The sequence below is a fragment of the Lonchura striata genome, chromosome 37 (genome assembly GCF_046129695.1).
Source record: "Lonchura striata isolate bLonStr1 chromosome 37, bLonStr1.mat, whole genome shotgun sequence".
NCBI classification, from domain to species: domain Eukaryota; kingdom Metazoa; phylum Chordata; class Aves; order Passeriformes; family Estrildidae; genus Lonchura; species Lonchura striata.
The window spans coordinates 1,238,002-2,385,877 of NC_134639.1; the positions used below are offsets into that span (position 1 = coordinate 1,238,002).

At 52.0% G+C, this 1,147,876-nt stretch overlaps 8 protein-coding genes, 10 long non-coding RNA genes and 5 pseudogenes across 18 annotated transcripts; 10 read left to right on the top strand and 13 right to left on the bottom strand.

The window, feature by feature from the left end:
* Window positions 1-2,602: 2,602 nt before the first annotated feature.
* LOC144247988 (olfactory receptor 14A16-like) lies at window positions 2,603-162,987 on the top strand (annotated as a pseudogene).
* On the bottom strand, window positions 8,442-9,780 carry LOC144247997 (uncharacterized). The gene is made up of 3 exons (XR_013341409.1): window positions 9,602-9,780; window positions 8,724-8,796; window positions 8,442-8,537 (listed from the first exon to the last, which is right to left on the bottom strand). It is a non-coding gene; the product is annotated as an uncharacterized LOC144247997 (long non-coding RNA).
* Window positions 129,534-131,317, top strand: LOC144247999 (uncharacterized). Its single transcript, XR_013341411.1, has 3 exons — window positions 129,534-130,130; window positions 130,936-131,008; window positions 131,195-131,317. It is a non-coding gene; the product is annotated as an uncharacterized LOC144247999 (long non-coding RNA).
* A 16,548-nt stretch (window positions 162,988-179,535) lies between the features above and the next one.
* LOC144247998 (uncharacterized) lies at window positions 179,536-181,052 on the top strand. The gene is made up of 3 exons (XR_013341410.1): window positions 179,536-179,664; window positions 180,470-180,542; window positions 180,728-181,052. It is a non-coding gene; the product is annotated as an uncharacterized LOC144247998 (long non-coding RNA).
* Window positions 181,053-247,237: 66,185 nt separating this feature from the next.
* On the top strand, window positions 247,238-260,233 carry LOC144247989 (uncharacterized; the record flags this gene model as incomplete). The annotated part of the gene is made up of 3 exons (XM_077789792.1): window positions 247,238-247,256; window positions 247,786-250,662; window positions 260,172-260,233. Coding segments are annotated over 3 exons (2,958 nt in total), but the record flags the coding sequence as incomplete, so codon positions are not given.
* Window positions 260,234-272,639: 12,406 nt separating this feature from the next.
* LOC110469521 (uncharacterized) lies at window positions 272,640-884,944 on the bottom strand. Its single transcript, XM_077789808.1, is given in 6 exon segments — window positions 272,640-273,319; window positions 445,990-445,996; window positions 578,147-579,067; window positions 878,782-878,786; window positions 882,913-883,579; window positions 883,766-884,944. Coding segments are annotated over 6 exon segments (2,061 nt in total). The 5' UTR covers window positions 883,812-884,944; the 3' UTR covers window positions 272,640-272,904.
* LOC144248000 (uncharacterized) lies at window positions 273,390-274,956 on the bottom strand. Its single transcript, XR_013341412.1, has 3 exons — window positions 274,640-274,956; window positions 273,762-273,834; window positions 273,390-273,575 (listed from the first exon to the last, which is right to left on the bottom strand). It is a non-coding gene; the product is annotated as an uncharacterized LOC144248000 (long non-coding RNA).
* On the top strand, window positions 278,597-280,506 carry LOC144248004 (uncharacterized). Its single transcript, XR_013341416.1, has 2 exons — window positions 278,597-278,675; window positions 280,043-280,506. It is a non-coding gene; the product is annotated as an uncharacterized LOC144248004 (long non-coding RNA).
* Window positions 302,127-303,095, bottom strand: LOC144247974 (olfactory receptor 14J1-like; annotated as a pseudogene).
* Window positions 482,222-492,072, bottom strand: LOC144248003 (uncharacterized). The gene is made up of 2 exons (XR_013341415.1): window positions 491,957-492,072; window positions 482,222-482,611 (listed from the first exon to the last, which is right to left on the bottom strand). It is a non-coding gene; the product is annotated as an uncharacterized LOC144248003 (long non-coding RNA).
* On the bottom strand, window positions 494,971-502,793 carry LOC144247975 (uncharacterized). The gene is made up of 3 exons (XM_077789776.1): window positions 500,679-502,793; window positions 495,763-496,463; window positions 494,971-494,974 (listed from the first exon to the last, which is right to left on the bottom strand). The coding sequence occupies exons 1-3, from the start codon at window positions 502,791-502,793 to the stop codon at window positions 494,971-494,973; spliced, it is 2,820 nt and encodes a 939-aa protein (XP_077645902.1).
* On the top strand, window positions 636,842-637,810 carry LOC144247976 (olfactory receptor 14J1-like; annotated as a pseudogene).
* On the bottom strand, window positions 684,969-709,268 carry LOC144247977 (uncharacterized; the record flags this gene model as incomplete). The annotated part of the gene is given in 8 exon segments (XM_077789778.1): window positions 684,969-684,995; window positions 686,169-686,279; window positions 687,211-687,266; window positions 692,617-692,772; window positions 705,846-706,931; window positions 706,934-708,124; window positions 708,127-708,720; window positions 709,250-709,268. Coding segments are annotated over 8 exon segments (3,240 nt in total), but the record flags the coding sequence as incomplete, so codon positions are not given.
* On the bottom strand, window positions 756,072-757,459 carry LOC144247978 (olfactory receptor 14J1-like; annotated as a pseudogene).
* On the bottom strand, window positions 838,869-847,387 carry LOC144248001 (uncharacterized). The gene is made up of 3 exons (XR_013341413.1): window positions 847,346-847,387; window positions 845,943-845,998; window positions 838,869-839,201 (listed from the first exon to the last, which is right to left on the bottom strand). It is a non-coding gene; the product is annotated as an uncharacterized LOC144248001 (long non-coding RNA).
* On the top strand, window positions 857,684-863,889 carry LOC144247979 (uncharacterized; the record flags this gene model as incomplete). The annotated part of the gene is made up of 3 exons (XM_077789779.1): window positions 857,684-857,702; window positions 858,224-861,018; window positions 863,794-863,889. Coding segments are annotated over 3 exons (2,910 nt in total), but the record flags the coding sequence as incomplete, so codon positions are not given.
* Window positions 884,945-945,972: 61,028 nt separating the features above from the next.
* Window positions 945,973-947,032, top strand: LOC144248013 (uncharacterized). Its single transcript, XR_013341424.1, has 2 exons — window positions 945,973-946,476; window positions 946,630-947,032. It is a non-coding gene; the product is annotated as an uncharacterized LOC144248013 (long non-coding RNA).
* A 58,733-nt stretch (window positions 947,033-1,005,765) lies between these two features.
* Window positions 1,005,766-1,011,962, bottom strand: LOC144247990 (uncharacterized; the record flags this gene model as incomplete). The annotated part of the gene is made up of 4 exons (XM_077789793.1): window positions 1,005,766-1,005,861; window positions 1,007,256-1,007,524; window positions 1,008,538-1,011,414; window positions 1,011,944-1,011,962. Coding segments are annotated over 4 exons (3,261 nt in total), but the record flags the coding sequence as incomplete, so codon positions are not given.
* A 34,997-nt stretch (window positions 1,011,963-1,046,959) lies between these two features.
* Window positions 1,046,960-1,047,936, bottom strand: LOC144247991 (olfactory receptor 14J1-like; annotated as a pseudogene).
* A 19,863-nt stretch (window positions 1,047,937-1,067,799) lies between these two features.
* On the bottom strand, window positions 1,067,800-1,070,395 carry LOC144248014 (uncharacterized). The gene is made up of 3 exons (XM_077789812.1): window positions 1,069,799-1,070,395; window positions 1,068,921-1,068,993; window positions 1,067,800-1,068,734 (listed from the first exon to the last, which is right to left on the bottom strand). Exons 2-3 carry the CDS (start codon window positions 1,068,964-1,068,966, stop codon window positions 1,068,064-1,068,066), a joined length of 717 nt encoding a protein of 238 aa, XP_077645938.1. The 5' UTR covers window positions 1,068,967-1,068,993; window positions 1,069,799-1,070,395; the 3' UTR covers window positions 1,067,800-1,068,063.
* A 12,833-nt stretch (window positions 1,070,396-1,083,228) lies between these two features.
* Window positions 1,083,229-1,083,872, top strand: LOC144248015 (uncharacterized). Its single transcript, XR_013341425.1, has 2 exons — window positions 1,083,229-1,083,306; window positions 1,083,589-1,083,872. It is a non-coding gene; the product is annotated as an uncharacterized LOC144248015 (long non-coding RNA).
* A 32,917-nt stretch (window positions 1,083,873-1,116,789) lies between these two features.
* Window positions 1,116,790-1,129,077, bottom strand: LOC144248005 (uncharacterized). The gene is made up of 5 exons (XR_013341417.1): window positions 1,129,034-1,129,077; window positions 1,128,033-1,128,275; window positions 1,127,386-1,127,479; window positions 1,124,560-1,126,261; window positions 1,116,790-1,117,005 (listed from the first exon to the last, which is right to left on the bottom strand). It is a non-coding gene; the product is annotated as an uncharacterized LOC144248005 (long non-coding RNA).
* Window positions 1,129,078-1,131,237: 2,160 nt separating this feature from the next.
* On the top strand, window positions 1,131,238-1,134,757 carry LOC144247992 (uncharacterized). The gene is made up of 2 exons (XM_077789794.1): window positions 1,131,238-1,134,166; window positions 1,134,732-1,134,757. Exons 1-2 carry the CDS (start codon window positions 1,131,238-1,131,240, stop codon window positions 1,134,755-1,134,757), a joined length of 2,955 nt encoding a protein of 984 aa, XP_077645920.1.
* The last annotated feature ends 13,119 nt before the right edge of the window (window positions 1,134,758-1,147,876 follow it).

The following is a 1,147,876-nucleotide window of genomic DNA, read 5'->3' on the forward strand; positions in this document are numbered from 1 at the left end:
ATGGATACTAACCATAGCAAATGGGACTGGCGATGATTGCCATGGAAACTGACCATGCCAACAGGGGCTGGTTATGGTTTCCATGAAAACTGACCATAGCAACAGGGGCTTGGGATGGTTGCCATGGAAACTGACCATAGGAACCAAGGCTGTTGATGGTTGCCATGGAAACCGACCACAGGAACAGGGGGGTTGTGATGGCCGCCATGTATATTGACCATAGCAACCGGGGCTGGTCATGATTGCCATGGAAACTGACCATAGCAAATTTGTCTGGTGATGGTTGCCATGGAAAGTGACCACAGGAACAGGGGGTTTGTGATGGCCGCCATGAATACTGACCATAGCATCCGGGGCAGGAGATGGTTGCCATGGAAACTGACCATAGCAAATGGGTCTGGTGATTCTTGCTATGGAAACTGACCATAGCAATAAGGATTGGTGTCGGTTGCCATGGAAACTGACCATGCCAACAGGGGATGTTTATGGTTTCCATGAAAACTGGCCATAGCAACGGGGGCTGAGGATGGTTGCCATGGAAATTGACCATAGTAAATGGGGCATGTCATGGTTGCCATGGAAACTGACCATAGGAATGGGGCTAGTGATGGCTGGCACGGAAACTGACCATAGCAACAGGGGATCGTGATGGTTGCCATGGAAAAAATCCATAGCAACAAGGGAATTGGGATGGTTGCCATGGATACTGACCAAAGAAACAGGCGCTGGTGTTGGTTGCCAGAGAAACTGACCACAGAAACAGGGGTCTTGTGATGGCCGCCATGGAAACTGACCATAGCAAATGGGTCTGGTGATGGTTGTCATGGAAACTTATCATAGCAATAGGGGGCTTGTGATGGCCGCCATGGATACTGACCATAGCAAAAGGGGCTGGTGATTGCCATGGAAACTGAATATTGCAATTGTGTCTTCTGATTGTTGCCATGGAAACTGACCATAGCAACAGGGATTGGTGTCGGTTGCCATGGAAACTGACCATGCCAACAGGGGCTGGTTATGATTTCCGTGAAATCTGACCATGGCAACTGGGGCTGGGGATGGTTGCCATGGAAACTGACCATAGCAAATGGGTCTGGTGATGGTTGCCATGAAAACTGACCATAGCAGCTGGAGCTGGGGATGGTTGCCATGGAAACTGACCATAGAAGCCGGGCTGGTGGTGGTTGGCATGGAAACTGATCATAGCAACAGCGACTGGTGATCCTCACTATGAGAACTGACCATAGCAACCGGGGCTGGGGATGGTTGCCAGGGAAGCTAGCCATAGCAACAGCGGCTGGTGATGGTTGCTATGGAAACTGACCATAGTAACAGGGGCCTGGAGATGGTTGCCATGGAAACTGACCATAGAAACTGGGGCTGGGGATGGTTTCCATGGTAACTGACCATAGCAAATGGGTCTGGTGATGGTTGCCATGGAAACTGACCGTAGCAACTGGAGCTGGGGATGGTTGCCATGGAAACTCACCATAGCAAAAGGCGTCTTGGGACAGTTGCCATGGATAATGATCATAGCAACAGGGGCTCGTGATGGTTTCCATGGAAAAAAGCCATAGCAACAGGGGAATTGGGATGGTTGCCATGGATACTGACCAAAGAAACAGGCGCTGGTGTTGGTTGCCATGGAAAACTGACCATAGCAATAGGGGGCTTGTGATGGTCCCCATGAGAACTGACCGTAGCAACAGAGGCTAGTGATGGTTGCCGTGGAAACTGACCATAGCAACAGGCGGTTTTTGATCTTTGCCATGGAAACTGACCATAGCAACCGGGGTTTGTGATGGTTGCCATGGAAACTGGTCATAGCAACTAGGGCTTGTGATGGTTGCCACGGAAACTGACCATAGCAACAGGGGCTGCTGATGGTTGCCATGGATCATAGCAATGGGTCTTGATGAGGTTTGCTAGGGTTATTCAGGGAATCCCTATTGATGCTCTGGCAGGTCTGGGATCCTGGTAGGGGGTCAGGAACCCCCCATACAGGTCTCCGAGAGACACTCTCTCTGATCTCTGTCCATGGAAAAGACTTTTCAATCTTACAGGATGAATGAGAAGATCTGAGTGTTTGAGATAAGTAATAATTAGTGTGACATGGGTGCAAAAGTAGAATTTAAGTATTCTAGATAAGCGGTTCAAAGGAGGCAAGATGGAAGATATTGTGTGTGTCTTGTCCTTTTTCTTCATCATGCTTTCCATGTTTCACTGTAGTGTTGGCATTTTTCTATTGCTTTAGGCTGGGGACACACTGTTCAACGTAGGTGATAGGTATTGGCACGTTATTGTAAATATAGCACACATAGTTTCTGGTATATAATGTTTGTAACATCCCACTGAGTTGCTGAGCCCCACACACTGCCCTGCAGGACAGTCCTGCGGAACGGCAGCAGAACATGTTAGACATAAACAAGAATAAACAACCTTGAAAACCAGCACAGATTAATTATGTCTTCTTCGTTGGCAGCGGGGCTGAGAGGGGTCTGCCAAGCAGAGCTGAGCCCCCAGGACACAGGGAAGCAGCTGCTGGAAGGGACAGCTCCAGGCAGCAGAGCCCTGGGCAGGCAGTGGGGAAACTCCCTCCAAGCTGTGCTGAGATGTTTAAAGTCCTCTCCAACCCAACCATTCCATGTTGTTTTTTTTTTTACAGATCCACATGCGAAGGCACCACAAATGTCCAACAGCAGCTCCATCAGCCCCTTCCTCCTGCTGGCACTGGCAGACACGCGGCAGCTGCAGCTCCTGCACTTCTGCCTCTTCCTGGGCATCTCCCTGGCTGCCCTCCTGGGCAACGGCCTCACCATCAGCGCCGGAGCCTGCGGCCACCACCTGCACACGCCCATGTTCTTCTTCCTGCTCAACCTGGCCCTCAGGGACCTGGGCTCCATCTGCACCACTGTCCCCAAAGCCATGCACAATTCCCTCTGGGACACCAGGGACATCTCCTACTCAGGGTGTGCTGCACAGCTGCTTCTGTTTGTCTTTTTCATTTCAGCAGAGGTTTCCCTTCTCACTTTCATGTGATACAAGAGCTACATGTCCATCTGCAAACCCCTGCACTACGGGACCCTCCTGGGAAGCAGAGCTTGTGCCCACATGGCAGCAGCTGCCTGGGCCAGTGTCTTTCTCAATGCTCTGCTGCTCACGGCCAATACATTTTCCATGCCCCTGTGCCGTGGCAATGCCCTGGGCCAGTTCTTCTGTGAAATCCCACACATCCTAAAGCTCTCGTGTTCAGTGCCTGTTTAGCATTTGGCTGTTTTGTGTTCATTGTTTTTTCAAATGTGCAGATCTCCAGGGCCATGCTGAGGATCCCCTGTGAGCAGGGACGGCTCAAAGCCTTTCCCACCTGCCTCCCTCACCTGGTCATGGGCTCCCTGTTTGTCAGCACTGCCGCATTTGCCTACCAGAAGCCCCACTCCACCTCCTCCCCATCCCTGGATCTGGCCCTGTCAGTTCTGTATTCGGTGGTGCCTCCAGCCCTGAACCCCCTCCTCTACAGCTGGAGGAACCAGGAGCTCAAGGCTGCAGTGAGGAGACTGATGACTGGATGTTTCAGGAACACTAAACTGCTGGTCAATTTCTGCAAATCACTTGTAATAAAAGTCATTTTTGATACTTCTTGGTTTCATTTGGAAGGATCTTTTTCTTTGTAGCACTCATTTAATATTATTCTCAAAGAAATGCCATTTTTGGTGCCAATTCTCATTCTGAATCTTTCCACCTTCACTGTGCCCACAGACTGTGTCAATGAGGGGCTGCACTCTCAGTGGCTTTAAAAGAACTAAAGGATGTCCCAGCACAGTTTTCTGCAGAGATGCTCTTTTGTTGCCTTCTCTGGAGCTGCAGCAGCAATGTCTGTGTGCAGAGCTGGGGCAGATCAGGGCTGGCACAGCAGCTGTGCCCAGGAGCAGCAGCACTTGGTGGTGCCAGTGCTGCTCCCGTGGCCCTGCCCCGCTGCCCTGGTGGCCCTGGTGTTGCTGCAGGGCCTGAGTGCTCTCGGGGCCGGGCACAGTCCTGGGGGTGGCAGTGCCGGGGCTGCAGCATGGACAGGCCATGGGCACTGCTGGGGCAGCGCTGACGCCTCAGGCCAGGGCCTGGGGGCTCCAGGCTCCTTGCCCAGGCTCTCTCAAGAACACGGCCAGGCCAATGCTCAGCACAGAAAACTCCCGTGAGCAGCCCCAGGCTGGCTGTGGGCAAGCTGGGGACAAACAGCATGGCTGGTGCTCTGCTAGGGCCCTGGGGGAGACGGGAAGGAGCAGCAGAGCAGGGGCTGATCCATCCCCAGTGTGCTGCACAGCTCAGGGCAGCGTCCCAGAGTGTCCTCATGGAGCTGCCAACAACATTCCCCCTCTGCAGCCCTGGCCTCTCCCCCAGCTCACAGAGGTGCCGCATCCTTGCAGGCACAGACACAGCAGCACTGGCTCAGCAGCCCATTTGCATTGCACACAGCAGGCAGGAGCACCCCCATGCTGGTGCTGTGGGGACATGAACCTGAGGCAGCACAAATGCCATCAGCCCCTGGGGCCAGGAAGGGCTGGGGGACGCCAGGGAAACCACTCAGCTTTGTCCTGGCCTCTGCAGTCAACCAGAAAGTTTGTTCCCATCAGCTGGGAGTTTCCTGTCCCACTGCAGACGCTGCTGCTCAGAGCCAGGGCTGCCTGGCAGCCACCCCCAAACTGCCCTGAGCATTTCCTCAGCTTCACCTTTGCTTTCTTTACTCTTCCTGCTACAAATTTCTTCCTGTTGCCCACCCCTCTTCCCTCCCCTGCACACATCCCATGCCTGTTTGCCCTTTCCTCTCTGGCCCCACTCCCCATTGCAGTTCCTGACTTGGCACCACGGGAACATCCCTTGGGGAGCAGGATCATCCCACAAATGCTGCAGGAATTATCTGCAGGCTCCTGCAGTGCCTGGTGCTGCTCCCTTTGCCAGAGGCACCCCAGGCCAGGGGGGCACATCTGGGCTGCTGTGTCTGGCTGTGGGGCTCCCTGTTCTGGGCAGTGAGGAGGAGCTGCAGAGGCTCTGCAGGACTGAGAGGATGGGCTTTGGGGCTGTGAGGTGAAGCTGAGGGACCTGGGCTTCTGGAGATTCTGAAGAGGAGGCCCAGGGCTCCTCCTGCAACTGCTCCAAGGGTGGTTTTCAGGGAATCCCAGAATCAGCAAGTTTGGAAAAGACCCTGGAGATCATCACGTCCAACCTGTGCCCTGACACCGCCTTGTGCCCTCTGAGCCTCCTCCAGGATCAACAACCCCAGCTCCTTCAGCTGCTCCTCACAGGATTTGTGCTCCATACCCCTCCCCAGCCTTGTTTCCCTTCTCTGAACACGCTCCAGCCCCTCCATGTCCTTCCTACATTGGGGGGCCCAGAACTGGACACAGCACTCGAGGTGCTTCCCAACCAGTGCCAGGCACAGGGGAAGAATCACAGCCCTGGTCCTGCTGGCCACACCATTCCTGATCCAGGCAAGGAGCCCAAAGGAGGGTTTATCAGGGTCTGACGCTCCAGGGGTCTGGGGGTTAAAGACAAAGACAAAGGCTGGTTTAGGGTATAAATACAGGAACAGAGGCGGTGGAGGAGAGCGTCAGGGATCTCAGGGTTTAGGGGTAGTACACAGGGAAAGGGACTAATAGGGAATGCCAGGGTGGACAGGGAATGGAGAACTTGCTAAAACATGAACATATCAGGGTAAAAAGTTTAGGAAAGGCCAATGGGCCAATAGGGAGGACAGAACTGGGACAAATTAACACAGTGCTGCTGAGCACCATGGGGGAAGCTTCTGTCCTCACCCCGATCTGTGAGGAATGCCCGGAACCTAAAGCGCATTTCTCCAGGGCATTGCTGTTGCCCTCTCCCCAGTAAGCTCACAGGCCTCCACAAACACACACTGGAGATGTCTGGGGCCGTGCATAATTTCTCCACTCTCAGCACTGAGGCAATGGACTCTGGCACAGCTCTGAGCTCATGCCCGTGGCAAAAACCCCTGGCCATGGGGCTCCGTGAAGCTGCTCTCAGGAAACCCCCCAAGAGCTGGGGAGTGCTCCAAAACTGCCTCAGGAATGTGAGATAACCCAGCATCTCCTCATGAATGTAGACTATTCAAAAACTCACTAAGTAACGGGTTTCCCTGTTGCAGAGGATAGATAGATATGATTGTTCTCTTAGCTAGCCGAATGTCACTTCTGCCCTTGGATAAATCCTGGAGTGAAATGGACTGTTCCATCCCACCCCCCAAAAGATTGTGGCTCATCCCGCACCTCTGTACCTGCCCCTAAAACATCAGAGTCTGTAACCCCACTGGCCCATGCCTTGTCCCAGCCCACCTAGGAGCCCCTGATAAGGGGGCTCCGAGGGGCCATGCTGTCTCTTGTACCTCTCCCCCTCTCTTGGACTTCCTCCCTCTCTTGGACTTCCTCCCCTCTTCTCCTCCTGGGGCTTCCCCTCTCCTGAACCCTTCTCCTTTTGTCTCTCCCCTCCCCCACCCTCTGAGGCCCAGCCATGTGCTACGCCTGGGAGCACGAGGCTCGGACCTTCCTTCACCCCCAATAAACCTCTCTCCCCAAGAGCAAGCTTCAGAGATCTCTGCCTCCCTCCACCCCCACCGTGCAGGAGAATAATCTTCCCACATTTCCCCTATTTAATCATCTTGGCTGTCTCATTCCAGACCCCACCCCACCTCCCCAGTCCCAACCCCAATTCATACCACCCCTCCTGGACATCAAGACCCCTTCCCAAGCTGTACTTCCCCCATTTCACACCTCCCAAATCTCCATCCCACCTCACCCAATTCCCATCCTGACCTGCATACCACTTTGCCCAATTCCCTTCCAACCCAATTTCACCCTGGGAAGTGGTGGAATTGAGTTATTTTGGGGTGGGATTGAGTAGTTTTCAGTGGCATTGAGTGGTTTTGAGGTGACAGATCAATCCTTCTCATCATTTGGAGTGCCAAGATGTGGTGTCCAGGACCTGGGTCCTGCTGGGAACGCCACAGAGGGCGGGCTCTGCCGGAGCCGGACAGTGATAGCGAGGCTTCCGCCGAGGCGGGATGGCGCTCAGGCTGCTGTAGCTTCCAGAGAGTTTTATTGAGGGGAAGAGAAGTCGGAGGTGCAGGGAGACAACCACTCAGGAAGGGAGCGAGCTCTGAGCGCCCCGTCCCAAGGCGGGGTAAGTGTATAACAGCAATGGGATCGGAGGGTCAGGGTACAAATCAGCCAAAAATGGACAGGTACAGGGGAGGAGCAGGGGATGACCGACAGGGTGAGAACCGATGGGACAAGGGGAAGGGGTGGCTAACAAGAGGGAACCAATGAAGGCACAAAGAACAAGGAACATTCTAGAACAAAGGGATAGCTAAAACAGTGATGGACATGAACAGGGATAACAAATTATTGGCCTCAGAGGAGGCGGGAAATTACACAGAAGTGGTCTCCCAGGGCATCCCAGGTGGACTGTCCCCAGGACCCCCTCCCACACTGGGAAATAAAGACAACTAACCAAATAGCCCCCAACCCACCCCCCCCCCCATATACTCCCAGATATCTCCTGGAATCCAAGATTCCCCAAAAACACAAGTAAAATGTGAGGTTTTAGATGCCTTTGATGAATTTATTGATTTTTACACCAATTTTCCATGTTTTGAAGGGAAGAAGATAAAATATAATAAGAGGCAAAATAAAAGAGACACCAGCCACTTCCCTCTGTGTATCACAGGAAATGTGATACAGGGAATGTGATAGCCACAGGGAATGTGGTCACCAGGGCTCTGACCAGGGTGGGTCCTCTGATGGGGATGGAGCTGGAGCAGCGCACGAAGCTCTTCCTGCGGGCGGGGTTGTCACAGGGCTTCCCTTACCGGTGCCTCCGCTGGTGCCGGGTAAAGAATGAGCGGTCTGAGAAGCTCTTCCCACACCGGGGACACTCGTAGGGCCTCTCCCCGGTGTGGATGCGCCGGTGGGTGACGAGGGTGGAGTTGTGCTTGAAGCCCATCCCGCAGTCGGGGCAGTGGAAGGGCCTCTCCTGTCTGTGGATCCGCTGATGCACAAGGAGATGGGAACTGGTGTGAAACCTCTTCCCACACTCAGGACACTCATAGGGCCTCTCCCCAGTGTGGAACCTCTGGTGGACAATCAGGTCAGACCTGTGGCTGAAGCCCTTCCCACACTCCCCACACTCGTAAGGCCGTTCCCCAGTGTGGATCCTCTGGTGGCAGACCAGGTTGAAACTCTTCCTGAAGCTCTTCCCACACTCCAAGCACTCGTAGGGCCTCTCCCTGTCATGAGGCTGCTCAAGGACCACCAGCTCTGAGCCCTGGCTGAAACTCTGCCCACCTTCCTGGCACAGAGTGGGTCTTTCCTCCTCAGATCCCTGTGATCTGTGTTTGCAGCCCCTCCTCCTGTGGGACCTCAAGGAATTTTCTTCCCCATTGGATTCCTGTGCCATGGAGGTGCTCAAAACAGCCTCTTCCATGAGGTTCTGCCGTGGGGATTTGTTCTCCCTTGTCTCCATCCTCAGCTCCTGCTCTGGGGGAGGAAGGACAAGGAGAGGATGGGATTTGCCTCCGTGCCACAGGGAAGGGCAAGGAGATCCCCCCAGTGCGTCCCTGGCAGGAGGGCACCGGCAGCGGGGCTGTCCTCCAGCCAGGGGCCAGGCTGGGCTGGGAGATGGAGCAGGAGAGAGGGGGAAAGGGGCACTGACTTCCTCCTCACCTGCCTCGGTGTCCCAGGGCATCTTCCTCACAGCCTCCTCCTCCATCCAGCCAAAGTTTGAGAATGGGAAATCCTGATGTGGGGAAAAACAAGGTGTCAGTGCCTTGGGCTGGGGTGCTCTTCTGAGTGTTCAGTCCAGAGCAGGTGTAAACAGCTCCAAAGAAAAAGAAAAACCAGAGCCCAGGGAACTTCTCTGCCTCAGTGAGCTAAAAACTAACTGAAAGCAAAGGAGAGCTCTGTCCTGCTGTCTGTCTGTTGGCAGACAACTGATACCTCAGGTTTAAGTTTTTCTGTTCTGTTTTGGTGTGCAGCTTCTAGCTCTATATTAGGGGTTACTGGCATCTTTTCACAGGGTGGTGAAGACAAAACAGTCCTGCTCTAGCTGGAGAGTCAAGGACAATCTCTTCAAACTTCAGGCCCAAAGCACAAACAACGTGAAAAGAGGAGGGCAGGCAAGCAAGCAAGGAAGGAGGAGGAAACTTCATCATTTGAACCTATTAACTGGGCAGTTAAATCCTGTATGGAAATGGACTAACACCTATAAAAATGTCAGATCTCATGACCAAGCCCTCTTTTGCTTCCATCTTGGAGCCATCCGGGCAGAGACCCGAGTGTGGCTCCAGTACTGCCAGGGTGTGGCCTTTGAAGGCACTTCAATAAATATCCTCTTTGTTCCTCTTGGCTCCCTCTGGCCTCTGTTCCAGCTCCTTAAGGCATCACAGCAGCCCAGGAGCCGGAATGTGGAGGGGTGATGCAGTTCCTGAAAACAAACTGTGCTTTTCTTCCTCCCCCTCTTTGCTCTCAGAACCAGCCCTGAAGGTGCAGAACTCATTTCGGGGCTAAACGGACCAATGGGGGTACGAGCATCGTGAGCTCACCCCAGGACAGGTCCTGCCAGGGTCAGGGGTCCCGTCCCCGCCTCATCTCCGGGCTGCCGGGGGTCCCCCAGCTCCGGGATCGCCCCTTCCCCTCTGCCGCCTCGGGGGTCCCACGTTCCGCAGCCCCGGCTCTCAGGGGATCCCCAAAACCAATGTCCCGCCCTGTCAGCACCGGGCCAGCCCCGCGTGGTCCCCCGGGACCCTCCGAGGGGCGATCAAAGCTCCTGTCCCCCCGAAAAGCTCCTCTCAGGGAGCCCGGAGGGACGCGGGGCTCGGCATCTGCCGGCTCCGAGCACTCTCCAGAAAAATCCCCCCGGAGACCCCTCGATAGAGCCGGGGCGAGCTCGGCCTCCCCCTCCCCTGCTGCTCGGGGCTGGGGCGACGCTGGCGGGGCAGGGGTGCTGCAGCCCCGGTGTGCGGGCGGTGCGAGCGGCGGGATTCTCCCGCTCCTGCCGCTCCTGCCGCTCCTCCTGTCCCTGCTCCTCCTGCCGCAGCCCCTCCGCTCCAGCCCGGAGCTCCCTTTCCCCCTCTGCCCGCCGCCCCGCAGCCCCGGTGCTGGGTGGGGGAGCCCCCGGCCGGCCCCGGGGCGGGCAGGGGGCTCGGGGACCCCCCCGGGGCGGATCCGTCCCCCCGGGCCGAGCCCCGAGCTCCGCTCCGGGGCCGCGGGGCGCTGCGGGGCCGCCCGGCAACTGGTGACGCATCGGCGAGAACGGCTCTGGTTGGCTGGAAATTGTCCAGCGCCTTCGCTGATTGGCTGGAATTGTGAGGGCCGCTGCGCCCGGCGGGTGTCCCGGGGAGCTGCGGAGGCCGGGCCGGAGCCTTTTCCGATTTCTTTCTGTCCCTCTGAGACCTTTTCCCATTTCTTTCTCTCTCTATGAGATCCCTTTACTATTTCTTTCTCTCCCTTTCTCCTTCCCATTTCTCGTTCCGTTCAGTCCGTGTTCAGTCAAATCCGCAGGCTGCGCTCCCATGGCTTCATTTGCACCTTCGCTGGGGCAGAGGCGTCTCTCCCTCCCGGGATCGTAACCCGCGGGCCGGCTCCGTTCCCACCGCGATCCTTCCGGGATTCTGTCAGGGACTCGCTTCCCTTTCCTCCCTCTGCCTGCAGCCGGGAATGTGCTGGGAAATGTCCAGCAAAGCCACCTTTGCTGCATAAAAACATTCAATGAAAGGTTTTCATTTTGGATTTTCTGTGATTTTCTTTCTTTTTCCTTTCATAGTAGTAGCTTAATAAAGGTTTGGTTTTTTGTTTGTTTGTTTTTTTTTTTTTTTTTTCCCTTGTTATTAAGCTTTGGCCTGCTTTGCTCTGTTCTCGATCACATTTCACAGAATTCAATTGAGAGGTTGCATTTTCATGGGGGCGCTGGCATTGTGCCCGTGTCAAACCATGACAGCCTCCCAAGTGTCCTGCTCACTGGCTCTCCCTGTGCATCTTGGACAGCACAAGGTGGGCATTTCTGGCAGCTGGGCATCAGCAGGCCTTCCAATGGGGGCGTGTTGTGGAGTGAGCCCAGCTGAGATACCCTGAGAGGAGCCCAGGGCTCCTTGCTCCTCTCTGCTGGCCCGTGAGTGTCTGTCTGCTCTCGGGATGGCCCTGGCTGTGTCAGGGCTGCTGTGTGGACACGAGACAGCCGGTCCTGTCCCGCTGGGTCCCAGCAGTGCCTGGCAGCCGTCCTGCATCCATGTCAGGATGCCGGCCAAGAGAGGCCCTGGAAGCTGAGGCAGCTGATTTCAAGCTTTTGCAGGTGCCAACAGGTCAAGGCCAACAGTGTTCCCTCTGAATTCCCGAGGGGCTTCCCCGGAGCTGCCTGATGCCACCCACTCCTTGTGGCACCAGTTGCTTTCCTGTGGAAGGTTCTACCTTCCCCAAGAGCACAGAGGGAGCTGGAGATAGACCTTGCCAGGCTGCTCTCTCTCCTTTCCCAGCATCCCTGGGTGAGCGGAGTAGTCCCAGCTGAGAGCAGATGTGCCAATGGAAGAGCCATGCACGGGAAGGCTCGGTGGGAAGGATGATCCAGGATCCATAGGCCTGGCAGCCTGAGCTTGCTGCCGGGGAAGGCCTTGGAGCAGATCCTCCTGAGTGCCATCCCACGGCATGTGCAGGGAAACAGGGCGTCTGCTGGAGGGTGGGAAAGCTCTGCAGAGAGACGGGGACAGCTGGGGGTCCTGGCGGGATGTTGAGGGCTTCTGTGTGGTGTTTGCAGGGTGTTGGTGTTGGAGGTGTGTTGGGGAAGGAGCTGTCTGGGAGGTGAGAGGTCTAGGCTGGAATTTGAGTCAGTTTGAAGGCAGCATCTGTGGTTTGGCATAGTTTTGCTTATAGAGTGCAGAAAGAATATCTGTGACTGTTTCTGTTCATGGTCCTGATTCTGCTGCAGGGAACAAGAGGGGAGAGCTGTACTTTATTGGCCACTTAGATCTCTATAACAGGGCAGGGTTAACCATTTTGCCATCTACTAATTGTTGCCAGCAGTTGCTCCAGGTGCTCCTGCCAACAGCCCCTGCAGGCAGGAGCACAGCCCCCAGTGCACATGGGTTTGGCTCCCTCTGGCATAGAAGCCCCCAGGGGCACAGGTCTCTGGGGCAGGACACGGCACCAACCCTGCCAGGGCTCAGGAGTGGCAGGTCTGCTTGGGCAGGGACTCTGCCTCACCTGCTGGTGTCAGCGCTCCCCGGGCCCCAGGGCTCAGAGCAGCATTCCTGCCCTGGCCCACAGTTCCTTGTGTGTGCCACACCCGCGGGTTTGGGATGGCCAAGGGCCAGGACGTGTCCCAAGGAGGCCGTGCCAGTTTCTGTGGAAGGCCCAGTGTGTGTGAAGATTATTCTCCTGCATGGTGGGGGTGTAGGGAGGCAGAGATCTCTGAAGCTTGCTCTTGGGGAGAGAGGTTTATTGGAAGATTCAGGAATGCCCGAGCCTCGTGCTCTCAGGCGTAGCACATGGCCGGGCTTAGGAGGATGGGGGAGGGCAGAGAGAAACGGAGGGTTTAGGAGAGGGAAAGCCCCAGGGGGGGAGGAAGTCCAAGAGAGGAGGAGAGGGCCAAGAGAGGAGGAGAGGGCCAAGAGACCTCATGGCCCCTCAGAGCCCCCTTTTCAGGGGCTCCTAGGTGGGCTGGGACAAGGCATGGGCCAGTGGGGTTACAGACTCTGATGCTTCAGGGGCAGGTACAGAGGTGCGGGATGAGCCACAATCTTTTGGGGGGTAGGATGGAACAGTCCATTTCACTCTAGGATTCATCTAAGGGCAGAGGTGACATTTGGCTAGCTAAGATAACAATCATATCTATCTATCCTCTGCGACGTTGGGGTACATGGGGAATTGTGGTGGGGCTGCAATGCAGGGGTCATCTGTGGATACCCTGGTGGGTATTGGGGGCTTCATGGAGTGAAGCCCTTCTCACCCTGCCCCCCACCTTCCCCAGGTGTTCTGGAGACAGACATCACCCTCGTCCCCATCATCATCCTCACGTTACTCATCAGCGAGCAGCTGGGGGAGATCTGAGCTTCAAGGGGGCCTGGGGGAGGCAGTGCTCTGAGAGATCCTGTGCTCACCCCTCCAGTCCCCCCAGACCTGTCTAGGGTGGCAGCCGCTCCACACCACCTGAAGAGGCTCATGGTGGCTGCCAGCATGGAGCATGAAGGGGGAGCTTGTGGGGCTATGGGCAGGTTTGTGGGGTCCAGCAGCAGCTGCAGGGACTGGAGAGCATCGGGCTCTGGGGAAGTTACATTGGGATTTGGGGGATCTTCAGAGACTGGGAGGTTCAAGGTCCAAGTGGCATATTGAGATTTGATGGGGCTGGGGGTTCTGGGTGGGTTTGGGGGCCTTTCCCAGCAAAGTATAGGGGGTATGGGGGAGCACAGGGGCACTTTGAAGTCATGGGAGTTAATGAGGGGCTTGGGGGAGTACAGGAGGTGTAGGGGTGCAGAGACCCTCGTGTCGGGGATGTGATGAAGGGGGGTGCCCAGCCCTCCGCATACCCCCATGCTGGCTGCTCCCTCCACCCCATCAGCTTCCTCATCTTCCTCCTCGTGCTCATCCTGCTGGGCAAGTGCTTTTCCATCACAGGTACCACGGAGGGTATGGGGAGGTGACTGGGGAGCACGGGGGCAGCTGTGGATCACTATGGGGCAGTCAGGGGTCCCTATAGAACATTTGCAGGGGGTCTGTGGGGTAGTTTGGGGGTCTCTATGGGGCACCCAGAGGGTTGGTGCTTTCAGAGACCACATCAGACTGGGGAACTCCATCCAGCTCTCCACGAACATCACCCTGTACAGTATCACCCATATCACCCTGTTTGCCTACAAGGCCCAGGTGAGACCCCTACACCCACCTGTATTTTTGCTGTATATAGAGGGTTTGTGGGTATTTGGGGGGTATTTTGGGATGCAGGGGCAGTTCTTTGCCCACAAGGAGGTACATTTTGGGGGGCAGTTCTTTGACCACCATGAGGTGCTTTATAATTGAGGTTCAGGTGAGACGCATGTGCCCAGCTGTATTTGGGGAATATGGGAGGCATTTGAAGGGATATGGGGTATTTGGATGGTGTTTGCTTTGTGGAGTTTGTCTTTGGGGGGAGAGGCAGTTTTTTGACCCTGGTCAGGTGATGTACCCCTACAAGTCACCTGTGGGGCACAGGCTCATTGTGCTGCAGTTCAGGGCCTTCAGCTGGTTGTGCAGTGCCATTTCCATCACTGTCACCATTGTCCTTGAGCACCGCTACTTCTACCTGCCCTTCCTGGGGTCTTATGCCCTCTGGTGACTCCTGGGGTACCTGGAGGACACTGGAGGTCTCTCACACAAGGGTCTCTCAAGGGGGTCTCATGAGGGTCTCACAGGGGTGTCACAAGGTTCAGTCTCATAGAAGTCTCAAAGTGTTCTTGCAGTCAGAAAACTCTTTAAGGAACAATGCCACTCAGTTTCCACTGGGCAAGTCCTCAGGTAGAATTGAAGGGCTGATGTTACTTCAGACCCTCTGGAAGGGACCTCCAGGTCATATTTACAAGAGGCGAGCAACAAGTACCATGATCAGAGCTGGAGGGGCCCTGGTTCCAGCCAAGTGTGGGAAAAGGACAATGGGGTCTGTTGGATTGTGTGGATCCATGGCCTGGCACAGCAGAGCCACAGGAGCACCAGGCCTTAGTTGACATGGGTGGATAATGTACCCTGATGCCCTCATGCAGGGGCAGAATCCATCTCTGTTTCTGGGATGACAGGGGGGTCCCAACAGGGACTATACTGGGGGCTGAAGTGCTCCTGACTGGGCATGAGTGGCAGAAAAATGCAGTTGTTACTGGCCTAGAGGCTCCGTGTATCCTTGGCATACGTCACCTCAGGAGAGGTATTTCAAAAACCCAAAAGGACACCGCTGGGCTTTGGGATAGCTGCTGTGGATAAAGAAGAACTTTAGACAGCTGAATCTCTTGTTTGGTCTTTCAGAGGACCCTTCTGCTGTGGGCCTGCTGAGGGTTGAAGAACAGCAGGTACTGATGGCCAGCCCAGCAGTGTCCCATCGGCAACATGGCACCAAGTGGAACTTCAGGAAGCTGTCCATGAGCTGATCTGGGCGCTGGAGAGCTGGGCGTGCTCAGCAAGACTCGCTCACCCCTCAATAGCCCCACATGGCCCCTGCCTGAGTCCCGTGGAGAGTGGACACTGACAGCGGGCTGTCATGGCCTGAATGAAGTCCCACCATCACTGAGTGCTGCCATGCTGGACGTGTTGAAACTTCAGCGTGAGCTGGAGTCCAAGGCAGCAAAGTGGTGCCACAGCAGAGAAAGCTTTTGAGAAAGAGGATAAGATAATTCAGATCCTCCTGAAGGCTGGTTTTGCCATAAAACAGGGTAAAGTCAAGTGACCTGCCCAAGAAATTCAGTTTTTAGAAGTAAAATAGCAAGATGGACATTGTCAGATTCCAGCGGATGTGGTCAACAGAATAGCAGCCATATCCCCACTGACCCACAGGAAGGAAACACAGGCTTTCCTGGCACTGTGGTATTTTGGAAAATGCATATTCCAGGTTACAGTCAGATTGTAAACCCTCTCTATCATATGACAGACAAGGAAGAAGATTGATTTCAAGTGGGGTCCTTCACAGCAACAAGCTTTTGAACAAATTAAAGAGGAGATTCTTCCTTACAGTAGCCGTTGGAGCAGACAGGAGAGGACAAGGTGTGGAAAAAATGCTCCACACTGCAGCCAGGGAGAATGGTCCACCCTGGAGCCTCCAGCAGAAGGGACCTGGGGAAGTTGGAGGACCACCCTATGGTTCTTGAATCTGGGATACAAAGGATCTGAGGCCAGCTATACCCATACAGCACTCTGCAGCTTATGAGGAGGTTCCATCTGTTTCAGAAGGGACTGGCACTGAAGCACAGCTCCCACTGGCACCCGACTGCCAGTGCTGGGACGGGATGTTCAAAGGGAATGATATCTTGGAAGTCATTACAAACTGACCCTGTGGCAAAATTTTCAGATTATCATCAGAAGGGGAAGAGGTGAAGGTGGCACGTGCTAGGGAGGCCCTGACTACCAGGAAATGAAAAGCGTCACTCTCTCTTTCCTGATGGTTCCTGCCATATTGTAGGGATGCATCAAAAATGGAAAGCTGCTGTATGGAGTCCTACTCCATTAACCCCTTTGCCTCCTAAGAGATAAAAGAAAGGGAAAACAATACAAAAAGGTGACTGTCACTAGGCTATACTCGCCACCTTGGTGTGTCAGAAAAAAACTCTCAGAGGAGGTTTTGCTGATTAGACTGGTCCTCAAAGCTTCGAGGGTTGTCGGCCACCCCCAGAGAAATCCCCCAGAAAATTGGGATTTTTCTCTCTGGAACAGTGACTGTGATTTGGAATCCAGAGGAGATCCAATGGAGATGCTTCCAAAAGGCTCAGTGAAGCCTCAAGGTCAGGGCCCAGTTGTGCACCAATTGAAAATGTGGGTGTTAGAGTAGTGGTTGCTGCTGCCTATAATCTGTCTCCTGCAGAAAAGCAAGTTGAGATAACCTTCAGTCAATGCAGTCAGACCCTCACTCACCACCCACCACAGCTGGCTCAGTGACAGAGGCAAGAAAGGCTCTTTTTGCAGGGTTTTATTCCAGTGGAGGATATCACATGTGGCTGAAGGGAGCTCAGCGAGATAAAAGAGGGGGACCACGTGGAAGAGACAGCTTGAGAAGGGGAAGGGGTGGGGGACGGAGCTAAGGGCTGGGCAGAGGGGTTTGGTCTCCAGGGAAAGGGGGGTGGCCACCAGGGCTACCGATCCAGTGAGGGGACAGGGAAAGGAGAAACCAGGGGAAGTTGCACAGGGGAAGTTGACACAGAGGCCCAAATGCGAGACTGCTTTTCCCCCCAGGAGGACTGGCTCTGTGGTGAGCAGTTACTGCTGTTGCCAAGGCTGAGGACTTGGGAGTGAGGTGGGAGAGTTCATGGGATGCTACATGCTACATGGCAACTTATGGAAGCCACTGAAGGACAAGGTGGCTCCAGGCACGTTACAGAGCTTAAAGCCTAAAGCCGTCTAGCTAGCTTTGGACATGGCTGAATGAGAGAAATGGCCAACTCTACCTCAGCTCTGATTCATGGATGGTGGCAAGTGCGCTGTGAGGTGGTTGGAACAATGGAAAAAGGACAATTGGCAGCACAAGGGAAACCCATTGGGGCTGCTGGGCTGGGGCAGGACATCACTGCCCAGGGGACAAGCTGGTTGTAAAAGTCCCTCCTGTGGGTGCTCACGTACCCAGGAGTCGGGCACTGAAGAGCATCACAGCAATGGACAGAGGGATGGGGCTGCCAGGATTAAAGTGTCCCAGGTGGGTCTGGACTGGCCACACAAGGCTGAGTTATTTCTGGCTCAGTGGGCCCACGATGCCTCAGGTAGCCAGTGTTTCAGGGGCAGATGAGAGGCTGTCCGGGCGAAGTAAAGACCTTCCTGTCCTGGAACATTTTGTGTGGGAGCAATCCGTGGATGGATCCAAATGTTGAGCTTAGCACCAAATTTAGGAGGTTGGGCTCAGAAAGTGAATGAAAGCACATTTCCTTGGGAGGAGAAACACCTAGTCTTACTGTTAGTGCTGCAGATGATTGTTGGCCCAGGAAAGGAAAAGGCAAACAAGACCTATCTCTCCAGACACCTATTCTGTTGGAGAAATCCTTGGACATATTCATTAGTAGAGGTGGTTTCCAAATTCCTTATATGTGCTCCTGAAAGGGAATGACAATATTTTTCCTTGGAAAATAAAGCACTAGTCACAGTGTTTTAGGATGAAAACGTTTTGCTGGCCTTCACCTCCACCTGGCAGATGATCATCTGCAGCACCGTCAGTCGGACAAGGTGTTTCCCTTCACAAGAATAGGTGCTGTCATTAACGTTGAAGAACCTAGCTGCAGCATTTGGAGCCGAGTTCCAGTATTGAATACATCTAGGGCTCTAGACATTGCTCTCACACCAAACAGACTAGGGCAGGAAACTCTTGCTGGCATTTTCCTCCCCTCTCCAGTTTATAATCTGAGGCTAGCTGCTTTCCTTCCCATGTAAAAGCACTGTCATTCCATTTCAGGAGTCAAAACTTTTGTAAACCACCTCCAATATCAAATATGTCCAAGGACTGCTGTCAAACCAAGGCTCCTGGACAGAAAGGTTTTGCTGACTTGTCTCTCTACTAGGCAGATGATCATCTGTGGCACCAACATTAGGACTGGGAGTTTCATTTTCTAGGAAAGGTACCGTCATTCACTTGGAGGGCCTGGGTTCTGACATTTGGATTCAAGCTCCAATATTGAATGTCTAAGGATTGCTGCCACACAAAGCATGTGAGAACAGAAAGCTGTTGCTGGCTTTTACCTTCACTTTGCAGTCATGTGAACACCACCAGCAGGACTATGTGTTTGCCTTCCCAAAGAAAGGTACTGTCATTCATGTCCAGGAGCACAGTTACAGCATTTGGAGCCACATGCCGATACTAAATACTTCCAGTGGATGTCTAACACAAGACGATCCAGAGCAGAAAGGTCTTTGTGGCCTTTACCTCCCCTGAGAAGCATATCTGCGCAAGAAACAGTGGGTTATGTCCTTTCCTTCCTGTAGAAAATCACTTTATTCCTCTTCAGGAGTCCACCATCTTACTTTGGATACAACTTTCCAACATGACATATATCCAAGGATTGCTCTCACACAATATGTGCCAGGTCAGAAAATTATTACTGAATTCTACCTCCCTGGGCAGCATGTAATCTGCACATTGAACCCTAGGCCTAGGGGCTTTCCTTCCCCTGTAAAAGTGTTTCAATCATCTTTAAGGAGCTCATCCACTGAAACCTGGATACCACCTCCAGCACTGAAAACATCCAAGGATTGCTCCCACACAAAATGTGGACAGACAGGGTGTTAGCATTCAGGAACACACATAATCACGGGATATGATCATCTGCAGGTGCTTTTATTGAGAACTCTGGCAATCAGGGCTACAGACCCAAATCTGACTCCAACATGGCTTTTGAGCTTAATGTATTTTATATTCTATCGTTATATAATCTACATATTAATTATTAAAATTATATTGTTCTATTGTATACATTGACATGAGTTTCTCATGATCTTTCTGAGGCCACTTACCACAGTTTCTCATGATTATTCTTACGATTAAACAGTAATTATATTTAATTACTAAACAATCATCACATCTAACAGTCATATCATTTATCATGTACTAGCTACACAGGTGCAGTTCTAGCAAGGTACAAATCCTTCATGTACCTAGGACATTTATTTTTTTTTTCAGGGCCTACAAAGCTTAATTTTCCTTTTAACCCTAAATCCCCTTGATTTTAAAATCCTTTTACTATCAAGATCAGTGAAAGCTTTCTGATCTGGCAGCTTTTGTATGAGAGTCATCTCTGGGCACATATAATATGGGAGGTGGTATCCACATTTGAATAATCGCTTCTGGATGAGAATGAGAGTTCTTTTCTGTAGGAAGGAAAGCACGTGGCCCCAGTGTTTGTGGTGCTGATGAGAGGCTGCACAGGGGAGCCAGGGAACGCCAGCCAAGACCTCTCTATCGTGGCACCTTTTTGGTGGGATCCATCCTTGGACGTAATAATGGAAGTGTTACCTAATTTGGGTAATGGGTAAAATCCCTGGTCATACTCAATTAATTGCACTTACAACTGACAAGCACGTGTGGTGTAGAATGCATGTACTAAGTTACCTTACTTCCTAGCTTAAATAAAAGAAGTAATTCTACCCTGTGCGTTGAATTTGTTAATTTAAACTTGTTAAATTTGTTTCCTGCTGGCAGGGATTGCTCCTGCAATAAGGATAAGCTGTCCTTCGATGGTTAACTTGATCTTCAGTGGGGGTGTGCTGGAATTGTTACTGATACCATTCCTGGATAGAAACAGTATGTGTCTCCTGGACAGGTTACCCCTTAGTGGCTCAAGTTGTTTAATCACTCAGAATAATGACAAAAGTCCTTTTTCCAACTCAGAATCCCCCTGTTCCATCTCTTTTAATGTGGTTGAGTTGAATGGTGAATATTTCTTTGGTCTTTCATGGTGCTAGGCCTTGATATCCTTCAGGAGGAATCTCAACCTCTATTTTATGAAATGCTTGCCCACTGCTGTTGCTGCTTCCAGTGTTTTCAGCGGGGTCTTCTGCAATGGCAATGTCAACAGCAAACACTGGCTAAACACTGGCAAGTTCTATGAGACTGGAGTGTGTTAAAATGATCACTGGCCAGTGTCTCAGACAGGAGAGATAGAAGTGGGACTGAGTGGTAGTTCCTTTCTTCTCTTAACCTGTCACCACCCCATCAATGCCCAGGCACATGGGTGCTTATATTGTGGCTGTTAGGTTTACAGCATTGGCTACGTCAGCTGTTAGTGGGGACAAACTGGTCAGAACTTCCGAAATTCCACTTCTCCCTGCAGCAGAAATCCAGCACGGGGATACTAGCAGTGCTTGGACCAGGGGTGCAGGTGCCACATGGAGTCAGCACAGTCTCTGGACTCCTTTTAGGCTTTGGGCCAATGTTCAAACATTAACGTTGAGTCCCTGCCATCAGGCAGACAACAGATTTGATTGTTCAGAATATCAGATTTGACTTTTCAAAACACCGCAATATTGTCATTGTGATCCTTGATTGCAAAGCAAGTAGCCAATATCCACATCTCATCCAGGACCTATAAATTAACCTTAGCAGCTTGGTAGATAACATTTGCTCCTTTTACTAAAGTAATTTTGACACTTGGCATCCGGGTCATACACCCAGCTTCTCGGCATCCTGCTTTGTTAGTGCTGAATGCTATGTTCCCGTATCTGTTAGAAATGTAATTAGTCATTGGCAAGAGCCAGCGTGAATCTGGATGTGTGGGTCATTAGTACGTATGTATTGATGGGGTTTGTATTGATGTATTGATAGAGATTAGTACATATGTACTGATGGGGTTTGTATTGATGTATTGATAGAGATTAGTACATATGTATTGATGGGGTTTTGTATTGATGTATTGATAGGGATTAGTACATATGTATTGATGGGGTTTTGTATTGATGTATTGATAGGGATTAGTACATATGTATTGATGGGGTTTTGTATTGATGTATTGATAGGGATTAGTACATATGTATTGATGGGGTTCCACTTACTGCATTTCAGTCTCACTTGGCTTGTGCCTGGGATGCTTCTGCCAGTCAGCCACCTGAATGGACTCTGCACAACACAGGGGGAATTGGGAGCTTGCTTAAGCATCACCTTTACCATTTCTTTCAGTTTTCATATTTTCTCCTTTTCCTCCTGGAAATGTTTCTGCAAATGTTCAATTCAGTAACGGGGATAAATCAGGTTACCTCTCAGGTCTAGTTTCTCTCTTCTATACTTTTCCCTATTCAAATTCTCAAATAATTGTCTTTCCTTACACTCTGCTGAAGAAATTTGGGTCCTGAGATGATCTTTCTCAGTCATAAGTTTGTCCACTTGGATTCTCAGTTTTTCTCCAGTCTCCATCTCAGAAGCCAGTGGTGACTTTGATACCTCATTTTTTGTGTGAGTCTTATTTTTGGTGAGCCTCCTTAACTGCAGCCGGCAGCCCCCAACTCGCTGAGGATGGCAAAAGTTGTTTCTGAGACTCCAATTAACAACATTAGCCTGTGGGGCCATAGTAATTATAGGTCTCTCAGGAGTTCCAACTCCCACATCAGCATTTTATCCTGCTTGTGGCAAGGGAGTGCTGATATGCAGATGAAAATTGCAACTTTACAATTTTAATAAAGGTTTGTTGGGAAATGGTAATTTTTTTTTTTTTTTTCTAGGGCTGGGCACACATCAGGATTTCCCTTGCTGCAGGGATCTCTCTTTAAAGGGCATGAGCGCCCCTTGGGGATTCTCGATCTTTTCTTTATCTTGCACTAATTTACATATATATATAGAATCTTAGAATAGGTTCATGCATATTCATTCTGTTGATTTTGCCTTACAATTTACAGTTGGCCCTTTGTACAGAGAACTCTCTAGTTCCTTTGTCTCTTTTTGCAGACTTCTTTTTCTCTTAGTTTTAGAGTTCAAGGGGCCCCTCTTATCTCTTCACCTTGGAGATTACATTCTTTTCTCCTTGTCTGGGACAGTTTTACAAGCACAGCAGAGTTAACAGACTAAACAGCATATTTCACTCATGTTAGCAAGCCACTATGCAGTACACTTCACCTAAAGCCAGATGGATTTTCTACCCTGTTAAATCTTACTCTGTTTCAGTGCGATTTTCCTTTTCCCCTAGCACTATATCCTCCAGAACAGTAGTGGATTTATTTATTTTCTTTATCACTTTATTTTTTTTATTTAATTTATCACTTTATTTAAGTTATTTTTTACTTATTTATTTAATCACTTTATTTAATTTATTTATTTTATTTATTTATTTTGTATTACTTTAAGTTATTTTATTTATTTATTTATTTATTTTATCACTTTAAGTTATTTATTTATTTTATTTATTTATTTATTTTATTTATCACTTCTCGAGAAATCCCTTTCTGCATTCCATCGTGCACTGGGACCCCGGTGCTCCCTTTTGGGCACTCCACTTCCTTGCTGCCATTCCAATCTCCTGATTGTTGCTCTCTTTACTGACTGTTCAGTAAAGAAAAAATAATAAAAAAATCCTTCTGATGTCAAATGTACATAGTAAATCACTAAGGGGCACTTACTAATTCAAAAATTTACATTAAAATAATTTCCTTATCATCTTAAGGAAAGGGGGGAATGAGACAGAGCGAACAGTGTAGAAATCCATTTGGATTTAAGTAAAATGTGCCACTTTGAGCTTGCTAAATGTGCTGTTTAGTCTAATAACTGCAGCACTTGCAAAACTACCCTGGCTAAAGAAAATTAATGCAAATTTCCACACTAAAAGATAAGAGGTAAGAAAGACTCCTCAGACCTTAAAACAAACAAAGCAAAGTGACCAAGAGTTCTTTTTGTACTTTCTGACAAAAACCTGAGTATAACTAGCTATAAGTATAATGTGAAATCAGCAGAGGTGAGGGCTCCTGGGCGCCGGGGTCCCCATGGCAGGGGGCTCAGCTGTCTCTGTATACACAGATGCAGGCAGATAATCACGAAAAGCTGCTCTCACCTGGAATGAGCAAGGACCATGGAATCATAACATTTTAGAGGGACAGAAATCAGACACTTTGCAGACTTTAGAACTTTTAGCTATTGTTTGTGCATTTTGTCGATGGATGCATGACCCTATAAATGTTGTGTCTGATTCCTTGTATGCAGTTGGAGTAGCACAGCGTATTGAAGATGCATTGCTGCGAGAAGTACAGAATCAATGCCTGATTCCACTTTTTGCACAATTGCAATCAGCTATTAGACAAAGATCTTCTCCATATGCTGTTTTTCACATCAGGAGTCACAAGTGGATGGAAGGATTAGGGGAGGGCAATGCTTGTGCTGATCAGCTGGTATCAGTGACTGTACCCATGGAGAATTCTACAAAAGCATGCAATGCTCATGCCTCATTTCATCAGAATGCAAAAGGGCAACGATGTTGCTTTGATATTACCATGGAGGAAGCCCGAGGAATTGTCAGAGCATGTCCAGACTGTAGTCATCACAATGGACCAGGTCTTGGCCTGGGGGTAAATCCCCGAGGTCCAGGCCCCACTGAGTTGTGGCAAATGGACGTGACTCATGTGAATGAATTTGGGCGTTTACGTTATGTCCATGTGGTCATTGACACCTACAGTCACTTCATTTGGGCCTCCCCACAAGCTGGAGAGAAAGCAATTCATGTTATTCAACATTTAACACTGTGCTTTGCTATCTTAGGGGTACCTAGAGTTATTAAAACAGATAATGGTCCTGCATAAGTAGGGAAGAAAGTTAATTGCTTTTGGCAGCAATGGGGTGTTAAGCATATTACAGGAATACCACACTCTCCCACAGGACAAGCTATAGTAGAAAGGGAAAACCAAACTCTAAAACAGTATCTTGCAAAATTTAAGATAATTACTGATCCTCAGGAAAGATTGGGAAAAGCACTGTTTACTTTAAATCATCTTTGTATATTTGGTGTTCATGATATGCCACCTGCCTAGGTACATGGGATACTTGCAAAACAAGGTGTTGATAAGCCAATGACTGTAATGCATAGGCATCCTGCTACAGGGATATGTCAGGACCACCACCTGTAAATGATATGGGTAGAGGTCATATGTGTGTGTCTACACCTACAGGGCCCTTGTGGGTTCCCAGGAAGTGGACACGTCCTGTTTCAACACGGCTGCCAACACCTCTGCCGAAGACCGAAGACTCCACAGAGGACGACTTCGGCTTGAGCCTATTCTACAGGAAATAAATTATGCTTTAAGGAACAAAATTATACTTTTGACTCTGATACTGTCAATTTTGTTGCAAGCTAATGCTTGGGCTCCTGCACAACCAAGAACAAACATATGGGTTACTTTAGCTAAGCTGACAAATCGGAGTGCTGTCTGTCTCTATCCTCACCTGGAAATCCATTCTCTACCTGTCTGGTAGGGATACCTGTTGACAATTGGCCTTGCCCTCAGAACACACCATCTTGTAAGGTGACAAATCCCCAAAATAATGTGGATAATTGGGATTCTTGGGTTCCTCACCTTCCCCCTGCTCCTCTTGAACCACAAGAGTTAGAGCTTTTGGGATCAATTCAAGCTGATGCATGCATTGTTTTTAATTGGACTGGTATGGAGCAACAAAATCCTGACAAGTATCCGGTATCAGTAAATTCCAGTCTCCCAATATATAGAAATTCTTCCTATTGGTGTAATTACACTTCAGCACATGTTTCAGTTTCTTCCAGTTCTCCACTGCAGCTACCTGCTGGGTACTTTCTCATCTGTGGAGATTGTGCCTGGTCTGGTATCCCTTCTAAACTCAAAAGAGGTCCTCGCACAATTGGTTGACTGTCTCTACTGACACCTACTATGTCCATGATATTACAGATGTACCGACAACATAGACAAAAAAGGATGACCCATGCATTTCAGAGCAATTGTAGGGATGATGCTAAGTTTTGGTCCACAGAAGCAATTGTTACTTCTTCTATATTTGTCCCTGGAGCAGAAGCAGCTAGATCACTTACACTGTTAAACAGACTAGGTTGTTGTCTTGCCAACATCTGCTGCATTATCTAGTCTCTTGTTGGATGTAGATTCTATTTGGCATGCTACTTTACAGAATCATGCTGCTATTGACTTTTTACTATTGGCTCAGGGACATGGCTGTGAAGATACTGAGGGAATGTGCTGCATGAATCTGTCTGATCATTCTAAGTCGATACATAAGCAGATTAGTGAATTGCACAGGCTTACTGCTCAGTTACAACAACAACATGGCTTTGGGTTAGATGACTGGATAAAATCATTAGGTCTAGGACCATGGTTTCGCTCTATCATTCAATATCTGATTATGCTTGGTTTAGTGATTTTGCTGATTATATGCTTGCTATATTTGTGCTTGCCTTCAGAGAGCTATGCACCAAATTGCCTCATCAGTCACTGATCAGGCAATGTTGGTGCAAGAGAAAAAGAGGGGAATTGTTGGAGAATGGTTGCAGGAGAGGGGTCATGGATCAATGGAACAGTTATTCATTGATACCTCTCTCTAAGACCCCAGAATCAGAATCAGCCTGTGTCTGGCCTGGGAACAGAGCTTGGGAAACCAGCTCTGTGTCTAGGCCTGGGAAACTGTACAAGGTCTGTCTAGGCCTGGGAAATAGAACAAGGTCGCAATGAGATAATAAGGACAGGCATAGCCTTGAAGATATGCTCTGTCCTTGGAAGGCATGACTGAGCAATGAGAACTTGGCTTGGAGAACTTAGCTACAGCTGTAAACACATGTAGGAGAAGTAAAACAAAGACCTTTGTAAACTTGACCAATGAGAGCTGTTGCTGACTTTGCTTGTAGCAAACCCTATATAAAATGACAGGATTTTGAATAAATGAAGCTCGCTTATCAATCATACTGATTGTGCTTCCCTCTGCCCGTGGCATCATTTAATGCCAACATTGAAATCCACGTGGCTGGCTCTGATCCCTCGGCCATCCTGTGGGTGCCCTGTGATGGCACTCAGGGTGATCTGTTCCATAACCTTGCCAGGCACCGAGGTCAGGCTGACAGGCCTGGAGTTCCTCCTTCCAGCCCTTCTTGGGGATGGGCTCACACTCGTACCTCCAGTGCTCTGGGACCTCCCTGCTGAGCCAGCACTGATGGTAAATGATGGAGAGCAGCTTGGGGAGCTCATCCACCAGCTCCCTCATCCCCCTAGGATGGATCCCATCTGATCCCATACACCTGTGAGCATTTGAGTGGCTCAGCAGGTCACCAGCTGCTTCCTCCTGGATTACAGGGGGGTTGTTCTGCTCCCTGTCCCCATCCACCAGCTCAGGAGATCACTTGTCCTGAGCACAACTTGACTTACTCTTGAAAACTGAGGCAAAGGGGTTAAGTACCTCAGCCTTTTCCTCATCCTAGGTAACCATATCCCCCACAATAAGAAATGGAGGTTGTCCTTACCATTCCTTTTGCCATAATGTAGTTATAAAAACATTTTTATTCTCCTTCACAGAAGTGGCCTGGTTAAGTCCTAATTGACCTTTCACCGCTCTAATTTGCTTTCTGCATGACCTAATAACATCCTTAAACACGTCCTGAGTTTCCTGGTCCTCCCTCCCAAAGTGATGCATCCTAATTTTTCCCCTGAGTTCCTGGAAAAAGCCCCAAGCTCTGCCAATGCTGGTGCCTGTCACCTGCCACAGAGACCTGTGGCCCCGGGGGACTTGTGTGCCAGAGGACAGCCAAAGCCAACGTGCCTTGGTGTCTATGTGATCCTTTCTGCAGGTGGCTGCAGGCAGGAGCACCTGGAGCAGCACTTGGTAGCCGCACTTGGTATCTGTCAAAAGCTGTTGCTCCTTCCTAGAATGATTTTTGCTTGGAAGTGATAATCTGCAACACAAAAACACCATCCACTGTTGACTTCCAGAGGACAATGACATTCTTACAGAGATACTGTCAAGTTTCCTTGTGTCCTTCTGTTTTTTCTTGCTTTCTGGGAAAGAACATCAGCCCAGCATCTGATGCCCAATGCTCTGGTTGCTGCCTGTCTGGCTGTGGCCAGCAGCTCATGTCCAAAGACAAGCGGGTGCTGCCTTCTGAGCAAGGGAATGGACAGGCATGAGCAGAGAATTTCCCTGCTGAAGCTGGGAGGAACCTGGGGAAGTGCAGAAGATTGGGATAACGCTGGCATGAGAGAAGCCATTCCGTGTCTCTGATGATGGTGCCAGCAGTGTGAGGGAAGAGCCAAGCGCTGGAAGCAGACACATCCTGCTGCTTTCTGCTGTTCCCTGGACACGGAACACACTTGTTCCCAGAGTTCCCGAAGGCTTGATGCAGGAAGAAAAACATTCAACAGGAGCACCAAAGGCCAGGGGGTTATTGGCCACTTTCCCTTGCCCACCACACGCTTGGGCAACTAGCCGAGTGCAAGCGCCCTTTTTCCCTTCCTCCCCATTGGCCTGAAGAATCTGGGCACCAAGAGAAAGCTCCTGGACCTCCGGGTATGACAACAACAATTTATTAATGCTACTCTGGGGTGAAAGGAAGTGCTTGCAGAGGGCAGTTGTTCCTCGCAGGCTCAGGTGGCCCCAGCAGACACAGCCTGGTGGATCAGTTCTCCACAGCGCTGCAGCAGGACAGCCAGCCACGGCGGCACGGGAAAGGCCGTGACTTCCAGAGCCGGAGGAGTTGATCCTGCACATTCTGGAGTCGGGAGGAGGGAATGGCCTGTACAGCTAAATTGATGTACAGGGTTTGAAGGGCCAGGCATGAGATGGCAGGGCTGGCGTCATCCGCCAGGTCCTGAAGGGCTGCGAGAGAGAGGAACAGAGCCACCATCAGAGCCTGCGTCTGCAGAAACATGGGGAGACCCTCCTGCCACGTCCATGCCAGGCAGCTCTTGCCATGGCCTGGAGGAAGCAGGAGACAAGAATGGCGAGCTGGAAGGTGCTGGCCACGAATGTGCCACAGGCCCCCGAAAGGTCTGTGTGCTGTGCCCACGCTGCCCTTGGTGCGTGCCGGGCCAGGGAAGGCAGCTGCCAGCGGCAGCCCCCGCTGAGAGCCCGCTGGCCTCACTCACCCCTGCAGAGGATGCGGAACTCTTGCTGCTGTCCTCTGAGGCAGCGCCCGGCCATCCCTTGGGAACAGAGAGCGTGAGCTGGCTTCAGAGCCACAGCTGCCGCCCGCGGGCGCTGCCCGGCCCGAGGCCACACGGGCTCCTGGCCCGGCAGGGCTCAGCCCGGGCCCCTGGCGCATCCTGCCGCCCCAGGGCACGGCTGCCAGAGGGCGGCGGCAGCGCCGAGGCCAGGCGGGGCTCCAGATGGCCGCGCGCGGATGCTGCTGCCGGGGCAGCAGGCGGGGCTGGGGCCGAGCTGCGGCGGGGCGGGGAAGGAGCCGGGCTCGTGGCTCACCCATGAACCTGACGGCCGCCTCTCGCAGGGGCTCCTGTGGGCTCTGCACGTAGGGCAGGGCCCGGCGCAGGTGCTCGGCCGCTCGGCTCCTGTCCTCTGCCAGCTGCAGAGAGCGGCGGGGCACGAAGGGAAGGGTTGGTGCGGGCCCTGCCCCTCGGCCGGGTGCTCCCTCCGCCCGGCGCCGCTCCCCCTGCCCGCACAGCGCCGAGGCCCGGCCAGCAGCCGCCGGCGCCGGGCTCTGCAGGGAGCAGAGGGCCCGGCGAGCCGCGGTGCCGCCCCGCGGCAGAGCCCGGCTGCCTCGGGGCTCCCTCAGCACCGGCCTTGGGGCCAGAGGAGCCTGGAGCAGAGCCCGCGCGGCCCAGGGAAGGCAGCGGCGTGTGGGGCGCCGGCCGGTGCCCCTGCGGGCAGCACTGGGCAGGGGCCGCAGCTGCCAGGGTACAGACTGGGCACCGTGGGCAGGCGGCTTCTCCAGGCCGGGGCTGGGGCTTCCGGGCTGTGCTTACCAAGCGCTCGGCAAAGCTCCACATCTGATCCGTTTTCAGCAGCTGCTGAAGATCCCTTCTCTTCAGGAACCTTACTGCAGAAAGCAGCGTTTCCCGAGAGGCCTGCAGAGCGGCAGAGAGCCGGAGATGGCACCGCAGCCCAGGGCACAGGAGCCACATCCCCGTGCCAAGGCCAGGAGGGAGCTGGAGCCCATGAGGAGGAGCCAGGCTGTGGGGAGACAGCTGAGCCCCCTGCCATGGGGACCCCGGCGCCCAGGAGCCCTCACCTGTGCCACACGCCAGTTCTCATCGTGGCAGTTGAAGAAGAGTGGGAGCAGGCTCTGGCTCACAGGCTTCTTCAGGGGCTTTTTTCCCTTGGCCACCACCAAATTCATCACCTCTTGGAAGAGGCAAACGGAGAGCAGCTTCACAAGGCTGTTGTCCTGTTGGAATGGAAGCAAAACCCCTCCACACCAGCTGCTTCAGGCCCCCCTGTGCACAGGCACAAGGCACCGGGCTTCCAGGCGGCGCCCGGTGCCCGTGGCTGGGGGCACAGAGCCTTACATTGTCAAAGAGTTGCCAGAGCGCCTCAGCCAGCTGCAGGGCAATGGGGCTGGCTAATGCAAGGTCTTTGTTGCAAAGCACAGAGCTGAGAACAACGATGGACATCTCAACAATGTCTTCATCCACAGCCCGCAGGAGTTTGCCAAGGCTTTCAGTCAGGCTGTACATTCTTTCGTTCTGTGTGGAAAACAAGGCTGGGCAACCCCACGCTGCTGCTGCTGCAGGGCTCAGAGGCCGAAGGCCTGTCCCAGAGCACTCAGGCAGCTGAACAGCCACCCTGGAGAGCTGAGAGCAGCTGCCACAGCTCCCAAAGCCCAGCCAAGCCCAAGGGGCTGCTTTCCCCAGCCCCACGCTGCCAGCACAGCTTCAGCTGCTGCCTCCTTCTCACCATCGAGGGGTCCTGGCTGAGCACCACGAGGCCTCTGAGCGCCACGCGATGCATCTCTCTGGACTTGCTCTGCAGGTGCCTTGTCATGATCTGCAGGACGTTTTCACCGTATTCACTCAAGTCCAGGCAGTCCAGGACCTGAAAGGCACAGAGCAGTGACAGGAGTGCCCAGCTGGCAGGAGCTCAGAACTGCACAGGGCTGAGCCAAGGCAGCAGCACAGGGCACCATCCCAGGCAGCTGCGGCTACCAGAGGGCAGAGGCGTGGGAGGCAGCTGAGCGAGGCAGCGCTGGCCATTGGGCTCACCTCCACCAGGAAGGCCAGGGCGGGCAGTTCCCAGTCTGAACTGTCTTGGCTGAGTAAGTCAAAGAGGCAGGATGCCATGCTGCAACACCAGATGATGGAGACACGGCGCATCTCCCTGGTGGGGAGAAAAAGGCACCATTGCTCCTGAGCTGAGTGGCCAAACCTCTCCCAGGGCTGACTCACAGAAGTCTGGTCTTCTCCCGAGCACTCCCGAGCACGGGTGCTTTGGGAGGCAGCTGCTCCAGGGCACCCTCCTCTCCCAGCCCATTCCAGTCTGCTCATCCCTTCCTTGGGGACAAGGCCCTGCCGCCCATGAGCACAGGGACTGCGTGGGGTGATCTGGGCACAAAGGAGAGGGGCGGTGGGGAGAATGAGGTCTCACCTGGCCAGCAGACCCACTGCATAGTGGTGGGTGTTGGCACAGAGCAGTGTGTCCCAGGCACACCTGCGTTCCATTGCTACCACCACGTCCTCGTACTGCATTTGGCAGAGCAGGGCCTTCAGGGTCTGCAGTGCAAAGCTGTGTGCAGAGCAAAGCCCAGGTCACGCTGGGAGGCCTGGCTCCTGCCCTGGGAGCATGGCAGGGATGGGGAGACTGGGAAGACTGGCATGGAGCACCTGTTGGGGTGGGCGGCAAGGCTGTGTTGCTCCTGGCATCTCTTCCAGAAGGTATCCACCTCTTCTGGCATATTCAGAGTGCTGATGTAAGCTTGGAAGAGCAGATGCAGAAAGAGGTTGGGGAAATACTCCAGCACTACAGGTGGGCACCAGGTCAGATTGAAGAGCCTCCACAGTGTCAAGGTTGCCTGCAAGAAATAAAACAGCCAGAGACAGTAATCAGTGCCAAGACATGCATGTGGCATGGCCCCAGCCTGCGAGGGAGAGGCCAAGGGAGACACATGGGGAGCAGCCGGCCTGGTGCCCCAGAACCTTGCCCCCAAGCCAGGTTTTAGCCCAGCGCCTGAGGCAGGGAGATGCAGCTGGGGGCAGGGCAGAGAGCTAGCTGCTGGAGAGGTGGCCTGGGGGCTGGCAAAGGCCGCTTCCAGAAACTCACAGCCAGGGCAAAGACCCCTGTGCTGTCCCCATCGGAGGTGTACACGCTGTCCTCTGGCCAGGCGCTCAGCACATCGAGAAGGATCTGTAGTGCCGGCTCCGCGGTCCTGCTCGAGGACATGATGGTCCCCCACATGATCACGGCAGCTCTGTGGGGCCAGAGCTCTGTGTCAGGGGGGTCTCAGCCACAGCAGCGTGGCCTGGGCAGCTGCAGGGGCCTGCACTGGCCCTCAGCCCTGCCTCTGACTCCTGGCCCTGGCTGGCAGCAGCCAGCCAGCCCACGTGGGTCCAGGCCCTGAGGGGCAGGGAGGGAGCATGGCAGCAGGCTCCGGAGTTGACATGCCAGGACTGGAAAACAGAGGGGCCAGAGGCTCCTGGAACTCTCCACCTGTCTGTCAGGGACAGGCTCTACGGGGTGGGGGGGCCGGTGAAGCCTAAGGCCTCAAGGCAGGTGGGGATGCCATGCCTGTCACACGATGGGGCCCAGCGCAAGAGAGTGATCAGCACGTCACAGGGGTATTCCTTGGTCAGCTCCAGAAGGGCCTTGTCCAGCCTGTGCTCAGCAGATTTGTTGGCCGTGAGCCACCGGTGGATGTACCTCACCATGGCTGGCACCTACAGAAGGCACAGGGAGACTTGGAGAGCTGCCAGGGCAGCAACTTGCCCAGCTTCCCCTGAGGAGTGCTTCCCTTTCCACCACATTGGTCTGGACCTCACAGGCTGAGGGAGCCCAGCAGACCCAGCAAGATGTGCCACACCATTCCTGGGGCAATCAAGCCCTTGCCCCTGACTGCTTACTTGCTTTGCATTGGAGACACCCTTCTCCACCAGCAAATCCAGCATGGCAGCACTGGTCTCGGCACTGAAGAGGTGAAAGCTTGCCAAGATCCCAGTGCCCACACCTGTGGTCTCTTCCTGCCTAATGCACGTGATGAATTGACAGATGGTCTGCAGGAGAAGAGCAGGAAGAGAGGGAGAATGCATGGTGTGCTGCAAGCACTCGGTGCTGGGCTGAGCAGTGCCAGCAGGCCCAGCCCAGGTGGGGATGGCCGTAGGTACCTGCGCTGTTCTGCGGAAGCGGCCATGGGCGGGTTCCTGTTCTACTGTCCGGTCCAGGGCTGCATCTGGTAAAGAGCGAGCGCAGCCAGAGCTGCTGAGGGGCTGCAGGAGAGGCCAGAGAACACAGCCCAGCCCTGTTCTCTCCTGGCAGGGAGAGCCTCGTGATGCCCCAGGGATGGAGCTGCCATGTGGTCCAGCCCCAGCCCAGCTTCTGTCCTATCTATGGGCATGTCCAAAGGGATGGGATGGGATGGGATGGGATGGGATGGGATGGGATGGGATGGGATGGGATGGGATGGGATGCTGCCAAGCTGGCTGCAGCCACCAGCCATGCAGCCCAGCAACCCAGCTCTGCCACTCACCGTCCTGCAGATGCTTGAATGGCACCATCTCTTCAGTCTTGTGCACTGGGGCAGCTCCAGGGCCTTCTTCCTCTTCCTCCACCCAGGCCAGCTTGGGCACTCTTGGGGGTCTCTGCTCCATGTCACTGATTGGATCTGTGGCTACTTGCAGGAGAGATGCCTCGGAAAACTCCAAGTTAGCAAGTCCTGCTTTTGTGCCTGCACGGCACCTTCAAGACAGAAGCCTCAGGAAGGCTCAGGACAGCAAGTCCTGCACTCTGGTCTCGAGGGCTCCTGCCACAAGGACAGGAGACTCCTGTCAAGGATTGTGCTCTCGCCTCGAGGGCGCTGGTGGCAGGGATGGGAGATGCCTCCAGGGCACCAAGTCCCACGCTCTGCCCTTGAGGGCACCTGCAGAATTGAAGCCTAGGAAGGCCACGGATCAGCAAGTCCTGTGGTCTGGCCTCGACGTCAGCTGCAGGAATAACGCCTCAGAAATCTCTGGGTCAGACACGAACGAGTGTGCTGTGCGGGGGCTCCTCACAGCACTGCTCTGTCCTGTCCTGTCCCGTCGCGTGCTCGGAGCACTCTGGCATGGTCCTGTCACTGTCAGCTCCTATGTCACCACGTGTCACAAAGGTCCCTTTGACACACTGTTCCATGCCATAGTGACCATGCTGCAGCATGTCACAAAGGGCCCCTGCACACACTGCCCCCTGCGCTACGGCCGCCCCTGGCCCACCCAAAGTGGCTCAGGTTGGAAGGAATCCCTGGCCCCAAGTGTCTAAGACAGCCCAACAGGGTCTTTAGGAACGGCTCAAACCATCAGCAAATGCTGCCCTGCTCTGCGGGCTCAGGGCAGCAGAAGGAGCTCCCAGGGCTGCCGACGCAGCCGTGCTGGGAAGGGCACGAGGCCTTCCACAGAAGCTGGCACGGCCTCCTTGGGACTCATCCCAGCCTGTGGCCATCCCAAACCCGCGGGTGTGGCACACACAAGGAACTGTGGGCCAGGGCAGGAATGCTGCTCTGAGCCCTGGGGCCCGGGGAGCGCTGACACCAGCAGGTGAGGCAGAGTCCCTGCCCAAGCAGACCTGCCACCCCTGAGCCCTGGCAGGGTTGGTGCCGTGTCCTGCCCCAGAGACCTGTGCCCCTGGGGGCTTCTGTGCCAGAGGGAGCCAAAGCCCAGGTGCACTGGGGGCTGTGCTCCTGCCTGCAGGGGCTGTTAGCAGGAACACCTGGAGCAACTGCTGGCAGCGCTTGCTCTCTGTCAGAAGCTCTTACTCCATGCTGAAATTATTTTCTCATTGAAGTTACTGCCTTCAGCACAAAAACACCTTAGCGGCAAAGGCACAGAAAAATCTGGCAAGGAAGAATCCTCAATTCAGGAAAGCTTTACATCCCATTGTTCAACTCAAGTAGTTCCAAAACACTGCAAACTTCCCAAATTATTTTGGATGGCCTGAGGAGGTGAAGATTTGGAATTTTGCTTCCCATCTCAAAGTAGCAACTCATTTGCCTTAACCTCATCCATTGAGGGTCACTTTACAAAACATAACACTACACAAAAAAAGGGCAAAACCAAGGACCATTCTTTGGTTTGCAAATGGTTTTCTATGAAGGGATGATAATATCCTAGGTCTCTTAAGGATTAAAAGCTCTCAAGAAATGAAAGTCTCCTCAGTGGTACAAAAGTAGCTCAAACAAATGAGTAGATGGCAAAAGGGCTAATTTCCCCCTGCTGGAGATATCTAAATGCCCAGTAAAGTACAGCTCTCCCCTCTTGTTCCCTTCAGCAGAATCAGGACCATGAAAAGGAAAAGTCACAAATATTCTTTCTGCCCTCCGTAACCAAAGCTGTGCCAAAGCACAGATGCTGCCTTCAAAGTGACTCTAATTCCAGCCTAGAGCTCTCACCTCCCAGAAAACTCCTTCCTCAACACACCACTAACACCAACCCCCCCCAACTCCTGCACAGAAGCCCTCAACACCCCGTCAGGGGCCCCAGTTGTCCCCATCCCTCTGCAGAGCTTTCCCACCCTCCAGCAGACGCCCTGGTTCCCTGCACATGCCGTGGGATGGCACTCGGGAGGATCTGCACAAGGCCTTCCCCTGAAGCAAGCTCAGGCTGCCAGGCCTATGGATCCTGGATCATCCTTCCCACCGAGCCTTCCTGTCATGGCTGTTCCATCTGCACCTCAGGGCTCAGCTCAGACTTCTCCACTAAACCAGGAGTGCTGGTAAAGGATGGAGAGCAGCCTGACAAGCTCTTTCTCCAGCTCCCTCTTTACTCTTGGGGAGGTAGAACATTCCACAGGAAAGCAACTGATGCCACAAGGAGAGGGGTGGCCTCAAGCACCTTTGGCAATGAAACAAAGCCTTTGTTTGACATAAGTGAGCCCAAGCAATTCCCAAAAGTAAACAGGTAATTAGCACAGCCATACATAAGTACTCAGCACCAGTTAGCATAAGAAAAACCTGGCAGGCCTAACTTGACCTGAGAGTGACTTGACAAAAAGTTTTAGACAGTGTACCAGAAGAACTAAGGGCAAGTGTGGAGTCAGCCCTGTGCAGGGAAGCCATGAGGAAGACTTTGTGCTGCTTTAGGGCATCAAGACCGCTCCTGGCCAGTGCCTGGACATCAGCTTCAAGGATAGGAATCTGACCCAATATATTTCCAACCCCCTGCCTATCGAATCGCCTCAGCACTGTAAAGATGGATGGTATGTTTGGTACAGTTCCTGCATCAACCCACTGAAATTTATACGTGGCGGAGGAATATTTGAGTGGGGTGCAGATCCCCCCCTCCCGCCAGGTCAATAAAAGAGCTTTTGGCAGACAGTGCATTTGCCTGCCAATTTCTTTGAATGAGGGAGACCCCTCAGGACTGCTATATCCTGAGGGAACACCATTGGCCTTGACCTGTAGGCAGCTGCACAAGCTTAAAATCTGCTGCCTCAGCTTAAAGGACTTCTCTTGGCCAGCATCCTGACGTGGATGCAGAACTGCTGTGAGGCACTGCTGGGACCCAGCAGGACAGGACTGCCTGTGTCGTGTCCACATAGCACCCCTCACACAGCCAGGGTCATCCCGAAAACAAACAAATGCTCAGCTGTCAGCAGAGGGGAGCAAGGAGCACTGGGCTCCTCTCAGGGTATCTCAGCTGGGCTCGCTCCACAACACGCCCCCATTGGAAGGCCTGCTGGCCTGCTGATGCCCAGCTTCCAGAAAGGCCTACCTTGTTCTCTCCAAGATGCACAGGGAGAGCCAAAGAAGCAGAGCAGGACATTTGGGAAGAAATCCTTCCAAGCCTTTTCTGAGGCCAGGGACACCCCAAGATCAGCCAAGACTCTCCACGCTGCCTGGCCCACCCAGCCCAGCTCTGTGCTGGCCCTGGGCCACAGCAGCTTCCACCAAGCAAGGGCAAATGCATGTAGCCAAGAGTTGAAACATAGCAGACAGGGAAGATGTGAAAAGTGTGTGCGTAAAGGCCTGTTAATTCACAGCTCTCAGAGAGAGCTTTGGGGCTCACAGCTGGACAGAGATGCTGCTGCTCACACCTCTGTCCAAAACAGGAGATCACACCTTGCTGCAGGTGCTTGGGTCGGTCTCTGCAGGTCGAGGCAGATGCCAAACCTGCTCTTCACAGCCTTCTCCCTTGCCCTGCCCCTCTGCCAAGCACAACATGCCTCAAGGACTGAAAGGACCCCAGAGAGCCAAAGGGGGACCCTTGCACCTGCCTCACTGGGAGCTCCCTGGGAAGCACTGTCCTTGAGAAGCAAGCCCCTTTCCTCCAAAGGCATTTCCCCAAATGTGTATCTTTCCTGGGGAACACCAACACACTCTTAAGAAAAGCTGGCGAGGCTGAACGATCTCCAGTCCTCTCAGGACAGGCGCTCCAGCTGTAGCCCGTATTCCCCCAAGTGTGTTTCCAGGTGGAGGCTCAGAGGTGCAGCTCCAGGCCCTCTACAAGCACAAGCTGTCCACTGCCTCTTCACCTGCCTCAACTCCAGCCTGTGGTCACGACAGCAAAACCAGGCTGTTCCCAGCCAGAGCCCAGAGCCCTGTTCCTGCAGGATGCTCTTGTCAGCACCTTCCAGGACTCTCCGCTGTGCACGCAGTGCTTTTCATGCCCCCTCTCAACAGGCCTTGGAAGGCAGAGCACAACCTGGCTGGCTCTGCCACCAGCACACCCCAAAGACAGGCAGAGGAAGAAGCAGCAGGTGTTGTTTTGCAGCCATACCCAGGAGAAACTGGAAGGTGCCCTCCCTCTGGTCTCACTTGGTTGGCTTTCTGACTGGCTCTGAGGCTGGGGCTTCCATTCCTTGGTTCTGGGGACCAGAACCACATCTGGGATCCCGGCACTGCCTGACAGCGCTCCAGGCTCTGGCACAGTCTGAGTTTCGGGCACCGTGCTGTTGCTTCATTTGCTCTTAGGCACACCCAAAGCTCTCGGTTAAGCCCAGATGGTCTCTGGTTCTGCCCTCTCCAGGGATTGCAGCTCCCTGCCCAGGCATTGCAGCTCACCCGGCCAGCCCCTGCTGACTGCCCACTGCCCTCATTCACACTCAAGGAGGTCTGAGATGAAATCAGAGCACCCAGACAAGGATAAGAAAGGAAGGCCCTCGCCACCCACGGGGGAGCCAATAGTTGAGATCATCACCAAGTCCCTGACGTACAAAAGTCTCTGTAATCTGCACAAAGACATTGTACGACAGGGACATGAGGCTTATACAACCTGGTAACTGCGTGTCTGGGACCTTAGGAGAACAGGCATGCACCTGGATGGTGGTGAGGCAAGGAATTTGGGACCCTTGACCCAGGAGCCAGGTATGAATCAGATTTTTGTAAGAGAGCCAGGCTCCCTTTTCCTCTGGGAGTGGCTTTTAATGAGTGTCAGAGAGAGGTTTGTCCACAAGGAGAGAATGCAGGAGCACCACCATAGAATGTGCTGGAAGACCCTTGAGGAAGGGATCCAACAGCTGAGAAAAGTGGCAGCATTGGAGGAACTCTTTGGGAGGGATGGACAGCATGATAATGACACTGGCAAGGTCAGGTGCACAGGGCAAATGCTGTGGAGTCTGGCAAATCTAGGGCCATGTCAATGCACCACCTTCATTGCAACGATTACTGCTGATACCAACCGAGAGACAGTGGGTTCTGCTGCCAACAAGTTTAGAAATTGTGAGAGTATGGTCAATGGCCCAATGCAGGCTCATGGCTCTGCTGTGATCAATGAACTCAAAGAGGAGTTTAAAGAGGAGATGAGGAAGATTGGAGATTGATTGCATTATTGTGCCTTGAATGAAGGGACTCCACCACTGAGCGCTGCTGTGCCGGACATGCTGGAACTCCAGCACGAGCTGGCAGCAAGGTGGTACACCACTATTGGCATTGCTAAGGCGTTTTTCTCCATTCCTCTGGCAGCAGAATGCAGCCCTCAGTTTGCTTTCACCTGGAGGGGCGGGCAGTGCACCTGGAACCGACTGCCCCAGGGGTGGAAGTGCAGCCCCACCATCTGCCATGGACTGATCCAGGCTGCACTGGAAAATGGTGGAGCTCCAGAACACCTGCAGTACATCGATGGCATCATTGTGTGGGGGAACACAGCAATGGAAGTATTTGAGAAAGAACAGCGCATCATCCAGATTCTGCTGGAAGTCAGCTTCGCCATCAAGAAGAGCAAAGTTAAGGGACCTGCCCAAGAGATCCAGTTCCTGGGAGAAAAGTTGCAAGACAGACAGAGTCACATTCCCACTGAGGTCACCAATAAGATCACTGCAATGTCATCACCAAGCAGCAAGAGGGAAACACAAGCTTTCCTATGCACCATTGGCTTTTGGAGAATGCACATTCCCGAGTACAACCAGATTGTGAGCCTTCTTTACCTGGTCACCCACAAGAAGAACGATTTTCACGGGGGCCCTGTGCAGCTGCAAGCCTTTGCCCAGATCAAGCAGGAGATCGCTCATGCTGTAGCCCTTGGCCCAGTCAGGACAGGACCAGAGGTGAAGAATGTGCTCTACTCTGCAGCCAGGAGCAATGGTTTGTCCTGGAGCCTTTGGCAGAAGGTGCCTGGGGAGACTCGAGGCTGACCACTGGGATTCTGCAGCCGAAGTTACAGAGGGTCTGAAGCCAACTACACTCCTACAGAGAAGGAAATCTTGGCTGCCCATTAAAGAGTTCAAGCCACCTTGGAGGTGATTGTCATGGAAACACAGCTCCTCCTGGCACCCCGACTGCTGGTGCTGGGGTGGATGTTTAAAGGAAAAGTTTCCTCTGCCACCATGCCACTGACACCACATGGAACAAAAGGATTGTTCTGCTGTCCTTCATAAGAGTAAATGTTGTTCTGTTCTCCTGTCCTTGTCACAGTGCTCACCCTGCATGAGATGTGTCTGCAAGCCCTCCAACCTCTGGGATTGGGGAGGGCAAATGTTCCTGGGGGAACAGGGATGGGCCAGCTGGGCTGGACTGACCCAAAGGATGTTCCATTCCATGTGACACCATGATCAGCAATCAACTGAGAGAACTGGGTGACAAGGGGAGTGGGGGATTAATTTCTGTTTGAAGATATTTTTCTTTCAAAGCAGCACCTACACATACAGAATTTTATCCTGCCACAGAGTTGTCAAACATTTTCTGCTGATCGGCAATTTCCTGTGGATTTGTTTTTCTTCTGTTAGTGTGTCTTGCTGTGCTTTTTTTTTACTTGGGTTTGGAGGGTTTTTTTGGTCGGCTTTGTTTTTTTCCCTGTTGAACTGCCTTTCTTCCCATGTATACATTTTTTCTCCCTTTCCTTGTGGCTTGCTTGGCACCTGATGGCAAGACAAATTTACCCAACTCAGTCATCTTGACCAGTTATGTTTAGCAGTCACCATTAACTAGATGAGTTCAGTCACAGACTCCCTGCCATTTGGCAGCATCCACAAAGTATTGAAAGTGCATTTCATGTCCTTGTAGAGATAATAGAAATAATCCACAGTGGTGGTCAAGGGCTGGTCACTGAGGGATGTCACCAGGGCGTGGCTGCCAAGAGGACTCTGTACCATGGATGACATTTGACCCTCATTGTTCAGCCACATTCCCACCCACCCCATGTTCCACTCCTTCAGCCCAGCTCTCTCCAGTCTGGCTCTGAGGAGACCACAGCAGACCCTGTCACAGGCCTGCTGAAGCCTGGGCACACAACATCCCCTTCTCTTCCCTCCCACATGGGTTCTGCAGTCCCTGCCTTGTCCTGCCAGTGCCTGGAATGGCTGCAGGAGGATTTGCCACATCCCCTTCCCTGCTGAGCCTGACCAGTCCGTGACTCTCCCAGTGCCCCTCCCTGCCCAGACTGGTTCCATGGCTGCCCTTCCCAAGGGCCCAGGACCCTCTGGGATGGCTCTGGCCTTTCCAGGGGGTTTGAGAGAGGTCCCACAGTGACACTGCCCAGCCTTCTCAACAGGCCTGACACCAAAGGCCTTTTCCACATCCCTCAGTCCCAGATCAGTGCCCAGAACACAGCACAGCCTATCCAGGTCCTCAGGGTGGTTCAGAAGGGAGGCAGCAGGGTTTTCTCCCCACAGACCCTCACTTGGCTGCCCTGAGCATTTTGTCCTGGAGCCTCCCTGCCCAGGATGTTTGTCTCTATGCTGTCCTAACCACAGCCCAGCAAAGAATTCAGGTGGTTTCCCCGAGGACATTACTCTCAGAGTAAAATGGCCTCAAGGCACTGTTTGTGCCACGGGAATTGTGCCACCCCCAAGTGCTGCTGATGGTGTTTGTGCTCACTCAGGTTCATCTCCCCACACACACAGGATGCACTGCTGAAATCTCCCCAGTACAGAGCAAACATGGCCTGCTGGCCTGGTCACTTGGTGTCCCTCCATGCAGGGACAAACAATCTCCTGCAGGTGGGGGAGAGGCCAGTGCTGGCAGTGGTGGTTGCAGGGGCTGGTGTGGGACAATTGTCGTGGGGCACCTTCCCAGGCTGTCCCCAGAACAAAGACACAGCCCAGGCCCTGCTCTGCTCCTCCATCAGGGCCATGCCAGGAGCTCTGGCTGTGCCAGGACACTGCTGTGTGCCCTCCCTGCACACTCCCCCTCTGCCCAGGCACTGGGCTTTGCTGTGCCAGGGCATTCCTGGAGCACATTGCTGACAGCAGCTCTGGAGGAGAGCAAAGCCTTCCTGCCCTGCCCTCAGGAGATGCCCTTGGCTGATGGAGCTGCTGTGCTGGAGCCCATCTGTGTCCCAGCAGTGCCCACGGCCTGTCCCTGCCTGTGGTCACAGCACGGACACGCAGCAGGACAGTGACCAAGCTGCCAGAGCACTGCGGCCTCACAGCCACAGCAGGGCTGGCAAGGAGAGGGTGGAGTGGGAAGGGCAGCTCCAAAAGGAACAATCCCTGCTGCTCCCTGGCAGTGCTGCTCTGCTGGAGCTCTCTTTCCCTTCTCCCCTCTAACTTCATGCAGGCCTCAGAGCTGGGATCCCAGATAAAACAGGCACTGCAGGGTACTTTATTTTGTTCAAATGTAGCAATAGCACAAACCTGGTTAACAGAGCTTATGGGTCACATTCAAGAGGCAGACAGTGAATTAGATTGTGGGGGTTAAAAAAATGTTATTGAGTGTTAGAGGGAATGCCGCGGGAGACAAGACTCATGATATCATGATCATCAAGTCTCAGTTTATTGTGACAGATTACACAGTTTATATATGTTCGTTAATTAGCTCATACATATTGCAAAAGCCAAGCTCATGATTGGTTGCTATGTGACTTGTACTATTATCTTAAAAGTATCTTTATGATCGATACATGCCTGTCCAGCTGGCCTTGCAGTTAGAACAGCTTAGTACCCCTTTGTTCTTCTCTATCTACTTCTACATACCAAGCAGTTTCAATATCCTGCTTTCTGCACACCATCTACTCTTCAGGGCCATGCAAACTTTGCAGCAGTTAGTAGCCCTCCCTATTTGGATTAATTTTACAGTGTCATGTCCCTTGTCGTCCAACCATTCCTCTGTCGGGCTCTCTTCAATTGAGGATACTTTTATGAGCTAAAAACCCACTGAACATTACCCAAGGATCTGGGCAGGCCTGTTGGGCATGTCATGAGTTGCATTCCAAAAGTTTGGCAGAAGAAAACAGGCAATAGGTAGCTTCAGAGAAGCAGACAGTCATCATTTTCCTCAGGGCATCCTTGAGCTCCTGGTTCCTCAGGCTGTAGATGAGAGGGTTCAGGGCTGGGGGCACCACCGAGTACAGAACTGACACTGCCAGATCCAGGGATGGGAAGGAGAGGGAGTGGGGCTTCAGGTAGGCAAAGGCTGCAGTGCAGAGAAACAGGGAGACCACGGCCAGGTGAGGGAGGCAGGTGAGAAAGGCTTTGTGCCGTCCCTGCTCAGAGGGGATCTTCAGCGCAGCCCTGAAGATCTGCACATAGGAGAAAACCATGGACACAAAACAGGCAAATGACAAAAAGGCACTAACAGCAAGGAGCTCAAGTTCCCTGAGTTTAGAGTGTGAGCAGGAGAGTTTGAGGACCTGTGGGTTTCACAGAAGAACTGGCCCAGGGCATTGCCCTGGCACAGGGGCATGGAAAATGTATTGGCCGTGAGCAGCAGAGCATTGAGAATGGCACTGGCCCAGGCAGCTGCTGCCATGTGGGCACAAGCTCTGCTGCCCAGGAGGGTCCCGTAGTGCAGGGGTTTGCAGATGGACATGTAGCTCTTGTATCACATGAAAGTGAGAAGGGAAACCTCTGCTGAAATGAAAAAGACAAACAGAAGCAGCTGTGCAGCATACCCTGAGTAGGAGATGTCCCTGGTGTCCCAGAGGGAATTGTGCATGGCTTTGGAGACAATGGTGCAGATGTAGCCCAGGTCGCTGAGGGCCAGGTTGAGCAGGAAGAAGAACATGGGTGTGTGCAGGTGGTGGCCGCAGGCTCCGGCGCTGATGGTGAGGCCGTTGCCCAGGAGGGCAGCCAGGGAGATGCCCAGGAAGAGGCAGAAGTGCAGGAGCTGCAGCTGCCGCGTGTCTGCCAGTGCCAGCAGGAGGAAGGGGCTGATGGAGCTGCTGTTGGACATTTCTGCCTCAGGAAATTATTGTCTCCTGAGGAGAAAAATACAGCACTGAGTCAGGCCACACTTCCGTGAGGAAAATCTATTGCATATCTCATAGCAATGGAACATTTAGGGTCTTTCCTTTTAAGAACATTTCTCTACATTCCCCTCACCTGGGCTCTTGGTTTTGCAGGAATTCAGAGCAGGGCTCAGGAGGATTCCTTCTTCTTGAGCAGTGAGAGGTAACTGAGAATGCTGGGTGATCTCCAACTAAATGAACTTGGAAACACCAAAAATCTTTTCAGCTCTGCTGTTTGCATTTTGCCCATCTGAAGAACTGAGCTGAGGGAATTCCTGGTATTTGTCCACCCAGGTGCAGCTGCCACAGTCAGGAGTGGTTGTGGCTGTTTGAAATCCCTGACATTTCTAATTAACTGCAGGTGAAATCGTGTGGGTCTGAGAGGCACAGGGATGGTCTCTCAGTGCAGGGACAATGGAGCAGCTCTGGCCATCAGGGCTGTTCTCAGCTGTCCCTTGCTGGCAGCTTCGAGCTACAGGAGAGGCATGCAGAGGAGTTCCCCTAGAGAGAACCAGGGCAGTGCTGAGAGCAGAGGCTCTGGGGTCAGACAGCACATGGACAGAGCCCTCGCCTTCCCTCAGGGTGCCTCACTGGGATCTCAGCTGTCTCCTGCCAGGCTGCTGGACAGAGGGATCACTGCAGCTGCCCAGGTGCAGGTGCCCAGCAGCATTTCCCTGGCCCTAACACTGAGCTGTCTCCTCCATGAGGATCCCACGCAGCCCAGAGACACCACGGGAGAGCTGTGCCCTTCTGGAGGGCACCTGCAGCCCTGCAGGACACCCAGGGAATCAGCTGAAGGGCCCCTGAGGACACCTGGGCACTCTGCTCCCACAGACACATGTCCACAGCAGGGTCCCAAGGCTCCCTGCCTGGACGGGCACCTGCCACCCCCAAACCCTGGCACTGCCTCAGAAAACCCAATGGTGGCAATGGGGACAACACAGGCATCTGGGCATGGCAGTGAAATGTCACAATGCTCCTGCCAGGGGAGGAGGGACAGAGAGACTGATGGAAACCGGGGCCTTGTCCTTCCCTGCCTGGGCTCTGGCTGCTGCAGGGGCCCTGCACAGCCGAGCCCGTGTGGGATGAGGGCAGGGGCTCTGCTTGGGATGGGAAAGGAGCCTGGGCAGGAGCTGCTGGGGGAAGGTGTCTGAGCCACAGGGACAGCAGGGAGGTGGCACATCCCCCTGCCCGGCATTTGTGGCAGCAGCTCCCTGTCCCTCCCTGCCCGTGTCTCTGCTGAGGGGGCTGTTCCTGCCAGCAGCGTCTCCCTGTGCCCAGCTCCACTCCCTGCCAGCGCTCACTGAGCCCATCCCCACCCCACGGCCCCGGGGCAGCTCTGCCTGTGCAGGGACCTGTCCTGTGCCTCTGAGGGAGCAGCAGGGAAGCCCCGCTCTGGAGCTTGTTCTGCTCCACGCCAGGACATCCAGGAGAGCCACCCTGACAGGTCCTGTCAGTGCTGGCATTGTCAGAGACACTTCCAGGAACTCACCTGCATTGCTCTGCAGCCAGAGACTCAGCGTGTCCAGGGGCTGTGCAGATTTCTCCCCTGATGGGGTCTCTCCTGTCCTGCCACCCCAGGCTGCCTTTGACCTCTTTGGCACTGCTGCTGCCTGCCCTCGCTGCCTGCAGGCACTGCCCTGTCTGCCTGATGGCCACGTCCTCTGCCCCAGAGGAACTGGGAGAGCCCTTGCAAAAGATCATGGAAAGTGGGGCACAGGCCAGCCTTAGGAGAAGCCTCCAGGAATGAAAGTGGAATTTTCCTAGAGGCAGAGAATGATTCATTCAAACCCTGTGAAAATTTCTCCCCTAGTGAGAGCTCAGTCACCCTCCCAGCCCAGACTGCCTCTCCTCTCTCTGTGCCTCTGTGCTGTGCCCGGGCTGGCTGCAGGCAGTGCCCCAGCCCTGCTGGGCTGTGCCCAGGAGCTGCTCCTGGCCAGAGCTGTCTCTCTGCAGCGCTGCCCTGGCCAGGAGCTGCCTCTGTGCCAGGAGCCCGGCCCAGCTCAGCAGCACAGACACAGCATCAGGACTTCTCCTGTGGGTTGGCTGCTGAGTCCCTGGCCATCAGTCCCTGAAAGGGCGTGGCAGAAATCTCTCAAGAATTCAAAGTTACAATCAAACTCCAAAGTTTCCTGAAGTTTTAATGGGTCCCACTGAGGGACAGGACTGAGAAAGTGTCCCCAGATTCCAGACAGAGCAGAACCCTGGAGGCAGAGATGACAGCTGGGGACAGGCAAGGCAAAGGTGTCTCTGATGCTGAGCAAACCTGGATGTGTTTCAGGAATGCAAAGGGCCCAGGCCTGAGCCCCAGCCCCTGGCAAGGCAGATCCTGTCCCTCCCTCATTGCTCAGGGCTCTTCCCGGGATGGGCACTGGCATGTGGGGATGTGCAATGCCAAGGGCAGGACCATGGGGCGGCCCCTGCCAGGCTGCTGAGCAGGGACAAGGAGGCACTGAGGCCCCAGGGCTGCAAGGGTCACTTGTCCCCTCGTGGCCTCAGGCCCAGGGCCAGCAGCCACGGCCAAAGGGCTGCACAGGTTGGCTCTGTCAGGGCCTTGCAGCTGCTGCACATCCCTGAGCCCTCTGCAGCCCAGGCTGTCCCACGGTGTCCCTGCCCTGCGCCTCTGTCCCTGCAGGCTGTTGTCACCCCCGGCTGCCCCACCTCGCTGGCCCCTTCCTTTGCTGGCAGCTCTGCCTCCTGCTGCCCCTGCCTGGCCACACAAAGCCTTGGGCTGATACCCAAAGGGTTCATTCCATTTTTACCCTGCCTGTGAACTTCCAGCACAGGAACAAGGCATGCAGGGACTGCTTTCCCAGCAGGGACAGTTGGAAGAGAAGACATCTGGCTCAAGGGTGCAGTGACAGAGAAAACAAGGACTGAATCTGGGAACTTGGGGTGGGTTTAATGGAAATGGGTAAATCATAATTAGCATTTAGGAAATGTATATGAGCAATACACTGGTAAAATTACATGTCTGCATCAGATCAGGAGTTATCCCTCACTAGACCTAAGGCCTGAATAAATGATATCCTCTGAAATAGCAAATTAGTGTTAAGGAGCCTCATTGTGATATTTCCAAGATTTGGTGACAGCGGGGCCTCACAGAACCCAGGACTCAGCTGTGACACTGCCCAAACTCATGGAACAAAGGGTCCATGGTGACACAGCAGAACCCCATGGAACCAAAATCCATTTTGGCACATTGGGGCCACATTGAACCAGTGGTCCATTGTGATAGTGCAGATCCAAGGAGATCATTGTGACACTGAGAAACCTCTGGGAACCAAGGGGACACTCTGACACAGCAAGGCCTCGTGGAACCAAGGGTCCCTTGTTAAACAGTGTGGCCTCATGGAACCATGAGCCATTGTGACACAGCGTGGCCACATGGAGCCAAGGGGCCACTGTGACACTGCAGATCCAGGGAGACCATTGTGACTGAGGAACCTCATGGAACCAAGAGTCCATTGTTCCACTGTGGGGCTCTGTGGAACCAAGGGGAGCACAGTGACATTGCGTGGCCTCATGGAACAATGGAGACTATTCTGACACTTTGGGACACACTGGAACCAAGGGACCATTAGAGCATGGCAGGCCCTCATGGAATCAAGGGGACTACAGTGAACACTGTCGGGGTCCATGGGATGAAGGGTCCATTCTGACTCCACGGGACAAAGGATGCCATTGTGACACTCTGGGGCATCATGGAACCAAAGGTCCCTTGTGACCCAGCAGGGCCTCATGGAACCATGGAGACCATTTCTACATTTTTAGGCCTTGTGAAACCAAAGGGCCTCTGTGGCACGTCAGAGCCTCATGGAGCCAAGGGCTCTGGGCTTTCTTTCCAATGGAAAAGAACTGCCCTTCACATTCAAGCACCCATGGCCAAAATGGGATTCTCCCCTCAAAATTCCCAATATCCAGGGATTGCTCCCAAACAAAAGCTGCCATTACAAACAAGTCTTTTTGACATTGTCTTCCTGAGAGCTGGCTCTCACCTTGCTTCAAACACTGGGGATCTGTGCTTTTCTTCCTGTGGAAAAGAACCGTCCCTTCTGCACAGGCAACCATGGCCAAAATTGACACTTTTCCTCCAAAATTCCCTATATGCAAGGGTTCTCCCAGACAAAATCTGCCAGGACAGACAGCCCTGGCTGGCCTTGGCCTCTGGTGGTCACCTCCCATTTAAAGGAAGCCTTGAGGAAAGTATTTGAACAGGTTTGACTGCTGCAACATCAATGAGCCTCTTGTCCTCTGAAAAACTCAGATGCTCTTCTGATCATATGTGTCTTTTCTTTATCATTGTGTGTTATGCATGAAATATTATTTTCAGCTAAAAAATAGTATTCTTCTTATTTTACCAGTGTTTTAAGACACGAAACAGGTCATCTACATATGGATCCAGGTCACCTGTATAAGCAAACACAATGAAGAATGCAGCAGGAATGATTTGTCTCTGCTCCCATCTGTCACCTCTCTGGAGCTGGAGGTGCAGCCCCAGACCTTGGGAGGGCTCAAGGGCTCACCAGCTCAGCTCCCACACAGAGAACTTGCCGACCATGTTCTGCTGGCCTTGGCCCCTGCCCGCTCAGCCAGGCTGAGATGGACACTGATGGTTTCTGTGCCAGGCTCTCCCAGCCCAGCCCAGCTCCCTGCCAGCTCTGCCAGCTGCCCTGAGCTCTGGGCAGCACCAAGGGCCTCTCCCCAGCACAGCCCAGCCGGCTCTGGCCCCACAGCACTGCTCAGCCCAGGCTGCTCTGGGCACTGCCCCACGGCCTCAGCCCCTGCCAAGGGCACAGCAGCAGCTGCAGCTCAGCCAGGACTCAGCCCCACCATGGGGGAAGGGGCTTGGCCAAGGCCAAAGGAGCTCCCTGGGTGTCCTGCTCCCCTCTGCCTGAGGTGCTGAGAGCTCTGCAGCCCCTTCTGTCATCCCATCTGCCCAGGCCAGCACAAGAGCCCCGGCCCTGGGGCCCTCCAGAGCTGCTCCTGATCCAGGCCCAGGGCCCATCCCAGAGCTGGGGCAGCCCCAAAGCTGAGCCCATTTCTGCTCATTGCTGCTCTGATGGGGATGGATCCTGAGCACCTTGGAGGTTGGTGATGAACTTTACTACTCCAGAGACCTCTTCTTTCTTGAGCTCTTCAGTGTAGAAATTCAGTGACAAAGGCTCATTCATATTTCTTCAAAACACCCAAACAAAACAAGCCCATGGAAATAATTCAAGTCTTCAATTCTTCAGTGGTTAATTAGACAGATTGCAGAAGTGTATTCAAAGTCAACCAACTATATTGAAAACAGTGCAGAGGGAATTGTTTTGTCCTGTTTACTTTTCCTATTTATAGATTGATATCATCAATCCTCAGTTGATATGGATCCCCAGCATCTCCTAATCCATTTTTAGTAGGTATGAAAATCAAGATCCCTTGTTGCTGACAATCTGAAGAGGGTCCCACAGAGAGCCAGCTGGAGTAATGACACCCAAACCAATATGGCTTGATGTCATCCTCCTTTATTGTCTAATTTTTTCATGTTTTATGCCTTTATCGCCTTACATAATACAATAGCCAATTAACATTCATTGGTTAACGTAATAAATGTAATCATATTATGTTAACCAATGAATATTTATTTGCTATTGTCACTTATTGATTGGCTGTTATTCTACAAGCATCTGATCAGGTTATAGTACGTGACAGTTTTCATGTACTACTCAGCGACCAGCATTGGCTATTGTGTTTGTGCAAGGCCTATTGTCTTTCCAAGGATGTCCTAAGTACTTTAAAGTAACTAAAGTAACTCTGTAATCTGCAGGCCAGGGTTGTCCAGCTCCTGCAAAGGAACAGCATCAAGGATAGCATGTCCTTGTTCCACGAGAAATTCCTCAACACGCTGTGGATCCAAGGATCCTTTGTGATCCTCCAGATCCTCATGGAACCAAGGGTGCATTGAGTCACAGCCGGGCCTTGTTGCAAGCAAAGAAACCTCTGTAAAATGCAGGGTAACTCACAGAACCAAGGAGTCCATTGTTAGAGGATAAAACCTATGGAACCAAGGGTCCATGGTGACAAAGTGGGGCCTCATGGAAACAAGGGGTCACCGTGACACTGTGGGACTGCATGGTAGGAATTGTCCATTATGACAATATGGATCCATGGAGACTGTGGTGACACGAAGGAACCTCATGGATCCAAAGGGCCATTGTGATGCTGAAGAACTTCACGGAACCCAGGGTCCATTATGACACAGTGGGCCCGCATTGGAGGAGAGGAACCATTGCTGACAGTAGAGAAACTCATGGAACCAAGGGACATGGACTCATGGGACCATTGTGACACAGCAGGGCCACATGGAACCAAGGAGACCAGTGACATTTAGGAAGCTCATGGAACCAAGGGTCCATTTTGACACTGCAGAAACAAGGAGACCATGGCTGACACTATGGAAGCTCAGGGAACCAAGCAGCCATTGTGACACTGCAAGGTGTCGTTGAACCGGGGAGACCATTGTGACCCTAGAAAACCTGATGGCACTAAGGGTTTATTGTGACACAGCAGGGTCCCATGGAACCAGTTGTCCATTGTGACAATGCAGATCCGAGGAGACCATGGTGACACTACGGAAGCTCATGGAACCATGGGTCCATTGTGACAAAGCAAGGCCTCATGGAACCAAGGAGATCATTGTGACATCATGGAATCTCATGGAACCAAGGATCCATTGTTAGAATCCAGTGCCACGGAGACCATTGTGACACCATAGAACCTAGTGGACCCAAGTAGATCATTGTGACATCATGGAAACTCATGGAACCAAGGGTCCATCGTTACAGTCTGTAACCAAGGAGACCATTGTGACAATGTGGAACCTTGTGGAACCAAGGGTCCATTGTTACAGTCTGGAACCAGGGAGACCATTGTGACATCATGGAACCTTGTGGAACCAAGGGTCTCCAGAATCAGGGACACCATTGTGACCGCACAGAACCTCACAGAACCAAGATTCAATTGCTATGCAGTGGGGCTTCATGGAACCAAGGAACCACTATGACACAGCAGGGCCGCATGGAACCAGTGGTCCATAGAGATACTGCGTATCCAAGGAGACCATGGTGATGCTGTGGTGTGGAAAAAATGACAGGAGACAAGTCCATTCTATAATGTCAACAAGTCTCAGTTTATTCCAAGCACGCATGTACAGTTATACCCATTATAATGAATCTCATGCATATTGCAAAACTTAGGCTCATCATTGGTGTATCAAAAACAGGTCAACCCTGCCTTTGGGGCTTTCTATGCTTGCTTTGTTTTCCCTTACACTTATCTTTTTGCTGACCATTGTACTGTTGGGAACCAGCTTACCCAAGGACATAAGATATTGTTGCTACATCTGCTATTGCTGCACTGTGCAATTTTCAGCTACTGCTTCACTAACTGCACGTAGTCATGTCCTTTCTCACGAAGCCATTCATCCACAAAACTCTCCACACTGCACCAATGGTGGTGGGTTGTTTTCACTTCAGAACCAATGGATTTGGTCCTTGCAGAGCTCTGTATAAAAGAGCAGTGCATTTTGAATTAACCGGAGTTTACTCTCAACAGCCTTCTGAGTCAGAACCTCTTAATTCCTGTCCTGCCTCAACAGCGACAAAGATCCTTCATGGCTGACAATCAATCACACTTTGTCCCTACCCCCTGCCCACCATTTCCCTCATCCACCCCCTGGCACTCAGAGCAGCTGAGGAATGGAGTCACATCCAGGGGTGTCCCCAGGGATCAGGGCTGGGGCCAGGTCAGTGAAATCTCTTTATTGCTGATCTCGATGAGGCCATCGAGGGCACCCTCAGTCAGTTCCAGGTGAGCCCAGGCTGGGTGGAGTGTGGCTGTGCTGGAGGGCAGGAAGCTCTGCAGAGGGATCTGGACAGGCTGGAGCCATGGGCCCAGGACAATGGGTTCAGGTTCACCAAGGCCAAGGGCCGGGTCCTGCCCTGGGCTCACAACCACCCCAAATCCCTGTCTGTGCCCTGCCTCTGATCCTCACAGCCTGTCCTGTTTCCTTCATCCCTGCATTGCCAGGGACTTTCTGGGACAAGGGAGCTCTGCTCTGGGGATGGAGGGAGCTCCAAGTACCACGACTGGAGTGGGAACCACAACTCATCAGGTTTGTGTCCTTTGGGAGTCAGGAACTGGTGAGACTCAGAGGCACAGAAAGTTTCTCTTCATGGCCAACAGACCATGGTAGAACAGGACACAATTTAATAACAATCACGCACTTCCCTGAGCTATGTGCAACATCCCAGCAGCATCTGATGAGTCCACCATCCACAAGTGATTTCCATACTAAAACTGATTTTAGACTTACATGGTTCTCTGATAGATATAAACACAGTTAAGTTCTTGCATCAGGATGCTCATCCTGGAGTGGGGGCAAAAGAGCTCAAACAATTCCTGATTTGCAAAGCTGTCAGTGGTGGATGGAGAAGGGAGGTCAGGCTGCTTTTGGTGTTGAGGAAATGCTGAAACCAACTGACTCATTTAATCTTCTCCTGTCCTGGCTGATCTTCCCTGTTTCCCCTTCCACCCATTGGCTTTTGTCTCCCACCAGGCCCCCGGTGAAGAGCCTGGCTCTGTGTTCTCCATCTCCTCCTTGCTGGCACTGCCAGGCTGGGATGAGGAGCCCCTCAGCCTTCCCTGCTCCGGGCTGGACAAGCCCAGCTCCCTCAGCCTCTGCTCACAGCCCAAGGGCTCCAGCCCCACCTTGGAGGCCCTTCCCTAGCCCTGCTCCAGCTGCCAGACATCTTTCCTGCCCTGGGGAACTCAACTCAGGCCACAGGGACTTGGATAATCCACATCCTTGATGTCCTGGTCAAACAGCCCTGGCCCCTTGTCCCATGTCAGGCTCTGGGGTGGATCCTATGGAACATCCTTGGGTGGAGGCTGTCGCTCCAGGGGGACTGGGGGGATACTGGGGAACAGGGACCCTGCTGGGCATGAACAGCATTGGACTTGTTGGGAGAAACTGTGAGGGGGGGCTGGGGCGGAGTGACCAACCCAGTGACCTCACAGAGCCCTCCTGGGATGTCACACAGCCCCTCTGGGATGTCTCAGCCTGCTCTGAGTTGTCACAGCCAGATCTCTAATGTCACACAGCTGGTCTCTGATGTCACTCTGTGATATCATAGTCTGCTGTTATGTCACAGCCTGTTATCTGATGTCACAGAGACAGTCAATGATGCTGTAGTTGCTTGATGTCCACTCTGTGATGTCACAGTCCACTCTGTGACCTCATGTCACCAGATGATGAATTGTCTCCACCAGGTGAGCTGACAACTGGTGCTTGTTCTCCAACACCCCAGGCCTATGGAAACCACACAATGCCAACTGTGGGAGAAGGGGAACTGGAAGTTCACCAGCCTCAGTGTCCTGCCAGCTCAGCCAGGCCCACGGGAACATTGGGGTCCACGACCACCAGGGACCACCAGGGAAGATCCCCAGGACAGAAGACAGCATGGGTAATAGGGAGAGGAAATATGTTAATCATTCTGGAAAAATGATTATCAGATGTGTGTTTAGTCCAGGACAATCAATGAATATTTGTGCAAAATAGAGAACATGAACAGAAACTTTCCTGTACTCAGCAAGCTCGGCTTTGGGAGGAGCTATACCCCGTGCACCCAGCTGAATAAAGAATGCTGCTTCTTAATGCTGCACTGGTGTTAAGGAGTTTTCTGTTTTACCAAATTTTTGTAACACTCCACTCCCAAGGAAAGCTCTGTCTCCTGCTGCTCACAAACAGAGAAGGGCTGGTGGCAGATGTGGGGCTCAGAGGCTGCCTGGGGCACAGGGACCATGAAATAACCAAGTTTTCAATGATCTGTGAAAGAAGGAGGGAAAGCAACAAAACTTCCACACTGGAATTAGGAAGGGCAGTTTTTGGCCTATTTAGGATGCTGACTTGAGGAGTACCAAATCAGGTACCGATATTTTTAAGGGAAAAAGCCCTTAAAAACAAAGGGGTTCAGGAATAAAGGGCACATTTTGAGAAAGTAATCTTAAGGGGGAAGGAGCAGCCTGTCCCAGTGTGGCAAAAGATGAGCTGGTGAGGAAAATGACTGCCCTGACTGCCCATGGAGCTTTTGTGGGAACTCAGGGGAAAGAAGAGGGTGCATTAACTTTGGACAGAAGGTCAGGCAACTTAGCAAGCGTTTAAGGATGTTGTTAGGTCATGCAGGAAAAAAGAGGAAAGAGGTGAAATCTCAATAATAGATTAACCTGGCCACTTCTGTGAAAAATATTAGAAAACTTTTCTACAAATAACTCAGTTGCAATTTATGGGATAATGAGAACCTCCACTCTTTATTGGATGCAGTGGAAAATATAGTAGCTAAAGATAAGGAATAGGCCAAGCTCCTTAACATCTTGTTTCTTTTAATTTTCAATATTAGGATAGGCTGTTCTCAGGACAAGAGCTCTCCTGAGCTGGTAGATGGGCACAGGAAGCAGAACAGCCCCCTGTAATCCAGGAGGAAGCAGCTGGGGTCCTGCTGAGCCACTCAGATGCTCACAGGTGTATGGGATCAGATGGGATCCATCCTAGGGGGATGAGGGAGCTGGTGGATGAGCTCCCCAAGCTGCTCTCCATCATTTACCATCAGTGCTGGCTCAGCAGGGAGGTCCCAGAGCACTGGAGGTGCCAGTGTGAGCCCATCCCCAAGAAGGGCTGGAAGGAGGATGTGGGGAGCTCCAGGCCTGTCAGCCTGACCTCGGTGCCTGGCAAGGTTATGGAACAGATCACCTTGAGAGCCACCACAGGGCACCCACAGGATGGCCGAGGGGTCAGAGCCAGCCAGCGTGGATTTAAGAGGGGCAGGTCCTGCCTGAGCAACCTGATCTCCTTTTATGACCAGGTGACCCACCTGTGGATGTGGGAAAGGCTGTGGATGTGTCCATCTGGACTTCAGCAAAGCCTTGGACACTGTCTCTGACAGCATTCCCTGGAAAAGCTGCAGCCCACGGCTTGGGCAGGTTCCCTCCTGGCTGGGAGATGGAAGAGCTGGCTGGAAGCTGGGCCCAGAGAGGGGTGGGGATGGTGCTGCACCCAGCTGGTGTCCAGTCCCTGGTGCTGTCCCCCAGGGATCTGTGTTGGGCCCAGTCCTGTTTAACATCTTCACTGATGGTCTGGGTGAGGGGATCAAGCCCACCATCCCCAAATTTGCAGGTGACACCAAGCTGGGTGTGAGTGTGGATCTGCTGGAGGGCAGGACAAGAAGACACAGCCTTCAGCTGCACCAGGGGAGGATTAGGCTGGACAAGAGGAAGAAGTTCTTCACAGAAAGGGTGAGTGGGCATTGGAATGGGCAGGCCAGGGGGGAGGTGGCAGAGTCACTGTCCCTCTCCAGTGGCATTCAGTGGCATGTCTGGGTGACAAGGCGGTATTAGGGCATTGGTTAGACTTGATGATCCCACAGGTCTTTTCCAGCCTATTTGATTCTGTCATTCTGTGATGACTGGGGCACTCTGGGGCCATTGTGACACTGCAGGGCCTCGTGGAACTAAGAGGACCATGGTGACACTGTGCAGCCCCATAGAACCAGGGCTCCATTGTGGTGCTCTGGGGCCCAATGGAACCAGGGAGTCCCCGTGACACTGGGTCCTGGTGGAACCACAGAGGCCATGGTGACACTGTGTGGCCTCGTGGAAACAAGGAGTCCATTGTGACACTGAGGGAACTTGTGGAAGCACAGAGAGCATTGTGACAGTGTGGGACCTCATGTGACCATGGGGCCTTTGTGGCACCCTGGGGCCCCATGGAACCAAGGGGCCCCTGTGAAACTGCAGCACCAATGAGAACATTGTGACACTGTGAAGCCCCATGGAACCAAGGAGTCCATTGTCACATTTTGGGGCCCCATGGGACCAAGGAGACCAGTGTGACAGTGTAGGGCCTGGTGTAACCAAAGGGACATTGTGACACTGAGGGGCCCCTTGGAACCAAGGACATCTTTGCAGATGACACCAAGCTGGATGTGAGTGTTGATCTGCTGGAGGGTAGGAGGGCTCTGCAGAGGGGCCTGGACAGGCTGGATCCAGGGCCCAAATCCAACAAGGTGGGATTTAACAAGTCCAAGTGCCGGGTCCTGTGCTTTGGCCACAACAACCCCTGCAGCGCTGTAGGCTGGGGATGGTGTGGCTGGACAGTGCCCAGGCAGAAAGGGACCTGGGGGCACTGGTCGACAGCAGGCTGGACATGAGCCAGCAGTGTGCCCAGGTGGCCAAGAAGGCCAATGGCTCCTGGCCTGGATCAGGAATGGTGTGGCCAGCAGGAGCAGGGAGGTCATTCTTCCCCTGTACTTGGCACTGGTGTACTTGGCATTCCTCCCCTGTCCTGGCACTGTTCCTCAAGTGCTGTGTCCAGTTCTGGGACCCCCAGTTTGGGAAGGACATGGAGGGGCTGGAGCATGTCCAGAGAAGGGTAACAAGGCTGGTGAGGGGTCTGGAACACAAGTCCTGTGAGGAACAACTGAGGGAGCTGGGGTTGTTTAGCCTGGAGAAGAGGACACTCAGAGGTGACCTTATCACTGTCTACACTCCCTGAAAGGTGGTTGCAGTCAGGTGGGTGTCGGTCTCTTTCTCCTCACAGCAAGTGACAGAACCAGAGGACACAGTCCTACGCTACACCAAGGGAAATTTAGGTTGGATATTAGGAAAAAGTTTTTTATGGAAGGGGTGATAAAGTACTGGAATAGTCTGTCCAGGGAGGTCGTGGAGTCATCATCATGAGATGTGTTTAAAAAAAAGACTGTATGTTGCACTCAGTGCCATAGTTTTGCTAAGGTGGTGTTAGTGTGTGGGTTGGACTTATGACCTTAAAGGTCTCTTCCAACGCAGTAATTCTGTGATTCTGTGATTGTGTGACATCACAGACCAGGTTGTGACATCATATAGTCAAGAGTGAAATCACTGGTCTATTATGTGACATCAGAAAGCAGGATGGGACATCACAGAATGCCTTTATGACATCCCAGAGCAGGCTGTGAGGTCAGAGTGTGTGCTGTGACATTATAGGGTGGCTGTGTTACATCACAGAAGGTGTTGTGACATCACAGGGTGGGTCTGTGAGCACACAGAGGTGCTGTGTGACTTGATAAGTGAGTTCTGCCATCGCAGAGCAGGCTGTGACATCATAGAGCAGGCTGTGACATCACAGAGGAGGTTGTGATGTCACAAAGTCAGCTGTGCCATTACAGGCTGGCTGTGTGACATCACAGACTGGCTGTGAGACCACAGAGAAGACTCTGCCATCGTAGATAAGGCTCTGTGACATCTCAGAGCAGCTGTGTGATGTCACAGAGAAGGCTGAGACAATACGGAGTGGGCTGTGACATCACAGAGCTGACTGTGAAATCACAGAGCAGGCTGTGACATCACAGCGAGGCTGCATAACATCACACAAGTAGCTGTGCCATCAGAGAGCTGGCTGTGACATCACAGGGTTATCTGTGACATCACAGGCTGGGATGTGACATCACAGGACAGATTTTGGGACATCACAGAGCAGACTGGGACCTCAAAGAGCAGGCTGTGACATGACAGGGAATCTGTGTGAAATCACAGGTGGCCTGTTACATCTCAGAGCGGGCTGTGAGACATCACAGGGGCTGTGTGACATCACAGGGGAAATATGACATCAGAGGGCCTTTGTGACATCACAGGCACTCAGTGACATCACAGGGACACTCTGAAGTCACTGGGGAGGTCACTCTGCCCCAGCCCCCCTCCCAGTTCCCCCAGAGAAGTCCAACTCTGCTCGTGCACAGCGGGGTCCCCAGTCCCCCCGGCCCCCTCGCCCCTGGCGCCGCAGCCTCTCCCAGAGGATGTTCCACGAGATCGACCCCAGAGCCTGACACGGGGACGGGGGCTGGAGCCATGGGGGGCGGGACAGGGGGACAGGGACCCCCCGGCAGCGTCCCCGTGTCCCCCAGGGCCAGAGCCTGGGCCGGGGCTCCTTCACCCTGTGACTAACGAGGGCTTGAGAGCGCTGAAAAAATCCCCAGCAAAAACCAGATTTAATATTCAAGTGACAGCAGCACAAAGTTCCTTGGCAAGAGTCACTCTGCTCCTGACTGGACACTTCAGGCACAAAAATGGAAACAAAGCAACAACAAAACCAAACGAAATTCAGGCAATCAAACCAGGAATGAACAGAGAAGTGTGTGTGTGTGTGTGTGTGTGTGTGTGTTTGTGTGTGTGTGTGTGTGTGTGACACAGGGACAGGGAGGGCAAGGATAAAAGGAATAAAGATATAAAAGCTGAACAGAGCTCAAACTTCACAGGACTTAACTTATATCTTAACCTTATCTTCTGCATTAAACTCCACAATTTAGAAAGAGAACAGCACTTAACAGTATGCAACCTAACTTATAACCCATAACTGCAATTTAACAGAAGAATAACATTTAAAAATATTTAACTCAGCTTATAACTTATATTAAATATAACAACTCTAGCAAAAGAACAACTCCTAGCAGCATTTAATTTCACTTAGACCTTGTGGATTAACCTCACATACAGATTTGACTGGCTCAGCTATACAAGGCACTCAGACCCCTCAGGGAGCAGCATTTCTGCCACATTTCCCCAGCACAGGCACTCCTGTGTGCACACAGACACAGAGTCAGTGCAAGGCACCTGTGAGAAATTCCCCTGAGGGCAGTGAAATGCTCCCTGTGGATGCTTTGGCATCTCCCTAGCAGGGAAGGGTTGAGCCTGGAGGAGTGGGGGGATCGGCCCAGACTCCCTCGTTGTTGGGGATCCCTGAGTGCAGCAAACGGGAGAGTTCCCGGCTCGGAGAGGCCCCACTCAGAGGGAGTCACTGGCCCAGGAGAGCTCCAAGGGCTCCTTTTGGAGCTGTTTGTAGGGCCCCAAGAGAGGGGCTGCAGTCCCAGCCATGTTTCACCCTGGCCACACTTGGCATCAGCAGCTTTCTTTGGCAGGGTGAGAACAGGGATGTTGTGCCACTGAGGGAACACAAACAGTTCCCAGGGCTGCTCCTGAAGCAGCCAGGAGCTGTCTGGGCAGCAGCAGTGCCTGGAGCAGAGCGTGTTTGTGATGAGCTCCAGAGGAGCTGAGCCCAGGGGCTGCTGGCCAAGGCCGAGGCCCAGCGAGCATTTCTCAGCTGGCAGGGCGGCCTGAGAAGGGGAGGGGGGAATGCACCAGCACAGGAACCATGGAACCAAGGGACCATTGTGACACTGTGGGGCACCATGGAACCAAGGGACCATTGTGACACTGTGGGGCCTGTGAGACCAAGGGACCATTGTGACACTGTGGGGCACCATGGAACCAAGGGGCCATTGTGACACTGTGGGGCACCATGGAACCAAGGAGACCATTGTGACACTAAGGGGACTCATGGGATCATGGAGACCATTGGGACACGGTGAGGCCCCATGGAATAAGCAAAGCATTGTGACACTGGAAGGCCTCATGACACCAGTGAGACCATTGTGACTCTGGTGTCCCCACAGAACCAAGAGGACCATTGTGACACTGTGGGGCCTCGTGAAACCAAGAGGCCTTCGTGGTACTGCAGGGCTGCATGGAACATAAAACTCCAGGGTGACACTGGAGGGCCTCGTGTCATCTGTGTCCATTGTGACACTATGGATCCAAAGGAGACCATTGTGACACCACAAACCCCCGGGGACCTTAGGTCCATTGTGGGCCTCATGGAACAGAGAAGTGAAGTGACATTGTGGGGCTTGTATAACCATGGAGACCATTGTGACACTGAGGGACATTCTGGAACGCTGGGGGCATTATGACACTGCAGGCCCCCATAAAACGAAGGGAACATGGAACAGGCTTGGCTTGGCCTCCCAGGGGCCACCTGACTGATCCAGCTGACTTGGGCATGTTGAGGGTCTCTTCTGTTCTGCTAATGAAACACTGGGGCTCTGTGCTTTCCTTCCTATGGAAAAGAACTGTCCTTCTCCTCCAAGCACCCATGGCCATAACTGGGATTTCACCTCCAAATTTCCTAATATCAAGGGATTTCTCCCATTGGAATATTGCCAAGACAAGTCTGGTGGTCAATAGTTTCATGAAGGTGACTTTCCATCTGGAGAGGGTCTGTGTTTTCTTTCCTAAGGGAAAGAACTGTCCTGCTTCTCAGGGTGCACATGGCTGAGATTGGCTTCCACCTCCAAAATTCCCTATCTCCAAAGACTGCTCCCAGGCAAAATTTGCCATTACTGACAATTTGGGCTGGCCTTGGCCTAGTGAGGCTCTCACCTGCCTTCCATACACTGGGGCTCTGGGCTTTCCTTCCTATGGAAAATAATGGTCCTCATCCAGGTGCCCATGGGAATAATTTGGGCTCCACCTCCAACACTGCCTGTTACGACAGACTGAAGGAGATTGTTGTCTGGAAACATTTCATGTGGGGGGGAGGAATGGGCAGGTCCAGCCTTGCCCTGCCCTGGAACCCCAATCCCCCCAGAGCCTCTATCCCAGCCCAGCAGTGTCTGCCAGTCCCTGGCACAGCACAGGCAATGCTCCACAGCCACCTCTGGAGCCCCAGCCCAGCTCTTGAGTGACCAAATGACCCCAAGTCCCACCTGGGGGAAGGGCCCAGTAACACCAAGGGGTATTTAAGGCTGACCACAAGGCAAGCACACATTTTGGCTCTGCCTCCTCTTAGAATTTCCATCTCAACACTGCTGGATTCCAGGAGTTGGTAACTCTGTGTGTGCTTCTCTGTACCTAATTTGTCTTTCTCTCAATGTCTACTTCTATTTCTGTCCTCTTGAGGATTTTGATTAACTTAAAATTGAACGAGCTAACAGTTTGTCAATATGAATGGGCCAAGTTAATGCTTTGAGAAGCTTTTTTGTTCATTGAATATAAAAATAAACATTTTGCCAAATTTTCTCTGATTTTCTAAAGTTGCCAGTAAAGGCTGTTTTGCTCTTTTGACCTCCTGAGAATCTCTTGTTGGTATTTCTCCAGTACATCCAACTCAAAGTACACAAATAATTTTAATTCCTATTAAATGTCTCTGTGAGAGAGTTTTTTTAGTGGATGGGGGTCAAGGCTTGTCTGTCCTGCTTGGCATAGCCCAGGCAGGGCTTTCACACCCCATCCCACACTCCATTTCCCAGATGGAGCTGCTGGTGCCTCTGAGTTCTGCTGCCCCAGCCCCAGGGACGCTCTCCTTGCCTGCCTATTCCCCCAGGGTCTCTGGGCAGGGATGGCCTCAGTGGGGGCTGCTGACATCCTCAGCAACTTGGAGGCTGCTGCTGAATTTTACTGCTCCAGAGGCTTCTTCAGCCTTCAGCTCTTCAGTTCAGGAATTCAGTGTCCCAGGGCTCATTAACATTCAGAACACCTTAACAAGCCTAGCCTCTGGGAATAATTTAAGTATTCAAATCCTTTGTGGTTAATACAAGATATTTCAGAAGTGTGTTCAAAATATTATTTTTATAAAGACAACGAGAAAAGATATTTTAGGTCCTGTTTAAGTTGGGATTTTTGGTGGTTTTTTTTGTTTTGTTTTTTTTTTTTACTGTAAATACATTGATATGTGCAATCTGCACTTGACACAGAATCCAAGTACCTCCTCATGCAGTTTGAATTCATATGAAAATCAAGACCCTTTACGGCTGACAATCCATCAGACTCTGTCCCTATCCCCACCCCACCATTTCCCCCATCCAAGCCCTGGCACTCAGAGCAGCCTTGTGCAAATCTGAGCTCCCTCCAGCCCAGGCTGCACCTGCAGGTTTCTGCTTTTTGGCTCCCACTCCCACCTGCTTTCCTTGGAGAAGGAGCTGCCCCAGACACAGAGGGATGTTCATTTCTTGCCAGCCAACAAAGCCTGGGGAAGGCACAGCTCCATCAAGTGCAAAAGTCATTCCTCTGCTGGCTATTAAATCCACTGTGCACAGCAGGCAGTCTCAGAGCAGTGGAAAACACCTTCTGTGCCCAGCACCGATCCCAAGGTCCCCCCAACCCTCCTTGCCCCGATTCTGCCCAGATTTGCTCTTTGCACACCCGAGTCACAGGCTGAAGTCAGGAGCTCCCTCCATGGCCAGAGGGAGGAAAAGAGGGAAAGTGGATGAAGAGCTCTCCTGTGCAGAGCCAAGGTCCAAGTGCAGCCCCTGCAGTGGGAACCACAACTCATCAGGTTTGTTTCATTTGGGCTCAGGGATGGTGACACTCAGAGGCACAGAAAGGTTTCTTGCCAACAAACACAAGTTGAACATTTGAACAGTTTAATAAGCATCACAGCTCTTCCCTCAGCTATTTGTGATATCCCAGCAGCATCTGATATGTTCCCCATGCATAAGGGATTTCTGTACAGGAACAGTTTTTGATAAAGACATAAGAAAATATAAGTCTGTGATGGATATAAGACCAATTGAGATGTTCTCTAATATGATATTTATTTGAACTTCAGAAACATTGGGCAATTTCCTGCAGCTCAATGACTGTAGAGAAGCTTCAGGAGGAAAGCTGCAGGAGGAGCAATGGGAAGGACATAGTTCTACCTTGTGAAGTGATGTCTTTAGATATGGCCATTTCAACAGGAGAGCTGGAAACACCTGAAGGAAGAGGGAGAGGAAAGAATAAAGAGAGTATTGGTGACACAAGATGGAGGAAATATCAGTATTTCTTCTACTTATGCCATCATTACACATCCAGGAAATTTCTCTTCCTGGTAGAAAGCTTTGTCATTTCTTAAAACTACTCGACCCAGATAATAAAAACGTGTTTCTATATTATGAAATGTACAAGTACTAATACCTGTGTCCCTTTCCAGGCAGACATCAGCTGTGTGCCCATGACCAGGCAGTGCCACTTGTGCCCTGAGGTGCCGAGCTGGGACTGGATCTCTCAGAGAGGAGCTGAGGGAGAGCAGAGCACCTTGCAAGCTGCAGGTCCCAGCCAGCCCCGCAGGGCTCCTGTGCCATCAACATCTGCTCTGCTCCAGTCTGGAACAGGGCCCAGCACGGTGCCGGGACCATCAGAGAGCTGAGGTGTGTGCTGGAATTCCATGCCCTCCCCATGGCACAGCAGCCCTGCATTTCCCTGCTCCAGCCTTGGTCTCCAGCACAGCCATGGAGGCTCTTTGGGCTCCTGAGTGTTCCTGCAGTCCCCAAGGGCAGCTGAGCTCTGCCTTGGGCACAGGCAGCCCTGGCCAGCGCAGGCCATGCTCAGCAATTCCTTGTCTGTGCCCAGCCTTGCTGCCAGCCCCGGCAGCGGCTGCGTGGCCCCTGTGTGGCCCTGTGCTGGCCCAGCCATGGTGCCACAGCCCCTGTGCAGCCCAGCCCAGGACAGGAGCATTGCGGCTGGGAACGGCCCCTGTGCCGTGGGGCCCTGGGCAGCCTTGGGGCTCTGTGCCCCATGGCCTCCCTGCTGGGCAGCCTCTGCCAGCTCCTGCCGAGCCCGTGGCACCTGTGGGGCTGCACAGACAGCCCTGCCCGGGCTCTGCCGGCCTCGGGGCCAGCAGAGAGGCGGCCAGGGCTGGCCATGGCCGGGAACAGGCCCTGAGCCCCACAGGAGGATGGAGCTGGGCCACAGCCAAACTCAGCCCAGGGCAGAGCTGGGCTCAGCAGCCAGGGCTGCCCAGGGCTGGCACAGACAGAGGCTGGCGCTGACAAATGTCCTGGGCCCCTCCCTGCTCTGTCCATGCCCCAAGGGCACAGAGCAGCCTCCTCTCTCGGGCTCTTGCCTGTTTTAAGTGCCTGCCCGGGTGCTGGCTCTGCCCCACAAGGCCTGGGCTGAGTCCTGCCCCTGCCCGCTCAGCCAGGCTGCGATGGACACTGATGGTTTCTGTGCCAGGCTCTCCCAGCCCAGCCCAGCTCCCTGCCAGCTCTGCCAGCTGCCCTGAGCTCTGGGCAGCATCAAGGGCCTCTCCCCAGCACAGCCCGGCCGGCTCTGGCCCCACAGCTCTGCTCAGCCCAGGCTGCTCTGGGCACTGCCCCACGGCCTCAGCCCCTGCCAAGGGCACAGCAGCAGCTGCAGCTCAGCCAGGACTCAGCCCCACCATGGGGGAAGGGGTTTGGCCAAGGCCAAAGGAGCTCCCTGGCTGCCCTGCTCCCTTCTGCCTGAGGTGCTGAGAGCTCTGCAGCCCCTCCTGCCATCCCATCTGCCCAGGCCAGCACAAGAGCCCCGGCCCTGGGGCCCTCCAGAGCTGCTCCTGCTCCAGGCCCAGGGCCCATCCCAGAGCTGGGGCAGCCCCAAAGCTGAGCCCATTTCTGCTCATTGCTGCTCCGATGGGCATGGATCCTCAGCATCTTGGAGGTTGGTGATGAACTTTACTACTCCAGAGGCCTCTTCTTTCTTGAGCTCTTCAGTGTAGAAATTCAGTGGCAAAGGCTCATTCATATTTCTTCAAAACACCCAAACAAGACAGGCCCATGGGAATAATTCAAGTCTTCAATTCTTCAGTGGTTAATTAGACAGATTGCACAAGTGTATTCAAAGTCAACCTACTATATTGAAAACAGTGCAGAGGGAATTGTTTTGTCCTGTTTACTTTTCTTATTTATAGATTGATATCATCAATCCCCAGTTGATATGGATCTCCAGCATCTCCTAATCCATTTTTAGTAGGTATGAAAATCAAGATCCCTTGTTGCTGACAATCTGAAGAGGGTCCCACAGAGAGCCAGCTGGAGTAATGACACCCAAACCAATATGGCTTGATGTCATCCTCCTTTATTGTCTAATTTTTTCATGTTTTATGCCTTTATCGCCTTACATAATACAATAGCAAATTAACATTCATTGCTTAACATAATATATGAAATTATGTTATCATAACCAATGAATATTTATTTGCTATTGTCACTTATAGATTGGCTGTTATTGTACAAGCGTCTGATCAGGTTATAATATGTGATAGTTTTCATATACTACTCAGCGACCAGCATTGGCTATTGTGTTTGTACAAGGCTTATTGTCTTTCCAAGGATGTCCTAAGTACTTTAAAGTAACTAAAATAACTCAGTAACCTGCAGGCCAGGGTTGTCCAGCTCCTGCAAAGGAATAGCATCAAGGATAGCATGTCCTTGTTCCATGAGAAATTCCTCGACACCTTGTGGATCCAAGGATCCTTTGTGATCCTCCAGATCCTCATGGAACCAAGGGCACAGAGGACCCCCCAACCCCCATCCACAGCCCAGGCAGACACACTCCAGGGACCCCCACCAGAGCCCAGGGACCTCCCCTAGGGCCAAAGAACCTCCACACACCCCAAGGACCCCTTTCCCCCCAGCCCCCAGGGATTTTGGCCACCCCCCTGCTCCCCGTCAAGTTACCACCGTGCCACTGCCTCTGCTTTGGGTGATTTTGGGGTTAGAAACGGGAAGTTTGGGGTATCGCTTTTTGTCACAACTGCCCCACCCACCTCCCAGTGACGTAGGTGGGGGAGGCCCCTGCCCAGACGGATTTAGGGGTCCCCGAGGGGCTGGCAGGGCTACGAGTCCACACAGCTGGGTCACCCCGCCTCGGTGCAGACTCCTGGAGTCTGGGGGGCCCCAGGGACACCCAAGCCTCTTTTCCCCTGCCGCGCCGTCCCCCTGCTGCCACGTGCTGCTCTTGGTTCCTCTTCCCCTTCCTCAGACTGAACCAGCTGGTTTTGGTTCCTTCGGGGAAAATACTGGGCTGTACTGGGTTCTACTTTCTTATACTGGGCTATACTGTACTATATTAGTCTATAGTGGGCTGTGCCAGTTGTACTGAGTTATCCTGGACTCTACAGGCTGCTAGTGGGCAGTACTGGGCTATACTGGGCTGTACTGGGCTGTACTGGTCTATACGGGTCTGTACTGGTCCGTACTTCTCTGTACTGGTCTGTACTGGTCTGTACTGCTCTGTACTGGTCTATACTGCTCTGTACTGTCTGTACTGGTCTGTACTGGTCTGTACTGGTGCGTACTGGTCCGTACTGCTCTGTACTGGTCCGTACTGGTCTGTCCTGGTCCGTACTGGGTGTACTGGTCTGTACTGGTCTATACTGGTCTGTGCTTGTCTATACTGCTCTATACTGGTCTATACTGGTCTGCACTGGTCTGTACTTTTCTGTACTGATCTGTATTGGTCTGTACTGATCTATACGGGTCTGTACTGGTCTGTACTGCTCTGTACTGGTCCGTACAGCTCTGTACTGGTCTGTACTGGGCGGTACTGGTCTATACTGGTCTGTGCTGGTCTATACTGCTCTATACTGGTCTATACTGGTCTGCACTGGTCTGTACTTTTCTGTACTGATCTGTATTGGTCTGTATCGGTCTATACTGGTCTATACTGGTCTGTACTGGTCCGTACTGGTCTGTACTGGTCTGTACTGGTCTGTACTGGTCTGTACTGGTCTGTACTGGTCTGTACTGGGACAGAGTCGCGGCCCCGCTGCGGCGCAGGGGGCGTGGCCTGATCTGGGGGCGTGGCCTGCCCAATGACGTCACCCGGGCGGGGCCTGCAGGGGCGGGGCCCGCGCAGCAGCGGGGCTGGGCGGGGCCTGCGGGAGGGGCGGGGCCGAGGCTGAGGGCGGGGCCCTGTCGGGAACGGGGACGCCGGGAGAGTGGGGGTCCGTCAGAACGGGGGGCGCATTTCGGCCGGGGGGTTACGGGCGGGCTCGGGGGATTGGGGGGCTGCAGGGACCGGGGTGCACGGGGCAATGATGGGGGGCGGGCGGGCGGGGCTGCAGGGACTGCGCTGTGCCGGGGCTGCAGCTTCCGCCCCGACCCGAGCGCTGGTGGTGCGGAGTCCTCAGCGAACGCGGGGCGAGCACCCCACATCTGAGCCCAGGAAGGCCTCGGCCCCCCGGGCCATGGGCTGGAGCTGGAGTACGAGATGGTGCCGAGCACCGGGGATTCCTGCCGGGCGCGGCACCTCTCGGCTGATGAGTTCGGTGCGGCCGCGGCCGGGGAAAGGCCGTGCAAGGGGGACTGGTGTGCATCGAGATCGGGGGGTATATTGGGGGTTATGGGGGTCTGAGGAGGCTTATTGGGCTCTGGAGGGGATGAGGGGTTGGTGTACATCAGGGTCTGGGGCTACATGGGGAGTTATGGTGGTCTGGGGGCTGCAGGGATTGGGGCACTTTGAGATGGCGATGTGTATGAGGGTCTGGAGGACTGTTTAGGGGTTTGGGGGTTTGTAAGGATTGGGGTGCATCAGTATGGGGGATATATTTGAGGTTATTGAGGTGAGAGGAAGCTGAAGGGCTTGGGGTACATGGGGAATTGTGGTGGGGCTGCAATGCAGGGGTCATCTGTGGATACCCTGGTGGGTATTGGGGGCTTCATGGAGTGAAGCCCTTCTCACCCTGCCCCCCACCTTCCCCAGGTGTTCTGGAGACAGACATCACCCTCGTCCCCATCATCATCCTCACGTTACTCATCAGCGAGCAGCTGGGGGAGACCTGAGCTTCAAGGGGTCTGGGGGAGGCAGTGCTCTGAGAGATCCTGTCCTCACCCCTCCAGTCCCCCCAGACCTGTCTAGGGTGGCAGCCGCTCCACACCACCTGAAGAGGCTCATGGTGGCTGCCAGCATGGAGCATGAAGGGGGAGCTTGTGGGGCTATGGGCAGGTTTGTGGGGTCCAGCAGCAGCTGCAGGGACTGGAGAGCATCGGGCTCTGGGGAAGTTACATTGGGATTTGGGGGATCTTCAGAGACTGGGAGATTCAAGGTTCAAGTGGCATATTGAGATTTGATGGGGCTGGGGGTTCTGGGTGGGTTTGGGGGCCTTTCCCAGCAAAGTATAGGGGATATGGGGGAGCACAGGGGCACTTTGAAGTCATGGGAGTTAATGAGGGGCTTGGGGGAGTACAGGAGGTGTAGGGGTGCACAGACCCTCATGTCGGGGATATGATGAAGGGAGGTGCCCAGCCCTCCCCATACCCCCATGCTGGCTGCTTCCTCCACCCCATCAGCTTCCTCATCTTCCTCCTTGTGCTCATCCTGCTGGGCAAGTGCTTTTCCATCACAGGTACCACGGAGGGTATGGGGAGGTGACTGGGGAGCACGGGGGCAGCTGTGGGTCACTATGGGGCAGTCAGGGGTCCCTATAGAACATTTGCAGGGGGTCTGTGGGGTAGTTTGGGGGTCTCTATGGGGCACCCAGAGGGTTGTTGCTTTCAGAGACCTCATTAGACTGGGGAACTCCATCCAGCTCTCCATGAACGTCACCCTGTACAGTGTCACCCATATCACCCTGCTCGCCTAAAAGGCCCAGATGAGACCCCTACACCCACCTGTATTTTTGCTGTATATATAGGGTTTGTGGGTTATTTGGGGGGTATTTTGGGATGCAGGGGCAGTTCTTTGCCCACAAGGAGGTACATTTTGGGGGGCAGTTCTTTGACCACCATGAGGTGCTTTATAATTGAGGTTCAGGTGAGACCCATGTGCCCAGCTGTATTTGGGGAATATGGGAGGCATTTGAAGGGATATGGGGTATTTGGATGGTGTTTGCTTTGTGGAGTTTGTCTTTGGGGGGAGAGGCAGTTTTTTGACCCTGGTCGGGTGATGCACCCCTACAAGTCACCTGTGGGGCACAGGCTCATTGTGCTGCAGTTCAGGGCCTTCAGCTGGTTGTGCAGTGCCATTTCCATCACTGTCACCATTGTCCTTGAGCACCGCTACTTCTACCTGCCCTTCCTGGGGTCTTATGCCCTCTGGTGACTCCTGGGGTACCTGGAGGACACCGGAGGTCTCTCACACAAGGGTCTCTCAAGGGGGTCTCATGAGGCTCTCACAGGGGTGTCACAAGGTTCAGTCTCATAGAAGTCTCAAAGTGTTCTTGCAGTCAGAAAACTCTTCAAGGAAAAATGCCACTCAGTTTCCACTGGCAAGTCCTCAGGCAGAATTGAAGGGCTGATGTTACTTCAGACCCTCTGGAAGGGACCTCCAGGTCATATTTACAAGAGGCGAGCAACAAGTACCATGATCAGAGCTGGAGGGGCCCTGGCTCCAGCCAGGTGTGGGAAAAGGACAATGGGGTCTGTTGGATTGTGTGGATCCATGGCCTGGCACAGCAGAGCCACAGGAGCAGCCTTAGTTGACATGGGTGGATAATGTACCCTGATGCCATCATGCAGGGGCAGAATCCATCTCTGTTTCTGGGATGACAGGGGGGTCCCAACAGGGACTATACTGGGGGCTGAAGTGCTCCTGACTGGACATGAGTGGCAGAAAAACGCTGTTGTTACTGGCCTAGAGGCTCCGTGTATCCTTGGCATACGTCACCTCAGGAGAGGTATTTCAAAAACCCAAAAGGACACCGCTGGGCTTTGGGAGAGCTGCTGTGGATAAAGAAGAACTTAAGACAGCTGAATCTCTTGTTTGGTCTTTCAGAGGACCCTTCTGCTGTGGGACTGCTGAGGGTTGAAGAACAGCAGGTACTGATGGCCAGCCCAGCAGTGTCCCATCGGCAACATGGCACCAAGTGGAACTTCAGGAGGCTGTCCATGAGCTGATCCGGGCGCTGGAGAGCTGGGCGTGCTCAGCAAGACTCGCTCACCCCTCAATAGCCCCACATGGCCCCTGCCTGAGTCCCGTGGAGAGTGGACACTGGCAGCGGACTGTCATGGCCTGAATGAAGTCCCACCATCACTGAGTGCTGCCATGCTGGACGTGTTGGAACTTCAGCGTGAGCTGGAGTCCAAGGCAGCAAAGTGGTGCCACAGCAGAGAAAGCTTTTGAGAAAGAGGATAAGGTAATTCAGATCCTCCTGAAGGCTGGTTTTGCCATAAAACAGGGTAAAGTCAAGTGACCTGCCCAAGAAATTCAGTTTTTAGAAGTAAAATAGCAAGATGGACATTGTCAGATTCCAGCGGATGTGGTCAACAAAATAGCAGCCATATCCCCACTGACCCACAGGAAGGAAACACAGGCTTTCCTGGCACTGTGGTATTTTGGAAAATGCATATTCCAGGTTACAGTCAGATTGTAAACCCTCTCTATCATATGACAGACAAGGAAGAAGATTGATTTCACGTGGGGTCCTTCACAGCAACAAGCTTTTGAACAAATTAAAGAGGAGATTCTTCCTTACAGTAGCCGTTGGGGCAGTCAGGAGAGGACAAGGTATGGAAAAAATGCTCCACACTGCAGCCAGGGAGAATGGTCCACCCTGGAGCCTCCAGCAGAAGGGACCTGGGGAAGTTGGAGGACCACCCTATGGTTCTTGAGTCTGGGATACAAAGGATCTGAGGCCAGCTATACCCATACAGCACTCTGCAGCTTATGAGGAGGTTCCATCTGTTTCAGAAGGGACTGGCACTGAAGCACAGCTCCCACTGGCACCTGACTGCCAGTGCTGGGACGGGATGTTCAAAGGGAATGATATCTTGGAAGTCATTACAAACTGGCCCTGTGGCAAAATTTTCAGATTATCATCAGAAGGGGAAGAGGTGAAGGTGGCACATGCTAGGGAGGCCCGGACTACCAGGAAATGAAAAGCATCACTCTCTCTTTCCTGATGGTTCCTGCCATATTGTAGGTATGCATCAAAAATGGAAAGCTGCTGTGTGGAGTCCTACTCCATTAACCCCTTTGCCTCCTAAGAGATAAAAAAAAGGGAAAACAATACAAAAAGGTGACTGTCACTAGGCTATACTCGCCACCTTGGTGTGTCAGAAAAAACTCTTCAGAGGAGGTTTCGCTGATTAGACTGGTCCTCAAAGCTTTGAGGGTTGTCGGCCACCCCCAGAGAAATCCCCCAGAAAATTGGGGTTTTTCTCTCTGATAGTGATTTAGAATCCAGAGGAGATCCAATGGAGATGCTTCCAAAAGGCTCAGTAAAGCCTCAAGGTCAGGGCCCAGTTGTGCATCAATTGAAAATGTGGGTGTTAGAGTAGTGGTTGCTGCTGCCTATAATCTGTCTCCTGCAGAAAAGCAAGTTGAGATAACCTTCAGTCAATGCAGTCAGACCCTCACTTAGCACCCACCACAGCTGGCTCAGCGACAGAGGCAAGAAAGGCTCTTTTTGCAGGGTTTTATTCCAGTGGAGGATATCACATGTGGCTGAAGGGAGCTCAGCGAGATAAAAGAGGGGGACCACGTGGAAGAGACAGCTTGAGAAGGGGAAGGGGTGGGGGATGGGGCTAAGGGCTGGTCAGAGGGGTTTGGTCTCCAGGGAAAGGGGGGTGGCCACCAGGGCTACCGATCCTGTGAGGGGACAGGGAAAGGAGAAACCAGGGGAAGTTGCACAGGGGAAGTTGACACAGAGGCCCAAATGCGAGACTGCTTTTCCCCCCAGGAGGACTGGCTCTGTGGTGAGCAGTTACTGCTGTTGCCAGGGCTGAGGACTTGGGAGTGAGGTGGGAGAGTTCATGGGATGCTACATGCTACATGGCAACTTATGGAAGCCACTGAAGGACAAGGTGGCTCCAGGCACGTTACAGAGCTTAAAGCCTAAAGCCGTCTAGCTAGCTTTGGACATGGCTGAATGAGAGAAATGGCCAACTCTACCTCAGCTCTGACTCATGGATGGTGGCAAGTGCTCTGTGGGGTGGTTGGAACAATGGAAAAAGGACAATTGGCAGCACAAGGGAAACCCGTTGGGGCTGCTGGGCTGGGGCAGGACATCACTGCCCAGGGGACAAGCTGGTTGTGAAAGTCCCTCCTGTGGGTGCTCACGTACCCAAGAGTCGGGCACTGAATAGCATCACAGCAATGGACAGAGGGATGGGGCTGCCTGGATTAAAGTGTCCCAGGTGGGTCTGGACTGGCCACACAAGGCTGAGTTATTTCTGGCTCAGTGGGCCCACGATGCCTCAGGTAGCCAGTGTTTCAGGGGCAGATGAGAGGCTGTCCGGGCGAAGTAAAGACCTTCCTGTCCTGGAACATTTTGTGTGGGAGCAATCCGTGGATGGACCCAAATTTTGAGCTTAGCGCCAAATTTAGGAGGTTGGGCTCAGAAAGTGAATGAAAGCACATTTCCTTGGGAGGAGAAACACCTAGTCTTACTGTTAGTGCTGCAGATGATTGTTGGCCCAGGAAAGGAAAAGGCAAACAAGACCTATCTCTCAAGACACCTATTCTGTTGGAGAAATCCTTGGACATATTCCTTAGTAGAGGTGGTTTCCAAATTCCTCATATGTGCTCCCGAAAGGGAATGACAATATTTTTCCTTGGAAAATAAAGCACTAGTCACAGTGTTTTAGGATGAAAACATTTTGCTGGCCTTCACCTCCACCTGGCAGATGATCATCTGCAGCACCGTCAGTCGGACAAGGTGTTTCCCTTCACAAGAATAGGTGCTGTCATTCACATTGAAGAACCTAGCTGCAGCATTTGGAGCCGAGTTCCAGTATTGAATACATCTAGGGCTCTAGACATTGCTCTCACACCAAACAGACTAGGACAGGAAACTCTTGCTGGCATTTTCCTCCCCTCTCCAGTTTATAATCTGAGGCTAGCTGGTTTCCTTCCCATGCAAAAGCACTGTCATTCCATTTCAGGAGTCAAAACTTTTGTAAACCACCTCCAATATTGAATATGTCCAAGGATTGCTGCCAAACAAAGACTCCAGGACAGAAAGGTTTTGCTGACTTGTCTCTCTACTAGGCAGATGATCATCTGTGGCACCAACATTAGGACTGGGAGTTTCATTTTCTGGGAAAGGTACTGTCATTCACTTGGAGGGCCTGGGTTCTGGCATTTGGATTCAAGCTCCAATATTGAATGTCTAAGGATTGCTGCCACACAAAACATGTGAGAACAGAAAGCTGTTGCTGGCTTTTATCTTTACTTTGCAGTCATGTGAACACCACCAGCAGGACTATGTGTTTGCCTTCCCAAAGAAAGGTACTGTCATTCATGTCCAGGAGCACAGTTACAGCATTTGGAGCCACATGCCGATACTAAATACTTCCAGTGGATGTCTAACACAGGACGATCCAGAGCAGAAAGGTCTTTGTGGCCTTTACCTCCCCTGAGAAGCATATCTGCGCAAGAAAAAGTGGGTTATGTCCTTTCCTTCCTGTAGAAAATCACTTTATTCCTCTTCAGGAGTCCACCATCTTACTTTGGATACAACTTTCCAACATGACATATATCCAAGGATTGCTCTCACACAATATGTGCCAGGTCAGAAAATTATTACTGAATTCTACCTCCCTGGGCAGCATGTAATCTGCACATTGAACCCTAGGCCTAGGGGCTTTCCTTCCCCTGTAAAAGTGTTTCAATCATCTTTAAGGAGCTCATCCACTGAAACCTGGATACCACCTCCAGCACTGAAAACATCCAAGGATTGCTCCCACACAAAATGTGGACAGACAGTGTGTTAGCATTCAGGAACACACATAATCACGGGATATGATCATCTGCAGGTGCTTTTATTGAGAACTCTGGCAATCAGGGGTACAGACCCAAATCTGACTCAGACATAGATTTCGAGCTGAATGTATTTTATATTCTATCGTTATATAATCTACATATTAATTATTAAAATTATGTTGTTCTATTGTATACATTGACATGAGTTTCTCATGATCTTTCTGAGGCCCCTTACCACAGTTTCTCATGATTATTCTTACGATTAAACAGTAATTATATTTAATTACTAAACAATCATCACATCTAACAGTCATATCATTTATCATGTACTAGCTACACAGGTGCAGTTCTAGCAAGGTACAAATCCTTCATGTACCTAGGACATTTATTTTTTTTTTCAGGGCCTACAAAGCTTAATTTTCCTTTTAACCCTAAATCCCCTTGATTTTAAAACCCTTTTACTATCAAGATCAGTGAAAGCTTTCTGATCTGGCAGCTTTTGTATGAGAGTCATCTCTGGGCACATATAATATGGGAGGTGGTATCCACATTTGAATAATCGCTTCTGGATGAGAATGAGAGTTCTTTTCTGTAGGAAGGAAAGCACGTGGCCCCAGTGTTTGTGATGCTGATGAGAGGCTGCACAGGGGAGCCAGGGAACGCCAGCCAAGACCTCTCTATCGTGGCACCTTTTTGGTGGGATCCATCCTTGGACGTAATAATGGAAGTGTTACCTAATTTGGGTAATGGGTAAAATCCCTGGTCATACTCAATTAATTGCACTTACAACTGACAAGCACGTGTGGTGTAGAATGCATGTACTAAGTTACCTTACTTCCTAGCTTAAATAAAAGAAGTAATTCTACCCTGTGGGTTGAATTTGTTAATTTAAACTTGTTAAATTTGTTTCCTGCTGGCAGGGATTGCTCCTGCAATAAGGATAAGCTGTCCTTTGATAGTTAACTTGATCTTCAGTGGGGGTGTGCTGGAATTGTTACTGATACCATTCCTGGATAGAAACAGTATGTGTCTCCTGGACAGGTTACCCCTTAGTGGCTCAAGTTGTTTAATCACTCAGAATAATGACAAAAGTCCTTTTTCCAACTCAGAATCCCCCTGTTCCATCTCTTTTAATGCGGTTGAGTTGAATGGTGAATATTTCTTTGGTCTTTCATGGTGCTAGGCCTTGATATCCTTCAGGAGGAATCTCAACCTCTATTTTATGAAGTGCTTGCCCACTGCTGTTGCTGCTTCCAGTGTTTTCAGTGGGGTCTTCTGCAATGGCAATGTCAACAGCAAACACTGGCTAAACACTGGCAAGTTCTATGAGACTGGAGTGTGTTAAAATGATCACTGGCCAGTGTCTCAGACAGGAGAGATAGAAGTGGGACTGAGTGATAGTTCCTTTCTTCTCTTAACCTGTCACCACCCCATCAATGCCCAGGCACATGGGTGCTTATATTGTGGCTGTTAGGTTTACAGCATTGGCTACGTCAGCTGTTAGTGGGGACAAATTGGTCAGAACTTCCGAAATTCCACTTCTCCCTGCAGCAGAAATCCAGCACGGGGATACTAGCAGTGCTTGGACCAGGGGTGCAGGTGCCACATGGAGTCAGCACAGTCTCTGGACTCCTTTTATGCTTTGGGCCAATGTTCAAACATTAACGTTGAGTCCCTGCCATCAGGCAGACAACAGATTTGATTGTTCAGAATATCAGATTTGACTGTTCAAAACACCGCAATATTGTCATTGTGATCCTTGATTGTAAAGCAAGTAGCCAATATCCACATCTCATCCAGGACCTATAAATTAACCTTAGCAGCTTGGTAGATAACATTTGCTCCTTTTACTAAAGTGATTTTGACACTTGGCATCCGGGTCATACACCCAGCTTCTCGGCATCCTGCTTTGTTAGTGCTGAATGCTGTGTTCCTGTATCTGTTAGAAATGTAATTAGTCATTGGCAAGAGCCAGCGTGAATGTGGATGTGTGGGTCATTAGTACGTATGTATTGATGGGGTTTGTATTGATGTATTGATAGGGATTAGTACATATGTATTGATGGGGTTTGTATTGATGTATTGATAGGGATTAGTACATATGTATTGATGGGGTTCCACTTACTGCATTTCAGTCTCACTTGGCTTGTGCCTGGGATGCTTCTGCCAGTCAGCCACCTGAATGGACTCTGCACAACACAGGGGGAATTGGGAGCTTGCTTAAGCATCACCTTTACCATTTCTTTCCGTTTTCATCTTTTCTCCTTTTCCTCCTGGAAATGTTTCTGCAAATGTTCAATTCAGTAACGGGGATAAATCAGGTTACCTCTCAAGTCTAGTTTCTCTCTTCTATACTTTTCCCTATTCAAATTCTCAAATAATTGTCTTTCCTTACACTCTGCTGAAGCAATTAGGGTCCCGAGATGATCTTTCTCAGTCATAAGTTTGTGCACTTGGATTCTCAGTTTTTCTCCTGTCTCCATCTCAGAAGCCAGTGGTGACTTTGATACCTCATTTTTTGTGTGAGTCTTATTTTTGGTGAGCCTCCTTAACTGCAGCCGGCAGCACCCAACTCGCTGAGGATGGCAAAAGTTGATTCTGAGACTCCAATTAACAACATTAGCCTGTGGGGCCATAGTAATTATAGGTCTCTCAGGAGTTCCAACTCCCACATCAGCATTTTATCCTGCTTGTGGCAAGGGAGTGCTGATATGTGGATGAAAAATTGCAACTTTACAATTTTAATAAAGATTTGTTGGGAAACGGTAATTTTATTTTTTTTTTTCTAGGGCTGGGCACACACCAGGATTTCCCTTGCTGCAGGGATCTCTCTTTAAAGGGCATGAGCGCCCCTTGGGGATTCTCGATCTTTTCTTTATCTTGCACTAATTTACATATATATATAGAATCTTATAATAGGTTCATGCATATTCATTCTGTTGATTTTGCCTTACAATTTACAGTTGGCCCTTTGTACAGAGTACAAATTCCTTTGTCTCTTTTTTCAGACTTCTTTTTCTCTTAGTTTTAGAGTTCAAGGGGCCCCTCTTATCTCTTCACCTTGGAGATTACATTCTTTTCTCCTTGGCTGGGACAGTTTTACAAGCACAGCAGAGTTAACAGAATAAACAGCATATTTCACTCATGTTAGCAAGCCACTATGCAGTACACTTCACCTAAAGCCAGATGGATTTTCTACCCTGTTAAATCTTACTCTGTTTCAGTGCGATTTTCCTTTTCCCCTAGCACTATATCCTCCAGAACAGTAGTGGATTTATTTATTTTATTTATCACTTTATTTTTTTTAAATTTAATTTATCACTTTATTTAAGTTATTTTTTACTTATTTATTTAATCACTTTATTTTATTTATTTATTTTATTTATTTATTTATTATCACTTTAAGTTATTTTATTTATTTATTTATTTTATTTATCACTTTAAGTTATTTATTTATTTTATTTATTTATTTATTTTATTTATCACTTCTCGAGAAATCCCTTTCTGCATTCCATCGTGCACTGGGACCCCGGTGCTCCCTTTTGGGCACTCCACTTCCTTGCTGCCATTCTAATCTCCTGATTGTTGCTCTCTTTACTGACTGTTCAGTAAAGAAAAAATAATTAAAAAATCCTTCTGATGTCAAATGTACATAGTAAATCACTAAGGGGCACTAACTAATTCAAAAATTTACATTAAGTAAAATAATTTACTTATCATCTTAAGGAAAGGGGGGAATGAGACAGAGTGAACAGTGTAGAAATCCATTTGGATTTAAGTAAAATGTGCCACTTTGAGCTTGCTAAATGTGCTGTTTAGTCTAATAACTGCAGCACTTGCAAAACTACCCTGGCTAAAGAAAATTAATGCAAATTTCCACACTAAAAGATAAGAGGTAAGAAAGACTCCTCAGACCTTAAAACAAACAAAGCAAAGTGACCAAGAGTTCTTTTTGTACTTTCTGACAAAAACCTGAGTATAACTAGCTATAAGTATAATGTGAAATCAGCAGAGGTGAGGGCTCCTGGGCGCCGGGGTCCCCATGGCAGGGGGCTCAGCTGTCTCTGTATACACAGATGCAGGCGGATAATCACGAAAAGCTGCTCTCACCTGGAATGAGCAAGGACCATGGAATCATAACATTTTAGAGGGACAGAAATCAGACACTTTGCAGACTTTAGAACTTTTAGCTATTGTTTGTGCATTTTGTCGATGGATGCATGACCCTATAAATGTTGTGTCTGATTCCTTGTATGCAGTTGGAGTAGCACAGCGTATTGAAGATGCATTGCTGCGAGAAGTACAGAATCAATGCCTGATTCCACTTTCTGCACAATTCCAATCAGCTATTAGACAAAGATCTTCTCCATATGCTGTTTTTCACATCAGGAGTCACAAGTGGATGGAAGGATTAGGGGAGGGCAATGCTTGTGCTGATCAGCTGGTATCAGTGACTGTACCCATGGAGAATTCTACAAAAGCATGCAATGCTCATGCCTCATTTCATCAGAATGCAAAAGGGCAACGATGTTGCTTTGATATTACCATGGAGGAAGCCCGAGGAATTGTCAGAGCATGTCCAGACTGTAGTCATCACAATGGACCAGGTCTTGGCCTGGGGGTAAATCCCTGAGGTCCAGGCCCCACTGAGTTGTGGCAAATGGACGTGACTCATGTGAATGAATTTGGGCGTTTACGTTATGTCCATGTGGTCATTGACACCTACAGCCACTTCATTTGGGCCTCCCCACAAGCTGGAGAGAAAGCAATTCATGCTATTCAACATTTAACACTGTGCTTTGCTATCTTAGGGGTACCTAGAGTTATTAAAACAGATAATGGTCCTGCATAAGTAGGGAAGAAAGTTAATTGCTTTTGGCAGCAATGGGGTGTTAAGCATATTACAGGAATACCACACTCTCCCACAGGACAAGCTATAGTAGAAAGGGAAAACCAAACTCTAAAACAGTATCTTGCAAAATTTAAGATAATTACTGATCCTCAGGAAAGATTGGGAAAAGCATTGTTTACTTTAAATCATCTTTGTATATTTGGTGTTCATGATATGCCACCTGCCTAGGTACATGGGATACTTGCAAAACAAGGTGTTGATAAGCCAATGACCGTAATGCATAGGCATCCTGCTACAGGGATATGTCAGGACCACCACCTGTAAATGATATGGGTAGAGGTCATATGTGTGTGTCTACACCTACAGGGCCCTTGTGGGTTCCCAGGAAGTGGACACGTCCTGTTTCAACACGGCTGCCAACACCTCTGCCGAAGACCGAAGACTCCACAGATGACAACTTCAGCTTGAGCCTATTCTACAGGAAATAAATTATGTTCTAAGGAACAAAATTATACTTTTGACTCTGATACTGTCAATTTTGTTGCAAGCTAATGCTTGGGCTCCTGCACAACCAAGAACAAACATATGGGTTACTTTAGCTAAGCTGACAAATCGGAGTGCTGTCTGTCTCTATCTTCACCTGGAAATCCATTCTCTACCTGTCTGGTAGGGATACCTGTTGACAATTGGCCTTGCCCTCAGAACACACCATCTTGTAAGGTGACAAATCCCCAAAATAATGTGGATAATTGGGATTCTTGGGTTCCTCACCTTCCCCCTGCTCCTCTTGAACCACAAGAGTTAGAGCTTTTGGGATCAATTCAAGCTGATGCATGCATTGTTTTTAATTGGACTGGTATGGAGCAACAAAATCCTGACAAGTATCCGGCATCAGTAAATTCCAGTCTCCCAATATATAGAAATTCTTCCTATTGGTGTAATTACACTTCAGCACATGTTTCAGTTTCTTCCAGTTCTCCACTGCAGCTACCTGCTGGGTACTTTCTCATCTGTGGAGATTGTGCCTGGTCTGGTATCCCTTCTAAACTCAAAAGAGGTCCTCGCACAATTGGTTGACTGTCTCTACTGACACCTACTATGTCCATGATATTACAGATGTACCGACAACATAGACAAAAAAGGATGACCAATGCATTTCAGAGCAATTGTAGGGATGATGCTAAGTTTTGGTCCACAGAAGCAATTGTTACTTCTTCTATATTTGTCCCTGGAGCAGAAGCAGGTAGATCACTTACACTGTTAAACAGACTAGGTTGTTGGCTTGCCAACATCTGCTGCATTATCTAGTCTCTTGTTGGATGTAGATTCTATTTGGCATGCTACTTTACAGAATCGTGCTGCTATTGACTTTTTACTATTGGCTCAGGGACATGGCTGTGAAGATTCTGAGGGAATGTGCTGCATGAATCTGTCTGATCATTCTAAGTCGATACATAAGCAGATTAGTGAATTGCACAGGCTTACTGCTCAGTTACAACAACAACATGGCTTTGGGTTAGATGACTGGATAAAATCATTAAGTCTAGGACCATGGTTTCGCTCTATCATTCAATATCTGATTATGCTTGGTTTAGTGATTTTGCTGATTATATGCTTGCTATATTTGTGCTTGCCTTCAGAGAGCTATGCACCAAATTGCCTCATCAGTCACTGATCAGGCAATGTTCGTGCAAGAGAAAAAGAGGGGAATTGTTGGAGAATGGTTGCAGGAGAGGGGTCATGGATCAATGGAACAGTTATTCATTGATACCTCTCTCTAAGACCCCAGAATCAGAATCAGCCTGTGTCTGGCCTGGGAACAGAGTTTGGGAAACCAGCTCTGTGTCTAGGCCTGGGAAACTGTACAAGGTCTGTCTAGGCCTGGGAAATAGAACAAGGTCGCAATGAGATAATAAGGACAGGCATAGCCTTGAAGATATGCTCTGTCCTTGGAAGGCATGACTTAGCAATGAGAACTTGGCTTGGAGAACTTAGCTACAGCTGTAAATGCACATAGGAGACATAAAACAAAGACCTTTGTAAACTTGACCAATGAGAGCTGTTGCTGACTTTGCTTGTAGCAAACCCTATAAAAACTGACAGGATTTTTGAAAAAATGAAGCTCACTTATCAATCATACTGATTGTGCTTCCCTCCGCCTGCGGCATCATTTAATGCCATCATTGAAATCCACGTGGCTGGCTCTGATCCCTCGGCCATCCTGTGGGTGCCCTGTGATGGCACTCAGGGTGATCTGTTCCATAACCTTGCCAGGCACCGAGGTCAGGCTGACAGGCCTGGAGTTCCTCCTTCCAGCCCTTCTTGGGGATGGGCTCACACTCGTACCTCCAGTGCTCTGGGACCTCCCTGCTGAGCCAGCACTGATGGTAAATGATGGAGAGCAGCTTGGGGAGCTCATCCACCAGCTCCCTCATCCCCCTAGGATGGATCCCATCTGCTCCCAGAGAGACCTGTGAGCATTTGAGTGGCTCAGCAGGTCACCAGCTGCTTCCTCCTGGATTGTTCTGCTCCCTGTCCCCATCCACCAGCTCAGATCACTTGTCCTGAGCACAACTTGACTTACTCTTGAAAACTGAGGCAAAGGGGTTAAGTACCTCAGCCTTTTCCTCATCCTTGGTAACCATATCCCCCACAATAAGAAATGGAGGTTGTCCTTACCATTCCTTTTGCCATAATGTAGTTATAAAAACATTTTTATTCTCCTTCACAGAAGTGGCCTGGTTAAGTCCTAATTGACCTTTCACCGCTCTAATTTGCTTTCTGCATGACCTAATGTCTTGGTTCAACAAGACAGGAGTCTGTGAAAGAGGGCAAAGCCTCCTGTGCAATGGAGAACGGCAAACCCCCCTCCCTCTGAATTACCAGGATCTTTAAATTAAAAGGCTCTCAGGCAAAGATGTGGGAATGGGAGTAACAATTCTTTACTAGGAGAAAACTAGACAACAATTTAAAAAGGCAAATGCAATTGGTACAAACAAAACCAGTGAGAAAGTCCAGAACCTGAGGAGTCGGGGTGCCCGTAGCAGTTCTGCTGGGACAATTGCTCCCCTTGCAATGGTTGATGAGTTGCAGCTGAAGTGGTGATCTTTAGAAGGGTACAGTTTTCCTCTGAAGATCTGGTGGCAGTGGGGCCGGTCTTCCTCTGCACCGGGGTTGCCTCTGAGCTCCGCTGCCGTCGCCTCACTGCGCTCCGGCTGCTTCGCTGTGAGTGCCGCCGAAGAGAGCTGCTTCTCTGGGAATCCTGCAAAGAGAGATCCAGCTGCCTCTCTCCCCAAAAGCTACCCCTTTTTTACAATAATAGAGTGCTTGGCTTCCCCCTCTGGGTGGGACCCCTCACAATGGGATAGTGTTATATTTACCAGCCCGGCAGTGAGTCAGTCAATAGTGTATAAACAAACCATTGCCTCTACGGGGCAAAACATTGTCTCTGAGAGAGATAACAAAAACCTGTCCAACCGGTTTGCCTTCAACAGATGGCAAATGGAATACAAGCTTATCTTACAACCCAGGACACCTAATAACATCCATAAACATGTCCTGAGTTTCCTGGTCCTCCCTCCCAAAGTGATGCATCCTAATTTTTCCCCTGAGTTCCTGGAAAAAGCCCCAAGCTCTGCCAATGCTGGTGCCTGTCACCTGCCACAGAGACCTGTGGCCCCGGGGGACTTGTGTGCCAGAGGACAGCCAAAGCCAACGTGCCTTGGTGTCTATGTGATCCTTTCTGCAGGTGGCTGCAGGCAGGAGCACCGGGAGCAGCCCTTGGTATCTGTCAAAAGCTGTTGCTCCTTCCTAGAATGATTTTTGCTTGGAAGTGATAATCTGCAACACAAAAACACCATCCACTGTTGACTTCCAGAGGACAATGACATTCTTACAGAGATACTGTCAAGTTTCCTTGTGTCCTTCTGTTTTTTCTAGCTTTCCGGGAAAGAACATCAGCCCAGCATCTGATGCCCAATGCTTCGGTTGCTGCCTGTCTGGCTGTGGCCAGCAGCTCATGTCCAAAGACAAGCGGGTGCTGCATTCTGAGCAAGGGAATGGACAGGCATGAGCAGAGAATTTCCCTGGTGAAGCTGGGAGGAAGCTGGGGAAGTGCAGAAGATTGGGATAATGCTGGCATGAGAGAAGCCATTCCGTGTCTCTGATGATGGTGCCAGCAGTGTGAAGGAAGAGCCAAGAGAAGCACTGGAAGCAGACACATCCTACCGCTTTCTGCTGTTCCCTGGACACGGAACACACTTGTTCCCATAGTTCCCGAAGGCTTGATGCAGGAAGAAAAACATTCAACAGGAGCACCAAAGGCCAGGGGGCTTTCGGCCACTTTCCCTTGCCCACCGCACGCTTGGGCAACTAGCCGAGTGCAAGCGCCCTTTTTCCCCTCCTCTTCATTGGCCTGAAGAATCTGGGCACCAAGAGAAAGCTCCTGGACCTCTGGGTATGACAACAACAATTTATTAATGCTACTCTGGGGTGAAAGGAAGGGCTTGCAGAGGGCAGTTGTTCCTCACAGGCTCAGGTGGCCCCAGCAGACGCAGCCTGGCAGATCAGTTCTCCACAGCGCTGCAGCAGAACAGCCAGCCACGGCGGCACGGGAAAGGCCGTGACTTCCAGAGCCGGCGGAGTTGATCTTGCACATTCTGGAGTCGGGAGGAGGGAATGGCCTGTACAGCTAAATTGATGTACAGGGTTTGAAAGGCCAGGCATGAGATGGCAGGGCTGGCGTCATCCGCCAGGTCCTGAAGGGCTGCGAGAGAGAGGAACAGAGCCACGGTCAGAGCCTGCGTCTGCAGAAACATGGGGAGACCCTCCTTCCACATCCATGCCAGGCAGCTCTTGCCATGGCCTGGAGGAAGCAGGAGACAAGAAGGGCGAGCTGGAAGGTGCTGGCCACGAATGTGCCACAGGCCCCCGAAAGGTCTGTGTGCGGTGCCCACGCTGCCCTTGGTGCGTGCCGGGCCAGGGAAGGCAGCTGCCAGCGGCAGCCCCCGCTGAGAGCCCGCTGGCCTCACTCACCCCTGCAGAGGATGCGGAACTCTTGCTGCTGTCCTCTGAGGCAGCGCCCGGCCATCCCTTGGGAACAGAGAGCGTGAGCTGGCTTCAGAGCCACAGCTGCCGCCCGTGGGCGCTGCCCGGCCCGAGGCCACACGGGCTCCTGGCCCGGCAGGGCTCAGCCCGGGCCCCTGGCGCATCCTGCCGCCCCAGGGCACGGCTGCCAGAGGGCGGCGGCAGCGCCGAGGCCAGGCGGGGCTCCAGATGGCCGCGCGCGGATGCTGCTGCCGGGGCAGCAGGCGGGGCTGGGGCCGAGCTGCGGCGGGGCGGGGAAGGAGCCGGGCTCGTGGCTCACCCATGAACCTGACGGCCGCCTCTCGCAGGGGCTCCTGTGGGCTCTGAACGTAGGGCAGGGCCCGGCGCAGGTGCTCGGCCGCTCAGCTCCTGTCCTCTGCCAGCTGCAGAGAGCGGTGGGGCACGAAGGGAAGGGTTGGTGCGGGCCCTGCCCCTCGGCCGGGCGCTCCCTCCGCCCGGCGCCGCTCCCCCTGCCCACACAGCGCCGAGGCCCGGCCAGCAGCCGCCGGCGCCGGGCTCTGCAGGGAGCAGAGGGCCCGGCGAGCCGCGGTGCCGCCCCGCGGCAGAGCCCGGCTGCCTCGGGGCTCCCTCAGCACCGGCCTTGGGGCCAGAGGAGCCTGGAGCAGAGCCCGCGCGGCCCAGGGAAGGCAGCGGCGTGTGGGGCGCCGGCCGGTGCCCCTGCGGGCAGCACTGGGCAGGGGCCGCAGCTGCCAGGGCACAGACTGGGCACCGTGGGCAGGCGGCTTCTCCAGGCCGGGGCTGGGGCTTCCGGGCTGTGCTTACCAAGCGCTCGGCAAAGCTCCACATCTGATCCGTTTTCAGCATCTGCTGCATATCCCTTCTCTTCAGGAACCTTACTGCAGAAAGCAGCGTTTCCCGAGAGGCCTGCAGAGCAGCAGAGACACGGACATGGCACCGCAGCCCAGGGCACAGGAGCTACGTCCCCGTTCCAAGGCCAGGAGGGAGCTGGAGCCCATGAGGAGGAGCCAGGCTGTGGGGAGACAGCTGAGCCCCCTGCCATGGGGACCCCGGCGCCCAGGAGCCCTCACCTGTGCCACATGCCAGTTCTCATCGTGGCAGTTGAAGAAGAGTGGGAGCAGGCTCTGGCTCACAGGCTTCTTCAGGGGCTTTTTTCCCTTGGCCACCACCAAGTTCATCACCTCTTGGAAGAGGCGAACAGAGAGCAGCTTTACAAGGCTGTTGTCCTGTTGGAATGGAAGCAAAACCCCTCCACACCAGCTGCTTCAGGCCCCCCTGTGCACAGGCACAAGGCACCGGGCTTCCAGGCAACACCCGGTGCCCAAGGCTGGGGGCACAGAGCCTTACATTGTCAAAGAGTTGCCAGAGCGCCTCAGCCAGCTGCAGGGCAATGGGGCTGGATATTGCAAGGTCTTTGTCGGAGAGCAGAGAGCTGAGAACAACGATGGTCATCTCAACAATGTCTTCATCCACAGCCCACAGGAGTTTGCCAAGGCTTTCAGTCAGGCTGTACATTCTTTCGTTCTGTGTGGAAAACAAGGCTGTACAACCCCACGCTGCTGCTGCTGCTGCAGGGCTCAGAGGCTGAAGGCCTGTCCCAGAGTGCTCAGGAAGCTGAACAGCCACCCTGGAGAGCTGGGAGCAGCTGCCACAGCTCCCAAAGCCCAGCCAAGCCCAAGGGGCTGCTTTCCCCAGCCCCACGCTGCCAGCACAGCTTCAGCTGCTGCCTCCTTCTCACCATCGAGGGGTCCTGGCTGAGCACCACGAGGCCTCTGAGCGCCACGCGATGCATCTCCCTGGACTTGCTGTGCAGCTGCCTTGTCATGATCTGCAGGACGTTTTCAGCGCATTCACTCAAGTCCAGGCAGTCCAGGACCTGAAAGGCACAGAGCAGTGACAGGAGTGCCCAGCTGGCAGGAGCTCAGAACTGCACAGGGCTGAACCAAGGCAGCAGCACAGAGCACCATCCCAGGCAGCTGCGGCTACCAGAGGGCAGAGGCGTGGGAGGCAGCTGAGCGAGGCAGCGCTGGCCAGCGGGCTCACCTCCACCAGGAAGGCCAGGGCAGGCAGTTCCCAGTCTGAAATGTCTTGGCTTAGTAAGTCAAAGAGGCAGGATGCCATGCTGCAACACCAGATGATGGAGACACGGCGCATCTCCCTGGGAGGGAGAAAAAGGCACCATTGCTCCTGAGCTGAGTGGCCAAACCTCTCCCAGGGCTGACTCACAGAAGTCTGGTCTTCTCCCGAGCACTCCCCAGCACGGGTGCTTTGGGAGGCTGCTGCTCCAGGGCACCCTCCTCTCCCAGCCCATTCCAGTCTGCTCATCCCTCCCTTGAGGACAAGGCCCTGCCGCCCATGAGCACAGGGACTGCGTGGGGTGATCTGGGCACAAAGGAGAGGGGCGGTGGGGAGAATGAGGTCTCACCTGGCCAGCAGACCCACTGCATAGTGGTGGGTGTTGGCACAGAGCAGTGTGTCCCAGGCACACCTGCGTTCCATTGCTAGCACCATGTCCTCGTACTGCATTTGGCAGAGCAGGGCCTTCAGGGTCTGCAGTGCAAAGCTGTGTGCAGAGCAAAGCCCAGGTCACACTGGGAGGCCTGGCTCCTGCCCTGGGAGCATGGCAGGGATGGGGAGACTGGGAAGACTGGCATGGAGCACCTGTTGGGGTGGGCAGCAAGGCCGTGTTGCTCCTGGCATCTCTTCCAGAAGGTATCCACCTCTTCTGGCATATTCAGCGTGCTGATGTAAGCTTGGAAGAGCAGACGCAGAAAGAGGTTGGGGAAATACTCCAGCACTACAGGTGGGCACCAGGTCAGATTGAAGAGCCTCCACAGTGTCAAGGTTGCCTGCAAGAAATAAAACAGCCAGAGACAGTAATCAGTGCCAAGACATGCATGTGGCATGGCCCCAGCCTGCGAGGGAGAGGCCAAGGGAGACACATGGGGAGCAGCCAGCCTGGTGCCCCAGAATCTTGCCCCCAAGCCAGGTTTTAGCCCAGCGCCTGAGGCAGGGAGATGCAGCTGGGGACAGGGCAGAGAGCTAGCTGCTGGAGAGGTGGCCTGGGGGCTGGCAAAGGCCGCTTCCAGAAACTCACAGCCAGGGCAAAGACCCCTGTGCTGTCCCCATCGGAGGTGTACACGCTGTCCTCTGGCCAGGCGCTCAGCACATCGAGAAGGATCTGTAGCGCCGGCTCCGCGGTCCTGCTCGAGGACATGATGGTCCCCCACATGATCACGGCAGCTCTGTGGGGCCAGAGCTCTGTGTCAGGGGGGTCTCAGCCACAGCAGCGTGGCCTGGGCAGCTGCAGGGGCCTGCACTGGCCCTCAGCCCTGCCTCTGACTCCTGGCCCTGGCTGGCAGCAGCCAGCCAGCCCACGTGGGCCCAGGCCCTGAGGGGCAGGGAGGGAGCATGGCAGCAGGCTCCGGAGTTGACATGCCAGGACTGGAAAACAGAGGGGCCAGAGGCTCCTGGAACTCTCCACCTGTCTGTCAGGGACAGGCTCTACGGGGTGGGGGGGCCGGTGAAGCCTAAGGCCTCAAGGCAGGTGGGGATGCCATGCCTGTCACACGATGGGGCCCAGCGCAAGAGAGTGATCAGCACGTCACAGGGGTATTCCTTGGTCAGCTCCAGAAGGGCCTTGTCCAGCCTGTGCTCAGCAGATTTGTTGGCCGTGAGCCACCGGTGGATGTACCTCACCATGGCTGGCACCTACAGAAGGCACAGGGAGACTTGGAGAGCTGCCAGGGCAGCAACTTGCCCAGCTTCCCCTGAGGAGTGCTTCCCTTTCCACCACATTGGGCTGGACCTCACAGGCTGAGGGAGCCCAGCAGACCCAGCATGATGTGCCACACCATTCCTGGGGCAATCAAACCCTTGCCCCAGACTGCTTACTTGCTTTGCATTGGAGACACCCTTCTCCACCAGCAAATCCAGCATGGCAGCACTGGTCTCGGCACTGAAGAGGTGAAAGCTTGCCAAGACCCCGGTGCCCACACCTGTGGTCTCTTCCTGCCTAATGCACGTGATGAATTGACAGATGGTCTGCAGGAGAAGAGCAGGAAGAGAGGGAGAATGCATGGTGTGCTGCAACCACTCGGTGCTGGGCTGAGCAGTGCCAGCAGGCCCAGCCCAGGTGGGGATGGCCGCAGGTACCTGCGCTGTTCTGCGGAAGCGGCCATGGGCGGGTTCCTGTTCTTGTGTCCGGTCCAGGGCTGCATCTGGTAAAGAGCGAGCGTGGCCAGAGCTGCTGAGGGGCTGCAGGAGAGGCCAGAAAATACAGCCCAGCCCTGTTCTCTCCTGGCAGGGAGAGCCTCGTGATGCCCCAGGCATGGAGCTGCCATGTGGTCCAGCCCCAGCCCAGCTTCTGTCCTATCCATGGGCATGTGGGATGGGATGGGATGGGATGGGATGGGATGGGATGGGATGGGATGGGATGGGATGGGATGGGATGGGATGGGATGGGATGTGGCCAAGCTGGCTGCAGCCACCAGCCATGCAGCCCAGCAACCCAGCTCTGCCACTTACCCTCCTGCAGCTGCTTGAATGGCACCATCTCTTCAGTCTCGTGCACCGGGGCAGCTCCAGGGCCTTCTTCCTCTTCCTCCACCCAGGCCAGCTTGGGCACTCTTGGGGGTCTCTGCTCCATGTCACTGACTGGATCTGTGGCTACTTGCAGGAGAGATGCCTTGGAAAACTCCAAGTCAGCAAGTCCTGCTTTTGTGCCTGCACGGCACCTTCAAGACAGAAGCCTCAGGAAGGCTCAGGACAGCAAGTCCTGCACTCTGATCTCGAGGGCTCCTGCCACAAGGACAGGAGACTGCTGTCAAGGATTGTGCTCTCGCCTCGAGGGCACTGCTGGCAGGGATGGGAGATGCCTCCAGGGCACCAAGTCCCACGCTCTGCCCTTGAGGGCACCTGCAGAATTGAAGCCTAGGAAGGCCACGGGTCAGCAAGTCCTGTGGTCTGGCCTCGACGTCAGCTGCAGGAATAACGCCTCAGAAATCTCCGGGTCAGACATGAACGAGTGTGCTGTGTGGGGGCTCCTCACAGCACTGCTCTGTCCTGTCCTGTCCCGTCGTGTGCTCGGAGCACTGTGGCATGTTCCTGTCACTGTCAGCTCCTATGTCACCACGTGTCACAAAGGTCCCTTTGACACACTGTTCCATGCCATAGTGACCATGCTGCAGCGTGTCACAAAGGGACCCTGCACACACTGCCCCCTGCGCTACGGCCGCCCCTGGCTCACCCAAAGTGGCTCAGGTTGGAAGGAATCCCTCACCCCAACTGTCTAAGACAGCCCAACAGGGTCTTCAGGAATGGCTCAAACCATCAGCAAACGCTGCCCTGCTCTGCGGGCTCAGGGCAGCAGAAGGAGCCCCCAGGGCTGCCGATGCAGCCGTGCTGGGAAGGGCACGGGGCCTTCCACAGAAGCTGGCACGGCCTCCTCGGGACTCGTCCCAGCCCGTGGCCATCCCAAACCCGCGGGTGTGGCACACAAGGAACTGTGGGCCAGGGCAGGAATGCTGGTCTGAGCCCTGGGGCCCGGGGAGCGCTGACACCAGCAGGTGAGGCAGAGTCCCTGCCCAAGCAGACCTGCCACCCCCGAGCCCTGGCAGCGCTGGTGCCGTCTTCTGTCCCAGAGACCTCTGCCCCTGGGGGCTTCTGTGCCAGAGGAAGCCAAACCCACGTGCACTGGGCCTGTGTTCCTGCCTGCAGGGGCTGTTGGCAGGAGCACCTGGAGCAACTGTTGACAGCGCTTGCTCTCTGTCAGAAGCTCTTACTCCATGCTGAAATTATTTTTTCATTGAAGTTACTGCCTTCAGCACAAAAACACCTTAGCGGCAAAGGCACAGAAAAATCTGGCAAGGAAGAATCCTCAATTCAGGAAAGCTTTACATCCCATTGCTCAACTCAAGTAGTTCCAAAACACTGCAAACTTCCCAAAATATTTTGGATGGCCGGAGGAGGTGAAGATTTGGAATTTTGCTTCCCATCTCAAAGCAGCAACTCATTTGCCTTAACCTCATCCATTGAGGGTCACTTTACCGAACATAACACTACACAAAAAAGGGCAAAACCAAGGATCATTCTTTGGTTTGCAAATGGTTTTCTATGAAGGGATGATAATATCCTAGGTCTCTTAAGGATTAAAAGCTCTCAAGAAATGAAAGTCCACAGAGTGGTACAAAAGTAGCTCAAACAAATGAGTAGATGGCAAAAGGGTTAATCCTCCCCCTGCTGCAGATATCTAAATGCCCAGTAAAGTACAGCTCTCCCCTCTTGTTCCCTGCAGGAGAATCAGGACCATGAAAAGGAAAAGTCACAAATATTCTTTCTGCCCTCCGTAACCAAAGCTGTGCCAAAGCACAGATGCTGCCTTCAAAGTGACTCTAATTCCAGCCTAGAGCTCTCACCTCCCAGACAACTCCTCCCCCAACACCCCACTAACACCAACCCCCCCAAACTCCTGCACAGAAGCCCTCAACACCCAGTCAGGGGCCCCAGCTGTCCCCATCCCTCTGCAGAGCTTTCCCACCCTCCAGCAGACGCCCTGGTTCCCTGCACATGCCGTGGGATGGCACTCGGGAGGATCTGCTCCAAGGCCTTCCCCTGGAGCAAGCTCAGGCTGCCAGGCCTATGGATCCTGGATCATCCTTCCCACCTGTGAGAACCCCAGCCTTGTTTTGGGGCCACATGTGGTGGTGAAATTCCTCCTCCAACCCGTGCTTCCAAAGAAAAACTCCGCAGGCTTAGCTGTTCGGTCTCAAGGCAGTTTATTGCTAGTTATCTAACAGATTATGTTCTTGGACTGCGGCTATTTGATCAGCGGCCTGGGTAGAGGCACACACACACCCTGACATCCTCTCTATCTGCTGTCTTCTTCGTCTCTCCCCCCGCCCAGGGCTGCTGCTATCTTTTATAAGATATATTACATATAACATGTTTACAATTATTCCCCAATACCTACTACCTACGTTGCCAAGTGTTTTTCTACTCTAAACCAATCTGTGAGTGCCAACATCACCAAGAACATGGAGGTAAGGAAGAAGAAGGAAGAAGGATGGGTTCAGCCCACTTTCCTCCATCTTAGAACTTCTGACCCCCATGTACAAAGCGAAAACCCCCCTGTACATGTGCTAAAAAAATTTCCCCTCTACTTCATAACTACTTATACTATACTATCTAACCTTTTGTGATTGCTTGTTCCACCTCCAAAGTTGGTAATTCATTCCATGGCTCAAACTCAAAATCACAGTTGTTTTTCAGCTATCTGCCAGGGTCTAGAATGCTTCTGACCAAGGCCTGGAACCTCTAAAAAGGTCTGAGAGACATTTTGAGTTCCCACATCTCCCCTCCCTGTTTGAACCAGAAACACCTGCTTTGCCATGTTGTTCAAGGCTCTTTGAATGCACATGAAAATGCATGGCAGAACAAGTAGAACTACAAACGCTATAAGAATATATAACACTATTTTAAAAAGTTTTTCCACAATGGTGAAAGATTAAAAAAGCCAATGAAATCATTTCACCAGAATCTTGTAAGTTTTTTTTTTCTCAATTTGCTGATACTACTTTGCATCCGTTTCATATTTTCATGAATAGATTTTGAATGATCAAACAAGTTCATGCAGCATGTCCCCTCAAATTTTTCACATCTGTGCCCGTGTGACAGCAGCAAATAACCAACTGCCGCGCCCTGTTCTGAAGCACCGCTTGTCTTGCACTGCTGATATCTGTTAATATGTCACTCAGTGCAGATGAAATGGCACGATTATGTTTACTCAATCCAGCATGCTATGTGGTCCAATTGTGTCAAGGTCACCCCCAACGCTGTTTTTGGGGTGAGAAAATTGCTACTGCAATTTTCCGAGCCTTGTCCCAAGTACAGACATCATTATCACAATTTGGCTATATTGTTCAAAGGACCTTTTCTCTTTCCTGTGTGTCTGCTCCTTTAAAGTTCTCAAATCAGGTGTTATCAATGAGAGCTCCTCAATGCTGCATGGACTGCTTTTGACTTTTGCAGGGATAGCAGGCCAAATTCTGTCCCCGCAAATCAAAAAACACTCCCTTCGGTAAAGTGGCTGGGTGTTGAAGGGATAGTTTGCTCATCACTTTGGTGTGATTGCACCAAGCATTTCTATGAAAGAACTGATTTGGAATGATATCTACTATCTGATTATCTATCTTTGCCACTCTCAATGGATTGAATTCGGTACCAAATCCCATTTTTGTCGATCCAAAAATTTTCCAACTCTGGAGGTTCAAAGTGAGCCACAGGAAGGAACTGTGTCCAGACACGCCATCTCTCCATAGGATCCGAAAAGGACTTCAGAACCTTTTTGGAAGGGTGTCCCCTGGAATTGGACATTCCTTCACTGGCACACCTACCAAACATGTCAAAAATTGTTCCCCCAGTTCTGAATGGGTCAGGCAAATGCTATCCAGACCCGCTGCCTTTGTCAAAGTCTCCCACACCTTTTCCCTTGGTTGTCTCATGGGAAAGCCTGTCCCATTGCCCAAGGCAACAAGCAAAGGAATGAAGCACATGAACACTATCTGTCTGAACCCCATGTCCATGTCCCCAACCTCTGTGAGAAACCCCGCAATGCAGCAACATCCAAACAACATTTGATTCCCCAGAAAAACCCCAAGTCTCTGTGTTCCCAATCGTTGTCTGACGAGACGTCTGCAGCATTGCTGTCCATCTTTGTCTGCGTGCTTGCTTCTCTGCTTCTCTGGTCCATGTTCACTGGCATCTGTACCCGATGAGGTTTCACGTGCCTTGCCGACACCCACTTCGATCCTCGTTCTATAGAAACACAAACAAAACCCTTGCCCCAAGTTATTAATGTAAATGAACTTTCAATTTGTCCTGACTCTGGGTTTTTGACCAAAACTGAAGAATTTTCCCTTAGCACTGCTTGTGCACTGTTTGTAAAATGTCTGACAATTCACATACAAAATTTTGTTCAACTGCATGTGAGATGTTGCTCCTGTCTCCTCCTTTTCTGTTTATCCAAATGGATTTCAAGGTATGATATATTCTGTGGTTTCTCCTGTATGTCATGATCCAAAAATTGCTCCTGAAAATGTGTGAACTGAAACATAAATGTGAAAACATATCAACTGAAACACAAATGTTTTCAAGCTTCTCAAAAAATGCATATTTTGTGACATCAGTTTGCCACAGCTGAAGACTTTTTTCAAACCTCTCAAATTGGTCACTCCTGTAAATACAGGACGCTGTACAAACTGACACTCTGACAAGCATTGATGATTCCTTTGCCTGACCTTTAGAAAGCGAAAGGATTCCATCAATGTTTGTATACTTTTGTGAAAAAATGCATGGCTCAATTTTTCTTGCTCAAAAATGTCTGGCAGTGTTTGTGAGATGGACACTGTGAATCTGTCTATTGAACATTTACTTTTACTAAAAACCTCAGAAATGAAGAATGCATTCTGATGTGCATAACAAAATATTTATGTTCTCTGTCTATCAGGATTATTTTCATACATAATAGATACGAATATAAAACTTCATTGTCCATATGTTTTAAAAGTGATTCCTCTAATTGTTTGGTCACATTTGCAATATACACTGAATCTGTGATCAGATTGATGGCTTCTGAAATAACTGAAAAACTCTGACTATTACTACTAATTTTACAATTTGTGGTGAGTCTTTTACCATTTTTTACATCTGATTCCCATTTCTCTATTTTTGGAATTTTCCATGTGATTTGTGAGTTTTCCTTGAACTATCAGTAAACACTGTCATCTTTTCTATTAATTCTTAACTTATTTTTGATTTTTCTCTAAAACTTATTTTTGCATTTAACGTATTGTGAGCTAAAAAATGAACTGTGCAAACTTCTGGGTATTCTAACAATGTGATTGAAAAATCTTGTGACTTTGGATTGTCCACTCAAAATATTTTTTCTTTCTTTAAATGTAAATGAATGATTAAGAAATCTCTGCCTGACATTGTCAGCAATCCGGTGTTTGCCTTAACAATGATCTGAGCCATTATCTCTAAGTCTATGAGAACACTTTTTGAGGGCCTGTAAGATAAAAACAAAGATCTATTTTAAACTTCATGAAAACATTACCACGATCCTTGCTCAAAGTTATTAACTTGACTGATTTTTTCAATTTGATCCGTCCAGTGTCTGGCACTCTCCTCATATTTTCCTCGACAATCAGTGAAATCAAATCTACAAAAGAACAATCTCAAAAGATTAAAATATACAAAATTTTCATTGCTTATTCCAGCCTTACTTCAGGCACTTCTTCACTTCTTTTCTCTCTTTACACTTTTTTTCTTTTTTCTCTCTTTCTCTTCTTCTCTTTTGAAACAAGAAGGTTAAAATATAAAACATAATATAGAACAAGACAAAATATCTTAATAATAAAATGCAGAAAACTTATCAAAATCAATAACAATTCAAAAGAGTTCAAAAGAAAGATTCTAAATAACATATATAAAATTGAACAAAGCATAATTATCAGAAACATTGTGCCAGTGGTTCAGAGTCTGCAAAGAGCTGAAACATTTGTTTCCAGTGAAAATTGGCATCCCTTCCCGGGCAGGGCTGACAAGTCTCACCCCAAAGCTGTGTCAGCTGTCACATGTGTAGGATCGAATTGATGGATCAAAATGATCTATATAACATTCATTTTTGTGCAAAAACCTCTGAATTTTGCTGGCAAACTCATCCGTCCAAGTTAAAATCAGGGCCTGGCCAAAACCCAAACTTTAAATTGGAGTGATGCTCTTTAACATACTATCTTAAACAAAGCTTATACTAACATTACATATATGATACCTAAAACATAACAACTTATTATAACATTTTCATATAAAATAAACACTCAAAGTTCAAACTGATAAATTGATCAAATGACACGAGGATTCATTCTTCTTGAAACTCCTTTGAAGGAAACAGATGTGTTTTCAATTGAAAGAAACCATAAAATAAACATTGATAAAACATTGTCAGAATGCTTCAGGCATTTGTCTCTGAGATTTTCTAAAAAACATTCAAGAGTGTTAAAAAATAGAAATGCAATGATTCCACTCACAAGAAATATAAAAACAAACCAGAGAGTTCACCTAGAAAAATGCACAACATAGTTAAAGTCCAAAATGAAACTTCAGAATGACATGTAACCTGGATGAGATTACAAAAACAATAAAACATACGAAAATTCGCTATGAAAGAACAAAGCACAGAGCTTCACCTGATATCATGATAAAATTTCTTAACAATAACATTTATAAAACACTTAAATAGTTAAACGCAAAAGAAAGAATTTGGAAACAAACATCCTTTGTATCATTACACAAAGAAATAACAAAATAAAAAAGTGATCATTAAACAATGAAATCGATCTCAGAAAAACTCAGAATAAATTTCTTCAAGACTCTTATACACTGATAAACTTACAATAAAACAGAAAAGACTAAAATAAAACCAAGAATCCGATAGACAATTTTCCCTTTAACTTAATATTCATTATCATCTCATAAACTCTTTCAATCAAAACCTTATTATTCTTAAAGAAAAACAACTAAACTTTGTTAATTGAACAAACTTAACCTTTGAAAAACTTAAAACAATTTTTTGAATTAAACACTACTTAACATATAAAATATTGGTAAAAAAATCCCTAAATTATATTAACTTTATGAAACCTATATATATATATCAAATTAACAATATATAAATTCATTATCAATTAAACGCTTATAAACTTAACTTTTTCAGGGCCCAAACTAAGATAAACTTAAAGTGATATACTCTAATTAAACAATACTTAACTTAAACTTAAATTAAACTATATATAAAATTCAATTCTATTATTAATAAAATGCTAAAATACAACTTAACTTAAACCTTAACATAATAAATTACTAAAGTTTCATGCTATTCAATTCTCTATCTCAATTCTCATTATACTATCTCTTTTTCACATTATGTTCTATAAACAATATCCTTCACCACACCGGATGGGTGCATGTGCTGATCAATTCTGTCACCTAACTAAAAAATCTGGGGTTAGCATTTAGAAACATTGGAGAAGTTAGAAGGAGACCCTTGATTTCAAGTGGCGACTTAGCTGTATCTTATTTTTTGGGTGAATGTTGGAATTCCATCTCATCATTGCTGTGGGACATTTGGTGTAATAGATGTGATTGCAAAAAGTTATTTACTTTGACCGCTGTGGTTTCTGGGCTGTGCCGTGTATTTGTTGTTAATGTTTGGATGTGCACTGCAGTGGAAAAAGCCTCGGCATCTGTCACACCGCAGCTCTGCTGTGGAGAGGCAGTGACCAAAGAAATCCCTGCCTTGGCTCTGCCCAGTCCCCGCTTGCACGAGCCTGAGCGGAGAGGAGGGGAGCAGTTCTGGCACAGTCACACCCCGCTTCTGCCCGCATTGGGGTGACTGTGTCTCTCTCCTGCTCCCAGCCCCCGCTCACGCCCAGCGTCGGCTGCACTGAACCCGTGCTTGCAATCTGTCCCTCTCTGACACTTCTGCGTTCGCTTTAACTTCTGCAAACGCAGTGTGCATTCTGGATTCACCCCTCTCTGTCTGTGTCGCCATGGGAACGAGAGAAGGAACACCAGCCCCGACTGCGCCCCGCCGCGCCGACCCCGGCCATGGCTGTGAGCTCGGGAATGTCCCCTCTCACGCCCGACTGAACCCGGCACCGTTCCAGTCCCGCTCGGGTCGTCCCGCCCGGCCCCGGTGTCTGTCCCTGCTCAGCGTGGTTCGGCGCTCTGCTGACGTCATCAGCGCGCGACCGCCGCTCCCCGCCGCCGCCGCGCCCCGCGCCGCGTCCCGCGCTCGGGATTCCCCCCCCGCGCGGTCACCGCGCAGCCTGTGGGCACTTGGCTGGTGGCCGCCGCCGCCGCCGCTGACGCTGTCAGTGCCTGTGCCGCACTCGAGATGCGAAAGACCCCGCTCTACCGTTCGGCGCACTCCGCTCTCCAATATGTACTTCCGACAATTGATTTACATTCGCAAACCCCGTACTAATTCCTGATAAACTTTCAGTCTAACATTTCTTCTAACAACCGATTCATGTGTAACTAATTTTTGATGCAATAACTATTCTGTTCTGGCCGTCTGAAACTCACAGGGGTGGCTGTGGGTTTGTGCTGGCTGTTGCCATGGGAACCGCGACGGACCATGCCCTGAGTCATCCTGGCCACGCTCCATCCCTGCCTGTGTCACCCCGGGGGTGAGGACGCTCCTGCTCTGGTCCCGGCCGTGCTTTCGCCTAACTCCGGCTCGCACCGCCCGGTTCAGAGCCACTGCCATCCCCCCGGGCTGACGCAATCACACTCTCTGTTCCCATTCCGGCACCGATGTTTCCCATCTCGCTTTGCCCCTCTCCTGACTGTCCCAGCACCCACAGCCCGCGCGCACCGGCCCCGCCCCGCCTGCGCCCGTCCCACGCGTTCCAGATGCGAGAATTCCCTGCACCCGTGGCTCTCAGGCTCCGCTCAACCTTCACGCGCGTGCCCGCCGCCTGAGTTGCAGCGAGGGACGCCTGTCGTTGTCCCTCTGCTATTTCCTCAGCGGGACTGCCTGCCGCGGTCCGGGAGCTGCCCCCCGCCTCTTGGGTGGCCGCTCTTGCGGCTTCACGGATTCTCGACACCGAACGCGTCATGGGACGCTCGGGACGCCTGGCCGCTGCACCCGCGCCCCTGCCGCCCTGTGTCTGCGCTGTTCCCGCTGCCCCAACTCTCGCCTGCACCGCGGGCTGTTTTGAACTCCCAGCCCGAGCAGCCACGAGAGATTTCTCCTCTCCCCTCCTCTTCCCTCTCTGCTCTGCACTCACTCTGCACCCTCCCCCACCGGAGACGCCGCCGCCGCCGCTGCCCCTCTCGCCGCGGGTTCGGACTCGAGCAGCGCTTGGTCCCTTCTCCCACCGGGGGCTGCGGCTGTGCTTGGCTTATCTCCCTGTCTGGGGGACTTGCATCGGAGGAGCTCAGGGATTGAGGTTCGAGGGAAACTGAGGAACAGTGGGAACCCGGACACACAGGGCATGATGACAGACCATCCCCTGATTGTCCATGGAAGGCAGTCCTGCTTTCCCTGGATCTGTGGTGAGGAAAACTGCCCCAAGCTGCTGGCTGGGCGATTTTCCCCCTTTGTGCTCTCATAAAAACCCCAGCTGTCCGGCTGGACGTGCCGTGCTGTAGAGCTGGCTATAATATTGTCCTTGTTGAAAGCAAAAGTTTTGCAGCAGTCTTATCTTTTTGTCCTTTTGTGGCTCAGTAATAAAGTTACTTATTGATCTTTTGCCAAAAATTCAATCCCAAGAAAAAATATATATCTGTGTGCGAGTGACTACACCGCACCTATGATAACAAAGCTTTCATTTCATTTGGGCTGTCTCTACCTGATGGGTAGAAGTTTCGCTCTATAGGGCTAAAAAAAAGTCTTTGGTGTGTCCTTGGGAAAATTCCTTCCCTCCCCATGTTCTTAATTTCAACCATTCTCACCAAAAGCTGAGTCAGCATGAAGTCAGTCCGGAGATGGCACTGTCCATCGTCCAGCAGGCCATAGGCGAGGAATCCCAGGCGCGCTTCTGGTTTCTCTCCTCCTGGCTGTCCTCCAGACGAAATGCCTTGGTGAAGGTCAAGTTCTTATCTTGAGCTTTCCTCTCCCTCTCTTCTTGAAAATGCGGAGAGCGTGTACTGCTCTTCTTTTTTTTTTTTTTTTTTTTTTCTTCTTTCTTTTTCTGCCGATGAAGGTTGGAGGTTGTTTGATGTTTCTTTTTCTTCTTTTTGTTGATGCCCGCCAAGGGACGCCAGATGTGGGAACCCCAGCCTTGTTTTGGGGCCACATGTTGTGGTGAAATTCCTCCTCCAACCCGTGCTTCCAAAGAAAAACTCTGCAGGCTTAGCTGTTCGGTCTCAAGGCAGTTTATTGCTAGTTATCTAACAGATTATGTTCTTGGACTGCAGCTATTTGATCAGTGGCCTGGGTAGAGGCACACACACACCCTGACATCCTCTCTATCTGCTGTCTTCTTCGTCTCTCTCTCCACCCAGGGTTGCTGCTATCTTTTATAAGATATATTACGTATAACATGTTTACAATTATTCCCCAATACCTATTACCTACGTTGCCAAGTGTTTTTCTACTCTAAACCAATCTGTGAGTGCCAACATCACCAAGAACATGGAGGTAAGGAAGAAGAAGGAAGAAGGATGGGTTCAGCCCACTTTCCTCCATCTTAGAACTTCTGACCCCCATGTACAAAGCGAAAACCCCCCTGTACATGTGCTAAAAAAATTTCCCCTCTACTTCATAACTACTTATACTATACTATCTAACCTTTTGTGATTGCTTGTTCCACCTCCAAAGTTGGTAATTCATTCCATGGCTCAAACTCAAAATCACAGTTGTTTTTCAGCTATCTGCCAGGGTCTAGAATGCTTCTGACCAAGGCCTGGAACCTCTAAAAATGTCTGAGAGACATTTTGAGTTCCCACACCCCACCATGGGGGAAGGGGCCTGGCCAAGGCCAAAGGAGCTCCCTGGCTGCCCTGCTCCCCTCTGCCTGAGGTGCTGAGAGCTCTGCAGCCCCTTCTGTCATCCCATCTGCCCAGGCCAGCACAAGAGCCCCGGCCCTGGGGCCCTCCAGAGCTGCTCCTGCTCCAGGCCCAGGGCCCATCCCAGAGCTGGGGCAGCCCCAAAGCTGAGCCCATTTCTGCTCATTCCTGCTCTGATGGGGATGGATCCTCAGCACCTTGGAGGTTGGTGATGAACTTTACTACTCCAGAGGCCTCTTCTTTCTTGAGCTCTTCAGTGTAGAAATTCAGTGACAAAGGCTCATTCACATTTCTTCCAAACACCCAAACAAGACAAGCCCATGGAAATAATTCAAGTCTTCAATTCTTCAGTGGTTAATTAGACAGATTGCACAAGTGTATTCAAAGTCAACCCACTATATTGAAAATGGTGCAGAGGGAATTGTTTTGTCCTGTTTACTTTTCCTATTTATAGATTGATTATCATCAATCCTCAGTTGATAAGGATCCCCAGCATCTCCTAATCCATTTTTAGTAGGTATGAAAATCAAGATCCCTTATTGCTGACAATCTGAATAGGGTCCCACAGAGAGCCAGCTGGAGTAATGACACCCAAACCAATATGGCTTGATATCATCCTCCTTTATTGTCTAATTTTTTCATGTTTTATGCCTTTATCGCCTTACATAATACAATAGCAAATTAACATTCATTGGTTAACGTAATAAATGTAATCATATTATGTTAACCAATGAATATTTATTTACTTCTGTCACTTATTGATTGGCTGTTATTCTACAAGTGTCTGATCAGGTTATAGTACGTGACAGTTTTCATATACTACTCAGCACCCAGCATTGGCTATTGTGTTTGTACAAGGCCTATTGTCTTTCCAAGGATGTCCGAAGTACTTTAAAGTAACTAAAGTAACTCTGTAATCTGCAGGCCAGGGTTGTCCAGCTCCTGCAAAGGAACAGCATCAAGGATAGCACGTCCTTGTTCCACGAGAAATTCCTCGACACCCTGTGGATCCAAGGATCCTTTGTGATCCTCCAGATCCTCATGGAACCAAGGGTGCATTGAGGCACAGCTGGGCTTTGTTGCAAGCAAAGAAACCTCTGTAAAATGCAGGGTAACTCACAGAACCAAGGAATCCATTGTTAGAGGAAAAAACCTATGGAACCAAGGGTCCATGGTGACAAAGTGGGGCCTCATGGAAACAAGGGGTCACTGCGACACAGTGGGACTGCATGGGAGGAATTGTCCATTATGACAATATGGATCCATGGAGACTGTGGTGACACGAAGGAACCTCATGGATCCAAAGGGCCATTGTGATGCTGAAGAACTTCATGGAACCCATGGTCCATTGTGACACAGTGGGCCCGCATTGGAGGAGAGGAACCATTGCTGACAGTAGAGAAACTCATGGAACCAAGGGACATGGACTCATGGGACCATTGTGACACAGCAGGGCCACATGGAACCAAGGAGACCAGTGACATTTAGGAAGCTCATGGAACCAAGGGTCCATTTTGACACTGCAGAAACAAGGAGACCATGGCTGACACTATGGAAACTCATGGAACCAAGCAGCCATTGTGACACTGCAAGGTGTCGTTGAACCGGGGAGACCATTGTGACCCTAGAAAACCTGATGGCACTAAGGGCTTATTGTGACACAGCAGGGTCCCATGGAACCAGTTGTCCATTGTGACAACGCAGATCTGAGGAGACCATGGTGACACTACGGAAGCTCATGGAACCATGGGTCCATTGTGACAAAGCAAGGTCTCATGGAACCAAGGAGATCATTGTGACATCATGGAATCTCATGGAACCAAGGTTCCATTGTTAGAATCCAGAGCCATGGAGACCATTGTGTCACCATAGAACCTAGTAGACCCAAGTAGATCATTGTGACATCATGGAATCTCACGGAACCAGGGTTCCATTGTTACAGTCCAGAACCAAGGAGAGCATTGTGGCATCGTGGAACCTCGTGGAACCAAGGGTCCATTGTTACAGATCAGAACAAAAGAGAATTGTGATATCGTGGAACACTGTAGAAGCAAGGGTTCATTGTTATACTCCAGAGCCATGGAGACCATTGTGGCATTAGGAAACTCATGGAACCAAGGGTCCATTGTTACAGTCTGGAACCAAGGAGACCATTGTGACAATGTGGAACCTTGTGGAACCAAGGGTCTGTTGTTACAGTCTGGGACCATGGAGACCATTGTGACATCATGGAACCTTGTGGAACCAAGGGTCCATCGTTCCAGTCCAGACCCAAGGAGACCATTGTGACAACGTGGAACCTTGTGGAACCAAGGGTCTCCAGAATCAGGGACACCATTGTGACCGCACAGAACCTCACGGAACCAAGATTCCATTGCTATGCAGTGGGGCTTCATGGAACCAAGGAACCACTGTGACACAGCAGGGCCGCATGGAACCAGTGGTCCATAGAGATACTGCGTATCCAAGGAGACCATGGTGATGCTGTGGTGTGGAAAAAATGACAGGAGACAAGTCCATTCTATAATGTCAACAAGTCTCAGTTTATTCCAAGCACGCATGTACAGTTATACCTGTTATAATGAAGCTCATGCATATTGCAAAACTTAGGCTCATCATTGGTGTATCAAAAACAGGTCAACCCTGCCTTTGGGGCTTTCTAAGCTTGCTTTGTTTTCCCTTACACTTATCTTTTTGCTGACCATTCTACTGTTGGGAACCAGCTTACCCAAGGACATAAGATATTGTTGCTACATCTGCTATTGCTGCACTGTGCAATTTTCAGCTACTGCTTCACTAACTGCACGTAGTCATGTCCTTTCTCACGAAGCCATTCATCCACAAAACTCTCCACATTTCCCCTGTTTTTGTTTTGGACCATTAAGTTAGTTGCCCACATCTTTCGAATCATGCGTTCTACCAACTTCTGAAGACAGCTAAACAGGCAGGGCAAGATCAGCAAGAGTAGTAAAATAACAATCAAGATTCCCAGTGCATACATATTAAAAGTTCTTAGCCAAGGGACGATTCCTAAGCTTTTAAGCCATTCTTCTATCCCCAGACCATATTCTTTGTTTAATTGATGAAGGCCCTGTTGTAGTTCTTTAATCTTAGCATGTATTGATACAGAATGATCAGAGAGATTCATGCAACACATTCCTTCAAATTTCTCACGTCCATGACCCTGGGCTAACAACAAAAAATCAATGGCTGCTCTGTTCTGTAGTACAGCATGATTTACACTTTGTACATCCATAGCAAGCATAGCTAAAACCTCTGATATTTTGTTAAGTTCATCTTTAGCCCAGCATCCCAATTGTTCAGCTAAAACCATAGCCTTTCTGGCAGCTCCTCCTGGTAACAGGGTTGCCACTATTACCTGTTTCAAAGTACTCCAAAATTGAGGTTGTCCAACCTGATCACATTGTAGATTTTGCACGTCATGCTTTTTCCATGTCTTCCCTAGCCTGTCCCATTGCATTAGCAATGATATATTAGGATGGAACAGTGCTAGTTTTCCTAGGTAACATGGTCCCCCTTGTGGTTTTACCAGTATTCCATTCCAAGCTCTATCTCCACAGATCAAAACAACATCCTTTGGCAACCTTAAGGGTTTGGTTATCTTGGAACCATCACAGTTAGAATATAACTGTGATGCTATCCTGCCTGAGTCCAGTGAAGAGTCCATAGAAGCCCATTTGTCTCTTGGGTTATTTACACTCTGCAAATTCAATGGAACAAAGCTAAACCATCCTCCTGTCAAAACATTCCCTAAACTAGCATTAGCACTCTCAAAGAGATCTAATTCCTCTGGGGGAGATTGTAATGTTTCTTTGAGTGACAGTACCAACAAACATTGCCTATAGCCATCTCGTTTAGCTTCTGTGTAACCAATGCTCTTGTCTGGCCCTTTGACCTTTGCAAAATTCTTGCAAAGCATTTGATCCTTTATCAACCCGCAAAATTCCTCTGGTCTCCAGACAGGAACACCTGTTAGGCAGGTACAAAATGGACTTGTCACTCCTCCCAAGCTAAGACATAACGAACTTCGATTAGTCATGTTAGCCAAGGTTACCCAAATATTTTCTCTGGGCTGATTAAATTGCATTAATCCACAACAAAGTTTAGTCAAAAGAACAAGATAGATTATCCACCTTATCACCCTCATGATTTCTTCTGCTTGGATTTTAATTTCAATGCCTGCACATATTTAATAAGTTTATCTAATTCTATGTCTGGATTTCCTACTACTGGTTTTCCTAAATAAGATCTTATAGATATCTTCACGTGCTTTTGGCGCCTTGTTGATAAGATTTTTGAATTTGCCTGTCTAATTAATCTATCACAAGTCTGTTTTGCTTCCCACCTATAAAAAGCTAATATCTTTTGTTCTGGCGCTTCAAATAACTGCAAAGCTATAGCAACTCCTAAGCCTGTGTCTCGTATTAAATCTCTCTGCCAAGAATCTCCTCGTTTTCGAAAATCACAATGTTTACATTAAAAATGTAATTTTAAGAATACTTGATCTTCCCAGTACATTTTTCCACAACTCCCACAGACAAAAGCAATCCAACTGTTACAATTAAAATTCCCACAACTAAGACACTCGGGATTCTTTGGTCCTGGAATATCAACAGTCTGTAAAGCCTCAATAGCTGTAACAATTGCCGTAAAAGTTGACTCTGAAGGCAAAAGTTGATCAATCACTGGGGAAAGTCCTCTTATCTCTTGAAGAATAGGTCCCACTGTGCGAATCAGCTTCTCTTCAATCCTCCTCTGATCCTGATCCGTCAGGCGAGCTAAGAGACGACTCATCCAGAGCTGGTTTGGTCCACTTTGCTGGCACCCAGAGTGAACCTGTAGGGGTGGAAACACAAAGATATCCCCTTCCCCAATATAGGACCTTTGCTGGGTTCTGCCAAATACCTGTTTTAGGGTCCCTATACCTGACCCATACTTCTTTGCCCTTTTTGCTCATTTCTTTTTGTCCATAATGTACCATCGCAGGTGGTGCCTCTGAATTCCCAAATATACACAAATTATTAAGAACAAAGAGCACCTTCATTAGCCTTTCATGAACATCTCTAATTTCCCTATGTTTTTCCAAGTATCTCTTCAAAGTTCCATTTGCCCTTTCTACAATTGCTTGCCCAGTGGGAGAATGTGCTTAATTCCCCATGATTTTAACAAACTATTCACCCTGCCACCAATGTATGCAGGACCATTTCAGGCGACCAAATCTATTTACATGAGTAACATCCATCTGCCAAAGTTCATTAGATGAAAGACCTCGTGGGTTAACTCCCCATCCCATGCCATGACCCCCATTATGATGACTACAGATAGGACAAGCTCTCACTATAGCAGTGGCATCTGCATGGGATATTCCAAACTCCCGTTGTAACCCTTTTGCATTCTGATGAAACATAGAATGTGCCTCCCTAACAAGCATTTGCCCTGATAAAGGAGAAGTCTGAGTCACTGTGACGAGCTTATCTGCCTGAGCATTACCCTCTCCTAAGCCAGTTTCCCATTTATGACTTCTTATATGAATAATAGCATAAGGATGTTCTCAAATTTTTACTGCTTTTTGAAGTTGTATGAACAGTTCAAATAGTCTCTGATTTCGTACTTCCTTGATAGCAGCATCTTCTATTCTTTCCACAACACCAACTACATACAAGGAGTCTGTAACAATATTCAAAGGCCCCTTCAGGACTGTTAGAGCCCAAACCACAGCTGCTAACTCCAAGGTCTGAAGGGTATCTGAGTCATTTGCAGTAAGAATTTCATGATTCCAGACTCCCTGCTCCTGCCATGTAATTGCTGCTGTTCTTGACCTCTTCCCTGCATCTGTGTATGCCGTTATTGCACCAGGAATCGGCTCCTTTTCTCACTGTGGCCGAACCATCCAACTCAATTTTCCAATCCACTGTAATGGAGGAATTTTAATATTTTCAGTTATGACAGCACCTCCTACTCCTAGCAGAGCTTCCTGCAGTTCTTCACTATTGACCAAATACCATTGTAAAGAGTCCTTTTTCATAGGAATCTGTATTAGTTCAGGCTCTCGCCCATCAACCTGCAAAATTCTCTCACAACCCTGTTTTACCAAAGCTGCTAACAGTTCAGTTTTTTGAACTAAAGTTTTTGTTTGCTGAAGTGGAGGGGATATCCATTCTAACACCCTGATCTCCCCTGTTTTTGTTTCTAACTGGATTAAAGCCCCCAGCAAATGTTTTTCACCACACCATATAGTGAGATTAAACGGGATTCCCAGTATTCGCCGATGTACACGACCCTGAACCACACAGTCTGTAATTTGCTGAAAAGTTCTTTTCTGCTGAGGATTAAGGGTCACTGGTGCTGTTGGGTCTGTGCCCTTTAATAAGGGTCTAAGAGAATCCAACAGTTCATTTGGAAGGCCCACTATAGGTTTAAGCCATTGTAAATCACCTAGTAATTCCTGAGCATCGTTTAAAGTAACAATCTGTGTTTTCATTTCTAATTTTTGAGGTGTTACCAAGCTTTGAGACAATGTCCATCCCAGGTATTTCCAAGGAGGAGTTAACTGTATTTTCTCTGGGGCCACAACAAGCCTAAAACATCCCAGCAAATTTTGTACATGTTTAACCTGTCAACTCGTAAATGACTTAGGTTGTGCAATCAAAATATCATCCATATAGTGATAAATAAAAGCTTATGGCCACTGTTGCCTCAATGGTTGTAATGCAGAATCTACATAAAGTTGACATAAAGTAGGGCTGTTACGCATGCCCTACTTGCAGCCAGACCTGTTCTGTGTTCCCTTGGTTCCTTGGGGCCCTGCAGTGTCCCAGGGGTCTCTGTGGTTCCTCAAGCCCCACAGTGTCACGGGATTCCTCTGTTCCATGAGGCCCACAACGTCACAATGGACCTTTGGACCCTGGGGGTTTGTGGTGTCACAATGGTCTCCTTTGGCTCCACAGTGTCACAATGGAGCACTGATTACACGAGGCCCTGCAGTGTCACAATGGTCCTCATGGTTCTGTGGAGACCCCCAGGTTCGCAATCGTCTCAGTGGTGCCATGAGGCCTCACAGTGTCACAATGCTTTGCTTATTCTGTGGGGTCTCATAGTGTCCCAATGGTCTCCATGATTCCATGAGTCGCCTCAGTGTCACAATGGTCTCCTTGGTTCCATGGTGCCCCACAGTGTCACAATGACCCCTTGGTTCCATGAGGCTGTGAAGTTTCTTAATGGTGTCTCCATGATTCCATGAGGCCTTGCAATGTCACAATGGACCTTTGGCTCCCTGGGGTCTCACAGTGTCACAATGTTCCCTTGGGCCCATGACACCCCAAAGAGTCATAATGGTCTCCACAGTTGCATGAGGCCACACGGTGTCACAATGGTCCCTTGGTTCCATGACACCCCAAAGTGTCATAATGGTCTCCATGGTTCCCTGAGGCCCTGTGGTGTCACAACAGACCCTTGGTTTGATGGGGCCTCAGTGTCCTAGTGAACCTGACATTCCATGCTGCCCCACAGTGTCACAATGGTCCCTGGGTCTCACAGGGCCCCAGTGTCACAATGGTCCCTTGGTCTCACAGGCCCCACAGTGTCACAATGGTCCCTTGGTTCCATGGTTCCTGTGCTGGTGCATTCCCCCCTCCCCTTCTCAGGCCGCCCTGCCAGCTGAGAAATGCTCACTGGGCCTCGGCCTTGGCCAGCAGCCCCTGGGCTCAGCTCCTCTGGAGCTCATCACAAACACACTCTGCTCCAGGCACTGCTGCTGCCCAGACAGCTCCTGGCTGCTTCAGGAGCAGCCCTGGGAACTGTTTGTGTTCCCTCAGTGGCACAACATCCCTGTTCTCACACTGCCAAAGAAAGCTGCTGATGCCAAGTGTGGCCAGGATGAAACATGGCTGGGACTGCAGCCCCTCTCTTGGGGCCCTACAAACAGCGCTCCAAAAGGAGCCCTTGGAGCTCTCCTGGGCCAGCGACTCCCTCTGAGTGGGGCCTCTCCGAGCCGGGAACTCTCCCGTTTGCTGCACTCAGGGATCCCAAACAACGAGGGAGCCTGGGCCGATCCCCCCACTCCTCCAGGCTCAACCCTTCCTTGCTGGGGAGATGCCAAAGCATCCTCAGGGAGCATTTCCCTGCCCTCAGCGGAATTTCTCACAGGTGCCCTGCACTGACTCTGTGTCTGTGTGCCCACAGGAGTGCCTGTGCTGGGGAAATGTGGCAGAAATGCTGCTCTCTGAGGGGTCTGAGTGCCTTGGATAGCTGAGCCAGTCAAATCTGTATGTGAGGTTAATCCACAAGGTCTAAGTGAAATTAAATGCTGCTAGGAGTTGTTCTTTTGCTAGAGTTGTTATATGTAATATAAGTTATAAGCTGAGTTAAATATTTTTAAATGTTATTCTTCTGTTAAATTGCAGTTATGGGTTATAAGTTAGGTTGCATACTGTTAAGTGCTGTTCTCTTTCTAAATTGTGGAGTTTAATGCAGAAGTTAAGGTTAAGATATAAGTTAAGTCCTGTGAAGTTTGAGCTCTGTTCAGCTTTTATCTCTTTATTCCTTTTATCCTTGCCCTCCCTGTCCCTGTGTCACACACACACACACACAAACACACACACACACACACAGACACACTTCTCTGTTCATTCCTGGTTTGATTGCCTGAATTTCGTTTGGTTTTGTTGTTGCTTTGTTTCCATTTTTGTGCCTGAAGTGTCCAGTCAGGAGCAGAGTGACTCTTGCCAAGGAACTTTGTGCTGCTGTCACTTGAATATTAAATCTGGTTTTTGCTGGGGAATTTTTCAGCGCTCTCAAGCCCTCGTTGGTCACAGGGTGAAGGAGCCCTGGCCCAGGCTCTGGCCCTGGGGGACACGGGGACGCTGCCGGGGGGTCCCTGTCCCCCTGTCCCACCCCCATGGCTCCAGCCCCCGTCCCCGTGTCAGGCTCTGGGGTCGATCTCATGGAACATCCTCTGGGGGAGGCTGCGGCGCCAGGGGCGAGGGGGCCGGGGGGACTGGGGACCCCGCTGTGCACGAGCAGCGTTGGACTTCTCTGGGGGAACTGGGAGGGGGTTGGGGCAGAGTGACCTCCCCAGTGACTTCAGAGTGTCCCTGTGATGTCACTGAGTGCCTGTGATGTCACAAAGGCCCTCTGATGTCATATTTCCCCTGTGATGTCACACAGCCCCTGTGATGTCTCACAGCCCGCTCTGAGATGTAACAGGCCACCTGTGATTTCACACAGATTCCCTGTCATGTCACAGCCTGCTGTTTGAGGTCCCAGTCTGCTCTGTGATGTCCCAAAATCTGTCCTGTGATGTCACATCCCAGCCTGTGATGTCACAGACACCCTGTGATGTCACAGCCAGCTCTCTGATGGCACAGCTACTTGTGTGATGTTATGCAGCCTCGCTGTGATGTCCCAGCCTGCTCTGTGATTTCACAGTCAGCTCTGTGATGTCACAGCCCACTCTGTATTGTCTCAGCCTTCTCTGTGACATCACACAGCTGCTCTGTGATGTCACAGAGCCCTTATCTACGATGGCAGAGTCTTCTCTGTGGCCTCACAGCCAGTCTGTGATGTCACACAGCCAGCCTGTAATGGCACAGCCTATTTTGTGACATCACAACCTCCTCTGTGATGTCACAGCCTGCTCTATGATGTCACAGCCTGCTCTGCGATGGCAGAACTCACTTATCAAGTCACACAGCACCTCTGTGTGCTCACAGACCTACCCTGTGATGTCACAACACCTTCTGTGATGTAACACAGCCACGCTATAATGTCACAGCACACACTCTGACCTCACAGCCTGCTCTGGGATGTCATAAAGGCATCCTGTGATGTCCCATCCTGCTTTCTGATGTCACATAATAGACCAGTGATTTCACTCTTGACTATATGATGTCACAACCTGGTCTGTGATGTCAAACAATCACAGAATCACAGAATTACTGGGTTGGAAGAGACCTTTAAGGTCATAAGTCCAACCCACACACTAACACCACCTTTGCAAAACTATGGCACTGAGTGCAACATACAGTCTTTTTTTTAAACACATCTCATGATGATGACTCCACGACCTCCCTGGACAGACTATTCCAGTACTTTATCACCCCTTCCATAAAAAACTTTTTCCTAATATCCAACCTAAATTTTCCTTGGTGTAGCGTAGGACTGTGTCCTCTAGTTCTGTCACTTGCTGTGAGGAGAAAGAGACCGACACCCACCTGACTGCAACCACCTTTCAGGGAGTGTAGACAGTGATAAGGTCACCTCTGAGTCTCCTCTTCTCCAGGCTAAACAACACCAGCTCACTCAGTTGTTCCTCACAGGACTTGTGTTCCAGACCCCTCACCAGCCTTGTTGCCCTTCTCTGGACATGCTCCAGCCCCTCCATGTCCTTCCCAAACTGGGGGTCCCAGAACTGAACACAGCACTTGAGGAACAGTGCCAGGACAGGGGAGGAATGCCAAGTACACCAGTGCCAAGTACAGGGGAAGAATGACCTCCCTGCTCCTGCTGGCCACACCATTCCTGATCCAGGCCAGGGGCCATTGGCCTTCTTGGCCACCTGGGCACACTGCTGGCTCATGTCCAGCCTGCTGTCGACCAGTGCCCCCAGGTCCCTTTCTGCCTGAGCACTGTCCAGCCACACCATCCCCAGCCTACAGCGCTGCAGGGGTTGTTGTGGCCAAAGTGCAGGACTTGGTACATGGATTGATTAAACTTCATCTTGTTGGACTTTGCCCATCCATCCAACCATTCCAGGCCTCCCTGCAGAGCCCTCCTACCCTCCAGCAGATCCACACTCACATCCACCTTGGTGTCATCTGCAAAGATGTCCTTGGTTCCAAGGGGCCCCTCAGTGTCACAATTTCCCTTTGGTTACACCAGGCCCTACACTGTCACACTGGTCTCCTTGGTTCCATGGGGCTTCAAAATGTGACAATGGACTCCTTGGTTCCATGGGGCTTCACAGTGTCACAATGTTCTCATTGGTGCTGCAGTTTCACAGGGGCCCCTTGGTTCCATGGGGCCCCAGGGTGCCACAAAGGCCCCATGGTCACATGAGGTCCCACACTGTCACAATGCTCTCTGTGCTTCCACAAGTTCCCTCAGTGTCACAAGGGACTCCTTGTTTCCACGAGGCCACACAGTGTCACCATGGCCTCTGTGGTTCCACCAGGACCCAGTGTCACGGGGACTCCCTGGTTCCATTGGGCCCCAGAGCACCACAATGGAGCCCTGGTTCTATGGGGCTGCAGTGTCACCATGGTCCTCTTAGTTCCACGAGGCCCTGCAGTGTCACAATGGCCCCAGAGTGCCCCAGTCATCACAGAATGACAGAATCAAATAGGCTGGAAAAGACCTTTGGAATCATCAAGTCTAACCAATGCCCTAATACCGCCTTGTCACCCAGACATGCCACTGAGTGCCACTGGAGAGGGACAGTGACTCTGCCACCTCCCCCCTGGCCTGCCCATTCCAATGCCCACTCACCATTTCTGTGAAGAACTTCTTCCTCTTGCCCAGCCTAATCCTCCCCTGGTGCAGCTGAAGGCTGTGTCTTCTTGTCCTGCCCTCCAGCAGATCCACACTCACACCCAGCTTGGTGTCACCTGCAAATTTGGGGATGGTGGGCTCGATCCCCTCCCCCAGATCATCAATGAAGATGTTAAACAGGACTGGGCCCAACACAGATCCCTGGGGAACAGCACCAGGGACTGGACACCAGCTGGGTGCAGCACCATCCCCACCCCTCTCTGGGCCCAGCTTCCAGCCAGCTCTTCCATCTCCCAGCCAGGAGGGAACCTGCCCAAGCCGTGGGCTGCAGCTTTTCCAGGGAATGCTGTCAGAGACAGTGTCCAAGGCTTTGCTGAAGTCCAGATGGACACATCCACAGCCTTTCCCACATCCACAGGTGGGTCACCTGGTCATAAAAGGAGATCAGGTTGCTCAGGCAGGACCTGCCCCTCTTAAATCCACGCTGGCTGGCTCTGACCCCTCGGCCATCATGTGGGTGCCCTGTGGTGGCTCTCAAGGTGATCTGTTCCATAACCTTCCCAGACACCGAGGTCAGGGTGACAGGCCTGGAGCTCCCCACATCCTCCTTCCAGCCCTTCTTGGGGATGGGCTCACACTGGCACCTCCAGTGCTCTGGGACCTCCCTGCTGAGCCAGCACTGATGGTAAATGATGGGGAGCAGCTTGGGGAGCTCATCCACCAGCCCCCTCATCCCCCTAGGATGGATCCCATCTGATCCCATACACCTGTGAGCATTTGAGTGGCTCAGCAGGACCCCAGCTGCTTCCTCCTGGATTACAGGGGGCTGTTCTGCTTCCTGTGCCCATCTACCAGCTCAGGAGAGCTCTTGTCCTGAGAACAGCCTATCCTAATATTGAAAATTAAAAGAAACAAGATGTTAAGGAGCTTGGCCTATTCCTTATCTTTAGCTACTATATTTTCCACTGCATCCAATAAAGAGTGGAGGTTCTCATTATCCCATAAATTGCAACTGAGTTATTTGTAGAAAAGTTTTCTAATATTTTTCACAGAAGTGGCCAGGTTAATCTATTATTGAGATTTCAACTCTTTCCTCTTTTTTCCTGCATGACCTAACAACATCCTTAAACGCTTGCTAAGTTGCCTGACCTTCTGTCCAAAGTTAATGCACCCTCTTCTTTCCCCTGAGTTCCCACAAAAGCTCCATGGGCAGTCAGGGCAGTCATTTTCCTCACCAGCTCATCTTTTGCCACACTGGGACAGGCTGCTCCTTCCCCCTTAAGATTACTTTCTCAAAATGTACCCTTTGTTCCTGACCCCTTTGTTTTTAAGGGCTTTTTCCCTTAAAAATATCGGTACCTGATTTGGTACTGCTCAAGTCAGCATCCTAAATAGGCCAAAGACTGCCCTTCCTAATTCCAGTGTGGAAGTTTTGTTGCTGCCCCTCCTTGTGTCACAGATCATTGAAAACTTGATTATTTCATGGTCCCTGTGCCCCAGGCACCCTCTGAGCCCCACATCTGCCACCAGCCCTTCTCTGTTTGTGAGCAGCAGGAGACAGAGCTTTCCTTGCGAGTGAAGTGTTACAAAAATTTGGTAAAACAGAAAACTCCTTAACACCAGTGCAGTATTAAGATGCAGCATTCTTTATTCAGCCGGATGCACGGGGGATAGCTCCTCCCAAAGCCGAGCTTGCTGAGTACAGGAAAGTTTCTGTTGATGTTCTGTATTTTGCACACATATTCATTGATTGTCCTGGACTAAACACACATGTGATAATAATTTTTCCAGAATCATTAACATATTTCCTCTCCCCATTACCCATGCTGTCTTCTGTCCTGGGGATCTTCCCTGGTGGTCCCTGGTGGTCGTGGACCCCAATGTTCCCGTGGGCCTGGCTGAGCTGGCAGGACACTGAGGCTGGTGAACTTCCAGTTCCCCTTCTCCCACAGTTGGCATTGTGTGGTTTCCATAGGCCTGGGGAGCTGGAGAACAAGCTCCAGTTGTCAGCTCACCTGGTGGAGACAATTCATCATCTGGTGACATGAGGTCACAGAGTGGACTGTGACATCACAGAGTGGGCATCAAGCAACTACAGCATCATTGACTGTCTCTGTGACATCAGATAACAGGCTGTGACATAACAGCAGACTATGATATCACAGAGTGACATCAGAGACCAGCTGTGTGACATTAGAGATCTGGCTGTGACATCTCAGAGCAGGCTGAGACATCCCAGAGGGGCTTTGTGACATCCCAGGAGGGCTCTGTGAGGTCACTGGGTTGGTCACTCCGCCCCAGCCCCCCCTCACAGTTTCTCCCAACAAGTCCAATGCTGTTCATGCCCAGCAGGGTCCCTGTTCCCCAGTATCCCCCCGGTCCCCCTGGAGCGACAGCCTCCACCCAAGGATGTTCCATAGGATCCACCCCAGAGCCTGACATGGAGACAAGGGGCCAGGGCTGTGTGACCAGGACATCAAGGATGTGGATTATCCAAGTCCCTGTGGCCTGAGTTGAGTTCCCCAGGGCAGGAAAGATGTCTGGCAGCTGGAGCAGGGCTAGGGAAGGGCCTCCAAGGTGGGGCTGGAGCCCTTGTGTTAGAGGGAATGCCGCGGGAGACAAGACTCATGATATCATGATCATCAAGTCTCAGTTTATTGTGACAGATTACACAGTTTATATATGTTCGTTAATTAGCTCATACATATTGCAAAAGCCAAGCTCATGATTGGTTGCTATGTGACTTGTACTATTATCTTAAAAGTATCTTTATGATCGATACATGCCTGTCCAGCTGGCCTTGCAGTTAGAACAGCTTAGTACTCCTTTGTTCTTCTCTATCTACTTCTACATACCAAGCAGTTTCAATATCCTGCTTTCTGCACACCATCTACTCTTCAGGGCCATGCGAACTTTGCAGCAGTCACGTAGCCCTCCCTATTTAGATTAATTTTACAGTATCATGTCCCTTGTCGTTCAACCATTCCTCTGTCAGGCTCTCTACATCTCCCCCGTTTTCCTTTTGTACAAGAAGGTGTGCATTCAGCATTTTCTGCAAAAGCTGCTGCATCAAGCCTTGCAAGCAAGTAAACACACAGGGCAAAACAAGCAAAAGCATCACAATTATGCTTAGAACTATTATGCTGTATTTGATGATGTCTCTTAACTATGGTCCGATCCCCAATCCTTTTAGCTATCTTTTTAAATCTAATCTATCTTCTACTTTTAACTGTTGAGTTTGCTCGGTCAATTTTCATATTTGCTTATGGATAGATGTAGAGTGATCAGATAAGTTCATACAGCACATTCCTTCAAATTCTTCACAACTATGACCTTGGGCTAGAAGAAGCAAATTAGTGGTAAGTGCTCTGTTTTGCAGAACTGCATGACAGATACTACCTATATTTGTGGCAAGCTCACTCAACATTTTAGATGGAATACTAATTTACTTTTTTGTCCAGTAGGCTAGGATTTTCAATTGTGTGAGAGCTTGCACTGAAGTAACTCGTGGGGTGAAAAATGAGGTTATATTACAGAAGTGCACCCCACTTCATATTTCTCATGTTTTTGATTGCTCTGTTTAACATGAAAGGAACAAACTTAATTCTAAATACAAACTATATTTATGATAAACTTAATGTTATGCTTTTGATTACCTAATTGATTGTCCCTCTTTTTCTTTTGCCATTGAAAAGCAATGGTAAAATGAACAGAAAAATCACAGGCATTACTAAAACTCATTAAAACTTAGCAAAAAAGTCTATAACATAATTAAAAACACACTTATGAAAAAACTTAAAAGCCTACAATCTTCTGTGGGTGAAACACAAATCTTTGTACAATCCACTTTTGCTGTGCATCCTCTGATTTACTTGTGGAGAGATTAGTGTTCTCTTGAAATTGATAAGTTTAACATTCTTCACTGAAATCTATCCAGATTCTGCACCTGCTAAAACACAAACAAACTCAATACTCCCCACAGGGACTGGAGTGTCCTCTCTCAATTCTGTTTCTTAAAATTTGCATGAAGAAATGGAAATATCAACATCTTTGTTATAAACATGAAAAAACATCAAGAACAAAACAATGCATATAGTAAAGAAACTAACAACAAATAAAAATCAATCAGATAATACACAATTAATATTACATATAAAATCACAGTTACCAAGTGCTACACTATCAAATTGTCATCCCAGAGTCTGCAGCAGCTGATAAACCTTAAAACAACAGAGATTTGGATAAAACATGTCCGGATCATGTTTCTCCAAAACTCCCTTTGAGGCTCAGCTGCCCTACATGGTCAAATTGTCAAGCCAAAAGGACTTGAATACTTTTTGATGCAGAAAACACCTGGGTCAATCACACCATCCACGTAGAGCCAGAGCTTGGCCAGAGCTCAAACTCTAATTGGAGGATATGTTTTAACACATTATAAAACAAAAGCCCTAGAAATAACAGTTATAAGTAAAAAACCTTATTATTAAAAATTTATCAAACTATTAAATAATTGAACCTATTTAAAATCTCTTTCAAGACAAAAATTCTCTAAATGCAACAAACCCTTTCTTCAGAAATCTGAAAATTTGAAGTCTGAAATTTTGAATTAAAATTTGGATAATGAATTTTTAAAGGAAGATGAATTGCAGCTGCATAAAAGATTGGATAAAGAAAACACATGAGTAGTTAAAAAATCAAAAACACAGGATCCTGAAAAAACATCTTGTAATCAATCACCTAAAGAGACAATAAAACATATGAAAACTGACTGTAAATACTATAACAACACCTTAATACCTTAATACCTTAATAATAATTCTTATCACAAAAATCAGACAACTCACATTTTATGATCAACCTATTAACAAGAAATGTTTAAAATAGTTTAAGACAATCCTTTTAAAGCACTCATATAATATTAGTAACAATTACTACTTATCATTACCTACAAAAACTTAACAATCACTATTTATCGTATTATCTATAAAACTTAAAAATCATTATTACTTATATTATTATCTATAAAAACCCAAAGACAGAGATTACAAACTCAATACTAAAATTCCATCAGATGACATTTTCTCAACTCTTTGTTTTCAGAGACATTTTTGGTAATTAAATAATTATTAACATTTTTATCTTTATACAGTGATTTATACAGCCGATACAGACACACACAGGCTCACAACAACCTGGTCTGTGATGTCACACAATCACAGAATCACAGAATTACTGGGTTGGAAGAGACCTTTAAGGTCATAAGTCCAACCCACACACTAACACCACCTTTGCAAAATTATGGCACTGAGTGCCACATCCAGTCTTTTTTTTAAACACATCTCATGATGATGACTCCACCACCTCTCTGGACAGACTATTCCAGTACTTTATCACCCCTTCCATAAAAAACTTTTTCCTAATATCCAACCTAAATTTCCCTTGGTGTAGCGTAGGACTGTGTCCTCTTGTTCAGTCACTTGCTGTGAGGAGAAAGAGACCGACACCCACCTGACTGCAACCACCTTTCAGGGAGTGTAGACAGTGATAAGGTCACCTCTGAGTCTCCTCCAGGCTAAACAACCCCAGCTCCCTCAGTTGTTCCTCACAGGACTTGTGTTCCAGACCCCTCACCAGCCTTGTTGCCCTTCTCTGGACATGCTCCAGCCCCTCCATGTCCTTCCCAAACTGGGCGTCCCAGAACTGGACACAGCACTTGAGGAACAGTGCCAGGACAGGGGAGGAATGCCAAGTACACCAGTGCCAAGTACAGGGGAAGAATGACCTCCCTGCTCCTGCTGGCCACACCATTCCTGACCCAGGCCAGGAGCCATTGGCCTTCTTGGCCACCTGGGCACACTGCTGGCTCATGTCCAGCCTGCTGTCGACCAGTGCCCCCAGGTCCCTTTCTGCCTGGGCACTGTCCAGCCACACCATCCCCAGCCTACAGCGCTGCAGGGGTTGTTGTGGGCAAAGTGCAGGACTTGGCACATGGATTGATTAAACTTCATCTTGTTGGACTTTGCCTATCCATCCAACCATTCCAGGCCTCCCTGCAGAGCCCTCCTACCCTCCAGCAGATCCACACTCACATCCACCTTGGTGTCATCTGCAAAGATGTCCTTGGTTCCAAGGGGCCCCTCAGTGTCACAATGTCCCTTTGGTTACACCAGGCCCTACACTGTCACACTGGTCTCCTTGGTTCCATGGGGCCTCAAAATGTGACAATGGACTCCTTGGTTCCATGGGGCTTCACAGTGTCACAATGTTCTCATTGGTGCTGCAGTTTCACAGGGGCCCCTTGGTTCCATGGGGCCCCAGGGTGCCACAAAGGCCCCATGGTCACATGAGGTCCCACACTGTCACAATGCTCTCTGTGCTTCCACAAGTTCCCTCAGTGTCACAATGGACTCCTTGTTTCCACGAGGCCCCACAGTGTCACCATGGCCTCTGTGGTTCCACCAGGACCCAGTGTCACGGGGACTCCCTGGTTCCATTGGGCCCCAGAGCACCACAATGGAGCCCTGGTTCTATGGGGCTGCACAGTGTCACCTTGGTCCTCTTAGTTCCACAAGGCCCTGCAGTGTCACAATGGCCCCAGAGTGTCCCAATCATCACAGAATGACAGAATCAAATAGGCTGGAAAAGACCTTTGGAATCATCAAGTCTAACCAATGCCCTAATACCGCCTTGTCACCCAGACATGCCACTGAGTGCCACTGGAGAGGGACAGTGACTCTGCCACCTCCCTCCCTGGCCTGCCCATTCCAATGCCCACTCACCCTTTCTGTGAAGAACTTCTTCCTCTTGCCCAGCCTAAACCTCCCCTGGTGCAGCTGGAGGCTGTGTCTTCTTGTCCTGCCCTCCAGCAGATCCACACTCACACCCAGCTTGGTGTCACCTGCAAATTTGGGGATGGTGGGCTCGATCCCCTCCCCCAGATCATCAATGAAGATGTTAAACAGGACTGGGCCCAACACAGATCCCTGGGGGACAGCACCAGGGACTGGACACCAGCTGGGTGCAGCACCATCCCCACCCCTCTCTGGGCCCAGCTTCCAGCCAGCTCTTCCATCTCCCAGCCAGGAGGGAACCTGCCCAAGCCGTGGGCTACAGCTTTTCCAGGGAATGCTGTCAGAGACAGTGTCCAAGGCTTTGCTGAAGTCCAGATGGACACATCCACAGCCTTTCCCACATCCACAGGTGGGTCACCTGGTCATAAAAGGAGATCAGGTTGCTCAGGCAGGACCTGCCCCTCTTAAATCCACGCTGGCTGGCTCTGACCCCTCGGCCATCCTGTGGGTGCCCTGTGGTGGCTCTCAAGGTGATCTGTTCCATAATCTTGCCAGGCACCGAGGTCAGGCTGACAGGCCTGGAGCTCCCCAGATCCTCCTTCCAGCCCTTCTTGGGGATGGGCTCACACTGGCACCTCCAGTGCTCTGGGACCTCCCTGCTGAGCCAGCACTGATGGTAAATGATGGGGAGCAGCTTGGGGAGCTCATCCACCAGCTCCCTCATCCCCCTAGGATGGATCCCATCTGATCCCATACACCTGTGAGCATTTGAGTGGCTCAGCAGGTCACCAGCTGCTTCCTCCTGGATTACAGGGGGCTGTTCTGCTTCCTGTGCCCATCTACCAGCTCAGGAGAGCTCTTGTCCTGAGAACAGCCTATCCTAATATTGAAAATTAAAAGAAACAAGATGTTAAGGAGCTTGGCCTATTCCTTATCTTTAGCTACTATATTTTCCACTGCATCCAATAAAGAGTGGAGGTTCTCATTATCCCATAAATTGCAACTGAGTTATTTGTAGAAAACTTATCTAATATTTTTCACAGAAGTGGCCAGGTTAATCTATTATTGAGATTTCACCTCTTTCCTCTTTTTTCCTGCATGACCTAACAATATCCTTAAACGCTTGCTAAGTTGCCTGACCTTCTGTCCAAAGTTGATGCACCCTCTTCTTTCCCCTGAGTTCCCACAAAAGCTCCATGGGCAGCTAGGACAGTCATTTTCCACACCAGCTCATATTTTGCCACACTGGGACAGGCTGCTCCTTCCCCCTTAAGATTACTTTCTCAAAATGTGCCCTTTGTTCCTGACCCCTTTGTTTTTAAGGGCTTTTTCCCTTAAAAATATCGGTAAAAAAACCAGAAAACTCCTTAACACCAGTGCAGCATTAAGAAGCAGCATTCTTTATTCAGCTGGGTGCACGGGGGATAGCTCCTCCCAAAGCCGAGCTTGCGGAGTACAGGAAAGTTTCTGTTCATGTTCTGTATTTTGCACACATATTCATTGATTGTCCTGGACTAAACACACATCTGATAATCATTTTTCCAGAATCATTAACATATTTCCTCTCCCCATTACCCATGCTGTCTTCTGTCCTGGGGATCTTCCCTGGTGGTCCCTGGTGGTCGTGGACCCCAATGTTCCCGTGGGCCTGGCTGAGCTGGCAGGACACTGAGGCTGGTGAACTTCCAGTTCCCCTTCTCCCACAGTTGGCATTGTGTGGTTTCCATAGGCCTGGGGAGTTGGAGAACAAGCTCCAGTTGTCAGCTCACCTGGTGGAGACAATTCATCATCTGGTGACATGAGGTCACAGAGTGGACTGTGACATCACAGAGTGGGCATCAAGCAACTACAGCATCATTGACTGTCTCTGTGACATCAGATAACAGGCTGTGACATAACAGCAGACTATGATATCACAGAGTGACATCAGAGACCAGCTGTGTGACATTAGAGATCTGGCTGTGACATCTCAGAGCAGGCTGAGACATCCCAGAGGGGCTGTGTGACATCCCAGGAGGGCTCTGTGAGGTCACTGGGTTGGTCACTCCGCCCCAGCCCCCCCTCACAGTTTCTCCCAACAAGTCCAATGCTGTTCATGCCCAGCGGGGTCCCTGTCCCCCGGTATCCCCCCAGTCCCCCTGGAGCGACAGCCTCCACCCAAGGATGTTCCATAGGATCCACCCCAGAGTCTGACATGGAGACAAGGGGCCAGGGCTGTGTGACCAGGACATCAAGGATGTGGATTATCCAAGTCCCTGTGGCCTGAGTTGAGTTCCCCAGGGCAGGAAAGATGTCTGGCAGCTGGAGCAGGGCTAGGGAAGGGCCTCCAAGGTGGGGCTGGAGCCCTTGGGCTGTGAGCAGAGGCTGAGGGAGCTGGGCTTGTCCAGCCCGGAGCAGGGAAGGCTGAGAGGCTCCTCATCCCAGCCTGGCAGTGCCAGCGAGGAGGGGATGGAGAACACAGAGCCAGGCTCTTCACCGGGGGCCTGGTGGGAGACAAAAGCCAATGGGTGGAAGGGGAAACAGGGAAGATCAGCCAGGACAGAAGATGATGAAATGAATCAGATTTGTTTCAGCATTTCCTCAACACCAAAAGCATCCTGACCTCCCTTCTCCATCCACCACTGACAGCTTTGCAAATCAGGAATTGTTTGAGCTCTTTTGCCCCCACTCCAGGATGAGCATCCTGATGCAAGAACTTAACTGTGTTTATATCTATCAGAGAACCATGTAAGTCTAAAATCAGTTTTAGTATGGAAATCACTTGTGGATGGTGGACTCATCAGATGCTGCTGGGATGTTGCACATAGCTCAGGGAAGAGCGTGATTGTTATTAAATTGTGTCCTGTTCTACCATGGTCTGTTGGCATGAAGAGAAACTTTCTGTGCCTCTGAGTCTCACCAGTTCCTGACTCCCAAAGGACACAAACCTGATGATTTGTGGTTCCCACTCCAGTCGTGGTACTTGGAGCTCCCTCCATCCCCAGAGCAGAGCTCCCTTGTCCCAGAAAGTCCCTGGCAATGCAGGGATGAAGGAAACAGGACAGGCTGTGAGGATCAGGGGCAGGGCACAGACAGGGATTTGGGGTGGTTGTGAGCCCAGGGCAGGACCTGGCCCTTGGCCTTGGTGAACCTCAACCCATTGTCCTGGGCCCATGGCTCCAGCCTGTCCAGATCCCTCTGCAGAGCTTCCTGCCCTCCAGCACAGCCACACTCCACCCAGCCTGGGCTCACCTGGAACTGCCTGAGGGTGCCCTCGATGGCCTTGTCCAGATCAGCAATAGATTTCACTGACCTGGGCCCAGCCCTGAAGGGTCTTTGTCGCTGTTGAGGCAGGACGGGAATTAAGAGGCTCTGACTCAGAAGGCTGTTGAGAGTAAACTCTGGTTAATTCAAAATGCACTGCTCTTTTATACAGAGCTCTGCAAGGACCAAATCCATTGGTTCTGAAGTGAAAACAACCCACCACCATTGGTGCAGTGTGGAGAGTTTTGTGGATGAATGGCTTCGTGAGAAAGGACATGACTACGTGCAGTTAGTGAAGCAGTAGCTGAAAATTGCATAGTGCAGCAATAGCAGATGTAGCAACAATATCTTATGTCCTTGGGTAAGCTGGTCCCCAACAGTAGAATGGTCAGCAAAAAGATAAATGTAAGGGAAAACAAAGCAAGCTTAGAAAGCGCCAAAGGCAGGGTTGACCTGTTTTTGATACACCAATGATGAGCCTAAGTTTTGTAATATGCATGAGCTTCATTATAACGGGTATAACTACATGCGTGCTTGGAATAAACTGAGACTTGTTGACATTATAGAATGGACTTGTCTCCCGTCATTTTTTCCACAACTGTCTTGGAACCATCTGGCTCTGCTGCTGCCACAGCTGCCAGCTTGTGGTCATCTTGCTCATTTTGCCCCTCTTTGGCCTCTTCTCCAGGAGCAGAGGGAGCTGGGGCAGAAACCGCTGTTCCTTCTGCCATCTGCGGCAAGAGAGAAGCATGAGGGACAGGCTGTTACCTCTCATTTATAACCTCGTTCCTCCTCGCATCCACAAACACCACTTCCAAGGAGAAATCAGTGACTTTGTTAGCGATGGGACTCTAAGTCTCTCCGACCATATTAAAATGGGCTAACTCAACAGAACTCTATTTGATTCACTCTATGAATTTGATAGTCCTCCCTGGCTACCATCAGCAAGCAACGGTGCCTCTGCACAATGCAGCTTTTAGCTCTTGAAAACTCTGAAATGGAAAAGCAGGAGATAGCCAGCACGGACTTTGTTATTGCTGTGGCAGAAAAGGAAAACTCAAACTGGATCAGAATCACATGCAGTGCACGAAAAGGGCAGGAAAGTTTGTGCAGGAGACTCTTTACTTGCTGGAAAGAGAGAAAATGAGTGGGGCTTCTCCTCCTAGCAAACCAACAATCTACAAGTTGGAAGTGTCCCCTCCTCAGGTGGCTAAAGCACTTGGATGCAGTGAGGCATGTTTGGCAGGGAAACAGCCCTTGTGGTGAGCACTGTCATGTATGGATCTGTGGATCTGAAGGTCCCTCATGAGCCTCCCGTTGTCCAGGCTAAAGCTCCCTCAGCACCTCCTCCTTGGCCTTGCGCTCCACAGCCTTCCCCAGCTCCCGTGTCCTTCTCTGCACACGCTTCAGCCCCTCAAGGACTTTCTGTTTCAGAGGGGCCCACAAGTGGACACAGCACTCCCAGCTATGGCTGCAGAGCTGCCCAGCCCAGGGGGATGGTCACTGCCCTGCTCCTGCAGCCCCACTGCTGCTGACACAGGCCAGGGCATCCTTGGCCTTCTTGGCCACCTGGGCAGTCGCTGGCCCAACTTCAGCTGCTCTTAACCAGCACCCCTGGGTCCTTTTGGCCCACGCAGCTCCCCCACCACAAAGTTGCTCGCTTGACCTCAAATACAGCATCCCCAGTTCCGAGATGTCCTTCTCTTCTCAGCAACACAAAACAGCAGTCAAGGACTTGCAGCTTCCCCCCCACCATAGGCACTAATGACATTCCCAAAGCTGCAGGCGGTTTGCAGCTGTCCCTGCAGGATGGCCTCAGGGCAGAGCCCAGCCAGGCTCCCACTGCAGCCTCTGAAGCTTGGGGCAGACAGTGGTCCCAGAGCTGAGGTTCACGGGGAGCTCCCGGAGCTGTGCCTCGCACTCTGTTGCCGTGTGTCACCATGCAGGCTGGCTTGTATGGGGTGAATGTACCAGCCCTGGTTTGACTGACAGGGGCCTGGCCCATCACATCTCTCCCAAGGCTGCAGGCATTGCCCAGCCCAGAATCTGAAGGGGCACAGAGATCAGATCAGTGAAATCATCCAGACTGGGTTTTCAAAGGCCCTTTAGAAGAAAGGTCTTGAGAATAAACGTGCTCTGTTTGCCACATGAACATCGGGGTGAGTGGTCTCTTTGGCTCCAACCACTTTCCTCCCCGAGCCAACGTTACCCACTCCCTTACACATTCCCCCCGTGCCTTCCCACTGCCTCGTCCTGTCAGGGCTCCCACAGCCCCTCATCCCTTCGTGGCCCCGTCCCCTCAGGATCTCCCCAGCCCGGCCAACCTGCCCGGCAGCAGCGCCGCAGCCCCACAGGAGCTCCAGAGGAGCCCCAGCAAGAGGCACCTGGGAGCCCTCAGCAATCCAGCCAGCAACACACGGGCAGGAGGACACGGATGGCGCTTCCTGCCTGGGACAGGGCTTGTGGCCATCTCCAGGCACCGCTCTCACAGAGATCCCCACAGCTCCAGCCCCTGCCCATCTGCTCTGTGGACAGCACAAAGGCTTCAGCAGAGCCACCAAAGGCCAAGGGGCTTCTGGCCATGTTCCCTGCAACCCTGCATGCCTGGGCAGCTTGCTGAGCCCAGGAACCCTTTTCTCCCTCTTCCCCTAGGCCCTGCAGAGCCTGAGCAGCCAAAGAAAGATCCTGGGAATCTGTCTATTACAACACATCCTATATTTATATGCTAAAGAAAAACAAAAAGAAGGAAAGAACAGTCTTGAAGAAATGAAACATTCCTGCTGGCTCAGATGGCCCCAGCAGACAGAGCCTCTGGGATCAGCTCTCTGCAGGGCTCCAGCAGCACCGCCAGCCGAGCCCCGACAGACGAGGCCGTCTCCTCCATGCCCTGCGGAGCCGATCCTGCAGGTTATCAAAGATGGAATATGGAGCTCTCTCTGCTTCCTGGAGGACATACAATGTTTGAATTGCCAGGCTTGCGACGGTAACACTGATGTCATTGGCCATGCCTTCAAGGGCTGAAAGAGAGAGGAACAGAGCCAGGGTCAGTTCCCGCATCTGAGGGGACCTGAGGGGATTCTGTGCCAGGGCCATCCCAGCCGGCTCTGGCCATGGCCAGCAGGGAACAGGGACCAGCTGGATCAGCCCGAAGCTGCTGGCCACGAATCCCCCAGGTGCCCTGAAAGCTCTGTGTGCTCTGTCCACGCCGGCCCTGGTCCGCACAGGGAGCAGAGCCCTCCACAGCCGGGGCAGGGCTCGCAGCTCCCCCGCCAGCCCTCACTGGCAGCCCGCTGCCCTCACTCACCCTCACAGATGAGCTGGAGCTCTTCCTTCCTCCCTCTCAGGTGCCGCCCGGCCGTCCCTGGGAACACAGAGCCTGTCAGGCCCAGGGCACAGCTCCCTGCCAGCGGCGCCGCCAGCCCTGTGCCCACACGCCCTCCTGGCCCGGCTCGTGGCTCACCCATGAACCTGACGGCCGCCTCTCGCAGGGGCTCCTGTGGGCTCTGCAGGTAGGGCAGGGCCCGGCGCAGGTGCTCGGCCACGCTGCTGCTGTCCTCTGCCAGCTGGAGAGAGCGGCAGGAGGGAAGGGTTGGCCCCGCAGCCCCCCGGGCCGGGGCTCCATGGGCACCCGGCTGGGGCCGCAGGAGCCTGGAGCAGAGCCCGCGCGGCCTCGGGCTGCAGCAGCGGGCAGGGGCACAGCTGCCAGCCCGCACACCGAGCACCGCGCTCAGGGGCTGCTCCAGGCTGGGGCTGTGGCTTCCCGGCCCTCCTTACCAGGATCTCAATGAACCTCCACAGTTTCTCCTTCTTTACACATTTTTCAAGATGCCTCCTCTTCAGGAACTTGGCCACACAAAGCAGTGTTTCCTGAGAAGCCTGGAGAGCAGCAGAGACGCGGAGATAGCCCCACAGCCCAGGACACAGGACCTGTGTTCCTGTGCCAAGGCTGGAGGAGGCTGCAGCCCACCAGGCACCAGGGCAAGAGGCAGCCGAGCCCCCTCCCAGGGGAACAGCAGCCGCCCGTGAGTCCTCACCTCTGCCACTCGCTGGTTCTCATCATGGCAGTGGAAAAAGAGTGGCAGCAGGCTCTGGAGCACGTGTGCCTTCAGGGATTCGTTTTCCTTTTCCTGTGGAAGTGTCACCACTGTTTGAAAGAGCAGTAATGAGAGCAGCTGCACCTGGCTATTGTCCTGTATGAAGGGAAGAAAAAAAGACCTCAGCATCGGCTGCATGAGGCTCAGCTTGGTGCAGGCCTGCAAATCCAGAGGGCACAAAGTGTCTGGGCAGCAGCCAGTGGCCGTGTCTGGGGGCAGTGAGCCTTACGTGGTCAAGGAGTGGCAGGAGCACCTTAGCCAGCTGCAGTGCGATGGGGCTGGGTATGAGCATGTCCTTGTCCAAGATGATAAAGTTGAGGAGCATGGCTGTCATGCTAACTATCTCTCCATCCGCATCCCACAGGAGCTCCACAAGACTTTCAGTCAGGCTCCACATTTTTTCTCTCTGTGAGGAACACAAGTTTGTGAAACGCCATCCTGCTGCCGCAGGGCCTAGAGGCCAAAGGGCTGTTGCACTTGGGCAGCTGAAGCGGGAGGCAGGAGAGCTGGGAGCTCCTGGCCCAGTGCCCAAAGCCCAGCCAAGCCCAAGAGACTGCATTTTGGAGCACAGCCTCAGCCCCTGCCCCCTTCTCACCATCAAGGGATCGTTGATGAGCTGGAGAAGGGCCCTGAGTGCCAGGTGACGCCTCTCCTTGCACTCACTCCGCAGGTGCCTTGACAAGATTTGCAGGACTCTGTTAGCACTGCATGCACTCAAGTTCAGGTACTTGAGGACCTGAAAGGCACAGGGCAGTGACAGGGGACCAGCCGGCAGGAGCCCAGAACTGCACAGGGCTGAGCCCAGGCAGCAGCACAGGGCGTGGGCACCGTCCCAGGCAGCTGCGGCTATGAGAGGGCAGAGAGCTGGGAGGCAGCTGAGCGAGGCAGCGCTGGCCAACAGGCTCACCTCCACAAGGAACGCCAGGGAGGCCAGCTCCCAGCGTGGCTCCTGTGTGCTGAGCAGCTGGAGCAGGTAGTGAGCGATCTCAGAGTACAAGGGGATGGAGACACAGGACATCTCCCTGGCAGGAGACAAAGTAACCAAGACTGTGGGCCAGGGGGACAAACCTCTCCCAGGACTTACTCACAGAGGTCTGGTCTTTCCCCAGCATCCTGCAAGGGCCCCTGGGCTATTTGGGAGGCGGCTCCTTGTGGGCACCCGCCTCTCCCAGCCTTTTCCAGTCTGCTTGGCTGTCCCTTGGTGACAAGGCCTTCTGGCCCGTGACCACGGGGACTGTGTGGGGCACCCCAGGAACAGAGCACAAATGTCAGAGGCAGCAGTGTGAAGGGGGTCTCACCTGGCCAGCAGACCCACGGCATAATGGTGGGTGTCAGCACAGAGCAGCGTGTCCCAGCCACACTTGCGTTCCATTGCCACCACCACATCCTCGTGCTGCATTTGGCAGAGCAGGGACTTCAGGGTCCTCACTGCAAACCTGAGTGCAGAGCAAAGCCCAGGTCACACTGGGAGCACTGGCTCCTGCCCAGGGATTTGGCAAGGACAGGAGAACTGGGATGGAGCACCTGTTGGGGCTGGTGTCAAGGCTATATTGCTGCTGACATCCCTTCCAGAATGTATTGACCTCCTCTGGCATATCCAGAGTGCTGAAGAACACTTGGAAGAGCAGATGGACAAGTAGGCGGGGGAAATACACGATCACCATACGTGGGACACAGGGCCGCTGGAGGATCTTCCACATCACCACAGTTGCCTGCAAAGGACAAAGCCCCCCAATACAGCGCTCAGTGCCAAGGTGTCCGTGTGACAGGGCCCGAGCGTGGCAGGGAGAGGCCCAGAGAGACACAGGGGGAGCACCAGGCCTGGTGGCACTGAAGCTGCCCCGAGGCCAGGTTTCAGCCCAGCGCCTGAGGCAGGGAGACGCAGTGGGGGAGGGAGGATGGAGAGGTGGCCTTGGGGCTAGCAGAGGCAGAAACTCACAGCCAGGGCAAAGACACCCGTTTTGTCCCCATCGGAGGTGCACGTGCTGTGCTCTGGCCAGCTCCCCAGCACATTCAGGAGTATCTGCTGCACCAGCTCCGCAGTCCAGGACGGGCACATGATGGTCTTCCACATGGTCAAAGCAGCTCTGCGGGGTTAGGGCTCTGTCTCAGGGGAGTCTAGGACACAGCACTGTGGTCTGGGCAGCAGTGGGGACCTGAGCTGGCTGCCGGCTCTGCAGCCCTGTGGGCCACAAGCAGCCCAGCCCTGTGGGGACAGGCCCTGATGGGCAGTGAGGGATCATGGCAGCAGGCTCAGGCCTAATGTGCCAGGGCTGGCAGAGGGAGCATCCAGAGGGCCCTGGAAATCTCTGTTGGTCAGACACATGGCACAGGCTGTACAGGGCGATGGGTTGGGGTGAGCCCTGAGCCCTCTGGACAGGTGGGCCCCATACCTGTCACAGGATGGGGCCACACGCAGGAGCGTCATTACTACATCAGCGGGCTGGTCTAAGGTGAGGTTCAGCAGGGTCCTGTTCAGCTTGCGCTCAGCAAACTGGTTGGCCTCGAGCCACTGGTGGATGTACCTCACCATGGCAGGCACCTGGAGAAGGCACAGGGAGACTTGGAAAGCTGCCAGAGGGAGGAATGTCCCCAGCTTCCCCAGACAAGTGCTTCTGTTGTCACCACACTGGCATGGCCTCAGAGGCTCACAGGGGACAGCACTAGTGGCTTGGGAGGCCAAGTAATTCCTGGGAGGCTCAAACCCTGGCCACAGGCTGCTTACTTGCTTTGGATTGAAAAACCCCTCCTCTACCAGCATATTCAGCAGGCCAGCACAGGTCTTAGTTTTGAAGATGCGTGAATATGCTCTGAGGCCTGTGCCCATGGTGGTTTCTTCCTGCCGAATTCTCTTGATGAATTTGCAAACGAGCTGTAGGAGAAGGGCAAGAAGCCATGGAGAGCTCCAGGCGTGCTGCTGGGCTGAGCAGTGCCAGCAGGCCCAGCCCAGGTGGGGATGGCTGCAGGTACCTGCGCTGTTCTGCGGAAGCGGCCATGGGCGGGTTTCTGCTCTTGTGTCTGGTCCAGGGCTGCATCTGGCAAAGAGCGAGCGCAGCCCGAGCTGAGGGGCTGCAGGAGAGGCCGGAGAACACAGCCCAGCCCTGCGGTCCCCAGGCAGGGACAGCCCCGGGATGCCCCAGGTGGATGGAGCACGGCCACTGCGGGGTGTCTGCCCGGGCCCCTCTTCTGTCCTGTCCGTGGGCACGTCCCCAGGAGATGGGATGGGATGGGATGGGATGGGATGGGATGGGATGGGATGGGATGGGATGGGGCCAAGCTGGCTGAAGGCACCAGCCCTGAGGCCTGGCTCTGCCACTCACCCTCCTGCGGTGGATGGAACGGCATGACCTCTTCAGTCTCCTGTGCTGCGGCAGCTGCAGGGCCGCCGTATTCCTCCTCCATCCAGGCCAGACTGGGCAAGCTCAGGACTCCCTGCCCCATCTCACTGACCGGATGTCTGGCTACCCTCAGGAGAGATGCCTTGGAAAACTCTGGGGCACCAAGTCCCACGGTCTGCCCTCAAGGGCACCTGCAGAATTGAAGCCTCGGAAGGCCACAGGTCACCGAGTCCTGTGCTCTGGCCTCGAGGTCAGCTGCAGGAACAATGCCTCAGAAAAGCTCCGGGTCGGACAGGAACGAGCGGACTGTGCGGGGGCTCCTCACGGCTCCGCTCTGTCCCGTCCTGTCCCGTCACCTGCTCCGAGCACTGTGGCATGCTCTTGCCACTTCCAGCTCCTATGTCACCATGTGTCACAAAGGGCCCTTGGACACCTGGCTCCATTCCATGCTGCATGTGTCACAAAGGGCCCTTGGAAACACTGCCCTGGGGCTGCCCCCTGCCCACCCAAAGTGGCCCAGGTTGGAAGGAATCCCTGGCCCCAAGTGTCTGAGACAGCCCAACAGGATCTTCAGGAATGGCTCAAACCATCAGCAAACGCTGCCCTGCTTTGTGGGCTCAGGGCAGCAGAAGGAGCCCCCAGGGCTGCCGATGCAGCCGTGCTGGGAAGGGCACGGGGCCTTCCATGGAAGCTGGTACAGCCTCCTTGGGACACGTCCCGGCCCTTGGCCATCCCAAACCCGCGGGTGTGGCACACACAAGGAACTGTGGGCCAGGGCAGGAATGCTGGTCTGAGCCCTGGGGCCCGGGGAGCGCTGACACCAGCAGGTGAGGCAGAGTCCCTGCCCAAGCAGACCTGCCACCCCCGAGCCCTGGCAGGGCTGGTGCCGTGTCCTGCCCCAGAGACCTCTGCCCCTGGGGGCTTCTGTGCCAGAGGGAGCCAAACCCATGGGCACTGGGGGCTGTGCTCCTGCCTGCAGGGGCTGTTGGCAGGAGCACCTGGAGCAACTGCTGGCAACAATTAGTAGATGGCAAAATGGTTAACCCTGCCCTGTTATAGAGATCTAAGTGGCCAATAAAGTACAGCTCTCCCCTCTTGTTCCCTGCAGCAGAATCAGGACCATGAACAGAAACAGTCACAGGTATTCTTTCTGCACTCTATAAGCAAAACTATGCCAAACCACAGATGCTGCCTTCAAACTGACTCAAATTCCAGCCTAGACCTCTCACCTCCCAGACAGCTCCTTCCCCAACACACCTCCAACACCAACACCCTGCAAACACCACACAGAAGCCCTCAACATCCCGCCAGGACCCCCAGCTGTCCCCGTCTCTCTGCAGAGCTTTCCCACCCTCCAGCAGACCCCCTGTTTCCCTGCACGTGCTGTGGGATGGCACTCAGGAGGATCTGCTCCAAGGCCTTCCCCGGCAGCAAGCTCAGGCTGCCAGGCCTATGGATCCTGGATCATCCTTCCCACCGAGCCTTCCCGTGCATGGCTCTTCCATTGGCACATCTGCTCTCAGCTGGGACTACTCTGCCCACCCAGGGCTGCTGGTAAAGGAGAGAGAGCAGCCTGGCAAGGTCTATCTCCAGCTCCCTCTGTGCTCTTGGGGAAGGTAGAACCTTCCACAGGAAAGCAACTGGTGCCACAAGGAGTGGGTGGCATCAGGCAGCTCTGGGGAAGCCCCTCGGGAATTCAGAGGGAACACTGTTGGCCCTGACCTGTTGGCACCTGCAAAAGCTTGAAATCAGCTGCCTCAGCTTCCAGGGCCTCTCTTGGCCGGCATCCTGACATGGATGCAGGACGGCTGCCAGGCACTGCTGGGACCCAGCGGGACAGGACCGGCTGTCTCGTGCCCACGCAGCAGCCCTGACACAGCCAGGGCCATCCCGAGAGCAGACAGACACTCACGGGCCAGCAGAGAGGAGCAAGGAGCCCTGGGCTCCTCTCAGGGTATCTCAGCTGGGCTCATTCCACAACACGCCCCCATTGGAAGGCCTGCTGATGCCCAGCTGCCAGAAATGCCCACCTTGTGCTGTCCAAGATGCACAGGGAGAGCCAGTGAGCAGGACACTTGGGAGGCTGTCATGGTTTGACACGGGCACAATGCCAGCGCCCCCATGAAAATGCAACCTCTCAATTGAATTCTGTGAAATGTGATCGAGAACAGAGCAAAGCAGGCCAAAGCTTAATAACAAGGGAAAAAAAAACCAAAAAAACAAACCTTTATTAAGCTACTACTATGAAAGGAAAAAGAAAGAAAATCACAGAAAATCCAAAATGAAAACCTTTCATTGAGTGTTTTTATGCAGTAAGGGTGGCTTTGCTGGACATTTCCCAGCACATTCCCGGCTGCAGGCAGAGGGAGGAAAGGGAAGCGAGTCCCTGACAGAATCCCGGAAGGATCGCGGTGGGAACGGAGCCGGCCCGCGGGTTACGATCCCGGGAGGGAGAGACGCCTCTGCCCCAGCGAAGGTGCAAATGAAGCCATGGGAGCGCAGCCTGCGGATTTGACTGAACACGGGCTGAACGGAACAAGAAATGGGAAGGAGAAAGGGAGAGAAAGAAATAGTAAAGGGATCTCATAGAGAGAGAAAGAAATGGGAAAAGGTCTCAGAGGGACAGAAAGAAATCGGAAAAGGCTCCGGCCCGGCCTCCGCAGCTCCCCGGGACACCCGCCGGGCGCAGCGGCCCTCACAATTCCAGCCAATCAGCGAAGGCGCTGGACAATTTCCAGCCAACCAGAGCCGTTCTCGCCGATGCGTCACCAGTTGCCGGGCGGCCCCGCAGCGCCCCGCGGCCCCGGAGCGGAGCTCGGGGCTCGGCCCGGGGGGACGGATCCGCCCCGGGGGGGTCCCCGAGCCCCCTGCCCGCCCCGGGGCCGGCCGGGGGCTCCCCCACCCAGCACCGGGGCTGCGGGGCGGCGGGCAGAGGGGGAAAGGGAGCTCCGGGCTGGAGCGGAGGGGCTGCGGCAGGAGGAGCAGGGACAGGAGGAGCGGCAGGAGCGGCAGGAGCGGGAGAATCCCGCCGCTCGCACCGCCCGCACGCCGGGGCTGCAGCACCCCTGCCCCGCCAGCGTCGCCCCAGCCCCGAGCCGCAGGGGAGGGGGAGGCCGAGCTCGCCCCGGCTCTATCGAGGGGTCTCCGGGGGGATTTTTCTGGAGAGTGCTCGGAGCCGGCAGATGCCGAGCCCCGCATCCCTCCGGGCTCCCTGAGAGGAGCTTTTCGGGGGGACAGGAGCTTTGATCGCCCCTCGGAGGGTCCCGGGGGACCACGCGGGGCTGGCCCGGTGCTGACAGGGCGGGACATTGGTTTTGGGGATCCCGTGAGAGCCGGGGCTGCGGAACGTGGGACCCCCGAGGCGGCAGAGGGGAAGGGGCGATCCCGGAGCTGGGGGACCCCCGGCAGCCCGGAGATGAGGCGGGGACGGGACCCCTGACCCTGGCAGGACCTGTCCTGGGGTGAGCTCACGATGCTCGTACCCCCATTGGTCCGTTTAGCCCCGAAATGAGTTCTGCACCTTCAGGGCTGGTTCTGAGAGCAAAGAGGGGGAGGAAGAAGAGCACAGTTTGTTTTCAGGAACTGCATCACCCCTCCACATTCCGGCTCCTGGGCTGCTGTGATGCCTTAAGGAGCTGGAACAGAGGCCAGAGGGAGCCAAGAGGAACAAAGAGGATATTTATTGAAGTGCCTTCAAAGGCCACACCCTGGCAGTACTGGAGCCACACTCGGGTCTCTGCCCGGATGGCTCCAAGATGGAAGCAAAAGAGGGCTTGGTCATGAGATCTGACATTTTTATAGGTGTTAGTCCATTTCCATACAGGATTTAACTGCCCAGTTAATAGGTTCAAATGATGAAGTTTCCTCCTCCTTCCTTGCTTGCTTGCCTGCCCTCCTCTTTTCACGTTGTTTGTGCTTTGGGCCTGAAGTTTGAAGAGATTGTCCTTGACTCTCCAGCTAGAGCAGGACTGTTTTGTCTTCACCACCCTGTGAAAAGATGCCAGTAACCCCTAATATAGAGCTAGAAGCTGCACACCAAAACAGAACAGAAAAACTTAAACCTGAGGTATCAGTTGTCTGCCAACAGACAGACAGCAGGACAGAGCTCTCCTTTGCTTTTAGTTAGTTTGTAGCTCGCTGAGGCAGAGAAGTTCCCCGGGCTCTGGTTTTTCTTTTTCTTTGGAGCTGTTTAAACCTGCTCTGGACTGAACACTCAGAAGAGCACCCCAGCCCAAGGCATTGACACCTTGTTTTTCCCCACATCAGGATTTCCCATTCTCAAACTTTGGCTGGATGGAGGAGGAGGCTGTGAGGAAGATGCCCTGGGACACCGAGGCAGGTGAGGAGGAAGTCAGTGCCCCTTTCCCCCTCTCTCCTGCTCCATCTCCCAGCCCAGCCTGGCCCCTGGCTGGAGGACAGCCCCGCTGCCGGTGCCCTCCTGCCAGGGACGCACTGGGGGGATCTCCTTGCCCTTCCCTGTGGCACGGAGGCAAATCCCATCCTCTCCTTGTCCTTCCTCCCCCAGAGCAGGAGCTGAGGATGGAGACAAGGGAGAACAAATCCCCATGGCAGAACCTCACGGAAGAGGCTGTTTCGAGCACCTCCATGACACAGGAATCCAATGGGGAAGAAAATCCTTTGAGGTCCCACAGGAGGAGGGGCTGCAAACACAGATCACAGGGATCTGAGGAGGAAAGACCCACTCTGTGCCAGGAAGGTGGGCAGAGTTTCAGCCAGGGCTCAGAGCTGGTGGTCCTTGAGCAGCCTCATGACAGGGAGAGGCCCTACGAGTGCTTGGAGTGTGGGAAGAGCTTCAGGAAGAGTTTCAACCTGGTCTGCCACCAGAGGATCCACACTGGGGAACGGCCTTACGAGTGTGGGGAGTGTGGGAAGGGCTTCAGCCACAGGTCTGACCTGATTGTCCACCAGAGGTTCCACACTGGGGAGAGGCCCTATGAGTGTCCTGAGTGTGGGAAGAGGTTTCACACCAGTTCCCATCTCCTTGTGCATCAGCGGATCCACAGACAGGAGAGGCCCTTCCACTGCCCCGACTGCGGGATGGGCTTCAAGCACAACTCCACCCTCGTCACCCACCGGCGCATCCACACCGGGGAGAGGCCCTACGAGTGTCCCCGGTGTGGGAAGAGCTTCTCAGACCGCTCATTCTTTACCCGGCACCAGCGGAGGCACCGGTAAGGGAAGCCCTGTGACAACCCCGCCCGCAGGAAGAGCTTCGTGCGCTGCTCCAGCTCCATCCCCATCAGAGGACCCACCCTGGTCAGAGCCCTGGTGACCACATTCCCTGTGGCTATCACATTCCCTGTATCACATTTCCTGTGATACACAGAGGGAAGTGGCTGGTGTCTCTTTTATTTTGCCTCTTATTATATTTTATCTTCTTCCCTTCAAAACATGGAAAATTGGTGTAAAAATCAATAAATTCATCAAAGGCATCTAAAACCTCACATTTTACTTGTGTTTTTTGGGGAATCTTGGATTCCAGGAGATATCTGGGAGTATATGGGGGAGGGAGTGGGTTGGGGGCTATTTGTTGTCTTTACTTCCCAGTGTGGGAGGGGGTCCTGGGGACAGTCCACCTGGGATGCCCTGGGAGACCACTTCTGTGTAATTTCCCGCCTCCCCTGAGGCCAATCATTTGTTATCCCTGTTCATGTCCATCATTGTTTTAGCTATCCCTTTGTTCTAGAATGTTCCTTGTTCTTTGTGCCTTCATTGGTTCCCCCTTGTTAGCCACCCCTTCCCCTTGTCCCATCGGTTCTCACCCTGTCGGTCATCCCCTGCTCCTCCCCTGTACCTGTCCATTTTTGGCTGATTTGTACCCTGACCCTCCGATCCCATTGCTGTTATACACCTCGCTCCCTTCCTGAGTGGTTGTCTCCCTGCACCTCCGACTTCTCTTCCCCTCAATAAAACTCTCTGGAAGCTACAGCAGCCTGAGCGCCATCCCGCCTCGGCGGAAGCCTCGCTATCACTGTCCGGCTCCGGCAGAGCCCGCCCTCTGTGGCGTTCCCAGCAGGACCCAGGTCCCGGACACCACATGTTGGCACTCCAAATGATGAGAAGGATTGATCTGTCACCTCAAAACCACTCAATGCCACTGAAAACTACTCAATCCCACCCCAAAATAACTCAATTCCACCACTTCCCGGGGTGAAATTGGGTTGGAAGGGAATTGGGCAAAGTGGTATGCAGGTCAGGATGGGAATTGGGTGAGGTGGGATGGAGATTTGGGAGGTGTGAAATGGGGGAAGTACAGCTTGGGAAGGGGTCTTGATGTCCAGGAGGGGTGGTATGAATTGGGGTTGGGACTGGGGAGGTGGGGTGGGGTCTGGAATGAGACAGCCAAGATGATTAAATAGGGGAAATGTGGGAAGATTATTCTCCTGCACGGTGGGGGTGGAGGGAGGCAGAGATCTCTGAAGCTTGCTCTTGGGGAGAGAGGTTTATTGGGGGTGCAGGAAGGTCCGAGCCTCGTGCTCCCAGGCGTAGCACGTGGCTGGGCCTCAGAGGGTGGGGGAGGGGAGAGACAAAAGGAGAAGGGTTCAGGAGAGGGGAAGCCCCAGGAGGAGAAGAGGGGAGGAAGTCCAAGAGAGGGAGGAAGTCCAAGAGAGGGGGAGAGGTACAAGAGACAGCATGGCCCCTCGGAGCCCCCTTATCAGGGGCTCCTAGGTGGGCTGGGACAAGGCATGGGCCAATGGGGTTACAGACTCTGATGTTTTAGGGGCAGGTACAGAGGTGCGGGATGAGCCACAATCTTTTGGGGGGTGGGATGGAACAGTCCATTTCACTCCAGGATTTATCCAAGGGCAGAAGTGACATTCGGCTAGATAAGAGAACAATCATATCTATCTATCCTCTGCAACAGGGAAACCCGTTACTTAGTGAGTTTTTGAATAGTCTACATTCATGAGGAGATGCTGGGTTATCTCACATTCCTGAGGCAGTTTTGGAGCACTCCCCAGCTCTTGGGGGGTTTCCTGAGAGCAGCTCCACGGAGCCCCATGGCCAGGGGTGTTTGCCACGGGCATGAGCTCAGAGCTGTGCCAGAGTCCATTGCCTCAGTGCTGAGAGTGGAGAAATTATGCACGGCCCCAGACATCTCCAGTGTGTGCTTGTGGAGGCCTGTGAGCTTACTGGGGAGAGGGCAACAGCAATGCCCTGGAGAAATGCGCTTTAGGTTCCGGGCATTCCTCACAGCTCAGGGTGAGGACAGAAGCTTCCCCCATGGTGCTCAGCAGCACTGTGTTAATTTGTCCCAGTTCTGTCCTCCCTATTGGCCCATTGGCCTTTCCTAACCTTTTTACCCTGATATGTTCATGTTCTAGCAAGTTCTCCATTCCCTGTCCACCCTGGCATTCCCTATTAGTCCCTTTCCCTGTGTACCACCCCTAAACCCTGAGATCCCTGACGCTCTCCTCCACCGCTTCTGTTCCTGTATTTATACCCTAAACCAGCCTTTGTCTTTGTCTTTAACCCCCAGACCCCTGGAGCGTCAGACCCTGATAAACCCTCCTTGGGGCTCCTTGCCTGGATCAGGAATGGTGTGGCCAGCAGGACCAGGGCTGTGATTCTTCCCCTGTGCTTGGCACTGGTTGGGAAGCACCTCGAGTGCTGTGTCCAGTTCTGGGCCCCCCAATGTAGGAAGGACATGGAGGGGCTGGAGCGTGTTCAGAGAAGGGAAACAAGGCTGGGGAGGGGTATGGAGCACAAATCCTGTGAGGAGCAGCTGAAGGATCTGGGGTTGTTGATCCTGGAGGAGGCTCAGAGGGCACAAGGCGGTGTCAGGGCACAGGTTGGATGTGATGATCTCCAGGGTCTTTTCCAAACTTGCTGATTCTGGGATTCCCTGAAACCACCCTTGGAGCAGTTGCAGGAGGAGCCCCGGGCCTCCTCTTCAGAATCTCCAGAAGCCCAGGTCCCTCAGCTTCACCTCACAGCCCCAAAGCCCATCCTCTCAGTCCTGCAGAGCCTCTGCAGCTCCTCCTCACTGCCCAGAACAGGGAGCCCCACAGCCAGACACAGCAGCCCAGATGTGCCCCCCTGGCCTGGGGTGCCTCTGGCAAAGGGAGCAGCACCAGGCACTGCAGGAGCCTGCAGATAATTCCTGCAGCACTTGTGGGATGATCCTGCTCCCCAAGGGATGTTCCCGTGGTGCCAAGTCAGGAACTGCAATGGGGAGTGGGGCAGAGAGGAAAGGGCAAACAGGCATGGTATGTGTGCAGGGGAGGGAAGAGGGGTGGGCAACAGGAAGAAATTTGTAGCAGGAAGCGTAAAGAAAGCAAAGGTGAAGCTGAGGAAATGCTCAGGGCAGTTTGGGGGTGGCTGCCAGGCAGCCCTGGCTCTGAGCAGCAGCGTCTGCAGTGGGACAGGAAACTCCCAGCTGATGGGAACAAACTTTCTGGTTGACTGCAGAGGCCAGGACAAAGCTGAGTGGTTTCCCTGGCATCCCCCAGCCCTTCCTGGCCCCAGGGGCTGATGGCATTTGTGCTGCCTCAGGTCCATGTCCCCACAGCACCAGCATGGGGGTTCTCCTGCCTGCTGTGTGCAATGCAAACAGGGGCTGCTGAGCCAGTGCTGCCGTGTCTGTGCCTGCAAGGATGCGGCACCTCTGTGAGCTGGGGGAGAGGCCAGGGCTGCAGAGGGGGGATGTTGTTGGCAGCTCCATGAGGACGCTCTGGGACGCTGCCCTGGGCTGTGCAGTGCACTGGGGATGGATCAGCCCCTGCTCTGCTGCTCCTTCCCGTCTCCCCCAGGGCCCTAGCAGAGCACCAGCCATGCTGTTTGTTCCCAGCTTGCCCACAGCCGGCCTGGGGCTGCTCACGGGAGTTTTCTGTGCTGAGCATTGGCCTGGCCATGTTCTTGAGAGAGCCTGGGCAAGGAGCCTGGAGCCCCCAGGCCCTGGCCTGAGGCGTCAGCACTGCCCCAGCAGTGCCCATGGCCTGTCCCTGCAGCAGCCCCGGCACTGCCACCCCCAGGACTGTGCCCGGCCCCGAGAGCACTCAGGCCCTGCAGCAACACCAGGGCCACCAGGGCAGCGGGGCAGGGCCACGGGAGCAGCACTGGCACCACCAAGTGCTGCTGCTCCTGGGCACAGCTGCTGTGCCAGCCCTGATCTGCCCCAGCTCTGCACACAGACATTGCTGCTACAGCTCCAGAGAAGGCAACAAAAGAGCATCTGTGCAGAAAACTGTGCTGGGACATCCTTTAGTTCTTTTAAAGCCACTGAGAGTGCAGCCCCTCATTGACACAGTCTGTGGGCACAGTGAAGGTGGAAAGATTCAGAATGAGAATTGGCACCAAAAATGACATTTCTTTGAGAATAATATTAAATGAGTGCTACAAAGAAAAAGATCCTTCCAAATGAAACCAAGAAGTATCAAAGATTTCTTTTATTACAAGTGATTTGCAGAAATTGGCCAGCAGTTTAGTGTTCCTGAAACATCCAGTCATCAGTCTCCTCACTGCAGCCTTGAGCTCCTGGTTCCTCCGGCTGTAGATGAGGGGGTTCAGGGCTGGAGGCACCACCGAATACAGAACTGACAGGGCCAGATCCAGGGATGGGGAGGAGGTGGAGTGGGGCTTTGGGTAGGCAAATGCGGCAGTGCTGACAAACAGGGAGCCCATGGCCAGGTAAGGGAGGCAGGTGGAAAAGGCTTTGAGCCGTCCCTGCTCACAGGGGATCCTCAGCACGGCCCTGAAGATCTGCACATTTGAAAAAACAATGAACACAAAACAGCCAAATGCTAAACAGGCACTGTGAGCAGGAGAGCTTTAGGATGTGTGGGATTTCACAGAAGAACTGGCCCAGGGCATTGCCACGGCACAGGGGCATGGAAAATGTATTGGCTGTGTGCATGAGAGCATTGAGAAAGGCACTGGCGCAGGCAGCTGCTGCCATGTGGGCACAAGCTCTGCTGCCCAGGAGGGTCCCGTAGTGCAGGGGTTTGCAGATGGACACATAGCGGTCGTAACACATGATGGTCAGGAGGGAAAGCTGTGCTGAGATGAAAAAGACAAAAAAAAAAAAGAGCTGTGCAGCACATCCCGTGTAGGAGATGTCTCTGGTGTCCCAGAGGGAATTGTGCATGGCTTTGGGGACAGTGGTGCAGATGAAGCCCAGGTCGCTGGGGGCCAGGTTGAGCAGGAAGAAGAACATGGGCGTGTGCAGGTGGTGGCCGCAGGCTACGGAGCTGATGGTGAGGCCGTTGCCCAGGAGGGCAGCCAGGGAGATGTCCAGGAAGAGGCAGAAGTGCAGGAGCTGCAGCTGCCGCGTGTCTGCCAGTGTCAGCAGGAGGAAGGGGCTGATGGAGCTGCTGTTGGACATTTGTGGTGCCTTCGCATGTGGATCTGTAAAAAAAAAACAAACATGGAATGGTTGGGTTGGAGAGGACTTTAAACATCTCAGCACAGCTTGGAGGGAGTTTCCCTACTGCCTGCCCAGGGCTCTGCTGCCTGGAGCTGTCCCTGCCAGCAGCTGCTTCCCTGTGTCCTGGGGACTCAGCTCTGCTTGGCAGACCCCTCTCAGCCCCGCTGCCAACGAAGAAGACATAATTAATCTGTGCTAGTTTCAAGGTTTTTTATTCTTGTTTATGTCTAACATGTTCTGCTGCCGTTCCGCAGGACTGTGGGTCTCTGCAACTCAGTGTGATGTTACAAACATTATATACCAGAAACTATGTGTGCTATATTTACAGTAACGTGCCAATACCTATCACCTACGTTGAACAGTGTGTCCCCAGCCTAAAGCAATAGAAAAATGCCAACACTACAGTGAAACATGGAAAGCATGAAGAAGAAAAAGGACAAGACACACCCAATATCTTCCATCTTGCCTCCTTTGAACCGCTTATCTAGAATACTTAAATTCTACTTTTGCACCCATGTCACACTAATTATTACTTATCTCAAACACTCAGATCTTCTAATTCAACCTGTAAGATTGAAAAGTCTTTTCCATGGACAGAGATCGGAGAGAGTGTCTCTCAGAGACCTGTATGGGGGGTTCCTGACCCCCTACCATGATCCCAGACCTGACAGAGCAGCAATAGGGATTCCCTGGATTACCCTAGCAAACCTCATCAAGACCCATTGCAATGATCCATGGCAATCATCACCAGACCCATTTGCTATGGTCAGTATCCATGGCGGCCATCACAAACCCCCCGTTGCTATGGTCAGTTCTCATGCGGACCATCACAAACCCCCTGTTGTTATGGTCAGTTTCCATGGCAACCATCCCTAGCACCATTTGCTATGGTCAGTTTCCATGGCAACCATCCCCAGACCCAGTTGCTATGGTCAGTATCCATGGCAACCATCCCAATTCCCTTGTTGCTATGGCTTTTTTCCATGGAAACCAGCATGAGCCCCTGTTGCTATGATTAGTATCCATGGCAACCATCCCAATTTCCTTGTTGCTATGGCTTTTTTCCATGGCAACCATCACGAGCCTTTGTTGCTATGATCAGTATCCATGGCAACTGTCCCAAGACGCCTTTTGCTATGGTGAGTTTCCATGGCAACCATCCCCAGCTCCAGTTGCTATGGTCAGTTTCCATGGCAACCATGACATGCCCCATTTGCTATGGTCAGTTACCATGGCAACCAACCCCAGCCCCAGTTGCTATGGTCAGTATCCATGGCAACCATCCCAATTCCCTTTTTGCTATGGCTTTTTTCCATGGCAACCATCACCAGCACCTGTTGCTATGGTCAGTTACCATGGCAACCATCCCCAGCCCCGGTTGCTGTGGTCAGTTCTCATAGTGAACATCACCAGCCGCTGTTGCTATGATCAGTATCCATGCCAACCATCACCAGCCACGGTTGCTATGTTCAGTATCCATGGCAACCATCCCAAGACTCATTTTGCTATGGTCAGTTTCCATGGCAACCATCTCCAGGCTTCTGTTTCTCTCGTTAGTATCCATAGCAACCATCTCCAGGCCCCTGTTACTATGGTCAGTATCCATAGCAACCATCTTCAGCACCAGTTGCTATGGTTAGATTTCATGGAAACAATAACCAGCCCCTGTTGGCATGGTCAGTTTCCATGGCAACCAACACCAATCCCTGTTGCTATGGTTAGTTTCCATGGCAACAATCAGAAGACACAATTGTTATAATCAGTTTCCATGGCAATCATCACCAGCCTATTTTGCTATGGTCAGTTCTCATGCGGACCATCACAAACACCCTGTTGCTATGATCAGTATCCATGGCAACCATGTCCAGCCCCTGTTGCTATGGTCAGTTTCCATAGCGACCATCACCAGCCCCTGTTGCTATGGTTAGTTTCCCTGGCAACCACCACCCACCCATGTTTCTATGGTCAGTTTCCATGGCAACCATCCCCAGCGCAATTTGCTATGGTCACTTTCCATGGCAACCATCTCCAGCCCCTGTGGCTATGGTCAGTTCTCATAGTGAAGATCACCAGGCGCTGTTGCTATGATCAGTTTCCATGCCAACCATCCCCACCCCGGTTCCTATGGTCAGTTTACATGGCAACCATCCCCAGCTCCAGTTGCTATGGTCAGTTTCCATGACAACCATGACATGCCCCATTTGCTATGGTCAGTTTCCATGGCAATCATCACCAGACACATTTGCTATGGTCAGTTTCCATGCCAATCAACACCAACCCCAGTTTCTATGGTCACTTTCCATGGCAACAATCAGAAGACACTATTGCTATAGTCAGTTTTCATGGCAACCATCACGATCCCCTTGTTGCCATGGTCCTTTTCCATTGCAACCATCACCTGCCCAAGTTTCTATGGTCAGTATCCATGGCAACCATCACCACCACCAGTTGCTATGGTCGATTTTCATGGCAAGCATCACGATCTCCTGTTGCTATGGTCTGTTTCCATGGCAACCATCACTAGCCCATGTTCCTATAGTCAGTTTCCATGGCAACCATCCTCAAACCCTGTTGCTGTGGTCAGTTTCCATGAAAATCATCACCAGCCCCGGTTGCTATGTTCAGTATCAATGGCGGTCATCACAAACCCCCTGTTGCTCTGATCAGTTTCCATGGCAACCATCACCAGACACGTTTGCTATGATCAGTTTCCATGGCAATCATCACCAGCCCCTTTTGCTATGGTCAGTATCAATGGCGGCCATCACAAACCCCCTTTTGCTATGGTCAGTTTCCATGACAACCATCCCCAGCCCCAATTGCTATGGTCAGTTTCCATGGCAACGATCCCAATCTCCATGTTGCCATGGTCCTTTTCCCTTTCAACCATCATCTGTCCATGTTTCTATGTTCAGTTTCCATGGCAACCATCACCATTCTTTGTTACTATTGTCAGTATCCATGGCAACCATCGCCACGACCCGTTGCTATGGTCCATTTTCATGGCAAGCATCACAAGCTCCTGTTCCTATGGTCAGTTACCATGGCAACCAACACCAGCACCTGTTTCTTTGGTCGGTTTCCATGGCAACCATCCCAATTCCCTTGTTGCTATGACTTTTTTCCATGGCAACCATCACGAGCCACCGTTGCTATGATCAGTATCCATGGCAACCATCCCCAGATCCAGTTGCTATGGTCAGTTTCCATGGCAACCATGACATGCCCCATTTGCTATGACCAGTTCCCATGGCAACCATCCCCAGCCCCAGTTGCTATGGTCAGTTTTCATGGAAACCATAACCAGCCCCTTTTGGCATGGTCAGTTTCCATGGCAACCAATTCCAATGCCTGTTGTTATGGTCAGTTTCCATGGCAACAATCAGAAGAGACAATTGCTATAGTCAGTTTCCAAGGCAATCATCACGAGCCCCGGATGCTATGGTCAGTATTCATGGTGGCCATCACAAACCCCCTGTTGCTATGATCAGTTTCCATGGCAACCATCACCAGACCTATTTGCTATTGTCAGTTTTCATGGCAACCATCACCAGACCCATTTGCTATGGTCAGTTTCCATGGCAACCATCACCAGCCCCTTTTGCCATGGTCAGTATCCATGGCGGCCATCACAAACCCCCTGTTGCTATGGTCATTTTCCAAGGCAACCATCACCAGACCCATTTGCTATGGTCAGTTTCCATGGCAACCATCACCAGCCCCTTTTGCTATGGTCAGTATCCATGGCGGCCATGACATGCCCCATTTGCTATGGTCTGTTACCATGGCAACCATCCCCAGCCCCAGTTGCTATGGTCAGTATCCATGGCAACCATCCCAATTCCCTTGTTACTATGGCTTTTTTCCATGGAAACCATCACGACCCCCTGTTACTATGGTCAGTTTCCATGGCAACCATCCCCAGCTGCAGTTGCTATGGTCACTTTCCATGGCAACCATGACATGCCCCATTTGCTATGGTCAGTTTTCATGGCAACCAATCCCAACTCCAGTTGCTATGGTCACTTTCCATGGCAACCAACACCAATCCCTGTTGCTATGGTCATTTCCATGGCAATCATCACCAGACCCATTTGCTATGGTCAGTATCCATGGGGGCCATCGCAAACCCCGAGTTGCTATGGTCAGTTCTCATGCTGACCATCACAAGCCCCCTGTTGCTATGGTCAGTTTCCATGGCAACCATCACCAGACCCATTTGCTATGGTCAGTTTTCATGGCAACGATCCCAACCTCCTGTTGCTATGGTCCATTTCCATGGCAACGATCCCAAGCTCCTGTTGCTATGGTGAGTTTCCATGGAAACCATCACCACCCCCTGTTGCTTTGGTCAGTTTCCATGGCAACCATCACCAGCTGCTGTTCCTATGGTCAGTTTCCATGGCAATCGTCGAGAGACACTGCTCCTATGGTCACTATCCATGGCAACCATCCAAAATCCTATGTTTCCATGGTCAGTTTCCATGGCAACCATCACCCGCCCATGTTGGTATGGTCAGTTTGCATAGCAACCATCATTAGCCCCTATTGCGATGGTACTTTTTACATGGCAACCTCCCCAGCCGCTGTTGCTATGATCAGTTTTCATGGCAACCATGGCAAGCCTCCTGTTCCTATGGTCAGTTTCCATGGCAACCATCGGAAGACACTGTTTCTATTGTCAGTTTCCATGGCGACCATCTCATGCCCCCTGTTTCTATGGTCAGTTCCCATGGCAACCATCACCAGCCCCTGTTGCTATGCTCAGTTTCCATGGGAACCATCACCACCCCTTGGATCTATGGTCCTTTTCCGTGGCAACCATCCCGTGCCTCTGTTGCTATGGTCAGTTTCCATGGCAACCATCAGCAGCCCCTGTTGCTATGGTCAGTTTCCATGGCAACCATTGTTAGCGTTCGGAAAAACAAATAATCCCGGGATATGATTATCTGCAGTTGCTTCTGTTGAGAGCTCTGGGAATCAGGGGTACAGACCCAAATCTGACACCGACATGGCTTTCGAGCTGAACGTATTTTATATTGTATCGTTACACAACTTACATATTTATTATTAAACTTACATTGTTCTATTGTATACATTGACATAAGTTACTTCTGATCTTTCTTAGGTCACTGACCAGTGTTTCTCACGATCATTCTTATGATTAAACAGCAATTATATTTAATTACTAAACAATCATCACATCTAACAATTATATCAATTATCATGTACTAGCTACACGCTGCAGTTCTAGCAAGTACGAGTTCTCCATGTGCTTAGACTGTTTGCTTATCCAGGGCCTACTAAGCTTATTTTTCCTTTTAACCCTTACTCCCTATGATTTTAAAACCATTTTACTATCAGAGGAATGGCCAATCCCAAAAAGCATCCCTCCAAAGGTTCTGAAATCTTTTTCGGATCCTGTGGAAGGATAGCCTGTTTGGACACAGTACCTTCCTGTGGCTCACTTTGAACCTCCGGAATTGGACATTTTTGGGTCAACAAAAATGAAATTCTGTATTAAATTTAACCCACTGGGAGTGGCAGAAACAGATAACCACATAATAGATGTCACTCCAAACCAACTCTTTTATAGAAATGCATCATCCTGGTGTAATTACACCAAAATGATGAGCAAACCATCCCTCCAGCATCCAGCTTTTTACCAAAGGGAGTGGTTTTAATCTGCGGGGACAGAATTTGGCCTGCTATCCCTGCAAAAATCAAGGGCGGCCCATGCAGCATTGGGGAACTCTCATTGATAACACCTGATTTAGAAATTTTAAGGGAGCAGACACACAGGGGAAAAAAGATCCCTTGAGCAATATAGTCCAAATTGTGATGATGAAGTTTATACCTGGGACGCGGCTTGGAGAACTGCAGTAGCAATTTTCTCACCCCAAACAGCATCAGGGGTGGCCTTGACACAATTGGACCACATGGCATGTTGGTGGAGTAAACACACTCGAGCTGTTTCATCTGCACTGAGCGACATGTTAACAGATATCAGCAGTGCAAGACAAGCAACACTTCAGAACAGGGCGGCAATTGATTATTTGTTGCTGTCACATGGGCATGGGTGTGAAGAATTTGAGGGGATGTGCTGCATGAACTTGTCTGATCACTCAAAATCTATCCATGAAAATATAAAGCAAATACAAAGCAGCATCAGCAAATTGAAAGAAGTTACAGGATTCTGGTGGGATGATTTCATTAACTTCTTTAATCTCTCACCATTGCGGAGGGAGCTTTTGAAAGTAGCATTTTATATTTTTATAGGGCTTCTAGTTCTTCTGCTTGTTCTGCCATGCATTTTCTGTGCATTCGTAGGGCCATGAACAAAGTGACCAAACAGGTGTTTCTGGTTCAAACAGGAAGGAAAGATGTTGGAACTCAAAATGTCCCTCAGACGTTTTTGGAGGTTCCAGGCCCTGGTTGGAGGCATTTGAGACCTTGGCAGGCAGCTGCAAACAGCTGTGATTTTGAGTTTGAGCCATGGAATGATTTACCAACTTTGAAGGTGGAACAAGCAGTCACAAAAGTTTAGATATTATAGTAGAAGTAGTTACCAAGCAAAGGGAAGAATTTTTAGTATTGTACAAGGGGGTTTTAACACCTGTACAGTGGGGTTTTTACTTTGTACATGGGGGGTCAGAAGTTTTAAGATGGAGGAATGTAGGCCGGTCCTGTTCCTCCTCTTTCTTCTTCCTTACCTCCATGTTCTTGATGATGTTGGCACTTACGGATTGGTGCAGATTAGAAAAGCACCATTTAATATAGGTAGTAGGTATTGGGGAAAAACTGTAAACATGTATCATGTAATGTATCATGTAAAAAATAGCAGCAGCCCTGAGCAGGGGAGAGAGAAGAAGAAGACAGTGGTCAGAGAGGATGTCAGAGGTGTGTGTGCCTCTGCCTGAGCTGCTGACCAAACCGCAGTAGCCAGAGAAGACAATCTTTCAGATAGCTTGCAATAAACTGCCTTGAGACCAAACAACAAGAGGCTGCAGAGTTTTCTTTAAAAGCACGGGTTGGAGGAGAGACTTTACCACCACATGGAACCCCTGAACCAGGCCAGGGTTCTGACAGCTGTATACCAACAGCCCCTCAGTTCCATGAGGTTTGTGCTGTCAGAAATGGTCTCCTTGGTTCTTTAGGGTGAAAATGGCTGCTTGGTTCCAGAAGGTTCTCAGTGGCAGTGGTCTCCTAAGTTCCATGAGGCCCTGCAATGTCACAATGTCCCATAGTTTCCAGGAGCCTCTGTCCCATCAGCCATGTCCTTTGTTCCAATGAGACCACAGAGTGTCATAATGGCCTCTTGTTTCCATGAGGTTCCATAGCGTAACATGGTTGCCTTGATTCCAAGGGGTCCTTCTGTGTCACAATGGCCCCCTGATTCCATGAGGTTCCACAGTGTGGAGAGTTTTGTGGATGAATGGCTTCGTAAGAAAGGACATGACTACGTGCAGTTAGTGAAGCAGTAGCTGAAAATTGCAGAGTGCAGCAATAGCAGATGTAGCAACAATATCTTATGTCCTTGGGTAAGCTGGTTCCCAACAGTAGAATGGTCAGCAAAAAAGATAAGTGTAAGGGAAAACAAAGCAAGCTTAGAAAGCCCCAAAGGCAGGGTTGACCTGTTTTTGATACACCAATGATGAGCCTAAGTTTTGCAATATGCATGAGCTTCATTATAATGGGTATAACTGTACATGCGTGCTTGGAATAAACTGAGACTTGTTGACATTATAGAATGGACTTGTCTCCAGTCATTTTTTCTACACCACAGCATCACCATGGTCTCCTTGGATATGCAGTATCTCTATGGACCACTGGTTCCATGCGGCCCTGCTGTGTCACAGTGGTTCCTTGGTTCCATGAAGCCCCACTGCATAGCAATGGAATCTTGATTCTGTGAGGTTCCGTGCGGTCACAGTGGTGTCCCTCATTCTGGAGACCCTTGGTTCCACAAGGTTCCATGATGTCACAATGGTCTCCTTGGTTCCAGACTGTAACAATGGACCCTTGGTTCCATGAGATTCCATGATGTCACAATGATCTCCTTGATCCACACTGTAACAATGGACCCTTGGTTCCACGAGGTTCCATGATGTCACAATGATCTCCATGGTTCTGGACCGTAACAACAGACCCTTGGTTCCACGAGGTTCCACGTTGTCACAATGGTCTCCTTGGGTCTGGACTGTAACAATGGACCCCTGTTCCATGAGTTTCCTAATGCCACAATGGTCTCCATGGCTCTGGAGTATAACAATGAACCCTTGCTTCTACAGTGTTCCACGATATTACAATTCTCTTTTGTTCTGGTCTGTAACAATGGACCCTTGGTTCCACGAGGTTCCACGATGCCACAATGATCTCCTTGGTTATGGACTGTAACAACGGAACCCTGGTTCCATGAGATTCCATGATGTCACACTGATCTACTTGGGTCCACTAGGTTCCATGATGTCACAATGGTCTCCGTGGCTCTGGATTCTAACAATGGATCCTTAGTTCCATGAGATTCCATGATGTCAGAATGGTCGCCTTGGTTCCATGAGGCCTTGCTTTGTCACAATGGACCCATGGTTCCATGAGCTTCCGTAGTTGTCACCATGGTCTCCTCGGATCTGCATTGTCACAATGGACAACTGGTTCCATGGGACCCTGCTGTGTCACAATAAACCCTTAGTGCCATCAGGTTTTCTAGGGTCACAATGGTCTCCCCGGTTCAACGACACCTTGCAGTGTCACAATGGCTGCTTGGTTCCATGAGCTTCCATAGGGTCAGCCATGGTCTCCTTGTTTCTGCAGTGTCAAAATGGACCCTTGGTTCCATGAGCTTCCTAAATGTCACTGGTCTCCTTGGTTCCATGTGGCCCTGCTGTCTCACAATGGTCCCATGAGTCCATGTCCCTTGGTTCCATGAGTTTCTCTACTGTCAGCCATGGTTCCTCTCTTCCAATGCCGGCCCACTGTGTCATAATGGACCCTGGGTTCCATGAAGTTCTTCAGCATCACAATGGCCCTTTGGATCCATGAGGTTCCTTAGTGTCACCACGGTCTCCGTGGATCCACATTGCCATAATGGACAATTCCTACCATGCAGTCCCACAGTGTCACGGTGACCCCTTGTTTCCATGAGGCCGCACTTTGTCACCATGGACCCTTGGTTCCATAGGTTTTTTCCCCTAACAATGGACTCCTTGGTTCTGTGAGTTACCCTGCATTTTACAGAGGTTTCTTTGCTTGCAAAAAGGCCCGGCTGTGCCTCAATGCACCCTTGGTTCCATGAGGATCTGGAGGATCACAAAGGATCCTTGGATCCACAGGGTGTCAAGGAATTTCTCGTGGAACAAGGACGTGCTCTCCTTGATGCTGTTCCTTTGCAGGAGCTGGACAACCCTGGCCTGCAGATTACAGAGTTACTTTAGTTACTTTAAAGTACTTAGGACACCCTTGGAAAGACAATAGGCCTTGTACAAACGCAATAGCCAATGCTGGGTGCTGAGTAGTACATGAAAACTGGCACGTACTATAACCTGATCAGATGCTTGCAGAATAACAGCCAATCAATAAGTGACAGAAGTAAATAAATATTCGTTGATTAAGGTAATATGATTACATTTATTACCTTAACCAATGAATGTTAATTTGCTATTGTATTATAGAAGGCGATAAAGGCATAAAACATGAAAAAAATAGACAATAAAGGAGGATGATATCAAGCCATATTGGTTTGGGTGTCATTACTCCAGCTGGCTCTCTGTGGGACCCTCTTCAGATTGTCAGCAACAAGGGATCTTGATTTTCATACCTACTAAAAATGGATTAGGAGATGCTGGGGATCCTTATCAACTGAGGATTGATGATAATCAATCTATAAATAGGAAAAGTAAACAGGACAAAACAATTCCCTCTGCACCATTTTCAATATAGTGGGTTGACTTTGAATACACTTGTGCAATCTGTCTAATTAACCACTGAAGAATTGAAGACTTGAATTATTTCCATGGGCTTGTCTTGTTTGGGTGTTTGGAAGAAATATGAATGAGCCTTTGTCACTGAATTTCTATACTGAAGAGCTCAAGAAAGAAGATGCCTCTGGAGTTAGTAAAGTTCATCACCAACCTCCAAGGTGCTGAGGATCCATCCCCATCACAGCAGCAATGAGCAGAAATGGGCTCAGCTTTGGGGCTGCCCCAGCTCTGGGATGGGCCCTGGGCCTGGAGCAGGAGCAGCTCTGGAGGGCCCCAGGGCCGGGGCTCTTGTGCTGGCCTGGGCAGATGGGATGGCAGGAGGGGCTGCAGAGCTCTCAGCACCTCAGGCAGAGGGGAGCAGGACACCCAGGGAGCTCCTTTGGCCTTGGCCAAGCCCCTTCCCCCATGGTGGGGCTGAGTCCTGGCTGAGCTGCAACTGCTGCTGTGCCCTTGGCAGGGGCTGAGGCCGTGGGGCAGTGCCCAGAGCAGCCTGGGCTGAGCAGAGCTGTGGGGCCAGAGCCGGCTGGGCTGTGCTGGGGAGAGGCCCTTGGTGCTGCCCAGAGCTCAGGGCAGCTGGCAGAGCTGGCAGGGAGCTGGGCTGGGCTGGGAGAGCCTGGCACAGAAACCATCAGTGTCCATCTCAGCCTGGCTGAGCGGGCAGGGGCCAAGGCCAGCAGAACATGGTCGGCAAGTTCTCTGTGTGGGAGCTGAGCTGGTGAGCCCTTGAGCCCTCCCAAGGTCTGGGGCTGCACCTCCAGCTCCAGAGAGGTGACAGATGGGAGCAGAGACAAATCATTCCTGCTGCATTCTTCATTGTGTTTGCTTGTACAGGTGACCTGGATCCATATGTAGATGAGCTGTTTTGTGTCTGAAAACACTGGTAAAGTAAGAAGAATACTATTTTTTAGCTGAAAATAATATTTCATGCATAACACACAATGAGAAAGAAAAGACACATATGATCAGAAGAGCATCTGAGTTTTTCAGAGTACAAGAGGCTCATTGATGTTGCAGCAGTCAAACCTGTTCAAATACTTTCCTCAGGGCTTCTTTGAAACGGGAGGTGACCACCAGAGGCCAAGGCCAGCCAGAGCTGTCTGTTCTGGCAGATTTTGTCTGGGAGAACCCTTGCAAATCGGGAATTTTGGAGGAAAAGAGTCAATTTTGGCCATGGTTGCCTGTGCAGAAGGGATGGTACTTTTCCACAGGAAGAAAAGCACAGATCCCCAGTGTTTGAAGCAAGGTGAGAGCCAGCTCTCAGGAAGACAATGTCAAAAAGACTTGTTTGTAATGGCAGCTTTTGTTTAGGAGCAATCCCTGGATATTGGGAATTTTGAGGGGAGAATCCCATTTTGGCCATGGGTGCTTGAATGTGAAGGGCAGTTCTTTTCCATTGGAAAGAAAGCCCAGAGCCCTTGGCTCCATGAGGATCTGACGTGCCACAGAGGCCCTTTGGTTTCACAAGGCCTAAAAATGTAGAAATGGTCTCCATGGTTCCATGAGGCCCTGCTGGGTCACAATGGACCTTTGGTTCCATGATGCCCCAGAGTGTCACAATGGCATCCTTTGTCCCATGGAGTCAGAATGGACCCTTCATCCCATGGACACCCACCATGTTCACTGTAGTCCCCTTGATTCCATGAGGGCCTGCCATGCTCTAATGGTCCCTTGGTTCCAGTGTGTCCCAAAGTGTCAGGATAGTCTCCATTGTTCCATGAGGCCTCGCAATGTCACTGTGCTCCCCTTGGTTCCACAGAGCCCCACAGTGGAACAATGGACTCTTGGTTCCATAAGGTTCCTCAGTCACAATGGTTTCCTTGGATCTGCAGTGTCACAGTGGCTCCTTGGCTCCGTGTGGCCACGCTGTGTCACAATGGCTCATGGTTCCATGAGGCCGCACTGTTTAACAAGGGACCCTTGGTTCCACGAGGCCTTGCTGTGTCACAATGGCCCCTTAGTTCCCAGAGGTTTCTCAGTGTCACAATGATCTCCTTGGATCTGCACTATCACAATAGACAACTGGTTCAATGTGGCCCCAATGTGCCAAAATGGATTTTGGTTCCATGGGGTTCTGCTGTGTCACCATGGACCCTTTGTTCCATGAGTTTGGGCAGTGTCACAGCTGAGTCCTGGGTTCTGTGAGGCCCCGCTGTCGCCAAATCTCGGAAATATCACAATGAGGCTCCTTAACACTAATTTGCTATTTCAGAGGGTATAATTTATTCAGGCCGAAGGTCTAGTGAGGGCTAACTCCTGATCTGCTGCAGACATGTAATTTTACCAGTGTATTGCTCATATACAGTTCCTAAATGCTAATTACGATTTACCCATTTCCATTAAACCCACCCCAAGTTCCCAGATTCAGTCCTTGTTTTCTCTGTCACTGCACCCTTGAGCCAGATGTCTTCTTCTCTTCCAGCCATCCCTGCTGGGAAAGCAGTCCCTGCATGCCTTGTTCCTGTGCTGAAAGTTCACAGGCAGGGTAAAAATGGAATGAATGCTTTGGGTATCAGCCCAAGGCTTTGTGTGGCCAGGCAGGGGCAGCAGGAGGCAGAGCTGCCAGCAAAGGAAGGGGCCAGCGAGGTGGGGCAGCCAGGGGTGACAACAGCCTGCAGGGACAGAGGCGCAGGGCAGGGACACCGTGGGACAGCCTGGGCTGCAGAGGGCTCAGGGATGTGCAGCAGCTGCAAGGCCCTGACAGAGCCAACCTGTGCAGCCCTTTGGCCGTGGCTGCTGGCCCTGGGCCTGAGGCCACGAGGGGACAAGTGACCCTTGCAGCCCTGGGGCCTCAGTGCCTCCTTGTCCCTGCTCAGCAGCCTGGCAGGGGCCGCCCCATGGTCCTGCCCTTGGCATTGCACATCCCCACATGCCAGTGCCCATCCCGGGAAGAGCCCTGAGCAATGAGGGAGGGACAGGATCTGCCTTGCCAGGGGCTCGGGCTCAGGCCTGGGCCCTTTGCATTCCTGAAACACATCCAGATTTGCTCAGCACCAGAGACACCTTTCCCTTGCCTGTCCCAGCTGCCATCACTGCCTCCAGTGTTCTGCTCTGATTGGAACCTGGGGACACTTTCTCAGTCCTGTCCCTCAGTGGGACCCATTAAAACTTCAGGAAACTTTGGAGTTTGATTGTAACTTTGAATTCTTGAGAGATTTCTGCCACTCCCTTTCAGGGACTGATGGCCAGGGACTCAGCAGCCAACCCACAGGAGAAGTCCTGATGCTGTGTCTGTGCTGCTGAGCTGGGCCGGGCTCCTGGCACAGAGGCAGCTCCTGGCCAGGGCAGCGCTGCAGAGAGACAGCTCTGGCCAGGAGCAGCTCCTGGGCACAGCCCAGCAGGGCTGGGGCACTGCCTGCAGCCAGCCCGGGCACAGCACAGAGGCACAGAGAGAGGAGAGGCAGCCTGGGCTGGGAGGGTGACTGAGCTCTCACTAGGGGAGAAATCTTCACAGCGTTTGAATGAATCATTCTCTGCCTCTAGGAAAATTCCACTTCCATTCCTGGAGGCTTCTCCTAAGGCTGGCCCGTGCCCCACTTTCCATGATCTTTTGCAAGGGCTCTCCCAGTTCCTCTGGGGCAGAGGACGTGTCCATCAGGCAGACAGGGCAGTGCCTGCAGGCAGCGAGGGCAGGCAGCAGCAGTGCCAAAGAGGTCAAAGGCAGCCTGGGGTGGCAGGACAGGAGAGATCCCATCAGGGGAGAAATCTGCACAGCCCCTGGACACGCTGAGTCTCTGGCTGCAGAGCAATGCAGGTGAGTTCCTGGAAGTGTCTCTGACAATGCCAGCACTGACAGGACCTGTCAGGGTGGCTCTCCTGGATGTCCTGGCATGGAGCAGAACAAGCTCCAGAGCGGGGCTTCCCTGCTGCTCCCTCAGAGGCACAGGACAGGTCCCTGCACAGGCAGAGCTGCCCCGGGGCCGTGGGGTGGGGATGGGCTCAGTGAGCGCTGGCAGGGAGTGGAGCTGGGCACAGGGAGACGCTGCTGGCAGGAACAGCCCCCTCAGCAGAGACACGGGCAGGGAGGGACAGGGAGCTGCTGCCACAAATGCCAGGCAGGGGGATGTGCCACCTCCCTGCTGTCCCTGTGGCTCAGACACCTTCCCCCAGCAGCTCCTGCCCAGGCTCCTTTCCCATCCCAAGCAGAGCCCCTGCCCTCATCCCACACGGGCTCGGCTGTGCAGGGCCCCTGCAGCAGCCAGAGCCCAGGCAGGGAAGGACAAGGCCCTGATTTCCATCAGTCTCTCTGTCCCTCCTCCCCTGGCAGGAGCATTGTGACATTTCACTGCCATGCCCAGATGCCTGTGTTGTCCCCATTGCCACCATTGGGTTTTCTGAGGCAGTGCCAGGGTCTGGAGGTGGCAGGTGCCCGTCCAGGCAGGGAGCCTTGGGACCCTGCTGTGGACATGTGTCTGTGGGAGCAGAGTGCCCAGGTGTCCTCAGGGGCCCTTCAGCTGATTCCCTGGGTGTCCTGCAGGGCTGCAGGTGCCCTCCAGAAGGGCACAGCTCTCCCGTGGTGTCTCTGTGCTGCATGGGATCCTCATGGAGGAGACAGCTCAGTGTTAGGGCCAGGGAAATGCTGCTGGACACCTGCACCTGGGCAGCTGCAGTGATCCCTCTGTCCAGCAGCCTGGCAGGAGACAGCTGAGATCCCAGTGAGGCACCCTGAGGGAAGGCGAGGGCTCTGTCCATGTGCTGTCTGACCCCAGAGCCTCTGCTCTCAGCACTGCCCTGGTGCACTCTAGGGGAACTCCTCTGCGTGCCTCTCCTGTAGCTCGAAGCTGCCAGCAAGGGACAGCTGAGAACAGCCTTGATGGCCAGAGCTGCTCCATTGTCCCTGCACTGAGAGACCATCCCTGTGCCTCTCAGACCCACACGATTTCACCTGCAGTGCATTAGAAATGTCAGGGATTTCAAACAGCCACAACCACTCCTGACTGTGGCAGTTGCAGCTGGGTGAACAAACACAAGGAATTCCCTCAGTTCAGTTCTTCAGATGGGCAAAATGCAAACAGCAGAGCTGAAAAGATTTTTGGTGTTTCCAAGTTCATTTAATTGGAGATCACCCAGCATTCTCAGTTACCTCTCACTGCTCAAGAAGAAGGAATCCTCCTGAGCCCTGCTCTGAATTCCTGCAAAACCAAGAGCCCAGGTGAGGGGAATGTAGAGAAATGTTCTTAAAAGGAGAGACCCTAAATGTTCCATTGCTATGAGATATGCAATAGATTTTGCTCACGGAAGTGTGGCCTGACTTAGTGCTGTATTTTTCTCCTCAGGAGATAATAATTTCCTGAGGCAGAAATGTCCAACAGCAGCTCCATCAGCCCCTTCCTCCTGCTGGCACTGTCAGACACGCGGCAGCTGCAGCTCCTGCACTTCTGCCTCTTCCTGGGCATTTCCCTGTCTGCCCTCCTGGGCACCGGCCTCACCATCAGCGCTGGAGCCTGTGGCCACCACCTGCACACACCCATGTTCTTCTTCCTGCTCAACCTGGCCCTCAGCGACCTGGGCTACATCTGTCCCCAAAGCCATGCACAATTCCCTCTGGGACACCAGGGACATCTCCTACTCAGGGTGTGCTGCACAGCTGCTTCTGTTTGTCTTTTTCATTTCAGCAGAGGTTTCCCTTCTCACTTTCATGTGATACAAGAGCTACATGTCCATCTGCAAACCCCTGCACTACGGGACCCTCCTGGGCAGCAGAGCTTGTGCCCACATGGCAGCAGCTGCCTGGGCCAGTGCCATTCTCAATGCTCTGCTGCTCACGGCCAATACATTTTCCATGTCCCTGGGCCAGGGCAATGCCCTGGGCCAGTTCTTCTGTGAAACCCACAGGTCCTCAAACTCTCCTGCTCACACTCTAAACTCAGGGAACTTGAGCTCCTTGCTGTTAGTGCCTTTTTGTCATTTGCCTGTTTTGTGTTCATGGTTTTCTCCTATGTGCAGATCTTTAGGGCTGTGCTGAGGATCCCCTCTGAGCAGGGATGGCACAAAGCCTTTCTCACCTGCCTCCCTCACCTGGCCGTGGTCTCCCTGTTTGTCTGCACTGCAGCCTTTGCCTACCTGAAGCCCCACTCCCTCTCCTTCCCATCCCTGGATCTGGCAGTGTCAGTTCTGTACTCGGTGGTGCCCCCAGCCCTGAACCCTCTCATCTACAGCCTGAGGAACCAGGAGCTCAAGGATGCCCTGAGGAAAATGATGACTGGCTGCTTCTCTGAAGCTACCTATTGCCTGTTTTTTCTGCCAAACTTTTGGAATGGAACTCATGACATGCCCAACAGGCCTGCCCAGATCCTTGGGTAATGTTCAGTGGGTTTTTAGCTCATAAAAGTATCCTCAATAACATTTTTTTAACCCCCACCATCTAATTCACTGTCTGCCTCTTGAATGTGACCCATAAGCTCTGTTAACCAGGTTTGTGCTATTGCTACATTTGAACAAAATAAAGTACCCTGCAGTGCCTGTTTTATCTGGGATCCCAGCTCTGAGGCCTGCATGAAGTTAGAGGGGAGAAGGGGAAGAGAGCTCCAGCAGAGCAGCACTGCCAGGGAGCAGCAGGGATTGTTCCTTTTGGAGCTGCCCTTCCCACTCCACCCTCTCCTTGCCAGCCCTGCTGTGGCTGTGAGGCCGCAGTGCTCTGGCAGCTTGGTCACTGTCCTGCTGCGTGTCCGTGCTGTGACCACAGGCAGGGACAGGCCGTGGGCACTGCTGGGACACAGCTGGGCTCCAGCACAGCAGCTCCATCAGCCAAGGGCATCTCCTGAGGGCAGGGCAGGAAGGCTTTGCTCTCCTCCAGAGCTGCTGTCAGCAATGTGCTCCAGGAATGCCCTGGCACAGCAAAGCCCAGTGCCTGGGCAGAGGGGGAGTGTGCAGGGAGGGGACACAGCAGTGTCCTGGCACAGCCAGAGCTCCTGGCATGGCCCTGATGGAGGAGCAGAGCAGGGCCTGGGCTGTGTCTTTGTTCTGGGGACAGCCTGGGAAGGTGCCCCACGACAATTGTCCCACACCAGCCCCTGCAACCACCACTGCCAGCACTGGCCTCTCCCCCACCTGCAGGAGATTGTTTGTCCCTGCATGGAGGGACACCAAGTGACCAGGCCAGCAGGCCATGTTTGCTCTGTACTGGGGAGATTTCAGCAGTGCATCCTGTGTGTGTGGGGAGATGAACCTGAATGAGCACAAACACCATCAGCAGCACTTGGGGGTGGCACAATTCCAGTGGCACAAACAGTGCCTTGAGGCCATTTTACTCTGAGAGTAACATCCTCGGGGAAACCACCTGAATTCTTTGCTGGGCTGTGGTTAGGACAGCATAGAGACAAACATCCTGGGCAGGGAGGCTCCAGGACAAAATGCTCAGGGCAGCCATGGACTGCACAGAGAGACATTGGATGGAGTGAGGGTCTGTGGGGAGAAAACCCTGCTGCCTCCCTTCTGAACCACCCTGAGGACCTGGATAGGCTGTGCTGTGTTCTGGGCACTGATCTGGGACTGAGGGATGTGGAAAAGGCCTTTGGTGTCAGGCTTGTTGAGAAGACTGGGCAGTGTCACTGTGGGACCTCTCTCAAACCCCCTGGAAAGGCCAGAGCCATCCCAGAGGGTCCTGGGCCCTTGGGAAGGGCAGCCATGGAACCAGTCTGGGCAGGGAGGGGCACTGGGAGAGTCACAGACTGGTCAGGCTCAGCAGGGAAGGGGATGTGGCAAATCCTCCTGCAGCCATTCCAGGCACTGGCAGGACAAGGCAGGGACTGCAGAACCCATGTGGGAGGGAAGAGAAGGGGATGTTGTGTGCCCAGGCTTCAGCAGGCCTGTGACAGGGTCTGCTGTGGTCTCCTCAGAGCCAGACTGGAGAGAGCTGGGCTGAAGGAGTGGAACATGGGGTGGGTGGGAATGTGGCTGAACAATGAGGGTCAAATGTCATCCATGGTACAGAGTCCTCTTGGCAGCCACGCCCTGGTGACATCCCTCAGTGACCAGCCCTTGACCACCACTGTGGATTATTTCTATTATCTCTACAAGGACATGAAATGCAATTTCAGTTCTTTGTGGATGCTGCCAAATGGCAGGGAGTCTGTGACTGAACTCATCTAGTTAATGGTGACTGCTAAACATAACTGGGCAAGATGACTGAGTTGGGTAAATTTGTCTTGCTGTCAGGTACCAAGCAAGACACAAGGAAAGGGAGAAAAATGTATGCATGAGAAGAAAGGCAGTTCAACAGGGAAAAAAACAAAACCGACCAAAAAAACCCTCCAAACCCAACTAAAAAAAAGCACAGCAAGACACACTAACAGAAGAAAAGCAAATCCACAAAAAATTGCCGATCAGCAGAAAATGTTTGACAACTCTGTGGCAGGATAAATTTCTGTATGTGTAGGTGCTGCTTTGAAAGAAAAGTATCTTCAAAAAGAAATTAATCCTCTACCCCCTTTGTCACCAGTTCTCTCAGTTGATTGCTGATCATGGTGTCACATGGAATGGAACATCCTTTGGGTCAGTCCAGCCCAGCTGGCCCATCCCTGTTCCCCCAGGAACATTTGCCCTCCCCAATCCCAGAGGTTGGAGGGCTTGCAGACACATCTCATGCAGAGTGAGCACTGTGACAAGGACAGGAGAACAGAACAACATTTACTCTTATGAAGGACAGCAGAACAATCCTTTTGTTCCATGTGGTGTCAGTGGCATGGTGGCAGAGGAAACTTTTCCTTTAAACATCCACCCCAGCATCAGCAGTCGGGGTGCCAGGAGGAGCTGTGTTTCCATGACAATCACCTCCAAGGTGGCTTGAACTCTTTCATGGGCAGCCAAGATTTCCTTCTCTGTAGGAGTGTAGTTGGCTTCAGACCCTCTGTAACTTCAGCTCCGGAATCCCAGTGATCAGCCTCGAGTCTCCCCAGGCACCTTCTGCCAAAGGTTCCAGGACAAACCATTGCTCCTGGCTGCAGAGTAGAGCACATTCTTCACCTCTGGTCCTGTCCTGACTGGGCCAAGGGCTACAGCATGAGCGATCTCCTGCTTGATCTGGGCAAAGGCTTGCAGCTGCGCAGGGCCCCAGTGAAAATCGTTCTTCTTGTGGGTGACCAGGTAAAGAAGGCTCACAATCTGGTTGTACTCGGGAATGTGCATTCTCCAAAAGCCAATGGTGCATAGGAAAGCTTGTGTTTCCTTCTTGCTGCTTGGTGAAGACATCGCAGTGATCGTATTAGTGACCTCAGTGGGAATGTGACTCTGTCTGTCTTGCAACTTTGCTCCCAGGAACTGGATCTCTTGGGCAGGTCCCTTGACTTTGCTCTTCTTGATGGCGAAGCTGACTTCCAGCAGAATCTGGATGATGCACTGTTCTTTCTCAAATACTTCCATTGCTGTGTTCTCCCACACAATGATGCCATCGATGTACTGCAGGTGTTCTGGAGCTTCTCCCTTTTCCAGTGCAGCCTGGATCAGTCCATGGCAGATGGTGGGGCTGCGCTTCCACCCCTGGGGCAGTCGGTTCCAGGTGCACTGCACGCCCCTCCAGGTGAAAGCAAACTGAGGGCTGCATTCTGCTGCCAGAGGAATGGAGAAAAACACCTTAGCAATGCCAATAGTGGCGTACCACTTTGCTGCCTTGGACTCCAGCTCGTGCTGGAGTTCCAGCTTGTCTGGCACAGCAGCACTCAGTGGTGGAGTCCCTTCATTCAAGGCACAATAATGCAATCAATCTCCAATCTTCCTCATCTCCTCTTTAAACTCCTCTTTGAGTTCCTTGATCACAGCAGAGCCATGAGCCTGCATCGGGCCATTGACCATACTCTCACAATTTCTAAACTTGTTGGCAGCAGAACCCACTGTCTCTCGGTTGGTATCAGCAGTAATCGTTGCAATGAAGGTGGTGTATTGACATGGCCCTAGATTTGCCAGACTCCACAGCATTTGCCCTGTGCACCTGACCTTGCCAGGGTCATTATCATGCTGTCCATCCCTCCCAAAGAGTACCTCCAATGCTGCCACTTTTCTCAGCTGTTGGATCCCTTCCTCAAGGGTCTTCCAGCTCATTCTATGGTGGTGCTCCTGCATTCTCTCCTTGTGGACAAACCTCTCTCTGACATTCATTAAAAGCCACTCCCACAGGAAAAGGGAGCCTGGCTCTCTTACAAAAATCTGATTCATACCTGGCTCCTGGGTCAAGGGTCCCAAATTTCTTGCCTCACCACCATCCAGTTGCATGCCTGTTCCCATAAGGTCCCAGACCCGCAGTAACCAGGTTGTATAAGCCTCACGTCCCTGTCGTGCAATGTCTTTGTGCAGATTATGGAGACTTTTGTACGTCAGGGACTTGGTGATGATCCATTGGCTCCCCTGTGGGTGGCGAGGGCCCTCCTTTCTTATCCTTGTCTGGGTGCTCTGATTTCATCTCAGACCTCCTTGAGTGTGAATGAGGGCAGTGGGCAGTCAGCAGGGGCTGGCCGGGCGAGCTGCAATGCCTGGGCAGGGAGCTGCAATCCCTGGAGAGGGCAGAACCAGAGACCATCTGGGCTTAACCGAGAGCTTCGGGTGTGCCTAAGAGCAAATGAAGCAGCAGCACGGTGCCCGAAACTCAGACTGTGCCAGAGCCTGGAGCGCTGTCAGGCAGTGCCGGGATCCCAGGTGTGGTTCTGGTCCCGAGAACCAAGGAATGGCAGCCCCAGCCTCAGAGCCAGTCAGAAAGCCAACCAAGTGAGACCAGAGGGAGGGCACCTTCCAGTTTCTCCTGGGTATGGCTGCAAAACAACACCTGCTGTTTCTTCCTCCGCCTGTCTTTGGGGTGTGCTGGTGGCAGAGCCAGCCAGGTTGTGCTCTGCCTTCCAAAGCCTGTTGAGAGTGGGCATGAAAAGCGCTGCGTACACAGCGGAGAGTCCTGGAAGGTGCTGGCAAGAGCATCCTGTGGGAACAGGGCTCTGGGCTCTGGCTGGGAACAGCCTGGTTTTGCTGCCGTGACCACAGGCTGGAGTTGAGGCAGGTGAAGAGGCAGTGGGCAGCTTGTGCTTGTAGAGGGCCTGGGGCTGCACCTCTGAGCCTCCACCTGGAAACACACTTGGGGGAATATGGGCTACAGCTGGAGCGCCTGTCCTGAGAGGACTGGAGATCGTTCAGCCTCGCCAGCTTTTCTTAAGAGTGTGTTGGTGTTCCCCAGGAAAGATACACATTTGGGGAAATGCCTTTGGAGGAAAGGGGCTTGCTTCTCAAGGACAGTGCTTCCCAGGGAGCTCCCAGTGAGGCAGGTGGGAGTGTTACCCTTTGGCTCTCTGAGGTCCTTTCAGTCCTTGAGGCATGTTGAGCTTGGCAGAGGGGCAGGGCAAGGGAGAAGGCTGTGAAGAGCAGGTTTGGCATCCACCTCGACCTGCAGAGACTGACCCAAGCACCTGCAGCAAAGTGTGATCCCCCGCTTTGGACAGAGGTGTGAGCAGCAGCATCTCTGTCCAGCTGCAAGCCCCAAAGCTCTCTCTGAGAGCTGTGAATTAACAGGCCTTTACGCCCAAACTTTTCACATCTTCCCTGTCTGCTGTGTTTCAACTGTTGGCTACATGCATTTGCCCTTGCTTGGTAGAAGCTGCTGTGACCTAGGGCCAGCACAGAGCTGGGCTGGGTGGGCCAGGCAGCATGGAGAGTCTTGGCTGATCCTGGTGTGTGTCTGGCCGCAGAAAAGGCTTGGAAGGATTTCTTCCTAAGATGTCCTGCTCCTTGGCTCTCCCTGTGCATCTTGGAGAGAACAAGGTAGGCCTTTCTGGCAGCTGGGCATCAGCAGGCCTCAAAATGGGGGCGTGTTGTGGAGCGAGCCCAGCTGAGATACCCTGAGAGGAGCCCAGTGCTCCTTGCTCCCCTCTGCTGACAGCTGAGCATTTGTCTGTTTTCGGGATGACCCTGGCTGTGTGAGGGGTGCTATGTGGACACAACACAGGCAGTCCTGTCCTGCTGGGTCCTGGCAGTGCCTCACTGCAGTTCTGCATCCACGTCAGGATGCTGGCCAAGAGAGGTCCTGGAAGCTGAGGCAGCAGATTTTAAGCTTGTGCAGCTGCCTACAGGTCAAGGCCAATGGTGTTCCCTCAGGATATAGCAGTCCTGAGGGGTCTGCCTCATTCAAAGAAATTGGCAGGCAAATGCACTGTCCACCAAAAGCTCTTTTACTGACCTGGCGGGAGGGCGGGGTCTGCACCCCACTCAAATATTCCTCCGCTATGTATAAATTTCAGTGGGTTGATGCAGGAACTGTACCAAACATACCATCCATCTTTACACTGCTGAGGCGATTCGATCGGCAGGGGGTTGGAAATACATTGGGTCAGATTCCTATCCTTGAAGCTGATGTCCAGGCGCTGGCCAGGAGCGGTCTCGATGCCCTAAAGCAGCACAAAGTCTTCCTCATGGCTTCCCTGCACAGGGCTGACTCCACACTTGCCCTTAGTTCTTCTGGTACACTGTCTAAAGCTTTTTGTCAAGTCACTCTCAGGTCAAGTTAGGCCTGCCAGGTTTTTCTAATGCTAACTGGTGCTGAGTACTTATGTATGGCTGTGCTAATTACCTCTTTACTTTTGGGAATTGCTTGGGCTTACTTATGTCAAACAAAGGCTTTGTTTCATTGCCAAAGGTGCTTGAGGCCACCCCTCTCCTTGTGGCATCAGTTGCTTTCCTGTGGAATGTTCTACCTCCCCAAGAGTAAAGAGGGAGCTGGAGAAAGAGCTTGCCAGGCTGCTCTCCATCCTTTACCAGCGCTCCTGATTTAGTGGAGAAGTCTGAGCTGAGCCCAAAGGTGCAGATGGAACAGCCGTGCACAGGAAGGCTCGGTGGGAAGGATGATCCAGGATCCATAGGCCTGGCAGCCTGAGCTTGCTCCAGGGGAAGGCCTTGGAGCAGATCCTCCCGAGTGCCATCCCACGGCATGTGCAGGGAACCAGGGCGTCTGCTGGAGGGTGGGAAAGCTCTGCAGAGGGATGGGGACAGCTGGGGCCCGTGACGGGGTGTTGAGGGCTTCTGTGCAGGAGTTTGGGGGGGTTGGTGTTGGTGGGGTGTTGGGGGAGGAGTTGTCTGGGAGGTGAGAGCTCTAGGCTGGAATTAGAGTCACTTTGAAGGCAGCATCTGTGTTTTGGCACAGCTTTGGTTACAGAGGGCAGAAAGAATATTTGTGACTTTTCCTTTTCATGGTCCTGATTCTCCTGCAGGGAACAAGACGGGAGAGCTGTACTTTATTGGACAATTAGTTATCTGTTGCAGGGGGAGGATTAGCCCTTTTGCCATCTATTCATTTGTTTGAGCTACTTTTGTACCACTCTGTGGACTTTCATTTCTTGAGAGCTTTTATTCCTTAAGAGGCCTAGGATATTATCATCCCTTCATAGAAAACCATTTGCATACCAAAGGATGGCCCTTGGTTTTGCCCTTTTTTTGTGTAGTGTTATGTTCTGTAAAGTGACCCTCAGTGGATGAGGTTAAGGCAAATGAGTTGCTGCTTTGAGATGGGAAGCAAAATTCCAAATCTTCACCTCCTCAGGCCATCCCAAATAATTTGGGAAGTTTGCACTTGTTTGGAACTACTTGAGTTGAGCAATGGGATGTAAAGCTTTCCTGAATTGAGGATTCTTCCTTGCCAGATTTTCCTGTGCCTTTGCCGCTAAGGTGTTTTTGTGCTGAAGGCAATAACTTCAATGAGAAAATAATTTCAGCATGGAGTAAGAGCTTCTGACAGAGACCAAGTGTTCCCAGCAGTTGCTCCAGGTGTTCCTGCTAACAGCCCCTGCAGGCAGGAGCACAGCCCCCAGTGCACCTGGGCTTTGGCTCCCTCTGGCACAGAAGCCCCCGGGGGCACAGGTCTCTGGGGCAGGACATGGCACCAGCGCTGCCAATGCTCAGGGGATGGCAAGTCTGCTTGGGCAGGGACTCTGCCTCACCTGCTGGTGTCAGAGCTCCCCGGGCCCCAGGGCTCAGAGCAGCATTCCTGCCCTGGCCCACAGTTCCTTGTGTGCCACACCCGCGGGTTTGGGATGGCCACGGGCTGGGACGAGTCCCAAGGAGGCCGTGCCAGCTTCTGTGGAAGGCCCCGTGCCCTTCCCAGCACGGCTGCATCGGCAGCCCTGGGGGCTCCTTCTGCTGCCCTGAGCCCGCAGAGCAGGGCAGCGTTTGCTGATGGTTTGAGCCGTTCCTAAAGACCCTGTTGGGCTGTCTTAGACACTTGGGGTGAGGGATTCCTTCCAACCTGAGCCACTTTGGGTGGGCCAGGGGCGGCCGTAGCGCAGGGGGCAGTGTGTGCAGGGGCCCTTTGTGACACGCTGCAGCATGGTCACTATGGCATGGAACAGTGTGTCAAAGGGCCCTTTGTGACACGTGGTGACATAGGAGCTGACAGTGACAGGACCATGCCACAGTGCTCCGAGCACGCGACGGGACAGGACAGGACAGAGCAGTTCTGTGAGGAGCCCCCACACAGCGCACTCGTTCGTGTCTGACCCGGAGATTTCTGAGGCGTTATTCCTGCAGCTGACGTCGAGGCCAGACCACAGGACTTGCTGACCCGTGGCCTTCCTAGGCTTCAATTTTGCAGGTGCCCTCAAGGGCAGAGCGTGGGACTTGGTGCCCTGGAGGCATCTCCCATCCCTGTCACCAGTGCCCTCGAGGTAAGAGCACAATCCTTGACAGTAGTCTCCTGTCCTTGTGGCAGAAGCCCTCAAGACCAGAGTGCAGGACTTGCTGTCTTGAGCCTTCCTGAGGCTTCTCTCTTGAAGGTGCCGTGCAGGCACAAAAGCAGGACTTGCTGACTCGGAGTTTTCCGAGGCATCTCTCCTGCAAGTAGCCACAGATCCAGTCACTGACATGGAGCAGAGACCCCCAAGAGTGCCCAAGATGGCCTGGGTGGAGGAAGAGGAAGAAGGCCCTGGAGCTGCCCCAGTGCACAAGACTGAAGAGATGGTGCCATTCAAGCAGCTGCAGGAGGGTGAGTGGCAGAGCTGGGTTGCTGGACTGCATGGCTGGTGGCTGCAGCCAGCTTGGCCACATCCCATCCCATCCCATCCCATCCCATCCCATCCCATCCCATCCCATCCCATCCCATCCCATCCCATCCCACATGCCCATGGATAGGACAGAAGCTGGGCTGGGGCTGGACCACATGGCAGCTCCATCCCTGGGGCATCACGAGGCTCTCCCTGCCAGGAGAGAACAGGGCTGGGCTGTGTTTTCTGGCCTCTCCTGCAGCCCCTCAGCAGCTCTGGCCGCGCTCGCTCTTTACCAGATGCAGCCCTGGACCGGACACAAGAACAGGAACCCGCCCATGGCCGCTTCCGCAGAACAGTGCAGGTACCTGCGGCCATCCCCACCTGGGCTGGGCCTGCTGGCACTGCTCAGCCCAGCACCGAGTGGTTGCAGCACTCCATGCATTCTCCCTCTCTTCCTGCTCTTCTCCTGCAGACCATCTGTCAATTCATCACGTGCATTAGGCAGGAAGAGACCACAGGTGTGGGCACCGGGATCTTGGCAAGCTTTCACCTCTTCAGTGCCGAGACCAGTGCTGCCATGCTGGATTTGCTGGTGGAGAAGGGTGTGTCCAATGCAAAGCAAGTAAGCAGTCTGGGGCAAGGGTTTGATTGCCCCAGGAATGGTGTGGCACATCTTGCTAGGTCTGCTGGGCTCCCTCAGCCTGTGAGGTCCAGCCCAATGTGGTGGAAAGGGAAGCACTCCTCAGGGGAAGCTGGGCAAGTTGCTGCCCTGGCAGCTCTCCAAGTCTCCCTGTGCCTTCTGTAGGTGCCAGCCATGGTGAGGTACATCCACCGGTGGCTCACGGCCAACAAATCTGCTGAGCACAGGCTGGACAAGGCCCTTCTGGAGCTGACCAAGGAATACCCCTGTGACGTGCTGATCACTCTCTTGCGCTGGGCCCCATCGTGTGACAGGCATGGCATCCCCACCTGCCTTGAGGCCTTAGGCTTCACCGGCCCCCCCACCCCGTAGAGCCTGTCCCTGACAGACAGGTGGAGAGTTCCAGGAGCCTCTGGCCCCTCTGTTTTCCAGTCCTGGCATGTCAACTCCGGAGCCTGCTGCCATGCTCCCTCCCTGCCCCTCAGGGCCTGGGCCCACGTGGGCTGGCTGGCTGCTGCCAGCCAGGGCCAGGAGTCAGAGGCAGGGCTGAGGGCCAGTGCAGGCCCCTGCAGCTGCCCAGACCACGCTGCTGTGGCTGAGACCCCCCTGACACAGAGCTCTGGCCCCACAGAGCTGCCGTGATCATGTGGGGGACCATCATGTCCTCGAGCAGGACCGCGGAGCCGGCGCTGCAGATCCTCCTCGATGTGCTGAGCGCCTGGCCAGAGGACAGCGTGTACACCTCCGATGGGGACAGTAAAGGGGTCTTTGCCCTGGCTGTGAGTTTCTGGAAGCGGCCTTTGCCAGCCCCCAGGCCACCTCTCCAGCAGCTAGCTCTCTGCCCTGCCCCCAGCTGCATCTCCCTGCCTCAGGCGCTGGGCTGAAACCTGGCTTGGGGACAAGGTTCTGGGGCACCAGGCTGGCTGCTCCCCATGTGTCTCCCTTGGCCTCTCCCTCGCAGGCTGGGGCCATGCCACATGCATGTCTTGGCACTGATTACTGTCTCTGGCTGTTTTATTTCTTGCAGGCAACCTTGACACTGTGGAGGCTCTTCAATCTGACCTGGTGCCCACCTGTAGTGCTGGAGTATTTCCCCAACCTCTTTCTGCATCTGCTCTTCCAAGCTTATATCAGCACGCTGAATATGCCAGAAGAGGTGGATACCTTCTGGAAGAGATGCCAGGAGCAACACGGCCTTGCCGCCCACCCCAACAGGTGCTCCATGCCAGCCTTCCCAGTCTCCCCATCCCTGCCATGCTCCCAGGGCAGGAGCCGGGCCTCCCAGCGTGACCTGGGCTTTGCTCTGCACACAGCTTTGCACTGCAGACCCTGAAGGCCCTGCTCTGCCAAATGCAGTACGAGGACGTGGTGGTAGCAATGGAACGCAGGTGTGCCTGGGACACACTGCTCTGTGCCGACACCCACCACTATGCAGTGGGTCTGCTGGCCAGGTGAGACCTCATTCTCCCCACCGCCCCTCTCCTTTCTGCCCAGATCACCCCACGCAGTCCCTGTGCTCATGGGCGGCAGGGCCTTGTCCCGAAGGGAGGGATGAGCAGACTGGAATGGGCTGGGAGAGGAGGGTGCCCTGGAGCAGCTGCCTCCCTAAGAACTTGTGCTGGGGAGTGCTCGGGAGAAGACCAGACTTCTGTGAGTCAGCCCTGGGAGAGGTTTGGCCACTCAGCTCAGGAGCAATGGTGCCTTTTTCTCCCTCCCAGGGAGATGCGCCGTGTCTCCATCATCTGGTGTTGCAGCATGGCATCCTGCCTCTTTGACCTACTCAGCCAAGACAGTTCAGACTGGGAACTGCCCGCCCTGGCCTTCCTGGTGGAGGTGAGCCCGATGGCCAGCGCTGCCTCGCTCAGCTGCCTCCCACGCCTCTGCCCTCTGGTAGCCGCAGCTGCCTGGGATGGTGCCCTGTGCTGCTGCCTTGGCTCAGCCCTGTGCAGTTCTGAGCTCCTGCCAGCTGGGCACTCCTGTCACTGCTCTGTGCCTTTCAGGTCCTGGACTGCCTGGACTTGAGTGAATACGGTGAAAACGTCCTGCAGATCATGACAAGGCACCTGCAGAGCAAGTCCAGAGAGATGCGTCGCGTGGCGCTCAGAGGCCTCGTAGTGCTCAGCCAGGACCCCTCGATGGTGAGAAGGAGGCAGCAGCTGAAGCTGTGCTGGCAGCGTGGGGCTGGGGAAAGCAGCCCCTTGGGCTTGGCTGGGCTTTGGGAGCTGTGGCAGCTGCTCTCAGCTCTCCAGGGTGGCTGTTCAGCTGCCTGAGTGCTCTGGGACAGGCCTTCAGCCTCTGAGCCCTGCAGCAGCAGCAGCAGCAGTGTGGGGTTGCCCAGCCTTGTTTTCCACACAGAACGAAAGAATGTACAGCCTGACTGAAAGCCTCGGCAACCTCCTGCGGGCCGTGGATGAAGACATTGTTGAGATGACCATCGTTGTTCTCAGCTCTCTGCTCTCCGACAAAGACCTTGCAATAGCCAGCCCCATCGCCCTGCAGCTGGCTGAGGCGCTCTGGCAACTCTTTGACAATGTAAGGCTCTGTGCCCCCAGCCACGGGCACCGGGCGCCGCCTGGAAGCCCGGTGCCTTGTGCCTGTGCACAGGGGGTCCTGAAGCAGCTGGTGTGGAGGGGTCTTGCTTCCTTTCCAACAGGACAACAGCCTTGTAAAGCTGCTCTCTGTTCGCCTCTTCCAAGAGGTGATGAACTTGGTGGTGGCCAAGGGAAAAAAGCCCCTGAAGAAGCCTGTGAGCCAGAGCCTGCTCCCACTCTTCTTCAACTGCCACGATGAGAACTGGCGTGTGGCACAGGTGAGGGCTCCTGGGCGCCGGGGTCCCCATGGCAGGGGGCTCAGCTGTCTCCCCAGAGCCTGGCTCCTCTTCCTGGGCTCCAGCTCCCTCCTGGCCTTGGCACGGGGATGTGGTTCCTGTGCCCTGGGCTGCGGTGCCATCTCCGGCTCTCTGCCGCTCTGCAGGCCTCTCGGGAAACGCTGCTTTCTGCAGTAAGGTTCCTGAAGAGAAGGGATCTGCAGCAGCTGCTGAAAACGGATCAGATGTGGAGCTTTGCCGAGCGCTTGGTAAGCACAGCCCGGAAGCCCCAGCCCCGGCCTGGAGAAGCCGCCTGCCCACGGTGCCCAGTCTGTGCCCTGGCAGCTGCGGCCCCTGCCCAGTGCTGCCCGCAGGGGCACCGGCCGGCGCCCCACACGCCGCTGCCTTCCCTGGGCCGCGCGGGCTCTGCTCCAGGCTCCTCTGGCCCCAAGGCCGGTGCTGAGGGAGCCCCGAGGCAGCCGGGCTCTGCCACGGGGCGGCACCGCGGCTCGCCGGGCCCTCTGCTCCCTGCAGAGCCCGGCGCCGGCGGCTGCAGGCCGGGCCTCGGCGCTGTGTGGGCAGGGGGAGCGGCGCCGGGCGGAGGGAGCGCCCGGCCGAGGGGCAGGGCCCGCACCAACCCTTCCCTTCGTGCCCCGCCGCTCTCTGCAGCTGGCAGAGGACAGGAGCCGAGCGGCCGAGCACCTGCGCCGGGCCCTGCCCTACGTGCAGAGCCCACAGGAGCCCCTGCGAGAGGCGGCCGTCAGGTTCATGGGTGAGCCACGAGCCCGGCTCCTTCCCCGCCCCGCCGCAGCTCGGCCCCAGCCCCGCCTGCTGCCCCGGCAGCAGCATCCGCGCGCGGCCATCTGGAGCCCCGCCTGGCCTCGGCGCTGCCGCCGCCCTCTGGCAGCCGTGCCCTGGGGCGGCAGGATGCGCCAGGGGCCCGGGCTGAGCCCTGCCGGGCCAGGAGCCCGTGTGGCCTCGGGCCGGGCAGCGCCCGCGGGTGGCAGCTGTGGCTCTGAAGCCAGCTCACGCTCTCTGTTCCCAAGGGATGGCCGGGCGCTGCCTCAGAGGACAGCAGCAAGAGTTCCGCATCCTCTGCAGGGGTGAGTGAGGCCAGCGGGCTCTCAGCGGGGGCTGCCGCTGGCAGCTGCCTTCCCTGGCCCGGCACGCACCAAGGGCAGCGTGGGCACAGCACACAGACCTTTCGGGGGCCTGTGGCACATTCGTGGCCAGCACCTTCCAGCTCGCCCTTCTTGTCTCCTGCTTCCTCCGGGCCATGGCAAGAGCTGCCTGGCATGGACGTGGCAGGAGGGTCTCCCCACGTTTCTGCAGACGCAGGCTCTGACCGTGGCTCTGTTCCTCTCTCTCGCAGCCCTTCAGGACCTGGCGGATGACGTCAGCCCTGCCATCTCATGCCTGGCCCTTCAAACCCTGTACATCAATTTAGCTGTACAGGCCATTCCCTCCTCCCGACTCCAGAATGTGCAGGATCAACTCCGCCGGCTCTGGAAGTCACGGCCTTTCCCGTGCCGCCGTGGCTGGCTGTCCTGCTGCAGCGCTGTGGAGAACTGATCTGCCAGGCTGCGTCTGCTGGGGCCACCTGAGCCTGCGAGGAACAGCTGCCCTCTGCAAGCACTTCCTTTCACCCCAGAGTAGCATTAATAAATTGTTGTTGTCATACCCAGAGGTCCAGGAGCTTTCTCTTGGTGCCCAGATTCTTCAGGCCAATGGGGAGGAAGGGAAAAAGGGCGCTTGCACTTGGCTAGTTGCCCAAGCGTGCGGTGGGCAAGGGAAAGTGGCCAATAACCCCCTGGCCTTTGGTGCTCCTGTTGAATGTTTTTCTTCCTGCATCAAGCCTTCGGGAACTATGGGAACAAGTGTGTTCCGTGTCCAGGGAACAGCAGAAACCAGCAGGATGTGTCTGCTTCCAGCGCTTGGCTCTTCCCTCACACTGCTGGCACCATCATCAGAGACACGGAATGGCTTCTCTCATGCCAGCGTTATCCCAATCTTCTGCACTTCCCCAGGTTCCTCCCAGCTTCAGCAGGGAAATTCTCTGCTCGTGCCTGTCCATTCCCTTGCCCAGAAGGCAGCACCCGCTTGTCTTTGGACATGAGCTGCTGGCCACAGCCAGACAGGCAGCAACCGGAGCATTGGGCATCAGATGCTGGGCTGATGTTCTTTCCCAGAAAGCAAGAAAAAACAAAAGGACACAAGGAAACTTGACAGTATCTCTGTAAGAATGTCATTGTCCTCTGGAAGTCAACAGTGGATGGTGTTTTTGTGTTGCAGATTATCACTTCCAAGCAAAAATCATTCTAGGAAGGAGCAACAGCTTTTGACAGATACCAAGTGCGGCTACCAAGTGCTGCTCCAGGTGCTCCTGCCTGCAGCCACCTGCAGAAAGGATCACATAGACACCAAGGCACGTTGGCTTTGGCTGTCCTCTGGCACACAAGTCCCCCGGGGCCACAGGTCTCTGTGGCAGGTGACAGGCACCAGCATTGGCAGAGCTTGGGGCTTTTTCCAGGAACTCAGGGGAAAAATTAGGATGCATCACTTTGGGAGGGAGGACCAGGAAACTCAGGACGTGTTTAAGGATGTTATTAGGTCATGCAGAAAGCAAATTAGAGCGGTGAAAGGTCAATTAGGACTTAACCAGGCCACTTCTGTGAAGGAGAATAAAAATGTTTTTATAACTACATTATGGCACCCAAGTGCCTGGGCATTGATGGGGTGGTGACAGGTTAAGAGAAGAAAGGAACTATCACTCAGTCCCACTTCTATCTCTCCTGTCTGAGACAGTGGACAGTGATCATTTTAACACACTCCAGTCTCATAGCACTTGCCAGTGTTTAGCCAGTGTTTGCTGTTGACATTGCCATTGCAGAAGACCCCGCTGAAAACACTGGAAGCAGCAACAGCAGTGGACAAGCAATTCATAAAATAGAGGTTGAGATTCCTCCTGAAGGATATCGAGGCCTAGCACCATGAAAGACTGTCTTGGTTTGACAAGACAGGAGTCTGTGAAGGAGGGCAAAAGCCTCCTGTGCAATGGAGAAGGTAAACCCCCTCCCTCCAAATTACCAGGATTTTTAAATTAAAAGGCTCTCAGGCAAAGATGTGGGAATGGGAGTAACAATTCTTTACTAGAAGAAAACTAGATAACAATTTAAAAAAAAGGCAAATGCAATTGGTACAAACAAAACTAGTGAAAAAGTCCACAACCTGAGGATTCGGGGTGTTGGTAGCAGTCTGGTTGAAATGATAGCTGCTCCCCTTGCAGTGGCTGATGAATTGCAGCTGAAGTGGTGATCTTTAGAAGGGTATAGTTTTCTCTGAAGATCTGGTGGCAGTGGGGCCGGTCTTCCTGTGCGCCGGGGATGCCTCTGAGCTCCGCCGCCGCCGCCTCACTGCGCTCCGGCCGCTTCTCTCAGGTGTCCTGCCGAAGGAGCTGCTTCTCTGGGAAATCCCGCAAAAAGAGAGCTGCTCTGTCTCCCCAAAGGTACCCCTTCATACAATAAAAGAGTGCTTGGCTTCCCCCTCTGGGTGGAGCATCTCACAATGGGATGATGTTATGTTACCAGCCCTGCAGTGAGTCAGTCAATGGCCCATTAACAAACCATTACCTCTTCGGAGCAAACCATCCTTCTTGGAAGAGATAACAAACCTGCCCAACCTCCAACAGATGGCAGATAGAATACAAGCTTATCTTACAAACCAGGACAAAGACCAAAGAAATATTCAGCATTCAACTCAACTGCATTTAAAGAGATGGAACAGAGGGATTCTGAGTTGGGAAAAGGACTTTTGTCATTATTCTGAGTGATTAAACAACTTGAGCCACTAAGGGGTAACCTGTCCAGGAGACACATACTGTTTCTAACCAGGAATGGTATCGGTAAGAATTCCAGCACACCCCCACTGAGGATCAAGTTAACCATCGAAGGACAGCTTATCCTTATTGCAGGAGCAATCCCTGCCAGCAGGAAACAAATTTAACAAGTTTAAATTAACAAGTTCAACCCACAGGGTAGAATTACTTCTTTATTTAAGCTAGGAAGTAAGGTAACTTAGTACATGCATTCTACACCACACATGCTTGTCAGTTGTAAGTGCAATTAATTGAGTATGACCAGGGATTTTACCCATTACCCAAATTAGGTAACACTTCCATTATTACGTCCAAGGATGGATCCCACCAAAAAGGTGCCACGATAGAGAGGTCTTGGCTGGCGTTGCCTGGCTCCCCTGTGCAGCCTCTCATCAGCACCACAAACACTGGGGCCACGTGCTTTCCTTCCTACAGAAAAGAACTCTCATTCTCATCCAGAAGCGATTATTCAAATGTGGATACCACCTCCCATATTTTATGTGCCCAGAGATGACTCTCATACAAAAAACTGCCAGATCAGAAAGCTTTCACTGATCTTGATAGTAAAAGAGTTTTAAAATCATGGGGATTTAGGGTTAAAAGGAAAATTAAGCTTAGTGGGCCCTGAAAAAAAAATAAATAGGTACATGAAGGCCTTGTACCTTGCTAGAACCGCACCTGTGTAGCTAGTACATGATAAATGATATGACTGTTAGATGTGATGATTGTTTAGTAATTAAATATAATTACTGTTTAATCGTAAGAATAATCATGAGAAACCATGGTCAGGGGCCTCAGAAAGATCACAAGAAACTCATTTCAATGTATACAGTGGAACAATATAAGTTTAATAATTAATATGTAGGTTATATAACGATAGAATATAAAATACATTCAGCTCGAAATCTATGTCTGAGTCAGATTTGGGTCTGTACCCCTGCTTGACAGAGTTCTCAATAAAAGCACCTGCAGATGATCATATCCCGTGATTATGTGTGTTCCTGAATGCTAACACACTGTCTGTCCACATTTTGTGTGGGAGCAATCCTTGGATGTTTTCAGTGCTGGAGGTGGTATCCAGATTTCAGTGGATGAGCTCCTTAAAGATGATTGAAACACTTTTACAGGGGAAGGAAAGCCCCTAGGCCTAGGGTTCAATGTGCAGATTACATGCTGCCCAGGGAGGTAGAATTCAGTAATAATTTTCTGACCTGGCACATATTGTGTGAGAGCAATCCTTGGATATATGTCATGTTGGAAAGTTGTATCCAAAGTAAGATGGTGGACTCCTGAAGAGGAATAAAGTGATTTTCCATGGGAAGGAAAAGACCTAACCCACTGTTTCTAGCGCAGATATGCTTCTCAGGGGAGGTAAAGGCCACAAAGACCTTTCTGCTCTGGATCGTCTTGTGTTAGACATCCACTGGAAGTATTTAGTATCGGCATGTGGCTCCAAATGCTGTAACTGTGCTCCTGGACATGAATGACAGTACCTTTCTTTGGGAAGGCAAACACATAGTCCTGCTGGTGGTGTTCACATGACTGCAAAGTGAAGGTAAAAGCCAGCAACAGCTTTCTGTTCTCACATGCTTTGTGTGGCAGCAATCCTTAGACATTCAATATTGGAGCTTGAATCCAAATGCCAGAACCCAGGCCCTCCAAGTGAATGACGGTACCTTTCCTAGAAAATGAAACTCCCAGTCCTAATGTTGGTGCCACAGATGATCATCTGCCTAGTAGAGAGACAAGTCAGCAAAACCTTTCTGTCCTGGAGTCTTTGTTTGGCAGCAATCCTTGGACATACTCAATATTGGAGGTGGTTTACAAAAGTTTTGACTCCTGAAATGGAATGACAGTGCTTTTGCATGGGAAGGAAAGCAGCTAGCCTCAGATTATAAACTGGAGAGGGGAGGAAAATGCCAGCAAGAGTTTCCTGCCCTAGTCTGTTTGGTGTGAGAGCAATGTCTAGAGCCCTAGATGTATTCAATACTGGAACTCGGCTCCAAATGCTGCAGCTAGGTTCCTCAACGTGAATGACAGCACCTATTCTTGTGAAGGGAAACACCTTGTCCGACTGACGGTGCTGCAGATGATCATCTGCCAGGTGGAGGTGAAGGCCAGCAAAACGTTTTCATCCTAAAACACTGTGACTAGTGCTTTATTTTCCAAGGAAAAATATTGTCATTCCCTTTCAGGAGCACACATGAGGAATTTGGAAACCACCTCTACTAATGAATATGTCCAAGGATTTCTCCAACAGAATAGGTGTCTGGAGAGATAGGTCTTGTTTGCCTTTTCCTTTCCTGGGCCAACAATCATCTGCAGCACTAACAGTAAGACTAGGTGTTTCTCCTCCCAAGGAAATGTGCTTTCATTCACTTTCTGAGCCCAACCTCCTAAATTTGGCGCTAAGCTCAAAATTTGGGTCCATCCACGGATTGCTGCCACACAAAATGTTCCAGGACAGGAAGGTCTTTACTCCGCCCGGACAGCCTCTCATCTGCCCCTGAAACACTGGCTATCTGAGGCATCGTGGGCCCACTGAGCCAGAAATAACTCAGCCTTGTGTGGCCAGTCCAGACCCACCTGGGACACTTTAATCCTGGCAGCCCCATCCCTCTGTCCATTGCTGTGATGCTCTTCAGTGCCCGACTCCTGGGTACGTGAGCACCCACAGGAGGGACTTTCACAACCAGCTTGTCCCCTGGGCAGTGATGTCCTGCCCCAGCCCAGCAGCCCCAATGGGTTTCCCTTGTGCTGCCAATTGTCCTTTTTCCATTGTTCCAACCACCCCACAGAGCACTTGCCACCATCCATGAGTCAGAGCTGAGGTAGAGTTGGCCATTTCTCTCATTCAGCCATGTCCAAAGCTAGCTAGACGGCTTTAGGCTTTAAGCTCTGTAACGTGCCTGGAGCCACCTTGTCCTTCAGTGGCTTCCATAAGTTGCCATGTAGCATGTAGCACCCCATGAACTCTCCCATCTCGCTCCCAAGTCCTCAGCCCTGGCAACAGCAGTAACTGCTCACCACAGAGCCAGTCCTCCTGGGGGGAAAAGCAGTCTCGCATTTGGGCCTCTGTGTCAACTTCCCCTGTGCAACTTCCCCTGGTTTCTCCTTTCCCTGTCCCCTCACAGGATCGGTAGCCCTGGTGGCCACCCCCCTTTCCCTGGAGACCAAACCCCTCTGCCCAGCCCTTAGCCCTGTCCCCCACCCCTTCCCTTTCTCAAGCTGTCTCTTCCACGTGGTCCCCCTCTTTTACCTCGCTGAGCTCCCTTCAGCCACATGTGATATCCTCCACTGGAATAAAACCCTGCAAAAAGAGCAAAAAGAGCCTTTCTTGCCTCTGTCACTGAGCCAGCTGTGGTGGGTGGTGAGTGAGGGTCTGACTGCATTACCTGAAGGTTATCTCAACTTGCTTTTCTGCAGGAGACAGATTATAGGCAGCAGCAACCACTACTCTAACACCCACATTTTCAATTGATGCACAACTGGGCCCTGACCTTGAGGCTTCACTGAGCCTTTTGGAAGTGTCTCCATTGGATCTCCTCTGGATTCTAAATCACTATCAGAGAGAAAAACCCCAATTTTCTGGGGGATTTCTCTGGGGGTGGCCAACAACCCTCGAAGCTTTGAGGACCAGTCTAATCAGTGAAACCTCCTCTGAGAGTTTTTTTCTGACACACCAAGGTGGCGAGTATAGCCTAGTGACAGTCACCTTTTTGTATTGTTTTCTCTTTTTTTATCTCTTAGGAGGCAAAGGGGTTAATGGAGTAGGACTCCACACAGCAGCTTTCCATTTTTGATGCATCCCTACAATATGGCAGGAACCATCAGGAAAGAGAGAGTGATGCTTTTCATTTCCTGGTAGTCAGGGCCTCCCTAGCACGTGCCACCTTCACCTCTTCCCCTTCTGATGATAATCTGAAAATTTTGCCACAGGGCCAGTTTGTAATGACTTCCAAGATATCATTCCCTTTGAACATCCCGTCCCAGCACTGGCAGTCAGGTGCCAGTGGGAGCTGTGCTTCAGTGCCAGTCCCTTCTGAAACAGATGGAACCTCCTCATAAGCTGCAGAGTGCTGTATGGGTATAGCTGGCCTCAGATCCTTTGTATCCCAGACTCAAGAACCATAGGGTGGTCCTCCAACTTCCCCAGGTCCCTTCTGCTGGAGGCTCCAGGGTGAACCATTCTCCCTGGCTGCAGTGTGGAGCATTTTTTCCACACCTTGTCCTCTCCTGTCTGCTCCAACGGCTACTGTAAGGAAGAATCTCCTCTTTAATTTGTTCAAAAGCTTGTTGCTGTGAAGGACCCCACTTGAAATCAATCTTCTTCCTTGTCTGTCATATGATAGAGAGGGTTTACAATCTGACTGTAACCTGGAATATGCATTTTCCAAAATACCACAGTGCCAGGAAAGCCTGTGTTTCCTTCCTGTGGGTCAGTGGGGATATGGCTGCTATTTTGTTGACCACATCCGCTGGAATCTGACAATGTCCATCTTGCTATTTTACTTCTAAAAACTGAATTTCTTGGGCAGGTCACTTGACTTTACTCTGTTTTATGGCAAAACCAGCCTTCAGGAGGATCTGAATTACCTTATCCCCTTTCTCAAAAGCTTTCTCTGCTGTGGCACCACTTTGCTGCCTTGGACTCCAGCTCACGCTGAAGTTCCAACACGTCCAGCATGGCAGCACTCAGTGATGGTGGGACTTCATTCAGGCCATGACAGTCTGCTGCCAGTGTCCACTCTCCACGGGACTCAGGCAGGGGCCATGTGGGGCTATTGAGGGGTGAGCGAGTCTTGCTGAGCACGCCCAGCTCTCCAGCGCCCGGATCAGCTCATGGACAGCCTCCTGAAGTTCCACTTGGTGCCATGTTGCCGACGGGACACTGCTGGGCTGGCCATCAGTACCTGCTGTTCTTCAACTCTCAGCAGGCCCACAGCAGAAGGGTCCTCTGAAAGACCAAATAAGAGATTCAGCTGTCTAAAGTTCTTCTTTATCCACAGCAGCTCTCCCAAAGCCCGGCGGTGTCCTTTTGGGTTTTTGAAATACCTCTCCTGAAGTGATCTATGCCAAGGATACACGGAGCCTCTAATCCAGTGACAACGGCGTTTTTCTGCCACTCATGCCCAGTCAGGAGCACTTCAGCCCCCAGTATAGTCCCTGTTGGGACCCCCCTGTCATCCCAGAAACAGAGATGGATTCTGCCCCTGCATGATGGCATCAGGGTACATTATCTACCCATGTCAACTAAGGCCTTGTGCTCCTGTGGCTCTGCTGTGCCAGGCCATGGATCCACACAATCCAACAGACCCCATTGTCCTTTTCCCACACCTGGCTGGAGCCAGGGCCCCTCCAGCTCTGATCATGGTACTTGTTGCTCGCCTCTTGTAAATATGACCAGGAGGTCCCTTCCAGAGGGTCTGAAGTAACACCAGCCCTTCAATTCTACCTGAGGACTTGCCCAGTGGAAACTGAGTGGCATTGTTCCTTAAAGAGTTTTCTGACTGCAAGACCACTTTGAGACTTCTATGAGACTGAACCTTGTGACACCCCTGTGAGACCCTCATGAGACCCCCTTGAGAGACCCTTGTGTGAGAGACCTCCAGTGTCCTCCAGGTACCCCAGGAGTCACCAGAGGGCATAAGACCCCAGGAAGGGCAGGTAGAAGTAGCGGTGCTCAAGGACAATGGTGACAGTGATGGAAATGGCACTGCACAACCAGCTGAAGGCCCTGAACTGCAGCACAATGAGCCTGTGCCCCACAGGTGACTTGTAGGGGTACATCACCTGACCAGGGTCAAAAAACTGCCTCTCCCCCCAAAGACAAACTCCACAAAGCAAACATCATCCAAATACCCCATATCCCTTCAAATGCCTCCCATATTCCCCAAATACAGCTGGGCACATGGGTCTCACCTGAACCTCAATTATAAAGCACCTCATGGTGGTCAAAGAACTGCCCCCCAAAATGTACCTCCTTGTGGGCAAAGAACTGCCCCTGCATCCCAAAATACCCCCCAAATACCCACAAACCCTCTATATACAGCAAAAATACAGGTGGGTGTAGGGGTCTCACCTGGGCCTTGTAGGCAAACAGGGTGATATGGGTGATACTGTACAGGGTGATGTTCGTGGAGAGCTGGATGGAGTTCCCCAGTCTGATGTGGTCTCTGAAAGCACCAACCCTCTGGGTGCCCCATAGAGACCCCCAAACTACCCCACAGACCCCCTGCAAATGTTCTAAAGGGACCCCTGACTGCCCCATAGTGACCCACAGCTGCCCCCGTGCTCCCCAGTCACCTCCCCATACCCTCCGTGGTACCTGTGATGGAAAAGCACTTGCCCAGCAGGATGAGCACGAGGAGGAAGATGAGGAAGCTGATGGGGTGGAGGGAGCAGCAGCATGGGGGTATGGGGAGGGCTGGGCACCCCCCTTCATCACATCCCCGACACGAGGGTCTCTGCACCCCTACACCTCCTGTACTCCCCCAAGCCCCTCATTACCTCCCATGACTTCAAAGTGCCCCTGTGCTCCCCCATACCCCCTATACTTTGCTGGGAAAGCCCCCCAAACCCACCCAGAACCCCCAGCCCCATCAAATCTTAATATGCCACTTGGACCTTGAACCTCCCAGTCTCTGAAGATCCCCCAAATCCCAATGTAACTTCCCCAGAGCCCGATGCTCTCCAGTCCCTGCAGCTGCTGCTGGACCCCACAAACCTGCCCATAGCCCCACAAGCTCCCCCTTCATGCTCCATGCTGGCAGCCACCATGAGCCTCTTCAGGTGGTGTGGAGCGGCTGCCACCCTAGACAGGTCTGGGGGGACTGGAGGGGTGAGCACAGGATCTCTCAGAGCACTGCCTCCCTGAGACCCCTTGAAGCTCAGATCTCCCCCAGCTGCTCACTGATGAGTAACGTGAGGATGATGATGGGGACGAGGGTGATGTCTGTCTCCAGAACACCTGGGGAAGGTGGGGGGCAGGGTGAGAAGGGCTTCACTCCATGAAGCCCCCAATACCCACCAGGGTATCCACAGATGACCCCTGCATTGCAGCCCCACCACAATTCCCCATGTACCCCAACGTCGCAGAGGATAGATAGATATGATTGTTCTCTTAGCTAGCCGAATGTCACCTCTGCCCTTAGATGAATCCTAGAGTGAAATGGACTGTTCCATCCCACCCCCCAAAAGATTGTGGCTCATCCCACACCCCTGTACCTGCCCGTGAAGCATCGGAGTCTGTAACCCCATTGGCCCATGCCTTGTCCCAGCCCACCTAGGAGCCCCTGAAAAAGGGGCTCCGAGGGGCCATGAGGTCTCTTGGCCCTCTCCTCCTCTCTTGGCCCTCTCCTCCTCTCTTGGACTTCCTCCCCCCCTGGGGCTTTCCCTCTCCTAAACCCTCCGTTTCTCTCTCCCCTCCCCCATCCTCCTAAGCCCGGCCATGTGCTACGCCTGAGAGCACGAGGCTCGGGCATTCCTGAATCCTCCAATAAACCTCTCTCCCCAAGGGCAAGCTTCAGAGATCTCTGCCTCCCTACACCCCCACCGTGCAGGAGAATAATCTTCACACACACTGGGCCTTCCACAGAAACTGGCACGGCCTCCTTGGGACACGTCCTGGCCCTTGGCCATCCCAAACCCGCGGGTGTGGCACACACAAGGAACTGTGGGCCAGGGCAGGAATGCTGCTCTGAGCCCTGGCGCCCGGGGAGCGCTGACACCAGCAGGTGAGGCAGAGTCCCTGCCCAAGCAGACCTGCCACCCCCCGAGCCCTGGCAGGGTTGGTGCCGTGTCCTGCCCCAGAGACCTGTGCCCCTGGGGGCTTCTGTGCCAGAGGGAGCCAAAGCCCAGGTGCACTGGGGGCTGTGTTCCTGCCTGCAGGGGCTGTTGGCAGGAGCACCTGGAGCAACTGCTGGCAACAATTAGTAGATGGAAAAATGGTTAACCCTGCCCTGTTATAGAGATCTAAGTGGCCAATAAAGTACAGCTCTCCCCTCTTGTTCCCTGCAGCAGAATCAGGACCATGAACAGAAACAGTCACAGATATTCTTTCTGCACTCTCTAAGCAAAGCTATGCCAGACTACAGATGCTGCCTTCAAACTGACTCTAATTCCAGCCTAGACCTCTCACCTCCCAGACAACTCCTTCCCCAACACACCTCCAACACCAACACCCTGCAAACACCACACAGAAGGCCTCAACATCCCGCCAGGACTCCCAGCTGTCCCCGTCTCTCTGCAGAGCTTTCCCACCCTCCAGCAGACCCCCTGGTTCCCTGCACGTGCTGTGGGATGGCACTCAGGAGGATCTGCTCCAAGGCCTTCCCCGGCAGCAAGCTCAGGCTGCCAGGCCTATGGATCCTGGATCATCCTTCCCACCGAGCCTTCCCGTGCATGGCTCTTCCATTGGCACATCTGCTCTCAGCTGGGACTACTCTGCTCACCCAGGGCTGCTGGTAAAGGAGAGAGAGCAGCCTGGCAAGGTTTATCTCCAGCTCCCTCTGTGCTCTTGGGGAACGTAGAACCTTCCACAGGAAAGCAACTGGTGCCACAAGGAGTGGGTGGCATCAGGCAGCTCTGGGGAAGCCCCTCTGGAATTCAGAGGGAACACTGTTGGCCTTGACCTGTTGGCACCTGCAAAAGCTTGAAATCAGCTGCCTCAGCTTCCAGGGCCTCTCTTGGCCGGCATCCTGACGTGGATGCAGGACGGCTGCCAGGCACTGCTGGGACCCAGCGGGACAGGACCGGCTGTCTCGTGCCCACGCAGCAGCCCTGACACAGCCAGGGCCATCCCGAGAGCAGACAGACGCTCATGGGCCAGCAGAGAGGAGCAAGGAGCCCTGGGCTCCTCTCAGGGTATCTCAGCTGGGCTCACTCCACAACACGCCCCCATTGGAAGGCCTGCTGATGCCCAGCTGCCAGAAAGGCCTACCTTGTGCTGTCCAAGATGCACAGGGAGAGCCAGTGAGCAGGACACTTGGGAGGCTGTCATGGTTTGACACGGGCACAATGCCAGCGCCCCCATGAAAATGCAACCTCTCAATTGAATTCTGTGAAATGTGATCGAGAACAGAGCAAAGCAGGCCAAAGCTTAATAACAAGGGAAAAAAACAAAAAAACAAACCTTTATTAAGCTACTACTATGAAAGGAAAAAGAAAGAAAATCACAGAAAATCCAAAATGAAAACCTTTCATTGAATGTTTTTACGCAGCAAAGGTGGCTTTGCTGGACATTTCCCAGCACATTCCCGGCTGCAGGCAGAGGGAGGAAAGGGAAGCGAGTCCCTGACAGAATCCCGGAAGGATCGCGGTGGGAACGGAGCCGGCCCGCGGGTTACGATCCCGGGAGGGAGAGACGCCTCTGCCCCAGCGAAGGTGCAAATGAAGCCATGGGAGCGCAGCCTGCGGATTTGACTGAACACGGACTGAACGGAACGAGAAATGGGAAGGAGAAAGGGAGAGAAAGAAATAGTAAAGGGATCTCATAGAGAGAGAAAGAAATGGGAAAAGGTCTCAGAGGGACAGAAAGAAATCGGAAAAGGCTCCGGCCCGGCCTCCGCAGCTCCCCGGGACACCCGCCGGGCGCAGCGGCCCTCACAATTCCAGCCAATCAGCGAAGGCGCTGGACAATTTCCAGCCAACCAGAGCCGTTCTCGCCGATGCGTCACCAGTTGCCGGGCGGCCCCGCAGCGCCCCGCGGCCCCGGAGCGGAGCTCGGGGCTCGGCCCGGGGGGACGGATCCGCCCCGGGGGGGTCCCCGAGCCCCCTGCCCGCCCCGGGGCCGGCCGGGGGCTCCCCCACCCAGCACCGGGGCTGCGGGGCGGCGGGCAGAGGGGGAAAGGGAGCTCCGGGCTGGAGCGGAGGGGCTGCGGCAGGAGGAGCAGGGACAGGAGGAGCGGCAGGAGCGGCAGGAGCGGGAGAATCCCGCCGCTCGCACCGCCCGCACGCCGGGGCTGCAGCACCCCTGCCCCGCCAGCGTCGCCCCAGCCCCGAGCCGCAGGGGAGGGGGAGGCCGAGCTCGCCCCGGCTCTATCGAGGGGTCTCCGGGGGGATTTTTCTGGAGAGTGCTCGGAGCCGGCAGATGCCGAGCCCCGCATCCCTCCGGGCTCCCTGAGAGGAGCTTTTCGGGGGGACAGGAGCTTTGATCGCCCCTCGGAGGGTCCCGGGGGACCACGCGGGGCTGGCCCGGTGCTGACAGGGTGGGACATTGGTTTTGGGGATCCCGTGAGAGCCGGGGCTGCGGAACGTGGGACCCCCGAGGCGGCAGAGGGGAAGGGGCGATCCCGGAGCTGGGGGACCCCCGGCAGCCCGGAGATGAGGCGGGGACGGGACCCCTGACCCTGGCAGGACCTGTCCTGGGGTGAGCTCACGATGCTCGTACCCCCATTGGTCCGTTTAGCCCCGAAATGAGTTCTGCACCTTCAGGGCTGGTTCTGAGAGCAAAGAGGGGGAGGAAGAAGAGCACAGTTTGTTTTCAGGAACTGCATCACCCCTCCACATTCCGGCTCCTGGGCTGCTGTGATGCCTTAAGGAGCTGGAACAGAGGCCAGAGGGAGCCAAGAGGAACAAAGAGGATATTTATTGAAGTGCCTTCAAAGGCCACACCCTGGCAGTACTGGAGCCACACTCGGGTCTCTGCCCGGATGGCTCCAAGATGGAAGCAAAAGAGGGCTTGGTCATGAGATCTGACATTTTTATAGGTGTTAGTCCATTTCCATACAGGATTTAACTGCCCAGTTAATAGGTTCAAATGATGAAGTTTCCTCCTCCTTCCTTGCTTGCTTGCCTGCCCTCCTCTTTTCACGTTGTTTGTGCTTTGGGCCTGAAGTTTGAAGAGATTGTCCTTGACTCTCCAGCTAGAGCAGGATTGTTTTGTCTTCACCACCCTGTGAAAAGATGCCAGTAACCCCTAATATAGAGCTAGAAGCTGCACACCAAAACAGAACAGAAAAACTTAAACCTGAGGTATCAGTTGTCTGCCAACAGACAGACAGCAGGACAGAGCTCTCCTTTGCTTTTAGTTAGTTTGTAGCTCGCTGAGGCAGAGAAGTTCCCCGGGCTCTGGTTTTTCTTTTTCTTTGGAGCTGTTTACACCTGCTCTGGACTGAACACTCAGAAGAGCACCCCAGCCCAAGGCACTGACACCTTGTTTTTCCCCACATCAGGATTTCCCATTCTCAAACTTTGGCTGGATGGAGGAGGAGGCTGTGAGGAAGATGCCCTGGGACACCGAGGCAGGTGAGGAGGAAGTCAGTGCCCCTTTCCTCCTCTCTCCTGCTCCATCTCCCATCCCAGCACAGCCCCCGGCTGCAGGACAGCCCGCTGCCGGTGCCCTCCTGCCGGGGACGCACTGGGGGGATCTCCTTGCCCTTCCCTGTGGCACGGAGGCAAATCCCATCCTCTCCTTGTCCTTCCTCCCCCAGAGCAGGAGCTGAGGATGGAGACAAGGGAGAACAAATCCCCACGGCAGAACCTCACGGAAGAGGCTGTTTCGAGCACCTCCATGACACAGGAATCCAATGGGGAAGAAAATCCCTTGAGGTCCCACAGGAGGAGGGGCTGCAAACACAGATCACAGGGATCTGAGGAGGAAAGACCCACTCTGTGCCAGGAAGGTGGGCAGAGTTTCAGCCAGGGCTCAGAGCTGGTGGTCCTTGAGCAGCCTCATGACAGGGAGAGGCCCTACGAGTGCTTGGAGTGTGGGAAGAGCTTCAGGAAGAGTTTCAACCTGGTCTGCCACCAGAGGATCCACACTGGGGAACGGCCTTATGAGTGTGGGGAGTGTGGGGAGGGCTTCAGCCACAGGTCTGACCTGATTGTCCACCAGAGGTTCCACACTGGGTAGAGGCCCTATGAGTGTCCTGAGTGTGGGAAGAGGTTTCACACCAGTTCCCATCTCCTTGTGCATCAGCGGATCCACAGACAGGAGAGGCCCTTCCACTGCCCCGACTGCGGGATGGGCTTCAAGCATAACTCCACCCTCGTCACCCACCGGCGCATCCACACCGGGGAGAGGCCCTACGAGTGTCCCCGGTGTGGGAAGAGCTTCTCAGACCGCTCATTCTTTACCCGGCACCAGCGGAGGCACCGGTAAGGGAAGCCCTGTGACAAACCCGCCCGCAGGAAGAGCTTCGTGCGCTGCTCCAGCTCCATCCCCATCAGAGGACCCACCCTGGTCAGAGCCCTGGTGACCACATTCCCTGTGGCTATCACATTCCCTGTATCACATTTCCTGTGATACACAGAGGGAAGTGGCTGGTGTCTCTTTTATTTTGCCTCTTATTATATTTTATATTCTTCCCTTCAAAACATGGAAAATTGGCGTAAAAATCAATAAATTCATCAAAGGCATCTAAAACCTCACATTTTACTTGTGTTTTTGGGGAATCTTGGATTCCAGGAGATATCTGGGAGTATATGGGGAGGGGGGGGTGGGTTGGGGGCTATTTGGTTAGTTGTCTTTATTTCCCAGTGTGGGAGGGGGTCCTGGGGACAGTCCACCTGGGATGCCCTGGGAGACCACTTCTGTGTAATTTCCCGCCTCCCCTGAGGCCAATCATTTGTTATCCCTGTTCATGTCCATCATTGTTTTAACTATCCCTTTGTTCTAGAATGTTCCTTGTTCTTTGTGCCTTCATTGATTCCCTCTTGTTAGCCACCCCTTCCCCTTGTCCCTTTGGTTCTCACCCTGTCGGTCATCCCCTGCTCCTCCCCTGTACCTGTCCATTTTTGGCTGATTTGTACCCTGACCCTCCGATCCCATTGCTGTTATACACCTTACCCCGCCTTGGGACGGGGCGCTCAGAGCTCGCTCCCTTCCTGAGTGGTTGTCTCCCTGCACCTCCGACTTCTCTTCCCCTCAATAAAACTCTCTGGAAGCTACAGCAGCCTGAGCGCCATCCCGCCTCGGCGGAAGCCTCGCTATCACTGTCCGGCTCCGGCAGAGCCCGCCCTCTGTGGCGTTCCCAGCAGGACCCAGGTCCCGGACACCACATCTTGGCACTCCAAATAATGAGAAGGATTGATCTGTCACCTCAAAACCACTCAATGCCACTGAAAACTACTCAATCCCACCCCAAAATAACTCAATTCCACCACTTCCCAGGGTGAAATTGGGTTGGAAGGGGATTGGGCAAAGTGGTATGCAGGTCAGGATGGGAATTGGGTGAGGTGGGATGGAGATTTGGGAGGTGTGAAATGGGGGAAGTACAGCTTGGGAAGGGGTCTTGATGTCCAGGAGGGGTGGTATGAATTGAGGTTGGGACTGGGGAGGTGGGGTGGGGTCTGGAATGAGACAGCCAAGATGATTAAATAGGGGAAATGTGGGAAGATTATTCTCCTGCACGGTGGGGGTGGAGGGAGGCAGAGATCTCTGAAGCTTGCTCTTGGGGAGAGAGGTTTATTGGGGGTGCAGGAAGGTCCGAGCCTCGTGCTCCCAGGCGTAGCACGTGGCTGGGCCTCAGAGGGTGGGGGAGGGGAGAGACAAAAGGAGAAGGGTTCAGGAGAGGGGAAGCCCCAGGAGGAGAAGAGGGGAGGAAGTCCAAGAGAGGGAGGAAGTCCAAGAGAGGGGGAGAGGTACAAGAGACCGCATGGCCCCTCGGAGCCCCCTTATCAGGGGCTCCTAGGTGGGCTGGGACAAGGCATGGGCCAGTGGGGTTTCAGACTCTGATGTTTTAGGGGCAGGTACAGAGGTGCGGGATGAGCCACAATCTTTTGGGGGGTGGGATGGAACAGTCCATTTCACTCCAGGATTTATCCAAGGGCAGAAGTGACATTCGGCTAGCTAAGAGAACAATCATATCTATCTATCCTCTGCAACAGGGAAACCCGTTACTTAGTGAGTTTTTGAATAGTCTACATTAATGAGGAGATGCTGGGTTATCTCACATTCCTGAGACAGTTTTGGAGCACTCCCCAGCTCTTGGGGGGTTTCCTGAGAGCAGCTCCACGGAGCCCCATGGCCAGGGGTGTTTGCCACGGGCATGAGCTCAGAGCTGTGCCAGAGTCCATTGCCTCAGTGCTGAGAGTGGAGAAATTATGCACGGCCCCAGACATCTCCAGTGTGTGTTTGTGGAGGCCTGTGAGCTTACTGGGGAGAGGGCAACAGCAATGCCCTGGAGAAATGCGCTTTAGGTTCCGGGCATTCCTCACAGATCGGGGTGAGGACAGAAGCTTCCCCCATGGTGCTCAGCAGCACTGTGTTAATTTGTCCCAGTTCTGTCCTCCCTATTGGCCCATTGGCCTTTCCTAACCTTTTTACCCTGATATGTTCATGTTCTAGCAAGTTCTCCATTCCCTGTCCACCCTGGCATTCCCTATTAGTCCCTTTCCCTGTGTACCACCCCTAAACCCTGAGATCCCTGACGCTCTCCTCCACCGCCTCTGTTCCTGTATTTATACCCTAAACCAGCCTTTGTCTTTGTCTTTAACCCCCAGACCCCTGGAGCGTCAGACCCTGATAAACCCTCCTTGGGGCTCCTTGCCTGGATCAGGAATGGTGTGGCCAGCAGGACCAGGGCTGTGATTCTTCCCCTGTGCTTGGCACTGGTTGGGAAGCACCTTGAGTGCTGTGTCCAGTTCTGGGCCCCCCAATTTAGGAAGGACATGGAGGGGCTGGAGCGTGTTCAGAGAAGGGAAACAAGGCTGGGGAGGGGTATGGAGCACAAATCCTGTGAGGAGCAGCTGAAGGAGCTGGGGTTGTTGATCCTGGAGGAGGCTCAGAGGGCACAAGGCGGTGTCAGGGCACAGGTTGGACGTGATGATCTCCAGGGTCTTTTCCAAACTTGCTGATTCTGGGATTCCCTGAAACCACCCTTGGAGCAGTTGCAGGAGGAGCCCTGGGCCTCCTCTTCAGAATCTCCAGAAGCCCAGGTCCCTCAGCTTCACCTCACAGCCCCAAAGCCCATCCTGTCAGTCCTGCAGAGCCTCTGCAGCTCCTCCTCACTGCCCAGAACAGGGAGCCCCACAGCCAGACACAGCAGCCCAGATGTGCCCCCCTGGCCTGGGGTGCCTCTGGCAAAGGGAGCAGCACCAGGCACTGCAGGAGCCTGCAGATAATTCCTGCAGCACTTGTGGGATGATCCTGCTCCCCAAGGGATGTTCCCGTGGTGCCAAGTCAGGAACTGCAATGGGGAGTGGGGCAGAGAGGAAAGGGCAAACAGGCATGGGATGTGTGCAGGGGAGGGAAGAGGGGTGGGCAACAGGAAGAAATTTGTAGCAGGAAGAGTAAAGAAAGCAAAGGTGAAGCTGAGGAAATGCTCAGGGCAGTTTGGGGGTGGCTGCCAGGCAGCCCTGGCTCTGAGCAGCAGCGTCTGCAGTGGGACAGGAAACTCCCAGCTGATGGGAACAAACTTTCTGGCTGACTGCAGAGGCCAGGACAAAGCTGAGTGGTTTCCCTGGCATCCCCCAGCCCTTCCTGGCCCCAGGGGCTGATGGCATTTGTGCTGCCTCAGGTTCATGTCCCCACAGCCCCAGCATGGGGGTGCTCCCGCCTGCTGTGTGCAATGCAAACAGGGGCTGCTGAGCCAGTGCTGCCGTGTCTGTGCCTGCAAGGATGCGGCACCTCTGTGAGCTGGGGGAGAGGCCAGGGCTGCAGAGGGGGGATGTTGTTGGCAGCTCCATGAGGAAGCTCTGGGACGCTGCCCTGGGCTGTGCAGTGCACTGGGGATGGATCAGCCCCTGCTCTGCTGCTCCTTCCCGTCTCCCCCAGGGCCCTTGCAGAGCACCAGCCATGCTGTTTGTCCCCAGCTTGCCCACAGCCAGCCTGGGGCTGCTCATGGGGGTTTTCTGTGCTGAGCATTGGCCTGGCCGTGTTCCTGAGAGAGCCTGGGCAAGGAGCCTGGAGCCCCCAGGCCCTGGCCTGAGGTGTCAGCGCTGCCCCAGCAGTGCCCATGGCCTGACCCTGCTGCAGCCCCGGCACTGCCACCCCCAGGACTGTGCCCGGCCCCGAGAGCACTCAGGCCCTGCAGCAACACCAGGGCCACCAGGGCAGCGGGGCAGGGCCATGGAACAGCACTGGCACCACCAAGTGCTGCTGCTCCTGGGCACAGCTGCTGTGCCAGCCCTGATCTGCCCCAGCTCTGCACAGAGACATTGCTGCTACAGCTCCAGAGAAGGCAACAAAAGAGCATCTCTGCAGAAAACTGTGCTGGGACATCCTTTAGTTCTTTTAAAGCCACTGAGAGTGCAGCCCCTCATTGACACAGTCTGTGGGCACAGTGAAGGTGGAAAGATTCAGAATGAGAATTGGCACCAAAAATGGCATTTCTTTGAGAATAATATTAAATGAGTGCTACAAAGAAAAAGATCCTTCCAAATGAAACCAAGAAGTATCAAAGATTTCTTTTATTACAAGTGATTTGCAGAAATTGACCAGCAGTTTAGTGTTCCTGAAACATCCAGTCATCAGTCTCCTCACTGCAGCCTTGAGCTCCTGGTTCCTCAGGCTGTAGATGAGAGGGTTCAGGGCTGGAGGCACCACCGAATACAGAACTGACAGGGCCAGATCCAGGGATGGGGAGGAGATGGAGTGGGGCTTCGGGTAGGCAAATGCGGCAGTGCTGACAAACAGGGAGCCCATGACCAGGTGAGGGAGGCAGGTGGAAAAGGCTTTGAGCCGTCCCTGCTCACAGGGGATCCTCAGCACGGCCCTGAAGATCTGCACATTTGAAAAAACAATGAACACAAAACAGCCAAATGATAAACAGGCACTGTGAGCAGGAGAGCTTTAGGATGTGTGGGATTTCACAGAAGAACTGGCCCAGGGCATTGCCCTGGCACAGGGGCATGGCAAATGTATTGGCCGTGAGCAGCAGAGCATTGAGAATGGCACTGGCCCAGGCAGCTGCTGCCATGTGGGCACAAGCTCTGCTGCTCAGGAGGGTCCCGTAGTGCAGGGGTTTGCAGATGGACACGTAGAGGTCGTAACACATGATGGTCAGGAGGGAAAGCTGTGCTGAGATGAAAAAGACAAAAAAAAAAGAGCTGTGCAGCACATCCCGTGTAGGAGATGTCTCTGGTGTCCCAGAGGGAATTGTGCATGGCTTTGGGGACAGTGGTGCAGATGAAGCCCAGGTCGCTGGGGGCCAGGTTGAGCAGGAAGAAGAACATGGGCGTGTGCAGGTGGTGACCGCAGGCTCCGGCGCTGATGGTGAGGCCGTTGCCCAGGAGGGCAGCCAGGGAGATGCCCAGGAAAAGGCAGAAGTGCAGGAGCTGCAGCTGCCGCGTGTCTGCCAGTGCCAGCAGGAGGAAGGCGCTGATGGAGCTGCTGTTGGACATTTGTGGTGCCTTCACATGTGGATCTGTAAAAAAAAAACAAACATGGAATGGTTGGGTTGGAGAGGACTTTAAACATCTCAGCACAGCTTGGAGGGAGTTTCCCCCACTGCCTGTCCAGGGCTCTGCTGCCTGGAGCTGTCCCTGCCAGCAGCTGCTTCCCTGTGCCCTGGGGGCTCAGCTCTGCTTGGCAGACCCCTCTCAGCCCCGCTGCCAACGAAGAAGACATAATTAATCTGTGCTAGTTTCAAGGTTGTTTATTCTCGTTTATGTCTAACATGTTCTGCTGCCGTTACGCAGGACTGTCCTGCAGGGCAGCGTGTGGGGCTCAGCAACTCAGTGGGATGTTACAAACATTATATACCAGAAACTATGTGTGCTATATTTACAATAACGTGCCAATACCTATCACCTACGTTGAACAGTGTGTCCCCAGCCTAAAGCAATAGAAAAATGCCAACACTACAGTGAAACATGGAAAGCATGAGTAAGAAAAAGGACAAGACACACCCAATATCTTCCATCTTGCCTCCTTTGAACCGCTTATCTAGAATACTTAAATTCTACTTTTGCACCCATGTCACACTAATTATTACTTATCTCAAACACTCAGATCCTCTCATTCATCCTGTAAGATTGAAAAGTCTTTTCCATGGACAGAGATCAGAGAGAGTGTCTCTTGGGGATCTGTATGGGGGGTTCTTGACCCCCTACCAGGATCCCAGACCTGCCAGAGCAGCAATAGGGATTCCCTGGATTACCCTAGCAAACCTCATCAAGAACCATTGCTATGATCCATGGCAACCATCACTAGCCTCTGTTGCTATGGTCAGTTCTCATGGGGACCATCACAAGCCCCCTGTTGCTATGGTCAGTTTTCCATAGCAACCAACACCAGCGCCTGTTTCTTTGGTCAGTATCCATGGGAACCATCCCAATTCCCCTGTTGCTATGGCTTTTTTCCATGGAAACCATCACGAGCCCCTGTTGCTATGATCATTATCCATGGCAACCATCCCAATTCTCTTGTGGCTATGGCTTTTTTCCATGGCAACCATCACAAGCCCCTGTTGCTATGATCAGTTTCCATGGCAACCATTCCCAGCGCCATTTGCTATGGTCAGTTTCCATGGAAACCATCCCCAGCCCCTGTGGCTATGGTTAGTTTCCATGACAACCATGACTTGCCTCATTTGATATGGTCAGTTTCCATGGCAACCAACACCAACTCCTGTTTCTATGGTCAGTTTCCATGGCAATGATCAGAAGACACTTTTGCTATAGTCAGTTTCCATGGCGACCATCCCAATCCCCTTGTTGCTATGGTCAGTTTCCATGGCAACCATCACCAGCCCCTTTTGCTATGGTCAGTATCCATGGCGGCCATCACAAGCCCCCTGTTGCTGTGGTCAGTTTCCCTGGCAACCAACACCAGCGCTTGTTTCTTTGGTCAGTATCCATGGCAACCATCCCAATTCCCTTGTTGCTATGGATTTTTTCCATGGCAACCATCACGATCCCCTGTTGCTATGGTCAGTTCCCATGCCAGCCATCACCAGCCCCATTCCTATGGTCAGTTTCCATGGCAACCATGACATGCCCCATTTGCTATGGTCAATTTCCATGGCAACCATCCTCAGCCCCCGTTGCTATGGCCAGTTTTCATGGAAACCATAAACAGCCCCTGTTGGCATGGTCAGTTTCCATGGCAACCAACACCAATCCTTATTGCTATGGTCAGTTTCCATGGCAACAATCACCAGACCAATTTGCTATGGTCAGTTTCCATGGCAACCATCTCCTGCCCCGGATGCTATGGTCAGTATTCATGGCGACCATCACAACCCCCCTGTTCCTGTGGTCAGTTTCCATGGCAACCATCAACAGCCCCGGTTCCTATGGTCAGTTTTCATGGCAACCATCCCCAGTTCCTGTTGCTATGGTCAGTTTTCATGGAAAACATAACCAGCCCCTGTTGGCATGGTCAGTTTCCATGGCGGCCAACACCAATCCCTGTTGTAATGGTCAGCTTCCATGGCAACAATCAGAAGACACTATTTCTATAGTCAGTTTCCATGGTCATCATCACCAGCCCCGGTTGCTATGGTCAGTATCCATGGCGGCCATCACAAACCCCATGTTGCTATGGTCAGTTTCCATGGCAACCATCACCAACCCCGGTTCCTATGGTCAGTTTCCATGGCAACCATCCCCAGCTCCAGTTGCTATGGTCAGTTTCCATGGCAACCATTACATGCCCCTTTTGCTATGGTTAGTTTTCATGGGAACCAACACCAATTCCTGTTGCTATGGTCAGTTTCCATGGCAACAATCAGAAGACACAATTGCTATAGTCAGTTTCTATGGCAACCATTCCAATCCCCTTGTTGCCATGGTCCTTTTCCATTGCAACCATCACCTGCCCATGTTGCTATGGTCAGTTTCTATGGCAACCATCACCACCCCTTGGATCTACGGTCCTTTTCCATGGCAACCATTAGAAGACACTGTTGCTATGGTTTTTTTCCATGGCAACCATCTCCAGCACCTCCTGCTATGGTCAGCTTCCATAGCAACCTCCCGTGGCCCGGTTATATGGTCAGTTTCCATGGCAGCCATCCCAATCCCCTTGTTGCTATGGTTAGTTTCCATGGAAAGCACAACAGGAACTGTTCTTAGGTAAGTTTCCACAGCAAACATCACCAGACGATGTTCCTATGGTCACTTTCCATAGGAACCATCACCAGCCGCTGTTTCTATGGTCAGTTTACATGGCAACTATCACCAGACCCATTTCCTATGGTCAGTTTCCATGGCAATCATCATCAGCCCCTGTTGCTATGGTCAGTTTCCATAGCGGCAATCACAAACACCCAGTTGCTATGATCAGTTTCCATGGCAATCATCACCAGACCCGGTTGCTATGGTCAGTTTCCATGACAACCATCACAAGCCTCTGTTGCTATGGTCAGTTTTCATGGAGACCATCACAAGCCCCCTGTTGCTATGGTCAGTTTCCATGGCAACCAACACCAGCGCTTGTTTCTTTGGTCAGTATCCATGGCAACCATCCCAATTCCCTTGTTGCTATGGATTTTTTCCATGGCAACCATCACGATCCCCTGTTTCTATGGTCAGTTTCCATGGAAACCGTCTTCAACCCCTGTTGCTATGGTCAGTTTCTATGCCAACCATCACCACCCCTTGGATCTATGGTCATTTTCCATGGCAACCATTAGAAGACACTGTTGCTATGATTTTTTTCCATGGCAACCATCTCCAGCTCCTGTTGCTATGGTCAGTTTCCACAGCAACCATCCCGTGGCCCTGTTTTATGGTCAGTTTCCATGGCAACCATCCCAATCCCCTTGTTGCTATGGTTAGTTTCCATGGCAACCATTAACAGGATCTGTTCCTATGGTAAGTTTCCATAGCAACCATCACCAGGCGCTGTTCCTATGCTTAGTTTCCATGGCAATCATCACCAGACCCATTTGCTATGGTCAGTATTCATGGCGGCCATCACAACCCCCCTGTTGCTATGATCAGTTTCCATGGCAACCAACACCAGCCCCTGTTGCTATGTTTTTTTTCCATGGCAACGATCCCAAGCTCCTGTTACTATAGTCTGTTTCCATGGCAACCATCACAAGCCTCTGTTGCTATGGTCAGTTTTCATGGGGACCATCACAAGCCCCCTGTTGCTACGGTCAGTTTCCCTGGCAACCAACACCAGTGCTTGTTTCTTTGGTCAGTATCCATGGCAACCATCCCAATTCCCTTGTTGCTATGGATTTTTTCCATGGCAACCATCACGATCCCCTGTTGCTATGGTCAGTTCCCATGCCAGCCATCACCAGCCCCATTCCTATGGTCAGTTTCCATGGCAACCATCACCACCCCTTGGATCTATGGTCCTTTTCCGTGGCAACCATCCCCAGCCCCAGTTGCTATGGTCAGTTTCCATGGCAACCATCCCCTGCCTCTGTTGCTATGGTCAGTTTCCATGGCAACCATCAGCAGCCCCTGTTGCTATGGTCAGTTTCCATGGCAACCATTGTTAGCGTTCGGAAAAACAAATAATCCCGGGATATGATTATATGCAGCTGCTTTTGTTGAGAGCTCTGGGAATCAGGGGTACAGACCCAAATCTGACTCCGACATGGCTTTCGAGCTGAACGTAATTTATATTCTAGCGTTACACAACTTACATATTTATTATTAAACTTACATTGTTCTATTGTATGCATTGACGTAAGTTGGTTGTGATCTTTCTAATGTCACTGACCAGAGTTTCTCATGATCATTCTAATATTTCAACAGCAATTATATTTAATTACTAAACAATCATCACATCTAACAATTATATCAATTATCATGTACTAGCTACACGGTGCAGTTCTAGTAAGTACGAATTCTCCATGTGCTTAGAGTGTTTGTTTTTCCAGGGCCTACTAAGCTTATTTTTCCTTTTAACCCTTGCTCCCTATGATTTTAAAACCATTTTACTATCAGAGGAATGGCCAATCCCAAAAAGCATCCCTCCAAAGGTTCTGAAATCTTTTTTGGATCCTGTGGAAGGATAGCCTGTTTGGACACAGTACCTTCCTGCGGCTCACTTTGAACCTCCAGAATTGGACATTTTTGGGTCAACAAAAATGAAATTCTGTATTAAATTTAACCCATTGGGAGTGGCAGAAACAGATAACCACATAATAGATGTCACTCCAAACCAACTCTTTTATAGAAATGCATCATCCTGGTGTAATTACACCAAAATGATGAGCAAACCATCCCTCCAGCATCCAGCTTTTTACCAAATGGAGTGTTTTTATTCTGTGGGGACAGATTTTGGCCTGCTATCCCTGCAAAAATCAAGGGTGGCCCATGCAGCATTGGGGAACTCTCATTGATAACACCTGATTTAGAAATTTTAAGGGAGCAGACACACAGGGAAAAGAGATCCCTTGAACAATATAGACCCAATTGTGATGATGAAGTTTATACCTGGGACAAGGCTCGGAGAATTGCAGTAGCAATTTTCTCACCCCAAACAGCATCAGGGGTGGCCTTGACACAATTGGACCACATGGCATGTTGGTGGAGTAAACACACTCGAGCCATTTCATCTGCACTGAGCGACATGTTAACAGATATCAGCAGTGCAAGACAAGCAACACTTCAGAACAGGGCGGCAATTGATTATTTGTTGCTGTCACATGGGCATGGGTGTGAAGAATTTGAGGGGATGTGCTGCATGAACTTGTCTGATTACTCAAAATCTATCCATGAAAATATAAAGAAAATACAAAGCAGCATCAGAAAATTGAAAGAAGTTACAGGATCCTGGTGGGATGATTTCATTAACTTCTTTAATCTCTCACCATTGTGGAGGGAGCTTTTGAAAGTAGCATTTTATATTTTTATAGGGCTTCTAGTTCTTCTGCTTGTTCTGCCATGCATTTTCTGTGCATTCGTAGGGCCATGAACAAAGTGACCAAACAGGTGTTTCTGGTTCAAACAGGAAGGAAAGATGTTGGAATTCAAAATGTCCCTCAGAAGTTTTTGGAGGTTCCAGGCCCTGGTCGGAGGCATTTGAGACCTTGGCAGGCAGCTGCAAACAGCTGTGATTTTGAGTTTGAGCCATTTGGAATGATTTACCAACTTTGAAGGTGGAACAAGCAGTCACAAAAGTTTAGATATTATAGTAGAAGTAGTTACCAAGCAGAGGGAAGAATTTTTAGTATTGTACAAGGGGGTTTTAACACCTGTACAGTGGGGTTTTTACTTTGTACATGGGGGGTCAGATGTTTTAAGATGGAGGAACGTAGGCCAGTCCTGTTCCTCCTCTTTCTTCTTCCTTACCTCCATGTTCTTGATTATGTTGGCAGTTATGGATTGTCTTAAAGTAGAAAAGCACCATTTAATATAGGTAGTAGGTATTGGGGAATGATAGCAGGAGCCCTGGGCGGCGGAGAGAGAAGAAGAAGACAGCGGTCAGAGAGGGTGTCAGAGGTGTGTGTGCCTCTGCCTGAGCTGCTGACCAAACCGCAGTAGCCAGAGAAGACAATCTTTCAGATAGCTTGCAATAAACTGCCTTGAGACCAAACAACAAGAGGCTGCAGAGTTTTCTTTAAAAGCACGGGTTGGAGGAGAGACTTTACCACCACATGGAACCCCTGAACCAGGCCGGGGTTCTGACAGCTGTATACCAACAGCCCCTCAGTTCCATGAGGTTTGTGCTGTCAGAAATGGTCTCCTTGGTTCTTTAGGGTGAAAATGGCTGCCTGGTTCCAGAAGGTTCTCAGTGTCACAGTGGTCTCCTTGGTTCCATGAGGCCCTGCAGTGACACAATGTCCCATAGTTTCCAGGAGCCTCTGTCCCATCAGCCATGTCCTTTGTTCCAATGAGACCACACAATGACATAATGGCCTCTTGTTTCCATGAGGTTCCATAGCCTAACATGGTTGCCATGATTCCAAGGGATTCTGCTGTGTCACTATGGCCCCCTGATTCCGTGAGGTTCCACAGCATCACCATGGTTTCCTTGGATACGCAATATCTCTATGGACCATTGGTTACATGCGGCCCTGCTGTGTCACAGTGGTTCCTTGGTTCCATGAAGCCCCACTGCATAGCAATGGAATCTTGGTTCTGTGAGGTTCTGTGCGGTCACAGTGGTGTCCCTGATTCTGGAGACCCTTGGTTCCACAAGGTTCCATGATGTCACAATGGTCTCCTTGGTTCCAGACTCTAACAATGGATCCTTGGTTCCATGAGATTCCATGATGCCACAATGATCTCCTTGGTTCCAGACTGTAACAATGGACCCTCGGTTCCACGAGGTTCCATGATATCACAATGGTCTCTGTGGTTCTGGACTGTAACAATGGACCCTTGGTTCCACAAGGTTCCGCAACGCCACAATGGTCTCCTTGGTTACGGACTGTAACTATTGACCCTTGGTTCCATGAGTTTCCACGATGTCACAATGGTCTCCTTGGTTCTGGACTGTAACAATGGAACCTTGGTTCCATGAGATTCCATGATGTCACAGTGATCTACTTGGGTCCACTAGGTTCTATGGTGTCACAATGGTCTCCGTGGCTCTGGATTCTAACAATGGACCCATGGTTCCATGAGCTTCCATAGTGTCACCATGGTCTCCTCGGATCTGCGTTGTCACAATGGACAACTGGTTCCATGGGACCCTGCTGTGTCACAATAAACCCTTAGTGCCATCAGGTTTTCTAGGGTCACAATGGTCTCCCCGGTTCAACGACACCTTGCAGTGTCACAATGGCTGCCTGGTTCCCTGAGCTTCCATAGGGTCAGCCATGGTCTCCTTGTTTCTGCAGTGTCAAAATGGACCCTTGGTTCCATGAGCTTCCTAAATGTCACTGGTCTCCTTGGTTCCATGTGGCCCTGCTGTCTCACAATGGTCCCATGAGTCCATGTCCCTTGGTTCCATGAGTTTCTCTACTGTCAGCAATGGTTCCTCTCTTCCAATGCTGGCCCACTGTGTCATAATGGACCCTGGGTTCCATGAAGTTCTTCAGCATCACAATGGCCCTTTGGATCCATGAGGTTCCTTCGTGTCACCACGGTCTCTGTGGATCCACATTGTCCTAATGGACAATTCCTCCCATGCAGTCCCACAGTGTCACGGTGACCCCTTGTTTCCATGAGGCCCCACTTTGTCACCATGGACCCTTGGTTCCATAGGTTTTTTCCTCTAACAATGGATTCCTTGGTTCTGTGAGTTACCCTGCATTTTACAGAGGTTTCTTTGCTTGTAACAAGGCCCGGCTGTGCCTCAATGCACCCTTGGTTCCATGAGGATCTGGAGGATCACAAAGGATCCTTGGATCCACAGCGTGTTGAGGAGTTTCTCATGGAACAAGGACATGCTATCCTTGATGCTGTTCCTTTGCAGGAGCTGGACAACCCTGGCCTGCATATTACAGAGTTACTTTAGTTACTTTAAAGTACTTAGGACATCCTTGGAAAGACAATAGGCCTTGCACAAACGCAATAGCTAATGCTGGGTATACATGAAAATACATGAAAACTGTCACGTACTATAACCTGATTAGATGCTTGTAGAATAACAGCCAATAAATAAGTGACAATAGCAAATAAATATTCATTGGTTAACATAATATGATTACATTGATTACGTTAACCAATGAATGTTAATTTGCTATTGTATTATGTAAGGCGATAAAGGCATAAAACATGAAAAAATTAGACAATAAAGGAGGATGACATCAAGCCATATTGGTTTGGGTGTCATTACTCCAGCTGGCTCTCTGTGGGACCCTCTTCAGATTGTCAGCAACAAGGGATCTTGATTTTCATACCTAGTAAAAATGGATTAGGAGATGCTGGGGATCCATATCAACTGGGGTTTGATGATATCAATCTATAAATAGGAAAAGTAAACAGGACAAAACAATTCCCTCTGCACTGTTTTCAATATAGTGGCTTGACTTTGAATACACTTCTGCAATCTGTCTAATTAACCACTGAAGAATTGAAGACTTGAATTATTTCCATGGGCTTGTTTTGTTTGGGTGTTTGGAAGAAATATGAATGAGCCTTTGTCACTGAATTTCTACACTGAAGAGCTCAAGAAAGAAGAGGCCTCTGGAGTAGTAAAGTTCATCACTAACCTCCAAGGTGCTGAGGATCCATGCCCATCAGAGCAGGAATGAGCAGAAATGGGCACAGCTTTGGGGCTGCCCCAGCTCTGGGATGGGCCCTGGGCCTGGAGCAGGAGCAGCCCCAGCTCTGGGATGCGCCCTGGGCCTGGAGCAGGAGCAGCTCTGGAGGGCCCCAGGGCCGGGGCTCTTGTGCTGGCCTGGGCAGATGGGATGGCAGGAGGGGCTGCAGAGCTCTCAGCACCTCAGGCAGAGGGGAGCAGGGCAGCCAGGGAGCTCCTTTGGCCTTGGCCAAACCCCTTCCCCCATGGTGGGGCTGAGTCCTGGCCGAGCTGCAGCTGCTGCTGTGCCCTTGGCAGGGGCTGAGGCCGTGGGGCAGTGCCCAGAGCAGCCTGGGCTGAGCAGAGCTGTGGGGCCAGAGCCGGCTGGGCTGTGCTGGGGAGAGGCCCTTGGTGCTGCCCAGAGCTCAGGGCAGCTGGCAGAGCTGGCAGGGAGCTGGGCTGGGCTGGGAGAGCCTGGCACAGAAACCATCAGTGTCCATCGCAGCCTGGCTGAGCGGGCAGGGGCCAAGGACAGCAGAACATGGTCGGCAAGTTCTCTGTGTGGGAGCTGAGCTGGTGAGCCCTTGAGCCCTCCCAAGTGCTGGGGCTGCACCTCCAGCTCCAGAGAGGTGACAGATGGGAGCAGAGACAAATCATTCCTGCTGCATTTTTCATTGTGTTTGCTTGTACAGGTGACCTGGATCCATATGTAGACAAGCTGTTTTGTGCCTGAAAACACTGGTAAAGTAAGAAGAATACTATTTTTTAGCTGAAAATAATATTTCATGCATAACACACAATGAGAAAGAAAAGACACATATGATCAGAAGAGCATCTGAGTTTTTCAGAGGAAGAGAGACTCATTGATGTCTCAGTAGTCAAACCTGTTCAAATTCTTTCCTCAAGGCTTCCTTTAAATGGGAGGTGACCACCAGAGGCCAAGGCCAGCCAGAGCTCTCTGTCCTGGCAACTTTTGTCTGGGAGAACCCTTGCATATAAGGAACTTTTCAGGAGGAGTATCAATTTTGGCCATGGGCACCTGGAAAGATGGATGGTTCATTTTAGTAGGAAGGAAGTCACAGGGCTCCAGGTCTCCAGAGACTGATGAGAGGCAGCCCTAGGCATTCCAAGATCAGCTGGACCTGTCAGGTGGTCCCTGGGAGGCCCAACCAGCCAGACCCATTCCATGTTCCCTTGGTTCCACCAGGCCCTGTAATGTCACAATGTTCTCCTTGCTTCTCAAGTGTTCCAACGGCCCTGCGCTTCCAAGAGGCCCTGCAGGGTCACAATGGTTTTTTGGTTCCATGGGGCCCAAAGTGTCACAATGGTCTCCATGATTCCATGGGGCCTTGCAATGCCACAATGCTCTCCATGGATCCACAATGCCCCACAGGATCACAACAGCCCTTTGGTTCCACGAGACCCTTAAATACCTGCGATGGACTCTTGGATCCACCAAGCCCTGCTGCTTCTCACTGGCCCCTTGGGACCATGTGGCCCAGCAGTGCCACAGTGATTTCCTTGGTGCCACGAGGCCCCGCAGTGTCACAGTGGTCCCTTGGATCCATAGGGTCCCCACCATGTCACAATGCTATCCCCAGGAAGAAACCAAGGAGCCCCAGTGTTTCGGAGGCTGATGAACTGCAGCCACCAGAGGCCAAGGCCATGCCTGTCTGTCTGTCCTGGCAGCTTTGTCATACTGGCCTCGTTTCCATGTGGCACTGCAATGTCACACCGGCCCCTTGTTTCCACGGGGCCCTGCAGTGTCACAATGGTGGTGTCATATTGGATCCTTGGTTCCATGAGGCCCAGATGTGTCACACTGGCCTCTTGTTTCCATGGGGCTCCATAGTGTCACAATGGTCCCTTGCTTCCATCAGGCCTTGCAATGTCACAGGGATCTCCTTGGTGCTGCAGTATCACAATGGACCCTTGGTTCCATGGGGACTCACAATGTCAGAAGGGTCTCCTTGGTTCCATGGGGCCCTGCAGAGCCCCTTGATTCAACAAGGCCTCAAGGTGTCACGATGGCCTCCAGGCTTCCAATGGGCCTCACAATATCCCAATGGACCTTTGGTTCCATGGAGTCCTGCACTGTTCCATGGATCCTTAGTTCCATGAGGCCCTGGAGTGTCACAATAGACTCCTTGGTTCCATGGTGCCACAGTGTGACAACTGCCCCTTGGCCTGCCATGTCACCATGGTGTCACAATGGCCCCTTGCTTCCAAGAGGCCTTGTAGTGTCACAATGGTCCCTTGGTTCCATGAGGCCCAAAGTGTCAAAATGGCCTCCATGGTTCCATGAGGCCCTGCAGTGTCACAACAGACCATTGGTTTCACTGAGCCCCACAGTGTCACTATGGTCCCTTTGGCTCCAAGAGGCCCTGAAGTGCCACAGTGGCCCTTTGGTTCCACAGGCCTCAAAGTGTCAAAATGGCCTCCATGGTTCCATGAGGCCCTGCTGCGTCACAAGGGACCTTTGGTTCCATGATGCCTCATAGTGTCACAATGGCATCCTTTGTCCCATGGAGTCAGAATGGACCCTTCATCCCATGGACACCCACCATGTTCACTGTAGTCCCCTTGATTCCATGAGGGCCTGCCATGCTCTAATGGTCCCTTGGTTCCAGTGTGTCCCAAAGTGTCAGGATAGTCTCCATTGTTCCATGAGGCCACGCAATGTCACTGTGCTCCCCTTGGTTCCACAGAGCCCCACAGTGGAACAATGGACTCTTGGTTCCATGAGGTTCCTCAGTCACAATGGTCTCCCTGGATCTGCATTGTCACAGTGACCCCTTGGCTCCATGTGGCCACGCTGTGTCACAATGGCTCATGGTTCCATGAGGCCACACAGTTTAACAAGGGACCCTTGGTTCCACAAGGCCTTGCTGTGTCACAATGGCCCATTGGTTCCCAGAGGTTTCTCAGTGTCACAATGATCTCCTTGGATCTGCACTATCACAATGGACCATTGGTTCAATGTGGCCCCAATGTGCCAAAATGGGTTTTGGTTCCATGGGGTTCTGCGGTGTCACCATGGACCCTTTGTTCCATGAATTTGGGCAGTGTCACAGCTGAGTCCTGGGTTCTGTGAGGCCCCGCTGTCACCAAATCACGGAAATATCAGAATGAGGCTCCTTAACACTAATTTGCTTTTCAGAGGGTATAATTTATTCAGGCCTGAGGCCTAGTGAGGGATAACTCCTGATCTGATGCAGACATGTAATTTTACCAGTGTATTGCTCATATACAGTTCCTAAATGCCAATTACGATTTACCCATTTCCATTAAACCCACCCCAAGTTCCCAGATTCAGTCCTTGTTTTCTCTGTCACTGCACCCTTGAGCAAGATGTCTTCTTCTTCTCTTCCAGCCATCCCTGCTGGGAAAGCAGCCCCTGCATGCCTTGTTCCTGTGCTGGAAGTTCACAGGCAGGGTAAAAATGGAATTAACCCTTTTCGTATCAGCCCAAGGCTTTGTGTGGCCAGGCAGGGGCAGCAGGAGGCAGAGCTGCCAGCAAAGGAAGGGCCAGCCAGGTGGGCAGCCGGGGGTGACAACAGCCTGCAGGGACAGAGGCGCAGGGCAGGGACACCGTGGGACAGCCTGGGCTGCAGAGGGCTCAGGGATGTGCAGCAGCTGCAAGGCCCTGACAGAGCCAACCTGTGCAGCCCTTTGGCCGTGGCTGCTGGCCCTGGGCCTGAGGCCACGAGGGGACAAGTGACCCTTGCAGCCCTGGGGCCTCAGTGCCTCCTTGTCCCTGCTCAGCAGCCTGGCAGGGCCGCCCCATGGTCCTGCCCTTGGCATTGCACATCCCCACATGCCAGTGCCCATCCCGGGAAGAGCCCTGAGCAATGAGGGAGGGACAGGATCTGCCTTGCCAGGGGCTGGGGCTCAGGCCTGGGCCCTTGCATTCCTGAAACACATCCAGATTTGCTCAGCATCATAGACACCTTTGCCTTGCCTGTCCCCAGCTGACATCAGTGCCTCCAGTGCTCTGCTCTGATTGGAACCTGGGGACACTTTCTCAGTCCTGTCCCTCAGTGGGACCCATTAAAACTTCAGGAAACTTTGGAGTTTGATTGTAACTTTGAATTCTTGAGAGATTTCTGCCACTCCCTTTCAGGGACTGATGGCCAGGGACTCAGCAGCCAACCCACAGGAGAAGTCCTGATGCTGTGTCTGTGCTGCTGAGCTGGGCCGGGCTCCTGGCACAGAGGCAGCTCCTGGCCAGGGCAGCGCTGCAGAGAGACAGCTCTGGCCAGGAGCAGCTCCTGGGCACAGCCCAGCAGGGCTGGGGCACTGCCTGCAGCCAGCCCGGGCACAGCACAGAGGCACAGAGAGAGGAGAGGCAGCCTGGGCTGGGAGGGTGACTGAGCTCTCACTAGGGGAGAAATCTTCACAGCGTTTGAATGAATCATTCTCTGCCTCTAGGAAAATTCCACTTCCATTCCTGGAGGCTTCTCCGAAGGCTGGCCCGTGCCCCACTTTCCATGATCTTTTGCAAGGGCTCTCCCAGTTCCTCTGGGGCAGAGGACGTGGCCATCAGGCAGACAGGGCAGTGCCTGCAGGCAGCGAGGGCAGGCAGCAGCAGTGCCAAAGAGGTCAAAGGCAGCCTGGGGTGGCAGGACAGGAGAGACCCCATCAGGGGAGAAATCTGCACAGCCCCTGGACACGCTGAGTCTCTGGCTGCAGAGCAATGCAGGTGAGTTCCTGGAAGTGTCTCTGACAATGCCAGCACTGACAGGACCTGTCAGGGTGGCTCTGCTGGATGTCCTGGCGTGGAGCAGAACAAGCTCCAGAGCGGGGCTTCCCTGCTGCTCCCTCAGAGGCACAGGACAGGTCCCTGCACAGGCAGAGCTGCCCCGGGGCCGTGGGGTGGGGATGGGCTCAGTGAGCGCTGGCAGGGAGTGGAGCTGGGCACAGGGAGACGCTGCTGGCAGGAACAGCCCCCTCAGCAGAGACACGGGCAGGGAGGGACAGGGAGCTGCTGCCACAAATGCCGGGCAGGGGGATGTGCCACCTCCCTGCTCTCCCTGTGGCTCAGACACCTTCCCCCAGCAGCTCCTGCCCAGGCTCCTTTCCCATCCCAAGCAGAGCCCCTGCCCTCATCCCACACAGGCTCAGCTGTGCAGGGCCCCTGCAGCATCCAGAGCCCAGGCAGGGAAGGACAAGGCCCCAGTTTCCATCAGTCTCTCTGTCCCTCCTCCCCTGGCAGGAGCATTGTGACATTTCACTGCCATGCCCAGATGCCTGTGTTGTCCCCATTGCCACTATTGGGTTTTCTGAGGCAGTGCCAGGGTCTGGTGGTGGCAGGTGCCCGTCCAGGCAGGGAGCCTTGGGACCCTGCTGTGGACATGTGTCTGTGGGAGCAGAGTGCCCAGGTGCCCTCAGGGGCCCTTCAGCTGATTCCCTGGGTGTCCTGCAGGGCTGCAGGTGCCCTCCAGAAGGGCACAGCTCTCCCGTGGTGTCTCTGGGCTGTGTGGGATCCTCATGGAGAAGACAGCTCAGTGTTAGGGCCAGGGAAATGCTGCTGGGCACCTGCACCTGGGCAGCTGCAGTGATCCCTCTGTCCAGCAGCCTGGCAGGAGACAGCTGAGATCCCAGTGAGGCACCCTGAGGGAAGGCGAGGGCTCTGTCCATGTGCTGTCTCACCCCAGAGCCTCTGCTCTCAGCACTGCCCTGGTTCTCTCTAGGGGAACTCCTCTGCATGCCTCTCCTGCAGCTTGAAGCTGCCAGCAAGGGACAGCTGAGAACAGCCCTGATGGCCAGAGCTGCTCCATTGTCCCTGCACTGAGAGACCACCCCTGTGCCTCTCAGACCCACACGATTTCACCTGCAGTTAATTAGAAATGTCAGGGATTTCAAACAGCCACAACCACTCCTGACTGTGGCAGCTGCAGCTGGGTGGACAAATACCAGGAATTCCCTCACCTCAGTTCTTCAGATGGGCAAAATGCAAACAGCAGAGCTGAAAAGATTTTTGGTGTTTCCAAGTTCATTTAGTTGGAGATCACCCAGCATTCTCAGTTACCTCTCACTGCTCAAGAAGAAGGAATCCTCCTGAGCCCTGCTCTGAATTCCTGCAAAACCAAGAGCCCAGGTGAGGGGAATGTAGAGAAATGTTCTTAAAAGGAAAGACCCTAAATGTTCCATTGCTATGAGATATGCAATAGATTTTGCTCACGGAAGTGTGGCCTGACTCAGTGCTGTATTTTTCTCCTCAGGAGACAATAATTTCCTGAGGCAGAAATGTCCAACAGCAGCTCCATCAGCCCCTTCCTCCTGCTGGCACTGGCAGACACGCGGCAGCTGCAGCTCCTGCACTTCTGCCTCTTCCTGGGCATCTCCCTGGCTGCCCTCCTGGGCAACGGCCTCACCATCAGCGCCGGAGCCTGCGGCCACCACCTGCACACGCCCATGTTCTTCTTCCTGCTCAACCTGGCCCTCAGCGACCTGGGCTACATCTGTCCCCAAAGCCATGCACAATTCCCTCTGGGACACCAGGGACATCTCCTACTCAGGGTATGCTGCACAGCTGCTTCTGTTTGTCTTTTTCATTTCAGCAGAGGTTTCCCTTCTCACTTTCATGTGATACAAGAGCTACATGTCCATCTGCAAACCCCTGCACTACGGGACCCTCCTGGGCAGCAGAGCTTGTGCCCACATGGCAGCAGCTGCCTGGGCCAGTGCCATTCTCAATGCTCTGCTGCTCACGGCCAATACATTTTCCATGCCCCTGTGCCAGGGCAATGCCCTGGGCCAGTTCTTCTGTGAAACCCACAGGTCCTCAAACTCTCCTGCTCACACTCTAAACTCAGGGAACTTGAGCTCCTTGCTGTTAGTGCCTTTTTGTCATTTGCCTGTTTTGTGTTCATGGTTTTCTCCTATGTGCAGATCTTCAGGGCTGTGCTGAAGATCCCCTCTGAGCAGGGACGGCACAAAGCCTTTCTCACCTGCCTCCCTCACCTGGCCGTGGTCTCCCTGTTTGTCTGCACTGCAGCCTTTGCCTACCTGAAGCCCCACTCCCTCTCCTTCCCATCCCTGGATCTGGCAGTGTCAGTTCTGTACTCGGTGGTGCCTCCAGCCCTGAACCCTCTCATCTACAGCCTGAGGAACCAGGAGCTCAAGGATGCCCTGAGGAAAATGATGACTGTCTGCTTCTCTGAAGCTACCTATTGCCTGTTTTCTTCTGCCAAACTTTTGGAATGGAACTCATGACATGCCCAACAGGCCTGCCCAGATCCTTGGGTAATGTTCAGTGGGTTTTTAGCTCATAAAAGTATCCTCAATTGAAGAGAGCCCGACAGAGGAATGGTTGGACGACAAGGGACATGACACTGTAAAATTAATCCAAATAGGGAGGGCTACTAACTGCTGCAAAGTTCGCATGGCCCTGAAGAGTAGATGGTGTGCAGAAAGCAGGATATTGAAACTGCTTGGTATGTAGAAGTAGATAGAGAAGAACAAAGGGGTACTAAGCTGTTCTAACTGCAAGGCCAGCTGGACAGGCATGTATCGATCATAAAGATACTTTTAAGATAATAGTACAAGTCACATAGCAACCAATCATGAGCTTGGCTTTTGCAATATGTATGAGCTAATTAACGAACATATATAAACTGTGTAATCTGTCACAATAAACTGAGACTTGATGATCATGATATCATGAGTCTTGTCTCCCGCGGCATTCCCTCTAACACTCAATAACATTTTTTTAACCCCCACAATCTAATTCACTGTCTGCCTCTTGAATGTGACCCATAAGCTCTGTTAACCAGGTTTGTGCTATTGCTACATTTGAACAAAATAAAGTACCCTGCAGTGCCTGTTTTACCTGGGATCCCAGCTCTGAGGCCTGCATGAAGTTAGAGGGGAGAAGGGGAAGAGAGCTCCAGCAGAGCAGCACTGCCAGGGAGCAGTAGGGATCGGTCCTTTTGGAGCTGCCCTTCCCACTCCACCCTCTCCTTGCCAGCCCTGCTGTGGCTGTGAGGCCGCAGTGCTCTGGCAGCTTGGTCACTGTCCTGCTGCGTGTCCATGCTGTGACCACAGGCAGGGACAGGCCGTGGGCACTGCTGGGACACAGCTGGGCTCCAGCACAGCAGCTCCATCAGCCAAGGGCATCTCCTGAGGGCAGGGCAGGAAGGCTTTGCTCTCCTCCAGAGCTGCTGTCAGCAATGTGCTCCAGGAATGCCCTGGCACAGCAAAGCCCAGTGCCTGGGCAGAGGGGGAGTGTGCAGGGGGGGCACACAGCAGTGTCCTGGCACAGCCAGAGCTCCTGGCATGGCCCTGATGGAGCAGCAGAGCAGGGCCTGGGCTGTGTCTTTGTTCTGGGGACAGCCTGGGAAGGTGCCCCACGACAATTGTCCCACACCAGCCCCTGCAACCACCACTGCCAGCACTGGCCTCTCCCCCACCTGCAGGAGATTGTTTGTCCCTGCATGGAGGGACACCAAGTGACCAGGCCAGCAGGCCATGTTTGCTCTGTACTGGGGAGATTTCAGCAGTGCATCCTGTGTGTGTGGGGAGATGAACCTGAGTGAGTACAAACAACATCAGCAGCACTTGGGGGTGGCACAATTCCAGTGGCACAAACAGTACCTTGAGGCCATATTACTCTGAGAGTAATGTCCTCGGGGAAACCACCTGAATTCTTTGCTGGGCTGTGGTTAGGACAGCATAGAGACAAACATCCTGGGCAGGGAGGCTCCAGGACAAAATGCTCAGGGCAGCCATGGACTGCACAGAGAGACATTGGATGGAGTGAGGGTCTGTGGGGAGAAAACCCTGCTGCCTCCCTTCTGAACCACCCTGAGGACCTGGATAGGCTGTGCTGTGTTCTGGGCACTGATCTGGGACTGAGGGATGTGGAAAAGGCCTTTGGTGTCAGGCCTGTTGAGAAGGCTGGGCAGTGTCACTGTGGGACCTCTCTCAAACCCCCTGGAAAGGCCAGAGCCATCCCAGAGGGTCCTGGGCCCTTGGGAAGGGCAGCCATGGAACCAGTCTGGGCAGGGAGGGGCACTGGGAGAGTCACGGACTGGTCAGGCTCAGCAGGGAAGGGGATGTGGCAAATCCTCCTGCAGCCATTCCAGGCACTGGCAGGACAAGGCAGGGACTGCAGAACCCATGTGGGAGGGAAGAGAAGGGGATGTTGTGTGCCCAGGCTTCAGCAGGCCTGTGACAGGGTCTGCTGTGGTCGCCTCAGAGCCAGACTGGAGAGAGCTGGGCTGAAGGAGTGGAACATGGGGTGGGTGGGAATGTGGCTAAACAATGAGGGTCAAATGTCATCCATGGTACAGAGTCCTCTTGGCAGCCACTCCCTGGTGACATCCCTCAGTGACCAGCCCTTGACCACCACTGTGGATTATTTCTATTATCTCTACAAGGACATGAAATGCACTTTCAATACTTTGTGGATGCTGCCAAATGGCAGGGAGTCTGTGACTGAACTCATCTAGTTAATGGTGACTGCTAAACATAACTGGTCAAGATGACTGAGTTGGGTAAATTTGTCTTGCCATCAGGTGCCAAGCAAGCCACAAGGAAAGGGAGAAAAAATGTATACATGGGAAGAAAGGCAGTTCAACAGGGAAAAAAACAAAGCCGACCAAAAAAACCTTCCAAACCCAACTAAAAAAAAAGCACAGCAAGACACACTAACAGAAGAAAAACAAATCCACAGGAAATTGCCTACCAGCAGAAAATGTCTGACAACCTTGTGGCAGGATAAGATTCTGTATGTGTAGGTGCTGCTTTGAAAGAAAAATATCTTCAAACAGAAATTAATCCCCTACTCCCCTTGTCACCCAGTTCTCTCAGTTGATTGCTGATCATGGTGTCACATGGAATGGAACATCCTTTGGGTCAGTCCAGCCCAGCTGCCCCATCCCTGTTTCCTCAGGAACACTTGCCCTCCCCAATCCCAGAGGTTGCAGGGCTTGCAGACACATCTCATGCAGGGTGAGCACTGTGACAAGGACAGGAGAACAGAACAACATTTACTCTTATGAAGGACAGCAGAACAATCCTTTTGTTCCATGTGGTGTCAGTGGCATGGTGGCAGAGGAAACTTTTCCTTTAAACATCCACCCCAGCACCAGCAGTCGGGATGCCAGGAGGAGCTGTGTTTCCATAACAATCACCTCCAAGGTGGCTTGAATTCTTTCATGGGCAGCCAAGATTTCCTTCTCTGTAGGAGTGTAGTTGGCTTCAGACCCTCTGTAACTTTGGCTGCAGAATCCCAGTGGTCAGCCTCGAGTCTCCCCAGGCACCTTCTGCCAAAGGCTCCAGGACAAACCATTGCTCCTGGCTGCAGAGTAGAGCACATTCTTGACCTCTGGTCCTGTCCTGACTGGGCCAAGGGCTACAGCATGAGCGATCTCCTGCTTGATCTGGGCAAAGGCTTGCAGCTGTGCAGGGCCCCAGTGAAAATCGTTCTTCTTGTGGGTGACCAGGTAAAGAAGGCTCACAATCTGGTTGTACTCGGGAATGTGCATTCTCCAAAAGCCAATGGTGCATAGGAAAGCTTGTGTTTCCCTCTTGCTGCTTGGTGATGACATTGCAGTGATCTTATTGGTGACCTCAGTGGGAATGTGACTCTGTCTGTCTTGCAAATTTGCTCCCAGGAACTGGATCTCTTGGGCAGGTCCCTTGACTTTGCTCTTCTTGATGGCGAAGCTGACTTCCAGCAGAATCTGGATGATGCGCTGTTCTTTCTCAAATACTTCCATTGCTGTGTTCCCCCACACAATGATGCCATCGATGTACTGCAGGTGTTCTGGAGCTTCTCCCTTTTCCAGTGCAGCCTGGATCAGTCCATGGCAGATGGTGGGGCTGCGCTTCCACCCCTGGGGCAGTTGGTTCCAGGTGCACTGCACGCCCCTCCAGGTGAAAGCAAACTGAGGGCTGCATTCTGCTGCCAGAGGAATGGAGAAAAACGCCTTAGCAATGTCAATAGTGGTGTACCACCTTGCTGCCAGCTCGTGCTGGAGTTCCAGCATGTCCGGCACAGCAGCGCTCAGTGGTGGAGTCCCTTCATTCAAGGCACAATAATGCAATCAATCTCCAATCTTCCTCATCTCCTCTTTAAACTCCTCTTTGAGTTCCTTGATCACAGCAGAGCCATGAGCCTGCATCGGGCCATTGACCATACTCTCACAATTTCTAAACTTGTTGGCAGCAGAACCCACTCTCTCTCGGTTGGTATCAGCAGTAATCGTTGCAATGAAGGTGGTGCATTGACATGGCCCTAGATTTGCCAGACTCCACAGCATTTGCCCTGTGCACCTGACCTTGCCAGGGTCATTATCATGCTGTCCATCCCTCCCAAAGAGTTCCTCCAATGCTGCCACTTTTCTCAGCTGTTGGATCCCTTCCTCAAGGGTCTTCCAGCTCATTCTATGGTGGTGCTCCTGCATTCTCTCCTTGTGGACAAACCTCTCTCTGACACTCATTAAAAGCTGCTCCCAGAGGAAAAGGGAGCCTGGCTCTCTTACAAAAATCTGATTCATACCTGGCTCCTGGGTCAAGGGTCCCAAATTCCTTGCCTCACCACCATCCAGGTGCATGCCTGTTCTCCTAAGGTCCCAGACACGCAGTTACCAGGTTGTATAAGCCTCACGTCCCTGACGTACAATGTCTTTGTGCAGATTATGGAGACTTTTGTACGTCAGGGACTTGGTGATGATCTCAACTATTGGCTCCCCCGTGGGTGGCGAGGGCCCTCTGTAGTAGATAGGGACAGGCGAACGGAAGATTTCGGGATGTGACGGAAAGAAAGACCCCTTCCCCCTCTCACCCTGCAACATGTTATCCATTACCCCAAAGAATGTAACCACACCTAACCCAGTAGTTTTCCACTCCTGACTAACCCTAGAGACCCTACCAACCCCCCCTGACGTAGCAGAGTCCCCCAAGACTATTTAAACCCATGAGATAAGATAATAAAAGCTTTTCGACCGTCCACCACATTGGTGTCCAGCGCGTGTTGTTAGCCCGGGTGGCCCAGGGGAGACTGGGCTGCCGTGCTGTTCCTTGCAACCAGGTCGCCGTTGTCTTCCATGAAGGCAACATAACTGGTGCCGAAACCTGGAAATAATTCGCTCGGGTAGCGGGTGTCACCTGGACAAGAGCAGCGGCCAGACCGGTGAGACCGTGTTCTCGGCGAGGGAGACGTCCCAAGAACCCGCGATCATCATGGACGCCATCGCCAGGGTCGTAAGTGAGGTTCATAAGCAATGGGGAATTGAGTGTAAGCTCAAAGACTTTTATCTTGCTATAGCAAGGCTGCTTGAGCTTGGGGCAATTGAACGCCCTGTGGATGTTTTGCATCCGGAGATATGGGAAAAATGCACAGCCGTGCTGGCCGAGGACACGAAATCCTCAGGCAGCGGCAAATGCCTTAAGGCGTGGGGAAAAGTAGAGAAAGCCCTGCGCAGAGCAATAGAAGAGCAGGAGGCATGGAGCGTGGCGCGTATGTGTTTATTGGTTACACCCAAGCTAGGGGTAGGAGCGGCAACGCAAACCGCCCCTGAGGGCAATCCGCCCAGGAGCGGGGATCCGGGGGGGCCCGGCGCATCCCCCCCCTCCCCGGGCCAGGGCCCGGGGCCCCCCGCGGAAACCTCCCAAAAATCCGCGGCTTCCCCATCCGCCCCGCCACCGCCGGTCGGTGACCCGGTACCGGAGGTGCAGCAGCGCGCAGAGCTCTGTCGGCGGGGACTGGCGGGGGAAGCCAGAGCCGCGGGAGCCGCGGCTCGGGAGGAGATCCTGCCCATGCCGCCACCGTACCCCTTTGAAAATGGCTCCGGCAGCCAAGGGGAGGGGCGGGACGCGGGCAGTCTCGGCGCGAAGAGCCCAGAGGCGCGGAGTTTCGCTAATGCGCGTGTGCGGGAGAAAGAGGAGGAGAGCGGCAGAGGGCTCGGAGCCGATCGGCAGCCGCGCCTGACGCTGCCACCAGGTAAGGGAGAAACCCCCCCCTGCAGGAGGCAGGGCGAGCCCGGGGGGCGGCAGCGGCGCCACCCCCGGGGGGAGGAGCGGGGTCGGAGCCGCACAAAACGGCACCGAGCCTTGGAAGTGCGCTGGCATTCGACTTCCGATTCTGAGTCTAGCAGCAGCTCTGGCAGCTCGGAAGAGCTGCCAGGAGCCGGCTGAGACTCTAAGACGAAGAGAATAGAGCCAATGCAATTTAAAACAAAACCAAGTAAAGCTTTAAGCCGCACCGAAAAGCAGCCACAATACGAACCAGCCCAGTTTACCGACTGCGGAGAAATAAAAATAGCCTGTGCCGAATGGTCCCCAGCGGCCACCGTACAAGCCTTCCCGGTGAGGATCACCGGCCCGGAAGGGAACCAGCAGAGGGTATATGCCCCGGTAAACCCAAAAGATGTACAGTCAATTGTCAAAGCCATTGCAGAAAAAGGAATCAATTCGGCCATGGTCTCCACATTAATCGATGGTCTTTTTAGTAATGACGACCTGCTTCCCTTTGATATCGAGCGAATAGGTCGCATGATACTTGATGGTGCCGGAATGATTGTGTTTAGACAGGAATGGGAGGATAATTGTACAAAGCTATTAGCCCAAGCATCTGGCGCGAGGCAGCCACTAAACAGATCGACTTTATCCAGGCTTATGGGAAAGCACGATGATATGATCACGCCTCAGCAACAAGCCACGCAGATGCGGGCTGAGGAGGTCAGGGCGACCACTCGGGCTGGTAGGGAGGCTATTCGTGCAGCCTCCCGGGTCGTAGCCAAGCCGTCGCCGTGGTCCACCGTGAGGCAGGCAGAGAGCGAAAGCTTCACGCAGTTCATAGATCGCCTGCAGGCAGCAATAGACTCCTCTACCCTGCCGGCAGAGGCAAAGGACCCCGTGGTATCTGACTGCTTGCGCCAGCAGTGCAACTCTGTCACCAAAGATATCTTACGTTCCCTGCCAGCCGGAGCCAGCCTGGCTGACATGATCAGACATGTAGTGAGGGAAGAACACCTGACACCCATTCAGGCAGCCGTCCACACCCTGACCAGTGCCATGGCGTGTTTCAAGTGTGGTGAGGCAGGTCACATCGCGGTGAGCTGTCCCCAGCTGGCATGGCAGCCCGCCGCGGCGCCTCCACCCCAAATACGCAGGAGAGGAGCCTGTTGGAGCTGCGGGAGGAAGGGGCATCTGGCCAAGGAATTCAGGTCCCAGCCCCAGGGAAACGGGAGAGGGAGGGGGCGTGCAGGCTGCACTCAGCCCCCTCCCGCTGCGAATGCAAGGCGGCCCATCTATGCCAACCCCCAGTGGGGCGGGGTGCCCTTATACCCCATACCCCCACAGGAGGCAGCCAGCTTCGTACCCTCACCAGCGAATTTCGCAACACAGCCTGCGGTACCTTCGTACCCACTACCACCGCAAGCAGCGCCTGTGCCGCAGGGTCAGCAGGGGACGCCCCAGACCGGGACCCCTGGGTGGCCCTGGCCATGAAAATAGGGAAGGAGCCCCTGGTGCTATGGGAGACGTGCCGCCTTTATGGCAGTCAGGACCCCCATGTCATAGGGCTTCAGTTTTGGGCAGACACAGGAGCAGACTGCTCGATTTTTCCCCAAGTGCTGTGGCCCCGACACTGGCAATGCAAAGAAGTCCCCCCAGTGAACGGAGTGGGAGGGCCGTCCCGAGCTTGGAAAAGCACCCAATTAGTAGCTATAACGCTTCATACAAAAAAGGGGCCAGAACAAACAGTAGCAATCCACCCCTACATTTTGCAAAACTCTCCACCCCTGATAGGAAGGGACATCCTTGCTATGTTAGGAGTCAGGATTACAAATTTATAATAAGGGCCACTGCCGTACACCCAATGCTGCCAATCAAACTGACTTAAAAATCACCAGACCCCATATGGGTCGATCAGTGGCCCCTGTCAAAGCCTCGAATGGCAGCCTTGCTGGAACTGGTCAACCTCGAGCTGCAAAAGGGTCACATAGAACCCTCCACCAGCCCGTGGAACACCCCTGTGTTTATATACTAGAAGCTACCTTTCTAACCCTAAACAAAACCAAACCGAACCTGACTAACTCCTGTTGGCTTTGTTATGATGTTAAACCCCCTTTCTACGAAGGCATTGCTTTAGACACCCCCTTCAGTTACTCCACAGCCAGTGCCCCCCACCAGTGCAGATGGGACACTCCCCGCAGAGGAATCACCCTGAGTCAAATCACAGGACAAGGCAAATGTTTTGGCAATGCAACTTTAGCAAAGCAGAAAGGCAACTTCTGCACTAAAGTTGTCAAGCCCAACAGAAAAACCAGTAAGTGGGTGGTCCCATCCGCATCTGGGATGTGGGTTTGCCAGCGATCCGGAGTGAGTCCTTGTGTGTTCCTTGCCAAATTCAATGACTCTATTGACTTCTGTGTCCAAGTTCTGATTGTTCCTAGGGTCCTGTACCACTCAGATGAAGAAGTGTACCACCTTTTCGAAGAACCTGACAGACTGCACAAAAGAGAAATAATCACAGGTATAACTATCGCAATGCTGCTCGGCCTGGGAGCAGCTAGCACAGCCACGAGTGTCTCAGCCATCGCAACCCAACAGCACGGACTCTCTCAGCTGCAAATGACCATCGATGAAGACCTGCAGAGGATCGAGAAATCCATCTCCTATCTAGAGAAATCAGTCTCTTCGCTTTCAGAAGTAGTTTTACAGAATAGGCGAGGACTGGACCTCTTGTTCATGCAACAAGGAGGACTGTGTGCAGCTTTGAAAGAGGAATGCTGCTTTTATGCAGATCATACGGGAGTCGTTAAAGACTCCATGGCAGAACTCCGAGATAGACTGGCTCAGAGAAAGAGAGACAGGGAAACCCAGCAGAGCTGGTTCGAATCCTGGTTCAATCAATCACCTTGGCTCACCACTTTAATTTCTGCCCTGGTAGGTCCACTGGCAATACTGCTTTTAGCTGTTACCATAGGACCATGCCTGCTGAACAAGCTAGTCTCATTTGTTCAGGCCCGTCTAGAACGGGCAAACATTCTGTTCGTGGGCCAGCAACAAATGCTGTAAACCAAAAACTGCGAACACAGTTAGCTGCAAAAGCCTTCAAAACTCACCTTGCGAGATTTACTCAGGTTTACCAAAACCCTTTTTTCCTTACCAAGTTACAAGTTTGTGCCTCACTCCAGTGCCTATATCTGCGACTACCTCATGTTACTTAAGAAAAGGAAGGGGGAGATGTAGTAGATAGGGACAGGTGAACGGAAGATTTCGGGATGTGACGGAAAGAAGGACCCCTTCCCCCTCTCACCCTGCAACATGTTATCCATTACCCCAAAGAATGTAACCACACCTAACCCAGTAGTTTTCCACTCCTGACTAACCCTAGAGACCCTGCCAACCCCCCCTGACGTAGCAGAGTCCCCCAAGACTATTTAAACCCATGAGATAAGATAATAAAGGCTTTTCGACCGTCCACCACATTGGTGTCCAGCGCGTGTTGTTAGCCCGAGTGGCCCAGGGGAGACTGGGCTGCCGTGCTGTTCCTTGAAACCAGGTCGACTTGCCTTCCCCTGAAGGCAACAGCCCTCCTTTCTTATCCTTGTCTGGGTGCTCTGATTTCATCTCAGACCTCCTTGAGTGTGAATGAGGGCAGTGGGCAGTCAGCAGGGGCTGGCCGGGCGAGCTGCAATGCCTGGGCAGGGAGCTGCAATCCCTGGAGAGGGCAGAACCAGAGACCATCTGGGCTTAACCGAGAGCTTTGGGTGTGCCTAAGAGCAAATGAAGCAGCAGCACGGTGCCCGAAACTCAGACTGTGCCAGAGCCTGGAGCACTGTCAGGCAGTGCCGGGATCCCAGATGTGGTTCTGGTCCCCAGAACCAAGGAATGGCAGCCCCAGCCTCAGAGCCAGTCAGAAAGCCAACCAAGTGAGACCAGAGGGAGGGCACCTTCCAGTTTCTCCTGGGTATGGCTGCAAAACAACACCTGCTGCTTCTTCCTACGCCTGTCTTTGGGGTGTGCTGGTGGCAGAGCCAGCCAGGTTGTGCTCTGCCTTCCAAGGCCTGTTGAGAGTGGGCATGAAAAGCGCTGCGTACACAGCAGAGAGTCCTGGAAGGTGCTGGCAAGAGCATCCTGCAGGAACAGGGCTCTGGGCTCTGGCTGGGAACAGCCTGGTTTTGCTGCCGTGACCACAGGCTGGAGTTGAGGCAGGTGAAGAGGCAGTGGGCAGCTTGTGTTTGTAGAGGGCCTGGGGCTGCATCTCTGAGCCTCCACCTGGAAACACACTTAGGGGAATACGGGCTACAGCTGGAGCGCCTGACTGGAAATCATTCAGCCTTGCCAGCTTTTCTTAAGAGTGTGTTGGTGTTCCCCAGGAAAGCTACACATTTGGGGAAATGCCTTTGGAGGAAAGGGGCTTGCTTCTCAAGGACAGTGCTTCCCAGGGAGCTCCCAGTGATGCAGGTGCAAGGGTCCCCCTTTGGCTCTCTGAGGTCCTTTCAGTCCTTGAGGCATGTTGAGCTTGGCAGAGGGGCAGGGCAAGGGAGAAGGCTGTGAAGAGCAGGTTTGGCATCCACCTCGACCTGCAGAGACTGACCAAGCACCTGCAGCAAGGTGTGATCCCCCGCTTTGGACAGAGGTGTGAGCAGCAGCATCTCTGTCCAGCTGTGAGCCCCAAAGCTCTCTCTGAGAGCTGTGAGTTAACAGGCCTTTAAACACACACTTTTCACATCTTCCCTGTCTGCTGTGTTTCAACTCTTGGCTACATGCATTTGCCCTTGCTTGGTGGAAGCTGCTGTGGCCCAGGGCCAGCACAGAGCTGGGCTGGGTGGGCCAGGCAGCGTGGAGAGTCTTGCCTGATCTTGGGGTGTCCCTGGCCTCAGAAAAGGCTTGGAAGGATTGCTTCCCAAATGTCCTGCTCTGCTTCTTTGGCTCTCCCTGTGCATCTTGGAGAGAACAAGGTAAGCCTTTCTGGAAGCTGGGCATCAGCAGGCCAGCAGGCCTTCCAGTGGGGGCGTGTTGTGGTGCGAGCCCAGCTGAGATACCCTGAGATGAGCCCAGTGCTCCTTGCTCCCCTCTGCTGACAGCTGAGCATTTGTTTGTTTTCGGGATGACCCTGGCTGTGTGAGGGGTGCTATGTGGACACGACACAGGCAGTCCTGTCCTGCTGGGTCCTGGCAGTGCCTCACAGCAGTTCTGCATCCACGTCAGGATGCTGGCCAAGAGAGGTCCTGGCAGCTGAGGCAGCAGATTTTAAGCTTGTGCAGCTGCCTACAGGTCAAGGCCAATGGTGTTCCCTCAGGATATAGCAGTCCTGAGGGGTCTCCCTCATCCAAAGAAATTGGCAGGCAAATGCACTGTCTGCCAAAAGCTCTTTTATTGACCTGGCGGGAGGGGGGGGATCTGCACCCCACTCAAATATTCCTCCGCCACGTATAAATTTCAGTGGGTTGATGCAGGAACTGTACCAAACATACCATCCATCTTTACACTGCTGAGGCGATTTGATAGGCAGGGGTTTGGAAATACATTGGGTCAGATTCCTATCCTTGAAGCTGATGTCCAGGCACTGGCCAGGAGCGGTCTCGATGCCCTAAAGCAGCACAAAGTCTTCCTCATGGCTTCCCTGCACAGGGCTGACTCCACACTTGCCCTTAGTTCTTCTGTTACACTATGTCTAAAACTTTTTGTCAAGTCACTCTCAGGTCAAGTTAGGCCTGCCAGGTTTTTCTAATGCTAACTGGTGCTGAGTACTTATGTATGGCTGTGCTAATTACCTGTTTACTTTTGGGAATTGCTTTGGCTTATGTCAAACAAAGGCTTTGTTTCATTGCCAAAGGTGCTTGAGGCCACCCCTCTCCTTGTGGCATCAGTTGCTTTCCTGTGGAATGTTCTACCTCCCCAGGAGTAAAGAGGGACCTGGAGAAAGAGCTTGCCAGGCTGCTCTCCATCCTTTACCAGCACTCCTGGTTTAGTGGAGAAGTCTGAGCTGAGCCCAGAGGTGCAGATGGAACAGCCGTGCACAGGAAGGCTCAGTGGGAAGGATGATCCAGGATCCATAGGCCTGGCAGCCTGAGCTTGCTCCAGGGGAAGGCCTTGGAGCAGATCCTCCCGAGTGCCATCCCACGGCATGTGCAGGGAACCAGGGCGTCTGCTGGAGGGTGGGAAAGCTCTGCAGAGGGATGGGGACAGCTGGGGGTCCTGACTGGGTGTTGAGGGCTTCTGTGCAGGAGTTTGGGGGGGTTGGTGTTGGTGGGGTGTTGAGGAAGGAGTTGTCTGGGAGGTGAGAGCTCTAGGCTGGAATTAGAGTCACTTTGAAGGCAGCATCTGTGCTTTGGCACAGCTGTGGTTACGGAGGGCAGAAAGAATATTTGTGACTTTTCCTTTTCATGGTCCTGATTCTCCTGCAGGGAACAAGAGGGGAGAGCTGTACTTTACTGGGCATTTAGATATCTGCTGCAGGGGGAGGATTAGCCCTTTTGCCATCTACTCATTTGTTTGAGCTACTTTTGTACCACTCTGTGGACTTTCATTTCTTGAGAGCTTTTATTCCTTAAGAGGCCTAGGATATTATCATCCCTTCATAGAAAACCATTTGCAAACCAAAGAATGGTCCTTGGTTTTGCCCTTTTTTTGTGTAGTGTTATGTTCTGTAAAGTGACCCTCAGTGGATGAGGTTAATGCAAATGAGTTGCTGCTTTGAGATGGGAAGCAAAATTCCAAATCTTCACCTCCTCAGGCCATCCCAAATAATTTGGGAAGTTTGCACTTGTTTAGAACTACTTGAGTTGTGCAATGGGATGTAAAGCTTTCATGAATTGAGGATTCTTCCTTGCCAGATTTTTCTGTGCCTTTGCCGCTAAGGTGTTTTTGTGCTGAAGGCAATAACTTCAGTGAGAAAATAATTTCAGCATGGAGTAAGAGCTTCTGACAGAGACCAAGTGTTCCCAGCAGTTGCTCCAGGTGTTCCTGCTAACAGCCCCTGCAGGCAGGAGCACAGCCCCCAGTGCACCTGGGCTTTGGCTCCCTCTGGCACAGAAGCCCCCGGGGGCACAGGTCTCTGGGGCAGGACACGGCACCAACCCTGCCAGGGCTCGGGGGATGGCAGGTCTGCTTGGGCAGGGACTCTGCCTCACCTGCTGGTGTCAGCGCTCCCCAGGCCCCAGGGCTCAGAGCAGCATTCCTTCCCTGGCCCACAGTTCCTTGTGTGTGCCACATCCGCGGGTTTGGGATGGCCACGGGCTGGGACGAGTCCCGAGGAGGCCGTGCCAGCTTCTGTGGAAGGCCCCGTGCCCTTCCCAGCACGGCTGCGTCGGCAGCCCTGGGGGCTCCTTCTGCTGCCCTGAGCCCGCAGAGCAGGGCAGCGTTTGCTGATGGTTTGAGCCATTCCTGAAGACCCTGTTGGGCTGTCTTAGACACTTGGGGTGAGGGATTCCTTCCAACCTGGGCCACTTTGGGTGGGCCAGGGGCGGCCATAGTGCAGGGTGCAGTGTGTGCAGGGTCCCTTTGTGACACGCTGCAGCATGGTCACTATGGCAAGGAACAGTGTGTCAAAGGGCCCTTTGTGACACGTGGTGACATAGGAGCTGACAGTGACAGGACCATGCCACAGTGCTCCGAGCATGCGACGGGACAGGACAGGACAGAGCAGTGCTGTGAGGAGCCCCCGCACAGCGCACTCGTTCGTGTCTGACCCGGAGATTTCTGAGGCGTTATTCCTGCAGCTGACGTCGAGGCCAGACCACAGGACTTGCTGACCCGTGGCCTTCCTAGGCTTCAATTCTGCAGGTGCCCTCGAGGGCAGAGCGTGGGACTTGGTGCCCTGGACGCATCTCCCATCCCTGCCACCAGTGCCCTCGAGGCCAGAGCACAATCCTTGACAGGAGTCTCCTGTCCTTGTGGCAGGAGCCCTCAAGACCAGAGTGCAGGACTTGCTGTCCTGAGCCTTCCTGAGGCTTCTGTCTTGAAGGTGCCGTGCAGGCACAAAAGCAGGACTTGCTGACTCGGAGTTTTCCGAGGCATCTCTCCTGCAAGTAGCCACAGATCCAGTCAGTGACATGGAGCAGAGACCCCCAAGAGTGCCCAAGCTGGCCTGGGTGGAGGAAGAGGAAGAAGGCCCTGGAGCTGCCCCAGTGCACGAGACTGAAGAGATGGTGCCATTCAAGCAGCTGCAGGAGGGTGAGTGGCAGTGCTGGGTTGCTGGGCTGCATGGCTGGTGGCTGCAGCCAGCTTGGCCACAACCCATCCCATCCCATCCCATCCCATCCCATCCCATCCCATCCCATCCCACATGCCCATGGATAGGACAGACGCTGGGCTGGGGCTGGACCACATGGCAGCTCCATGCCTGGGCCATCGCGAGGCTCTCCCTGCCAGGAGAGAACAGGGCTGGGCTGTGTTCTCTGGCCTCTCCTGCAGCCCCTCAGCAGCTCTGGCCGTGCTCGCTCTTTACCAGATGCAGCCCTGGACCGGACACAAGAACAGGAACCCGCCCATGGCCGCTTCCGCAGAACAGCGCAGGTACCTGAGGCCATCCCCACCTGGGCTGGGCCTGCTGGCACTGCTCAGCCCAGCACCGAGTGGTTGCAGCACTCCATGCATTCTCCCTCTCTTCCTGCTCTTCTCCTGCAGACCATCTGTCAATTCATCACGTGCATTAGGCAGGAAGAGACCACAGGTGTGGGCACCGGGATCTTGGCAAGCTTTCACCTCTTCAGTGCCGAGACCAGTGCTGCCATGCTGGATTTGCTGGTGGAGAAGGGTGTCTCCAATGCAAAGCAAGTAAGCAGTCTGGGGCAAGGACTTGATTGCCCCAGGAATGGTGTGGCACATCATGCTGGGTCTGCTGGGCTCCCTCAGCCTGTGAGGCCCAGACCAATGTGGTGGAAAGGGAAGCACTTCTCAGGGGAAGCTGGGCAAGTTGCTGCCCTGGCAGCTCTCCAAGTCTCCCTGTGCCTTCTGTAGGTGCCAGCCATGGTGAGGTACATCCACCGGTGGCTCACGGCCAACAAATCTGCTGAGCACAGGCTGGACAAGGCCCTTCTGGAGCTGACCAAGGAATACCCCTGTGACGTGCTGATCACTCTCTTGCGCTGGGCCCCATCGTGTGACAGGCATGGCATCCCCACCTGCCTTGAGGCATTAGGCTTCACCGGCCCCCCCACCCCGTAGAGCCTGTCCCTGACAGACAGGTGGAGAGTTCCAGGAGCCTCTGGCCCCTCTGTTTTCCAGTCCTGGCATGTCAACTCCGGAGCCTGCTGCCATGCTCCCTCCCTGCCCCTCAGGGCCTGGGCCCACGTGGGCTGGCTGGCTGCTGCCAGCCAGGGCCAGGAGTCAGAGGCAGGGCTGAGGGCCAGTGCAGGCCCCTGCAGCTGCCCAGGCCACGCTGCTGTGGCTGAGACCCCCCTGACACAGAGCTCTGGCCCCACAGAGCTGCCGTGATCATGTGGGGGACCATCATGTCCTCGAGCAGGACCGCGGAGCCGGCGCTGCAGATCCTCCTCGATGTGCTGAGCGCCTGGCCAGAGGACAGCATGTACACCTCCGATGGGGACAGCACAGGGGTCTTTGCCCTGGCTGTGAGTTTCTGGAAGTGGCCTTTGCCAGCCCCCAGGCCACCTCTCCAGCAGCTAGCTCTCTGCCCTGCCCCCAGCTGCATCTCCCTGCCTCAGGCGCTGGGCTGAAACCTGGCTTGGGGGCAAGGTTCTGGGGCACCAGGCCGGCTGCTCCCCATGTGTCTCCCTTGGCCTCTCCCTCGCAGGCTGGGGCCATGCCACATGCATGTCTTGGCACTGATTACTGTCTCTGGCTGTTTTATTTCTTGCAGGCAACCTTGACACTGTGGAGGCTCTTCAATATGACCTGGTGCCCACCTGTAGTGCTGGAGTATTTCCCCAACCTCTTTCTGCGTCTGCTCTTCCAAGCTTACATCAGCACGCAGAATATGCCAGAAGAGGTGGATACCTTCTGGAAGAGATGCCAGGAGCAACACGGCCTTGCTGCCCACCCCAACAGGTGCTCCATGCCAGTCTTCCCAGTCTCCCCATCCCTGCCATGCTCCCAGGGCAGGAGCCGGGCCTCCCAGCGTGACCTGGGCTTTGCTCTGCACACAGCTTTGCACTGCAGACCCTGAAGGCCCTGCTCTGCCAAATGCAGTACGAGGACGTGGTGCTAGCAATGGAACGCAGGTGTGCCTGGGACACACTGCTCTGTGCCAACACCCACCACTATGCAGTGGGTCTGCTGGCCAGGTGAGACCTCATTCTCCCCACCGCCCCTCTCCTTTGTGCCCAGATCACCCCACGTAGTCCCTGTGCTCATGGGCGGCAGGGCCTTGTCCTCAAGGGAGGGATGAGCAGACTGGAATGGGCTGGGAGAGGAGGGTGCCCTGGAGCAGCAGCCTCCCAAAGCACCCGTGCTCGGGAGTGCTCGGGAGAAGACCAAACTTCTGTGAGTCAGCCCTGGGAGAGGTTTGGCCACTCAGCTCAGGAGCAATGGTGCCTTTTTCTCCCCACCAGGGAGATGCGCCGTGTCTCCATCATCTGGTGTTGCAGCATGGCATCCTGCCTCTTTGACTTACTCAGCCAAGACAATTCAGACTGGGAACTGCCCGCCCTGGCCTTCCTGGTGGAGGTGAGCCCGCTGGCCAGCGCTGCCTCGCTCAGCTGCCTCCCACGCCTCTGCCCTCTGGTAGCCGCAGCTGCCTGGGATGGTGCCCTGTGCTGCTGCCTTGGCTCAGCCCTGTGCAGTTCTGAGCTCCTGCCAGCTGGGCACTCCTGTCACTGCTCTGTGCCTTTCAGGTCCTGGACTGCCTGGACTTAAGTGAATGCGCTGAAAACGTCCTGCAGATCATGACAAGGCACCTGCAGAGCAAGTCCAGGGAGATGCGTCGCGTGGCGCTCAGAGGCCTCATGGTGCTCAGCCAGGACCCCTCGATGGTGAGAAGGAGGCAGCAGCTGAAGCTGTGCTGGCAGTGTGGGGCTGGGGAAAGCAGCCCCTTGGGCTTGGCTGGGCTTTGGGAGCTGTGGCAGCTGCTCCCAGCTCTCCAGGGTGGCTGTTCAGCTGCCTGAGTGCTCTGGGACAGGCCTTCAGCCTCTGAGCCCTGCAGCAGCAGCAGCAGCGTGGGGTTGTACAGCCTTGTTTTCCACACAGAACGAAAGAATGTACAGCCTGACTGAAAGCCTTGGCAAACTCCTGCGGGCTGTGGATGAAGACATTGTTGAGATGTCCATCGTTGTTCTCAGCTCTCTGCTCTCCAACAAAGACCTTGCAATAGCCAGCCCCATTGCCCTGCAGCTGGCTGAGGCGCTCTGGCAACTCTTTGACAATGTAAGGCTCTGTGCCCCCAGCCTTGGGCACCGGGTGTTGCCTGGAAGCCCGGTGCCTTGTGCCTGTGCACAGGGGGGCCTGAAGCAGCTGGTGTGGAGGGGTTTTGCTTCCATTCCAACAGGACAACAGCCTTGTGAAGCTGCTCTCCCTTCGCCTCTTCCAAGAGGTGATGAATTTGATAGTGGCCAAGGGAAAAAAGCCCCTGAAGAAGCCTGTGAGCCAGAGCCTGCTCCCACTCTTCTTCAACTGCCATGATGAGAACTGGCGTGTGGCACAGGTGAGGGCTCCTGGGCGCCGGGGTCCCCATGGCAGGGGGCTCAGCTGTCTCCCCAGAGCCTGGCTCCTCCTCATGGGCTCCAGCTTCCTCCTGGCCTTGGAACGGGCACATGGCTCCTGTGCCCTGGGCTGCGGTGCCATGTCCGTGTCTCTGCCGCTCTGCAGGCCTCTCGGGAAACGCTGCTTTCTGCAGTAAGGTTCCTGAAGAGAAGGGATCTTCAGCAGCTGCTGAAAACGGATCAGATGTGGAGCTTTGCTGAGCGCTTGGTAAGCACAGCCCGGAAGCCCCAGCCCCGGCCTGGAGAAGCCGCCTGCCCACGGTGCCCAGTCTGTGCCCTGGCAGCTGCGGCCCCTGCCCAGTGCTGCCCGCAGGGGCACCGGCCGGCGCCCCACACGCCGCTGCCTTCCCTGGGCCGCGCGGGCTCTGCTCCAGGCTCCTCTGGCCCCAAGGCCGGTGCTGAGGGAGCCCCGAGGCAGCCGGGCTCTGCCGCGGGGCGGCACCGCGGCTCGCCGGGCCCTCTGCTCCCTGCAGAGCCCGGCGCCGGCGGCTGCTGGCCGGGCCTCGGTGCTGTGTGGGCAGGGGGAGCGGCGCCGGGCGGAGGGAGCGCCCGGCCGAGGGGCAGGGCCCGCACCAACCCTTCCCTTCGTGCCCCGCCGCTCTCTGCAGCTGGCAGAGGACAGGAGCCGAGCGGCCGAGCACCTGCGCCGGGCCCTGCCCTACGTGCAGAGCCCACAGGAGCCCCTGCGAGAGGCGGCCGTCAGGTTCATGGGTGAGCCACGAGCCCGGCTCCTTCCCCGCCCCGCCGCAGCTCGGCCCCAGCCCCGCCTGCTGCCCCGGCAGCAGCATCCGCGCGCGGCCATCTGGAGCCCCGCCTGGCCTCGGCGCTGCCGCCGCCCTCTGGCAGCCGTGCCCTGGGGCGGCAGGATGCGCCAGGGGCCCGGGCTGAGCCCTGCCGGGCCAGGAGCCCGTGTGGCCTCGGGCCGGGCAGCGCCCGCGGGCGGCAGCTGTGGCTCTGAAGCCAGCTCACGCTCTCTGTTCCCAAGGGATGGCCGGGCGCTGCCTCAGAGGACAGCAGCAAGAGTTCCGCATCCTCTGCAGGGGTGAGTGAGGCCAGCGGGCTCTCAGCGGGGGCTGCCGCTGGCAGCTGCCTTCCCTGGCCCGGCACGCACCAAGGGCAGCGTGGGCACAGCACACAGACCTTTCGGGGGCCTGTGGCACATTCGTGGCCAGCACCTTCCAGCTCGCCCTTCTTGTCTCCTGCTTCCTCCAGGCCATGGCAAGAGCTGCCTGGCATGGACGTGGCAGGAGGGTCTCCCCATGTTTCTGCAGACGCAGGCTCTGACCGTGGCTCTGTTCCTCTCTCTCGCAGCCCTTCAGGACCTGACGGATGACGCCAGCCCTGCCATCTCATGCCTGGCCCTTCAAACCCTGTACATCAATTTAGCTGTACAGGCCATTCCCTCCTCCCGACTCCAGAATGTGCAAGATCAACTCCGCCGGCTCTGGAAGTCACGGCCTTTCCCATGCCGCCGTGGCTGGCTGTCCTGCTGCAGCGCTGTGGAGAACTGATCCGCCAGGCTGCTTCTGCTGGGGCCACCTGAGCCTGCGAGGAACAGCTGCCCTCTGCAAGCACTTCCTTTCACCCCAGAGTAGCATTAATAAATGGTTGTTGTCATACCCAGAGGTCCAGGAGCTTTCTCTTGGTGCCCAGATTCTTCAGGCCAATGAAGAGGAGAGGAAAAAGTGCGCTTGCACTTGGCTAGTTGCCCAAGCGTGCGGTGGGCAAGGGAAAGTGGCCAATAACCCCCTGGCCTTTGGTGCTCCTGTTGAATGTTTTTCTTCCTGCATCAAGCCTTCGGGAACTATGGGAACAAGTGTGTTCCGTGTCCAGGGAACAGCAGAAAGCAGCAGGATGTGTCTGCTTCCAGCGCTTCTCTTGGCTCTTCCCTCACACTGCTGGCACCATCATCAGAGACACGGAACGGCTTCTCTCATGCCAGCGTTATCCCAATCTTCTGCACTTCCCCAGGTTCCTCCCAGCTTCAGCAGGGGAATTCTCTGCTCATGCCTGTCCATTCCCTTGCTCAGAAGGCAGCACCCGCTTGTCTTTGGACATGAGCTGCTGGCCACAGCCAGACAGGCATCAACCGGAGCATTGGGCATCAGATGCTGGGCTGATGTTCTTTCCCAGAAAGCAAGAAAAAACAGAAGGACACAAGGAAACTTGACAGTATCTCTGTAAGAATGTCATTGTCCTCTGGAAGTCAACAGTGGATGGTGTTTTTGTGTTGCAGATTATCACTTCCAAGCAAAAATCATTCTAGGAAGGAGCAACAGCTTTTGACAGATACCAAGTGCAGCTACCAAGTGCTGCTCCAGGTGCTCCTGCCTGCAGCCACCTGCAGAAAGGATCACATAGACACCAAGGCACGTTGGCTTTGGCTGTCCTCTGGCACACAAGTCCCCCGGGGCCACAGGTCTCTGTGGCAGGTGACAGGCACCAGCATTGGCAGAGCTTGGGGCTTTTTCCAGGAACTCAGGGGAAAAATTAGGATGCATCACTTTGGGAGGGAGGACCAGGAAACTCAGGACATGTTTAAGGATGTTATTAGGTCATGCAGAAAGCAAATTAGAGTGGTGAAAGTTCAATTAGGACTTAACCAGGCCACTTCTGTGAAGGAGAATAAAAATGTTTCTATAACTACATTATGGCAAAAGGAATGGTAAGGACAACCTCCATTTCTTATTGTGGGGGATATGGTTACCAAGGATGAGGAAAAGGCTGAGGTACTTAACCCCTTTGCCTCAGTTTTCAAGAGTAAGTCAAGTTGTGTCAGGACAAGTGATCTGAGCTGGTGGATGGGGACAGGGAGCAGAACAACCCCCTTGTAATCCAGGAGGAAGCAGCTGGTGACCTGCTGAGCCACTCAAATGCTCACAGGTCTCTCTGGGAGCAGATGGGATCCATCCTAGGGGGATGAGGGAGCTGGTGGATGAGCTCCCCAAGCTGCTCTCCATCATTTACCATCAGTGCTGGCTCAGCAGGAAGGTCCCAGAGCACTGGAGGTGCCAGTGTGAGCCCATCCCCAAGAAGGGCTGGAAGGAGGATCTCCAGGCCTGTCAGCCTGATCTCAGTGCCTGGCAAGGTTATGGAACAGATCACCCTGAGTGTCATCACAGGGCACCCACAGGATGGCCGAGGGATCAGAGCCAGCCACGTGGATTTCAATGTTGGCATTAAATGATGCCACGGGCAGAGGGAAGCACAATCAGTATGATTGATAAGCGAGCTTCATTTATTCAAAAATCCTGTCAGTTTATATAGGGTTTGCTACAAGCAAAGTCAGCAACAGCTCTCATTGGTCAAGTTTACAAAGGTCTTTGTTTTACTTCTCCTATGTGCATTTACAGCTGTAGCTAAGTTCTCCAAGCCAAGTTCTCATTGCTAAGTCATGCCTTCCAAGGACAGAGCATATCTTCAAGGCTATGCCTGTCCTTATTATATCATTGCGACCTTGTTCTATTTCCCAGGCCTAGACAGACCTTGTACAGTTTCCCAGGCCTAGACACAGAGCTGGTTTCCCAAACTCTGCTCCCAGGCCAGACACAGGCTGATTCTGATTCTGGGGTCTTAGACAGAGGTATCAATGAATAACTGTTCCATTGATCCATGACCCCTCTCCTGCAACCATTCTCCAACAATTCCCCTCTTTTTCTCTTGCACCAACATTGCCTGATCAGTGACTGATGAGGCAATTTGGTGCATAGCTCTCTGAAGGCAAGCACAAATATAGCAAGCATATAATCAGCAAAATCACTAAACCAAGCATAATCAGATATTGAATGATAGAGCAAAACCATGGTCCTAGACCTAATGATTTTATCCAGTCATCTAACCCAAAGCCATGTTGTTGTTGTAACTGAGCAGTAAGCCTGTGCAATTCACTAATCTGCTTATGTATCGACTTAGAATGATCAGACAGATTCATGCAGCACATTCCCTCAGAATCTTCACAGCCATGTCCCTAAGCCAATAGTAAAAAGTCAATAGCAGCACGATTCTGTAAAGTAGCATGCCAAATAGAATCTACATCCAACAAGAGACTAGATAATGCAGCAGATGTTGGCAAGACAACAACCTAGTCTGTTTAACAATGTAAGTGATCTAGCTGCTTCTGCTCCAGGGACAAATATAGAAGAAGTAACAGTTGCTTCTGTGGACCAAAACTTAGCATCATCCCTACAATTGCTCTGAAATGCATGGGTCATCCTTTTTTGTCTATGTTGTCGGTACATCTGTAATATCATGGACATAGTAGGTGTCAGTAGAGACAGTCAACCAATTGTGCGAGGACCTCTTTTGAGTTTAGAAGGGATACCAGACCAGGCACAATCTCCACAGATGAGAAAGTACCCAGCAGGTAGCTGCAGTGGAGAACTGGAAGAAACTGAAACATGTGCTGAAGTGTAATTACACCAATAGGAAGAATTTCTATATATTGGGAGACTGGAATTTACTGATACCGGATACTTGTCAGGATTTTGTTGCTCCATACCAGTCCAATTAAAAACAATGCATGCATCAGCTTGAATTGATCCCAAAAGCTCTAACTCTTGTGGTTCAAGAGGAGCGGGGGAAGGTAAGGAACCCAAGAATCCCAATTATCCACATTATTTTTGGGATTTGTCACCTTACAAGATGGTGTGTTCTGAGGGCAAGGCCAATTGTCAACAGGTATCCCTACCAGACAGGTAGAGAATGGATTTCCAGGTGAGGATAGAGACAGACAGCACTCTGATTTGTCAGCTTAGCTAAAGTAACCCATCTGTTTGTTCTTGGTTGTGCAGGAGCCTAAGCATTAACTTGCAACAAAATTGACAGTATCAGAGTCAAAAGTATAATTTTGTTCCTTAAAGCATAATTTATTTCTTGTAGAATAGGCTCAAGCCGAAGTCGTCGTCTGTGGAGTCTTCGGTCTTCGGCAGAGGTGTTGGCAGCCGTGTTGAAACAGGACGTGTCCACTTACTGGGAACCCACAAGGGTCCTGTAGGTGTAGACACACACATATGACCTCTACCCATATCATTTACAGGTGCTGGTCCTGACCATATCCCTGTAGCAGGATGCCTATGCATTACAGTCATTGGCTTATCAACACCTTGTTTTGCAAGTATCCCATGTACCTAGGCAGGTGGCATATCATGAACACCAAATATACAAAGATGATTTAAAGTAAACAATGCTTTTCCCAATCTTTCCTGAGGATCAGTAATTATCTTAAATTTTGCAAGATACTGTTTTAGAGTTTGGTTTTCCCTTTCTACTATAGCTTGTCCTGTGGGAGAGTGTGGTATTCCTGTAATATGCTTAACACCCCATTGCTGCCAAAAGCAATTAACTTTCTTCCCTACTTATGCAGGACCATTATCTGTTTTAATAACTCTAGGTACCCCTAAGATAGCAAAGCACAGTGTTAAATGTTGAATAACATGAATTGCTTTCTCTCCAGCTTGTGGGGAGGCCCAAATGAAGTGACTGTAGGTGTCAATGACCACATGGACATAACGTAAATGCCCAAATTCATTCACATGAGTCACGTCCATTTGCCACAACTCAGTGGGGCCTGGACCTCGGGGATTTACCCCCAGGCCAAGACCTGGTCCATTGTGATGACTACAGTCTGGACATGCTCTGACAATTCCTCGGGCTTCCTCCATGGTAATATCAAAGCAACATCGTTGCCCTTTTGCATTCTGATGAAATGAGGCATGAGCATTGCATGCTTTTGTAGAATTCTCCATGGGTACAGTCACTGATACCAGCTGATCAGCACAAGCATTGCCCTCCCCTAATCCTTCCATCCACTTGTGACTCCTGATGTGAAAAACAGCATATGGAGAAGATCTTTGTCTAATAGCTGATTGCAATTGTGCAGAAAGTGGAATCAGGCATTGATTCTGTACTTCTCGCAGCAATGCATCTTCAATACGCTGTGCTACTCCAACTGCATACAAGGAATCAGACACAACATTTATAGGGTCATGCATCCATCGACAAAATGCACAAACAATAGCTAGAAGTTCTAAAGTCTGCAAAGTGTCTGATTTCTGTCCCTCTAAAATGTTATGATTCCATGGTCCTTGCTCATTCCAGGTGAGAGCAGCTTTTTGTGATTATCTGCCTGCATCTGTGTATACAGAGACAGCTGAGCCCCCTGCCATGGGGACCCCGGCGCCCAGGAGCCCTCACCTCTGCTGATTTCACATTATACTTATAGCTAGTTATACTCAGGTATACGTCAGAAAGTACAAAAAGAACTCTTGGTCACTTTGCTTTGTTTGTTTTAAGGTCTGAGGAGTCTTTCTTACCTCTTATCTTTTAGTGTGGAAATTTGCATTAATTTTCTTTAGCCAGGGTAGTTTTGCAAGTGCTGCAGTTATTAGACTAAACAGCACATTTAGCAAGCTCAAAGTGGCACATTTTACTTAAATCCAAATGGATTTCTACACTGTTCGCTCTGTCTCATTCCCCCCTTTCCTTAAGATGATAAGTAAATTCTTTTACTTAATGTAAATTTTTGAATTAGTAAGTGCCCCTTAGTGATTTACTATGTACATTTGACATCAGAAGGATTTTTTAATTATTTTTTCTTTACTGAACAGTCAGTAAAGAGAGCAACAATCAGGAGATTGGAATGGCAGCAAGGAAGTGGAGTGCCCAAAAGGGAGCACCGGGGTCCCAGTGCACGATGGAATGCAGAAAGGGATTTCTCGAGAAGTGATAAATAAAATAAATAACTTAAAGTGATAAATAAAATAAATAAATAAATAAAATAACTTAAAGTAATAAAAAATAAATAAATAAAATAAATAAATTAAATTAAATGATTAAATAAATAAGTAAAAAATAACTTAAATAAATTGATAAATTAAATAAAAATAAATAAAGTGATAAATAAAATAAATAAATCCACTACTGTTCTGGAGGATATAGTGCTAGGGGAAAAGGAAAATCACACTGAAACAGAGTAAGATTTAACAGGGTAGAAAATCCATCTGGCTTTAGGTGAAGTGTACTGCATAGTGGCTTGCTAACATGAGTGAAATATGCTGTTTAGTCTGTTAACTTTGCTGTGCTTGTAAAACTGTCCCAACCAAGGAGAAAAGAATGTAATCTCCAAGGTGAAGAGATAAGAGGGGCCCCTTGAACTCTAAAACTAAGAGAAAAAGAAGTCTGAAAAAAGAGACAAAGGAATTAGAGAGTTCTCTGTACAAAGGGCCAACTGTAAATTGTAAGGCAAAATCAACAGAATGAATATGCATGAACCTATTCTAAGATTCTATATATATATGTAAATTAGTGCAAGATAAAGAAAAGATCGAGAATCCCCAAGGGGCGCTCATGCCCTTTAAAGAGAGATCCCTGCAGCAAGGGAAATCCTGATGTGTGCCCAGCCCTAGAAAAAAAAAAAAAAATTACCATTTCCCAACAAATCTTTATTAAAATTGTAAAGTTGCAATTTTCATCTGCATATCAGCACTCCCTTGCCACAAGCAGGATAAAATGCTGATGTGGGAGTTGGAACTCCTGAGAGACCTATAATTACTATGGCCCCACAGGCTAATGTTGTTAATTGGAGTCTCAGAAACAACTTTTGCCATCCTCAGCGAGTTGGGTGCTGCCGGCTGCAGTTAAGGAGGCTCACCAAAAATAAGACTCACACAAAAAATGAGGTATCAAAGTCACCACTGGCTTCTGAGATGGAGACTGGAGAAAAACTGAGAATCCAAGTGGACAAACTTATGACTGAGAAAGATCATCTCAGGACCCAAATTTCTTCAGCAGAGTGTAAGGAAAGACAATTATTTGAGAATTTGAATAGGGAAAAGTATAGAAGAGAGAAACTAGACCTGAGAGGTAACCTGATTTATCCCCGTTACTGAATTGAACATTTGCAGAAACATTTCCAGGAGGAAAAGGAGAAAATATGAAAACTGAAAGAAATGGTAAAGGTGATGCTTAAGCAAGCTCCCAATTCCCCCTGTGTTGTGCAGAGTCCATTCAGGTGGCTGACTGGCAGAAGCATCCCAGGCACAAGCCAAGTGAGACTGAAATGCAGTAAGTGGAACCCCATCAATACATATGTACTAATCCCTATCAATACATCAATACAAAACCCCATCAATACATATGTACTAATCCCTATCAATACATCAATACAAACCCCATCAATACATATGTACTAATCTCTATCAATACATCAATACAAACCCCATCAATACATACGTACTAATGACCCACACATCCACATTCACACTGGCTCTTGCCAATGACTAATTACATTTCTAACAGATACAGGAACACAGCATTCAGCACTAACAAAGCAGGATGCCGAGAAGCTGGGTGTATGACCCGGATGCCAAGTGTCAAAATTACTTTAGTAAAAGGAGCAAATATTATCTACCAAGCTGCTAAGGTTAATTTATAGGTCCTGCATGAGATGTGGATATTGGCTACTTGCTTTGCAATCAAGGATCACAATGACAATATTGCGGTGTTTTGAAAAGTCAAATCTGATATTCTGAACAATCAAATCTGTTGTCTGCCTGATGGCAGGGACTCAACGTTAATGTTTGAACATTGGCCCAAAGCATAAAAGGAGTCCAGAGACTGTGCTGACTCCATGTGGCACCTGCACCCCTGGTCCAAGCACTGCTAGTATCCCCGTGCTGGATTTCTGCTGCAGGGAGAAGTGGAATTTCGGAAGTTCTGACCAGTTTGTCCCCACTAACAGCTGACGTAGCCAATGCTGTAAACCTAACAGCCACAATATAAGCACCCATGTGCCTGGGCATTGATGGGGTGGTGACAGGTTAAGAGAAGAAAGGAACTACCACTCAGTCCCACTTCTATCTCTCCTGTCTGAGACAGTGGACAGTGATCATTTTAACACACTCCAGTCTCATAGAACTTGCCAGTGTTTAGCCAGTGTTTGCTGTTGACATTGCCATTGCAGAAGACCCCGCTGAAAACACTGGAAGCAGCAACAGCAGTGGGCAAGCATTTCATAAAATAGAGGTTGAGATTCCTCCTGAAGGATATCAAGGCCTAGCACCATGAAAGACCAAAGAAATATTCACCATTCAACTCAACCGCATTAAAAGAGATGGAACAGGGGGATTCTGAGTTGGAAAAAGGACTTTTGTCATTATTCTGAGTGATTAAACAACTTGAGCCACTAAGGGGTAACCTGTCCAGGAGACACATACTGTTTCTATCCAGGAATGGTATCAGTAACAATTCCAGCACACCCCCACTGAAGATCAAGTTAACTATCAAAGGACAGCTTATCCTTATTGCAGGAGCAATCCCTGCCAGAAGGAAACAAATTTAACAAGTTTAAATTAACAAATTCAACCCACAGGGTAGAATTACTTCTTTTATTTAAGCTAGGAAGTAAGGTAACTTAGTACATGCATTCTACACCACACGTGCTTGTCAGTTGTAAGTGCAATTAATTGAGTATGACCAGGGATTTTACCCATTACCCAAATTAGGTAACACTTCCATTATTACGTCCAAGGATGGATCCCACCAAAAAGGTGCCACGATAGAGAGGTCTTGGCTGGCGTTCCCTGGCTCCCCTGTGCAGCCTCTCATCAGCATCACAAACACTGGGGCCACGTGCTTTCCTTCCTACAGAAAAGAACTCTCATTCTCATCCAGAAGCGATTATTCAAATGTGGATACCACCTCCCATATTATATGTGCCCAGAGATGACTCTCATACAAAAGCTGCCAGATCAGAAAGCTTTCACTGATCTTGATAGTAAAAGGGTTTTAAAATCAAGGGGATTTAGGGTTAAAAGGAAAATTAAGCTTTGTAGGCCCTGAAAAAAAAAATAAATGTCCTAGGTACATGAAGGATTTGTACCTTGCTAGAACTGCACCTGTGTAGCTAGTACATGATAAATGATATGACTGTTAGATGTGATGATTGTTTAGTAATTAAATATAATTACTGTTTAATCGTAAGAATAATCATGAGAAACTGTGGTAAGGGGCCTCAGAAAGATCATGAGAAACTCATGTCAATGTATACAGTGGAACAATATAAGTTTAATAATTAATATGTAGGTTATATAACGATAGAATATAAAATACATTCAGCTCGAAATCTATGTCTGAGTCAGATTTGGGTCTGTACCCCTGCTTGACAGAGTTCTCAATAAAAGCACCTGCAGATGATCATATCCCGTGATTATGTGTGTTCCTGAATGCTAACACCCTGTCTGTCCACATTTTGTGTGGGAGCAATCCTTGGATGTTTTCAGTGCTGGAGGTGGTATCCAGATTTCAGTGGATGAGCTCCTTAAAGATGATTGAAACACTTTTACAGGGGAAGGAAAGCCCCTAGGCCTAGGGTTCAATGTGCAGATTACATGCTGCCCAGGGAGGTAGAATTCAGTAATAATTTTCTGACCTGGCACATACTGTGTGAGAGCAATCCTTGGATATATGTCATGTTGGAAAGTTGTATCCAAAGTAAGATGGTGGACTCCTGAAGAGGAATAAAGTGATTTTCTACAGGAAGGAAAGGACATAACCCACTGTTTCTTGCGCAGATATGCTTCTCAGGGGAGGTAAAGGCCACAAAGACCTTTCTGCTCTGGATCGTCTTGTGTTAGACATCCACTGGAAGTATTTAGTATCGGCATGTGGCTCCAAATGCTGTAACTGTGCTCCTGGACATGAATGACAGTACCTTTCTTTGGGAAGGCAAACACATAGTCCTGCTGGTGGTGTTCACATGACTGCAAAGTGAAGGTAAAAGCCAGCAACAGCTTTCTGTTCTCACATGCTTTGTGTGGCAGCAATCCTTAGACATTCAATATTGGAGCTTGAATCCAAATGTCAGAACCCAGGCCCTCCAAGTGAATGACGGTACCTTTCCTAGAAAATGAAACTCCCAGTCCTAATGTTGGTGCCACAGATGATCATCTGCCTAGTAGAGAGACAAGTCAGCAAAACCTTTCTGTCCAGGAGCCTTGGTTTGACAGCAGTCCTTGGACATATTTGATATTGGAGGTGGTTTACAAAAGTTTTGACTCCTGAAATGGAATGACAGTGCTTTTACATGGGAAGGAAAGCAGCTAGCCTCAGATTATAAACTGGAGAGGGGAGGAAAATGCCAGCAAGAGTTTCCTGCCCTAGTCTGTTTGGTGTGAGAGCAATGTCTAGAGCCCTAGATGTATTCAATACTGGAACTCGGCTCCAAATGCTGCAGCTAGGTTCTTCAACGTTAATGACAGCACCTATTCTTGTGAAGGGAAACACCTTGTCAGACTGACGGTGCTGCAGATGATCATCTGCCAGGTGGAGGTGAAGGCCAGCAAAACGTTTTCATCCTAAAACACTGTGACTAGTGCTTTATTTTCCAAGGAAAAATATTGTCATTCCCTTTCAGGAGCACATATAAGGAATTTGGAAACCACCTCTACTAATGAATATGTCCAAGGATTTCTCCAACAGAATAGGTGTCTGGAGAGATAGGTCTTGTTTGCCTTTTCCTTTCCTGGGCCAACAATCATCTGCAGCACTAACAGTAAGACTAGGTGTTTCTCCTCCCAAGGAAATGTGCTTTCATTCACTTTCTGAGCCCAACCTCCTAAATTTGGTGCTAAGCTCAAAATTTGGATCCATCCACGGATTGCTCCCACACAAAATGTTCCAGGACAGGAAGGTCTTTACTTCGCCCGGACAGCCTCTCATCTGCCCCTGAAACACTGGCTACCTGAGGCATCGTGGGCCCACTGAGCCAGAAATAACTCAGCCTTGTGTGGCCAGTCCAGACCTACCTGGGACACTTTAATCCTGGCAGCCCCATCCCTCTGTCCATTGCTGTGATGCTCTTCAGTGCCCGACTCCTGGGTACGTGAGCACCCACAGGAGGGACTTTTACAACCAGCTTGTCCCCTGGGCAGTGATGTCCTGCCCCAGCCCAGCAGCCCCAATGGGTTTCCCTTGTGCTGCCAATTGTCCTTTTTCCATTGTTCCAACCACCCCACAGAGCACTTGCCACCATCCATGAATCAGAGCTGAGGTAGAGTTGGCCATTTCTCTCATTCAGCCATGTCCAAAGCTAGCTAGACGGCTTTAGGCTTTAAGCTCTGTAACGTGCCTGGAGCCACCTTGTCCTTCAGTGGATTCCATAAGTTGCCATGTAGCATGTAGCATCCCATGAACTCTCCCACCTCACTCCCAAGTCCTCAGCCTTGGCAACAGCAGTAACTGCTCACCACAGAGCCAGTCCTCCTGGGGGGAAAAGCAGTCTCGCATTTGGGCCTCTGTGTCAACTTCCCCTGTGCAACTTCCCCTGGTTTCTCCTTTCCCTGTCCCCTCACAGGATCGGTAGCCCTGGTGGCCACCCCCCTTTCCCTGGAGACCAAACCCCTCTGCCCAGCCCTTAGCTCCGTCCCCCCCCACCCCTTCCCCTTCTCAAGCTGTCTCTTCCACATGGTCCCCCTCTTTTACCTCGCTGAGCTCCCTTCAGCCACATGTGATATCCTCCACTGGAATAAAACCCTGCAAAAAGAGCCTTTCTTGCCTCTGTCACTGAGCCAGCTGTGGTGGGTGCTAAGTGAGGGTCTGACTGCATTGACTGAAGGTTATCTCAACTTGCTTTTCCACAGGAGACAGATTATAGGCAGCAGCAACCACTACTCTAACACCCACATTTTCAATTGATGCACAACTGGGCCCTGACCTTGAGGCTTTACTGAGCCTTTTGGAAGTGTCTCCATTGGATCTCCTCTGGATTCTAAATCACTATCAGAGAGAAAAACCCCAATTTTCTGGGGGATTTCTCTGGGGGTGGCCGACAACCCTCGAAGCTTTGAGGACCAGTCTAATCAGCGAAACCTCCTCTGAAGAGTTTTTTTTCTGACACACCAAGGTGGCAAGTATAGCCTAGTGACAGTCACCTTTTTGTATTGTTTTCCCTTTTTTTTATCTCTTAGGAGGCAAAGGGGTTAATGGAGTAGGACTCCACACAGCAGCTTTCCATTTTTGATGCATCCCTACAATATGGCAGGAACCATCAGGAAAGAGAGAGTGATGCTTTTCATTTCCTGGTATTCAGGGCCTCCCTAGCACGTGCCACCTTCACCTCTTCCCCTTCTGATGATAATCTGAAAATTTTGCCACAGGGCCAGTTTGTAATGACTTCCAAGATGACTTTCCCTTTGAACATCCCGTCCCAGCACTGGCAGTCGGGTGCCAGTGGGAGCTGTGCTTCAGTGCCAGTCCCTTCTGAAACAGATGGAACCTCCTCATAAGCTGCAGAGTGCTGTATGGGTATAGCTGGCCTCAGATCCTTTGTATCCCAGACTCAAGAACCATAGGGTGGTCCTCCAACTTCCCCAGGTCCCTTCTGCTGGAGGCTCCAGGGTGGACCATTCTCCCTGGCTGCAGTGTGGAGCATTTTTTCCACACCTTGTCCTCTCCTGTCTGCTCCAACGGCTACTGTAAGGAAGAATCTCCTCTTTAATTTGTTCAAAAGCTTGTTGCTGTGAAGGACCCCACGTGAAATCAATCTTCTTCCTTGTCTGTCATATGATAGAGAGGGTTTACAATCTGACTGTAACCTGGAATATGCATTTTCCAAAATACCACAGTGCCAGGAAAACCTGTGTTTCCTTCCTGTGGGTCAGTGGGGATATGGCTGCTATTCTGTTGACCACATCCGCTGGAATCTGACAATGTCCATCTTGCTATTTTACTTCTAAAAACTGAATTTCTTGGGCAGGTCATTTGACTTTACTCTGTTTTATGGCAAAACCACCCTTCAGGAGGATCTGAATTACCTTATCCCCTTTCTCAAAAGCTTTCTCTGCTGTGGCACCACTTTGCTGCCTTGGACTCCAGCTCACGCTGAAGTTCCAACTCGTCCAGCATGGCAGCACTCAGTGATGGTGGGACTTCATTCAGGCCATGACAGTCCGCTGCCAGTGTCCACTCTCCACGGGACTCAGGCAGGGGCCATGTGGGGCTATTGAGGGGTGAGCGAGTCTTGCTGAGCACGCCCAGCTCTCCAGCCCCCGGATCAGCTCATGGACAGCCTCCTGAAGTTCCACTTGGTGCCATGTTGCCGATGGGACACTGCTGGGCTGGCCATCAGTACCTGCTGTTCTTCAACCCTCAGCAGTCCCACAGCAGAAGGGTCCTCTGAAAGACCAAACAAGAGATTCAGCTGTCTTAAGTTCTTTATCCACAGCAGCTCTCCCAAAGCCCGGCGGTGTCCTTTTGGGTTTTTGAAATACCTCTCCTGAGGTGATCTATGCCAAGGATACACGGAGCCTCTAGGCCAGTAACAACTGCATTTTTCTGTCACTCATGCCCAGTCAGGAGCACTTCAGCCCCCAGTATAGTCCCTGTTGGGACCCCCCTGTCATCCCAGAAACAGAGATGGATTCTGCCCCTGCATGATGGCATCAGGGTACATTATCCACCCATGCCAACTAAGGCCTGGTGCTCCTGTGACTCTGCTGTGCCAGGCCATGGATCCACACAATCCAACAGACCCCATTGTCCTTTTCCCACACCTGGCTGGAGCCAGGGCCCCTCCAGCTCTGATCATGGTACTTGTTGCTCGCCTCTTGTAAATATGACCTGGAGGTCCCTTCCAGAGGGTCTGAAGTAACATCAGCCCTTCAATTCTGCCTGAGGACTTGCCAAGTGGAAACTGAGTGGCATTTTTCCTTAAAGAGTTTTCTGACTGCAAGAACACTTTGAGACTTCTATGAGACTGAACCTTTTGACATCCCTGTGAGAGCCTCATGAGACCCCCTTGAGAGACCCTTGTGTGAGAGACCTCCGGTGTCCTCCAGGTACCCCAGGAGTCACCAGAGGGCATAAGCCCCCAGGAAGGGCAGGTAGAAGTAGCGGTGCTCAAGGACCATGGTGACAGTGATGGAAATGGCACTGCACAACCAGCTGAAGGCCCTGAACTGCAGCACAATGAGCCTGTGCCCCACAGGTGACTTGTAGGGGTACATCACCTGACCAGGGTCAAAAAACTGCCTCTCCCCCCAAAGACAAACTTCACAAAGCAAACACCATCCAAATACCCCATATCCCTAAAATGCCTCCCATATTCCCCAAATACAGCTGGGCACATGGGTCTCATCTGAACCTCAATTATAAAGCACCTCAGGGTGGTCAAAGAACTGTCCCCCAAAATGTACCTCCTTGTGGGCAAAGAACTGCCCCTGCATCCCAAAATACCCCCCAAATACCCACAAACCCTCTATATACAGCACAAATACAGGTGGGTGTAGGGGTCTCATCTGGGCCTTTTAGGCGAGCAGGGTGATATGGGTGATACTGTACAGGGTGATGTTCGTGGAGAGCTGGATGGAGTTCCCCAGTCTGATGTGGTCCCTGAAAGCACCAACCCTCTGGGTGCCCCATAGAGACCCCCAAACTACCCCAGAGACCCCCCACAAATGTTCTATAGGGACCCCTGACTGCCCCATAGTGACCCACAGCTGCCCCCGTGCTCCCCAGTCACCTCCCCATACCCTCCGTGGTACCTGTGATGGAAAAGCACTTGCCCAGCAGGATGAGCACGAGGAGGAAGATGAGGAAGCTGATGGGGTGGAGGAAGCAGCCAGCATGGGGGTATGGGGAGGGCTGGGCACCTCCCTTCATCATATCCCCGACATGAGGGTCTGTGCACCCCTACACCTCCTGTACTCCCCCAAGCCCTTCATTAACTCCCATGACTTCAAAGTGCCCCTGTGCTCCCCCATACCCCCTATACTTTGCTGGGAAAGGCCCCCAAACCCACCCAGAACCCCCAGCCCCATCAAATCTCAATATGCCACTTGGACCTTGAACCTCCCAGTCTCTGAAGATCCCCCAAATCCCAATGTAACTTCCCCAGAGCCCGATGCTCTCCAGTCCCTGCAGCTGCTGCTGGACCCCACAAACCTGCCCATAGCCCCACAGGCTCCCCCTTCATGCTCCATGCTGGCAGCCACCATGAACCTCTTCAGGTGGTGTGGAGCGGCTGCCACCCTAGACAGGTCTTGGGGGACTGGAGGGGTGAGCACAGGATCTCTCATAGCACTGCCTCCCCCAGGCCCCCTTGAAGCTCAGATCTCCCCCAGCTGCTCACTGATGAGTAACGTGAGGATGATGATGGGGATGAGGGTGATGTCTGTCTCCAGAACACCTGGGGAAGGTGGGGGGCAGGGTGAGAAGGGCTTCACTCCATGAAGCCCCCAATACCCACCAGGGTATCCACAGATGACCCCTGCATTGCAGCCCCACCACAATTCCCCATGTACCCCAAGCCCTTCAGCTTCCTCTCACCTCAATAACCTCAAATATATCCCCCATACTGATGCACCCCAATCCTTCCAACCCCCTCAAACCCCAAACAGTCCTCCAGACCCTCATATACATCGCCATCTCAAAGTGCCCCAATCCCTGCAGCCCCCCAGACCACCATAACTCCCCATGTAGCCCCAGACCCTGATGTACACCAATCCCTCATCCCCTCCAGAGCCCAATAAGCCTCCTCAGACCCCCATAACCCCCAATATACCCCCCGATCTCGATGCACACCAGTCCCCCTTGCACGGCCTTTCCCCGGCCGCGGCCGCACCGAACTCATCAGCCGAGAGGTGCCGCGCCCGGCAGGAATCCCCGGTGCTCAGCACCATCTCATACTCCAGCTCCAGCCCATGGCCCGGGGGGCCGAGGCCATCCTGGGCTCAGATGTGGGGTGCTCGCCCCGCGTTCGCTGAGGACTCCGCACCACCAGCGCTCGGGTCGGGGCGGAAGCTGCAGCCCCAGCACAGCGCAGTCCCTGCAGCCCCGCCCGCCCGCCCCCCATCATTGCCCCGTGCACCCCGGTCCCTGCAGCCCCCCAGTCCCCCGAGCCCGCCCGTAACCCCCCGGCCGAAATGCGCCCCCCGTTCTGACGGACCCCCACTCTCCCGGCGCCCCCGTTCCCGACAGGGCCCCGCCCTCAGCCTCGGCCCCGCCCCTCCCGCAGGCCCCGCCCAGCCCCGCTGCTGCGCGGGCCCCGCCCCTGCAGGCCCCGCCCGGGTGACGTCATTGGGCAGGCCACGCCCCCAGATCAGGCCACGCCCCCTGCGCCGCAGCGGGGCCGCGACTCTGTCCCAGTACAGACCAGTACAGACCAGTACAGACCAGTACGGACCAGTACAGACCAGTACAGACCAGTACGGACCAGTACAGACCAGTACGGACCAGTACAGACCAGTACAGACCAGTACAGACCAGTACAGACCAGTACAGACCAGTACAGACCAGTGCACACCAGTATAGACCAGTACAGACCAGTACAGACCAGTGCAGACTAGTACAGACCAGTGCCGACCAGTACAGACCAGTACAGACCAGTACAGAGCAGTACAGACCAGTACGGATCAGTACAGACCAGTATAGACCACTACAGACCAGTGTAGACCAGTACAGAGCAGTATAGATCAGTACAGAGCAGTATAGACCAGTATAGACTGGTACAGAGTGTGAGAAACTGCATTGACTTGTTTGTTCATGAAAAGTATGAAATTAGGATAAAAGGGGGGGAAGTCGGGACATGGAATTTGCAGGCTTGACTGGTAACCACAAACAAAGATTGTGAAAGATTTTGCAGGACTGGCTGGAACTGATAACCGCAGTGGAAACCCATTGTTGCTGAAACTGATAAACCGCAGTGGAAGGAGACACACCACCCTACTTGTGAAACCCATTGTTCCTGGGACTGATAACCACGGTGGAACGAGACTCATCACCCCCACTTATGCAAGATAAAAAGGGACTGAAGAGAAGGAAAGGTTGTCAGCTTTTGGCAGAGCCAGGCTCACAGCTGAACCCAGCGCTGTTTTGCTTGCTATCGCTTGCTGTAATTAATAAAATTATTAATTGATCTTAACAGGCTGAGTCGAATTATTCGCTCAACTTATAACAAATTTGGTGCCGTGACTCGGATCGGAACACCTGGAGAAGAGGTGTCCTAAGGAGGCGCCCCACTGCCTTTGCTTTAACAGTGGCCTTACGGGGACACTCCTCCACGGACTCTGACCAACGAACCTAAAATCCGATAGCAAGCAAGGAACTGCCGGCTACCCCCTTAATCTTTGTGCACGAAGCCCCAGGCGAAGACACCGGATGGTGTAAGTATTTTGCGAAGGACCTGGTGTCCGGAGGAGGCCTGTTCTGGGAGAATGGGACCGCCTGGTCGGGGGTTGGAGATCCTGGAGTGTGACGAGTGTGGTGTATGAGAGGGGGGCCGGCAGCTCGGACTCCCCAAGCAAGTGCGGACCTCACAGTAGTGCGGTTCCCATATCTGGCGACGGACTGGGCCACGAATTGGGGGAAGCAAGTGTGTGTGTGAGAGAAGGCACTCCAGAAGATGGGTCAGAGGAAAAGCAAGCCTGCTGAACCCATGGGTGGGGGAATCCCTGTAAAACTTCCCCATATTTCAGAGGATAGTCCATTAGGCTTAATGATTAAATATTGGAATGCCTTTCCTTCTAGGAAGGGAAAAGATAAAGTGAAAATGGCTCATTACTGCATGGAAATTTGTGGGGGGGAAACAAATAAGAGGGGATCAGTTATATTGGCCAGTATTTGGGTCTTCTGAGGATTGGATCTGTCAGACCTTAAATATTTACGTTAATTCAAAAGAACCCTTTAATCTAGAAGAAAGTGAATATGCAGCCCTCTGGAGAAGAGGAGAGACAAGGGCAAAATTATTTGCTCTCAATACCGAGAGGAAGAAAAAGAGGTCAAAAGAAATTGAATTACCTCCAGGCATTCCCCCTCCATACATACCGCCACCACCCCCACCTCTTCCATTGCCACCTCCACCGCCACAACTTTTATACCCCCCCACCTGGAACCTTCGCTAATCGACCACCCGGGTCCCTCGGCACCCACCCAAGAATTATCGGAGGATGAGGGACCGGAAGGTGAAAGGTTGGAGGAAAATATCCCTGAGGGTTCTCGGCGAGTAACCCGAAGCCAGACCCGACAAAAGGGAAAGCAAGAATTGGGTATATTTCCCCTTAGAGAGCATGGAATAGGAATGGTGCCTAACCCGAATGCTGCGCAACCAGGACAGCCTGCCCAGATTCTGGGAATAGTATATATATCTGTTCCATTAAACTCAGGGAATGTTAGGGAATTTAAAAAGGAAATGGGACATCTGTTAGAAGATCCTTTAGGGGTGGCAGAGCGGTTGGATCAATTTTTGGGACCTAATATTTATACTTGGGAGGAGATGAAATCCATGTTAGGGATTTTGTTTTCTGCAGAAGAAAGAAGAATGATTAGAGAAATGGGCATGAGAATCTGGGATGATGAACATCAACAGGGACCATTAGCAGATATTAAATGGCCCCTACATAATCCCCAGTGGAATAATCAAGACGCGTTACACCGTACCCATATGGGCGATTTGCGAAATATAATAATACAGGGAACAAGGAAAGCTGTCCCTCGTGGACAGAATGTACAAAAGGCATTCAAGGAACAACAAAAGAAGGATGAAGATCCAACTGAGTGGTTGGAGAGGCTGAGAAAAGCCTTTCAGTTATATTCAGGGGTGGACCCCAACACTCCTGAAGGAGAGACATTGTTGAAAGTTCATTTTGTGGTAAATTCGTGGGTGGATATTCGAAAGAAGTTGGAAAAGTTAGAAGGGTGGCAAGCAAGGGGGCTGGATGAGTTACTGCGGGAGGCTCAAAAGGTTTATGTTAGGAGGGAGGATGAGAACTACAAGAAGCAGTCTAAGATTATGTTAGCAGCTGTAAGGGAAGGACAGAGGCAATCTCCCCAAAGGAGGGGTGGTGGTCACCCAGGAGGTTTGAAGGGAGCAGGTCAACAGGTGCATGAAGGAAGACAAGGTGGAGGAGATAGGATTGTTTGTTTTTACTGTGGGAAAAAGGGACATATGAAACGGGAATGTCGACAAAGGATGGCTGATGAAAAGCAGTTTAAGGAAGATTAGGGGTGTCAGGGGCTCTATCTGCTGGGGACAAGAGAAAGAACAGAGCCCCTGGTAAAATTAAAAATAGGTCCCCAGCAGCAAGAATATGAGTTCCTTGTGGACTCAGGGGCAGAAAGATCGACCGTCCAGACCCTTCCCCTAGGGTGTAAGATTTCATCTGAAATCATACAGGTGATTGGAGCAAAAGGGGAACCCTTTGGAGTACCTATAATCAAGGATGTACTCTTAGAAAGTAACTCCAAATTAGGAATTGGGTCATTTTTATTAGTACCAGAAGCAGATTATAATTTACTGGGAAGGGATTTGATGATTGAATTGGGGATAGGGATAGAGATTAGTGAGGGAGAACTGACAGTAAAATTGTGTCCTCTCCGGGCTGAGGATGAGAAAAAGATTAATCCAGAGGTGTGGTATACCCCTGATAGTGTAGGAAAATTGAATATTGAACCCTTTGAAGTAACTATTAGGAACCCAGAGATACCTGTCAGAGTTAGGCAATGTCCTATATCTAAGGAGGGGAGGCAAGGACTGAAACCGGAAATAGAAAGGCTTTTAGAAAAGGGACTTTTAGAACCATGTATGTCCCCTTTTAATACCCCCATTTTACCAGTAAAGAAACCCAATGGTAGTTATAGGTTAGTACATGATTTACGGGAAATTAACAAAAGAACCGTTGAAAGGTTCCCCGTGGTAGCTAACCCACATACCCTTTTATTAAGTCAACTTGGCCCAGAAAACCAGTGGTATAGTGTAATAGATCTCAAAGATGCCTTCTGGGCTTGTCCCCTTAAGGAAACTTCTAGAGATTATTTTGCTTTTGAATGGGAGGATCCAGATACACATAGAAAACAACAATTGAGGTGGACAGTCCTTCCCCAGGGATTTACAGAATCCCCAAATCTGTTTGGACAAGCTTTGGAACAAGTACTGGAAGGTTATTCTTTAGGGGAAGGGATGGTGTTACTACAATATGTGGATGATTTATTAATTGCAGGGAAAGAGGAAAAAAAGGTAAGGGAAGAAAGTATAAAACTCCTCCTAAATTATTTAAGCCTTAAGGGACTTAAAGTCTCTAAGCCAAAATTGCAGTTTGTAGAAGAAGAGGTCAAATATCTTGGGCACTGGTTAACAAGGGGAACCAAGAAATTGGACACTGATAGAATCCAAGGAATACTTTCCCTACAGGCCCCACAGAACAAAAGACAAGTCCGACAGTTACTGGGACTCTTCGGGTATTGCCGACAATGGATCGAAAATTTTAGTGGAAAAGTCAAATTTTTATATGAAAAATTAACTAATGATGGGTTATTGAAATGGAGCACCAATGATGAAGATCAATTAGAAGCATTAAAAACTGAACTAGTCAATGCTCCAGTCCTTAGCATTCCAGATTTGAAGAGATCATTTTACTTATTTATTTGTGCAAATGAGGGAGTAGCATATGGTGTATTAGCTCAGGATTGGGCTGGGAAAAAGAAACCAGTAGCATACCTCTCCAAACTCCTGGATCCCGTTAGCCGGGGGTGGCCCACATGCTTACAGGCTATAGTGGCTGCTGCTCTCCTGGTAGAGGAAGCTGGGAAGATAACCTTTGGAAGTGAGCTAAAAGTCATATCTCCCCATAACATTCGTGGAGTTTTGTAACAGAAGGCTGATAAATGGATAATGGATGCCAGACTTCTAAGGTATGAAGGCATCCTAGTCTCTTCTCCTAAGTTAAGTATAGAAACAACGAGCCTGCAAAAACCGGCCCAGTTTTTATATGGAGAACCAATTACAGAACTAACACATGATTGCCTTCAACAAATAGAGGAACAAACAAAAATAAGGCCGGATCTTGAGGAAGAAGAGCTAGAAGAAGGGACTCGATTGTATGTAGATGGGTCCTCTCGAGTTCTGGAAGGGAAAAGGAAATCCGGGTATGCTATAATAGATGGGAAAACATTTAAGACAGCAGAATCGGGTCTCCTTAGCCCCAGCTGGTCAGCCCAAGCATGCGAATTATATGCGGTGCTTAGGGCTCTAAAATTATTGGAAGGAAAAAGTGGGACTATTTTCACTGATTCTAAATATGCCTATGGAGTAGTTCATACTTTTGGAAAAATCTGGGAAGAAAGGGGACTTATGAACTCACCGGGAAAGGGGCTGGTACATAAAGAATTGATTCAGCAGGTATTACAAGCTTTGAGAGGGCCAGAGAAAATAGCCATTGTCCATGTAAAAGGACATCAAGCAGGGATTGGAAATTCAATACGAGGAAACAATTTGGCGGACCAGGAAGCGAAACGAGCGGCCCTGATGAATTTAAAGCCATGGACAGGGCTTGTCACAAGGAGAGAGGAGAGGATTGCTCCACTTGTGGAGCTGACTTAGAAGATCCACCGTGTTGGGTTTGCTGGAAATACTATGGGATAGACTCAATAAAATGTGCCTGTGATACCCCTCGAAAGAAACATTGCTGGTTTCATGGACCTATTGATTACATACTAGACTTCACTGTGCAAGAAAAGGAGAAATTAGGCCAGATGGGGATAAGAGAAAAAGAGGAAGGCAAATGGGTATTGCCCGACGGGCGGGAAGTACTCCCAAAAGGGATGGCAATGAGGGTCCTACAAGCAATCCATGAGAAAACCCACTGGGGTACACAAGCCTTGGTTGATCAATTTGCTATAAAATATATGTGTATAGGAGTCTATAACCTTGCATAACAGGTAACTCAACAGTGTTTAACTTGTCAAAAAGTGAATAAACAACAACTGAGAGAAAGACCAATGGGCGGCAGGGAGCTAGCACAAAGACCCTTCTCACACATACAAGTAGATTTTACAGAATTACCAAAGGCGGGGAGGTATAAATATTTATTGGTACTGGTAGACCATTTGACCCATTACGTGGAAGCCTATCCTACTGCCCGAGCCACCTCAAATACCGTAGTAAAAGTGTTACTAGAACAAATTATTCCCCGATATGGATTAATTGAATATTTAGATTCAGATAGGGGACCTCATTTCACTTCTAAAATCGCAAAAGATGTTTTAACGGCCTTAGGAACCCAGTGGAAATATCACACTCCTTGGCATCCACAGAGCTTGGGGAGAGTGGAAAGGATGAACGGGGAAATAAAAAAACAACTGACGAAGTTGATGTTAGAAACCAAGATGTCATGGGTAAAATGTTTGCCTCTGGCTTTATTAAATATTCGAACTCAACCCCGAACTGATGTAGGAATCTCCCCATTTGAAATGCTATTTGGAATGCCTTATGATATGGAAGCCCCTACAGACCATCCATGCTTGAAGGATTCCCAGATTAAGCATTATATCATACAAATTATGAGCCGAAGGCAGGAATTGAGGGAAAAATGGATGTTGACACAGAGGCCACCTTTAGACATTACAATACATAAAATCAAACCAGGGGACAATGTGCTTATTAAATCCTGGAAAGAAAATTCTTTAACCCCACGTTGGGAAGGCCCCTTTGTTGTTCTGCTTACCACAGGAACTGCGATACAGACAGCCGAGAAGGGGTGGACACATGCCAGTCGAGTTAAAGGTCCGATCACCACAGATGACCAGTGGAAAGTGACCAGCCTGCCTGGGGAATTGAAGGTTACCATTAAGAAAAACCGATGAACTCTGTGTGTACCATTCAAGTTGATCACAAAGGGGAACAAAAGGGATATGATTACCTGCTTGTTAGTGATTATTTGATAATTTGTAATAAGGTAGATTGTGATTGTTATCCTTTTGTGTGCTTTGCATGTAAAGTTTGCCAAGAACGGTGGTGGGTCCATTGCCAAAAGGGGAGGCCGCCAACTGGGGTCTGTACAGAATGCTATAAGGCTGAACGAAAGTTAACCAAAATTGTGTTAAAATTAGGGGAATTGGAAAATCAGTGGGTTCGTTTCGAGTCTGAGGATTGGTGGAAAATATACACAAAACGAGTGCATCCAGGAAACTTTTGTTTCCATACTAACGAACCCACTCCATTTGTTGCCCAAATTATAAAAGGGTGTTGTCGGAGGGAACTAAAGGGGGTCCCGTGCAACCCACCCCCGGTCAAGGATAAAAATTGGGATCAGTACAAGGTTAGGCAGGAGCAGGGGAAGGGACGCCCAGGCGAGTACCACTGCTGCCGAGAAGATGGTTCACCTCGCGGCTCGAAGCAACTGGGTCGGCGAGTGAGGCAGAGGGGAAAAAGCCAGGTCCCCCCGCAATGGAATAATGCTGAAATGCTCCAACTATTGCCAACCGAGTACTAGGTTCCCCTGGACGACCCGTCTGATTACCTCTGAAACACCAAAAAGGCAACAAACCCAAAAAGGGAAAACAGGATATTATGCAGTAAAAACAAGGTCAGGACCCCACCCTTATTGGCAGATTATAAGTATTTTAATGCTTTGTATCATACATAAAGGGGAGGGTTCCCCGGCTCTGCACCAGCCCTTTAAGTGGACGCTAACCGGAATAGATGGCAGGGTAATTCGGAGTCAGATAACATCCGGACCCCCTAGTTTTATCCCACAGTTATGTAAACTAGCCCCTGTAGAGCCCTGTTTTAATACCGCAGGATTTTACATGTGTCCAGCATCGAACCCAGGAAAGGGGTATTGCAATTACCCTGGAGAATATTTCTGTGGGTACTGGGGGTGTGAAACAATAGCCTCAGACTGGCAAGCAGCAGGAGATAAATTTCTTAAAGTATCATGGGGACCCTATGGGTGTACCCCTCCACAAAAGGATTCTAGTGGCGCCTTCTTGGGCGGGTGGAAAGGGAGTTGCCAATTTGTGCATTTAAACATAACTGAGCCCACAGACCCAGGATGGATGGTAGGAAGATCATGGGGCTTTAGGTATTGGGAACCTGGAAAAGACAGAGGGAGCGTATTTACCATAAAGAAAGGGCCTGTACCAGCAGACACACAGGCAGTGGGCCCTAATCCTGTAATAGTTGGGGATTTAACAGCTAGGAACCTGATAACGGATAACCAAACTACAACTCCTACAACACCGCCAAGTGGGGATTCCCGGTTTAACACTCTCTGGAAATTAATGGAGGGAGTATATAAAGTCTTAAATGCTACTCAGCCAGAATTAACAGAACGCTGTTGGCTCTGCTTTGATGTTAGGCCTCCATTTTACGAAGCTGTAAGGATATCTGAAAAGGCGAGATGTCTTAATGGTAGCAATCCCCCGCAATGTAATTGGAAAGATTCCCGGGGTAAAGAAATGACTTTGGCTTCAACAATGGGGAGGGGACGATGTATTGGCAGAGTACCCACACACCTGGAATATTTATGTGAGACTGTTACTAAAGCTAAACGGGAAGATACTCCAGCTAAATGGCTAGTTCCCGCTAAAAACACCAAGTGGATCTGCTCAAAAGGAGGATTCACCCCCTGTATTTCCTTAGAAATATTTGACGAAACCTCTGACTATTGTATACAGGTGGCTGTGATTCCCAAAATTATCTATCACCCCAACGAATATATGTATAATGTACAAAACATCCCAGAACACCACATACAAAAACGAGAGCCTTTGACCACACTTACAGTCGCACTTTTAATGCTTGCAGGGGGAGCAGGTATCGGTACGGGAGTAGCCTCCCTAGTAAAACAAACAAAGGAGTTTAATTCCCTGAGGATTGCTGTAGACGAAGATTTGGAATGTATAGAACAATCAATATCAGCATTGGAAAAGTCAGTAAGGTCCTTATCGGAAGTAGTTCTGCAGAATAGAAGAGGACTAGATCTTCTATTCTTACAACAGGGAGGACTGTGTGTGGCCCTCCGGGAAGAATGTTGTGTGTATGCAGATCACACTGGGGTGGTAGGAGACACTATGACAAAACTGAAAGCAGGACTTGAGAAAAGGAAAAGGGAAAGGGAGGCCCAGCAGAGCTGGTATGAGACCTGGTTTAATCACTCCCCTTGGTTAACTACCTTGCTATCTACAATTGCGGGTCCTTTAATATTATTAGTGTTAGGATTAACATTTGGCCCATGTATATTCAACAAGGTAATTGAAATAGTAAAAAGAAGATCGGAAGCAGCACACCTGATGCTAATCAAAGCCAAATATGAAACTCTCCCTAGAGATCCTGAAGTAGAAGAGACTTTGATTCTAGCCCACCAAGAAATAAAACTATTTGATGAACAAAATGATAAAATATGGAAAGGGGGACTGTGAGAAACTGCATTGACTTGTTTGTTCATCAAAAGTATGAAATTAGGATAAAAGGGGGGGAAGTCGGGACATGGAATTTGCAGGCTTGACTGGTAACCACAAACAAAGATTGTGAAAGATTTTGCAGGACTGGCTGGAACTGATAACCGCAGTGGAAACCCATTGTTGCTGAAACTGATAAACCGCAGTGGAAGGAGACACACCACCCCACTTGTGAAACCCATTGTTCCTGGGACTGATAACCACGGTGGAACGAGACTCATCACCCCCACTCATGCAAGATAAAAAGGGACTGAAGAGAAGGAAAGGTTGTCAGCTTTTGGCGGAGCCAGGCTCCCAGCTGAACCCAGCGCTGTTTTGCTTGCTATCGCTTGCTGTAATTAATAAAATTATTAATTGATCTTAACAGGCTGAATCAAATTATTCGCCTCAACTTATAACACAGAACAGTACAGAGCAGTACAGGCCAGTACAGACCAGTAAAGACCAGTCTAGACCAGTACAGAGCAGTATAGACCAGTACAGACCAGTACAGACCAGTACAGACCAGTACAACCCAGTAAAGACCAATACAGACCAGTAGAGCCCATTAGAGCTCAGTACAGACCAGTACAGACCAGTACAGCCCAGTACAGACCATTACAGCCCAGTACAGGCCAGTACTGCCCAGGACAGACCAGTACAGACCCATACAGCCCAGTACAGCCCAGTACAGCCCACTAGCAGCCTTTAGAGTCCAGGATAACTCAGTACAACTGGCACAGCCCACTGTAGACCAATATAGTACAGTATAGCCCAGTATAAGAAAGTATAACCCAGTACAGCCCAGTATTTTCCCCGAAGGAACCAAAACCAGCTGGTTCAGTCTGAGGAAGGGGAAGAGGAACCAAGAGCAGCACGTGGCAGCAGGGGGACGGCGCGGCCTGGGCAAAGAGGCTTGGGTGTCCCAGGGGCCCCCCAGACTCCGGGAGTCTGCACCGAGGCGGGGTGACCCAGCTGTGTGGACTCGTAGCCCTGCCAGCCCCTCGGGGACCCCTAAATCCGTCTGGGCAGGGGCCTCCCCCACCAACGTCACTGGGAGGTGGTTGGGGCAGTGGTGACAAAAAGCGATACCCCAAACTTCCCATTTCTAACCCCAAAATCACCCAAAGCAGAGGCAGTGGCACGGTGGGAACTTGACGGGGAGCAGGGGGGTGCCCAAAATCCGTGGGGGGCAAGGGGTCCTTGGGGTGTGTGGAGGTTCTTTGGCCCTAGGGGAGGTCCCTGGGCTCTGGTGGGGGTCCCTGGAGTGTGTCTGCCTTGGCTGTGGATGGGGGTGGGGGGGTCCTCTGGGCCCTGACGGGAGTCCCTGGAGTATGTATGTGATTCCCTGGGGTGGGGATGAGGAGTCCTTGGACACAGAGTGGGAGTCCCGGTGTTCTGTTTGGGTCTCTGGGGTGTGGATCGGGGGTCACTGGGCCCTGAGTTGGGTCTTTGGGATGCTGGTGGGGTCTCTGGTTCACAAGGGGATCCCTAGGGTGGTGGGGATCCCTGAGTCCCCAAGTGTGGTCTCTGGGCCTTGAGCGTGGTCTCTGTGGTACCAAGGATATGCTTCCTCCTCCTCTCTCTCCCACTGCATCCAGGATCTCTGCAGGGTGAGTCAGGATGTGCACCCCGCTGCTGGTGACACTGGTGACACTGGTGGTGGTGCCTGCAGGGGTCTCTCCCTATGGCTTCCGCAACTGCATCCAGGCACCGCGGGACCCTGGTCTGTTCCGCTGCATCCAGCGCTTCCTGAGCACCGTGGGGGCTGCAGTGGGCGACCTCCCCTCCACTGCCACATTCCTCAACCTTTCTGTCAATATCTTGCGCCAGGTGCCCCCTGGTGCCTTTGCCCACCTGCCGCAGCTCTACACCCTTGATCTGACCCACAACCAGCTGGAACGCCTGGCCCCAGGGGCTTTCTGGGGGCTGTCAGCACTGGTGCACCTAGACCTGGCCCACAACAAGGTGTCAGTGCTGGCCACGGGTGTGTTCTCTGGGCTGGGAAATCTGAGCACGCTGCGGCTGGACCACAATCCGCTACAGAAAGTGGCCCCCGGAGCTTTCCAGCCACTGGCCGCACTCACCACGCTCTGGCTGCGGGATGGCCGGCTCCAAGCACTGGAGCCCGTGGCCATGGCTGTGGGGAATCTGACGCACCTAGACCTGCTTGACCTGTGTGTAAACATGCTGTCGACACTGGGCCCGGGGCTGCCACCCACGCTGAGGGTCTTGCACCTCTGCAACAACTCCCTGGGAGCTCTTTCAGGGGCCACCCCTGGGGTGATGCCCTCAGGGCTGCGTGAGCTTGACCTGTCCTACAACAACATTTCAGACCCTGCACCACTCGCTCACCTGTGCCTGAGCAACCTGACATACCTGCACCTGGCTGGGAACCCGCTGGACGTAGTGCAGCTGCTGCGTGTGCCTGGAATCTCCCCGCACCAGGTGGACGTGTCAGGGCTACAGGTAGGCACGAGCGGCCTGGAATACCTGTGCCAGCAGCTGAGAGGACAGCAGCTGCAGAGGCTGCAGCTGCAGCGCATGGGGCTCACAGCAATGCCCGATGGGGCTCTGGCCGAGTGTCCGGTGCTGGGTGCCCTGGATTTATCTGGCAACCGGCTGCGGCACCTGGGCTGCGTAGGGCGGCTGCTGAACCAGGCACAGTGCGCAGAGCTGAGCGAGCTGGTGGCTGAGCACAACTTGCTGCAGCGGCTGCCATCGTGCAACGGGTCCCCAGTTCTGCGGCAGCTGCACAACATGTCCCTGCGCTTCAACCGCATCCTGGTGGCTGGTGCGGGCGCTTTTGACAATGCACCGGTGCTGCGGCAGCTGCGGCTGGATGTGAATGGGCTGGCACGGCTGGACCGCGCAGCGCTGCGTGGACTCCACGACCTGCGGCACCTACGCCTTGACAACAACCTGCTCACTGACCTCCTGCCCGGCTCCTTTGCTGACCTGCACCAGCTGGGAGACCTCAACCTGCGCAACAACCGCGTGGCCGTGCTCTTCCCTGGCGCCTTCAAGGGGCTTGACCAGCTGCAGACGCTTGACCTGGGTGGGAACAACCTGCAGCACTTGGCAGCCAAGGCATTCCAGGGCCTCCCGCGGCTTTGCCGACTTTACCTGGACCGCAACCGGCTGCTGGAGGTGAGAGCGGCCGCGTTCCAGCCGGTGCAGCTGACGCTGGGTGTGCTGGACCTGCGTGCCAACGCGCTGCACTACCTGAGCCGACATCTGCAGCAGCTGCCGCCTTTCCGCTACCTGCATAACCTCTATGACCTGAATCTGCAGGCACAGCAGCCATATGGGATGCGTGTAGTCCCACAACGTTTCTTCCAGGGCCTCGGTGCCTTGCGCTCACTCTCTCTGGCACAGAACTCACTCTCGGCCATCCCTGACGATGCCTTCGATGACCTGGCACAGCTGCGGAACCTGACGCTGGCTGACAGCAATGGCGGGATGGGCCACCTGCCTGCCGGCATCTTCAAGAACCTGAGCCAGCTGCGCAGCCTGAACCTGGAGAGTGCAGGACTGCGCAGCCTTGGCCCCGAGGTCTTCGGCAACCTAACACGACTGCAGGAGCTGCACCTGGCCAAGAACGAGCTGCGTACATTGGATGTGACTCTGGCCACCCGCCTCCCCGCCCTGCGCTATCTGGACCTGCGCAAGTGCCCGCTGAGTTGCAGCTGTGCCAATGCCTGGCTGCCTGCCTGGCTGGAAGGTGGGCCCGTGCAGGTGGTCTACCTGTATAACTACACCTGCGGTGAGACGGGTGGGGCCTCCACGTACCTGCACTCCTTTGACACACGCGTGTGCTACCTGGACATGGGGCGGTACCTGTTTGCAGGGACAGCACCAGCCGTGCTGCTGCTGCTAGTGCTGCCACTGCTGTACCACCGTGGGTACTGGCGGTTGCGCTACCAGCTGTTCCTGCTGCACACGTGGGCACGTGGGCACTGGCGGCGGGAGCAGCGGCGCTACACCTACGACACCTTTGTGTCCTACAACTCTGGGGATGAGCGGTGGGTGCTGGAGGAGTTGGTGCCTGAACTGGAGTGCGGAGCCCTGCGGCTCTGCCTGCACCACCGTGACTTTCGCCCCGGCCGCGCCATAGTGGACAACATCGTGGACGCTGTGTACAACAGCCGGCACACAGTGTGCGTGGTGAGCCGCGGGTACCTGCGCAGCGAGTGGTGCTCACTGGAGATCCAGATGGCCAGCTATCACCTCTTTGATGAGCTGCGCGATGTCCTTGTCCTCATCTTCCTCGAGGACATCCCCGAGGCCGAGCTCTCGGCCTTCCACCGCATACGCCGTGTGCTGCTGCGGCGCACACACCTGCGCTGGCCCTCCGAGCTCCCTGCGCGGCCCCTCTTCTGGGCAAAGCTCAGGTGTGCCCTCAGTGCGGGGCAGGAGGAGGAGGACAGGGAGGAAGGGTGCCCTGACAGGACCAGAACCACTGTGGAGGTTCCCCTTCAGAAAAGCAGTTTTCTGCCCCAAAATCACTGGCTTTTCTCTTGGAATTATGCTCTGAACAGTGGGGATGAAGGTAACAAGAAGGAGGAGGAGGCAGAGGAGGAGGAGGTTGGGGAGGAGGAAAAAGGTTGCCAGGAGAGAAAGAAGCTGCTCTAGAGCGACCTCACCCTGGTGTAATGGGGATCCCCAGGGACATTCACAATCAAAAAAATGTGGTTTTGTCCCAAAATCCCTGGTTATCCTCTGAGAAATGTGCAGTTGGAACAATGGCAATAAGGAAAAGAGGGGGTAAGATGGACCTCAGTGTTCAGATGCAGCAAATGCTTCATCACTCAGTTGCTTTCCCCAGCAGGAGAGCCTGGGGACAATGGAATCAAGGGGCCATTGCTCCACTGCAAGGACTCTGGGAATTGAGGGAACAATTGTCACATTGTGGTGCCCATGGAGCCAAGGGTCCCTGGTGACACTGCAGGATCTTGTGTCACCAGGGCTCCATCATGACACTGCAGCACCAAGGAATTCATTGTGGCACCCAGAGGCCTCATGGAACCTTTTTTTTTGACCCACCAAATGGAGGTTGTCTTTACCGCTTCTTTTGCCATTAAGGTATTTATAAAAACATTTTTATTCTCCTTCACATAAGTGGCCTGGTTAAGTTGTAATTGAGCTTTTACCTCTCTATTTTGCTTTCTGCATGACCTAATAACATTCTTAAGCATGTCCTGAGTTTCCTGGTCCTCCCTCCCAAGGTACAGTCCCAGTGCCCCTCCAGTCCCTCCCAGTACAGCCCAGTTCATCCCCAGTACAGCCCAGTACAGCACCAGTGCCCCTCCAGGCCCTCCCAGCACAGCCCAGTCCCTCCCAATACGCCTGAGTTCATTCCCAGGCCCTCCCAGTTCCTCCCATGTCATCCACAATATGCCCCAGTGTTGCCCAGTCTTCCCCACAATGTTCCCTGTTTGTCCCAGTATCCCCCAGTTTCACTCCCAGTTTCACACCCAGTATGTCCCAGTGTGTCCCAGTGTACCCCTGCAGTCCATCCCAGTCCACCCAGATTCCCCCTCAGCATTCCTCATGTTCCCAGGCTGTCCCAGATCCCCACAGTATCACTCCCAGTATGTCCCAGTGTCTCCCACAGCATTCCCAGTGTTCCCCAGTATTCCCAGTCCTCCCCAGTGTTTCCAAGAACAGTTTAATTTCTCAGGACTGCCGTGGTAGCCAAACCCAGCAGTGGGGTCAGTGCAGTGCCCATGGCCACAGCTCCTTGCAGTGCCCAGTGCAGCTGGGGCTGATGATCCACCCTCACAGCTGGCCCAGGGCGGGTCTGGATGGTTTTGGTGGCACCTTGGGCTGGCACACGCCTGAGGAGGGTGTCTGTTTTCATGGGGAAACTCAGGAGTTTTAGATTGCTTCAAACATAGAAAAAGGGAAAGCCCCTCTTAGGCTGGGTGCAGCCAGCTCTGCGAGCACAGCAGGTCCCAGGTGAGTGAGGACAGACAGGATGGGCTGGGGCAATGTGGAGCAAGGTTGTCCACGCTGGGCCAGAGCTCAGGGCACAGCTTCTCTGAGCAGGCCAGAGCTCCTGAGGGGAGACTCTGGCTCAATATCAAACACAGAATGCTGCAATCACCTCTGATCTAAAGAGAAATGTAATAAAATACACCCTTTAAAATAGGAATGTGTATTTCTTACAAGCACTTTGAAATCTTTCTCCACAACTGGAATAGAAAAATTTTAATGACCCTCTCAGGGCTTTGGTGTTGTTTACATCAGACTCAGTCCCTGAATGTGTCTTCAAAAAACTTCTCAAGAACTCAAAATTAAAACTTCAGAGCTTCTTGAAGTTTTAATGGGTCCCATTGAGGGACAGGACTGAGAAAGTGTCCCCAGGTTCCAGTCAGAGCAGAACACTGGAGGCAGTGATGACAGCTGGGACAGGCAAGGGAAAGGTGTCTCTGGTGCTGAGCAAACCTGGATGTGTTTCAGGAATGCAAAGGGCCCAGGCCTGAGCCCCAGCCCCTGGCAAGGCAGATCCTGTCCCTCCCTCATTGCTCAGGGCTCTTCCCAGGATGAGCACTGGCATGTGGGGATGTGCAATGCCAAGGGCAGGACCATGGGGCGGCCCTGCCAGGCTGCTGAGCAGGGACAAGGAGGCACTGAGGCCCCAGGGCTGCAAGGGTCACTTGTCCCCTCGTGGCCTCAGGCCCAGGGCCAGCAGCCACGGCCAAAGGGCTGCACAGGTTGGCTCTGTCAGGGCCTTGCAGCTGCTGCACATCCCTGAGCCCTCTGCAGCCCAGGCTGTCCCACGGTGTCCCTGCCCTGCGCCTCTGTCCCTGCAGGCTGTTGTCACCCCTGGCTGCCCCACCTCGCTGGCCCCTTCCTTTGCTGGCAGCTCTGCCTCCTGCTGCCCCTGTCTGGCCACACAAAGCCTTGGGCTGATACCCAAAGGTTTAATTCCATTTTTACCCTGCCTGTGAACTTTCAGCACAGGAACAAGGCATGCAGGGACTGCTTTCCCAGCAGGGATGGCTGGAAGATAAGACATCTGGCTCAAGGGTGCAGTGACAGAGAAAACAAGGACTGAATCTGGGAACTTGGGGTGGGTTTAATGGAAATGGGTAAATTGTAATTGGCATTTAGGAACTTTATGGAAGCCACACACTGGTAAAATTACATGTCTGCATCAGATCAGGAGTTATCCCTCACTAGGCCTCAGGCCTGAATAAATTATACCCTCTGAAATAGCAAATTAGTGTTAAGGAGCCTCATTGTGATATTTCCGAGATTTGGTGACAGCGGGGCCTCACAGAACCCAGGACTCAGCTGTGACACTGCCCAAACTCATGGAACAAAGAGTCCATGGTGACACCGCGGAACCCCATGGAACCAAAATCCATTTTGGCACATTGGGGCCACATTGAACCAGTGGTCCATTGTGATAGTGCAGATCCAAGGAGATCATTGTGACACTGAGAAACCTCTGGGAACCATGAGCCATTGTGACACAGCGTGGCCACATGGAGCCAAGGGGCCACTGTGACACTGCAGATCCAGGGAGACCATTGTGACTGAGGAACCTCATGGAACCAAGAGTCCATTGTTCCACTGTGGGGCTCTGTGGAACCAAGGGGAGCACAGTGACATTGCGTGGCCTCATGGAACAATGGAGACTATCCTGACACTTTGGGACCCACTGGAACCAAGGGACCATTAGAGCATGGCAGGGCCTCATGGAATCAAGGGGACTACAGTGAACACTGTCGGGGTCCATGGGATGAAGGGTCCATTCTGACTCCGTGGGACAAAGGATGCTATTGTGACACTTTCGGGCATCATGGAACCAAAGGTCCCTTGTGACACAGCAGGGCCTCATGGAACCATGGAGGCCTTTTTGACACTTTGAGGCCTGTGAAACCAAAGGGCCATTGTGGCACTTCAGGGCCTCTTGGAGCCAAAGGGACCATAGTGACACTGTGGGGCTCAGTGAAACCAATGGTCTGTTGTGACACTGCAGGGCCAAATGGCATCATGGAGACCACTGTGACACTACTGACCCCATGGAACCAAGGGGCCATTGTGACACTACAAGGCCTCATGGAAGCAAGGGGCCATTGTGACACCATGGGGGCATGGCAGGCCAAGGGGCAATTGTCACACTGTGTGGCACCATGGAACCAAGGAGTCTATTGTGACACTCCAGGGCCTCATGGAACTCAGGAACCATGGAATTGTGCAGGACTTCATGGAACCAAAGGTCCATTGGGACATTGTGGGGCCTCATGGAATCCTGGAGGCCATCATGACACCTTGAGGCCTTGTTGAATCAAGGGGCTCTGCAGGGCCTCATGGAACCAAGGAGACCCTTCTGACACTGTGACTCCCCATGGAACCAAGGGTCCATTGTGATACTGCGGCACCAAGGAGATCCCTGTGACATTGCAAGGCCTGATGGAAGCAAGGGACCATTGTGACACTATGGAGCCCCATGGAAACAAGGGGCCAGTGTGACACATCTGGGCCTCATGGAACCAAGGATCCAATATGACACCACCATTGTGACACTGCAGGGCCCCATGGAAACAAGGGGCCGGTGTGACATTGCAGTGCCCCATGGAAACAAGAGACCAGTGTGACAAAGCTGCCAGGACAGACAGACAGGCATGGCCTTGGCCTCTGGTGGCTGCAGTTCATCAGCCTCCGAAACACTGGGGCTCCTTGGTTTCTACCTGTGGATAGCATTGTGACATGGTGGGGACCCTATGGATCCAAGGGACCATTGTGACACTGCGGGGCCTCGTGGCACCAAGGAAATCACTGTGGCACTGCTGGGCCACATGGTCCCAAGGGGCCAGTGTGAAGCAGCAGGGCTTGGTGGATCCAAGAGTCCATTGCAGGTATTTAAGTGTCTCGTGGAACCAAAGGGCTGTTGTGATCCTGTGGGGCATTGTGGATCCGTGGAGAGCATTGTGGCATTGCAAGGCCCCATGGAATCATGGAGACCATTGTGACACTTTGGGCCCATTGGAGCCAAAGGGCCATTGTGACCCTGCAGGGCCTCATGGAAGCGCAGGGCCGTTGGGACATTGAGAAGCAAGGAGAACATTGAGACATTACAGGGCCTGGTGGAACCAAGGGAACATGGAATGGGTCTGGCCGGTTGGGCCTCCCAGGGACCACCTGACAGGTCCAGCTGATCTTGGAATGCCTAGGGCTGCCTCTCATCAGCCCCTGGAGACCTGGAGCTTTGTGCCTTCCTTCCTACTAAAATGAACCATCCATCTTCCCAGGTGCCCATGGCCAAAATTGATACTCCTCCTGAAAAGTTCCCTATATGCAAGGGTTCTCCCAGACAAAAGTTGCCAGGACAGAGAGCTCTGGCTGGCCTTGGCCTCTGGTGGTCACCTCTTATCTCAAGGAAGCCCTGAAGAAAGTATTTGAATAGGTTTGACTACTGAGACATCATTGAGTCTCTTATCCGCTGAAAAACTCAGATGCTCTTCTGATCATATGTGTCTTTCTCACTGTGTGTTATGCATGGAATATTATTTTCAGCTAAAAAATAGTATTCTTCGTATTTTACCAGTGTTTTCAGACACAAACCAGCTTGTCTACATATGGATCCAGGTCACCTGTACAAGCAAACACAATGAAGAACACAGCAGGAATGACTTTTCTTTGGTCCCATCTGTCACATCTCTGGAGCTGGAGGTGCAGCCCCAGACCTTGGGAGGGCTCAAGGGCTCACCAGCTCAGCTCCCACACAGAGAACTTGCCGACCATGTTCTGCTGGCCTTGGCCCCTGCCCGCTCAGCCAGGCTGAGATGGACACTGATGGTTTCTGTGCCAGGCTCTCCCAGCCCAGCCCAGCTCCCTGCCAGCTCTGCCAGCTGCCCTGAGCTCTGGGCAGCACCAAGGGCCTCTCCCCAGCACAGCCCAGCCAGCTCTGGCCCCACAGCTCTGCTCAGCCCAGGCTGCTCTGGGCACTGCCCCACGGCCTCAGCCCCTGCCAAGGGCACAGCAGCAGCTGCAGCTCAGCCAGGACTCAGCCCCACCATGGGGGAAGGGGCTTGGCCAAGGCCAAAGGAGCTCCCTGGGTGTCCTGCTCCCCTCTGACTGAGGTGCTGAGAGCTCTGCAGCCCCTCCTGCCATCCCATCTGCCCAGGCCAGCACAAGAGCCCCGGCCCTGGGGCCCTCCAGAGCTGCTCCTGATCCAGGCCCAGGGCCCATCCCAGAGCTGGGGCAGCCCCAAAGCTGTGCCCATTTCTGCTCATTGCTGCTCCGATGGGCATGGATCCTCAGCACCTTGGAGGTTGGTGATGAACTTTACTACTCCAGAGGCCTCTTCTTTCTTGAGCTCTTCAGTGTAGAAATTCAGTGACAAAGGCTCATTCACATTTCTTCAAAACACCCAAGCAAGACAAGCCCATGGAAATAATTCAAGTCTTCAATTCTTCAGTGGTTAATTAGACAGATTGCACAAGTGTATTCAAAGTCAACCTACTATATTGAAAACAGTGCAGAGGGAATTGTTTTGTCCTGTTTACTTTTCCTATTTATACATTGATATCATCAATCCTCAGTTGATAAGGATTCCCAGTATTTCCTAATCCATTTTTAGTAGGTATGAAAATCAAGACACCTTGTTGCTGACAATCTGAAGAGGGTGCCACGGAGACCCAGTTGGAATAATGACACCCAAATCAATATGGCTTGATGTCATCCTCCTTTATTGTCTAATTTTTTCATGTTTTATGCCTTTATCGCCTTACATAATACAATAGCAAATTAACATTCATTGGTTAACATAATAAATGTAATCATATTATGTTAACCAATGAATATTTATTTGCTATTGTCACTTATTGATTGGCTGTTATTCTACAAGCATCTGATCAGGTTATAGTATGTGCCAGTTTTCATGTACTACTCAGCACCCAGCCTTGGCTATTGTGTTTGTACAAGGCCTATTGTCTTTCCAAGGATGTCCTAAGTACTTTAAAGTAACTAAAGTAACTCTGTAATATGCAGGCCAGGGTTGTCCAGCTCCTGCAAAGGAACAGCATCAAGGAGAGCACGTCCTTGTTCCATGAGAAATTCCTCAACACCCTGTGGATCCAAGGATCCTTTGTGATCCTCCAGATCCTCATGGAACCAAGGGTGCATTGAGGCACAGCCGGGCTTTGTGGCAAGCAAAGAAACCTCTGTAAAATGCAGGGTAACTCACAGAACCAAGGAGTCCATTGTTAGAGGATAAAACCTCTGGAACCAAGAGTCCATGGTGACAAAGTGGGGCCTCATGGAAACAAGGGGTCACTGCGACACAGTGGGACTGCATGGTAGGAATTGTCCATTATGACAATGTGGATCCACAGAGACCGTGGTGACACGAAGGAACCTCATGGATCCAAAGGGCCATTGTGATGCTGAAGAACTTCATGGAGCCCAGGGTCCATTATGACACAGTGGGCCCACATTGGAGGAGAGGAACCATTCTTGGCAGTACAGAAACTCATGGAACCAAGGGACATGGACTCATGGGACCATTGTGACACAGCAGGGCCACATGGAACCAAGGAGACCAGTGACATTTAGGAAGCTCATGGAACCAAGCGTCCATTGTGACACTGCAGAAACAAGGAGACCATGGCTGACACTATGGAAGCTCATGGAACCAAGCAGCCATTGTGACACTGCAAGGTGTCGTTGAACCGGGGAGACCATTGTGACCCTAGAAAACCTGATGGCACTAAGGGTTTATTGTGACACAGCAGGGTCCCATGGAACCAGTTGTCCATTGTGACAACGCAGATCCGAGGAGACCATGGTGACACTATGGAAGCTCATGGAACCATGGGTCCATTGTGATAAAACAAGGCCTCATGGAACCAAGGAGATCATTGTGACATCATGGAATCTCATGGAACCAAGGATCCATTATTAGAATCCAGAGCCATGGAGACCATTGTGACACCATAGAACCTAGTAGACCCAAGTAGATCATTGTGACATCATGGAATCTCATGGAACCAGGGTTCCATTGTTACAGTCCAGAACCAAGGAGAGCATTGTGACATTGTGGAACCTCGTGGAACCAAGGGTCCATTGTTACAGACCAGAACAAAAGAGAATTGTGATATCGTGGAACACTGTAGAAGCAAGGGTTCATTGTTATACTCCAGAGCCATGGAGACCATTGTGGCATTAGGAAACTCATGGAACCAAGGTCCATCGTTACAGTCCAGACTCAAGGAGACCATTGTGACAACGTGGAACCTAGTGGAACCAAGGGTCTGTTGTTACAGTCCAGAACCATGAAGACCATTGTGATATCATGGTACCTCGTGGAACCGAGGGTCCATTGTTGCAGTCTGGATCAAGGAGATCATTGTGACATCATGGAATCTCATGAAACCAAGGGTCCATTGTTACAGTGTGGAACCAAGGAGATCATTGTGACATCATGGAACCTCGTGGAACCAAGGGTCTCCAGAATCAGGGACACCACTGTGACCGCACAGAATCTCGCAGAATCAAGATTCCATTGCTATGCAGTGGGGCTTCATGGAACCAAGGAACCACTGTGACACTGCAGGGCTGCATGGAACCAATGGTCCATAGAGATACTGCTTATCCAAGGAGACCATGGTGATGCTGTGGAACCTCACGGAATCAGGGGGCCATAATGACACAGCAGAATCCCTTGGAATCATGGCAACCATGTTACGCTGTGGAACCTCATGGAAACAAGAGGCCATTATGTCATTGTGTGGTCTCATTGAAACAAAGGACATGGCTGATGGGACAGAGGCTCCTGGAAACTATGGGACATTGTGACACTGCAGGGCCTCATGGAACCTAGGAGACCACTGTGACACTGAGAACCTTCTGGAACCAAGCAGCTATTTTCACCTTAAAGAACCAAGGAGACCATTTCTGACAGCACAAACCTCATGGAACTGAGGGGCTGTTGGTATACAGCTGTCAGAACCCTGGCCTGGTTCAGGGGTTCCATGTGGTGGTAAAGTCTCTCCTCCAACCCGTGCTTTTAAAGAAAACTCTCAGCCTCTTGTTGTTCAGTCTCAAGGCAGTTTATTGTTAGTTATCTAAAAGATTGTCTTCTCTGGCTACTGCGGTTTGGTCAGCAGCTCAGGCAGAGGCACACACCTCTGACATCCTCTCTGACCACTGTCTTCTTCTTCTCTCTCCCCCACCCAGGGCTGCTGCTATCTTTTACATGATACATTACATGATACATGTTTACAGTTTTTCCCCAATACCTACTACCTATATTAAATGGTGCTTTTCTAATCTGAACCAATCCATAAGTGCCAACATCATCAAGAACATGGAGGTAAGGAAGAAGAAAGAGGAGGAACAGGACTGGCCTACATTCCTCCATCTTAAAACATCTGACCCCCCATGTACAAAGTAAAAACCCCACTGTACAGGTGTTAAAACCCCCTTGTACAATACTAAAAATTCTTCCCTCTGCTTGGTAACTACTTCTACTATAATATCTAAACTTTTGTGACTGCTAGTTCCACCTTCAAAGTTGGTAAATCATTCCAAATGTCTCAAACTCAAAATCACAGCTGTTTGCAGCTGCCTGCCAGGGTCGCAAATGCCTCCGACCAGGGCCTGGAACCTCCAAAAACGTCTGAGGGACATTTTGAGTTCCAGCATCTTTCCTTCCTGTTTGAACCAGAAACACCTGTTTTGCCACTTTGTTCATGGCCCGTGTATTGCACAAAAAATGCATGGCAGAACAAGCAGAAGAACTAGAAGCCCTATAAAAATATAAAATGCTATTTTCAAAAGCTCCCTTCGCAATGGTGAGAGATTAAAGAAGTTAATTAAATCATCCCACCAGGATCTTGTAACTTCTTTCGATTTGGTGATGCTGCTTTGTATTTTCTTTATATTTTCATGGATAGATTTTGAGTAATCAGACAAGTTCATGCAGCACATCCCCTCAAATTCTTCACACCCATGCCCATGTGACAGCAACAAATAATCAATTGCCGCCCTGTTCTGAAGTGTTGCTTGTCTTGCACTGCTGATATCTGTTAACATGTCGCTCAGTGCAGATGAAATGGCTCGAGTGTGTTTACTCCACCAACATGCCATGTGATCCAATTGTGTGAAGGCCACCCCTGATGCTGTTTGGGGTGAGAAAATTGCTACTGCAATTCTCCAAGCCGCGTCCCAGGTATAAACTTCATCATCACAATTTGGACTATATTGCTCAAGGGATCTTTTTTCCCCTGTGTGTCTGCTCCCTTAAAATTTCTAAATCAGGTGTTATCAATGAGAGTTCCCCAATGCTGCATGGGCCGCCCTTGATTTTTGCAGGGATAGCAGGCCAAAATCTGTCCCCACAGAATAAAAACACTCCCTTTGGTAAAAAGCTGGATGCTGTAGGGATGGTTTGCTCATCATTTTGGTGTAATTACACCAGGATGATGCATTTCTATAAAAGAGTTGGTTTGGAGTGACATCTATTATGTGGTTATCTGTTTCTGCCACTCCCAGTGGGTTAAATTTAATACAGAATTTCATTTTTGTTGACCCAAAAATGTCCAATTCCGGAGGTTCAAAGTGAGCCGCAGGAAGGTACTGTGTCCAAACAGGCTATCCTTCCACAGGATCCGAAAAAGATTTCAGAACCTTTGGAGGGATGCTTTTTGGGATTGGCCATTCCTCTGATAGTAAAATGGTTTTAAAATCATAGGGAGTAAGGGTTAAAAGGAAAAATAAGCTTAGTAGGCCCTGGAAAAGCAAACACTCTAAGCACATGGAGAACTCGTACTTGCTAGAACTGCAACGTGTAGCTAGTACATGATAATTGATATAATTGTTAGATGTGATGATTGTTTAGTAATTAAATATAATTGCTGTTTAATCATTAGAATGATCGTGAGAAACACTGGTCAGTGACCTAAGAAAGATCAGAAGAAACTTATGTCAATGTATACAATAGAACAATGTAAGTTTAATAATAAATATGTAAGTTGTGTAACGATACAATATAAAATACGTTCAGCTCGAAAGCCATGTCGGTGTCAGATTTGGGTCTGTACCCCTGATTCCCAGAGCTCTCAACAAAAGCAGCTGCAGATAATCATATCCCGGGATTATGTGTTTTTACGAATGCTAACAATGGTTGCCATGGAAACTGACCATAGCAACAGGGGCTGCTGATGGTTGCCATGGAAACTGACCATAGCAAGAGAGGCACGGGATGGTTGCCATGGAAACTGACCATAGCAACAGAGGCACGGGATGGTTGCCACGGAAAAGGACCATAGATCCAAGGGGTGGTGATGGTTCCCATGGAAACTGAGCATAGCAACAGGGGCTGGTGATGGTTGCCATGGGAACTGACCATAGCAAGAGAGGCACGGGATGGTTGCCATGGAAACTGACCATAGCAACAGAGGCACGGGATGGTTGCCACGGAAAAGGACCATAGATCCAAGGGGTGGTGATGGTTCCCATGGAAACTGAGCATAGCAACAGGGGCTGGTGATGGTTGCCATGGGAACTGACCATAGAAACAGGGGGCATGAGATGGTCGCCATGGAAACTGACAATAGAAACAGTGTCTTCCGATGGTTGCCATGGAAACTGACCATAGGAACAGGAGGCTTGCCATGGTTGCCATGAAAACTGATCATAGCAACAGCGGCTGGGGAGGTTGCCATGTAAAAAGTATCATAGCAATAGGGGCTAATGATGGTTGCTATGCAAACTGACCATACCAACATGGGCAGGTGATGGTTGCCATGGAAACTGACCATGGAAACATAGGATTTTGGATGGTTGCCATGGATAGTGACCATAGGAGCAGTGTCTCTCGACGATTGCCATGGAAACTGACCATAGGAACAGCAGCTGGTGATGGTTGCCATGGAAACTGACCAAAGCAACGGGGGGTGGTGATGGTTTCCATGGAAACTCACCATAGCAACAGGAGCGTGGGATCGTTGCCATGGAAACGGACCATAGCAACAGGAGGTTGGGATCGTTGCCATGAAAACTGACCATAGCAAATGGGTCTGGTGATGGTTGCCATGGAAACTGACCATAGCAACAGGGGGCTTGTGATGGTCAGCATGAGAACTGACCATAGCAACTCGGGGTTTGCGATGGCCCCCATGGATACTGACCATAGCAAATGGGTCTGGTGATGATTGCCATGGAAATGACCATAGCAACAGGGATTGGTGTTGGTTGCCATGGAAAGTGACCATAGCAACTGGAGTTGGGATTGGTTGCCATGAAAACTGACCATAGCAAATGGGGCATGTCATGGTTGCCATGGAAAGTGACCATAGCAACTGGAGCTGGGGATGGTTGCCATGGAGACTGACCATAGCAAAAGGGGTCTTGGGATGGTTGCCATGGATACTGATCATAGCAACCGGGGCTGGTGATGGTTGCATGGAAACTGACCATAGTAACAGGGGCCTAGATATGGTTGCCATGGAAACTGGCCATAGTAACAGGGGGTCGTGATGGTTTCCATGGAAAAAAGCCATAGTAACAAGGGAATTGGGATGGTTGCCATGGATACTGACCATAGCAACTGGGGCTGGGGATGGTTGCCATGGTAACATATCATAGCAAATGGGGCATGTCATGGCCGCCATGGATACTGACCATAGCAAAAGGGGCTGGTGATGGTTGCCTTGGAAAATGACCATAGCAACAGGGGGTTTGTGATGGCCGCCATGGATACTGACCATGGCAAAAGGGGCTGGTGATGGTTGCCATGGAAACTGACCATAGCAAATGGGTCTGGTGATGGTTGCCATGAAAACTGACCATAGCAAATAGGTCTGGTGATGTTTGCCATGGAAACTGATCATAGCAACAGGGGATTTGTGATGGCCACCATGAATACTGACCATAGCATCCGGGGCTCGTGATGATTGCCTTGAAAACTGACTATAGCAATTGTCTCTTCTGATTGTTGCCATGGAAACTGACCATAACAACAGGCATTGGAATTGGTTGCCATGGAAACTGACCATGCGAACAGGGGCTGGTTATGGTTTCCATGAAAACTGACCATAGAAACTGGGGCTGGGGATGGTTGCCATGGGAACTGGTCATAGCAAATGGGGCATGTCATGGTTGCCATGGAAACTGACCATAGCAACTGGATCTGGTGATGGTTGCCATGAAAACTGACCATAGCAAAAGGGGTCTTGGGATGGGTGCCATGGATACTGATCATAGAAACCGCAGCTGGTGATGTTCACTATGAGAACTGACCATAGCAACCAGGGCTGGGGATGGTTGCCATGGAAACTGATCATAGCAACGGTGGCTCGTGATGGTTGCCATGGAAAAAAGTCATAGCAACAAGGGAATTGGGATGGTTGCCATGGAAACCGACCAAAGAAACAGGCGCTGGTGTTGGTTGCCATGGTAACTGACCATAGGAACAGGAACTTGTGATGCTTGCCATGAAAATGGACCATAGCAACGGGTGGTGGCGATGGTTGCCATGGATACTGACCATCGCAACAGGAGCTCGTGATGCTTGCCATGAAAATGGACCATAGCAACTGGTGGTGGTGATGGTTGCCATGGATACTGACAATAGTAACAAAGAATGGTGATGGTTGCCATGGAAACTGAACATAGAAACATGGACAGATGATGGTTGCAAGGGAAAAGGACCATGGCAACACGGAGATTGGGATCGTTGCCATGGAAACTGACCATAGCAATTGGGGCTGGGGATGGTTGTCATGGAAACTGACCATAGCAAAAGGGGGTTTGTGATGGCCGCCATTGATACTGACCATAGCAAAAGGGGCTGGTGATGATTGCCATGGAAACTGATCATAGCAAACGTGTCTGGTGATGGTTGCCATGGAAACTGATCAGAGCAACAGGGGGTTTGTGATGACCGCCATTGATACTGAACATAGCAACCGGGGTGGGGATGGTTGCCATGGAAACCTACCATAGCAACAGGGCGCTTGTGAATGTCCCCATGAGAACTGACCATAGCAACTGGGTCTGGTGATGGTTGCCATGGAAACTGATCATAGCAACAGGGCGTTTGTGATGGCCGCCATGGATACTGACCATAGCAACCGGGGTTGGTGATGATTTTCATGGAAACTGACCACAGCAACAGGGTTTGAGGATGGTTGCCATGGAAACTGACTATAGGAACATGGGCTAGTGATGGTTGCCATGGAAACAGACCATAGCAACAGGAGATCATGATGCTTGCCATGAAAATCGACCATAGCAACTGGTGGTGGTGATGGTTGCCATGGATACTGACCATAGAAACTTGGGCAGGTGATGGTTGCAATGGAAAAGGACCATGGCAACAAGGGGATCGCGATGGTTGCCATGAAAACTGACTATAGCAATAGTGTCTTCTGATTGTTGCCATGGAAAGTGACCATAGAAACTGGGGTTGGTGTTGATTGGCATGGAAACTGACCAGATCAAATGGGTCTGGTGATGGTTGCCTTGGAAACTGACCATAGCAAATGTGTCTGGTGATGTTTGCCATGGAAACTGACCATAGCAAATGGGGCATGTCATGGTTGTCATGGAAACTGACCATAGCAACTGGAGCTGGGGATGGTTGCCATGTAAACTGACCATAGGAACCGGGGTGGGGATGGTTGGCATGGAAACTGATCATAGCAACAGCGCCTGGTGATCTTCACTATGAGAACTGACCATAGCCACAGGGGCTGGAGATGGTTGCCATGGAAACTGACCATAGCAAATTGCGCTGGGGATGGTTGCCATGGAAACTGACCATAGAAACATGGGTGGGTGGTGGTTTCCAGGGAAACTAACCATAGCAACAGGGGCTGGTGATGGTCGCTATGGAAACTGACCATAGCAACAGGGGCTGGACATGGTTGCCATGGATACTGATCATAGCAACAGGGTGTTTGTGATGGTCCGCATGAGAACTGACCATAGCAAAATAGGCTGGTGATGATTGCCATGGAAACTGATTATAACAATTGTGTCTTCTGATTGTTGCCATGGAAACTAACCATAGCAACAGGGATTGGTGTTGGTTGCCATGGAAACTGACCATGCCAACAGGGGCTGGTTATTGTTTCCATGAAATCTAACCATAGCAACTGGTGCTGAAGATGGTTGCTATGGATACTGACCATAGTAACAGGGGCCTGGAGATGGTTGCTATGGATACTAACAAGAGAAACAGAAGCCTGGAGATGGTTGCCATGGAAACTGACCATAGCAAAATGAGTCTTGGGATGGTTGCCATGGATACTGAACATAGCAACCGTGGCTAGTGATGGTTGGCATGGATACTGATCATAGCAACAGCGGCTGGTGATGTTCACTATGAGAACTGACCACAACAACCGGGGCTGGGGATGGTTGCCATGGTAACTCACCATAGCAACAGGTGCTGGTGATGGTTGCCATGGAAAAAAGCCATAGCAAAAAGGGAATTGGGATGGTTGCCATGGATACTGACCATAGCAACTGGAGCTGGGGATGGTTGCCATGGAAACTCACCATAGCAAAAGGCGTCTTGGGACAGTTGCCATGGATACTGATCATAGCAACAAAGGCTCGTGATGGTTGCCATGGAAAAAAGCCATAGCAACAAGGAAATTGGGATGGTTCCCATGGATACTAATCATAGCAACAGGGGCTCGTGCTGGTTTCCATGGAAAAAAGCCATAGCAACAAGGGAATTGGGATGGTTGCCATGGATACTGACCATAGCAACTGGGTCTGGGGATGGTTGCCATGGATACTGACCATAGCAACTGGGTCTGGGGATGGTTGCCATGGAAACTGACCATAGCAAATGGTGCTAGGGATGGTTGCCATGGAAACTGACCATAACAACAGGGGGCTTGTGATGGTCCGCATGAGAACTGACCATAGCAACGGGGGGTTTGTGATGGCCGCCATGGATACTGACCATAGCAACCGGAGCTGGTGATGATTACCATGGAAATTGACCATAGCAAATGGGTCTGGTGATGGTTGCCATAGAAACTGACTATAGCAACCAGGGCTCGTGATGGTTGCCATGGAAACTGACCATAGCAAATGGGTCTGGTGATGGTTGTCGTGGAAACTGATCATAGCAAAAGGGGCTGGTGATGATTGCCATGGAAACTGACTATAGCAATTGTGTCTTCTGATTGTTGCCATGGAAACAGACCATAGCAACAGGGATTGGTGTTGGTTGCCATGGAAACTGACCATGCCAACAGGGGCTGGTTATGGTTTCCATGAAATCTGACCATAGCAACTGGGGCTGAGGATGGTTGCCATGGAAACTGACCATAGCAAATGGGTCTGGTGATGGTTTCCATGGAAACTGACCATAGCAACTGGAGCTGGGGATGGTTGCCATGGAAACTGATCATAGCAACAGCGGCTGGTGATGTTCACTATGAGAACTGACCATAGCAACCGGGGCTGGTGATGTTTTCTATGGAAACTGACCATAGCAACAGGGGCCTGGAAATGGTTGCCATGGAAACTTACCATAGCAACCAGGGCTCCTGATGGTTGCCATGGATACTGACCATAGCAACTGGGGTTGGGGATGGTTGCCATGGTAACTGACCATAGCAAATGGGGCATGTCATGGTTGCCATGGATACTGACCAAAGAAACAGGCGCTGGTCTTGGTTGCCATGGAAAACTGACCATAGCAACAGGGGGCTTGTGATGATCCCCATGAGAACTGACCATAGCAACAGAGGCTTGTGATCTTTGCCATGGAAACTGACCATAGCAACCGGGGTTTGTGATGGTTGCCATGGAAACTGACCATAGCAACAGGGGCTGGTGATGGTTGCCATGGATCATAGCAATGGGTCTTGATGAGGTTTGCTAGGGTAATGCAGGAAATCCCTTTTGCTGCTCTGTCAGGTCTGGGATCCTGGTAGGGGGTCAGGAACCCCCCATACAGGTCTCCGAGAGACACTCTCTCCGATCTCTGTCCATGGAAAAGACTTTTCAATCTTACAGGTTGAATTAGAAGATCTGAGTGTTTGAGATAAGTAATAATTAGTGTGACATGGGTGCAAAAGTAGAATTTAAGTATTCTAGATAAGCGGTTCAAAGGAGGCAAGATGGAAAATATAGGGTGTGTCTTGTCCTTTTTCTTCTTCATGCTTTCCATGTTTCACTCTAGTGTTGGCATTTTTCTATTGCTTTAGGCTGGGGACACACTGTTCAATGTAGGTGATAGGTATTGGCACGTTATTGTAAATATAGCACACATAGTTTCTGGTATATAATGTTTGTAACATCCCACTGAGTTGCAGAGACCCACACGCTGCCCTGCAGGACAGTCCTGCGGAACGGCAGCAGAACATGTTAGACATAAACGAGAATAAACAACCTTGAAACTAGCACAGATTAATTATGTCTTCTTCGTTGGCAGCGGGGCTGAGAGGGGTCTGCCAAGCAGAGCTGAGTCCCCAGGGCACAGGGAAGCAGCTGCTGGCAGGGACAGCTCCAGGCAGCAGAGCCCTGGGCAGGCAGTGGGGAAACTCCCTCCAAGCTGTGCTGAGATGTTTAAAGTCCTCTCCAACCCAACCATTCCACGTTTGTTTTTGTTTTACAGATCCACATGCAAAGGCACCACAAATGTCCAACAGCAGCTCCATCAACCCCTTCCTCCTGCTGGCACTGGCAGACACGGGGCAGCTGCAGCTCCTGCACTTCTGCCTCTTCCTGGGCATCTCCCTGGCTGCCCTCCTGGGCAACGGCCTCACCATCAGTGCTGTAGCCTGCGGCCACCACCTGCACACACCCATGTTCTTCTTCCTGCTCAACCTGGCCCTCAGGGACCTGGGCTCCATCTGCACCACTGTCCCCAAAGCCATGCACAATTCCCTCTGGGACACCAGAGACATCTCCTACACGGGATGTGCTGCACAGCTCTTTTTTTTTTTTGTCTTTTTCATCTCAGCACAGCTTTCCCTCCTGACCATCATGTGTTACGACCGCTATGTGTCCATCTGCAAACCCCTGCACTACGGGACCCTCCTGGGCAGCAGAGCTTGTGCCCACATGGCAGCAGCTGCCTGGGCCAGTGCCATTCTCAATGCTCTGCTGCTCACGGCCAATACATTTTCCATGCCCCTGTGCCGTGGCAATGCCCTGGGCCAGTTCTTCTGTGAAATCCCACACATCCTAAAGCTCTCCTGCTCACAGTGCCTGTTTAGCATTTGGCTGTTTTGTGTTCATTGTTTTTTCAAATGTGCAGATCTTCAGGGCCGTGCTGAGGATCCCCTGTGAGCAGGGACGGCTCAAAGCCTTTTCCACCTGCCTCCCTCACCTGGTCATGGGCTCCCTGTTTGTCAGCACTGCCGCATTTGCCTACCCGAAGCCCCACTCCACCTCCTCCCCATCCCTGGATCTGGCCCTGTCAGTTCTGTATTCGGTGGTGCCTCCAGCCCTGAACCCCCTCATCTACAGCCGGAGGAACCAGGAGCTCAAGGCTGCAGTGAGGAGACTGATGACTGGATGTTTCAGGAACACTAAACTGCTGGCCAATTTCTGCAAATCACTTGTAATAAAAGAAATCTTTGATACTTCTTGGTTTCATTTGGAAGGATCTTTTTCTTTGTAGCACTCATTTAATATTATTCTCAAAGAAATGCCATTTTTGGTGCCAATTCTCATTCTGAATCTTTCCACCTTCACTGTGCCCACAGACTGTGTCAATGAGGGGCTGCACTCACAGTGGCTTTAAAAGAACTAAAGGATGTCCCAGCACAGTTTTCTGCACAGATGCTCTTTTGTTGCCTTCTCTGGAGCTGTAGCAGCAATGTCTGTGTGCAGAGCTGGGGCAGATCAGGGCTGGCACAGCAGCTGTGCCCATGAGCAGCAGCACTTGGTGGTGCCAGTGCTGTTCCATGGCCCTGCCCCGCTGCCCTGGTGGCCCTGGTGTTGCTGCAGGGCCTGAGTGCTCTCGGGGCCGGGCACAGTCCTGGGGGTGGCAGTGCCGGGGCTGCTGCAGGGACAGGCCATGGGCACTGCTGGGGCAGTGCTGACGCCTCAGGCCAGGGCCTGGGGGCTCCAGGCTCCTTGCCCAGGCTCTCTCAAGAACATGGCCAGGCCAATGCTCAGCACAGAAAACTCCCGTGAGCAGCCCCAGGCTGGCTGTGGGCAAGCTGGGGACAAACAGCATGGCTGGTGCTCTGCTAGGGCCCTGGGGGAGACAGGAAGGAGCAGCAGAGCAGGGGCTGATCCATCCCCAGTGTGCTGCACAGCCCAGGGCAGCGTCCCAGAGCGTCCTCATGGAGCTGCCAACAACATCCCCCCTCTGCAGCCCTGGCCTCTTCCCCAGCTCACAGAGGTGCTGCATCCTTGCAGGCACAGACACGGCAGCACTGGCTCAGCAGCCCGTTTGCATTGCACACAGCAGGCAGGAGAACCCCCATGCTGGTGCTGTGGGGACATGAACCTGAGGCAGCACAAATGCCATCAGCCCCTGGGGCCAGGAAGGGCTTGGGGACGCCAGGGAAACCACTCAGCTTTGTCCTGGCCTCTGCAGTCAACCAGAAAGTTTGTTCCCATTAGCTGGGAGTTTCCTGTCCCACTGCAGACGCTGCTGCTCAGAGCCAGGGCTGCCTGGCAGCCACCCCCAAACTGCCCTGAGCATTTCCTCAGCTTCACCTTTGCTTTCTTTACTCTTCCTGCTACAAATTTCTTCCTGTTGCCCACCCCTCTTCCCTCCCCTGCACACATCCCATGCCTGTTTGCCCTTTCCTCTCTGCCCCCCTCCCCATTGCAGTTCCTGACTTGGCACCACGGGAACATCCCTTGGGGAGCAGGATCATCCCACAAGTGCTGCAGGAATTATCTGCAGGCTCCTGCAGTGCCTGGTGCTGCTCCCTTTGTCAGAGGCACCCCAGGCCAGGGGGGCACATCTGGGCTGCTGTGTCTGGCTGTGGGGCTCCCTGTTCTGGGCAGTGAGGAGGAGCTGCAGAGGCTCTGCAGGACTGAGAGGATGGGCTTTGGGGCTGTGAGGTGAAGCTGAGGGACCTGGGCTTCTGGAGATTCTGAAGAGGAGGCCCGGGGCTCCTCCTGCAACTGCTCCAAGGGTGGTTTCAGGGAATCCCAGAATCAGCAAGTTTGGAAAAGACCCTGGAGATCATCACATCCAACCTGTGCCCTGACACCGCCTTGTGCCCTCTGAGCCTCCTCCAGGATCAACAACCCCAGCTCCTTCAGCTGCTCCTCACAGGATTTGTGCTCCATACCCCTCCCCAGCCTTGTTTCCCTCCTCTGAACACGCTCCAGCCCCTCCATGTCCTTCCTACATTGGGGGGCCCAGAACTGGACACAGCACTCGAGGTGCTGCCCAGGCAGTGCCCAGCACAGGGGAAGAATCACAGCCCTGGTCCTGCTGGCCACACCATTCCTGATCCAGGCAAGGAGCCCCAAGGAGGGTTTATCAGGGTCTGACGCTCCAGGGGTCTGGGGGTTAAAGACAAAGACAAAGGCTGGTTTAGGGTATAAATACAGGAACAGAGGCGGTGGAGGAGAGCGTCAGGGATCTCAGGGTTTAGGGGTGGTACACAGGGAAAGGGACTAATAGGGAATGCCAGGGTGGACAGGGAATGGAGAACTTGCTAGAACATGAACATATCAGGGTAAAAGGGTTAGGAAAGGCCAATGGGCCAATAGGGAGGACAGAACTGGGACAAATTAACACAGTGCTGCTGAGCACCATGGGGGAAGCTTCTGTCCTCACCCTGATCTGTGAGGAATGCCCGGAACCTAAAGCGCATTTCTCCAGGGCATTGCTGTTGCCCTCTCCCCAGAAAGCTCACAGGCCTCCACAAACACACACTGGAGATGTCTGGGGCCGTGCATAATTTCTCCACTCTCAGCACTGAGGCAATGGACTCTGGCACAGCTCTGAGCTCATGCCCGTGGCAAAAACCCCTGGCCATGGGGCTCCGTGAAGCTGCTCTCAGGAAACCCCCAAGAGCTGGGGAGTGCTCCAAAACTGCCTCAGGAATGTGAGATAACCCAGCATCTCCTCATGAATGTAGACTATTCAAAAACTCACTAAGTAACGGGTTTCCCTGTTGCAGAGGATAGATAGATATGATTGTTCTCTTAGCTAGCCGAATGTCACTTCTGCCCTTGGATAAATCCTGGAGTGAAATGGACTGTTCCATCCCACCCCCCAAAAGATTGTGGCTCATCCCGCACCTCTGTACCTGCCCCTAAAACATCAGAGTCTGTAACCCCATTGGCCCATGCCTTGTCCCAGCCCACCTAGGAGCCCCTGATAAGGGGGCTCCGAGGGGCCATGCTGTCTCTTGTACCTCTCCCCCTCTCTTGGACTTCCTCCCTCTCTTGGACTTCCTCCCCTCTTCTCCTCCTGGGGCTTCCCCTCTCCTGAACCCTTCTCCTTTTGTCTCTCCCCTCCCCCACCCTCTGAGGCCCAGCCACGTGCTACGCCTGGGAGCACGAGGCTCGGACCTTCCTGCACCCCCAATAAACCTCTCTCCCCAAGAGCAAGCTTCAGAGATCTCTGCCTCCCTCCACCCCCACCGTGCAGGAGAATAATCTTCCCACATTTCCCCTATTTAATCATCTTGGCTGTCTCATTCCAGACCCCACCCCACCTCCCCAGTCCCAACCCCAATTCATACCACCCCTCCTGGACATCAAGACCCCTTCCCAAGCTGTACTTCCCCCATTTCACACCTCCCAAATCTCCATCCCACCTCACCCAATTCCCATCCTGACCTGCATACCACTTTGCCCAATTCCCTTCCAACCCAATTTCACCCTGGGAAGTGGTGGAATTGAGTTATTTTGGGGTGGGATTGAGTAGTTTTCAGTGGCATTGAGTGGTTTTGAGGTGACAGATCAATCCTTCTCATCATTTGGAGTGCCAAGATGTGGTGTCCGGGACCTGGGTCCTGCTGGGAACACCACAGAGGGCGAACTCTGCCGGAGCCGGACAGTGATAGCGAGGCTTCCGCCGAGGCGGGATGGCGCTCAGGCTGCTGTAGCTTCCAGAGGGGAAGAGAAGTCGGAGGTGCAGGGAGACAACCACTCAGGAAGGGAGCGAGCTCTGAGCGCCCCGTCCCAAGGCGGGGTAAGGTGTATAACAGCAATGGGATCGGAGGGTCAGGGTACAAATCAGCCAAAAATGGACAGGTACAGGGGAGGAGCAGGGGATGACCGACAGGGTGAGAACCGATGGGACAAGGGGAAGGGGTGGCTAACAAGAGGGAACCAATGAAGGCACAAAGAACAAGGAACATTCTAGAACAAAGGGATAGCTAAAACAGTGATGGACATGAACAGGGATAACAAATTATTGGCCTCAGAGGAGGCGGGAAATTACACAGAAGTGGTCTCCCAGGGCATCCCAGGTGGACTGTCCCCAGGACCCCCTCCCACACTGGGAAATAAAGACAACTAACCAAATAGCCCCCAACCCACCCCCCCCCCATATACTCCCAGATATCTCCTGGAATCCAAGATTCCCCAAAAACACAAGTAAAATGTGAGGTTTTAGATGTCTTTGATGAATTTATTGATTTTTACGCCAATTTTCCATGTTTTGAAGGGAAGAAGATAAAATATAATAAGAGGCAAAATAAAAGAGACAGCAGCCACTTCCCTCTGTGTATCACAGGAAATGTGATACAGGGAATGTGATAGCCACAGGGAATGTGGTCACCAGGGCTCTGACCAGGGTGGGTCCTCTGATGGGGATGGAGCTGGAGCAGCGCACGAAGCTCTTCCTGCGGGCGGGGTTGTCACAGGGCTTCCCTTACCGGTGCCTCCGCTGGTGCCGGGTAAAGAATGAGCGGTCTGAGAAGCTCTTCCCACACCGGGGACACTCGTAGGGCCTCTCCCCGGTGTGGATGCGCTGGTGGGTGACGAGGGTGGAGTTGTGCTTGAAGCCCATCCCGCAGTCGGGGCAGTGGAAGGGCCTCTCCTGTCTGTGGATCCGCTGATGCACAAGGAGATGGGAACTGGTGTGAAACCTCTTCCCACACTCAGGACACTCATAGGGCCTCTCCCCAGTGTGGAACCTCTGGTGGACAATCAGGTCAGACCTGTGGCTGAAGCCTTTCCCACACTCCCCACACTCGTAAGGCCGTTCCCCAGTGTGGATCCTCTGGTGGCAGACCAGGTTGAAACTCTTCCTGAAGCTCTTCCCACACTCCAAGCACTCGTAGGGACTCTCCCTGTCATGAGGCTGCTCAAGGACCACCAGCTCTGAGCCCTGGCTGAAACTCTGCCCACCTTCCTGGCACAGAGTGGATCTTTCCTCCTCAGATCCCTGTGATCTGTGTTTGCAGCCCCTCCTCCTGTGGGACCTCAAGGGATTTTCTTCCCCATTGGATTCCTGTGTCATGGAGGTGCTCGAAACAGCCTCTTCCATGAGGTTCTGCCGTGGGGATTTGTTCTCCCTTGTCTCCATCCTCAGCTCCTGCTCTGGGGGAGGAAGGACAAGGAGAGGATGGGATTTGCCTCCGTGCCACAGGGAAGGGCAAGGAGATCCCCCCAGTGCGTCCCCAGCAGGAGGGCACCGGCAGCGGGGCTGTCCTCCAGCCAGGGGCCAGGCTGGGCTGGGAGATGGAGCAGGAGAGAGGGGGAAAGGGGCACTGACTTCCTCCTCACCTGCCTCGGTGTCCCAGGGCATCTTCCTCACAGCCTCCTCCTCCATCCAGCCAAAGTTTGAGAATGGGAAATCCTGATGTGGGGAAAAACAAGGTGTCAATGCCTTGGGCTGGGGTGCTCTTCTGAGTGTTCAGTCCAGAGCAGGTTTAAACAGCTCCAAAGAAAAAGAAAAACCAGAGCCCGGGGAACTTCTCTGCCTCAGCGAGCTAAAAACTAACTAAAAGCAAAGGAGAGCTCTGTCCTGCTGTCTGTCTGTTGGCAGACAACTGATACCTCAGGTTTAAGTTTTTCTGTTCTGTTTTGGTGTGCAGCTTCTAGCTCTATATTAGGGGTTACTGGCATCTTTTCACAGGGTGGTGAAGACAAAACAATCCTGCTCTAGCTGGAGAGTCAAGGACAATCTCTTCAAACTTCAGGCCCAAAGCACAAACAACATGAAAAGAGGAGGGCAGGCAAGCAAGCAAGGAAGGAGGAGGAAACTTCATCATTTGAACCTATTAACTGGGCAGTTAAATCCTGTATGGAAATGGACTAACACCTATAAAAATGTCAGATCTCATGACCAAGCCCTCTTTTGCTTCCATCTTGGAGCCATCCGGGCAGAGACCCGAGTGTGGCTCCAGTACTGCCAGGGTGTGGCCTTTGAAGGCACTTCAATAAATATCCTCTTTGTTCCTCTTGGCTCCCTCTGGCCTCTGTTCCAGCTCCTTAAGGCATCACAGCAGCCCAGGAGCCGGAATGTGGAGGGGTGATGCAGTTCCTGAAACCAAACTGTGGTCTTCTTCCTCCCCCTCTTTGCTCTCAGAACCAGCCCTGAAGGTGCAGAACTCATTTCGGGGCTAAACGGACCAATGGGGGTACGAGCATCGTGAGCTCACCCCAGGACAGGTCCTGCCAGGGTCAGGGGTCCCGTCCCCGCCTCATCTCCGGGCTGCCGGGGGTCCCCCAGCTCCGGGATCGCCCCTTCCCCTCTGCCGCCTCGGGGGTCCCACGTTCCGCAGCCCCGGCTCTCAGGGGATCCCCAAAACCAATGTCCCGCCCTGTCAGCACCGGGCCAGCCCCGCGTGGTCCCCCGGGACCCTCCGAGGGGCGATCAAAGCTCCTGTCCCCCCGAAAAGCTCCTCTCAGGGAGCCCGGAGGGATGCGGGGCTCGGCATCTGCCGGCTCCGAGCACTCTCCAGAAAAATCCCCCCGGAGACCCTTCGATAGAGCCGGGGCGAGCTCGGCCTCCCCCTCCCCTGCGGCTCGGGGCTGGGGCGACGCTGGCGGGGCAGGGGTGCTGCAGCCCCGGCGTGCGGGCGGTGCGAGCGGCGGGATTCTCCCGCTCCTGCCGCTCCTGCCGCTCCTCCTGTCCCTGCTCCTCCTGCCGCAGCCCCTCCGCTCCAGCCCGGAGCTCCCTTTCCCCCTCTGCCCGCCGCCCCGCAGCCCCGGTGCTGGGTGGGGGAGCCCCCGGCCGGCCCCGGGGCGGGCAGGGGGCTCGGGGACCCCCCCGGGGCGGATCCGTCCCCCCGGGCCGAGCCCCGAGCTCCGCTCCGGGGCCGCGGGGCGCTGCGGGGCCGCCCGGCAACTGGTGACGCATCGGCGAGAACGGCTCTGGTTGGCTGGAAATTGTCCAGCGCCTTCGCTGATTGGCTGGAATTGTGAGGGCCGCTGCGCCCGGCGGGTGTCCCGGGGAGCTGCGGAGGCCGGGCCGGAGCCTTTTCCGATTTCTTTCTGTCCCTCTGAGACCTTTTCCCATTTCTTTCTCTCTCTATGAGATCCCTTTACTATTTCTTTCTCTCCCTTTCTCCTTCCCATTTCTCGTTCCGTTCAGTCCGTGTTCAGTCAAATCCGCAGGCTGCGCTCCCATGGCTTCATTTGCACCTTCGCTGGGGCAAAGGCGTCTCTCCCTCCCGGGATCGTAACCCGCGGGCCGGCTCCGTTCCCACCGCGATCCTTCCGGGATTCTGTCAGGGACTCGCTTCCCTTTCCTCCCTCTGCCTGCAGCCGGGAATGTGCTGGGAAATGTCCAGCAAAGCCACCTTTGCTGCGTAAAAACATTCAATGAAAGGTTTTCATTTTGGATTTTCTGTGTTTTTCTTTCTTTTTCCTTTCATAGTAGTAGCTTAATAAAGGTTTGTTTTTTTGTTTTTTCCCCTTGTTATTAAGCTTTGGCCTGCTTTGCTCTGTTCTCGATCACATTTCACAGAATTCAATTGAGAGGTTGCATTTTCATGGGGGCGCTGGCATTGTGCCCGTGTCAAACCATGACAGCCTCCCAAGTGTCCTGCTCACTGGCTCTCCCTGTGCATCTTGGACAGCACAAGGTGGGCATTTCTGGCAGCTGGGCATCAGCAGGCCTTCCAATGGGGGCGTGTTGTGGAGTGAGCCCAGCTGAGATACCCTGAGAGGAGCCCAGGGCTCCTTGCTCCTCTCTGCTGGCCCGTGAGCGTCTGTCTGCTCTCGGGATGGCCCTGGCTGTGTCAGGGCTGCTGCGTGGGCACGAGACAGCCGGTCCTGTCCCGCTGGGTCCCAGCAGTGCCTGGCAGCCATCCTGCATCTATGTCAGGATGCCGGCCAAGAGAGGCCCTGGAAGCTGAGGCAGCTGATTTCAAGCTTTTGCAGGTGCCAACAGGTCAAGGCCAACAGTGTTCCCTCTGAATTCCAGAGGGGCTTCCCCAGAGCTGCCTGATGCCACCCACTCCTTGTGGCACCAGTTGCTTTCCTGTGGAAGGTTCTACGTTCCCCAAGAGCACAGAGGGAGCTGGAGATAGACCTTGCCAGGCTGCTCTCTCTCCTTTACCAGCAGCCCTGGGTGGGCAGAGTAGTCCCAGCTGAGAGCAGATGTGCCAATGGAAGAGCCATGCACGGGAAGGCTCGGTGGGAAGGATGATCCAGGATCCATAGGCCTGGCAGCCTGAGCTTGCTCCAGGGGAAGGCCTTGGAGCAGATCCTCCTGAGTGCCATCCCACAGCACGTGCAGGGAACCAGGGGGTCTGCTGGAGGGTGGGAAAGCTCTGCAGAGAGACGGGGACAGCTGGGGGTCCTGGCGGGATGTTGAGGGCTTCTGTGTGGTGTTTGCAGGGTGTTGGTGTTGGAGGTGTGTTGGGGAAGGAGTTGTCTGGGAGGTGAGAGGTCTAGGCTGGAATTTGAGTCAGTTTGAAGACAGCATCTGTGGTTTGGCATAGTTTTGCTTATAGAGTGCAGAAAGAATATCTGTGACTGTTTCTGTTCATGGTCCTGATTCTGCTGCAGGGAACAAGAGGGGAGAGCTGTACTTTATTGGCCACTTAGATCTCTATAACAGGGCAGGGTTAACCATTTTGCCATCTACTAATTGTTGCCAGCAGTTGCTCCAGGTGCTCCTGCCAACAGCCCCTGCAGGCAGGAACACAGCCCCCAGTGCACATGGGTTTGGCTCCCTCTGGCACAGAAGCCCCGAGGGGCACAGGTCTCTGGGGCAGGACACGGCACCAGCCCTGCCAGGGCTCGGGGGTGGCAGGTCTGCCTGGGCAGGGACTCTGCCTCACCTGCTGGTGTCAGCGCTCCCCGGGCGCCAGGGCTCAGAGCAGCATTCCTGCCCTGGCCCACAGTTCCTTGTGTGCCACACCCGCGGGTTTGGGATGGCCAAGGGCTGGGACGTGTCCCAAGGAGGCTGTACCAGCTTCTGTGGAAGGCCCCGTGTGTGTGAAGATTATTCTCCTGCACGGTGGGGGTGTAGGGAGGCAGAGATCTCTGAAGCTTGCTCTTGGGGAGAGAGGTTTATTGGAGGATTCAGGAATGCCCGAGCCTCGTGCTCTCAGGCGTAGCACGTGGCCGGGCTTAGGAGGATGGGGGAGGGGAGAGAGAAACGGAGGGTTTAGGAGAGGGAAAGCCCCAGGGGGGGAGAAAGTCCAAGAGAGGAGGAGAGGGCCAAGAGAGGAGGAGAGGGCCAAGAGACCTCATGGCCCCTCGGAGCCCCCTTTTCAGGGGCTCCTAGGTGGGCTGGGACAAGGCATGGGCCAATGGGGTTACAGACTCTGTTTTAGGGGCAGGTACAGAGGTTCGGGATGAGCCACAATCTTTTGGGGGTAGGATGGAACAGTCCATTTCACTCTAGGATTCATCTAAGGGCAGAGGTGACATTCGGCTAGCTAAGATAACAATCATATCTATCTATCCTCTGCGACGTTGGGGTACATGGGGAATTGTGGTGGGGCTGCAATGCAGGGGTCATCTGTGGATACCCTGGTGGGTATTGGGGGCTTCATCGAGTGAAGCCCTTCTCACCCTGCCCCCCACCTTCCCCAGGTGTTCTGGAGACAGACATCACCCTCGTCCCCATCATCATCCTCACGTTACTCATCAGCGAGCAGCTGGGGGAGATCTGAGCTTCAAGGGGGCCTGGGGGAGGCAGTGCTCTGAGAGATCCTGTGCTCACCCCTCCAGTCCCCCCAGACCTGTCTAGGGTGGCAGCTGCTCCACACCACCTGAAGAGGTTCATGGTGGCTGCCAGCATGGAGCATGAAGGGGGAGCTTGTGGGGCTATGGGCAGGTTTGTGGGGTCCAGCAGCAGCTGCAGGGACTGGAGAGCATCGGGCTCTGGGGAAGTTACATTGGGATTTGGGGGATCTTCAGAGACTGGGAGGTTCAAGGCCCAAGTGGCATATTGAGATTTGATGGGGCTGGGGGTTCTGGGTGGGTTTGGGGGGGCTTTCCCAGCAAAGTATAGGGGGTATGGGGGAGCACAGGGGCACTTTGAAGTCATGGGAGGTAATGAGGGGCTTGGGGGAGTACAGGAGGTGTAGGGGTGCACAGACCCTCGTGTCGGGGATATGATGAAGGGGGGTGCCCAGCCCTCTCCATACCCCCATGCTGGCTGCTCCCTCCACCCCATCAGCTTCCTCATCTTCCTCCTCGTGCTCATCCTGCTGGGCAAGTGCTTTTCCATCACAGGTACCACGGAGGGTATGGGGAGGTGACTGGGAAGCACGGGGGCAGCTGTGGGTCACTATGGGGCAGTCAGGGGTCCCTATAGAACATTTGCAGGGGGTCTGTGGGGTAGTTTGGGGGTCTCTATGGGGCACCCAGAGGGTTGGTGCTTTCAGGGACCACATCAGACTGGGGAACTCCATCCAGCTCTCCACGAACATCACCCTGTACAGTATCACCCATATCACCCTGCTCGCCTACAAGGCCCAGGTGAGACCCCTACACCCACCTGTATTTTTGCTGTATATAGAGGGTTTGTGGGTATTTGGGGGGTATTTTGGGATGCAGGGGCAGTTCTTTGCCCACAAGGAGGTACATTTTGGGGGGCAGTTCTTTGACCACCATGAGGTGCTTTATAATTGAGGTTCAGGTGAGACCCATGTGCCCAGCTGTATTTGGGGAATATGGTAGGCATTTGAAGGGATATGGGGTATTTGGATGGTGTTTGCTTTGTGGAGTTTGTCTTTGGGGGGAGAGGCAGTTTTTTGACCCTGGTCAGGTGATGTACCCCTACAAGTCACCTGTGGGGCACAGGCTCATTGTGCTGCAGTTCAGGGCCTTCAGCTGGTTGTGCAGTGCCATTTCCATCACTGTCACCATGGTCCTTGAGCACCGCTACTTCTACCTGCCCTTCCTGGGGGCTTATGCCCTCTGGTGACTCCTGGGGTACCTGGAGGACACCGGAGGTCTCTCACACAAGGGTCTCTCAAGGGGGTCTCATGAGGGTCTCACAGGGGTGTCACAAGGTTCAGTCTCATAGAAGTCTCAAAGTGTTCTTGCAGTCAGAAAACTCTTTAAGGAAAAATGCCACTCAGTTTCCACTTGGCAAGTCCTCAGGCAGAATTGAAGGGCTGATGTTACTTCAGACCCTCTGGAAGGGACCTCCAGGTCATATTTACAAGAGGCGAGCAACAAGTACCATGATCAGAGCTGGAGGGGCCCTGGTTCCAGCCAGGTGTGGGAAAAGGACAATGGGGTCTGTTGGATTGTGTGGATCCATGGCCTGGCACAGCAGAGCCACAGGAGCAGCCTTAGTTGACATGGGTGGATAATGTACCCTGATGCCATCATGCAGGGGCAGAATCCATCTCTGTTTCTGGGATGACAGGGGGGTCCCAACAGGGACTATACTGGGGGCTGAAGTGCTCCTGACTGGGCATGAGTGGCAGAAAAATGCAGTTGTTACTGGCCTAGAGGCTCCGTGTATCCTTGGCATAGATCACCTCAGGAGAGGTATTTCAAAAACCCAAAAGGACACCGCCGGGCTTTGGGAGAGCTGCTGTGGAGAAAGAAGAAATTAAGACAGCTGAATCTCTTGTTTGGTCTTTCAGAGGACCCTTCTGCTGTGGGACTGCTGAGGGTTGAAGAACAGCAGGTACTGATGGCCAGCCCAGCAGTGTCCCATCGGCAACATGGCACCAAGTGGAATTCAGGAGGCTGTCCATGAGCTGATCCGGGCGCTGGAGAGCTGGGCGTGCTCAGCAAGACTCGCTCACCGCTCAGTAGCCCCACATGGCCCCTGCCTGAGTCCCGTGGAGAGTGGACACTGGCAGCGGACTGTCATGGCCTGAATGAAGTCCCACCATCACTGAGTGCTGCCATGCTGGACGTGTTGGAACTTCAGCGTGAGCTGGAGTCCAAGGCAGCAAAGTGGTGCCACAGCAGAGAAAGCTTTTGAGAAAGAGGATAAGATAATTCAGATCCTCCTGAAGGCTGGTTTTGCCATAAAACAGGGTAAAGTCAAGTGACCTGCCCAAGAAATTCAGTTTTTAGAAGTAAAATAGTAAGATGGACATTGTCAGATTCCAGCGGATGTGGTCAACAAAATAGCAGCCATATCCCCACTGACCCACAGGAAGGAAACACAGGCTTTCCTGGCACTGTGGTATTTTGGAAAATGCATATTCCAGGTTACAGTCAGATTGTAAACCCTCTCTATCATATGACAGACAAGGAAGAAGATTGATTTCAAGTGGGGTCCTTCACAGCAACAAGCTTTTGAACAAATTAAAGAGGAGATTCTTCCTTACAGTAGCCGTTGGAGCAGACAGGAGAGGACAAGGTGTGGAAAAAATGCTCCACACTGCAGCCAGGGAGAATGGTCCACCCTGGAGCCTCCAGCAGAAGGGACCTGGGGAAGTTGGAGGACCACCCTATGGTTCTTGAGTCTGGGATACAAAGGATCTGAGGCCAGCTATACCCATACAGCACTCTGCAGCTTATGAGGAGGTTCCATCTGTTTCAGAAGGGACTGGCACTGAAGCACAGCTCCCACTGGCACCTGACTGCTAGTGCTGAGATGGGATGTTCAAAGGGAATGATATCTTGGAAGTCATTACAAACTGGCCCTGTGGCAAAATTTTCAGATTATCATCAGAAGGGGAAGAGGTGAAGATGGCACGTGCTAGGGAGGTCCTGACTACCAGGAAATGAAAAGCATCACTCTCTCTTTCCTGATGGTTCCTGCCATATTGTAGGGATGCATCAAAAATGGAAAGCTGCTGTATGGAGTCCTACTCCATTAACCCCTTTGCCTTCTAAGAGATAAAAGAAAGGGAAAACAATACAAAAAGGTGACTGTCACTAGGCTATACTCGCCACCTTGGTGTGTCAGAAAAAATCTCTCAGAGGAGGTTTCACTGATTAGACTGGTCTTCAAAGCTTCGAGGGTTGTCGGCCACCCCCAGAAAAATCCCCCAGAAAATTGGGGTTTTTCTCTCTGATAGTGATTTAGAATCCAGAGGAGATCCAATGGAGACACTTCCAAAAGGCTCAGTGAAGCCTCAAGGTCAGGGCCCAGTTGTGCATCAATTGAAAATGTGGGTGTTAGTGTAGTGGTTGCTGCTGCCTATAATCTGTCTCCTGCAGAAAAGCAAGTTGAGATAACCTTCAGTCAATGCAGTCAGACCCTCACTTAGCACCCACCACAGCTGGCTCAGCGACAGAGGCAAGAAAGGCTCTTTTTGCAGGGTTTTATTCCAGTGGAGGATATCACATGTGGCTGAAGGGAGCTCAGCGAGATAAAAGAGGGGGACCACGTGGAAGAGACAGCTTGAGAAGGGGAAGGGGTGGGGGACGGAGCTAAGGGCTGGGCAGAGGGGTTTGGTCTCCAGGGAAAGGGGGGTGGCCACCAGGGCTACCGATCCTGTGAGGGGACAGGGAAAGGAGAAACCAGGGGAAGTTGCACAGGGGAAGTTGACACAGAGGCCCAAATGCGAGACTGCTTTTCGCCCCAGGAGGACTGGCTCTGTCGTGAGCAGTTACTGCTGTTGCCAGGGCTGAGGACTTGGGAGTGAGGTGGGAGAGTTCATGGGATGCTACATGCTACATGGCAACTTATGGAAGCCACTGAAGGACAAGGTGGCTCCAGGCACGTTACAGAGCTTAAAGCCTAAAGCCGTCTAGCTAGCTTTGGACATGGCTGAATGAGAGAAATGGCCAACTCTGCCTAGGCACTGACTCATGGATGGTGGCAAGTGCTCTGTGGGGTGGTTGGAACAATGGAAAAAGGACAATTGGCAGCACAAGGGAAACCCATTGGAGCTGCTGGGCTGGGGCAGGACATCACTGCCCAGGGGACAAGCTGGTTGTGAAAGCCCCTCCTGTGGGTGCTCACGTACCCAGGAGTCGGGCACTGAAGAGCATCACAGCAATGGACAGAGGGATGGGCCTGCCAGGATTAAAGTGTCCCAGGTGGGTCTGGACTGGCCACACTTGGCTGAGTTATTTCTGACTCAGTGGGCCCACGATGCCTCAGGTAGCCAGTGTTTCAGGGGCAGATGAGAGGCTGTCCGGGCGAAGTAAAGACCTTCCTGTCCTGGAACATTTTGTGTGGGAGCAATCCGTGGATGGATCCAAATTTTGTGCTTAGTGCCAAATTTAGGAGGTTGGGCTCAGAAAGTGAATGAAAGCACATTTCCTTGGGAGGAGAAACACCTAGTCTTACTGTTAGTGCTGCAGATGATTGTTGGCCCAGGAAAGGAAAAGGCAAACAAGACCTATCTCTCAAGACACCTATTCTGTTGGAGAAATCCTTGGACATATTCGTTAGTAGAGATGGTTTCCAAATTCCTCATATGTGCTCCTGAAAGGGAATGACAATATTTTTCCTTGGAAAATAAAGCACTAGTCACAGTGTTTTAGGATGAAAACGTTTTGCTGGCCTTCACCTCCACCTGGCAGATGATCATCTGCAGCACCTTCAGTCGGACAAGGTGTTTCCCTTCACAAGAATAGGTGCTGTCATTCACGTTGAAGAACCTAGCTGCAGCATTTTGAGCTGAGTTCCAGTATTGAATAAATCTAGGGCTCTAGACATTGCTCTCACACCAAACAGACTAGGGCAGGAAACTCTTGCTGGCATTTTCCTCCCCTCTCCAGTTTATAATCTGAGGCTAACTGCTTTCCTTCCCATGTAAAAGCACTGTCATTCCATTTCAGGAGTCAAAACTTTTGTAAACCACCTCCAATATTGAGTATGTCCAAGGATTGCTGCCAAACAAAGACTCCAGGACAGAAAGGTTTTGCTGACTTGTCTCTCTTCTAGGCAGATGATCATCTGTGGCACCAACATTAGGACTGGGAGTTTCATTTTCTAGGAAAGGTACTGTCATTCACTTGGAGGGCCTGGGTTCTGACATTTGGATTCAAGCTCCAATATTGAATGTCTAAGCATTGCTGCCACACAAAGCATGTGAGAACAGAAAGCTGTTGCTGGCTTTTACCTTCACTTTGCAGTCATGTGAACACCACCAGCAGGACTATGTGTTTGCCTTCCCAAAGAAAGGTACTGTCATTCATGTCCAGGAGCACAGTTACAGCATTTGGAGCCACATGCCAATACTAAATACTTCCAGTGGATGTCTAACACAAGACGATCCAGAGCAGAAAGGTCTTTGTGGCCTTTACCTCCCCTGAGAAGCATATCTGCGCTAGAAACAGTGGGTTAGGTCCTTTCCTTCCCGTGGAAAATCACTTTATTCCTCTTCAGGAGTCCACCATCTTACTTTGGATACAACTTTCCAACATGACATATATCCAAGGATTGCTCTCACACAATATGTGCCAGGTCAGAAAATTATTACTGAATTCTACCTCCCTGGGCAGCATGTAATCTGCACATTGAACCCTAGGCCTAGGGGCTTTCCTTCCCCTGTAAAAGTGCTTCAATCATCTTTAAGGAGCTCATCCACTGAAATCTGGATACCACCTCCAGCACTGAAAACATCCAAGGATTGCTCCCACACAAAATGTGGACAGACAGGGTGTTAGCATTCAGGAACACACATAATCACGGGATATGATCATCTGCAGGTGCTTTTATTGAGAACTCTGGGAATCAGGGGTACAGACCCAAATCTGACTCAGACATAGATTTCGAGCTGAATGTATTTTATATTCTATCGTTATATAACCTACATATTAATTATTAAACTTATATTGTTCCACTGTATACATTGAAATGAGTTTCTTGTGATCTTTCTGAGGCCCCTGACCACGGTTTCTCATGATTATTCCTACAATTAAACAGTAATTATATTTAATTACTAAACAATCATCACATCTAACAGTCATATCATTTATCATGTACTAGCTACACAGGTGCGGTTCTAGCAAGGTACAAGGCTTTCATGTACCTATTTATTTTTTTTTCAGGGCCCACTAAGCTTAATTTTCCTTTTAACCCTAAATCCCCATGATTTTAAAACCCTTTTACTATCAAGATCAGTGAAAGCTTTCTGATCTGGCAGCTTTTGTATGAGAGTCATCTCTGGGCACATATAATATGGGAGGTGGTATCCACATTTGAATAATCGCTTCTGGATGAGAATGAGAGTTCTTTTCTGTAGGAAGGAAAGCACGTGGCCCCAGTGTTTGTGGTGCTGATGAGAGGCTGCACAGGGGAGCCAGGGAACGCCAGCCAAGACCTCTCTATCGTGGCACCTTTTTGGTGGGATCCATCCTTGGACATAATAATGGAAGTGTTACCTAATTTGGGTAATGGGTAAAATCCCTGGTCATACTCAATTAATTGCACTTACAACTGACAAGCATGTGTGGTGTAGAATGCATGTACTAAGTTACCTTACTTCCTAGCTTAAATAAAGAAGTAATTCTACCCTGTGGGTTGAACGTGTTAATTTAAACTTGTTAAATTTGTTTCCTGCTGGCAGGGATTGCTCCTGCAATAAGGATAAGCTGTCCTTCGATGGTTAACTTGATCTTCAGTGGGGGTGTGCTGGAATTGTTACCGATACCATTCCTGGATAGAAACAGTATGTGTCTCCTGGACAGGTTACCCCTTAGTGGCTCAAGTTGTTTAATCACTCAGAATAATGACAAAAGTCCTTTTCCCAACTCAGAATCCCTCTGTTCCATCTCTTTAAATGCAGTTGAGTTGAATGCTGAATATTTCTTTGGTCTTTGTCCTGGTTTGTAAGATAAGCTTGTATTCTATCTGCCATCTGTTGGAGGTTGGGCAGGTTTGTTATCTCTTCCAAGAAGGATGGTTTGCTCCGAAGAGGTAATGGTTTGTTAATGGGCCATTGACTGACTCACTGCAGGGCTGGTAACGTAACATCATCCCATTGTGAGATGCTCCACCCAGAGGGGGAAGCCAAGCACTCTTTTATTGTATAAAGGGGTACCTTTTGGGGAGACAGAGCAGCTCTCTTTTTGCGGGATTTCCCAGAGAAGCAGCTCCTTCGGCAGGACTCCTGAGAGAAGCAGCCGGAGCGCAGTGAGGCGGCGGCGGCGGAGCTCAGAGGCATCCCCGGCGCACAGGAAGACCGGCCCCACTGCCACCAGATCTTCAGAGAAAACGATACCCTTCTAAAGATCACCACTTCAGCTGCAATTCATCAGCCACTGCAAGGGGAACAGCTATCATTTCAACCAGACTGCTACCAACACCCCGAATCCTCAGGTTGTGGACTTTTTCACTAGTTTTGTTTGTACCAATTGCATTTGCCTTTTTTTTAAATTGTTATCTAGTTTTCTCCTAGTAAAGAATTGTTACTCTCATTCCCACATCTTTGCCTGAGAGCCTTTTAATTTAAAAATCCTGGTAATTTGGAGGGAGGGGGTTTACCTTCTCCATTGCACAGGAGGCTTTTGCCCTCCTTCACAGACTCCTGTCTTGTCAAACCAAGACAGTCTTTCATGGTGCTAGGCCTTGATATCCTTCAGGAGGAATCTCAACCTCTATTTTATGAATTGCTTGTCCACTGCTGTTGCTGCTTCCAGTGTTTTCAGCGGGGTCTTCTGCAATGGCAATGTCAACAGCAAACACTGGCTAAACACTGGCAAGTTCTATGAGACTGGAGTGTGTTAAAATGATCACTGGCCCCTGTCTCAGACAGGAGAGATAGAAGTGGGACTGAGTGATAGTTCCTTTCTTCTCTTAACCTGTCACCACCCCATCAATGCCCAGGCACTTGGGTGCCATAATGTAGTTATAAAAACATTTTTATTCTCCTTCACAGAAGTGGCCTGGTTAAGTCCTAATTGACCTTTCACCGCTCTAATTTGTTTTCTGCATGACCTAATAACATCCTTAAACACGTCCTGAGTTTCCTGGTCCTCCCTCCCAAAGTGATGCTTGGAAGTGATAATCTGCAACACAAAAACACCATCCACTGTTGACTTCCAGAGGACAATGACATTCTTACAGAGATACTGTCAAGTTTCCTTGTGTCCTTTTGTTTTTTCTTGCTTTCTGGGAAAGAATATCAGCCCAGCATCTGATGCCCAATGCTCCGGTTGCTGCCTGTCTGGCTGTGGCCAGCAGCTCATATCCAAAGACAAGTGGGTGCTGCCTTCTGAGCAAGGGAATGGACAGGCATGAGCAGAGAATTTCCCTGCTGAAGCTGGGAGGAACCTGGGGAAGTGCAGAAGATTGGGATAACGCTGGCAGGAGAGAAGCCATTCCGTGTCTCTGATGATGGTGCCAGCAGTGTGAGGGAAGAGCCAAGCGCTGGAAGCAGACACATCCTGCTGGTTTCTGCTGTTCCCTGGACACGGAACACACTTGTTCCCAGAGTTCCCGAAGGCTTGATGCAGGAAGAAAAACATTCAACAGGAGCACCAAAGGCCAGGGGGTTATTGGCCACTTTCCCTTGCCCACCGCACGCTTGGGCAACTAGCCAAGTGCAAGCGCCCTTTTTCCCTTCCTCCCCATTGGCTTGAAGAATCTGGGCACCAAGAGAAAGCTCCTGGACCTCTGGGTATGACAACAACAATTTATTAATGCTACTCTGGGGTGAAAGGAAGTGCTTGCAGAGGGCAGTTGTTCCTCACAGGCTCAGGTGGCCCCAGCAGACGCAGCCTGGCAGATCAGTTCTCCACAGCGCTGCAGCAGGACAGCCAGCCACGGCGGCACGGGAAAGGCCGTGACTTCCAGAGCCGGCGGAGTTGATCCTGCACATTCTGGAGTCGGGAGGAGGGAATGGCCTGTACAGCTAAATTGATGTACAGGGTTTGAAGGGCCAGGCATGAGATGGCAGGGCTGACGTCATCCGCCAGGTCCTGAAGGGCTGCGAGAGAGAGGAACAGAGCCACAGTCAGAGCCTGCGTCTGCAGAAACATGGGGAGACCCTCCTGCCACGTCCATGCCAGGCAGCTCTTGCCATGGCCTGGAGGAAGCAGGAGACAAAAAGGGCGAGCTGGAAGGTGCTGGCCACGAATGTGCCACAGGTCCCCGAAAGGTCTGTGTGCTGTGCCCACGCTGTCCTTGGTGCGTGCCGGGCCAGGGAAGGCAGCTGCCAGCGGCAGCCCCCGCTGAGAGCCCGCTGGCCTCACTCACCCCTGCAGAGGATGCGGAACTCTTGCTGCTGTCCTCTGAGGCAGCGCCCGGCCATCCCTTGGGAACAGAGAGCGTGAGCTGGCTTCAGAGCCACAGCTGCCGCCCGCGGGCGCTGCCCGGCCCGAGGCCACACGGGCTCCTGGCCCGGCAGGGCTCAGCCCGGGCCCCTGGCGCATCCTGCCGCCCCAGGGCACGGCTGCCAGAGGGCGGCGGCAGCGCCGAGGCCAGGCGGGGCTCCAGATGGCCGCGCGCGGATGCTGCTGCCGGGGCAGCAGGCGGGGCTGGGGCCGAGCTGCGGCGGGGCGGGGAAGGAGCCGGGCTCGTGGCTCACCCATGAACCTGACGGCCGCCTCTCGCAGGGGCTCCTGTGGGCTCTGCACGTAGGGCAGGGCCCGGCGCAGGTGCTCGGCCGCTCGGCTCCTGTCCTCTGCCAGCTGCAGAGAGCGGCGGGGCACGAAGGGAAGGGTTGGTGCGGGCCCTGCCCCTCGGCCGGGCGCTCCCTCCGCCCGGCGCCGCTCCCCCTGCCCACACAGCGCCGAGGCCCGGCCAGCAACCGCCGGCGCCGGGCTCTGCAGGGAGCAGAGAGCCCGGCGAGCCGCGGTGCCGCCCCGCGGCAGAGCCCGGCTGCCTCGGGGCTCCCTCAGCACCAGCCTTGGGGCCAGAGGAGCCTGGAGCAGAGCCCGCGCGGCCCAGGGAAGGCAGCGGCGTGTGGGGCGCCGGCCGGTGCCCCTGCGGGCAGCACTGGGCAGGGGCCGCAGCTGCCAGGGCACAGACTGGGCACCGTGGGCAGGCGGCTTCTCCAGGCCGGGGCTGGGGCTTCCGGGCTGTGCTTACCAAGCGCTCGGCAAAGCTCCACATCTGATCCGTTTTCAGCAGCTGCTGCAGATCCCTTCTCTTCAGGAACCTTACTGCAGAAAGCAGCGTTTCCCGAGAGGCCTGCAGAGCGGCAGAGAGCCGGAGATGGCACCGCAGCCCAGGGCACAGGAGCCACGTCCCCGTGCCAAGGCCAGGAGGGAGCTGGAGCCCAGGAGGAGGAGCCAGGCTCTGGGGTTACAGCTGAGCCCCCTGCCATGGGGACCCCGGCGCCCAGGAGCCCTCACCTGTGCCACATGCCAGTTCTCATCATGGCAGTTGAAGAAGAGTGGGAGCAGGCTCTGGCTCACAGGCTTCTTCAGGGGCTTTTTTCCCTTGGCCACCACCAAATTCATCACCTCTTGGAAGAGGCGAACAGAGAGCAGCTTTACAAGGCTGTTGTCCTGTTGGAAAGGAAGCAAAACCCCTCCACACCAGCTGCTTCAGGACCCCCTGTGCACAGGCACAAGGCACCGGGCTTCCAGGCGGCGCCCGGTGCCCGTGACTGGGGGCACAGAGCCTTACATTGTCAAAGAGTTGCCAGAGCGCCTCAGCCAGCTGCAGGGCGATGGGGCTGGCTATTGCAAGGTCTTTGTTGCAAAGCACATAGCTGAGAACAACGATGGTCATCTCAACAATGTCTTCATCCACGGCCTGCAGGAGGTTGCCGAGGCTTTCAGTCAGGTTGTACATTCTTCCGTTCTGTGTGGAAAACAAGGCTGTACAACCCCACGCTGCTGCTGCTGCTGCAGGGCTCAGAGGCTGAAGGCCTGTTCCAGAGTGCTCAGGAAGCTGAACAGCCACCCTGGAGAGCTGGGAGCAGCTGCCACAGCTCCCAAAGCCCAGCCAAGCCCAAGGACCTGCTTTCCCCAGCCCCATACTGCCAGCACAGCTTCAGCTGCTGCCTCCTTCTCACCATCGAGGGGTCCTGGCTGAGCACCACGAGGCCTCTGAGCGCCACACGATGCATCTCTCTGGACTTGCTCTGCAGGTGCCTTGTCATGATCTGCAGGACATTTTCAGCGCATTCACTCAAGTCCAGGCAGTCCAGGACCTGAAAGGCACAGAGCAGTGACAGGAGTGCCCAGCTGGCAGGAGCTCAGAACAGCATAGGGCTGAGCCAAGGCAGCAGCACAGGGCACCATCCCAGGCAGCTGCGGCTACCAGAGGGCAGAGGCGTGGGAGGCAGCTGAGCGAGGCAGCGCTGCCCATCGGGCTCACCTCCACCAGGAAGGCCAGGGCGGGCAGTTCCCAGTCTGAACTGTCTTGGCTTAGTAAGTCAAAGAGGCAGGATGCCATGCTGCAACACCAGATGATGGAGACACGGCGCATCTCCCTGGGAGGGAGAAAAAGGCACCATTGCTCCTGAGCTGAGTGGCCAAACCTCTCCCAGGGCTGACTCACAGAAGTCTGGTCTTCTCCCGAGCACTCCCGAGCACGGGTGCTTTGGGAGGCAGCTGCTCCAGGGCACCCTCCTCTCCCAGCCCATTCCAGTCTGCTCATCCCTTCCTTGGGGACAAGGCCCTGCCGCCCATGAGCACAGGGACTGCGTGGGGTGATCTGGGCACAAAGGAGAGGGGCGGTGGGGAGAATGAGGTCTCACCTGGCCAGCAGACCCACTGCATAGTGGTGGGTGTCGGCACAGAGCAGTGTGTCCCAGGCACACCTGCGTTCCATTGCTAGCACCACGTCCTCATACTGCATTTGGCAGAGCAGGGCCTTCAGGGTCTGCAGTGCAAAGCTGTGTGCAGAGCAAAGCCCAGGTCACGCTGGGAGGCCTGGCTCTTGCCCTGGGAGCATGGCAGGGATGGGGAGACTGGGAAGACTGGCATGGAGCACCTGTTGGGGTGGGCGGCAAGGCCGTGTTGCTCCTGGCATCTCTTCCAGAAGGTATCCACCTCTTCTGGCATATTCAGCGTGCTGATGTAAGCTTGGAAGAGCAGACGCAGAAAGAGGTTGGGGAAATACTCCAGCACTACAGGTGGGCACCAGGTCATATTGAAGAGCCTCCACAGTGTCAAGGTTGCCTGCAAGAAATAAAACAGCCAGAGACAGTAATCAGTGCCAAGACATGCATGTGGCATGGCCCCAGCCTGCGAGGGAGAGGCCAAGGGAGACACATGGGGAGCAGCCGGCCTGGTGCCCCAGAACCTTGCCCCCAAGCCAGGTTTCAGCCCAGCGCCTGAGGCAGGGAGATGCAGCTGGGGGCAGGGCAGAGAGCTAGCTGCTGGAGAGGTGGCCTGGGGGCTGGCAAAGTCTGCTTCCAGAAACTCACAGCCAGGGCAAAGACCCCTGTGCTGTCCCCATCGGAGGTGTACACGCTGTCCTCTGGCCAGGTGCTCAGCACATCGAGGAGGATCTGCAGCGCCGGCTCCGCGGTCCTGCTCGAGGACATGATGGTCCCCCACATGATCACGGCAGCTCTGTGGGGCCAGAGCTCTGTGTCAGGGGGGTCTCAGCCACAGCAGCGTGGTCTGGGCAGCTGCAGGGGCCTGCACTGACCCTCAGCCCTGCCTCTGACTCCTGGCCCTGGCTGGCAGCAGCCAGCCAGCCCACGTGGGCCCAGGCCCTGAGGGGCAGGGAGGGAGCATGGCAGCAGGCTCCGGAGTTGACATGCCAGGACTGGAAAACAGAGGGGCCAGAGGCTCCTGGAACTCTCCACCTGTCTGTCAGGGACAGGCTCTACGGGGTGGGGGGGCCGGTGAAGCCTAAGGCCTCAAGGCAGGTGGGGATGCCATGCCTGTCACACGATGGGGCCCAGCGCAAGAGAGTGATCAGCACGTCACAGGGGTATTCCTTGGTCAGCTCCAGAAGGGCCTTGTCCAGCCTGTGCTCAGCAGACTCGTTGGCCGTGAGCCACTGGTGGATGTACCTCACCATGGCTGGCACCTACAGAAGGCACAGGGAGACTTGGAGAGCTGCCAGGGCAGCAACTTGCCCAGCTTCCCCTGAGGAGTGCTTCCCTTTCCACCACATTGGGCTGGACCTCACAGGCTGAGGGAGCCCAGCAGACCCAGCAAGATGTGCCACACCATTCCTGGGGCAATCAAGCCCTTGCCCCAGACTGCTTACTTGCTTTGCATTGGAGACACCCTTCTCCACCAGCAAATCCAGCATGGCAGCACTGGTCTCGGCACTGAAGAGGTGAAAGCTTGCCAAGATCCCGGTGCCCACACCTGTGGTCTCTTCCTGCCTAATGCACGTGATGAATTGACAGATGGTCTGCAGGAGAAGAGCAGGAAGAGAGGGAGAATGCATGGAGTGCTGCAACCACTCGGTGCTGGGCTGAGCAGTGCCAGCAGGCCCAGCCCAGGTGGGGATGGCCGCAGGTACCTGCGCTGTTCTGCGGAAGCGGCCATGGGCGGGTTCCTGTTCTTGTGTCCGGTCCAGGGCTGCATCTGGTAAAGAGCGAGCGCAGCCAGAGCTGCTGAGGGGCTGCAGGAGAGGCCAGAGAACACAGCCCAGCCCTGTTCTCTCCTGGCAGGGAGAGCCTTGCGATGCCCCAGGCATGGAGCTGCCATGTGGTCCAGCCCCAGCCCAGCTTCTGTCCTATCTATGGGCATGTCCGAAGGGATGGGATGGGATGGGATGGGATGGGATGGGATGGGATGGGATGGGATGGGATGGGATGTGGCCAAGCTGGCTGCAGCCACCAGCCATGCAGCCCAGCAACCCAGCTCTGCCACTCACCCTCCTGCAGCTGCTTGAATGGCACCATCTCTTCAGTCTCGTGCACTGGGGCAGCTCCAGGGCCTTCTTCCTCTTCCTCCACCCAGGCCAGCTTGGGCACTCTTGGGGGTCTCTGCTCCATGTCACTGACTGGATCTGTGGCTACTTGCAGGAGAGATGCCTCGGAAAACTCCGAGTCAGCAAGTCCCGCTTTTGTGCCTGCACGGCACCTTCAAGAGAGAAGCCTCAGGAAGGCTCAGGACAGCAAGTCCTGCACTCTGGTCTCGAGGGCTCCTGCCACAAGGACAGGAGACTCCTGTCAAGGATTGTGCTCTCGCCTCGAGGGCACTGGTGACAGGGATGGGAGATGCCTCCAGGGCACCAAGTCCCACGCTCTGCCCTTGAGGGCACCTGCAGAATTGAAGCCTAGGAAGGCCACGGGTCAGCAAGTCCTGTGGTCTGGCCTCGACGTCAGCTGCAGGAATAACGCCTCAGAAATCTCTGGGTCAGACACGAACGAGTGCGCTGTGCGGGGGCTCCTCACAGCACTGCTCTGTCCTGTCCCATCCCGTCGCGTGCTCGGAGCACTCTGGCATGGTCCTGTCACTGTCAGCTCCTATGTCACCACATGTCACAAAGGTCCCTTTGACACACTGCTCCATGCCATGGTGACCATGCTGCAGCGTGTCACAAAGGGACCCTGCACACACTGCCCCTTGCGCTACGGCCGCCCCTGGCCCACCCAAAGAGACTCAGGTTGGAAGGAATCCCTCATCCCAAGTGTCTAAGACAGCCCAACAGGGTCTTCAGGAACGGCTCAAACCATCAGCAAACGCTGCCCTGCTCTGCGGGCTCAGGGCAGCAGAAGGAGCCCCCAGGGCTGCCGATGCAGCCGTGCTGGGAAGGGCACGGGGCCTTCCACAGAAACTGGCGCGGCCTCCTTGGGACTCGTCCCAGCCCGTGGCCATCCCAAACCCGCAGGTGTGGCACACACAAGGAATTGTGGGCCAGGGAAGGAATGCTGGTCTGAGCCCTGGTGCCCGGGGAGCGCTGACACCAGCAGGTGAGGCAGAGTCCCTGCCCAAGCAGACCTGCCACCCCTGAGCCCTGGCAGGGTTGGTGCCGTGTCCTGCCCCAGAGACCTGTGCCCCCGGGGGCTTCTGTGCCAGAGGGAGCCAAAGCCCAGGTGCACTGGGGGCTGTGTTCCTGCCTGCAGGGGCTGTTAGCAGGAACACCTGGAGCAACTGCTGGGAACACTTGGTCTCTGTCAGAAGCTCTTACTCCATGCTGAAATTATTTTCTCATTGAAGTTATTGCCTTCAGAACAAAAACACCTTAGCGGCAAAGGCACAGGAAAATCTGGCAAGGAAGAATCCTCAATTCAGGAAAGCTTTACATCCCATTGTTCAACTCAAGTAGTTCCAAAACACTGCAAACTTCCCAAATTATTTGGGATGGCCTGAGGAGGTGAAGATTTGGAATTTTGCTTCCCATCTCAAAGTAGCAACTCATTTGCCTTAACCTCATCCATTGAGGGTCACTTTACAAAACATAACACTACACAAATAAAGGGCAAAACCAAGGACCATTCTTTGGTTTGCAAATGGTTTTCTATGAAGGGATGATAATATCCTAGGTCTCTTAAGGAATAAAAGCTCTCAAGAAATTAAAGCCCACTCGGTGGTACAAAAGTAGCCCAAACAAATGAATAGATGGCAAAAGGGCTAATCCTCCCCCTGTTACAGATAACTAATTGTCCAATAAAGTACAGCTCTCCCCTCTTGTTCCCTGCAGGAGAATCAGGACCATGAAAAGGAAAAGTCACAAATATTCTTTCTGCCCTCCGTAACCAAAGCTGTGCCAAAGCACAGATGCTGCCTTCAAAGTGACTCTAATTCCAGCCTAGAGCTCTCACCTCCCAGTCAACTCCTTCCTCAACACCCCACTAACACCAACTCCCAAACTCCTGCACAGAAGCCCTCAACACCCCATCAGGGGCCCCAGCTGTCCCCATCCCTCTGCAGAGCTTTCCCAACCTCCAGCAGATGCCCTGGTTCCCTGCACATGCCGTGGGATGGCACTCGGGAGGATCTGCTCCAAGGCCTTCCCCTGGAGCAAGCTCAGGCTGCCAGGCCTATGGATCCTGGATCATGCTTCCCACCAAGCCTTCCTGTGCACGGCTGTTCCATCTGCACCTCAGGGCTCAGCTCAGACTTCTCCACTAAACCAGGAGTGCTGGTAAAGGATGGAGAGCAGCCTGGCAAGCTCTTTCTCCAGCTCCCTCTTTACTCTTGGGGAGGTAGAACATTCCACAGGAAAGCAACTGATGCCACAAGGAGAGGGGTGGCCTCAAGCACCTTTGGCAATGAAACAAAGCCTTTGTTTGACATAAGTGAGCACAAGCAATTCCCAAAAGTAAACAGGTAATTAGCACAGCCATACATAAGTACTCAGCACCAGTTAGCATAAGAAAAACCTGGCAGGCTGTCGTGGTTTGACACGGAAAGATAATTTTTTCCGGAAGGAAGAGGTCAATTTAGATATTGACCAATTGAAGATGGACACAGCTCTGAGAACACAGAGGGTTAAAAGCAGAATTCCCAGGGGAACTCGCTCTCTTTGGTTCCGGTCAGCGTGCAGTGCAAACTCTCCCCTGCCCAGCCACGAGCTGGGTGGGGAAGGGGAAGCCCCATGGCCTGAAAGGAAGGCCAAGGGTGGAGTGACTGGAACCGGGCTGGCCCCTGCAGATGGAAGGGTGGAAGAAATCTGGGATGTCTCCATTCCCACCCCCCCAGGGTTTCTCTCCCGAGAGGGAGAGAGAAAGAGACAGCGGCAGTCCTGTCAGCAATTCCACCGCGAGGAAGAAGGAGCGGGGGGAGCTGCAAGGTGCCCAGTGCGTGGGAGTTGCTGGATGTCTGGGCATCGAGCCATCCCTGGGAGTTCGGACTTTTAACCCTTCCTTGAGAAATGAAAGCTTGTGAATTTTTTTTTCCTTCCCCTCCTCGGTTTGAAAGAGAGGAAGAGGGACACCTTGGACCCTGGGATGTTGGAAGGAGGAATTCTGGATGGGAGGGGGACAAGGAGTGTCTTTTGGCTGGACTTTTCCGTGTTAGCCACAACCTGAACCAATCTTCTCCTCCAAGAGGGACTGTGTTTTGGGAGGATGCCAGTGAGTCAAGAGACCTGATTCAGTTGGGAAAAGACAAGAGTGCAGTGAACGGAGAAAAGGTTAGGGGGTTTGTGGTGGCGTCCCCCTGTCCTGGAAAGGAAAGAGAAGAGAAGAAGATCTCTGTTCTTGAGCCCTCGGCCCCAGGGGAAAATGGGGGGGACTGTGGTCCCAAACAATGAAAAACTGAACTGTTGTTTTCTCCCCTCTTGGCAGGGCATCCTTGAAAAGAAAAATCCTAAAAGCAGTCTGTCCATCCATGCATTGGTGGTGAGAGCACTGTGCATGGAAAGGAGAAGGGTCACCATGGCAAACTTTTCTCCGGGTGGTGCCATGTGTGACATGGAAACACAGGATGTGGAGCTGTGTTTCTTGGGGGGTCTGTGGCACAGGAGAGACTCTGTTCCCTCGATGGACTGAGTATCGATTGTTTGGAGGGTGGAAACCTGATTGGGGTCCAGATTGTGTCTCACTGTGGTTTGTTGGAGTTGGGTGGTGGGGGGAGGAATATTTTGCAAGGTTTTCACTTGGTCTTTGTGTGGGGTTTTTTTTCCCTTCTTTAGTTTTCTCTTTTCTTTTGTAGTAGTAGCTTAATAAAGTTTTTTTCAGTTATTAAGCTTGGGCCTGCTTTGCTCTGTTCTAGATTCCACTTCACAGCATTCAAGGGAGAGATCACATTTTCATGGGGGCACTGGCATTGTGCCACTGTCAAACCATGACACAGGCCTAAACTGACCTGAGAGTGACTTGACAAAAAGTTTTAGACAGTGTACCAGAAGAAATAAGGGCAAGTGTGGAGTCAGCCCTGTGCAGGGAAGCCATGAGGAAGACTTTGTGCTGCTTTAGGGCATCGAGACCGCTCCTGGCCAGCGCCTGGACATCAGCTTCAAGGATAGGAATCTGACCCAATGTATTTCCAACCCCCTGCCTATCGAATCGCCTCAGCACTGTAAAGATGGATGGTATGTTTGGTACAGTTCCTGCATCAACCCACTGAAATTTATACGTGGCAGAGGAATATTTTAGTGGGGTGCAGACCCCGCCCTCCCGCCAGGTCAATAAAAGAGCTTTTGGTGGACCGTGCATTTGCCTGCCAATTTCTTTGAATGAGGCAGACCCCTCAGGACTGCTATATCCTGAGGGAACACCATTGGCCTTGACCTGTAGGCAGCTGCACAAGCTTAAAATCTGCTGCCTCAGCTTCCAGGACCTCTCTTGGCCAGCATCCTGACATGGATGCAGAACTGCAGTGAGGCACTGCCAGGACCCAGCAGGACAGGACTGCCTGTGTCGTGTCCACATAGCCCCCCTCACACTGCCAGGGTCATCCTGAAAACAGACAAATGCTCAGGTGTCAGCAGAGGGGAGCAAGGAGCACTGGGCTCCTCTCAGGGTATCTCAGCTGGGCTCGCTCCACAACATGCCCCCATTTTAAGGCCTGCTGATGCCCAGCTGCCAGAAAGGCCTACCTTGTTCTCTCCAAGATGCACAGGGAGAGCCAAGGAGCAGGACACCTTGGGAAGCAATCCTTCCAAGCCTTTTCTGTGGCCAGACACACACCAAGATCAGGCAAGACTCTCCACGCTGCCTGGCCCACCCAGCCCAGCTCTGTGCTGGCCCTGGGCCACAGCAGCTTCCACCAAGCAAGGGCAAATGCATGTAACCAAGAGTTGAAACATAGCAGACAGGGACGATGTGAAACGTTTGTGCGTAAAGGCCTGTTAATTCACAGCTCTCAGAGAGAGCTTTGGGGCTCCCAGCTGGACAGAGATGCTGCTGCTCACACCTCTGTCCAAAGCGGGGAATCACACCTTGCTGCAGGTGCTTGGGTCGGTCTCTGCAGGTCGAGGCAGATGCCAAACCTGCTCTTCACAGCCTTCTCACTTGCCCTGCCCCTCTGCCAAGCTCAACATGCCTCAAGGACTGAAAGGACCCCAGAGAGCCAAAGGGTAACACTCCCACCTGCCTCACTGGGAGCTCCCTGGGAAGCACTGTCCTTGAGAAGCAAGCCCCTTTCCTCCAAAGGCATTTCCCCAAATGTGTATCTTTCCTGGGGAACACCAACACACTCTTAAGAAAAGCTGGCGAGGCTGAACGATCTCCAGTCCTCTCAGGACAGGCGCTCCAGCTGTAGCCCATATTCCCCCAAGTGTGTTTCCAGGTGGAGGCTCAGACGTGCAGCTCCAGGCCCTCTACAAACACAAGCTGTCCACTGCCTCTTCACCTGCCTCAACTCCAGCCTGTGGTCACGGCAGCAAAACCAGGCTGTTCCCAGCCAGAGCCCAGAGCCCTGTTCCTGCAGGATGCTCTTGCCAGCACCTTCCAGGACTCTCCGCTGTGTACGCAGCGTTTTTCATGCCCGCTCTCAACAGGCTTTGGAAGGCAGAGCACAACCTGGCTGGCTCTGCCACCAGCACACCCCAAAGACAGGCAGAGGAAGAAGCAGCAGGTGTTGTTTTGCAGCCATACCCAGGAGAAACTGGAAGGTGCCCTCCCTCTGGTCTCACTTGGTTGGCTTTCTGACTGGCTCTGAGGCTGGGGCTGCCATTCCTTGGTTCTGGGGACCAGAACCACACCTGGGATACTGGCAATGCCTGACAGCGCTCCAGGATCTGGCACAGTCTGAGTTTTTGGCACCGTGCTGCTGCTTCATTTGCTCTTAGGCACACCCAAAGCTCTCGGTTAAGCCCAGATGGTCTCTGGTTCTGCCCTCTCCAGGGATTGCAGCTCCCTGCCCAGGCATTGCAGCTCGCCCGGCCAGCCCCTGCTGACTGCCCACTGCCCTCATTCACACTCAAGGAGGTCTGAGATGAAATCAGAGCACCCAGACAAGGATAAGAAAGGAAGGCCCTCGCCACCCACAGGGGAGCCAATGGATCATCACCAAGTCCCTGACGTACAAAAGTCTCTGTAATCTGCACAAAGACATTGCATGACAGGGACGTGAGGCTTATACAACGTGGTTACTGAGTGTCTGGGACCTTAGGAGAACAGGCATGCACCTGGATGGTGGTGAGGCAAGGAATTTGGGACCCTTGACCCAGGAGCCAGGTATGAATCAGATTTTTGTAAGAGAGCCAGGCTCCCTTTTCCTCTGGGAGCAGCTTTTAATGAGTGTCAGAGAGAGGTTTGTCCACGAGGAGAGAATGCAGGAGCACCACCATAGAATGAGCTGGAAGACCCTTGAGGAAGGGATCCAACAGCTGAGAAAAGTGGCAGTATTGGAGGTACTCTTTGGGAGGGATGGACAGCATGATAATGACCCTGGCAAGGTCAGGTGCACAGGGCAAATGCTGTGGAGTCTGGCAAATCTAGGGCCATGTCAATGCACCACCTTCATTGCAACGATTACTGCTGATACCAACCGAGAGACAGTGGGTTCTGCTGCCAACAAGTTCAGAAATTGTGAGAGTATGGTCAATGGCCTGATGCAGGCTCATGGCTCTGCTGTGATCAAGGAACTCAAAGAGGAGTTTAAAGAGGAAATGAGGAAGATTGGAGATTGATTGCATTATTGTGCCTTGAATGAATGGACTCCACCACTGAGCGCTGCTGTGCCGGACATGCTGGAACTCCAGCACGAGCTGGCAGCAAGGTGGTACACCACTATTGGCATTGCTAAGGCGTTTTTCTCCATTCCTCTGGCAGCAGAATGCAGGCCTCAGTTTGCTTTCACCTGGAGGGGCGTGCAGTGCACCTGGAACCAACTGCCCCAGGGGTGGAAGCACAGCCCCACCATCTGCCATGGACTGATCCAGGCTGCACTGGAAAAGGGAGAAGCTCCCGAACACCTGCAGTACATCGATGGCATCATTGTGTGGGGGAACACAGCAATGGAAGTATTTGAGAAAGAACAGCGCATCATCCAGATTCTGCTGGAAGTCAGCTTCGCCATCAAGAAGAGCAAAGTCAAGGGACCTGCCCAAGAGATCCAGTTCCTGGGAGCAAAGTTGCAAGACAGACAGAGTCACATTCCCACTGAGGTCACCAATACGATCACTGCGATGTCTTCACCAAGCAGCAAGAAGGAAACACAAGCTTTCCTATGCACCATTGGCTTTTGGAGAATGCACATTCCCGAGTACAACCAGATTGTGAGCCTTCTTTACCTGGTCACCCACAAGAAGAACGATTTTCACTGGGGCCCTGTGCAGCTACAAGCCTTTGCCCAGATCAAGCAGGAAATTGCTCATGCTGTAGCCCTTGGCCCAGTCAGGACAGGACCAGAGGTGAAGAATGTGCTCTACTCTGCAGCCAGGAGCAATGGTTTGTCCTGGAGCCTTTGGCAGAAGGTGCCTGGGGAGACTCGAGGCTGACCACTGGGATTCCGGAGCTGAAGTTACAGAGGGTCTGAAGCCAACTACACTCCTACAGAGAAGGAAATCTTGGCTGCCCATGAAAGAGTTCAAGCCACCTTGGAGGTGATTGTCATGGAAACACAGCTCCTCCTGGCACCCCGACTGCTGGTGCTGGGGTGGTTGTTTAAAGGAAAAGTTTCCTCTGCCACCATGCCACTGACACCACATGGAACAAAAGGATTGTTCTGCTGTCCTTCATAAGAGTAAATGTTGTTCTGTTCTCCTGTCCTTGTCACAGTGCTCACCCTGCATGAGATGTGTCTGCAAGCCCTCCAACCTCTGGGATTGGGGAGGGCAAATGTTCCTGGGGGAAAAGGGATGGGGCAGCTGGGCTGGACTGACCCAAAGGATGTTCCATTCCATGTGACACCATGATCAGCAATCAACTGAGAGAACTGGTGACAAAGGGGGTAGAGGATTAATTTCTTTTTGAAGATACTTTTCTTTCAAAGCAGCACCTACACATACAGAATTTTATCCTGCCACAGAGTTGTCAAACATTTTCTGCTGATCAGCAATTTTTTGTGGATTTGCTTTTCTTCTGTTAGTGTGTCTTGCTGTGCTTTTTTTTAGTTGGGTTTGGAGGGTTTTTTTGGTCGGTTTTGTTTTTTTCCCTGTTGAACTGCCTTTCTTCTCATGCATACATTTTTTCTCCCTTTCCTTGTGGCTTGCTTGGTACCTGACAGCAAGACAAATTTACCCAACTCAGTCATCTTGCCCAGTTATGTTTAGCAGTCACCATTAACTAGATGAGTTCAGTCACAGACTCCCTGCCATTTGGCAGCATCCACAAAGTATTGAAAGTGCATTTCATGTCCTTGTAGAGATAATAGAAATAATCCCCAGTGGTGGTCAAGGGCTGGTCACTGAGGGATGTCACCAGGGCCTGGCTGCCAAGAGGACTCTGTACCATGGATGACATTTGACCCTCATTGTTCAGCCACATTCCCACCCACCCCATGTTCCACTCCTTCAGCCCAGCTCTCTCCAGTCTGGCTCTGAGGCGACCACAGCAGACCCTGTCACAGGCCTGCTGAAGCCTGGGCACACAACATCCCCTTCTCTTCCCTCCCACGTGGGTTCTGCAGTCCCTGCCTTGTCCTGCCAGTGCCTGGAATGGCTGCAGGAGGATTTGCCACATCCCCTTCCCTGCTGAGCCTGACCAGTCCGTGACTCTCCCAGTGCCCCTCCCTGCCCAGACTGGTTCCATGGCTGCCCTTCCCAAGGGCCCAGGACCCTCTGGGATGGCTCTGGCCTTTCCAGGGGGTTTGAGAGAGGTCCCACAGTGACACTGCCCAGCCTTCTCAACAGGCCTGACACCAAAGGCCTTTTCCACATCCCTCAGTCCCAGATCAGTGCCCAGAACACAGCACAGCCTATCCAGGTCCTCAGGGTGGTTCAGAAGGGAGGCAGCAGTGTTTTCTCCCCACAGACCCTCACTTCATCCAATGTCTCTCTGTGCAGTCCATGGCTGCCCTGAGCATTTTGTCCTGGAGCCTCCCTGCCCAGGATGTTTGTCTCTATGCTGTCCTAACCACAGCCCAGCAAAGAATTCAGGTGGTTTCCCCGAGGATGTTACTCTCAGAGTAAAATGGCCTCAAGGCACTGTTTGTGCCACTGGAATTGTGCCACCCCCAAGTGCTGCTGATGTTGTGTGTGCTCACTCAGGTTCATCTCCCCACACACACAGGATGCACTGCTGAAATCTCCCCAGTATAGAGCAAACATGGCCTGCTGGCCTGGTCACTTGGTGTCCCTCCATGCAGGGACAAACAATCTCCTGCAGGTGGGGGAGAGGCCAGTGCTGGCAGTGGTGGTTGCAGGGGCTGGTGTGGGACAATTGTCGTGGGGCACCTTCCCAGGCTGTCCCCAGAACAAAGACACAGCCCAGACCCTGCTCTGCTGCTCCATCAGGGCCATGCCAGGAGCTCTGGCTGTGCCAGGACACTGCTGTGTGCCCCCCCTGCACACTCCCCCTCTGCCCAGGCACTGGGCTTTGCTGTGCCAGGGCATTCCTGGAGCACATTGCTGACAGCAGCTCTGGAGGAGAGCAAAGCCTTCCTGCCCTGCCCTCAGGAGATGCCCTTGGCTGATGGAGCTGCTGTGCTGGAGCCCAGCTGTGTCCCAGCAGTGCCCACGGCCTGTCCCTGCCTGTGGTCACAGCACGGACACGCAGCAGGACAGTGACCAAGCTGCCAGAGCACTGCGGCCTCACAGCCACAGCAGGGCTGGCAAGGAGAGGGTGGAGTGGGAAGGGCAGCTCCAAAAGGAACAATCCCTGCTGCTCCCTGGCAGTGCTGCTCTGCTGGAGCTCTCTTCCCCTTCTCCCCTCTAACTTCATGCAGGCCTCAGAGCTGGGATCCCAGATAAAACAGGCACTGCAGGGTACTTTATTTTGTTCAAATGTAGCAATAGCACAAACCTGGTTAACAGAGCTTATGGGTCACATTCAAGAGGCAGACAGTGAATTAGATGGTGGGGGTTAAAAAAATGTTATTGAGGATACTTTTATGAGCTAAAAACCCACTGAACATTACCCAAGGATCTGGGCAGGCCTGTTGGGCATGTCATGAGTTCCATTCCAAAAGTTTGGCAGAAGAAAACAGGCAATAGGTAGCTTCAGAGAAGCAGCCAGTCATCATTTTCCTCAGGGCATCCTTGAGCTCCTGGTTCCTCAGGCTGTAGATGAGAGGGTTCAGGGCTGGGGGCACCACCGAGTACAGAACTGACACTGCCAGATCCAGGGATGGGAAGGAGAGGGAGTGGGGCTTCAGGTAGGCAAAGGCTGCAGTGCAGACAAACAGGGAGACCACGGCCAGGTGAGGGAGGCAGGTGAGAAAGGCTTTGTGCCGTCCCTGCTCAGAGGGGATCCTCAGCACAGCCCTGAAGATCTGCACATAGGAGAAAACCATGAACACAAAACAGGCAAATGACAAAAAGGCACTAACAGCAAGGAGCTCAAGTTCCCTGAGTTTAGAGTGTGAGCAGGAGAGTTTGAGGACCTGTGGGTTTCACAGAAGAACAGGCCCAGGGCATTGCCCTGGCACAGGGGCATGGAAAATGTATTGGCCGTGAGCAGCAGAGCATTGAGAATGGCACTGGCCCAGGCAGCTGCTGCCATGTGGGCACAAGCTCTGCTGCCCAGGAGGGTCCCGTAGTGCAGGGGTTTGCAGATGGACATGTAGCTCTTGTATCACATGAAAGTGAGAAGGGAAACCTCTGCTGAAATGAAAAAGACAAACAGAAGCAGCTGTGCAGCACACCCTGAGTAGGAGATGTCCCTGGTGTCCCAGAGGGAATTGTGCATGGCTTTGGGGACAGATGTAGCCCAGGTCGCTGAGGGCCAGGTTGAGCAGGAAGAAGAACATGGGCGTGTGCAGGTGGTGGCCACAGGCTCCGGCGCTGATGGTGAGGCCGTTGCCCAGGAGGGCAGCCATGGAGATGCCCAGGAAGAGGCAGAAGTGCAGGAGCTGCAGCTGCCGCATGTCTGCCAGTGCCAGCAGGAGGAAGGGGCTGATGGAGCTGCTGTTGGACATTTCTGCCTCAGGAAATTATTGTCTCCTGAGGAGAAAACTACAGCACTGAGTCAGGCCAGACTTCCGTGAGGAAAATCTATTGCATATCTCATAGCAATGGAACATTTAGGGTCTCTCCTTTTAAGAACACTTCTCTACATTCCCCTCACCTGGGCTCTTGGTTTTGCAGGAATTCAGAGCAGGGCTCAGGAGGATTCCTTCTTCTTGAGCAGTGAGAGGGAACTGAGAATGCTGGGTGATCTCCAATTAAATGAACTTGGAAACACCAAAAATCTTTTCAGCTCTGCTGTTTGCATTTTGCCCATCTGAAGAACTGAGCTGAGGGAATTCCTTGTATTTGTTCACCCAGCTGCAGCTGCCACAGTCAGGAGTGGTTGTGGCTGTTTGAAATCCCTGACATTTCTAATTAACTGCAGGTGAAATCGTGTGGGTCTGAGAGGCACAGGGGTGGTCTCTCAGTGCAGGGACAATGGAGCAGCTCTGGCCATCAGGGCTGTTCTCAGCTGTCCCTTGCTGGCAGCTTCAAGCTGCAGGAGAGGCATGCAGAGGAGTTCCCCTAGAGTGAACCAGGGCAATGCTGAGAGCAGAGGCTCTGGGGTGAGACAGCACATGGACAGAGCCCTCGCCTTCCCTCAGGGTGCCTCACTGGGATCTCAGCTGTCTCCTGCCAGGCTGCTGCACAGAGGGATCACTGCAGCTGCCCAGGTGCAGGTGCCCAGCAGCATTTCCCTGGCCCTAACACTGAGCTGTCTCCTCCATGAGGATCCCACGCAGCACAGAGACACCACGGGAGAGCTGTGCCCTTCTGGAGGGCACCTGCAGCCCTGCAGGACACCCAGGGAATCAGCTGAAGGGCCCCTGAGGGCACCTGGGCACTCTGCTCCCACAGACACATGTCCACAGCAGGGTCCCAAGGCTCCCTGCCTGGACGGGCACCTGCCACCCCCAGACCCTGGCACTGCCTCAGAAAACCCAATGATGGCAATGGGGACAACACAGGCATCTGGGCATGGCAGTGAAATGTCACAATGCTCCTGCCAGGGGAGGAGGGACAGAGAGACTGATGGAAACCGGGGCCTTGTCCTTCCCTGCCTGGGCTCTGGCTGCTGCATGGGCCCTGCACAGCCGAGCCTGTGTGGGATGAGGGCAGGGGCTCTGCTTGGGATGGGAAAGGAGCCTGGGCAGGAGCTGCTGGGGGAAGGTGTCTGAGCCACAGGGACAGCAGGGAGGTGGCACATCCCCCTGCCCGGCATTTGTGGCAGCAGCTCCCTGTCCCTCCCTGCCCGTGTCTCTGCTGAGGGGGCTGTTCCTGCCAGCAGCCTCTCCCTGTGCCCAGCTCCACTCCCTGCCAGCGCTCACTGAGCCCATCCCCACCCCACGGCCCCGGGGCAGCTCTGCCTGTGCAGGGACCTGTCCTGTGCCTCTGAGGGAGCAGCAGGGAAGCCCCGCTCTGGAGCTTGTTCTGCTCCATGCCAGGACATCCAGGAGAGCCACCCTGACAGGTCCTGTCAGTGCTGGCATTGTCAGAGACACTTCCAGGAACTCACCTGCATTGCTCTGCAGCCAGAGACTCAGTGTGTCCAGGGGCTGTGCAGATTTCTCCCCTGATGGGGTCTCTCCTGTCCTGCCACCCCAGGCTGCCTTTGACCTCTTTGGCACTGCTGCTGCCTGCCCTCGCTGCCTGCAGGCACTGCCCTGTCTGCCTGATGGCCATGTCCTCTGCCCCAGAGGAACTGGGAGAGCCCTTGCAAAAGATCATGGAAAGTGGGGCACGGGCCAGCCTTAGGAGAAACCTCCAGGAATGGAAGTGGAATTTTCCTAGAGGCAGTGAATGATTCATTCAAACGCTGTGAAGATTTCTCCCCTAGTGAGAGCTCAGACCCTTCCAGCCCAGGCTGCCTCTCCTCTCTCTGTGCCTCTGTGCTGAGCCCGGGCTGGCTGCAGGCAGTGCCCCAGCCCTGCTGGGCTGTGCCGAGGAGCTGCTCCTGGCCAGAGCTGTCTCTCTGCAGCGCTGCCCTGGCCAGGAGCTGCCTCTGTGCCAGGAGCCCGGCCCAGCTCAGCAGCACAGACACAGCATCAGGACTTCTCCTGTGGGTTGGCTGCTGAGTCCCTGGCCATCAGTCCCTGAAAGGGAGTGGCAGAAATCTCCCAAGAATTCAAAGTTAGAATCAAACTCCAAAGTTTCCTGAAGTTTTAATGGGTCCCACTGAGGGACAGGACTGAGAAAGTGTCCCCAGGTTCCAGTCAGAGCAGAACACTGGAGGCAGTGATGGCAGCTGGGGACAAGCAAGGGAAAGGTGTCTCTGGTGCTGAGCAAACCTGGATGTATTTCAGGAATGCAAAGGGCCCAGGCCTGAGCCCCAGCCCCTGGCAAGGCAGATCCTGTCCCTCCCTCATTGCTCAGGGCTCTTCCCGGGATGGGCACTGGCATGTGGGGATGTGCAATGCCAAGGGCAGGACCATGGGGCGGCCCTGCCAGGCTGCTGAGCAGGGACAAGGAGGCACTGAGGCCCCAGGGCTGCAAGGGTCACTTGTCCCCTCGTGGCCTCAGGCCCAGGGCCAGCAGCCACGGCCAAAGGGCTGCACAGGTTGGCTCTGTCAGGGCCTTGCAGCTGCTGCACATCCCTGAGCCCTCTGCAGCCCAGGCTGTCCCACGGTGTCCCTGCCCTGCGCCTCTGTCCCTGCAGGCTGTTGTCACCCCCGGCTGCCCCACCTCGCTGGCCCCTTCCTTTGCTGGCAGCTCTGCCTCCTGCTGCCCCTGCCTGGCCACACAAAGCCTTGGGCTGATACCCAAAGGGTTCATTCCATTTTTACCCTGCCTGTGAACTTCCAGCACAGGAACAAGGCATGCAGGGGCTGCTTTCCCAGCAGGGATGGCTGGAAGAGAAGAAGAAGACATCTGGCTCAAGGGTGCAGTGATAGAAAAAACAAGGACTGAATCTGGGAACTTGGGGTGGGTTTAATGGAAATGGGTAAATCGTAATTAGCATTTAGGAATTGTATATGAGCAACACACTGGTAAAATTACATGTCTGCATCAGATCAGGAGTTATCCCTCACTAGGCCTCAGGCCTGAATAAATTATACCCTCTGAAATAGCAAATTAGTGTTAAGGAGCCTCATTGTGATATTTCCGAGATTTGGTGACAGCGGGGCCTCACAGAACCCAGGACTCAGCTGTGACACTGCCCAAACTCATGGAAAAAAGGGACCATGGTGACACAGCAGAACTCCATGGAACCAAAATCCATTTTGGCACATTGGGCCCACATTGAACCAATGGTTCATTGTGATAGTGCAGATCCAAGGAGATCATTGTGACACTGAGAAACCTCTGGGAACCAAGGGCCCATTGTGACACAGCAAGGCCTCGTGGAACCAAGGGTCCTTTGTTAAACTGTGTGGCCTCATGGAACCATGAGCCATTGTGACACAGCGTGGCCACATGGAGCCAAGGGGCCACTGTGACACTGCAGATCCAGGGAGACCATTGTGACTGAGGAACCTTATGGAACCAAGAGTCCATTGTTCCACTGTGGGGCTCTGTGGAACCAAGGGGAGCACAGTGACATTGCGAGGCCTCATGGAACAATGGAGACTATCCTGACACTTTGGGACACACTGGAACCAAGGGACCATTAGAGCATGGCAGGCCCTCATGGAATCAAGGGGACTACAGTGAACACGGTGGGTGTCCATGGGATGAAGGGTCCATTCTGACTCCGTGGGACAAAGGATGCCATTGTGACACTCTGGGGCATCATGGAACCAAAGGTCCCTTGTGACACAGCAGGGCCTCATGGAACCATGGAGGCCTTTTTGACACTTTGAGGCCTGTGAAACCAAAGGGCCATTGTGGCACTTCAGGGCCTCTTGGAGCCAAAGGGACCATAGTGACACTGTGGGGCTCAGTGAAACCAATGGTCTGTTGTGACAATGCAGGGCCTCATGGAACCATGGAGGCCATTTTGACACTTTGAGACCTGTGGAACCAAAGGGCCACTGTGGCACTTCAGGGCCAAAGGGACCATAGTGACACTGTGGGGCTCAGTGAAACCAATGGTCTGTTGTGACACTGCAGGGCTTTATGGCATCATGGAGACCACTGTGACACTACGGGCCCCATGGAACCAAGGAGCCACTGTGACACTACAAGGCCTCTTGGAAGCAAGGGGCCATTGTGACACCATGGGGGCATGGCAGGCCAAGGGGCAGTTGTCACACTGTGTGGCACCATGGAACCAAGGAGTCCATTGTGACACTCCAGGGCCTCATGGAACTCAGGATCCATGGAACAGTGCAGGACTCCATGGAACCAAAGGTCCATTGAGACATTGTTGGGCCTCATGGAAGCCTGGAGGCCATCATGACACCTTGAGGCCTTGTTGAATCAAGGGGCTCTGCAGGGCCTCATGGAACCAAGGAGACCCTTCTGACATTGTGACTCCCCATGGAACCAAGGGTCCATTGTGATACTGCGGCACCAAGGAGACCCCTGTGACATTGCAAGGCCTGATGGAAGCAAGGGACCATTGTGACACAATGGAGCCCCATGGAAACAAGGGGCCAGTGTGACACATCTGGGCCTCATGGAACCAAGGATCCAATATGACACCACCATTGTGACACTGCAGGGCCCCGTGGAAACAAGGGGCCGGTGTGACATTGCAGTGCCCCATGGAAAGAAGAGACCAGTGTGACAAAGCTGCCAGGACAGACAGACAGGCATGGCCTTGGCCTCTGGTGGCTGCAGTTCATCAGCCTCCGAAACACTGGGGCTCCTTGGTTTCTACCTGTGGATAGCATTGTGACATGGTGGGGACCCTATGGATCCAAGGGACCACTGTGACACTGCGGGGCCTCGTGGCACCAAGGACGTCACTGTGGCACTGCTGGGCCACATGGTCCCAAGGGGCCAGTGAGAAGCAGCAGAGCTTGGTGGATCCAAGAGTCCATCGCAGGTATTTAAGGGTCTCGTGGAACCAAAGGGCTGTTGTGATCCTGTGGGGCATTGTGGATCTGTGGAGAGCATTGTGGCATTGCAAGGCCCCATGGAATCATGGAGACCATTGTGACACTTTGGGCCCATTGGAGCCAAAGGGCCATTGTGACCCTGCAGGGCCTCATGGAAGCGCAGGGCCGTTGGGACACTTGAGAAGCAAGGAGAACATTGTGACATTACAGGGCCTGGTGGAACCAAGGGAATATGGAATGGGTCTGGCCGGTTGGGCCTCCCAGGGACCACCTGACGGGTCCGGCTGATCTTGGAATGCCTAGGGCTGCCTCTCATCAGCCCCTGGAGACCTGGAGCTCTGTGCCTTCCTTCCTACTAAAATGAACCATCCATCTTCCCAGGTGCCCATGGCCAAAATTGATACTCCTCCTGAAAAGTTCCCTATATGCAAGGGTTCTCCCAGACAAAAGTTGCCAGGACAGAGAGCTCTGGCTGGCCTTGGCCTCTGGTGGTCACCTCTTATCTCAAGGAAGCCCTGAAGAAAGTATTTGAACAGGTTTGACCACTGAGACATCAATGAGTCTCTCTTCCTCTGAAAAACTCAGATGCTCTTCTGATCATATGTGTCTTTTCTTTCTCATTGTGTGTTATGCATGAAATATTATTTTCAGCTAAAGAATAGTATTCTTCTTATTTTACCAGTGTTTTCAGACACAAAACAGCTCGTCTACATATGGATCCAGGTCACCTGTACAAGCAAACACAATGAAGAATGCAGCAGGAATGATTTGTCTCTTCTCCCATCTGTCACATCTCTGGAGCTGGAGGTGCAGCCCCAGCACTTGGGTGTTGGAGGGATGCCGCGGGAGACAAGACTCATGATATCATGATCATCAAGTCTCAGTTTATTGTGACAGATTACACAGTTTATATATGTTCGTTAATTAGCTCATACATATTGCAAAAGCCAAGCTCATGATTGGTTGCTATGTGATTTGTACTATTATCTTAAAAGTATCTTTGTGAATGATACTTGCCTGTCCAGCTGGCCTTGCAGTTAGAACAGCTTAGTACTTCTTTGTGTTTCTCTATCTACTTCTACATACCAAGCAGTTTCAATATCCTGCTTTCTGCACACCATCTACTCTTCAGGGCCATGCGAACTTTGCAGCAGTCACGTAGCCCTCCCTATTTGGATTAATTTTACAGTATCATGTCCCTTGTCGTTCAGCCATTCCTCTGTCAGGCTCTCTTCATCTCCCCCGTTTTCCTTTTGTACAAGAAGGTGTGCATTCAGCATTTTCTGCAAAAGCTGCTGCATCAAGCCTTGTAAGCAGTAAACACACAGGGCAAAACAAGCAAAAGCATCACAATTATGCTTAGAACTATTATGCCGTATTTGATAATGTCTCTTAACCATGGTCCGATCCCCAATCCTTTTAGCTATCTTTTTAAATCTAATCTATCTTCTACTTTTAACTGTTGAGTTAGCTCGGTCAATTTTCGTATTTGCTTATGGATAGATGTAGAGTGATCAGATAAGTTCATACAGCACATTCCTTCAAATTCTTCACAACTATGACCTTGGGCTAGAAGAAGCAAATTAGTGGTAAGTGCTCTGTTTTGCAGAACTGCATGACAGATACTACTTATATTTGTGGCAAGCTCACTCAACATTTTAGATGGAATGCTAATTTACTTTTTTGTCCAGTAGGCCAGGATTTTCAATTGTGTGAGAGCTTGCACTGAAGTAACTCGTGGGGTGAAAAATGAGGTTATATTACAGAAGTGCACCCCACTTCATATTTCTCATGTTTTTGATTGTTCTGTTTAACATGAAAGGAACAAACTTAATTCTAAATACAAACTATATTTATGATAAACTTAATGTTATGCTTTTGATTACCTAATTGATTGTCCCTCTTTTTCTTTTGCCATTGAAAAGCAATGGCAAAATGAACAGAAAAATCACAGGCATTACTAAAACTCATTAAAACTTAGCAAAAAAGTCTATAACATAATTAAAAACACACTTATGAAAAAACTTAAAAGCCTACAATCTTCTGTGGGTGAAACACAAATCTTTGTACAATCCACTTTTGCTGTGCATCCTCTGATTTACTTGTGGAGAGATTAGTGTTCTCTTGAAATTGATAAGTTTAACATTCTTCACTGAAATCTATCCAGATTCTGCACCTGCTAAAACACAAACAAACTCAATACTCCCCACAGGGACTGGAGTGTCCTCTCTCAATTCTGTTTCTTAAAATTTGCATGAAGAAATGGAAATATCAACATCTTTGTTATAAACATGAAAAAACATCAAGAACAAAACAATGCATATAGTAAAGAAACTAACAACAAATAAAAATCAATCAGATAATACACAATTAATATTACATATAAAATCACAGTTACCAAGTGCTACACTATCAAATTGTCATCCCAGAGTCTGCAGCAGCTGATAAACCTTAAAACAACAGAGATTTGGATAAAACATGTCCGGATCATGTTTCTCCAAAACTCCCTTTGAGGCTCAGCTGCCCTACATGGTCAAATTGTCAAGCCAAAAGGACTTGAATACTTTTTGATGCAGAAAACACCTGGGTCAATCACACCATCCACGTAGAGCCAGAGCTTGGCCAGAGCTCAAACTCTAATTGGAGGATATGTTTTAACACATTATAAAACAAAAGTCCTAGAAATAACAGTTATAAGTAAAAAACCTTATTATTAAAAATTTATCAAACTATTAAATAATTGAACCTATTTAAAATCTCTTTCAAGACAAAAATTCTCTAAATACAATAAACCCTTTCTTCAGAAATCTGAAAATTTGAAGTCTGAAATTTTGAATTAAAATTTGGATAATGAATTTTTAAAGGAAGATGAATTGCAGCTGCATAAAAGATTGGATAAAGAAAACACATGAGTAGTTAAAAAATCAAAAACACAGGATCCTGAAAAAACATCTTGTAATCAATCACCTAAAGAGACAATAAAACATATGAAAACTGACTGTAAATACTATAACAACACCTTAATACCTTAATACCTTAATAATAATTCTTATCACAAAAATCAGACAACTCACATTTTATGATCAACCTATTAACAAGAAATGTTTAAAATAGTTTAAGACAATCCTTTTAAAGCACTCATATAACATTAGTAACAATCACTACTTATCATTACCTACAAAAACTTAACAATCACTATTTATCGTATTATCTATAAAACTTAAAAATCATTATTACTTATATTATTATCTATAAAAACCCAAAGACAGAGATTACAAACTCAATACTAAAATTCCATCAGATGACATTTTCTCAACTCTTTGTTTTCAGAGACATTTTTGGTAATTAAATCATTATTAACATTTTTATCTTTATACAGTGATTTATACAGCCGATACAGACACACACAGGCTCACAACAACCTGGTCTGTGATGTCACACAATCACAGAATCACAGAATTACTGGGTTGGAAGAGACCTTTAAGGTCATAAGTCCAACCCACACACTAACACCACCTTTGCAAAATTATGGCACTGAGTGCCACATCCAGTCTTTTTTTTAAACACATTTCATGATGATGACTCCACCACCTCCCTGGACAGACTATTCCAGTACTTTATCACCCCTTCCATAAAAAACTTTTTCCTAATATCCAACCTAAATTTTTCTTGGTGTAGCTTAGGACTGTGTCCTCTTGTTCAGTCACTTGCTGTGAGGAGAAAGAGACCGACACGCACCTGACTGCAACCACCTTTCAGGGAGTGTAGACAGTGATAAGGTCACCTCTGAGTGTCCTCTTCTCCAGGCTAAACAACCCCAGCTCCCTCAGTTGTTCCTCACAGGACTTGTGTTCCAGACCCCTCACCAGCCTTGTTGCCCTTCTCTGGACATGCTCCAGCCCCTCCATGTCCTTCCCAAACTGGGCGTCCCAGAACTGGACACAGCACTTGAGGAACAGTGCCAGGACAGGGGAGGAATGCCAAGTACACCAGTGCCAAGTACAGGGGAAGAATGACCTCCCTGCTCCTGCTGGCCACACCATTCCTGACCCAGGCCAGGAGCCATTGGCCTTCTTGGCCACCTGGGCACACTGCTGGCTCATGTCCAGCCTGCTGTCGACCAGTGCCCCCAGGTCCCTTTCTGCCTGAGCACTGTCCAGCCACACCATCCCCAGCCTACAGCAGTGCAGGGGTTATTGTGGACAAAGCACAGGACCCGGCACTTGGACTTGTTAAATCCCATCTTGTTGGATTTGGGCCCTGGATCCAGCCTGTCCAGGCCCCTCTGCAGAGCCTTCCTACCCTCCAGCAGATCCACACTCACATCCAGCTTGGCGTCATCTGCAAAGATGTCCTTGGTTCCAAGAGGCCCCTGAGTGTCACAATGTCCCTTTGGTTACACCAGGCCCTACACTGTCACACTGGTCTCCTTGGTCCCATGGGGCCCCAAAATGTGACAATGGACTCCTTGGTTCCATGGGGCTTCACAGTGTCACAATGTTCTCATTGGTGCTGCAGTTTCACAGGGGCCCCTTGGTTCCATGGGGCCCCAGGGTGCCACAAAGGCCTCATGGTCACATGAGGTCCCACACTGTCACAATGCTCTCTGTGCTTCCACAAGTTCCCTCAGTGTCACAATGGACTCCTTGTTTCCACGAGGCCACACAGTGTCACCATGGCCTCTGTGGTTCCACCAGGACCCAGTGTCACGGGGACTCCCTGGTCCCATTGGGCCCCAGAGCACCACAATGGAGCCCTGGTTCTATGGGGCTGCACAGTGTCACCTTGGTCCTCTTAGTTCCACGAGGCCCTGCAGTGTCACAATGGCCCCAGAGTGCCCCAGTCATCACAGAATGACAGAATCAAATAGGCTGGAAAAGACCTTTGGGATCATCAAGTCCAACCAATGCCCTAATACCGCCTTGTCACCCAGACATGCCACTGAGTGCCACTGGAGAGGGACAGTGACTCTGCCACCTCCCTCCCTGGCCTGCCCATTCCAATGCCCACTCACCCTTTCTGTGAAGAACTTCTTCCTCTTGTCCAGACCAAACCTCCCCTGGTGCAGCATGAGGCTGTGTCTTCTTGTCCTGCCCTCCAGCAGATCCACACTCACACCCAGCTTGGTGTCACCTGCAAATTTGGGGATGGTGGGCTCGATCCCCTCACCCAGATCATCGGTGAAGATGTTAAACAGGACTGGGCCCAACACAGATCCCTGGGGGACAGCACCAGGGACTGGACACCAGCTGGGTGCAGCACCATCCCCACCCCTCTCTGGGCCCAGCTTCCAGCCAGCTCTTCCATCTCCCAGCCAGGAGGGAACCTGCCCAAGCCGTGGGCTGCAGCTTTTCCAGGGAATGCTGTCAGAGACAGTGTCCAAGGCTTTGCTGAAATCCAGATGGACACATCCACAGCCTTTCCCACATCCACAGGTGGGTCACCTGGTCATAAAAGGAGATCAGGTTGTTCAGGCAGGACCTGCCCCTCTTAAATCCACGCTGGCTGGCTCTGACCCCTCGGCCATCCTGTGGGTGCCCTGTGGTGGCTCTCAAGGTGATCTGTTCCATAACCTTCCCAGACACCGAGGTCAGGCTGACAGGCCTGGAGCTCCCCAGATCCTCCTTCCAGCCCTTCTTGGGGATGGGCTCACACTGGCACCTCCAGTGCTCTGGGACCTCCCTGCTGAGCCAGCACTGATGGTAAATGATGGGGAGCAGCTTGGGGAGCTCATCCACCAGCTCCCTCATCCCCCTAGGATGGATCCCATCTGCCGCGCTCCCGCCCCGGTTCCCTTTTCTCTCAGCCCCGGCTAGCTCTTCTCTGGGGCGAGAGCGGGCGATGGAGGCATCCTCCGCCGCTCCCAGCTGGGGTTTGGAGAGTGCCTTTGTGGGTTCCGGGCAGCGCTAGCAAGCCTCGTGGTGGTAAATGAAGAGCGGATCCTGCTGGGGGCTAAGTCCGAGTTTATTGTAGCCCAACGGGGCTAAATATCCTAGAACAGTGCCAGCCAACAGGAACAAGCACAAGGTGCTTGCACTGGCTTATAAACTGTAAGGGAGGGGTATCCAACGACCAATGGGGATAGGGATAGGGGGTGGCTCCGGGATGGGGGGATATGGTGGGGTCCAATGGGGGAAGGATATGGGGGGAGTCCCAGGTCCTCGCCCAATCACCCGGTGCCCTGAGTAGAAGCTTCTGGATGGATGGGAAGGGGCACCGAGTGATAGACAAGGCACCTGGTGGGGGTAAAATGCCTCTTTCAGGGTGATGGATAGATACTGGGAAGGCGGGAAGGGAGGACAAGGCAGGAAAACTGGGGATAAACCAAGCTGCACACGGGGGTACAAAGGAATAAACCAATACATAATACAGGGATAATAAAACATATACATAACACAACTCCACACCCATCTGATCCCATACACCTGTGAGCATCTGAGTGGCTCAGCAGGACCCCAGCTGCTTCCTCCTGGATTACAGGGGGCTGTTCTGCTTCCTGTGCCCATCTACCAGCTCAGGAGAGCTCTTGTCCTGAGAACAGCCTATCCTAATATTGAAAATTAAAAGAAACAAGATGTTAAGGAGCTTGGCCTATTCCTTATCTTTAGCTACTATATTTTCCACTGCATCCAATAAAGAGCGGAGGTTCTCATTATCCCATAAATTGCAACTGAGTTATTTGTAGAAAACTTATCTAATATTTTTCACAGAAGTGGCCAGGTTAATCTATTATTGAGATTTCACCTCTTTCCTCTTTTTTCCTGCATGACCTAACAACATCCTTAAACGCTTGCTAAGTTGCCTGACCTTCTGTCCAAAGTTAATGCACCCTCTTCTTTCCCCTGAGTTCCCACAAAAGCTCCATGGGCAGTCAGGGCAGTCATTTTCCTCACCAGCTCATCTTTTGCCACACTGGGACAGGCTGCTCCTTCCCCCTTAAGATTACTTTCTCAAAATGTGCCCTTTGTTCCTGAACCCCTTTGTTTTTAAGGGCTTTTTCCCTTAAAAATATCGGTACCTGATTTGGTACTCCTCAAGTTAGCATCCTAAATAGGCCAAAGACTGCCCTTCCTAATTCCAGTGTGGAAATTTTGTTGCTTTCCCTCCTTCTTTCACAGATCATTGAAAACTTGATTATTTCATGGTCCCTGTGCCCCAGGCAGCCTCTGAGCCCCACATCTGCCACCAGCCCTTCTCTGTTTGTGAGCAGCAGGAGACAGAGCTTTCCTTGGGAGTGGAGTGTTACAAAAATTTGGTAAAACAGAAAACTCCTTAACACCAGTGCAGCATTAAGAAGCAGCATTCTTTATTCAGCCGGATGCACGGGGGATAGCTCCTCCCAAAGCCGAGCTTGCTGAGTACAGGAAAGTTTCTGTTCATGTTCTGTATTTTGCACACATATTCATTGATTGTCCTGGACTAAACACACATCTGATAATCATTTTTCCAGAATCATTAACATATTTCCTCTCCCCATTACCCATGCTGTCTTCTGTCCTGGGGATCTTCCCTGGTGGTCCCTGGTGGTCGTGGACCCCAATGTTCCCGTGGGCCTGGCTGAGCTGGCAGGACACTGAGGCTGGTGAACTTCTAGTTCCCCTTCTCCCACAGTTGGCATTGTGTGGTTTCCATAGGCCTGGGGAGTTGGAGAACAAGCTCCAGTTGTCAGCTCACCTGGTGGAGACAATTCATCATCTGGTGACATGAGGTCACAGAGTGGACTGTGACATCACAGAGTGGGCATCAAGCAACTACAGCATCATTGACTGTCTCTGTGACATCAGATAACAGGCTGTGACATAACAGCGGACTATGATATCACAGAGTGACATCAGAGACCAGCTGTGTGACATTAGAGATCTGGCTGTGACATCTCAGAGCAGGCTGAGACATCCCAGAGGGGCTTTGTGACATCCCAGGAGGGCTCTGTGAGGTCACTGGGTTGGTCACTCCGCCCCAGCCCCCCCTCACAGTTTCTCCCAACAAGTCCAATGCTGTTCATGCCCAGCGGGGTCCCTGTTCCCCGGTATCCTCCCAGTCCACCTGGAGCCACAGCCTCCACCCAAGGATGTTCCATAGGATCCACCCCAGAGCCTGACATGGGGACAAGGGGCCAGGGCTGTGTGACCAGGACATCAAGGATGTGGATTATCCAAGTCCCTGTGGCCTGAGTTGAGTTCCCCAGGGCAGGAAAGATGTCTGGCAGCTGGAGCAGGGCTAGGGAAGGGCCTCCAAGGTGGGGCTGGAGCCCTTGGGCTGTGAGCAGAGGCTGAGGGAGCTGGGCTTGTCCAGCCCGGAGCAGGGAAGGCTGAGAGGCTCCTCATCCCAGCCTGGCAGTGCCAGCAAGGAGGAGATGGAGAACACAGAGCCAGGCTCTTCACCGGGGGCCTGGTGGGAGACAAAAGCCAATGGGTGGAAGGGGAAACAGGGAAGATCAGCCAGGACAGGAGAAGATGAAATGAGTCAGTTGGTTTCAGCATTTCCTCAACACCAAAAGCAGCCTGAACTCCCTTCTCCATCCACCACTGACAGCTTTGCAAATCAGGAATTGTTTGAGCTCTTTTGCCCCCACTCCAGGATGAGCATCCTGATGCAAGAACTTAACTGTGTTTATATCTATCAGAGAACCATGTAAGTCTAAAATCAGTTTTAGTATGGAAATCACTTGTGGATGGTGGACTCATCAGATGCTGCTGGGATGTTGCACATAGCTCAGGGAAGTGCGTGATTGTTATTAAATTGTGTCCTGTTCTACCATGGTCTGTTGGCCATGAAGAGAAACTTTCTGTGCCTCTGAGTCTCACCAGTTCCTGACTCCCAAAGGACACAAACCTGATGAGTTGTGGTTCCCACTCCAGTGGTGGTACTTGGAGCTCCCTCCATCCCCAGAGCAGAGCTCCCTTGTCCCAGAAAGTCCCTGGCAATGCAGGGATGAAGGAAACAGGACAGGCTGTGAGGATCACAGGCAGGGCACAGACAGGGATTTGGGGTGGTTGTGAGCCCAGGGCAGGACCCGGCCCTTGGCCTTGGTGAACCTGAACCCATTGTCCTGGGCCCATGGCTCCAGCCTGTCCAGATCCCTCTGCAGAGCTTCCTGCCCTCCAGCACAGCCACACTCCACCCAGCCTGGGCTCACCTGGAACTGACTGAGGGTGCCCTCGATGGCCTTGTCGAGATCAGCAATAAAGAGATTTCACTGGCCTGGCCCCAGCCCTGAAGGTTCTTTGTCGCTGTTGAGGCAGGACGGGAATTAAGAGGTTCTGACTCAGAAGGCTGTTGAGAGTAAACTCCGGTTAATTCAAAATGCACTGCTCTTTTATACAGAGCTCTGCAAGGACCAAATCCATTGGTTCTGAAGTGAAAACAACCCACCACCATTGGTGCAGTGTGGAGAGTTTTGTGGATGAATGGCTTTGTGAGAAAGGACATGACTACGTGCAGTTAGTGAAGCAGTAGCTGTAAATTGCATAGTGCAGCAATAGCAGATGTAGCAATAATATCTTATGTCCTTGGGTAAGCTGGTTCCCAACAGTAGAATGGTCAGCAAAAAGATAAATTTAAGGGAAAACAAAGCAAGCTTAGAAAGCGCCAAAGGCAGGGTTGACCTGGTTTTGATACACCAATGATGAGCCTAAGTTTTGTAATATGCATGAGCTTCATTATAACGGGTATAACTACATGCGTGCTTGGAATAAACTGAGACTTGTTGACATTATAGAATGGACTTGTCTCCCGTCATTTTTTCCACAACTGTCTTGGAACCATCTGGCTCTGCTGCTGCCACAGCTGCCAGCTTGTGGTCATCTTGCTCATTTTGCCCCTCTTTGGCCTCTTCTCCAGGAGCAGAGGGAGCTGGGGCAGAAACCGCTGTTCCTTCTGCCATCTGCGGCAAGAGAGAAGCATGAGGGACAGGCTGGTACCTCTCATTTATAACCTCTTTCCTCCTCGCATCCACAAACACCACTTCCAAGGAGAAATCAGTGACTTTGTTAGCGATGGGACTCTAAGTCTCTCCGACCATATTAAAATGGGCTAACTCAACAGAACTCTATTTGATTCACTCTATGAATTTGATAGTCCTCCCTGGCTACCATCAGCAAGCAACGGTGCCTCTGCACAATGCAGCTTTTAGCTCTTGAAAACTCTGAAATGGAAAAGCAGGAGATAGCCAGCACGGACTTTGTTATTGCTGTGGCAGAAAAGGAAAACTCAAACTGGATCAGAATCACATGCAGTGCACGAAAAGGGCAGGAAAGTTTGTGCAGGAGACTCTTTACTTGCTGGAAAGAGAGAAAATGGGCGGGGCTTCTCCTCCTAGCAAACCAACAATCTACAAGTTGGAAGTGTCCCCTCCTCAGGTGGCTAAAGCACTTGGATGCAGTGAGGCATGTTTGGCAAGGAAACAGCCCTTGTGGTGAGCACTGTCATGTATGGATCTGTGGATCTGAAGGTCCCTCATGAGCCTCCCGTTGTCCAGGCTAAAGCTCCCTCAGCACCTCCTCCTTGGCCTTGCGCTCCACAGCCTTCCCCAGCTCCCGTGTCCTTCTCTGCACACGCTTCAGCCCCTCAAGGACTTTCTGTTTCAGAGGGGCCCACAAGTGGACACAGCACTCCCAGCTATGGCTGCAGAGCTGCCCAGCCCAGGGGGATGGTCATGCCCTGCTCCTGCAGCCCCACTGCTGCTGACACAGGCCAGGGCATCCTTGGCCTTCTTGGCCACCTGGGCAGTCGCTGGCCCAACTTCAGCTGCTCTTAACCAGCACCCCTGGGTCCTTTTGGCCCACGCAGCTCCCCCACCACAAAGTTGCTCGCTTGACCTCAAATACAGCATCCCCAGTTCCGAGATGTCCTTCTCTTCTCAGCAACACAAAACAGCAGTCAAGGACTTGCAGCTTCCCCCCCACCATAGGCACTAATGACATTCCCAAAGCTGCAGGCAGTTTGCAGCTGTCCCTGCAGGATGGCCATGGGGCTTCCCCTCCCCCACCCAGCTCGTGGCTGGGCAGGGGAGAGTTTGCACTGCACGCTGACCGGAACCAAAGAGAACGAGTTCCCCTGGGAATTCTGCTTTTAACCCCTCTGTGTTCTCAGAGGTGTGTCCATCTTCAATTGGTCAATATCTAAATTGACCTCTTCCTTCCGGAAAAAATTCTCTTTCCGTGTCAAACCACGACACCCTGCCAGGTTTTTCTTATGCTAACTGGTGCTGAGTACTTATGTATGGCTGTGCTAATTACCTGTTTACTTTTGGGAATTGCTTGGGCTTACTTATGTCAAACAAAGGCTTTGTTTCATTGCCAAAGGTGCTTGAGGCCACCCCTCTCCTTGTGGCATCAGTTGCTTTCCTGTGGAATGTTCTACCTCCCCAAGAGTAAAGAGGGAGCTGGAGAAAGAGCTTGCCAGGCTGCTCTCCATCCTTTACCAGCACTCCTGGTTTAGTGGAGAAGTCTGAGCTGAGCCCAGAGGTGCAGATGGAACAGCCATGCACAGGAAGGCTCGGTGGGTGTGGGAACTCAAAATGTCTCTCAGACATTTTTAGAGGTTCCAGGCCTTGGTCAGAAGCATTCTAGACCCTGGCAGATAGCTGAAAAACAACTGTGATTTTGAGTTTGAGCCATGGAATGAATTACCAACTTTGGAGGTGGAACAAGCAATCACAAAAGGTTAGATAGTATAGTATAAGTAGTTATGAAGTAGAGGGGAAATTTTTTTAGCACATGTACAGGGGGGTTTTCGCTTTGTACATGGGGGTCAGAAGTTCTAAGATGGAGGAAAGTGGGCTGAACCCATCCTTCTTCCTTCTTCTTCCTTACCTCCATGTTCTTGGTGATGTTGGCACTCACAGATTGGTTTAGAGTAGAAAAACACTTGGCAACGTAGGTAGTAGGTATTGGGGAATAATTGTAAACATGTTATACGTAATATATCTTATAAAAGATAGCAGCAGCCCTGGGCGGGGGGAGAGACGAAGAAGACAGCAGATAGAGAGGATGTCAGGGTGTGTGTGTGCCTCTACCCAGGCCACTGATCAAATAGCGGCAGTCCAAGAACATAATCTGTTAGATAACTAGCAATAAACTGCCTTGAGACCGAACAGCTAAGCCTGCGGAGTTTTTCTTTGGAAGCACGGGTTGGAGGAGGAATTTCACCACCACATGTGGCCCCAAAACAAGGCTGGGGTTCTCACATCTGGCGTCCCTGGTCGGGCATCAACAAAAAGAAGAAAAAGAAACATCAAACAACCTCCAACCTTCATCGGCAGAAAAAGAAAGAGGAAAAAAAAGAGAAAAAAAAAAAAGAAGAGCAGTACACACTCTCCGCATTTTCAAGAAGAGAGGGAGAGGAAAGCTCAAGATAAGAACTTGACCTTCACCAAGGCATTTCGTTTGAAGGACTGCCAGGAGGAGAGAAACCAGAAGCGCGCCTGGGATTCCTCGCCTGTGGCCTGCTGGACGATGGACAGTGCCATCTCCGGACTGACTTCATGCTGACTCAGCTTTTGGTGAGAATGGTTGAAATTAAGAACATGGGGAGGGAAGGAATTTTCCCAAGGACACACCAAAGATATTTTTTAGCCCTATAGGGCAAAACTTCTACCCATCAGGTAGAGACAGCCCAAATGAAATGAAAGCTTTGTTATCATAGGTGTGGTGTAGTCACTCGCACACAGATATATATTTTTTCTTGGGATTGAATTTTTGGCAAAAGATCAATAAGTAACTTTATTACTGAGCCACAAAAGGACAAAAAGATAAGACTGCCGCAAAACTTTTGCTTTAAACAAGGACAATATTATAGCCAGCTCTACAGCACGGCACGTCCAGCCGGACAGCTGTGGTTTCTATGGGAGCACAAAGGGGGAAGATCGCCCAGCCAGCAGCTTGGGGCAGTTTTCCTCACCACAGATCCAGGGAAAGCAGGACTGCCTTCCATGGACAATCAGGGGATGGTCTGTCATCATGCCCTGTGTGTCTGGGTTCCCACTGTTTCTCAGTTTCCCTCGAACCTCAATCCCTGAGCTCCTCCAATGCAAATCCCCCAGACAGAGAGATAAGCCAAGCACAGCCGCAGCCCCCGGTGGGGGAAGGGACCAAGCGCTGCTCGAGTCCAAACCCGCGGCGAGAGGGGCAGCGGCGGCGGCGGCGTCTCCGGTGGGGGAGGGTGCAGAGGGAGTGCAGAGCAGAGAGGGAAGAGGAGGGGAGAGGAGAAATCTCTCGTGGCTGCCCGGGCTGGGAGTCCAAAACAGCCCGCGGTGCAGGCGAGAATTGGGGCAGCAGGAACAGCGCAGACACAGGGCGGCGGGGGCGCGGGTGCAGCGGCCAGGCGTCCCGAGCGTCCCGTGGCGCGTTCGGTGTCGAGAATCCGTGAAGCCGCAAGAGCGGCCACCCAAGAGGCGGGGGGCAGCTCCCGGACCACGGCAGGCAGTCCCGCTGAGGAAATAGCAGAGGGACAACGACAGGCGTCCCTTGCTGCAACTCAGGCGGCGGGCACGCGCGTGAAGGTCGAGCAAAGCCCGAGAGCCACGGGTGCAGGGAATTCTCGCATCTGGAACGCGTGGCACGGGCGCAGGCGGGGCGGGGCCGGTGCGCGCGGGCTGTGGGTGCTGGAACAGTCAGGAGAAGGACAAAGCGAGATGGGAAACATCGGGACCGGAATGGGAACAGAGAGTGTGATTGTGTCAGCCCGGGGGGATGGCAGTGGCTCTGAACCAGGCGCTGCGAGCCGGAGTTAGGCGAAAGCACGGCCGGGACCAGAGCAGGAGCGTCCTCACCCCCGGGGTGACGCAGGCAGGGACGGGGCGTGGCCAGGATGACTCAGGGCATGGTCCGTTGCGGTTCCCATGGCAACAGCCAGCATAAGCCCACAGCCACCCCAGTGAGTTTCAGACGGCCAGAACAGAATAGTTATTGCATCAAAAATTAGTTACACATGAATCGGTTGTTAGAAGAAATGTTAGACTGAAAGTTTATCAGGAATTAGTACGGGGTTTGCGAATGTAAATCAATTGTTGGAAGTACATATTGGAGAGCGGAGTGCGCCGAACGGTAGAGCGGGGTCTTTCGTATCTCGAGCGCGGCACGGGCACTGACAGCGTCAGCGGCGGCGGCGGCCGCCAGCCAGCCAAGTGCCCACAGGCTGCGCGGTGACCGCACGGGGGGGGAATCCCGAGCGCGGGACGCGGCGCGGGGCGCGGCGGCGGCGGGGAGCGGCGGTCGCGCGCTGATGACGTCAGCAGAGCGCCGAACCACGCTGAGCAGGGACAGACACCGGGGCCGGGCAGGACGACCCGAGCGGGACTGGAACGGTGCCGGGTTCAGTCGGGCGTGAGAGGGGACATTCCCGAGCCCACGGCCGTGGCCGGGGTCGGCGCGGCGGGGCGCAGTCGGGGCTGGTGTTCCTTCTCTCGTTCCCATGGCGACACAGACAGAGAGGGGTGAATCCAGAATGCACACTGCGTTTGCAGAAGTTAAAGCGAACGCAGAAGTGTCAGAGAGGGACAGATTGCAAGCACGGGTTCAGTGCAGCCGACGCTGGGCGTGAGCGGGGACTGAGAGCAGGAGAGAGACACAGTCACCCCAATGCGGGCAGAAGCGGGGTGTGACTGTGCCAGAACTGCTCCCCTCCTCTCCGCTCGGGCTCGTGCAAGCGGGGACTGGGCAGAGCCAAGGCAGGGATTTCTTTGGTCACTGCCTCTCCACAGCAGAGCTGCGGTGTGACAGATGCCGAGGCTTTTTCCACTGCAGTGCACATCCAAACATTAACAACAAATACACGGCACAGCCCAGAAACCACAGCGGTCAAAGTAAATAACTTTTTGCAATCACATCTATTACACCAAATGTCCCACAGCAATGATGAGATGGAATTCCAACATTCACCCAAAAAATAAGATACAGCTAAGTCGCCACTTGAAATCAAGGGTCTCCTTCTAACTTCTCCAATGTTTCTAAATGCTAACCCCAGATTTTTTAGTTAGGTGACAGAATTGATCAGCACATGCACCCATCCGGTGTGGTGAAGGATATTGTTTATAGAACATAATGTGAAAAAGAGATAGTATAATGAGAATTGAGATAGAGAATTGAATAGCATGAAACTTTAGTAATTTATTATGTTAAGGTTTAAGTTAAGTTGTATTTTAGCATTTTATTAATAATAGAATTGAATTTTATATATAGTTTAATTTAAGTTTAAGTTAAGTATTGTTTAATTAGAGTATATCACTTTAAGTTTATCTTAGTTTGGGCCCTGAAAAAGTTAAGTTTATAAGCGTTTAATTGATAATGAATTTATATATTGTTAATTTTATATATATATATAGGTTTCATAAAGTTAATATAATTTAGGGATTTTTTTACCAATATTTTATATGTTAAGTTTAAGTAGTGTTTAATTCAAAAAATTGTTTTAAGTTTTTCAAAGGTTAAGTTTGTTCAATTAACAAAGTTTAGTTGTTTTTCTTTAAGAATAATAAGGTTTTGATTGAAAGAGTTTAGGAGATGATAATGAATATTAAGTTAAAGGGAAAATTGTCTATCGGATTCTTGGTTTTATTTTAGTCTTTTCTGTTTTATTGTAAGTTTATCAGTGTATAAGAGTCTTGAAGAAATTTATTCTGAGTTTTTCTGAGATCGATTTCATTGTTTAATGATCACTTTTTTATTTTGTTATTTCTTTGTGTAATGATACAAAGGATGTTTGTTTCCAAATTCTTTCTTTTGCGTTTAACTATTTAAGTGTTTTATAAATGTTATTGTTAAGAAATTTTATCATGATATCAGGTGAAGCTCTGTGCTTTGTTCTTTCATAGCGAATTTTCGTATGTTTTATTGTTGTTTTTGTAATCTCATCCAGGTTACATGTCATTCTGAAGTTTCATTTTGGACTTTAACTATGTTGTGCATTTTTCTAGGTGAACTCTCTGGTTTGTTTTTATATTTCTTGTGAGTGGAATCATTGCATTTCTATTTTTTAACACTCTTGAATGTTTTTTAGAAAATCTCAGAGACAAATGCCTGAAGCATTCTGACAATGTTTTATCAATGTTTATGTTATGGTTTCTTTCAATTGAAAACACATCTGTTTCCTTCAAAGGAGTTTCAAGAAGAATGAATCCTCGTGTCATTTGATCAATTTATCAGTTTGAACTTTGAGTGTTTATTTTATATGAAAATGTTATAATAAGTTGTTATGTTTTAGGTATCATATATGTAATGTTAGTATAAGCTTTGTTTAAGATAGTATGTTAAAGAGCATCACTCCAATTTAAAGTTTGGGTTTTGGCCAGGCCCTGATTTTAACTTGGACGGATGAGTTTGCCAGCAAAATTCAGAGGTTTTTGCACAAAAATGAATGTTATATAGATCATTTTGATCCATCAATTCGATCCTAGAAATCTGACAGCTGACACAGCTTTGGGGTGAGACTTGTCAGCCCTGCCCGGGAAGGGAATGTCAGGTTTCACTGGGAACAAGTGTTTCAGCTCTTTGCAGACTCTGAACCACTGGCACAATGTTTCTGATAATTATGCTTTGTTCAATTTTATATATGTTATTTAGAATCTTTCTTTTGAACTCTTTTGAATTGTTATTGATTTTGATAAGTTTTCTGCATTTTATTATTAAGATATTTTGTCTTGTTCTATATTATGTTTTATATTTTAACCTTCTTGTTTCAAAAGAGAAGAAGAGAAAGAGAGAAAAAAGAAAAAAAGTGTAAAGAGAGAAAAGAAGTGAAGAAGTGCCTGAAGTAAGGCTGGAATAAGCAATGAAAATTTTGTATATTTTAATCTTTTGAGATTGTTCTTTTGTAGATTTGATTTCACTGATTGTCGAGGAAAATATGAGGAGAGTGCCAGACACTGGACGGATCAAATTGAAAAAATCAGTCAGGTTAATAACTTTGAGCAAGGATCGTGGTAATGTTTTCATGAAGTTTAAAACAGATCTTTGTTTTTATCTTACAGGCCCTCAAAAAGTGTTCTCATAGACTTAGAGATAATGGCTCAGATCATTGTTAAGGCAAACACCGGATTGCTGACAATGTCAGGCAGAGATTTCTTAATCATTCATTTACATTTAAAGAAAGAAAAAATATTTTGAGTGGACAATCCAAAGTCACAAGATTTTTCAATCACATTGTTAGAATACCCAGAAGTTTGCACAGTTCATTTTTTAGCTCACAATACGTTAAATGCAAAAATAAGTTTTAGAGAAAAATCAAAAATAAGTTAAGAATTAATAGAAAAGATGACAGTGTTTACTGATAGTTCAAGGAAAACTCACAAATCACATGGAAAATTCCAAAAATAGAGAAATGGGAATCAGATGTAAAAAATGGTAAAAGACTCACCACAAATTGTAAAATTAGTAGTAATAGTCAGAGTTTTTCAGTTATTTCAGAAGCCATCAATCTGATCACAGATTCAGTGTATATTGCAAATGTGACCAAACAATTAGAGGAATCACTTTTAAAACATATGGACAATGAAGTTTTATATTCGTATCTATTATGTATGAAAATAATCCTGATAGACAGAGAACATAAATATTTTGTTATGCACATCAGAATGCATTCTTCATTTCTGAGGTTTTTAGTAAAAGTAAATGTTCAATAGACAGATTCACAGTGTCCATCTCACAAACACTGCCAGACATTTTTGAGCAAGAAAAATTGAGCCATGCATTTTTTCACAAAAGTATACAAACATTGATGGAATCCTTTCGCTTTCTAAAGGTCAGGCAAAGGAATCATCAATGCTTGTCAGAGTGTCAGTTTGTACAGCGTCCTGTATTTACAGGAGTGACCAATTTGAGAGTTTTGAAAAAAGTCTTCAGCTGTGGCAAACTGATGTCACAAAATATGCATTTTTTGAGAAGCTTGAAAACATTTGTGTTTCAGTTGATATGTTTTCACATTTATGTTTCAGTTCACACATTTTCAGGAGCAATTTTTGGATCATGACATACAGGAGAAACCACAGAATATATCATACCTTGAAATCCATTTGGATAAACAGAAAAGGAGGAGACAGGAGCAACATCTCACATGCAGTTGAACAAAATTTTGTATGTGAATTGTCAGACATTTTACAAACAGTGCACAAGCAGTGCTAAGGGAAAATTCTTCAGTTTTGGTCAAAAACCCAGAGTCAGGACAAATTGAAAGTTCATTTACATTAATAACTTGGGGCAAGGGTTTTGTTTGTGTTTCTATAGAACGAGGATCGAAGTGGGTGTCGGCAAGGCACGTGAAACCTCATCGGGTACAGATGCCAATGAACATGGACCAGAGAAGCAGAGAAGCAAGCACGCAGACAAAGATGGACAGCAACGCTGCAGACGTCTCGTCAGACAACGATTGGGAACTCAGAGACTTGGGGTTTTTCTGGGGAATCAAGTGTTGTTTGGATGTTGCTGCACTGCGGGGTTTCTCACAGAGGTTGGGGACATGGACATGGGGTTCAGACAGATAGTGTTCATGTGCTTCATTCCTTTGCTTGTTGCCTTGGGCAATGGGACAGGCTTTCCCATGAGACAACCAAGGGAAAAGGTGTGGGAGACTTTGACAAAGGCAGCGGGTCTGGACAGCATTTGCCTGACCCATTCAGAACTGGGGGAACAATTTTTGACATGTTTGGTAGGTGTGCCAGTGAAGGAATGTCCAATTCCAGGGGACACCCCTCCAAAAAGGTTCTGAAGTCCTTTTCGGATCCTATGGAGAGATGGCGTGTCTGGACACAGTTCCTTCCTGTGGCTCACTTTGAACCTCCAGAGTTGGAAAATTTTTGGATCGACAAAAATGGGATTTGGTACCGAATTCAATCCATTGAGAGTGGCAAAGATAGATAATCAGATAGTAGATATCATTCCAAATCAGTTCTTTCATAGAAATGCCTGGTGCAATCACACCAAAGTGATGAGCAAACTATCCCTTCAACACCCAGCCACTTTACCGAAGGGGATGTTTTTTCATTTGCGGGGACAGAATTTGGCCTGCTATTCCTGCAAAAGTCAAAAGCAGTCCATGCAGCATTGAGGAGCTCTCATTGATAACACCTGATTTGAGAACTTTAAAGGAGCAGACACACAGGAAAGAGAAAAGGTCCATTGAACAATATAGCCAAATTGTGATAATGATGTCTGTACTTGGGACAAGGCTCGGAGAATTGCAGTAGCAATTTTCTCACCCCAAAAACAGCGTTGGGGGTGACCTTGACACAATTGGACCACATAGCATGCTGGATTGAGTAAACACAGTCGTGCCATTTCGTCTGCACTGAGTGACATGTTAACAGATATCAGCAGTGCAAGACAAGCGGTGCTTCAGAACAGGGCGCGGCAGTTGGTTATTTGCTGCTGTCACACGGGCACAGATGTGAAAAATTTGAGGGGACATGCTGCATGAACTTGTTTGATCATTCAAAATCTATTCATGGAAATATGAAACGGATGCAAAGTAGTATCAGCAAATTGAGAAAAAAAAACTTACAAGATTCTGGTGAAATGATTTCATTGGCTTTTTTAATCTTTCACCATTGTGGAAAAACTTTTTAAAATAGTGTTATATATTCTTATAGCGTTTGTAGTTCTACTTGTTCTGCCATGCATTTTCATGTGCATTCAAAGAGCCTTGAACAACATGGCAAAGCAGGTGTTTCTGGTTCAAACAGGGAGGGGAGATGTGGGAACTCAAAATGTCTCTCAGACATTTTTAGAGGTTCCAGGCCTTGGTCAGAAGCATTCTAGACCCTGGCAGATAGCTGAAAAACAACTGTGATTTTGAGTTTGAGCCATGGAATGAATTACCAACTTTGGAGGTGGAACAAGCAATCACAAAAGGTTAGATAGTATAGTATAAGTAGTTATGAAGTAGAGGGGAAATTTTTTTAGCACATGTACAGGGGGGTTTTCGCTTTGTACATGGGGGTCAGAAGTTCTAAGATGGAGGAAAGTGGGCTGAACCCATCCTTCTTCCTTCTTCTTCCTTACCTCCATGTTCTTGGTGATGTTGGCACTCACAGATTGGTTTAGAGTAGAAAAACACTTGGCAACGTAGGTAGTAGGTATTGGGGAATAATTGTAAACATGTTATACGTAATATATCTTATAAAAGATAGCAGCAGCCCTGGGCGGGGGGAGAGACGAAGAAGACAGCAGATAGAGAGGATGTCAGTGTGTGTGTGTGCCTCTACCCAGGCCGCTGATCAAATAGCCGCAGTCCAAGAACATAATCTGTTAGATAACTAGCAATAAACTGCCTTGAGACCGAACAGCTAAGCCTGCGGAGTTTTTCTTTGGAAGCACGGGTTGGAGGAGGAATTTCACCACCACATGTGGCCCCAAAACAAGGCTGGGGTTCTCACAGGTGGGAAGGATGATCCAGGATCCATAGGCCTGGCAGCCTGAGCTTGCTCCAGGGGAAGGCCTTGGAGCAGATCCTCCCGAGTGCCATCCCACGGCATGTGCAGGGAACCAGGGCGTCTGCTGGAGGGTGGGAAAGCTCTGCAGAGGGATGGGGACAGCTAGGGCCCCTGACTGGGTGTTGAGGGCTTCTGTGCAGGAGTTTGGGGGGGTTGGTGTTAGTGGGGTGTTGAGGAAGGAGTTGTCTGGGAGGTGAGAGCTCTAGGCTGGAATTAGAGTCACTTTGAAGGCAGCATCTGTGCCTTGGCACAGCTTTGGTTACGGAAGGCAGAAAGAATATTTGTGACTTTTCCTTTTCATGGTCCTGATTCTGCTGAAGGGAACAAGAGGGGAGAGCTGTACTTTACTGGGCATTTAGATATCTCCAGCAGGGGGAGATTAGCCCTTTTGCCATCTACTCATTTGTTTGAGCTACTTTTGTACCACTGAGGAGACTTTCATTTCTTGAGAGCTTTTAATCCTTAAGAGACCTAGGATATTATCATCCCTTCATAGAAAACCATTTGCAAACCAAAGAATGGTCCTTGGTTTTGCCCTTTTTTTGTGTAGTGTTATGTTCTGTAAAGTGACCCTCAATGGATGAGGTTAAGGCAAATGAGTTGCTACTTTGAGATGGGAAGCAAAATTCCAAATCTTCACCTCCTCAGGCCATCCAAAATAATTTGGGAAGTTTGCAGTGTTTTGGAACTACTTGAGTTGAACAATGGGATGTAAAGCTTTCCTGAATTGAGGATTCTTCCTTGCCAGATTTTTCTGTGCCTTTGCCGCTAAGGTGTTTTTGTGCTGAAGGCAGTAACTTCAATGAGAAAATAATTTCAGCATGGAGTAAGAGCTTCTGACAGAGAGCAAGCGCTGCCAGCAGTTGCTCCAGGTGCTCCTGCCAACAGCCCCTGCAGGAAGGAGCACAGCCCCCAGTGCACCTGGGCTTTGGCTTCCTCTGGCACAGAAGCCCCCAGGGGCACAGGTCTCTGGGGCAGGACACGGCACCAACCCTGCCAGGGCTCGGGGGATGGCAGGTCTGCTTGGGCAGGGACTCTGCCTCACCTGCTGGTGTCAGCACTCCCCAGGCCCCAGGGCTCAGAGCAGCATTCCTGCCCTGGCCCACAGTTCCTTGTGTGTGCCACACCCGCGGGTTTGGGATGGCCACAGGCTGGGACGTGTCCCAAGGAGGCCGTGCCAGTTTCTGTGGAAGGCCCCGTGCCCTTCCCAGCACGGCTGCATCGGCAGCCCTGGGGGCTCCTTCTGCTGCCCTGAGCCCGCAGAGCAGGGCAGCGTTTGCTGATGGTTTGAGCCGTTCCTGAAGACCCTGTTGGGCTGTCTTAGACAGTTGGGGTGAGGGATTCCTTCCAACCTGAGCCACTTTGGGTGGGCCAGGGGCGGCCGTAGCGCAGGGGGCAGTGTGTGCAGGGGCCCTTTGTGACACACTGCAGCATGGTCACCATGGCATGGAACAGTGTGTCAAAGGGACCTTTGTGACATGTGGTGACATAGGAGCTGACAGTGACAGGACCATGCCACAGTGCTCCGAGCACGCGACGGGACAGGACAGGACAGAGCAGTGCTGTGAGGAGCCCCCGCACAGCACACTCGTTCGTGTCTGACCCGGAGATTTCTGAGGCGTTATTCCTGCAGCTGACATCGAGGCCAGACCACAGGACTTGCTGACCCGTGGCCTTCCTGAGCCTTCTCTTCTGCAGGTGCCCTCGAGGGCAGAGCGTGGGACTTGGTGCCTTGGAGGCATCTCCCATCCCTGCCACCAGTGCCCTCGAGGCGAGAGCACAATCCTTGACAGGAGTCTCCTGTCCTTGTGGCAGAAGCCCTTGAGACCAGAGTGCAGGACTTGCTGTCCTGAGCCTTCCTGAGGCTTCTGTCTTGAAGGTGCCGTGCAGGCACAAAAGCAGGACTTGCTGACTCGGAGTTTTCCGAGGCATCTCTTCTGCAAGTAGCCACAGATCCAGTCATTGACATGGAGCAGAGACCCCCAAGAGTGCCCAAGCTGGCCTGGGTGGAGGAAGAGGAAGAAGGCCCTGGAGCTGCCCCAGTGCATGAGACTGAAGAGATGGTGCCATTCAAGCAGCTGCAGGAGGGTGAGTGGCAGAGCTGGGTTGCTGGGCTGCATGGCTGGTGGCTGCAGCCAGCTTGGCCCCATCCCATCCCATCCCATCCCATCCCATCCCATCCCATCCCATCCCATCCCATCCCATCCCATCCCATCCCTTTGGACATGCCCATAGATAGGACAGAAGCTGGGCTGGGGCTGGACCACATGGCAGCTCCATGCCTGGGGCATCGCGAGGCTCTCCCTGCCAGGAGAGAACAGGGCTGGGCTGTGTTCTCTGGCCTCTCCTGCAGCCCCTCAGCAGCTCTGGCCGCGCTCGCTCTTTACCAGATGCAGCCCTGGACCGGACACAAGAACAGGAACCCGCCCATGGCCGCTTCCGCAGAACAGCGCAGGTACCTGCGGCCATACCCACCTGGGCTGGGCCTGCTGGCACTGCTCAGCCCAGCACCGAGTGGTTGCAGCACTCCATGCATTCTCCCTCTCTTCCTGCTCTTCTCCTGCAGACCATCTGTCAATTCATCACTTGCATTAGGCAGGAAGAGACCACAGGTGTGGGCACCGGGATCTTGGCAAGCTTTCACCTCTTCAGTGCCGAGACCAGTGCTGCCATGCTGGATTTGCTGGTGGAGAAGGGTGTCTCCAATGCAAAGCAAGTAAGCAGTCTGGGGCAAGGGTTTGATTGCCCCAGGAATGGTGTGGCACATCTTGCTGGGTCTGCTGGGCTCCCTCAGCCTGTGAGGTCCAGCCCAATGTGGTGGAAAGGGAAGCACTCCTCAGGGGAAGCTGGGCAAGTTGCTGCCCTGGCAGCTCTCCAAGTCTCCCTGTGCCTTCTGTAGGTGCCAGCCATGGTGAGGTACATCCACCAGTGGCTCATGGCCAACAAATCTGCTGAGCACAGGCTGGACAAGGCCCTTCTGGAGCTGACCAAGGAATACCCCTGTGACGTGCTGATCACTCTCTTGCGCTGGGCCCCATCGTGTGACAGGCATGGCATCCCCACCTGCCTTGAGGCCTTAGGCTTCACCGGCCCCCCCACCCCGTAGAGCCTGTCCCTGACAGACAGGTGGAGAATTCCAGGAGCCTCTGGCCCCTCTGTTTTCCAGTCCTGGCGTGTCAACTCCGGAGCCTGCTGCCATGCTCCCTCCCTGCCCCTCAGGGCCTGGACCCACGTGGGCTGGCTGGCTGCTGCCAGCCAGGGCCAGGAGTCAGAGGCAGGGCTGAGGGCCAGTGCAGGCCCCTGCAGCTGCCCAGACCACGCTGCTGTGGCTGAGACCCCCCTGACACAGAGCTCTGGCCCCACAGAGCTGCCGTGATCATGTGGGGGACCATCATGTCCTCGAGCAGGACCACGGAGCCGGCGCTACAGATCCTTCTCGATGTGCTGAGCGCCTGGCCAGAGGACAGCGTGTACACCTCCGATGGGGATAGCACAGGGGTCTTTGCCCTGGCTGTGAGTTTCTGGAAGCGGCCTTTGCCAGCCCCCAGGCCACCTCTCCAGCAGCTAGCTCTCTGCCCTGCCCCCAGCTGCATCTCCCTGCCTCAGGCGCTGGGCTGAAACCTGGCTTGGGGGCAAGGTTCTGGGGCACCAGGCCGGCTGCTCCCCATGTGTCTCCCTTGGCCTCTCCCTCGCAGGCTGGGGCCATGCCACATGCATGTCTTGGCACTGATTACTGTCTCTGGCTGTTTTATTTCTTGCAGGCAACCTTGACACTGTGGAGGCTCTTCAATCTGACCTGGTGCCCACCTGTAGTGCTGGAGTATTTCCCCAACCTCTTTCTGTGTCTGCTCTTCCAAGCTTACATCAGCACTCTGAATATGCCAGAAGAGGTGGATACCTTCTGGAAGAGATGCCAGGAGCAACACGGCCTTGCCGCCCACCCCAACAGGTGCTCCATGCCAGTCTTCCCAGTCTCCCCATCCCTGCCATGCTCCCAGGGCAGGAGCCAGGCCTCCCAGCGTGACCTGGGCTTTGCTCTGCACACAGCTTTGCACTGCAGACCCTGAAGGCCCTGCTCTGCCAAATGCAGTACGAGGACGTGGTGCTAGCAATGGAACGCAGGTGTGCCTGGGACACACTGCTCTGTGCCAACACCCACCACTATGCAGTGGGTCTGCTGGCCAGGTGAGACCTCATTCTCCCCACCGCCCCTCTCCTTTGTGCCCAGATCACCCCACGCAGTCCCTGTGCTCATGGGCGGCAGGGCCTTGCCCTCAAGGGAGGGATGAGCAGACTGGAATGGGCTGGGAGAGGAGGGTGCCCTGGAGCAGCTGCCTCCCAAAGCACCCGTGCTGGGGAGTGCTCGGGAGAAGACCAGACTTCTGTGAGTCAGCCCTGGGAGAGGTTTGGCCACTCAGCTCAGGAGCAACGGTGCCTTTTTCTCCCTCCCAGGGAGATGCGCCGTGTCTCCATCATCTGGTGTTGCAGCATGGCATCCTGCCTCTTTGACTTACTAAGCCAAGACAGTTCAGACTGGGAACTGCCCGCCCTGGCCTTCCTGGTGGAGGTGAGCCCGATGGCCAGCGCTGCCTTGCTCAGCTGCCTCCCACGCCTCTGCCCTCTGGTAGCTGCAGCTGCCTGGGATGGTGCCCTGTGCTGCTGCCTTGGCTCAGCCCTGTGCAGTTCTGAGCTCCTGCCAGCTGGGCACTCCTGTCACTGCTCTGTGCCTTTCAGGTCCTGGACTGCCTGGACTTGAGTGAATACGGTGAAAACGTCCTGCAGATCATGACAAGGCACCTGCAGAGCAAGTCCAGGGAGATGCATCGTGTGGCACTCAGAGGCCTCGTGGTGCTCAGCCAGGACCCCTCGATGGTGAGAAGGAGGCAGCAGCTGAAGCTGTGCTGGCAGTATGGGGCTGGGGAAAGCAGCTCCTTGGGCTTGGCTGGGCTTTGGTAGCTGTGGCAGCTGCTCCCAGCTCTCCAGGGTGGCTGTCAGCTGCCTGAGTGCTCTGGGACAGGCCTTCAGCCTCTGAGCCCTGCAGCAGCAGCAGCAGCAGCGTGGGGTTGCCCAGCCTTGTTTTCCACACAGAACGGAAGAATGTACAGCCTGACTGAAAGCCTCGGCAACCTCCTGCAGGCCGTGGATGAAGACATTGTTGAGATGACCATCGTTGTTCTCAGCTCTGTGCTTTGCAACAAAGACCTTGAAATAGCCAGCCCCATCGCTCTGCAGCTGGCTGAGGCGCTCTGGCAACTCTTTGACAATGTAAGGCTCTGTGCCCCCAGTCACGGGCACCGGGCGCCGCCTGGAAGCCCGGTGCCTTGTGCCTGTGCACAGGGGGTCCTGAAGCAGCTGGTGTGGAGGGGTTTTGCTTCCTTTCCAACAGGACAACAGCCTTGTAAAGCTGCTCTCTGTTCGCCTCTTCCAAGAGGTGATGAACTTGGTGGTGGCCAAGGGAAAAAAGCCCCTGAAGAAGCCTGTGAGCCAGAGCCTGCTCCCACTCTTCTTCAACTGCCACGATGAGAACTGGCATGTGGCACAGGTGAGGGCTCCTGGGCGCCGGGGTCCCCATGGCAGGGGGCTCAGCTGTCTCCCCAGAGCCTGGCTCCTCCTCCTGGGCTCCAGCTCCCTCCTGGCCTTGGCACGGGGATGTGGCTCCTGTGCCCTGGGCTGCGGTGCCATGTCTGTGTCTCTGCCGCTCTGCAGGCCTCTCGGGAAACGCTGCTTTCTGCAGTAAGGTTCCTGAAGAGAAGGGATCTTCAGCAGCTGCTGAAAACGGATCAGATGTGGAGCTTTGCCGAGCGCTTGGTAAGCACAGCCCGGAAGCCCCAGCCCCGGCCTGGAGAAGCCGCCTGCCCACGGTGCCCAGTCTGTGCCCTGGCAGCTGCGGCCCCTGCCCAGTGCTGCCCGCAGGGGCACCGGCCGGCGCCCCACACGCCGCTGCCTTCCCTGGGCCGCACGGGCTCTGCTCCAGGCTCCTCTGGCCCCAAGGCCGGTGCTGAGGGAGCCCCGAGGCAGCCAGGCTCTGCCGCGGAGCGGCACCGCGGCTCGCCGGGCCCTCTGCTCCCTGCAGAGCCCGGCGCCGGCGGCTGCTGGCCGGGCCTCGGCGCTGTGTGGGCAGGGGGAGCGGCGCCGGGCGGAGGGAGCGCCCGGCCGAGGGGCAGGGCCCGCACCAACCCTTCCCTTCGTGCCCCGCCGCTCTCTGCAGCTGGCAGAGGACAGGAGCCGAGCGGCCGAGCACCTGCGCCGGGCCCTGCCCTACGTGCAGAGCCCACAGGAGCCCCTGCGAGAGGCGGCCGTCAGGTTCATGGGTGAGCCACGAGCCCGGCTCCTTCCCCGCCCCGCCGCAGCTCGGCCCCAGCCCCGCCTGCTGCCCCGGCAGCAGCATCCGCGCGCGGCCATCTGGAGCCCCGCCTGGCCTCGGCGCTGCCGCCGCCCTCTGGCAGCCGTGCCCTGGGGCGGCAGGATGCGCCAGGGGCCCGGGCCGAGCCCTGCCGGGCCAGGAGCCCGTGTGGCCTCGGGCCGGGCAGCGCCCGCGGGCGGCAGCTGTGGCTCTGAAGCCAGCTCACGCTCTCTGTTCCCAAGGGATGGCCGGGCGCTGCCTCAGAGGACAGCAGCAAGAGTTCCGCATCCTCTGCAGGGGTGAGTGAGGCCAGCGGGCTCTCAGCGGGGGCTGCCGCTGGCAGCTGCCTTCCCTGGCCCGGCACGCACCAAGGGCAGCGTGGGCACAGCACACAGACCTTTCGGGGGCCTGTGGCACATTCGTGGCCAGCACCTTCCAGCTCGCCCTTCTTGTCTCCTGCTTCCTCCAGGCCATGGCAAGAGCTGCCTGGCATGGACGTGGCAGGAGGGTCTCCCCATGTTTCTGCAGACGCAGGCTCTGACGGTGGCTCTGTTCCTCTCTCTCGCAGCCCTTCAGGACCTGGCGGATGACGCCAGCCCTGCCATCTCATGCCTGGCCCTTCAAACCCTGTACATCAATTTAGCTGTACAGGCCATTCCCTCCTCCCGACTCCAGAATGTGCAGGATCAACTCCGCCGGCTCTGGAAGTCACGGCCTTTCCCGTGCCGCCGTGGCTGGCTGTCCTGCTGCAGCGCTGTGGAGAACTGATCCGCCAGGCTGCGTCTGCTGGGGCCACCTGAGCCTGTGAGGAACAACTGCCCTCTGCAAGCACTTCCTTTCACCCCAGAGTAGCATTAATAAATTGTTGTTGTCATACCCGGAGGTCCAGGAGCTATCTCTTGGTGCCCAGATTCTTCAGGCTAGTGGGGAGGAGGGGAAAAAGAGCACTTGTACTCAGCAAGTTGCCCAAGCATGCAGTGGGCAAGGGAAAGTGGCCAAAAGCCCCTTGGCATTTGGTGGTTGTGCTGAACGTTTTTCTTCCTGCATGAAGTCTTGTAGAGCTGTGGGAACAAGTGTGTTCTGTGTCCAGGGAACAGCAGAAACCAGCAGGATGTGTCTGCTTCCAGCGCTTGGCTCTTCCCTCACACTGCTGGCACCATCATCAGAGACACGGAACGGCTTCTCTCATGCCAGCATTATCCCAATCTTCTGCACTTCCCCAGGTTCCTCCCAGCTTCAGAAGGGAAATTCTCTGCTCGTGCCTTTTTTATTCCCTTGCTCAGAAGGCAGCACCCACTTGTCTTTGGACATGAGCTGCTGGCCACAGCCAGACAGGCAGCAACCGGAGCATTGGGCATCAGATGCTGGGCTGATGTTCTTTCCCAGAAAGCAAGAAAAAACAAAAGGACACAAGGAAACTTGACAGTATCTCTGTAAGAATGTCATTGTCCTCTGGAAGTCAACAGTGGATGGTGTTTTTGTGTTGCAGATTATCACTTCCAAGCAAAAATCATTCTAGGAAGGAGCAACAGCTTTTGACAGATACCAAGTGCGGCTACCAAGTGCTGCTCCAGGTGCTCCTGCCTGCAGCCACCTGCAGAAAGGATCACATAGACAGCAAGGTACGTTGGCTTTGGCTGTCCTCTGGCACACAAGTCCCCCGGGGCCACAGGTCTCTGTGGCAGGTGACAGGCACCAGCATTGGCAGAGCTTGGGGCTTTTTCCAGGAACTCAGGGGAAAAATTAGGATGCATCACTTTGGGAGGGAGGACCAGGAAACTCAGGACATGTTTAAGGATGTTATTAGGTCATGCAGAAAGCAAATTAGAGCGGTGAAAGGTCAATTAGGACTTAGCCAGGCCACTTCTGTGAAGGATAATAAAAATGTTTTTATAATTACATTATGGCACCCAAGTGCCTGGGCATTGATGGGGTGGTGACAGGTTAAGAGAAGAAAGGAACTATCACTCAGTCCCACTTCTATCTCTCCTGTCTGAGACAGGGGCCAGTGATCATTTTAACACACTCCAGTCTCATAGAACTTGCCAGTGTTTAGCCAGTGTTTGCTGTTGACATTGCCATTGCAGAAGACCCCGCTGAAAACACTGGAAGCAGCAACAGCAGTGGGCAAGCACTTCATAAAATAGAAGTTGAGATTCCTCCTGAAGGATATCAAGGCCTAGCACCATGAAAGACCAAAGAAATACTCAGCATTCAACTCAACTGCATTTAAAGAGATGGAACAGAGGGATTTTGAGTTGGAAAAAGGACTTTTGTCATTATTCTGAGTGATTAAACAACTTGAGCCACTAAGGGGTAACCTGTCCAGGAGACACATACTGTTTCTATCCAGGAATGGTATCAGCAACAATTCCAGCACACCCCCACTGAAGATCAAGTTAACCATCGAAGGACAGCTTATCCTTATTGCAGGAGCAATCCCTGCCAGCAGGAAAAAAATTTAACAAGTTTAAATTAACACGTTCAACCCACAGGGTAGAATTACTTCTTTATTTAAGCTAGGAAGTAAGGTAACTTAGTACATGCATTCTACACCACACATGCTTGTCAGTTGTAAGTGCAATTAATTGAGTATGACCAGGGATTTTACCCATTACCCAAATTAGGTAACACTTCCATTATTATGTCCAAGGATGGATCCCACCAAAAAGGTGCCACGATAGAGAGGTCTTGGCTGGCGTTCCCTGGCTCCCCTGTGCAGCCTCTCATCAGCACCACAAACACTGGGGCCACGTGCTTTCCTTCCTACAGAAAAGAACTCTCATTCTCATCCAGAAGCGATTATTCAAATGTGGATACCACCTCCCATATTATATGTGCCTAGAGATGACTCTCATACAAAAACTGCCAGATCAGAAAGCTTTCACTGATCTTGATAGTAAAAGGGTTTTAAAATCATGGGGATTTAGGGTTAAAAGGAAAATTAAGCTTAGTGGGCCCTGAAAAAAAAATAAATAGGTACATGAAGGCCTTGTACCTTGCTAGAACCACACCTGTGTAGCTAGTACATGATAAATGATATGACTGTTAGATGTGATGATTGTTTAGTAATTAAATATAATTACTGTTTAATCGTAAGAATAATCATGAGAAACCGTGGTCAGGGGCCTCAGAAAGATCACAAGAAACTCATTTCAATGTATACAGTGGAACAATATAAGTTTAATAATTAATATGTAGGTTATATAACGATAGAATATAAAATACATTCAGCTCAAAAGCCATGTTGGAGTCAGATTTGGGTCTGTACCCCTGATTGCCAGAGCTCTCAATAAAAGCACCTGCAGATGATCATATCCTGTGATTATGTGTGTTCCTGAACGCTAACACCCTGTCTGTCCACATTTTGTGTGGGAGCAATCCTTGGATGTTTTCAGTGCTGGAGGTGGTATCCAGATTTCAGTGGATGAGCTCCTTAAAGATGATTGAAACACTTTTACAGGGGAAGGAAAGCCCCTAGGCCTAGGGTTCAATGTGCAGATTACATGCTGCCCAGGGAGGTAGAATTCAGTAATAATTTTCTGACCTGGCACATATTGTGTGAGAGCAATCCTTGGATATATGTCATGTTGGAAAGTTGTATCCAAAGTAAGATGGTGGACTCCTGAAGAGGAATAAAGTGATTTTCTACAGGAAGGAAAGGACATAACCCACTGTTTCTAGCGCAGATATGCTTCTCAGGGGAGGTAAAGGCACAAAGACCTTTCTGCTCTGGATCGTCTTCTGTTAGACATCCACTGGAAGTATTTAGTATTGGCGTGTGGCTCCAAATGCTGTAACTGTGCTCCTGGACATGAATGACAGTACCTTTCTTTGGGAAGGCAAACACATAGTCCTGCTGGTGGTGTTCACATGACTGCAAAGTGAAGGTAAAAGCCAGCAACAGCTTTCTGTTCTCACATGTTTTGTGTGGCAGCAATGCTTAGACATTCAATATTGGAGCTTGAATCCAAATGTCAGAACCCAGGCCCTCCAAGTGAATGACAGTACCTTTCCTAGAAAATGAAACTCCCAGTCCTAATGTTGGTGCCACAGATGATCATTGCCTAGTAGAGAGACAAATCAGCAAAACCTTTCTGTCCTGGAGCCTTTGTTTGGCAGCAATCCTTGGACATATTTGATATTGGAGGTGGTTTACAAAAGTTTTGACTCCTGAAATGGAATGACAGTGCTTTTACATGGGAAGGAAAGCAGCTAGCCTCAGATTATAAACTGGAGAGGGGAGAAAAATGCCAGTGAGAGTTTCCTGCCCTAGTCTGTTTGGTGTGAGAGCAATGTCTAGAGCCCTAGATTTATTCAATACTGGAACTCAGCTCCAAATGCTGCAGCTAGGTTCTTCAACGTGAATAACAGCACCTATTCTTGTGAAGGGAAACACCTTGTCTGACTGACGGTGCTGCAGATGATCATCTGCCAGGTGGAGGTGAAGGCCAGCAAAACGTTTTCATCCTAAAACACTGTGACTAGTGCTTTATTTTCCAAGGAAAAATATTGTCATTCCCTTTCAGGAGCACATATAAGGAATTTGGAAACCACCTCTACTAATGAATATGTCCAAGGATTTCTCCAACAGAATAGGTGTCTGGAGAGATAGGTCTTGTTTGCCTTTTCCTTTCCTGGGCCAACAATCATCTGCAGCACTAACAGTAAGACTAGGTGTTTCTCCTCCCAAGGAAATGTGCTTTCATTCACTTTCTGAGCCCAACCTCCTAAATTTGGCGCTAAGCTCAAAATTTGGATCCATCCACGGATTGCTCCCACACAAAATGTTCCAGGACAGGAAGGTCTTTACTTCGCCCGGACAGCCTCTCATCTGCCCCTGAAACACTGGCTACCTGAGGCATCGTGGGCCCACTGAGCCAGAAATAACTCAGCCAAGTGTGGCCAGTCCAGACCCACCTGGGACACTTTAATCCTGGCAGCCCCATCCCTCTGTCCATTGCTGTGATGCTCTTCAGTGCCCGACTCCTGGGTACGTGAGCACCCACAGGAGGGACTTTCACAACCAGCTTGTCCCCTGGGCAGTGATGTCCTGCCCCAGCCCAGCAGCTCCAATGGGTTTCCCTTGTGCTGCCAATTGTCCTTTTTCCATTGTTCCAACCACCCCACAGAGCACTTGCCACCATCCATGAGTCAGAGCTGAGGTAGAGTTGGCCATTTCTCTCATTCAGCCATGTCCAAAGCTAGCTAGACGGCTTTAGGCTTTAAGCTCTGTAACGTGCCTGGAGCCACCTTGTCCTTCAGTGGCTTCCATAAGTTGCCATGTAGCATGTAGCATCCCATGAACTCTCCCACCTCGCTCCCAAGTCCTCAGCCCTGGCAACAGCAGTAACTGCTCACCACAGAGCCAGTCCTCCTGGGGCGAAAAGCAGTCTTGCATTTGGGCCTCTGTGTCAACTTCCCCTGTGCAACTTCCCCTGGTTTCTCCTTTCCCTGTCCCCTCACAGGATCGGTAGCCCTGGTGGCCACCCCCCTTTCCCTGGAGACCAAACCCCTCTGCCCAGCCCTTAGCCCTGTCCCCCACCCCTTCCCCTTCTCAAGCTGTCCCCCTCTTTTACCTCGCTGAGCTCCCTTCAGCCACATGTGATATCCTCCACTGGAATAAAACCCTGCAAAAAGAGCAAAAAGGCCTTTCTTGCCTCTGTCACTGAGCCAGCTGTGGTGGGTGCTAAGTGAGGGTCTGACTGCATTGCCTGAAGGTTATCTCAACTTGCTTTTTCGCAGGAGACAGATTATAGGCAGCAGCAACCACTACTCTAACACCCACATTTTCAATTGATGCACAACTGGGCCCTGACCTTGAGGCTTTACTGAGCCTTTTGGAAGTGTCTCCATTGGATCTCCTCTGGATTCTAAATCACTATCAGAGAGAAAAACCCCAATTTTCTGGGGGATTTCTCTGGGGGTGACCGACAACCCTCGAAGCTTTGAGGACCAGTCTAATCAGCGAAACCTCCTCTGAAGAGTTTTTTCTGACACACCAAGGTGGCGAGTATAGCCTAGTGACAGTCACCTTTTTGTATTGTTTTCCCTTTTTTTTATCTCTTAGGAGGCAAAGGGGTTAATGGAGTAGGACTCCACACAGCAGCTTTCCATTTTTGATGCATCCCTACAATATGGCAGGAACCATCAGGAAAGAGAGAGTGATGCTTTTCATTTCCTGGTAGTCAGGGCCTCCCTAGCATGTGCCACCTTCACCTCTTCCCCTTCTGATGATAATCTGAAAATTTTGCCACAGGGCCAGTTTGTAATGACTTCCAAGATGACTTTCCCTTTGAACATCCCGTCCCAGCACTGGCAGTCAGGTGCCAGTGGGAGCTGTGCTTCAGTGCCAGTCCCTTCTGAAACAGATGGAACCTCCTCATAAGCTGCAGAGTGCTGTATGGGTATAGCTGGCCTCAGATCCTTTGTATCCCAGACTCAAGAACCATAGGGTGGTCCTCCAACTTCCCCAGGTCCCTTCTGCTGGAGGCTCCAGGGTGGACCATTCTCCCTGGCTGCAGTGTGGAGCATTTTTTCCACACCTTGTCCTCTCCTGTCTGCTCCAACGGCTACTGTAAGGAAGAATCTCCTCTTTAATTTGTTCAAAAGCTTGTTGCTGTGAAGGACCCCACTTGAAATCAATCTTCCTCGATGTCTGTCATACGATAGAGAGGGTTTACAATCTGACTGTAACCTGGAATATGCATATTCCAAAATACCACAGTGCCAGGAAAGCCTGTGTTTCCTTCCTGTGGGTCAGTGGGGATATGGCTGTTATTTTGTTGACCACATCCGCTGGAATCTGACAATGTCCATCTTGCTATTTTACTTCTAAAACATGAATTTCTTGGGCAGGTCACTTGACTTTACTCTGTTTTATGGCAAAACCAGCCTTCAGGAGGATCTGAATTACCTTATCCCCTTTCTCAAAAGCTTTCTCTGCTGTGGCACCACTTTGCTGCCTTGGTCTCCAGCTCACGCTGAAGTTCCAACACGTCCAGCATGGCAGCACTCAGTGATGGTGGGACTTCATTCAGGCCATGACAGTCCGCTGTCAGTGTCCACTCTCCACGGGACTCAGGCAGGGGCCATGTGGGGCTACTGAGGGGTGAACGAGTCTTGCTGAGCACGCCCAGCTCTCCAGCCCCCGGATCAGCTCATGGACAGCCTCCTGAAGTTCCACTTGGTGCCATGTTGCCGATGGGACACTGCTGGGCTGGCCATCAGTACCTGCTGTTCTTCAACCCTCAGCAGTCCCACAGCAGAAGGGTCCTCTGAAAGACCAAACAAGAGATTCAGCTGTCTAAAGTTCTTTATCCACAGCAGCTCTCCCAAAGCCCGGCGGTGTCCTTTTGGGTTTTTGAAATACCTCTCCTGAGGTGACGTATGCCAAGGATACACGGAGCCTCTAGGCCAGTAACAACTGCATTTTTCTGCCACTCATGCCCAGTCAGGAGCACTTCAGCCCCCAGTATAGTCCCTGTTGGGACCCCCTGTCATCCCAGAAACAGAGATGGATTCTGCCCCTGCATGATGGCATCAGGGTACATTATCCACCCATGTCAACTAAGGCCTTGTGCTCCTGTGGCTCTGCTGTGCCAGGCCATGGATCCACACAATCCAACAGACCCCATTGTCCTTTTCCCACACCTGGCTGGAGCCAGGGCCCCTCCAGCTCTGATCATGGTACTTGTTGCTCGCCTCTTGTAAATATGACCTGGAGGTCCCTTCCAGAGGGTCTGAAGTAACATCAGCCCTTCAATTCTGCCTGAGGACTTGCCAAGTGGAAACTGAGTGGCATTTTTCCTTGAAGAGTTTTCTGCCTGCAAGAACACTTTGAGACTTCTATGAGACTTACCCTTGTGACACCCCTGTGAGAGCCTCATGAGACCCCCTTGAGAGACCCTTGTGTGAGAGACCTCAGGTGTCCTCCAGGTACCCCAGGAGTCACCAGAGGGCATAAGCCCCCAGGAAGGGCAGGTAGAAGTAGCGGTGCTCAAGGACAATGGTGACAGTGATGGAAGTGGCACTGCACAACCAGCTGAAGGCCCTGAACTGCAGCACAATGAGCCTGTGCCCCACAGGTGACTTGTAGGGGTACATCACCCGACCAGGGTCAAAAAACTGCCTCTCCCCCCAAAGACAAACTCCACAAAGCAAACACCATCCAAATACCCCATATCCCTTCAAATGCCTCCCATATTCCCCAAATACAGCTGGGCACATGGGTCTCACCTGAACCTCAATTATAAAGCACCTCATGGTGGTCAAAGAACTGCCCCCCAGAATGTACCTCCTTGTGGGCAAAGAACTGCCCCTGCATCCCAAAATACCCCCCAAATACCCACAAACCCTATATATACAGCAAAAATACAGGTGGGTGTAGGGGTGTCACCTGGGCCTTGTAGGCGAGCAGGGTGATATGGGTGACACTGTACAGGGTGACGTTCATGGAGAGCTGGATGGAGTTCCCCAGTCTAATGAGGTCTCTGAAAGCACCAACCCTCTGGGTGCCCCATAGAGACCCCCAAACTACCCCACAGACCCCCCTGCAAATGTTCTATAGGGACCCCTGACTGCCCCATAGTGACCCACAGCTGCCCCCGTGCTCCCCAGTCACCTCCCCATACCTTCCGTGGTACCTGTGATGGAAAAGCACTTGCCCAGCAGGATGAGCACGAGGAGGAAGATGAGGAAGCTGATGGGGTGGAGGGAGCAGCCAGCATGGGGGTATGGGGAGGGCTGGGCACCCCCCTTCATCACATCCCCGACACGAGGGTCTGTGCACCCCTACACCTCCTGTACTCCCCCAAGCCCCTCATTACCTCCCATGACTTCAAAGTGCCCCTGTGCTCCCCCATATCCCCTATACTTTGCTGGGAAAGGCCCCCAAACCCACCCAGAACCCCCAGCCCCATCAAATATCAATATGCCACTTGAACCTTGAATCTCCCAGTCTCTGAAGATCCCCCAAATCCCAATGTAACTTCCCCAGAGCCCGATGCTCTCCAGTCCCTGCAGCTGCTGCTGGACCCCAGAAACCTGCCCATAGCCCCACAAGCTCCCCCTTCATGCTCCATGCTGGCAGCCACCATGAACCTCTTCAGGTGGTGTGGAGCAGCTGCCACCCTAGACAGGTCTGCGGGGACTGGAGGGGTGAGCACAGGATCTCTCAGAGCACTGCCTCCCCCAGGCCCCCTTGAAGCTCAGATCTCCCCCAGCTGCTCACTGATGAGTAACGTGAGGATGATGATGGGGACGAGGGTGATGTCTGTCTCCAGAACACCTGGGGAAGGTGGGGGGCAGGGTGAGAAGGGCTTCACTCCATGAAGCCCCCAATACCCACCAGGGTATCCACAGATGACCCCTGCATTGCAGCCCCACCACACTTCCCCATGTACCCCAAGCCCTTCAGCTTCCTCTCACCTCAATAACCTCAAATATATCCCCCATACTGATGCACCCCAATCCTTCCAACCCCCTCAAACCCCAAACAGTCCCCCAGACCCTCATATACATCGCCATCTCAAAGTCCCCCAATCCCTGCAGCCCCCCAGACCACCATAACTCCCCATGTAGCCCCAGACCCTGATGTACACCAATCCCTCATCCCCTCCAGAGCCCAATAAGCCTCCTCAGACCTCCATAACCCCCAATATACCCCCCGATCTGGATGCACACCAGTCCCCCTTGCACGGCCTTTCCCCGGCCGCGGCCGCACCGAACTCATCAGCCGAGAGGTGCCGCGCCCGGCAGGAATCCCCGGTGCTCGGCACCATCTCATACTCCAGCTCCAGCCCATGGCCCGGGGGGCCGAGGCCTTCCTGGGCTCAGATGTGGGGTGCTCGCCCCGCGTTCGCTGAGGACTCCGCACCACCAGCGCTCGGGTCGGGGCGGAAGCTGCAGCCCCGGCACAGCGCAGTCCCTGCAGCCCCGCCCGCCCGCCCCCCATCATTGCCCCGTGCACCCCGGTCCCTGCAGCCCCCCAATCCCCCGAGCCCGCCCGTAACCCCCCGGCCGAAATGCGCCCCCCGTTCTGACGGACCCCCACTCTCCCGGCGCCCCCGTTCCCGACAGGGCCCCGCCCTCAGCCTCGGCCCCGCCCCTCCCGCAGGCCCCGCCCAGCCCCGCTGCTGCGCGGGCCCCGCCCCTGCAGGCCCCGCCCGGGTGACGTCATTGGGCAGGCCACGCCCCCAGATCAGGCCACGCCCCCTGCGCCGCAGCGGGGCCGCGACTCTGTCCCAGTACAGACCAGTACAGACCAGTACAGACCAGTACAGACCAGTACAGACCAGTATAGACCAGTACAGAGCAGTATAGATCAGTACAGACCAGTACAGACCAGTACGGACCAGTACAGACCAGTACAGACCAGTACAGACCAGTACAGACCAGTACGGACCAGTACAGCCCAGTACAGTCCAGTATAGACCAGTACAGACCAGTACGGTCCAGTACAGACCAGTACAGACCAGTACAGACCAGTACGGACCAGTACAGACCAGTACAGACCAGTACAGACCAGTACAGCCCAGTACAGTCCAGTATAGACCAGTACAGACCAGTACGGTCCAGTACAGACCAGTACAGAGCAGTAGAGAGCAGTATAGATCATTACAGACCAGTACAGACCAGTATAGACCAGTATAGGGCAGTATAGACCAGTACAGACCAGTACAGAGTAGTACAGACCAGTACAGAGCAGTATAGACCAGTACAGACCAGTATAGACCAGTACAGACTAGTACGGACCAGTATAGACCAGTACGGACCAGTACAGAGCAGTACAGACCAGTACAGACCAGTACGGACCAGTACAGACCAGTACAGAGCAGTACAGACCAGTACAGAGCAGTACAGACCAGTACAGACCAGTACAGAGCAGTATAGACCAATACAGAGCAGTACAGACCAGTACAGACCAGTACAGAGCAGTACGGACCAGTACAGACCAGTGTAGACCAGTACAGACCAGTACAGCCCAGTATAGCCCAGTACTGCCCACTAGCAGCCTGTAGAGTCCAGGATAACTCAGTACAACTGGCACAGCCCACTATAGACCAATATAGTACAGTATAGCCCAGTATAAGAAAGTAGAACCCAGTACAGCCCAGTATTTTCCCCGAAGGAACCAAAACCAGCTGGTTCAGTCTGAGGAAGGGGAAGAGGAACCAAGAGCAGCACGTGGCAGCAGGGGGACGGCGCGGCAGGAGAAAAGAGGCTTGGGTGTCCCAGGGGCCCCCCAGACTCCGGGAGTCTGCACCGAGGCGGGGTGACCCAGCTGTGTGGACTCGTAGCCCTGCCAGCCCCTCGGGGACCCCTAAATCCGTCTGGGCAGGGGCCTCCCCCACCAACGTCACTGGGAGGTGGGTGGGGCAGTTGTGACAAAAAGCGATACCCCAAACTTCCCGTTTCTAACCCCAAAATCACCCAAAGCAGAGGCAGTGGCATGGTGGGAACTTGACGGGGAGCAGGGGGGTGGCCAAAATCCCTGGGGGCTGGGGGGAAAGGGGTCCTTGGGGTGTGTGGAGGTTCTTTGCCCCTAGGGGAGGTCCCTGGGCTCTGGTGGGGGTCCCTGGAGTGTGTCTGCCTTGGCTGTGGATGGGGGTTGGGGGGTCCTCTGTGCCCTTGGTTCCATGAGGATCTGGAGGATCACAAAGGATCCTTGGATCCACAAGGTGTCGAGGAATTTCTCATGGAACAAGGACATGCTATCCTTGATGCTGTTCCTTTGCAGGAGCTGGACAACCCTGGCCTGCAGATTACAGAGTTACTTTAGTTACTTTAAAGTACTTAGGACATCCTTGGAAAGACAATAAGCCTTGTACAAACACAATAGCCAAGGCTGGGTGCTGAGTAGTACATGAAAACTGGCACATACTATAACCTGATCAGATGCTTGTAGAATAACAGCCAATCAATAAGTGACAATAGCAAATAAATATTCATTGGTTAACATAATATGATTATATTTATTATGTTAACCAATGAATGTTAATTTGCTATTGTATTATGTAAGGCAATAAAGGCATAAAATAAGACATGAAAAAATTAGACAATAAAGGAGGATGACATCAAGCCATATTGGTTTGGGTGTCATTACTCCAGCTGGGTCTCTGTGAGACCCTCTTCAGATTGTCAGCAACAAGGGGTCTTGATTTTCACACCTACTAAAAATGGATTAGGAAATGCTGGGGATCCATATCAACTGAGGATTGATGATATCAATCTATAAATAGGAAAAGTAAACAGGACAAAACAATTCCCTCTGCACTGTTTTCAATATAGTTGGTTGACTTTGAATACACTTGTGCAATCTGTCTAATTAACCATAGAAGAATTTAAGATTTGAATTATTCCCATGGGCTTGTCTTGCTTGGGTGTTTTGAAGAAATGTGAATGAGCCTTTGTCACTGAATTTCTACACTGAAGAGCTCAAGAAAGAAGAGGCCTCTGGAGTAGTAAAGTTCATCACCAACCTCCAAGGTGCTGAGGATCCATGCCCATCAGAGCAGCAATGAGCAGAAATGGGCTCAGCTTTGTGGCTGCCCCAGCTCTGGGATGGGCCCTGGGCCTGGAGCAGGAGCAGCTCTGGAGGGCCCCAGGGCCGGGGCTCTTGTGCTGGCCTGGGCAGATGGGATGGCAGGAGGGGCTGCAGAGCTCTCAGCACCTCAGGCAGAGGGGAGCAGGGCAGCCAGGGAGCTCCTTTGGCCTTGGCCAAGCCCCTTCCCCCATGGTGGGGCTGAGTCCTGGCTGAGCTGCAGCTGCTGCTGTGCCCTTGGCAGGGGCTGAGGCCGTGGGGCAGTGCCCAGAGCAGCCTGGGCTGAGCAGAGCTGTGGGGCCAGAGCCGGCTGGTCTGTGCTGGGGAGAGGCCCTTGGTGCTGCCCAGAGCTCAGGGCAGCTGGCAGAGCTGGCAGGGAGCTGGGCTGGGCTGGGAGAGCCTGGCACAGAAACCATCAGTGTCCATCTCAGCCTGGCTGAGCAGGCAGGGGCCAAGGCCAGCAGAACATGGTCGGCAAGTTCTCTGTGTGGGAGCTGAGCTGGTGAGCCCTTGAGCCCTCCCAAGTGCTGGGGCTGCACCTCCAGCTCCAGAGATGTGACAGATGGGAGCAGAGACAAATCATTCCTGCTGCATTCTTCATTGTGTTTGCTTGTACAGGTGACCTGGATCCATATGTAGACGAGCTGTTTTGTGTCAGATAACACTGGTAGAGTGATAAGAATACTATTTTTTAGCTGAAAGTTATATTTCACACATAATGAGCAATGAGAAAAAAAATACATGTAGGACCAGAAGAGCATTTGAGTTTTTCAGAGGACAAGAGGCTCATTGATGTTGCAGCAGTCAAACCTGTTCAAATACTTTCCTCAAGGCTTCCTTGAAATGGGAGGTGACCACCAGAGGCCAAGGCCAGCCAGGGCTCTCTGTCCTGGCAGATTTTGTCTGGGAGAACCCTTGCATATAGGGAATTTTTCAGGGGAAATATCCGTTTTGGCCATGTGCACCTGGAAAGATGGATGGTTCTTTTCCATAGGAAGGAAAGCACAGAGCCCCACTTCTCCAGGGATTGAAGAGAGGCAGCCCTTGATATTCCAAGATCAGCTGGACCTGTCAGGTGGCCCTGGGAGGCCAAGCCAGCCAGACCTGGTCCATGTTCCCTTGGTTTCATGGAGCTCTGCAGGCTCCCAATATTCTGCTTGCTTCTGAAGTGTGGCCCCCTTCCTTCCATGAGGCCCCGCAGGGTGACAATGGCCCTTGGGTTCCACAAGGCCCCACAGTGTCACAATGGTCTCACAGAAAGGAAACCACAGAGCCCCTGTGTTTCAGGATCTGATGAACTGCAGTCACCAGAGTCCAAGGCCAGGCAGACCTGTCTGTCCTGGCGGGTTTGTCTGTGACCAACCCTTGGATATTTGGAATTGTGACTGTTGAATCCCAGTTTCAGCCATTTGTGCCTGGAGGAGAAGGCCAGTTCTTTTCCATAGGAAGGGAAGCATGGATCCCCTGTGTTTGGAAGGCAGGTGAGAGCCCCACTAAGGAGGCCAAGGCCAGCCAGACCTATCTGTAATGGCAGCTTTTGTGTAGGAGCAATCTTTGACTATAGGACTTCTGGAGGTGGAATCCCAATTTCGGCCATGGACACCTGGCTGAAAGAAGAAGATGGATGAAGGATGAAGAAGAAGGACAGTTGTTTTCATAGGAAGGAAAGGGCAGAGCCCCAGTGTTGCAGGGAGACCACCAGAGGCCAAGGCAAGTCAGAGCAGTCTGTCCTGGTAGCTTCTGCCTGGGAGAAACCCTTGCAAATCGGGAATTTTGGAGGAAAAGTGTCAATTTTGGCCATGGTTACCTGTGCAGAAGGGATGGTTCTTTTCCACAGGAAGAAAAGCACAGATCCCCAGTGTTTGAAGGAAGGTGAGAGCCAGCTCTCAGGAAGACAAAGTCAAACAGACTTGTTTGTAATGGCAGCTTTTGTTTGGGAGCAATCCCTGGATATTGGGAATTTTGAGGGGAGAATCCCATTTTGGCCACGGATGCTTGAATGTGAAGGGCAGTTCTTTTCCATTGTGTCTTGGTTCAACAAGACAGGAGTCTGTGAAAGAGGGCAAAGCCTCCTGTGCAATGGAGAAGGCAAACACCCCTCCCTCCGAATTACCAGGATCTTTAAATTAAAGGGCTCTCAGGCAAAGATATGGGAATGGGAGTAACAATTCTTTACTAGGAGAAAATTAGATAACAATTTAAAAATGCAAATGCAATCGGTACAAACAAAACCAGTGAAAAAGTCCAGAACCTGAGGAGTCGGGGTACCAGTAGCAGTCCTGCTGGGACGATTGCTCCCCTTGCAGTGATTGATGAATTGCAGCTGCAGTGGTGATCTTTTGAAGGGTATAGTTTTCCTCTGAAGATCTGGTGGCAGTGGGGCCGGTCTTCCTCTGCGCCGGGGTTGCCTCCGAGCTCCGCCGCCGTCGCCTCAGCGCGCTCCGGCTGCTTCGCTGCGAGTGCCGCCGAAAAGAGCTGCTTCTCTGGCAATCCCCCAAAGTAAAGAGCTGCTCTGTCCCCAAAAAGGTACCCCCTTATACCATAAAGGAGTGCTTGGCCTCCCCCTCTGGGTGGAACCTCTCACAATGGGATGGTATTACATTTACCAGCCCTGCAGTGAGTCAGTCAATAGTGTATAAACAAACCATTGCCTCTACGGGGCAAACCATTGTCTTTGGGAGAGATAACAAACCTGCCCCAACCTTCAACAGATGGCAAATAGAATACAAGCTTATCTTACAACCCAGGACACATTGGAAGGAAAGCCCAGAGCCCTTGGCTCCATGAGGCTCTGAAGTGCCACAATGGCCCTTTGGTTTCACAAGGCCTCAAAATGTAGAAATGGTCTCCATGGTTCCATGAGGCCCTGCTGGGTCACAATGGACCTTTGGTTCCAGGATGCCCCAGAGTGACACCATGGTGACACAATGGTTCCATTGGACCCTTCATCCCACGGAGACCCACAGTGTTCACTGCAGTCCCCTTGATTCCATGAGTCCCTGCCATGCTCTCATGGCCCCTTGGTTCCAGTGGGTCCCAGAGTGTCAGAACAGTCTCCATTGTTCCATGAGGCCCCACAAAGTCAGTGTGATCCCCTAGGTTCCACAGGGCCCCACAGTGTCACAGTGGACTCTTGGTTCCATGAGGTGCCATGCTGTGTCACAATGGCTCGTGGTTCCATGAGGCCACACAGTTTAACAATGGTCCCTTGGTTCCATGAGGCCTTGCTGTGTCACAGTGGACTTGGGGTTCCATGAGCTTTCTTACTGCCAAAAACAGTCTCCCTGGTTCCACAGCATCACCATGGTCCCGTTGTTCCATGAGGTTCCATAGCAGAACCTTGGTTCCATGGCCACCTTGGTTCCATGTGACCTTGCAGTGTCACAATGGACCTGTGGTTCCACGAGGCCTTGCTGTGTCAAAATGGCCCCTTGGTTCCAAGAGGTTTCTCAGGGTCACAATGGTCTCCTTGAATCCGTTGTGTCACAATGGGCCATTGGTTCTATGTGTCCCCAGTGTGCCAAAATGGATTTTGGTTCCATGGGGTTCTGCTGTGTCACCATGGACCCTTTGTTCCATGAGTTTGGGCAGTGTCACAGGTGACTCCTGGGTTCTGTGAGGCCCCGCTGTCACCAAATCTCAGAAATATCAGAATGAGGCTCCTTAACACTAATTTGCTATTTCGGAGAATATCATTTATTCAGGCCTGAGGTCTAGTGAGGGATAACTCCTGATCTGATGCAGACATGTAATTTTACCAGTGTATTGCTCATATACAGTTCCTAAATGCCAATTACGATTTACCCATTTCCATTAAACCCACCCCAAGTTCCCAGATTCAGTCCTTGTTTTCTCTGTCACTGCACCCTTGAGCCAGATGTCTTCTCTTCCAACTGTCCCTGCTGGGAAAGCAGCCCCTGCATGCCTTGTTCCTGTGCTGGAAGTTCACAGGCAGGGTAAAAATGGAATTAACCCTTTGGGTATCAGCCCAAGGCTTTGTGTGGCCAGGCAGGGGCAGCAGGAGGCAGAGCTGCCAGCAAAGGAAGGGGCCAGCGAGGTGGGGCAGCCGGAGGTGACAACAGCCTGCAGGGACAGAGGCGCAGGGCAGGGACACTGTGGGACAGCCTGGGCTGCAGAGGGCTCAGGGATGTGCAGCAGCTGCAAGGCCCTGACTGAGCCAACCTGTGCAGCCCTTTGGCCACGGCTGCTGGCCCTGGGCCTGAGGCCACGAGGGGACAAGTGACCCTTGCAGCCCTGGGGCCTCAGTGCCTCCTTGTCCCTGCTCAGCAGCCTGGCAGGGCCGCCCCATGGTCCTGCCCTTGGCATTGCACATCCCCACATGCCAGTGCCCATCCCGGGAAGAGCCCTGAGCAATGAGGAAGGGACAGGATCTGCCTTGCCAGGGGCTGGGGCTCAGGCCTGGGCCCTTTGCATTCCTGAAACACATCCAGGTTTGCTCAGCACCAGAGACACCTTTCCCTTGCTTGTCCCAGCTGTCATCACTGCCTCCAGTGTTCTGCTCTGACTGGAACCTGGGGACACTTTCTCAGTCCTGTCCCTCAGTGGGACCCATTAAAACTTCAGGAAACTTTGGAGTTTGATTGTAACTTTGAATTCTTGAGAGATTTCTGCCACGCCCTTTCAGGGACTGATGGCCAGGGACTCAGCAGCCAACCCACAGGAGAAGTCCTGATGCTGTGTCTGTGCTGCTGAGCTGGGCCGGGCTCCTGGCACAGAGGCAGCTCCTGGCCAGGGCAGCGCTGCAGAGAGACAGCTCTGGCCAGGAGCAGCTCCTGGGCACAGCCCAGCAGGGCTGGGGCACTGCCTGCAGCCAGCCCGAGCACAGCACAGAGGCACAGAGAGAGGAGAGGCAGCCTGGGCTGGGAGGGTGACTGAGCTCTCGCTAGGGGAGAAATCTTCACAGCGTTTGAATGAATCATTCACTGCCTCTAGGAAAATTCCACTTCCATTCCTGGAGGCTTCTCCGAAGGCTGGCCCGTGCCCCACTTTCCATGATCTTTTGCAAGGGCTCTCCCAGTTCCTCTGGGGCAGAGGACGTGGCCATCAGGCAGACAGGGCAGTGCCTGCAGGCAGCGAGGGCAGGCAGCAGCAGTGCCAAAGAGGTCAAAGGCAGCCTGGGGTGGCAGGACAGGAGAGACCCCATCAGGGGAGAAATCTGCACAGCCCCTGGACATGCTGAGTCTCTGGCTGCAGAGCAATGCAGGTGAGTTCCTGGAAGTGTCTCTGACAATGCCAGCACTGACAGGACCTGTCAGGGTGGCTCTCCTGGATGTCCTGGCGTGGAGCAGAACAAGCTCCAGAGCGGGGCTTCCCTGCTGCTCCCTCAGAGGCACAGGACAGGTCCCTGCACTGGCAGAGCTGCCCTGGGGCCGTGGGGTGGGGATGGGCTCAGTGAGCGCTGGCAGGGAGTGGAGCTGGGCACAGGGAGACGCTGCTGGCAGGAACAGCCCCCTCAGCAGAGACACGGGCAGGGAGGGACAGGGAGCTGCTGCCACAAATGCCGGGCAGAGGGATGTGCCACCTCCCTGCTGTCCCTGTGGCTCAGACACCTTCCCCCAGCAGCTCCTGCCCAGGCTCCTTTCCCATCCCAAGCAGAGCCCCTGTCCTCATCCCACACAGGCTCGGCTGTGCAGGGCCCCTGCAGCAGCCAGAGCCCAGGCAGGGAAGGAAAAGGCCCCGGTTTCCATCAGTCTCTCTGTCCCTCCTCCCCTGGCAGGAGCATTGTGACATTTCACTGCCATGCCCAGATGCCTGTGTTGTCCCCATTGCCATCATTGGGTTTTCTGAGGCAGTGCCAGGGTCTGGTGGTGGCAGGTGCCCGTCCAGGCAGGGAGCCTTGGGACCCTGCTGTGGATATGTGTCTGTGGGAGCAGAGTGCCCAGGTGCCCTCAGGGGCCCTTCAGCTGATTCCCTGGGTGTCCTGCAGGGCTGCAGGTGCCCTCCAGAAGGGCACAGCTCTCCCGTGGTGTCTCTGGGCTGCATGGGATCCTCATGGAGGAGACAGCTCAGTGTAGGGCCAGGGAAATGCTGCTGGGCACCTGCACCTGGGCAGCTGCAGTGATCCCTCTGTGCAGCAGCCTGGCAGGAGACAGCTGAGATCCCAGTGAGGCACCCTGAGGGAAGGCGAGGGCTCTGTCCATGTGCTGTCTGACCCCAGAGCCTCTGCTCTCAGCACTGCCCTGGTTCACTCTAGGGGAACTCTTCTGCATGCCTCTCCTGCAGCTTGAAGCTGCCAGCAAGGGACAGCTGAGAACAGCCCTGATGGCCAGAGCTGCTCCATTGTCCCTGCACTGAGAGACCATCCCTGTGCCTCCCAGACCCACACAATTTCACCTGCAGTTAATTAGAAATGTCAGGGATTTCAAACAGCCACAACCACTCCTGACTGTGGCAGCTGCAGCTGGGTGAACAAATACAAGGAATTCCCTCAGCTCAGTTCTTCAGATGGGCAAAATGCAAACAGCAGAGCTGAAAAGATTTTTGGTGTTTCCAAGTTCATTTAATTGGAGATCACCCAGCATTCTCAGTTACCTCTCACTGCTCAAGAAGAAGGAATCCTCCTGAGCCCTGCTCTGAATTCCTGTAAAACCAAGAGCCCAGGTGAGGGGAATGTAGAGAAGTGTTCTTAAAAGGAGAGACCCTAAATGTTCCATTGCTATGAGATATGCAATAGATTTTGCTCACGGAAGTGTGGCCTGACTTAGTGCTGTATTTTTCTCCTCAGGAGACAATAATTTCCTGAGGCAGAAATGTCCAACAGCAGCTCCATCAGCCCCTTCCTCCTGCTGGCACTGTCAGACACGCGGCAGCTGCAGCTCCTGCACTTCTGCCTCTTCCTGGGCATTTCCCTGTCTGCCCTCCTGGGCAACGGCCTCACCATCAGCGCTGGAGCCTGCGGCCACCACCTGCACACGCCCATGTTCTTCTTCCTGCTCAACCTGGCCCTCAGCGACCTGGGCTACATCTGTCCCCAAAGCCATGCACAATTCCCTCTGGGACACCAGGGACATCTCCTACTCAGGGTATGCTGCACAGCTGCTTCTGTTTGTCTTTTTCATTTCAGCAGAGGTTTCCCTTCTCACTTTCATGTGATACAAGAGCTACATGTCCATCTGCAAACCCCTGCACTACGGGACCCTCCTGGGCAGCAGAGCTTGTGCCCACATGGCAGCAGCTGCCTGGGCCAGTGCCATTCTCAATGCTCTGCTGCTCACGGCCAATACATTTTCCATGCCCCTGTGCCAGGGCAATGCCCTGGGCCAGTTCTTCTGTGAAACCCACAGGTCCTCAAACTCTCCTGCTCACACTCTAAACTCAGGGAACTTGAGCTCCTTGCTGTTAGTGCCTTTTTGTCATTTGCCTGTTTTGTGTTCATGGTTTTCTCCTATGTGCAGATCTTCAGGGCTGTGCTGAGGATCCCCTCTGAGCAGGGACGGCACAAAGCCTTTCTCACCTGCCTCCCTCACCTGGCCGTGGTCTCCCTGTTTGTCTGCACTGCAGCCTTTGCCTACCTGAAGCCCCACTCCCTCTCCTTCCCATCCCTGGATCTGGCAGTGTCAGTTTTGTACTCGGTGGTGCCCCCAGCCCTGAACCCTCTCATCTACAGCCTGAGGAACCAGGAGCTCAAGGATGCCCTGAGGAAAATGATGACTGTCTGCTTCTCTGAAGCTACCTATTGCCTGTTTTCTTCTGCCAAACCTTTGGAATGGAACTCATGACATGCCCAACAGGCCTGCCCAGATCCTTGGGTAATGTTCAGTGGGTTTTTAGCTCATAAAAGTATCCTCAATAACATTTTTTTAACCCCCACCATCTAATTCACTGTCTGCCTCTTGAATGTGACCCATAAGCTCTGTTAACCAGGTTTGTGCTATTGCTACATTTGAACAAAATAAAGTACCCTGCAGTGCCTGTTTTATCTGGGATCCCAGCTCTGAGGCCTGCATGAAGTTAGAGGGGAGAAGGGGAAGAGAGCTCCAGCAGAGCAGCACTGCCAGGGAGCAGCAGGGATTGTTCCTTTTGGAGCTGCCCTTCCCACTCCACCCTCTCCTTGCCAGCCCTGCTGTGGCTGTGAGGCCGCAGTGCTCTGGCAGCTTGGTCACTGTCCTGCTGCGTGTCCGTGCTGTGACCACAGGCAGGGACAGGCCGTGGGCACTGCTGGGACACAGCTGGGCTCCAGCACAGCAGCTCCATCAGCCAAGGGCATCTCCTGAGGGCAGGGCAGGAAGGCTTTGCTCTCCTCCAGAGCTGCTGTCAGCAATGTGCTCCAGGAATGCCCTGGCACAGCAAAGCCCAGTGCCTGGGCAGAGGGGGAGTGTGCAGGGAGGGCACACAGCAGTGTCCTGGCACAGCCAGAGCTCCTGGCATGGCCCTGATGGAGGAGCAGAGCAGGGCCTGGGCTGTGTCTTTGTTCTGGGGACAGCCTGGGAAGGTGCCCCATGACAATTGTCCCACACCAGCCCCTGCAACCACCACTGCCAGCACTGGCCTCTCCCCCACCTGCAGGAGGTTGTTTGTCCCTGCATGGAGGGACACCAAGTGACCAGGCCAGCAGGCCATGTTTGCTCTGTACTGGGGAGATTTCAGCAGTGCATCCTGTGTGTGTGGGGAGATGAACCTGAGTGAGCACACACACCATCAGCAGCACTTGGGGGTGGCACAATTCCAGTGGCACAAACAGTACCTTGAGGCCATTTTACTCTGAGAGTAACATCCTCGGGGAAACCACCTGAATTCTTTGCTGGGATGTGGCAAATCCTCCTGCAGCCATTCCAGGCACTGGCAGGACAAGGCAGGGACTGCAGAACCCACGTGGGAGGGAAGAGAAGGGGATGTTGTGTGCCCAGGCTTCAGCAGGCCTGTGACAGGGTCTGCTGTGGTCTCCTCAGAGCCAGACTGGAGAGAGCTGGGCTGAAGGAGTGGAACATGGGGTGGGTGGGAATGTGGCTGAACAATGAGGGTCAAATGTCATCCATGGTACAGAGTCCTCTTGGCAGCCACGCCCTGGTGACATCCCTCAGTGACCAGCCCTTGACCACCACTGTGGATTATTTCTATTATCTCTACAAGGACATGAAATGCACTTTCAATTCTTTGTGGATTATGCCAAATGGCAGGGAGTCTGTGACTGAACTCATCTAGTTAATGGTGACTGCTAAACATAACTGGGCAAGATGACTGAGTTGGGTAAATTTGTCTTGCCATCAGGTGCCAAGCAAGCCACAAGGAAAGGGAGAAAAAATGTATGCATCAGAAAAAAGGCAGTTCAACAGGGAAAAAAACAAAGCCGACCAAAAAACCCTCCAAACCCAACTGAAAAAAAGCACAGCAAGACACACTAACAGAAGAAAAGCAAATCCACAGGAAATTGCCTATCAGCAGAAAATGTCTGACAACCTTGTGGCAGGATAAGATTCTGTATGTGTAGGTGCTGCTTTGAAAGAAAAATATCTTCAAACAGAAATTAAGCCCCTACCCCCCTTGTCACCCAGTTCTCTCAGTTGATTGCTGATCATGGTGTCACATGGAATGGAACATCCCTTGGGTCAGTCCGGTCCAGCTGCCCCATCCCTGTTTCCTCAGGAACACTTGCCCACCCCAAGCCCAGAGGTTGGAGGGCTTGCAGACACATCTCATGCAGGGTGAGCACTGTGACAAGGACAGGAGAACAGAACAACATTTACTCTTATGAAGGACAGCAGAACAATCCTTTTGTTCCATGTGGTGTCAGTGGCATGGTGGCAGAGGAAACTTTTCCTTTAAACATCTACCCCAGCACCAGCAGTCGGGATGCCAGGAGGAGCTGTGTTTCCATGACAATCACCTCCAAGATGGCTTGAACTCTTTCATGGGCAGCCAAGATTTCCTTCTCTGTAGGAGTGTAGTTGGCTTCAGACCCTCTGTAACTTCGGCTCCAGAATCCCAGTGGTCGGCCTCGAGTCTCCCCAGGCACCTTCTGACAAAGGTTCCAGGACAAACCATTGCTCCTGGCTGCAGAGTAGAGCACATTCTTGACCTCTGGTCCTGTCCTGACTGGGCCAAGGGCTACAGCATGAGCGATCTCCTGCTTGATCTGGGCAAAGGCTTGCAGCTGCGCAGGGCCCCAGTGAAAATCGTTCTTCTTGTGGGTGACCAGGTAAAGAAGGCTCACAATCTGGTTGTACTCGGGAATGTGCATTCTCCAAAAGCCAATGGTGCATAGGAAAGCTTGTGTTTCCTTCTTGCTGCTTGGTGAAGACATCGCAGTGATCGTATTGGTGACCTCAGTGGGAATGTGACTCTGTCTGTCTTGCAACTTTGCTCCCAGGAACTGGATCTCTTGGGCAGGTCCCTTGACTTTGCTCTTCTTGATGGCGAAGCTGACTTCCAGCAGAATCTGGATGATGCGCTCTTCTTTCTCAAATACTTCCATTGCTGTGTTCTCCCACACAATGATGCCATCGATGTACTGCAGGTGTTCTGGAGTTTCTCCCTTTTCCAGTGCAGCCTGGATCAGTCCATGGCAGATGGTGGGGCTGCGCTTCCACCCCTGGGGCAGTTGGTTCCAGGTGCACTGCACGCCCCTCCCGGTGAAAGCAAACTGAGGCCTGCATTCTGCTGCCAGAGGAATGGAGAAAAACACCTTAGCAATGCCAATAGTGGTGTACCACCTTGCTGCCAGCTCGTGCTGGAGTTCCAGCATGTCTGGCACAGCAGCGCTCAGTGGTGGAGTCCCTTCATTCAAGGCACAATAATGCAATCAATCTCCAATCTTCCTCATTTCCTCTTTAAACTCCTCTTTGAGTTCCTTGATCACAGTAGAGCCATGAGCCTGCATCGGGCCATTGACCATACTCTCACAATTTCTAAACTTGTTGGCAGCAGAACCCACTGTCTCTCGGTTGGTATCAGCAGTAATTGTTGCAATGAAGGTGGTGCATTGACATGGCCCTAGATTTGCCAGACTCCACAGCATTTGCCCTGTGCACCTGACCTTGCCAGGGTCATTATCATGCTGTCCATCCCTCCCAAAGAGAACCTCCAATGCTGCCACTTTTCTCAGCTGTTGGATCCCTTCCTCAAGGGTCTTCCAGCTCATTCTATGGTGGTGCTCCTGCATTCTCTCCTCGTGGACAAACCTCTCTCTGACACTCATTAAAAGCTGCTCCCAGAGGAAAAGGGAGCCTGGCTCTCTTACAAAAATCTGATTCATACCTGGCTCCTGGGTCAAGGGTCCCAAATTCCTTGCCTCACCACCATCCAGTTGCATGCCTGTTCTCCTAAGGTCCCAGACACGCAGTTACCAGGTTGTATAAGCCTCATGTCCCTGTCGTACAATGTCTTTGTGCAGATTACGGAGACTTTTGTACGTCAGGGACTTGGTGATGATCCATTGGCTCCCCTGTGGGTGGCGAGGGCCCTCCTTTCTTATCCTTGTCTGGGTGCTCTGATTTCATCTCAGACCTCCTTGAGTGTGAATGAGGGCAGTGGGCAGTCAGCAGGGGCTGGCCGGGCAAGCTGCAATGCCTGGGCAGGGAGCTGCAATCCCTGGAGAGGGCAGAACCAGAGACCATCTGGGCTTAACCGAGAGCTTTGGGTGTGCCTAAGAGCAAATGAAGAAGCAGCACGGTGCCCGAGACTCAGACTGTGCCAGAGCCTGGAGCGCTGTCAGGCAGTGCCGGGATCCCTGGTGTGGTTCTGGTCCCCAGAACCAAGGAATGGAAACCCCAGCCTCAGAGCCAGTCAGAAAGCCAACCAAGTGAGACCAGAGGGAGGGCACCTTCCAGTTTCTCCTGGGTATGGCTGCAAAACAACCCTGCTGCTTCTTCCTCCGTCTGTCTTTGGGGTGTGCTGGTGGCAGAGCCAGCCAGGTTGTGCTCTGCCTTCCAAGGCCTGTTGAGAGCGGGCATGAAAAGCACTGCGTACACAGCGGAGAGTCCTGGAAGGTGCTGGCAAGAGCATCCTGCAGGAACAGGGCTCTGGGCTCTGGCTGGGAACAGCCTGGTTTTGCTGCCGTGACCACAGGCTGGAGTTGAGGCAGGTGAAGAGGCAGTGGACAGCTTGTGTTTGTAGAGGGCCTGGGGCTGCACGTCTGAGCCTCCACCTGGAAACACACTTGGGGGAATACGGGCTACAGCTGGAGCACCTGACTGGAAATCATTCAGCCTTGCCAGCTTTTCTTAAGAGTGTGTTGGTGTTCCCCCCGAAAGCTACACATTTGGGGAAATGCCTTTGGAGGAAAGGGGCTTGCTTCTCAAGGACAGTGCTTCCCAGGGAGCTCCCAGTGATGCAGGTGCAAGGGTCCCCCTTTGGCTCTCTGAGGTCCTTTCAGTCCTTGAGGCATGTTGTGCTTGGCAGAGGGGCAGGGCAAGGGAGAAGGCTGTGAAGAGCAGGTTTGGCATCTGCCTCGACCTGCAGAGACCGACCCAAGCACCTGCAGCAAGGTGTGATCCCCCGCTTTGGACAGAGGTGTGAGCAGCAGCATCTCTGTCCAGCTGTGAGCCCCAAAGCTCTCTCTGAGAGCTGTGAATTAACAGGCCTTTACGCACACACTTTTCACATCTTCCCTGTCTGCTGTGTTTCAACACTTGGCTACATGCATTTGCCCTTGCTTGGTGGAAGCTGCTGTGGCCCAGGGCCAGCACAGAGCTGGGCTGGGTGGGCCAGGCAGCGTGGAGAGTCTTGGCTGATCGTGGGGTGTCCCTGGCCTCAGAAAAGGCTTGGAAGGATTGCTTCCCAAATGTCCTGCTCTGCTTCTTTGGCTCTCCCTGTGCATCTTGGAGAGAACAAGGTAGGCCTTTCTGGCAGCTGGGCATCAGCAGGCCAGCAGGCCTTCCAATAGGGGCGTGTTGTGGAGCGAGCCCAGCTGAGATACCCTGAGAGGAGCCCAGGGCTCCTTGCTCCCCTCTGCTGACAGCTGAGCATTTGTTTGGTTTCGGGATGACCCTGGCTGTGTGAGGGGTGCTATGTGGACACGACACAGGCAGTCCTGTCCTGCTGGGTCCTGGCAGTGCCTCACAGCAGTTCTGCATCCACGTCAGGATGCTGGCCAAGAGAGGTCCTGGAAGCTGAGGCAGCAGATTTTAAGCTTGTGCAGCTGCCTACAGGTCAAGGCCAATGGTGTTCCCTCAGGATATAGCAGTCCTGAGGGGTCTCCCTCATTCAAAGAAATCAGCAGGCAAATGCACTGTCCACCAAAAACTCTTTTATTGACCTGGCAGGATGGCGGGGGTCTGCAACCCACCCAAATATTCCTCTGCCACGTATAAATTTTAGTGGGTTGATGCAGGAATTGTACCAAACATACCATCCATCTTTACACTGCTGAGGCGATTTGATAGGCAGGGGGTTGGAAATACATTGGGTCAGATTCCTATCCTTGAAGCTGATGTCCAGGCGCTGGCCAGGAGCGGTCTTGATGCCCTAAAGCAGCACAAAGTCTTCCTCATGGCTTCCCTGCACAGGGCTGACTCCACACTTGCCCTTAGTTTTTCTGGTACACTGTCTAAAGCTTTTTGTCAAGTCACTCTCAGGTCAAGTTAGGCCTGCCAGGTTTTTCTTATGCTAACTGGTGCTGAGTACTTATGTATGGCTGTGCTAATTACCTGTTTACTTTTGGGAATTGCTTGGGCTTACTTATGTCAAACAAAGGCTTTGTTTCATTGCCAAAGGTGCTTGAGGCCACCCCTCTCCTTGTGGCATCAGTTGCTTTCCTGTGGAATGTTCTACCTTTCCAAGAGTAAAGAGGGAGCTGGAGAAAGAGCTTGCCAGGCTGCTCTCCATCCTTTACCAGCACTCCTGGTTTAGTGGAAAAGTCTGAGCTGAGCCCAGAGGTGCAGATGGAACAGCCGTGCACAGGAAGGCTCGGTGGGAAGGATGATCCAGGATCCATAGGCCTGGCAGCCTGAGCTTGCTCCAGGGGAAGGCCTTGGAGCAGATCCTCCTGAGTGCCATCCCACGGCATGTGCAGGGAACCAGGGCGTCTGCTGGAGGGTGGGAAAGCTCTGCAGAGGGACGGGGACAGCTGGGGGTCCTGGCGGGATGTTGAGGGCTTCTGTGCAGGAGTTTCGGGGGTTGGTGTTAGTGGGGTGTTGAGGAAGGAGTTGTCTGGGAGGTGAGAGCTCTAGGCTGGAATTAGAGTCACTTTATAGGCAGCATCTGTGCTTTTGCACAGCTGTGGTTACAGAGGGCAGAAAGAATATTTGTGACTTTTCCTTTTCATGGTCCTGATTCTCCTGCAGGGAACAAGACGGGAGAGCTGTACTTTATTGGACAATTAGTTATCTGTAGCAGGGGGAGGATTAGCCATTTTGCCATCTATTCATTTGTTTGAGCTACTTTTGTACCACTGAGTGGGCTTTAATTTCTTGAGAGCTTTTAATCCTTAAGAGACCTAGGATATTATCATCCCTTCATAGAAAACCATTTGCAAACCAAAGGATGGCCCTTGGTTTTGCCCTTTTTTTGTGTAGTGTTATGTTCGGTAAAGTGACCCTCAGTGGATGAGGTTAAGGCAAATGAGTTGCTGCTTTGAGATGGGAAGCAAAATTCCAAATCTTCACCTCCTCAGGCCATCCCAAATAATTTGGGAAGTTTGCACTTGTTTGGAACTACTTGAGTTGAGCAATGGGATGTAAAGCTTTCCTGAATTGAGGATTCTTCCTTGCCAGATTTTCCTGTGCCTTTGCCGCTAAGGTGTTTTTGTGCTGAAGGCAATAACTTCAATGAGAAAATAATTTCAGCATGGAGTAAGAGCTTCCGACAGAGAGCAAGCGCTGCCGGCAGTTGCTCCAGGTGCTCCTGCCAACAGCCCCTGCAGGCAGGAGCACAGCCCCCAGTGCCCGTGGGTTTGGCTCCCTCTGGCACAGAAGCCCCCAGGGGCACAGGTCTCTGGGGCAGGACACGGCACCAACCCTGCCAGGGCTCGGGGGTGGCAGGTCTGCTTGGGCAGGGACTCTGCCTCACCTGCTGGTGTCAGCGCTCCCCGGGCCCCAGGGCTCAGAGCAGCATTCCTGCCCTGGCCCACAGTTCCTTGTGTGCCACACCCGCGGGTTTGGGATGGCCACAGGCTGGGACGAGTCCCAAGGAGGCCGTGCCAGCTTCTGTGGAAGGCCCCGTGCCCTTCCCAGCACGGCTGCATCGGCAGCCCTGGGGGCTCCTTCTGCTGCCCTGAGCCTGCAGAGCAGGGCAGCGTTTGCTGATGGTTTGAGCCATTCCTGAAGACCCTGTTGGGCTGTCTCAGACACTTGGGGTGAGGGATTCCTTCCAACCTGGGCCACTTTGGGTGGGCCAGGGGCGGCCGTAGCGCAGGGGGCAGTGTGTGCAGGGTCCCTTTGTGACACGCTGCAGCATGGTCACTATGGCATGGAACAGTGTGTCAAAGGGCCCTTTGTGACACGTGGTGACATAGGAGCTGACAGTGACAGGACCATGCCACAGTGCTCCGAGCACGTGACGGGACAGGACAGGACAGAGCAGTGCTGTGAGGAGCCCCCGCACAGCGCACTCGTTCGTGTCTGACCCAGAGATTTCTGAGGCGTTATTCCTGCAGCTGACGTCGAGGCCAGACCACAGGACTTGCTGACCCGTGGCCTTCCTAGGCTTCAATTCTGCAGGTGCCCTCAAGGGCAGAGCGTGGGACTTGGTGCCCTGGAGGCATTTCCCATCCCTGCCACCAGTGCCCTCGAGGCCAGAGCACAATCCTTGACAGGAGTCTCCTGTCCTTGTGGCAGGAGCCCTCAAGACCAGAGTGCAGGACTTGCTGTCCTGAGCCTTCCTGAGGCTTCTCTCTTGAAGGTGCCGTGCAGGCACAAAAGCAGGACTTGCTGACTCGGAGTTTTCCGAGGCATCTCTCCTGCAAGTAGCCACAGATCCAGTCACTGACATGGACAAGAGACCCCCAAGAGTGCCCAAGCTGGCCTGGGTGGAGGAAGAGGAAGAAGGCCCTGGAGCTGCCCCAGTGCACGAGACTGAAGAGATGGTGCCATTCAAGCAGCTGCAGGAGGGTGAGTGGCAGAGCTGGGTTGCTGGGCTGCATGGCTGGTGGCTGCAGCCAGCTTGGCCCCATCCCATCCCATCCCATCCCATCCCATCCCATCCCATCCCATCCCATCCCATCCCATCCCATCCCATCCCATCCCATCTCATTCGGACATGCCCATAGATAGGACAGAAGCTGGGCTGGGGCTGGACCACATGGCAGCTCCATGCCTGGGGCATCGCGAGGCTCTCCCTGCCAGGAGAGAACAGAGCTGGGCTGTGTTCTCTGGCCTCTCCTGCAGCCTTTCAGCAGCTCTGGCTGCGCTCGCTCTTTACCAGATGCAGCCCTGGACCGGACACAAGAACAGGAACCCGCCCATGGCCGCTTCCGCAGAACAGCGCAGGTACCTGCGGCCATCCCCACCTGGGCTGGGCCTGCTGGCACTGCTCAGCCCAGCACTGAGTGGTTGCAGCACTCCATGCATTCTCCCTCTCTTCCTGCTCTTCTCCTGCAGACCATCTGTCAATTCATCACATGCATTAGGCAGGAAGAGACCACAGGTGTGGGCACCGGGATCTTGGCAAGCTTTCACCTCTTCAGTGCCGAGACCAGTGCTGCCATGCTGGATTTGCTGGTGGAGAAGGGTGTCTCCAATGCAAAGCAAGTAAGCAGTCAGGGGCAAGGACTTGATTGCCCCAGGAATGGTGTGGCACATCTTGCTGGGTCTGCTGGGCTCCCTCAGCCTGTGAGGTCCAGCCCAATGTGGTGGAAAGGGAAGCACTTCTCAGGGGAAGCTGGGCAAGTTGCTGCCCTGGCAGCTCTCCAAGTCTCCCTGTGCCTTCTGTAGGTGCCAGCCATGGTGAGGTACATCCACCAGTGGCTCATGGCCAACAAATCTGCTGAGCACAGGCTGGACAAGGCCCTTCTGGAGCTGACCAAGGAATACCCCTGTGACGTGCTGATCACTCTCTTGCGCTGGGCCCCATCGTGTGACAGGCATGGCATCCCCACCTGCCTTGAGGCCTTAGGCTTCACCGGCCCCCCCACCCCGTAGAGCCTGTCCCTGACAGACAGGTGGAGAGTTCCAGGAGCCTCTGGCCCCTCTGTTTTCCAGTCCTGGCATGTCAACTCCGGAGCCTGCTGCCATGCTCCCTCCCTGCCCCTCAGGGCCTGGGCCCACGTGGGCTGGCTGGCTGCTGCCAGCCAGGGCCAGGAGTCAGAGGCAGGGCTGAGGGCCAGTGCAGGCCCCTGCAGCTGCCCAGACCACGCTGCTGTGGCTGAGACCCCCCTGACACAGAGCTCTGGCCCCACAGAGCTGCCGTGATCATGTGGGGGACCATCATGTCCTCGAGCAGGACCGCGGAGCCGGCGCTGCAGATCCTCCTCGATGTGCTGAGCGCCTGGCCAGAGGACAGCGTGTACACCTCCGATGGGGACAGCACAGGGGTCTTTGCCCTGGCTGTGAGTTTCTGGAAGCGGCCTTTGCCAGCCCCCAGGCCACCTCTCCAGCAGCTAGCTCTCTGCCCTGCCCCCAGCTGCATCTCCCTGCCTCAGGCGCTGGGCTGAAACCTGGCTTGGGGGCAAGGTTCTGGGGCACCAGGCCGGCTGCTCCCCATGTGTCTCCCTTGGCCTCTCCCTCGCAGGCTGGGGCCATGCCACATGCATGTCTTGGCACTGATTACTGTCTCTGGCTGTTTTATTTCTTGCAGGCAACCTTGACACTGTGGAGGCTCTTCAATCTGACCTGGTGCCCACCTGTAGTGCTGGAGTATTTCCCCAACCTCTTTCTGCGTCTGCTCTTCCAAGCTTACATCAGCACGCTGAATATGCCAGAAGAGGTGGATACCTTCTGGAAGAGATGCCAGGAGCAACACGGCCTTGCCGCCCACCCCAACAGGTGCTCCATACCAGTCTTCCCAGTCTCCCCATCCCTGCCATGCTCCCAGGGCAGGAGCCGGGCCTCCCAGCGTGACCTGGGCTTTGCTTTGCACACAGCTTTGCACTGCAGACCCTGAAGGCCCTGCTCTGCCAAATGCAGTACGAGGACGTGGTGCTAGCAATGGAACGCAGGTGTGCCTGGGACACACTGCTCTGTGCCAACACCCACCACTATGCAGTGGGTCTGCTGGCCAGGTGAGACCTCATTCTCCCCACCACCCCTCTCCTTTGTGCCCAGATCACCCCACGCAGTCCCTGTGCTCATGGGCGGCAAGGCCTTGTCCTCAAGGGAGGGATGAGCAGACTGGAATGGGCTGGGAGAGGAGGGTGCCCTGGAGCAGCTGCCTCCCAAAGAACCCGTGCTGGGGAGTGCTCGGGAGAAGACCAGACTTCTGTGAGTCAGCCCTGGGAGAGGTTTGGCTACTCAGCTCAGGAGCAATGGTGCCTTTTTCTCCCCCCCAGGGAGATGCGCCGTGTCTCCATCATCTGGTGTTGCAGCATGGCATCCTGCCTCTTTGACTTACTAAGCCAAGACAGTTCAGACTGGGAACTGCCCGCTCTGGCCTTCCTGGTGGAGGTGAGCCTGATGGCCAGCGCTGCCTCGCTCAGCTGCCTCCCACGCCTCTGCCCTCTGGTAGCCGCAGCTGCCTGGGATGGTGCCCTGTGCTGCTGCTTTGGTTCAGCCCTGTGCAGTTCTGAGCTCCTGCCAGCTGGGCACTCCTGTCACTGCTCTGTGCCTTTCAGGTCCTGGACTGCCTGGACTTGAGCGAATACGGTGAAAACGTCCTGCAGATCATGACAAGGCACCTGCAGAGCAAGTCCAGAGAGATGCGTCGCGTGGTGCTCAGAGGCCTCGTGGTGCTCAGCCAGGACCCCTCGATGGTGAGAAGGAGGCAGCAGCTGAAGCTGTGCTGGCAGCGTGGGGCTGGGGAAAGCAGCTCCTTGGGCTTGGCTCCTTTGGGAGCTGTGGCAGCTGCTCCCAGCTCTCCAGGGTGGCTGTTCAGCTGCCTGAGTGCTCTGGGACAGGCCTTCGGCCTCTGAGCCCTGCAGCAGCAGCAGCAGCAGCGTGGGGTTGTACAGCCTTGTTTTCCACACAGAACGAAAGAATGTACAGCCTGACTGAAAGCCTTGGCAAACTCCTGTGGGCTGTGGATGAAGACATTGTTGAGATGTCCATCGTTGTTCTCAGCTCTGTGCTTTGCAACAAAGACCTTGCAATAGCCAGCCCCATCGCCCTGCAGCTGGCTGAGGCGCTCTGGCAACTCTTTGACAATGTAAGGCTCTGTGCCCCCAGCCTTGGGCACCGGGTGTTGCCTGGAAGCCCGGTGCCTTGTGCCTGTGCACAGGGGGGCCTGAAGCAGCTGGTGTGGAGGGGTTTTGCTTCCATTCCAACAGGACAACAGCCTTGTGAAGCTGCTCTCCGTTTGCCTCTTCCAAGAGGTGATGAATTTGGTGGTGGCCAAGGGAAAAAAGCCCCTGAAGAAGCCTGTGAGCCAGAGCCTGCTCCCACTCTTCTTCAACTGCCACGATGAGAACTGGCGTGTGGCACAGGTGAGGGCTCCTGGGCGCCGGGGTCCCCATGGCAGGGGGCTCAGCTGTCTCCCCAGAGCCTGGCTCCTCCTCATGGGCTCCAGCTCCCTCCTGGCCTTGGAACGGGGACGTGGCTCCTGTGCCCTGGGCTGCGGTGCCATCTCCGGCTCTCTGCCGCCCTGCAGGCCTCTCGGGAAACGCTGCTTTCTGCAGTTAGGTTCCTGAAGAGAAGGGATCTGCAGCAGCTGCTGAAAACGGATCAGATGTGGAGCTTTGCCGAGCGCTTGGTAAGCACAGCCCGGAAGCCCCAGCCCCGGCCTGGAGAAGCCGCCTGCCCACGGTGCCCAGTCTGTGCCCTGGCAGCTGCGGCCCCTGCCCAGTGCTGCCCGCAGGGGCACCGGCCGGCGCCCCACACGCCGCTGCCTTCCCTGGGCCGCGCGGGCTCTGCTCCAGGCTCCTCTGGCCCCAAGGCCGGTGCTGAGGGAGCCCCGAGGCAGCCGGGCTCTGCCGCGGGGCGGCACCGTGGCTCGCCGGGCCCTCTGCTCCCTGCAGAGCCCGGCGCCGGCGGCTGCTGGCCGGGCCTCGGCGCTGTGCGGGCAGGGGGAGCGGCGCCGGGCGGAGGGAGCGCCCGGCCGAGGGGCAGGGCCCGCACCAACCCTTCCCTTTGTGCCCCGCCACTCTCTGCAGCTGGCAGAGGACAGGAGCCGAGCGGCCGAGCACCTGCGCCGGGCCCTGCCCTACGTGCAGAGCCCACAGGAGCCCCTGCGAGAGGCGGCCGTCAGGTTCATGGGTGAGCCACGAGCTCGGCTCCTTCCCCGCCCCGCCGCAGCTCGGCCCCAGCCCCGCCTGCTGCCCCGGCAGCAGCATCCGCGCGCGGCCATCTGGAGCCCCGCCTGGCCTCGGCGCTGCCGCCGCCCTCTGGCAGCCGTGCCCTGGGGCGGCAGGATGCGCCAGGGGCCCGGGCTGAGCCCTGCCGGGCCAGGAGCCCGTGTGGCCTCGGGCCGGGCAGCGCCCGCGGGCGGCAGCTGTGGCTCTGAAGCCAGCTCACGCTCTCTGTTCCCAAGGGATGGCCGGGCGCTGCCTCAGAGGACAGCAGCAAGAGTTCCGCATCCTCTGCAGGGGTGAGTGAGGCCAGCGGGCTCTCAGCGGGGGCTGCCGCTGGCAGCTGCCTTCCCTGGCCCGGCACGCACCAAGGGTAGCGTGGGCACAGCACACAGACCTTTCGGGGGCCTGTGGCACATTCGTGGCCAGCACCTTCCAGCTCGCCCTTCTTGTCTCCTGCTTCCTCCAGGCCATGGCAAGAGCTGCCTGGCATGGATGTGGAAGGAGGGTCTCCCCATGTTTCTGCAGACGCAGGCTCTGACCGTGGCTCTGTTCCTCTCTCTCGCAGCCCTTCAGGACCTGGCGGATGACGTCAGCCCTGCCATCTCATGCCTGGCCCTTCAAACCCTGTACATCAATTTAGCTGTACAGGCCATTCCCTCCTCCCGACTCCAGAATGTGCAGGATCAACTCCGCTGGCTCTGGAAGTCACGGCCTTTCCCGTGCCGCCGTGGCTGGCTGTTCTGCTGCAGCGCTGTGGAGAACTGATCCGCCAGGCTGCGTCTGCTGGGGCCACCTGAGCCTGCGAGGAACAGCTGCCCTCTGCAAGCCCTTCCTTTCACCCCAGAGTAGCATTAATAAATGGTTGTTGTCATACCCGGAGGTCCAGGAGCTTTCTCTTAGTGCCCAGATTCTTCAGGCCAATGAAGAGGAGGGGAAAAAGGGCGCTTGCACTCGGCTAGTTGCCCAAGCGTGCGGTGGGCAAGGGAAAGTGGCCGAAAGCCCCCTGGCCTTTGGTGCTCCTGTTGAATGTTTTTCTTCCTGCATCAAGCCTTCGGGAGCTATGGGAACAAGTGTGTTCTGTGTCCATGGAACAGCAGAAAGCAGCAGGATGTGTCTGCTTCCAGTGCTTCTCTTGGCTCTTCCTTCACACTGCTGGCACCATCATCAGAGACACGGAACGGCTTCTCTCATGCCAGCATTATCCCAATCTTCTGCACTTCCCCAGGTTCCTCCCAGCTTCAGCAGGGGAATTCTCTGCTCATGCCTGTCCATTCCCTTGCTCAGAAGGCAGCACCCACTTGTCTTTGGACATGAGCTGCTGGCCACAGCCAGACAGGCAGCAACCGGAGCATTGGGCATCAGATGCTGGGCTGATGTTCTTTCCCGGAAAGCTAGAAAAAACAGAAGGACACAAGGAAACTTGACAGTATCTCTGTAATAATGCCATTGTCCTCTGGAAGTCAACAGTGGATGGTGTTTTTGTGTTGCAGATTATCACTTCCAAGCAAAAATCATTCTAGGAAGGAGCAACAGCTTTTGACAGATACCAAGGGCTGCTCCCGGTGCTCCTGCCTGCAGCCACCTGCAGAAAGGATCACATAGACACCAAGGCATGTTGGCTTTGGCTGTCCTTTGGCACACAAGTCCCCCGGGGCCACAGGTCTCTGTGGCAGGTGACAGGCACCAGCATTGGCAGAGCTTGGGGCTTTTTCCAGGAACTCAGGGGAAAAATTAGGATGCATCACTTTGGGAGGGAGGACCAGGAAACTCAGGACATGTTTATGGATGTTATTAGGTGTCCTGGGTTGTAAGATAAGCTTGTATTCCATTTGCCATCTGTTGAAGGCAAACCGGTTGGACAGGTTTTTGTTATCTCTCTCAGAGACAATGGTTTGCCCCGTAGAGGCAATGGTTTGTTTATACACTATTGACTGACTCACTGCCGGGCTGGTAAATATAACACTATCCCATTGTGAGGGGTCCCACCCAGAGGGGGAAGCCAAGCACTCTATTATTGTATAAAGGGGTAGCTGTTTGGGGAGAGAGGCAGCTGGCTCTCTCTTCGCGGGATTCCCAGAGAAGCAGCTCTCTTCGGCGGCACTCGCAGCGAAGCAGCCGGAGCGCGCTGAGGCGACGGCAGTGGAGCTCAGAGGCAACCCCGGCGCAGAGGAAGACCGGCCCCACTGCCACCAGATCTTCAGAGGAAAACTGTACCCTTCTAAAGATCACCACTTCAGCTGCAACTCATCAACCATTGCAAGGGGAGCAATTGTCCCAGCAGAACTGCTACAGGCACCCCGACTCCTCAGGTTCTGGACTTTCTCACTGGTTTTGTTTGTACCAATTGCATTTGCCTTTTTAAATTGTTGTCTAGTTTTCTCCTAGTAAAGAATTGTTACTCCCATTCCCACATCTTTGCCTGAGAGCCTTTTAATTTAAAGATCCTGGTAATTCAGAGGGAGGGGGGTTTGCCGTTCTCCATTGCACAGGAGGCTTTGCCCTCTTTCACAGACTCCTGTCTTGTCAAACCAAGACATTAGGTCATGCAGAAAGCAAATTAGAGCGGTGAAAGGTCAATTAGGACTTAACCAGGCCACTTCTGTGAAGGAGAATAAAAATGTTTTTATAACTACATTATGGCAAAAGGAATGGTAAGGACAACCTCCATTTCTTATTGTGGGGGATATGGTTACCAAGGATGAGGAAAAGGCTGAGGTACTTAACCCCTTTGCCTCAGTTTTCAAGAGTAAGTCAAGTTGTGCTCAGGACAAGTGATCTCCTGAGCTGGTGGATGGGGATAGGGAGCAGAACAACCCCCCTGTAATCCAGGAGGAAGCAGCTGGGGTCCTGCTGAGCCACTCAAATGCTCACAGGTCTCTCTGGGAGCAGATGGGATCCATCCTAGGGGGATGAGGGAGCTGGTGGATGAGCTCCTCAAGCTGCTCTCCATCATTTACCATCAGTGCTGGCTCAGCAGGGAGGTCCCAGAGCACTGGAGGTGCCAGTGTGAGCCCATCCCCAAGAAGGGCTGGAAGGAGGAACTCCAGGCCTGTCAGCCTGACCTCGGTGCCTGGCAAGGTTATGGAACAGATCACCCTGAGTGCCATCACAGCGCACCCACAGGATGGCCGAGGGATCAGAGCCAGCCACATGGATTTCAATGTTGGTATTAAATGATGCCACGGGCAGAGGGAAGCACAATCAGTATGGTTGATAAGCGAGCTTCATTTATTCAAAAATCCTGTCATTTTATATAGGGTTTGCTACAAGCAAAGTCAGCAACAGCTCTCATTGGTCAAGTTTACAAAGGTCTTTGTTTTACTTCTCCTATGTGCATTTACAGCTGTAGCTAAGTTCTCCAAGCCAAGTTCTCATTGCTAAGTCATGCCTTCCAAGGACAGAGCATATCTTCAAGGCTATGCCTGTCCTTATTATCTCATTCCGACCTTGTTCTATTTCCCAGGCCTAGACAGACCTTGTACAGTTTCCCGGGCCCAGACACAGAGCTGGTTTCCCAAACTCTGCTCCCAGGCCAGACACAGGCTGATTCTGATTCTGGGGTCTTAGAGAGAGGTATCAATGAATAACTGTTCCATTGATCCATGACCCCTCTCCTGCAACCATTCTCCAACAATTCCCCTCTTTTTCTCTTGCACCAACATTGCCTGATCAGTGACTGATGAGGCAATTTGGTGCATAGCTCTCTGAAGGCAAGCACAAATATAGCAAGCATATAATCAGCAAAATCACTAAACCAAGCATAATCAGATATTGAATGATAGAGCAAAACCATGGTCCTAGACCTAATGATTTTATCCAGTCATCTAACCCAAAGCCATGTTGTTGTTGTAACTGAGCAGTAAGCCTGTGCAATTCACTAATCTGCTTATGTATTGACTTAGAATGATCAGACAGATTCATGCAGCACATTCCCTCAGAATCTTCACAACCATGTCCCTGAGCCAATAGTAAAAAGTCAATAGCAGCACAGTTCTGTAAAGTAGCATGCCAAATAGAATCTACATCCAACAAGAGACAAGATAAAGCAGCAGATGTTGGCAAGCCAACAAACTAGTCTGTTTAACAATGTAAGTGATCTAGCTGCTTCTGCTCCAGGGACAAATATAGAAGAAGTAACAGTTGCTTCTGTGGACCAAAACTTAGCATCATCCCTACAATTGCTCTGAAATGCATGGGTTGTCCTTTTTTGTCTATGTTGTCGGTACATGTCTTGGTTCGACAAGACAGGAATCTGCGAAGGAGGGCTAAAGCCTCCTGTGCAATGGAGAAGGTAAACCCCCTCCTTCCGAATTACTAGGAGTTTTAAATCAAAAGGCTCTCAGGCAAAGATATGGGAATGGGAATAACAATTTTTTACTAGGAGAAAACTAGACAACAATTTAAAAAGGCAAATGCAATCGGTACAAACAAAACCAGTGAAAAAAGTCCAGAACCTGAGGATTCGGGGTACCAGTAGCAGTCCTGCTGGGACGATTGCTCCCCTTGCAGTGGTTGATGAACTGCAGCTGCAGTGGTGATCTTTAGAAGGGTATTGTTTTCTCTGAAGATCTGGTGGCAGTGGGGCCGGTCTTCCTCTGAGCCGGGGTTGCCTCCGAGCTCCGCCGCCGTCGCCTCAGCGCGCTCCGGCTGCTTCGCTGCAAGTGCCGCCGAAGAGAGCTGCTTCTCTGGCAATCCCCCAAAGTAAAGAGCTGCTCTGTCCCCAGAAAGGTACCCCCTTATATCCAATAAAAGAGTGCTTGGCTTCCCCCTCTGGGTGGAACATCTCACAATAGGATGGTGTTATGTTACCAGCCTGCATTGAATCAGTCAATGGCCCACTAACAAACCATTACCTCTTAGGAGCAAAACCGGTTCTTGGAAAAGATAACAAAACCTGCCCAACAGGTTTGCCTTCAACAGATGGCAAATGGAATACAAGCTTATCTTACAACCCAGGACATTATCTACCCCTTATTCTATTTCCATCTGCACACTATGAAATCTTACACCTAGTTCTCACTTAAGACCAAGTTTCCCTGTGGTACACAGTGGGTCTCCCCATCTTTCTGCATTACCCACCAAGTGTAACCAGGTCCTTGAGCAAAGACAATCCCACAAATGGGTTGGTCTTTGCCTGAGGTGGGATTAATCCGAACAGTTTTCCCTAAGGTCCCTACAGGGACCTTATCTCCATCTACTGCGTGTAAGGGTTCTGACTGGGCAGGGCCAGCTCGATTGACAGACCCTCGGGTGTTGACCATCCAGGTTGCTTTTGCCAGGTTAATTTCCCAGTTTCTAAATGTTCCCCCACCAAGTGCTTTTAGGGTAGTCTTAAGGAGTCCGTTGCACCGTTCAACTTTGCCGGCAGCTGGAGCATGATAGGGAATATGATATATCCATTCGATACAATGTTCTCTGGCCCAGGTGTTGATAAGGCTGTTCTTGAAATGGGTGCCGTTGTCAGACTCAATTCTCTCAGGGGTGCCGTGTCTCCACAGGACTTGCTTTTCCAAGCCTAAGATGGTGTTCCGGGCAGTAGCATGAGGTACAGGGAAAGTCTCCAGCCATCCAGTGGTGGCTTCCACCATGGTCAGCACGTAGCGCTTGCCTTGGCGTGTCTGGGGCAGTGTGATATAGTCAATCTGCCAGGCCTCCCCATACTTGTACTTGGACCACCGTCCACCATACCATAGGGGCTTCACTCTCTTGGCCTGTTTGATGGCAGCACACGTCTCACAGTCATGGATAACCTGGGAAACACTGTCCATGGTTAGATCCACCCCTCGGTCTCGTGCCCACTTGTAGGTGGCATCTCTGCCCTGATGACCTGAGGCATCATGAGCCCATCGAGCCAGGAACAACTCCCCCTTATGGTGCCAATCTAAGTCTATCTTTGACACCTCTATTTTTGCTGCCTGATCTACCTGCTCGTTGTTTCGGTGCTCCTCATTAGCCCAACTTTTGGGGACATGGGCATCTACATGACGGACTTTCACCGTCAGCTTTTCCACCCGAGAGGCAATGTCTTTCCATATATCAGCAGCCCAGATTGGCTTTCCTCTACGTTGCCAGTTGGCCTTCCTCCACCTTCCCAGCCAGCCCCACAGAGCATTGGCTACCATCCATGAATCAGTATAAAGGTAGAGCTTTGGCCACTTCTCCCTTTCAGCAATGTCCAGAGCCAGCTGAACGGCCTTCAGTTCAGCGAGTTGGCTTGATCCACCTTCTCCTTCGGTAGCTTGTGCAACTTGGCGTGTGGGGCTCCATACGGCTGCTTTCCACTTCCGGTTCATCCCTACAATGCGACAGGAACCGTCAGTGAAAAGAGCGTAGCAGGTCTCCTCTGCTGGTAGTTGGTTGTATGGTGGAGCTTCTTCAGCCCTTGCCACTTGTACCTGCTCCTCATCATCAGTGAGACCAAAGTTTTCACCTTCTGGCCAGTTCGTAATTATCTCCAAAATCCCAGGGCGATTCAGGTTTCCAATACGGGTGCGTTGAGTGATGAGGGCAATCCATTTGCTCCATGTGGCATCAGTGGCATGGTGGGTAGTAGGAACCTTTTCTTTAAACATCCACCCCAGCACTGGTAGTCGGGGTGCCAGGAGTTGTGCTTCTGTGCCAATTACCTCCGAGGCGGCTTGAACTCCTTCAAAGGCAGCCAAGATTTCCTTCTCTGTGGGAGTGTAGTTGGCTTCAGACCCTCTGTAACTTCGGCTCCAGAATCCCAGTGGTCGGCCTCGAGTCTCCCCAGGCACTTTCTGACAAAGGCTCCAGGACAACCGGCTGCAGAGTAGAGCACATTCTTGACCTCTGGTCCTGTCCTGACTGGGCCAAGGGCTACAGCATGAGCGATCTCCTGCTTGATCTGGGCAAAGGCTTGCAGCTGCGCAGGGCCCCAGTGAAAATCGTTCTTCTTGTGGGTGACCAGGTAAAGAAGGCTCACAATCTGGCTATACTCAGGAATGTGCATTCTCCAGAAACCTATGGCACCCAGGAAAGCTTGTGTTTCCTTTTTGTTGGTTGGTGGGGACATAGCTGTGATCTTGTTGATGACCTCAGTGGGAACCTGGCACCATCCATCTTGCCATTTCACTCCCAGGAACTGGATCTCTCGGGCAGGTCCCTTGGCTTTGCTCTTCTTGATGGCAAAGCCAGCTTCTAGTAGTATCTGGATGATCCTCTCACCTTTCTCAAACACTTCTGCCGCTGTGCTCCCCCACACAATGATGTCATCAATGTATTGCAGGTGTTCTGGAGCCTCACCCTTTTCTAGTGCAGCCTGGATCAGTCCATGGCAGATGGTGGGGCTGTGTTTCCACCCCTGGGGCAGTCGGTTCCAGGTGTACTGCACGCCCCTCCAGGTGAAAGCAAACTGAAGCCTGCATTCTGCTGCCAGAGGAATGGAGAAAAACGCATTAGCAATATCAATGGTGGCATACCACTTTGCTGCCTTGGACTCCAGCTCGTACTGGAGTTCCAGCATGTCCGGCACAGCAGCGCTCAGCGGTGGAGTCACTTCATTTAAGCCACGATAGTCCACAGTCAATCTCCATTCTTTGTCAGATTTGCGCACAGGCCAGATGGGGCTGTTGAAGGGTGAGTGGGTTTTGCTGACCACCCCTTGGCTCTCCAGCTCCCGAATCATTTTGTGGATGGGGATCACGGCATCTCGATCCGTCCGATACTGCCGGCGGTGCACTGTCGAGGTCGCAATTGGCACGCGTTGTTCTTCCACCCTTAGGAGTCCTACTGCAGAGGGGTTTTCTGACAGTCCAGGCAAGGTGTTCAATTGCTTAATGTCTTCTGCCTCTACAGCGGCTATTCCAAAAGCGCACCTGAGTCCCTTTGGGTCTTTGTAATATCCGTTCCGGAGGAAGTCTATGCCTAGGATACACGGAGCATCTGGGCCAGTCACTATAGGATGTTTCTTCCACTCCTTCCCAGTCAGGCTCACCTCGGCTTCCACCAGAGTCAATTGTTGTGATCCCTCTGTCACACCAGCAATGGAAACAGGCTCTGCCCCCACATGTCCCGATGGTATCAGAGTACACTGTGCACCAGTATCAACTAAAGCATCATATTTTTGTGGCTCTGATGCGCCAGGCCATCGGATCCACACTGTCCAGAAGATCCGGTTTTCCCGTGCCTCTCCCTGGCTAGAGACAGGGCCCCTCTAACACTGGTTATCATTCCTTTCCTGGGCATACATACTAGAGGTCCCTTCAAGGGGGTCTGACAGATTGTACCCACAAGCTTGGTCACGGGAGGTTGAGGCTACCTTCACTTTGGTGGAACTCCCCCGGTTAGAGTTTCCCTCCTTGAGTTGATGGACCCGTGCTGCCAGGACAGAAGTGGGTTTCCCATCCCACCTCCCCATGTCTTCCCCATGGTCACGCAGGAAGAACCACAGATTAGCCCTTGGGGTGTACCCTCTCTCTCTAGCTGGGGATTGTTGGGCGCTGATTCTGGGGCCTGTGACTCTCACGGGTGCTGTATTAACCTTCCTTATCTCCTCCCTCATCTCCTCTTTAAACTCCTTAATCACGGCTGAGATATGAGCCTGCATTGGGCCATTAATCATACTCTCATAATTCCTAAGTTTGTTGGCAACAGAACCTATTGTCTCCCGGTGGGCGTCAGCATTGATTGTTGCAATGAAGGTGGTGTATTGAGATGGCCCAAGATTTGCCAGACTCCACAGCATTTGTCCCGTACACCTGACCTTGTCGGGGTCATTATTGTGTCGTCCATCCCTCCCAAAGAGTACCTCCAATACTGCCACTTCTCTCAGCTGTTGGATCCCTTCCTCGAGGGTCTTCCAGCGCATTCTATGATGGTGCTCTTGCATTCTCTCTCTGTGGACAAACCTCTCCCTGACACTCATTAAGAGCCGCTCCCAGAGAGAAAGGGACCCTGGTTCCCTTACAAAAACCTGATTTATACCCGAGTCCTGGGTCAAGGGTCCCAAGTTCCTTGCCTCACCACCGTCCAGCTGCACGCCTGTACCCATAAGATCCCAAACCCGGAGTAGCCAGGTAGCATAAGCCTCACGCCCTCGTCACACAATGTCTTTATGCAGATTACGAAGACTTTCATACGTCAGGGACTCGGTGATGATAGCAATCTCTGGCTCCCCTGTGGGTTGTGAGGTTCCTCCATTCCTGTCCCTATCTGCAGGGTGCTCTGCTTTCACCTTAGACTTCCTTGTTTCTACCGGGGCCACTGCTGCTGACCATGACTGCCTTTGTGGTTCAGCTGGAACCTGGACAGTTGTAACATCTGTGGGTTCCACAGCTGTACTATTAGACTGTCCCTCCTCAAGGCAAAGGGCCGGTTTCTCACCAGCTGGGGAAATGCACTCCTTCAGCATCTCTCGTATCTCCTTAACCAGAACCCTCACCCAATCTGGGCGGTTCATTTCTGAGGTCGGCTGTGGGGCAGGGTCAGGCTCTGGAGCAGCAGCATCTCGAGTCTCTGGTGTAGGTGTGAGGGTAGTTATCCAGGTTAATCTTCCCTTATCTCTGAATGCTAAATATAACAGGACTATCAGCAACACCACCCATTGTATGGTATCATTAGCACTTAGAAAGGATCTTAACCCTTTGAGAACTGGTGGAGCAGACCCAAAAAGATGGTTAAAAGGTTGGGAGAAAGTTTGCCCAGGCGCTATTTCCTCGCAGTAGGTACCGTTATTAAAGTAACCCCAAAAACATACAGTTAACGTGTGATAGCTATGAATCCATGTACCTGCCTTCCAGAGGAAATTAAAGATCCATGAATTCCTCACCCAATTAACCCAGAAGCCAAACTTGATAACAAACACCGTAGCCTTAGTTATAGGACCCATTTTTAGATAAGGGTCTGCAAATGGGAAAAGTATAGCTACGATCACATGCCACCCAAACCAAGGTAAACTAGACCACATGGTGATGCTGAAGATGTTTTTACACACAACAACAACAAAAAACAAAACCAAATTACTTAAGAACTGTTAATCCTTTTTCCCTCTCAATGCCCTCGGGCCTCACGTTGATGCGCTAAAATCTGTCTTGGTTCGACAAGACAGGAATCTGCGAAGGAGGGCTAAAGCCTCCTGTGCAATGGAGAAGGTAAACCCCCTCCTTCCGAATTACTAGGAGTTTTAAATCAAAAGGCTCTCAGGCAAAGATATGGGAATGGGAGTAACAATTCTTTATTAGAAGAAAACTAGACAACAATTTAAAAAGGCAAATGCAATTGGTACAAACAAAACCAGTGAAAAAAGTCCAGAACCTGAGGATTCGGTGTACCAGTAGCAGTCCTGCTGGGACGATTTCTCCCCTTGGAGTGGTTGATGAACTGCAGCTGCAGTGATGATCTTTTGAAGGGTATAGGTTTCCTCTGAAGATCTGGTGGCAGTGGGGCCGGTCTTCCTCTGCGCCGGGGTTGCCTCCGAGCTCCGCCGCCGTCGCCTCAGCGCGCTCCGGCTGCTTCGCTGCAAGTGCCGCCGAAGAGAGCTGCTTCTCTGGCAATCCCCCAAAGTAAAGAGCTGCTCTGTCCCCAAAAGGTACCCCCTTATATCCAATAAAAGAGTGCTTGGCTTCCCCCTCTGGGTGGAACATCTCACAATAGGATGGTGTTATGTTACCAGCCCTGCATTGAATCAGTCAATGGCCCACTAACAAACCATTACCTCTTAGGAGCAAAACCGGTTCTTGGAAAAGATAACAAAACCTGCCCAACAGGTTTGCCTTCAACAGATGGCAAATAGAATATAAGCTTATCTTACAACCCAGGACAGTACATCTGTAATATTATGGACATATTAGGTATCAGTAGAGACAGTTGACCAATTCTGCAGGGACCTTCTTTGAGTTTAGAAGGGATACCAGACCAGGCACAATCTCCACAGATGAGAAAGTACCCAGCAGGTAGCTGCAGTGGAGAACTGGAGGAAACTGAAACATGTGCTGAAGTGTAATTACACCAATAGGAAGAATTTCTATATATTGGGAGACTGGAATTTATAGATACTGGATTGTGAGAACCCCGGCCTTGCTCTGGGATCTCATGTGGTGGTGAAATTCCTCCTGCAACCCGTGCTTCCAAAGAAAAACTCCGCAGGCTTTAGCCGTTCGGTCTCAAGGCAGTTTATTGCTAGTTATCTAACAGATTATGTTCTTGGACTGTGGCTATTTGATCAGTGGCCTGGGTAGAGGCACACACACACACTGACATCCTCTCTATCTGCTGTCTTCTTCGTCTCTCTCCCTGCCCAGGGCTGCTGCTATCTTTTATATGATATATTACGTATAACATGTTTACAATTATTTCCCAATACCTACTACCTACGTTGCCAAGTGTTTTTCTATTCTAAACCAATCTGTGAGTGCCAACATCACCAAGAACATGGAGGTAAGGAAAAAGAAAGAGGAAGAAGAGGATCAGCCCACTTTCCTCCATCTTAGAACTTCTGACCCCCATGTACAAAGTAAAACCCCCCCTGTACATGTGCTAAAACCCCCCTGTACACTACAAAAAAAATTTCCCCTCTAGTTTGTTAACTACTTTTACTATACTATCTAACCTTTTATGATTGCTTGTTCCATCTCCAAAGTTGGCAATTCATTCCATGGTTCAAACTCAAAATCACAGCTGTTTTTCAGCTGTCTGCCAGGGTCTAGAATGCCTCTGACCAAGGCCTGGAACCTCTAAAAATGTCTGAGAGACATTTTGTGTTCCCACACCTCTCCAGAGGGAAAGTGACCTTCATGAAACTATTGCCCACCAGACTTGTCCTGGCAATATTCCTATGGGACCAATCCCTGGATATTAGGAAATTTGGAGGTGAAATCCCAGTTATGGCCATGGGTGCTTGGAGGAGAAGGACAGTTCTTTTCCATAGGAAGGAAAGCACAGAGCCCCAGTGATTCATTAGCAGAACAGAAGAGACCCTCAACATGCCCAAGTCATCTGGATCAGTCAGGTGGCCCCTGGGAGGCCAAGCCAAGCCTGTTCCATGTTCCCTTCGTTTTATGGGGGCCTGCAGTGTCATAATGCCCCCTGGGTTCCAGAAGGTTCCGCAGTGTCACAATGGTCTCCATGGTTATACAAGCCCCACAAAGTCACTTCACTTCTCTGTTCCATGAGGCCCACAATGGACCTTTGGACCCTGGGGGTTTGTGGTGTCACAATGATCTCCTTTGGATCCGTAGTGTCACAATGGACCACTGATGACACGAGGCCCTCCAGTGTCACCCTGGAGTTTTTTGTTCCATGCAGCCCTGCAGTGCCACAAAGGCCTCTTGGTTTCATGAGGCCCCACAGTGTCACAATGGTCCTCTTGGTTCTGTGGGGACGCCAGGGTCACAATGGTCTCACTGGTACCATGAGGCCTCACAGTGTCACAATGCTTTGCTTATTCCAGGGGGCCTCAAAAAATCCCAATGGTCTCCTTAATCCATGAGTCCTCTCAGTGTCACAATGGTCTTCTTTGTCCCATGGTGCCCCACAGTGTCACAATGGTCCCTTGGTTCCATGGTGCCCCACAGTATCACAATGGTCCCTTGGTCTCACAGGGCCCACAGTGTCACAATGGTCCCTGGGTCTCACAGGGCCCCAGTGTCACAATGGTCCCTTGGTCTCACAGGCCCCACAGTGTCACAATGGTCCCTTGGTTCCATGGCTCCTGTGCTGGTGCATTCCCCCCTCCCCTTCTCAGGCCGCCCTGCCAGCTGAGAAATGCTCGCTGGGCCTCAGCCTTGGCCAGCAGCCCCTGGGCTCAGCTCCTCTGGAGCTCATCACAAACACGCTCTGCTCCAGGCACTGCTGCTGCCCAGACAGCTCCTGGCTGCTTCAGGAGCAGCCCTGGGAACTGTTTGTGTTCCCTCGGTGGCACAACATCCCTGTTCTCACCCTGCCAAAGAAAGCTGCTGATGCCAAGTGCGGCCAGGGTGAAACATGGCTGGGACTGCAGCCCCTCTCTTGGGGCCCTACAAACAGCGCTCCAAAAGGAGCCCTTGGAGCTCTCCTGGGCCAGCGACTCCCTCTGAGTGGGGCCTCTCCAAGCCAGGAACTCTCCCGTTTGCTGCACTCGGGGATCCCAAACAACGAGGGAGTCTGGGCCGATCCCCCCACTCCTCCAGGCTCAACCCTTCCCTGCTGGGGAGATGCCAAAGCATCCCCAGGGAGCATTTCCCTGCCCTCAGGGGAATTTCTCACGGGTGCCTTGCACTGACTCTCTGTGTCTGTGTGCACACAGGAGTGCCTGTGCTGGGGAAATGTGGCAGAAATGCTGCTCTCTGAGGGCTCTGAATCCCTTGGATAACTGAGCCAGTCAGGCCTGTAAGTGAGGTTAAATCACAAGGTCTAAGCTAAGTTAAATGCTGGTAAGAGTTGTTCTTTTGCCAAGTTCCAATGTTTAATATAAGTTATCATCTAAGTTGAATATTGTTAAATGCTGTTCGTTTGCTAAATTGCAAAGTCACGGGTTATTAATTAGGTTAAATACGCTTGATCTCTGTTCTTTTGCTAAATTGTGAAGTTGAAGGTATCAGTTTATGTGAAGGTATAGGTTACGTCCTCTTAAGTTTGAATACAGTAAAGCTTTAAGGCCATATTCCTTTCATCCTTGCCCTCACTGTCCTCGTGTCACACACGCACAGGGACAGTTCTTGGTTCATTTCTGGTTTGATTGCCTGGATTTTGTTTGGTTTTGTTGCTGCTTTGTTTTCTTGCTGTGCCTGAAGTGTCCAGTCAGGAGCAGAGTGACTCTTGCCAAGGAACTTTGTGCTGCTGTCACTTTAATATTAAATCTGGTTTTTGCTGGGGATTTTTCAGCACTCTCAAGCCCTCGTTGATACCAGGCTGAAGGAGCCCTGTCCCAGGCTCTGGCCCTGGGGGACACAGGGACGCTGCCAGGGGGTCCCTGTCTTCCTGTCCCACCCCCCACGGCTCTAGCCCCGTTCCCCATGTCAGGCTCTGGGGTCAATCTCGTGGAACATCCTCTCGGGGATGCTGCGGCGCCGGGGGTGGGGGGACCTGGGGGGACAGGGGACCCCGCTGTGCACGAGCAGAGTTGGACTTCTCTGGGGGAACTGGGAGGGGGGCTGGGGCAGAGTGACCTCCCCAGTGACCTCAAAGAGCCCCTGTGATGTCACTTAGCCCCTGTGATGTTGGAATCCGTGGTATTGATGATTCCGAGATTGTAGAAAGTCTCTGTCTTTCTGCCCTGTTGCCAAAGAAGAAGCCATAATTCGTCTGTGCTGGTTTAGAGGTTGTTTATTCTGTTTATCTCTAACATGTTCTGCTGCCCTGCCCAGCTCTGTCCTGCAGGGCAGCGTGTGGGGCTCTGCCCTCAGTGGGATGTTACAAACATTAAATACCAGAAACTCCCTGTGCTGGATTTACAACAATAACGTGCCAATATCTGTCACCTACGTTGAACAGTGTGTCCCCAGCCTAAACCAATAGAAAAATGCCAACACTACAGTGAAACATGGAGGGCATGAAGAAGAAGGAAAAGGACAGGACACCCAATTTCCTCCATCTTGCCCCCTTTGAACTCCTAATCTAGAATCCTAAAATTTTACTTTTGCACCTGGGCCACACTTAATTATTACTCATATCAAACACTCAGAGCTTGTAATTCATTCTGTAAGATTGAAAACTCTTTTCCATGGACAGAGATCACAGACAGTGTCTCTCGGGGCTCTGTACAGGGAGGTTCCTGACCCCCTGCCAGAGTCCCAGACCTGCCAGGGAAGCCAGATTCCCACACTCTGATATCACAGAGCCAACTCTGAGATGTCACCCTGTGATATCATACAGCTGCTCTGTGATGTCACAGATGATTCTGTGATGTCACAAAGTCTCCCTGAGATGTCACTGTCTGTACTTTGATGTCACAGCCTGCTCTATGATGTTACACAGCCACACGGTGATGTCTCAACCTGTTGTGGCGCGGCATGCGCTCCTCGCCGCGGCACCCCGAGCGGTGCCGTGCTGGGCGGTGAGGGAAGAGAACGGGCGGCCGCTTTCCCCCGCAAGCTCTGCAGTTTCAGTTCGTGGCGCGCGGGGACAGACGAAGGCGACACGGGACTTGGGGGGGGGAACGAGATGGTTTTATTCCATGAGCCCCAAGACCCCGGCGGGCGGGGGGGCAAAGGTTTTATACAGAACTCAGGAGGACGGGTGTAGGAACAGTAACCAATGAGGGAATAGGAGGGGAGGAGTTTAGGGCAGAACTAACATCTGGAAGCTGAGGAGGGGGCTAGAATGAATGACAGGGAAGGTTCTAGGGAAAGGGGCAGGGAAAGGGGGGTTGGGGGGGGGGAAACAGATATTAAACAAATATCAAATGAAAGAAAAACACACCACCGCATCTCCCTCTTTTCCTTTACAAAAAGAAGGAGAATTTTGTGGTTTAAGCAAATTAATAAAACATGCAAATAATATAAAATCATATGATAACATTGTAAATTACTTAAAGGGCATGAAAGACACATTATTGCATTTATAGGGCAGGAAGAGTAGTAACAGCCTAAATTAGACACAAGACTGCACAAAACTTGCTGTTTTGCTGCTCTGGGTAACAATTTAAAATAATGTAAATAATTGAAATAATTGAAATAGAATTGAAATAATTGACAGAAATTAAATTTTAAAATTTAATTAGAATGATTAAAATTACAATTATCTAATTTAAATAAAATAATTAAATGGAATTATTGGAATTAAATATAATAAAAAATCAACTAAATATAACTAATAAATTTTTAAATTTCGCAGCAATGCAGCAAGCCTGAAGCGATATAGTAGCTGAGTGATTCCTGTAGCAATAATGGTTAAACACAGCCTTTAAGTCAAAAAATATCAGAAAAGACTGAATTAATTATAATTATAACAAAACAACTTAATATAAAATCAAATTGTAACATTACATATTATTAAAAAAACATAAATTGAAAGACATTAAAAAATGATAAACTAATTGTGATTACAACATATGAAACATATAAAAACTTCATCTGGAATATATAAAATTGTCCTAAATCAAAGTCCAAATTAAGGGTACAAAGCACAGCAGGATTTGTGACTTTATCTGATTTAGAATTTGCTTCGTCGCGGCGCTTGTGATGTTCAGCTTCTTAAATTTTTAAAGCAGAGTCAGCGGATAACGGCGCTTGTTTTAAAGTAGAGTTAGCAGATAGCGATGTGGTTTGTTCAATTTGAATGTCCGTTTGAGAGGTGGGCATAATATCTTGAGTATTAATTAACTGGGATGGTATTTCTTTCTATAAAATATAACTCAACAAACAGATTATTCAAAAATAATCAAAAGCAAAAAGAGGAATTTGTAGTTAAATAAAAAGGAATATTGGGTAGGGTACATTAAGGAATAGGATAGGGGAATCAGACAATCACTTAATTAGTGATTGCCATGATTAACAGGGGGTATCGGTAAGGGGTGGACCGGGGCGCCGCCATTTCAGGGGGAAGACAAAATGACGGATCCCCAGTCCCGGGTTTCGGCTCCATTTCCTCGGGAGAAGATCCCTCCCGACCCTCCCCCCGGAGGACGAGCCCGAAGAAGGATGGGGGAATATCCAACCCCGCCTCCCCACAATAGGGACTAGCCTCGTGCAGGGACGGTGCAGGGCTATTGGGAGAGAAATGGGACTGGCGGGAAACCAGGGGCGGAAAAGAAGGGTCAAGGCGGGAAATGGGTCCCGAGCGGCGTGGCCAGCGCCATCTTGAGAGGGGGTGCCAGATACACTGCACTTGGCCTGAGCAGTGTCCGGCAGGGCACTTGGGGCGGCTCGGCCACAGCAATCCCCAAGGGAGGATAGGAAAGGGTTTTAGGAAAGTCCGAGGGGATGGGGGCATAGGGAGCTTCACAGAAGCAAAAAGGGGAAATTTATAGGAGGGGGGGGGGGGGCCGCCCGACGCAGCTGGATGTCGGCGCAATGCGTGGGTGTAAAGGGCCCCTGTTAACAACTCTCCTATAGCTAACGTGTCGTCTTCTTAGCTGATCCCTACTGGTGTCTTTTCTACCCCCTCCGTCCAGCCCAGAATGGGGAGGGGAGGATAGAGAAGACAACTTTTTCGAGGAGAAGAAAAAGCGATCTAATCTAGGTCCCCACAGAAGACTAGGCGAAGGATAGCACTCAGTGCTAGCTTCCCCCAGAAAAAGAAAACCCACCCGCTTGCCAGGGACATGCACGGCTACAGCCCCAGTCTGGGCGCAGACGGGGGTTAAAACGCGAGAAAAAAAAAGGTGGCAGACCCAGCCGCCCGTCGGGGCGACCCCCACCCCGTGTAGCCCACCTTACCTTGCAGGCTCGGACGGAGATGGCTTGAATCTTCTCCTCGACTCGATGGAAAAGTCGCGCTAAAAACTGGGGATGTTCCTTCCTGGTTTTGGCCCTTCCGGAAGCCTGGGTGTTCCCGTTAAACCAAGACTCGTCCCCGAAGCCTTGGTTTCGGCCACTATCAGCCTCCGGTGGTCTCGCTGCAGATGCTGACCGAGGAACCTCTTCTCGGTCAGTCCCTCTTCAGGCTCCCCCGAGCCGCTGCCAAAACCGCCCTCTGTGTCCTCGGGTAAGTCTGCCCGCCAAAAAGCTCTGCAGCCCGGCTGCCCGTGCAGCGCGGCTGCTCCCGGGCGGGAAGATGGCGAGAACAAAGAGGGTCCCGGAGCGTCAGTTTTTCGCTCGGCACTCAGCTCCTCTTAGCATCAGGCAGAGCTTTTACGGCCGTAGATGTTCCTCTTCCCTCCTTCTTTTTCTGTGAGGCGGGCGCCCCCACGAATTTGCCCGTTTTTTCTACAAGACGAAGGAGGGAACCATCCTCTGCTACCATATGTTGTGGCGCGGCATGCGCTCCTCGCCGCGGCACCCCGAGCCGTGCCGTGCTGGGCGGTAAGGGAAGAGAACGGGCGGCCGCTTTCCCCCGCAAGCTCTGCAGTTTCAGTTCGTGGCGCGCGGGGACAGACGAAGGCGACACGGGACTTGGGGGGGGAACGAGATGGTTTTATTCCATGAGCCCCAAGACCCCGGCGGGCGGGGGGGCAAAGGTTTTATACAGAACTCAGGAGGACGGGTGTAGGAACAGTAACCAATGAGGGAATAGCAGGGGAGGAGTTTAGGGCAGAACTAACATCTGGAAGCTGAGGAGGGGGCTAGAATGAATGACAGGGAAGGTTCTAGGGAAAGGGGCAGGGAAAGGGGGGTTGGGGGGGGGGAAACAGATATTAAACAAATATCAAATGAAAGAAAAACACACCACCGCATCAACCCACTCTCTGATGTAACAGAGCCACCCTCTATTATGGCAGAATCTCCTCTATGGCATTATACCCTCCTCTCTGATGTCACAGCCTGCTCTGTGATGTTAAAACCCCCTCAGTGATGTCACAAAACCCTCCCTGTGACGTCATACTGCCACTCTGTAATGTCACAGCACACACTTTGACCTCACTTCCTGCTCTATGATGTCATACAGACATGTCATGATGTCACAGCCTGCCCTGTGATGTCACACAGTCCCCTCTATCATGCCATAGCTGCTCAATGACCTCACACAGCCCACTCTGTGATTTCATAGCCAATCTGTGACCTCACACAACCCAGTGTGTGCTGTCACACAGCCCCTTTCTGACATCACAGCTGCTCTGTGCCCCTGTGGCACAGCCACAGAGGTGCTGCTGTGACACAGCCCCCTCTGGGACATCCCACAGCCCCTGCCAGTGCTGAGCCCCTGTGAGCTCTGTCTGTGCCCTTCTCGTGTCCCTGGGATGCCCTGGCAGTGCCCCAGCCCTGCTGGGCTGTGCACAGGAGCTGCTCCTGGCCGCCAGAGCTGTCTCTCTGCAGCGCTGCCCTTGCCAGGAGCTGCCTCTGGGCCAGGAGCCTGGCCCAGCTCAGCAGCACAGACACAGCACAAGGGCTTTAACAAGCCTCCGGGGCTTTGGTGTTCTTTGCATCAGACCCATACCCTCAGAGTGTGCTCAAAGAACTTCTTGAGAACTCCAAGTGAGATTAAAACACTGAAGTTTCTATGACCTTGAAGAGATCCCTGTCAGGGACACGACTGAGAAAGTGTCCCCAGGTTCCAGTTAGAGCAGAACACTGGAGGCAGAGATGACAGCTGGGGACAAGCAAGGCAAAGGTGTCTCTGGTGCTGAGCAAACCTGGATGTGTTTCAGGAATGCAAAGGGCCCAGGCCTGAGCCCCAGCCCCTGGCAAGGCAGATCCTGTCTCTCCCTCATTGCTCAGGGCTCTTCCCAGGATGAGCACTGCCATGTGGGGATGTGCAATGCCAAGGGCAGGACCATGGGGCGGCCCTGCCAGGCTGCTGAGCAGGGACAAGGAGGCACTGAGGCCCCAGGGCTGCAAGGGTCACTTGTCCCCTCGTGGCTCAGGCCCAGGGCCAGCAGCCACGGCCAAAGGGCTGCACAGATTGGCTCTGTCAGGGCCTTGCAGCTGCTGCACATCCCTGAGCCCTCTGCAGCCCAGGCTGTCCCACGGTGTCCCTGCCCTGAGCCTCTGTCCCTGCAGGCTGTTGTCACCCCCGGCTGCCCCACCTCGCTGGCCCTTCCTTTGCTGGCAGCTCTGCCTCCTGCCTGCCCCTGCCTGGCCACACAAAGCCTTGGGCTGCTCCAGGCTCCTGCTGGGGACGTGTTGCACCACAGCCCTGCCCTGGGAGGGAAATTCCTTCCTCCTGGTGTCCAGTCTGGACCTCCCCAGCTGTCCTTGGCATTAATTCTTTCTTTCTCTGGCTGTTCTCTACTATGTCAGAAGGATCCACCATCTCTAAAACCACCCTTCAGTCCCTCCCAGGGCTCTCCTCTGCTGTCTTCAGTCCCCACCCTACTGAGCACAGAGATCCTGTGTCCATATAGAGTGGTCAAGTGCCTGAGGCCAACAGCATCTGGACAAGAGGGACAGTTCTTTTCTTCAGGAGGGAAACCACAGAGCCCCAGGGCTTTGAAGGCAGATGTGAAGCTGTCACCAGTGACCAAGGCAAGCCTGACCTGTCTGTACCTGCAGCTTCTGTCTGAAAGCAGCCTTTGGATATATGAGGAGTTTTAGGGTTGGAACTCCATTTCAGCTGTGGGTTCCTGGACTGGAATGACAGCTCTCATGGGAAGGAAAGGGTGGAGTCCCAGTGTTTCAAAGGCTGCTTAGAGGCAGCCCCAAGGAGGGCAAGGCAGCCAGACCTGCCAGCCAGATCTGTTGTCAAGGAAGAATTCTTGGATAGATATAATCTGGGAGGCCAAATCCCACTTTTGACTATGGGCATTGAGACAAGAAGGACAATTCTGTTCCATACAAAGGAAAATACACAGCCCCAGTGTTTGAAATGCATGTGAGACCTGGCCCAAGGGAATCTAGACAGTCCTGGCAGCTTTTGTCTGGGAGCTGTTTATGGATATAAGGAATTTTGGAGGTGCATTCTCAATTTTGGCCATGATTTTTTTTTTTTTTTTTTCATGGGAAGAAAAGCACAGCCCTCAGTGTTTTGAAGCCAGATGAGAGGTGGCCCAAAGAGGCCAAGGCCAGCCCAGAGTTGTCTGTCCTGGCAGGTTTCACATGGGAATAATCTTTGGATATAATCAAATTTGGAGGAGTAATCCTAATTTCAGCCATGAATAACTGGAGGAGAAGGACAGTTCTTTCCCACGGGAAGGAAAGCATGTAACTCTAGGGTTTCAGGGACAGATGAGAAACAACCCTCAACATGCCAAGGTCACTTGGACCAGCCAGGCAGCCCCCCGGAGGCCCAAACAGACAGACCTGTTCCATGTTCTTGGATTCTTGGGGCCCTACGGCATCACATTTTCTCCTTGGTTCTATGTGGCCCTGTAGGATCACAACAGATTTTTGTTTCCACGAGGCCCTGTGATATCACAATGGTTTCCTTGGCTCCACAGTGGCACAATGGCCCCTTGCTTCCATGAGGCCTTGCAGTGTCAAAATGGTTTCCTTTTTTCCATGGGAAAATGCCACAATGGCCCCTTGGTTATGTGAGGTCACGGAGTCTCAAAATGGCTCCTTGGTTCTGTTGGGTTCCCCAGGATCACAATGGCCCTTTGGTTCCACCAGGCCTGGATGTGTTACACTGGCCCCTTGTTTCCATGGGGATGCAGTGTCACAATGGCCCCTTGCTTCCATGGGGACTCGGAGTGTCAGAATGGTCGCATTGATTCCGTGGAGCCCCGCAGTGTCACAATGGTCTCTTTTGGTTCCACAGTGTCACACTGGCAACTTGGTTCCATGAAGCCCTGAAGTCATAATGGATCCTTGGTTCCATTGGGCTCCTCACTGTTACATGAGTCCTCAGTGCCACGGAGTCCTGCAGTGTCACAGAGCTCTCCTGGGTTCCATGGTGCCACACAAGGTCACCACGGCCCCTCAGCTCTACAAGGCCCCACAGTGTCACAAGGGCCCCTTGTTCCCATGAGGCTGGGCCATGTCACAATGGTCTCATTGGTTCCATGAGGCCCTGCAGTTCCACAATGGCCCTTGAAGTGTCACCATAATCTCGGTGGGTTCCCCCCCGGGTTCACAATGTCCTCCTTGGTACCATGATGCCCCATAGTGTAACAATGGTGTCCTTGGTTTCACAGTCAGAATGGCCCTGTGGTCTCATGGAGACCCACAGCCCCTTATAGAGCCCCACAGCCCCTTATGGAGCCCCACGGCCCCTTATGGAGTCCCACAGTGTCACTGTGATCCCCTTGAATCCATGAGGCTGTGTTGTGCTACCATGGCCCCGTGGTTATACAAAGCCCCGCAGTAACACAATGGCCCCTTTGGTTCTAGTGAGTCCTGAAGTGTCACAATTGTTGAAGAATGATTGTTGGAACAAGGCCATGATTCTATGGAATACTTGTTTTAAAAAACCTCTGTTTAAGACCCCAGAATCAGGCTGTGTCTGACCTGGGAACAGAGCTTGGGAACCAGGTTCTGTGTCTAGGCTTGGGAAACCGCATTCTGTACAAGGTCTAGGAATGAGATAATAAGGACAGGTATAGCCTTGAAGATATGCTATGATACAAGGACAGGCTGTAAGATATGTTCAACAAAGATGAAATGTCCTTGGAAGACATGATGTAGAGATGAGAATTTAGCTTGAGAAACTTAGCTGCAGCTATAAGTGCACATAGGAGAAATAAAACAAAGACCTTTGTAAATTAACCAATGAGAGCTTACTGCTGATTATGCTTGTAGAATACCTATATATGTTAAGTGGCTTTTTGATTAAAGTTGGAGCTTGCTATCAATCATATTGATTGCATGCCTTTTTCCCCACCACCCACATCACATAATGGTCTCCATGGTTCCATGAGGCCCCACAATGTCACAATGAACCTTTGGTTCCATGAGCCTTTGTACTGCCAGCAACAGTCTCCTTGGTACCACAGTGTCACAATGTACCCTTGGTTCCATGAAATGCCTGGCCTCCCACAGCCCCGCCCAGGCGTGGGGCCCCTCATGGCCCCTCACAGCCCCTCACGGCCCCTCACGGCCCCTCATGGCCCCTCACAGCCCCTCACAGCCCCTCACGGCCTCTCATGGTCCCTAACAGCCCCTCACGGCCCCTCACAGCCCCTCACAGTCCCTCACAGCCCCTCACGGCCCCTCACAGCCCCTCATGGCCCCTCACGGCCCCTCACAGCCCCTCACGGCCCCTCAGGGCCCCTCACAGCCCCTCATGGCCCCTCACGGCCCCTCATGGCCCCTCACGGCCTCTCACAGCCCCTCACGGCCCCTCAGGGCCCCTCACAGCCCCTCACAGCCCCTCATGGGCCCTCATGGCCCCTCACAGCCCCTCAAAGCCTCTCACAGCCTCTCACAGCCCCTCACTGCCCCTCACGGCCCCTCATGGCCCCTCAGGGCCCCTCATGGCCTCTCACAGCCCCTCACAGCCCCTCACGGCCCCTCATGGCCCCTCACGGCCCCTCACAGCCCCTCACAGCCCCAGGCGTGGGGCTCCTCCCAAAGGAGAAGGGGTCGGGCCCTGCTGTTCTCCTTTAATTTCAGTCCCTTCCCAGTGCCGAGCAAAGAAAGGCTGGAATGGAGCCTTTCCCAGCCTTTCGCTCTGGGCTGGCTGCGGGCTGAAGCTCTGTGCCGGCGCTGGCCGAGCACCAACAGCCCTGCAGCCCCGGCCTTTGCTGTGCCGTGTCCGTCCCTGTCCCGACCCCGCCCGGCTCTGGCAGCAGCAGCAGCCGCAGCACAGCGGGCGCCGGCCCGGCCCGGCCGGGGCTCCCGGGCAGGAGCAGCAGCAGCGCCGGCCCCTTCCCGCCTGCTCCTGCCTCGGCTGCCGAGGGCTTTTCCAGACGGACTCTGGAGCAGAGCAACAAGCACCCGCACACAGCCCTGGCTCCTCAGGGCCCGCCTGTGCTGCCCCGAGCCAGCCCTCAGGGGAAGGAAGGATCGGGTTCCAGCGCTGTTTTCAGCACTGTTTTACTCACCCTGAGCTGACAGCAGGAGGCTGCTGCTGCCTTTGCCTTGGGAATTGCAGATCACGGCTGCTCTTGTCCTTCTACTTACCACCTGAATTTTATCCATAAAACTGCAAGTGCCTCTTTCAGTTGGTGCTACCCACAGTGCTTTCATGACAGTGAAGTCAGTATTTTTGTCACAGGCATGAGGATCAGCAGATACTGGAATGCCCACCAGTTCCTGAGCACTAAGGTGAGGGGAATTAAAGCCACAAAGGCCACATTTGCAGTACTCAAACACAGCCCTGTTGCTGGTGCTGATGAAATAGAATAAACTGAAAGAGGCCATCACAAAAATTGCCTCTGTAGTATGGAATTGAATTTAAAAACCCACCAGGAGAAAGCAGAACTTCTCGATTTGTTTCATTGCTTCTTCCCAGCAGCAGGAAACTTAGATGCCCAGAGGTGTTTTCCCTGCTGGTGAGCACAGTGAGAGCCCAGCCTGTGCCCAGTCCCAGCGGGAGCCTGAGCCCAGCCCAGGGAGCTCAGCGCACGCGGGGCCAGGCCCAGAGCCCCGGGCACGGCCGCCCATTGCGGGGCAGCGGCGCAGATGGAATGTCCTGCGGCCCAAACCTCCTGCTCCTGCCACACAGCGCTCAGCACTCTCCCCCTCCTCATCCTCTCCCAGCACGACACAAATTCCAGCTCGGAGGAGGCTTCCCCAGAGAGGGCTCCGGCTCCTGTCTCAGCCTGAGTGTCCCTGCAGAGGAACAGGGCATCTTTCAGGCACTTCCACAAGCTCACGCTTCTCACTTCATGTGAATCTGGGGTGGAAATGTGCTTGTTAATAAAGCCAAAAGCCATGGGAATGGACTAGTAATTATTAGAAGAAAAACACTCTTTTCCAGGGAAGGTTCACCAAGTCATTGCCTGCATTTGTCCTTTTCAGATTCTTTCAGTTGGCTACTCTGAGAAGTCCAGCTTGTTCTGGTGCTTATCAGGAACTGATTGTACTCTTGATTTATGCATCAATGCACCAGATGTGGAATCATCTACACTGAACTCAGAAACAAACTCCCTCTGTCAGAGCATTTTCACATTCCAGATCATTTTCAAGATGTCCACTGACAAGCTGGAATGATTATTATTACACAACTCTCCAATTTGGGCTGCAGGCTCTGGAGATTCTTTCTCTGAATTCAGCCAGGTTTGTATTCTCTTAACAATTCATGGTAACACCTCCTGTTTTCTTAGCCTCGAACAGTAACAATGAAAACCTTACCCCCAGCACAACTCCCCAGCCCACCAGTTAAAGAAAGGACAAGCTGTCAACTTCTCCAAAGCTTTGTCCTGCTCTGCTGCAAGAGTCCGGCGGCACACAGGGTGTGGAAACCCAAGAGAAACTGCAGTTGGTGGCACATCCTGTGGCAGGAGCTTGACCTCACTTTCCAGGAAGGGTTCTTGAGAAGAGCAAACAGGACTGTGGAGAAGATTCCTGAAAAAACTAAAACAGCTTTCCAGAAGTGAAATGAAAATGAAAAGAAACAATATGAAATGTTTTCCCCTATTTATTTCTATGCTCCCCTTTTCCATCTTGTTTTCCATCTCATAAACTCCAAATGCATCTCACATCTAAGATCAATGACTTAGCAAGTTTTAGACACTCTAACATACCATGAGCTACACACAGTTTGCCTTCCCCTGTGTCTGCTGGAAAGCAGTGCTGGAGCCATAAGAGCAGTGCTTGGGTCGGGCACAAATCCTGCAGCCAGGGAATGTGCCCCGCCAGTGTGAGACCCTCAGCAGGGACAATACACAGCAGCGTTGCTGTGCTGGGTCTCCATGGAGCCATCCCAGGAGCAGCTGCTGAGCTCAGAAGCCATCGCAGCCACCGCCCTGCTCCAAAAACCCTTGGCAGGGTGGGCTCCTGGCCTGGCTCTGTGTGCCAGGAGCCGGCAGCGCTGGGTGCAGGCAGCCCAGGGAGGGCACAGAAACGCTGGGTGAGAAATGCTGGGGCACAGCGAGATGGGCAAGTGCAGCCGGCCAGGGCACAGGAGCAGCGTGCACAGGGGACACAGCCCCAGGACAGATGGGCAGGGCTGGGCAGGGCTGGCAGGGCCAGAGGCACAAATCAGAAAGAAAGAGTCTACATTTTTTCATTTCAGGGGAGGGTCTTGCCTTTCTCAGCACACACCTGTCATTCCAAACCAAAACAGCTCCTTTCTCTCCTGCCTTCCTTTGCCTGCTCTGTTTCTCTCTCAGTGTCTCCCCTGACCCAGGGCAGCTTTCACCAAAGGCCCTGCCCTAATTTCATCCCTATTCCACCAGCTACAACAACCATGGGTGAACTTATGAAGGCTGGCAATGAAATGTCACTGTAAGATCTTACTCCACTTGGCTTTTGGGCCTTCCATAAGAACTTTGCCTTCAAGGGCAGGAACATCTTTTCCTGACTGGGAACTGAAATTCCAGGCCCTGGTAGTGTGTGCCATGGATCCCAGAGGGGCATTCCCGAGGCTCTCAGGGTGCTGCTCCTGCCGTGCCTCCCAAGGAGCTGTGCAGGACAAAGGACAAGGTGCAGCAGCTGTGTTGGTTCTGCAGTGTCACAACAGCCCCTGGTTCCAGGAGTTTCCATACTGCCAACAGTGGTTCCTGGGTTCCATGATGCCCTGCTATGTCCCCATGGATATTTGGTGCAATGAAGTTCTTCAGTGTCACAATGGTGATCTCGCTCTATGAGCTTCTACAGTGTCCAAATGGCCTCCTTGGATGGGCAGTGTCACCATGGACCATTGGCTCCATGCAGCCCCGCTGGGTCACCATGGACTCCTTGGTTCCATGAGGTTCTGGGGGTGTCTCCATGGTCTCCTTGGATCCACAGTGTCACAATGGACCACTGGATCCACGTGTCCCTGCTGTGTCACCATGGCCCCTTGGTTCCATGGGACCCCAGGGACACAACTGACTTCTTGCTTCCACGTAACCCCCTCAGTGCCAAAATGGCCCCTTTGTTCCATAGGGGACACAAAAGATTTATAGAAACATTGAACAAATCCTGCTTAACACACATGGGAACACCTGTTTGCCTTCCAAAGAAAGGTTAAAGGTGAGGATGGCCCCAGCAGCTTCCATCTGCAACAGAGATCCAGGGAAAGGACAGGGACAGAGAATTCAGCTGGGAGACTCAGAGAATTCTACTTCCAGAGATCATTTCTGGTCACACTGTCCCTTGTAGAAAGGTGACACCATTCCAGGCAGCCTGTACTGAGCAGGTGGCTCCTGAGTGGGGTTTGTTGTTTAGGAAACCTGCTCAGGCTTTTCCATTCTTTGCTTCCTAGTAGGAAAATCTCTCCTGGGTCTGTGTGCAGGCAGAGCGCTGAGGAGAGCAGGTTGGACACGGTGCAATGGGCTGGGACATGGAGCTGCAGAGCTCAGGGACAAGGTTCTGCTGTAGGGCACAGGGATGTCAGTGCCAGGTGGGTGATGTCAGACATGGGGAGGCTGGGGGTGAGGGGCAACTTGTCCAAACAGGGTCAGCCCTCATTGGGCTCATTCTTCTACATGCCCAGACCTCCTAATGAGACACTGAGCATTAAGGTCACCTGGGGAATGCTTCTATCAGTTCTTCTCTGAACTGAAAAATAAAAAAAAATACTCACTTGATTAAAGAAAAAAAGTCATGAATTGCACTTTGAAATCTTCCTCCTTAACAAAACTCCAGACTGTGTCCAGTGAGCTGCACAAGCTCTGGAGATTTGCAGACCATTGTAGGAAGACAAAGCACCCTTGAGGGCTTTGTGTACTTTAATAAGCCCTACAATGGATCTTCAGCTGAGTCCAGGAGCCTCAGGCACTGAGAGAAGGCTGAAAAAGCTGCTCAAGGAGTCAGGAGCAAAACTCCAAGTCCTTTGGAGCATCACTGGGCCCCATAGAGGGCAGGGACTGCCAAAGGCTCCCAGGCACTGGAGAGAGCAGATCCTGGAGGCCAGGATTGCAAGGAGCCCAAGACTCAGAGCAGGGAGCTGCAATGCTGAGCAAGGCCTGGGCTGGCTGGGGGAAGCAGAAAGGCCAAGCCCTGAGTCCAGCCTGGCACAGCAGGGCCCGTCCCTGACGGGTGGCTCGGGGCTGTTTGTGGGGCAGGGGGATGTGAGGGGCAGCAAGGACAAATGCCATAAACCTGCAGCCCCTGCCAGCCTCCTCAGGGAGGGCGAGGGAGAAGCAAAGTGCAGCCCCTCCGAGGGAAGTTCCTTCTGTGGGGCTCCCGAGGCACTGCCCGAGCCCAGGGACAAAGGCCTGGGTGCCTCTGGCCCTGCCAGCCCTGCCCAGCCCTGCCCATCTGTCCTGGGGCTGTGCCCCCTGTGCGCGCTGCTCCTGTGCCCTGGCCGGCTGCACTCGCCCATCTCGCTGTGCCCCAGCATTTCTCACCCAGCGTTTCTGTGCCCTCCCTGGGCTGCCTGCACCCAGCGCTGCCGGCTCCTGGCACACAGAGCCAGGCCAGGAGCCCACCCTGCCAAGGGTTTTTGGAGCAGGGCGGTGGCTGCGATGGCTTCTGAGCTCAGCAGCTGCTCCTGGGATGGCTCCATGGAGACCCAGCACAGCAACGCTGCTGTGCATTGTCCCTGCTGAGGGTCTCACACTGGCGGGGCACATTCCCTGGCTGCAGGATTTGTGCCCGACCCAAGCACTGCTCTTATGGCTCCAGCACTGCTTTCCAGCAGACACAGGGGAAGGCAAACTGTGTGTAGCTCATGGTATGTTAGAGTGTCTAAAACTTGCTAAGTCATTGATCTTAGATGTGAGATGCATTTGGAGTTTATGAGATGGAAAACAAGATGGAAAAGGGGAGCATAGAAATAAATAGGGGAAAACATTTCATATTGTTTCTTTTCATTTTCATTTCACTTCTGGAAAGCTGTTTTAGTTTTTTCAGGAATCTTCTCCACAGTCCTGTTTGCTCTTCTCAAGAACCCTTCCTGGAAAGTGAGGTCAAGCTCCTGCCACAGGATGTGCCACCAACTGCAGTTTCTCTTGGGTTTCCACACCCTGTGTGCTGCCGGACTCTTGCAGCAGAGCAGGACAAAGCTTTGGAGAAGTTGACAGCTTGTCCTTTCTTTAACTGGTGGGCTGGGGAGTTGTGCTGGGGGTAAGGTTTTCATTGTTACTGTTCGAGGCTAAGAAAACAGGAGGTGTTACCATGAATTGTTAAGAGAATACAAACCTGGCTGAATTCAGAGAAAGAATCTCCAGAGCCTGCAGCCCAAAGTGGAGAGTTGTGTAATAATAATAATTCCAGCCTGTCAGTGGACATCTTGAAAATGATCTGGAATGTGAAAATGCTCTGACAGAGGGAGTTTGTTTCTGAGTTCAGTGTAGATGATTCCACATCTGGTGCATTGATGCATAAATCAAGAGTACAATCAGTTCCTGATAAGCACCAGAACAAGCTGGACTTCTCAGAGTAGCCAACTGAAAGAATCTGAAAAGGACAAATGCAGGCAATGACTTGGTGAACCTTCCCTGGAAAAGAGTGTTTTTCTTCTAATAATTACTAGTCCATTCCCATGGCTTTTGGCTTTATTAACAAGCACATTTCCACCCCAGATTCACATGAAGTGAGAAGCGTGAGCTTGTGGAAGTGCCTGAAAGATGCCCTGTTCCTCTGCAGGGACACTCAGGCTGAGACAGAAGCCGGAGCCCTCTCTGGGGAAGCCTCCTCCGAGCTGGAATTTGTGTCGTGCTGGGAGAGGATGAGGAGGGGGAGAGCGCTGAGCGCTGTGTGGCAGGAGCAGGAGGTTTGGGCCGCAGGACATTCCATCTGCGCCGCTGCCCCGCAATGGGCGGCCGTGCCCGGGGCTCTGGGCCTGGCCCCGCGTGCGCTGAGCTCCCTGGGCTGGGCTCAGGCTCCCGCTGGGACTGGGCACAGGCTGGGCTCTCACTGTGCTCACCAGCAGGGAAAACACCTCTGGGCATCTAGGTTTCCTGCTGCTGGGAAGAAGCAATGAAACAAATCGAGAAGTTCTGCTTTCTCTTTCTCCTGGTGGATTTTTTAATTCAATTCCATACTACAGAGGCAATTTTTGTGATGGCCTCTTTCAGTTTATTCTATTTCATCAGCACCAGCAACAGGGCTGTGTTTGAGTGCTGCAAATGTGGCCTTTGTGGCTTTAATTCCCCTCACCTTAGTGCTCAGGAACTGGTGGGCATTCCAGTATCTGCTGATCCTCATGCCTGTGACAAAAATACTGACTTCACTGTCATGAAAGCACTGTGGGTAGCACCAACTGAAAGAGGCACTTGCAGTTTTATGGATAAAATTCAGGTGGTAAGTAGCAGGGCAAGAGCAGCCGTGATCTGCAATTCCCAAGGGAAAGGCAGCAGCAGCCTCCTGCTGTCAGCTCAGGGTGAGCAAAACAGTGCTGAAAACAGCGCTGGAACCCGATCCTCCCTTCCCCTGAGGGCTGGCTCGGGGCAGCACAGGCGGGCCCTGAGGAGCCAGGGCTGTGTGCGGGTGCTTGTTGCTCTGCTCCAGAGTCCATCTGGAAAAGCCCTCGGCAGCCGAGGCAGGAGCAGGCGGGAAGGGGCCGGCGCTGCTGCTGCTCCTGCCCGGGAGCCCCGGCCGGGCCGGGCCGGCGCCCGCTGCGCTGCGGCTGCTGCTGCTGCCAGAGCCGGGCGGGGTCGGGACAGGGACGGACACGGCACAGCAAAGGCCGGGGCTGCAGGGCTGCTGGTGCTCGGCCAGCGCCGGCACAGAGCTTCAGCCCGCAGCCAGCCCAGAGCGAAAGGCTGGGAAAGGCCCCATTCCAGCCTTTCTTTGCTCGGCACTGGGAAGGGACTGAAATTAAAGGAGAACAGCAGGGCCCGACCCCTTCTCCTTTGGGAGGAGCCCCATGCCTGGGGCTGTGAGGGGCTGTGAGGGGCCGTGAGGGGCCATGAGGGGCCGTGAGGGGCCATGAGGGGCTGTGAGGGGCCCTGAGGGGCCGTGAGGGGCCATGAGGGGCCGTGAGCGGCTGTGAGGGGCCATGAGGGGCTGTGAGGGGCCATGAGAGGCCGTGAGGGGCCATGAGGGGCCGTGAGGGGCCATGAGGGGCTGTGAGGGGCCATGAGGGGCTGTGAGGGGCCATGAGGGGCTGTGAGGGGCTGTGAGGGGCTGTGAAGGGCCATGAGGGGCTGTGAGGGGCTGTGAGGGGCCATGAGGGGCTGTGAGGGGCTGTGGGAGGCCAGGCACCTCATGGAACTAAGGGTCCATTGTGACACTGCAGAACGAAGGAGATCATTGTGACACTGCAGAACCAAGGAGATCATTGTGACACTACACTGCCCCATGGAATCAAAGTGTCCATGTTACGCTACTGAACCTCATGGAACCAAGGGTCCATTGTGACACTGTGGTACCAAGGAGACTGTTGCTGGCAGTACAAAGGCTCATGGAACCAAAGGTTCATTGTGACATTGTGGGGCCTCATGGAACCATGGAGACCATTATGTGATGTGGGTGGTGGGGAAAAAGGCATGCAATCAATATGGTTGATTGCAAGCTCCAACTTTAATCAAAAAGCCACTTAACATATATAGGTATTCTACAAGCATAATCAGCAGTAAGCTCTCATTGGTTAATTTACAAAGGTCTTTGTTTTATTTCTCCTATGTGCACTTATAGCTGCAGCTAAGTTTCTCAAGCTAAATTCTCATCTCTACATCATGTCTTCCAAGGACATTTCATCTTTGTTGAACATATCTTATCTTACAGCCTGTCCTTGTACAAGCATATCTTCAAGGCTATACCTGTCCTTATTATCTCATTCCTAGACCTTGTACAGAATGCGGTTTCCCAAGCCTAGACACAGAACCTGGTTCCCAAGCTCTGTTCCCAGGTCAGACACAGCCTGATTCTGGGGTCTTAAACAGAGGTTTTTTAAAACAAGTATTCCATAGAATCATGGCCTTGTTCCAACAACCATTCTTCAACAATTGTGACACTTCAGGACTCACTAGAACCAAAGGGGCCATTGTGTTACTGCGGGGCTTTGTATAACCAAGGGGCCATGGTAGCACAACACAGCCTCATGGATTCAAGGGGATCACAGTGACACTGTGGGACTCCATAAGGGGCCGTGGGGCTCCATAAGGGGCTGTGGGGCTCTATAAGGGGCTGTGGGTCTCCATGAGACCACGGGGCCATTCTGACTGTGAAACCAAGGACACCATTGTTACACTATGGGGCATCATGCTACCAAGGAGGACATTGTGAACCCGGGGGGGAACCCACCGAGATTATGGTGACACTTCAAGGGCCATTGTGGAACTGCAGGGCCTCATGGAACCAATGAGACCATTGTGACATGGCCCAGCCTCATGGGAACAAGGGGCCCTTGTGACACTGTGGGGCCTTGTAGAGCTGAGGGGCCGTGGTGACCTTGTGTGGCACCATGGAACCCAGGAGAGCTCTGTGACACTGCAGGACTCCGTGGCACTGAGGACTCATGTAACAGTGAGGAGCCCAATGGAACCAAGGATCCATTATGACTTCAGGGCTTCACGGAACCAAGGTGCCAGTGTGACACTGTGGAACCAAAAGAGACCATTGTGACACTGCGGGGCTCCACGGAACCAATGCGACCATTCTGACACTCCGAGTCCCCATGGAAGCAAGGGGCCATTGTGACACTGCATCCCCATGGAAACAAGGGGCCAGTGTAACACATCCAGGCCTGGTGGAACCAAGGGGCCATTGTGATCCTGGGGAACCCAACAGAACCAAGGAGCCATTTTGAGACTCCGTGACCTCACATAACCAAGGGGCCATTGTGGCATTTTCCCATGGAAAAAAGGAAACCATTTTGACACTGCAAGGCCTCATGGAAGCAAGGGGCCATTGTGCCACTGTGGAGCCAAGGAAACCATTGTGATATCACAGGGCCTCGTGGAAACAAAGATCTGTTGTGATTCTACAGGGCCACATGGAACCAAGGAGAATTTGTGATGATGCAGGGCCCTAAGAATCCAAGAACATGGAACAGGTCTGTCTGGCTGGGCCTCCAGGGGGCTGCCTGACTGGTCCAAGTGACCTTGGCATGTTGAGGGTTGTTTCTCATCTGTCCCTGAAACCCTAGAGTTACATGCTTTCCTTTCCATGGGAAAGAACTGTCCTTCTCCTCCAGTTATTCATGGCTGAAATTAGGGTTACTCCTCCAAATTTGATTATATCCAAAGATTATTACCATGTGAAACCTGCCAGGACAGACAGCTCTGGGCTGGCCTTGGCCTTTTTGGGGCCACCTGTCATCTGGCTTCAAAACACTGGGGGCTGTTCTTTCCTTCCCATGGAAAAAAAACATCTTTCATGGCCAAAATTGAGAATGCACCTCCAAAATTCCTTATATCCATAAACAGCTCCCAGACAAAAGCTGCCAGGACTGTCTAGATTCCCTTGGGCCAGGTCTCACATGCATTTCAAACACTGGGGCTGTGTATTTTCCTTTGTATGGAACAGAATTGTCCTTCTTGTCTCAATGCCCATAGTCAAAAGTGGGATTTGGCCTCCCAGATTATATCTATCCAAGAATTCTTCCTTGACAACAGATCTGGCTGGCAGGTCTGGCTGCCTTGCCCTCCTTGGGGCTGCCTCTAAGCAGCCTTTGAAACACTGGGACTCCACCCTTTCCTTCCCATGAGAGCTGTCATTCCAGTCCAGGAACCCACAGCTGAATTGGAATTCCAACCCTAAAACTCCTCATATATCCAAAGGCTGCTTTCAGAAAGAAGCTGCAGGTACAGACAGGTCAGGCTTGCCTTGGTCACTGGTGACAGCTTCACATCTGCCTTCAAAGCCCTGGGGCTCTGTGGTTTCCTTCCTGAAGAAAAGAACTGTCCCTCTTGTCCAGGTGCTGTTGGCCTCAGGCACTTGACCACTCTATATGGACACAGGATCTCTGTGCTCAGTGGGGTGGAGACTGAAGACAGCAGAGGAGAGCCCTGGGAGGGACTGAAGGGTGGTTTTAGAGATGGTGGATCCTTCTGACATAGTAGAGAACAGCCAGAGAAAGAGAATTAATGCCAAGGACAGCTGGGGAGGTCCAGACTGGACACCAGGAGGAAGGAATTTCCCTCCCAGGGCAGGGCTGTGGTGCAACACGTCCCCAGCAGGAGCCTGGAGCAGCCCAAGGCTTTGTGTGGCCAGGCAGGGGCAGGCAGGAGGCAGAGCTGCCAGCAAAGGAAGGGCCAGCGAGGTGGGGCAGCCGGGGGTGACAACAGCCTGCAGGGACAGAGGCGCAGGGCAGGGACACCGTGGGACAGCCTGGGCTGCAGAGGGCTCAGGGATGTGCAGCAGCTGCAAGGCCCTGACAGAGCCAACCTGTGCAGCCCTTTGGCCGTGGCTGCTGGCCCTGGGCCTGAGGCCACGAGGGGACAAGGCACCCTTGCAGCCCTGGGGCCTCAGTGCCTCCTTGTCCCTGCTCAGCAGCCTGGCAGGGCCGCCCCATGGTCCTGCCCTTGGCATTGCACATCCCCACATGCCAGTGCCCATTCCAGGAAGAGCCCTGAGCAATGAGGGAGGGACAGGATCTGCCTTGCCAGGGGCTGGGGCTCAGGCCTGGGCCCTTTGCATTCCTGAAACACATCCAGGTTTGCTCAGCACCAGAGACACCTTTGCCTTGCTTGTCCCCAGCTGTCATCTCTGCCTCCAGGGTTCTGCTCTGTCCGGAATCTGGGGACACTTTCTCAGTCGTGTCCCTGACAGGGATCTCTTCAAGGTCAAAGAAACTTCAGTGTTTTAATCTCACTTGGAGTTCTCAAGAAGTTCTTTGAGCACACTCTGAGGGTATGGGTCTGATGCAAAGAACACCAAAGCCCCGGAGGCTCGTTAAAGCCCTTGTGCTGTGTCTGTGCTGCTGAGCTGGGCCAGGCTCCTGGCCCAGAGGCAGCTCCTGGCAAGGGCAGCGCTGCAGAAAGACAGCTCTGGCCAGGAGCAGCTCCTGGGCACAGCCCAGCAGGGCTGGGGCTCTGCCAGGGCATCCCAGGGACACGAGAAGGGCACAGACAGAGCTCACAGGGGCTCAGCACTGGCAGGGGCTGTGGGATGTCCCAGAGGGGGCTGTGTCACAGCAGCACCTCTGTGGCTGTGCCAGAGGGGCACAGAGCAGCTGTGATGTCAGAAAGGGGCTGTGTGACAGCACACACTGGGTTGTGTGAGGTCACAGATTGGCTATGAAATCACAGAGTGGGCTGTGTGAGGTCATTGAGCAGCTATGGCATGATAGAGGGGACTGTGTGACATCACAGGGCAGGCTGTGACATCATGACATGTCTGTATGACATCATAGAGCAGGAAGTGAGGTCAAAGTGTGTGCTGTGACATTACAGAGTGGCAGTATGACATCACAGGAAGGGTTTTGTGACATCACTGAGGGGGTTTTAACATCACAGAGCAGGCTGTGACATCAGAGAGGAGGGTATAATGCCATAGAGGAGATTCTGCCATAATAGAGGGTGGCTCTGTTACATCAGAAAGTGGGTTGAGACATCACCGTGTGGCTGTGTAACATCATAGAGCAGGCTGTGACATCAAAGTACAGACAGTGACATCTCAGGGAGACTTTGTGACATCACAGAATCATCTGTGACATCACAGAGCAGCTGTATGATATCACAGGGTGACATCTCAGAGTTGGCTCTGTGATATCAGAGTGTGGGAATCCAGAGCATCCCTCTGGCTTCCCTGGCAGGTCTGGGACCCTGGCAGGGGGTCAGGAACCTCCCTGTACAGAGCTCCGAGAGACTCTGTCTGTGATCTCTGTCCATGGAAAAGAGTTTTCAATCTTACAGAATGAATTACAAGCTCTGAGTGTTTGATATGAGTAATAATTAAGTGTGGCCCAGGTGCAAAAGTAAAATTTTAGGATTCTAGATTAGGAGTTCAAAGGGGGCAAGATGGAGGAAATTGGGTGTCCTGTCCTTTTCCTTCTTCTTCATGCCCTCCATGTTTCACTGTAGTGTTGGCATTTTTCTATTGGTTTAGGCTGGGGACACACTGTTCAACGTAGGTGACAGATATTGGCACGTTATTGTTGTAAATCCAGCACAGGGAGTTTCTGGTATTTAATGTTTGTAACATCCCACTGAGGGCAGAGCCCCACACGCTGCCCTGCAGGACAGACCTGCAGCAGGGCAGCAGAACATGTTAGAGATAAACAGAATAAACAACCTCTAAACCAGCACAGACGAATTATGGCTTCTTCTTTGGCAACGGGGCAGAAAAACAGAGAATTTCTACAATCTCGGAATCATCAATACCACGGATTCCAACATCACAGGGGCTATGTGACATCACAGAGGTTGTGTGAGGTCACTGGGGAGGTCACTCTGCCCCAGCCCCCCTCCCAGTTCCCCCAGAGAAGTCCAACGCTGCTCGTGCACAGCGGGGTCCCCTGTCCCCCCGGGTCCCCCCACCCCTGGCGCCGCAGCCTCCCCCAGAGGATGTTCCACGAGATGGACCCCAGAGCCTGACACGGGGACGGGGGCTGGAGCCATGGGGGGTGGGACAGGGGGACAGGGACCCCCCGGCAGCGTCCCCGTGTCCCCCAGGGCCAGAGCCTGGGACAGGGCTCCTTCAGCCTGGTATCAACGAGGGCTTGAGAGTGCTGAAAAATCCCCAGCAAAAACCAGATTTAATATTAAAGTGACAGCAGCACAAAGTTCCTTGGCAAGAGTCACTCTGCTCCTGACTGGACACTTCAGGCACAGCAAGAAAACAAAGCAGCAACAAAACCAAACAAAATCCAGGCAATCAAACCAGAAATGAACCAAGAACTGTGTGACACGAGGACAGTGAGGGCAAGGCTGAAAGGAATATGGCCTAAAAGCTTTACTGTATTCAAACTTAAGAGGACGTAACCTATACCTTCACATAAACTGATACCTTCAACTTCACAATTTAGCAAAAGAACAGAGCTCAATTGTGGAAAAAATGACGGGAGACAAGTCCATTCTATAATGTCAACAAGTCTCAGTTTATTTCAAGCACACATGTATAGTTATACCCGTTATAATGAAGCTTATGCATATTGCAAAATTTAAGCTCATCATTGGTGTATGAAAAACAGGTCAATCCCGCCTTTGGAGCTTTCTAAGCTTGCTTTGTTTTCCCTTACATTTATCTTTTTGCTGAACATTCTACTGTTGGGAACCAGCTTACCCAAGGACATAAGATATTGTTGCTACATCTGCTATTGCTGCACTGTGCAATTTTCAGCTACTGCTTCACTAACTGCACGTAGTCATGTCCTTTCTCACGAAGCCATTCATCCACAAAACTCTCATTATAACAGCAAGGAGCTCAAGTTCCCTGATTTTAGAGTGTGAGCAGGAGAGTTTGAGGACCTGTGGGTTTCACAGAAGAACTGGCCCAGGGCATTGCCCTGGCACAGGGGCATGGAAAATGTATTGGCCGTGAGCAGCAGAGCATTGAGAATGGCACTGGCCCAGGCAGCTGCTGCCATGTGGGCACAAGCTCTGCTGCCCAGGAGGGTCCCGTAGTGCAGGGGTTTGCAGATGGACATGTAGCTCTTGTATCACATGAAAGTGAGAAGGGAAACCTCTGCTGAAATGAAAAAGACAAACAGAAGCAGCTGTGCAGCACACCCTGAGTAGGAGATGTCCCTGGTGTCCCAGAGGGAATTGTGCATGGCTTTGGAGACAATGGTGCAGATGTAGCCCAGGTCGCTGAGGGCCAGGTTGAGCAGGAAGAAGAACATGGGTGTGTGCAGGTGGTGGCCGCAGGCTCCGGCGCTGATGGTGAGGCCGTTGCCCAGGAGGGCAGCCAGGGAGATGCCCAGGAAGAGGCAGAAGTGCAGGAGCTGCAGCTGCTGCGTGTCTGCCAGTGCCAGCAGGAGGAAGGGGCTGATGGAGCTGCTGTTGGACATTTCTGCCTCAGGAAATTATTGTCTCCTGAGGAGAAAAATACAGCACTGAGTCAGGCCACACTTCCGTGAGCAAAATCTATTGCATATCTCATAGCAATGGAACATTTAGGGTCTCTCCTTTTAAGAACACTTCTCTACATTCCCCTCACCTGGGCTCTTGGTTTTGCAGGAATTCAGAGCACGGCTCAGGAGGATTCCTTCTTCTTGAGCAGTGAGAGGTAACTGAGAATGCTGGGTGATCTCCAATTAAATGAACTTGGAAACACCAAAAATCATTTCAGCTCTGCTGTTTGCATTTTGCCCATCTGAAGAACTGAGCTGAGGGAATTCCTTGTATTTGTTCACCCAGCTGCAGCTGCCACAGTCAGGAGTGGTTGTGGCTGTTTGAAATCCCTGACATTTCTAATTAACTGCAGGTGAAATCGTGTGGGTCTGAGAGGCACAGGGATGGTCTCTCAGTGCAGGGACAATGGAGCAGCTCTGGCCATCAGGGCTGTTCTCAGCTGTCCCTTGCTGGCAGCTTCAAGCTGCAGGAGAGGCATGCAGAAGAGTTCCCCTAGAGTGAACCAGGGCAGTGCTGAGAGCAGAGGCTCTGGGGTCAGACAGCACATGGACAGAGCCCTCGCCTTCCCTCAGGGTGCCTCACTGGGATCTCAGCTGTCTCCTGCCAGGCTGCTGGACAGAGGGATCACTGCAGCTGCCCAGGTGCAGGTGCCCAGCAGCATTTCCCTGGCCCTAAACTGAGCTGTCTCCTCCATGAGGATCCCACGCAGCACAGAGACACCACGGGAGAGCTGTGCCCTTCTGGAGGGCACCTGCAGCCCTGCAGGACAACCAGGGAATCAGCTGAAGGGCCCCTGAGGGCACCTGGGCACTCTGCTCCGACAGACACATGTCCACAGCAGGGTCCCAAGGCTCCCTGCATGGACGGGCACCTGCCACCACCAGACCCTGGCACTGCCTTAGAAAACCCAATGATGGCAATGGGGACAACACAGGCATCTGGGCATGGCAGTGAAATGTCACAATGCTCCTGCCAGTGGAGGAGGGACAGAGAGACTGATGGAAACCGGGGCCTTGTCCTTCCCTGCCTGGGCTCTGGCTGCTGCAGGGGCCCTGCACAGCTGAGCCTGTGTGGGATGAGGGCAGGGGCTCTGCTTGGGATGGGAAAGGAGCCTGGGCAGGAGCTGCTGGGGGAAGGTGTCTGAGCCACAGGGACAGCAGGGAGGTGGCACATCCCCCTGCCCGGCATTTGTGGCAGCAGCTCCCTGTCCCTCCCTGCCCGTGTCTCTGCTGAGGGAGCTGTTCCTGCCAGCAGCGTCTCCCTGTGCCCAGCTCCACTCCCTGCCAGCGCTCACTGAGCCCATCCCCACCCCACGGCCCCGGGGCAGCTCTGCCTGTGCAGGGACCTGTCCTGTGCCTCTGAGGGGGCAGCAGGGAAGCCCCGCTCTGGAGCTTGTTCTGCTCCACGCCAGGACATCCAGGAGAGCCACCCTGACAGGTCCTGTCAGTGCTGGCATTGTCAGAGACACTTCCAGGAACTTACCTGCATTGCTCTGCAGCCAGAGACTCAGCGTGTCCAGGGGCTGTGCAGATTTCTCTATGGAGAGTTTTGTGGAAGAATGGCTTCGTGAGAAAGGACATGACTACGTGCAGTTAGTGAAGCAGTAGCTGAAAATTGGACAGTGCAGCAATAGCAGATGTAGCAATAATATCTTATGTCCTTGGGTAAGCTGGTTCCCAACAGTAGAATGTTCAGCAAAAAGATAAATGTAAGGGAAAACAAAGCAAGCTTAGAAAGCTCCAAAGGCGGGGTTGACCTGTTTTTCATACACCAATGATGAGCTTAAATTTTGCAATATGCATGAGCTTCATTATAACAGGTATAACTATACATGTGTGCTTGAAATAAACTGAGACTTGTTGACATTATAGAATGGACTTGTCTCCCGTCATTTTTTCCACAAAATGGTGACCTGATCGACATGATAGGTGCCACGGTGGAGTGACGAAAAAAGGGTTCGGGTCCTGATGCAGCCAGGACGGCAAAAGTGCTGAATTGAAATAGAGTGCACCGTGCCCCAGGTGACTGCACAGGCAAGCCTGGCCGATACGTGCTGCTGACGACCTCGGAGGGCTGCAACAGCGCTGGCAATATAGGTATGGAGAGGCAAGCAGCATATGATTTATTTACTACATTCTTGCAGAGAAGGCAGATTAAAGGCATTGATTTGCAAAAAGATCTGCCAGGGTTATTAACATATGGGTATTCTAAGGGGTTCTTTGTAAATCCTCATACAGTACATGAGTTGTCTGAGTGGCGTAAGTTTGGGGATAAACTGTGGGAGGAAGTTTTAGATGATGATAAGACAGCTAAAAAGTTGGGAAAGTGGTGGAAGGTAGTTCACAATGAGTTATTACAACATCAGGCAGAAAAGAAAGCTGCTGAACAGAGAACTTCAGCACTAGAGAAAAATAGAGGTTTTAGCGGGGAGGATTGGTTGCCTGGTGTTTCCATGCCACCTGCTGTGTCTACAGTGGAGTTACCTCCATTGCGACCTGTGTCTGAGGACACGGAAACAGAGTCACATTGTGAGCCCACGGCTCCTCCAGCCCCCTCAGAACAGAAATCGACAGTTTGTCAAAGTTTGTCTGCCAGTAAGCCGACCCCTAGGGCAGAGTCTGACCTAACGGAGGCTCTGGCCAGGGAACGGAGGGAAGTTTGGGCGACTTTGGCAAGAGAGGAGCTGGACAAAGGAGATGGGCAGGCTTTGGAACTAGCAGCAGAACTGGCTTGTCCTGTAATTTTTCAGCAGCAGGCAGGCGGAGGGTTAACAGCTCAGATTACACCGTTAGATTGGAAGTTATTGTCACAGTTGCGAGCTACAGTGAGTCAATTTGGAGTTACTAGTGAACCGGCTAGGCAGATATTGGATTATGTTTGGAGTACTAATATATTGCTACCAGGAGATTGTAGAAGTCTTGCTAAGCTGATTTTCTCGCCACATCAGAGGCTTTTGTTTGGTGCACACTGGCAGGCAGAAGTTAATGAAGCTGTAGCTATACAAAGGCAGCCTGGAGATCCTCTTCATGGAGTAACTATGGATGAATTGATGGGCTTAGGAGCATATTTTCGCACTGAGGCACAAGCTATGCTAGGACCTGAGAAGTGTCGAGAGGCAATGCGACTAGCTCGAAGGGCTATAGATAAGGTGAAAGACCCGGGAGGTTTGCCAGCATATATGGGAATTAAACAAGGAAGGGATGAGACTTTTGGAGCATTTATTGATAAGGCAGCGGCAGCAATAGAGAGAGCTGGAGTGCCTGAGTTTATGCGTGGATCATTGTTGAAGCAGTGTGCTTTGCAAAATTGTAATGCTTCTACAAGAAGTGTGTTAAACACATTAGGAGCTAATTGGACTATAGAAGATGCATTAGAGAGGATGGCTACTATACCAACGGGGCAGCAGGCATTTTTAGTTGAGGCTATTAAAGAGCTGGGGGAGGGATTAAAAGAGCAGGCAAAAGCTTCACAGACACAGGTGTTAGCTGCTCTTGCACCCCTCCAAGCGTCAGTAGCAACCCAGGGAAGTCTTTACGGCAGCCGTGTGAGATGTTTCCGATGTGGAGGGACAGGACACGTTCGGCGAGAATGCTCTGCTGCTGGAGTATGGTGTCCTAAGTGCAAATCGGATACTCATAACATTGCTGCCTGTAAGAGGAGACCGGGAAACGCCCGAAACAGCGCGAACAAGAGCAGCCGCGCTCCGACACAAATAGCTGCTCCAGCCTTTCCAACAGCGACACCTTGCATCCAGCCACAAGAGAGAGCCTCGGAATGGACTTGGCAGCCGCAGTAGAAGTGACTTTAATGACACCACAGCCGCAGAAGGTCCCCACTGGAGTTAATGGACCTATTATAATGGAGGGCAGGACAATGGGAGCTTTGTTATTGGGAAGATCGTTGGCCTCTATGCTTGGATTATTTGTGCTGCCTGGTGTCATTGATGCAGACTATACTGGTGAAATTATGATTATGGTTCATACTCCATTTCCTCCTATTCGGAATAATAAAGGACAAAGGATTGCTCAATTGGTTCCTCTGGAGCAAGTTACTAAGGCTGTATCCTCACGGAAAAGCCGTGGAGGAGATGGATTTGGATCTACAGGAGGCTTGACTCTATTAACTTTGGATCTGAATGACAGACCAAGAAAAGAGGTTTTGTTGGAGTATAAGGGACAAAAATGCATGCTTACAGGTTTGCTGGACACAGGTGCTGATTCAAGTATTATTGCACCACAGTGTTGGCCTGCACATTGGCCTTTACAGCCAGCTGCTACAGCAGTAACAGGAGTTGGAGGTTTAACTCTTGCAAGTCGCTCGCCACCTCTTACTGTCTCAATAGATGGTAAAGTCATAAAAGCAATATTTTCTGTTGTTCAATTACCACCTACGGTGCAATGCCTAGTTGGGTGAGACATTTTAACACAGTTAGGGGTTGTCCTGACAAATGAGCACCCTTTGGGATAATAGCCATTGCTTGGACTTTCCCGATTCCCATAATTTGGAAAAGTGATGAGCCTATATGGGTAAAGCAATGGCCTTTAAAAAGGGAAAGTCTGCAACATGCTCATGCCTTGGTCACTGAACAATATCAACAAGGGCATCTGAAATTGTCTACAAGTCCTTGGAATACCCCTATCTTTGTAATAAAGAAAAAGTCAGGGAAATATCGCTTGTTACATGACTTGCAGGAGGTTAATAAACAGATGGAGCCAATGGGTGCACTACAGCCAGGTCTGCCTAATCCAGCAATGTTACCTGAAGGATGGCCTCTATTGATAATAGATCTCAAAGATTGCTTTTTTACAATAGCTTTGCATGACAGGGATACAAAGCGCTTTGCATTTACTTTGCCAGCTCTGAACAGAGAAGGTCCAGATCAAAGATTTGAATGGACGGTTTTGCCTCAGGGTATGCGTAACAGCCCTACTTTATGTCAACTTTACGTAGATTCTGCATTACAACCATTGAGGCAACAGTGGCCACAAGCTATCATTTATCACTATATGGATGATATTTTGATTGCTCAGCCTAAATCATTTACAGGTTAATATGTACAAAACTTGCTGGGACGTTTTCAGCTTGTTGTGGCCCCAGAGAAAATACAGTTAACTTCTCCTTGGAAATACTTGGGATGGACATTGTCTCAAAGCTTGGTAACACCTCAGAAATTAGAACTGAAAACACAGATTGTTACTTTAAATGATGCTCAGAAATTACTAGGTGATTTACAATGGCTTAAACCTATAGTGGGCCTTCCAAATGAACTGTTGGATTCTCTTAGACCCTTATTAAAGGGCACAGACCCAACAGCACGAGTGACCCTTAATCCTCAGCAGAAAAGAACTCTTCAGCAAATTACAGACTGTGTGGTTCAGGGTCGTGTACATCGGCGAATACTGGGAATCCCGCTTAATCTCACTATATGGTGTGGTGAAAAACATTTGCTGGGATCTTTAACCCAGCTAGAAACAAAAACGGGGGAGATAAGGGTGTTGGAATGGCTATCCCCTCCACTTCAGCAAACAAAGACTTTAATTCAAAAAATTGAAGTGTTAGCAGCTTTGATAAAACGGGGTCGTGAGAGAATTTTGCAGGTTGATGGGCGAGAGCCTGAATTAATACAGATTCCTATGAAAAAGGACTCTTTACAAGGGTATTTGGTCAATAGTGAAGAACTGCAGGAAGCTCTGCTAGGAATAGGAGGTGCTGTCATAACTGAAAGTATTAAAAATCCTCCATTACAGTGGATTGGAAAACTGAGTTGGATGGTTCGGCCACAGCGAGAAAAGGAGCCGATTCCTGGTGCAATAACGGCATACACAGATGCAGGGAAGAGGTCAAGAACAGCAGCAATTACATGGCAGGAGCAGGGAGTCTGGAATCATGAAATCCTTACTGCAAATAACTCAGATACCCTTCAGACCTTGGAGTTAGCAGCTGTGGTTTGGGCTCTGACAGTCCTGAAGGGGCCTTTGAATATTGTTACAGATTCCTTGTATGTAGTTGGTGTTGTGGAAAGAATAGAAGATGCTGCTATCAAGGAAGTACGAAATCAGAGACTATTTGAACTGTTCATGCAACTTCAAAAAGCAGTAAAAATCCGAGAACATCCTTATGCTATCATTCATATAAGAAGTCACAAATGGGAAATTGGCTTAGGAGGGGGTAATGCCCGGGCAGATAAGCTTGTCACAGTGACTCAAACTTCTCCTTTGTCAGGGCAAAGGCTTGCTAGGGAGGCACATTCTATGTTTCATCAGAATGCAAAAGGGTTACAACGGGAGTTTGGAATATCCCATGCAGATGCCACTGCTATAGTGAGAGCTTGTCCTATCTGTAGTCATCATAATGGGGGTCATGGCATGGGATGGGGAGTTAACCCACGAGGTCTTTCATCTAATGAACTCTGGCAGATGGATGTTACTCATGTAAATAGTTTTGGTCGCTTGAAATATGTTCATGTTACTATAGATACATATAGTAAATACATCTGGGCAACAGCTCAAGCTGGAGAAAAATCATTAAATGTTATAAGGCATTTGTGTAGTTGCTTTGCAGTAATGGGAGTGCCAAAGCAGATTAAGACAAACAATGGTCCTGCATACATTGGTGGCAGGGTGAATAGATTTTTAAAATCATGGGGAATTAAGCACATTACAGGAATAGCACATTCTCCCACTGGACAAGCAATTGTAGAAAGGGCAAATGGAACTTTGAAGAGATATCTGGAAAAACATAGGGAAATTAGAGATGTTCAGGAAAGGCTAATGAAGGTGCTCTTTGTTCTTAATAATTTGTGTATATTTGGGGATTCAGAGGCACCACATGCGATGATACATTATGGACAAAAAGAAATAAGCAAAAAGGGCAAAGAAGTATGGGTCAGGTATAGGGACCCTAAAACAGGGGGTTGGCAGAACCCAGCAAAGGTCCTATATTGGGGAAGGGGATATCTTTGTGTTTCCACCCCTACAGGTTCACTCTGGGTGCCAGCAAAGTGGACCAAACCAGCTCTGGATGAGTCGTCTCTTAGCTTGCCTGACGGATCAGGACCAGAGGAGAATTGAAGAGAAGCTGATTCGCACAGTGGGACCTATTCTTCAAGAGATAAGAGGACTTTCCCCAGTGATTGATCAACTTTTGCCTTCAGAGTCAACTTTTCTAGCAATTGTTACAGCTATTGAGGCTTTACAGACTGTTGATATTCCAGGACCAAAGAATCCCGAGTGTCTTAGTTGTGGGAATTTTAATTGTAACAGTTGGATTGCTTTTGTTTGTGGGGGTTGTGGAAAAACATACTGGGAAGATCAAGTATTTTTAAAACGACATTTTTGGTGTAAACATTGTGACTTTCGAAAACGAGGAGATTCTTGGCAGAGAGATTTAATACGAGACACAGGCTTAGGAGTTGCTATAGCTTTACAGTTATTTGAAGCACCAGAACAAAAGATATTAGCTTTTTATAGGTGGGAAGCAGAACACGCTTGTGATAGATTAATTAAGCAAGCAAATTCAAAAGTTTTATCAACAAGGTGTCAAAAGCAAGTGAAGGTATCTATAAGATCTTATTTAGGAAAACCAGTAGTAGGAAATCCAGACATAGAATTAGATAAGCTTATTAAATATGTGCAGACATTAAAGTTAAAATTCAAGCAAAAGAAATCATGAGGGCGATAAGGTGGATAATCTATTTTGTTCTTTTGACTAATCTTTGTCATGGACTAATACAATTTAATCAGCCCAGAGAAAATATTTGGGTAACCTTGGCTAACATGACTAATCAAAGTTCGCTATGCCTTAGCTTGGGAGGAGTGACAAATCCATTTCGTACCTGCCTAACAGGTGTTCCTGTCTGGAGACCAGAGGAATTTTGTGGGTTGATAAGGAATCAGACGCTTTGCAAGAATTTTGCAAAGGTGAAAGGGCCAGACAAGAATATTGCTTACACAGAAGCTCAACGAGATGGCTATAGGCAATGTTTGTTGGTACTGTCACTTAAAGAAACATTGCAATCTCCACCAGAGGAATTAGATCTCTTTGGAAGTGCTAATGCTAGTTTAGGGAATGTTTCAACAGGAGGATGGTTTAGCTTTGTTCCATTGAATTTGCAGAGTGTAAATAACCCAAGAAACAAATGGGCTTCTCTAGACTCTTCACTGGACTCAGGTAGGGTAGCATCACAGTTATATTCTAACTGTGATGGTTCCAAGATAACCAAACCCTTAAGGTTGCCAAAGGGTGTATTTTTGATCTGTGGAAATAGAGCTTGGAATGGAATTCCGGTAAAACCACAAGGGGGACCATGTTACCTAGGAAAACTAGCACTGTTCCATCCTAATATATCCTTGCTAATGCAATGGGACAGGCTAGGGAAGACAAGGAAGAGGCCTGATGTGCATGACTTAAAATGTGATCAGGTTGGACAACCTCAATTTTGGAGTACTTTAAAACAGGTAATAGTGGCAACCCTGTTACCAGGAGGAGCTGCCAGAAAGGCTATGGTGTTAGCTGAACAATTGGGATGCTGGACTAAAGATGAACTTAACAAAACATCAGAGGTTTTATCTATGCTTGCTATGGATGTACAAAGTGTAAATCATGCTGTACTACAGAACAGAGCAGCCATTGATTTTTTGTTGTTAGCCCAGGGACATGGATGTGAGGAATTTGAAGGAATGTGTTGCATGAATCTCTCTGATCATTCTATATCAATACATGCTAAGATTAAAGAACTACAACAGGGCCTTCATCAATTAAAAGAAGAAGATGGTCTGGGGATAGAAGAATGGCTTAAAAGTTTAGGGATTGGTCCTTGGCTAAGAACTTTTATCATGTATGCAGTAGGAATCTTGATTGTTGTTTTACTACTCTTGCTGATTTTACCCTGCCTGTTTAATTGTCTTCAGAAGCTGATAGAATGCATGGTTCAAAAGATGTGGACAACTAACTCAATGGTCCAAAACAAAAACAGGGGAAATATGGAGAGTTTTGTGGAAGAATGGCTTCGTGAGAAAGGACATGACTACGTGCAGTTAGTGAAGCAGTAGCTGAAAATTGCACAGTGCAGCAATAGCAGATGTAGCAATAATATCTTATGTCCTTGGGTAAGCTGGTTCCCAACAGTAGAATGTTCAGCAAAAAGATAAATGTAAGGGAAAACAAAGCAAGCTTAGAAAGCTCCAAAGGCGGGATTGACCTGTTTTTCATACACCAATGATGAGCATAAATTTTGCAATATGCATAAGCTTCATTATAACGGGTATAACTATACACGTGTGCTTGAAATAAACTGAGACTTGTTGACATTATAGAATGGACCTGTCTCCCGTCATTTTTTCCACACTGTTAGTGCCTTTTTGTCATTTGCCTGTTTTGTGTTCATGGGTTTCTCCTATGTGCAGATCTTTAGGGCTGTGCTGAGGATCCCCTCTGAGCAGGGACGGCACAAAGCCTTTCTCACCTGCCTCCCTCACCTGGCCGTGGTCTCCCTGTTTCTCTGCACTGCAGCCTTTGCCTACCTGAAGCCCCACTCCCTCTCCTTCCCATCCCTGGATCTGGCAGTGTCAGTTCTGTACTCGGTGGTGCCCCCAGCCCTGAACCCTCTCATCTACAGCCTGAGGAACCAGGAGCTCAAGGATGCCCTGAGGAAAATTATGACTGGCTGCTTCTCTGAAGCTACCTATTGCCTGTTTTCTTCTGCCAAACTTTTGGAATGGAACTCATGACATGCCCAACAGGCCTGCCCAGATCCTTGGGTAATGTTCAGTGGGTTTTTAGCTCATAAAAGTATCCTCAATAACATTTTTTTAACCCCCACCATCTAATTCACTGTCTGCCTCTTGAATGTGACCCATAAGCTCTGTTAACCAGGTTTGTGCTATTGCTACATTTGAACAAAATAAAGTACCCTGCAGTGCCTGTTTTATCTGGGATCCCAGCTCTGAGGCCTGCATGAAGTTAGAGGGGAGAAGGGGAAGAGAGCTCCAGCAGAGCAGCACTGCCAGGGAGCAGCAGGGATCGGTCCTTTTGGAGCTGCCCTTCCCACTCCACCCTCTCCTTGCCAGCCCTGCTGTGGCTGTGAGGCCGCAGTGCTCTGGCAGCTTGGTCACTGTCCTGCTGCGTGTCCGTGCTGTGACCACAGGCAGGGACAGGCCGTGGGCACTGCTGGGACACAGCTGGGCTCCAGCACAGCAGCTCCATCAGCCAAGGGCATCTCCTGAGGGCAGGGCAGGAAGGCTTTGCTCTCCTCCAGAGCTGCTGTCAGCAATGTGCTCCAGGAATGCCCTGGCACAGCAAAGCCCAGTGCCTGGGCAGAGGGGGAGTGTGCAGGGAGGGCACACAGCAGTGTCCTGGCACAGCCAGAGCTCCTGGCATGGCCCTGATGGAGGAGCAGAGCAGGGCCTGGGCTGTGTCTTTGTTCTGGGGACAGCCTGGGAAGGTGCCCCACGACAATTGTCCCACACCAGCCCCTGCAACCACCACTGCCAGTACTGGCCTCTCCCCCACCTGCAGGAGATTGTTTGTCCCTGCATGGAGGGACACCAAGTGACCAGGCCAGCAGGCCATGTTTGCTCTGTACTGGGGAGATTTCAGCAGTGCATCCTGTGTGTGTGGGGAGATGAACCTGAGTGAGCACACACACCATCAGCAGCACTTGGGGGTGGCACAATTCCAGTGGCACAAACAGTGCCTTGAGGCCATTTTACTCTGAGAGTAATGTCCTCGGGGAAACCACCTGAATTCTTTGCTGGGCTGTGGTTAGGACAGCATAGAGACAAACATCCTGGGCAGGGAGGCTCCAGGAAAAAATGCTCAGGGCATCCATGGACTGCACAGAGAGACATTGGAAGGAGTGAGGGTCTGTGGGGAGAAAACCCTGCTGCCTCCCTTCTGAAGCACCCTGAGGACCTGGATAGGCTGTGCTGTGTTCTGGGCACTGATCTCGGACTGAGGGATGTGGAAAAGGCCTTTGGTGTCAGGCCTGTTGAGAAGGCTGGGCAGTGTCACTGTGGGACCTCTCTCAAACCCCCTGGAAAGGCCAGAGCCATCCCAGAGGGTCCTGGGCCCTTGGGAAGGGCAGCCATGGAACCAGTCTGGGCAGGGAGGGGCACTGGGAGAGTCACGGACTGGTCAGGCTCAGCAGGGAAGGGGATGTGGCAAATCCTCCTGCAGCCATTCCAGGCACTGGCAGGACAAGGCAGGGACTGCAGAACCCACGTGGGAGGGAAGAGAAGGGGATGTTGTGTGCCCAGGCTTCAGCAGGCCTGTGACAGGGTCTGCTGTGGTCTCCTCAGAGCCAGACTGGAGAGAGCTGGGCTGAAGGAGTGGAACATGGGGTGGGTGGGAATGTGGCTGAACAATGAGGGTCAAATGTCATCCATGGTACAGAGTCCTCTTGGCAGCCACGCCCTGGTGACATCCCTCAGTGACCAGCCCTTGACCACCACTGTGGATTATTTCTATTATCTCTACAAGGACATGAAATGCACTTTCAATACTTTGTGGATGCTGCCAAATGGCAGGGAGTCTGTGACTGAACTCATCTAGTTAATGGTCACTGCTAAACATAACTGGGCAAGATGACTGAGTTGGGTAAATTTGTCTTGCAATCAGGTGCCAAGCAAGCTATAAGGAAAGGGAGAAAAATTGTATGCATGAGAAGAAAGGCAGTTCAACAGGGAAAAAAACAAAGCCGACCAAAAAAACCCTCCAAACCCAACTAAAAAAAAGCACAGCAAGACACACTAACAGAAGAAAAGCAAATCCACAGGAAATTGCCTACCAGCAGAAAATGTCTGACAACCTTGTGGCAGGATAAGATTCTGTGTGTGTAGGTGCTGCTTTGAAAGAAAAATATCTTCAAACAGAAATTAATCCTCTACCCCCTTTGTCACCAGTTCTCTCAGTTGATTGCTGATCATGGTGTCACATGGAATGGAACATCCTTTGGGTCAGTCCAGCTCAGCTGGCCCATCCCTGTTCCCCCAGGAACATTTGCCCTCCCCAATCCCAGAGGTTGCAGGGCTTGCAGACACATCTCATGCAGGGTGAGCACTGTGACAAGGACAGGAGAACAGAACATTTACTCTTATGAAGGACAGCAGAACAATCCTTTTATTCCATGTGGTGTCAGTGGCATGGTGGCAGAGGAAACTTTTCCTTTAAACATCCACCCCAGCACCAGCAGTCAGGGTGCCAGGAGGAGCTGTGTTTCCATGACAATCACCTCCAAGGTGGCTTGAACTCTTTCACGGGCAGCCAGGATTTCCTTCTCTGTAGGAGTGTAGTTGGCTTCAGACCCTCTGAAACTTTGGCTGCAGAAACCCAGTGGTCAGCCTCGAGTCTCCCCAGGCACCTTCTGCCAAAGGCTCCAGGACAAACCATTGCTCCTGGCTGCAGAGTAGAGCACATTCTTCACCTCTGGTCCTGTCCTGACTGGGCCAAGGGCTACAGCATGAGCAATTTCCTGCTTGATCTGGGCAAAGGCTTGCAGCTGCACAGGGCCCCCGTGAAAATCGTTCTTCTTGTGGGTGACCAGGTAAAGAAGGCTCACAATCTGGTTGTACTCGGGAATGTGCATTCTCCAAAAGCCAATGGTGCATAGGAAAGCTTGTGTTTCCCTCTTGCTGCTTGGTGATGACATTGCACTGATCTTATTGGTGACCTCAGTGGGAATGTGACTCTGTCTGTCTTGCAACTTTGCTCCCAGGAACTGGATCTCTTGGGCAGGTCCCTTAACTTTGCTCTTCTTGATGGCGAAGCTGACTTCCAGCAGAATCTGGATGATGCGCTGTTCTTTCTCAAATACTTCCATTGCTGTGTTCCCCCACACAATGATGCCATCGATGTACTGCAGGTGTTTTGGAGCTTCACCATTTTCCAGTGCAGCCTGGATCAGTCCATGGCAGATGGTGGGGCTGCACTTCCACCCCTGGGGCAGTCGGTTCCAGGTGCACTGCACGCCCCTCCAGGTGAAAGCAAACTGAGGCCTGCATTCTGCTGCCAGAGGAATGGAGAAAAACGCCTTAGCAATGCCAATAGTGGTGTACCACCTTGCTGCCAGCTCGTGCTGGAGTTCCAGCTTGTCCGGCACAGCAGCGCTCAGTGGTGGAGTCCCTTCATTCAAGGCATAATAATGCAATCAATCTCCAATCTTCCTCATCTCCTCTTTAAACTCCTCTTTGAGTTCCTTGATCACAGCAGAGCCATGAGCCTGCATCGGGCCATTGACCATACTCTCACAATTTCTAAACTTGTTGGCAGCAGAACCCACTATCTCTCGGTTGGTATCAGCAGTAATCGTTGCAATGAAGGTGGTGCTTGACATGGCCCTAGATTTGCCAGAATCCACAGCATTTGCCCTGTGCACCTGACCTTGCCAGGGTCATTATCATGCTGTCCATCCCTCCCAAAGAGAACCTCCAATGCTGCCACTTTTCTCAGCTGTTGGATCCCTTCCTCAAGGGTCTTCCAGCACATTCTATGGTGGTGCTCCTGCATTCTCTCCTTGTGGACAAACCTCTCTCTGACACTCATTAAAAGCCACTCCCAGAGGAAAAGGGAGCCTGGCTCTCTTACAAAAATCTGATTCATACCTGGCTCCTGGGTCAAGGGTCCCAAATTCCTTGCCTCACCACCATCCAGGTGCATGCCTGTTCTCCTAAGGTCCCAGACACGCAGTTACCAGGTTGTATAAGCCTCATGTCCCTGTCGTACAATGTCTTTGTGCAGATTACAGAGACTTTGTACGTCAGGGACTTGGTGATGATCTCAACTATTGGCTCCCCCGTGGGTGGCGAGGGCCTTCCTTTCTTATCCTTGTCTGGGTGCTCTGATTTCATCTCAGACCTCCTTGAGTGTGAATGAGGGCAGTGGGCAGTCAGCAGGGGCTGGCCGGGCGAGCTGCAATGCCTGGGCAGGGAGCTGCAATCCCTGGAGAGGGCAGAACCAGAGACCATCCGGGCTTAACCGAGAGCTTTGGGTGTGCCTAAGAGCAAATGAAGCAGCAGCACGGTGCCCGAAACTCAGACTGTGCCAGAGCCTGGAGCGCTGTCAGGCAGTGCCGGGATCCCAGGTGTGGTTCTGGTCCCCATAACCCAGGAATGGAAGCCCCAGCCTCAGAGCCAGTCAGAAAGCCAACCAAGTGAGACCAGGGGGAGGGCACCTTCCAGTTTCTCCTGGGTATGGCTGCAAAACAACACCTGCTGCTTCTTCCTCTGCCTGTCTTTGGGGTGTGCTGGTGGCAGAGCCAGCCAGGTTGTGCTCTGCCTTCCAAGGCCTGTTGAGAGCGGGCATGAAAAACGCTGCGTGCACAGCGGAGAGTCCTGGAAGGTGCTGGCAAGAGCATCCTGTGGGAACAGGGCTCTGGGCTCTGGCTGGGAACAGCCTGGTTTTGCTGCCGTGACCACAGGCTGGAGTTGAGGCAGGTGAAGAGGCAGTGGACAGCTTGTGTTTGTAGAGGGCCTGGAGCTGCACCTCTGAGCCTCCACCTGGAAACACACTTGGGGGAATACGGGCTACAGCTGGAGCGCCTGACTGGAAATCATTCAGCCTTGCCAGCTTTTCTTAAGAGTGTGTTGGTGTTCCCCAGGAAAGATACACATTTGGGGAAATGCCTTTGGAGGAAAGGGGCTTGCTTCTCAAGGACAGTGCTTCCCAGGGAGCTCCCAGTGATGCAGGTGCAAGGGTCCCCCTTTGGCTCTCTGAGGTCCTTTCAGTCCTTGAGGCATGTTGTGCTTGGCAGAGGGGCAGGGCAAGGGAGAAGGCTGTGAAGAGCAGGTTTGGCATCCGCCTCGACCTGCAGAGACTGACCAAGCACCTGCAGCAAGGTGTGATCCCCCGCTTTGGACAGAGGTGTGAGCAGCAGCATCTCTGTCCAGCTGTGAGCCCCAAAGCTCTCTCTGAGAGCTGTGAATTAACAGGCCTTTACACACACACTTTTCACATCTTCCCTGTCTGCTATGTTTCAACTCTTGGCTACATGCATTTGCCCTTGCTTGGTGGAAGCTGCTGTGGCCCAGGGCCAGCACAGAGCAGGGCTGGGTGGGCCAGGCAGCGTGGAGAGTCTTGGCTGATCTTGGGGTGTCCCTGGCCTCAGAAAAGGCTTGGAAGGATTTCTTCCCAAATGTCCTGCTCTGCTTCTTTGGCTCTCCCTGTGCATCTTGGAGAGAACAAGGTAGGCCTTTCTGGAAGCTGGGCATCAGCAGGCCAGCAGGCCTTCCAATGGGGGCGTGTTGTGGAGCGAGCCCAGCTGAGATACCCTGAGAGGAGCCCAGTGCTCCTTGCTCCCCTCTGCTGACACATGAACATTTGTTTGTTTTCGGGATGACCCTGGCTGTGTGAGGGGTGCTATGTGGACACGACACAGGCAGTCCTGTCCTGCTGGGTCCCAGCAGTGCCTCACAGCAGTTCTGCATCCACGTCAGGATGCTGGCCAAGAGAAGTCCTGGAAGCTGAGGCAGCAGATTTTAAGCTTGTGCAGCTGCCTACAGGTCAAGGCCAATGGTGTTCCCTCAGGATATAGCAGTCCTGAGGGGTCTCCCTCATTCAAAGAAATTGGCAGGCAAATGCACTGTCTGCCAAAAGCTCTTTTATTGACCTGGCGGGAGGGGGGGATCTGCACCCCACTCAAATATTCCTCCGCCACGTATAAATTTCAGTGGGTTGAGGCAGGAACTGTACCAAACATACCATCCATCTTTACACTGCTGAGGCGATTTGATAGGCAGGGGGTTGGAAATATATTGGGTCAGATTCCTATCCTTGAAGCTGATGTCCAGGCACTGGCCAGGAGCGGTCTCGATGCCCTAAAGCAGCACAAAGTCTTCCTCATGGCTTCCCTGCACAGGGCTGACTCCACACTTGCCCTTAGTTCTTCTGGTACACTGTCTAAAGCTTTTTGTCAAGTCACTCTCAGGTCAAGTTAGGCCTGCCAGGTTTTTCTTATGCTAACTGGTGCTGAGTACTTATGTATGGCTGTGCTAATTACCTGTTTACTTTTGGGAATTGCTTGGGCTTACTTATGTCAAACAAAGGCTTTGTTTCATTGCCAAAGGTGCTTGAGGCCACCCCTCTCCTTGTGGCATCAGTTGCTTTCCTGTGGAATGTTCTACCTTTCCAAGAGTAAAGAGGGAGCTGGAGAAAGAGCTTGTCAGGCTGCTCTCCATCCTTTACCAGCACTCCTGGTTTAGTGGAGAAGTCTGAGCTGAGCCCAGAGGTGCAGATGGAACAGCCGTGCACAGGAAGGCTCGGTGGGAAGGATGATCCAGGATCCATAGGCCTGGCAGCCTGAGCTTGCTCCAGGGGAAGGCCTTGGAGCAGATCCTCCTGAGTGCCATCCCACGGCATGTGCAGGGAACCAGGGCGTCTGCTGGAGGGTGGGAAAGCTCTGCAGAGGGATGGGGACAGCTGGGGCCCCTGACGGGGTGTTGAGGGCTTCTGTGCAGGAGTTTGGGGGGTTGGTGTTAGTGGGGTGTTGAGGAAGGAGTTGTCTGGGAGGTGAGAGCTCTAGGCTGGAATTAGAGTCACTTTGAAGGCAGCATCTGTGGTTTTGCACAGCTGTGGTTACGGAGGGCAGAAAGAATATTTGTGACTTTTCCTTTTCATGGTCCTGATTCTCCTGCAGGGAACAAGATGGGAGAGCTGTACTTTATTGGACAATTAGTTATCTGTAGCGGGGGAAGATTAGCCCTTTTGCCATCTATTCATTTGTTTGAGCTACTTGTTGTGGCGCGGTACGCGCTCCTCGCCGCGGCACTCCGAGCCGTGCCGTGCTGGGCGGTAAGGGAAGAGAAACGGGCAGCCGCTTTCCCCTGCAAGCTCTGCAGTTCAGTTCGTGGCGCGCGGGGACAGACGAAGGCGACACGGGACTTGGGGGGGAACGAGATGGTTTTATTCCATGAGCCCCAAGACCCCGGCGGGCGGGGGGGCAAAGGTTTTATACAGAACTCAGGAGGACGGGAGTAGGAACAGTAACCAATGAGGGAATAGCAGGGGAGGAGTTTAGGGCAGAACTAACATCTGGAAGTTGAGGAGGGGGTTAGAATGAATGACAGGGAAGGTTCTAGGGAAAGGGGCAGGGAAAGGGGGGTTGGGGGGGGGGAAACAGATATTAAACTAATATTAAATGAAAGAAAAACACACCACCGCAGCTACTTTTGTACCACTGAGTGGACTTTCATTTCTTGAGAGCTTTTAATCCTTAAGAGACCTAGGATATTATCATCCCTTCATAGAAAACCATTTGCAAACCAAAGGATGGCCCTTGGTTTTGCCCTTTTTTTGTGTAGTGTTATGTTCTGTAAAGTGACCCTCAGTGGATGAGGTTAAGGCAAATGAGTTGCTGCTTTGAGATGGGAAGCAAAATTCCAAATCTTCACCTCCTCAGGCCATCCCAAATAATTTGAGAAGTTTGCACTTGTTTGGAACTACTTGAGTTGAGCAATGGGATGTAAAGCTTTCCTGAACTGAGGATTCTTCCTTGCCAGATTTTCCTGTGCCTTTGCCGCTAAGGTGTTTTTGTGCTGAAGGCAATAACTTCAATGAGAAAATAATTTCAGCATGGAGTAAGAGCTTCTGACAGAGACCAAGTGTTCCCAGCAGTTGCTCCAGGTGTTCCTGCTAACAGCCCCTGCAGGCAGGAGCACAGCCCCCAGTGCACCTGGGCTTTGGCTCCCTCTGGCACAGAAGCCCCCAGGGGCACAGGTCTCTGGGGCAGGACACGGCACCAACCCTGCCAGGGCTCGGGGGTGGCAGGTCTGCTTGGGCAGGGACTCTGCCTCACCTGCTGGTGTGAGCACTCCCCAGGCCCCAGGGCTCAGAGCAGCATTCCTGCCCTGGCCCACAGTTCCTTGTGTGTGCCACACCTGCGGGTTTGGGATGGCCACAGGCTGGGACGTGTCCCAAGGAGGCCGTACCAGCTTCTGTGGAAGGCCCCGTGCCCTTCCCAGCACGGCTGCATCGGCAGCCCTGGGGGCTCCTTCTGCTGCCCTGAGCCCGCAGGGCAGGGCAGCGTTTGCTGATGGTTTGAGCCATTCCTGAAGACCCTGTTGGGCTGTCTTAGACACTTGGGATGAGGGATTCCTTCCAACCTGAGCCACTTTGGGTGAGCCAGGGGCGGCCGTAGCGCAGGGGGCAGTGTGTGCAGGGGCCCTTTGTGACACGCTGCAGCATGGTCACCATGGCATGGAACAGTGTGTCAAAGGGCCCTTTGTGACACGTGGTGACATAGGAGCTGACAGTGACAGGACCATGCCACAGTGCTCCGAGCACGTGACGGGACAGGACAGGACAGAGCAGTGCTGTGAGGAGCCCCCGCACAGCACACTCGTTCGTGTCTGACCCAGAGATTTCTGAGGCGTTATTCCTGCAGCTGACGTCGAGGCCAGACCACAAGACTTGCTGACCCGTGGCCTTCCTAGGCTTCAATTCTGCAGGTGCCCTCAAGGGCAGAGCGTGGGACTTGGTGCCCTGGAGGCATCTCCCATCCCTGCCACCAGTGCCCTCGAGGCGAAAGCACAATCCTTGACAGGAGTCTCCTGTCCTTGTGGCAGGAGCCCTCGAGACCAGAGTGCAGGACTTGCTGTCCTGAAACTTCCTGAGGCTTCTCTCTTGAAGGTGCCGTGCAGGCACAAAAGCAGGACTTGCTGACTCGGAGTTTTCCGAGGCATCTCTCCTGCAAGTAGCCACAGATCCAGTCAGTGACATGGAGCAGAGACCCCCAAGAGTGCCCAAGCTGGCCTGGGTGGAGGAAGAGGAAGAAGGCCCTGGAGCTGCCCCAGTGCACGAGACTGAAGAGATGGTGCCATTCAAGCAGCTGCAGGAGGGTGAGTGGCAGTGCTGGGTTGCTGGGCTGCATGGCTGGTGGCTGCAGCCAGCTTGGCCACATCCCATCCCATCCCATCCCATCCCATCCCATCCCATCCCATCCCATCCCATCCCATCCCATCCCACATGCCCATGGATAGGACAGAAGCTGGGCTGGGCCTGGACCACATGGCAGCTCCATGCCTGGGGCATCGCGAGGCTCTCCCTGCCAGGAGAGAACAGGGCTGGGCTGTGTTTTCTGGCCTCTCCTGCAGCCCCTCAGCAGCTCTGGCCGCGCTCGCTCTTTACCAGATGCAGCCCTGGACCGGACACAAGAACAGGAACCCGCCCATGGCCGCTTCCGCAGAACAGCGCAGGTACCTGCGGCCATACCCACCTGGGCTGGGCCTGCTGGCACTGCTCAGCCCAGCACCGAGTGGTTGCAGCACTCCATGCATTCTCCCTCTCTTCCTGCTCTTCTCCTGCAGACCATCTGTCAATTCATCACGTGCATTAGGCAGGAAGAGACCACAGGTGTGCGCACCGGGACCTTGGCAAGCTTTCACCTCTTCAGTGCCGAGACCAGTGCTGCCATGCTGGATTTGCTGGTGGAGAAGGGTGTCTCCAATGCAAAGCAAGTAAGCAGTCTGGGGCAAGGGCTTGATTGCCCCAGGAATGGTGTGGCACATCTTGCTGGGTCTGCTGGGCTCCCTCAGCCTGTGAGGTCCAGCCCAATGTGGTGGAAAGGGAAGCACTCCTCAGGGGAAGCTGGGCAAGTTGCTGCCCTGGCAGCTCTCCAAGTCTCCCTGTGCCTTCTGTAGGTGCCAGCCATGGTGAGGTACATCCACCAGTGGCTCACGGCCAACAAATCTGCTGAGCACAGGCTGGACAAGGCCCTTCTGGAGCTGACCAAGGAATACCCCTGTGACGTGCTGATCACTCTCTTGCGCTGGGCCCCATCGTGTGACAGGCATGGCATCCCCACCTGCCTCGAGGCCTTAGGCTTCACCGGCCCCCCCACCCCGTAGAGCCTGTCCCTGACAGACAGGTGGAGAGTTCCAGGAGCCTCTGGCCCCTCTGTTTTCCAGTCCTGGCATGTCAACTCCGGAGCCTGCTGCCATGCTCCCTCCCTGCCCCTCAGTGCCTGGACCCACGTGGGCTGGCTGGCTGCTGCCAGCCAGGGCCAGGAGTCAGAGGCAGGGCTGAGGGCCAGTGCAGGCCCCTGCAGCTGCCCAGACCACGCTGCTGTGGCTGAGACCCCCCTGACACAGAGCTCTGGCCCCACAGAGCTGCCGTGATCATGTGGGGGACCATCATGTCCTCGAGCAGGACCGCGGAGCCGGCGCTGCAGATCCTCCTCGATGTGCTGAGTGCCTGGCCAGAGGACAGCGTGTACACCTCCGATGGGGACAGCACAGGGGTCTTTGCCCTGGCTGTGAGTTTCTGGAAGCGGCCTTTGCCATCCCCCAGGCCACCTCTCCAGCAGCTAGCTCTCTGCCCTGCCCCCAGCTGCATCTCCCTGCCTCAGGCGCTGGGCTGAAACCTGGCTTGGGGGCAAGGTTCTGGGGCACCAGGCCGGCTGCTCCCCATGTGTCTCCCTTGGCCTCTCCCTCGCAGGCTGGGGCCATGCCACATGCATGTCTTGGCACTGATTACTGTCTCTGGCTGTTTTATTTCTTGCAGGCAACCTTGACACTGTGGAGGCTCTTCAATCTGACCTGGTGCCCACCTGTAGTGCTGGAGTATTTCCCCAACCTCTTTCTGCGTCTGCTCTTCCAAGCTTACATCAGCACTCTGAATATGCCAGAAGAGGTGGATACCTTCTGGAAGAGATGCCAGGAGCAACACGGCCTTGCCGCCCACCCCAACAGGTGCTCCATACCAGCCTTCCCAGTCTCCCCATCCCTGCCATGCTCCCAGGGCAGGAGCCGGGCCTCCCAGCGTGACCTGGGCTTTGCTTTGCACACAGCTTTGCACTGCAGACCCTGAAGGCCCTGCTCTGCCAAATGCAGTACGAGGACGTGGTGCTAGCAATGGAACGCAGGTGTGCCTGGGACACACTGCTCTGTGCCAACACCCACCACTATGCAGTGGGTCTGCTGGCCAGGTGAGACCTCATTCTCCCCACCACCCCTCTCCTTTGTGCCCAGATCACCCCACGCAGTCCCTGTGCTCATGGGCGGCAAGGCCTTGTCCTCAAGGGAGGGATGAGCAGACTGGAATGGGCTGGGAGAGGAGGGTGCCCTGGAGCAGCTGCCTCCCAAAGAACCCGTGCTGGGGAGTGCTCGGGAGAAGACCAGACTTCTGTGAGTCAGCCCTGGGAGAGGTTTGGCTACTCAGCTCAGGAGCAATGGTGCCTTTTTCTCCCCCCCAGGGAGATGCGCCGTGTCTCCATCATCTGGTGTTGCAGCATGGCATCCTGCCTCTTTGACTTACTAAGCCAAGACAGTTCAGACTGGGAACTGCCCGCTCTGGCCTTCCTGGTGGAGGTGAGCCTGATGGCCAGCGCTGCCTCGCTCAGCTGCCTCCCACGCCTCTGCCCTCTGGTAGCCGCAGCTGCCTGGGATGGTGCCCTGTGCTGCTGCTTTGGTTCAGCCCTGTGCAGTTCTGAGCTCCTGCCAGCTGGGCACTCCTGTCACTGCTCTGTGCCTTTCAGGTCCTGGACTGCCTGGACTTGAGCGAATACGGTGAAAACGTCCTGCAGATCATGACAAGGCACCTGCAGAGCAAGTCCAGAGAGATGCGTCGCGTGGCGCTCAGAGGCCTCGTGGTGCTCAGCCAGGACCCCTCGATGGTGAGAAGGAGGCAGCAGCTGAAGCTGTGCTGGCAGCGTGGGGCTGGGGAAAGCAGCTCCTTGGGCTTGGCTCCTTTGGGAGCTGTGGCAGCTGCTCCCAGCTCTCCAAGGTGGCTGTTCAGCTGCCTGAGTGCTCTGGGACAGGCCTTCGGCCTCTGAGCCCTGCAGCAGCAGCAGCAGCAGCGTGGGGTTGTACAGCCTTGTTTTCCACACAGAACGAAAGAATGTACAGCCTGACTGAAAGCCTTGGCAAACTCCTGTGGGCTGTGGATGAAGACATTGTTGAGATGTCCATCGTTGTTCTCAGCTCTGTGCTTTGCAACAAAGACCTTGCAATAGCCAGCCCCATCGCCCTGCAGCTGGCTGAGGCGCTCTGGCAACTCTTTGACAATGTAAGGCTCTGTGCCCCCAGCCTTGGGCACCGGGTGTTGCCTGGAAGCCCGGTGCCTTGTGCCTGTGCACAGGGGGGCCTGAAGCAGCTGGTGTGGAGGGGTTTTGCTTCCATTCCAACAGGACAACAGCCTTGTGAAGCTGCTCTCCGTTTGCCTCTTCCAAGAGGTGATGAATTTGGTGGTGGCCAAGGGAAAAAAGCCCCTGAAGAAGCCTGTGAGCCAGAGCCTGCTCCCACTCTTCTTCAACTGCCACGATGAGAACTGGCGTGTGGCACAGGTGAGGGCTCCTGGGCGCCGGGGTCCCCATGGCAGGGGGCTCAGCTGTCTCCCCAGAGCCTGGCTCCTCCTCATGGGCTCCAGCTCCCTCCTGGCCTTGGCACGGGGACGTGGTTCCTGTGCCCTGGGCTGCGGTGCCATCTCCGGCTCTCTGCCGCCCTGCAGGCCTCTCGAGAAACGCTGCTTTCTGCAGTAAGGTTCCTGAAGAGAAGGGATCTTCAGCAGCTGGTGAAAACGGATCAGATGTGGAGCTTTGCCGAGCGCTTGGTAAGCACAGCCCGGAAGCCCCAGCCCCGGCCTGGAGAAGCCGCCTGCCCACGGTGCCCAGTCTATGCCCTGGCAGCTGCGGCCCCTGCCCAGTGCTGCCCGCAGGGGCACCGGCCGGCGCCCCACACGCCGCTGCCTTCCCTGGGCCGCGCGGGCTCTGCTCCAGGCTCCTCTGGCCCCAAGGCCAGTGCTGAGGGAGCCCCGAGGCAGCCGGGCTCTGCCGCGGGGCGGCACCGTGGCTCGCCGGGCCCTCTGCTCCCTGCAGAGCCCGGCGCCGGCGGCTGCTGGCCGGGCCTCGGCGCTGTGCGGGCAGGGGGAGCGGCGCCGGGCGGAGGGAGCGCCCGGCCGAGGGGCAGGGCCCGCACCAACCCTTCCCTTCGTGCCCCGCCGCTCTCTGCAGCTGGCAGAGGACAGGAGCCGAGCGGCCGAGCACCTGCGCCGGGCCCTGCCCTACGTGCAGAGCCCACAGGAGCCCCTGCGAGAGGCGGCCGTCAGGTTCATGGGTGAGCCACGAGCCCGGCTCCTTCCCCGCCCCGCCGCAGCTCGGCCCCAGCCCTGCCTGCTGCCCCGGCAGCAGCATCCGCGCGCGGCCATCTGGAGCCCCGCCTGGCCTCGGCGCTGCCGCCGCCCTCTGGCAGCCGTGCCCTGGGGCGGCAGGATGCGCCAGGGGCCCGGGCCGAGCCCTGCCGGGCCAGGAGCCCGTGTGGCCTCGGGCCGGGCAGCGCCCGCGGGCGGCAGCTGTGGCTCTGAAGCCAGCTCACGCTCTCTGTTCCCAAGGGATGGCCGGGCGCTGCCTCAGAGGACAGCAGCAAGAGTTCCGCATCCTCTGCAGGGGTGAGTGAGGCCAGCGGGCTCTCAGCGGGGGCTGCCGCTGGCAGCTGCCTTCCCTGGCCCGGCACGCACCAAGGGCAGCGTGGGCACAGCACACAGACCTTTCGGGGGCCTGTGGCACATTCGTGGCCAGCACCTTCCAGCTCGCCCTTCTTGTCTCCTGCTTCCTCCAGGCCATGGCAAGAGCTGCCTGGCATGGATGTGGAAGGAGGGTCTCCCCATGTTTCTGCAGACGCAGGCTCTGACGGTGGCTCTTTTCCTCTCTCTCGCAGCCCTTCAGGACCTGGCGGATGACGTCAGCCCTGCCATCTCATGCCTGGCCCTTCAAACCCTGTACATCAATTTAGCTGTACAGGCCATTCCCTCCTCCCGACTCCAGAATGTGCAGGATCAACTCCGCTGGCTCTGGAAGTCACGGCCTTTCCCGTGCCGCCGTGGCTGGCTGTTCTGCTGCAGCGCTGTGGAGAACTGATCTGCCAGGCTGCGTCTGCTGGGGCCACCTGAGCCTGCGAGGAACAGCTGCCCTCTGCAAGCCCGTCCTTTCACCCCAGAGTAGCATTAATAAATGGTTGTTGTCATACCCGGAGGTCCAGGAGCTTTCTCTTAGTGCCCAGATTCTTCAGGCCAATGAAGAGGAGGGGAAAAAGGGCGCTTGCACTCGGCTAGTTGCCCAAGCGTGCGGTGGGCAAGGGAAAGTGGCCGAAAGCCCCCTGGCCTTTGGTGCTCCTGTTGAATGTTTTTCTTCCTGCATCAAGCCTTCGGGAGCTATGGGAACAAGTGTGTTCTGTGTCCATGGAACAGCAGAAAGCGGCAGGATGTGTCTGCTTCCAGTGCTTCTCTTGGCTCTTCCTTCACACTGCTGGCACCATCATCAGAGACACGGAACGGCTTCTCTCATGCCAGCATTATCCCAATCTTCTGCACTTCCCCAGGTTCCTCCCAGCTTCAGCAGGGAAATTCTCTGCTCATGCCTGTCCATTCCCTTGCTCAGAAGGCAGCACCCACTTTTCTTTGGACATGAGCTGCTGGCCACAGCCAGACAGGCAGCAACCGGAGCATTGGGCATCAGATGCTGGGCTGATGTTCTTTCCCGGAAAGCTAGAAAAAACAGAAGGACACAAGGAAACTTGACAGTATCTCTGTAATAATGCCATTGTCCTCTGGAAGTCAACATTGGATGGTGTTTTTGTGTTGCAGATTATCACTTCCAAGCAAAAATCATTCTAGGAAGGAGCAACAGCTTTTGACAGATACCAAGGGCTGCTCCCGGTGCTCCTGCCTGCAGCCACCTGCAGAAAGGATCACATAGACACCAAGGCACGTTGGCTTTGGCTGTCCTTTGGCACACAAGTCCCCCGGGGCCACAGGTCTCTGTGGCAGGTGACAGGCACCAGCATTGGCAGAGCTTGGGGCTTTTTCCAGGAACTCAGGGGAAAAATTAGGATGCATCACTTTGGGAGGGAGGACCAGGAAACTCAGGACATGTTTATGGATGTTATTAGGTGTCCTGGGTTGTAAGATAAGCTTGTATTCCATTTGCCATCTGTTGAAGGCAAACCGGTTGGACAGGTTTTTGTTATCTCTCTCAGAGACAATGGTTTGCCCCGTAGAGGCAATGGTTTGTTTATACACTATTGACTGACTCACTGCCGGGCTGGTAAATATAACACTATCCCATTGTGAGGGGTCCCACCCAGAGGGGGAAGCCAAGCACTCTATTATTGTATAAAGGGGTAGCTGTTTGGGGAGAGAGGCAGCTGGCTCTCTCTTCGCGGGATTCCCAGAGAAGCAGCTCTCTTCGGCGGCACTCACAGCGAAGCAGCCGGAGCGCGCTGAGGCGACGGCAGCGGAGCTCAGAGGCAACCCCGGCGCAGAGGAAGACCGGCCCCACTGCCACCAGATCTTCAGAGGAAAACTGTACCCTTCTAAAGATCACCACTTCAGCTGCAACTCATCAACCATTGCAAGGGGAGCAATTGTCCCAGCAGAACTGCTACAGGCACCCCGACTCCTCAGGTTCTGGACTTTCTCACTGGTTTTGTTTGTACCAATTGCATTTGCCTTTTTAAATTGTTGTCTAGTTTTCTCCTAGTAAAGAATTGTTACTCCCATTCCCACATCTTTGCCTGAGAGCCTTTTAATTTAAAGATCCTGGTAATTCAGAGGGAGGGGGGTTTGCCGTTCTCCATTGCACAGGAGGCTTTGCCCTCTTTCACAGACTCCTGTCTTGTCAAACCAAGACATTAGGTCATGCAGAAAGCAAATTAGAGCGGTGAAAGGTCAATTAGGACTTAACCAGGCCACTTCTGTGAAGGAGAATAAAAATGTTTTTATAACTACATTATGGCAAAAGGAATGGTAAGGACAACCTCCATTTCTTATTGTGGGGGATATGGTTACCAAGGATGAGGAAAAGGCTGAGGTACTTAACCCCTTTGCCTCAGTTTTCAAGAGTAAGTCAAGTTGTGCTCAGGACAAGTGATCTGAGCTGGTGGATGGGGACAGGGAGCAGAACAATCCCCCTGTAATCCAGGAGGAAGCAGCTGGGGTCCTGCTGAGCCACTCAAATGCTCACAGGTCTCTCTGGGAGCAGATGGGATCCATCCTAGGGGGATGAGGGAGCTGGTGGATGAGCTCCCCAAGCTGCTCTCCATCATTTACCATCAGTGCTGGCTCAGCAGGGAGGTCCCAGAGCACTGGAGGTACGAGTGTGAGCCCATCCCCAAGAAGGGCTGGAAGGAGGAACTCCAGGCCTGTCAGCCTGACCTCGGTGCCTGGCAAGGTTATGGAACAGATCACCCTGAGTGCCATCACAGCGCACCCACAGGATGGCCGAGGGATCAGAGCCAGCCACGTGGATTTCAATGTCGGCATTAAATGATGCCACGGGCAGAGGGAAGCACAATCAGTATGATTGATAAGCGAGCTTCATTTTTTCAAAAATCCTGTCAGTTTTTATAGGGTTTGCTACAAGCAAAGTCAGCAACAGCTCTCATTGGTCAAGTTTACAAAGGTCTTTGTTTTATGTCTCCTATGTGCATTTACAGCTGTAGCTAAGTTCTCCAAGCCAAGTTCTCATTGCTAAGTCATGCCTTCCAAGGACAGAGCATATCTTCAAGGCTATGCCTGTCCTTATTATCTCATTGCGACCTTGTTCTATTTCCCAGGCCTAGACAGACCTTGTACAGTTTCCCAGGCCTAGACACAGAGCTGGTTTCCCAAACTCTGTTCCCAGGCCAGACACAGGCTGATTCTGATTCTGGGGTCTTAGAGAGAGGTATCAATGAATAACTGTTCCATTGATCCATGACCCCTCTCCTGCAACCATTCTCCAACAATTCTCCTCTTTTTCTCTTGCACCAACATTGCCTGATCAGTGACTGATGAGGCAATTTGGTGCATAGCTCTCTGAAGGCAAGCACAAATATAGCAAGCATATAATCAGCAAAATCACTAAACCAAGCATAATCAGATATTGAATGATAGAGCGAAACCATGGTCCTAGACTTAATGATTTTATCCAGTCATCTAACCCAAAGCCATGTTGTTGTTGTAACTGAGCAGTAAGCCTGTGCAATTCACTAATCTGCTTATGTATCGACTTAGAATGATCAGACAGATTCATGCAGCACATTCCCTCAGAATCTTCACAGCCATGTCCCTGAGCCAATAGTAAAAAGTCAATAGCAGCACGATTCTGTAAAGTAGCATGCCAAATAGAATCTACATCCAACAAGAGACTAGATAATGCAGCAGATGTTGGCAAGCCAACAACCTAGTCTGTTTAACAGTGTAAGTGATCTACCTGCTTCTGCTCCAGGGACAAATATAGAAGAAGTAACAATTGCTTCTGTGGACCAAAACTTAGCATCATCCCTACAATTGCTCTGAAATGCATGGGTCATCCTTTTTTGTCTATGTTGTCGGTACATCTGTAATATCATGGACATAGTAGGTGTCAGTAGAGACAGTCAACCAATTTTGCGAGGACCTCTTTTGAGTTTAGAAGGGATACCAGACCAGGCACAATCTCCACAGATGAGAAAGTACCCAGCAGGTAGCTGCAGTGGAGAACTGGAAGAAACTGAAACATGTGCTGAAGTGTAATTACACCAATAGGAAGAATTTCTATATATTGGGAGACTGGAATTTACTGATGCCGGATACTTGTCAGGATTTTGTTGCTCCATACCAGTCCAATTAAAAACAATGCATGCATCAGCTTGAATTGATCCCAAAAGCTCTAACTCTTGTGGTTCAAGAGGAGCAGGGGGAAGGTGAGGAACCCAAGAATCCCAATTATCCACATTATTTTGGGGATTTGTCACCTTACAAGATGGTGTGTTCTGAGGGCAAGGCCAATTGTCAACAGGTATCCCTACCAGACAGGTAGAGAATGGATTTCCAGGTGAGGATAGAGACAGACAGCACTCCGATTTGTCAGCTTAGCTAAAGTAACCCATATGTTTGTTCTTGGTTGTGCAGGAGCCCAAGCATTAGCTTGCAACAAAATTGACAGTATCAGAGTCAAAAGTATAATTTTGTTCCTTAGAACATAATTTATTTCCTGTAGAATAGGCTCAAGCCGAAGTCGTCGTCTGTGGAGTCTTCGGTCTTCGGCAGAGGTGTTGGCAGCCGTGTTGAAACAGGACGTGTCCACTTCCTGGGAACCCACAAGGGCCCTGTAGGTGTAGACACACACATATGACCTCTACCCATATCATTTACAGGTGGTGGTCCTGACCATATCCCTGTAGCAGGATGCCTATGCATTACGGTCATTGGCTTATCAACACCTTGTTTTGCAAGTATCCCATGTACCTAGGCAGGTGGCATATCATGAACACCAAATATACAAAGATGATTTAAAGTAAACAATGCTTTTCCCAATCTTTCCTGAGGATCAGTAATTATCTTAAATTTTGCAAGATACTGTTTTAGAGTTTGGTTTTCCCTTTCTACTATAGCTTGTCCTGTGGGAGAGTGTGGTATTCCTGTAATATGCTTAACACCCCATTGCTGCCAAAAGCAATTAACTTTCTTCCCTACTTATGCAGGACCATTATCTGTTTTAATAACTCTAGGTACCCCTAAGATAGCAAAGCACAGTGTTAAATGTTGAATAACATGAACTGCTTTCTCTCCAGCTTGTGGGGAGGCCCAAATGAAGTGACTGTAGGTGTCAATGACCACATGGACATAACGTAAATGCCCAAATTCATTCACATGAGTCACGTCCATTTGCCACAACTCAGTGGGGCCTGGACCTCGGGGATTTACCCCCAGGCCAAGACCTGGTCCATTGTGATGACTACAGTCTGGACATGCTCTGACAATTCCTCGGGCTTCCTCCATGGTAATATCAAAGCAACATCGTTGCCCTTTTGCATTCTGATGAAATGAGGCATGAGCATTGCATGCTTTTGTAGAATTCTCCATGGGTACAGTCACTGATACCAGCTGATCAGCACAAGCATTGCCCTCCCCTAATCCTTCCATCCACTTGTGACTCCTGATGTGAAAAACAGCATATGGAGAAGATCTTTGTCTAATAGCTGATTGCAATTGTGCAGAAAGTGGAATCAGGCATTGATTCTGTACTTCTCGCAGCAATGCATCTTCAATACGCTGTGCTACTCCAACTGCATACAAGGAATCAGACACAACATTTATAGGGTCATGCATCCATCGACAAAATGCACAAACAATAGCTAAAAGTTCTAAAGTCTGCAAAGTGTCTGATTTCTGTCCCTCTAAAATGTTATGATTCCATGGTCCTTGCTCATTCCAGGTGAGAGCAGCTTTTCGTGATTATCTGCCTGCATCTGTGTATACAGAGACAGCTGAGCCCCCTGCCATGGGGACCCCGGCGCCCAGGAGCCCTCACCTCTGCTGATTTCACATTATACTTATAGCTAGTTATACTCAGGTATATGTCAGAAAGTACAAAAAGAACTCTTGGTCACTTTGCTTTGTTTGTTTTAAGGTCTGAGGAGTCTTTCTTACCTCTTATCTTTTAGTGTGGAAATTTGCATTAATTTTCTTTAGCCAGGGTAGTTTTGCAAGTGCTGCAGTTATTAGACTAAACAGCACATTTAGCAAGCTCAAAGTGGCACATTTTACTTAAATCCAAATGGATTTCTACACTGTTCATTCTGTCTCATTCCCCCCTTTCCTTAAGATGATAAGTAAATTATTTTAATGTAAATTTTTGAATTAGTAAGTGCCCATTAGTGATTTACTATGTACATTTGACATCAGAAGGATTTTTTTATTATTTTTTCTTTACTGAACAGTCAGTAAAGAGAGCAACAATCAGGAGATTAGAATGGCAGCAAGGAAGTGGAGTGCCCAAAAGGGAGCACCGGGGTCCCAGTGCACGATGGAATGCAGAAAGGGATTTCTCGAGAAGTGATAAATAAAATAAATAAATAAATAAATAAAATAAATAACTTAAAGTGATAAATAAAATAAATAAATAAATAAAATAACTTAAAGTAATAAAAAAAAATAAATAAAATAAATAAAGTGATTAAATAAATAAGTAAAAAATAACTTAAATAAATTGATAAATTAAATAAAAAAAAATAAAGTGATAAATAAAATAAATAAATCCACTACTGTTCTGGAGGATATAGTGCTAGGGGAAAAGGAAAATCGCACTGAAACAGAGTAAGATTTAACAGGGTAGAAAATCCATCTGGCTTTAGGTGAAGTGTACTGCATAGTGGCTTGCTAACATGAGTGAAATATGCTGTTTAGTCTGTTAACTTTGCTGTGCTTGTAAAACTGTCCCAGCCAAGGAGAAAAGAATGTAATCTCCAAGGTGAAGAGATAAGAGGGGCCCCTTGAACTCTAAAACTAAGAGAAAAAGAAGTCTGAAAAAAGAGACAAAGGAATTAGAGAGTTCTCTGTACAAAGGGCCAACTGTAAATTGTAAGGCAAAATCAACAGAATGAATATGCATGAACCTATTCTAAGATTCTATATATATATGTAAATTAGTGCAAGATAAAGAAAAGATCGAGAATCCCCAAGGGGCGCTCATGCCCTTTAAAGAGAGATCCCTGCAGCAAGGGAAATCCTGGTGTGTGCCCAGCCCTAGAAAAAAAAAATAAAATTACCCTTTCCCAACAAATCTTTATTAAAATTGTAAAGTTGCAATTTTCATCTGCATATCAGCACTCCCTTGCCACAAGCAGGATAAAATGCTGATGTGGGAGTTGGAACTCCTGAGAGACCTATAATTACTATGGCCCCACAGGCTAATGTTGTTAATTGGAGTCTCAGAAACAACTTTTGCCATCCTCAGCGAGTTGGGTGCTGCCGGCTGCAGTTAAGGAGGCTCACCAAAAATAAGACTCACACAAAAAATGAGGTATCAAAGTCACCACTGGCTTCTGAGATGGAGACTGGAGAAAAACTGAGAATCCAAGTGGACAAACTTATGACTGAGAAAGATCATCTCAGGACCCAAATTTCTTCGGCAGAGTGTAAAGAAAGACAATTATTTGAGAATTTGAATAGGGAAAAGTATAGAAGAGAGAAACTAGACTTGAGAGGTAACCTGATTTATCCCCGTTACTGAATTGAACATTTGCAGAAACATTTCCAGAAGGAAAAGGAGAAAATATGAAAACTGAAAGAAATGGTAAAGGTGATGCTTAAGCAAGCTCCCAATTCCCCCTGTGTTGTGCAGAGTCCATTCAGGTGGCTGACTGGCAGAAGCATCCCAGGCACAAGCCAAGTGAGACTGAAATGCAGTAAGTGGAACCCCATCAATACATATGTACTAATCCCTATCAATACATCAATACAAAACCCCATCAATACATATGTACTAATCCCTATCAATACATCAATACAAACCCCATCAATACATATGTACTAATCTCTATCAATACATCAATACAAACCCCATCAATACATACGTACTAATGACCCACACATCCACATTCACACTGGCTCTTGCCAATGACTAATTACATTTCTAACAGATACAGGAACACAGCATTCAGCACTAACAAAGCAGGATGCCGAGAAGCTGGGTGTGTGACTCGGATGCCAAGTGTCAAAATTACTTTACTAAAAGGAGCAAATATTATCTACCAAGCTGCTAAGGTTAATTTATAGGTCCTGGATGAGATGTGGATATTGGCTACTTGCTTTGCAATCAAGGATCACAATGACAATATTGCGGTGTTTTGAACAGTCAAATCTGATATTCTGAACAATCAAATCTGTTGTCTGCCTGATGGCAGGGACTCAACGTTAATGTTTGAACATTGGCCCAAAGCCTAAAAGGAGTCCAGAGACTGTGCTGACTCCATGTGGCACCTGCACCCCTGGTCCAAGCACTGCTAGTATCCCCGTGCTGGATTTCTGCTGCAGGGAGAAGTGGAATTTCGGAAGTTCTGACCAGTTTGTCCCCACTAACAGCTGACGTAGCCAATGCTGTAAACCTAACAGCCACAATATAAGCACCCATGTGCCTGGGCATTGATGGGGTGGTGACAGGTTAAGAGAAGAAAGGAACTACCACTCAGTCCCACTTCTATCTCTCCTGTCTGAGACAGTGGACAGTGATCATTTTAACACACTCCAGTCTCATAGAACTTGCCAGTGTTTAGCCAGTGTTTGCTGTTGACATTGCCATTGCAGAAGACCCCGCTGAAAACACTGGAAGCAGCAACAGCAGTGGGCAAGCACTTCATAAAATAGAGGTTGAGATTCCTCCTGAAGGATATCAAGGCCTAGCACCATGAAAGACCAAAGAAATATTCACCATTCAACTCAACCGCATTAAAAGAGATGGAACAGGGGGATTCTGAGTTGGAAAAAGGACTTTTGTCATTATTCTGAGTGATTAAACAACTTGAGCCACTAAGGGGTAACCTGTCCAGGAGACACATACTGTTTCTATCCAGGAATGGTATCAGCAACAATCCCAGCACACCCCCAATGAGGATCAAGTTAACCATCAAAGGACAGCTTATCCTTATTGCAGGAGCAATCCCTGCCAGCAGGAAACAAATTTAACAAGTTTAAATTAACAAATTCAACCCACAAGGTAGAATTACTTCTTTTATTTAAGCTAGGAAGTAAGGTAACTTAGTACATGCATTCTACACCACACGTGCTTGTCAGTTGTAAGTGCAATTAATTGAGTATGACCAGGGATTTTACCCATTACCCAAATTAGGTAACACTTCCATTATTATGTCCAAGGATGGATCCCACTAAAAGGTGCCACGATAGAGAGGTCTTGGCTGGCGTTCCCTGGCTCCCCTGTGCAGCCTCTCATCAGCACCACAAACACTGGGGCCACGTGCTTTCCTTCCTACAGAAAAGAACTCTCATTCTCATCCAGAAGCGATTATTCAAATGTGGATACCACCTCCCATATTATATGTGCCCAGAGATGACTCTCATACAAAAACTGCCAGATCAGAAAGCTTTCACTGATCTTGATAGTAAAAGGGTTTTAAAATCAAGGGGATTTAGGGTTAAAAGGAAAATTAAGCTTTGTAGGCCCTGAAAAAAAAAATAAATGTCCTAGGTACATGAAGGATTTGTACCTTGCTAGAACTGCACCTGTGTAGCTAGTACATGATAAATGATATGACTGTTAGATGTGATGATTGTTTAGTAATTAAATATAATTACTGTTTAATCATAAGAATAATTATGAGAAACTGTGGTAAGTGGCCTCAGAAAGATCATGAGAAACTCATGTCAATGTATACAACAGAACAATATAATTTTAATAATTAATATGTAGATTATATAACGATAGAATATAAAATACATTAAGCTCAAAAGCCATGTTGGAGTCAGATTTGGGTCTGTACCCCTGATTGCCAGAGTTCTCAATAAAAGCACCTGCAGATGATCATATCCCGTGATTATGTGTGTTCCTGAATGCTAACACACTGTCTGTCCACATTTTGTGTGGGAGCAATCCTTGGATGTTTTCAGTGCTGGAGGTGGTATCCAGATTTCAGTGGATGAGCTCCTTAAAGATGATTGAAACACTTTTACAGGGGAAGGAAAGCCCCTAGGCCCAGGGTTCAACGTGCAGATTACATGCTGCCCAGGGAGGTAGAATTCAGTAATAATTTTCTGACCTGGCACATACTGTGTGAGAGCAATCCTTGGATATATGTCATGTTGGAAAGTTGTATCCAAAGTAAGATGGTGGACTCCTGAAGAGGAATAAAGTGATTTTCTACAGGAAGGAAAGGACATAACCCACTGTTTCTAGCGCAGATATGCTTCTCAGGGGAGGTAAAGGCCACAAAGACCTTTCTGCTCTGGATCGTCCTGTGTTAGACATCCACTGGAAGTATTTAGTATTGGTGTGTGGCTCCAAATGCTGTAACTGTGCTCCTGGACATGAATGACAGTACCTTTCTTTGGGAAGGCAAACACATAGTCCTGCTGGTGGTGTTCACATGACTGCAAAGTGAAGGTAAAAGCCAGCAACAGCTTTCTGTTCTCACATGCTTTGTGTGGCAGCAATCCTTAGACATTCAATATTGGAGCTTGAATCCAAATGCCAGAACCCAGGCCCTCCAAGTGAATGACAGTACCTTTCCTAGAAAATGAAACTCCCAGTCCTAATGTTGGTGCCACAGATGATCATCTGCCTAGTAGAGAGACAAGTCAGCAAAACCTTTCTGTCCTGGAGTCTTTGTTTGGCAGCAATCCTTGGACATATTTGATATTGGAGGTGGTTTACAAAAGTTTTGACTCCTGAAATGGAATGACAGTGCTTTTACATGGGAAGGAAAGCAGCTAGCCTCAGATTATAAACTGGAGAGGGGAGGAAAATGCCAGCAAGAGTTTCCTGCCCTAGTCTGTTTGGTGTGAGAGCAATGTCTAGAGCCCTAGATGTATTCAATACTGGAACTCAGCTCCAAATGCTGCAGCTAGGTTCTTCAACGTGAATAACAGCACCTATTCTTGTGAAGGGAAACACCTTGTCCGACTGACAGTGCTGCAGATGATCATCTGCCAGGTGGAGGTGAACGCCAGCAAAACGTTTTCATCCTAAAACACTGTGACTAGTGCTTTATTTTCCAAGGAAAAATATTGTCATTCCCTTTCAGGAGCACATATGAGGAATTTGGAAACCATCTCTACTAACGAATATGTCCAAGGATTTCTCCAACAGAATAGGTGTCTGGAGAGATAGGTCTTGTTTGCCTTTTCCTTTCCTGGGCCAACAATCATCTGCAGCACTAACAGTAAGACTAGGTGTTTCTCCTCCCAAGGAAATGTGCTTTCATTCACTTTCTGAGCCCAACCTCCTAAATTTGGCGCTAAGCTCAAAATTTGGATCCATCCACGGATTGCTCCCACACAAAATGTTCCAGGACAGGAAGGTCTTTACTTCGCCCGGACAGCCTCTCATCTGCCCCTGAAACACTGGCTACCTGAGGCATCGTGGGCCCACTGAGCCAGAAATAACTCAGCCAAGTGTGGCCAGTCCAGACCCACCTGGGACACTTTAATCCTGGCAGCCCCATCCCCTTGTCCATTGCTATGATGCTCTTCAGTGCCCGACTCTTGGGTACGTGAGCACCCACAGGAGGGACTTTCACAACCAGCTTGTCCCCTGGGCAGTGATGTCCTGCCCCAGCCCAGCAGCCCCAACGGGTTTCCCTTGTGCTGCCAATTGTCCTTTTTCCATTGTTCCAACCACCCCACAGAGCACTTGCCACCATCCATGAGTCAGTGCTGAGGTAGAGTTGGCCATTTCTCTCATTCAGCCATGTCCAAAGCTAGCTAGACGGCTTTAGGCTTTAAGCTCTGTAACGTGCCTGGAGCCACCTTGTCCTTCAGTGGCTTCCATAAGTTGCCATGTAGCATGTAGCATCCCATGAACTCTCCCACCTCACTCCCAAGTCCTCAGCCCTGGCAACAGCAGTAACTGCTCACCACAGAGCCAGTCCTCCTGGGGGGAAAAGCAGTCTCGCATTTGAGTCTCTGTGTCAACTTCCCCTGTGCAACTTCCCCTGGTTTCTCCTTTCCCTGTCCCCTCACAGGATCGGTAGCCCTGGTGGCCACCCCCCTTTCCCTGGAGACCAAACCCCTCTGCCCAGCCCTTAGCCCTGTCCCCCACCCCTTCCCCTTCTCAAGCTGTCTCTTCCACATGGTCCCCCTCTTTTATCTCGCTGAGCTCCCTTCAGCCACATGTGATATCCTCCACTGAAATAAAACCCTGCAAAAAGAGCCTTTCTTGCCTCTGTCACTGAGCCAGCTGTGGTGGGTGCTAATTGAGGGTCTGACTGCATTGACTGAAGGTTATCTCAACTTGCTTTTCCGCAGGAGACAGATTATAGGCAGCAGCAACCACTACTCTAACACCCACATTTTCAATTGATGCACAACTGGGCCCTGACCTTGAGGCTTTACTGAGCCTTTTGGAAGCATCTCCATTGGATCTCCTCTGGATTCTAAATCACTATCAGAGAGAAAAACCCCAATTTTCTGGGGGATTTCTCTGGGGGTGGCCGACAACCCTCGAAGCTTTGAGGACCAGTCTAATCAGTGAAACCTCCTCTGAAGAGTTTTTTCTGACACACCAAGGTGGCAAGTATAGCCTAGTGACAGTCACCTTTTTGTATTGTTTTCCCTTTTTTTTATCTCTTAGGAGGCAAAGGGGTTAATGGAGTAGGACTCCACACAGCAGCTTTCCATTTTTGATGCATCCCTACAATATGGCAGGAACCATCAGGAACATGAGAGTGACGCTTTTCATTTCCTGGTAGTCAGGGCCTCCCTAGCACGTGCCACCTTCACCTCTTCCCCTTCTGATGATAATCTGAAAATTTTGCCACAGGGCCAGTTTGTAATGACTTCCAAGATATCATTCCCTTTGAACATCCCATCCCAGCACTGGCAGTCGGGTGCCAGTGGGAGCTGTGCTTCAGTGCCAGTCCCTTCTGAAACAGATGGAACCTCCTCATAAGCTGCAGAGTGCTGTATGGGTATAGCTGGCCTCAGATCCTTTGTATCCCAGACTCAAGAACCATAGGGTGGTCCTCCAACTTCCCCAGGTCCCTTCTGCTGGAGGCTCCAGGGTGGACCATTCTCCCTGGCTGCAGTGTGGAGCATTTTTTCCATACCTTGTCCTCTCCTGACTGCCCCAACGGCTACTGTAAGGAAGAATCTCCTCTTTAATTTGTTCAAAAGCTTGTTGCTGTGAAGGACCCCACTTGAAATCAATCTTCTTCGATGTCTGTCATATGATAGAGAGGGTTTACAATCTGACTGTAACCTGGAATATGCATATTCCAAAATACCACAGTGCCAGGAAAGCCTGTGTTTCCTTCCTGTGGGTCAGTGGGGATATGGCTGCTATTTTGTTGACCACATCCGCTGGAATCTGACAATGTCCATCTTGCTATTTTACTTCTAAAAACTGAATTTCTTGGGCAGGTCACTTGACTTTACTCTGTTTTATGGCAAAACCAGCCTTCAGGAGGATCTGAATCACCTTATCCTCTTTCTCAAAAGCTTTCTCTGCTGTGGCACCACTTTGCTGCCTTGGACTCCAGCTCACGCTGAAGTTCCAACACGTCCAGCATGGCAGCACTCAGTGATGGTGGGACTTCATTCAGGCCATGACAGTCCGCTGCCAGTGTCCACTCTCCACGGGACTCAGGCAGGGGCCATGTGGGGCTACTGAGGGGTGAGCGAGTCTTGCTGAGCACGCCCAGCTCTCCAGCGCCCGGATCAGCTCATGGACAGCCTCCTGAAGTTCCACTTGGTGCCATGTTGCCGATGGGACACTGCTGGGCTGGCCATCAGTACCTGCTGTTCTTCAACCCTCAGCAGTCCCACAGCAGAAGGGTCCTCTGAAAGACCAAACAAGAGATTCAGCTGTCTAAAGTTCTTCTTTATCCACAGCAGCTCTCCCAAAGCCCGGCGGTGTCCTTTTGGGTTTTTGAAATACCTCTCCTGAGGTGACGTATGCCCAGGATACACGGAGCCTCTAGGCCAGTAACAACTGCATTTTTCTGTCACTCATGCCCAGTCAGGAGCACTTCAGCCCCCAGTATAGTCCCTGTTGGGACCCCCCTGTCATCCCAGAAACAGCGATGGATTCTGCCCCTGCATGATGGCATCAGGGTACATTATCCACCCATGTCAACTAAGGCTGCTCCTGTGGCTCTGCTGTGCCAGGCCATGGATCCACACAATCCAACAGACCCCATTGTCCTTTTCCCACACCTGGCTGGAGCCAGGGCCCCTCCAGCTCTGATCATGGTACTTGTTGCTCGCCTCTTGTAAATATGACCTGGAGGTTCCTTCCAGAGGGTCTGAAGTAACATCAGCCCTTCAATTCTGCCTGAGGACTCGCCCAGTGGAAACTGAGTGGCATTTTTCCTTAAAGAGTTTTCTGCCTGCAAGAACACTTTGAGACTTCTATGAGACTTACCCTTGTGACACCCCTGTGAGACCCTCATGAGACCCCCTTGAGAGACCCTTGTGTGAGAGACCTCAGGTGTCCTCCAGGTACCCCAAGAGTCACCAGAGGGCATAAGCCCCCAGGAAGGGCAGGTAGAAGTAGCGGTGCTCAAGGACCATGGTGACAGTGATGGAAATGGCACTGCACAACCAGCTGAAGGCCCTGAACTGCAGCACAATGAGCCTGTGCCCCACAGGTGACTTGTAGGGGTGCATCACCCGACCAGGATCAAAAAACTGCCTCTCCCCCCAAAGACAAACTCCACAAAGCAAACACCATCCAAATACCCCATATCCCTTCAAATGCCTCCCATATTCCCCAAATACAGCTGGGCACATGGGTCTCACCTGAACCTCAATTATAAAGCACCTCATGGTGGTCAAAGAACTGCCCCCCAAAATGTACCTCCTTGTGGGCAAAGAACTGCCCCTCCATCCCAAAATACCCCCCAAATACCCACAAACCCTCTATATACAGCAAAAATACAGGTGGGTGTAGGGGTCTCACCTGGGCCTTGTAGGCGAGCAGGGTGATATGGGTGACACTGTACAGGGTGACGTTCATGGAGAGCTGGATGGAGTTCCCCAGTCTGATGTGGTCTCTGAAAGCAACAACCCTCTGGGTGCCCCATAGAGACCCCCAAACTACCCCACAGACCCCCTGCAAATGTTCTATAGGGACCCCTGACTGCCCCATAGTGACCCACAGCTGCCCCCGTGCTCCCCAATCACCTCCCCATACCCTCCGTGGTACCTGTGATGGAAAAGCACTTGCCCAGCAGGATGAGCACGAGGAGGAAGATGAGGAAGCTGATGGGGTGGAGGGAGCAGCCAGCATGGGGGTATGGGGAGGGCTGGGCACCCCCCTTCATCACATCCCCGACACGAGGGTCTGTGCACCCCTACACCTCCTGTACTCCCCCAAGCCCCTCATTAACTCCCATGACTTCAAAGTGCCCCTGTGCTCCCCCATACCCCCTATACTTTGCTGGGAAAGGCCCCCAAACCCACCCAGAACCCCCAGCCCCATCAAATCTCAATATGCCACTTGGACCTTGAACCTCCCAGTCTCTGAAGATCCCCCAAATCCCAATGTAACTTCCCCAGAGCCCGATGCTCTCCAGTCCCTGCAGCTGCTGCTGGACCCCACAAACCTGCCCATAGCCCCACAGGCTCCCCCTTCATGCTCCATGCTGGCAGCCACCATGAGCCTCTTCAGGTGGTGTGGAGCGGCTGCCACCCTAGACAGGTCTGGGGGGACTGGAGGGGTGAGCACAGGATCTCTCATAGCACTGCCTCCCCCAGACCCCCTTGAAGCTCAGATCTCCCCCAGCTGCTCGCTGATGAGTAACGTGAGGATGATGATGGGGACGAGGGTGATGTCTGTCTCCAGAACACCTGGGGAAGGTGGGGGGCAGGGTGAGAAGGGCTTGTCCTGGGTTGTAAGATAAGCTTGTATTCCATTTGCCATCTGTCGAAGGCGAACCGGTTGGACAGGTTTTTTGTTATCTCTCTCAGAGACAATGGTTTGTGTATACACCTTCGACTGATTCAATGAAGGGGGTCCCACCCAGAGGGGGGAAGCAGCTCTCTCCCTCTTCTTCGCGGGACTCCGAGAGAAGCAGCTCTCTCTCTCTCTCTGCGCGGGATTCCCGGGGAAAGCAGCTCTCTCTCTCTTTCTTCGCGGGATTCCTGGGGAAGCAGCTCTCTCTCGCTCTCTCTTCGGCGGCACTCGCAGCGAAGCAGCCGGCGCGTTGAGCCGACGGCGGCGGAGCTCAGAGGCAACCCCGGCGCAGAGGAAGACCGGCCCCACTGCCACCAGATCTTCAGAGGGAAACTATACCCTTCTAGAGATCACCACTGCAGCTACAATTCACCAGCCACTGCAAGGGAAGCAAATTGTCCCAGTAGAACTGATACTGGCACCCCGCAGGTTCTGGACCTTTTTTTTTTTCTTTCACTGGTTTTGTTTGTACCGATTGCATTTGCCTTTTTAAATTGTTGTCTAGTTTTCTCCTAGTAAAGAATTGTTACTCCCACTCCCATATCTTTGCCTGAGAGCCTTTTAATTTAAAGATCCTCGTAATTCAGAGGGAGGGGGGTTTGCCGTTCTCCATTGCACAGGAGGCTTTGCCCTCTTTCACAGACTCCTGTCTTGTCGAACCAAGACAGAATTTGGCGCCCAACGTGGGGCACGAGGGCATTGAGAGGGAAAAAGGATTAACAGTTCTTAAGTAATTTGGTTTTGTTGTGTGTAAAAACATCTTCAGCATCACCATGTGGTCTAGTTTACCTTGGTTTGGGTGGCATGTGATCGTAGCTATACTTTTCCCATTTGCAGACCCTTATCTAAAAATGGGTCCTATAACTAAGGCTACGGTGTCTGTTATCAAGTTTGGCTTCTGGGTTAATTGGGTGAGGAATTCATGGATCTTTAATTTCCTCTGGAAGGCAGGTACATGGATTCATAGCTATCACACGTTAACTGTATGTTTTTGGGGTTACTTTAATAACGGTACCTACTGCGAGGAAATAGCACCTGGGCAAACTTTCTCTCAACCTTTTAACCATCTTTTTGGGTCTGCTCCACCAGTTCTCAAAGGGTTAAGATCCTTTATAAGTGCTAATGATACCATACAATGGGTGGTGTTGCTGATAGTCCTGTTATATTTAGCATTCAGAGATAAGGGAAGATTAACCTGGATAACTACCCTCACACCTACACCACAGACTCGAGATGCTGCTGCTCCAGAGCCTGACCCTGCCCCACAGCCCACCTCAGAAATGAACCGCCCAGATTGGGTGAGGGTTCTGGTTAAGGAGATACGAGAGATGCTGAAGGAGTGCATTTCCCCAGCTGGTGAGAAACCGGCCCTTTGCCTTGAGGAGGGACAGTCTAATAGTACAGCTGTGGAACCCACAGATGTTACAACTGTCCAGGTTCCAGCTGAACCACAAAGGCAGTCACGGTCAGCAGCAGTGGCCCCGGTAGAAACAAGGAAGTCTAAGGTGAAAGCAGAGCACCCTGCAGATAGGGACAGGAATGGAGGAACCTCACAACCCACAGGGGACCCAGAGATTGCTATCATCACCGAGTCCCTGACGTACGAAAGTCTTCGCAATCTGCATAAAGACATTGTGCGACGAGGGCGTGAGGCTTATGCTACCTGGCTACTCCGGGTTTGGGATCTTATGGGTACAGGCGTGCAGCTGGACGGTGGTGAGGCAAGGAACTTGGGACCCTTGACCCAGGACTCAGGTATAAATCAGGTTTTTGTAAGGGAACCAGGGTCCCTTTCTCTCTGGGAGCGGCTCTTAATGAGTGTCAGGGAGAGGTTTATCCACAGAGAGAGAATGCAAGAGCACCATCATAGAATGCGCTGGAAGACCCTCGAGGAAGGGATCCAACAGCTGAGAGAAGTGGCAGTATTGGAGGTACTCTTTGGGAGGGATGGACGACACAATAATGATCCTGACAAGGTCAGGTGTACGGGACAAATGCTGTGGAGTCTGGCAAATCTTGGGCCATCTCAATACGCCACCTTCATTGCAACGATCAATGCTGACACCCACCGGGAGACAATAGGTTCTGTTGCCAACAAACTTAGGAATTATGAGAGTATGATTAATGGCCCAATGCAGGCTCATATCTCAGCTGTGATTAAGGAGTTTAAAGAGGAGATGAGGGAGGAGATAAGGAAGGTTAATACAGCACCCGTGAGAGTCACAGGCCCCAGAATCAGCACCCAACAATCCCCAGCTAGAGAGAGAGGGTACACCCCAAGGGCTAATCTGTGGTTCTTCCTGCGTGACCATGGGGAAGACATGGGGAGGTGGGATGGGAAACCCACTTCTGTCCTGGCAGCACGGGTCCGTCAACTCAAGGAGGGAAACTCTAACCGGGGGAGTTCCACCAAAGTGAAGGTAGCCTCAACCTCCCGTGACCAAGCTTGTGGGTACGATCTGTCAGACCCCCTTGAAGGGACCTCTAGTATGTATGCCCAGGGAAGGAATGATAACCAGTGTTAGAGGGGCCCTGTCTCTAGCCAGGGAGAGGCACGGGAAAACCGGATCTTCTGGACAGTGTGGATCCGATGGCCTGGCACATCAGAGCCACAAAAATATGATGCTTTGGTTGATACTGGTGCACAGTGTACTCTGATACCATCGGGACATGTGGGGGCAGAGCCTGTTTCCATTGCTGGTGTGACAGGGGGATCACAACAATTGACTCTGGTGGAAGCTGAGGTGAGCCTGACTGGGAAGGAGTGGAAGAAACACCCTATAGTGACTGGCCCAGATGCTCCGTGTATCCTAGGCATAGACTTCCTCCGGAACGGATATTACAAAGACCCAAAGGGACTCAGGTGGGCTTTTGGAATAGCCGCTGTAGAGGCAGAAGACATTAAGCAATTGAACACCTTGCCTGGACTGTCAGAAAACCCCTCTGCAGTAGGACTCCTAAGGGTGGAAGAACAACGCGTGCCAATTGCGACCTCGACAGTGCACCGCCGGCAGTATCGGACGGATCGAGATGCCGTGATCCCCATCCACAAAATGATTCGGGAGCTGGAGAGCCAAGGGGTGGTCAGCAAAACCCACTCACCCTTCAACAGCCCCATCTGGCCTGTGCGCAAATCTGACAAAGAATGGAGATTGACTGTGGACTATCGTGGCTTAAATGAAGTGACTCCACCGCTGAGCGCTGCTGTGCCGGACATGCTGGAACTCCAGTACGAGCTGGAGACCAAGGCAGCAAAGTGGTATGCCACCATTGATATTGCTAATGCGTTTTTCTCCATTCCTCTGGCAGCAGAATGCAGGCCTCAGTTTGCTTTCACCTGGAGGGGCGTGCAGTACACCTGGAACCGACTGCCCCAGGGGTGGAAACACAGCCCCACCATCTGCCATGGACTGATCCAGGCTGCACTGGAAAAGGGTGAGGCTCCAGAACACCTGCAATACATTGATGACATCATTGTGTGGGGGAGCACAGCGGCAGAAGTGTTTGAGAAAGGTGAGAGGATCATCCAGATACTACTAGAAGCTGGCTTTGCCATCAAGAAGAGCAAAGTCAAGGGACCTGCCCGAGAGATCCAGTTCCTGGGAGTGAAATGGCAAGATGGACGGCGCCAGATTCCCACTGAGGTCATCAACAAGATCACAGCTATGTCCCCACCAACCAGCAAAAAGGAAACACAAGCTTTCCTGGGTGCCATAGGTTTCTGGAGAATGCACATTCCTGAGTATAGCCAGATTGTGAGCCCTCTTTATCTGGTTACCCGAAAGAAGAATGATTTCCACTGGGGCCCTGAGCAGCAACAAGCCTTCACCCAGATCAAGCAGGAGATCGCTCATGCTGTAGCCCTTGGCCCAGTCAGAACGGGACCAGAGGTCAAGAATGTGCTCTACTCTGCAGCCGGGAACCATGGGTTGTCCTGGAGCCTTTGGCAGAAAGTGCCTGGGGAGACTCGAGGCCGACCACTGGGATTCTGGAGCCGAAGTTACAGAGGGTCTGAAGCCAACTACACTCCCACAGAGAAGGAAATCTTGGCTGCCTTTGAAGGAGTTCAAGCCGCCTCGGAGGTAATTGGCACAGAAACACAACTCCTCCTGGCACCCCGACTACCGGTGCTGGGGTGGATGTTTAAAGGAAAGGTTCCTACTACCCACCATGCCACTGACGCCACATGGAGCAAATGGATTGCCCTCATCACTCAACGCGCCCGTATTGGAAACCTGAATCGCCCTGGGATTTTGGAGATAATTACGAACTGGCCAGAAGGTGAAAACTTTGGTCTCACTGATGATGAGGAGCAGGTACAAGTGACAAGGGCTGAAGAGGCTCCACCATACAACCAACTACCAGCAGAAGAGACCTGCTACGCTCTTTTCACTGATGGTTCCTGTCGCATTGTAGGGATGAACCGGAAGTGGAAAGCAGCCGTATGGAGCCCCACACGCCAAGTTGCACAAGCTACCGAAGGAGAAGGTGGATCGAGCCAACTCGCCGAACTCAAGGCCGTTCAGCTGGCTCTGGACATTGCTGAAAGGGAGAAGTGGCCAAAGCTCTACCTTTATACTGATTCATGGATGGTAGCCAATGCTCTGTGGGGCTGGCTGGGAAGGTGGAGGAAGGCCAACTGGCAACGTAGAGGAAAGCCAATCTGGGCTGCTGATATATGGAAAGACATTGCCTCTCGGGTGGAAAAGCTGACGGTGAAAGTCCGTCATGTAGATGCCCATGTCCCCAAAAGTCGGGCTAATGAGGAGCACCGAAACAACGAGCAGGTAGATCAGGCAGCAAAAATAGAGGTGTCAAAGATAGACTTAGATTGGCACCATAAGGGGGAGTTGTTCCTGGCTCGATGGGCTCATGATGCCTCAGGTCATCAGGGCAGAGATGCCACCTACAAGTGGGCACGAGACCGAGGGGTGGATCTAACCATGGACAGTGTTTCCCAGGTTATCCATGACTGTGAGACGTGTGCTGCCATCAAACAGGCCAAGAGAGTGAAGCCCCTATGGTATGGTGGGCGGTGGTCCAAGTACAAGTATGGGGAGGCCTGGCAGATTGACTATATCACACTGCCCCAGACACGCCAAGGCAAGCGCTACGTGCTGACCATGGTGGAAGCCACCACTGGATGGCTGGAGACTTTCCCTGTACCTCATGCCACTGCCCGGAACACCATCTTAGGCTTGGAAAAGCAAGTCCTGTGGAGACACGGCACCCCTGAGAGAATTGAGTCTGACAACGGCACCCATTTCAAGAACAGCCTTATCAACACCTGGGCCAGAGAACATGGTATCGAATGGATATATCATATTCCCTATCATGCTCCAGCTGCCGGCAAAGTTGAACGGTGCAACGGACTCCTTAAGACTACCCTGAAGGCACTTGGTGGGGGAACATTTAGAAACTGGGAAATTAACCTGGCAAAAGCAACCTGGATGGTCAACACCCGGGGGTCTGTCAATCGAGCTGGCCCTGCTCAGTCAGAACCCTTACACGCAGTAGATGGAGATAAGGTCCCTGTAGTACATATGAAAGGTATTTTAGGGAAAACTGTTTGGATTAATCCCACCTCAGGCAAAGACCAACCCATTCGTGGGATTGTCTTTGCTCAAGGACCTGGTTACACTTGGTGGGTAATGCAGGAAGATGGGGAGACCCGCTGTGTACCACAGGGAAACTTGGTCTTAAGAGAGAACTGGGTGTAAGATTTCATGGTGTGCAGATGGAAATAGAATAAGGGGTGGATAATGTCCTGGGTTGTAAGATAAGCTTGTATTCCATTTGCCATCTGTCGAAGGCGAACCGGTTGGACAGGTTTTTTGTTATCTCTCTCAGAGACAATGGTTTGTGTATACACCTTCGACTGATTCAATGAAGGGGGTCCCACCCAGAGGGGGGAAGCAGCTCTCTCCCTCTTCTTCGCGGGACTCCGAGAGAAGCAGCTCTCTCTCTCTCTCTGCGCGGGATTCCCGGGGAAAGCAGCTCTCTCTCTCTTTCTTCGCGGGATTCCTGGGGAAGCAGCTCTCTCTCGCTCTCTCTTCGGCGGCACTCGCAGCGAAGCAGCCGGCGCGTTGAGCCGACGGCGGCGGAGCTCAGAGGCAACCCCGGCGCAGAGGAAGACCGGCCCCACTGCCACCAGATCTTCAGAGGGAAACTATACCCTTCTAGAGATCACCACTGCAGCTACAATTCACCAGCCACTGCAAGGGAAGCAAATTGTCCCAGTAGAACTGATACTGGCACCCCGCAGGTTCTGGACCTTTTTTTTTTTCTTTCACTGGTTTTGTTTGTACCGATTGCATTTGCCTTTTTAAATTGTTGTCTAGTTTTCTCCTAGTAAAGAATTGTTACTCCCACTCCCATATCTTTGCCTGAGAGCCTTTTAATTTAAAGATCCTCGTAATTCAGAGGGAGGGGGGTTTGCCGTTCTCCATTGCACAGGAGGCTTTGCCCTCTTTCACAGACTCCTGTCTTGTCGAACCAAGACAGGGCTTCACCCCATGAAGCCCCCAATACCCACCAGGGTATCCACAGATGACCCCTGCATTGCAGCCCCACCACAATTCCCCATGTACCCCAACCCCTTTAGCTTCCTCTCACCTCAATAACCTCAAATATATCCCCCATACTGATGCACCCCAATCCTTACAAACCCCCAAACCCCTAAACAGTCCTCCAGACCCTCATACACATCGCCATCTCAAAGTGCCCCAATCCCTGCAGCCCCCCAGACCACCATAACTCCCCATGTAGCCCCAGACCCTGATGTACACCAATCCCTCATCCCCTCCAGAGCCCAATAAGCCTCCTCAGACCCCCATAACCCCCAATATACCCCCCGATCGTGATGCACACCAGTCCCCCTTGCACGGCCTTTCCCCGGCCGCGGCCGCACCGAACTCATCAGCCGAGAGGTGCCGCGCCCGGCAGGAATCCCCGGTGCTCGGCACCATCTCGTACTCCAGCTCCAGCCCATGGCCCGGGGGGCCGAGGCCTTCCTGGGCTCAGATGTGGGGTGCTCGCCCCGCGTTCGCTGAGGACTCCGCACCACCAGCGCTCGGGTCGGGGCGGAAGCTGCAGCCCCGGCACAGCGCAGTCCCTGCAGCCCCGCCCGCCCGCCCCCCATCATTGCCCCGTGCACCCCGGTCCCTGCAGCCCCCCAATCCCCCGAGCCCGCCCGTAACCCCCCGGCCGAAATGCGCCCCCCGTTCTGACGGACCCCCACTCTCCCGGCGCCCCCGTTCCCAACAGGGCCCCGCCCTCAGCCTCGGCCCCGCCCCTCCCGCAGGCCCCGCCCAGCCCCGCTGCTGCGCGGGCCCCGCCCCTGCAGGCCCCGCCCGGGTGACGTCATTGGGCAGGCCACGCCCCCAGATCAGGCCACGCCCCCTGCGCCGCAGTGGGGCCGCGACTCTGTCCCAGTACAGACCAGTACAGACCAGTACAGACCAGTACAGCCCAGTACAGTCCAGTATAGACCAGTACAGACCACTACAGAGCAGTAAGGACCAGTATAGACCAGTACAGACCAGTACAGACCAGTACAGACCAGTACAGAGCAGTATAGACCAGTACAGAGCAGTACAGACCAGTACAGAGCAGTACGGACCAGTACAGACCAGTACAGACCAGTAAAGACCAGTATAGACTTGTACAGATCAGTGCAGACCAGTACAGACCAGTACAGGCCAGTGCAGACCAGTACAGACCAATACAGAGCAGTATAGACCAGTACAGAGCAGTACAGACCAGTATGTTAAAAATAAAGGGCCAGGAGACCTTGTGCTCCTTTCTTGACAGGCCTTTATTTAATAGGAAAGCCTATGGGGGTGGGGGTGCAGGGTTCGCGACGCCTCCGCTGCTCCCAGACGAGTCGACGTCCCAGAGAAGGGGTCAGCGAGCCTGTCGATTCCGGCAGGGTCGGAGTCTGCGCCCTCACGGGATACGTCCCGAGACTCGTTCTGCTGCTCGTTGGTCTAGGGGTTTTCTGCGCGTTGTCTCCCTTAAGATTACAGCAACCAGCTTCGGTGATTCTGTGGGTCTTCCCCAGTTTCCTGAAGTTTGCCTGACAGGCAGGTATAAGTCTTTTTATTGTCTTGGCTTTTGGCTCGTTGTCTCAGTCTGTTTTGGTTTGCGCGGGAATCTAGTAATTAATAGTCTGTGCTCGCTCGGCCTTCTGGGAATCGGGAAGTCTCTGGGAGCAAGTCTCTGGGAGCAGCTTCGGAATTACCCGACGCAGTGGAAGGGACAAGGGGGCTTCAAACTATTAAAAGCAGGGAAACTAACAGGTATGATTTCTTCTATAAGGGGTTCTAACAAGGCACTTATAACAAGAGGGGGTACAGAGACTCAGGGAATTAACGGGGGACATATTCTGGGTATAAGGATAGATACATATAGGGGTGGAATTAACAATGGCATGCATCAGGGAACTCCTAAAACTGTAAAAAGGTAAACAGATAGAAAAGTTAGATATTAATTTTATTTATAACAACTCCCCCCTCTCTTATTTTGACCGGGCGTAAGCCCGCGTCAATTAGCTAACTCTGACTCCTGGCAGTAGATCTTTCTTAGTTTTTGGTATTGTTCATATGCTTCTCTAGCTGTTCCCTGTTCTGTACCTTTTAACATCATTATTTTGTTTGGCTTATCTTTTTGAGGAGTCTCTAGGGTAGTGGGAATCATATGGCTAGATTGGATTATGGATAGAATTATTTTGCTTAAACAAGGTATAAGACAGGGGAGGAATAATAGCCCGGCTAACCCTGCTATAATAAAGAATGCTGCTTTTTTCCACCAGTTACCTTTCCATGACCAGAAATTGTCCCACCAATCTGAATTAATAAGAGGGGTCCATTCTTGGGTTCCTACATGCGCAATTTTTCTAATTTCTTTGGAGATGTTACGGATGACTTCACTCTTATCATCTATTTCTAGGCAACACTCAGTGGTGTTAAATTTTCCGCATATTCCCCCTTCATCAGCTAATAGGTAATCGACTGCTAGTCTTATTTGGTATACCACTGTTCGAGTCTGGGAGAGTTGGTCACTGATATGTTCTAGGGCTAGGGCTGTTCTGTTGGAAACAGTTTCTATTACGGCTTGTAGTCTTATTAGCCGATTTAACAGATATATAGGGGTTCGATACCCCCATGAGCCATCCTGTGCCCAAGTGGCAGGCCCATAAGTTCTAATTATTCTCTCTGGAGTCCAGGTCTCTCCTTTCCATTCTTGGGTTGCCCCTAGGTGTGGAGTTGCGTTATGTATATGTTTTATTATCCCTGTATTATGTATTGGTTTATTCCTTTGTACCCCCGTGTGCAACTTGGTTTATCCCCAGTTTTCCCGCCTTGTCCGCCCTTCCCGCCTTCCCAGTATCTATCCATCACCCTGAAAGAGGCATTTTACCCCCCCCGGGTGCCTTGTCTATCACTCGGTGCCCCTTCCCATCCATCCAGAAGCTTCTACTCAGGGCACCGGGTGATTGGGCGAGGACCTGGGGCTCCCTCCATATCCTTCCCCCATTGGACCCCACCATATCCCCCCATCCCGGAGCCACCCCCTATCCCTATCCCCATTGGTCATTGGATACCCCTCCCTTACAGTTTATAAGCCAGTGCAAGCACCTTGTGCTTGTTCCTGTTGGCTGGCACTGTTCTAGGACATTTGGCCCCGTTGGGCTACAATAAACTCGGACTTAGCCCCCAGCAGGATCCGCTCTTCATTTACCACCGCGAGGCTTGCCAGCGCTGCCCGGAACCCACAAAGGCACTCTCCAAACCCCAGCTGGGAGCGGCGGAGGGTGCCTCCATCGCCCGCCCTCGCCCCACAAGAGCTAGCCGGGGCTGAGACAAAGGGAACCGGGGCGGGAGCGCGGCAGCTGGCGCCCAACGAGCGGCCCCGTTTTCGCGGCGTTGGACCCTCGTTTGAGGATTTTAGGGTCGCGCAGACCTGAAGAATCGTCCTCCTGGCCGTCAGCTACCCCGGCGAGAGCAGACCCACGTTTTAGTGGGTGGCACTCTTGGGGACAGGATCGGCAGCTCTGGAAAGCACCTCCGGAGTCGATTCTCTCGCGGAGAAGCCCTGCGATTGGTTTTTCTTTTCCACCCTTCCCTCTCGGACCCCTGTGGTTTGTGAGTATAGGGGCCCCTGGGGCTTTCCCGGTCCTTTTTTTTTGGTTGGTTCCTTTCCCCTAGGTTTTAGGGGAAGGATCCCTTTTTAGTGGGTTTCTTTTTCCCCGGGGTTCGGGGAAAAAATTCCTGTTTTTAGTGCTTCCCTTTCCGGGCGGGAAGCTTAAGGACCGCGACAAAGCCGGAAGTGTGGTCTTTTGTTTTTCGTTCGTGTTTTCCCAATCGTAGGCGCTGCAGCACGATTTAACATCTAACAGCCATGGGTGCAAGGCTGTCCGTGCCGCAGAAGAGCATTTATTCCCAAGTTGTGGGTATCCTTTTAGTGGGGGGAATTAAGGTTAGAAAATCTGAAGTAAAACGGTTCGTTCAGTGGTTGTCGCAAACTTTCCCTGACATTTCGCCAGCTAAATTATACCAAGCCCCTTTTTGGGAACAGGTAGCGGGGAAGATCCTGCAACAGTCAGATCTCTCTCTCTCCATATTCACCCATTTGGCTCTCCAAATTCGCGATATAATTAAATATCGCTACGAAAGTCTGCCACAGCCAGCCGCAAACAAACCGATCCCCAGTTCGGCGGGTAGTTCATATAACCCTACTCCGCTTCCCTGTCCCTCAGCCCGGTCGCTGCAGTACGATGCAGCGCTCGCCGCTGCAGCGGGGCGCAGGGCAGCTGCTGTCGCTGCTCCCGAGGCTGCGGCTGCGGCGGGCGCTGCGGGAAAACTGCGGCAAAACTCTCCCTCTCTCACGAAGTCGGATATTATCAGACAAGCATCCCGGCATTGCCCGCAGGCAGATTCTGGCCCCTCTGAGAATACCCTAGACACCCCGCAGAGCGGTGCAGGCACTGTCTCTGCTTCTACCCGTTCCCCTTCTTCCCCGCACTATACAGCCCCGTCCCGTAGAGACTCCGTTCGTTTTCAGTTATCCCAGACCCCCGAAGATCCCTCATCCCCCATCCTCCATCCCCAAACCCCACGAAATGGCTCCCCTTCTTCCCCCTTCCCCAGGACACAAGATGGAGGTGACCACGTGGGTTTTCCCGCCACTCGTGCTATTTCTTCCCATGATCCCTGTCCTCCCCCCTCCCATAATCCCTTCCGGCAGACCAACCCCTTCTGCTCCCCAGATTTCTCCGCCCACCTCCCTCCTCCACCCCCCGTCAACTCCCCCTCCCTTGAATTATTCAACACCCCACCCCTCAGCTCCACCCCCGGGGAGGGGAGTCCCCACCATACCACTCCTCCTGCTCCAGACCACGCCTCGTCCCCTGGTTCCCACGACCCCACTTCCAGTTCCCACGCTTTCGGTTCCGGGGGGGGGGAGCGTGGGAACCCCGATCCACCCCAGTCCCTACCTGCCTTCTCGGCCGCACCTGTCACCTGTACCCCGCGGCAGGGGGGTAGGCCCCTTGCACAGTGGTCCCCCATCCCCCAGCAGACCATCAAAGAGCTCTGCAAGGCCAAGAAGGGGTTCGGGATGGAAAGTGAATACTTCCGAGGCTTATTAAAAGCAACCCTCTCCTCCAAAAAATATGTCCCAGCAGACATACGAACTCTCTTCTCCTGTTTAATTACCCACGGAGAATTCCTCATCTGGGAGTCCAAGTGGAAGCGGGAGATCAGAGAGGTGTTACCTGACCTCTAGACCAATGCAGATAGCTCTAGGGATGAGGATGGGGCAATAATATCGCTAGACCACTTGTGCGGGGAGGGGGATTGGAAAATGGGGACCAAGCAGGCGGAAAAAATTCCCAGAGAGGCGCTGCAAGTCAGCACTAGGGCGGCAGAAAAGGCGTTTTTTAAGTTAAGACCCAACGGTACGGTTATTAACTTCTTGTCCCTAAAGCAGGAACCCCTAGAACCTTTTGTCGCGTTCGTGGATCGCTTGCATTACGCGATGGAGGCTCAGGTCCCGGACGAGAGGCTGCGAGAGGAGATGCTTGCCACAGTTGCGAGGCAGAACGCTAACGACGCGTGCCGGCAAGCAATCCTCAGTCTGCCCCTGGACCCTGAGCCTACCCTTCAAAGCATGCTACAAGTCTGTGCGAGGAAGGTGACAGTTCCTGCTAAAAACATTCCAGAGACTCCTAAACCACCAACAAAGAGAGTAGCCTTCGTTGAAGCCGTGACACCGCCAGCCACCCCTTCTCCAGATCGCCGCCCTACAGGAGCACCCCCGAGGGGACAACAGCACCATCAGGCCTGCAATCTATGTAGGCAGAAGGGACATTGGGCTTCCCAATGCCCGCTGAGGGACGAGTTTTTTAGGTTTAAACAGCAGCGACAAGAAAAGAGTGCCCCCAACTCGGGGGGAAAACAAAAAAACTGAGTCATCAGCGCAGTCCCTCCCTGCGCGAGGACATAAATATGGTGAGTTCTATAACATCAGAGGAGGGGAGAGACGACTACCTGCAATGCCCACCTGAAAACATTTCACTGGACTTGACACACCAGATTATGGCTGACAAACCAGCCTATATGAGAGAAGATGTGGATTTCATTCCCACTGCTTGGCTGGGTCGAGGCCCGAACCAGCCCAAGCCGATACTTAACATCGTATCTGGTTTCTCCCCATATAGGTTGGCCCTGACTGAGGCTCTGCACCTAAGGGACAGCGACTGGCACTCCATCGCTGTCGACACAGAAGACCCAGGAACCTGGAGGAACCTCCACAGTAAGTACATCATTCTTGGGGACACAAAATTCACGCCTCTCGAAGTCACTATTGCACCATCCCTGACATCCAGGAACACCGAGCGATTAGTGGTGTGGCTGCACTGCCCCCATCCTCCAGTCTTCCTTCCCAAGGGCCAAATCATCGCCCAAGCCATTCCAGCATCTGGGCCTCCGGCACACCCTGAAGATCTATGGAAGAAGTCAGCGAAGAAGAGCTACCAGGTGTGCCAGGCCCAGGTCATAGGGAAGGAAAGACCAAAGCTCTCCTGCTATATGCGGAAGGATGGGGAGTACAAACACCTAAGCGGTCTCCTGGATACAGGGGCAGACGTGACAGTCATTCCCGCACGGGATTGGCCGTCACGCTGGGAATTGCAAAACGTGGCGGGGAAAATTCAAGGTGTAGGGGGTTCTCAATTGGCAAAGCAATCAAAAAACATCGTAAAATTTGAGGGGCCGAACGGACAATCAGCCTATTTACGCCCGTTCGTATTAGATTACACGGAACCCTTATGGGGGAGAGACCTGATGGCCCAGTGGGGGGCCACAATTAACATCCCGACCCCCCAGGTTTTTCGGGCAACAGTCACTGAAGAGCGTCCTACCCAGAAACTTAATTGGCTCACAGATACACCAGTGTAGGTAGAGCAGTGGCCGCTCAATAAACAGAAATTAAAAGCGCTTCGGGAGCTCGTGAAGGAGCAACTCGCCAAAGGGAATATCCAGGAAACAACATCCCCCTAGAATTCCCCTGTCTTTGTCCTGAAAAAACCTGGCAAAGACGAGTGGCGCCTCCTTCATGACCTTCGCGCCATCAACAATATAATAGAAGACATGGGTCCTCTCCAGCCAGGGATGCCGTCCCCAACGATGTTACCAGAAAATTGGGAATTAGCTGTCATTGACATCAAAAATTGTTTTTTCCAAATTCCCCTACACCCTAATAACGCACCACAGTTCGCCTTCTCGGTTCCTTCCATCAACCGAGAAGCCCCAATAGAGAGATACCACTAGAAAGTTCTTCCCCAAGGCATGAAAGTCAGCCCAAGCATTTGCCAGTAGTACGTCTCTTCATTACTGTCCCCTGTGCGTGCAGCCACCGAGGGCGTGATCATCTAGCACTATATGGATGATATTCTTATTTGTGCCCCCAACAGCGATCTACTTACACACGCGCTTGAACTGACAACCAGTGCGTTGGTTGCTATAGGGTTCGAGCTGCGAGAAGATAAGATTCAAAAAATGCCACCTTAGAAATACCTGGGTTTGGAGATAAACAAGCGGACCATTGTTCCGCAGAAATTGGCCATAAAAAATTCAATTCAGACTCTAGCCGACGTGCAACAGCTGTGTGGGTCTTTAAATTGGGTGAGACCCTGGTTAAGTATTAACAACGAAGACCTAGCCCCTCTTTTCAATTTATTGAAAGGGGGGGAAGAGCCTAGTTCTCCCAGGGAACTCACTCCAGAGGCCAAAGCTGCTTTGCAGAAGGTTCAGGAGGCAATGTCTGCCAGGCAGGCCCACAGGTACGATCCGGGCCTGCCCTTCAGATTCATCATATTGGGCAGACTGCCACACCTCCACGGAGTCATCTTCCAATGGGCAGACACCCTAGGAAAGGGCAAGGATCAGGACAAAAGGGACCCACTCTCCATCATAGAGTGGGTATTCCTGAGTCATTCACGATCCAAAAGGTTGACACGGCCACAAGAGCTGGTGGCAGAGCTAATCCGCAAAGCGAGAACGCGGATTCGGGAGCTGGCGGAGTGTGACTTTGATCACATCTACATTCCTTTGAAATTGGAATCGGGCCAATTCACAAAGGCAATGTTGGAACACCTGCTGCAAGAGAATGAATCATTGCAGTTTGCACTGGACAGCTACACCGGAAAAATTTCTGTTTTGAGACCGGCCCACAAAATTTTCAATTCCGAAATCCAATTCACTCTGTCAACAAAACAAATTCAGAGCAAAAAACCCTTAAAGGCTCTAACAGTTTTTACAGACGCGTCCGGAGGGTCCCACAAGTCAGTAGTGACTTGGAAAGATCCTCAAACTCAGCAGTGGGAGGCAGATGTTGTTGAGGTGGAAGGATCCCCTCAAGTAGCTGAGTTGGCCGCAGTCGTTAGAGCTTTTGAGCGGTTCTCTGAACCTTTTAATTTGGTAACTGATTCGGCCTATGTAGCAGGTGTAGTGTCTAGAGCACAGGATGCAATCCTGCAAAGTGTCTCCAACGATGCCCTTAACAAGTTGCTCTCTAAGCTGATAAGGCTAGTCTCCCACCGAGAGCAACCGTTTTATGTGATGCATATCAGGTCACACACCGACCTGCCGGGGTTCTTGGCGGAGGGCAATCGGCGTGCCGATTCCCTCGCTGCCGCCCCCGCACAGCTGGCGCCGCTCCCGGACAAGTTCCAGCAAGCAAAGATCAGCCACCAGCTTTACCACCAGAATGTGCCTGGTCTGGTCCGGCAGTTCCATCTAACCCGGGACCAGGCCAAGGCCATTGTGGCCACATGCCCGTCCTGTAAGTCGCTCCCACTACCATCGGTGAGCGCAGGGGCTAACCCTAGGGGTCTGAAGTCCTGTGAGGTGTGGCAAATGGACGTTACTCACATCCCCTCCTTCGGGAGGATGAAGTACGTCCATGTCTCCGTGGACACCTTCTCTGGAGCAGTTTTCGCCTCTGCCCACACAGGGGAGAAGGCCAAGGAAATAGAGAAACACCTGATACAAGCCTTCTCCATGCTGGGCGTCCCAAAACAGATAAAAACAGACAATGCCCCCGGGTACACGTCCAAGGAATTCGCAGGCTTCCTGCAGCAATGGGGAATAGAACATAAAACTGGCATCGCCTATTCCCCGACAGGTCAAGCCGTGGTAGAGAGGACTCATCAAAGCATCAAAAGGATGCTTAAACAACAACAGCCGTCAGCTAAAAATGAGTCCCCCCAGGTTCAGTTAACGCAGGCCCTTTTTACCATCAATTTCTTAAACTGTTCCTTCGAGTGCCTCAACCCCCCCATCGCGAGGCACTTTAATTCCTACGAGCAGAGCAAGGTCAGGGAAAAGCCGCCAGTTCTCATTAAAGACCCTGAGACCTGGCGGCAGGAAGGACCCTATGACTTGGTCACCTGGGGACGGGGGTACGCTTGCGTATCCACGCCCTCAAGCCTGAGATGGGTCCCTTCCAAATTCGTCAGACCATATGTCCCTAAGACCCAGAAGAGAAAACCGGACAGTCCTCAAGTTGGGTACGCCGCCCTCCGACGGCGGAAAAGGTCCCCCTCACCTGGTCCCCCCTCTTCCCTCCCTGGCTCCTGGGATTCTCTGTTCCCCTTTGAGTTAGACCTCCCCTACCTCGACTATTAATTTCAGTTGCTTTCTAAAAAAACAGGACTTTTGCTGCTGCTGGGACTCATTGTGTTTATTACAGGCTTTAGCGTAGTGATGAACTAGAACCCTTGAACAAGGAAGGGTTCCAAGAAGAAAAACTTCCTGAAGAAAACAACATCTAGTTTCAAGATGAGCCCAGAAACTGTGCAGCCCCCGTTTAAAGACTTACTTTATCCTCTTCACCTTTCTTTCTTTTTAAACAAAAAAAAGGAGGAGATGTGGAGTTGCGTTATGTATATGTTTTATTATCCCTGTATTATGTATTGGTTTATTCCTTTGTACCCCCGTGTGCAACTTGGTTTATCCCCAGTTTTCCCGCCTTGTCCGCCCTTCCCGCCTTCCCAGTATCTATCCATCACCCTGAAAGAGGCATTTTACCCCCCCCGGGTGCCTTGTCTATCACTCGGTGCCCCTTCCCATCCATCCAGAAGCTTCTACTCAGGGCACCGGGTGATTGGGCGAGGACCTGGGGCTCCCTCCATATCCTTCCCCCATTGGACCCCACCATATCCCCCCATCCCGGAGCCACCCCCTATCCCTATCCCCATTGGTCGTTGGATACCCCTCCCTTACAGTTTATAAGCCAGTGCAAGCACCTTGTGCTTGTTCCTGTTGGCTGGCACCGTTCTAGGACATTTGGCCCCGTTGGGCTACAATAAACTCGGACTTAGCCCCCAGCAGGATCCGCTCTTCATTTACCACCGCGAGGCTTGCTAGCGCTGCTCGGGACCCACAAAGGCACTCTCCAAACCCCAGCTGGGAGCGGCGGAGGGTGCCTCCATCGCCCACTCTCGCCCCAGAGAAGAGCTAGCCGGGGCTGAGACAAAGGGAACCGGGGCGGGAGCGCGGCACCTAGGTCAATTAGACTCCTTTTCTTTCTTTTTGTTGGATTCTCCAGATTATCATATAAAGGGACTCCTAACCCTGGACCTGCTTCTTTCGGGAGTAAGAAAAAAGATGGTTTTATGATTCCTATTGTGCAGCTGCCCGTCCAATCTCCCGGTAACTGCGTGTAAGCTGCTTGCCCACAAATCCAAAAAAGGTTCCCTGGAGCTTTCCAGAAGCTTTCATCAGTTACGTGCGGAAGTTCCCAATATTTTGAGATGGAACGTATTCCCTGGAAGGGATTTGTCCCTTTTTCTGCGCATTCGAACAAACGATATCCCTCATGATATATGCATCCTCTTGCCCTTTTGTTTAGGCTCCAGTACCTGTTGGGTTCTTGGGGGACCCATCAAATGAGAAAAGGTGTTCCTTTTGTTATTAAATACCTTTTACAGGCTATCCTGCCCACCGGGGTGCGAAACTGGTTTCCTGTCCGTAGGATACATTCTTCTCCGATTATATCACCTTTTAATTCCCACTTTTCCTTCTTTCTATAGTCTGGTAACATCTGTTCTTCCCCTAGCAGATTAATTCCCAAAACCTCTCTTGGTTTGAGGCTTATGCCTTCCCAAGGCCACACATCTGACATTTGTGTGCTCCCACACACCCAGCACTTGGTGATGTTCAACTCCTTACTGATTCTTTCTATTAAATCAATAAATAGATTCTTATTACTTAAACCTTCCCACTCTGTGCTACTGGTTCTTATGTTTACTTTCTTTTCTTTGATGATATCTATTTCTCCTTTTGTTTTCTCCTTTCTTTCAAAGCATAGCCAGGTATCTTTCATGGGACACTCCCCCAGGAGTCTTTGCCTAAACGAGGCTGTGTTCCTAGTGATCCCATAGATCTTCCCTCCCTCTTGGCAGGTTTCCAATTGGGACTGATTGTAGCAGGAAGGACTTAGATTACTATGCACTCTGATTAGAGACTCTAGATTCTCCCCGTTATATAAAGGATGGTAACACTTAATACAGGAGTCTATTCCTCCCGTGCTATAGAGGCACATCATTATTATCATTAGCACCTTTAGGGTGGATTGACTCATTCCTCTCAGGAGTCCGGTAGGAGCCATTTTCCTCGACCTCCCCCGGTCTTGCCTCCTGGAATGATTTTTGGTTTTTGCTGTGCGGGGGAGCTGAATCTTAGAGTCTCTCTCCCTGCTTCCCTCCCGTCCTCCCTCTTTTTGGAATTTTGTTTCTCTCTTAAGGGGTGCTTGTCCCAGGAAAGATATATGATATACCTTTAAGGAAGTGGAGCTGTCTCTTGGGGGGTCTTGAGATATCAGTAACAATTAAACATATTAAGGAAACCTATACACTTTTTTGCTTATAACTATTTCAGTCTATAAAAATTATACTGGCAGCAGAAATTACTGATCTGGTTTCACTGTTATTAGTCCTTAGGCGTTTTTCTCAGTTTCACCTTTAAAGTTCCAGCGGGAAAAGCAGTCCAGGCTGGGGTGGTCCCTGCTGGATCGGCGTCTTCACTCGGGGGTTTCACAGGCCCTTTGACTCTCGAGATGTGTGTCCACCCTTTTTCCAGAGTTCTGATGGCTGTATGGGTGGTAAGCAGGACTTGATATGGTCCTTCGAATCGGGGAGTAAGAGGAGCATTATTCCATGATTTAATTAGGACCCAATCCCCAGGATTAATTTTGTGGGTGCATACATCTATAGGAGGGGTCTGAGGGAGATATCCTTTTTTCCTGAGTTGTTCTAGTGTTTTCACAATGGTTTCTAAGTACTTTCGGGAGGCTTCTTCCCCCTCCACATACTGAGCGGTGCTGTAAGGGGAGATTAAAAATGGGAGGCCAAATAACATTTCGTATGGAGACACCCCTAGATCTGCTCTAGGGCGGGTTCTTATTTGCAAGAGCGCCAGAGGGAGACACTGTACCCAATCTAGGCCCGTTTCTAGAACCACTTTTGTGAGGGTTGTTTTGATGGTTTTGTTCATCCTTTCGACTCTGCCGGAGCTTTGGGGGTGCCACGGGGTGTGTAACCTCCATTTAATGCCCAGAGCTTCGGTGACATTATGTAAAATGCGGGCTGTGAAGTGAGGGCCTTGGTCAGAATCGATGTTATTGATTAGCCCATATCGGGGGATAATGTTTTCTAGTAGAATTTTCACTACTGTCCCTGAGGTTTCATTTCGGGTGGGAAAAACTTCAGGCCAGTGGGTCAGATGATCTACAATTACTAGGAGATGTTTATACCCCCTTGCTGGAGGCATTTCCGTAAAATCAATTTGGACATTTTGGAATGGTCTCTCGGCTAATTCTCTCCCTCCTGGTACGGGTTTTCTCATTACTTTTTGATTAACTTTTTGGCACGTTACACACCCCTGAGTGACAGCTCTCGCAATGTCATACACCCCTATGCACACATAGTTTCTCAGGAAATGATCGCAGAGTCCCTGGGTTCCCCAATGGGTAAGTTGGTGCATCTCAGCTAAAAGTCTCCTAGCTAGGGCCTTACATATAAACTTTCTCCCATCTGGGAGACTCCACTCTCCTTGAGGTCCTTGTTGTAATTTTAAATCCTTCATAGCTTTCTGTTCCCGCTCAGTGAATATTAGTTCCTCCTGCAGAGTACGCCCTTCTCCGCTTGTTCCTGTCGTACTGGTTAGTTTTAGGACTTTAATTGATTCCTCTGGGCCTTGGGCCGCTCTTTTGGCAGCTAAATCTGCCGCCCGGTTCCCTCTCGCTTCTAGGGAATCACCCTTTTGATGCCCCTTCACATGGACTACTGCAATCTCTTCAGGTGTTTGCAACGCCTCTAGGAGGGATTGGATAATTTCCCTATGGGCTAAGTCCTTCCCTTTAGAGTTTAAATAGCCCCTTTCTTCCCAAATTTTGCCAAAGGTGTGGACTATACCAAAGGCATACTTAGAATCCGTGAAGATGGTTCCGCACTTTCTACCTAGGAGTTCTAATCCCCTCTTTAGAGCGTACACTTCACATAACTGTGCTGACCAATGCGCTGGCAATTTCCCTTCCTCTAGGACCTCTAGATCTTTTTCACCACACACTTGTATTATTGCATAGCCCGACATTCGTTTCCCGTTTGCAACCCGTGATGACCCGTCACTGAAATATATTTCTCCTCGTTCTAGAGGTGTTTCACTTAGATCTGCCCGAACCTTTGTCTGCAGACTAATGACATCTACACAATAATGTTCGAAGCCCGAGGCTGGCTCCCCTGACAAGAACTGGGCTGGATTTATTACCTTGGCGGTTGTTAATTCTAGATGGTCTGAACTCATTAATATAATTTCATACTTTAATATCCGGGCATCAGAGAGCCATTTATGTGCCCCTTGGCTAAGGGTACCCTTGATGTCATGGGGAGTATATACCTTAGTCTTTCCTTGGAATGTCAGTTTTTGGGCTTCTTCCACGATAAGGGCTGTGGCCGCAATGGCTTGAAGGCAGGTGGGCCATCCCCTGGCTACAGGATCTAGGAGTTTCGATAGGTAAGCAATGGGCTTCTTAGAGCCAGCCCATTCTTGGGCTAATACCCCATGCGCTATCCCTTCATCTGTATTAACAAAGAGATGGAATTCTCTCTTTAGGTCTGGCAATCCCAGGACCGGGGCCGAAATAAGTGCTTGTTTGAGCTCTTCTAGTCTTTCATCATCCTTCTCAGTCCATCCCAATGGGTCCGGGAGAACTAATTTCTCGTATAGGAATTTGACCTTTTGGGTGTAGCTGTCTATCCATAATTTACAATAGCCGAATAGACCTAATAATTTCCTGATGTCCCTTTTTGTTTTTGGGGCTGGAAGGGATACTATTCCCGATATTCTCTCAGGACTCAGTTTCTTGTACCCCGGTCCAATTATGTGTCCCAGGTATATTACTTGGGATTCCATGAATTGCAATTTGCTCCTTGATACCTTGAGCCCAATTTCTCCTAGATAATTTAATAATTTTATGCTGGTTCTTCGGACCCGCTCTTGGTCTTCTCCAGAGATTAGAAGGTCACCCACGTATTGGAGCACCTGTACTCCTTCCTCAGAGGTGAATGTTTCTAATATCTTTTCTAGAGTTTGCCCAAAGAGGTTAGGAGAATCACAGAAGCCCTGTGCCAATCTGGTCCACCTCAACTGCATCCTTCTATTTCCTTCGATGTTTTCCCATTGAAAGGCAAACCAATCTCGACACTCTGTGGCTAAAGGGCAGGCCCAGAAAGCATCCTTTAAATCTACAACCGTGAACCAGGCATGATTATAGGGGATCTTACTCAGAAGGGTATAAGGGTCTGGTACAGTGGGGTGTTTTGCGATGGTCCTTTTGTTAATTTCTCTGAGATCCTGCACCAACCGGTATTTCCCTTCCGCCTTCCGGATTGCCAGGATTGGGGTGTTGTGTGGTGACATACATGGCTCTAAAATTTCTTCTTCTAACAGGGATTGAATGATGGGCTCCAAACCCTTTCTATTTTCCATTGATAATGGATATTGTTTAACTTGCACCGGCGGTCCCTCAGTCATTTGTACCCTTAAAGGGGGAATGTCTAACTTTCCGTACTTCTCCGCCTCAGCCCAGACTTTTGGATTAATTTCTCTTAAATCTATTTCGGTCAGCTTGAACATTTTTACGATCATTTTGCCCCCTTGCGGAATAATTCCTATCCCTAGTTGGACTTGAAGGTCTCTCCCCAACAGGTTGGTGTTTAAATCTGGGAGGTAGACCAAGTCCACCTGGCTTATTCGAGAGTTCCCTTTAACAGGTACTTCTTCTAAAACGGGTGCTAAAAAGGGTCGGTTCTCTGCCCCCACGAGCTCACAGGTCTTATTCCCGATCTTTATTCCACATGGAACTTTATTGATACTAGATCGGTCTGCCCCAGTATCTACTAAAAATTCAAATTCCTGAAGATGGGGACCTACTTCTAAAGTTATCAAGGGCTCAATATGATGGTATTTAAGGTCCCCCAGTGCATAGAGCCCCTGACACCCCTAGTCTCCTCCTCTCAACACCCTCTCCAGAGCTTCCTGCTCTCTCATGATTTCCTCATCGCGGGCGGCCTTTTTGCACTCCCTCTTGATATGTCCATTTTCCCCACAGTAATAACATCTTAAATCTTCGGGTCGTCTAGGTTTTACACGTCCCTGCGCCGCAGGGACTTTGTGTCCTCCTGATGGATTCGAACTCCTCTCTTCTCCTGCTATTTCTTTCCTTATCCCCACATTCTCTCTCGCCACTGCCACCATCATACGTGCCTTGTTCCTTGTCCTCTCTTCCTCCCTACGCAAATATACCTTCAGAGCCTCCTTCAACAATTCATTAATCCCTTTCTCCTGCCAATCCTCCAACCTTTCTAATTTCCTTCTAATATCTGGCCATGCCTTGGACACAAATTGAACCTTCAGCAATACTTGGCCCTCCCGATTTTCTGGATCTATGTTAGAGTATTGTTGGAAACTTTTCTTCAATCTGCCTAACCAGGCAGCAGGGGTCTCATCTTTCTCCTGGCAGCAATCAAAGGCTAGCTTTGAATTAGTCCCTTTTGGCACGGCTTCTCTAACTCCTCGGATCATTAACGTCCGGTATTCTTCCATGCTTCTTCTGTCTTGCTCTCTATTTGGGTCCCAGCCCGGATCGTCTGCTGGTAATTTACGATCCGCAGGGATCCCTGTTCGGTTTTCTCTTTCCCAGATTTTCGTTGCCGCTGCCCGGATTAACTTCACCTCCTCGGGACTAAATAGTATTTTTAAAATGGAGGTGAGCTCCCCCCAGGTGTAAATATTGGGGCCCAGGAATTGATCGATTTGCTGGGATACCCCAACTGGGTCTTCTACCAGATTACTCAGTTCTTTTTTAAAACTCCTCACTTCTGAGGAGGTTAACGGTGCATTTACGTATCCTATTCCCCCAAGGACTCCCCCCATTGGGACTTCTCTTAGTGGGAATAGTTTGTCCGTCCGGGAGGCCCGAGATCGGGTATTACAATACGGGCCTTCATCTAAACTTTCTCTTATATTCTCCTGAGAGGACCGCGAGAATGATGGTGTCTTGGGTCCAGTTCCGTCCTGTACCACAGCCTGGGATTTCTCCCACTGGGGAGGAGGTCTAGGGACTACTCCTGGAGAGGGGGACTGCTCAGAGCGAGCTAGAGCACTTAGGGTATATGGGGGAGGGACTAGAGAAGTAAGTGGGGTTTGGTGCGGGGAAACTTGGTTCTGGCTCTCGGGAACCAGGGGGACAGAGGTTATAGGAGTAGTAGGGGGTGGAGGTAGAGAATGGGGAATCTGGGAAGGAGGAGATATTATAGGGATAAGGGTCAGAGCGAGGGGCGTCTGGGGTGCAGAGGGAGTCACCTGTGATGATGTAGTAGACGGTGACTGGAGGGGTTGGGATTGCGGGACTTGAGGAGGTGACAGGGGGATGGAGGTAGGGTTAGGAGGAGGTGGTAGGGGAATAGGATCTCGGGGTGGCGAGGGGGTTTCTGGAGCAAGAGGAGGAGGTAAGTGATCTAGAGGGTCCCAGGTTTTGCTTTTTCCCTCCCGTTCCTCCTCTGCTTCTTCCTTATTCTCTTTCAGTTTACATATTTTTGCTGGCTTCGTACCAGATCTTTCCCTTTTCCAGCAAGCTGCATACTCCAACTGCTCTCTATCTGGTTCGGGCTGTGTGCTTAATCTTTCTCTTAACTGTGCACACATCCACGCATCCGTCGACCCGAACCATGGCCATTCGATGTCTAGCCTTGGCCAAACCTCCATACAAAAATACACCATCCTGATCCTATCCAAATCCCGCGTCACCTCATTCTTCTCCCAATCATCTAACATCCTCCCGAGGGGGCTGTTCAGGGGAATGTTTTTAACCCTCTTTATCTTCTTTCCGCGGGAAAGCTCTTTACCGCCACACTGTCCCATTCCGAAAAAAACTTAACGTGCCCCTACCCGAACGTAGAACAACTGACGGGCAACACAAACCAAAACTAAACTTATTCCTCTTATAACTAAAATTCAACGAAAAAAGTCTACCTCCTGTGGCCTATCACTGACCGGTCCACAGAAACAAAAATCCGCAGTCCCCCTTTCCTCTTGGGTCCTGGCCTAGAGGCCGAGTCCTAGCGGAGTCCGCAGTCCCCCTTTCCTCTTGGGTCCTGGCCTAGAGGCCGAGTCCTCCTCGCACCTCTCTCAAGGCCCCCACCCCAGGGAACTGCCTGCCTACTCCCTCCTCGCACCTCTCTCAAAGCCCCCACCCCAGGGAACTGCCTGAACTTAACAAAACCTAGGGGTCCCTTCCCACGCCTTTTCCCTCAGGCTGGGTCCCAGCGGCTACCCCTAGGGTCGGGAGGCTTTTGGAGTGGGGTCCTAACGGGCTAATCCCCCCCACCAGTCCTCAACCCCCCTTCCCAGAAACCTGGAGCCCGATCCCAACGGGGTCAGCGCTACCCCCTTTCGGCCGCTCCCAGGTCCTGTCCTATGAGGCCGGGTCCTAGCGGAGGTCCCGGGGGCCTACCCTGGCCCCTACTCCCTCCCCGTACCTCGTGAGGCTCGGTCTTAGCGGGGGGCCCGGGGTCCTCCCTCCCTTCACCTCACTGCCACTCAGGGAAGCCGCCACCCGGCTAACCCTGAAGGGAGACGCCTCACTCGCCCCTCTGGGCCCTGGATCGGGCCTCTTGCGCTTCCCCCCGTTCCCGGCCGGCCCCCTCGCGGGAGTCCGGAACCGCGGTACTAGGAGGTCCCACTCGTTTCGGGGGTCCGAGCTGCCGGCCCCCGTCTCATTCACTCACACACTCGCTCGTCTCCCGTATCCCGCCGCCGGGGGGGCTTACCAACCCGGCGCTCTTCGGGCGTCGATTCTCCCCGTAGGCCGTCCTCCGTCGTCCGGATGTGGCCAGCGGTCCCATGAAGGTCCGAGGAGGATGGCCAGTCCTCTCCGGTTTCCGTAGGCGTGGCCGATCCCGGACGAGCCCCCAAAATTGTTAAAAATAAAGGGCCAGGAGACCTTGTGCTCCTTTCTGGACAGGCCTTTATTTAATAGGAAAGCCTATGGGGGTGGGAGTGCGGGGTTCGCGATGCCTCCACTGCTCCCAGACGAGTCTCGGGACGTATCCCGTGAGGGCGCAGACTCCGACCCTGACGGAATCGACAGGCTCGCTGACCCCTCCTCTGGGACGTCGACTCGTCTGGGAGCAGCGGAGGCGTCGCAAACCCTGCACCCCCACCCCCATAGGCTTTCCTATTAAATAAAGGCCTGTCAAGAAAGGAGCACAAGGTCTCCTGGCCCTTTATTTTTAACAAGTACAGAGCAGTACGGACCAGTACAGACCAGTATAGACCAGTACAGACCAGTACAGACCAGTACAGAGCAGTATAGATCAGTACAGACCAGTATAGACCAGTACAGACCAATACAGATCAGTACAGAAAAGTACAGAGCAGTACAGACCAGTATAGACCAGTATAGAGCAGTATAGACCAGTACAGACCAGTACAGACCAGTATAGACCAGTACAGACCAGTACAGACCAGTACAGACCAGTACAGAGCAGTATAGACCAGTGCAGAGCAGTACAGACCTGTACAGACCAGTACAGAGCAGTACGGACCAGTACAGACCAGTATAGACCAGTACAGACCAGTACAGCCCAGTATAGCCCAGCACTGCCCACTAGCAGCCTGTAGAGTCCAGTATAACTCAGTACAACTGGCACAGCCCACTATAGACCAATATAGTACAGTATAGCCCAGTATAAGAAAGTAGAACCCAGTACAGCCCAGTATTTTCCCCGAAGGAACCAAAACCAGCTGGTTCAGTCTGAGGAAGGGGAAGAGGAACCAAGAGCAGCACGTGGCAGCAGGGGGACGGCGCGGCAGGAGAAAAGAGGCTTGGGTGTCCCAGGGGCCCCCCAGACTCCGGGAGTCTGCACCGAGGCGGGGTGACCCAGCTGTGTGGACTCGTAGCCCTGCCAGCCCCTCGGGGACCCCTAAATCCGTCTGGGCAGGGGCCTCCCCCACCTACGTCACTGGGAGGTGGGTGGGGCAGTGGTGACAAAAAGCGATACCCCAAACTTCCCGTTTCTAACCCCAAAATCACCCAAAGCAGAGGCAGTGGCACAGTGGTAACTTGACGGGGAGCAGGGGGGTGGCCAAAATCCCTGGGGGCTGGGGGGCAAGGGGTCCTTGGGGTGTGTGGAGGTTCTTTGGCCCTAGGGGAGGTCCCTGGGCTCTGGTGGGGGTCCCTGGAGTGTGTCTGCCTGGGCTGTGGATGGGGGTTGGGGGGTCCTCTGTGCCCTTGGTTCCATGAGGATCTGGAGGATCACAAAGGATCCTTGGATCCACAGCGTGTTGAGGAATTTCTCATGGAACAAGGACATGCTATCCTTGATGCTGTTCCTTTGCAGGAGCTGGACAACCCTGGCCTGCAGATTACAGAGTTACTTTAGTTACTTTAAAGTACTTAGGACATCCTTGGAAAGAGAATAAGCCTTGTACAAACACAATAGCCAATGCTGGTTGCTGAGTAGTATATGAAAACTATCACATACTATAACCTGATCAGATGCTTGTAGAATAACAGCCAATCTATAAGTGAAAATAGCAAATAAATATTCATTGGTTACCATAACATAATTTCATATATTATGTTAAGCCATGAATGTTAATTTGCTATTGTATTATGTAAGGCGATAAAGGCATAAAACATGAAGAAAATAGACAATAAAGGAGGATGACATCAAGCCATATTGGTTTGGGTGTCATTACTCCAGCTGGTTTGCCGCGCTCCCGCCCCGGTTCCCTTTGTCTCAGCCCCGGCTAGCTCTTCTCTGGGGCGAGAGTGGGCGATGGAGGCACCCTCCGCCGCTCCCAGCTGGGGTTTGGAGAGTGCCTTTGTGGGTCCCGAGCAGCGCTAGCAAGCCTCGCGGTGGTAAATGAAGAGCGGATCCTGCTGGGGGCTAAGTCCGAGTTTATTGTAGCCCAACGGGGCCAAATGTCCTAGAACGGTGCCAGCCAACAGGAACAAGCACAAGGTGCTTGCACTGGCTTATAAACTGTAAGGGAGGGGTATCCAACGACCAATGGGGATAGGGATAGGGGGTGGCTCCGGGATGGGGGGATATGGTGGGGTCCAATGGGGGAAGGATATGGGGGGAGCCCCAGGTCCTCGCCCAATCACCCGGTGCCCTGAGTAGAAGCTTCTGGATGGATGGGAAGGGGCACCGAGTGATAGACAAGGCACCCGGGGGGGGTAAAATGCCTCTTTCAGGGTGATGGATAGATACTGGGAAGGCGGGAAGGGAGGACAAGGCGGGAAAACTGGGGATAAACCAAGTTGCACACGGGGGTACAAAGGAATAAACCAATACATAATACAGGGATAATAAAACATATACATAACGCAACTCCACACTGGTTCTCCATGGGACCCTCTTCAGATTGGCAGCAACAAGGGGTCTTGATTTTCATACCTACTAAACATGGATTAGGAGATGCTGGGGATCCATATCAACTGGGGATTGATGATATCAATCTGTAAATAAGAAAAGTATACAGGACAAAACAATTCCCTCTGTACCCTTTTCAGTATAGTGGGTTGACTTTGAATACACTTGTGCAATCTGTCTAATTAACCACTGAAGAATTGAAGACTTGAATTATTTCCATGGGCTTGTCATGTTTGGGTGTTTTGAAGAAATATGAATGAGCCTTTGCCACTGAATTTCTATACTGAAGAGCTCAAGAAAGAAGAGGCCTCTGGAGTAGTAAAGTTCATCACCAACCTCCAAGGTGCTGAGGATTCATCCCCATCAGAGCAGGAATGAGCAGAAATGGGCACAGCTTTGGGGCTGCCCCAGCTCTGGGATGGGCCCTGGGCCTGGAGCAGGAGCAGCTCTGGAGGGCCCCAGGGCCGGGGCTCTTGTGCTGGCCTGGGCAGATGGGATGGCAGGAGGGGCTGCAGAGCTCTCAGCACCTCAGGCAGAGGGGAGCAGGGCAGCCAGGGAGCTCCTTTGGCCTTGGCCAAGCCCCTTCCCCCATGGTGGGGCTGAGTCCTGGCTGAGCTGCAGCTGCTGCTGTGCCCTTGGCAGGGGCTGAGGCCGTGGGGCAGTGCCCAGAGCAGCCTGGGCTGAGCAGAGCTGTGGGGCCAGAGCCGGCTGGGCTGTGCTGGGGAGAGGCCCTTGGTGCTGCCCAGAGCTCAGGGCAGCTGGCAGAGCTGGCAGGGAGCTGGGCTGGGCTGGGAGAGCCTGGCACAGAAACCATCAGTGTCCATCTCAGCCTGGCTGAGTGGGCAGGGGCAGGACTCAGCCCAGGCCTTGTGGGGCAGAGCCAGCACCCGGGCAGGCACTGAAAACAGGCAAGAGCCCGAGAGAGGAGGCTGCTCTGTGCCCTTGGGGCATGGACAGAGCAGGGAGGGGCACACCTCAGCACACACCTCAGCTCTCTGATGGTCCCAGCACTGTGCTGGGCCCTGTTCCAGACTGGAGCAGAGCAGATGCTGATGGCACAGGAGCCCTGCGGGGCTGGCTGGGACCTGCAGCTTGCAAGGTGCTCTGCTCTCCCTCAGCTCCTCTCTGAGAGATCCAGTCCCAGCTCGGCACCTCAGGGCACAAGTGGCACTGCCTGGTCATGGGCACACAGCTGATATCTGCCTGGAAAGGGACACAGGTATTAGTACTTGTACATTTCATAATATAGAAACACGTTTTTATTATCTGGGTCGAGTAGTTTTAAGAAATGACAAAGCTTTCTACCAGGAAGAGAAATTTCCTGGATGTGTAATGATGGCATAATTAGAAGAAATACTGATATTTCCTCCATCTTGTGTCACCAATACTCTCTTTATTCTTTCCTCTCCCTCTTCCTTCAGGTGTTTCCAGCTCTCCTGTTGAAATGGCCATATCTAAAGACATCACTTCACGAGGTAGAACTATGTCCTTCCCATTGCTCCTCCTGCAGCTTTCCTCCTGAAGCTTCTCTACAGTCATTGAGCTGCAGGAAATTGCCCAATGTTTCTGAAGTTCAAATAAATATCATATTAGAGAACATCTCAATTGGTCTTATATCCATCACAGACTTATATTTTCTTATGTCTTTATCAAAAACTGTTCCTGTACAGAAATCCCTTATGCATGGGTAACATATCAGATGCTGCTGGGATATCACAAATAGCTGAGGGAAGAGCTGTGATGCTTATTAAACTGTTCAAATGTTCAACTTGTGTTTGTTGGCAAGAAACCTTTCTGTGCCTCTGAGTGTCACCATCCCTGAGCCCAAATGACACAAACCTGATGAGTTGTGGTTCCCACTGCAGGGGCTGCACTTGGACCTTGGCTCTGCACAGGAGAGCTCTTCATCCACTTTCCCTCTTTTCCTCCCTCTGGCCATGGAGGGAGCTCCTGATTTCAGCCTGTGGCTCGGGTGTGCAAAGAGCAAATCTGGGCAGAATCGGGGCAAGGAGGGTTGGGGGGACCTTGGGATCGGTGCTGGGCACAGAAGGTGTTTTCCACTGCTCTGAGACTGCCTGCTGTGCACAGTGGATTTAATAGCCAGCAGAGGAATGACTTTTGCACTTGATGGAGCTGTGCCTTCCCCAGGCTTTGTTGGCTGGCAAGAAATGAACATCCCTCTGTGTCTGGGGCAGCTCCTTCTCCAAGGAAAGCAGGTGGGAGTGGGAGCCAAGGAGCTGAAACCTGCAGGTGCAGCCTGGGCTGGAGGGAGCTCAGATTTGCACAAGGCTGCTCTGAGTGCCAGGGCTTGGATGGGGGAAATGGTGGGGTGGGGATAGGGACAGAGTCTGATGGATTGTCAGCCGTAAAGGCTCTTGATTTTCATATGAATTCAAACTGCATGAGGAGGTACTTGGATTCTGTGTCAAGTGCAGATTGCACATATCAATGTATTTACAGTAAAAAAAAAAAAAAAAAAAAAAAAAAAAAATCCCAACTTAAACAGGACCTAAAATATCTTTTCTCATTGTCTTTATAAAAATAATATTTTGAACACACTTCTGAAATATCTTGTATTAACCACAAAGGATTTGAATACTTAAATTATTCCCAGAGGCTAGGCTTGTTAAGGTGTTCTGAATGTTAATGAGCCCTGGGCCACTGAATTCCTGAACTGAAGAGCTGAAGACTGAAGAAGCCTCTGGAGCAGTAAAATTCAGCAGCAGCCTCCAAGTTGCTGAGGATGTCAGCAGCCCCCACTGAGGCCATCCCTGCCCAGAGACCCTGGGGGAATAGGCAGGCAAGGAGAGCGTCCCTGGGGCTGGGGCAGCAGAACTCAGAGGCACCAGCAGCTCCATCTGGGAAATGGAGTGTGGGATGGGGTGTGAAAGCCCTGCCTGGGCTGTGCCAAGCAGGACAGACAAGCCTTGACCCCCATCCACTAAAAAAACTCTCTCACAGAGACATTTAATAGGAATTGCAATTATTTGTGTACTTTGAGTTGGATGTACTGGAGAAATACCAACAAGAGATTCTCAGGAGGTCAAAAGAGCAAAACAGCCTTTACTGGCAACTTTAGAAAATCAGAGAAAATTTGGCAAAATGTTTATTTTTATATTCAATGAACAAAAAAGCTTCTCAAAGCATTAACTTGGCCCATTCATATTGACAAACTGTTAGCTCGTTCAATTTTAAGTTAATCAAAATCCTCAAGAGGACAGAAATAGAAGTAGACATTGAGAGAAAGACAAATTAGATACAGAGAAGCACACACAGAGTTACCAACTCCTGGAATCCAGCAGTGTTGAGATGGAAATTCTAAGAGGAGGCAGAGCCAAAATGTGTGCTTGCCTTGTGGTCAGCCTTAAATACCCCTTGGTGTTACTGGGCCCTTCCCCCAGGTGGGACTTGGGGTCATTTGGTCACTCAAGAGCTGGGCTGGGGCTCCAGAGGTGGCTGTGGAGCATTGCCTGTGCTGTGCCAGGGACTGGCAGACACTGCTGGGCTGGGATAGAGGCTCTGGGGGGATTGGGGTTCCAGGGCAGGGCAAGGCTGGACCTGCCCATTCCTGCCCCCCACATGAAATGTTTCCAGACAACAATCTCCTTCAGTCTGTCGTAACAGGCAGTGTTGGAGGTGGAGCCCAAATTATTCCCATGGGCACCTGGATGAGGACCATTATTTTCCATAGGAAGGAAAGCCCAGAGCCCCAGTGTATGGAAGGCAGGTGAGAGCCTCACTAGGCCAAGGCCAGCCCAAATTGTCAGTAATGGCAAATTTTGCCTGGGAGCAGTCTTTGGAGATAGGGAATTTTGGAGGTGGAAGCCAATCTCAGCCATGTGCACCCTGAGAAGCAGGACAGTTCTTTCCCTTAGGAAAACACAGACCCTCTCCAGATGGAAAGTGACCTTCATTAAACTATTGCCCACCAGACTTGTCCTGGCAATATTCCAATGGGAGAAATCCCTTGATATTAGGAAATTTGGAGGTGAAATCCCAGTTATGGCCATGGGTGCTTGGAGGAGAAGGACAGTTCTTTTCCATAGGAAGGAAAGCACAGAGCCCCAGTGTTTCATTAGCAGAACAGAAGAGACCCTCAACATGCCCAAGTCAGCTGGATCAGTCAGGTGCCCCCTGGGAGGCCAAGCCAAGCCTGTTCCATGTTCCCTTCGTTTTATGGGGACCTGCAGTGTCATAATGCCCCCTGGGTTCCAGAATGTCCCGCAGTGTCACAATGGTCTCCATAGTTATACAAGCCCCACAATGTCACTTCACTTCTCTGTTCCATGAGGCCCACAATGGACCTAAGGTCCCCGGGGGTTTGTGGTGTCACAATGGTCTCCTTTGGATCCATAGTGTCACAATGGACACTGATGACACAAGGCCCTCCAGTGTCACCCTGGAGTTTTTTGTTCCATGCAGCCCTGCAGTGCCACAAAAGCCTCTTGGTTTCACGAGGCCCCACAGTGTCACAATGGTCCTCTTGGTTCTGTGGGGACGCCAGAGTCACAATGGTCTCACTGGTGTCATGAGGCCTCACAGTGTCACAATGCTTTGCTTATTCCATGGGGCCTCACCGTGTCCCAATGGTCTCCATGATCCCATGAGTCCCCTTAGTGTCACAATGGTCTCCTTGGTTCCATGGTGCCCCACAGTGTCACAATGGTCCCTTGGTCTCACAGGGCCCACAGTGTCACAATGGTCTCCTTGGTTCCATGGTGCCCCACAGTGTCACAATGGTCTCCTTGGTTCCATGGTGCCCCACAGTGTCACAATGGTCCCTTGGTCTCACAGGCCCCACAGTGTCACAATGGTCCCTTGGTTCCATGGTTCCTGTGCTGGTGCATTCCCCCCTCCCCTTCTCAGCCCGCCCTGCCAGCTGAGAAATGCTCGCTGGGCCTCGGCCTTGGCCAGCAGCCCCTGGGCTCAGCTCCTCTGGAGCTCATCACAAACACGCTCTGCTCCAGGCACTGCTGCTGCCCAGCCAGCTCCTGGCTGCTTCAGGAGCAGCCCTGGGAACTGTTTGTGTTCCCTCAGTGGCACAACATCCCTGTTCTCACCCTGCCAAAGAAAGCTGCTGATGCCAAGTGTGGCCAGGATGAAACATGGCTGGGACTGCAGCCCCTCTCTTGGGGCCCTACAAACAGTGCTCCAAAATGAGCCCTTGGAGCGCTCCTGAGCCAGCGACTCCCTCTGAGTGGGGCCTCTCCGAGCTGGGAACTCTCCCGTTTGCTGCACTCAGGGATCCCCAACAACGAGGGAGTCTGGGCCGATCCCCCCACTCCTCCAGGCTCAACCCTTCCTTGCTGGGGAGATGCCAAAGCATCCCCAGGGAGCATTTCCCTGCCCTCAGGGGAATTTCTCACGGGTGCCCTGCACTGACTCTCTGTGTCTGTGTGCACACAGGAGTGCCTGTGCTGGGGAAATGTGGCAGAAATGCTGCTCCCTGAGGGGTCTGAGTGCCTTGGATAGCTGAGCCAGTCAGGCCTGTAAGTGAGGTGAAATCACAAGGTCTAAGCTAAGTTAAATGCTGGTAAGAGTTGTTCTTTTGCCAAGTTCCAATGTTTAATATAAGTTATCATGTAAGTTGAATATTGTTAAATGCTATTCCTTTGCTAATTTGCAAATTCACGGGTTATTAATTAGGTTAAATACGCTTAACCTCTGTTCTTTTGCTAAATTGTGAAGTTGAAGGTATCAGTTTATGTGAAGGTATAGGTTACGTCCTCTTAAGTTTGAATACAGTAAAGCTTTTAGGCCATATTCCTTTCATCCTTGCCCTCACTGTCCTCGTGTCACACACACACAGGGACAGTTCTTGGTTCATTTCTGGTTTGATTGCCTGGATTTTGTCCGGTTTTGTTGTTGCTTTGTTTTCTTGCTGTGCCTGAAGTGTCCAGTCAGGAGCAGAGTGACTCTTGCCAAGGAACTTTGTGCTGCTGTCACTTTAATATTAAATCTGGTTTTTGCTGGGGATTTTTCAGCACTCTCAAGCCCTCGTTGATGCCAGGCTGAAGGAGCCCTGTCCCAGGCTCTGGCCCTGGGGGACACGGGGACGCTGCCGGGGGGGTCCCTGTCCCCCTGTCCCACCCCCCATGGCTCCAGCCCCCGTCCCTGTGTCAGGCTCTGGGGTCGATCTTGTGGAACATCCTCTGGGGGAGGCTGCGGCGCCAGGGGCGAGGGGGCCAGGGGGACAGGGGACCCCGCTGTGCACGAGCAGCGTTGGACTTCTCTGGGGGGACCTGTGAGGGGGGTTGGGGCAGAGTGACCTCCCCAGTGACTTCAGAGTGTCCCTGTGATGTCACTGAGTGCCTGTGATGTCACACAGGCCCTCTGATGTCATATTTCCCCTGTGATGTCACACAGCCCCTGTGATGTCTCACAGCCCGCTCTGAGATGTAACAGGCCACCTGTGATTTCACACAGATGCCCTGTCATGTCACAGCCTGCTGTTTGAGGTCCCAGTCTGCTCTGTGATGTCCCAAAATCTGTCCTGTGATGTCACATCCCAGCCTGTGATGTCACAGACACCCTGTGATGTCACAGCCAGCTCTCTGATGGCACAGCTACTTGTGTGATGTTATGCAGCCTCGCTGTGATGTCACAGCCTGCTCTGTGATTTCACAGTCAGCTCTGTGATGTCACAGCCCACTCTGTATTGTCTCAGGCTTCTCTGTGACATCACACAGCTGCTCTGAGATGTCACAAAGCCCTTATCTACGATGGCAGTGTCTTCTCTGTGGCCTCACAGCCAGTCTGTGATGTCACACAGCCAGCCTGTAATGGCACAGCTGACTTTGTGACATCACAACCTCCTCTGTGATGTCACAGCCTGCTCTATGATGTCACAGCCTGCTCTGTGATGGCAGAACTCACTTATCAAGTCACACAGCACCTCTGTGTGCTCACAGACCCACCCTGTGATGTCACAACACCTTCTGTGATGTAACACAGCCACCCTATAATGTCACAGCACACACTCTGACCTCACAGCCTGCTCTGGGATGCCATAAAAGCATCCTGTGATGTCCCATCCTGCTTTCTGATGTCACATAATAGACCTGTGATATCACTCTTGACTATATGATGTCACAACCTGGTCTGTGATGTCAAACAATCACAGAATCACAGAATTAGTGGGTTGGAAGAGACCTTTAAGGTCATAAGTCCAACCCACACACTAACACCGCCTTAGCAAAACTATGGCACTGAGTGCAACATCCAGTCTTTTTTTTAAACACATTTCATGATGATGACTCCACCACCTCCCTGGACAGACTATTCCAGTACTTTATCACCCCTTCCATAAAAAACTTTTTCCTAATATCCAACCTAAATTTTCCTTGGTGTAGCTTAGGACTGTGTCCTCTTGTTCAGTCACTTGCTGTGAGGAGAAAGAGACCGACACCCACCTGACTGCAACCACCTTTCAGGGAGTGTAGACAGTGATAAGGTCACCTCTGAGTGTCCTCTTCTCCAGGCTAAACAACCCCAGCTCCCTCAGTTGTTCCTCACAGGACTTGTGTTCCAGACCCCTCACCAGCCTTGGTGCCCTTCTCTGGACATGCTCCAGCCCCTCCATGTCCTCCCCAAACTGGGCGTCCCAGAACTGGACACAGCACTTGAGGAACAGTGCCAGGACAGGGGAGGAATGCCAAGTACACCAGTGCCAAGTACAGGGGAAGAATGACCTCCCTGCTCCTGCTGGCCACACCATTCCTGACCCAGGCCAGGAGCCATTGGCCTTCTTGGCCTTCTGGGCACACTGCTGGCTCATGTCCAGCCTGCTGTCGACCAGTGCCCCCAGGTCCCTTTCTGCCTGGGCACTGTCCAGCCACACCATCCCCAGCCTACAGCAGTGCAGGGGTTGTTGTGGCCAAAGTGCAGGACTTGGCACATGGATTGATTAAACTTCATCTTGTTGGACTTTGCCCATCCATCCAACCATTCCAGGCCTCCCTGCAGAGCCCTCCTACCCTCCAGCAGATCCACACTCACATCCAGCTTGGTGTCATCTGCAAAGATGTCCTTGGTTCCAAGGGGCCCCTGAGTGTCACAATGTCCCTTTGGTTACACCAGGCCCTACACTGTCACACTGGTCTCCTTGGTTCCATGGGGCCTCAAAATGTGACAATGGACTCCTTGGTTCCATGGGATTTCTCAGTGCCACAATGTTCTCATTGGTGCTGCAGTTTCACAGGGGCCCCTTGGTTCCATGGGGCCCCAGGGTGCCACAAAGGCCCCATGGTCACATGAGGTCCCACACTGTCACAATGCTCTCTGTGGTTCCACAAGTTCCCTCAGTGTCACAATTGACTCCTTGTTTCCACGAGGCCACACAGTGTCACCATGGCCTCTGTGGTTCCACCAGGACCCAGTGTCACGGGGACTCCCTGGTCCCATTGGGCCCCAGAGCACCACAATGGAGCCCTGGTTCAATGGGGCTGCACAGTGTCACCTTGGTCCTCTTAGTTCCACGAGGCCCTGCAGTGTCACAATGGCCCCAGAGTGTCCCAATCATCACAGAATGACATAATCAAATAGGCTGGAAAAGACCTTTGGAATCATCAAGTCTAACCAATGCCCTAATACCGCCTTGTTACCCAGACCATGCCACTGAATGCCACTGGAGAGGGACAGTGACTCTGCCACCTCCCCCCTGGCCTGCCCATTCCAATGCCCACTCACCCTTTCTGTGAAGAACTTCTTCCCCTTGCCCAGCCTAAACCTCCCTTGCTGCAGCATAAGGCTGTGTCTTCTTGTCCTGCCCTCCAGCAGATCCACACTCACACCCAGCTTGGTGTCACCTGCAAATTTGGGGATGGTGGGCTCGATCCCCTCACCCAGATCATCGGTGAAGATGTTAAACAGGACTGGGCCCAACACAGATCCCTGGGCGACAGCACCAGAGACTGGACACCAGCTGGGTGCAGCACCATCCCCACCCCTCTCTGGGCCCAGCTTCCAGCCAGCTCTTCCATCTTCCAGCCAGGAGGGAACCTGCCCAAGCCGTGGGCTGCAGCTTTTCCAGGGAATGCTGTCAGAGACAGTGTCCAAGGCTTTGCTGAAGTCCAGATGGACACATCCACAGCCTTTCCCCATGCCATGGTGGGTCACCTGGTTATAAAAGGAGATCAGGTTGCTCAGGCAGGACCTGCCCCTCTTAAATTCACGCTGGCTGGCTCTGACCCCTCGGCCATCCTGTGGGTTCCCTGTGGTGGCTTTCAAGGTGATCTGTTCCATAACCTTCCCAGACACCGAGGTCAGGCTGACAGGCCTGGAGCTCCCCACATCCTCCTTCCAGCCCTTCTTGGGGATGGGCTCACACTGGCACCTCCAGTGCTCTGGGACCTCCCTGCTGAGCCAGCACTGATGGTAAATGATGGGGAGCAGCTTGGGGAGCTCATCCACCAGCCCCCTCATCCCTCTAGGATGGATCCCATCTGATCCCATACACCTGTGAGCATCTGAGTGGCTCAGCAGGACCCCAGCTGCTTCCTCCTGGATTACAGGGGGCTGTTCTTCTCCCTGTCCCCATCTACCAGCTCAGGAGAGCTCTTGTCCTGAGAACAGCCTATCCTAAGATTGAAAATTAAAAGAAACAAGATGTTAAGGAGCTTGGCCTATTCCTTATCTTTAGCTACTATATTTTCCACTGCATCCAATAAAGAGTGGAGGTTCTCATTATCCCATAAATTGCAACTGAGTTATTTGTAGAAAAGTTTTCTAATATTTTTCACAGAAGTGGCCAGGTTAATCTATTATTGAGATTTCACCTCTTTCCTCTTTTTTCCTGCATGACCTAACAACATCCTTAAACGCTTGCTAAGTTGCCTGACCTTCTGTCCAAAGTTGATGCACCCTCTTCTTTCCCCTGAGTTCCCACAAAAGCTCCATGGGCAGTCAGGGCAGTCATTTTCCTCACCAGCTCATCTTTTGCCACACTGGGACAGTCTGCTCCTTCCCCCTTAAGATTACTTTCTCAAAATGTGCCCTTTGTTCCTGACCCCTTTGTTTTTAAGGGCTTTTTCCCTTAAAAATATCGGTACCTGATTTGGTACTCCTCAAGTCAGCATCCTAAATAGGCCAAAGACTGCCCTACCTAATTCCAGTGTGGAAGTTTTGTTGCTGTCCCTCCTTGTGTCACAGATCATTGAAAACTTGATTATTTCATGGTCCCTGTGCCCCAAGCAGCCTCCAACCCCCACATCTGCCACCAGCCCTTCTCTGTTTGTGAGCAGCAGGAGACAGAGATTTCCTTGGGAGTGGAGTGTTACAAAAATTTGGTAAAACAGAAAACTCCTTAACACCAGTGCAGCATTAAGAAGCAGCATTCTTTATTCAGCCGGATGCACGGGGGATAGCTCCTCCCAAAGCCGAGCTTGCTGAGTACAGGAAAGTTTCTGTTCATGTTCTATATTTTGCACACATATTCATTGATTGTCCTGGACTAAACACACATCTGATAATCATTTTTCCAGAATCATTAACATATTTCCCCTCCCCATTACCCATGCTGTCTTCTGTCCCGGGGATCTTCCCTGGTGGTCCCTGGTGGTCGTGGACCCCAATGTTCCCGTGGGCCTGGCTGAGCTGGCAGGACACTGAGGCTGGTGAACTTCCAGTTCCCCTTCTCCCACAGTTGGCATTGTGTGGTTTCCATAGGCCTGGGGAGTTGGAGAACAAGCTCCAGTTGTCAGCTCACCTGGTGGAGACAATTCATCATCTGGTGACATGAGGTCACAGAGTGGACTGTGACATCACAGAGTGGACATCAAGCAACTACAGCATCATTGACTGTCTCTGTGACATCAGATAAGAGGCTGTGACATAACAGCAGACTATGATATCACAGAGTGACATCAGAGACCAGCTGTGTGACATTAGAGATCTGGCTGTGACATCTCAGAGCAGGCTGAGACATCCCAGAGGGGCTTTGTGACATCCCAGGAGGGCTCTGTGAGGTCACTGGGTTGGTCACTCCGCCCCAGCCCCCCCTCACAGTTTCTCCCAACAAGTCCAATGCTGTTCATGCCCAGCGGAGTCCCTGTTCCCCAGTATCCCCCCGGTCCCCCTGGAGCCACAGCCTCCACCCAAGGATGTTCCACAGGATCCACCCCAGAGCCTGACATGGGGACAAGGGGCCAGGGCTGTTTGACCAGGACATCAAGTACGTGGATTATCCAAGTCCCTGTGGCCGGAGTTGAGTTCCCCAGGGCAGGAAAGATGTCTGGCAGCTGGAGCAGGGCTAGGGAAGGGCCTCCAAGGTGGGGCTGGAGCCCTTGGGCTGTGAGCAGAGGCTGAGGGAGCTGGGCTTGTCCAGCCTGGAGCAGGGAAGGCTGAGGGGCTCCTCATCCCAGCCTGGCAATGCCAGCAAGGAGGAGATGGAGAACACAGAGCCAGGCTCTTCACCGGGGGCCTGGTGGGAGACAAAAGCCAATGGGTGGAAGGGGAAACAGGGAAGATCAGCCAGGACAGGAGAAGATTAAATGAGTCAGTTGGTTTCAGCATTTCCTCAACACCAAAAGCATCCTGACCTCCCTTCTCCATTCACCACTGACAGCTTTGCAAATCAGGAATTGTTTGAGCTCTTTTGCCCCCACTCCAGGATGAGCATCCTGATGCAAGAACTTAACTGTGTTTATATCTATCAGAGAACCATGTAAGTCTAAAATCAGCTTTAGTATGGAAATCACTTGTGGATGGTGGACTCATCAGATGCTGCTGGGATGTTGCACATAGCTCAGGGAAGAGCGTGTTTGTTATTAAATTGTGTTCTGTTCAACCATGGTCTGTTTGCCATGAAGAGAAACTTTCTGTGCCTCTGAGTCTCACCAGTTCCTGACCCCAAAGGACACAAACCTGATAAGTTGTGGTTCCCACTCCAGTCGTGGCACTTGGAGCTCCCTCCATCCCCAGAGCAGAGCTCCCTTGTCCCAGAAAGTCCCTGGCAATGCAGGGATGAAGGAAACAGGACAGGCTGTAGGGATCAGGGGCAGGGCACGGCCAGGGATTTTGGGGTGGTTGTGAGCCCAGGGCAGGACCCGGCCCTTGACCTTGGTGAACCTCATCCCACTGTCCTGGGCCCATGGCTCCAGCCTGTCCAGATCCCTCTGCAGAGCTTCCTGCCCTCCAGCACAGCCACACTCCACCCAGCCTGGGCTCACCTGGAACTGACTGAGGGTGCCCTCGATGGCCTTGTCCAGATCAGCAATAAAGAGATTTCACTGACCTGGCCCCAGCCCTGATCCCTGGGGACACCCCTGGATGTGACTCCATTCCTCAGCTGCTCTGAGTGCCAGGGGGTGGATGAGGGAAATGGTGGGGAGGGGGTAGGGACAAAGTGTGATTGATTGTCAGCCATGAAGGATCTTTGTCGCTGTTGAGGCAGGACGGGAATTAAGAGGCTCTGACTCAGAAGGCTGTTGAGAGTAAACTCCGGTTAATTCAAAATGCACTGCTCTTTTATACAGAGCTCCGCAAGGACCAAATCCATTGGTTCTGAAGTGAAAACAACCCACCACCATTGGTGCAGTGTGGAGAGTTTTGTGGATGAATGGCTTCGTGAGAAAGGACATGACTACGTGCAGTTAGTGAAGCAGTAGCTGAAAATTGCACAGTGCAGCAATAGCAGATGTAGCAACAATATCTTATGTCCTTGGGTAAGCTGGTTCCCAACAGTAGAATGGTCAGCAAAAAGATAAATGTAAGGGAAAACAAAGCAAGCTTAGAAAGCCCCAAAGGCAGGGTTGACCTGTTTTTGATACACCAATGATGAGCCTAAGTTTTGCAATATGCATGAGCTTCATTATAACGGGTATAACTGTACATGCGTGCTTGTAATAAACTGAGACTTGTTGACATTATAGAATGGACTTGTCTCCTTTCATTTTTTCTACACCACAGCATCACCATGGTCTTATTGGATACGCAATCTCTCTATGGACCATTGGTTCCATGCAGCCCTGCTGTGTCACAGTGGTTCCTTGGTTCCATGAAGCCCCACTGCATAGCAATGGAATCTTGGTTCTGTGAGGTTCTGTGCGGTCACAATGGTGTCCCTGATTCTGGAGACCCTTGGTTCCACAAGGTTCCATGATGTCACAATGGTCTCCCTGCTTCCAGACTGTAACAATGGACCCTTGGTTCCACGAGGTTCCATGATGTCACAATGATCTCCTTGGTTCCACACTGTAACAATGGACCCTTGGTTTCATGAGATTCCATGATGTCACAATGATCTCCTTGATCCAGACTGTAACAAGAGACCCTCGGTTCCACGAGGTTCCATGATGTCACAATGGTCTCCATGGTCCCAGACTGTAACAACAGACCCTTGGTTCCACAAGGTTCCACATTGTCACAATGGTCTCCTTGGTTCTGGACTGTAACAATGGACCCTTGGTTCCATGAGTTTCCTAATGCCACAATGGTCTCCATGGCTCTGGAGTATAACAATGAACCCTTGCTTCTACAGTGTTCCACGATATCACAATTCTCTTTTGTTCTGGTCTGTAACAATGGACCCTTGGTTCCACGAGGTTCCACAATGTCACAATGCTCTCCTTGGTTCTGGACTGTAACAATGGAACCCTGGTTCCATGAGATTCCATGATGTCACAATGATCTACTTGGGTCCACTAGGTTCTATGGTGTCACAATGGTCTCCGTGGCTCTGGATTCTAACAATGGATCCTTGGTTCTATGAGATTCCATGATGTCACAATGATCTCCTTGGTTCCATGAGGCCTTGCTTTGTCACAATGGACCCATGGTTCCATGAGCTTCCGTAGTGTCACCATGGTCTCCTCGGATCTGCGTTGTCACAATGGACAACTGGTTCCATGGGACCCTGCTGTGTCACAATAAACTCTTAGTGCCATCAGGTTTTCTAGGGTCACAATGGTCTCCCCGGTTCAACGACACCTTGCAGTGTCACAATGGCTGCCTGGTTCCCTGAGCTTCCATAGTGTCAGCCATAGTCTCCTTGTTTCTGCAGTGTCACAATGGACCCTTGGTTCCATGAGCTTCCTAAATGTCACTGGTCTCCTTGGTTCCATGTGGCCCTGCTGTGTCACAATGGTCCCATGAGTCCATGTCCCTTGGTTCCATGAGTTTCTCTACTGTCAGCAATGGTTCCTCTCCTCCAATGCGGGACCATTGTGTCACAATGGACCCTGGGTTCCATGAAGTTCTTCAGCATCACAATGGCCCTTTGGATCCATGAGGTTCCTTCGTGTCACCACGGTCTCTGTGGATCCACATTGTCATAATGGACAATTCCTCCCATGCAGTCCCACTGTGTCGCAGTGACCCCTTGTTTCCATGAGGCCCCACTTTGTCACCATGGACCCTTGGTTCCATAGGTTTTTTTCTCTAACAATGGACTCCTTGGTTCTGTGAGTTACCCTGCATTTTACAGAGGTTTCTTTGCTTGCCACAAGGCCTGGCTGTGCCTCAATGCACCCTTGGTTCCATGAGGATCTGGAGGATCACAAAGGATCCTTGGATCCACAGCGTGTTGAGGAGTTTCTCATGGAACAAGGACATGCTATCCTTGATGCTGTTCCTTTGCAGGAGCTGGACAACCCTGGCCTGCAGATTACAGAGTTACTTTAGTTACTTTAAAGTACTTAGGACATTCTTGGAAAGACAATAGGCCTTGCACAAACACAATAGCCAATGCTGGGTGCTGAGTAGTACATGAAAACTGGCACATACTATAACCTGATCAGATGCTTGTAGAATAACAGCCAATCAATAAGTGACAATAGCAAATAAATATTCATTGGTTAACATAATATGATTACATTTATTATGTTAACCAATGAATGTTAATTTGCTATTGTATTATGTAAGGCAATAAAGGCATAAAATAAGACATGAAAAAATTAGACAATAAAGGAGGATGACATCAAGCCATATTGGTTTGGGTGTCATTACTCCAGCTGGCTCTCTGTGGGACCCTCTTCAGATTGTCAGCAACAAGGGATCTTGATTTTCATACCTAGTAAAAATGGATTAGGAGATGCTGGGGATCCATATCAACTGGGGTTTGATGATATCAATCTATAAATAGGAAAAGTAAACAGGACAAAACAATTCCCTCTGCACTGTTTTCAATATAGTGGCTTGACTTTGAATACACTTCTGCAATCTGTCTAATTAACCACTGAAGAATTGAAGACTTGAATTATTTCCATGGGCTTGTTTTGTTTGGGTGTTTGGAAGAAATATGAATGAGCCTTTGTCACTGAATTTCTACACTGAAGAGCTCAAGAAAGAAGAGGCCTCTGGAGTAGTAAAGTTCATCACCAACCTCCAAGGTGCTGAGGATTCATCCCCATTAGAGCAGCAATGAGCAGAAATGGGCTCAGCTTTGGGGCTACCCCAGCTCTGGGATGGGCCCTGGGCCTGGAGCAGGAGCAGCTCTGGAGGGCCCCAGGGCCGGGGCTCTTGTGCTGGCCTGGGCAGATGGGATGGCAGGAGGGGCTGCAGAGCTCTCAGCACCTCAGGCAGAGGGGAGCAGGGCAGCCAGGGAGCTCCTTTGGCCTTGGCCAGGCCCCTTCCCCCATGGTGGGGCTGAGTCCTGGCTGAGCTGCAGCTGCTGCTGTGCCCTTGGCAGGGGCTGAGGCCGTGGGGCAGTGCCCAGAGCAGCCTGGGCTGAGCAGAGCTGTGGGGCCAGAGCCGGCTGGGCTGTGCTGGGGAGAGGCCCTTGGTGCTGCCCAGAGCTCAGGGCAGCTGGCAGAGCTAGCAGGGAGCTGGGCTGGGCTGGGAGAGCCTGGCACAGAAACCATCAGTGTCCATCTCAGCCTGGCTGAGCAGGCAGGGGCCAAGGACAGCAGAACATGGTCGGCAAGTTCTCTGTGTGGGAGATGAGCTGGTGAGTCCTTGAGCCCTCCCAAGCGCTGGGGCTGCACCTCCAGCTCCAGAGATGTGACAGATGGGAGCAGAGACAAATCATTCCTGCTGCATTCTTCATTGTGTTTGCTTGTACAGGTGACCTGGATCCATATGTAGACGAGCTGTTTTGTGTCTGAAAACACTGGTAAAGTAAGAAGAATACTATTTTTTAGCTGAAAATAATATTTCATGCATAACACACAATGAGAAAGAAAAGACACATATGATCAGAAGAGCATCTGAGTTTTTCAGAGGACAAGAGGCTCATTGATGTTGCAGCAGTCAAACCTCTTCAAATACTTTCCTCAAGGCTTCCTTGAAACGGGAGGTGACCACCAGAGGCCAAGGCCAGCCAGAGCTGTCTGTCCTGGCAGATTTTGTCTGGGAGAACCCTTGCAAATCGGGAATTTTGGAGGAAAAGTGTCAATTTTGGCCATGGTTGCCTGTGCAGAAGGGATGGTACTTTTCCACAGGAAGAAAAGCACAGATCCCCAGTGTTTGAAGCAAGGTGAGAGCCAGCTCTCAGGAAGACAAGGTCAAAAAGACTTGTTTGTAATGGCAGCTTTTGATGGGAGCAATCCCTGGATATTGGGAATTTTGAGGGGAAAATCCCATTTTGGCCATGGGTGCTTGAATGTGAAGGGCAGTTCTTTTCCATTGGAAAGAAAGCCCAGAGCCCTTGGCTCCATGAGGCTCTGATGTGCCACAGAGGCCCTTTGGTTTCACAAGGCCTAAAAATGTAGAAATGGTCTCCATGGTTCCATGAGGCCCTGCTGGGTCACAACAGACCATTGGTTTCACTGAGCCCCACAGTGTCACTATGGTCCCTTTGGCTCCAAGAGGCCCTGAAGTGCCACAGTGGCCCTTTGGTTTCACAGGCCTCAAAGTGTCAAAATGGCCTCCATGGTTCCATGAGGCCCTGCTGTGTCACAAGGGACCTTTGGTTCCATGATGCCCCAGATTGTCACAATGGCATCCTTTGTCCCGTGGAGTCAGAATGGACCCTTCATCCCATGGACCCCGACAGTGTTCACTGTAGTCCCCTTGATTCCACGAGGGCCTGCCATGCTCTAATGGTCTCTGTGTTCCAGTGGGTCCCAAAGTGTCAGGATAGTCTCCATTGTTCCATGAGGCCACGCAATGTCACTGTGCTCCCCTTGGTTCCACAGAGCCCCACAGTGGAACAATGGACTCTTGGTTCCATGAGGTTCCTCAGTCACAATGGTCTCCCTGGATCTGCAGTGTCACAGTGGCCCCTTGGCTCCGTGTGGCCACGCTGTGTCACAATGGCTCATGGTTCCATGAGGCCACACAGTTTAACAAGGGACCCTTGGTTCCACGAGGCCTTGCTGTGTCAGAGTGTCCCCTTGGTTCCCAGAGGTTTCTCAGTGTCACAATGATCTCCTTGGATCTGCACTATCACAATGGACCACTGGTTCAATGTGGCCCCAATGTGCCAAAATGGATTTTGGTTCCATGGGGTTCTGCGGTGTCACCATGGACCCTTTGTTCCATGAGTTTGGGCAGTGTCACAGGTGAGTCCTGGGTTCTGTGAGGCCCCGCTGGCACCAAATCTTGGAAATATCACCATGAGGCTCCTTAACACTAATTTGCTATTTCAGAGGGTATAATTTATTCAGGCCTGAGGCCTAGTGAGGGCTAACTCCTGATCTGATGCAGACATGTAATTTTACCAGTGTATTGCTCATATACAGTTCCTAAATGCTAATTATGATTTACCCATTTCCATTAAACCCACCCCAAGTTCCCAGATTCAGTCCTTGTTTTCTCTGTCACTGCACCCTTGAGCCAGATATCTTATCTTCCAGCCATCCCTGCTGGGAAAGCAGCCCCTGAATGCCTTGTTCCTGTGCTGGAAGTTCACAGGCAGGGTAAAAATGGAATTAACCCTTTGGGTATCAGCCCAAGGCTTTGTGTGGCCAGGCAGGGGCAGCAGGAGGCAGAGCTGCCAGCAAAGGAAGGGGCCAGCGAGGTGGGGCAGCCGGGGGTGACAACAGCCTGCAGGGACAGAGGCACAGGGCAGGGACACCGTGGGACAGCCTGGGCTGCAGAGGGCTCAGGGATGTGCAGCAGCTGCAAGGCCCTGACAGAGCCAACCTGTGCAGCCCTTTGGCCGTGGCTGCTGGCCCTGGGCCTGAGCCACGAGGGGACAAGTGACCCTTGCAGCCCTGGGGCCTCAGTGCCTCCTTGTCCCTGCTCAGCAGCCTGGCAGGGCCGCCCCATGGTCCTGCCCTTGGCATTACACATCCCCACATGCCAGTGCCCATCCCGGGAAGAGCCCTGAGCAATGAGGAAGGGACAGGATCTGCCTTGCCAGGGGCTGGGGCTCAGGCTTGGGCCCTTTGCATTCCTGAAACACATCCAGGTTTGCTCAGCACCAGAGACACCTTTCCCTTGCCTGTCCCAGCTGTCATCACTGCCTCCAGTGTTCTGCTCTGACTGGAACCTGGGGACACTTTCTCAGTCCTGTCCCTCAATGGGATCCATTAAAACTTCAAGAAGCTCTGAAGTTTTAATTTTGAGTTCTTGAGAAGTTTTTTGAAGACACATTCAGGGACTGAGTCTAATGTAAACAACACCAAAGCCTTGAGAGGGTCATTAAAATTTTCCTATTCCAGTTGTGGAGAAAGATTTCAAAGTGCTTGTAAGAAATACACATTCCTATTTTAAAGGGTGTATTTTATTACATTTCTCTTTAGATCAGAGGTGATTGCAGCATTCTGTGTTTGATATTGACCCAGGGTCTCCCCTCAGGAGCTCTGGCCTGCTCAGAGAAGCTGTGCCCTGAGCTCTGGCCCAGCGTGGACAACCTTGCTCCACATTGCCCCAGCCCATCCTGTCTGTCCTCACTCACCTGGGACCTGCTGTGCCTGCAGAGCTGGCTGCACCCAGCCTAAGAGGGGCTTTCCCTTTTTCTATGTTTGAAGCAATCTAAAACTCCTGAGTTTCCCCATGAAAACAGACACCCTCCTCAGGTGTGTGCCAGCCCAAGGTGCCACCAAAACCATCCAGACCGGCCCTCGACCAGCTGTGAGGGTGGATCATCAGCCCCAGCTGCACTGGGCACTGCAAGGAGCTGTGGCCATGGGCACTGCACTGACCCCACTGCTGGGTTTGGCTGCCACGGCAGCCCTGAGAAATTAAAACTGTCCTTGGAAACACTAGGGAGGACTGGGACATACTGGGGAACACTGGGAATGCTGTGGGAGACACTGGGACATACTGGGAGTGATACTGTGGGGATCTGGGACAGCCTGGGAACATGAGGAATGCTGAGGGGGAATCTGGGTGGACTGGGATGGACTGCGGGGGTACACTGGGACACACTGGTACATACTGGGTGTGAAACAGGGAGTGAAACTGGGGGATACTGGGACAAACAGAGAACATTGTGGGGAAGACTGGGCAACACTGGGGCATATTGTAGATGACATGGGAGGAACTGGGAGGGCCTGGGAATGAACTCAGGTGTATTGGGAGGGACTGGGCTGTGCTGGGAGGGACTGGAGGGGCACTGGTGCTCTACTGGGCTGTACTGGGGATGAACTGGGCTGTACTGGGAGGGACTGGAGGGGCACTGGGACTGTACTGGGCTGTACTGGAAGGGACTGGAGGGGTTCAAGGGGCTGTTCCCGTCCCCTCCCATTGGCCGAGGCTCCCGCCCATCACAGCATCCAACCAATCAGCGCCAGGGATCGTGGCTTTGGGGGCGGTGCCTACAGTCAGCGCCATCTTTCCTTTTGCCTACATCTCCCATCATGCCCAGCAAGCCAATAGAGCCTCATTGGGGCCGGGACTACAACGCCCGTCATGCCCCGCGCTCCACAGAACCCCGGTACCGCCCCCATTTGTCCCGTAAGTGCCCCCCAGACCCTCCGGGATCACCAAGTGCCCCTCAGCGCCCATTCGGGACCCCCCAAAAGCGTCCTAGGATCCCCTGAGTGCTCCCAGCCCCACAGATGCCCGGTACAGCCACTTCTGGGAATTCCTCTCCTCTCATCCCCCGCGGCCCCAGAGCCCCTCAGAACACAGTTCCGCGCCTAAAATTCCTGCTGCGCCCTGCGCTCTAAGGAACCCGGTTAAATCTCCCCAAGCTCCCCCCGAGTGCTCCAGAGCCCCCGAGGACCTCACGTCGTGGCTCGGACGCAAAAGTGTCCCCCGACTGCATTCCCGGTCCGCAAACACCGCGTCCGAGGCACTTCCGGGACTACAGCTCCCATCATGCTCCGCGGCGCACGCCCAGCACTGTTCCAACCGTGCCTTCATCTCCCGTCATGCCCCGCGCCCCAGCGAGAGCCGCTGTCACCGAGCCTGGAACTCCCGTGATGCTCCGCGGTCCCGTTACACTCCATTGTACCCGCGCCTACAACTCCCGTCAGCCCCCGCGCCCAGCGAGCCCCGCCCGAGCCCCCCTGGTCTCCCCCGGACCCCGAAGGGCCCCAAATTCCCCTCCCTGACCTCCAGGGCCCCCCTGGACCCCCGAGTGCTCCCCCGGACCCCGAACTGCCCCTCAGGATCCCTGAGTGCCCCTCCAAGTGCCCGCCCGGCTCCCCCAGGTGTCCTCCAGACCCTCAAGTTCTCTCTGAATTCCCTCCCCAGACACAAAACTGCCCCAAATGTGCCCCAGAAATGTCTCCATGGACCCCAAAGTGGCCCCTTTTACCCTGTCTGAGAAAATAATACAAAAAACGACAAAAAGCTTAAAAACAGGAGTTATAGCGCAGAGGGCAAAATCAATAGCTGAAAGTGGTCAATGAATTAATGAAGGGAATTGTGATACTTAGAACCCATGACCAAAAAATTTTTTGTTTCCTAAAACATATACATTTTTTGTATAAATTTTAAAAATTACGTGTTAAAGATACAGAATAATATTATTAGACATAAGAAAAAACAATTATAACTGTATTTATTAATTAACCTTTATTTATAAAGAAAAATGCACAATTTTTTAATGCTTTGGGCTGTCAGTCTTAAGCAGGCCCTGTCAGACATGGTGAGGCTGGTGGTGAGGAGCAGCTTGTCCAAACAGGGTCAGCCCTCAAGGAGCTCATTCTTCTCCATGCCCAGCCCTGCTAAGGAGCCATTGAGCATCAAGATCACCTGGGAAATGATTCTATCAACTCTTCTCTGAACAGAAAAATAAAAGAATATTCATGTGATGAAAAAATAAAAATCAGGAGGTGGACTTTGAAGTTTCCCTCCTGAACAGAACAGCAAACTGCACAATCCCTGGAGACTTGAAGACAATGGAAGGAAGACAAAGAGCTCCTGAGGGCTTTCTGTATTTTAAGGATCCCCAGGGTGGATGTGGGGCTGGGTCCAGGAGCCTCAGGCACTGAGAGAAGGATGAAGAAGCTGCTGAAGGAGTCAGAAGCAAAACTCCAAGTTGCTCGGAGAATCCCTGGTCCCCAGTGAGGGCAGGGACTGCCAAAGGCTCCCCAGGCACTGGAGAGAGCAGATCCTGGAGGCCAGGACTGCAGGGAGCCCAAGGCTCAGAGCAGGGAACTGCAATGCTGAGCAAGGCCTGGGCTGGCTGGGGGAAGCAGAAAGGCCAAGCCCTGAGCCCAGCCTGGCACAGCAGGGCCTGTCCCTCACGGGTGGCTCGGGGCTGTTTGTGGGGCAGGGGGATGTGAGGGGCAGCAAGGACAAATGCCATAAACCTGCAGCCCCTGCAGCCTCCTCAGGGAGGGCGAGGGAGAATGTGAAAAATGCCAATCACTTGGTTTTTAAAATTTTAAAAGTTTAATACTAATAAAATGGTTATAAAAATAATAATAATACAATTACAGTAATAAAGTTTAGAGTTAGGACAATTACAAGACAATAAAAAGCAAAGAATTATGGATGTCCAGGTGCTCTCAGACACTAAATCGCAAAAAGCATGCCTTGTGAACAAAGGAATAATGTTACAAGCAACAGCCTGTTGCATATTCATATATCTCATCCATGATGCATAAATTCCTTGCAAATTAAGAACATTTCTGCTTTTTGTCAACTTCTTCTCCTTAATCCTGTTGGTTCCACAAAGATGGAGAGAAGGTGGAAGAATGTTTGTCTTTTCTGATAAGGAGGCTGTGACTTTTTATGGGCCCCCTTCGCTGACATCTCTGTGTGAGGAGTTTCTTGATTATCTCATCTTCCTGCTTGAGCTTTTAACAAATCCTATATCACAGAGTTTCTATTTTAACATTATGTTGTAACCTAAAGCTACATTTAACTCACTATGTAAGAAATTAATACAGCATAACTTTCTAACATGACACATATAATATTCATTGTAACATTTGCGAAAAGCCAATCATAAAATATGCATTTTTCACAGAGAAGCAAAGTGCAGCCCCTCACAGGGAAGTTCCTTCTGTGGGGCTCCCGAGGCGCTGCCCGAGCCCAGGGACAAAGGCCTGGGTGCCTCTGGCCCTGCCAGCCCTGCCCAGCCCTGCCCATCTGTCCTGGGGCTGTGCCCCTGTGCGCGCTGCTCCTGTGCCCTGGCCGGCTGCACTCGCCCATCTCGCTGTGCCCCAGCATTTCTCACCCAGCGTTTCTGTGCCCTCCCTGGGCTGCCTGCACCCAGCGCTGCCGGCTCCTGGCACACAGAGCCGGCCCATGACCCAGCCCCATGCTGGGACACCTCCAGCACCAAAATTCTACCCTGGCAGGGACTTTTCTTCCTCCTCAGCTCCAGGCTGAACCTTCCAAGCTGTGCTTTGGGCAGGTTTCCTTCTCTTCCCACTGCCAAGGAAAGCTCTGTCTCCTGCTGGTAACAGACAGGGAAGGGCTGGTGGGAGATGTGGTGGTCAGAGACTGTTTGGGGCACAGGGGCCAGGAAATTACTGAGTTTTTAAATACTCTGTGAAAGGAGGGCCATCAATAAATCTTCTACCCTGGAGTTACAGAGAGCAGACTTTGGCCTATTCAGGATTGATTTGGGGAGTACCAAATCAGGTACTGATGTTTTAAAAGGAAACAGCCCTTAAAAACCAAGGATTCCAGGAAGGATGGACACAGTTCAAGAAAGAAATGTTGAAGGAGCAGCAACAGCTTGTCCCTCTGTGCCAAAAAGTGAGCTAGCAAGGAAAAAAAATGGCCTGGCAGGTCATGGAGCTTTTTCCAGGAACTCAGGGGAAAAATTAGGGTGCATCACCTTGGGAGGGAGGACCAGGAAACTCAGGACATGCTTAAGAATGTTATTAGGTCATGCAGAAAGCAAAATAGAGAGGTAAAAGCTCAATTACAACTTAGCCAGGCCACTTATGTGAAGGAGAATAAAAATGTTTTTATAAATACATTAATGGCAAAAGGAGCGGTAAAGACAACCTCCATTTGGTGGGTCAAAAAAAAGGTTCCATGAGGCCTCTGGGTGCCACAATGAATTCCTTGGTGCTGCAGTGTCATGATGGAGCCCTGGTGACACAAGATCCTGCAGTGTCACCAGGGACCCTTGGCTCCATGGGCACCACAGTGTGACAATTGTTCCCTCAATTCCCAGAGTCCTTGCAGTGGAGCAATGGCCCCTTGATTCCATTGTCCCCAGGCTCTCCTGCTGGGGAAAGCAACTGAGTGATGAAGCATTTGCTGCATCTGAACACTGAGGTCCATCTTGCCCCCTCTTTTCCTTATTGCCATTGTTCCAACTGCACATTTCTCAGAGGATAACCAGGGATTTTGGGACAAAACCACATTTTTTTGATTGGGAATGTCCCTGGGGATCCCCATTACACCAGGGTGAGGTCGCTCTAGAGCAGCTTCTCTCTCTCCTGGCAACCTTTTTCCTCCTCCCCAACCTCCTCCTTCTCTGCCTCCTCCTCCTTCTTGTTACCTTCATCCCCACTGTTCAGAGCATAATTCCAAGAGAAAAGCCAGTGATTTTGGGGCAGAAAACTGCTTTTCTGAGAGGGAACCTCCACAGTGGTTCTGGTCCTGTCAGGGCACCCTTCCTCCCTGTCCTCCTCCTCCTGCCCCGCACTGAGGGCACACCTGAGCTTTGCCCAGAAGAGGGGCCGCGCAGGGAGCTCGGAGGGCCAGTGCAGGTGTGTGTGCCGCAGCAGCACACGGCGCATGCGGTGGAAGGCCGAGAGCTCGGCCTCGGGGATGTCCTCGAGGAAGATGAGGACGAGGACATCGCGCAGCTCATCAAAGAGGCGATAGCTGGCCATCTGGATCTCCAGTGAGTACCACTCGCTGCGCAGGTACCCGCGGCTCACCACGCACACCGTGTGCTGGCTGTTGTACACAGCGTCCACGATGTTGTCCACTATGGCGCGGCCGGGGTGAAAGTCACGGTGGTGCAGGCAGAGCCACAGGGCTCCGCGCTCCAGCTCAGGCACCAACTCCTCCAGCACCCACCGCTCATCCCCAGAGTTGTAGGACACAAAGGTGTCGTAGGTGTAGCGCCGCTGCTCCCGCCACCAGTGCCCACGTGCCCACGCGTGCAGCGGGAACAGCTGGTAGCGCAACCGCCAGTACCCACGGTGGTACAGCAGTGGCAGCACTAGCAGCAGCAGCACGGCTGGTGCTGTCCCTGCAAACAGGTACCGCCCCATGTCCAGGTAGCACACGCGTGTGTCAAAGGAGTGCAGGTACGTGGAGGCCCCACCTGTCTCACCACAGGTGTAGTTATACAGGTAGACCACCTGTTAGAGGGAATGCCGCGGGAGACAAGACTCATGATATCATGATCATCAAGTCTCAGTTTATTGTGACAGATTACACAGTTTATGTATGTTCGTTAATTAGCTCATACATATTGCAAAAGCCAAGCTCATGATTGGTTGCTATGTGACTTGTACTATTATCTTAAAAGTATCTTTATGATCGATACATGCCTGTCCATCTGGCCTTGCAGTTAGAACAGCTTAGTACTCCTTTGTTCTTCTCTATCTACTTTTACATACCAAGCAGTTTCAATATCCTGCTTTCTGCACACCATCTACTCTTCAGGGCCATGCAAACTTTGCAGCAGTCACGTAGCCCTCCCTATTTGGATTAATTTTACAGTATCATGTCCCTTGTCGTTCAACCATTCCTCTGTCAGGCTCTCTTCATCTCCCCCGTTTTCCTTTTGTACAAGAAGGTGTGCATTCAGCATTTTCTGCAAAAGCTGCTGCATCAAGCCTTGTAAGCAAGTAAACACACAGGGCAAAACAAACAGAAGTATCACAATTATGCTTAGAACTATTATGCCGTATTTGATAATGTCTCTTAACTATGGTCCAATCCCCAATCCTTTTAGCTATCTTTCTAAACCTAATCTATCCTCTACCTTTAACTGTTGAGTTAGCTCAGTCAATTTTCGTATTTGCTTATGGATAGATGTAGAGTGATCAGATAAGTTCATACAGCACATTCCTTCAAATTCTTCACAACTATGACCTTGGGCTAGAAGAAGTAAATTAGTGGCAGCTGCTCTGTTTTGCAGAACTGCATGACAGATACTACCTATATTTGTGGAAAGCTCACTTAATATTTTAGATGAAATATTAATTTATTTTTCTGTCCAGTAGGCTAGGATTTTTAATTGTGTGAGAGCTTGCACTGAAGCAACTCGTGGGGTGAAAAATGAGGTTAGTATTACAGAAGTGCACCCCACTTCATATTTCTCATGGTTTTGATTGTTCTGTTTAACATGAAAGGAACAAACTTAATTCTAAATACAAACTATATTTATGATAAACTTAATGTTATGCTTTTGATTATCTAATTGATTGTCCCTCTTTTTCTTTTGCCATTGAAAAGCAATGGTAAAATGAACAGAAAAATCACAGGCATTACTAAAACTCATTAAAACTTAGTAAAAAAAGTCTATAACATAATTAAAAACACACTTATGAAAAAACCCAAAGTCTACAATCTTCTGTGGGTGAAACACAAATCTTTGCACAATCCACTTTTGCTGTGCATCCTCTGATTTACTTGTGGAGAGATTAGTGTTCTCTTGAAATTGATAAGTTTAACATTCTTCAATGAAATCTATCCAGATTCTGCACCTGCTAAAACACAAACAAACTCAACACTCCCCACAGGGACTGGAGGGTCCTCTCTCAATTCTGTTTCCTAAAATTTGCATGAAGAAATGGAAATATCAACATCTTTATAATAAACATGAAAAAACATCAAGAACAAAACAATGCATATAGTAAAGAAACTAACAACAAATAAAAATCAATCAGATAATACACAATTAATATTACATATAAAATCACAGTTACCAAGTGCTACACTATCAAATTGTCATCCCAGAGTCTGCAGCAGCTGATAAACCTTAAAACAACAGAGATTTGGATAAAACATGTCCGGATCATGTCTCTCCAAAACTCCCTTTGAGGCTCAGCTGCCCTATATGGTCAAATTGTCAAGCCAAAAGGACTTGAATACTTTTTGATGCAGAAAACACCTGGGTCAATCACACCATCCACGTAGAGCCAGAGCTTGGCCAGAGCTCAAACTCTAATTGGAGGATATGTTTTAACACATTATAAAACAAAAGTCCTAGAAATAACAGTTATAAGTAAAAAACCTTATTATTAAAACTTTATCAAACTATCAAATAATTGAACCTGTCTAAAATCTCTTTCAAGACAAAAATTCTCTAAATACAACAAACCCTTTCTTCAGAAATCTGAAAATTTGAAGTCTGAAATCTTGAACTAAAATTTGGACAATGAATTTTTAAAGGAAGATGAATTGCAGCTGCATAAAAGATTGGATAAAGAAAACACATGAGTAGTTAAAAAATCAAAAACACAGGATCCTGAAAAAATATCTTGTAATCAATCACCTAAAGAGACAATAAAACATATGAAAACTGACTGTAAATACTATAACAACACCTTAATACCTTAATACCTTAATAATAATTCTTATCACAAAAATCAGACAACTCACATTTTATGATTAACCTATTAACAGGAAATGTTTAAAATAGTTTAAGCAAATCCTTTTAAAGCACTCATATAACATTAGTAACAATCACTACTTATCATTACTTACAAAAACTTAACAATCACTATTTATCGTATTATCTATAAAACTTAAAAATCACTATTACTTATATTATTATCTATAAAAACCCAAAGACGGAGATTACAAACTCAATACTAAAATTCCATCAGATGACATTTTCTCAACTCTTTGTTTTCAGAGACATTTTTGGTAATTAAATCATTACTAACATTTCTATCTTTATACAGTGATTTTTATCTATATCATATTTGAAATAACATTGATTCACATAATGTTCATCCTTCTTGGTATCTTGGAAAACACTCAGTCCTGCTGTACTTTTTCATTACGTCTCTGACTCTTGTAAGAAATTGGGAAGATGCTGTTGAAATTTTTGCTGTAGTGTTGCGATCCCGCCATCGGCGGCGCTGCTGCTCTCGGCGTTGTCGCTGCCATGGCAACCAGGACTGTGCCGCCATCTCCGCCGCCATTGCTGGGCGCTGCGGGGAGATGAGGGGCGGCGCCGCCTCGCTCCCGTCCTTGTTGTGTCACCTTGTGGATGGGAGAAGAGACACCCCCGCCACGGCCGCGCCCCGCCTGCTCCGGCTCCAGCGCGGCCGAGCCCCCAGGAACGCCCCTCTCCCCCCTTGCGCTGTTGCTCGGCAGCAAGGAGCCTTCCGTCTCTCGGCTGATGTCCGCTCCGCCCCGGGCTCGCCTCCGGCTCGGTGCTGGCCGGCCCCGCTCTGTCTGGCCCCGCGCCTGCTCCGTTCTACCTGATTCCCGTTCACAAAAAGTGAATTTGGGATCCCAGTCCCGTTGCCATAAAGCAATTTGGATCTCAATTTCCAGCACCTCAATGCTACTAGTGTCTATGGGAGGTACAGGCATTTCAGAAGCAGAGATGGGAATGGGAAAATTTGTGAGAACCGGAGGGTTTGGCTCACTGGAGAGAAGCGAGGATTTACATTCCTTATTTTTCTCCAGAGCTGTCCGTATCATTTCCACCGCCCTCTATTCTGCCTGACACATTAACAATTCGTTATCAACCACTCTCCAAAGTTTACTCATTTTCTTGCCCGGTTTATCCTCATCTAACACTAATTCCCACAACTTATCCCTATATCTTCTCCATTCTGAAAGTTTATGAACACTATGGGGGTTAACGAAAAAGCCGTAAGACTCAGCATGATGCAATAGCGAAGGGAGATCCTTATCTAAGTCAATCCCCCTAATCTGCCTTTTTATAAGAGAAGCACTAAATAAATCATATGCTGCTTGCCTTTCCATGATTACGTCGGTACCGTTGCTGGCTCCTTCAGGCTTCGGCAGCACGTATCGGCTGAGCCCGCCGCTGCGGTCACTCAGGGCGCGGAGCAGAGCGTTTCGCCTCTTCTCTTTATTTTCGCCGTCCTTCCAGCTGCAGGACCCGAACCCCAACGCAGCACCTCTCTCGCCTTAGGCTCGGATCAGGTCCCTGCTTTCGGGCGCCAGTTGTTAGAGGGAATGCCGCGGGAGACAAGACTCATGATATCATGATCATCAAGTCTCAGTTTATTGTGACAGATTACACAGTTTATGTATGTTCGTTAATTAGCTCATACATATTGCAAAAGCCAAGCTCATGATTGGTTGCTATGTGACTTGTACTATTATCTTAAAAGTATCTTTATGATCGATACATGCCTGTCCATCTGGCCTTGCAGTTAGAACAGCTTAGTACTCCTTTGTTCTTCTCTATCTACTTTTACATACCAAGCAGTTTCAATATCCTGCTTTCTGCACACCATCTACTCTTCAGGGCCATGCAAACTTTGCAGCAGTCACGTAGCCCTCCCTATTTGGATTAATTTTACAGTATCATGTCCCTTGTCGTTCAACCATTCCTCTGTCAGGCTCTCTTCAACCACCTGCACGGGCCCACCTTCCAGCCAGGCAGGCAGCCAGGCATTGGCACAGCTGCAACTCAGCGGGCACTTGCGCAGGTCCAGATAGCGCAGGGCGGGGAGGCGGGTGGCCAGAGTCACATCCAATGTACGCAGCTCGTTCTTGGCCAGGTGCAGCTCCTGCAGTCGTGTTAGGTTGCCGAAGACCTCGGGGCCAAGGCTGCGCAGTCCTGCACTCTCCAGGTTCAGGCTGCGCAGCTGGCTCAGGTTCTTGAAGACGCCGGCAGGCAGGTGGCCCATCCCGCCATTGCTGTCAGCCAGCGTCAGGTTCCGCAGCTGTGCCAGGTCATCGAAGGCATCGTCAGGGATGGCCGAGAGTGAGTTCTGTGCCAGAGAGAGTGAGCGCAAGGCACCGAGGCCCTGGAAGAAACGTTGTGGGACTACACGCATCCCATATGGCTGCTGTGCCTGCAGATTCAGGTCATAGAGGTTATGCAGGTAGCGGAAAGGCGGCAGCTGCCGCAGATGTCGGCTCAGGTAGTGCAGCGCGTTGGCACGCAGGTCCAGCACACCCAGCATCAGCTGCACCGGCTGGAACGCGGCCGCTCTCACCTCCAGCAGCCGGTTGTGGTCCAGGTAAAGTCGGCAAAGCCGCGGGAGGCCCTGGAATGCCTTGGCTGCCAAGTGCTGCAGGTTGTTCCCACCCAGGTCAAGCGTCTGCAGCTGGTCAAGCCCCTTGAAGGCGCCAGGGAAGAGCACGGCCACGCGGTTGTTGCGCAGGTTGAGGTCTCCCAGCTGGTGCAGGTCAGCAAAGGAGCCGGGCAGGAGGTCAGTGAGCAGGTTGTTGTCAAGGCGTAGGTGCCGCAGGTCGTGGAGTCCACGCAGCGCTGTGCGGTCCAGCCGTGCCAGCCCGTTCACATCCAGCCGCAGCTGCCGCAGCGCCGGTGCATTGTCAAAAGCACCCGCACCAGCCACCAGGATGCGGTTGAAGCGCAGGGACACGTTGTGCAGCTGCCGCAGAACTGGGGACCCGTTGCACGATGGCAGCCACTGCAGCAAGTTGTGCTCAGCCACCAGCTCGCTCAGCTCTGCGCGCTGTGCCTGGTTCAGCAGCCGCCCTACACAGCCCAGGTGCCGCAGCCGGTTGCCAGATAAATCCAGGGCACCCAGCACCGGACACTCAGCCAGAGCCCCATCGGGCATTGCTGTGAGCCCCATGCGCTGCAGCTGCAGCCTCTGCAGCTGCTGTCCTCTCAGCTGCTGGCACAGGTATTCCAGGCCGCTCGTGCCTACCTGTAGCCCTGACACGTCCACCTGGTGCGGGTAGATTCCAGGCACACGCAGCAGCTGCACTACGTCCAGCGGGTTCCCAGCCAGGTGCAGGTATGTCAGGTTGCTCAGGCACAGGTGAGCGAGTGGTGCAGGGTCTGAAATGTTGTTGTAGGACAGGTCAAGCTCACGCAGCCCTGAGGGCATCACCCCAGGGGTGGCCCCTGAAAGAGCTCCCAGGGAGTTGTTGCAGAGGTGCAAGACCCTCAGCGTGGGTGGCAGCCCCGGGCCCAGTGTCGACAGCATGTTTACACACAGGTCGAGCAGGTCTAGGTGCGTCAGATTCCCCACAGCCATGGCCACGGGCTCCAGTGCTTGGAGCCGGCCATCCCGCAGCCAGAGCGTGGTGAGTGCGGCCAGTGGCTGGAAAGCTCCAGGGGCCACTTTCTGTAGCGGATTGTGGTCCAGCCGCAGCGTGCTCAGATTTCCCAGCCCAGAGAACACACCCGTGGCCAGCACTGACACCTTGTTGTGGGCCAGGTCTAGGTGCACCAGTGCTGACAGCCCCCAGAAAGCCCCTGGGGCCAGGCGTTCCAGCTGGTTGTGGGTCAGATCAAGGGTGTAGAGCTGCGGCAGGTGGGCAAAGGCACCAGGGGGCACCTGGTGCAAGATATTGACAGAGAGGTTGAGGAATGTGGCAGTGGAAGGGAGGTCGCCCACTGCAGCCCCCACGGTGCTCAGGAAGCGCTGGATGCAGTGGAACAGACCAGGGTCCCGCGGTGCCTGGATGCAGTTGCGGAAGCCATAGGGAGAGACCCCTGCAGGCACCACCACCAGTGTCACCAGTGTCACCAGCAGCGGGGTGCACATCCTGACTCACCCTGCAGAGATCCTGGATGCAGTGGGAGAGAGAGGAGGAGGAAGCATATCCTTGGTACCACAGAGACCACGCTCAAGGCCCAGAGACCACACTTGGGGACTCAGGGATCCCCACCACCCTAGGGATCCCCTTGTGAACCAGAGACCCCACCAGCATCCCAAAGACCCAACTCAGGGCCCAGGGACCCCCGATCCACACCCCAGAGACCCAAACAGAACACCGGGACTCCCACTCTGTGTCCAAGGACTCCTCATCCCCACCCCAGGGAATCACATACATACTCCAGGGACTCCCGTCAGGGCCCAGAGGACCCCCCCACCCCCATCCACAACCCAGGCAGACACACTCCAGGGACCCCCACCAGAGCCCAGGGACCTCCCCTAGGGCCAAAGAACCTCCACACACCCCAAGGACCCCTTGCCCCCCACGGATTTTGGGCACCCCCCTGCTCCCCGTCAAGTTCCCACCGTGCCACTGCCTCTGCTTTGGGTGATTTTGGGGTTAGAAATGGGAAGTTTGGGGTATCGCTTTTTGTCACCACTGCCCCAACCACCTCCCAGTGACGTTGGTGGGGGAGGCCCCTGCCCAGACGGATTTAGGGGTCCCCAAGGGGCTGGCAGGGCTACGAGTCTACACAGCAGGGTCACCCCGCCTCGGTGCAGACTCCCGGAGTCTGGGGGGCCCCTGGGACACCCAAGCCTCTTAGCCCAGGCCGCGCCGTCCCCCTGCTGCCACGTGCTGCTCTTGGTTCCTCTTCCCCTTCCTCAGACTGAACCAGCTGGTTTTGGTTCCTTCGGGGAAAATACTGGGCTGTACTGGGTTCTACTTTCTTATACTGGGCTATACTGTACTATATTGGTCTACAGTGGGCTGTGCCAGTTGTACTGAGTTATCCTGGACTCTAAAGGCTGCTAGTGGGCTGTACTGGGCTGTACTGGGCTGTATGGGTCTGTACTGGGCTGTACTGGGCAGTACTGGCCTGTACTGGGCTGTAATGGTCTGTACTGGGCTGTACTGGTCTGTACTGGTCTGTACTGAGCTCTAATGGGCTCTACTGGTCTGTATTGGTCTTTACTGGGTTGTACTGGTCTGTACTGGTCTGTACTGGTCTGTACTGGTCTATACTGCTCTGTACTGGTCTAGACTGGTCTTTACTGGTCTGTACTGGTCTGTACTGCTCTGTACTGTTCTGTGTTATAAGTTGAGGTGAATAATTTGATTCAGCCTGTTAAGATCAATTAATAATTTTATTAATTACAGCAAGCGATAGCAAGCAAAACAGCGCTGGGTTCAGCTGTGAGCCTGGCTCCGCCAAAAGCTGACAACCTTTCCTTCTCTTCAGTCCCTTTTTATCTTGCATGAGTGGGGGTGATGAGTCTCGTTCCACCGTGGTTATCAGTCCCAGGAACAATGGGTTTCACAAGTGGGGTGGTGTGTCTCCTTCCACTGCGGTTTATCAGTTTCAGCAACAATGGGTTTCCACTGCGGTTATCAGTTCCAGCCAGTCCTGCAAAATCTTTCACAATCTTTGTTTGTGGTTACCAGTCAAGCCTGCAAATTCCATGTCCCGACTTCCCCCCCTTTTATCCTAATTTCATACTTTTGATGAACAAACAAGTCAATGCAGTTTCTCACAGTCCCCCATTCCATATTTTATCATTTTGTTCATCAAATAGTTTTATTTCTTGGTGGGCTAGAATCAAAGTCTCTTCTACTTCAGGATCTCTAGGGATAGTTTCATATTTGGCTTTGATTAGCATCAGGTGTGCTGCTTCCGATCTTCTTTTTACTATTTCAATTACCTTGTTGAATATACATGGGCCAAATGTTAATCCTAACACTAATAATATTAAAGGACCCGCAATTGTAGATAGCAAGGTAGTTAACCAAGGGGAGTGATTAAACCAGGTCTCATACCAGCTCTGCTGGGCCTCCCTTTCCCTTTTCCTTTTCTCAAGTCCTGCTTTCAGTTTTGTCATAGTGTCTCCTACCACCCCAGTGTGATCTGCATACACACAACATTCTTCCCGGAGGGCCACACACAGTCCTCCCTGTTGTAAGAATAGAAGATCTAGTCCTCTTCTATTCTGCAGAACTACTTCCGATAAGGACCTTACTGACTTTTCCAATGCTGATATTGATTGTTCTATACGTTCCAAATCTTCGTCTACAGCAATCCTCAGGGAATTAAACTCCTTTGTTTGTTTTACTAGGGAGGCTACTCCCGTACCGATACCTGCTCCCCCTGCAAGCATTAAAAGTGAGACTGTAAGTGTGGTCAAAGGCTCTCGTTTTTGTATGTGGTGTTCTGGGATGTTTTGTACATTATACATATATTCGTTGGGGTGATAGATAATTTTGGGAATCACAGCCACCTGTATACAATAGTCAGAGGTTTCGTCAAATATTTCTAAGGAAATACAGGGGGTGAATCCTCCTTTTGAGCAGATCCACTTGGTGTTTTTAGCGGGAACTAGCCATTTAGCTGGAGTATCTTCCCGTTTAGCTTTAGTAACAGTCTCAGTGTGGGTACTCTGCCAATACATCGTCCCCTCCCCGTTATTGAAGCCAAAGTCATTCCTTTACCCCGGGAATCTTTCCAATTACATTGCGGGGGATTGCTACCATTAAGACATCTCGCCTTTTCAGATATCCTTACAGCTTCGTAAAATGGAGGCCTAACATCAAAGCAGAGCCAACAGCGTTCTGTTAATTCTGGCTGAGTAGCATTTAAGACTTTATATACTCCCTCCATTAATTTCCAGAGAGTGTTAAACCGGGAATCCCCACTTGGCGGTGTTGTAGGAGTTGTAGTTTGGTTATCCGTTATCAGGTTCCTAGCTGTTAAATCCCCAACTATTACAACTATTACTGCTGGTACAGGCCCTTTCTTTATGGTAAATACGCTCCCTCTGTCTTTTCCAGGTTCCCAATACCGAAAGCCCCATGATCTTCCTACCATCCATCCTGGGTCTGTGGGCTCAGTTATGTTTAAATGCACAAATTGGCAACTCCCTTTCCACCCGCCCAAGAAGGCGCCACTAGAATCCTTTTGTGGAGGGGTACACCCATAGGGTCCCCATGATACTTTAAGAAATTTATCTCCTGCTGCTTGCCAGTCTGAGGCTATTGTTTCACACCCCCAGTACCCACAGAAATATTCTCCAGGGTAATTGCAATACCCCTTTCATGGGTTCGATGCTGGACACATGTAAAATCCTGCGGTATTAAAACAGGGCTCTACAGGGGCTAGTTCACATAACTGTGGGATAAAACTAGGGGGTCCGGATGTTATCTGACTCCGAATTACCCTGCCATCTATTCCGGTTAGCGTCCACTTAAAGGGCTGGTGCAGAGCCGGGGAACCCTCCCCTTTATGTATGATACAAAGCATTAAAATACTTATAATCTGCCAATAAGGGTGGGGTCCTGACCTTGTTTTTACTGCATAATATCCTGTTTTCCCTTTTTGGGTTTGTTGCCTTTTTGGTGTTTCAGAGGTAATCAGACGGGTCGTCCAGGGGAACCTAGTACTCGGTTGGCAATAGTTGGAGCATTTCAGCATTATTCCATTGCGGGGGGACCTGGCTTTTTCCCCTCTGCCTCACTCGCCGACCCAGTTGCTTCGAGCCGCGAGGTGAACCATCTTCTCGGCAGCAGCGGTACTCGCCTGGGCGTCCCTTCCCCTGCTCCTGCCTAACCTTGTACTGATCCCAATTTTTATCCTTGACCGAGGGTGGGTTGCACGGGACCCCCTTTAGTTCCCTCCGACAACACCCTTTTATAATTTGGGCAACAAATGGAGTGGGTTCGTTAGTATGGAAACAAAAGTTTCCTGGATGCACTCGTTTTGTGTATATTTTCCACCAATCCTCAGACTCGAAACGAACCCACTGATTTTCCAATTCCCCTAATTTTAACACAATTTTGGTTAACTTTCGTTCAGCCTTATAGCATTCTGTACAGACCCCAGTTGGCGGCCTCCCCTTTTGGCAATGGACCCACCACCGTTCTTGGCAAACTTTACATGCAAAGCACACAAAAGGATAACAATCACAATCTACCTTATTACAAATTATCAAATAATCACTAACAAGCAGGTAATCATATCCCTTTTGTTCCCCTTTGTGATCAACTTGAATGGTACACACAGAGTTCATCGGTTTTTCTTAATGGTAACCTTCAATTCCCCAGGCAGGCTGGTCACTTTCCACTGGTCATCTGTGGTGATCGGACCTTTAACTCGACTGGCATGTGTCCACCCCTTCTCGGCTGTCCGTATCGCAGTTCCTGTGGTAAGCAGAACAACAAAGGGGCCTTCCCAACGTGGGGTTAAAGAATTTTCTTTCCAGGATTTAATAAGCACATTGTCCCCTGGTTTGATTTTATGTATTGTAATGTCTAAAGGTGGCCTCTGTGTCAACATCCATTTTTCCCTCAATTCCTGCCTTCGGCTCATAATTTGTATGATATAATGCTTAATCTGGGAATCCTTCAAGCATGGATGGTCTGTAGGGGCTTCCATATCATAAGGCATTCCAAATAACATTTCAAATGGGGAGATTCCTACATCAGTTCGGGGTTGAGTTCGAATATTTAATAAAGCCAGAGGCAAACATTTTACCCATGACATCTTGGTTTCTAACATCAACTTCGTCAGTTGTTTTTTTATTTCCCCGTTCATCCTTTCCACTCTCCCCAAGCTCTGTGGATGCCAAGGAGTGTGATATTTCCACTGGGTTCCTAAGGCCGTTAAAACATCTTTTGCGATTTTAGAAGTGAAATGAGGTCCCCTATCTGAGTCTAAATATTCAATTAATCCATATCGGGGAATAATTTGTTCTAGTAACACTTTTACTACGGTATTTGAGGTGGCTCGGGCAGTAGGATAGGCTTCCACGTAATGGGTCAAATGGTCTACCAGTACCAATAAATATTTATACCTCCCCACTTTTGGTAATTCTGTAAAATCTACTTGTATGTGTGAGAAGGGTCTTTGTGCTAGCTCCCTGCCGCCCATTGGTCTTTCTCTCAGTTGTTGTTTATTCACTTTTTGACAAGTTAAACACTGTTGAGTTACCTGTTTTGCAAGGTTATAGACTCCTATACACATATATTTTATAGCAAATTGATCAACCAAGGCTTGTGTACCCCAGTGGGTTTTCTCATGGATTGCTTGTAGGACCCTCATTGCCATCCCTTTTGGGAGTACTTCCCGCCCGTCGGGCAATACCCATTTGCCTTCCTCTTTTTCTCTTATCCCCATCTGGCCTAATTTCTCCTTTTCTTGCACAGTGAAGTCTAGTATGTAATCAATAGGTCCATGAAACCAGCAATGTTTCTTTCGAGGGGTATCACAGGCACATTTTATTGAGTCTATCCCATAGTATTTCCAGCAAACCCAACACGGTGGATCTTCTAAGTCAGCTCCACAAGTGGAGCAATCCTCTCTCCTTGTGACAAGCCCTGTCCATGGCTTTAAATTCATCAGGGCCGCTCGTTTCGCTTCCTGGTCCGCCAAATTGTTTCCTCGTATTGAATTTCCAATCCCTGCTTGATGTCCTTTTACATGGACAATGGCTATTTTCTCTGGCCCTCTCAAAGCTTGTAATACCTGCCGAATCAATTCTTTATGTACCAGCCCCTTTCCCGGTGAGTTCATAAGTCCCCTTTCTTCCCAGATTTTTCCAAAAGTATGAACTACTCCATAGGCATATTTAGAATCAGTGAAAATAGTCCCACTTTTTCCTTCCAATAATTTTAGAGCCCTAAGCACCGCATATAATTCGCATGCTTGGGCTGACCAGCTGGGGCTAAGGAGACCCGATTCTGCTGTCTTAAATGTTTTCCCATCTATTATAGCATACCCGGATTTCCTTTTCCCTTCCAGAACTCGAGAGGACCCATCTACATACAATCGAGTCCCTTCTTCTAGCTCTTCTTCCTCAAGATCCGGCCTTATTTTTGTTTGTTCCTCTATTTGTTGAAGGCAATCATGTGTTAGTTCTGTAATTGGTTCTCCATATAAAAACTGGGCCGGGTTTTGCAGGCTCGTTGTTTCTATACTTAACTTAGGAGAAGAGACTAGGATGCCTTCATACCTTAGAAGTCTGGCATCCATTATCCATTTATCAGCCTTCTGTTACAAAACTCCACAAATGTTATGGGGAGATATGACTTTTAGCTCACTTCCAAAGGTTATCTTCCCAGCTTCCTCTACCAGGAGAGCAGCAGCCACTATAGCCTGTAAGCATGTGGGCCACCCCCGGCTAACGGGATCCAGGAGTTTGGAGAGGTATGCTACTGGTTTCTTTTTCCCAGCCCAATCCTGAGCTAATACACCATATGCTACTCCCTCATTTGCACAAATAAATAAGTAAAATGATCTCTTCAAATCTGGAATGCTAAGGACTGGAGCATTGACTAGTTCAGTTTTTAATGCTTCTAATTGATCTTCATCATTGGTGCTCCATTTCAATAACCCATCATTAGTTAATTTTTCATATAAAAATTTGACTTTTCCACTAAAATTTTCGATCCATTGTCGGCAATACCCGAAGAGTCCCAGTAACTGTCGGACTTGTCTTTTGTTCTGTGGGGCCTGTAGGGAAAGTATTCCTTGGATTCTATCAGTGTCCAATTTCTTGGTTCCCCTTGTTAACCAGTGCCCAAGATATTTGACCTCTTCTTCTACAAACTGCAATTTTGGCTTAGAGACTTTAAGTCCCTTAAGGCTTAAATAATTTAGGAGGAGTTTTATACTTTCTTCCCTTACCTTTTTTTCCTCTTTCCCTGCAATTAATAAATCATCCACATATTGTAGTAACACCATCCCTTCCCCTAAAGAATAACCTTCCAGTACTTGTTCCAAAGCTTGTCCAAACAGATTTGGGGATTCTGTAAATCCCTGGGGAAGGACTGTCCACCTCAATTGTTGTTTTCTATGTGTATCTGGATCCTCCCATTCAAAAGCAAAATAATCTCTAGAAGTTTCCTTAAGGGGACAAGCCCAGAAGGCATCTTTGAGATCTATTACACTATACCACTGGTTTTCTGGGCCAAGTTGACTTAATAAAAGGGTATGTGGGTTAGCTACCACGGGGAACCTTTCAACGGTTCTTTTGTTAATTTCCCGTAAATCATGTACTAACCTATAACTACCATTGGGTTTCTTTACTGGTAAAATGGGGGTATTAAAAGGGGACATACATGGTTCTAAAAGTCCCTTTTCTAAAAGCCTTTCTATTTCCGGTTTCAGTCCTTGCCTCCCCTCCTTAGATATAGGATATTGCCTAATTCTGACAGGTATCTCTGGGTTCCTAATAGTTACTTCAAAGGGTTCAATATTCAATTTTCCTACACTATCAGGGGTATACCACACCTCTGGATTAATCTTTTTCTCATCCTCAGCCCGGAGAGAACACAATTTTACTGTCAGTTCTCCCTCACTAATCTCTATCCCTATCCCCAATTCAATCATCAAATCCCTTCCCAGTAAATTATAATCTGCTTCTGGTACTAATAAAAATGACCCAATTCCTAATTTGGAGTTACTTTCTAAGAGTACATCCTTGATTATAGGTACTCCAAAGGGTTCCCCTTTTGCTCCAATCACCTGTATGATTTCAGATGAAATCTTACACCCTAGGGGAAGGGTCTGGACGGTCGATCTTTCTGCCCCTGAGTCCACAAGGAACTCATATTCTTGCTGCTGGGGACCTATTTTTAATTTTACCAGGGGCTCTGTTCTTTCTCTTGTCCCCAGCAGATAGAGCCCCTGACACCCCTAATCTTCCTTAAACTGCTTTTCATCAGCCATCCTTTGTCGACATTCCTGTTTCATATGTCCCTTTTTCCCACAGTAAAAACAAACAATCCTATCTCCTCCACCTTGTCTTCCTTCATGCACCTGTTGACCTGCTCCCTTCAAACCTCCTGGGTGACCACCACCCCTCCTTTGGGGAGATTGCCTCTGTCCTTCCCTTACAGCTGCTAACATAATCTTAGACTGCTTCTTGTAGTTCTCATCCTCCCTCCTAACATAAACCTTTTGAGCCTCCCGCAGTAACTCATCCAGCCCCCTTGCTTGCCACCCTTCTAACTTTTCCAACTTCTTTCGAATATCCACCCACGAATTTACCACAAAATGAACTTTCAACAATGTCTCTCCTTCAGGAGTGTTAGGGTCCACCCCTGAATATAACTGAAAGGCTTTTCTCAGCCTCTCCAACCACTCAGTTGGATCTCCATCCTTCTTTTGTTGTTCCTTGAATGCCTTTTGTACATTCCGTCCACGAGGGACAGCTTTCCTTATTCCCTGTATTATTATATTTCGCAAATCGCCCATATGGGTACGGTGTAACGCGTCTTGATTATTCCACTGGGGATTATGTAGGGGCCATTTAATATCTGCTAATGGTCCCTGTTGATGTTCATCATCCCAGATTCTCATGCCCATTTCTCTAATCATTCTTCTTTCTTCTGCAGAAAACAAAATCCCTAACATGGATTGCATCTCCTCCCAAGTATAAATATTAGGTCCCAAAAATTGATCCAACCGCTCTGCCACCCCTAAAGGATCTTCTAACAGATGTCCCATTTCCTTTTTAAATTCCCTAACATTCCCTGAGTTTAATGGAACAGATATATATACTATTCCCAGAATCTGGGCAGGCTGTCCTGGTTGCGCAGCATTCGGGTTAGGCACCATTCCCATTCCATGCTCTCTAAGGGGAAATATACCCAATTCTTGCTTTCCCTTTTGTCAGGTCTGGCTTCGGGTTACTCGTCGAGAACCCTCAGGGATATTTTCCTCCAACCTTTCACCTTCCGGTCCCTCATCCTCCGATAATTCTTGGGTGGGTGCCGAGGGACCCGGGTGGTCGATTAGTGAAGGTTCCAGGTGGGGGGGTATAAAAGTTGTGGCGGTGGAGGTGGCAATGGAAGAGGTGGGGGTGGTGGCGGTATGTATGGAGGGGGAATGCCTGGAGGTAATTCAATTTCTTTTGACCTCTTTTTCTTCCTCTCGGTATTGAGAGCAAATAATTTTGCCCTTGTCTCTCCTCCAGAGGGCTGCATATTCACTTTCTTCTAGATTAAAGGGTTCTTTTGAATTAACGTAAATATTTAAGGCCTGACAGATCCAATCCTCAGAAGACCCAAATACTGGCCAATATAACTGATCCCCTCTTATTTGTTTCCCCCCCACAAACTTCCATGCAGTAATGAGCCATTTTCACTTTATCTTTTCCCTTCCTAGAAGGAAAGGCATTCCAATATTTAATCATTAAGCCTAATGGACTATCCTCTGAAATATGGGGAAGTTTTACAGGGATTCCCCCACCCATGGGTTCAGCAGGCTTGCTTTTCCTCTGACCCATCTTCTGGAGTGCCTTCTCTCACACACACACTTGCTTCCCCCAATTCGTGGCCCAGTCCGTCGCCAGATATGGGAACCGCACTACTATGAGGTCCGCACTTGCTTGGGGAGTCCGAGCTGCCGGCCCCCCTCTCATACACCACACTCGGCACACTCCAGGATCTCCAACCCCCGACCAGGCGGTCCCATTCTCCCAGAACAGGCCTCCTCCGGACACCAGGTCCTTCGCAAAATACTTACACCATTCGGTGTCTTCGCCCGGGGCTTCGTGCACAAAGATTAAGGGGGTAGCCGGCAGTTCCTTGCTTGCTATCGGATTTTAGGTTCGTTGGTCAGAGTCCGTGGAGGAGTGTCCCCGTAAGGCCACTGTTAAAGCAAAGGCAGTGGGGCGCCTCCTTAGGACACCTCCTCTCCACGTGTTCCGATCCGAGTCACGGCACCAAATTTGTTATAAGTTGAGCGAATAATTCGATTCAGCCTGTTAAGATCAATTAATAATTTTATTAATTACAGCAAGCGATAGCAAGCAAAACAGTGCTGGGTTCAGCTGTGAGCCTGGCTCCGCCAAAAGCTGACAACCTTTCCTTCTCTTCAGTCCCTTTTTATCTTGCATAAGTGGGGGTGATGAGTCTCGTTCCACCGTGGTTATCAGTCCCAGGAACAATGGGTTTCACAAGTAGGGTGGTGTGTCTCCTTCCACTGCGGTTTATCAGTTTCAGCAACAATGGGTTTCCACTGTGGTTATCAGTTCCAGCCAGTCCTGCAAAATCTTTCACAATCTTTGTTTGTGGTTACCAGTCAAGCCTGCAAATTCCATGTCCCGACTTCCCCCCCTTTTATCCTAATTTCATACTTTTGATGAACAAACAAGTCAATGCAGTTTCTCACACTCTGTACCAGTCTATACTGGTCTATACTGCTCTGTACTGATCTATACTGCTCTGTACTGGTCTACACTGGTCTGTACTGGTCTATACTGGTCTGTACTGGTCCGTACTGGTCTGTACTGCTCTGTACTGGTCTGTACTGGTCTGTACTGGTCTGCACTGGTCTGTACTAGTCTGCACTGGTCTGTACTGGTCTGTACTGGTCTATACTGGTGTGCACTGGTCTGTACAGGTCTGTACTGGTCTGTACTGGTCTGTACTGGTCTATACTGGACCGTACTGGTCTGTACTGGTCTATACTGGACTGTACTGGGCTGTACTGGTCTGTACTGGTCTGTACTGGTCTATACTGGTCTGTACTGGTCTGTACTGGGACAGAGTCGCGGCCCCGCTGCGGCGCAGGGGGCGTGGCCTGATCTGGGGGCGTGGCCTGCCCAATGACGTCACCCGGGCGGGCCTGCAGGGGCGGGGCCCGCGCAGCAGCGGGGCTGGGCGGGGCCTGCGGGAGGGGCGGGGCCGAGGCTGAGGGCGGGGCCCTGTCGGGAACGGGGGCGCCGGGAGAGTGGGGGTCCGTCAGAACGGGGGGCGCATTTCGGCCGGGGGGTTACGGGCGGGCTCGGGGGACTGGGGGGCTGCAGGGACCGGGGTGCACGGGGCAATGATGGGGGGCGGGCGGGCGGGGCTGCAGGGACTGCGCTGTGCCGGGGCTGCAGCTTCCGCACCGACCCGAGCGCTGGTGGTGCGGAGTCCTCAGCGAACGCGGGGCAAGCACCCCACATCTGAGCCCAGGAAGGCCTCGGCCCCCCGGGCCATGGGCTGGAGCTGGAGTACGAGATGGTGCCGAGCACCGGGGATTCCTGCCGGGCGTGGCACCTCTCGGCTGATGAGTTCGGTGCGGCCGCGGCCAGGGAAAGGTCGTGCAAGGGGGACTGGTGTGCATCGAGATCGGGGGGTATATTGGGGGTTATGGGGGTCTGAGGAGGCTTATTGGGCTCTGGAGGGGATGAGGGATTGGTGTACATCAGGGTCTGGGGCTACATGGGGAGTTATGGTGGTCTGGGGGGCTGCAGGGATTGGGGCACTTTGAGATGGCGATGTATATGAGGGTCTGGAGGACTGTTTGGGGTTTGAGGGGGTTGGAAGGATTGGGGTGCATCAGTATGGGGGATATATTTGAGGTTATTGAGGTGAGAGGAAGCTGAAGGGGTTGGGGTACATGGGGGATTGTGGTGGGGCTGCAATGCAGGGGTCATCTGTGGATACCCTGGTGGGTATTGGGGGCTTCATGGAGTGAAGCCCTTCTCACCCTGCCCCCCACCTTCCCCAGGTGTTCTGGAGACAGACATCACCCTCGTCCCCATCATCATCCTCACGTTACTCATCAGTGAGCAGCTGGGGGAGATCTGAGCTTCAAGGGGGCCTGGGGGAGGCAGTGCTCTGAGAGATCCTGTGCTCACCCCTCCAGTCCCCCCAGACCTGTCTAGGGTGGCAGCTGCTCCACACCACCTGAAGAGGTTCATGGTGGCTGCCAGCATGGAGCATGAAGGGGGAGCCTGTGGGGCTATGGGCAGGTTTGTGGGGTCCAGCAGCAGCTGCAGGGACTGGAGAGCATCGGGCTCTGGGGAAGTTACATTGGGATTTGGGGGATCTTCAGAGACTGGGAGGTTCAAGGTCCAAGTGGCATATTGATATTTGATGGGGCTGGGGGTTCTGGGTGGGTTTGGGGGCCTTTCCCAGCAAAGTATAGGGGGTATGGGGGAGCACAGGGGCACTTTGAAGTCATGGGAGTTAATGAGGGGCTTGGGGGAGTACAGGAGGTGTAGGGGTGCACAGACCCTCATGTCGGGGATATGATGAAGGGAGGTGCCCAGCCCTCCCCATACCCCCATGCTGGCTGCTTCCTCCACCCCATCAGCTTCCTCATCTTCCTCCTTGTGCTCATCCTGCTGGGCAAGTGCTTTTCCATCACAGGTACCACGGAGGGTATGGGGAGGTGACTGGGGAGCACGGGGGCAGCTGTGGGTCACTATGGGGCAGTCAGGGGTCCCTATAGAACATTTGCAGGGTGTCTGTGGGGTAGTTTGGGGGTCTCTATGGGGCACCCAGAGGGTTGGTGCTTTCAGAGACCTCATTAGACTGGGGAACTCCATCCAGCTCTCCATGAACGTCACCCTGTACAGTGTCACCCATATCACACTGCTCACCTACAAGGCCCAGGTGAGACCCCTACACCCACCTGTATTTTTGCTGTATATAGAGGGTTTGTGGGTTATTTGGGGGGTATTTTGGGATGCAGGGGCAGTTCTTTGCCCACAAGGAGGTACATTTTGGGGGGCAGTTCTTTGACCACCATGAAGTGCTTTATAATTGAGGTTCAGGTGAGACCCATGTGCCCAGCTGTATTTGGGGAATATGGGAGGCATTTGAAGGGATATGGGGTATTTGGATGGTGTTTGCTTTGTGAAGTTTGTCTTTGGGGGGAGAGGCAGTTTTTTGACCCTGGTCAGGTGATGTACCCCTACAAGTCACCTGTGGGGCACAGGCTCATTGTGCTGCAGTTCAGGGCCTTCAGCTGGTTGTGCAGTGCCATTTCCATCACTGTCACCATTGTCCTTGAGCACCGCTACTTCTACCTGCCCTTCCTGGGGGCTTATGCCCTCTGGTGCCTCCTGGGGTACCTGGAGGACACCTGAGGTCTCTCACACAAGGGTCTCTCAAGGGGGTCTCATGAGGGTCTCACAGGGGTGTCACAAGGTTCAGTCTCATAGAAGTCTCAAAGTGTTCTTGCAGTCAGAAAACTCTTTAAGGAAAAATGCCACTCAGTTTCCACTTGGCAAGTCCTCAGGTAGAATTGAAGGGCTGATGTTACTTCAGACCCTCTGGAAGGGACCTCCAGGTCATATTTACAAGAGGCGAGCAACAAGTACCATGATCAGAGCTGGAGGGGCCCTGGCTCCAGCCAGGTGTGGGAAAAGGACAATGGGGTCTGTTGGATTGTGTGGATCCATGGCCTGGCACAGCAGAGCCACAGGAGCACAAGGCCTTAGTTGACATGGGTGGATAATGTACCCTGATGCCATCATGCAGGGGCAGAATCCATCTCTGTTTCTGGGATGACAGGGGGTCCCAACAGGGACTATACTGGGGGCTGAAGTGCTCCTGACTGGGCATGAGTGGCAGAAAAATGCAGTTGTTAATGGCCTAGAGGCTCCGTGTATCCTTGGCATATGTCACCTCAGGAGAGGTATTTCAAAAACCCAAAAGGACACCGCCGGGCTTTGGGAGAGCTTCTGTGGATAAAGAAGAACTTTAGACAGCTGAATCTCTTGTTTGGTCTTTCAGAGGACCCTTCTGCTGTGGGACTGCTGAGGGTTGAAGAACAGCAGGTACTGATGGCCAGCCCAGCAGTGTCCCATCGGCAACATGGCACCAAGTGGAACTTCAGGAAGCTGTCCATGAGCTGATCCGGGCGCTGGAGAGCTGGGCGTGCTCAGCAAGACTCGCTCACCCCTCAATAGCCCCACATGGCCCCTGCCTGAGTCCCGTGGAGAGTGGACACTGGCAGCGGACTGTCACGGCCTGAATGAAGTCCCACCATCACTGAGTGCTGCCATGCTGGACGTGTTGGAACTTCAGCGTGAGCTGGAGTCCAAGGCAGCAAAGTGGTGCCACAGAAGAGAAAGCTTTTGAGAAAGAGGATAAGATAATTCAGATCCTCCTGAAGGCTGGTTTTGCCATAAAACAGGGTAATGTCAAGTGACCTGCCCAAGAAATTCAGTTTTTAGAAGTAAAATAGCAAGATGGACATTGTCAGATTCCAGCGGATGTGGTCAACAAAATAGCAGCCATATCCCCACTGACCCATAGGAAGGAAACACAGGCTTTCCTGGCACTGTGGTATTTTGGAATGTGCATATTCCAGGTTACAGTCAGATTGTAAACCCTCTCTATCATATGACAGACATCGAAGAAGATTGATTTCAAGTGGGGTCCTTCACAGCAACAAGCTTTTGAACAAATTAAAGAGGAGATTCTTCCTTACAGTAGCCGTTGGAGCAGTCAGGAGAGGACAAGGTGTGGAAAAAATGCTCCACACTGCAGCCAGGGAGAATGGTCCACCCTGGAGCCTCCAGCAGAAGGGACCTGGGGAAGTTGGAGGACCACCCTATGGTTCTTGAGTCTGGGATACAAAGGATCTGAGGCCAGCTATACCCATACAGCACTCTGCAGCTTATGAGGAGGTTCCATCTGTTTCAGAAGGGACTGGCACTGAAGCACAGTTCCCACTGGCACCTGACTGCCAGTGCTGGGACGGGATGTTCAAAGGGAATGATATCTTGGAAGTCATTACAAACTGGCCCTGTGGCAAAATTTTCAGATTATCATCAGAAGGGGAAGAGGTGAAGGTGGCACATGCTAGGGAGGCCCTGACTACCAGGAAATGAAAAGCGTCACTCTCTCTTTCCTGATGGTTCCTGCCATATTGTAGGGATGCATCAAAAATGGAAAGCTGCTGTGTGGAGTCCTACTCCATTAACCCCTTTGCCTCCTAAGAGATAAAAAAAAGGGAAAACAATACAAAAAGGTGACTGTCACTAGGCTATACTCGCCACCTTGGTGTGTCAGAAAAAACTCTTCAGAGGAGGTTTCGCTGATTAGACTGGTCCTCAAAGCTTCGAGGGTTGTCGGCCACCCCCAGAGAAATCCCCCAGAAAATTGGGGTTTTTCTCTCTGATAGTGATTTAGAATCCAGAGGAGATCCAATGGAGACACTTCCAAAAGGCTCAGTAAAGCCTCAAGGTCAGGGCCTAGTTGTGCATCAATTGAAAATGTGGGTGTTAGAGTAGTGGTTGCTGCTGCCTATAATCTGTCTCCTGTGGAAAAGCAAGTTGAGATAACCTTCAGGCAATGCAGTCAGACCCTCACTTAGCACCCACCACAGCTGGCTCAGTGACAGAGGCAAGAAAGGCTCATTTTGCTCTTTTTGCAGGGTTTTATTCCAGTGGAGGATATCACATGTGGCTGAAGGGAGCTCAGCGAGATAAAAGAGGGGGACCACGTGGAAGAGACAGCTTGAGAAGGGGAAGGGGTGGGGGACAGGGCTAAGGGCTGGGCAGAGGGGTTTGGTCTCCAGGGAAAGGGGGGTGGCCACCAGGGCTACCGATCCTGTGAGGGGACAGGGAAAGGAGAAACCAGGGGAAGTTGCACAGGGGAAGTTGACACAGAGGCCCAAATGCGAGACTGCTTTTCCCCCCAGGAGGACTGGCTCTGTGGTGAGCAGTTACTGCTGTTGCCAAGGCTGAGGACTTGGGAGTGAGGTGGGAGAGTTCATGGGATGCTACATGCTACATGGCAACTTACGGAAGCCACTGAAGGACAAGGTGGCTCCAGGCACGTTACAGAGCTTAAAGCCTAAAGCCGTCTAGCTAGCTTTGGACATGGCTGAATGAGAGAAATGGCCAACTCTACCTCAGCTCTGACTCATGGATGGTGGCAAGTGCTCTGTGGGGTGGCTGGAACAATGGAAAAAGGACAATTGGCAGCACAAGGGAAACCCATTGGAGCTGCTGGGCTGGGGCAGGACATCACTGCCCAGGGGACAAGCTGGTTGTGAAAGTCCCTCCTGTGGGTGCTCACGTACCCAGGAGTCGGGCACTGATGAGCATCACAGCAATGGACAAGGGGATGGGGCTGCCAGGATTAAAGTGTCCCAGGTGGGTCTGGACTGGCCACACAAGGCTGAGTTATTTCTGACTCAGTGGACCCACGATGCCTCAGGTAGCCAGTGTTTCAGGGGCAGATGAGAGGCTGTCCGGGCGAAGTAAAGACCTTCCTGTCCTGGAACATTTTGTGTGGGAGCAATCCGTGGATGGATCCAAATTTTGAGCTTAGCGCCAAATTTAGGAGGTTGGGCTCAGAAAGTGAATGAAAGCACATTTCCTTGGGAGGAGAAACACCTAGTCTTACTGTTAGTGCTGCAGATGATTGTTGGCCCAGGAAAGGAAAAGGCAAACAAGACCTATCTCTCCAGACACCTATTCTGTTGGAGAAATCCTTGGACATATTCGTTAGTAGAGATGGTTTCCAAATTCCTCATATGTGCTCCTGAAAGGGAATGACAATATTTTTCCTTGGAAAATAAAGCACTAGTCACAGTGTTTTAGGATGAAAACGTTTTGCTGGCCTTCACCTCCACCTGGCAGATGATCATCTGCAGCACCGTCAGTCAGACAAGGTGTTTCCCTTCACAAGAATAGGTGCTGTCATTCACGTTGAAGAACCTAGCTGCAGCATTTGGAGCTGAGTTCCAGTATTGCATAAATCTAGGGCTCTAGACATTGCTCTCACACCAAACAGACTAGGGCAGGAAACTCTCACTGGCATTTTTCTCCCCTCTCCAGTTTATAATCTGAGGCTAACTGCTTTCCTTCCCACGTAAAAGCACTGTCATTCCATTTCAGGAGTCAAAACTTTTGTAAACCACCTCCAATATCAAATATGTCCAAGGATTGCTGCCAAACAAAGACTCCAGGACAGAAAGGTTTTGCTGACTTGTCTCTCTACTAGGCAATGATCATCTGTGGCACCAACATTAGGACTGGGAGTTTCATTTTCTAGGAAAGGTACTGTCATTCACTTGGAGGGCCTGGGTTCTGACATTTGGATTCAAGCTCCAATATTGAATGTCTAAGCATTGCTGCCACACAAAGCATGTGAGAACAGAAAGCTGTTGCTGGCTTTTACCTTTACTTTGCAGTCATGTGAACACCACCAGCAGGACTATGTGTTTGCCTTCCCAAAGAAAGGTACTGTCATTCATGTCCAGGAGCACAGTTACAGCATTTGGAGCCACATGCCAATACTAAATACTTCCAGTGGATGTCTAACAGAAGAGGATCCAGAGCAGAAAGGTCTTTGTGCCTTTACCTCCCCTGAGAAGCATATCTGCGCTAGAAACAGTGGGTTAGGTCCTTTCCTTCCCATAGAAAATCACTTTATTCCTCTTCAGGAGTCCACCATCTTACTTTGGATACAACTTTCCAACATGACATATATCCAAGGATTGCTCTCACACAATATGTGCCAGGTCAGAAAATTATTACTGAATTCTACCTCCCTGGGCAGCATGTAATCTGCACATTGAACCCTAGGCCTAGGGGCTTTCCTTCCCCTGTAAAAGTGTTTCAATCATCTTTAAGGAGCTCATCCACTGAAATCTGGATACCACCTCCAGCACTGAAAACATCCAAGGATTGCTCCCACACAAAATGTGGACAGACAGTGTGTTAGCATTCAGGAACACACATAATCACGGGATATGATCATCTGCAGGTGCTTTTATTGAGAACTCTGGCAATCAGGGGTACAGACCCAAATCTGACTCAGACATAGATTTCGAGCTGAATGTATTTTATATTCTATCGTTATATAACCTACATATTAATTATTAAACTTATATTGTTCCACTGTATACATTGAAATGAGTTTCTTGTGATCTTTCTGAGGCCCCTGACCACGGTTTCTCATGATTATTCTTACGATAAACAGTAATTATATTTAATTACTAAACAATCATCACATCTAACAGTCATATCATTTATCATGTACTAGCTACACAGGTGCAGTTCTAGCAAGGTACAAATCCTTCATGTACCTAGGACATTTATTTTTTTTTTCAGGGCCTACAAAGCTTAATTTTCCTTTTAACCCTAAATCCCCTTGATTTTAAAACCCTTTTACTATCAAGATCAATGAAAGCTTTCTGATCTGGCAGCTTTTGTATGAGAGTCATCTCTGGGCACATAAAATATGGGAGGTGGTATCCACATTTGAATAATCGCTTCTGGATGAGAATGAGAGTTCTTTTCTGTAGGAAGGAAAGCACGTGGCCCCAGTGTTTGTGATGCTGATGAGAGGCTGCACAGGGGAGCCAGGGAACGCCAGCCAAGACCTCTCTATCGTGGCACCTTTTTGGTGGGATCCATCCTTGGACATAATAATGGAAGTGTTACCTAATTTGGGTAATGGGTAAAATCCCTGGTCATACTCAATTAATTGCACTTACAACTGACAAGCATGTGTGGTGTAGAATGCATGTACTAAGTTACCTTACTTCCTAGCTTAAATAAAGAAGTAATTCTACCCTGTGGGTTGAACTTGTTAATTTAAACTTGTTAAATTTGTTTCCTGCTGGCAGGGATTGCTCCTGCAATAAGTATAAGCTGTCCTTCGATGGTTAACTTGATCTTCAGTGGGGGTGTGCTGGAATTGTTACCGATACCATTCCTGGTTAGAAACAGTATGTGTCTCCTGGACAGGTTACCCCTTAGTGGCTCAAGTTGTTTAATCACTCAGAATAATGACAAAAGTCCTTTTCCCAACTCAGAATCCCTCTGTTCCATCTCTTTTAATGCGGTTGAGTTGAATGGTGAATATTTCTTTGGTCTTTCATGGTGCTAGGCCTTGATATCCTTCAGGAGGAATCTCAACCTCTATTTTATGAAATGCTTGCCCACTGCTGTTGCTGCTTCCAGTGTTTTCAGCGGGGTCTTCTGCAATGGCAATGTCAACAGCAAACACTGGCTAAACACTGGCAAGTTCTATGAGACTGGAGTGTGTTAAAATGATCACTGTCCACTGTCTCAGACAGGAGAGATAGAAGTGGGACTGAGTGGTAGTTCCTTTCTTCTCTTAACCTGTCACCACCCCATCAATGCCCAGGCACATGGGTGCTTATATTGTGGCTGTTAGGTTTACAGCATTGGCTACGTCAGCTGTTAGTGGGGACAAACTGATCAGAACTTCCGAAATTCCACTTCTCCCTGCAGCAGAAATCCAGCACGGGGATACTAGCAGTGCTTGGACCAGGGGTGCAGGTGCCACATGGAGTCAGCACAGTCTCTGGACTCCTTTTATGCTTTGGGCCAATGTTCAAACATTAACGTTGAGTCCCTGCCATCAGGCAGACAACAGATTTGATTGTTCACAATATCAGATTTGACTTTTCAAAACACCGCAATATTGTCATTGTGATCCTTGATTGCAAAGCAAGTAGCCAATATCCACATCTCATGCAGGACCTATAAATTAACCTTAGCAGCTTGGTAGATAATATTTGCTCCTTTTACTAAAGTAATTTTGACACTTGGCATCCGGGTCATACACCCAGCTTCTCGGCATCCTGCTTTGTTAGTGCTGAATGCTGTGTTCCTGTATCTGTTAGAAATGTAATTAGTCATTGGCAAGAGCCAGTGTGAATGTGGATGTGTGGGTCATTAGTACGTATGTATTGATGGGGTTTGTATTGATGTATTGATAGAGATTAGTACATATGTATTGATGGGGTTTGTATTGATGTATTGATAGGGATTAGTACATATGTATTGATGGGGTTTTGTATTGATGTATTGATAGGGATTAGTACATATGTATTGATGGGGTTCCACTTACTGCATTTCAGTCTCACTTGGCTTGTGCCTGGGATGCTTCTGCCAGTCAGCTACCTGAATGGACTCTGCACAACACAGGGGGAATTGGGAGCTTGCTTAAGCATCACCTTTACCATTTCTTTCAGTTTTCATATTTTCTCCTTTTCCTCCTGGAAATGTTTCTGCAAATGTTCAATTCAGTAACGGGGATAAATCAGGTTACCTCTCAGGTCTAGTTTCTCTCTTCTATACTTTTCCCTATTCAAATTCTCAAATAATTGTCTTTCCTTACACTCTGCTGAAGAAATTTGGGTCCTGAGATGATCTTTCTCAGTCATAAGTTTGTCCACTTGGATTCTCAGTTTTTCTCCAGTCTCCATCTCAGAAGCCAGTGGTGACTTTGATACCTCATTTTTTGTGTGAGTCTTATTTTTGGTGAGCCTCCTTAACTGCAGCCGGCAGCCCCCAACTCGCTGAGGATGGCAAAAGTTGTTTCTGAGACTCCAATTAACAACATTAGCCTGTGGGGCCATAGTAATTATAGGTCTCTCAGGAGTTCCAACTCCCACATCAGCATTTTATCCTGCTTGTGGCAAGGGAGTGCTGATATGCAGATGAAAATTGCAACTTTACAATTTTAATAAAGATTTGTTGGGAAATGGTAATTTTTTTTTTTTTTTTTCTAGGGCTGGGCACACATCAGGATTTCCCTTGCTGCAGGGATCTCTCTTTAAAGGGCATGAGCGCCCCTTGGGGATTCTCGATCTTTTCTTTATCTTGCACTAATTTACATATATATATAGAATCTTAGAATAGGTTCATGCATATTCATTCTGTTGATTTTGCCTTACAATTTACAGTTGGCCCTTTGTACAGAGAACTCTCTAATTCCTTTGTCTCTTTTTTCAGACTTCTTTTTCTCTTAGTTTTAGAGTTCAAGGGGCCCCTCTTATCTCTTCACCTTGGAGATTACATTCTTTTCTCCTTGGCTGGGACAGTTTTACAAGCACAGCAAAGTTAACAGACTAAACAGCATATTTCACTCATGTTAGCAAGCCACTATGCAGTACACTTCACCTAAAGCCAGATGGATTTTCTACCCTGTTAAATCTTACTCTGTTTCAGTGTGATTTTCCTTTTCCCCTAGCACTATATCCTCCAGAACAGTAGTGGATTTATTTATTTTATTTATCACTTTATTTTTTTTTATTTAATTTATCAATTTATTTAAGTTATTTTTTACTTATTTATTTAATCATTTAATTTAATTTATTTATTTTATTTATTTATTTTTTATTACTTTAAGTTATTTTATTTATTTATTTATTTTATTTATCACTTTAAGTTATTTATTTTATTTATTTATTTATTTATTTTATTTATCACTTCTCGAGAAATCCCTTTCTGCATTCCATCGTGCACTGGGACCCCGGTGCTCCCTTTTGGGCACTCCACTTCCTTGCTGCCATTCCAATCTCCTGATTGTTGCTCTCTTTACTGACTGTTCAGTAAAGAAAAAATAATTAAAAAATCCTTCTGATGTCAAATGTACATAGTAAATCACTAAGGGGCACTTACTAATTCAAAAATTTACATTAAGTAAAAGAATTTCCTTATCATCTTAAGGAAAGGGGGGAATGAGACAGAGCGAACAGTGTAGAAATCCATTTGGATTTAAGTAAAATGTGCCACTTTGAGCTTGCTAAATGTGCTGTTTAGTCTAATAACTGCAGCACTTGCAAAACTACCCTGGCTAAAGAAAATTAATGCAAATTTCCACACTAAAAGATAAGAGGTAAGAAAGACTCCTCAGACCTTAAAACAAACAAAGCAAAGTGACCAAGAGTTCTTTTTGTACTTTCTGACAAAAACCTGAGTATAACTAGCTATAAGTATAATGTGAAATCAGCAGAGGTGAGGGCTCCTGGGCGCCGGGGTCCCCATGGCAGGGGGCTCAGCTGTCTCTGTATACACAGATGCAGGCAGATAATCACGAAAAGCTGCTCTCACCTGGAATGAGCAAGGACCATGGAATCATAACATTTTAGAGGGACAGAAATCAGACACTTTGCAGACTTTAGAACTTCTAGCTATTGTTTGTGCATTTTGTCGATGGATGCATGACCCTATAAATGTTGTGTCTGATTCCTTGTATGCAGTTGGAGTAGCACAGCGTATTGAAGATCCATTGCTGCGAGAAGTACAGAATCAATGCCTGATTCCACTTTCTGCACAATTCCAATCAGCTATTAGACAAAGATCTTCTCCATATGCTGTTTTTCACATCAGGAGTCACAAGTAGATGGAAGGATTAGGGGAGGGCAATGCTTGTGCTGATCAGCTGGTATCAGTGACTGTACCCATGGAGAATTCTACAAAAGCATGCAATGCTCATGCCTCATTTCATCAGAATGCAAAAGGGCAACGACGTTGCTTTGATATTACCATGGAGGAAGCCCGAGGAATTGTCAGAGCATGTCCAGACTGTAGTCATCACAATGGACCAGGTCTTGGCCTGGGGGTAAATCCCCGAGGTCCAGGCCCCACTGAGTTGTGGCAAATGGACGTGACTCATGTGAATGAATTTGGGCATTTACGTTATGTCCATGTGGTCATTGACACCTACAGTCACTTCATTTGGGCCTCCCCACAAGCTGGAGAGAAAGCAATTCATGTTATTCAACATTTAACACTGTGCTTTGCTATCTTAGGGGTACCTAGAGTTATTAAAACAGATAATGGTCCTGCATAAGTAGGGAAGAAAGTTAATTGCTTTTGGCAGCAATGGGGTGTTAAGCATATTACAGGAATACCACACTCTCCCACAGGACAAGCTATAGTAGAAAGGGAAAACCAAACTCTAAAACAGTATCTTGCAAAATTTAAGATAATTACTGATCCTCAGGAAAGATTGGGAAAAGCATTGTTTACTTTAAATCATCTTTGTATATTTGGTGTTCATGATATGCCACCTGCCTAGGTACATGGGATACTTGCAAAACAAGGTGTTGATAAGCCAATGACTGTAATGCATAGGCATCCTGCTACAGGGATATGGTCAGGACCAGCACCTGTAAATGATATGGGTAGAGGTCATATGTGTGTGTCTACACCTACAGGACCCTTGTGGGTTCCCAGTAAGTGGACACGTCCTGTTTCAACACGGCTGCCAACACCTCTGCCGAAGACCGAAGACTCCACAGACGACGACTTCGGCTTGAGCCTATTCTACAAGAAATAAATTATGCTTTAAGGAACAAAATTATACTTTTGACTCTGATACTGTCAATTTTGTTGCAAGTTAATGCTTAGGCTCCTGCACAACCAAGAACAAACAGATGGGTTACTTTAGCTAAGCTGACAAATCGGAGTGCTGTCTGTCTCTATCCTCACCTGGAAATCCATTCTCTACCTGTCTGGTAGGGATACCTGTTGACAATTGGCCTTGCCCTCAGAACACACCATCTTGTAAGGTGACAAATCCCAAAAATAATGTGGATAATTGGGATTCTTGGGTTCCTTACCTTCCCCCGCTCCTCTTGAACCACAAGAGTTAGAGCTTTTGGGATCAATTCAAGCTGATGCATGCATTGTTTTTAATTGGACTGGTATGGAGCAACAAAATCCTGACAAGTATCCGGTATCAGTAAATTCCAGTCTCCCAATATATAGAAATTCTTCCTATTGGTGTAATTACACTTCAGCACATGTTTCAGTTTCTTCCAGTTCTCCACTGCAGCTACCTGCTGGGTACTTTCTCATCTGTGGAGATTGTGCCTGGTCTGGTATCCCTTCTAAACTCAAAAGAGGTCCTCGCAAAATTGGTTGACTGTCTCTACTGACACCTACTATGTCCATGATATTACAGATGTACCGACAACATAGACAAAAAAGGATGACCCATGCATTTCAGAGCAATTGTAGGGATGATGCTAAGTTTTGGTCCACAGAAGCAACTGTTACTTCTTCTATATTTGTCCCTGGAGCAGAAGCAGCTAGATCACTTACATTGTTAAACAGACTAGGTTGTTGTCTTGCCAACATCTGCTGCATTATCTAGTCTCTTGTTGGATGTAGATTCTATTTGGCATGCTACTTTACAGAATCGTGCTGCTATTGACTTTTTACTATTGGCTCAGGGACATGGCTGTGAAGATTCTGAGGGAATGTGCTGCATGAATCTGTCTGATCATTCTAAGTCGATACATAAGCAGATTAGTGAATTGCACAGGCTTACTGCTCAGTTACAACAACAACATGGCTTTGGGTTAGATGACTGGATAAAATCATTAGGTCTAGGACCATGGTTTTGCTCTATCATTCAATATCTGATTATGCTTGGTTTAGTGATTTTGCTGATTATATGCTTGCTATATTTGTGCTTGCCTTCAGAGAGCTATGCACCAAATTGCCTCATCAGTCACTGATCAGGCAATGTTGGTGCAAGAGAAAAAGAGGGGAATTGTTGGAGAATGGTTGCAGGAGAGGGGTCATGGATCAATGGAACAGTTATTCATTGATACCTCTCTCTAAGACCCCAGAATCAGAATCAGCCTGTGTCTGGCCTGGGAGCAGAGTTTGGGAAACCAGCTCTGTGTCTGGGCCCGGGAAACTGTACAAGGTCTGTCTAGGCCTGGGAAATAGAACAAGGTCGGAATGAGATAATAAGGACAGGCATAGCCTTGAAGATATGCTCTGTCCTTGGAAGGCATGACTTAGCAATGAGAACTTGGCTTGGAGAACTTAGCTACAGCTGTAAATGCACATAGGAGAAGTAAAACAAAGACCTTTGTAAACTTGACCAATGAGAGCTGTTGCTGACTTTGCTTGTAGCAAACCCTATATAAACTGACAGGATTTTTGAATAAATGAAGCTCGCTTATCAATCATACTGATTGTGCTTCCCTCTGCCCGTGGCATCATTTAATGCCAACATTGAAATCCACGTGGCTGGCTCTGATCCCTCGGCCATCCTGTGGGTGCCCTGTGATGACACTCAGGGTGATCTGTTCCATAACCTTGCCAGGCACTGAGATCAGGCTGACAGGCCTGGAGATCCTCCTTCCAGCCCTTCTTGGGGATGGGCTCACACTGGCACCTCCAGTGCTCTGGGACCTTCCTGCTGAGCCAGCACTGATGGTAAATGATGGAGAGCAGCTTGGGGAGCTCATCCACCAGCTCCCTCATCCCCCTAGGATGGATCCCATCTGCTCCCAGAGACAACTGTGAGCATTTGAGTGGCTCAGCAGGTCACCAGCTGCTTCCTCCTGGATTACAAGGGGGTTGTTCTGCTCCCTGTCCCCATCCACCAGCTCAGATCACTTGTCCTGAGCACAACTTGACTTACTCTTGAAAACTGAGGCAAAGGGGTTAAGTACCTCAGCCTTTTCCTCATCCTTGGTAACCATATCCCCCACAATAAGAAATGGAGGTTGTCCTTACCATTCCTTTTGCCATAATGTAGTTATAAAAACATTTTTATTCTCCTTCACAGAAGTGGCCTGGTTAAGTCCTAATTGACCTTTCACCGCTCTAATTTGCTTTCTGCATGACCTAATAACATCCTTAAACATGCCCTGAGTTTCCTGGTCCTCCCTCCCAAAGTGATGCATCCTAATTTTTCCCCTGAGTTCCTGGAAAAAGCCCCAAGCTCTGCCAGTGCTGGTGCCTGTCACCTGCCACAGAGACCTGTGGCCCCGGGGGACTTGTGTGCCAGAGGACAGCCAAAGCCAACGTGCCTTGGTGTCTATGTGATCCTTTCTGCAGGTGGCTGCAGGCAGGAGCACCGGGAGCAGCCCTTGGTATCTGTCAAAAGCTGTTGCTCCTTCCTAGAATGATTTTTGCTTGGAAGTGATAATCTGCAACACAAAAACACCATCCACTGTTGACTTCCAGAGGACAATGACATTCTTACAGAGATACTGTCAAGTTTCCTTGTGTCCTTTTGTTTTTTCTTGCTTTCTGGGAAAGAACATCAGCCCAGCATCTGATGCCCAATGCTCCGGTTGATGCCTGTCTGGCTGTGGCCAGCAGCTCATGTCCAAAGACAAGCGGGTGCTGCCTTCTGAGCAAGGGAATGGACAGGCATGAGCAGAGAATTCCCCTGCTGAAGCTGGGAGGAACCTGGGGAAGTGCAGAAGATTGGGATAACGCTGGCATGAGAGAAGCCATTCCGTGTCTCTGATGATGGTGCCAGCAGTGTGAGGGAAGAGCCAAGAGAAGCGCTGGAAGCAGACACATCCTGCTGCTTTCTGCTGTTCCCTGGACACGGAACACACTTGTTCCCATAGTTCCCAAAGGCTTGATGCAGGAAGAAAAACATTCAACAGGAGCACCAAAGGCCAGGGGGTTATTGGCCACTTTCCCTTGCCCACCGCACGCTTGGGCAACTAGCCAAGTGCAAGCGCCCTTTTTCCCCTCCTCTTCATTGGCCTGAAGAATCTGGGCACTAAGAGAAAGCTCCTGGACCTCTGGGTATGACAACAACCATTTATTAATGCTACTCTGGGGTGAAAGGAAGTGCTTGCAGAGGGCAGTTGTTCCTCGCAGGCTCAGGAGGCCCCAGCAGACGCAGCCTGGCGGATCAGTTCTCCACAGCGCTGCAGCAGGACAGCCAGCCACGGCGGCATGGGAAAGGCCGTGACTTCCAGAGCCGGCGGAGTTGATCTTGCACATTCTGGAGTCGGGAGGAGGGAATGGCCTGTACAGCTAAATTGATGTACAGGGTTTGAAGGGCCAGGCATGAGATGGCAGGGCTGGCGTCATCCGCCAGGTCCTGAAGGGCTGCGAGAGAGAGGAACAGAGCCACCGTCAGAGCCTGCGTCTGCAGAAACATGGGGAGACCCTCCTGCCACGTCCATGCCAGGCAGCTCTTGCCATGGCCTGGAGGAAGCAGGAGACAAGAAGGGCGAGCTGGAAGGTGCTGGCCACGAATGTGCCACAGGCCCCCGAAAGGTCTGTGTGCTGTGCCCACGCTGCCCTTGGTGCGTGCCGGGCCAGGGAAGGCAGCTGCCAGCGGCAGCCCCGCTGAGAGCCCGCTGGCCTCACTCACCCCTGCAGAGGATGCGGAACTCTTGCTGCTGTCCTCTGAGGCAGCGCCCGGCCATCCCTTGGGAACAGAGAGCGTGAGCTGGCTCCAGAGCCACAGCTGCCGCCCGCGGGCGCTGCCCGGCCCGAGGCCACACGGGCTCCTGGCCCGGCAGGGCTCAGCCCGGGCCCCTGGCGCATCCTGCCGCCCCAGGGCACGGCTGCCAGAGGGCGGCGGCAGCGCCGAGGCCAGGCGGGGCTCCAGATGGCCGCGCGCGGATGCTGCTGCCGGGGCAGCAGGCGGGGCTGGGGCCGAGCTGCGGCGGGGCGGGGAAGGAGCCGGGCTCGTGGCTCACCCATGAACCTGACGGCCGCCTCTCGCAGGGGCTCCTGTGGGCTCTGCACGTAGGGCAGGGCCCGGCGCAGGTGCTCGGCCGCTCGGCTCCTGTCCTCTGCCAGCTGCAGAGAGCGGCGGGGCACGAAGGGAAGGGTTGGTGCGGGCCCTGCCCCTCGGCCGGGCGCTCCCTCCGCCCGGCGCCGCTCCCCCTGCCCACACAGCGCCGAGGCCCGGCCAGCAGCCGCCGGCGCCGGGCTCTGCAGGGAGCAGAGGGCCCGGCGAGCCGCGGTGCCGCCCCGCGGCAGAGCCCGGCTGCCTCGGGGCTCCCTCAGCACCGGCCTTGGGGCCAGAGGAGCCTGGAGCAGAGCCCACGCGGCCCAGGGAAGGCAGCGGCGTGTGGGGCGTCGGCCGGTGCCCCTGCGGGCAGCACTGGGCAGGGGCCGCAGCTGCCAGGGCACAGACTGGGCACCGTGGGCAGGCGGCTTCTCCAGGCCGGGGCTGGGGCTTCCGGGCTGTGCTTACCAAGCGCTCGGCAAAGCTCCACATCTGATCCGTTTTCAGCAGCTGCTGAAGATCCCTTCTCTTCAGGAACCTTACTGCAGAAAGCAGCGTTTCCCGAGAGGCCTGCAGAGCGGCAGAGAGCCGGAGATGGCACCGCAGCCCAGGGCACAGGAGCCACGTCCCCGTTCCAAGGCCAGGAGGGAGCTGGAGCCCATGAGGAGGAGCCAGGCTCTGGGGAGACAGCTGAGCCCCCTGCCATGGGGACCCCGGCGCCCAGGAGCCCTCACCTGTGCCACACGCCAGTTCTCATCATGGCAGTTGAAGAAGAGTGGGAGCAGGCTCTGGCTCACAGGCTTCTTCAGGGGCTTTTTTCCCTTGGCCACTATCAAATTCATCACCTCTTGGAAGAGGCGAACGGAGAGCAGCTTCACAAGGCTGTTGTCCTGTTGGAATGGAAGCAAAACCCCTCCACACCAGCTGCTTCAGGCCCCCCTGTGCACAGGCACAAGGCACCGGGCTTCCAGGCGGCGCCCGGTGCCCGTGGCTGGGGGCACAGAGCCTTACATTGTCAAAGAGTTGCCAGAGCGCCTCAGCCAGCTGCAGGGCAATGGGGCTGGCTATTGCAAGGTCTTTGTTGGAGAGCAGAGAGCTGAGAACAACGATGGACATCTCAACAATGTCTTCATCCACAGCCCGCAGGAGTTTGCCAAGGCTTTCAGTCAGGCTGTACATTCTTTCGTTCTGTGTGGAAAACAAGGCTGTACAACCCCACGCTGCTGCTGCTGCTGCAGGGCTCAGAGGCTGAAGGCCTGTCCCAGAGCACTCAGGCAGCTGAACAGCCACCCTGGAGAGCTGAGAGCAGCTGCCACAGCTCCCAAAGCCCAGCCAAGCCCAAGGAGCTGCTTTCCCCAGCCCCACGCTGCCAGCACAGCTTCAGCTGCTGCCTCCTTCTCACCATCGAGAGGTCCTGGCTGAGCACCATGAGGCCTCTGAGCGCCACGCGACGCATCTCCCTGGACTTGCTCTGCAGGTGCCTTGTCATGATCTGCAGGACGTTTTCAGCGCATTCACTTAAGTCCAGGCAGTCCAGGACCTGAAAGGCACAGAGCAGTGACAGGAGTGCCCAGCTGGCAGGAGCTCAGAACTGCACAGGGCTGAGCCAAGGCAGCAGCACAGAGCACCATCCCAGGCAGCTGCGGCTACCAGAGGGCAGAGGTGTGGGAGGCAGCTGAGCGAGGCAGCGCTGGCCATCGGGCTCACCTCCACCAGGAAGGCCAGAGCGGGCAGTTCCCAGTCTGAATTGTCTTGGCTGAGTAAGTCAAAGAGGCAGGATGCCATGCTGCAACACCAGATGATGGAGACACGGCGCATCTCCCTGGCGGGGAGAAAAAGGCACCATTGCTCCTGAGCTGAGTGGCCAAACCTCTCCCAGGGCTGACTCACAGAAGTTTGGTCTTCTCCCGAGCACTCCCGAGCACGGGTGCTTTGGGAGGCTGCTGCTCCAGGGCACCCTCCTCTCCCAGCCCATTCCAGTCTGCTCATCCCTCCCTTCGGGACAAGGCCCTGCCGCCCATGAGCACAGGGACTGCGTGGGGTGATCTGGGCACAAAGGAGAGGGGCGGTGGGGAGAATGAGGTCTCACCTGGCCAGCAGACCCACTGCATAGTGGTGGGTGTTGGCACAGAGCAGTGTGTCCCAGGCACACCTGCGTTCCATTGCTAGCACCACGTCCTCGTACTGCATTTGGCAGAGCAGGGCCTTCAGGGTCTGCAGTGCAAAGCTGTGTGCAGAGCAAAGCCCAGGTCACGCTGGGAGGCCTGGCTCCTGCCCTGGGAGCATGGCAGGGATGAGGAGACTGGGAAGACTGGCATGGAGCACCTGTTGGGGTGGGCAGCAAGGCCGTGTTGCTCCTGGCATCTCTTCCAGAAGGTATCCACCTCTTCTGGCATATTCAGCGTGCTGATGTAAGCTTGGAAGAGCAGACGCAGAAAGAGGTTGGGGAAATACTCCAGCACTACAGGTGGGCACCAGGTCAGATTGAAGAGCCTCCACAGTGTCAAGGTTGCCTGCAAGAAATAAAACAGCCAGAGACAGTAATCAGTGCCAAGACATGCATGTGGCATGGCCCCAGCCTGCGAGGGAGAGGCCAAGGGAGACACATGGGGAGCAGCCGGCCTGGTGCCCCAGAACCTTGCCCCCAAGCCAGGTTTTAGCCCAGCGCCTGAGGCAGGGCGATGCAGCTGGGGGCAGGGCAGAGAGCTAGCTGCTGGAGAGGTGGCCTGGGGGCTGGCAAAGGCCGCTTCCAGAAACTCACAGCCAGGGCAAAGACCCCTGTGCTGTCCCCATCGGAGGTGTACACGCTGTCCTCTGGCCAGGAGCTCAGCACATCGAGAAGGATCTGTAGCGCCGGCTCCGCGGTCCTGCTCGAGGACATGATGGTCCCCCACATGATCACGGCAGCTCTGTGGGGCCAGAGCTCTGTGTCAGGGGGGTCTCAGCCACAGCAGCGTGGCCTGGGCAGCTGCAGGGGCCTGCACTGGCCCTCAGCCCTGCCTCTGACTCCTGGCCCTGGCTGGCAGCAGCCAGCCAGCCCACGTGGGTCCAGGCCCTGAGGGGCAGGGAGGGAGCATGGCAGCAGGCTCCGGAGTTGACATGCCAGGACTGGAAAACAGAGGGGCCAGAGGCTCCTGGAACTCTCCACCTGTCTGTCAGGGACAGGCTCTACGGGGTGGGGGGGCCGGTGAAGCCTAAGGCCTCAAGGCAGGTGGGGATGCCATGCCTGTCACACGATGGGGCCCAGCGCAAGAGAGTGATCAGCACGTCACAGGGGTATTCCTTGGTCAGCTCCAGAAGGGCCTTGTCCAGCCTGTGCTCAGCAGATTTGTTGGCCGTGAGCCACTGGTGGATGTACCTCACCATGGCTGGCACCTACAGAAGGCACAGGGAGACTTGGAAAGCTGCCAGGGCAGCAACTTGCCCAGCTTCCCCTGAGGAGTGCTTCCCTTTCCACCACATTGGGCTGGACCTCACAGGCTGAGGGAGCCCAGCAGACCCAGCATGATGTGCCACACCATTCCTGGGGCAATCAAGTCCTTGCCCCAGACTGCTTACTTGCTTTGCATTGGAGACACCCTTCTCCACCAGCAAATCCAGCATGGCAGCACTGGTCTCGGCACTGAAGAGGTGAAAGCTTGCCAAGATCCCGGTGCCCACACCTGTGGTCTCTTCCTGCCTAATGCACGTGATGAATTGACAGATGGTCTGCAGGAGAAGAGCAGGAAGAGAGGGAGAATGCATGGAGTGCTGCAACCACTCGGTGCTGGGCTGAGCAGTGCCAGCAGGCCCAGCCCAGGTGGGGATGGCCGCAGGTACCTGCGCTGTTCTGCGGAAGCGGCCATGGGCGGGTTCCTGTTCTTGTGTCCGGTCCAGGGCTGCATCTGGTAAAGAGCGAGCGCGGCCAGAGCTGCTGAGGGGCTGCAGGAGAGGCCAGAGAACACAGCCCAGCCCTGTTCTCTCCTGGCAGGGAGAGCCTCGTGATGCCCCAGGCATGGAGCTGCCATGTGGTCCAGCCCCAGCCCAGCGTCTGTCCTATCCATGGGCATGTGGGATGGGATGGGATGGGATGGGATGGGATGGGATGGGATGGGATGGGATGGGATGGGATGGGATGGGATGGGTTGTGGCCAAGCTGGCTGCAGCCACCAGCCATGCAGCCCAGCAACCCAGCTCTGCCACTTACCCTCCTGCAGCTGCTTGAATGGCACCATCTCTTCAGTCTCGTGCACTGGGGCAGCTCCAGGGCCTTCTTCCTCTTCCTCCACCCAGGCCAGCTTGGGCACTCTTGGGGGTCTCTGCTCCATGTCACTGACTGGATCTGTGGCTACTTGCAGGAGAGATGCCTCGGAAAACTCCGAGTCAGCAAGTCCTGCTTTTGTGCCTGCACGGCACCTTCAAGACAGAAGCCTCAGGAAGGCTCAGGACAGCAAGTCCTGCACTCTGGTCTTGAGGGCTCCTGCCACAAGGACAGGAGACTGCTGTCAAGGATTGTGCTCTCGCCTCGAGGGCACTGGTGGCAGGGATGGGAGATGCCTCCAGGGCACCAAGTCCCACGCTCTGCCCTCGAGGGCACCTGCAGAATTGAAGCCTAGGAAGGCCATGGGTCAGCAAGTCCTGTGGTCTGGCCTCGACGTCAGCTGCAGGAATAACGCCTCAGAAATCTCCGGGTCAGACACGAACGAGTGCGCTGTGTGGGGGCTCCTCACAGCACTGCTCTGTCCTGTCCTGTCCCGTCGCGTGCTCGAGCACTGTGGCATGGTCCTGTCACTGTCAGCTCCTATGTCACCACGTGTCACAAAGGGCCCTTTGACACACTGTTCCATGCCATAGTGACCATGCTGCAGCGTGTCACAAAGGGACCCTGCACACACTGCCCCCTGCGCTACGGCCGCCCCTGGCCCACCCAAAGTGGCTCAGGTTGGAAGGAATCCCTCACCCCAAGTGTCTGAGACAGCCCAACAGGGTCTTTAGGAACGGCTCAAACCATCAGCAAACGCTGCCCTGCTCTGCGGGCTCAGGGCAGCAGAAGGAGCCCCCAGGGCTGCCGATGCAGCCGTGCTGGGAAGGGCACGGGGCCTTCCACAGAAACTGGCACGGCCTCCTCGGGACTCGTCCCAGCCCGTGGCCATCCCAAACCCGCGGATGTGGCACACACAAGGAACTGTGGGCCAGGGAAGGAATGCTGCTCTGAGCCCTGGGGCCTGGGGAGCGCTGACACCAGCAGGTGAGGCAGAGTCCCTGCCCAAGCAGACCTGCCACCCCTGAGCCCTGGCAGGGTTGGTGCCGTGTCCTGCCCCAGAGACCTGTGCCCCTGGGGGCTTCTGTGCCAGAGGGAGCCAAAGCCCAGGTGCACTGGGGGCTGTGCTCCTGCCTGCAGGGGCTGTTAGCAGGAACACCTGGAGCAACTGCTGGGAACACTTGGTCTCTGTCAGAAGCTCTTACTCCATGCTGAAATTATTTTCTCACTGAAGTTATTACCTTCAGAACAAAAACACCTTAGCGGCAAAGGCACAGGAAAATCTGGCAAGGAAGAATCCTCAATTCAGGAAAGCTTTACATCCCATTGCACAACTCAAGTAGTTCCAAACAAGTGCAAACTTCCCAAATTATTTGGGATGGCCTGAGGAGGTGAAGATTTGGAATTTTGCTTCCCATCTCAAAGCAGCAACTCATTTGCATTAACCTCATCCACTGAGGGTCACTTTACAGAACATAACACTACACAAAAAAAGGGCAAAACCAAGGACCATTCTTTGGTTTGCAAATGGTTTTCTATGAAGGGATGATAATAGCCTAGGTCTCTTAAGGAATAAAAGCTCTCAAGAAATGAAAGTCCACAGAGTGGTACAAAAGTAGCTCAAACAAATGAGTAGATGGCAAAAGGGCTAATCCTCCCCCTGCAGCAGATATCTAAATGCCCAGTAAAGTACAGCTCTCCCCTCTTGTTCCCTGCAGGAGAATCAGGACCATGAAAAGGAAAAGTCACAAATATTCTTTCTGCCCTCCGTAACCACAGCTGTGCCAAAGCACAGATGCTGCCTTCAAAGTGACTCTAATTCCAGCCTAGAGCTCTCACCTCCCAGACAACTCCTTCCTCAACACCCCACCAACACCAACTCCCCCAAACTCCTGCACAGAAGCCCTCAACACCCAGTCAGGGGCCCTAGCTGTCCCCATCCCTCTGCAGAGCTTTCCCACCCTCCAGCAGACACCCTGGTTCCCTGCACATGCCGTGGGATGGCACTCGGGAGGATCTGCTCCAAGGCCTTCCCCTGGAGCAAGCTCAGGCTGCCAGGCCTATGGATCCTGGATCATCCTTCCCACTGAGCCTTCCTGTGCACGGCTGTTCCATCTGCACCTCTGGGCTCAGCTCAGACTTCTCCACTAAACCAGGAGTGCTGGTAAAGGATGGAGAGCAGCCTGGCAAGCTCTTTCTCCAGGTCCCTCTTTACTCCTGGGGAGGTAGAACATTCCACAGGAAAGCAACTGATGCCACAAGGAGAGGGGTGGCCTCAAGCACCTTTGGCAATGAAACAAAGCCTTTGTTTGACATAAGCCAAAGCAATTCCCAAAAGTAAACAGGTAATTAGCACAGCCATACATAAGTACTCAGCACCAGTTAGCATTAGAAAAACCTGGCAGGCCTAACTTGACCTGAGAGTGACTTGACAAAAAGCTTTAGACAGTGTACCAGAAGAACTAAGGGCAAGTGTGGAGTCAGCCCTGTGCAGGGAAGCCATGAGGAAGACTTTGTGCTGCTTTAGGGCATCGAGACCGCTCCTGGCCAGTGCCTGGACATCAGCTTCAAGGATAGGAATCTGACCCAATGTATTTCCAAACCCCTGCCTATCGAATCGCCTCAGCAGTGTAAAGATGGATGGTATGTTTGGTACAGTTCCTGCATCAACCCACTGAAATTTATACGTGGCGGAGGAATATTTGAGTGGGGTGCAGATCCCCCCCCTCCCGCCAGGTCAATAAAAGAGCTTTTGGCAGACAGTGCATTTGCCTGCCAATTTCTTTGGATGAGGGAGACCCCTCAAGACTGCTATATCCTGAGGGAACACCATTGGCCTTGACCTGTAGGCAGCTGCACAAGCTTAAAATCTACTGCCTCAGCTGCCAGGACCTCTCTTGGCCAGCATCCTGACGTGGATGCAGAACTGCTGTGAGGCACTGCTGGGACCCAGCAGGACAGGACTGCCTGTGTCGTGTCCATATAGCACCCCTCACACAGCCAGGGTCATCCCGAAAACAAACAAATGCTCAGCTGTCAGCAGAGGGGAGCAAGGAGCACTGGGCTCATCTCAGGGTATCTCAGCTGGGCTCGCTCCACAACACGCCCCCATTGGAAGGCCTGCTGGCCTGCTGATGCCCAGCTTCCAGAAAGGCTTACCTTGTTCTCTCCAAGATGCACAGGGAGAGCCAAAGAAGCAGAGCAGGACATTTGGGAAGCAATCCTTCCAAGCCTTTTCTGAGGCCAGGGACACCCCAAGATCAGCCAAGACTCTCCACGCTGCCTGGCCCACCCAGCCCAGCTCTGTGCTGGCCCTGGGCCACAGCAGCTTCCACCAAGCAAGGGCAAATGCATGTAGCCAAGTGTTGAAACACAGCAGACAGGGAAGATGTGAAAAGTGTGTGTGTAAAGGCCTGTTAACTCACAGCTCTCAGAGAGAGCTTTGGGGCTTGCAGCTGGACAGAGATGCTGCTGCTCACACCTCTGTCCAAAGCGGGGGATCACACCTTGCTGCAGGTGCTTGGTCAGTCTCTGCAGGTCGAGGTGGATGCCAAACCTGCTCTTCACAGCCTTCTCCCTTGCCCTGCCCCTCTGCCAAGCTCAACATGCCTCAAGGACTGAAAGGACCTCAGAGAGCCAAAAGGGGACCCTTGCACCTGCATCACTGGGAGCTCCCTGGGAAGCACTGTCCTTGAGAAGCAAGCCCCTTTCCTCCAAAGGCATTTCCCCAAATGTGTAGCTTTCCTGGGGAACACCAACACACTCTTAAGAAAAGCTGGCAAGGCTGAATGATTTCCAGTCAGGCGCTCCAGCTGTAGCCCGTATTCCCCTAAGTGTGTTTCCAGGTGGAGGCTCAGAGATGCAGCCCCAGGCCCTCTACAAACACAAGCTGCCCACTGCCTCTTCACCTGCCTCAACTCCAGCCTGTGGTCACGGCAGCAAAACCAGGCTGTTCCCAGCCAGAGCCCAGAGCCCTGTTCCTGCAGGATGCTCTTGCCAGCACCTTCCAGGACTCTCTGCTGTGTACGCAGCGCTTTTCATGCCCACTCTCAACAGGCCTTGGAAGGCAGAGCACAACCTGGCTGGCTCTGCCACCAGCACACCCCAAAGACAGGCGTAGGAAGAAGCAGCAGGTGTTGTTTTGCAGCCATACCCAGGAGAAACTGGAAGGTGCCCTCCCTCTGGTCTCACTTGGTTGGCTTTCTGACTGGCTCTGAGGCTGGGGCTGCCATTCCTTGGTTCTGGGGACCAGAACCACATCTGGGATCCCGGCACTGCCTGACAGTGCTCCAGGCTCTGGCACAGTCTGAGTTTCGGGCACCGTGCTGCTGCTTCATTTGCTCTTAGGCACACCCAAAGCTCTCGGTTAAGCCCAGATGGTCTCTGGTTCTGCCCTCTCCAGGGATTGCAGCTCCCTGCCCAGGCATTGCAGCTCGCCCGGCCAGCCCCTGCTGACTGCCCACTGCCCTCATTCACACTCAAGGAGGTCTGAGATGAAATCAGAGCACCCAGACAAGGATAAGAAAGGAGGGCTGTTGCCTTCAGGGGAAGGCAAGGCGACCTGGTTTCAAGGAACAGCACGGCAGCCCAGTCTCCCCTGGGCCACTCGGGCTAACAACACGCGCTGGACACCAATGTGGTGGACGGTCGAAAAGCCTTTATTATCTTATCTCATGGGTTTAAATAGTCTTGGGGGACTCTGCTACGTCAGGGGGGGTTGGTAGGGTCTCTAGGGTTAGTCAGGAGTGGAAAACTACTGGGTTAGGTGTGGTTACATTCTTTGGGGTAATGGATAACATGTTGCAGGGTGAGAGGGGGAAGGGGTCTTTCTTTCCGTCACATCCCGAAATCTTCCGTTCGCCTGTCCCTATCTACTACAGAGGGCCCTCGCCACCCACGGGGGAGCCAATAGTTGAGATCATCACCAAGTCCCTGACGTACAAAAGTCTCCATAATCTGCACAAAGACATTGTACGTCAGGGACGTGAGGCTTATACAACCTGGTAACTGCGTGTCTGGGACCTTAGGAGAACAGGCATGCACCTGGATGGTGGTGAGGCAAGGAATTTGGGACCCTTGACCCAGGAGCCTGGTATGAATCAGATTTTTGTAAGAGAGCCAGGCTCCCTTTTCCTCTGGGAGCAGCTTTTAATGAGTGTCAGAGAGAGGTTTGTCCACAAGGAGAGAATGCAGGAGCACCACCATAGAATGAGCTGGAAGACCCTTGAGGAAGGGATCCAACAGCTGAGAAAAGTGGCAGCATTGGAGGAACTCTTTGGGAGGGATGGACAGCATGATAATGACCCTAGCAAGGTCAGGTGCACAGGGCAAATGCTGTGGAGTCTGGCAAATCTAGGGCCATGTCAATGCACCACCTTCATTGCAACGATTACTGCTGATACCAACCGAGAGAGAGTGGGTTCTGCTGCCAACAAGTTTAGAAATTGTGAGAGTATGGTCAATGGCCCGATGCAGGCTCATGGCTCTGCTGTGATCAAGGAACTCAAAGAGGAGTTTAAAGAGGAAATGAGGAAGATTGGAGATTGATTGCATTATTGTGCCTTGAATGAAGGGACTCCACCACTGAGCGCTGCTGTGCTGGACATGCTGGAACTCCAGCACGAGCTGGCAGCAAGGTGGTACACCACTATTGACATTGCTAAGGCGTTTTTCTCCATTCCTCTGGCAGCAGAATGCAGCCCTCAGTTTGCTTTCACCTGGAGGGGCGTGCAGTGCACCTGGAACTGACTGCCCCAGGGGTGGAAGTGCAGCCCCACCATCTGCCATGGACTGATCCAGGCTGCACTGGAAAAGGGAGAAGCTCCAGAACACCTGCAGTACATCGATGACATCATTGTGTGGGAGAACACAGCAATGGAAGTATTTGAGAAAGAACAGCGCATCATCCAGATTCTGCTGGAAGTCAGCTTCGCCATCAAGAAGAGCAAAGTCAAGGGACCTGCCCAAGAGATCCAGTTCCTGGGAGCAAAGTTGCAAGACAGACAGAGTCACATTCCCACTGAGGTCACCAATAAGATCACTGCAATGTCATCACCAAGCAGCAAGAGGGAAACACAAGCTTTCCTATGCACCATTGGCTTTTGGAGAATGCACATTCCCGAGTACAACCAGATTGTGAGCCTTCTTTACCTGGTCACCCACAAGAAGAACGATTTTCACTGGGGCCCTGCACAGCTGCAAGCCTTTGCCCAGATCAAGCAGGAGATCGCTCATGCTGTAGCCCTTGGCCCAGTCAGGACAGGACCAGAGGTGAAGAATGTGCTCTACTCTGCAGCCAGGAGCAATGGTTTGTCCTGGAGCCTTTGGCAGAAGGTGCCTGGGGAGACTCGAGGCTGACCACTGGGATTCTGCAGCCGAAGTTACAGAGGGTCTGAAGCCAACTACACTCCTACAGAGAAGGAAATCTTGGCTGCCCATGAAAGAGTTCAAGCCACCTTGGAGGTGATTGTCATGGAAACACAGCTCCTCCTGGCACCCCGACTGCTGGTGCTGGGGTGGATGTTTAAAGGAAAAGTTTCCTCTGCCACCATGCCACTGACACCACATGGAACAAAAGGATTGTTCTGCTGTCCTTCGTAAGAGTAAATGTTGTTCTGTTCTCCTGTCCTTGTCACAGTGCTCACCCTGCATAAGGTGTGTCTGCAAGCCCTCCAACCTCTTGGCTTGGGGAGGGCAAGTGTTCCTGAGGAAACAGGGATGGGGCAGCTGGGCTGGACTGACCCAAAGGATGTTCCATTCCATGTGACACCATGATCAGCAATCAACTGAGAGAACTGGGTGACAAGGGGAGTAGGGGATTAATTTCTGTTTGAAGATATTTTTCTTTCAAAGCAGCACCTACACATACAGAATCTTATCCTGCCACAAGGTTGTCAGACATTTTCTGCTGGTAGGCAATTTCCTGTGGATTTGTTTTTCTTCTGTTAGTGTGTCTTGCTGTGCTTTTTTTTTAGTTGGGTTTGGAGGGTTTTTTTGGTCGGCTTTGTTTTTTTCCCTGTTGAACTGCCTTTCTTCCCATGTATACATTTTTTCTCCCTTTCCTTGTGGCTTGCTTGGCACCTGATGGCAAGACAAATTTACCCAACTCAGTCATCTTGACCAGTTATGTTTAGCAGTCACCATTAACTAGATGAGTTCAGTCACAGACTCCCTGCCATTTGGCAGCATCCACAAAGTATTGAAAGTGCATTTCATGTCCTTGTAGAGATAATAGAAATAATCCACAGTGGTGGTCAAGGGCTGGTCACTGAGGGATGTCACCAGGGCCTGGCTGCCAAGAGGACTCTGTACCATGGATGACATTTGACCCTCATTGTTTAGCCACATTCCCACCCACCCCATGTTCCACTCCTTCAGCCCAGCTCTCTCCAGTCTGGCTCTGAGGCGACCACAGCAGACCCTGTCACAGGCCTGCTGAAGCCTGGGCACACAACATCCCCTTCTCTTCCCTCCCACGTGGGTTCTGCAGTCCCTGCCTTGTCTTGACAGTGCCTGGAATGGCTGCAGGAGGATTTGCCACATCCCCTTCCCTGCTGAGCCTGACCAGTCCGTGACTCTCCCAGTGCCCCTCCCTGCCCAGACTGGTTCCATGGCTGCCCTTCCCAAGGGCCCAGGACCCTCTGGGATGGCTCTGGCCTTTCCAGGGGGTTTGAGATAGGTCCCACAGTGACACTGCCCAGCCTTCTCAACAGGCCTGACACCAAAGGCCTTTTCCACATCCCTCAGTCCCAGATCAGTGCCCAGAACACAGCACAGCCTATCCAGGTCCTCAGGGTGGTTCAGAAGGGAGGCAGCAGGGTTTTCTCCCCACAGACCCTCACTCCATCCAATGTCTCTCTGTGCAGTCCATGGCTGCCCTGAGCATTTTGTCCTGGAGCCTCCCTGCCCAGGATGTTTGTCTCTATGCTGTCCTAACCACAGCCCAGCAAAGAATTCAGGTGGTTTCCCCGAGGATGTTACTTTCAGAGTAAAATGGCCTCAAGGCACTGTTTGTGCCACTGGAATTGTGCCACCCCCAAGTGCTGCTGATGTTGTTTGTGCTCACTCAGGTTCATCTCCCCACACACACAGGATGCACTGCTGAAATCTCCCCAGTACAGAGCAAACATGGCCTGCTGGCCTGGTCACTTGGTGTCCCTCCATGCAGGGACAAACAATCTCCTGCAGGTGGGGGAGAGGCCAGTGCTGGCAGTGGTGGTTGCAGGGGCTGGTGTGGGACAATTGTCGTGGGGCACCTTCCCAGGCTGTCCCCTGAACAAAGACACAGCCCAGGCCCTGCTCTGCTCCTCCATCAGGGCCATGCCAGGAGCTCTGGCTGTGCCAGGACACTGCTGTGTGCCCTCCCTGCACACTCCCCCTCTGCCCAGGCACTGGGCTTTGCTGAGCCAGGGCATTCCTGGAGCACATTGCTGACAGCAGCTCTGGAGGAGAGCAAAGCCTTCCTGCCCTGCCCTCAGGAGATGCCCTTGGCTGATGGAGCTGCTGTGCTGGAGCCCAGCTGTGTCCCAGCAGTGCCCACGGCCTGTCCCTGCCTGTGGTCACAGCATGGACACGCAGCAGGACAGTGACCAAGCTGCCAGAGCACTGCGGCCTCACAGCCACAGCAGGGCTGGCAAGGAGAGGGTGGAGTGGGAAGGGCAGCTCCAAAAGGAACAATCCCTGCTGCTCCCTGGCAGTGCTGCTCTGCTGGAGCTCTCTTCCCCTTCTCCCCTCTAACTTCATGCAGGCCTCAGAGCTGGGATCCCAGATAAAACAGGCACTGCAGGGTACTTTATTTTGTTCAAATGTAGCAATAGCACAAACCTGGTTAACAGAGCTTATGGGTCACATTCAAGAGGCAGACAGTGAATTAGATGGTGGGGGTTAAAAAAATGTTATTGAGTATTAGAGGGAATGCCGCGGGAGACAAGACTCATGATATCATGATCATCAAGTCTCAGTTTATTGTGACAGATTACACAGTTTATATATGTTCGTTAATTAGCTCATACATATTGCAAAAGCCAAGCTCATGATTGGTTGCTATGTGACTTGTACTATTATCTTAAAAGTATCTTTATGATCGATACATGCCTGTCCAGCTGGCCTTGCAGTTAGAACAGCTTAGTACCCCTTTGTTCTTCTCTATCTACTTCTACATACCAAGCAGTTTCAATATCCTGCTTTCTGCACACCATCTACTCTTCAGGGCCATGCGAACTTTGCAGCAGTTAGTAGCCCTCCCTATTTGGATTAATTTTACAGTGTCATGTCCCTTGTCGTCCAACCATTCCTCTGTCGGGCTCTCTTCAATTGAGGATACTTTTATGAGCTAAAAACCCACTGAACATTACCCAAGGATCTGGGCAGGCCTGTTGGGCATGTCATGAGTTCCATTCCAAAAGTTTGGCAGAAGAAAACAGGCAATAGGTAGCTTCAGAGAAGCAGCCAGTCATCATTTTCCTCAGGGCATCCTTGAGCTCCTGGTTCCTCAGGCTGTAGATGAGAGGGTTCAGGGCTGGGGGCACCACCAAGTACAGAACTGACACTGCCAGATCCAGGGATGGGAAGGAGAGGGAGTGGGGCTTCAGGTAGGCAAAGGCTGCAGTGCAGACAAACAGGGAGACCACGGCCAGGTGAGGGAGGCAGGTGAGAAAGGCTTTGTGCCGTCCCTGCTCAGAGGGGATCTTCAGCGCAGCCCTGAAGATCTGCACATAGGAGAAAACCATGGACACAAAACAGGCAAATGACAAAAAGGCACTAACAGCAAGGAGCTCAAGTTCCCTGAGTTTAGAGTGTGAGCAGGAGAGTTTGAGGACCTGTGGGTTTCACAGAAGAACTGGCCCAGGGCATTGCCCTGGCACAGGGGCATGGAAAATGTATTGGCCGTGAGCAGCAGAGCATTGAGAATGGCACTGGCCCAGGCAGCTGCTGCCATGTGGGCACAAGCTCTGCTGCCCAGGAGGGTCCCGTAGTGCAGGGGTTTGCAGATGGACATGTAGCTCTTGTATCACATGAAAGTGAGAAGGGAAACCTCTGCTGAAATGAAAAAGACAAACAGAAGCAGCTGTGCAGCATACCCTGAGTAGGAGATGTCCCTGGTGTCCCAGAGGGAATTGTGCATGGCTTTGGAGACAATGGTGCAGATGTAGCCCAGGTCGCTGAGGGCCAGGTTGAGCAGGAAGAAGAACATGGGTGTGTGCAGGTGGTGGCCGCAGGCTCCGGCGCTGATGGTGAGGCCGTTGCCCAGGAGGGCAGCCAGGGAGATGCCCAGGAAGAGGCAGAAGTGCAGGAGCTGCAGCTGCCGCGTGTCTGCCAGTGCCAGCAGGAGGAAGGGGCTGATGGAGCTGCTGTTGGACATTTCTGCCTCAGGAAATTATTGTCTCCTGAGGAGAAAAATACAGCACTGAGTCAGGCCACACTTCCGTGAGGAAAATCTATTGCATATCTCATAGCAATGGAACATTTAGGGTCTTTCCTTTTAAGAACATTTCTCTACATTCCCCTCACCTGGGCTCTTGGTTTTGCAGGAATTCAGAGCAGGGCTCAGGAGGATTCCTTCTTCTTGAGCAGTGAGAGGTAACTGAGAATGCTGGGTGATCTCCAACTAAATGAACTTGGAAACACCAAAAATCTTTTCAGCTCTGCTGTTTGCATTTTGCCCATCTGAAGAACTGAGGTGAGGGAATTCCTGGTATTTGTCCACCCAGCTGCAGCTGCCACAGTCAGGAGTGGTTGTGGCTGTTTGAAATCCCTGACATTTCTAATTAACTGCAGGTGAAATCGTGTGGGTCTGAGAGGCACAGGGATGGTCTCTCAGTGCAGGGACAATTGAGCAGCTCTGGCCATCAGGGCTGTTCTCAGCTGTCCCTTGCTGGCAGCTTCGAGCTACAGGAGAGGCATGCAGAGGAGTTCCCCTAGAGAGAACCAGGGCAGTGCTGAGAGCAGAGGCTCTGGGGTCAGACAGCACATGGACAGAGCCCTCGCCTTCCCTCAGGGTGCCTCACTGGGATCTCAGCTGTCTCCTGCCAGGCTGCTGGACAGAGGGATCACTGCAGCTGCCCAGGTGCAGGTGCCCAGCAGCATTTCCCTGGCCCTAACACTGAGCTGTCTCCTCCATGAGGATCCCACGCAGCCCAGAGACACCACGGGAGAGCTGTGCCCTTCTGGAGGGCACCTGCAGCCCTGCAGGACACCCAGGGAATCAGCTGAAGGGCCCCTGAGGACACCTGGGCACTCTGCTCCCACAGACACATGTCCACAGCAGGGTCCCAAGGCTCCCTGCCTGGACGGGCACCTGCCACCCCCAAACCCTGGCACTGCCTCAGAAAACCCAATGGTGGCAATGGGGACAACACAAGCATCTGGGCATGGCAGTGAAATGTCACAATGCTCCTGCCAGGGGAGGAGGGACAGAGAGACTGATGGAAACCGGGGCCTTGTCCTTCCCTGCCTGGGCTCTGGCTGCTGCAGGGGCCCTGCACAGCTGAGCCTGTGTGGGATGAGGGCAGGGGCTCTGCTTGGGATGGGAAAGGAGCCTGGGCAGGAGCTGCTGGGGGAAGGTGTCTGAGCCACAGGGACAGCAGGGAGGTGGCACATCCCCCTGCCCGGCATTTGTGGCAGCAGCTCCCTGTCCCTCCCTGCCCGTGTCTCTGCTGAGGGGGCTGTTCCTGCCAGCAGCGTCTCCCTGTGCCCAGCTCCACTCCCTGCCAGCGCTCACTGAGCCCATCCCCACCCCACGGCCCCGGGGCAGCTCTGCCTGTGCAGGGACCTGTCCTGTGCCTCTGAGGGAGCAGCAGGGAAGCCCCGCTCTGGAGCTTGTTCTGCTCCACGCCAGGACATCCAGCAGAGCCACCCTGACAGGTCCTGTCAGTGCTGGCATTGTCAGAGACACTTCCAGGAACTCACCTGCATTGCTCTGCAGCCAGAGACTCAGCGTGTCCAGGGGCTGTGCAGATTTCTCCCCTGATGGGGTCTCTCCTGTCCTGCCACCCCAGGCTGCCTTTGACCTCTTTGGCACTGCTGCTGCCTGCCCTCGCTGCCTGCAGGCACTGCCCTGTCTGCCCCACGGCCACGTCCTCTGCCCCAGAGGAACTGGGAGAGCCCTTGCAAAAGATCATGGAAAGTGGGGCACAGGCCAGCCTTCGGAGAAGCCTCCAGGAATGGAAGTGGAATTTTCCTAGAGGCAGAGAATGATTCATTCAAACGCTGTGAAGATTTCTCCCCTAGTGAGAGCTCAGTCACCCTCCCAGCCCAAGCTGCCTCTCCTCTCTCTGTGCCTCTGTGCTGTGCCCGGGCTGGCTGCAGGCAGTGCCCCAGCCCTGCTGGGCTGTGCCCAGGAGCTGCTCCTGGCCAGAGCTGTCTCTCTGCAGCGCTGCCCTGGCCAGGAGCTGCCTCTGTGCCAGGAGCCCGGCCCAGCTCAGCAGCACAGACACAGCATCAGGACTTCTCCTGTGGGTTGGCTGCTGAGTCCTTGGCCATCAGTCCCTGAAAGGGCGTGGCAGAAATCTTTCAAGAATTCAAAGTTACAATCAAACTCCAAAGTTTCCTGAAGTTTTAATGGGTCCCACTGAGGGACAGGACTGAGAAAGTGTCCCCAGGTTCCAATCAGAGCAGAGCACTGGAGGCACTGATGTCAGCTGGGGACAGGCAAGGCAAAGGTGTCTATGATGCTGATCAAATCTGGATGTGTTTCAGGAATGCAAAGGGCCCAGGCCTGAGCCCCAGCCCCTGGCAAGGCAGATTCTGTCCCTCCCTCATTGCTCAGGGCTCTTCCCGGGATGGGCACTGGGATGTGGGGATGTGCAATGCCAAGGGCAGGACCATGGGGCGGCCCCTGCCAGGCTGCTGAGCAGGGACAAGGAGGCACTGAGGCCCCAGGGCTGCAAGGGTCACTTGTCCCCTCGTGGCCTCAGGCCCAGGGCCAGCAGCCATAGCGAAAGGGCTGCACAGGTTGGCTCTGTCAGGGCCTTGCAGCTGCTGCACATCCCTGTGCCCTCTGAAGCCCAGGCTGTCCCACGGTGTCCCTGCCCTGCGCCTCTGTCCCTGCAGGCTGTTGTCACCCCCGGATGCCCCACCTCGCTGGCCTCTTCCTTTGCTGGCAGCTCTGCCTCCTGCTGCCCCTGCCTGGCCACACAAAGCCTTGGGCTGATACCCAAAGGGTTCATTCCATTTTTACCCTGCCTGTGAACTTCCAGCACAGGAACAAGGCGTGCAGGGGCTGCTTTCCCAGCAGGGATGGCTGGAAGAGAAGAAGAAGACATCTGGCTCAAGGGTGCAGTGACAGAGAAAACAAGGACTGAATCTGGGAACTTGGGGTGGGTTTAATGGAAATGGGTAAATCATAATTAGCATTTAGGAACTGTATATGAGCAATACACTGGTAAAATTACATGTCTGCATCAGATCAGGAGTTAGCCCTCACTAGGCCTCAGGCCTGAATAAATTATACCCTCTGAAATAGCAAATTAGTGTTAAGGAGCCTCATTGTGATATTTCCGAGATTTGGTGACAGCGGGGCCTCACAGAACCCAGGAGTCACCTGTGACACTGCCCAAACTCATGGATCAAAGGGTCCATGGTGACACAGCAGAACCCCATGGAACCAAAATCCATTTTGGCACATTGGGGCCACATTGAACCAGTGGTCCATTGTGATAGTGCAGATCCAAAGAGATAATTGTGACACTGAGAAACCTCTGGGAACCAAGGGGACACTCTGACACAGCAAGGCCTCGTGGAACCAAGGGTCCCTTGTTAAACTGTGTGGCCTCATGGAACCATGAGCCATTGTGACACAGCGTGGCCACATTGAGCCAAGGGGCCACTGTGACACTGCAGATCCAGGGAGACCATTGTGACTGAGGAACCTCATGGAACCAAGAGTCCATTGTTCCACTGTGGGGCTCTGTGGAACCAAGGGGAGCACAGTGACATTGCGAGGCCTCATGGAACAATGGAGACTATTCTGACACTTTGGGACACACTGGAACCAAGGGACCATTAGAGCATGGCAGGCCCTCATGGAATCAAGGGGACTACAGTGAACACTGTCGGGGTCCATGGGATGAAGGGTCCATTCTGACTCCACGGGACAAAGGATGCCATTGTGACACTCTGGGGCATCATGGAACCAAAGGTCCCTTGTGACACAGCAGGGCCTCATGGAACCATGGAGGCCATTGGGACACTTTGAGGCCTGTGAAACCAAAGGGCCATTGTGACCCATCAGGGCCTCATGGAACCATGGACACCATTTCTACATTTTTAGGCCTTGTGAAACCAAAGGGCCTCTGTGGCACGTCAGAGCCTCATGGAGCCAAGGGCTCTGGGCTTTCTTTCCAATGGAAAAGAACTGCCCTTCACATTCAAGCACCCATGGCCAAAATGGGATTCTCCCCTCAAAATTCCCAATATCCAGGGATTGCTCCCAAACAAAAGCTGCCATTACAAACAAGTCTTTTTGACCTTGTCTTCCTGAGAGCTGGCTCTCCCCTTGCTGGGGATCTGTGCTTTTCTTCCTGTGGAAAAGTACCATCCCTTCTGCACAGGCAACCATGGCCAAAATTGACACTTTTCCTCCAAAACTGCCGATTTGCAAGGGTTCTCCCAGACAAAATCTGCCAGGACAGACAGCTCTGGCTGGCCTTGGCCTCTGGTGGTCACCTCCCGTTTTAAAGAAGCCCTGAGGAAAGTATTTGAACAGGTTTGACTGCTGCAACATCAATGAGCCTCTTGTCCTCTGAAAAACTCAGATGCTCTTCTGATCATATGTGTCTTTTCTTTATCATTGTGTGTTATGCATGAAATATTATTTTCAGCTAAAAATTAGTATTCTTCTTACTTTACCAGTGTTTTAAGACACAAAACAGGTCATCTACATATGGATCCAGGTCACCTGTACAAGCAAACACAACGAAGAATGCAGCAGGCATGATTTGTCTCTGCTCCCATCTGTCAAATCTCTGGAGCTGGAGGTGCAGCCCCAGACCTTGGGAGGGCTCAAGGGCTCACCAGCTCAGCTCCCACACAGAGAACTTGCCGACCATGTTCTGCTGGCCTTGGCCCCTGCCCGCTCAGCCAGGCTGAGATGGACACTGATGGTTTCTGTGCCAGGCTCTCCCAGCCCAGCCCAGCTCCCTGCCAGCTCTGCCAGCTGCCCTGAGCTCTGGGCAGCACCAAGGGCCTCTCCCCAGCACAGCCCAGCCAGCTCTGGCCCCACAGCTCTGCTCAGCCCAGGCTGCTCTGGGCACTGCCCCACGGCCTCAGCCCCTGCCAAGGGCACAGCAGCAGCTGCAGCTCAGCCAGGACTCAGCCCCACCATGGGGGAAGGGGCTTGGCCAAGGCCAAAGGAGCTCCCTGGCTGCCCTGCTCCCCTCTGCCTGAGGTGCTGAGAGCTCTGCAGCCCCTCCTGCCATCCCATCTGCCCTGGCCTTGGGGCCCTCCAGAGCTGCTCCTGCTCCAGGCCCAGGGCGCATCCCAGAGCTGGGGCAGCCCCAAAGCTGAGCCCATTTCTGCTCATTCCTGCTCTGATGGGGATGAATCCTCAGCACCTTGGAGGTTGGTGATGAACTTTACTACTCCAGAGGCCTCTTCTTTCTTGAGCTCTTCAGTGTAGAAATTCAGTGACAAAGGCTCATTCGCATTTCTTCAAAACACCCAAGCAAGCCAAGCCCATGGGAATAATTCAAATCTTAAATTCTTCTATGGTTAATTAGACAGATTGCAGAAGTGTATTCAAAGTCAACCAACTATATTGAAAACAGTGCAGAGGGAATTGTTTTGTCCTGTTTACTTTTCCTATTTATAGATTGATATCATCAATCCTCAGTTGATATGGATCCCCAACATTTCCTAATCCATTTTTAGTAGGTGTGAAAATCAAGACCCCTTGTTGATGACAATCTGAAGAGGGTCCCACAGAGACCCAGCTGGAGTAATGACACCCAAACCAATATGGCTTGATATCATCCTCCTTTATTGTCTAATTTTTTCATGTCTTATTTTATGCCTTTATTGCCTTACATAATACAATAGCAAATTAACATTCATTGGTTAACATAATAAATGTAATCATATTATGTTAACCAATGAATATTTATTTGCTATTGTCACTTATTGATTGGCTGTTATTCTACAAGCATCTGATCAGGTTATAGTATGTGCCAGTTTTCATGTACTACTCAGCAACCAGCATTGGCTATTGTGTTTGTGCAAGGCCTATTGTCTTTCCAAGGATGTCCTAAGTACTTTAAAGTAACTAAAGTAACTCTGTAATCTGCAGGCCAGGGTTGTCCAGCTCCTGCAAAGGAATAGCATCAAGGATAGCACGTCCTTGTTCCACGAGAAATTCCTCAACACGCTGTGGATCCAAGGATCCTTTGTGATCCTCCAGATCCTCATGGAACCAAGGGTGCATTGAGGCACAGCCGGGCTTTGTGGCAAGCAAAGAAACCTCTGTAAAATGCAGGGTAACTCACAGAACCAAGGAGTCCATTGTTAGAGGAAAAAACCTATGGAACCAAGGGTCCATGGTGACAAAGTGGGGCCTCATGGAAACAAGGGGTCACTGCGACACAGTGGGACTGCATGGGAGGAATTGTCCATTAGGACAATGTGGATCCACGGAGACCGTGGTGACACGAAGGAACCTCATGGATCCAAAGGGCCATTGTGATGCTGAAGAACTTCATGGAACCCATGGTCCATTATGACACAGTGGGCCCGCATTGGAGGAGAGGAACCATTGCTGACAGTAGAGAAACTCATGGAACCAAGGGACATGGACTCATGGGACCATTGTGACACAGCAGGGCCACATGGAACCAAGGAGACCAGTGACATTTAGGAAGCTCATGGAACCAAGGGTCCATTTTGACACTGCAGAAACAAGGAGACCATGGCTGACACTATGGAAGCTCATGGAACCAAGCAGCCATTGTGACACTGCAAGGTGTCGTTGAACCGGGGAGACCATTGTGACCCTAGAAAACCTGATGGCACTAAGGGTTTATTGTGACACAGCAGGGTCCCATGGAACCAGTTGTCCATTGTGACAATGCAGATCCGAGGAGACCATGGTGACACTACGGAAGCTCATGGAACCATGGGTCCATTGTGACAAAGCAGGGCCTCATGGAACCAAGGAGATCATTGTGACATCATGGAATCTCATGGAACCAAGGATCCATTGTTAGAATCCAGAGCCACGGAGACCATTGTGACACCATAGAACCTAGTGGACCCAAGTAGATCATTGTGACATCATGGAATCTCATGGAACCAGGGTTCCGTTGTTACAGTCCATAACCAAGGAGATCATTGTGGCATCGTGGAACCTCGTGGAACCAAGGGTCCATTGTTACAGACCAGAACAAAAGAGAATTGTGATATCGTGGAACACTGTAGAAGCAAGGGTTCATTGTTATACTCCAGAGCCATGGAGACCATTGTGGCATTAGGAAACTCATGGAACCAAGGGTCCATCATTACAGTCCAGAACCAAGGAGACCATTGTGACAATGTGGAACCTTGTGGAACCAAGGGTCTGTTGTTACAGTGTGGAACCAAGGAGATCATTGTGACATCATGGAACCTCGTGGAACCAAGGGTCCATTGTTACAGTCTGGAACCATGGAGACCATTGTGACATCATGGAACCTTGTGGAACCAAGGGTCCATTGTTACAGTCTGGAACCAGGGAGACCATTGTGACATCATGGAACCTTGTGGAACCAAGGGTCTCCAGAATCAGGGACACCATTGTGACCGCACAGAACCTCACAGAACCAAGATTCCATTGCTATGCAGTGGGGCTTCATGGAACCAAGGAACCACTGTGACACAGCAGGGCCGCATGGAACCAGTGGTCCATAGAGATACTGCGTATCCAAGGAGACCATGGTGATGCTGTGGTGTGGAAAAAATGACGGGAGACAAGTCCATTCTATAATGTCAACAAGTCTCAGTTTATTCCAAGCACACATGTACAGTTATACCCATTATAATGAAGCTCATGCATATTGCAAAACTTAGGCTCATCATTGGTGTATCAAAAACAGGTCAACCCTGCCTTTGGGGCTTTCTATGCTTGCTTTGTTTTCCCTTACACTTATCTTTTTGCTGACCATTCTACTGTTGGGAACCAGCTTACCCAAGGACATAAGATATTGTTGCTACATCTGCTATTGCTGCACTCTGCAATTTTCAGCTACTGTTTCACTAACTGCACGTAGTCATGTCCTTTCTCATGAAGCCATTCATCCACAAAACTCTCCACACTGCACCAATGGTGGTGGGTTGTTTTCACTTCAGAACCAATGGATTTGGTCCTTGCGGAGCTCTGTATAAAAGAGCAGTGCATTTTGAATTAACCGGAGTTTACTCTCAACAGCCTTCTGAGTCAGAACCTCTTAATTCCCGTCCTGCCTCAACAGCGACAAAGACCCTTCATGGCTGACAATCAATCACACTTTGTCCCTACCCCCTCCCCACCATTTCCCTCATCCACTCCCTGGCACTCAGAGCAGCTGAGGAATGGAGTCACATCCACGGGTGTCCCCAGGGATCAGGGCTGGGGCCAGGTCAGTGAAATCTCTTTATTGCTGATCTGGATGAGGCCATCGAGGGCACCCTCAGTCAGTTCCAGGTGAGCCCAGGCTGGGTGGAGTGTGGCTGTGCTGGAGGGCAGGAAGCTCTGCAGAGGGATCTGGACAGGCTGGAGCCATGGGCCCAGGACAGTGGGATGAGGTTCACCAAGGCCAAGGGCCGGGTCCTGCCCTGGGCTCACAACCACCCCAAATCCCTGTCTGTGCCCTGCCCCTGATCCCTACAGCCTGTCCTGTTTCCTTCATCCCTGCATTGTCAGGGACTTTCTGGGACAAGGGAGCTCTGCTTTGTGGATGGAGGGAGCTCCAAGTGCCAGCACTGGAGTGGGAACCACAACTCATCAGGTTTGTGTCCTTTGGGGTCAGGAACTGGTGAGACTCAGAGGCACAGAAAGTTTCTCTTCATGGCCAACAGACCATGGTAGAACAGGACACAATTTAATAACAATCACGCTCTTCCCTGAGCTATGTGCAACATCCCAGCAGCATCTGATGAGTCCACCATCCACAAGTGATTTCCATACTAAAACTGATTTTAGACTTACATGGTTCTCTGATAGATATAAACACAGTTAAGTTCTTGCATCAGGATGCTCATCCTGGAGTGGGGGCAAAAGAGCTCAAACAATTCCTGATTTGCAAAGCTGTCAGTGGTGAATGGAGAAGGGAGGTCAGGCTGCTTTTGGTGTTGAGGAAATGCCGAAACCAACTGACTCATTTAATCTTCTCCTGTCCTGGCTGATCTTCCCTGTTTCCCCTTCCACCCATTGGCTTCTGTCTCCCACCAGGCCCCTGGTGAAGAGCCTGGCTCTGTGTTATCCATCCCCTCCTCGCTGGCACTGCCAGGCTGGGATGAGGAACCTCTCAGCCTTCCCTGCTCCGGGCTGGACAAGCCCAGCTCCCTCAGCCTCTGCTCACAGCCCAAGGGCTCCAGCCCCACCTTGGAGGCCCTTCCCTAGCCCTGCTCCAGCTGCCAGACATCTTTCCTGCCCTGGGGAACTCAACTCAGGCCACAGGGACTTGGATAATCCACATCCTTGATGTCCTGGTCACACAGCCCTGGCCCCTTGTCCCATGTCAGGCTCTGGGGTGGATCCTATGGAACATCCTTGGGTGGAGGCTGTGGCTCCAGGGGGACCGGGGGGATACCGGGGGACAGGGACCCCGCTGGGCATGAACAGCATTGGACTTGTTGGGAGAAACTGTGAGGGGGGGCTGGGGCGGAGTGACCAACCCAGTGACCTCACAGAGCCCTCCTGGGATGTCACAAAGCCCCTCTGTGATGTCTCAGCCTGCTCTGAGATGTCACAGCCAGATCTCTAATGTCACACAGCTGGTCTCTGATGGCACTCTGTGATATCATAGTCTGCTGTTATGTCACAGCCTGTTATCTGATGTCACAGAGACAGTCAATAATGCTGTAGTTGCTTGATGCCCACTCTGTGATGTCACAGTCTACTCTGTGACCTCATGTCACCAGATGATGAATTGTCTCCACCAGGTGAGCTGACAACTGGAGCTTGTTCTCCAACTCCCCAGGCCTATGGAAACCACACAATGCCAACTGTGGGAGAAGGGGAACTGGAAGTTCACCAGCCTCAGTGTCCTGCCAGCTCAGCCAGGCCCACGGGAACATTGGGGTCCACGACCACCAGGGACCACCAGGGAAGATCCCCAGGACAGAAGACAGCATGGGTATTGGGGAGGGGAAATATGTTAATGATTCTGGAAAAATGATTATCAGATGTGTGTTTAGTCCAGGACAATCAATGAATATGTGTGCAAAATACAGAACATGAACAGAAACTTTCCTGTACTCAGCATGCTCGGCTTTGGGAGGAGCTATCCTCCGTGCACCCAGCTGAATAAAGAATGCTGCTTCTTAAAGCTGCACTGGTGTTAAGGAGTTTTCTGTTTTACCCAATTTTTGTAACACTCCACTCCCAAGGAAAGCTCTGTCTCCTGCTGCTCACAAACAGAGGGGCTGGTGGCAGATGTGGGGCTCAGAGGCTGCCTGGGGCACAGGGACCATGAAATAATCAAGTTTTCAATGATCTGTGAAAGAAGGAGGGACAGCAACAAAACTTCCACACTGGAATTAGGAAGGGCAGTCTTTGGCTTATTTAGGATGCTGACTTGAGGAGTACCAAATGAGGTACCGATATTTTTAAGGGAAAAAGCCCTTAAAAACAAAGGGGTTCAGGAACAAAGGGCACATTTTGAGAAAGTAATCTTAAGGGGGAAGGAGCAGCCTGTCCCAGTGTGGCAAAAGATGAGCTGGTGTGGAAAATGACTGTCCTAGCTGCCCATGGAGCTTTTGTGGGAACTCAGGGGAAAGAAGAGGGTGCATTAACTTTGGACAGAAGGTCAGGCAACTGTCGTGGTTTGACACAGAAAGAGAATTTTTTCCGGAAGGAAGAGGTCAATTTAGATATTGACCAATTGAAAGTAGACACGCCTCTGAGAACACAGAGGGGTTAAAAGCAGAATTCCCAGGGGAACTCGCTCTCTTTGGTTCCGGTCAGCGTGCAGTGCAAACTCTCCCCTGCCCAGCCACGAGCTGGGTGGGGGAGGGGAAGCCCCATGGCCTGAGAAAGGTAGGCCGAAAGCCCCAAGGGTGGTGGAAGGACTGGAACCGGGCTGGCCCCTGCAGATGGAAGGGTGGAAGAAATCGGGGATGTCTCCATTTCCCCCCCCAGAGTTCCTCTCCCGAGAGGGAGAGAGAAAGCCGCAAGGAAGGAGGAGCGGGGGGAGCTGCTGCAAGGTGCCCAGTTGTGTGGGAGTTGCTGGATGTCCGGGCATCGAGCCATCCTGGGAGTTCGGACTTTTAACCCTTCCTTGAGAAGTGAAAGCTTTGTGAATTTTCCTTTCCCGTCCTCAGTTTGAAAGAGAGGAAGAGGGACACCTTGGACCCTGAGATGGGATGTTGGAAGAAGGAATTCTGGATGGGAGGGGGACAAGGAGTGGCTTTTGGCTGGACTTTTCCGTGTTAGCCACAACCTGAACCAATCTTCTCCTCCAAGAGGGACTGTGTTTTGGGAGGATGCCAGTGAGTCAAGAGACCTGCTTCAGCTGGGAAAAAAGACAAAAGTGGAGTGAACAGAGAAAAGGTTAGGGGGTTTGTGGTGGTGCCCCCTTGCCCTGGAAAGGAAAGAGAAGAGATCTCTGTTCTTGAGCCCTCGGTCCCAGGGGAAAATGGGGGGGGGACTGTGGTCCCAAACAATGAAAAACTGAACTGTTGTTTTCTCCCCTCTTAGCAGGGCATCCTTGAAAAGAAAAATCCTAAAAGCAGTCTGTCCGTCCATGCATTGTGGTGAGAGCACTGTGCATGGAAAGGAGAAGGGTCACCATGGCAAACTTTTCTCCGGGCGGTGCCATGTGTGACATGGAAACACAGGATGTGGAGCTGTGTTTTCTTAGGGGGTCTGTGGCACAGGAGAGACTCTGTTCCCTCGATGGACTGAGTATCGATTGTTTGGAGGGTGGAAACCTGATTGGGGTCCAGATTGTGTCTCACTGTGGTTTGTTGGAGTTGGGTGGTGGGGAGGAGGAATGTTTTGCAAGGTTTTCATTTGGATCTTTGTGTGGTTTTTTTTTCCCCTTCTTTAGTTTTCTCTTTTCTTTTGTAGTGGTAGCTTAATAAAGTTTTTTTCAGTTATTAAGCTTGGGCCTGCTTTGCTCTATTCTAGATTCCACTTCACAGCATTCAAGGTAGGGATCACATTTTCATGGGGGCACTGGCATTGTGCCAGTGTCAAACCATGACAGCAACTTAGCAAGCATTTAAGGATGTTGCTAAGTCATGCAGGAAAAAAGAGGAAAGAGGTAAAATCTCAATAATAGATTAACCTGGCCACTTCTGTGAAAAATATTAGAAAACTTTTCTACAAATAACTCAGTTGCAATTTATGGGATGATGAGAACCTCCACTCTTTATTGGATACAGTGGAAAATATGGTAGCTAAAGATAAGGAATAGGCCAAGCTCCTTAACATCTTGTTTCTTTTAATTTTCAATATTAGGATAGGCTGTTCTCAGGACAAGAGCTCTCCTGAACTGGTAGATGGGCACAGGAAGCAGAACAGCCCCCTGTAATCCAGGAGGAAGCAGCTGGGGTCCTGCTGAGCCACTCAAATGCTCACAGGTGTCTCTGGGAGCAGATGGGATCCATCCTAGGGGGATGAGGGAGCTGGTGGATGAGCTCCCCAAGCTGCTCTCCATCATTTACCATCAGTGCTGGCTCAGCAGGGAGGTCCCAGAGCACTGGAGGTGCCAGTGTGAGCCCATCCCCAAGAAGGGCTGGAAGGAGGATCTGGGGAGCTCCAGGCCTGTCAGCCTGACCTCGGTGTCTGGGAAGGTTATGGAACAGATCACCTTGAGAGCCACCACAGAGCACCCACATGATGGCCGAGGGGTCAGAGCAAGCCAGCGTGGATTTAAGAGGGGCAGGTCCTGCCTGAGCAACCTGATCTCCTTTTATGACCAGGTGACCCACCTGTGGATGTGGGAAAGGCTGTGGATGTGTCCATCTGGACTTCAGCAAAGCCTTGGACACTGTCTCTGACAGCATTCCCTGGAAAAGCTGCCGCCCATGGCTTGGGCAGGTTCCCTCCTGGCTGGGAGATGGAAGAGCTGGCTGGAAGCTGGGCCCAGAGAGGGGTGGGGATGGTGCTGCACCCAGCTGGTGTCCAGTCCCTGGTGCTGTCCCCCAGGGATCTGTGTTGGGCCCAGTCCTGTTTAACATCTTCACTGATGGTCTGGGTGAGGGGATCAAGCCCACCATCCCCAAATTTGCAGGTGACACCAAGCTGGGTGTGAGTGTGGATCTGCTGGAGGGCAGGACAAGAAGACACAGCCTCATGCTGCACCAGGGGAGGATTAGGCTGGGCAAGAGGAAGAAGTTCTTCACAGAAATGGTGAGTGGGCATTGGAATGGGCAGGCCAGGGGGGAGGTGGCAGTCACTGTCCCTCTCCAGTGGCATTCAGTGGCATGGTCTGGGTGACAAGGTGGTATTAGGGCATTGGTTATACTTGATGATCCCAAAGGTCTTTTCCAGCCTATTTGATTCTGTCATTCTGTGATGATTGGGACACTCTGGGGCCATTGTGACACTGCAGGGCCTCGTGGAACTAAGAGGACCATGGTGACACTGTGCAGCCCCATTGAACCAGGGCTCCATTGTGGTGCTCTGGGGCCCAATGGAACCAGGGAGTCCCCGTGACACTGGGTCCTGGTGGAACCACAGAGGCCATGGTGACACTGTGTGGCCTCGTGGAAACAAGGAGTCAATTGTGACACTGAGGGAACTTGTGGAACCACAGAGAGCATTGTGACAGTGTGGGACCTCATGTGACCATGGGGCCTTTGTGGCACCCTGGGGCCCCATGGAACCAAGGGGCCCCTGTGAAACTGCAGTACCAATGAGAACATTGTGACACTGTGAAGCCCCATGGAACCAAGGAGTCCATTGTCACATTTTGGGGCCCCATGGGACCAAGGAGACCAGTGTGACAGTGTAGGGCCTGGTGTAACCAAAGGGACATTGTGACACTCAGGGGCCCCTTGGAACCAAGGACATCTTTGCAGGTGACACCAAGGTGGATGTGAGTGTGGATCTGCTGGAGGGTAGGAGGGCTCTGCAGGGAGGCCTGGAATGGTTGGATGGATGGGCAAAGTCCAACAAGATGAAGTTTAATCAATCCATGTGCCAAGTCCTGCACTTTGGCCACAACAACCCCTGCACTGCTGTAGGCTGGGGATGGTGTGGCTGGACAGTGCCCAGGCAGAAAGGGACCTGGGGGCACTGGTCGACAGCAGGCTGGACATGAGCCAGCAGTGTGCCCAGGTGGCCAAGAAGGCCAATGGCTCCTGGCCTGGGTCAGGAATGGTGTGGCCAGCAGGAGCAGGGAGGTCATTCTTCCCCTGTACTTGGCACTGGTGTACTTGGCATTCCTCCCCTGTCCTGGCACTGTTCCTCAAGTGCTGTGTCCAGTTCTGGGACGCCCAGTTTGGGAAGGACATGGAGGGGCTGGAGCATGTCCAGAGAAGGGCAACAAGGCTGGTGAGGGGTCTGGAACACAAGTCCTGTGAGGAACAACTGAGGGAGCTGGGGTTGTTTAGCCTGGAGAAGACTCATAGGTGACCTTATCACTGTCTACACTCCCTGAAAGGTGGTTGCAGTCAGGTGGGTGTCGGTCTCTTTCTCCTCACAGCAAGTGACTGAACAAGAGGACACAGTCCTACGCTACACCAAGGAAAATTTAGGTTGGATATTAGGAAAAAGTTTTTTATGGAAGGGGTGATAAAGTACTGGAATAGTCTGTCCAGGGAGGTGGTGGAGTCATCATCATGAGATGTGTTTAAAAAAAAGACTGGATGTGGCACTCAGTGCCATAGTTTTGCTAAGGTGGTGTTAGTGTGTGGGTTGGACTTATGACCTTAAAGGTCTCTTCCAACCCAGTAATTCTGTGATTCTGTGATTGTGTGACATCACAGACCAGGTTGTGACATCATATAGTCAAGAGTGATATCACTGGTCTATTATGTGACATCAGAAAGCAGGATGGGACATCACAGAATGCCTTTATGACATCACAGAGCAGGCTGTGAGGTCAGAGTGTGTGCTGTGACATTATAGGGTGGCTGTGTTACATCACAGAAGGTGTTGTGACATCACAGGGTGGGTCTGTGAGCACACAGAGGTGCTGTGTGACTTGATAAGTGAGTTCTGCCATCACAGAGCAGGCTGTGACATCATAGAGCAGGCTGTGACATCACAGAGGAGGTTGTGATGTCACAAAGTCAGCTGTGCCATTACAGGCTGGCTGTGTGACATCACAGACTGGCTGTGAGGCCACAGAGAAGACTCTGCCATTGTAGATAAGGGCTCTGTGACATCTCAGAGCAGCTGTGTGATGTCACAGAGAAGCCTGAGACAATACAGAGTGGGCTGTGACATCACAGAGCTGACTGTGAAATCACAGAGCAGGCTGTGACATCACAGAGAGGCTGCATAACATCACACAAGTAGCTGTGCCATCAGAGAGCTGGCTGTGACATCACAGGGTGTCTGTGACATCACAGGCTGGGCTGTGACATCACAGGACAGATTTTTGGGACATCACAGAGCAGACTGGGACCTCAAAGAGCAGGCTGTGACTTGACAGGGAATCTGTGTGAAATCACAGGTGGCCTGTTACATCTCAGAGCAGGCTCTGAGACATCACAGGGGCTGTGTGACATCACAGTGGAAATATGACATCAGAGGGCCTGTGTGACATCACAGGGGCTGTGTGACATCACAGGGGCTCTTTGAGGTCACTGGGGAGGTCACTCTGCCCCAGCCCCCCTCCCAGTTCCTCCAGAGAAGTCCAACGCTGCTCGTGCACAGTGGGGTCCCCTATCCCCCTGGTATCCCCCCCGCCCCGGCGCCGCAGCCTCCCCCAGACGATGTTCCACAAGATCGACCCCAGAGCCTGACACGGGGACGGGGGCTGGAGCCATGGGGGGTGGGACAGGGGGACAGGGACCCCCCGGCAGCGTCCCCATGTCCCCCAGAGCCAGAGCCTGGGACAGGGCTCCTTCACCCTGTGACCAACGAGGGTTTGAGAGCGCTGAAAAATTCCCCAGCAAAAACCAGATTTAATATTCAAGTGACAGCAGCACAAAGTTCCTTGGCAAGAGTCACTCTGCCCCTGACTGGACACTTCAGGCACAGCAAGAAAACAAAGCAGCAACAAAACCAAACAAAATCCAGGCAATCAAACCAGAAATGAACCAAGAACTGTCCCTGTGTGTGTGTGACACGAGGACAATGAGGGCAAGGATGAAAGGAATATGGCCTAAAAGCTTTACTGTATTCAAACTTAAGAGGATGTAACTTATACCTTCACATAAACTAATACCTTCAACTTCACAATTTAGCAAAAGAACAGAGGTTAAGCGTATTTAACCTAATTAATAACCCGTGAATTTGCAAATTAGCAAAGGAATAGCATTTAACAATATTCAACTTACATGATAACTTATATTAAACATTGGAACTTGGCAAAAGAACAACTCTTACCAGCATTTAACTTAGCTTAGACCTTGTGATTTAACCTCACTTACAGGCCTGACTGGGTCAGCTATCCAAGGCACTCAGACCCCTCAGGGAGCAGCATTTCTGCCACATTTCCCCAGCACAGGCACTCCTGTGTGCACACAGACACAAAGAGTCAGTGCAAGGCACCCGTGAGAAATTCCCCTGAGGGCAGGGAAATGCTCCCTGGGGATGCTTTGGCATCTCCCCAGCAGGGAAGGGTTGAGCCTGGAGGAGTGGGGGGATCGGCCCAGGCTCCCTCGTTGTTTGGGATCCCCGAGTGCAGCAAATGGGAGAGTTCCCGGCTCGGAGAGGCCCCACTCAGAGGGAGTCGCTGGCCCAGGAGAGCTCCAAGGGCTCCTTTTGGAGCTGTTTGTAGGGCCCCAAGAGAGGGGCTGCAGTCCCAGCCATGTTTCACCCTGGCCACACTTGGCATCAGCAGCTTTCTTTGGCAGGGTGAGAACAGGGATGTTGTGCCACTGAGGGAACACAAACAGTTCCCAGGGCTGCTCCTGAAGCAGCCAGGAGCTGGCTGGGCAGCAGCAGTGCCTGGAGCAGAGCGTGTTTGTGATGAGCTCCAGAGGAGATGAGCCCAGGGGCTGCTGGCCAAGGCCGAGGCCCAGAGAGCATTTCTCAGCTGGCAGGGCGGCCTGAGAAGGGGAGGGGGGAATGCACCAGCACAGGAACCATGGAACCAAGGGACCATTGTGACACTGTGGGGCCTGTGAGACCAAGGGACCATTGTGACACTGGGGCCCTGTGAGACCCAGGGACCATTGTGACACTGTGGGGCAGCATGGAATGTCAGGTTCACTAGGACACTGAGGCCCCATCAAACCAAGGGTCTGTTGTGACACCACAGGGCCTCAGGGAACCATGGAGACCATTATGACTCTTTGGGGTGTCATGGGCCCAAGGGAACATTGTGACACTGTGAGACCCCAGGGAGCCAAAGGTCCATTGTGACATTGCAAGGCCTCATGGAATCATGGAGACACCATTAAGAAACTTCACAGCCTCATGGAACCAAGGGGTCATTGTGACACTGTGGGGCACCATGGAACCAAGGAGACCATTGTGACACTGAGGCGACTCATGGAATCATGGAGACCATTGGGACACTATGAGACCCCACAGAATAAGCAAAGCATTGTGACACTGTGAGGCCTCATGGCACCACTGAGACCATTGCGAACCCGGGGGTCTCCACAGAACCATGAGGACCATTGTGACACTGTGGGGTCTCGTGAAATCATGAGGCCTTTGTGGCACTGCAGGGCTGCAGGGAACCAAAGGTCCATTGTGACACTGCAGGCCCTCGTGTAATCAGTGCTCCATTGTGACACTGTGGAGCCAAAGGAGACCATTGTGACACCGCAAACCCCCAGGGTCCAAAGGTCCATTGTGACGTTGTGGGCCTCATGGAACAGAGGAATCCCGTGACACTGTGGGGCTTGAGGAACCACAGAGACCCCTGGGACACTGCGGGTCCCCATGGAACCAAGGGAACACAGAACAGGTCTGGCTGCAAGTAGGGCATGCGTAACAGCCCTACTTTATGTCAACTTTATGTAGATTCTGCATTACAACCATTGAGGCAACAGTGGCCATAAGCTTTTATTTATCACTATATGGATGATATTTTGATTGCACAACCTAAGTCATTTACGAGTTGACAGGTTAAACATGTACAAAATTTGCTGGGATGTTTTAGGCTTGTTGTGGCCCCAGAGAAAATACAGTTAACTCCTCCTTGGAAATACCTGGGATGGACATTGTCTCAAAGCTTGGTAACACCTCAAAAATTAGAAATGAAAACACAGATTGTTACTTTAAACGATGCTCAGGAATTACTAGGTGATTTACAATGGCTTAAACCTATAGTGGGCCTTCCAAATGAACTGTTGGATTCTCTTAGACCCTTATTAAAGGGCACAGACCCAACAGCACCAGTGACCCTTAATCCTCAGCAGAAAAGAACTCTTCAGCAAATTACAGACTGTGTGGTTCAGGGTCGTGTACATCGGCGAATACTGGGAATCCCGCTTAATCTCACTATATGGTGTGGTGAAAAACATTTGCTGGGGGCTTTAATCCAGTTAGAAACAAAAACAGGGGAGATCAGGGTGTTAGAATGGATATCCCCTCCACTTCAGCAAACAAAGACTTTAGTTCAAAAAAAATGAACTGTTAGCAGCTTTGGTAAAACAGGGTCGTGAGAGAATTTTGCAGGTTGATGGGCGAGAGCCTGAACTAATACAGCTTCCTATGAAAAAGGACTCTTTACAATGGCATTTGGTCAATAGTGAAGAACTGCAGGAAGCTCTGCTAGGAGTAGGAGGTGCTGTCATAACTGAAAGTATCAAAAATCCTCCATTACAGTGGATTGCAAAATTGAGTTGGATGGTTCGGCCACAGCGAGAAAAGGAGCCGATTCCTGGTGCAATAACGACATACACAGATGCAGGGAAGAGGTCAGGAACAGCAGCAATTACATGGCAGGAGCAGGGAGTCTGGAATCATGAAATTCTTACTGCAAATGACTCAGATACCCTTCAGACCTTGGAGTTAGCAGCTGTGGTTTGGGCTCTGACAGTCCTGAAGGGGCCTTTGAATATTGTTACAGATTCCTTGTATGTAGTTGGTGTTGTGGAAAGAATAGAAGATGCTGCTATCAAGGAAGTACGAAATCAGAGACTATTTGAACTGTTCATACAACTTCAAAAAGCAGTAAAAATCCGAGAACATCCTTATGCTATCATTCATATAAGAAGTCACAAATGGGATATTGGCTTAGGAGAGGGTAATGCTCAGGCAGATAAGCTCGTCACAGTGACTCAAACTTCTCCTTTATCAGGGCAAATGCTCGCTAGGGAGGCACATTCTATGTTTCATCAGAACGCAAAAGGGTTACAACGGGAGTTTGGAATATCCCATGCAGATGCCACTGCTATAGTGAGAGCTTGTCCTATCTGTAGTCATCATAATGGGGGTCATGGCATGGGATGGGGAGTTAACCCACGAGGTCTTTCATCTAATGAACTCTGGCAGATGGATGTTACTCATGTAAATAGTTTTGGTCACTTGAAATATGTTCATGTTACTATAGATACATATAGTAAATACATCTGGGCAACAGCTCAAGCTGGAGAAAAAGCATTACATGTTATAAGGCATTTGTGTAGTTGTTTTGCAGTAATGGGAGTGCCAAAGCAGATTAAGACAGACAATGGTCCTGCATACATTGGTGGCAGGGTGAATAGTTTTTTAAAATCATGGGGAATTAAGCACATTACAGGAATAGCACATTCTCCCACTGGACAAGCAATTGTAGAAAGGGCAAATTGAACTTTGAAGAGATATCTGGAAAAACATAGAGAGATTGGAGATGTTCAGGAAAGATTAATGAAAGTGCTCTTTGTTCTTAATCATTTGTGTATATTTGGGAATTCAGAGGCACCACCTGCGATGGTACATTATGGACAAAAAGAAATAAGCAAAAAGGGCAAAGAAGTATGGGTCAGGTATAGGGACCCTAAAACAGGGGTTTGGCAGAACCCAGCAAAGGTCCTATATTGGGGAAGGGGATATCTTTGTGTTTCCACCCCTACAGGTTCACTCTGGGTGCCAGCAAAGTGGACCAAACCAGCTCTGGATGAGTCGTCTCTTAGCTCGCCTGACGGATCAGGACCAGAGGAGAATTGAAGAGAAGCTGATTCGCACAGTGGGACCTATTCTTCAAGAGATAAGAGGACTTTCCCCAGTGATTGATCAACTTTTGCCTTCAGAGTCAACTTTTCTGGCAATTGTTACAGCTATTGAGGCTTTACAGACTGTTCATATTCCAGGACCAAAGAATCCTGAGTGTCTTAGTTGTGGGAATTTTAATTGTAACAGTTGGATTGCTTTTGTTTGTGGGGGTTGTGGAAAAACATACTGGGAAGATCAAGTATTTTTAAAACGACATTTTTGGTGTAAACATTGTGACTTTCGAAAACGAGGAGATTCTTGGCAGAGAGATTTAATACGAGACACAGGCTTAGGAGTTGCTATAGCTTTACAGTTATTTGAAGCACCAGAACAAAAGATATTAGCTTTTTATAGGTGGGAAGCAGAACACGATTGTGCTAGATTAATTAAGCAAGCAAATTCAAAAGTTTTATCAACAAGGTGTCAAAAGCAAGTGAAGGTATCTATAAGATCTTATTTAGGAAAACCAGTAGTAGGAAATCCAGACATAGAATTAGATAAGCTTATTAAATATGTGCAGACATTAAAATTAAAATTCAAGCAAAAGAAATCATGAGGGCGATAAGGTGGATAACCTATCTTGTTCTTTTGACTAATCTTTGTCATGGACTAATACAATTTAATCAGCCCAGAGAAAATATTTGGGTAACCTTGGCTAACATGACTAATCAAAGTTCGCTATGCCTTAGCTTGGGAGGAGTGACAAATCCATTTCGTACCTGCCTAACAGGTGTTCCTGTCTGGAGACCAGAGGAATTTTGTGGGTTGATAAGGAATCAGACGCTTTGCAAGAATTTTGCAAAGGCGAAAGGGCCAGACAAGAATATTGATTACACAGAAGCTCAATGAGATGGCTATAGGCAATGTTTGTTGGTACTGTCACTTAAAGAAACATTGCAATCTCCCCCAGAGGAATTAGATCTCTTTGGAAGTGCTAATGCTAGTTTAGGGAATGTTTCAACAGGAGGATGGTTTAGCTTTGTTCCATTGAATTTGCAGAGTGTAAATAACCCAAGAGACAAATGGGCTTCTCTAGACTCTTCACTGGACTCAGGCAGGATAGCATCACAGTTATATTCTAACTGTGATGGTTCCAAGATAACCAAACCCTTAAGGTTGCCAAAGGGTGTATTTTTGATCTGTGGAAATAGAGCTTGGAATGGAATTCCGGTAAAACCACAAGGGGGACCCTGTTACCTAGGAAAACTAGCACTGTTCCATCCTAATATATCCTTGCTAATGCAAAGGGACAGGCTAGGGAAGACAAGGAAGAGGCGTGATGTGCATGACTTAAAATGTGATCAGGTTGGACAACCTCAATTTTGGAGTACTTTAAAACAGGTAATAGTGGCAACCCTGTTACCAGGAGGAGCTGCCAGAAAGGCTATGGTGTTAGCTGAACAATTGGGATGCTGGGGTAAAGATTAACTTAACAAAACATCAGAGGTTTTATCTATGCTTGCTATGGATGTACAAAGTGTAAATCATGCTGTACTACAGAACAGAGCAGCAATTGATTTTTTGTTGTTAGCCCAGGGACATGGATGTGAGGAATTTGAAGGAATGTGTTGCATGAATCTCTCTGATCATTCTGTATCAATACATGCTAAGATTAAAGAACTACAACAGGGCCTTCATCAATTAAAAGAAGAAAATGGTCTGGGGATAGAAGAATGGCTTAAAAGTTTAGGGATTGGTCCATGGCTAAGAACTTTTATCATGTATGCAGTAGGAATCTTGATTGTTGTTTTACTACTCTTGCTGATTTTACCCTGCCTGTTTAACTGTCTTCAAAAGCTGGTGGAACGCATGGTTCAAAAGATGTGGACAACTAACTTAATGGTCCAAAACAAAAACGGGGGAAATATGGAGAGTTTTGTGGATGAATGGCTTTGTGAGAAAGGACATGACTACGTGCCGTTAGTGAAGCAGTAGCTGAAAATTGCACAGTGCAGCAATAGCAGATGTAGCAACAATATCTTATGTCCTTGGGTAAGCTGGTTCCCAACAGTAGAATGTTCAGCAAAAAGATAAATGTAAGGGAAAACAAAGCAAGCTTAGAAAGCTCCAAAGGCGGGATTGACCTGTTTTTCATACACCAATGATGAGCTTAAATTTTGCAATATGCATGAGCTTCATTATAACGGGTATAACTATACATGTGTGCTTGAAATAAACTGAGACTTGTTGACATTATAGAATGGACTTGTCTCCCGTCATTTTTTCCACAATTGAGCTCTGTTCTTTTGCTAAATTGTGAAGTTGAAGGTATCAGTTTATGTGAAGGTATAGGTTACGTCCTCTTAAGTTTGAATACAGTAAAGCTTTTAGGCCATATTCCTTTCATCCTTGCCCTCACTGTCCTCGTGTCACACACACACAGGGACAGTTCTTGGTTCATTTCTGGTTTGATTGCCTGGATTTTGTTTGGTTTTGTTGCTGCTTTGTTTTCTTGCTGTGCCTGAAGTGTCCAGTCAGGAGCAGAGTGACTCTTGCCAAGGAACTTTGTGCTGCTGTCACTTTAATATTAAATCTGGTTTTTGCTGGGGATTTTTCAGCACTCTCAAGCCCTCGTTGATACCAGGCTGAAGGAGCCCTGTCCCAGGCTCTGGCCCTGGGGGACACAGGGACGCTGCCGGGGGGTCCCTGTCTTCCTGTCCCACCCCCCACGGCCCCAGCCCCAGTCCCCGTGTCAGGCTCTGGGGTCAATCTCGTGGAACATCCTCTCGGGGATGCTGCGGCGCCGGGGGTGGGGGGACCCGGGGGCACAGGGGACCCCGCTGTGCACGAGCAGAGTTGGACTTCTCTGGGGGAACTGGGAGGGGGGCTGGAGCAGAGTGACCTCCCCAGTGACCTCACACAACCTCTGTGATGTCACATAGCCCCTGTGATGTTGGAATCCGTGGTATTGATGATTCCGAGATTGTAGAAAGTCTCTGTCTTTCTGCCCTGTTGCCAAAGAAGAAGCCATAATTCGTCTGTGCTGGTTTAGAGGTTGTTTATTCTGTTTATCTCTAACATGTTCTGCTGCCCTGCTGCAGGTCTGTCCTGCAGGGCAGCGTGTGGGGCTCTGCCCTCAGTGGGATGTTACAAACATTAAATACCAGAAACTCCCTGTGCTGGATTTACAACAATAACGTGCCAATATCTGTCACCTACGTTGAACAGTGTGTCCCCAGCCTAAACCAATAGAAAAATGCCAACACCACAGTGAGACATGGAGGGCATGAAGAAGGAGAAAAAGGACAAGGCACACCCAATTTCCTCCATCTTGCCCCCTTTGAACTCCTAATCTAGAATCCTAAAATTTTACTTTTGCACCTGGGCCACACTTAATTATTACTCATATCAAACACTCAGAGCTTGTAATTCATTCTGTAAGATTGAAAACTCTTTTCCATGGACAGAGATCACAGACAGTGTCTCTCGGGGCTCTGTACAGGGAGGTTCCTGACCCCCTGCCAGGGTCCCAGACCTGCCAGGGAAGCCAGAGGGATGCTCTGGATTCCCACACTCTGATATCACAGAGCCAACTCTGAGATGTCACCCTGTGATGTCATACAGCTGCTCTGTGATGTCACAGATGATTCTGTGATGTCACAAAGTCTCCCTGAGATGTCACTGTCTGTACTTTGATGTCACAGCCTGCTCTATGATGTTACACAGCCACACGGTGATGTCTCAACCCACTCTCTGATGTAACAGAGCCACCCTCTATTATGGCAGAATCTCCTCTATGGCATTATACCATCCTCTCTGATGTCACAGCCTGCTCTGTGATGTTAAAACCCCCTCAGTGATGTCACAAAACCCTCCCTGTGATGTCACACTGCCACTCTGTAATGTCACAGCACACACTTTGACCTCACTTCCTGCTCTATGATGTCATACAGACATGTCATGATGTCACAGCCTGCCCTGTGATGTCACACAGTCCCCTCTATCATGCCATAGCTGCTCAATGACCTCACACAGCTCACTCTGTGATTTCATAGCCAATCTGTGACCTCACACAACCCAGTGTGTGCTGTCACACAGCCCCTTTCTGACATCACAGCTGCTCTGTGCCCCTGTGGCACAGCCACAGAGGTGCTGCTGTGACACAGCCCCCTCTGGGACATCCCACAGCCCCTGCCAGTGCTGAGCCCCTGTGAGCTCTGTCTGTGCCCTGCTCGTGTCCCTGGGATGCCCTGGCAGAGCCCCAGCCCTGCTGGGCTGTGCACAGGAGCTGCTCCTGGCCAGAGCTGTCTTTCTGCAGCGCTGCCCTTGCCAGGAGCTGCCTCTGGGCCAGGAGCCCGGCCCAGCTCAGCAGCACAGACACAGCACAAGGGCTTTAACAAGCCTCCGGGGCTTTGGTGTTCTTTGCATCAGACCCATACCCTCAGAGTGTGCTCAAAGAACTTCTTGAGAACTCCAAGTGAGATTAAAACACTGAAGTTTCTTTGACCTTGAAGAGATCCCTGTCAGGGACACGACTGAGAAAGTGTCCCCAGATTCCAGACAGAGCAGAACCCTGGAGGCAGAGATGACAGCTGGGGACAAGCAAGGCAAAGGTGTCTCTGGTGCTGAGCAAACCTGGATGTGTTTCAGGAATGCAAAGGGCCCAGGCCTGAGCCCCAGCCCCTGGCAAGGCAGATCCTGTCTCTCCCTCATTGCTCAGGGCTCTTCCCAGGATGAGCACTGGCATGTGGGGATGTGCAATGCCAAGGGCAGGACCATGGGGCGGCCCTGTCAGGCTGCTGAGCAGGGACAAGGAGGCACTGAGGCCCCAGGGCTGCAAGGGTCCCTTGTCCCCTTGTGGCCTCAGGCCCAGGGCCAGCAGCCATGGCCAAAGGGCTGCACAGGTTGGCTCTGTCAGGGCCTTGCAGCTGCTGCACATCCCTGAGCCCTCTGCAGCCCAGGCTGTCCCACGGTGTCCCTGCCCTGCGCCTCTGTCCCTGCAGGCTGTTGTCACTCCCGGCTGCCCCACCTCGCTGGCCCCTTCCTTTGCTGGCAGCTCTGCCTCCTGCCTGCCCCGGCCTGGCCACACAAAGCCTTGGGCTGCTCCAGGCTCCTGCTGGGGACGTGTTGCACCACAGCCCTGCCCTGGGAGGGAAATTCCTTCCTCCTGGTGTCCAGTCTGGACCTCCCCAGCTGTCCTTGGCATTAATTCTCTTTCTCTGGCTGTTCTCTACTATGTCAGAGGGATCCACCATCTCTAAAACCACCCTTCAGTCCCTCCCAGGGCTCTCCTCTGCTGTCTTCAGTCTCCACCCTACTGAGCACAGAGATCCTGTGTCCATATAGAGTGGTCAAGTGCCTGAGGCCAACAGCACCTGGACAAGAGGGACAGTTCTTTTCTTCAGGAAGGAAACCACAGAGCCCCAGGGCTTTGAAGGCAGATGTGAAGCTGTCACCAGTGACCAAGGCAAGCCTGACCTGTCTGTACCTGCAGCTTCTTTCTGAAAGCAGCCTTTGGATATATGAGGAGTTTTAGGGTTGGAATTCCAATTCAGCTGTGGGTTCCTGGACTGGAATGACAGCTCTCATGGGAAGGAAAGGGTGGAGTCCCAGTGTTTCAAAGGCTGCTTAGAGGCAGCCCCAAGGAGGGCAAGGCAGCCAGACCTGCCAGCCAGATCTGTTGTCAAGGAAGAATTCTTGGATAGATATAATCTGGGAGGCCAAATCCCACTTTTGACTATGGGCATTGAGACAAGAAGGACAATTCTGTTCCATACAAAGGAAAATACACAGCCCCAGTGTTTGAAATGCATGTGAGACCTGGCCCAAGGGAATCTAGACAGTCCTGGCAGCTTTTGTCTGGGAGCTGTTTATGGATATAAGGAATTTTGGAGGTGCATTCTCAATTTTGGCCATGAAAGATGTTTTTTTTCCATGGGAAGGAAAGAACAGCCCCCAGTGTTTTGAAGCCAGATGAGAGGTGGCCCCAAAAAGGCCAAGGCCAGCCCAGAGCTGTCTGTCCTGGCAGGTTTCGCATGGGAATAATCTTTGGATATAATCAAATTTGGAGGAGTAACCCTAATTTCAGCCATGAATAACTGGAGGAGAAGGACAGTTCTTTCCCATGGAAAGGAAAGCATGTAACTCTAGGGTTTCAGGGACAGATGAGAAACAACCCTCAACATGCTAAGGTCACTTGGACCAGTCAGGCAGCCCCCTGGAGGCCCAGACAGACAGACCTGTTCCATGTTCTTGGATTCTTGGGGCTCTGCAGCATCACAAATTCTCCTTGGTTCCATGTGGCCCTGTAGAATCACAACAGATCTTTGTCTCCACGTGGCCCTGTGATATCACAATGGTTTCCTTGGCTCCACAGTGGCACAATGGCCCCTTGCTTCCATGAGGCCTTGCAGTGTCAAAATGGTTTCCTTTTTTCCATGGGAAAATGCCACAATGGCCCCTTGGTTATGTGAGGTCACGGAGTCTCAAAATGGCTCCTTGGTTCTGTTGGGTTCCCCAGGATCACACTGGCCCCTTGGTTCCACCAGGCCTGGATGTGTTACACTGGCCCCTTGTTTCCATGGGGATGCAGTGTCACAATGGCCCCTTGCTTCCATTGGGACTCGGAGTGTCAGAATGGTCGCATTGGTTCCGTGGAGCCCCGCAGTGTCACAATGGTCTCTTTTGGTTCCACAGTGTCACACTGGCACCTTGGTTCCGTAAAGCCCTGAAGTCATAATGGATCCTTGGTTCCATTGGGCTCCTCACTGTTACATGAGTCCTCAGTGCCACGGAGTCCTGCAGTGTCACAGAGCTCTCCTGGGTTCCATGGTGCCACACAAGGTCACCACGGCCCCTCAGCTCTACAAGGCCCCACAGTGTCACAAGGGCCCCTTGTTCCCATGAGGCTGGGCCATGTCACAATGGTCTCATTGGTTCCATGAGGCCCTGCAGTTCCACAATGGCCCTTGAAGTGTCACCAAAATCTCGGTGGGTTCCCCCCCGGGTTCACAATGTCCTCCTTGGTACCATGATGCCCCATAGTGTAACAATGGTGTCCTTGGTTTCACAGTCAGAATGGCCCCGTGGTCTCATGGAGACCCACAGCCCCTTATAGAGACCCACAGCCCCTTATGGAGCCCCACGGCCCCTTATGGAGTCCCACAGTGTCACTGTGATCCCCTTGAATCCATGAGGCTGTGTTGTGCTACCATGGCCCCTTGGTTATACAAAGCCCCGCAGTAACACAATGGCCCCTTTGGTTCTAGTGAGTCCTGAAGTGTCACAATTGTTGAAGAATGGTTGTTGGAACAAGGCCATGATTCTATGGAATACTTGTTTTAAAAAACCTCTGTTTAAGACCCCAGAATCAGGCTGTGTCTGACCTGGGAACAGAGCTTGGGAACCAGGTTCTGTGTCTAGGCTTGGGAAACCGCATTCTGTACAAGGTCTAGGAATGAGATAATAAGGACAGGTATAGCCTTGAAGATATGCTTGTACAAGGACAGGCTGTAAGATAAGATATGTTCAACAAAGATGAAATGTCCTTGGAAGACATGATGTAGAGATGAGAATTTAGCTTGAGAAACTTAGCTGCAGCTATAAGTGCACATAGAAGAAATAAAACAAAGACCTTTGTAAATTAACCAATGAGAGCTTACTGCTGATTATGCTTGTAGAATACCTATATATGTTAAGTGGCTTTTTGATTAAAGTTGGAGCTTGCTATCAATCATATTGATTGCATGCCTTTTTCCCCACCACCCACATCACATAATGGTCTCCATGGTTCCATGAGGCCCCACAATGTCACAATGAACCTTTGGTTCCATGAGCCTTTGTACTGCCAGCAACAGTCTCCTTGGTACCACAGTGTCACAATGGACCCTTGGTTCCATGAGGTTCAGTAGCGTAACATGGACACTTTGATTCTAATGGACTGTGTAGTGTCACAATGATCTCCTTGGTTCTGCAGTGTCACAATGGACCCTTGGTTCCATGAGGTGCCTGGCCTCCCACAGCCGCTCACAGCCCCTCATGGCCCCTCATGGCCCCTCACAGCCCCTCATGGCCCCTCACAGCCCTTCACAGCCCCTCACAGCCCCTCACATAGCCTCATGGCCCCTCATGGCCCCTCACAGCCCCTCACGGCCCCTCATGGCCCCTCATAGCCCTTTACAGCCCCTCACAGCCCCTCACAGCCCCTCACAGCCCCTCACAGCCCCTCAGGGCTCCTCACAGCCCCTCATGGCCCCTCATGGCCCCTCATGGCCCCTCACGGCCCCTCACGGCCCCTCACAGCCCCTCACAGCCCCAGTCATGGGGCTCCTCCCAAAGGAAAAGGGGTCGGGCCCTGCTGTTCTCCTTTAATTTCAGTCCCTTCCCAGTGCCGAGCAAAGAAAGGCTGGAATGGAGCCTTTCCCAGCCTTTCGCTCTGGGCTGGCTGCGGGCTGAAGCTCTGTGCCGGCGCTGGCCGAGCACCAACAGCCCTGCAGCCCCGGCCTTTGCTGTGCCGTGTCCGTCCCTGTCCCGACCCCGCCTGGCTCTGGCAGCAGCAGCAGCCGCAGCGCAGCGGGCGCCGGCCCGGCCCGGCCGGGGCTCCCGGGCAGGAGCAGCAGCAGCGCCGGCCCCTTCCCGCCTGCTCCTGCCTCGGCTGCCGAGGGCTTTTCCAGATGGACTCTGGAGCAGAGCAACAGGCACCCGCACACAGCCCTGGCTCCTCAGGGCCCGCCTGTGCTGCCCCGAGCCAGCCCTCAGGGGAAGGAAGGATCGGGTTCCAGCGCTGTTTTCAGCACTGTTTTACTCACCCTGAGCTGACAGCAGGAGGCTGCTGCTGCCTTCGCCTTGGGAATTGCAGATCACGGCTGCTCTTGCCCTTCTACTTACCACCTGAATTTTATCCATAAAACTGCAAGTGCCTCTTTCAGTTGGTGCTACCCACAGTGCTTTCATGACAGTGAAGTCAGTATTTTTGTCACAGGCATGAGGATCAGCAGATACTGGAATGCCCACCAGTTCCTGAGCACTAAGGTGAGGGGAATTAAAGCCACAAAGGCCACATTTGCAGTACTCAAACACAGCCCTGTTGCTGGTGCTGATGAAATAGAATAAACTGAAAGAGGCCATCACAAAAATTGCCTCTGTAGTATGGAATTGAATTAAAAAATCCACCAGGAGAAAGAGAAAGCAGAACTTCTCGATTTGTTTCATTGCTTCTTCCCAGCAGCAGGAAACCTAGATGCCCAGAGGTGTTTTCCCTGCTGGTGAGCACAGTGAGAGCCCAGCCTGTGCCCAGTCCCAGCGGGAGCCTGAGCCCAGCCCAGGGAGCTCAGCGCACGCGGGGCCAGGCCCAGAGCCCCGGGCACGGCCGCCCATTGCGGGGCAGCGGCGCAGACGGAATGTCCTGCGGCCCAAACCTCCTGCTCCTGCCACACAGCGCTCAGCGCTCTCCCCCTCCTCATCCTCTCCCAGCACGACACAAATTCCAGCTCGGAGGAGGCTTCCCCAGAGAGGGCTCCGGCTCCTGTCTCAGCCTGAGTGTCCCTGCAGAGGAACAGGGCATATTTCAGGCACTACCACAAGCTCACGCTTCTCACTTCATGTGAATCTGGGGTGGAAATGTGCTTGTTAATAAAGCCAAAAGCCATGGGAATGGACTAGTAATTATTAGAAGAAAAACACTCTTTTCCAGGGAAGGTTCACCAAGTCATTGCCTGCATTTGTCCTTTTCAGATTCTTTCAGTTGGCTACTCTGAGAAGTCCAGCTTGTTCTGGTCCTTATCAGGAACTGATTGTACTCTTGATTTATGCATCAATGCACCAGATGTGGAATCATCTACACTGAACTCAGAAACAAACTCCCTCTGTCAGAGCATTTTCACATTCCAGATCATTCTCAAGATGTCCACTGACAGGCTGGAATGATTATTATTACACAACTCTCCACTTTGGGCTGCAGGCTCTGGAGATTCTTTCTCTGAATTCAGCCAGGTTTGTATTCTCTTAACAATTCCTGGTAACACCTCCTGTTTTCTTAGCCTCGAACAGTAACAATGAAAACCTTACCCCCAGCACAACTCCCCAGCCCACCAGTTAAAGAAAGGACAAGCTGTCAACTTCTCCAAAGCTTTGTCCTGCTCTGCTGCAAGAGTCCAGCAGCACACAGGGTGTGGAAACCCAAGAGAAACTGAGTTGGTGGCACATCCTGTGGCAGGAGCTTGACCTCACTTTCCAGGAAGGGTTCTTGAGAAGAGCAAACAGGACTGTGGAGAAGATTCCTGAAAAACTAAAACAGCTTTCCAGAAGTGAAATGAAAATGAAAAGAAACAATATGAAATGTTTTCCCCTATTTATTTCTATGCTCCCCTTTTCCATCTTGTTTTCCATCTCATAAACTCCAAATGCATCTCACATCTAAGATCAATGACTTAGCAAGTTTTAGACACTCTAACATACCATGAGCTACACACAGTTTGCCTTCCCCTGTGTCTGCTGGAAAGCAGTGCTGGAGCCATAAGAGCAGTGCTTGGGTCGGGCACAAATCCTGCAGCCAGGGAATGTGCCCCGCCAGTGTGAGACCCTCAGCAGGGACAATGCACAGCAGCGTTGCTGTGCTGGGTCTCCATGGAGCCATCCCAGGAGCAGCTGCTGAGCTCAGAAGCCATCGCAGCCACCGCCCTGCTCCAAAAACCCTTGGCAGGGTGGGCTCCTGGCCTGGCTCTGTGTGCCAGGAGCCGGCAGCGCTGGGTGCAGGCAGCCCAGGGAGGGCACAGAAACGCTGGGTGAGAAATGCTGGGGCACAGCGAGATGGGCGAGTGCAGCCGGCCAGGGCAGAGGAGCAGCGCGCACAGGGGACACAGCCCCAGGACAGATGGGCAGGGCTGGGCAGGGCTGGCAGGGCCAGAGGCACCCAGGCCTTTGTCCCTGGGCTCGGGCAGCGCCTCGGGAGCCCCACAGAAGGAACTTTCCTCGGAGGGGCTGCACTTTGCTTCTCCCTTGCCCCTCCCTGAGGAGGCTGCAGGGGCTGCAGGTTTATGGCATTTGTCCTTGCTGCCCCTCACATCCCCCTGCCCCACAAACAGCCCCGAGCCACCCGTGAGGGACGGGCCCTGCTGTGCCAGGCTGGGCTCAGGGCTTGGCCTTTCTGCTTCCCCCAGCCAGCCCAGGCCTTGCTCAGCATTGCAGTTTCCTGCTCTGAGCCTTGGGCTCCTTGCAATCCTGGCCTCCAGGATCTGCTCTCTCCAGTGCCTGGGAGCCTTTGGCAGTCCCTGCCCTCTATGGGGCCCAGGGATGCTCCAAAGGACTTGGAGTTTTGCTCCTGACTCCTTGAGCAGCTTTTTCAGCCTTCTCTCAGTGCCTGAGGCTCCTGGACTCAGCTGAAGATCTATTGTAGGGCTTATTAAAGTACAAAAAGCCCTCAAGGGTGCTTTGTCTTCCTACAATGGTCTGCAAATCTCCAGAGCTTGTGCAGCTCACTGGACACAGTCTGGAGTTTTGTTAAGCAGGAAGATTTCAAAGTGCAATTCATTACTTTTTTTCTTTAATCAAGTGAGTATTTTTTTTTATTTTTCAGTTCAGAGAAGAACTGATAGAAGCATTCCCCAGGTGACCTTAATGCTCAGTGTCTCATTAGGATGTCTGGGCATGTAGAAGAATGAGCTCCCTGAGGGCTGACCCTTTTTGGACAAGTTGCCCCTCACCCCCAGCCTCCCCATGTCTGACATCACCCACCTGGCACTGACATCCCTGTGCCCTACAGCAGAACCTTGTCCCTGAGCTCTGCAGCTCCATGTCCCAGCCCATTGCACCGTGTCCAACCTGCTCTCCTCAGCGCTCTGCCTGCACACAGACCCAGGAGAGATTTTCCTACTAGGAAGCAAAGAATGGAAAAGCCTGAGCAGGTTTCCTAAACAACAAACCCCACTCAGGAGCCACCTGCTCAGTACAGGCTGCCTGGAATGGTGTCACCTTTCTACAAGGGACAGTGTGACCAGAAATGATCTCTGGAAGTAGAATTCTCTGAGTCTCCCAGCTGAATTCTCTGTCCCTGTCCTTTCCCTGGATCTCTGTTGCAGATGGAAGCTGCTGGGGCCATCCTCACCTTTAACCTTTCTTTGGAAGGCAAACAGGTGTTCCCAGGTGTGTTAAGCAGGATTTGTTCAATGTTTCTATAAATCTTTTGTGTCCCCTATGGAACAAAGGGGCCATTTTGGCACTGAGGGGGTTACGTGGAAGCAAGAAGTCAGTTGTGTCCCTGGGGTCCCATGGAACCAAGGGGCCATGGTGACACAGCAGGGACACGTGGATCCAGTGGTCCATTGTGACACTGTGGATCCAAGGAGACCATGGAGACACCCCCAGAACCTCATGGAACCAAGGAGTCCATGGTGACCCAGCGGGGCTGCATGGAGCCAATGGTCCATGGTGACACTGCCCATCCAAAGAGGCCATTTGGACACTGTAGAAGCTCATAGAGCGAGATCACCATTGTGACACTGAAGAACTTCATGACACCAAATATCCATGGGGACATAGCAGGGCATCATGGAACCCAGGAACCACTGCTGGCAGTATGGAAACTCCTGGAACCAGGGGCTGTTGTGACACTGCAGAACCAACACAGCTGCTGCACCTTGTCCTATGTCCTGCACAGCTCCTTGGGAGGCACGGCAGGAGCAGCACCCTGAGAGCCTCGGGAATGCCCCTCTGGGATCCATGGCACACACTACCAGGGCCTGGAATTTCAGTTCCCAGTCAGGAAAAGATGTTCCTGCCCTTGAAGGCAAAGTTCTTATGGAAGGCCCAAAAGCCAAGTGGAGTAAGATCTTACAGTGACATTTCATTGCCAGCCTTCATAAGTTCACCCATGGTTGTTGTAGCTGGTGGAATAGGGATGAAATTAGGGCAGGGCCTTTGGTGAAAGCTGCCCTGGGTCAAGGGAGACACAGAGAGAAACAGAGCAGGCAAAGGCAGGCAGGAGGGAAAGGAGGACACAAACACAATCAGCTGAGAAGGTGGCACTCTGAAAAACAAACCAAAACTGACTGAAAACAAATGGAACAGAAATCACTAATTCTTAAAGTTTTATTTACTGCTAAACCCAACCACGCAGTCCCACACAATCCCAATCCCACCCCTCCAAATTTGATTCCCACTTCTCCTAATCTCCTTCCAATCCCATCTCACCCTAGAGGCTAAGGAATTGAGTAATTTTGGCAAGGGATTGAGTTTCTTTGGGGTGGGAACAAGCCATTTTTAAATGGGATTGAGACTTTTTGGGGTAAGATTGAGTTGTTTGCAGTGAGAGTGAGTAGTTTTGAGGTGACAGATCAATCCATCTTGACCTTTGGATTGCTGAGAGATGAAGAGCACTGCCCGAAATCCCCAAAGAATGAACAAATCTTCCATAATATCTCCTCAAACCATAATTTCACCCTTAATTAGCTGTTAAATGGTGGGACATTAAACATCTCTGTTCAATTTCTTTCTTATTCTATATTGGGTGTTTTAGGGAATGAAGATAGATCAGAAGAATATTAGGGCCAAACCAAAAGGATTATCAGTCAGGTGTCTTCCCAACATGGATCATAGGGAATGTGCGTAATTGGGGCTCTGACCAACGTGGGTCCTCCCATGGGGGATGGAGATGGAGCAGTGCACAAAGCTTTTCCTGCAGCTGGGGCACTTGCAGGGCTTCCCTTACAGGTGTCTCCGTTGGTGTCTGGTCAAGATAGAGCTCCTGGAGAAGCTCTTCCCACACTGGGGACATTCATAGGGCCTCTCCCCAGTGTGGATGCGCCGGTGGATGATGAGGTGGGAGTTGCGCTTGAAGCCCTTTCCACACTCAGGGCAGCAGAAGGGCCTCTCATCTGTGTGAATCCGCTGGTGCAGGAGGAGATCAGAGCTGGTCTGAAACCTCTTCTGACACTCGGGACACTCATAGGGCCTCTCCCCAGTGTGGGTCCTCTGGTGGCACATCAGGCTGGAGCTCTGGCTGAAGCTCTTCCCACATTCTCCACACTTGTAGGGCCTCTCCCCGGTGTGGATGCGCTGATGTTTGACAAGGGTGGAGTTGTACCTGAAGCCCTTCCTGCAGTCAGGGCAGCGGAAGGGCCTCTCATCCGTGTGAATCCGCTGGTGCAGGAGTAGATCTGAGCTGGTCCGAAACCTCTTCTGACACTCAGGACATTCGTAGGGCCTCTCCCCATTGTGGATCATTTGGTGGATGATCAGTTTGGACCTATGGCTGAAGCTCTTCCCACATTGCTCACACTTGTATGGCCTTTCCCCAGTGTGGAGGATCTGGTGGCTGATCAAGTGTGACTTCTGGCTGAAGCTCTTCCCACATTCCCCGCACTCATAGGGCCTCTCCCCAGTGTGGATGCGTTTGTGGATGACAAGGGCAGAGCTGCAGCTGAAGCCCTTCCCACACTCCCCACACTCGTAGGGCCATTCCCCAGTGTGGATCATCTGGTGGCGGATCAGGTTGAAATTCCTCCTGAAGCTCTTCCCACACTCCAAGCACTTGTAGGGCTTCTCTCCAACACGATGCTGTTCATGGACAGCCAGCTCTGAGCTCTGGCTTGATCTCTGGCTGCCTCCCTGGCCCACGGTGGGTCTTTCCTGCTCAGATCCCCGTGATCTGCCTTTGCAGCCCCTCCTCATGCGGGATCGACAGGGCTTTTCCTCCCCTTTGGGTTCCAGCACTGTGGAGCCACTCAAAACGGCCTCTTCCACGAGTTTCTGCTGCGGGGATTTGTCCTCTCTGCTCTCCATCCTCAGCTCCTGCTCTGGGGGAGGAAGGACAAGGAGAGGATGGGATTTGCCTCCATGCCACAGGGAAGGGCAAGGAGATCCCCCCAGTGCGTCCCTGGCAGGAGGACACCGGCAGCGGGGCTGTCCTGCAGCCAGGGGCCAGGCTGGTCTGGAAGATGGAGCAGGAGAGAGGAGGAAAGGGGCACTGACTTCCTCCTCCTCACCTGCCTGGGCGTCCCAGGGCTCCTTCCTCTTCCTTGCAACCTCCTTCTCCATTTTTTGAAGTTTTGGGGATGGGAAATTCTGTTTTGGGAGGAAAACAAGGGATGAGCACAGTGAGTTTTGTACTGGTTTGAAGGCAAACCAGGGGGAGAGTCTAAGCCAGAATCACAATTGAGTAAGAAAATTAGGATCGAGGCAATGATACAGAAACACTGACTTAATCTGACAGAGTCAGGATATAACCTGACACCCCGTTGCTCAGGGTGGTGGTAGCAGGCTGACGAAATGGTGGCTGCAGCCCTGTTGGAGTGATGAACGTGATTCTGTTAAAGCAGTGATCCTGTAGAAGGGTCTGGTCTTCCTCTGAAGGTCCAGTGGTGCTTATGGAGCTCTTGTCCTCTGGGAATGCAGTAGGCAAGGTGATCGTGGTGTTGCAGGGGTGAGATTATATCCAGGCAGGAATGCTTGGTTCCTCCCTCTGGGCGGAGCATCCCACAATGGGATGATGTAATTTTATCAGTGCTACAGTGACACTCAATGGCCCATTAGCAGAAGATGGCCCCTGGAGGGCGTTATCAGGGTTGAGCCATGGAAGAGATAAAGAACACTGCCCCACCTGTTGATAACAGGTTATGGAGATGGTGACTGAAAACACTTTTGGTTACATCTGACATTGTAACCGGAAACAGTGAGGCAATCCCTGCCCGGGGTGGGGGATGAACACCACCCCCCTTACCCAAACTGGCTCCGGTGTAAAACCCCCACTCTGGGAAGGCCACACACACAGGGGACAATGTCACACTTGCCCTGCCCCAGGGGAGATCTCTGTCCCTGTCACTCCCTTGCTCTCCTCTCTTTTTTTCTTTCTTTCCATCTCTCTCTACATCACATTTACTGTTCAATAAAATCCACTTTGTATTTGGTCTTGTTAGCACCTTAATTGGGGCAGAGGCATCTAAAAATTTTATTAACCAGATTGGGGCATTATTTTGGCACAATGACTTCAGGGCACTGTTGTCTGACCCCAAGTGTCTTTGACAACAGCCTGGTTCCCTCCTCTGAGGAGTTTGTGGCTCTTTCCAGAGGAACTCTTGAAAACTTAGATGCAGCTTCCTCTGAGCAACTTTTGGGAGAACTTATAATTGTAAAGAAGATATTTTGTTGTCCTTCCCTGAAAAGTTTGTTAAAATCACTGGAGGAAAGGGAACAAATGATACCAGCAAGACTGACAAGGATCATTCACCCCAAGGAGAGGAACACAAGGGTATTTAAATCCTACAAGAAGCCCAGCTCAAGTAGCTAAATTCCCAAGTAATTCCTGAATTCACAGGCTTGGGGGCTTTTCCAAATATGAGAATCATTATTATCTTTGTCCCTGTCACCTTTGTGACAGCTACACAAACCTTTTCCTTCCTTTTAATAATCTGTATTGGGCCAAATTTCCATGTTTCTTTTTATGGAACCTGCCAGCATCTGACTTGGAGCTGTGCTGGAACTGATGAAATTTGGAATTGCCAAAGAATTGCTTCTGTTGTTGGTTTATTAATGTTTGGGATTTGTTTGCATTTCCATCACAAGTGACTTGTGGGAAGAGCAAATCTTCCTCAAGGCATTTTATGTAGGGTTAAATTTAATTTCTGCTGAGTTTGTTTTGTCCAATGCCCAGGGGATGCTCAAGGGGTCTCTGGTCCCTAATTTTCTTCTGATTTGGCTTTATCACTTAAAAACACTTGAAAAATGACTAAAATTATTATTGACCAGAGATGTCAGAAGTCCCACCATTTAAGAGGTATTTGAGGTGGAATTTACAGTTTGGGAACATATTCTGGAGGATTTGTGGGTTCTTGGGGGATATGTGGTAGTATTCTCCATATTTTTGCACTCCAAAATCCAAGGTGGATTGCTCTGTCATCTCAAAATGATTCAATCCCACTTGAAACCCCTCAATCTTACCCCAAAATGACTCAATCCCACCTCAAATTGCTGGTTCCCACCTCAGTCCCATGCCAAAATTACTCAATTCTACACCCTCCAGGGTGAGATGGGGAAGGAGATTGGGAGAAGTGAGATCCAAATTTGAGGTTGTGGGATCAGGAGTGTGCGGGGCTGGGTGGGTGTGATTTATTTTGATAATAAATAAAACTATCAGAATTATTGTTTTCTGTCCCATTCATTTTCTGTCAGTTCTGGTTTGCTTTTCAGTGTGCTGCCTTCTCATCTGATTTTGTTTCTGTCCTCCTGTTCCAGACTGAAAAGCAAGATGTGTTCTATTTGCCATCTACATGGCAGTTGTCCTGTGTTAAGTGGGCAGTTTTTCCTTATCTCTTCCACAATCAATCCTCCCTCAGGGGAGACCTATGCTGATAATGGGCTATTGAATGTCACAGCATGACTGATAAGAACTGTAACATCCCATTGTGAGATGCCCCGCCCAGAGGGAGGAGCCAAGCATTCCTACCTGAATCTAGTCTTGAGATTCTGGCCCACCAACACAGATTTTTCTTTGCTGGATTTCCCAGAGGAACAGCTGCCTCTTCCTCTTCAGAGGAAGACACCCTTTCCTATAGGATCACTTCTCCAACAGAACCACACCTGACACTCCAGGAGGACTGCAGCCAGAATTCCAATTGGACTGTGGCTGACACCCTGTCCAACAGGGTGTCACGTTGTATTCTGGCTCTCTCAGTGTTGCTTTGGTTCACTGCATTGTTCATATTTTAATTTTCTTCCCTAATAAAAAGCTGTTATTCCTGCTACCATATTTTTACCTGAAAGCCCCCCCCCCCTTAATTTCAAATTAATAACAAATCAGAAAGAAAGAGTCTACATTTTTTCATTTCAGGGGAGGGTCTTGCCTTTCTCAGCAGACACCTGTCATTCCAAACCAAAACACCTCCTTTCTCTCCTGCCTTCCTTTGCCTGCTCTGTTTCTCTCTCAGTGTCTCCCCTGACCCAGGGCAGCTTTCACCAAAGGCCCTGCCCTAATTTCATCCCTATTCCACCAGCTACAACAACCATGGGTGAAGTTATGAAGGCTGGCAATGAAATGTCACTGTAAGATCTTGCTCCACTTGGCTTTTGGGCCTTCCATAAGAGCTTTGCCTTCAAGGGCAGGAACATCTTTTCCTGACTGGGAACTGAAATTCCAGGCCCTGGTAGTGTGTGCCATGGATCCCAGAGGGGCATTCCCGAGGCTCTCAGGGTGCTGCTCCTGCCGTGCCTCCCAAGGAGCTGTGCAGGACAGAGGACAAGGGGCAGCAGCTGTGTTGGTGCTGCTGTGACACCACAGCCCCTGGTTCCAGGAGTTTCCATACTGCCAACAGTGGTTCCTGGGTTCCATGATGCCCTGCTATGTCCCCATGGATATTTGGTGTCATGAAGTTCTTCAGTGTCACAATGGCGATCTCGCTCTATGAGCTTCTACAGTGTCCAAATGGCCTCCTTGGATGGGCAGTGTCACCATGGACCATTGGCTCCATGCAGCCCCGCTGGGTCACCATGGACTCCTTGGTTCCATGAGGTTCTGGGGGTGTCTCCATGGTCTCCTTGGATCCACAGTGTCACAATGGACCACTGGATCCACGTGTCCCTGCTGTGTCACCATGGCCCCTTGGTTCCATGGGACCCCAGGGACACAACTGACTTCTTGCTTCCACGTAACCCCCTCAGTGCCAAAATGGCCCCTTTGTTCCATGGGGGACACAAAAGATTTATAGAAACATTGAACAAATCCTGCTTAACACACATGGGAACACCTGTTTGCCTTCCAAAGAGAGGTTAAAGGTGAGGATGGCCCCAGCAGCTTCCATCTGCAACAGAGATCCAGGGAAAGGACAGGGACAGAGAATTCAGCTGGGAGACTCAGAGAATTCTACTTCCAGAGATCATTTCTGGTCACACTGTCCCTTGTAGAAAGGTGACACCATTCCAGGCAGCCTGTACTGAGCAGGTGGCTCCTGAGTGGGGTTTGTTGTTTAGGAAACCTGCTCAGGCTTTTCCATTCTTTGCTTCCTAGTAGGAAAATCTCTCCTGGGTCTGTGTGCAGGCAGAGCGCTGAGGAGAGCAGGTTGGACACGGGGCAATGGGCTGGGACATGGAGCTGCAGAGCTCAGGGACAAGGTTCTGCTGTAGGGCACAGGGATGTCAGTGCCAGGTGGGTGATGTCAGACATGGGGAGGCTGGGGGTGAGGGGCAACTTGTCCAAAAAGGGTCAGCCCTCAGGGAGCTCATTCTTCTACATGCCCAGACATCCTAATGAGACACTGAGCATTAAGGTCACCTGGGGAATGTTTCTATCAGTTCTTCTCTGAACTGAAAAATAAAAAAAAATACTCACTTGATTAAAGAAAAGAAGTCATGAATTGCACTTTGAAATCTTCCTCGTTAACAAAACTCCAGACTGTGTCCAGTGAGCTGCACAAGCTCTGGAGATTTGCAGACCATTGTAGGAAGACAAAGCACCCTTGAGGGCTTTGTGTACTTTAATGATCCCCACAGTAGATCTGGGGCTGAGTCCAGGAGCCTCAGGCACTGAGAGAAGGCTGAAGAAGCTGCTCAAGGAGTCAGGAGCAAAACTCCAAGTCCTTTGGAGCATCACTGGGCCCCAGTGAGGGCAGGGACTGCCAAAGACTCCCAGGCACTGGAGAGAGCAGATCCTGGAGGCCAGGATTGCAAGGAGCCCAAGGCTCAGAGCAGGGAACTGCAATGCTGAGCAAGGCCTGGGCTGGCTGGGGGAAGCAGAAAGGCCAAGCCCTGAGCCCAGCCTGGCACAGCAGGGCCTGTCCCTCACGGGTGGCTCGGGGCTGTTTGTGGGGCAGGGGGATGTGAGGGGCAGCAAGGACAAATGCCATAAACCTGCAGCCCCTGCAGCCTCCTCAGGGAGGGGCAAGGGAGAAGCAAAGTGCAGCCCCTCCGAGGAAAGTTCCTTCTGTGGGGCTCCCGAGGCGCTGCCTGAGCCCAGGGACAAAGGCCTGGGTGCCTCTGGCCCTGCCAGCCCTGCCCAGCCCTGCCCATCTGTCCTGGGGTTGTGTCCCTTGCGCACGCTGCTCCTGTGCCCTGGCCGGCTGCACTCGCCCATCTCGCTGTGTCCCAGCATTTCTCACCCAGCGTTTCTGTGCCCTCCCTGGGCTCCCTGCACCCAGCGCTGCCGGCTCCTGGCACACAGAGCCAGGCCAGGAGCCCACCCTGCCAAGGGTTTTTGGAGCAGGGCGGTGGCTGCGATGGCTTCTGAGCTCAGCAGCTGCTCCTGGGATGGCTCCATGCAGACCCAGCACAGCAACGCTGCTGTGCATTGTCCCTGCTGAGGGTCTCACACTGGCGGGGCACATTCCCTGGCTGCAGGATTTGTGCCCGACCCAAGCACTGCTCTTATGGCTCCAGCACTGCTTTCCAGCAGACACAGGGGAAGGCAAACTGTGTGTAGCTCATGGTATGTTAGAGTGTCTAAAACTTGCTAAGTCATTGATCTTAGATGTGAGATGCATTTGGAGTTTATGAGATGGAAAACAAGATGGAAAAGGGGAGCATAGAAATAAATAGGGGAAAACATTTCATATTGTTTCTTTTCATTTTCATTTCACTTCTGGAAAGCTGTTTTAGTTTTTCAGGAATCTTCTCCACAGTCCTGTTTGCTCTTCTCAAGAACCCTTCCTGGAAAGTGAGGTCAAGCTCCTGCCACAGGATGTGCCACCAACTGCAGTTTCTCTTGGGTTTCCACACCCTGTGTGCTGCTGGACTCTTGCAGCAGAGCAGGACAAAGCTTTGGAGAAGTTGACAGCTTGTCCTTTCTTTAACTGGTGGGCTGGGGAGTTGTGCTGGGGGTAAGGTTTTCATTGTTACTGTTCGAGGCTAAGAAAACAGGAGGTGTTACCAGGAATTGTTAAGAGAATACAAACCTGGCTGAATTCAGAGAAAGAATCTCCAGAGCCTGCAGCCCAAAGTGGAGAGTTGTGTAATAATAATCATTCCAGCCTGTCAGTGGACATCTTGAGAATGATCTGGAATGTGAAAATGCTCTGACAGAGGGAGTTTGTTTCTGAGTTCAGTGTAGATGATTCCACATCTGGTGCATTGATGCATAAATCAAGAGTACAATCAGTTCCTGATAAGGACCAGAACAAGCTGGACTTCTCAGAGTAGCCAACTGAAAGAATCTGAAAAGGACAAATGCAGGCAATGACTTGGTGAACCTTCCCTGGAAAAGAGTGTTTTTCTTCTAATAATTACTAGTCCATTCCCATGGCTTTTGGCTTTATTAACAAGCACATTTCCACCCCAGATTCACATGAAGTGAGAAGCGTGAGCTTGTGGTAGTGCCTGAAATATGCCCTGTTCCTCTGCAGGGACACTCAGGCTGAGACAGGAGCCGGAGCCCTCTCTGGGGAAGCCTCCTCCGAGCTGGAATTTGTGTCGTGCTGGGAGAGGATGAGGAGGGGGAGAGCGCTGAGCGCTGTGTGGCAGGAGCAGGAGGTTTGGGCCGCAGGACATTCCGTCTGCGCCGCTGCCCCGCAATGGGCGGCCGTGCCCGGGGCTCTGGGCCTGGCCCCGCGTGCGCTGAGCTCCCTGGGCTGGGCTCAGGCTCCCGCTGGGACTGGGCACAGGCTGGGCTCTCACTGTGCTCACCAGCAGGGAAAACACCTCTGGGCATCTAGGTTTCCTGCTGCTGGGAAGAAGCAATGAAACAAATCGAGAAGTTCTGCTTTCTCTTTCTCCTGGTGGATTTTTTAATTCAATTCCATACTACAGAGGCAATTTTTGTGATGGCTTCTTTCAGTTTATTCTATTTCATCAGCACCAGCAACAGGGCTGTGTTTGAGTACTGCAAATGTGGCCTTTGTGGCTTTAATTCCCCTCACCTTAGTGCTCAGGAACTGGTGGGCATTCCAGTATCTGCTGATCCTCATGCCTGTGACAAAAATACTGACTTCACTGTCATGAAAGCACTGTGGGTAGCACCAACTGAAAGAGGCACTTGCAGTTTTATGGATAAAATTCAGGTGGTAAGTAGCAGGGCAAGAGCAGCCGTGATCTGCAATTCCCAAGGGAAAGGCAGCAGCAGCCTCCTGCTGTCAGCTCAGGGTGAGCAAAACAGTGCTGAAAACAGCGCTGGAACCCGATCCTTCCTTCCCCTGAGGGCTGGCTCGGGGCAGCACAGGCGGGCCCTGAGGAGCCAGGGCTGTGTGCGGGTGCTTGTTGCTCTGCTCCAGAGTCCATCTGGAAAAGCCCTCGGCAGCCGAGGCAGGAGCAGGCGGGAAGGGGCCGGCGCTGCTGCTGCTCCTGCCCGGGAGCCCCGGCCGGGCCGGGCCGGCGCCCGCTGCGCTGCGGCTGCTGCTGCTGCCAGAGCCGGGCGGGGTCGGGACAGGGACGGACACGGCACAGCAAAGGCCGGGGCTGCAGGGCTGCTGGTGCTCGGCCAGCGCCGGCACAGAGCTTCAGCCCGCAGCCAGCCCAGAGCGAAAGGCTGGGAAAGGCTCCATTCCAGCCTTTCTTTGCTCGGCACTGGGAAGGGACTGAAATTAAAGGAGAACAGCAGGGCCCGACCCCTTCTCCTTTGGGAGGAGCCCCACGCCTGGGGCTGTGAGGGGCTGTGGGCGGCCAGGCACCTCATGGAACTAAGGGTCCATTGTGACACTGCAGAACCAAGGAGATCATTGTGACACTACACAGTCCCATGGAATCAAATTGTCCATGTTACGCTACTGAATCTCATGGAACCAAGGGTCCATTGTGACACTGTGGTACCAAGGAGACTGTTGCTGGCAGTACAAAGGCTCATGGAACCAAAGGTTCATTGTGACATTGTGGGGCCTCATGGAACCATGGAGACCATTATGTGATGTGGGTGGTGGGGAAAAAGGCATGCAATCAATATGATTGATAGCAAGCTCCAACTTTAATCAAAAAGCCACTTAACATATATAGGTATTCTACAAGCATAATCAGCAGTAAGCTCTCATTGGTTAATTTACAAAGGTCTTTGTTTTATTTCTTCTATGTGCACTTATAGCTGCAGCTAAGTTTCTCAAGCTAAATTCTCATCTCTACATCATGTCTTCCAAGGACATTTCATCTTTGTTGAACATATCTTACAGCCTGTCCTTGTACAAGCATATCTTCAAGGCTATACCTGTCCTTATTATCTCATTCCTAGACCTTGTACAGAATGCGGTTTCCCAAGCCTAGACACAGAACCTGGTTCCCAAGCTCTGTTCCCAGGTCAGACACAGCCTGATTCTGGGGTCTTAAACAGAGGTTTTTTAAAACAAGTATTCCATAGAATCATGGCCTTGTTCCAACAACCATTCTTCAACAATTGTGACACTTCAGGACTCACTAGAACCAAAGGGGCCATTGTGTTACTGCGGGGCTTTGTATAACCAAGGGGCCATGGTAGCACAACACAGCCTCATGGATTCAAGGGGATCACAGTGACACTGTGGGACTCCATAAGGGGCCGTGGGGCTCCATAAGGGGCTGTGGGTCTCTATAAGGGGCTGTGGGTCTCCATGAGACCACGGGGCCATTCTGACTGTGAAACCAAGGACACCATTGTTACACTATGGGGCATCATGGTACCAAGGAGGACATTGTGAACCCGGGGGGGAACCCACCGAGATTATGGTGACACTTCAAGGGCCATTGTGGAACTGCAGGGCCTCATGGAACCAATGAGACCATTGTGACATGGCCCAGCCTCATGGGAAAAAGGGGCCCTTGTGACACTGTGGGGCCTTGTAGAGCTGAGGGGCCGTGGTGACCTTGTGTGGCACCATGGAACCCAGGAGAGCTCTGTGACACTGCAGGACTCCGTGGCACTGAGGACTCATGTAACAGTGAGGAGCCTAATGGAACCAAGGATCCATTATGACTTCAGGGCTTCATGGAACCAAGTTGCCAGTGTGACACTGTGGAACCAAAAGAGACCATTGTGACACTGCGGGGCTCCACGGAACCAATGCGACCATTCTGACACTCCGAGTCCCAATGGAAGCAAGGGGCCATTGTGACACTGCATCCCCATGGAAACAAGGGGCCAGTGTAACACATCCAGGCCTGGTGGAACCAAGGGGCCATTGTGATCCTGGGGAACCCAACAGAACCAAGGAGCCATTTTGAGACTCCGTGACCTCACATAACCAAGGGGCCATTGTGGCATTTTCCCATGGAAAAAAGGAAACCATTTTGACACTGCAAGGCCTCATGGAAGCAAGGGGCCATTGTGCCACTGTGGAGCCAAGGAAACCATTGTGATATCACAGGGCCTCGTGGAAACAAAGATCTGTTGTGATCCTACAGGGCCACATAGAACCAAGGAGAAAATGTGATGCCGTAGGGCCCCAAGAATCCAAGAACATGGAAAAGGTCTGTCTGTTTGGGCCTCCGGGGGGCTGCCTGGCTGGTCCAAGTGACCTTAGCATGTTGAGGGTTGTTTCTCATCTGTCCCTGAAACCCTAGAGTTACATGCTTTCCTTCCCGTGGGAAAGAACTGTCCTTCTCCTCCAGTTATTCATGGCTGAAATTAGGATTACTCCTCCAAATTTGATTATATCCAAAGATTATTCCCATGCGAAACCTGCCAGGACAGACAGCTCTGGGCTGGCCTTGGCCTCTTTGGGCCACCTCTCATCTGGCTTCAAAACACTGAGGGCTGTGCTTTTCTTCCCATGAAAAAAAAAAAAAAAAATCATGGCCAAAATTGAGAATGCACCTCCAAAATTCCTTATATCCATAAACAGCTCCCAGACAAAAGCTGCCAGGACTGTCTAGATTCCCTTGGGCCAGGTCTCACATGCATTTCAAACACTGGGGCTGTGTATTTTCCTTTGTATGGAACAGAATTGTCCTTCTTGTCTCAATGCCCATAGTCAAAAGTGGGATTTGGCCTCCCAGATTATATCTATCCAAGAATTCTTCCTTGACAACAGATCTGGCTGGCAGGTCTGGCTGCCTTGCCCTCCTTGGGGCTGCCTCTAAGCAGCCTTTGAAACACTGGGACTCCACCCTTTCCTTCCCATGAGAGCTGTCATTCCAGTCCAGGAACCCACAGCTGAATTGGAATTCCAACCCTAAAACTCCTCATATATCCAAAGGCTGCTTTCAGAAAGAAGCTGCAGGTACAGACAGGTCAGGCTTGCCTTGGTCACTGGTGACAGCTTCACATCTGCCTTCAAAGCCCTGGGGCTCTGTGGTTTCCCTCCTGAAGAAAAGAACTGTCCCTCTTGTCCAGATGCTGTTGGCCTCAGGCACTTGACCACTCTATATGGACACAGGATCTCTGTGCTCAGTAGGGTGGAGACTGAAGACAGCAGAGGAGAGCCCTGGGAGGGACTGAAGGGTGGTTTTAGAGATGGTGGATCCTTCTGACATAGTAGAGAACAGCCAGAGAAAGAAAGAATTAATGCCAAGGACAGCTGGGGAGGTCCAGACTGGACACCAGGAGGAAGGAACTTCCCTCCCAGGGCAGGGCTGTGGTGCAACACGTCCCCAGCAGGAGCCTGGAGCAGCCCAAGGCTTTGTGTGGCCAGGCCGGGGCAGGCAGGAGGCAGAGCTGCCAGCAAAGGAAGGGCCAGCGAGGTGGGGCAGCCGGGAGTGACAACAGCCTGCAGAGACAGAGGCGCAGGGCAGGGACACCGTGGGACAGCCTGGGCTGCAGAGGGCTCAGGGATGTGCAGCAGCTGCAAGGCCCTGACAGAGCCAACCTGTGCAGCCCTTTGGCCACGGCTGCTGGCCCTGGGCCTGAGGCCACGAGGGGACAAGTGACCCTTGCAGCCCTAGGGCCTCAGTGCCTCCTTGTCCCTGCTCAGCAGCCTGGCAGGGCCGCCCCATGGTCCTGCCCTTGGCATTGCACATCCCCACATGCCAGTGCCCATCCCGGGAAGAGCCCTGAGCGATGAGGGAGGGACAGGATCTGCCTTGCCAGGGGCTGGGGCTCAGGCCTGGGCCCTTGCATTCCTGAAACACATCCAGATTTGCTCAGCATCATAGACACCTTTGCCTTGCTTGTCCCCAGCTGTCATCTCTGCCTCCAGTGTTCTGCTCTAACTGGAACCTGGGGACACTTTCTAAGTCGTGTCCCTGACAGGGATCTCTTCAAGGTCAAAGAAACTTCAGTGTTTTAATCTCACTTGGAGTTCTCAAGAAGTTCTTTGAGCACACTCTGAGGGTATGGGTCTGATGCAAAGAACACCAAAGCCCCGGAGGCTTGTTAAAGCCCTTGTGCTGTGTCTGTGCTGCTGAGCTGGGCCAGGCTCCTGGCCCAGAGGCAGCTCCTGGCAAGGGCAGCGCTGCAGAGAGACAGCTCTGGCCAGGAGCAGCTCCTGTGCACAGCCCAGCAGGGCTAGGGCACTGCCAGGGCATCCCAGGGACACGAGAAGGGCACAGACAGAGCTCACAGGGGCTCAGCACTGGCAGGGGCTGTGGGATGTCCCAGAGGGGGCTGTGTCACAGCAGCACCTCTGTGGCTGTGCCAGAGGGGCACAGAGCAGCTGTGATGTCAGAAAGGGGCTGTGTGACAGCACACACTGGGTTGTGTGAGGTCACAGATTGGCTATGAAATCACAGAGTGGGCTGTGTGAGGTCATTGAGCAGCTATGGCATGATAGAGGGGACTGTGTGACATCACAGGGCAGGCTGTGACATCATGACATGTCTGTATGACATCATAGAGCAGGAAGTGAGGTCAAAGTGTGTGCTGTGACATTACAGAGTGGCAGTATGACGTCACAGGGAGGGTTTTGTGACATCACTGAGGGGTTTTTAACATCACAGAGCAGGCTGTGACATCAGAGAGGAGGGTATAATGCCATAGAGGAGATTCTGCCATAATAGAGGGTGGCTCTGTTACATCAGAGAGTGGGTTGAGACATCACCGTGTGGCTGTGTAACATCATAGAGCAGGCTGTGACATCAAAGTACAGACAGTGACATCTCAGGGAGACTTTGTGACATCACAGAATCATCTGTGACATCACAGAGCAGCTGTATGATATCACAGGGTGACATCTCAGAGTTGGCTCTGTGATATCAGAGTGTGGGAATCCAGAGCATCCCTCTGGCTTCCCTGGCAGGTCTGGGACCCTGGCAGGGGGTCAGGAACCTCCCTGTACAGAGCCCCGAGAGACACTGTCTGTGATCTCTGTCCATGGAAAAGAGTTTTCAATCTTACAGAATGAATTACAAGCTCTGAGTGTTTGATATGAGTAATAATTAAGTGTGGCCCAGGTGCAAAAGTAAAATTTTAGGATTCTAGATTAGGAGTTCAAAGGGGGCAAGATGGAGGAAATTGGGTGTCCTGTCCTTTTCCTTCTTCTTCATGCCCTCCATGTTTCACTGTAGTGTTGGCATTTTTCTATTGGTTTAGGCTGGGGACACACTGTTCAACGTAGGTGACAGATATTGGCACGTTATTGTTGTAAATCCAGCACAGGGAGTTTCTGGTATTTAATGTTTGTAACATCCCACTGAGGGCAGAGCCCCACACGCTGCCCTGCAGGACAGACCTGCAGCAGGGCAGCAGAACATGTGAGAGATAAACAGAATAAACAACCTCTAAACCAGCACAGACGAATTATGGCTTCTTCTTTGGCAACAGGGCAGAAAGACAGAGACTTTCTACAATCTCGGAATCATCAATACCACGGATTCCAACATCACAGGGGCTATGTGACATCACAGGGGCTCTTTGAGGTCACTGGGGAGGTCACTCTGCCCCAGCCCCCCTCCCAGTTCCCCCAGAGAAGTCCAACGCTGCTCGCGCACAGCGGGGTCCCCTGTCCCCCCGGGTCCCCCCACCCCCGGCGCCGCAGCATCCCCGAGAGGATGTTCCACGAGATTGACCCCAGAGCCTGACACGGGGACGGGGGCTGGAGCCATGGGGGGTGGGACAGGGGGACAGGGACCCCCCGGCAGCGTCCCTGTGTCCCCCAGGGCCAGAGCCTGGGACAGGGCTCCTTCAGCCTGGTATCAACGAGGGCTTGAGAGTGCTGAAAAATCCCCAGCAAAAACCAGATTTAATATTAAAGTGACAGCAGCACAAAGTTCCTTGGCAAGAGTCACTCTGCTCCTGACTGGACACTTCAGGCACAGCAAGAAAACAAAGCAGCAACAAAACCAAAAAAAATCCAGGCAATCAAACCAGAAATGAACCAAGAACTGTCCCTGTGTGTGTGTGACACGAGGACAGTGAGGGCAAGGATGAAAGGAATATGGCCTAAAAGCTTTACTGTATTCAAACTTAAGAGGACGTAACCTATACCTTCACATAAACTGATACCTTCAACTTCACAATTTAGCAAAAGAACAGAGATCAAGCGTATTTAACCTAATTAATAACCCGTGACTTTGCAATTTAGCAAAGGAACAGCATTTAACAATATTCAACTTAGATGATAACTTATATTAAACATTGGAACTTGGCAAAAGAACAACTCTTACCAGCATTTAACTTAGCTTAGACCTTGTGATTTAACCTCACTTACAGGCCTGACTGGCTCAGTTATCCAAGGGATTCAGAGCCCTCAGAGAGCAGCATTTCTGCCACATTCCCCAGCACAGGCACTCCTGTGTGCACACAGACACAGAGAGTCAGTACAAGGCACCTGTGAGAAATTCCCCTGAGGGCAGGGAAATGCTCCCTGGGGATGCTTTGGCATCTCCCCAGCAGGGAAGGGTTGAGCCTGGAGGAGTGGGGGGATCAGCCCAGACTCCCTCGTTGTTTGGGATCCCCGAGTGCAGCAAACGGGAGAGTTCCTGGCTCGGAGAGGCCCCACTCAGAGGGAGTCGCTGGCCCAGGAGAGCTCTAAGGGCTCCTTTTGGAGCTGTTTGTAGGGCCCCAAGAGAGGGGCTGCAGTCCCAGCCATGTTTCACCCTGGCCGCACTTGGCATCAGCAGCTTTCTTTGGCAGGGTGAGAACAGGGATGTTGTGCCACCGAGGGAACACAAACAGTTCCCAGGGCTGCTCCTGAAGCAGCCAGGAGCTGTCTGGGCAGCAGCAGTGCCTGGAGCAGAGCGTGTTTGTGATGAGCTCCAGAGGAGCTGAGCCCAGGGGCTGCTGGCCAAGGCTGAGGCCCAGCGAGCATTTCTCAGCTGGCAGGGCGGCCTGAGAAGGGGAGGGGGGAATGCACCAACACAGGAGCCATGGAACCAAGGGACCATTGTGACACTGTGGGGCCTGTGAGACCAAGGGACCATTGTGACACTGGGGCCCTGTGAGACCCAGGGACCATTGTGACACTGTGGGCCCTGTGAGACCAAGGGACCATTGTGATACTGTGGGGCACCATGGGACCAAGAAGACCATTGTGACACTGAGAGGACTCATGGATTAAGGAGACCATTGGGATTTTTTGAGGCCCCCTGGAATAAGCAAAGCATTGTGACACTGTGAGGCCTCATGGTACCAGTGAGACCATTGTGACTGTGGCGTCCCCACAGAACCAAGAGGACCACTGTGACACTGTGGGGCCTCATGAAACCAAGAGGCCTTTGTGGCACTGCAGGGCTGCATGGAACAAAAAACTCCAGGGTGACACTGGAGGGCCTCGTGTCATCAGTGGTCCATTGTGACACTACGATCCAAAGGAGACCATTGTGACACCACAAACCCCCAGGGTCCAAAGGTCCATTGTGGGCCTCATGGAACAGAGAAGTGAAGTGACATTGTGGAGCTTGTATAACCATGGAGACCATTGTGACACTGCGGGACCTTCTGGAACCCAGGGGGCCTTATGACACTGGAGGCCCCCATAAAACGAAGGGAACATGGAACAGACTTGGCTTGGCCTCCCAGGGGCCACCTGACTGATCCAGATGACTTGGGCATGTTGAGGGTCTCTTCTGTTCTGCTAATGAATCACTGGGGCTCTGTGCTTTCCTTCCTATGGAAAAGAACTGTCCTTCTCCTCCAAGCACCCATGGCCATAACTGGGATTTCACCTCCAAATTTCCTAATATCCAGGGATTGCTCCCATAGGAATATTGCCAGGACAAGTCTGGTGGGCAATAGTTTCATGAAGGTCACTTTCCCTCTGGAGAGGTGTGGGAACACAAAATGTCTCTCAGACATTTTTAGAGGTTCCAGGCCTTGGTCAGAGGCATTCTAGACCCTGGCAGACAGCTGAAAAACAGCTGTGATTTTGAGTTTGAACCATGGAATGAATTGCCAACTTTGGAGGTGGAACAAGCAATCACAAAAGGTTAGATAGTATAGTAAAAGTAGTTAACAAACTAGAGGGGAAATTTTTTTTGTAGTGTACAGGGGGGTTTTAGCACATGTACAGGGGGGGTTTTACTTTGTACATGGGGGTCAGAAGTTCTAAGATGGAGGAAAGTGGGCTGATCCTCTTCTTCCTCTTTCTTTTTCCTTACCTCCATGTTCTTGGTGATGTTGGCACTCACAGATTGGTTTAGAATAGAAAAACACTTGGCAACGTAGGTAGTAGGTATTGGGAAATAATTGTAAACATGTTATACGTAATATATCATATAAAAGATAGCAGCAGCCCTGGGCGGGGAGAGAGACGAAGAAGACAGCAGATAGAGAGGATGTCAGTGTGTGTGTGCGCCTCTACCCAGGCCACTGATCAAATAGCTGCAGTCCAAGAACATAATCTGTTAGATAACTAGCAATAAACTGCCTTGAGACCGAACAGCTAAAGCCTGCGGAGTTTTTCTTTGGAAGCACGGGTTGCAAGAGGAATTTCACCACCACATGAGATCCCAGAGCAAGGCCGGGGTTCTCACAATCCAGTATCTATAAATTCCAGTCTCCCAATATATAGAAATTCTTCCTATTGGTGTAATTACACTTCAGCACATGTTTCAGTTTCCTCCAGTTCTCCACTGCAGCTACCTGCTGGGTACTTTCTCATCTGTGGAGATTGTGCCTGGTCTGGTATCCCTTCTAAACTCAAATAAGGTCCCTGCACAATTGGTCAACTGTCTCTACTGATACCTAAAATGTCCATAATATTACAGATGTACTGTCCTGGGTTGTAAGATAAGCTTATATTCTATTTGCCATCTGTTGAAGGCAAACCTGTTGGGCAGGTTTTGTTATCTTTTCCAAGAACCGGTTTTGCTCCTAAGAGGCAATGGTTTGTTAGTGGGCTATTGACTGATTCAATGCAGGGCTGGTAACATAACACCATGCTATTGTGAGATGTTCCACCCAGAGGGGGAAGCCAAGCACTCTTTTATTGGATATAAGGGGGTACCTTTTTGGGGACAGAGCAGCTCTTTACTTTGGGGGATTGCCAGAGAAGCAGCTCTCTTCGGCGGCACTCGTAGCGAAGCAGCCGGAGCGCGCTGAGGCGACGGCGGCGGAGCTCGGAGGCAACCCCGGCGCAGAGGAAGACCGGCCCCACTGCCACCAGATCTTCAGAGGAAACCTATACCCTTCTAAAGATCACCACTGCAGCTGCAGTTCATCAACCACTGCAAGGGGAGCAATCGTCCCAGCAGGACTGCTACTGGTACCCCGAATCCTCAGGTTCTGGACTTTTTTCACTGGTTTTGTTTGTACCGAGGGGGTTTACCTTCTCCATTGCACAGGAGGCTTTAGCCCTCCTTCGCAGATTCCTGTCTTGTCGAACCAAGACAGATTTTGGCGCATCAACGTGAGGCCCGAGGGCATTGAGAGGGAAAAAGGATTAACAGTTCTTAAGTAATTTGGTTTTGTTTTTCGTTGTTGTTGTGTGTAGAAACATCTCCAGCATCACCATGTGGTCTAGTTTACCTTGGTTTGGGTGGCATGTGATCGTAGCTATACTTTTCCCATTTGCAGACCCTTATCTAAAAATGGGTCCTATAAAAAAGGCTGCGGTGTCTATTGTCAGGTTTGGCTTCTGGGTTAATTGGGTGAGGAATTCATGGATCTTTAATTTCCTCTGGAAAGTAGGTACATGGATTCATAGCTATCACACATTAACTGTATGTTTTTGGGGTTACTTTAATAAAGGTACCTACTGCGAGGAAATAGCGCCTGGGCAAACTTTCTCCCAACCTTTTAACCATCTTTTTGGGTCTGCTCCACCAGTTCTCAAAGGGTTAAGATCCTTTCTAAGTGCTAATGATACCATTCAATGGGTGGTGTTGTGGATAGTCCTGTTATATTTAGCATTCAGAGATAAGGGAAGATTAACCTGGATAACTACCCTCACACCTGCACCAGAGACTCGAGATGCTGCTGCTCCAGAGCCTGACCCTGCCCCACAGCCCACCTCAGAAATGAACCGCCCAGATTGGGTGAGGGTTCTGGTTAAGGAGATACGAGAGATGCTGAAGGAGTGCATTTCCCCAGCTGGTGAGAAACCGGCCCTTTGCCTTGAGGAGGGACAGTCTAATAGTACAGCTGTGGAACCCACAAATGTTACAACTGTCCAGGTTCCAGCTGAACCACAAAGGCAGTCACGGTCAGCAGCAGTGGCCCCGGTAGAAACAAGGAAGTCTAAGGTGAAAGCAGAGCACCCTGCAGATAGGGACAGGAATGGAGGAACCTCACAACCCACAGGGGAGCCAGAGATTGCTATCATCACCGAGTCCCAGACGTATGAAAGTCTTCGTAATCTGCATAAAGACATTGTGTGACGAGGGCGTGAGGCTTATGCTACCTGGCTACTCCGGGTTTGGGATCTTATGGGTACAGGCGTGCAGCTGGACGGTGGTGAGGCAAGGAACTTGGGACCCTTGACTCAGGACTCGGGTATAAATCAGGTTTTTGTAAGGGAACCAGGGTCCCTTTCTCTCTGGGAGCGGCTCTTAATGAGTGTCAGGGAGAGGTTTGTCCACAGAGAGAGAATGCAAGAGCACCATCATAGAATGCGCTGGAAGACCCTCGAGGAAGGGATCCAACAGCTGAGGGAAGTGGCAGTATTGGAGGTACTCTTTGGGAGGGATGGACGACACAATAATGACCCTGACAAGGTCAGGTGTACGGGACAAATGCTGTGGAGTCTGGCAAATCTTGGGCCATCTCAATACACCACCTTCATTGCAACAATCAATGCTGACGCCCACCGGGAGACAATAGGTTCTGTTGCCAACAAACTTAGGAATTATGAGAGTATGATTAATGGCCCAATGCAGGCTCATATCTCAGCTGTGATTAAGGAGTTTAAAGAGGAGATGAGGGAGGAGATAAGGAAGGTTAATACAGCACCCGTGAGAGTCACAGGCCCCAGAATCAGCGCCCAACAATCCCCAGCTAGAGAGAGAGGGTACACCCCAAGGGCTAATCTGTGGTTCTTCCTGCGTGACCATGGGGAAGACATGGGGAGGTGGGATGGGAAACCCACTTCTGTCCTGGCAGCACGGGTCCGTCAACTCAAGGAGGGAAACTCTAACCGGGGGAGTTCCACCAAAGTGAAGGTAGCCTCAACCTCCCATGACTAAGCTTGTGGGTACGATCTGTCAGACCCCCTTGAAGGGACCTCTAGTATGTATGCCCAGGAAAGGAATGATAACCAGTGTTAGAGGGGCCCTGTCTCTAGCCAGGGAGAGGCACGGGAAAACCGGATCTTCTGGACAATGTGGATCCGATGGCCTGGCACATCAGAGCCACAAAAATATGATGCTTTAGTTGATACTGGTGCACAGTGTACTCTGATACCATCGGGACATGTGGGGGCAGAGCCTGTTTCCATTGCTGGTGTGAGAGAGGGATCACAACAATTGACTCTGGTGGAAGCTGAGGTGAGCCTGACTGGGAAGGAGTGGAAGAAACATCCTATAGTGACTGGCCCAGATGCTTCGTGTATCCTAGGCATAGACTTCCTCCGGAACGGATATTACAAAGACCCAAAGGGACTCAGGTGGGCTTTTGGAATAGCCGCTGTAGAGGCAGAAGACATTAAGCAATTGAACGCCTTGCCTGGACTGTCAGAAAACCCCTCTGCAGTAGGACTCCTAAGGGTGGAAGAGCAACGAGTGCCAATTGCGACCTCGACAGTGCACCGCCGGCAGTATCGGACGGATCGAGATGCCGGGATCCCCATCCACAGAATGATACGGGAGCTGGAGAGCCAAGGGGTGGTCAGCAAAACCCACTCACCCTTCAACAGCCCCATCTGGCCTGTGCGCAAATCTGACAAAGAATGGAGATTGACTGTGGACTATCGTGGCTTAAATGAAGTGACTCCGCCACTGAGCGCTGCTGTACCGGATATGCTGGAACTCCAGTACGAGCTGGAGTCCAAGGCAGCAAAGTGGTATGCCACTATTGACATTGCTAAGGCATTTTTCTCCATTCCTCTGGCAGCAGAATGCAGGCCTCAGTTTGCTTTCACCTGGAGGGGCGTGCAGTACACCTGGAACCGACTGCCCCAGGGGTGGAAACACAGCCCCACCATCTGCCATGGACTGATCCAGGCTGCACTAGAAAAGGGTGAGGCTCCAGAACACCTGCAATACATTGATGACATCATTGTGTGGGGGAGCACAGCGGCAGAAGTGTTTGAAAAAAGTGAGAGGATCATCCAGATACTACTAGAAGCTGGCTTTGCCATCAAGAAGAGCAAAGTCAAGGGACCTGCCCGAGAGATCCAGTTCCTGGGAGTGAAATGGCAAGATGGACGGCGCCAGGTTCCCACTGAGGTCATCAACAAGATCACAGCTATGTCCCCACCAACCAGCAAAAAGGAAACACAAGCTTTCCTGGGTGCCATAGGTTTCTGGCGAATGCACATTCCTGAGTATAGCCAGATTGTGAGCCCTCTTTATCTGGTTACCCGAAAGAAGAATGATTTCCACTGGGGCCCTGAGCAGCAACAAGCCTTCACCCAGATCAAGCAGGAGATCGCTCATGCTGTAGCCCTTGGCCCAGTCAGAACGGGACCAGAGGTCAAGAATGTGCTCTACTCTGCAGCCGGGAACCATGGGTTGTCCTGGAGCCTTTGGCAGAAAGTGCCTGGGGAGACTCGAGGCCGACCACTGGGATTCTGCAGCCGAAGTTACAGAGGGTCTGAAGCCAACTACACTCCCACAGAGAAGGAAATCTTGGCTGCCTTTGAAGGAGTTCAAGCCGCCTCGGAGGTAATTGGCACAGAAGCACAACTCCTCCTGGCACCCCGACTACCGGTGCTGGGGTGGATGTTTAAAGGAAAGGTTCCCTCTACCCACCATGCCACTGACGCCACATGGAGCAAATGGATTGCCCTCATCACTCAACGCACCCGTATTGGAAACCTGAATCGCCCTGGGATTTTGGAGATAATTACGAACTGGCCAGAAGGTGAAAACTTTGGTCTCACTGATGATGAGGAGCAGGTACAAGTAGCAAGGGCTGAAGAAGCTCCACCATACAACCAACTACCAGCAGAGGAGACCTGCTACGCTCTTTTCACTGACGGCTCCTGTCGCATTGTAGGGATGAACCGGAAGTGGAAAGCAGCCGTATGGAGCCCCACACGCCAAGTTGCACAAGCTACCGAAGGAGAAGGTGGATCAAGCCAACTCGCTGAACTGAAGGCCGTTCAGCTGGCTCTGGACATTGCTGAAAGGGAGAAGTGGCCAAAGCTCTACCTTTATACTGATTCATGGATGGTAGCCAATGCTCTGTGGGGCTGGCTGGGAAGGTGGAGGAAGGCCAGCTGGCAACGTAGAGGAAAGCCAATCTGGGCTGCTGATATATGGAAAGACATTGCCTCTCGGGTGGAAAAGCTGACGGTGAAAGTCCATCATGTCGATGCCCATGTCTCCAAAAGTCGGGCTAATGAGGAGCACCGAAACAACGAGCAGGTAGATCAGGCAGCAAAAATAGAGGTGTCAAAGATAGACTTAGATTGGCACCATAAGGGGGAGTTGTTCCTGGCTCGATGGGCTCATGATGCCTCAGGTCATCAGGGCAGAGATGCCACCTACAAGTGGGCACGAGACCGAGGGGTGGATCTAACCATGGACAGTGTTTCCCAGGTTATCCATGACTGTGAGACGTGTGCTGCCATCAAACAGGCCAAGAGAGTGAAGCCCCTATGGTATGGTGGGCGGTGGTCCAAGTACAAGTATGGGGAGGCCTGGCAGATTGACTATATCATACTGCCCCAGACACGCCAAAGCAAGCGCTACGTGCTGACCATGGTGGAAGCCACCACTGGATGGCTGGAGACTTTCCCTGTACCTCATGCTACTGCCCGGAACACCATCTTAGGCTTGGAAAAGCAAGTCCTGTGGAGACATGGCACCCCTGAGAGAATTGAGTCTGACAACGGCACCCATTTCAAGAACAGCCTTATCAACACCTGGGCCAGAGAACATGGTATCGAATGGATATATCATATTCCCTATCATGCTCCAGCTGCCGGCAAAGTTGAACGGTGCAACGGACTCCTTAAGACTACCCTAAAAGCACTTGGTGGGGGAACATTTAGAAACTGGGAAATTAACCTGGCAAAAGCAACCTGGATGGTCAACACCTGAGGGTCTGTCAATCGAGCTGGCCCTGCCCAGTCAGAACCCTTACACGCAGTAGATGGAGATAAGGTCCCTGTAGGGACCTTAGGGAAAACTGTTTGGATTAATCCCACCTCAGGCAAAGACCAACCCATTCGTGGGATTGTCTTTGCTCAAGGACCTGGTTACACTTGGTGGGTAATGCAGAAAGATGGGGAGACCCACTGTGTACCACAGGGAAACTTGGTCTTAAGTAAGAACTAGGTGTAAGATTTCATAGTGTGCAGATGGAAATAGAATAAGGGGTAGATAATGTCCTGGGTTGTAAGATAAGCTTGTATTCTATTTGCCATCTGTTGAAGGCAAACCTGTTGGGCAGGTTTTGTTATCTTTTCCAAGAACCGGTTTTGCTCCTAAGAGGTAATGGTTTGTTAGTGGGCCATTGACTGATTCAATGCAGGGCTGGTAACATAACACCATGCTATTGTGAGATGTTCCTCCCAGAGGGGGAAGCCAAGCACTCTTTTATTGGATATAAGGGGGTACCTTTTTGGGGACAGAGCAGCTCTTTACTTTGGGGGATTGCCAGAGAAGCAGCTCTCTTCGGCGGCACTTGCAGCGAAGCAGCCGGAGCGCGCTGAGGCAACGGCGGCGGAGCTCGGAGGCAACCCCGGCGCAGAGGAAGACCGGCCCCACTGCCACCAGATCTTCAGAGAAAACTATACCCTTCAAAAGATCACCACTGCAGCTGCAGTTCATCAACCACTGCAAGGGGAGCAATCGTCCCAGCAGGACTGCTACTGGTACCCCGAATCCTCAGGTTCTGGACTTTTTTCACTGGTTTTGTTTGTACCGATTGCCTTTTTAAATTGTTGTCTAGTTTTCTTCTAGTAAAGAATTGTTACTCCCATTCTCATATCTTTGCCTGAGAGCCTTTTGATTTAAAACTCCTAGTAATTCGGAAGGAGGGGGTTTACCTTCTCCATTGCACAGAAGGCTTTAGCCCTCCTTCGCAGATTCCTGTCTTGTCGAACCAAGACATGTACCAACAACATAGACAAAAAAGGACAACCCATGCATTTCAGAGCAATTGTAGGGATGATGCTAAGTTTTGGTCCACAGAAGCAATTGTTACTTCTTCTATATTTGTCCCTGGAGCAGAAGCAGCTAGATCACTTACACTGTTAAACAGACTAGGTTGTTGGCTTGCCAACATCTGCTGCATTATCTAGTCTCTTGTTGGATGTAGATTCTATTTGGCATGCTACTTTACAGAATCGTGCTGCTATTGACTTTTTACTATTGGCTCAGGGACATGGCTGTGAAGATTTTGAGGGAATGTGCTGCATGAATCTGTCTGATCATTCTAAGTCGATACATAAGCAGATTAGTGAATTGCACAGGCTTACTGCTCAGTTACAACAACAACATGGCTTTGGGTTAGATGACTGGATAAAATCATTAGGTTTAGGACCATGGTTTCGCTCTATCATTCAATATCTGATTATGCTTGGTTTAGTGATTTTGCTGATTATATGCTTGCTATATTTGTGCTTGCCTTCAGAGAGCTATGCACCAAATTGCCTCATCAGTCACCGATCAGGCAATGTTGGTGCAAGAGAAAAAGAGGGAATTGTTGGAGAATGGTTGCAGAGAGGGGTCATGGATCAATGGAACAGTTATTCATTGATACCTCTGTCTAAGACCCCAGAATCAGAATCAGCCTGTGTCTGGCCTGGGAACAGAGTTTGGGAAACCAGCTCTGTGTCTAGGCCTGGGAAACTGTACAAGGTCTTTCTAGGCCTGGGAAATAGAACAAGGTCGCAATGAGATAATAAGGACAGGCATAGCCTTGAAGATATGCTCTGTCCTTGGAAGGCATGACTTAGCAATGAGAACTTGGCTTGGAGAACTTAGCTACAGCTGTAAATGCACATAGGAGAAGTAAAACAAAGACCTTTGTAAACTTGACCAATGAGAGCTGTTGCTGACTTTGCTTGTAGCAAACCCTATATAAACTGAGAGGATTTTTGAAAAAATGAAGCTCACATATCAATCATACTGATTGTGCTTCCCTCCGCCTGCGGCATCATTTAATGCCAACATTGAAATCCACGTGGCTGGCTCTGATCCCTCGGCCATCCTGTGGGTGCCCTGTGATGGCACTAAGGGTGATCTGTTCCATAACCTTGCCAGGCACCGAGGTCAGGCTGACAGGCCTGGAGTTCCTCCTTCCAGCCCTTCTTGGGGATGGGCTCACACTGGCACCTCCAGTGCTCTGGGACCTCCCTGCTGAGCCAGCACTGATGGTAAATGATGGGGAGCAGCTTGGGGAGCTCATCCACCAGCTCCCTCATCCCCCTAGGATGGATCCCATCTGCTCCCAGAGAGACCTGTGAGCATTTGAGTGGCTCAGCAGGACCCCAGCTGCTTCCTCCTGGATTACAGGGGGGTTGTTCTGCTCCCTATCCCCATCCACCAGCTCAGGAGATCACTTGTCCTGAGCACAACTTGACTTACTCTTGAAAACTGAGGCAAAGGGGTTAAGTACCTCAGCCTTTTCCTCATCCTTGGTAACCATATCCCCCACAATAAGAAATGGAGGTTGTCCTTACCATTCCTTTTGCCATAATGTAGTTATAAAAACATTTTTATTCTCCTTCACAGAAGTGGCCTGGTTAAGTCCTAATTGACCTTTCACCGCTCTAATTTGCTTTCTGCATGACCTAATAACATCCTTAAACATGCCCTGAGTTTCCTGGTCCTCCCTCCCAAAGTGATGCATCCTAATTTTTCCCCTGAGTTCCTGGAAAAAGCCCCAAGCTCTGCCAGTGCTGGTGCCTGTCACCTGCCACAGAGACCTGTGGCCCCGGGGGACTTGTGTGCCAGAGGACAGCCAAAGCCAACGTGCCTTGGTGTCTATGTGATCCTTTCTGCAGGTGGCTGCAGGCAGGAGCACCTGGAGCAGCACTTGATAGCCGCACTTGGTATCTGTCAAAAGCTGTTGCTCCTTCCTAGAATGATTTTTGCTTGGAAGTGATAATCTGCAACACAAAAACACCATCCACTGTTGACTTCCAGAGGACAATGACATTCTTACAGAGATACTGTCAAGTTTCCTTGTGTCCTTCTGTTTTTTCTTGCTTTCTGGGAAAGAACATCAGCCCAGCATCTGATGCGCAATGCTCCAGTTGCTGCCTGTCTGGCTGTGGCCAGCAGCTCATGTCCAAAGAAAAGCGGGTGCTGCCTTCTGGGCAAGGGAATGGACAGGCACGAGCAGAGAATTTCCCTGCTGAAGCTGGGAGGAACCTGGGGAAGTGCAGAAGATTGGGATAATGCTGGCATGAGAGAAGCCGTTCCGTGTCTCTGATGACGGTGCCAGCAGTGTGAGGGAAGAGCCAAGAGAAGCGCAGGAAGCAGACACATCCTGCTCTTTTCTGCTCTTCCCTGGACACGGAACACACTTGTTCCCATAGCTCCCAAAGACTTGAAGCAGGAAGAAAAACATTCAACAGGAGCACCAAAGGCCAGGGGGCTATTGGCCACTTTCCCTTGCCCACCGCACGCTTGGGCAACTAGCCGAGTGCAAGCGCCCTTTTTCCCCTCCTCCCCATTGGCCTGAAAAATCTGGGCACCAAGAGATAGCTCCTGGACCTCCGGGTATGACAACAACAATTTATTAATGCTACCCTGGGGTCAAAGGAAGTGCTTGCAGAGGGCAGCTGTTCCTTGCAGGCTCAGGTGGCCCCAGCAGACGCAGCCTGGCGGATCAGTTCTCCACAGCGCTGCAGCAGAACAGCCAGCCACGGCGGCATGGGAAAGGCCGTGACTTCCAGAGCCGGCGGAGTTGATCTTGCACATTCTGGAGTCGGGAGGAGGGAATGGCCTGTACAGCTAAATTGATGTACAGGGTTTGAAGGGCCAGGCATGAGATGGCAGGGCTGGCGTCATCCGCCAGGTCCTGAAGGGCTGCGAGAGAGAGGAACAGAGCCACCGTCAGAGCCTGCGTCTGCAGAAACATGGGGAGACCCTCCTGCCACGTCCATGCCAGGCAGCTCTTGCCATGGCCTGGAGGAAGCAGGAGACAAGAAGGGCGAGCTGGAAGGTGCTGGCCACGAATGTGCCACAGGCCCCCGAAAGGTCTGTGTGCTGTGCCCACGCTGCCCTTGGTGCGTGCCGGGCCAGGGAAGGCAGCTGCCAGCGGCAGCCCCCGCTGAGAGCCCGCTGGCCTCACTCACCCCTGCAGAGGATGCGGAACTCTTGCTGCTGTCCTCTGAGGCAGCGCCCGGCCATCCCTTGGGAACAGAGAGCGTGAGCTGGCTTCAGAGCCACAGCTGCCGCCCGCGGGCGCTGCCCGGCCCGAGGCCACACGGGCTCCTGGCCCGGCAGGGCTCAGCCCGGGCCCCTGGCGCATCCTGCCGCCCCAGGGCACGGCTGCCAGAGGGCGGCGGCAGCGCCGAGGCCAGGCGGGGCTCCAGATGGCCGCGCGCGGATGCTGCTGCCGGGGCAGCAGGCGGGGCTGGGGCCGAGCTGCGGCGGGGCGGGGAAGGAGCTGGGCTCGTGGCTCACCCATGAACCTGACGGCCGCCTCTCGCAGGGGCTCCTGTGGGCTCTGCACGTAGGGCAGGGCCCGGCGCAGGTGCTCGGCCGCTCGGCTCCTGTCCTCTGCCAGCTGCAGAGAGCGGCGGGGCACGAAGGGAAGGGTTGGTGCGGGCCCTGCCCCTCGGCCGGGCGCTCCCTCCGCCCGGCGCCGCTCCCCCTGCCCACACAGCGCCGAGGCCCGGCCTGCAGCCGCCGGCGCCGGGCTCTGCAGGGAGCAGAGGGCCCAGCGAGCCGCGGTGCCGCCCCGCGGCAGAGCCCGGCTGCCTCGGGGCTCCCTCAGCACCGGCCTTGGGGCCAGAGGAGCCTGGAGCAGAGCCCGCGCGGCCCAGGGAAGGCAGCGGCGTGTGGGGCGCCGGCCGGTGCCCCTGCGGGCAGCACTGGGCAGGGGCCGCAGCTGCCAGGGCACAGACTGGGCACCGTGGGCAGGCGGCTTCTCCAGGCCGGGGCTGGGGCTTCCGGGCTGTGCTTACCAAGCGCTCGGCAAAGCTCCACATCTGATCCGTTTTCAGCAGCTGCTGCAGATCCCTTCTCTTCAGGAACCTTACTGCAGAAAGCAGCGTTTCCCGAGAGGCCTGCAGAGCGGCAGAGAGCCGGAGATGGCACCGCAGCCCAGGGCACAGGAGCCACGTCCCCGTTCCAAGGCCAGGAGGGAGCTGGAGCCCATGAGGAGGAGCCAGGCTCTGGGGAGACAGCTGAGCCCCCTGCCATGGGGACCCCGGCGCCCAGGAGCCCTCACCTGTGCCACACGCCAGTTCTCATCATGGCAGTTGAAGAAGAGTTGGAGCAGGCTCTGGCTCACAGGCTTCTTCAGGGGCTTTTTTCCCTTGGCCACCACCAAATTCATCACCTCTTGGAAGAGGCAAACGGAGAGCAGCTTCACAAGGCTGTTGTCCTGTTGGAATGGAAGCAAAACCCCTCCACACCAGCTGCTTCAGGCCCCCCTGTGCACAGGCACAAGGCACCGGGCTTCCAGGCAACACCCGGTGCCCAAGGCTGGGGGCACAGAGCCTTACATTGTCAAAGAGTTGCCAGAGCGCCTCAGCCAGCTGCAGGGCAATGGGGCTGGATATTGCAAGGTCTTTGTTGCAAAGCACAGAGCTGAGAACAACGATGGACATCTCAACAATGTCTTCATCCACAGCCCACAGGAGTTTGCCAAGGCTTTCAGTCAGGCTGTACATTCTTTCGTTCTGTGTGGAAAACAAGGCTGTACAACCCCACGCTGCTGCTGCTGCTGCAGGGCTCAGAGGCTGAAGGCCTGTCCCAGAGTGCTCAGGAAGCTGAACAGCCACCCTGGAGAGCTGGGAGCAGCTGCCACAGCTCCCAAAGCCCAGCCAAGCCCAAGGGGCTGCTTTCCCCAGCCCCACGCTGCCAGCACAGCTTCAGCTGCTGCCTCCTTCTCACCATCGAGGGGTCCTGGCTGAGCACCATGAGGCCTCTGAGCGCCACGCGATGCATCTCCCTGGACTTGCTCTGCAGCTGCCTTGTCATGATCTGCAGGACGTTTTCAGCGCATTCACTCAAGTCCAGGCAGTCCAGGACCTGAAAGGCACAGAGCAGTGACAGGAGTTCCCAGCTGGCAGGAGCTCAGAACGACACAGGGCTGAGCCAAGGCAGCAGCACAGGGCACCATCCCAGGCAGCTGCGGCTACCAGAGGGCAGAGGTGTGGGAGGCAGCTGAGCGAGGCAGCGCTGGCCATCGGGCTCACCTCCACCAGGAAGGCCAGGGCGGGCAGTTCCCAGTCTGAAATGTCTTGGCTTAGTAAGTCAAAGAGGCAGGATGCCATGCTGCAACACCAGATGATGGAGACACGGCGCATCTCCCTGGGAGGGAGAAAAAGGCACCATTGCTCCTGAGCTGAGTGGCCAAACCTCTCCCAGGGCTGACTCACAGAAGTCTGGTCTTCTCCCGAGCACTCCCCAGCACGGGTGCTTTGGGAGGCAGCTGCTCCAGGGCACCCTCCTCTCCCAGCCCATTCCAGTCTGCTCATCCCTCCCTTGAGGGCAAGGCCCTGCCGCCCATGAGCACAGGGACTGCGTGGGGTGATCTGGGCACAAAGGAGAGGGGCGGTGGGGAGAATGAGGTCTCACCTGGCCAGCAGACCCACTGCATAGTGGTGGGTGTTGGCACAGAGCAGCGTGTCCCAGGCACACCTGCGTTCCATTGCTAGCACCACGTCCTCGTACTGCATTTGGCAGAGCAGGGCCTTCAGGGTCTGCAGTGCAAAGCTGTGTGCAGAGCAAAGCCCAGATCACGCTGGGAGGCCTGGCTCTTGCCCTGGGAGCATGGCAGGGATGGGGAGACTGGGAAGACTGGTATGGAGCACCTGTTGGGGTGGGCAGCAAGGCCGTGTTGCTCCTGGCATCTCTTCCAGAAGGTATCCACCTCTTCTGGCATATTCTGCGTGCTGATGTAAGCTTGGAAGAGCAGACGCAGAAAGAGGTTGGGGAAATACTCCAGCACTACAGGTGGGCACCAGGTCAGATTGAAGAGCCTCCACAGTGTCAAGGTTGCCTGCAAGAAATAAAACAGCCAGAGACAGTAATCAGTGCCAAGACATGCATGTGGCATGGCCCCAGCCTGCGAGGGAGAGGCCAAGGGAGACACATGGGGAGCAGCCAGCCTGGTGCCCCAGAATCTTGCCCCCAAGCCAGGTTTCAGCCCAGCGCCTGAGGCAGGGAGATGCAGCTGGGGGCAGGGCAGAGAGCTAGCTGCTGGAGAGGTGGCCTGGGGGATGGCAAAGGCTGCTTCCAGAAACTCACAGCCAGGGCAAAGACCCCTGTGCTGTCCCCATCGGAGGTGTACACGCTGTCCTCTGGCCAGGCGCTCAGCACATCGAGAAGGATCTGTAGCGCCGGCTCCGCGGTCCTGCTCGAGGACATGATGGTCCCCCACATGATCACGGCAGCTCTGTGGGGCCAGAGCTCTGTGTCAGGGGGGTCTCAGCCACAGCAGCGTGGCCTGGGCAGCTGCAGGGGCCTGCACTGGCCCTCAGCCCTGCCTCTGACTCCTGGCCCTGGCTGGCAGCAGCCAGCCAGCCCACGTGGGCCCAGGCCCTGAGGGGCAGGGAGGGAGCATGGCAGCAGGCTCCGGAGTTGACATGCCAGGACTGGAAAACAGAGGGGCCAGAGGCTCCTGGAACTCTCCACCTGTCTGTCAGGGACAGGCTCTACGGGGTGGGGGGGCCGGTGAAGCCTAAGGCCTCAAGGCAGGTGGGGATGCCATGCCTGTCACACGATGGGGCCCAGCGCAAGAGAGTGATCAGCACGTCACAGGGGTATTCCTTGGTCAGCTCCAGAAGGGCCTTGTCCAGTCTGTGCTCAGCAGATTTGTTGGCCGTGAGCCACTGGTGGATGTACCTCACCATGGCTGGCACCTACAGAAGGCACAGGGAGACTTGGAAAGCTGCCAGGGCAGCAACTTGCCCAGCTTCCCCTGAGGAGTGCTTCCCTTTCCACCACATTGGGCTGGACCTCACAGGCTGAGGGAGCCCAGCAGACCCAGCATGATGTGCCACACCATTCCTGGGGCAGTCAAGCCCTTGCCCCTGACTGCTTACTTGCTTTGCATTGGAGACACCCTTCTCCACCAGCAAATCCAGCATGGCAGCACTGGTCTCGGCACTGAAGAGGTGAAAGCTTGCCAAGATCCCGGTGCCCACACCTGTGGTCTCTTCCTGCCTAATGCACGTGATGAATTGACAGATGGTCTGCAGGAGAAGAGCAGGAAGAGAGGGAGAATGCATGGTGTGCTGCAACCACTCGGTGCTGGGCTGAGCAGTGCCAGCAGGCCCAGCCCAGGTGGGGATGGCCGCAGGTACCTGCGCTGTTCTGCGGAAGCGGCCATGGGCGGGTTCCTGTTCTTGTGTCCGGTCCAGGGCTGCATCTGGTAAAGAGCGAGCGTGGCCAGAGCTGCTGAGGGGCTGCAGGAGAGGCCAGAAAACACAGCCCAGCCCTGTTCTCTCCTGGCAGGGAGAGCCTCGTGATGCCCCAGGCATGGAGCTGCCATGTGGTCCAGCCCCAGCCCAGCTTCTGTCCTATCCATGGGCATGTGGGATGGGATGGGATGGGATGGGATGGGATGGGATGGGATGGGATGGGATGGGATGGGATGGGATGGGATGGGATGTGGCCAAGCTGGCTGCAGCCACCAGCCATGCAGCCCAGCAACCCAGCTCTGCCACTTACCCTCCTGCAGCTGCTTGAATGGCACCATCTCTTCAGTCTCGTGCACTGGGGCAGCTCCAGGGCCTTCTTCCTCTTCCTCCACCCAGGCCAGCTTGGGCACTCTTGGGGGTCTCTGCTCCATGTCACTGACTGGATCTGTGGCTACTTGCAGGAGAGATGCCTTGGAAAACTCCGAGTCAGCAAGTCCTGCTTTTGTGCCTGCACGGCACCTTCAAGACAGAAGCCTCAGGAAGGCTCAGGACAGCAAGTCCTGCACTCTGATCTCGAGGGCTCCTGCCACAAGGACAGGAGACTGCTGTCAAGGATTGTGCTCTGGCCTCAAGGGCACTGGTGGCAGGGATGGGAGATGCCTCCAGGGCACCAAGTCCCACGCTCTGCCCTTGAGGGCACCTGCAGAATTGAAGCCTAGGAAGGCCACGGGTCAGCAAGTCCTGTGGTCTGGCCTCGACGTCAGCTGCAGGAATAACGCCTCAGAAATCTCTGGGTCAGACACGAACGAGTGTGCTGTGTGGGGGCTCCTCACAGCACTGCTCTGTCCTGTCCTGTCCCGTCGTGTGCTCGGAGCACTGTGGCATGTTCCTGTCACTGTCAGCTCCTATGTCACCACGTGTCACAAAGGTCCCTTTGACACACTGTTCCATGCCATAGTGACCATGCTGCAGCGTGTCACAAAGGGACCCTGCACACACTGCCCCCTGCGCTACGGCCGCCCCTGGCTCACCCAAAGTGGCTCAGGTTGGAAGGAATCCCTCACCCCAACTGTCTAAGACAGCCCAACAGGGTCTTCAGGAATGGCTCAAACCATCAGCAAACGCTGCCCTGCTCTGCGGGCTCAGGGCAGCAGAAGGAGCCCCCAGGGCTGCCGATGCAGCCGTGCTGGGAAGGGCACGGGGCCTTCCACAGAAGCTGGCACGGCCTCCTCGGGACTCGTCCCAGCCCGTGGCCATCCCAAACCCGCGGGTGTGGCACACAAGGAACTGTGGGCCAGGGCAGGAATGCTGCTCTGAGCCCTGGGGCCCGGGGAGCACTGACACCAGCAGGTGAGGCAGAGTCCCTGCCCAAGCAGACCTGCCACCCCCGAGCCCTGGCAGCGCTGGTGCCGTGTCCTGCCCCAGAGACCTGTGCCCCTGGGGGCTTCTGTGCCAGAGGAAGTCAAACCCACGTGCACTGGGCCTGTGTTCCTGCCTGCAGGGGCTGTTGGCAGGAGCACCTGGAGCAACTGTTGACAGCGCTTGCTCTCTGTCAGAAGCTCTTACTCCATGCTGAAATTATTTTTTCATTGAAGTTACTGCCTTCAGCACAAAAACACCTTAGCGGCAAAGGCACAGAAAAATCTGGCAAGGAAGAATCCTCAATTCAGGAAAGCTTTACATCCCATTGCTCAACTCAAGTAGTTCCAAAACACTGCAAACTTCCCAAAATATTTTGGATGGCCGGAGGAGGTGAAGATTTGGAATTTTGCTTCCCATCTCAAAGCAGCAACTCATTTGCCTTAACCTCATCCATTGAGGGTCACTTTACCGAACATAACACTACACAAAAAAGGGCAAAACCAAGGATCATTCTTTGGTTTGCAAATGGTTTTCTATGAAGGGATGATAATATCCTAGGTCTCTTAAGGATTAAAAGCTCAAAAGAAATGAAAGTCCACAGAGTGGTACAAAAGTAGCTCAAACAAATGAGTAGATGGCAAAAGGGTTAATCCTCCCCCTGCTGCAGATATCTAAATGCCCAGTAAAGTACAGCTCTCCCCTCTTGTTCCCTGCAGGAGAATCAGGACCATGAAAAGGAAAAGTCACAAATATTCTTTCTGCCCTCCGTAACCAAAGCTGTGCCAAAGCACAGATGCTGCCTTCAAAGTGACTCTAATTCCAGCCTAGAGCTCTCACCTCCCAGACAACTCCTCCCCCAACACCCCACTAACACCAACCCCCCCAAACTCCTGCACAGAAGCCCTCAACACCCAGTCAGGGGCCCCAGCTGTCCCCATCCCTCTGCAGAGCTTTCCCACCCTCCAGCAGACGCCCTGGTTCCCTGCACATGCCGTGGGATGGCACTCGGGAGGATCTGCTCCAAGGCCTTCCCCTGGAGCAAGCTCAGGCTGCCAGGCCTATGGATCCTGGATCATCCTTCCCACCTGTGAGAACCCCAGCCTTGTTTTGGGGCCACATGTGGTGGTGAAATTCCTCCTCCAACCCGTGCTTCCAAAGAAAAACTCCGCAGGCTTAGCTGTTCGGTCTCAAGGCAGTTTATTGCTAGTTATCTAACAGATTATGTTCTTGGACTGCGGCTATTTGATCAGCGGCCTGGGTAGAGGCGCACACACACACTGACATCCTCTCTATCTGCTGTCTTCTTCGTCTCTCCCCCCGCCCAGGGCTGCTGCTATCTTTTATAAGATATATTACGTATAACATGTTTACAATTATTCCCCAATACCTACTACCTACGTTGCCAAGTGTTTTTCTACTCTAAACCAATCTGTGAGTGCCAACATCACCAAGAACATGGAGGTAAGGAAAAAGAAAGAGGAAGAAGAGGATCAGCCCACTTTCCTCCATCTTAGAACTTCTGACCCCCATGTACAAAGCGAAAACCCCCCTGTACATGTGCTAAAAAAATTTCCCCTCTACTTCATAACTACTTATACTATACTATCTAACCTTTTGTGATTGCTTGTTCCACCTCCAAAGTTGGTAATTCATTCCATGGCTCAAACTCAAAATCACAGCTGTTTTTCAGCTATCTGCCAGGGTCTAGAATGCTTCTGACCAAGGCCTGGAACCTCTAAAAAGGTCTGAGAGACATTTTGAGTTCCCACATCTCCCCTCCCTGTTTCAACCAGAAACACCTGCTTTGCCATGTTGTTCAAGGCTCTTTGAATGCACATGAAAATGCATGGCAGAACAAGTAGAACTACAAACGCTATAAGAATATATAACACTATTTTAAAAAGTTTTTCCACAATGGTGAAAGATTAAAAAAGCCAATGAAATCATTTCACCAGAATCTTGTAAGTTTTTTTTTTCTCAATTTGCTGATACTACTTTGCATCCGTTTCATATTTTCATGAATAGATTTTGAATGATCAAACAAGTTCATGCAGCATGTCCCCTCAAATTTTTCACATCTGTGCCCGTGTGACAGCAGCAAATAACCAACTGCCGCGCCCTGTTCTGAAGCACCGCTTGTCTTGCACTGCTGATATCTGTTAATATGTCACTCAGTGCAGATGAAATGGCACGATTATGTTTACTCAATCCAGCATGCTGTGTGGTCCAATTGTGTCAAGGTCACCCCCAACGCTGTTTTTGGGGTGAGAAAATTGCTACTGCAATTCTCCGAGCCTTGTCCCAAGTACAGACATCATTATCACAATTTGGCTATATTGTTCAAAGGACCTTTTCTCTTTCCTGTGTGTCTGCTCCTTTAAAGTTCTCAAATCAGGTGTTATCAATGAGAGCTCCTCAATGCTGCATGGACTGCTTTTGACTTTTGCAGGGATAGCAGGCCAAATTCTGTCCCCGCAAATCAAAAAACACTCCCTTCGGTAAAGTGGCTGGGTGTTGAAGGGATAGTTTGCTCATCACTTTGGTGTGATTGCACCAAGCATTTCTATGAAAGAACTGATTTGGAATGATATCTACTATCTGATTATCTATCTTTGCCACTCTCAATGGATTGAATTCGGTACCAAATCCCATTTTTGTCGATCCAAAAATTTTCCAACTCTGGAGGTTCAAAGTGAGCCACAGGAAGGAACTGTGTCCAGACACGCCATCCCTCCATAGGATCCGAAAAGGACTTCAGAACCTTTTTGGAAGGGTGTCCCCTGGAATTGGACATTCCTTCACTGGCACACCTACCAAACATGTCAAAAATTGTTCCCCCAGTTCTGAATGGGTCAGGCAAATGCTATCCAGACCTGCTGCCTTTGTCAAAGTCTCCCACACCTTTTCCCTTGGTTGTCTCATGGGAAAGCCTGAAACATTGCCCAAGGCAACAAGCAAAGGAATGAAGCACATGAACACTATCTGTCTGAACCCCATGTCCATGTCCCCAACCTCTGTGAGAAACCCCGCAATGCAGCAACATCCAAACAACACTTGATTCCCCAGAAAAACCCCAAGTCTCTGAGTTCCCAATCGTTGTCTGACGAGACGTCTGCAGCGTTGCTGTCCATCTTTGTCTGCGTGCTTGCTTCTCTGCTTCTCTGGTCCATGTTCACTGGCATCTGTACCCGATGAGGTTTCACGTGCCTTGCCGACACCCACTTCGATCCTCGTTCTGTAGAAACACAAACAAAACCCTTGCCCCAAGTTATTAATGTAAATGAACTTTCAATTTGTCCTGACTCTGGGTTTTTGACCAAAACTGAAGAATTTTCCCTTAGCACTGCTCGTGCACTGTTTGTAAAATGTCTGACAATTCACATACAAAATTTTGTTCAACTGCATGTGAGATGTTGCTCCTGTCTCCTCCTTTTCTGTTTATCCAAATGGATTTCAAGGTATGATATATTCTGTGGTTTCTCCTGTATGTCATGATCCAAAAATTGCTCCTGAAAATGTGTGAACTGAAACATAAATGTGAAAACATATCAACTGAAACACAAATGTTTTCAAGCTTCTCAAAAAATGCATATTTTGTGACATCAGTTTGCCACAGCTGAAGACTTTTTTCAAACCTCTCAAATTGGTCACTCCTGTAAATACAGGACGCTGTACAAACTGACACTCTGACAAGCATTGATGATTCCTTTGCCTGACCTTTAGAAAGCGAAAGGATTCCATCAATGTTTGTATACTTTTGTGAAAAAATGCATGGCTCAATTTTTCTTGCTCAAAAATGTCTGGCAGTGTTTGTGAGATGGACACTGTGAATCTGTTTATTGAACATTTACTTTTACTAAAAACCTCAGAAATGAAGAATGCACTCTGATGTGCATAACAAAATATTTATGTTCTCTGTCTATCAGGATTATTTTCATACATAATAGATACGAATATAAAACTTCATTGTCCATATGTTTTAAAAGTGATTCCTCTAATTGTTTGGTCACATTTGCAATATACACTGAATCTGTGATCAGATTGATGGCTTCTGAAATAACTGAAAAACTCTGACTATTACTACTAATTTTACAATTTGTGGTGAGTCTTTTACCATTTTTTACATCTGATTCCCATTTCTCTATTTTTGGAATTTTCCATGTGATTTGTGAGTTTTCCTTGAACTATCAGTAAACACTGTCATCTTTTCTATTAATTCTTAACTTATTTTTGATTTTTCTCTAAAACTTATTTTTGCATTTAACGTATTGTGAGCTAAAAAATGAACTGTGCAAACTTCTGGGTATTCTAACAATGTGATTGAAAAATCTTGTGACTTTGGATTGTCCACTCAAAATATTTTTTCTTTCTTTAAATGTAAATGAATGATTAAGAAATCTCTGCCTGACATTGTCAGCAATCCGGTGTTTGCCTTAACAATGATCTGAGCCATTATCTCTAAGTCTATAAGAACACTTTTTGAGGGCCTGTAAGATAAAAACAAAGATCTATTTTAAACTTCATGAAAACATTACCACGATCCTTGCTCAAAGTTATTAACTTGACTGATTTTTTCAATTTGATCCGTCCAGTGTCTGGCACTCTCCTCATATTTTCCTCGACAATCAGTGAAATCAAATCTACAAAAGAACAATCTCAAAAGATTAAAATATACAAAATTTTCATTGCTTATTCCAGCCTTACTTCAGGCACTTCTTCACTTCTCTTCTTTTCTCTCTTTACACTTTTTTTCTTTTTTCTCTCTTTCTCTTCTTCTCTTTTGAAACAAGAAGGTTAAAATATAAAACATAATATAGAACAAGACAAAATATCTTAATAATAAAATGCAGAAAACTTATCAAAATCAATAACAATTCAAAAGAGTTCAAAAGAAAGATTCTAAATAACATATATAAAATTGAACAAAGCATAATTATCAGAAACATTGTGCCAGTGGTTCAGAGTCTGCAAACAGCTGAAACATTTGTTTCCAGTGAAAATTGGCATCCCTTCCCGGGCAGGGCTGACAAGTCTCACCCCAAAGCTGTGTCAGCTGTCAAATTTGTAGGATCGAATTGATGGATCAAAATGATCTATATAACATTCATTTTTGTGCAAAAACCTCTGAATTTTGCTGGCAAACTCATCCGTCCAAGTTAAAATCAGGGCCTGGCCAAAACCCAAACTTTAAATTGGAGTGATGCTCTTTAACATACTATCTTAAACAAAGCTTATACTAACATTACATATATGATACCTAAAACATAACAACTTATTATAACATTTTCATATAAAATAAACACTCAAAGTTCAAACTGATAAATTGATCAAATGACACGAGGATTCATTCTTCTTGAAACTCCTTTGAAGGAAACAGATGTGTTTTCAATTGAAAGAAACCATAAAATAAACATTGATAAAACATTGTCAGAATGCTTCAGGCATTTGTCTCTGAGATTTTCTAAAAAACATTCAAGAGTGTTAAAAAATAGAAATGCAATGATTCCACTCACAAGAAATATAAAAACAAACCAGAGAGTTCACCTAGAAAAATGCACAACATAGTTAAAGTCCAAAATGAAACTTCAGAATGACATGTAACCTGGATGAGATTACAAAAACAACAATAAAACATACGAAAATTCGCTATGAAAGAACAAAGCACAGAGCTTCACCTGATATCATGATAAAATTTCTTAACAATAACATTTATAAAACACTTAAATAGTTAAACGCAAAAGAAAGAATTTGGAAACAAACATCCTTTGTATCATTACACAAAGAAATAACAAAATAAAAAAATGATCATTAAACAATGAAATCGATCTCAGAAAAACTCAGAATAAATTTCTTCAAGACTCTTATACACTGATAAACTTACAATAAAACAGAAAAGACTAAAATAAAACCAAGAATCCGATAGACAATTTTCCCTTTAACTTAATATTCATTATCATCTCATAAACTCTTTCAATCAAAACCTTATTATTCTTAAAGAAAAACAACTAAACTTTGTTAATTGAACAAACTTAACCTTTGAAAAACTTAAAACAATTTTTTGAATTAAACACTACTTAAACTTAACATATAAAATATTGGTAAAAAAATCCCTAAATTATATTAACTTTATGAAACCTATATATATATATCAAATTAACAATATATAAATTCATTATCAATTAAACGCTTATAAACTTAACTTTTTCAGGGCCCAAACTAAGATAAACTTAAAGTGATATACTCTAATTAAACAATACTTAACTTAAACTTAAATTAAACTATATATAAAATTCAATTCTATTATTAATAAAATGCTAAAATACAACTTAACTTAAACCTTAACATAATAAATTACTAAAGTTTCATGCTATTCAATTCTTTATCTCAATTCTCATTATACTATCTCTTTTTCACATTATGTTCTATAAACAATATCCTTCACCACACCGGATGGGTGCATGTGCTGATCAATTCTGTCACCTAACTAAAAAATCTGGGGTTAGCATTTAGAAACATTGGAGAAGTTAGAAGGAGACCCTTGATTTCAAGTGGCGACTTAGCTGTATCTTATTTTTTGGGTGAATGTTGGAATTCCATCTCATCATTGCTGTGGGACATTTGGTGTAATAGATGTGATTGCAAAAAGTTATTTACTTTGACCGCTGTGGTTTCTGGGCTGTGCCGTGTATTTGTTGTTAATGTTTGGATGTGCACTGCAGTGGAAAAAGCCTCGGCATCTGTCACACCGCAGCTCTGCTGTGGAGAGGCAGTGACCAAAGAAATCCCTGCCTTGGCTCTGCCCAGTCCCCGCTTGCACGAGCCCGAGCGGAGCGCAGGGGAGCAGTTCTGGCACAGTCACACCCCGCTTCTGCCCGCATTGGGGTGACTGTGTCTCTCTCCTGCTCTCAGTCCCCGCTCACGCCCAGCGTCGGCTGCACTGAACCCGTGCTTGCAATCTGTCCCTCTCTGACACTTCTGCGTTCGCTTTAACTTCTGCAAACGCAGTGTGCATCCTGGATTCACCCGTCTCTGTCTGTGTCGCCATGGGAACGAGAGAAGGAACACCAGCCCCGACTGCACCCCGCCGCGCCGACCCCGGCCACGGCTGTGAGCTCGGGAATGTCCCCTCTCACGCCCGACTGAACCCGGCACCGTTCCAGTCCCGCTCGGGTCGTCCCGCCCGGCCCCGGTGTCTGTCCCTGCTCAGCGTGGTTCGGCGCTCTGCTGACGTCATCAGCGCGCGACCGCCGCTCCCCGCCGCCGCCGCGCCCCGCGCCGCGTCCCGCGCTCGGGATTCCCCCCCGCGCGGTCACCACGCAGCCTGTGGGCACTTGGCTGGCTGGCGGCCGCCGCCGCCGCTGACGCTGTCAGTGCCTGTGCCGCGCTCGAGATGCGAAAGACCCCGCTCTACCGTTCGGCGCACTCCGCTCTCCAATATGTACTTCCAACAATTGATTTACATTCGCAAACCCCGTACTAATTCCTGATAAACTTTCAGTCTAACATTTCTTCTAACAACCGATTCATGTGTAACTAATTTTTGATGCAATAACTATTCTGTTCTGGCTGTCTGAAACTCACAGGGGTGTCTGTGGGTTTGTGCTGGCTGTTGCCATGGGAACCGCGACGGACTGTGTCCTGAGTCATCCTGGCCACGCCCCTCCCTGCCTGTGTCACCCCGGGGGTGAGGACGCTCCTGCTCTGGTCCCGGCCGTGCTTTCGCCTAACTCCGGCTCGCAGCGCCCGGTTCAGAGCCACTGCCGTCCCCCCCAGGCTGACGCAATCACCCTCCTGTTTCCATTCCGGCACCGATGTTTCCCATGTTGCTTTGCCCCTCTCCTGACTGTCCCAGCACCCACAGCCCGCGCGCACCGGCCCCGCCCCGCCTGTGCTCGTGCCACGCGTTCCAGATGTGAGAATTCCCTGCACCCGTGGCTCTTGAGCTTTGCTCGACCTTCACGCGCGTGCCCGCCGCCTGAGTTGCAGCGAGGGACGCCTGTCGTTGTCCCTCTGCTATTTCCTCAGCGGGACTGCCTGCCGCGGTCCGGGAGCTGCCCCCCGCCTCTTGGGTGGCCGCTCTTGCGGCTTCACGGATTCTCGACACCGAACGCGTCACGGGACACCCAGGACGCCTGGCCGCTGCACCCGCGCCCCCACCGCCCTGTGTCTGCGCTGTTCCCGCTGTCCCCTCTCGCCTGCACCGCGGGCTGTTTTGAACTCCCAGCCCGAGTAGCCACGAGAGATTTCTCCTCTCCCCTCTGTTAAAAATAAAGGGCCAGGAGACCTTGTGCTCCTTTCTTGACAGGCCTTTATTTAATAGGAAAGCCTATGGGGGTGGGGGTGCGGGTGCGGGGTTCACAACGCCTCCGCTACTCCCAGACGAGTCGACGTCCCAGAGGAGGGGTCAGCGAGCCTGTCGATTCCGGCAGGGTCGGAGTCTGCGCCCTCATGGGATACGTCCCGAGACTCGTTCTGCTGCTCGTTGGTCTAGGGGTTTTCTGCGCGCCGTTTCCCTCAAGATTACAGCAACTAGCTTCGGTGATTCTGAGCGTCTTCTCCAGCTTTCTGAAGTTTTCCTGACAGGCAGGTATAGGTCTTTTTATTGTCTTGGCTTTTGGCTCGTTGTCTCAGTCTGTTTTTAGTTTGCGCGGGAATCTAGTAATTAATAGTCTGTGCTCGCTCGGCCTTCTGGGAATCAGGAAGCCTTCTCCTGGGAGCAAGTCTCTGGGAGCAGCTTCGGAATTACCCGACGCAGTGGAAGGGACAAGGGGGCTTCAAACTATTAAAAGCAGGGAAACTAACAGGTATGATTTCTTCTATAAGGGGTTCTAACAAGGCACTTATAACAAGAGGGGGTACAGAGACTCAGGGAATTAACGGGGGACATATTCTGGGTATAAGGATAGATACATATAGGGGTGGAATTAACAATGGCATGCATCAGGGAACTCCTAAAACTGTAAAAAGGTAAACAGATAGAAAAGTTAGATATTAATTTTATTTATAACACCTCCTCTTCCCTCTCTGCTCTGCACTCCCTCTGCACCCTCCCCCACCGGAGCCGCCGCCGCCGCCGCTGTTCCTCTCGCCGCAGGTTCGGACTCGAGCAGCGCTTGGTCCCTTCCCCCACCGGGGGCTGCGGCTGTGCTTGGCTTATCTCTCTGTCTGGGGGACTTGCATCGGAGGAGCTCAGGGATTGAGGTTCGAGGGAAACTGAGGAACAGTGGGAACCCGGACACACAGGGCATGATGACAGACCATCCCCTGATTGTCCATGGAAGGCAGTCCTGCTTTCCCTGGATCTGTGGTGAGGAAAACTGCCCCAAGCTGCTGGCTGGGCGATCTTCCCCCTTTGTGCTCCCATAGAAACCCCAGCTGTCCGGCTGGACGTGCCGTGCTGTAGAGCTGGCTATAATATTGTCCTTGTTAAAAGCAAAAGTTTTGCGGCAGTCTTATCTTTTTGTCCTTTTGTGGCTCAGTAATAAAGTTACTTATTGATCTTTTGCCAAAAATTCAATCCCAAGAAAAAATATATATCTGTGTGCGAGTGACTACACCACACCTATGATAACAAAGCTTTCATTTCATTTGGGCTGTCTCTACCTGATGGGTAGAAGTTTTGCCCTATAGGGCTAAAAAATATCTTTGGTGTGTCCTTGGGAAAATTCCTTCCCTCCCCATGTTCTTAATTTCAACCATTCTCACCAAAAGCTGAGTCAGCATGAAGTCAGTCCGGAGATGGCACTGTCCATCGTCCAGCAGGCCACAGGCGAGGAATCCCAGGCGCGCTTCTGGTTTCTCTCCTCCTGGCTGTCCTCCAGACGAAATGCCTTGGTGAAGGTCAAGTTCTTATCTTGAGCTTTCCTCTCCCTCTCTTCTTGAAAATGCGGAGAGTGTGTACTGCTCTTCTTTTTTTTTTTTCTCTTTTTTTTCCTCTTTCTTTTTCTGCCGATGAAGGTTGGAGGTTGTTTGATGTTTCTTTTTCTTCTTTTTGTTGATGCCCGACTAGGGACGCCAGATGTGAGAACCCCAGCCTTGTTTTGGGGCCACATGTGGTGGTGAAATTCCTCCTCCAACCCGTGCTTCCAAAGAAAAGCTCCGCAGGCTTAGCTGTTCGGTCTCAAGGCAGTTTATTGCTAGTTATCTAACAGATTATGTTCTTGGACTGCGGCTATTTAATCAGCGGCCTGGGTAGAGGCACACACACACCCTGACATCCTCTCTATCTGCTGTCTTCTTCGTCTCTCTCCCCGCCCAGGGCTGCTGCTATCTTTTATAAGATATATTACGTATAACATGTTTACAATTATTCCCCAATACCTACTACCTACGTTGCCAAGTGTTTTTCTACTCTAAACCAATCTGTGAGTGCCAACATCACCAAGAACATGGAGGTAAGGAAGAAGAAGGAAGAAGGATGGGTTCAGCCCACTTTCCTCCATCTTAGAACTTCTGACCCCCATGTACAAAGCGAAAACCCCCCTGTACATGTGCTAAAAAAATTTCCCCTCTACTTCATAACTACTTATACTATACTATCTAACCTTTTGTGATTGCTTGTTCCACCTCCAAAGTTGGTAATTCATTCCATGGCTCAAACTCAAAATCACAGCTGTTTTTCAGCTATCTGCCAGGGTCTAGAATGCTTCTGACCAAGGCCTGGAACCTCTAAAAATGTCTGAGAGACATTTTGAGTTCCCACACCCACCGAGCCTTCCTGTGCATGGCTGTTCCATCTGCACCTCTGGGCTCAGCTCAGACTTCTCCACTAAACCAGGAGTGCTGGTAAAGGATGGAGAGCAGCCTGGCAAGCTCTTTCTCCAGCTCCCTCTTTACTCTTGGGGAGGTAGAACATTCCACAGGAAAGCAACTGATGCCACAAGGAGAGGGGTGGCCTCAAGCACCTTTGGCAATGAAACAAAGCCTTTGTTTGACATAAGTAAGCCCAAGCAATTCCCAAAAGTAAACAGGTAATTAGCACAGCCATACATAAGTACTCAGCACCAGTTAGCATAAGAAAAACCTGGCAGGGTGTCGTGGTTTGACACGGAAAGAGAATTTTTTCCGGAAGGAAGAGGTCAATTTAGATATTGACCAATTGAAGATGGACACACCTCTGAGAACACAGAGGGGTTAAAAGCAGAATTCCCAGGGGAACTCGCTCTCTTTGGTTAGGGTCAGCGTGCAGTGCAAACTCTCCCCTGCCCAGCCACGAGCTGGGTGGGGGAGGGGAAGCCCCATGGCCATCCTGCAGGGACAGCTGCAAACCGCCTGCAGCTTTGGGAATGTCATTAGTGCCTATGGTGGGGGGGAAGCTGCAAGTCCTTGACTGCTGTTTTGTGTTGCTGAGAAGAGAAGGACATCTCGGAACTGGGGATGCTGTATTTGAGGTCAAGCGAGCAACTTTGTGGTGGGGGAGCTGCGTGGGCCAAAAGGACCCAGGGGTGCTGGTTAAGAGCAGCTGAAGTTGGGCCAGCGACTGCCCAGGTGGCCAAGAAGGCCAAGGATGCCCTGGCCTGTGTCAGCAGCAGTGGGGCTGCAGGAGCAGGGCAGTGACCATCCCCCTGGGCTGGGCAGCTCTGCAGCCATAGCTGGGAGTGCTGTGTCCACTTGTGGGCCCCTCTGAAGCAGAAAGTCCTTGAGGGGCTGAAGCGTGTGCAGAGAAGGACACGGGAGCTGGGGAAGGCTGTGGAGCGCAAGGCCAAGGAGGAGGTGCTGAGGGAGCTTTAGCCTGGACAACGGGAGGCTCATGAGGGACCTTCAGATCCACAGATCCATACATGACAGTGCTCACCACAAGGGCTGTTTCCCTGCCAAACATGCCTCACTGCATCCAAGTGCTTTAGCCACCTGAGGAGGGGACACTTCCAACTTGTAGATTGTTGGTTTGCTAGGAGGAGAAGCCCCGCCCATTTTCTCTCTTTCCAGCAAGTAAAGAGTCTCCTGCACAAACTTTCCTGCCCTTTTCGTGCACTGCATGTGATTCTGATCCAGTTTGAGTTTTCCTTTTCTGCCACAGCAATAACAAAGTCCGTGCTGGCTATCTCCTGCTTTTCCATTTCAGAGTTTTCAAGAGCTAAAAGCTGCATTGTGCAGAGGCACCGTTGCTTGCTGATGGTAGCCAGGGAGGACTATCAAATTCATAGAGTGAATCAAATAGAGTTCTGTTGAGTTAGCCCATTTTAATATGGTCGGAGAGACTTAAGAGTCCCATCGCTAACAAAGTCACTGATTTCTCCTTGGAAGTGGTGTTTGTGGATGCGAGGAGGAACGAGGTTATAAATGAGAGGTAACAGCCTGTCCCTCATGCTTCTCTCTTGCCGCAGATGGCAGAAGGAACAGCAGTTTCTGCCCCAGCTCCCTCTGCTCCTGGAGAAGAGGCCAAAGAGGGGCAAAATGAGCAAGATGACCACAAGCTGGCAGCTGTGGCAGCAGCAGAGCCAGATGGTTCCAAGACAGTTGTGGAAAAAATGACGGGAGACAAGTCCATTCTATAATGTCAACAAGTCTCAGTTTATTCCAAGCACGCATGTAGTTATACCCGTTATAATGAAGCTCATGCATATTACAAAACTTAGGCTCATCATTGGTGTATCAAAAACAGGTCAACCCTGCCTTTGGGGCTTTCTAAGCTTGCTTTGTTTTCCCTTACATTTATCTTTTTGCTGAACATTCTACTGTTGGGAACCAGCTTACCCAAGGACATAAGATATTGTTGCTACATCTGCTATTGCTGCACTATGCAATTTTCAGCTACTGCTTCACTAACTGCATGTAGTCATGTCCTTTCTCACAAAGCCATTCATCCACAAAACTCTCCACACTGCACCAATGGTGGTGGGTTGTTTTCACTTCAGAACCAATGGATTTGGTCCTTGCGGAGCTCTGTATAAAGGAGCAGTGCATTTTGAATTAACCGGAGTTTACTCTCAACAGTCTTCTGAGTCAGAACCTCTTAATTCCCGTCCTGCCTCAACAGCGACAAAGACCCTTCAGGGCTGGGGCCAGGCCAGTGAAATCTCTTTATTGCTGATCTCGACAAGGCCATCGAGGGCACCCTCAGGCAGTTCCAGGTGAGCCCAGGCTGGGTGGAGTGTGGCTGTGCTGGAGGGCAGGAAGCTCTGCAGAGGGATCTGGACAGGCTGGAGCCATGGGCCCAGGACAATGGGTTCAGGTTCACCAAGGCCAAGGGCCGGGTCCTGCCCTGGGCTCACAACCACCCCAAATCCCTGTCTGTGCCCTGCCTGTGATCCTCACAGCCTGTCCTGTTTCCTTCATCCCTGCATTGCCAGGGACTTTCTGGGACAAGGGAGCTCTGCTCTGGGGATGGAGGGAGCTCCAAGTACCACCACTGGAGTGGGAACCACAACTCATCAGGTTTGTGTCCTTTGGGAGTCAGGAACTGGTGAGACTCAGAGGCACAGAAAGTTTCTCTTCATGGCCAACAGACCATGGTAAAACAGGACACAATTTAATAACAATCACGCTCTTCCCTGAGCTATGTGCAACATCCCAGCAGCATCTGATGAGTCCACCATCCACAAGTGATTTCCATACTAAAACTGATTTTAGACTTACATGGTTCTCTGATAGATATAAACACAGTTAAGTTCTTGCATCAGGATGCTCATCCTGGAGTGGGGGCAAAAGAGCTCAAACAATTCCTGATTTGCAAAGCTGTCAGTGGTGGATGGAGAAGGGAGGTCAGGCTGCTTTTGGTGTTGAGGAAATGCTGAAACCAACTGACTCATTTCATCTTCTGTCCTGGCTGATCTTCCCTGTTTCCCCTTCCACCCATTGGCTTTTGTCTCCCACCAGGCCCCCGGTGAAGAGCCTGGCTCTGTGTTCTCCATCTCCTCCTCGCTGGCACTGCCAGGCTGGGATGAGGAGCCTCTCAGCCTTCCCTGCTCCGGGCTGGACAAGCCCAGCTCCCTCAGCCTCTGCTCACAGCCCAAGGGCTCCAGCCCCACCTTGGAGGCCCTTCCCTAGCCCTGCTCCAGCTACCAGACATCTTTCCTGCCCTGGGGAACTCAACTCAGGCCACAGGGACTTGGATAATCCACATCCTTGATGTCCTGGTCACACAGCCCTGGCCCCTTGTCCCCATGTCAGGCTCTGGGGTGGATCCTATGGAACATCCTTGGGTGGAGGCTGTGGCTCCAGGTGGACTGGGAGGATACCGGGGAACAGGGACTCCACTGGGCATGAACAGCATTGGACTTGTTGGGAGAAACTGTGAGGGGGGGCTGGGGCGGAGTGACCAACCCAGTGACCTCACAGAGCCCTCCTGGGATGTCACAAAGCCCCTCTGGGATGTCTCAGCCTGCTCTGAGATGTCACAGCCAGATCTCTAATGTCACACAGCTGGTCTCTGATGTCACTCTGTGATATCATAGTCCGCTGTTATGTCACAGCCTGTTATCTGATGTCACAGAGACAGTCAATGATGCTGTAGTTGCTTGATGCCCACTCTGTGATGTCACAGTCCACTCTGTGACCTCATGTCACCAGATGATGAATTGTCTCCACCAGGTGAGCTGACAACTGGAGCTTGTTCTCCAACTCCCCAGGCCTATGGAAACCACACAATGCCAACTGTGGGAGAAGGGGAACTGGAAGTTCACCAGCCTCAGTGTCCTGCCAGCTCAGCCAGGCCCACGGGAACATTGGGGTCCACGACCACCAGGGACCACCAGGGAAGATCCCCAGGACAGAAGACAGCATGGGTAATGGGGAGAGGAAATATGTTAATGATTCTGGAAAAATGATTATCAGATGTGTGTTTAGTCCAGGACAATCAATGAATATGTGTGCAAAATACAGAACATGAACAGAAACTTTCCTGTACTCAGCAAGCTCGGCTTTGGGAGGAGCTATCCCCCGTGCATCCGGCTGAATAAAGAATGCTGCTTCTTAAAGCTGCACTGGTGTTAAGGAGTTTTCTGTTTTACCAAATTTTTGTAACACTCCACTCCCAAGGAAAGCTCTGTCTCCTGCTGCTCACAAACAGAGAAGGGCTGGTGGCAGATGTGGGGCTCAGAGGCTGCCTGGGGCACAGGGACCATGAAATAATCAAGTTTTCAATGATCTGTGAAAGAAGGAGGGAAAGCAACAAAACTTCCACACTGGAATTAGGAAGGGCAGTCTTTGGCCTATTTAGGATGCTAACTTGAGGAGTACCAAATCAGGTACCGATATTTTTAAGGGAAAAAGCCCTTAAAAACAAAGGGGTTCAGGAACAAAGGGCACATTTTGAGAAAGTAATCTTAAGGGGGAAGGAGCAGCCTGTCCCAGTGTGGCAAAAGATGAGCTGGTGAGGAAAATGACTGCCCTGACTGCCCATGGAGCTTTTGTGGGAACTCAGGGGAAAGAAGAGGGTGCATTAACTTTGGACAGAAGGTCAGGCAACTTAGCAAGCATTTAAGGATATTGTTAGGTCATGCAGGAAAAAAGAGGAAAGAGGTGAAATCTCAATAATAGATTAACCTGGCCACTTCTGTGAAAAATATTAGAAAACTTTTCTACAAATAACTCAGTTGCAATTTATGGGATAATGAGAACCTCCACTCTTTATTGGATGCAGTGGAAAATACAGTAGCTAAAGATAAGGAATAGGCCAAGCTCCTTAACATCTTGTTTCTTTTAATTTTCAATATTAGGATAGGCTGTTCTCAGGACAAGAGCTCTCCTGAGCTGGTAGATGGGCACAGGAAGCAGAACAGCCCCCTGTAATCCAGGAGGAAGCAGCTGGGGTCCTGCTGAGCCACTCAGATGCTCACAGGTGTATGGGATCAGATGGGTGTGGAGTTGTGTTATGTATATGTTTTATTATCCCTGTATTATGTATTGGTTTATTCCTTTGTACCCCCGTGTGCAACTTGGTTTATCCCCAGTTTTCCTGCCTTGTCCTCCCTTCCCGCCTTCCCAGTATCTATCCATCACCCTGAAAGAGGCATTTTACCCCCCCCAGGTGCCTTGTCTATCACTCGGTGCCCCTTCCCATCCATCCAGAAGCTTCTACTCAGGGCACCGGGTGATTGGGCGAGGACCTGGGGCTCCCCCCATATCCTTCCCCCATTGGACCCCACCATATCCCCCCATCCCGGAGCCACCCCCTATCCCTATCCCCATTGGTCGTTGGATACCCCTCCCTTACAGTTTATAAGCCAGTGCAAGCACCTTGTGCTTGTTCCTGTTGGCTGGCACTGTTCTAGGACATTTGGCCCCGTTGGGCTACAATAAACTCGGACTTAGCCCCCAGCAGGATCCGCTCTTCATTTACCACCGCGAGGCTTGCTAGCGCTGCCTGGAACCCACAAAGGCACTCTCCAAACCCCAGCTGGGAGCGGCGGAGGGTGCCTCCATCGCCCGCTCTCGCCCCAGAGAAGAGCTAGCCGGGGCTGAGAGAAAAGGGAACCGGGGCGGGAGCGCGGCAGATGGGATCCATCCTAGGGGGATGAGGGAGCTGGTGGATGAGCTCCCCAAGCTGCTCCCCATCATTTACCATCAGTGCTGGCTCAGCAGGGAGGTCCCAGAGCACTGGAGGTGCCAGTGTGAGCCCATCCCCAAGAAGGGCTGGAAGGAGGATCTGGGGAGCTCCAGGCCTGTCAGCCTGACCTCGGTGTCTGGGAAGGTTATGGAACAGATCACCTTGAGAGCCACCACAGGGCACCCACAGGATGGCCGAGGGGTCAGAGCCAGCCAGCGTGGATTTAAGAGGGGCAGGTCCTGCCTGAACAACCTGATCTCCTTTTATGACCAGGTGACCCACCTGTGGATGTGGGAAAGGCTGTGGATGTGTCCATCTGGACTTCAGAAAAGCCTTGGACACTGTCTCTGACAGCATTCCCTGGAAAAGCTGCCGCCCATGGCTTGGGCAGGTTTCCTCCTGGCTGGGAGATGGAAGAGCTGGCTGGAAGCTGGGCCCAGAGAGGGGTGGGGATGGTGCTGCACCCAGCTGGTGTCCAGTCTCTGGTGCTGTCGCCCAGGGATCTGTGTTGGGCCCAGTCCTGTTTAACATCTTCACCGATGATCTGGGTGAGGGGATCGAGCCCACCATCCCCAAATTTGCAGGTGACACCAAGCTGGGTGTGAGTGTGGATCTGCTGGAGGGCAGGACAAGAAGACACAGCCTCATGCTGCAGCAGGGGAGGTTTGGTCTGGACAAGAGGAAGAAGTTCTTCACAGAAAGGGTGAGTGGGCATTGGAATGGGCAGGCCAGGGAGGGAGGTGGCAGAGTCACTGTCCCTCTCCAGTGGCACTCAGTGGCATGTCTGGGTGACAAGGCGGTATTAGGGCATTGGTTGGACTTGATGATCCCAAAGGTCTTTTCCAGCCTATTTGATTCTGTCATTCTGTGATGATTGGGGCACTCTGGGGCCATTGTGACACTGCAGGGCCTCGTGGAACTAAGAGGACCAAGGTGACACTGTGCAGCCCCATAGAACCAGGGCTCCATTGTGGTGCTCTGGGGCCCAATGGGACCAGGGAGTCCCCGTGACACTGGGTCCTGGTGGAACCACAGAGGCCATGGTGACACTGTGTGGCCTCGTGGAAACAAGGAGTCAATTGTGACACTGAGGGAACTTGTGGAAGCACAGAGAGCATTGTGACAGTGTGGGACCTCATGTGACCATGGGGCCTTTGTGGCACCCTGGGGCCCCATGGAACCAAGGGGCCCCTGTGAAACTGCAGCACCAATGAGAACATTGTGACACTGTGAAGCCCCATGGAACCAAGGAGTCCATTGTCACATTTTGGGGCCCCATGGGACCAAGGAGACCAGTGTGACAGTGTAGGGCCTGGTGTAACCAAAGGGACATTGTGACACTCAGGGGCCTCTTGGAACCAAGGACATCTTTGCAGATGACGCCAAGCTGGATGTGAGTGTGGATCTGCTGGAGGGTAGGAAGGCTCTGCAGAGGGCCCTGGACAGGCTGGATCCAGGGCCCAAATCCAACAAGATGGGATTTAACAAGTCCAAGTGCCGGGTCCTGTGCTTTGTCCACAATAACCCCTGCACCGCTGTAGGCTGGGGATGGTGTGGCTGGACAGTGCCCAGGCAGAAAGGGACCTGGGGGCACTGGTCGACAGCAGGCTGGACATGAGCCAGCAGTGTGCCCAGGTGGCCAAGAAGGCCAATGGCCCCTGGCCTGGATCAGGAATGGTGTGGCCAGCAGGAGCAGGGAGGTCATTCTTCCCCTGTACTTGGCACTGGTGTACTTGGCATTCCTCCCCTGTCCTGGCACTGTTCCTCCAGTGCTGTGTCCAGTTCTGGGACGCCCAGTTTGGGAAGGACATGGAGGGGCTGGAGCATGTCCAGAGAAGGGCAACAAGGCTGGTGAGGGGTCTGGAACACAAGTCCTGTGAGGAACGACTGAGGGAGCTGGGGTTGTTTAGCCTGGAGAAGAGGACACTCAGAGGTGACCTTATCACTGTCTACACTCCCTGAAAGGTGGTTGCAGTCAGGTGCGTGTCGGTCTCTTTCTCCTCACAGCAAGTGACTGAACAAGAGGACACAGTCCTAAGCTACACCAAGAAAAATTTAGGTTGGATATTAGGAAAAAGTTTTTTATGGAAGGGGTGATAAAGTACTGGAATAGTCTGTCCAGGGAGGTGGTGGAGTCATCATCATGAAATGTGTTTAAAAAAAAGACTGGATGTGGCACTCAGTGCCATAATTTTGCAAAGGTGGTGTTAGTGTGTGGGTTGGACTTATGACCTTAAAGGTCTCTTCCAACCCAGTAATTCTGTGATTCTGTGATTGTGTGGCATCACAGACCAGGTTGTTGTGAGCCTGTGTGTGTCTGTATCGGCTGTATAAATCACTGTATAAAGATAAAAATGTTAATAATGATTTAATTACCAAAAATGTCTCTGAAAACAAAGAGTTGAGAAAATGTCATCTGGTGGAATTTTAGTATTGAGTTTGTAATCTCTGTCTTTGGGTTTTTATAGATAATAATATAAGTAATAATGATTTTTAAGTTTTTTAGATAATACGATAAATAGTGATTGTTAAGTTTTTGTAGGTAATGATAAGTAGTGATTGTTACTAATGTTATATGAGTGCTTTAAAAGGATTGTCTTAAACTATTTTAAACATTTCTTGTTAATAGGTTGATCATAAAATGTGAGTTGTCTGATTTTTGTGATAAGAATTATTATTAAGGTATTAAGGTATTAAGGTGTTGTTATAGTATTTACAGTCAGTTTTCATATGTTTTATTGTCTCTTTAGGTGATTGATTACAAGATGTTTTTTCAGGATCCTGTGTTTTTGATTTTTTAACTACTCATGTGTTTTCTTTATCCAATCTTTTATGCAGCTGCAATTCATCTTCCTTTAAAAATTCATTATCCAAATTTTAATTCAAAATTTCAGACTTCAAATTTTCAGATTTCTGAAGAAAGGGTTTATTGTATTTAGAGAATTTTTGTCTTGAAAGAGATTTTAAATAGGTTCAATTATTTAATGGTTTGATAACTTTTTAATAATAAGGTTTTTTACTTATAACTGTTATTTCTAGGACTTTTGTTTTATAATGTGTTAAAACATATCCTCCAATTAGAGTTTGAGCTCTGGCCAAGCTCTGGCTCTACGTGGATGGTGTGATTGACCCAGGCGTTTTCTGCATCAAAAAGTATTCAAGTCCTTTTGGCTTGACAATTTGACCATGTAGGGCAGCTGAGCCTCAAAGGGAGTTTTGGAGAAACATGATCCGGACATGTTTTATCCAAATCTCTGTTGTTTTAAGGTTTATCAGCTGCTGCAGACTCTGGGATGACAATTTGATAGTGTAGCACTTGGTAACTGTGATTTTATATGTAATATTAGTTGTGTATTATCTGATTGATTTTTATTTGTTGTTAGTTTCTTTACTATATGCATTGTTTTGTTCTTGATGTTTTTTCATGTTTATAACAAAGATGTTGATATTTCCATTTCTTCATGCAAATTTTAAGAAACAGAATTGAGAGAGGACACTCCAGTCCCTGTGGGGAGTATTGAGTTTGTTTGTGTTTTAGCAGGTGCAGAATCTGGATAGATTTCAGTGAAGAATGTTAAACTTATCAATTTCAAGAGAACACTAATCTCTCCACAAGTAAATCAGAGGATGCACAGCAAAAGTGGATTGTACAAAGATTCGTGTTTCACCCACAGAAGATTGTAGGCTTTTAAGTTTTTTCATAAGTGTGTTTTTAATTATGTTATAGACTTTTTTGCTAAGTTTTAATGAGTTTTAGTAATGCCTGTGATTTTTCTGTTCATTTTGCCATTGCTTTTCAATGGCAAAAGAAAAAGAGGGACAATCAATTAGGTAATCAAAAGCATAACATTAAGTTTATCATAAATATAGTTTGTATTTAGAATTAAGTTTGTTCCTTTCATGTTAAACAGAACAATCAAAAACATGAGAAATATGAAGTGGGGTGCACTTCTGTAATATAACCTCATTTTTCACCCCACGAGTTACTTCAGTGCAAGCTCTCACACAATTGAAAATCCTGGCCTACTGGACAAAAAAGTAAATTAGTATTCCATCTAAAATGTTGAGTGAGCTTGCCACAAATATAGGTAGTATCTGTCATGCAGTTCTGCAAAACAGAGCACTTACCACTAATTTGCTTCTTCTAGCCCAAGGTCATAGTTGTGAAGAATTTGAAGGAATGTGCTGTATGAACTTATCTGATCACTCTACATCTATCCATAAGCAAATACGAAAATTGACCAAGCTAACTCAACAGTTAAAAGTAGAAGATAGATTAGATTTAAAAAGATAGCTAAAAGGATTGGGGATCGGACCATGGTTAAGAGACATTATCAAATACAGCATAATAGTTCTAAGCATAATTGTGATGCTTTTGCTTGTTTTGCCCTGTGTGTTTACTTGCTTGCAAGGCTTGATGCAGCAGCTTTTGCAGAAAATGCTGAATGCACACCTTCTTGTACAAAAGGAAAACGGGGGAGATGAAGAGAGCCTGACAGAGGAATGGTTGAACGACAAGGGACATGATACTGTAAAATTAATCCAAATAGGGAGGGCTACGTGACTGCTGCAAAGTTCGCATGGCCCTGAAGAGTAGATGGTGTGCAGAAAGCAGGATATTGAAACTGCTTGGTATGTAGAAGTAGATAGAGAAACACAAAGAAGTACTAAGCTGTCCTAGCTGCAAGGCCAGCTGGACAGGCAAGTATCATTCACAAAGATACTTTTAAGATAATAGTACAAATCACATAGCAACCAATCATGAGCTTGGCTTTTGCAATATGTATGAGCTAATTAACGAACATATATAAACTGTGTAATCTGTCACAATAAACTGAGACTTGATGATCATGATATCATGAGTCTTGTCTCCCGCGGCATCCCTCCAACACCCAAGTGCTGGGGCTGCACCTCCAGCTCCAGAGATGTGACAGATGGGAGAAGAGACAAATCATTCCTGCTGCATTCTTCATTGTGTTTGCTTGTACAGGTGACCTGGATCCATATGTAGACGAGCTGTTTTGTGTCTGAAAACACTGGTAAAGTAAGAAGAATACTATTCTTTAGCTGAAAATAATATTTCATGCATAACACACAATGAGAAAGAAAAGACACATATGATCAGAAGAGCATCTGAGTTTTTCAGAGGAAGAGAGACTCATTGGTGTCTCAGTGGTCAAACCTGTTCAAATACTTTCTTCAGAGCTTCCTTGAGATAAGAGGTGACCACCAGAGGCCAAGGCCAGCCAGAGCTCTCTGTCCTGGCAACTTTTGTCTGGGAGAACCCTTGCATATAGGGAACTTTTCAGGAGGAGTATCAATTTTGGCCATGGGCACCTGGAAAGATGGATGGTTCATTTTAGTAGGAAGGAAGTCACAGGGCTCCAGGTCTCCAGAGACTGATGAGAGGCAGCCCTAGGCATTCCAAGATCAGCTGGACCTGTCAGGTGGTCCCTGGGAGGCCCAACCGGCCAGACCCATTCCATGTTCCCTTGGTTCCACCAGGCCCTGTAATGTCACAATGTTCTCCTTGCTTCTCAAGTGTCCCAATGGCCCTGCGCTTCCATGAGGCCCTGCAGGGTCACAATGGCCCTTTGGCTCCAATGGGCCCAAAGTGTCACAATGGTCTCCATGATTCCATGGGGCCTTGCAATGCCACAATGCTCTCCACGGATCCACAATGCCCCACAGGATCACAACAGCCTTTTGGTTCCACGAGACCCTTAAATACCTGCGATGGACTCTTGGATCCACCAAGCCCTGCTGCTTCTCACTGGCCCCTTGGGACCATGTGGCCCAGCAGTGCCACAGTGACGTCCTTGGTGCCACGAGGCCCCGCAGTGTCACAGTGGTCCCTTGGATCCATAGGGTCCCCACCATGTCACAATGCTATCCACAGGTAGAAACCCAAGGAGCCCCAGTGTTTCAGAGGCTGATGAACTGCAGCCACCAGAGGCCAAGGCCATGCCTGTCTGTCTGTCCTGGCAGCTTTGTCACACTGGTCTCTTGTTTCCATGGGCACTGCAATGTCACACCGGCCCCTTGTTTCCACGGGGCCCTGCAGTGTCACAATGGTGGTGTCATATTGGATCCTTGGTTCCATGAGGCCCAGATGTGTCACACTGGCCTCTTGTTTCCATGGGGCTCCATAGTGTCACAATGGTCCCTTCCATCAGGCCTTGCAATGTCACAAGGGTCTCCTTGGTGCCGCAGTATCACAATGGACCCTTGGTTCCATGGGGAGTCACAATGTCAGAAGGGTCTCCTTGGTTCCATGAGGCCCTGCAGAGCCCCTTGATTCAACAAGGCCTCAAGGTGTCACGATGGCCTCCAGGCTTCCAATGGGCCCCACAATGTCCCAATGGACCTTTGGTTCCATGGAGTCCTGCACTGTTCCATGGATCCTTAGTTCCATGAGGCCCTGGAGTGTCACAATGGACTCCTTGGTTCCATGGTGCCACACAGTGTGACAAGTGCCCCTTGGCCTGCCATGTCCCCATGGTGTCACAATGGCCCCTTGCTTCCATGAGGCCTTGTAGTGTCACAATGGCCCCTTGGTTCCATGGGGCCCAAAGTGTCACAGTGGTCTCCATGATGCCATAAAGCCCTGCAGTGTCACAACAGACCATTGGTTTCACTGAGCCCCACAGTGTCACTATGGTCCCTTTGGCTCCAAGAGGCCCTGAAGTGCCACAGTGGCCCTTTGGTTTCACAGGCCTCAAAGTGTCAAAAAGGCCTCCATGGTTCCATGAGGCCCTGCTGTGTCACAAGGGACCTTTGGTTCCATGATGCCCCAGAGTGTCACAATGGCATCCTTTGTCCCGTGGAGTCAGAATGGACCCTTCATCCCATGGACCCCAACAGTGTTCACTGTATTCCCCTTGATTCCATGAGGGCCTGCCATGCTCTAATGGTCCCTGTGTTCCAGTGTGTCCCAAAGTGTCAGGATAGTCTCCATTGTTCCATGAGGCCTCGCAATGTCACTGTGCTCCCCTTGGTTCCACAGAGCCCCACAGTGGAACAATGGACTCTTGGTTCCATGAGGTTCCTCAGTCACAATGGTCTCCCTGGATCTGCAGTGTCACAGTGGCCCCTTGGCTCCGTGTGGCCATGCTGTGTCACAATGGCTCATGGTTCCATGAGGCCACACAGTTTAACAAGGGACCCTTGGTTCCACGAGGCCTTTCTGTGTCAGAGTGTCCCCTTGGTTCCCAGAGGTTTCTCAGTGTCACAATGATCTCCTTGGATCTGCACTATCACAATGGACCACTGGTTCAATGTGTCCCCAATGTGCCAAAATGGATTTTGATTCCATGGGGTTCTGCTGTGTCACCATGGACCCTTTGTTCCATGAGTTTGGGCAGTGTCGCAGCTGAGTCCTGGGTTCTGTGAGGCCCCGCTGTCACCAAATCTCGGAAATATCACAATGAGGCTCCTTAACACTAATTTGCTTTTCAGAGGGTATAATTTATTCAGGCCTGAGGCCTAGTGAGGGATAACTCCTCATCTGATGCAGACATGTAATTTTACCAGTGTATTGCTCATATACAGTTCCTAAATGCTAATTACGATTTACCCATTTCCATTAAACCCACCCGAAGTTCCCAGATTCAGTCCTTGTTTTTTCTATCACTGCACCCTTGAGCCAGATGTCTTCTTCTTCTCTTCCAACTGTCCCTGCTGGGAAAGCAGCCCCTGCATGCCTTGTTCCTGTGCTGGAAGTTCACAGGCAGGGTAAAAATGGAATGAACCCTTTGGGTATCAGCCCAAGGCTTTGTGTGGCCAGGCAGGGTCAGCAGGAGGCAGAGCTGCCAGCAAAGGAAGGGCCAGCGAGGTGGGGCAGCCGGGGGTGACAACAGCCTGCAGGGACAGAGGCGCAGGGCAGGGACACCGTGGGACAGCCTGGGCTACAGAGGGCACAGGGATGTGCAGCAGCTGCAAGGCCCTGACAGAGCCAACCTGTGCAGCCCTTTGGCCGTGGCTGCTGGCCCTGGGCCTGAGGCCACGAGGGGACAAGTGACCCTTGCAGCCCTGGGGCCTCAGTGCCTCCTTGTCCCTGCTCAGCAGCCTGGCAGGGCCGCCCCATGGTCCTGCCCTTGGCATTGCACATCCCCACATGCCAGTGCCCATCCCGGGAAGAGCCCTGAGCAATGAGGGAGGGACAGGATCTGCCTTGCCAGGGGCTGGGGCTCAGGCCTGGGCCCTTTGCATTCCTGAAACACATCCAGATTTGCTCAGCACCAGAGACACCTTTCCATTGCCTGTCCCCAGCTGCCAACTCTGCCTCCAGTGTTCTGCTGTGACTGGAACCTGGGGACACTTTCTCAGTCCTGTCCCTCAGTGGGACCCATTAAAACTTCAGGAAACTTTGGAGTTTGATTGTAACTTTGAATTCTTGAGAGATTTCTGCCACTCCCTTTCAGGGACTGATGGCCAGGGACTCAGCAGCCAACCCACAGGAGAAGTCCTGATGCTGTGTCTGTGCTGCTGAGCTGGGCCGGGCTCCTGGAACAGAGGCAGCTCCTGGCCAGGGCAGTGCTGCAGAGAGACAGCTCTGGCCAGGAGCAGCTCCTGGGCACAGCCTGGCAGGAGCATTGTGACATTTCACTGCCATGCCCAGATGCCTGTGTTGTCCCCATTGCCATCATTGGGTTTTCTGAGGCAGTGCCAGGGTCTGGTGGTGGCAGGTGCCCGTCCAGGCAGGGAGCCTTGGGACCCTGTTGTGGACATGTGTCTGTGGGAGCAGAGTGCCCAGGTGTCCTCAGGGGCCCTTCAGCTGATTCCCTGGGTGTCCTGCAGGGCTGCAGGTGCCCTCCAGAAGGGCACAGCTCTCCCGTGGTGTCTCTGGGCTGCGTGGGATCCTCATGGAGGAGACAGCTCAGTGTTAGGGCCAGGGAAATGCTGCTGGGCACCTGCACCTGGGCAGCTGCAGTGATCCCTCTGTCCAGCAGCCTGGCAGGAGACAACTGAGATCCCAGTGAGGCACCCTGAGGGAAGGCGAGGGCTCTGTCCATGTGCTGTCTCACCCCAGAGCCTCTGCTCTCAGCACTGCCCTGGTTCTCTCTAGGGGAACTCCTCTGCGTGCCTCTCCTGCAGCTTGAAGCTGCCAGCAAGGGACAGCTGAGAACAGCCCTGATGGCCAGAGCTGCTCCATTGTCCCTGCACTGAGAGACCATCCCTGTGCCTCTCAGACCCACACGATTTCACCTGCAGTTAATTAGAAATGTCAGGGATTTCAAACAGCCACAACCACTTCTGACTGTGGCAGCTGCAGCTGGGTGAACAAATACAAGGAATTCGCTCAGCTCAGTTCTTCAGATGGGCAAAATGCAAACAGCAGAGCTGAAAAGATTTTTGGTGTTTCCAAGTTCATTTAATTGGAGATCACCCAGCATTCTCAGTTACCTCTCACTGCTCAAGAAGAAGGAATCCTCCTGAGCCCTGCTCTGAATTCCTGCAAAACCAAGAGCCCAGGTGAGGGGAATGTAGAGAAGTGTTCTTAAAAGTAAAGACCCTAAATGTTCCAGTGCTATGAGATATGCAATAGATTTTGCTCACGGAAGTGTGGCCTGACTTAGTGCTGTAGTTTTCTCCTCAGGAGACAATAATTTCCTGAGGCAGAAATGTCCAACAGCAGCTCCATCAGCCCCTTCCTCCTGCTGGCACTGTCAGACACGCGGCAGCTGCAGCTCCTGCACTTCTGCCTCTTCCTGGGCATCTCCCTGGCTGCCCTCCTGGGCACCGGCCTCACCATCAGCGCCGGAGCCTGCGGCCACCACCTGCACACGCCCATGTTCTTCTTCCTGCTCAACCTGGCCCTCAGCGACCTGGGCTACATCTGTCCCCAAAGCCATGCACAATTCCCTCTGGGACACCAGGGACATCTCCTACTCAGGGTATGCTGCACAGCTGCTTCTGTTTGTCTTTTTCATTTCAGCAGAGGTTTCCCTTCTCACTTTCATGTGATACAAGAGCTACATGTCCATCTGCAAACCCCTGCACTACGGGACCCTCCTGGGCAGCAGAGCTTGTGCCCACATGGCAGCAGCTGCCTGGGCCAGTGCCATTCTCAATGCTCTGCTGCTCACGGCCAATACATTTTCCATGCCCCTGTGCCAGGGCAATGCCCTGGGCCAGTTCTTCTGTGAAACCCACAGGTCCTCAAACTCTCCTGCTCACACTCTAAACTCAGGGAACTTGAGCTCCTTGCTGTTAGTGCCTTTTTGTCATTTGCCTGTTTTGTGTTCATGGTTTTCTCCTATGTGCAGATCTTCAGGGCTGTGCTGAGGATCCCCTCTGAGCAGGGACGGCACAAAGCCTTTCTCACCTGCCTCCCTCACCTGGCCGTGGTCTCCCTGTTTCTCTGCACTGCAGCCTTTGCCTACCTGAAGCCCCACTCCCTCTCCTTCCCATCCCTGGATCTGGCAGTGTCAGTTCTGTACTCGGTGGTGCGTCCAGCCCTGAACCCACTCATCTACAGCCTGAGGAACCAGGAGCTCAAGGATGCCCTGAGGAAAATGATGACTGGCTGCTTCTCTGAAGCTACCTATTGCCTGTTTTCTTCTGCCAAACTTTTGGAATGGAACTCATGAAATGCCCAACAGGCCTGCCCAGATCCTTGGGTAATGTTCAGTGGGTTTTTAGCTCATAAAAGTATCCTCAATAACATTTTTTTAACCCCCACCATCTAATTCACTGTCTGCCTCTTGAATGTGACCCATAAGCTCTGTTAACCAGGTTTGTGCTATTGCTACATTTGAACAAAATAAAGTACCCTGCAGTGCCTGTTTTATCTGGGATCCCAGCTCTGAGGCCTGCATGAAGTTAGAGGGGAGAAGGGGAAGAGAGCTCCAGCAGAGCAGCACTGCCAGGGAGCAGCAGGGATTGTTCCTTTTGGAGCTGCCCTTCCCACTCCACCCTCTCCTTGCCAGCCCTGCTGTGGCTGTGAGGCCGCAGTGCTCTGGCAGCTTGGTCACTGTCCTGCTGCGTGTCCGTGCTGTGACCACAGGCAGGGACAGGCCGTGGGCACTGCTGGGACACAGCTGGGCTCCAGCACAGCAGCTCCATCAGCCAAGGGCATCTCCTGAGGGCAGGGCAGGAAGGCTTTGCTCTCCTCCAGAGCTGCTGTCAGCAATGTGCTCCAGGAATGCCCTGGCACAGCAAAGCCCAGTGCCTGGGCAGAGGGGGAGTGTGCAGGGAGGGCACACAGCAGTGTCCTGGCACAGCCAGAGCTCCTGGCATGGCCCTGATGGAGCAGCAGAGCAGGGCCTGGGCTGTGTCTTTGTTCTGGGGACAGCCTGGGAAGGTGCCCCACGACAATTGTCCCACACCAGCCCCTGCAACCACCACTGCCAGCACTGGCCTCTCCCCCACCTGCAGGAGATTGTTTGTCCCTGCATGGAGGGACACCAAGTGACCAGGCCAGCAGGCCATGTTTGCTCTGTACTGGGGAGATTTCAGCAGTGCATCCTGTGTGTGTGGGGAGATGAACCTGAGTGAGCACACACACCATCAGCAGCACTTGGGGGTGGCACAATTCCAGTGGCACAAACAGTGCCTTGAGGCCATTTTACTCTGAGAGTAATGTCCTCGGGGAAACCACCTGAATTCTTTGCTGGGCTGTGGTTAGGACAGCATAGAGACAAACATCCTGGGCAGGGAGGCTCCAGGACAAAATGCTCAGGGCATCCATGGACTGCACAGAGAGACATTGGAAGGAGTGAGGGTCTGTGGGGAGAAAACCCTGCTGCCTCCCTTCTGAAGCACCCTTAGGACCTGGATAGGCTGTGCTGTGTTCTGGGCACTGATCTGGGACTGAGGGATGTGGAAAAGGCCTTTGGTGTCAGGCCTGTTGAGAAGGCTGGGCAGCGTCACTGTGGGACCTCTCTCAAACCCCCTGGAAAGGCCAGAGCCATCCCAGAGGGTCCTGGGCCCTTGGGAAGGGCAGCCATGGAACCAGTCTGGGCAGGGAGGGGCACTGGGAGAGTCACGGACTGGTCAGGCTCAGCAGGGAAGGGGATGTGGCAAATCCTCCTGCAGCCATTCCAGGCACTGGCAGGACAAGGCAGGGACTGCAGAACCCACGTGGGAGGGAAGAGAAGGGGATGTTGTGTGCCCAGGCTTCAGCAGGCCTGTGACAGGGTCTGCTGTGGTCTCCTCAGAGCCAGACTGGAGAGAGCTGGGCTGAAGGAGTGGAACATGGGGTGGGTGGGAATGTGGCTGAACAATGAGGGTCAAATGTCATCCATGGTACAGAGTCCTCTTGGCAGCCAGGCCCTGGTGACATCCCTCAGTGACCAGCCCTTGACCACCACTGGGGATTATTTCTATTATCTCTACAAGGACATGAAATGCACTTTCAATACTTTGTGAATGCTGCCAAATGGCAGGGAGTCTGTGACTGAACTCATCTAGTTAATGGTGACTGCTAAACATAACTGGGCAAGATGACTGAGTTGGGTAAATTTGTCTTGCAATCAGGTGCCAAGCAAGCCACAAGGAAAGGGAGAAAAAATGTATGCATGAGAAGAAAGGCAGTTCAACAGGGAAAAAAACAAAGCCGACCAAAAAAACCCTCCAAACCCAACTAAAAAAAAGCACAGCAAGACACACTAACAGAAGAAAAGCAAATCCACAGGAAATTGCCTACCAGCAGAAAATGTCTGATAACCTTGTGGCAGGATAAGATTCTGTGTGTGTAGGTGCTGCTTTGAAAGAAAAATATCTTCAAACAGAAATTAATCCTCTACCCCCTTTGTCACCAGTTCTCTCAGTTGATTGCTGATCATGGTGTCACATGGAATGGAAAATCCCCTGGGTCAGTCCAGCTCAGCTGGCCCATCCCTGTTCCCCCAGGAACATTTGCCCTCCCCAATCCCAGAGGTTGCAGGGCTTGCAGACACATCTCATGCAGGGTGAGCACTGTGACAAGGACAGGAGAACAGAACAACATTTACTCTTATGAAGGACAGCAGAACAATCCTTTTGTTCCATGTGGTGTCAGTGGCATGGTGGCAGAGGAAACTTTTCCTTTAAACATCCACCCCAGCACCAGCAGTCAGGGTGCCAGGAGGAGCTGTGTTTCCATGACAATCACCTCCAAGGTGGCTTGAACTCTTTCATGGGCAGCCAAGATTTCCTTCTCTGTAGGAGTGTAGTTGGCTTCAGACCCTCTGTAACTTTGGCTGCAGAATCCCAGTGGTCAGCCTCGAGTCTCCCCAGGCACCTTCTGACAAAGGTTCCAGGACATACCATTGCTCCTGGCTGCAGAGTAGAGCATATTCTTCACCTCTGGTCCTGTCCTGACTGGGCCAAGGGCTACAGCATGAGCGATCTCCTGCTTGATCTGGGCAAAGGCTTGCAGCTGCACAGGGCCCCAGTGAAAATCGTTCTTCTTGTGGGTGACCAGGTAAAGAAGGCTCACAATCTGGTTGTACTCGGGAATGTGCATTCTCCAAAAGCCAATGGTGCATAGGAAAGCTTGTGTTTCCCTCTTGCTGCTTGGTGATGACATTGCAGTGATCTTATTGGTGACCTCAGTGGGAATGTGAATCTGTCTGTCTTGCAACTTTGCTCCCAGGAACTGGATCTCTTGGGCAGGTCCCTTAACTTTGCTCTTCTTGATGGCGAAGCTGACTTCCAGCAGAATCTGGATGATGCGCTGTTCTTTCTCAAATACTTCCATTGCCGTGTTCCCCCACACAATGATGCCATCGATGTACTGCAGGTGTTCTGGAGCTCCACCATTTTCCAGTGCAGCCTGGATCAGTCCATGGCAGATGGTGGGGCTGTGCTTCCACCCCTGGGGCAGTCGGTTCCAGGTGCACTGCCCGCCCCTCCAGGTGAAAGCAAACTGAGGCCTGCATTCTGCTGCCAGAGGAATGGAGAAAAACGCCTTAGCAATGCCAATAGTGGTGTACCACCTTGCTGCCAGCTCGTGCTGGAGTTCCAGCATGTCCGGCACAGCAGCGCTCAGTGGTGGAGTCCCTTCATTCAAGGCACAATAATGCAATCAATCTCCAATCGTCCTCATCTCCTCTTTAAACTCCTCTTTGAGTTCCTTGATCACAGCAGAGCCATGAGCCTGCATCGGGCCATTGACCATACTCTCACAATTTCTAAACTTGTTGGCAGCAGAACCCACTGTCTCTCGGTTGGTATCAGCAGTAATCGTTGCAATGAAGGTGGTGCATTGACATGGCCCTAGATTTGCCAGACTCCACAGCATTTGCCCTGTGCACCTGACCTTGCCAGGGTCATTATCATGCTGTCCATCCCTCCCAAAGAGTTCCTCCAATGCTGCCACTTTTCTCAGCTGTTGGATCCCTTCCTCAAGGGTCTTCCAGCACATTCTATGGTGGTGCTCCTGCATTCTCTCCTTGTGGACAAACCTCTCTCTGACACTCATTAAAAGCCACTCCCACAGGAAAAGGGAGCCTGGCTCTCTTACAAAAATCTGATTCATACCTGGCTCCTGGGTCAAGGGTCCCAAATTCCTTGCCTCACCACCATCCAGGTGCATGCCTGTTCTCCTAAGGTCCCAGACACGCAGTTACCAGGTTGTATAAGCCTCATGTCCCTGTCGTACAATGTCTTTGTGCAGATTACAGAGACTTTTGTACGTCAGGGACTTGGTGATGATCTCAACTATTGGCTCCCCCGTGGGTGGCGAGGGCCTTCCTTTCTTATCCTTGTCTGGGTGCTCTGATTTCATCTCAGACCTCCTTGAGTGTGAATGAGGGCAGTGGGCAGTCAGCAGGGGCTGGCCGGGCGAGCTGCAATGCCTGGGCAGGGAGCTGCAATCCCTGGAGAGGGCAGAACCAGAGACCATCCGGGCTTAACCGAGAGCTTTGGGTGTGCCTAAGAGCAAATGAAGCAGCAGCACGGTGCCCGAAACTAAGATTGTGCCAGAGCCTGGAGCGCTGTCAGGCAGTGCCGGGATCCCAGGTGTGGTTCTGGTCCCCAGAACCAAGGAATGGAAGCCCCAGCCTCAGAGCCAGTCAGAAAGCCAACCAAGTGAGACCAGAGGGAGGGCACCTTCCAGTTTCTCCTGGGTATGGCTGCAAAACAACACCTGCTGCTTCTTCCTCTGCCTGTCTTTGGGGTGTGCTGGTGGCAGAGCCAGCCAGGTTGTGCTCTGCCTTCCAAGGCCTGTTGAGAGCGGGCATGAAAAACGCTGCGTACACAGCGGAGAGTCCTGGAAGGTGCTGACAAGATCATCCTGTGGGAACAGGGCTCTGGGCTCTGGCTGGGAACAGCCTGGTTTTGCTGCCGTGACCACAGGCTGGAGTTGAGGCAGGTGAAGAGGCAGTGGACAGCTTGTGTTTGTAGAGGGCCTGGAGCTGCACCTCTGAGCCTCCACCTGGAAACACACTTGGGGGAATACGGGCTACAGCTGGAGCGCCTGACTGGAAATCATTCAGCCTTGCCAGCTTTTCTTAAGAGTGTGTTGGTGTTCCCCAGGAAAGCTACACATTTGGGGAAATGCCTTTGGAGGAAAGGGGCTTGCTTCTCAAGGACAGTGCTTCCCAGGGAGCTCCCAGTGATGCAGGTGCAAGGGTCCCCCTTTGGCTCTCTGGGGTCCTTTCAGTCCTTGAGGCATGTTGTGCTTGGCAGAGGGGCAGGGCAAGGGAGAAGGCTGTGAAGAGCAGGTTTGGCATCTGCCTCGACCTGCAGAGACCGACCCAAGCACCTGCAGCAAGGTGTGATCTCCTGTTTTTGACAGAGGTGTGAGCAGCAGCATCTCTGTCCAGCTGTGAGCCCCAAAGCTCTCTCTGAGAGCTGTGAATTAACAGGCCTTTACGCACACACTTTTCACATCTTCCCTGTCTGCTATGTTTCAACTCTTGGCTACATGCATTTGCCCTTGCTTGGTGGAAGCTGCTGTGGCCCAGGGCCAGCACAGAGCTGGGCTGGGTGGGCCAGGCAGCGTGGAGAGTCTTGGCTGATCTTGGGGTGTCCCTGGCCTCAGAAAAGGCTTGGAAGGATTTCTTCCCAAATGTCCTGCTCTGCTTCTTTGGCTCTCCCTGTGCATCTTGGAGAGAACAAGGTAGGCCTTTCTGGAAGCTGGGCATCAGCAGGCCAGCAGGCCTTCCAATGGGGGCGTGTTGTGGAGCAAGCCCAGCTGAGATACCCTGAGAGTAGCCCAGTGCTCCTTGCTCCCCTCTGCTGACAGCTGAGCATTTGTTTGTTTTCGGGATGACCCTGGCTGTGTGAGGGGTGCTATGTGGACACGACACAGGCAGTCCTGTCCTGCTGGGTCCCAGCAGTGCCTCACAGCAGTTCTGCATCCACGTCAGGATGCTGGCCAAGAGAAGTCCTTTAAGCTGAGGCAGCAGATTTTAAGCTTGTGCAGCTGCCTACAGGTCAAGGCCAATGGTGTTCCCTCAGGATATAGCAGTCCTGAGGGGTCTCCCTCATTCAAAGGAATTGGCAGGCAAATGCACTGTCTGCCAAAAGCTCTTTTATTGACCTGGCGGGAGGGGGGGATCTGCACCCCACTCAAATATTCCTCCGCCACGTATAAATTTCAGTGGGTTGATACAGGAACTGTACCAAACATACCATCCATCTTTACACTGCTGAGGCGATTCGATAGGCAGGGGGTTGGAAATACATTGGGTCAGATTCCTATCCTTGAAGCTGATGTCCAGGCACTGGCCAGGAGCGGTCTCGATGCCCTAAAGCAGCACAAAGTCTTCCTCATGGCTTCCCTGCACAGGGCTGACTCCACACTTGCCCTTAGTTCTTCTGGTACACTGTCTAAAGCTTTTTGTCAAGTCACTCTCAGGTCAAGTTAGGCCTGCCAGGTTTTTCTTATGCTAACTGGTGCTGAGTACTTATGTATGGCTGTGCTAATTACCTGTTTACTTTTGGGAATTGCTTGGGCTTACTTATGTCAAACAAAGGCTTTGTTTCATTGCCAAAGGTGCTTGAGGCCACCCCTCTCCTTGTGGCATCAGTTGCTTTCCTGTGGAATGTTCTACCTCCCCAAGAGTAAAGAGGGAGCTGGAGAAAGAGCTTGTCAGGCTGCTCTCCATCCTTTACCAGCACTCCTGGTTTAGTGGAGAAGTCTGAGCTGAGCCCTGAGGTGCAGATGGAACAGCCGTGCACAGGAAGGCTCGGTGGGAAGGATGATCCAGGATCCATAGGCCTGGCAGCCTGAGCTTGCTCCAGGGGAAGGCCTTGGAGCAGATCCTTCCGAGTGCCATCCCACGGCATGTGCAGGGAACCAGGGTGTCTGCTGGAGGTTGGGAAAGCTCTGCAGAGGGATGGGGACAACTGGGGCCCCTGACGGGGTGTTGAGGGCTTCTGTGCAGGAGTTTGGGGGGGTTGGTGTTAGTGGGGTGTTGAGGAAGGAGTTGTCTGGGAGGTGAGAGCTCTAGGCTGGAATTAGAGTCACTTTGAAGGCAGCATCTGTGCCTTGGCACAGCTTTGGTTACGGAAGGCAGAAAGAATATTTGTGACTTTTCCTTTTCATGGTCCTGATTCTGCTGAAGGGAACAAGAGGGGAGAGCTGTACTTTACTGGGCATTTAGATATCTCCAGCAGGGGGAGATTAGCCCTTTTGCCATCTACTCATTTGTTTGACCTACTTTTCTACCACTGAGGAGACTTTCATTTCTTGAGAGCTTTTAATCCTTAAGAGACCTAGGATATTATCATCCCTTCATAGAAAACCATTTGCAAACCAAAGAATGGTCCTTGGTTTTGCCCTTTTTTTGTGTAGTGTTATGTTCTGTAAAGTGACCCTCAATGGATGAGGTTAAGGCAAATGAGTTGCTACTTTGAGATGGGAAGCAAAATTCCAAATCTTCACCTCCTCAGGCCATCCAAAATAATTTGGGAAGTTTGCAGTGTTTTGGAACTACTTGAGTTGAGCAATGGGATGTAAAGCTTTCCTGAATTGAGGATTCTTCCTTGCCAGATTTTTCTGTGCCTTTGCCGCTAAGGTGTTTTTGTGCTGAAGGCAGTAACTTCAATGAGAAAATAATTTCAGCATGGAGTAAGAGCTTCTGACAGAGAGCAAGCGCTGCCAGCAGTTGCTCCAGGTGCTCCTGCCAACAGCCCCTGCAGGCAGGAACACAGGCCCAGTGCACCTGGGCTTTGGCTCCCTCTGGCACAGAAGCCCCCAGGGGCACAGGTCTCTGGGGCAGGACACGGCACCAACCCTGCCAGAGCTCAGGGGATGGCAGGTCTGCTTGGGCAGGGACTCTGCCTCACCTGCTGGTGTCAGCACTCCCCAGGCCCCAGGGCTCAGAGCAGCATTCCTGCCCTGGCCCACAGTTCCTTGTGTGTGCCACACCCGCGGGTTTGGGATGGCCACAGGCTGGGACGTGTCCCAAGGAGGCCGTACCAGTTTCTGTGGAAGGCCCCGTGCCCTTCCCAGGACGGCTGCATCGGCAGCCCTGGGGGCTCCTTCTGCTGCCCTGAGCCTGCAGAGCAGGGCAGCATTTGCTGATGGTTTGAGCCATTCCTGAAGACCCTGTTGGGCTGTCTTAGACACTTGGGGTGAGGGATTCCTTCCAACCTGAGCCACTTTGGGTGGGCCAGGGGCGGCCGTAGCGCAGGGGGCAGTGTGTGCAGGGGCCCTTTGTGACATGCTGCAGCATGGTCACTATGGCATGGAACAGTGTGTCAAAGGGCCCTTTGTGACCTGTGGTGACATAGGAGCTGACAGTGACAGGACCATGCCACAGTGCTCCGAGCACGCGACGGGACAGGACAGGACAGAGCAGTGCTGTGAGGAGCCCCCGCACAGCACACTCGTTCGTGTCTGACCCGGAGATTTCTGAGGCGTTATTCCTGCAGCTGACCTCGAGGCCAGACTACAGGACTTGCTGACCCGTGGCCTTCCTGAGCCTTCTCTTCTGCAGGTGCCCTCGAGGGCAGAGCGTGGGACTTGGTGCCTTGGAGGCATCTCCCATCCCTGCCACCAGTGCCCTCGAGGCGAGAGCACAATCCTTGACAGGAGTCTCCTGTCCTTGTGGCAGGAGCCCTCAAGATCAGAGTGCAGGACTTGCTGTCCTGAGCCTTCCTGAGGCTTTTCTCTTGAAGGTGCCGTGCAGGCACAAAAGCAGGACTTGCTGACTCGGAGTTTTCCGAGGCATCTCTTCTGCAAGTAGCCACAGATCCAGTCATTGACATGGAGCAGAGACCCCCAAGAGTGCCCAAGCTGGCCTGGGTGGAGGAAGAGGAAGAAGGCCCTGGAGCTGCCCCAGTGCACAAGACTGAAGATATGGTGCCATTCAAGCAGCTGCAGGAGGGTGAGTGGCAGAGCTGGGTTGCTGGACTGCATGGCTGGTGGCTGCAGCCAGCTTGGCCACATCCCATCCCATCCCATCCCATCCCATCCCATCCCATCCCATCCCATCCCATCCCATCCCATCCCGTCCTATCCCACATGCCCATGGATAGGACAGAAGCTGGGCTGGGGCTGGACCACATGGCAGCTCCATGCCTGGGGCATCGCGAGGCTCCCCCTGCCAGGAGAGAACAGGGCTGGGCTGTGTTTTCTGGCCTCTCCTGCAGCCCCTCAGCAGCTCTGGCCGCGCTCGCTCTTTACCAGATGCAGCCCTGGACCGGACACAAGAACAGGAACCCGCCCATGGCCGCTTCCGCAGAACAGCGCAGGTACCTGCGGCCATCCCCACCTGGGCTGGGCCTGATGGCACTGCTCAGCCCAGCACCGAGTGGTTAGAGCACTCCATGCATTCTCCCTCTCTTCCTGCTCTTCTCCTGCAGACCATCTGTCAATTCATCACGTGCATTAGGCAGGAAGAGACCACAGGTGTGGGCACCGGGATCTTGGCAAGCTTTCACCTCTTCAGTGCCGAGACCAGTGCTGCCATGCTGGATTTGCTGGTGGAGAAGGGTGTCTCCAATGCAAAGCAAGTAAGCAGTCTGGGGCAAGGGTTTGATTGCCCCAGGAATGGTGTGGCACATCATGCTGGGTCTGCTGGGCTCCCTCAGCCTGTGAGGTCCAGACCAATGTGGTGGAAAGGGAAGCACTTCTCAGGGGAAGCTGGGCAAGTTGCTGCCCTGGCAGCTCTCCAAGTCTCCCTGTGCCTTCTGTAGGTGCCAGCCATGGTGAGGTACATCCACCAGTGGCTCACGGCCAACAAATCTGCTGAGCACAGGCTGGACAAGGCCCTTCTGGAGCTGACCAAGGAATACCCCTGTGACGTGCTGATCACTCTCTTGCGCTGGGCCCCATCGTGTGACAGGCATGGCATCCCCACCTGCCTTGAGGCCTTAGGCTTCGCCGGCCCCCCCACCCCGTAGAGCCTGTCCCTGACAGACAGGTGGAGAGTTCCAGGAGCCTCTGGCCCCTCTGTTTTCCAGTCCTGGCATGTCAACTCCGGAGCCTGCTGCCATGCTCCCTCCCTGCCCCTCAGGGCCTGGGCCCACGTGGGCTGGCTGGCTGCTGCCGGCCAGGGCCAGGAGTCAGAGGCAAGGCTGAGGGCCAGTGCAGGCCCCTGCAGCTGCCCAGACCACGCTGCTGTGGCTGAGACCCCCCTGACACAGAGCTCTGGCCCCACAGAGCTGCCGTGATCATGTGGGGGACCATCATGTCCTGGAGCAGGACCGCGGAGCCGGCGCTGCAGATCCTTCTCGATGTGCTGAGCGCCTGGCCAGAGGACAGCGTGTACACCTCCGATGGGGACAGCACAGGGGTCTTTGCCCTGGCTGTGAGTTTCTGGAAGCGGCCTTTGCCATCCCCCAGGCCACCTCTCCAGCAGCTAGCTCTCTGCCCTGCCCCCAGCTGCATCTCCCTGCCTCAGGCGCTGGGCTGAAACCTGGCTTGGGGGCAAGGTTCTGGGGCATCAGGCTGGCTGCTCCCCTTGTGTCTCCCTTGGCCTCTCCCTCGCAGGCTGGGGCCATGCCAAATGCATGTCTTGGCACTGATTACTGTCTCTGGCTGTTTTATTTCTTGCAGGCAACCTTGACACTGTGGAGGCTCTTCAATCTGACCTGGTGCCCACCTGTAGTGCTGGAGTATTTCCCCAACCTCTTTCTGCGTCTGCTCTTCCAAGCTTACATCAGCACGCAGAATATGCCAGAAGAGGTGGATACCTTCTGGAAGAGATGCCAGGAGCAACACGGCCTTGCTGCCCACCCCAACAGGTGCTCCATGCCAGTCTTCCCAGTCTCCCCATCCCTGCCATGCTCCCAGGGCAAGAGCCAGGCCTCCCAGCGTGACCTGGGCTTTGCTCTGCACACAGCTTTGCACTGCAGACCCTGAAGGCCCTGCTCTGCCAAATGCAGTACGAGGACGTGGTGCTAGCAATGGAACGCAGGTGTGCCTGGGACACACTGCTCTGTGCCAACACCCACCACTATGCAGTGGGTCTGCTGGCCAGGTGAGACCTCATGTTCCCCACTGCCCCTCTCCTTTGTGCCCAGATCACCCCATGCAGTCCCTGTGCTCATGGGCGGCAGGGCCTTGTCCTCAAGGGAGGGATGAGCAGACTGGAATGGGCTGGGAGAGGAGGGTGCCCTGGAGCAGCTGCCTCCCAAAGCACCCGTGCTGGGGAGTGCTCGGGAGAAGACCAGACTTCTGTGAGTCAGCCCTGGGAGAGGTTTGGCCACTTAGCTCAGGAGCAATGGTGCCTTTTTCTCCCTCCCAGGGAGATGCGCCGTGTCTCCATCATCTGGTGTTGCAGCATGGCATCCTGCCTCTTTGACTTACTCAGCCAAGACAATTCAGACTGGGAACTGCCCGCTCTGGCCTTCCTGGTGGAGGTGAGTTTGATGGCCAGCGCTGCCTTGCTCAGCTGCCTCCCACGTCTCTGCCCTCTGGTAGCCGCAGCTGCCTGGGATGGTGCCCTGTGCTGCTGCCTTGGCTCAGCCCTGTGCAGTTCTGAGCTCCTGCCAGCTGGGCACTCCTGTCACTGCTCTGTGCCTTTCAGGTCCTGGACTGCCTGGACTTGAGTGAATGCGCTGAAAACGTCCTGCAGATCATGACAAGGCAGCTGCAGAGCAAGTCCAGGGAGATGCATCGCGTGGCGCTCAGAGGCCTCATGGTGCTCAGCCAGGACCCCTCGATGGTGAGAAGGAGGCAGCAGCTGAAGCTGTGCTGGCAGCGTGGGGCTGGGGAAAGCAGCCCCTTGGGCTTGGCTGGACTTTGGGAGCTGTGGCAGCTGCTCTCAGCTCTCCAGGGTGGCTGTTCAGCTGCCTGAGCACTCTGGGACAGGCCTTCGGCCTCTGAGCCCTGCAGCAGCAGCAGCAGCGTGGGGTTGTACAGCCTTGTTTTCCACACAGAACGAAAGAATGTACAGCCTGACTGAAAGTCTTGGCAACCTCCTGCGGGCCGTGGATGAAGACATTGTTGAGATGACCATCGTTGTTCTCAGCTCTGTGCTTTGCAACAAAGACCTTGCAATAGCCAGCCCCATCGCTCTGCAGCTGGCTGAGGCGCTCTGGCAACTCTTTGACAATGTAAGGCTCTGTGCCCCCAGCCACGGGCACTGGGCGCCGCCTGGAAGCCCGGTGCCTTGTGCCTGTGCACAGGGGGGCCTGAAGCAGCTGGTGTGGAGGGGTTTTGCTTCCTTTCCAACAGGACAACAGCCTTGTGAAGCTGCTCTCCATTCGCCTCTTCCAAGAGGTGATGAACTTGGTGGTGGCCAAGGGAAAAAAGCCCCTGAAGAAGCCTGTGAGCCAGAGCCTGCTCCCACTCTTCTTCAACTGCCACGATGAGAACTGGCATGTGGCACAGGTGAGGGCTCCTGGGCGCCGGGGTCCCCATGGCAGGGGGCTCAGCTGTCTCCCTACAGACTGGCTCCTCCTCATGGGCTCCAGCTCCCTCCTGGCCTTGGCACGGGGACGTGGCTCCTGTGCCCTGGGCTGCGGTGCCATCTCCGGCTCTCTGCCGCTCTGTAGGCCTCTCGGGAAACGCTGCTTTCTGCAGTAAGGTTCCTGAAGAGAAGGGATCTTCAGCAGCTGCTGAAAACGGATCAGATGTGGAGCTTTGCCGAGCGCTTGGTAAGCACAGCCCGGAAGCCCCAGCCCCGGCCTGGAGAAGCTGCCTGCCCACGGTGCCCAGTCTGTGCCCTGGCAGCTGCGGCCCCTGCCCAGTGCTGCCCGCAGGGGCACCGGCCGGCGCCCCACACGCCGCTGCCTTCCCTGGGCCGCGCGGGCTCTGCTCCAGGCTCCTCTGGCCCCAAGGCCGGTGCTGAGGGAGCCCCGAGGCAGCCGGGCTCTGCCGCGGGGCGGCACCGCAGCTCGCCGGGCCCTCTGCTCCCTGCAGAGCCCGGCGCCGGCGGCTGCTGGCCGGGCCTCGGCGCTGTGTGGGCAGGGGGAGCGGCGCCGGGCGGAGGGAGCGCCCGGCCGAGGGGCAGGGCCCGCACCAACCCTTCCCTTCGTGCCCCGCCGCTCTCTGCAGCTGGCAGAGGACAGGAGCCGAGCGGCCGAGCACCTGCGCCGGGCCCTGCCCTACGTGCAGAGCCCACAGGAGCCCCTGCGAGAGGCGGCCGTCAGGTTCATGGGTGAGCCACGAGCCCGGCTCCTTCCCCGCCCTGCCGCAGCTCGGCCCCAGCCCCGCCTGCTGCCCCGGCAGCAGCATCCGCGCGCGGCCATCTGGAGCCCCGCCTGGCCTCGGCGCTGCCGCCGCCCTCTGGCAGCCGTGCCCTGGGGCGGCAGGATGCGCCAGGGGCCCGGGCTGAGCCCTGCCAGGCCAGGAGCCCGTGTGGCCTCGGGCCGGGCAGCGCCCGCGGGCGGCAGCTGTGGCTCTGAAGCCAGCTCACGCTCTCTGTTCCCAAGGGATGGCCGGGCGCTGCCTCAGAGGACAGCAGCAAGAGTTCCGCATCCTCTGCAGGGGTGAGTGAGGCCAGCGGGCTCTCAGCGGGGGCTGCCGCTGGCAGCTGCCTTCCCTGGCCCGGCACGCACCAAGGACAGCATGGGCACAGCACACAGACCTTTTGGGGGCCTGTGGCACATTCGTGGCCAGCACCTTCCAGCTCGCCCTTCTTGTCTCCTGCTTCCTCCAGGCCATGGCAAGAGCTGCCTGGCATGGACGTGGCAGGAGGGTCTCCCCATGTTTCTGCAGACACAGGCTCTGACGGTGGCTCTGTTCCTCTCTCTCGCAGCCCTTCAGGACCTGGCGGATGACGCCAGCCCTGCCATCTCATGCCTGGCCCTTCAAACCCTGTACATCAATTTAGCTGTACAAGCCATTCCCTCCTCCCGACTCCAGAATGTGCAGGATCAACTCCGCCGGCTCTGGAAGTCACGGCCTTTCCCGTGCCGCCGTGGCTGGCTGTCCTGCTGCAGCGCTGTGGAGAACTGATCCGCCAGGCTGCGTCTGCTGGGGCCACCTGAGCCTGTGAGGAACAACTGCCCTTTGCAAGCACTTCCTTTCACCCCAGAGTAGCATTAATAAATTGTTGTTGTCATACCCAGAGGTCCAGGAGCTTTCTCTTGGTGCCCAGATTCTTCAGGCCAATGGGGAGGAAGGGAAAAAGGGCGCTTGCACTTGGCTAGTTGCCCAAGCGTGCGGTGGGCAAGGGAAAGTGGCCAATAACCCCCTGGCCTTTGGTGCTCCTGTTGAATGTTTTTCTTCCTGCATCAAGCCTTCGGGAACTATGGGAACAAGTGTGTTCTGTGTCCATGGAACAGCAGAAAGCAGCAGGATGTGTCTGCTTCCAGCGCTTGGCTCTTCCCTCACACTGCTGGCACCATCATCAGAGACACGGAATGGCTTCTCTCATGCCAGCGTTATCCCAATCTTCTGCACTTCCCCAGGTTCCTCCCAGCTTCAGCAGGGAAATTCTCTGCTCGTGCCTGTCCATTCCCTTGCTCAGAAGACAGCACCCACTTGTCTTTGGATATGAGCTGCTGGCCACAGCCAGACAGGCAGCAACCGGAGCATTGGGCATCAGATGCTGGGCTGATGTTCTTTCCCAGAAAGCAAGAAAAAACAAAAGGACACAAGGAAACTTGACAGTATCTCTGTAAGAATGTCATTGTCCTCTGGAAGTCAACAGTGGATGGTGTTTTTGTGTTGCAGATTATCACTTCCAAGCAAAAATCATTCTAGGAAGGAGCAACAGCTTTTGACAGATACCAAGTGCGGCTACCAAGTGCTGCTCCAGGTGCTCCTGCCTGCAGCCACCTGCAGAAAGGATCACATAGACACCAAGGCACGTTGGCTTTGGCTGTCCTCTGGCACACAAGTCCCCCGGGGCCACAGGTCTCTGTGGCAGGTGACAGGCACCAGCATTGGCAGAGCTTGGGGCTTTTTCCAGGAACTCAGGGGAAAAATTAGGATGCATCACTTTGGGAGGGAGGACCAGGAAACTCAGGACGTGTTTAAGGATGTTATTAGGTCATGCAGAAAGCAAATTAGAGCGGTGAAAGGTCAATTAGGACTTAACCAGGCCACTTCTGTGAAGGAGAATAAAAATGTTTTTATAACTACATTATGGCACCCAAGTGCCTGGGCATTGATGGGGTGGTGACAGGTTAAGAGAAGAAAGGAACTATCACTCAGTCCCACTTCCATCTCTTCTGTCTGAGACAGTGCACAGTGATCATTTTAACACACTCCAGTCTCATAGAACTTGCCAGTGTTTAGCCAGTGTTTGCTGTTGACATTGCCATTGCAGAAGACCCCGCTGAAAACACTGGAAGCAGCAACAGCAGTGGACAAGCAATTCATAAAATAGAGGTTGAGATTCCTCCTGAAGGATATCAAGGCCTAGCACCATGAAAGACTGTCTTGGTTTGACAAGACAGGAGTCTGTGAAGGAGGGCAAAAGCCTCCTGTGCAATGGAGAAGGTAAACCCCCTCCCTCCAAATTACCAGGATTTTTAAATTAAAAGGCTCTCAGGCAAAGATGTGGGAATGAGAGTAACAATTCTTTCCTAGGAGAAAACTAGATAACAATTTAAAAAAAAGGCAAATGCAATTGGTACAAACAAAACTAGTGAAAAAGTCCACAACCTGAGGATTCGGGGTGTTGGTAGCAGTCTGGTTGAAATGATAGCTGCTCCCCTTGCAGTGGCTGATGAATTGCAGCTGAAGTGGTGATCTTTAGAAGGGTATAGTTTTCTCTGAAGATCTGGTGGCAGTGGGGCCGGTCTTCCTGTGCGCCGGGGATGCCTCTGAGCTCCGCCGCCGCCGCCTCACTGCGCTCCGGCTGCTTCTCTCAGGAGTCCTGCCGAAGGAGCTGCTTCTCTGGGAAATCCCGCAAAAAGAGAGCTGCTCTGTCTCCCCAAAAGGTACCCCTTTATACAATAAAAGAGTGCTTGGCTTCCCCCTCTGGGTGGAGCATCTCACAATGGGATGATGTTACATTACCAGCCCTGCAGTGAGTCAGTCAATGGCCCATTAACAAACCATTACCTCTTCGGAGCAAACCATCCTTCTTGGAAGAGATAACAAACCTGCCCAACCTCCAACAGATGGCAGATAGAATACAAGCTTATCTTACAAACCAGGACAAAGACCAAAGAAATATTCAGCATTCAACTCAACTGCATTTAAAGAGATGGAACAGAGGGATTCTGAGTTGGGAAAAGGACTTTTGTCATTATTCTGAGTGATTAAACAACTTGAGCCACTAAGGGGTAACCTGTCCAGGAGACACATACTGTTTCTAACCAGGAATGGTATCGGTAACAATTCCAGCACACCCCCACTGAAGATCAAGTTAACCATCGAAGGACAGCTTATCCTTATTGCAGGAGCAATCCCTGCCAGCAGGAAACAAATTTAACAAGTTTAAATTAACACGTTCAACCCACAGGGTAGAATTACTTCTTTATTTAAGCTAGGAAGTAAGGTAACTTAGTACATGCATTCTACACCACACATGCTTGTCAGTTGTAAGTGCAATTAATTGAGTATGACCAGGGATTTTACCCATTACCCAAATTAGGTAACACTTCCATTATTATGTCCAAGGATGGATCCCACCAAAAAGGTGCCACGATAGAGAGGTCTTGGCTGGCGTTCCCTGGCTCCCCTGTGCAGCCTCTCATCAGCATCACAAACACTGGGGCCACGTGCTTTCCTTCCTACAGAAAAGAACTCTCATTCTCATCCAGAAGCGATTATTCAAATGTGGATACCACCTCCCATATTATATGTGCCCAGAGATGACTCTCATACAAAAGCTGCCAGATCAGAAAGCTTTCATTGATCTTGATAGTAAAAGGGTTTTAAAATCATGGGGATTTAGGGTTAAAAGGAAAATTAAGCTTAGTGGGCCCTGAAAAAAAAATAAATAGGTACATGAAGGCCTTGTACCTTGCTAGAACCGCACCTGTGTAGCTAGTACATGATAAATGATATGACTGTTAGATGTGATGATTGTTTAGTAATTAAATATAATTACTGTTTAATCGTAAGAATAATCATGAGAAACCGTGGTCAGGGGCCTCAGAAAGATCACAAGAAACTCATTTCAATGTATACAGTGGAACAATATAAGTTTAATAATTAATATGTAGGTTATATAACGATAGAATATAAAATACATTCAGCTCGAAATCTATGTCTGAGTCAGATTTGGGTCTGTACCCCTGATTGCCAGAGTTCTCAATAAAAGCACCTGCAGATGATCATATCCCGTGATTATGTGTGTTCCTGAATGCTAAGACCCTGTCTGTCCACATTTTGTGTGGGAGCAATCCTTGTATGTTTTCAGTGCTGGAGGTGGTATCCAGATTTCAGTGGATGAGCTCCTTAAAGATGATTGAAACACTTTTACAGGGGAAGGAAAGCCCCTAGGCCTAGGGTTCAATGTGCAGATTACATGCTGCCCAGGGAGGTAGAATTCAGTAATAATTTTCTGACCTGGCACATATTGTGTGAGAGCAATCCTTGGATATATGTCATGTTGGAAAGTTGTATCCAAAGTAAGATGGTGGACTCCTGAAGAGGAATAAAGTGATTTTCTATGGGAAGGAAAGGACCTAACCCACTGTTTCTAGCGCAGATATGCTTCTCAGGGGAGGTAAAGGCACAAAGACCTTTCTGCTCTGGATCCTCTTCTGTTAGACATCCACTGGAAGTATATAGTATTGGCATGTGGCTCCAAATGCTGTAACTGTGCTCCTGGACATGAATGACAGTACCTTTCTTTGGGAAGGCAAACACATAGTCCTGCTGGTGGTGTTCACATGACTGCAAAGTAAAGGTAAAAGCCAGCAACAGCTTTCTGTTCTCACATGCTTTGTGTGGCAGCAATCCTTAGACATTCAATATTGGAGCTTGAATCCAAATGTCAGAACCCAGGCCCTCCAAGTGAATGACAGTACCTTTCCTAGAAAATGAAACTCCCAGTCCTAATGTTGGTGCCACAGATGATCATTGCCTAGTAGAGAGACAAGTCAGCAAAACCTTTCTGTCCTGGAGTCTTTGTTTGGCAGCAATCCTTGGACATATTTGATATTGGAGGTGGTTTACAAAAGTTTTGACTCCTGAAATGGAATGACAGTGCTTTTACATGGGAAGGAAAGCAGTTAGCCTCAGATTATAAACTGGAGAGGGGAGAAAAATGCCAGTGAGAGTTTCCTGCCCTAGTCTGTTTGGTGTGAGAGCAATGTCTAGAGCCCTAGATTTATGCAATACTGGAACTCAGCTCCAAATGCTGCAGCTAGGTTCTTCAACGTGAATGACAGCACCTATTCTTGTGAAGGGAAACACCTTGTCTGACTGACGGTGCTGCAGATGATCATCTGCCAGGTGGAGGTGAAGGCCAGCAAAATGTTTTCATCCTAAAACACTGTGACTAGTGCTTTATTTTCCAAGGAAAAATATTGTCATTCCCTTTCAGGAGCACATATGAGGAATTTGGAAACCATCTCTACTAACGAATATGTCCAAGGATTTCTCCAACAGAATAGGTGTCTTGAGAGATAGGTCTTGTTTGCCTTTTCCTTTCCTGGGCCAACAATCATCTGCAGCACTAACAGTAAGACTAGGTGTTTCTCCTCCCAAGGAAATGTGCTTTCATTCACTTTCTGAGCCCAACCTCCTAAATTTGGCACTAAGCACAAAATTTGGATCCATCCACGGATTGCTCCCACACAAAATGTTCCAGGACAGGAAGGTCTTTACTTCGCCCGGACAGCCTCTCATCTGCCCCTGAAACACTGGCTACCTGAGGCATCGTGGGCCCACTGAGTCAGAAATAACTCAGCCTTGTGTGGCCAGTCCAGACCCACCTGGGACACTTTAATCCTGGCAGCCCCATCCCTCTGTCCATTGCTGTGATGCTCTTCAGTGCCCGACTCCTGGGTATGTGAGCACCCACAGGAGGGACTTTCACAACCAGCTTGTCCCCTGGGCAGTGATGTCCTGCCCCAGCCCAGCAGCTCCAATGGGTTTCCCTTGTGCTGCCAATTGTCCTTTTTCCATCATTCCAACCACCCCACAGAGCACTTGCCACCATCCATGAGTCAGTGCCTAGGCAGAGTTGGCCATTTCTCTCATTCAGCCATGTCCAAAGCTAGCTAGATGGCTTCAGGCTTTAAGCTCTGTAACGTGCCTGGAGCCACCTTGTCCTTCAGTGGCTTCCGTAAGTTGCCATGTAGCATGTAGCATCCCATGAACTCTCCCACCTCACTCCCAAGTCCTCAGCCTTGGCAACAGCAGTAACTGCTCACCACAGAGCCAGTCCTCCTGGGGGGAAAAGCAGTCTCGCATTTGGGCCTCTGTGTCAACTTCCCCTGTGCAACTTCCCCTGGTTTCTCCTTTCCCTGTCCCCTCACAGGATCGGTAGCCCTGGTGGCCACCCCCCTTTCCCTGGAGACCAAACCCCTCTGCCCAGCCCTTAGCCCTGTCCCCCACCCCTTCCCCTTCTCAAGCTGTCTCTTCCACGTGGTCCCCCTCTTTTATCTCGCTGAGCTCCCTTCAGCCACATGTGATATCCTCCACTGGAATAAAACCCTGCAAAAAGAGCAAAATGAGCCTTTCTTGCCTCTGTCACTGAGCCAGCTGTGGTGGGTGCTAAGTGAGGGTCTGACTGCATTGACTGAAGGTTATCTCAACTTGCTTTTCCGCAGGAGACAGATTATAGGCAGCAGCAACCACTACTCTAACACCCACATTTTCAATTGATGCACAACTAGGCCCTGACCTTGAGGCTTTACTGAGCCTTTTGGAAGTGTCTCCATTGGATCTCCTCTGGATTCTAAATCACTATCAGAGAGAAAAACCCCAATTTTCTGGGGGATTTCTCTGGGGGTGGCCGACAACCCTCGAAGCTTTGAGGACCAGTCTAATCAGCGAAACCTCCTCTGAAGAGTTTTTTCTGACACACCAAGGTGGCGAGTATAGCCTAGTGACAGTCACCTTTTTGTATTGTTTTCCCTTTTTTTTATCTCTTAGGAGGCAAAGGGGTTAATGGAGTAGGACTCCACACAGCAGCTTTCCATTTTTGATGCATCCCTACAATATGGCAGGAACCATCAGGAAAGAGAGAGTGACACTTTTCATTTCCTGGTAGTCAGGGCCTCCCTAGCATGTGCCACCTTCACCTCTTCCCCTTCTGATGATAATCTGAAAATTTTGCCACAGGGCCAGTTTGTAATGACTTCCAAGATATCATTCCCTTTGAACATCCCGTCCCAGCACTGGCAGTCGGGTGCCAGTGGGAGCTGTGCTTCAGTGCCAGTCCCTTCTGAAACAGATGGAACCTCCTCATAAGCTGCAGAGTGCTGTATGGGTATAGCTGGCCTCAGATCCTTTGTATCCCAGACTCAAGAACCATAGGGTGGTCCTCCAACTTCCCCAGGTCCCTTCTGCTGGAGGCTCCAGGGTGGACCATTCTCCCTGGCTGCAGTGTGGAGCATTTTTTCCACACCTTGTCCTCTCCTGACTGCTCCAACGGCTACTGTAAGGAAGAATCTCCTCTTTAATTTGTTCAAAAGCTTGTTGCTGTGAAGGACCCCACTTGAAATCAATCTTCTTCGATGTCTGTCATATGATAGAGAGGGTTTACAATCTGACTGTAACCTGGAATATGCACATTCCAAAATACCACAGTGCCAGGAAAGCCTGTGTTTCCTTCCTATGGGTCAGTGGGGATATGGCTGCTATTTTGTTGACCACATCCGCTGGAATCTGACAATGTCCATCTTGCTATTTTACTTCTAAAAACTGAATTTCTTGGGCAGGTCACTTGACTTTACCCTGTTTTATGGCAAAACCAGCCTTCAGGAGGATCTGAATTATCTTATCCTCTTTCTCAAAAGCTTTCTCTTCTGTGGCACCACTTTGCTGCCTTGGACTCCAGCTCACGCTGAAGTTCCAACACGTCCAGCATGGCAGCACTCAGTGATGGTGGGACTTCATTCAGGCCATGACAGCCCGCTGCCAGTGTCCACTCTCCACGGGACTCAGGCAGGGGCCATGTGGGGCTATTGAGGGGTGAGCGAGTCTTGCTGAGCACGCCCAGCTCTCCAGCGCCCGGATCAGCTCATGGACAGCCTCCTGAAGTTCCACTTGGTGCCATGTTGCCGATGGGACACTGCTGGGCTGGCCATCAGTACCTGCTGTTCTTCAACCCTCAGCAGTCCCACAGCAGAAGGGTCCTCTGAAAGACCAAACAAGAGATTCAGCTGTCTAAAGTTCTTCTTTATCCACAGAAGCTCTCCCAAAGCCCGGCGGTGTCCTTTTGGGTTTTTGAAATACCTCTCCTGAGGTGACATATGCCAAGGATACACGGAGCCTCTAGGCCATTAACAACTGCATTTTTCTGCCACTCATGCCCAGTCAGGAGCACTTCAGCCCCCAGTATAGTCCCTGTTGGGACCCCCCTGTCATCCCAGAAACAGAGATGGATTCTGCCCCTGCATGATGGCATCAGGGTACATTATCCACCCATGTCAACTAAGGCCTTGTGCTCCTGTGGCTCTGCTGTGCCAGGCCATGGATCCACACAATCCAACAGACCCCATTGTCCTTTTCCCACACCTGGCTGGAGCCAGGGCCCCTCCAGCTCTGATCATGGTACTTGTTGCTCGCCTCTTGTAAATATGACCTGGAGGTCCCTTCCAGAGGGTCTGAAGTAACATCAGCCCTTCAATTCTACCTGAGGACTTGCCAAGTGGAAACTGAGTGGCATTTTTCCTTAAAGAGTTTTCTGACTGCAAGAACACTTTGAGACTTCTATGAGACTTACCCTTGTGACACCCCTGTGAGACCCTCATGAGACCCCCTTGAGAGACCCTTGTGTGAGAGACCTCAGGTGTCCTCCAGGTACCCCAGGAGTAACCAGAGGGCATAAGCCCCCAGGAAGGGCAGGTAGAAGTAGCGGTGCACAAGGACCATGGTGACAGTGATGGAAATGGCACTGCACAACCAGCTGAAGGCCCTGAACTGCAGCACAATGAGCCTGTGCCCCACAGGTGACTTGTAGGGGTGCATCACCCGACCAGGGTCAAAAAACTGCCTCTCCCCCCAAAGACAAACTCCACAAAGCAAACACCATCCAAATACCCCATATCCCTTCAAATGCCTCCCATATTCCCCAAATACAGCTGGGCACATGGGTCTCACCTGAACCTCAATTATAAAGCACCTCATGGTGGCCAAAGAACTGTCCCCCAAAATGTACCTCCTTGTGGGCAAAGAACTGCCCCTGCATCCCAAAATACCCCCCAAATACCCAAAACCCCTCTACATTGCACAAATACAGGTGGGTGTAGGGGTCTCATCTGGGCCTTGTAGGCAAACAGGGTGATCTTGGTGATACTGTACAGGGTGATGTTCGTGGAGAGCTGGATGGAGTTCCCCAGTCTGATGTGGTCCCTGAAAGCACCAACCCTGTGGGTGCCCCATAGAGACCCCCAAACTACCCCACAGACCCCCTGCAAATGTTCTATAGGGACCCCTGACTGCCCCATAGTGACCCACAGCTGCCCCCATGCTCCCCAGTCACCTCCCCATACCCTCCGTGGTACCTGTGATGGAAAAGCACTTGCCCAGCAGGATGAGCACGAGGAGGAAGATGAGGAAGCTGATGGGGTGGAGGGAGCAGCCAGCATGGGGGTATGGGGAGGGCTGGGCACCTCCCTTCATCATATCCCCGACACGAGGGTCTCTGCACCCCTACACCTCCTGTACTCCCCCAAGCCCCTCATTACCTCCCATGACTTCAAAGTGCCCCTGTGCTCCCCCATACCCCCTATACTTTGCTGGGAAAGCCCCCCAAACCCACCCAGAACCCCCAGCCCCATCAAATCTCAATATGCCACTTGGACCTTGAACCTCCCAGTCTCTGAAGGTCCCCCAAATCCCAATGTAACTTCCCCAGAGCCCGATGCTCTCCAGTCCCTGCAGCTGCTGCTGGACACCACAAACCTGCCCATAGCCCCACAAGCTCCACCTTCATGCTCCATGCTGGCAGCCACCATGAACCTCTTCAGGTGGTGTGGAGCAGCTGCCACCCCAGACAGGTCTGGGGGGACTGGAGGGGTGAGCACAGGATCTCTCAGAGCACTGCCTCCCCCAGGCCCCCTTGAAGCTCAGATCTCCCCCAGCTGCTCGCTGATGAGTAACGTGAGGATGATGATGGGGATGAGGGTGATGTCTGTCTCCAGGACACCTGGGGAAGGTGGGGGGCAGGGTGAGAAGGGCTTCAGTCCATGAAGCCCCCAATACCCACCAGGGTATCCACAGATGACCCCTGCATTGCAGCCCCACCACAATTCCCCATGTACCCCAACCCCTTCAGCTTCCTCACACCTCAATAACCTCAAATATATCCCCCATACTGATGCACCCCAATCCTTCCAACCCCCCCAAACCCCTAAACAGTCCTCCAGACCCTCATATACATCGCCATCTCAAAGTGCCCCAATCCCTGCAGCCCCCCAGACCACCATAACTCCCCATGTAGCCCCAGACCCTGATGTACACCAATCCCTCATCCCCTCCAGAGCCCAATAAGCCTCCTCAGACCCCCATAACCCCCAATATACCCCCCGATCTCGATGCACACCAGTCCCCCTTGCACGGCCTTTCCCCAGCCGCGGCCGCACCGAACTCATCAGCCGAGAGGTGCCGCGCCCGGCAGGAATCCCCGGTGCTCGGCACCATCTCGTACTCCAGCTCCAGCCCATGGCCCGGGGGGCCGAGGCCTTCCTGGGCTCAGATGTGGGGTGCTCGCCCCGCGTTCGCTGAGGACTCCGCACCACCAGCGCTCGGGTCGGGGCGGAAGCTGCAGCCCCGGCACAGCGCAGTCCCTGCAGCCCCGCCCGCCCGCCCGCCCCCCATCATTGCCCTGTGCACCCCGGTCCCTGCAGCCCCCCAGTCCCCCGAGCCCGCCCGTAACCCCCCGGCCGAAATGCGCCCCCCGTTCTGACGGACCCCCACTCTCCCGGCGCCCCCGTTCCCGACAGGGCCCCGCCCTCAGCCTCGGCCCCGCCCCTCCCGCAGGCCCCGCCCAGCCCCGCTGCTGCGCGGGCCCCGCCCCTGCAGGCCCCGCCCGGGTGACGTCATTGGGCAGGCCACGCCCCCAGATCAGGCCACGCCCCCTGCGCCGCAGCGGGGCCGTGACTCTGTCCCAGTACAGACCAGTACAGACCAGTACAGACCAGTACAGCCCAGTACTGACCAGTACAGAGCAGTGCAGACCAGTACAGACCTGTACAGACCAGTACAGACCAGTAAAGAACAGTACAGACCAGTACAGACCTGTACAGACCAGTACAGACCAGTACAGACCAGTACAGACCAGTACGGACCAGTACAGAGCAGTACAGAGCAGTATAGATCAGTACAGACCAGTACAGAGCAGTACAGAGCAGTACAGACCAGTACAGAGCAGTACAGAGCAGTACAGACCTGTACAGACCAGTACAGACCAGTACAGACCAGTACAGAGCAGTACAGAGCAGTATAGATCAGTACAGACTAGTATAGACCAGTACAGACCAATACAGATCAGTACAGAAAAGTACAGACCAGTGCAGACCAGTATAGACCAGTATAGAGCAGTATAGACCAGTACAGACCAGTATAGACCAGTACAAACCAGTACAGACCAGTACGGACCAGGACAGGCCAGTACGGACCAGTACAGAGCAGTACGGACCAGTACAGACCAGTACAGGCCAGTACAGACCAGTACAGAGCAGTATAGACCAGTACAGAGCAGTACAGAGCAGTACAGACCAGTACAGAGCAGTACGGACCAGTACAGACCAGTACAGACCAGTACAGCCCAGTACAGCCCAGTATAGCCCAGTACTGCCCACTAGCAGCCTGTAGAGTCCAGGATAACTCAGTACAACTGGCACAGCCCACTATAGACCAATACAGTACAGTATAGCCCAGTATAAGAAAGTAGAACCCAGTACAGCCCAGTATTTTCCCCGAAGGAACCAAAACCAGCTGGTTCAGTCTGAGGAAGGGGAAGAGGAACCAAGAGCAGCACGTGGCAGCAGGGGGACGGCGCGGCCGGGGAAAAGAGGCTTGGGTGTCCCAGGGGCCCCCCAGACTCCGGGAGTCTGCACCGAGGCGGGGTGACCCAGCTGTGTGGACTCGTAGCCCTGCCAGCCCCTCGGGGACCCCTAAATCCGTCTGGGCAGGGGCCTCCCCCACCTACGTCACTGGGAGGTGGGTGGGGCAGTTGTGACAAAAAGCAATACCCCAAACTTCCCGTTTCTAACCCCAAAATCACCCAAAGCAGAGGCAGTGGCACGGTGGGAACTTGACGGGGAGCAGGGGGGTGGCCAAAATCCGTGGGGGCTGGGGGGAAAGGGGTCCTTGGGGTGTGTGGAGGTTCTTTGGCCCTAGGGGAGGTCCCTGGGCTCTGGTGGGGGTCCCTGGAGTGTGTCTGCCTGGGCTGTGGATGGGGGTTGGGGGGTCCTCTGTGCCCTTGGTTCCATGAGGATCTGGAGGATCACAAAGGATCCTTGGATCCACAAGGTGTCGAGGAATTTCTCATGGAACAAGGACATGCTATCCTTGATGCTATTCCTTTGCAGGAGCTGGACAACCCTGGCCTGCAGATTACTGAGTTACTTTAGTTACTTTAAAGTACTTAGGACATCCTTGGAAAGAGAATAAGCCTTGTACAAACACAATAGCCAATGCTGGTTGCTGAGTAGTATATGAAAACTATCACATATTATAACCTGATCAGATGCTTGTAGAATAACAGCCAATCTATAAGTGACAATAGCAAATAAATATTCATTGGTTACCATAACATAATTTCATATATTATTTTAAGCAATGAATGTTAATTTGCTATTGTATTATGTAAGGCGATAAAGGCATAAAACATGAAGAAAATAGACAATAAAGGAGGATGACATCTAGCTGTATTGATTTGGGTGTCATTACTCCAGCTGGTTCTCCATGGGACCCTCTTCAGATTGGCAGCAACAAGGGGTCTTGATTTTCATACCTACTAAACATGGATTAGGAGATGCTGGGGATCCATATCAACTGGGGATTGATGATATCAATCTGTAAATAAGAAAAGTATACAGGACAAAACAATTCCCTCTGTACCCTTTTCAGTATAGTGGGTTGACTTTGAATACACTTGTGCAATCTGTCTAATTAACCACTGAAGAATTGACGACTTGAATTATTTCCATAGGCTTGTCATGTTTGGGTGTTTTGAAGAAATATGAATGAGCCTTTGTCACTGAATTTCTATACTGAAGAGCTCAAGAAAGAAGATGCCTCTGGAGTAGGAAAATTCATCAGCAAGCCCCAAGTGGCTGAGGATGCATCCCCATCAGAGCAGGAATGAGCAGAAATGGGCTCAGCTTTGGGGCTGCCCCAGCTCTGGGTTGGGCCCTGGGCCTGGAGCAGGAGCAGCTCTGGAGGGCCCCAGGGCCGGGGCTCTTGTGCTGGCCTGGGCAGATGGGATGGCAGGAGGGGCTGCAGAGCTCTCAGCACCTCAGGCAGAGGGGAGCAGGGCAGCCAGGGAGCTCCTTTGGCCTTGGCCAAGCCCCTTCCCCCATGGTGGGGCTGAGTCCTGGCTGAGCTGCAGCTGCTGCTGTGCCCTTGGCAGGGGCTGAGGCCGTGGGGCAGTGCCCAGAGCAGCCTGGGCTGAGCAGAGCTGTGGGGCCAGAGCCGGCTGGGCTGTGCTGGGGAGAGGTCCTTGGTGCTGCCCAGAGCTCAGGGCAGCTGGCAGAGCTGGCAGGGAGCTGGGCTGGGCTGGGAGAGCCTGGCACAGAAACCATCAGTGTCCATCTCAGCCTGGCTGAGCGGGCAGGGGCAGGACTCAGCCCAGGCCTTGTGGGGCAGAGCCAGCACCCGGGCAGGCACTGAAAACAGGCAAGAGCCCGAGAGAGGAGGCTGCTCTGTGCCCTTGGGGCATGGACAGGGCAGGGAGGGGCCCAGGACATTTGTCAGCGCCAGCCTCTGTCTGTGCCAGCCCTGGGCAGCCCTGGCTGCTGAGCCCAGCTCTGCCCTGGGCTGAGTTTGGCTGTGGCCCAGCTCCATCCTCCTGCGGGGCTCAGGGCCTGTTCCCGGCCATGGCCAGCCCTGGCCGCCTCTCTGCTGGCCCCGAGGCCGGCAGAGCCCGGGCAGGGCTGTCTGTGCAGCCCCACAGGTGCCACGGGCTCGGCAGGAGCTGGCAGAGGCTGCCCAGCAGGGAGGCCATGGGGCACAGAGCCCCAAGGCTGCCCAGGGCCCCACGGCACAGGGGCCGTTCCCAGCCGCAGTGCTCCTGTCCTGGGCTGGGCTGCACAGGGGCTGTGGCACCATGGCTGGGCCAGCACAGGGCCACAGAGGGGCCACGCAGCCGCTGCCGGGGCTGGCAGCAAGGCTGGGCACAGACAAGGAATTGCTGAGCATGGCCTGCGCTGGCCAGGGCTGCCTGTGCCCAAGGCAGAGCTCAGCTGCCCTTGGGGGCTGCAGGGACACTCAGGAGCCCAAAGAGCCTCCATGGCTGTGCTGGAGACCAAGGCTGGAGCAGGGAAATGCAGGGCTGCTGTGCCATGGGGAGGGCATGGAATTCCAGCACACACCTCAGCTCTCTGATGGTCCCGGCACCGTGCTGGGCCCTGTTCCAGACTGGAGCAGAGCAGATGCTGATGGCACAGGAGCCCTGCGGGGCTGGCTGGGACCTGCAGCTTGCAAGGTGCTCTGCTCTCCCTCAGCTCCTCTCTGAGAGATCCAGTCCCAGCTCGGCACCTCAGGGCACAAGTGGCACTGCCTGGTCATGGGCACACAGCTGATATCTGCCTGGAAAGGGACACAGGTATTAGTACTTGTACATTTCATAATATAGAAACACGTTTTTATTATCTGGGTCGAGTAGTTTTAAGAAATGACAAAGCTTTCTACCAGGAAGAGAAATTTCCTGGATGTGTAATGATGGCATAAGTAGAAGAAATACTGATATTTCCTCCATCTTGTGTCACCAATACTCTCTTTATTCTTTCCTCTCCCTCTTCCTTCAGGTGTTTCCAGCTCTCCTTTTGAAATGGCCATATCTAAAGACATCACTTCACGAGGTAGAACTATGTCCTTCCCATTGCTCCTCCTGCAGCTTTCCTCCTGAAGCTTCTCTACAGTCATTGAGCTGCAGGAAATTGCCCAATGTTTCTGAAGTTCAAATAAATATCATATTAGAGAACATCTCAATTGGTCTTATATCCATCACAGACTTATATTTTCTTATGTCTTTATCAAAAACTGTTCCTGTACAGAAATCCCTTATGCATGGGGAACATATCAGATGCTGCTGGGATATCACAAATAGCTGAGGGAAGAGCTGTGATGCTTATTAAACTGTTCAAATGTTCAACTTGTGTTTGTTGGCAAGAAACCTTTCTGTGCCTCTGAGTGTCACCATCCCTGAGCCCAAATGAAACAAACCTGATGAGTTGTGGTTCCCACTGCAGGGGCTGCACTTGGACCTTGGCTCTGCACAGGGGACCTATTCATCCACTTTCCCTCTTTTCCTCCCTCTGGCCATGGAGGGAGCTCCTGACTTCAGCCTGTGACTCGGGTGTGCAAAGAGCAAATCTGGGCAGAATCGGGGCAAGGAGGGTTGGGGGGACCTTGGGATCGGTGCTGGGCACAGAAGGTGTTTTCCACTGCTCTGAGACTGCCTGCTATGCACAGTGGATTTAATAGCCAGCAGAGGAATGACTTTTGCACTTGATGGAGCTGTGCCTTCCCCAGGCTTTGTTGGCTGGCAAGAAATGAACATCCCTCTGTGTCTCGGGCAGCTCCTTCTCCAAGGAAAGCAGGTGGGAGTGGGAGCCAAGGAGCTGAAACCTGCAGGTGTAGCATGGGCTGGAGGGAGCTCAGATTTGCACAAGGCTGCTCTGAGTGCCAGGGCTTGGATGGGGGAAATGGTGGGGTGGGGATAGGGACAGAGTCTGATGGATTGTCAGCCGTAAAGGGTCTTGATTTTCATATGAATTCAAACTGCATGAGGAGGTACTTGGATTCTGTGTCAAGTGCAGATTGCACATATCAATGTATTTACAGTAAAAAAAAAAAAAAAACAAAACAAAAAAAACCACCAAAAATCCCAACTTAAACAGGACCTAAAATATCTTTTCTCGTTGTCTTTATAAAAATAATATTTTGAACACACTTCTGAAATATCTTGTATTAACCACAAAGGATTTGAATACTTAAATTATTCCCAGAGGCTAGGCTTGTTAAGGTGTTCTGAATGTTAATGAGCCCTGGGCCACTGAATTCCTGAACTGAAGAGCTGAAGGCTGAAGAAGCCTCTGGAGCAGTAAAATTCAGCAGCAGCCTCCAAGTTGCTGAGGATGTCAGCAGCCCCCACTGAGGCCATCCCTGCCCAGAGACCCTGGGGGGAATAGGCAGGCAAGGAGAGCATCCCTGGGGCTGGGGCAGCAGAACTCAGAGGCACCAGCAGCTCCATCTGGGAAATGGAGTGTGGGATGGGGTGTGAAAGCCCTGCCTGGGCTATGCCAAGCAGGACAGACAAGCCTTGACCCCCATCCACTAAAAAAACTCTCTCACAGAGACATTTAATAGGAATTAAAATTATTTGTGTACTTTGAGTTGGATGTACTGGAGAAATACCAACAAGAAATTCTCAGGAGGTCAAAAGAGCAAAACAGCCTTTACTGGCAACTTTAGAAAATCAGAGAAAATTTGGCAAAATGTTTATTTTTATATTCAATGAACAAAAAAGCTTCTCAAAGCATTAACTTGGCCCATTCATATTGACAAACTGTTAGCTCGTTCAATTTTAAGTTAATCAAAATCCTCAAGAGGACAGAAATAGAAGTAGACATTGAGAGAAAGACAAATTAGATACAGAGAAGCACACACAGAGTTACCAACTCCTGGAATCCAGCAGTGTTGAGATGGAAATTCTAAGAGGAGGCAGAGCCAAAATGTGTGCTTGCCTTGTGGTCAGCCTTAAATACCCCTTGGTGTTACTGGGCCCTTCCCCCAGGTGGGACTTGGGGTCATTTGGTCACTCAAGAGCTGGGCTGGGGCTCCAGAGGTGGCTGTGGAGCATTGCCTGTGCTGTGCCAGGGACTGGCAGACACTGCTGGGCTGGGATAGAGGCTCTGGGGGGGATTGGGGTTCCAGGGCAGGGCAGGGCTGGGGTTCCAGGGCAGGGCAAGGCTGGACCTGCCCATTCCTGCCCCCCACATGAAATGTTTCCAGACAACAATCTCCTTCAGTCTGTCGTAACAGGCAATGTTGGAGGTGGAGCCCAAATTATTCCCATGGGCACCTGGATGAGGACCATTATTTTCCATAGGAAGGAAAGCCCAGAGCCCCAGTGTATGGAAGGCAGGTGAGAGCCTCACTAGGCCAAGGCCAACCCAAATTGTCAGTAATGGCAAATTTTGCCTGGGAGCAGTCTTTGGAGATAGGGAATTTTGGAGGTGGAAGCCAATCTCAGCCATGTGCACCCTGAGATGCAGGACAGTTCTTTCCCTTAGGAAAACACAGACCCTCTCCAGATGGAAAGTGACCTTCATTAAACTATTGCCCACCAGACTTGTCCTGGCAATAGTCCAATGGGAGAAATCCCTTGATATTAGGAAATTTGGAGGTGAAATCCCAGTTATGGCCATGGGTGCTTGGAGGAGAAGGACAGTTCTTTTCCATAGGAAGGAAAGCACAGAGCCCCATGTTTCATTAGCAGAACAGAAGAGACCCTCAACATGCCCAAGTCAGCTGGATCAGTCAGGTGCCCCCTGGGAGGCCAAGCCAAGTCTGTTCCATGTTCCCTTTGTTTTATGGGGACCTGCAGTGTCATAATGCCCCCTGGGTTCCAGAATGTCCCTCAGTGTCACAATGGTCTCCATGGTTATACAAGCCCCACAATGTCACTTCTCTGTTCCATGAGGCCCACAATGGACCTTTGGACCCCGGGGGTTTGTGGTGTCACAATGGTCTCCTTTGGATCCGTAGTGTCAAAATGGACACTGATGACACGAGGCCCTCCAGTGTCACCCTGGAGTTTTTTGTTCCATGCAGCCCTGCAGTGCCACAAAAGCCTCTTGGTTTCACGAGGCCCCACAGTGTCACAATGGTCCTCTTGGTTCTGTGGGGACACCAGAGTCACAATGGTCTCACTGGTGTCATGAGGCCTTCCAGTGTCACAATGCTTTGCTTATTCCATGGGGCCTCACCGTGTCCCAATGGTCTCCATGATCCCATGAGTCCCCTTAGTGTCACAATGGTCTCCTTGGTTCCATGGTGCCCCACAGTGTCACAATGGTCCCTTGGTTCCATGGCTCCTGTGCTGGTGCATTCCCCCCTCCCCTTCTCAGGCCGCCCTGCCAGCTGAGAAATGTTCGCTGGGCCTCGGCCTTGGCCAGCAGCCCCTGGGCTCAGCTCCTCTGGAGCTCATCACAAACACGCTCTGCTCCAGGCACTGCTGCTGCCCAGACAGCTCCTGGCTGCTTCAGGAGCAGCCCTGGGAACTGTTTGTGTTCCCTCAGTGGCACAACATCCCTGTTCTCACACTGCCAAAGAAAGCTGCTGATGCCAAGTGCGGCCAGGGTGAAACATGGCTGGGACTGCAGCCCCTCTCTTGGTTCCCTACAAACAGCTCCAAAAGGAGCCCTTGGAGCTCTCCTGGGCCAGCGACTCCCTCTGAGTGGGGCCTCTCCGAGCCGGGAACTCTCACGTTTGCTGCACTCGGGGATCCCAAACAACGAGGGAGCCTGGGCTGATCCCCCCACTCCTCCAGGCTCAACCCTTCCCTGCTGGGGAGATGCCAAAGCATCCTCAGGGAGCATTTCCCTGCCCTCAGGGGAATTTCTCACAGGTGCCCTGCACTGACTCTCTGTGTCTGTGTGCACACAGGAGTGCCTGTGCTGGGGAAATGTGGCAGAAATGCTGATCCCTGAGGGCTCTGAGTGCCTTGGATAGCTGAGCCAGTCAAATCTGTATGTGAGGTTAAATCACAAGGTCTAAGTGAAATTAAATGCTGCTAGGAGTTGTTCTTTTGCTAGAGTTGTTATATGTAATATAAGTTATAAACTGAGTGTCCTGGGTTGTAAGATAAGCTTGTATTCCATTTGCCATCTGTCGAAGGCGAACCGGTTGGACAGGTTTTTGTTATCTCTCTCAGAGACAATGGTTTGTCCTGTAGAGGCAATGGTTTGTTTATACACCATTGACTGATTTAATGAAGGGCTGAAAAAATGTAACACCGTGAGGGGTCCCACCCAGAGGGGGGAAGCAGCTCGCTCTCTTCTTCGCGGGACTCCGAGAGAAGCAGCTCTCTCTCTCTCTGCGCGGGATTCCCAGAGAAGCAGCTCTCTCTCTCGCTCTCTCTTCGGCGGCACTCGCAGCGAAGCAGCCGGCGCGCAGAGGCGACGGCAGCGGAGCTCAGAGGCAACCCCGGCGCAGAGGAAGACCGGCCCCACTGCCACCAGATCTTCAGAGGAAAATTATACCCTTCTAAAGATCACCACTTCAGCTGCAACTCATCAACTATTGCAAGGGAAAGCAATTGTCCCAGCAAAACTGTACTGGCATTCCTCAGGTTCTAGACTTTTTTCTTTCACTGGTTTTGTTTGTACCGATTGCATTTGCCTTTTTTTTAAATTGTTGTCCAGTTTTCTCCTAGTAAAGAATTGTTACTCCCACTCCCATATCTTTGCCTGAGAGCCTTTTAATTTAAAGATCCTGGTAATTCAGGGGGAGGGGGGTTTGCCGTTCTCCATTGTACAGGAGGCTTTGCCCTCTTTCACAGACTCCTGTCTTGTCTAACCAAGACACTGAGTTAAATATTTTTAAATGTTATTCTTCTGTTAAATTGCAGTTATGGGTTATAAGTTAGGTTGCATACTGTTAAGTGCTGTTCTCTTTCTAAATTGTGGAGTTTAATGTAGAAGTTAAGGTTAAGATATAAGTTAAGTCCTGTGAAGTTTGAGCTCTGTTCAGCTTTTATCTCTTTATTCTTTTTATCCTTGCCCTCCCTGTCCCTGTGTCACACACACACACACAAACACACACACACACACACACACACACACACACTTCTCTGTTCATTCCTGGTTTGATTGCCTGAATTTCGTTTGGTTTTGTTGTTGCTTTTGTTAGGAAAATAAGGCCTTTTTGTTCATATAGAGTCTCTCATATTCATAGCATAGAGTTTTAATTAGAGCTTGTACTTGTCTGAACATGTTCTCATCTTGTCAGGCATTCCAGTGTCTATCTCATGCATTCCAGTGTCTATGTCATGCATTCCAGTGACTATCTTTCAAGGTTGACTTCGTTACGAAGTTTTTAGGGAGTTAGAACTGTTTTGAAAAGGCTGCTACTAGACACCCAAACACCTAAGCAAATAGATATGTTTCAAGGATAGTTCCGTTACAGACTTGGCAAAACATGTAAACGTGCCTCGAGATAACATTTCTTGTTTTTGAGGGAATTTCCAGGTCGCAGAGACAACCTTAAAGAAGACCACTGGCGCCACCAAGAGGCAGAGAACGACCACCTAACAACAGGGTGCGCCTGCGCAGAAGAGACACTGGAGCGTCACCAGAGCGTCACACACCCGGAAGAGACAACCCAATAAGTGGGGGGGAAACGGGGAGCTAGGCGCGGTAGTTGAACCAACTGCCGCCCAGCGCGCGCTGGTTTGCTTTCGCTTTCTGCTATTAATAAATCCTTTTAATTGGATTTAACAGCCTATTGTGCTCGTTTATAACAATTTGGTGCCGTGACTCGGATCGGGATCTGGGGAACCTCTCTCTGAGAGGGGCGCCACGATTCCGCTCCCTTGAGCGGACTCAGACCGGGGTTTTTACCCTCATCCCGACCGACGAACCTAAAAGCCTAGAGAGCGAAAGCAAAGAAAGGGAAGCGGGCCCAGGGTACCCCGTAATTTTTGTGCACAAAAGTCCGGACGAAGAGAAGACGCAGGACGCGTGAGTATAAAGGGGATCCGTTCGGGCGGGGTTCGGGATCCCGGAGTACGGCGAGTGTGTGTGTGTGTGAGAGGAGGACTGGCAGCCGGATTCTCCAAGCGAGTGTGGACCCTCAGTAGTGCGTTTTCCAGAGCCCGCGAGGGCCTGGGCCACGAACCAGGGGAAGCGATTGTGCTGTCGTGAGTGATCGAAGGTACTCCGGAAGACATGGGGCAGGGGGGAAGCAAGGATAAATCCCCCTCCCCGGTGGGGGTAAAACTTCCCCCAATTCCTAAGGAGAGTCCCTTAGGGTTTATGCTAACAAATTGGGAGCACTTTCCAGGGGCACCTGGAAAGGATAAGGCAAAGATGATACACTATTGCATAGAAGTATGGGGAGGACAAGAGATTTCTAAAGGAGTGTTTTGGCCCGTCTTTGGATCCTCAGAGGACTGGGTAAAGCAACTGTTGAATGGTTGGGTACACGCTAAGCAACCTTCTAACCCTGAGGAGAGTGCCTATGCCCAAGTCTGGATAGAAAAGCCGGAGGTGCTCGTGTTTAAACTCTCGGAGGCTTCAGGGAGAAAGAAAAAGAAGGGGCGAGCGGAAGAAGTAATCATTGCACCCCCGCCCTACATTCCCCCTGCACCAAATGCACCCCCTCCTCCTCCACAATCGGATGAGGAAGAATCAGACTCAGACTCTGATCAACCCTCAGGCTCGCGTGGTCCTCTTACCCGAAGTAAGACGCAAGGCAAACTATTTCCCTTAAGGGAAATGCCGATGGGGGGACCAGAGCCGGGGATTGGATTTATTTCGGTGCCCTTAAGTTCGGGGGATGTTAGAGACTTTAAGAAGGAGATGGGAAATTTGCTAGAAGACCCCTTGGGCGTGGCAGAGCGGGTGGATCAATTCCTAGGTCCTAATATATACACCTGGGAGGAATTACAAGCTATACTTAACATTTTATTCACGGCCGAAGAAAGGAACATGATAAGAGTTGCTGGAATGCGAGCCTGGGATGCCCAACCCGCACATGCCCAGCAGCGGGCCGATACCAAATGGCCTCTGCAGAATCCTAATTGGGATAACCAGGATGAGGCTCATAGAGCTAACATGCGGGACTTTCGGACCATATTAATTGATGGCATAAGAGAATCCGTTCCTAGGGGCCAGAATATAAATAAAGCATTTAACGACCGACAAAAGAAGGATGAAACCCCCACTGAATGGTTAGAGAGGTTAAGGAAAAGTTTCCAGCTGTACTCGGGATTAGACCCGAATAACCCAATGGGACAGGCAATTCTCAAAGTCCAGTTTGTCTCGAAATCTTGGGATGATATCAGGAGAAAGATACAGAAAATGGATGATTGGCAGGATAGGGATTTAGCAGAATTATTGCGAGAGGCGCAGAAGGTTTATGTCCGCAGAGAGGATGAAAGTCAGAAAAGACAGGTGAAAATGATGGTTGCTGCAGTGAGGGAAAGCAGGCGGGTAGAGGAAGAACAAAAGAGAGTTACTCGGAAAGGGGGGGGTGACAAGGGAAAGGTAGGAGAAAGGGTATGCTATTATTGCGGTAAGAAGGGGCATTTCAAGAGGGAGTGCAGGAGGAGGCTAAGGGACGAGGAGGAGTTCAAAATCGAATAGGGGAGTCAGGGGCTCTATTTTATGGGGACCAAGAAACATCAGAAAGAGCCCTTGATAAAATTGAAGGTGGGTCCCCAAGGCCAGGAAATAGATTTCCTGGTCGATACAGGGGCAGAAAGATCTACCATTCAATTTCTGCCTCAGGGCTGTAATTTGTCAAAACAGACAGCCACGGTAATAGGAGCTAAGGGGGAACCTTTTGAAGTACAAATTATCAAAGGGGTGGTGGTGGAATCGGGAACTAAAGTGGGGTTGGGTGACTTCCTATTAGTTCCTGAAGCGGATTACAATTTGTTAGGGAGAGACCTGATTGTTGAATTGGGAGTTCAAATTGAAGTGGTAGAGAAGGAATTAAAGATCAGACTTTGTTCCCTCCGTTTAGAAGATGAAGAGAAAATAAACCCCGAAGTGTGGTATAATCCAGGGACTGTGGGCAAATTAAATATAACCCCATTTACAGTGAAAATCAGAAATCCTGAAATCCCGGTAAGAATAAAACAGTATCCAATTTCACTAGAAGGGAGGAGAGGGTTAAAACCTGAGGTTGAAAGGCTGTTAAACCAAGGACTGCTAGAGCCTTGTATGTCGCCTTTTAACACCCCTATACTCCCGGTAAAAAAGGCAGACGGATCCTATCGGCTGGTGCACGACCTTAGGGAAATTAATAAGCGAACCGTGGCCCGATTCCCAGTAGTGGCAAATCCCTATACTCTTTTAAGCAAACTGGGACCTGAAAATGAGTGGTATAGTGTAATAGACCTGAAGGATGCCTTTTGGGCTTGCCCTCTGGACGAATCCAGCCGAGATTATTTTGCCTTTGAATGGGAAGACCCTGACACGGGGAGGCGACAGCAACTCAGGTGGGCGGTACTTCCACAAGGCTTTACGGAATCACCTAATTTATTCGGGCAAGCCCTGGAACAAATTTTGCAAGACTATAAAACAGACCCAGAGGTAAAGCTAGTTCAGTATGTGGATGATTTGTTAATAGCAGGTAAAGAAGAAGACAAAGTCCGGAAGGAAAGTATTAAACTATTGAATTTCCTGGGACTAAAAGGATTAAAAGTCTCTAAAGCAAAACTACAATTTGTAGAAGAAGAAGTTAGGTACCTGGGACATTATTTGAAAAAGGGAGAAAAGAGAATTGATCCAGATAGAGTACAAGCAATCCTATCTCTGCCCCTACCGCAAAGTAAACGGCAAATTCGTCAGGTATTAGGACTTACAGGATATTGTAGGCAGTGGATTGAGAACTATAGTGGGAAGGCAAGATTTTTGTATCAAAAACTTACCCAAGACGGGCACCTCAAGTGGACAGAGGAGGAAAAATCTAAATTCCAAGAATTAAAAGAAACTCTGGTCCATGCTCCAGTCCTAAGCCTCCCAGATTTAAAGAGGCCCTTCTTTTTATTTGTTAATATCGCAGATGGAGTAACTTATGGAGTACTTACCCAGGACTGGGCGGGGAAAAAGAAACCTATTGCATATCTATCTAAAATTCTAGACCCTGTAAGCAGGGGATGGCCGGGCTGTTTACAAATAATTGCAGGCTGTGCAGAGTTAGTAGAAGAAGCAAGGAAGATCACCTTTAATGCCACTCTGAAGGTATTAACTCCACATAACATACGGAGTGTAATGCAACAAAAAGCAGACAAATGGATCTCTGATGCCAGGCTCCTAAAATATGAAGGGATTCTATTAGAAACCCCTAATTTCACTTTAGAAACCACCTCATTACAAAATCCAGCCTCCTTCCTCTTCGGAGAGCCCGAAACTGAATCACTAATACATGACTGTGTAATTACTATAGAAGAACAAACCAAAATTAGACCTGACCTGGAGGAAGAAGAATTAGAGACTGGAGAAAAATTGTTTGTTGATGGGTCATCCAGAGTAGTTGAGGGGCAAAGGAGATCAGGATATGCCATAGTGGGGGGGGCTGATTTAAAAGTAATCGAATCTGGACCCCTAGACAAAACATGGTCAGCCCAAGCCTGCGAGATATACGCTATCCTAAGAGCCTTGGAACTATTAAAAGGAAAAGAGGGGACCATCTATACAGATTCTAAATATGGATACGGGGTGGTGCACACTTTTGGAAAATTATGGGAAGAGAGAGGCCTCGTAAATTCACAGGGAAAGGACTTAATCCATCAGAAACTAATAATAGCCCTCCTGAGGGCCTTGAGAGGCCCTACTAGGATAGCAGTGGTCCATTTAAAAGGGCATCAACGGGGAATGGATTACCGGAGTAGGGGTAACAATGCGGCAGACTATGAGGCAAAGAAAGCTGCAATTATCAAGACATTAACCTTAAGTGAGGGAATTAGGAAGGACCTTGTAGATACCCCAAAGAACCCTGGGTCTACTACCCAGGATAAGCTTATATTTACAAGGGAAGAACAAGAGAAGCTTACAAAATTGGGAATAAAAGAGGAATCAGGGAAATGGCTGTTAAAGGATGGGAGGGAGGTTTTACCTAGAGCCATAGCCCAGCGGATGCTTAGTAAATTACACCAGAGAACACACTGGGGCGCTCAAGGACTGGTGGATCACTTTGCCACCCATTATATGACAGTGGGCCTACATGACTTAGCGAAAGGGATTACTAGAAGCTGTCCAACCTGTCTACGAGTAAACAGAAGAAACCTAAGGAAGCTACCCCTGGGTGGGAGGCCAGTGGCAAAGAGGCCCTTTTCAAATTTACAAGTAGACTTTACTGAGCTCCCCAAGATAGGGAGACTAAAATATCTTCTGGTTATAGTGGACCATTTAACACATTATGTAGAAGCAATCCCCACTGCCAGAGAAACAGCTCGGACGGTAACAAAAGCCTTGCTGGAAGAAATAATACCTAGATATGGGGTCCCAGAAACGATAGACTCTGATAAAGGCCCCCATTTCACTTCAAAAATAACACAGATGCTAGCAGAAGCTCTGGGCACAAAATGGGAACAACATACTCCCTGGCATCCACAGAGTTCGGGAAGGGTAGAAAGAATGAATGGGGAAATTAAGAAACAACTCACCAAATTAACACTAGAAACTAAATTATCCTGGATAAAATGTTTGCCGTTGGCATTATTAAATGTTCGAACTCAGCCACGAGCTGATGTAGGACTATCCCCATTTGAAATGCTATATGGGATGCCCTATTCCCTAGAAAAAGTTCAAACCAATCCTAATATTACTGATCAAAGTATTAATAAATACTTAACCATTTTAATGAAATATAAAAAACAGTTATGGGAAAAAGGGATGTGGGCCCAAAGACCACCCCTAGATCTTGTGTTACACCAGGTACAACCCGGCGACTGGGTCCTCATCCGGAGCTGGAAGGAAGATTCGATCACCCCAAAGTGGGACGGACCATACCTGGTTTTAATCACCACTGACTCCGCAGTCCGTACAGCAGAGAAGGGATGGACTCATGCTAGCAGAATAAAGGGGCCAGTGGATCCAACTCGATTTCATACAGCTTCCAAAGAAGCGAGCTGGAAAATTGACGGGAAGCCGGGGGATTTAAAGCTAACAGTAAAGAGAACTTACAAATAATTTTCATGAGCTCTATCAGCTCTAAAGACATTTGGGTTGGAGATAACTGGGAACTGCAAGTACAACTAGTTGGAGAAACAAAACCTCCAGGATACTGTAAACGTCTAGAGGATTCAGCCCAGCAGCCCTTCTATCGGTTCATCCGACTTGAAAAAGAACAGAGACCTTGGGAAGGGGAGGGCCACGCTGAACATCAAAGTATTAGAGTAAGGTGTAGTTGGTTAGATTGTCGTTGTTACCCTTTTGCCTGTTTTTCCTGCAAAATCTGTAAAGGATTGTGGTGGGCTCACTGCAGAAAGGGGAGAGCTCCAAAAAGTGTATGTCAACGCTGCTGGCTGGAGCAGCGCAAATTGACATCTGAAGTACTAAATTACAAGGTTGCCACTCGGGAATTGACTAAAGGATCCCCTGAGTGGTGGGAGGTTTTCGTAAAGGGAATCAACCCTGAATTCCACTGTTACCATTCCAACGAGCCCCTGGGTCCGTTTCTCACGGATATAGTCCAGGTTAAGTGTCGCAAATTAGTTAAAAAACTCAGGTGCGACACTCCACAGTTGAATACAAAAAATTGGATCTCCCGGAGATCAAAGTGGGAGAGAGGGAACGATCCCACCCCTGAAGAATATCTCTGCTGTCGGGAAGATGGCTTGCCCTGTAACTTGTAGCAACCAAGTTGACAGGCGAGACAGAGAGGTAGATAGTGGGGATGAGGGGCCCTCCCAAACCTTGAAAGAGAACGTAAATCATCATGAGTATGAGAATGGTGACAACGGAATGAGGGAAAATGGGAATGTAAAACTGAGCATGATAAGTAACATCCTCCCCTGCAGTGCGTATCACTCAATCCTATGGGTTTTTATGTTTGTATGGTTTCCCCTTCAGAGTGCTACAGCTAACTCACATGAACCCTTTAAATGGACCTTAAGCAGATGGGAAGATCACGATACCCGTCATATTTTACAAACAATAACGGGACCTGGAGCACCGAGCTTCAAAGTTGGAATCTGTGATTTAACTCGGAATTTAAAATGCGGGCGACTGTTAAACTTAACAAGCTTCTATATGTGCCCCGCTTCAAACCCAGGGAAGCAATACTGTAATTACCCCAAACATTATTACTGTGCCTATTGGGGCTGTGAAACAATAGCATCAGCGTGGGCTCCGGGTGGGGGATTAGATAAATATTTAAAGGTAGGACATGGACCAGTAGGATGTAAACGACCACGAGAGTGGCCTTGGACTGGGAAAAACTTACTTGGGAACTGCACCTTTCTTTACCTAAATATCACTCAACCAAGCGATTCTGGGTGGTTAATAGGCAAAACATGGGGGGTTAGGCATTGGATAGAAGGACATGATCCGGGAAATCTGATTCAAATAAAAAAAGAAGTAGCACCGCACGACCCTAGCCCTATAGGCCCAAATCCAATAATAAGCAATGACTTAAAAGAAAGTAATAAAGCCAGAGATAATGTTATAGACAAAGGTAATCAAGAACCTCAGTTATTAGTGCAGAGGTATACAACTTTATGGAAAATCATGCAAGCTACTTTTGGGGTTCTAAATCATACCCATCCTAACCTAACTAAAGGATGTTGGCTTTGCTATATGATAAATCCACCCTTTTATGAAGCTATTGGGATTACATCCGAAGCAAGGGAAATAAATGGTACAAATCCAAAGGAGTGTCTCTGGAAAAAAGAAGGAGATAATGTTCCAGGCATTACCTTGTCCCAAGTTAGTGGGCAAGGAAGATGCGTAGGAAAAATTCCTGCAGATATGCGACACCTCTGCAACACAACAATAAGCATTAACAGAACAGACAAACCTTTTGATTGGCTTATGCCAGCAGTCAATACTAAATGGGTATGTCAACAACTTGGAGTTACACCCTGCCTATCGGTAAAAGCCTTTAATAATTCAGACTTCTGCATTCAAGTTCTAATAATCCCCAGAATCGTATACCACCCAAAAGAATACGTGTTAGAACATCAACAAACCCCTGAACACTACTTAGTTAAGAGAGAACCACTTACAGCACTAACGGTAGCAATCTTGCTCAGCATAGGGGGAGCGGGAGTCGGAACAGGGGTCGCTTCCCTAGTAAGTCAAACCCAAGGTATGAAAGCTCTGCGCACATCTGTAGATGAAGATCTAAGTAGAATAGATAAAGCCATAAGTGAACTAGTTAAATCAGTAAAATCCCTTTCTGAGGTAGTCCTCCAAAACCGAAGGGGATTAGATTTGTTGTTCTTACAGCAAGGGGGACTATGTGTTGCTTTACAAGAAGAATGTTGCGCTTATGTAGACCACACAGGTATTGTAAAGGACACGATGGCTGAATTACGCAAACAAATAGAACAACGAAAAAGAGAAAGAGAATCCCAGAAAAGTTGGTATGAATCCTGGTTTACATATTCTCCCTGGCTGACCACTCTATTATCCACCCTTGCGGGACCAGTAATTTTACTAATTCTAATACTTACTTTTGGACCATGTATCCTTAGCAAACTTATTACCCTAGTGAAAAATAGGTTAGAAGCTGCACATTTAATGATAGTAAAGCCAAAGTATGAGCCACTTAGCGAAGTAGAGACTGAAGAGTATTTAGAGTTAAGCAAGAAAGAGTTAGAACGCTTTAATGAACAAAAAGAAGGTTAAAATAAAAAGGGGGGATATTGTTAGGAAAATAAGGCCTTTTTGTTCATATAGAGTCTCTCATATTCATAGAATAGAGTTTTAATTAGAGCTTGTACTTGTCTGAACATGTTCTCATCTTGTCAGGCATTCCAGTGTCTATCTCATGCATTCCAGTGTCTATGTCATGCATTCCAGTGACTATCTTTCAAGGTTGACTTCGTTACGAAGTTTTTAGGGAGTTAGAACTGTTTTGAAAAGGCTGCTACTAGACACCCAAACACCTAAGCAAATAGATATGTTTCAAGGATAGTTCCGTTACAGACTTGGCAAAACATGTAAACGTGCCTCGAGATAACATTTCTTGTTTTTGAGGGAATTTCCAGGTCGCAGAGACAACCTTAAAGAAGACCACTGGCGCCACCAAGAGGCAGAGAACGACCACCTAACAACAGGGTGCGCCTGCGCAGAAGAGACACTGGAGCGTCACCAGAGCGTCACACACCCGGAAGAGACAACCCAATAAGTGGGGGGGAAACGGGGAGCTAGGCGCGGTAGTTGAACCAACTGCCGCCCAGCGCGCGCTGGTTTGCTTTCGCTTTCTGCTATTAATAAATCCTTTTAATTGGATTTAACAGCCTATTGTGCTCGTTTATAACACTTTGTTTCCATTTTTGTGCCTGAAGTGTCCAGTCAGGAGCAGAGTGACTCTTGCCAAGGAACTTTGTGCTGCTGTCACTTGAATATTAAATCTGGTTTTTGCTGGGGAATTTTTCAGCGCTCTCAAGCCCTCGTTGGTCACAGGGTGAAGGAGCCCTGGCCCAGGCTCTGGCCCTGGGGGACACGGGGACGCTGCCGGGGGGTCCCTGTCCCCCTGTCCCACCCCCCATGGCTCCAGCCCCCGTCCCCGTGTCAGGCTCTGGGGTCGATCTCGTGGAACATCCTCTGGGGGAGGCTGCGGCGCCGGAGGTGGGGGGACTGGGGGGACAGGGGACCCCACTGTGCACGAGCAGCGTTGGACTTCTCTGGGGGGACCTGTGAGGGGGGTTGGGGCAGAGTGACCTCCCCAGTGACTTCAGTGTGTCCCTGTGATGTCACACAGCCCCGGTGATGTCACAAAGGCCCTCTGATGTCATATTTCCCCTATGATGTCACACAGCCCCTGTGATGTCACACAGGCCCTCTGATGTCATATTTCCACTGTGATGTCACACAGCCCCTGTGATGTCACACAGGCCCTCTGATGTAATATTTCCCCTGTGATGTCACACAGCCCCTGTGATGTCTCACAACCCGCTCTGAGATGTAACAGGCCACCTGTGATTTCACACAGATTCCCTGTCATGTCACAGCCTGCTCTTTGAGGTCCCAGTCTGCTCTGTGATGTCCCAAAATCTGTCCTGTGATGTCACATCCCAGCCTGTGGTGTCACAGACACCCTGTGATGTCACATCCAGCTCTCTGATGGCACAGCTACTTGTGTGATGTTATGCAGCCTCGCTGTGATGTCACAGCCTGCTCTGTGATGTCACAGTCAGCTCTGTGATGTCACAGCCCACTCTGTATTGTCTCAGCCTTCTCTGTGACATCACACAGCTGCTCTGTGATGTCACAGAGCCCTTATCTACGATGGCAGTGTCTTCTCTGTGGCCTCACAGCCAGTCTGTGATGTCACACAGCCAGCCTGTAATGGCACAGCCGACTTTGTGACATCACAACCTCCTCTGTGATGTCACAGCCTGCTCTATGATGTCACAGCCTGCTCTGCGATGGCAGAACTCACTTATCAAGTCACACAGCACCTCTGTGTGCTCACAGACCTACCCTGTGATGTCACAACACCTTCTGTGATGTAACACAGCCACCCTATAATGTCACAGCACACACTCTGACCTCACAGCCTGCTCTGGGATGTCATAAAGGCATCCTGTGATGTCCCATCCTGCTTTCTGATGTCACATAATAGACCAGTGATATCACTCTTGACTATATGATGTCACAACCTGGTCTGTGATGTCACACAATCACAGAATCACAGAATTACTGGGTTGGAAGAGACCTTTAAGGTCATAAGTCCAACCCACATACTAACACCACCTTAGCAAAACTATGGCACTGAGTGCAACATACAGTCTTTTTTTTAAACACATCTCATGATGATGACTCCACCACCTCCCTGGACAGACTATTCCAGTACTTTATCACCCCTTCCATAAAAAACTTTTTCCTAATATCCAACCTAAATTTTCCTTGGTGTAGCTTAGGACTGTGTCCTCTTGTTCAGTCACTTGCTGTGAGGAGAAAGAGACCGACACCCACCTGACTGCAACCACCTTTCAGGGAGTGTAGACAGTGATAAGGTCACCTCTGAGTGTCCTCTTCTCCAGGCTAAACAACCCCAGCTCCCTCAGTCGTTCCTCACAGGACTTGTGTTCCAGACCCCTCACCAGCCTTGTTGCCCTTCTCTGGACATGCTCCAGCCCCTCCATGTCCTCCCCAAACTGGGCGTCCCAGAACTGGACACAGCACTTGAGGAACAGTGCCAGGACAGGGGAGGAATGCCAAGTACACCAGTGCCAAGTACAGGGGAAGAATGACCACCCTGCTCCTGCTGGCCACATCATTCCTGATCCAGGCCAGGAGCCATTGGCCTTCTTGGCCACCTGGGCACACTGCTGGCTCATGTCCAGCCTGCTGTCGACCAGTGCCCCCAGGTCCCTTTCTGCCTGGGCACTGTCCAGCCACACCATCCCCAGCCTACAGCGGTGCAGGGGTTATTGTGGACAAAGCACAGGACCCGGCACTTGGACTTGTTAAACCTCACCTTGTTGGATTTGGGCCCTGGATCCAGCCTGTCCAGGCCCCTCTGCAGAGCCCTCCTACCCTCCAGCAGATCAACACTCACATCCACCTTGGTGTCACCTGCAAAGATGTCCTTGGTTCCAAGGGGCCCCTGAGTGTCACAATGTCCCTTTGGTTACACCAGGCCCTACACTGTCACACTGGTCTCCTTGGTTCCATGGGGCCTCAAAATGTGACAATGGACTCCTTGGTTCCATGGGGCTTCACAGTGTCACAATGTTCTCATTGGTGCTGCAGTTTCACAGGGGCCCCTTGGTTCCATGGGGCCCCAGGGTGCCACAAAGGCCCCATGGTCACATGAGGTCCCACACTGTCACAATGCTCTCTGTGCTTCCACAAGTTCCCTCAGTGTCACAATTGACTCCTTGTTTCCACGAGGCCACACAGTGTCACCATGGCCTCTGTGGTTCCACCAGGACCCAGTGTCACGGGGACTCCCTGGTTCCATTGGGCCCCAGAGCACCACAATGGAGCCCTGGTTCTATGGGGCTGCAGTGTCACCATGGTCCTCTTAGTTCCACGAGGCCCTGCAGTGTCACAATGGCCCCAGAGTGTCCCAATCATCACAGAATGACAGAATCAAATAGGCTGGAAAAGACCTTTGGAATCATCAAGTCCAACCAATGCCCTAATACCGCCTTGTCACCCAGACATGCCACTGAGTGCCACTGGAGAGGGACAGTGACTCTGCCACCTCCCCCCTGGCCTGCCCATTCCAATGCCCACTCACCCTTTTTGTGAAGAACTTCTTCCTCTTGCCCAGCCTAAACCTCCCCTGCTGCAGCATGAGGCTGTGTCTTCTTGTCCTGCCCTCCAGCAGATCCACACTCACACCCAGCTTGGTGTCACCTGCAAATTTGGGGATGGTGGGCTCGATCCCCTCACCCAGATCATCGGTGAAGATGTTAAACAGGACTGGGCCCAACACAGATCCCTGGGGGACAGCACCAGGGACTGGACACCAGCTGGGTGCAGCACCATCCCCACCCCTCTCTGGGCCCAGCTTCCAGCCAGCTCTTCCATCTCCCAGCCAGGAGGGAACCTGCCCAAGCCGTGGGCGGCAGCTTTTCCAGGGAATGCTGTCAGAGACAGTGTCCAAGGCTTTGCTGAAGTCCAGATGGACACATCCACAGCCTTTCCCACATCCACAGGTGGGTCACCTGGTTATAAAAGGAGATCAGATTGCTCAGGCAGGACCTGCTCCTCTTAAATCCACGCTGGCTGGCTCTGACCCCTCGGCCATCCTGTGGGTGCCCTGTGGTGGCTCTCAAGGTGATCTGTTCCATAACCTTCCCAGACACCGAGGTCAGGCTGACAGGCCTGGAGCTCCCCAGATCCTCCTTCCAGCCCTTCTTGGGGATGGGCTCACACTGGCACCTCCAGTGCTCTGGGACCTCCCTGCTGAGCCAGCACTGATGGTAAATGATGGGGAGCAGCTTGGGGAGCTCATCCACCAGCCCCCTCATCCCTCTAGGATGGATCCCATCTGCTCCCAGAGACACCTGTGAGCATTTGAGTGGCTCAGCAGGTCACCAGCTGCTTCCTCCTGGATTACAGGGGGCTGTTCTGCTTCCTGTGCCCATCTACCAGCTCAGGAGAGCTCTTGTCCTGAGAACAGCCTATCCTAATATTGAAAATTAAAAGAAACAAGATGTTAAGGAGCTTGGCCTATTCCTTATCTTTAGCTACTATGTGGAAAAAATGACGGGAGACAAGTCCATTCTATAATGTCAACAAGTCTCAGTTTATTTCAAGCACACATGTATAGTTATACCCGTTATAATGAAGCTCATGCATATTGCAAAATTTAAGCTCATCATTGGTGTATGGAAAACAGGTCAATCCCGCCTTTGGAGCTTTCTAAGCTTGCTTTGTCTTCCCTTACATTTATCTTTTTTGCTGAACATTCTACTGTTGAGAACCAGCTTAGCCAAGGACATAAGATATTATTGCTACATCTGCTATTGCTGCACTGTGCAATTTTCAGCTACTGCTTCACTAACTGCACGTAGTCATGTCCTTTCTCACGAAGCCATTCTTCCACAAAACTCTCCATATTTCCCCCGTTTTTGTTTTGGACCATTAAGTTAGTTGTCCACATCTTTTGAACCATGCGTTCCACCAGCTTCTGAAGACAGTTAAACAGGCAGGGCAAAATCAGCAAGAGTAGTAAAACAACAATCAAGATTCCCACTGCATACATGATAAAAGTTCTTAGCCAAGGACCAATCCCTAAACTTTTAAGCCATTCTTCTATCCCTAGACCATCTTCTTCTTTTAATTGATGAAGGCCCTGTTGTAGTTCTTTAATCCTAGCATGTATTGATACAGAATGATCAGAGAGATTCATGCAACACATTCCTTCAAATTCCTCACATCCATGTCCCTGGGCTAACAACAAAAAATCAATGGCTGCTCTGTTCTGCAGTACAGCATGATTTACACTTTGTACATCCATAGCAAGCATAGATAAAACCTCCGATGTTTTGTTAAGTTCATCTTTAGTCCAGCATCCCAATTGTTCAGCTAACACCATAGCCTTTTTGGCAGCTCCTCCTGGTAACAGGGTTGCCACTATTACCTGTTTTAAAGTACTCCAAAATTGAGGTTGTCCAACCTGATCACATTTTAAGTCATGCACATCACGCCTCTTCCTTGTCTTCCCTAGCCTGTCCCATTGCATTAGCAAGGATATATTAGGATGGAACAGTGCTAGTTTTCCTAGGTAACAGGGTCCCCCTTGTGGTTTTACCGGTATTCCATTCCAAGCTCTATCTCCACAAATCAAAAACACACCCTTTGGCAACCTTAAGGGTTTCGTTATCTTGGAACCATCACAGTTGGAATATAACTGAGATGATACCCTTTCTGAATCCAGTGAAGAGTCCAGAGAAGCCCATTTGTTTCTTGGATTATTTACACTCTGCAAATTCAATGGAACAAAGCTAAACCATCCTCCTGTTGAAGCATTCCCTAAACTAGCATTAGCACTTCCAAAGAGATCTAATTCCTCTGGTGGAGATTGCAATGTTTCTTTAAGTGACAGTATCAACAAACATTGCCTATAGCCATCTCGTTGAGCTTCTGTGTAATCAATATTCTTGTCTGGCCCTTTCACCTTTGCAAAATTCTTGCAAAGCGTCGGATTCCTTATCAACCCACAAAATTCCTCTGGTCTCCAGACAGGAACACCTGTTAGGCAGGTACGAAATGGATTTGTCACTCCTCCCAAGCTAAGGCATAGTGAACTTTGATTAGTCATGTTAGCCAAGGTTACCCAAATATTTTCTCTGGGCTGATTAAATTCTATTAGTCCATGACAAAGATTAGTCAAAAGAACAAGATAGATTATCCACCTTATCGCTCTCATGATTTCTTCTGCTTGGATTTTAATTTTAATGTCTGCACATATTTAATAAGCTTATCTAATTCTATGTCTGGATTTCCTACTACTGGTTTTCCTAAATAAGATCTTATAGATACCTTCACTTGCTTTTGACACCTTGTTGATAAAACTTTTGAATTTGCTTGCTTAATTAATCTATCACAAGCGTGTTCTGCTTCCCACCTATAAAAAGCTAATATCTTTTGTTCTGGTGCTTCAAATAACTGTAAAGCTATAGCAACTCCTAAGCCTGTATCCCGTATTAAATCTCTCTGCCAAGAATCTCCTCGTTTTTGAAAGTCACAATGTTTACACCAAAAATGTCGTTTTAAAAATACTTGATCTTCCCAGTATGTTTTTCCACAACCCCCACAAACAAAAGCAATCCAACTGTTACAATTAAAATTCCCACAACTAAGACACTCAGGATTCTTTGGTCCTGGAATATGAACAGTCTGTAAAGCCTCAATAGCTGTAACAATTGCTGTAAAAGTTAACTCTGAAGGCAAAAGTTGATCAATCACTGGGGAAAGTCCTCTTATCTCTTGAAGAATAGGTCCCACTGTGCGAATCAGCTTCTCTTCAATTCTCCTCTGGTCCTGATCCGTCAGGCGAGCTAAGAGACGACTCATCCAGAGCTGGTTTAGTCCACTTTGCTGGCACCCAGAGTGAACCTGTAGGGGTGGAAACACAAAGATATCCCCTTCCCCAATATAGGACCTTTGCTGGGTTCTGCCAAATACCTGTTTTAGGGTCCCTATACCTGACCCATACTTCTTTGCCCCTTTCTCTCATTTCTTTTTGACCATAATGAACCATTGCAGGTGGTGCCTCTGAATCCCCAAATACACACAAATGATTAAGAACAAAGAGCACTTTCATTAATCTTTCCTGAACATCTCCAATCTCTCTATGTTTTTCCAGATATCTCTTCAAAGTTCCATTTGCCCTTTCTACAATTGCTTGTCCAGTGGGAGAATGTGCTATTCCTGTAATGTGCTTAATTCCCCATGATTTTAAAAATCTATTCACCCTGCCACCAATGTATGCAGGACCATTGTCTGTCTTAATCTGCTTTGGCACTCCCATTACTGCAAAACAACTACACAAATGCCTTATAACATGTAATGCTTTTTCTCCAGCTTGAGCTGTTGCCCAGATGTATTTACTATATGTATCTATAGTAACATGAACATATTTCAAGCGACCAAAACTATTTACATGAGTAACATCCATCTGCCAGAGTTCATTAGATGAAAGACCTCGTGGGTTAACTCCCCATCCCATGCCATGACCCCCATTATGATGACTACAGGTAGGACAAGCTCTCACTATAGCAGTGGCATCTGCATGGGATATTCCAAACTCCCGTTGTAACCCTTTTGCGTTCTGATGAAACATAGAATGTGCCTCCCTAGCAAGCATTTGCCCTGATAAAGGAGAAGATTGAGTCACTGTGACGAGCTTATCTGCCCGAGCATTACCCTCTCCTAAACCAATTTCCCATTTGTGACTTCTTATATGAATGATAGCATAAGGATGTTCTCGGATTTTTACTGCTTTTTGAAGTTGTATGAACAGTTCAAATAGTCTCTGATTTCGTACTTCCTTGATAGCAGCGTCCTCTATTCTTTCCACGACACCAACTACATACAAGGAATCTGTAACAATATTCAAAGGCCCCTTCAGGACTGTTAGAGCCCATACCACAGCTGCTAACTCCAAGGTCTGAAGGGTATCTGAGTCATCTGCAGTAAGAATTTCATGATTCCAGACTCCCTGCTCCTGCCATGTAATTGCTGCTGTTCTTGACCTCTTCCCTGCATCTGTGTATGCCGTTATTGCACCAGGAATCGGCTCCTTTTCTCGCTGTGGCCGAACCATCCAACTCAATTTTCCAATCCACTGTAATGGAGGATTTTTAATACTTTCAGTTATGACAGCACCTCCTATTCCTAGCAGAGCTTCTTGCAATTCTTCACTATTGACCAAATACCATTGTAAAGAGTCCTTTTTCATAGGAATCTGTATTAGTTCAGGCTCTCGCCCATCAACCTGCAAAATTCTCTCACGACCCCGTTTTATCAAAGCTGCTAACAGTTCAATTTTTTGAATTAAAGTTTTTGTTTGCTGAAGTGGAGGGGATAGCCATTCCAACACCCTTATCTCCCCCGTTTTTGTTTCTAGCTGTGTTAAAGCTCCCAGCAAATGTTTTTCACCACACCATATAGTGAGATTAAGCGGGATTCCCAGTATTCGCCGATGTACACGACCCTGAACCACACAGTCTGTAATTTGCTGAAGAGTTCTTTTCTGCTGAGGATTAAGGATCACTGGTGCTGTTGGGTCTGTGCCCTTCAATAAGGGTCTAAGAGAATCTAACAGTTCATTTGGAAGGCCCACTATAGGTTTAAGCCATTGTAAATCACCTAATAATTTCTGAGCATCATTTAAAGTAACAATCTGTGTTTTCAGTTCTAATTTCTGAGGTGTTACCAAACTTTGAGACAATGTCCATCCCAAGTATTTCCAAGGAGAAGTTAACTGTATTTTCTCTGGGGCCACAACAAGCTTAAAACGTCCCAGCAAGTTTTGTACATGTTTAACCTGTTGACTTGTAAATGACTTAGGCTGAGCAATCAAAATATCATCCATATAGTGATAAATGATAGCTTGTGGCCACTGTTGCCTCAATGGTTGTAATGCAGAATCTACATAAAGTTGACATAAAGTAGGGCTGTTACGCATACCCTGAGGCAAAACCGTCCATTCAAATCGTTGATCTGGACCTTCTCTGTTCAGAGCTGGCAAAGTAAATGCAAAGCGCTTTGTATCCCTGTCATGCAAAGCAATTGTGAAAAAACAATCTTTGAGATCTATTATCAATAGAGGCCATCCTTCAGGTAACATTGCTGGATTAGGCAGACCTGGCTGTAGTGCACCCATTGGCTCCATCTGTTTATTAACCTCCCGCAAGTCATGCAGCAAGCGATATTTCCCTGACTTTTTCTTTATCACAAAGATAGGGGTATTCCAAGGACTTGTAGATAATTTCAGATGCCCTTGTTGATATTGTTCAGTGACCAAGGCATGAGCATGTTGCAGACTTTCCCTTTTTAAAGGCCATTGCTTTACCCATATAGGCTCATCACTTTTCCAAATTATGGGAATCGGGAAAGTCCAAGCAATGGCTATTATCCCAAAGGGTGCTCATTTGTCAGGACAACCCCTAACTGTGTTAAAATGTCTCGCCCAATTAGGCATTGCACCGTAGGTGGTAACTGAACATCAGAAAATATTGCCTTTATAATTTTGCCATCTATTGAGACAGTAAGAGATGGCGAGCGACTTGCAAGAGTTAAACCTCCAACTCCTGTTACTGCTGTAGCAGCTGGCTGTAAAGGCCAATGTGCAGGCCAACACTGTGGTGCAATAATACTTGAATCAGCACCCGTGTCCAGCAAACCTGTAAGCATACATTTTTGTCCCTTATATTCCAACAAAACCTCCTTTCTTGGTCTGTCATTCAGATCCAAAGTTAATAGAGTCAAACCTCCTGTAGATCCAAATCCATCTCCTCCACGGCTTTTCCGTGAGGATACAGCCTTAGTAACTTGCTCTAGAGGAACCAATTGAGCAATCCTTTGTCCTTTATTAATCCGAATAGGAGGAAATGGAGTATGAACCATAATCATCACCAGTATAGTCTGCATCAATGACACCAGGCAGCACAAATAATCCAAGCATAGAGGCCGATGATCTTCCCAATAACAAAGCTCCCATTGTCCTGCCCTCGATTATAATAGGTCCATTAACTCCAGTGGGGACCTTCTGCGGCTGTGGTGTCATTAAAGTCACTTCTACTGCGGCTGCCAAGTCCATCCCGAGGCTCCCTCTTGTGGCTGGACGCAAGGTGTCGCTGCTGGAAAGGCTGGAGCAGCTATTTGTGTCGGAGTGCGGCTGCTCTTGTTCGCGCTGTTTCGGGCGTTTCCCGGTCTCCTCTTACAGGCAGCAATGTTATGAGTATCCGATTTGCACTTAGGACACCATATTCCAGCAGCAGAGCATTCTCGCCGAACGTGTCCTGTCCCTCCACATCGAAAACATCTCATACGACTGCCGTAAACATTTCCCTGGGTTGCTACTGACGCTTGGAGGGGTGCAAGAGCAGCTAACACTTGTGTCTGTGAAGCTAACATTTGTGTCTGTGAAGCTTTTGCCTGCTCTTTTAATCCCTCTCCCAGCTCTTTAATAGCCTCAACTAAAAATGCCTGCTGCCCCGTTGGTATAGTAGCCATCCTCTCTAATGCATCTTCTATAGTCCAATTAGCTCCTAATGTGTTTAACACACTTCTTGTAGAAGCATTACAATTTTGCAAAGCACACTGCTTCAACAATGATCCACACATAAACTCAGGCACTCCAGCTCTCTCTATTGCTGCCGCTGCCTTATCAATAAATGCTCCAAAAGTCTCATCCCTTCCTTGTTTAATTCCCATATACGCTGGCAAACCTCCTGGGTCTTTCACCTTATCTATAGCCCTTCGAGCTAGTCGCATTGCCTCTCGACACTTCTCAGGTCCTAGCATAGCTTGTGCCTCAGTGCGAAAATATGGTCCTAAGCCCATCAATTCATCCATAGTTACTCCATGAAGAGGATCTCCAGGCTGTCTTTGTATAGCTACAGCTTCATTAACTTCTGCCTGCCAGTGTGCACCAAACAAAAGCCTCTGATGTGGCGAGAAAATAAGCTTAGCAAGACTTCTACAATCTCCTGGTAGCAATATATTAGTACTCCAAACATAATCCAATATCTGCCTAGCCGGTTCACTAGTAACTCCAAATTGACTCACTGTAGCTCGCAACTGTGACAACAACTTCCAATCTAACGGTGTAATCTGAGCTGTTAACCCCCCGCCTGCCTGCTGCTGAAAAATTACAGGACAAGCCAGTTCTGTTGCTAGTTCCAAAGCCTGCCCATCTCCTTTGTCCAGCTCCTCTCTTGCCAAAGTCGCCCAAACTTCCCTCCGTTCCCTGGCCAGAGCCTCCGTTAGGTCAGACTCTGCCCTAGGGGTCGGCTTACTGGCAGACAAACTTTGACGAACTGTCGATTTCTGTTCTGAGGGGGCTGGAGGAGCCGTGGGCTCACAACGCAACTCTGTTTCCGTGTCCTCAGGCACAGGTCACAAGGGAGGTAACTCCACTGTAGACACAGCAGGTGGCATGGAAACACCAGGCAACCAATCCTCCCCGTTAAAACCTCTATTTTTCTCTAGTGCTGAAGTTCTCTGCTCGGCAGCTTTCTTTTCTGCCTGATGTTGTAATAATTCATTGTGAACTATCTTCCACCACTTTCCCAACTTTTTAGCTGTCTTATCATCATCTAAAACTTCCTCCCATAGTTTATCCCCAAACTTACGCCACTCAGACAACTCATGTACTGTATGAGGATTTACAAAGAACCCCTTAGAATACCCATATGTTAATAACCCTGGCAGATCTTTTTGCAAATCAATGCCTTTAATCTGCCTTTTCTGCAAGAATGCAGTAAATAAATCATATGCTTCTTGCCTCTCCATACCTATATTGTCAGCGCTGTTGCAGCCCTCCGAGGTCGTCGGCAGCACGTATCGGCCAGGCTTGCCTCTGCAGTCACCTGGGGCACGGTGCACTCTATTTCAATTCAGCACTTTTGCCGTCCTGGCTGCATCAGGACCCGAACCCTTTTTCGTCACTCCACCGTGGCGCCTATCACGTCGATCGGGTCACCATTTTGTGGAAAAAATGACGGGAGACAAGTCCATTCTATAATGTCAACAAGTCTCAGTTTATTTCAAGCACACATGTATAGTTATACCCGTTATAATGAAGCTCATGCATATTGCAAAATTTAAGCTCATCATTGGTGTATGGAAAACAGGTCAATCCCGCCTTTGGAGCTTTCTAAGCTTGCTTTGTCTTCCCTTACATTTATCTTTTTTGCTGAACATTCTACTGTTGAGAACCAGCTTAGCCAAGGACATAAGATATTATTGCTACATCTGCTATTGCTGCACTGTGCAATTTTCAGCTACTGCTTCACTAACTGCACGTAGTCATGTCCTTTCTCACGAAGCCATTCTTCCACAAAACTCTCCATACTACTATATTTTCCACTGCATCCAATAAAGAGTGGAGGTTCTCATTATCCCATAAATTGCAACTGAGTTATTTGTAGAAAAGTTTTCTAATATTTTTCACAGAAGTGGCCAGGTTAATCTATTATTGAGATTTTAACTCTTTCCTCTTTTTTCCTGCATGACCTAACAACATCCTTAAACGCTTGCTAAGTTGCCTGACCTTCTGTCCAAAGTTAATGCACCCTCTTCTTTCCCCTGAGTTCCCACAAAAGCTCCATGGGCAGTCAGGGCAGTCATTTTCCTCACCAGCTCATCTTTTGCCACACTGGGACAGGCTGCTCCTTCCCCCTTAAGATTACTTTCTCAAAATGTGCCCTTTGTTCCTGACCCCTTTGTTTTTAAGGGCTTTTTCCCTTAAAAATATCGGTACCTGATTTGGTACTCCTCAAGTCAGCATCCTAAATAGGCCAAAGACTGCCCTTCCTAATTCCAGTGTGGAAGTTTTGTTGCTGTCCCTCCTTCTTTCACAGATCATTGAAAACTTGATTATTTCATGGTCCCTGTGCCCCAGGCAGCCTCTGAGCCCCACATCTGCCTCCAGCCCTTCTCTGTTTGTGAGCAGCAGGAGACAGAGCATTCCTTGGGAGTGGAGTGTTACAAAAATTGGGTAAAACAGAAAACTCCTTAACACCAGTGCAGCATTAAGAAGCAGCATTCTTTATTCAGCCGGATGCACGGGGGATAGCTCCTCCCAAAGCCGAGCTTGCTGAGTACAGGAAAGTTTCTGTTCATGTTCTGTATTTTGCACACATATTCATTGATTGTCCTGGACTAAACACACATCTGATAATCATTTTTCCAGAATCATTAACATATTTCCTCTCCCCATTACCCATGCTGTCTTCTGTCCTGGGGATCTTCCCTGGTGGTCCCTGGTGGTCATGGACCCCAATGTTCCCGTGGGCCTGGCTGAGCTGGCAGGACACTGAGGCTGGTGAACTTCCAGTTCCCCTTCTCCCACAGTTGGCATTGTGTGGTTTCCATAGGCCTGGGGAGTTGGAGAACAAGCTCCAGTTGTCAGCTCACCTGGTGGAGACAATTCATCATCTGGTGACATGAGGTCACAGAGTGGACTGTGACATCACAGAGTGGACATCAAGCAACTAAAGCATCATTGACTGTCTGTGTGACATCAGATAACAGGCTGTGACATAACAGCAGACTATGATATCACAGAGTGACATCAGAGACCAGCTGTGTGACATTAGAGATCTGGCTGTGACATCTCAGAGCAGGCTGAGACATCCCAGAGGGGCTTTGTGACATCCCAGGAGGGCTCTGTGAGGTCACTGGGTTGGTCACTCCACCCCAGCCCCCCCTCACAGTTTCTCCCAACAAGTCCAATGCTGTTCATGCCCAGCGGAGTCCCTGTTCCCCGGTATCCTCCCAGTCCCCCTGGAGCCACAGGCTCCACCCAAGGATGTTCCATAGGATCCACCCCAGAGCCTGACATGGGGACAAGGGGCCAGGGCTGTTTGACCAGGACATCAAGGATGTGGATTATCCAAGTCCCTGTGGCCTGAGTTGAGTTGCCCAGGGCAGGAAAGATGTCTGGCAGCTGGAGCAGGGCTAGGGAAGGGCCTCCAAGGTGGGGCTGGAGCCCTTGGGCTGTGAGCAGAGGCTGAGGGAACTGGGATTGTCCAGCCCGGAGCAGGGAAGGCTGAGGGGCTCCTCATCCCAGCCTGGCAGTGCCAGCAAGGAGGAGATGGAGAACACAGAGCCAGGCTCTTCACCGGGGGCCTGGTGGGAGACAAAAGCCAATGGGTGGAAGGGGAAACAGGGGAGATCAGCCAGGACAGAAGATGATGAAATGAATCAGATTTGTTTCAGCATTTCCTCAACACCAAAAGCAGCCTGACCTCCCTTCTCCATCAACCACTGACAGCTTTGCAAATCATGAATTGTTTGAGCTCTTTTGCCCCCACTCCAGGATGAGCATCCTGATGCAAGAACTTAACTGTGTTTATATCTATCAGAGAACCATGTAAGTCTAAAATCAGTTTTAGTATGGAAATCACTTGTGGATGGTGGACTCATCAGATGCTGCTGGGATGTTGCACATAGGGAAGAGCGTGATTGTTATTAAATTGTGTCCTGTTCTACCATGGTCTGTTGGCCATGAAGAGAAACTTTCTGTGCCTCTGAGTCTCACCAGTTCCTGACTCCCAAAGGACACAAACCTGATGATTTGTGGTTCCCACTCCAGTCGTGGTACTTGGAGCTCCCTCCATCCCCAGAGCAGAACTCCCTTGTCCCAGAAAGTCCCTGGCAATGCAGGGATGAAGGAAACAGGACAGGCTGTGGGGATCAGAGGCAGGGCACGGCCAGGGATTTTGGGGTGGTTGTGAGCCCAGGGCAGGACCCGGCCTTTGGCCTTGGTGAACCTCAACCCATTGTCCTGGGCCCATGGCTCCAGCCTGTCCAGATCCCTCTGCAGAGCTTCCTGCCCTCCAGCACAGCCACACTCCACCCAGCCTGGGCTCACCTGGAACTGACTGAGGGTGCCCTCGATGGCCTTGTCCAGATCAGCAATAAAGAGATTTCACTGACCTGGCCCCAGCCCTGATCCCTGGGGACACCCCTGGATGTGACTCCATTCCTCAGCTGCTCTGAGTGCCAGGGGGTGGATGAGGGAAATGGTGGGGAGGGGGTAGGGACAAAGTGTGATTGATTGTCAGCCATGAAGGATCTTTGTCGCTGTTGAGGCAGGACGGGAATTAAGAGGCTCTGACTCAGAAGGCTGTTGAGAGTAAACTCCGGTTAATTCAAAATGCACTGCTCTTTTATACAGAGCTCCGCAAGGACCAAATCCATTGGTTCTGAAGTGAAAACAACCCACCACCATTGGTGCAGTGTGGAGAGTTTTGTGGATGAATGGCTTCGTGAGAAAGGACATGACTACGTGCAGTTAGTGAAGCAGTAGCTGAAAATTGCACAGTGCAGCAATAGCAGATGTAGCAACAATATCTTATGTCCTTGGGTAAGCTGGTTCCCAACAGTAGAATGGTCAGCAAAAAGATAAATGTAAGGGAAAACAAAGCAAGCTTAGAAAGCCCCAAAGGCAGGGTTGACCTGTTTTTGATACACCAATGATGAGCCTAAGTTTTGCAATATGCATGAGCTTCATTATAACCGGTATAACTGTACATGCGTGCTTGTAATAAACTGAGACTTGTTGACATTATAGAATGGACTTGTCTCCTTTCATTTTTTCTACACCACAGCATCACCATGGTCTTATTGGATACGCAATCTCTCTATGGACCATTGGTTCCATGCAGCCCTGCTGTGTCACAGTGGTTCCTTGGTTCCATGAAGCCCCACTGCATAGCAATGGAATCTTGGTTCTGTGAGGTTCTGTGCGGTCACAATGGTGTCCCTGATTCTGGAGACCCTTGGTTCCACAAGGTTCCATGATGTCACAATGGTCTCCCTGGTTCCAGACTGTAACAATGGACCCTTGGTTCCACGAGGTTCCATGATGTCACAATGATCTCCTTGGTTCCACACTGTAACAATGGACCCTTGGTTTCATGAGATTCCATGATGTCACAATGATCTCCTTGATCCAGACTGTAACAAGAGACCCTCGGTTCCACGAGGTTCCATGATGTCACAATGGTCTCCATGGTTTCAGACTGTAACAACAGACCCTTGGTTCCACAAGGTTCCACATTGTCACAATGGTCTCCTTGGTTCTGGACTGTAACAATGGACCCTTGGTTCCATGAGTTTCCTAATGCCACAATGGTCTCCATGGCTCTGGAGTATAACAATGAACCCTTGCTTCTACAGTGTTCCACGATATCACAATTCTCTTTTGTTCTGGTCTGTAACAATGGACCCTTGGTTCCACGAGGTTCCACAATGTCACAATGCTCTCCTTGGTTCTGGACTGTAACAATGGAACCCTGGTTCCATGAGATTCCATGATGTCACAATGATCTACTTGGGTCCACTAGATTCTATGGTGTCACAATGGTCTCCGTGGCTCTGGATTCTAACAATGGATCCTTGGTTCCATGAGATTCCATGATGTCACAATGATCTCCTTGGTTCCATGAGGCCTTGCTTTGTCACAATGGACCCATGGTTCCATGAGCTTCCGTAGTGTCACCATGGTCTCCTCGGATCTGCGTTGTCACAATGGACAACTGGTTCCATGGGACCCTGCTGTGTCACAATAAACTCTTAGTGCCATCAGGTTTTCTAGGGTCACAATGGTCTCCCCGGTTCAACGACACCTTGCAGTGTCACAATGGCTGCTTGGTTCCATGAGCTTCCATAGTGTCAGCCATGGTCTTCTTGTTTCTGCAGTGTCACAATGGACCCTTGGTTCCATGAGCTTCCTAAATGTCACTGGTCTCCTTGGTTCCATGTGGCCCTGCTGTGTCACAATGGTCCCATGAGTCCATGTCCCTTGGTTCCATGAGTTTCTCTACTGTCAGCAATGGTTCCTCTCCTCCAATGCGGGACCATTGTGTCACAATGGACCCTGGGTTCCATGAAGTTCTTCAGCATCACAATGGCCCTTTGGATCCATGAGGTTCCTTCGTGTCACCACGGTCTCTGTGGATCCACATTGTCATAATGGACAATTCCTCCCATGCAGTCCCACTGTGTCGCAGTGACCCCTTGTTTCCATGAGGCCCCACTTTGTCACCATGGACCCTTGGTTCCATAGGTTTTTTTCTCTAACAATGGACTCCTTGGTTCTGTGAGTTACCCTGCATTTTACAGAGGTTTCTTTGCTTGCCACAAGGCCTGGCTGTGCCTCAATGCACCCTTGGTTCCATGAGGATCTGGAGGATCACAAAGGATCCTTGGATCCACAGGGTGTTGAGGAATTTCTCGTGGAACAAGGACGTGCTATCCTTGATGCTGTTCCTTTGCAGGAGCTGGACAACCCTGGCCTGCAGATTACTGAATTATTTTAGTTACTTTAAAGTACTTAGGACATCCTTGGAAAGAGAATAAGCCTTGTACAAACACAATAGCCAATGTTGGGTGCTGAGTAGTACATGAAAACTGGCACATACTATAACCTGATCAGATGCTTGTAGAATAACAGCCAATCAATAAGTGACAATAGCAAATAAATATTCATTGGTTAACATAATATGATTACATTTATTATGTTAACCAATGAATGTTAATTTGCTATTGTATTATGTAAGGCAATAAAGGCATAAAATAAGACATGAAAAAATTAGACAATAAAGGAGGATGACATCAAGCCATATTGGTTTGGGTGTCATTACTCCAGCTGGCTCTCTGTGGGACCCTCTTCAGATTGTCAGCAACAAGGGATCTTGATTTTCATACCTAGTAAAAATGGATTAGGAGATGCTGGGGATCCATATCAACTGGGGTTTGATGATATCAATCTATAAATAGGAAAAGTAAACAGGACAAAACAATTCCCTCTGCACTGTTTTCAATATAGTGGCTTGACTTTGAATACACTTCTGCAATCTGTCTAATTAACCACTGAAGAATTGAAGACTTGAATTATTTCCATGGGCTTGTTTTGTTTGGGTGTTTGGAAGAAATATGAATGAGCCTTTGTCACTGAATTTCTACACTGAAGGGCTCAAGAAAGAAGAGGCCTCTGGAGTAGTAAAGTTCATCACCAACCTCCAAGGTGCTGAGGATTCATCCCCATCAGAGCAGCAATGAGCAGAAATGGGCTCAGCTTTGGGGCTGCCCCAGCTCTGGGATGGGCCCTGGGCCTGGAGCAGGAGCAGCTCTGGAGGGCCCCAGGGCCGGGGCTCTTGTGCTGGCCTGGGCAGATGGGATGGCAGGAGGGGCTGCAGAGCTCTCAGCACCTCAGGCAGAGGGGAGCAGGGCAGCCAGGGAGCTCCTTTGGCCTTGGCCAGGCCCCTTCCCCCATGGTGGGGCTGAGTCCTGGCTGAGCTGCAGCTGCTGCTGTGCCCTTGGCAGGGGCTGAGGCCGTGGGGCAGTGCCCAGAGCAGCCTGGGCTGAGCAGAGCTGTGGGGCCAGAGCCGGCTGGGCTGTGCTGGGGAGAGGCCCTTGGTGCTGCCCAGAGCTCAGGGCAGCTGGCAGAGCTGGCAGGGAGCTGGGCTGGGCTGGGAGAGCCTGGCACAGAAACCATCAGTGTCCATCTCAGCCTGGCTGAGCGGGCAGGGGCCAAGGCCAGCAGAACATGGTCGGCAAGTTCTCTGTGTGGGAGCTGAGCTGGTGAGCCCTTGAGCCCTCCCAAGGTCTGGGGCTGCACCTCCAGCTCCAGAGATGTGACAGATGGGAGCAGAGACAAATCATTCCTGCTGCATTCTTCATTGTGTTTGCTTGTACAGGTGACCTGGATCCATATGTAGATGAGCTGTTTTGTGTCTGAAAACACTGGTAAAGTAAGAAGAATACTATTTTTTAGCTGAAAATAATATTTCATGCATAACACACAATGAGAAAGAAAAGACACATATGATCAGAAGAGCATCTGAGTTTTTCAGAGGACAAGAGGCTCATTGATGTTGCAGCAGTCAAACCTGTTCAAATACTTTCCTCAAGGCTTCCTTGAAACGGGAGGTGACCACCAGAGGCCAAGGCCAGCCAGAGCTGTCTGTCCTGGCAGATTTTGTCTGGGAGAACCCTTGCAAATCGGGAATTTTGGAGGAAAAGTGTCAATTTTGGCCATGGTTGCCTGTGCAGAAGGGATGGTACTTTTCCACAGGAAGAAAAGCACAGATCCCCAGTGTTTGAAGCAAGGTGAGAGCCAGCTCTCAGGAAGACAAGGTCAAAAAGACTTGTTTGTAATGGCAGCTTTTGATGGGAGCAATCCCTGGATATTGGGAATTTTGAGGGGAGAATCCCATTTTGGCCATGGGTGCTTGAATGTGAAGGGCAGTTCTTTTCCATTGGAAAGAAAGCCCAGAGCCCTTGGCTCCATGAGGCTCTGATGTGCCACAGAGGCCCTTTGGTTTCACAAGGCCTAAAAATGTAGAAATGGTCTCCATGGTTCCATGAGGCCCTGCTGGGTCACAACAGACCATTGGTTTCACTGAGCCCCACAGTGTCACTATGGTCCCTTTGGCTCCAAGAGGCCCTGAAGTGCCACAGTGGCCCTTTGGTTTCACAGGCCTCAAAGTGTCAAAATGGCCTCCATGGTTCCATGAGGCCCTGCTGTGTCACAAGGGACCTTTGGTTCCATGATGCCCCAGAGTGTCACAATGGCATCCTTTGTCCCGTGGAGTCAGAATGGACCCTTCATCCCATGGACCCCGACAGTGTTCACTGTAGTCCCCTTGATTCCACGAGGGCCTGCCATGCTCTAATGGTCTCTGTGTTCCAGTGGGTCCCAAAGTGTCAGGATAGTCTCCATTGTTCCATGAGGCCACGCAATGTCACTGTGCTCCCCTTGGTTCCACAGAGCCCCACAGTGGAACAATGGACTCTTGGTTCCATAAGGTTCCTCAGTCACAATGGTCTCCCTGGATCTGCAGTGTCACAGTGGCCCCTTGGCTCCGTGTGGCCACGCTGTGTCACAATGGCTCATGGTTCCATGAGGCCACACAGTTTAACAAGGGACCCTTGGTTCCACGAGGCCTTGCTGTGTCAGAGTGTCCCCTTGGTTCCCAGAGGTTTCTCAGTGTCACAATGATCTCCTTGGATCTGCACTATCACAATAGACCACTGGTTCAATGTGGCCCCAATGTGCCAAAATGGATTTTGGTTCCATGGGGTTCTGCTGTGTCACCATGGACCCTTTGATCCATGAGTTTGGGCAGTGTCACAGCTGAGTCCTGGGTTCTGTGAGGCCCCGCTGTCACCAAATCTCGGAAATATCACAATGAGGCTCCTTAACACTAATTTGCTATTTCAGAGGGTATAATTTATTCAGGCCTGAGGCCTAGTGAGGGCTAACTCCTGATCTGATGCAGACATGTAATTTTACCAGTGTATTGCTCATATACAGTTCCTAAATGCTAATTACGATTTACCCATTTCCATTAAACCCACCCCAAGTTCCCAGATTCAGTCCTTGTTTTCTCTGTCACTGCACCCTTGAGCCAGATATCTTATCTTCCAGCCATCCCTGCTGGGAAAGCAGCCCCTGAATGCCTTGTTCCTGTGCTGGAAGTTCACAGGCAGGGTAAAAATGGAATTAACCCTTTGGGTATCAGCCCAAGGCTTTGTGTGGCCAGGCAGGGGCAGCAGGAGGCAGAGCTGCCAGCAAAGGAAGGGCCAGCGAGGTGGGGCAGCCGGGGGTGACAACAGCCTGCAGGGACAGAGGCACAGGGCAGGGAAACCGTGGGACAGCCTGGGCTGCAGAGGGCACAGGGATGTGCAGCAGCTGCAAGGCCCTGACAGAGCCAACCTGTGCAGCCCTTTGGCCGTGGCTGCTGGCCCTGGGCCTGAGGCCACGAGGGGACAAGTGACCCTTGCAGCCCTGGGGCCTCAGTGCCTCCTTGTCCCTGCTCAGCAGCCTGGCAGGGCCGCCCCATGGTCCTGCCCTTGGCATTACACATCCCCACATGCCAGTGCCCATCCCGGGAAGAGCCCTGAGCAATGAGGAAGGGACAGGATCTGCCTTGCCAGGGGCTGGGGCTCAGGCTTGGGCCCTTTGCATTCCTGAAACACATCCAGGTTTGCTCAGCACCAGAGACACCTTTGCCTTGCCTGTCCCAGCTGTCATCACTGCCTCCAGTGTTCTGCTCTGACTGGAACCTGGGGACACTTTCTCAGTCCTGTCCCTCAATGGGATCCATTAAAACTTCAAGAAGCTCTGAAGTTTTAATTTTGAGTTCTTGAGAAGTTTTTTGAAGACACATTCAGGGACTGAGTCTAATGTAAACAACACCAAAGCCTTGAGAGGGTCATTAAAATTTTCCTATTCCAGTTGTGGAGAAAGATTTCAAAGTGCTTGTAAGAAATACACATTCCTATTTTAAAGGGTGTATTTTATTACATTTCTCTTTAGATCAGAGGTGATTGCAGCATTCTGTGTTTGATATTGAGCCAGAGTCTCCCCTCAGGAGCTCTGGCCTGCTCAGAGATGCTGTGCCCTGAGCTCTGGCCCAGCGTGGACAACCTTGCTCCACATTGCCCCAGCCCATCCTGTCTGTCCTCACTCACCTGGGACCTGCTGTGCTCGCAGAGCTGGCTGCACCCAGCCTAAGAGGGGCTTTCCCTTTTTCTATGTTTGAAGCAATCTAAAACTCCTGAGTTTCCCCATGAAAACAGACACCCTCCTCAGGTGTGTGCCAGCCCAAGGTGCCACCAAAACCATCCAGACCGGCCCTCGACCAGCTGTGAGGGTGGATCATCAGCCCCAGCTGCACTGGGCACTGCAAGGAGCTGTGGCCATGGGCACTGCACTGACCCCACTGCTGGGTTTGGCTGCCACGGCAGCCCTGAGAAATTAAAACTGTCCTTGGAAACACTGGGGAGGACTGGGACATACTGGGGAACACTGGGAATGCTGTGGGAGACACTGGGACATACTGGGAGTGATACTGTGGGGATCTGGGACAGCCTGGGAACATGAGGAATGCTGAGGGGGAATCTGGGTGGACTGGGATGGACTGCGGGGGTACACTGGGACACACTGGTACATACTGGGTGTGAAACAGGGAGTGAAACTGGGGGATACTGGGACAAACAGAGAACATTGTGGGGAAGACTGGGCAACACTGGGGCATATTGTAGATGACATGGGAGGAACTGGGAGGGCCTGGGAATGAACTCAGGTGTATTGGGAGGGACTGGGCTGTGCTGGGAGGGACTGGAGGGGCACTGGTGCTGTACTGGGCTGTACTGGGGATGAACTGGGCTGTACTGGGAGGGACTGGAGGGGCACTGGGACTGTACTGGGCTGTACTGGGAGGGACTGGAGGGGTTCAAGGGGCTGTTCCCGTCCCCTCCCATTGGCCGAGGCTCCCGCCCATCACAGCATCCAACCAATCAGCGCCAGGGATCGTGGCTTTGGGGGCGGTGCCTACAGTCAGCGCCATCTTTCCTTTTGCCTACATCTCCCATCATGCCCAGCAAGCCAATAGAGCCTCATTGGGGCCGGGACTACAACGCCCGTCATGCCCCGCGCTCCACAGAACCCCGGTACCGCCCCCATTTGTCCCGTAAGTGCCCCCCAGACCCTCCGGGATCACCAAGTGCCCCTCAGCGCCCATTCGGGACCCCCCAAAAGCGTCCTAGGATCCCCTGAGTGCTCCCAGCCCCACAGATGCCCGGTACAGCCACTTCTGGGAATTCCTCTCCTCTCATCCCCCGCGGCCCCAGAGCCCCTCAGAACACAGTTCCGCGCCTAAAATTCCTGCTGCGCCCTGCGCTCTAAGGAACCCGGTTAAATCTCCCCAAGCTCCCCCCGAGTGCTCCAGAGCCCCCGAGGACCTCACGTCGTGGCTCGGACGCAAAAGTGTCCCCCGAGTGCATTCCCGGTCCGCAAACACCGCGTCCGAGGCACTTCCGGGACTACAGCTCCCATCATGCTCCGCGGCGCACGCCCAGCACTGTTCCAACCGTGCCTTCATCTCCCGTCATGCCCCGCGCCCCAGCGAGAGCCGCTGTCACCGAGCCTGAAACTCCCGTGATGCTCCGCGGTCCCGTTACACTCCATTGTACCCGCGCCTACAACTCCCGTCAGCCCCCGCGCCCAGCGAGCCCCGCCCGAGCCCCCCTGGTCTCCCCCGGACCCCGAAGGGCCCCAAATTCCCCTCCCTGACCTCCAGGGCCCCCCTGGACCCCCGAGTGCTCCCCCGGACCCCGAACTGCCCCTCAGAATCCCTGAGTGCCCCTCCAAGTGCCCGCCCGGCTCCCCCAGGTGTCCTCCAGACCCTCAAGTTCTCTCTGAATTCCCTCCCCAGACACAAAACTGCCCCAAATGTGCCCCAGAAATGTCTCCATGGACCCCAAAGTGGCCCCTTTTACCCTGTCTGAGAAAATAATACAAAAAACGACAAAAAGCTTAAAAACAGGAGTTATAGCGCAGAGGGCAAAATCAATAGCTGAAAGTGGTCAATGAATTAATGAAGGGAATTGTGATACTTAGAACCCATGACCAAAAAATTTTTTGTTTCCTAAAACATATACATTTTTTGTATAAATTTTAAAAATTACGTGTTAAAGATACAGAATAATATTATTAGACATAAGAAAAAACAATTATAACTGTATTTATTAATTAACCTTTATTTATAAAGAAAAATGCACAATTTTTTAATGCTTTGGGCTGTCAGTCTTAAGCAGGCCCTGTCAGACATGGTGAGGCTGGGGGTGAGGAGCAGCTTGTCCAAACAGGGTCAGCCCTCAAGGAGCTCATTCTTCTCCATGCCCAGCCCTGCTAAGGAGCCATTGAGCATCAAGATCACCTGGGAAATGATTCTATCAACTCTTCTCTGAACAGAAAAATAAAAGAATATTCATGTGATGAAAAAATAAAAATCAGGAGGTGGACTTTGAAGTTTCCGTCCTGAACAGAACAGCAAACTGCACAATCCCTGGAGACTTGAAGACAATGGAAGGAAGACAAAGAGCTCCTGAGGGCTTTCTGTATTTTAAGGATCCCCAGGGTGGATGTGGGGCTGGGTCCAGGAGCCTCAGGCACTGAGAGAAGGATGAAGAAGCTGCTGAAGGAGTCAGAAGCAAAACTCCAAGTTGCTCGGAGAATCCCTGGTCCCCAGTGAGGGCAGGGACTGCCAAAGGCTCCCCAGGCACTGGAGAGAGCAGATCCTGGAGGCCAGGACTGCAGGGAGCCCAAGGCTCAGAGCAGGGAACTGCAATGCTGAGCAAGGCCTGGGCTGGCTGGGGGAAGCAGAAAGGCCAAGCCCTGAGCCCAGCCTGGCACAGCAGGGCCCGTCCCTGACGGGTGGCTCGGGGCTGTTTGTGGGGCAGGGGGATGTGAGGGGCAGCAAGGACAAATGCCATAAACCTGCAGCCCCTGCAGCCTCCTCAGGGAGGGCGAGGGAGAATGTGAAAAATGCCAATCACTTGGTTTTTAAAATTTTAAAAGTTTAATACTAATAAAATGGTTATAAAAATAATAATAATACAATTACAGTAATAAAGTTTAGAGTTAGGACAATTACAAGACAATAAAAAGCAAAGAATTATGGATGTCCAGGTGCTCTCAGACACTAAATCGCAAAAAGCATGCCTTGTGAACAAAGGAATAATGTTACAAGCAACAGCCTGTTGCATATTCATATATCTCATCCATGATGCATAAATTCCTTGCAAATTAAGAACATTTCTGCTTTTTGTCAACTTCTTCTCCTTAATCCTGTTGGTTCCACAAAGATGGAGAGAAGGTGGAAGAATGTTTGTCTTTTCTGATAAGGAGGCTGTGACTTTTTATGGGCCCCCTTCGCTGACATCTCTGTGTGAGGAGTTTCTTGATTATCTCATCTTCCTGCTTGAGCTTTTAACAAATCCTATATCACAGAGTTTCTATTTTAACATTATGTTGTAACCTAAAGCTACATTTAACTCACTATGTAAGAAATTAATACAGCATAACTTTCTAACATGACACATATAATATTCATTGTAACATTTGCGAAAAGCCAATCATAAAATATGCATTTTTCACAGAGAAGCAAAGTGCAGCCCCTCACAGGGAAGTTCCTTCTGTGGGGCTCCCGAGGCGCTGCCCGAGCCCAGGGACAAAGGCCTGGGTGCCTCTGGCCCTGCCAGCCCTGCCCAGCCCTGCCCATCTGTCCTGGGGCTGTGCCCCTGTGCGCGCTGCTCCTGTGCCCTGGCCGGCTGCACTCGCCCATCTCGCTGTGCCCCAGCATTTCTCACCCAGCGTTTCTGTGCCCTCCCTGGGCTGCCTGCACCCAGCGCTGCCGGCTCCTGGCACACAGAGCCAGCCCATGGCCCAGCCCCACGCTGGGACACCACCAGCACCAAAATTCTACCCTGGCAGGGACTTTTCTTCCTCCTCAGCTCCAGGCTGAACCTTCCAAGCTGTGCTTTGGGCAGGTTTCCTTCTCTTCCCACTGCCAAGGAAAGCTCTGTCTCCTGCTGGTAACAGACAGGGAAGGGCTGGTGGGAGATGTGGTGGTCAGAGACTGTTTGGGGCACAGGGGCCATGAAATTACTGAGTTTTTAAATAGTCTGTGAAAGGAGGGCCATCAATAAATCTTCTACCCTGGAGTTACAGAGAGCAGACTTTGGCCTATTCAGGATTGATTTGGGGAGTACCAAATCAGGTACTGATGTTTTAAAAGGAAACAGCCCTTAAAAACCAAGGATTCCAGGAAGGATGGACACAGTTCAAGAAAGAAATGTTGAAGGAACAGCAACAGCCTGTCCCTCTGTGCCAAAAAGTGAGCTAGCAAGGAAAAAAAATGGCCTGGCAGGTCATGGAGCTTTTTCCAGGAACTCAGGGGAAAAATTAGGGTGCATCACCTTGGGAGGGAGGACCAGGAAACTCAGGACATGCTTAAGAATGTTATTAGGTCATGCAGAAAGCAAAATAGAGAGGTAAAAGCTCAATTACAACTTAACCAGGCCACTTATGTGAAGGAGAATAAAAATGTTTTTATAAATACATTAATGGCAAAAGGAGTGGTAAAGACAACCTCCATTTGGTGGGTCAAAAAAAAGGTTCCATGAGGCCTCTGGGTGCCACAATGAATTCCTTGGTGCTGCAGTGTCATGATGGAGCCCTGGTGACACAAGATCCTGCAGTGTCACCAGGGACCCTTGGCTCCATGGGCACCACAGTGTGACAATTGTTCCCTCAATTCCCAGAGTCCTTGCAGTGGAGCAATGGCCCCTTGATTCCATTGTCCCCAGGCTCTCCTGCTGGGAAAAGCAACTGAGTGATGAAGCATTTGCTGCATCTGAACACTGAGGTCCATCTTGCCCCCTCTTTTCCTTATTGCCATTGTTCCAACTGCACATTTCTCAGAGGATAACCAGGGATTTTGGGACAAAACCACATTTTTTTGATTGTGAATGTCCCTGGGGATCCCCATTACACCAGGGTGAGGTCGCTCTAGAGCAGCTTCTCTCTCTCCTGGCAACCTTTTTCCTCCTCCCCAACCTCCTCCTTCTCTGCCTCCTCCTCCTTCTTGTTACCTTCATCCCCACTGTTCAGAGCATAATTCCAAGAGAAAAGCCAGTGATTTTGGGGCACAAAACTGCTTTTCTGAGGGGGAACCTCCACAGTGGTTCTGGTCCTGTCAGGGCACCCTTCCTCCCTGTCCTCCTCCTCCTGCCCCGCACTGAGGGCACACCTGAGCTTTGCCCAGAAGAGGGGCTGCGCAGGGAGCTCGGAGGGCCAGCGCAGGTGTGTGCGCCGCAGCAGCACATGGCGCATGCGGTGGAAGGCCGAGAGCTCGGCCTCGGGGATGTCCTCGAGGAAGATGAGGACGAGGACATCGCGCAGCTCATCAAAGAGGCGATAGCTGGCCATCTGGATCTCCAGTGAGTACCACTCGCTGCGCAGGTACCCGCGGCTCACCACGCACACCGTGTGCCGGCTGTTGTACACAGCGTCCACGATGTTGTCCACTATGGCGCGGCCGGGGTGAAAGTCACGGTGGTGCAGGCAGAGCCACAGGGCTCCGCGCTCCAGCTCAGGCACCAACTCCTCCAGCACCCACCGCTCATCCCCAGAGTTGTAGGACACAAAGGTGTCGTAGGTGTAGCGCCGCTGCTCCCGCCGCCAGCGCCCACGTGCCCACGCGTGCAGCGGGAACAGCTGGTAGCGCAACCGACAGTACCCACGGTGGTACAGCAGTGGCAGCACTAGCAGCAGCAGCACGGCTGGTGCTGTCCCTGCAAACAGGTACCGCCCCATGTCCAGGTAGCACACGCGTGTGTCAAAGGAGTGCAGGTACGTGGAGGCCCCACCTGTCTCACCACAGGTGCAGTTATACAGGTAGACCACCTGCACGGGCCCACCTTCCAGCCAGGCAGGCAGCCAGGCATTGGCACAGCTGCAACTCAGCGGGCACTTGCGCAGGTCCAGATAGCGCAGGGTGGGGAGGCGGGTGGCCAGAGTCACATCCAATGTACGCAGCTCGTTCTTGGCCAGGTGCAGCTCCTGCAGTCGTGTTAGGTTGCCGAAGACCTCGGGGCCAAGGCTGCGCAGTCCTGCACTCTCCAGGTTCAGGCTGCGCAGCTGGCTCAGGTTCTTGAAGACGCCGGCAGGCAGTGGCCCATCCCGCCATTGCTGTCAGCCAGCGTCAGGTTCCGCAGCTGTGCCAGGTCATCGAAGGCATCGTCAGGGATGGCCGAGAGTGAGTTCTGTGCCAGAGAGAGTGAGCGCAAGGCACCGAGGCCCTGGAAGAAACGTTGTGGGACTACACGCATCCCATATGGCTGCTGTGCCTGCAGATTCAGGTCATAGAGGTTATGCAGGTAGCGGAAAGGCGGCAGCTGCCGCAGATGTCGGCTCAGGTAGCGCAGCGCGTTGGCACGCAGGTCCAGCACACCCAGCATCAGTTGCACCGGCTGGAACGCGGCCGCTCTCACCTCCAGCAGCCGGTTGTGGTCCAGGTAAAGTCGGCAAAGCCGCGGGAGGCCCTGGAATGCCTTGGCTGCCAAGTGCTGCAGGTTGTTCCCACCCAGGTCAAGCGTCTGCAGCTGGTCAAGCCCCTTGAAGGCGCCAGGGAAGAGCACGGCCACGCGGTTGTTGCGCAGGTTGAGGTCTCCCAGCTGGTGCAGGTCAGCAAAGGAGCCGGGCAGGAGGTCAGTGAGCAGGTTGTTGTCAAGGCGTAGGTGCCGCAGGTCGTGGAGTCCACGCAGCGCTGCGCGGTCCAGCCGTGCCAGCCCATTCACATCCAGCCGCAGCTGCCGCAGCGCCGGTGCATTGTCAAAAGCACCCGCACCAGCCACCAGGATGCGGTTGAAGCGCAGGGACACGTTGTGCAGCTGCCGCAGAACTGGGGACCCGTTGCACGATGGCAGCCACTGCAGCAAGTTGTGCTCAGCCACCAGCTCGCTCAGCTCTGCGCGCTGTGCCTGGTTCAGCAGCCGCCCTACGCAGCCCAGGTGCCGCAGCTGGTTGCCAGATAAATCCAGGGCACCCAGCACCGGACACTCAGCCAGAGCCCCATCGGGCATTGCTGTGAGCCCCATGCGCTGCAGCTGCAGCCTCTGCAGCTGCTGTCCTCTCAGCTGCTGGCACAGGTATTCCAGGCCGCTCGTGCCTACCTGTAGCCCTGACACGTCCACCTGGTGCGGGGAGATTCCAGGCACACGCAGCAGCTGCACTACGTCCAGCGGGTTCCCAGCCAGGTGCAGGTATGTCAGGTTGCTCAGGCACAGGTGAGCGAGTGGTGCAGGGTCTGAAATGTTGTTGTAGGACAGGTCAAGCTCACGCAGCCCTGAGGGCATCACCCCAGGGGTGGCCCTGAAAGAGCTCCCAGGGAGTTGTTGCAGAGGTGCAAGACCCTCAGCGTGGGTGGCAGCCCCGGGCCCAGTGTCGACAGCATGTTTACACACAGGTCGAGCAGGTCTAGGTGCGTCAGATTCCCCACAGCCATGGCCACGGGCTCCAGTGCTTGGAGCCGGCCATCCCGCAGCCAGAGCGTGGTGAGTGCGGCCAGTGGCTGGAAAGCTCCGGGGGCCACTTTCTGTAGCGGATTGTGGTCCAGCCGCAGCGTGCTCAGATTTCCCAGCCCAGAGAACACACCCGTGGCCAGCACTGACACCTTGTTGTGGGCCAGGTCTAGGTGCACCAGTGCTGACAGCCCCCAGAAAGCCCCTGGGGCCAGGCGTTCCAGCTGGTTGTGGGTCAGATCAAGGGTGTAGAGCTGCGGCAGGTGGGCAAAGGCACCAGAGGGCACCTGGCGCAAGATATTGACAGAGAGGTTGAGGAATGTGGCAGTGGAGGGGAGGTCGCCCACTGCAGCCCCCACGGTGCTCAGGAAGCGCTGGATGCAGCGGAACAGACCAGGGTCCCGCGGTGCCTGGATGCAGTTGCGGAAGCCATAGGGAGAGACCCCTGCAGGCACCACCACCAGTGTCACCAGTGTCACCAGCAGCGGGGTGCACATCCTGACTCACCCTGCAGAGATCCTGGATACAGTGGGAGAGAGAGGAGGAGGAAGCATATCCTTGGTACCACAGAGACCACGCTCAAGGCCCAGAGACCACACTTGGGGACTCAGGGATCCCCACCACCCTAGGGATCCCCTTGTGAACCAGAGACCCCACCAGCATCCCAAAGACCCAACTCAGGGCCCAGGGACCCACGATCCACACCCCAGAGACCCAAACAGAACACCGGGACTCCCACTCTGTGTCCAAGGACTCCTCATCCCCACCCCAGGGAATCACATACATACTCCAGGGACTCCCGTCAGGGCCCAGAGGACCCCCCCACCCCCATCCACAACCCAGGCAGACACACTCCAGGGACCCCCACCAGAGCCCAGGGACCTCCCCTAGGGCCAAAGAACCTCCACACACCCCAAGGACCCCTTGCCCCCCACGGATTTTGGGCACCCCCCTGCTCCCCGTCAAGTTCCCACCGTGCCACTGCCTCTGCTTTGGGTGATTTTGGGGTTAGAAACGGGAAGTTTGGGGTATCGCTTTTTGTCACCACTGCCCCACCCACCTCCCAGTGACGTAGGTGGGGGAGGCCCCTGCCCAGACGGATTTAGGGGTCCCCAAGGGGCTGGCAGGGCTACGAGTCTACACAGCTGGGTCACCCCGCCTCGGTGCAGACTCCCGGAGTCTGGGGGGCCCCTGGGACACCCAAGCCTCTTCGCCCCTGCCGCGCTGTCCCCCTGCTGCCACGTGCTGCTCTTGGTTCCTCTTCCCCTTCCTCAGACTGAACCAGCTGGTTTTGGTTCCTTCGGGGAAAATACTGGGCTGTACTGGGTTCTACTTTCTTATACTGGGCTATACTGTACTATATTGGTCTACAGTGGGCTGTGCCAGTTGTACTGAGTTATCCTGGACTCTAAAGGCTGCTAGTGGGCTGTACTGGGCTGTACTGGGCTGTATGGGTCTGTACTGGGCTGTACTGGGCAGTACTGGCCTGTACTGGGCTGTAATGGTCTGTACTGGGCTGTACTGGTCTGTACTGGTCTGTACTGAGCTCTAATGGGCTCTACTGGTCTGTATTGGTCTTTACTGGGTTGTACTGGTCTGTACTGGTCTGTACTGGTCTGTACTGGTCTGTACTGGTCTATACTGCTCTGTACTGGTCTAGACTGGTCTTTACTGGTCTGTACTGGTCTGTATTGCTCTGTACTGTTCTGTGTTATAAGTTGAGGCTAATAATTTGATTCAGCCTGTTAAGATCAATTAATAATTTTATTAATTACAGCAAGCGATAGCAAGCAAAACAGCGCTGGGTTCAGCTGTGAGCCTGGCTCCGCCAAAAGCTGACAACCTTTCCTTCTCTTCAGTCCCTTTTTATCTTGCATGAGTGGGGGTGATGAGTCTCGTTCCACCGTGGTTATCAGTCCCAGGAACAATGGGTTTCACAAGTGGGGTGGTGTGTCTCCTTCCACTGCGGTTTATCAGTTTCAGCAACAATGGGTTTCCACTGCGGTTATCAGTTCCAGCCAGTCCTGCAAAATCTTTCACAATCTTTGTTTGTGGTTACCAGTCAAGCCTGCAAATTCCATGTCCCGACTTCCCCCCCTTTTATCCTAATTTCATACTTTTGATGAACAAACAAGTCAATGCAGTTTCTCACAGTCCCCCATTCCATATTTTATCATTTTGTTCATCAAATAGTTTTATTTCTTGGTGGGCTAGAATCAAAGTCTCTTCTACTTCAGGATCTCTAGGGATAGTTTCATATTTGGCTTTGATTAGCATCAGGTGTGCTGCTTCCGATCTTCTTTTTACTATTTCAATTACCTTGTTGAATATACATGGGCCAAATGTTAATCCTAACACTAATAATATTAAAGGACCCGCAATTGTAGATAGCAAGGTAGTTAACCAAGGGGAGTGATTAAACCAGGTCTCATACCAGCTCTGCTGGGCCTCCCTTTCCCTTTTCCTTTTCTCAAGTCCTGCTTTCAGTTTTGTCATAGTGTCTCCTACCACCCCAGTGTGATCTGCATACACACAACATTCTTCCCGGAGGGCCACACACAGTCCTCCCTGTTGTAAGAATAGAAGATCTAGTCCTCTTCTATTCTGCAGAACTACTTCCGATAAGGACCTTACTGACTTTTCCAATGCTGATATTGATTGTTCTATACGTTCCAAATCTTCGTCTACAGCAATCCTCAGGGAATTAAACTCCTTTGTTTGTTTTACTAGGGAGGCTACTCCCGTACCGATACCTGCTCCCCCTGCAAGCATTAAAAGTGAGACTGTAAGTGTGGTCAAAGGCTCTCGTTTTTGTATGTGGTGTTCTGGGATGTTTTGTACATTATACATATATTCGTTGGGGTGATAGATAATTTTGGGAATCACAGCCACCTGTATACAATAGTCAGAGGTTTCGTCAAATATTTCTAAGGAAATACAGGGGGTGAATCCTCCTTTTGAGCAGATCCACTTGGTGTTTTTAGCGGGAACTAGCCATTTAGCTGGAGTATCTTCCCGTTTAGCTTTAGTAACAGTCTCACATAAATATTCCAGGTGTGTGGGTACTCTGCCAATACATCGTCCCCTCCCCGTTATTGAAGCCAAAGTCATTCCTTTACCCCGGGAATCTTTCCAATTACATTGCGGGGGATTGCTACCATTAAGACATCTCGCCTTTTCAGATATCCTTACAGCTTCGTAAAATGGAGGCCTAACATCAAAGCAGAGCCAACAGCGTTCTGTTAATTCTGGCTGAGTAGCATTTAAGACTTTATATACTCCCTCCATTAATTTCCAGAGAGTGTTAAACCGGGAATCCCCACTTGGCGGTGTTGTAGGAGTTGTAGTTTGGTTATCCGTTATCAGGTTCCTAGCTGTTAAATCCCCAACTATTACAGGACTAGGGCCCACTGCCTGTGTGTCTGCTGGTACAGGCCCTTTCTTTATGGTAAATACGCTCCCTCTGTCTTTTCCAGGTTCCCAATACCGAAAGCCCCATGATCTTCCTACCATCCATCCTGGGTCTGTGGGCTCAGTTATGTTTAAATGCACAAATTGGCAACTCCCTTTCCACCCGCCCAAGAAGGCGCCACTAGAATCCTTTTGTGGAGGGGTACACCCATAGGGTCCCCATGATACTTTAAGAAATTTATCTCCTGCTGCTTGCCAGTCTGAGGCTATTGTTTCACACCCCCAGTACCCACAGAAATATTCTCCAGGGTAATTGCAATACCCCTTTCCTGGGTTCGATGCTGGACACATGTAAAATCCTGCGGTATTAAAACAGGGCTCTACAGGGGCTAGTTCACATAACTGTGGGATAAAACTAGGGGGTCCGGATGTTATCTGACTCCGAATTACCCTGCCATCTATTCCGGTTAGCGTCCACTTAAAGGGCTGGTGCAGAGCCGGGGAACCCTCCCCTTTATGTATGATACAAAGCACTAAAATACTTATAATCTGCCAATAAGGGTGGGGTCCTGACCTTGTTTTTACTGCATAATATCCTGTTTTCCCTTTTTGGGTTTGTTGCCTTTTTGGTGTTTCAGAGGTAATCAGACGGGTCGTCCAGGGGAACCTAGTACTCTGTTGGCAATAGTTGGAGCATTTCAGCATTATTCCATTGCGGGGGGACCTGGCTTTTTCCCCTCTGCCTCACTCGCCGACCCAGTTGCTTCGAGCCGCGAGGTGAACCATCTTCTCGGCAGCAGTGGTACTCGCCTGGGCGTCCCTTCCCCTGCTCCTGCCTAACCTTGTACTGATCCCAATTTTTATCCTTGACCGGGGGTGGGTTGCACGGGACCCCCTTTAGTTCCCTCCGACAACACCCTTTTATAATTTGGGCAACAAATGGAGTGGGTTCGTTAGTATGGAAACAAAAGTTTCCTGGATGCACTCGTTTTGTGTATATTTTCCACCAATCCTCAGACTCGAAACGAACCCACTGATTTTCCAATTCCCCTAATTTTAACACAATTTTGGTTAACTTTCGTTCAGCCTTATAGCATTCTGTACAGACCCCAGTTGGCGGCCTGCCCTTTTGGCAATGGACCCACCACCGTTCTTGGCAAACTTTACATGCAAAGCACACAAAAGGATAACAATCACAATCTACCTTATTACAAATTATCAAATAATCACTAACAAGCAGGTAATCATATCCCTTTTGTTCCCCTTTGTGATCAACTTGAATGGTACACACAGAGTTCATCGGTTTTTCTTAATGGTAACCTTCAATTCCCCAGGCAGGCTGGTCACTTTCCACTGGTCATCTGTGGTGATCGGACCTTTAACTCGACTGGCATGTGTCCACCCCTTCTCGGCTGTCCGTATCGCAGTTCCTGTGGTAAGCAGAACAACAAAGGGGCCTTCCCAACGTGGGGTTAAAGAATTTTCTTTCCAGGATTTAATAAGCACATTGTCCCCTGGTTTGATTTTATGTATTGTAATGTCTAAAGGTGGCCTCTGTGTCAACATCCATTTTTCCCTCAATTCCTGTCTTCGGCTCATAATTTGTATGATATAATGCTTAATCTGGGAATCCTTCAAGCATGGATGGTCTGTAGGGGCTTCCATATCATAAGGCATTCCAAATAGCATTTCAAATGGGGAGATTCCTACATCAGTTCGGGGTTGAGTTCGAATATTTAATAAAGCCAGAGGCAAACATTTTACCCATGACATCTTGGTTTCTAACATCAACTTCGTCAGTTGTTTTTTTATTTCCCCGTTCATCCTTTCCACTCTCCCTGAGCTCTGTGGATGCCAAGGAGTGTGATATTTCCACTGGGTTGCTAAGGCCGTTAAAACATCTTTTGCGATTTTAGAAGTGAAATGAGGTCCCCTATCTGAGTCTAAATATTCAATTAATCCATATCGGGGAATAATTTGTTCTAGTAACACTTTTACTACGGTATTTGAGGTGGCTCGGGCAGTAGGATAGGCTTCCACGTAATGGGTCAAATGGTCTACCAGTACCAATAAATATTTATACCTCCCCACTTTTGGTAATTCTGTAAAATCTACTTGTATGTGTGAGAAGGGTCTTTGTGCTAGCTCCCTGCCGCCCATTGGTCTTTCTCTCAGTTGTTGTTTATTCACTTTTTGACAAGTTAAACACTGTTGAGTTACCTGTTTTGCAAGGTTATAGACTCCTATACACATATATTTTATAGCAAATTGATCAACCAAGGCTTGTGTACCCCAGTGGGTTTTCTCATGGATTGCTTGTAGGACCCTCATTGCCATCCCTTTTGGGAGTACTTCCCGCCCGTCGGGCAATACCCATTTGCCTTCCTCTTTTTCTCTTATCCCCATCTGGCCTAATTTCTCCTTTTCTTTCACAGTGAAGTCTAGTATGTAATCAATAGGTCCATGAAACCAGCAATGTTTCTTTCGAGGGGTATCACAGGCACATTTTATTGAGTCTATCCCATAGTATTTCCAGCAAACCCAACACGGTGGATCTTCTAAGTCAGCTCCACAAGTGGAGCAATCCTCTCTCCTTGTGACAAGCCCTGTCCATGGCTTTAAATTCATCAGGGCCGCTCGTTTCACTTCCTGGTCCGCCAAATTGTTTCCTCGTATTGAATTTCCAATCCCTGCTTGATGTCCTTTTACATGGACAATGGCTATTTTCTCTGGCCCTCTCAAAGCTTGTAATACCTGCCGAATCAATTCTTTATGTACCAGCCCCTTTCCTGGTGAGTTCATAAGTCCCCTTTCTTCCCAGATTTTTCCAAAAGTATGAACTACTCCATAGGCATATTTAGAATCAGTGAAAATAGTCCCACTTTTTCCTTCCAATAATTTTAGAGCCCTAAGCACCGCATATAATTCGCATGCTTGGGCTGACCAGCTGGGGCTAAGGAGACCCGATTCTGCTGTCTTAAATGTTTTCCCATCTATTATAGCATACCCGGATTTCCTTTTCCCTTCCAGAACTCGAGAGGACCCATCTACATACAATCGAGTCCCTTCTTCTAGCTCTTCTTCCTCAAGATCCGGCCTTATTTTTGTTTGTTCCTCTATTTGTTGAAGGCAATCATGTGTTAGTTCTGTAATTGGTTCTCCATATAAAAACTGGGCCGGGTTTTGCAGGCTCGTTGTTTCTATACTTAACTTAGGAGAAGAGACTAGGATGCCTTCATACCTTAGAAGTCTGGCATCCATTATCCATTTATCAGCCTTCTGTTACAAAACTCCACAAATGTTATGGGGAGATATGACTTTTAGCTCACTTCCAAAGGTTATCTTCCCAGCTTCCTCTACCAGGAGAGCAGCAGCCACTATAGCCTGTAAGCATGTGGGCCACCCCCGGCTAACGGGATCCAGGAGTTTGGAGAGGTATGCTACTGGTTTCTTTTTCCCAGCCCAATCCTGAGCTAATACACCATATGCTACTCCCTCATTTGCACAAATAAATAAGTAAAATGATCTCTTCAAATCTGGAATGCTAAGGACTGGAGCATTGACTAGTTCAGTTTTTAATGCTTCTAATTGATCTTCATCATTGGTGCTCCATTTCAATAACCCATCATTAGTTAATTTTTCATATAAAAATTTGACTTTTCCACTAAAATTTTCGATCCATTGTCGGCAATACCCGAAGAGTCCCAGTAACTGTCGGACTTGTCTTTTGTTCTGTGGGGCCTGTAGGGAAAGTATTCCTTGGATTCTATCAGTGTCAAATTTCTTGGTTCCCCTTGTTAACCAGTGCCCAAGATATTTGACCTCTTCTTCTACAAACTGCAATTTTGGCTTAGAGACTTTAAGTCCCTTAAGGCTTAAATAATTTAGGAGGAGTTTTATACTTTCTTCCCTTACCTTTTTTTCCTCTTTCCCTGCAATTAATAAATCATCCACATATTGTAGTAACACCATCCCTTCCCCTAAAGAATAACCTTCCAGTACTTGTTCCAAAGCTTGTCCAAACAGATTTGGGGATTCTGTAAATCCCTGGGGAAGGACTGTCCACCTCAATTGTTGTTTTCTATGTGTATCTGGATCCTCCCATTCAAAAGCAAAATAATCTCTAGAAGTTTCCTTAAGGGGACAAGCCCAGAAGGCATCTTTGAGATCTATTACACTATACCACTGGTTTTCTGGGCCAAGTTGACTTAATAAAAGGGTATGTGGGTTAGCTACCACGGGGAACCTTTCAACGGTTCTTTTGTTAATTTCCCGTAAATCATGTACTAACCTATAACTACCATTGGGTTTCTTTACTGGTAAAATGGGGGTATTAAAAGGGGACATACATGGTTCTAAAAGTCCCTTTTCTAAAAGCCTTTCTATTTCTGGTTTCAGTCCTTGCCTCCCCTCCTTAGATATAGGATATTGCCTAATTCTGACAGGTATCTCTGGGTTCCTAATAGTTACTTCAAAGGGTTCAATATTCAATTTTCCTACACTATCAGGGGTATACCACACCTCTGGATTAATCTTTTTCTCATCCTCAGCCCGGAGAGAACACAATTTTACTGTCAGTTCTCCCTCACTAATCTCTATCCCTATCCCCAATTCAATCATCAAATCCCTTCCCAGTAAATTATAATCTGCTTCTGGTACTAATAAAAATGACCCAATTCCTAATTTGGAGTTACTTTCTAAGAGTACATCCTTGATTATAGGTACTCCAAAGGGTTCCCCTTTTGCTCCAATCACCTGTATGATTTCAGATGAAATCTTACACCATAGGGGAAGGGTCTGGACGGTCGATCTTTCTGCCCCTGAGTCCACAAGGAACTCATATTCTTGCTGCTGGGGACCTATTTTTAATTTTACCAGGGGCTCTGTTCTTTCTCTTGTCCCCAGCAGATAGAGCCCCTGACACCCCTAATCTTCCTTAAACTGCTTTTCATCAGCCATCCTTTGTCGACATTCCCGTTTCATATGTCCCTTTTTCCCACAGTAAAAACAAACAATCCTATCTCCTCCACCTTGTCTTCCTTCATGCACCTGTTGACCTGCTCCCTTCAAACCTCCTGGGTGACCACCACCCCTCCTTTGGGGAGATTGCCTCTGTCCTTCCCTTACAGCTGCTAACATAATCTTAGACTGCTTCTTGTAGTTCTCATCCTCCCTCCTAACATAAACCTTTTGAGCCTCCCGCAGTAACTCATCCAGCCCCCTTGCTTGCCACCCTTCTAACTTTTCCAACTTCTTTCGAATATCCACCCACGAATTTACCACAAAATGAACTTTCAACAATGTCTCTCCTTCAGGAGTGTTAGGGTCCACCCCTGAATATAACTGAAAGGCTTTTCTCAGCCTCTCCAACCACTCAGTTGGATCTCCATCCTTCTTTTGTTGTTCCTTGAATGCCTTTTGTACATTCCGTCCACGAGGGACAGCTTTCCTTATTCCCTGTATTATTATATTTCGCAAATCGCCCATATGGGTACGGTGTAACGCGTCTTGATTATTCCACTGGGGATTATGTAGGGGCCATTTAATATCTGCTAATGGTCCCTGTTGATGTTCATCATCCCAGATTCTCATGCCCATTTCTCTAATCATTCTTCTTTCTTCTGCAGAAAACAAAATCCCTAACATGGATTGCATCTCCTCCCAAGTATAAATATTAGGTCCCAAAAATTGATCCAACCGCTCTGCCACCCCTAAAGGATCTTCTAACAGATGTCCCATTTCCTTTTTAAATTCCCTAACATTCCCTGAGTTTAATGGAACAGATATATATACTATTCCCAGAATCTGGGCAGGCTGTCCTGGTTGCGCAGCATTTGGGTTAGGCACCATTCCCATTCCATGCTCTCTAAGGGGAAATATACCCAATTCTTGCTTTCCCTTTTGTCAGGTCTGGCTTCGGGTTACTCGCCGAGAACCCTCAGGGATATTTTCCTCCAACCTTTCACCTTCCGGTCCCTCATCCTCCGATAATTCTTGGGTGGGTGCCGAGGGACCCGGGTGGTCGATTAGTGAAGGTTCCAGGTGGGGGGGTATAAAAGTTGTGGCGGTGGAGGTGGCAATGGAAGAGGTGGGGGTGGTGGCGGTATGTATGGAGGGGGAATGCCTGGAGGTAATTCAATTTCTTTTGACCTCTTTTTCTTCCTCTCGGTATTGAGAGCAAATAATTTTGCCCTTGTCTCTCCTCCAGAGGGCTGCATATTCACTTTCTTCTAGATTAAAGGGTTCTTTTGAATTAACGTAAATATTTAAGGCCTGACAGATCCAATCCTCAGAAGACCCAAATACTGGCCAATATAACTGATCCCCTCTTATTTGTTTCCCCCCCACAAACTTCCATGCAGTAATGAGCCATTTTCACTTTATCTTTTCCCTTCCTAGAAGGAAAGGCATTCCAATATTTAATCATTAAGCCTAATGGACTATCCTCTGAAATATGGGGAAGTTTTACAGGGATTCCCCCACCCATGGGTTCAGCAGGCTTGCTTTTCCTCTGACCCATCTTCTGGAGTGCCTTCTCTCACACACACACTTGCTTCCCCCAATTCGTGGCCCAGTCCGTCGCCAGATATGGGAACCGCACTACTATGAGGTCCGCACTTGCTTGGGGAGTCCGAGCTGCCGGCCCCCCTCTCATACACCACACTCGTCACACTCCAGGATCTCCAACCCCCGACCAGGCGGTCCCATTCTCCCAGACCAGGCCTCCTCCGGACACCAGGTCCTTCACAAAATACTTACACCATCCGGTGTCTTCGCCTGGGGCTTCATGCACAAAGATTAAGGGGGTAGCCGGCAGTTCCTTGCTTGCTATCGGATTTTAGGTTCGTTGGTCAGAGTCCGTGGAGCAGTGTCCCCGTAAGGCCACTGTTAAAGCAAAGGCAGTGGGGCGCCTCCTTAGGACACCTCCTCTCCAGGTGTTCCGATCCGAGTCACGGCACCAAATTTGTTATAAGTTGAGCGAATAATTCGATTCAGCCTGTTAAGATCAATTAATAATTTTATTAATTACAGCAAGCGATAGCAAGCAAAACAGCGCTGGGTTCAGCTGTGAGCCTGGCTCCGCCAAAAGCTGACAACCTTTCCTTCTCTTCAGTCCCTTTTTATCTTGCATAAGTGGGGGTGATGAGTCTCGTTCCACCGTGGTTATCAGTCCCAGGAACAATGGGTTTCACAAGTAGGGTGGTGTGTCTCCTTCCACTGCGGTTTATCAGTTTCAGCAACAATGGGTTTCCACTGTGGTTATCAGTTCCAGCCAGTCCTGCAAAATCTTTCACAATCTTTGTTTGTGGTTACCAGTCAAGCCTGCAAATTCCATGTCCCGACTTCCCCCCCTTTTATCCTAATTTCATACTTTTGATGAACAAAAAAGTCAATGCAGTTTCTCACACTCTGTACCAGTCTATACTGGTCTATACTGCTCTGTACTGATCTATACTGCCCTGTACTGGTCTACACTGGTCTGTACTGGTCTATACTGGTCTGTACTGGTCCGTACTGGTCTGTACTGCTCTGTACTGGTCTGTACTGGTCTGTACTGGTCTGCACTGGTCTGTACTAGTCTGCACTGGTCTGTACTGGTCTGTACTGGTCTATACTGGTGTGCACTGGTCTGTACTGGTCTGTACTGGTCTGTACTGGTCTGTACTGGTCTATACTGGTCTGTACTGGTCTGTACTGGACCGTACTGGTCTGTACTGGTCTATACTGGACTGTCCTGGGCTGTACTGGTCTGTACTGGTCTGTACTGGTCTATACTGGTCTATAGTGCTCTGTATTGGTCTGTACTGGTCTATACTGGTCTGTACTGGTCTGTACTGGTCTGTACTGGGACAGAGTCGCGGCCCCGCTGCGGCGCAGGGGGCGTGGCCTGATCTGGGGGCGTGGCCTGCCCAATGACGTCACCCGGGCGGGGCCTGCAGGGGCGGGGCCCGCGCAGCAGCGGGGCTGGGCGGGGCCTGCGGGAGGGGCGGGGCCGAGGCTGAGGGCGGGGCCCTGTCGGGAACGGGGGCGCCGGGAGAGTGGGGGTCCGTCAGAACGGGGGGCGCATTTCGGCCGGGGGGTTACGGGCGGGCTCGGGGGATTGGGGGGCTGCAGGGACCGGGGTGCACGGGGCAATGATGGGGGGCGGGCGGGCGGGCGGGGCTGCAGGGACTGCGCTGTGCCGGGGCTGCAGCTTCCGCCCCGACCCGAGCGCTGGTGGTGCGGAGTCCTCAGCGAACGCGGGGCGAGCACCCCACATCTGAGCCCAGGAAGGCCTCGGCCCCCCGGGCCATGGGCTGGAGCTGGAGTACGAGATGGTGCCGAGCACCGGGGATTCCTGCCGGGCGCGGCACCTCTCGGCTGATGAGTTCGGTGCGGCCGCGGCTGTGGAAAGGCCGTGCAAGGGGGACTGGTGTGCATCGAGATCGGGGGGTATATTGGGGGTTATGGGGGTCTGAGGAGGCTTATTGGGCTCTGGAGGGGATGAGGGATTGGTGTACATCAGGGTCTGGGGCTACATGGGGAGTTATGGTGGTCTGGGGGGCTGCAGGGATTGGGGCACTTTGAGATGGCGATGTATATGAGGGTCTGGAGGACTGTTTGGGGTTTGAGGGGGTTGGAAGGATTGGGGTGCATCAGTATGGGGGATATATTTGAGGTTATTGAGGTGAGAGGAAGCTGAAGGGGTTGGGGTACATGGGGGATTGTGGTGGGGCTGCAATGCAGGGGTCATCTGTGGGTATTGGGGGCTTCATGGAGTGAAGCCCTTCTCACCCTGCCCCCCACCTTCCCCAGGTGTTCTGGAGACAGACATCACCCTCATCCCCATCATCATCCTCACGTTACTCATCAGTGAGCAGCTGGGGGAGATCTGAGCTTCAAGGGGGCCTGGGGGAGGCAGTGCTCTGAGAGATCCTGTGCTCACCCCTCCAGTCCCCCCAGACCTGTCTAGGGTGGCAGCTGCTCCACACCACCTGAAGAGGTTCATGGTGGCTGCCAGCATGGAGCATGAAGGGGGAGCTTGTGGGGTTATGGGCAGGTTTGTGGGGTCCAGCAGCAGCTGCAGGGACTGGAGAGCATCGGGCTCTGGGGAAGTTACATTGGGATTTGGGGGATCTTCAGAGACTGGGAGGTTCAAGGTCCAAGTGGCATATTGATATTTGATGGGGCTGGGGGTTCTGGGTGGGTTTGGGGGCCTTTCCCAGCAAAGTATAGGGGGTATGGGGGAGCACAGGGGCACTTTGAAGTCATGGGAGTTAATGAGGGGCTTGGGGGAGTACAGGAGGTGTAGGGGTGCACAGACCCTCATGTCGGGGATATGATGAAGGGAGGTGCCCAGCCCTCCCCATACCCCCATGCTGGCTGCTTCCTCCACCCCATCAGCTTCCTCATCTTCCTCCTTGTGCTCATCCTGCTGGGCAAGTGCTTTTCCATCACAGGTACCACGGAGGGTATGGGGAGGTGACTGGGGAGCACGGGGGCAGCTGTGGGTCACTATGGGGCAGTCAGGGGTCCCTATAGAACATTTGCAGGGGGTCTGTGGGGTAGTTTGGGGGTCTCTATGGGGCACCCAGAGGGTTGGTGCTTTCAGAGACCTCATTAGACTGGGGAACTCCATCCAGCTCTCCATGAACGTCACCCTGTACAGTGTCACCCATATCACACTGCTCACCTACAAGGCCCAGGTGAGACCCCTACACCCACCTGTATTTTTGCTGTATATAGAGGGTTTGTGGGTTATTTGGGGGGTATTTTGGGATGCAGGGGCAGTTCTTTGCCCACAAGGAGGTACATTTTGGGGGGCAGTTCTTTGACCACCATGAAGTGCTTTATAATTGAGGTTCAGGTGAGACCCATGTGCCCAGCTGTATTTGGGGAATATGGGAGGCATTTGAAGGGATATGGGGTATTTGGATGGTGTTTGCTTTGTGGAGTTTGTCTTTGGGGGGAGAGGCAGTTTTTTGACCCTGGTCAGGTGATGTACCCCTACAAGTCACCTGTGGGGCACAGGCTCATTGTGCTGCAGTTCAGGGCCTTCAGCTGGTTGTGCAGTGCCATTTCCATCACTGTCACCATTGTCCTTGAGCACTGCTACTTCTACCTGCCCTTCCTGGGGGCTTATGCCCTCTGGTGACTCCTGGGGTACCTGGAGGACACCGGAGGTCTCTCAAGGGGGTCTCATGAGGCTCTCACAGGGGTGTCACAAGGGTAAGTCTCATAGAAGTCTCAAAGTGGTCTTGCAGGCAGAAAACTCTTCAAGGAAAAATGCACTCAGTTTCCACTGGCAAGTCCTCAGGCAGAATTGAAGGGCTGATGTTACTTCAGACCCTCTGGAAGGGACCTCCAGGTCATATTTACAAGAGGCGAGCAACAAGTACCATGATCAGAGCTGGAGGGGCCCTGGCTCCAGCCAGGTGTGGGAAAAGGACAATGGGGTCTGTTGGATTGTGTGGATCCATGGCCTGGCACAGCAGAGCCACAGGAGCAGCCTTAGTTGACATGGGTGGATAATGTACCCTGATGCCATCATGCAGGGGCAGAATCCATCTCTGTTTCTGGGATGACAGGGGGGTCCCAACAGGGACTATACTGGGGGCTGAAATGCTCCTGACTGGGCATGAGTGGCAGAAAAATGCAGTTGTTACTGGCCTAGAGGCTCCGTGTATCCTTGGCATATGTCACCTCAGGAGAGGTATTTCAAAAACCCAAAAGGACACCGCCGGGCTTTGGGAGAGCTGCTGTGGATAAAGAAGAACTTAAGACAGCTGAATCTCTTGTTTGGTCTTTCAGAGGACCCTTCTGCTGTGGGACTGCTGAGGGTTGAAGAACAGCAGGTACTGATGGCCAGCCCAGCAGTGTCCCATCGGCAACATGGCACCAAGTGGAACTTCAGGAAGCTGTCCATGAGCTGATCCGGGCGCTGGAGAGCTGGGCGTGCTCAGCAAGACTCGCTCACCCCTCAATAGCCCCACATGGCCCCTGCCTGAGTCCCGTGGAGAGTGGACACTGGCAGCGGGCTGTCATGGCCTGAATGAAGTCCCACCATCACTGAGTGCTGCCATGCTGGACGTGTTGGAACTTCAGCGTGAGCTGGAGTCCAAGGCAGCAAAGTGGTGCCACAGCAGAGAAAGCTTTTGAGAAAGAGGATAAGGTAATTCAGATCCTCCTGAAGGCTGGTTTTGCCATAAAACAGGGTAAAGTCAAGTGACCTGCCCAAGAAATTCAGTTTTTAGAAGTAAAATAGCAAGATGGACATTGTCAGATTCCAGCGGATGTGGTCAACAAAATAGCAGCCATATCCCCACTGACCCACAGGAAGGAAACACAGGCTTTCCTGGCACTGTGGTATTTTGGAAAATGCATATTCCAGGTTACAGTCAGATTGTAAACCCTCTCTATCATATGACAGACAAGGAAGAAGATTGATTTCACGTGGGGTCCTTCACAGCAACAAGCTTTTGAACAAATTAAAGAGGAGATTCTTCCTTACAGTAGCCGTTGGAGCAGACAGGAGAGGACAAGGTGTGGAAAAAATGCTCCACACTGCAGCCAGGGAGAATGGTCCACCCTGGAGCCTCCAGCAGAAGGGACCTGGGGAAGTTGGAGGACCACCCTGTGGTTCTTGAGTCTGGGATACAAAGGATCTGAGGCCAGCTATACCCATACAGCACTCTGCAGCTTATGAGGAGGTTCCATCTGTTTCAGAAGGGACTGGCACTGAAGCACAGCTCCCACTGGCACCTGACTGCCAGTGCTGGGACGGGATGTTCAAAGGGAATGATATCTTGGAAGTCATTACAAACTGGCCCTGTGGCAAAATTTTCAGATTATCATCAGAAGGGGAAGAGGTGAAGGTGGCACATGCTAGGGAGGCCCGGACTACCAGGAAATGAAAAGCATCACTCTCTCTTTCCTGATTGTTCCTGCCATATTGTAGGTATGCATCAAAAATGGAAAGCTGCTGTGTGGAGTCCTACTCCATTAACCCCTTTGCCTCCTAAGAGATAAAAAAAAGGGAAAACAATACAAAAAGGTGACTGTCACTAGGCTATACTTGCCACCTTGGTGTGTCAGAAAAAACCCTTCAGAGGAGGTTTCGCTGATTAGACTGGTCCTCAAAGCTTCGAGGGTTGTCGGCCACCCCCAGAGAAATCCCCCAGAAAATTGGGGTTTTTCTCTCTGATAGTGATTTAGAATCCAGAGGAGATCCAATGGAGATGCTTCCAAAAGGCTCAGTAAAGCCTCAAGGTCAGGGCCCAGTTGTGCATCAATTGAAAATGTGGGTGTTAGAGTAGTGGTTGCTGCTGCCTATCATCTGTCTCCTGCAGAAAAGCAAGTTGAGATAACCTTCAGTCAATGCAGTCAGACCCTCACTTAGCACCCACCACAGCTGGCTCAGCGACAGAGGCAAGAAAGGCTCTTTTTGCAGGGTTTTATTCCAGTGGAGGATATCACATGTGGCTGAAGGGAGCTCAGCGAGATAAAAGAGGGGGACCACGTGGAAGAGACAGCTTGAGAAGGGGAAGGGGTGGGGGATGGAGCTAAGGGCTGGGCAGAGGGGTTTGGTCTCCAGGGAAAGGGGGGTGGCCACCAGGGCTACCGATCCTGTGAGGGGACAGGGAAAGGAGAAACCAGGGGAAGTTGCACAGGGGAAGTTGACACAGAGGCCCAAATGCGAGACTGCTTTTCCCCCCAGGAGGACTGGCTCTGTGGTGAGCAGTTACTGCTGTTGCCAAGGCTGAGGACTTGGGAGTGAGGTGGGAGAGTTCATGGGATGCTACATGCTACATGGCAACTTATGGAAGCCACTGAAGGACAAGGTGGCTCCAGGCACGTTACAGAGCTTAAAGCCTAAAGCCGTCTAGCTAGCTTTGGACATGGCTGAATGAGAGAAATGGCCAACTCTACCTCAGCTCTGACTCATGGATGGTGGCAAGTGCTCTGTGGGGTGGTTGGAACAATGGAAAAAGGACAATTGGCAGCACAAGGGAAACCCATTGGAGCTGCTGGGCTGGGGCAGGACATCACTGCCCAGGGGACAAGCTGGTTGTGAAAGTCCCTCCTGTGGGTGCTCACGTACCCAGGAGTCGGGCACTGATGAGCATCACAGCAATGGACAGAGGGATGGGGCTGCCAGGATTAAAGTGTCCCAGGTGGGTCTGGACTGGCCACACAAGGCTGAGTTATTTCTGACTCAGTGGGCCCACGATGCCTCAGGTAGCCAGTGTTTCAGGGGCAGATGAGAGGCTGTCCGGGCGAAGTAAAGACCTTCCTGTCCTGGAACATTTTGTGTGGGAGCAATCCGTGGATGGACCCAAATTTTGAGCTTAGCGCCAAATTTAGGAGGTTGGGCTCAGAAAGTGAATGAAAGCACATTTCCTTGGGAGGAGAAACACCTAGTCTTACTGTTAGTGCTGCAGATGATTGTTGGCCCAGGAAAGGAAAAGGCAAACAAGACCTATCTCTCAAGACACCTATTCTGTTGGAGAAATCCTTGGACATATTCCTTAGTAGAGGTGGTTTCCAAATTCCTCATATGTGCTCCCGAAAGGGAATGACAATATTTTTCCTTGGAAAATAAAGCACTAGTCACAGTGTTTTAGGATGAAAACATTTTGCTGGCCTTCACCTCCACCTGGCAGATGATCATCTGCAGCACCGTCAGTCGGACAAGGTGTTTCCCTTCACAAGAATAGGTGCTGTCATTCACGTTGAGGAACCTAGCTGCAGCATTTGGAGCCGAGTTCCAGTATTGAATACATCTAGGGCTCTAGACATTGCTCTCACACCAAACAGACTAGGACAGGAAACTCTTGCTGGCATTTTCCTCCCCTCTCCAGTTTATAATCTGAGGCTAGCTGCTTTCCTTCCCATGCAAAAGCACTGTCATTCCATTTCAGGAGTCAAAACTTTTGTAAACCACCTCCAATATTGAATATGTCCAAGGATTGCTGCCAAACAAAGACTCCAGGACAGAAAGGTTTTGCTGACTTGTCTCTCTACTAGGCAGATGATCATCTGTTGCACCAACATTAGGACTGGGAGTTTCATTTTCTGGGAAAGGTACTGTCATTCACTTGGAGGGCCTGGGTTCTGGCATTTGGATTCAAGCTCCAATATTGAATGTCTAAGGATTGCTGCCACACAAAACATGTGAGAACAGAAAGCTGTTGCTGGCTTTTACCTTTACTTTGCAGTCATGTGAACACCACCAGCAGGACTATGTGTTTGCCTTCCCAAAGAAAGGTACTGTCATTCATGTCCAGGAGCACAGTTACAGCATTTGGAGCCACATGCCAATACTAAATACTTCCAGTGGATGTCTAACACAGGACGATCCAGAGCAGAAAGGTCTTTGTGGCCTTTACCTCCCCTGAGAAGCATATCTGCGCTAGAAACAGTGGGTTAGGTCCTTTCCTTCCCGTAGAAAATCACTTTATTCCTCTTCAGGAGTCCACCATCTCACTTTGGATACAACTTTCCAACATGACATATATCCAAGGATTGCTCTCACACAATATGTGCCAGGTCAGAAAATTATTACTGAATTCTACCTCCCTGGGCAGCATGTAATCTGCACGTTGAACCCTGGGCCTAGGGGCTTTCCTTCCCCTGTAAAAGTGTTTCAATCATCTTTAAGGAGCTCATCCACTGAAACCTGGATACCACCTCCAGCACTGAAAACATCCAAGGATTGCTCCCACACAAAATGTGGACAGACAGTGTGTTAGCATTCAGGAACACACATAATCACGGGATATGATCATCTGCAGGTGCTTTTATTGAGAACTCTGGCAATCAGGGGTACAGACCCAAATCTGACTCAGACATAGATTTCGAGCTGAATGTATTTTATATTCTATCGTTATATAATCTACATATTAATTATTAAAATTATGTTGTTCTATTGTATACATTGACATGAGTTTCTCATGATCTTTCTGAGGCCCCTTACCACAGTTTCTCATGATTATTCTTACGATTAAACAGTAATTATATTTAATTACTAAACAATCATCACATCTAACAGTCATATCATTTATCATGTACTAGCTACACAGGTGCAGTTCTAGCAAGGTACAAATCCTTCATGTACCTAGGACATTTATTTTTTTTTTCAGGGCCTACAAAGCTTAATTTTCCTTTTAACCCTAAATCCCCTTGATTTTAAAACCCTTTTACTATCAAGATCAGTGAAAGCTTTCTGATCTGGCAGCTTTTGTATGAGAGTCATCTCTGGGCACATATAATATGGGAGGTGGTATCCACATTTGAATAATCGCTTCTGGATGAGAATGAGAGTTCTTTTCTGTAGGAAGGAAAGCACGTGGCCCCAGTGTTTGTGATGCTGATGAGAGGCTGCACAGGGGAGCCAGGGAACGCCAGCCAAGATCTCTCTATCGTGGCACCTTTTTGGTGGGATCCATCCTTGGACGTAATAATGGAAGTGTTACCTAATTTGGGTAATGGGTAAAATCCCTGGTCATACTCAATTAATTGCACTTACAACTGACAAGCACGTGTGGTGTAGAATGCATGTACTAAGTTACCTTACTTCCTAGCTTAAATAAAAGAAGTAATTCTACCCTGTGGGTTGAATTTGTTAATTTAAACTTGTTAAATTTGTTTCCTGCTGGCAGGGATTGCTCCTGCAATAAGGATAAGCTGTCCTTTGATAGTTAACTTGATCTTCAGTGGGGGTGTGCTGGAATTGTTACTGATACCATTCCTGGATAGAAACAGTATGTGTCTCCTGGACAGGTTACCCCTTAGTGGCTCAAGTTGTTTAATCACTCAGAATAATGACAAAAGTCCTTTTTCCAACTCAGAATCCCCCTGTTCCATCTCTTTTAATGCGGTTGAGTTGAATGGTGAATATTTCTTTGGTCTTTCATGGTGCTAGGCCTTGATATCCTTCAGGAGGAATCTCAACCTCTATTTTATGAAGTGCTTGCCCACTGCTGTTGCTGCTTCCAGTGTTTTCAGTGGGGTCTTCTGCAATGGCAATGTCAACAGCAAACACTGGCTAAACACTGGCAAGTTCTATGAGACTGGAGTGTGTTAAAATGATCACTGGCCAGTGTCTCAGACAGGAGAGATAGAAGTGGGACTGAGTGATAGTTCCTTTCTTCTCTTAACCTGTCACCACCCCATCAATGCCCAGGCACATGGGTGTTTATATTGTGGCTGTTAGGTTTACAGCATTGGCTACGTCAGCTGTTAGTGGGGACAAATTGGTCAGAACTTCCGAAATTCCACTTCTCCCTGCAGCAGAAATCCAGCACGGGGATACTAGCAGTGCTTGGACCAGGGGTGCAGGTGCCACATGGAGTCAGCACAGTCTCTGGACTCCTTTTATGCTTTGGGCCAATGTTCAAACATTAACGTTGAGTCCCTGCCATCAGGCAGACAACAGATTTGATTGTTCAGAATATCAGATTTGACTGTTCAAAACACCGCAATATTGTCATTGTGATCCTTGATTGCAAAGCAAGTAGCCAATATCCACATCTCATCCAGGACCTATAAATTAACCTTAGCAGCTTGGTAGATAACATTTGCTCCTTTTACTAAAGTGATTTTGACACTTGGCATCCGGGTCATACACCCAGCTTCTCGGCATCCTGCTTTGTTAGTGCTGAATGCTGTGTTCCTGTATCTGTTAGAAATGTAATTAGTCATTGGCAAGAGCCAGTGTGAATGTGGATGTGTGGGTCATTAGTACGTATGTATTGATGGGGTTTGTATTGATGTATTGATAGAGATTAGTACATATGTATTGATGGGGTTTGTATTGATGTATTGATAGGGATTAGTACATATGTATTGATGGGGTTCCACTTACTGCATTTCAGTCTCACTTGGCTTGTGCCTGGGATGCTTCTGCCAGTCAGCCACCTGAATGGACTCTGCACAACACAGGGGGAATTGGGAGCTTGCTTAAGCATCACCTTTACCATTTCTTTCCGTTTTCATCTTTTCTCCTTTTCCTCCTGGAAATGTTTCTGCAAATGTTCAATTCAGTAACGGGGATAAATCAGGTTACCTCTCAAGTCTAGTTTCTCTCTTCTATACTTTTCCCTATTCAAATTCTCAAATAATTGTCTTTCCTTACACTCTGCTGAAGCAATTAGGGTCCCGAGATGATCTTTCTCAGTCATAAGTTTGTGCACTTGGATTCTCAGTTTTTCTCCTGTCTCCATCTCAGAAGCCAGTGGTGACTTTGATACCTCATTTTTTGTGTGAGTCTTATTTTTGGTGAGCCTCCTTAACTGCAGCCGGCAGCACCCAACTCGCTGAGGATGGCAAAAGTTGATTCTGAGACTCCAATTAACAACATTAGCCTGTGGGGCCATAGTAATTATAGGTCTCTCAGGAGTTCCAACTCCCACATCAGCATTTTATCCTGCTTGTGGCAAGGGAGTGCTGATATGTGGATGAAAAATTGCAACTTTACAATTTTAATAAAGATTTGTTGGGAAACGGTAATTTTATTTTTTTTTTCTAGGGCTGGGCACACACCAGGATTTCCCTTGCTGCAGGGATCTCTCTTTAAAGGGCATGAGCGCCCCTTGGGGATTCTCGATCTTTTCTTTATCTTGCACTAATTTACATATATATATAGAATCTTATAATAGGTTCATGCATATTCATTCTGTTGATTTTGCCTTACAATTTACAGTTGGCCCTTTGTACAGAGTACAAATTCCTTTGTCTCTTTTTTCAGACTTCTTTTTCTCTTAGTTTTAGAGTTCAAGGGGCCCCTCTTATCTCTTCACCTTGGAGATTACATTCTTTTCTCCTTGGCTGGGACAGTTTTACAAGCACAGCAGAGTTAACAGAATAAACAGCATATTTCACTCATGTTAGCAAGCCACTATGCAGTACACTTCACCTAAAGCCAGATGGATTTTCTACCCTGTTAAATCTTACTCTGTTTCAGTGCGATTTTCCTTTTCCCCTAGCACTATATCCTCCAGAACAGTAGTGGATTTATTTATTTTATTTATCACTTTATTTTTTTTTATTTAATTTATCACTTTATTTAAGTTATTTTTTACTTATTTATTTAATCACTTTATTTTATTTATTTATTTTATTTATTTATTTATTATCACTTTAAGTTATTTTATTTATTTATTTATTTTATTTATCACTTCTCGAGAAATCCCTTTCTGCATTCCATCGTGCACTGGGACCCCGGTGCTCCCTTTTGGGCACTCCACTTCCTTGCTGCCATTCTAATCTCATGATTGTTGCTCTCTTTACTGACTGTTCAGTAAAGAAAAAATAATTAAAAAATCCTTCTGATGTCAAATGTACATAGTAAATCACTAAGGGGCACTAACTAATTCAAAAATTTACATTAAGTAAAATAATTTACTTATCATCTTAAGGAAAGGGGGGAATGAGACAGAGCGAACAGTGTAGAAATCCATTTGGATTTAAGTAAAATGTGCCACTTTGAGCTTGCTAAATGTGCTGTTTAGTCTAATAACTGCAGCACTTGCAAAACTACCCTGGCTAAAGAAAATTAATGCAAATTTCCACACTAAAAGATAAGAGGTAAGAAAGACTCCTCAGACCTTAAAACAAACAAAGCAAAGTGACCAAGAGTTCTTTTTGTACTTTCTGACATATACCTGAGTATAACTAGCTATAAGTATAATGTGAAATCAGCAGAGGTGAGGGCTCCTGGGCGCCGGGGTCCCCATGGCAGGGGGCTCAGCTGTCTCTGTATACACAGATGCAGGCAGATAATCACGAAAAGCTGCTCTCACCTGGAATGAGCAAGGACCATGGAATCATAACATTTTAGAGGGACAGAAATCAGACACTTTGCAGACTTTAGAACTTTTAGCTATTGTTTGTGCATTTTGTCGATGGATGCATGACCCTATAAATGTTGTGTCTGATTCCTTGTATGCAGTTGGAGTAGCACAGCGTATTGAAGATGCATTGCTGCGAGAAGTACAGAATCAATGCCTGATTCCACTTTCTGCACAATTCCAATCAGCTATTAGACAAAGATCTTCTCCATATGCTGTTTTTCACATCAGGAGTCACAAGTGGATGGAAGGATTAGGGGAGGGCAATGCTTGTGCTGATCAGCTGGTATCAGTGACTGTACCCATGGAGAATTCTACAAAAGCATGCAATGCTCATGCCTCATTTCATCAGAATGCAAAAGGGCAACGACGTTGCTTTGATATTACCATGGAGGAAGCCCGAGGAATTGTCAGAGCATGTCCAGACTGTAGTCATCACAATGGACCAGGTCTTGGCCTGGGGGTAAATCCCTGAGGTCCAGGCCCCACTGAGTTGTGGCAAATGGACGTGACTCATGTGAATGAATTTGGGCGTTTACGTTATGTCCATGTGGTCATTGACACCTACAGCCACTTCATTTGGGCCTCCCCACAAGCTGGAGAGAAAGCAATTCATGCTATTCAACATTTAACACTGTGCTTTGCTATCTTAGGGGTACCTAGAGTTATTAAAACAGATAATGGTCCTGCATAAGTAGGGAAGAAAGTTAATTGCTTTTGGCAGCAATGGGGTGTTAAGCATATTACAGGAATACCACACTCTCCCACAGGACAAGCTATAGTAGAAAGGGAAAACCAAACTCTAAAACAGTATCTTGCAAAATTTAAGATAATTACTGATCCTCAGGAAAGATTGGGAAAAGCATTGTTTACTTTAAATCATCTTTGTATATTTGGTGTTCATGATATGCCACCTGCCTAGGTACATGGGATACTTGCAAAACAAGGTGTTGATAAGCCAATGACTGTAATGCATAGGCATCCTGCTACAGGGATAGGTCAGGACCAGCACCTGTAAATGATATGGGTAGAGGTCATATGTGTGTGTCTACACCTACAGGGCCCTTGTGGGTTCCCAGGAAGTGGACACGTCCTGTTTCAACACGGCTGCCAACACCTCTGCCGAAGACTCCACAGATGACAACTTCAGCTTGAGCCTATTCTACAGGAAATAAATTATGTTCTAAGGAACAAAATGATACTTTTGACTCTGATACTGTCAATTTTGTTGCAAGCTAATGTTTGGGCTCCTGCACAACCAAGAACAAACATATGGGTTACTTTAGCTAAGGTGACAAATCGGAGTGCTGTCTGTCTCTATCCTCACCTGGAAATCCATTCTCTACCTGTCTGGTAGGGATACCTGTTGACAATTGGCCTTGCCCTCAGAACACACCATCTTGTAAGGTGACAAATCCCCAAAATAATGTGGATAATTGGGATTCTTGGGTTCCTCACCTTCCCCCTGCTCCTCTTGAACCACAAGAGTTAGAGCTTTTGGGATCAATTCAAGCTGATGCATGCATTGTTTTTAATTGAACTGGTATGGAGCAACAAAATCCTGACAAGTATCCGGCATCAGTAAATTCCAGTCTCCCAATATATAGAAATTCTTCCTATTGGTGTAATTACACTTCAGCACATGTTTCAGTTTCTTCCAGTTCTCCACTGCAGCTACCTGCTGGGTACTTTCTCATCTGTGGAGATTGTGCCTGGTCTGGTATCCCTTCTAAACTCAAAAGAGGTCCTCGCACAATTGGTTGACTGTCTCTACTGACACCTACTATGTCCATGATATTACAGATGTACCGACAACATAGACAAAAAAGGATGACCCATGCATTTCAGAGCAATTGTAGGGATGATGCTAAGTTTTGGTCCACAGAAGCAATTGTTACTTCTTCTATATTTGTCCCTGGAGCAGAAGCAGCTAGATCACTTACACTGTTAAACAGACTAGGTTGTTGGCTTGCCAACATCTGCTGCATTATCTAGTCTCTTGTTGGATGTAGATTCTATTTGGCATGCTACTTTACAGAATCGTGCTGCTATTGACTTTTTACTATTGGCTCAGGGACATGGCTGTGAAGATTCTGAGGGAATGTGCTGCATGAATCTGTCTGATCATTCTAAGTCGATACATAAGCAGATTAGTGAATTGCACAGGCTTACTGCTCAGTTACAACAACAACATGGCTTTGGGTTAGATGACTGGATAAAATCATTAAGTCTAGGACCATGGTTTCGCTCTATCATTCAATATCTGATTATGCTTGGTTTAGTGATTTTGCTGATTATATGCTTGCTATATTTGTGCTTGCCTTCAGAGAGCTATGCACCAAATTGCCTCATCAGTCACTGATCAGGCAATGTTGGTGCAAGAGAAAAAGAGGGGAATTGTTGGAGAATGGTTGCAGGAGAGGGGTCATGGATCAATGGAACAGTTATTCATTGATACCTCTCTCTAAGACCCCAGAATCAGAATCAGCCTGTGTCTGGCCTGGGAACAGAGTTTGGGAAACCAGCTCTGTGTCTAGGCCTGGGAAACTGTACAAGGTCTGTCTAGGCCTGGGAAATAGAACAAGGTCGCAATGAGATAATAAGGACAGGCATAGCCTTGAAGATATGCTCTGTCCTTGGAAGGCATGACTTAGCAATGAGAACTTGGCTTGGAGAACTTAGCTACAGCTGTAAATGCACATAGGAGACATAAAACAAAGACCTTTGTAAACTTGACCAATGAGAGCTGTTGCTGACTTTGCTTGTAGCAAACCCTATAAAAACTGACAGGATTTTTGAAAAAATGAAGCTCACTTATCAATCATACTGATTGTGCTTCCCTCCGCCTGCGGCATCATTTAATGCCATCATTGAAATCCACGTGGCTGGCTCTGACCCCTCGGCCATCCTGTGGGTGCCCTGTGATGACACTCAGGGTGATCTGTTCCATAACCTTGCCAGGCACCGAGGTCAGGCTGACAGGCCTGGAGTTCCTCCTTCCAGCCCTTCTTGGGGATGGGCTCACACTCGTACCTCCAGTGCTCTGGGACCTCCCTGCTGAGCCAGCACTGATGGTAAATGATGGAGAGCAGCTTGGGGAGCTCATCCACCAGCTCCCTCATCCCCCTAGGATGGATCCCATCTGCTCCCAGAGAGACCTGTGAGCATTTGAGTGGCTCAGCAGGACCCCAGCTGCTTCCTCCTGGATTACAGGGGGATTGTTCTGCTCCCTGTCCCCATCCACCAGCTCAGATCACTTGTCCTGAGCACAACTTGACTTACTCTTGAAAACTGAGGCAAAGGGGTTAAGTACCTCAGCCTTTTCCTCATCCTTGGTAACCATATCCCCCACAATAAGAAATGGAGGTTGTCCTTACCATTCCTTTTGCCATAATGTAGTTATAAAAACATTTTTATTCTCCTTCACAGAAGTGGCCTGGTTAAGTCCTAATTGACCTTTCACCGCTCTAATTTGCTTTCTGCATGACCTAATGTCTTGGTTCGACAAGATAGGAGTCTGTGAAAGAGGGCAAAGCCTCCTGTGCAATGGAGAACGGCAAACCCCCCTCCCTCTGAATTACCAGGATCTTTAAATTAAAAGGCTCTCAGGCAAAGATGTGGGAATGGGAGTAACAATTCTTTACTAGGAGAAAACTAGACAACAATTTAAAAAGGAAAATGCAATTGGTACAAACAAAACCAGTGAGAAAGTCCAGAACCTGAGGAGTCGGGGTGCCCGTAGCAGTTCTGCTGGGACAATTGCTCCCCTTGCAATGGTTGATGAGTTGCAGCTGAAGTGGTGATCTTTAGAAGGGTACAGTTTTCCTCTGAAGATCTGGTGGCAGTGGGGCCGGTCTTCCTCTGCGCCGGGGTTGCCTCTGAGCTCCGCTGCCGTCGCCTCAGCGCGCTCCGGCTGCTTCGCTGTGAGTGCCGCCGAAGAGAGCTGCTTCTCTGGCAATCCCGCGAAGAGAGATCCAGCTGCCTCTCTCCCCAAAAGCTACCCCTTTTTTACAATAATAGAGTGCTTGGCTTCCCCCTCTGGGTGGGACCCCTCACAATGGGATAGTGTTATATTTACCAGCCTGGCAGTGAGTCAGTCAATAGTGTATAAACAAACCATTGCCTCTACGGGGCAAACCATTGTCTCTGAGAGAGATAACAAAAACCTGTCCAACCGGTTTGCCTTCAACAGATGGCAAATGGAATACAAGCTTATCTTACAACCCAGGACACCTAATAACATCCATAAACATGTCCTGAGTTTCCTGGTCCTCCCTCCCAAAGTGATGCATCCTAATTTTTCCCCTGAGTTCCTGGAAAAAGCCCCAAGCTCTGCCAATGCTGGTGCCTGTCACCTGCCACAGAGACCTGTGGCCCCGGGGGACTTGTGTGCCAGAGGACAGACAAAGCCAACGTGCCTTGGTGTCTATGTGATCCTTTCTGCAGGTGGCTGCAGGCAGGAGCACCGGGAGCAGCCCTTGGTATCTGTCAAAAGCTGTTGCTCCTTCCTAGAATGATTTTTGCTTGGAAGTGATAATCTGCAACACAAAAACACCATCCACTGTTGACTTCCAGAGGACAATGACATTCTTACAGAGATACTGTCAAGTTTCCTTGTGTCCTTCTGTTTTTTCTAGCTTTCCGGGAAAGAACATCAGCCCAGCATCTGATGCCCAATGCTCCGGTTGCTGCCTGTCTGGCTGTGGCCAGCAGCTCATGTCCAAAGACAAGTGGGTGCTGCCTTCTGAGCAAGGGAATGGACAGGCATGAGCAGAGAATTCCCCTGCTGAAGCTGGGAGGAACCTGGGGAAGTGCAGAAGATTGGGATAATGCTGGCATGAGAGAAGCCGTTCCGTGTCTCTGATGATGGTGCCAGCAGTGTGAAGGAAGAGCCAAGAGAAGCACTGGAAGCAGACACATCCTGCCGCTTTCTGCTGTTCCATGGACACAGAACACACTTGTTCCCATAGCTCCCGAAGGCTTGATGCAGGAAGAAAAACATTCAACAGAAGCACCAAAGGCCAGGGGGCTTTCGGCCACTTTCCCTTGCCCACCGCACGCTTGGGCAACTAGCCGAGTGCAAGCGCCCTGTCTTGGTTAGACAAGACAGGAGTCTGTGAAAGAGGGCAAAGCCTCCTGTGCAATGGAGAACGGCAAACCCCCCTCCCTCTGAATTACGAGGATCTTTAAATTAAAAGGCTCTCAGGCAAAGATATGGGAGTGGGAGTAACAATTCTTTACTAGGAGAAAACTAGACAACAATTTAAAAAGGAAAATGCAATCGGTACAAACAAAACTAGTGAAAGAAAAAAGTCTAGAACCTGAGGAATGCCAGTATCAGGTTTTGCTGGGACAATTGCTTTCCCTTGCAATAGTTGATGAGTTGCAGCTGAAGTGGTGATCTTTAGAAGGGTATAATTTTCCTCTGAAGATCTGGTGGCAGTGGGGGCCGGTCTTCCTCTGCGCCGGGGTTGCCTCTGAGCTCCGCTGCCGTCGCCTCTGCGCGCCGGCTGCTTCGCTGCGAGTGCCGCCGAAGAGAGAGAGAGCGAGAGCTGCTTTTCTGGGAATCCCGCGAAGAGAGAGAGAGAGCTGCTTCTCTCGGAGTCCCGCAAAGAAGAGGGAGAGCTGCTTCTCTCGGAATCCCGCGAAGAGAGAGTGAGAGAGCTGCTTCTCCCCTCTGGGTGGGACCCCTCACGGCGTTACATTTTTTCAGCCTTTCATTGAATCAGTCAAAGGTGTATACACAAACCATTGTCTCTGAGAGAGATAACAAAAAACCTGTCCAACCGGTTCGCCTTCGACAGATGGCAAATGGAATACAAGCTTATCTTACAACCCAGGACATTATCCACCCCTTATTCTATTTCCATCTGCACACCATGAAATCTTACACCCAGTTCTCTCTTAAGACTAAGTTTCCCTGTGGTACACAGCGGGTCTCCCCATCTTCCTGCATTACCCACCAAGTGTAACCAGGTCCTTGAGCAAAGACAATCCCACGAATGGGTTGGTCTTTGCCTGAGGTGGGATTAATCCAAACAGTTTTCCCTAAAATACCTTTCATATGTACTACAGGGACCTTATCTCCATCTACTGCGTGTAAGGGTTCTGACTGAGCAGGGCCAGCTCGATTGACAGACCCCCGGGTGTTGACCATCCAGGTTGCTTTTGCCAGGTTAATTTCCCAGTTTCTAAATGTTCCCCCACTGAGTGCCTTCAGGGTAGTCTTAAGGAGTCCGTTGCACCGTTCAACTTTGCCGGCAGCTGGAGCATGATAGGGAATATGATATATCCATTCGATACCATGTTCTCTGGCCCAGGTGTTGATAAGGCTGTTCTTGAAATGGGTGCCGTTGTCAGACTCAATTCTCTCAGGGGTGCCGTGTCTCCACAGGACTTGTTTTTCCAAGCCTAAGATGGTGTTCCGGGCAGTGGCATGAGGTACAGGGAAAGTCTCCAGCCATCCAGTGGTGGCTTCTACCATGGTCAGCACGTAGCGCTTGCCTTGGCGTGTCTGGGGCAGTGTGATGTAGTCAATCTGCCAGGCCTCCCCATACTTGTACTTGGACCACCGCCCACCATACCATAGGGGCTTCACCCTCTTGGCCTGTTTGATGGCAGCACACGTCTCACAGTCATGGATAACCTGGGAAACACTGTCCATGGTTAGATCCACCCCTCGGTCTCGTGCCCACTTGTAGGTGGCATCTCTGCCCTGATGACCTGAGGCATCATGAGCCCATCGAGCCAGGAACAACTCCCCCTTATGGTGCCAATCTAAGTCTATCTTTGACACCTCTATTTTTGCTGCCTGATCTACCTGCTCGTTGTTCCGGTGCTCCTCATTAGCCCGACTTTTGGGGACATGGGCATCTACATGACGGACTTTCACCGTCAGCTTTTCCACCCGAGAGGCAATGTCTTTCCATATATCAGCAGCCCAGATTGGCTTTCCTCTACGTTGCCAGTTGGCCTTTCTCCACCTTCCCAGCCAGCCCCACAGAGCATTGGCTACCATCCATGAATCAGTATAAAGGTAGAGCTTTGGCCACTTTTCCCTTTCAGCAATGTCCAGAGCCAGCTGAACGGCCTTGAGTTCAGCGAGTTGGCTCGATCCACCTTCTCCTTCGGTAGCTTGTGCAACTTGGCGTGTGGGGCTCCATACGGCTGCTTTCCACTTCCGGTTCATCCCTACGATGCGACAGGAACCGTCAGTGAAAAGAGCGTAGCAGGTCTCCTCTGCTGGTAGTTGGTTGTATGGTGGAGCTTCTTCAGCCCTTGCCACTTGTACCTGCTCCTCATCATCAGTGAGACCAAAGTTTTCACCTTCTGGCCAGTTCGTAATTATCTCCAAAATCCCAGGGCGATTCAGGTTTCCAATACGGGCGCGTTGAGTGATGAGGGCAATCCATTTGCTCCATGTGGCGTCAGTGGCATGGTGGGTAGTAGGAACCTTTCCTTTAAACATCCACCCCAGCACCGGTAGTCGGGGTGCCAGGAGGAGTTGTGTTTCTGTGCCAATTACTTCCGAGGCTGCTTGAACTCCTTCAAAGGCAGCCAAGATTTCCTTCTCTGTGGGAGTGTAGTTGGCTTCAGACCCTCTGTAACTTCGGCTCCAGAATCCCAGTGGTCGGCCTCGAGTCTCCCCAGGCACTTTCTGCCAAAGGCTCCAAGACAACCCATGGTTCCCGGCTGCAGAGTAGAGCACATTCTTGACCTCTGGTCCCGTTCTGACTGGGCCAAGGGCTACAGCATGAGCAATCTCCTGCTTGATCTGGGTGAAGGCTTGTTGCTGCTCAGGGCCCCAGTGGAAATCATTCTTCTTTCGGGTAACCAGATAAAGAGGGCTCACAATCTGGCTATATTCAGGAATGTGCATTCTCCAGAAACCTATGGCACCCAGGAAAGCTTGTGTTTCCTTTTTGCTGGTTGGTGGGGACATAGCTGTGATCTTGTTGATGACCTCAGTGGGAATCTGGCGCCGTCCATCTTGCCATTTCACTCCCAGGAACTGGATCTCTCGGGCAGGTCCCTTGACTTTGCTCTTCTTGACGGCAAAGCCAGCTTCTAGTAGTATCTGGATGATCCTCTCACCTTTCTCAAACACTTCTGCCGCTGTGCTCCCCCACACAATGATGTCATCAATGTATTGCAGGTGTTCTGGAGCCTCACCCTTTTCTAGTGCAGCCTGGATCAGTCCATGGCAGATGGTGGGGCTGTGTTTCCACCCCTGGGGCAGTCGGTTCCAGGTGTACTGCACGCCCCTCCAGGTGAAAGCAAACTGAGGCCTGCATTCTGCTGCCAGAGGAATGGAGAAAAACGCATTAGCAATATCAATGGTGGCATACCACTTTGCTGCCTTGGACTCCAGCTCGTACTGGAGTTCCAGCATGTCCGGCACAGCAGCGCTCAGCGGTGGAGTCACTTCATTTAAGCCACGATAGTCCACAGTCAATCTCCATTCTTTGTCAGATTTGCGCACAGGCCAGATGGGGCTGTTGAAGGGTGAGTGGGTTTTGCTGACCACCCCTTGGCTCTCCAGCTCCCGAATCATTTTGTGGATGGGGATCACGGCATCTCGATCCGTCCGATACTGCCGGCGGTGCACTGTCGAGGTCGCAATTGGCACGCGTTGTTCTTCCACCCTTAGGAGTCCTACTGCAGAGGGGTTTTCTGACAGTCCAGGCAAGGTGTTCAATTGCTTAATGTCTTCTGCCTCTACAGCGGCTATTCCAAAAGCCCACCTGAGTCCCTTTGGGTCTTTGTAATATCCGTTCCGGAGGAAGTCTATACCTAGGATACACGGAGCATCTGGGCCAGTCACTATAGGGTGTTTCTTCCACTCCTTCCCAGTCAGGCTCACCTCAGCTTCCACCAGAGTCAATTGTTGTGATCCCCCTGTCACACCAGCAATGGAAACAGGCTCTGCCCCCACATGTCCCGATGGTATCAGAGTACACTGTGCACCAGTATCAACTAAAGCATCATATTTTTGTGGCTCTGATGTGCCAGGCCATCGGATCCACACTGTCCAGAAGATCCGGTTTTCCCGTGCCTCTCCCTGGCTAGAGACAGGGCCCCTCTAACACTGGTTATCATTCCTTCCCTGGGCATACATACTAGAGGTCCCTTCAAGGGGGTCTGACAGATCGTACCCACAAGCTTGGTCACGGGAGGTTGAGGCTACCTTCACTTTGGTGGAACTCCCCCGGTTAGAGTTTCCCTCCTTGAGTTGACGGACCCGTGCTGCCAGGACAGAAGTGGGTTTCCCATCCCACCTCCCCATGTCTTCCCCATGGTCACGCAGGAAGAACCACAGATTAGCCCTTGGGGTGTACCCTCTCTCTCTAGCTGGGGATTGTTGGGTGCTGATTCTGGGGCCTGTGACTCTCACGGGTGCTGTATTAACCTTCCTTATCTCCTCCCTCATCTCCTCTTTAAACTCCTTAATCACAGCTGAGATATGAGCCTGCATTGGGCCATTAATCATACTCTCATAATTCCTAAGTTTGTTGGCAACAGAACCTATTGTCTCCCGGTGGGTGTCAGCATTGATCGTTGCAATGAAGGTGGCGTATTGAGATGGCCCAAGATTTGCCAGACTCCACAGCATTTGTCCTGTACACCTGACCTTGTCAGGGTCATTATTGTGTCGTCCATCCCTCCCAAAGAGTACCTCCAATACTGCCACTTCTCTCAGCTGTTGGATCCCTTCCTCGAGGGTCTTCCAGCGCATTCTATGATGGTGCTCTTGCATTCTCTCTCTGTGGATAAACCTCTCCCTGACACTCATTAAGAGCCGCTCCCAGAGAGAAAGGGACCCTGGTTCCCTTACAAAAACCTGATTTATACCCGAGTCCTGGGTCAAGGGTCCCAAGTTCCTTGCCTCACCACCGTCCAGCTGCACGCCTGTACCCATAAGATCCCAAACCCGGAGTAGCCAGGTAGCATAAGCCTCACGCCCTCGTCGCACAATGTCTTTATGCAGATTGCGAAGACTTTCGTACGTCAGGGACTCGGTGATGATAGCAATCTCTGGCTCCCCTGTGGGTTGTGAGGTTCCTCCATTCCTGTCCCTATCTGCAGGGTGCTCTGCTTTCACCTTAGACTTCCTTGTTTCTACCGGGGCCACTGCTGCTGACCGTGACTGCCCTTGTGGTTCAGCTGGAACCTGGACAGTTGTAACATTAGTGGGTTCCACAGCTGTACTATTAGACTGTCCCTCCTCAAGGCAAAGGGCCGGTTTCTCACCAGCTGGGGAAATGCACTCCTTCAGCATCTCTCGTATCTCCTTAACCAGAACCCTCACCCAATCTGGGCGGTTCATTTCTGAGGTGGGCTGTGGGGCAGGGTCAGGCTCTGGAGCAGCAGCATCTCGAGTCTGTGGTGTAGGTGTGAGGGTAGTTATCCAGGTTAATCTTCCCTTATCTCTGAATGCTAAATATAACAGGACTATCAGCAACACCACCCATTGTATGGTATCATTAGCACTTATAAAGGATCTTAACCCTTTGAGAACTGGTGGAGCAGACCCGAAAAGATGGTTAAAAGGTTGAGAGAAAGTTTGCCCAGGTGCTATTTCCTCGCAGTAGGTACCGTTATTAAAGTAACCCCAAAAACATACAGTTAACGTGTGATAGCTATGGATCCATGTACCTGCCTTCCAGAGGAAATTAAAGATCCATGAATTCCTCACCCAATTAACCCAGAAGCCAAACTTGATAACAGACACCGTAGCCTTAGTCATAGGACCCATTTTTAGATAAGGGTCTGCAAATGGGAAAAGTATAGCTACGATCACATGCCACCCAAACCAAGGTAAACTAGACCACATGGTGATGCTGAAGATGTTTTTACACACAACAAAACCAAATTACTTAAGAACTGTTAATCCTTTTTCCCTCTCAATGCCCTCGGGCCTCACGTTGATGCGCCAAATTCTGTCTTGGTTAGACAAGACAGGAGTCTGTGAAAGAGGGCAAAGCCTCCTGTGCAATGGAGAACGGCAAACCCCCCTCCCTCTGAATTACGAGGATCTTTAAATTAAAAGGCTCTCAGGCAAAGATATGGGAGTGGGAGTAACAATTCTTTACTAGGAGAAAACTAGACAACAATTTAAAAAGGAAAATGCAATCGGTACAAACAAAACTAGTGAAAGAAAAAAGTCTAGAACCTGAGGAATGCCAGTATCAGGTTTTGCTGGGACAATTGCTTTCCCTTGCAATAGTTGATGAGTTGCAGCTGAAGTGGTGATCTTTAGAAGGGTATAATTTTCCTCTGAAGATCTGGTGGCAGTGGGGGCCGGTCTTCCTCTGCGCCGGGGTTGCCTCTGAGCTCCGCTGCCGTCGCCTCTGCGCGCCGGCTGCTTCGCTGCGAGTGCCGCCGAAGAGAGAGAGAGCGAGAGCTGCTTTTCTGGGAATCCCGCGAAGAGAGAGAGAGAGCTGCTTCTCTCGGAGTCCCGCAAAGAAGAGGGAGAGCTGCTTCTCTCGGAATCCCGCGAAGAGAGAGTGAGAGAGCTGCTTCTCCCCTCTGGGTGGGACCCCTCACAGCGTTACATTTTTTCAGCCTTTCATTGAATCAGTCAAAGGTGTATACACAAACCATTGCCTCTGAGAGAGATAACAAAAAACCTGTCCAACCGGTTCGCCTTCGACAGATGGCAAATGGAATACAAGCTTATCTTACAACCCAGGACACGCCCTTTTTCCCCTCCTCTTCATTGGCCTGAAGAATCTGGGCACTAAGAGAAAGCTCCTGGACCTCCGGGTATGACAACAACCATTTATTAATGCTACTCTGGGGTGAAAGGAAGGGCTTGCAGAGGGCAGTTGTTCCTCACAGGCTCAGGTGGCCCCAGCAGACGCAGCGTGGCAGATCAGTTCTCCACAGCGCTGCAGCAGAACAGCCAGCCACGGCGGCACGGGAAAGGCCGTGACTTCCAGAGCCAGCGGAGTTGATCCTGCACATTCTGGAGTCGGGAGGAGGGAATGGCCTGTACAGCTAAATTGATGTACAGGGTTTGAAGGGCCAGGCATGAGATGGCAGGGCTGGCGTCATCCGCCAGGTCCTGAAGGGCTGCGAGAGAGAGGAAAAGAGCCACCGTCAGAGCTTGCATCTGCAGAAACATGGGGAGACCCTCCTTCCACATCCATGCCAGGCAGCTCTTGCCATGGCCTGGAGGAAGCAGGAGACAAGAAGGGCGAGCTGGAAGGTGCTGGCCACGAATGTGCCACAGGCCCCCGAAAGGTCTGTGTGCTGTGCCCATGCTGTCCTTGGTGCGTGCCGGGCCAGGGAAGGCAGCTGCCAGCGGCAGCCCCCGCTGAGAGCCCGCTGGCCTCACTCACCCCTGCAGAGGATGCGGAACTCTTGCTGCTGTCCTCTGAGGCAGCGCCCGGCCATCCCTTGGGAACAGAGAGCGTGAGCTGGCTTCAGAGCCACAGCTGCCGCCCGCGGGCGCTGCCCGGCCCGAGGCCACACGGGCTCCTGGCCCGGCAGGGCTCAGCCCGGGCCCCTGGCGCATCCTGCCGCCCCAGGGCACGGCTGCCAGAGGGCGGCGGCAGCGCCGAGGCCAGGCGGGGCTCCAGATGGCTGCGCGCGGATGCTGCTGCCGGGGCAGCAGGCGGGGCTGGGGCCGAGCTGCGGCGGGGCGGGGAAGGAGCCGGGCTCGTGGCTCACCCATGAACCTGACGGCCGCCTCTCGCAGGGGCTCCTGTGGGCTCTGCACGTAGGGCAGGGCCCGGCGCAGGTGCTCGGCCGCTCGGCTCCTGTCCTCTGCCAGCTGCAGAGAGTGGCGGGGCACGAAGGGAAGGGTTGGTGCGGGCCCTGCCCCTCGGCCGGGCGCTCCCTCCGCCCGGCGCCGCTCCCCCTGCCCGCACAGCGCCGAGGCCCGGCCAGCAGCCGCCGGCGCCGGGCTCTGCAGGGAGCAGAGGGCCCGGCGAGCCGCGGTGCCGCCCCGCGGCAGAGCCCGGCTGCCTCGGGGCTCCCTCAGCACCGGCCTTGGGGCCAGAGGAGCCTGGAGCAGAGCCCGCGCGGCCGAGGGAAGGCAGCAGCGTGTGGGGCGCCGGCCGGTGCCCCTGCGGGCAGCACTGGGCAGGGGCCGCAGCTGCCAGGGCACAGACTGGGCACCGTGGGCAGGCGGCTTCTCCAGGCCGGGGCTGGGGCTTCCGGGCTGTGCTTACCAAGCGCTCGGCAAAGCTCCACATCTGATCCGTTTTCAGCAGCTGCTGAAGATCCCTTCTCTTCAGGAACCTTACTGCAGAAAGCAGCGTTTCCCGAGAGGCCTACAGAGCGGCAGAGAGCCGGAGATGGCACCGCAGCCCAGGGCACAGGAGCCACGTCCCCGTGCCAAGGCCAGGAGGGAGCTGGAGCCCATGAGGAGGAGCCAGGCTGTGGGGAGACAGCTGAGCCCCCTGCCATGGGGACCCCGGCGCCCAGGAGCCCTCACCTGTGCCACACGCCAGTTCTCATCGTGGCAGTTGAAGAAGAGTGGGAGCAGGCTCTGGCTCACAGGCTTCTTCAGGGGCTTTTTTCCCTTGGCCACCACCAAATTCATCACCTCTTGGAAGAGGCAAACGGAGAGCAGCTTCACAAGGCTGTTGTCCTGTTGGAATGGAAGCAAAACCCCTCCACACCAGCTGCTTCAGGCCCCCCTGTGCACAGGCACAAGGCACCGGGCTTCCAGGCGGCGCCCGGTGCCCGTGGCTGGGGGCACAGAGCCTTACATTGTCAAAGAGTTGCCAGAGCGCCTCAGCCAGCTGCAGGGCAATGGGGCTGGCTAATGCAAGGTCTTTGTTGCAAAGCACAGAGCTGAGAACAACGATGGTCATCTCAACAATGTCTTCATCCACAGCCCGCAGGAGTTTGCCAAGGCTTTCAGTCAGGCTGTACATTCTTTCGTTCTGTGTGGAAAACAAGGCTGGGCAACCCCACGCTGCTGCTGCTGCAGGGCTCAGAGGCCGAAGGCCTGTCCCAGAGTGCTCAGGCAGCTGAACAGCCACCCTGGAGAGCTGGGAGCAGCTGCCACAGCTCCCAAAGCCCAGCCAAGCCCAAGGGGCTGCTTTCCCCAGCCCCACGCTGCCAGCACAGCTTCAGCTGCTGCCTCCTTCTCACCATCGAGGGGTCCTGGCTGAGCACCACGAGGCCTCTGAGCGCCATGCGATGCATCTCTCTGGACTTGCTCTGCAGGTGCCTTGTCATGATCTGCAGGACGTTTTCACCATATTCACTCAAGTCCAGGCAGTCCAGGACCTGAAAGGCACAGAGCAGTGACAGGAGTGCCCAGCTGGCAGGAGCTCAGAACTGCACAGGGCTGAGCCAAGGCAGCAGCACAGGGCACCATCCCAGGCAGCTGCAGCTACCAGAGGGCAGAGGCGTGGGAGGCAGCTGAGCGAGGCAGCGCTGGCCATTGGGCTCACCTCCACCAGGAAGGCCAGGGCGGGCAGTTCCCAGTCTGAACTGTCTTGGCTGAGTAAGTCAAAGAGGCAGGATGCCATGCTGCAACACCAGATGATGGAGACACGGCGCATCTCCCTGGTGGGGAGAAAAAGGCACCATTGCTCCTGAGCTGAGTGGCCAAACCTCTCCCAGGGCTGACTCACAGAAGTCTGGTCTTCTCCCGAGCACTCCCGAGCACGGGTGCTTTGGGAGGCAGCTGCTCCAGGGCACCCTCCTCTCCCAGCCCATTCCAGTCTGCTCATCCCTTCCTTGGGGACAAGGCCCTGCCGCCCATGAGCACAGGGACTGCATGGGGTGATCTGGGCACAAAGGAGAGGGGCGGTGGGGAGAATGAGGTCTCACCTGGCCAGCAGACCCACTGCATAGTGGTGGGTGTTGGCACAGAGCAGTGTGTCCCAGGCACACCTGCGTTCCATTGCTACCACCACGTCCTCGTACTGCATTTGGCAGAGCAGGGCCTTCAGGGTCTGCAGTGCAAAGCTGTGTGCAGAGCAAAGCCCAGGTCACGCTGGGAGGCCTGGCTCCTGCCCTGGGAGCATGGCAGGGATGGGGAGACTGGGAAGACTGGCATGGAGCACCTGTTGGGGTGGGCGGCAAGGCTGTGTTGCTCCTGGCATCTCTTCCAGAAGGTATCCACCTCTTCTGGCATATTCAGAGTGCTGATGTAAGCTTGGAAGAGCAGACGCAGAAAGAGGTTGGGGAAATACTCCAGCACTACAGGTGGGCACCAGGTCAGATTGAAGAGCCTCCACAGTGTCAAGGTTGCCTGCAAGAAATAAAACAGCCAGAGACAGTAATCAGTGCCAAGACATGCATGTGGCATGGCCCCAGCCTGCGAGGGAGAGGCCAAGGGAGACACATGGGGAGCAGCCAGCCTGGTGCCCCAGAACCTTGCCCCCAAGCCAGGTTTCAGCCCAGCGCCTGAGGCAGGGAGATGCAGCTGGGGGCAGGGCAGAGAGCTAGCTGCTGGAGAGGTGGCCTGGGGGCTGGCAAAGGCCACTTCCAGAAACTCACAGCCAGGGCAAAGACCCCTGTGCTGTCCCCATCGGAGGTGTACACGCTGTCCTCTGGCCAGGAGCTCAGCACATCGAGAAGGATCTGCAGCGCCGGCTCCGCGGTCCTGCTCGAGGACATGATGGTCCCCCACATGATCACGGCAGCTCTGTGGGGCCAGAGCTCTGTGTCAGGGGGGTCTCAGCCACAGCAGCGTGGCCTGGGCAGCTGCAGGGGCCTGCACTGGCCCTCAGCCCTGCCTCTGACTCCTGGCCCTGGCTGGCAGCAGCCAGCCAGCCGACGTGGGTCCAGGCCCTGAGGGGCAGGGAGGGAGCATGGCAGCAGGCTCCGGAGTTGACATGCCAGGACTGGAAAACAGAGGGGCCAGAGGCTCCTGGAACTCTCCACCTGTCTGTCAGGGACAGGCTCTACGGGGTGGGGGGGCCGGTGAAGCCTAAGGCCTCAAGGCAGGTGGGGATGCCATGCCTGTCACACGATGGGGCCCAGCGCAAGAGAGTGATCAGCACGTCACAGGGGTATTCCTTGGTCAGCTCCAGAAGGGCCTTGTCCAGCCTGTGCTCAGCAGATTTGTTGGCCGTGAGCCACCGGTGGATGTACCTCACCATGGCTGGCACCTACAGAAGGCACAGGGAGACTTGGAGAGCTGCCAGGGCAGCAACTTGCCCAGCTTCCCCTGAGGAGTGCTTCCCTTTCCACCACATTGGACTGGACCTCACAGGCTGAGGGAGCCCAGCAGACCCAGCAAGATGTGCCACACCATTCCTGGGGCAATCAAGCCCTTGCCCCTGACTGCTTACTTGCTTTGCATTGGAGACACCCTTCTCCACCAGCAAATCCAGCATGGCAGCACTGGTCTCGGCACTGAAGAGGTGAAAGCTTGCCAAGATCCCAGTGCCCACACCTGTGGTCTCTTCCTGCCTAATGCACGTGATGAATTGACAGATGGTCTGCAGGAGAAGAGCAGGAAGAGAGGGAGAATGCATGGAGTGCTGCAACCACTCGGTGCTGGGCTGAGCAGTGCCAGCAGGCCCAGCCCAGGTGGGGATGGCCGTAGGTACCTGCGCTGTTCTGCGGAAGCGGCCATGGGCGGGTTCCTGTTCTTCTGTCCGGTCCAGGGCTGCATCTGGTAAAGAGCGAGCACGGCCAGAGGTGCTGAAAGGCTGCAGGAGAGGCCAGAGAACACAGCCCAGCCCTGTTCTCTCCTGGCAGGGAGAGCCTCGTGATGCCCCAGGGATGGAGCTGCCATGTGGTCCAGCCCCAGCCCAGCTTCTGTCCTATCTATGGGCATGTCCAAAGGGATGGGATGGGATGGGATGGGATGGGATGGGATGGGATGGGATGGGATGGGATGGGATGCTGCCAAGCTGGCTGCAGCCACCAGCCATGCAGCCCAGCAACCCAGCTCTGCCACTCACCGTCCTGCAGATGCTTGAATGGCACCATCTCTTCAGTCTTGTGCACTGAGGCAGCTCCAGGGCCTTCTTCCTCTTCCTCCACCCAGGCCAGCTTGGGCACTCTTGGGGGTCTCTGCTCCATGTCACTGATTGGATCTGTGGCTACTTGCAGGAGAGATGCCTCGGAAAACTCCAAGTTAGCAAGTCCTGCTTTTGTGCCTGCACGGCACCTTCAAGACAGAAGCCTCAGGAAGTTTCAGGACAGCAAGTCCTGCACTCTGGTCTCGAGGGCTCCTGCCACAAGGACAGGAGACTCCTGTCAAGGATTGTGCTCTGGCCTCGAGGGCGCTGGTGGCAGGGATGGGAGATGCCTCCAGGGCACCAAGTCCCACGCTCTGCCCTTGAGGGCACCTGCAGAATTGAAGCCTAGGAAGGCCACGGATCAGCAAGTCCTGTGGTCTGGCCTCGATGTCAGCTGCAGGAATAACGCCTCAGAAATCTCTGGGTCAGACACGAACGAGTGTGCTGTGCGGGGGCTCCTCACAGCACTGCTCTGTCCTGTCCTGTCCCGTCGCGTGCTCGGAGCACTCTGGCATGGTCCTGTCACTGTCAGCTCCTATGTCACCACGTGTCACAAAGGTCCCTTTGACACACTGTTCCATGCCATAGTGACCATGCTGCAGCGTGTCACAAAGGGCCCCTGCACACACTGCCCCCTGCGCTACGGCCGCCCCTGGCCCACCCAAAGTGGCTCAGGTTGGAAGGAATCCCTCACCCCAAGTGTCTAAGACAGCCCAACAGGGTCTTTAGGAACGGCTCAAACCATCAGCAAATGCTGCCCTGCTCTGCGGGCTCAGGGCAGCAGAAGGAGCCCCCAGGGCTGCCGACGCAGCCGTGCTGGGAAGGGCACGAGGCCTTCCACAGAAGCTGGCACGGCCTCCTTGGGACACGTCCCAGCCCTTGGCCATCCTAAACCCGTGGGTGTGGCACGCACAAGGAACTGTGGGCCAGGGCAGGAATGCTGCTCTGAGCCCTGGGGCCCGGGGAGCGCTGACACCAGCAGGTGAGGCAGAGTCCCTGCCCAAGCAGACCTGCCACCCCTGAGCCCTGGCAGGGTTGGTGCCGTGTCCTGCCCCAGAGACCTGTGCCCCTGGGGGCTTCTGTGCCAGAGGGAGCCAAAGCCCAGGTGCACTGGGGGCTGTGCTCCTGCCTGCAGGGGCTGTTAGCAGGAACACCTGGAGCAACTGCTGGCAGCGCTTGCTCTCTGTCAGAAGCTCTTACTCCATGCTGAAATTATTTTCTCATTGAAGTTACTGCCTTCAGCACAAAAACACCTTAGCGGCAAAGGCACAGAAAAATCTGGCAAGGAAGAATCCTCAATTCAGGAAAGCTTTACATCCCATTGTTCAACTCAAGTAGTTCCAAAACACTGCAAACTTCCCAAATTATTTTGGATGGCCTGAGGAGGTGAAGATTTGGAATTTTGCTTCCCATCTCAAAGTAGCAACTCATTTGCCTTAACCTCATCCATTGAGGGTCACTTTACAGAACATAACACTACACAAAAAAAGGGCAAAACCAAGGACCATTCTTTGGTTTGCAAATGGTTTTCTATGAAGGGATGATAATATCCTAGGTCTCTTAAGGATTAAAAGCTCTCAAGAAATGAAAGTCCACAGAGTGGTACAAAAGTAGCTCAAACAAATGAGTAGATGGCAAAAGGGCTAATTTCCCCCTGCTGGAGATATCTAAATGCCCAGTAAAGTACAGCTCTCCCCTCTTGTTCCCTTCAGCAGAATCAGGACCATGAAAAGGAAAAGTCACAAATATTCTTTCTGCCCTCCGTAACCAAAGCTGTGCCAAAGCACAGATGCTGCCTTCAAAGTGACTCTAATTCCAGCCTAGAGCTCTCACCTCCCAGAAAACTCCTTCCTCAACACCCCACTAACACCAACCCCCCCCAACTCCTGCACAGAAGCCCTCAACACCCCGTCAGGGGCCCCAGTTGTCCCCATCCCTCTGCAGAGCTTTCCCACCCTCCAGCAGACGCCCTGGTTCCCTGCACATGCCGTGGGATGGCACTCGGGAGGATCTGCACAAGGCCTTCCCCTGAAGCAAGCTCAGGCTGCCAGGCCTATGGATCCTGGATCATCCTTCCCACCAAGCCTTCCTGTCATGGCTGTTCCATCTGCACCTCAGGGCTCAGCTCAGACTTCTCCACTAAACCAGGAGTGCTGGTAAAGGATGGAGAGCAGCCTGACAAGCTCTTTCTCCAGCTCCCTCTTTACTCTTGGGGAGGTAGAACATTCCACAGGAAAGCAACTGATGCCACAAGGAGAGGGGTGGCCTCAAGCACCTTTGGCAATGAAACAAAGCCTTTGTTTGACATAAGTAAGCCCAAGCAATTCCCAAAAGTAAACAGGTAATTAGCACAGCCATACATAAGTACTCAGCACCAGTTAGCATAAGAAAAACCTGGCAGGCCTAACTTGACCTGAGAGTGACTTGACAAAAAGTTTTAGACAGTGTACCAGAAGAACTAAGGGCAAGTGTGGAGTCAGCCCTGTGCAGGGAAGCCATGAGGAAGACTTTGTGCTGCTTTAGGGCATCGAGACCACTCCTGGCCAGTGCCTGGACATCAGCTTCAAGGATAGGAATCTGACCCAATATATTTCCAACCCCCTGCCTATCGAATCGCCTCAGCACTGTAAAGATGGATGGTATGTTTGGTACAGTTCCTGCATCAACCCACTGAAATTTATACGTGGCGGAGGAATATTTGAGTGGGGTGCAGATCCCCCCCTCCCGCCAGGTCAATAAAAGAGCTTTTGGCAGACAGTGCATTTGCCTGCCAATTTCTTTGAATGAGGGAGACCCCTCAGGACTGCTATATCCTGAGGGAACACCATTGGCCTTGACCTGTAGGCAGCTGCACAAGCTTAAAATCTGCTGCCTCAGCTTAAAGGACTTCTCTTGGCCAGCATCCTGACGTGGATGCAGAACTGCTGTGAGGCACTGCTGGGACCCAGCAGGACAGGACTGCCTGTGTTGTGTCCACATAGCACCCCTCACACAGCCAGGGTCATCCCGAAAACAAACAAATGCTCAGCTGTCAGCAGAGGGGAGCAAGGAGCACTGGGCTCCTCTCAGGGTATCTCAGCTGGGCTCGCTCCACAACACGCCCCCATTGGAAGGCCTGCTGGCCTGCTGATGCCCAGCTTCCAGAAAGGCCTACCTTGTTCTCTCCAAGATGCACAGGGAGAGCCAAAGAAGCAGAGCAGGACATTTGGGAAGAAATCCTTCCAAGCCTTTTCTGAGGCCAGGGACACCCCAAGATCAGCCAAGACTCTCCATGCTGCCTGGCCCACCCAGCCCAGCTCTGTGCTGGCCCTGGGCCACAGCAGCTTCCACCAAGCAAGGGCAAATGCATGTAGCCAAGAGTTGAAACATAGCAGACAGGGAAGATGTGAAAAGTGTGTGCGTAAAGGCCTGTTAATTCACAGCTCTCAGAGAGAGCTTTGGGGCTCCCAGCTGGACAGAGATGCTGCTGCTCACACCTCTGTCCAAAACAGGAGATCACACCTTGCTGCAGGTGCTTGGGTCGGTCTCTGCAGGTCGAGGCAGATGCCAAACCTGCTCTTCACAGCCTTCTCCCTTGCCCTGCCCCTCTGCCAAGCACAACATGCCTCAAGGACTGAAAGGACCCCAGAGAGCCAAAGGGGGACCCTTGCACCTGCCTCACTGGGAGCTCCCTGGGAAGCACTGTCCTTGAGAAGCAAGCCCCTTTCCTCCAAAGGCATTTCCCCAAATGTGTATCTTTCCTGGGGAACACCAACACACTCTTAAGAAAAGCTGGCGAGGCTGAACGATCTCCAGTCCTCTCAGGACAGGCGCTCCAGCTGTAGCCCGTATTCCCCCAAGTGTGTTTCCAGGTGGAGGCTCAGAGGTGCAGCTCCAGGCCCTCTACAAACACAAGCTGTCCACTGCCTCTTCACCTGCCTCAACTCCAGCCTGTGGTCACGACAGCAAAACCAGGCTGTTCCCAGCCAGAGCCCAGAGCCCTGTTCCTGCAGGATGCTCTTGTCAGCACCTTCCAGGACTCTCCGCTGTGCACGCAGTGCTTTTCATGCCCACTCTCAACAGGCCTTGGAAGGCAGAGCACAACCTGGCTGGCTCTGCCACCAGCACACCCCAAAGACAGGCAGAGGAAGAAGCAGCAGGTGTTGTTTTGCAGCCATACCCAGGAGAAACTGGAAGGTGCCCTCCCTCTGGTCTCACTTGGTTGGCTTTCTGACTGGCTCTGAGGCTGGGGCTTCCATTCCTTGGTTCTGGGGACCAGAACCACATCTGGGATCCCGGCACTGCCTGACAGCGCTCCAGGCTCTGGCACAGTCTGAGTTTCGGGCACCGTGCTGCTGCTTCATTTGCTCTTAGGCACACCCAAAGCTCTCGGTTAAGCCCAGATGGTCTCTGGTTCTGCCCTCTCCAGGGATTGCAGCTCCCTGCCCAGGCATTGCAGCTCACCCGGCCAGCCCCTGCTGACTGCCCACTGCCCTCATTCACACTCAAGGAGGTCTGAGATGAAATCAGAGCACCCAGACAAGGATAAGGCCCTTGCCACCCACGGGGGAGCCAATAGTTGAGATCATCACCAAGTCCCTGACGTACAAAAGTCTCTGTAATCTGCACAAAGACATTGTACGACAGGGACATGAGGCTTATACAACCTGGTAACTGCGTGTCTGGGACCTTAGGAGAACAGGCATGCACCTGGATGGTGGTGAGGCAAGGAATTTGGGACCCTTGACCCAGGAGCCAGGTATGAATCAGATTTTTGTAAGAGAGCCAGGCTCCCTTTTCCTGTGGGAGTGGCTTTTAATGAGTGTCAGAGAGAGGTTTGTCCACAAGGAGAGAATGCAGGAGCACCACCATAGAATGTGCTGGAAGACCCTTGAGGAAGGGATCCAACAGCTGAGAAAAGTGGCAGCATTGGAGGAACTCTTTGGGAGGGATGGACAGCATGATAATGACCCTGGCAAGGTCAGGTGCACAGGGCAAATGCTGTGGAGTCTGGCAAATCTAGGGCCATGTCAATGCACCACCTTCATTGCAACGATTACTGCTGATACCAACCGAGAGACAGTGGGTTCTGCTGCCAACAAGTTTAGAAATTGTGAGAGTATGGTCAATGGCCCAATGCAGGCTCATGGCTCTGCTGTGATCAATGAACTCAAAGAGGAGTTTAAAGAGGAGATGAGGAAGATTGGAGATTGATTGCATTATTGTGCCTTGAATGAAGGGACTCCACCACTGAGCGCTGCTGTGCCGGACATGCTGGAACTACAGCACGAGCTGGCAGCAAGGTGGTACACCACTATTGGCATTGCTAAGGCGTTTTTCTCCATTCCTCTGGCAGCAGAATGCAGCCCTCAGTTTGCTTTCACCTGGAGGGGCGGGCAGTGCACCTGGAACCGACTGCCCCAGGGGTGGAAGCGCAGCCCCACCATCTGCCATGGACTGATCCAGGCTGCACTGGAAAAGGGAGAAGCTCCAGAACACCTGCAGTACATCGATGGCATCATTGTGTGGGGGAACACAGCAATGGAAGTATTTGAGAAAGAACAGCGCATCATCCAGATTCTGCTGGAAGTCAGCTTCGCCATCAAGAAGAGCAAAGTTAAGGGACCTGCCCAAGAGATCCAGTTCCTGGGAGCAAAGTTGCAAGACAGACAGAGTCACATTCCCACTGAGGTCACCAATAAGATCACTGCAATGTCATCACCAAGCAGCAAGAGGGAAACACAAGCTTTCCTATGCACCATTGGCTTTTGGAGAATGCACATTCCCGAGTACAACCAGATTGTGAGCCTTCTTTACCTGGTCACCCACAAGAAGAACGATTTTCACGGGGGCCCTGTGCAGCTGCAAGCCTTTGCCCAGATCAAGCAGGAGATCGCTCATGCTGTAGCCCTTGGCCCAGTCAGGACAGGACCAGAGGTGAAGAATGTGCTGTACTCTGCAGCCAGGAGCAATGGTTTGTCCTGGAACCTTTGTCAGAAGGTGCCTGGGGAGACTCGAGGCTGACCACTGGGATTCTGCAGCCAAAGTTACAGAGGGTCTGAAGCCAACTACACTCCTACAGAGAAGGAAATCTTGGCTGCCCATGAAAGAGTTCAAGCCACCTTGGAGGTGATTGTCATGGAAACACAGCTCCTCCTGGCACCCTGACTGCTGGTGCTGGGGTGGATGTTTAAAGGAAAAGTTTCCTCTGCCACCATGCCACTGACACCACATGGAACAAAAGGATTGTTCTGCTGTCCTTCGTAAGAGTAAATGTTGTTCTGTTCTCCTGTCCTTGTCACAGTGCTCACCCTGCATGAGATGTGTCTGCAAGCCCTCCAACCTCTGGGCTTGAGGAGGGCAAATGTTCCTGGGGGAACAGGGATGGGCCAGCTGGGCTGGACTGACCCAGGGGATTTTCCATTCCATGTGACACCATGATCAGCAATCAACTGAGAGAACTGGTGACAAAGGGGATAGAGGATTAATTTCTGTTTGAAGATATTTTTCTTTCAAAGCAGCACCTACACACACAGAATCTTATCCTGCCACAAGGTTGTCAGACATTTTCTGCTGGTAGGCAATTTCCTGTGGATTTGCTTTTCTTCTGTTAGTGTGTCTTGCTGTGCTTTTTTTTAGTTGGGTTTGGAGGGTTTTTTTGGTCGGCTTTGTTTTTTTCCCTGTTGAACTGCCTTTCTTCTCATGCATACAATTTTTCTCCCTTTCCTTATGGCTTGCTTGGCACCTGATTGCAAGACAAATTTACCCAACTCAGTCATCTTGCCCAGTTATGTTTAGCAGTCACCATTAACTAGATGAGTTCAGTCACAGACTCCCTGCCATTTGGCAGCATCCACAAAGTATTGAAAGTGCATTTCATGTCCTTGTAGAGATAATAGAAATAATCCACAGTGGTGGTCAAGGGCTGGTCACTGAGGGATGTCACCAGGGCCTGGCTGCCAAGAGAACTCTGTACCATGGATGACATTTGACCCTCATTGTTCAGCCACATTCCCACCCACCCCATGTTCCACTCCTTCAGCCCGGCTCTCTCCAGTCTGGCTCTGAGGAGACCACAGCAGACCCTGTCACAGGCCTGCTGAAGCCTGGGCACACAACATCCCCTTCTCTTCCCTCCCACGTGGGTTCTGCAGTCCCTGCCTTGTCCTGCCAGTGCCTGGAATGGCTGCAGGAGGATTTGCCACATCCCCTTCCCTGCTGAGCCTGACCTGTCCGTGACTCTCCCAGTGCCCCTCCCTGCCCAGACTGGTTCCATGGCTGCCCTTCCCAAGGGCCCAGGACCCTCTGGGATGGCTCTGGCCTTTCCAGGGGGTTTGAGAGAGGTCCCACAGTGACACTGCCCAGCCTTCTCAACAGGCCTGACACCAAAGGCCTTTTCCACATCCCTCAGTCCCAGATCAGTGCCCAGAACACAGCACAGCCTATCCAGGTCCTCAGGGTGGTTCAGAAGGGAGGCAGCAGGGTTTTCTCCCCACAGACCCTCACTCCTTCCAATGTCTCTCTGTGCAGTCCATGGATGCCCTGAGCATTTTGTCCTGGAGCCTCCCTGCCCAGGATGTTTGTCTCTATGCTGTCCTAACCACAGCCCAGCAAAGAATTCAGGTGGTTTCCCCGAGGATGTTACTCTCAGAGTAAAATGGCCTCAAGGCACTGTTTGTGCCACTGGAATTGTGCCACCCCCAAGTGCTGCTGATGTTGTGTGTGCTCACTCAGGTTCATCTCCCCACACACACAGGATGCACTGCTGAAATCTCCCCAGTACAGAGCAAACATGGCCTGCTGGCCTGGTCACTTGGTGTCCCTCCATGCAGGGACAAACAATCTCCTGCAGGTGGGGGAGAGGCCAGTGCTGGCAGTGGTGGTTGCAGGGGCTGGTGTGGGACAATTGTCGTGGGGCACCTTCCCAGGCTGTCCCCAGAACAAAGACACAGCCCAGGCCCTGCTCTGCTCCTCCATCAGGGCCATGCCAGGAGCTCTGGCTGTGCCAGGACACTGCTGTGTGCCCTCCCTGCACACTCCCCCTCTGCCCAGGCACTGGGCTTTGCTGTGCCAGGGCATTCCTGGAGCACATTGCTGACAGCAGCTCTGGAGGAGAGCAAAGCCTTCCTGCCCTGCCCTCAGGAGATGCCCTTGGCTGATGGAGCTGCTGTGCTGGAGCCCAGCTGTGTCCCAGCAGTGCCCACGGCCTGTCCCTGCCTGTGGTCACAGCACGGACACGCAGCAGGACAGTGACCAAGCTGCCAGAGCACTGCGGCCTCACAGCCACAGCAGGGCTGGCAAGGAGAGGGTGGAGTGGGAAGGGCAGCTCCAAAAGGAACAATCCCTGCTGCTCCCTGGCAGTGCTGCTCTGCTGGAGCTCTCTTCCCCTTCTCCCCTCTAACTTCATGCAGGCCTCAGAGCTGGGATCCCAGATAAAACAGGCACTGCAGGGTACTTTATTTTGTTCAAATGTAGCAATAGCACAAACGTGGTTAACAGAGCTTATGGGTCACATTCAAGAGGCAGACAGTGAATTAGATGGTGGGGGTTAAAAAAATGTTATTGAGGATACTTTTATGAGCTAAAAACCCACTGAACATTACCCAAGGATCTGGGCAGGCCTGTTGGGCATTTCATGAGTTCCATTCCAAAAGTTTGGCAGAAGAAAACAGGCAATAGGTAGCTTCAGAGAAGCAGCCAGTCATCATTTTCCTCAGGGCATCCTTGAGCTCCTGGTTCCTCAGGCTGTAGATGAGTGGGTTCAGGGCTGGACGCACCACCGAGTACAGAACTGACACTGCCAGATCCAGGGATGGGAAGGAGAGGGAGTGGGGCTTCAGGTAGGCAAAGGCTGCAGTGCAGAGAAACAGGGAGACCACGGCCAGGTGAGGGAGGCAGGTGAGAAAGGCTTTGTGCCGTCCCTGCTCAGAGGGGATCCTCAGCACAGCCCTGAAGATCTGCACATAGGAGAAAACCATGAACACAAAACAGGCAAATGACAAAAAGGCACTAACAGCAAGGAGCTCAAGTTCCCTGAGTTTAGAGTGTGAGCAGGAGAGTTTGAGGACCTGTGGGTTTCACAGAAGAACTGGCCCAGGGCATTGCCCTGGCACAGGGGCATGGAAAATGTATTGGCCGTGAGCAGCAGAGCATTGAGAATGGCACTGGCCCAGGCAGCTGCTGCCATGTGGGCACAAGCTCTGCTGCCCAGGAGGGTCCCGTAGTGCAGGGGTTTGCAGATGGACATGTAGCTCTTGTATCACATGAAAGTGAGAAGGGAAACCTCTGCTGAAATGAAAAAGACAAACAGAAGCAGCTGTGCAGCATACCCTGAGTAGGAGATGTCCCTGGTGTCCCAGAGGGAATTGTGCATGGCTTTGGGGACAATGGTGCAGATGTAGCCCAGGTCGCTGAGGGCCAGGTTGAGCAGGAAGAAGAACATGGGTGTGTGCAGGTGGTGGCCGCAGGCTCCGGCGCTGATGGTGAGGCCGGTGCCCAGGAGGGCAGCCAGGGAGATGCCCAGGAATAGGCAGAAGTGCAGGAGCTGCAGCTGCCGCGTGTCTGCCAGTGCCAGCAGGAGGAAGGGGCTGATGGAGCTGCTGTTGGACATTTCTGCCTCAGGAAATTATTGTCTCCTGAGGAGAAAAATACAGCACTAAGTCAGGCCACACTTCCGTGAGCAAAATCTATTGCATATCTCATAGCAATGGAACATTTAGGGTCTCTCCTTTTAAGAACACTTCTCTACATTCCCCTCACCTGGGCTCTTGGTTTTACAGGAATTCAGAGCAGGGCTCAGGAGGATTCCTTCTTCTTGAGCAGTGAGAGGTAACTGAGAATGCTGGGTGATCTCCAATTAAATGAACTTGGAAACACCAAAAATCTTTTCAGCTCTGCTGTTTGCATTTTGCCCATCTGAAGAACTGAGCTGAGGGAATTCCTTGTATTTGTTCACCCAGCTGCAGCTGCCACAGTCAGGAGTGGTTGTGGCTGTTTGAAATCCCTGACATTTCTAATTAACTGCAGGTGCAATTGTGTGGGTCTGGGAGGCACAGGGGTGGTCTCTCAGTGCAGGGACAATGGAGCAGCTCTGGCCATCAGGGCTGTTCTCAGCTGTCCCTTGCTGGCAGCTTCAAGCTGCAGGAGAGGCATGCAGAAGAGTTCCCCTAGAGTGAACCAGGGCAGTGCTGAGAGCAGAGGCTCTGGGGTCAGACAGCACATGGACAGAGCCCTCGCCTTCCCTCAGGGTGCCTCACTGGGATCTCAGCTGTCTCCTGCCAGGCTGCTGCACAGAGGGATCACTGCAGCTGCCCAGGTGCAGGTGCCCAGCAGCATTTCCCTGGCCCTAACACTGAGCTGTCTCCTCCATGAGGATCCCACGCAGCCCAGAGACACCACGGGAGAGCTGTGCCCTTCTGGAGGGTACCTGCAGCCCTGCAGGACAACCAGGGAATCAGCTGAAGGGCCCCTGAGGACACCTGGGCACTCTGCTCCCACAGACACATGTCCACAGCAGGGTCCCAAGGCTCCCTGCCTGGACGGGCACCTGCCACCACCAGACCCTGGCACTGCCTCAGAAAACCCAATGATGGCAATGGGGACAACACAGGCATCTGGGCATGGCAGTGAAATGTCACAATGCTCCTGCCAGGGGAGGAGGGACAGAGAGACTGATGGAAACCGGGGCCTTTTCCTTCCCTGCCTGGGCTCTGGCTGCTGCAGGGGCCCTGCACAGCCGATCCTGTGTGGGTTGAGGGCAGGGGCTCTGCTTGGGATGGTAAAGGAGCCTGGGCAGGAGCTGCTGGGGGAAGGTGTCTGAGCCACAGGGACAGTAGGGAGGTGGCACATCCCCCTGCCCGGCATTTGTGGCAGCAGCTCCCTGTCCCTCCCTGCCCGTGTCTCTGCTGAGGGGGCTGTTCCTGCCAGCAGCGTCTCCCTGTGCCCAGCTCCACTCCCTGCCAGCGCTCACTGAGCCCATCCCCACCCCACGGCCCCGGGGCAGCTCTGCCTGTGCAGGGACCTGTCCTGTGCCTCTGAGGGAGCAGCAGGGAAGCCCCGCTCTGGAGCTTGTTCTGCTCCACGCCAGGACATCCAGGAGAGCCACCCTGACAGGTCCTGTCAGTGCTGGCATTGTCAGAGACACTTCCAGGAACTCACCTGCATTGCTCTGCAGCCAGAGACTCAGCGTGTCCAGGGGCTGTGCAGATTTCTCCCCTGATGGGGTCTCTCCTGTCCTGCCACCCCAGGCTGCCTTTGACCTCTTTGCACTGCTGCTGCCTGCCCTCGCTGCTGCAGGCACTGCCCTGTCTGCCTGATGGCCACGTCCTCTGCCCCAGAGGAACTGGGAGAGCCCTTGCAAAAGATCATGGAAAGTGGGGCACGGGCCAGCCTTAGGAGAAGCCTCCAGGAATGGAAGTGGAATTTTCCTAGAGGCAGAGAATGATTCATTCAAACGCTGTGAAGATTTCTCCCCTAGTGAGAGCTCAGTCACCCTCACAGCCCAAGCTGCCTCTCCTCTCTCTGTGCCTCTGTGCTGTGCCCGGGCTGGCTGCAGGCAGTGCCCCAGCCCTGCTGGGCTGTGCCCAGGAGCTGCTCCTGGCCAGAGCTGTCTCTCTGCAGCGCTGCCCTGGCCAGGAGCTGCCTCTGTGCCAGGAGCCCGGCCCAGCTCAGCAGCACAGACACAGCATCAGGACTTCTCCTGTGGGTTGGCTGCTGAGTCCCTGGCCATCAGTCCCTGAAAGGGAGTGGCAGAAATCTCTCAAGAATTCAAAGTTACAATCAAACTCCAAAGTTTCCTGAAGTTTTAATGGGTCCCACTGAGGGACAGGACTGAGAAAGTGTCCCCAGGTTCCAGTCACAGCAGAACACTGGAGGCACTGATGACAGCTGGGACAGGCAAGGCAAAGGTGTCTCTGATGCTGAGCAAACCTGGATGTGTTTCAGGAATGCAAAGGGCCCAGGCCTGAGCCCCAGCCCCTGGCAAGGCAGATCCTGTCCCTCCCTCATTGCTCAGGGCTCTTCCCGGGATGGGCACTGGCATGTGGGGATGTGCAATGCCAAGGGCAGGACCATGGGGCGGCCCCTGCCAGGCTGCTGAGCAGGGACAAGGAGGCACTGAGGCCCCAGGGCTGCAAGGGTCACTTGTCCCCTCGTGGCCTCAGGCCCAGGGCCAGCAGCCACGGCCAAAGGGCTGCACAGGTTGGCTCTGTCAGGGCCTTGCAGCTGCTGCACATCCCTGAGCCCTCTGCAGCCCAGGCTGTCCCACGGTGTCCCTGCCCTGCGCCTCTGTCCCTGCAGGCTGTTGTCACCCCCGGCTGCCCCACCTCGCTGGCCCTTCCTTTGCTGGCAGCTCTGCCTCCTGCTGCCCCTGCCTGGCCACACAAAGCCTTGGGCTGATACCCAAAGGGTTAATTCCATTTTTACCCTGCCTGTGAACTTCCAGCACAGGAACAAGGCATGCAGGGGCTGCTTTCCCAGCAGGGACAGTTGGAAGAGAAGACATCTGGCTCAAGGGTGCAGTGACAGAGAAAACAAGGACTGAATCTGGGAACTTGGGGTGGGTTTAATGGAAATGGGTAAATCATAATTAGCATTTAGGAACTGTATATGAGCAATACACTGGTAAAATTACATGTCTGCATCAGATCAGGAGTTATCCCTCACTAGACCTCAGGCCTGAATAAATGATATCCTCTGAAATAGCAAATTAGTGTTAAGGAGCTTCATTGTGATATTTCCGAGATTTGGTGACAGCGGGGCCTCACAGAACCCAGGACTCAGCTGTGACACTGCCCAAACTCATGGAACAAAGGGTCCATGGTGACACAGCAGAATCCCATGGAACCAAAATCCATTTTGGCACATTGGGGCCACATTGAACCAGTGGTCCATTGTGATAGTGCAGATCCAAGGAGATCATTGTGACACTGAGAAACCTCTGGGAACCAAGGGGACACTCTGACACAGAAAGGCCTCGTGGAACCAAGGGTCCCTTGTTAAACTGTGTGGCCTCATGGAACCATGAGCCATTGTGACACAGCGTGGCCACATTGAGCCAAGGGGCCACTGTGACACTGCAGATCCAGGGAGACCATTGTGACTGAGGAACCTCATGGAACCAAGAGTCCATTGTTCCACTGTGGGGCTCTGTGGAACCAAGGGGAGCACAGTGACATTGCGAGGCCTCATGGAACAATGGAGACTATTCTGACACTTTGGGACACACTGGAACCAAGGGACCATTAGAGCATGGCAGGCCCTCATGGAATCAAGGGGACTACAGTGAACACTGTCGGGGTCCATGGGATGAAGGGTCCATTCTGACTCCACGGGACAAAGGATGCCATTGTGACACTCTGGGGCATCATGGAACCAAAGGTCCCTTGTGACCCAGCAGGGCCTCATGGAACCATGGAGACCATTTCTACATTTTTAGGCCTTGTGAAACCAAAGGGCCTCTGTGGCACGTCAGAGCCTCATGGAGCCAAGGGCTCTGGGCTTTCTTTCCAATGGAAAAGAACTGCCCTTCACATTCAAGCACCCATGGCCAAAATGGGATTCTCCCCTCAAAATTCCCAATATCCAGGGATTGCTCCCAAACAAAAGCTGCCATTACAAACAAGTCTTTTTGACATTGTCTTCCTGAGAGCTGGCTCTCACCTTGCTTCAAACACTGGGGATCTGTGCTTTTCTTCCTGTGGAAAAGAACCGTCCCTTCTGCACAGGCAACCATGGCCAAAATTGACACTTTTCCTCCAAAATTCCCTATATGCAAGGGTTCTCCCAGACAAAATCTGCCAGGACAGACAGCCCTGGCTGGCCTTGGCCTCTGGTGGTCACCTCCCATTTAAAGGAAGCCTTGAGGAAAGTATTTGAACAGGTTTGACTGCTGCAACATCAATGAGCCTCTTGTCCTCTGAAAAACTCAGATGCTCTTCTGATCATATGTGTCTTTTCTTTATCATTGTGTGTTATGCATGAAATATTATTTTCAGCTAAAAAATAGTATTCTTCTTATTTTACCAGTGTTTTAAGACACGAAACAGGTCATCTACATATGGATCCAGGTCACCTGTATAAGCAAACACAATGAAGAATGCAGCAGGAATGATTTGTCTCTGCTCCCATCTGTCACCTCTCTGGAGCTGGAGGTGCAGCCCCAGCACTTGGGAGGGCTCAAGGGCTCACCAGCTCAGCTCCCACACAGAGAACTTGCCGACCATGTTCTGCTGGCCTTGGCCCCTGCCCGCTCAGCCAGGCTGAGATGGACACTGATGGTTTCCGTGCCAGGCTCTCCCAGCCCAGCCCAGCTCCCTGCCAGCTCTGCCAGCTGCCCTGAGCTCTGGGCAGCACCAAGGGCCTCTCCCCAGCACAGCCCAGCCGGCTCTGGCCCCACAGCACTGCTCAGCCCAGGCTGCTCTGGGCACTGCCCCACGGCCTCAGCCCCTGCCAAGGGCACAGCAGCAGCTGCAGCTCAGCCAGGACTCAGCCCCACCATGGGGGAAGGGGCTTGGCCAAGGCCAAAGGAGCTCCCTGGCTGCCCTGCTCCCCTCTGCCTGAGGTGCTGAGAGCTCTGCAGCCCCTCCTGCCATCCCATCTGCCCAGGCCAGCACAAGAGCCCCGGCCCTGGGGCCCTCCAGAGCTGCTCCTGCTCCAGGCCCAGGGCCCATCCCAGAGCTGGGGCAGCCCCAAAGCTGTGCCAATTTCTGCTCATTCCTGCTCTGATGGGGATGGATCCTCAGCACCTTGGAGGTTGGTGATGAACTTTACTACTCCAGAGGCCTCTTCTTTCTTGAGCTCTTCAGTGTAGAAATTCAGTGACAAAGGCTCATTTACATTTCTTTAAAACACCCAAACAAAACAAGCCCATGGAAATAATTCAAGTCTTCAATTCTTCAGTGGTCAATTAAACAGATTGCAGAAGTGTATTCAAAGTCAACCAACTATATTGAAAACAGTGCAGAGGGAATTGTTTTGTCCTGTTTACTTTTCTTATTTATAGATTGATATCATCAATCCTCAGTTGATATGGATCCCCAGCATTTCCCCTAATCCATTTTTAGTAGGTGTGAATATCAAGACCCCTTGTTGCTGACAATCTGAAGGGGGTCCCACAGAGACCCAGTTTTAGTAATGACACCCAAACCAATATGGCTTGATGTCATCCTCCTTTATTGTCTAATTTTTTCATGTTTTATGCCTTTATCGCCTTACATAATACAATAGCCAATTAACATTCATTGGCTAACGTAATAAATGTAATCATATTACGTTAACCAATGAATATTTATTTGCTATTGCCACTTATTGATTGGCTGTTATTCTACAAGCATCTGATCAGGTTATAGTACGTGACAGTTTTCATATACTACTCAGCGACCAGCATTGGCTATTGTGTTTGTGCAAGGCCTATTGTCTTTCCAAGGATGTCCTAAGTACTTTAAAGTAACTAAAGTAACTCTGTAATCTGCAGGCCAGGGTTGTCCAGCTCATGTAAAGGAACAGCATCAAGGAGAGCACGTCCTTGTTCCACGAGAAATTCCTCAACATGCTGTGGATCCAAGGATCCTTTGTGATCCTCCAGATCCTCATGGAACCAAAGGTGCATTGAGGCACAGCCGGGCTTTGTGGCAAGCAAAGAAACCTCTGTAAAATGCAGGGTAACTCACAGAACCAAGGAGTCCATTGTTAGAGGAAAAAACCTATGGAACCAAGGGTTCATGGTGACAAAGTGGGGCCTCATGGAAACAAGGGGTCACTGCAACACAGTGGGACTGCATGGTAGGAATTGTCCATTATGACAATATGGATCCATGGAGACTGTGGTGACACGAAGGAACCTCATGGATCCAAAGAGCCATTGTGATGCTGAAGAACTTCATGGAACCCAGGGTCCATTATGACACAATGGTCCCGCATTGGAGGAGAGGAACCATTGCTGACAGTAGAGAAACTCATGGAACCAAGGGACATGGACTCATGGGACCATTGTGAGACAGCAGGGCCACATGGAACCAAGGAGACCAGTGACATTTAGGAAGCTCATGGAACCAAGGGTCCATTTTGACACTGCAGAAACAAGGAGACCATGGCTGACACTATGGAAGCTCAGGGAACCAAGCAGCCATTGTGACACTGCAAGGTGTCGTTGAACCAGGGAGACCATTGTGACCCTAGAAAACCTGATGGCACTAAGGGTTTATTGTGACACAGCAGGGTCCCATGGAACCAGTTGTCCATTGTGACAATGCAGATCCGAGGAGACCATGGTGACACTACGGAAGCTCATGGAACCATGGGTCCATTGTGACAAAGCAAGGTCTCATGGAACCAAGGAGATCATTGTGACATCATGGAATCTCATGGAACCAAGGATCCATTGTTAGAATCCAGAGCCACGGAGACCATTGTGACACCATAGAACCTAGTGGACCCAAGTAGATCATTGTGACATCATGGAATCTCATGGAACTAGGGTTCCATTGTTATGGTCCAGAACCAAGGAGAGCATTGTGACATTGTGGAACCTTGTTGAACCAAGAGTCCATTGTTACAGACCAGAACAAAAGAGAATTGTGATATCGTGGAACACTGTAGAAGCAAGGGTTCATTGTTTTACACCAGAGCCATGGAGACCATTGTGGCATTAGGAAACTCATGGAACAGGGGTCCATTGTTACAGTCCAGACCCAAGGAGACCATTGTGACAATGTGGAACCTCGTGGAACCAAGGGTCTGTTGTTACAGTCTGAAACCATGGAGACCATTGTGACATCATGGAACCTTGTGGAACCGAGGGTCTCTTGTTACAGTCTGGATCAAGGAGATCATTGTGACATCATGGAATCTCATGAAACCAAGGGTCCATTGTTACAGTGTGGAACCAAGGAGATCATTGTGGCATCATGGAACCTCGTGGAACCAAGGGTCTCCAGAATCAGGGACACCATTGTGACCGCACGGAACCTCACAGAACCAAGATTCCATTGCTATGCAGTGGGGCTTCATGGAACCAAGGAACCACTGTGACACAGCAGGGCTGCATGGAACCAATGGTCCATAGAGATACTGCGTATCCAAGGAGACCATGGTGATGCTGTGGTGTAGAAAAAATGACAGGAGACAAGTCAATTCTATAATGTCAACAAGTCTCAGTTTATTACAAGCACGCATGTACAGTTATACCGGTTATAATGAAGCTCATGCATATTGCAAAACTTAGGCTCATCATTGGTGTATCAAAAACAGGTCAACCCTGCCTTTGGGGCTTTCTAAGCTTGCTTTGTTTTCCCTTACATTTATCTTTTTGCTGACCATTCTACTGTTGGGAACCAGCTTACCCAAGGACATAAGATATTGTTGCTACATCTGCTATTGCTGCACTATGCAATTTTCAGCTACTGCTTCACTAACTCCACGTAGTCATGTCCTTTCTCACGAAGCCATTCATCCACAAAACTCTCCAAACTGCACCAATGGTGGTGGGTTGTTTTCACTTCAGAACCAATGGATTTAGTCCTTGCAGAGCTCTGTATAAAAGAGCAGTGCATTTTGAATTAACTGGAGTTTACTCTCAACAGCCTTCTGAGTCAGAGCCTCTTAATTCCCGTCCTGCCTCAACAGCGACAAAGATCCTTCATGGCTGACAATCAATCACACTTTCTCCCTACCCCCTCCCCACCATTTCCCTCATCCACCCCCTGGCACTCAGAGCAGCTGAGGAATGGAGTCACATCCAGGGGTGTCCCCAGGGATCAGGGCTGGGGCCAGGTCAGTGAAATCTCTTTATTGCTGATCTCGACAAGGCCATCGAGGGCACCCTCGGTCAGTTCCAGGTGAGCCCAGGCTGGGTGGAGTGTGGCTGTGCTGGAGGGCAGGAAGCTCTGCAGAGGGATCTGGACAGGCTGGAGCCATGGGCCCAGGACAGTGGGATGAGGTTCACCAAGGCCAAAGGCCAGGTCCTGCCCTGGGCTCACAACCACCCCAAAATCCCTGTCTGTGCCCTGCCCCGATCCCTACAGCCTGTCCTGTTTCCTTCATCCCTGCATTGCCAGGGACTTTCTGGGACAAGTGAACTCTGCTCTGGGGATGGAGGGAGCTCCAAGTGCCACGACTGGAGTGGGAACCACAACTTATCAGGTTTGTGTCCTTTGGGGTCAGGAACTGGTGAGACTCAGAGGCACAGAAAGTTTCTCTTAATGGCCAACAGACCATGGTTGAACAGGACACAATTTAATAACAATCACGCTCTTCCCTGAGCTATGTGCAACATCCCAGCAGCATCTGATGAGTCCACCATCCACAAGTGATTTCCATACTAAAACTGATTTTAGACTTACATGGTTCTCTGATAGATATAAACACAGCTAAGTTCTTGCATCAGGATGCTCATCCTGGAGTGGGGGCAAAAGAGCTCAAACAATTCCTGATTTGCAAAGCTGTCAGTGGTGAATGGAGAAGGGAGGTCAGGCTGCTTTTGGTGTTGAGGAAATGCTGAAACCAACTGACTCATTTAATCTTCTCCTGTCCTGGCTGATCTTCCCTGTTTCCCCTTCCACCCATTGGCTTTTGTCTCCCACCAGGCCCCCGGTGAAGAGCCTGGCTCTGTGTTCTCCATCTCCTCCTTGCTGGCACTGCCAGGCTGGGATGAGGAGCCTCTCAGCCTTCCCTGCTCCGGGCTGGACAAGCCCAGCTCCCTCAGCCTCTGCTCACAGCCCAAGGGCTCCAGCCCCACCTTGGAGGCCCTTCCCTAGCCCTGCTCCAGCTGCCAGACATCTTTCCTGCCCTGGGGAACTCAACTCCGGCCACAGGGACTTGGATAATCCACGTACTTGATGTCCTGGTCAAACAGCCCTGGCCCCTTGTCCCCATGTCAGGCTCTGGGGTGGATCCTATGGAACATCCTTGGGTGGAGCCTGTGGCTCCAGGTGGACTGGGGCGATACCGGGGGACAGGGACCCCGCTGGGCATGAACAGCATTGGACTTGTTAGGAGAAACTGTGAGGGGGGGCTGGGGCGGAGTGACCAACCCAGTGACCTCACAGAGCCCTCCTGGGATGTCACACAGCCCCTCTGTGATGTCTCAGCCTGCTCTGAGATGTCACAGCCAGATCTCTAATGCCACACAGCTGGTCTCTGATGTCACTCTGTGATATCATGGTCTGCTGTTATGTCACAGCCTGTTATCTGATGTCACACAGACAGTCAATGATGCTGTAGTTGCTTGATGCCCACTCTGTGATGTCACAGTCCACTCTGTGACCTCATGTCACCAGATGATGAATTGTCTCCACCAGGTGAGCTGACAACTGGAGCTTGTTCTCCAACTCCCCAGGCCTATGGAAACCACACAATGCCAACTGTGGGAGAAGGGGAACTGGAAGTTCACCAGCCTCAGTGTCCTGCCAGCTCAGCCAGGCCCACGGGAACATTGGGGTCCACGACCACCAGGGACCACCAGGGAAGATCCCCAGGACAGAAGACAGCATGGGTAATGGGGAGAGGAAATATGTTAATGATTCTGGAAAAATGATTATCAGATGTGTGTTTAGTCCAGGACAATCAATGAATATGTGTGCAAAATACAGAACATGAACAGAAACTTTCCTGTACTCAGCAAGCTCGGCTTTGGGAGGAGCTATCCCCCGTGCATCCGGCTGAATAAAGAATGCTGCTTCTTAATGCTGCACTGGTGTTAAGGAGTTTTCTGTTTTACCAAATTTTTGTAACACTCCACTCCCAAGGAAAGCTCTGTCTCCTGCTGCTCACAAACAGAGGGGCTGGTGGCAGATGTGGGGCTCAGAGGCTGCCTGGGGCACAGGGACCATGAAATAATCAAGTTTTCAATGATCTGTGAAAGAAGGAGGGAAAGCAACAAAACTTCCACACTGGAATTAGGTAGGGCAGTCTTTGGCCTATTTAGGATGCTAACTTGAGGAGTACCAAATCAGGTACCGATATTTTTAAGGGAAAAAGCCCTTAAAAACAAAGGGGTTCAGGAACAAAGGGCACATTTTGAGAAAGTAATCTTAAGGGGGAAGGAGCAGCCTGTCCCAGTGTGGCAAAAGATGAGCTGGTGAGGAAAATGACTGCCCTGACTGCCCATGGAGCTTTTGTGGGAACTCAGGGGAAAGAAGAGGGTGCATTAGCTTTGGACAGAAGGTCAGGCAACTTAGCAAGCGTTTAAGGATGTTGTTAGGTCATGCAGGAAAAAAGAGGAAAGAGTTGAAATCTCAATAATAGATTAACCTGGCCACTTCTGTGAAAAATATTAGAAAATTTTTCTACAAATAACTCAGTTGCAATTTATGGGATAATGAGAACCTCCACTCTTTATTGGATGCAGTGGAAAATATAGTAGCTAAAGATAAGGAATAGGCCAAGCTCCTTAACATCTTGTTTCTTTTAATTTTCAATATTAGGATAGGCTGTTCTCAGGACAAGAGCTCTCCTGAGCTGGTAGATGGGCACAGGGAGCAGAACAGCCCCCTGTAATCCAGGAGGAAGCAGCTGGTGACCTGCTAAGCCACTCAGATGCTCACAGGTGTATGGGATCAGATGGGATCCATCCTAGGGGGATGAGGGAGCTGGTGGATGAGCTCCCCAAGCTGCTCCCCATCATTTACCATCAGTGCTGGCTCAGCAGGGAGGTCCCAGAGCACTGGAGGTGCCAGTGTGAGCCCATCCCCAAGAAGGGCTGGAAGGAGGATCTGGGGAGCTCCAGGCCTGTCAGCCTGACCTCGGTGCCTGGCAAGGTTATGGAACAGATCACCTTGAGAGCCACCACAGGGCACCCACAGGATGGCCGAGGGGTCAGAGCCAGCCAGCGTGGATTTAAGAGAGGCAGGTCCTGTCTGAGCAACCTGATCTCCTCTTATGACCAGGTGACCCACCTGTGGATGTGGGAAAGGCTGTGGATGTGTCCATCTGGACTTCAGCAAAGCCTTGGACACTGTCTCTGACAGCATTCCCTGGAAAAGCTGCCGCCCATGGCTTGGGCAGGTTCCCTCCTGGTTGGGAGATGGAAGAGCTGGCTGGAAGCTGGGCCCAGAGAGGGGTGGGGATGGTGCTGCACCCAGCTGGTGTCCAGTCCCTGGTGCTGTCCCCCAGGGATCTGTGTTGGGCCCTGTCCTGTTTAACATCTTCACTGATGGTCTGGGTGAGGGGATCAAGCCCACCATCCCCAAATTTGCAGGTGACACCAAGCTGGGTGTGAGTGTGGATCTGCTGGAGGGCAGGATAAGAAGACAGAGCCTCCAGCTGCACCAGGGGAGGTTTGGTCTGGACAAGAGGAAGAAGTTCTTCACAGAAAGGGTGAGTGGGCATTGGAATGGGCAGGCCAGGGGGGAGGTGGCAGAGTCACTGTCCCTCTCCAGTGGCACTCAGTGGCATGGTCTGGGTGACAAGGCAGTATTAGGGCATTGGTTAGACTTGATGATCCTAAAGGTCTTTTCCAGCCTATTTGATTCTGTCATTCTGTGATGATTGGGACACTCTGGGGCCATTGTGACACTGCAGGGCCTCGTGGAACTAAGAGGACCATGGTGACACTGTGCAGCCCCATAGAACCAGGGCTCCATTGTGGTGCTCTGGGGCCCAATGGAACCAGGGAGTCCCCGTGACACTGGGTCCTGGTGGAACCACAGAGGCCATGGTGACACTGTGTGGCCTCGTGGAAACAAGGAGTCAATTGTGACACTGAGGGAACTTGTGGAAGCACAGAGAGCATTGTGACAGTGTGGGACCTCATGTGACCATGGGGCCTTTGTGGCACCCTGGGGCCCCATGGAACCAAGGGGCCCCTGTGAAACTGCAGCACCAATGAGAACATTGTGACACTGTGAAGCCCCATGGAACCAAGGAGTCCATTGTCACATTTTGAGGCCCCATGGAACCAAGGAGACCAGTGTGACAGTGTAGGGCCTGGTGTAACCAAAGGGACATTGTGACACTCAGGGGCCCTTGGAACCAAGGACATCTTTGCAGGTGACACCAAGGTGGATGTGAGTGTGGATCTGCTGGAGGGTAGGAGGGCTCTGCAGGGAGGCCTGGAATGGTTGGATGGATGGGCAAAGTCCAACAAGATGAAGTTTAATCAATCCATGTGCCAAGTCCTGCACTTTGGCCACAACAACCCCTGCACTGCTGTAGGCTGGGGATGGTGTGGCTGGACAGTGCCCAGGCAGAAAGGGACCTGGGGGCACTGGTCGACAGCAGGCTGGACATGAGCCAGCAGTGTGCCCAGGTGGCCAAGAAGGCCAATGGCCCCTGGCCTGGATCAGGAACGGTGTGGCCAGCAGGAGCAGGGAGGTCATTCTTCCCCTGTACTTGGCACTGGTGTACTTGGCATTCCTCCCCTGTCCTGGCACTGTTCCTCAAGTGCTGTGTCCAGTTCTGGGACGCCCAGTTTGGGAAGGACATGGAGGGGCTGGAGCATGTCCAGAGAAGGGCAACAAGGCTGGTGAGGGGTCTGGAACACAAGTCCTGTGAGGAACAACTGAGGGAGCTGGGGTTGTTTAGCCTGGAGAAAAGGACACTCAGAGGTGACCTTATCACTGTCTACACTCCCTGAAAGGTGGTTGCAGTCAGGTGGGTGTCGATCTCTTTCTCCTCACAGCAAGTGACAGAACCAGAGGACACAGTCCTACGCTACACCAAGGAAAATTTAGGTTGGATATTAGGAAAAAGTTTTTTATGGAAGGGGTGATAAAGTACTGGAATAGTCTGTCCAGGGAGGTGGTGGAGTCATCATCATGAGATGTGTTTAAAAAAAAGACTGTATGTGGCACTCCGTGCCATAGTTTTGCTAAGGTGGTGTTAGTGTGTGGGTTGGACTTATGACCTTAAAGGTCTCTTCCAACCTAGTAATTCTGTGATTCTGTGATTGTGTGACATCACAGACCAGGTTGTGACATCATATAGTCAACAGTGAAATCACTGGTCTATTATGTGACATCAGAAAGCAGGATGGGACATCACAGGATGCCTTTATGACATCCCAGAGCAGGCTGTGAGGTCAGAGTGTGTGCTGTGACATTATAGGGTGGCTGTGTTACATCACAGAAGGTGTTGTGACATCACAGGGTGGGTCTGTGAGCACACAGAGGTGCTGTGTGACTTGATAAATGAGTTCTGCCATCGCAGAGCAGGCTGTGACATCATAGAGCAGGCTGTGACATCACAGAGGAGGTTGTGATGTCACAAAATAGGCTGTGCCATTACAGGCTGGCTGTGTGACATCACAGACTGGCTGTGAGGCCACAGAGAAGACACTGCCATCGTAGATAAGGGCTCTGTGACATCACAGAGCAGCTGTATGATGTCACAGAGAAGGCTGAGACAATACAGAGTGGGCTGTGACATCACAGAGCTGACTGTGAAATCACAGAGCAGGCTGTGACATCACAGCGAGGCTGCATAACATCACACAAGTAGCTGTGCCATCAGAGAGCTGGATGTGACATCACAGGGTGTCTGTGACATCACAGGCTGGGATGTGACATCACAGGACAGATTTTGGGACATCACAGAGCAGACTGGGACCTCAAAGAGCAGGCTGTGACATGACAGGGAATCTGTGTGAAATCACAGGTGGCCTGTTACATCTCAGAGCAGGCTGTGTGACATCACAGGGGCTGTGTGACATCACAGGGGAAATATGACATCAGAGGGCCTTTGTGACATCACAGGCACTCAGTGACATCACAGGGACACTCTGAAGTCACTGGGGAGGTCACTCTGCCCCAACCCCCCTCCCAGTTCCCCCGGAGAAGTCCAACGCTGCTCGTGCACAGCGGGGTCCCCTGTCCCCCCGGTCCCCCCGCCCCTGGTGCCGCAGCCTCCCCCAGAGGATGTTCCACGAGATCGACCCCAGAGCCTGACACGGGGACGGGGGCTGGAGCCATGGGGGGCGGGACAGGGGGACAGGGACCCCCCGGCAGCGTCCCCGTGTCCCCCAGGGCCAGAGCCTGGGCCAGGGCTCCCTCACCCTGTGACTAACGAGGGCTTGAGAGCGCTGAAAAAATCCCCAGCAAAAACCAGATTTAATATTCAAGTGACAGCAGCACAAAGTTCCTTGGCAAGAGTCACTCTGCTCCTGACTGGACACTTCAGGCACAAAAATGGAAACAAAGCAACAACAAAACCAAACGAAATTCAGGCAATCAAACCAGGAATGAACAGAGAAGTGTGTGTGTGTGTGTGTGTGTGTGTGTGTTTGTGTGTGTGTGTGTGTGTGTGACACAGGGACAGGGAGGGCAAGGATAAAAGGAATAAAGATATAAAAGCTGAACAGAGCTCAAACTTCACAGGACTTAACTTATATCTTAACCTTATCTTCTGCATTAAACTCCACAATTTAGAAAGAGAACAGCACTTAACAGTATGCAACCTAACTTATAACCCATAACTGCAATTTAACAGAAGAATAACATTTAAAAATATTTAACTCAGCTTATAACTTATATTAAATATAACAACTCTAGCAAAAGAACAACTCCTAGCAGCATTTAATTTCACTTAGACCTTGTGGATTAACCTCACATACAGATTTGACTGGCTCAGCTATACAAGGCACTCAGACCCCTCAGGGAGCAGCATTTCTGCCACATTTCCCCAGCACAGGCACTCCTGTGTGCACACAGACACAGAGTCAGTGCAAGGCACCTGTGAGAAATTCCCCTGAGGGCAGGGAAATGCTCCCTGAGGATGTTTTGGCATCTCCCCAGCAAGGAAGGGTTGAGCCTGGAGGAGTGGGGGGATCGGCCCAGGCTCCCTCGTTGTTTGGGATCCCCGAGTGCAGCAAACGGGAGAGTTCCCGGCTCGGAGAGGCCCCACTCAGAGGGAGTCGCTGGCCCAGGAGAGCTCCAAGGGCTCCTTTTGGAGCACTGTTTGTAGGGCCCCAAGAGAGGGGCTGCAGTCCCAGCCATGTTTCACCCTGGCCACACTTGGCATCAGCAGCTTTCTTTGGCAGGGTGAGAACAGGGATGTTGTGCCACTGAGGGAATACAAACAGTTCCCAGGGCTGCTCCTGAAGCAGCCAGGAGCTGGCTGGGCAGCAGCAGTGCCTGGAGCAGAGCGTGTTTGTGATGAGCTCCAGAGGAGCTGAGCCCAGGGGCTGCTGGCCAAGGCCGAGGCCCAGTGAGCATTTCTCAGCTGGCAGGGCGGCCTGAGAAGGGGAGGGGGGAATGCACCAGCACAGGAACCTTGGAACCAAGGGACCATTGTGACACTGTGGGGCACCATGGAACCAAGGAGACCATTGTGACACGAAGAGGACTCATGGGATCATGGAGACCATTGTGACACGGTGAGGCCCCATGGAATAAGCAAAGCATTGTGACACTGGAAGGCCTCATGACACCAGTGAGACCATTGTGACTCTGGTGTCCCCACAGAACCAAGAGGACCATTGTGACACTGTGGGGCCTTGTGAAACCAAGAGGCCTTCGTGGCACTGCAGGGCTGCATGGAACATAAAACTCCAGGGTGACACTGGAGGGCCTCGTGTCATCAGTGTCCATTGTGACACTATGGATCCAAAGGAGACCATTGTGACACCACAAACCCCCGGGGACCTTAGGTCCATTGTGGGCCTCATGGAACAGAGAAGTGAAGTGACATTGTGGGGCTTGTATAACCATGGAGACCATTGTGACACTGAGGGACATTCTGGAACGCTGGGGGCATTATGACACTGCAGGCCCCCATAAAACGAAGGGAACATGGAACAGGCTTGGCTTGGCCTCCCAGGGGCCACCTGACTGATCCAGCTGACTTGGGCATGTTGAGGGTCTCTTCTGTTCTGCTAATGAAACATGGGGCTCTGTGCTTTCCTTCCTATGGAAAAGAACTGTCCTTCTCCTCCAAGCACCCATGGCCATAACTGGGATTTCACCTCCAAATTTCCTAATATCAAGGGATTTCTCCCATTGGAATATTGCCAAGACAAGTCTGGTGGTCAATAGTTTCATGAAGGTCACTTTCCATCTGGAGAGGGTCTGTGTTTTCTTTCCTAAGGGAAAGAACTGTCCTGCTTCTCAGGGTGCACATGGCTGAGATTGGCTTCCACCTCCAAAATTCCCTATCTCCAAAGACTGCTCCCAGGCAAAATTTGCCATTACTGACAATTTGGGCTGGCCTTGGCCTAGTGAGGCTCTCACCTGCCTTCCATACACTGGGGCTCTGGGCTTTCCTTCCTATGGAAAATAATGGTCCTCATCCAGGTGCCCATGGGAATAATTTGGGCTCCACCTCCAACACTGCCTGTTACGACAGACTGAAGGAGATTGTTGTCTGGAAACATTTCATGTGGGGGGCAGGAATGGGCAGGTCCAGCCTTGCCCTGCCCTGGAACCCCAGCCCTGCCCTGCCCTGGAACCCAAATCCCCCCAGAGCCTCTATCCCAGCCCAGCAGTGTCTGCCAGTCCCTGGCACAGCACAAGCAATGCTCCACAGCCACCTCTGGAGCCCCAGCCCAGCTCTTGAGTGACCAAATGACCCCAAGTCCCACCTGGGGGAAGGGCCCAGTAACACCAAGGGGTATTTAAGGCTGACCACAAGGCAAGCACACATTTTGGCTCTGCCTCCTCTTAGAATTTCCATCTCAACACTGCTGGATTCCAGGAGTTGGTAACTCTGTGTGTGCTTCTCTGTATCTAATTTGTCTTTCTCTCAATGTCTACTTCTATTTCTGTCCTCTTGAGGATTTTGATTAACTTAAAATTGAACGAGCTAACAGTTTGTCAATATGAATGGGCCAAGTTAATGCTTTGAGAAGCTTTTTTGTTCATTGAATATAAAAATAAACATTTTGCCAAATTTTCTCTGATTTTCTAAAGTTGCCAGTAAAGGCTGTTTTGCTCTTTTGACCTCCTGAGAATTTCTTGTTGGTATTTCTCCAGTACATCCAACTCAAAGTACACAAATAATTTTAATTCCTATTAAATGTCTCTGTGAGAGAGTTTTTTTAGTGGATGGGGGTCAAGGCTTGTCTGTCCTGCTTGGCATAGCCCAGGCAGGGCTTTCACACCCCATCCCACACTCCATTTCCCAGATGGAGCTGCTGGTGCCTCTGAGTTCTGCTGCCCCAGCCCCAGGGACGCTCTCCTTGCCTGCCTATTCCCCCAGGGTCTCTGGGCAGGGATGGCCTCAGTGGGGGCTGCTGACATCCTCAGCAACTTGGAGGCTGCTGCTGAATTTTACTGCTCCAGAGGCTTCTTCAGTCTTCAGCTCTTCAGTTCAGGAATTCAGTGGCCCAGGGCTCATTACCATTCAGAACACCTTAACAAGCCTAGCCTCTGGGAATAATTTAAGTATTCAAATCCTTTGTGGTTAATACAAGATATTTCAGAAGTGTGTTCAAAATATTATTTTTATAAAGACAATGAGAAAAGATATTTTAGGTCCTGTTTAAGTTGGGATTTTTTTTTTTTTTTTTTTTTTTTTTACTGTAAATACATTGATATGTGCAATCTGCACTTGACACAGAATCCAAGTACCTCCTCATGCAGTTTGAATTCATATGAAAATCAAGACCCTTTACGGCTGACAATCCATCAGACTCTGTCCCTATCCCCACCCCACCATTTCCCCCATCCAAGCCCTGGCCCTCAGAGCAGCCTTGTGCAAATCTGAGCTCCCTCCAGCCCAGGCTGCACCTGCAGGTTTCAGCTCCTTGGCTCCCACTCCCACCTGCTTTCCTTGGAGAAGGAGCTGCCCCAGACACAGAGGGATGTTCATTTCTTGCCAGCCAACAAAGCCTGGGGAAGGCACAGCTCCATCAAGTGCAAAAGTCATTCCTCTGCTGGCTATTAAATCCACTGTGCACAGCAGGCAGTCTCAGAGCAGTGGAAAACACCTTCTGTGCCCAGCACCGATCCCAAGGTCCCCCCAACCCTCCTTGCCCCGATTCTGCCCAGATTTGCTCTTTGCACACCCGAGTCACAGGCTGAAATCAGGAGCTCCCTCCATGGCCAGAGGGAGGAAAAGAGGGAAAGTGGATGAAGAGGTCTCCTGTGCAGAGCCAAGGTCCAAGTGCAGCCCCTGCAGTGGGAACCACAACTCATCAGGTTTGTGTCATTTGGGCTCAGGGATGGTGACACTCAGAGGCACAGAAAGGTTTCTTGCCAACAAACACAAGTTGAACATTTGAACAGTTTAATAAGCATCACAGCTCTTCCCTCAGCTATTTGTGATATCCCAGCAGCATCTGATATGTTCCCCATGCATAAGGGATTTCTGTACAGGAACAGTTTTTGATAAAGACATAAGAAAATATAAGTCTGTGATGGATATAAGACCAATTGAGATGTTCTCTAATATGATATTTATTTGAACTTCAGAAACATTGGGCAATTTCCTGCAGCTCAATGACTGTAGAGAAGCTTCAGGAGGAAAGCTGCAGGAGGAGCAATGGGAAGGAATAGTTCTCCCTCGTGAAGTGATGTCTTTAGATATGGCCATTTCAACAGGAGAACTGGAAACACCTGAAGGAAGAGGGAGAGGAAAGAATAAAGAGAGTATTGGTGACACAAGATGGAGGAAATATCAGTATTTCTTCTAATTATGCCATCATTACACATCCAGGAAATTTCTCTTCCTGGTAGAAAGCTTTGTCATTTCTTAAAACTACTCGACCCAGATAATAAAAACGTGTTTCTATATTATGAAATGTACAAGTACTAATACCTGTGTCCCTCTCCAGGCAGATATCAGCTGTGTGCCCATGACCAGGCAGTGCCACTTGTGCCCTGAGGTGCCGAGCTGGGACTGGATCTCTCAGAGAGGAGCTGAGGGAGAGCAGAGCACCTTGCAAGCTGCAGGTCCCAGCCAGCCCTGCAGGGCTCCTGTGCCATCAACATCTGCTCTGCTCCAGTCTGGAACAGGGCCCAGCACGGTGCCGGGACCATCAGAGAGCTGAGGTGTGTGCTGGAATTCCATGCCCTCCCCATGGCGCAGCAGCCCTGCATTTCCCTGCTCCAGCCTTGGTCTCCAGCACAGCCATGGAGGCTCTTTGGGCTCCTGAGTGTCCCTGCAGCCCCCAAGGGCAGCTGAGCTCTGCCTTGGGCACAGGCAGCCCTGGCCAGCGCAGGCCATGCTCAGCAATTCCTTGTCTGTGCCCAGCCTTGCTGCCAGCCCCGGCAGCGGCTGCGTGGCCCCTCTGTGGCCCTGTGCTGGCCCAGCCATGGTGCCACAGCCCCTGTGCAGCCCAGCCCAGGACAGGAGCATTGCGGCTGGGAACGGCCCCTGTGCCGTGGGGCCCTGGGCAGCCTTGGGGCTCTGTGCCCCATGGCCTCCCTGCTGGGCAGCCTCTGCCAGCTCCTGCCGAGCCCGTGGCACCTGTGGGGCTGCACAGACAGCCCTGCCCGGGCTCTGCCGGCCTCTGGGCCAGCAGAGAGGCGGCCAGGGCTGGCCATGGCCGGGAACAGGCCCTGAGCCCCGCAGGAGGATGGAGCTGGGCCACAGCCAAACTCAGCCCAGGGCAGAGCTGGGCTCAGCAGCCAGGGCTGCCCAGGGCTGGCACAGACAGAGGCTGGCGCTGACAAATGTCCTGGGCCCCTCCCTGCTCTGTCCATGCCCCAAGGGCACAGAGCAGCCTCCTCTCTCGGGCTCTTGCCTGTTTTCAGTGCCTGCCCGGGTGCTGGCTCTGCCCCACAAGGCCTGGGCTGAGTCCTGCCCCTGCCCGCTCAGCCAGGCTGAGATGGACACTGATGGTTTCTATGCCAGGCTCTCCCAGCCCAGCCCAGCTCCCTGCCAGCTCTGCCAGCTGCCCTGAGCTCTGGGCAGCACCAAGGGCCTCTCCCCAGCACAGCCCAGCCGGCTCTGGCCCCACAGCTCTGCTCAGCCCAGGCTGCTCTGGGCACTGCCCCACGGCCTCAGCCCCTGCCAAGGGCACAGCAGCAGCTGCAGCTCAGCCAGGACTCAGCCCCACCACGGGGGAAGGGGCTTGGCCAAGACCAAGGGAGCTCCCTGGCTGCCCTGCTCCCCTCTGCCTGAGGTGCTGAGAGCTCTGCAGCCCCTCCTGCCATCCCATCTGCCCAGGCCAGCACAAGAGCCCCGGCCCTGGGGCCCTCCAGAGCTGCTCCTGATCCAGGCCCAGGGCCCAACCCAGAGCTGGGGCAGCCCCAAAGCTGAGCCCATTTCTGCTCATTCCTGCTCTGATGGGGATGCATCCTCAGCCACTTGGGGCTTGCTGATGAATTTTCCTACTCCAGAGGCATCTTCTTTCTAGAGCTCTTCAGTGTAGAAATTCAGTGACAAAGGCTCATTCACATTTCTTCAAAACACCCAAGCAAGACAAGCCCATGGGAATAATTCAAGTCTTCAATTCTTCAGTGGTTAATTAGACAGATTGCAGAAGTGTATTCAAAGTCAACCAACTATATTGAAAACAGTGCAGAGGGAATTGTTTTGTCCTGTTTACTTTTCCTATTTATAGATTGATATCATCATTCCCCAGTTGATATGGATCCCCAGCATTTCCTAATCCATTTTTAGTAGGTGTGAAAATCAAGACCCCTTGTTGCTGACAATCTGAAGAGGGTCTCACAGAGACCCAGCTGGAGTAATGACACCCAAACCAATATGGCTTGATGTCATCCTCCTTTATTGTCTAATTTTTTCATGTCTTATTTTATGCCTTTATTGCCTTACATAATACAATAGCAAATTAACATTCATTGGTTAACATAATAAATATAATCATATTATATTAACCAATGAATATTTATTTGCTACTGTCACTTATTGATTGGCTTTTATTCTACAAGCATCTGATCAGGTTATAGTATGTGCCAGTTTTCATGTACTACTCAGCACCCAGCATTGGCTATTGTGTTTGTACAAGGCTTATTCTCTTTCCAAGGATGTCCTAAGTACTTTAAAGTAACTAAAATAATTCAGTAATCTGCAGGCCAGGGTTGTCCAGCTCCTGCAAAGGAATAGCATCAAGGATAGCATGTCCTTGTTCCATGAGAAATTCCTCGACACCTTGTGGATCCAAGGATCCTTTGTGATCCTCCAGATCCTCATGGAACCAAGGGCACAGAGGACCCCCCAACCCCCATCCCCACCCCAGGGATTCATAGACACACTCCAGGGACCCCCACCAGAGCCCAGGGACCTCCCCTAGGGCCAAAGAACCTCCACACACCCCAAGGACCCCTTTCCCCCCAGCCCCCAGGGATTTTGGGCACCCCCCTGCTCCCCATCAAGTTCCCACCGTGCCACTGCCTCTGCTTTGGGTGATTTTTGGGGTTAGAAACGGGAAGTTTGGGGTATCGCTTTTTGTCACAACTGCCCCAACCACCTCCCAGTGACGTAGGTGGGGGAGGCCCCTGCCCAGACGGATTTAGGGGTCCCCGAGGGGCTGGCAGGGCTACGAGTCCACACAGCTGGGTCACCCCGCCTTGGTGCAGACTCCCGGAGTCTGGGGGGCCCCTGGGACACCCAAGCCTCTTCGCCCCGGCCGCGCCGTCCCCCTGCTGCCACGTGCTGCTCTTGGTTCCTCTTCCCCTTCCTCAGACTGAACCAGCTGGTTTTGGTTCCTTTGGGGAAAATACTGGGCTGTACTGGGTTCTACTTTCTTATACTGGGCTATACTGTACTATATTGGTCTATAGTGGGCTGTGCCAGTTGTACTGAGTTATACTGGCCTCTAAAGGCTGCTAGTGGGCAGTACTGGGCTATACTGGGCTGTACTGGTCTGTACTGGTCTATACTGGTCTGTACTGATCCGTACTGTCTGTACTGGTCCGTACTGGTCTGTACTGCTCTGTACTGGTCTATACTGCTCTGTACTGGTCTGTACTGCTCTGTACTGGTCTATACTGCTCTGTACTGGTCTGTACTGGTCCGTACTGGTCTGTACTGGTCTGTACTGCTCTGTACTGGTCCGTACTGGTCTGTCCTGGTCCGTACTGGTCTGTACTAGTCTATACTGGTCTGTACTGGTCTATACTGCTCTGTACTGGTCTGTACTGATCTGTACTGGTCTGTCCTGGTCTGTACTGGTCTGTACTGCTCTATACTGGTCTGTACTGGTCTGTACTGGTCTATACTGGTCTATACTGGTCTGTACTGGTTTGTACTGGTCCGTACTGGTCTGTACTGGTCTGTACTGGTCTGTACTGATCTATACTGCTCTGCACTGGTCTGTACTGGTCTGTACTGATCTATACTGGTCTGTACTGCTCTGTAGTGGTCTGTACTGGTCTGTACTGTTCTGTCCTGGTCTGTACTGGTCCGTACTGGTCTGTACTGGTCTGTACTGGTCTGTCCTGGTCTATACTGGTCCGTACTGGTCCGTACTGGTCTGTACTGGTCTGTACTGGTCTGTACTGGTCTGTACTGATCTATACTGCTCTGCACTGGTCTGTACTGGTCTGTACTGGTCTGTACTGGTCTATAGTGCTCTGTATTGGTCTGTACTGGTCTATACTGGTCTGTACTGGTCTGTACCGGTCTGTACTGGGACAGAGTCGCGGCCCCGCTGCGGCGCAGGGGGCGTGGCCTGATCTGGGGGCGTGGCCTGCCCAATGACGTCACCCGGGCGGGCCTGCAGGGGCGGGGCCCGCGCAGCAGCGGGGCTGGGCGGGGCCTGCGGGAGGGGCGGGGCCGAGGCTGAGGGCGGGGCCCTGTCGGGAACGGGGGCGCCGGGAGAGTGGGGGTCCGTCAGAACGGGGGGCGCATTTCGGCCGGGGGGTTACGGGCGGGCTCGGGGGATTGGGGGGCTGCAGGGACCGGGGTGCACGGGGCAATGATGGGGGGCGGGCGGGCGGGCGGGGCTGCAGGGACTGCGCTGTGCCGGGGCTGCAGCTTCCGCCCCGACCCGAGCGCTGGTGGTGCGGAGTCCTCAGCGAACGCGGGGCAAGCACCCCACATCTGAGCCCAGGAAGGCCTCGGCCCCCCGGGCCATGGGCTGGAGCTGGAGTACGAGATGGTGCCGAGCACCGGGGATTCCTGCCGGGCGCGGCACCTCTCGGCTGATGAGTTCGGTGCGGCCGCGGCCGGGGAAAGGCCGTGCAAGGGGGACTGGTGTGCATCGAGATCGGGGGGTATATTGGGGGTTATGGGGGTCTGAGGAGGCTTATTGGGCTCTGGAGGGGATGAGGGGTTGGTGTACATCAGGGTCTGGGGCTACATGGGGAGTTATGGTGGTCTGGGGGGCTGCAGGGATTGGGGCACTTTGAGATGGCGATGTGTATGAGGGTCTGGAGGACTGTTTGGGGTTTGAGGGGATTGGAAGGATTGGGGTGCATCAGTATGGGGGATATATTTGAGGTTATTGAGGTGAGAGGAAGCTAAAGGGGTTGGGGTACATGGGGAATTGTGGTGGGGCTGCAATGCAGGGGTCATCTGTGGATACCCTGGTGGGTATTGGGGGCTTCATGGAGTGAAGCCCTTCTCACCCTGCCCCCCACCTTCCCCAGGTGTCCTGGAGACAGACATCACCCTCGTCCCCATCATCATCCTCACGTTACTCATCAGTGAGCAGCTGGGGGAGATCTGAGCTTCAAGGGGGCCTGGGGGCGGCAGTGCTCTGAGAGATCCTGTGCTCACCCCTCCAGTCCCCCCAGACCTGTCTAGGGTGGCAGCTGCTCCACACCACCTGAAGAGGCTCATGGTGGCTGCCAGCATGGAGCATGAAGGGGGAGCTTGTGGGGTTATGGGCAGGTTTGTGGGGTCCAGCAGCAGCTGCAGGGACTGGAGAGCATCGGGCTCTGGGGAAGTTACATTGGGATTTGGGGGATCTTCAGAGACTGGGAGGTTCAAGGTCCAAGTGGCATATTGAGATTTGATGGGGCTGGGGGTTCTGGGTGGGTTTGGGGGCCTTTCCCAGCAAAGTATAGGGGGTATGGGGGAGCACAGGGGCACTTTGAAGTCATGGGAGGTAATGAGGGGCTTGGGGGAGTACAGGAGGTGTAGGGGTGCACAGACCCTCGTGTCGGGGATATGATGAAGGGGGGTGCCCAGCCCTCCCCATACCCCCATGCTGGCTGCTTCCTCCACCCCATCAGCTTCCTCATCTTCCTCCTCGTGCTCATCCTGCTGGGCAAGTGCTTTTCCATCACAGGTACCACGGAGGGTATGGGGAGGTGACTGGGGAGCACGGGGGCAGCTGTGGGTCACTATGGGGCAGTCAGGGGTCCCTATAGAACATTTGCAGGGGGTCTGTGGGGTAGTTTGGGGGTCTCTATGGGGCACCCAGAGGGTTGGTGCTTTCAGAGACCACATCAGACTGGGGAACTCCATCCAGCTCTCCATGAACTTAACCCTGTACAGTGTCACCCATATCACCCTGCTCGCCTACAAGGCCCAGGTGAGACCCCTACACCCACCTGTATTTTTGCTGTATATATAGGGTTTGTGGGTATTTGGGGGGTATTTTGGGATGCAGGGGCAGTTCTTTGCCCACAAGGAGGTACATTTTGGGGGGCAGTTCTTTGACCACCATAAGGTGCTTTATAATTGAGGTTCAGGTGAGACCCATGTGCCCAGCTGTATTTGGGGAATATGGGAGGCATTTGAAGGGATATGGGGTATTTGGATGGTGTTTGCTTTCTGGAGTTTGTCTTTGGGGGGAGAGGCAGTTTTTTGACCCTGGTCAGGTGATGTACCCCTACAAGTCACCTGTGGGGCACAGGCTCATTGTGCTGCAGTTCAGGGCCTTCAGCTGGTTGTGCAGTGCCATTTCCATCACTGTCACCATGGTCCTTGTGCACCGCTACTTCTACCTGCCCTTCCTGGGGGCTTATGCCCTCTGGTGACTCCTGGGGTACCTGGAGGACACCTGAGGTCTCTCACACAAGGGTCTCTCAAGGGGGTCTCATGAGGGTCTCACAGGGGTGTCACAAGGGTAAGTCTCATAGAAGTCTCAAAGTGTTCTTGCAGGCAGAAAACTCTTTAAGGAAAAATGCCACTCAGTTTCCACCTGGCAAGTCCTCAGGTAGAATTGAAGGGCTGATGTTACTTCAGACCCTCTGGAAGGGACCTCCAGGTCATATTTACAAGAGGCGAGCAACAAGTACCATGATCAGAGCTGGAGGGGCCCTGGCTCCAGCCAGGTGTGGGAAAAGGACAATGGGGTCTGTTGGATTGTGTGGATCCATGGCCTGGCACAGCAGAGCCACAGGAGCACAAGGCCTTAGTTGACATGGGTGGATAATGTACCCTGATGCCATCATGCAGGGGCAGAATCCATCTCTGTTTCTGGGATGACAAGGGGTCCCAACAGGGACTATACTGGGGGCTGAAATGCTCCTGACTGGGCATGAGTGGCAGAAAAATGCAGTTGTTACTGGCGTAGAGGCTCCGTGTATCCTTGGCATAGATCACCTCAGGAGAGGTATTTCAAAAACCCAAAAGGACACCGCCGGGCTTTGGGAGAGCTGCTGTGGATAAAGAAGAACTTTAGACAGCTGAACCTCTTGTTTGGTCTTTCAGAGGACCCTTCTGCTGTGGGCCTGCTGAGGGTTGAAGAACAGCAGGTACTGATGGCCAGCCCAGCAGTGTCCTATCGGCAACATGGCACCAAGTGGAACTTCAGGAGGCTGTCCATGAGCTGATCCGGGCGCTGGAGAGCTGGGCGTGCTCAGCAAGACTCGCTCACTCCTCAGTAGCCCCACATGGCCCCTGCCTGCGTCCCGTGGAGAGTGGACACTGACAGCGGGCTGTCATGGCCTGAATGAAGTCCCACCATCACTGAGTGCTGCCATGCTGGACGTGTTGGAACTTCAGCGTGAGCTGGAGTCCAAGGCAGCAAAGTGGTGCCACAGCAGAGAAAGCTTTTGAGAAAGAGGATAAGATGATTCAGATCCTCCTGAAGGCTGGTTTTGCCATAAAACAGGGTAAAGTCAAGTGACCTGCCCAAGAAATTCAGTTTTTAGAAGTAAAATAGCAAGATGGACATTGTCAGATTCCAGCGGATGTGGTCAACAAAATAGCAGCCATATCCCCACTGACCCACAGGAAGGAAACACAGGCTTTCCTGGCACTGTGGTATTTTGGAATATGCATATTCCAGGTTACAGTCAGATTGTAAACCCTCTCTATCATATGACAGACAAGGAAGAAGATTGATTTCAAGTGGGGTCCTTCACAGCAACAAGCTTTTGAACAAATTAAAGAGGAGATTCTTCCTTACAGTAGCCGTTGGAGCAGTCAGGAGAGGACAAGGTATGGAAAAAATGCTCCACACTGCAGCCAGGGAGAATGGTCCACCCTGGAGCCTCCAGCAGAAGGGACCTGGGGAAGTTGGAGGACCACCCTATGGTTCTTGAGTCTGGGATACAAAGGATCTGAGGCCAGCTATACCCGTACAGCACTCTGCAGCTTATGAGGAGGTTCCATCTGTTTCAGAAGGGACTGGCACTGAAGCACAGCTCCCACTGGCACCCGACTGCCAGTGCTGGGATGGGATGTTCAAAGGGAATGATATCTTGGAAGTCATTACAAACTGGACCTGTGGCAAAATTTTCAGATTATCATCAGAAGGGGAAGAGGTGAAGGTGGCACGTGCTAGGGAGGCCCTGACTACCAGGAAATGAAAAGCGTCACTCTCTCTTTCCTGATGGTTCCTGCCATATTGTAGGGATGCATCAAAAATGGAAAGCTGCTGTGTGGAGTCCTACTCCATTAACCCCTTTGCCTCCTAAGAGATGAAAAAAAGAGAAAACAATACAAAAAGGTGACTGTCACTAGGCTATACTTGCCACCTTGGTGTGTCAGAAAAAACCCTTCAGAGGAGGTTTCGCTGATTAGACTGGTCCTCAAAGCTTCGAGGGTTGTCGGCCACCCCCAGAGAAATCCCCCAGAAAATTGGGGTTTTTCTCTCTGATAGTGATTTAGAATCCAGAGGAGATCCAATGGAGATGCTTCCAAAAGGCTCAGTGAAGCCTCAAGGTCAGGGCCCAGTTGTGCATCAATTGAAAATGTGGGTGTTAGAGTAGTGGTTGCTGCTGCCTATAATCTGTCTCCTGCGGAAAAGCAAGTTGAGATAACCTTCAGTCAATGCAGTCAGACCCTCACTTAGCACCCACCACAGCTGGCTCAGCGACAGAGGCAAGAAAGGCTCTTTTTGCAGGGTTTTATTCCAGTGGAGGATATCACATGTGGCTGAAGGGAGCTCAGCGAGATAAAAGAGGGGGACCACGTGGAAGAGACAGCTTGAGAAGGGGAAGGGGTGGGGGACAGGGCTAAGGGCTGGGCAGAGGGGTTTGGTCTCCAGGGAAAGGGGGGTGGCCACCAGGGCTACCGATCCTGTGAGGGGACAGGGAAAGGAGAAACCAGGGGAAGTTGCACAGGGGAAGTTGACACAGAGGCCCAAATGCGAGACTGCTTTTCCCCCCAGGAGGACTGGCTCTGTGGTGAGCAGTTACTGCTGTTGCCAAGGCTGAGGACTTGGGAGTGAGGTGGGAGAGTTCATGGGATGCTACATGCTACATGGCAACTTACGGAAGCCACTGAAGGACAAGGTGGCTCCAGGCACGTTACAGAGCTTAAAGCCTAAAGCCGTCTAGCTAGCTTTGGACATGGCTGAATGAGAGAAATGGCCAACTCTGCCTCGGCACTGACTCATGGATGGTGGCAAGTGCGCTGTGAGGTGGTTGGAACAATGGAAAAAGGACAATTGGCAGCACAAGGGAAACCCATTGGAGCTGCTGGGCTGGGGCCGGACATCACTGCCCAGGGGACAAGCTGGTTGTGAAAGTCCCTCCTGTGGGTGCTCACGTACCCAGGAGTCGGGCACTGATGAGCATCACAGCAATGGACAGAGGGATGGGGCTGCCAGGATTAAAGTGTCCCAGGTGGGTCTAGACTGGCCACACTTGGCTGAGTTATTTCTGGCTCAGTGGGCCCACGATGCCTCGGGTAGCCAGTGTTTCAGGGGCAGATGAGAGGCTGTCCGGGCGAAGTAAAGACCTTCCTGTCCTGGAACATTTTGTGTGGGAGCAATCCGTGGATGGATCCAAATTTTGAGCTTAGCGCCAAATTTAGGAGGTTGGGCTCAGAAAGTGAATGAAAGCACATTTCCTTGGGAGGAGAAACACCTAGTCTTACTGTTAGTGCTGCAGATGATTGTTGGCCCAGGAAAGGAAAAGGCAAACAAGACCTATCTCTACAGACACCTATTCTGTTGGAGAAATCCTTGGACATATTCATTAGTAGAGGTGGTTTCCAAATTCCTTATATGTGCTCCTGAAATTCCTTATATGTGCACCTCCACCTGGCAGATGATCATCTGCAGCACCGTCAGTCGGACAAGGTGTTTCCCTTCACAAGAATAGGTGCTGTTATTCACGTTGAAGAACCTAGCTGCAGCATTTGGAGCCGAGTTCCAGTATTGAATACATCTAGGGCTCTAGACATTGCTCTCACACCAAACAGACTAGGACAGGAAACTCTTGCTGGCATTTTCCTCCCCTCTCCAGTTTATAATCTGAGGCTAGCTGGTTTCCTTCCCATGCAAAAGCACTGTCATTCCATTTCAGGAGTCAAAACTTTTGTAAACCACCTCCAATATTGAGTATGTCCAAGGATTGCTGCCAAACAAAGACTCCAGGACAGAAAGGTTTTGCTGACTTGTCTCTCTACTAGGCAGATGATCATCTGTGGCACCAACATTAGGACTGGGAGTTTCATTTTCTAGGAAAGGTACTGTCATTCACTTGGAGGGCCTGGGTTCTGACATTTGGATTCAAGCTCCAATATTGAATGTCTAAGGATTGCTGCCACACAAAACATGTGAGAACAGAAAGCTGTTGCTGGCTTTTACCTTCACTTTGCAGTCATGTGAACGCCACCAGCAGGACTATGTGTTTGCCTTCCCAAAGAAAGGTACTGTCATTCATGTCCAGGAGCACAGTTACAGCATTTGGAGCCACATGCCAATACTAAATACTTCCAGTGGATGTCTAACACAAGACGATCCAGAGCAGAAAGGTCTTTGTGGCCTTTACCTCCCCTGAGAAGCATATCTGCGCTAGAAACAGTGGGTTAGGTCCTTTCCTTCCCGTAGAAAATCACTTTATTCCTCTTCAGGAGTCCACCATCTTACTTTGGATACAACTTTCCAACATGACATATATCCAAGGATTGCTCTCACACAATATGTGCCAGGTCAGAAAATTATTACTGAATTCTACCTCCCTGGGCAGCATGTAATCTGCATGTTGAACCCTGGGCCTAGGGGCTTTCCTTCCCCTGTAAAAGTGCTTCAATCATCTTTAAGGAGCTCATCCACTGAAATCTGGATACCACCTCCAGCACTGAAAACATCCAAGGATTGCTCCCACACAAAATGTGGACAGACAGGGTGTTAGCGTTCAGGAACACACATAATCACGGGATATGATCATCTGCAGGTGCTTTTATTGAGAACTCTGGCAATCAGGGGTACAGACCCAAATCTGACTCAGACATAGATTTCGAGCTGAACGTATTTTATATTCTATCATTATATAACCTACATATTAATTATTAAACTGATATTGTTCCATTGTATACATTTAAATGAATTTCTCGTGATCTTTCTGAGGCCCCTGACCACAGTTTCTCATGATTATTCTTACGATTAAACAGTAATTATATTTAATTACTAAACAATCATCACATCTAACAATCATATCATTGTCATGGTTTGACACTGGCACAATGCCAGTGCCCCCATGAAAATGTGATCCCTCCCTTGAATGCTGTGAAGTGGAATCTAGAACAGAGCAAAGCAGGCCCAAGCTTAATAACAGAAAAAAAACTTTATTAAACTACTACTACAAAAGAACAGAGAAAACTAAAGAAGGAAAAAAAACACACAAAGATCAAATGAAAACCTTGCAAAATATTCCTCCCCCCACCACCCAACTCCAACAAACCACAGTGAGACACAATCTGGACCCCAATCAGGTTTCCACCCTCCAAACAATCGATACTCAGTCCATCGAGGGAACAGAGTCTCTCCTGTGCCACAGACCCCCCAAGAAAACACAGCTCCACATCCTGTGTTTCCATGTCACACATGGCACCGCCTGGAGAAAAGTTTGCCATGGTGACCCTTCTCCTTTCCATGCACAGTGCTCTCACCACCAATGCATGGATGGACAGACTGCTTTTAGGATTTTTCCTTTCAAGGATGCCCTGCCAAGAAGGGAGAAAACAACAGTTCAGTTTTTCATTGTTTGGGACCACAGTCCCCCCCATTTTCCCCTGGGGCCGAGGGCTCAAGAACAGAGATCTCCTTCTCTTCTCTTTCCTTTCCAGGACAGGGGGACGCCACCACAAACCCCCTAACCTTTTCTCCGTTCACTGCACTCTTGTCTTTTCCCAGCTGAAGCAGGTCTCTTGACTCACTGGCATCCTCCCAAAACACAGTCCCTCTTGGAGGAGAAGATTGGTTCAGGTTGTGGCTAACACGGAAAAGTCCAGGCAAAAAGCCACTCCTTGTCCCCCTCCCATCTAGAATTCCTCCTTCTAACATCTCAGGGTCCAAGATGTCCCTCTTCCTCTCTTTCAAACCGAGGAGGGGAGGGAAAAATTCACAAGCTTTCATTTCTCAAGGAAGGGTTTAAAGTCCAAACTCCCAGGGATTGCTTGATGCCCGGATATCCAGCAATTCCCACGCACTGGGCACCTTGCAGCTCCCCCCGCTCCTCCTTCCTCGCGGTGGAATTGCTGACAGGACTGCCGCTGTCTCTTTCTCTCTCCCTCTCAGGAGAGAAACCCTGGGGGGGTGGGAATGGAGACATCCCAGATTTCTTTCACCCTTCCATCTGCAGGGGCCAGCCCGGTTCCAGTCACTCCACCCTTGGCCTTCCTTTCAGGCCATGGGGCTTCCCCTCCCCCACCCAGCTCGTGGCTGGGCAGGGGAGAGTTTGCACTGCACGCTGACCGGAACCAAAGAGAGCGAGTTCCCCTGGGAATTCTGCTTTTAACCCTCTGTGTTCTCAGAGCTGTGTCCATCTTCAATTGGTCAATATCTAAATTGACCTCTTCCTTCTGGAAAAAAATTCTCTTTCCGTGTCAAACCAGGACAATCATTTATCATGTCATAGCTACACAGGTGCAGTTCTAGCAAGGTACAAGGCCTTCATGTACCTAGAGTATTTATTTTTTCTTTCAGGGCCCACTAAGCTTAATTTTCCTTTTAACCCTAAATCCCCATGATTTTAAAACCCTTTTACTATCAAGATCAATGAAAGCTTTCTTATCTGGCAGCTTTTGTATGAGAGTCATCTCTGGGCACATAAAATATGGGAGGTGGTATCCACATTTGAATAATCGCTTCTGGATGAGAATGAGAGTTCTTTTCTGTAGGAAGGAAAGCACGTGGCCCCAGTGTTTGTGGTGCTGATGAGAGGCTGCACAGGGGAGCCAGGCAACGCCAGCCAAGACCTCTCTATCGTGGCACCTTTTTGGTGGGATCCATCCTTGGACATAATAATGGAAGTGTTACCTAATTTGGGTAATGGGTAAAATCCCTGGTCATACTCAATTAATTGCACTTACAACTGACAAGCACATGTGGTCTAGAATGCATGTATTAAGAAAAAATCCCTCTGTTCTATCTCTTTAAATGCAGTTGAGTTGAATGCTGAGTATTTCTTTGGTCTTTCATGGTGCTAGGCCTTGATATCCTTCAGGAGGAATCTCAACCTCTATTTTATGAAGTGCTTGCCCACTGCTGTTGCTGCTTCCAGTGTTTTCAGCGGGGTCTTCTGCAATGGCAATGTCAACAGCAAACACTGGCTAAACACTGGCAAGTTCTATGAGACTGGAGTGTGTTAAAATTATCACTGGCCACTGTCTCAGACAGGAGAGATAGAAGTGGGACTGAGTGATAGTTCCTTTCTTCTCTTAACCTGTCACCACCCCATCAATGCCCAGGCACTTGGGTGCCATAATGTAATTATAAAAACATTTTTATTATCCTTCACAGAAGTGGCCTGGTTAAGTCCTAATTGACCTTTCACCGCTCTAATTTGCTTTCTGCATGACCTAATAACATCCTTAAACATGTCCTGAGTTTCCTGGTCCTCCCTCCCAAAGTGATGCATCCTAATTTTTCCCCTGAGTTCCTGGAAAAAGCCCCAAGCTCTGCCAATGCTGGTGCCTGTCACCTGCCACAGAGACCTGTGGCCCCGGGGGACTTGTTTGCCAGAGGACAGCCAAAGCCAACGTACCTTGCTGTCTATGTGATCCTTTCTGCAGGTGGCTGCAGGCAGGAGCACCTGGAGCAGCACTTGGTAGCCGCACTTGGTATCTGTCAAAAGCTGTTGCTCCTTCCTAGAATGATTTTTGCTTAGAAGTGATAATCTGCAACACAAAAACACCATCCACTGTTGACTTCCAGAGAACAATGACATTCTTACAGAGATACTGTCAAGTTTCCTTGTGTCCTTCTGTTCTTTCTTGCTTTCTGGGAAAGAACAACAGCCCAGCATCTGATGCCCAATGCTCTGGTTGCTGCCTGTCTGGCTGTGGCCAGCAGCTCATGTCCAAAGACAAGTGGGTGCTGCATTCTGAGCAAGGGAATGGACAGGCACAAGCAGAGAATTTCCCTGCTGAAGCTGGGAGGAACCTGGGGAAGTGCAGAAGACTGGGATAATGCTGGCATGAGAAAAGCCGTTCCGTGTCTGATGATGGTGCCAGGAGTGTGAAGGAAGAGCCAAGAGAAGCGCTGGAAGCAGACACATCCTGCTGCTTTCTGCTGTTTCATGGACACGGAACACACTTGTTCCCACAGCTCTACAAGACTTCATGCAGGAAGAAAAACCTTCAGCACAACCACCAAAGGCCAAGGGGCTTTTGGCCACTTTCCCTTGCCCACTGCATGCTTGGGCAACTTGCTGAGTACAAGTGCTCTTTTTCCCCTCCTCCCCACTAGCCTGAAGAATCTGGGCACCAAGAGATAGCTCCTGGACCTCCGGGTATGACAACAACCATTTATTAATGCTACCCTGGGGTGAAAGGAAGTCCTTGCAGAGGGCAGTTGTTCCTCACAGGCTCAGGTGGCCCCAGCAGACGCAGCGTGGCAGATCAGTTCTCCACAGCGCTGCAGCAGGACAGCCAGCCACGGCGGCACGGGAAAGGCCGTGACTTCCAGAGCCGGCGGAGTTGATCCTGCACATTCTGGAGTCGGGAGGAGGGAATGGCCTGTACAGCTAAATTGATGTACAGGGTTTGAAGGGCCAGGCATGAGATGGCAGGGCTGGCGTCATCCGCCATGTCCTGAAGGGCTGCGAGAGAGAGGAACAGAGCCACGGTCAGAGCCTGCGTCTGCAGAAACGTGGGGAGACCCTCCTGCCACGTCCATGCCAGGCAGCTCTTGCCATGGCCTGGAGGAAGCAGGAGACAAGAAGGGCGAGCTGGAAGGTGCTGGCCACGAATGTGCCACGGGCCCCCGAAAGGTCTGTGTGCTGTGCCCACGCTGCCCTTGGTGCGTGCCGGGCCAGGGAAGGCAGCTGCCAGCGGCAGCCCCCGCTGAGAGCCCGCTGGCCTCACTCACCCCTGCAGAGGATGCGGAACTCTTGCTGCTGTCCTCTGAGGCAGCGCCCGGCCATCCCTTGGGAACAGAGAGCGTGAGCTGGCTTCAGAGCCACAGCTGCCGCCCGCGGGCGCTGCCCGGCCCGAGGCCACACGGGCTCCTGGCCCGGCAGGGCTCAGCCCGGGCCCCTGGCGCATCCTGCCGCCCCAGGGCACGGCTGCCAGAGGGCGGCGGCAGCGCCGAGGCCAGGCGGGGCTCCAGATGGCCGCGCGCGGATGCTGCTGCCGGGGCAGCAGGCGGGGCTGGGGCCGAGCTGCGGCGGGGCGGGGAAGGAGCCGGGCTCGTGGCTCACCCATGAACCTGACGGCCGCCTCTCGCAGGGGCTCCTGTGGGCTCTGCACGTAGGGCAGGGCCCGGCGCAGGTGCTCGGCCGCTCGGCTCCTGTCCTCTGCCAGCTGCAGAGAGCGGCGGGGCACGAAGGGAAGGGTTGGTGCGGGCCCTGCCCCTCGGCCGGGCGCTCCCTCCGCCCGGCGCCGCTCCCCCTGCCCACACAGCGCCGAGGCCCGGCCAGCAGCCGCCGGCGCCGGGCTCTGCAGGGAGCAGAGGGCCCGGCGAGCCGCGGTGCCGCCCCGCGGCAGAGCCCGGCTGCCTCGGGGCTCCCTCAGCACCGGCCTTGGGGCCAGAGGAGCCTGGAGCAGAGCCCGCGCGGCCCAGGGAAGGCAGCGGCGTGTGGGGCGCCGGCCGGTGCCCCTGCGGGCAGCACTGGGCAGGGGCCGCAGCTGCCAGGGCACAGACTGGGCACCGTGGGCAGGCGGCTTCTCCAGGCCGGGGCTGGGGCTTCCGGGCTGTGCTTACCAAGCGCTCGGCAAAGCTCCACATCTGATCCGTTTTCAGCAGCTGCTGAAGATCCCTTCTCTTCAGGAACCTTACTGCAGAAAGCAGCGTTTCCCGAGAGGCCTGCAGAGCAGCAGAGACACGGACATGGCACCGCAGCCCAGGGCACAGGAGCCACGTCCCCGTTCCAAGGCCAGGAGGGAGCTGGAGCCCATGAGGAGGAGCCAGGCTGTGGGGAGACAGCTGAGCCCCCTGCCATGGGGACCCCGGCGCCCAGGAGCCCTCACCTGTGCCACATGCCAGTTCTCATCGTGGCAGTTGAAGAAGAGTGGGAGCAGGCTCTGGCTCACAGGCTTCTTCAGGGGCTTTTTTCCCTTGGCCACCACCAAGTTCATCACCTCTTGGAAGAGGCGAACAGAGAGCAGCTTTACAAGGCTGTTGTCCTGTTGGAATGGAAGCAAAACCCCTCCACACCAGCTGCTTCAGGCCCCCCTGTGCACAGGCACAAGGCACCGGGCTTCCAGGCAACACCCGGTGCCCAAGGCTGGGGGCACAGAGCCTTACATTGTCAAAGAGTTGCCAGAGCGCCTCAGCCAGCTGCAGGGCAATGGGGCTGGATATTGCAAGGTCTTTGTTGCAAAGCACAGAGCTGAGAACAACGATGGACATCTCAACAATGTCTTCATCCACAGCCCACAGGAGTTTGCCAAGGCTTTCAGTCAGGCTGTACATTCTTTCGTTCTGTGTGGAAAACAAGGCTGTACAACCCCACGCTGCTGCTGCTGCTGCAGGGCTCAGAGGCTGAAGGCCTGTCCCAGAGTGCTCAGGAAGCTGAACAGCCACCCTGGAGAGCTGGGAGCAGCTGCCACAGCTCCCAAAGCCCAGCCAAGCCCAAGGGGCTGCTTTCCCCAGCCCCACGCTGCCAGCACAGCTTCAGCTGCTGCCTCCTTCTCACCATCGAGGGGTCCTGGCTGAGCACCACGAGGCCTCTGAGCGCCACGCGATGCATCTCCCTGGACTTGCTCTGCAGCTGCCTTGTCATGATCTGCAGGACGTTTTCAGCGCATTCACTCAAGTCCAGGCAGTCCAGGACCTGAAAGGCACAGAGCAGTGACAGGAGTGCCCAGCTGGCAGGAGCTCAGAACTGCACAGGGCTGAGCCAAGGCAGCAGCACAGGGCACCATCCCAGGCAGCTGCGGCTACCAGAGGGCAGAGGCGTGGGAGGCAGCTGAGCGAGGCAGCGCTGGCCAGCGGGCTCACCTCCACCAGGAAGGCCAGAGCGGGCAGTTCCCAGTCTGAATTGTCTTGGCTGAGTAAGTCAAAGAGGCAGGATGCCATGCTGCAACACCAGATGATGGAGACACGGCGCATCTCCCTGGGAGGGAGAAAAAGGCACCATTGCTCCTGAGCTGAGTGGCCAAACCTCTCCCAGGGCTGACTCACAGAAGTCTGGTCTTCTCCCGAGCACTCCCCAGCACGGGTGCTTTGGGAGGCAGCTGCTCCAGGGCACCCTCCTCTCCCAGCCCATTCCAGTCTGCTCATCCCTCCCTTGAGGGCAAGGCCCTGCCGCCCATGAGCACAGGGACTGCGTGGGGTGATCTGGGCACAAAGGAGAGGGGCGGTGGGGAGAATGAGGTCTCACCTGGCCAGCAGACCCACTGCATAGTGGTGGGTGTTGGCACAGAGCAGTGTGTCCCAGGCACACCTGCGTTCCATTGCTAGCACCACGTCCTCGTACTGCATTTGGCAGAGCAGGGCCTTCAGGGTCTGCAGTGCAAAGCTGTGTGCAGAGCAAAGCCCAGGTCACGCTGGGAGGCCTGGCTCTTGCCCTGGGAGCATGGCAGGGATGGGGAGACTGGGAAGACTGGTATGGAGCACCTGTTGGGGTGGGCAGCAAGGCCGTGTTGCTCCTGGCATCTCTTCCAGAAGGTATCCACCTCTTCTGGCATATTCAGCGTGCTGATGTAAGCTTGGAAGAGCAGACGCAGAAAGAGGTTGGGGAAATACTCCAGCACTACAGGTGGGCACCAGGTCAGATTGAAGAGCCTCCACAGTGTCAAGGTTGCCTGCAAGAAATAAAACAGCCAGAGACAGTAATCAGTGCCAAGACATGCATGTGGCATGGCCCCAGCCTGCGAGGGAGAGGCCAAGGGAGACACATGGGGAGCAGCCGGCCTGGTGCCCCAGAACCTTGCCCCCAAGCCAGGTTTTAGCCCAGCGCCTGAGGCAGGGAGATGCAGCTGGGGGCAGGGCAGAGAGCTAGCTGCTGGAGAGGTGGCCTGGGGGCTGGCAAAGGCCGCTTCCAGAAACTCACAGCCAGGGCAAAGACCCCTGTGCTGTCCCCATCGGAGGTGTACACGCTGTCCTCTGGCCAGGCGCTCAGCACATCGAGAAGGATCTGTAGCGCCGGCTCCGCGGTCCTGCTCGAGGACATGATGGTCCCCCACATGATCACGGCAGCTCTGTGGGGCCAGAGCTCTGTGTCAGGGGGGTCTCAGCCACAGCAGCGTGGCCTGGGCAGCTGCAGGGGCCTGCACTGGCCCTCAGCCCTGCCTCTGACTCCTGGCCCTGGCTGGCAGCAGCCAGCCAGCCCACGTGGGCCCAGGCCCTGAGGGGCAGGGAGGGAGCATGGCAGCAGGCTCCGGAGTTGACATGCCAGGACTGGAAAACAGAGGGGCCAGAGGCTCCTGGAACTCTCCACCTGTCTGTCAGGGACAGGCTCTACGGGGTGGGGGGGCCGGTGAAGCCTAAGGCCTCAAGGCAGGTGGGGATGCCATGCCTGTCACACGATGGGGCCCAGCGCAAGAGAGTGATCAGCACGTCACAGGGGTATTCCTTGGTCAGCTCCAGAAGGGCCTTGTCCAGCCTGTGCTCAGCAGATTTGTTGGCCGTGAGCCACTGGTGGATGTACCTCACCATGGCTGGCACCTACAGAAGGCACAGGGAGACTTGGAAAGCTGCCAGGGCAGCAACTTGCCCAGCTTCCCCTGAGGAGTGCTTCCCTTTCCACCACATTGGGCTGGACCTCACAGGCTGAGGGAGCCCAGCAGACCCAGCATGATGTGCCACACCATTCCTGGGGCAGTCAAGCCCTTGCCCCAGACTGCTTACTTGCTTTGCATTGGAGACACCCTTCTCCACCAGCAAATCCAGCATGGCAGCACTGGTCTCGGCACTGAAGAGGTGAAAGCTTGCCAAGATCCCGGTGCCCACACCTGTGGTCTCTTCCTGCCTAATGCACGTGATGAATTGACAGATGGTCTGCAGGAGAAGAGCAGGAAGAGAGGGAGAATGCATGGTGTGCTGCAACCACTCGGTGCTGGGCTGAGCAGTGCCAGCAGGCCCAGCCCAGGTGGGGATGGCCGCAGGTACCTGCGCTGTTCTGCGGAAGCGGCCATGGGCGGGTTCCTGTTCTTGTGTCCGGTCCAGGGCTGCATCTGGTAAAGAGCGAGCGTGGCCAGAGCTGCTGAGGGGCTGCAGGGGAGGCCAGAAAATACAGCCCAGCCCTGTTCTCTCCTGGCAGGGAGAGCCTCGTGATGCCCCAGGCATGGAGCTGCCATGTGGTCCAGCCCCAGCCCAGCTTCTGTCCTATCCATGGGCATGTGGGATGGGATGGGATGGGATGGGATGGGATGGGATGGGATGGGATGGGATGGGATGGGATGGGATGGGATGGGATGGGATGGGATGGGATGGGATGCTGCCAAGCTGGCTGCAGCCACCAGCCATGCAGCCCAGCAACCCAGCTCTGCCACTTACCCTCCTGCAGCTGCTTGAATGGCACCATCTCTTCAGTCTCGTGCACTGGGGCAGCTCCAGGGCCTTCTTCCTCTTCCTCCACCCAGGCCAGCTTGGGCACTCTTGGGGGTCTCTGCTCCATGTCACTGACTGGATCTGTGGCTACTTGCAGGAGAGATGCCTTGGAAAACTCCGAGTCAGCAAGTCCTGCTTTTGTGCCTGCACGGCACCTTCAAGACAGAAGCCTCAGGAAGGCTCAGGACAGCAAGTCCTGCACTCTGATCTCAAGGGCTCCTGCCACAAGGACAGGAGAGTGCTGTCAAGGATTGTGCTCTCGCCTCGAGGGCACTGCTGGCAGGGATGGGAGATGCCTCCAGGGCACCAAGTCCCACGCTCTGCCCTTGAGGGCACCTGCAGAATTGAAGCCTAGGAAGGCCACGGGTCAGCAAGTCCTGTGGTCTGGCCTCGACGTCAGCTGCAGGAATAACGCCTCAGAAATCTCTGGGTCAGACATGAACGAGTGTGCTGTGTGGGGGCTCCTCACAGCACTGCTCTGTCCTGTCCTGTCCCGTCGTGTGCTCGGAGCACTATGGCATGTTCCTGTCACTGTCAGCTCCTATGTCACCACGTGTCACAAAGGTCCCTTTGACACACTGTTCCATGCCATAGTGACCATGCTGCAGCGTGTCACAAAGGGACCCTGCACACACTGCCCCCTGCGCTACGGCCGCCCCTGGCTCACCCAAAGTGGCTCAGGTTGGAAGGAATCCCTCACCCCAAGTGTCTAAGACAGCCCAACAGGGTCTTCAGGAATGGCTCAAACCATCAGCAAACGCTGCCCTGCTCTGCGGGCTCAGGGCAGCAGAAGGAGCCCCCAGGGCTGCCGATGCAGCCGTGCTGGGAAGGGCACGGGGCCTTCCACAGAAGCTGGCACGGCCTCCTCGGGACTCGTCCCAGCCCGTGGCCATCCCAAACCCGCGGGTGTGGCACACAAGGAACTGTGGGCCAGGGCAGGAATGCTGGTCTGAGCCCTGGGGCCCGGGGAGCGCTGACACCAGCAGGTGAGGCAGAGTCCCTGCCCAAGCAGACCTGCCACCCCCGAGCCCTGGCAGCGCTGGTGCCGTCTTCTGCCCCAGAGACCTCTGCCCCTGGGGGCTTCTGTGCCAGAGGAAGCCAAACCCACGTGCACTGGGCCTGTGTTCCTGCCTGCAGGGGCTGTTGGCAGGAGCACCTGGAGCAACTGTTGACAGCGCTTGCTCTCTGTCAGAAGCTCTTACTCCATGCTGAAATTATTTTTTCATTGAAGTTACTGCCTTCAGCACAAAAACACCTTAGCGGCAAAGGCACAGAAAAATCTGGCAAGGAAGAATCCTCAATTCAGGAAAGCTTTACATCCCATTGCTCAACTCAAGTAGTTCCAAAACACTGCAAACTTCCCAAAATATTTTGGATGGCCGGAGGAGGTGAAGATTTGGAATTTTGCTTCCCATCTCAAAGCAGCAACTCATTTGCCTTAACCTCATCCATTGAGGGTCACTTTACCGAACATAACACTACACAAAAAAGGGCAAAACCAAGGATCATTCTTTGGTTTGCAAATGGTTTTCTATGAAGGGATGATAATATCCTAGGTCTCTTAAGGATTAAAAGCTCTCAAGAAATGAAAGTCCACAGAGTGGTACAAAAGTAGCTCAAACAAATGAGTAGATGGCAAAAGGGTTAATCCTCCCCCTGCTGCAGATATCTAAATGCCCAGTAAAGTACAGCTCTCCCCTCTTGTTCCCTGCAGGAGAATCAGGACCATGAAAAGGAAAAGTCACAAATATTCTTTCTGCCCTCCGTAACCAAAGCTGTGCCAAAGCACAGATGCTGCCTTCAAAGTGACTCTAATTCCAGCCTAGAGCTCTCACCTCCCAGACAACTCCTCCCCCAACACCCCACTAACACCAACCCCCCCAAACTCCTGCACAGAAGCCCTCAACACCCAGTCAGGGGCCCCAGCTGTCCCCATCCCTCTGCAGAGCTTTCCCACCCTCCAGCAGACGCCCTGGTTCCCTGCACATGCCGTGGGATGGCACTCGGGAGGATCTGCTCCAAGGCCTTCCCCTGGAGCAAGCTCAGGCTGCCAGGCCTATGGATCCTGGATCATCCTTCCCACCTGTGAGAACCCCAGCCTTGTTTTGGGGCCACATGTGGTGGTGAAATTCCTCCTCCAACCCGTGCTTCCAAAGAAAAACTCCGCAGGCTTAGCTGTTCGGTCTCAAGGCAGTTTATTGCTAGTTATCTAACAGATTATGTTCTTGGACTGCGGCTATTTGATCAGCGGCCTGGGTAGAGGCGCACACACACACTGACATCCTCTCTATCTGCTGTCTTCTTCGTCTCTCCCCCCGCCCAGGGCTGCTGCTATCTTTTATAAGATATATTACGTATAACATGTTTACAATTATTCCCCAATACCTACTACCTACGTTGCCAAGTGTTTTTCTACTCTAAACCAATCTGTGAGTGCCAACATCACCAAGAACATGGAGGTAAGGAAGAAGAAGGAAGAAGGATGGGTTCAGCCCACTTTCCTCCATCTTAGAACTTCTGACCCCCATGTACAAAGCGAAAACCCCCCTGTACATGTGCTAAAAAAATTTCCCCTCTACTTCATAACTACTTATACTATACTATCTAACCTTTTGTGATTGCTTGTTCCACCTCCAAAGTTGGTAATTCATTCCATGGCTCAAACTCAAAATCACAGCTGTTTTTCAGCTATCTGCCAGGGTCTAGAATGCTTCTGACCAAGGCCTGGAACCTCTAAAAAGGTCTGAGAGACATTTTGAGTTCCCACATCTCCCCTCCCTGTTTCAACCAGAAACACCTGCTTTGCCATGTTGTTCAAGGCTCTTTGAATGCACATGAAAATGCATGGCAGAACAAGTAGAACTACAAACGCTATAAGAATATATAACACTATTTTAAAAAGTTTTTCCACAATGGTGAAAGATTAAAAAAGCCAATGAAATCATTTCACCAGAATCTTGTAAGTTTTTTTTTTCTCAATTTGCTGATACTACTTTGCATCCGTTTCATATTTTCATGAATAGATTTTGAATGATCAAACAAGTTCATGCAGCATGTCCCCTCAAATTTTTCACATCTGTGCCCGTGTGACAGCAGCAAATAACCAACTGCCGCGCCCTGTTCTGAAGCACCGCTTGTCTTGCACTGCTGATATCTGTTAATATGTCACTCAGTGCAGATGAAATGGCACGATTATGTTTACTCAATCCAGCATGCTATGTGGTCCAATTGTGTCAAGGTCACCCCCAACGCTGTTTTTGGGGTGAGAAAATTGCTACTGCAATTCTCCGAGCCTTGTCCCAAGTACAGACATCATTATCACAATTTGGCTATATTGTTCAAAGGACCTTTTCTCTTTCCTGTGTGTCTGCTCCTTTAAAGTTCTCAAATCAGGTGTTATCAATGAGAGCTCCTCAATGCTGCATGGACTGCTTTTGACTTTTGCAGGGATAGCAGGCCAAATTCTGTCCCCGCAAATCAAAAAACACTCCCTTCGGTAAAGTGGCTGGGTGTTGAAGGGATAGTTTGCTCATCACTTTGGTGTGATTGCACCAAGCATTTCTATGAAAGAACTGATTTGGAATGATATCTACTATCTGATTATCTATCTTTGCCACTCTCAATGGATTGAATTCGGTACCAAATCCCATTTTTGTCGATCCAAAAATTTTCCAACTCTGGAGGTTCAAAGTGAGCCACAGGAAGGAACTGTGTCCAGACACGCCATCTCTCCATAGGATCCGAAAAGGACTTCAGAACCTTTTTGGAAGGGTGTCCCCTGGAATTGGACATTCCTTCACTGGCACACCTACCAAACATGTCAAAAATTGTTCCCCCAGTTCTGAATGGGTCAGGCAAATGCTATCCAGACCCGCTGCCTTTGTCAAAGTCTCCCACACCTTTTCCCTTGGTTGTCTCATGGGAAAGCCTGTCCCATTGCCCAAGGCAACAAGCAAAGGAATGAAGCACATGAACACTATCTGTCTGAACCCCATGTCCATGTCCCCAACCTCTGTGAGAAACCCCGCAATGCAGCAACATCCAAACAACACTTGATTCCCCAGAAAAACCCCAAGTCTCTGAGTTCCCAATCGTTGTCTGACGAGACGTCTGCAGCGTTGCTGACTATCTTTGTCTGCGTGCTTGCTTCTCTGCTTCTCTGGTCCATGTTCACTGGCATCTGTACCCGATGAGGTTTCACGTGCCTTGCCGACACCCACTTCGATCCTCGTTCTATAGAAACACAAACAAAACCCTTGCCCCAAGTTATTAATGTAAATGAACTTTCAATTTGTCCTGACTCTGGGTTTTTGACCAAAACTGAAGAATTTTCCCTTAGCACTGCTCGTGCACTGTTTGTAAAATGTCTGACAATTCACATACAAAATTTTGTTCAACTGCATGTGAGATGTTGCTCCTGTCTCCTCCTTTTCTGTTTATCCAAATGGATTTCAAGGTATGATATATTCTGTGGTTTCTCCTGTATGTCATGATCCAAAAATTGCTCCTGAAAATGTGTGAACTGAAACATAAATGTGAAAACATATCAATTGAAACACAAATGTTTTCAAGCTTCTCAAAAAATGCATATTTTGTGACATCAGTTTGCCACAGCTGAAGACTTTTTTCAAACCTCTCAAATTGGTCACTCCTGTAAATACAGGACGCTGTACAAACTGACACTCTGACAAGCATTGATGATTCCTTTGCCTGACCTTTAGAAAGCGAAAGGATTCCATCAATGTTTGTATACTTTTGTGAAAAAATGCATGGCTCAATTTTTCTTGCTCAAAAATGTCTGGCAGTGTTTGTGAGATGGACACTGTGAATCTGTTTATTGAACATTTACTTTTACTAAAAACCTCAGAAATGAAGAATGCACTCTGATGTGCATAACAAAATATTTATGTTCTCTGTCTATCAGGATTATTTTCATACATAATAGATACGAATATAAAACTTCATTGTCCATATGTTTTAAAAGTGATTCCTCTAATTGTTTGGTCACATTTGCAATATACACTGAATCTGTGATCAGATTGATGGCTTCTGAAATAACTGAAAAACTCTGACTATTACTACTAATTTTACAATTTGTGGTGAGTCTTTTACCATTTTTTACATCTGATTCCCATTTCTCTATTTTTGGAATTTTCCATGTGATTTGTGAGTTTTCCTTGAACTATCAGTAAACACTGTCATCTTTTCTATTAATTCTTAACTTATTTTTGATTTTTCTCTAAAACTTATTTTTGCATTTAACGTATTGTGAGCTAAAAAATGAACTGTGCAAACTTCTGGGTATTCTAACAATGTGATTGAAAAATCTTGTGACTTTGGATTGTCCACTCAAAATATTTTTTCTTTCTTTAAATGTAAATGAATGATTAAGAAATCTCTGCCTGACATTGTCAGCAATCCGGTGTTTGCCTTAACAATGATCTGAGCCATTATCTCTAAGTCTATAAGAACACTTTTTGAGGGCCTGTAAGATAAAAACAAAGATCTATTTTAAACTTCATGAAAACATTACCACGATCCTTGCTCAAAGTTATTAACTTGACTGATTTTTTCAATTTGATCCGTCCAGTGTCTGGCACTCTCCTCATATTTTCCTCGACAATCAGTGAAATCAAATCTACAAAAGAACAATCTCAAAAGATTAAAATATACAAAATTTTCATTGCTTATTCCAGCCTTACTTCAGGCACTTCTTCACTTCTCTTCTTTTCTCTCTTTACACTTTTTTTCTTTTTTCTCTCTTTCTCTTCTTCTCTTTTGAAACAAGAAGGTTAAAATATAAAACATAATATAGAACAAGACAAAATATCTTAATAATAAAATGCAGAAAACTTATCAAAATCAATAACAATTCAAAAGAGTTCAAAAGAAAGATTCTAAATAACATATATAAAATTGAACAAAGCATAATTATCAGAAACATTGTGCCAGTGGTTCAGAGTCTGCAAACAGCTGAAACATTTGTTTCCAGTGAAAATTGGCATCCCTTCCCGGGCAGGGCTGACAAGTCTCACCCCAAAGCTGTGTCAGCTGTCACATGTGTAGGATCGAATTGATGGATCAAAATGATCTATATAACATTCATTTTTGTGCAAAAACCTCTGAATTTTGCTGGCAAACTCATCCGTCCAAGTTAAAATCAGGGCCTGGCCAAAACCCAAACTTTAAATTGGAGTGATGCTCTTTAACATACTATCTTAAACAAAGCTTATACTAACATTACATATATGATACCTAAAACATAACAACTTATTATAACATTTTCATATAAAATAAACACTCAAAGTTCAAACTGATAAATTGATCAAATGACACGAGGATTCATTCTTCTTGAAACTCCTTTGAAGGAAACAGATGTGTTTTCAATTGAAAGAAACCATAAAATAAACATTGATAAAACATTGTCAGAATGCTTCAGGCATTTGTCTCTGAGATTTTCTAAAAAACATTCAAGAGTGTTAAAAAATAGAAATGCAATGATTCCACTCACAAGAAATATAAAAACAAACCAGAGAGTTCACCTAGAAAAATGCACAACATAGTTAAAGTCCAAAATGAAACTTCAGAATGACATGTAACCTGGATGAGATTACAAAAACAACAATAAAACATACGAAAATTCGCTATGAAAGAACAAAGCACAGAGCTTCACCTGATATCATGATAAAATTTCTTAACAATAACATTTATAAAACACTTAAATAGTTAAACGCAAAAGAAAGAATTTGGAAACAAACATCCTTTGTATCATTACACAAAGAAATAACAAAATAAAAAAATGATCATTAAACAATGAAATCGATCTCAGAAAAACTCAGAATAAATTTCTTCAAGACTCTTATACACTGATAAACTTACAATAAAACAGAAAAGACTAAAATAAAACCAAGAATCCGATAGACAATTTTCCCTTTAACTTAATATTCATTATCATCTCATAAACTCTTTCAATCAAAACCTTATTATTCTTAAAGAAAAACAACTAAACTTTGTTAATTGAACAAACTTAACCTTTGAAAAACTTAAAACAATTTTTTGAATTAAACACTACTTAACATATAAAATATTGGTAAAAAAATCCCTAAATTATATTAACTTTATGAAACCTATATATATATATCAAATTAACAATATATAAATTCATTATCAATTAAACGCTTATAAACTTAACTTTTTCAGGGCCCAAACTAAGATAAACTTAAAGTGATATACTCTAATTAAACAATACTTAACTTAAATTAAACTATATATAAAATTCAATTCTATTATTAATAAAATGCTAAAATACAACTTAACTTAAACCTTAACATAATAAATTACTAAAGTTTCATGCTATTCAATTCTCTATCTCAATTCTCATTATACTATCTCTTTTTCACATTATGTTCTATAAACAATATCCTTCACCACACCGGATGGGTGCATGTGCTGATCAATTCTGTCACCTAACTAAAAAATCTGGGGTTAGCATTTAGAAACATTGGAGAAGTTAGAAGGAGACCCTTGATTTCAAGTGGCGACTTAGCTGTATCTTATTTTTTGGGTGAATGTTGGAATTCCATCTCATCATTGCTGTGGGACATTTGGTGTAATAGATGTGATTGCAAAAAGTTATTTACTTTGACCGCTGTGGTTTCTGGGCTGTGCCGTGTATTTGTTGTTAATGTTTGGATGTGCACTGCAGTGGAAAAAGCCTCGGCATCTGTCACACCGCAGCTCTGCTGTGGAGAGGCAGTGACCAAAGAAATCCCTGCCTTGGCTCTGCCCAGTCCCCGCTTGCACGAGCCCGAGCGGAGAGGAGGGGAGCAGTTCTGGCACAGTCACACCCCGCTTCTGCCCGCATTGGGGTGACTGTGTCTCTCTCCTGCTCTCAGTCCCCGCTCACGCCCAGCGTCGGCTGCACTGAACCCGTGCTTGCAATCTGTCCCTCTCTGACACTTCTGCGTTCGCTTTAACTTCTGCAAACGCAGTGTGCATTCTGGATTCACCCCTCTCTGTCTGTGTCGCCATGGGAACGAGAGAAGGAACACCAGCCCCGACTGTGCCCCGCCGCGCCGACCCCGGCCACGGCCGTGGGCTCGGGAATGTCCCCTCTCACGCCCGACTGGACCTGGCACCGTTCCAGTCCCAGTCTGGGTCGTCCCGCCCAGCCCCGGTGTCTGTCCCTGCTCAGCGTGGTTCGGCGCTCTGCTGACGTCATCAGCGCGCGACCGCCGCTCCCCGCCGCCGCCGCGCCCCGCGCCGCGTCCCGCGCTCGGGATTCCCCCCCGCGCGGTCACCACGCAGCCTGTGGGCACTTGGCTGGCTGGGGCCGCCGCCGCCGCTGACGCTGTCAGTGCCCGTGCCGCGCTCGAGATGCGAAAGACCCCGCGCCACGGTTCCATGCACTCCGCTCTCCAATATGTACTTCCGACAATTGATTTACATTCGCAAACCCCGTACTAATTCCTGATAAACTTTCAGTCTAACATTTCTTCTAACAACCGATTCATGTGTAACTAATTTTTGATGCAATAACTATTCTGTTCTGGCCGTCTGAAACTCACAGGGGTGTCTGTGGGTTTGTGCTGGCTGTTGCCATGGGAACCGCGACGGACTGTGTCCTGAGTCATCCTGGCCACGCCCCGTCCCTGCCTGTGTCACCCCGGGGGTGAGGACGCTCCTGCTCTGGTCCCGGCCATGCTTTCGCCTAACTCCGGCTCGCAGCGCCCGGTTCAGAGCCACTGCCGTCCCCCCCAGGCTGACGCAATCACCCTCCTGTTCCCATTCCGGTCCCGATGTTTCCCATGTTGCTTTGCCCCTCTCCTGACTGTCCCAGCACCCACAGCCCGCGCGCACCGGCCCCGCCCCGCCTGTGCTCGTGCCACGCGTTCCAGATGTGAGAATTCCCTGCACCCGTGGCTCTTGGGCTTTGCTCGACCTTCACGCGCGTGCCCGCCGCCTGAGTTGCAGCGAGGGACGCCTGTCGTTGTCCCTCTGCTATTTCCTCAGCGGGACTGCCTGCCGCGGTCCGGGAGCTGCCCCCCGCCTCTTGGGTGGCCGCTCTTGCGGCTTCACGGATTCTCGACACTGAACGCGTCACGGGACACCCGGGACGCCTGGCCGCTGCACCCGCGCCCCCGCCGCCCTGTGTCTGCGCTGTTCCCGCTGTCCCCTCTCGCCTGCACCGCGGGCTGTTTTGAACTCCCAGCCCGAGCAGCCACGAGAGATTTCTCCTCTCCCCTCTGTTAAAAATAAAGGGCCAGGAGACCTTGTGCCCCTTTCTTGACAGGCCTTTATTTAATAGGAAAGCCTATGGGGGTGGGGGTGCGGGGTTCACAACGCCTCCGCTACTCCCAGACGAGTCGACGTCCCAGAGGAGGGGTCAGCGAGCCTGTCGATTCCGGCAGGGTCGGAGTCTGCGCCCTCACGGGATACGTCCCGAGACTCATTCTGCTGCTCGTTGGTCTAGGGGTTTTCTGCGCGCCGTTTCCCTCAAGATTACAGCAACTAGCTTCGGTGATTCTGAGCGTCTTCTCCAGCTTTCTGAAGTTTTCCTGACAGGCAGGTATAGGTCTTTTTATTGTCTTGGCTTTTGGCTCGTTGTCTCAGTCTGTTTTTAGTTTGCGCGGGAATCTAGTAATTAATAGTCTGTGCTCGCTCGGCCTTCTGGGAATCAGGAAGCCTTCTCCTGGGAGCAAGTCTCTGGGAGCAGCTTCGGAATTACCCGACGCAGTGGAAGGGACAAGGGGGCTTCAAACTATTAAAAGCAGGGAAACTAACAGGTATGATTTCTTCTATAAGGGGTTCTAACAAGGCACTTATAACAAGAGGGGGTACAGAGACTCAGGGAATTAACGGGGGACATATTCTGGGTATAAGGATAGATACATATAGGGGTGGAATTAACAATGGCATGCATCAGGGAACTCCTAAAACTGTAAAAAGGTAAACAGATAGAAAAGTTAGATATTAATTTTATTTATAACACCTCCTCTTCCCTCTCTGCTCTGCACTCCCTCTGCACCCTCCCCCACCGGAGCCGCCGCCGCCGCCGCTGCCCCTCTCGCCGCGGGTTCGGACTCGAGCAGCGCTTGGTCCCTTCCCCCACCGGGGGCTGCGGCTGTGCTTGGCTTATCTCTCTGTCTGGGGGACTTGCATCGGAGGAGCTCAGGGATTGAGGTTCGAGGGAAACTGAGGAACAGTGGGAACCCGGACACACAGGGCATGATGACAGACCATCCCCTGATTGTCCATGGAAGGCAGTCCTGCTTTCCCTGGATCTGTGGTGAGGAAAACTGCCCCAAGCTGCTGGCTGGGCGATCTTCCCCCTTTGTGCTCCCATAGAAACCCCAGCTGTCCGGCTGGACGTGCCGTGCTGTAGAGCTGGCTATAATATTGTCCTTGTTAAAAGCAAAAGTTTTGCGGCAGTCTTATCTTTTTGTCCTTTTGTGGCTCAGTAATAAAGTTACTTATTGATCTTTTGCCAAAAATTCAATCCCAAGAAAAAATATATATCTGTGTGCGAGTGACTACACCACACCTATGATAACAAAGCTTTCATTTCATTTGGGCTGTCTCTACCTGATGGGTAGAAGTTTTGCCCTATAGGGCTAAAAAATATCTTTGGTGTGTCCTTGGGAAAATTCCTTCCCTCCCCATGTTCTTAATTTCAACCATTCTCACCAAAAGCTGAGTCAGCATGAAGTCAGTCCGGAGATGGCACTGTCCATCGTCCAGCAGGCCATAGGCGAGGAATCCCAGGCGCGCTTCTGGTTTCTCTCCTCCTGGCTGTCCTCCAGACGAAATGCCTTGGTGAAGGTCAAGTTCTTATCTTGAGCTTTCCTCTCCCTCTCTTCTTGAAAATGCGGAGAGTGTGTACTGCTCTTCTTTTTTTTTTTTCTCTTTTTTTTCCTCTTTCTTTTTCTGCCGATGAAGGTTGGAGGTTGTTTGATGTTTCTTTTTCTTCTTTTTGTTGATGCCCGACCAGGGACGCCAGATGTGAGAACCCCAGCCTTGTTTTGGGGCCACATGTGGTGGTGAAATTCCTCCTCCAACCCGTGCTTCCAAAGAAAAGCTCCGCAGGCTTAGCTGTTCGGTCTCAAGGCAGTTTATTGCTAGTTATCTAACAGATTATGTTCTTGGACTGCGGCTATTTAATCAGCGGCCTGGGTAGAGGCACACACACACCCTGACATCCTCTCTATCAGCTGTCTTCTTCGTCTCTCTCCCCGCCCAGGGCTGCTGCTATCTTTTATAAGATATATTACGTATAACATGTTTACAATTATTCCCCAATACCTACTACCTACGTTGCCAAGTGTTTTTCTACTCTAAACCAATCTGTGAGTGCCAACATCACCAAGAACATGGAGGTAAGGAAGAAGAAGGAAGAAGGATGGGTTCAGCCCACTTTCCTCCATCTTAGAACTTCTGACCCCCATGTACAAAGCGAAAACCCCCCTGTACATGTGCTAAAAAAATTTCCCCTCTACTTCATAACTACTTATACTATACTATCTAACCTTTTGTGATTGCTTGTTCCACCTCCAAAGTTGGTAATTCATTCCATGGCTCAAACTCAAAATCACAGTTGTTTTTCAGCTATCTGCCAGGGTCTAGAATGCTTCTGACCAAGGCCTGGAACCTCTAAAAATGTCTGAGAGACATTTTGAGTTCCCACACCCACCAAGCCTTCCTGTCATGGCTGTTCCATCTGCACCTCTGGGCTCAGCTCAGACTTCTCCACTAAACCAGGAGTGCTGGTAAAGGATGGAGAGCAGCCTGGCAAGCTCTTTCTCCAGCTCCCTCTTTACTCTTGGGGAGGTAGAACATTCCACAGGAAAGCAACTGATGCCACAAGGAGAGGGGTGGCCTCAAGCACCTTTGGCAGTGAAACAAAGCCTTTGTTTGACATAAGTAAGCCCAAGCAATTCCCAAAAGTAAACAGGTAATTAGCACAGCCATACATAAGTACTCAGCACCAGTTAGCATAAGAAAAACCTGGCAGGGTGTCGTGGTTTGACACGGAAAGAGAATTTTTTCCGGAAGGAAGAGGTCAATTTAGATATTGACCAATTGAAGATGGACACACCTCTGAGAACACAGAGGGGTTAAAAGCAGAATTCCCAGGGGAACTCGCTCTCTTTGGTTAGGGTCAGCGTGCAGTGCAAACTCTCCCCTGCCCAGCCACGAGCTGGGTGGGGGAGGGGAAGCCCCATGGCCATCCTGCAGGGACAGCTGCAAACCGCCTGCAGCTTTGGGAATGTCATTAGTGCCTATGGTGGGGGGGAAGCTGCAAGTCCTTGACTGCTGTTTTGTGTTGCTGAGAAGAGAAGGACATCTCGGAACTGGGGATGCTGTATTTGAGGTCAAGCGAGCAACTTTGTGGTGGGGGAGCTGCGTGGGCCAAAAGGACCCAGGGGTGCTGGTTAAGAGCAGCTGAAGTTGGGCCAGCGACTGCCCAGGTGGCCAAGAAGGCCAAGGATGCCCTGGCCTGTGTCAGCAGCAGTGGGGCTGCAGGAGCAGGGCAGTGACCATCCCCCTGGGCTGGGCAGCTCTGCGGCCATAGCTGGGAGTGCTGTGTCCACTTGTGGGCCCCTCTGAAGCAGAAAGTCCTTGAGGGGCTGAAGCGTGTGCAGAGAAGGACACGGGAGCTGGGGAAGGCTGTGGAGCGCAAGGCCAAGGAGGAGGTGCTGAGGGAGCTTTAGCCTGGACAACGGGAGGCTCATGAGGGACCTTCAGATCCACAGATCCATACATGACAGTGCTCACCACAAGGGCTGTTTCGCTGCCAAACATGCCTCACTGCATCCAAGTGCTTTAGCCACCTGAGGAGGGGACACTTCCAACTTGTAGATTGTTGGTTTGCTAGGAGGAGAAGCCCCGCCCATTTTCTCTCTTTCCAGCAAGTAAAGAGTCTCCTGCACAAACTTTCCTGCCCTTTTCGTGCACTGCATGTGATTCTGATCCAGTTTGAGTTTTCCTTTTCTGCCACAGCAATAACAAAGTCCGTGCTGGCTATCTCCTGCTTTTCCATTTCAGAGTTTTCAAGAGCTAAAAGCTGCATTGTGCAGAGGCACCGTTGCTTGCTGATGGCAGCCAGGGAGGACTATCAAATTCATAGAGTGAATCAAATAGAGTTCTGTTGAGTTAGCCCATTTTAATATGGTCGGAGAGACTTAGAGTCCCATCGCTAACAAAGTCACTGATTTCTCCTTGGAAGTGGTGTTTGTGGATGCGAGGAGGAACGAGGTTATAAATGAGAGGTAACAGCCTGTCCCTCATGCTTCTCTCTTGCCGCAGATGGCAGAAGGAACAGCAGTTTCTGCCCCAGCTCCCTCTGCTCCTGGAGAAGAGGCCAAAGAGGGGCAAAATGAGCAAGATGACCACAAGCTGGCAGCTGTGGCAGCAGCAGAGCCAGATGGTTCCAAGACAGTTGTGGAAAAAATGACGGGAGACAAGTCCATTCTATAATGTCAACAAGTCTCAGTTTATTCCAAGCACGCATGTAGTTATACCCGTTATAATGAAGCTCATGCATATTACAAAACTTAGGCTCATCATTGGTGTATCAAAAACAGGTCAACCCTGCCTTTGGGGCTTTCTAAGCTTGCTTTGTTTTCCCTTACATTTATCTTTTTGCTGAACATTCTACTGTTGGGAACCAGCTTACCCAAGGACATAAGATATTATTGCTACATCTGCTATTGCTGCACTATGCAATTTTCAGCTACTGCTTCACTAACTGCATGTAGTCATGTCCTTTCTCACAAAGCCATTCATCCACAAAACTCTCCACACTGCACCAATGGTGGTGGGTTGTTTTCACTTCAGAACCAATGGATTTGGTCCTTGCGGAGCTCTGTATAAAGGAGCAGTGCATTTTGAATTAACCGGAGTTTACTCTCAACAGTCTTCTGAGTCAGAACCTCTTAATTCCCGTCCTGCCTCAACAGCGACAAAGACCCTTCAGGGCTGGGGCCAGGTCAGTGAAATCTCTTTATTGCTGATCTCGACAAGGCCATCGAGGGCACCCTCAGTCAGTTCCAGGTGAGCCCAGGCTGGGTGGAGTGTGGCTGTGCTGGAGGGCAGGAAGCTCTGCAGAGGGATCTGGACAGGCTGGAGCCATGGGCCCAGGACAATGGGTTCAGGTTCACCAAGGCCAAGGGCCGGGTCCTGCCCTGGGCTCACAACCACCCCAAATCCCTGTCTGTGCCCTGCCTGTGATCCTCACAGCCTGTCCTGTTTCCTTCATCCCTGCATTGCCAGGGACTTTCTGGGACAAGGGAGCTCTGCTCTGGGGATGGAGGGAGCTCCAAGTACCACGACTGGAGTGGGAACCACAAATCATCAGGTTTGTGTCCTTTGGGAGTCAGGAACTGGTGAGACTCAGAGGCACAGAAAGTTTCTCTTCATGGCCAACAGACCATGGTAGAACAGGACACAATTTAATAACAATCACGCTCTTCCCTGAGCTATGTGCAACATCCCAGCAGCATCTGATGAGTCCACCATCCACAAGTGATTTCCATACTAAAACTGATTTTAGACTTACATGGTTCTCTGATAGATATAAACACAGTTAAGTTCTTGCATCAGGATGCTCATCCTGGAGTGGGGGCAAAAGAGCTCAAACAATTCCTGATTTGCAAAGCTGTCAGTGGTGGATGGAGAAGGGAGGTCAGGCTGCTTTTGGTGTTGAGGAAATGCTGAAACCAACTGACTCATTTCATCTTCTGTCCTGGCTGATCTTCCCTGTTTCCCCTTCCACCCATTGGCTTTTGTCTCCCACCAGGCCCCCGGTGAAGAGCCTGGCTCTGTGTTCTCCATCTCCTCCTCGCTGGCACTGCCAGGCTGGGATGAGGAGCCTCTCAGCCTTCCCTGCTCCGGGCTGGACAAGCCCAGCTCCCTCAGCCTCTGCTCACAGCCCAAGGGCTCCAGCCCCACCTTGGAGGCCCTTCCCTAGCCCTGCTCCAGCTACCAGACATCTTTCCTGCCCTGGGGAACTCAACTCAGGCCACAGGGACTTGGATAATCCACATCCTTGATGTCCTGGTCACACAGCCCTGGCCCCTTGTCCCCATGTCAGGCTCTGGGGTGGATCCTATGGAACATCCTTGGGTGGAGGCTGTGGCTCCAGGGGGACTGGGGGGATACCGGGGAACAGGGACTCCGCTGGGCATGAACAGCATTGGACTTGTTGGGAGAAACTGTGAGGGGGGGCTGGGGCGGAGTGACCAACCCAGTGACCTCACAGAGCCCTCCTGGGATGTCACAAAGCCCCTCTGGGATGTCTCAGCCTGCTCTGAGATGTCACAGCCAGATCTCTAATGTCACACAGCTGGTCTCTGATGTCACTCTGTGATATCATAGTCCGCTGTTATGTCACAGCCTGTTATCTGATGTCACAGAGACAGTCAATGATGCTGTAGTTGCTTGATGCCCACTCTGTGATGTCACAGTCCACTCTGTGACCTCATGTCACCAGATGATGAATTGTCTCCACCAGGTGAGCTGACAACTGGAGCTTGTTCTCCAACTCCCCAGGCCTATGGAAACCACACAATGCCAATTGTGGGAGAAGGGGAACTGGAAGTTCACCAGCCTCAGTGTCCTGCCAGCTCAGTCAGGCCCACGGGAACATTGGGGTCCACGACCACCAGGGACCACCAGGGAAGATCCCCAGGACAGAAGACAGCATGGGTAATGGGGAGAGGAAATATGTTAATGATTCTGGAAAAATGATTATCAGATGTGTGTTTAGTCCAGGACAATCAATGAATATGTGTGCAAAATACAGAACATGAACAGAAACTTTCCTGTACTCAGCAAGCTCGGCTTTGGGAGGAGCTATCCCCTGTGCACCCAGCTGAATAAAGAATGCTGCTTCTTAATGCTGCACTGGTGTTAAGGAGTTTTCTGTTTTACCAAATTTTTGTAACACTCCACTCCCAAGGAAAGCTCTGTCTCCTGCTGCTCACAAACAGAGAAGGGCTGGTGGCAGATGTGGGGCTCAGAGGCTGCCTGGGGCACAGGGACCATGAAATAATCAAGTTTTCAATGATCTGTGAAAGAAGGAGGGAAAGCAACAAAACTTCCACACTGGAATTAGGAAGGGCAGTCTTTGGCCTATTTAGGATGCTAACTTGAGGAGTACCAAATCAGGTACCGATATTTTTAAGGGAAAAAGCCCTTAAAAACAAAGGGGTTCAGGAACAAAGGGCACATTTTGAGAAAGTAATCTTAAGGGGGAAGGAGCAGCCTGTCCCAGTGTGGCAAAAGATGAGCTGGTGAGGAAAATGACTGCCCTGACTGCCCATGGAGCTTTTGTGGGAACTCAGGGGAAAGAAGAGGGTGCATTAACTTTGGACAGAAGGTCAGGCAACTTAGCAAGCGTTTAAGGATATTGTTAGGTCATGCAGGAAAAAAGAGGAAAGAGGTGAAATCTCAATAATAGATTAACCTGGCCACTTCTGTGAAAAATATTAGAAAACATTTCTACAAATAACTCAGTTGCAATTTATGGGATAATGAGAACCTCCACTCTTTATTGGATGCAGTGGAAAATACAGTAGCTAAAGATAAGGAATAGGCCAAGCTCCTTAACATCTTGTTTCTTTTAATTTTCAATATTAGGATAGGCTGTTCTCAGGACAAGAGCTCTCCTGAGCTGGTAGATGGGCACAGGAAGCAGAACAGCCCCCTGTAATCCAGGAGGAAGCAGCTGGGGTCCTGCTGAGCCACTCAGATGCTCACAGGTGTATGGGATCAGATGGGTGTGGAGTTGCGTTATGTATATGTTTTATTATCCCTGTATTATGTATTGGTTTATTCCTTTGTACCCCCGTGTGCAACTTGGTTTATCCCCAGTTTTCCTGCCTTGTCCTCCCTTCCCGCCTTCCCAGTATCTATCCATCACCCTGAAAGAGGCATTTTACCCCCCCCCAGGTGCCTTGTCTATCACTCGGTGCCCCTTCCCATCCATCCAGAAGCTTCTACTCAGGGCACCGGGTGATTGGGCGAGGACCTGGGGCTCCCCCCATATCCTTCCCCCATTGGACCCCACCATATCCCCCCATCCCGGAGCCACCCCCTATCCCTATCCCCATTGGTCATTGGATACCCCTCCCTTACAGTTTATAAGCCAGTGCAAGCACCTTGTGCTTGTTCCTGTTGGCTGGCACTGTTCTAGGACATTTGGCCCCGTTGGGCTACAATAAACTCGGACTTAGCCCCCAGCAGGATCCGCTCTTCATTTACCACCGCGAGGCTTGCTAGCGCTGCCCGGAACCCACAAAGGCACTCTCCAAACCCCAGCTGGGAGCGGCGGAGGGTGCCTCCATCGCCCGCTCTCGCCCCAGAGAAGAGCTAGCCGGGGCTGAGAGAAAAGGGAACCGGGGCGGGAGCGCGGCAGATGGGATCCATCCTAGGGGGATGAGGGAGCTGGTGGATGAGCTCCCCAAGCTGCTCCCCATCATTTACCATCAGTGCTGGCTCAGCAGGGAGGTCCCAGAGCACTGGAGGTGCCAGTGTGAGCCCATCCCCAAGAAGGGCTGGAAGGAGGATCTGGGGAGCTCCAGGCCTGTCAGCCTGACCTCGGTGTCTGGGAAGGTTATGGAACAGATCACCTTGAGAGCCACCACAGGGCACCCACAGGATGGCCGAGGGGTCAGAGCCAGCCAGCGTGGATTTAAGAGGGGCAGGTCCTGCCTGAACAACCTGATCTCCTTTTATGACCAGGTGACCCACCTGTGGATGTGGGAAAGGCTGTGGATGTGTCCATCTGGACTTCAGCAAAGCCTTGGACACTGTCTCTGACAGCATTCCCTGGAAAAGCTGCCGCCCATGGCTTGGGCAGGTTCCCTCCTGGCTGGGAGATGGAAGAGCTGGCTGGAAGCTGGGCCCAGAGAGGGGTGGGGATGGTGCTGCACCCAGCTGGTGTCCAGTCTCTGGTGCTGTCGCCCAGGGATCTGTGTTGGGCCCAGTCCTGTTTAACATCTTCACCGATGATCTGGGTGAGGGGATCGAGCCCACCATCCCCAAATTTGCAGGTGACACCAAGCTGGGTGTGAGTGTGGATCTGCTGGAGGGCAGGACAAGAAGACACAGCCTCATGCTGCACCAGGGGAGGTTTGGTCTGGACAAGAGGAAGAAGTTCTTCACAGAAAGGGTGAGTGGGCATTGGAATGGGCAGGCCAGGGAGGGAGGTGGCAGAGTCACTGTCCCTCTCCAGTGGCACTCAGTGGCATGTCTGGGTGACAAGGCGGTATTAGGGCATTGGTTGGACTTGATGATCCCAAAGGTCTTTTCCAGCCTATTTGATTCTGTCATTCTGTGATGATTGGGGCACTCTGGGGCCATTGTGACACTGCAGGGCCTCGTGGAACTAAGAGGACCAAGGTGACACTGTGCAGCCCCATAGAACCAGGGCTCCATTGTGGTGCTCTGGGGCCCAATGGGACCAGGGAGTCCCCGTGACACTGGGTCCTGGTGGAACCACAGAGGCCATGGTGACACTGTGTGGCCTAGTGGAAACAAGGAGTCCATTGTGACACTGAGGGAACTTGTGGAAGCACAGAGAGCATTGTGACAGTGTGGGACCTCATGTGACCATGGGGCCTTTGTGGCACCCTGGGGCCCCATGGAACCAAGGGGCCCCTGTGAAACTGCAGCACCAATGAGAACATTGTGACACTGTGAAGCCCCATGGAACCAAGGAGTCCATTGTCACATTTTGGGGCCCCATGGGACCAAGGAGACCAGTGTGACAGTGTAGGGCCTGGTGTAACCAAAGGGACATTGTGACACTCAGGGGCCTCTTGGAACCAAGGACATCTTTGCAGATGACGCCAAGCTGGATGTGAGTGTGGATCTGCTGGAGGGTAGGAAGGCTCTGCAGAGGGGCCTGGACAGGCTGGATCCAGGGCCCAAATCCAACAAGATGGGATTTAACAAGTCCAAGTGCCGGGTCCTGTGCTTTGTCCACAATAACCCCTGCACCGCTGTAGGCTGGGGATGGTGTGGCTGGACAGTGCCCAGGCAGAAAGGGACCTGGGGGCACTGGTCGACAGCAGGCTGGACATGAGCCAGCAGTGTGCCCAGGTGGCCAAAAGGCCAATGGCTCCTGGCCTGGGTCAGGAATGGTGTGGCCAGCAGGAGCAGGGAGGTCATTCTTCCCCTGTACTTGGCACTGGTGTACTTGGCATTCCTCCCCTGTCCTGGCACTGTTCCTCAAGTGCTGTGTCCAGTTCTGGGACGCCCAGTTTGGGAAGGACATGGAGGGGCTGGAGCATGTCCAGAGAAGGGCAACAAGGCTGGTGAGGGGTCTGGAACACAAGTCCTGTGAGGAACAACTGAGGGAGCTGGGGTTGTTTAGCCTGGAGAAGAGGACACTCAGAGGTGACCTTATCACTGTCTACACTCCCTGAAAGGTGGTTGCAGTCAGGTGCGTGTCGGTCTCTTTCTCCTCACAGCAAGTGACTGAACAAGAGGACACAGTCCTAAGCTACACCAAGAAAAATTTAGGTTGGATATTAGGAAAAAGTTTTTTATGGAAGGGGTGATAAAGTACTGGAATAGTCTGTCCAGGGAGGTGGTGGAGTCATCATCATGAAATGTGTTTAAAAAAAAGACTGGATGTGGCACTCAGTGCCATAATTTTGCAAAGGTGGTGTTAGTGTGTGGGTTGGACTTATGACCTTAAAGGTCTCTTCCAACCCAGTAATTCTGTGATTCTGTGATTGTGTGGCATCACAGATCAGGTTGTTGTGAGCCTGTGTGTGTCTGTATCGGCTGTATAAATCACTGTATAAAGATAAAAATGTTAATAATGATTTAATTACCAAAAATGTCTCTGAAAACAAAGAGTTGAGAAAATGTCATCTGGTGGAATTTTAGTATTGAGTTTGTAATCTCTGTCTTTGGGTTTTTATAGATAATAATATAAGTAATAATGATTTTTAAGTTTTTTAGATAATACGATAAATAGTGATTGTTAAGTTTTTGTAGGTAATGATAAGTAGTGATTGTTACTAATGTTATATGAGTGCTTTAAAAGGATTGTCTTAAACTATTTTAAACATTTCTTGTTAATAGGTTGATCATAAAATGTGAGTTGTCTGATTTTTGTGATAAGAATTATTATTAAGGTATTAAGGTATTAAGGTGTTGTTATAGTATTTACAGTCAGTTTTCATATGTTTTATTGTCTCTTTAGGTGGTTGATTACAAGATGTTTTTTCAGGATCCTGTGTTTTTGATTTTTTAACTACTCATGTGTTTTCTTTATCCAATCTTTTATGCAGCTGCAATTCATCTTCCTTTAAAAATTCATTATCCAAATTTTAATTCAAAATTTCAGACTTCAAATTTTCAGATTTCTGAAGAAAGGGTTTATTGTATTTAGAGAATTTTTGTCTTGAAAGAGATTTTAAATAGGTTCAATTATTTAATAGTTTGATAAATTTTTAATAATAAGGTTTTTTACTTATAACTGTTATTTCTAGGACTTTTGTTTTATAATGTGTTAAAACATATCCTCCAATTAGAGTTTGAGCTCTGGCCAAGCTCTGGCTCTACGTGGATGGTGTGATTGACCCAGGCGTTTTCTGCATCAAAAAGTATTCAAGTCCTTTTGGCTTGACAATTTGACCATGTAGGGCAGCTGAGCCTCAAAGGGAGTTTTGGAGAAACATGATCCGGACATGTTTTATCCAAATCTCTGTTGTTTTAAGGTTTATCAGCTGCTGCAGACTCTGGGATGACAATTTGATAGTGTAGCACTTGGTAACTGTGATTTTATATGTAATATTAGTTGTGTATTATCTGATTGATTTTTATTTGTTGTTAGTTTCTTTACTATATGCATTGTTTTGTTCTTGATGTTTTTTCATGTTTATAACAAAGATGTTGATATTTCCATTTCTTCATGCAAATTTTAAGAAACAGAATTGAGAGAGGACACTCCAGTCCCTGTGGGGAGTATTGAGTTTGTTTGTGTTTTAGCAGGTGCAGAATCTGGATAGATTTCAGTGAAGAATGTTAAACTTATCAATTTCAAGAGAACACTAATCTCTCCACAAGTAAATCAGAGGATGCACAGCAAAAGTGGATTGTACAAAGATTCGTGTTTCACCCACAGAAGATTGTAGGCTTTTAAGTTTTTTCATAAGTGTGTTTTTAATTATGTTATAGACTTTTTTGCTAAGTTTTAATGAGTTTTAGTAATGCCTGTGATTTTTCTGTTCATTTTGCCATTGCTTTTCAATGGCAAAAGAAAAAGAGGGACAATCAATTAGGTAATCAAAAGCATAACATTAAGTTTATCATAAATATAGTTTGTATTTAGAATTAAGTTTGTTCCTTTCATGTTAAACAGAACAATCAAAAACATGAGAAATATGAAGTGGGGTGCACTTCTGTAATATAACCTCATTTTTCACCCCACGAGTTACTTCAGTGCAAGCTCTCACACAATTGAAAATCCTGGCCTACTGGACAAAAAAGTAAATTAGTATTCCATCTAAAATGTTGAGTGAGCTTGCCACAAATATAGGTAGTATCTGTCATGCAGTTCTGCAAAACAGAGCACTTACCACTAATTTGCTTCTTCTAGCCCAAGGTCATAGTTGTGAAGAATTTGAAGGAATGTGCTGTATGAACTTATCTGATCACTCTACATCTATCCATAAGCAAATACGAAAATTGACCAAGCTAACTCAACAGTTAAAAGTAGAAGATAGATTAGATTTAAAAAGATAGCTAAAAGGATTGGGGATCGGACCATGGTTAAGAGACATTATCAAATACAGCATAATAGTTCTAAGCATAATTGTGATGCTTTTGCTTGTTTTGCCCTGTGTGTTTACTTGCTTGCAAGGCTTGATGCAGCAGCTTTTGCAGAAAATGCTGAATGCACACCTTCTTGTACAAAAGGAAAACGGGGGAGATGAAGAGAGCCTGACAGAGGAATGGTTGAACGACAAGGGACATGATACTGTAAAATTAATCCAAATAGGGAGGGCTACGTGACTGCTGCAAAGTTCGCATGGCCCTGAAGAGTAGATGGTGTGCAGAAAGCAGGATATTGAAACTGCTTGGTATGTAGAAGTAGATAGAGAAACACAAAGAAGTACTAAGCTGTCCTAGCTGCAAGGCCAGCTGGACAGGCAAGTATCATTCACAAAGATACTTTTAAGATAATAGTACAAATCACATAGCAACCAATCATGAGCTTGGCTTTTGCAATATGTATGAGCTAATTAACGAACATATATAAACTGTGTAATCTGTCACAATAAACTGAGACTTGATGATCATGATATCATGAGTCTTGTCTCCCGCGGCATCCCTCCAACACCCAAGTGCTGGGGCTGCACCTCCAGCTCCAGAGATGTGACAGATGGGAGAAGAGACAAATCATTCCTGCTGCATTCTTCATTGTGTTTGCTTGTACAGGTGACCTGGATCCATATGTAGACGAGCTGTTTTGTGTCTGAAAACACTGGTAAAGTAAGAAGAATACTATTCTTTAGCTGAAAATAATATTTCATGCATAACACACAATGAGAAAGAAAAGACACATATGATCAGAAGAGCATCTGAGTTTTTCAGAGGAAGAGAGACTCATTGGTGTCTCAGTGGTCAAACCTGTTCAAATACTTTCTTCAGAGCTTCCTTGAGATAAGAGGTGACCACCAGAGGCCAAGGCCAGCCAGAGCTCTCTGTCCTGGCAACTTTTGTCTGGGAGAACCCTTGCATATAGGGAACTTTTCAGGAGGAGTATCAATTTTGGCCATGGGCACCTGGAAAGATGGATGGTTCATTTTAGTAGGAAGGAAGTCACAGGGCTCCAGGTCTCCAGAGACTGATGAGAGGCAGCCCTAGGCATTCCAAGATCAGCTGGACCTGTCAGGTGGTCCCTGGGAGGCCCAACCGGCCAGACCCATTCCATGTTCCCTTGGTTCCACCAGGCCCTGTAATGTCACAATGTTCTCCTTGCTTCTCAAGTGTCCCAATGGCCCTGCGCTTCCATGAGGCCCTGCAGGGTCACAATGGCCCTTTGGCTCCAATGGGCCCAAAGTGTCACAATGGTCTCCATGATTCCATGGGGCCTTGCAATGCCACAATGCTCTCCACGGATCCACAATGCCCCACAGGATCACAACAGCCCTTTGGTTCCACGAGACCCTTAAATACCTGCGATGGACTCTTGGATCCACCAAGCCCTGCTGCTTCTCACTGGCCCCTTGGGACCATGTGGCCCAGCAGTGCCACAGTGACGTCCTTGGTGCCACGAGGCCCCGCAGTGTCACAGTGGTCCCTTGGATCCATAGGGTCCCCACCATGTCACAATGCTATCCACAGGTAGAAACCAAGGAGCCCCAGTGTTTTGGAGGCTGATGAACTGCAGCCACCAGAGGCCAAGGCCATGCCTGTCTGTCTGTCCTGGCAGCTTTGTCACACTGGTCTCTTGTTTCCATGGGCACTGCAATGTCACACCGGCCCCTTGTTTCCACGGGGCCCTGCAGTGTCACAATGGTGGTGTCATATTGGATCCTTGGTTCCATGAGGCCCAGATGTGTCACACTGGCCTCTTGTTTCCATGGGGCTCCATAGTGTCACAATGGTCCCTTGCTTCCATCAGGCCTTGCAATGTCACAAGGGTCTCCTTGGTGCCGCAGTATCACAATGGACCCTTGGTTCCATGGGGAGTCACAATGTCAGAAGGGTCTCCTTGGTTCCATGAGGCCCTGCAGAGCCCCTTGATTCAACAAGGCCTCAAGGTGTCACGATGGCCTCCAGGCTTCCAATGGGCCCCACAATGTCCCAATGGACCTTTGGTTCCATGGAGTCCTGCACTGTTCCATGGATCCTTAGTTCCATGAGGCCCTGGAGTGTCACAATGGACTCCTTGGTTCCATGGTGCCACACAGTGTGACAAGTGCCCCTTGGCCTGCCATGTCCCCATGGTGTCACAATGGCCCCTTGCTTCCATGAGGCCTTGTAGTGTCACAATGGCCCCTTGGTTCCATGGGGCCCAAAGTGTCACAGTGGTCTCCATGATGCCATAAAGCCCTGCAGTGTCACAACAGACCATTGGTTTCACTGAGCCCCACAGTGTCACTATGGTCCCTTTGGCTCCAAGAGGCCCTGAAGTGCCACAGTGGCCCTTTGGTTTCACAGGCCTCAAAGTGTCAAAAAGGCCTCCATGGTTCCATGAGGCCCTGCTGTGTCACAAGGGACCTTTGGTTCCATGATGCCCCAGAGTGTCACAATGGCATCCTTTGTCCCGTGGAGTCAGAATGGACCCTTCATCCCATGGACCCCAACAGTGTTCACTGTATTCCCCTTGATTCCATGAGGGCCTGCCATGCTCTAATGGTCCCTGTGTTCCAGTGTGTCCCAAAGTGTCAGGATAGTCTCCATTGTTCCATGAGGCCACGCAATGTCACTATGCTCCCCTTGGTTCCACAGAGCCCCACAGTGGAACAATGGACTCTTGGTTCCATAAGGTTCCTCAGTCACAATGGTCTCCCTGGATCTGCAGTGTCACAGTGGCCCCTTGGCTCCGTGTGGCCATGCTGTGTCACAATGGCTCATGGTTCCATGAGGCCACACAGTTTAACAAGGGACCCTTGGTTCCACGAGGCCTTTCTGTGTCAGAGTGTCCCCTTGGTTCCCAGAGGTTTCTCAGTGTCACAATGATCTCCTTGGATCTGCACTATCACAATGGACCACTGGTTCAATGTGTCCTCAATGTGCCAAAATGGATTTTGATTCCATGGGGTTCTGCTGTGTCACCATGGACCCTTTGTTCCATGAGTTTGGGCAGTGTCGCAGCTGAGTCCTGGGTTCTGTGAGGCCCCGCTGTCACCAAATCTCGGAAATATCACAATGAGGCTCCTTAACACTAATTTGCTTTTCAGAGGGTATAATTTATTCAGGCCTGAGGCCTAGTGAGGGATAACTCCTCATCTGATGCAGACATGTAATTTTACCAGTGTATTGCTCATATACAGTTCCTAAATGCTAATTACGATTTACCCATTTCCATTAAACCCACCCGAAGTTCCCAGATTCAGTCCTTGTTTTTTCTATCACTGCACCCTTGAGCCAGATGTCTTCTTCTTCTCTTCCAACTGTCCCTGCTGGGAAAGCAGCCCCTGCATGCCTTGTTCCTGTGCTGGAAGTTCACAGGCAGGGTAAAAATGGAATGAACCCTTTGGGTATCAGCCCAAGGCTTTGTGTGGCCAGGCAGGGTCAGCAGGAGGCAGAGCTGCCAGCAAAGGAAGGGCCAGCGAGGTGGGGCAGCCGGGGGTGACAACAGCCTGCAGGGACAGAGGCGCAGGGCAGGGACACCGTGGGACAGCCTGGGCTACAGAGGGCACAGGGATGTGCAGCAGCTGCAAGGCCCTGACAGAGCCAACCTGTGCAGCCCTTTGGCCGTGGCTGCTGGCCCTGGGCCTGAGGCCACGAGGGGACAAGTGACCCTTGCAGCCCTGGGGCCTCAGTGCCTCCTTGTCCCTGCTCAGCAGCCTGGCAGGGCCGCCCCATGGTCCTGCCCTTGGCATTGCACATCCCCACATGCCAGTGCCCATCCCGGGAAGAGCCCTGAGCAATGAGGGAGGGACAGGATCTGCCTTGCCAGGGGCTGGGGCTCAGGCCTGGGCCCTTTGCATTCCTGAAACACATCCAGATTTGCTCAGCACCAGAGACACCTTTCCCTTGCTTGTCCCCAGCTGCCAACTCTGCCTCCAGTGTTCTGCTGTGACTGGAACCTGGGGACACTTTCTCAGTCCTGTCCCTCAGTGGGACCCATTAAAACTTCAGGAAACTTTGGAGTTTGATTGTAACTTTGAATTCTTGAGAGATTTCTGCCACTCCCTTTCAGGGACTGATGGCCAGGGACTCAGCAGCCAACCCACAGGAGAAGTCCTGATGCTGTGTCTGTGCTGCTGAGCTGGGCCGGGCTCCTGGAACAGAGGCAGCTCCTGGCCAGGGCAGCGCTACAGAGAGACAGCTCTGGCCAGGAGCAGCTCCTGGGCACAGCCTGGCAGGAGCATTGTGACATTTCACTGCCATGCCCAGATGCCTGTGTTGTCCCCATTGCCATCATTGGGTTTTCTGAGGCAGTGCCAGGGTCTGGTGGTGGCAGGTGCCCGTCCAGGCAGGGAGCCTTGGGACCCTGCTGTGGACATGTGTCTGTGGGAGCAGAGTGCCCAGGTGTCCTCAGGGGCCCTTCAGCTGATTCCCTGGGTGTCCTGCAGGGCTGCAGGTGCCCTCCAGAAGGGCACAGCTCTCCCGTGGTGTCTCTGGGCTGCGTGGGATCCTCATGGAGGAGACAGCTCAGTGTTAGGGCCAGGGAAATGCTGCTGGGCACCTGCACCTGGGCAGCTGCAGTGATCCCTCTGTGCAGCAGCCTGGCAGGAGACAGCTGAGATCCCAGTGAGGCACCCTGAGGGAAGGCGAGGGCTCTGTCCATGTGCTGTCTGACCCCAGAGCCTCTGCTCTCAGCACTGCCCTGGTTCTCTCTAGGGGAACTCCTCTGCGTGCCTCTCCTGCAGCTTGAAGCTGCCAGCAAGGGACAGCTGAGAACAGCCCTGATGGCCAGAGCTGCTCCATTGTCCCTGCACTGAGAGACCATCCCTGTGCCTCTCAGACCCACACGATTTCACCTGCAGTTAATTAGAAATGTCAGGGATTTCAAACAGCCACAACCACTTCTGACTGTGGCAGCTGCAGCTGGGTGAACAAATACAAGGAATTCGCTCAGCTCAGTTCTTCAGATGGGCAAAATGCAAACAGCAGAGCTGAAAAGATTTTTGGTGTTTCCAAGTTCATTTAATTGGAGATCACCCAGCATTCTCAGTTACCTCTCACTGCTCAAGAAGAAGGAATCCTCCTGAGCCCTGCTCTGAATTCCTGCAAAACCAAGAGCCCAGGTGAGGGGAATGTAGAGAAGTGTTCTTAAAAGTAAAGACCCTAAATGTTCCAGTGCTATGAGATATGCAATAGATTTTGCTCACGGAAGTGTGGCCTGACTTAGTGCTGTAGTTTTCTCCTCAGGAGACAATAATTTCCTGAGGCAGAAATGTCCAACAGCAGCTCCATCAGCCCCTTCCTCCTGCTGGCACTGTCAGACACGCGGCAGCTGCAGCTCCTGCACTTCTGCCTCTTCCTGGGCATCTCCCTGGCTGCCCTCCTGGGCAACGGCCTCACCATCAGCGCCGGAGCCTGCGGCCACCACCTGCACACGCCCATGTTCTTCTTCCTGCTCAACCTGGCCCTCAGCGACCTGGGCTACATCTGTCCCCAAAGCCATGCACAATTCCCTCTGGGACACCAGGGACATCTCCTACTCAGGGTATGCTGCACAGCTGCTTCTGTTTGTCTTTTTCATTTCAGCAGAGGTTTCCCTTCTCACTTTCATGTGATACAAGAGCTACATGTCCATCTGCAAACCCCTGCACTACGGGACCCTCCTGGGCAGCAGAGCTTGTGCCCACATGGCAGCAGCTGCCTGGGCCAGTGCCATTCTCAATGCTCTGCTGCTCACGGCCAATACATTTTCCATGCCCCTGTGCCAGGGCAATGCCCTGGGCCAGTTCTTCTGTGAAACCCACAGGTCCTCAAACTCTCCTGCTCACACTCTAAACTCAGGGAACTTGAGCTCCTTGCTGTTAGTGCCTTTTTGTCATTTGATGTTTTGTGTTCATGGTTTTCTCCTATGTGCAGATCTTTAGGGCTGTGCTGAGGATCCCCTCTGAGCAGGGACGGCACAAAGCCTTTCTCACCTGCCTCCCTCACCTGGCTGTGGTCTCCCTGTTTCTCTGCACTGCAGCCTTTGCCTACCTGAAGCCCCACTCCCTCTCCTTCCCATCCCTGGATCTGGCAGTGTCAGTTCTGTACTCGGTGGTGCCCCCAGCCCTGAACCCTCTCATCTACAGCCTGAGGAACCAGGAGCTCAAGGATGCCCTGAGGAAAATGATGACTGGCTGCTTCTCTGAAGCTACCTATTGCCTGTTTTCTTCTGCCAAACTTTTGGAATGGAACTCATGACATGCCCAACAGGCCTGCCCAGATCCTTGGGTAATGTTCAGTGGGTTTTTAGCTCATAAAAGTATCCTCAATAACATTTTTTTAACCCCCACCATCTAATTCACTGTCTGCCTCTTGAATGTGACCCATAAGCTCTGTTAACCACGTTTGTGCTATTGCTACATTTGAACAAAATAAAGTACCCTGCAGTGCCTGTTTTATCTGGGATCCCAGCTCTGAGGCCTGCATGAAGTTAGAGGGGAGAAGGGGAAGAGAGCTCCAGCAGAGCAGCACTGCCAGGGAGCAGCAGGGATCGTTCCTTTTGGAGCTGCCCTTCCCACTCCACCCTCTCCTTGCCAGCCCTGCTGTGGCTGTGAGGCCGCAGTGCTCTGGCAGCTTGGTCACTGTCCTGCTGCGTGTCCGTGCTGTGACCACAGGCAGGGACAGGCCGTGGGCACTGCTGGGACACAGCTGGGCTCCAGCACAGCAGCTCCATCAGCCAAGGGCATCTCCTGAGGGCAGGGCAGGAAGGCTTTGCTCTCCTCCAGAGCTGCTGTCAGCAATGTGCTCCAGGAATGCCCTGGCACAGCAAAGCCCAGTGCCTGGGCAGAGGGGGAGTGTGCAGGGAGGGCACACAGCAGTGTCCTGGCACAGCCAGAGCTCCTGGCATGGCCCTGATGGAGCAGCAGAGCAGGGCCTGGGCTGTGTCTTTGTTCTGGGGACAGCCTGGGAAGGTGCCCCACGACAATTGTCCCACACCAGCCCCTGCAACCACCACTGCCAGCACTGGCCTCTCCCCCACCTTCAGGAGATTGTTTGTCCCTGCATGGAGGGACACCAAGTGACCAGGCCAGCAGGCCATGTTTGCTCTGTACTGGGGAGATTTCAGCAGTGCATCCTGTGTGTGTGGGGAGATGAACCTGAGTGAGCACACACACCATCAGCAGCACTTGGGGGTGGCACAATTCCAGTGGCACAAACAGTGCCTTGAGGCCATTTTACTCTGAGAGTAATGTCCTCTCGGGGAAACCACCTGAATTCTTTGCTGGGCTGCGGTTAGGACAGCATAGAGACAAACATCCTGGGCAGGGAGGCCCCAGGACAAAATGCTCAGGGCAGCCATGGACTGCACAGAGAGACATTGGAAGGAGTGAGGGTCTGTGGGGAGAAAACCCTGCTGCCTCCCTTCTGAACCACCCTGAGGACCTGGATAGGCTGTGCTGTGTTCTGGGCACTGATCTGGGACTGAGGGATGTGGAAAAGGCCTTTGGTGTCAGGCCTGTTGAGAAGGCTGGGCAGTGTCACTGTGGGACCTCTCTCAAACCCCCTGGAAAGGCCAGAGCCATCCCAGAGGTTCCTGGGCCCTTGGGAAGGGCAGCCATGGAACCAGTCTGGGCAGGGAGGGGCACTGGGAGAGTCACGGACAGGTCAGGCTCAGCAGGGAAGGGGATGTGGCAAATCCTCCTGCAGCCATTCCAGGCACTGGCAGGACAAGGCAGGGACTGCAGAACCCACGTGGGAGGGAAGAGAAGGGGATGTTGTGTGCCCAGGCTTCAGCAGGCCTGTGACAGGGTCTGCTGTGGTCGCCTCAGAGCCAGACTGGAGAGAGCTGGGCTGAAGGAGTGGAACATAGGGTGGGTGGGAATGTGGCTGAACAATGAGGGTCAAATGTCATCCATGGTACAGAGTCCTCTTGGCAGCCAGGCCCTGGTGACATCCCTCAGTGACCAGCCCTTGACCACCACTGTGGATTATTTCTATTATCTCTACAAGGACATGAAATGCACTTTCAATACTTTGTGGATGCTGCCAAATGGCAGGGAGTCTGTGACTGAACTCATCTAGTTAATGGTGACTGCTAAACATAACTGGGCAAGATGACTGAGTTGGGTAAATTTGTCTTGCAATCAGGTGCCAAGCAAGCCACAAGGAAAGGGAGAAAAAATGTATGCATGAGAAGAAAGGCAGTTCAACAGGGAAAAAAACAAAGCCGACCAAAAAAACCCTCCAAACCCAACTAAAAAAAAGCACAGCAAGACACACTAACAGAAGAAAAGCAAATCCACAGGAAATTGCCTACCAGCAGAAAATGTCTGACAACCTTGTGGCAGGATAAGATTCTGTGTGTGTAGGTGCTGCTTTGAAAGAAAAATATCTTCAAACAGAAATTAATCCTCTACCCCCTTTGTCACCAGTTCTCTCAGTTGATTGCTGATCATGGTGTCACATGGAATGGAAAATCCCCTGGGTCAGTCCAGCTCAGCTGGCCCATCCCTTTTCCCCCAGGAACATTTGCCCTCCCCAATCCCAGAGGTTGCAGGGCTTGCAGACACATCTCATGCAGGGTGAGCACTGTGACAAGGACAGGAGAACAGAACAACATTTACTCTTATGAAGGACAGCAGAACAATCCTTTTGTTCCATGTGGTGTCAGTGGCATGGTGGCAGAGGAAACTTTTCCTTTAAACATCCACCCCAGCACCAGCAGTCAGGGTGCCAGGAGGAGCTGTGTTTCCATGACAATCACCTCCAAGGTGGCTTGAACTCTTTCATGGGCAGCCAAGATTTCCTTCTCTGTAGGAGTGTAGTTGGCTTCAGACCCTCTGTAACTTTGGCTGCAGAATCCCAGTGGTCAGCCTCGAGTCTCCCCAGGCACCTTCTGACAAAGGTTCCAGGACAAACCATTGCTCCTGGCTGCAGAGTAGAGCACATTCTTCACCTCTGGTCCTGTCCTGACTGGGCCAAGGGCTACAGCATGAGCGATCTCCTGCTTGATCTGGGCAAAGGCTTGCAGCTGCACAGGGCCCCAGTGAAAATCGTTCTTCTTGTGGGTGACCAGGTAAAGAAGGCTCACAATCTGGTTGTACTCGGGAATGTGCATTCTCCAAAAGCCAATGGTGCATAGGAAAGCTTGTGTTTCCCTCTTGCTGCTTGGTGATGACATTGCAGTGATCTTATTGGTGACCTCAGTGGGAATGTGAATCTGTCTGTCTTGCAACTTTGCTCCCAGGAACTGGATCTCTTGGGCAGGTCCCTTAACTTTGCTCTTCTTGATGGCGAAGCTGACTTCCAGCAGAATCTGGATGATGCGCTGTTCTTTCTCAAATACTTCCATTGCTGTGTTCTCCCACACAATGATGCCATCGATGTACTGCAGGTGTTCTGGAGCTCCACCATTTTCCAGTGCAGCCTGGATCAGTCCATGGCAGATGGTGGGGCTGTGCTTCCACCCCTGGGGCAGTCGGTTCCAGGTGCACTGCCCGCCCCTCCAGGTGAAAGCAAACTGAGGCCTGCATTCTGCTGCCAGAGGAATGGAGAAAAACGCCTTAGCAATGCCAATAGTGGTGTACCACCTTGCTGCCAGCTCGTGCTGGAGTTCCAGCATGTCCGGCACAGCAGCGCTCAGTGGTGGAGTCCCTTCATTCAAGGCACAATAATGCAATCAATCTCCAATCTTCCTCATCTCCTCTTTAAACTCCTCTTTGAGTTCCTTGATCACAGCAGAGCCATGAGCCTGCATCGGGCCATTGACCATACTCTCACAATTTCTAAACTTGTTGGCAGCAGAACCCACTGTCTCTCGGTTGGTATCAGCAGTAATCGTTGCAATGAAGGTGGTGCATTGACATGGCCCTAGATTTGCCAGACTCCACAGCATTTGCCCTGTGCACCTGACCTTGCCAGGGTCATTATCATGCTGTCCATCCCTCCCAAAGAGTTCCTCCAATGCTGCCACTTTTCTCAGCTGTTGGATCCCTTCCTCAAGGGTCTTCCAGCACATTCTATGGTGGTGCTCCTGCATTCTCTCCTTGTGGACAAACCTCTCTCTGACACTCATTAAAAGCCACTCCCACAGGAAAAGGGAGCCTGGCTCTCTTACAAAAATCTGATTCATACCTGGCTCCTGGGTCAAGGGTCCCAAATTCCTTGCCTCACCACCATCCAGGTGCATGCCTGTTCTCCTAAGGTCCCAGACACGCAGTTACCAGGTTGTATAAGCCTCATGTCCCTGTCATACAATGTCTTTGTGCAGATTACAGAGACTTTTGTACGTCAGGGACTTGGTGATGATCTCAACTATTGGCTCCCCCGTGGGTGGCGAGGGCCTTCCTTTCTTATCCTTGTCTGGGTGCTCTGATTTCATCTCAGACCTCCTTGAGTGTGAATGAGGGCAGTGGGCAGTCAGCAGGGGCTGGCCGGGCGAGCTGCAATGCCTGGGCAGGGAGCTGCAATCCCTGGAGAGGGCAGAACCAGAGACCATCCGGGCTTAACCGAGAGCTTTGGGTGTGCCTAAGAGCAAATGAAGCAGCAGCACGGTGCCCGAAACTAAGATTGTGCCAGAGCCTGGAGCGCTGTCAGGCAGTGCCGGGATCCCAGGTGTGGTTCTGGTCCCCAGAACCAAGGAATGGAAGCCCCAGCCTCAGAGCCAGTCAGAAAGCCAACCAAGTGAGACCAGAGGGAGGGCACCTTCCAGTTTCTCCTGGGTATGGCTGCAAAACAACACCTGCTGCTTCTTCCTCTGCCTGTCTTTGGGGTGTGCTGGTGGCAGAGCCAGCCAGGTTGTGCTCTGCCTTCCAAAGCCTGTTGAGAGCGGGCATGAAAAACGCTGCGTGCACAGCGGAGAGTCCTGGAAGGTGCTGACAAGAGCATCCTGCAGGAACAGGGCTCTGGGCTCTGGCTGGGAACAGCCTGGTTTTGCTGCCGTGACCACAGGCTGGAGTTGAGGCAGGTGAAGAGGCAGTGGACAGCTTGTGTTTGTAGAGGGCCTGGAGCTGCACCTCTGAGCCTCCACCTGGAAACACACTTGGGGGAATACGGGCTACAGCTGGAGCGCCTGACTGGAAATCATTCAGCCTTGCCAGCTTTTCTTAAGAGTGTGTTGGTGTTCCCCAGGAAAGCTACACATTTGGGGAAATGCCTTTGGAGGAAAGGGGCTTGCTTCTCAAGGACAGTGCTTCCCAGGGAGCTCCCAGTGATGCAGGTGCAAGGGTCCCCCTTTGGCTCTCTGGGGTCCTTTCAGTCCTTGAGGCATGTTGTGCTTGGCAGAGGGGCAGGGCAAGGGAGAAGGCTGTGAAGAGCAGGTTTGGCATCTGCCTCGACCTGCAGAGACCGACCCAAGCACCTGCAGCAAGGTGTGATCTCCTGTTTTTGACAGAGGTGTGAGCAGCAGCATCTCTGTCCAGCTGTGGGCCCCAAAGCTCTCTCTGAGAGCTGTGAATTAACAGGCCTTTACGCACACACTTTTCACATCTTCCCTGTCTGCTATGTTTCAACTCTTGGCTACATGCATTTGCCCTTGCTTGGTGGAAGCTGCTGTGGCCCAGGGCCAGCACAGAGCTGGGCTGGGTGGGCCAGGCAGCGTGGAGAGTCTTGGCTGATCTTGGGGTGTCCCTGGCCTCAGAAAAGGCTTGGAAGGATTTCTTCCCAAATGTCCTGCTCTGCTTCTTTGGCTCTCCCTGTGCATCTTGGAGAGAACAAGGTAGGCCTTTCTGGAAGCTGGGCATCAGCAGGCCAGCAGGCCTTCCAATGGGGGCGTGTTGTGGAGCGAGCCCAGCTGAGATACCCTGAGAGTAGCCCAGTGCTCCTTGCTCCCCTCTGCTGACAGCTGAGCATTTGTTTGTTTTCGGGATGACCCTGGCTGTGTGAGGGGTGCTATGTGGACACGACACAGGCAGTCCTGTCCTGCTGGGTCCCAGCAGTGCCTCACAGCAGTTCTGCATCCACGTCAGGATGCTGGCCAAGAGAAGTCCTTTAAGCTGAGGCAGCAGATTTTAAGCTTGTGCAGCTGCCTACAGGTCAAGGCCAATGGTGTTCCCTCAGGATATAGCAGTCCTGAGGGGTCTCCCTCATTCAAAGGAATTGGCAGGCAAATGCACTGTCTGCCAAAAGCTCTTTTATTGACCTGGCGGGAGGGGGGGATCTGCACCCCACTCAAATATTCCTCCGCCACGTATAAATTTCAGTGGGTTGATACAGGAACTGTACCAAACATACCATCCATCTTTACAGTGCTGAGGCGATTCGATAGGCAGGGGGTTGGAAATACATTGGGTCAGATTCCTATCCTTGAAGCTGATGTCCAGGCACTGGCCAGGAGCGGTCTCGATGCCCAAAAGCAGCACAAAGTCTTCCTCATGGCTTCCCTGCACAGGGCTGACTCCACACTTGCCCTTAGTTCTTCTGGTACACTGTCTAAAGCTTTTTGTCAAGTCACTCTCAGGTCAAGTTAGGCCTGCCAGGTTTTTCTTATGCTAACTGGTGCTGAGTACTTATGTATGGCTGTGCTAATTACCTGTTTACTTTTGGGAATTGCTTGGGCTTACTTATGTCAAACAAAGGCTTTGTTTCATTGCCAAAGGTGCTTGAGGCCACCCCTCTCCTTGTGGCATCAGTTGCTTTCCTGTGGAATGTTCTACCTCCCCAAGAGTAAAGAGGGAGCTGGAGAAAGAGCTTGTCAGGCTGCTCTCCATCCTTTACCAGCACTCCTGGTTTAGTGGAGAAGTCTGAGCTGAGCCCTGAGGTGCAGATGGAACAGCCGTGCACAGGAAGGCTCGGTGGGAAGGATGATCCAGGATCCATAGGCCTGGCAGCCTGAGCTTGCTCCAGGGGAAGGCCTTGGAGCAGATCCTTCCGAGTGCCATCCCACGGCATGTGCAGGGAACCAGGGTGTCTGCTGGAGGTTGGGAAAGCTCTGCAGAGGGATGGGGACAACTGGGGCCCCTGACGGGGTGTTGAGGGCTTCTGTGCAGGAGTTTGGGGGGGTTGGTGTTAGTGGGGTGTTGAGGAAGGAGTTGTCTGGGAGGTGAGAGCTCTAGGCTGGAATTAGAGTCACTTTGAAGGCAGCATCTGTGCCTTGGCACAGCTTTGGTTACGGAAGGCAGAAAGAATATTTGTGACTTTTCCTTTTCATGGTCCTGATTCTGCTGAAGGGAACAAGAGGGGAGAGCTGTACTTTACTGGGCATTTAGATATCTCCAGCAGGGGGAGATTAGCCCTTTTGCCATCTACTCATTTGTTTGAGCTACTTTTGTACCACTGAGGAGACTTTCATTTCTTGAGAGCTTTTAATCCTTAAGAGACCTAGGATATTATCATCCCTTCATAGAAAACCATTTGCAAACCAAAGAATGGTCCTTGGTTTTGCCCTTTTTTTGTGTAGTGTTATGTTCTGTAAAGTGACCCTCAATGGATGAGGTTAAGGCAAATGAGTTGCTACTTTGAGATGGGAAGCAAAATTCCAAATCTTCACCTCCTCAGGCCATCCAAAATAATTTGGGAAGTTTGCAGTGTTTTGGAACTACTTGAGTTGAGCAATGGGATGTAAAGCTTTCCTGAATTGAGGATTCTTCCTTGCCAGATTTTTCTGTGCCTTTGCCGCTAAGGTGTTTTTGTGCTGAAGGCAGTAACTTCAATGAGAAAATAATTTCAGCATGGAGTAAGAGCTTCTGACAGAGAGCAAGCGCTGCCAGATGTTGCTCCAGGTGCTCCTGCCAACAGCCCCTGCAGGCAGGAGCACAGCCCCCAGTGCACCTGGGCTTTGGCTCCCTCTGGCACAGAAGCCCCCAGGGGCACAGGTCTCTGGGGCAGGACACGGCACCAACCCTGCCAGAGCTCAGGGGATGGCAGGTCTGCTTGGGCAGGGACTCTGCCTCACCTGCTGGTGTCAGCACTCCCCAGGCCCCAGGGCTCAGAGCAGCATTCCTGCCCTGGCCCACAGTTCCTTGTGTGTGCCACACCCGCGGGTTTGGGATGGCCACAGGCTGGGACGTGTCCCAAGGAGGCCGTACCAGTTTCTGTGGAAGGCCCCGTGCCCTTCCCAGGACGGCTGCATCGGCAGCCCTGGGGGCTCCTTCTGCTGCCCTGAGCCTGCAGAGCAGGGCAGCATTTGCTGATGGTTTGAGCCATTCCTGAAGACCCTGTTGGGCTGTCTTAGACACTTGGGGTGAGGGATTCCTTCCAACCTGAGCCACTTTGGGTGGGCCAGGGGCGGCCGTAGCGCAGGGGGCAGTGTGTGCAGGGGCCCTTTGTGACATGCTGCAGCATGGTCACTATGGCATGGAACAGTGTGTCAAAGGGCCCTTTGTGACCTGTGGTGACATAGGAGCTGACAGTGACAGGACCATGCCACAGTGCTCCGAGCACGCGACGGGACAGGACAGGACAGAGCAGTGCTGTGAGGAGCCCCCGCACAGCACACTCGTTCGTGTCTGACCCGGAGATTTCTGAGGCGTTATTCCTGCAGCTGACGTCGAGGCCAGACTACAGGACTTGCTGACCCGTGGCCTTCCTGAGCCTTCTCTTCTGCAGGTGCCCTCGAGGGCAGAGCGTGGGACTTGGTGCCTTGGAGGCATCTCCCATCCCTGCCACCAGTGCCCTCGAGGCGAGAGCACAATCCTTGACAGGAGTCTCCTGTCCTTGTGGCAGGAGCCCTCAAGATCAGAGTGCAGGACTTGCTGTCCTGAGCCTTCCTGAGGCTTCTCTCTTGAAGGTGCCGTGCAGGCACAAAAGCAGGACTTGCTGACTCGGAGTTTTCCAAGGCATCTCTTCTGCAAGTAGCCACAGATCCAGTCATTGACATGGAGCAGAGACCCCCAAGAGTGCCCAAGCTGGCCTGGGTGGAGGAAGAGGAAGAAGGCCCTGGAGCTGCCCCAGTGCACGAGACTGAAGAGATGGTGCCATTCAAGCAGCTGCAGGAGGGTGAGTGGCAGAGCTGGGTTGCTGGACTGCATGGCTGGTGGCTGCAGCCAGCTTGGCCACATCCCATCCCATCCCATCCCATCCCATCCCATCCCATCCCATCCCATCCCATCCCGTCCTATCCCACATGCCCATAGATAGGACAGAAGCTGGGCTGGGGCTGGACCACATGGCAGCTGCATCCCTGGGCCATCACGAGGCTCTCCCTGCCAGGAGAGAACAGGGCTGGGCTGTGTTCTCCGTCCTCTCCTGCGGCCTTTCAGCAGCTCTGGCTGCGCTCGCTCTTTACCAGATGCAGCCCTGGACCGGACACAAGAACAGGAACCCGCCCATGGCCGCTTCCGCAGAACAGCGCAGGTACCTGCGGCCATACCCACCTGGGCTGGGCCTGATGGCACTGCTCAGCCCAGCACCGAGTGGTTAGAGCACTCCATGCATTCTCCCTCTCTTCCTGCTCTTCTCCTGCAGACTATCTGTCAATTCATCACGTGCATTAGGCAGGAAGAGACCACAGGTGTGGGCACCGGGATCTTGGCAAGCTTTCACCTCTTCAGTGCCGAGACCAGTGCTGCCATGCTGGATTTGCTGGTGGAGAAGGGTGTCTCCAATGCAAAGCAAGTAAGCAGTCTGGGGCAAGGGTTTGATTGCCCCAGGAATGGTGTGGCACATCATGCTGGGTCTGCTGGGCTCCCTCAGCCTGTGAGGTCCAGACCAATGTGGTGGAAAGGGAAGCACTCCTCAGGGGAAGCTGGGCAAGTTGCTGCCCTGGCAGCTCTCCAAGTCTCCCTGTGCCTTCTGTAGGTGCCAGCCATGGTGAGGTACATCCACCGGTGGCTCACGGCCAACAAATCTGCTGAGCACAGGCTGGACAAGGCCCTTCTGGAGCTGACCAAGGAATACCCCTGTGACGTGCTGATCACTCTCTTGCGCTGGGCCCCATCGTGTGACAGGCATGGCATCCCCACCTGCCTTGAGGCCTTAGGCTTCGCCGGCCCCCCCACCCCGTAGAGCCTGTCCCTGACAGACAGGTGGAGAGTTCCAGGAGCCTCTGGCCCCTCTGTTTTCCAGTCCTGGCATGTCAACTCCGGAGCCTGCTGCCATGCTCCCTCCCTGCCCCTCAGGGCCTGGGCCCACGTGGGCTGGCTGGCTGCTGCCAGCCACGGCCAGGAGTCAGAGGCAAGGCTGAGGGCCAGTGCAGGCCCCTGCAGCTGCCCAGGCCACGCTGCTGTGGCTGAGACCCCCCTGACACAGAGCTCTGGCCCCACAGAGCTGCCGTGATCATGTGGGGGACCATCATGTCCTCGAGCAGGACCGCGGAGCCGGCGCTGCAGATCCTTCTCGATGTGCTGAGCGCCTGGCCAGAGGACAGCGTGTACACCTCCGATGGGGACAGCACAGGGGTCTTTGCCCTGGCTGTGAGTTTCTGGAAGCGGCCTTTGCCAGCCCCCAGGCCACCTCTCCAGCAGCTAGCTCTCTGCCCTGCCCCCAGCTGCATCTCCCTGCCTCAGGCGCTGGGCTGAAACCTGGCTTGGGGGCAAGGTTCTGGGGCATCAGGCTGGCTGCTCCCCTTGTGTCTCCCTTGGCCTCTCCCTCGCAGGCTGGGGCCATGCCAAATGCATGTCTTGGCACTGATTACTGTCTCTGGCTGTTTTATTTCTTGCAGGCAACCTTGACACTGTGGAGGCTCTTCAATCTGACCTGGTGCCCACCTGTAGTGCTGGAGTATTTCCCCAACCTCTTTCTGCGTCTGCTCTTCCAAGCTTACATCAGCACGCAGAATATGCCAGAAGAGGTGGATACCTTCTGGAAGAGATGCCAGGAGCAACACGGCCTTGCTGCCCACCCCAACAGGTGCTCCATGCCAGTCTTCCCAGTCTCCCCATCCCTGCCATGCTCCCAGGGCAAGAGCCAGGCCTCCCAGCGTGACCTGGGCTTTGCTCTGCACACAGCTTTGCACTGCAGACCCTGAAGGCCCTGCTCTGCCAAATGCAGTACGAGGACGTGGTGCTAGCAATGGAACGCAGGTGTGCCTGGGACACACTGCTCTGTGCCAACACCCACCACTATGCAGTGGGTCTGCTGGCCAGGTGAGACCTCATGTTCCCCACTGCCCCTCTCCTTTGTGCCCAGATCACCCCATGCAGTCCCTGTGCTCATGGGCGGCAGGGCCTTGTCCTCAAGGGAGGGATGAGCAGACTGGAATGGGCTGGGAGAGGAGGGTGCCCTGGAGCAGCTGCCTCCCAAAGCACCCGTGCTGGGGAGTGCTCGGGAGAAGACCAGACTTCTGTGAGTCAGCCCTGGGAGAGGTTTGGCCACTTAGCTCAGGAGCAATGGTGCCTTTTTCTCCCTCCCAGGGAGATGCGCCGTGTCTCCATCATCTGGTGTTGCAGCATGGCATCCTGCCTCTTTGACTTACTCAGCCAAGACAATTCAGACTGGGAACTGCCCGCTCTGGCCTTCCTGGTGGAGGTGAGTTTGATGGCCAGCGCTGCCTTGCTCAGCTGCCTCCCACGTCTCTGCCCTCTGGTAGCCGCAGCTGCCTGGGATGGTGCCCTGTGCTGCTGCCTTGGCTCAGCCCTGTGCAGTTCTGAGCTCCTGCCAGCTGGGCACTCCTGTCACTGCTCTGTGCCTTTCAGGTCCTGGACTGCCTGGACTTGAGTGAATGCGCTGAAAACGTCCTGCAGATCATGACAAGGCAGCTGCAGAGCAAGTCCAGGGAGATGCATCGCGTGGCGCTCAGAGGCCTCATGGTGCTCAGCCAGGACCCCTCGATGGTGAGAAGGAGGCAGCAGCTGAAGCTGTGCTGGCAGCGTGGGGCTGGGGAAAGCAGCCCCTTGGGCTTGGCTGGACTTTGGGAGCTGTGGCAGCTGCTCTCAGCTCTCCAGGGTGGCTGTTCAGCTGCCTGAGCACTCTGGGACAGGCCTTCGGCCTCTGAGCCCTGCAGCAGCAGCAGCAGCGTGGGGTTGTACAGCCTTGTTTTCCACACAGAACGAAAGAATGTACAGCCTGACTGAAAGTCTTGGCAACCTCCTGCGGGCCGTGGATGAAGACATTGTTGAGATGACCATCGTTGTTCTCAGCTCTGTGCTTTGCAACAAAGACCTTGCAATAGCCAGCCCCATCGCTCTGCAGCTGGCTAAGGCGCTCTGGCAACTCTTTGACAATGTAAGGCTCTGTGCCCCCAGCCTTGGGCACCGGGTGTTGCCTGGAAGCCCGGTGCCTTGTGCCTGTGCACAGGGGGGCCTGAAGCAGCTGGTGTGGAGGGGTTTTGCTTCCTTTCCAACAGGACAACATCCTTGTGAAGCTGCTCTCCATTCGCCTCTTCCAAGAGGTGATGAACTTGGTGGTGGCCAAGGGAAAAAAGCCCCTGAAGAAGCCTGTGAGCCAGAGCCTGCTCCCACTCTTCTTCAACTGCCACGATGAGAACTGGCATGTGGCACAGGTGAGGGCTCCTGGGCGCCGGGGTCCCCATGGCAGGGGGCTCAGCTGTCTCCCCACAGCCTGGCTCCTCCTCATGGGCTCCAGCTCCCTCCTGGCCTTGGCACGGGGACGTGGCTCCTGTGCCCTGGGCTGCGGTGCCATCTCCGGCTCTCTGCCGCTCTGTAGGCCTCTCGGGAAACGCTGCTTTCTGCAGTAAGGTTCCTGAAGAGAAGGGATCTTCAGCAGCTGCTGAAAACGGATCAGATGTGGAGCTTTGCCGAGCGCTTGGTAAGCACAGCCCGGAAGCCCCAGCCCCGGCCTGGAGAAGCCGCCTGCCCACGGTGCCCAGTCTGTGCCCTGGCAGCTGCGGCCCCTGCCCAGTGCTGCCCGCAGGGGCACCGGCCGGCGCCCCACACGCCGCTGCCTCCCCTGGGCCGCGCGGGCTCTGCTCCAGGCTCCTCTGGCCCCAAGGCCGGTGCTGAGGGAGCCCCGAGGCAGCCAGGCTCTGCCGCGGGGCGGCACCGCGGCTCGCCGGGCCCTCTGCTCCCTGCAGAGCCCGGCGCCGGCGGCTGCTGGCCGGGCCTCGGCGCTGTGTGGGCAGGGGGAGCGGCGCCGGGCGGAGGGAGCGCCCGGCCGAGGGGCAGGGCCCGCACCAACCCTTCCCTTCGTGCCCCGCCGCTCTCTGCAGCTGGCAGAGGACAGGAGCCAAGCGGCCGAGCACCTGCGCCGGGCCCTGCCCTACGTGCAGAGCCCACAGGAGCCCCTGCGAGAGGCGGCCGTCAGGTTCATGGGTGAGCCACGAGCCCAGCTCCTTCCCCGCCCCGCCGCAGCTCGGCCCCAGCCCCGCCTGCTGCCCCGGCAGCAGCATCCGCGCGCGGCCATCTGGAGCCCCGCCTGGCCTCGGCGCTGCCGCCGCCCTCTGGCAGCCGTGCCCTGGGGCGGCAGGATGCGCCAGGGGCCCGGGCTGAGCCCTGCTGGGCCAGGAGCCCGTGTGGCCTCGGGCCGGGCAGCGCCCGCGGGCGGCAGCTGTGGCTCTGGAGCCAGCTCACGCTCTCTGTTCCCAAGGGATGGCCGGGCGCTGCCTCAGAGGACAGCAGCAAGAGTTCCGCATCCTCTGCAGGGGTGAGTGAGGCCAGCGGGCTCTCAGCGGGGGCTGCCGCTGGCAGCTGCCTTCCCTGGCCCGGCACGCACCAAGGACAGCGTGGGCACAGCACACAGACCTTTTGGGGGCCTGTGGCACATTCGTGGCCAGCACCTTCCAGCTCGCCCTTCTTGTCTCCTGCTTCCTCCAGGCCATGGCAAGAGCTGCCTGGCATGGACGTGGCAGGAGGGTCTCCCCATGTTTCTGCAGACACAGGCTCTGACGGTGGCTCTGTTCCTCTCTCTCGCAGCCCTTCAGGACCTGGCGGATGACGTCAGCCCTGCCATCTCATGCCTGGCCCTTCAAACCCTGTACATCAATTTAGCTGTACAAGCCATTCCCTCCTCCCGACTCCAGAATGTGCAGGATCAACTCCGCCGGCTCTGGAAGTCACGGCCTTTCCCGTGCCGCCGTGGCTGGCTGTCCTGCTGCAGCGCTGTGGAGAACTGATCTGCCAGGCTGCATCTGCTGGGGCCACCTGAGCCTGTGAGGAACAACTGCCCTCTGCAAGCACTTCCTTTCACCCCAGAGTAGCATTAATAAATTGTTGTTGTCATACCCAGAGGTCCAGGAGCTTTCTCTTGGTGCCCAGATTCTTCAGGCCAATGGGGAGGAAGGGAAAAAGGGCGCTTGCACTTGGCTAGTTGCCCAAGCGTGCGGTGGGCAAGGGAAAGTGGCCAATAACCCCCTGGCCTTTGGTGCTCCTGTTGAATGTTTTTCTTCCTGCATCAAGCCTTCGGGAACTATGGGAACAAGTGTGTTCTGTGTCCATGGAACAGCAGAAAGCAGCAGGATGTGTCTGCTTCCAGCGCTTGGCTCTTCCCTCACACTGCTGGCACCATCATCAGAGACACGGAATGGCTTCTCTCATGCCAGCGTTATCCCAATCTTCTGCACTTCCCCAGGTTCCTCCCAGCTTCAGCAGGGAAATTCTCTGCTCGTGCCTGTCCATTCCCTTGCTCAGAAGACAGCACCCACTTGTCTTTGGATATGAGCTGCTGGCCACAGCCAGACAGGCAGCAACCGGAGCATTGGGCATCAGATGCTGGGCTGATGTTCTTTCCCAGAAAGCAAGAAAAAACAGAAGGACACAAGGAAACTTGACAGTATCTCTGTAAGAATGTCATTGTTCTCTGGAAGTCAACAGTGGATGGTGTTTTTGTGTTGCAGATTATCACTTCTAAGCAAAAATCATTCTAGGAAGGAGCAACAGCTTTTGACAGATACCAAGTGCGGCTACCAAGTGCTGCTCCAGGTGCTCCTGCCTGCAGCCACCTGCAGAAAGGATCACATAGACAGCAAGGTACGTTGGCTTTGGCTGTCCTCTGGCAAACAAGTCCCCCGGGGCCACAGGTCTCTGTGGCAGGTGACAGGCACCAGCATTGGCAGAGCTTGGGGCTTTTTCCAGGAACTCAGGGGAAAAATTAGGATGCATCACTTTGGGAGGGAGGACCAGGAAACTCAGGACGTGTTTAAGGATGTTATTAGGTCATGCAGAAAGCAAATTAGAGCGGTGAAAGGTCAATTAGGACTTAACCAGGCCACTTCTGTGAAGGAGAATAAAAATGTTTTTATAACTACATTATGGCACCCAAGTGCCTGGGCATTGATGGGGTGGTGACAGGTTAAGAGAAGAAAGGAACTATCACTCAGTCCCACTTCCATCTCTTCTGTCTGAGACAGTGCACAGTGATCATTTTAACACACTCCAGTCTCATAGAACTTGCCAGTGTTTAGCCAGTGTTTGCTGTTGACATTGCCATTGCAGAAGACCCCGCTGAAAACACTGGAAGCAGCAACAGCAGTGGACAAGCAATTCATAAAATAGAGGTTGAGATTCCTCCTGAAGGATATCAAGGCCTAGCACCATGAAAGACTGTCTTGGTTTGACAAGACAGGAGTCTGTGAAGGAGGGCAAAAGCCTCCTGTGCAATGGAGAAGGTAAACCCCCTCCCTCCAAATTACCAGGATTTTTAAATTAAAAGGCTCTCAGGCAAAGATGTGGGAATGAGAGTAACAATTCTTTCCTAGGAGAAAACTAGATAACAATTTAAAAAAAAGGCAAATGCAATTGGTACAAACAAAACTAGTGAAAAAGTCCACAACCTGAGGATTCGGGGTGTTGGTAGCAGTCTGGTTGAAATGATAGCTGCTCCCCTTGCAGTGGCTGATGAATTGCAGCTGAAGTGGTGATCTTTAGAAGGGTATAGTTTTCTCTGAAGATCTGGTGGCAGTGGGGCCGGTCTTCCTGTGCGCCGGGGATGCCTCTGAGCTCCGCCGCCGCCGCCTCACTGCGCTCCGGCCGCTTCTCTCAGGAGTCCTGCCGAAGGAGCTGCTTCTCTGGGAAATCCCGCAAAAAGAGAGCTGCTCTGTCTCCCCAAAAGGTACCCCTTTATACAATAAAAGAGTGCTTGGCTTCCCCCTCTGGGTGGAGCATCTCACAATGGGATGATGTTACGTTACCAGCCCTGCAGTGAGTCAGTCAATGGCCCATTAACAAACCATTACCTCTTCGGAGCAAACCATCCTTCTTGGAAGAGATAACAAACCTGCCCAACCTCCAACAGATGGCAGATAGAATACAAGCTTATCTTACAAACCAGGACAAAGACCAAAGAAATATTCAGCATTCAACTCAACTGCATTTAAAGAGATGGAACAGAGGGATTCTGAGTTGGGAAAAGGACTTTTGTCATTATTCTGAGTGATTAAACAACTTGAGCCACTAAGGGGTAACCTGTCCAGGAGACACATACTGTTTCTAACCAGGAATGGTATCGGTAACAATTCCAGCACACCCCCACTGAAGATCAAGTTAACCATCGAAGGACAGCTTATCCTTATTGCAGGAGCAATCCCTGCCAGCAGGAAACAAATTTAACAAGTTTAAATTAACACGTTCAACCCACAGGGTAGAATTACTTCTTTATTTAAGCTAGGAAGTAAGGTAACTTAGTACATGCATTCTACACCACACATGCTTGTCAGTTGTAAGTGCAATTAATTGAGTATGACCAGGGATTTTACCCATTACCCAAATTAGGTAACACTTCCATTATTATGTCCAAGGATGGATCCCACCAAAAAGGTGCCACGATAGAGAGGTCTTGGCTGGCGTTCCCTGGCTCCCCTGTGCAGCCTCTCATCAGCATCACAAACACTGGGGCCACGTGCTTTCCTTCCTACAGAAAAGAACTCTCATTCTCATCCAGAAGCGATTATTCAAATGTGGATACCACCTCCCATATTATATGTGCCCAGAGATGACTCTCATACAAAAGCTGCCAGATCAGAAAGCTTTCATTGATCTTGATAGTAAAAGGGTTTTAAAATCATGGGGATTTAGGGTTAAAAGGAAAATTAAGCTTAGTGGGCCCTGAAAAAAAAATAAATAGGTACATGAAAGCCTTGTACCTTGCTAGAACCGCACCTGTGTAGCTAGTACATGATAAATGATATGACTGTTAGATGTGATGATTGTTTAGTAATTAAATATAATTACTGTTTAATCGTAAGAATAATCATGAGAAACCGTGGTCAGGGGCCTCAGAAAGATCACAAGAAACTCATTTCAATGTATACAGTGGAACAATATAAGTTTAATAATTAATATGTAGGTTATATAACGATAGAATATAAAATACATTCAGCTCGAAATCTATGTCTGAGTCAGATTTGGGTCTGTACCCCTGATTGCCAGAGTTCTCAATAAAAGCACCTGCAGATGATCATATCCCGTGATTATGTGTGTTCCTGAATGCTAAGACCCTGTCTGTCCACATTTTGTGTGGGAGCAATCCTTGGATGTTTTCAGTGCTGGAGGTGGTATCCAGATTTCAGTGGATGAGCTCCTTAAAGATGATTGAAACACTTTTACAGGGGAAGGAAAGCCCCTAGGCCTAGGGTTCAATGTGCAGATTACATGCTGCCCAGGGAGGTAGAATTCAGTAATAATTTTCTGACCTGGCACATATTGTGTGAGAGCAATCCTTGGATATATGTCATGTTGGAAAGTTGTATCCAAAGTAAGATGGTGGACTCCTGAAGAGGAATAAAGTGATTTTCTATGGGAAGGAAAGGACCTAACCCACTGTTTCTAGCGCAGATATGCTTCTCAGGGGAGGTAAAGGCCACAAAGACCTTTCTGCTCTGGATCGTCTTGTGTTAGACATCCACTGGAAGTATTTAGTATCGGCATGTGGCTCCAAATGCTGTAACTGTGCTCCTGGACATGAATGACAGTACCTTTCTTTGGGAAGGCAAACACATAGTCCTGCTGGTGGTATTCACATGACTGCAAAGTAAAGGTAAAAGCCAGCAACAGCTTTCTGTTCTCACATGCTTTGTGTGGCAGCAATCCTTAGACATTCAATATTGGAGCTTGAATCCAAATGTCAGAACCCAGGCCCTCCAAGTGAATGACAGTACCTTTCCTAGAAAATGAAACTCCCAGTCCTAATGTTGGTGCCACAGATGATCATTGCCTAGTAGAGAGACAAGTCAGCAAAACCTTTCTGTCCTGGAGTCTTTGTTTGGCAGCAATCCTTGGACATATTTGATATTGGAGGTGGTTTACAAAAGTTTTGACTCCTGAAATGGAATGACAGTGCTTTTACATGGGAAGGAAAGCAGTTAGCCTCAGATTATAAACTGGAGAGGGGAGAAAAATGCCAGTGAGAGTTTCCTGTCCTAGTCTGTTTGGTGTGAGAGCAATGTCTAGAGCCCTAGATTTATGCAATACTGGAACTCAGCTCCAAATGCTGCAGCTAGGTTCTTCAACGTGAATGACAGCACCTATTCTTGTGAAGGGAAACACCTTGTCTGACTGACAGTGCTGCAGATGATCATCTGCCAGGTGGAGGTGAAGGCCAGCAAAACGTTTTCATCCTAAAACACTGTGACTAGTGCTTTATTTTCCAAGGAAAAATATTGTCATTCCCTTTCAGGAGCACATATGAGGAATTTGGAAACCATCTCTACTAACGAATATGTCCAAGGATTTCTCCAACAGAATAGGTGTCTTGAGAGATAGGTCTTGTTTGCCTTTTCCTTTCCTGGGCCAACAATCATCTGCAGCACTAACAGTAAGACTAGGTGTTTCTCCTCCCAAGGAAATGTGCTTTCATTCACTTTCTGAGCCCAACCTCCTAAATTTGGCACTAAGCACAAAATTTGGATCCATCCACGGATTGTTCCCACACAAAATGTTCCAGGACAGGAAGGTCTTTACTTCGCCCGGACAGCCTCTCATCTGCCCCTGAAACACTGGCTACCTGAGGCATCGTGGGCCCACTGAGTCAGAAATAACTCAGCCTTGTGTGGCCAGTCCAGACCCACCTGGGACACTTTAATCCTGGCAGCCCCATCCCTCTGTCCATTGCTGTGATGCTCTTCAGTGCCCGACTCCTGGGTACGTGAGCACCCACAGGAGGGACTTTCACAACCAGCTTGTCCCCTGGGCAGTGATGTCCTGCCCCAGCCCAGCAGCTCCAATGGGTTTCCCTTGTGCCTGCCAATTGTCCTTTTTCCATCATTCCAACCACCCCACAGAGCACTTGCCACCATCCATGAGTCAGTGCCTAGGCAGAGTTGGCCATTTCTCTCATTCAGCCATGTCCAAAGCTAGCTAGATGGCTTTAGGCTTTAAGCTCTGTAACGTGCCTGGAGCCACCTTGTCCTTCAGTGGCTTCCGTAAGTTGCCATGTAGCATGTAGCATCCCATGAACTCTCCCACCTCACTCCCAAGTCCTCAGCCTTGGCAACAGCAGTAACTGCTCACCACAGAGCCAGTCCTCCTGGGGGGAAAAGCAGTCTCGCATTTGGGCCTCTGTGTCAACTTCCCCTGTGCAACTTCCCCTGGTTTCTCCTTTCCCTGTCCCCTCACAGGATCGGTAGCCCTGGTGGCCACCCCCCTTTCCCTGGAGACCAAACCCCTCTGCCCAGCCCTTAGCCCTGTCCCCCACCCCTTCCCCTTCTCAAGCTGTCTCTTCCACGTGGTCCCCCTCTTTTATCTCGCTGAGCTCCCTTCAGCCACATGTGATATCCTCCACTGGAATAAAACCCTGCAAAAAGAGCAAAATGAGCCTTTCTTGCCTCTGTCACTGAGCCAGCTGTGGTGGGTGCTAAGTGAGGGTCTGACTGCATTGACTGAAGGTTATCTCAACTTGCTTTTCCGCAGGAGACAGATTATAGGCAGCAGCAACCACTACTCTAACACCCACATTTTCAATTGATGCACAACTAGGCCCTGACCTTGAGGCTTTACTGAGCCTTTTGGAAGTGTCTCCATTGGATCTCCTCTGGATTCTAAATCACTATCAGAGAGAAAAACCCCAATTTTCTGGGGGATTTCTCTGGGGGTGGCCGACAACCCTCGAAGCTTTGAGGACCAGTCTAATCAGCGAAACCTCCTCTGAAGAGTTTTTTCTGACACACCAAGGTGGCGAGTATAGCCTAGTGACAGTCACCTTTTTGTATTGTTTTCCCTTTTTTTTATCTCTTAGGAGGCAAAGGGGTTAATGGAGTAGGACTCCACACAGCAGCTTTCCATTTTTGATGCATCCCTACAATATGGCAGGAACCATCAGGAAAGAGAGAGTGACGCTTTTCATTTCCTGGTAGTCAGGGCCTCCCTAGCATGTGCCACCTTCACCTCTTCCCCTTCTGATGATAATCTGAAAATTTTGCCACAGGTCCAGTTTGTAATGACTTCCAAGATACCATTCCCTTTGAACATCCCGTCCCAGCACTGGCAGTCGGGTGCCAGTGGGAACTGTGCTTCAGTGCCAGTCCCTTCTGAAACAGATGGAACCTCCTCATAAGCTGCGGAGTGCTGTATGGGTATAGCTGGCCTCAGATCCTTTGTATCCCAGACTCAAGAACCATAGGGTGGTCCTCCAACTTCCCCAGGTCCCTTCTGCTGGAGGCTCCAGGGTGGACCATTCTCCCTGGCTGCAGTGTGGAGCATTTTTTCCACACCTTGTCCTCTCCTGACTGCTCCAACGGCTACTGTAAGGAAGAATCTCCTCTTTAATTTGTTCAAAAGCTTGTTGCTGTGAAGGACCCCACTTGAAATCAATCTTCTTCGGTGTCTGTCATATGATAGAGAGAGTTTACAATCTGACTGTAACCTGGAATATGCATTTTCCAAAATACCACAGTGCCAGTAAAGCCTGTGTTTCCTTCCTGTGGGTCAGTGGGGATATGGCTGCTATTTTGTTGACCACATCCGCTGGAATCTGACAATGTCCATCTTGCTATTTTACTTCTAAAAACTGAATTTCTTGGGCAGGTCACTTGACTTTACCCTGTTTTATGGCAAAACCAGCCTTCAGGACGATCTGAATTATCTTATCCTCTTTCTCAAAAGCTTTCTCTGCTGTGGCACCACTTTGCTGCCTTGGTCTCCAGCTCACGCTGAAGTTCCAACACGTCCAGCATGGCAGCACTCAGTGATGGTGGGAATTCATTCAGGCCATGACAGTCTGCTGTCAGTGTCCACTCTCCACGGGACTCAGGCAGGGGCCATGTGGGGCTACTGAGGGGTGAGCGAGTCTTGCTGAGCACGCCCAGCTCTCCAGCGCCCGGATCAGCTCATGGACAGCCTCCTGAAGTTCCACTTGGTGCCATGTTGCCGATGGGACACTGCTGGGCTGGCCATCAGTACCTGCTGTTCTTCAACCCTCAGCAGTCCCACAGCAGAAGGGTCCTCTGAAAGACCAAACAAGAGATTCAGCTGTCTAAAGTTCTTCTTTATCCACAGCAGCTCTCCCAAAGCCCGGCGGTGTCCTTTTGGGTTTTTGAAATACCTCTCCTGAGGTGACGTATGCCAAGGATACACGGAGCCTCTAGGCCAGCGACAATGGAGTTTTTCTGTCACTCATGCCCAGTCAGGAGCACTTCAGCCCCCAGTATAGTCCCTGTTGGGACCCCCTGTCATCCCAGAAACAGAGATGGATTCTGCCCCTGCATGATGGCATCAGGGTACATTATCCACCCATGTCAACTAAGGCCTTGTGCTCCTGTGGCTCTGCTGTGCCAGGCCATGGATCCACACAATCCAACAGACCCCATTGTCCTTTTCCCACACCTGGCTGGAGCCAGGGCCCCTCCAGCTCTGATCATGGTACTTGTTGCTCGCCTCTTGTAAATATGACATGGAGGTCCCTTCCAGAGGGTCTGAAGTAACATCAGCCCTTCAATTCTACCTGAGGACTTGCCAAGTGGAAACTGAGTGGCATTTTTCCTTAAAGAGTTTTCTGACTGCAAGACCACTTTGAGACTTCTATGAGACTGAACCTTGTGACACCCCTGTGAGACCCTCATGAGACCCCCTTGAGAGACCCTTGTGTGAGAGACCTCAGGTGTCCTCCAGGTACCCCAGGAGTCACCAGAGGGCATAAGCCCCCAGGAAGGGCAGGTAGAAGTAGCGGTGCTCAAGGACCATGGTGACAGTGATGGAAATGGCACTGCACAACCAGCTGAAGGCCCTGAACTGCAGCACAATGAGCCTGTGCCCCACAGGTGACTTGTAGGGGTACATCACCTGACCAGGGTCAAAAAACTGCCTCTCCCTCCAAAGACAAACTCCACAAAGCAAACACCATCCAAATACCCCATATCCCTTCAAATGCCTCCCATATTCCCCAAATACAGCTGGGCACATGGGTCTCACCTGAACCTCAATTATAAAGCACCTCATGGTGGTCAAAGAACTGCCCCCCAAAATGTACCTCCTTGTGGGCAAAGAACTGCCCCTGCATCCCAAAATACCCCCCAAATAACCCACAAACCCTATATATACAGCAAAAATACAGGTGGGTGTAGGGGTCTCACCTGGGCCTTGTAGGCGAGCAGGGTGATATGGGTGACACTGTACAGGGTGACGTTCATGGAGAGCTGGATGGAGTTCCCCAGTCTAATGAGGTCTCTGAAAGCACCAACCCTCTGGGTGCCCCATAGAGACCCCCAAACTACCCCACAGACCCCCTGCAAATGTTCTATAGGGACCCCTGACTGCCCCATAGTGACCCACAGCTGCCCCCGTGCTCCCCAGTCACCTCCCCATACCCTCCGTGGTACCTGTGATGGAAAAGCACTTGCCCAGCAGGATGAGCACGAGGAGGAAGATGAGGAAGCTGATGGGGTGGAGGAAGCAGCCAGCATGGGGGTATGGGGAGGGCTGGGCACCTCCCTTCATCATATCCCCGACACGAGGGTCTATGCACCCCTACACCTCCTGTACTCCCCCAAGCCCCTCATTACCTCCCATGACTTCAAAGTGCCCCTGTGCTCCCCCATACCCCCTATACTTTGCTGGGAAAGGCCCCCAAACCCACCCAGAACCCCCAGCCCCATCAAATATCAATATGCCACTTGGACCTTGAATCTCCCAGTCTCTGAAGATCCCCCAAATCCCAATGTAACTTCCCCAGAGCCCGATGCTCTCCAGTCCCTGCAGCTGCTGCTGGACCCCACAAACCTGCCCATAGCCCCACAGGCTCCCCCTTCATGCTCCATGCTGGCAGCCACCATGAGCCTCTTCAGGTGGTGTGGAGCAGCTGCCACCCTAGACAGGTCTGGGGGGACTGGAGGGGTGAGCACAGGATCTCTCAGAGCACTGCCTCCCCCAGGCCCCCTTGAAGCTCAGATCTCCCCCAGCTGCTCGCTGATGAGTAACGTGAGGATGATGATGGGGACGAGGGTGATGTCTGTCTCCAGAACACCTGGGGAAGGTGGGGGGCAGGGTGAGAAGGGCTTCAGTCCATGAAGCCCCCAATACCCACCAGGGTATCCACAGATGACCCCTGCATTGCAGCCCCACCACAATTCCCCATGTACCCCAACCCCTTCAGCTTCCTCTCACCTCAATAACCTCAAATATATCCCCCATACTGATGCACCCCAATCCTTACAAACCCCCAAACCCCTAAACAGTCCTCCAGACCCTCATATACATCGCCATCTCAAAGTGCCCCAATCCCTGCAGCCCCCCAGACCACCATAACTCCCCATGTAGCCCCAGACCCTGATGTACACCAATCCCTCATCCCCTCCAGAGCCCAATAAGCCTCCTCAGACCCCCATAACCCCCAATATACCCCCCGATCTCGATGCACACCAGTCCCCCTTGCACGGCCTTTCCCCGGCCGCGGCCGCACCGAACTCATCAGCCGAGAGGTGCCGCGCCCGGCAGGAATCCCCGGTGCTCGGCACCATCTCGTACTCCAGCTCCAGCCCATGGCCCGGGGGGCCGAGGCCTTCCTGGGCTCAGATGTGGGGTGCTCGCCCCGCGTTCGCTGAGGACTCCGCACCACCAGCGCTCGGGTCGGGGCGGAAGCTGCAGCCCCAGCACAGCGCAGTCCCTGCAGCCCCGCCCGCCCGCCCCCCATCATTGCCCCGTGCACCCCGGTCTCTGCAGCCCCCCAATCCCCCGAGCCCGCCCGTAACCCCCCGGCCGAAATGCGCCCCCCGTTCTGACGGACCCCCACTCTCCCGGCGCCCCCGTTCCCGACAGGGCCCCGCCCTCAGCCTCGGCCCCGCCCCTCCCGCAGGCCCCGCCCAGCCCCGCTGCTGCGCGGGCCCCGCCCCTGCAGGCCCCGCCCGGGTGACGTCATTGGGCAGGCCACGCCCCCAGATCAGGCCACGCCCCCTGCGCCGCAGCGGGGCCGCGACTCTGTCCCCGTACAGACCAGTAAAGACCAGTACAAACCAGTACAGACCAGTACAGACCAGTACGGACCAGTACAGACCAGTACAGACCAGTACGGACCAGTACAGACCAGTACAGACCAGTACAGACCAGTGCACACCAGTATAGACCAGTACAGACCAGTACAGACCAGTGCAGACTAGTACAGACCAGTGCAGACCAGTACAGACCAGTACAGACCAGTACAGAGCAGTACAGACCAGTACGGACCAGTACAGACCAGTGTAGACCAGTACAGAGCAGTATAGATCAGTACAGAGCAGTATAGACCAGTATAGACTGGTACAGAGTGTGAGAAACTGCATTGACTTGTTTGTTCATCAAAAGTATGAAATTAGGATAAAAGGGGGGGAAGTCGGGACATGGAATTTGCAGGCTTGACTGGTAACCACAAACAAAGATTGTGAAAGATTTTGCAGGACTGGCTGGAACTGATAACCACAGTGGAAACCCATTGTTGCTGAAACTGATAAACCGCAGTGGAAGGAGACACACCACCCCACTTGTGAAACCCATTGTTCCTGGGACTGATAACCACGGTGGAACGAGACTCATCACCCCCACTTATGCAAGATAAAAAGGGACTGAAGAGAAGGAAAGGTTGTCAGCTTTTGGCAGAGCCAGGCTCCCAGCTGAACCCAGCGCTGTTTTGCTTGCTATCGCTTGCTGTAATTAATAAAATTATTAATTGATCTTAACAGGCTGAATCGAATTATTCGCTCAACTTATAACAAATTTGGTGCCGTGACTCGGATCGGAACACCTGGAGAGGAGGTGTCCTAAGGAGGCGCCCCACTGCCTTTGCTTTAACAGTGGCCTTACAGGGACACTCCTCCACGGACTCTGACCAACGAACCTAAAATCCGATAGCAAGCAAGGAACTGCCGGCTACCCCCTTAATCTTTGTGCACGAAGCCCCAGGCGAAGACACCGGATGGTGTAAGTATTTTGCGAAGGACCTGGTGTCCGGAGGAGGCCTGTTCTGGGAGAATGGGACCGCCTGGTCGGGGGTTGGAGATCCTGGAGTGTGACGAGTGTGGTGTATGAGAGGGGGGCCGGCAGCTCGGACTCCCCAAGCAAGTGCGGACCTCATAGTAGTGCGGTTCCCATATCTGGCGACGGACTGGGCCACGAATTGGGGGAAGCAAGTGTGTGTGTGAGAGAAGGCACTCCAGAAGATGGGTCAGAGGAAAAGCAAGCCTGCTGAACCCATGGGTGGGGGAATCCCTGTAAAACTTCCCCATATTTCAGAGGATAGTCCATTAGGCTTAATGATTAAATATTGGAATGCCTTTCCTTCTAGGAAGGGAAAAGATAAAGTGAAAATGGCTCATTATTGCATGGAAATTTGTGGGGGGGAAACAAATAAGAGGGGATCAGTTATATTGGCCAGTATTTGGGTCTTCTGAGGATTGGATCTGTCAGGCCTTAAATATTTACGTTAATTCAAAAGAACCCTTTAATCTAGAAGAAAGTGAATATGCAGCCCTCTGGAGAAGAGGAGAGACAAGGGCAAAATTATTTGCTCTCAATACCGAGAGGAAGAAAAAGAGGTCAAAAGAAATTGAATTACCTCCAGGCATTCCCCCTCCATACATACCGCCACCACCCCCACCTCTTCCATTGCCACCTCCACCGCCACAACTTTTATACCCCCCCACCTAGAACCTTCGCTAATCGACCACCCGGGTCCCTCGGCACCCACCCAAGAATTATCGGAGGATGAGGGACCGGAAGGTGAAAGGTTGGAGGAAAATATCCCTGAGGGTTCTCGGCGAGTAACCCGAAGCCAGACTCGACAAAAGGGAAAGCAAGAATTGGGTATATTTCCCCTTAGAGAGCATGGAATGGGAATGGTGCCTAACCCGAATGCTGCGCAACCAGGACAGCCTGCCCAGATTCTGGGAATAGTATATATATCTGTTCCATTAAACTCAGGGAATGTTAGGGAATTTAAAAAGGAAATGGGACATCTGTTAGAAGATCCTTTAGGGCTGGCAGAGCGGTTGGATCAATTTTTGGGACCTAATATTTATACTTGGGAGGAGATGCAATCCATGTTAGGGATTTTGTTTTCTGCAGAAGAAAGAAGAATGATTAGAGAAATGGGCATGAGAATCTGGGATGATGAACATCAACAGGGACCATTAGCAGATATTAAATGGCCCCTACATAATCCCCAGTGGAATAATCAAGACGCGTTACACCGTACCCATATGGGCGATTTGCGAAATATAATAATACAGGGAACAAGGAAAGCTGTCCCTCGTGGACAGAATGTACAAAAGGCATTCAAGGAACAACAAAAGAAGGATGAAGATCCAACTGAGTGGTTGGAGAGGCTGAGAAAAGCCTTTCAGTTATATTCAGGGGTGGACCCTAACACTCCTGAAGGAGAGACATTGTTGAAAGTTCATTTTGTGGTAAATTCGTGGGTGGATATTCGAAAGAAGTTGGAAAAGTTAGAAGGGTGGCAAGCAAGGGGGCTGGATGAGTTACTGCGGGAGGCTCAAAAGGTTTATGTTAGGAGGGAGGATGAGAACTACAAGAAGCAGTCTAAGATTATGTTAGCAGCTGTAAGGGAAGGACAGAGGCAATCTCCCCAAAGGAGGGGTGGTGGTCACCCAGGAGGTTTGAAGGGAGCAGGTCAACAGGTGCATGAAGGAAGACAAGGTGGAGGAGATAGGATTGTTTGTTTTTACTGTGGGAAAAAGGGACATATGAAACGGGAATGTCGACAAAGGATGGCTGATGAAAAGCAGTTTAAGGAAGATTAGGGGTGTCAGGGGCTCTATCTGCTGGGGACAAGAGAAAGAACAGAGCCCCTGGTAAAATTAAAAATAGGTCCCCAGCAGCAAGAATATGAGTTCCTTGTGGACTCAGGGGCAGAAAGATCGACCGTCCAGACCCTTCCCCTAGGGTGTAAGATTTCATCTGAAATCATACAGGTGATTGGAGCAAAAGGGGAACCCTTTGGAGTACCTATAATCAAGGATGTACTCTTAGAAAGTAACTCCAAATTAGGAATTGGGTCATTTTTATTAGTACCAGAAGCAGATTATAATTTACTGGGAAGGGATTTGATGATTGAATTGGGGATAGGGATAGAGATTAGTGAGGGAGAACTGACAGTAAAATTGTGTCCTCTCCGGGCTGAGGATGAGAAAAAGATTAATCCAGAGGTGTGGTACACCCCTGATAGTGTAGGAAAATTGAATATTGAACCCTTTGAAGTAACTATTAGGAACCCAGAGATACCTGTCAGAATTAGGCAATATCCTATATCTAAGGAGGGGAGGCAAGGACTGAAACCGGAAATAGAAAGGCTTTTAGAAAAGGGACTTTTAGAACCATGTATGTCCCCTTTTAATACCCCCATTTTACCAGTAAAGAAACCCAATGGTAGTTATAGGTTAGTACATGATTTACGGGAAATTAACAAAAGAACCGTTGAAAGGTTCCCCGTGGTAGCTAACCCACATACCCTTTTATTAAGTCAACTTGGCCCAGAAAACCAGTGGTATAGTGTAATAGATCTCAAAGATGCCTTCTGGGCTTGTCCCCTTAAGGAAACTTCTAGAGATTATTTTGCTTTTGAATGGGAGGATCCAGATACACATAGAAAACAACAATTGAGGTGGACAGTCCTTCCCCAGGGATTTACAGAATCCCCAAATCTGTTTGGACAAGCTTTGGAACAAGTACTGGAAGGTTATTCTTTAGGGGAAGGGATGGTGTTACTACAATATGTGGATGATTTATTAATTGCAGGGAAAGAGGAAAAAAAGGTAAGGGAAGAAAGTATAAAACTCCTCCTAAATTATTTAAGCCTTAAGGGACTTAAAGTCTCTAAGCCAAAATTGCAGTTTGTAGAAGAAGAGGTCAAATATCTTGGGCACTGGTTAACAAGGGGAACCAAGAAATTGGACACTGATAGAATCCAAGGAATACTTTCCCTACAGGCCCCACAGAACAAAAGACAAGTCCGACAGTTACTGGGACTCTTCGGGTATTGCCGACAATGGATCGAAAATTTTAGTGGAAAAGTCAAATTTTTATATGAAAAATTAACTAATGATGGGTTATTGAAATGGAGCACCAATGATGAAGATCAATTAGAAGCATTAAAAACTGAACTAGTCAATGCTCCAGTCCTTAGCATTCCAGATTTGAAGAGATCATTTTACTTATTTATTTGTGCAAATGAGGGAGTAGCATATGGTGTATTAGCTCAGGATTGGGCTGGGAAAAAGAAACCAGTAGCATACCTCTCCAAACTCCTGGATCCCGTTAGCCGGGGGTGGCCCACATGCTTACAGGCTATAGTGGCTGCTGCTCTCCTGGTAGAGGAAGCTGGGAAGATAACCTTTGGAAGTGAGCTAAAAGTCATATCTCCCCATAACATTCATGGAGTTTTGTAACAGAAGGCTGATAAATGGATAATGGATGCCAGACTTCTAAGGTATGAAGGCATCCTAGTCTCTTCTCCTAAGTTAAGTATAGAAACAACGAGCCTGCAAAAACCGGCCCAGTTTTTATATGGAGAACCAATTACAGAACTAACACATGATTGCCTTCAACAAATAGAGGAACAAACAAAAATAAGGCCGGATCTTGAGGAAGAAGAGCTAGAAGAAGGGACTCGATTGTATGTAGATGGGTCCTCTCGAGTTCTGGAAGGGAAAAGGAAATCCGGGTATGCTATAATAGATGGGAAAACATTTAAGACAGCAGAATCGGGTCTCCTTAGCCCCAGCTGGTCAGCCCAAGCATGCGAATTATATGCGGTGCTTAGGGCTCTAAAATTATTGGAAGGAAAAAGTGGGACTATTTTCACTGATTCTAAATATGCCTATGGAGTAGTTCATACTTTTGGAAAAATCTGGGAAGAAAGGGGACTTATGAACTCACCGGGAAAGGGGCTGGTACATAAAGAATTGATTCGGCAGGTATTACAAGCTTTGAGAGGGCCAGAGAAAATAGCCATTGTCCATGTAAAAGGACATCAAGCAGGGATTGGAAATTCAATACGAGGAAACAATTTGGCGGACCAGGAAGCGAAACGAGCGGCCCTGATGAATTTAAAGCCATGGACAGGGCTTGTCACAAGGAGAGAGGATTGCTCCACTTGTGGAGCTGACTTAGAAGATCCACCGTGTTGGGTTTGCTGGAAATACTATGGGATAGACTCAATAAAATGTGCCTGTGATACCCCTCGAAAGAAACATTGCTGGTTTCATGGACCTATTGATTACATACTAGACTTCACTGTGAAAGAAAAGGAGAAATTAGGCCAGATGGGGATAAGAGAAAAAGAGGAAGGCAAATGGGTATTGCCCGACGGGCGGGAAGTACTCCCAAAAGGGATGGCAATGAGGGTCCTACAAGCAATCCATGAGAAAACCCACTGGGGTACACAAGCCTTGGTTGATCAATTTGCTATAAAATATATGTGTATAGGAGTCTATAACCTTGCAAAACAGGTAACTCAACAGTGTTTAACTTGTCAAAAAGTGAATAAACAACAACTGAGAGAAAGACCAATGGGCGGCAGGGAGCTAGCACAAAGACCCTTCTCACACATACAAGTAGATTTTACAGAATTACCAAAAGTGGGGAGGTATAAATATTTATTGGTACTGGTAGACCATTTGACCCATTACGTGGAAGCCTATCCTACTGCCCGAGCCACCTCAAATACCGTAGTAAAAGTGTTACTAGAACAAATTATTCCCCGATATGGATTAATTGAATATTTAGACTCAGATAGGGGACCTCATTTCACTTCTAAAATCGCAAAAGATGTTTTAACGGCCTTAGCAACCCAGTGGAAATATCACACTCCTTGGCATCCACAGAGCTCAGGGAGAGTGGAAAGGATGAACGGGGAAATAAAAAAACAACTGACGAAGTTGATGTTAGAAACCAAGATGTCATGGGTAAAATGTTTGCCTCTGGCTTTATTAAATATTCGAACTCAACCCCGAACTGATGTAGGAATCTCCCCATTTGAAATGCTATTTGGAATGCCTTATGATATGGAAGCCCCTACAGACCATCCATGCTTGAAGGATTCCCAAATTAAGCATTATATCATACAAATTATGAGCCGAAGACAGGAATTGAGGGAAAAATGGATGTTGACACAGAGGCCACCTTTAGACATTACAATACATAAAATCAAACCAGGGGACAATGTGCTTATTAAATCCTGGAAAGAAAATTCTTTAACCCCACGTTGGGAAGGCCCCTTTGTTGTTCTGCTTACCACAGGAACTGCGATACGGACAGCCGAGAAGGGGTGGACACATGCCAGTCGAGTTAAAGGTCCGATCACCACAGATGACCAGTGGAAAGTGACCAGCCTGCCTGGGGAATTGAAGGTTACCATTAAGAAAAACCGATGAACTCTGTGTGTACCATTCAAGTTGATCACAAAGGGGAACAAAAGGGATATGATTACCTGCTTGTTAGTGATTATTTGATAATTTGTAATAAGGTAGATTGTGATTGTTATCCTTTTGTGTGCTTTGCATGTAAAGTTTGCCAAGAACGGTGGTGGGTCCATTGCCAAAAGGGGAGGCCGCCAACTGGGGTCTGTACAGAATGCTATAAGGCTGAACGAAAGTTAACCAAAATTGTGTTAAAATTAGGGGAATTGGAAAATCAGTGGGTTCGTTTCGAGTCTGAGGATTGGTGGAAAATATACACAAAACGAGTGCATCCAGGAAACTTTTGTTTCCATACTAACGAACCCACTCCATTTGTTGCCCAAATTATAAAAGGGTGTTGTCGGAGGGAACTAAAGGGGGTCCCGTGCAACCCACCCCCGGTCAAGGATAAAAATTGGGATCAGTACAAGGTTAGGCAGGAACAGGGGAAGGGACGCCCAGGCGAGTACCACTGCTGCCGAGAAGATGGTTCACCTCGCGGCTCGAAGCAACTGGGTCGGCGAGTGAGGCAGAGGGGAAAAAGCCAGGTCCCCCCGCAATGGAATAATGCTGAAATGCTCCAACTATTGCCAACCGAGTACTAGGTTCCCCTGGACGACCCGTCTGATTACCTCTGAAACACCAAAAAGGTAACAAACCCAAAAAGGGAAAACAGGATATTATGCAGTAAAAACAAGGTCAGGACCCCACCCTTATTGGCAGATTATAAGTATTTTAGTGCTTTGTATCATACATAAAGGGGAGGGTTCCCCGGCTCTGCACCAGCCCTTTAAGTGGACGCTAACCGGAATAGATGGCAGGGTAATTCGGAGTCAGATAACATCCGGACCCCCTAGTTTTATCCCACAGTTATGTGAACTAGCCCCTGTAGAGCCCTGTTTTAATACCGCAGGATTTTACATGTGTCCAGCATCGAACCCAGGAAAGGGGTATTGCAATTACCCTGGAGAATATTTCTGTGGGTACTGGGGGTGTGAAACAATAGCCTCAGACTGGCAAGCAGCAGGAGATAAATTTCTTAAAGTATCATGGGGACCCTATGGGTGTACCCCTCCACAAAAGGATTCTAGTGGCGCCTTCTTGGGCGGGTGGAAAGGGAGTTGCCAATTTGTGCATTTAAACATAACTGAGCCCACAGACCCAGGATGGATGGTAGGAAGATCATGGGGCTTTCGGTATTGGGAACCTGGAAAAGACAGAGGGAGCGTATTTACCATAAAGAAAGGGCCTGTACCAGCAGACACACAGGCAGTGGGCCCTAGTCCTGTAATAGTTGGGGATTTAACAGCTAGGAACCTGATAACGGATAACCAAACTACAACTCCTACAACACCGCCAAGTGGGGATTCCCGGTTTAACACTCTCTGGAAATTAATGGAGGGAGTATATAAAGTCTTAAATGCTACTCAGCCAGAATTAACAGAACGCTGTTGGCTCTGCTTTGATGTTAGGCCTCCATTTTACGAAGCTGTAGGGATATCTGAAAAGGCAAGATGTCTTAATGGTAGCAATCCCCCGCAATGTAATTGGAAAGATTCCCGGGGTAAAGGAATGACTTTGGCTTCAATAACGGGGAGGGGACGATGTATTGGCAGAGTACCCACACACCTGGAATATTTATGTGAGACTGTTACTAAAGCTAAACGGGAAGATACTCCAGCTAAATGGCTAGTTCCCGCTAAAAACACCAAGTGGATCTGCTCAAAAGGAGGATTCACCCCCTGTATTTCCTTAGAAATATTTGACGAAACCTCTGACTATTGTATACAGGTGGCTGTGATTCCCAAAATTATCTATCACCCCAACGAATATATGTATAATGTACAAAACATCCCAGAACACCACATACAAAAACGAGAGCCTTTGACCACACTTACAGTCGCACTTTTAATGCTTGCAGGGGGAGCAGGTATCGGTACGGGAGTAGCCTCCCTAGTAAAACAAACAAAGGAGTTTAATTCCCTGAGGATTGCTGTAGACGAAGATTTGGAACGTATAGAACAATCAATATCAGCATTGGAAAAGTCAGTAAGGTCCTTATCGGAAGTAGTTCTGCAGAATAGAAGAGGACTAGATCTTCTATTCTTACAACAGGGAGGACTGTGTGTGGCCCTCCGGGAAGAATGTTGTGTGTATGCAGATCACACTGGGGTGGTAGGAGACACTATGACAAAACTGAAAGCAGGACTTGAGAAAAGGAAAAGGGAAAGGGAGGCCCAGCAGAGCTGGTATGAGACCTGGTTTAATCACTCCCCTTGGTTAACTACCTTGCTATCTACAATTGCGGGTCCTTTAATATTATTAGTGTTAGGATTAACATTTGGCCCATGTATATTCAACAAGGTAATTGAAATAGTAAAAGGAAGATCGGAAGCAGCACACCTGATGCTAATCAAAGCCAAATATGAAACTATCCCTAGAGATCCTGAAGTAGAAGAGACTTTGATTCTAGCCCACCAAGAAATAAAACTATTTGATGAACAAAATGATAAAATATGGAATGGGGGACTGTGAGAAACTGCATTGACTTGTTTGTTCATCAAAAGTATGAAATTAGGATAAAAGGGGGGGAAGTCGGGACATGGAATTTGCAGGCTTGACTGGTAACCACAAACAAAGATTGTGAAAGATTTTGCAGGACTGGCTGGAACTGATAACCGCAGTGGAAACCCATTGTTGCTGAAACTGATAAACCGCAGTGGAAGGAGACACACCACCCCACTTGTGAAACCCATTGTTCCTGGGACTGATAACCACGGTGGAACGAGACTCATCACCCCCACTCATGCAAGATAAAAAGGGACTGAAGAGAAGGAAAGGTTGTCAGCTTTTGGCGGAGCCAGGCTCACAGCTGAACCCAGCGCTGTTTTGCTTGCTATCGCTTGCTGTAATGAATAAAATTATTAATTGATCTTAACAGGCTGAATCAAATTATTCGCCTCAACTTATAACACAGAACAGTACAGAGCAGTACAGACCAGTACAGACCAGTAAAGACCAGTCTAGACCAGTACAGAGCAGTATAGACCAGTACAGACCAGTACAGACCAGTAAAGACCAGTCTAGACCAGTACAGAGCAGTATAGAACAGTACAGACCAGTACAGACCAGTACAACCCAGTAAAGACCAATACAGACCAGTAGAGCCCATTAGAGCTCAGTACAGACCAGTACAGACCAGTACAGCCCAGTACAGGCCCATACAGCCCAGTACAGGCCAGTACTGCCCACTAGCAGCCTTTAGAGTCCAGAATAACTCAGTACAACTGGCACAGCCCACTGTAGACCAATATAGTACAGTATAGCCCAGTATAAGAAAGTATAACCCAGTACAGCCCAGTATTTTCCCCAAAGGAACCAAAACCAGCTGGTTCAGTCTGAGGAAGGGGAAGAGGAACCAAGAGCAGCACGTGGCAGCAGGGGGACGGCGCGGCCGGGGCGAAGAGGCTTGGGTGTCCCAGGGGCCCCCCAGACTCCGCGAGTCTGCACCGAGGCGGGGTGACCCAGCTGTGTAGACTCGTAGCCCTGCCAGCCCCTTGGGGACCCCTAAATCCGTCTGGGCAGGGGCCTCCCCCACTAACGTCACTGGGAGGTGGTTGGGGCAGTGGTGACAAAAAGCGATACCCCAAACTTCCCATTTCTAACCCCAAAATCACCCAAAGCAGAGGCAGTGGCACGGTGGGAACTTGACGGGGAGCAGGGGGGTGCCCAAAATCCGTGGGGGGCAAGGGGTCCTTGGGGTGTGTGGAGGTTCTTTGGCCCTAGGGGAGGTCCCTGGGCTCTGGTGGGGGTCCCTGGAGTGTGTCTGCCTTGGCTGTGGATGGGGGTGGGGGGGTCCTCTGGGCCCTGACGGGAGTCCCTGGAGTATGTATGTGATTCCCTGGGGTGGGGATGAGGAGTCCTTGGACACAGAGTGGGAGTCCCGGTGTTCTGTTTGGGTCTCTGGGGTGTGGATGGGGGGTCACTGGGCCCTGAGTTGGGTCTTTGGGATGCTGGTGGGGTCTCTGGTTCACAAGGGGATCCCTAGGGTGGTGGGGATCCCTGAGCCCCAAGTGTGGGCCTTGAGCGTGGTCTCTGTGGTACCAAGGACATGCTTCCTCCTCCTCTCTCTCTCACTGCATCCAGGATCTCTGCAGGGTGAGTCAGGATGTGCACCCCGCTGCTGGTGACACTGGTGACACTGGTGGTGGTGCCTGCAGGGGTCTCTCCCTATGGCTTCCGCAACTGCATCCAGGCACCGCGGGACCCTGGTCTGTTCCGCTGCATCCAGCGCTTCCTGAGCACCGTGGGGGCTGCAGTGGGCGACCTCCCCTCCACTGCCACATTCCTCAACCTCTCTGTCAATATCTTGCGCCAGGTGCCCCCTGGTGCCTTTGCCCACCTGCCGCAGCTCTACACCCTTGATCTGACCCACAACCAGCTGGAACGCCTGGCCCCAGGGGCTTTCTGGGGGCTGTCAGCACTGGTGCACCTAGACCTGGCCCACAACAAGGTGTCAGTGCTGGCCACGGGTGTGTTCTCTGGGCTGGGAAATCTGAGCACGCTGCGGCTGGACCACAATCCGCTACAGAAAGTGGCCCCCGGAGCTTTCCAGCCACTGGCCGCACTCACCACGCTCTGGCTGCGGGATGGCCGGCTCCAAGCACTGGAGCCCGTGGCCATGGCTGTGGGGAATCTGACGCACCTAGACCTGCTCGACCTGTGTGTAAACATGCTGTCGACACTGGGCCCGGGGCTGCCACCCACGCTGAGGGTCTTGCACCTCTGCAACAACTCCCTGGGAGCTCTTTCAGGGGCCACCCCTGGGGTGATGCCCTCAGGGCTGCGTGAGCTTGACCTGTCCTACAACAACATTTCAGACCCTGCACCACTCGCTCACCTGTGCCTGAGCAACCTGACATACCTGCACCTGGCTGGGAACCCGCTGGACGTAGTGCAGCTGCTGCGTGTGCCTGGAATCTCCCCGCACCAGGTGGACGTGTCAGGGCTACAGGTAGGCACGAGCGGCCTGGAATACCTGTGCCAGCAGCTGAGAGGACAGCAGCTGCAGAGGCTGCAGCTGCAGCGCATGGGGCTCACAGCAATGCCCGATGGGGCTCTGGCTGAGTGTCCGGTGCTGGGTGCCCTGGATTTATCTGGCAACCAGCTGCGGCACCTGGGCTGCGTAGGGCGGCTGCTGAACCAGGCACAGCGCGCAGAGCTGAGCGAGCTGGTGGCTGAGCACAACTTGCTGCAGCGGCTGCCATCGTGCAACGGGTCCCCAGTTCTGCGGCAGCTGCACAACGTGTCCCTGCGCTTCAACCGCATCCTGGTGGCTGGTGCGGGTGCTTTTGACAATGCACCGGCGCTGCGGCAGCTGCGGCTGGATGTGAATGGGCTGGCACGGCTGGACCGCGCAGCGCTGCGTGGACTCCACGACCTGCGGCACCTACGCCTTGACAACAACCTGCTCACTGACCTCCTGCCCGGCTCCTTTGCTGACCTGCACCAGCTGGGAGACCTCAACCTGCGCAACAACCGCGTGGCCGTGCTCTTCCCTGGCGCCTTCAAGGGGCTTGACCAGCTGCAGATGCTTGACCTGGGTGGGAACAACCTGCAGCACTTGGCAGCCAAGGCATTCCAGGGCCTCCCGCGGCTTTGCCGACTTTACCTGGACCGCAACCGGCTGCTGGAGGTGAGAGCGGCCGCGTTCCAGCCGGTGCAGCTGACGCTGGGTGTGCTGGACCTGCGTGCCAACGCGCTGCACTACCTGAGCCGACATCTGCAGCAGCTGCCGCCTTTCCGCTACCTGCATAACCTCTATGACCTGAATCTGCAGGCACAGCAGCCATATGGGATGCGTGTAGTCCCACAACGTTTCTTCCAGGGCCTCGGTGCCTTGCGCTCACTCTCTCTGGCACAGAACTCACTCTCGGCCATCCCTGCCGATGCCTTCGATGACCTGGCACAGCTGCGGAACCTGACGCTGGCTGACAGCAACGGCGGGATGGGCCACCTGCCTGCCGGCGTCTTCAAGAACCTGAGCCAGCTGCGCAGCCTGAACCTGGAGAGTGCAGGACTGCGCAGCCTTGGCCCCGAGGTCTTCGGCAACCTAACACGACTGCAGGAGCTGCACCTGGCCAAGAACGAGCTGCGTACATTGGATGTGACTCTGGCCACCCGCCTCCCCGCCCTGCGCTATCTGGACCTGCGCAAGTGCCCGCTGAGTTGCAGCTGTGCCAATTCCTGGCTGCCTGCCTGGCTGGAAGGTGGGCCCGTGCAGGTGGTCTACCTGTATAACTACACCTGCGGTGAGACGGGTGGGGCCTCCACGTACCTGCACTCCTTTGACACACGCGTGTGCTACCTGGACATGGGGCGGTACCTGTTTGCAGGGACAGCACCAGCCGTGCTGCTGCTGCTAGTGCTGCCACTGCTGTACCACCGTGGGTACTGGCGGTTGCGCTACCAGCTGTTCCTGCTGCACGCGTGGGCACGTGGGCACTGGCGGCGGGAGCAGCGGCGCTACGCCTACGACACCTTTGTGTCCTACAACTCTGGGGATGAGCGGTGGGTGCTGGAGGAGTTGGTGCCTGAGCTGGAGCGCGGAGCCCTGCGGCTCTGCCTGCACCACCGTGACTTTCGCCCCGGCCGCGCCATAGTGGACAACATCGTGGACGCTGTGTACAACAGCCGGCACACGGTGTGCGTGGTGAGCCGCGGGTACCTGCGCAGCGAGTGGTGCTCACTGGAGATCCAGATGGCCAGCTATCGCCTCTTTGATGAGCTGCGCGATGTCCTTGTCCTCGTCTTCCTCGAGGACATCCCCGAGGCCGAGCTCTCGGCCTTCCACCGCATGCGCCGTGTGCTGCTGCGGCGCACACACCTGCGCTGGCCCTCCGAGCTCCCTGCGCGGCCCCTCTTCTGGGCAAAGCTCAGGTGTGCCCTCAGTGCGGGGCAGGAGGAGGAGGACAGGGAGGAAGGGTGCCCTGACAGGACCAGAACCACTGTGGAGGTTCCCCCTCAGAAAAGCAGTTTTCTGCCCCAAAATCACTGGCTTTTCTCTTGGAATTATGCTCTGAACAGTGGGGATGAAGGTAACAAGAGGGAGGAGGAGGCAGAGGAGGAGGAGGTTGGGGAGGAGGAAAAAGGTTGCCAGGAGAGAAAGAAGTTGCTCTAGAGCGACCTCACCCTGGTGTAATGGGGACCCCAGGGACATTCCCAATCAAAAAAATGTGGTTTTGTCCCAAAATCCCTGGTTATCCTCTGAGAAATGTGCAGTTGGAACAATGGCAATAAGGAAAAGAGGGGGCAAGATGGATCTCAGTGTTCAGATGCAGCAAATGCTTCATCACTCAGTTGCTTTCCCCAGCAGGAGAGCCTGGGGACAATGGAATCAAGGGGCCATTGCTCCACTGCAAGGACTCTGGGAATTGAGGGAACAATTGTCACACTGTGGTGCCCATGGAGCCAAGGGTCCCTGGTGACACTGCAGGATCTTGTGTCACCAGGGCTCCATCATGACACTGCAGCACCAAGGAATTCATTGTGGCACCCAGAGGCCTCATGGAACCTTTTTTTTGACCCACCAAATGGAGGTTGTCTTTACCGCTCCTTTTGCCATTAATGTATTTATAAAAACATTTTTATTCTCCTTCACATAAGTGGCCTGGCTAAGTTGTAATTGAGCTTTTACCTCTCTATTTTGCTTTCTGCATGACCTAATAACATTCTTAAGCATGTCCTGAGTTTCCTGGTCCTCCCTCCCAAGGTGATGCACCCTAATTTTTCCCCTGAGTTCCTGGAAAAAGCTCCATGACCTGCCAGGCCATTTTTTTTCCTTGCTAGCTCACTTTTTGGCACAGAGGGACAGGCTGTTGCTGCTCCTTCAACATTTCTTTCTTGAACTGTGTCCATCCTTCCTGGAATCCTTGGTTTTTAAGGGCTGTTTCCTTTTAAAACATCAGTACCGGATTTGGTACTCCCCAAATCAATCCTGAATAGGCCAAAGTCTGCTCTCTGTAACTCCAGGGTAGAAGATTTATTGATGGCCCTCCTTTCACAGACTATTTAAAAACTCAGTAATTTCATGGCCCCTGTGCCCCAAACAGTCTCTGACCACCACATCTCCCACCAGCCCTTCCCTGTCTGTGACCAGCAGGAGACAGAGCTTTCCTTGGCAGTGGGAAGAGAAGGAAACCTGCCCAAAGCACAGCTTGGAAGGTTCAGCCTGGAGCTGAGGAGGAAGAAAAGTCCCTGCCAGGGTAGAATTTTGGTGCTGGAGGTGTCCCAGCATGGGGCTGGGTCATGGGCTGGCTCTGTGTGCCAGGAGCCGGCAGCGCTGGGTGCAGGCAGCCCAGGGAGGGCACAGAAACGCTGGGTGAGAAATGCTGGGGCACAGCGAGATGGGCGAGTGCAGCCGGCCAGGGCAGAGGAGCAGCGTGCACAGGGGACACAGCCCCAGGACAGATGGGCAGGGCTGGGCAGGGCTGGCAGGGCCAGAGGCACCCAGGCCTTTGTCCCTGGGCTCGGGCAGCGCCTCGGGAGCCCCACAGAAGGAACTTCCCTGTGAGGGGCTGCACTTTGCTTCTCTGTGAAAAATGCATATTTTATGATTGGCTTTTTGCAAATGTTACAATGAATATTATATGTGTCATGTTAGAAAGTTATGCTGTATTAATTTCTTACATAGTGAGTTAAATGTAGCTTTAGGTTACAACATAATGTTAAAATAGAAACTCTGTGATATAGGATTTGTTAAAAGCTCAAGCAGGAAGATGAGATAATCAAGAAACTCCTCACACAGAGATGTCAGCGAAGGGGGCCCATAAAAAGTCACAGCCTCCTTATCAGAAAAGACAAACACTCTTCTGCCTTCTCTCCATCTTTGTGGAACCAACAGGATTAAGGAGAAGAAGTTGACAAAAAGCAGAAATGTTCTTAATTAGCAAGGAATTTATGCATCATGGATGAGATATATGAATATGCAACAGGCTGTTGCTTGTAACATTATTCCTTTGTTCACAAGGCATGCTTTTTGCCACTTAGTGTCTGAGAGCACCCGGACATCCATAATTCTTTGCTTTTTAGTGTCTTGTAATTGTCCTAACTCTAAACTTTATTACTGTAATTGTATTATTATTATTATTATTATAACCATTTTATTAGTATTAAACTTTTAAAATTTTAAAAACCAAGTGATTGGCATTTTTCACATCCTCCCTCGCCCTCCCTGAGGAGGCTGCAGGGGCTGCAGGTTTATGGCATTTGTCCTTGCTGCCCCTCACATCCCCCTGCCCCACAAACAGCCCCGAGCCACCCGTCAGGGACGGGCCCTGCTGTGCCAGGCTGGGCTCAGGGCTTGGCCTTTCTGCTTCCCCCAGCCAGCCCAGGCCTTGCTCAGCATTGCAGTTCCCTGCTCTGAGCCTTGGGCTCCCTGCAGTCCTGGCCTCCAGGATCTGCTCTCTCCAGTGCCTGGGGAGCCTTTGGCAGTCCCTGCCCTCACTGGGGACCAGGGATTCTCCGAGCAACTTGGAGTTTTGCTTCTGACTCCTTCAGCAGCTTCTTCATCCTTCTCTCAGTGCCTGAGGCTCCTGGACCCAGCCCCACATCCACCCTGGGGATCCTTAAAATACAGAAAGCCCTCAGGAGCTCTTTGTCTTCCTTCCATTGTCTTCAAGTCTCCAGGGATTGTGCAGTTTGCTGTTCTGTTCAGGAGGGAAACTTCAAAGTCCACCTCCTGATTTTTTATTTTTTCATCACATGAATATTCTTTTATTTTTCTGTTCAGAGAAGAGTTGACAGAATCATTTCCCAGGTGATCTTGATGCTCAATGGCTCCTTAGCAGGGCTGGGCATGGAGAAGAATGAGCTCCTTGAGGGCTGACCCTGTTTGGACAAGCTGCTCCTCACCCCCAGCCTCACCATGTCTGACAGGGCCTGCTTAAGACTGACAGCCCAAAGCATTAAAAAATTGTGCATTTTTCTTTATAAATAAAGGTTAATTAATAAATACAGTTATAATTATTTTTTCTTATGTCTAATAATATTATTCTGTATCTTTAACACGTAATTTTTAAAATTTATACAAAAAATGTATATGTTTTAGGAAACAAAAAATTTTTTGGTCATGGGTTCTAAGTATCACAATTCCCTTCATTAATTCATTGACCCCTTTCAGCTATTGATTTTGTCCTCTGCGCTACAACTCCTGTTTTTAAGCTTTTTGTAGTTTTTTGTATTATTTTCTCAGACAGGGTAAAAGGGGCCACTTTGGGGTCCATGGAGACATTTCTGGGGCACATTTGGGGCAGTTTTGTGTCTGGGGAGGGAATTCAGAGAGAACTTGAGGGTCTGGAGGACACCTGGGGGAGCCGGGCGGGCGCTTGGAGGGGCACTCAGGGATTCTGAGGGGCAGTTCGGGGTCCGGGGGAGCACTCGGGGGTCCAGGGGGGCCCTGGAGGTCAGGGAGGGGAATTTGGGGCCCTTCGGGGTCCGGGGGAGACCAGGGGGGCTCGGGCGGGGCTCGCTGGGCGCGGGGGCTGACGGGAGTTGTAGGCGCGGGTACAATGGAGTGTAACGGGACCGCGGAGCATCACGGGAGTTCCAGGCTCGGTGACAGCGGCTCTCGCTGGGGCGCGGGGCATGACGGGAGATGAAGTCACGGCTGGAACAGCGCTGGGCGTGCGCCGCGGAGCATGATGGGAGCTGTAGTCCCGGAAGTGCCTCGGACGTGGTGTTTGCGGACCGGGAATGCATTCGGGGGACACTTTTGCGTCCGAGCCACGACGTGAGGTCCTCGGGGGCTCTGGAGCACTCGGGGGGAGCTTGGGGAGATTTAACCGGGTTTCTTAGAGCGCAGGGCGCAGCAGGAATTTTAGGCGCGGAACTGTGTTCTGAGGGGCTCTGGGGCCGCGGGGGATGAGAGGAGAGGAATTCCCAGAAGTGGCTGTACCGGGCATCTGTGGGGCTGGGAGCACTCAGGGGATCCTAGGACGCTTTTGGGGGGTCCCGAATGGGCGCTGAGGGGCACTTGGTGATCCCGGAGGGTCTGGGGGGCACTTACAGGACAAATGGGGGCGGTACCGGGGTTCTGTGGAACGCGGGGCATGACGGGCGTTGTAGTCCCGGCCCCAATGAGGCTCTATTGGCTTGCTGGGCATGATGGGAGATGTAGGCAAAAGGAAAGATGGCGCTGACTGTAGGCACCGCCCTCAAAACCACGATCCCTGGCGCTGATTGGTTGGATGCTGTGATGGGCGGGAGCCTCGGCCAATGGGAGGGGACGGGAACAGCCCCTTGAACCCCTCCAGTCCCTCCCAGTACAGCCCAGTACAGTCCCAGTGCCCCTCCAGTCCCTCCCAGTACAGCCCAGTTCATCCCCAGTACAGCCCAGTACAGCACCAGTGCCCCTCCAGGCCCTCCCAGCACAGCCCAGTCCCTCCCAATACACCTGAGTTCATTTCCAGGCCCTCCCAGTTCCTCCCATGTCATCCACAATATGCCCCAGTGTTGCCCAGTCTTCCCCACAATGTTCCCTGTTTGTCCCAGTATCCCCCAGTTTCACTCCCAGTTTCACACCCAGTATGTCCCAGTGTGTCCCAGTGTACCCCCGCAGTCCATCCCAGTCCACCCAGATTCCCCCTCAGCATTCCTCATGTTCCCAGGCTGTCCCAGATCCCCACAGTATCACTCCCAGTATGTCCCAGTGTCTCCCACAGCATTCCCAGTGTTCCCCAGTATGTCCCAGTCCTCCCCAGTGTTTCCAAGGACAGTTTAATTTCTCTGGATTGCTGTGGCAGCCAAACCCAGCAGTGGGGTCAGTGCAGTGCCCATGGCCACAGCTCCTTGCAGTGCCCAGTGCAGCTGGGGCTGATGATCCACCCTCACAGCTGGCCCAGGGCTGGTCTGGATGGTTTTGGTGGCACCTTGGGCTGGCACACACCTGAGGAGGGTGTCTGTTTTCATGGGGAAACTCAGGAGTTTTAGATTGCTTCAAACATAGAAAAAGGGAAAGCCCCTCTTAGGCTGGGTGCAGCCAGCTCTGCAGGCACAGCAGGTCCCAGGTGAGTGAGGACAGACAGGATGGGCTGGGGCAATGTGGAGCAAGGTTGTCCACGCTGGGCCAGAGCTCAGGGCACAGCATCTCTGAGCAGGCCAGAGCTCCTGAGGGGAGACTCTGGCTCAATATCAAACACAGAATGCTGCAATCACCTCTGATCTAAAGAGAAATGTAATAAAATACACCCTTTAAAATAGGAATGTGTATTTCTTACAAGCACTTTGAAATCTTTCTCCACAACTGGAATAGGAAAATTTTAATGACCCTCTCAAGGCTTTGGTGTTGTTTACATTAGACTCAGTCCCTGAATGTGTCTTCAAAAAACTTCTCAAGAACTCAAAATTAAAACTTCAGAGCTTCTTGAAGTTTTAATGGATCCCATTGAGGGACAGGACTGAGAAAGTGTCCCCAGGTTCCAGTCAGAGCAGAACACTGGAGGCAGTGATGACAGCTGGGACAGGCAAGGGAAAGGTGTCTCTGGTGCTGAGCAAACCTGGATGTGTTTCAGGAATGCAAAGGGCCCAAGCCTGAGCCCCAGCCCCTGGCAAGGCAGATCCTGTCCCTTCCTCATTGCTCAGGGCTCTTCCCGGGATGGGCACTGGCATGTGGGGATGTGCAGTGCCAAGGGCAGGACCATGGGGCGGCCCCTGCCAGGCTGCTGAGCAGGGACAAGGAGGCACTGAGGCCCCAGGGCTGCAAGGGTCACTTGTCCCCTCGTGGCCTCAGGCCCAGGGCCAGCAGCCACGGCCAAAGGGCTGCACAGGTTGGCTCTGTCAGGGCCTTGCAGCTGCTGCACATCCCTGAGCCCTCTGCAGCCCAGGCTGTCCCACGGTGTCCCTGCCCTGCGCCTCTGTCCCTGCAGGCTGTTGTCACCCCCGGCTGCCCCACCTCGCTGGCCCCGTCCTTTGCTGACAGCTCTGCCTCCTGCTGCCCCTGCCTGGCCACACAAAGCCTTGGGCTGATACCCAAAGGGTTCATTCCATTTTTACCCTGCCTGTGAACTTCCAGCACAGGAACAAGGCATGCAGGGACTGCTTTCCCAGCAGGGATGGCAGGAAGATAAGACATCTGGCTCAAGGGTGCAGTGACAGAGAAAACAAGGACTGAATCTGGGAACTTGGGGTGGGTTTAATGGAAATGGGTAAATTGTAATTGGCATTTAGGAACTTTATGGAAGCCACACACTGGTAAAATTACATGTCTGCATCAGATCAGGAGTTATCCCTCACTAGGCCTCAGGCCTGAATAAATTATACCCTCTGAAATAGCAAATTAGTGTTAAGGAGCCTCATTGTGATATTTCCGAGATTTGGTGACAGCGGGGCCTCACAGAACCCAGGACTCAGCTGTGACACTGCCCAAACTCATGGAACAAAGGGTCCATGGTGACACCGCAGAACCCCATGGAACCAAAATCCACTTTGGCACATTGGGGCCACATTGAACCAGTGGTCCATTGTGATAGTGCAGATCCAAGGAGATCATTGTGACACTGAGAAACCTCTGGGAACCAAGGGGACACTCTGACACAGCAAGGCCTCGTGGAACCAAGGGTCCCTTGTTAAACTGTGTGGCCTCATGGAACCATGAGCCATTGTGACACAGCGTGGCCACACGGAGCCAAGGGGCCACTGTGACACTGCAGATCCAGGGAGACCATTGTGACTGAGGAACCTCATGGAACCAAGAGTCCATTGTTCCACTGTGGGGCTCTGTGGAACCAAGGGGAGCACAGTGACATTGCGAGGCCTCATGGAACAATGGAGACTATCCTGACACTTTGGGACACACTGGAACCAAGGGACCATTAGAGCACGGCAGGGCCTCATGGAATCAAGGGGACTACAGTGAACACTGTCGGGGTCCATGGGATGAAGGGTCCATTCTGACTCCACGGGACAAAGGATGCCATTGTGACACTCTGGGGCATCATGGAACCAAAGGTCCCTTGTGACGCAGCAGGGCCTCATGGAACCATGGAGGCCATTTTGACACTTTGAGGCCTGTGAAACCAAAGGGCCACTGTGGCACTTCAGGGCCTCTTGGAGCCAAAGGGACCATAGTGACACTGTGGGGCTCAGTGAAACCAATGGTCTGTTGTGACCCAGCAGGGCCTCATGGAACCATGGAGACCATTTCTACATTTTTAGGCCTTGTGAAACCAAAGGGCCTCTGTGGCACATCAGAGCCTCATGGAGCCAAGGGCTCTGGGCTTTCTTTCCAATGGAAAAGAACTGCCCTTCACATTCAAGCACCCATGGCCAAAATGGGATTCTCCCCTCAAAATTCCCAATATCCAGGGATTGCTCCCAAACAAAAGCTGCCATTACAAACAAGTCTTTTTGACCTTGTCTTCCTGAGAGCTGGCTCTCACCTTGCTTCAAACACTGGGGATCTGTGCTTTTCTTCCTGTGGAAAAGTACCATCCCTTCTGCACAGGCAACCATGGCCAAAATTGACACTTTTCCTCCAAAATTCCCGATTTGCAAGGGTTCTCCCAGACAAAATCTGCCAGGACAGACAGCTCTGGCTGGCCTTGGCCTCTGGTGGTCACCTCCCATTTAAAGGAAGCCTTGAGGAAAGTATTTGAACAGGTTTGACTGCTGCAACATCAATGAGCCTCTTGTCCTCTGAAAAACTCAGATGCTCTTCTGATCATATGTGTCTTTTCTTTCTCATTGTGTGTTATGCATGAAATATTATTTTCAGCTAAAAAATAGTATTCTTCTTACTTTACCAGTGTTTTCAGACACAAAACAGCTCATCTACATATGGATCCAGGTCACCTGTACAAGCAAACACAATGAAGAATGCAGCAGGAATGATTTGTCTCTGCTCCCATCTGTCACATCTGTGGAGCTGGAGGTGCAGCCCCAGCGCTTGGGAGGGCTCAAGGGCTCACCAGCTCAGCTCCCACACAGAGAACTTGCCGACCATGTTCTGCTGTCCTTGGCCCCTGCCTGCTCAGCCAGGCTGAGATGGACACTGATGGTTTCCGTGCCAGGCTCTCCCAGCCCAGCCCAGCTCCCTGCCAGCTCTGCCAGCTGCCCTGAGCTCTGGGCAGCACCAAGGGCCTCTCCCCAGCACAGCCCAGCCGGCTCTGGCCCCACAGCTCTGCTCAGCCCAGGCTGCTCTGGGCACTGCCCCACGGCCTCAGCCCCTGCCAAGGGCACAGCAGCAGCTGCAGCTCAGCCAGGACTCAGCCCCACCATGGGGGAAGGGGCCTGGCCAAGGCCAAAGGAGCTCCCTGGCTGCCCTGCTCCCCTCTGCCTGAGGTGCTGAGAGCTCTGCAGCCCCTCCTGCCATCCCATCTGCCCAGGCCAGCACAAGAGCCCCGGCCCTGGGGCCCTCCAGAGCTGCTCCTGCTCCAGGCCCAGGGCCCATCCCAGAGCTGGGGCAGCCCCAAAGCTGAGCCCATTTCTGCTCATTGCTGCTCTGATGGGGATGAATCCTCAGCACCTTGGAGGTTGGTGATGAACTTTACTACTCCAGAGGCCTCTTCTTTCTTGAGCTCTTCAGTGTAGAAATTCAGTGACAAAGGCTCATTCATATTTCTTCCAAACACCCAAACAAAACAAGCCCATGGAAATAATTCAAGTCTTCAATTCCTCAGTGGTTAATTAGACAGATTGCAGAAGTGTATTCAAAGTCAAGCCACTATATTGAAAACAGTGCAGAGGGAATTGTTTTGTCCTGTTTACTTTTCCTATTTATAGATTGATATCATCAAACCCCAGTTGATATGGATCCCCAGCATCTCCTAATCCATTTTTACTAGGTATGAAAATCAAGACCCCTTGTTGCTGACAATCTGAAGAGGGTCCCACAGAGAGCCAGCTGGAGTAATGACACCCAAACCAATATGGCTTGATGTCATCCTCCTTTATTGTCTAATTTTTTCATGTTTTATGCCTTTATCGCCTTACATAATACAATAGCAAATTAACATTCATTGGTTAACATAATCAATGTAATCGTATTATGTTAACCAATGAATATTTATTTGCTATTGTCACTTATTGATTGGCTGTTATTCTACAAGCATCTAATCAGGTTATAGTACATGACAGTTTTCATATACTACTCAGCACCCAGCATTGGCTATTGCGTTTGTGCAAGGCCTATTGTCTTTCCAAGGATGTCCTAAGTACTTTAAAGTAACTAAAGTAACTCAGTAATCTGCAGGCCAGGGTTGTCCAGCTCCTGCAAAGGAACAGCATCAAGGATAGCATGTCCTTGTTCCATGAGAAACTCCTCAACACCTTGTGGATCCAAGGATCCTTTGTGATCCTCCAGATCCTCATGGAACCAAGGGTGCATTGAGTCACAGCCGGGCCTTGTTGCAAGCAAAGAAACCTCTGTAAAATGCAGGGTAACTCACAGAACCAAGGAGTCCATTGTTAGAGGAAAAAACCTATGGAACCAAGGGTCCACGGTGACAAAGTGGGGCCTCATGGAAACAAGGGGTCACCGTGACACTGTGGGACTGCATGGTAGGAATTGTCCATTATGACAATGTGGATCCACAGAGACCGTGGTGACACTAAGGAACCTCATGGATCCAAAGGGCCATTGTGATGCTGAAGAACTTCATGGAACCCAGGGTCCATTATGACACAGTGGGCCCGCATTGGAGGAGAGGAACCATTGCTGACAGTCGAGAAACTCATGGAACCAAGGGACATGGACTCATGGGACCATTGTGACACAGCAGGGCCACATGGAACCAAGGAGACCAGTGACATTTAGGAAGCTCATGGAACCAAGGGTCCATTTTGACACTGCAGAAACAAGGAGACCATGGCTGACACTATGGAAGCTCAGGGAACCAGGCAGCCATTGTGACACTGCAAGGTGTCATTGAACCGGGGAGACCATTGTGACCCTAGAAAACCTGATGGCACTAAGGGCTTATTGTGACACAGCAGGGTCCCATGGAACCAGTTGTCCATTGTGACAACGCAGATCTGAGGAGACCATGGTGACACTTCGTAAGCTCATGGAACCATGGGTCCATTGTGACAAAGCAAGGCCTCATGGAACCAAGGAGATAATTGTGACATCATGGAATCTCATGGAACCAAGGATCCATTGTTAGAATCCAGAGCCACGGAGACCATTGTGACACCATAGAACCTAGTGGACCCAAGTAGATCACTGTGACATCATGGAATCTCATGGGACCAGGGTTCCATTGTTACAGTCCAGAACCAAGGAGACCATTGTGACATCATGGAACCTTGTGGAACCAAGGGTCTCCAGAATCAGGGACACCACTGTGACCGCACAGAACCTCACAGAATCAAGATTCCATTGCTATGCAGTGGGGCTTCATGGAACCAAGGAACCACTGTGACACAGCAGGGCCGCATGGAACCAATGGTCCATAGAGATATTGCGTATCCAAGGAAACCATGGTGATGCTGTGGAACCTCACGGAATCAGGGGGCCATAGTGACACAGCAGAATCCCTTGGAATCATGGCAACCATGTTACGCTATGGAACCTCATGGAAAAAAGAGGCCATTATGTCATTGTGTGGTCTCATTGGAACAAAGGACATGGCTGATGGGACAGAGGCTCCTGGAAACTATGGGACATTGTGTCACTGCAGGGCCTCATGGAACCAAGGAGACCACTGTGACACTGAGAACCCTCTGGAACCAGGCAGCCATTTTCACCCTAAAGAACCAAGGAGACCATTTCTGACAGCACAAACCTCATGGAACTGAGGGGCTGTTGGTATACAGCTGTCAGAACCCCGGCCTGGTTCAGGGGTTCCATGTGGTGGTAAAGTCTCTCCTCCAACCCGTGCTTTTAAAGAAAACTCTGCAGCCTCTTGTTGTTTGGGCTCAAGGCAGTTTATTGCAAGCTATCTGAAAGATTGTCTTCTCTGGCTACTGCGGTTTGGTCAGCAGCTCAGGCAGAGGCACACACACCTCTGACACCCTCTCTGACCGCTGTCTTCTTCTTCTCTCTCCGCCACCCAGGGCTCCTGCTATCATTCCCCAATACCTACTACCTATATTAAATGGTGCTTTTCTACTTTAAGACAATCCATAACTGCCAACATAATCAAGAACATGGAGGTAAGGAAGAAGAAAGAGGAGGAACAGGACTGGCCTACATTCCTCCATCTTAAAACATCTGACCCCCCATGTACAAAGTAAAAACCCCACTGTACAGGTGTTAAAACCCCCTTGTACAATACTAAAAATTCTTCCCTCTGCTTGGTAACTACTTCTACTCTAATATCTAAACTTTTGTGACTGCTTGTTCCACCTTCAAAGTTGCTAACTCATTCCATGGCTCAAACTCAAAATCACAGCTGTTTGCAGCTGCCTGCCAAGGTCTCAAATGCCTCCGACCAGGGCCTGGAACCTCCAAAAACTTCTGAGGGACATTTTGAATTCCAACATCTTTCCTTCCTGTTTGAACCAGAAACACCTGTTTGGTCACTTTGTTCATGGCCCTATGAATGCACAGAAAATGCATGGCAGAACAAGCAGAACTAGAAGCCCTATAAAAATATAAAATGCTACTTTCAAAAGCTCCCTCCACAATGGTGAGAGATGAAAGAAGCTAATGAAATCATCCCACCAGGATCCTGTAACTTCTTTCAATTTGCTGATGCTGCTTTGTATTTGCTTTATATTTTCATGGATAGATTTTGAGTAATCAGACAAGTTCATGCAGCATGTCCCCTCAAATTCTTCACACCCATGCCCATGTGACAGCAACAAATAATCAATTGCCGCCCTGTTCTGAAGTGTTGCTTGTCTTGCACTGCTGATATCTGTTAACATGTCGCTCAGTGCAGACGAAATGGCTCGAGTGTGTTTACTCCACCAACATGCCATGTGGTCCAATTGTGTCAAGGCCACACCTGATGCTGTTTGGGGTGAGAAAATTGCTACTGCAATTCTCCGAGCCTTGTCCCAGGTATAAACTTCAGCATCATAATTGGGACTATATTGTTCAAGGGATCTTTTTTCCCTGTGTGTCTGCTCCCTTAAAATTTCTAAATCAGGTGTTATCAATGAGAGTTCCCCAATGCTGTATGGGCCACCCTTGATTTTTGCAGGGATAGCAGGCCAAAATCTGTCCCCACAGAATAAAAACACTCCCTTTGGTAAAAAGCTGGATGCTGGAGGGATGGTTTGCTCATCATTTTGGTGTAATTACACCAGGATGATGCATTTCTATAAAAGAGTTGGTTTGGAGTGACATCTATTATGTGGTTATCTGTTTCTGCCACTCCCAATGGGTTAAATTTAATACAGAATTTCATTTTTGTTGACCCAAAAATGTCCAATTCCGGAGGTTCAAAGTGAGCCGCAGGAAGGTACTGTGTCCAAACAGGCTATCCTTCCACAGGATCCAAAAAAGATTTCAGAACCTTTGGAGGGATGCTTTTTGGGATTGGCCATTCCTCTGATAGTAAAATGGTTTTAAAATCATAGGGAGCAAGGGTTAAAAGGAAAAATAAGCTTAGTAGGCCCTGGAAAAACAAACACTCTAAGCACATGGAGAACTCGTACTCGCTAGAACTGCAACGTGTAGCTAGTACATGATAATTGATATAATTGTTAGATGTGATGATTGTTTAGTAATTAAATATAATTGCTGTTTAAATATTAGAATGATCATGAGAAACTCTGGTCAGTGACATTAGAAAGATCACAACCAACTTACGTCAATGCATACAATAGAACAATGTAAGTTTAATAATAAATATGTAAGTTGTGTAACGATAGAATATAAAATACATTCAGCTCGAAAGCCATGTCGGTGTCAGATTTGGGTCTGTACCCCTGATTCCCAGAGCTCTCAACAGAAGCAGCTGCAGATAATCATACCCCGGGATTATTTGTTTTTCCGAACGCTAACAATGGTTGCCATGGAAACTGACCATAGCAACAGGGGCTGCTGATGGTTGCCATGGAAACTGACCATAGCAAGAGAGGCACGGGATGGTTGCCATGGAAACTGACCATAGCAACTGGGGCTGGGGATGGTTGCCATGGAAACTGACCATAGCAACAGAGGCAGGGGATGGTTGCCATGGAAACTGAGCATAGCAACAACGGCTGGAGATGGTTGCCACGGAAAAGGACCATAGATCCAAGGGCTGGTGATGGTTGCCATGAAAACTGACCATAGAAACAGGGGGCATGAGATGGTCGCCATGGAAACTGACAATAGCAACAGTGTCTTCCAATGGTTGCCATGGAAACTGACCATAGGAACAAGAGGCTTGCCATGGTTGCCATGAAAACTGATCGTAGCAACAGCAGCTGGGGAGGTTGCCATGTAAAAAGTACCATAGCAATAGGGGCTAATGATGGTTGCTATGCAAACTGACCATACCAACATGGGTGGGTGACGGTTGCCATGGAAACTGACCATAGAAACATGGGATTTTGGATGGTTGCCATGGATATTGACCGTAGGAGCAGTGTCTGTCGACGGTTGCCATGGAAACTGACCACAGGAACAGCGGCTGGTGATGGTTGCCATAGAAACTGACCATAGCAACAGCGGGTTTGTGATGGCCACCATGGATACTGACCAGAGGAAAAGGGGCTGGTGATGATTGCCATGGAAACTGACCATAGCAAATGGGTCTGGTGATGGTTGCCATGGAAACTGACCATAGGAACAGCGGCTGGTGATGGTTGCCATGGGAACTATCCATAGGAACTGTGGCTGGTGATGGTTGCTATGGAAAAAAACCATAGCAACAGGGTCTTCTAATGGTTGACAAGGTAAAGGGCCATAGATCCAAGGGGTGGTGATGGTTGCCATGGAAACCGACCATAGGAACAGGGGCTAGTGATGATCGCCATGGGAACTGACCTTAGCAACATGGGCTGGTGATGGTTGCCATGGAAACTGACCATAGCAACAGGGGTTGAGGATGTTTGCCATGGGAACTGACCATAGAAACAGCGGCTGGTGATGGTTGCTATGGAAACTGACCATAGGAACAGCGGCTGGTGATGGTTGCTATGGAAACTTACCATAGGAACAGTTCGAGTTGATGGTTGCCATGGAAACTAACCATAAAACAGGGCCACGGGATGGTTGCTATGGAAACTTACCATAGCACCAGGGGCTAGAGATGGTTGCCATGGAAAAAAACCATAGCAACAGTGTCTTGTAATGGTTGACATGGAAAAGGACCATAGATCCAAGGGGTGGTGATGGTTGCCGTAGAAACTGACCATAGCAACAGGGGTTCAGGATGGTTGCCATGTAAACTGACCATAGGAACAGGGGCTAGTGATGATCGCCATGGGAACTGACCATAGCAACATGGGCTGGTGATGGTTGCCATGGAAACTGACCATAGGAACAGCGGCTCGTGATGGGTGCCATGGAAACTGACCATAGCAACAGGAGCTTGGGATCGTTGCCATGGATACTGACCAAAGAAACAAGCGCTGGTGTTGGTTGCCAGGGAAACTGACCATAGCAACAGGGGGCTTGTGATGGTCCCCATGCGAACTGACCATAGCAACAGGGGCTGGGGAAGGTTTCCATGGAAACTGACCATAGAAACATGGGTGGGAGGTGGTTGCCAGTGAAACTGACCAGAGCAAGAGGGGCTGGTGATGGTTGCTATGGAAACTGACCATAGGAACAGGGGCTGGATTTGGTTGCCATGGAAAAAAATCCATAGCAACAAGAGAATTGGGATGGTTACCATGGATACTGACCAAAGAAACAAGAGCTGGTGTTGGTTGTCAGGGAAACTGACGATAGCAACAGGGGGCTTGTGATGGTCCGCATAAGAACTGACCATAGCAACTGGGAGTTTGTGATGGCCGCCATGGATACTGACCATAGCAAAAGGGGCTGGTGATGATTGCCATGGAAACTGACTATAGCAAATGAGTCTGGTGATGGTTGCCATGGAAGCTGACCATAGAAAATGGGTCTGGTGATGGTTGCCATGGAAACTGATCATAGCAACAGGGGGTTTGTGATGGCCACCATGGATACTGACCATAGCAACCGGGGCTGGTGATGATTGCCATAAAAACTGACCATAGCAAATGGGGCTGGTGATGGTTGCCATGGAAACTGACCATAACAATAGGCATTGGTGTTGGTTGCCATGGATACTAACCATGCCAACAGGGGCTGGTTATGGTTTCCATGAAAACTGACCATAGCAAATGGGGTCTTGGGATGGTTTCCATGGAAACTGATCATAGCAACCGGGGCTCGTGATGGTTGCCATGGAAAAAAACCATAGCAACAAGGGAATTGGGATGGTTATCATGGATACTGACCATAGCAACTGGGGCTGGGGATGGTTGCCATGGTAACTGACCATAGTAAATATGTCTGGTGATGGTTGCCATGGATACTGACCATAGCAACTGGAGCTGGGGTGGTTGCCATGGAAACTCACCATAGCAAAAGGCATCTTGGGATGATTTCCATGGATACTGATCATAGCAACAGGGGCTCGTGATGGCTGCCATGGAAAAAAGCAATAGCAACAAGGGAATTGGGATGGTTGCCATGGATAATGATCATAACAACAGGGGCTCGTGATGGTTTCCATGGAAAAAAGCCATAGCAACAGGGGAATTCGCATGTTGCCATGGATACTGACCAAAGAAACAGGCGCTGGTGTTGGTTGCCATGGAAAACTGACCATAGCAACAGGAGGCTTGTGATGATCCCCATGAGAACTGACCATAGCAACAGAGGCTAGTGATGGTTGCCATGGAAACTGACCATAGCAACAGGGGGCTTGTGATCTTTGCCATGGAAACTGACCATAGCAACCGGGGTTTGTGATGGTTGCCATGGAAACTGACTATAGCAACAGAGGCTGGTGATGGTTGCCATGGATCATAGCAATGGGTCTTGATGAGGTTTGCTAGGGTAATCCAGGGAATCCCTATTGCTGCTCTGGCAGGTCTGGGATCCTGGTAGGGGGTCAGGAACCCCCCATACAGATCCCCGAGAGACACTCTTTCCGATCTCTGTCCATGGAAAAGACTTTTCAATCTTACAGGTTGAATTAGAAGATCTGAGTGTTTGAGATAAGTAATAATTAGTCTGGCATGGGTGCAAAAGTAGAATTTAAGTATTCTAGATAAGCAGTTCAAAGGAGGCAAGATGGAAGATATTGGGTGTGTCTTGTCTTTTTCTTCTTCATGCTTTCCATGTTTCACTGTAGTGTTGGCATTTTTCTATTGCTTTAGGCTGGGGACACACTGTTCAACGTAGGTGATAGGTATTGGCACGTTATTGTAAATATAGCACACATAGTTTCTGGTATATAATGTTTGTAACATCCCACTGAGTTGCTGAGCCCCACACGCTGCCCTGCAGGACAGTCCTGCGGAACGGCAGCAGAACATGTTAGACATAAACAAGAATAAACAACCTTGAAAACCAGCACAGATTAATTATGGCTTCTTCTTTGGCAGCGAGGCTGAGAGGGGTCTGCCAAGCAGAGCTGAGCCCCCAGGGCACAGGGAAGCAGCTGCTGGCAGGGACAGCTCCAGGCAGCAGAGCCCTAGGCAGGCAGTGGGGAAACTCCCTCCAAGCTGTGCTGAGATGTTTAAAATCCTCTCCAACCCAACCATTCCATGTTTGTTTTTTTTTTTACAGATCCGCATGCGAAGGCACCACAAATGTCCAACAGCAGCTCCATCAGCCCCTTCCTCCTGCTGACACTGGCAGACACGTGGCAGCTGCAGCTCCTGCAATTCTGCCTCTTCCTGGGCATCTCCCTGGCTGCCCTCCTGGGCAACGGCCTCATCATCAGCGCCGGAGCCTGCGGCCACCACCTGCACACGCCCATGTTCTTCTTCCTGCTCAACCTGGCCCTCAGGGACCTGGGCTCCATCTGCACCACTGTCCCCAAAGCCATGCACAATTTCCTCTGGGACGCCAGAGACATCTCCTACACAGGATGTGCTGCACAGCTCTTTTTTTTTTGTCTTTTTCATCTCAGCACAGCTTTCCCTCCTGACCATCATGTGTTACGACCGCTACGTGTCCATCTGCAAACCCCTGCACTACGGGACCCTCCTGGGCAGCAGAGCTTGTGCCCACATGGCAGCAGCTGCCTGGGCCAGTGCCTTTCTCAATGCTCTCATGCACACAGCCAATACATTTTCCATGCCCCTGTGCCAGGGCAATGCCCTGGGCCAGTTCTTCTGTGAAATCCCACACATCCTAAAGCTCTCCTGCTCACAGTGCCTGTTTATCATTTGGCTGTTTTGTGTTCATTGTTTTTTCAAATGTGCAGATCTTCAGGGCCATGCTGAGGATCCCCTGTGAGCAGGGACGGCTCAAAGCCTTTCCCACCTGCCTCCCTCACCTGGCCATGGGCTCCCTGTTTGTCAGCACTGCCGCATTTGTCTACCAGAAGCCCCACTCCATCTCCTCCCCATCCCTGGATCTGGCCCTGTCAGTTCTGTATTCGGTGGTGCCTCCAGCCCTGAACCCCCTCCTCTACAGCTGGAGGAACCAGGAGCTCAAGGCTGCAGTGAGGAGACTGATGACTGGATGTTTCAGGAACACTAAACTGCTGGTCAATTTCTGCAAATCACTTGTAATAAAAGAAATCTTTGATACTTCTTGGTTTCATTTGGAAGGATCTTTTTCTTTGTAGCACTCATTTAATATTATTCTCAAAGAAATGACATTTTTGGTGCCAATTCTCATTCTGAATCTTTCCACCTTCACTGTGCCCACAGACTGTGTCAATGAGGGGCTGCACTCTCAGTGGCTTTAAAAGAACTAAAGGATGTCCCAGCACAGTTTTCTGCAGAGATGCTCTTTTGTTGCCTTCTCTGGAGCTGTAGCAGCAATGTCTCTGTGCAGAGCTGGGGCAGATCAGGGCTGGCACAGCAGCTGTGCCCAGGAGCAGCAGCACTTGGTGGTGCCAGTGCTGTTCCATGGCCCTGCCCCGCTGCCCTGGTGGCCCTGGTGTTGCTGCAGGGCCTGAGTGCTCTCGGGGCCGGGCACAGTCCTGGGGGTGGCAGTGCCGGGGCTGCAGCAGGGACAGGCCATGGGCACTGCTGGGGCAGCACTGACACCTCAGGCCAGGGCCTGGGGGCTCCAGGCTCCTTGCCCAGGCTCTCTCAAGAACATGGCCAGGCCAATGCTCAGCACAGAAAACTCCCGTGAGCAGCCCCAGGCTGGCCGTGGGCAAGCTGGGGACAAACAGCATGGCTGGTGCTCTGCTAGGGCCCTGGGGGAGACGGGAAGGAGCAGCAGAGCAGGGGCTGATCCATCCCCAGTGTGCTGCACAGCCCAGGGCAGCGTCCCAGAGCGTCCTCATGGAGCTGCCAACAACATCCCCCCTCTGCAGCCCTGGCCTCTCCCCCAGCTCACAGAGGTGCCGCATCCTTGCAGGCACAGACACGGCAGCACTGGCTCAGCAGCCCCTGTTTGCATTGCACACAGCAGGCAGGAGAACCCCCATGCTGGTGCTGTGGGGACATGAACCTGAGGCAGCACAAATGCCATCAGCCCCTGGGGCCAGGAAGGGCTGGGGGACGCCAGGGAAACCACTCAGCTTTGTCCTGGCCTCTGCAGTCAGCCAGAAAGTTTGTTCCCATCAGCTGGGAGTTTCCTGTCCCACTGCAGACGCTGCTGCTCAGAGCCAGGGCTGCCTGGCAGCCACCCCCAAACTGCCCTGAGCATTTCCTCAGCTTCACCTTTGCTTTCTTTACTCTTCCTGCTACAAATTTCTTCCCATTGCCCACCCCTGTTCCCTCCCCTGCACACATACCATGCCTGTTTGCCCTTTCCTCTCTGGCCCCACTCCCCATTGCAGTTCCTGACTTGGCACCACGGGAACATCCCTTGGGGAGCAGGATCATCCCACAAGTGCTGCAGGAATTATCTGCAGGCTCCTGCAGTGCCTGGTGCTGCTCCCTTTGCCAGAGGCACCCCAGGCCAGGGGGCACATCTGGGCTGCTGTGTCTGGCTGTGGGGCTCCCTGTTCTGGGCAGTGAGGAGGAGCTGCAGAGGCTCTGCAGGACTGACAGGATGGGCTTTGGGGCTGTGAGGTGAAGCTGAGGGACCTGGGCTTCTGGAGATTCTGAAGAGGAGGCCCGGGGCTCCTCCTGCAACTGCTCCAAGGGTGGTTTCAGGGAATCCCAGAATCAGCAAGTTTGGAAAAGATCCTGGAGATCATCACGTCCAACCTGTGCCCTGACACCGCCTTGTGCCCTCTGAGCCTCCTCCAGGATCAACAACCCCAGCTCCTTCAGCTGCTCCTCACAGGATTTGTGCTCCATACCCCTCCCCAGCCTTGTTTCCCTCCTCTGAACACGCTCCAGCCCCTCCATGTCCTTCCTAAATTGGGGGGCCCAGAACTGGACACAGCACTCGAGGTGCTTCCCAACCAGTGCCAAGCACAGGGGAAGAATCACAGCCCTGGTCCTGCTGGCCACACCATTCCTGATCCAGGCAAGGAGCCCCAAGGAGGGTTTATCAGGGTCTGAAGCTCCAGGGGTCTGGGGGTTAAAGACAAAGACAAAGGCTGGTTTAGGGTATAAATACAGGAACAGAGGCGGTGGAGGAGAGCGTCAGGGATCTCAGGGTTTAGGGGTGGTACACAGGGAAAGGGACTAATAGGGAATGCCAGGGTGGACAGGGAATGGAGAACTTGCTAGAACATGAACATATCAGGGTAAAAAGGTTAGGAAAGGCCAACGGGCCAATAGGGAGGACAGAACTGGGACAAATTAACACAGTGCTGCTGAGCACCATGGGCGAAGCTTTTGTCCTCACCCTGAGCTGTGAGGAATGCCCGGAACCTAAAGCGCATTTCTCCAGGGCATTGCTGTTGCCCTCTCCCCAGTAAGCTCACAGGCCTCCACAAACACACACTGGAGATGTCTGGGGCCGTGCATAATTTCTCCACTCTCAGCACTGAGGCAATGGACTCTGGCACAGCTCTGAGCTCATGCCCGTGGCAAAAACCCCTGGCCATGGGGCTCCGTGGAGCTGCTCTCAGGAAACCCCCCAAGAGCTGGGGAGTGCTCCAAAACTGCCTCAGGAATGTGAGATAACCCAGCATCTCCTCATGAATGTAGACTATTCAAAAACTCACTAAGTAACGGGTTTCCCTGTTGCAGAGGATAGATAGATATGATTGTTCTCTTAGCTAGCCGAATGTCACTTCTGCCCTTGGATAAATCCTGGAGTGAAATGGACTGTTCCATCCCACCCCCCAAAAGATTGTGGCTCATCCCGCACCTCTGTACCTGCCCCTAAAACATCAGAGTCTGTAACCCCATTGGCCCATGCCTTGTCCCAGCCCACCTAGGAGCCCCTGATAAGGGGGCTCCGAGGGGCCATGCTGTCTCTTGTACCTCTCCCCCTCTCTTGGACTTCCTCCCTCTCTTGGACTTCCTCCCCTCTTCTCCTCCTGGGGCTTCCCCTCTCCTGAACCCTTCTCCTTTTGTCTCTCCCCTCCCCCACCCTCTGAGGCCCAGCCACGTGCTACGCCTGGGAGCACGAGGCTCGAACCTTCCTGCACCCCCAATAAACCTCTCTCCCCAAGAGCAAGCTTCAGAGATCTCTGCCTCCCTCCACCCCCACCGTGCAGGAGAATAATCTTCCCACATTTCCCCTATTTAATCATCTTGGCTGTCTCATTCCAGACCCCACCCCACCTCCCCAGTCCCAACCCCAATTCATACCACCCCTCCTGGACATCAAGACCCCTTCCCAAGCTGTACTTCCCCCATTTCACACCTCCCAAATCTCCATCCCACCTCACCCAATTCCCATCCTGACCTGCATACCACTTTGCCCAATCCCCTTCCAACCCAATTTCACCCTGAGAAGTGGTGGAATTGAGTTATTTTGGGGTGGGATTGAGTAGTTTTCAGTGGCATTGAGTGGTTTTGAGGTGACAGATCAATCCTTCTCATCATTTGGAGTGCCAAGATGTGGTGTCCGGGACCTGGGTCCTGCTGGGAACGCCACAGAGGGCAGGGTCTGCCGGAGCCGGACAGTGATAGCGAGGCTTCCGCCGAGGCGGGATGGCGCTCAGGCTGCTGTAGCTTCCAGAGAGTTTTATTGAGGGGAAGAGAAGTCGGAGGTGCAGGGAGACAACCACTCAGGAAGGGAGCGAGCTCTGGGCGCCCCATCCCAAGGCGAGGTAAGGTGTATAACAGCAATGGGATCGGAGGGTCAGGGTACAAATCAGCCAAAAATGGACAGGTACAGGGGAGGAGCAGGGGATGACCGACAGGGTGAGAACCGATGGGACAAGGGGAAGGGGTGGCTAACAAGGGGGAACCAATGAAGGCACAAAGAACAAGGAACATTCTAGAACAAAGGGATAGCTAAAACAATGATGGACATGAACAGGGATAACAAATGATTGGCCTCAGGGGAGGCGGGAAATTACACAGAAGTGGTCTCCCAGGGCATCCCAGGTGGACTGTCCCCAGGACCCCCTCCCACACTGGGAAGTAAAGACAACAAATAGCCCCCAACCCACCCACCCCCCCCCCCATATACTCCCAGCTATCTCCTGGAATCCAAGATTCCCCAAAAAACACAAGTAAAATGTGAGGTTTTAGATGTCTTTGATGAATTTATTGATATTTACACCAATTTTCCATGTTTTGAAGGGAAGAAGATAAAATATAATAAGAGGCAAAATAAAAGAGACAGCAGCCACTTCCCTCTGTGTATCACAGGAAATGTGATACAGGGAATGTGATAGCCACAGGGAATGTGGTCACCAGGGCTCTGACCAGGGTGGGTCCTCTGATGGGGATGGAGCTGGAGCAGCGCACGAAGCTCTTTCTGCGGGCGGGGTTGTCACAGGGCTTCCCTTACCGGTGCCTCCGCTGGTGCCGGGTAAAGAATGAACGGTCTGAGAAGCTCTTCCCACACCGGGGACACTCGTAGGGCCTCTCCCCGGTGTGGATGCGCCGGTGGGTGACGAGGGTGGAGTTGTGCTTGAAGCCCATCCCACAGTCGGGGCAGTGGAAGGGCCTCTCCTGTCTGTGGATCCGCTGATGCACAAGGAGATGGGAACTGGTGTGAAACCTCTTCCCACACTCAGGACACTCATAGGGCCTCTCCCCAGTGTGGAACCTCTGGTGGACAATCAGGTCAGACCTGTGGCTGAAGCCCTTCCCACACTCCCCACACTCGTAAGGCCGTTCCCCAGTGTGGATCCTCTGGTGGCAGACCAGGTTGAAACTCTTCCTGAAGCTCTTCCCACACTCCAAGCACTCGTAGGGCCTCTCCCTGTCATGAGGCTGCTCAAGGACCACCAGCTCTGAGCCCTGGCTGAAACTCTGCCCACCTTCCTGGCACAGAGTGGGTCTTTCCTCCTCAGATCCCTGTGATCTGTGTTTGCAGCCCCTCCTCCTGTGGGACCTCAAGGGATTTTCTTCCCCATTGGATTCCTGTGTCATGGAGGTGCTCGAAACAGCCTCTTCCGTGAGGTTCTGCCGTGGGGATTTGTTCTCCCTTGTCTCCATCCTCAGCTCCTGCTCTGGGGGAGGAAGGACAAGGAGAGGATGGGATTTGCCTCTGTGCCACAGGGAAGGGCAAGGAGATCCCTCCAGTGCGTCCCTGGCAGGAGGGCACCGGCAGCGGGGCTGTCCTGCAGCCGGGGGCTGTGCTGGGATGGGAGATGGAGCAGGAGAGAGGGGGAAAGGGGCACTGACTTCCTCCTCACCTGCCTCGGTGTCCCAGGGCATCTTCCTCACAGCCTCCTCCTCCATCCAGCCAAAGTTTGAGAATGGGAAATCCTGATGTGGGGAAAAACAAGGTGTCAATGCCTTGGGCTGGGGTGCTCTTCTGAGTGTTTAAACAGCTCCAAAGAAAAAGAAAAACCAGAGCCCGGGGAACTTCTCTGCCTCAGCGAGCTACAAACTAACTAAAAGCAAAGGAGAGCTCTGTCCTGCTGTCTGTCTGTTGGCAGACAACTGATACCTCAGGTTTAAGTTTTTCTGTTCTGTTTTGGTGTGCAGCTTCTAGCTCTATATTAGGGGTTACTGGCATCTTTTCACAGGGTGGTGAAGACAAAACAGTCCTGCTCTAGCTGGAGAGTCAAGGACAATCTCTTCAAACTTCAGGCCCAAAGCACAAACAACGTGAAAAGAGGAGGGCAGGCAAGCAAGCAAGGAAGGAGGAGGAAACTTCATCATTTGAACCTATTAACTGGGCAGTTAAATCCTGTATGGAAATGGACTAACACCTATAAAAATGTCAGATCTCATGACCAAGCCCTCTTTTGCTTCCATCTTGGAGCCATCCGGGCAGAGACCCGAGTGTGGCTCCAGTACTGCCAGGGTGTGGCCTTTGAAGGCACTTCAATAAATATCCTCTTTGTTCCTCTTGGCTCCCTCTGGCCTCTGTTCCAGCTCCTTAACGCATCACAGCAGCCCAGGAGCCGGAATGTGGAGGGGTGATGCAGTTCCTGAAAACAAACTGTGCTCTTCTTCCTCCCCCTCTTTGCTCTCAGAACCAGCCCTGAAGGTGCAGAACTCATTTCGGGGCTAAACGGACCAATGGGGGTACGAGCATCGTGAGCTCACCCCAGGACAGGCCCTGCCAGGGTCAGGGGTCCCGTCCCCGCCTCATCTCCGGGCTGCCGGGGGTCCCCCAGCTCCGGGATCGCCCCTTCCCCTCTGCCGCCTCGGGGGTCCCACGTTCCGCAGCCCCGGCTCTCAGGGGATCCCCAAAACCAATGTCCCGCCCTGTCAGCACCGGGCCAGCCCCGCGTGGTCCCCCGGGACCCTCCGAGGGGCGATCAAAGCTCCTGTCCCCCCGAAAAGCTCCTCTCAGGGAGCCCGGAGGGATGCGGGGCTCGGCATCTGCCGGCTCCGAGCACTCTCCAGAAAAATCCCCCCGGAGACCCCTCCATAGAGCCGGGGCGAGCTCGGCCTCCCCCTCCCCTGCGGCTCGGGGCTGGGGCGACGCTGGCGGGGCAGGGGTGCTGCAGCCCCGGCGTGCGGGCGGTGCGAGCGGCGGGATTCTCCCGCTCCTGCCGCTCCTGCCGCTCCTCCTGTCCCTGCTCCTCCTGCCGCAGCCCCTCCGCTCCAGCCCGGAGCTCCCTTTCCCCCTCTGCCCGCCGCCCCGCAGCCCCGGTGCTGGGTGGGGGAGCCCCCGGCCGGCCCCGGGGCGGGCAGGGGGCTCGGGGACCCCCCCGGGGCGGATCCGTCCCCCCGGGCCGAGCCCCGAGCTCCGCTCCGGGGCCGCGGGGCGCTGCGGGGCCGCCCGGCAACTGGTGACGCATCGGCGAGAACGGCTCTGGTTGGCTGGAAATTGTCCAGCGCCTTCGCTGATTGGCTGGAATTGTGAGGGCCGCTGCGCCCGGCGGGTATCCCGGGGAGCTGCGGAGGCCGGGCCGGAGCCTTTTCCGATTTCTTTCTGTCCCTCTGAGACCTTTTCCCATTTCTTTCTCTCTCTATGAGATCCCTTTACTATTTCTTTCTCTCCCTTTCTCCTTCCCATTTCTCGTTCCGTTCAGTCCGTGTTCAGTCAAATCCGCAGGCTGCGCTCCCATGGCTTCATTTGCACCTTCGCTGGGGCAGAGGCGTCTCTCCCTCCCGGGATCGTAACCCGCGGGCCGGCTCCGTTCCCACCGCGATCCTTCCGGGATTCTGTCAGGGACTCGCTTCCCTTTCCTCCCTCTGCCTGCAGCCGGGAATGTGCTGGGAAATGTCCAGCAAAGCCACCTTTGCTGCGTAAAAACATTCAATGAAAGGTTTTCATTTTGGATTTTCTGTGATTTTCTTTCTTTTTCCTTTCATAGTAGTAGCTTAATAAAGGTTTTGTTTTGGTTTGGTTTTTTTTGTTTTTTTTTTTTTTTTTTCCCTTGTTATTAAGCTTTGGCCTGCTTTGCTCTGTTCTCGATCACATTTCACAGAATTCAATTGAGAGGTTGCATTTTCATGGGGGCGCTGGCATTGTGCCCGTGTCAAACCATGACAGCCTCCCAAGTGTCCTGCTCACTGGCTCTCCCTGTGCATCTTGGACAGCACAAGGTGGGCATTTCTGGCAGCTGGGCATCAGCAGGCCTTCCAATGGGGGCGTGTTGTGGAGTGAGCCCAGCTGAGATACCCTGAGAGGAGCCCAGGGCTCCTTGCTCCTCTCTGCTGGCCCGTGAGCGTCTGTCTGCTCTCGGGATGGCCCTGGCTGTGTCAGGGCTGCTGCGTGGGCACGAGACAGCCGGTCCTGTCCCGCTGGGTCCCAGCAGTGCCTGGCAGCCATCCTGCATCCATGTCAGGATGCCGGCCAAGAGAGACCCTGGAAGCTGAGGCAGCTGATTTCAAGCTTTTGCAGGTGCCAACAGGTCAAGGCCAACAGTGTTCCCTCTGAATTCCCGAGGGGCTTCCCCAGAGCTGCCTGATGCCACCCACTCCTTGTGGCACCAGTTGCTTTCCTGTGGAAGGTTCTACGTTCCCCAAGAGCACAGAGGGAGCTGGAGATAGACCTTGCCAGGCTGCTCTCTCTCCTTTACCAGCAGCCCTGGGTGAGCAGAGTAGTCCCAGCTGAGAGCAGATGTGCCAATGGAAGAGCCATGCACGGGAAGGCTCGGTGGGAAGGATGATCCAGGATCCATAGGCCTGGCAGCCTGAGCTTGCTCCAGGGGAAGGCCTTGGAGTAGATCCTCCTGAGTGCCATCCCACGGCATGTGCAGGGAACCAGGGGGTCTGCTGGAGGGTGGGAAAGCTCTGCAGAGAGACAGGGACAGCTGGGGGTCCTGGCGGGATGTTGAGGCCTTCTGTGTGGTGTTTGCAGGGTGTTGGTGTTGGAGGTGTGTTGGGGAAGGAGCTGTCTGGGAGGTGAGAGGTCTAGGTTGGAATTTGAGTCTGTTTGAAGGCAGCATCTGTGGTTTGGCATAGCTTTGCTTATAGAGTGCAGAAAGAATATCTGTGACTGTTTCTGTTCATGGTCCTGATTCTGCTGCAGGGAACAAGAGGGGAGAGCTGTACTTTATTGGCCACTTAGATCTCTATAACAGGGCAGGGTTAACCATTTTGCCATCTACTAATTGTTGCCAGCAGTTGCTCCAGGTGCTCCTGCCAACAGCCCCTGCAGGCAGGAACACAGCCCCCAGTGCCCGTGGGTTTGGCTCCCTCTGGCACAGAAACCCCCGGGGGCACAGGTCTCTGGGGCAGGACACGGCACCAACCCTGCCAGGGCTCGGGGGGTGGCAGGTCTGCTTGGGCAGGGACTCTGCCTCACCTGCTGGTGTCAGCGCTCCCCGGGCCCCAGGGCTCAGAGCAGCATTCCTGCCCTGGCCCACAGTTCCTTGTGTGTGCCACACCCACGGGTTTGGGATGGCCAAGGGCTGGGATGAGTCCCAAGGAGGCCGTGCCAGCTTCCATGGAAGGCCCCGTGCCCTTCCCAGCACGGCTGCATCGGCAGCCCTGGGGGCTCCTTCTGCTGCCCTGAGCCTGCAGAGCAGGGCAGCGTTTGCTGATGGTTTGAGCCATTCCTGAAGATCCTGTTGGGCTGTCTCAGACACTTGGGGCCAGGGATTCCTTCCAACCTGGGCCACTTTGGGTGGGCAGGGGGCAGCCCCAGGGCAGGTGGCAGTGTTTCCAAGGGCCCTTTGTGACACATGCAGCATGGAATGGAGCCAGGTGTCCAAGGGCCCTTTGTGACACGTGGTGACATAGGAGCTGGAAGTGGCAAGAGCACGCCACAGCGCTCGGAGCAGGTGACGGGACAGGACGGGACAGAGCGGAGCCGTGAGGAGCCCCCGCACAGCGCGCTCGTTCCTGTCCGACCCGGAGCTTTTCTGAGGCATTGTTCCTGCAGCTGACCTCGAGGCCAGACCACAGGACTCGGTGACCTGTGGCCTTCCGAGGCTTCAATTCTGCAGGTGCCCTTGAGGGCAGACCGTGGGACTTGGTGCCCCAGAGTTTTCCAAGGCATCTCTCCTGAGGGTAGCCAGACATCCGGTCAGTGAGATGGGGCAGGGAGTCCTGAGCTTGCCCAGTCTGGCCTGGATGGAGGAGGAATACGGCGGCCCTGCAGCTGCCGCAGCACAGGAGACTGAAGAGGTCATGCCGTTCCATCCACCGCAGGAGGGTGAGTGGCAGAGCCAGGCCTCAGGGCTGGTGCCTTCAGCCAGCTTGGCCCCATCCCATCCCATCCCATCCCATCCCATCCCATCCCATCCCATCCCATCCCATCCCATCTCCTGGGGACGTGCCCACGGACAGGACGGAAGAGGGGCCCGGGCAGACACCCCGCAGTGGCCATGCTCCATCCACCTGGGGCATCCCGGGGCTGTCCCTGCCTGGGCAGCGCAGGGCTGGGCTGTGTTCTCCGGCCTCTCCCGCAGCCCCTCAGCTCGGGCTGCGCTCGCTCTTTGCCAGATGCAGCCCTGGACCAGACACAAGAGCAGAAACCCGCCCATGGCCGCTTCCGCAGAACAGCGCAGGTACCTGCAGCCATCCCCACCTGGGCTGGGCCTGCTGGCACTGCTCAGCCCAGCAGCACGCCTGCAGCTCTCCATGGCTTCTTGCCCTTCTCCTACAGCTCGTTTGCAAATTCATCAAGAGAATTCGGCAGGAAGAAACCACCATGGGCACAGGCCTCAGAGCATATTCACGCATCTTCAAAACTAAGACCTGTGCTGGCCTGCTGAATATGCTGGTAGAGGAGGGGTTTTTCAATCCAAAGCAAGTAAGCAGCCTGTGGCCAGGGTTTGAGCCTCCCAGGAATTACTTGGCCTCCCAAGCCACTGGTGCTGTCCCCTGTGAGCCTCTGAGGCCATGCCAGTGTGGTGACAACAGAAGCACTTGTCTGGGGAAGCTGGGGACATTCCTCCCTCTGGCAGCTTTCCAAGTCTCCCTGTGCCTTCTCCAGGTGCCTGCCATGGTGAGGTACATCCACCAGTGGCTCGAGGCCAACCAGTTTGCTGAGCGCAAGCTGAACAGGACCCTGCTGAACCTCACCTTAGACCAGCCCGCTGATGTAGTAATGACGCTCCTGCGTGTGGCCCCATCCTGTGACAGGTATGGGGCCCACCTGTCCAGAGGGCTCAGGGCTCACCCCAACCCATCGCCCTGTACAGCCTGTGCCATGTGTCTGACCAACAGAGATTTCCAGGGCCCTCTGGATGCTCCCTCTGCCAGCCCTGGCACATTAGGCCTGAGCCTGCTGCCATGATCCCTCACTGCCCATCAGGGCCTGTCCCCACAGGGCTGGGCTGCCTGTGGCCCACAGGGCTGCAGAGCCAGCAGCCAGCTCAGGTCCCCACTGCTGCCCAGACCACAGTGCTGTGTCCTAGACTCCCCTGAGACAGAGCCCTAACCCCGCAGAGCTGCTTTGACCATGTGGAAGACCATCATGTGCCCGTCCTGGACTGCGGAGCTGGTGCAGCAGATACTCCTGGATGTGCTGGGGAGCTGGCCAGAGCACAGCACGTGCACCTCCGATGGGGACAAAACGGGTGTCTTTGCCCTGGCTGTGAGTTTCTGCCTCTGCTAGCCCCAAGGCCACCTCTCCATCCTCCCTCCCCCACTGCGTCTCCCTGCCTCAGGCGCTGGGCTGAAACCTGGCCTCGGGGCAGCTTCAGTGCCACCAGGCCTGGTGCTCCCCCTGTGTCTCTCTGGGCCTCTCCCTGCCACGCTCGGGCCCTGTCACACGGACACCTTGGCACTGAGCGCTGTATTGGGGGGCTTTGTCCTTTGCAGGCAACTGTGGTGATGTGGAAGATCCTCCAGCGGCCCTGTGTCCCACGTATGGTGATCGTGTATTTCCCCCGCCTACTTGTCCATCTGCTCTTCCAAGTGTTCTTCAGCACTCTGGATATGCCAGAGGAGGTCGATACGTTCTGGAAGGGATGTCAGCAGCAATATGGCCTTGACACCAGCCCCAACAGGTGCTCCATCCCAGTTCTCCTGTCCTTGCCAAATCCCTGGGCAGGAGCCAGTGCTCCCAGTGTGACCTGGGCTTTGCTCTGCACTCAGGTTTGCAGTGAGGACCCTGAAGTCCCTGCTCTGCCAAATGCAGCACGAGGATGTGGTGGTGGCAATGGAACGCAAGTGTGGCTGGGACACGCTGCTCTGTGCTGACACCCACCATTATGCCGTGGGTCTGCTGGCCAGGTGAGACCCCCTTCACACTGCTGCCTCTGACATTTGTGCTCTGTTCCTGGGGTGCCCCACACAGTCCCCGTGGTCACGGGCCAGAAGGCCTTGTCACCAAGGGACAGCCAAGCAGACTGGAAAAGGCTGGGAGAGGCGGGTGCCCACAAGGAGCCGCCTCCCAAATAGCCCAGGGGCCCTTGCAGGATGCTGGGGTAAGACCAGACCTCTGTGAGTAAGTCCTGGGAGAGGTTTGTCCCCCTGGCCCACAGTCTTGGTTACTTTGTCTCCTGCCAGGGAGATGTCCTGTGTCTCCATCCCCTTGTACTCTGAGATCGCTCACTACCTGCTCCAGCTGCTCAGCACACAGGAGCCACGCTGGGAGCTGGCCTCCCTGGCGTTCCTTGTGGAGGTGAGCCTGTTGGCCAGCGCTGCCTCGCTCAGCTGCCTCCCAGCTCTCTGCCCTCTCATAGCCGCAGCTGCCTGGGACGGTGCCCACGCCCTGTGCTGCTGCCTGGGCTCAGCCCTGTGCAGTTCTGGGCTCCTGCCGGCTGGTCCCCTGTCACTGCCCTGTGCCTTTCAGGTCCTCAAGTACCTGAACTTGAGTGCATGCAGTGCTAACAGAGTCCTGCAAATCTTGTCAAGGCACCTGCGGAGTGAGTGCAAGGAGAGGCGTCACCTGGCACTCAGGGCCCTTCTCCAGCTCATCAACGATCCCTTGATGGTGAGAAGGGGGCAGGGGCTGAGGCTGTGCTCCAAAATGCAGTCTCTTGGGCTTGGCTGGGCTTTGGGCACTGGGCCAGGAGCTCCCAGCTCTCCTGCCTCCCGCTTCAGCTGCCCAAGTGCTTCGGAACAGCCCTTTGGCCTCTAGGCCCTGCGGCAGCAGGATGGCGTTTCACAAACTTGTGTTCCTCACAGAGAGAAAAAATGTGGAGCCTGACTGAAAGTCTTGTGGAGCTCCTGTGGGATGCGGATGGAGAGATAGTTAGCATGACAGCCATGCTCCTCAACTTTATCATCTTGGACAAGGACATGCTCATACCCAGCCCCATCGCACTGCAGCTGGCTAAGGTGCTCCTGCCACTCCTTGACCACGTAAGGCTCACTGCCCCCAGCCATGGCCACTGGCTGCTGCCCAGACACTTTGTGCCCTCTGGATTTGCAGGCCTGCACCAAGCTGAGCCTCATGCAGCCGATGCTGAGGTCTTTTTTTCTTCCCTTCATACAGGACAATAGCCAGGTGCAGCTGCTCTCATTACTGCTCTTTCAAACAGTGGTGACACTTCCACAGGAAAAGGAAAACGAATCCCTGAAGGCACACGTGCTCCAGAGCCTGCTGCCACTCTTTTTCCACTGCCATGATGAGAACCAGCGAGTGGCAGAGGTGAGGACTCACGGGCGGCTGCTGTTCCCCTGGGAGGGGGCTCGGCTGCCTCCTGCCCTGGCGCCTGGTGGGCTGCAGCCTCCTCCAGCCTTGGCACAGGAACACAGGTCCTGTGTCCTGGGCTGTGGGGCTATCTCCACGTCTCTGCTGCTCTCCAGGCTTCTCAGGAAACACTGCTTTGTGTGGCCAAGTTCCTGAAGAGGAGGCATCTTGAAAAATGTGTAAAGAAGGAGAAACTGTGGAGGTTCATTGAGATCCTGGTAAGGAGGGCCGGGAAGCCGCAGCCCCAGCCTGGAGCAGCCCCTGAGCGCGGTGCTCGGTGTGCGGGCTGGCAGCTGTGCCCCTGCCCGCTGCTGCAGCCCGAGGCCGCGCGGGCTCTGCTCCAGGCTCCTGCGGCCCCAGCCGGGTGCCCATGGAGCCCCGGCCCGGGGGGCTGCGGGACCAACCCTTCCCTCCTGCCGCTCTCTGCAGCTGGCAGAGGACAGCAGCAGCGTGGCCGAGCACCTGCACCGGGCCCTGCCCTACCTGCAGAGCCCACAGGAGCCCCTGCGAGAGGCGGCCGTCAGGTTCATGGGTGAGCCACGAGCCGGGCCAGGAGGGCGTGTGGGCACAGGGCTGGCGGCGCCGCTGGCAGGGAGCTGTGCCCTGGGCCTGACAGGCTCTGTGTTCCCAGGGAGGGCCGGGCGGCACCTGAGAGGGAGGAAGGAAGAGCTCCAGCTCATCTGTGAGGGTGAGCGAGGGCAGCGGGCTGCCAGCGAGGGCTGGCGGGGGAGCTGCGAGCCCTGCCTCAGCTGCGGAGGGCTCTGCTCCCTGTGCGGACCAGGGCCGGCGTGGACAGAGCACACAGAGCTTTCAGGGCACCTGGGGGATTCGTGGCCAGCAGCTTCAGGCTGATCCAGCTGGTCCCTGTTCCCTGCTGGCCATGGCCAGAGCCGGCTGGGATGGCCCTGGCACAGAATCCCCTCAGGTCCCCTCAGATGCGGGAACTGACCCTGGCTCTGTTCCTCTCTCTTTCAGCCCTTGAAGGCATGGCCAATGACATCAGTGTTACCGTCGCAAGCCTGGCAATTCAAACATTGTATGTCCTCCAGGAAGCAGAGAGAGCTCCATATTCCATCTTTGATAACCTGCAGGATCGGCTCCGCAGGGCATGGAGGAGACGGCCTCGTCTGTCGGGGCTCGGCTGGCGGTGCTGCTGGAGCCCTGCAGAGAGCTGATCCCAGAGGCTCTGTCTGCTGGGGCCATCTGAGCCAGCAGGAATGTTTCATTTCTTCAAGACTGTTCTTTCCTTCTTTTTGTTTTTCTTTAGCATATAAATATAGGATGTGTTGTAATAGACAGATTCCCAGGATCTTTCTTTGGCTGCTCAGGCTCTGCAGGGCCTAGGGGAAGAGGGAGAAAAGGGTTCCTGGGCTCAGCAAGCTGCCCAGGCATGCAGGGTTGCAGGGAACATGGCCAGAAGCCCCTTGGCCTTTGGTGGCTCTGCTGAAGCCTTTGTGCTGTCCACAGAGCAGATGGGCAGGGGCTGGAGCTGTGGGGATCTCTGTGAGAGCGGTGCCTGGAGCTGGCCACAAGCCCTGTCCCAGGCAGGAAGCGCCATCCGTGTCCTCCTGCCCGTGTGTTGCTGGCTGGATTGCTGAGGGCTCCCAGGTGCCTCTTGGTGGGGCTCCTCTGGAGCTCCTGTGGGGCTGCGGCGCTGCTGCCGGGCAGGTTGGCCGGGCTGGGGAGATCCTGAGGGGACGGGGCCATGAAGGGATGAGGGGCTGTGGGAGCCCTGACAGGACGAGGCAGTGGGAAGGCACGGGGGGAATGTGTAAGGGAGTGGGTAACGTTGGCTCGGGGAGGAAAGTGGTTGGAGCCAAAGAGACCACTCACCCCGATGTTCATGTGGCAAACAGAGCACGTTTATTCTCAAGACCTTTCTTCTAAAGGGCCATTGAAAACCCAGTCTGGATGATTTCACTGATCTGATCTCTGTGCCCCTTCAGATTCTGGGCTGGGCAATGCCTGCAGCCTTGGGAGAGATATGAAGGGCCAGGCCCCTGTCAGTCAAACCAGGGCTGGTACATTCACCCCGTACAAGCCAGCCTGCATGGTGACACACGGCAACAGAGTGCGAGGCACAGCTCCGGGAGCTCCCCGTGAACCTCAGCTCTGGGACCACTGTCTGCCCCAAGCTTCAGGGGCTGCAGTGGGAGCCTGGCTGGGCTCTGCCCTGAGGCCATCCTGCAGGGACAGCTGCAAACCGCCTGCAGCTTTGGGAATGTCGTTAGTGCCTATGGTGGGGGGGAAGCTGCAAGTCCTTGACTGCTGTTTTGTGTTGCTGAGAAGAGAAGGACATCTCGGAACTGGGGATGCTGTATTTGAGGTCAAGCGAGCAACTTTGTGGTGGGGGAGCTGCGTGGGCCAAAAGGACCCAGGGGTGCTGGTTAAGAGCAGCTGAAGTTGGGCCAGCGACTGCCCAGGTGGCCAAGAAGGCCAAGGATGCCCTGGCCTGTGTCAGCAGCAGTGGGGCTGCAGGAGCAGGGCAGTGACCATCCCCCTGGGCTGGGCAGCTCTGCAGCCATAGCTGGGAGTGCTGTGTCCACTTGTGGGCCCCTCTGAAACAGAAAGTCCTTGAGGGGCTGAAGCGTGTGCAGAGAAGGACACGGGAGCTGGGGAAGGCTGTGGAGCGCAAGGCCAAGGAGGAGGTGCTGAGGGAGCTTTAGCCTGGAAAATGGGAGGCTCATGAGGGACCTTCAGATCCACAGATCCATACATGACAGTGCTCACCACAAGGGCTGTTTCGCTGCCAAACATGCCTCACTGCATCCAAGTGCTTTAGCCACCTGAGGAGGGGACACTTCCAACTTGTAGATTGTTGGTTTGCTAGGAGGAGAAGCCCCACTCATTTTCTCTCTTTCCAGCAAGTAAAGAGTCTCCTGCACAAACTTTCCTGCCCTTTTCGTGCACTGCATGTGATTCTGATCCAGTTTGAGTTTTCCTTTTCTGCCACAGCAATAACAAAGTCCGTGCTGGCTATCTCCTGCTTTTCCATTTCAGAGTTTTCAAGAGCTAAAAGCTGCATTGTGCAGAGGCACCGTTGCTTGCTGATGGTAGCCAGGGAGGACTATCAAATTCATAGAGTGAATCAAATAGAGTTCTGTTGAGTTAGCCCATTTTAATATGGTCGGAGAGACTTAGAGTCCGATCGCTAACAAAGTCACTGATTTCTCCTTGGAAGTGGTGTTTGTGGATGCGAGGAGGAACGAGGTTATAAATGAGAGGTAACAGCCTGTCCCTCATGCTTCTCTCTTGCCGCAGATGGCAGAAGGAACAGCAGTTTCTGCCCCAGCTCCCTCTGCTCCTGGAGAAGAGGCCAAAGAGGGGCAAAATGAGCAAGATGACCACAAGCTGGCAGCTGTGGCAGCAGCAGAGCCAGATGGTTCCAAGACAGTTGTGGAAAAAATGACGGGAGACAAGTCCATTCTATAATGTCAACAAGTCTCAGTTTATTCCAAGCACGCATGTAGTTATACCCGTTATAATGAAGCTCATGCATATTACAAAACTTAGGCTCATCATTGGTGTATCAAAAACAGGTCAACCCTGCCTTTGGCGCTTTCTAAGCTTGCTTTGTTTTCCCTTACATTTATCTTTTTGCTGACCATTCTACTGTTGGGGACCAGCTTACCCAAGGACATAAGATATTGTTGCTACATCTGCTATTGCTGCACTATGCAATTTTCAGCTACTGCTTCACTAACTGCACGTAGTCATGTCCTTTCTCACGAAGCCATTCATCCACAAAACTCTCCACACTGCACCAATGGTGGTGGGTTGTTTTCACTTCAGAACCAATGGATTTGGTCCTTGCAGAGCTCTGTATAAAAGAGCAATGCATTTTGAATTAACCGGAGTTTACTCTCAACAGCCTTCTGAGTCAGAACCTCTTAATTCCAGTCCTGCCTCAACAGCGACAAAGACCCTTCAGGGCTGGGGCCAGGTCAGTGAAATCTCTTTATTGCTGATCTCGACAAGGCCATCGAGGGCACCCTCAGTCAGTTCCAGGTGAGCCCAGGCTGGGTGGAGTGTGGCTGTGCTGGAGGGCAGGAAGCTCTGCAGAGGGATCTGGACAGGCTGGAGCCATGGGCCCAGGACAGTGGGATGAGGTTCACCAAGGCCAAGGGCCGGGTCCTGCCCTGGGCTCACAACCACCCCAAATCCCTGTCTGTGCCCTGCCCCTGATCCTCACAGCCTGTCCTGTTTCCTTCATCCCTGCATTGCCAGGGACTTTCTGGGACAAGGGAGCTCTGCTCTGGGGATGGAGGGAGCTCCAAGTACCACGACTGGAGTGGGAACCACAAATCATCAGGTTTGTGTCCTTTGGGAGTCAGGAACTGGTGAGACTCAGAGGCACAGAAAGTTTCTCTTCATGCCAACAGACCATGGTAGAACAGGACACAATTTAATAACAATCACGCTCTTCCCTGAGCTATGTGCAACATCCCAGCAGCATCTGATGAGTCCACCATCCACAAGTGATTTCCATACTAAAACCGATTTTAGACTTACATGGTTCTCTGATAGATATAAACACAGTTAAGTTCTTGCATCAGGATGCTCATCCTGGAGTGGGGGCAAAAGAGCTCAAACAATTCCTGATTTGCAAAGCTGTCAGTGGTGGATGGAGAAGGGAGGTCAGGATGCTTTTGGTGTTGAGGAAATGCTGAAACAAATCTGATTCATTTCATCATCTTCTGTCCTGGCTGATCTTCCCTGTTTCCCCTTCCACCCATTGGCTTCTGTCTCCCACCAGGCCCCCTGGTGAAGAGCCTGGCTCTGTGTTCTCCATCCCCTCCTCGCTGGCACTGCCAGGCTGGGATGAGGAGCCTCTCAGCCTTCCCTGCTCCGGGCTGGACAAGCCCAGCTCCCTCAGCCTCTGCTCACAGCCCTTGGAGGCCCTTCCCTAGCCCTGCTCCAGCTGCCAGACATCTTTCCTGCCCTGGGGAACTCAACTCAGGCCACAGGGACTTGGATAATCCACGTCCTTGATGTCCTGGTCACACAGCCCTGGCCCCTTGTCCCCATGTCAGGCTCTGGGGTGGATCCTATGGAACATCCTTGGGTGGAGGCTGTCGCTCCAGGGGGACTGGGGGGATACCGGGGGACAGGGACCCCGCTGGTCATGAACAGCATTGGACTTGTTGGGAGAAACTGTGAGGGGGGGCTGGGGCGGAGTGACCAACCCAGTGACCTCACAGAGCCCTCCTGGGATGTCACACAGCCCCTCTGGGATGTCTCAGCCTGCTCTGAGATGTCACAGCCAGATCTCTAATGTCACACAGCTGGTCTCTGATGTCACTCTGTGATATCATAGTCTGCTGTTATGTCACAGCCTGTTATCTGATGTCACACAGACAGTCAATGATGCTGTAGTTGCTTGATGTCCACTCTGTGATGTCACAGTCCACTCTGTGACCTCATGTCACCAGATGATGAATTGTCTCCACCAGGTGAGCTGACAACTGGAGCTTGTTCTCCAACTCCCCAGGCCTATGGAAACCACACAATGCCAACTGTGGGAGAAGGGGAACTGGAAGTTCACCAGCCTCAGTGTCCTGCCAGCTCAGCCAGGCCCACGGGAACATTGGGGTCCACGACCACCAGGGACCACCAGGGAAGATCCCCAGGACAGAAGACAGCATGGGTATTGGGGAGGGGAAATATGTTCATGATTCTGGAAAAATGATTATCAGATGTGTGTTTAGTCCAGGACAATCAATGAATATGTGTGCAAAATACAGAACATGAACAGAAACTTTCCTGTACTCAGCAAGCTCGGCTTTGGGAGGAGCTATCCCCCGTGCACCCAGCAGAATAAAGAATACTGCTTCTTAAAGCTGCACTGGTGTTAAGGAGTTTTCTGTTTTACCCAATTTTTGTAACACTCCACTCCCAAGGAAAGCTCTGTCTCCTGCTGCTCACAAACAGAGAATGGCTGGTAGCAGATGTGGGGCTCAGAGGCTGCCTGGGGCACAGGGACCATGAAATAATCAAGTTTTCAATGATCTGTGACACAAGGAGGGACAGCAACAAAACTTCCACACTGGAATTAGGAAGGGCAGTCTTTGGCCTATTTAGGATGCTGACTTGAGGAGTACCAAATCAGGTACCGATATTTTTAAGGGAAAAAGCCCTTAAAAACAAAGGGGTTCAGGAACAAAGGGCACATTTTGAGAAAGTAATCTTAAGGGGGAAGGAGCAGCCTGTCCCAGTGAGGCAAAAGATGAGCTGGTGAGGAAAATGACTGCCCTGACTGCCCATAGAGCTTTTGTGGGAACTCAGGGGAAAGAAGAGGGTGCATTAACTTTGGACAGAAAGTCAGGCAACTTAGCAAGTGTTTAAGGATGTTGTTAGGTCATGCAGGAAAAAAGAGGAATGAGGTGAAATCTCAATAATAGATTAACCTGGCCACTTCTGTGAAAAATATTAGAAAACTTTTCTACAAATAACTCAGTTGCAATTTATGGGATAATGAGAACCTCCACTCTTTATTGGATGCAGTGGAAAATATAGTAGCTAAAGATAAGGAATAGGCCAAGCTCCTTAACATCTTGTTTCTTTTAATTTTCAATATTAGGATAGGCTGTTCTCAGGACAAGAGCTCTCCTGAGCTGGTAGATGGGCACAGGAAGCAGAACAGCCCCCTGTAATCCAGGAGGAAGCAGCTGGTGTCCTGCTGAGCCACTCAAATGCTCACAGGTGTATGGGATCAGATGGGATCCATCCTAGGGGGATGAGGGAGCTGGTGGATGAGCTCCCCAAGCTGCTCCCCATCATTTACCATCAGTGCTGGCTCAGCAGGGAGGTCCCAGAGCACTGGAGGTGCCAGTGTGAGCCCATCCCCAAGAAGGGCTGGAAGGAGGATCTGGGGAGCTCCAGGCCTGTCAGCCTGACCTCGGTGCCTGGCAAGGTTATGGAACAGATCACCTTGAGAGCCACCACAGAGCACCCACAGGATGGCCGAGGGGTCAGAGCCAGCCAGTGTGGATTTAAGAGGGGCAGGTCCTGCCTGAGCAACCTGATCTCCTCTTATGACCAGGTGACCCACCTGTGGATGTGGGAGAGGCCGTGGATGTGTCCATCTGGACTTCAGCAAAGCCTTGGACACTGTCTCTGACAGCATTCCCTGGAAAAGCTGTAGCCCACGGCTTGGGCAGGTTCCCTCCTGGCTGGGAGATGGAAGAGCTGGCTGGAAGCTGGGCCCAGAGAGGGGTGGGGATGGTGCTGCACCCAGCTGGTGTCCAGTCCCTGGTGCTGTCCCCCAGGGATCTGTGTTGGGCCCAGTCCTGTTTAACATCTTCACTGATGGTCTGGGTGAGGGGATCAAGCCCACTATCCCCAAATTTGCAGGTGACACCAAGCTGGGTGTGAGTGTGGATCTGCTGGAGGGCAGGACAAGAAGACACAGCCTCCAGCTGCACCAGGGGAGGTTTAGGCTGGGCAAGAGGAAGAAGTTCTTCACAGAAAGGGTAAGTGGGCATTGGAATGGGCAGGCCAGGGGGGAGGTGGCAGAGTCACTGTCCCTCTCCAGTGGCATTCAGTGGCATGGTCTGGGTGACAAGGCGGTATTAGGGCATTGGTTAGACTTGATGATTCCAAAGGTCTTTTCCAGCCTATTTGATTCTGTCATTCTGTGATGACTGGGGCACTCTGGGGCCATTGTGACACTGCAGGGCCTCGTGGAACTAAGAGGACCAAGGTGACACTGCAGCCCCATAGAACCAGGGCTCCATTGTGGTGCTCTGGGGCCCAATGGAACCAGGGAGTCCCCGTGACACTGGGTCCTGGTGGAACCACAGAGGCCATGGTGACACTGCGGGGCCTCGTGGAAACAAGGAGTCAATTGTGACACTGAGGGAACTTGTGGAAGCACAGAGAGCATTGTGACAGTGTGGGACCTCATGTGACCATGGGGCCTTTGTGGCACCCTGGGGCCCCATGGAACCAAGGGGCCCCTGTGAAACTGCAGCACCAAGGAGAACATTGTGACACTGTGAAGCCCCATGGAACCAAGGAGTCCATTGTCACATTTTGGGGCCCCATGGGACCAAGGAGACCAGTGTGACAGTGTAGGGCCTGGTGTAACCAAAGGGACATTGTGACACTCAGGGGCCCCTTGGAACCAAGGACATCTTTGCAGATGACACCAAGGTGGATGTGAGTGTGGATCTGCTGGAGGGTAGGAGGGCTCTGCAGGGAGGCCTGGAATGGTTGGATGGATGGGCAAAGTCCAACAAGATGAAGTTTAATCAATCCATGTGCCAAGTCCTGCACTTTGGCCACAACAACCCCTGCACTGCTGTAGGCTGGGGATGGTGTGGCTGGACAGTGCCCAGGCAGAAAGGGACCTGGGGGCACTGGTCGACAGCAGGCTGGACATGAGCCAGCAGTGTGCCCAGGTGGCCAAGAAGGCCAATGGCCCCTGGCCTGGATCAGGAATGGTGTGGCCAGCAGGAGCAGGGAGGTCATTCTTCCCCTGTACTTGGCACTGGTGTACTTGGCATTCCTCCCCTGTCCTGGCACTGTTCCTCAAGTGCTGTGTCCAGTTCTGGGACGCCCAGTTTGGGAAGGACATGGAGGGGCTGGAGCATGTCCAGAGAAGGGCAACAAGGCTGGTGAGGGGTCTGGAACACAAGTCCTGTGAGGAACAACTGAGGGAGCTGGGGTTGTTTAGCCTGGAGAAGAGGACACTCAGAGGTGACCTTATCACTGTCTACACTCCCTGAAAGGTGGTTGCAGTCAGGTGCGTGTCGGTCTCTTTCTCCTCACAGCAAGTGACTGAACCAGAGGACACAGTCCTACGCTACACCAAGGAAAATTTAGGTTGGATATTAGGAAAAAGTTTTTTATGGAAGGGGTGATAAAGTACTGGAATAGTCTGTCCAGGGAGGTGGTGGATTCATCATCATGAGATGTGTTTAAAAAAAAGACTGTATGTTGCACTCAGTGCCATAGTTTTGCAAAGGTGGTGTTAGTGTGTGGGTTGGACTTATGACCTTAAAGGTCTCTTCCAACCCAGTAATTCTGTGATTCTGTGATTGTTTGACATCACAGACCAGGTTGTGACATCATATAGTCAAGAGTGAAATCACTGGTCTATTATGTGACATCAGAAAGCAGGATGGGACATCACAGGATGCTTTTATGGCATCCCAGAGCAGGCTGTGAGGTCAGAGTGTGTGCTGTGACATTATAGGGTGGCTGTGTTACATCACAGAAGGTGTTGTGACATCACAGGGTGGGTCTGTGAGCACACAGAGGTGCTGTGTGACTTGATAAGTGAGTTCTGCCATCGCAGAGCAGGCTGTGACATCATAGAGCAGGCTGTGACATCACAGAGGAGGTTGTGATGTCACAAAGTCAGCTGTGCCATTACAGGCTGGCTGTGTGACATCACAGACTGGCTGTGAGGCCACAGAGAAGACACTGCCATCGTAGATAAGGGCTCTGTGACATCACAGAGTAGCTGTGTGCTGTCACAGAGAAGGCTGAGACAATACAGAGTGGGCTGTGACATCACAGAGCTGACTGTGAAATCACAGAGCAGGCTGTGACATCACAGCGAGGCTGCATAACATCACACAAGTAGCTGTGCCATCAGAGAGCTGGATGTGACATCACAGGGTGTCTGTGACATCACAGGCTGGGATGTGACATCACAGGACAGATTTTGGGACATCACAGAGCAGACTGGGACCTCAAAGAGCAGGCTGTGACATGACAGGGAATCTGTGTGAAATCACAGGTGGCCTGTTACATCTCAGAGCGGGCTGTGAGACATCACAGGGGCTGTGTGACATCACAGGGGAAATATTACATCAGAGGGCCTGTGTGACATCACAGGGGCTGTGTGACATCACAGGGGAAATATGACATCAGAGGGCCTGTGAGACATCACAGGGGCTGTGTGACATCATAGGGGAAATATGACATCAGAGGGCCTTTGTGACATCACAGGCACTCAGTGACATCACAGGGACACTCTGAAGTCACTGGGGAGGTCACTCTGCCCCAGCCCCCCTCCCAGTTCCCCCAGAGAAGTCCAACACTGCTCGTGCACAGCGGGGTCCCCAGTCCCCCCAGTCCCCCCACCTCCGGCGCCGCAGCCTCCCCCAGAGGATGTTCCACGAGATTGACCCCAGAGCCTGACACGGGGACAGGGGCTGGAGCCATGGGGTGGGACAGGGGGACAGGGACCCCCTGGCAGCGTCCCCGTGTCCCCCAGGGCCAGAGCCTGGGCCAGGGCTCCTTCACCCTGTGACCAACGAGGGCTTGAGAGCGCTGAAAAATTCCCCAGCAAAAACCAGATTTAATATTCAAGTGACAGCAGCACAAAGTTCCTTGGCAAGAGTCACTCTGCTCCTGACTGGACACTTCAGGCACAAAAATGGAAACAAAGCAACAACAAAACCAAACGAAATTCAGGCAATCAAACCAGGAATGAACAGAGAAGTGTGTGTGTGTGTGTGTGTGTGTGTGTGTTTGTGTGTGTGTGTGTGACACAGGGACAGGGAGGGCAAGGATAAAAAGAATAAAGAGATAAAAGCTGAACAGAGCTCAAACTTCACAGGACTTAACTTATATCTTAACCTTAACTTCTACATTAAACTCCACAATTTAGAAAGAGAACAGCACTTAACAGTATGCAACCTAACTTATAACCCATAACTGCAATTTAACAGAAGAATAACATTTAAAAATATTTAACTCAGCTTATAACTTATATTACATATAACAACTCTAGCAAAAGAACAACTCCTAGCAGCATTTAATTTCACTTAGACCTTGTGATTTAACCTCACATACAGATTTGACTGGCTCAGCTATCCAAGGGATTCAGACCCCTCAGGGAGCAGCATTTCTGCCACATTCCCCAGCACAGGCACTCCTGTGTGCACACAGACACAGAGAGTCAGTGCAGGGCACCCCTGAGAAATTCCCCTGAGGGCAGGGAAATGCTCCCTGGGGATGCTTTGGCATTTCCCCAGCAGGGAAGGGTTGAGCCTGGAGGAGTGGGGGGATCGGCCCAGGCTCCCTCGTTGTTGGGGATCCCCGAGTGCAGCAAACGGGAGAGTTCCCGGCTCGGAGAGGCCCCACTCAGAGGGAGTCACTGGCCCAGGAGAGCTCCAAGGGCTCCTTTTGGAGCGCTGTTTGTAGGGAACCAAGAGAGGGGCTGCAGTCCCAGCCATGTTTCACCCTGGCCACACTTGGCATCAGCAGCTTTCTTTGGCAGGGTGAGAACAGGGATGTTGTGCCACTGAGGGAACACAAACAGTTCCCAGGGCTGCTCCTGAAGCAGCCAGGAGCTGTCTGGGCAGCAGCAGTGCCTGGAGCAGAGCGTGTTTGTGATGAGCTCCAGAGGAGATGAGCCCAGGGGCTGCTGGCCAAGGCCGAGGCCCAGTGAGCATTTCTCAGCTGGCAGGGCGGCCTGAGAAGGGGAGGGGGGAATGCACCAGCACAGGAACCATGGAACCAAGGGACCATTGTGACACTGTGGGGCACCATGGAACCAAGGAGACCATTGTGACACTGTGGGGCCTGTGAGACCAAGGGACCATTGTGACACTGGGGCCCTGTGAGACCAAGGGACCATTGTGACACTGTGGGGCACCATGGAACCAAGGGACCATTGTGACACTGTGGGGCCTGTGAGACCGTGGGACCATTGTGACACTGTGGGGCACCATGGAACCAAGGAGACCATTGTGACACTAAGGGGACTCATGGGATCATGGAGACCATTGGGACATGGTGAGGCCCCATGGAATAAGCAAAGCATTGTGACACTGGAAGGCCTCATGACACCAGTGAGAGCATTGTGACTCTGGTGTCCCCACAGAACCAAGAGGACCATTGTGACACTGTGGGGCCTCGTGAAAGCAAGAGGCCTTTGTGGCACTGCAGGGCTGCATGGAACAAAAAAACTCCAGGGTGACACTGGAGGGCCTCGTGTCATCAGTGTCCATTTTGACACTACGGATCCAAAGGAGACCATTGTGACACCACAAACCCCCAGGGTCCAAAGGTCCATTGTGGGCCTCATGGAACAGAGAAGTGAAGTGACATTGTGGGGCTTGTATAACCATGGAGACCATTGTGACACTGAGGGACATTCTGGAACCCAGGGGGCATTATGACACTGCAGGCCCCCATAAAACGAAGGGAACATGGAACAGACTTGGCTTGGCCTCCCAGGGGGCACCTGACTGATCCAGCTGACTTGGGCATGTTGAGGGTCTCTTCTGTTCTGCTAATGAAACACTGGGGCTCTGTGCTTTCCTTCCTATGGAAAAGAACTGTCCTTCTCCTCCAAGCACCCATGGCCATAACTGGGATTTCACCTCCAAATTTCCTAATATCAAGGGATTTCTCCCATTGGACTATTGCCAGGACAAGTCTGGTGGGCAATAGTTTAATGAAGGTCACTTTCCATCTGGAGAGGGTCTGTGTTTTCCTAAGGGAAAGAACTGTCCTGCATCTCAGGGTGCACATGGCTGAGATTGGCTTCCACCTCCAAAATTCCCTATCTCCAAAGACTGCTCCCAGGCAAAATTTGCCATTACTGACAATTTGGGCTGGCCTTGGCCTAGTGAGGCTCTCACCTGCCTTCCATACACTGGGGCTCTGGGCTTTCCTTCCTATGGAAAATAATGGTCCTCATCCAGGTGCCCATGGGAATAATTTGGGCTCCACCTCCAACACTGCCTGTTACGACAGACTGAAGGAGATTGTTGTCTGGAAACATTTCATGTGGGGGGGAGGAATGGGCAGGTCCAGCCTTGCCCTGCCCTGGAACCCCAATCCCCCCAGAGCCTCTATCCCAGCCCAGCAGTGTCTGCCAGTCCCTGGCACAGCACAGGCAATGCTCCACAGCCACCTCTGGAGCCCCAGCCCAGCTCTTGAGTGACCAAATGACCCCAAGTCCCACCTGGGGGAAGGGCCCAGTAACACCAAGGGGTATTTAAGGCTGACCACAAGGCAAGCACACATTTTGGCTCTGCCTCCTCTTAGAATTTCCATCTCAACACTGCTGGATTCCAGGAGTTGGTAACTCTGTGTGTGCTTCTCTGTATCTAATTTGTCTTTCTCTCAATGTCTACTTCTATTTCTGTCCTCTTGAGGATTTTGATTAACTTAAAATTGAACGAGCTAACAGTTTGTCAATATGAATGGGCCAAGTTAATGCTTTGAGAAGCTTTTTTGTTCATTGAATATAAAAATAAACATTTTGCCAAATTTTCTCTGATTTTCTAAAGTTGCCAGTAAAGGCTGTTTTGCTCTTTTGACCTCCTGAGAATCTCTTGTTGGTATTTCTCCAGTACATCCAACTCAAAGTACACAAATAATTGCAATTCCTATTAAATGTCTCTGTGAGAGAGTTTTTTTAGTGGATGGGGGTCAAGGCTTGTCTGTCCTGCTTGGCACAGCCCAGGCAGGGCTTTCACACCCCATCCCACACTCAATTTCCCAGATGGAGCTGCTGGTGCCTCTGAGTTCTGCTGCCCCAGCCCCAGGGACGCTCTCCTTGCCTGCCTATTCCCCCAGGGTCTCTGGGCAGGGATGGCCTCAGTGGGGGCTGCTGACATCCTCAGACACTTGGAGCCTGCTGCTGAATTTTACTGCTCCAGAGGCTTCTTCAGCCTTCAGCTCTTCAGTTCAGGAATTCAGTGGCCCAGGGCTCATTAACATTCAGAACACCTTAACAAGCCTAGCCTCTGGGAATAATTTAAGTATTCAAATCCTTTGTGGTTAATACAAGATATTTCAGAAGTGTGTTCAAAATATTATTTTTATAAAGACAATGAGAAAAGATATTTTAGGTCCTGTTTAAGTTGGGATTTTTTTTTTTTTTTTTTTTTACTGTAAATACATTGATATGTGCAATCTGCACTTGACACAGAACCCAAGTACCTCCTCATGCAGTTTGAATTCATATGAAAATCAAGAGCCTTTACGGCTGACAATCCATCAGACTCTGTCCCTATCCCCACCCCACCATTTCCCCCATCCAAGCCCTGGCACTCAGAGCAGCCTTGTGCAAATCTGAGCTCCCTCCAGCCCAGGCTGCACCTGCAGGTTTCAGCTCCTTGGCTCCCACTCCCACCTGCTTTCCTTGGAGAAGGAGCTGCCCCAGACGCAGAGGGATGTTCATTTCTTGTCAGCCAACAAAGCTGGGGGAAGGCACAGCTCCATCAAGTGCAAAAGTCATTCCTCTGCTGCCTATTAAATCCACTGTGCACAGCAGGCAGTCTCAGAGCAGTGGAAAACACCTTCTGTGCCCAGCACCGATCCCAAGGTCCCCCCAACTCTCCTTGCCCCGATTCTGCCCAGATTTGCTCTTTGCACACCCGAGTCACAGGCTGAAATCAGGAGCTCCCTCCATGGCCAGAGGGAGGAAAAGAGGGAAAGTGGATGAAGAGCTCTCCTGTGCAGAGCCAAGGTCCAAGTGCAGCCCCTGCAGTGGGAACCACAACTCATCAGGTTTGTGTCCTTTGGGCTCAGGGATGGTGACACTCAGAGGCACAGAAAGGTTTCTTGCCAACAAACACAAGTTGAACATTTGAACAGTTTAATAAGCATCACAGCTCTTCCCTCAGCTATTTGTGATATCCCAGCAGCATCTGATATGTTATCCATGCATAAGGGATTTCTGTACAGGAACAGTTTTTGATAAAGACATAAGAAAATATAAGTCTGTGATGGATATAAGACCAATTGAGATGTTCTCTAATATGATATTTATTTGAACTTCAGAAACATTGGGCAATTTCCTGCAGCTCAATGACTGTAGAGAAGCTTCAGGAGGAAAGCTGCAGGAGGAGCAATGGGAAGGACATAGTTCTACCTCGTGAAGTGATGTCTTTAGATATGGCCATTTCAACAGGAGAGCTGGAAACACCTGAAGGAAGAGGGAGAGGAAAGAATAAAGAGAGTATTGGTGACACAAGATGGAGGAAATATCAGTATTTCTTCTACTTATGCCATCATTACACATCCAGGAAATTTCTCTTCCTGGTAGAAAGCTTTGTCATTTCTTAAAACTACTCGACCCAGATAATAAAAACGTGTTTCTATATTATGAAATGTACAAGTACTAATACCTGTGTCCCTTTCCAGGCAGATATCAGCTGTGTGCCCATGACCAGGCAGTGCCACTTGTGCCCTGAGGTGCCGAGCTGGGACTGGATCTCTCAGAGAGGAGCTGAGGGAGAGCAGAGCACCTTGCAAGCTGCATGTCCCTGCCAGCCCCGCAGGGCTCCTGTGCCATCAGCATCTGCTCTGCTCCAGTCTGGAACAGGGCCCAGCACGGTGCCGGGACCATCAGAGAGCTGAGGTGTGTGCTGGAATTCCATGCCCTCCCCATGGCGCAGCAGCCCTGCATTTCCCTGCTCCAGCCTTGGTCTCCAGCACAGCCATGGAGGCTCTTTGGGCTCCTGAGTGTCCCTGCAGCCCCCAAGGGCAGCTGAGCTCTGCCTTGGCACAGGCAGCCCTGGCCAGCGCAGGCCATGCTCAGCAATTCCTTGTCTGTGCCCAGCCTTGCTGCCAGCCCCGGCAGCGGCTGCGTGGCCCCTCTGTGGCCCTGTGCTGGCCCAGCCATGGTGCCACAGCCCCTGTGCAGCCCAACCCAGGACAGGAGCATTGCGGCTGGGAACGGCCCCTGTGCCGTGGGGCCCTGGGCAGCCCTGGGGCTCTGTGCCCCATGGCCTCCCTGCTGGGCAGCCTCTGCCAGCTCCTGCCGAGCCCGTGGCACCTGTGGGGCTGCACAGACAGCCCTGCCCGGGCTCTGCCGGCCTCTGGGCCAGCAGAGAGGCGGCCAGGGCTGGCCATGGCCGGGAACAGGCCCTGAGCCCCGCAGGAGGATGGAGCTGGGCCACAGCCAAACTCAGCCCAGGGCAGAGCTGGGCTCAGCAGCCAGGGCTGCCCAGGGCTGGCACAGACAGAGGCTGGCGCTGACAAATGTCCTGGGCCCCTCCCTGCTCTGTCCATGCCCCAAGGGCACAGAGCAGCCTCCTCTCTGGGGCTCTTGCCTGTTTTCCGTGCCTGCCCGGGTGCTGGCTCTGCCCCACAAGGCCTGGGCTGAGTCCTGCCCCTGCCCGCTCAGCCAGGCTGAGATGGACACTGATGGTTTCTGTGCCAGGCTCTCCCAGCCCAGCCCAGCTCCCTGCCAGCTCTGCCAGCTGCCCTGAGCTCTGGGCAGCACCAAGGGCCTCTCCCCAGCACAGCCCAGCCGGCTCTGGCCCCACAGATCTGCTCAGCCCAGGCTGCTCTGGGCACTGCCCCACGGCCTCAGCCCCTGCCAAGGGCACAGCAGCAGCTGCAGCTCAGCCAGGACTCAGCCCCACCATGGGGGAAGGGGCTTGGCCAAGGCCAAAGGAGCTCCCTGGGTGTCCTGCTCCCCTCTGCCTGAGGTGCTGAGAGCTCTGCAGCCCCTCCTGCCATCCCATCTGCCCAGGCCAGCACAAGAGCCCCGGCCCTGGGGCCCTCCAGAGCTGCTCCTGCTCCAGGCCCAGGGCCCATCCCAGAGCTGGGGCAGCCCCAAAGCTGAGCCCATTTCTGCTCATTCCTGCTCTGATGGGGATGCATCCTCAGCCACTTGGGGCTTGCTGATGAATTTTCCTACTCCAGAGGCATCTTCTTTCTTGAGCTCTTCAGTATAGAAATTCAGTGGCAAAGGCTCATTCATATTTCTTCAAAACACCCAAACATGACAAGCCCATGGAAATAATTCAAGTCGTCAATTCTTCAGTGGTTAATTAGACAGATTGCAGAAGTGTATTCAAAGTCAACCCACTGTACTGCAAAGGGTACAGAGGGAATTGTTTTTTCCTGTATACTTTTCTTATTTACAGATTGATATCATCAATCCCCAGTTGATATGGATCCCCAGCATCTCCTAATCCATGTTTAGTAGGTATGAAAATCAAGACCCCTTGTTGCTGCCAATCTGAAGAGGGTCCCATGGAGAACCAGCTGGACTAATGACACCCAAATCAATACAGCTAGATGTCATCCTCCTTTATTGTCTATTTTCTTCATGTTTTATGCCTTTATCGCCTTACATAATACAATAGCAAATTAACATTCATTGCTTAACATAATATATGAAATTATGTTATGGTAACCAATGAATATTTATTTGCTATTGTCACTTATAGATTGGCTGTTATTCTACAAGCATCTGATCAGGTTATAATATGTGATAGTTTTCATATACTACTCGGCAACCAGCATTGGCTATTGTGTTTGTACAAGGCTTATTCTCTTTTCAAGGATGTCCTAAGTACTTTAAAGTAACTAAAATAACTCAGTTATCTGCAGGCCAGGGTTGTCCAGCTCCTGCAAAGGAACAGCATCAAGGATAGCATGTCCTTGTTCCATGAGAAATTCCTCGACACCTTGTGGATCCAAGGATCCTTTGTGATCCTCCAGATCCTCATGGAACCAAGGGCACAGAGGACCCCCCCACCCCCATCCACAGCCAAGGCAGACACACTCCAGGGACCCCCACCAGAGCCCAGGGACCTCCCCTAGGGCCAAAGAACCTCCACACACCCCAAGGACCCCTTTCCCCCCAGCCCCCAGGGATTTTGGCCACCCCCCTGCTCCCCGTCAAGTTCCCACCGTGCCACTGCCTCTGCTTTGGGTGATTTTGGGGTTAGAAATGGGAAGTTTGGGGTATCGCTTTTTGTCACAACTGCCCCAACCACCTCCCAGTGACGTTGGTGGGGGAGGCCCCTGCCCAGACGGATTTAGGGGTCCCCGAGGGGCTGGCAGGGCTACGAGTCCACACAGCTGGGTCACCCCGCCTTGGTGCAGACTCCTGGAGTCTGGGGGGCCCCTGGGACACCCAAGCCTCTTCGCCCCGGCCGCGCCGTCCCCCTGCTGCCACGTGCTGCTCTTGGTTCCTCTTCCCCTTCCTCAGACTGAACCAGCTGGTTTTGGTTCCTTCGGGGAAAATACTGGTCTGTACTGGTCTGCACTGGTCTGTACTGGTCTGTACTGCTCTGTACTGGTCTATACTGCTCTGTATTGGTCTGTACTGGTCTATACTGGTCTGTACTGGTCCGTACTGGTCTGTACTGGTCTTTACTGGTCTGTACTGGTCTGTACTGGCCTATACTGGTCTGTACTGGTCTGTACTGGTCTGTACTGGTCTGTACTGCTCTGCACTGGTCTGTACTGGTCTGCACTGGTCTGTACTGGTCTGTACTGCTCTGTACTGGTCTATACTGCTCTGTATTGGTCTGTACTGGTCTATACTGGTCTGTACTGGTCTGTACTGGTCTGTACTGGTCTGTACTGGGACAGAGTCGCGGCCCCGCTGCGGCGCAGGGGGCGTGGCCTGATCTGGGGGCGTGGCCTGCCCAATGACGTCACCCGGGCGGGGCCTGCAGGGGCGGGGCCCGCGCAGCAGCGGGGCTGGGCGGGGCCTGCGGGAGGGGCGGGGCCGAGGCTGAGGGCGGGGCCCTGTCGGGAACGGGGGCGCCGGGAGAGTGGGGGTCCGTCAGAACGGGGGGCGCATTTCGGCCGGGGGGTTACGGGCGGGCTCGGGGGATTGGGGGGCTGCAGGGACCGGGGTGCACGGGGCAATGATGGGGGGCGGGCGGGCGGGGCTGCAGGGACTGCGCTGTGCCGGGGCTGCAGCTTCCGCCCCGACCCGAGCGCTGGTGGTGCGGAGTCCTCAGCGAACGCGGGGCGAGCACCCCACATCTGAGCCCAGGAAGGCCTCGGCCCCCCGGGCCATGGGCTGGAGCTGGAGTACGAGATGGTGCCGAGCACCGGGGATTCCTGCCGGGCGCGGCACCTCTCGGCTGATGAGTTCGGTGCGGCCGCGGCTGGGGAAAGGCCGTGCAAGGGGGACTGGTGTGCATCGAGATCGGGGGGTATATTGGGGGTTATGGGGGTCTGAGGGGGCTTATTGGGCTCTGGAGGGGATGAGGGATTGGTGTACATCAGGGTCTGGGGCTACATGGGGAGTTATGGTGGTCTGGGGGGCTGCAGGGATTGGGGCACTTTGAGATGGCGATGTATATGAGGGTCTGGAGGACTGTTTGGGGTTTGGGGGTTTGTAAGGATTGGGGTGCATCAGTATGGGGGATATATTTGAGGTTATTGAGGTGAGAGGAAGTTGAAGGGCTTGGGGTACATGGGGAATTGTGGTGGGGCTGCAATGCAGGGGTCATCTGTGGATACCCTGGTGGGTATTGGGGGCTTCATGGAGTGAAGCCCTTCTCACCCTGCCCCCCACCTTCCCCAGGTGTTCTGGAGACAGACATCACCCTTGTCCCCATCATCATCCTCACGTTACTCATCAGTGAGCAGCTGGGGGAGATCTGAGCTTCAAGGGGGCCTGGGGGAGGCAGTGCTCTGAGAGATCCTGTGCTCCCCCCTCCAGTCCCCCCAGACCTGTCTAGGGTGGCAGCTGCTCCACACCACCTGGAGAGGCTCATGGTGGCTGCCAGCATGGAGCATGAAGGGGGAGCCTGTGGGGCTATGGGCAGGTTTGTGGTGTCCAGCAGCAGCTGCAGGGACTGGAGAGCATCGGGCTCTGGGGAAGTTACATTGGGATTTGGGGGATCTTCAGAGACTGGGAGGTTCAAGGTCCAAGTGGCATATTGAGATTTGATGGGGCTGGGGGTTCTGGGTGGGTTTGGGGGGCTTTCCCAGCAAAGTATAGGGGGTATGGGGGAGCACAGGGGCACTTTGAAGTCATGGGAGGTAATGAGGGGCTTGGGGGAGTACAGGAGGTGTAGGGGTGCGCAGACCCTCGTGTCGGGGATATGATGAAGGGGGGTGCCCAGCCCTCCCCATACCCCCATGCTGGCTGCTTCCTCCACCCCATCAGCTTCCTCATCTTCCTCCTCGTGCTCATCCTGCTGGGCAAGTGCTTTTCCATCACAGGTACCACAGAGGGTATGGGGAGGTGACTGGGGAGCACGGGGGCAGCTGTGGGTCACTATGGGGCAGTCAGGGGTCCCTATAGAACATTTGCAGGGGGTCTGTGGGGTAGTTTGGGGGTCTCTATGGGGCACCCAGATGGTTGTTGCTTTCAGAGACCACATCAGACTGGGGAACTCCATCCAGCTCTCCATGAACGTCACCCTGTACAGTGTCACCCATATCACCCTGCTCGCCTACAAGGCCCAGGTGAGACCCCTACACCCACCTGTATTTTTGCTGTATATATAGGGTTTGTGGGTATTTGGGGGGTATTTTGGGATGCAGGGGCAGTTCTTTGCCCACAAGGAGGTACATTTTGGGGGGCAGTTCTTTGACCACCATGAGGTGCTTTATAATTGAGGTTCAGGTGAGACCCATGTGCCCAGCTGTATTTGGGGAATATGGGAGGCATTTGAAGGGATATGGGGTATTTGGATGGTGTTTGCTTTCTGGAGTTTGTCTTTGGGGGGAGAGGCAGTTTTTTGACCCTGGTCAGGTGATGTACCCCTACAAGTCACCTGTGGGGCACAGGCTCATTGTGCTGCAGTTCAGGGCCTTCAGCTGGTTGTGCAGTGCCATTTCCATCACTGTCACCATGGTCCTTGAGCACCGCTACTTCTACCTGCCCTTCCTGGGGGCTTATGCCCTCTGGTGACTCCTGGGGTACCTGGAGGACACCTGAGGTCTCTCACACAAGGGTCTCTCAAGGGGGTCTCATGAGGGTCTCACAGGGGTGTCACAAGGGTAAGTCTCATAGAAGTCTCAAAGTGTTCTTGCAGTCAGAAAACTCTTTAAGGAAAAATGCCACTCAGTTTTCACTTGGCAAGTCCTCAGGTATAATTGAAGGGCTGATGTTACTTCAGACCCTCTGGAAGGGACCTCCAGGTCATATTTACAAGAGGCGAGCAACAAGTACCATGATCAGAGCTGGAGGGGCCCTGGCTCCAGCCAGGTGTGGGAAAAGGACAATGGGGTCTGTTGGATTGTGTGGATCCATGGCCTGGCACAGCAGAGTCACAGGAGCACCAGGCCTTAGTTGGCATGGGTGGATAATGTACCCTGATGCCATCATGCAGGGGCAGAATCCATCTCTGTTTCTGGGATGACAGGGGGGTCCCAACAGGGACTATACTGGGGGCTGAAGTGCTCCTGACTGGGCATGAGTGACAGAAAAACGCCGTTGTCGCTGGCCTAGAGGCTCCGTGTATCCTTGGCATAGATCACCTCAGGAGAGGTATTTCAAAAACCCAAAAGGACACCGCTGGGCTTTGGGAGAGCTGCTGTGGAGAAAGAAGAAATTAAGACAGCTGAATCCCTTGTTTGGTCTTTCAGAGGACCCTTCTGCTGTGGGCCTGCTGAGGGTTGAAGAACAGCAGGTACTGATGGCCAGCCCAGCAGTGTCCCATCGGCAACATGGCACCAAGTGGAACTTCAGGAGGCTGTCCATGAGCTGATCCGGGCGCTGGAGAGCTGGGCGTGCTCAGCAAGACTCGTTCACCCCTCAATAGCCCCACATGGCCCCTGCCTGAGTCCCGTGGAGAGTGGACACTGACAGCGGACTGTCATGGCCTGAATGAAGTCCCACCATCACTGAGTGCTGCCATGCTGGACGTGTTGGAACTTCAGCGTGAGCTGGAGTCCAAGGCAGCAAAGTGGTGCCACAGCAGAGAAAGCTTTTGAGAAAGAGGATAAGATAATTCAGATCCGCCTGAAGGCTGGTTTTGCCATAAAACAGGGTAAAGTCAAGTGACCTGCCCAAGAAATTCAGTTTTTAGAAGTAAAATAGCAAGATGGACATTGTCAGATTCCAGCGGATGTGGTCAACAAAATAGCAGCCATATCCCCACTGACCCACAGGAAGGAAACACAGGCTTTCCTGGCACTGTGGTATTTTGGAATATGCATATTCCAGGTTACAGTCAGATTGTAAACCCTCTCTATCATATGACAGACAAGGAAGAAGATTGATTTCAAGTGGGGTCCTTCACAGCAACAAGCTTTTGAACAAATTAAAGAGGAGATTCTTCCTTACAGTAGCCGTTGGAGCAGTCAGGAGAGGACAAGGTATGGAAAAAATGCTCCACACTGCAGCCAGGGAGAATGGTCCACCCTGGAGCCTCCAGCAGAAGGGACCTGGGGAAGTTGGAGGACCACCCTATGGTTCTTGAGTCTGGGATACAAAGGATCTGAGGCCAGCTATACCCATACAGCACTCTGCAGCTTATGAGGAGGTTCCATCTGTTTCAGAAGGGACTGGCACTGAAGCACAGCTCCCACTGGCACCCGACTGCCAGTGCTGGGATGGGATGTTCAAAGGGAATGATATCTTGGAAGTCATTACAAAGTGGACCTGTGGCAAAATTTTCAGATTATCATCAGAAGGGGAAGAGGTGAAGGTGGCACGTACTAGGGAGGCCCTGACTACCAGGAAATGAAAAGCGTCACTCTCTCTTTCCTGATGGTTCCTGCCATATTGTAGGGATGCATCAAAAATGGAAAGCTGCTGTATGGAGTCCTACTCCATTAACCCCTTTGCCTCCTAAGAGATGAAAAAAAGAGAAAACAATACAAAAAGGTGACTGTCACTAGGCTATACTCGCCACCTTGGTGTGTCAGAAAAAACCCTTCAGAGGAGGTTTCGCTGATTAGACTGGTCCTCAAAGCTTCGAGGGTTGTCGGCCACCCCCAGAGAAATCCCCCAGAAAATTGGGTTTTTTCTCTCTGATAGTGATTTAGAATCCAGAGGAGATCCAATGGAGATGCTTCCAAAAGGCTCAGTAAAGCCTCAAGGTCAGGGCCCAGTTGTGCATCAATTGAAAATGTGGGTGTTAGAGTAGTGGTTGCTGCTGCCTATAATCTGTCTCCTGCGGAAAAGCAAGTTGAGATAACCTTCAGTCAATGCAGTCAGACCCTCACTTAGCACCCACCACAGCTGGCTCAGCGACAGAGGCAAGAAAGGCTCTTTTTGCAGGGTTTTATTCCAGTGGTGGATATCACATGTGGCTGAAGGGAGCTCAGCGAGATAAAAGAGGGGGACCACGTGGAAGAGACAGCTTGAGAAGGGGAAGGGGTGGGGGATGGGGCTAAGGGCTGGGCAGAGGGGTTTGGTCTCCAGGGAAAGGGGGGTGGCCACCAGGGCTACCGATCCTGTGAGGGGACAGGGAAAGGAGAAACCAGGGGAAGTTGCACAGGGGAAGTTGACACAGAGGCCCAAATGCGAGACTGCTTTTCCCCCCAGGAGGACTGGCTCTGTGGTGAGCAGTTACTGCTGTTGCCAAGGCTGAGGACTTGGGAGTGAGGTGGGAGAGTTCATGGGATGCTACATGCTACATGGCAACTTATGGAAGCCACTGAAGGACAAGGTGGCTCCAGGCACGTTACAGAGCTTAAAGCCTAAAGCCGTCTAGCTAGCTTTGGACATGGCTGAATGAGAGAAATGGCCAACTCTGCCTCGGCACTGACTCATGGATGGTGGCAAGTGTGCTGTGAGGTGGTTGGAACAATGGAAAAAGGACAATTGGCAGCACAAGGGAAACCCATTGGAGCTGCTGGGCTGGGGCCGGACATCACTGCCCAGGGGACAAGCTGGTTGTGAAAGTCCCTCCTGTGGGTGCTCACGTACCCAGGAGTCGGGCACTGATGAGCATCACAGCAATGGACAAGGGGATGGGGCTGCCAGGATTAAAGTGTCCCAGGTGGGTCTAGACTGGCCACACTTGGCTGAGTTATTTCTGGCTCAGTGGGCCCACGATGCCTCAGGTAGCCAGTGTTTCAGGGGCAGATGAGAGGCTGTCCGGGCGAAGTAAAGACCTTCCTGTCCTGGAACATTTTGTGTGGGAGCAATCCGTGGATGGATCCAAATTTTGAGCTTAGCGCCAAATTTAGGAGGTTGGGCTCAGAAAGTGAATGAAAGCACATTTCCTTGGGAGGAGAAACACCTAGTCTTACTGTTAGTGCTGCAGATGATTGTTGGCCCAGGAAAGGAAAAGGCAAACAAGACCTATCTCTACAGACACCTATTCTGTTGGAGAAATCCTTGGACATATTCATTAGTAGAGGTGGTTTCCAAATTCCTTATATGTGCTCCTGAAAGGGAATGACAATATTTTTCCTTGGAAAATAAAGCACTAGTCACAGTGTTTTAGGATGAAAACGTTTTGCTGGCCTTCACCTCCACCTGGCAGATGATCATCTGCAGCACCGTCAGTCGGACAAGGTGTTTCCCTTCACAAGAATAGGTGCTGTTATTCACGTTGAAGAACCTAGCTGCAGCATTTGGAGCCGAGTTCCAGTATTGAATACATCTAGGGCTCTAGACATTGCTCTCACACCAAACAGACTAGGACAGGAAACTCTTGCTGGCATTTTCCTCCCCTCTCCAGTTTATAATCTGAGGCTAGCTGGTTTCCTTCCCATGCAAAAGCACTGTCATTCCATTTCAGGAGTCAAAACTTTTGTAAACCACCTCCAATATTGAGTATGTCCAAGGATTGCTGCCAAACAAAGACTCCAGGACAGAAAGGTTTTGCTGACTTGTCTCTCTACTAGGCAGATGATCATCTGTGGCACCAACATTAGGACTGGGAGTTTCATTTTCTAGGAAAGGTACTGTCATTCACTTGGAGGGCCTGGGTTCTGACATTTGGATTCAAGCTCCAATATTGAATGTCTAAGGATTGCTGCCACACAAAACATGTGAGAACAGAAAGCTGTTGCTGGCTTTTACCTTCACTTTGCAGTCATGTGAACACCACCAGCAGGACTATGTGTTTGCCTTCCCAAAGAAAGGTACTGTCATTCATGTCCAGGAGCACAGTTACAGCATTTGGAGCCACACACCAATACTAAATACTTCCAGTGGATGTCTAACACAAGATGATCCAGAGCAGAAAGGTCTTTGTGGCCTTTACCTCCCCTGAGAAGCATATCTGCGCTAGAAACAGTGGGTTAGGTCCTTTCCTTCCCGTAGAAAATCACTTTATTCCTCTTCAGGAGTCCACCATCTTATTTTGGATACAACTTTCCAACATGACATATATCCAAGGATTGCTCTCACACAATATGTGCCAGGTCAGAAAATTATTACTGAATTCTACCTCCCTGGGCAGCATGTAATCTGCATGTTGAACCCTGGGCCTAGGGGCTTTCCTTCCCCTGTAAAACTGCTTCAATCATCTTTAAGGAGCTCATCCACTGAAATCTGGATACCACCTCCAGCACTGAAAACATCCAAGGATTGCTCCCACACAAAATGTGGACAGACAGGGTGTTAGCGTTCAGGAACACACATAATCACGGGATATGATTATCTGCAGGTGCTTTTATTGAGAGCTCTGGGAATCAGGGGTACAGACCCAAATCTGACTCCAACATGGCTTTTGAGCTTAATGTATTTTATATTCTATCGTTATATAATCTACATATTAATTATTAAAATTATATTGTTCTGTTGTATACATTGACATGAGTTTCTCATGATCTTTCTGAGGCCACTTACCACAGTTTCTCATGATTATTCTTACAATTAAACAGTAATTATATTTAATTACTAAACAATCATCACATCTAACAATCATATCATTGTCATGGTTTGACACTGGCACAATGCCAGTGCCCCCATGAAAATGTGATCCCTCCCTTGAATGCTGTGAAGTGGAATCTAGAACAGAGCAAAGCAGGCCCAAGCTTAATAACAGAAAAAAAACTTTATTAAACTACTACTACAAAAGAACAAAGAAAACTAAAGAAGGAAAAAAACCACACAAAGATCAAATGAAAACCTTGCAAAATATTCCTCCCCCCACCACCCAACTCCAACAAACCACAGTGAGACACAATCTGGACCCCAATCAGGTTTCCACCCTCCAAACAATCGATACTCAGTCCATCGAGGGAACAGTGTCTCTCCTGTGCCACAGACCCCCCAAGAAAACACAGCTCCACATCCTGTGTTTCCATGTCACACATGGCACCGCCCGGAGAAAAGTTTGCCATGGTGACCCTTCTCCTTTCCATGCACAGTGCTCTCACCACCAATGCATGGATGGACAGACTGCTTTTAGGATTTTTCCTTTCAAGGATGCCCTGCCAAGAAGGGAGAAAACAACAGTTCAGTTTTTCATTGTTTGGGACCACAGTCCCCCCCATTTTCCCCTGGGGCCGAGGGCTCAAGAACAGAGATCTCCTTCTCTTCTCTTTCCTTTCCAGGACAGGGGGACGCCACCACAAACCCCCTAACCTTTTCTCCGTTCACTGCACTCTTGTCTTTTCCCAGCTGAAGCAGGTCTCTTGACTCACTGGCATCCTCCCAAAACACAGTCCCTCTTGGAGGAGAAGATTGGTTCAGGTTGTGGCTAACACGGAAAAGTCCAGGCAAAAAGCCACTCCTTGTCCCCCTCCCATCTAGAATTCCTCCTTCTAACATCTCAGGGTCCAAGATGTCCCTCTTCCTCTCTTTCAAACCGAGGAGGGGAGGGAAAAATTCACAAGCTTTCATTTCTCAAGGAAGGGTTTAAAGTCCAAACTCCCAGGGATTGCTCGATGCCCGGACATCCAGCAACTCCCACGCACTGGGCACCTTGCAGCTCCCCCCGCTCCTCCTTCCTCGCGGTGGAATTGCTGACAGGACTTCCGCTGTCTCTTTCTCTCTCCCTCTCAGGAGAGAAACCCTGGGGGGGTGGGAATGGAGACATCCCAGATTTCTTTCACCCTTCCATCTGCAGGGGCCAGCCCGGTTCCAGTCACTCCACCCTTGGCCTTCCTTTCAGGCCATGGGGCTTCCCCTCCCCCACCCAGCTCGTGGCTGGGCAGGGGAGAGTTTGCACTGCACGCTGACCGGAACCAAAGAGAGCGAGTTCCCCTGGGAATTCTGCTTTTAACCCTCTGTGTTCTCAGAGCTGTGTCCATCTTCAATTGGTCAATATCTAAATTGACCTCTTCCTTCTGGAAAAAAATTCTCTTTCCGTGTCAAACCAGGACAATCATTTATCATGTCATAGCTACACAGGTGCAGTTCTAGCAAGGTACAAGGCCTTCATGTACCTAGAGTATTTATTTTTTCTTTCAGGGCCCACTAAGCTTAATTTTCCTTTTAACCCTAAATCCCCATGATTTTAAAACCCTTTTACTATCAAGATCAATGAAAGCTTTCTTATCTGGCAGCTTTTGTATGAGAGTCATCTCTGGGCACATAAAATATGGGAGGTGGTATCCACATTTGAATAATCGCTTCTGGATGAGAATGAGAGTTCTTTTCTGTAGGAAGGAAAGCACGTGGCCCCAGTGTTTGTGGTGCTGATGAGAGGCTGCACAGGGGAGCCAGGGAACGCCAGCCAAGACCTCTCTATCGTGGCACCTTTTTGGTGGGATCCATCCTTGGACATAATAATGGAAGTGTTACCTAATTTGGGTAATGGGTAAAATCCCTGGTCATACTCAATTAATTGCACTTACAACTGACAAGCACATGTGGTCTAGAATGCATGTATTAAGAAAAAATCCCTCTGTTCTATCTCTTTAAATGCAGTTGAGTTGAATGCTGAGTATTTCTTTGGTCTTTCATGGTGCTAGGCCTTGATATCCTTCAGGAGGAATCTCAACCTCTATTTTATGAAGTGCTTGCCCACTGCTGTTGCTGCTTCCAGTGTTTTCAGCGGGGTCTTCTGCAATGGCAATGTCAATAGCAAACACTGGCTAAACACTGGCAAGTTCTATGAGACTGGAGTGTGTTAAAATTATCACTGGCCACTGTCTCAGACAGGAGAGATAGAAGTGGGACTGAGTGATAGTTCCTTTCTTCTCTTAACCTGTCACCACCCCATCAATGCCCAGGCACTTGGGTGCCATAATGTAATTATAAAACCATTTTTATTATCCTTCACAGAAGTGGCCTGGTTAAGTCCTAATTGACCTTTCACCGCTCTAATTTGCTTTCTGCATGACCTAATAACATCCTTAAACATGTCCTGAGTTTCCTGGTCCTCCCTCCCAAAGTGATGCATCCTAATTTTTCCCCTGAGTTCCTGGAAAAAGCCCCAAGCTCTGCCAATGCTGGTGCCTGTCACCTGCCACAGAGACCTGTGGCCCCGGGGGACTTGTTTGCCAGAGGACAGCCAAAGCCAACGTACCTTGCTGTCTATGTGATCCTTTCTGCAGGTGGCTGCAGGCAGGAGCACCTGGAGCAGCACTTGGTAGCCGCACTTGGTATCTGTCAAAAGCTGTTGCTCCTTCCTAGAATGATTTTTGCTTAGAAGTGATAATCTGCAACACAAAAACACCATCCACTGTTGACTTCCAGAGAACAATGACATTCTTACAGAGATACTGTCAAGTTTCCTTGTGTCCTTCTGTTTTTTCTTGCTTTCTGGGAAAGAACAACAGCCCAGCATCTGATGCCCAATGCTCTGGTTGCTGCCTGTCTGGCTGTGGCCAGCAGCTCATGTCCAAAGACAAGTGGGTGCTGCATTCTGAGCAAGGGAATGGACAGGCACAAGCAGAGAATTTCCCTGCTGAAGCTGGGAGGAACCTGGGGAAGTGCAGAAGACTGGGATAATGCTGGCATGAGAAAAGCCGTTCCGTGTCTGATGATGGTGCCAGGAGTGTGAAGGAAGAGCCAAGAGAAGCACTGGAAGCAGACACATCCTGCTGCTTTCTGCTGTTTCATGGACACGGAACACACTTGTTCCCACAGCTCTACAAGACTTCATGCAGGAAGAAAAACCTTCAGCACAACCACCAAAGGCCAAGGGGCTTTTGGCCACTTTCCCTTGCCCACTGCATGCTTGGGCAACTTGCTGAGTACAAGTGCTCTTTTTCCCCTCCTCCCCACTAGCCTGAAGAATCTGGGCACCAAGAGATAGCTCCTGGACCTCCGGGTATGACAACAACCATTTATTAATGCTACCCTGGGGTGAAAGGAAGTGCTTGCAGAGGGCAGTTGTTCCTCACAGGCTCAGGTGGCCCCAGCAGACGCAGCCTGGCGGATCAGTTCTCCACAGCGCTGCAGCAGGACAGCCAGCCACGGCGGCACGGGAAAGGCCGTGACTTCCAGAGCCGGCGGAGTTGATCCTGCACATTCTGGAGTCGGGAGGAGGGAATGGCCTGTACAGCTAAATTGATGTACAGGGTTTGAAGGGCCAGGCATGAGATGGCAGGGCTGGCGTCATCCGCCAGGTCCTGAAGGGCTGCGAGAGAGAGGAACAGAGCCACCGTCAGAGCCTGCCTCTGCAGAAACATGGGGAGACCCTCCTGCCACGTCCATGCCAGGCAGCTCTTGCCATGGCCTGGAGGAAGCAGGAGACAAGAAGGGCGAGCTGGAAGGTGCTGGCCACGAATGTGCCACAGGCCCCCGAAAGGTCTGTGTGCTGTGCCCACGCTGTCCTTGGTGCGTGCCGGGCCAGGGAAGGCAGCTGCCAGCGGCAGCCCCCGCTGAGAGCCCGCTGGCCTCACTCACCCCTGCAGAGGATGCGGAACTCTTGCTGCTGTCCTCTGAGGCAGCGCCCGGCCATCCCTTGGGAACAGAGAGCGTGAGCTGGCTTCAGAGCCACAGCTGCCGCCCGCGGGCGCTGCCCGGCCCGAGGCCACACGGGCTCCTGGCCCGGCAGGGCTCAGCCCGGGCCCCTGGCGCATCCTGCCGCCCCAGGGCACGGCTGCCAGAGGGCGGCGGCAGCGCCGAGGCCAGGCGGGGCTCCAGATGGCCGCGCGCGGATGCTGCTGCCGGGGCAGCAGGCGGGGCTGGGGCCGAGCTGCGGCAGGGCGGGGAAGGAGCCGGGCTCGTGGCTCACCCATGAACCTGACGGCCGCCTCTCGCAGGGGCTCCTGTGGGCTCTGCACGTAGGGCAGGGCCCGGCGCAGGTGCTCGGCCGCTCGGCTCCTGTCCTCTGCCAGCTGCAGAGAGCGGCGGGGCACGAAGGGAAGGGTTGGTGCGGGCCCTGCCCCTCGGCCGGGCGCTCCCTCCGCCCGGCGCCGCTCCCCCTGCCCACACAGCGCCGAGGCCCGGCCAGCAGCCGCCGGCGCCGGGCTCTGCAGGGAGCAGAGGGCCCGGCGAGCCGCGGTGCCGCCCCGCGGCAGAGCCCGGCTGCCTCGGGGCTCCCTCAGCACCGGCCTTGGGGCCAGAGGAGCCTGGAGCAGAGCCCGCGCGGCCCAGGGAAGGCAGCGGCGTGTGGGGCGCCGGCCGGTGCCCCTGCGGGCAGCACTGGGCAGGGGCCGCAGCTGCCAGGGCACAGACTGGGCACCGTGGGCAGGCGGCTTCTCCAGGCCGGGGCTGGGGCTTCCGGGCTGTGCTTACCAAGCGCTCGGCAAAGCTCCACATCTGATCCGTTTTCAGCAGCTGCTGCAGATCCCTTCTCTTCAGGAACCTTACTGCAGAAAGCAGCGTTTCCCGAGAGGCCTGCAGAGCGGCAGAGACATGGACATGGCACCGCAGCCCAGGGCACAGGAGCCACGTCCCCGTGCCAAGGCCAGGAGGGAGCTGGAGCCCATGAGGAGGAGCCAGGCTGTGGGGAGACAGCTGAGCCCCCTGCCATGGGGACCCCGGCGCCCAGGAGCCCTCACCTGTGCCACACGCCAGTTCTCATCATGGCAGTTGAAGAAGAGTGGGAGCAGGCTGTGGCTCACAGGCTTCTTCAGGGGCTTTTTTCCCTTGGCCACCACCAAGTTCATCACCTCTTGGAAGAGGCGAACAGAGAGCAGCTTTACAAGGCTGTTGTCCTGTTGGAAAGGAAGCAAAACCCCTCCACACCAGCTGCTTCAGGCCCCCCTGTGCACAGGCACAAGGCACCGGGCTTCCAGGCAGTGCCCGGTGCCCGTGACTGGGGGCACAGAGCCTTACATTGTCAAAGAGTTGCCAGAGCGCCTCAGCCAGCTGCAGAGCGATGGGGCTGGCTATTGCAAGGTCTTTGTTGGAGAGCAGAGAGCTGAGAACAACTAGAGTCATCTCAACATTGTCTTCATCCACAGCCCGCAGGAGGTTGCCGAGGCTTTCAGTCAGGCTGTACATTCTTTCATTCTGTGTGGAAAACAAGGCTGTACAACCCCACGCTGCTGCTGCTGCTGCAGGGCTCAGAGGCCGAAGGCCTGTCCCAGAGTGCTCAGGCAGCTGAACAGCCACCCTGGAGAGCTGAGAGCAGCTGCCACAGCTCCCAAAGCCCAGCCAAGCCCAAGGAGCTGCTTTCCCCAGCCCCACGCTGCCAGCACAGCTTCAGCTGCTGCCTCCTTCTCACCATTGAGGGGTCCTGGCTGAGCACCACGAGGCCTCTGAGCGCCACGCGATGCATCTCCCTGGACTTGCTCTGCAGCTGCCTTGTCATGATCTGCAGGACGTTTTCAGCGTATTCACTCAAGTCCAGGCAGTCCAGGACCTGAAAGGCACAGAGCAGTGACAGGAGTGCCCAGCTGGCAGGAGCTCAGAACCGCACAGGGCTGAACCAAGGCAGCAGCACAGGGCACCATCCCAGGCAGCTGCGGCTACCAGAGGGCAGAGGCGTGGGAGGCAGCTGAGCGAGGCAGCGCTGGCCATCGGGCTCACCTCCACCAGGAAGGCCAGGGAGGGCAGTTCCCAGTCTGAACTGTCTTGGCTGAGTAAGTCAAAGAGGCAGGATGCCATGCTGCAACACCAGATGATGGAGACACGGCGCATCTCCCTGGGAGGGAGAAAAAGGCACCATTGCTCCTGAGCTGAGTGGCCAAACCTCTCCCAGGGCTGACTCACAGAAGTCTGGTCTTCTCCCGAGCACTCCCGAGCACGGGTTCTTTGGGAGGCAGCTGCTCCAGGGCACCCTCCTCTCCCAGCCCATTCCAGTCTGCTCATCCCTCCCTTCGGGACAAGGCCCTGCCGCCCATGAGCACAGGGACTGCGTGGGGTGATCTGGGCACAAAGGAGAGGGGCGGTGGGGAGAATGAGGTCTCACCTGGCCAGCAGACCCACTGCATAGTGGTGGGTGTTGGCACAGAGCAGTGTGTCCCAGGCACACCTGCGTTCCATTGCTAGCACCACGTCCTCGTACTGCATTTGGCAGAGCAGGGCCTTCAGGGTCTGCAGTGCAAAGCTGTGTGCAAAGCAAAGCCCAGGTCACGCTGGGAGGCCTGGCTCCTGCCCTGGGAGCATGGCAGGGATGGGGAGACTGGGAAGGCTGGCATGGAGCACCTGTTGGGGTGGGCGGCAAGGCCGTGTTGCTCCTGGCATCTCTTCCAGAAGGTATCTACCTCTTCTGGCATATTCAGAGTGCTGATGTAAGCTTGGAAGAGCAGACGCAGAAAGAGGTTGGGGAAATACTCCAGCACTACAGGTGGGCACCAGGTCAGATTGAAGAGCCTCCACAGTGTCAAGGTTGCCTGCAAGAAATAAAACAGCCAGAGACAGTAATCAGTGCCAAGACATGCATTTGGCATGGCCCCAGCCTGCGAGGGAGAGGCCAAGGGAGACACATGGGGAGCAGCCAGCCTGGTGCCCCAGAACCTTGCCCCCAAGCCAGGTTTCAGCCCAGCGCCTGAGGCAGGGAGATGCAGCTGGGGGCAGGGCAGAGAGCTAGCTGCTGGAGAGGTGGCCTGGGGGCTGGCAAAGGCCGCTTCCAGAATTCACAGCCAGGGCAAAGACCCCTGTACTGTCCCCATCGGAGGTGTACACGCTGTCTTCTGGCCAGGCGCTCAGCACATCGAGGAGGATCTGCAGCGCCGGCTCCGCGGTCCTGCTCGAGGACATGATGGTCCCCCACATGATCACGGCAGCTCTGTGGGGCCAGAGCTCTGTGTCAGGGGGGTCTCAGCCACAGCAGCGTGGTCTGGGCAGCTGCAGGGGCCTGCACTGGCCCTCAGCCCTGCCTCTGACTCCTGGCCCTGGCTGGCAGCAGCCAGCCAGCCCACGTGGGTCCAGGCCCTGAGGGGCAGGGAGGGAGCATGGCAGCAGGCTCCGGAGTTGACATGCCAGGACTGGAAAACAGAGGGGCCAGAGGCTCCTGGAACTCTCCACCTGTCTGTCAGGTACAGGCTCTACGGGGTGGGGGGGCCGGTGAAGCCTAAGGCCTCAAGGCAGGTGGGGATGCCATGCCTGTCACACGATGGGGCCCAGCGCAAGAGAGTGATCAGCACGTCACAGGGGTATTCCTTGGTCAGCTCCAGAAGGGCCTTGTCCAGCCTGTGCTCAGCAGATTTGTTGGCCGTGAGCCACTGGTGGATGTACTTCACCATGGCTGGCACCTACAGAAGGCACAGGGAGACTTGGAGAGCTGCCAGGGCAGCAACTTGCCCAGCTTCCCCTGAGGAGTGCTTCCCTTTCCACCACATTGGGCTGGACCTCACAGGCTGAGGGAGCCCAGCAGACCCAGCAAGATGTGCCACACCATTCCTGGGGCAATCAAACCCTTGCCCCAGACTGCTTACTTGCTTTGCATTGGACACACCCTTCTCCACCAGCAAATCCAGCATGGCAGCACTGGTCTCGGCACTGAAGAGGTGAAAGCTTGCCAAGATCCCAGTGCCCACACCTGTGGTCTCTTCCTGCCTAATGCACGTGATGAATTGACAGATGGTCTGCAGGAGAAGAGCAGGAAGAGAGGGAGAATGCATGGAGTGCTGCAACCACTCGGTGCTGGGCTGAGCAGTGCCAGCAGGCCCAGCCCAGGTGGGGATGGCCGCAGGTACCTGCGCTGTTCTGCGGAAGCGGCCATGGGCGGGTTCCTGTTCTTGTGTCCGGTCCAGGGCTGCATCTGGTAAAGAGCGAGCGTGGCCAGAGCTGCTGAGGGGCTGCAGGAGAGGCGGGAGAACACAGCCCAGCCCTGTTCTCTCCTGGCAGGGAGAGCCTCGTGATGCCCCAGGGATGGAGCTGCCATGTGGTCCAGCCCCAGCCCAGCTTCTGTCGTATCCATGGGCATGTCCGATTGGATGGGATGGGATGGGATGGGATGGGATGGGATGGGATGGGATGGGATGGGATTGGATGGGATGGGATGTGGCCAAGCTGGCTGCAGCCACCAGCCATGCAGCCCAGCAACCCAGCTCTGCCACTCACCCTCCTGCAGCTGCTTGAATGGCACCATCTCTTCAGTCTCGTGCACTGGGGCAGCTCCAGGGCCTTCTTCCTCTTCCTCCACCCAGGCCAGCTTGGGCACTCTTGGGGGTCTCTGCTCCATGTCAGTGACTGGATCTGTGGCTACTTGCAGGAGAGATGCCTCGGAAAACTCCGAGTCAGCAAGTCCTGCTTTTTTGCCTTCACGGCAACTTCAAGAGAGAAGCGTCTGGAAGGCTCAGGACAGCAAGTCCTGCACTCTGGCCTCAAGGGCGCTGGTGGCAGGGATGGGAGATGCCTCCAGGGCACCAAGTCCCACGCTCTGCCCTCGAGGGCACCTGCAGAATTGAAGCCTAGGAAGGCCACGGGTCAGCAAGTCCTGTGGTCTGGCCTCGAGGTCAGCTGCAGGAATAACGCCTCAGAAATCTCTGGGTCAGACACGAACGAGTGCGCTGTGCGGGGGCTCCTCACAGCACTGCTCTGTCCTGTCCTGTCCCGTCGTGTGCTCGGAGCACTGTGGCATGGTCCTGTCACTGTCAGCTCCTATGTCACCACGTGTCACAAAGGTCCCTTTGACACACTGTTCCATGCCATAGTGACCATGCTGCAGCGTGTCACAAAGGGCCCCTGCACACACTGTCCCCTGCGCTACGGCCGCCCCTGGCCCACCCAAAGTGGCTCAGGTTGGAAGGAATCCCTCACCCCAAGTGTCTGAGACAGCCCAACAGGGTCTTTAGGAACGGCTCAAACCATCAGCAAACGCTGCCCTGCTCTGCAGGCTCAGGGCAGCAGAAGGAGCCCCCAGGGCTGCCGACACAGCTGTGCTGGGAAGGGCACGGGGCCTTCCACAGAAACTGGCGCGGCCTCCTTGGGACTCGTCCCAGCCCTTGGCCATCCTAAACCCGCGGATGTGGCACATAAGGAACTGTGGGCCAGGGCAGGAATGCTGCTCTGAGCCCTGGGGCCCGGGGAGCGCTGACACCAGCAGGTGAGGCAGAGTCCCTGCCCAAGCAGACCTGCCACCCCTGAGCCCTGGCAGGGTTGGTGCCGTGTCCTGCCCCAGAGACCTGTGCCCCTGGGGGCTTCTGTGCCAGAGGGAGCCAAAGCCCAGGTGCACTGGGGGCTGTGTTCCTGCCTGCAGGGGCTGTTAGCAGGAACACCTGGAGCAACTGCTGGGAACACTTGGTCTCTGTCAGAAGCTCTTACTCCATGCTGAAATTATTTTCTCATTGAAGTTATTGCCTTCAGCACAAAAACACCTTAGCAGCAAAGGCACAGGAAAATCTGGCAAGGAAGAATCCTCAATTCAGGAAAGCTTTACATCCCATTGCTCAACTCAAGTAGTTCCAAACAAGTGCAAACTTCCCAAATTATTTGGGATGGCCTGAGGAGGTGAAGATTTGGAATTTTGCTTCCCATCTCAAAGCAGCAACTCATTTGCCTTAACCTCATCCACTGAGGGTCACTTTACAGAACATAACACTACACAAAAAAAGGGCTAAACCAAGGGCCATCCTTTGGTTTGCAAATGGTTTTCTATGAAGGGATGATAATATCCTAGGCCTCTGAAGGAATAAAAGCTCTCAAGAAATGAAAGTCCACTCAGTGGTACAAAAGTAGCTCAAACAAATGAATAGATGGCAAAACGGCTAATCCTCCCCCTGCTACAGATAACTAATTGTCCAATAAAGTACAGCTCTCCCGTCTTGTTCCCTGCAGGAGAATCAGGACCATGAAAAGGAAAAGTCACAAATATTCTTTCTGCCCTCTGTAACCACAGCTGTGCAAATCACAGATGCTGCCTTCAAAGTGACTCTAATTCCAGCCTAGATCTCTCACCTCCCAGACAACTCCTTCCTCAACACCCCACTAACACCAACCCCCCCAAACTCCTGCACAGAAGCCCTCAACATCCCACCAGGACCCCCAGCTGTCCCCATCCCTCTGCAGAGCTTTCCCACCCTCCAGCAGATGCCCTGGTTCCCTGCACATGCCGTGGGATGGCACTCGGGAGGATCTGCTCCAAGGCTTCCCCTGGAGCAAGCTCAGGCTGCCAGGCCTATGGATCCTGGATCATCCTTCCCACCGAGCCTTCCTGTCATGGCTGTTCCATCTGCACCTCAGGGCTCAGCTCAGACTTCTCCACTAAACCAGGAGTGCTGGTAAAGGATGGAGAGCAGCCTGGCAAGCTCTTTCTCCAGCTCCCTCTTTACTCTTGGAAAGGTAGAACATTCCACAGGAAAGCAACTGATGCCACAAGGAGAGGGGTGGCCTCAAGCACCTTTGGCAATGAAACAAAGCCTTTGTTTGACATAAGTAAGCCCAAGCAATTCCCAAAAGTAAACAGGTAATTAGCACAGCCATACATAAGCACTCAGCACCAGTTAGCATAAGAAAAACCTGGCAGGCCTAACTTGACCTGAGAGTGACTTGACAAAAAGCTTTAGACAGTGTACCAGAAGAACTAAGGGCAAGTGTGGAGTCAGCCCTGTGCAGGGAAGCCATGAGGAAGACTTTGTGCTGCTTTAGGGCATCGAGACCGCTCCTGGCCAGTGCCTGGACATCAGCTTCAAGGATAGGAATCTGACCCAATGTATTTCCAACCCCCTGCCTATCGAATCGCCTCAGCAGTGTAAAGATGGACGGTACGTTTGGTACAGGTCCTGCATCAACCCACTGAAATTTATACGTGGCGGGGGAATATTTGAGTGGGGTGCAGACCCCCGCCCTCCCACCAGGTCAATAAAAGAGCTTTTGGTGGACAGTGCATTTGCCTGCCAATTTCTTTGAATGAGGCAGACCCCTCAGGACTGCTATATCCTGAGGGAACACCATTGGCCTTGACCTGTAGGCAGCTGCACAAGCTTAAAATCTGCTGCCTCAGCTTCCAGGACCTCTCTTGGCCAGCATCCTGACGTGGATGCAGAACTGCAGTGAGGCACTGCTGGGACCCAGCAGGACAGGACTGCCTGTGTCGTGTCCACATAGCACCCCTCACACAGCCAGGGTCATCCCGAAACCAGACAAATGCTCAGGTGTCAGCAGAGGGGAGCAAGGAGCACTGGGCTCCTCTCAGGGTATCTCAGCTGGGCTCGCTCCACAACACGCCCCCATTTTGAGGCCTGCTGATGCCCAGCTACCAGAAAGGCCTACCTTGTTCTCTCCAAGATGCACAGGGAGAGCCAAGGAGCAGGACACCTTGGGAAGCAATCCTTCCAAGCCTTTTCTGTGGCCAGACACACACCAAGATCAGCCAAGACTCTCCACGCTGCCTGGCCCACCCAGCCCAGCTCTGTGCTGGCCCTGGGCCACAGCAGCTTCCACCAAGCAAGGGCAAATGCATGTAGCCAAGAGTTGAAACACAGCAGACAGGGACGATGTGAAAAGTGTGTGCGTAAAGGCCTGTTAATTCATAGCTCTCAGAGAGAGCTTTGGGGCTCACAGCTGGACAGAGATGCTGCTGCTCACACCTCTGTCCAAAGCGGGGGATCACACCTTGCTGCAGGTGCTTGGGTCAGTCTCTGCAGGTCGAGGCAGATGCCAAACCTGCTCTTCACAGCCTTCTCCCTTGCCCTGCCCCTCTGCCAGGCACAACATGCCTCAAGGACTGAAAGGACCCCAGAGAGCCAAAGGGTAACACTCCCACCTGCCTCACTGGGAGCTCCCTGGGAAGCACTGTCCTTGAGAAGCAAGCCCCTTTCCTCCAAAGGCATTTCCCCAAATGTGTATCTTTCCTGGGGAACACCAACACACTCTTAAGAAAAGCTGGCGAGGCTGAATGATTTCCAGTCCTCTCAGGACAGGCGCTCCAGCTGTAGCCCATATTCCCCCAAGTGTGTTTCCAGGTGGAGGCTCAGAGGTGCAGCCCCAGGCCCTCTACAAACACAAGCTGTCCACTGCCTCTTCACCTGCCTCAACTCCAGCCTGTGGTCACGGCAGCAAAACCAGGCTGTTCCCAGCCAGAGCCCAGAGCCCTGTTCCTGCACGATGCTCTTGCCAGCACCTTCCAGGACTCTCCGCTGTGTACACAGCGCTTTTCATGCCCGCTCTCAACAGGCTTTGGAAGGCAGAGCACAACCTGGCTGGCTCTGCCACCAGCACACCCCAAAGACAGGCAGAGGAAGAAGCAGCAGGTGTTGTTTTGCAGCCATACCCAGGAGAAACTGGAAGGTGCCCTCCCTCTGGTCTCACTTGGTTGGCTTTCTGACTGGCTCTGAGGCTGGGGCTGCCATTCCTTGGTTCTGGGGACCAGAACCACACCTGGGATCTAGGCACTGCCTGACAGCGCTCCAGGCTCTGGCACAGTCTGAGTTTCGGGCACTGTGCTGCTGCTTCATTTGCTCTTAGGCACACCCAAAGCTCTCGGTTAAGCCCAGATGGTCTCTGGTTCTGCCCTCTCCAGGGATTGCAGCTCCCTGCCCAGGCATTGCAGCTTGCCCGGCCAGCCCCTGCTGACTGCCCACTGCCCTCATTCACACTCAAGGAGGTCTGAGATGAAATCAGAGCACCCAGACAAGGATAAGAAAGGAGGGCCCTTCCCACCCACAGGGGAGCCAATGAATCATCAACAAGTCCCTGACGTACAAAAGTCTCTGTAATCTGCACAAAGACATTGTACGACAGGGGTGTGAGGCTTATACAACCTGGTTACTGCGGGTCTGGGACCTTATGGGAACAGGCATGCACCTGGATGGTGGTGAGGCAAGAAATTTGGGACCCTTGACCCAGGAGCCAGGTATGAATCAGATTTTTGTAAGAGAGCCAGGCTCCCTTTTCCTGTGGGAGTGGCTTTTAATGAATGTCAGAGAGAGGTTTGTCCACAAGGAGAGAATGCAGGAGCACCACCATAGAATGAGCTGGAAGACCCTTGAGGAAGGGATCCAACAGCTGAGAAAAGTGGCAGCATTGGAGGTTCTCTTTGGGAGGGATGGACAGCATGATAATGACACTGGCAAGGTCAGGTGCACAGGGCAAATGCTGTGGAGTCTGGCAAATCTAGGGCCATGTCAATGCACCACCTTCATTGCAACAATTACTGCTGATACCAACCGAGAGACAGTGGGTTCTGCTGCCAACAAGTTTAGAAATTGTGAGAGTATGGTCAATGGCCCGATGCAGGCTCATGGCTCTGCTGTGATCAAGGAACTCAAAGAGGAGTTTAAAGAGGAGATGAGGACGATTGGAGATTGATTGCATTATTGTGCCTTGAATGAAGGGACTCCACCACTGAGCGCTGCTGTGGCAGACATGCTGGAACTCCAGCATGAGCTGGAGTCCAAGGCAGCAAAGTGGTACGCCACTATTGACATTGCTAAGGCGTTTTTCTCCATTCCTCTGGCAGCAGAATGCAGACCTCAGTTTGCTTTCACCTGGAGGGGCGTGCAGTGCACCTGGAACCGACTGCCCCAGGGGTGGAAGCGCAGCCCCACCATCTGCCATGGACTGATCCAGGCTGCACTGGAAAAGGGAGAAGCTCCAGAACACCTGCAGTACATTGATGGCATCATTGTGTGGGGGAACACAGCAATGGAAGTATTTGAGAAAGAACAGCGCATCATTCAGATTCTGCTGGAAGTCAGCTTCGCCATCAAGAAGAGCAAAGTCAAGGGACCTGCCCAAGAGATCCAGTTCCTGGGAGCAAAGTTGCAAGACGGACAGCGTCACATTCCCACTGAGGTCACCAATAAGATCACTGCGATGTCATTACCAAGCAGCAAGTAGGAAACACAAGCTTTCCTATGCACCATTGGCTTTTGGAGAATGCACATTCCCGAGTACAACCAGATTGTGAGCCTTCTTTACCTGGTCACCCACAAGAAGAATGATTTTCACTAGGCCCCTGCGCAGCTACAAGCCTTTGCCCAGATCAAGCAGGAAATTGCTCATGCTGTAGCCCTTGGCCCAGTCAGGACAGGACCAGAGGTCAAGAATGTGCTCTACTCTGCAGCCGGGAACCATGGGTTGTCCTGGAGCCTTTGGCAGAAGGTGCCTGGGGAGACTCGAGGCTGACCACTGAGATTCTGGAGCCGAAGTTACAGAGGGTCTGAAGCCAACTACACTCCTACAGAGAAGGAAATCTTGGCTGCCCATGAAAGAGTTCAAGCCACCTTGGAGGTGATTGTCATGGAAACACAGCTCCTCCTGGCACCCCGACTGCTGATGCTGGGGTGGATGTTTAAAGGAAAAGTTTCCTCTGCCACCATGCCACTGACACCACATGGAACAAAAGGATTGTTCTGCTGTCCTTCATAAGAGTAAATGTTGTTCTGTTCTCCTGTCCTTGTCACAGTGCTCACCCTGCATGAGATGTGTCTGCAAGCCCTCCAACCTCTGGGCTTGGGGAGGGCAAATGTTCCTGGGGGAACAGGGATGGGGCAGCTGGGCTGGACTGACCCAAAGGATGTTCCATTCCATGTGACACCATGATCAGCAATCAACTGAGAGAACTGGTGACAAAGGGGGTAGAGGATTAATTTCTTTTTGAAGATACTTTTCTTTCAAAGCAGCACCTACACATACAGAATTTTATCCTGCCACAAAGTTGTCAAACATTTTCTGCTGATAGGCAATTTTTTGTGGATTTGCTTTTCTTCTGTTAGTGTGTCTTGCTGTGCTTTTTTTTAGTTGGGTTTGGAGGGTTTTTTTGGTCGGTTTTGTTTTTTTCCCTGTTGAACTGCCTTTCTTCTCATGCATACATTTTTCTCCCTTTCCTTGTGTCTTGCTTGGTACCTGATGGCAAGACAAATTTACCCAACTCAGTCATCTTGCCCAGTTATGTTTAGCAGTCACCATTAACTAGATGAGTTCAGTCACAGACTCCCTGCCATTTGGCAGCATCCACAAAGAATTGAAATTGCATTTCATGTCCTTGTAGAGATAATAGAAATAATCCACAGTGGTGGTCAAGGGCTGGTCACTGAGGGATGTCACCAGGGCGTGGCTGCCAAGAGGACTCTGTACCATGGATGACATTTGACCCTCATTGTTCAGCCACATTGCCACCCACCCCATGTTCCACTCCTTCAGCCCAGCTCTCTCCAGTCTGGCTCTGAGGAGACCACAGCAGACCCTGTCACAGGCCTGCTGAAGCCTGGGCACACAACATCCCCTTCTCTTCCCTCCCACATGGGTTCTGCAGTCCCTGCCTTGTCCTGCCAGTGCCTGGAATGGCTGCAGGAGGATTTGCCACATCCCCTTCCCTGCTGAGCCTGACCAGTCCGTGACTCTCCCAGTGCCCCTCCCTGCCCAGACTGGTTCCATGGCTGCCCTTCCCAAGGGCCCAGGACCCTCTGGGATGGCTCTGGCCTTTCCAGGGGGTTTGAGAGAGGTCCCACAGTGACACTGCCCAGCCTTCTCAACAGGCCTGACACCAAAGGCCTTTTCCACATCCCTCAGTCCCAGATCAGTGCCCAGAACACAGCACAGCCTATCCAGGTCCTCAGGGTGGTTCAGAAGGGAGGCAGCAGGGTTTTCTCCCCACAGACCCTCACTCCATCCAGTGTCTCTCTGTGCAGTCCATGGCTGCCCTGAGCATTTTGTCCTGGAGCCTCCCTGCCCAGGATGTTTGTCTCTATGCTGTCCTAACCACAGCCCAGCAAAGAATTCAGGTGGTTTCCCCGAGGACATTACTCTCAGAGTAAAATGGCCTCAAGGCACTGTTTGTGCCACTGGAATTGTGCCACCCCCAAGTGCTGCTGATGGTGTGTGTGCTCACTCAGGTTCATCTCCCCACACACACAGGATGCACTGCTGAAATCTCCCCAGTACAGAGCAAACATGGCCTGCTGGCCTGGTCACTTGGTGTCCCTCCATGCAGGGACAAACAACCTCCTGCAGGTGGGGGAGAGGCCAGTGCTGGCAGTGGTGGTTGCAGGGGCTGGTGTGGGACAATTGTCGTGGGGCACCTTCCCAGGCTGTCCCCAGAACAAAGACACAGCCCAGGCCCTGCTCTGCTCCTCCATCAGGGCCATGCCAGGAGCTCTGGCTGTGCCAGGACACTGCTGTGTGCCCTCCCTGCACACTCCCCCTCTGCCCAGGCACTGGGCTTTGCTGTGCCAGGGCATTCCTGGAGCACATTGCTGACAGCAGCTCTGGAGGAGAGCAAAGCCTTCCTGCCCTGCCCTCAGGAGATGCCCTTGGCTGATGGAGCTGCTGTGCTGGAGCCCAGCTGTGTCCCAGCAGTGCCCACGGCCTGTCCCTGCCTGTGGTCACAGCACGGACACGCAGCAGGACAGTGACCAAGCTGCCAGAGCACTGCGGCCTCACAGCCACAGCAGGGCTGGCAAGGAGAGGGTGGAGTGGGAAGGGCAGCTCCAAAAGGAACGATCCCTGCTGCTCCCTGGCAGTGCTGCTCTGCTGGAGCTCTCTTCCCCTTCTCCCCTCTAACTTCATGCAGGCCTCAGAGCTGGGATCCCAGATAAAACAGGCACTGCAGGGTACTTTATTTTGTTCAAATGTAGCAATAGCACAAACCTGGTTAACAGAGCTTATGGGTCACATTCAAGAGGCAGACAGTGAATTAGATGGTGGGGGTTAAAAAATGTTATTGAGGATACTTTTATGAGCTAAAAACCCACTGAACATTACCCAAGGATCTGGGCAGGCCTGTTGGGCATGTCATGAGTTCCATTCCAAAAGTTTGGCAGAAGAAAACAGGCAATAGGTAGCTTCAGAGAAGCAGACAGTCATCATTTTCCTCAGGGCATCCTTGAGCTCCTGGTTCCTCAGGCTGTAGATGAGTGGGTTCAGGGCTGGACGCACCACCGAGTACAGAACTGACACTGCCAGATCCAGGGATGGGAAGGAGAGGGAGTGGGGCTTCAGGTAGGCAAAGGCTGCAGTGCAGACAAACAGGGAGACCACGGCCAGGTGAGGGAGGCAGGTGAGAAAGGCTTTGTGCCGTCCCTGCTCAGAGGGGATCCTCAGCACAGCCCTGAAGATCTGCACATAGGAGAAAACCATGAACACAAAACAGGCAAATGACAAAAAGGCACTAACAGCAAGGAGCTCAAGTTCCCTGAGTTTAGAGTGTGAGCAGGAGAGTTTGAGGACCTGTGGGTTTCACAGAAGAACAGGCCCAGGGCATTGCCATGGCACAGGGGCATGGAAAATGTATTGGCCGTGAGCAGCAGAGCATTGAGAATGGCACTGGCCCAGGCAGCTGCTGCCATGTGGGCACAAGCTCTGCTGCCCAGGAGGGTCCCGTAGTGCAGGGGTTTGCAGATGGACATGTAGCTCTTGTATCACATGAAAGTGAGAAGGGAAACCTCTGCTGAAATGAAAAAGACAAACAGAAGCAGCTGTGCAGCATACCCTGAGTAGGAGATGTCCCTGGTGTCCCAGAGGGAATTGTGCATGGCTTTGGGGACAGATGTAGCCCAGGTCCCTGAGGGCCAGGTTGAGCAGGAAGAAGAACATGGGTGTGTGCAGGTGGTGGCCGCAGGCTCCGGCGCTGATGGTGAGGCCGTTGCCCAGGAGGGCAGCCAGGGAGATGCCCAGGAAGAGGCAGAAGTGCAGGAGCTGCAGCTGCCACGTGTCTGCCAGTGCCAGCAGGAGGAAGGGGCTGATGGAGCTGCTGTTGGACATTTCTGCCTCAGGAAATTATTGTCTCCTGAGGAGAAAAATACAGCACTGAGTCAGGCCACACTTCCGTGAGGAAAATCTATTGCATATCTCATAGCAATGGAACATTTAGGGTCTCTCCTTTTAAGAACACTTCTCTACATTCCCCTCACCTGGGCTCTTGGTTTTGCAGGAATTCAGAGCAGGGCTCAGGAGGATTCCTTCTTCTTGAGCAGTGAGAGGTAACTGAGAATGCTGGGTGATCTCCAACTAAATGAACTTGGAAACACCAAAAATCTTTTCAGCTCTGCTGTTTGCATTTTGCCCATCTGAAGAACTGAGCTGAGGGAATTCCTTGTATTTGTTCACCCAGCTGCAGCTGCCACAGTCAGGAGTGGTTGTGGCTGTTTGAAATCCCTGACATTTCTAATTAACTGCAGGTGAAATCGTGTGGGTCTGAGAGGCACAGGGATGGTCTCTCAGTGCAGGGACAATGGAGCAGCTCTGGCCATCAGGGCTGTTCTCAGCTGTCCCTTGCTGGCAGCTTCAAGCTGCAGGAGAGGCATGCAGAGGAGTTCCCCTAGAGAGAACCAGGGCAGTGCTGAGAGCAGAGGCTCTGGGGTCAGACAGCACATGGACAGAGCCCTCGCCTTCCCTCAGGGTGCCTCACTGGGATCTCAGCTGTCTCCTGCCAGGCTGCTGCACAGAGGGATCACTGCAGCTGCCCAGGTGCAGGTGCCCAGCAGCATTTCCCTGGCCCTAACACTGAGCTGTCTCCTCCATGAGGATCCCACGCAGCCCAGAGACACCACGGGAGAGCTGTGCCCTTCTGGAGGGCACCTGCAGCCCTGCAGGACACCCAGGGAATCAGCTGAAGGGCCCCTGAGGACACCTGGGCACTCTGCTCCCACAGACACATGTCCACAGCAGGGTCCCAAGGCTCCCTGCCTGGACGGGCACCTGCCACCCCCAGACCCTGGCACTGCCTCAGAAAACCCAATGGTGGCAATGGGGACAACACAGGCATCTGGGCATGGCAGTGAAATTTCACAATGCTCCTGCCAGGGGAGGAGGGACAGAGAGACTGATGGAAATCAGGGCCTTGTCCTTCCCTGCCTGGGCTCTGGATGCTGCAGGGGCCCTGCACAGCTGAGCCTGTGTGGGATGAGGGCAGGGGCTCTGCTTGGGATGGGAAAGGAGCCTGGGCAGGAGCTGCTGGGGGAAGGTGTCTGAGCCACAGGGACAGCAGGGAGGTGGCACATCCCCCTGCCCGGCATTTGTGGCAGCAGCTCCCTGTCCCTCCCTGCCCGTGTCTCTGCTGAGGGGGCTGTTCCTGCCAGCAGCGTCTCCCTGTGCCCAGCTCCACTCCCTGCCAGCGCTCACTGAGCCCATCCCCACCCCACAGCCCCGGGGCAGCTCTGCCTGTGCAGGGACCTGTCCTGTGCCTCTGAGGGAGCAGCAGGGAAGCCCCGCTCTGGAGCTTGTTCTGCTCCACGCCAGGACATCCAGCAGAGCCACCCTGACAGGTCCAGTCAGTGCTGGCATTGTCAGAGACACTTCCAGGAACTCACCTGCATTGCTCTGCAGCCAGAGACTCAGCGTGTCCAGGGGCTGTGCAGATTTCTCCCCTGATGGGGTCTCTCCTGTCCTGCCACCCCAGGCTGCCTTTGACCTCTTTGGCACTGCTGCTGCCTGCCCTCGCTGCTGCAGGCACTGCCCTGTCTGCCTGATGGCCACGTCCTCTGCCCCAGAGGAACTGGGAGAGCCCTTGCAAAAGATCATGGAAAGTGGGGCACGGGCCAGCCTTAGGAGAAGCCTCCAGGAATGGAAGTGGAATTTTCCTAGAGGCAGAGAATGATTCATTCAAACGCTGTGAAGATTTCTCCCCTAGTGAGAGCTCAGTCACCCTCCCAGCCCAGGCTGTCTCTCCTCTCTCTGTGCCTCTGTGCTGTGCTCGGGCTGGCTGCAGGCAGTGCCCCAGCCCTGCTGGGCTGTGCCCAGGAGCTGCTCCTGGCCAGAGCTGTCTCTCTGCAGCGCTGCCTCTGTGCCAGGAGCTGCCTCTGTGCCAGGAGCCCGGCCCAGCTCAGCAGCACAGACACAGCATCAGGACTTCTCCTGTGGGTTGGCTGCTGAGTCCCTGGCCATCAGTCCCTGAAAGGGAGTGGCAGAAATCTCTCAAGAATTCAAAGTTACAATCAAACTCCAAAGTTTCCTGAAGTTTTAATGGGTCCCACTGAGGGACAGGACTGAGAAAGTGTCCCCAGGTTCCAGTCAGAGCAGAACACTGGAGGCACTGATGACAGCTGGGACAGGCAAGGGAAAGGTGTCTCTGATGCTGAGCAAACCTGGATGTGTTTCAGGAATGCAAAGGGCCCAGGCCTGAGCCCCAGCCCCTGGCAAGGCAGATCCTGTCCCTCCCTCATTGCTCAGGGCTCTTCCCGGGATGGGCACTGGCATGTGGGGATGTGCAATGCCAAGGGCAGGACCATGGGGCGGCCCTGCCAGGCTGCTGAGCAGGGACAAGGAGGCACTGAGGCCCCAGGGCTGCAAGGGTCACTTGTCCCCTCGTGGCCTCAGGCCCAGGGCCAGCAGCCACGGCCAAAGGGCTGCACAGGTTGGCTCTGTCAGGGCCTTGCAGCTGCTGCACATCCCTGAGCCCTCTGCAGCCCAGGCTGTCCCACGGTGTCCCTGCCCTGCGCCTCTGTCCCTGCAGGCTGTTGTCACCCCCGGATGCCCCACCTCGCTGGCCTCTTCCTTTGCTGGCAGCTCTGCCTCCTGCCTGCCCCTGCCTGGCCACACAAAGCCTTGGGCTGATACCCAAAGGGTTAATTCCATTTTTACCCTGCCTGTGAACTTCCAGCACAGGAACAAGGCGTGCAGGGGCTGCTTTCCCAGCAGGGATGGCTGGAAGAGAAGAAGAAGACATCTGGCTCAAGGGTGCAGTGACAGAGAAAACAAGGACTGAATCTGGGAACTTGGGGTGGGTTTAATGGAAATGGGTAAATCATAATTAGCATTTAGGAACTGTATATGAGCAATACACTGGTAAAATTACATGTCTCCATCAGATCAGGAGTTAGCCCTCACTAGGCCTCAGGCCTGAATAAATTATACCCTCTGAAAAGCAAATTAGTGTTAAGGAGCCTCATTGTGATATTTCCGAGATTTGGTGACAGCGGGGCCTCACAGAACCCAGGAGTCACCTGTGACACTGCCCAAACTCATGGAACAAAGGGTCCATGGTGACACAGCAGAACCCCATGGAACCAAAATCCATTTTGGCACATTGGGGCCACATTGAACCAGTGGTCCATTGTGATAGTGCAGATCCAAAGAGATAATTGTGACACTGAGAAACCTCTGGGAACCAAGGGGACACTCTGACACAGCAAGGCCTCGTGGAACCAAGGGTCCCTTGTTAAACTGTGTGGCCTCATGGAACCATGAGCCATTGTGACACAGCGTGGCCACATTGAGCCAAGGGGCCACTGTGACACTGCAGATCCAGGGAGACCATTGTGACTGAGGAACCTCATGGAACCAAGAGTCCATTGTTCCACTGTGGGGCTCTGTGGAACCAAGGGGAGCACAGTGACATTGCGAGGCCTCATGGAACAATGGAGACTATTCTGACACTTTGGGACACACTGGAAACAAGGGACCATTAGAGCATGGCAGGCCCTCATGGAATCAAGGGGACTACAGTGAACACTGTCGGGGTCCATGGGATGAAGGGTCCATTCTGACTCCACGGGACAAAGGATGCCATTGTGACACTCTGGGGCATCATGGAACCAAAGGTCCCTTGTGACCCAGCAGGGCCTCATGGAACCATGGAGGCCATTTTGACACTTTGAGGCCTGTGAAACCAAAGCGCCACTGTGGCACTTCTGGGCCTCTTGGAGCCAAAGGGACCATAGTGACACTGTGGGGCTCAGTGAAACCAATGGTCTGTTGTGACCCATCAGGGCCTCATGGAACCATGGACACCATTTCTACATTTTTAGGCCTTGTGAAACCAAAGGGCCTCTGTGGCACGTCAGAGCCTCATGGAGCCAAGGGCTATGGGCTTTCTTTCCAATGGAAAAGAACTGCCCTTCACATTCAAGCACCCATGGCGAAAATGGGATTCTCCCCTCAAAATTCCCAATATCCAGGGATTGCTCCCAAACAAAAGCTGCCATTACAAACAAGTCTTTTTGACCTTGTCTTCCTGAGAGCTGGCTCTCCCCTTGCTGGGGATCTGTGCTTTTCTTCCTGTGGAAAAGTACCATCCCTTCTGCACAGGCAACCATGGCCAAAATTGACACTTTTCCTCCAAAACTGCCGATTTGCAAGGGTTCTCCCAGACAAAATCTGCCAGGACAGACAGCTCTGGCTGGCCTTGGCCTCTGGTGGTCACCTCCCGTTTTAAAGAAGCCCTGAGGAAAGTATTTGAACAGGTTTGACTGCTGCAACATCAATGAGCCTCTTGTCCTCTGAAAAACTCAGATGCTCTTCTGATCATATGTGTCTTTTCTTTATCATTGTGTGTTATGCATGAAATATTATTTTCAGCTAAAAATTAGTATTCTTCTTACTTTACCAGTGTTTTAAGACACAAAACAGGTCATCTACATATGGATCCAGGTCACCTGTACAAGCAAACACAACGAAGAATGCAGCAGGCATGATTTGTCTCTGCTCCCATCTGTCAAATCTCTGGAGCTGGAGGTGCAGCCCCAGACCTTGGGAGGGCTCAAGGGCTCACCAGCTCAGCTCCCACACAGAGAACTTGCCGACCATGTTCTGCTGGCCTTGGCCCCTGCCCGCTCAGCCAGGCTGAGATGGACACTGATGGTTTCTGTGCCAGGCTCTCCCAGCCCAGCCCAGCTCCCTGCCAGCTCTGCCAGCTGCCCTGAGCTCTGGGCAGCACCAAGGGCCTCTCCCCAGCACAGCCCAGCCGGCTCTGGCCCCACAGCTCTGCTCAGCCCAGGCTGCTCTGGGCACTGCCCCACGGCCTCAGCCCCTGCCAAGGGCACAGCAGCAGCTGCAGCTCAGCCAGGACTCAGCCCCACCATGGGGGAAGGGGCTTGGCCAAGGCCAAAGGAGCTCCCTGGCTGCCCTGCTCCCCTCTGCCTGAGGTGCTGAGAGCTCTGCAGCCCCTCCTGCCATCCCATCTGCCCAGGCCAGCACAAGAGCCCCGGCCCTGGGGCCCTCCAGAGCTGCTCCTGCTCCAGGCCCAGGGCGCATCCCAGAGCTGGGGCAGCCCCAAAGCTGAGGCCATTTCTGCTCATTCCTGCTCTGATGGGGATGAATCCTCAGCACCTTGGAGGTTGGTGATGAACTTTACTACTCCAGAGGCCTCTTCTTTCTTGAGCTCTTCAGTGTAGAAATTCAGTGACAAAGGCTCATTCGCATTTCTTCAAAACACCCAAGCAAGCCAAGCCCATGGGAATAATTCAAATCTTAAATTCTTCTATGGTTAATTAGACAGATTGCAGAAGTGTATTCAAAGTCAACCAACTATATTGAAAACAGTGCAGAGGGAATTGTTTTGTCCTGTTTACTTTTCCTATTTATAGATTGATATCATCAATCCTCAGTTGATATGGATCCCCAACATTTCCTAATCCATTTTTAGTAGGTGTGAAAATCAAGACCCCTTGTTGCTGACAATCTGAAGAGGGTCCCACAGAGACCCAGCTGGAGTAATGACACCCAAACCAATATGGCTTGATATCATCCTCCTTTATTGTCTAATTTTTTCATGTCTTATTTTATGCCTTTATTGCCTTACATAATACAATAGCAAATTAACATTCATTGGTTAACATAATAAATGTAATCATATTATGTTAACCAATGAATATTTATTTGCTATTGTCACTTATTGATTGGCTGTTATTCTACAAGCATCTGATCAGGTTATAGTATGTGCCAGTTTTCATGTACTACTCAGCAACCAGCATTGGCTATTGTGTTTGTACAAGGCCTATTGTCTTTCCAAGGATGTCCTAAGTACTTTAAAGTAACTAAAGTAACTCTGTAATCTGCAGGCCAGGGTTGTCCAGCTCCTGCAAAGGAATAGCATCAAGGATAGCACGTCCTTGTTCCACGAGAAATTCCTCAACACGCTGTGGATCCAAGGATCCTTTGTGATCCTCCAGATCCTCATGGAACCAAGGGTGCATTGAGGCACAGCCGGGCTTTGTGGCAAGCAAAGAAACCTCTGTAAAATGCAGGGTAACTCACAGAACCAAGGAGTCCATTGTTAGAGGAAAAAACCTATGGAACCAAGGGTCCATGGTGACAAAGTGGGGCCTCATGGAAACAAGGGGTCACTGCGACACAGTGGGACTGCATGGGAGGAATTGTCCATTAGGACAATGTGGATCCACGGAGACCGTGGTGACACGAAGGAACCTCATGGATCCAAAGGGCCATTGTGATGCTGAAGAACTTCATGGAACCCAGGGTCCATTATGACACAGTGGGCCCGCATTGGAGGAGAGGAACCATTGCTGACAGTAGAGAAACTCATGGAACCAAGGGACATGGACTCATGGGACCATTGTGACACAGCAGGGCCACATGGAACCAAGGAGACCAGTGACATTTAGGAAGCTCATGGAACTAAGGGTCCATTGTGACACTGCAGAAACAAGGAGACCATGGCTGACACTATGGAAGCTCATGGAACCAAGCAGCCATTGTGACACTGCAAGGTGTCGTTGAACCGGGGAGACCATTGTGACCCTAGAAAACTTGATGGCACTAAGGGTTTATTGTGACACAGCAGGGTCCCATGGAACCAGTTGTCCATTGTGACAACGCAGATCCGAGGAGACCATGGTGACACTACGGAAGCTCATGGAACCATGGGTCCATTGTGACAAAGCAGGGCCTCATGGAACCAAGGAGATCATTGTGACATCATGGAATCTCATGGAACCAAGGATCCATTGTTAGAATCCAGAGCCATGGAGACCATTGTGTCACCATAGAACCTAGTGGACCCAAGTAGATCATTGTGACATCATGGAATCTCATGGAACCAGGGTTCCGTTGTTACAGTCCATAACCAAGGAGATCATTGTGGCATCGTGGAACCTCGTGGAACCAAGGGTCCATTGTTACAGACCAGAACAAAAGAGAATTGTGATATCGTGGAACACTGTAGAAGCAAGGGTTCATTGTTATACTCCAGAGCCATGGAGACCATTGTGGCATTAGGAAACTCATGGAACCAAGGGTCCATCATTACAGTCCAGAACCAAGGAGACCATTGTGACAATGTGGAACCTTGTGGAACCAAGGGTCTGTTGTTACAGTGTGGAACCAAGGAGATCATTGTGACATCATGGAACCTCGTGGAACCAAGGGTCCATTGTTACAGTCTGGAACCAGGGAGACCATTGTGACATCATGGAACCTTGTGGAACCAAGGGTCTCCAGAATCAGGGACACCATTGTGACCGCACAGAACCTCACAGAACCAAGATTCCATTGCTATGCAGTGGGGCTTCATGGAACCAAGGAACCACTGTGACACAGCAGGGCCGCATGGAACCAGTGGTCCATAGAGATACTGCGTATCCAAGGAGACCATGGTGATGCTGTGGTGTGGAAAAAATGACGGGAGACAAGTCCATTCTATAATGTCAACAAGTCTCAGTTTATTCCAAGCACACATGTACAGTTATACCCATTATAATGAAGCTCATGCATATTGCAAAACTTAGGCTCATCATTGGTGTATCAAAAACAGGTCAACCCTGCCTTTGGGGCTTTCTATGCTTGCTTTGTTTTCCCTTACACTTATCTTTTTGCTGACCATTCTACTGTTGGGAACCAGCTTACCCAAGGACATAAGATATTGTTGCTACATCTGCTATTGCTGCACTCTGCAATTTTCAGCTACTGTTTCACTAACTGCACGTAGTCATGTCCTTTCTCATGAAGCCATTCATCCACAAAACTCTCCACACTGCACCAATGGTGGTGGGTTGTTTTCACTTCAGAACCAATGGATTTGGTCCTTGCGGAGCTCTGTATAAAAGAGCAGTGCATTTTGAATTAACCGGAGTTTACTCTCAACAGCCTTCTGAGTCAGAGTCTCTTAATTCCCGTCCTGCCTCAACAGCGACAAAGATCCTTCATGGCTGACAATCAATCACACTTTGTCCCTACCCCCTCCCCACCATTTCCCTCATCCACTCCCTGGCACTCAGAGCAGCTGAGGAATGGAGTCACATCCAGGGGTGTCCCCAGGGATCAGGGCTGGGGCCAGGTCAGTGAAATCTCTTTATTGCTGATCTGGATGAGGCCATCGAGGGCACCCTCAGTCAGTTCCAGGTGAGCCCAGGCTGGGTGGAGTGTGGCTGTGCTGGAGGGCAGGAAGCTCTGCAGAGGGATCTGGACAGGCTGGAGCCATGGGCCCAGGACAGTGGGATGAGGTTCACCAAGGCCAAGGGCCGGGTCCTGCCCTGGGCTCACAACCACCCCAAATCCCTGTCTGTGCCCTGCCCCTGATCCCTACAGCCTGTCCTGTTTCCTTCATCCCTGCATTGTCAGGGACTTTCTGGGACAAGGGAGCTCTGCTTTGTGGATGGAGGGAGCTCCAAGTGCCAGCACTGGAGTGGGAACCACAACTCATCAGGTTTGTGTCCTTTGGGGTCAGGAACTGGTGAGACTCAGAGGCACAGAAAGTTTCTCTTCATGGCCAACAGACCATGGTAGAACAGGACACAATTTAATAACAATCACACTCTTCCCTGAGCTATGTGCAACATCCCAGCAGCATCTGATGAGTCCACCATCCACAAGTGATTTCCATACTAAAACTGATTTTAGACTTACATGGTTCTCTGATAGATATAAACACAGTTAAGTTCTTGCATCAGGATGCTCATCCTGGAGTGGGGGCAAAAGAGCTCAAACAATTCCTGATTTGCAAAGCTGTCAGTGGTGAATGGAGAAGGGAGGTCAGGCTGCTTTTGGTGTTGAGGAAATGCCGAAACCAACTGACTCATTTCATCTTCTCCTGTCCTGGCTGATCTTCCCTGTTTCCCCTTCCACCCATTGGCTTCTGTCTCCCACCAGGCCCCTGGTGAAGAGCCTGGCTCTGTGTTATCCATCTCCTCCTCGCTGGCACTGCCAGGCTGGGATGAGGAGCCTCTCAGCCTTCCCTGCTCCGGGCTGGACAAGCCCAGCTCCCTCAGCCTCTGCTCACAGCCCAAGGGCTCCAGCCCCACCTTGGAGGCCCTTCCCTAGCCCTGCTCCAGCTGCCAGACATCTTTCCTGCCCTGGGGAACTCAACTCAGGCCACAGGGACTTGGATAATCCACATCCTTGATGTCCTGGTCACACAGCCCTGGCCCCTTGTCCCATGTCAGGCTCTGGGGTGGATCCTATGGAACATCCTTGGGTGGAGGCTGTGGCTCCAGGGGGACTGGGGGGATACTGGGGAACAGGGACTCCGCTGGGCATGAACAGCATTGGACTTGTTGGGAGAAACTGTGAGGGGGGGCTGGGGCGGAGTGACCAACCCAGTGACCTCACAGAGCCCTCCTGGGATGTCACAAAGCCCCTCTGTGATGTCTCAGCCTGCTCTGAGATGTCACAGCCAGATCTCTAATGTCACACAGCTGGTCTCTGATGGCACTCTGTGATATCATAGTCTGCTGTTATGTCACAGCCTGTTATCTGATGTCACAGAGACAGTCAATAATGCTGTAGTTGCTTGATGCCCACTCTGTGATGTCACATTCCCTCTGTGACCTCATGTCACCAGATGATGAATTGTCTCCACCAGGTGAGCTGACAACTGGAGCTTGTTCTCCAACTCCCCAGGCCTATGGAAACCACACAATGCCAACTGTGGGAGAAGGGGAACTGGAAGTTCACCAGCCTCAGTGTCCTGCCAGCTCAGCCAGGCCCACGGGAACATTGGGGTCCACGACCACCAGGGACCACCAGGGAAGATCCCCAGGACAGAAGACAGCATGGGTATTGGGGAGGGGAAATATGTTCATGATTCTGGAAAAATGATTATCAGATGTGTGTTTAGTCCAGGACAATCAATGAATATGTGTGCAAAATACAGAACATGAACAGAAACTTTCCTGTACTCAGCATGCTCGGCTTTGGGAGGAGCTATCCCCCGTGCACCCAGCTGAATAAAGAATGCTGCTTCTTAAAGCTGCACTGGTGTTAAGGAGTTTTCTGTTTTACCCAATTTTTGTAACACTCCACTCCCAAGGAAAGCTCTGTCTCCTGCTGCTCACAAACAGAGGGGCTGGTGGCAGATGTGGGGCTCAGAGGCTGCCTGGGGCACAGGGACCATGAAATAATCAAGTTTTCAATGATCTGTGAAAGAAGGAGGGACAGCAACAAAACTTCCACACTGGAATTAGGAAGGGCAGTCTTTGGCCTATTTAGGATGCTGACTTGAGGAGTACCAAATGAGGTACCGATATTTTTAAGGGAAAAAGCCCTTAAAAACAAAGGGGTTCAGGAACAAAGGGCACATTTTGAAAAAGTAATCTTAAGGGGGAAGGAGCAGCCTGTCCCAGTGTGGCAAAAGATGAGCTGGTGTGGAAAATGACTGTCCTAGCTGCCCATGGAGCTTTTGTGGGAACTCAGGGGAAAGAAGAGGGTGCATCAACTTTGGACAGAAGGTCAGGCAACTGTCGTGGTTTGACACAGAAAGAGAATTTTTTCCGGAAGGAAGAGGTCAATTTATATATTGACCAATTGAAAGTAGACACGCCTCTGAGAACACAGAGGGGTTAAAAGCAGAATTCCCAGGGGAACTCGCTCTCTTTGGTTCCGGTCAGCGTGCAGTGCAAACTCTCCCCTGCCCAGCCACGAGCTGGGTGGGGGAGGGGAAGCCCCATGGCCTGAGAAAGGTAGGCCGAAAGCCCCAAGGGTGGTGGAAGGACTGGAACCGGGCTGGCCCCTGCAGAGGGAAGGGTGGAAGAAATCTGGGATGTCTCCATTTCCCCCCCCAGAGTTCCTCTCCCGAGAGGGAGAGAGAAAGCCGCAAGGAAGGAGGAGCGGGGGGAGCTGCTGCAAGGTGCCCAGTTGTGTGGGAGTTGCTGGATGTCCGGGCATCGGGCCATCCTGGGAGTTCGGACTTTTAACCCTTCCTTGAGAAGTGAAAGCTTTGTGAATTTTCCTTTCCCGTCCTCAGTTTGAAAGAGAGGAAGAGGGACACCTTGGACCCTGGGATGGGATGTTGGAAGAAGGAATTCTGGATGGGAGGGGGACAAGGAGTGGCTTTTGGCTGGACTTTTCCGTGTTAGCCACAACCTGAACCAATCTTCTCCTCCAAGAGGGACTGTGTTTTGGGAGGATGCCAGTGAGTCAAGAGACCTGCTTCAGCTGGGAAAAAAGACAAAAGTGGAGTGAACAGAGAAAAGGTTAGGGGGTTTGTGGTGGCGCCCCCTTGCCCTGGAAAGGAAAGAGAAGAGAAGATCTCTGTTCTTGAGCCCTCGGCCCCAGGGGAAAATGGGGGGGGGACTGTGGTCCCAAACAATGAAAAACTGAACTGTTGTTTTCTCCCCTCTTAGCAGGGCATCCTTGAAAAGAAAAATCCTAAAGGCAGTGACCATCCACGCATTGGTGGTGAGAGCACTGTGCATGGAAAGGAGAAGGGTCACCATGGCAAACTTTTTTCTCCGGGCGGTGCCATGTGTGACATGGAAACACAGGATGTGAAGCTGTGTTTCTTGGGGGGTCTGTGGCACAGGAGAGACTCTGTTCCCTCGATGGACTGAGTATCGATTGTTTGGAGGGTGGAAACCTGATTGGGGTCCAGATTGTGTCTCACTGTGGTTTGTTGGAGTTGGGTGGTGGGGAGGAGGAATGTTTTGCAAGGTTTTCATTTGGATCTTTGTGTGGTTTTTTTTTTCCCTTCTTTAGTTTTCTCTTTTCTTTTGTAGTGGTAGCTTAATAAAGTTTTTTTCAGTTATTAAGCTTGGGCCTGCTTTGCTCTATTCTAGATTCCACTTCACAGCATTCAAGGTAGGGATCACATTTTCATGGGGGCACTGGCATTGTGCCAGTGTCAAACCATGACAGCAACTTAGCAAGCATTTAAGGATGTTGCTAAGTCATGCAGGAAAAAAGAGGAAAGAGGTGAAATCTCAATAATAGATTAACCTGGCCACTTCTGTGAAAAATATTAGAAAACTTTTCTACAAATAACTCAGTTGCAATTTATGGGATGATGAGAACCTCCACTCTTAATTGGATACAGTGGAAAATATGGTAGCTAAAGATAAGGAATAGGCCAAGCTCCTTAACATCTTGTTTCTTTTAATTTTCAATATTAGGATAGGCTGTTCTCAGGACAAGAGCTCTCCTGAGCTGGTAGATGGGCACAGGAAGCAGAACAGCCCCCTGTAATCCAGGAGGAAGCAGCTGGTGACCTGCTGAGCCACTCAGATGCTCACAGGTGTCTCTGGGAGCAGATGGGATCCATCCTAGAGGGATGAGGGGGCTGGTGGATGAGCTCCCCAAGCTGCTCCCCATCATTTACCATCAGTGCTGGCTCAGCAGGGAGGTCCCAGAGCACTGGAGGTGCCAGTGTGAGCCCATCCCCAAGAAGGGCTGGAAGGAGGATCTGGGGAGCTCCAGGCCTGTCAGCCTGACCTCGGTGTCTGGGAAGGTTATGGAACAGATCACCTTGAGAGCCACCACAGGGCACCCACAGGATGGCCGAGGGGTCAGAGCCAGCCAGCGTGGATTTAAGAGGGGCAGGTCCTGCCTGAGCAACTGATCTCCTTTTATGACCAGGTGACCCACCTGTGGTTGTGGGAGAGGCCGTGGATGTGTCCATCTGGACTTCAGCAAAGCCTTGGACACTGTCTCTGACAGCATTCCCTGGAAAAGCTGCCACCCATGGCTTGGGCAGGTTCCCTCCTGGCTGGGAGATGGAAGAGCTGGCTGGAAGCTGGGCCCAGAGAGGGGTGGGGATGGTGCTGCACCCAGCTGGTGTCCAGTCCCTGGTGCTGTCCCCCAGAGATCTGTGTTGGGCCCAGTCCTGTTTAACATCTTCATTGATGATCTGGGTGAGGGGATCAAGCCCACCATCCCCAAATTTGCAGGTGACACCAAGCTGGGTGTGAGTGTGGATCTGCTGGAGGGCAGGACAAGAAGACACAGCCTTCAGCTGCACCAGGGGAGGATTAGGCTGGGCAAGAGGAAGAAGTTCTTCACAGAAATGGTGAGTGGGCATTGGAATGGGCAGGCCAGGGGGGAGGTGGCAGAGTCACTGTCCCTCTCCAGTGGCATTCAGTGGCATGGTCTGGGTGACAAGGCGGTATTAGGGCATTGGTTGTACTTGATGATCCCAAAGGTTTTTTCCAGCCTATTTGATTCTATCATTCTGTGATGATTGGGACACTCTGGGGCCATTGTGACACTGCAGGGCCTCGTGGAACTAAGAGGACCAAGGTGACACTGTGCAGCCCCATTGAACCAGGGCTCCATTGTGGTGCTCTGGGGCCCAATGGAACCAGGGAGTCCCCGTGACACTGGGTCCTGGTGGAACCACAGAGGCCATGGTGACACTGTGTGGCCTCGTGGAAACAAGGAGTCAATTGTGACACTGGGGGAACTTGTGGAAGCACAGAGAGCATTGTGACAGTGTGGGACCTCATGTGACCATGGGGCCTTTGTGGCACCCTGGGGCCCCATGGAACCAAGGGGCCCCTGTGAAACTGCAGCACCAATGAGAACATTGTGGCACTGAGAAATCCCATGGAACTAAGGAGTCCATTGTCACATTTTGGGGCCCCATGGGACCAAGGAGACCAGTGTGACAGCGTAGGGCCTGGTGTAACCAAAGGGACATTGTGACACTGAGGGGCCCCTTGGAACCAAGGACATCTTTGCAGATGACACCAAGGTGGATGTGAGTGTGGATCTGCTGGAGGGTAGGAGGGCTCTGCAGGGAGGCCTGGAATGGTTGGATGGATAGGCAAAGTCCAACAAGATGAAGTTTAATCAATCCATGTGCCAAGTCCTGTATTTTGGCCACAATAACCCCTGCACTGCTGTAGGCTGGGGATGGTGTGGCTGGACAGTGCCCAGGCAGAAAGGGACCTGGGGGCACTGGTCGACAGCAGGCTGGACATGAGCCAGCAGTGTGCCCAGGTGGCCAAGAAGGCCAATGGCTCCTGGCCTGGGTCAGGAATGGTGTGGCCAGCAGGAGCAGGGAGGTCATTCTTCCCCTGTACTTGGCACTGGTGTACTTGGCATTCCTCCCCTGTCCTGGCACTGTTCCTCAAGTGCTGTGTCCAGTTCTGGGACCCCCAGTTTGGGAAGGACATGGAGGGGCTGGAGCATGTCCAGAGAAGGGCAACAAGGCTGGTGAGGGGTCTGGAACACAAGTCCTGTGAGGAACAACTGAGGGAGCTGGGGTTGTTTAGCCTGGAGAAGAGGAGACTCAGAGGTGACCTTATCACTGTCTACACTCCCTGAAAGGTGGTTGCAGTCAGGTGGGTGTCGGTCTCTTTCTCCTCACAGCAAGTGACAGAACCAGAGGACACAGTCCTAAGCTACACCAAGAAAAATTTAGGTTGGATATTAGGAAAAAGTTTTTTATGGAAGGGGTGATAAAGTACTGGAATAGTCTGTCCAGGGAGGTGGTGGAGTCATCATCATGAAATGTGTTTAAAAAAAAGACTGGATGTGGCACTCAGTGCCATAATTTTGCAAAGGTGGTGTTAGTGTGTGGGTTGGACTTATGACCTTAAAGGTCTCTTCCAACCCAGTAATTCTGTGATTCTGTGATTGTGTGACATCACAGACCAGGTTGTTGTGAGCCTGTGTGTGTCTGTATCGGCTGTATAAATCACTGTATAAAGATAAAAATGTTAATAATGATTTAATTACCAAAAATGTCTCTGAAAACAAAGAGTTGAGAAAATGTCATCTGGTGGAATTTTAGTATTGAGTTTGTAATCTCTGTCTTTGGGTTTTTATAGATAATAATATAAGTAATAATGATTTTTAAGTTTTTTAGATAATACGATAAATAGTGATTGTTAAGTTTTTGTAGGTAATGATAAGTAGTGATTGTTACTAATGTTATATGAGTGCTTTAAAAGGATTGTCTTAAACTATTTTAAACATTTCTTGTTAATAGGTTGATCATAAAATGTGAGTTGTCTGATTTTTGTGATAAGAATTATTATTAAGGTATTAAGGTATTAAGGTGTTGTTATAGTATTTACAGTCAGTTTTCATATGTTTTATTGTCTCTTTAGGTGATTGATTACAAGATGTTTTTTCAGGATCCTGTGTTTTTGATTTTTTAACTACTCATGTGTTTTCTTTATCCAATCTTTTATGCAGCTGCAATTCATCTTCCTTTAAAAATTCATTATCCAAATTTTAATTCAAAATTTCAGACTTCAAATTTTCAGATTTCTGAAGAAAGGGTTTGTTGTATTTAGAGAATTTTTGTCTTGAAAGAGATTTTAAATAGGTTCAATTATTTAATAGTTTGATAAATTTTTAATAATAAGGTTTTTTACTTATAACTGTTATTTCTAGGACTTTTGTTTTATAATGTGTTAAAACATATCCTCCAATTAGAGTTTGAGCTCTGGCCAAGCTCTGGCTCTACGTGGATGGTGTGATTGACCCAGGTGTTTTCTGCATCAAAAAGTATTCAAGTCCTTTTGGCTTGACAATTTGACCATATAGGGCAGCTGAGCCTCAAAGGGAGTTTTGGAGAAACATGATCCGGACATGTTTTATCCAAATCTCTGTTGTTTTAAGGTTTATCAGCTGCTGCAGACTCTGGGATAACAATTTGATAGTGTAGCACTTGGTAACTGTGATTTTATATGTAATATTAATTGTGTATTATCTGATTGATTTTTATTTGTTGTTAGTTTCTTTACTATATGCATTGTTTTGTTCTTAATGTTTTTTCATGTTTATAACAAAGATGTTGATATTTCCATTTCTTCATGCAAATTTTAAGAAACAGAATTGAGAGAGGACACTCCAGTCCCTGTGGGGAGTATTGAGTTTGTTTGTGTTTTAGCAGGTGCAGAATCTGGATAGATTTCAGTGAAGAATGTTAAACTTATCAATTTCAAGAGAACACTAATCTCTCCACAAGTAAATCAGAGGATGCACAGCAAAAGTGGATTGTACAAAGATTCGTGTTTCACCCACAGAAGATTGTAGGCTTTTAAGTTTTTTCATAAGTGTGTTTTTAATTATGTTATAGACTTTTTTGCTAAGTTTTAATGAGTTTTAGTAATGCCTGTGATTTTTCTGTTCATTTTGCCATTGCTTTTCAATGGCAAAAGAAAAAGAGGGACAATCAATTAGGTAATCAAAAGCATAACATTAAGTTTATCATAAATATAGTTTGTATTTAGAATTAAGTTTGTTCCTTTCATGTTAAACAGAACAATCAAAAACATGAGAAATATGAAGTGGGGTGCACTTCTGTAATATAACCTCATTTTTCACCCCACGAGTTACTTCAGTGCAAGCTCTCACACAATTGAAAATCCTGGCCTACTGGACAAAAAAGTAAATTAGTATTCCATCTAAAATGTTGAGTGAGCTTGCCACAAATATAAGTAGTATCTGTCATGCAGTTCTGCAAAACAGAGCACTTACCACTAATTTGCTTCTTCTAGCCCAAGGTCATAGTTGTGAAGAATTTGAAGGAATGTGCTGTATGAACTTATCTGATCACTCTACATCTATCCATAAGCAAATACGAAAATTGACCGAGCTAACTCAACAGTTAAAAGTAGAAGATAGATTAGATTTAAAAAGATAGCTAAAAGGATTGGGGATCGGACCATGGTTAAGATACATTATCAAATACGGCATAATAGTTCTAAGCATAATTGTGATGCTTTTGCTTGTTTTGCCCTGTGTGTTTACTGCTTACAAGGCTTGATGCAGCAGCTTTTGCAGAAAATGCTGAATGCACACCTTCTTGTACAAAAGGAAAACGGGGGAGATGTAGAGAGCCTGACAGAGGAATGGTTGAACGACAAGGGACATGATACTGTAAAATTAATCCAAATAGGGAGGGCTACGTGACTGCTGCAAAGTTCGCATGGCCCTGAAGAGTAGATGGTGTGCAGAAAGCAGGATATTGAAACTGCTTGGTATGTAGAAGTAGATAGAGAAACACAAAGAAGTACTAAGCTGTCCTAGCTGCAAGGCCAGCTGGACAGGCATGTATCGATCACACAGATACTTTTAAGATAATAGTACAAGTCACATAGCAACCAATCATGAGCTTGGCTTTTGCAATATGTATGAGCTAATTAACGAACATATATAAACTGTGTAATCTGTCACAATAAACTGAGACTTGATGATCATGATATCATGAGTCTTGTCTCCCGCGGCATCCCTCCAACACCCAAGTGCTGGGGCTGCACCTCCAGCTCCAGAGATGTGACAGATGGGAGAAGAGACAAATCATTCCTGCTGCATTCTTCATTGTGTTTGCTTGTACAGGTGACCTGGATCCATATGTAGACGAGCTGTTTTGTGTCTGAAAACACTGGTAAAATAAGAAGAATACTATTCTTTAGCTGAAAATAATATTTCATGCATAACACACAATGAGAAAGAAAAGACACATATGATCAGAAGAGCATCTGAGTTTTTCAGAGGAAGAGAGACTCATTGATGTCTCAGTGGTCAAACCTGTTCAAATACTTTCTTCAGGGCTTCCTTGAGATAAGAGGTGACCACCAGAGGCCAAGGCCAGCCAGAGCTCTCTGTCCTGGCAACTTTTGTCTGGGAGAACCCTTGCATATAGGGAACTTTTCAGGAGGAGTATCAATTTTGGCCATGGGCACCTGGGAAGATGGATGGTTCATTTTAGTAGGAAGGAAGTCACAGGGCTCCAGGTCTCCAGAGACTGATGAGAGGCAGCCCTAGGCATTCCAAGATCAGCCGGACCTGTCAGGTGGTCCCTGGGAGGCCCAACCGGCCAGACCCATTCCATGTTCCCTTGGTTCCACCAGGCCCTGTAATGTCACAATGTTCTCCTTGCTTCTCAAGTGTCCCAACGGCCCTGCGCTTCCATGAGGCCCTGCAGGGTCACAATGGCCCTTTGGCTCCTATGGGCCCAAAGTGTCACAATGGTCTCCATGATTCCATGGGGCCTTGCAATGCCACAATGCTCTCCACAGATCCACAATGCCCCACAGGATCACAACAGCCCTTTGGTTCCACGAGACCCTTAAATACCTGCGATGGACTCTTGGATCCACCAAGCTCTGCTGCTTCTCACTGGCCCCTTGGGACCATGTGGCCCAGCAGTGCCACAGTGATTTCCTTGGTGCCACGAGGCCCCGCAGTGTCACAATGGTCCCTTGGATCCATAGGGTCCCCACCATGTCACAATGCTATCCACAGGTAGAAACCAAGGAGCCCCAGTGTTTCGGAGGCTGATGAACTGCAGCCACCAGAGGCCAAGGCCATACCTGCCTGTCTGTCCTGGCAGCTTTGTCACACTGGTTTCTTCTTTCCATGGGGCACTGCAATGTCACACCGGCCCTTGTTTCCACGGGGCCCTGCAGTGTCACAATGGTGGTGTCATATTGGATCCTTGGTTCCATGAGGCCCAGATGTGTCACACTGGCCCCTTGTTTCCATGGGGCTCCATAGTGTCACAATGGTCCCTTGCTTCCATCAGGCCTTGCAATGTCACAAGGGTCTCCTTGGTGCCGCAGTATCACAATGGACCCTTGGTTCCATGGGGAGTCACAATGTCAGAAGGGTCTCCTTGGTTCCATGAGGCCCTGCAGAGCACCTTGATCCAACTAGGCCTCAAGGTGTCACGATGGCCTCCAGGATTCCATGAGGCCCAACAATGTCTCAATGGACCTTTGGTTCCATGGAGTCCTGCACTGTTCCATAGATCCTGAGTTCCATGAGGCCCTGGAGTGTCACAATGGACTCCTTGGTTCCATGGTGCCACACAGTGTGACAACTGCCCCTTGGCCTGCCATGCCCCCATGGTGTCACAATGGCCCCTTGCTTCCAAGAGGCCTTGTAGTGTCACAATGGCTCCTTGGTTCCATGGGGCCCGTAGTGTCACAGTGGTCTCCATGATGCCATAAAGCCCTGCAGTGTCACAACAGACCATTGGTTTCACTGAGCCCCACAGTGTCACTATGGTCCCTTTGGCTCCAAGAGGCCCTGAAGTGCCACAATGGCCCTTTGGTTTCACAGGCCTCAAAGTGTCAAAAAGGCCTCCATGGTTCCATGAGGCCCTGCTGTGCCACAAGGGACCTTTGGTTCCATGATGCCCCAGAGTGTCACAATGGCATCCTTTGTCCCACGGAGTCAGAATGGACCCTTCATCCCATGGACACCCACCATGTTCACTGTAGTCCCCTTGATTCCATGAGGCCCTGCCATGCTCTAATGGTCCCTTGTTTCCAGTGTGTCCCAAAGTGTCAGAATAGTCTCCATTGTTCCATGAGGCCTCGCAATGTCACTGTGCTCCCCTTGGTTCCACAGAGCCCCACAGTGGAACAATGGACTCTTGGTTCCATGAGGTTCCTCAGTCACAATGGTCTCCCTGGATCTGCAGTGTCACAGTGGCCCCTTGGCTCCATGTGGCCACGCTGTGTCACAATGGCTCATGGTTCCATGAGGCCACACAGTTTAACAAGGGACCCTTGGTTCCACGAGGCCTTGCTGTGTCACAATGGGCCCTTGGTTCCCAGAGGTTTCTCAGTGTCACAATGATCTCCTTGGATCTGCACTATCACAATGAACCATTGGTTCAATGTGGGCCCAATGTGCCAAAATGGATTTTGGTTCCATGGAGTTCTGCTGTGTCACCATGGTCCCTTTTTTCCATGAGTTTGGGCAGTGTCACAGCTGAGTCCTGGGTTCTGTGAGGCCCCGCTGTCACCAAATCTCGGAAATATCACAATGAGGCTCCTTAACACTAATTTGCTATTTCAGAGGGTATAATTTATTCAGGCCTGAGGCCTAGTGAGGGATAACTCCTGATCTGATGCAGACATGTAATTTTACCAGTGTATTGCTCATATACAGTTCCTAAATGCTAATTACGATTTACCCATTTCCATTAAACCCACCCCAAGTTCCCAGATTCAGTCCTTGTTTTTTCTATCACTGCACCCTTGAGCCAGATGTCTTCTTCTTCTCTTCCAGCCATCCCTGCTGGGAAAGCAGCCCCTGCATGCCTTGTTCCTGTGCTGGAAGTTCACAGGCAGGGTAAAAATGCAATTAACCCTTTGGGTATCAGCCCAAGGCTTTGTGTGGCCAGGCAGGGGCAGCAGGAGGCAGAGCTGCCAGCAAAGGAAGGGGCCAGCGAGGTGGGGCAGCCGGGGGTGACAACAGCCTGCAGGGACAGAGGCGCAGGGCAGGGACACCGTGGGACAGCCTGGGCTGCAGAGGGCTCAGGGATGTGCAGCAGCTGCAAGGCCCTGACAGAGCCAACCTGTGCAGCCCTTTGGCCGTGGCTGCTGGCCCTGGGCCTGAGGCCACGAGGGGACAAGTGACCCTTGCAGCCCTGGGGCCTCAGTGCCTCCTTGTCCCTGCTCAGCAGCCTGGCAGGGCCGCCCCATGGTCCTGCCCTTGGCATTGCACATCCCCACAACCCAGTGCCCATCCCGGGAAGAGCCCTGAGCAATGAGGGAGGGACAGGATCTGCCTTGCCAGGGGCTGGGGCTCAGGCCTGGGCCCTTTGCATTCCTGAAATACATCCAGGTTTGCTCAGCACCAGAGACACCTTTCCCTTGCTTGTCCCCAGCTGCCATCACTGCCTCCAGTGTTCTGCTCTGACTGGAACCTGGGGACACTTTCTCAGTCCTGTCCCTCAGTGGGACCCATTAAAACTTCAGGAAACTTTGGAGTTTGATTCTAACTTTGAATTCTTGGGAGATTTCTGCCACTCCCTTTCAGGGACTGATGGCCAGGGACTCAGCAGCCAACCCACAGGAGAAGTCCTGATGCTGTGTCTGTGCTGCTGAGCTGGGCCGGGCTCCTGGCACAGAGGCAGCTCCTGGCCAGGGCAGCGCTGCAGAGAGACAGCTCTGGCCAGGAGCAGCTCCTGGGCACAGCCCAGCAGGGCTGGGGCACTGCCTGCAGCCAGCCCGAGCACAGCACAGAGGCACAGAGAGAGGAGAGGCAGCCTGGGCTGGGAGGGTCTGAGCTCTCGCTAGGGGAGAAATCTTCACAGCGTTTGAATGAATCATTCACTGCCTCTAGGAAAATTCCACTTCCATTCCTGGAGGTTTCTCCTAAGGCTGGCCCGTGCCCCACTTTCCATGATCTTTTGCAAGGGCTCTCCCAGTTCCTCTGGGGCAGAGGACGTGGCCATCAGGCAGACAGGGCAGTGCCTGCAGCAGCGAGGGCAGGCAGCAGCAGTGCCAAAGAGGTCAAAGGCAGCCTGGGGTGGCAGGACAGGAGAGACCCCATCAGGGGAGAAATCTGCACAGCCCCTGGACACACTGAGTCTCTGGCTGCAGAGCAATGCAGGTGAGTTCCTGGAAGTGTCTCTGACAATGCCAGCACTGACAGGACCTGTCAGGGTGGCTCTGCTGGATGTCCTGGCGTGGAGCAGAACAAGCTCCAGAGCGGGGCTTCCCTGCTGCTCCCTCAGAGGCACAGGACAGGTCCCTGCACAGGCAGAGCTGCCCCGGGGCCGTGGGGTGGGGATGGGCTCAGTGAGCGCTGGCAGGGAGTGGAGCTGGGCACAGGGAGACGCTGCTGGCAGGAACAGCCCCCTCAGCAGAGACACGGGCAGGGAGGGACAGGGAGCTGCTGCCACAAATGCCGGGCAGGAGGATGTGCCACCTCCCTGCTGTCCCTGTTGCTCAGACACCTTCCCCCAGCAGCTCCTGCCCAGGCTCCTTTCCCATCCCAAGCAGAGCCCCTGCCCTCATCCCACACAGGCTCAGCTGTGCAGGGCCCCTGCAGCAGCCAGAGCCCAGGCAGGGAAGGACAAGGCCCCGGTTTCCATCAGTCTCTCTGTCCCTCCTCCCCTGGCAGGAGCATTGTGACATTTCACTGCCATGCCCAGATGCCTGTGTTGTCCCCATTGCCACCATTGGGTTTTCTGAGGCAGTGCCAGGGTCTGGGGGTGGCAGGTGCCCGTCCAGGCAGGGAGCCTTGGGACCCTGCTGTGGACATGTGTCTGTGGGAGCAGAGTGCCCAGGTGTCCTCAGGGGCCCTTCAGCTGATTCCCTGGGTGTCCTGCAGGGCTGCAGGTGCCCTCCAGAAGGGCACAGCTCTCCCGTGGTGTCTCTGTGCTGCGTGGGATCCTCATGGAGGAGACAGCTCAGTGTTAGGGCCAGGGAAATGCTGCTGGGCACCTGCACCTGGGCAGCTGCAGTGATCCCTCTGTGCAGCAGCCCGGCAGGAGACAGCTGAGATCCCAGTGAGGCACCCTGAGGGAAGGCGAGGGCTCTGTCCATGTGCTGTCTGACCCCAGAGCCCTCTGCTCTCAGCATTGCCCTGGTTCACTCTAGGGGAACTCCTCTGCATGCCTCTCCTGCAGCTTGAAGCTGCCAGCAAGGGACAGCTGAGAACAGCCCTGATGGCCAGAGCTGCTCCATTGTCCCTGCACTGAGAGACCACCCCTGTGCCTCTCAGACCCACACGATTTCACCTGCAGTTAATTAGAAATGTCAGGGATTTCAAACAGCCACAACCACTCCTGACTGTGGCAGCTGCAGCTGGGTGAACAAATACAAGGAATTCCCTCAGCTCAGTTCTTCAGATGGGCAAAATGCAAACAGCAGAGCTGAAAAGATTTTTGGTGTTTCCAAGTTCATTTAATTGGAGATCACCCAGCATTCTCAGTTCCCTCTCACTGCTCAAGAAGAAGGAATCCTCCTGAGCCCTGCTCTGAATTCCTGCAAAACCAAGAGCCCAGGTGAGGGGAATGTAGAGAAGTGTTCTTAAAAGGAGAGACCCTAAATGTTCCATTGCTATGAGACATGCAATAGATTTTCCTCACGGAAGTGTGGCCTGACTCAGTGCTGTAGTTTTCTCCTCAGGAGACAATAATTTCCTGAGGCAGAAATGTCCAACAGCAGCTCCATCAGCCCCTTCCTCCTGCTGGCACTGGCAGACACGCGGCAGCTGCAGCTCCTGCACTTCTGCCTGTTCCTGGGCATCTCCCTGGCTGCCCTCCTGGGCAACGGCCTCACCATCAGCGCCGGAGCCTGCGGCCACCACCTGCACACACCCATGTTCTTCTTCCTGCTCAACCTGGCCCTCAGCGACCTGGGCTACATCTGTCCCCAAAGCCATGCACAATTCTCTCTGGGACACCAGGGACATCTCCTACTCAGGGTGTGCTGCACAGCTGCTTCTGTTTGTCTTTTTCATTTCAGCAGAGGTTTCCCTTCTCACTTTCATGTGATACAAGAGCTACATGTCCATCTGCAAACCCCTGCACTACGGGACCCTCCTGGGCAGCAGAGCTTGTGCCCACATGGCAGCAGCTGCCTGGGCCAGTGCCATTCTCAATGCTCTGCTGCTCACGGCCAATACATTTTCCATGCCCCTGTGCCAGGGCAATGCCCTGGGCCTGTTCTTCTGTGAAACCCACAGGTCCTCAAACTCTCCTGCTCACACTCTAAACTCAGGGAACTTGAGCTCCTTGCTGTTAGTGCCTTTTTGTCATTTGCCTGTTTTGTGTTCATGGTTTTCTCCTATGTGCAGATCTTCAGGGCTGTGCTGAGGATCCCCTCTGAGCAGGGACGGCACAAAGCCTTTCTCACCTGCCTCCCTCACCTGGCCGTGGTCTCCCTGTTTCTCTGCACTGCAGCCTTTGCCTACCTGAAGCCCCACTCCCTCTCCTTCCCATCCCTGGATCTGGCAGTGTCAGTTCTGTACTCGGTGGTGCCCCCAGCCCTGAACCCTCTCATCTACAGCCTGAGGAACCAGGAGCTCAAGGATGCCCTGAGGAAAATGATGACTGTCTGCTTCTCTGAAGCTACCTATTGCCTGTTTTCTTCTGCCAAACTTTTGGAATGGAACTCATGACATGCCCAACAGGCCTGCCCAGATCCTTGGGTAATGTTCAGTGGGTTTTTAGCTCATAAAAGTATCCTCAATAACATTTTTTTAACCCCCACCATCTAATTCACTGTCTGCCTCTTGAATGTGACCCATAAGCTCTGTTAACCAGGTTTGTGCTATTGCTACATTTGAACAAAATAAAGTACCCTGCAGTGCCTGTTTTATCTGGGATCCCAGCTCTGAGGCCTGCATGAAGTTAGAGGGGAGAAGGGGAAGAGAGCTCCAGCAGAGCAGCACTGCCAGGGAGCAGCAGGGATCGTTCCTTTTGGAGCTGCCCTTCCCACTCCACCCTCTCCTTGCCAGCCCTGCTGTGGCTGTGAGGCCGCAGTGCTCTGGCAGCTTTGTCACTGTCCTGCTGCGTGTCCGTGCTGTGACCACAGGCAGGGACAGGCCGTGGGCACTGCTGGGACACAGCTGGGCTCCAGCACAGCAGCTCCATCAGCCAAGGGCATCTCCTGAGGGCAGGGCAGGAAGGCTTTGCTCTCCTCCAGAGCTGCTGTCAGCAATGTGCTCCAGGAATGCCCTGGCACAGCAAAGCCCAGTGCCTGGGCAGAGGGGGAGTGTGCAGGGAGGGCACACAGCAGTGTCCTGGCACAGCCAGAGCTCCTGGCATGGACCTGATGGAGCAGCAGAGCAGGGCCTGGGCTGTGTCTTTGTTCTGGGGACAGCCTGGGAAGGTGCCCCACGACAATTGTCCCACACCAGCCCCTGCAACCACCACTGCCAGCACTGGCCTCTCCCCCACCTGCAGGAGGTTGTTTGTCCCTGCATGGAGGGACACCAAGTGACCAGGCCAGCAGGCCATGTTTGCTCTGTACTGGGGAGATTTCAGCAGTGCATCCTGTGTGTGTGGGGAGATGAACCTGAGTGAGCACACACACCATCAGCAGCACTTGGGGGTGGCACAATTCCAGTGGCACAAACAGTGCCTTGAGGCCATTTTACTCTGAGAGTAACATCCTCGGGGAAACCACCTGAATTCTTTGCTGGGCTGTGGTTAGGACAGCATAGAGACAAACATCCTGGGCAGGGAGGCTCCAGGACAAAATGCTCAGGGCAGCCATGGACTGCACAGAGAGACATTGGATGGAGTGAGGGTCTGTGGGGAGAAAACCCTGCTGCCTCCCTTCTGAACCACCCTGAGGACCTGGATAGGCTGTGCTGTGTTCTGGGCACTGATCTGGGACTGAGGGATGTGGAAAAGGCCTTTGGTGTCAGGCCTGTTGAGAAGGCTGGGCAGTGTCACTGTGGGACCTCTCTCAAACCCCCTGGAAAGGCCAGAGCCATCCCAGAGGGTCCTGGGCCCATTGGGAAGGGCAGCCATGGAACCAGTCTGGGCAGGGAGGGGCACTGGGAGAGTCACGGACTGGTCAGGCTCAGCAGGGAAGGGGATGTGGCAAATCCTCCTGCAGCCATTCCAGGCACTGGCAGGACAAGGCAGGGACTGCAGAACCCACGTGGGAGGGAAGAGAAGGGGATGTTGTGTGCCCAGGCTTCAGCAGGCCTGTGACAGGGTCTGCTGTGGTCTCCTCAGAGCCAGACTGGAGAGAGCTGGGCTGAAGGAGTGGAACATGGGGTGGGTGGCAATGTGGCTGAACAATGAGGGTCAAATGTCATCCATGGTACAGAGTCCTCTTGGCAGCCACGCCCTGGTGACATCCCTCAGTGACCAGCCCTTGACCACCACTGTGGATTATTTCTATTATCTCTACAAGGACATGAAATGCAATTTCAATTCTTTGTGGATGCTGCCAAATGGCAGGGAGTCTGTGACTGAACTCATCTAGTTAATGGTGACTGCTAAACATAACTGGGCAAGATGACTGAGTTGGGTAAATTTGTCTTACCATCAGGTGCCAAGCAAGCCACAAGGAAAGGGAGAAAAATTGTATGCATGAGAAGAAAGGCAGTTCAACAGGGAAAAAAACAAAGCCGACCAAAAAAACCCTCCAAACCCAACTAAAAATAAGCAGAGCAAGACACACTAACAGAAGAAAAGCAAATCCACAGGAAATTGCCTACCAGCAGAAAATGTCTGACAACCTTGTGGCAGGATAAGATTCTGTGTGTGTAGGTGCTGCTTTGAAAGAAAAATATCTTCAAACAGAAATTAATCCCCTACCCCCCTTGTCACCCAGTTCTCTCAGTTGATTGCTGATCATGGTGTCACATGGAATGGAGCATCCCTTGGGTCAGTCCAGCCCAGCTGCCCCATCCCTGTTTCCTCAGGAACACTTGCCCTCCCCAAGCCAAGAGGTTGCAGGGCTTGCAGACACATCTCATGCAGGGTGAGCACTGTGACAAGGACAGGAGAACAGAACAACATTTACTCTTATGAAGGACAGCAGAACAATCCTTTTGTTCCATGTGGTGTCAGTGGCATGGTGGCAGAGGAAACTTTTCCTTTAAACATCCACCCCAGCACCAGCAGTCAGGGTGCCAGGAGGAGCTGTGTTTCCATGACAATCACCTCCAAGGTGGCTTGAACTCTTTCATGGGCAGCCAAGATTTCCTTCTCTGTAGGAGTGTAGTTGGCTTCAGACCCTCTGTAACTTCGGCTGCAGAATCCCAGTGGTCAGCCTCGAGTCTCCCCAGGCACCTTCTGACAAAGGTTCCAGGACAAACCATTGCTCCTGGCTGCAGAGTACAGCACATTCTTCACCTCTGGTCCTGTCCTGACTGGGCCAAGGGCTACAGCATGAGCGATCTCCTGCTTGATCTGGGCAAAGGCTTGCAGCTGTGCAGGGCCCCAGTGAAAATCGTTCTTCTTGTGGGTGACCAGGTAAAGAAGGCTCACAATCTGGTTGTACTCGGGAATGTGCATTCTCCAAAAGCCAATGGTGCATAGGAAAGCTTGTGTTTCCCTCTTGCTGCTTGGTGATGACATTGCAGTGATCTTATTGGTGACCTCAGTGGGAATGTGACTCTGTCTGTCTTGCAACTTTGCTCCCAGGAACTGGATCTCTTGGGCAGGTCCCTTGACTTTGCTCTTCTTGATGGCGAAGCTGACTTCCAGCAGAATCTGGATGATGCGCTGTTCTTTCTCAAATACTTCCATTGCTGTGTTCCCCCACACAATGATGCCATCGATGTACTGCAGGTGTTCTGGAGCTTCACCATTTTCCAGTGCAGCCTGGATCAGTCCATGGCAGATGGTGGGGCTGCGTTTCCACCCCTGGGGCAGTCGTTTCCAGGTGCACTGCACGCCCCTCCAGGTGAAAGCAAACTGAGGGCTGCATTCTGCTGCCAGAGGAATGGAGAAAAACACCTTAGCAATGCCAATAGTGGCGTACCACTTTGCTGCCTTGGACTCCAGCTCGTGCTGGAGTTCCAGCTTGTCCGGCACAGCAGCACTCAGTGGTGGAGTCCCTTCATTCAAGGCACAATAATGCAATCAATCTCCAATCTTCCTCATCTCCTCTTTAAACTCCTCTTTGAGTTCCTTGATCACAGCAGAGCCATGAGCCTGCATCGGGCCATTGACCATACTCTCACAATTTCTAAACTTGTTGGCAGCAGAACCCACTGTCTCTCGGTTGGTATCAGCAGTAATTGTTGCAATGAAGGTGGTGCATTGACATGGCCCTAGATTTGCCAGACTCCACAGCATTTGCCCTGTGCACCTGACCTTGCCAGGGTCATTATCATGCTGTCCCTCCCTCCCAAAGAGTACCTCCAATACTGCCACTTTTCTCAGCTGTTGGATCCCTTCCTCAAGGGTCTTCCAGCTCATTCTATGGTGGTGCTCCTGCATTCTCTCCTTGTGGACAAACCTCTCTCTGACATTCATTAAAAGCCACTCCCACAGGAAAAGGGAGCCTGGCTCTCTTACAAAAATCTGATTCATACCTGGCTCCTGGGTCAAGGGTCCCAAATTTCTTGCCTCACCACCATCCAGTTGCATGCCTGTTCCCATAAGGTCCCAGACCCGCAGTAACCAGGTTGTATAAGCCTCACGTCCCTGTCGTGCAATGTCTTTGTGCAGATTACAGAGACTTTTGTACGTCAGGGACTTGGTGATGATCTCAACCATTGGCTCCCCCGTGGGTGGCGAGGGCCCTCCTTTCTTATCCTTGTCTGGGTGCTCTGATTTCATCTCAGACCTCCTTGAGTGTGAATGAGGGCAGTGGGCAGTCAGCAGGGGCTGGCCGGGCGAGCTGCAATGCCTGGGCAGGGAGCTGCAATCCCTGGAGAGGGCAGAACCAGAGACCATCTGGGCTTAACCGAGAGCTTTGGGTGTGCCTAAGAGCAAATGAAGCAGCAGCACGGTGCCCAAAACTCAGACTGTGCCAGATCCTGGAGCGCTGTCAGGCAGTGCCGGGATCCCAGATGTGGTTCTGGTCCCCAGAACCAAGGAATGGCAGCCCCAGCCTCAGAGCCAGTCAGAAAGCCAACCAAGTGAGACCAGAGGGAGGGCACCTTCCAGTTTCTCCTGGGTATGGCTGCAAAACAACACCTGCTGCTTCTTCCTCTGCCTGTCTTTGGGGTGTGCTGGTGGCAGAGCCAGCCAGGTTGTGCTCTGCCTTCCAAGGCCTGTTGAGAGTGGGCATGAAAAGCGCTGCGTACACAGCGGAGAGTCCTGGAAGGTGCTGACAAGAGCATCCTGCAGGAACAGGGCTCTGGGCTCTGGCTGGGAACAGCCTGGTTTTGCTGCCGTGACCACAGGCTGGAGTTGAGGTAGGTGAAGAGGCAGTGGGCAGCTTGTGCTTGTAGAGGGCCTGGGGCTGCACCTCTGAGCCTCCACCTGGAAACACACTTGGGGGAATACGGGCTACAGCTGGAGCGCCTGTCCTGAGAAGACTGGAAATCGTTCAGCCTCGCCAGCTTTTCTTAAGAGTGTGTTGGTGTTCCCCAGGAAAGATACACATTTGGGGAAATGCCTTTGGAGGAAAGGGGCTTGCTTCTCAAGGACAGTGCATCCCAGGGAGCTCCCAGTGAGGCAGGTGCAAGGGTCCCCCTTTGGCTCTCTGGGGTCCTTTCAGTCCTTGAGGCATGTTGTGCTTGGCAGAGGGGCAGGGCAAGGGAGAAGGCTGTGAAGAGCAGGTTTATCATCCACCTCAACCTGCAGAGACCGACCAAGCACCTGCAGCAAGGTGTGATCCCCCGCTTTGGACAGAGGTGTGAGCAGCAGCATCTCTGTCCAGCTGTGAGCCCCAAAGCTCTCTCTGAGAGCTGTGAATTAACAGGCCTTTATGCACAAACTTTTCACATCTTCCCTGTCTGCTGTGTTTCAACTCTTGGCTACATGCATTTGCCCTTGCTTGGTGGAAGCTGCTGTGGCCCAGGGCCAGCACAGAGCTGGGCTGGGTGGGCCAGGCAGCGTGGAGAGTCTTGGCTGATCTTGGTGTGTGTCTGGCCGCAGAAAAGGCTTGGAAAGATTGCTTCCCAAGGTGTCCTGCTCCTTGGCTCTCCCTGTGCATCTTGGAGAGAACAAGGTAGGCCTTTCTGGCAGCTGGGCATCAGCAGGCCTTAAAATGGGGGCATGTTGTGGAGCGAGCCCAGCTGAGACACCTTGAGAGGAGCCCAGGGCTCCTTGCTCCCCTCTGCTGACACCTGAGCATTTGTCTGTTTTCAGGATGACCCTGGCAGTGTGAGGGGTGCTATGTGGACACGACACAGGCAGTCCTGTCCTGCTGGGTCCTGGCAGTGCCTCACTGCAGTTCTGCATCCATGTCAGGATGCTGGCCAAGAGAGGTCCTGGAAGCTGAGGCAGCAGATTTTAAGCTTCTGCAGCTGCCTACAGGTCAAGGCCAATGGTGTTCCCTCAGGATATAGCAGTCCTGAGGGGTCTCCCTCATTCAAAGAAATTGGCAGGCAAATGCACGGTCCGCCAAAAGCTCTTTTATTGACCTGGCAGGAGGGCGGGGGTCTGCACCCCACTAAAATATTCCTCCGACACGTATAAATTTCAGTGGGTTGATGCAGGAACTGTACCAAACATACCATCCATCTTTACAGTGCTGAGGCGATTTGATAGGCAGGGGGTTGGAAATACATTGGGTCAGATTCCTATCCTTGAAGCTGATGTCCAGGCGCTGGCCAGGAGCGGTCTCGATGCCCTAAAGCAGCACAAAGTCTTCCTCATGGCTTCCCTGCACAGGGCTGACTCCACACTTGCCCTTATTTCTTCTGGTACACTGTCTAAAACTTTTTGTCAAGTCACTCTCAGGTCAGTTTAGGCCTGTGTCATGGTTTGACAGTGGCACAATGCCAGTGCCCCCATGAAAATGTGATCTCTCCCTTGAATGCTGTGAAGTGGAATCTAGAACAGAGCAAAGCAGGCCCAAGCTTAATAACTGAAAAAAAACTTTATTAAGCTACTACTACAAAAGAAAAGAGAAAACTAAAGAAGGGAAAAAAAAACCCACACAAAGATCAAGTGAAAACCTTGCAAAATATTCCTCCCCCCACCACCCAACTCCAACAAACCACAGTGAGACACAATCTGGACCCCAATCAGGTTTCCACCCTCCAAACAATCGATACTCAGTCCATCAAGGGAACAGAGTCTCTCCTGTGCCACAGACCCCCCAAGAAACACAGCTCCACATCCTGTGTTTCCATGTCACACATGGCACCGCCCGGAGAAAAGTTTGCCATGGTGACCCTTCTCCTTTCCATGCACAGTGCTCTCACCACCAATGCATGGATGGACAGACTACTTTTAGGATTTTTCCTTTCAAGGATGCCCTGCCAAGAGGGGAGAAAACAACAGTTCAGTTTTTCATTGTTTGGGACCACAGTCCCCCCCATTTTCCCCTGGGGCCGAGGGCTCAAGAACAGAGACCTTCTTCTCTTCTCTTTCCTTTCCAGGACAGGGGGACGCCACCACAAACCCCCTAACCTTTTCTCCGTTCACTGCACTCTTGTCTTTTCCCAGCTGAAGCAGGTCTCTTGACTCACTGGCATCCTCCCAAAACACAGTCCCTCTTGGAGGAGAAGATTGGTTCAGGTTGTGGCTAACACGGAAAAGTCCAGCCAAAAGCCACTCCTTGTCCCCCTCCCATCCAGAATTCCTCCTTCCAACATCCCAGGGTCCAAGGTGTCCCTCTTCCTGTCTTTCAAACTGAGGAGGGGAAGGAAAAAAAAATTCACAAGCTTTCATTTCTCAAGGAAGGGTTAAAAGTCCGAACTCCCAGGGATGGCTCAATGCCCAGACATCCAGCAACTCCCACGCACTGGGCACCTTGCAGCTCCCCCCGTTCCTCCTTCCTCGCGGTGGAATTGCTGACAGGACTGCCGCTGTCTCTTTCTCTCTCCCTCTCGGGAGAGAAACCCTGGGGGGGTGGGAATGGAGACATCCCAGATTTCTTTCACCCTTCCATCTGCAGGGGCCAGCCCGGTTCCAGTCACTCCACCCTTGGCCTTCCTTTCAGGCCATGGGGCTTCCCCTCCCCCACCCAGCTCGTGGCTGGGCAGGGGAGAGTTTGCACTGCACGCTGACCGGAACCAAAGAGAGCGAGTTCCCCTGGGAATTCTGCTTTTAACCCTCTGTGTTCTCAGAGGTGTGTCCATCTTCAATTGGTCAATATCTAAATTGACCTCTTCCTTCCGGAAAAAATTCTCTTTCCGTGTCAAACCACGACACCCTGCCAGGTTTTTCTTATGCTAACTGGTGCTGAGTACTTATGTATGGCTGTGCTAATTACCTGTTTACTTTTGGGAATTGCTTGGGCTTACTTATGTCAAACAAAGGCTTTGTTTCATTGCCAAAGGTGCTTGAGGCCACCCCTCTCCTTGTGGCATCAGTTGCTTTCCTGTGGAATGTTCTACCTCCCCAAGAGTAAAGAGGGAGCTGGAGAAAGAGCTTGCCAGGCTGCTCTCCATCCTCTACCAGCACTCCTGGTTTAGTGGAGAAGTCTGAGCTGAGCCCAGAGGTGCAGATGGAACAGCCATGCACAGGAAGGCTCGGTGGGAAGGATGATCCAGGATCCATAGGCCTGGCAGCCTGAGCTTGCCCCAGGGGAAGCCTTGGAGCAGATCCTCCCGAGTGCCATCCCACGGCATGTGCAGGGAACCAGGGCGTCTGCTGGAGGGTGGGAAAGCTCTGCAGAGGGATGGGGACAGCTAGGGCCCCTGACTGGGTGTTGAGGGCTTCTGTGCAGGAGTTTGGGGGAGTTGATGTTGGTGGGGTGTTGAGGAAGGAGTTGTCTGGAAGGTGAGAGCTCTAGGCTGGAATTAGAGTCACTTTGAAGGCAGCATCTGTGCTTTGGCACAGCTTTGGTTACGGAGGGCAGAAAGAATATTTGTGACTTTTCCTTTTCATGGTCCTGATTCTCCTGCAGGGAACAAGAGGGGAGAGCTGTACTTTACTGGGCATTTAGATATCTGCAGCAGGGGGAGGATTAGCCCTTTTGCCATCTACTCATTTGTTTGAGCTACTTTTGTACCACTCTGTGGACTTTCATTTCTTGAGAGCTTTTATTCCTTAAGAGGCCTAGGATATTATCATCCCTTCATAGAAAACCATTTGCAAACCAAAGGATGGCCCTTGGTTTTGCCCTTTTTTGTGTAGTGTTATGTTCGGTAAAGTGACCCTCAATGGATGAGGTTAAGGCAAATGAGTTGCTGCTTTGAGATGGGAAGCAAAATTCCAAATCTTCACCTCCTCAGGCCATCCAAAATATTTTGGGAAGTTTGCAGTGTTTTGGAACTACTTGAGTTGAAAAATGGGATGTAAAGCTTTCCTGAATTGAGGATTCTTCCTTGCCAGATTTTTCTGTGCCTTTGCCGCTAAGGTGTTTTTGTGCTGAAGGCAGTAACTTCAATGAAAAAATAATTTCAGCATGGAGTAAGAGCTTCTGACAGAGAGCAAGCGCTGTCAACAGTTGCTCCAGGTGCTCCTGCCAACAGCCCCTGCAGGCAGGAACACAGGCCCAGTGCACGTGGGTTTGGCTTCCTCTGGCACAGAAGCCCCCAGGGGCAGAGGTCTCTGGGGCAGAAGACGGCACCAGCGCTGCCAGAGCTCAGGGGGTGGCATTCCTGCCCTGGCCCACAGTTCCTTGTGCGTGCCACACCCACGGGTTTAGGATGGCCACGGGCTGGGACGAGTCCCGAGGAGGCCGTCCCAGCTTCTGTGGAAGGCCCCGTGACCTTCCCAGCGAGGCTGCATCGGCAGCCCTGGGGGCTCCTTCTGCTGCCCTGAGCCCGCAGAGCAGGGCAGCGTTTGCTGATGGTTTGAGCCATTCCTGAAGACCCTGTTGGGCTGTCTTAGACAGTTGGGGTGAGGGATTCCTTCCAATCTGAGCCACTTTGGGTGGGCCAGGGGCGGCCGTAGCGCAGGGGGCAGTGTGTGCAGGGGCCCTTTGTGACACACTGCAGCATGGTCACTATGGCATGGAACAGTGTGTCAAAGGGATCTTTGTGACACGTGGTGACATAGGAGCTGACGGTAACAGGACCATGCCACAGTGCTCCGAGCACGCGACGGGACAGGACAGGACAGAGCAGTGCTGTGAGGAGCCCCCACACAGCGCACTCGTTCGTGTCTGACCCAGAGATTTCTGAGGCGTTATTCCTGCAGCTGACGTCGAGGCCAGACCACAGGACTTGCTGATCCGTGGCCTTCCTAGGCTTCAATTCTGCAGGTGCCCTCAAGGGCAGAGCGTGGGACTTGGTGCCCTGGAGGCATCTCCCATCCCTGCCACCAGCGCCCTCGAGGCCAGAGCACAATCCTTGACAGCAGTCTCCTGTCCTTGTGGCAGGAGCCCTCGAGACCAGAGTGCAGGACTTGCTGTCCTGAGCCTTCCTGAGGCTTCTGTCTTGAAGGTGCCGTGCAGGCACAAAAGCAGGACTTGCTGACTCGGAGTTTTCCGAGGCATCTCTCCTGCAAGTAGCCACAGATCCAGTCAGTGACATGGAGCAGAGACCCCCAAGAGTGCCCAAGATGGCCTGGATGGAGGAAGAGGAAGAAGGCCCTGGAGCTGCCCCAGTGCACGAGACTGAAGAGATGGTGCCATTCAAGCATCTGCAGGAGGGTGAGTGGCAGAGCTGGGTTGCTGGGCTGCATGGCTGGTGGCTGCAGCCAGCTTGGCCACATCACATCCCATCCCATCCCATCCCATCCCATCCCATCCCATCCCATCCCATCCCATCCCATCCCATCCCATCCCATCCCACATGCCCATGGATAGGACAGAAGCTGGGCTGGGGCTGGACCACATGGCAGCTCCATCCCTGGGCCATCGCGAGGCTCCCCCTGCCAGGAGAGAACAGGGCTGGGCTGTGTTCTCCGGCCTCTCCTGCAGCCCCTCAGCAGCTCTGGCCGCGCTCGCTCTTTACCAGATGCAGCCCTGGACCGGACACAAGAACAGGAACCCGCCCATGGCCGCTTCCGCAGAACAGCGCAGGTACCTGCGGCCATCCCCACCTGGGCTGGGCCTGCTGGCACTGCTCAGCCCAGCACCGAGTGGTTGCAGCACTCCATGCATTCTCCCTCTCTTCCTGCTCTTCTCCTGCAGACCATCTGTCAATTCATCACGTGCATTAGGCAGGAAGAGACCACAGGTGTGGGCACCGGGATCTTGGCAAGCTTTCACTTCTTCAGTGCCGAGACCAGTGCTGCCATGCTGGATTTGCTGGTGGAGAAGGGTGTCTCCAATGCAAAGCAAGTAAGCAGTCAGGGGCAAGGGCTTGATTGCCCCAGGAATGGTGTGGCACATCATGCTGGGTCTGCTGGGCTCCCTCAGCCTGTGAGGTCCAGCCCAATGTGGTGGAAAGGGAAGCACTTCTCAGGGGAAGCTGGGCAAGTTGCTGCCCTGGCAGCTCTCCAAGTCTCCCTGTGCCTTCTGTAGGTGCCAGCCATGGTGAGGTACATCCACCGGTGGCTCACGGCCAACAAATCTGCTGAGCACAGGCTGGACAAGGCCCTTCTGGAGCTGACCAAGGAATACCCCTGTGACGTGCTGATCACTCTCTTGCGCTGGGCCCCATCGTGTGACAGGCATGGCATCCCCACCTGCCTTGAGGCCTTAGGCTTCACCGGCCCCCCCACCCCGTAGAGCCTGTCCCTGACAGACAGGTGGAGAGTTCCAGGAGCCTCTGGCCCCTCTGTTTTCCAGTCCTGGCATGTCAACTCTGGAGCCTGCTGCCATGCTCCCTCCCTGCCCCTCAGGGCCTGGACCCACATGGGTTGGCTGGCTGCTGCCAGCCAGGGCCAGGAGTCAGAGGCAGGGCTGAGGGCCAGTGCAGGCCCCTGCAGCTGCCCAGGCCACGCTGCTGTGGCTGAGACCCCCCTGACACAGAGCTCTGGCCCCACAGAGCTGCCGTGATCATGTGGGGAACCATCATGTCCTCGAGCAGGACCGCGGAGCCGGCGCTGCAGATACTCCTCGATGTGCTGAGCGCCTGGCCAGAGGACAGCGTGTACACCTCCGATGGGGACAGCACAGGGGTCTTTGCCCTGGCTGTGAGTTTCTGGAAGCGGCCTTTGCCATCCCCCAGGCCACCTCTCCAGCAGCTAGCTCTCTGCCCTGCCCCCAGCTGCATCTCCCTGCCTCAGGCGCTGGGCTGAAACCTGGCTTGGGGGCAAGGTTCTGGGGCACCAGGCCGGCTGCTCCCCATGTGTCTCCCTTGGCCTCTCCCTCGCAGGCTGGGGCCATGCCACATGCATGTCTTGGCACTGATTACTGTCTCTGGCTGTTTTATTTCTTGCAGGCAACCTTGACACTGTGGAGGCTCTTCAATCTGACCTGGTGCCCACCTGTAGTGCTGGAGTATTTCCCCAACCTCTTTCTGCGTCTGCTCTTCCAAGCTTACATCAGCACGCTGAATATGCCAGAAGAGGTGGATACCTTCTGGAAGAGATGCCAGGAGCAACACGGCCTTGCTGCCCACCCCAACAGGTGCTCCATGCCAGTCTTCCCAGTCTCCCCATCCCTGCCATGCTCCCAGGGCAGGAGCCGGGCCTCCCAGCGTGACCTGGGCTTTGCTCTGCACACAGCTTTGCACTGCAGACCCTGAAGGCCCTGCTCTGCCAAATGCAGTACGAGGACGTGGTGCTAGCAATGGAACGCAGGTGTGCCTGGGACACACTGCTCTGTGCCAACACCCACCACTATGCAGTGGGTCTGCTGGCCAGGTGAGACCTCATTCTCCCCACCGCCCCTCTCCTTTGTGCCCAGATCACCCCATGCAGTCCCTGTGCTCATGGGCGGCAGGGCCTTGCCCTCAAGGGAGGGATGAGCAGACTGGAATGGGCTGGGAGAGGAGGGTGCCCTGGAGCAGCTGCCTCCCAAAGCACCCGTTCTCGGGAGTGCTCGGGAGAAGACCAGACTTCTGTGAGTCAGCCCTGGGAGAGGTTTGGCCACTCAGCTCAGGAGCAATGGTGCCTTTTTCTCCCCACCAGGGAGATGCGCCGTGTCTCCATCATCTGGTGTTGCAGCATGGCATCCTGCCTCTTTGACTTACTAAGCCAAGACAGTTCAGACTGGGAACTGCCCGCCCTGGCCTTCCTGGTGGAGGTGAGCCCGATGGCCAGCGCTGCCTCGCTCAGCTGCCTCCCACGCCTCTGCCCTCTGGTAGCCGCAGCTGCCTGGGATGGTGCCCTGTGCTGCTGCCTTGGCTCAGCCCTATGCGGTTCTGAGCTCCTGCCAGCTGGGCACTCCTGTCACTGCTCCGTGCCTTTCAGGTCCTGGACTGCCTGGACTTGAGTGAATACGGTGAAAACGTCCTGCAGATCATGACAAGGCACCTGCAGAGCAAGTCCAGGGAGATGCATCGTGTGGCGCTCAGAGGCCTCGTGGTGCTCAGCCAGGACCCCTCGATGGTGAGAAGGAGGCAGCAGCTGAAGCTGTGCTGGCAGCGTGGGGCTGGGGAAAGCAGCCCCTTGGGCTTGGCTGGGCTTTGGGAGCTGTGGCAGCTGCTCCCAGCTCTCCAGGGTGGCTGTTCAGCTGCCTGAGTGCTCTGGGACAGGCCTTCAGCCTCTGAGCCCTGCAGCAGCAGCAGCAGCAGCGTGGGGTTGCCCAGCCTTGTTTTCCACACAGAACGGAAGAATGTACAACCTGACTGAAAGCCTCGGCAACCTCCTGCAGGCCGTGGATGAAGACATTGTTGAGATGACCATCGTTGTTCTCAGCTCTGTGCTTTGCAACAAAGACCTTGCAATAGCCAGCCCCATCGCTCTGCAGCTGGCTGAGGCGCTCTGGCAACTCTTTGACAATGTAAGGCTCTGTGCCCCCAGCCACGGGCAACAGGCGCCGCCTGGAAGCCCGGTGCCTTGTGCCTGTGCACAGGGGGTCCTGAAGCAGCTGATGTGGAGGGGTTTTGCTTCCTTTCCAACAGGACAACAGCCTTGTAAAGCTGCTCTCCGTTCGCCTCTTCCAAGAGGTGATGAACTTGGTGGTGGCCAAGGGAAAAAAGCCCCTGAAGAAGCCTGTGAGCCAGAGCCTGCTCCCACTCTTCTTCAACTGCCATGATGAGAACTGGCATGTGGCACAGGTGAGGGCTCCTGGGCGCCGGGGTCCCCATGGCAGGGGGCTCAGCTGTCTCCCTACAGCCTGGCTCCTCCTCATGGGCTCCAGCTCCCTCCTGGCCTTGGAACGGGGACGTGGCTCCTGTGCCCTGGGCTGCGGTGCCATCTCCGGCTCTCTGCCGCTCTGCAGGCCTCTCGGGAAACGCTGCTTTCTGCAGTAAGGTTCCTGAAGAGAAGGGATCTGCAGCAGCTGCTGAAAACGGATCAGATGTGGAGCTTTGCCGAGCGCTTGGTAAGCACAGCCCGGAAGCCCCAGCCCCGGCCTGGAGAAGCCGCCTGCCCACGGTGCCCAGTCTGTGCCCTGGCAGCTGCGGCCCCTGCCCAGTGCTGCCCGCAGGGGCACCGGCCGGCGCCCCACACGCCGCTGCCTTCCCTGGGCCGCGCGGGCTCTGCTCCAGGCTCCTCTGGCCCCAAGGCCGGTGCTGAGGGAGCCCCGAGGCAGCCGGGCTCTGCCGCGGGGCGGCACCGCGGCTCGCCGGGCCCTCTGCTCCCTGCAGAGCCCGGCGCCGGCGGCTGCTGGCCGGGCCTCGGTGCTGTGTGGGCAGGGGGAGCGGCGCCGGGCGGAGGGAGCGCCCGGCCGAGGGGCAGGGCCCGCACCAACCCTTCCCTTCGTGCCCCGCCGCTCTCTGCAGCTGGCAGAGGACAGGAGCCGAGCGGCCGAGCACCTGCGCCGGGCCCTGCCCTACGTGCAGAGCCCACAGGAGCCCCTGCGAGAGGCGCCCGTCAGGTTCATGGGTGAGCCACGAGCCCGGCTCCTTCCCCGCCCCGCCGCAGCTCGGCCCCAGCCCCGCCTGCTGCCCCGGCAGCAGCATCCGCGCGCGGCCATCTGGAGCCCCGCCTGGCCTCGGCGCTGCCGCCGCCCTCTGGCAGCCGTGCCCTGGGGCGGCAGGATGCGCCAGGGGCCCGGGCTGAGCCCTGCCGGGCCAGGAGCCCGTGTGGCCTCGGGCCGGGCAGCGCCCGCGGGCGGCAGCTGTGGCTCTGAAGCCAGCTCACGCTCTCTGTTCCCAAGGGATGGCCGGGCGCTGCCTCAGAGGACAGCAGCAAGAGTTCCGCATCCTCTGCAGGGGTGAGTGAGGCCAGCGGGCTCTCAGCGGGGGCTGCCACTGGCAGCTGCCTTCCCTGGCCCGGCACGCACCAAGGGCAGCGTGGGCACAGCACACAGACCTTTTGGGGGCCTGTGGCACATTCGTGGCCAGCACCTTCCAGCTCGCCCTTCTTGTCTCCTGCTTCCTCCAGGCCATGGCAAGTGCTGCCTGGCATGGACGTGGCAGGAGGGTCTCCCCATGTTTCTGCAGACGCAGGCTCTGACCGTGGCTCTGTTCCCCTCTCTCGCAGCCCTTCAGGACCTGGCGGATGACGCCAGCCCTGCCATCTCATGCCTGGCCCTTCAAACCCTGTACATCAATTTAGCTGTACAGGCCATTCCCTCCTCCCGACTCCAGAATGTGCAGGATCAACTCCGCCGGCTCTGGAAGTCACGGCCTTTCCCGTGCCGCCGTGGCTGGCTGTCCTGCTGCAGCGCTGTGGAGAACTGATCCACCAGGCTGCGTCTGCTGGGGCCACTGAGCCTGCGAGGAACAACTGCCCTCTGCAAGCACTTCCTTTCACCCCAGGGTTGCATTAATAAATGGTTGTTGTCATTCCCAGAGGTCCAGGAGCTTTCTCTTGGTGCCCAGATTCTTCAGGCCAATGGGGAGGAAGGGAAAAAGGGCGCTTGCACTCAGCTAGTTGCCCAAGCGTGTGGTGGGCAAGGGAAAGTGGCCAAAAGCCCCTTGGCCTTTGGTGGTTGTGCTGAAGGTTTTTCTTCCTGCATGAAGTCTTGTAGAGCTGTGGGAACAAGTGTGTTCCGTGTCCATGAAACAGCAGAAAGCAGCAGGATGTGTCTGCTTCCATCGCTTCTCTTGGCTCTTCCCTCACACTGCTGGCACCATCATCAGAGACACGGAACGGCTTCTCTCATGCCAGCATTATCCCAGTGTTCTGCACTTCCCCAGCTTCCTCCCAGCTTCAGCAGGGAAATTCTCTGCTCGTGCCTGTCCATTCCCTTGCTCAGAATGCAGCACCCGCTTGTCTTTGGACATGAGCTGCCGGCCACAGCCAGACAGGCAGCAACCAGAGCATTGGGCATCAGATGCTGGGCTGATGTTCTTTCCCAGAAAGCAAGAAAAAACAGAAGGACACAAGGAAACTTGACAGTATCTCTGTAAGAATGTCATTGTCCTCTGGAAGTCAACAGTGGATGGTGTTTTTGTGTTGCAGATTATCACTTCTAAGCAAAAATCATTCTAGGAAGGAGCAACAGCTTTTGACAGATACCAAGTGCAGCTACCAAGTGCTGCTCCAGGTGCTCCTGCCTGCAGCCACCTGCAGAAAGGATCACATAGACAGCAAAGTACGTTGGCTTTGACTGTCCTCTGGCACACAAGTCCCGTGGGGCCACAGGTCTCTGTGGCAGGTGACAGGCACCAGCATTGGCAGAGCTTGGGGCTTTTTCCAGGAACTCAGGGGAAAAATTAGGATGCATCACTTTGGGAGGGAGGACCAGGAAACTCAGGACATGTTTAAGGATGTTATTAGGTCATGCAGAAAGCAAATTAGAGCGGTGAAAGGTCAATTAGGACTTAACCAGGCCACTTCTGTGAAGGAGAATAAAAATGTTTTTATAATTACATTATAAGCACCCAAGTGCCTGGGCATTGATGGGGTGGTGACAGGTTAAGAGAAGAAAGGAACTATCACTCAGTCCCACTTCTATCTCTCCTGTCTGAGACAGTGCACAGTGGTCATTTTAACACACTCCAGTCTCATAGAACTTGCCAGTGTTTAGCCAGTGTTTGCTGTTGACATTGCCATTGCAGAAGACCCCGCTGAAAACACTGGAAGCAGTAACAGCAGTGGGCAAGCACTTCATAAAATAGAGGTTGAGATTCCTCCTGAAGGATATCAAGGCCTAGCACCATGAAAGACCAAAGAAATACTCAGCATTCAACTCAACTGCATTTAAAGAGATGGAACAGAGGGATTTTGAGTTGGAAAAAGGACTTTTGTCATTATTCTGAGTGATTAAACAACTTGAGCCACTAAGGGGTAACCTGTCCAGGAGACACATACTGTTTCTATCCAGGAATGGTATCAGCAACAATTCCAGCACACCCCCACTGAAGATCAAGTTAACCATCGAAGGACAGCTTATCCTTATTGCAGGAGCAATCCCTGCCAGCAGGAAACAAATTTAACAAGTTTAAATTAACAAGTTCAACCCACAGGGTAGAATTACTTCTTTTATTTAAACTAGGATGTAAGGTAACAATACATGCATTCTACACCACACGTGCTTCTCAGTTGTAAGTGCAATTAATTGAGTATGACCAGGGATTTTACCCATTACCCAAATTAGGTAACACTTCCATTATTATGTCCAAGGATGGATCCCACCAAAAAGGTGCCACGATAGAGAGGTCTTGGCTGGCGTTCCCTGGCTCCCCTGTGCAGCCTCTCATCAGCACCACAAACACTGGGGCCACGTGCTTTCCTTCCTACAGAAAAGAACTCTCATTCTCATCCAGAAGCGATTATTCAAATGTGGATACCACCTCCCATATTTTATGTGCCCAGAGATGACTCTCATACAAAAGCTGCCGGATAAGAAAGCTTTCACTGATCTTGATAGTAAAAGGGTTTTAAAATCATGGAGATTTAGGGTTAAAAGGAAAATTAAGCTTAGTGGGCCCTGAAAAAAAAAATAAATACTCTAGGTACATGAAGGCCTTGTACCTTGCTAGAACCGCACCTGTGTAGCTAGTACATGATAAATGATATGACTGTTAGATGTGATGATTGTTTAGTAATTAAATATAATTACTGTTTAATCGTAAGAATAATCATGAGAAACTGTGGCCAGGGGCCTCAGAAAGATCACAAGAAACTCATTTCAATGTATACAGTGGAACAATATAAGTTTAATAATTAATATGTAGGTTATATAACGATAGAATATAAAATACATTCAGCTGAAAAGCCATGTTGGAGTCAGATTTGGGTCTGTACCCCTGATTGCCAGAGCTCTCAATAAAAGCACCTGCAGATAATCATATCCTGTGATTATGTGTGTTCCTGAATGCTAAGACCCTGTCTGTCCACATTTTGTGTGGGAGCAATCCTTGGATGTTTTCAGTGCTGGAGGTGGTATCCAGATTTCAGTGGATGAGCTCCTTAAAGATGATTGAAACACTTTTACAGGGGAAGGAAAGCCCCTAGGCCTAGGGTTCAATGTGCAGATTACATGCTGCCCAGGGAGGTAGAATTCAGTAATAATTTTCTGACCTGGCACATATTGTGTGAGAGCAATCCTTGGATATATGTCATGTTGGAAAGTTGTATCCAAAGTAAGATGGTGGACTTCTGAAGAGGAATAAAGTGATTTTCCATGGGAAGGAAAGGACATAACCCACTGTTTCTAGCGCAGATATGCTTCTTAGGGGAGGTAAAGGCCACAAAGACCTTTCTGCTCTGGATCGTCTTGTGTTAGACATCCACTGGAAGTATTTAGTATTGGCATGTGGCTCCAAATGCTGTAACTGTGCTCCTGGACATGAATGACAGTACCTTTCTTTGGGAAGGCAAACACATAGTCCTGCTGGTGGTGTTCACATGACTGCAAAGTGAAGGTAAAAGCCAGCAACAGCTTTCTGTTCTCACATGCTTTGTGTGGCAGCAATCCTTAGACATTCAATATTGGAGCTTGAATCCAAATGCCAGAACCCAGGCCCTCCAAGTGAATGACAGTACCTTTCCTAGAAAATGAAACTCCCAGTCCTAATGTTGGTGCCACAGATGATCATCTGCCTAGTAGAGAGACAAGTCAGCAAAACCTTTCTGTCCTGGAGCCTTTGTTTGGCAGCAATCCTTGGACATACTCGATATTGGAGGTGGTTTACAAAAGTTTTGACTCCTGAAATGGAATGACAGTGCTTTTACATGGGAAGGAAAGCAGCTAGCCTCAGATTATAAACTGGAGAGGGGAGGAAAATGCCAGCAAGAGTTTCCTGCCCTAGTCTGTTTGGTGTGAAAGCAATGTCTAGAGCCCTAGATGTATTCAATACTGGAACTCAGCTCCAAATGCTGCAGCTAGGTTCTTCAATGTGAATGACAGCACCTATTCTTGTGAAGGAAAACACCTTGTCCGACTGACGGTGCTGCAGATGATCATCTGCCAGGTGGAGGTGAAGGCCAGCAAAACGTTTTCATCCTAAAACACTGTGACTAGTGCTTTATTTTCCAAGGAAAAATATTGTCATTCCCTTTCAGGAGCACATATAAGGAATTTGGAAACCACCTCTACTAATGAATATGTCCAAGGATTTCTCCAGCAGAATAGGTGTCTGGAGAGATAGGTCTTGTTTGCCTTTTCCTTTCCTGGGCCAACAATCATCTGCAGCACTAACAGTAAGACTAAGTGTTTCTCCTCCCAAGGAAATGTGCTTTCATTCACTTTCTGAGCCCAACCTCCTAAATTTGGCGCTAAGCTCAAAATATGGGTCCATCCACGGATTGCTCCCACACAAAATGTTCCAGGACAGGAAGGTCTTTACTTCTCCCGGACAGCCTCTCATCTGCCCCTGAAACACTGGCTACCTGAGGCATCGTGGGCCCACTGAGCCAGAAATAACTCAGCCAAGTGTGGCCAGTCCAGACCCACCTGGGACACTTTAATCCTGGCAGCCCCATCCCTCTGTCCATTGCTGTGATGCTCATCAGTGCCCGACTCCTGGGTACGTGAGCACCCACAGGAGGGGCTTTCACAACCAGCTTGTCCCCTGGGCAGTGATGTCCTGCCCCAGCCCAGCAGCCCCAATGGGTTTCCCTTGTGCTGCCAATTGTCTTTTTTCCATTGTTCCAACCACCTCACAGAGCACTTGCCACCATCCATGAGTCAGAGCTGAGGTAGAGTTGGCCATTTCTCTCATTCAGCCATGTCCAAAGCTAGCTAGACGGCTTTAGGCTTTAAGCTCTGTAACGTGCCTGGAGCCACCTTGTCCTTCAGTGGCTTCCATAAGTTGCCATGTAGCATGTAGCATCCCATGAACTCTCCCACCTCACTCCCAAGTCCTCAGCCTTGGCAACAGCAGTAACTGCTCACCACAGAGCCAGTCCTCCTGGGGGGAAAAGCAGTCTCGCATTTGGGCCTCTGTGTCAACTTCCCCTGTGCAACTTCCCCTGGTTTCTCCTTTCCCTGTCCCCTCACAGGATCGGTAGCCCTGGTGGCCACCCCCCTTTCCCTGGAGACCAAACTCCTCTGCCCAGCCCTTAGCTCCATCCCCCACCCCTTCCCCTTCTCAAGCTGTCTCTTCCACATGGTCCCCCTCTTTTACCTCGCTGAGCTCCCTTCAGCCACATGTGATATCCTCCACTAGAATAAAACTCTGCAAAAAGAGCAAAAAGAGCCTTTCTTGCCTCTGTCGCTGAGCCAGCTGTGGTGGGTGGTGAGTGAGGGTCTGACTGCATTGACTGAAGGTTATCTCAACTTGCTTTTCCGCAGGAGACAGATTATAGGCAGCAGCAACCACTACTCTAACAACCACATTTTCAATTGATGCACAACTGGGCCCTGACCTTGAGGCTTCACTGAGCCTTTTGGAAGCATCTCCATTGGATCTCCTCTGGATTCTAAATCACTATCAGAGAGAAAAACCCCAATTTTCTGGGGGATTTCTCTGGGGGTGGCCGACAACCCTCGAAGCTTTGAGGACCAGTCTAATCAGCGAAACCTCCTCTGAAGGGTTTTTTCTGACACACCAAGGTGGCGAGTATAGCCTAGTGACAGTCACCTTTTTGTATTGTTTTCCCTTTTTTTTATCTCTTAGGAGGCAAAGGGGTTAATGGAGTAGGACTCCATACAGCAGCTTTCCATTTTTGATGCATACCTACAATATGGCAGGAACCATCAGGAAAGAGAGAGTGACGCTTTTCATTTCCTGGTAGTCAGGGCCTCCCTAGCACGTGCCACCTTCACCTCTTCCCCTTCTGATGATAATCTGAAAATTTTGCCACAGGTCCAGTTTGTAATGACTTCCAAGATATCATTCCCTTTGAACATCCTGTCCCAGCACTGGCAGTCGGGTGCCAGTGGGAGCTGTGCTTCAGTGCCAGTCCCTTCTGAAACAGATGGAACCTCCTCATAAGCTGCAGAGTGCTGTATGGGTATAGCTGGCCTCAGATCCTTTGTATCCCAGACTCAAGAACCATAGGGTGGTCCTCCAACTTCCCTAGGTCCCTTCTGCTGGAGGCTCCAGGGTGGACCATTCTCCCTGGCTGCAGTGTGGAGCATTTTTTCCACACCTTGTCCTCTCCTGACTGCTCCAATGGCTACTGTAAGGAAGAATCTCCTCTTTAATTTGTTCAAAAGATTGTTGCTGTGAAGGACCCCACTTGAAATCAATCTTCTTCGATGTCTGTCATATGATAGAGAGGGTTTACAATCTGACTGTAACCTGGAATATGCATATTCCAAAATACCACAGTGCCAGGAAAGCCTGTGTTTCCTTCCTGTGGGTCAGTGGGGATATGGCTGCTATTTTGTTGACCACATCCGCTGGAATCTGACAATGTCCATCTTGCTATTTTACTTCTAAAAAATGAATTTCTTGGGCAGGTCACTTGACTTTACCCTGTTTTATGGCAAAACCAGCCTTCAGGAGGATCTGAATTATCTTATCCTCTTTCTCAAAAGCTTTCTCTGCTGTGGCACCACTTTGCTGCCTTGGACTCCAGCTCACGCTGAAGTTCCAACACGTCCAGCATGGCAGCACTCAGTGATGGTGGGACTTCATTCAGGCCATGACAGTCCGCTGCCAGTGTCCACTCTCCACGGGACTCAGGCAGGGGCCATGTGGGGCTATTGAGGGGTGAGCGAGTCTTGCTGAGCACGCCCAGCTCTCCAGCGCCCGGATCAGCTCATGGACAGCCTCCTGAAGTTCCACTTGGTGCCATGTTGCCGATGGGACACTGCTGGGCTGGCCATCAGTACCTGCTGTTCTTCAACCCTCAGCAGTCCCACAGCAGAAGGGTCCTCTGAAAGACCAAACAAGAGATTCAGCTGTCTAAAGTTCTTCTTTATCCACAGCAGCTCTCCCAAAGCCCGGCAGTGTCCTTTTGGGTTTTTGAAATACCTCTCCTGAGGTGACGTATGCCAAGGATACACGGAGCCTCTAGGCCAGTAACAACTGCATTTTTCTGCCACTCATGCCCAGTCAGGAGCACTTCAGCCCCCAGTATAGTCCCTGTTGGGACCCCCTGTCATCCCAGAAACAGAGATGGATTCTGCCCCTGCATGATGGCATCAGGGTACATTATCCAGCAATGCCAACTAAGGCCTGGTGCTCCTGTGACTCTGCTGTGCCAGGCCATGGATCCACACAATCCAACAGACCCCATTGTCCTTTTCCCACACCTGGCTGGAGCCAGGGCCCCTCCAGCTCTGATCATGGTACCCCCAAGCCCCTCATTACGTCCCATGACTTCAAAGTGCCCCTGTGCTCCCCCATACCCCCTATACTTTGCTGGGAAAGCCCCCCAAACCCACCCAGAACCCCCAGCCCCATCAAATCTCAATATGCCACTTGGACCTTGAACCTCCCAGTCTCTGAAGATCCCCCAAATCCCAATGTAACTTCCCCAGAGCCCGATGCTCTCCAGTCCCTGCAGCTGCTGCTGGACCCCACAAACCTGCCCATAGCCCCACAAGCTCCCCCTTCATGCTCCATGCTGGCAGCCACCATGAGCCTCTTCAGGTGGTGTGGAGCGGCTGCCACCCTAGACAGGTCTGGGGGGACTGGAGGGGTGAGCACAGGATCTCTCAGAGCACTGCCTCCCCCAGGCCCCCTTGAAGCTCAGATCTCCCCCAGCTGCTCACTGATGAGTAACGTGAGGATGATGATGGGGACGAGGGTGATGTCTGTCTCCAGAACACCTGGGGAAGGTGGGGGGCAGGGTGAGAAGGGCTTCACTCCATGAAGCCCCCAATACCCACCAGGGTATCCACAGATGACCCCTGCATTGCAGCCCCACCACAATTCCCCATGTACCCCAAGCCCTTCAGCTTCCTCACACCTCAATAACCCCAAATATATCCCCCATACTGATGCACCCCAATCCTTCCAACCCCCTCAAACCCCAAACAGTCCTCCAGACCCTCATATACATCGCCATCTCAAAGTGCCCCAATCCCTGCAGCCCCCCAGACCACCATAACTCCCCATGTAGCCCCAGACCCTTATGTACACCAACCCCTCATCCCCTCCAGAGCCCAATAAGCCTCCTCAGACCCCCATAACCCCCAATATACCCCCCGATCTCGATGTACACCAGTCCCCCTGGCACGGCCTTTCCCCGGCCGCGGCCGCACCGAACTCATCAGCCGAGAGGTGCCGCGCCCGGCAGGAATCCCCGGTGCTCGGCACCATCTCGTACTCCAGCTCCAGCCCATGGCCCGGGGGGCCGAGGCCTTCCTGGGCTCAGATGTGGGGTGCTCGCCCCGCGTTCGCTGAGGACTCCGCACCACCAGCGCTCGGGTCGGGGCGGAAGCTGCAGCCCCGGCACAGCGCAGTCCCTGCAGCCCCGCCTGCCCGCCCCCCATCATTGCCCCGTGCACCCCGGTCCCTGCAGCCCCCCAATCCCCCGAGCCCGCCCGTAACCCCCCGGCCGAAATGCGCCCCCCGTTCTGACGGACCCCCACTCTCCCGGCGCCCCCGTTCCCGACAGGGCCCCGCCCTCAGCCTCGGCCCCGCCCCTCCCGCAGGCCCCGCCCAGCCCCGCTGCTGCGCGGGCCCCGCCCCTGCAGGCCCGCCCGGGTGACGTCATTGGGCAGGCCACGCCCCCAGATCAGGCCACGCCCCCTGCGCCGCAGCGGGGCCGCGACTCTGTCCCCGTACAGACCAGTACAGACCAGTACAGACCAGTATAGACCAGTACAGACCAATACAGAGCACTATAGACCAGTACAGACCAGTACAGACCAGTACAGACCAGTACAGAGCAGTATAGATCAGTACAGACCAGTATAGACCAGTACAGACCAATACAGATCAGTACAGAAAAGTACAGACCAGTGCAGACCAGTATAGACCAGTATAGAGCAGTATAGACCAGTACAGACCAGTACAGACCAGTACAGACCAGTACAGAGCAGTATAGATCAGTACAGACCAGTACAGACCAGTACAGACCAGTACAGAGCAGTATAGATCAATACAGACCAGTATAGACCAGTACAGACCAATACAGATCAGTACAGAAAAGTACAGACCAGTGCAGACCAGTATAGACCAGTATAGAGCAGTATAGACCAGTACAGACCAGTACAGACCAGTACAGACCAGTATAGACCAGTACAGACCAGTACAGACCAGTACGGACCAGGACAGACCAGTACGGACCAGTACAGAGCAGTACGGACCAGTACAGACCAGTACGGACCAGTACAGACCAGTACAGAGCAGTATAGACCAGTACAGAGCAGTACAGACCTGTACAGACCAGTACAGAGCAGTACGGACCAGTACAGACCAGTATAGCCCAGTACTGCCCACTAGCAGCCTGTAGAGTCCAGGATAAATCAGTACAACTGGCACAGCCCACTATAGACCAATACAGTACAGTATAGCCCAGTATAAGAAAGTAGAACCCAGTACAGCCCAGTATTTTCCCCGAAGGAACCAAAACCAGCTGGTTCAGTCTGAGGAAGGGGAAGAGGAACCAAGAGCAGCACGTGGCAGCAGGGGGACGGCGCGGCAGGGGAAAAGAGGCTTGGGTGTCCCAGGGGCCCCCCAGACTCCGGGAGTCTGCACCAAGGCGGGGTGACCCAGCTGTGTGGACTCGTAGCCCTGCCAGCCCCTCAGGGACCCCTAAATCCGTCTGGGCAGGGGCCTCCCCCACCAACGTCACTGGGAGGTGGTTGGGGCAGTTGTGACAAAAAGCGATACCCCAAACTTCCCGTTTCTAACCCCAAAATCACCCAAAGCAGAGGCAGTGGCACAGTGGTAACTTGACGGGGAGCAGGGGGGTGGCCAAAATCCCTGGGGGCTGGGGGAAAGGGGTCCTTGGGGTGTGTGGAGGTTCTTTGGCCCTAGGGGAGGTCCCTGGGCTCTGGTGGGGGTCCCTGGAGTGTGTCTGCCTTGGCTGTGGATGGGGGTGGGGGGGTCCTCTGTGCCCTTGGTTCCATGAGGATCTGGAGGATCACAAAGGATCCTTGGATCCACAAGGTGTCGAGGAATTTCTCATGGAACAAGGACATGCTATCCTTGATGCTATTCCTTTGCAGGAGCTGGACAACCCTGGCCTGCAGATTACTGAGTTATTTTAGTTACTTTAAAGTACTTAGGACATCCTTGGAAAGAGAATAAGCCTCGTACAAACACAATAGCCAATGCTGGTTGCTGAGTAGTATATGAAAACTATCACATATTATAACCTGATCAGATGCTTGTAGAATAACAGCCAATCTATAAGTGACAATAGCAAATAAATATTCATTGGTTACCATAACATAATTTCATATATTATGTTAAGCAATGAATGTTAATTTGCTATTGTATTATGTAAGGCGATAAAGGCATAAAACATGAAGAAAATAGACAATAAAGGAGGATGACATCTAGCTGTATTGATTTGGGTGTCATTACTCCAGCTGGTTCTCCATGGGACCCTCTTCAGATTGGCAGCAACAAGGGGTCTTGATTTTCATACCTACTAAACATGGATTAGGAGATGCTGGGGATCCATATCAACTGGGGATTGATGATATCAATCTGTAAATAAGAAAAGTATACAGGACAAAACAATTCCCTCTGTACCCTTTTCAGTATAGTGGGTTGACTTTGAATACACTTTGCAATCTGTCTAATTAACCACTGAAGAATTGAAGACTTGAATTATTTCCATGGGCTTGTCATGTTTGGGTGTTTGGAAGAAATATGAATGAGCCTTTGTCTCTGAATTTCTGTACTGAAGAGCTCAAGAAAGAAGAGGCCTCTGGAGTAGGAAAATTCATCAGCAAGCCCCAAGTGGCTGAGGATGCATCCCCATCAGAGCAGGAATGAGCAGAAATGGGCTCAGCTTTGGGGCTGCCCCAGCTCTGGGATGGGCCCTGGGCCTGGAGCAGGAGCAGCTCTGGAGGGCCCCAGGGCCAGGGCTCTTGTGCTGGCCTGGGCAGATGGGATGGCAGGAGGGGCTGCAGAGCTCTCAGCACCTCAGGCAGAGGGGAGCAGGACAGCCAGGGAGCTCCTTTGGCCTTGGCCAGGCCCCTTCCCCCATGGTGGGGCTGAGTCCTGGCTGAGCTGCAGCTGCTGCTGTACCCTTGGCAGGGGCTGAGGCCGTGGGGCAGTGCCCAGAGCAGCCTGGGCTGAGCAGAGCTGTGGGGCCAGAGCCGGCTGGGCTGTGCTGGGGAGAGGCCCTTGGTGCTGCCCAGAGCTCAGGGCAGCTGGCAGAGCTGGCAGGGAGCTGGGCTGGGCTGGGAGAGCCTGGCACAGAAACCATCAGTGTCCATCTCAGCCTGGCTGAGCGGGCAGGGGCAGGACTCAGCCCAGGCCTTGTGGGGCAGAGCCAGCACCCGGGCAGGCACTGAAAACAGGCAAGAGCCCGAGAGAGGAGGCTGCTCTGTGCCCTTGGGGCATGGACAGAGCAGGGAGGGGCCCAGGACATTTGTCAGCGCCAGCCTCTGTCTGTGCCAGCCCTGGGCAGCCCTGGCTGCTGAGCCCAGCTCTGCCCTGGGCTGAGATTGGCTGTGGCCCAGCTCCATCCTCCTGCGGGGCTCAGGGCCTGTTCCCGGCCATGGCCAGCCCTGGCCGCCTCTCTGCTGGCCCAGAGGCTGGCAGAGCCCAGGCAGGGCTGTCTGTGCAGCCCCACAGGTGCCACGGGCTCGGCAGGAGCTGGCAGAGGCTGCCCAGCAGGGAGGCCATGGGGCACAGAGCCCCAAGGCTGCCCAGGGCCCCACGGCACAGGGGCCGTTCCCAGCCGCAGTGCTCCTGTCCTGGGCTGGGCTGCACAGGGGCTGTGGCACCATGGCTGGGCCAGCACAGGGCCACTGAGGGGCCACGCAGCCGCTGCCAGGGCTGGCAGCAAGGCTGGGCACAGACAAGGAATTGCTGAGCATGGCCTGCGCTGGCCAGGGCTGCCTGTGCCAAGGCAGAGCTCAGCTGCCCTTGGGGGCTGCAGGAACACTCAGGAGCCCAAAGAGCCTCCATGGCTGTGCTGGAGACCAAGGCTGGAGCAGGGAAATGCAGGGCTGCTGTGCCATGGGGAGGGCATGGAATTCCAGTACACACCTCAGCTCTCTGATGGTCCCGGCACCGTGCTGGGCCCTGTTCCAGACTGGAGCAGAGCAGATGCTGATGGCACAGGAGCCCTGCGGGGCTGGCAGGGACCTGCAGCTTGCAAGGTGCTCTGCTCTCCCTCAGCTCCTCTCTGAGAGATCCAGTCCCAGCTCGGCACCTCAGGGCACAAGTGGCACTGCCTGGTCATGGGCACACAGCTGATATCTGCCTGGAGAGGGACACAGGTATTAGTACTTGTACATTTCATAATATAGAAACACGTTTTTATTATCTGGGTCGAGTAGTTTTAAGAAATGACAAAGCTTTCTACCAGGAAGAGAAATTTCCTGGATGTGTAATGATGGCATAAGTAGAAGAAATACTGATATTTCCTCCATCTTGTGTCACCAATACTCTCTTTATTCTTTCCTCTCCCTCTTCCTTCAGGTGTTTCCAGCTCTCCTGTTGAAATGGCCATATCTAAAGACATCACTTCACGAGGTAGAACTATGTCCTTCCCATTGCTCCTCCTGCAGCTTTCCTCCTGAAGCTTCTCTACAGTCATTGAGCTGCAGGAAATTGCCCAATGTTTCTGAAGTTCAAATAAATATCATATTAGAGAACATCTCAATTGCTCTTATATCCATCACAGACTTATATTTTCTTATGTCTTTATCAAAAACTGTTCCTGTACAGAAATCCCTTATGCATGGGGAACATATCAGATGCTGCTGGGATATCACAAATAGCTGAGGGAAGAGCTGTGATGCTTATTAAACTGTTCAAATGTTCAACTTGTGTTTGTTGGCAAGAAACCTTTCTGTGCCTCTGAGTGTCACCATCCCTGAGCCCAAAGGACACAAACCTGATGAGTTGTGGTTCCCACTGCAGGGGCTGCACTTGGACCTTGGCTCTGCACAGGAGACCTCTTCATCCACTTTCCCTCTTTTCCTCCCTCTGGCCATGGAGGGAGCTCCTGATTTCAGCCTGTGACTCGGGTGTGCAAAGAGCAAATCTGGGCAGAATCGGGGCAAGGAGGGTTGGGGGGACCTTGGGATCGGTGCTGGGCACAGAAGGTGTTTTCCACTGCTCTGAGACTGCCTGCTGTGCACAGTGGATTTAATAGCCAGCAGAGGAATGACTTTTGCACTTGATGGAGCTGTGCCTTCCCCAGGCTTTGTTGGCTGGCAAGAAATGAACATCCCTCTGTGTCTGGGGCAGCTCCTTCTCCAAGGAAAGCAGGTGGGAGTGGGAGCCAAGGAGCTGAAACCTGCAGGTGCAGCCTGGGCTGGAGGGAGCTCAGATTTGCACAAGGCTGCTCTGAGTGCCAGGGCTTGGATGGGGGAAATGGTGGGGTGGGGATAGGGACAGAGTCTGATGGATTGTCAGCCGTAAAGGGTCTTGATTTTCATATGAATTCAAACTGCATGAGGAGGTACTTGGATTCTGTGTCAAGTGCAGATTGCACATATCAATGTATTTACAGTAAAAAAAAAAAAAAAAAAAACAACAAAAACAAACCACCAAAAATCCCAACTTAAACAGGACCTAAAATATCTTTTCTCGTTGTCTTTATAAAAATAATATTTTGAACACACTTCTGAAATATCTTGTATTAACCACAAAGGATTTGAATACTTAAATTATTCCCAGAGGCTAGGCTTGTTAAGGTGTTCTGAATGGTAATGAGCCCTGGGCCACTGAATTCCTGAACTGAAGAGCTGAAGACTGAAGAAGCCTCTGGAGCAGTAAAATTCAGCAGCAGCCTCCAAGTTGCTGAGGATGTCAGCAGCTCCCACTGAGCCATCCCTGCCCAGAGACCCTGGGGGAATAGGCAGGCAAGGAGAGCGTCCCTGGGGCTGGGGCAGCAGAACTCAGAGGCACCAGCAGCTCCATCTGGGAAATGGAGTGTGGGATGGGGTGTGAAAGCCCTGCCTGGGCTATGCCAAGCAGGACAGACAAGCCTTGACCCCCATCCACTAAAAAAACTCTCTCACAGAGACATTTAATAGGAATTAAAATTATTTGTGTACTTTGAGTTGGATGTACTGGAGAAATACCAACAAGAGATTCTCAGGAGGTCAAAAGAGCAAAACAGTCTTTACTGGCAACTTTAGAAAATCAGAGAAAATTTGGCAAAATGTTTATTTTTATATTCAATGAACAAAAAAGCTTCTCAAAGCATTAACTTGGCCCATTCATATTGACAAACTGTTAGCTCGTTCAATTTTAAGTTAATCAAAATCCTCAAGAGGACAGAAATAGAAGTAGACATTGAGAGAAAGACAAATTAGATACAGAGAAGCACACACAGAGTTACCAACTCCTGGAATCCAGCAGTGTTGAGATGGAAATTCTAAGAGGAGGCAGAGCCAAAATGTGTGCTTGCCTTGTGGTCAGCCTTAAATACCCCTTGGTGTTACTGGGCCCTTCCCCCAGGTGGGACTTGGGGTCATTTGGTCACTCAAGAGCTGGGAGGTGGCTGTGGAGCATTGCCTGTGCTGTGCCAGGGACTGGCAGACACTGCTGGGCTGGGATAGAGGCTCTGGGGGGATTGGGGTTCCAGGGCAGGGCAAGGCTGGACCTGCCCATTCCTCCCCCCAACATGAAATGTTTCCAGACAACAATCTCCTTCAGTCTGTCGTAACAGGCAGTGTTGGAGGTGGAGCCCAAATTATTCCCATGGGCACCTAGATGAGGACCATTATTTTCCATAGGAAGGAAAGCCCAGAGCCCCAGTGTATGGAAGGCAGGTGAGAGCCTCACTAGGCCAAGGCCAACCAAAATTGTCAGTAATGGCAAATTTTGCCTGGGAGCAGTCTTTGGAGATAGGGAATTTTGGAGGTGGAAGCCAATCTCAGCCATGTGCACCCTGAGAAGCAGGACAGTTCTTTCCCTTAGGAAAGAAAACACAGACCCTCTCCGGATGGAAAGTGACCTTCATTAAACTATTGCCCACCAGACTTGTCCTGGCAATATTCCAATGGGAGAAATCCCTTGATATTAGGAAATTTGGAGGTGAAATCCCAGTTATGGCCATGGGTGCTTGGAGGAGAAGGACAGTTCTTTTCCATAGGAAGGAAAGCACAGAGCCCCAGTGTTTCATTAGCAGAACAGAAGAGACCCTCAACATGCCCAAGTCAGCTGGATCAGTCAGGTGCCCCCTGGGAGGCCAAGCCAAGCCTGTTCCATGTTCCCTTTGTTATATGGGGACCTGCAGTGTCATAATGCCCCCTGGGTTCCAGAATGTCCCTCAGTGTCACAATGGTCTCCATGGTTATACAAGCCCCACAATGTCACTTCACTTCTCTGTTCCATGAGGCCCACAATGGACCTTTGGACCCTGGGGGTTTGTGATGTCACAATAGTCTCCTTTGGATCCGTAGTGTCACAATGGACACTGATGACACAAGGCCCTCCAGTGTCACCCTGGAGTTTTTTGTTCCATGCAGCCCTGCAGTGCCACAAAGGCCTCTTGCTTTCACGAGGCCCCACAGTGTCACAATGGTCCTCTTGGTTCTGTGGGGACACCAGAGTCACAATGGTCTCACTGGTGTCATGAGGCCTTCCAGTGTCACAATGCTTTGCTTATTCCATGGGGCCTCACCGTGTCCCAATGGTCTCCATGATCCCATGAGTCCCCTTAGTGTCACAATGGTCTCCTTGGTTCCATGGTGCCCCACAGTGTCACAATGGTCCCTTGGTCTCACAGGCCCCACAGTGTCACAATGGTCTCCTTGGTTCCATGGTGCCCCACAGTGTCACAATGGTCCCTTGGTCTCACAGGCCCCACAGTGTCACAATGGTCCCTTGGTTCCATGGTTCCTGTGCTGGTGCATTCCCCCCTCCCCTTCTCAGGCCGCCCTGCCAGCTGAGAAATGCTCACTGGGCCTCGGCCTTGGCCAGCAGCCCCTGGGCTCATCTCCTCTGGAGCTCATCACAAACACGCTCTGCTCCAGGCACTGCTGCTGCCCAGCCAGCTCCTGGCTGCTTCAGGAGCAGCCCTGGGAACTGTTTGTGTTCCCTCAGTGGCACAACATCCCTGTTCTCAGCCTGCCAAAGAAAGCTGCTGATGCCAAGTACGGCCAGGGTGAAACATGGCTGGGACTGCAGCCCCTCTCTTGGGGCCCTACAAACAGTGCTCCAAAAGGAGCCCTTGGAGCTCTCCTGGGCCAGCGACTCCCTCTGAGTGGGGCCTCTCCGAGCCGGGAACTCTCCCGTTTGCTGCACTCGGGGATCCCAAACAACGAGGGAGCCTGGGCTGATCCCCCCACTCCTCCAGGCTCAACCCTTCCTTGCTGGGGAGATGCCAAAGCATCCTCAGGGAGCATTTCCCTGCCCTCAGGGGAATTTCTCACAGGTGCCTTGCACTGACTCTGTGTCTGTGTTCACACAGGAGTGCCTGTGCTGGGGAAATGTGGCAGAAATGCTGCTCTCTGAGGGGTCTGAGTGCCTTGTATAGCTGAGCCAGTCAAATCTGTATGTGAGGTTAATCCACAAGGTCTAAGTGAAATTAAATGCTGCTAGGAGTTGTTCTTTTGCTAGAGTTGTTATATGTAATATAAGTTATAAGCTGAGTTAAATATTTTTAAATGTTATTCTTCTGTTAAATTGCAGTTATGGGTTATAAGTTAGGTTGCATACTGTTAAGTGCTGTTCTCTTTCTAAATTGTGGAGTTTAATGCAGAAGATAAGGTTAAGATATAAGTTAAGTCCTGTGAAGTTTGAGCTCTGTTCAGCTTTTATCTCTTTATTCCTTTTATCCTTGCCCTCCCTGTCCCTGTGTCACACACACACACACACACAAACACACACACACACACACACACACACACACACACACTTCTCTGTTCATTCCTGGTTTGATTGCCTGAATTTCGTTTGGTTTTGTTGTTGCTTTGTTTCCATTTTTGTGCCTGAAGTGTCCAGTCAGGAGCAGAGTGACTCTTGCCAAGGAACTTTGTGCTGCTGTCACTTGAATATTAAATCTGGTTTTTGCTGGGGATGTTTTCAGCGCTCTCAAGCCCTCGTTAGTCACAGGGTGAGGGAGCCCTGGCCCAGGCTCTGGCCCTGGGGGACACGGGGACGCTGCCGGGGGGTCCCTGTCCCCCTGTCCCGCCCCCCATGGCTCCAGCCCCCGTCCCCGTGTCAGGCTCTGGGGTCGATCTCATGGAACATCCTCTGGGGGAGGCTGCGGCGCCAGGGGCGAGGGGGCCGGGGGGACAGGGGACCCCGCTGTGCACGAGCAGCGTTGGACTTCTCTGGGGGGACCTGTGAGGGGGGTTGGGGCAGAGTGACCTCCCCAGTGACTTCAGAGTGTCCCTGTGATGTCACTGAGTGCCTGTGATGTCACAAAGGCCCTCTGATGTCATATTTCCCCTGTGATGTCACACAGCCCCTGTGATGTCTCACAGCCCACTCTGAGATGTAACAGGCCACCTGTGATTTCACACAGATTCCCTGTCATGTCACAGCCTGCCCTTTGAGGTCCCAGTCTGCTCTGTGATGTCCCAAAATCTGTCCTGTGATGTCACATCCCAGCCTGTGGTGTCACAGACACCCTGTGATGTCACAGCCAGCTCTCTGATGGCACAGCTACTTGTGTGATGTTATGCAGCCTCGCTGTGATGTCCCAGCCTGCTCTGTGATTTCACAGTCAGCTCTGTGATGTCACAGCCCACTCTGTATTGTCTCAGCCTTCTCTGTGACATCACACAGCTGCTCTGTGATGTCACAGAGCCCTTATCTACGATGGCAGAGTCTTCTCTGTGGCCTCACAGCCAGTCTGTGATGTCACACAGCCAGCCTGTAATGGCACAGCTGACTTTGTGACATCACAACCTCCTCTGTGATGTCACAGCCTGCTCTATGATGTCACAGCATGCTCTGCGATGGCAGAACTCACTTATCAAGTCACACAGCACCTCTGTGTGCTCACAGACCCACCCTGTGATGTCACAACACCTTCTGTGATGTAACACAGCCACCCTATAATGTCACAGCACACACTCTGACCTCACAGCCTGCTCTGGGATGTCATAAAGGCATCCTGTGATGTCCCATCCTGCTTTCTGATGTCACATAATAGACCAGTGATTTCACTCTTGACTATATGATGTCACAACCTGGTCTGTGATGTCACACAATCACAGAATCACAGAATTACTGGGTTGGAAGAGACCTTTAAGGTCATAAGTCCAACCCACACACTAACACCACCTTTGCAAAACTATGGCACTGAGTGCAACATACAGTCTTTTTTTTAAACACATCTCATGATGATGAATCCACCACCTCCCTGGACAGACTATTCCAGTACTTTATCACCCCTTCCATAAAAAACTTTTTCCTAATATCCAACCTAAATTTCCCTTGGTGTAGCGTAGGACTGTGTCCTCTGGTTCTGTCACTTGCTGTGAGGAGAAAGAGACCGACACCCACCTGACTGCAACCACCTTTCAGGGAGTGTAGACAGTGATAAGGTCACCTCTGAGTGTCCTCTTCTCCAGGCTAAACAACCCCAGCTCCCTCAGTTGTTCCTCACAGGACTTGTGTTCCAGACCCCTCACCAGCCTTGTTGCCCTTCTCTGGACATGCTCCAGCCCCTCCATGTCCTTCCCAAACTGGGCGTCCCAGAACTGGACACAGCACTTGAGGAACAGTGCCAGGACAGGGGAGGAATGCCAAGTACACCAGTGCCAAGTACAGGGGAAGAATGACCTCCCTGCTCCTGCTGGCCACACCATTCCTGATCCAGGCCAGGGGCCATTGGCCTTCTTGGCCACCTGGGCACACTGCTGGCTCATGTCCAGCCTGCTGTCGACCAGTGCCCCCAGGTCCCTTTCTGCCTGGGCACTGTCCAGCCACACCATCCCCAGCCTACAGCAGTGCAGGGGTTGTTGTGGCCAAAGTGCAGGACTTGGCACATGGATTGATTAAACTTCATCTTGTTGGACTTTGCCCATCCATCCAACCATTCCAGGCCTCCCTGCAGAGCCCTCCTACCCTCCAGCAGATCCACACTCACATCCACCTTGGTGTCATCTGCAAAGATGTCCTCGGTTCCAAGGGGCCCCTGAGTGTCACAATGTCCCTTTGGTTACACCAGGCCCTACACTGTCACACTGGTCTCCTTGGTCCCATGGGGCCCCAAAATGTGACAATGGACTCCTTGGTTCCATGGGGCTTCACAGTGTCACAATGTTCTCATTGGTGCTGCAGTTTCACAGGGGCCCCTTGGTTCCATGGGGCCCCAGGGTGCCACAAAGGCCCCATGGTCACATGAGGTCCCACACTGTCACAATGCTCTCTGTGCTTCCACAAGTTCCCTCAGTGTCACAATTGACTCCTTGTTTCCACGAGGCCACACAGTGTCACCATGGCCTCTGTGGTTCCACCAGGACCCAGTGTCACGGGGACTCCCTGGTTCCATTGGGCCCCAGAGCACCACAATGGAGCCCTGGTTCTATGGGGCTGCACAGTGTCACCATGGTCCTCTTAGTTCCACGAGGCCCTGCAGTGTCACAATGGCCCCAGAGTGCCCCAGTCATCACAGAATGACAGAATCAAATAGGCTGGAAAAGACCTTTGGAATCATCAAGTCTAACCAATGCCCTAATACCGCCTTGTCACCCAGACCATGCCACTGAATGCTACTGGAGAGGGACAGTGACTCTGCCACCTCCCCCCTGGCCTGCCCATTCCAATGCCCACTCACCATTTCTGTGAAGAACTTCTTCCCCTTGCCCAGCCTAAACCTCCCCTGGTGCAGCTGGAGGCTGTGTCTTCTTGTCCTGCCCTCCAGCAGATCCACACTCACACCCAGCTTGGTGTCACCTGCAAATTTGGGGATAGTGGGCTTGATCCCCTCACCCAGACCATCAGTGAAGATGTTAAACAGGACTGGGCCCAACACAGATCCCTGGGGGACAGCACCAGGGACTGGACACCAGCTGGGTGCAGCACCATCCCCACCCCTCTCTGGGCCCAGCTTCCAGCCAGCTCTTCCATCTCCCAGCCAGGAGGGAACCTGCCCAAGCCGTGGGCGGCAGCTTTTCCAGGGAATGCTGTCAGAGATAGTGTCCAAGGCTTTGCTGAAGTCCAGATGGACACATCCACAGCCTCTCCCACATCCACAGGTGGGTCACCTGGTCATAAGAGGAGATCAGGTTGCTCAGGCAGGACCTGCCCCTCTTAAATCCACACTGGCTGGCTCTGACCCCTCGGCCATCCTGTGGGTGCCCTGTGGTGGTTCTCAAGGTGATCTGTTCCATAACCTTCCCAGACACCGAGGTCAGGCTGACAGGCCTGAAGCTCCCCAGATCCTCCTTCCAGCCCTTCTTGGGGATGGGCTCACACTGGCACCTCCAGTGCTCTGGGACCTCCCTGCTGAGCCAGCACTGATGGTAAATGATGGGGAGCAGCTTGGGGAACTCATCCACCAGCTCCCTCATCCCCCTAGGATGGATCCCATCTGATCCCATACACCTGTGAGCATCTGAGTGGCTTAGCAGGACCCCAGCTGCTTCCTGCTGGATTACAGGGGGCTGTTCTGCTTCCTGTGCCCATCTACCAGCTCAGGAGAGCTCTTGTCCTGAGAACAGCCTATCCTAATATTGAAAATTAAAAGAAACAAGATGTTAAGGAGCTTGGCCTATTCCTTATCTTTAGCTACTATATTTTCCACTGCATCCAATAAAGAGTGGAGGTTCTCATTATCCCATAAATTGCAACTGAGTTATTTGTAGAAAAGTTTTCTAATATTTTTCACAGAAGTGGCCAGGTTAATCTATTATTGAGATTTCACCTCTTTCCTCTTTTTTCCTGCATGACCTAACAACATCCTTAAACGCTTGCTAAGTTGCCTGACCTTCTGTCCAAAGTTAATGCACCCTCTTCTTTCCCCTGAGTTCCCACAAAAGCTCCATGGGCAGTCAGGGCAGTCATTTTCCTCACCAGCTCATCTTTTGCCACACTGGGACAGGCTGCTCCTTCCCCCTTAAGATTACTTTCTCAAAATGTGCCCTTTGTTCCTGAACCCCTTTGTTTTTAAGGGCTTTTTCCCTTAAAAATATCGGTACCTGATTTGGTACTCCTCAAGTCAGCATCCTAAATAGGCCAAAGACTGCCCTTCCTAATTCCAGTGTGGAAGTTTTGTTGCTGTCCCTCCTTGTGTCACAGATCATTGAAAACTTGATTATTTCATGGTCCCTGTGCCCCAGGCAGCCTCTGAGCCCCACATCTGCCACCAGCCCCTCTGTTTGTGAGCAGCAGGAGACAGAGCTTTCCTTGGGAGTGGAGTGTTACAAAAATTGGGTAAAACAGAAAACTCCTTAACACCAGTGCAGCTTTAAGAAGCAGCATTCTTTATTCAGCTGGGTGCACGGGGGATAGCTCCTCCCAAAGCCGAGCTTGCTGAGTACAGGAAAGTTTCTGTTCATGTTCTGTATTTTGCACACATATTCATTGATTGTCCTGGACTAAACACACATCTGATAATCATTTTTCCAGAATCATTAACATATTTCCCCTCCCTAATACCCATGCTGTCTTCTGTCCTGGGGATCTTCCCTGGTGGTCTCTGGTGCTTGTGGACCCCAATGTTCCCGTGGGCCTGACTGAGCTGGCAGGACACTGAGGCTGGTGAACTTCCAGTTCCCCTTCTCCCACAGTTGGCATTGTGTGGTTTCCATAGGCCTGGGGAGTTGGAGAACAAGCTCCAGTTGTCAGCTCACCTGGTGGAGACAATTCATCATCTGGTGACATGAGGTCACAGAGTGGACTGTGACATCACAGAGTGGACATCAAGCAACTACAGCATCATTGACTGTCTGTGTGACATCAGATAACAGGCTGTGACATAACAGCAGACTATGATATCACAGAGTGACATCAGAGACCAGCTGTGTGACATTAGAGATCTGGCTGTGACATCTCAGAGCAGGCTGAGACATCACAGAGGGGCTGTGTGACATCCCAGGAGGGCTCTGTGAGGTCACTGGGTTGGTCACTCCGCCCCAGCCCCCCCTCACAGTTTCTCCCAACAAGTCCAATGCTGTTCATGCCCAGTGGGGTCCCTGTCCCCCGGTATCCCCCCAGTCCACCTGGAGCCACAGCCTCCACCCAAGGATGTTCCATAGGATCCACCCCAGAGCCTGACATGGGGACAAGGGGCCAGGGCTGTGTGACCAGGACATCAAGGACGTGGATTATCCAAGTCCCTGTGGCCTGAGTTGAGTTCCCCAGGGCAGGAAAGATGTCTGGCAGCTGGAGCAGGGCTAGGGAAGGGCCTCCAAGGTGGGGCTGGAGCCCTTGGGCTGTGAGCAGAGGCTGAGGGAGCTGGGCTTGTCCAGCCCGGAGCAGGGAAGGCTGAGGGGCTCCTCATCCCAGCCTGGCAGTGCCAGTGAGGAGGGGATGGAGAACACAGAGCCAGGCTCTTCACCAGGGGGCCTGGTGGGAGACAAAAGCCAATGGGTGGAAGGGGAAACAGGGGAGATCAGCCAGGACAGAAGATGATGAAATGAATCAGATTTGTTTCAGCATTTCCTCAACACCAAAAGCAGCCTGACCTCCCTTCTCCATCCACCACTGACAGCTTTGCAAATCAGGAATTGTTTGAGCTCTTTTGCCCCCACTCCAGGATGAGAATCCTGATGCAAGAACTTAACTGTGTTTATATCTATCAGAGAACCATGTAAGTCTAAAATCAGTTTTAGTATGGAAATCACTTGTGGATGGTGGACTCATCAGATGCTGCTGGGATGTTGCACATAGCTCAGGGAAGAGCGTGATTGTTATTAAATTGTGTCCTGTTCTACCATGGTCTGTTGGCATGAAGAGAAACTTTCTGTGCCTCTGAGTCTCACCAGTTCCTGACTCCCAAAGGACACAAACCTGATGATTTGTGGTTCCCACTCCAGTCGTGGTACTTGGAGCTCCCTCCATCCCCAGAGCAGAGCTCCCTTGTCCCAGAAAGTCCCTGGCAATGCAGGGATGAAGGAAACAGGACAGGCTGTAGGGATCAGGGGCAGGGCACAGCCAGGGATTTGGGGTGGTTGTGAGCCCAGGGCAGGACCTGGCCCTTGGCCTTGGTGAACCTCAACCCATTGTCCTGGGCCCATGGGTCCAGCCTGTCCAGATCCCTCTGCAGAGCTTCCTGCCCTCCAGCACAGCCACACTCCACCCAGCCTGGGCTCACCTGGAACTGACTGAGGGTGCCCTCGATGGCCTTGTTGAGATCAGCAATAAAGAGATTTCACTGACCTGGCCCAGCCATGATCCCTGGGGACACCCCTGGATGTGACTCCATTCCTCAGCTGCTCTGAGTGCCAGGGAGTGGATGAGGGAAATGGTGGGGAGGGGGTATGGACAAAGTGTGATTGATTGTCAGCCATGAAGAGTCTTTGTCGCTGTTGAGGCAGGACGGGAATTAAGAGGCTCTGACTCAGAAGGCTGTTGAGAGTAAACTCCGGTTAATTCAAAATGCACTGCTCTTTTATACAGAGCTCCGCAAGGACCAAATCCATTGGTTCTGAAGTGAAAACAACCCACCACCATTGGTGCAGTGTGGAGAGTTTTGTGGATGAATGGCTTCGTGAGAAAGGACATGACTACGTGCAGTTAGTGAAGCAGTAGCTGAAAATTGCATAGTGCAGCAATAGCAGATGTAGCAACAATATCTTATGTCCTTGGGTAAGCTGGTTCTCAACAGTAGAATGGTCAGCAAAAAGATAAATGTAAGGGAAAACAAAGCAAGCTTAGAAAGCGCCAAAGGCAGGGTTGACCTGTTTTTGATACACCAATGATGAGCCTAAGTTTTGCAATATGCATGAGCTTCATTATAACGGGTATAACTACATGCGTGCTTGTAATAAACTGAGACTTGTTGACATTATAGAATGGACTTGTCTCCCGTCATTTTTTCCACACCACAGCATCACCATGGTTTCCTTGGATACGCAATACCTCTATGGACCATTGGTTCCATGCAGCCCTGCTGTGTCACAGTGGTTCCTTGGTTCCATGAAGCCCCACTGCATAGCAATGGAATCTTGGTTCTGTGAGGTTCTGTGCGGTCACAATGGTGTCCCTGATTCTGGAGACCCTTGGTTCCACAAGGTTCCACGTTGTCACAATGGTCTCCTTGGGTCTGGACTGGAACGATGGACCCTTGGTTCCACAAGGTTCCATGATGTCACAATGGTCTCCATGGTCCCAGACTGTAATAACAGACCCTTGGTTCCACAAGGTTCCACATTGTCACAATGGTCTCCTTGGGTCTGGACTGTAACGATGGACCCTTGGTTCCATGAGTTTCCTAATGCCACAATGGTCTCCATGGCTCTGGAGTATAACAATGAACCCTTGCTTCTACAGTGTTCCACGATATCACAATTCTCTTTTGTTCTGATCTGTAACAATGGACCCTTGGTTCCACGAGGTTCCACGATGCCACAATGATCTCCTTGGTTATGGACTGTAACAATGGAACCCTGGTTCCATGAGATTCCATGATGTCACAATGATCTACTTGGGTCTACTAGGTTCTATGGTGACACAATGGTCTCCATGGCTCTGGATTCTAACAATGGATCCTTGGTTCCATGAGATTCCATGATGTCACAATGATCTCCTTGGTTCCATGAGGCCTTGCTTTGTCACAATAGACCCATGGTTCCATGAGCTTCCGTAGTGTCACCATGGTCTCCTCAGATCTGCGTTGTCACAATGGACAACTGGTTCCATGGGACCCTGCTGTGTCACAATAAACCCTTAGTGCCATCAGGTTTTCTAGGGTCACAATGGTCTCCCTGGTTCAACGACACCTTGCAGTGTCACAATGGCTGCCTGGTTCCCTGAGCTTCCATAGTGTCAGCCATGGTCTCCTTGTTTCTGCAGTGTCAAAATGGACCCTTGGTTCCATGAGCTTCCTAAATGTCAGTGGTCTCCTTGGTTCCATGTGGCCCTGCTGTGTCACAATGGTCCCATGAGTCCATGTCCCTTGGTTCCATGAGTTTCTGTACTGTCAGCAATGGTTCCTCTCCTCCAATGCGGGCCCACTGTGTCACAATGGACCCTGGGTTCCATGAAGTTCTTCATCATCACAATGGCCCTTTGGATCCATGAAGTTCCTTCGTGTCACCATGGTCTCCGTGGATCCACATTGTCCTAATGGACAATTCCTACCATGCAGTCCCATAGTGTCACGGTGACCCCTTGTTTCCATGAGGCCCCACTTTGTCACCATGGACCCTTGGTTCCATAGGTTTTTTCCTCTAACAATGGATTCCTTGGTTCTGTGAGTTACCCTGCATTTTACAGAGGTTTCTTTGCTTGCAACAAAGCCCGGCTGTGCCTCAATGCACCCTTGGTTCCATGAGGATCTGGAGCATCACAAAGGATCCTTGGATCCACAGGGTGTCGAGGAATTTCTCGTGGAACAAGGACGTGCTATCCTTGATGCTGTTCCTTTGCAGGAGCTGGACAACCCTGGCCTGCAGATTACAGAGTTACTTTAGTTACTTTAAAGTACTTAGGACATCCTTGGAAAGACAATAGGCCTTGTACAAACACAATAGCCAATGCTGGGTGCTGAGTAGTATATGAAAACTCACGTACTATAACCTGATCAGATGCTTGTAGAATAACAGCCAATCAATAAGTGACAGAAGTAAATAAATATTCATTGATTAAGGTAATATGATTACATTTATTACGTTAACCAATGAATGTTAATTTGCTATTGTATTATGTAAGGCGATAAAGGCATAAAACATGAAAAAATTAGACAATAAAGGAGGATGATATCAAGCCATATTGGTTTGGGTGTCATTACTCCAGCTGGCTCTCTGTGGGACCCTCTTCAGATTGTCAGCAATAAGGGATCTTGATTTTCATACCTACTAAAAATGGATTAGGAAATGCTGGGGATCCTTATCAACTGAGGATTGATGATAATCAATCTATAAATAGGAAAAGTAAACAGGACAAAACAATTCCCTCTGCACCATTTTCAATATAGTGGGTTGACTTTGAATACACTTGTGCAATCTGTCTAATTAACCACTGAAGAATTGAAGACTTGAATTAATTCCATGGGCTTGTCTTGTTTGGGTGTTTGGAAGAAATGTGAATGAGCCTTTATCACTGAATTTCTACACTGAAGAGCTCAAGAAAGAAGAGGCCTCTGGAGTAGTAAAGTTCATCACCAACCTCCAAGGTGCTGAGGATCCATCCCCATCAGAGCAGCAATGAGCAGAAATGGGCTCAGCTTTGGGGCTGCCCCAGCTCTGGGATGGGCCCTGGGCCTGGAGCAGGAGCAGCTCTGGAGGGCCCCAGGGCCGGGGCTCTTGTGCTGGCCTGGGCAGATGGGATGGCAGGAGGGGCTGCAGAGCTCTCAGCACCTCAGGCAGAGGGGAGCAGGACACCCAGGGAGCTCCTTTGGCCTTGGCCAGGCCCCTTCCCCCATGGTGGGGCTGAGTCCTGGCTGAGCTGCAGCTGCTGCTGTGCCCTTGGCAGGGGCTGAGGCCGTGGGGCAGTGCCCAGAGCAGCCTGGGCTGAGCAGAGCTGTGGGGCCAGAACCGGCTGGGCTGTGCTGGGGAGAGGCCCTTGGTGCTGCCCAGAGCTCAGGGCAGCTGGCAGAGCTAGCAGGGAGCTGGGCTGGGCTGGGAGAGCCTGGCACAGAAACCATCAGTGTCCATCGCAGCCTGGCTGAGCTGGCAGGGGCCAAGGCCAGCAGAACATGGTCGGCAAGTTCTCTGTGTGGGAGCTGAGCTGGTGAGCCCTTGAGCCCTCCCAAGGTCTGGGGCTGCACCTCCTGCTCCAGAGATGTGACAGATGGGAGCAGAGACAAATCATTCCTGCTGCATTCTTCATTGTGTTTGCTTGTACAGGTGACCTGGATCCATATGTAGATGACCTGTTTTGTGTCTTAAAACACTGGTAAAGTAAGAAGAATACTATTTTTTAGCTGAAAATAATATTTCATGCATAACACACAATGAGAAAGAAAAGACACATATGATCAGAAGAGCATCTGAGTTTTTCAGAGGACAAGAGGCTCATTGATGTTGCAGCAGTCAAACCTGTTCAAATACTTTCCTCAAGGCTTCCTTGAAACGGGAGGTGACCACCAGAGGCCAAGGCCAGCCAGAGCTGTCTGTCCTGGCAGATTTTGTCTGGGAGAACCCTTGCAAATCGGGAATTTTGGAGGAAAAGTGTCAATTTTGGCCATGGTTGCCTGTGCAGAAGGGATGGTACTTTTCCACAGGAAGAAAAGCACAGATCCCCAGTGTTTGAAGCAAGGTGAGAGCCAGCTCTCAGGAAGACAAGGTCAAAAAGACTTGTTTGTAATGGCAGCTTTTGTTTGGGAGCAATCCCTGGATATTGGGAATTTTGAGGGGAGAATCCCATTTTCGCCATGGGTGCTTGAATGTGAAGGGCAGTTCTTTTCCATTGGAAAGAAAGCCCAGAGCCCTTGGCTCCATGAGGCTCTGACGTGCCACAGAGGCCCTTTGGTTTCACAAGGCCTAAAAATGTAGAAATGGTCTCCATGGTTCCATGAGGCCCTGCAGTGTCACAACAGACCATTGGTTTCACTGAGCCCCACAGTGTCACTATGGTCCCTTTGGCTCCAAGAGGCCCTGAAGTGCCACAGTGGCCCTTTGGTTTCACAGGCCTCAAAGTGTCAAAATGGCCTCCATGGTTCCATGAGGCCCTGCTGTGTCACAAGGGACCTTTGGTTCCATGATGCCCCAGAGTGTCACAATGGCATCCTTTGTCCCGTGGAATCAGAATGGACCCTTCATCCCATGGACCCCGACAGTGTTCACTGTAGTCCCCTTGATTCCATGAGGCCCTGCCTTGCTCTAATGGTCTCTGTGTTCCAGTGGGTCCCAAAGTGTCAGGTTAGTCTCCATTGTTCCATGAGGCCACGCAATGTCACTGTGCTCCCCTTGGTTCCACAGAGCCCCACAGTGGAACAATGGACTCTTGGTTCCATGAGGTTCCTCAGTCACAATGGTCTCCCTGGATCTGCAGTGTCACAGTGGCCCCTTGGCTCCGTGTGGCCACGCTGTGTCACAATGGCTCATGGTTCCATGAGGCCGCACAGTTTAACAAGGGACCCTTGGTTCCACGAGGCCTTGCTGTGTCAGAGTGTCCCCTTGGTTCTCAGAGGTTTCTCAGTGTCACAATGATCTCCTTGGATCTGCACTATCACAATGGACCACTGGTTCAATGTGGCCCCAATGTGCCAAAATGGATTTTGGTTCCATGGGGTTCTGCGGTGTCACCATGGACCCTTTGATCCATGAGTTTGGGCAGTGTCACAGCTGAGTCCTGGGTTCTGTGAGGCCCCGCTGTCACCAAATCTTGGAAATATCACAATGAGGCTCCTTAACACTAATTTGCTATTTCAGAGGGTATAATTTATTCAGGCCTGAGGCCTAGTGAGGGCTAACTCCTGATCTGATGCAGACATGTAATTTTAGCAGTGTATTGCTCATATACAGTTCCTAAATGCTAATTACGATTTACCCATTTCCATTAAACCCACCCCAAGTTCCCAGATTCAGTCCTTGTTTTCTCTGTCACTGCACCCTTGAGCCAGATATCTTATCTTCCAGCCATCCCTGCTGGGAAAGCAGCCCCTGCATGCCTTGTTCCTGTGCTGGAAGTTCACAGGCAGGGTAAAAATGGAATTAACCCTTTGGGTATCAGCCCAAGGCTTTGTGTGGCCAGGCAGGGGCAGCAGGAGGCAGAGCTGCCAGCAAAGGAAGGGCCAGCCAGGTGGGGCAGCCGGGGGTGACAACAGCCTGCAGGGACAGAGGCACAGGGCAGGGAAACCGTGGGACAGCCTGAGCTGCAGAGGGCTCAGGGATGTGCAGCAGCTGCAAGGCCCTGACAGAGCCAACCTGTGCAGCCCTTTGGCCGTGGCTGCTGGCCCTGGGCCTGAGGCCACGAGGGGACAAGTGACCCTTGCAGCCCTGGGGCCTCAGTGCCTCCTTGTCCCTGCTCAGCAGCCTGGCAGGGCCGCCCCATGGTCCTGCCCTTGGCATTGCACATCCCCACATGCCAGTGCCCATCCCGGGAAGAGCCCTGAGCAATGAGGGAGGGACAGGATCTGCCTTGCCAGGGGCTGGGGCTCAGGCTTGGGCCCTTTGCATTCCTGAAACACATCCAGGTTTGCTCAGCACCAGAGACACCTTTCCCTTGCCTGTCCCAGCTGTCATCACTGCCTCCAGTGTTCTGCTCTGACTGGAACCTGGGGACACTTTCTCAGTCCTGTCCCTCAATGGGATCCATTAAAACTTCAAGAAGCTCTGAAGTTTTAATTTTGAGTTCTTGAGAAGTTTTTTGAAGACACATTCAGGGACTGAGTCTAATGTAAACAACACCAAAGCCCTGAGAGGGTCATTAAAATTTTCCTATTCCAGTTGTGGAGAAAGATTTCAAAGTGCTTGTAAGAAATACACATTCCTATTTTAAAGGGTGTATTTTATTACATTTCTCTTTAGGTCAGAGGTGATTGCAGCATTCTGTGTTTGATATTGAGCCAGAGTCTCCCCTCAGGAGCTCTGGCCTGCTCAGAGAAGCTGTGCCCTGAGCTCTGGCCCAGCGTGGACAACCTTGCTCCACATTGCCCCAGCCCATCCTGTCTGTCCTCACTCACCTGGGACCTGCTGTGCCTGCAGAGCTGGCTGCACCCAGCCTAAGAGGGGCTTTCCCTTTTTCTATGTTTGAAGCAATCTAAAACTCCTGAGTTTCCCCATGAAAACAGACACCCTCCTCAGGTGTGTGCCAGCCCAAGGTGCCACCAAAACCATCCAGACCGGCCCTCGACCAGCTGTGAGGGTGGATCATCAGCCCCAGCTGCACTGGGCACTGCAAGGAGCTGTGGCCATGGGCACTGCACTGACCCCACTGCTGGGTTTGGCTGCCACAGCAATCCAGAGAAATTAAACTGTCCTTGGAAACACTGGGGAGGACTGGGACATACTGGGGAACACTGGGAATGCTGTGGGAGACACTGGGACATACTGGGAGTGATACTGTGGGGATCTGGGACAGCCTGGGAACATGAGGAATGCTGAGGGGGAATCTGGGTGGACTGGGATGGACTGCGGGGGTACACTGGGACACACTGGGACATACTGGGTGTGAAACTGGGAGTGAAACTGGGGGATACTGGGACAAACAGGGAACATTGTGGGGAAGACTGGGCAACACTGGGGCATATTGTGGATGACATGGGAGGAACTGGGAGGGCCTGGGAATGAACTCAGGCGTATTGGGAGGGACTGGGCTGTGCTGGGAGGGCCTGGAGGGGCACTGGTGCTGTACTGGGCTGTACTGGGGATGAACTGGGCTGTACTGGGAGGGACTGGAGGGGCACTGGGACTGTACTGGGCTGTACTGGGAGGGACTGGAAGGGTTCAGAGGGCTGTTCCCGTCCCCTCCCATTGGCCGAGGCTCCCGCCCATCACAGCGTCCAACCAATCAGCGCCAGGGATCGTGGTTTTGGGGGCGGTGCCTACAGTCAGCGCCATCTTTCCTTTTGCCTACATCTCCCATCATGCCCAGCAAGCCAATAGAGCCTCATTGGGGCCGGGACTACAACGCCCGTCATGCCCCGCGCTCCACAGAACCCTGGTACCGCCCCCATTTGTCCCGTAAGTGCCCCCCAGACCCTCCGGGATCACCAAGTGCCCCTCAGCGCCCATTCGGGACCCCCCAAAAGCGTCCTAGGATCCCCTGAGTGCTCCCAGCCCCACAGATGCCCGGTACAGCCACTTCTGGGAATTCCTCTCCTCTCATCCCCCGCGGCCCCAGAGCCCCTCAGAACACAGTTCCGCGCCTAAAATTCCTGCTGCGCCCTGCGCTCTAAGGAACCCGGTTAAATCTCCCCAAGCTCCCCCCGAGTTCTCCAGAGCCCCCGAGGACCTCACGTCGTGGCTAGGACGCAAAAGTGTCCCCCGAGTGCATTCCCGGTCCGCAAACACCGCGTCCGAGGCACTTCCGGGACTACAGCTCCCATCATGCTCCGCGGCGCACGCCCAGCGCTGTTCCAGCCGTGACTTCATCTCCCGTCATGCCCCGCGCCCCACCGAGAGCCGCTGTCACCGAGCCTGGAACTCCCGTGATGCTCCGCGGTCTCGTTACGCTCCATTGTACCCGCGCCTACAACTCCCATCAGCCCCCGCGCCCAGCGAGCCCCGCCCGAGCCCCCCTAGTCTCCCCCGGACCCCGAAGGGCCCCAAATTCCCCTCGCTGACCTCCAGGGCCCCCCTGGACCCCCGAGTGCTCCCCCGGACCCCGAACTGCCCCTCAGGATCCCTGAGTGCCCCTCCAAGTGCCCGCCCGGCTCCCCCAGGTGTCCTCCAGACCCTCAAGTTCTCTCTGAATTCCCTCCCCAGACACAAAACTGCCCCAAATGTGCCCCAGAAATGTCTCCATGGACCCCAAAGTGGCCCCTTTTACCCTGTCTGAGAAAATAATACAAAAAACGACAAAAAGCTTAAAAACAGGAGTTATAGCGCAGAGGGCAAAATCAATAGCTGAAAGTGGTCAATGAATTAATGAAGGGAATTGTGATACTTAGAACCCATGACCAAAAAATTTTTTGTTTCCTAAAACATATACATTTTTTGTATAAATTTTAAAAATTACGTGTTAAAGATACAGAATAATATTATTAGACATAAGAAAAAATAATTATAACTGTATTTATTAATTAACCTTTATTTATAAAGAAAAATGCACAATTTTTTAATGCTTTGGGCTGTCAGTCTTAAGCAGGCCCTGTCAGACATGGTGAGGCTGGGAGTGAGGAGCAGCTTGTCCAAACAGGGTCAGCCCTCAAGGAGCTCATTCTTCTCCATGCCCAGCCCTCCTAAGGAGCCATTGAGCATCAAGATCACCTGGGAAATGATTCTATCAACTCTTCTCTGAACAGAAAAAGAAAAGAATATTCATGTGATGAAAAAATAAAAATCAGGAGGTGGACTTTGAAGTTTCCCTCCTGAACAGAACAGCAAACTGCACAATCCCTGGAGACTTGAAGACAATGGAAGGAAGACAAAGAGCTCCTGAGGGCTTTCTGTATTTTAAGGATCCCCAGGGTGGATGTGGGGCTGGGTCCAGGAGCCTCAGGCACTGAGAGAAGGCTGAAGAAGCTGCTGAAGGAGTCAGAAGCAAAACTCCAAGTTGCTCAGAGAATCCCTGGTCCCCAGTGAGGGCAGGGACTGCCAAAGGCTCCCCAGGCACTGGAGAGAGCAGATCCTGGAGGCCAGGACTGCAGGGAGCCCAAGGCTCAGAGCAGGGAACTGCAATGCTGAGCAAGGCCTGGGCTGGCTGGGGGAAGCAGAAAGGCCAAGCCCTGAGCCCAGCCTGGCACAGCAGGGCCTGTCCCTGACGGGTGGCTCGGGGCTGTTTGTGGGGCAGGGGGATGTGAGGGGCAGCAAGGACAAATGCCATAAACCTGCAGCCCCTGCCAGCCTCCTCAGGGAGGGCGAGGGAGAATGTGAAAAATGCCAATCACTTGGTTTTTAAAATTTTAAAAGTTTAATACTAATAAAATGGTTATAAAAATAATAATAATACAATTACAGTAATGAAGTTTAGAGTTAGGACAATTAGAAGACAATAAAAAGCAAAGAATTATGGATGTCCAGGTGCTCTCAGAGACTAAATCGCAAAAAGCATGCCTTGTGAACAAAGGAATAATGTTACAAGCAACAGCCTGTTGCATATTCATATATCTCATCCATGATGCATAAATTCCTTGCTAATTAAGAACATTTCTGCTTTTTGTCAACTTCTTCTCCTTAATCCTGTTGGTTCCACAAAGATGGAGAGAAGGCAGAAGAGTGTTTGTCTTTTCTGATAAGGAGGCTGTGACTTTTTATGGGCCCCCGTCGCTGACATCTCTGTGTGAGGAGTTTCTTGATTATCTCATCTTCCTGCTTGAGCTTTTAACAAATCCTATATCACAGTTTCTATTTTAACATTATGTTGTAACCTAAAGCTACATTTAACTCACTATGTAAGAAATTAATACAGCATAACTTTCTAACATTACACATATAATTTTCATTGTAACATTTGCGAAAAGCCAATCATAAAATATGCAATTTCACAGAGAAGCAAAGTGCAGCCCCTCACAGGGAAGTTCCTTCTGTGGGGCTCCCGAGGCGCTGCCCGAGCCCAGGGACAAAGGCCTGGGTGCCTCTGGCCCTGCCAGCCCTGCCCATCTGTCCTGGGGCTGTGCCCCCTGTGCACGCTGCTCCTCTGCCCTGGCCGGCTGCACTCGCCCATCTCGCTGTGCCCCAGCATTTCTCACCCAGCGTTTCTGTGCCCTCCCTGGGCTGCCTGCACCCAGCGCTGCCGGCTCCTGGCACACAGAGCCAGCCCATGACCCAGCCCCATGCTGGGACACCACCAGCACCAAAATTCTACCCTGGCAGGGACTTTTCTTCCTCCTCAGCTCCAGGCTGAACCTTCCAAGCTGTGCTTTGGGCAGGTTTCCTTCTCTTCCCACTGCCAAGGAAAGCTCTGTCTCCTGCTGGTCACAGACAGGGAAGGGCTGGTGGGAGATGTGGTGGTCAGAGACTGTTTGGGGCACAGGGGCCATGAAATTACTGAGTTTTTAAATAGTCTGTGAAAGGAGGGCCATCAATAAATCTTCTACCCTAGAGTTACAGAGAGCAGACTTTGGCCTATTCAGGATTGATTTGGGGAGTACCAAATCAGGTACTGATGTTTTAAAAGGAAACAGCCCTTAAAAACCAAGGATTCCAGGAAGGATGGACACAGTTCAAGAAATAAATGTTGAAGGAGCAGCAACAGACTGTCCCTCTGTGCCAAAAAGTGAGCTAGCAAGGAAAAAAAATGGCCTGGCAGGTCATGGAGCTTTTTCCAGGAACTCAGGGGAAAAATTAGGGTGCATCACCTTGGGAGGGAGGACCAGGAAACTCAGGACATGCTTAAGAATGTTATTAGGTCATGCAGAAAGCAAAATAGAGAGGTAAAAGCTCAATTACAACTTAACCAGGCCACTTATGTGAAGGAGAATAAAAATGTTTTTATAAATACATTAATGGCAAAAGGAGCGGTAAAGACAACCTCCATTTGGTGGGTCAAAAAAAAGGTTCCATGAGGCCTCTGGGTGCCACAATGAATTCCTTGGTGCTGCAGTGTCATGATGGAGCCCTGGTGACACAAGATCCTGCAGTGTCACCAGGGACCCTTGGCTCCATGGGCACCACAGTGTGACAATTGTTCCCTCAATTCCCAGAGTCCTTGCAGTGGAGCAATGGCCCCTTGATTCCATTGTCCCCAGGCTCTCCTGCTGGGAAAAGCAACTGAGTGATGAAGCATTTGCTGCATCTGAACACTGAGATCCATCTTGCCCCCTCTTTTCCTTATTGCCATTGTTCCAACTGCACATTTCTCAGAGGATAACCAGGGATTTTGGGACAAAACCACATTTTTTTGATTGGGAATGTCCCTGGGGATCCCCATTACCAGGGTGAGGTCGCTCTAGAGCAGCTTCTCTCTCTCCTGGCAACCTTTTTCCTCCTCCCCAACCTCCTCCTCCTCTGCCTCCTCCTCCTTCTTGTTACCTTCATCCCCACTGTTCAGAGCATAATTCCAAGAGAAAAGCCAGTGATTTTGGGGCAGAAAACTGCTTTTCTGAGGGGGAACCTCCACAGTGGTTCTGGTCCTGTCAGGGCACCCTTCCTCCCTGTCCTCCTCCTCCTGCCCCGCACTGAGGGCACACCTGAGCTTTGCCCAGAAGAGGGGCCGCGCAGGGAGCTCGGAGGGCCAGCGCAGGTGTGTGCGCCGCAGCAGCACACGGCGCATGCGGTGGAAGGCCGAGAGCTCGGCCTCGGGGATGTCCTCGAGGAAGATGAGGACGAGGACATCGCGCAGCTCATCAAAGAGGCGATAGCTGGCCATCTGGATCTCCAGTGAGCACCACTCGCTGCGCAGATACCCGCGGCTCACCACGCACACCGTGTGCCGGCTGTTGTACACAGCGTCCACGATGTTGTCCACTATGGCGCGGCCGGGGCGAAAGTCACGGTGGTGCAGGCAGAGCCGCAGGGCTCCGCGCTCCAGCTCAGGCACCAACTCCTCCAGCACCCACCGCTCATCCCCAGAGTTGTAGGACACAAAGGTGTCGTAGGTGTAGCGCCGCTGCTCCCGCCGCCAGTGCCCACGTGCCCACGCGTGCAGCAGGAACAGCTGGTAGCGCAACCGCCAGTACCCACGGTGGTACAGCAGTGGCAGCACTAGCAGCAGCAGCACGGCTGGTGCTGTCCCTGCAAACAGGTACCGCCCCATGTCCAGGTAGCACACGCGTGTGTCAAAGGAGTGCAGGTACGTGGAGGCCCCACCCGTCTCACCGCAGGTGTAGTTATACAGGTAGACCACCTGCACGGGCCCACCTTCCAGCCAGGCAGGCAGCCAGGCATTGGCACAGCTGCAACTCAGCGGGCACTTGCGCAGGTCCAGATAGCGCAGGGCAGGGAGTCGGGTGGCCAGAGTCACATCCAATGTACGCAGCTCGTTCTTGGCCAGGTGCAGCTCCTGCAGTCGTGTTAGGTTGCCGAAGACCTCGGGGCCAAGGCTGCGCAGTCCTGCACTCTCCAGGTTCAGGCTGCGCAGCTGGCTCAGGTTCTTGAAGACGCCGGCAGGCAGGTGGCCCATCCCGCCGTTGCTGTCAGCCAGCGTCAGGTTCCGCAGCTGTGCCAGGTCATCGAAGGCATCGTCAGGGATGGCCGAGAGTGAGTTCTGTGCCAGAGAGAGTGAGCGCAAGGCACTGAGGCCCTGGAAGAAACGTTGTGGGACTACACGCATCCCATATGGCTGCTGTGCCTGCAGCTTCAGGTCATAGAGGTTATGCAGGTAGCGGAAAGGCGGCAGCTGCCGCAGATGTCGGCTCAGGTAGTGCAGCGCGTTGGCACGCAGGTCCAGCACACCCAGCATCAGCTGCACCGGCTGGAACGTGGCCGCTCTCACCTCCAGCAGCCGGTTGCGGTCCAGGTAAAGTCGGCAAAGCCGCGGGAGGCCCTGGAATGCCTTGGCTGCCAAGTGCTGCAGGTTGTTCCCACCCAGGTCAAGCGTCTGCAGCTGGTCAAGCCCCTTGAAGGCGCCAGGGAAGAGCACGGCCACGCGGTTGTTGCGCAGGTTGAGGTCTCCCAGCTGGTGCAGGTCAGCAAAGGAGCCGGGCAGGAGGTCAGTGAGCAGGTTGTTGTCAAGGCGTAGGTGCCGCAGGTCGTGGAGTCCACGCAGCGCTGCGCGGTCCAGCCGTGCCAGCCCGTTCACATCCAGCCGCAGCTGCCGCAGCGCCGGTGCATTGTCAAAAGCACCCGCACCAGCCACCAGGATGCGGTTGAAGCGCAGGGACATGTTGTGCAGCTGCCACAGAACTGGGGACCCGTTGCACGATGGCAGCCGCTGCAGCAAGTTGTGCTCAGCCACCAGCTCGCTCAGCTCTGCGCGCTGTGCCTGGTTCAGCAGCCGCCCTACGCAGCCCAGGTGCCGCAGCCGGTTGCCAGATAAATCCAGGGCACCCAGCACCGGACACTCAGCCAGAGCCCCATCGGGCATTGCTGTGAGCCCCATGCGCTGCAGCTGCAGCCTCTGCAGCTGCTGTCCTCTCAGCTGCTGGCACAGGTATTCCAGGCCGCTCGTGCCTACCTGTAGCCCTGACACGTCCACCTGGTGCGGGGAGATTCCAGGCACACGCAGCAGCTGCACTACGTCCAGCGGGTTCCCAGCCAGGTGCAGGTATGTCAGGTTGCTCAGGCACAGGTGAGCGAGTGGTGCAGGGTCTGAAATGTTGTTGTAGGACAGGTCAAGCTCACGCAGCCCTGAGGGCATCACCCCAGGGGTGGCCCCTGAAAGAGCTCCCAGGGAGTTGTTGCAGAGGTGCAAGACCCTCAGCGTGGGTGGCAGCCCCGGGCCCAGTGTCGACAGCATGTTTACACACAGGTCGAGCAGGTCTAGGTGCGTCAGATTCCCCACAGCCATGGCCACGGGCTCCAGTGCTTGGAGCCGGCCATCCCGCAGCCAGAGTGTGGTGAGTGCGGCCAGTGGCTGGAAAGCTCCGGGGGCCACTTTCTGTAGCGGATTGTGGTCCAGCCGCAGCGTGCTCAGATTTCCCAGCCCAGAGAACACACCCGTGGCCAGCACTGACACCTTGTTGTGGGCCAGGTCTAGGTGCACCAGTGCTGACAGCCCCCAGAAAGCCCCTGGGGCCAGGTGTTCCAGCTGGTTGTGGGTCAGATCAAGGGTGTAGAGCTGCGGCAGGTGGGCAAAGGCACCAGGGGGCACCTGGCGCAAGATATTGACAGAGAGGTTGAGGGATGTGGCAGTGGAGGGGAGGTCGCCCACTGCAGCCCCCACGGTGCTCAGGAAGCGCTGGATGCAGCGGAACAGACCAGGGTCCCGCGGTGCCTGGATGCAGTTGCGGAAGCCATAGGGAGAGACCCCTGCAGGCACCACCACCAGTGTCACCAGTGTCACCAGCAGCGGGGTGCACATCCTGACTCACCCTGCAGAGATCCTGGATGCAGTGGGAGAGAGAGGAGGAGGAAGCATATCCTTGGTACCACAGAGACCACGCTCAAGGCCCAGAGACCACACTTGGGGACTCAGGGATCCCCACCACCCTAGGGATCCCCTTGTGAACCAGAGACCCCACCAGCATCCCAAAGACCCAAATCAGGGCCCAGGGACCCCCCATCCACACCCCAGAGACCCAAACAGAACACCGGGACTCCCACTCTGTGTCCAAGGACTCCTCATCCCCACCCCAGGGAATCACATACATACTCCAGGGACTCCCGTCAGGGCCCAGAGGACCCCCCCACCCCCATCCACAGCCCAGGCAGACACACTCCAGGGACCCCCACCAGAGTCCAGGGACCTCCCCTAGGGCCAAAGAACCTCCACACACCCCAAGGACCCCTTGCCCCCCACGGATTTTGGGCACCCCCCTGCTCCCCGTCAAGTTCCCACCGTGCCACTGCCTCTGCTTTGGGTGATTTTGGGGTTAGAAACGGGAAGTTTGGGGTATCGCTTTTTGTCACCACTGCCCCACCCACCTCCCAGTGACGTAGGTGGGGGAGGCCCCTGCCCAGACGGATTTAGGGGTCCCCAAGGGGCTGGCAGGGCTACGAGTCTACACAGCTGGGTCACCCCGCCTCGGTGCAGACTCCCGGAGTCTGGGGGGCCCCTGGGACACCCAAGCCTCTTCGCCCAGGCCGCGCCGTCCCCCTGCTGCCACGTGCTGCTCTTGGTTCCTCTTCCCCTTCCTCAGACTGAACCAGCTGGTTTTGGTTCCTTCGGGGAAAATACTGGGCTGTACTGGGTTATACTTTCTTATACTGGGCTATACTGTACTATATTGGTCTACAGTAGGCTGTGCCAGTTGTACTGAGTTATCCTGGACTCTAAAGGCTGCTAGTGGGCTGTACTGGGCTGTACTGGGCTGTATGGGTCTGTACTGGGCTGTACTGGGCAGTACTGGCCTGTACTGGGCTGTAATGGTCTGTACTGGGCTGTACTGGTCTGTACTGGTCTGTACTGAGCTCTAATGGGCTCTACTGGTCTGTATTGGTCTTTACTGGGTTGTACTGGTCTGTACTGGTCTGTACTGGTCTGTACTGGTCTGTACTGGTCTATACTGCTCTGTACTGGTCTAGACTGGTCTTTACTGGTCTGTACTGGTCTGTACTGCTCTGTACTGTTCTGTGTTATAAGTTGAGGCGAATAATTTGATTCAGCCTGTTAAGATCAATTAATAATTTTATTAATTACAGCAAGCGATAGCAAGCAAAACAGCGCTGGGTTCAGCTGTGAGCCTGGCTCCGCCAAAAGCTGACAACCTTTCCTTCTCTTCAGTCCCTTTTTATCTTGCATGAGTGGGGGTGATGAGTCTCGTTCCACCGTGGTTATCAGTCCCAGGAACAATGGGTTTCACAAGTAGGGTGGTGTGTCTCCTTCCACTGCGGTTTATCAGTTTCAGCAACAATGGGTTTCCACTGCGGTTATCAGTTCCAGCCAGTCCTGCAAAATCTTTCACAATCTTTGTTTGTGGTTACCAGTCAAGCCTGCAAATTCCATGTCCCGACTTCCCCCCCTTTTATCCTAATTTCATACTTTTGATGAACAAACAAGTCAATGCAGTTTCTCACAGTCCCCCATTCCATATTTTATCATTTTGTTCATCAAATAGTTTTATTTCTTGGTGGGCTAGAATCAAAGTCTCTTCTACTTCAGGATCTCTAGGGAGAGTTTCATATTTGGCTTTAATTAGCATCAGGTGTGCTGCTTCCGATCTTCTTTTTACTATTTCAATTACCTTGTTGAATATACATGGGCCAAATGTTAATCCTAACACTAATAATATTAAAGGACCCGCAATTGTAGATAGCAAGGTAGTTAACCAAGGGGAGTGATTAAACCAGGTCTCATACCAGCTCTGCTGGGCCTCCCTTTCCCTTTTCCTTTTCTCAAGTCCTGCTTTCAGTTTTGTCATAGTGTCTCCTACCACCCCAGTGTGATCTGCATACACACAACATTCTTCCCGGAGGGCCACACACAGTCCTCCCTGTTGTAAGAATAGAAGATCTAGTCCTCTTCTATTCTGCAGAACCACTTCCGATAAGGACCTTACTGACTTTTCCAATGCTGATATTGATTGTTCTATACGTTCCAAATCTTCGTCTACAGCAATCCTCAGGGAATTAAACTCCTTTGTTTGTTTTACTAGGGAGGCTACTCCCGTACTGATACCTGCTCCCCCTGCAAGCATTAAAAGTGCGACTGTAAGTGTGGTCAAAGGCTCTCGTTTTTGTATGTGGTGTTCTGGGATGTTTTGTACATTATACATATATTCGTTGGGGTGATAGATAATTTTGGGAATCACAGCCACCTGTATACAATAGTCAGAGGTTTCATCAAATATTTCTAAGGAAATACAGGGGGTGAATCCTCCTTTTGAGCAGATCCACTTGGTGTTTTTAGCGGGAACTAGCCATTTAGCTGGAGTATCTTCCCGTTTAGCTTTAGTAACAGTCTCACATAAATATTCCAGGTGTGTGGGTACTCTGCCAATACATCGTCCCCTCCCTGTTATTGAAGCCAAAGTCATTCCTTTACCCCAGGAATCTTTCCAATTACATTGCGGGGGATTGCTACCATTAAGACATCTTGCCTTTTCAGATATCCCTACAGCTTCGTAAAATGGAGGCCTAACATCAAAGCAGAGCCAACAGTGTTCTGTTAATTCTGGCTGAGTAGCATTTAAGACTTTATATACTCCCTCCATTAATTTCCAGAGAGTGTTAAACCGGGAATCCCCACTTGGCGGTGTTGTAGGAGTTGTAGTTTGGTTATCCGTTATCAGGTTCCTAGCTGTTAAATCCCCAACTATTACAGGATTAGGGCCCACTGCCTGTGTGTCTGCTGGTACAGGCCCTTTCTTTATGGTAAATACGCTCCCTCTGTCTTTTCCAGGTTCCCAATACCGAAAGCCCCATGATCTTCCTACCATCCATCCTGGGTCTGTGGGCTCAGTTATGTTTAAATGCACAAATTGGGAACTCCCTTTCCACCCGCCCAAGAAGGCGCCACTAGAATCCTTTTGTGGAGGGGTACATCCATAGGGTCCCCATGATACTTTAAGAAATTTATCTCCTGCTGCTTGCCAGTCTGAGGCTATTGTTTCACACCCCCAGTACCCACAGAAATATTCTCCAGGGTAATTGCAATACCCCTTTCCTGGGTTCGATGCTGGACACATGTAAAATCCTGCGGTATTAAAACAGGGCTCTACAGGGGCTAGTTCACATAACTGTGGGATAAAACTAGGGGGTCCGGATGTTATCTGACTCCGAATTACCCTGCCATCTATTCCGGTTAGCGTCCACTTAAAGGGCTGGTGCAGAGCCGGGGAACCCTCCCCTTTATGTATGATACAAAGCATTAAAATACTTATAATCTGCCAATAAGGGTGGGGTCCTGACCTTGTTTTTACTGCATAATATCCTGTTTTCCCTTTTTGGGTTTGTTGCCTTTTTGGTGTTTCAGAGGTAATCAGACGGGTCGTCCAGGGGAACCTAGTACTCGGTTGGCAATAGTTGGAGCATTTCAGCATTATTCCATTGCGGGGGGACCTGGCTTTTTCCCCTCTGCCTCACTCGCCGACCCAGTTGCTTCGAGCCGCGAGGTGAACCATCTTCTCGGCAGCAGCGGTACTCGCCTGGGCGTCCCTTCCCCTGCTCCTGCCTAACCTTGTACTGATCCAAATTTTTATCCTTGACCGGGGGTGGGTTGCACGGGACCCCCTTTAGTTCCCTCCGACAACACCCTTTTATAATTTGGGCAACAAATGGAGTGGGTTCGTTAGTATGGAAACAAAAGTTTCCTGGATGCACTCGTTTTGTGTATATTTTCCACCAACCCTCAGACTCGAAACGAACCCACTGATTTTCCAATTCCCCTAATTTTAACACAATTTTGGTTAACTTTCGTTCAGCCTTATAGCATTCTGTACAGACCCCAGTTGGCGGCCTCCCCTTTTGGCAATGGACCCACCACCGTTCTTGGCAAACTTTACATGCAAAGCACACAAAAGGATAACAATCACAATCTACCTTATTACAAATTATCAAATAATCACTAACAAGCAGGTAATCATATCCCTTTTGTTCCCCTTTGTGATCAACTTGAATGGTACACACAGAGTTCATCGGTTTTTCTTAATGGTAACCTTCAATTCCCCAGGCAGGCTGGTCACTTTCCACTGGTCATCTGTGGTGATCGGACCTTTAACTCGACTGGCATGTGTCCACCCCTTCTCGGCTGTCCGTATCACAGTTCCTGTGGTAAGCAGAACAACAAAGGGGCCTTCCCAACGTGGGGTTAAAGAATTTTCTTTCCAGGATTTAATAAGCACATTGTCCCCTGGTTTGATTTTATGTATTGTAATGTCTAAAGGTGGCCTCTGTGTCAACATCCATTTTTCCCTCAATTCCTGTCTTCGGCTCATAATTTGTATGATATAATGCTTAATTTGGGAATCCTTCAAGCATGGATGGTCTGTAGGGGCTTCCATATCATAAGGCATTCCAAATAGCATTTCAAATGGGGAGATTCCTACATCAGTTCGGGGTTGAGTTCGAATATTTAATAAAGCCAGAGGCAAACATTTTACCCATGACATCTTGGTTTCTAACATCAACTTCGTCAGTTGTTTTTTTATTTCCCCGTTCATCCTTTCCACTCTCCCTGAGCTCTGTGGATGCCAAGGAGTGTGATATTTCCACTGGGTTCCTAAGGCCGTTAAAACATCTTTTGCGATTTTAGAAGTGAAATGAGGTCCCCTATCTGAGTCTAAATATTCAATTAATCCATATCGGGGAATAATTTGTTCTAGTAACACTTTTACTACGGTATTTGAGGTGGCTCGGGCAGTAGGATAGGCTTCCATGTAATGGGTCAAATGGTCTACCAGTACCAATAAATATTTATACCTCCCCACTTTTGGTAATTCTGTAAAATCTACTTGTATGTGTGAGAAGGGTCTTTGTGCTAGCTCCCTGCCGCCCATTGGTCTTTCTCTCAGTTGTTGTTTATTCACTTTTTGACAAGTTAAACACTGTTGAGTTACCTGTTTTGCAAGGTTATAGACTCCTATACACATATATTTTATAGCAAATTGATCAACCAAGGCTTGTGTACCCCAGTGGGTTTTCTCATGGATTGCTTGTAGGACCCTCATTGCCATCCCTTTTGGGAGTACTTCCCGCCCGTCGGGCAATACCCATTTGCCTTCCTCTTTTTCTCTTATCCCCATCTGGCCTAATTTCTCCTTTTCTTGCACAGTGAAGTCTAGTATGTAATCAATAGGTCCATGAAACCAGCAATGTTTCTTTCGAGGGGTATCACAGGCACATTTTATTGAGTCTATCCCATAGTATTTCCAGCAAACCCAACACGGTGGATCTTCTAAGTCAGCTCCACAAGTGCTCTCTCCTTGTGACAAGCCCTGTCCATGGCTTTAAATTCATCAGGGCCGCTCGTTTCGCTTCCTGGTCCGCCAAATTGTTTCCTCGTATTGAATTTCCAATCCCTGCTTGATGTCCTTTTACATGGACAATGGCTATTTTCTCTGGCCCTCTCAAAGCTTGTAATACCTGCCGAATCAATTCTTTATGTACCAGCCCCTTTCCCGGTGAGTTCATAAGTCCCCTTTCTTCCCAGATTTTTCCAAAAGTATGAACTACTCCATAGGCATATTTAGAATCAGTGAAAATAGTCCCACTTTTTCCTTCCAATAATTTTAGAGCCCTAAGCACCGCATATAATTCGCATGCTTGGGCTGACCAGCTGGGGCTAAGGAGACCCGATTCTGCTGTCTTAAATGTTTTCCCATCTATTATAGCATACCCGGATTTCCTTTTCCCTTCCAGAACTCGAGAGGACCCATCTACATACAATCGAGTCCCTTCTTCTAGCTCTTCTTCCTCAAGATCTGGCCTTATTTTTGTTTGTTCCTCTATTTGTTGAAGGCAATCATGTGTTAGTTCTGTAATTGGTTCTCCATATAAAAACTGGGCCGGTTTTTGCAGGCTCGTTGTTTCTATACTTAACTTAGGAGAAGAGACTAGGATGCCTTCATACCTTAGAAGTCTGGCATCCATTATCCATTTATCAGCCTTCTGTTACAAAACTCCACGAATGTTATGGGGAGATAAGACTTTTAGCTCACTTCCAAAGGTTATCTTCCCAGCTTCCTCTACCAGGAGAGCAGCAGCCACTATAGCCTGTAAGCATGTGGGCCACCCCCGGCTAACGGGATCCAGGAGTTTGGAGAGGTATGCTACTGGTTTCTTTTTCCCAGCCCAATCCTGAGCTAATACACCATATGCTACTCCCTCATTTGCACAAATAAATAAGTAAAATGATCTCTTCAAATCTGGAATGCTAAGGACTGGAGCATTGACTAGTTCAGTTTTTAATGCTTCTAATTGATCTTCATCATTGGTGCTCCATTTCAATAACCCATCATTAGTTAATTTTTCATATAAAAATTTGACTTTTCCACTAAAATTTTCGATCCATTGTCGGCAATACCCGAAGAGTCCCAGTAACTGTCGGACTTGTCTTTTGTTCTGTGGGGCCTGTAGGGAAAGTATTCCTTGGATTCTATCAGTGTCCAATTTCTTGGTTCCCCTTGTTAACCAGTGCCCAAGATATTTGACCTCTTCTACAAACTGCAATTTTGGCTTAGAGACTTTAAGTCCCTTAAGGCTTAAATAATTTAGGAGGAGTTTTATACTTTCTTCCCTTACCTTTTTTTCCTCTTTCCCTGCAATTAATAAATCATCCACATATTGTAGTAACACCATCCCTTCCCCTAAAGAATAACCTTCCAGTACTTGTTCCAAAGCTTGTCCAAACAGATTTGGGGATTCTGTAAATCCCTGGGGAAGGACTGTCCACCTCAGTTGTTGTTTTCTATGTGTATCTGGATCCTCCCATTCAAAAGCAAAATAATCTCTAGAAGTTTCCTTAAGGGGACAAGCCCAGAAGGCATCTTTGAGATCTATTACACTATACCACTGGTTTTCTGGGCCAAGTTGACTTAATAAAAGGGTATGTGGGTTAGCTACCACGGGGAACCTTTCAACGGTTCTTTTGTTAATTTCCCGTAAATCATGTACTAACCTATAACTACCATTGGGTTTCTTTACTGGTAAAATGGGGGTATTAAAAGGGGACATACATGGTTCTAAAAGTCCCTTTTCTAAAAGCCTTTCTATTTCCGGTTTCAGTCCTTGCCTCCCCTCCTTAGATTTAGGATATTGCCTAATTCTGACAGGTATCTCTGGGTTCCTAATAGTTACTTCAAAGGGTTCAATATTCAATTTTCCTACACTATCAGGGGTATACCACACCTCTGGATTAATCTTTTTCTCATCCTCAGCCCGGAGAGGACACAATTTTACTGTCAGTTCTCCCTCACTAATCTCTATCCCTATCCCCAATTCAATCATCAAATCCCTTCCCAGTAAATTATAATCTGCTTCTGGTACTAATAAAAATGACCCAATTCCTAATTTGGAGTTACTTTCTAAGAGTACATCCTTGATTATAGGTACTCCAAAGGGTTCCCCTTTTGCTCCAATCACCTGTATGATTTCAGATGAAATCTTACACCCTAGGGGAAGGGTCTGGACGGTCGATCTTTCTGCCCCTGAGTCCACAAGGAACTCATATTCTTGCTGCTGGGGACCTATTTTTAATTTTACCAGGGGCTCTGTTCTTTCTCTTGTCCCCAGCAGATAGAGCCCCTGACACCCCTAATCTTCCTTAAACTGCTTTTCATCAGCCATCCTTTGTCGACATTCCCGTTTCATATGTCCCTTTTTCCCACAGTAAAAACAAACAATCCTATCTCCTCCACCTTGTCTTCCTTCATGCACCTGTTGACCTGCTCCCTTCAAACCTCCTGGGTGACCACCACCCCTCCTTTGGGGAGATTGCCTCTGTCCTTCCCTTACAGCTGCTAACATAATCTTAGACTGCTTCTTGTAGTTCTCATCCTCCCTCCTAACATAAACCTTTTGAGCCTCCCGCAGTAACTCATCCAGCCCCCTTGCTTGCCACCCTTCTAACTTTTCCAACTTCTTTCGAATATCCACCCACGAATTTACCACAAAATGAACTTTCAACAATGTCTCTCCTTCAGGAGTGTTGGGGTCCACCCCTGAATATAACTGAAAGGCTTTTCTCAGCCTCTCCAACCACTCAGTTGGATCTTCATCCTTCTTTTGTTGTTCCTTGAATGCCTTTTGTACATTCTGTCCACGAGGGACAGCTTTCCTTATTCCCTGTATTATTATATTTCGCAAATCGCCCATATGGGTACGGTGTAACGCGTCTTGATTATTCCACTGGGGATTATGTAGGGGCCATTTAATATCTGCTAATGGTCCCTGTTGATGTTCATCATCCCAGATTCTCATGCCCATTTCTCTAATCATTCTTCTTTCTTCTGCAGAAAACAAAATCCCTAACATGGATTGCATCTCCTCCCAAGTATAAATATTAGGTCCCAAAAATTGATCCAACCGCTCTGCCAGCCCTAAAGGATCTTCTAACAGATGTCCCATTTCCTTTTTAAATTCCCTAACATTCCCTGAGTTTAATGGAACAGATATATATACTATTCCCAGAATCTGGGCAGGCTGTCCTGGTTGCGCAGCATTCGGGTTAGGCACCATTCCCATTCCATGCTCTCTAAGGGGAAATATACCCAATTCTTGCTTTCCCTTTTGTCGGGTCTGGCTTCGGGTTACTCGCCGAGAACCCTCAGGGATATTTTCCTCCAACCTTTCACCTTCCGGTCCCTCATCCTCCGATAATTCTTGGGTGGGTGCCGAGGGACCCGGGTGGTCGATTAGCGAAGGTTCCAGGTGGGGGGGTATAAAAGTTGTGGCGGTGGAGGTGGCAATGGAAGAGGTGGGGGTGGTGGCGGTATGTATGGAGGGGGAATGCCTGGAGGTAATTCAATTTCTTTTGACCTCTTTTTCTTCCTCTCGGTATTGAGAGCAAATAATTTTGCCCTTGTCTCTCCTCTTATCCAGAGGGCTGCATATTCACTTTCTTCTAGATTAAAGGGTTCTTTTGAATTAACGTAAATATTTAAGGCCTGACAGATCCAATCCTCAGAAGACCCAAATACTGGCCAATATAACTGATCCCCTCTTATTTGTTTCCCCCCCACAAACTTCCATGCAGTAATGAGCCATTTTCACTTTATCTTTTCCCTTCCTAGAAGGAAAGGCATTCCAATATTTAATCATTAAGCCTAATGGACTATCCTCTGAAATATGGGGAAGTTTTACAGGGATTCCCCCACCCATGGGTTCAGCAGGCTTGCTTTTCCTCTGACCCATCTTCTGGAGTGCCTTCTCTCACACACACACTTGCTTCCCCCAATTCGTGGCCCAGTCCGTCGCCAGATATGGGAACCGCACTACTATGAGGTCCGCACTTGCTTGGGGAGTCCGAGCTGCCGGCCCCCCTCTCATACACCACACTCGTCACACTCCAGGATCTCCAACCCCCGACCAGGCGGTCCCGTTCTCCCAGAACAGGCCTCCTCCGGACACCAGGTCCTTCACAAAATACTTACACCATCCGGTGTCTTCGCCTGGGGCTTCGTGCACAAAGATTAAGGGGGTAGCCGGCAGTTCCTTGCTTGCTATCGGATTTTAGGTTCGTTGGTCAGAGTCCGTGGAGCAGTGTCCCCGTAAGGCCACTGTTAAAGCAAAGGCAGTGGGGCGCCTCCTTAGGACACCTCCTCTCCAGGTGTTCCGATCCGAGTCACGGCACCAAATTTGTTATAAGTTGAGCGAATAATTCGATTCAGCCTGTTAAGATCAATTAATAATTTTATTAATTACAGCAAGCGATAGTAAGCAAAACAGCGCTGGGTTCAGCTGGGAGCCTGGCTCTGCCAAAAGCTGACAACCTTTCCTTCTCTTCAGTCCCTTTTTATCTTGCATGAGTGGGGGTGATGAGTCTCGTTCCACCGTGGTTATCAGTCCCAGGAACAATGGGTTTCACAAGTAGGGTGGTGTGTCTCCCTCCACTGCGGTTTGTCAGTTTCAGCAACAATGGGTTTCCACTGTGGTTATCAGTTCCAGCCAGTCCTGCAAAATCTTTCACAATCTTTGTTTGTGGTTACCAGTCAAGCCTGCAAATTCCATGTCCCGACTTCCCCCCCTTTTATCCTAATTTCATACTTTTGATGAACAAAAAAGTCAATGCAGTTTCTCACACTCTGTACCAGTCTATACTGGTCTATACTGCTCTGTACTGATCTATACTGCTCTGTACTGGTCTACACTGGTCTGTACTGGTCTATACTGGTCTGTACTGGTCCGTACTGGTCTGTACTGCTCCGTACTGGTCTGTACTGGTCTGTACTGGTCTGCACTGGTCTGTACTAGTCTGCACTGGTCTGTACTGGTCTGTACTGGTCTATACTGGTGTGCACTGGTCTGTACTGGTCTGTACTGGTCTGTACTGGTCCATACTGCTCTGTACTGGTCTGTACTGATCTGTACTGGTCTATACTGGTGTGCACTGGTCTGTACTGGTCTGTACTGGTCTGTACTGGTCTATACTGGTGTGCACTGGTCTGTACTGGTCTGTACTGGTCTGTACTGGTCCATACTGCTCTGTACTGGTCTGTACTGATCTGTACTGGTCTATACTGGACTGTACTGGGCTGTACTGGTCTGTACTGGTCTTTACTGGTCTGTACTGGGACAGAGTCGCGGCCCCGCTGCGGCGCAGGGGGCGTGGCCTGATCTGGGGGCGTGGCCTGCCCAATGACGTCACCCGGGCGGGGCCTGCAGGGGCGGGGCCCGCGCAGCAGCGGGGCTGGGCGGGGCCTGCGGGAGGGGCGGGGCCGAGGCTGAGGGCGGGGCCCTGTCGGGAACGGGGGCGCCGGGAGAGTGGGGGTCCGTCAGAACGGGGGGCGCATTTCGGCCGGGGGGTTACGGGCGGGCTCGGGGGATTGGGGGGCTGCAGGGACCGGGGTGCACGGGGCAATGATGGGGGGCGGGCGGGCGGGGCTGCAGGGACTGCGCTGTGCCGGGGCTGCAGCTTCCGCCCCGACCCGAGCGCTGGTGGTGCGGAGTCCTCAGCGAACGCGGGGCGAGCACCCCACATCTGAGCCCAGGAAGGCCTCGGCCCCCCGGGCCATGGGCTGGAGCTGGAGTACGAGATGGTGCTGAGCACCGGGGATTCCTGCCGGGCGCGGCACCTCTCGGCTGATGAGTTCGGTGCGGCCGCGGCTGGGGAAAGGCCGTGCAAGGGGGACTGGTGTGCATCCAGATCGGGGGGTATATTGGGGGTTATGGGGGTCTGAGGAGGCTTATTGGGCTCTGGAGGGGATGAGGGATTGGTGTACATCAGGGTCTGGGGCTACATGGGGAGTTATGGTGGTCTGGGGGGCTGCAGGGATTGGGGCACTTTGAGATGGCGATGTGTATGAGGGTCTGGAGGACTGTTTAGGGGTTTGGGGGGGTTGGAAGGATTGGGGTGCATCAGTATGGGGGATATATTTGAGGTTATTGAGGTGAGAGGAAGCTAAAGGGCTTGGGGTACATGGGGAATTGTGGTGGGGCTGCAATGCAGGGGTCATCTGTGGATACCCTGGTGGGTATTGGGGGCTTCATGGAGTGAAGCCCTTCTCACCCTGCCCCCCACCTTCCCCAGGTGTTCTGGAGACAGACATCACCCTCATCCCCATCATCATCCTCACGTTACTCATCAGTGAGCAGCTGGGGGAGATCTGAGCTTCAAGGGGGCCTGGGGGAGGCAGTGCTCTGAGAGATCCTGTGCTCCCCCCTCGAGTCCCCCCAGACCTGTCTAGGGTGGCAGCCGCTCCACACCACCTGAAGAGGCTCATGGTGGCTGCCAGCATGGAGCATGAAGGGGGAGCCTGTGGGGCTATGGGCAGGTTTGTGGGGTCCAGCAGCAGCTGCAGGGACTGGAGAGCATCGGGCTCTGGGGAAGTTACATTGGGATTTGGGGGATCTTCAGAGACTGGGAGATTCAAGGTCCAAGTGGCATATTGATATTTGATGGGGCTGGGGGTTCTGGGTGGGTTTGGGGGCCTTTCCCAGCAAAGTATAGGGGGTATGGGGGAGCACAGGGGCACTTTGAAGTCATGGGAGTTAATGAGGGGCTTGGGGGAGTACAGGAGGTGTAGGGGTGCACAGACCCTCATGTCGGGGATATGATGAAGGGGGGTGCCCAGCCCTCCCCATACCCCCATGCTGGCTGCTTCCTCCACCCCATCAGCTTCCTCATCTTCCTCCTTGTGCTCATCCTGCTGGGCAAGTGCTTTTCCATCACAGGTACCACGGAGGGTATGGGGAGGTGACTGGGGAGCACGGGGGCAGCTGTGGGTCACTATGGGGCAGTCAGGGGTCCCTATAGAACATTTGCAGGGGGTCTGTGGGGTAGTTTGGGGGTCTCTATGGGGCACCCAGAGGGTTGGTGCTTTCAGAGACCTCATTAGACTGGGGAACTCCATCCAGCTCTCCATGAACGTCACCCTGTACAGTGTCACCTATATCACCCTGCTCACCTACAAGGCCCAGGTGAGACCCCTACACCCACCTGTATTTTTGCTGTATATATAGGGTTTGTGGGTTATTTGGGGGGTATTTTGGGATGCAGGGGCAGTTCTTTGCCCACAAGGAGGTACATTTTGGGGGGCAGTTCTTTGACCACCATGAGGTGCTTTATAATTGAGGTTCAGGTGAGACCCATGTGCCCAGCTGTATTTGGGGAATATGGGAGGCATTTGAAGGGATATGGGGTATTTGGATGGTGTTTGCTTTGTGGAGTTTGTCTTTGGGGGGAGAGGCAGTTTTTTGACCCTGGTCAGGTGATGTACCCCTACAAGTTACCTGTGGGGCACAGGCTCATTGTGCTGCAGTTCAGGGCCTTCAGCTGGTTGTGCAGTGCCATTTCCATCACTGTCACCATTGTCCTTGAGCACCGCTACTTCTACCTGCCCTTCCTGGGGGCTTATGCCCTCTGGTGACTCCTGGAGTACCTGGAGGACACCTGAGGTCTCTCACACAAGGGTCTCTCAAGGGGGTCTCATGAGGGTCTCACAGGGGTGTCACAAGGTTCAGTCTCATAGAAGTCTCAAAGTGTTCTTGCAGTCAGAAAACTCTTTAAGGAAAAATGCCACTCAGTTTCCACTTGGCAAGTCCTCAGGCAGAATTGAAGGGCTGATGTTACTTCAGACCCTCTGGAAGGGACCTCCAGGTCATATTTACAAGAGGCGAGCAACAAGTACCATGATCAGAGCTGGAGGGGCCCTGGCTCCAGCCAGGTGTGGGAAAAGGACAATGGGGTCTGTTGGATTGTGTGGATCCATGGCCTGGCACAGCAGAGCCACAGGAGCACAAGGCCTTAGTTGACATGGGTGGATAATGTACCCTGATGCCATCATGCAGGGGCAGAATCCATCTCTGTTTCTGGGATGACAGGGGGTCCCAACAGGGACTATACTGGGGGCTGAAGTGCTCCTGACTGGGCATGAGTGGCAGAAAAATGCAGTTGTTACTGGATTAGAGGCTCCATGTATCCTTGGCATAGATCACCTCAGGAGAGGTATTTCAAAAACCCAAAAGGACACCGCCAGGCTTTGGGAGAGCTGCTGTGGAGAACGAAGAAATTAAGACAGCTGAATCCCTTGTTTGGTCTTTCAGAGGACCCTTCTGCTGTGGGACTGCTGAGGGTTGAAGAACAGCAGGTACTGATGGCCAGCCCAGCAGTGTCCCGTCGGCAACATGGCACCAAGTGGAACTTCAGGAGGCTGTCCATGAGCTGATCCGGGCGCTGGAGAGCTGGGCGTGCTCAGCAAGACTCGTTCACCCCTCAATAGCCCCACATGGCCCCTGCCTGAGTCCCGTGGAGAGTGGACACTGGCAGCGGACTGTCATGGCCTGAATGAAGTCCCACCATCACTGAGTGCTGCCATGCTGGACGTGTTGGAACTTCAGCGTGAGCTGGAGTCCAAGGCAGCAAAGTGGTGCCACAGCAGAGAAAGCTTTTGAGAAAGAGGATAAGATAATTCAGATCCTCCTGAAGGCTGGTTTTGCCATAAAACAGGGTAAAGTCAAGTGACCTGCCCAAGAAATTCAGTTTTTAGAAGTAAAATAGCAAGATGGACATTGTCAGATTCCAGCAGATGTGGTCAACAAAATAGCAGCCATATTCCCACTGACCCACAGGAAGGAAACACAGGCTTTCCTGGCACTGTGGTATTTTGGAATGTGCATATTCCAGGTTACAGTCAGATTGTAAACCCTCTCTATCATATGACAGACAAGGAAGAAGATTGATTTCAAGTGGGGTCCTTCACAGCAACAAGCTTTTGAACAAATTAAAGAGGAGATTCTTCCTTACAGTAGCCGTTGGAGCAGTCAGGAGAGGACAAGGTGTGGAAAAAATGCTCCACACTGCAGCCAGGGAGAATGGTCCACCCTGGAGCCTCCAGCAGAAGGGACCTGGGGAAGTTGGAGGACCACCCTATGGTTCTTGAGTCTGGGATACAAAGGATCTGAGGCCAGCTATACCCATACAGCACTCTGCAGCTTATGAGGAGGTTCCATCTGTTTCAGAAGGGACTGGCACTGAAGCACAGCTCCCACTGGCACCTGACTGCCAGTGCTGGGACGGGATGTTCAAAGGGAATGATATCTTGGAAGTCATTACAAACTGGCCCTGTGGCAAAATTTTCAGATTATCATCAGAAGGGGAAGAGGTGAAGGTGGCACGTGCTAGGGAGGCCCTGACTACCAGGAAATGAAAAGCGTCACTCTCTCTTTCCTGATGGTTCCTGCCATATTGTAGGGATGCATCAAAAATGGAAAGCTGCTGTATGGAGTCCTACTCCATTAACCCCTTTGCCTCCTAAGTGATAAAAAAAAGGGAAAACAATACAAAAAGGTGACTGTCACTAGGCTATACTCGCCACCTTGGTGTGTCAGAAAAAACTCTTCAGAGGAGGTTTCGCTGATTAGACTGGTCCTCAAAGCTTCGAGGGTTGACGGCCACCCCCAGAGAAATCCCCCAGAAAATTGGGGTTTTTCTCTCTGATAGTGATTTAGAATCCAGAGGAGATCCAATGGAGACACTTCCAAAAGGCTCAGTAAAGCCTCAAGGTCAGGGCCTAGTTGTGCATCAATTGAAAATGTGCGTGTTAGAGTAGTGGTTGCTGCTGCCTATAATCTGTCTCCTGCGGAAAAGCAAGTTGAGATAACCTTCAGGCAATGCAGTCAGACCCTCACTTAGCACCTACCACAGCTGGCTCAGTGACAGAGGCAAGAAAGGCTCTTTTTGCTCTTTTTGCAGGGTTTTATTCCAGTGGAGGATATCACATGTGGCTGAAGGGAGCTCAGCGAGATAAAAGAGGGGGACCACGTGGAAGAGACAGCTTGAGAAGGGGAAGGGGTGGGGGACAGGGCTAAGGGCTGGGCAGAGGGGTTTGGTCTCCAGGGAAAGGGGGGTGGCCACCAGGGCTACCGATCCTGTGAGGGGACAGGGAAAGGAGAAACCAGGGGAAGTTGCACAGGGGAAGTTGACACAGAGGCCCAAATGCGAGACTGCTTTTCCCCCCAGGAGGACTGGCTCTGTGGTGAGCAGTTACTGCTGTTGCCAAGGCTGAGGACTTGGGAGTGAGGTGGGAGAGTTCATGGGATGCTACATGGCAACTTACGGAAGCCACTGAAGGACAAGGTGGCTCCAGGCACGTTACAGAGCTTAAAGCCTAAAGCCGTCTAGCTAGCTTTGGACATGGCTGAATGAGAGAAATGGCCAACTCTGCCTAGGCACTGACTCATGGATGGTGGCAAGTGCTCTGTGGGGTGGTTGGAAGGATGGAAAAAGGACAATTGGCAGCACAAGGGAAACCCATTGGAGCTGCTGGGCTGGGGCAGGACATCACTGCCCAGGGGACAAGCTGGTTGTGAAAGTCCCTCCTGTGGGTGCTCACGTACCCAGGAGTCGGGCACTGAAGAGCATCACAGCAATGGACAGAGGGATGGGGCTGCCAGGATTAAAGTGTCCCAGGTGGGTCTGGACTGGCTACACTTGGCTGAGTTATTTCTGGCTCAGTGGGCCCACGATGCCTCAGGTAGCCAGTGTTTCAGGGGCAGATGAGAGGCTGTCCGGGCGAAGTAAAGACCTTCCTGTCCTGGAACATTTTGTGTGGGAGCAATCCGTGGATGGATCCAAATTTTGTGCTTAGTGCCAAATTTAGGAGGTTGGGCTCAGAAAGTGAATGAAAGCACATTTCCTTGGGAGGAGAAACACCTAGTCTTACTGTTAGTGCTGCAGATGATTGTTGGCCCAGGAAAGGAAAAGGCAAACAAGACCTATCTCTCAAGACACCTATTCTGTTGGAGAAATCCTTGGACATATTCGTTAGTAGAGATGGTTTCCAAATTCCTCATATGTGCTCCTGAAAGGGAATGACAATATTTTTCCTTGGAAAATAAAGCACTAGTCACAGTGTTTTAGGATGAAAACGTTTTGCTGGCCTTCACCTCCACCTGGCAGATGATCATCTGCAGCACCGTCAGTCAGACAAGGTGTTTCCCTTCACAAGAATAGGTGCTGTTATTCACGTTGAAGAACCTAGCTGCAGCATTTGGAGCTGAGTTCCAGTATTGAATACATCTAGGGCTCTAGACATTGCTCTCACACCAAACAGACTAGGGCAGGAAACTCTCACTGGCATTTTTCTCCCCTCTCCAGTTTATAATCTGAGGCTAACTGCTTTCCTTCCCATGTAAAAGCACTGTCATTCCATTTCAGGAGTCAAAACTTTTGTAAACCACCTCCAATATCAAATATGTCCAAGGATTGCTGCCAAACAAAGACTCCAGGACAGAAAGGTTTTGCTGACTTGTCTCTCTACTAGGCAATGATCATCTGTGGCACCAACATTAGGACTGGGAGTTTCATTTTCTAGGAAAGGTACTGTCATTCACTTGGAGGGCCTGGGTTCTGACATTTGGATTCAAGCTCCAATATTGAATGTCTAAGGATTGCTGCCACACAAAGCATGTGAGAACAGAAAGCTGTTGCTGGCTTTTACCTTTACTTTGCAGTCATGTGAACACCACCAGCAGGACTATGTGTTTGCCTTCCCAAAGAAAGGTACTGTCATTCATGTCCAGGAGCACAGTTACAGCATTTGGAGCCACATGCCAATACTAAATACTTCCAGTGGATGTCTAACACAGGACGATCCAGAGCAGAAAGGTCTTTGTGGCCTTTACCTCCCCTGAGAAGCATATCTGCGCTAGAAACAGTGGGTTAGGTCCTTTCCTTCCCGTGGAAAATCACTTTATTCCTCTTCAGGAGTCCACCATCTTACTTTGGATACAACTTTCCAACATGACATATATCCAAGGATTGCTCTCACACAATATGTGCCAGGTCAGAAAATTATTACTGAATTCTACCTCCCTGGGCAGCATGTAATCTGCACATTGAACCCTAGGCCTAGGGGCTTTCCTTCCCCTGTAAAAGTGTTTCAATCATCTTTAAGGAGCTCATCCACTGAAATCTGGATACCACCTCCAGCACTGAAAACATCCAAGGATTGCTCCCACACAAAATGTGGACAGACAGTGTGTTAGCATTCAGGAACACACATAATCACAGGATATGATCATCTGCAGGTGCTTTTATTGAGAACTCTGGCAATCAGGGGTACAGACCCAAATCTGACTCAGACATAGATTTCGAGCTGAATGTATTTTATATTCTATCGTTATATAACCTACATATTAATTATTAAACTTATATTGTTCCACTGTATACATTGAAATGAGTTTCTTGTGATCTTTCTGAGGCCCCTGACCACGGTTTCTCATGATTATTCTTACGATTAAACAGTAATTATATTTAATTACTAAACAATCATCACATCTAACAGTCATATCATTTATCATGTACTAGCTACACAGGTGCGGTTCTAGCAAGGTACAAGGCTTTCATGTACCTATTTATTTTTTTTCAGGGCCCACTAAGCTTAATTTTCCTTTTAACCCTAAATCCCCATGATTTTAAAACCCTTTTACTATCAAGATCAGTGAAAGCTTTCTGATCTGGCAGTTTTTGTATGAGAGTCATCTCTGGGCACATATAATATGGGAGGTGGTATCCACATTTGAATAATCGCTTCTGGATGAGAATGAGAGTTCTTTTCTGTAGGAAGGAAAGCACGTGGCCCCAGTGTTTGTGGTGCTGATGAGAGGCTGCACAGGGGAGCCAGGGAACGCCAGCCAAGACCTCTCTATCGTGGCACCTTTTTGGTGGGATCCATCCTTGGACATAATAATGGAAGTGTTACCTAATTTGGGTAATGGGTCAAATCCCTGGTCATACTCAATTAATTGCACTTACAACTGACAAGCACGTGTGGTGTAGAATGCATGTACTAAGTTACCTTACTTCCTAGCTTAAATAAAGAAGTAATTCTACCCTGTGGGTTGAACGTGTTAATTTAAACTTGTTAAATTTGTTTCCTGCTGGCAGGGATTGCTCCTGCAATAAGGATAAGCTGTCCTTCGATGGTTAGCTTGATCTTCAGTGGGGGTGTGCTGGAATTGTTACCGATACCATTCCTGGTTAGAAACAGTATGTGTCTCCTGGACAGGTTACCCCTTAGTGGCTCAAGTTGTTTAATCACTCAGAATAATGACAAAAGTCCTTTTCCCAACTCAGAATCCCTCTGTTCCATCTCTTTAAATGCAGTTGAGTTGAATGCTGAATCTTTCTTTGGTCTTTGTCCTGGTTTGTAAGATAAGCTTGTATTCTATCTGCCATCTGTTGGAGGTTGGGCAGGTTTCTTATCTCTTCCAAGAAGGATGGTTTGCTCGGAAGAGGTAATGGTTTGTTAATGGGCCATTGACTGACTCACTGCAGGGCTGGTAACGTAACATCATCCCATTGTGAGATGCTCCACCCAGAGGGGGAAGCCAAGCACTCTTTTATTGTATGAAGGGGTACCTTTTGGGGAGACAGAGCAGCTCTCTTTTTGCGGGATTTCCCAGAGAAGCAGCTCCTTCGGCAGGACACCTGAGAGAAGCGGCCGGAGCGCAGTGAGGCGGCGGCGGCGGAGCTCAGAGGCATCCCCGGCGCACAGGAAGACCGGCCCCACTGCCACCAGATCTTCAGAGAAAACTATACCCTTCTAAAGATCACCACTTCAGCTGCAATTCATCAGCCACTGCAAGGGGAGCAGCTATCATTTCAACCAGACTGCTACCAACACCCCGAATCCTCAGGTTGTGGACTTTTTCACTAGTTTTGTTTGTACCAATTGCATTTGCCTTTTTTTTAAATTGTTATCTAGTTTTCTCCTAGTAAAGAATTGTTACTCTCATTCCCACATCTTTGCCTGAGAGCCTTTTAATTTAAAAATCCTGGTAATTTGGAGGGAGGGGGTTTACCTTCTCCATTGCACAGGAGGCTTTTGCCCTCCTTCACAGACTCCTGTCTTGTCAAACCAAGACAGTCTTTCATGGTGCTAGGCCTTGATATCCTTCAGGAGGAATCTCAACCTCTATTTTATGAATTGCTTGTCCACTGCTGTTGCTGCTTCCAGTGTTTTCAGCAGGGTCTTCTGCAATGGCAATGTCAACAGCAAACACTGGCTAAACACTGGCAAGTTCTATGAGACTGGAGTGTGTTAAAATGATCACTGGCCCCTGTCTCAGACAGGAGAGATAGAAGTGGGACTGAGTGATAGTTCCTTTCTTCTCTTAACCTGTCACCACCCCATCAATGCCCAGGCACTTGGGTGCCATAATGTAGTTATAAAAACATTTTTATTCTCCTTCACAGAAGTGGCCTGGTTAAGTCCTAATTGACCTTTCACCGCTCTAATTTGCTTTCTGCATGACCTAATAACATCCTTAAACACGTCCTGAGTTTCCTGGTCCTCCCTCCCAAAGTGATGCATCCTAATTTTTCCCCTGAGTTCCTGGAAAAAGCCCCAAGCTCTGCCAATGCTGGTGCCTGTCACCTGCCACAGAGACCTGTGGCCCCGGGGGACTTGTGTGCCAGAGGACAGCCAAAGCCAACGTACCTTGCTGTCTATGTGATCCTTTCTGCAGGTGGCTGCAGGCAGGAGCACCTGGAGCAGCACTTGGTAGCCGCACTTGGTATCTGTCAAAAGCTGTTGCTCCTTCCTAGAATGATTTTTGCTTGGAAGTGATAATCTGCAACACAAAAACACCATCCACTGTTGACTTCCAGAGGACAATGACATTCTTACAGAGATACTGTCAAGTTTCCTTGTGTCCTTTTGTTTTTTCTTGCTTTCTGGGAAAGAACATCAGCCCAGCATCTGATGCCCAATGCTCCGGTTGCTGCCTGTCTGGCTGTGGCCAGCAGCTCATATCCAAAGACAAGTGGGTGCTGCCTTCTGAGCAAGGGAATGGACAGGCACGAGCAGAGAATTTCCCTGCTGAAGCTGGGAGGAACCTGGGGAAGTGCAGAAGATTGGGATAACGCTGGCATGAGAGAAGCCATTCCGTGTCTCTGATGATGGTGCCAGCAGTGTGAGGGAAGAGCCAAGCGCTGGAAGCAGACACATCCTGCTGCTTTCTGCTGTTCCCTGGACACGGAACACACTTGTTCCCATAGTTCCCGAAGGCTTGATGCAGGAAGAAAAACATTCAACAGGAGCACCAAAGGCCAGGGGGTTATTGGCCACTTTCCCTTGCCCACTGCACGCTTGGGCAACTAGCCAAGTGCAAGCGCCCTTTTTCCCTTCCTCCCCATTGGCCTGAAGAATCTGGGCACCAAGAGAAAGCTCCTGGACCTCCGGGTATGACAACAACCATTTATTAATGCTACTCTGGGGTGAAAGGAAGTGCTTGCAGAGGGCAGTTGTTCCTCACAGGCTCAGGTGGCCCCAGCAGACGCAGCCTGGCAGATCAGTTCTCCACAGCGCTGCAGCAGGACAGCCAGCCACGGCGGCACGGGAAAGGCCGTGACTTCCAGAGCCAGCGGAGTTGATCCTGCACATTCTGGAGTCGGGAGGAGGGAATGGCTTGTACAGCTAAATTGATGTACAGGGTTTGAAGGGCCAGGCATGAGATGGCAGGGCTGACGTCATCCGCCAGGTCCTGAAGGGCTGCGAGAGAGAGGAACAGAGCCACCGTCACAGCCTGCGTCTGCAGAAACATGGGGAGACCCTCCTGCCACGTCCATGCCAGGCAGCTCTTGCCATGGCCTGGAGGAAGCAGGAGACAAGAAGGGCTAGCTGGAAGGTGTTGGCCACGAATGTGCCACAGGCCCCCGAAAGGTCTGTGTGCTGTGCCCACGCTGCCCTTGGTGCGTGCCGGGCCAGGGAAGGCAGCTGCCAGCGGCAGCCCCCGCTGAGAGCCCGCTGGCCTCACTCACCCCTGCAGAGGATGCGGAACTCTTGCTGCTGTCCTCTGAGGCAGCGCCCGGCCATCCCTTGGGAACAGAGAGCGTGAGCTGGCTCCAGAGCCACAGCTGCCGCCCGCGGGCGCTGCCCGGCCCGAGGCCACACGGGCTCCTGGCCCAGCAGGGCTCAGCCCGGGCCCCTGGCGCATCCTGCCGCCCCAGGGCACGGCTGCCAGAGGGCGGCGGCAGCGCCGAGGCCAGGCGGGGCTCCAGATGGCCGCGCGCGGATGCTGCTGCCGGGGCAGCAGGCGGGGCTGGGGCCGAGCTGCGGCGGGGCGGGGAAGGAGCCGGGCTCGTGGCTCACCCATGAACCTGACGGCCGCCTCTCGCAGGGGCTCCTGTGGGCTCTGCACGTAGGGCAGGGCCCGGCGCAGGTGCTCGGCCGCTCGGCTCCTGTCCTCTGCCAGCTGCAGAGAGCGGTGGGGCACGAAGGGAAGGGTTGGTGCGGGCCCTGCCCCTCGGCCGGGCGCTCCCTCCGCCCGGCGCCGCTCCCCCTGCCCACACAGCGCCGAGGCCCGGCCAGCAGCCGCCGGCGCCGGGCTCTGCAGGGAGCAGAGGGCCCGGCGAGCCGCGGTGCCGCCCCGCGGCAGAGCCTGGCTGCCTCGGGGCTCCCTCAGCACCGGCCTTGGGGCCAGAGGAGCCTGGAGCAGAGCCCGCGCGGCCCAGGGAAGGCAGCGGCGTGTGGGGCGCCGGCCGGTGCCCCTGCGGGCAGCACTGGGCAGGGGCCGCAGCTGCCAGGGCACAGACTGGGCACCGTGGGCAGGCGGCTTCTCCAGGCCGGGGCTGGGGCTTCCGGGCTGTGCTTACCAAGCGCTCGGCAAAGCTCCACATCTGATCCGTTTTCAGCAGCTGCTGAAGATCCCTTCTCTTCAGGAACCTTACTGCAGAAAGCAGCGTTTCCCGAGAGGCCTGCAGAGCGGCAGAGACACGGACATGGCACCGCAGCCCAGGGCACAGGAGCCATGTGCCCGTGCCAAGGCCAGGAGGGAGCTGGAGCCCATGAGGAGGAGCCAGGCTGTGGGGAGACAGATGAGCCCCCTGCCATGGGGACCCCGGCGCCCAGGAGCCCTCACCTGTGCCACATGCCAGTTCTCATCGTGGCAGTTGAAGAAGAGTGGGAGCAGGCTCTGGCTCACAGGCTTCTTCAGGGGCTTTTTTCCCTTGGCCACCACCAAGTTCATCACCTCTTGGAAGAGGCGAACAGAGAGCAGCTTTACAAGGCTGTTGTCCTGTTGGAAAGGAAGCAAAACCCCTCCACACCAGCTGCTTCAGGCCCCCCTGTGCACAGGCACAAGGCACCGGGCTTCCAGGCGGCGCCCGGTGCCCGTGGCTGGGGGCACAGAGCCTTACATTGTCAAAGAGTTGCCAGAGCGCCTCAGCCAGCTGCAGAGCGATGGGGCTGGATATTGCAAGGTCTTTGTTGCAAAGCACAGAGCTGAGAACAACGATGGTCATCTCAACAATGTCTTCATCCACGGCCTGCAGGAGGTTGCCGAGGCTTTCAGTCAGGCTGTACATTCTTCCGTTCTGTGTGGAAAACAAGGCTGGGCAACCCCACGCTGCTGCTGCTGCTGCAGGGCTCAGAGGCTGAAGGCCTGTTCCAGAGTGCTCAGGAAGCTGAACAGCCACCCTGGAGAGCTGGGAGCAGCTGCCACAGCTCCCAAAGCCCAGCCAAGCCCAAGGAGCTGCTTTCCCCAGCCCCACGCTGCCAGCACAGCTTCAGCTGCTGCCTCCTTCTCACCATCGAGGGGTCCTGGCTGAGCACCACGAGGCCTCTGAGCGCCACACGATGCATCTCTCTGGACTTGCTCTGCAGGTGCCTTGTCATGATCTGCAGGACGTTTTCAGCGCATTCACTCAAGTCCAGGCAGTCCAGGACCTGAAAGGCACAGAGCAGTGACAGGAGTGCCCAGCTGGCAGGAGCTCAGAACTGCACAGGGCTGAGCCAAGGCAGCAGCACAGGGCACCATCCCAGGCAGCTGCGGCTACCAGAGGGCAGAGGCGTGGGAGGCAGCTGAGCGAGGCAGCGCTGGCCATCGGGCTCACCTCCACCAGGAAGGCCAGGGCGGGCAGTTCCCAGTCTGAACTGTCTTGGCTTAGTAAGTCAAAGAGGCAGGATGCCATGCTGCAACACCAGATGATGGAGACACGGCGCATCTCCCTGGGAGGGAGAAAAAGGCACCGTTGCTCCTGAGCTGAGTGGCCAAACCTCTCCCAGGGCTGACTCACAGAAGTCTGGTCTTCTCCCGAGCACTCCCGAGCACGGGTGCTTTGGGAGGCAGCTGCTCCAGGGCACCCTCCTCTCCCAGCCCATTCCAGTCTGCTCATCCCTCCCTTGAGGGCAAGGCCCTGCCGCCCATGAGCACAGGGACTGCGTGGGGTGATCTGGGCACAAAGGAGAGGGGCGGTGGGGAGAATGAGGTCTCACCTGGCCAGCAGACCCACTGCATAGTGGTGGGTGTCGGCACAGAGCAGTGTGTCCCAGGCACACCTGCGTTCCATTGCTAGCACCACGTCCTCGTACTGCATTTGGCAGAGCAGGGCCTTCAGGGTCTGCAGTGCAAAGCTGTGTGCAGAGCAAAGCCCAGGTCACGCTGGGAGGCCCAGCTCCTGCCCTGGGAGCATGGCAGGGATGGGGAGACTGGGAAGACTGGCATGGAGCACCTGTTGGGGTGGGCGGCAAGGCCGTGTTGCTCCTGGCATCTCTTCCAGAAGGTATCCACCTCTTCTGGCATATTCAGAGTGCTGATGTAAGCTTGGAAGAGCAGACGCAGAAAGAGGTTGGGGAAATACTCCAGCACTACAGGTGGGCACCAGGTCAGATTGAAGAGCCTCCACAGTGTCAAGGTTGCCTGCAAGAAATAAAACAGCCAGAGACAGTAATCAGTGCCAAGACATGCATGTGGCATGGCCCCAGCCTGCGAGGGAGAGGCCAAGGGAGACACATGGGGAGCAGCCGGCCTGGTGCCCCAGAACCTTGCCCCCAAGCCAGGTTTCAGCCCAGCGCCTGAGGCAGGGAGATGCAGCTGGGCTCAGGGCAGAGAGCTAGCTGCTGGAGAGGTGGCCTGGGGGATGGCAAAGGCTGCTTCCAGAAACTCACAGCCAGGGCAAAGACCCCTGTGCTGTCCCCATCGGAGGTGTACACGCTGTCCTCTGGCCAGGCGCTCAGCACATCGAGGAGTATCTGCAGCGCCGGCTCCGTGGTCCTGCTCGAGGACATGATGGTCCCCCACATGATCATGGCAGCTCTGTGGGGCCAGAGCTCTGTGTCAGGGGGGTCTCAGCCACAGCAGCGTGGCCTGGGCAGCTGCAGGGGCCTGCACTGGCCCTCAGCCCTGCCTCTGACTCCTGGCCCTGGCTGGCAGCAGCCAGCCAACCCACGTGGGTCCAGGCCCTGAGGGGCAGGGAGGGAGCATGGCAGCAGGCTCCGGAGTTGACATGCCAGGACTGGAAAACAGAGGGGCCAGAGGCTCCTGGAACTCTCCACCTGTCTGTCAGGGACAGGCTCTACGGGGTGGGGGGGCCGGTGAAGCCTAAGGCCTCAAGGCAGGTGGGGATGCCATGCCTGTCACACGATGGGGCCCAGCGCAAGAGAGTGATCAGCACGTCACAGGGGTATTCCTTGGTCAGCTCCAGAAGGGCCTTGTCCAGCCTGTGCTCAGCAGATTTGTTGGCCGTGAGCCACTGGTGGATGTACCTCACCATGGCTGGCACCTACAGAAGGCACAGGGAGACTTGGAGAGCTGCCAGGGCAGCAACTTGCCCAGCTTCCCCTGAGAAGTGCTTCCCTTTCCACCACATTGGGCTGGACCTCACAGGCTGAGGGAGCCCAGCAGACCCAGCAAGATGTGCCACACCATTCCTGGGGCAATCAAGCTCTTGCCCCTGACTGCTTACTTGCTTTGCATTGGAGACACCCTTCTCCACCAGCAAATCCAGCATGGCAGCACTGGTCTCGGCACTGAAGAGGTGAAAGCTTGCCAAGATCCCGGTGCCCACACCTGTGGTCTCTTCCTGCCTAATGCACGTGATGAATTGACAGATGGTCTGCAGGAGAAGAGCAGGAAGAGAGGGAGAATGCATGGTGTGCTGCAACCACTCGGTGCTGGGCTGAGCAGTGCCAGCAGGCCCAGCCCAGGTGGGGATGGCCGCAGGTACCTGCGCTGTTCTCCGGAAACGGCCATGGGCGGGTTCCTGTTCTTGTGTCCGGTCCAGGGCTGCATCTGGTAAAGAGCGAGCGCGGCCAGAGCTGCTGAGGGGCTGCAGGAGAGGCCAGAGAACACAGCCCAGCCCTGTTCTCGCCCGGCAGGGAGAGCCTTGCGATGCCCCAGGGATGGAGCTGCCATGTGGTCCAGCCCCAGCCCAGCTTCTGTCCTATCTATGGGCATGTCCGAAGGGATGGGATGGGATGGGATGGGATGGGATGGGATGGGATGGGATGGGATGGGATGGGATGGGATGGGATGTGGCCAAGCTGGCTGCAGCCACCAGCCATGCAGCCCAGCAACCCAGCTCTGCCACTCACCCTCCTGCAGCTGCTTGAATGGCACCATCTCTTCAGTCTCGTGCACTGGGGCAGCTCCAGGGCCTTCTTCCTCTTCCTCCACCCAGGCCAGCTTGGGCACTCTTGGGGGTCTCTGCTCCATGTCAGTGACTGGAACTGTGGCTACTTGCAGGAGAGATGCCTCGGAAAACTCCGAGTCAGCAAGTCCCGCTTTTGTGCCTGCACGGCACCTTCAAGAGAGAAGCCTCAGGAAGGCTCAGGACAGCAAGTCCTGCACTCTGGTCTCGAGGGCCCCTGCCACAAGGACAGGAGACTCCTGTCAAGGATTGTGCTCTGGCCTCAAGGGCACTGGTGGCAGGGATGGGAGATGCCTCCAGGGCACCAAGTCCCACGCTCTGCCCTTGAGGGCACCTGCAGAATTGAAGCCTAGGAAGGCCACGGGTCAGCAAGTCCTGTGGTCTGGCCTCGACGTCAGCTGCAGGAATAACGCCTCAGAAATCTCTGGGTCAGACACGAACGAGTGCGCTGTGTGGGGGCTCCTCACAGCACTGCTCTGTCCTGTCCTGTCCCGTCGCGTGCTCGGAGCACTGTGGCATGGTCCTGTCACTGTCAGCTCCTATGTCACCACGTGTCACAAAGGTCCCTTTGACACACTGTTCCATGCCATAGTGACCATGCTGCAGCGTGTCACAAAGGGACCCTGCACACACTGCCCCCTGCGCTACGGCCGCCCCTGGCTCACCCAAAGTGGCTCAGGTTGGAAGGAATCCCTCACCCCAACTGTCTAAGACAGCCCAACAGGGTCTTCAGGAATGGCTCAAACCATCAGCAAACGCTGCCCTGCTCTGCGGGCTCAGGGCAGCAGAAGGAGCCCCCAGGGCTGCCGATGCAGCCGTGCTGGGAAGGGCACGGGGCCTTCCACAGAAGCTGGCGCGGCCTCCTTGGGACTCATCCCAGCCTGTGGCCATCCCAAACCCGCAGGTGTGGCACGCACAAGGAACTGTGGGCCAGGGCAGGAATGCTGGTCTGAGCCCTGGGGCCTGGGGAGCGCTGACACCAGCAGGTGAGGCAGAGTCCCTGCCCAAGCAGACCTGCCACCCCCGAGCCCTGGCAGCGCTGGTGCCGTGTCCTGCCCCAGAGACCTGTGCCCCTGGGGGCTTCTGTGCCAGAGGAAGCCAAACCCACGTGCACTGGGCCTGTGTTCCTGCCTGCAGGGGCTGTTGGCAGGAGCACCTGGAGCAACTGTTGACAGCGCTTGCTCTCTGTCAGAAGCTCTTACTCCATGCTGAAATTATTTTTTCATTGAAGTTACTGCCTTCAGCACAAAAACACCTTAGCGGCAAAGGCACAGAAAAATCTGGCAAGGAAGAATCCTCAATTCAGGAAAGCTTTACATACCATTGCTCAACTCAAGTAGTTCCAAAACACTGCAAACTTCCCAAAATATTTTGGATGGCCTGAGGAGGTGAAGATTTGGAATTTTGCTTCCCATCTCAAAGCAGCAACTCATTTGCCTTAACCTCATCCATTGAGGGTCACTTTACCGAACATAACACTACACAAAAAAGGGCAAAACCAAGGATCATTCTTTGGTTTGCAAATGGTTTTCTATGAAGGGATGATAATATCCTAGGTCTCTTAAGGATTAAAAGCTCTCAAGAAATGAAAGTCCACAGAGTGGTACAAAAGTAGCTCAAACAAATGAGTAGATGGCAAAAGGGTTAATCCTCCCTCTGCTGCAGATATCTAAATGCCCAGTAAAGTACAGCTCTCCCGTCTTGTTCCCTGCAGGAGAATCAGGACCATGAAAAGGAAAAGTCACAAATATTCTTTCTGCCCTCTGTAACCATAGCTGTGCCAAAGCACAGATGCTGCCTTCAAAGTGACTCTAATTCCAGCCTAGAGCTCTCACCTCCCAGACAACTCCTCCCCCAACACCCCACTAACACCAACCCCCCCAAACTCCTGCACAGAAGCCCTCAACACCCAGTCAGGGGCCCCAGCTGTCCCCATCCCTCTGCAGAGCTTTCCCACCCTCCAGCAGATGCCCTGGTTCCCTGCACATGCCGTGGGATGGCACTCGGGAGGATCTGCTCCAAGGCCTTCCCCTGGAGCAAGCTCAGGCTGCCAGGCCTATGGATCCTGGATCATCCTTCCCACCGAGCCTTCCTGTGCACGGCTGTTCCATCTGCACCTCAGGGCTCAGCTCAGACTTCTCCACTAAACCAGGAGTGCTGGTAAAGGATGGAGAGCAGCCTGGCAAGCTCTTTCTCCAGCTCCCTCTTTACTCTTGGGGAGGTAGAACATTCCACAGGAAAGCAACTGATGCCACAAGGAGAGGGGTGGCCTCAAGCACCTTTGGCAATGAAACAAAGCCTTTGTTTGACATAAGTAAGCCAAAGCAATTCCCAAAAGTAAACAGGTAATTAGCACAGCCATACATAAGTACTCAGCACCAGTTAGCATAAGAAAAACCTGGCAGGCCTAACTTGACCTGAGAGTGACTTGACAAAAAGCTTTAGACAGTGTACCAGAAGAACTAAGGGCAAGTGTGGAGTCAGCCCTGTGCAGGGAAGCCATGAGGAAGACTTTGTGCTGCTTTAGGGCATCGAGACCGCTCCTGGCCAGTGCCTGGACATCAGCTTCAAGGATAGGAATCTGACCCAATGTATATCCAACCCCCTGCCTATCGAATCGCCTCAGCAGTGTAATGATGGACGGTACGTTTGGTACAGGTCCTGCATCAACCCACTGAAATTTATACGTGGCGGGGGAATATTTGAGTGGGGTGCAGACCCCCGCCCTCCCGCCAGGTCAATAAAAGAGCTTTTGGTGGACAGTGCATTTGCCTGCCAATTTCTTTGAATGAGGGAGACCCCTCAGGACTGCTATATCCTGAGGGAACACCATTGGCCTTGACCTGTAGGCAGCTGCACAAGCTTAAAATCTGCTGCCTCAGCTTCCAGGACCTCTCTTGGCCAGCATCCTGACATGGATGCAGAACTGCTGTGAGGCACTGCCAGGACCCAGCAGGACAGGACTGCCTGTGTCATGTCCACATAGCACCCCTCACACAGCCAGGGCCATCCCGAAACCAGACAAATACTCAGGTGTCAGCAGAGGGGAGCAAGGAGCACTGGGCTCCTCTCAGGGTATCTCAGCTGGGGTCGCTCCACAACACGCCCCCATTTTGAGGCCTGCTGATGCCCAGCTGCCAGAAAGGCCTACCTTGTTCTCTCCAAGATGCACAGGGAGAGCCAAGGAGCAGGACACCTTGGGAAGCAATCCTTCCAAGCCTTTTCTGTGGCCAGACACACACCAAGATCAGGCAAGACTCTCCACGCTGCCTGGCCCACACAGCCCAGCTCTGTGCTGGCCCTGGGCCACAGCAGCTTCCACCAAGCAAGGGCAAATGCATGTAGCCAAGAGTTGAAACACAGCAGACAGGGACGATGTGAAAGATGTGTGTGTAAAGGCCTGTTAATTCACAGCTCTCAGAGAGAGCTTTGGGGCTTGCAGCTGGACAGAGATGCTGCTGCTCACACCTCTGTCCAAAGCGGGGGATCACACCTTGCTGCAGGTGCTTGGGTCGGTCTCCGCAGGTCGAGGCGGATGATAAACCTGCTCTTCACAGCCTTCTCACTTGCCCTGCCCCTCTGCCAAGCTCAACATGCCTCAAGGACTGAAAGGACCCCAGAGAGCCAAAGGGGGACCCTTGCACCTGCATCACTGGGAGCTCCCTGGGAAGCACTGTCCTTGAGAAGCAAGCCCCTTTCCTCCAAAGGCATTTCCCCAAATGTGTAGCTTTCCTGGGGAACACCAACACACTCTTAAGAAAAGCTGGCGAGGCTGAACGATTTCCAGTCCTCTCAGGACAGGCGCTCCAGCTGTAGCCCATATTCCCCCAAGTGTGTTTCCAGGTGGAGGCTCAGAGGTGCAGCCCCAGGCCCTCTACAAGCACAAGCTGCCCACTGCCTCTTCACCTGCCTCAACTCCAGCCTGTGGTCACGGCAGCAAAACCAGGCTGTTCCCAGCCAGAGCCCAGAGCCCTGTTCCTGCAGGATGCTCTTGCCAGCACCTTCCAGGACTCTCCGCTGTGTACGCAGCGCTTTTCATGCCCACTCTCAACAGGCCTTGGAAGGCAGAGCACAACCTGGCTGGCTCTGCCACCAGCACATCCCAAAGACAGGCAGAGGAAGAAGCAGCAGGTGTTGTTTTGCAGCCATACCCAGGAGAAACTGGAAGGTGCCCTCCCTCTGGTCTCACTTGGTTGGCTTTCTGACTGGCTCTGAGGCTGGGGCTGCCATTCCTTGGTTCTGGGGACCAGAACCACACCTGGGATCCCAGCACTGCCTGACAGCGCTCCAGGCTCTGGCACAGTCTGAGTTTCGGGCACCGTGCTGCTGCTTCATTTGCTCTTAGGCACACCCAAAGCTCTCGGTTAAGCCCAGATGGTCTCTGGTTCTGCCCTCTCCAGGGATTGCAGCTCCCTGCCCAGGCATTGCAGCTCGCCCGGCCAGCCCCTGCTGACTGCCCACTGCCCTCATTCACACTCAAGGAGGTCTGAGATGAAATCAGAGCACCCAGACAAGGATAAGAAAGGAGGGCCCTCCCCACCCACAGGGGAGCCAATGAATCATCAACAAGTCCCTGACGTACAAAAGTCTCCGTAATCTGCACAAAGACATTGTACGTCAGGGACGTGAGGCTTATACAACCTGGTTACTGCGGGTCTGGGACCTTATGGGAACAGGCATGCACCTGGATGGTGGTGAGGCAAGAAATTTGGGACCCTTGACCCAGGAGCCAGGTATGAATCAGATTTTTGTAAGAGAGCCAGGCTCCCTTTTCCTCTGGGAGCAGCTTTTAATGAGTGTCAGAGAGAGGTTTGTCCACAAGGAGAGAATGCAGGAGCACCACCATAGAATGAGCTGGAAGACCCTTGAGGAAGGGATCCAACAGCTGAGAAAAGTGGCAGCATTGGAGGTACTCTTTGGGAGGGATGGACAGCATGATAATGACCCTGGCAAGATCAGGTGCACAGGGCAAATGCTGTGGAGTCTGGCAAATCTAGGGCCATGTCAATGCACCACCTTCATTGCAACGATTACTGCTGATACCAACCGAGAGACAGTGGGTTCTGCTGCCAACAAGTTTAGAAATTGTGAGAGTATGGTCAATGGCCTGATGCAGGCTCATGGCTCTGCTGTGATCAAGGAACTCAAAGAGGAGTTTAAAGAGGAGATGAGGAAGATTGGAGATTGATTGCATTATTGTGCCTTGAATTAAGTGACTCCACCACTGAGCGCTGCTGTGGCGGACATGCTGGAACTCCAGCACAAGCTGGAGTCCAAGGCAGCAAAGTGGTACACCACTATTAACATTGCTAAGGCGTTTTTCTACATTCCTCTGGCAGCAGAATGCAGGCCTCAGTTTGCTTTCACCTGGAGGGGCGTGCAGTGCACCTGGAAACGACTGCCCCAGGGGTGGAAGCACAGCCCCACCATCTGCCATGGACTGATCCAGGCTGCACTGGAAAATGGTGAAGCTCCAAAACACCTGCAGTACATCGATGACATCATTGTGTGGGGGAACACAGCAATGGAAGTATTTGAGAAAGAACAGCGCATCATCCAGATTCTGCTGGAAGTCAGCTTCGCCATCAAGAAGAGCAAAGTCAAGGGACCTGCCCAAGAGATCCAGTTCCTGGGAGCAAAGTTGCAAGACGGACAGCGTCACATTCCCACTGAGGTCACAAATAAGATCACTGCAATGTCATCACCAAGCAGCAAGTAGGAAACACAAGCTTTCCTATGCACCATTGGCTTTTGGAGAATGCACATCCCCGAGTACAACCAGATTGTGAGCCTTCTTTACCTGGTCACCCACAAGAAGAACAATTTTCACTGGGGCGCTGTGCAGCTGCAAGCCTTTGCCCAGATCAAGCAGGAGATCGCTCATGCTGTAGCCCTTGGCCCACTCAGGACAGGACCAGAGGTGAAGAATGTGCTCTACTCTGCAGCCAGGAGCAATGGTTTGTCCTGGAGCCTTTGGCAGAAGGTGTCTGGGGAGACTCGAGGCTGACCACTGGGATTCTGCAGCCGAAGTTACAGACGGTCTGAAGCCAACTACACTCCTACAGAGAAGGAAATCTTGGCTGCCCATGAAAGAGTTCAAGCCACCTTGGAGGTGATTGTCATGGAAACACAGCTCCTCCTGGCACCCCGATTGCTGGTGCTGGGGTGGATGTTTAAAGGAAAAGTTTCCTCTGCCACCATGCCACTGACACCACATGGAACAAAAGGATTGTTCTGCTGTCCTTCATAAGAGTAAATGTTGTTCTGTTCTCCTGTCCTTGTCACAGTGCTCACCCTGCATGAGATGTGTCTGCAAGCCCTTGTCTAGGTTCGACAAGACAGGAATCTGCGAAGGAGGGCTAAAGCCTCCTGTGCAATGGAGAAGATAAACCCCCCCCCCCTCCGAATTACTAGGAGTTTTAAATCAAAAGGCTCTCAGGCAAAGATATGGGAATGGGAGTAACAATTCTTTACTAGGAGAAAAACTAGACAACAATTTAAAAAGGCAAATGCAATCGGTACAAACAAAACCAGTGAAAAAAAAAAAGTCCAGAACCTGAGGAACCTGCCAGTAGCAGTCCTGCTGGGCGATTGCTCCCCTTGCAGTGGTTGATGAACTGCAGCTGCAGTGGTGATCTTTTGAAGGGTATAGTTTTCCTCTGAAGATCTGGTGGCAGTGGGGCCGGTCTTCCTCTGCACCGGGGTTGCCTCCGAGCTCCGCCGCCGCCACCTCCCCGGCTGTTTCGCTGCGAGATCCCGCGAAAAAAAGAGAGCGCTGCTTCTCTGGGAATCCCGCGAAGAGAGAGAGCGAGCTGCTTCTCTCGGAGTGCCGCCCAGAGAGCTGCCTCGTCTCCCCAAAAAGCTACCCCTTTAAACAATAATAGAGTGCTTGGCTTCCCCCTCTGGGTGGGACCCCTCACGGTGTTACATTTACCAGCCCGGCAGTGAGTCAGTCAATAGTGTATAAACAAACCATTGCCTCTACGGGGCAAACCATTGTCTTTGGGAGAGATAACAAAACCTGCCCAACAGGTTTGCCTTCAACAGATGGCAAATAGAATACAAGCTTATCTTACAACCCAGGACAGCCCTCCAACCTGTTGGCTTGGGGAGGGCAAGTGTTCCTGAGGAAACAGGGATGGGGCAGCTGGGCTGGACTGACCCAAGGGATGCTCCATTCCATGTGACACCATGATCAGCAATCAACTGAGAGAACTGGGTGACAAAGGGGGTAGAGGATTAATTTCTGTTTGAAGATATTTTTCTTTCAAAGCAGCACCTACACATACAGAATCTTATCCTGCCACAAGGTTGTCAGACATTTTCTGCTGGTAGGCAATTTCCTGTGGATTTGCTTTTCTTCTGTTAGTGTGTCTTGCTGTGCTTTTTTTCAGTTGGGTTTGGAGGGTTTTTTTGGTCGGCTTTGTTTTTTTCCCTGTTGAACTGCCTTTCTTCCCATGTATACATTTTTCTCCCTTTCCTTGTGGCTTGCTTGGCACCTGATGGCAAGACAAGTTTACCCAACTCAGTCATCTTGCCCAGTTATGTTTAGCAGTCACCATTAACTAGATGAGTTCAGTCACAGACTCCCTGCCATTTGGCAGCATCCACAAAGAATTGAAAGTGCATTTCATGTCCTTGTAGAGATAATAGAAATAATCCACAGTGGTGGTCAAGGGCTGGTCACTGAGGGATGTCACCAGGGCCTGGCTGCCAAGAGGACTCTGTACCATGGATGACATTTGACCCTCATTGTTCAGCCACATTCCCACCCACCCCATGTTCCACTCCTTCAGCCCAGCTCTCTCCAGTCTGGCTCTGAGGAGACCACAGCAGACCCTGTCACAGGCCTGCTGAAGCCTGGGCACACAACATCCCCTTCTCTTCCCTCCCACGTGGGTTCTGCAGTCCCTGCCTTGTCCTGCCAGTGCCTGGAATGGCTGCAGGAGGATTTGCCACATTCCCTTCCCTGCTGAGCCTGACCAGTCCGTGACTCTCCCAGTGCCCCTCCCTGCCCAGACTGGTTCCATGGCTGCCCTTCCCAAGGGCCCAGGACCCTCTGGGATGGCTCTGGCCTTTCCAGGGGGTTTGAGAGAGGTCCCACAGTGACACTGCCCAGCCTTCTCAACAGGCCTGACACCAAAGGCCTTTTCCACATCCCTCAGTCCCAGATCAGTGCCCAGAACACAGCACAGCCTATCCAGGTCCTCAGGGTGGTTCAGAAGGGAGGCAGCAGGGTTTTCTCCCCACACACCCTCACTCCATCCAATGTCTCTCTGTGCAGTCCATGGCTGCCCTGAGCATTTTGTCCTGGAGCCTCCCTGCCCAGGATGTTTGTCTCTATGCTGTCCTAACCACAGCCCAGCAAAGAATTCAGGTGGTTTCCCCGAAGACATTACTCTCAGAGTAATATGGCCTCAAGGTACTGTTTGTGCCACTGGAATTGTGCCACCCCGAAGTGCTGCTGATGGTGTGTGTGCTCACTCAGGTTCATCTCCCCACACACACAGGATGCACTGCTGAAATCTCCCCAGTACAGAGCAAACATGGCCTGCTGGCCTGGTCACTTGGTGTCCCTCCATGCAGGGACAAACAACCTCCTGCAGGTGGGGGAGAGGCCAGTGCTGGCAGTGGTGGTTGCAGGGGCTGGTGTGGGACAATTGTCGTGGGGCACCTTCCCAGGCTGTCCCCAGAACAAAGACACAGCCCAGGCCCTGCTCTGCTCCTCCATCAGGGCCATGCCAGGAGCTCTGGCTGTGCCAGGACACTGCTGTGTGCCCTCCCTGCACACTCCCCCTCTGCCCAGGCACTGGGCTTTGCTGTGCCAGGGCATTCCTGGAGCACATTGCTGACAGCATCTCTGGAGGAGAGCAAAGCCTTCCTGCCCTGCCCTCAGGAGATGCCCTTGGCTGATGGAGCTGCTGTGCTGGAGCCCAGCTGTGTCCCAGCAGTGCCCACGGCCTGTCCCTGCCTGTGGTCACAGCACGGACACGCAGCAGGACAGTGACCAAGCTGCCAGAGCACTGCGGCCTCACAGCCACAGCAGGGCTGGCAAGGAGAGGGTGGAGTGGGAAGGGCAGCTCCAAAAGGACCGATCCCTGCTGCTCCCTGGCAGTGCTGCTCTGCTGGAGCTCTCTTCCCCTTCTCCCCTCTAACTTCATGCAGGCCTCAGAGCTGGGATCCCAGATAAAACAGGCACTGCAGGGTACTTTATTTTGTTCAAATGTAGCAATAGCACAAACCTGGTTAACAGAGCTTATGGGTCATATTCAAGAGGCAGACAGTGAATTAGATGGTGGGGGTTAAAAAAATGTTATTGAGGATACTTTTATGAGCTAAAAACCCACTGAACATTACCCAAGGATCTGGGCAGGCCTGTTGGGCATGTCATGAGTTCCATTCCAAAAGTTTGGCAGAAGAAAACAGGCAATAGGTAGCTTCAGAGAAGCAGACAGTCATCATTTTCCTCAGGGCATCCTTGAGCTCCTGGTTCCTCAGGCTGTAGATGAGAGGGTTCAGGGCTGGGGGCACCACCGAGTACAGAACTGACACTGCCAGATCCAGGGATGGGAAGGAGAGGGAGTGGGGCTTCAGGTAGGCAAAGGCTGCAGTGCAGAGAAACAGGGAGACCACGGCCAGGTGAGGGAGGCAGGTGAGAAAGGCTTTGTGCCGTCCCTGCTCAGAGGGGATCCTTAGCACAGCCCTAAAGATCTGCACATAGGAGAAAACCATGAACACAAAACAGGCAAATGACAAAAAGGCACTAACAGCAAGGAGCTCAAGTTCCCTGAGTTTAGAGTGTGAGCAGGAGAGTTTGAGGACCTGTGGGTTTCACAGAAGAACTGGCCCAGGGCATTGCCCTGGCACAGGGGCATGGAAAATGTATTGGCCGTGAGCAGCAGAGCATTGAGAATGGCACTGGCCCAGGCAGCTGCTGCTATGTGGGCACAAGCTCTGCTGCCCAGGAGGGTCCCGTAGTGCAGGGGTTTGCAGATGGACATGTAGCTCTTGTATCACATGAAAGTGAGAAGGGAAACCTCTGCTGAAATGAAAAAGACAAACAGAAGCAGCTGTGCAGCACACCCTGAGTAGGAGATGTCCCTGGTGTCCCAGAGGGAATTGTGCATGGCTTAGGGGACAATGGTGCAGATGGAGCCCAGGTCGCTGGGGGCCAGGTTGAGCAGGAAGAAGAACATGGGCGTGTGCAGGTGGTGGCCGCAGGCTCCGGCGCTGATGGTGAGGCCGTTGCCCAGGAGGGCAGCCAGGGAGATGCTCAGGAAGAGGCAGAAGTGCAGGAGCTGCAGCTGCCGCATGTCTGCCAGTGCCAGCAGGAGGAAGGGGATGATGGAGCTGCTATTGGACATTTCTGCCTCAGGAAATTATTGTCTCCTGAGGAGAAAACTACAGCACTGAGTCAGGCCACACTTCCGTGAGCAAAATCTATTGCATATCTCATAGCAATGGAACATTTAGGGTCTCTCCTTTTAAGAACACTTCTCTACATTCCCCTCACCTGGGCTCTTGGTTTTGCAGGAATTCAGAGCAGGGCTCAGGAGGATTCCTTCTTCTTGAGCAGTGAGAGGTAACTGAGAATGCTGGGTGATCTCCAATTAAATGAACTTGGAAACACCAAAAATCTTTTCAGCTCTGCTGTTTGCATTTTGCCCATCTGAAGAACTGAGGTGAGGGAATTCCTTGTATTTGTTCACCCAGCTGCAGCTGACACAGTCAGGAGTGGTTGTGGCTTTTTGAAATCCCTGACATTTCTAATTAACTGCAGGTGAAATCGTGTGGGTCTGAGAGGCACAGGGATGGTCTCTCAGTGCAGGGACAATGGAGCAGCTCTGGCCATCAGGGCTGTTCTCAGCTGCCCTTGGCTGGCAGCTTCGAGCTACAGGAGAGGCACGCAGAGGAGTTCCCCTAGAGAGAACCAGGGCAGTGCTGAGAGCAGAGGCTCTGGGGTGAGACAGCACATGGACAGAGCCCTCGCCTTCCCTCAGGGTGCCTCACTGGGATCTCAGCTGTCTCCTGCCAGGCTGCTGGACAGAGGGATCACTGCAGCTGCCCAGGTGCAGGTGCCCAGCAGCATTTCCCTGGCCCTAACACTGAGCTGTCTCCTCCATGAGGATCCCACGCAGCCCAGAGGCACCACGGGAGAGCTGTGCCCTTCTGGAGGGCACCTGCAGCCCTGCAGGACACCCAGGGAATCAGCTGAAGGGCCCCTGAGGGCACCTGGGCACTCTGCTCCCACAGACACATGTCCACAGCAGGGTCCCAAGGCTCCCTGCCTGGACGGGCACCTGCCACCTCCAGACCCTGGCACTGCCTCAGAAAACCCAATGGTGGCAATGGGGACAACACAGGCATCTGGGCATGGCAGTGAAATGTCACAATGCTCCTGCCAGGGGAAGAGGGACAGAGAGACTGATGGAAACCGAGGCCTTGTCCTTCCCTGCCTGGGCTCTGGCTGCTGCAGGGGCCCTGCACAGCCGAGCCCGTGTGGGATGAGGGCAGGGGCTCTGCTTGGGATGGGAAAGGAGCCTGGGCAGGAGCTGCTGGGGGAAGGTGTCTGAGCCACAGGGACAGTAGGGAGGTGGCACATCTCCCTGCCCGGCATTTGTGGCAGCAGCTCCCTGTCCCTCCCTGCCCGTGTCTCTGCTGAGGGGGCTGTTCCTGCCAGCAGCGTCTCCCTGTGCCCAGCTCCACTCCCTGCCAGCGCTCACTGAGCCCATCCCCACCCCACGGCCCCGGGGCAGCTCTGCCTGTGCAGGGACCTGTCCTGTGCCTCTGAGGGAGCAGCAGGGAAGCCCCACTCTGGAGCTTGTTCTGCTCCACGCCAGGACATCCAGGAGAGCCACCCTGACAGGTCCTGTCAGTGCTGGCATTGTCAGAGACACTTCCAGGAACTCACCTGCATTGCTCTGCAGCCAGAGACTCAGCGTGTCCAGGGGCTGTGCAGATTTCTCCCCTGATGGGGTCTCTCCTGTCCTGCCACCCCAGGCTGCCTTTGACCTCTTTGGCACTGCTGCTGCCTGCCCTCGCTGCCTGCAGGCACTGCCCTGTCTGCCTGATGGCCACGTCCTCTGCCCCAGAGGAACTGGGAGAGCCCTTGCAAAAGATCATGGAAAGTGGGGCACGGGCCAGCCTTTGGAGAAGCCTCCAGGAATGGAAGTGGAATTTTCCTAGAGGCAGAGAATGATTCATTCAAACGCTGTGAAGATTTCTCCCCTAGCGAGAGCTCAGACCCTTCCAGCCCAGGCTGCCTCTCTTCTCTCTGTGCCTCTGTGCTGTGCTCGGGCTGGCTGCAGGCAGTGCCCCAGCCCTGCTGGGCTGTGCCCAGGAGCTGCTCCTGGCCAGAGCTGTCTCTCTGCAGCGCTGCCCTGGCCAGGAGCTGCCTCTGTGCCAGGAGCCCGGCCCAGCTCAGCAGCACAGACACAGCATCAGGACTTCTCCTGTGGGTTGGCTGCTGAGTCCCTGGCCATCAGTCCCTGAAAGGGAGTGGCAGAAATCTCTCAAGAATTCAAAGTTACAATCAAACTCCAAAGTTTCCTGAAGTTTTAATGGGTCCCACTGAGGGACAGGACTGAGAAAGTGTCCCCAGGTTCCAATCAGAGCAGAGCACTGGAGGCACTGATGTCAGCTGGGGACAGGCAAGGCAAAGGTGTCTATGATGCTGAGCAAATCTGGATGTGTTTCAGGAATGCAAAGGGCCCAAGCCTGAGCCCCAGCCCCTGGCAAGGCAGATCCTGTCCCTCCCTCATTGCTCAGGGCTCTTCCCGGGATGGGCACTGGGTTGTGGGGATGTGCAATGCCAAGGGCAGGACCATGGGGCGGCCCCTGCCAGGCTGCTGAGCAGGAACAAGGAGGCACTGAGGCCCCAGGGCTGCAAGGGTCACTTGTCCCCTCGTGGCCTCAGGCCCAGGGCCAGCAGCCACGGCCAAAGGGCTGCACAGGTTGGCTCTGTCAGGGCCTTGCAGCTGCTGCACATCCCTGTGCCCTCTGCAGCCCAGGCTGTCCCACGGTGTCCCTGTCCTGCGCCTCTGTCCCTGCAGGCTGTTGTCACCCCCGGCTGCCCCAGCTCGCTGGCCCTTCCTTTGCTGGCAGCTCTGCCTCCTGCTGCCCCTGCCTGGCCACACAAAGCCTTGGGCTGATACCCAAAGGGTTAATTCCATTTTTACCCTGCCTGTGAACTTCCAGCACAGGAACAAGGCATGCAGGGGCTGCTTTCCCAGCAGGGATGGCTGGAAGAGAAGAAGAAGACATCTGGCCATCTGGCTCAAGGGTGCAGTGACAGAGAAAACAAGGACTGAATCTGGGAACTTGGGGTGGGTTTAATGGAAATGGGTAAATCGTAATTGGCATTTAGGAACTGTATGGAAGCAACACACTGGTAAAATTACATGTCCGCATCAGATCAGGAGTTATCCCTCACTAGGCCTCAGGCCTGAATAAATTATACCCTCTGAAAAGCAAATTAGTGTTAAGGAGACTCATTCTGATATTTCCGTGATTTGGTGACAGTGGGGCCTCACAGAACCCAGAACTCAGCTGCGACACTGCCAAACTCATGGAACAAAGGGTCCATGGTGACACAGCAGAACCCCATGGAACCAAAATCCATTTTGGCACATTGGGGCCACATTGAACCAGTGGTCCATTGTGATAGTGCAGATCCAAGGAGATCATTTTGACACTGAGAAACCTCTGGGAACCAAGGGGCCATTGTGACAGAGCAAGGCCTCGTGGAACCAAGGGTCCCTTGTTAAACTGTGTGGCCTCATGGAACCATGAGCCATTGTGACACAGCGTGGCCACATGGAGCCAAGGGGCCACTGTGACACTGCAGATCCAGGGAGACCATTGTGACTGAGGAACCTCATGGAACCAAGAGTCCATTGTTCCACTGTGGGGCTCTGTGGAACCAAGGGGAGCACAGTGACATTGCGTGGCCTCATGTAACAATGGAGACTATCCTGACACTTTGGGACACACTGGAACCAAGGGACCATTAGAGCATGGCAGGCCCTCATGGAATCAAGGGGACTACAGTGAACATGGTGGGTGTCCATGGGATGAAGGGTCCATTCTGACTCCATGGGACAAAGGATGCCATTGTGACACTATGAGGCATCATGGAACCAAAGGTCCCTTGTGACGCAGCAGGGCCTCATGGAACCATGGAGGCCATTTTGACACTTTGAGGCCTGTGAAACCAAAGGGCCATTGTGGCACTTCAGGGCCTCTTGGAGCCAAAGGGACCATAGTGACACTGTGGGGCTCAGTGAAACCAATGGTCTCTAGGGACACTGCAGGGCCTTATGGCATCATGGAGACCACTGTGACACTTTGGGCCTCATGGAACCAAGGGGCCATTGTGACACTACAAGGCCTCATGGAAGCAAGGGGCCATTGTGACACCATGGGGGCATGGCAGGCCAAGGGGCACTTGTCACACTGTGTGGCACCATGGAACCAAGGAGTCTATTGTGACACTCCAGGGCCTCATGGAACTAAGGATCCATGGAACAGTGCAGGACTGCATGGAACCAAAGGTCCACTGGGACATTGTGGGTCCCATTGGAAGCCTGGAGGCCATCGTGACACCTTGAGGCCTTGTTGAATCAAGGGGCTCTGCAGGGCCTCATGGAACCAAGGAGACCCTTCTGACATTGTGACTCCCCATGGAACCAAGGGTCCATTGTGATACTGCGGCACCAAGGAGATCCCTGTGACATTGCAAGGCCTGATGGAAGCAAGGGACCATTGTGACACTATGGAGCCCCATGGAAACAAGAGGCCAGTGTGACACATCTGGGCCTCATGGAACCAAGGATCCAATATGACACCACCATTGTGACACTGCAGGGCCCCGTGGAAACAAGGGGCCGGTGTGACATTGCAGTGCCCCATGGAAATGAGGCCAGTATGACAAAGCTGCCAGGACAGACAGACAGGCATGGCCTTGGCCTCTGGTGGCTGCAGTTCATCAGCCTCCGAAACACTGGGGCTCCTTGGTTTTCTTCCTGGGGATAGCATTGTGACATGGTGGGGACCCTATGGATCCAAGGGACCACTGTGACACTGCAGGGCCTCGTGGCACCAAGGACATCACTGTGGCACTGCTGGGCCACATGGTTCCAAGGGGCCAGTGAGAAGCAGCAGGGCTTGGTGGATCCAAGAGTCCATCGCAGGTATTTAAGGGTCTCGTGGAACCAAAGGGCTGTTGTGATCCTGTGGGGCATTGTGGATCCATGGAGAGCATTGTGGCATTGCAAGGCCCCATGGAATCATGGAGACCATTGTGACACTTTGGGCCCCATGGAACCAAAAAACCATTGTGACCCTGCAGGGCCTCTTGGAAGCGCAGGGCCGTTGGGACATTGAGAAGCAAGGAGAACATTGTGACATTACAGGGCCTGGTGGAACCAAGGGAACATGGAATGGGTCTGGCCGGTTGGGCCTCCCAGGGACCACCTGACAGGTCCAGCTGATCTTGGAATGCCTAGGGCTGCCTCTCATCCGTCTCTGGAGACCTGGAGCCCTGTGACTTCCTTCCTACTAAAATGAACCATCCATCTTTCCAGGTGTCCATGGCCAAAATTGATACTCCTCCTGAAAAGTTGCTTATATGCAAGGGTTCTCCCAGACAAAAGTTGCCAGGACAGAGAGCTCTGGCTGGCCTTGGCCTCTGGTGGTCACCTCTTATCTCAAGGAAGCCCTGAAGAAAGAATTTGAACAGGTTTGACTACTGAGACATCAGTGAGTCTCTCTTCCTCTGAAAAACTCAGATGCTCTTCTGATCATATGTGTCTTTTCTTTCTCATTGTGTGTTATGCATGAAATATTATTTTCAGCTAAAAAATAGTATTCTTCTTACTTTACCAGGGTTTTCAGACACAAAACAGCTTGTCTACATATGGATCCAGGTCACCTGTACAAGCAAACACAATGAAGAATGCAGCAGGAATGATTTGTCTCTGCTCCCATCTGTCACCTCTCTGGAGCTGGAGGTGCAGCCCCAGCACTTGGGAGGGCTCAAGGGCTCACCAGCTCAGCTCCCACACAGAGAACTTGCCGACCATCTTCTGCTGTCCTTGGCCCCTGCCCGCTCAGCCAGGCTGCGATGGACACTGATGGTTCCTGTGCCAGGCTCTCCCAGCCCAGCCCAGCTCCCTGCCAGCTCTGCCAGCTGCCTTGAGCTCTGGGCAGCACCAAGGGCCTCTCCCCAGCACAGCCCAGCTGGCTCTGGCCCCACAGCTCTGCTCAGCCCAGGCTGCTCTGGGCACTGCCCCACGGCCTCAGCCCCTGCCAAGGGCACAGCAGCAGCTGCAGCTCAGCCAGGACTCAGCCCCACCATGGGGGAAGGGGCCTGGCCAAGGCCAAAGGAGCTCCCTGGCTGTCCTGCTCCCCTCTGCCTGAGGTGCTGAGAGCTCTGCAGCCCCTCCTGCCATCCCATCTGCCCAGGCCAGCACAAGAGCCCCGGCCCTGGGGCCCTCCAGAGCTGCTCCTGCTCCAGGCCCAGGGCCCATCCCAGAGCTGGGGCAGCCCCAAAGCTGTGCCCATTTCTGCTCATTCCTGCTCTGATGGGGATGGATCCTCAGCACCTTGGAGGTTGGTGATGAACTTTACTACTCCAGAGGCCTCTTCTTTCTTGAGCTCTTCAGTGTAGAAATTCAGTGATAAAGGCTCATTCATATTTCTTCCAAACACCCAAACAAAACAAGCCCATGGAAATAATTCAAGTCTTCAATTCTTCAGTGGTTAATTAGACAGATTGCACAAGTGTATTCAAAGTCAACCAACTATATTGAAAACAGTGCAGAGGGAATTGTTTTGTCCTGTTTACTTTTCCTATTTATACATTGATATCATCAAACCCCAGTTGATATGGATCCCCAGCATCTCCTAATCCATTTTTACTAGGTATGAAAATCAAGATCCCTTTTTCCTGACAATCTGAAGAGGGTCCCACAGAGAGCCATCTGGAGTAATGACACCCAAACCAATATGGCTTGATGTCATCCTCCTTTATTGTCTAATTTTTTCATGTTTTATGCCTTTATCACCTTACATAATACAATAGCAAATTAACATTCGTTGGTTAACGTAATCAATGTAATCATATTATGTTAATCAATGAATATTTATTTGCTATTGTCACTTATTGATTGGCTTTTATTCTACAAGCATCTAATCAGGTTATAGTACGTGACAGTTTTCATATACTACTCAGCACCCAGCATTGGCTATTGTGTTTGTGCAAGGCCTATTGTCTTTCCAAGGATGTCCTAAGTACTTTAAAGTAACTAAAGTAACTCTGTAATATGCAGGCCAGGCTTGTCCAGCTCCTGCAAAGGAACAGCATCAAGGATAGCATGTCCTTGTTCCACGAGAAACTCCTCAACACCTTGTGGATCCAAGGATCCTTTGTGATCCTCCAGATCCTCATGGAACCAAGGGTGCATTGAGGCACAGCCGGGCCTTGTTGCAAGCAAAGAAACCTCTGTAAAATGCAGGGTAACTCACAGAACCAAGGAATCCATTGTTAGAGGATAAAACCTATGGAACCAAGGGTCCATGTTGACAAAGTGGGGCCTCATGGAAACAAGGGGTCACTGCGACACTGTGGGACTGCATGGTAGGAATTGTCCATTATGACAATGTGGATCCACAGAGACCATGGTGACACGAAGGAACCTCATGGATCCAAAGGGCCATTGTGATGCTGAAGAACTTCATGGAACCCAGGGTCCATTATGACACAGTGGGCCAGCATTGGAAGAGAGGAACCATTGCTGACAGTAGAGAAACTCATGGAACCAAGGGACATGGACTCATGGGACCATTGTGACACAGCAGGGCCACATGGAACCAAGGAGACCAGTGACATTTAGGAAGCTCATGGAACCAAGGGTCCATTTTGACACTGCAGAAACAAGGAGACCATGGCTGACACTATGGAAGCTCATGGAACCAAGCAGCCATTGTGACACTGCAAGGTGTCGTTGAACCGGGAAGACCATTGTGACCCTAGAAAACCTGATGGCACTAAGGGCTTATTGTGACACAGCAGGGTCCCATGGAACCAGTTGTCCATTGTGACAATGCAGATCCGAGGAGACCATGGTGACACTACGGAAGCTCATGGAACCATGGGTCCATTGTGACAAAGCAAGGCCTCATGGAACCAAGGAGATCATTGTGACATCATGGAATCTCATGGAACCAAGGATCCATTATTAGAATCCAGAGCCACGGAGACCATTGTGACACCATAGAACCTAGTGGACCCAAGTAGATCACTGTGACATCATGGAATCTCATGGAACCAGGGTTCCATTGTTACAGTCCAGAACCAAGGTGACCATTGTGACATCGTGGAAACTCATGGAACCAAGGGTCAATAGTTACAGTCCGTAACCAAGGAGACCATTGTGGCATTGCGGAACCTTGTGGAACCAAGGGTCCATTGTTACAGTCCAGAACCACAGAGACCATTGTGATATCATGGAACCTCGTGGAACCGAGGGTCCATTGTTGCAGTCTGGAACCAAGGAGATCATTGTGGCATCATGGAATCTCATGGAACCAAGGATCCATTGTTACAGACTGGAACCAAGGAGACCATTGTGACATCATGGAACCTTGTGGAACCAAGGGTCTCCAGAATCAGGGACACTACTGTGACTGCACAGAACCTCACAGAACCAAGATTCCATTGCTATGCAGTGGGGCTTCATGGAACCAAGGAACCACTGTGACACAGCAGGGCCGCATGGAACCAATGGTCCATAGAGATATTGCGTATCCAAGGAAACCATGGTGATGCTGTGGAACCTCACGGAATCAGGGGGCCATAGTGACACAGCAGAATCCCTTGGAATCATGGCAACCATGTTACGCTATGGAACCTCATGGAAACAAGAGGCCATTATGTCATTGTGTGGTCTCATTGAAACAAAGGACATGGCTGATGGGACAGAGGCTCCTGGAAACTATGGGACATTGTGTCACTGCAGGGCCTCATGGAACCAAGGAGACCACTGTGACACTGAGAACCTTCTGGAACCAGGCAGCCATTTTCACCCTAAAGAACCAAGGAGACCATTTCTGACAGCACAAACCTCATGGAACTGAGGGGCTGTTGGTATACAGCTGTCAGAACCCCGGCCTGGTTCAGGGGTTCCATGTGGTGGTAAAGTCTCTCCTCCAACCCGTGCTTTTAAAGAAAACTCTGCAGCCTCTTGTTGTTTGGTCTCAAGGCAGTTTATTGCAAGCTATCTGAAAGATTGTCTTCTCTGGCTACTGCGGTTTGGTCAGCAGCTCAGGCAGAGGCACACACACCTCTGACACCCTCTCTGACCGCTGTCTTCTTCTTCTCTCTCCGCCGCCCAGGGCTCCTGCTATCATTCCCCAATACCTACTACCTATATTAAATGGTGCTTTTCTACTTTAAGACAATCCATAGCTGCCAACATAATCAAGAACATGGAGGTGAGGAAGAAGAAAGAGGAGGAACAGGACTGGCCTACATTCCTCCATCTAAAAACATCTGACCCCCCATGTACAAAGTAAAAACCCCACTGTACAGGTGTTAAAACCCCCTTGTACAATACTAAAAATTCTTCCCTCTGCTTGGTAACTACTTCTACTATAATATCTAAACTTTTGTGACTGCTTGTTCCACCTTCAAAGTTGCTAACTCATTCCATGGCTCAAACTCAAAATCACAGCTGTTTGCAGCTGCCTGCTAAGGTCTCAAATGCCTCCGACCAGGGCCTGGAACCTCCAAAAACTTCTGAGGGACATTTTGAATTCCAACATCTTTCCTTCCTGTTTGAACCAGAAACACCTGTTTGGTCACTTTGTTCATGGCCCTACGAATACACAGAAAATGCATGGCAGAACAAGCAGAAGAACTAGAAGCCCTATAAAAATATAAGATGCTATTTTCAAAAGCTCCCTTCGCAATGGTGAGAGATTAAAGAAGTTAATGAAATCATCCCACCAGGATCCTGTAACTTCTTTCAATTTTCTGATGCTGCTTTGTATTTTCTTTATATTTTCATGGATAGATTTTGAGTAATCAGACAAGTTCATGCAGCACATCCCCTCAAATTCTTCACACCCATGCCCATGTGACAGCAACAAATAATCAATTGCCGCCCTGTTCTGAAGTGTTGCTTGTCTTGCACTGCTGATATCTGTTAACATGTCGCTCAGTGCAGATGAAATGGCTCGAGTGTGTTTACTCCACCAACATGCCATGTGGTCCAATTGTGTCAAGGCCACCCCTGATGCTGTTTGTGGTGAGAAAATTGCTACTGCAATTCTCCGAGCCTTGTCCCAGGTATAAACTTCATCATCACAATTGGGACTATATTGTTCAAGGGATCTTTTTTCCCTGTGTGTCTGCTCCCTTAAAATTTCTAAATCAGGTGTTATCAATGAGAGTTCCCCAATGCTGCATGGGCCACCCTTGATTTTTGCAGGGATAGCAGGCCAAAATCTGTCCCCACAGAATAAAAACACTCCATTTGGTAAAAAGCTGGATGCTGGAGGGATGGTTTGCTCATCATTTTGGTGTAATTACACCAGGATGATGCATTTCTATAAAAGAGTTGGTTTGGAGTGACATCTATTATGTGGTTATCTGTTTCTGCCACTCCCAATGGGTTAAATTTAATACAGAATTTCATTTTTGTTGACCCAAAAATGTCCAATTCCGGAGGTTCAAAGTGAGCCACAGGAAGGTACTGTGTCCAAACAGGCTATCCTTCCACAGGATCCAAAAAAGATTTCAGAACCTTTGGAGGGATGCTTTTTGGGATTGGCCATTCCTCTGATAGTAAAATGGTTTTAAAATCATAGGGAGCAAGGGTTAAAAGGAAAAATAAGCTTAGTAGGCCCTGGAAAAACAAACACTCTAAGCACATGGAGAACTCGTACTTGCAAGAACTGCACCGTGTAGCTAGTACATGATAATTGATATAAGTGTTAGATGTGATGATTGTTTAGTAATTAAATATAATTGCTGTTTAAATATTAGAATGATCATGAGAAACTCTGATCAGTGACATTAGAAAGATCACAACCAACTTACGTCAATGCATACAATAGAACAATGTAAGTTTAATAATAAATATGTAAGTTGTGTAACGATAGAATATAAAATACGTTCAGCTCGAAAGCCGTGTCGGAGTCAGATTTGGGTCTGTACCCCTGATTCCCCTGACTCTCAACAAAAGCAGCTGCAGATAATCATATCCCGGGATTATTTGTTTTTCCGAACGCTAACGATGGTTGCCATGGAAACGGACCATAGCAACAGGGGCTGCTGATGGTTGCCATGGAAACTGACCATAGCAACAGAGGCAGGGGATGGTTGCCATGGAAACTGACCATAGCAACTGAGGCTGGGGATGGTTGCCACGGAAAAGGACCATAGATCCAAGGGGTGGTGATGGTTCCCATGGAAACTGAGCATAGCAACAGGGGCTGGTGATGGTTGCCATGGGAACTGACCATAGAAACAGGGGGCATGAGATGGTCGCCATGGAAACTGACAATAGCAACAGTGTCTTCCGATGGTTGCCATGGAAACTGACCATAGGAACAGGAGGCTTGCCATGGTTGCCATGAAAACTGATCGTAGCAACAGCAGCTGGGGAGGTTGCCATGGAAAAAGTACCATAGCAATAGGGGCTAATGATGGTTGCTATGCAAACTGACCATACCAACATGGGTGGGTGACGGTTGCCATGGAAATTGACCATAGAAACATGGGATTTTGGATGGTTGCCATGGATATTGACCATAGGAGCAATGTCTCTCGACGGTTGCCATGGAAACTGACCACAGGAACAGCAGCTGGTGATGGTTGCCATAGAAACTGATCATAGCAACAGGGGGTTTGTGATGGCCGCCATGGATACTGACCAGAGGAAAAGGGGCTGGTGATGATTGCCATGGAAACTGACCATAGCAAATGGGTCTGGTGATGGTTGCCATGGAAACTGACCATAGCAAATGGGTCTGGTGATGGTTGCCATGGAAACTGACCATAGGAACAGCGGCTGGTGATGGTTGCCATGGGAACTGACCATAGGAACAGCGGCTGGTGATGGTTGCTATGGAAAAAAACCATAGCAACAGGGTCTTCTAATGGTTGACAAGGTAAAGGGCCATAGATCCAAGGGGTGGTGATGGTTGCCATAGAAACTGACCATAGCAACAGGGGTTGAGGATGGTTGCCATGGAAACTGACCATAGCAAATGGGTCTGGTGATGGTTGCCATGGAAACTGACCATAGGAACAGAGGCTAGTGATGATCGCCATGGGAACTGACCTTAGCAACATGGGCTGGTGATGGTTGCCATGGAAACTGACCATAGCAACAGGAGCTCGTGATGCTTGCCATGAAAATGGACAATAGCAACTGGTGGTGGTGATGGTTGCCATGGATACTGACCATAGTAAAAAAGAGTGGTGATGGTTGCCATGGAAACTGACCATAGAAACATGGGCAGGAGATGCTTGCAATGGAAAAGGACCATGGCAACAAGGGGATTGGGATGGTTGCCATGGATACTGACCACAGGAACCGGGGCTGGTGATGGTTGGCATGGAAACTGATCATAGCAACAGCGGCTGGTGATGTTCATTATGAGAACTGACCATAACCACAGCAGCTGGGGATCGTTATCATGGATACTGACCAGAGGAACAGGGGCTGGAGGTGGTTGCCATGGAAAAAATCCATAGCAACAAGGGAATTGGGATGGTTGCCATGGAAACTGACTATAAAACAGGGCCACGGGATGGTTGCCAGGGAAACTGACCATAGCAACAGGGGGCTTGTGATGGTCCCCATGAGAACTGACGATAGCAACTGGGGCTGTTGATGGTTGCCATGGAAACTGATCATAGCAAATGGGTCTGGTGATGGTTGCCATGGAAACTGACCATAGCAAATGGGTCTGGTGATGTTTGCCATGGGAACTGACCATAGGAACAGCGGCTGTTGATGGTTGCTATGGAAACTTACCATAGGAACAGTTCCTGTTGATGGTTGCCATGGAAACTAACCATAGCAGCAAGGGAATTGGGATGGTTGCCATGGAAACTGACCATAAAACAGGGCCACGGGATGGTTGCTATGGAAACTTACCATAGCAACAGGGGCTAGACATGGTTGCCATGGGAAAAAACCATAGCAACAGTGTCTTGTAATGGTTGACATGGAAAAGGACCATAGATCCAAGGGGTGATGATGGTTGCCGTAGAAACTGACCATAGCAACAGGGGTTCAGGATGGTTGCCATGGAAACTGACCATAGGAACAGGGGCTCGTGATGTTTGCCATGGAAACTGACCATAGCAACAGGAGCTTGGGATCGTTGCCATGGATACTGACCAAAGAAACAAGCGCTGGTGTTGGTTGCCAGGGAAACTGACCATAGCAACAGGGGCTGGGGATGGTTTCCATGGAAACTGACCATAGAAACATGGGTGGGAGGTGGTTGCCAGTGAAACTGACCATAGCAACAGGGGCAGGTGATGGTTGCTATGGAAACTGACCATAGGAACAGGGGCTGGATTTGGTTGCCATGGAAAAAAATCCATAGCAACAAGGGAATTGGGATGGTTACCATGGATACTGACCAAAGAAACAAGCGCTGGTGTTGGTTGTCAGGGAAACTGACGATAGCAACAGGGGGCTTGTGATGGTCCGCATAAGAACTGACCATAGCAACTGGGAGATTGTGATGGCCGCCATGGATACTGACCATAGCAAAAGGGGCTGGTGATGATTGCCATGGAAACTGACCATAGCAAATGAGTCTGGTGATGGTTGCCATGGAAGCTGACCATAGCAAATGGGTCTGGTGATGGTTGCCATGGAAACTGACCATAACAACAGGCATTGGTGTTGGTTGCCATGGATACTAACCATGCCAACAGGGGCTGGTTATGGTTTCCATGAAAACTGACCATAGCAAATGGGGTCTTGGGATGGTTTCCATGGAAACTGATCATAGCAACAGAGGCTGGTGATGGTTGGCTTGGAATCTGATCATAGCAACAGCGGCTGGTGATGTTCACTATGAGAACTGACCATAGAACCGGGGCTGGGGATGGTTGCCATGGTAACTGACCATAGCAACAAGGGCTGGTGATGGTTGCTATGGAAACTGACCATAGTAACAGTGGCCTGGAAATGGTTTCCATGGAAACTGACCACAGCAACCGGGGCTTGTGATGGTTGCCATGGAAAAAAGCCATAGCAACAAGGGAATTGGGATGGTTATCATGGATACTGACCATAGCAACTGGGGCTGGGGATGGTTGCCATGGTAACTGACCATAGTAAATATGTCTGGTGATGGTTGCCATGGATACTGACCATAGCAACTGGAGCTGGGGTGGTTGCCATGGAAACTCACCATAGCAAAAGGCATCTTGGGACGATTGCCATGGATACTGATCATAGCAACAGGGGCTCGTGATGGCTGCCATGGAAAAAAGCCATAGCAACAGGGGAATTTGCATGTTGCCATGGATACTGACCACAGAAACAGGCGATGGTGTTGGTTGCCATGGAAAACTGACCACAGCAACAGGGGGCTTGTGATGGTAATCATGAGAACTGACCATAGCAACAGAGGCTAGTGATGGTTGCCATGGAAACTGACCATAGCAACAGGGGGCTTGTGATCTTTGCCATGGAAACTGACCATAGCACCCGGGGTTTGTGATGGTTGCCATGGAAACTGACCATAGCAACAGAGGCTGGTGATGGTTGCATGGATCATAGCAATGGGTCTTGATGAGGTTTGCTAGGGTAATCCAGGGAATCCCTATTGCTGCTCTGGCAGGTCTGGGATCCTGGTAGGGGGTCAGGAACCCCCCATACAGATCCCCGAGAGACACTCTCTCCGATCTCTGTCCATGGAAAAGACTTTTCAATCTTACAGGTTGAATTAGAAGATCTGAGTGTTTGAGATAAGTAATAATTAGTGTGGCATGGGTGCAAAAGTAGAATTTAAGTATTCTAGATAAGCAGTTCAAAGGAGGCAAGATGGAAGATATTGGGTGTGTCTTGTCCTTTTTCTTCTTCATGCTTTCCATGTTTCACTGTAGTGTTGGCATTTTTCTATTGCTTTAGGCTGGGGACACACTGTTCAACGTAGGTGATAGGTATTGGCACGTTATTGTAAAAATAGCACACATAGTTTCTGGTATATAATGTTTGTAACATCCCACTGAGTTGCTGAGCCCCACACGCTGCCCTGCAGGACAGTCCTGCGGAACGGCAGCAGAACATGTTAGACATAAACAAGAATAAACAACCTTGAAAACCAGCACAGATTAATTATGGCTTCTTCTTTGGCAGCGAGGCTGAGAGGGGTCTGCCAAGCAGAGCTGAGCCCCCAGGGCACAGGGAAGCAGCTGCTGGCAGGGACAGCTCCAGGCAGCAGAGCCCTGGGCAGGCAGTGGGGGAAACTCCCTCCAAGCTGTGCTGAGATGTTTAAAGTCCTCTCCAACCCAACCATTCCATGTTTGGTTTTTTTTTTTACAGATCCGCATGCGAAGGCACCACAAATGTCCAACAGCAGCTCCATCAGCCCCTTCCTCCTGCTGGCACTGGCAGACACGTGGCAGCTGCAGCTCCTGCACTTCTGCCTGTTCCTGGGCATCTCCCTGGCTGCCCTCCTGGGCAACGGCCTCATCATCAGCTCCGTAGCCTGTGGCCACCACCTGCACATGCCCATGTTCTTCTTCCTGCTCAACCTGGCCCTCAGGGACCTGGGCTCCATCCGCACCACTGTCCCCAAAGCCATGCACAATTCCCTCTTGGACACCAGAGACATCTCCTACACAGGATGTGCTGCACAGCTCTTTTTTTTTTGTCTTTTTCATCTCAGCACAGCTTTCCCTCCTGACCATCATGTGTTACGACCGCTACGTGTCCATCTGCAAACCCCTGCACTACGGGACCCTCCTGGGCAGCAGAGCTTGTGCCCACATGGCAGCAGCTGCCTGGGCCAGTGCCTTTCTCAATGCTCTCATGCACACAGCCAATACATTTTCCATGCCCCTGTGCCGTGGCTATGCCCTGGGCCAGTTCTTCTGTGAAATCCCACACATCCTAAAACTCTCCTGCTCACAGTGCCTGTTTAGCATTTGGCTGTTTTGTGTTCATTGTTTTTTCAAATGTGCAGATCTTTAGGGCCCTGCTGAGGATCCCCTGTGAGCAGGGACGGCTCAAAGCCTTTTCCACCTGCCTCCCTCACCTGGCCATGGGCTCCCTGTTTGTCAGCACTGCCGCATTTGCCTACCAGAAGCCCCACTCCATCTCCTCCCCATCCCTGGATCTGGCCCTGTCAGTTCTGTATTCGGTGGTGCCTCCAGCCCTGAACCCCCTCATCTACAGCCGGAGGAACCAGGAGCTCAAGGCTGCAGTGAGGAGACTGATGACCGGATGTTTCAGGAACACTAAACTGCTGGTCAATTTCTGCAAATCACTTGTAATAAAAGAAATCTTTGATACTTCTTGGTTTCATTTGGAAGGATCTTTTTCTTTGTAGCACTCATTTAATATTATTCTCAAAGAAATGCCATTTTTGGTGCCAATTCTCATTCTGAATCTTTCCACCTTCACTGTGCCCACAGACTGTGTCAATGAGGGGCTGCACTCACAGTGGCTTTAAAAGAACTAAAGGATGTCCCAGCACAGTTTTCTGCAGAGATGCTCTTTTGTTGCCTTCTCTGGAGCTGTAGCAGCAATGTCTGTGTGCAGAGCTGGGGCAGATCAGGGCTGGCACAGCAGCTGTGCCCAGGAGCAGCAGCACTTGGTGGTGCCAGTGCTGTTCCATGGCCCTGCCCCGCTGCCCTGGTGGCCCTGGTGTTGCTGCAGGGCCTGAGTGCTCTCGGGGCCGGGCACAGTCCTGGGGGTGGCAGTGCCGGGGCTGCAGCAGGGACAGGCCATGGGCACTGCTGGGGCAGTGCTGACGCCTCAGGCCAGGGCCTGGGGGCTCCAGGCTCCTTGCCCAGGCTCTCTCAAGAACACGGCCAGGCCAATGCTCAGCACAGAAAACTCCCGTGAGCAGCCCCAGGCTGGCTGTGGGCAAGCTGGGGACAAACAGCATGGCTGGTGCTCTGCTAGGGCCCTGGGGGAGACGGGAAGGAGCAGCAGAGCAGGGGCTGATCCATCCCCAGTGTGCTGCACAGCCCAGGGCAGCGTCCCAGAGCGTCCTCATGGAGCTGCCAACAACATTCCTCCTCTGCAGCCCTGGCCTCTCCCCCAGCTCACAGAGGTGCCACATCCTTGCAGGCACAGACACGGCAGCACTGGCTCAGCAGCCCCTGTTTGCATTGCACACAGCAGGCGGGAGCACCCCCATGCTGGTGCTGTGGGGACATGAACCTGAGGCAGCACAAATGCCATCAGCCCCTGGGGCCAGGAAGGGCTGGGGGATGCCAGGGAAACCACTCAGCTTTGTCCTGGCCTCTGCAGTCAACCAGAAAGTTTGTTCCCATCAGCTGGGAGTTTCCTGTCCCACTGCAGACGCTGCTGCTCAGAGCCAGGGCTGCCTGGCAGCCACCCCCAAACTGCCCTGAGCATTTCCTCAGCTTCACCTTTGCTTTCTTTACGCTTCCTGCTACAAATTTCTTCCTGTTGCCCACCCCTCTTCCCTCCCCTGCACACATCCCATGCCTGTTTGCCCTTTCCTCTCTGGCCCCACTCCCCATTGCAGTTCCTGACTTGGCACCACGGAACATCCCTTGGGGAGCAGGATCATCCCACAAGTGCTGCAGGAATTATCTGCAGGCTCCTGCAGTGCCTGGTGCTGCTCCCTTTGCCAGGGGCACCCCAGGCCAGGGGGGCACATCTGGGCTGCTGTGTCTGGCTGTGGGGCTCCCTGTTCTGGGCAGTGAGGAGGAGCTGCAGAGGCTCTGCAGGACTGACAGGATGGGCTTTGGGGCTGTGAGGTGAAGCTGAGGGACCTGGGCTTCTGGAGATTCTGAAGAGGAGGCCCAGGGCTCCTCCTGCAACTTCTCCAAGGGTGGTTTCAGGGAATCCCAGAATCAGCAAGTTTGGAAAAGACCCTGGAGATCATCACGTCCAACCTGTGCCCTGACACCACCTTGTGCCCTCTGAGCCTCCTCCAGGATCAACAACCCCAGCTCCTTCAGCTGCTCCTCACAGGATTTGTGCTCCATACCCCTCCCCAGCCTTGTTTCCCTTCTCTGAACACGCTCCAGCCCCTCCATGTCCTTCCTAAATTGGGGGGCCCAGAACTGGACACAGCACTCAAGGTGCTTCCCAACCAGTGCCAAGCACAGGGGAAGAATCACAGCCCTGGTCCTGCTGGCCACACCATTCCTGATCCAGGCAAGGAGCCCCAAGGAGGGTTTATCAGGGTCTGAAGCTCCAGGGGTCTGCGGGTTAAAGACAAAGACAAAGGCTGGTTTAGGGTATAAATACAGGAACAGAGGCGGTGGAGGAGAGCGTCAGGGATCTCAGGGTTTAGGGGTGGTACACAGGGAAAGGGACTAATAGGGAATACCAGGGTGGACAGGGAATGGAGAACTTGCTAGAACATGAACATATCAGGGTAAAAAGGTTAGGAAAGGCCAACGGGCCAATAGGGAGGACAGAACTGGGACAAATTAACACAGTGCTGCTGAGCACCATGGGCGAAGCTTCTGTCCTCACCCTGAGCTGTGAGGAATGCCCGGAACCTAAAGCGCATTTCTCCAGGGCATTGCTGTTGCCCTCTCCCCAGTAAGCTCACAGGCCTCCACAAACACACACTGGAGATGTCTGGGGCCGTGCATAATTTCTCCACTCTCAGCACTGAGGCAATGGACTCTGGCACAGCTCTGAGCTCATGCCCGTGGCAAACACCCCTGGCCATGGGGCTCCGTGGAGCTGCTCTCAGGAAACCCCCCAAGAGCTGGGGAGTGCTCCAAAACTGCCTCAGGAATGTGAGATAACCCAGCATCTCCTCATGAATGTAGACTATTCAAAAACTCACTAAGTAACGGGTTTCCCTGTTGCAGAGGATAGATAGATATGATTGTTCTCTTAGCTAGCCGAATGTCACTTCTGCCCTTGGATAAATCCTGGAGTGAAATGGACTGTTCCATCCCACCCCCCAAAAGATTGTGGCTCATCCCGCACCTCTGTACCTGCCCCTAAAACATCAGAGTCTGTAACCCCATTGGCCCATGCCTTGTCCCAGCCCACCTAGGAGCCCCTGATAAGGGGGCTCCGAGGGGCCATGCGGTCTCTTGTACCTCTCCCCCTCTCTTGGACTTCCTCCCTCTCTTGGACTTCCTCCCCTCTTCTCCTCCTGGGGCTTCCCCTCTCCTGAACCCTTCTCCTTTTGTCTCTCCCCTCCATCCCACCTCACCCAATTCCCATCCTGACCTGCATACCACTTTGCCCAATCCCCTTCCAACCCAATTTCACCCTGAGAAGTGGTGGAATTGAGTTATTTTGGGGTGGGATTGAGTAGTTTTCAGTGGCATTGAGTGGTTTTGAGGTGACAGATCAATCCTTCTCATCATTTGGAGTGCCAAGATGTGGTGTCCGGGACCTGGGTCCTGCTGGGAACGCCACAGAGGGCAGGGTCTGCCGGAGCTGGACAGTGATAGCGAGGCTTCCGCCGAGGCGGGATGGCGCTCAGGCTGCTGTAGCTTCCAGAGAGTTTTATTGAGGGGAAGAGAAGTCGGAGGTGCAGGGAGACAACCACTCAGGAAGGGAGCGAGCTCTGAGCGCCCCGTCCCAAGGCGGGGTAAGGTGTATAACAGCAATGGGATCGGAGGGTCAGGGTACAAATCAGCCAAAAATGGACAGGTACAGGGGAGGAGCAGGGGATGACTGACAGGGTGAGAACCGATGGGACAAGGGGAAGGGGTGGCTAACAAGGGGGAACCAATGAAGGCACAAAGAACAAGGAACATTCTAGAACAAAGGGATAGCTAAAACAATGATGGACATGAACAGGGATAACAAATGATTGGCCTCAGGGGAGGCAGGAAATTACACAGAAGTGGTCTCCCAGGGCATCCCAGGTGGACTGTCCCCAGGACCCCCTCCCACACTGGGAAGTAAAGACAACAAATAGCCCCCAACCCACCCCCCCCCCCCCCATATACTCCCAGCTATCTCCTGGAATCCAAGATTCCCCAAAAAACACAAGTAAAATGTGAGGTTTTAGATGCCTTTGATGAATTTATTGATTTTTATGCCAATTTTCCATGTTTTGAAGGGAAGAATATAAAATATAATAAGAGGCAAAATAAAAGAGACACCAGCCACTTCCCTCTGTGTATCACAGGAAATGTGATACAGGGAATGTGATAGCCACAGGGAATGTGGTCACCAGGGCCTGACCAGGGTGGGTCCTCTGATGGGGATGGAGCTGGAGCAGCGCACGAAGCTCTTCCTGCGGGCGGGGTTGTCACAGGGCTTCCCTTACCGGTGCCTCTGCTGGTGCCGGGTAAAGAATGAGCGGTCTGAGAAGCTCTTCCCACACCGGGGACACTCGTAGGGCCTCTCCCCGGTGTGGATGCGCCGGTGGGTGACGAGGGTGGAGTTGTGCTTGAAGCCCATCCCACAGTCGGGGCAGTGGAAGGGCCTCTCCTGTCTGTGGATCCGCTGATGCACAAGGAGATGGGAACTGGTGTGAAACCTCTTCCCACACTCAGGACACTCATAGGGCCTCTCCCCAGTGTGGAACCTCTGGTGGACAATCAGGTCAGACCTGTGGCTGAAGCCCTTCCCACACTCCCCACACTCATAAGGCCGTTCCCCAGTGTGGATCCTCTGGTGGCAGACCAGGTTGAAACTCTTCCTGAAGCTCTTCCCACACTCCAAGCACTCGTAGGGCCTCTCCCTGTCATGAGGCTGCTCAAGGACCACCAGCTCTGAGCCCTGGCTGAAACTCTGCCCACCTTCCTGGCACAGAGTGGGTCTTTCCTCCTCAGATCCCTGTGATCTGTGTTTGCAGCCCCTCCTCCTGTGGGACCTCAAGGGATTTTCTTCCCCATTGGATTCCTGTGCCATGGAGGTGCTCAAAACAGCCTCTTCCATGAGGTTCTGCCGTGGGGATTTGTTCTCCCTTGTCTCCATCCTCAGCTCCTGCTCTGGGGGAGGAAGGACAAGGAGAGGATGGGATTTGCCTCCGTGCCACAGGGAAGGGCAAGGAGATCCCCCCAGTGTGTCCCTGGCAGGAGGGCACCGGCAGCGGGGCTGTCCTGCAGCTGGGGGCTGTGCTGGGATGGGAGATGGAGCAGGAGAGAGGGGGAAAGGGGCACTGACTTCCTCCTCACCTGCCTCGGTGTCCCAGGGCATCTTCCTCACAGCCTCCTCCTCCATCCAGCCAAAGTTTGAGAATGGGAAATCCTGATGTGGGGAAAAACAAGGTGTCAGTGCCTTGGGCTGGGGTGCTCTTCTGAGTGTTCAGTCCAGAGCAGGTTTAAACAGCTCCAAAGAAAAAGAAAAACCAGAGCCGGGGGAACTTCTCTGCCTCAGTGAGCTAAAAACTAACTAAAAGCAAAGGAGAGCTCTGTCCTGCTGTCTGTCTGTTGGCAGACAACTGATACCTCAGGTTTAAGTTTTTCTGTTCTGTTTTGGTGTGCAGCTTCTAGCTCTATATTAGGGGTTACTGGCATCTTTTCACAGGGTGGTGAAGACAAAACAGTCCTGCTCTAGCTGGAGAGTCAAGGACAATCTCTTCAAACTTCAGGCCCAAAGCACAAACAACGTGAAAAGAGGAGGGCAGGCAAGCAAGCAAGGAAGGAGGAGGAAACTTCATCATTTGAACCTATTAACTGGGCAGTTAAATCCTGTATGGAAATGGACTAACACCTATAAAAATGTCAGATCTCATGACCAAGCCCTCTTTTGCTTCCATCTTGGAGCCATCCGGGCAGAGACCCGAGTGTGGCTCCAGTACTGCCAGGGTGTGGCCTTTGAAGGCACTTCAATAAATATCCTCTTTGTTCCTCTTGGCTCCCTCTGGCCTCTGTTCCAGCTCCTTAAGGCATCACAGCAGCCCAGGAGCCGGAATGTGGAGGGGTGATGCAGTTCCTGAAAACAAACTGTGCTCTTCTTCCCCCCCCTCTTTGCTCTCAGAACCAGCCCTGAAGGTGCAGAACTCATTTCGGGGCTAAACGGACCAATGGGGGTACGAGCATCGTGAGCTCACCCCAGGACAGGTCCTGCCAGGGTCAGGGGTCCCGTCCCCGCCTCATCTCCGGGCTGCCGGGGGTCCCCCAGCTCCGGGATCGCCCCTTCCCCTCTGCCGCCTCGGGGGCCCCACGTTCCGCAGCCCCGGCTCTCACGGGATCCCCAAAACCAATGTCCCGCCCTGTCAGCACCGGGCCAGCCCCGCGTGGTCCCCCGGGACCCTCCGAGGGGCGATCAAAGCTCCTGTCCCCCCGAAAAGCTCCTCTCAGGGAGCCCGGAGGGATGCGGGGCTCGGCATCTGCCGGCTCCGAGCACTCTCCAGAAAAATCCCCCCGGAGACCCCTCGATAGAGCCGGGGCGAGCTCGGCCTCCCCCTCCCCTGCTGCTCGGGGCTGGGGCGACGCTGGCGGGGCAGGGGTGCTGCAGCCCCGGCGTGCGGGCGGTGCGAGCGGCGGGATTCTCCCGCTCCTGCCGCTCCTGCCGCTCCTCCTGTCCCTGCTCCTCCTGCCGCAGCCCCTCCGCTCCAGCCCGGAGCTCCCTTTCCCCCTCTGCCCGCCGCCCCGCAGCCCCGGTGCTGGGTGGGGGAGCCCCCGGCCGGCCCCGGGGCGGGCAGGGGGCTCGGGGACCCCCCCGGGGCGGATCCGTCCCCCCGGGCCGAGCCCCGAGCTCCGCTCCGGGGCCGCGGGGCGCTGCGGGGCCGCCCGGCAACTGGTGACGCATCGGCGAGAACGGCTCTGGTTGGCTGGAAATTGTCCAGCGCCTTCGCTGATTGGCTGGAATTGTGAGGGCCGCTGCGCCCGGCGGGTGTCCCGGGGAGCTGCGGAGGCCGGGCCGGAGCCTTTTCCGATTTCTTTCTGTCCCTCTGAGACCTTTTCCCATTTCTTTATCTCTCTATGAGATCCCTTTACTATTTCTTTCTCTCCCTTTCTCCTTCCCATTTCTTGTTCCGTTCAGTCCGTGTTCAGTCAAATCCGCAGGCTGCGCTCCCATGGCTTCATTTGCACCTTCGCTGGGGCAGAGGCGTCTCTCCCTCCCGGGATCGTAACCCGCGGGCCGGCTCCGTTCCCACCGCGATCCTTCCGGGATTCTGTCAGGGACTCGCTTCCCTTTCCTCCCTCTGCCTGCAGCCGGGAATGTGCTGGGAAATGTCCAGCAAAGCCACCTTTGCTGCGTAAAAACATTCAATGAAAGGTTTTCATTTTGGATTTTCTGTGTTTTTCTTTCTTTTTCCTTTCATAGTAGTAGCTTAATAAAGGTTTGTTTTTTTGTTTTTTTCCCTTGTTATTAAGCTTTGGCCTGCTTTGCTCTGTTCTCGATCACATTTCACAGAATTCAATTGAGAGGTTGCATTTTCATGGGGGCGCTGGCATTGTGCCCGTGTCAAACCATGACAGCCTCCCAAGTGTCCTGCTCACTGGCTCTCCCTGTGCATCTTGGACAGCACAAGGTGGGCATTTCTGGCAGCTGGGCATCAGCAGGCCTTCCAATGGGGGCGTGTTGTGGAGTGAGCCCAGCTGAGATACCCTGAGAGGAGCCCAGGGCTCCTTGCTCCTCTCTGCTGGCCCGTGAGCGTCTGTCTGCTCTCGGGATGGCCCTGGCTGTGTCAGGGCTGCTGTGTGGACACGAGACAGCCGGTCCTGTCCCGCTGGAGCCCAGCAGTGCCTGGCAGCCGTCCTGCATCCACGTCAGGATGCCGGCCAAGAGAGGCCCTGGAAGCTGAGGCAGCTGATTTCAAGCTTTTGCAGGTGCCAACAGGTCAAGGCAAACAGTGTTCCCTCTGAATTCCAGAGGGTCTTCCCCAGAGCTGCCTGATGCCACCCACTCCTTGTGGCACCACTTGCTTTCCTGTGGAAGGTTCTACCTTCCCCAAGAGCACAGAGGGAGCTGGAGATAGACCTTGCCAGGCTGCTCTCTCTCCTTTACCAGCAGCCCTGGGTGGGCAGAGTAGTCCCAGCTGAGACCAGATGTGCCAATGGAAGAGCCATGCACGGGAAGGCTCGGTGGGAAGGATGATCCAGGATCCATAGGCCTGGCAGCCTGAGCTTGCTGCCGGGGAAGGCCTTGGAGCAGATCCTCCTGAGTGCCATCCCACAGCACGTGCAGGGAACCAGGGGGTCTGCTGGAGGGTGGGAAAGCTCTGCAGAGAGACAGGGACAGCTGGGGGCCCTGGCGGGTTGTTGAGGCCTTCTGTGTGGTGTTTGCAGGGTGTTGGTGTTGGAGGTGTGTTGGGGAAGGAGCTGTCTGGGAGGTGAGAGGTCTAGGCTGGAATTTGAGTCAGTTTGAAGGCAGCATCTGTAGTCTGGCATAGCTTTGCTTAGAGAGTGCAGAAAGAATATCTGTGACTGTTTCTGTTCATGGTCCTGATTCTGCTGCAGGGAACAAGAGGGGAGAGCTGTACTTTATTGGCCACTTAGATCTCTATAACAGGGCAGGGTTAACCATTTTGCCATCTACTAATGGTTGCCAGCAGTTGCTCCAGGTGCTCCTGCCAACAGCCCCTGCAGGCAGGAACACATCCCCCAGTGCCCGTGGGTTTGGCTCCCTCTGGCACAGAAGCCCCCGGGGGCACAGGTCTCTGGGGCAGGACACGGCACCAGCCCTGCCAGGGCTCGGGGGTGGCAGGTCTGCTTGGGCAGGGACTCTGCCTCACCTGCTGGTGTCAGCGCTCCCCGGGCCCCAGGGCTGAGAGCAGCATTCCTGCCCTGACCCACAGTTCCTTGTGTGTGCCACACCCACGGGTTTACGATGGCCAAGGGCCAGGACGTGTCCCAAGGAGGCCGTGCCAGCTTCCATGGAAGGCCCCGTGACCTTCCCAGTGAGGCTGCATTGGCAGCCCTGGGGGCTCCTTCTGCTGCCCTGAGCCCGCAAAGCAGGGCAGCGTTTGCTGATGGTTTGAGCCATTCCTGAAGATCCTGTTGGGCTGTCTCAGACACTTGGGGCCAGGGATTCCTTCCAACCTGGGCCACTTTGGGTGGGCAGGGGGCAGCCCCAGGGCAGGTGGCAGTGTTTCCAAGGGCCCTTTGTGACACATGAAGCATGGAATGGAGCCAGGTGTCCAAGGGCCCTTTGTGACACGTGGTGACATAGGAGCTGGAAGTGGCAAAAGCACGCCACAGCGCTCGGAGCAGGTGACGGGACAGGACGGGACAGAGCGGAGCCGTGAGGAGCCTCCACACAGTGCGCTCGTTCCTGTCCGACCCGGAGCTTTTCTGAGGCATTGTTCCTGCAGCTGACCTCGAGGCCAGACCACAGGACTCGGTGACCTGTGGCCTTCCGAGACTTCAATTCTGCAGGTGCCCTTGAGGGCAGACCGTGGGACTTGGTGCCCCAGAGTTTTCCAAGGCATCTCTCCTGAGGGTAGCCAGACATCCGGTCAGTGAGATGGGGCAGGGAGTCCTGAGCTTGCCCAGTCTGGCCTGGATGGAGGAGGAATACGGCGGGGCAGCAGCTGCCGCAGCACAGGAGACTGAAGAGGTCATGCCGTTCCATCCACCGCAGGAGGGTGAGTGGCAGAGCCAGGCCTCAGGGCTGGTGCCTTCAGCCAGCTTGGCCCCATCCCATCCCATCCCAACCCAACCCATCCCATCCCATCCCATCCCATCCCATCCCATCCCATCCCATCCCATCCCATCCCATCCCATCCCATGGGGACGTGCCCACAGACAGGACGGAAGAGGGGCCCGGGCAGACACCCCGCAGTGGCCATGCTCCATCCACCTGGGGCATCCCGGGGCTGTCCCTGCCTGGGGACCGCAGGGCTGGGCTGTGTTCTCTGGCCTCTCCCGCAGCCCCTCAGCCCTGGCTGCGCTCGCTCTTTGCCAGATGCAGCCCTGGACCAGACACAAGAGCAGAAACCCGCCCATGGCCGCTTCTGCAGAACAGCGCAGGTACCTGCAGCCATCCCCACCTGGGCTGGGCCTGCTGGCACTGCTCAGCCCAGCAGCACGCCTGGAGCTCTCCATGGCTTCTTGCCCTTCTCCTACAGCTCGTTTGCAAATTCATCAAGAGAATTCGGCAGGAAGAAACCACCATGGGCACAGGCCTCAGCATATTCACGCATCTTCAAAACTAAGACCTGTGCTGGCCTGCTGAATATGCTGGTAGAGGAGGGGTTTTTCAATCCAAAGCAAGTAAGCAGCCTGTGGCCAGGGTTTGAGCCTCCCAGGAATTACTTGGCCTCCCAAGCCACTGGTGCTGTCCCCTGTGAGCCTCTGAGGCCATGCCAGTGTGGTGACAACAGAAGCACTTGTCTGGGGAAGCTGGGGACATTCCTCCCTCTGGCAGCTTTCCAAGTCTCCCTGTGCCTTCTCCAGGTGCCTGCCATGGTGAGGTACATCCACCAGTGGCTCGAGGCCAACCAGTTTGCTGAGCGCAAGCTGAACAGGACCCTGCTGAACCTCACCTTAGACCAGCCCGCTGATGTAGTAATGACGCTCCTGCGTGTGGCCCCATCCTGTGACAGGTATGGGGCCCACCTGTCCAGAGGGCTCAGGGCTCACCCCAACCCATCGCCCTGTACAGCCTGTGCCATGTGTCTGACCAACAGAGATTTCCAGGGCCCTCTGGATGCTCCCTCTGCCAGCCCTGGCACATTAGGCCTGAGCCTGCTGCCATGATCCCTCACTGCCCATCAGGGCCTGTCCCCACAGGGCTGGGCTGCTTGTGGCCCACAGGGCTGCAGAGCCGGCAGCCAGCTCAGGTCCCCACTGCTGCCCAGACCACAGTGCTGTGTCCTAGACTCCCCTGAGACAGAGCCCTAACCCCGCAGAGCTGCTTTGACCATGTGGAAGACCATCATGTGCCCGTCCTGGACTGCGGAGCTGGTGCAGCAGATACTCCTGGATGTGCTGGGGAGCTGGCCAGAGCACAGCACGTGCACCTCCGATGGGGACAAAACGGATGTCTTTGCCCTGGCTGTGAGTTTCTGCCTCTGCTAGCCCCAAGGCCACCTCTCCATCCTCCCTCCCCCACTGCGTCTCCCTGCCTCAGGCGCTGGGCTGAAACCTGGCCTCAGGGCAGCTTCAGTGCCACCAGGCCTGGTGCTCCCCCTGTGTCTCTCTGGGCCTCTCCCTGCCACGCTCGGGCCCTGTCACACGGACACCTTGGCACTGAGCGCTGTATTGGGGGGCTTTGTCCTTTGCAGGCAACTGTGGTGATGTGGAAGATCCTCCAGCGGCCCTGCGTCCCACGTATGGTGATCGTGTATTTCCCCCGCCTACTTGTCCATCTGCTCTTCCAAGTGTTCTTCAGCACTCTGGATATGCCAGAGGAGGTCGATACGTTCTGGAAGGGATGTCAGCAGCAATATGGCCTTGACATCAGCCCCAACAGGTGCTCCATCCCAGTTCTCCTGTCCTTGCCAAATCCCTGGGCAGGAGCCAGTGCTCCCAGTGTGACCCGGGCTTTGCTCTGCACTCAGGTTTGCAGTGAGGACCCTGAAGTCCCTGCTCTGCCAAATGCAGCACGAGGATGTGGTGGTGGCAATGGAACGCAAGTGTGGCTGGGACACGCTGCTCTGTGCTGACACCCACCATTATGCCGTGGGTCTGCTGGCCAGGTGAGACCCCCTTCACACTGCTGCCTCTGACATTTGTGCTCTGTTCCTGGGGTGCCCCACACAGTCCCCGTGGTCACAGGCCAGAAGGCCTTGTCACCAAGGGACAGCCAAGCAGACTGGAAAAGGCTGGGAGAAGCGGGTGCCCACAAGGAGCCGCCTCCCAAATAGCCCAGGGGCCCTTGCAGGATGCTGGGGTAAGACCAGACCTCTGTGAGTAAGTCCTGGGAGAGGTTTGTCCCCCTGGCCCACAGTCTTGGTTACTTTGTCTCCTGCCAGGGAGATGTCCTGTGTCTCCATCCCCTTGTACGCTGAGATCGCTCACTACCTGCTCCAGCTGCTCAGCACACAAGAGCCACGCTGGGAGCTGGCCTCCCTGGCGTTCCTTGTGGAGGTGAGCCTGTTGGCCAGCGCTGCCTCGCTCAGCTGCCTCCCAGCTCTCTGCCCTCTCATAGCCGCAGCTGCCTGGGACGGTGCCCACGCCCTGTGCTGCTGCCTGGGCTCAGCCCTGTGCAGTTCTGGGCTCCTGCCGGCTGGTCCCCTGTCACTGCCCTGTGCCTTTCAGGTCCTCAAGTACCTGAACTTGAGTGCATGCAGTGCTAACAGAGTCCTGCAAATCTTGTCAAGGCACCTGCGGAGTGAGTGCAAGGAGAGGCGTCACCTGGCACTCAGGGCCCTTCTCCAGCTCATCAACGATCCCTTGATGGTGAGAAGGGGGCAGGGGCTGAGGCTGTGCTCCAAAATGCAGTCTCTTGGGCTTGGCTGGGCTTTGGGTACTGGGCCAGGAGCTCCCAGCTCTCCTGCCTCCCGCTTCAGCTGCCCAAGTGCTTCGGAACAGCCCTTTGGCCTCTAGGCCCTGCGGCAGCAGGATGGCGTTTCACAAACTTGTGTTCCTCACAGAGAGAAAAAATGTGGAGCCTGACTGAAAGTCTTGTGGAGCTCCTGTGGGATGCGGATGGAGAGATAGTTAGCATGACAGCCATGCTCCTCAACTTTATCATCTTGGACAAGGACATGCTCATACCCAGCCCCATCGCACTGCAGCTGGCTAAGGTGCTCCTACCACTCCTTGACCACGTAAGGCTCACTGCCCCCAGACACGGCCACTGGCTGCTGCCCAGACACTTTGTGCCCTCTGGATTTGCAGGCCTGCACCAAGCTGAGCCTCATGCAGCCGATGCTGAGGTCTTTTTTTCTTCCCTTCATACAGGACAATAGCCAGGTGCAGCTGCTCTCATTACTGCTCTTTCAAACAGTGGTGACACTTCCACAGGAAAAGGAAAACGAATCCCTGAAGGCACACGTGCTGCAGAGCCTGCTGCCACTCTTTTTCCACTGCCATGATGAGAACCAGCGAGTGGCAGAGGTGAGGACTCACGGGCGGCTGCTGTTCCCCTGGGAGGGGGCTCGGCTGCCTCCTGCCCTGGCGCCTGGTGGGCTGCAGCCTCCTCCAGCTTTGGCACAGGAACACAGGTCCTGTGTCCTGGGCTGTGGGGCCATCTCCGCATCTCTGCTGCTCTCCAGGCTTCTCAGGAAACACTGCTTTGTGTGGCCAAGTTCCTGAAGAGGAGGCATCTTGAAAAATGTGTAAAGAAGGAGAAACTGTGGAGGTTCATTGAGATCCTGGTAAGGAGGGCCGGGAAGCCGCAGCCCCAGCCTGGAGCAGCCCCTGAGCGCGGTGCTCGGTGTGCGGGCTGGCAGCTGTGCCCCTGCCCGCTGCTGCAGCCCGAGGCCGCGCGGGCTCTGCTCCAGGCTCCTGCGGCCCCAGCCAGGTGCCCATGGAGCCCCGGCCTGGGGGGCTGCGGGGCCAACCCTTCCCTCCTGCTGCTCTCTCCAGCTGGCAGAGGACAGCAGCAGCGTGGCCGAGCACCTGCGCCGGGCCCTGCCCTACCTGCAGAGCCCACAGGAGCCCCTGCGAGAGGCGGCCGTCAGGTTCATGGGTGAGCCACAAGCCGGGCCAGGAGGGCGTGTGGGCACAGGGCTGGCGGCGCCGCTGGCAGGGAGCTGTGCCCTGGGCCTGACAGGCTCTGTGTTCCCAGGGACGGCCGGGCGGCACCTGAGAGGGAGGAAGGAAGAGCTCCAGCTCATCTGTGAGGGTGAGTGAGGGCAGCGGGCTGCCAGCGAGGGCTGGCAGGGGAGCTGCGAGCCCTGCCCCGGCTGCGGAGGGCTCTGCTCCCTGTGCGGACCAGGGCCGGCGTGGGCAGAGCACACAGAGCTTTCAGGGCACCTGGGGGATTCGTGGCCAGCAGCTTTGGGCTGATCCAGCTGGTCCCTGTTCCCTGCTGGCCATGGCCAGAGCCGGCTGGGATGGCCCTGGCACAGAATCCCCGCAGGTCCCCTCAGATGCGGGAACTGACCCTGGCTCTGTTCCTCTCTCTTTCAGCCCTTGAAGGCATGGCCAATGACATCAGTGTTACCGTCGCAAGCCTGGCAATTCAAACATTGTATGTCCTCCAGGAAGCAGAGAGAGCTCCATATTCCATCTTTGATAACCTGCAGGATCGGCTCCGCAGGGCATGGAGGAGACGGCCTCGTCTGTCGGGGCTCGGCTGGCGGTGCTGCTGGAGCCCTGCAGAGAGCTGATCCCAGAGGCTCTGTCTGCTGGGGCCATCCGAGCCAGCAGGAATGTTTCATTTCTTCAAGATTGTTCTTTCCTTCTTTTTGTTTTTCTTTAGCATATAAATATAGGATGTGTTGTAATAGACAGATTCCCAGGATCTTTCTTTGGCTGCCCAGGCTCTGCAGGGCCTAGGGGAAGAGGGAGAAAAGGGTTCCTGGGCTCAGCAAGCTCCCCAGGCATGCAGGGTTGCAGGGAAAATGGCCAGAAGCCCCTTGGCCTTTGGTGGCTCTGCTGAAGCCTTTGTGCTGTCCACAGAGCAGATGGGCAGGGGCTGGAGCTGTGGGGATCTCTGTGAGAGCGGTGCCTGGAGATGGCCACAAGCCCTGTCCCAGGCAGGAAGCGCCATCTGTGTCCTCCTGCCCGTGTGTTGCTGGCTGGATTGCTGAGGGCTCCCAGGTGCCTCTTGGTGGGGCTCCTCTGGAGCTCCTGTGGGGCTGCGGCGCTGCTGCCGGGCAGGTTGGCCGGGCTGGGGAGATCCTGAGGGGACGGGGCCACGAAGGGATGAGGGGCTGCGGAAGCCCTGACAGGATGAGGCAGTGGGAAGGCACGGGGGGAATGTGTAAGGGAGTGGGTAACATTGGCTTGGGGAGGAAAGTGGTTGGAGCCAAAGAGACCACTCACCCCGATGTTCATGTGGCAAACAGAGCACGTTTATTCTCAAGACCTTTCTTCTAAAGGGCCTTTGAAAACCCAGTCTGGATGATTTCACTGGTCTGATCTCTGTGCCCCTTCAGATTCTGGGCTGGGCAATGCCTGCAGCCTTGGGAGAGATATGAAGGGCCAGGCCCCTGTCAGTCAAACCAGGGCTGGTACATTCACCCCGTACAAGCCAGCCTGCATAGTGACACACGGCAACAGAGTGCGAGGCACAGCTCCGGGAGCTCCCCGTGAACCTCAGCTCTGGGACCACTGTCTGCCCCAAGCTTCAGGGGCTGCAGTGGGAGCCCAGCTGGGCTCTGCCCTGGGGCCATCCTGCAGGGACAGCTGCAAACCGCCTGCAGCTTTGGGAATGTCATTAGTGCCTATGGTGGGGGGGAAGCTGCAAGTCCTTGACTGCTGTTTTGTGTTGCTGAGAAGAGAAGGACATCTCGGAACTGGGGATGCTGTATTTGAGGTCAAGCGAGCAACTTTGTGGTGGGGGAGCTGCGTGGGCCAAAAGGACCCAGGGGTGCTGGTTAAGAGCAGCTGAAGTTGGGCCAGCGACTGCCCAGGTGGCCAAGAAGGCCAAGGATGCCCTGGCCTGTGTCAGCAGCAGTGGGGCTGCAGGAGCAGGGCAGTGACCATCTCCCTGGGCTGGGCAGCTCTGCGGCCATAGCTGGGAGTGCTGTGTCCACTTGTGGGCCCCTCTGAAACAGAAAGTCCTTGAGGGGCTGAAGCGTGTGCAGAGAAGGACACGGGAGCTGGGGAAGGCTGTGGAGCGCAAGGCCAAGGAGGAGGTGCTGAGGGAGCTTTAGCCTGGACAACGGGAGGCTCATGAGGGACCTTCAGATCCACAGATCCATACATGACAGTGCTCACCACAAGGGCTGTTTCCCTGCCAAACATGCCTCACTGCATCCAAGTGCTTTAGCCACCTGAGGAGGGGACACTTCCAACTTGTAGATTGTTGGTTTGCTAGGAGGAGAAGCCCCACTCATTTTCTCTCTTTCCAGCAAGTAGAGTCTCCTGCACAAACTTTCCTGCCCTTTTCGTGCACTGCATGTGATTCTGATCCAGTTTGAGTTTTCCTTTTCTGCCACAGCAATAACAAAGTCCGTGCTGGCTATCTCCTGCTTTTCCATTTCAGAGTTTTCAAGAGCTAAAAGCTGCATTGTGCAGAGGCACCGTTGCTTGCTGATGGTAGCCAGGGAGGACTATCAAATTCATAGAGTGAATCAAATAGAGTTCTGTTGAGTTAGCCCATTTTAATATGGTCGGAGAGACTTAGAGTCCCATCGCTAACAAAGTCACTGATTTCTCCTTGGAAGTGGTGTTTGTGGATGCGAGGAGGAACGAGGTTATAAATGAGAGGTAACAGCCTGTCCCTCATGCTTCTCTCTTGCCGCAGATGGCAGAAGGAACAGCAGTTTCTGCCCCAGCTCCCTCTGCTCCTGGAGAAGAGGCCAAAGAGGGGCAAAATGAGCAAGATGACCACAAGCTGGCAGCTGTGGCAGCAGCAGAGCCAGATGGTTCCAAGACAGTTGTGGAAAAAATGACGGGAGACAAGTCCATTCTATAATGTCAACAAGTCTCAGTTTATTCCAAGCACACATGTAGTTATACCCGTTATAATGAAGCTCATGCATATTACAAAACTTAGGCTCATCGTTGGTGTATCAAAAACAGGTCAACCCTGCCTTTGGCGCTTTCTAAGCTTGCTTTGTTTTCCCTTACATCTATCTTTTTGCTGACCATTCTACTGTTGGGGACCAGCTTACCCAAGGACATAAGATATTGTTGCTACATCTGCTATTGCTGCACTGTGCAATTTTCAGCTACTGCTTCACTAACTGCACGTAGTCATGTCCTTTCTCACGAAGCCATTCATCCACAAAACTCTCCACACTGCACCAATGGTGGTGGGTTGTTTTCACTTCAGAACCAATGGATTTGGTCCTTGCAGAGCTCTGTATAAAAGAGCAATGCATTTTGAATTAACCGGAGTTTACTCTCAACAGCCTTCTGAGTCAGAACCTCTTAATTCCCGTCCTGCCTCAACAGCGACAAAGACCCTTCAGGGCTGGGGCCAGGTCAGTGAAATCTCTTTATTGCTGATCTCAACAAGGCCATCGAGGGCACCCTCAGTCAGTTCCAGGTGAGCCCAGGCTGGGTGGAGTGTGGCTGTGCTGGAGGGCAGGAAGCTCTGCAGAGGGATCTGGACAGGCTGGAGCCATGGGCCCAGGACAATGGGTTCAGGTTCACCAAGGCCAAGGGCCGGGTCCTGCCCTGGGCTCACAACCACCCAAAATCCCTGTCTGTGCCCTGCCCCTGATCCCTACAGCCTGTCCTGTTTCCTTCATCCCTGCATTGCCAGGGACTTTCTGGGACAAGGGAGCTCTGCTCTGGGGATGGAGGGAGCTCCAAGTGCCACCACTGGAGTGGGAACCACAACTCATCAGGTTTGTGTCCTTTGGGAGTCAGGAACTGGTGAGACTCAGAGGCACAGAAAGTTTCTCTTCATGGCCAGCAGACCATGGTAGAACAGGACACAATTTAATAACAATCACGCTCTTCCCTGAGCTATGTGCAACATCCCAGCAGCATCTGATGAGTCCACCATCCACAAGTGATTTCCATACTAAAACTGATTTTAGACTTACATGGTTCTCTGATAGATATAAACACAGTTAAGTTCTTGCATCAGGATGCTCATCCTGGAGTGGGGGCAAAAGAGCTCAAACAATTCCTGATTTGCAAAGCTGTCAGTGGTGGATGGAGAAGGGAGGTCAGGTTGCTTTTGGTGTTGAGGAAATGCTGAAACGAATCTGACTCATTTCATCTTCTCCTGTCCTGGCTGATCTTCCCTGTTTCCCCTTCCACCCATTGGCTTTTGTCTCCCACCAGGCCCCTGGTGAAGAGCCTGGCTCTGTGTTCTCCATCTCCTCCTTGCTGGCACTGCCAGGCTGGGATGAGGAGCCTCTCAGCCTTCCCTGCTCCGGGCTGGACAAGCCCAGCTCCCTCAGCCTCTGCTCACAGCCCAAGGGCTCCAGCCCCACCTTGGAGGCCCTTCCCTAGCCCTGCTCCAGCTGCCAGACATCTTTCCTGCCCTGGGGAACTCAACTCAGGCCACAGGGACTTGGATAATCCACATCCTTGATGTCCTGGTCACACAGCCCTGGCCCCTTGTCCCCATGTCAGGCTCTGGGGTGGATCCTGTGGAACATCCTTGGGTGGAGGCTGTGGCTCCAGGTGGACCAGGGGCATACCGGGGGGCAGGGACCCCGCTGGGCATGAACAGCATTGGACTTGTTGGGAGAAACTGTGAGGGGGGGCTGGGGCGGAGTGACCAATCCAGTGACCTCACAGAGCCCTCCTGGGATGTCACAAAGCCCCTCTGTGATGTCTCAGCCTGCTCTGAGATGTCACAGCCAGATCTCTAATGCCACACAGCTGGTCTCTGATGTCACTCTGTGATATCATAGTCTGCTGTTATGTCACAGCCTGTTATCTGATGTCACACAGACAGTCAATGATGCTGTAGTTGCTTGATGTCCACTCTGTGATGTCACAGTCCACTCTGTGACCTCATGTCACCAGATGATGAATTGTCTCCACCAGGTGAGCTGACAACTGGAGCTTGTTCTCCAACTCCCCAGGCCTATGGAAACCACACAATGCCAATTGTGGGAGAAGGGGAACTGGAAGTTCACCAGCCTCAGTGTCCTGCCAGCTCAGCCAGGCCCACGGGAACATTGGGGTCCACAAGCACCAGAGACCACCAGGGAAGATCCCCAGGACAGAAGACAGCATGGGTATTGGGGAGGGGAAATATGTTAATGATTCTGGAAAAATGATTATCAGATGTGTGTTTAGTCCAGGACAATCAATGAATATGTGTGCAAAATACAGAACATGAACAGAAACTTTCCTGTACTCAGCATGCTCGGCTTTGGGAGGAGCTATCCCCCGTGCACCCAGCTGAATAAAGAATGCTGCTTCTTAAAGCTGCACTGGTGTTAAGGAGTTTTCTGTTTTACCCAATTTTTGTAACACTCCACTCCCAAGGAAAGCTCTGTCTCCTGCTGCTCACAAACAGAGGGGCTGGTGGCAGATGTGGGGCTCAGAGGCTGCCTGGGGCACAGGGACCATGAAATAATCAAGTTTTCAATGACCTGTGAAAGAAGGAGGGACAGCAACAAAACTTCTACACTGGAATTAGGAAGGGCAGTCTTTGGCCTATTTAGGATGCTGACTTGAGGAGTACCAAATCAGGTACCGATATTTTTAAGGGAAAAAGCCCTTAAAAACAAAGGGGTTCAGGAACAAAGGGCACATTTTGAGAAAGTAATCTTAAGGGGGAAGGAGCAGCCTGTCCCAGTGTGGCAAAAGATGAGCTGGTGTGGAAAATGACTGCCCTGACTGCCCATGGAGCTTTTGTGGGAACTCAGGGGAAAGAAGAGGGTGCATCAACTTTGGACAGAAGGTCAGGCAACTGTCGTGGTTTGACATGGAAAGAGAATTTCTCCCGGAAGGAAGAGGTCAATTTAGATATTGACCAATTGAAAGTAGACACGCCTCTGAGAACACAGAGGGGTTGAAAGCAGAATTCCCAGGGGAACTCGCTCTCTTTGGTTCCGGTCAGCGTGCAGTGCAAACTCTCCCCTGCCCAGCCACGAGCTGGGTGGGGGAGGGGAAGCCCCATGGCCTGAGAAAGGTAGGCCGAAAGCCCCAAGGGTGGTGGAAGGACTGGAACCGGGCTGGCCCCTGCAGATGGAAGGGTGGAAGAAATCTGGGATGTCTCCATTTCCCCCCCCAGAGTTCCTCTCCCGAGAGGGAGAGAGAAAGCCGCAAGGAAGGAGGAGCGGGGGGAGCTGCTGCAAGGTGCCCAGTGCGTGGGAATTGCTGGATGTCCAGGCATCGAGCCATCCTGGGAGTTCGGACTTTTAACCCTTCCTTGAGAAGTGAAAGCTTGTGAATTTTCCTTTCCCCTCCTCAGTTTGAAAGAGAGGAAGAGGGACACCTTGGACCCTGGGATGGGATGTTGGAAGAAGGAATTCTGGATGGGAGGGGGACAAGGAGTGGCTTTTGGCTGGACTTTTCCATGTTAGCCACAACCTGAACCAATCTTCTCCTCCAAGAGGGACTGTGTTTTGGGAGGATGCCAGTGAGTCAAGAGACCTGCTTCAGCTGAGAAAAAAGACAAAAGTGGAGTGAACAGAGAAAAGGTTAGGGGGTTTGTGGTGGCGTCCCCCTGTCCTGGAAAGGAAAGAGAAGAGAAGAAGATCTCTGTTCTTGAGCCCTCAGCCCCAGGGGAAAATGGGGGGGGACTGTGGTCCCAAACAATGAAAAACTGAACTGTTGTTTTCTCCCCTCTTAGCAGGGCATCCTTGAAAGGAAAAATCCTGAAGGCAGTGACCATCCATGCATTGTGGTGAGAGCACTGTGCATGGAAAGGAGAAGGGTCACCATGGCAAACTTTTTTCTCCGGGCGGTGCCATGTGTGACATGGAAACACAGGATGTGGAGCTGTGTTTCTTGGGGGGTCTGTGGCACAGGAGAGACTCTGTTCCCTCGATGGACTGAGTATCGATTGCTTGGAGGGTGGAAACCTGATTGGGGTCCAGATTGTGTCTCACTGTGGTTTGTTGGAGTTGGGTGGTGGGGAGGAGGAATGTTTTGCAAGGTTTTCATTTGGATCTTTGTGTGGTTTTTTTTTTTCCCTTCTTTAGTTTTCTCTTTTCTTTTGTAGTGGTAGCTTAATAAAGTTTTTTTCAGTTATTAAGCTTGGGCCTGCTTTGCTCTATTCTAGATTCCACTTCACAGCATTCAAGGTAGGGATCACATTTTCATGAGGGCACTGGCATTGTGCCAGTGTCAAACCATGACAGCAACTTAGCAAGCATTTAAGGATGTTGCTAAGTCATGCAGGAAAAAAGAGGAAAGAGGTGAAATCTCAATAATAGATTAACCTGGCCACTTCTGTGAAAAATATTAGAAAACTTTTCTACAAATAACTCAGTTGCAATTTATGGGATGATGAGAACCTCCACTCTTTATTGGATGCAGTGGAAAATATAGTAGCTAAAGATAAGGAATAGGCCAAGCTCCTTAACATCTTGTTTCTTTTAATTTTCAATATTAGGATAGGCTGTTCTCAGGACAAGAGCTCTTCTGAGCTGGTAGATGGGCACAGGAAGCAGAACAGCCCCCTGTAATGCAGGAGGAAGCAGCTGGTGACCTGCTAAGCCACTCAGATGCTCACAGGTGTATGGGATCAGATGGGATCCATCCTAGGGGGATGAGGGAGCTGGTGGATGAGCTCCCCAAGCTGCTCTCCATCATTTACCATCAGTGCTGGCTCAGCAGGGAGGTCCCAGAGCACTGGAGGTGCCAGTGTGAGCCCATCCCCAAGAAGGGCTGGAAGGAGGATCTGGGGAGCTCCAGGCCTGTCAGCCTGACCTCGGTGTCTGGGACGGTTATGGAACAGATCACCTTGAGAGCCACCACAGGGCACCCACATGATGGCCGAGGGGTCAGAGCCAGCCAGCGTGGATTTAAGAGGGGCAGGTCCTGCCTGAGCAACTGATCTCCTTTTATGACCAGGTGACCCACCTGTGGTTGTGGGAGAGGCTGTGGATGTGTCCATCTGGACTTCAGCAAAGCCTTGGACACTGTCTCTGACAGCATTCCCTGGAAAAGCTGCAGCCCACAGCTTGGGCAGGTTCCCTCCTGGCTGGGAGATGGAAGAGCTGGCTGGAAGCTGGGCCCAGAGAGGGGTGGGGATGGTGCTGCACCCAGCTGGTGTCCAGTCCCTGGTGCTGTCCCCCAGGGATCTGTGTTGGGCCCAGTCCTGTTTAACATCTTCATTGATGATCTGGGTGAGGGGATCAAGCCCACCATCCCCAAATTTGCAGGTGACACCAAGCTGGGTGTGAGTGTGGATCTGCTGGAGGGCAGGACAAGAAGACACAGCCTCCAGCTGCACCAGGGGAGGTTTAGGCTGGGCAAGAGGAAGAAGTTCTTCACAGAAATGGTGAGTGGGCATTGGAATGGGCAGGCCAGGGGGGAGGTGGCAGAGTCACTGTCCCTCTCCAGTGGCATTCAGTGGCATGGTCTGGGTGACAAGGCGGTATTAGGGCATTGATTGTACTTGATGATCCCAAAGGTTTTTTCCAGCCTATTTGATTCTATCATTCTGTGATGACTGGGACACTCTGGGGCCATTGTGACACTGCAGGGCCTCGTGGAACTAAGAGGACCATGGTGACACTGTGCAGCCCCATAGAACCAGGGCTCCATTGTGGTGCTCTGGGGCCCAATGGGACCAGGGAGTCCCCGTGACACTGGGTCCTGGTGGAACCACAGAGGCCATGGTGACACTGCGGGGCCTCGTGGAAACAAGGAGTCCATTGTGACACTGAGGGAACTTGTGGAAGCACAGAGAGCATTGTGACAGTGTGGGACCTCATGTGACCATGGAGCCTTTGTGACACCCTGGGGCCCCATGGAACCAAGGGGCCCCTGTGAAACTGCAGCACCAATGAGAACATTGTGACACTGTGAAGCCCCATGGAACCAAGGAGTCCATTGTCACATTTTGGGGCCCCATGGGACCAAGGAGACCAGTGTGACAGTGTAGGGCCTGGTGTAACCAAAGGGACATTGTGACACTCAGGGGCCCCTTGGAACCGAGGACATCTTTGCAGATGACACCAAGGTGGATGTGAGTGTGGATCTGCTGGAGGGTAGGAGGGCTCTGCAGGGAGGCCTGGAATGGTTGGATGGATGGGCAAAGTCCAACAAGATGAAGTTTAATCGATCCATGTGCCAAGTCCTGTATTTTGGCCACAATAACCCCTGCACCGCTGTAGGCTGGGGATGGTGTGGCTGGACAGTGCCCAGGCAGAAAGGGACCCGGGGGCACTGGTCGACAGCAGGATGGACATGAGCCAGCAGTGTGCCCAGGTGGCCAAGAAGGCCAATGGCTCCTGGCCTGGGTCAGGAATGGTGTGGCCAGCAGGAGCAGGGAGGTCATTCTTCCCCTGTACTTGGCACTGGTGTACTTGGCATTCCTCCCCTGTCCTGGCACTGTTCCTCAAGTGCTGTGTCCAGTTCTGGGACCCCCAGTTTGGGGAGGACATGGAGGGGTTGGAGCATGTCCAGAGAAGGGCAACAAGGCTGGTGAGGGGTCTGGAACACAAGTCCTGTGAGGAACAACTGAGGGAGCTGGGGTTGTTTAGCCTGGAGAAGAGGACACTCAGAGGTGACCTTATCACTGTCTACACTCCCTGAAAGGTGGTTGCAGTCAGGTGGGTGTCGGTCTCTTTCTCCTCACAGCAAGTGACTGAACAAGAGGACACAGTCCTAAGCTACACCAAGAAAAATTTAGGTTGGATATTAGGAAAAAGTTTTTTATGGAAGGGGTGATAAAGTACTGGAATAGTCTGTCCAGGGAGGTGGTGGAGTCATCATCATGAGATGTGTTTAAAAAAAAGACTGGATGTGGCTCTCAGTGCCATAATTTTGCAAAGGTGGTGTTAGTGTGTGGGTTGGACTTATGACCTTAAAGGTCTCTTCCAACCCAGTAATTCTGTGATTCTGTGATTGTGTGACATCACAGACCAGGTTGTTGTGAGCCTGTGTGTGTCTGTATCGGCTGTATAAATCACTGTATAAAGATAAAAATGTTAATAATGATTTAATTACCAAAAATGTCTCTGAAAACAAAGAGTTGAGAAAATGTCATCTGATGGAATTTTAGTATTGAGTTTGTAATCTCTGTCTTTGGGTTTTTATAGATAATAATATAAGTAATAATGATTTTTAAGTTTTATAGATAATACGATAAATAGTGATTGTTAAGTTTTTGTAGGTAATGATAAGTAGTAATTGTTACTAATATTATATGAGTGCTTTAAAAGGATTGTCTTAAACTATTTTAAACATTTCTTGTTAATAGGTTGATCATAAAATGTGAGTTGTCTGATTTTTGTGATAAGAATTATTATTAAGGTATTAAGGTATTAAGGTGTTATAGTATTTACAGTCAGTTTTCATATGTTTTTTTGTCTCTTTAGGTGATTGATTACAAGATGTTTTTTCAGGATCCTGTGTTTTTGATTGTTTAACTACTCATGTGTTTTCTTTATCCAATCTTTTATGCAGCTGCAATTCATCTTCCTTTAAAAATTCATTATCCAAATTTTAATTCAAAATTTCAAACTTCAAATTTTCAGATTTCTGAAGAAAGGGTTTGTTGTATTTAGAGAATTTTTGTCTTGAAAGAGATTTTAAATAGGTTCAATTATTTAATAGTTTGATAAATTTTTAATAATAAGGTTTTTTACTTATAACTGTTATTTCTAGGACTTTTGTTTTATAATGTGTTAAAACATATCCTCCAATTAGAGTTTGAGCTCTGGCCAAGCTCTGGCTCTACGTGGATGGTGTGATTGACCCAGGTGTTTTCTGCATCAAAAAGTATTCAAGTCCTTTTGGCTTGACAATTTGACCATATAGGGCAGCTGAGCCTCAAAGGGAGTTTTGGAGAAACATGATCCGGACATGTTTTATCCAAATCTCTGTTGTTTTAAGGTTTATCAGCTGCTGCAGACTCTGGGATGACAATTTGATAGTGTAGCACTTGGTAACTGTGATTTTATATGTAATATTAATTGTGTATTATCTGATTGATTTTTATTTGTTGTTAGTTTCTTTACTATATGCATTGTTTTGTTCTTGATGTTTTTTCATGTTTATAACAAAGATGTTGATATTTCCATTTCTTCATGCAAATTTTAAGAAACAGAATTGAGAGAGGACACTCCAGTCCCTGTGGGGAGTATTGAGTTTGTTTGTGTTTTAGCAGGTGCAGAATCTGGATAGATTTCAGTGAAGAATGTTAAACTTATCAATTTCAAGAGAACACTAATCTCTCCACAAGTAAATCAGAGGATGCACAGCAAAAGTGGATTGTACAAAGATTCGTGTTTCACCCACAGAAGATTGTAGGCTTTTAAGTTTTTTCATAAGTGTGTTTTTAATTATGTTATAGACTTTTTTGCTAAGTTTTAATGAGTTTTAGTAATGCCTGTGATTTTTCTGTTCATTTTGCCATTGCTTTTCAATGGCAAAAGAAAAAGAGGGACAATCAATTAGGTAATCAAAAGCATAACATTAAGTTTATCATAAATATAGTTTGTATTTAGAATTAAGTTTGTTCCTTTCATGTTAAACAGAACAATCAAAAACATGAGAAATATGAAGTGGGGTGCACTTCTGTAATATAACCTCATTTTTCACCCCACGAGTTACTTCAGTGCAAGCTCTCACACAATTGAAAATCCTGGCCTACTGGACAAAAAAGTAAATTAGTATTCCATCTAAAATGTTGAGTGAGCTTGCCACAAATATAAGTAGTATCTGTCATGCAGTTCTGCAAAACAGAGCACTTACCACTAATTTGCTTCTTCTAGCCCAAGGTCATAGTTGTGAAGAATTTGAAGGAATGTGCTGTATGAACTTATCTGATCACTCTACATCTATCCATAAGCAAATACGAAAATTGACCGAGCTAACTCAACAGTTAAAAGTAGAAGATAGATTAGATTTAAAAAGATAGCTAAAAGGATTGGGGATCGGACCATGGTTAAGAGACATTATCAAATACGGCATAATAGTTCTAAGCAATTGTGATGCTTTTGCTTGTTTTGCCCTGTGTGTTTACTTGCTTGCAAGGCTTGATGCAGCAGCTTTTGCAGAAAATGCTGAATGCACACCTTCTTGTACAAAAGGAAAACGGGGGAGATGTAGAGAGCCTGACAGAGGAATGGTTGAACGACAAGGTACATGATACTGTAAAATTAATCCAAATAGGGAGGGCTACGTGACTGCTGCAAAGTTCGCATGGCCCTGAAGAGTAGATGGTGTGCAGAAAGCAGGATATTGAAACTGCTTGGTATGTAGAAGTAGATAGAGAAACACAAAGAAGTACTAAGCTGTTCTAACTGCAAGGCCAGCTGGACAGGCATGTATCGATCACACAGATACTTTTAAGATAATAGTACAAGTCACATAGCAACCAATCATGAGCTTGGCTTTTGCAATATGTATGAGCTAATTAACGAACATATATAAACTGTGTAATCTGTCACAATAAACTGAGACTTGATGATCATGATATCATGAGTCTTGTCTCCTGCGGCATCCCTCCAACACCCAAGTGCTGGGGCTGCACCTCCAGCTCCAGAGATGTGACAGATGGGAGAAGAGACAAATCATTCCTGCTGCATTCTTCATTGTGTTTGCTTGTACAGGTGACCTGGATCCATATCTAGACGAGCTGTTTTGTGTCTGAAAACACTGGTAAAATAAGAATACTATTCTTTAGCTGAAAATAATATTTCATGCATAACACACAATGAGAAAGGACACATATGATCAGAAGAGCATCTGAGTTTTTCAGAGGAAGAGAGACTCATTGATGTCTCAGTGGTCAAACCTGTTCAAATACTTTCTTCAGGGCTTCCTTGAGATAAGAGGTGACCACCAGAGGCCAAGGCCAGCCAGAGCTCTCTGTCCTGGCAACTTTTGTCTGGGAGAACCCTTGCATATAGGGAACTTTTCAGGAGGAGTATCAATTTTGGCCATGGACACCTGGAAAGATGGATGGTTCATTTTAGTAGGAAGAAAGGCACAGAGCTCCAGGTCTCCAGAGACTGATGAGAGGCAGCCCTAGGCATTCCAAGATCAGCCAGACCCGTCAGGTGGTCCCTGGGAGGCCCAACCGGCCAGACCCATTCCATGTTCCCTTGGTTCCACCAGGCCCTGTAATGTCACAATGTTCTCCTTGCTTCTCAATGTCTCAATGGCCCTGCGCTTCCATGAGGCCCTGCAGGGTCACAATGGCCCTTTGGCTCCAATGGGCCCAAAGTGTCACAATGGTCTCCATGATTCCATGGGGCCTTGCAATGCCACAATGCTCTCCACGGATCCACAATGCCCCACAGGATCACAACAGCCCTTTGGTTCCACGAGACCCTTAAATACCTGCGATGGACTCTTGGATCCACCAAGCCCTGCTGCTTCTCACTGGCCCCTTGGGACCATGTGGCCCAGCAGTGCCACAGTGATGTCCTTGGTGCCACGAGGCCCCGCAGTGTCACAGTGGTCCCTTGGATCCATAGGGTCCCCACCATGTCACAATGCTATCCACAGGTAGAAACCAAGGAGCCCCAGTGTTTCGGAGGCTGATGAACTGCAGCCACCAGAGGCCAAGGCCATGCCTGTCTGTCTGTCCTGGCAGCTTTGTCACACTGGTCTCTTCTTTCCATGGGGCACTGCAATGTCACACCGGCCCCTTGTTTCCACGGGGCCCTGCAGTGTCACAATGGTGGTGTCATATTGGATCCTTGGTTCCATGAGGCCCAGATGTGTCACACTGGCCTCTTGTTTCCATGGGGCTCCATAGTGTCACAATGGTCCCTTGCTTCCATCAGGCCTTGCAATGTCACAAGGGTCTCCTTGGTGCCGCAGTATCACAATGGACCCTTGGTTCCATGGGGAGTCACAATGTCAGAAGGGTCTCCTTGGTTCTATGGGGCCCTGCAGAGCACCTTGATTCAACAAGGCCTCAAGGTGTCACGATGGCCTCCAGGATTCCATGAGGCCCAACAATGTCCCAATGGACCTTTGGTTCCATGGAGTCCTGCACTGTTCCATGGATCCTTAGTTCCATGAGGCCCTGGAGTGTCACAATGGACTCCTTGGTTCCATGGTGCCACACAGTGTGACAAGTGCCCCTTGGCCTGCCATGCCCCCATGGTGTCACAATGGCCCCTTGCTTCCAAGAGGCCTTGTAGTGTCACAATGGCTCCTTGGTTCCATGGGGCCCAAAGTGTCACAGTGGTCTCCATGATGCCATAAAGCCCTGCAGTGTCACAACAGACCATTGGTTTCACTGAGCCCCACAGTGTCACTATGGTCCCTTTGGCCCTGAAGTGCCACAGTGGCCCTTTGGTTTCACAGGCCTCAAAGTGTCAAAAAGGCCTCCATGGTTCCATGAGGCCCTGCTGTGTCACAAGGGACCTTTGGTTCCATGATGCCCCAGAGTGTCACAATGGCATCCTTTGTCCCATGGAGTCAGAATGGACCCTTCATCCCATGGACACCCACCATGTTCACTGTAGTCCCCTTGATTCCATGAGGGCCTGCCATGCTCTAATGGTCCCTTGGTTCCAGTGTGTCCCAAAGTGTCAGAATAGTCTCCATTGTTCCATGAGGCCACGCAATGTCACTGTGCTCCCCTTGGTTCCACAGAGCCCCACAGTGGAACAATGGACTCTTGGTTCCATGAGGTTCCTCAGTCACAATGGTCTCCCTGGATCTGCAGTGTCACAGTGGCCCCTTGGCTCCGTGTGGCCACGCTGTGTCACAATGGCTCATGGTTCCATGAGGCCACACAGTTTAACAAGGGACCCTTGGTTCCACGAGGCCTTGCTGTGTCAGAGTGTCCCCTTGGTTCCCAGAGGTTTCTCAGTGTCACAATGATCTCCTTGGATCTGCGCTATACAATGGACCACTGGTTCAATGTGTCCCCAATGTGCCAAAATGGATTTTGGTTCCATGGGGTTCTGCTGTGTCACCATGGACCCTTTGATCCATGAGTTTGGGCAGTGTCACAGCTGAGTCCTGGGTTCTGTGAGGCCCCGCTGTCACCAAATCTCAGAAATATCACAATGAGGCTCCTTAACACTAATTTGCTATTTCAGAGGATATAATTTATTCAGGCCTGAGGCCTAGTGAGGGGTAACTCCTGATCTGATGCAGACATGTAATTTTACCAGTGTATTGCTCATATACAGTTCCTAAATGCCAATTACGATTTACCCATTTCCATTAAACCCACCCCAAGTTCCCAGATTCAGTCCTTGTTTTTTCTATCACTGCACCCTTGAGCCAGATGTCTTCTTCTTCTCTTCCAGCTATCCCTGCTGGGAAAGCAGCCCCTGCATGCCTTGTTCCTGTGCTGGAAGTTCACAGGCAGGGTAAAAATGGAATTAACGCTTTGGGTATCAGCCCAAGGCTTTGTGTGGCCAGGCAGGGGCAGCAGGAGGCAGAGCTGCCAGCAAAGGAAGGGGCCAGCGAGGTGGGGCAGCCGGGGGTGACAACAGCCTGCAGGGACAGAGGCGCAGGGCAGGGACACCGTGGGACAGCCTGGGCTGCAGAGGGCTCAGGGATGTGCAGCAGCTGCAAGGCCCTGACAGAGCCAACCTGTGCAGCCCTTTGGCCGTGGCTGCTGGCCCTGGGCCTGAGGCCACGAGGGGACAAGTGACCCTTGCAGCCCTGGGGCCTCAGTGCCTCCTTGTCCCTGCTCAGCAGCCTGGCAGGGCCGCCCCATGGTCTTGGCATTGCACATCCCCACATGCCAGTGCCCATCCCGGGAAGAGCCCTGAGCAATGAGGGAGGGACAGGATCTGCCTTGCCAGGGGCTGGGGCTCAGGCCTGGGCCCTTTGCATTCCTGAAACACATCCAGGTTTGCTCAGCACCAGAGACACCTTTGCCTTGCTTGTCTCAGCTGTCATCACTGCCTCCAGTGTTCTGCTCTGACTGGAACCTGGGGACACTTTCTCAGTCCTGTCCCTCAGTGGGACCCATTAAAACCTCAGGAAACTTTGGAGTTTGATTGTAACTTTGAATTCTTGAGAGATTTCTGCCACTCCCTTTCAGGGACTGATGGCCAGGGACTCAGCAGCCAACCCACAGGAGAAGTCCTGATGCTGTGTCTGTGCTGCTGAGCTGGGCCAAGCTCCTGACACAGAGACAGCTCCTGGCCAGGGCAGCGCTGCAGAGAGACAGCTCTGGCCAGGAGCAGCTCCTGGGCACAGCCCAGCAGGGCTGGGGCACTGCCTGCAGCCAGCCCGGGCACAGCACAGAGGCACAGAGAGAGGAGAGGCAGCCTGGGCTGGGAGGGTGACTGAGCTCTCGCTAGGGGAGAAATCTTCACAGGGTTTGAATGAATCATTCTCTGCCTCTAGGAAAATTCCACTTCCATTCCTGGAGGCTTCTCCTAAGGCTGGCCCGTGCCCCACTTTCCATGATCTTTTGCAAGGGCTCTCCCAGTTCCTCTGGGGCAGAGGACGTGGCCATCAGGCAGACAGGGCAGTGCCTGCAGCAGCGAGGGCAGGCAGCAGCAGTGCCAAAGAGGTCAAAGGCAGCCTGGGGTGGCAGGACAGGAGAGACCCCATCAGGGGAGAAATCTGCACAGCCCCTGGACACGCTGAGTCTCTGGCTGCAGAGCAATGCAGGTGAGTTCCTGGAAGTGTCTCTGACAATGCCAGCACTGACAGGACCTGTCAGGGTGGCTCTGCTGGATGTCCTGGCATGGAGCAGAACAAGCTCCAGAGCGGGGCTTCCCTGCTGCTCCCTCAGAGGCACAGGACAGGTCCCTGCACAGGCAGAGCTGCCCCAGGGCCGTGGGGTGGGGATGGGCTCAGTGAGCGCTGGCAGGGAGTGGAGCTGGGCACAGGGAGACGCTGCTGGCAGGAACAGCCCCCTCAGCAGAGACACGGGCAGGGAGGGACAGGGAGCTGCTGCCACAAATGCCGGGCAGGGGGATGTGCCACCTCCCTGCTGTCCCTGTGGCTCAGACACCTTCCCCCAGCAGCTCCTGCCCAGGCTCCTTTCCCATCCCAAGCAGAGCCCCTGCCCTCATCCCACACAGACTCGGCTGTGCAGGGCCCCTGCAGCAGCCAGAGCCCAGGCAGGGAAGGACAAGGCCCTGATTTCCATCAGTCTCTCTGTCCCTCCTCCCCTGGCAGGAGCATTGTGACATTTCACTGCCATGCCCAGATGCCTGTGTTGTCCCCATTGCCATCATTGGGTTTTCTGAGGCAGTGCCAGGGTCTGGGGGTGGCAGGTGCCCGTCCAGGCAGGGAGCCTTGGGACCCTGCTGTGGACATGTGTCTGTGGGAGCAGAGTGCCCAGGTGTCCTCAGGGGCCCTTCAGCTGATTCCCTGGGTGTCCTGCAAAGCTGCAGGTACCCTCCAGAAGGGCACAGCTCTCCCGTGGTGTCTCTGGGCTGCGTGGGATCCTCATGGAGGAGACAGCTCAGTGTTAGGGCCAGGGAAATGCTGCTGGGCACCTGCACCTGGGCAGCTGCAGTGATCCCTCTGTGCAGCAGCCTGGCAGGAGACAGCTGAGATCCCAGTGAGGCACCCTGAGGGAAGGCGAGGGCTCTGTCCATGTGCTGTCTCACCCCAGAGCCTCTGCTCTCAGCACTGCCCTGGTTCTCTCTAGGGGAACTCCTCTGCATGCCTCTCCTGCAGCTTGAAGCTGCCAGCAAGGGACAGCTGAGAACAGCCCTGATGGCCAGAGCTGCTCCATTGTCCCTGCACTGAGAGACCACCCCTGTGCCTCTCAGACCCACACGATTTCACCTGCAGTGCATTAGAAATGTCAGGGATTTCAAACAGCCACAACCACTCCTGACTGTGGCAGCTGCAGCTGGGTGAACAAATACAAGGAATTCCCTCAGCTCAGTTCTTCAGATGGGCAAAATGCAAACAGCAGAGCTGAAAAGATTTTTGGTGTTTCCAAGTTCATTTAATTGGAGATCACCCAGCATTCTCAGTTACCTCTCACTGCTCAAGAAGAAGGAATCCTCCTGAGCCCTGCTCTGAATTCCTGCAAAACCAAGAGCCCAGGTGAGGGGAATGTAGAGAAGTGTTCTTAAAAGGAGAGACCCTAAATGTTCCATTGCTATGAGATATGCAATAGATTTTCCTCACGGAAGTGTGGCCTGACTCAGTGCTGTATTTTTCTCCTCAGGAGACAATAATTTCCTGAGGCAGAAATGTCCAACAGCAGCTCCATCAGCCCCTTCCTCCTGCTGGCACTGTCAGACACGCGGCAGCTGCAGCTCCTGCACTTCTGCCTCTTCCTGGGCATCTCCCTGGCTGCCCTCCTGGGCAACGGCCTCACCATCAGCGCCGGAGCCTGTGGCCACCACCTGCACACACCCATGTTCTTCTTCCTGCTCAACCTGGCCCTCAGCGACCTGGGCTACATCTGTCCCCTAAGCCATGCACAATTCCCTCTGGGACACCAGGGACATCTCCTACTCAGGGTGTGCTGCACAGCTGCTTCTGTTTGTCTTTTTCATTTCAGCAGAGGTTTCCCTTCTCACTTTCATGTGATACAAGAGCTACATGTCCATCTGCAAACCCCTGCACTACGGGACCCTCCTGGGCAGCAGAGCTTGTGCCCACATGGCAGCAGATGCCTGGGCCAGTGCCATTCTCAATGCTCTGCTGCTCACGGCCAATACATTTTCCATGCCCCTGTGCCAGGGCAATGCCCTGGGCCAGTTCTTCTGTGAAACCCACAGGTCCTCAAACTCTCCTGCTCACACTCTAAACTCAGGGAACTTGAGCTCCTTGCTGTTAGTGCCTTTTTGTCATTTGCCTGTTTTGTGTTCATGGTTTTCTCCTATGTGCAGATCTTCAGGGCTGTGCTGAGGATCCCCTCTGAGCAGGGACGGCACAAAGCCTTTCTCACCTGCCTCCCTCACCTGGCCGTGGTCTCCCTGTTTCTCTGCACTGCAGCCTTTGCCTACCTGAAGCCCCACTCCCTCTCCTTCCCATCCCTGGATCTGGCAGTGTCAGTTCTGTACTCGGTGGTGCCCCCAGCCCTGAACCCTCTCATCTACAGCCTGAGGAACCAGGAGCTCAAGGATGCCCTGAGGAAAATGATGGCTGTCTGCTTCTCTGAAGCTACCTATTGCCTGTTTTCTTCTGCCAAACTTTTGGAATGGAACTCATGACATGCCCAACAGGCCTGCCCAGATCCTTGGGTAATGTTCAGTGGGTTTTTAGCTCATAAAAGTATCCTCAATAACATTTTTTAACCCCCACCATCTAATTCACTGTCTGCCTCTTGAATATGACCCATAAGCTCTGTTAACCAGGTTTGTGCTATTGCTACATTTGAACAAAATAAAGTACCCTGCAGTGCCTGTTTTATCTGGGATCCCAGCTCTGAAGCCTGCATGAAGTTAGAGGGGAGAAGGGGAAGAGGGCTCCAGCAGAGCAGCACTGCCAGGGAGCAGCAGGGATCGGTCCTTTTGGAGCTGCCCTTCCCACTCCATCCTCTCCTTGTGTCGTGGTTTGACACGTAAAGATAATTTTTCCTGGAAGGAAGAGGTCAATTTAGATATTGACCAATTGAAAGTAGACACGCCTCTGAGAACACAGAGGGGTTGAAAGCAGAATTCCCAGGGGAACTCGCTCTCTTTGGTTCTGGTCAGCGTGCAGTGCAAACTCTCCCCTGCCCAGCCACGAGCTGGGTGGGGGAGGGGAAGCCCCCATGGCCTGAGAAAGGTAGGCCGAAAGCCCCAAGGGTGGTGAAAGGACTGGAATCGGGCTGGCCCCTGCAGATGGAAGGGTGGAAGAAATATGGGATGTCTCCATTTTCCCCCCCCAGAGTTCCTCTCCCAAGAGGGAGAGAGAAAGCCGCAAGGAAGAAGGAGCGGGGGGAGCTGCTGCAAGGTGCCCAGTTGTGTGGGAGTTGCTGGATGTCCGGGCATCGAGCCATCCTGGGAGTTCGGACTTTTAACCCTTCCTTGAGAAATGAAAGCTTTGTGAATTTTTCCTTTCCCCTCCTCGGTTTGAAAGAGAAGAAGAGGGACACCTTGGACCCTGGGATGGGATGTTGGAAGGAGGAATTCTGGATGGGAGGGGGACAAGGAGTGGCTTTTGGCTGGACTTTTCCATGTTAGCCACAACCTGAACCAAATCTTCTCCTTCAAGAGGGACTGTGTTTTGGGAGGATGCCAGTGAGTCAAGAGACCTGATTCAGCTGGGAAAAAGACGAAAGTGGAGTGAACAGAGAAAAGGTTAGGGGGTTTGTGGTGGCACCCCCTTGCCCTGGAAAGGAAAGAGAAGAGAAGAAGATCTCTGTTCTTGAGCCCTCGGCCCCAGGGGAAAATGGGGGGGACTGTGGTCCCAAAAAATGAAAAACTGAACTGTTGTTTTCTCCCCTCTTGGCAGGGCATCCTTGAAAGGAAAAATCCTAAAGGCAGTGACCATCCATGCATTGGTGGTGAGAGCACTGTGCATGGAAAGGAGAAGGGTCACCATGGCAAACTTTTTTCTCCGGGCGGTGCCATGTGTGACATGGAAACACAGGATGTGGAGCTGTGTTTCTTGGGGGGTCTGTGGCACAGGAGAGACTCTGTTCCCTCGATGGACTGAGTATCGATTGCTTGGAGGGTGGAAACCTGATTGGGGTCCAGATTGTGTCTCACTGTGGTTTGTTGGAGTTGGGTGGTGGGGGGGAGGAATGTTTTGCAAGGTTTTCATTTGGATCTTTGTGTGTTTTTTTTTTCCCTTCTTTAATTTTCTCTTTTCTTTTGTAGTGGTAGTTTAATAAAGTTTTTTTTTCCTGTTATCAAGCTTGGGCCTGCTTTGCTCTATTCTAGATTCCACTTCACAGCATTCCAGGTAGGGATCACATTTTCATGGGGGCACTGGCCTTGTGCCAGTGTCAAACCATGACACCTTGTCAGCCCTGCTGTGGCTGTGAGGCCGCAGTGCTCTGGCAGCTTGGTCACTGTCCTGCTGCGTGTCCGTGCTGTGACCACAGGCAGGGACAGGCCGTGGGCACTGCTGGGACACAGCTGGGCTCCAGCACAGCAGCTCCATCAGCCAAGGGCATCTCCTGAGGGCAGGGCAGGAAGGCTTTGCTCTCCTCCAGAGCTGCTGTCAGCAATGTGCTCCAGGAATGCCCTGGCACAGCAAAGCCCAGTGCCTGGGCAGAGGGGGAGTGTGCAGGGGGGGCACATAGCAGTGTCCTGGCACAGCCAGAGCTCCTGGCATGGCCCTGATGGAGCAGCAGAGCAGGGTCTGGGCTGTGTCTTTGTTCTGGGGACAGCCTGGGAAGGTGCCCCACGACAATTGTCCCACACCAGCCCCTGCAACCACCACTGCCAGCACTGGCCTCTCCCCCACCTGCAGGAGGTTGTTTGTCCCTGCATGGAGGGACACCAAGTGACCAGGCCAGCAGGCCATGTTTGCTCTATACTGGGGAGATTTCAGCAGTGCATCCTGTGTGTGTGGGGAGATGAACCTGAGTGAGCACACACACCATCAGCAGCACTTGGGGGTGGCACAATTCCAGTGGCACAAACAGTACCTTGAGGCCATTTTACTCTGAGAGTAACATCCTCGGGGAAACCATCTGAATTCTTTGCTGGGCTGTGGTTAGGACAGCATAGAGACAAACATCCTGGGCAGGGAGGCTCCAGGACAAAATGCTCAGGGCAGCCATGGACTGCACAGAGAGACATTGGATGGAGTGAGGGTGTGTGGGGAGAAAACCCTGCTGCCTCCCTTCTGAACCACCCTGAGGACCTGGATAGGCTGTGCTGTGTTCTGGGCACTGATCTGGGACTGAGGGATGTGGAAAAGGCCTTTGGTGTCAGGCCTGTTGAGAAGGCTGGGCAGTGTCACTGTGGGACCTCTCTCAAACCCCCTGGAAAGGCCAGAGCCATCCCAGAGGGTCCTGGGCCCTTGGGAAGGGCAGCCATGGAACCAGTCTGGGCAGGGAGGAGCACTGGTAGAGTCACAGACTGGTCAGGCTCAGCAGGGAAGGGGATGTGGCAAATCCTCCTGCAGCCATTCCAGGCACTGGCAGGACAAGGCAGGGACTGCAGAACCCACGTGGGAGGGAAGAGAAGGGGATGTTGTGTGCCCAGGCTTCAGCAGGCCTGTGACAGGGTCTGCTGTGGTCTCCTCAGAGCCAGACTGGAGAGAGCTGGGCTGAAGGAGTGGAACATGGGGTGGGTGGGAATGTGGCTGAACAATGAGGGTCAAATGTCATCCATGGTACAGAGTCCTCTTGGCAGCCAGGCCCTGGTGACATCCCTCAGTGACCAGCCCTTGACCACCACTGTGGATTATTTCTATTATCTCTACAAGGACATGAAATGCACTTTCAATACTTTGTGGATGCTGCCAAATGGCAGGGAGTCTGTGACTGAACTCATCTAGTTAATGGTGACTGCTAAACATAACTGGGCAAGATGACTGAGTTGGGTAAATTTGTCTTGCCATCAGGTGCCAAGCAAGCCACAAGGAAAGGGAGAAAAATTGTATGCATGAGAAGAAAGGCAGTTCAACAGGGAAAAAAACAAAGCCGACCAAAAAAACCCTCCAAACCCAACTAAAAATAAGCACAGCAAGACACACTAACAGAAGAAAAGCAAATCCACAGGAAATTGCCTACCAGCAGAAAATGTCTGACAACCTTGTGGCAGGATAAGATTCTGTGTGTGTAGGTGCTGCTTTGAAAGAAAAATATCTTCAAACAGAAATTAATCCCCTACCCCCCTTGTCACCCAGTTCTCTCAGTTGATTGCTGATCATGGTGTCACATGGAATGGAACATCCCTTGGGTCAGTCCAGCCCAGCTGCCCCATCCCTGTTTCCTCAGGAACACTTGCCCTCCCCAAGCCAAGAGGTTGCAGGGCTTGCAGACACATCTCATGCAGGGTGAGCACTGTGACAAGGACAGGAGAACAGAACATTTACTCTTATGAAGGACAGCAGAACAATCCTTTTGTTCCATGTGGTGTCAGTGGCATGGTGGCAGAGGAAACTTTTCCTTTAAACATCCACCCCAGCACCAGCAGTCGGGGTGCCAGGAGGAGCTGTGTTTCCATGACAATCACCTCCAAGGTGGCTTGAACTCTTTCATGGGCAGCCAAGATTTCCTTCTCTGTAGGAGTGTAGTTGGCTTCAGACCGTCTGTAACTTCGGCTGCAGAATCCCAGTGGTCAGCCTCGAGTCTCCCCAGGCACCTTCTGCCAAAGGCTCCAGGACAAACAATTGCTCCTGGCTGCAGAGTAGAGCACATTCTTCACCTCTGGTCCTGTCCTGAGTGGGCCAAGGGCTACAGCATGAGAGATCTCCTGCTTGATCTGGGCAAAGGCTTGCAGCTGCGCAGGGCCCCAGTGAAAATCGTTCTTCTTGTGGGTGACCAGGTAAAGAAGGCTCACAATCTGGTTGTACTCGGGAATGTGCATTCTCCAAAAGCCAATGGTGCATAGGAAAGATTGTGTTTCCCTCTTGCTGCTTGATGATGACATTGCAGTGATCTTATTGGTGACCTCAGTGGGAATGTGACTCTGTCTGTCTTGCAACTTTGCTCCCAGGAACTGGATCTCTTGGGCAGGTCCCTTGACTTTGCTCTTCTTGATGGCGAAGCTGACTTCCAGCAGAATCTGGATGATGCACTGTTCTTTCTCAAATACTTCCATTGCTGTGTTCCCCCACACAATGATGCCATCGATGTACTGCAGGTGTTCTGGAGCTTCACCATTTTCCAGTGCAGCCTGGATCAGTCCATGGCAGATGGTGGGGCTGCGCTTCCACCCCTGGGGCAGTCGTTTCCAGGTGCACTGCACGCCCCTCCAGGTGAAAGCAAACTGAGGCCTGCATTCTGCTGCCAGAGGAATGGAGAAAAACACCTTAGCAATGGCAATAGTGGTGTACCACTTTGCTGCCAGCTCGTGCTGGAGTTCCAGCTTGTCCGGCACAGCAGCGCTCAGTGGTGGAGTCCCTTCATTCAAGGCACAATAATGCAATCAATCTCCAATCTTCCTCATCTCCTCTTTAAACTCCTCTTTGAGTTCCTTGATCACAGCAGAGCCATGAGCCTGCATCAGGCCATTGACCATACTCTCACAATTTCTAAACTTGTTGGCAGCAGAACCCACTGTCTCTCGGTTGGTATCAGCAGTAATTGTTGCAATGAAGGTGGTGCTTGACATGGCCCTAGATTTGCCAGACTCCACAGCATTTGCCCTGTGCACCTGACCTTGCCAGGGTCATTATCATGCTGTCCCTCCCTCCCAAAGAGTACCTCCAATACTGCCACTTTTCTCAGCTGTTGGATCCCTTCCTCAAGGGTCTTCCAGCTCATTCTATGGTGGTGCTCCTGCATTCTCTCCTTGTGGACAAACCTCTCTCTGACACTCATTAAAAGCTGCTCCCAGAGGAAAAGGGAGCCTGGCTCTCTTACAAAAATCTGATTCATACCTGGCTCCTGGGTCAAGGGTCCCAAATTCCTTGCCTCACCACCATCCAGTTGCATGCCTGTTCTCCTAAGGTCCCAGACACGCAGTAACCAGGTTGCATAAGCCTCACGTCCCTGTCGTGCAATGTCTTTGTGCAGATTACATAGACTTTTGTACGTCAGGGACTTGGTGATGATCTCAACCATTGGCTCCCCCGTGGGTGGCGAGGGCCCTCCTTTCTTATCCTTGTCTGGGTGCTCTGATTTCATCTCAGACCTCCTTGAGTGTGAATGAGGGCAGTGGGCAGTCAGCAGGGGCTGGCCGGGCGAGCTGCAATGCCTGGGCAGGGAGCTGCAATCCCTGGAGAGGGCAGAACCAGAGACCATCTGGGCTTAACCGAGAGCTTTGGGTGTGCCTAAGAGCAAATGAAGCAGCAGCACGGTGCCCGAAACTCAGACTGTGCCAGAGCCTGGAGCGCTGTCAGGCAGTGCCGGGATCCCAGATGTGGTTCTGGTTCCCAGAACCAAGGAATGGCAGTCCCAGCCTCAGAGCCAGTCAGAAAGCCAACCAAGTGAGACCAGAGGGAGGGCACCTTCCAGTTTCTCCTGGGTATGGCTGCAAAACAACCCATGCTGCTTCTTCCTCTGCCTGTCTTTGGGGTGTGCTGGTGGCAGAGCCAGCCAGGTTGTGCTCTACCTTCCAAGGCCTGTTGAGAGCAGGCATGAAAAGCGCTGCGTGCACAGCGGAGAGTCCTGGAAGGTGCTGGCAAGAGCATCCTGCAGGAACAGGGCTCTGGGCTCTGGCTGGGAACAGCCTGGTTTTGCTGCCGTGACCACAGGCTGGAGTTGAGGCAGGTGAAGAGGCAGTGGGCAGCTTGTGTTTGTAGAGCGCCTGGGGCTGCACCTCTGAGCCTCCACCTGGAAACACACTTGGGGGAATATGGGCTACAGCTGGAGCGCCTGTCCTGAGAGGACTGGAAATCATTCAGCCTCGCCAGCTTTTCTTAAGAGTGTGTTGGTGTTCCCCAGGAAAGCTACACATTTGGGGAAATGCCTTTGGAGGAAAGGGGCTTGCTTCTCAAGGACAGTGCTTCCCAGGGAGCTCCCAGTGATGCAGGTGCAAGGGTCCCCCTTTGGCTCTCTGGGGTCCTTTCAGTCCTTGAGGCATGTTGTGTTTAGCAGAGGGGCAGGGCAAGGGAGAAGGCTGTGAAGAGCAGGTTTGGCATCCACCTCAACCTGCAGAGACCGACCAAGCACCTGCAGCAAGGTGTGATCCCCCGCTTTGGACAGAGGTGTGAGCAGCAGCATCTCTGTCCAGCTGTGAGCCCCAAAGCTCTCTCTGAGAGCTGTGAATTAACAGCCTTTACGCACAAACTTTTCACATCGTCCCTGTCTGCTGTGTTTCAACTCTTGGCTACATGCATTTGCACTTGCTTGGTGGAAGCTGCTGTGGCCCAGGGCCAGCACAGAGCTGGGCTGTGTGGGCCAGGCAGCATGGAGAGTCTTGGCTGATCTTGGTGTGTGTCTGGCCGCAGAAAAGGCTTGGAAAGATTTCTTCCTAGAGTGTCCTGCATCTTTGGCTCACCCTGTGCATCTTGGAGAAAACAAGGTAGGCCTTTCTGGCAGCTGGGCATCAGCAGGCCTTAAAATGGGGGCATGTTGTGGAGCGAGCCCAGCTGAGATACCCTGAGAGGAGCCCAGTGCTCCTTGCTCCCCTCTGCTGACAGCTGAGCATTTGTCTGTTTTCAGGATGACCCTGGATGTGTGAGGGGTGCTATGTGGACACAACACAGGCAGTCCTGTCCTGCTGGGTCCTGGCAGTGCCTCACTGCAGTTCTGCATCCACGTCAGGATGCTGGCCAAGAGAGGTCCTGGAAGCTGAGGCAGCAGATCTGAAGCTTGTGCAGCTGCCTACAGGTCAAGGCCAATGGTGTTCCCTCAGGATATAGCAGTCCTGAGGGGTCTCCCTCATTCAAAGAAATTGGCAGGCAAATGCACGGTCTGCCAAAAGCTCTTTTATTGACCTGACAGGAGGGCGGGGGTCTGCACCCCACTAAAATATTCCTCCGACACGTATAAATTTCAGTGGGTTGATGCAGGAACTGTACCAAACATACCATCCATCTTTACACTGCTGAGGCGATTCGATAGGCAGGGGGTTGGAAATACATTGGGTCAGATTCCTATCCTTGAAGCTGATGTCCAGGCGCTGGCCAGGAGCGGTCTCGATGCCCTAAAGCAGCACAAAGTCCTCCTCATGGCTTCCCTGCACAGGGCTGACTCCACACTTGCCCTTAGTTCTTCTGGTACACTGTCTAAAACTTTTTGTCAAGTCACTCTCAGGTCAGTTTAGGCCTGTGTCATGGTTTGACAGTGGCACAATGCCAGTGCCCCCATGAAAATGTGATCTCTCCCTTGAATGCTGTGAAGTGGAATCTAGAACAGAGCAAAGCAGGCCCAAGCTTAATAACTGAAAAAAAAAACTTTATTAAGCTACTACTACAAAAGAAAAGAGAAAACTAAAGAAGGGGAAAAAAAACCCACACAAAGATCAAGTGAAAACCTTGCAAAATATTCCTCCCCCCACCACCCAACTCCAACAAACCACAGTGAGACACAATCTGGACCCCAATCAGGTTTCCACCCTCCAAACAATCGATACTCAGTCCATCGAGGGAACAGAGTCTCTCCTGTGCCACAGACCCCCCAAGAAACACAGCTCCACATCCTGTGTTTCCATGTCACACATGGCACCACCCGGAGAAAAGTTTGCCATGGTGACCCTTCTCCTTTCCATGCACAGTGCTCTCACCACCAATGCATGGATGGACAGACTGCTTTTAGGATTTTTCCTTTCAAGGATGCCCTGCCAAGAGGGGAGAAAACAACAGTTCAGTTTTTCATTGTTTGGGACCACAGTCCCCCCCATTTTCCCCTGGGGCCGAGGGCTCAAGAACAGAGATCTTCTTCTCTTCCCTTTCCTTTCCAGGACAGGGGGACGCCACCACAAACCGCCTAACCTTTTCTCCGTTCACTGCAGTCTTGTCTTTTCCCAGCTGAATCAGGTCTCTTGACTCACTGGCATCCTCCCAAAACACAGTCCCTCTTGGAGGAGAAGATTGGTTCAGGTTGTGGCTAACACGGAAAAGTCCAGCCAAAAGCCACTCCTTGTCCCCCTCCCATCCAGAATTCCTCCTTCCAACATCCCAGGGTCCAAGGTGTCCCTCTTCCTCTCTTTCAAACTGAGGAGGGGAAGGAAAAAAAATTCACAAGCTTTCATTTCTCAAGGAAGGGTTAAAAGTCCGAACTCCCAGGGATGGCTCAATGCCCAGACATCCAGCAACTCCCACGCACTGGGCACCTTGCAGCTCCCCCCGCTCCTCCTTCCTCGCGGTGGAATTGCTGACAGGACTGCCGCTGTCTCTTTCTCTCTCCCTCTCGGGAGAGAAACCCTGGGGGGGGGGGGATGGAGACATCCCAGATTTCTTTCACCCTTCCATCTGCAGGGGCCAGCCCGGTTCCAGTCACTCCATCCTTGGCCTTCCTTTCAGGCCATGGGGCTTCCCCTTCCCCACCCAGCTCGTGGCTGGGCAGGGGAGAGTTTGCACTGCACGCTGACCGGAACCAAAGAGAGCGAGTTCCCCTGGGAATTCTGCTTTTAACCCCTCTGTGTTCTCAGAGGTGTGTCCATCTTCAATTGGTCAATATCTAAATTGACCACTTCCTTCCGGAAAAAATTCTCTTTCTGTGTCAAACCACGACACCCTGCCAGGTTTTTCTTATGCTAACTGGTGCTGAGTACTTATGTATGGCTGTGCTAATTACCTGTTTACTTTTGGGAATTGCTTGTGCTTACTTATGTCAAACAAAGGCTTTGTTTCATTGCCAAAGGTGCTTGAGGCCACCCCTCTCCTTGTGGCATCAGTTGCTTTCCTGTGGAATGTTCTACCTCCCCAAGAGTAAAGAGGGAGCTGGAGAAAGAGCTTGCCAGGCTGCTCTCCATCCTTTACCAGCACTCCTGGTTTAGTGGAGAAGTCTGAGCTGAGCCCAGAGGTGCAGATGGAACAGCCATGCACAGAAAGGCTCGGTGGGAAGCATGATCCAGGATCCATAGGCCTGGCAGCCTGAGCTTGCTCCAGGGGAAGGCCTTGGAGCAGATCCTCCCGAGTGCCATCCCACGGCATGTGCAGGGAACCAGGGCATCTGCTGGAGGGTGGGAAAGCTCTGCAGAGGGACGGGGACAGCTGGGGCCCCTGACTGGGTGTTGAGGGCTTCTGTGCAGGAGTTTGGGGGAGTTGGTGTTGGTGGGGTGTTGAGGAAGGAGTTGTCTGGAAGGTGAGAGCTCTAGGCTGGAATTAGAGTCACTTTGAAGGCAGCATCTGTGCTTTGGCACAGCTTTGGTTACAGAGGGCAGAAAGAATATTTGTGACTTTTCCTTTTCATGGTCCTGATTCTCCTGCAGGGAACAAGAGGGGAGAGCTGTACTTTACTGGGCATTTAGATATCTGCAGCAGGGGGAGGATTAGCCCTTTTGCCATCTACTCATTTGTTTGAGCTACTTTTGTACCACTGAGTGGACTTTCATTTCTTGAGAGCTTTTAATCCTTAAGAGACCTAGGATATTATCATCCCTTCATAGAAAACCATTTGCAAACCAAAGAATGATCCTTGGTTTTGCCCTTTTTTGTGTAGTGTTATGTTCGGTAAAGTGACCCTCAATGGATGAGGTTAAGGCAAATGAGTTGCTGCTTTGAGATGGGAAGCAAAATTCCAAATCTTCACCTCCTCAGGCCATCCAAAATATTTTGGGAAGTTTGCAGTGTTTTGGAACTACTTGAGTTGAACAATGGGATGTAAAGCTTTCCTGAATTGAGGATTCTTCCTTGCCAGATTTTTCTGTGCCTTTGCCGCTAAGGTGTTTTTGTGCTGAAGGCAGTAACTTCAATGAAAAAATAATTTCAGCATGGAGTAAGAGCTTCTGACAGAGAGCAAGCGCTGCCAGCAGTTGCTCCAGGTGCTCCTGCCAACAGCCCCTGCAGGCAGGAACACAGGCCCAGTGCACCTGGGTTTGGCTTCCTCTGGCACAGAAGCCCCCAGGGGCAGAGGTCTCTGGGGCAGAAGACGGCACCAGCGCTGCCAGAGCTCGGGGGGTGGCATTCCTGCCCTGGCCCACAGTTCCTTGTGCGTGCCACACCTGCAGGTTTGGGATGGCCACGGGCTGGGACGAGTCCCGAGGAGGCCGTGCCAGCTTCTGTGGAAGGCCCCGTGACCTTCCCAGCGAGGCTGCATCGGCAGCCCTGGGGGCTCCTTCTGCTGCCCTAAGCCCGCAGAGCAGGGCAGCGTTTGCTGATGGTTTGAGCCATTCCTGAAGACCCTGTTGGGCTGTCTTAGACAGTTGGGGTGAGGGATTCCTTCCAACCTGAGCCACTTTGGGTGAGCCAGGGGCGGCCGTAGCGCAGGGGGCAGTGTGTGCAGGGTCCCTTTGTGACACGCTGCAGCATGGTCACTATGGCATGGAACAGTGTGTCAAAGGGACCTTTGTGACACGTGGTGACATAGGAGCTGACAGTGACAGGACCATGCCACAGTGCTCCGAGCACGCGACGGGACAGGACAGGACAGAGCAGTGCTGTGAGGAGCCCCCACACAGCACACTCGTTCGTGTCTGACCCAGAGATTTCTGAGGCGTTATTCCTGCAGCTGACGTCGAGGCCAGACCACAGGACTTGCTGACCCGTGGCCTTCCTAGGCTTCAATTCTGCAGGTGCCCTCAAGGGCAGAGCGTGGGACTTGGTGCCCTGGAGGCATCTCCCATCCCTGCCACCAGTGCCCTTGAGGCCAGAGCACAATCCTTGACAGGAGTCTCCTGTCCTTGTGGCAGGGGCCCTCGAGACCAGAGTGCAGGACTTGCTGTCCTGAGCCTTCCTGAGGCTTCTCTCTTGAAGGTGCCGTGCAGGCACAAAAGCAGGACTTGCTGACTCGGAGTTTTCCGAGGCATCTCTCCTGCAAGTAGCCACAGTTCCAGTCACTGACATGGAGCAGAGACCCCCAAGAGTGCCCAAGCTGGCCTGGGTGGAGGAAGAGGAAGAAGGCCCTGGAGCTGCCCCAGTGCACGAGACTGAAGAGATGGTGCCATTCAAGCAGCTGCAGGAGGGTGAGTGGCAGAGCTGGGTTGCTGGGCTGCATGGCTGGTGGCTGCAGCCAGCTTGGCCACATCCCATCCCATCCCATCCCATCCCATCCCATCCCATCCCATCCCATCCCATCCCATCCCATCCCACATGCCCATGGATAGGACAGAAGCTGGGCTGGGGCTGGACCACATGGCAGCTCCATCCCTGGGGCATCACGAGGCTCTCCCTGCCAGGAGAGAACAGGGCTGGGCTGTGTTCTCCCGCCTCTCCTGCAGGCCCTCAGGAGCTCTGGCCGTGCTCGCTCTTTACCAGATGCAGCCCTGGACCGGACACAAGAACAGGAACCCGCCCATGGCCGCTTCCGCAGAACAGCGCAGGTACCTGCGGCCATCCCCACCTGGGCTGGGCCTGCTGGCACTGCTCAGCCCAGCACCGAGTGGTTGCAGCACTCCATGCATTCTCCCTCTCTTCCTGCTCTTCTCCTGCAGACCATCTGTCAATTCATCACGTGCATTAGGCAGGAAGAGACCACAGGTGTGGGCACCGGGATCTTGGCAAGCTTTCACCTCTTCAGTGCCGAGACCAGTGCTGCCATGCTGGATTTGCTGGTGGAGAAGGGTGTCTCCAATGCAAAGCAAGTAAGCAGTCTGGGGCAAGGGCTTGATTGCCCCAGGAATGGTGTGGCACATCATGCTGGGTCTGCTGGGCTCCCTCAGCCTGTGAGGTCCAGCCCAATGTGGTGGAAAGGGAAGCACTTCTCAGGGGAAGCTGGGCAAGTTGCTGCCCTGGCAGCTCTCCAAGTCTCCCTGTGCCTTCTGTAGGTGCCAGCCGTGGTGAGGTACATCCACCAGTGGCTCACGGCCAACAAATCTGCTGAGCACAGGCTGGACAAGGCCCTTCTGGAGCTGACCAAGGAATACCCCTGTGACGTGCTGATCACTCTCTTGCGCTGGGCCCCATCGTGTGACAGGCATGGCATCCCCACCTGCCTTGAGGCCTTAGGCTTCACCGGCCCCCCCACCCCGTAGAGCCTGTCCCTGACAGACAGGTGGAGAGTTCCAGGAGCCTCTGGCCCCTCTGTTTTCCAGTCCTGGCATGTCAACTCCGGAGCCTGCTGCCATGCTCCCTCCCTGCCCCTCAGGGCCTGGACCCACGTGGGTTGGCTGGCTGCTGCCAGCCAGGGCCAGGAGTCAGAGGCAGGGCTGAGGGCCAGTGCAGGCCCCTGCAGCTGCCCAGGCCACGCTGCTGTGGCTGAGACCCCCCTGACACAGAGCTCTGGCCCCACAGAGCTGCCGTGATCATGTGGGGGACCATCATGTCCTCGAGCAGGACCGCGGAGCCGGCGCTGCAGCTCCTCCTCGATGTGCTGAGCGCCTGGCCAGAGGACAGCATGTACACCTCCGATGGGGACAGCACAGGGGTCTTTGCCCTGGCTGTGAGTTTCTGGAAGCAGCCTTTGCCAGCCCCCAGGCCACCTCTCCAGCAGCTAGCTCTCTGCCCTGCCCCCAGCTGCATCTCCCTGCCTCAGGCGCTGGGCTGAAACCTGGCTTGGGGGCAAGATTCTGGGGCACCAGGCTGGCTGCTCCCCATGTGTCTCCCTTGGCCTCTCCATCGCAGGCTGGGGCCATGCCACATGCATGTCTTGGCACTGATTACTGTCTCTGGCTGTTTTATTTCTTGCAGGCAACCTTGACACTGTGGAGGCTCTTCATTCTGACCTGGTGCCCACCTGTAATGCTAGAGTATTTCCCCAACCTCTTTCTGCGTCTGCTCTTCCAAGCTTACATCAGCACGCTGAATATGCCAGAAGAGGTGGATACCTTCTGGAAGAGATGCCAGGAGCAACACGGCCTTGCCGCCCACCCCAACAGGTGCTCCATGCCAGTCTTCCCAGTCTCCCCATCCCTGCCATGCTCCCAGGGCAGGAGCCGGGCCTCCCAGCGTGACCTGGGCTTTGCTCTGCACACAGCTTTGCACTGCAGACCCTGAAGGCCCTGCTCTGCCAAATGCAGTACGAGGACGTGGTGCTAGCAATGGAACGCAGGTGTGCCTGGGACACACTGCTCTGTGCCGACACCCACCACTATGCAGTGGGTCTGCTGGCCAGGTGAGACCTCATTCTCCCCACCGCCCCTCTCCTTTGAGCCCAGATCACCCCATGCAGTCCCTGTGCTCATGGGCGGCAGGGCCTTGTCCCCAAGGAAGGGATGAGCAGACTGGAATGGGCTGGGAGAGGAGGGTGCCCTGGAGCAGCTGCCTCCAAAGCACCCGTGCTCGGGAGTGCTCGGGAGAAGACCAGACTTCTGTGAGTCAGCCCTGGGAGAGGTTTGGCCACTCAGCTCAGGAGCAATGGTGCCTTTTTCTCCCCCCCAGGGAGATGCGCCGTGTCTCCATCATCTGGTGTTGCAGCATGGCATCCTGCCTCTTTGACTTACTCAGCCAAGACAATTCAGACTGGGAACTGCCCGCTCTGGCCTTCCTGGTGGAGGTGAGCCCGATGGCCAGCGCTGCCTCGCTCAGCTGCCTCCCACGCCTCTGCCCTCTGGTAGCCGCAGCTGCCTGGGATGGTGCCCTGTGCTGCTGCCTTGGCTCAGCCCTGTGCAGTTCTGAGCTCCTGCCAGCTGGGCACTCCTGTCACTGCTCTGTGCCTTTCAGGTCCTGGACTGCCTGGACTTGAGTGAATGCGCTGAAAACGTCCTGCAGATCATGACAAGGCACCTGCAGAGCAAGTCCAGAGAGATGCGTCGCGTGGCGCTCAGAGGCCTCGTGGTGCTCAGCCAGGACCCCTCGATGGTGAGAAGGAGGCAGCAGCTGAAGCTGTGCTGGCAGCGTGGGGCTGGGGAAAGCAGCTCCTTGGGCTTGGCTCCTTTGGGAGCTGTGGCAGCTGCTCCCAGCTCTCCAGGGTGGCTGTTCAGCTGCCTGAGTGCTCTGGGACAGGCCTTCAGCCTCTGAGCCCTGCAGCAGCAGCAGCAGCGTGGGGTTGTACAGCCTTGTTTTCCACACAGAACGAAAGAATGTACAGCCTGACTGAAAGCCTTGGCAAACTCCTGTGGGCTGTGGATGAAGACATTGTTGAGATGTCCATCGTTGTTCTCAGCTCTGTGCTTTGCAACAAAGACCTTGCAATATCCAGCCCCATCGCCCTGCAGCTGGCTGAGGCGCTCTGGCAACTCTTTGACAATGTAAGGCTCTGTGCCCCCAGCCACGGGCACCGGGCGCCGCCTGGAAGCCCGGTGCCTTGTGCCTGTGCATAGGGGGTCCTGAAGCAGCTGGTGTGGAGGGGTTTTGCTTCCTTTCCAACAGGACAACAGCCTTGTGAAGCTGCTCTCCGTTTGCCTCTTCCAAGAGGTGATGAATTTGGTGGTGGCCAAGGGAAAAAAGCCCCTGAAGAAGCCTGTGAGCCAGAGCCTGCTCCCACTCTTCTTCAACTGCCACGATGAGAACTGCCGTGTGGCACAGGTGAGGGCTCCTGGGCGCCGGGGTCCCCATGGCAGGGGGCTCAGCTGTCTCCCCACAGCCTGGCTCCTCCTCATGGGCTCCAGCTCCCTCCTGGCCTTGGAACGGGGACGTGGCTCCTGTGCCCTGGGCTGCGGTGCCATGTCCGTGTCTCTGCCGCTCTGCAGGCCTCTCGGGAAACGCTGCTTTCTGCAGTAAGGTTCCTGAAGAGAAGGGATCTTCAGCAGCTGCTGAAAACGGATCAGATGTGGAGCTTTGCCGAGCGCTTGGTAAGCACAGCCCGGAAGCCCCAGCCCCGGCCTGGAGAAGCCGCCTGCCCACGGTGCCCAGTCTGTGCCCTGGCAGCTGCGGCCCCTGCCCAGTGCTGCCCGCAGGGGCACCGGCCGACGCCCCACACGCCGCTGCCTTCCCTGGGCCGCGCGGGCTCTGCTCCAGGCTCCTCTGGCCCCAAGGCCGGTGCTGAGGGAGCCCCGAGGCAGCCGGGCTCTGCCGCGGGGCGGCACCGCGGCTCGCCGGGCCCTCTGCTCCCTGCAGAGCCCGGCGCCGGCGGCTGCTGGCCGGGCCTCGGCGCTGTGTGGGCAGGGGGAGCGGCGCCGGGCGGAGGGAGCGCCCGGCCGAGGGGCAGGGCCCGCACCAACCCTTCCCTTCGTGCCCCTCCGCTCTCTGCAGCTGGCAGAGGACAGGAGCCGAGCGGCCGAGCACCTGCGCCGGGCCCTGCCCTACGTGCAGAGCCCACAGGAGCCCCTGCGAGAGGCGGCCGTCAGGTTCATGGGTGAGCCACGAGCCCGGCTCCTTCCCCGCCCCGCCGCAGCTCGGCCCCAGCCCCGCCTGCTGCCCCGGCAGCAGCATCCGCGCGCGGCCATCTGGAGCCCCGCCTGGCCTCGGCGCTGCCGCCGCCCTCTGGCAGCCGTGCCCTGGGGCGGCAGGATGCGCCAGGGGCCCGGGCTGAGCCCTGCCGGGCCAGGAGCCCGTGTGGCCTCGGGCCGGGCAGCGCCCGCGGGCGGCAGCTGTGGCTCTGGAGCCAGCTCACGCTCTCTGTTCCCAAGGGATGGCCGGGCGCTGCCTCAGAGGACAGCAGCAAGAGTTCCGCATCCTCTGCAGGGGTGAGTGAGGCCAGCGGGCTCTCAGCGGGGGCTGCCGCTGGCAGCTGCCTTCCCTGGCCCGGCACGCACCAAGGACAGCGTGGGCACAGCACACAGACCTTTCGGGGGCCTGTGGCACATTCGTGGCCAGCACCTTCCAGCTCGCCCTTCTTGTCTCCTGCTTCCTCCAGGCCATGGCAAGAGCTGCCTGGCATGGACGTGGCAGGAGGGTCTCCCCACGTTTCTGCAGACGCAGGCTCTGACGGTGGCTCTGTTCCTCTCTCTCGCAGCCCTTCAGGACCTGGCGGATGACGCCAGCCCTGCCATCTCATGCCTGGCCCTTCAAACCCTGTACATCAATTTAGCTGTACAGGCCATTCCCTCCTCCCGACTCCAGAATGTGCAAGATCAACTCCGCTGGCTCTGGAAGTCACGGCCTTTCCCGTGCCGCCGTGGCTGGCTGTCCTGCTGCAGCGCTGTGGAGAACTGATCCGCCAGGCTGCTTCTGCTGGGGCCACCTGAGCCTGTGAGGAACAGCTGCCCTTTGCAAGCACTTCCTTTCACCCCAGGGTAGCATTAATAAATGGTTGTTGTCATACCCAGAGGTCCAGGAGCTTTCTCTTGGTGCCCAGATTCTTCAGGCCAATGAAGAGGAGGGGAAAAAGGGCGCTTGCACTCGGCTAGTTGCCCAAGCGTGCGGTGGGCAAGGGAAAGTGGCCGAAAGCCCCCTGGCCTTTGGTGCTCCTGTTGAATGTTTTTCTTCCTGCATCAAGTCTTTGGGAGCTTTGGGAACAAGTGAGTTCTTTGTCCATGGAACAGCAGAAAAGTGCAGGATGTGTCTGCTTCCAGCGCTTCTCTTGGCTCTTCCTTTGCACTGCTGGCACCGTCATCAGAGACACGGAACGGCTTCTCTCATGCCAGCATTATCCCAATCTTCTGCACTTCCCCAGGTTCCTCCCAGCTTCAGCAGGGAAATTCTCTGCTCGTGCCTGTCCATTCCCTTGCCCAGAAGGCAGCACCCACTTGTCTTTGGATATGAGCTGCTGGCCACAACCTGACAGGCAGCAACTGGAGCATTGCGCATCAGATGCTGGGCTGATGTTCTTTTCCAGAAAGCAAGAAAAAACAGAAGGACACAAGGAAACTTGACAGTATCTCTGTAAGAATGTCATTGTCCTCTGGAAGTCAACAGTGGATGGTGTTTTTGTGTTGCAAATTATCACTTCTAAGCAAAAATCATTCTAGGAAGGAGCAACAGCTTTTGACAGATACCAAGTGCGGCTATCAAGTGCTGCTCCAGGTGCTCCTGCCTGCAGCCACCTGCAGAAAGGATCACATAGACACCTAGGCACGTTGGCTTTGGCTGTCCTCTGGCACACAAGTCCCCCGGGGCCACAGGTCTCTGTGGCAGGTGACAGGCACCAGCATTGGCAGAGCTTGGGGCTTTTTCCAGGAACTCGGGGGAAAAATTAGGATGCATCACTTTGGGAGGGAGGACCAGGAAACTCAGGACATGTTTAAGGATGTTATTAGGTCATGCAGAAAGCAAATTAGAGCGGTGAAAGGTCAATTCGGACTTAACCAGGCCACTTCTGTGAAGGAGAATAAAAATGTTTTTATAACTACATTATGGCAAAAGGTGGGGTAAGGACAACCCCCATTTCTTATTGTGGGGGATATGGTTACCAAGGATGAGGAAAAGGCTGAGGTACTTAACCCCTTTGCCTCAGTTTTTTTGCTTCTCTTTGGATCGCCACTTGCTGCTCTCGGGGGTTTCTCGCCGCTGTGCCCCGCCCCTCCCCGGCCCCCCCAGACCCTCCGGCTAGCTGTCCCCTCTCGGGGCTGGGGTTTTGCCGCGGTCCCGCTGCCCTGGGCTTACCAGGCAGCGTCTGGGTTAGCATGGTCCGAGCGGCAGTGTTGCCTCGGTCACCGCTAGGATTCGAGATAAAGAGACCAAGAGAGACCAATGGTATGCTTGTCCAGAGAGATTGTATTGCCTGAACGGTAGCAGGGACCAAAGGCCTCGGACTATTGCCCAGATACAGTTTTATTCAGCAAAATTAAGAGATAAGGTCTAAACAATAGAGACAGTGTCTAGCTAAGGCACATCAGAACCACCCCAGGGGCCAGGTCCAATGGGAACTGCTCAGGGGTGGGGAGAAGGGGGTTTACAGAGGAATGCTGAAGCGGGACTTTCCCGAGACAGTGGAGCATACATAAATGTATCTTTTCTCTCAGTTTCTCATTTCCAAGGCCTTTCTAAAACAATGGGGCATACATGAATGTATCCTTTTCCTCAGTTTACCATTCCCAAGGCCTTTCTAAAACAATGGGGCATACATGAATGTATCCTTTTCCTCAGTTTACCATTCCCAAGGCCTTTCTAAAACCTTCCTCCACACTACCATGCCAGCATGATAGCAACAAGTTTTCAAGAGTAAGTCAAGTTGTGCTCAGGACAAGTGATCTCCTGAGCTGCTGGATGGGGACAGGGAGCAGAACAACCCCCCTGTAATCCAGGAGGAAGCAGCTGGGGTCCTGCTGAGCCACTCAAATGCTCACAGGTGTCTCTGGGAGCAGATGGGATCCATCCTAGGGGGATGAGGGAGCTGATGGATGAGCTCTCCAAGCTGCTCTCCATCATTTACCATCAGTGCTGGCTCAGCAGGGAGGTCCCAGAGCACTGGAGGTGCCAGTGTGAGCCCATCCCCAAGAAGGGCTGGAAGGAGGAACTCCAGGCCTGTCAGCCTGACCTCGGTGCCTGGCAAGGTTATGGAACAGATCACCCTTAGTGCCATCACAGGGCACCCACAGGATGGCCGAGGGGTCAGAGCCAGCCACGTGGATTTCAATGTCGGCATTAAATGATGCCACGGGCAGAGGGAAGCACAATCGGTATGATTGATAAGCAAGCTTTGTTTATTCAAAAATCCTGTCAGTTTATATAGGGTTTGCTACAAGCAAAGTCAGCAACAGCTCTCATTGGTCAAGTTTACAAAGGTCTTTGTTTTACTTCTCCTATGTGCATTTACAGCTGTAGCTAAGTTCTCCAAGCCAAGTTCTCATTGCTAAGTCATGCCTTCCAAGGACAGAGCATATCTTCAAGGCTATGCCTGTCCTTATTATCTCATTGCGACCTTGTTCTATTTCCCAGGCCTAGACAGACCTTGTACAGTTTCCCAGGCCTAGACACAGAGCTGGTTTCCCAAGCTCTGCTCCCAGGCCAGACACAGGCTGATTCTGATTCTGGGGTCTTAGAGAGAGGTATCAATGAATAACTGTTCCATTGATCCATGACCCCTCTCTGCAACCATTCTCCAACAATTCCCTCTTTTTCTCTTGCACCAACATTGCCTGATCGGTGACTGATGAGGCAATTTGGTGCATAGCTCTCTGAAGGCAAGCACAAATATAGCAAGCATATAATCAGCAAAATCACTAAACCAAGCATAATCAGATATTGAATGATAGAGCAAAACCATGGTCCTAGACTTAATGATTTTATCCAGTCATCTAACCCAAAGCCATGTTGTTGTTGTAACTGAGCAGTAAGCCTGTGCAATTCACTAATCTGCTTATGTATCGACTTAGAATGATCAGACAGATTCATGCAGCACATTCCCTCAGAATCTTCACAGCCATGTCCCTGAGCCAATAGTAAAAAGTCAATAGCAGCACGATTCTGTAAAGTAGCATGCCAAATAGAATCTACATCCAACAAGAGACTAGATAATGCAGCAGATGTTGGCAAGCCAACAACCTAGTCTGTTTAACAATGTAAGTGATCTAGCTGCTTCTGCTCCAGGGACAAATATAGAAGAAGTAACAGTTGCTTCTGTGGACCAAAACTTAGCATCATCCCTACAATTGCTCTGAAATGCATGGGTCGTCCTTTTTTGTCTATGTTGTAGGTACATCTGTAATATCATGGACATAGTAGGTGTCAGTAGAGACAGTCAACCAATTGTGCGAGGACCTCTTTTGAGTTTAGAAGGGATACCAGACCAGGCACAATCTCCACAGATGAGAAAGTACCCAGCAGGTAGCTGCAGTGGAGAACTGGAAGAAACTGAAACATGTGCTGAATTGTAATTACACCAATAGGAAGAATTTCTATATATTGGGAGACTGGAATTTACTGATACCGGATACTTGTCAGGATTTTGTTGCTCCATACCAGTCCAATTAAAAACAATGCATGCATCAGCTTGAATTGATCCCAAAAGCTCTAACTCTTGTGGTTCAAGAGGAGCAGGGGGAAGGTGAGGAACCCAAGAATCCCAATTATCCACATTATTTTGGGGATTTGTCACCTTACAAGATGGTGTGTTCTGAGGGCAAGGCCAATTGTCAACAGGTATCCCTACCAGACAGGTAGAGAATGGATTTCCAGGTGAGGATAGAGACAGACAGCACTCCGATTTGTCAGCTTAGCTAAAGTAACCCGCATGTTTGTTCTTGGTTGTGCAGGAGCCCAAGCATTAGCTTGCAACAAAATTGACAGTATCAGAGTCAAAAGTATCATTTTGTTCCTTAAAGCATAATTTATTTCCTGTAGAATAGGCTCAAGCGGAAGTCGTCGTCTGTGGAGTCTTCGGTCTTCGGCAGAGGTGTTGGCAGCCGTGTTGAAACAGGACGTGTCCACTTCCTGGGAACCCACAAGGGCCCTGTAGGTGTAGACACACACATATGACCTCTACCCATATCATTTACAGGTGCTGGTCCTGACCTATCCCTGTAGCAGGATGCCTATGCATTATGGTCATTGGCTTATCAACACCTTTCTGTTTTGCAAGTATCCCATGTACCTAGGCAGGTGGCATATCATGAACACCAAATATACAAAGATGATTTAAAGTAAACAATGCTTTTCCCAATCTTTCCTGAGGATCAGTAATTATCTTAAATTTTGCAAGATACTGTTTTAGAGTTTGGTTTTCCCTTTCTACTATAGCTTGTCCTGTGGGAGAGTGTGGTATTCCTGTAATATGCTTAACACCCCATTGCTGCCAAAAGCAATTAACTTTCTTCCCTACTTATGCAGGACCATTATCTGTTTTAATAACTCTAGGTACCCCTAAGATAGCAAAGCACAGTGTTAAATGTTGAATAACATGAATTGCTTTCTCTCCAGCTTGTGGGGAGGCCCAAATGAAGTGACTGTAGGTGTCAATGACCACATGGACATAACGTAAACGCCCAAATTCATTCACATGAGTCACGTCCATTTGCCACAACTCAGTGGGGCCTGGACCTCGGGGATTTACCCCCAGGCCAAGACCTGGTCCATTGTGATGACTACAGTCTGGACATGCTCTGACAATTCCTCGGGCTTCCTCCATGGTAATATCAAAGCAACGTCGTTGCCCTTTTGCATTCTGATGAAATGAGGCATGAGCATTGCATGCTTTTGTAGAATTCTCCATGGGTACAGTCACTGATACCAGCTGATCAGCACAAGCATTGCCCTCCCCTAATCCTTCCATCCACTTGTGACTCCTGATGTGAAAAACAGCATATGGAGAAGATCTTTGTCTAATAGCTGATTGCAATTGTGCAAAAAGTGGAATCAGGCATTGATTCTGTACTTCTCGCAGCAATGCATCTTCAATACCGCTGTGCTACTCCAACTGCATACAAGGAATCAGACACAACATTTATAGGGTCATGCATCCATCGACAAAATGCACAAACAATAGCTAAAAGTTCTAAAGTCTGCAAAGTGTCTGATTTCTGTCCCTCTAAAATGTTATGATTCCATGGTCCTTGCTCATTCCAGGTGAGAGCAGCTTTTCGTGATTATCCGCCTGCATCTGTGTATACAGAGACAGCTGAGCCCCCTGCCATGGGGACCCCGGCGCCCAGGAGCCCTCACCTCTGCTGATTTCACATTATACTTATAGCTAGTTATACTCAGGTTTTTTGTCAGAAAGTACAAAAAGAACTCTTGGTCACTTTGCTTTGTTTGTTTTAAGGTCTGAGGAGTCTTTCTTACCTCTTATATTTTAGTGTGGAAATTTGCATTCTTTTTCTTTAGCCAGGGTAGTTTTGCAAGTGCTGCAGTTATTAGACTAAACAGCACATTTAGCAAGCTCAAAGTGGCACATTTTACTTAAATCCAAATGGATTTCTACACTGTTCACTCTGTCTCGTTCCCCCCTTTCCTTAAGATGATAAGTAAATTATTTTACTTAATGTAAATTTTTGAATTAGTAAGTGCCCCTTAGTGATTTGCTATGTACATTTGACATCAGAAGGATTTTTTAATTATTTTTTCTTTACTGAACAGTCAGTAAAGAGAGCAACAATCAGGAGATTGGAATGGCAGCAAGGAAGTGGAGTGCTCAAAAGAGAGCACCGGGGTCCCAGTGCACGATGGAATGCAGAATGGGATTTCTCAAGAAGTGATAAATTAAATGAATAAATAAATAAATAAAATAAATAACTTAAATAAAGTGATAAATAAAATAAATAAATAAATAAAATAACTTGAAGTGATAAAAATAAATAAATAAAATAAATAAATTAAATAAAGTGATTAAATAAATAAATAAAAAATAACTTAAATAAAGTGATAAATTAAATTTAAAAAAATAAATAAAGTGATAAATAAAATAAACAAATCCACTACTGTTCTGGAGGATATAGTGCTAGGGGAAAAGGAAAATCGCACTGAAACAGAGTAAGATTTAACAGGGTAGAAAATCCATCTGGCTTTAGGTGAAGTGTACTGCATAGTGGCTTGCTAACATGAGTGAAATATGCTGTTTAGTCTGTTAACTCTGCTGTGCTTGTAAAACTGTCCCAGCCAAGGAGAAAAGAATGTAATCTCCAAGGTGAAGAGATAAGAGGGGCCCCTTGAACTCTAAAACTAAGAGAAAAAGAAGTCTGAAAAAAGAGACAAAGGAATTAGAGAGTTCTCTGTACAAAGGGCCAACTGTAAATTGTAAGGCAAAATCAACAGAATGAATATGCATGAACCTATTATAAGATTCTATATATATATGTAAATTAGTGCAAGATAAAGAAAAGATTGAGAATCCCCAAGGGGCGCTCATGCCCTTTAAAGAGAGATCCCTGCAGCAAGGGAAATCCTGGTGTGTGTCCAGCCCTAGAAAAAAAAAAAATAAAACTACCGTTTCCCAACAAATCTTTATTAAAATTGTAAAGTTTCAATTTTTCATCCGCATATCAGCACTCCCTTGCCACAAGCAGGATAAAATGCTGATGTGGGAGTTGGAACTCCTGAGAGACCTATAATTACTATGGCCCCACAGGCTAATGTTGTTAATTGGAGTCTCAGAAACAACTTTTGCCATCCTCAGCGAGTTGGGTGCTGCCGGCTGCAGTTAAGGAGGCTCACCAAAAATAAGACTCACACAAAAAATGAGGTATCAAAGTCACCACTGGCTTTTGAGATGGAGACTGGAGAAAAACTGAGAATCCAAGTGGACAAACTTATGACTGAGAAAGATCATCTCAGGACCCTAATTGCTTCGGCAGAGTGTAAAGAAAGACAATTATTTGAGAATTTGAATAGGGAAAAGTATAGAAGAGAGAAACTAGACTTGAGAGGTAACCTGATTTATCCCCGTTACTGAATTGAACATTTGCATAAACATTTCCAGAAGGAAAAGGAGAAAATATGAAAACTGAAAGAAATGGTAAAGGTGATGCTTAAGCAAGCTCCCAATTCCCCGTGTTGTGCAGAGTCCATTCAGGTGGCTGACTGGCAGAAGCATCCCAGGCACAAGCCAAGTGAGACTGAAATGCAGTAAGTGGAACCCCATCAATACATATGTACTAATCCCTATCAATACATCAATACAAACCCCATCAATACATATGTACTAATCTCTATCAATACATCAATACAAACCCCATCAATACATATGTACTAATCCCTATCAATACATCAATACAAAACCCCATCAATACATATGTACTAATCTCTATCAACACATCAATACAAACCCCATCAATACATACGTACTAATGACCCACACATCCACATTCACACTGGCTCTTGCCAATGACTAATTACATTTCTAACAGATACAGGAACACAGCATTCAGCACTAACAAAGCAGGATGCCGAGAAGCTGGGTGTATGACCCAGATGCCAAGTGTCAAAATCATTTTACTAAAAGGAGCAAATGTTATCTGCCAAGCTGCTAAGGTTAATTTATAGGTCCTGGATGAGATGTGGATATTGGCTACTTGCTTTGCAATCAAGGATCACAATGACAATATTGCAGTGTTTTGAAAAGTCAAATCTGATATTCTGAACAATCAAATCTGTTGTCTGCCTGATGGCAGGGACTCAGCGTTAATGTTTGAACATTGGCCCAAAGCCTAAAAGGAGTCCAGAGACTGTGCTGACTCCATGTGGCACCTGCACCCCTGGTCCAAGCACTGCTAGTATCCCCGTGCTGGATTTCTGCTGCAGGGAGAAGTGGAATTTCGGAAGTCCTGACCAGTTTGTCCCCACTAACAGCTGACGTAGCCAATGCTGTAAACCTAACAGCCACAATATAAGCACCCATGTGCCTGGGCATTGAGGGGGTGGTGACAGGTTAAGAGAAGAAAGGAACTACCACTCAGTCCCACTTCTATCTCTCCTGTCTGAGACAGTGGCCAGTGACCATTTTAACACACTCCAGTCTCATAGAACTTGCCAGTGTTTAGCCAGTGTTTGCTGTTGACATTGCCATTGCAGAAGACCCCGCTGAAAACACTGGAAGCAGCAACAGCAGTGGGCAAGCACTTCACAAAATAGAAGTTGAGATTCCTCCTGAAGGATATCAAGGCCTAGCACCATGAAAGACCAAAGAAATATTCACCATTCAACTCAACCGCATTTAAAGAGATGGAACAGGGGAATTCTGAGTTGGAAAAAGGACTTTTGTCATTATTCTGAGTGATTAAACAACTTGAGCCACTAAGGGGTAACCTGTCCTGGAGACACATACTGTTTCTAACCAGGAATGGTATCGGTAACAATTCCAGCACACCCCCACTGAAGATCAAGCTAACCATCGAAGGACAGCTTATCCTTATTGCCGGAGCAATCCCTGCCAGCAGGAAGCAAATTTAACAAGTTTAAATTAACACGTTCAACCCACAGGGTAGAATTACTTCTTTTATTTAAGCTAGGAAGTAAGGTAACTTAATACATGCATTCTAGACCACATGTGCTTGTCAGTTGTAAGTGCAATTAATTGAGTATGACCAGGGATTTTACCCATTACCCAAATTAGGTAACACTTCCATTATTATGTCCAAGGATGGATCCCACCAAAAAGGTGCCACGATAGAGAGGTCTTGGCTGGCGTTCCCTGGCTCCCCTGTGCAGCCTCTCATCAGCATCACAAACACTGGGGCCACGTGCTTTCCTTCCTACAGAAAAGAACTCTCATTCTCATCCAGAAGCGATTATTCAAATGTGGATACCACCTCCCATATTATATGTGCCCAGAGATGACTCTCATACAAAAGCTGCCAGATCAGAAAGCTTTCACTGATCTTGATAGTAAAGGGGTTTTAAAATCAAGGGGATTTAGGGTTAAATGGAAAATTAAGCTTTGTAGGCCCTGAAAAAAAAAAAAAAATGCCCTAGGTACATGAAGGCTTTGTACCTTGCTAGAACTGCACCTGTGTAGCTAGTACATGATAAATGATATGACTGTTAGATGTGATGATTGTTTAGTAATTAAATACAATTACTGTTTAATCGTGAGAATAATCATGAGAAACTGTGGTCAGGGGCCTCAGAAAGATCATGAGAAACTCATGTCAATGTATACAATAGAACAATATAAGTTTAATAATTAATATGTAGATTATATAACGATAGAATATAAAATACATTCAGCTCAAAAGCCATGTTGGAGTCAGATTTGGGTCTGTACCCCTGATTCCCAGAGCTCTCAATAAAAGCACCTGCAGATAATCATATCCCGTGATTATGTGTGTTCCTGAATGCTAACACCCTGTCTGTCCACATTTTGTGTGGGAGCAATCCTTGGATGTTTTCAGTGCTGGAGGTGGTATCCAGATTTCAGTGGATGAGCTCCTTAAAGATGATTGAAACACTTTTACAGGGGAAGGAAAGCCCCTAGGCCCAGGGTTCAACATGCAGATTACATGCTGCCCAGGGAGGTAGAATTCAGTAATAATTTTCTGACCTGGCACATATTGTGTGAGAGCAATCCTTGGATATATGTCATGTTGGAAAGTTGTATCCAAAGTAAGATGGTGGACTCCTGAAGAGGAATAAAGTGATTTTCCATGGGAAGGAAAGGACATAACCCACTGTTTCTTGCGCAGATATGCTTCTCAGGGGAGGTAAAGGCCACAAAGACCTTTCTGCTCTGGATCGTCTTGTGTTAGACATCCACTGGAAGTATTTAGTATTGGCGTGTGGCTCCAAATGCTGTAACTGTGCTCCTGGACATGAATGACAGTACCTTTCTTTGGGAAGGCAAACACATAGTCCTGCTGGTGGTGTTCGCATGACTGCAAAGTGAAGGTAAAAGCCAGCAACAGCTTTCTGTTCTCACATGCTTTGTGTGGCAGCAATCCTTAGACATTCAATACTGGAGCTTGAATCCAAATGTCAGAACCCGGGCCCTCCAAGTGAATGACAGTACCTTTCCTAGAAAATGAAACTCCCAGTCCTAATGTTGGTGCCACAGATGATCATCTGCCTAGTAGAGAGACAAGTCAGCAAAACCTTTCTGTCCTGGAGCCTTTGTTTGGCAGCAATCCTTGGACATACTCAATATTGGAGGTGGTTTACAAAAGTTTTGACTCCTGAAATGGAATGACAGTGCTTTTGCATGGGAAGGAAAGCAGTTAGCCTCAGATTATAAACTGGAGAGGGGAGGAAAATGCCAGCAAGAGTTTCCTGCCCTAGTCTGTTTGGTGTGAGAGCAATGTCTAGAGCCCTAGATGTATTCAATACTGGAACTCGGCTCCAAATGCTGCAGCTAGGTTCTTCAACGTGAATGACAGCACCTATTCTTGTGAAGGGAAACACCTTGTCCGACTGACGGTGCTGCAGATGATCATCTGCCAGGCAGAGGTGAAGGCCAGCAAAACGTTTTCATCCTAAAACACTGTGACTAGTGCTTTATTTTCCAAGGAAAAATATTGTCATTCCCTTTCAGGAGCACACATGAGGAATTTGGAAACCACCTCTACTAATGAATATGTCCAAGGATTTCTCCAACAGAATAGGTGTCTGGAGAGATAGGTCTTGTTTGCCTTTTCCTTTCCTGGGCCAACAATCATCTGCAGCACTAACAGTAAGACTAAGTGTTTCTCCTCCCAAGGAAATGTGCTTTCATTCACTTTCTGAGCCCAACCTCCTAAATTTGGCGCTAAGCTCAAAATTTGGATCCATCCACGAATTGCTGCCACACAAAATGTTCCAGGACAGGAAGGTCTTTACTTCGCCCGGACAGCCTCTCATCTGCCCCTGACACACTGGCTACCTTAGGCATCGTGGGCCCACTGAGCCAGAAATAACTCAGCCTTGTGTGGCCAGTCCAGACCCACCTGGGACACTTTAATCCTGGCAGCCCCATCCCTCTGTCCATTGCTGTGATGCTCTTCAGTGCCCGACTCTTGGGTACGTGAGCACCCACAGGAGGGACTTTCACAACCAGCTTGTCCCCTGGGCAGTGATGTCCTGCCCCAGCCCAGCAGCCCCAATGGGTTTCCCTTGTGCTGCCAATTGTCCTTTTTCCATCCTTCCAACCACCCCACAGAGCACTTGCCACCATCCATGAGTCAGTGCCGAGGCAGAGTTGGCCATTTCTCTCATTCAGCCATGTCCAAAGCTAGCTAGACGGCTTTAGGCTTTAAGCTCTGTAACGTGCCTGGAGCCACCTTGTCCTTCAGTGGCTTCCGTAAGTTGCCATGTAGCATGTAGCATCCCATGAACTCTCCCACCTCGCTCCCAAGTCCTCAGCCCTGGCAACAGCAGTAACTGCTCACCACAGAGCCAGTCCTCCTGGGGGGAAAAGCAGTCTCGCATTTGGGCCTCTGTGTCAACTTCCAATGGTTTCTCCTTTCCCTGTCCCCTCACTGGATCGGTAGCCCTGGTGGCCACCCCCCTTTCCCTGGAGACCAAACCCCTCTGCCCAGCCCTTAGCTCCATCCCCCACCCCTTCCCCTTCTCAAGCTGTCTCTTCCACGTGGTCCCCCTCTTTTACCTTGCTGGGCTCCCTTCAGCCACATGTGATATCCTCCACTGGAATAAAACCCTTCAAAAAGAGCAAAAAGGCCTTTCTTGCCTCTGTCGCTGAGCCAGCTGTGGTGGGTGCTAAGTGAGGGTCTGACTGCATTACCTGAAGGTTATCTCAACTTGCTTTTCTGCAGGAGATAGATTATAGGCAGCAGCAACCACTACTCTAACACCCACATTTTCAATTGATGCACAACTGGGCCCTGACCTTGAGGCTTCACTGAGCCTTTTGGAAGCATCTCCATTGGATCTCCTCTGGATTCCAAATCACAGTCACTGTTCCAGAGAGAAAAATCCCAATTTTCTGGGGGATTTCTCTGGGGGTGGCCGACAACCCTCGAAGCTTTGAGGACCAGTCTAATCAGCAAAACCTCCTCTGAGAGTTTTTTTCTGACACACCAAGGTGGCAAGTATAGCCTAGTGACAGTCACCTTTTTGTATTGTTTTCCCTTTTTTTTATCTCTTAGGAGGCAAAGGGGTTAATGGAGTAGGACTCCACACAGCAGCTTTCCATTTTTGATGCATCCCTACAATATGGCAGGAACCATCAGGAAAGAGAGAGTGATGCTTTTCATTTCCTGGTAGTCAGGGCCTCCCTAGCACGTGCCACCTTCACCTCTTCCCCTTCTGATGATAATCTGAAAATTTTGCCACAGGGCCAGTTTGTAATGACTTCCAAGATATCATTCCCTTTGAACATCCCGTCCCAGCACTGGCAGTCGGGTGCCAGTGGGAGCTGTGCTTCAGTGCCAGTCCCTTCTGAAACAGATGGAACCTCCTCATAAGCTGCAGAGTGCTGTATGGGTATAGCTGGCCTCAGATCCTTTGTATCCCAGACTCAAGAACCATAGGGTGGTCCTCCAACTTCCCCAGGTCCCTTCTGCTGGAGGCTCCAGGGTGGACCATTCTCCCTGGCTGCAGTGTGGAGCATTTTTTCCATACCTTGTCCTCTCCTGACTGCTCCAACGGCTACTGTAAGGAAGAATCTCCTCTTTAATTTGTTCAAAAGCTTGTTGCTGTGAAGGACCCCACTTGAAATCAATCTTCTTCGATGTCTGTCATATGATAGAGAGGGTTTACAATCTGACTGTAACCTGGAATATGCATTTTCCAAAATACCACAGTGCCAGGAAAGCCTGTGTTTCCTTCCTGTGGGTCAGTGGGGACATGGCTGCTATTCTGTTGACCACATCCGCTGGAATCTGACAATGTCCATCTTGCTATTTTACTTCTAAAAACTGAATTTTCTTGGGCAGGTCACTTGACTTTACTCTGTTTTATGGCAAAACCAGCCTTCAGGAGGATCTGAATTATCCCCTTTCTCAAAAGCTTTCTCTGCTGTGGCACCACTTTGCTGCCTTGGACTCCAGCTCACACTGAAGTTCCAACACGTCCAGCATGGCAGCACTCAGTGATGGTGGGACTTCATTCAGGCCATGACAGCCCGCTGCCAGTGTCCACTCTCCATGGGACTCAGGCAGGGGCCATGTGGGGCTACTGAGGGGTGAGCGAGTCTTGCTGAGCACGCCCAGCTCTCCAGCGCCCGGATCAGCTCATGGACAGCCTCCTGAAGTTCCACTTGGTGCCATGTTGCCGACGGGACACTGCTGGGCTGGCCATCAGTACCTGCTGTTCTTCAACCCTCAGCAGTCCCACAGCAGAAGGGTCCTCTGAAAGACCAAACAAGAGATTCAGCTGTCTTAATTTCTTCTTTCTCCACAGCAGCTCTCCCAAAGCCCAGCGGTGTCCTTTTGGCCTTTTGAAATACCTCTCCTGAGGTGATCTATGCCAAGGATACATGGAGCCTCTAATCTAGTGACAACGGCGTTTTTCTGCCACTCATGCCCAGTCAGGAGCACTTCAGCCCCCAGTATAGTCCCTGTTGGGACCCCCTGTCATCCCAGAAACAGAGATGGATTCTGCCCCTGCATGATGGCATCAGGGTACATTATCCACCCATGTCAACTAAGGCCTTGTGCTCCTGTGGCTCTGCTGTGCCAGGCCATGGATCCACACAATCCAACAGACCCCATTGTCCTTTTCCCACACCTGGCTGGAGCCAGGGCCCCTCCAGCTCTGATCATGGTACTTGTTGCTCGCCTCTTGTAAATATGACCTGGAGGTCCCTTCCAGAGGGTCTGAAGTAACATCAGCCCTTCAATTCTGCCTGAGGACTCGCCCAGTGGAAACTGAGTGGCATTTTTCCTTAAAGAGTTTTCTGACTGCAAGACCACTTTGAGAATTCTATGAGAGTGACCCTTGTGACACCCCTGTGAGAGCCTCATGAGACCCTCTTGAGAGACCCTTGTGTGAGAGACCTCAGGTGTCCTCCAGGTACCCCAGGAGTCACCAGAGGGCATAAGCCCCCAGGAAGGGCAGGTAGAAGTAGCGGTGCTCAAGGACCATGGTGACAGTGATGGAAATGGCACTGCACAACCAGCTGAAGGCCCTGAACTGCAGCACAATGAGCCTGTGCCCCACAGGTGACTTGTAGGGGTACATCACCTGACCAGGGTCAAAAAACTGCCTCTCCCCCCAAAGAGAAACTTCACAAAGCAAACACCATCCAAATACCCCATATCCCTTCAAATGCCTCCCATATTCCCCAAATACAGCTGGGCACATGCATCTCACCTGAACCTCAATTATAAAGCACCTCATGGTGGTCAAAGAACTGCCTCCCAAAATGTACCTCCTTGTGGGCAAAGAACTGCCCCTGCATCCCAAAATACCCCCCAAATACCCACAAACCCTCTATATACAGCAAAAATACAGGTGGGTTTAGGGGTCTCACCTGGGCCTAGTAGGCGAGCAGGGTGATATGGGTGATACTGTACAGGGTGATGTTCATGGAGAGCTGGATGGAGTTCCCCAGTCTGATGTGGTCTCTGAAAGCACCAACCCTCTGGGTGCCCCATAGAGACCCCCAAACTACCCCACAGACCCCCTGCAAATGTTCTATAGGGACTCCTGACTGCCCCATAGTGACCCACAGCTGCCCCCGTGCTCCCCAGTCACCTCCCCATACCCTCCGTGGTACCTGTGATGGAAAAGCACTTGCCCAGCAGGATGAGCACGAGGAGGAAGATGAGGAAGCTGATGGGGTGGAGGGAGCAGCCAGCATGGGGGTATGGGGAGGGCTGGGCACCCCCCTTCATCATATCCCCAACACGAGGGTCTGGGCACCCCTACACCTCCTGTACTCCCCCAAGCCCCTCATTAACTCCCATGACTTCAAAGTGCCCCTGTGCTCCCCCATACCCCCTATACTTTGCTGGGAAAGCCCCCCCAAACCCACCCAGAACCTCCAGCCCCATCAAATCTTAATATGCCACTTGGACCTTGAACCTCCCAGTCTCTGAAGATCCCCCAAATCCCAATGTAACTTCCCCAGAGCCCGATGCTCTCCAGTCCCTGCAGCTGCTGCTGGACCCCACAAACCTGCCCATAGCCCCACAGGCTCCCCCTTCATGCTCCATGCTGGCAGCCACCATGAGCCTCTTCAGGTGGTGTGGAGCGGCTGCCACCCTAGACAGGTCTGGGGGGACTCGAGGGGGGAGCACAGGATCTCTCAGAGCACTGCCTCCCCCAGACCCCTTGAAGCTCAGATCTCCCCCAGCTGCTCGCTGATGAGTAACGTGAGGATGATGATGGGGACGAGGGTGATGTCTGTCTCCAGGACACCTGGGGAAGGTGGGGGGCAGGGTGAGAAGGGCTTCACTCCATGAAGCCCCCAATACCCACCAGGGTATCCACAGATGACCCCTGCATTGCAGCCCCACCACAATTCCCCATGTACCCCAACCCCTTCAGCTTCCTCACACCTCAATAACCTCAAATATATCCCCCATACTGATGCACCCCAATCCTTACAAACCCCCAAACCCCTAAACAGTCCCCCAGACCCTATATACATCGCCATCTCAAAGTGCCCCAATCCCTGCAGCCCCCCAGACCACCATAACTCCCCATGTAGCCCCAGACCCTGATGTACACCAACCCCTCATCCCCTCCAGAGCCCAATAAGCCTCCTCAGACCCCCATAACCCCCAATATACCCCCCGATCTCGATGCACACCAGTCCCCCTTGCACGGCCTTTCCCCTGCCGCGGCCGCACCGAACTCATCAGCCGAGAGGTGCCGCGCCCGGCAGGAATCCCCGGTGCTCGGCACCATCTCGTACTCCAGCTCCAGCCCATGGCCCGGGGGGCCGAGGCCTTCCTGGGCTCAGATGTGGGGTGCTCGCCCCGCGTTCGCTGAGGACTCCGCACCACCAGCGCTCGGGTCGGGGCGGAAGCTGCAGCCCCGGCACAGCGCAGTCCCTGCAGCCCCGCCCGCCCGCCCCCCATCATTGCCCCGTGCACCCCGGTCCCTGCAGCCCCCCAGTCCCCCGAGCCCGCCCGTAACCCCCCGGCCGAAATGCGCCCCCCGTTCTGACGGACCCCCACTCTCCCGGCGCCCCCGTTCCCGACAGGGCCCCGCCCTCAGCCTCGGCCCCGCCCCTCCCGCAGGCCCCGCCCAGCCCCGCTGCTGCGCGGGCCCCGCCCCTGCAGGCCCCGCCCGGGTGACGTCATTGGGCAGGCCACACCCCCAGATCAGGCCACGCCCCCTGCGCCGCAGCGGGGCCGCGACTCTGTCCCAGTACAGACCAGTACAGACCAGTACAGACCAGTACAGACCAGTACAGAGCAGTATAGATCAGTACAGACCAGTATAGACCAGTACAGAGCAGTATAGACCAGTACAGACCAGTACAGACCAGTACAGACCAGTACAGAGCAGTACAGACCAGTACAGACCAGTATGGACCAGTACAGACCAGTACAGACCAGTACAGACCAGTACAGACCAGTACAGAGCAGTATAGATCAGTACAGACCAGTATAGACCAGTACAGACCAATACAGATCAGTATAGAGCAGTATAGAGCAGTATAGAGCAGTATAGAGCAGTATAGACCAGTACGGACCAGTACAGAGCAGTACACACCAGTATAAACCAGTACAGACCAATATAGAGCAGTACACACCAGTATAAACCAGTACAGAGCAGTATAGACCAGTACAGAGCAGTACAGACCAGTATAGACCAGTACAGACCAGTACAGACCAGTATACACCAGTACACACTAGTACAGACCAGTATAGGCCAGTACAGACCAGTATAGACCAGTACAGAGCAGTATAAACCGTATAGACCAGTATAGACCATTACAGGCCAGTACAGAGTAGTATGGACCTGTATAGACCAGTACAGCCCAGTACAGCCCAGTACAGAGCAGTATAGACCCGTATAGACCAGTACAGACCAGTACAGACCAGTATAGACCCGTATAGACCAGTACAGACCAGTACAGACCAGTACAGCCCAGCAGAGATCACTACAGACCAGTACAGACCAGTATAGAACAATACAGACCAGTACAGAGCAGTATAGACCAGTACAGACCAGTACAGACCAGTATACACCAGTACACACTAGTACAGACCAGTATAGACCCGTATAGACCAGTACAGACCAGTACAGACCAGTACAGCCCAGCAGAGATCACTACAGACCAGTACAGACCAGTATAGAACAATACAGACCAGTACAGAGCAGTATAGACCAGTACAGAGCAGTACAGACCAGTACAGAGCAGTAAATCCCAGTACAGCGCAGTACAGATCTGTACAGCCCAGTACTGCCCAGTACAGCCCAGTACAGCCCAGTACTGCCCGGTACAGCCAAGTACAGACCAGTATAGACCCGTACTGCCCAGTATAGCCCAGTACTGCCCACTAGCAGCCTGTAGAGTCCAGGATAACTCATTACAATCGGCACAGCCCACTATAGACCAATATAGTACAGTATAGCCCAGTATAAGAAAGTAGAACCCAGTACAGCCCAGTATTTTCCCTGAAGGAACCAAAACCAGCTGGTTGGGTCTAAGGAAGGGGAATAGGAACCAAGAGCAGCACGTGGCAGCAGGGGGACGGCGCGGCAGGGGAAAAGAGGCTTGGGTGTCCCAGGGGCCCCCCAGACTCCGGGAGTCTGCACCGAGGCGGGGTGACCCAGCTGTGTGGACTCGTAGCCCTGCCAGCCCCTTGGGGACCCCTAAATCCATCTGGGCAGGGGCCTCCCCCACCAACGTCACTGGGAGGTGGGTGGGGCAGTTGTGACAAAAAGCAATACCCCAAACTTCCCATTTCTAACCCCAAAATCACCCAAAGCAGAGGCAGTGGCATGGTGGGAACTTGACGGGAAGCAGGGCGGTGCCCAAAATCCTTGGGGGCTGGGGGGCAAGGGGTCCTTGAGGCGTGTGGAGGTTCTTTGGCCCTAGGGGAGGTCCTTGGGCTCTGGTGGGGGTCCCTGGAGTGTGTCTATGAATCCCTGGGGTGGGGATGAGGAGTCCTTGGACACAGAGTGGGAGTCCCGGTGTTCTGTTTGGGTCTCTGGGGTGTGGATCGGGGGTCCCTGGGCCCTGAGTTGGGTCTTTGGGATGCTGGTGGGGTCTCTGGTTCACAAGGGGATCCCTAGGGTGGTGGGGATCCCTGAGCCCCAAGTGTGGTCCCTGGGCCTCGAGGGTGGTCTCTGTGGTACCAAGGACATGCCTCCTCCTCCTCTCTCCCTTACTGCATCCAGGATCTCCGCAGGGTGAGTCAGGATGTGCACCCCGCTGCTGGTGACACTGGTGACACTGGTGATGGTACCTGCAGGGGTCTCTCCCTATGGCTTCCGTAACTTCATCCAGGCACTGCGGGACCCTGGTCTGTTCCGCTGCATCCAGCGCTTCCTGAGCACCGTGGGGGCTGCAGTGGGTGACCTCCCCTCCACTGCCACATCTCTCAACCTCTCTGTCAATATCTTGCGCCAGGTGCCCCCTGGTGCCTTTGCTCACCTGCCGCAGCTCTACATCCTTGATCTGACCCACAACCAGCTGGAACGCCTGGCCCCAGGGGCTTTCTGGGGGCTGTCAGCACTGGTGCACCTAGACCTGGCCCACAACAAGGTGTCAGTGCTGGCCACAGGTGTGTTCTCTGGGCTGGGAAATCTGAGCACGCTGCGGCTGGACCACAATCCGCTACAGAAAGTGGCCCCCGGGGCTTTCCAGCCACTGGCCGCACTCACCACGCTCTGGCTGCGGGATGGCCGGCTCCAAGCACTGGAGCCCGTGGCCATGGCTGTGGGGAATCTGACGCACCTAGACCTGCTCGACCTGTGTGTAAACATGCTGTCGACACTGGGCCCGGGGCTGCCACCCACGCTGAGGGTCCTGCACCTCTGCAACAACTCCCTGGGAGCTCTTTCAGGGGCCACCCCTGGGGTGATGCCCTCAGGGCTGCATGAGCTTGACCTGTCCTACAACAACATTTCAGACCCTGCACCACTTGCTCGCTTGTGCCTGAGCAACCTGACATACCTGCACCTGGCTGGGAACCCGCTGGACGTAGTGCAGCTGCTGCGTGTGCCTGGAATCTCCCCGCACCAGGTGGACGTGTCAGGGCTACAGGTAGGCACGAGCGGCCTGGAATACCTGTGCCAGCAGCTGAGAGGACAGCAGCTGCAGAGGCTGCAGCTGCAGCGCATGGGGCTCACAGCAATGCCCGATGGGGCTCTGGCCGAGTGTCCGGTGCTGGGTGCCCTGGATTTATCTGGCAACCGGCTGCAGCACCTGGGCTGCGTAGGGCGGCTGCTGAACCAGGCACAGCGCGCAGAGCTGAGCGAGCTGGTGGCTGAGCACAACTTGCTGCAGCGGCTGCCATCGTGCAACGGGTCCCCAGTTCTGCAGCAGCTGCACAACATGTCCCTGCGCTTCAACCGCATCCTGGTGGCTGGTGCGGGTGCTTTTGACAATGCACCGGCGCTGCGGCAGCTGCGGCTGGATGTGAACGGGCTGGCACGGCTGGACCGCGCAGCGCTGCGTGGACTCCACGACCTGCGGCACCTACGCCTTGACAACAACCTGCTCACTGACCTCCTGCCCGGCTCCTTTGCTGACCTGCACCAGCTGGGAGACCTCAACCTGCACAACAACCGCGTGGCCATGCTCTTCCCTGGCGCCTTCAAGGGGCTTGACCAGCTGCAGACGCTTGACCTGGGTGGGAACAACCTGCAGCACTTGGCAGCCAAGGCATTCCAGGGCCTCCCGCGGCTTTGCCGACTTTACCTGGACTGCAACCGGCTGCTGGAGGTGAGAGCGGCCACGTTCCAGCCGGTGCAGCTGACGCTGGGTGTGCTGGACCTGCGTGCCAACGCGCTGCACTACCTGAGCCGACATCTGCGGCAGCTGCCGCCTTTCCGCTACCTGCATAACCTCTATGACCTGAATCTGCAGGCACAGCAGCCATATGGGATGCGTGTAGTCCCACAACGTTTCTTCCAGGGCCTCGGTGCCTTGCGCTCACTCTCTCTGGCACAGAACTCACTCTCAGCCATCCCTGACGATGCCTTCGATGACCTGGCACAGCTGCGGAACCTGACGCTGGCTGACAGCAACGGCGGGATGGGCCACCTGCCTGCCGGCGTCTTCAAGAACCTGAGCCAGCTGCGCAGCCTGAACCTGGAGAGTGCAGGACTGCGCAGCCTTGGCCCCGAGGTCTTCGGCAACCTAACACGACTGCAGGAGCTGCACCTGGCCAAGAACGAGCTGCGTACATTGGATGTGACTCTGGCCACCCGACTCCCCGCCCTGCACTATCTGGACCTGCGCAAGTGCCCGCTGAGTTGCAGCTGTGCCAATGCCTGGCTGCCTGCCTGGCTGGAAGGTGGGCCCGTGCAGGTGGTCTACCTGTATAACTACACCTGCGGTGAGACGGGTGGGGCCTCCACGTACCTGCACTCCTTTGACACACGCGTGTGCTACCTGGACATGGGGCGGTACCTGTTTGCAGGGACAGCACCAGCCGTGCTGCTGCTGCTAGTGCTGCCACTGCTGTACCACCGTGGGTACTGTCGGTTGCGCTACCAGCTGTTCCTGCTGCACGCGTGGGCACGTGGGCGCTGGCGGCGGGAGCAGCGGCGCTACACCTACGACACCTTTGTGTCCTACAACTCTGGGGATGAGCGGTGGGTGCTGGAGGAGTTGGTGCCTGAGCTGGAGCGCGGAGCCCTGCGGCTCTGCCTGCACCACCGTGACTTTCGCCCCGGCCGCGCCATAGTGGACAACATCGTGGATGCTGTGTACAACAGCCGGCACACGGTGTGCGTGGTGAGCCACGGGTACCTGCGCAGCGAATGGTGCTCACTGGAGATCCAGATGGCCAGCTATCGCCTCTTTGATGATCTGCGCGATGTCCTCGTCCTCATCTTCCTCGAGGACATCCCCGAGGCCGAGCTCTTGGCCTTCCACCGCATGCGCCGTGTGCTGCTGCGGTGCACACACCTGCGCTGGCCCTCCGAGCTCCCTGCGCGGCCCCTCTTCTGGGCAAAGCTCAGGTGTGCCCTCAGTGCGGGGCAGGAGGAAGAGGATAGGGAGGAAGGGTGCCCTGACAGGACCAGAACCACTGTGGAGGTTCCCTCTCAGAAAAGCAGTTTTCTGCCCCAAAATCACTGGCTTTTCTCTTGGAATTATGCTCTGAACAGTGGGGATGAAGGTAACAAGAAGGAGGAGGAGGCAGAGGAGGAGGAGGTTGGGGAGGAGGAAAAAGGTTGCCAGGAGAGAGAGAAGCTGCTCTAGAGCAACCTCACCCTGGTAATGGGGATCCCCAGGGACATTCCCAATCAAAAAAATGTGGTTTTGTCCCAAAATCCCTGGTTATCCTCTGAGAAATGTGCAGTTGGAACAATGGCAATAAGGAAAAGAGGGGGCAAGATGGACCTCAGTGTTCAGATGCAGCAAATGCTTCATCACTCAGTTGCTTTCCCCAGCAGGAGAGCCTGGGGACAATGGAATCAAGGGGCCATTGCTCCACTGCAAGGACTCTGGGAACTGAGGCAACAATTGTCACACTGTGTTGCCCCATGGAGCCAAGGGTCCCTGGTGACACTGCAGGATCTTGTGTCACCAGGGCTCCATCATGACACTGCAGCACCAAGGAATTCATTGTGGCACCCAGAGGCCTCATGGAACCTTTTTTTTGACCCGCCAAATGGAGGTTGTCTTTACCGCTCCTTTTGCCATTAATGTATTTATAAAAACATTGTTATTCTCCTTCACAGAAGTGGCCTGGTTAAGTTCTAATTGACCTTTCACCGCTCTATTTTGCTTTCTGCATGACCTAATAACATTCTTAAACATGTCCTGAGTTTCCTGGTCCTCCCTCCCAAGGTGATGCACCCTAATTTTTCCCCTGAGTTCCTGGACAAAGCTCCATGACCTGCCAGGCCATTTTTTTTCCTTGCTAACTCGCTTTTTGGCACAGAGGGACAGTCTGTTGCTGCTCCTTCAACATTTCTTTCTTGAACTGTGTCCATCCTTCCTGGAATCCTTGGTTTTTAAGGGCTGTTTCCTTTTAAAACATCAGTACCTGATTTGGTACTCCCCAAATCAATCCTGAATAGGCCAAAGTCTGCTCTCTGTAACTCTAGGGTAGAAGATTTATTGATGGCCCTCCTTTCACAGACTATTTAAAAACTCAGTAATTTCATGGCCCCTGTGCCCCAAACAGTCTCTGACCACCACATCTCCCACCAGCCCTTCCCTGTCTGTGACCAGCAGGAGACAGAGCTTTCCTTGGCAGTGGGAAGAGAAGGAAACCTGCCCAAAGCACAGCTTGGAAGGTTCAGCCTGGAGCTGAGGAGGAAGAAAAGTCCCTGCCAGGGTAGAATTTTGGTGCTGGTGGTGTCCCAGCATGGGGCTGGGCCATGGGCTGGCTCTGTGTGCCAGGAGCCGGCAGCGCTGGGTGCAGGCAGCCCAGGGAGGGCACAGAAACGCTGGGTGAGAAATGCTGGGGCACAGCGAGATGGGCGAGTGCAGCCGGCCAGGGCAGAGGAGCAGCGCGCACAGGGGACACAGCCCCAGGACAGATGGGCAGGGCTGGGCAGGGCTGGCAGGGCCAGAGGCACCCAGGCCTTTGTCCCTGGGCTCGGGCAGCGCCTCGGGAGCCCCACAGAAGGAACTTCCCTGTGAGGGGCTGCACTTTGCTTCTCTGTGAAATTGCATATTTTATGATTGGCTTTTCGCAAATGTTACAATGAATATTATATGTGTAATGTTAGAAAGTTATGCTGTATTAATTTCTTACATAGTGAGTTAAATGTAGTTTTAGGTTACAACATAATGTTAAAATAGAAACTCTGTGATGTAGGATTTGTTAAAAGCTCAAGCAGGAAGATGAGATAATCAAGAAACTCCTCACACAGAGATGTCAGCGAAGGGGGCCCATAAAAAGTCACAGCCTCCTTATCAGAAAAGACAAACATTCTTCTGCCTTCTCTCCATCTTTGTGGAACCAACAGGATTAAGGAGAAGAAGTTGACAAAAAGCAGAAATGTTCTTAATTTGCAAGGAATTTATGCATCATGGATGAGATATATGAATATGCAACAGGCTGTTGCTTGTAACATTATTCCTTTGTTCACAAGGCATGCTTTTCGTGATTTAGTGTCTGAGAGCACCCAGACATCCATAATTCTTTGCTTTTTATTGTCTTGTAATTGTCCTAACTCTAAACTTTATTACTGTAATTGTATTATTATTATTTTATAACCATTTTATTAGTATTAAACTTTTAAAATTTTAAAAACGAAGTGGATTGTCATTTTTCACATTCTCCCTCGCCCTCCGTGAGGAGGCTGCAGGGGCTGCAGATTTATGGCATTTGTCCTTGCTGCCCCTCACATCCCCCTGCCCCACAAACAGCCCCGAGCCACCCGTCAGGGACGGGCCCTGCTGTGCCAGGCTGGGCTCAGGGCTTGGCCTTTCTGCTTCCCCCAGCCAGCCCAGGCCTTGCTCAGCATTGCAGTTCCCTGCTCTGAGCCTTGGGCTCCCTGCAGTCCTGGCCTCCAGGATCTGCTCTCTCCAGTGCCTGGGGAGCCTTTGGCAGTCCCTGCCCTCACTGGGGACCAGGGATGATCCAAAGGACTTGGAGTTTTGCTTCTGACTCCTTCAGCAGCTTTTTCATCCTTCTCTCAGTGCCTGAGGCTCCTGGACCCAGCCCCACATCCACCCTGGACATCCATAAAATACAGAAAGCCCTCAGGAGCTCTTTGTCTTCCTTCCATTGTCTTCAAGTCTCCAGGGATTGTGCAGTTTGCAGTTCTGTTCAGGAGGGAAACTTCAAAATCCACCTCCTGATTTTTTTTTTTTTAATCACATGAATATTCTTTTCTTTTTCTGTTCAGAGAAGAGTTGATAGAATCATTTCCCAGGTGATCTTGATGCTCAATGGCTCCTTAGGAGGGCTGGGCATGGAGAAGAATGAGCTCCTTGAGGGCTGACCCTGTTTGGACAAGCTGCTCCTCACTCCCAGCCTCACCATGTCTGACAGGGCCTGCTTGGGACTGACAGCCCAAAGCATTAAAAAATTGTGCATTTTTCTTTATAAATAAAGGTTAATTAATAAATACAGTTATAATTATTTTTTCTTATGTATAATAATAATATTCTGTATCTTTAACACGTAATTTTTAAAATTTATACAAAAAATGTATATGTTTTAGGAAACAAAAAATTTTTTGGTCATGGGTTCTAAGTATCACGATTCCCTTCATTAATTCATTGACCACTTTCAGGTATTGATTTTGCCCTCTGCGCTATAACTCCTGTTTTTAAGCTTTTTGTCGTTTTTTGTATTATTTTCTCAGACAGGGTAAAAGGGGCCACTTTGGGGTCCATGGAGACATTTCTGGGGCACATTTGGGGCAGTTTTGTGTCTGGGGAGGGAATTCAGAGAGAACTTGAGGGTCTGGAGGACACCTGGGGGAGCCGGGCGGGCGCTTAGAGGGGCACTCAGGGATTCTGAAGGGCAGTTCGGGGTCCGGGGGAGCACTCGGGGGTCCAGGGGGGCCCTGGAGGTCAGGGAGGGGAATTTGGGGCCCTTCGGGGTCCGGGGGAGACCAGGGGGGCTCGGGCGGGGCTCGCTGGGCGCGGGGGCTGACGGGAGTTGTAGGCGCGGGTACAATGGAGTGTAACGGGACCGCGGAGCATCACGGGAGTTCCAGGCTCGGTGACAGCGGCTCTCGGTGGGGCGCGGGGCATGACGGGAGATGAAGTCACGGTTGGAACAGCGCTGGGCGTGCGCCGCGGAGCATGGTGGGAGCTGTAGTCCCGGAAGTGCCTCGGACGCGGTGTTGCGGACCGGGAATGCACTCGGGGGACACTTTTGCGTCCGAGCCACGACGTGAGGTCCTCGGGGGCTCTGGAGCACTCGGGGGGAGCTTGGGGAGATTTAACCGGGTTCCTTAGAGCGCAGGGCGCAGCAGGAATTTTAGGCGCGGAACTGTGTTCTGAGGGGCTCTGGGGCCGCGGGGGATGAGAGGAGAGGAATTCCCAGAAGTGGCTGTACCGGGCATCTGTGGGGCTGGGAGCACTCAGGGGATCCGAGGACGCTTTTGGGGGGTCCCGAATGGAGGAGCACTTGGTGATCCCGGAGGGTCTGGGGGGCACTTACGGGACAAATGGGGGCGGTACCGGGGTTCTGTGGAGCGCGGGGCATGACGGGCGTTGTAGTCCCGGCCCCAATGAGGCTCTATTGGCTTGCTGGGCATGATGGGAGATGTAGGCAAAAGGAAAGATGGCGCTGACTGTAGGCACCGCCCCCAAAGCCACGATCCCTGTCGCTGATTGGTTGGATGCTGTGATGGGCGGGAGCCTCGGTCAATGGGAGGGGACGGGAACAGCTGAACCCCTCCAGTCCCTCCCAGTACAGCCCAGTACAGTCCCAGTGCCCCTCCAGTCCCTCCCAGTACAGCCCAGTTCATCCCCAGTACAGCCCAGTACAGCACCAGTGCCCCTCCAGGCCCTCCCAGCACAGCCCAGTCCCTCCCAATACACCTGAGTTCATTCCCAGGCCCTCCCAGTTCCTCCCAATGTCATCCACAATATGCCCCAGTGTTGCCCAGTCTTCCCCACAATGTTCCCTGTTTGTCCCAGTATCCCCCAGTTTCACTCCCAGTTTCACTCCCAGTTTCACACCCAGTATGTACTAGTGTGTCCCAGTGTACCCCCACAGTCCATCCCAGTCCATCCAGATTCCCCCTCAGCATTCCTCATGTTCCCAGGCTGTCCCAGATCCCCACAGTATCACTCCCAGTATGTCCCAGTGTCTCCCACAGCATTCCCAGTGTTCCCCAGTATGTCCCAGTCCTCCCCAGTGTTTCCAAGGACAGTTTAATTTCTCTGGATTGCTGTGGCAGCCAAACCCAGCAGTGGGGTCAGTGCAGTGCCCATGGCCACAGCTCCTTGCAGTGCCCAGTGCAGCTGGGGCTGATGATCCACCCTCACAGCTGGTCGAGGGCTGGTCTGGATGGTTTTGGTGGCACCTTGGGCTGGCACACACCTAAGGAGGGTGTCTTTTTCATAGGGAAACTCAGGAGTTTTAGATTGCTCCAAACATAGAAAAAGGGAAAGCCCCTCTTAGGCTAGGTGCAGCCAGCTCTGCAGGCACAGCAGGTCCCAGGTGAGTGAGGACAGACAGGATGGGCTGGGGCAATGTGGAGCAAGGTTGTCCACGCTGGGCCAGAGCTCAGGGCACAGCTTCTCTGAGCAGGCCAGAGCTCCTGAGGGGAGACTCTGGCTCAATATCAATCACAGAATGCTGCAATCACCTCTGATCTAAAGAGAAATGTAATAAAATACACCCTTTAAAATAGGAATGTGTATTTCTTACAAGCACTTAGAAATCTTTCTCCACAACTGGAATAGGAAAATTTTAATGACCCTCTCAGGGCTTTGGTGTTGTTTACATCAGACTCAGTCCCTGAATGTGTCTTCAAAAAACTTCTCAAGAACTCAAAATTAAAACTTCAGAACTTCTTGAAGTTTTAATAGGTCCCACTGAGGGACAGGACTGAGAAAATGTCCCCAGGTTCCAGTCAGAGCAGAACACTGGAGGCAGTGATGACAGCTGGGACAGGCAAGGGAAAGGTATCTCTGGTGCTGAGCAAACCTGGATGTGTTTCAGGAATGCAAAGGGCCCAAGCCTGAGCCCCAGCCCCTGGCAAGGCAGATCCTGTCCCTCCCTCATTGCTCAGGGCTCTTCCCGGGATGGGCACTGGGTTGTGGGGATGTGCAATGCCAAGGGCAGGACCATGGGGCGGCCCCTGCCAGGCTGCTGAGCAGGGACAAGGAGGCACTGAGGCCCCAGGGCTGCAAGGGTCCCATGTCCCCTCGTGGCCTCAGGCCCAGGGCCAGCAGCCATGGCCAAAGGGCTGCACAGGTTGGCTCTGTCAGGGCCTTGCAGCTGCTGCACATCCCTGAGCCCTCTGCAGCCCAGGCTGTCCCACGGTGTCCCTGCCCTGCGCCTCTGTCCCTGCAGGCTGTTGTAACCTCTGGCTGCCCCACCTCGCTGGCCCCTTCCTTTGCTGGCAGCTCTGCCTCCTGCTGCCCCTGCCTGGCCACACAAAGCCTTGGGCTGATACCGAAAACGGTTAATTCCATTTTTACCCTGCCTGTGACCATTCAGCACAGGAACAAGGCATGCAGGGGCTGCTTTCCCAGCAGGGATAGCTGGAAGAGAAGAAGAAGACATCTGGCTCAAGGGTGCAGTGACAGAGAAAACAAGGACTGAATCTGGGAACTTGGGGTGGGTTTAATGGAAATGGGTACATCGTAATTGGCATTTAGGAACTGTATGGAAGCAACACACTGGTAAAATTACATGTCTGCATCAGATCAGGAGTTATCCCTCATTAGGCCTCAGGCCTGAATAAATTATACCCTCTGAAATAGCAAATTAGTGTTAAGGAGCCTCATTCTGATATTTCTGAGATTTGGTGACAGTGGGACCTCACAGAACCCAGGAGTCACCTGTGACACTGCCCAAACTCATGGAACAAAGGGTCCATGGTGACACAGCAGAACCCCATGGAACCAAAATCCATTTTGGCACATTGCGGCCACATTGAACCAGTGGTCCATTGTGATAGCGCAGATCCAAGGAGATCATTGTGACACTGAGAAACCTCTGGGAACCAAGGGGACACTCTGACACAGCAAGGCCTCGTGGAACCAAGGGTCCCTTGTTAAACTGTGTGGCCTCATGGAACCATGAGCCATTGTGACACAGCGTGGCCACATGGAGCCAAGGGGCCACTGTGACACTGCAGATCCAGGGAGACCATTGTGACTGAGGAACCTCATGGAACCAAGAGTCCATTGTTCCACTGTGGGGCTCTGTGGAACCAAGGGGAGCACAGTGACATTGCGTGGCCTCATGGAACAATGGAGACTATCCTGACACTTTGGGACACACTGGGACCAAGGGACCATTAGAGCATGGCAGGCCCTCATGGAATCAAGGGGACTACAGTGAACATGGTGGGTGTCCATGGAATGAAGGGTCCATTCTGACTCCGTGGGACAAAGGATGCCATTGTGACACTCTGGGGCATCATGGAACCAAAGGTGCCTTGTGACGCAGCAGGGCCTCATGGAACCATGGAGGCCATTTTGACACTTTGAGACCTGTGAAACCAAAGGGCCACTGCGGCACTTCAGGGCCCCATGGAACCAAGGGGCTATTGTGACACTACAAGGCCTCATGGAAGCAAGGGGCCATTGTGACACCATGGGGACATGGCAGGCCAAGGGGCACTTGTCACACTGTGTGGCACCATGGAACCAAGGAGTCCATTGTGACACTCCAGGGCCTCATGGAACTCAGGAACCATGGAACAGTGCAGGACTCCATGGAACCAAAGGTCCATTGGGACATTGCGGGGCCCATTGGAAGCCTGGAGGCCATCGTGACACCTTGAGGCCTTGTTGAATCAAGGGGCTCTGCAGGGCCTCATGGAACCAAGGAGACCCTTCTGACATTGTGAGTCCCCATGGAACCAAGGGTCCATTGTGATACTGCGGCACCAAGGAGACCCTTGTGACATTGCAAGGCCTGATGGAAGCAAGGGACCATTGTGACACTATGGAGCCCCATGGAAACAAGAGGCCAGTGTGACACATCTGGGCCTCATGGAACCAAGGATCCAATATGACACCACCATTGTGACACTGCAGGGCCCCGTGGAAACAAGGGGCCGGTGTGACATTGCAGTGCCACATGGAAACAAGAGGCCAGTGTGACAAAGCTGCCAGGACAGACAGACAGGCATGGCCTTGGCCCCTGGTGGCTGCGGTTCATCAGCCTCGGAAACACTGGGGCTCCTTGGTTTCTTCCTGTGGATAGCATTGTGACATGGTGGGGACCCCATTGATCCAAGGGACCACTGTGACACTGTGGGGCCTCGTGGCACCAAGGAAATCACTGTGGCACTGCTGGGCCACATGGTCCCAAGGGGCCAGTGTGAAGCAGCAGGGCTTGGTGGTACCAAGAGGTCATCACAGGTATTTAAGGGGCTCGTGGAACCAAAGGGCCATTGTGATCCTGCGGGGCATTGTGGATCTGTGGAGAGCATTGTGGCATTGCAAGGCCCCATGGCATCATGGAGACCATTGTGACACTTTGGGCCCATTGGAGCCAAAGGGCCATTGTGACCCTGCAGGGCCTCATGGAAGCGCAGGGCCATTGAGACATTGAGAAGCAAGGAGAACATTGAGACATTACAGGGCCTGGTGGAACCAAGGGAACATGGAATGGGTCTGGCCGGTTGGGCCTCCCAGGGACCACCTGACAGGTCCGGCTGATCTTGGAATGCCTAGGGCTGCCTCTCATCAGCCCCTGGAGACCTGGAGCTTTGTGCCTTCCTTCCTACTAAAATGAACCATCCATCTTTCCAGGTGCCCATGGCCAAAATCGATACTCCTCCTGAAAAATCCCTATATGCAAGGGTTCTCCCAGACAAAAGTTGCCAGGACAGAGAGCTCTGGCTGGCCTTGGCCTCTGGTGGTCACCTCTTATCTCAAGGAAGCCCTGAAGAAAGTATTTGAACAGGTTTGACCACTGAGACATCAATGAGTCTCTCTCCCTCTGAAAAACTCAGATGCTCTTCTGATCGTATGTGTCTTTTCTTTCCAATAGTGTGTTATGCATGAAATATTATTTTCAGCTAAAAAATAGTATTCTTCTTACTTTACCAGTGTTTTCAGACACAAAACAGCTCATCTACATATGGATCCGGGTCACCTGTACAAGCAAAGACAATGAAGAATGCAGCAGGAATGATTTGTCTCTGCTCCCATCTGTCACGTCTCTGGAGCTGGAGGTGCAGCCCCAGACCTTGGGAGGGCTCAAGGGCTCACCAGCTCAGCTCCCACACAGAGAACTTGCCGACCATGTTCTGCTGGCCTTGGCCCCTGCCCGCTCAGCCAGGCTGAGATGGACACTGATGGTTTCTGTGCCAGGTTCTCCCAGCCCAGCCCAGCTCCCTGCCAGCTCTGCCAGCTGCCCTGAGCTCTGGGCAGCACCAAGGGCCTCTCCCCAGCACAGCCCAGCCGGCTCTGGCCCCACAGCTCTGCTCAGCCCAGGCTGCTCTGGGCACTGCCCCACGGCCTCAGCCCCTGCCAAGGGCACAGCAGCAGCTGCAGCTCAGCCAGGACTCAGCCCCACCATGGGGGAAGGGGCTTGGCCAAGGCCAAAGGAGCTCCCTGGGTGTCCTGCTCCCCTCTGCCTGAGGTGCTGAGAGCTCTGCAGCCCCTCCTGCCATCCCATCTGCCCAGGCCAGCACAAGAGCCCCGGCCCTGGGGCCCTCCAGAGCTGCTCCTGCTCCAGGCCCAGGGCCCATCCCAAAGCTGGGGTGGCCCCAAAGCTGAGCCCATTTCTGCTCATTGCTGCTCTGATGGGGATGGATCCTCAGCACCTTGGAGGTTGGTGATGAACTTTACTACTCCAGAGGCTTCTTCTTTCTTGAGCTCTTCAGTGTAGAAATTCAGTGACAAAGTCTCATTCATATTTCTTCCAAACACCCAAACAAGATAAGCCCATGGGAATAATTCAAGTCTTCAATTCTTCAGTGGTTAATTAGACAGATTGCAGAAGTGTATTCAAAGTCAATCCACTATATTGAAAACAGTGCAGAGGGAATTGTTTTGTCCTCTTTACTTTTCCTATTTATAGATTGATATCATCAATCCTCAGTTGATATGGATCCCCAGCATCTCCTAATCCATTTTTAGTAGGTGTGAAAATCAAGACCCCTTGTTGCAGACAATCTGAAGAGGGTCCCACAGAGAGCCATCTGGAGTAATGACACCCAAACCAATATGGCTTGATGTCATCCTCCTTTATTGTCTAATTTTTTCATGTTTTATGCCTTTATCGCCTTACATAATACAATAGCAAATTAACATTCATTGGTTAACGTAATAAATGTAATCATATTATGTTAATCAATGAATATTTATTTGCTATTGCCACTTATTGATTGGCTGTTATTCTACAAGCATCTGATCAGGTTATAGTACATGACAGTTTTCATATACTACTCAGCACCCAGCATTGGCTATTGTGTTTGTGCAAGGCCTATTGTCTTTCCAAGGGTGTCCTAAGTACTTTAAAGTAACTAAAGTAACTCTGTAATATGCAGGCCAGGGTTGTCCAGCTCCTGCAAAGGAACAGCATCAAGGATAGCACGTCCTTGTTCCACGAGAAATTCCTCAACACGCTGTGGATCCAAGGATCCTTTGTGATCCTCCAGATCCTCATGGAACCAAAGGTGCATTGAGGCACAGTTGGGCCTTGTTGCAAGCAAAGAAACCTCTGTAAAATGCAGGGTAACTCACAGAACCAAGGAGTCCATTGTTAGAGGAAAAACCTATGGAACCAAGGGTCCATGGTGACAAAGTGGGGCCTCATGGAAACAAGGGGTCACTGAGACACTGTGGGACTGCATGGTAGGAATTGTCCATTATGACAATGTGGATCCACAGAGACCGTGGTGACACGAAGGAACCTCATGGATCCAAAGGGCCATTGTGATGCTGAAGAACTTCATGGAACCCAGGGTCCATTGTGACACAGTGGGCCCACATTGGAACAGAGGAACCATTGCTGACAGTACAGAAACTCATGGAACCAAGGGACATGGACTCATGGGACCATTGTGACACAGCAGGGCCACATGGAACCAAGGAGACCAGTGACGTTTAGGAAGCTCATGGAACCAAGCGTCCATTGTGACACTGCAGAAACAAGGAGACCATGGCTGACACTATGGAAGCTCATGGAACCAAGCAGCCATTGTGATACTGCAAGGTGTCGTTGAACCGGGGAGACCATTGTGACCCTAGAAAACCCGATGGCACTAAGGGTTAATTGTGACACAGCAGGGTCCCATGGAACCAGTTGTCCATTGTGACAATGCAGATCCGAGGAGACCATGGTGACACTACGGAAGCTCATGGAACCATGGGTCCATTGTGACAAAGCAAGGCCTCATGGAACCAAGTAGATCATTGTGATATCATGGAATCTCATGGAACCAAGGATCCATTGTTAGAATCCAGAGCCACGGAGACCATTGTGACACCATAGAACCTAGTGGACCCCAGTAGATCATTGTGACATCATGGAATCTCATGGAACCAGGGTTCCATTGTTACAGTCCAGAACCAAGGACACCATTGTGACATCGTGGAACCTTGTGGAACCAAGGGTCCATTGTTACAGACCAGAACAAAAGAGAATTGTGATATCGTGGAACACTGTAGAAGCAAGGGTTCATTGTTATACTCCAGAGCCATGGAGACCACTGTTGTGGCGCGGCATGCGCTCCTCTCGCCGCGGCACTCCGAGCCGTGCCAGGCTGGGTGGTGAGGGAAGAGAACGGGCGGCCGCTTCCCCCTGCAAGCTCTGCAGTCTCAGTTCGTGGCGCGCGGGGACAGACGAAGGCGACACGGGACTTGGGGGTGAACAGGATGGTTTTATTCAGCAAGCCCCAAGACCCCCTCGGGGGCGGGAGCAGAGGTTTTATACAGAACTCAGGAGGACGGGTGTAGGAACAGTAACCAATAAGGGAATAGCAGGGGAGGAGTTTAGGGCAGAACTAACAAATCACAAACTTATCAGGGGAAACAGGGGAGTGGAATAGTACAAATGGATCAATAGAGTGTTGAGCCTCACTAAATAGACAGGGAATGGTCTGGAAGCTGAGGAGGGGGCTAGGATGAATGACAGGGAAGGTTCCAGGGAAAGGGGCAGGGAAAGGGAGGATTGGCAACTTGGAGATGAGGGGGTTAGGGGAGAGCTAGGGAAGACTGACACTGGGGAGAGGAGGAGATTAGGGATGGGGGGGGGAAACAGATATTAAACAAATATCAAATTAAAGACACACCACCGCAGACCACTGTGGCATTAGGAAACTCATGGAACCAAGGGTCTCCATAGTTACAGTCCAGACCCAAAGAGACCATTGTGACAACGTGGAACCTCGTGGAACCAAGGGTCTGTTGTTACAGTCCAGAACCATGGAGACCATTGTGACATCATGGAACCTCGTGGAACCAGGGTTCCATTGTTACAGTCCAGAACCAAGGAGACCATTGTGACATCGTGGAACCTTGTGGAACCAAAGGTCCATTGTTACAGACCAGAACAAAAGAGAATTGTGATAACGTGGAACACTGTAGAAGCAAGGGTTCATTGTTATACTCCAGAGCCATGGAGACCACTGTGGCATTAGGAAACTCATGGAACCAAGGGTCTCCATAGTTACAGTCCAGACCCAAAGAGACCATTGTGACAACGTGGAACCTCGTGGAACCAAGGCTCTCTTGTTACAGTCCAGAACCATGGAGACCATTGTGACATCATGGAACCTCGTGGAACCACAGGTCCATTGTTACAGTCTGGATCAAGGAGATCATTGTGACATCATGGAATCTCATGGAACCAGGGTTCCATTGTTACAGTCTGGAACCAAGGAGACCATTGTGACATCATGGAACCTTGTGGAACCAAGGGTCTCCAGAATCAGAGACACCATTGTGACCGCACAGAACCTCACAGAACCAAGATTCCATTGCTATGCAGTGGGGCTTCATGGAACCAAGGAACCACTGTGACATAGCAGGGCCTCATGGAACCAATGGTCCATAGAGATACTGCGTATCCAAGGAGACCATAGTGATGCTGTGGTGTGGAAAAAATGACAGGAGACAAGTCCATTCTATAATGTCAACAAGTCTCAGTTTATTCCAAGCACGCATGTACAGTTATACCTGTTAAAATGAAGCTCATGCATATTGCAAAACTTAGGCTCATCATTGGTGTATCAAAAACAGGTCAACCCTGCCTTTGAGGCTTTCTAAGCTTGCTTTGTTTTCCCTTACACTTATCCTTTTGCTGACCATTCTACTGTTGGGAACCAGCTTACCCAAGGACATAAGATATTGTTGCTACATCTGCTATTGCTGCACTACGCAATTTTCAGCTACTGCTTCACTAACTGCACATAGTCATGTCCTCTCTCACAAAGCCATTCAGCCACAAAACTCTCCACATTTCCCCTGTTTTTGTTTTGGACCGTTAAGTTACTTGTCCACATCTTTTGAATCATGCGTTCTACCAACCTCTGAAGACAGCTAAACAGGCAGGTCAAAATCAGCAAGAGTAGTAAAACAACAATCAAGATTTGCACTGCATACATAATAGAAGTTCTTAGCCATGGACCGATCCCTAAGCTTTTAAGCCATTCTTCTATCCCTAGACCATCTTCCTTTTTTAATTGATGAAGGCCCTGTTGTAGTTCTTTAATCTTAGCATGTATTGATACAGAATGATCAGAGAGATTCATGCAACACATTCCTTCAAATTCCTCACATCCATGTCCCTGAGCTAACAACAAAAAATCAATGGCTGCTCTGTTCTGTAGTACAGCATGATTTACACTTTGTACATCCATAGCAAGCATAGCTAAAACCTCTGATGTTTTGTTAAGTTCATCTTTAGCCCAGCATCCCAATTTTTCAGCTAACACCATAGCCTTTCTGGCAGCTCCTCCTGGTAACACTGTTGCCACTATTACCTGTTTCAATGTACTCCAAAATTGAGGTTTTCCAACCTGATCACATTGTAAATCGTGCATATCACACTTTTTCCTCGTCTTCCCTAGCCTGTCCCATTGCATTAGGAAGGATATATTAGGATGGAACAGCTCTAGTTTTCCTAGGTAACAGGGTCCCCCTTGTGGTTTTACTGGTATTCCATTCCAAGCTCTATCTCCACAGATCAAAAACACATCCTTTGGCAACCTTAAGGGTTTGGTTATCTTGGAACCATCACAGTTAGAATATAACTGTGATGCTATCCTAT

Coding starts and splice junctions, on each gene's coding strand:
- LOC144248014 (XM_077789812.1), bottom strand. CDS start 1,068,966: ATGGAGGAGGAGGCTGTGAGGAAGATGCCCTGGGACACCGAGGCAG. Junction 1,068,735..1,068,920: donor GCCCTGGGACACCGAGGCAG/GTGAGGAGGAAG, acceptor TTCCTCCCCCAG/AGCAGGAGCTGAGGATGGAG.
- LOC144247992 (XM_077789794.1), top strand. CDS start 1,131,238: ATGTGCACCCCGCTGCTGGTGACACTGGTGACACTGGTGATGGTACCT. Junction 1,134,167..1,134,731: donor TCTGAACAGTGGGGATGAAG/GTAACAAGAAGG, acceptor TCTCCTTCACAG/AAGTGGCCTGGTTAAGTTCT.
- LOC144247975 (XM_077789776.1), bottom strand. CDS start 502,793: ATGTGCACCCCGCTGCTGGTGACACTGGTGACACTGGTGGTGGTGCCT. Junction 496,464..500,678: donor TGGAAGGTGGGCCCGTGCAG/GTGGTTGAAGAG, acceptor TCCCTCTAACAG/GTGGTCTACCTGTATAACTA.